Raw genomic sequence first — 1,113,809 nt, forward strand, 5'->3', positions numbered from 1 at the left:
TATTTGTGCTGAGGCTTTAAGGGGAGCCTGTGGGTGAGTGCAGGAAAGGTGTGATGGCTTCCAAAATGCCAGCCTCACATACATGGTGTAGTCATGCTGCTGGTTGCTCTGTGGGGTGAGTAAGCTGATGGCTTTGCCAGCATCTGCCTGGTGTTAGTCTCAAGCATTAAGGCAGAGGGTTTCAAAGGCATCAAAACCAAGTTCATCTGACAGCGAATTGGTGTGTGCCATCTTCTTGAAAAACCCAGGCCCCATTTGCTGGGGGAAAGGAAAGGCACTACTTTGCATCAGCATCATTTCCTTCACCTCTCCATGATGCACTGAAAAAATAACCCTGTGCCCCCTGCAAGAACAGATCTCCCTGAGTCTTGCAAAGAAGAACATCCCAGTTCATCCTGCAAGGGGGAACCACTCGCATGATGATTGCTTGCAAGAGTAACGATTGCAGAGTCATCTTGTCCCTTTGACTGAAAAGTGTTTAAAGAATATCCTCTTAAATGTATCTTGAATGAGTAACAGCTGGGCAGATGAATCTATACTGCTGCTGAGTCTTGCAGGGGAGCACTTTATGTATCTGAGTCTCTGGAAGGATGAAGTCAGGGAGCTTCCCTTGGAGCAGAGCTTGTGCTCTGCCACGCCGGATGGCACTGCAGCTGCAGCAGCCCCATCTCGTCCTGCTGCCTCGCCCGGCTGGCAGCAGTGCGACACCCCACAGCTCGGTTTGCTGCGGCATGGCACAGCCTAGCCCGGCAGGATGCATTATTGATGCTGAGGAAATGCAAGTGCTACAAGGGCTTTGTTCAGAGATGCTGAGCCAACTAACAGTACAGAAGTAGCTAAAAGCAGGGAGTGCCCATAAATTCACAAATGCTCTCATTTAGCCATTGGTTTAGATGCCTGGCCCTTTATTCCTGTTGCCCAAACCTCCAGTTGTGTTTTTCTTCTATCTGAGATGAGGACTGAGAGTGTTACAGGGAATCCTGTGAGGAAAGCAGGACCTCAAAGCCATCTGCAGAGAACTGCCTGCAATGCCAGCCTTGGAGACTAAATAGGGGTGAGGAAAGAGGAATGTGTGTGTGCGCGCACATGAATGTGTTTCTAGCCACCAGGGAGGTAAAGGATCAAAATCTATAGCTAAATAAATCTGTAAGATTTCCAGGTATATTTTAAGTTAGTGAGGGCATCAAAGCCCAGATAGCATCCCCGAAGACCTGGCAGAAGTGCCCAGGTGTGCTGTCTGGTTCCCAAGATGCGTCCCCATCTCTCCACATACCTGTTGGTGCACGGTGTTGGGGAGCTGCTGTCTGCTGCAAGGCACACGCTGCTCGCTGCTGAGATTATGAAAGTCATAAAAACGTCAGCTTCTGTATTTCAGTTCTGTAAACTACCCATGCACAATGCTCTCTTCTGATCCTTTACAACCAGCGAGGTTTGCCTCTGGCTTTCGGCTTGAATAACAACGAGGACATCTCCCACCTGCCTGGCAGGTCTCTGGTGGGGCTGCCCTCACCCAGAGGGGCTGGGGAGGCACCAGTGCTTTGCTCCTAAACATGAAGGTGTGGTCCCCTGCACTGCTGCCACCACGTGTAGCTGTGCATGACGGGGAGCACCGAGCCTATCAACCCCTTAAGTGCACACTTATGTTTAAAGTCATTCTGTATTTAGAAAAAACAAAACAAACAAACAAAAAAAAACCAGAAGGGGTTGAAGTTTAGGCAGATGCTTGTTGGCTTCCTGGGCTGGACATAACTGTCATGTGGATTGTGAGTATGCTGCTGCTCTATCTGTCATGCATATTTGCATCAAATAGGTCTGACAGCAAGTCTCTTGATCCCCCAAAGCGCTGGTAAAGGGGAGTTGAAGAAGTCAGGAGCATGCACAACTGCTGTGCGGGAGATCAGGTCTTTGGAGCCTGATTCAGGTTTAGACTTATGAGCCTCTCCGTTGATTTCTGGCTTTGTATTGGTCCCCTATCTGTGATTAAATTTTTTTTTTTTAATGGAATTTGGCATGAAAACCAGGTGTGAGTGTAATGTTCCTGGCACAGAGCCAGTGCAGTCCCTGTTCTCCAAAGGTTGGTGGCCTTGGGTTTTGCGTTACTTTGCCTATTGTTAGAGCAGTGTCCTTCTGTTACGGACAGTTTTTGCTATTTGCAAAAGTGACTGGCTTTGCTGCACACATGGAAGTTTTAATAATTATTCCCAAGCAGCTCTGAGAGTTTTTTAACATGGAAACAAGTTCTACATTACTCGTTAAATTGGTCAAATTTCAATAAAGTCAGGAAAACATCTTGAAAACAGCATGAATATAATTTACAAAGAAAACAATCCAAGCGTTACTGCCAAAGAGTTTTCCAACAGGAAGGAAGAAAGAATTTCTCTTTCCCCCCACATAGAATGACTGTACTGTACATTAAATTAGTGGTTTTTGGAGTGAAGGAAACCACCACAGGATCCACAATGTGAATAAGAGCGAAGCTGGTACCCGACGTGAAGATAGGTCTTGCTTCTTTGTTATCTCCCAGGCAGGTTGTACAAATCCTGGCTTCACGTTCCTGTAAGTAGCTCTGCTGAGCCTCTTTATCCTAGATGAGCTCTTGCTTGCCGTGTTTTTAAATCTAGCAGTAAAACTCCACACAGGGGCTGAAGCTTGGCAGAGGGGGTCTGGGTTGTCAGCAAACGTGGAAGTGATGAGATGACCTCTTTCCCCTAATACAAAGTTTTCCTCAGAAGTGAGGAAAGGAGGACTTTGTGCATGTCTGACACTTCTCTGTACATTGCTGTCCATCTGACTGTGGTGTGGTAAATGGGGATATCACAGCCCACAACCCAGCAGCTCTGCAGCCCACAACCAAAGCAGTAGCTGGGGTTACCCAGCAGGCAGGCGGGCTTTGGTTCAGCGCAGAGGTCTGCCCACAGTCAGCCCCCAAGGGCACGGTCTCCTGCTTGGTGATCAAAATAAAATGCTTGTCCCAGAGGAAGAGGATGGGACGCAGGACTGAAGTTAAGGACGGGCTGGACGAATTTGCTGATTCAGAGCCTGCATGAGCCAAGTACAAAGCTATGGGCTGGTCTGCCCACTGCAAACCAATTTGGGTTCCTCAGGACTAGCACCATGCAGCAAGGCCGTGCCTGAACCACTCAACAGCAGCCTTGGCTAAAGGGTTTCATTGCAGATGAAAAACTCGCTGGTTTTCCTACCTGGAGTTCCTCATAAAAAGATGGGGAGCATAGCAGAGCATTAACAGCAAATCTCATGCATATTCCTTAATGAAGTAGGTTTCAATGTGTACAGAGACAATGTTATTTGCATGTACATGCCTGTATGAAGGAATAGTTACGGGTAGGTTTTGACTGGAGACATTATTGTTATAATTGCTTGTACTATCAACTCCACTACCTGAAAGGGAAACATAAAGCAGACCCAAACTTCCCTGATGATAGAGCTGGATGTAAAACTACAACCGTGTCTGGTGACCACATTTTGCAATTTTGAGATTTTTCTGCGCTGACATGAAGAGAAATCTTTCCAAGTTGTTTGCAATATAAAACTCAGACCTCAAGATCAGGGTCTGGACTGACTGCATGTTCTCCCCTTAAGTTTGACCAGAGTCACATCCTGAACTTCAGTATCTTTTCTGTTGTAACCTCAGGCAAAATCAAGATAATTTTTGCAAAGCGTTTTAGTTTTGGGAACAGAACTTTTTGTTTGCTTTTTTTTTATTTCCCCCTAAAGCCACAAATTATAAGAACAAAACAACAACAACAAAAACCACCCATGCTTTCAGTAGAAACAGCTCCAATGCATTTTCTGTGTCAGTTTGTATATAATCTTCCCCTGGGGTTCCTTTGCAACTGATATGAACGCAGAGGGTGTGGGGGAGATCCGCTGCTCAGAGCCCACAGACACATTTCTGGAAGTGCTGTGTTTTGAGATGAGGCTGCTGCATTGCTTAGTTTGACGCTTTCAGAAATGTTGTGAGGTTTAATTAACTAAAGCACTTTATCATCATTAGAGAAATGGAGTCCTAAGAGGTTATTGGTAGATTTTTTTAAGGGCCACATCTGTATAGGAAAAATTAAAATCTCAAGGTATGTTTCTTGCCAATAACATTGGAGGGAGAAACATGGAAAGGGCACAGATACTAATTAAATTATTGTGCTTTATTTTTTTTTCATTCACTGTTAGTTTAACAGCTGTGCTTCATCTCTAAGGCATATTTGTCTTTATCTTTGGCCACTTTGTCAGAGCTGGCAGAAGGAATCTTAGGTGGGGTTGTTCTCTGAGCAAATTAAACAATGACCAAAACTTTGCTCATTTCTTCCATCATTATATCAGATTTCCATGTCTTCATTTTGACTTAGCAATATAGAGGCAGTATGTCTCTGCTGTCAATACGGAGCAAGGGGTGGGGACAACTCAAGGGCGGTAGGTCCTACGAGGGTCTGCATTTTTCATGAGAGTATTCAAAAGGGACTGCTCCGTGCACTGCACCACCCACCTATGCACAAAGACAAAATAGTGTTTTTACACCATTTAAATGCACAGCAAGTGCCCAGGTCTGTAGCTTGTGCTCAGGCAGAGTAATGCCTTGGTGAGTTGGATTTTATCTGATCTAGGTGACTATTGGGGTTGTAAGTACTATTTAATGCGAATATAAGCTACTTGAGACCTATAGTTTCAGTATTTTCTTTTTCTTCATTTTAGTGCCAAATGGCCATCAGAGGATTTAATTTGTCAATAGGCTGCATGAATACCCAGGCCACCTCCATCTGCTGCTGTGACAGAACACAATTAACAGGAAAATCCCAGGTACTTGCCTTCGCTAATTTTTCAAATCTCTTCTTGGCTAGTTTGGAAAATTTGCATAAGAAATCTGACTTTGAACCTTAGGCTTATGTCCAGGCTTTATTTTTTGGTTGTGTTGGTCTCAGTGGAGGATGCAGGTGAGTGGTTGGAGCAGAGCAAGAAAAAGCACAGAAATGTCACGAGATGAATCTGAGCAGAATTCAAGGAAGCAAAATGGTCAGGTAGTGGGAGCGGTGGGAGGAGAAGAGGGTGAGGGCTGGAGTGTGGAAACCTGAATGCTTTGTCTCTTGTGCACAAAGTCACAAGTCTGTTGTATGCTGCGGACCTCGTGGTGATGGCATGGTTGTTTATCGCTGTGGGTGACAGGTTTCAGGGATATCCCACAAAGACCTTTCCATCTGACATTCAATTGAGCAGAAAAGAGAGCCAAGTTTGTGTTATCTAAATAGAAGCAGGCCATGAGCCCTGATGTTAGCAGGCCTGTGTGCGCTGGGTCAGGTTTGGATGAAGTGTGTGCTCTGCACTCTCAGCATTGGTTTGTGGCTGCTGAGGTCTTGGGCTGAGCGAGCTTGATCACAGGGTGACAGCCGCAGCCTGGGTTTCCCTTCCTTTCCCTTTACTTTGCAGAAACTTCAAAAATAAATAAGCAAAACCTCCTGGAACAGACAGATGAAACCACCTGCAAACTGCTCCAATTTTTATTTTTTTTTTTAACACTGAAAACATCCCTGGGTGTGCTGGTCAAGGTTTGCTGGGCTTAATGATCCTGATAGTTATGTTGGGGTGTATAGATAGAGACATCCTAAGAGGCTGGGGCAGCACGCACCCTGATGCAGTCTTCCCCCAGCTGAACTTGATGTAAATCCACAGGTAGCAGGAGCCATCCCACTCGGCTGCTGACAAGCACCTCCCCAGGAGCTATTTCCAGTTGTACTCCCAGAACTGTAGGTTGGCACGTCCGTGAGGATGGCAACTGGTCTGGTGGCATGAGACATGCCCATCTCCCATTGAAAATACAGCCAGTATCTTCACATGACAAAACCATGCTGAAGTAACCTACTCACCCCCTGACACTCTCCAGTGTCCCCTATCACTCTCAGCGGTGGCATGCTGAAACGCCGGGTGGATGTTATGCTGATCTTTTGGCAACCCCCAACGGAAGAAATAGAACACCAACCTAAAACACAAAGAAAAGGCTCGAGGAATCTATCATTATTAATCCTGCTGTCAGTTTTAATTTTGGGGACATTACCTCACTCAACACTCATTGGAAAGAGCTGCCAAAAATGATGATGTCATCATCAGCAGGCACATCTGACCCTGGCTGCTGATTGCCAGTGTTGAGTGCAAGTTAATAAATCCCCTGGTACCTGGATACACACTGGGGTTTTATTACAATGCAGGCATTCCATGATACCCCGGTAATTAAAGAGTCTGAGGAGGAAAGAAACCAAGCCACTACTTTCTTCTATTTAGAAAAGCTGTGAATATAATTGTCTTGTAGATCTGCTTCCTTCAACTGTCCTGTAAACCTGTGTTTTGATTGAACTGAATGGCCCGGTGGAAAAGCTGGATGTAGGCAGGAATGGGAGATAAAATCAGAAGTGGTCAATTTGAGCTGGGACCAAAGTGGTTCCTAAGTTTGCAGATCAGGTGCAGATCAGGTTTGTGGCTGCTGTTGTTCTGAAACCCCGCTCCATGAGGAGAGGTTGAGTGACTTTTGTCATCTGGCTGGTGAAGGCTCATGTGAAAACACCCACTCCTTGTCGGCCTGAAGCCCCCCTCAACCCCTGGCACTACAGATGGCTATACGTGGTGTGGTACAGGCAGAGCTGGGCCATTCCCTTGGCCTCCTCTCCTACCCATCCTGCCTGCCCTTAGTGGTGCTGTCTCAGGCTCTGTGTCTTCACCCTGCAGGTTGCAGAGTCTGGCTCAAGGTGCTGGACAGGTCCAACTGATGCTGTTCCTGTGGGCTGGGCAGAAACAAGAGCTTGCCTTCAGTTAATGAGTGTGTTGAGCCTTCGTTCCCCCAGGATCATAGGCAAGATGGTCCCAAACATGGTCTGGGGTGGCCTCATTGTGTGCCTTTGGGGACTTCCAGTGTGGGTGGTGAGGATGAGCTGTGAACCAAGCCTGACAGGCAGAGCACTGCACTTCCAAGAACTAGAAATTTTCCTTTTCCTATGGAAAACTGAAGTTTGGGCATCTCCCTGTGGGCTCAGGGCTAGGGGTCCCACAACAGCTTTGCCTGTACTGCCCTGCCTGTCCTTAGACTGGCGTGCAATAGGAGAAATAAATATTTCTTATAAGTAGTGGATCTGCATTTTTACTCTTAGTCCATCCCCAGACATAGCCACAAGATGAGACAAAGTATTCATTGGGTTGCCACATTCCCATGGCAGTAGCAGCATAACTACTCCAAAATTTATAGAGCTCATTGAATAAAAGAGCAATTGAAAGAGAAGTCATGTTGATGAAGCAAAGCTTTGAAAGAAGGAGCAGAGCTGGGGACTTTCACACTGGAGAAAGCTTTCAAGTTGTGCTCATTTGGAGCTGACATCTGTTTACCTTTAAAGGTCTATAAATAATATTACCTCTTCTCTTTGCTGACTACTAGTGATGATACTTTGCTTCTGTTTACAGACCCTTTCCTCCTCTGTCTTGATACTGGAGTTTTCTGGCTGAGCGATTTGACATCATCATCATTGCAGACGTTTCCCCTATCTCTATAGCAACGCACGATGATGCCACAAACAGAGGATTATGCAATCTGTGTAGGCTCAGATGGAAGGAGAGGCAGGGCTGGGAGCTCTGATTTATACACAAATGTCTCTAATAGCAGCAAGGGGAATACAGAAACTTCTTGGCCAAGGAAATGGTTTTTGTATAAACATTCTCATCTTCCAAGTTTCTCTCTGGTGGGAAAGTCCCTCCTTAAAGACCTCTTATACATATATATGTGTTGTATACACACATTCACACACAGATATGCGTATTTGTGTGTGAAGGAGCATACTGATTATGCAAATGCAATATTGTTCCCAGCATCGTGCAGGCAGGGATATTGCCAGACCCCTATACACAACCTCTGTCTAACATATCCAAGTTCAACTGTGCTTTGTTCACCCCAAGCGCAAAGGTGCTGTGGGACTGCCCAGACCTCACGCTCTCTCTTCAGCAGAGGGCTGGCTTGGAAGATGCTGCTGAATGTCTTTTTTAAAATACGATTGGGAACTTTTGGGTCCTTGGCTAGATGGGATCAGCATCTTTCTTGTTCAGACCCACTCTATCTTTTCTCTAGCAACTTTGTCCTGTGGTTAAGGCAGAGGAGGAGAAGCATAAGGGCAGTTTTAAATCTCTGTGCTTCCAAAGGCTTTCTAGCTAAGCCTAAGGAAATGTCTTTGAAGCCCTCCCTGTGCCTCAGTTTCTCCTGCAACAGGACAAATAAATCTCAGTTCTTAAGGAGGTGGTGATTCTGAGCACTCTCATCTCTGAGTGTTCAGACTCTTCGGTAAGGGGGTCCATGGAGACTCTGGAAAACACACTTGTGGGTGTTTCTTCTATGTTTATCTAATTTTTATTGAACATACAAATGAATCCTATCTAGCACATGTCAGAATCAATAACTGTGCCTTGTTAGCAGTTTTTCCATTTATGGCATATTGTCCTGACATAGCTGTAAAACCTCAATGAATATGGTTTTAATAACTCAATGGTATTTAACGTACAATCGCTGTCTTATTAGGTCTAAATTAAATCCTTACTTGAGACACTTAATTTAAAGTGTGACTGATCTTTTCCTGGCCTGGAAGGAGATACTTAAATGACACTTCTTCCAATTTGGCCACATGGCTGAGGGGGTGGGATTTAAATAATGTATTTTGATGATACTACTCATCTGGTTAAAGCTGAATTGCATCATTTTACGAACACTCAGAGACAGGATCAAATTAAACCCAACTTCCCACCAAGTTAACTCAGCTGAGCTTTGGAGCTTAGCACTGTATTCAAAACACACACTTATTGTGACTATCCACTCATCAGCATCTGCTTGGCTTTTCCAAAGGAAAAAATGAAGTGCACCATATTTTTCTACTCAGAGCCTCTTGTGGGGTGCCTTTTGAGTTGACAAAGACAAGGCTTACATTCTGCTGTGGGCACACTAATAAAATAAACCTAATAAAATAAACATTACATGCAATAATGATGCTACTAAATCTCAGTTCAATGAGTAGCTAAAGTGTTACCCACAGATCTATTTAGAGTGATGTGCCTGGACTTCCTTCCCCAACCCGGAATCACATAAACATTTGCTAAATCAAAAGCATCATCAGGACCAATGGGGGTTCCACGAAAAACTTCAACACATGAGAAGCTGAGGAGGGTACAGAGCACATACAGAAGATGTGCCATGGCTTCTGCATAAAAAGGTCACCACAGAAGAATGGCCACTCTTAAAGGTCTGGAAGAAAAGTACCGAACAAAAATGTGTGGGAAGACATTGGAAGCTATCAAGTACTTTGCTGCTTTGCTTTGTTTGGTTCACACAGTGAAGTTTTTGTTGGATTAAAGCAAGTTGTGCAATTGAAGGTGCACAGGAAAGGACAGCATCCTTTAGTATAGGTACATACTGGGTCTTCAGGTCAGTCTCTGGAAGACAGCACAGCCAAGTGATGAGGAAAGTGAGCTGGGAGCCTGTAAAAATAGGGGCATTGGACTGTGGGGTGACTTCTGGCAGGACTTTGGTTTCCCCTTCTGTTTAGCCTCTAAGCCTTTGACAGCACTGATGGAAAGTTAGGCAGTGCTATTACTATTGAAGCTTGCAGCTCAAATTCCAGCTGCATCCTAAACAAGTCTCTCTGCATTATTTATTGGAAATAAATTCTGGAATATTTCAGTTCATTTTCAATACAAAGTGGAAGCTTGTTTCAAAAAGAAAATAGGATAAAGCATACCTGCAGTTTCAGAAACATTTTTATCTGTGATATCAACTTTGTTTAAAAAAAAAATCCTCTGCAGATTTACCTGTCATTGTGCTGAATGAGATGGGTCAGCCCCCAAGCTGTCTGCTAGGTCTCCCATCTTGGGCAGCCACTGGGAGGACAAGGTGGAGTTGCTGGGGCAGCACATCTCACCTTCATGAGGCAGTCTGGACAGGCTCCGTGTCACGGTTATCTCTATATTGAATAAATTTGCGATTTGTGCTTGCTTTCTAGTGAGCTTGGTGGGTTTGCCCACCTTTAGAGTGAACTTGTGCTTTGCAGTACTTACAGATCTTTTTTAATTGAAGCTCCAGCTGCTGGATTAATAGGATTATACAAGAATTTCTGCTGTCATTCAGAAAACCAAAGGGAAGACTCAAGTCCAAGTGATGCAGGGGAAGGGTTCAGAGTGTGACCAAAGCCAGAGGTGAAGTGTTAGGATAATGTAAATGTATTCCTCCTTTAAAGACCTCAGATATCTGTGAAGCATTATCATGGACGCTGTAGAGGCCTGACTCTCTGATGTCAAGCACTTAGAGTTGGCAGCAGGGCTGCTGCAGGGAAGTCAAGGGGCAGGACAAGGTCCATTCATTGCAAGGGTCCCTCTAAGGTGGCTCACTGGAAAGGTGCTTGGAGGTCTGCTTGCAAGGCAGCTGCCAGAGAATCATTAGGGTTGTCTCTCAGATTTCAGAACTGGGGTTTTGCAATGCCTTTTACCAGGTGCAATCCCACAAAGGACTCAGGATAAAGAAAGCAGCATTACTACATAATGGCCTTTAAAACGCTTGATAGTCTTTGAAAGTTTCAGTCCGTCCTGAAAGCAAGGACAATGTGCATTGTTTAACACCACATCCACTATAGTCTGTGCTGAGGGCAGCATAACACTTCAAGCTGAAATACGTGTATTTCTGTTATGTCCTCTATCCAAGAATTTAACTGCTATTTAGTTCAGTTCAGTCCTGATGATTGATTTCTCCTGGATGCTGGGGTGAGAATTGTTTTAACAGTTTACAGATGGACAAATGAAACAGGGAGGTGTCCAACGTTTTGCCCAGCACTGCAAACTACGCCGGTGGTAGAATGATTGTATCCCTGTTTGATCCCAGCCAGGCTTGATCCTACTTTTTCCCTTTTGTAAAAATTTGACTTCCTCCCTAGCGTGTGTATACTTTAATAATTGAATCACAGCTGTAGAAAATGATGAGACTGAAAACACCAATGAAGACCTTTCAAAGTGATATTTATTCTTCTTGTTCTAAATCTGGAACTATTCGTATTGCAATAATTCCAGCACAGGGAGATATATTATCTTTGCATTGTTGTTGTTGCTACTGCTGAATCTATTTATTTAACAGTTTTTCAAATAATGTACTGAAGCTCAAAAGTTTTAAGAGTTTTTCCAGGATGAAAGAGAAAAGAAAGGAATGTGCTCACCCAGTGTTTTCTCTATATCTCTTTTGTCTCTCATTAATTAGGAACGGTTTCAAGTGATAAAACCAGCTTGTTATAAGTCATCCACATGCTAAATTAAAGTGGGCAAACTGACATGGCAGTTAAACCCTCAAAGCCCGAAGTCAATCGATAAAATCTATGGAAAATTACTCTGAGCACATTAACATCCGTTAATACATGAATGCAGATTTATTTATTTATTTACATATCTGTGCATAATAACTATGCATAAATTTCTTGTCCATCCCAACCCAAGCAGCACGCTTTTCTCATTCCACCAGTACAACTTCACAGGAGTGAACATCTCTCCAAGGTGGAGTGGAAGTTGGGGTAATGCAAAAGGTCCAGCGAGGTGCCCCAGATCTAGCCAGGCTGGCTGTGGATGCTGTGCCCCAGCTCCTCGGCATTCAGTGCTCTCAGAATGGTCACATTTAGGAAAACTTGCTAAGTGTTGGGGCTAACTCAGCTCTTTTTGACAGAGCCAAGCTGCTCAGCAGCTACAAATGAGTGGGGACCTCAGGTGGGGATGGAGGGAGCAAAAAAGGATGATGCCCAGAGGCAGGAAAAATTCCTAATATGTGTTTGCTGTGCTGCTTCCTGCAGAATTTGTGCCTGTTCCCTGTTGGTATTTGTGTAAATCCATGGGTGGGCACAGCACAGAGGAGCTGGAGGAGCAGGCTGTGGGGAGCCAGCCATGGAGACCAGCAGCAGCAACCCAGCCTGGGCCCCTCACCGCCCCCTGCCCTGACTGTGGCTGTTCTTGCTTTCTGGTAGATTTTATCCAAACCATCTTTTTGACTCTTTCCTTAAATTTGCTGGTTCCAACCTCAATGAATGCACATGCAGAGAAGAAAACTGGATGCAAACAATGTTGGAGAAGAAAGCTAGATTTGCAGAGCAATGGGACTTAATGGTTTCTGGGGGCTAAGGACACATATTATCCATCTTTCTACGTGCTCAGCATTAATATCTGAGGGCCTTTTAGTGCCACTGAAGAATTCATTCTCACAACGCCAGTAGGAGAAAGAGGATTTCATCGCTCTCGTTTCAGTAGAAGGAGGAACTGAGCCACAGAGCTATTGCTTTCCACTTAGAACCTGTCTATGGATTTTGTCAAAAGATTACAAGACTAGATAGATGAACTAGAAAGTGTCATGAATTTTGTTCCCTTCCTAGGCAAAAGCATTTCTAGCGGACTCTGAGTATACACAATTGTTTCAGATCATCTGGGCTAAGTGACCCCAGATACAAAGTGCAACAGGCCAGCAAACCAAGGAGTTTGAGGTATTTTTAATTGCACTGTCAGAAGCTAACGGTTTGCTGAAGGAGAAAGAAGTCTAGGGTTGCAAAAAGGGGCAATTCACTTCTCTGCCACTGAGGCTCTGAAATGGGCTTTCTAGATGTTTTCTATCAAGAAATTGACCTAATAAAAATTTGTCTACACAAATTGAAATTTTCTGCAGGAAAATTCTGACTTTGCTGAGTAGTCCCTGCCCCTTGGGAAAATGTAAACAGGACTTCTTGGCTTCCTCTTGGGAAGATTTTTGCCAATTTTATTTTCTGCCTGAAGGGAGAAAAACAAATTTATGCAAGTTTTCCAATGGCCAGCAGAACTGGGAGGAGAAAGGGAAGGCCAAGTGCCCTGGCTGTCTGCCCGCTGCAAAGCACAGCCACCTCTGCCCATTGGGGTGAGGGAGAGAAAAGGGAGGCAGGAGTCCTGGAGGCCTGATCTCCAAAAGCCTACACAAATGTTTGCTGTTGGTTTGATTTTTAACTTATTTTAAAACTCCTTTTTTTTTTTTTTCCAGGGACTGGAGAATGCAATTATTTTTTTTTTAATTTTCTTGGAAGGGATTTATATTTTCTAGCCTGCTCTCCTCACATGAGAGATGCAAGAAAGCTGAACAGATGATTGTTTTTGAGCAGAAGTTTGCAATATCTTAGCAGCTGGAATTCCATCAGATAAGCAATATTTGATTAATATTGGACAGTAGGAGGAGACAAAAAAGGATAGTATGGACGTATTGGAAAAGCACTCACAAGAGCTACTCATGGATTTGCAATATTCCAGTACAGATTGCCAATGTTGCATTAAAATATTGCCACAGAAGCATTTCCCTAGACCCAGTGCAGGATAAGCTGATGAACAACTCCCTCCCCCTCTGCTCCACTCCCTTCTGTGATATTTCCACCCATTTCCTCTGTCTATTGCCAGTGGCTTGAGCAAGGTTGGTTCAAATGAATTTAAAGCAGGGATAAATATTGTCAATTCAAGTCACAGCTTTCCAGTCTGTCCCCAGGATTGTCCCCAGGGTAGGCATCCCTCGCTGAAACAAGACATATTCCCTCTCTAGATGAGGCTGTTGAGTTACGAAGAAAGAGGTGAGGGGTAGCAAGAAAAAGGCAGGGAAGGGAGAAATCCAGTAAGCAAGCAAACAATTCACAGAACAAGGAGGACATTCGAGCTTTTGTGTCTCTTTCCTCATTGTACTTTATTCTGAATCCTGTCACAGCCTTCCTGGAGGAGGGGGAAGGGTACTGGCTGATTTGCATCTTATGTTACTGCTGACAGTAGGAGGTCTTAATTGGGGCACCAAAGAGCAGGTGTATGCTAACGTTAATCTTCCCTTTCACCTGTCACTCATGCAATGAATATGATCTCTCCCTCTCATTAGCAGCCCTCTGTCACATGCCGGAGAGCTTTGGAAGGGTCCCTCTGAAACTTGTTGGGATTGATTTTGCTGCCTGCTCTGGGTTATTACCACCAAACTCTGGACAACCACTCCCCAGGAGCACATCTGTCCAGAGGGGGTATGGACGAACACTCCTAATAGTCTCAAATTATATGTGCCTTGGAAAAATGAATGTTAATTCCTACATTGGCCTTGCTATAAGCAGATAGAGACTGACTCATCTTGAAAATAACACACCGTGTGCTTGAGTGTTGCAGAGATGACCTTAGGAGGAAAGTTAATTTAGCAAAGATACTCAATTTGGTATTATCTGCAAATGTTGATTCCTGGAATCATTACTCACTATTTAGTCAGGCAAAACTTCCTAGGATTTTAAGGACTCTGGCTGGAGCCAAGAGGAAATTGGCCTCAGAAAGGATGAAATTGTAACTCCAGAATTTGAACCTCTGTCTTGCAGTTCACCTATAGCAGCAATAAAAGACTAATCCTCTGCTCGAGAGATGCAGAGTATTAGGAAACAGCTATGAACAGCCAAGAGCAACTAAACCTGCTTTGTTTTGCTCTCCATGCACTAGAGAGCAAGCACTGCAAACCCTGAGTCTTGTGAGGAACCTGCAGAAAGGACCACGATCTCCATCTGCCTGCCAAGTACTCCCTGCAAAGAGAAGGAAAAAAGGATCTCACAAAGAGTTTATCTGAGCTTTTTACATTCTTCTAGTGCTGCTCTGGAACAAGTTCTGCTTTGGTTCATTCGGAGGTGAAATAAACAAATAATTGTCTTTAGGGGAAAATATTCACTTATTCTGAGAGCAACAATTTGTTGGCTTGAATGTGATTCAGGGGGATGTACATCAGCTGCAGCCCATGCTCTGACTCAGAGCCGAGTCCCACGGGAATCACAGCTGCTTCAGGGCCTTGGTGTCGGTGGATTTTCTTTAGGGTGATGATGACTGGCCTCTTCTTTTACTTTTATCGTTCTCATCAGTTGTTGGGAGGGGGCTCTTTTATCACCAGATTCCTTCCAACAACAGTAATACTGTGATTCAATAAAATGGAAACTGAGAAACAAATGGGACTGACACATTAATAATGTAATGCTAACTCATAATCTGGTTTTGCTTTGCTGAGATTGTGTCATGAGTTGAGACTTTTTTCTGAGATTAAGAAAAAAAGCCCAGTAGTAGTAACTAATTCCTTAGTCATTTTGGGGAGCAAATACCTCTGGCAAAGCACTGGGAGAAGCACTAGCTTTCCCTTCCAGAGAGTATATTTGGGAGCAACCTGCCTTGTTCAGAAAGTTTGTCAGCAGTGCAGAGCACCTACTACTGCTTAACTAGAGAAGATTCCCCATCGGCCACATCCTAAATTTAATTACACTCCTGATTTGCAAGTGTGTTATTTGGATCAAACTTTCCAGGACTAATCATGTGTAAAACTGAAGCTAATTACATCCCATAATGGTCCAATCTGCAATAGCGAGATGAAGTTAAGAGAAGGAAAGTGGGATCTCTTTAGCTGTGCAATTGTCTTCCCTAGCGGTCTGGAGCAGATGTCCTCTGCGCCTGCGTCTTTCTTATCAGCTTGGGAGATACTGATGTCAATACACGTCTTCATACTTACTTGTTGGGTTTATGTATAGTCTTTATAGTCTATGTATGGTCTTAATTGCCATAAACTGACCTGTACCAGTGAAAAATGGATGCAGGAACCTTTTGGCCTTTTCCACATGCAATTCCAGAAGGCCAGTGTTGATGTGAGAGCCACTGACCTTACAAAGTGCTGCAAAAGTAGGTGGGTGCCACAAACTGGCACTGCCATGTACTCCTTAAAAGCCTACATGAAGGAAGGAAGTATTTCCCGTGAATGTTTTGGAAAGAAAGGTGCTGTTTTTAAACTTTTTCATTTTGCTTTTCTCCAATGAAAAATGGAAGCTTCCAAGTCAATCCTGAGTCAGTGAATTTTTTTCTTTTTTTCTTTTTAAATTTTTACTTTCAGCTCTCCAGTAGAGGGAAACATGAATCTTTATATTTGGTTGAAGGCAGGGGGACCAGAAGTTTTAAGACAACCCTACTCTATTTGTCATTTCTCCATTGGACAATGGAATGTATTTTATCTTAAATTCACAACCTCCTTGTTGTCTTTTATTGAATTTTAATAAGCATGCTCTTTGATTCCTGTATTTACTTAGTGTTCTCTAGTCAAGTAATTACCAAAATTATGTGGAACATTCAGAATCACATTGCCTAAGTGCAGGAACTAAAACCCCACAGCTGACTTTAAACATAAGTATACTTTTACAGATTTCATGTGCTTGGCAAGGTGGGGTGAGGCAGTGCCAGATTGAGTGGGATATCTCCTATGCCTAAAGCAAGCATGCGCTTAACCATGTTCCTGAACTGGGAGTCTACAATCTCTGTTATTGCAGTCTGTGAATGTGTTGTCTTGAATTGTACAAGCTGCAATTAAGAGCTATTGGATAATAACTATGCCATGAAAATGTCCTAAACTATTAAAGAGCTGAAGATGATAGTGTGCTTTTAATGTTTCACATAAACCATTTGGGATTTGGAGAACTTTCAGCGCTCATGAGGAAGTCAGGATATATGCTTGCTTGGGTTAAAGGGAAGGAAGAGAAAAAGCCCTGAATTAAATTTTTGAGCTTGACACCCTCCACTTTTCTACATGTTGCTCAATTCTAAACAGGGAAAATAAAATCAGCTTTGTTCATGAGCATGTGCTTTTGACATTTTTTCTTCTTGGAGCCTGTGAATTATTAATAAACTGATTTCTCTTTATAGTTCAATCTTTGGAGACTTAAAGTGCTCACTCAAATGCACTGAACAAGAGGAATGCTTCAGCTCGAATCAGCTCCTGTCTTCTTTGGAAATGCTGGCCTTGAGGTATCTTTGAGTCTTTGAAATCAATCTTTTATTCAACCGGGAATTTCTGATGGCTTGGAGGTCTAGCCTGTTAATTCTGCCTAATGCCCTGTTTAAGTTTGGGGCATTTCAATCACCTGATTTTCTGCTTTTATTTTGCTAAGGGACTAAGTGCATCCCTCTCCCCCTTCACCACACCCATGTCTTTTTCATCAAGTGGAAGCCAGAATGTTTGTTGGGCTCCACAAATATGGGGGAAAGGAGAGGGGCAACCTAGAAAAAATCCAAGGTAGCACCTAGGTAAGATCTCATTGAGTTTTTCATAGTCTATTTAACACAGCTTGATCTCAAGGTTGAGGGGCAGTGAATATTAGTATAGGGTATGTAAAAAAAGTCTGTTTGCCAGTAATGTCAATCTGTAACACTATCACTGGGACTCTAACAGTTTAGTTTATCAGAAACAGGTGCAAAAATATGATGTTGTGTGGACAGGAGGTAAAACTGAGAAATCAGTGCCATTAGAAGACATGAACTTGGTTTGCAGGACCCCTAGTGATTGTTGGCCTGAATTCCCTTGAAGAGGATGACAGAAAAGTAGCAATTTTTCCCCCTCTCTTCTTTCAGTGTCATTGCACTTGAAGGAAGTGAAGGGTGCTCATTTTCCATCAGCATCAGATATTCTGCAAAGGAGGCTGACAGAAGCCCCTGGTCCAGGAAGCCCAGAGGTGTGCATCCCTGCACTCTGCCTGGAAGCCCTTTGCCACCACTGCCTCAACTTGGAGTTTCTATGCTTAACCATAGGATAAACATGCAACATTTTCCATACAGTGCTAACGCAAACCAGAAATTACAAGATTGGGAATCTTTGCTACTAAAATGTGATTTCCTCTTCGCTGTAGCCGGGTCTGAGAGCTAAACAAATTCACTTCACCAGTAACCCTGTGCATGCGTGAAACAAAAGGTCTCAATGATAAAATAACATTGTTTCGGTCCTCCCATCCTCCCATTCTCATGCTTCTAAAAAAAATAAATAAAAAAAAAAGACTGAAAAACGGCCACATGAAATTTAAAAATAGGCTAAGGGACTCTGTTACAAGTTGCTGAGCTCCGTGTGGTCAAATAAAACCACCAACAACAAAAATAACAGTGCTAAGTTAAGCTGCACAACAATTTCATTTACCAGAAATATTTAACTGGAGAAAAGCACGTTAAGGCATGGCCTCATTAACAAAAACGTCCTATGCAGAGATAGCTTCCCAGTTAACATTTGGGGAAAACTAAAAAAAAAAATATATTTCTGAAAGGAACTAAAAAAAATGGTTAAAGAAAAGATGTCTGTTTTTCTCGTATATGTTTGATGTATTTCTTTTTGTTAGTCCTCATTTCTGAGGCTATTTTCATGAAAATTGTGGTCCAGACTCTTGTTCTCTTGGGGTAAATGTGGACTAACTGCGCCAGGTCATGCAGAGCTCAGCACAAGCACAAGCAGAGATGCTGATAGCACAGAGGGGCACAGACCTGCTTTTTCCATGTGACATGCTCCCAAGCTCTCTGTGAGGCTGGGAAAACACCTATGAATCTGAGAAAGGGACACACTTTGCTTTGCTGCTACACAGGGGGATTCCAAGTGAGCAACAAAAGAGATTTGGTTCCAACCTGCCATTCAAGTCAATGGGATTTGTGCACCTCAGTCCATGAAGGTCTTTGGGAAATTCCAGCCATGAAGGTTAATTATAAGCCTTTAATTAATCAGACGTTCACTGTGGGCTGAAGTGGTCTGTCTCTCTGAGCACCAGCCCGGGAGCTCTTTAATTAACACTGCTGGCTCCTGGCAGCAAGGGAGCAGGGGGACTCGGAGGCAGCCGCAGAACCCCTGGGCAGGGAAGGCTGCATGGGACGGATGCTGGAGTCATAGGGGTGAACAGATATAAATGATATTTAGCGGGAGAATGGGTCATAGAACAGGCATTAAAAAAAATGACCTTTTTATTATACCTTATGCACCAAAAATTTTGAATAAATGGGTAGCTGGAATTAAAAACCCAAACTGCATAACTTACATAAAGAAGCTTTAAAAAAGAGGTTTCTTATTTTAAAATTAATTTATTTAAAATTACCAAAAATTGAGGTAGCGATAAGGACACTCTGAACTACTTTTTAAAAAATTATTATTTTTAATAAGTATAAAGAATAATTGCTGAATTACACAAGAGCATAGCACCCATTGGTTCTCCCCAGCCAGCTGATGCGTGGCTGATGCTTGAGAGTTACCTGCAGCAGGGAGAGGCTTGGCTCTGTCTGCAGAATATGGCCTGGGAGAAATCTTCTGGCCTCCCTCAAACTGATGGCAAAGTAGCATTGACTTCAGGGGATCTGGGATTTCTCTCCAAAAATAATATTACCAATGTTTCAATATTCTTTAACTTAATAAAAACAAAGTGGTAGCACCAGAGAAAGCTGCTGCTGAGGGAGTAAAAAAGCCATTTTGCTTCTCCCAAAATTACAAGAACTCTACTTTTTTTTTTTTTTTTCTTCCTTTAAACATATGCTGTATTTCTTAGCAAGAAGGAAAAATATGACTTGGGAGAAAATAACTTTCAGTTGATGCAATGAAACATTTTTAACTATCAAAATGATGGAAGCTGCATCCATGAGAAAATCAGCAAGGACTTTTAAAACAATACAAGGCCAACAGAAAAAAAAAAAAAAAAAAAGAAAGAAAGAAAGAAATATCCCTATTCCTGGAGGATGCCTGTTTCTTTAAGCAGCTGTTTCTTGTCTCTGAGGTAACAAAGTTGTCATGTGATGCATCTGTTACCATGGCAATAATCTGTAATTGTGCAGAAAATCCACCAAAGTAGTGTGCAACTCCTTAGTGAATTGGACGGAGAGAAAAATCACCCCTGTGCAAGCCTTGGATTGATGATGTTGTGAAACTGCATTGGCCAAGTCAGCCCAGTTTCACCTCCAATGAGATCCCTGTATTTATTCGCTCTGTTTCTGGTGTCTAGCATTTCCTTGGTCCTTAAATATGCAGTTCACTTCATGCTTAGGGCTGGTAAATTGTGTGCATCTTCCTGTGCACTTCCATCCTACCCTACTGCACTCAGGGCATTTTCTTTAAGGTATAGGATCAGGGAGCTCCTACTATTTTGGCCAGAAGTGCAGGACCAGGAACTATTGAGCCATTGTTTTCCAGCATAAGTGATAAAATGACATTAAGTATTGTAAAAAATTACAATGGGAAAGGGTTTTACTATTCTGAAGTGGCAGCCTCCAACACCTACGTTGTTTCTGTTTCTTCACCAGGATGAGTTCTACCAGTACCTCGGGAACAGCTCCCCCCAACATGCATGCACTTGCAATATATTTATCTATATATAAAATATACATTTAAATAAATCTTCTGCTAGCAGGCCAAGTTCAATGTCCTTTAAAACTAACTGGAAATAGAAACACAGAAGGATGAGAAGATGAAATCTGCAAAACTTTCTTCCCTGCATTAGTCATAAAATAAACTGCTGGAATTTACAAAGAAAATCCTTGAACATTTTGAGTCATCTGCTCATGATATCATTGGGCTAAAAGTGCTTGCTACTATCCAAATCAAAATGCCAGAGAAATCTCATGAGAATATTCCTCGTGGGCAAATCCCAAAAGGAGAACATCTGGATTTAAGATGCCATTGCCCTGTACTTAACCCTAAGCCACTGAGAAAAATGACTGTTCTCCTGCTCTCACTCTCTCTCTGTTATTAGTAAATATTTATATTATACAAGCACCCAAAGGCCTCGATCGAGAGTAAATTTCCATCCTGAGGCTTGTGCAGGCCTAACAAAGAGAGGAAGCTCCCTCTGCTCTCAAGAGTTTGCTCTTTATTTATTTTCCCTTTCAGCTCCAGTGTGATAAGATGCCCCATGCACAGTGGCTGACGATTTCATGTTATTGGCTACTAGATAACACCCTCAATTCTTCCATAGGACAACAACAAAAAAGGTGTTCTGTTCAGTGGCATTGGTTCAACTGTGGCAGCTTAGCTTCAGCGTAAGCAACATTTAAGTTGTGCCCACAATGGCAGTGCCAGCCTTAACTTTGCCTACCCATTTAGTCTTCATTAACAGCATACAAGTGCTTTCTCTTCCCTTCAAGTTCCGAAGGTGTTAATTAGATGTGGATGATTTAATACTGCCATCAGGGTTGTCATCACACTGAAACTCAAGCCTAAAACCATAACTTCTCACAGCCCAGAATTTTTAGTGAGTAAATTAAGATTTCCCCCACCCCTGCAAGTCCCTGCCAGTGTTTTCAGGGTCAATGCACGAGCCTCAGATGCAGAAGCCGGGCTCTACCTGAGGCTGGCAAGACCTTACAGAAGGGCATTTGCTCACTGGTATGCGTCCTGCCAGCTGAACCCAACCCTGCTAGGACCTGAGATCTGCCTTTTTGCGAGCAATTTCAAAAGAGGGATTCTGAAATCTCAGTTGTGGGAGACCCATCAGATTGTAACCTGAGTATCTTACAACCCTTTCTGAATGGGAAAGGCATGAACTCAGTATGAAACAGGAGCTTCCAAACAGCTAAGGCACTTTTATTTCATATGGAGAATTTGCCTCCAGACTCCTTTACTTGGTGATATCTAATGAGGTGAAAAAAATAAACAGCAACATCCTGGAGCAATGTCCCCACTTCTAAAAATGTCCTGCATTTCTGCACTCCTCAGCATACCTGACAGAAGGAGGGCACAATTAAAATAATTGATTGGAGCTGGGCAAGAGCTGTGCTTCCTCATCTTGGTTAACAGGGACCCAATGAGCCTAGCACCTGAGCAGCCTAATCTTATAAAGGTTTGGGGAGGAACAGAAGGGAGATGGCAGCTGAGATGTGTTGCTGGGAGGTATTTTTTTAATTTTATTTATTTATTTTCTCTCCTGGCTGTGAAGTTTTGCTTCTGCTTAGATGTAGGAGTGTAGAGAGGTGCTTGAGAATTAGCCATCCATGTTGTCATTAAATCCCTCTTCCCCAGGGAAGCTGCAGAAGAGGTGAGGGGATGGCATGTCTACATGTCAGGTTTGTGGGGTTTCAATGGAAAGTGTTGGCTTGTAGCAATGCAGGGCTGGGTCCTCCTGGGTTCCTAATGGTCACCTCCATCATGAGGGTCTGTTCTTCCTCTCCCATCTCTTTGCAACTTTCCTGCTGGATATGCTGGGACTTTTCACCTCTGGAAAGAGCCCCTTGGGATGACTCATCGTGCCCCCCTGCCCCGTGAGATAGGAAAGCTGGTGTGGCTGCTGTGGGAAGCCAGGAAGTGGGAGCTGAAGCGGAGCTATTCTGAAATAAGTGCTTAGGAATGCTCTGACCTCTTGCCTCACTAAAGCACCATTATTTTTTTTTTTTTAATTTATACATTTTCCTCATAGAACACATTAAAAGAGCTGTTTGTACATAGCCTTAATCTGTGTACACACATACACAAATTCAGCCTGGGAGGGGGGAGAGGAAAAAGGATCACGGTTCTGCCAATTGTAGGCGTTCTGGGCTCTAGACAGCTGTGACAAACTGCAGCCTTTTTACTACCTTAAAAAACATAATGGACCACTTTTGTAATTTTAGCTGTAAATGTACTTCTTCTGTATCACAGGACAGTGCTTCAGTATGAGAAGAGAGAAATACAAGAACTGCAGAAATAATGTGGTGACAGGCCAAAGAACAGAGCTTATAACACACCCACAGAGTGTTTCCTGTGAAAACAATATTCTCCCAGTTCTGTCTGAGATGCTCTTGCTTGCCTGCTTTAAGGAGTAATTTCTCAGAGCTGTATTTTAGATGTTCAGATCTTGTAAACTCTTCACAGTTTAATACATTGCAACTTTTCTGTTTTCTGAGTTTGAGTCATTGGATTAAAATTGCTCCCACCACCACAGTCATCAACATTACTGTTAACTTCCCATCTTCTCTCATCCCAGGCTCTACATAATAACCTGTGATCAGGAACCCAGCTACATGCCGCACAGACAACTAAAGAAGCTCATAGATCTGTCTTTCCAAGATTTGGACAAAGCAGATAAATAAGGTGAGAGTTGCATGTGCATAAAAGTGAATTTACATGAAGTCTCCTGAAGTAGCAGAAGTCCTTGTGGCATGTGGTTATGGCCTGAAAAGAAAGGTGAAGACTGATGGTGTCCTGAATATGGGACTGGGAGAGGGACGGATTGTAGGAAGGGTGTCTGCTGATGTCCCACAACCACTATATATAGCAGAAGCACAAAATCCTAGGTTTTGTTGGAGCACGTATTAACTGCAGACTGGAGTGACTGCCGAATTTGGTCAGGAAGGAGTTCTCCTAAGTTACCAGGGTTGTTGTCATTGCAGGTGTAGCACTCAGGTAGGATTTTCTGAGCACATCTCACCCACTGAATCCTTGTCCCTGACTAGGTGTTGCTGGCACTCGGTCTCCTGTTGCAATCGCAACACACCGATGGCAGACGCCACGCTGCTGGCGGCAGGCCCTGTGGGGCACTGCAGGCCCCGTGAGGTGTAAAGGGCTCAACTGAGGCATGTGAGGGCTCCTGATTTAAGTCTGTCAACTGGAGGTTGAAGGAAATACTGACTCAAACAAGAAGCTGAGTTGTGGCTGTGTTGGGCTTTATGTTGTCACTTGCTGGTCAGTAGAGACTGATTGTGAGGTAAGTTGCGAGGCAGAAAAAGGCTTGGGAAGGGCTTCATTAGCACCATCAAAGTATGAGGCCCTGCTGGCCGTTAAATGCTCTGGTAATTTATGCAGCAAGGAAGGTGGTAGTTTTGGGGGACCCTGAAAATCCAACACTGAGCTTTGGGAGGCCCTGGTGTTTAAGTGAGAGCAAATTGGGCTGCACTAAATGGAGCTTGGGATGTGGGATCTGAGCAGGAGGAGATTTTAGGTTGCTTAAGTCTTTTAACAGAAATCTCAAGGAAAAACTGCTATAAACTGAAACATTTCAATCTAAGTCAATAAAAATGATATGTTTTTTGTTTGAAAAAAAAAAAAAAAACCTTTAACCCATTAAAACAAACATCTCAAATTCCATAAGAAAGCCAGGCTTTTCTTTCCGTAGGTCTTACTGGCAGTTGGTACCCCTTTGCCTTCCCTGCCTTGTTGAAAGGGATGCTGGCTTTTCAGACACCTATTTCTGGTACAAGTCTTCCTAAAAATGTTCTGCATGCAGAACATTGATCTGCATGCAATCTGAATGGTAGTGGCTAAAGTAGTCCATATAGCTCCTTGTCAGGAGAACGTGGGGCTGGGTGTCCTAGGAGGCCATTTTGTCCCCCGTTCCAAGAAGCTCACTGTTCTACCCCAGGCCTGAGCACCTGCATTAATCTGCCCCTGCTGGGCTCTCCGTGTGCTCTGATTTGGATGGTAGAGAAGGATGGAGCTGCAAGGGATGGAGGAGAGGGAATATATTTCTTTCCTCCCAACTTACAGTTTTGGATACTTACAGACATCTGTAATTTACCCTTCTCCCCTTTCTTCCTAAGCCTTGAGGTTTGGGCATAATGTTTTTATATTGCTTCAGAAATCAATCTGTTTGGTAACCTGACTGGGAATAAGTAATGCAGCTACATACTTCTGAATCGTTATATGTGCACGATCTGTTTGTACGATATGCTCCAGTCTTCCTAACATCTGGTTCTAGCCAGTTGCTATCAGCCCCTTGGTTTTATAAGCACTAAATTCACTCAGTTTTTAATGCAGGGGAAAAAAAAATACAGCCCAAAGAGCATAACATTTACAAGCATTTTCTGTGGGAGTGGAGACAGGAGGCCAAGTTCTGCTCTCAGACAGAGTCCAGCCTTTGCATTTTTGGGTGGGCCTCTGAAACCTTTTTTTTTTTTTTTCCTTGAGATGCCTCCTTTTCAGCCAAACTAAACCGATTCCTGTCAACTATTATCACTCCAGTATGAATGGGTTTGGCATAGAGACTCGAGGGAGAGTCAGCAAGATGGCTTTTGGGATGTTCATCAAATAATAACTGAAGTGTTATACATAGGGTATGCATGTGTGCCTTGACTTCTGGGAAGGGGCAGACAGGGTTCATGTGGTTTCACATTTCTGGTGGCCTAGCCTGCCTCCTTTCGCACCTGATGTACATTAGCTGCTGTGTTCAGTGGACATGACGCATGACTACTGCAGCAGGCTGCAGAATTTCTACCCATCAGGGTGTGCCTAGGCAGGCTGCGGCATCCCAGGGCACATCCCTGGGTGGCTTTTTCAGTGTAGCTTCGAACATGCAAGGGAAGAACTGTGTACTCCAGAGACTTGTGCTCAGGATCAGCAGAGACAATTGAGGGTGGATTTTCATTGAGCCCATGTGGCAGAAGATGATCCAAAAGCAGAAGGCAGCCTGACAAGTTCATTGAAATCTCTCCATAAGAAAATCAAGCATCAACAAACCTGCTGCTGCTGAGCCAGTTGCTGACACAAAGATAAAAAGCAAACCCATCAACAAGATATGCAAAAGCACTCAAATCTTGGAGAACCCAAACCCACATTATCCACATATAGCTTACAAGAGGGTTGAACAGCTGCTGGCTTGCCATTGAAGCAAAATTACCTTTTTACTGTTGTGTTATCCTTTGTCGTCTCATCCCAGTTTGGTGTTCACCCTCTCCTCCTGTGTTAAGACTCTAAGGTCTGAGTGAGACTCAAAGGGATGAGAACTGTCCTTAAATAATTTGAATAATAACTGTCCTGAAAAATTTGAATAAGATCTTTAAAACTTAGCAATGCTAATTCTAATACAAATATCAACTACCAGTGGTTGGTTTGCTCAGCAACTGGAAGGGGAGTGCATTTGGGGGAGAGAGGGAAACAGCAAACCAGAAATTGCTCATACTTCAAGTCACTGAAAGGCCACATTCACATATGGATGAAATTTGGCTCTGGAATAACATAATGTAGTTATAAGTGGAATAAATCTGGCCTACTAATTCTTTTTCTGCCTGTTTTGTTTTAAAAGACAAACTATCTTCATTTCACATACGCACATAAAACATGGGTAGCTGAAGCAGGTAACTGTGTAAGTCTCTGAGAAGGACTTGCTGGGTTATTTTGGCAGTGCTTCACTTTCTGCAGAGGATCAGAGTGAACAGACACGACCCTTGTAGAGGTCCTGCCTGATGGTTCCTGAGCTGGGACTGGTAATGGTGTGGCACTAATTCAGCTGCTGCAGAATTGCATATAGGTTTCCACAGTTATTTTTCTGTTGTTACCAAACACTCGAAGTAAGGCTGTGCTGTGGTCATATAGACAGGAAAATGACATCATGCTAAAAACCACTAATTCAAAAGCATTGGAATCTGAAAGGCAAAGTATTCTAATTAGGAAGAAAAAACATTGACAGCTGAAATGGAGAAATTTCTTGGATTGTTGTTATTATTTTTAAATCCTCCCCTGGCTTCCCTTCCAGCCAAAGCTGTGACAAGTGCATTGGAGCTGATAATAAACATACACCTCTGAGGTCACTATTAGGATTTTTTAATCTAAATAAATAAATAAATATGGATGAAGTTTCCTGTCTCCAGGGATCCAGCACTTGAGAACGTGCAACACAGACTGCTCTACAGTACAGGGTCATTGTAGAAGTGTTTTTTTGTTTTGTTTTGTTTCTGTTTAGCATAGCTATTTTTTTCCATTATATGAAAATACAAACCAGCCTTATTTTATACTTTTCCTCCCTCCAAGTTTGGTAGGTGGTAGTGATAGACTTGGGGATGGTGATGCTTTGTACGGATTATTCACTGTGTGGGAAAAACCAGAATTACTCACAGCAGCCACACTGCTTGAGGAGGTCAGCAGATGTGACCAGCTCATCCTGCTGTGGATGACTACAGCTGGCTATAGAAATATGGAAGAAACCATATTGTATTGACTGTCAGGTTCTGCGTGTCTCGATGCTGCTGCACCTTCTGGAAGCAAGTCAACTTTGTTTTGGGAAGAAAACAGTGGAGAAATTCCAACGATGTTAAAACTGACAAAACTGACACAAAAAAAATGTTTCTTAATCTGAAACAACATTAGGTTCTTAGAATTTTATTTCAAGTATTCTAAATGGAAATTAATTGAAACAGAAATAAAGTATTTCACTTAATCCAGGAAAGCTGCTCGTATTTTTTTCCATAGAAACTTCTTCTGCAGAGAAGTGAATTTTGAGGAAGTGGAGGGCGTTGGCATTAGAAGAAAACGACACTTTGAACTCAAAATTAAAAGAACTCAAAATTACAAGTTCTTTGAGAAATGCACTTTCCATCCTTGAACCTGATCAGCTCATTTCCTACTTGAGACAAAGTCATTGCTCAAATCCAACAAAGCCTATCATCATCTTTCACATTCCCCAAAATGATATACTCATAATTCCCAAAGATGCATTGCAGAAGGTGGTGCCTACAGAGACACTTGAACCAATGCCATGTGTCATCCCCACTCTAGAAATTCTGTTTGAGTGGCCTTTTGTTTTTGCATGATCAGTTACATTGCAAGTTAGGCAAATGGGCTCTCCATCTCTATCCTCTGCTCCCGCTCACTTTACCACTATCCCCATCTGGAGAATAATATAATGAGAATAGTTATAGAGGTTGTTGCAAGGAATCACCTACTATCGTGCACCTGCCGACAGGGTGGATTAACTGTCTGGTTCTTTTAGGAACAGAATAAATCCTGACATATTTTGAAAATGCATCCTCACTTGCTTCTGAATTTCTGTTCTGCTCAGTTTCATCTCAGTCATAGCTGGTTTTCTGAAAGTGCCACTATTCATATTGAATTTGTGCCTTGCAAGCACCTGCAGGCTTATTGCTTGGGGTGGATTGTTCTTTATTGATTTGATTTTTCTTTTTCTTTTGTATTTTGTTTTATAACATTTCATGGTGTAAACAGCAACTTTACGGGTCCTGGGCCAGACAACTAATTGGTTTCACATCTCTTTGAGCATGGATTTAGCAGAGTCTTTGCTGGTTCTTGCTTATTTCTTTTCCTTTTCAGAAATGAAATCAAGAAGTAGCTTGATAATGTGATAGTACCATTCGTTACTTCCTACAACTGAACAGATTCTGCCCCTGTGCAGACCACTGAGGTCATTTTGTCACTGAGAGCTAGGAGAGGGCAGATCGCCTGAGGTCCTCTAGACTACCTGTTCCATGTAGCAGAGAGGGTGTCTTCCAGTAAGAATGGGAGCAAGACCGGGCCCAGAACGGGATAGTAAATGCACAGGTAATTTTGAAGGGCAGCGCAGGAACTTCAGCTGTGCCACTGCAATAAAGCAGATCCATAGAGGGTGTGAGATCCATAGAGGGCTGGGTGTGGAGTACATAGGTTGTGTAGGGCAATGGACAGGTGTAACTTAAAGCAGCCCTTAATATTTTGGGGATCTAATTTAAAAAAAAAAAAAAGAAGAAGAAAAACAGGGCTATTATTGCATATCTGCAGATGATCTGACTAATTGAAATAAAGTTGTATTGCAGATATATGCATAACGTTTAATGTTACTGATGTTTATTGAAGTACTTATATTGCAATTAGAAGACAAATAATCAAAGTTCTGCCTACTTTCCACTGCTGTTCTTTTCAAATTGCTATAACAGCTATCACTGCACGTAAACAGTGTCCCCTTTGTCAAATGATCTTAGCCGCTGTTTGGAGACATGATTATAAATTAGAACCCTTGCAATATTTACATATTTATTTTTTAATAAATTGTTGGTGACTTCATGTATCCTCCATTATAGCAGTTCATTCTAACTGCTAGAGGGTGAGATGTCAATGGACCTGATCCGATGCCAGTTGAAGTTTATGGGAATCTTTCAATGGATGTTAATCTGCTTTGAATCAAAATGATCAACTCAGTGTTTCTTCTTTTCTTTCACGGTATGTGAGGTAAACTGTCAAAGGCTTTACCTATAACGTGGGCAAGGGCTGTAACAGAGCTGCCTGGATTCAGGGCAAAGTCATGCCTGTTACAAACAGTGCTTCAGCAAAGAGTAGAGTTCAGCCTTGTTACCTCCAAATAAACAAATTGTCACTTCCCAGTGACTGCTGTTCCAGTTCTGACGGCAGACTTAATGTTTTTCTAACCTTTTCTAAAACAGACTTTTTAAAAGGTGAAAAACAGTTTTCTGCATTTATAAATTGCAATTAAGTGATGAATTTATGCATACCTGCATATTCATTTACTACAGTTACTGTTTTGAAAACTAAACATGCCCTGACAATATTGTGTCTCCAGATTTGACGTATGTGGCAAGCAGGCTTTTCTAGAGACTATTTAAGAAAATGAATGTTGGGATTTTATCACTAGTTTACTTTTGCCATCTGATAATGACAATGGTGCTTGGTTATGGGGAACAAAAGTCAGACGAAATAAGACATTCTAGTTAATAGCATATGCTGTTCTTCATGGTACTTAAGACACACACGAACAACAATAAAACAGCTTTAGGTGAAGGGCCAGTGAATGAGAACACTAGGCTTCATTCTTTTTCCTTCGGAATAAATTCCCTTCTGTCTGCAAGCATCTCATTTGCTGTTTGTACAGAAAGTCCTTTGTTAGTCATTTCTCATTACAGCTATTGATAAGGCTTGTCCAAAAACATGCCAGAGTGCTTTTGTAAGTTAGATATTTTACATCAAGTACCAGCAGCTAGTAATCATATAGTGGGTCTCTCTTAAAAACTTTTTCACTCTTGCATTTTTATTTAGATAACATTGCCGTGATATTTACAGCAAGGGAATAGAATGAATACTTCAGTGTGGTGTTTAGTCAGAAAAGCAGCTGAGAATGCTTTAACTGTTATGAAGGAAACTTAACTTTAATTAACATGATTTCAGATTTGCTGCTTGTACAAGATGTGTGTCATGTACTACAGGGATATTTGTTTCAGTGAAAATAGTATTGAAGATAGGAACAACTTTTTTCTTTGTTCGTAAGATATGGTCAGAGACAAAGATATATTTAGTGAATAGTGTTTTCTCACATTTATACAGCTTTAAGCCTATGAAAATGTTAACAGTTCATTTGAATATTTATATATATACGCAAAGTAACTTCTTTAAGTCTGATCTCTCTTGAAAACCTTTGCACATTTGTTTGCAATTTGAAATTTCTGTACTTTCCAATATTGTCTATCCATCGCCAGTCTAAAATCAGCATTGATATGGAAAAGTGATTGTTGGGAATGGTTATTAGCTTTTTCTCATAATACTAAACAGTACCAAATGAAATGATTGTGCAACAGGCTGTAAACAAACAAAACCCACTTTTTCATGCAATGCGTAATTAAATTGTGGAACTCATTGCCACAGGATGTTTCAGATATCTAAAGTAAAAAGTTCAAAAAGCGACTAAGTGAATGGAAGCAAAGGTCTCTAAAGGGCTATTAAATGAGATGACGTAGATGTAGGCTACAGCTCAGGAAGTCCTTAAACCACAAATTACTTGAAATGGAGAAGATACGGAGAATTTCATACTTGCCTCACTTCTGATACACTTTCTCCTAAATGCCCATTACTGGCCACTGGCAAAGACAGGATATTGTGCTGAGAGGGCCTTTGGCATGACCTGGTCCATTCTTTGTACGTGCCAGTGACAAAAACACACCCTGCCCCCTGGGGAGCACAAGAAGGTACATCCTCAGGCACAGGGAAAAGAGCAGAGGTTCTTATTCAGGTTAGACACAAAGATATTTTTTTCAGGTGTGAATAGTGTAAAAAACCCTCTACTTTTAGGCACGTCAGATGTCTGCAGGTCTCCAGCTGCCATGCAGTGAATTACCTTGGGCTCTGCCAGTTCCTTTAAGCTCAGCTGTTTGGGGAGAGAAAATTAGAGGATGTTATGTATCAGGTTGGAAAATGGCTGTGTTCTTGGGAAAAGCCTCCAAGAGTACTGTGTGAGAACCACAAATGGAAAAATTGTGGTAAGCTGTTGCTGTGCTAAGAACAAGAGGAGGTGACAGCCTGGCTAAATTACTCATTATCTCTGCTCTGATGGCCATGCTATGGCACAGAGTCCTTCAGGTCCCAACTAAAGTCACGTCCCATTTACTTCAGTAGCACATCTGTCTCCCAAGGGTTTCCTTGTCTAGAAAAGCTAATCATGGGCTGAAGAAAAAGATGAGGAAATAATGCGATCCTTACCCTTACTTTAGAAATTTCAGTCTCAAGTTCAGACAATTGAAGTGACTCTAAAGAATATTGGATTTGGGGGATTTTACTTATTTTTTTTAGGGAACATGAGACATTTTCTTTGGCAGTAGTTGTGATGTAGAGTAATGAAGATGGCATTTGCTTTTATTTTAAAGCAAAACCATGCACCTCCCTTGAAGAAGCAGGTTAGGTGTATCAGCCTCCATCCAGCCTATTTTAAATTGACTTTAAGGAGACCAATTGTGGGAAGCAAAAGACCTCCTCTCCTGGAAATAGATGTTAAGCTTCCCCCGTTGGCTACGAAGCAAAACAGTTACATTTTCAGCCTCCAGCTGCCAAGGGCACCTATGAGCATTTTCCTACCACAGACATTTTGCAGGCAATGTGGAAAACATGCCACATGCCAAAGGCATTAAAAGAAGGAGCCAATCGTGAATAATTCATTTGGAATCCACTATAATGGCATTAGTCATAATGAAACCTAAGCTGGTATTAACATGTGGGTAATAGGTACAGTACTTCCTGAGGAATCACTCTTAATAAGGAGGGAGAGTATTAGGGAGAGCTTGGAAAAGGAAAGCTCTTTAGACCATCATGATGCTCCAGTCTAGAGACAGAGGTGTCTGATTGTCTCCAGGAAAACATACAAGCTGTGTTGCTTATGATGTCTTCAGGATCCTAGTTTAAAAAGAGATTGCTTACAAGATGACTTTATGGCAGCTGCTCAGAGCAGCAGTAGATGTGCCAGTAGAAGTGTTGGTTCAAATGAATAAGCAGTCTGATCATATTTCTGTTCCCTTCTTGTTCTTTTTCCAGCAAGCTTCCGTGCAAATGAGGTGTTTTTGCATTTGTTTCACAGCTGCTGGGGGAACAGGAGCATGTGTTGTTGCATGAGGAGTGAGGAGGGTTGGTGTTTGGGGCTGGCCTTTGTCCTGTCTGGTCTGCACGGGGGCAGAGCCTGTGGTCCCCAAAGGGTGGTGAGGCACTGCTCTGGCACACAGTCATTTACCATACGAGTGACTCACCAGGAGAGGAGAAACCTGTACTGTACAGCTTCAGTAATGAGGTGATCCAGAATCAGTCAAGCCCTTAAGGATGTGCTTACGCCACTGAAAGCCTGTGATGATGAGTTTGGGGCTTTGCTGTAGACTGAATTACCTGAGCAGTAAGAGTGTGTTTAGAGTTCAGTGCTTTTGAACTGGGACCGTAATCAAAGGCAGAGGAAGGGTAAATGGCCTTTCACAGGCCACTCTAGTTGAAATATGTTTGCATAAATTTGTTACCAGAGTCAATCCACAGAACAAGATGTGAATGATTCAGAAACAGGTGTAAGGGCTAAACCACTGATGCTAAATAATTCGCTGTGCTTTAGCCAAGACTGTTCTAAATCTAAGCTTTGTCCAGTCGTGTTAGACCAGAACAAGCTCTTAGTTCACCAAACAGACAGGTTTACGGTACAATTTTTGTCATCCCTTCAGTTGCCATAATCCTTATACACTGACCACAGAGCACTTGCTCAAGATGCCTTGAACTGAGAAAGCAATCTGCGCAGCAAATAAAGATCTCACAACACGCAGTTACAGGACCTTTGCCTTATGAGGTGGAACTAATTAACACAAACACTAAAATCACCATAAAAGTTAACAATAGTTATTTAGTACAATCAAGCCCTACAAAGTATGCAGTTGTAATATCACGTGTAATTCTCAGGTGCACCAATACACATGGCTCAGTGGGCAGGGCCAGGAGGATGCCACACCGGTCTGTTGGAGTCTTCCCTGCTGCACAGGATTATTTGTGCGCCAAGCAGTACAGCTCTATTTCTTCAGTTTAAGAACTTGCAAAATAAAGGAGAGAAGAAAGAAGAGTATTGTTCCTCTTTCCTTTATTTTCTGACACCAGAACTACAGGTGTGAAAAAAACAAAGGGCTTGACATTTACCATTCATAAATTCTGCAGAAACAGAGATCCAGGCTCTGAAGCTGTAGGAGTGAAAGAATACAAAGTTCATCACCTGCTGACACTTGTCTTGAAAGGAAAGCGTCAGAGACAAATCCTGACAGTTAGGACTGAGTGCCCAAGAGAAGTGTCAGGTTCCAGATCTTTTACAGCATGAATAAGATAGGTCTTCTATTGTGAGCCCACAGAGATGCCAGGACCTGCACATGTCTGGACACAAAAAGGACAAAGCCCTTTTTTCCCTCCTTGAAGATTATGACTCAGCTGGGCTTGGTAAGGACCGTGCAGTCATCACAAGGCTGCCCTTCAACCCACCCTGTTCCAGGCATACCCAAGGGCCATTCAGTGTCATGGAAGTTTTTTAGTGTTTTGTTTGTTTGTTTGTTTTTAATAAGATGATCCCAGGTTATGATACCTGCTAGGATACTTGTTACAACTCGTGGAACAACTTTCTGTTCACATCAAAAAATGGGACTTGCTCAGAGGTAACATTCCAGGTGCATTCCCCATCACTGATGCTGCTGTGTGTGTGTGTGCAGGGGACACCCGGACTTCATGCTTGAGAGCTTCCTGCATCAGCAGTACCAACGCTCAGGGAAGTGTAGTGACCGCAACTTCAAGAATGCTGAATTTTCCAAGGTAAGCATCAGAAAATGGATGTATATTTTTATCCCAAGCATTGCCCCTTGCGTCGTGTTAGGCAGACACAGGTTCTTCAGGGAATTCTAGTTCAGGTTTCTGTGAAGTACTGTATGATTGCCTCTGTTTTATCTTCCTCATCTTCACTGTTAACAATACAATCTAGCAAGCCACTGGGGATTTAAGCCTTTCAATGTTAGTAAATCGAGGTAATTCTGATAATGTTAAACTTTTATTTTTCTTTGCATTGTCAGTTGTGGTATGATCCTTTACTAGATGACCATATGATAAAAGCAAGGCATTCTTTGGAAGATGTTGAACCTGGGTGGGGTTTGTTATGGAGTAAGGGCAAATGAGGATTTGGATTTCCTTTCTTTTGAATGCAAAATCCGTTTGTTTTTTTTTTTTTCCATTCCCATGGGAATCTGCTAGAACTTTCTCCTTGCTACATTCATTTTGTTTTGCTCAGATTGGACTAAAATGGTTGAGATCATTACTTATGCAAGTAATTCAGACCTACTACTGATTACAAAAATTATATGTAGCTGTAAACATCTTTAATTCCAGTAAGTTTAAACAAAACAATTAGCAGTTTAACTGAGCTTCACAACAACTTTTTAAAAAGTGATGGCTTTCCCAATTTTACAGATGTTAATTTGTGGTGTACAGATGATATGATTTACTGACGGTGACACACTGAATGTGCAGTAGAGCCAGAAAATGGTTCCAAGACTCTGATGAGGACATGAGCAAGCTGTCTCAACAGAGAAATATTTGCACCAAAAATAGAGCTCAGCCAAACATTATTTTGGTGTGGGTGGGAAAGTGTGTTTCATTGCATTTGTCATTTATGGGGAAAACTGTAAAAAAAAAAAAAAAAAAAAAAAAAAGCAACCCAAATCATTATTTTAATGTCAAATTTTAATTTTGAATTTTGAGAATACTTACGTTAATAATTTACCATTTATCCAAGTGATTGTCACCAGTGATTGTGTTGGAATGAATTTTACTTTGGAAATTGGAATCTTGTTTCCTTTCTTTCATTCCAATAATTTCCATACACTACATTATTTTTTGCTTCTTTTTCTAAATTGCTGCATGCTCTCCTCTGTGTACTTGAAGTTCTCCAGTAGGTTTCCCTGTGATGGATGTTTAAAAATGTTTTTTTTTTTGTTTTGTTTTGTTTTTTAATGTTCCATTTAAGTCTTTTGAATGAAATATGGTATCTGAAAAAAAGAGCGTGAGTTTCATTTAAGACTAGATAATGCTGAATTCCTTTGAGTTTGTGAAAATGGCAAAAACAACTAGTGTTCTGTGTAGCCTATTTTCTTTACAGTGGTAGAACTTGGGCTGACTCCTGCTCCCATCTTACGGTGTGCTAAGCTTATGGCTTCTGGCCTTTTTGGTACTGGAGATCTGAATTTTGTGATAAGGCAACAACTATAGGTTGGCTGTTTGGATTTACTAGACACTTCAAAGGTGGGCTTCCTTGCTGTCCTGAGGAAATGTTTTAGATGAAAAAATGTTTTTTGTTTCCATCCCCAATGTTCAAGACACTGTCCCTCTGTGCTGTGCAACACACCAAGTAAAAATTCAGAATTTTCACTGAAATTCATGCAAAGTATCTCTTCTTAAGAAAGGCTGCTTTGTTAGAAAAGAATGTGGCAAATCCATAAGGCAATGCCTAGGTCAGTTTGGGAAGCAAAATTCATGAGACTCACTTGACTAAAATGGAGGAGTTTCTATTTGTGGAGTGTTACTTTTTTATAGCATCTCTTAAAAGCTGTAATTTTATTTATTTAAAATAATTTATTTATTTTATATATTGTAGTTGATGCCCTGTAGTTTTTTTTTGGTTTTGTTTTTTTTTTTTTTTTTTTTTTTTACAATGGCATATGTTAAGGAGCTGTGCTTTGTAATGCAGAATGGAGTACAAGAATGTATATTATCACTTTATTTATACATGTGTTTTGGACATCCTCATTTTATTTATACACAGCCTAAGAAAAATGACACTTTCAGTGCTGCCAGCTAAGAACTGTTGGATTCCTGTAGTGAGATTTGAAGAAAAGTATTAAATTATGTAGACACTTCACTGAGTTCTAGTAGAACTAATAGTGCAAATTCACGCAATTTGCATGAGCATGATTAATTTTTCAGTTAATGATCCTGCTTGTTATGCTTATAGATTCCACATGTGCTTTGTATACAGCACACAAGCAAACAAAATATACATATGGGAGTGCTGCAAAAGCATACATATACATGCAGTAGGTTAAAGGCCTGATTCCATAGCTGCCTTCGAATGGAATTCCTGCGAAATTTGCTTTAATGGTAATATCATGGGAAGATGCAAAATATCTGCACAGACAGGCTCTAAACTAATGTAGTTCCAGGTAACTCGTCAACTGCAAGGCAGAACAGTAAAATGACAAAGTTCAGAAGCCATCTTTGAAACTGATAACCACGTGGCAAAGCTGTACTCATTTGGAATATTACCAGAAACAGAGAAAAGTGTGTAAGGATAATCAAGTATTTCCTCTGCTGTGCATTGTATATTTAATGGACCACACAAGATTTTACCAGAAAGGCCTATTTCACAAATGTTTTAAAGCCACAAATGCCTGGTGATGACATAACCATAAAATACAGCTTTTAAAAATCCTTCATCAAGGGGATAGGTTCTCTGATGCATTATATCAGCAGCATTGATTTAAAAATGAAGAATTGATTATAAAATTGGATTCCAATTTGAACTCTGTGAGTAAATCCAGATCTTTGCTCAAACCTCAGTTGAGCTGAGATCTGGACTGTGTTTGGTTTGGGAAACAGAACCTCTGGTTTCTCGGTGAGGTCCTGCTGCCACTGTTAGAGAAGTTGTTTACATAAAATTAAATGAAAATTAATCCAGGCAGGATTTATGAGAAATCAAGCTTGACTGGATGGTGGGTACAGTCTATAGGTATCCTGCCAACACTTAACCACCTTTTGTAACGCAAGTAAGTGTTTGTAACACCTTGATGTGTATTTAACTTAAATTTGGGAAAATACATTTCTGTATCGGTGGGGAACGACAGCTCTGAAAACTTTACATCTCGGCAGCTGCAGATACCTTCTCAGAGTTAGCCCCTACAGACCCCAGGGTGGGCAGACAAAAGGTCAGAGATGAAAGGACAAAACTATGATGTGCCGACAGCACATTGCCTCCCAGAGCCACAGGCTGTCTTGCAGGTGGTGAAATTCCACCCAAACCAATGGAACTTCCTGGCTTCTGCCACTCCTTAACGCCATGGCATGGGTTTTTATTGCACAAGTAGCCCGACTCAGTTCCAGTTCTTGCACTTTTTCTGGGGAAGCTCCTCTCAAATGTAAAGTTGTCAGTTTGATTCTCAGGTTGCTCCTGGACCATAAGCTTCTCCTGCAACCTATCATCCCACCGTGGCTTTAGATGCAGAGTGCTTTGCCTGTGACAGCTGGCTGAAGCAAAACTGCTTGGTGTGACATTTTGCTGCATGAATCAAGTCTTTTAACGGTTGGCAGACGGTGTTTGGTAACAGCTATGTTTGTTGCACAACTTTGCACTACATTTAAAATACCTTCCTTTTCTTCTTTGGGCCAGCATATTCCCAGATGCTGTGCCTGTGTTTGCATGCAAAGAGAAAAGGTACAATGTCCATTGTCCTTCACCTAACCCAGTTTGTTGGTATAGCTACCATCTGACACGCTTCGGGGGGAAACCTGTGCTTTCGAACACTGGTAAGGCACAAGTTGCTTTTTGTGGTAAGCTAAGAGAAGCCTGGAGGCTACAGCAATTAGCCCTGCACCTGCGGGGAGCTGCAGGAAGAAGTCTGACCCTGCCAGCCCCTCCTTTCAGTGCACCTCCAACAGCTACAAGTGACTTCGGCAACCCAGATGAAAATCTGGTGATCAAAACATTTTTATTTGCCTCTGCTGGGCACTGGATCAGCTGGCGTGAGGTAACCCAGAGCTGCTGCAGTGCAGTATAACCAGTCCTGTGGCAGCTCGGGTAAATATACCCGTCTGTCCAGGAAGGGGGTAAACCTGGTGGACCTTCTGGTCTTCTGTGCATCTCCAGGTGTGTTGTCACCTCCTCAGCATGCATTGGACTTTCGTAGCAATCCAAGGCTCTGCCAGTGGTGAAAGGCAGGAATTCATTCCTGACCCCATGAGTCACCCTCCTATGTCAGGGAGCATGCAGTTTCATCACCCTGGCCATTATTTTACCTTTCAGCTGAGTAGTTACAGGTACCATTAATCTATAAAATAGATGTAGGCAGACAGGAGGACGTCATGTAAAGTCTGCAGAGACACAGAACCAACAGACACAAAAAAAAAAAAAGAAAAAAGAAAAGCCAGCTTGAAAACATGACCCCAACTTTTTACTGTTGTGTGTTCCAGGGAAATGATTTATTGTTGGCATGTACCCATGTCACAGTGGTACTCAGGACAAAGTAAAAGTCACGGTAGTCACTCAGGCCCTTGCTTCTGTCATTGTATTTTCAGATATTTCAAGGAATGAGGTAATGACTTTTAGATCAAGGTCATTTTCAGCTGCATCAATTATTTCACTTTCTCCTGGCAAAAGCATCTGCATACCTCTGCACAATGTTAACTACCAGGCAAATGTTTCACTGGAAAACCTGACTGTTCTCAGCCATACGGAGTGCCTGGTTCATACATTAAATGAGTTTAATCATTTAAACTTCTACTATGTAACTTGGAAACTGGTATGCAGCAACGCTGCATGTTCCCAATTTAATGTGTTTAAAACAAATTTAAGTGGGTTCCGATGTACTTAGTCACTGCTATACAAAGGAGAGACCCCATATTTCAAATAACAGGGCTTCAGCGCAGAGATGACGTTAGTGGTGGGTAATAAGCTGAACTATCTATCAAGATATCAAGTATGAAACAGATGGTGAGAAAAAAAAAAGGTCCAGATACATTTACAAGCCTCTTAACATGCTCACCCATTTAACTCACCACAAGGTCACAACTCGATGTCTTAGACATACGATCCCCACTTCAGCTAGAAATGAAAGCAGGGTTAATAAAAGGACCGTTATGGAAGACATTGTGGGGCTTAGCCAGCCTTTCTGGAAAGGGAAAATGGTCCATTGTCAAACCTTTCAGGTCTCTGCTTGCCTGCACCGAGTCTTGAATAAATGATTTGTAGACCTGCATCCACTGACTGCTCCACTGGCTCAGTATGTTAGGAGCGATTTGCTCTAATGACTTAGCTCCAAAAAAAATAATTCCCTTACTTCAGTACACTAATTTGGGGGACCGGGGTGTTCTTGGTTGTAGCTCTTGTGGTTTTGTATTCATAAAGAGTTGAGGTTAATCAGTCAAATCTTCCTGTATCCTAATCTCTTATACCACTGTAACTCAGTCATGTATCTGAGTGCTTGTCAGCTGGCCATGAAGGTCATCCCTCTTTATTTGTGGGATTACCTCTCTTACACCCCATTCTTGAATTCTCACACAATACAACCTGACTATGTACACACTTTCTTACAGCATAGATTAAAATGTTTAAGAACCTCTGGTAAAAGTTATACTTTTATTTAAAGCCTTCATTCTAGTAGCTAGGGAATTGATGTCAGATAGAAAATGATTTCCCAATGGTTTGGTTTTGTAGCAAAAGTCTTCAACTTTTATGTAGATAGTCTTTGAAGTTCGAAATTGTTGTTAGACTATCAAATATTGTTTGAGGTGTCACTCATTTTTTTTTCTTTCTATTATGGGAATGGGATCTTAGCAAAGAATTATTGTGGTAGAAAATGAATGTATGACTGACACTGGAAAGAAAGGTGTTTATGGGGCATATACAAGGGGAATTGTTGTGGAACCTAGACCTGTCAATATAATCTCAGTTAATTCTCTAAGTGTCTGGTTTCTCACTGAAAGAAGGCAGGGTTAAATCTCTAAAGACATAATACTTGAATATGTCATCCATGGCGTGGAATATTTTCTAAAATATCTTTCTGCTTGTGTAATTTCATGTTGCTGGGTTATCTGAGCCACACCCCTAGTTTGAAACAGGGGGGTGTGACTGCCTTTTGGGCTGCAGTTGGCTCAACCTGCCTAGAAAAATACACTTCCTTTCCCTGTTTTGAGGATAGTTTGGTCGTATGCGATCTTTGGCCTCCCACCTCCTGTTTTCTGGCCCCGTGTGACTCTTCCACCACTGTTTTCCTATGAAGAGGAATTGAGCATGGATTGGACCGATAGGTGGCACACAGAGAGCTCTTAAGTAGGCTTAAAAAAAAAAAAAAAAAAGGAAACAAAGAGAAAATGAAAATAATAAGACTCCAAATACTACAAAAAAGATTCCAGTTCTGGGTTAGGTTTGTTTTTTTCTTTTTTTTTTTTTTTTTCTCTCCCATCTTCTGCCTTTTTATTTTTCCTTTTCTTTTAAAACTTAAGTGAGGTCTGGTTATCTGCAGAGAACAAGAACACTGGTCTGGATTTTTATCAGTGTATCAAACTCTCTACTACATCTTTAGCCTTCCTAAATGAATCTGGAGCTTAAAGCAGTACTGCCAGGATCAGAGCATTTGATAATCTTTTCTCTGACTCCCATTGAACATGGATGGCCAGAAAATGCATAAACCAGTCAGCCACATAAAGGAGATAAGAGCAGCTAGATTTGGACAAGCCAAGTAATGAGTGGTGAAGTGTATGGAGGTTAGACTAAATATGAAAGAAAATCTGGGTTCAGGCAATACCATCCCTAAAGAACCTACCTCACAAATATTCAAGAGCACTGCAGAAGTTTTCATGCTATTCTCTGTAACCCTCCTTGGGAAGGAGTGCAGTCAGGCTCTGTGTATTTTCACATCTCTAAAAGCACAGGAGACAGTCAATAAAAATAGGATGGCTGTCTTGAGATTACTCCCCCTCCTCTATGTTCTGAAGGCGACAGAACGGAGTGGATAGCGAGCAACCTGCTTGCCTTGGGTGCAGATGGCTTTAATTGTCATTCCCAGATGTTCTGCCTCTTGAAGGTCAAATTCACCTTGTATAAATCGGGCTGGAACCATCCAGAGAAAGCACAGACATTTTATTTGAAAAAAAAATGTAATAAAAGAATGTCCTTCTTTCTTGTTATTTCCTTGTAAATTTAAAGGGAACAGATTGAGAGGGAGGCCTGGCTGGCACAGGTCATGGTAATGCGATATAGAAGCTTTTGTCTGGAAGATGTGTGTTCAAATCCAGCTTTATATCACTGCGGTTAAAATATTGTTATTTTTTTGGCTGGTGGAGCTCAGCTGTAGGTGTCAGTCCAGATTCAAGACTCTTGCTGCCTACATTTGACAGCATCACTTCTTAAACATGGTGATATGAAAACCGAGCTCAAGAGAGAACTGCTGAACGAAGAATCTGTTGGATCAGGAAAGGATACACGTCAGTAAAGCCAGATGTGCAAGGAAACTGATGATGCTTTTACCTAGTCTCTACTTGTTCTGTAATGGTGGAGGTCACTCTGGTGTCCAAACTGGTCATGTTGTGCATCTCCTCCACACAGGAGACTTGCATTAATATTAACATTATAACAATGCAGGCTTCTGCCAGTCTTGCATAGATGTCACTACTTGATCAAAAATTGCCCTCCTCATGTACTGGGTTATGTTGTTACCTCTGCCTGTGCTCTCATCTGAAACCATCAAACTTAGTGCCAGTTTTACAGAAGTAGTTCTGTACATTCTGCCTTGGGACTGTTCCCTTTTAGTGCAGGTTGCACTAACTATAGTACAACTACTTGGCTGACTAAAGCTTTGTAGTGTTTTACATTTTCAAGGATTTGTTTTGAGTTAGCTAATCAAAACTGAGGACATATATATATTTTTTAATATATAAGTGAGAATGATGTCTTTTGCTCTCCCTTCAATGACTTTTTTTTTAAAGCAGATGTTTTAAATATCGTGAAACACATCCAATTTTGTTAACTATAATAATAAATGTATAAAATACTTACACTGCAGAAACATGAATCACATGGACTATCAAATACATTCCTTTGCTGTATTACCACATCATGTAATCCTATTCACAAAAACGTATCAATCTCCATCGTGAAACTAGTCTGACTGTTCATTTCTCTTTCCTCTCCTTCTTCTGTCAGAAGTCTGGTCTATCAGCTCACTCCATTGGGGTTGGAAACATTTTTCTTCTGTCCAGTGTAATTTATTAGCAGACAGACATATATTCACTTGTTTTTGTGTCAATAATGCACAGCTTATTTTTTAAGTGTACTGTAATTAGGTGGAAACATACTGTTATGTCAGGCAGCACCAGATGGGGCTTTTACACATAGTCTGCAAAGCTTTTTTTTTTTTCTTTTTTTTTTCTTTTTTTTCTTTATTTTTTTATTTTCAAAGCACATGTGCAAGCTTTGACTCTGGGGAGGACATACTGCAGAGTTGTTTTCAGTTATTTAGGCAGCTTCGGAAGCAAGACCGTTGAGTGAGCATTAAGATGTTATTTTTCTTGAGTTTGGATTAGAATCAGTTACTGAGACAGGAACCAAACTTCAGTTTTAGAAGTCCTCAGATGTCTCAAACAGCACCAAGAAGTGAGAGGCAGGCAGAACTACCAGACATCTTTTAAAATCTCAGATAAAACCTATATTTTTTCAAGATGATGTTGTATTCCTGTATCTTCTTTTTTTTTTTTTTTTTTTTTCCAGAAGCAAAAGAAATGATTTTTTAGGATTTCAGCCTTATCATTTGATGATTTCTCTGGGCAATTTTGGAAGAAAGGAATGAAAATTATACATGTGATAAATGTGTATTTTAATGGAGAAACAGCTAGAAATTCTAAAGGTGATTAATTAAAGGAAAATTAAGGTGCCATTAAGCAACTGTTCAGGGTAATTTCACAGTGGAAAATTTACAGATTCAAACACAGCACTTTGTAAATATAAGCCATGAGATGAATAGAAAATTTTTATACGTGACATTTATTCCCTTACTTTTCTTGTGGACTGAAATATTTTGCCTCCATGATCTCAGAAGTTCTGAAATCCCAAATACCTGTGATTCATATTCCCATATTTTGTGCTGCAAGCAGAGAGCCTTGGAATGAGACATTTGGTGGATAATTCAAGACACTGAGAAAATACATCAAAGTTGTTGTGCACACTAGGTCTTGTACTGTAAGTTGCATTCAGGGCTGGAATAATCATTATCTGCTGCATACACAGATCCCAAATGCTAGAGTGCTTTTTGCAGCCTGAGCCCAGGACAGAGAGATAAGTATGAAAAGCAATAAAGGCAAATACTGAAAATCTGGAGAATATACCAATCCCCAGAAAAAGAAGCCTTATATAATGTAATGAGTATGGAAGTAACTGTATGGGAGTCCAACCAAAAGTAGGAGCAAGGTCAGAGTTTGGAGAAACACTTTTGAGTATATGGAAACTAGGAAAATTGGAGTTTGTTGGCCAGGTGCTTGCAATGTAGCTGTGTTCCACCCTTGGTCTATTGATTGTGTTGGTGAAGAAATTTTGTGGGGGTTATTTGCTGGGAGGCCGAGTTTAGCTATCGTTAAGGGTCTATGTCATGCATTTGTGTGGTGTGGTGGAAGCTTGTGAGTGAGGTCGATGTGGATGTGGTTTGGATTAGAGTTTTAGGGGAAGAAAAATGCACACAAAAACCAACCAACCAACCAACCACTGTCTTACTGATCTTTTGTACATTCATGAGGTGAACTGTAATGCTTGGGGTGGAAGTTTTTATTCATGCCCGTTTGTCAGCAGAGAACAGGACATTCACTATGGATTCTAGGGTTCATAAAACCTAGCTTCCTTTTCTTCCTGATCTTTAAATCATATCAGGCAGGCTATGGTCTCCTAGCCTTTACCTGGACTGACATCACGAGTAGAACTGTCTTTGTATCTGGTAATACATGAGTGCCAGGGACGGCCTAAATCAGAGTTGAGCAGTCAGAGGGCCCCTATGCACACACTACACACCACAGCTCTCATTGCTTTTGCTAACACTTTGCAGACGTGTGAAGGGGACAGGTTTATTCCCAATACTGCTTGGGAATGTTAATGTCTTTGCTAAGCTCTTGATACTTTTAATGTGTATTTTAAAAAATGCACTGGAAATGAACTGGCAACCTTGGAAATGTGCATTTTTAAACCAAAGTCAAACAGGCTAGCACAGCAGTCATCAACATCAACGGACTGAAGTTCACCTTTTTGCATTGTTCCCGTAGCAGGTTAGCAATGGTCCCTGAAGTTCCCCCAAAATCTCAGCTCAATAATGGTGAAGCCACCGTGTGGATACTTTAAACTAGTAAGGAAGAAAAGCCAGGATAGAAGGAACTAATAAGTACACAACAAAACTGTTCTGCTCTGCAGTGTGTTTGAGGAGGGGAAAAAAAAGATATAAAAAATAAATAATAAAAAAAAGAAAACACAACACAGAAGAAACAGATGTATCTGCCAGAAGTTAAATACACATCTGTTAAGGATGCTCTTCTCATATTTGGGGTCAGAAAAATATGTACAAATGTAGCACCTTGCTGATTGACAGAAAATCCTCAGTTCTGGCACTGAGAATCTTGTTTTCTTGACAGCACTTTGTTTTAAGGCTAGAGGCAGAAAAATGTCTTATGCTTGTCCTTAAACTGGAAGGCCCTTTGTTCAGGATACTTATACCATTTGCAGATAATGATGTGCATTGCAGTTTCAGCTGTCTGCATATGCATTTTTATGTTTTTTTATGACAGCTCTGCGTACTGAACTAAAAGGCCATTTAGAGCTGTCAGGAAGTGACAAGCATTACCCTTTACATTTACAATTCTGTTAGCATGCGTTGTCAGGTGGGCTCACCATTCCACCGACATATGATTTTCTTTGAAACCTATGTATGACTTTAATTTAATACAGCAGTCTCAAAAAAAAAAAAAAAAGAGGAAAAGAAAAAAGAACCTTATTAAGATTTCCTTTTCCATTTATCTTTTTTTTTTTTTCTTTCATGTAGTTCTTTTTTCCACTCTTTTTCTTTTTACTGTTTTCTTAAGCAAGAAGCAGGGAAAGAGACAAAAGTAGCTGTCTAGGCTAGAACACGGCAACAAGCCCCTATGTTCCAGCCTGTGATGTTGCACAGAAAAGAGTTGATTTTTAGTCCATTGACTTATGGAAAAAAATAAAAATTGCTACCAGGATATGCTAAATATTGAACCAACTTCTGAGAATGGAAAGATCAGAATATCTGTGGCTTACAACCATGACATGAACTACAATAAATGTATATGATTTTCTCTTAGCTATCAATTCAACAATCCAGATGAGACCAGTTTTCATCCCTATGGGTCAATTTTGAATGCGCTTACTCCTCTTGAGGTGCCCCCCAATCTTCTTTCTGTTGGTTCAAGTTACTTTCTAATACAACCAGAGAAAAAGTCCTCCTCCTGAAGACACCGACCATCAGAACCAGGCTCTCCTCTGCTGAGCATACAGTCCGAGTAGATGCATGCTCAAAGCAAGGGAGGGAAGCGGAGGCACTGAGCTATGGGGAAGGTTCAGCTTTATTCTCAGCTGGATAGAAAGTGGTTAGGAGTATCCAAGTGACAATTAAAGCAACAATCTCCGTGTGAACAGATTTTTGGCTGTATTTTTATATGGTGATGATACGGATATATTATTTAACTGCTGACAGTATGTTCAGTCTCTCACAGGCCCCAGCAGAAGATGCATCCCCAAAGAGCTCGTAGTCTGGGCAGCAGAGGCTGTCTCAGTCGTGCTCCCCGGATTGCACAGATTGTGACTTGTTATTGAGGGTAGTGTTTGACTGACTCATACCGCTTCAGATCGAGTCATCAGTATTGTGTGGCTGGAAGGACTGGATAATATTAAAAATAACACAAACATTTTTCTTGGTAGGGTTTCAATTTGCTTGTTACATTTGTCCTGATCTCTTTTTTCCTTTTTTTTTTTTAAGGTGTTATATGCAGGCCAGCTCAAATGACAGGGCTATTAGCTCAGTAAATCCGGTTGTTATTGATAGGTAGTGTGGAGAGATCTGTATAGATAGTTTTGTAGTTCAAGGAGGCATTGGAAGAATTAAGGATCAGAGCACAGTGTGCTTTGGAGTAAAATAACATGTGGCTAAATGCTGAGGCAACTTTGACACTGAATTCCTTTCCTGTCATTGCATAAAGGCAAACCCTAAACATTATTTTTAAGCAGCTGTTTTTATGCATACTAGCTGACACATCTGAATCCATGTTTCTATACTTCCTAAGCTCTTCATCTGTCTTGAATATATGCTACAGACATGTTGCATACCCAGGCAGACACAGGCTCACCGAGGTCATCTTTGTCTGCAAACCACCCTCCCTTTCTTCTGAGGACCTCCACTTTACAAAACCATAAGGTATTTTTTTCCTCTTCTAGTTTGTGAGTGTGCACATTCATCTGGGCTGTTTGGGTAGGTAACTTGATAATGATTCACCTGAAGTCAGTGATAGTATCTCAGTTTCAGTGGAAGGAAGCCAGATCCTTTAGGTTTGAAGAAGGAAAACAGAAATAAATATCCAACAACCTTATTGAGATAGAGATTGGCGATGTAATTTACTGATAGAAATGCCCCAAGGAGGCTGGCACAGGGAGTGATGATAATAAAACTGGTATTTTATAGTATATCCTCAAAGACAGATGGTCATAGTCTGAACTTAGTGACCCCCTGCCTCCCCCGAGCCATTGTGCAACTCCCATTGACCAGCACTGAGATCCCCACGCACTCTCCCTTGAAAGTTTCTTGGGCAGCAGGAAAGTAAGCAATCCTTTAAAATTTCTGACTCTTAGCTTGATTCCTGCTTTCAGGAAGAGGCAAGAGCTCCTTACACCAGCTTTCCCTGATCCTGCCCAGGCTGGGACTTGCTGTTCTTAAGAAAAGGGGGAAAATTCCCATGCATTCATCCCTTCTTCTCCTTTGTCACTATCTAACATTTTGCCCTAACCTGAATACTCTGCAGGGACCAATTACATTATCCCAACATAGACATTTTCCATTAACTGCCTTTACAAGGTTTTCTTATTCTCTTCATCGACATTCTGACTTTATATCAAATTTAAGCTCCGTGTAGGTAAAGAAATAGAGGCTGTATGTGCACATAATCCTGTCTGCATATAAATGTGTATATTGAAGACAAATATTTGTCTTTACAAGGTAGTCTTGAATATAGACCAGATTCCTTCTTTGCAGATGTCCATTCCTCAAGGCCACAAAGAATTTAGCAGAGTTTTTTTACCTTTTATATTTTCTTATGCCTTTTCATACAGCTAATTCTTAAACTTACATTTATTTGTTTTGTTTTGTTTTCCCAAGAGTTACTGAGCTAGTCTGGTCTTTGCCAAAGTCCTGAAGTTATTAAACCTTCTCTTCGTTCACTATATTTTACTCTGGGGGCTGGAAATTCCTTATTGGATCTTCTTCTATTCACAGTTCTCCAAAACCGTCTCAGAAGTGTGACCTCAAGACATATTTTCAGAAGTGCTCTAGTGCCATTCTTCTCTTTTAGTAGATGTCCAAGCTTCAGAATAATTTTTTTAATTGTATGACGCTTTTGTAGTTAGGCTAGAAGCAGAACCTACATGAAGGAACAAGGGTGAAGGAATTATTTCATATAAGTTCACTAAAAGCCAGGCTTCTCTTTTATTGCTGAACCACCAAAGAGACTGGTTAAGGTTTTCTGTGACTGAGCCCTCTGTGACATCAAACTGTAATTTTAATTACATTTCATTTTAACAGCCTGTGCAGGGAAGCACCCATAAACTGGCAATCCACGCCTAAATGGTGGTGATGACAGTTGCAAAGAGGTTATATGATCTTTTCTCATGGAGACATCAGTTAACCTGCATTAAGTGTGAGATATTTTGCAGCAAATCTGAATTATTCATGGCATCTCTATGGGATCACAGGAATTGCCATGGTGGATCAGATTGCTTGTCCATCTAGTTCAGTATCCTGTCTCTCATCTTGAAGAGTACAAGACAAGACATTTCAGAGAAGGATCCAAGAAATCTCAGGGACAGCAGCCATGGGATGACCTGCCTGTGGGGAAAATTTCTTCCTCCCTACGTTCCCCTCAGGCAGCTGGTGGGTTGGATATGCCCTGCGGCTTAATGGCTTTTATCACATATTCAGATTTAATCTCATTATTTTTATTTGTTATTTGGATTGCAGTAGCTCCTAGAGAAGTCAGATGGGTCAGGTCCCCTGATCGTATGCACTGTACAAACACAGAGAAAATGACAGTCCCTGCAAAATATCTTTGTAGATGCTCTCATTATCCATGTCATCATCTCTACTTATTCATCATTTAAGCTTCCTCTGGAGTTGCTTCAGCAATTCAGAGAAATTCATCTTGCTATTTCTCCAAGACTCCTTAAGTCCTTCAGTATTTTGTTAGTTAATCCCTCCCATTTGTGGACTTCCCTTATAAAAGTTTGGATGTGAGGAACAGAGCAGCAGTGATGGAAGTGCATCAGTGTTTCTGAAAATTTAAATTAAATAAGAAAAACAACCAAACCCAAAACCTGCGATGACATTCACTCACTTCGAAGGCCCCTTTTCTTCTGTGTAAAGTGGACTCAGTCTACAGCTGAAGTGACAATCTTCACTTGTTGATAAATAATTCCTGTTCAAAGTTTTGACCCCCCCAACTCTCCTTTCTGGATGCAGAAGGATTGTTGTCTTCAGTCCTCTTACAGAGTGAGCTTTGCACTCAGTCTTGTTGAGTTTGGGTTTGGTTTGGTGATGCCTTTTGCACAAAACCTATTACCCAGTTGTAAAACTATTAATTGACACATTAATGCTGCCTCCTAGTAAACGATACCGTAGCTTCATTTTAGCTACAGGTATTATCCAAGTAGCTTGTAAAAGGAACCTTTTGAGAACTCTGAAAATTCATTAGGAGATTGTGGGGAAAGCTTTCTGAGAAGGCAGCAGCAATACTGCACTGACAGTTTCTTGAAAGAAAATCACCCTTTCCCAGGGGTGTGTGCATCTACTTCCAGAATAGGGGTTGCCCCGAACACAAGTTATGCTTGTGCTCCTTTGAGTGCCACCATAGAGAAGGCTAGGAATATAAGTTCTCCTAAAGTGAACGTCGATCAGATTAATTTTGCTAGTTGAGCTCTGAGGATTTTATTTATTTTTTTTTACAGTTTGGCAAAATATTTAATTTTAATGCCAGACCAAATCACAGAAGCTGAAATAAAACCTGCTAAACAAATCCCAAAGGACTTCCCTTCTTGAGTTTTTATCTTTTCAATTAGATGAAATGAATTATTTTTTTAAAAAAGGAAGGAAAAAAAATCCTCATGTTTGAGATTTTTTTTGTTCCTAAACCACTAAAAGTTTTTAGAAGCTTTCAACCAATTCTACAGGTGTTTTGCTGGGATTGCTTTCACAGGGGACTTATTTCTCAGGTGTTTCATCCTGCAGCTTTTGGCATTGCGTGTTTCTGTTGGCCTCCTTTTGTCCCCATTCAAAGTTATGCAATTATAAGAGGACAGGATTTTTCAAGTTATATTACTTAAATATTAGTTGAAGCAATCTCCATCCCCCTGCCTTCTCACTGTCAAAACTGCTGTCTTGTAAATGGTGAGCATTTACAAACCCTTTATTCCATGTCTGAATATGAATTTCAATTCAGCTAGCAAGAAAGAAATTAAACATAGCAAGTAGAAACAAGACCCAAAATATTTTAGGTACAATCTGTTCAGGCAGGAAAAGGATAGAAAATAGTGACAGATGTTTGAAGTCCAAGAGATATGAACTCCTACGGTAGCTGTAAAAGTCTCTTTCAGAGAAAAAGGGGGGGGGAAAAAAAACAAACAACAGTGGCGCTTTTTCCTTCAAGAAATTTCACTGGAGTCTGAGCATCAAGCGCGCAGAAAGCAAATGATTATTTTATAGGTTTACACATTAAATGACATGTATTTCCACAACTTGTCAGAGCAATCAGAGTTACAGATAAGATGGCTGAAGACCCCTTGATGTTAAAACAAGAGGTTGGCATGATGCTCATGAAACAGCTTTGGAGCATCTCCTCAGGATGTACGTGGATGCTCAGGATTGCAGCGGTGGAGCATGGCTTCCCAGGGATAATGTGGCCCCAGGAATGTGTGCTTTTTCCGAATTACTACTCTCTAGGTCAACCTGAACTTAGGCAGAATAATGGCTCAGACTTACTGCACAAAGTGATCGTGTTCAGCCTCCCTTATGTGTCGCAGGAGCTGGGGAAGCATGGTAGAGAAAAAATTTGCATTGCCTGATGGGTCTGGTACACTGTGTTTGGGGACAAATATAGTAAAACCTTTATTTGCTTTAGAAGACTTGCTCTCTGTTTGCGTTTGTATTTCATTTCTGCCTGCTCATTTTCAGGCACTGTTCTATTTATATCCACATCTTTTGGGAAGCAGAAAATTGCTTTACTTGGACCTTTCAATCATGATCTTTTCCATATGAGTTGATCTTTGCAATTTTCCAAGCGCAGGTAACTCTTCCTGCAACCGCCAGAACTTCTGTCTGATAACATTTTGTTGTAAGGAGAGATCTGAAGGTCTGCTGAAAACGATGGCCAAGCACAGGCTTCAGTAGTCTCTCTTCTTGTCCTCTGGAAAAACTGATTGGCACACTAAATTTACTATATAGGGCGTTCATAATAAGTCCCATGCTCACAGATTGCCTGGCTGATGTAGAACAGAAATTTCTAAACTCTGGTCTAAGAATTAGCACTATTTATTTGTACACTGCAGCAGCCTCAGCCCTGGGCTAAATTCAAGGTCCCCCTGTGATAAGGGCCAGGCAAACACACTGTCAGCCCGATTCGCCCCAAGGATCTGCAGCCTAACAGGAGACGCTGGAGCCAGGGCTGGAGGAGGGCTTGCTGGTGGTCTTGAGAGCACTTGCTGGAGTTCCTCAAAGCTGATTGATCACACGGTGCTGGCAGGCCTCCTCCTTTCCAGCTGGTAAATGTCATTAAAAGACAGCTATAAATACATTAAATACTTTCCTAATATTAGTTTTCCATGTGATCCGCGGCTGCTGTTGCCACAGGGAAGCTGATCAAGAATGTGAGAGGAGGTGATGTCGGCAGCGATGAAGACGAGGGGAGGGCTGTGCAGTTCTGCCTCTCCATTAAGACGTGATCCACGTGGGGCAATAACCTGCGAAGGCAGAGGAGAATTAGTGAGGGAGCATTTATCTGTTGGTTACTACTCATTGATTACTTAAGACAAAAAGCTTGGCTCTGGGTCTTTGCTCAGCAAATTATGTCATTCTTGCTCACAAAAGGGAGAGCTCACAGTACAGTTTCTAAATTAAAGCTGGTGTTTCAAAATTAAAAGCAGACAGGGCAGATGTGCCTAGGAGAAATTTATATCCATATCTTTTGGGAATCAGCTAATCACTCTGCCAGGACTTAAAATCAACCTTTCCTGTGTAGGACTCAATTGCACCACACCTATATAAGCCACATTGAATAACGTGGAATTAAAATGTTACCAGATATTTCCTTAACTTTGCCATGTGAAAAATGAGGGCAAATACTGATGAAACCCAGAAATTCCAGGGATCCAACAACATGATTTAATAATACTCAAGATGATTTTACAAAGAAAGAGAGGGTTCAGAGTCCAAGTGATCGTCTCTGGCTTAATAGGCAGACATGTAAGATACTAAAAGATTGATTAAAACCATCTGAAACTGGAACATATAGTATTACTGATAATTCTTGTAGAGATATTGCGAGACACATGCATTTATTTTGGATCCCAGGTACGTTATAGTGATGCTATATTGTTTTATAGGAAAACTTGGCCAGAACAGGTCAAAGAAAAATCATTCTTCTCCTCTTTTCCCCCAAAACAGCCATTTTATGGAATCTGTTAAAAATGAGAATCTGCTATTAATTTGCAGAGTTCAGAATGGACCCATTTGATGTTTCAGTTATATTTTTCTTATATCTTCCTCTTTAAGAATAGCCTAGTCAAACTCAGGGTTCATTACTGAATTGGGACGTAATTGTGATAAAAAGCACTAATAAAAATATCTGAAGCATTCACTAAATTAGGATTTTTTTAATAAGGGCAAATATATTTGGAAAACGTTTCACCTACTATAAATGACTTGTTATATTCCAAGAAAAAAACTAATTTTCTCAAAAATTTTCCAAGACCCTTGCATGCAGATGTGTTATATACCAATGTATAAGTTCATAAATAAACACTCAAGTATATAGTTACACAGTTGTTGGCTTCTGATATTAAACTTGTCAGCCAGAGAATCATAGAATCATTTAGGTTGGAAAAGACCTCTAAGATCATCAAGTCCAAACGTTAACCTAGCAAACCTAGTCAGTTAACTCTCATAGCTTGGTCACTGAAGCTGGCTGCCAGGCGCTTTCAAAGGGGGGTGTGCTAAGAATTTTATTCCAGCTCCCAGAGTGTATTGGAAGGGGTAAAGTGACTTAGCAGTGATGAACATCCCTCCTGCCGCAGACCTATGCCTTCAGGCCCCTCAGTGACTCCTTGCTGTAGGGTAGCTGCTGGTTGGAAATGGTTGGGGTCTGGACTACCTCGTTAGCAGCCTTCATTACAGACCTCAGCATGCCTGATCTGCAGCAGCCCAACGAAGGAAGAGGCTTTGTCCCTCTTCTTGAGCATGTACTGCATGTATGTCTTGTGCTGTGTTAAAGCACATCCTTCAAAAATGTTTTCATTTAAAATATTTTTAATTTTTGTAAATATTTCAAAAATTATTCAGGCTGGTTTTTAATATGCCTCCTTAAAAGTTGTGGATTGTTCTGTCAGGGTGCAAGGGATGGAGGAAAACAATGCATATTAAACACCTCTGAAAGACAACATGAAATAGCTTCTTTACACAGTAGAGATGTCACAGCTGTAAAGGTAGCTAGCTTGGATCCTTCTTGGGGATCTCTTCTTTCCAATAATATAACGTTTGATAAAGTTTCTAGCCTTGCCATTTCACGAGATTTTGAATCATAAATCTGTTCCTGCTTCGGGAGTCAGACTAAATAATCCGACAGTGGGCCCCCTGCCAGTGCGATCGGGGAAATGGTACTTTTAGAGGACGAAAAAAGGAAATGTTTCTCCTGTGGGTTTTCTATGTCATTCTTATTTTATTTTATTTCTAAATTGCAGCGGTGTGAATCTGCTGATGGGCTTGGAAAGTTGGAATCAGCCCTGGGGGAAGGGACTTGTGGGCAGCGCACAGGTGGAGCAGGCGGGGGGGGACATGTGGAGCCCTGCGTGCTGCCAGCACTCGTCTTTTCTGGGGGTGCAGCCAGGAGGGTCCCCCTGAGCTGTACAAGGAGCCTCTGCCATCTTCTCCAGGGTTTCCAAAGCACAAGGACCTGGATGGTGCAAGGACACCAGCTCACCTTATATCTTTTGGGATGCTGCCCAGCGGCAGATCCAGCATGGGAAATGTCCGTGCTCCCGTGCACTGAGGAGGTGCCAGGGCAAAGCAGGCAGCATTGCTGGGCTAGTGCGAGGGCAGGGGGCAGGGGGCTCTCTGCGGCTCCGCCGGATGCAAACTGGGGATGTGCTCATGGCATGACCCATGGGCAGCCCGATCCCATTAGGAGGTGGGCCTGTCCTTCGTTGGCAGCACAGGGAGGTCCGTAACGGTGAAGGCGCACAAAAAAATAGAAGCTAAAAGGGCCTTCAGGCCCAGATAGTGAGAGTTCCTCTGTAAGACTGATCTGCTGATGTTGCTGAAGTGCATCCAGAAATGTTTTTTGGTTTGGTTGGGTTTTAAGGGCTTTTCATCACCAGGAGAGCTGTCAGTGAGAGCAGTGATCACCAGTGAGGCTGCCGTGAGAGCAGGAGAAGTGCAGTCACCCAGCTCTGCAGCATGAGCGCTGGCTGCTCGTGCTGGCAGCAGGACAGGCTTCAGAAGCCACAGCATGCAAACCCCGGAGGCACCGTGCCTCCTGTTTCATCCTTCAGTATAGAAACATCCCACTGAAGTCTGAAGGAAGAATGCACATGCCCTTTGAGTGGGCAAAGAGACCTTGCCAAGCCTTGCAGATTCAAGAGGAAGTGGGCACAACACACAGCAGAGGGGAAAATAGAAAAAAAAAAAAAAAAAGAGAAAAAAAAAGAGAAAAAAAAAAAAAAAAAAAAAGCCTTACAAAAAAAAAGCCTTACAGAGCCTCACTATGTCTGGAGTACACCAAGCTGAGGACAAAATGAAACTCAATGGGCGGTTTATGTGTAGGTGAGCTCTCACCCCACCTTCCAGGAAGATCAGGTGTGACAAAGTGGTTGATCGTTGTTTCATTCATTACCTGGGACACTCGAGGCACTGTATAAATCAAAGCAGCCCAGAGAGACTTGCAGAGGGATCATGGCTACCCTTGCACAACCCAAGATGTAGGGAATCTAAACAAAAGAAAATGTAGTTTTCCTCAAAAAAAAAAAAAAAAAAAAGGTTTAAAATATCATCCGCAACCCAACAACTAATTACCCATGCAAAAAAAGCTTGCAAAACTTGATAAATATAAAAAAGCAAGTTCAAATATATAGAGAGAACCACCCAGAACTCTGTGGTGCCCAGCGATAGGATGAGAGGCAGTGGGCACAAACTGCAGCCCAGGTTGTCCTGTCTGAACATGAGGAAAAAATCCTTGGCTGTGAGGGTGACTGAGTGCTGGAACAGGTTGCCCAGAGAGGCTGTGCAGCCTCCTTCCCTGGAGATACGCAAAAGCCATCTGGACACAACCTGGGTAATGTGTTCTAGGGGACCCCGCCAGAGCAGGGCGGTTGGATGAGATGATCTACAGAGGTCCCTTCCAACCTCAACCACTCTTGATTCTGTATAATGTCAGATCAGAGTTTGGTGATCGTGCTCTTCATCTCCTAGGGGTCATGAGGAGTCTCCAAAAAGTATGCTTTGGACAGTAGATGGGTGATTTTAGACAAGAAAGACTTCTCCAAACTTGTAGGGCCCTGCTATTTTTCTAGTCATGTTAGTTGTTTTCTGATAACAGTATTATTTGCTGTTGGTCTTCTGGGAGTGCCACTGGCATCATTAATCAAAACCCCACGTTGCTTACCAGTACCGAAGGATCCGTACTGCATCATCAATCATAAATGCAGCGAAGGGTGCGCTCTGGATAGCTAAGGAGAGCGAGAGAGCATGCTGGGGTGAGGGGAAGGATAAGGGAAGAGGCTTAATTATCCAGTGGTCTTTGGTCCATCGCTCATGTTGGAAACATCTCCACAGCTCTATTTTGGTTGTACCTCCCTTTTAAATCCTTGTAAACAGCAGTTAAGATAGAAAGCTTCATTCCGCTGCGCAGGGTACCCCACTGCTTCTCAAGCTATTATTTTAATAAGGCCTATTTTACAATTAAGGCACCATGGGCTTTAAATTACATATAAAATAAAATGTGGAAATTGAAGCATTAAGCACGCGGCTGCCGTCGGAGCCACGGCAGCCTCGCATTAAGCGTCTGCCTGTTCTTCAACAGAGCGACAGAAGGTAGAGGTTTTGTGCTGCGGAGGGAGACGAGCAATAACCACCCCTTCCCAGGGGAAGGCACCACTGTGGGTTTTGCTCGGCGATGTGTTCCCCCCGGACGGGGCAGGATGGTCTGGAGGCAGCAGGATGGTGCTGAGGCTGTGCTGTGGGGCTGGGCGAGGTCCCCAGCACGGCCTCGTAAAGCCCGGTGGTTTCGGTTACGCTTGTTGCCGTTGCCGCGGTCGGCTGTGATGCGAGGAGTGACTCTCGCTCCAGATGGTTGTAAAGGTTAACGAGGAATTTATGCAGAGCTATATACAAATCAGACTGAATCTTCTGGCTGGGAACAACAAGCCACCAACATAAATTCAGTTTTCCGAACATATGTAGCTTGGTCACTAAGGGAAACTGGAGAACGGCAAGCTGCTCTGCAGAACGTCACCTCTCACTGCTGCTGGTGGCAGGGAGGGGACGGCATCGCCCATGGCATGGGAGGGGGCCCGGGGCTTCGGGGGCTGCTGCAGAACAGAAACCTCCCTGGGGCCCCGGGAGCCAGCCTCGGGTGCGAGATGCACAGGGACCTCTCCTGACACAGAGCATGGAGGAGGCGTAGGGAGCCTCCCTCCCTCTGCCCAGGTCCCACAACTCCCTTCTGATCGTGCTTTACCTTCTTTTCACTATGTCCATTTGTTTAGGACATTCATCTGCTACCCCACTGTGCCCAAAGCTTGCCTGCTCCTCCCAGAAACAGTGGTCACAGTGGCATGGGACTTATGTTTCTGTTTTCCTGTGTTTATTTATTTGTCAGTTATAAGCAGATTAAAGCAGGGTGCAGCAGAAGCAGCCAAAAAGCTGTGAGGAACAAGGGAATCTTTGACCTGTCTCTGCTGGAGGTGGCCGGTGTGTCCGCACAGCGTGGTCCTCTGCTGAGCGAGCTGTCAGGTAGGGGACAGGGCAGCCTGCTGGAATTAAAGCTCTGGGTTGTGTCTGCTCTGTGAGAGCAGGGAAAGAAGAGGGAAAGCTTCTGCTTTGCCCCCTCTTTGCGGTCTCCCAGGTCATAAAAGTATTGGCAAGCACTCTGCCCACTGGAAAAGGAAAGCATATGCTGGTGCACCTTGTGATACACAATAGGACGTACTGTGTGTGTATTGCTATCTGCCTGTCTGGCTCCTCTTTTTGTGAATGTTTCTTCAATTTGATGGAGCATAGTTCTTACCTTTCCTGGATATTTTAACTCCTTGTCTCAAGTGCTTTATTAAATTAATCACTTTGCTTACTTATATTTAAGATTGGTTGTTTACGATTCTCTCCATTGCCTTGCATGCAGCAGAATGGGGCTGTTGGTGCTTTCCCATGCAGGTCTGGCTGGGGCACGGGGCATTGACCTGCTGCTGGCTGGGGCTGCAGGAGAGGCTGAGCTTTGAATCCTTGCTGCTTTATGCCAGTGGGATGGTGGTTGGTGGCTTTCATATAAATCAAAAGCAAAGAAAACTTTCAGTGCAAGACTGCCCTCCTGATCTATTTTACCTTGTGCAATAGTCTATACGAGCAGGAATACTGTGAGCCTGTTTTCAAGCGTGTGCTCCCCATACACTGACCCCTATTACTCACCTTTGGGATTTTTTCAAAAATGTTTTGCCATGCCCTGTCAGCTTTCCCTGTGGAGCATTTCTTCCTGCTGTGCAGTCCTATCTATGGAGTCCCCATGGTGTCAAGCATCGCTGAAGTCCCTGGGTATAGGTGGGATTGACGTGGTTGTAGATCCAGCACTGACCATCAGTGCAGGAAACAATTTTAATCCCCATGTTTGAGGCTGGGAAAAGCGTCCCACGACCACACAAGATGCTTATTATTGTACAATGCTCTGGACCACAAACCAGATTCATAAAGAGCCCAGCTCCACCCTGTCTGGGCTCATAAGGCTTTTTTGGCAGCATCTCTGTCATTTGAAGTTGGGCTTGGGGCAGCCTGGAGGAGACTCCCAGATCACAAAGAGGCACCTCCAGCGGGAGCTCCTTCCTGAGGAGTGCACAGCTGCCCACAGGTAGCTCTGCTTCTGCTTCTCTGGCACTTTTCTTCTGCATCTGAAGGAAACAACAGACGCCATAAAATACCAACAGCACTGGCTCCTTCCCCTGGAGCAGTAAGTCCAGGCAGATTTCCAGTGGCTAACATTTCCTTACATACTCTAGTTCACCAGGCTTGAGGCTTGTCAACCCAAACAAGACTGAGGCTTTCCCTCTGCAATATTAAAAAAGCAAAAAAAAATAATAAAATCATAAATCCTCCTGGCACCGCTGGCTCACGCCACTAAGCTATTCCATGCCAATCCTATTGTTAAACTGTAAGCATCAGTTTCAATACTGTAATAAAATACTGCATTTGAAATTTTACAGTTCCCCATTAACCTCCTTTCTCCCCCTCTCACCCACCTATTACATCATCTCTCTCTCTCCTGCAGCCTGACATTGCTCTGACATAAAACTTGAAGCTTCCCCACCTTTCACTTTTCCATTCTTCCCCTCTTTTTCAGACCCTTTAGCTGTCACTTGTGCAATAGAACAGCTGAGCCAAAGCAATAAAAGCGCTGCACACCGTCCCCAAACACCCTGAGCGGATTTTAAGCCATCCATGCCAAATACCACTGCTTCTCACAGTCTCTTACACATACACCCCATCTCGTCCCCAGCCTTGATTTTCCCCAGTACGTGTACTTGATACCCAGATTTTTTTCTCCATGCAGGCACTGTTGGTCTGAAACCAGCCCTGCTTTCACAACTTGCCCTTCCAGGGGAGCATTTTGTTCTGTCTGTCTGAGCTGCCAGGCTTTTTATTCCTGGAGACGCCCCATTTGAGGATATTTTGTGGTCCCTCAGGAGCTGGGTAAACAGTAGCTTCACCAAGTGCCATCTGGGTCCATCACTATGCTTTGTGCTGTTCTTTCCGTCCCTCGGCCTTCTTCCTCAACACAAAAGTAACCTCTCTGAAGTCAGTGAAGTCACCATAGCAGAGGAACTCAGCAGATGGCTGAGATCTCCGTAAATTATCTTTTGCTGAGTGAAGGCTGCATGTTCTTCCCCTCTCCCCACCCCTGTAGTTTGTCTGATGGGAGCTGGGCATCCAGGGAGGTGCTGGACACTTGGTTGTAGCACCAAAGCGCTGAGTCAAGAGAAGACTTTGCCAGTCCCAGCATAACGTTGCAGTTGGCCAAATTCAGTGCAAACATATTGCCATTGACTTTGTTGGTCTTTGTGCAATGAGAGTCTCCACTGCAGTCTCAGCAACTGAGAAATCAGAGAAATAACAGAAGTGGTCTATGAGGAACAGAAAGCGGTTTTGAATGAGTGATGCTTGAGTGGCATTTTTATGTTCAAGGAACCATGTGGATATTCCCTGCTTAGTGCTAACCACCCCGTGGGGTGGCCTGTGTCAGTTGGTTCCCACCCTTCTCTTTTGGATGCGTGATCTGGGACAAGATGGGGAGTGGTTTGCCTTGGGTGCAGGTGAGGGTGCCCGTGCTGGGGGTGCCCTTGCTGAGGGTGCTGCTCCTTCACAGGCTGCCACCAGCCTCTTGCCCTCCTTGGTAAGCACGGTTGCAATTTTCATGCTTTAAAAAAAAAAACTAAAAACAACCGTAGAGTATGCTCTGACAGTAACAACAATGTAGAGCTTGTGAAAGTGCCAAATTGAGTCTTTTTCTGTTTTTTATTTTTTTAACTTTATCTTCTGTTTGGTTCTCTTCTACTTTCAGTGTCAAATAAGATGAGATTTTTAAACTGCTGCTATTTCAGTTTTGCTTGTCCTCTATAATAATGTGGATTTCTGATGTTTGTTCCTTGCATAAGAGCTGGGAATATTGAAGACTGGCTGCATTGTGAGCTCTCCCCATCCCTGTGTTTTATACATGCACACACACCTCGAGTCTGACTCTGATCCGCCAGTGATCTCAAGCCTACCTAGACGGACCACGCTCTCTAGGGATCTGTCTGCTGCATCCGCCTCAGGCCTTTCCTGAAGAGAGACAACTAATTGGGAAAAATTATGTTGCATTACGTGTGGTAGCTCTGTGATGTGGGCTCTCGTCTGCAGGGAGCTCGGCTGAGGCCTCCCAAACTTGCTGATGGCTCACGAAAGCAGCAAGGGCTGGCAAATCATCGAGGCAGATGTTTGTGAGGTGGAGGGTTTTAGAGATCCAGGCTGAGGGTTCCAGTTCAGCTTCATGATTAATTAGCGAACAAGTCCAGTATGTGGGCTAAACTGTTAACATTAGATCTGACAATGGACATCCAGGCTTTTCAAATGCTCTAATTGATGAGTTTATTTTTTAAAGGCTCAAGGGTCTTATTTACCTTTCAGAGTTTCAGCCTACACGCTGTTTTTATTTTGGGTGGAAAAAAGTGCTTTGACATAGAGGGTGAACTTGGCTACCTGCATGCTTGCGTTTAGCTTACTTTCCTTCCAAACCTCCCTAAGGGTGCAGGAAAGAGAGGGGGAGAAGACGAACGAGGCAGTGACTATCAGATTAATTACAGATGCTGGGTTAGCTGCAAAAAGTAGTGGAGAAGGAGGAAGCGAGGGAATAAAGTCTGACCTCATCCAGTCTTTTCTTTAAAAGAAATGAGCAGGTAGACTTGTAGAGAAGCTGTGAGCGAGACCCCAGCACTGCTCTGCTGATTTCATCGGAGGATGCCCACTTACACGAGCTGAAATTTAGCCTGCAAAGGTTTCATAGCCTGTAAATACAGTTTAAGGCAAAGAAGATACATAGGTTTGGGAAAGGGGAGAGCTTTCCCCAAACAAATAGAGACTCATCTAAAAATAGCAAAATAGGTTATGTGACTCCTCAGTTGCTTTCAAATTATGTGGCAGGATCATATTTGTCCTCCCATGGAGCTTGTCCCCTGTCTGTGACTGGTTGTGGCTGAACGAGGGGACATTTCAGTATTTATTTTCTTTCTGTTGATTTCAACCAGATTGCCCGTGCTCTGCTTAATGTAGTGCCTGCTGTAGAAGTGGGGCGAATATTCAGTCACATTAAAAATAAATCCAGAAATAGCAGCTTATAAATTTGGATTTTTCTCCTATTATTATTTATGGGTGAATCCTGTCAGATGCATAAATACAATATCTTTGTAGGCCAATGCTGGGATTTATATCAAAAGGGTTCTAACATATACTTCAAGTACTCAGCTGCAACTATTATAAGCTATTTCATGTACAACTAGAGACAAATGATCTCTCCCATGTTTGTCTTAACGTAAAATGCAGTTGGGTTGCTTGAATTCGGTTCCAAACCTCCTGCTTGGGGGAGGGGGACAGGAGATTTATGCCCCTTTAATATAATCAATTCTGAACATATCTTTAGACAAATAATTTTAAAATCTGTGCATCAAGAAACACCTCTATTAATTTCAGGATACATGATTTTATGCGTTTTTCCTGTGCATTAAAAAAGGGATTAAATTTAGAAAAAAAAAAATAAAAGCTCTTACTCTGTTCAGAAAGCAAATTCTAACAAGAACATTTTGAAATAAAATCCCAGAAGGCAACAATCCCTCCAACAATTAAACTGGGAGAAGGTCCCCTGAGGGCAGACCAACAAAATTTAGTAAAAATAATTGCCGTGCTGGGTCCTTGCTCTATTTTAGCTGAGTATAAGCAGACACACAAAAAAATAACCTACTGAGAGCAAGAACATTCCTACATGAAACAGGCTAACAACAGAGCCATGTAACTACCTGGCCACACCACTCGGCTTTTGCTGGCACGCAGCACAGATTTTTATACTTCAGCCAATATAAAATAACAATCAGGCTATTTACAAGGCTCTGCCAAATATTAACCTTATATCCAATTCTCTTCAAACCTTTCAAAGTCTCTAATGTGAACCATACAAGTTCCTCATTACTTGATAATATTCTGTAACTACGATGTTATGGGCTAGTTATATTTTTTAAAAGATGGTGTGTTTATGCAAAGATAATGGTGCGGTGCATTTTATGCTGAGAAACTCAGCAATTAATTAATTTATAATCCCCCTTTACTCTTCGCCCCCCCTCCGCAAAATAGAATAAAATAAAAGATTAATTTGCTGGAGAAAACAGGTTCACGTTTGCCCTTAAGACAGAGCACAAAATGACTAGCATGTGCGCCGCGGTTGGACCAAGTTGGATGCTCACAGCCAGGTGAGAGCTCTTGCAGAAGGCAGTTGGGAACGAAGAAAGCGTGGAGCTAACTCTTAAAAACTGAAGATTCTCCCCCAAAGCGAGGAGCTCTTAGGGTGGCTAATTGCGAGACAAAGGCGTCCTCCCTGACCATGGGCAGCACCGCACGGGAGGGCAGCACCGACAGCCGAGCTGCGGGAGGGAGCAGGATGCGCGGCGCGATGCTCCAGCCCCTTCTTTTCTGCGTCGGACACGCTGCCCTGCATTTTCCTTTTAATTCCTCTCCTTCCATTTTTTTCTGCCGCGCTCTCCCGGAGCATCTCCGTTATCTGAGGAGCCCGGCGGCGGGCAGGGAAGGGGCAGCGAGGCCGAGCGCCCGGCGATGCCCGGGGAGGCGCAGCCCCGGCTAGCTCCGCACTGCCCCGGCCGGAGCTGGGCAGGTGTCCGGGGACCCCCGAGCCTCTGCCGGGCCCTTCCCGAGCCTCGCCGTGAGTCCCCGGGGGCTGTCGCCTCGCAGGATAAGCTTCTGCCCCCCGCAGCCGGGCTCCTCTCTTCTTCCGCAGCATCCGCGAACATCGGCCGGCGAAGGCGCTGCGAGGATCGCCGGGTTTCTTCTCCAAGGGAGCCCTTAAGTCTGTTTCTTTAGACACGTTTTTACCAGCAGTGCTTTTAACAATAGGTTACCAGATCCATCACACAATCTGACTAAAAGCCCGTATTTATTTCCCTAATTTTATAAACATTTAATAGGTCCTTATTAAACACATCAGCCAGCATGATTTAATAACACAATCAGTCTAGAAGTTTAAGAAAATTGAAAACAGGATTTGAATGTAATACAGCCACAATTACCGGAGATTATAGGCAATCATTTCCATATGTCTGCAATGGGGAGCTGCTAATCTCTGTTTGCGTGGAGGTGATTTCCTCTGGAACACTTCCCAGCCTTCAACAGCGCTAGTGCTGAACAAATTAGATTTGAAAGTCCCCAATTTTATGACTAAGGTAATATACTCTGTGTATTTAGAGAAACACTGATTTCCTATTTTAACTGGCTTCCAAATGCTGGACAGAGACCTCTGCTTCATTTAGTTTGGCTCTGCTAGGTATATGTTAAAAGATTTTTTTTTCTTTCTTTAAAGGGTCAGCACATGTATTTTTGGGTGTCTCGGAGATATACGGCAAGTTCCCTCCATCCATAAGAGGGAAAGAGTTAGCATCACAATCCAGTGACATCATGGCTGAGGAATGCACGGCAATTAGCCCTGCAGTACTGCAGGCAGCCTATGGCCAGGGGACAAGCAGCTCCCTCCTGCTAAACTTTAGGAGTCCTAACACCTTATTCCCTGACCTACCGCTTATGAGATCCTGAATAGCGTCACTTGTGTTTTGTGGGAATTCATCTGGTAAACTAGGCTTTTTGTGCATGGCCTTGGCTCGGCTTTGGCAGTTACTGTTGAAAATAGGACTGCTGTTGGGAAAGATTTCCTGTTCGGGGCAGCCAGGAGCTGGGCTGATTTCAATAGGAGCCAGTGACTGGTGGAGATGGGAGAGCTGCAGGGAACTTTACAGCTGCGAACGTGCCAGCCCCATTGGGGAACATCGGGGGGCCTGGCCTGATGGTGTCCAAAGCATTTTTAGAATTTATTTTGTCAAATGATTCACATTTATGAAATGTTTATGGCAGAGTCATACCAGAGAGCTCAAGAAAGAGAGCAAGACAGGCTAAAGGAAATCTGTGCTAGCCAATAATGAGGGACGAACAAAGGAAGGAGTGCATTCCTTGTGTGTGTGCACATATTTGCGAACAGCATCACTTGTTTCACGTCCCTGTCGCTGGATGGGGGCATTGGTGAGCTCCTTGAATGAACCTCTGAAGGGAGATAGAAGTAGGCTGTGCTGGGGAGGGAAGGAAGGTGCACATGCAGCTGAGTATCTGCTGTTCTTATCTTTCTAGTGCTCACATTTTTGAAGCAAGTTACGTTCTTGTACTATTACAAAGGGCCTTTCTTATGGAATGTGGCCCTGTGGACCGAGAGTCACCCCCCACGACTTCGCAAAATCAGAAGGCTGATGCTCATGTGCTGGACTAGGAAATTATAAAGAAGGTGCCTCCTCTGGACAGACTCATTTGTGGCTAGGGAATCTCCTTTCTCAGCTGAAGGAGGGAAAAGTGGCCAAGAGCAGCCCCAAGTCAGGACTTTAGCTCATGCTTAACTCCATCACTATTTGAGAAAGCACTTAAGGCACATACCTGATTTAAAACACATGTTTATTACACCTTGACTTCAATTCACTTGTGGTGCAGAACAATACATGGTGTCTGGACACTGACTTTTCTTAGAATGGCACATGGTCTTTTAGCTGAGCACATGCTTAAGGACTTTCCTGAACCAGAGGATTCCTTAACCCAAAATATATAATTTTATTTTACCACTTTTGGTTGTAGCAAAATTTAGTATACTTAGGCTGAAAATTTGTAAAGAAAAATAGAGAGAAGGTAACTTTCACAGTATTCTTGCTAAACAAAAGCAATCAACCAACCCTTCCCCCCCAAAAAAAAAAGCAAGCAACCAACCAACCAAAAAAACACCAACAAACTGAACCAAACCAAACAGAAAAGACAAAAAAAAAAAAAAAAAAAAAAAACCAACCACCACCACCACAACAAAAAAACACAGAATAGAAAACAGAGTCTCAGAATAGAAAATACAGTCTGGACATAAATTTTGATTAAGAGTTGGCTTCTGACAATTGTAAGCAAACTTATAAGGTGACTGTGCCAGCACTTGTCAACTGCAGTGACACCATGGAAGCCACCAAAGTGAGTTTTGTTACCTGTTGTCCCAATACAACAGTGATGGAAGTTACATATGCTGAGGTATTGGGGTGACATGGTTTTATCCATAAAACCTGACATGGACTGACCTTGGAAATAACAGCTGAAATTCTATATAATGAATTAAACAAACAGTGACAGGATTCAGTAGATAAAGACTTAAGTGTGTCTTTTTAGTTTCCAGATAGCACAGAACAAACCTGGCCATGTAATGAACAACTATACCATAGCACTCATTTGCAAAGCTTGCTTCTAAGATCTGTCTTCAGCATGGTTAGACCAAAAGGAAAAGAACACATTGGTTCTTGTAATAAAATAAATGTACAATCCCTGCACATTACTGCCTTTGTAGTTGCTTTTACCCTAAAAAATCCAGCTCTAATGCACAGTATATTTTTCATCATAAACTTGCTCATGTATGCATTCCAGATGGCGTGAAGAAGGGGTTCAGGAATTCTAGTGGCAACCGCTACTATTACGAAAATAAAGGTAGGGCCCAGTTTTATGATGAACCTTGATCTTAAGGAGTTTATAACTAGACTGGCTCCAAGTTATACTTGGAATACATGGATATATTTATTACATCAGTGGATTCCTTCACCCACTTAAAAAAAAAAAAATCTGCCTCGTTCTTTTTTTTGAGAGAAGAGGTTGCTTGCAGTTTTAAGATGTTTCATGGCCTTCATTCCATACAGAAAAAGTTGATTAAAAGGAAGTTGGCAAGACAGCAGCCTCCAGTATATTGTAATCACTCTCCATTTGGAAACAAAACATTCTCCCACATTCCAGCCATCTAGGTTAATTAACTTTGCAAAACGTTATGGTGTACAATAGTGCAAACTCATTTGGCTGTGTAGTTTTGATACAAAATACCTTTTGATATGAATAACTTTTTCCTTGGAAAAGTCCATTAATAAGTATTTACATCAATACACAAAAATATGGCAATTAAGGATACTAGAGTGGTCTATTAAGCTCAACGTTTATAGGAAAAGTGTTTTCCTTCTTTCCTTTTTAAGTTCTTGCCAACAAGAAATATGAGCTCAACTGAAATAGGTTTTAAGAAGAGCAAGGCAATAGGACCCCATTCAGGAAAGGCTTTCAACACATGCTTATGTTCCGTTGCTTTCGCTGGGATTTAAGCACATTCTTAATTTATTTGTGAACAGAGTTGTTTTTTTTTTATGGGGAAATCTTTACGGTGGACACTTTTTTATGATAATGTCTGAGGCTACAGCCTTGTAAACCGGAATAAGGTTGGCACGGTGTGAGGCAGGAGCCAAACCTGGGAGACAGAAACTGGGATGTGAGGCTGGGCATGCCCAGAAGGAACACAGGGACAGAAGGTCCATCAGGAAAGGAGTCAGGGGTACGGCCAGGAGCGAGGACCACCATGGGCCTGAGTGAGCTGCACTGCAGAGGCACTGCAGGTAGAAGTAAATTCTTGTACTTTTAGTCAAAGTAGTTACCTAGACCATGCATAATCCAGAGGGAACTCACCCCACCTGAAGGGGATCGTGCCTGAGATGTATGTTATGCTAGCACAAGTTGCTTCAGGAGATGTTACTCTTTTTTTTTATGGTGAAAGGAGCATGGGTGGTGGCTCTGGTGGGGAGAATCCCATCCCAGCTCTCTGACTTCATAGCTCTTCTTCCTGTTTCCATGAAAAAAAAAAAGAATCTGTCAGAAATGATTGTTTACCCCTCCAGCAGTAACAAGAGCATTGTAAGGAATGGCATTATTTAGTAAATTATTTTTTGCTACATAATTAAGTGGATTACCTTGAAACCAGCAACTATAGAGCTGGTTTCTGTTGACCTCAACCCATACTGTTGAAGGAAATAGAAGCTGGTCTGTCTGTCTGCAATGCTTCCTTGATTTCCAATTTGTCTTCTAGGCTGTGGCTTAAAGATTCAGGCACATGTTGGAGTAAGACACAAGCGAGTGAGCTAAACACGAGGCAGAAGCCTTTGCAGTAAATATCCTGGCTTGTGTTATTTTTTTGCTCTTTGAACTCTAAAAGCAGTTATTTGTCATTTATTTGATATCCCTTGACAATAAACATGACGTTTGTGAAGAACTAGTTACTGATAAGCTATCCAATAAGGTCAAAACATGCAAACAAATGACAGCAACAATAATATAGATGTTAACCACTGCATTCTTTTTTTTTTTCATAACTTTTTAGATAGTGTACTACTGTATTTTTGTTGGAAGCATATGGTACTATAGCTTCTACAATAATTTGTCTTCATGCACAGAAAACAAAAAGGATTTCAGGCATTTTATTTCCTTGTCAGCTACAATAAATGCAAAATGATTTACCTTAAAGAGCAAAATATCAGGACTAAATTTTTCAAAGCTTGTTTTTGTTGTTGTCATTCAGAAAACAAACTGTAACCTTGTAAGTAGACAAACAAACAAACAAACCCCTTTTATGCATAACTCATAAGCTCATTTCCTTTGATTCCTGCGAGTGACGTCATGGAGCCCAGCTGTTGTGTTTCTGTGATGATTTCCCTTACTCATGTTTCACCCAGCCATTTCAGGCCCTAATGGAATTATTTTGAGTGAAACCTGTTTTTTTCACGGTTCACCTCCCACATCAGCTGATACCAGGAACAATTCTCCGGGCTGAATGGAGGGTAGATACAGGCAATTAAGTAGATTTTAAAGATTGTTTTTCTGTTTTGTTTCTAATCACCCCCTCACCCTTATGCAGATCAGCATGTGGGTGTCAGGGCTGTAAAAGTTGCAGATATTAAATTTGATGTTGTCTAGTGTTTATACGCTTGGTATCTGCAGTGGCGTCCAGCAGCCTGGACATGCGCGTTGGTCTCCTAGCTATTGCAAGAGAGAGTGAGGTGCCTCCTGGTGATATTTGGTGTGAGGGAGGGAATCTAGATAATTACCTGTGACCAGTTTTATTGGCTGTTCTTTGCTCATAAAAAACTGCACATAGGGATGGTACTTGATTCATACCATGCAAGCATCTCTCTGAGCATCAGTATGGCACCTTTGCATACTCATGAAGAGATTCTTCACTGACCAAATGCTTTCATTTTTAAACAAACAAAACAAACCAACAAACAAAAACCAAACCAACAAACAAACAAAAAAACCAACAGGGTGATGGAGCTATTGCCCTTCCATACCACCCCCTAAAGGTGACAGTGCTCCCTGGGTTAGGGGGAAAGCAGTTCGGTGCTCTTTTGGTGTGGTTCAAGGCTACTTGTCCACTCTCCTAGGAGACCATCCAGTGCACTCGGGTCTGATCCCGTGCACAGCAGATAGGCAGCAGATAATAGGATTATCTGCCAGGTGGCAGGATTAGGGACCCACAGAGCTGTTTAGATGTGGTGCTTTCGGTGCCTGAGACATTTACAGAAAAATTAGGCTTCAGTGAAATATGCAAGCGGTGTGTGCTTTCTCTTGGAGTAATTGCATGAGAAACTCTGAGATTAAATGCTGGTGTCATTTCTGCCCCTTGTGACCACCTTGTGCTGATCTAGAGCAAGAATTGTGTGGATTTCTGAGTGCTTAAATTTGTAACACTCTTTGTTTCTTCATGGAGCCATTGTAGAAGAAACAATCAATTGTGTATGAGTGCATGTGTGTGTGTAAATGTATGTGGGAAAGTCTCTTGTTTTCATTGCTATTTTTTTTTTTTAATATTGCTGCTGTTTTTTATTTACCTGCTGCTGAGATTTTTGTTTTGTTTTGTTTTGTTTGTTTTGTTTTTGTTATTCGTACTTCCACATTGGTTGGAGGCATGGAGAGATGCAGGGGGACCACTGGCACAGGGTGGTGTAGGGATAAGCCAGTGACTGCCGAAAAGCACACATCCCACCTGCAGTGCTTTAGCTGATGGGCCTCAATTAAGGACACACTTACACTGCAGTTCCTGCAAAGTCAGGAGGCAGAGGGGCAGCTCCAGACTGGCTTAGCCCCATCAAAGACCTGATTTGCACATGCTTCTCTTTCACCCCAAGGCAGCTGTAGTGACTCTGGGGCTGACTTGTGCAGCCCAGTCTGCTTTCATGTCCTCTCCCACCCAGTCCTTACCCCAAGTGCAGACCCTTTCAGCCTTCCTCCCTCCCCATTTAGTGTGGGGCCTCTGCCCTGCTTTGCAGAGAGAAAATAAAATAGATTACTATTAGAAAAAGATGGAGCATGAGGAATTCCAGCCTGAGAGGGGAATGTAAGAGAATTAATCTCTCCTGGTGAGGAGGAAATTATTTTTGTTACTAGCAAAGGTTGTTTTTCATTGGAATTTTTCTCCCAAAGTTTTCAGGCATCCATCAAAAACCCAACAGCTTAATTTTTGTAGATACAATGTTTCACTTTTTAGTTGCCAAATAACCTCATATATTTAATTTTCCAGATTTTTTAGATGCTTTCAGGAAGTTGTCAAAAAAGACCCTCCCTGGATAACTTTCCTCGTCCAAGAAAGACGCTAAAAAAAAAAAAAAAAACATGGAACAAAGCTGATTCAAACAGTTTTGTCCTTCTCAGAAACAATGCTGCAGCAAAGCTCTGACTGCCTTTTATTAAACTCAGTCAGAATCTTTCTGGCCCTTTTCACGTGCTGGGGTGGGGGCCACTGACCTGCCTGCTCCTGCTGCAGCGCAGCCTGGCCCGAGCAGGGACCCCAACTCACCACCACTCGGCTGTGCCTCTGCTCCTCTCCCCCTTTCTTTTCTGTTAAATGGAAGTTGACGTAACAGAAGAGAGGAGCCTGCCAGGAGGGTGTCAGAGTCAGCAATGATCACAATCAGACATTGCAATCAGATTGCTCTACCAACTCCTAGGAAGAAATAACCATCTGTTTCGATGGATGCAGGGGAAAAAACAACAACAAAAAAATACGGAGCCATGTCGAAGATTTTGCATTCCAAGCCTTGCTTGGTCTTGCGTGGAAGCATTGAAACAAGGTTTGATACTCTTGAAGTTTGGGACCTTTTGTACCAGTGGTGAACACCCAGTAATCAGGTAACATGCAGTAAAATTGGGTATGGTGCATTCCATTTTCCTTCTGGGACCCGCATTGGCTAGTAGCCTGGGGCATCTGTGGAGTAGCCTTAGCCATTTGGCCAGTGGCTTTCCACCTTTTTTTTCCTTTCTGCATACACTGAGAAAAGTCAGTTGCAATAATCACCAGCAGCTTGATCTGCTCGGGTAGGCAGGGGTCCACCACCCGCCCCTCGTTTGCGTGCCGTCCTGCACCCTTGGCTGCCTGATGGTGCCTGCACATTGGCTTCAGTGTATGATGTCCTCAAAGCACAGTAAATATTCCCGGCCACAGAGTGCTACCATGCATGCTACAGAGGCAAAATTCATTTATTCACTCAGGCAGGTGATGGATAGTCTGTCAATGTTTATACAGTAGACACAAGCCTAATTTTCGGGTATTAGTTGATTAACACTTGAGTCATAGTGTGTGTCCTGTGTCCAGTAATGTGGAACATCAAATGTGTGAAAAAGATTAATAGTGTGCACAGATGTTACTCAGAGGATCAATTTGTCTGGAGTTTGAAGAGGTGGTACCCTGCAGATCAATAGAAAAGGAGAAAATTAGAGTAATGTGTTGAGAGAAATCGCAGCTGACTCTCTGCATGGCTGGGTTATCTGCTCCAAAAACTCAGCTTCTTGTAAAGACTTTCAAGGACTGCAACAAAACGCTAAGCACTTTCTCCTATAACTTTTTTTGTTACTTACAGACCTACAGCTTCCCCAAATGGCAAGCCCTTAGCAAGGGACACAAAGCAGCCCTTGTGAGACGTGCCGAGCAGCCCAGGAAAACTTTTCCCTGGTATTTTGTATGAAAAACGCTTCCCTATATTATAAATAGCAACAGGCAGGAGGGCAATAGGAATAAATGTTGCTCTGTAAATAAGGGAACCAAAGCTGGATGGCAGAAGGGCCCTTTCTGGATAAGCTCAACTTTTCCTAAGTTTTGAAGGAGAAATGTTGCGGCACTGCTTTTCCTGCTGCCTCCAAGCCCTGACGGATGGGAGCTGCAGAGCACTTTGAGATCTGTAAGTCTGTGGAAAATTTCCCCCATGGGAGAGGGCCAGATTCCTGGTACCCTGCATATCCACACCACGCTGGGCAAAGCACTGGAAGAGAGTGCAAGAGCCCTACGTCTCCACATTGACCCCCTTGCTCTCTCCTGTTTCTTCCTGGGAATGGGATGGGAAGTTGGAAAGGTTTAGAAAGGAGGGAGAAAGCATTTGGTGTGAGTTTTCCCATGGGTGACGCTGGTCCCATCTCCTGCCTGGCCTTTCAAGGTGCTGAGGCTGCACCTCCACCCCATGGCTTGGTGCTGGCAGCGGGACAGCTGCGGAGCGAGGAGCAGCCTGCTCGCGGCTGACGTGCGCGCTCTGCCAAGGAGCGGCGCAGAGGTTCTGCACGTCTGTTTATCTCTGCTATTCAAAAATGGTTCCTTGCCACTGAGATAGAAAGCAGCTTTGGACAGAAATTTCAGCACATGATGGGAATGTCAGCAGTGTTATGCTCTTTCGTATTTTTTTTTAAAGCCTGGCTTTCTGCAAACTGACATATTTACATGCTTGCTTTATAACATTGGCATGGGATTTATGAAATCTCCTTAAAATTAATGTCTATTTCTAACAAATTTAAATTAAAAATGACCATACCCACATGAGGAATAGGATAGGAAATTTAATTTAAGGGAAAGCTGGGAATGTGTATATTTTTCAATAGACTATTTCTGTTGCAACCTAATAGCATGTGTGACTGAGTGCCTGATCCTTCAAACTTAACCTATGGAGGGTTGTGCTTGCACAAGAAGTTGCTTTGTGAAATTAGCAGGAAAGCTCAGAAAGTAAGAATTGCATTTAGTAGCAGATTTTTGCAGAAATCTGGGGCTCAATCACCCCAAAGAGGAGGAAGGGGGGAGGAAAGCAGGGTGAGGAGAGGGGTCGAGGGACCAGGCAGGTGCTGGGCTGCGGAGAGCGGGAGGAAGAGGCAGGGTTAACAACAGGCTGGGCAGAAATGCTTTTTTCCTTCCCGGCAGCAGGTCCAGGCCAGCTACTCAGTGTAATTAGGAGCCCTTCATATATATTCCTGCTTCCAGAAACAACTATAGCTTCCTTGCTGAGGAATGGAGTAAGCTGCTCTGAACCATCATAAAAATGGTATATGCTCAATTTCTCCACACAGCCAGTAGCAGCTGAGCTTACATGCCCCAGACCAAAGTCCAGAAGCCACGCTTGGCAATAGGTTTCCTGCACAATATATTTCTATAGACAGCTAGCCCGTTGCTAGTCTGCTGGCAGTTTTGCATTTTTCTTGTAAACTGTTCTTATGTGCTACAACACATCTGGGCATTCTTAATTCTCTGTCTCACTTCATTACCTTTCATAAGAGACTCTGGGTTTACAGCAAAAGAATCAATAGTTTGAAAGTTTTTAAAAGTGCAATATTAAAAATTTAAAAGAAACCAGGAAATCATAGTCTCCATTCAGGGGGGAAAAAAGACAAAACCTTTTTCTTTGGGTAAGGATCGGGGGTCAAAATTAATTATCTTTACACATAGCAGTTTTGGATTTCTTCAGATATTTTACTAAATCTGTGTGTGAGTGCGCTTGTCTTCTGGAATCCACATTAAATATATTAGAAGCGTTCAGACACTGCACGGTTTGTTGGCAGGGGTAGTGTGAAGTGGACTCCAGCGCACAATCTGTTGCTGTTTACAGGGCTGGGAAGCGGGCTTGGGGAAGCAGGAGGGCTGAGCGGCACGTCCCGCGGCCAAGCCCCCGCCTCCCAGTGCAGGAACCCCAGCACGATGTAGCTGATTTCAGCGGAGGATCAATTCCCCGCTGCAGTATTTCTTTCCCTGGAGCAGATCTAATTGAAATCAGATCTTTGTGCTGCGTTAGGATTCCTCTGGCAGAGCTGGTCTTGGCATTGTTTTCTTTACCATTTTTCCTATTACTGTTAGTACCAATCACCAGAACAAGGCAGCACGGAACAGAAGAGAAAAGCAACATGCTGTGAAATTGTTGAAATAATTCAAAGGTTTCCACAGGAAACATCATCTCCAAATGCTTGAACGCAGCCTCCCAGATACAAATATAGTGCAGGGAAAGAGCGGGAGGGGGTGAAAAGGGAGGGGAGAAGGAGATTTAGTGATATTAAGAGGCTAAAGCAATGGTAATGATTTGTAAATTATACAGCCGGTCGCATTCCGTGTATAACGCGCTTCGTGTAGCACTAGAGAGAGGAGCAGATGTCTCAACAGCGCTAAGCAGCCTCTAGCCTGGCTCTGTGGTCTGCGGCACACTCGGTGCTTTGTTTTAAGCACTGTCATTAGCCTCTTTCTGTCTTTTTCTTGCAGAGATTAAAGTTTGAAAAATAAAAGTTGATTACGGAACAAAAGCATGTCTGGTTCAAAAAGGAACTACAGCTCGTGCAGAGGGCAGTATCAATAACACCCAAGTATTTATTGATCAACATTGTTCAGTCATTCAAGTAAACATTTTGGTTTTAGCAGATGGCATTCTTTCAGTGTAATCCATTCAAGCTGATAGTATCTGTATCGTTTTACTGTCTGTAACACTAAAATACGTTTTACTTTAATGTTTTAAAATTCAGTTTAAGACAGTTTAATTATTTTAAGAAACAAAGCCAGCATATTTTTTAATCCTGAATAGGTAGGTTAGGTTTCCAAATTAATATTTTGGTTCTTAGTTGTAATGTATTAGATTTACAGAAGTGTACATTTTAGGAACGGTTAAATAATTTTACATTACAACTGTTTTTAATGGAGAAATAACTATTCAGCTAATCAGGATTTCCCAGAAGTAACGCTTACGCTGTTTGGAGAAAATCTGGTTTCGTTAGAAGAAATGGAAAAGCTTTCTGTTTTTGAAACCAGCATTTTGGAGTTTTCTTAGTTCCGTTTGAGCAAGAAAGATAAATTCTACACAGGACCATTTAAATGAAAGTCATTTTTATTTCATTTGGCTGCAATTTTATAATGAGAGGGAGGGGGATCTTTCTGCAGCCAGTGCTTCTGATCATCCCGAAGTCCCCTTGCCATCTGTGGGAGTAGCTGACACTTTGGAAATTAGCCGTTCGTATTTAGGTATTTGATGGTAAACAGCCAGGTCTAAAGCATTTGCCGTAGGAAGTTGCCTTACAAGAGCAGAAAATCCCCCTCTCCTATTGTCTTTGGGAGCTCAACAATTTCTGGGAGCTCCCAGCGCCCCACACACAGGCTCCCTTTGTCTGTAAACAAACTTCAGCTCGGCTCCCCCCCTCCAGCTCTCTAATCCTTTGCATGAAATCATTACCAGCAACTTGCAATGAACATGCCATTCTTCAGCTCACAATTATTTTTGTCAGCTACACATAACAGTTCATCCTTTTCTGCTTAATAAGAGGCATTAGATTTCAGGTATTCATGGAAATGGAGAAGAGTTTTGAGGTTTCCAAATACTTCTCTTAATGAATCTTGTGATATTTTTAACAAAGAGGTCAGAAATACATATTTTGTTCTTTTCTAAATGTTAACAAAATACAGAAAAAAACAGAAAGAAAGGGTGGGGGGAAGCAAGTTTCCAATGATTTTAGTCTGGTGACTGGATGTCCTTTGTGCATCTGTTCAAGTATTTTGTGGTTTGCATTTACGTCTGTATTTGCCCAATTTACAGCTTAAAAAAAATCAATAGTAATGTTATATTTTCATGAAACCAGCATTTTTTTTCTGAGATCTCATGAGAAAATTAAATTTCATCCAAGCTGGATTACATCCAAGTTGGATTACGGTTGCAGGCCCTGATCCTGCAAGTGCTTGTGCACATGAATATTCCTGCTTAGTCTTCACCTTGGGCTGGGACTTGGGAGACCTGGAACCAAGTTCTAGGTTTGCTATAGATCCCCTCTTGCCAAAGTCCCTTATTTGGTCTGATTCTCAGTTTCTACTATCTACTTACAAAAAAAAAAGAAAAAAAAAAAAAGAAAAAAAAAGTGCTAATACTGCAAGTCAAATTAATGGTGATGTTGAATATATTTGTGATATACATTTATGAAATATCATTTTCTGTGGTCATATATGAACTATGAAATCATAAAATATATCAAATATTAAACTAAAATAGGCCTTGATAGCTATGCTAGAGCCCAACTATCCTGAAAACTAACATTACCCTGTGACAGAAAAGCTCCTATTGAGGATTCTTTGCTTTTCCTCTTGTTCTTTGGTATCCTTTTGTTTCTGCATCCTCCTGCTCCTGGCATAGGTGGACAATTTAATGTAAGCAAGAGCATGGCTAAACTCTTCCATGCAGGGATACTTTTTTTAATTTCTACTTTTTCAGTGCCAACAAGACGGAGCTGCCATATTACAAACAAATACTACTAATAGGAATAAATTCCATTATAAAGCTTCAGAGAAGCAAATAGTATGTCAAAAAAAAATCATTGGAGCAGATGGACACAAACGCTATTGCACAATGTACAGAACAAAATTGCCCATGTAGTTGAAAGACAATCTTTGCTGTAGGCAGTTCTCTAGGTTACTACATGAGGTAGTACATGAATTAAAACTGGATCCTAAGCCTTGGAGACATTATATGTGACTTAATATATTATTTCATGTCAGCTGATCTACTGTAACTGCCTGTGTATGCCAACTCTGCTTCAACACCTCTCATGCCAGGCTTGGGGAAGTGGCACCACCCTGCAACTGCTGTAAGGGCTAAGAGATAATATATTGACTGTTGCCATAGCTCAGCTGAGGTATGCCAATTTGTTCTGCCACAGTAATCTGGGCTTGTTTCTGAGCCCCTTGTGATCTGTGAAGGTGTCAAAAGTAGCTTGAGGGAAAATGGGGAGAAGGAGATTTACCCATTTGTTCCTTTGCAGCACAATAAAATAGCATGCCAAGCCATCCTTAAAAAAGTTGTTGGTGGAGACATTACCTACTGAAAGATGGAAATATCTTAAGAATGATGTTTTTACCATTCACCATAGCATAGGTCATAGCATGTATGGAACAAGTGAGAAGGGGTCCCACTGTAATAGACCCCGTGCAGGCAGAACAGTAAAAATCCAAATCCCTGAAGAGCTCACAGTCAGCAATGATTAACCAGCCCAAGGGCCTGGGAAGTAGGAATGAAATACACTGCTTAACCCTTCCCTAGTCTGGAAGCCAGTGTAGTGTTTGGCATGCAGCAACTTTCTTTTGAATGTTCAATAAGGTTACCATGTTCCTTTGCAGTTTGCAGTGTTCTTTGTGGGTGTTCTGTGACGTGGCAAACCCTGGACACTTTGCCCCAAGGTGGAACCAAAGTTTATCTGATCAAGACCAAGCTCTAGGAAGTGAATATAGCAAATAAATAATTAAATGCAAAACAGAGACAATGAAATTAATTTCTCTGTTTTCACCAAACATTTTACAGTGTTGCTATCCTTATGAGAATGAACTCTGCAAAGTAATGCAGTTTATCAGATATTAGACATTATGTATACCGAAGTACATGCCTACATACTTCACTGTAACAACACATATATATAATGACAATATCTATATAAACCCTATGCATCCGACACATCTTTTTCATTGCTTTACATTGCTATCCCTCCTCACCAAACATCAATGACTGCAGGAGACAGACCTCCCTTCCAATCAATGTATGCACATCTCCTCCTTGAAAGAAGACCATTATCCTATGGTGTTTAGGTGAAAAAGCACCCGATAGGATCTTAGAGTGGTTGTGGCAAAAAAAAGATCCACTGTGATTTATGCGAGGTGCATTGGGAACTGTCTGATGTGAAGTCAGCAGCTGAAGGGCAATGAATAATTCAACATTAGGATCCGTCACATCATCTCTCTTCCCATGTTATTGCTGTTTTTACGTAATTGCAAAGTGAAAAATAAATTGATGTCATAAAGAAAGCTGCATCATTTGTCTGGAAATACACATAAGAGTTATAGGTACATTTCTGCTGCTTTGTGAGCCCTGTATGATCTTACTGTGTGCAAAATTAAAAATGTGTCTTTATTAACAACTTCTCTAGGGTTAGATGAGTGATCCATGCAGCATGTCATCTTTTACGTTGGTGTTAGCAATCTGCATTGATAGAGCATGATGTCTCTGAATTGCTTCCTTAGAGCACTCCAGTGCCATTGCCCTTGCTCTGTGCTTCTCTAGCAAAGCTTTAACGCAGACCTGGAACTGAGGCGTCTGCCTGTATCACAAGGGAAATTTTGTTTGTTGAACTGTGAACAAAAATAAAGCCAGGTGGCAGAGTTCACCTGCCTCAGGGGAGATTCGGTAAAAGAAGTTGTGTGTAAAGTTGCATTTTTTAAAATCTGTGAATCAAAAAATAAAATAAAAAAATAACCCAACAAAAAGATGGGGTTTTGGTAAGCGGGCATTCATGTACTGCACACGGAGCTCAGTGGCTGGATAGAAATATACATATAGAGATATACACATCTTGTTCTTTCATTGTGTTCTTCTTGCTCAAAGGAAATGGCAAGCAGAGGAACCATTTCAAGGGATGGTTTCCTTGTCTGCGGATTGTTCTCATGTCTGCTGCTGGCTTCCTGCACAAGGTTTAGATAGCATGAGAATCTGAATTGCCCTAAAGTTCTTGCATTTGGAGCTGGAGGTTTGAGTTTTACCTCTAACAGAGGAAGGTCTGAAAAGCAAAGTTCAGATCAGAACCGAATAGATCTCAACATGGGCTGGGAAAAATCTGACTTATTTATTCTTTTTTTTTTTTTTTTTTTTTTTGATCTCCAGTGGTGGAGAGTGCATTATTCATCATTGCATTTAAGTATGACTTTTGCTCTATGCCTTTCTTACTGTTATTATTTCATGACTGGAGGAAAAAAATGACTTTGGTGTATTTCTGCCTTTTAATCTGGATTGTTCCAAAACATGTCATAACCAGCTCCAGCCTCTGACTCTCCTCTCTACTTATAAATACAGTCCCTCCTCTGTTCTTGACTTTGTCCTTGCCTCACTAACGCAAGGCTGATGTGAGCAAATGCTATTTCTTAGGAAAGTTCTGACTCAACAATGTAAGCTTTTCAAAGGAGAATGAATGCAATCTGTGAACTGAATTGGCAATGCAGACAGATTAGAAGAAATGCTATGCAATACCCAGATCATGCCATTTTAATATCTAAAGATGATTGCTTTTAGGAAGGAGACAATAGGTTTAGCATAGAGGTGACAAAACATATTCTTTTTGCCTTTCCTCTTGGTAAACAAACTTCTTTCAGAAATGAAATGAAGCTGTATTATGCAACAGTGATGGAAAGGGAAAGACATGGCATGGGGGCTGTCCTCCAGCTGATAAGATAATAGGTATTTACCAACGGGAAACAGCGGGCTGCTGAGACCTCCTGATACCTTTCGTATTGCAGGGCTTCACATTCTTTAAGTTAGGATGCCGAAACTGAAGGGCTCTGTGGTGTTTTGTTTTTTGTTTTCCCCTTCATATTACTCACTTTTCTCAAAGTTCAGGTCAGCTGGAAAAGTCTTCAGTTTTAGGACAAAGGTCCTTCAGAAGTCAGGTTCTAAAGAGACTTGATTAATACTCACAGGTTTATTATTTCTATAAAATGTTTCAGATCTTTGGGTATGCCTTATAGGCTTTCAGCACATGCAATTTCAATTCTTTCTCAAGCACAGTGATAGTGTGAAACATCCTGCACTTGCTTTAAAAAAAAAAAAAAGGGAAAAAAGAAAAAGGAAAAAAAAAGAAACCTAGAAACCTAAACTATTACAGTCACTTAAGTAAAGAACTAGATTTCTTTTAAGAAATTAAAGTTGCCAAGCTCTCAGTAAGATGGTGAGGTTTGGTGGCACTGCAGCAATTATGGACACAGCAATTTCTTACTGGAGTTAAAATAGGACAGAAAAAGAAAAAGAAGAATATTATAAGTTTCTTTTTGTCTTATAGCTATCTATTTTCTTTTTCTTACAATATTTTTTTTTTCCTGCTGAGACTATTACTTTAATGCTGCAGCTGTGGCCTTCCCTACCAGGTCATCTTCTTCTTGCTGGCCCCTAGCCCAGCTTCTCCCAGTTCATTCACTGCTCTCAGGTCTCTCTGGTTTTCTTTCTCTCTATGGCCTTTCCAGACAACATTAGTAGGTGAGCATCTTCTGGGTCCTGCTCCGTCATCCCCTTCCTCTGCTTGCAAAGATAGCTCTGTCCCATCTTTCCTCGTCATCTTCTACTTCCCGGCATGGAGGGATTAGCCAAGGCATCTCCCACTAAAGGATGAAAGGTAAGGGACCATCTTGATTTTCACTGGTCTAAATAACCCTGCACCAATACAATTTTATTTCTGAACTTTCCCAAAGACACAACAAAATGGAGGTCCAACACAGTGCTTACTACAGTGCTAAGTAACAGGAATTACTTTCCTAGCACAATCAAAATATTATTTTCGTCCACAATTCCTGGAAACTTACTGGTAATCGAAGCAAAAATTTCTCCATATGAACAGCCACAAAGTATTTTTCCAAGGAAATAGAAAAGTGACACAGCTAACAAGTAAGAAAAGTTTGTAGTTAGCCTCCAAAGACAGCTTTTTTTTTTGTTTGTTAATGCAATGCTAAAAATAATAATAATGATAATAATAAAGCAACCCTGAAAGTGTCCCTTATAATCTCTGGAAAAAAAAAAAAAAAAAAAAACTGCCTTACGATCTTGAAAATAAAATCTCAAGCAAATAACACCCTCCTCCTGATCACCCCCATACTAACAGTCTTGAATATTTCAGGGACTGTAAATAATGAGGACTCAGTTATCTTCATGGAGACAATAATGTTGTTCTTGAAAACACTTAACTGGGGTCTTGGTTTTAAAGAGGAATATTCCTCAGTGCATTATTGTTGTGAATTGTAAGTGCTGAGTTTCCTAGTGTTTCCAAGTGCATGCTTCACATTAAAATGTAGGGTTTTCTTCTAATTTCTTATCCATTAACGGATAAATTCTACTGGGGTTTTGAATGCAAAGACATCAGAAAAACACATTGATAATTTATTGTAGTTTATAAGCAAAGTTTTCCTGAAGTCCCTTGCATGTATTGCCTTGTACTTTGTCATACAAAAAGTAAACCAGAAGTGTCACCTGAATTCTATTTCATTACATGTACCTTTAACACTGAGGAACTGTATAATTTGATATAGGGTGTAGGTGAGAAGAGTCTAATCCAAACCAGTAGGTGATATCAGATTCCTTTTTCTGATGCTTAATGTCTAGCAGTTCCATGAAAAGTTACGTAGACGCTTTCCTGATGTGGATAATAAGGTCAGCTCAAGTGCGTGTTACCTGGACTGTGCTCTTCTGGATCTGTTTGGGATAGTGGAAAAAAAAATTTACTTCTATCTGTTACCAGAATTGTTTTGCACCAAAGTTATTGGGGCAGTGGAGGTGAGGGGAACCAACAGTTCAGCAGTTGTGTTCTCGTGAGATTAATTTGGAGAACAATCATATGTTTCCTATAAAACCTGTTATAGCTGTTGGGGAGGAGACTAGGGAAGGGGTCTTGTTTGTTTTTATGCCTGGTTTAGTTTCAGAGAAACACTTTCCATTTGGACATATAACTGCAGAACAGTATTACTGAAACCTGAACACCAGTGAGCTTACCTGGCCTACTCTTTCCAGCTCGGTGCAAGTCCCAGGGATAAATAAACACAATTACTGAAGTTTGGTGTGCCAAGAAAAATCTACCAGGACTGACCATCACTGAATCAGAGCTTTGGGAACATAGCCTTTCTTCTTTGACTGTGTCTGACCAAAGCAGAAACAAGAGGAGGCTGGAGCGGAGGCTTTAAGCTGTGACTTTATTGCTTCTGTTGCTGTTAACATATAGTATTACCACAAATTGCGCAGCCCAGGCTGCTAGCTTTGAGGCTCCACTCTCAGCTTCTGTGTACAGCATTTTCATTGATCCTTATCTAGACAAGCAACTTGTTCTGCTGCTAGGATTATAATCTTCTTTAAGAGAGTGATCATCACAAGCCATGTTCTTTCCTCCAGCGCAAAAATACACACTAATTAAAAATGTTTCTAGGCAGCTGGCACTGGTGTATGAGACTAAGAGAAGTTCACTTCTATGGAGAGGAAGAGGAATCCCAGTAATAGTAGAGTTTATTGTCAATCATTTAAGGTCAACATGAATGCTGCAAGATTTGGGTCTTTTTTTTTTGTCTTGATAATAAGAACCATTTAGAATATGACACTTTAAAGCAAATTCTATTCCCAGAAAACACAAAACAAATGAAACTGGAGTGTTCAGTTCAAGCCTATAATGTGGCATACAAATTAGCGTATAAAAATTAATTAGTATAAGGAGGAGTAACATACTGTGGGCCAAATTCTTTGGTGACTTCAATGGGAGAAGTGCCTGTATACCTGAGGGTAGCATTCAGATGGCCCTTTGATCTTAATTTCTGGAGCTCTAGTGCCAAACTTTATTAAAGATTAATTCTCAGAGCCCATTTTTAGATCACGGACAACCATTCCCAGTGGCTGACGGATCCATCCTGTGGCTGGAGGGATGTTGACTCTACAGACCTTGCAGAAAGCAGCTTCACAAGGGCTGGGGACCTTGGCAGTGCTAAAATGTAGCTTCAGACCCAGTAACCCTGCTTCTTCCAGCAAATTCACAGCTGATTTTTGTTCTCTTGTGACAGCCAAATGGTGCCACTCTTATGGACAGTTAGATGAAAAGGTAAGTCTGTAAACACTTGTCCTGTCATGTCAGTCATGAGTGGACATTTATAATTACAGAAAAAAATACCACACTGCATACAGGCATCTCAGATACGTCTCTTCAATGAGGATTTGCTCATTGATTTTTACTCTCTGTTTTTACCTGGTTTACGTTTTTACACTGATCTAAGACTTTATTTCTCTCCTCCAGTCCCTGTGTCTCACACCCATCCCTACCCCTGGGGCTGCTGACCCACAGCTGGGACAAATGCAGAGTCAGCAGCTTGTGTGCCAGTGCCCTCGTGGGGACAGAAGGCTGGCACATGGGGGAGTAACAACAATAAGTTTTTAACTGGCTTTCCTTTCAGACTAATTCCCAGTTGGGTTTGCAGGATTTAAATCTCTGATATCAGGCAGTTGCCTCCCCTCCTCCCTCAAATGCTTCAATAAGTGTCCGTCCACACCCCCCCCCAAATGATAAATTTGGGTATTTATGTAGAGGTAAAGATATTTCACCATATCCTTGGTGTAGTATCAAATACAGCGTGGCAATATTTGATGTATGTGCTGTCATCTGTCTTCCGGGTAGTACTGTTATTCCTCTTTTACAGATGAGAGGCCAGGGAGGGACACAAAGCTCTCACAGAAATCAAGGGTCAGGTGCCAAAATATTTTTCTGGCTCTCTGTGTATATAATTTGACCATGGTGATGTGGGAAAAGGGGGACTGCTTCCAGGCTGGGAAGCTCCTGCAGAAAGTGTCCTGGTGTCTGCTCTCTTGTGCTGGGAGCTCTGTCCCCAGAAAAGCTATCTCATGATCTCAGAGTTTTGTCCCCAGACAGCTCTGCTACAGGTGTGGGGCAAACTTTGTTCTACAACAGGTAGAAATAGATCCACTGCATTTTGTGTGCCCAGCATGGTGAAGTCAGATGGGTGAGATAAGTGAAAACAAGCATCTTTGGAAATATCTGACTTGGTAGGGGCATCATTCTTGCCTGTGAATGAACATTTCACTTGTGTAAGAGAATATTTTTGTCTGTACAATTTTCTGGAATATGTCTTTTATTTAATAAAGGGAGATTTATTTGCTCATCTTTGATTAATGTAATTTGAGCTTGTGACTCTTCCTTCTCCAAATGGTGTCAGAGTAGCTGCAGTGGGTATGGAAGGTCGGAGAGGTTTGGGTGATGCTCTCTGAGTCCCAGCAGAGATGTGGTTCTGTGGTTCAAGGGCTGTCCTCTTCTTGTTTGGCAGATAGAGTATTGGATGCTGATCGCACATCCTAGGAGAGTGATCCTGTTCTTCCTTTGCATATCTCCTCAGCTGCTGAGCAGCTGAAGAGCTGACAGAATTAAATTACATTGCTGCTGCTGCTATTAACAAAGAGTAAAGAGAAACTGTTACATCTGGCTCCACTTCTTTGCCAGAGTCTTCATTTAATTGTTTTCTAATTTGAAGAAAACCACAAATGACAAGATGAAACTGCTAGAAATGTAAATACAAGAGTCAAATTGCTCTTGTCAGATTTCTAGTTCACAAACCACGGTAATGCGATTCTGCATATCTGACCAATAAATAAGGGTTGCAGCAAGTGGATGCTGTTGATTTCTCTCTCCGCATTCGCAGTCCCCTCACTCACAGTCAAAAAAAGGTTTCATTTGAAAGAACATCGAAGATGCTGACTTTGAGGATCCAGCCTGACAGCTGCAGACTTCCTCAGTGTATGCTCCAGGACAGCGTTCCTCCTCGGCAGTAAGTGGGGAATCCAGATTGAGCTGGCTGGAAAAGATTTCATTATTTATACTCTGCTACTTTTACAATGATTTTTTTTTTCACCCTCAGTTTTAGTGAGGTAATGGTGAAATATATTTGAAGAATACAGAAAGTTTCACAGGCTGTGGTATGAAGGTTCATCCAATTTCTAAAATGCATGATCTAAAGGCAGTAAAGTAAATCAAAAAGCTCTTGCCTGAAAAGTACAATCAAAGTAGTACCACTGAAGAAAGATTTTTCTTTAGCAATTTTGTATAAAGATTGATCTTCAGACACAAAAATTAGAGCAAAGTATTCCTGAACAGGTAGCTGATGAAGAAATAAGGTTTATCCTTTGGAAAGTCCCTGTGAACAACAAAGTAGGCTAATTTACAAGCAGCTTGTTAGTGAAAAATGCAAAGAGGATCTGCAAGCTAATGCTTTCTTTTAAATTAATGTCTGACACTTAGAAAGTTACAGGTGTGATCCTGAGCTCCACTGGGCACATTTTCGCAGTCAAACAATGAAATCAATCCCTACCACGGGATTCCCTGGCTAAACGAACTTCCCAGGTAACGTAAGGCCCCTTTATTCCTTTACAAACATGTCTCAGCCGATCGGTGCTGACAGTGTCTGGCAGATAGCTGGCCCTTTTGTGAAACGTCCCCATTGCAGCTTTGAATGACACAGTTGGCCAAGCTGCTGAAACTCATATATTTCCTTTGAAGCTGCCTCATTGTGGAGGCTAACAACCTTGCTAGATTGATCCCTATCTACCGCTTGGGTCAGCTGGCAGGTCGGTTTGAAGGACAGCTTGTTGGGGCTGCAATGTCATGTGTGGGGTGTTATCAAAATGCTGCGTTTCCAATCTGTTTGAGCTCAGTTTGTTTGCTGTGGAGTTGTTGCAGCAAAGCTAAACATTGCTCGTGACGTGACTTAAACACAGAGCTGCAAGGAAGGAGCAGAGCCCTGGGGGGGGCTGAGAGGAGAGCAGCCAACAAGCACCAGTAGAAAGTGCAGCTGTCATGGAAGAGAGAGAAGTTAAAAAGGGAAGGGGAAAAAAAGCCTTGACTGTCCCTCAGGGGCAAGGGCTGCTGTCGTTCCAAATGCCGACAGCTTTCCAAACCTAAACCAAAGCTATAAAATGTGAAATATAATGAACAAAAGTTGGCACCCACCCATGTGTAGCTGTCAACCTAATAAAAACAAAACTATCTGGCAGCTGGCACTTAGGTGCTCGGAGATGCCAGCTCCAGACTCCTGCAGAACAGGCCTTGCCTTTGCCTTCTACTTCTGAGTGTTTGCTAGATTTTAAAATGTGCACCAGCTCAGCTCCCACACAGGGCATGAGGAAAAAGAGGCACTTCCATACCTAAGCAGCCATTGCATCTCCAAATGAGCATCTCCAAACTGTATCCCCTCACTCTTACCTGCTTAAGAGGACAAGCAGGTGGTTGAGACTGGATGTTACCATATTTTGGTTCCACCTTCCCTATTTTTTACTGGTTAAGCACCAATCCAAGCTGTCAAGCTAGCCACAGTGAGTGCATCTGACTTGCTTTTGATGTGGGCCACTAGCAGATCTGATGACACAAAGCTGCCAAGGGCAAAACCTCAAATCCAGGACTCTTATCAGTTTCATAAAGCAAATCTTAAAATAAATAAATAAGATTAATTGCTAGATGGTCTATTAAAATATTCAGAAGTGGGATTCATGGGGAAAGGAAGTGACGAGCCTTTCCTTATACCAGTGTTGGGGTAAGTGTAGGTTCTTTCTACATTAAGAATTAATTCTGGATACTGAGATAGGTTAGTACCTCAAAGCAGATAATGATGATGCCTCTACATCTCCATTGCATTACAGTCAACATTTTACCCTGGATTAAATTTAGGCTGGGTTGGGTATCCTCACTGCACATATGGTTTAAAGAAATTTGAAGGACCAGTCATTAATTTGGACTTTATGCTCCACAAGAAGTAGCCACATTTGGCACGTACCTGGACTGAAGCTTCTCATACAGTTTCCTCCAAAAGGGATCTCGCACGTGGATGAACCACTTTGTGTCTGTTTTTTTTTTTTTTTTTTTGTTTGTTTTGTTTTTAAAAGCAATGTATGATACATGGGGATGAGCAAAAAATTCACTTCAGAGTGCCACTGTTCCACCAAACTGAAATACAAGCATAGACACAACCAGGGTGTTGCACAATCCTTTAAGCAAAGAACATGTCGGAATCTGTCATTTGGGAACTTAGCACATTGTGATGCTCTGCTTTTTTAGCCCGTGCTCACCAGGGAGGCTGGCTCCCCAGCTACAGCTGAGAAGCAGACGCTTTTTCAAGTCTACGCTAGCAGAGTGAGGTACTGCGTGTGGGAGGAATCGTGGCAAAACCAGCCCTTTGATTCCTAGGTAATCCTAAAATGTTATACCCACTTTGTGCCCCCACACTCCAGGAATAAATAGCTATCTGCAACCGTATTGCAGGCATATTGTTTTACATTTTCTTTGAAAACTCCTCCTCATTACAGAAGAATCTACGTTGAATGCATCTCACTCTCAGACAAATTGCTTGATGGAATCTCCTGTGAATCTCCCCCTCTGCAGGTTAGAAAGTATTTGTTCATTTTTATGAAGGGCAGCCTCTCGATATTTTGTGCAAACAGGCCATCCCTCAGGCACCTGACACTCATGGCAAGCAGACAAGTCTTTCGGTAAATGACAATGCCCCTGAAGAGTGGAGAAAGCAGCTGGTTACAAACATTCAAGGGCAGACAGCGAAGCTTTCCATCGCAGGGACAACATGTTCATGCCTGGTTGCAACTTCCTCTGCTTCTCTACCAGCAGGCTCAACCATGCTTTAAGGGCCTGGGAGTTGCTCCTCTTTGTAACAAAATAGGTTACTTAGGTGCTGGGAATTCATCAACCATCCCCTCCCAGCTTTCAGTGGCGTTGATCCATTCTATAGCAGTTGTCTCAACAGTTTTAATAGTGTGTGCTCCAGTTGTATGGATCGTCACAAATAAATAAATAAATAAATAAATAGATTCTCCATTGAGAGAAAGTAAGAGGATTTCCTATCATCCTTTTGAACTATAATATTTGCATTGAAAATGATGGTTGGACTTAATAATCTTCCTGGTCTTTTCCAACCTAAATGATTCTGTGATTTTAATATTTTAAAGGCATCCCAAACAAGGGAATTCTGAAAACAGACACTTACAAATGTAGCACTTCTCTGTCAAATCTGAAGTAAATGTGGCATCAAAAGAATGGTAACGAACAATTGGTCCCCTCTCCAACACACACCCACCATTAGATGTGTGTCCACGTACAAACATACATATATAAATACATACAGTTAATCCTATAGAGCTGTTTAGGAGCATTTGCGTGGGCTCAAAGCTTTTTATGGCTGAAAAGAAATTTTCATTAAGCATAACCTATGTGAAGATGTAATCTGTCATAGCCAGCCTAGTAATGGTTAGTTGCAGTACACCTAAATAGGTGTGCTATGTATTGTTTATCTGCCTCTTATATGTAATTAGGGTTGCAGTAGAAAGATTTGCTTCCACTTAACTATGCCTGTGGGTCTGTCTAATGTCTGCTGAGATCCCTGGTTTATGTCACTCATTGCAATTGGGAGTCTATTGGAGTCTGCTCTTGTATTTCCATGTGCTCTTGTGTCAAGAAAATAAAGGAGCAAAAATGGAAGTGTGCTTGTATAGCAAACCTGAAAATTCAAGTGAAACTATAAAGCCGTCCAGTCTAGGCTTAAAGCATAGATCCTTAAAATTGGCATTTTAAACACCAGACATGTAAATCCTTTTTTCTGACACCAGAGACAACCTTTATTTTTCACAAAAGGTAGGCTGCAAACCCCAGAGAAGGGAATTTCAGCATGGAAATTAGATATGAAATATTGGCAGTGAGGGTAACCCACTGCTAGAACCTATTCCCGTGGGATGTGGGAGATATTGATCTCATTTTAGCCCTTTAAAAGTTTGTGTTCATAGTAAGCTACATGTCCCTTACCCTACAAAAGCAAGCAGTGAGAGAAGCACCTTCAGAGTCAATCCAGCCAATCTGTCTTGAGATCTTCTGGAATCTGTGCAGAGGTACCTGCTTTCCTCCACGGGCTGCTGAAGGAGACTTAGTGGCTAATTTAGGTAGCTGACTTCTAGATAGTTGAACTTTAAGTTACGTTGAGTTAGTCCTGCCCATAGAGGCTTTCCTGGTCATGTTTGCTGAACCACTAGCTTCCTGGTTTAAGTGCCTGGATTGCTGACTGCATATGTGGGATGTGCAATACGGCAAGTCACGTCGGATAACAGGTCAGGTAATCACTATGGTCCCTTCCGCCCTTAATAATTTCAGATTTGAAGATAGGGCCTGAACTGTCGTAAGCAGTTTGCATGTTCCTTTGAAACAGCTGGAATTGAGAGAGAAGTATGATCCAGAGAGGTGCTGTCTGAAGCTGCAGATGCTTTTCCAGATAGGAGATCTGTATATGGGGAGAGCTCAAACAATGGACCATTCAGGATGGTCTCTCTGGGACAGCACGGGGGTTATTTTGGCTGCAGAAAGAATCTCCTTTGGAGAAGATATTCTTTTCCCACTCTTGAGAAGGGGAGACAGAGCAATGTCACTAGAACAATGCTTTAGAAAGACCTTCTAGGGAGGTTTCTCTTTAGTCCCATTTGAAATGCTAGAAGACCAATTTTTTATTTTTTTTTTTTTTGCTTTTGTTTTAATGATACATTCTTGCAAGGACTCAATCTGTCATCAGAGGGTGTATGAAATTCCCTTTGACAATTATGGGGGTTCCACCCATAGATCAAAAAAAAAAAAAAAAAAAAAAAGGGTGGGTGGGGGGAGGAAAGAAAAGAGAAGGAAAGAAAGAATAGCTCCTTGTCCATCAGCAGTCCAAGCCCAGCAATTGCACTGCGCCAAAGGCTTCACAGCATGTAAGTTTTTGTGATCATTCCCATCAGAAAACAAAATTGTTAGCTAGAAACAACTCAAAAGATTTTGTATGACTAGCGCTTGCACGCACCCAAATTAGTAGCAGGTGTTCTAGCCTATTGTATGTTAGTTTTGTGGTGGAAAAGAAGCGCTGCCAGATCAGACATAGAAGGGGTTCATGTCTCCTTTTCCCCCAACCCATCCTTTAGCTTCCAGTCCACACAGATCTCTGGCTTGGCTCTCCTGGATGCTTTCTTGTCATCAACACCATCAGTAATGGTTTCCTCGCTTCGGGTATGAGTTGGGTTGTGCTCCATGCCAGAACGCTTTGGAAGGAAATCATTCCGAGTCAGCCTAATGCCATAACAAGCTCTGCAACAGCTGCAGCAGTGATATGCTGGCAAGCTGTGTTGACCTTTTAAAATGAATAAAGAATGACTATTTCCACAGTACATATAACTCTTGTCCCAGCCCCTATCTGTGTGCCCAGACAGTGCAGGCATGCTGCTGAATTTGCAAGGAAATATTTTTTTTTCCTTTTTTTTTAATGTCAAATTTTATCAAAGCCTGTAAAATTATTTTGCACAGATTAATCCTCAGAAGTTTAAAGTCAGAATATCCCCCTCTAGGAGATGGTATACGGGCTCTGAGAGGTTAAAGAATTTGGTAATGATCATACAGTGCACTTGCAGCAGGCACGAGAATATAAACTGGGAAATCCAGGTCTCAGTTCCCTGTTAATCCAAACTCCTTCCTTTAAAGAAATGTGTACCTGAAGAAACAGGTTGTGTATACAGTGATCCTTCCCAGCAGTTTAGAGGTTTTCCAAGACAAGGCATCAAAAACACAGATCTGTGTTTACCACAGCTGGTAATCTGCCACCGTACCTTGCAGAAGAAAGTCTGTACTGAAAAACTCCAATTAAAAACAGTTTTATAAATAATTTAGGGACTCATCCCAGACAGGAGGTTATGAAGAGACTGTGTGGTGTCCCCAAGCTCCTGGTTACTTGTCAGCTCCCCTGGAAAGGTTTCCAAGAACCTCAGCCCTACAGCAAACCAACAGGGAGACTGTCCTGGTGGTCAGGTCCCTGGGGTACACAGGTACCCATTGCCCTGCAGGAGCACTTTGGGATGGAATGCAGTATGTCCTTTCATGTTTACAATTTTGAAATTTTAGGATCTTCATTTCAGCATAATACAAAACCCAAATATCAAGCTAGTTTTTTCATCAGTGAGCGCTTATTGATGAGAGCAACCTGGGAGCCTTCCTTTCTATACCACCAGTGATGGTTCAGAAATTTGGAAACCTGGCTGATGCTTTCTGCTCAGTCAGAATCTTACTGTACGACCCAAAGGAAAGCACTATTTATCCACCTCAGTGACTTCTTCACCTCATTGAATCGTGGCCATGTAGTAGTAAGGCATTCAAATTCTAGAACAGTGTAGGGTTGTACAAATGGCCTAGGTATTTTTTTGAAATATACCTACTTCATTGATGTAGTAGGAAAAATCCATCTATTGATCCAAAGCATAAGATACACCATGGTTATGGGGAATAAATACATTTCCATCAGCATACTTTCATACTACAACTACATTCAAAAAAATGTTGATGAAATTGCTACAACTGAATTGTTGGAAATGTGGATTCATTGAAACTACTATTTTTTGCTGTAAAGAAGGTGACTTTAACTGTTAACTATATTTTTTTACACATTTGAAATTAACAAAGTGCCTTCTTCCAATATTTTCCAAATGAAAAAAATAAATTGTTTCTGACTTTTTTTTGTTTCAAAAGGTCACTCAATGACTCTAAAAAAGTAATAATTGAATTAAATATTTTAGAACAATTTGAGACAAAATGTTTCACTTGGCCTTAACTTTTATCCCACTCACAGCAATTGTCATGTTAGACTTTCATCTCAATTCAGGATACATCTTTTTTTTCTAAAACTCTGATTATCTTCATGGATGAAAAAAAAAAATTCTTGCCCAATATTAATGTCCTCTTAACAGAACAAAAGCTATTTTTCATGAAGATGCACTAAAATCAAGGCTGTTGTCAATGAATCATGAAAGTGGGACTGCTTATTGAGGTTTCCACAATTCTCTAGGAAATCTTATTTTTCTACCTCACTCTGTACAGGCAAACAATGTATGCTGGAGACACTGTGGTCCATATGGAGAGGAATGTTGAACCCAAGCCAGATGTTTGTAAACCTTAACTTTGAAATGTGGCACAATACCACAAGCTGTCAAGTTGTGTAAAAGCTTAAGCAAAGACAAAAACAGAACGTAATATTTACCAGATGAGATTTCTCTGTAATCTTGTTGGAATTTTGGGAGTATCCAACTTTCATGGATTTCGAAATGAGCCCTGTATCATTTTTTCCCCCCTCTCTCTTATGAAGGATAGAGAAAAAAACAAAAAACAAAACAAAAAAAAAAAAAACCAACCAAACAAAAAAAACACATCGTGATAAAAGGGAAACATATTACATGGGCAAACAATGGATATGAGAGGGCCCTGGGCAATTTCAGATGGGTATATATTTCCTTGCAGACTGGATCCCACGGAAGATGCACATTTTTGGCATCATATTTAAATAATTTTCCTGAAAAAAATCTATTTCTGGAACAATTTACTAAATTGGTAGTAAGTAGGACAATACCATAGTATTAACAACATTTTTCATAATGCCTGAATTATTGCAGTAACATATGTTAAAACAGTGCAGGGCTATCCAACATATTTTACATCTTCTGCCAAAAATAATTTAATTCATCCATATAAAGAGATGAGTAAAATATTTCACTACTTGAATTAAAGACATACGACTCAATCCAGAAATAAAATACTAACTCAAGGAGTCTAAGGTGATATTTTTTCTCTCTGCTGAGAAACTTCTCATCCTTGTTGGTTTCCTGGTTTTAATATTTGCCAGGCCCTGGTATTTCCAAGGTGTTGTTCTCTATGGCACCAGACTGGTGTCTGCTTAGACACCCATTGTGGCACAACATCCAACTCCACTAATTAAAAGTTAAGACCCTGTCTGTAAATGAGATCCCAGAGCTTTTTGCACTGCTCACCTGACCCCAGAGGAGCTGGGTTCTGGTTGAAAAGGAGCTGCTGAGACCTCACCTAGAGCAGTGGGTTCTGAGGACAGCATTACCCACTTTACAGGGAGATTATTACCTCTCAGCCTCAAATTAATAGTGTCTGTTGCGGGGAGCAACTGGTTTCTGCCATGTCTCAGCTGGCAGAAGACCAGCAAGGGACTCTGTCCAGCTGGCATGATTTATTGCAGCCACTGGGCTGCTCGGTATCACCCTGGATGGGACTGGCATGGATTGTGCTGTAGAATCTGGGATTTCTCTACTGTTTTGACACACCTCCATGGTACTTACATTTGCTGTAAGAGAGGTGCATAGCATATATGTAGTGGTGGTGAAGAAAACATTTGTTGAATGAGTGACTGAATTGGTGCCAGTAGTTCTGTCTTTTCCAAAATAGCCTCAAGATCCAAAAATAGCAAATGCACAAATCTGCAAAGAATGATGGGCTATTTTGAGGGTAATGTTGGAGCTGGTTTCCAGCATCAAGGAAATGAGAGCAGTGCATTCTGTTGAATATCTGCTAAAACATAACTGGGAACAGTGATTTGTATCACTTTACACTCACCAGAGTCATAGAGATAGTTGTTTGTGTTGCTTTGTTTTGCTGTTTGTGCCAACAGCAATTGAATTTAAGGACTTCATTTTCCAGGAAGTCTCCATCCAGCTACTGAATCTGTGTGCACATCATTTGCATGCTCAGACAATAGAATGTGAATATACAAACAGTTTTTGTGTGCACAAATCAAGTCATTACCATGTTAGATAATTCACACTGCAAATTGAGTGCCTGGCTTTCAAGATTTGGCTCTCTTTAATGCTATAAGGCAGAGGAATAGAAAGAAATACAGAAATCTTGAGACTTTCTTTTCTGAACATAGTAAAACACCATTACAGACATCTCTTCTAGTGTATTTAGTTGCATGGAAAATGCAGTTTATGGGTATATATTCACACTAATCTATTTCAGGCAGTCAGAGACCAAAGTTAGATGACAAAGTTACTTATGAAGTCAATATGGGAACAAATGCATCTCCAGGTTGTTTATTCAAAGCACATAAATTAGATATCTAAACCAGCCAGAAATGTATGATATGATCATGTCTTTTCTTATGACTGCATTGAACCAATATTGAACTACAAAAACTTGTCAGCTCCCTCCCCTCCGCCCCCATTTTCCAAAGCATCAGGATGCTGTAAGATCAACTAACAGCTAAGTAGGTTTTTTTTCAGCACATGACTGTGGACACAAAGATATCCCTCATTCTGAGTAAACAGTAGCTTCCATTTTCACCAGTAGCTGCTGGTTTGAGATTGTAATGAGAGTTCCCACATAGCAACCTCTCAAGGTCCTGGGTAAGATTTCAGCTGAAAAAGTTTCCTCCTAATGGAGCACGGTCCTTTATTTGAATGTTATTCACTTGGTCCCTTCCCTAAAGACCTCCCAGTGGGAGTTCCACAAGCAAAATTCTTGAAAGAATGTAGCCTGTATTTTGCCTGGAAAAATGAGTATTTGCTGAATGATTAGTAAGTCATATGTGATCAACAGGCACTCGCTTATGTTATTTTCAGTAAGAAAAACAAACAAAAACAACAAACAAAACCAAACAAAACCAACCAACCAAACAAAAAAAAACCTCCTGAAAACTCTAATTCTAGGAAAGGATTAGGATTGTCTTTTCTGGTTGTGCTTGATGAACAAATAAGACTTGTCAGGTTGGATCAACCTCACATATCACCCCACCTGACACCCAGAATTCCAGAATATTTCCATAAGGAAGTGAGGAATTTCTGATGTCTGCAGATGTCAGGTAAACATTTTCCATCAAGAACACCTGGGGATATCTTAGTGCCCAGTATGCAGAACTGGGAATAAGCCTGCAAACAAGAACTGCAACATCCCTTCTGGAAGCTGTGTATTTTTAAAGTACTTTGTTAGCACCCATTACCCATTTGTACAGATGTATCGATGTAAGTGCTTTTCTTGTTAATGAGGAGACAGAGAAAAAAGTCCAAAATTTCTGTGTTTTGAAAGTTGGCTGGCTTGGATCACTGCTATAGATATGAAGGTGGAAGATAAGTGTTTGAAATCAGAGAAAATTTGGTTGTGAATTGCCTTTGAAAAAAAGGTTTCATTCCTCTCAAGGTGAGCTAATACAGCTTGCGCTAAAAGGATATTTAGAAGGACACTGCAGATGGAGAGTGAGGTGGAAGCAGTGCTGTACTAATGCCTTTAAAATCACTTTCTACAAAGTAGATTGTTAATTTAGACTTGTTTTCTTAGCTGCTATTTTTTAATACAAGGCAGAGACAGAAGACACATGAGATGTAATAATTACCCATCAAGACTTGACTTTAAAAAAAAAAAAAGCAAAAACAACCTGAAAACAGAAATAGAAGTTGTGAGGAAAGGGGGGGAAACAGGGAATGCAATTCATTTATTCAATGCTGGTATTAAGGGAAAACCAAGGTTAAAAAGAAAAAAAGTATGTCTTTGCAGAGCTTTAATAGATATGCCAGATCCTCTCTTTTGCTTTCAGCAATTGTGGTGCATATTGTTGGCAGTGGTTCAAAGAAATGAAGTGTTCGTTCCCTGGGAATTGTCTTTCACACAAAAAAAGTAATTAGAGGAATAAAAGAATATGATGTATTAGAAAATGGGAGCCATAACAAACTACCAAGTAAGCTGCCATGGCTAATTCTTCTTAACAGTCTTTTAATCGCTCTCAAACTTGTAACTGCATCCCAAACATTTCACATTTTCTATCTTGTTGAAAAATTCTGTATGGCCCATCTGATGAGGGCAGAGATGTCAAACATCTAAGTGCGTATTGTGTGTCCTAGTGACAAATATGTTCCCTTGGTGTAGGAAAAGGGCCGGAAGGTACAAAGGGAGAGAGAGTAATCTATTTATAACTTTTACAATGCCTTGTAAGAGGAGATCTTGGGAACTCTTCTCCTGGGGTGGCTGATTGTGCTCTCTCTGATGTGGACTCTGCTAAGTACGGGTAGGAATCCTATTACTGACCACTACAAAGGACCGTGTGGTTTAGTTCAGAATATAAAATTCATATTATGAATGCTGTATGGGGGCGGAGGGGGGAGGGAAGTAATATTAGCCTTCTGAAGAAGAGGAGACTGTCATGAATAATGCAACAGTGGCTCTCCGGGAGTCATACAAATGGATCGGATTTAAGATTCCTTTCCCAGTGATAAGGTCATCCATAGGGATGCTTTGCATTTCTGCAGCACTTCCCAGGTACAGGTTTCAAAGCACTATGAAGACCGTAAAGGACTGAGGTTTCACAGAACCTGAGAGGTTGGCAAGTGTTAATACACCCCAGGTCCTGATGTGGGGAAAGGACAGGGAGAGGAAGGACAGAAAAGCAGAGCTCACCACTCTCTTGGCATGTACGGAGCCAGCCCACTTCTGACCCCTGGGTTGTGCTGGTTCTTTGCCCAGGCTTCATCTGAGTGCCGACACAAAAGCCTATGAAGACAGATGGAAGTTTATGTCAGCGTCTTTGGCCCAAAATAGGGGTTTTGATAAAATCTAGGGCAATTTGATATCTAAAACCAGACACTGGGTCCTCAGGGCTATCAATGTCATCATCACCAACGATTTTGCATAGCACTGTACAGAGGAGAGCAAAGCTACAGCCTGATGGTAGTTTTTCACATCCCAACCATTTTCAGCATGGACCTGTCAGCCCACGGCATCCCTTCCCGCAGTCTGTTTTGAATCTTTGTACCAAAGGCCTCCCACGGGAGCTGAGATTTGCCAGGTGAAGCACATGAGCACATTGGGCAGTCCTGGCCACAGCCCTAGGACAGTGGCTCGGGAGGGCAGGCAGCAGCATGGGGACACCCTTCCCAAGGGATGAGCATGCCTGGGTCCGTCAGCCACCAAGCCAACTTTGGGCACACTTTCTAGTGTCAATCCTGTCTATTCAGCATGGATAAACTAGAAACATCAGAGAGCCTGTGTACTGCTTTGCTGGTACTGCTACAAGCACCTTGGAAGTCAGTGCAGGACACAGAAATGATGGCTTCCAGGGAGAAACACGTAACCCTAAAGGCTCAGAGAAGGGACATCAACAGAGTCCCATTATGTGTGAACCAGGGCTGTGGCAGTTGCATGATGACATGATGTTTCGTGTGTTTCAGGGAGAAAATCAAAATTTTTTTCAGCTTTTTTAAAAGCTTGAATTAATGGTAGCAATAACCTAGTGGCAACACATCTTCAGGTTAAGAAATATCCTTGGTAGTCGCTACTAATGACATCTGCAAAAATTCATAATGTGATGTGGAAAAAAAAAAAAAAAAAAGGATATCATCTTCAGACAAGGTTATAACTTGCTTTCTCCTGTGGAGCTGAGTCTATAAGAAGCAAGACCATTTTCCTAAGAATAAGCATTTGACCCAGGAGAGAACTGTAAGTAAACACTGGTAATACAATGTGCTTTAGAAAAGACAGTATTTTTCTGCCCCTTGATCTCACTCAGTCTTAAGCCAATTTTGGCAGGTACTGCTGTATTAAGTGGTCAGTACCCCGTAGTGGTCACACACTGTTTTACTGGAGGTCTGACAGCAGCTATAGGAGAGATAAAATTAACCCTTTGGCTCCAATGGTTCCAATGGATCTTATTGGCCACAACAGGGAATGTATCAAGAATTTCTAGCTCTTGGCCTCATGGGGTTAATGGCAATCTGTTGCTGATTTCCCTGGACAATCAGAGTAGCAAACACTGGGCTTTTTAATGAGCCCCAGAGGACAATGCTGGCACACAAGGCTGTGAAGATCTGGACAAACGAAGGAAAAGTAAAATGAAAACAAACATGGACGTTTATTTTCCTAACTCACCAGTTGCAAACAAAATTTCATTTAATAAACCATGAAATGATTCACAGAGTTTCTGTATATTATTGTAAGAGCAGCTGGGTAATGTAAAAGTTACTTTCCCTGTGCTTTGTTATGCCGTCCCGTATCCAGTTCTCATCCAAACAAAGCTGTATTTATTTATGTGTTAATATATTTATCATCTTACTCCTTACCATGCTTTTCTGAAATGAGTTTAGTTGTGACTTAAGTCATCATCATGTATAGAGGATCCAACACGGAGAAATCAATGCATCACTGAGGTTGGAAGGGACATCTGGAGTCTCTGGTCCAGCTCCCCTCCTCCCCTGCTCAAAGCAGAGCCAACTTTGAAATTGCATTAGGTTGCTCATAATAGAGCATGAAGGAAAATCTTTTTCTGGTCATGGACTGGGACAGATTTTCTGGCGAACTGGTTAGAGAAAACAGTTAGCTGAGTTTCAGTTTTCTTTTTCCCCCCATATCTGAAACAAACTGGAATTTACATAAATGTTTTTCAATTATCCTAAGGGAGAAAAATCAGCATGTATTTCCTATATCAGGAAATTATCCCTACTCAGGGGAACGCATAAAAAAGTGCTGAATTTGAGCATGTACTTGAGTCCCACTGTGGTAAACGAGCACATGCTTTGAGTTAATCTCCTACTGAAGTACTTTCCTGATTCAGGATGACATACTGCTTGTGAACAATTTTTCTTGCACACATCCTTGATGCATACATAATGCTTCATACCTGATTTTTTACTGATGCCCCCTGTTTTGTTTTTGTTCCTTGATTGGATGAATATAAACTAGTGGAAAGGGCAATAAATCAAGGGAGATTTCAAGATGGCAGAGAAAACATTGTCATTGTAAATCTATGAGCTAACATGAAGTACCTGCAAGACTGCTCTGGCTTTCAGTGAACCAAAAATTCTGTCGTGTGAATTCAGGGGTTTCTCTTGATCATATGTTTGCACACATTGTAGTGTTTGGTTAAAGCTAGTTTGCAACAAGCTGCTGTCCAGAACCAGTGAATGTCAGCTTTGTCTCACATGGTTTATAAGGTTGCATTGAATTATGGTAGAACAATTAGTTGCATTCCAACACGATGAGATTCTTATTTCTTTCAAAACTTCCCTCACTGCCAAATATGCTAGCACATCTATTTAAAACAATACAATTACAATTGCAATTAAAGTAGATTTAAAAAAATAAATTCTAGACTTTCAGTCAACATCTCTAAAATTTCCCTATAAGAAAAGATCAATGGGTGCATTTGTAACAGTTCTGTGTGCTTGAGAATGTGATACAAATCTAATTGTATGGTGTTACTGAAAACCATTCCCACACATCTGGGCATATGAGATAGGACATGAGATAGTCCTGTGCTCCCCTTTTAAACACACACTGATCCCGCTGGTCTGAGAAATGAAGCAGAAGGGAATTGATTCTATGTGGCAAATTCAGATAAGCATCACGAAGGCATTAACACCTGTGATTTCATGCACAATGGCAAATGAATGACCAATTAGCAAGAGGGACAGTGTAATGTGGCAATATAATTATGGTCATTAATGGCACTGCAGGATCGTATCTCCACGCAATGGCTTCTATCTTTTGGAAGGGAGTAGAGCACAGATGAAATGCAGCAATTGGAAATGTTTTTTAGTAGGGATAAAGATAAAAGCAAAATCAGGACCGGTTTTCAGCATGTAGCCATGAACTGATGGGGCTTCACGGACTAAAGATTGGTGAAAGCAAACTGTTGTCAGTAAGCGTGAGCTGCTGGTGGTCTGCAACACAGAAAGGGTAGAAGAGTCCTGGGCACTCTGTGGATATAGGTAAAAGCAGCAGCAAAGTGCTCCTGTTAGCCAAGTGCTGGATGTGGCGATGGCAGAGCTGGTCCAGCCCCAGCTCTGGCAGCAGAAATAGGTTTGTGGTTGTCACACTACGTGTCGGTGAGGAGGTTTCCCTCGTCTTCCTATTCTACAGCACAGTAAACATTTCATAATGATGGTCTTTGATTTATACTTGAAGCTGCACTGCTTGTAGTACCTCATGAGAAGCCAGGCTCCAAGCTGCTGAGAGGTACCCATGCCCATGTCTGCCATGGTGGTGGTGATGTGCTGGCCAGACACCGGCATCTTGGTTTGGTTCCTGCACTGACACACATCATATCAGGTTTTAAGGCCTCACTGGGAAGAATTTGATCTACTTCTGGTAGTTTTAACCAGTTTTATATACCTGGAGGAAATGACTCACAAAAGGCCTGTATCTAATCCTCCTTTTTGGAATCGCTGCTCACATTGCTGTCTCAGTAGGAAATTGTGCTGTTCAGCAAGAAGAGGTCTAACCTGCTCAATGGACAGGGATCAAATGATGTGCTGGTGGCTTTGGAGACTCTCAACTCCATGGAGAAACAGAAGTAACCTTCACAATTCTTAGCCCAAAGGACAGCAAGAAAACTTCCCTGGCTCTCCATGTTCACCTTTAATTTAATTTTGTAATATTTAGTAAACACAGTTGTAGGGCTTCTCATTAACTTTAGAATCTTATAGTCATAATTTTTGATACACAACATTACTTACCAATTAGCTTGTCTTGTTCGTTTAAATTTCTTCGCTCATATTTTAATGGGAGCTAATGATGCCTTTGTTGACTTATTTAATGTTATGTAAATGTGGCTATAAACTGTGAAGGGTTTAAAGAGCAGCTCTTTTTTTGCTTACTCGTCAGTTTTCGGAGAATGTTTGGCATCCTCACAATCTGCACACATCACCCTGATGAATAGAAGTAACTAAGAAAGCAAATAATAATAATTTTGTAAGATAAGCAGTGAAAAGTATTCAGTGTGAAATTTGATTTCTTCTCTTTACTGATGATTACTCTTTTTTTTTTTCTTTTTCTTTTATTTTTTATGAGCCTAAGGGGATGTTGTGGAAGTTTATCATGATATTAAGAAACTGTTAAACATAGGCGGATGTTTAGATTCTGCCATGCTCAGGTTGCCAGTTCATGAGGACACTTTTAATTGTGCTTCACAGAACAGAACCACTCATGTGGTTGTACATGTACTTTTAATTCAGTGTATTCTTCATGTTAAACTGAATTACAAACACACACATATAGGTGTATACGGAAAATACTTGCATGAAAACACATAACTATATATGACACTCACATTTCGGTGTGTTAGATACATTTAGTTACCTCTACAAAAAAATAAATATATATATATACATACATTCTTATTAGACATAGTGTTTACTCTTGCACATATCTCTGACATTTAGCCCTCTGGAGAAAGCAATGCAGCATATTCAATATCCCCTTTCTTCTCTACAACTCGGTGCTGCTTCCCTTTGTCTCCTTTTCACCATCTTTTACTGGCTACTAAAGGTCAGCCAAAGGGGATTCTTAGAAACTTAGAGAGAAGCAGCCAGTGCAGTCTGTGTTTGGTTACAATTACACTACTGCATGTAAAAGCTATTCTGATTGCTAATGAGTAGAAGGTGGGGAGAAGGGAGGCTTGTGAAACTCTTCAGCAAGGAGTTTGTAACCAATTCAGTACTGGTTTCTCAAATCTGATGATAATGCTTTGAAAATGCACTTCAAACATGTCATAGGAAATTTAAATATTTAAATATTCATTTATTCTAATTTCCCTTTTGATAGGTACCAACCAGTACGCATACATTTCAGCAACTACGAAGATCTACAGCACTCTGTCTATCAATGTGGATTTTAGCACAATTCACTGTAAATTAGGGAATGATTCTCAGCTTCTTATCAATGTTCCAGGAACTCCTTTATGAATTTTGATATTTAGCAATTGGGGGCTGAGAAGGAACACTTCAAACAATGAATGAGCAAGTTTTACCTCCTATTACTATATAGATCTGTTCTAAAGGTTGGTGAGCATGTGGCTGTCTTTCTCTAGAGCAGATGCTATTTTTACCGGTGTAGATTTACACAGATGACAGGAATAAAAATATATTTGTCATAAACTCTTACAAATTCTTTAAGGATTTGACTTAAAAAAAAAAAAATCAAAGGCAAGCAGATGTGACATTTAAATGATCTATACAGTTATTATGATACATATAATACCAAAATGTAATAGTTTGTTGTTAGAGTGTGTCCTGCAGTATGTTGTCAAGACTTCAATAGGCTTCCTACCCCAGCAGTCATATAATAATGAAAGTAATATTAGCATATTAAATTTGACATAGCTTATGTGCTAGAGAAACAAATTTAGTGCAGGAGATGTCAGTGGTATTATAATAACATTATCTTTGATTCCCTGTAAATTGTTTTTTGGATTTTCACTTTCTTATGACAATTGCCAATTCTTTTATAGGCATTTTCAAACTTTCACACTGCTTTTTGTTAAAGACATTGTTCTGCTGAGCACTGAAAACATACTTCACTTTTTGATTTAGTATGGCAAACAACAAATATATCTGCATATTTTAGTAGCAGAAATGTGTATATATGTATGTATTCTTCTCTTTGCTTAATTGTTTGGGTTTAGATGATTTCAAATGCTCCTGTCAAATGCACAATGGTGCTATTAGTTTCAAGGGTACGAAGTTTAGTTTAACAGCATCCATTTGCAGGTGATACAGTACTCATCACTGCTGGGCTTTGAAGCTCATCTCAAGTGAATGATGCTGAACCCTTTATATCATATCCCAGTAATTCTTAAAACCACTTTGGCATAAAGAGACTTCCTAAGATGTGTTGCTCTATTTATGTTTCCCATGAATGCAATACGAGCTATGCTGGTATGAAACTCAGTTCTGTAATTACTGGGAACTATTATCTTGAACCTTTCATTGTCTTTTATTTGTGTAACACAGACACAGTGCCAACTGTATGTCGTGAATCTTTAGCATAATTCCACTTTCACTTTCTTACAAGCCAACTGATTTCTGGAGTGTTTCACAGTTGAAAGGTGGCTTTTTGTGATTACGTCATCACTGTAAAATTCTACAAGGTGTGTGAAAAGATCTTAACAAACTGACTGCAAAACATGAGTGCCTTCTGAAAGGAATGCTATGACAATGAACCATCTATAATTGATATTTCAAAGATAATTTTCTCCCTACTCTTTTTTTTTTTTTTTTTTTAATAATCCAGAAGTTGTTGAGTGTGTGAAATGTGGTTTCTTCATAAACACCGTTCTCTCATAATAAGAAAATAATTTCTAGGGAGGTTACTATTATGGTTTCTTGGTGCATGATCTCTTTGATGAAGGTAAAGTAAGGATGTCTAGGTATTAGATTGAGAGGGATATTTATTAACCTCTGTGCTGACTGGAAGCAGATGTTGGAATTACTGTTTCTTGCTCTCAGATTAAATTCATTCTGCCAATCTCACCTGCCCAGCAGTCACTGGCAGAACATTATATAGTTCTGGAATAAAATGGAGTTTCAGTGCATGGTGAAGAGAAGTCAAGTTTATTTAGCCCACAGTTAAAAGGAAAATTAGCAGGGCTGTGACTGAACATGCAGATTTCACAAGGTCCCAGAAGTTATAAACTCAGATCAGTCCCTATGTTTTTGCTTCTTCTTCAAGCTTGATCTAAAGTATCTTAGTCTCAGGGATCTTCCAAGTAGAGTAGAAAAACATTATGAAAACGGGGTTCTGTTATGAGACTACTTCTACTAGTTCTTGCTGAGGCTGCAGGTTAGTAAATAACAAATTCATCTGCAAGCGTGGTTGTGAGACTAGTATTGCTGTATCACCATATCACACTGCTTCAAAGTGAAGGGTGCAAGAGTGTGCAGAGGAGTTTAATGACCCAGATCGTGTATCACAAAAAATACAGACTACGTAGCCTGTTTAGGTTAGTTACTGGGACCAACCATGCCTTTTGTGCTGAGATCACCTGGTGTGTGCTGCGTAGACACACTAGCAGTCAGGGAGAGGGAGGTAGAAGGGTGGGTTTTCCTGCAGGCAGGTAGAAAGGAGGGTATATTGTAATCACATACTTGAAGGACAGAGACAGATAAAAAGACATAAAAAAAACCTTCTGCTGTCAGTGCTGAGAAGTCCTCTACACTTAGCCCCCTTCTTTACTTTTTTCTTCCTTTGTTTGTCATACTTCATCACTGAATTCACTTGTATAATGACTTATATTAATTAAATCATGGAAGGTTTAGCCACTTGTGCCATACCAGAGCAACACACCCTGTGATTTTAAAACGAGCTCTGTTCAAAATATACGAAAAAGACAATATTCAATCTTACTTCCAATTTAGCAAAATGCAGCTGAGATCTGCAACAGGCCTCTACGCTTCAGACCCAGCCCTGCTTAGCCCACTCCATCTGCAGTTGCTGGCAAGCGAAACCAGAGGCCATTAAGAAAGCTAATGCTTAGCCATTTTTGTTGATGGATTCAGCACTAGAACAATATTTTGCAGGGAAGCTGGACAAAAATGCTGTTAGTTCTCATTAGAGATGGAAGAACTTTGTGAAGCTAGAGGTTTTTGCAAATCAATCATATTGCTTTTTAGGTACGCAAACTGAGTCTGACTTCACAAACCATTTTTTTTTCCTGTCATTGAATTCTCAGGGGTCTTCCCCCTCCCTACACAACCGATGATTAATAAAAAGAAAAAAAATCAAAATGTTTTTCTAGCTCAGGGGAAACCTATTCCTTGTGTTAGCAACAGTAATGCTCACTCTTTAAAAAAGCTAGACCTTGCAGAAAATAGGGTAGGCTCACTCTCTTTTTATTTTTTTAACTTCTGTTTTTCCCAATTATGTTTTTAAATATCTTTCTTTTTCTTTGTGATCACTCTCTGTTCCCAGTTGTATGCTAGCCCGGCTCTACTCCTTTGCACCCATGCTTTCCTCACTCATAAATTTCCCATTGAGGTTTCCATTTGAGTCCAATTTCCAGTTCCATTTTTTCATACAAAATGAGTTTGTCTGCTTACTAAATCTTATGGCTCGTTAAGTGCCATTGTAATAAGACCTCTGTGGATAATGTACATGTTTTCTAGAAGCTCATGATGCTGTTATTATAGCTGAGTACCCAAGCCTCCAGTAAGAGGAAACTCAAGATGCAGGACAGGGAAGGGGTAAACACCAGACAGATTTACTGGGGGGGCTAACAGGCCTTTTGAGCCCATAATACTCCTCATCTCCTGCTCCCTCTCTGCAGTGCTGGCAGCTGGATGCTCCCAGCAGCTTCTCTCTGGCTGCTCAGTCCCATCAGCTAAATGCAGCTGACTGGCCCGTGACCAATGCATCTGGCACAGGAGTCACTGGAGCAGAGAAAGTGCAGCGAATGCCTCTTTTTCACCTCTCTCTTGATGCCTCCCCTCCAACTTGGCTGAGCATTTCTCCCAGGAGGGAAACATGCCTTCCCCTAGCATATCTTAGGCTGGCTTTATCCCATTCCCTTGGCATGAGCTTTGCATACCTGACCTAAAAGGTGAGCGAGTGGGCAACCTGGAGAGATGGAGGTGGGTGGCCACACTCTTGCATGGTGTGATGGGATCATGGCCATGCAGGTTAACAGCCCCATGCCTCTTCCCAATAGGGAGTAACTCTGTCCATCCTATTACACAAGTCTCATATATTCTATGGTAGCCCTTATGCTTTGTTGCTCCTGGCATCATGATGCAATACACATCCTGCGCTGTGATGGCATTGAGCACAAATCATTGGATGTGGGGTTAGAATACACTTCAGCTTTGCAAAACACACCGTTAAATATTTATTCTAAGTGTATCTGTACCATTGTGTGATTAAACCCTCTCCATTATTCACAGCAATAGATCCGCTTATCATAATGACATTCTTGCTGTCTTTTGAGTATTAAATATCTCCAAGTTGCTCTTTGAGTTTTTTTTTTATTATTATTATTATTTTAACTTTTTAAAGATACAGAGCTATAACAGTGTATTCCTTACTGAATGAGTTGCTGCTCGTAAGTGAGCAATCAGCATTATCTAAATAAATGAAATATTCTTTGGGGCTCAACAAAACGCTTGTTAGGTTGAAACTAATCTGCAGGAAATGAATGGTGTTTGTTAGTCTTTGAGAACACAGAAGAGATTCAGTTCGCGTTAGTATTTCCAATAGTGCCAACATAAATGTGCAAGTCTCTACGATACAGAGCTTGTTATTGTTATCAGATGAGGGGTGGAAAGGAATGTGGCGTTATGTAATTCAGAATTATTATTCAACATGGAAATGGGCAGGCTGCAGAACACACTCAGAAAATCTAGTTAAATGTACAGTGTGTGTTCTTTAGTGGCAGAAGAAATAGCACTATGCTGGGGGATCCCAGAATGCTGCAAACCCAAATTGCTCTGCTGAAGTCCATGGAAGCTGCTTGGACTCAGCACCCTTGAAAGTCAGTCTAAAATGTGATTTATTGAGTGGCTGCTCTCCTTCATGTTGTGTGTTTTTCATTATTGTTTTTGCAAGCAAAGACTGGCTGATAGGAGTCACTCCCTTGAGAACCATGAAAAGAGAGCGTTCTTTGATAGCAAAGCTGGCCTGCACTGCCAAGGCCTCAAAATTTCGAGAAAGCTGCACCACTTTTAAACCTCGTAACTTCCCAGAGACCACCATGCAGCTTTATCATAAAACTTTTGATTGAAAACATGCAACATCTTTCATAGTGCTCCACAGCCCATCTTGGGCCTTTTAACATCTTTTGGACCACAAAACTGTTTAGATATGGACAGTGAACATGCTCGGTTTACTCTCACATTACTTCCACCAGCATGGGGGTTTCTATGTGGCTTCTTATTTCATTTTCTGTGTTTCTTTTTACTTCCAAAAGACTTTTTTAAGAGTAACTGGCAACTTTGTATTTTGGCTGTTCAGGGACCAGATGCCCCACTAGGTTTTTCAAGCACTAGTGACAGAAGAGACGGTCCATTGCTAGGGAACTATGAGTAAGGGGACCATCTTGCTTGACGAGAGCCTCATGAGGGACCTTGGAAAGTCATTTAGGGTGAAATAACCAAAAGATTAGGGAGCTTGAGCAAGACGTGTCGCTCTTTGGAGCTTCTGCTTCCACAGCAGCTAGGAAGGAGGCTGTTTAAATTGGTTGTCTGAAGTTAGACATCTGGAGATGAACCCCACCTTCAGTAATTAAGAGATGGCAGTTAGAAACCTGGACTGGTTTCTGACTGTCTGCTGGGGTGAAAAGATCCATTTTCCTCATCAGCCCCTATGCAGCTCTGAGCTAAGATATTTTTGGTTATAAACGTTTAGGTACAAAAGCAATTTGTAACTTGGAGGGGAAAAGACCTGACATTTTAAAGGCAAACTATCAACTAAAATAAAGTGAAAGGATTATTATGTGCATATGAAGGATGGGGAATAAATGAGATATTTGTAAGTGACATATACAGATTGTTCATGGAAAAAAAATGATTGCTGTGAGTAACATGAAAATTAGTGCTCTACTGCACTTTGGCATGCTCATGCTTTTGCTTCTATCTTTAGAGCTTGCTTTTACAGATGGCCATCTCTGTAGTGCCTTGCCTGTCTCTTAGAATCATAGAATATCCCGAGTTGGAAGGGACCCACAAGGATCATCAAGTCCAACTCCTGGCTCCACATAGGACCACCCAAAAATCAGACCATGTGTCTGAGAGCGTTGTCCAGATGCTTCTGGAACTCCAGCAGGCTCAGGGCTTTGACCGTTGCCCTGGGGAGCCTGTCCCAGTGCCTGACCACCCTCTGGGTGAAGAACCTTTTTCTCACACCCAGCCTGACCCTCCCCTGTCCCAGCTCCGTGCCATTCCCTTGGGACCTATCATTGTCCCCAGAGAGCAGAGCTCAGCGCCTGCCCCTCCACTGCCCTCGTGAGGGAGCTGCAGGCCGCCATGAGGCCTCCCCTTGGCCTGCTCTGCTCCGGGCTGAAAAAAAACAGGGCCTTCAGTCACTCCTCTTACTCTGTTTTTGAGGACACTTCCTTTGTGCTTGTGAAGTCATTTGTTTATGCTAGGTACCACAATTGCTGATACAGAAGGTGTCAGAACTGACCTGAACCCTACAAATTTTTTTTTTTTTTGGTCATTTTTGAAAAGCCTGAAAGATCAGTTGGCAGGATTTCCTGATGGCAGAACAGGTAGTGGATCATGTCTCCCTTCTTTACCCCCATTCTACAAAGTTTTAAAATGCACCCAGAAGTCCAGCCTGTGCCTTCAATGCTTTGCAGCATTCAGCGATGTCTTATTTACCATCAAAGCCAAATTAAAGCACATCCGTGTATGCTTTGTTGGGCAAAGAGCCTTCAGAAGTGTCATTACAGTCCCAGACCAACAGCTCTCTCTCTCCCAGATGTGCTAATCTCCCTCATCAATCTGTCCCTCAAAAATAAACAAGCAGCATGTTTCTTAAACAGGAGGACCATGTTGGAAAGAGAATGAAAAACCTCGGAGGAGGGAGGTGTGAAAAAGGATGGTTATTAGGAGTTCGAAGCCAGAGAAAAATAGAGCCACATAGTACCCAGACAGTGTGTTTGTGCTAAGAACTTCCAGCACTGTTTAGTTTTGTTTTGCTATCTGCCATTGACTGTCACATTTCACAAGTTAAGAAACATGTTATTTCTTTGTTTATTTTGTCAGTCTTAGATAGTCTCTGGAGGGAAATTATATCACTGTTTCAGTGGAATAGGTTTAATTTGTTTGTGTCTTGTTGTCTATAGCATCTATCTAACTACTTATCTCTGAAGTTACCTCTCAGTCAAAGGTTTTCTGTTTTGTTCACATTTTAACAGGAGAGAATTTGCACTTGATTGCTTTGAACACTTCCTAAGTTTGGTCAGCTATCTATGTATTTATTTTTCTGTTCTAGTGAGAGTAAATGGGAATTTAAAATGTATGGAGCCAGCAAAGGTTTAGCTGCGATTTGTTTCTAATGTAGAGGAAAATTGCCCAAGTAATCTTATCCCATTCATACAACTAATATGGCTATGAGGCTCTGATGTGTTGAACGGTAAACACCATGCAACATACCCTTAAGAACTGTGGCTTAAAAGATTTCTTATTTTTCATCACACGGTTCTAGCTTTCGATGAATAAATATCAGGTCCTGCTTGTATTAACATCCATTGGAGTTTTCATGGGTTTAAACAGGAATAATAAAAGTTCCTAGTTTATAAGCATATTTTATAAAAATGATAGTAATAATGTGTTATGGAGTTAAATGGTACCACTAGGTAGCTGTGTAATGAAGAATATTTCTGATGCAAGCAGTCTACAAAGTGAAACACAGCCTATTCAAACTGAGAATATATAAACATGCTATCAACATGTGGGCAAGGGATGACATGCATTCTCCCGCAGATGAGGTGATGATAATCCAGAATAATTTTTTACTGTATTCTCTAAGAAACAAAAATTAAGAGACCCATGCAGGGAAATCCTCTGACCTTTGTAGTGCGGAAGATGTACTAGATGAATATGGCAATTTATTTGGGCTTAATATTTATTGGTTAACTCACCCACACCTTCACCAAGCAACATGATCCTTGAGCAAATTAAAAAATATATATGTTTGCACACATCAAAATTCCAGGACTAAGACAGGAAATGTAGAAAACATGGGGAAAAAACAAAGCAACACACACACATTATATGTATCATTTTCCATACCAAACCCTATCAACCCTGAAGTAAAATCCTGTCCCATTCTCATTATTAGTGTACTTTCGTCTGCCACATGCTTAAATATTTTAGTATCTTTAATCAGAGTCAGTGTGAAGTACATAGGCTAAGTTTGAATCCAGTCTTTGTGTAATTTTAGTGAATCTCTCCTAATCTTCTTTATAATCAAAATATCTTGTAGCATTTGGCTTTGGTATTTCACAGCTGACACTAAGCACATTGTTAAGTGGCAATTTAATTCATTGTCTTGCAGGATTTTAATGGATCGGGACTCATACAGTGCCTTATTCTTCTGCAGTGGTGCCATAAACTAACAGTTGGCTAACCTGAGGCTTTTTTGGAAGGGGTGGCTGGAGGTACTGTCCCCACCCTATTTTACATGATCTTTTGTATTTTTTCCCCTGTATATACAAAATATAATCTGTTGCTCATTCATATCTACACATTGCCTGACTACAGTTCTTTTTCTTGTATGTCACCTCCTTCCATTGCCACTTCCCCACCCTGTCTTTGAATCTTCTCCAAATACAGTGGTTGTTGAATTTACATTCTTCTCTGGGCTGTTAATGAGTATATTGATTAATACTGGCTCCAGTATTAATCCCTGTGGGAGACCAATTGATACTTCTCTCTCTTTTGACATAAAACCATTGATGATAACTCATTGGTTCCTAGCTGTTGGATAGATTTTTATCTACCTTATTGTATTATTATGCAGGCTATGCAACTCCAGCTTTCCTATTGAGTTCATGTATAGTACTAAACTAACAATTTACTAAAAATCCCACTATGTTATGTCTGCCTTAATTAATTAAATTCTCAGTATAATTGGGCCTGAGCTTCCATTCACAGACCTGTACCATCTATTACATGGTTCCACATAATCTTCACCATTTGTGTCAGGTTTCTGCTTCAAAAAATCAGGATAATTTCTGTTGGAAGGGATGTGGAAGTCATCTGGTCCCAGTCCCTGCTCAAAGTGGGTCCTATTAGATTAGGTTGCTTGGGTCTGGGTCTGGTCAAGTTTTGAGCACCTCCAGTGCTGGGGATTTCACAGCCTCTCTGGGCAACCTGCCCTAGTATTTGACCACTTTCATGGTTAAAAAAGCCCACACCCTTCTTTGTATTTGATGTTCCTTGTGTTTTTCCACCTGGTGTCCATTGCCTTCAGGAGGTACCTGGCTCTATCTTCTCTGTCATGCGGTTGCAGACAACAATATGGTCTCCCCTTCATCTTCTCTTCTCCAGGCTGGGCAACAACAGCTCTCTCAGTCTCTCCTTATGCTATGTTCGAGCCCTCAAGCAAATCTGTGGCCTCTCTGAGACTCACTCCAGTGTTTCTGTGCCTCTCTTGTAGTTGGGAACCTCAGACTGGATGCAGCACTACAGACATGGTCTCACAAATGCCAAGAGCACTTCCCTGGCTCTGCTGGCTGCTCTCTTGCTAATACAGCTCAGGATGTGGTTGGACTTCTTTGCTGCTTCCTAGAGAGTCAGTCTGCAGTCTGTGTTGTTGATATTTCATCACAGATATCAAGACTTTGCCTTTGGTTTTGCTGAACTTCTTGTGGTTTCTGCCAGCCTGTCCAAGTCCCTCTGAATTGTAGCCCTGCCATCTGGCCTATCGACCGCTCCCCCTACTATTTGGTGTGTCTGCAAACTTGCTGAGAGTGCACTCCATCCCATCATCAGTTCGTTAATGAAGACATTAAGCAGTATTGGTCCCAGTATTGATCCCTGAAGGATGCCACTACTTACTGACCGTTCTGTTTAGAAGCATGCAATCAAATTTACTTCTCATGGTGGTAAGAATGAACAGTGCGAGCCAGGCACAGTGGAAGTGGATCCTGCCCCACTGGCATTTCCTTGTGAATGGGAAACTGTGACACTGCTTCGCTCAAGGCACTCAGGGTCTGCCAAGAGAGCCAGGATGAAGCTGCTAGCTGAACAGCTGGATCTGAGGACAGACCTGTTTTGGGGGAGACAAAATTAATGCTGCCTTAAAGGGCAGGTTCAAGTAATTTAGTAGATCTGAGGTGTGATTCTTTAGATCTGGCATTTCATGGTCTTATCACACACCAGTTCCAGCCCCTAAGTTGAGGGGCAACAGACATAGCAAGGACTGCTGGCATTTCTCAAAGGCGTTATGGCCCATGCTAGGGACCAGGTTCCTATTTCAAGTTGTGTGTGGACACACCAGTTCAAATGACTACCCAAGATGTCCATGCTTTCTTCTGCGAGCGCAAGATTACCTTCTGGACCTGTTGCCACATCAAGCACACTTAGCAGAGCTCATGTAAATATTTGCTCACTTTGGAGGCTGCAATGTTGCTTCTTATCCGACTGTCTTTCTAAGCTGCCAGGAGCTAGGAAAATAGTCTCTTTTTAATACATCTGACACAATAAACATCCAGCTCCAATAACTGAATCCCTGATTCAGGAGGAACCTTTACTGGGGAGGGCTGCTTAAGCAAATTAGATCTCAATGGAATCAATAGGACTTTGGCACATGCTGAATGTTTAAGCACATGCTGAAGTGTTTACTATTCAGCCTCTCTTTTAGTTTCTATTTAATTAAACAGGATCAGATTCTCAATGGAAGTAAATCACTAGAGTTTCTCCCAAAGGAGTTCTCCCCGTTTGCAATAATTGAAGAGTTGATCTAATGTCCCAACTCTGCTTCTTTTTTTTCAGATATCTAGGTATCATCTGTCTGTCTGTCTATCTGCCCAACCTGTGTTATTTTTACCTCCTAAGTGATAAACTATTCAAGGTAGAGATGCTGTCAGAAGCAGCCCAGAGGGACAGAGGTCTCATTAGTTACAAACGAAGTTCTGAGCCTGTGGTAAATGAAATGAAACTTTTCTGTTATTATTGTTGTTCAAGTCTGAGCTGATATAAGCATCTCTGCTTCTTCTAATACAGGCAAGGATTTCTTTGGAAGTTTAGTGCTTCCACTCCAGATAAAAGCAAGTCATTTGCTTCTTTCATCATGTCGCTACTAATTTCCAAACAGTCAAAGCTGCTGCTAATTTATTTACTGAACACTGAAGCCCTGTTAGCAGGGGCTGCTACTGAAACTGCTTTCTGGCCTTCGGCTTTTGTTTGTTGACAGCCTGATTTCCCAGTAGGCCATTTCCACCTGTGTTTCTGTTGTTTTTAGTGCTTGTCTTTCTTTCTTCTTCCCAGTGACTGTCTCCCAAATGGCTCCTGAAGGCTTTTCTCATCTTCCCTCGCTCTCTCATCCCCTTCTCCCTCCCAGCTGCAAGGACTCTCAGCTCTGCTTTCAGTCATTCTGCAGTTAGTGGTTGTCTACACTGCTGAGTTCCCATGGGGCACTAATTTTTGTTTCAAGGACAAGATTCAAAAGAGTTTGCTACACACAGGTTGCAGGGTGCACCTTCAGATGTGCCTTCAAATAGACTTTGGAGATTTGAATATATGAGCTCCTGAAAATCAGTTTTTAAATTGCAAGGGAGGCCTATTAAGTGCTGTAAAAAAAAAAAATTTTTTTTTTTTTTTTGCTTTTCTATTTTAAAAGCTGCATTAAAAAAGTTTTGGTTTTTTTTTTCCTTCCTCTCTCCCATGACATTGGGTGGAAATAGAAATTAGGAGACTGCCATTTCCCTTTAACTTCATGCATATCAAAGGAAGAGAGATGACAGGATAAAATGATTCATAGAGTGGCCAGCATACTCCGTATCTGGAGGAACTACTGAAGAAAGATATTGAGATGTTGCAATAGTTTCTTTGCAACTAGTCAGTGTACCAGGAGCTTTCAGTGTGCAAGAAAGGTTCTAAGATGTTTTCCAAGAACTGAAAAAATTGGTGGCTGCACAGCCTTCAGGATTTATTTATTAAGATATGCTTTTAATTTTGCTGCTTAAAGTTATCTAGCCTCTCTTGTGAGTATGTGCATTTCTTGATGTGCACTTTGTTTCCTACAAAACTTCTGTTTTACTTTATCTCATCTGTGGCAACCTGTGTATATCTTTCTGAAGTCCATTATGAGAAGCTGAGCTGTGACTGACAGCTGATGTCTGCTACTCCGGGCTTCAAAAATTCTTCCTAGCCGTCGGATTAAGTTCAAGTGGGATTTTACTGCTTCGGTTTTGCTTGAATATTTGGATTCTAATGAGCCCAGAAAACAAAACACAACTGCTAACCTTCTGACTTAACCTAGGAACTGCAGCTTGGGGGTGTGGGGGTGGTGGAGGGGGTCTTTAGCTAAAACTGTGGGGCCGCTGGTTTCTCAAACTGGATGGTCACAGCTAGTGGGTATGTTGGATTTTTTCCCCTTTCCCTCAGTTTTCCATTTGTAAATCAGGTGTTAACGCTATCTGACCCCACACACAGGCACTGTGAAATTGTTCAGAAATAAATATTAATGGGAAAAATTTTGAAACAGTACTCAAAGCAAGGCTTGAGTAGTGTGCAAGACATCTCCAATGTCCAAAGGTATGCACTTTGCTAGGAGGCCACATCCACACACAGAGCTAGAAGGCAGGCATTCAAGCTATCATCTAGTGTCCTTGAGTAAGTCTCTTAGCTGCTGTGTCCCTCCATCTCCTAATAATATTGCAATAAGACTAATATTTACTTACCTCACAGTCACATAATAAGAATGAATTAATGTTTATAAAGTACTTGGAAGTCCTTGGATAAATGGTCTTATAGAAGTGCTAAGCAGAGCATGTATTGTCATTATCTTGTAGATAAATATGTAACATCTACATGGATGTACGGAGCTGTTCACACAAGCATATGCAATGTCTCATCTGACTGCACTCTGGTTAGCAGAGGATGTAAGAACAAACCCAACAGTCCTTGACAATCCGTGTCATTTTCCTTTGAAACGAGTATATTTTCTTTGAGAACAGAGCTTATCATGTAATCTCCAACGAAAGTTATGTTCTGCCTTTTACAGTTGCCATGATGCAAATGTCATTTGTACTCTCCTTCTTTATGAAAGTTAACAGTTATTTAAGAGATCAAAGTTAATTATCACTAAGGAGATCATTTTTACCTATCAACCCACTTTTGTAACCCCACTATCACAAGTAGAAGCTTTATGCTAATCAGTTTTCTAATTTCCATAAATTACTGATAGAATTACTTTTTTTTTTTCTTTTTTCAGCATGAAAGTAGATCTGTTGGTGAAAGCTCTTGAGAGGTAAAGAGACAGAGAGAAAATGAGGTAAGGCATATTTTCAAGAGTTCACCAGCTGAATGTGGTACCAAGAAAATAAAATCCAAATCATTAGGTTCATCGCATCACAAAACTTGTAGATGCTGCAGCTTTCCTGCACTGCAGAAATCTGATGCACACACATTGTTTCAATTTAACATGGTGATAGGAATGGAATCGAACGTGAGGATCACTGTGTGACCCTATTACATGTGAAGTGTCTCTATTAGAGCTGCAAAGACAGCATGCCAGAGGAGCTGAAATGTGTTGATAGAAACAAACAGATATATCTTTTTAAAAGCAGCAGTCAGAAACTCTGCAGTGTGATCCAACCGTGTTCTGCTGGAGAGGGCAAGATAGTCTATCCTAGGGGAAGATGATATTAACAAAGAGAAAGAAACCCCTTCCGCTCCATCACAGCACTTTCTGTACAGTGAGCTTGCCAAATGGAAGCTGCTACTGTGGAAGTTGTTACTGCTATGACTGACAGCTGCTGTAAAATAACTTCAGCTACAGCACGGAAGGAACAACAAGAAATCAAAATGAAACAGATGTGGATATTGTGGGTATCCTCTTGGTCTAAAAGTTGAGTAAAATAATTGCTTAGTAATTAACAAGCTTGTTGCTATGCTGCTCCAGCCTGTTAGTCTGATGCTGATGAATTCCAGCATAAATTAAATCATCTCCAATCCAGAGACTGATCCTAGAACTAAAGTTGTAGCCCTGCATTGCTTGAGCAACATCACACATTTGGAGCTTCATTTTGAGTTAATAACTGAGAAGTTTGTCCACAGTGGGCATCGGTAGACTTACACTTGACTACTGCTCCCTAGAGTAAGGAGAGAACTGGGATGCCAGTTTGATCCTATTGAAGTCCCAGTGACTTCTGTCATTGCCACTGTATCCATGTCATTTTGTAAGGCATCCCAGGCATTGGTGGTGTCCTTGGTAATTTCTCTTAGCAGCAGCATTCTGCTCTTCAGTCCTGTCCCTTTTTCAAAATCCTTTATAAAGATTAACGAGAAGAGCTCAGCAGCTCTCTGCCTTCATGGAGTTAGTAACAGCTCTGTGAGGACTTCCTGACTATAAAATAGTTGTATTTTCCATGTTTTTTAACAACATTGAGATTTTGCAGGATATTTCACTTCTGGCTTCAGGGGGAAATCAGGAGTTGTGTGTTGAAGCCAACCAAATTGCTCAGCATTAGTCTTTCAAGTGCCTGGAGCACTTTCCCCCAGCTGCAAGAAGAGACCTGCTTAGCAATAAGGCAAAGCCCAGAGCGCCCATGACCAGTGCCATGATCCCCTCCCAGTCACAGGATCCTGCATCTCTCTGCATTGTCTGTGTAGACCTTGGCAGCCCTCTAACCAGGTGGGCCTCCAGAGCTAAATGTAGGGGCACTTGAAAGCATCCCAGGAACAGGCAGGCACAAAGGAAACTAAAAGGGCCTTGGCTTCCCCATGGCTGTGAGTTCTTGTGTCCCTGCTTAGAGAAAAGCAACACAAAATTATATTCCCACTTGATTTTTTATTCTTCGACCTTCACGTCTCCTGCACGCACGCATCTATTTTTCTTCAAACAGGAGCCATCCCACTGAAGTCAGCAGGACTCTGCTGGTGCTCTAAGGAAAGCATGCATATGCCTGGATCAAGTTGATATTTACAGAAGGCTCCTTTTGAATTGGCTTTTGATTATACACCTATGTCAGAGGGTGGACAGTGAGACTCTCTGTGACTTGTTTCCATGCGAGAAAGACGGTGAAAGATTGCAAAGATAAACTTTAATATTACAGGCCTTTTTTAACTGCCATGTACAGCACTGAACTGGGTATTTCTGGTTGAAAGGGAACATAAACTATGATGCAGAACACTAAAGGATTTAGAAAACATAACCTTTGTGCATATGGTTTAGGTTTTATTATCCCATTTATTTATTCTGCTGGATATCTGTAGGATAATATGATCAATGAGTTGGAATCCTTCCTTGTTTCTACCAACAACAAATCAAACCATTAATAGGCCAATAAAATCCTGGGATTTGGAGAGAGGGGAGGAGGGGAAGTAATTGCATTGTTCTGATTCTAACGAGCCACATCTATCTTAAAATAACTGATTAAAGCCGCTGCTGGCACACAGCCTGTGCACAAAAAAGCTTGTTGCTAACAGGTGTGTAGTGCAGGGGCATGGGGACATGAAGTCACGCTGCGTCTGCTGCATGCTCTGTGCAAATGGGATGTGGGAAGCCCCTCTGGCTGGGGCAATGTCCTCCTGCTTGACCCTTCCCATACACCTCTGAAGCCACGGTGACAGGCTTGCAGCTTGGCCAGCCAGGAGCACACGGGGGTTTCTGGGGCACACCGTGCGGCTGATAAATAGTTCCAGGGATGCGTGATTGCATAATGATAGCCACATTCATTCACCTGTCTATCAAAAGAGATGCATTAAAGTTTGAGCTCTCTTCCCCTGGGTCCACGAAGAGACATTTGAGTGTTAGCTTATAGTCTTTAACATTCCTCCTAACAGTGGGCTAAGTGCAGTGGGGTTAAACAGAGTCCCTTTTGCTTAGTAATCCATTAGCTAATGGGTGTGTAAGCCCATCAATTTTCTGTTTATTCCCTAACCCCATTAGGGTACACCTGCTGTGCATAAAAAATACACCTGACAAATCAGAGTGATAGTTGAAATAAAATAAATATCAAGTGTTGTTATAGCTGATCCATAGTGTTTAAAGCAGAAAGGGCATAACAGTGATTTGTGAGGGCGGAACAAAGTACAGCTTGCTGGCTCATGGTTGACATCAATCCCCTCGCAGTCTCGCCGCTTCACCTGTAGACTCCAGCAGTCAACGGCTTCCTTCCCCAGCCCCGTCAGCCGCTCTGCAGGGCTGCCGTTCACCTTCAAACGCCGTCTCCAAGTGCCTTCCAGAGAGCCCCAGCACTGCTAAGTGATAAATTAATTATTTGGGGTGGGGAGGGAGAGGGTGTGAGAGCTCGCAGGCTGCTCTTCCATGAAGGCAGCCAGAAGCTTCAAATCTGTCTCCGATACCAGGCCATTTGTTTTGTCACTTCATCGGCTTTATTTATTTATTTATCTTACGGCTCCCCTTGCGATTAAAACTGTTGAAACAGCTGTTAGCTGGTAGCAACTTTCATTGTGCTATTTCCTGACGTCAATCAGGCGACTGTGGGGCTGCAGCAGTGATCAGAGCTGCGCCGGGCGGGAGGAGAGGCAGCAGCATCCCCGTCTGTCCCCGGCCCCTCGAGGACAGACAGGGGCTGCCGGTAGCAGCTGAAGCAGCCATGCAGCCTCATGCTCAAGGGGTAAATCAGGGAATAGCAGCTACAAACCTGTGGAACTCACTCACTGCCAAAAGCCAACACTGAAATTAAGAGATTGTTGGAGAATTGAATAAAATGTAGATTTATGTTTTTAAAAAAAAAAAGAAAAAGAAAAAGAGCACCTTCACCACCAACTGAGGAGGCTGACGAGGATAAGATGAGCAAGGTCCTTCGTTCAAGGCAGTCTGTCCAGTGTGGAGAAACTCCTCAGGGCAAACGAATGGGCTTTGAACAAGCAGGTCTTGGCCTTCGTGGGCAGGAGCTGGATGCCCTTTGCCATCACGGTGAGGATGCTGAGCAGCTGGGCCAAGGAGGGCAGGCAGAGAACAACACAAGCAGATGGGGCACTAGTGTCTGGGGTAGCCTCTGTGCCCATCAGCCCGGGATGGGGAAGCTTTGCAGTCTTTGTGGGTGTGGAAATGTGGGTAGAAAGCTCCTTGAGCCAAGGAAAGCTTAGAAATGCGGGGGGTCAGGCGCACACAACCTAAGCTCATGTGTGAAGGGCACCGTGACCACAAATATCACTACTCCTTTTACTATTGAAGCAAACAAACATTGTGCAGATTTTCTGCAACATTTTAGGTACCTCGGGGCTGAGTGTGTCTATTTGGGGCTGCTGAATCCACAGATGAGCAAGCTGAAGAGCTCAGCTTAAACCTGGCTGAAGGCACATTTAAAGAAAAAAAAAAAAAAAAGTGAGAGAGACCAGATGAACGCAATCATGAATGGAGCCCGAGAATTGACAAAATCTTCAGTCTGGATAATGCAGAGGAGGGAGGGGTTTGTGAACGTGGCCTGGATTGCCCAATTCCTTAGATTTCAAGCACCACTGATGGGTGAACGAACAGCGATAAAGTGAACAAAGCAAGTCATTGGTGTTGAGTTGTATTATCCGCAGGCTTCAGCATTTTCCAGCCAAATGCTTGCCACTTCTTCCTTCCCAGCCCACTGCTGCTATTATTTTTACATCATGACTGTTGAGGAGTGTATCATTCATAACATACCTATCATAGAGAGATTCCTTTTTAAATGCTTAGGGAGATAGAGGGCTACAAACCCTGGGAAATCAGCTATGCCTAATATATTATGTAGAAGTTCTGTAATCATTATTGAACTAAAGTGCATTGAGTAAGTGGATAAAATCAGTCCCACTGTAGCATAAGTCTCCAGAGAGCACAGATAAAAATGCCTCATACTTAAGTAGGAAAAGGTAACAAAATATTTCCAGTCCCAGCAACTGCATTTTCCCCCCCTCTGTATAAATAGGGAACCCTCAGGAGAAGGCAATGATGCAGCAGAGGTTGAAGGCAAAGTTAATGGTGGCGCGGTGGGGAGCTAGGCGGTGCCTGGGGCAGGCTGATGATGAGCAACATGCCATGGAAATGAAGCCGAAGGCAGAGCCCTTGGTGGCAGGGGCAGCAGGCAAGGAGGCAGAGGGGCAGCAGGCAGGCCCCCCCATGCAAAGCTGGGGGGAGCAGCGTGGGTCTGGGAGAGCATGGGGAAAGGCTGCAGCATGACAGCCTCCAGATGAGCCTGGTACAATGTCTGAGCTCCCCTTTCCTCTAAACACTGTAGAAAAGTGAACGTTTATGTCCAGGGTTCGCCTCGAGGCTTGCTTTTCAGAGCTTGTCATGGCTCTTGCATGGAGTGACTGGCTCACGCAGTTTCCCACCCCAACACGCACACACCCTGCAGTTTTGTGCCTCCTGAGCTGTTGCCTTTCTACAAAGCACAGTCACTGGCACGTTTGTCTTGAGGTTATTCTCAACCAGATAACCTGTGCCCCTTCAGAGCACGCCTGTGTATAGCTACAGACATAACTGGACCTTCCTGCTCTCACATGCATAGTCAAGAGCTGCCAGGCTGCAGTGAACCACCATGCCATGGTGCCTCTCTGGTATACCAGCTGCAATCCCACTGAATCCCTTCGAAGGGATTACAGTGTAAGGCAAAATTTGACATGAATAAATGTGGGAGAATTAGAGCTTCATATACTTTACCCTTTCTGTGACAAAGCAAACAATTTCACTCCCTCTTATATAAAACAGGCTTTGGCTGGAGTGGAACTATAGCACACTTTTTGTTCTGTGTTTCAGGAAAGGAGTTGGTGATTATCTAAATATATTTTTAGGTGAGATCGTCAAACATGCATTCACATTTATGTCAAAGTTAAATGAAAATAGGAAGGAAAAATGTGTTAGAGCACTGTGTTTGCTGCTCCTGTTATAAGCCTACACAGAAAAGCCACCTAGAGTTGCAGTCCCTGCTGTTAGGCTGTGACCTGGATAGTCATCGGCATTCGAGTGCTGGAATGACTATATTAAAGTTTTCAAAGATGTGTGCTCTTTCACATGACCTGCCAATCATGTTGGAGCAATGCCATAAGCTCTGGGCTAGCTGTATCCTCAAGGGCACCAAGGAGAGGAAGAGAGAACAGAGTTGCAGGGTTGGAATTATTACTTATTTATCTAAAGTATTGACCTGACCTGCCCTACTGAAATATCAGTATTAGATGCTGGGGTAAAGGGATGCCAGAGCCAGATCTTTCTGGGAAATAGGGGAAACGGAGATAAATGAGGCCCAAATCAGGCAGCATCCCATTGAGAAAAGGGGGTTGGGGGGTTGGAAACGACACAACAAAGGTGGGCAAGGAGGTGGCACTGGCTCAAAAGAGTGTGACCAGTGTGTGGGCAGCAAACAAAATGACCAAATGTCTTGCTCAAGCACCAGCAAGCACCGGTGTCAGACCACTTCACAGTATCACCGAGATGTGCCCATATTGCACAGGGTGAAATCTGAATGTTTACAGTTAGGTTTTGCATGTATTTGTCACCACATGGTAATGAAATGTGCTTGTGAAGGCAGGAAGAGGCAAGCAGAAAGTGTTGCTTAAATAAAGTCATTGTGGCTGGAGCTGAGAAATCAAAGGGTCACATCTTTGAGATGATATGGACACTCCTCTTGGACTCCCCACTTCTCTGTCTGAAATATGCACCCAGGTCCAAGCGAGGAAAAACAGCTTGAAGTGGAAGTGGAAAGGAAAAAAAAAAAAAAAAAAACTTTTCGGATTCTCCGAGAAAATGAGGGCAAGTCTCCTGAAGACAAGACTGCTAGAATTTGTCTTGCTTAGCCCAGCAAAGTGAAAACTGCCAGTGGCAGCATTTGTTTGCTGTGTGTCTAAACAGGAGGTATAACACAGGAGAGCGGATGATTCAGGTGCATGACCAAGTGTGTAATGTTTGCCGTGCACCAGAGGACCAAGTTTCAGTGACAGCTTCCCTAATAAGGTGACGAGGGTAAACGAGCTAAATGCCCATAAGATGCAGTGGATGTGTTCCTGAAAAAGCCTGCGCAATGACGCCTTTGATAAAACTCTTCTAAAACTACTGTCCTGTAAAACAGGAGGTGTCTGGAGCTGAGCTGGGGCCTCCAGGCATTATTAGAACAGAAGCCTGGTTTGAACAAGAGGACCGGTGAACAAGGGGCAGAAAACAGAAAGGAGCTGAGGCAATCAAGTGTATAACATGAAGTATGTCTTCAGCTAATCCATGAAATGGCAGAAGATACACGGACTTGATGCTAAGCAGAATTATGTAAATGATTACGTGAAGCAGCTGTGGCATGAGCCCGTAGATACAGAGAAGGGCTCCAAAGGGAATAAACAGACACACAGACAAGGCCAGGAAGCTAACAGTGAGGGAGCTTCTTTTGCTGAGGTTTCTTTAAACTAAATAAAAAATTAGAGGCATTCCCATACAAAAATACAACCAATCCCACTGCCAGGCAAATTCTCATAGGATCCAAAAGGCTGAAGCAGAAATCTGGTTCCAGACAGAGAACCATTATGTAACCTAGAACAGGTTGCCTAATATTACATCCCACATTTTTCAGACTGCTTTTTAGCCACATGTGACCTAACATTTTTATTTTTATTTTTTAACAGTGCACCAAGCACTCAGAGAGCCCTTGGCTGCAGTGATGCCTACCAATATTCACACCATCTGAACGAGAACTAGGAGAATTATCTCAGGCAGAAGACACAGATCTCTTGTGTGGACAGAATAAGTAACAGGCCAACAGCTCTCTTTTCGCTAGCAACTACTGGGTTGGATTTGATAATATTGAAGAGGCAGCCAAAACTTTACATTGCAAGAAACCACTTGCAGCTGCTTACATTTGTAGCGAATTTAAATTTTGTAAGTAAATTTTAATTTAATTTAAGCTGAAATCTCAACATCAATATTCCTACCAAAACAATGCTCAGAGCCTTGCATTATGCATGGCATTTAAAAGTTTTCAGCTGTCTCTAAAGTCTTCTGTACAACAGCCAACCTTGAGGCCTAGCTGAATGCCAGTGTGTCAACCTTCCTCACCTCAGAAATAAAAATTCTTATCATCCTCCCCTACTAGAGGAGTATAAGAAAAAAATTAAACACCTAGAGCCAGTCTAGTGGATGATGGATGTATCATTTAGGAATGGCAGTAGCACAGATACGGTTTACAGGAGCTTCCTTCATGGTCAAGGAGCTTGTTACAGCTCAGCATACTTTGACGCACTTATTGGAGCTGGCCATGAGGTCTCGGTCACTGAAGACCTGGCCCTGAGTCCCTAAGGAAGTGTTACTGTTAACTTAAATGATACCAGGATGAAAACTTGAATCTCCCTGGGTATCTGGCAGTACATCTAATATACCTTTGTCTTGTACTTCATTATCACTGTGTTCAGGCAGCCAGCTCTTTGCAGTTGGGTATGCACTAGAGCACTAGATATGCTCCTGAAAGCCACTAGAAATATAGGTGAGCTCTTCAAGCAATTGATAGAATTAAAAAAAAAAAAAAAAAAAGAATTAGTAATAATAATGATATCAGGGTGAACATACAGCATTATGTGCCAGCATCCTTTGACATCTATTAGTGACATAGTAAGAGGAGTTTCAGAGCACCAGTATTTGCAGTGTTTCACCATGAAATTCCAAGAAGTTCTGCTTCTCCTTAATTTCAGAAAGACAACTCTGTAGCCTTTGGCTTCTACATTTTAGTTTTTCTCATCTACTAGCCAGCAGAAGTAGAAAAATAAACACACAACTAGGAGCTGTATTCACAGACAGGAAGTAACTTTAATTAAATATTGTGAAAGTTGAAAAGTTTTTACAGCTTGAATTTCTGCAAAAAAATTATAACAATCTCTACAGTAGTTAGTTTCTCTAACAATAGAACTGTACAGTGTGTGTGTCTATTCAAAAAGATTTAGATAAGAAGGTGAAAGGTTAGTAGTTTCAGAGATGACTTCATTTTAGCTGCATCCTAGTACAACTGTGAGGAAATAGGCATACGTTATGCAATCCAGTCATTGTGAAGCTTCACCTTTTTAAAACTGAAATCTGGACGTTTCCACTTAAAGCCATATTCTGTAAACAGCTGTATCTTTTACTTTGTAAAAGATAAGGGTGGTGCAGGGGAATTTTTATAAAGTCCCATTCATCAGATCACTATAAATAGCTGCAACAAAATAAAATTATGCACATTGTCAAAGGATCTTTGGACATTGGTGCAGAAGACTACAAACATAGATGGCTAACACTGGTGTTAAAATCGCTATGACTTTGAGTGGAGCTCTACAAGAGTAATTGATGGTGTCACTGGACAAAATATGGCTTTAAATTTGATTACATTGTCGTGCTGTTGCTTACTATGTGAATTAGAATAATTGCTTGGAATACACAGAAGCAATAAACTGATGTCTCTCACATTTTCCAGTTTTTTCTCCTTTTATTTTCTCACCATGAAAAAAAAATCCTGTTTTTTTCCCTTCCCCTAAAAGATCACACTGCGACGTTCTAGTGAAAACCATTGCAAAATTCATACAGGAAGCATGCACAGTTGCAGCATCGTTGTAAATGATTTCTTGCTCGACTAGAAAAAAGTTATATTGTTTTAAGGTAACAAAACAGTTCTTTTGTGCTTTTCAATTCCTTTTTTTTTTTTTCTTAGAATGTTAGTGATGATTGACAGTTCTGGTGCACAGTACAATGTACAAGTGAAATGAATATGATTTGCATTGTTAAGGCATCCAATCTGCTGGTTTATATTTATGTGAAAGACAGAGAAATATACAAGCAGACTTAAGAAAGAAAGTATTTTCATTGAGTTCTATGAAGTTTCTCCCCATATTTAATGCACAAAAATGCGTCACTCCAAAGAGGAGAAATCCCATGCATATTAATAGAGTAAAACAGCATTAGTTTTTGTTAAGCTTCAAAAGCAAAGGATACATTTTTTTTAAATCTACATAACTAAATGCTACAAGAATAATATGCTACCTTTTGCCATATATTGGAAAAAACTTCTTAACTTACAAATAATACAAAAATAGACAATGGCTTTTGGGTGGAAATTAAAAAAATGGAAGCATGATTTTAAACAATACTAAAAAAAAAAAACTATAAATGAAATGTTTTAAAATCACATTTGAACAGCTAATACAACGGTGAATGACCAAACAAATCAGCACTTTTCACATAGCAAACATACACAATAAAATAAACTGGGGTAGGGGAAAAAAGCAATGTACAAATTCCAAAGATAAATACATTATTTATATGGATATTTTACAAAATCCCCTTTAAAACAAACAAACAAAAAAGAAACCCCAGAAAACAAAAAGCTTTTTTTTTCTTTAATTAATTTTGCAAGTATGTGCAAGCTAAAGGTAGTGAGCTCTTTTTGCAAAATATGCAGTAAAATTCTTTATTGTGATATTGAAAAACTGTCTTAAGACATTAAAATGTATAAATAGAACAACAACTTTGGCAAAAAATCACAAAAATCTACAGTATTTATAACTACATACAAAACACAACAGCAAAGAAAAAATATCAGGTAATGTATCTTCAGAGCTTTGCTGCCTCTCTGACTAATAGTTTTTAAGAACACTTCCCAGGTAATGATAGCAAATTTTTTTGTAAAACAGAAGCTATGGTTTTGATTTGAAATCCTCCTAACAGCCCCACCCCCCCATGCCCCAAACTTGTGTTTTCATTTGACTATTCAAAAGCAGTTACCTGTTGCTTAATATATTATGATACAAACTGAGAGGGTCGACCGATACAGGACCAATCCTAGCAGGAAGGTGACAAAAATGTGTGCTTTTACATTGGGAGGATACAGAACTGCAGATGAACCTTTTCTCATTCTGCCCCATAAAAATAGATCAAGAGGAACCAGGGTATGACAAAAACACTCTTTGGGTGATGGCCACAGTCTGTGTCTTGTGATGGCTATGCAAAATTTAAATGGCATTTTATGCACAGCTCCGGCAACACTAAACTTCAGGAAGGCCACTCATTTGGAGAGTCTGATATATAAACTAAAGAGAGCCATGATAATCTAATCCTGCAGTTTTAGCAGTATATCTAGAGGAACTGGATTCTGAGCTCAAGAGGAAATGTGTTTGTTATTTGTGTCCTTACCTAATCTTTCAGCAACTTTTTTTGTTGCATTATTTACACACTTATTTAGCCCAATAGTAAAGACAGATGTTACGAATCCCACCCCTCATCCTGCCCTCACCATCCAAAAATACCAGCCTTCTAGGGAGTGATATCTATTTAATGAGAACATTAAAAATGCATCGTATTAGCAAATCACCACTGGATAAGCAACCTGTATGAGCCGACCCTTAATTAAATGGCCATAATTCTTCTACGAAAAACTAACTGGCACTTCTATTCTGTCCCATACAGACTTGTATGTAACTGACACCACTTCATTTTTCTTTACACGGCTTTAAAAAAATTCATAAATTAAAAATGTGGAGTTCCATTGCTAGTGTCCCTCGCGTAATTGGATGATTTATAAAAGACAAATGGTATTGAGTTAAATCAAGCCTTTAAAAAAAAAAAAAAAAGCAAGCCCCCAACCCCAGAAAACAAAAACAAAACAAAACTAAACAAAAAAAAGGTGGATTTTTTTTTTTTAATCAACATACAATAAATATATCTCCCAGTTATTTGGGATGGACAGCTTGAATCAACACCTTGCAATTGCAGATTGTTAATTTCAGTACTTGCAAGGATGGTGATTTTTTTTTGTTTAAAAATCCGCAGTTATTGTAAGATTCTTCTTTATTTCTTTTTTATTTTTAAAAAGGCCTGAGTAAAAAGTTCCACTCTGGGACTTGTATCAGATTCTCTCTGAAGCAGAATTCAACCTCTTCATTAATAAAATTCTTCAAGGCAATTCTTTCACATGGGGGGAACAATCATGCCAGATATAGCTGTCATAAGGAGAGGAGAGGGGGGGAGAGAGAGGGGGAAAAGAGTTACTTTTGTGCATTCTGAAGCAACTTTTAAAATCCTCAGCATTTTTAAACATTTACTAGCAACATAAATGGCCATACTGTGAATTAAATTTACATGTAAGTATGATGCAGTAAAGACAACTACATGCACATTAATCCCAGGAAGCCTCATTCTGATTGGAAAATGTTGTAAATTGCTCTGCTGAAATCAGTGACCTTCTTGCAGAGTAAATGCGGTTCGCCTGATGTGAGAATCATCCCCCAACTTAATTTTCTGATTTTAGTTTCAAAATCTCAAAATGTTCAGGAGACTTAAACCTGTCCCAGCCATTGCCACGCATTCTATTATTTTTTAAAAAGAAAAGTACTTGCTCTACATATGAGCAAATGGCTGAAGTCCCATAAGCCACAAGTGTTACAGATCTGGCAGTATGTTTGTTGCATTAGGCAGAGTAACAGTGGTTCATTTTCCTATGCCAGTTTTCTCTTACTAGTTCGCTGTTCAGCCCTGAGACTTGTGTATGCATTTCCAGGTGCTCAGAAAAGGACTTAAGCCCTCAAATCCATTTTTAAGTTGAAGTAGAAATATGCCCTTAACTAACTGATGGCTTTGCAGACCAGCAGCTCATGGTTTTATTACACTTGCAGCATATTTCACCAACTACATTAAATGAATAGTACGTTAATGTTAATTTAGAATGTCCTCTCTTTTGTTGGCTAAATAGCATCATCAGTATTCCTTTGATAAGCTTTCTAACCTCAGTTTCTCTGGAACCACCACCTCTCTTAAAGAAGAGACATTTATTAAAAGTCAATAGGTAAAATCTTCCACCTAGCTTGACCTCCAGGTTGGTCTGGAGTGTCCGAGTGACACACTGTGAGCAAGCACATCATTACAGGAGGTAGTCCTGTAAGTTAACGATGAAAGCTGTAACAACAACGCACCTTTAAAACACCAGTTGTATGGTTATTTGCAAAAAGGTATAAAACAGATTTGCCTTCAGGTTGGCGGCACTTCATGGGCACATTATTTAAATGCTAGAACTGACTGCCATCTCAGACATCTGGACATGTAATTTCTTAAGGAAGAACTCAGCCCTGTGACTGGTGCTGATTCATTGTGCTTTAATTACAGCTGCAATTATTTGATAAGAACAGAGCCAAAGTAAAAGGCTCACAGATTTGGGGTTGGAGGGGGAGAGGAGGGAAATGTTTTCTCCACAAACACCACCATATGTGCAAGAATTACAAGTCTAATCAGCAAGGGGAGAACAGCTCGAGTAAACTGCACTGATTAAATGAAATAAAATGAGAGAAGGCGAGAATGCAAAACACATCCACATGTTTGCAGCAGGCCATCCTCAGAGGTGACATGTTGCAAGTATACAGCAGAATTTCGATTCCTGAATTTATTATTCCGCAACATTTTTATATGGAATCGCTATACTGATTGTTTTCACTCCACATAAGGGCTCTTCAAGGTGCTGGAAATTAAGATAAAAGGGATAGAGAGGTGAGTTAAGTTGTTTATGCCCTACAAGACGACATTCAAGTGAGTTATATAGCATTTACTGACATAGGGTGGTTTTTTGGTGTTTTTTTTTTTTTTTTAAGATTCCTTGCCAATTTTATCAACACTGGATAAAACAAAAACAGCTTTGTTAAAAATAAATAAACAAATAAATCCCAAAAAGATTTTGTTTCAAGAGCATCTCACATAACAAGCCCTGAATGCTCACAAGTAGGCTTTCCCCTTGTTATGTGTGACTGAAAATGAAGCAAACCCAAGTCAGGCAATGCTCTCACGGTTTTGGTACTCAGTTGCTCCCTGCTCTGCTCCTGGGATCCTTACACTGTAGGCCAGGGTATGGATCCTGGTCCATGGACATCTGCCGACATCCAAGGCATCAATAAAATAGGCAATGACAGCAATGGGTACAGTCAACAAGACTGTAATTATGCTTGTGGCGGCCCTATGAGGCAGTCACCCACAGCTAAAGGTGAGAGTGTAATTTTCCCTGCATGAATGAAAGAAAGGGACATGGGCAGGGACCTGAGTCACAGGTTGTGGTCCCAGTTCTTCTAGCTCACTGTATTACATTGAGTAATTTGATTTGCTTCTGTGTCTTACCTGTGGATAAGTTTTATCCCTATTAAAAAATCACTTGCAGATTTCAGGATGGCACTTGCTTAGTAGAACACTGAGGTGGAACAGCAGTGCTTGGACATCAGAGATGTACGTTACAGCACAGAGAAGAGCACTGCCAAGAACAGTGCTCCTTCCTTTACTGCTCAGATATGTAAGGAGTTAAGCAGATGGGAATGGATAGAGTCTTCCTGTATGTGATGAGTGCAACTGAACAGAATCAGATGGCTAATCAATCCTCTGTTCACACTACTTCAACATGTTGTCCTTTTCATACCTCTAAATTCTAAATTTAGTGAAACTTTAAAACAAAATGTTGTTTTGCTTTAGAAAAATTGCATATACTTCAGAAAATGTCAAAATATTATTCCAACAAAAACCAAAAAAATCTCAAGCTAAAAGATTCATTAAAACCAAATCAATTTCACCAAAATGTGGCCAAGAATCGCCTCTCTCTTGGGACAACATAGCTGTCTACTCTGTAGGATCCCAACCAAAGGTGACATTACTGCAATTCCCCCCTTCATGACTTAGATATTTTCCCACAGCTACATATCAGCCGTGCACCTTTTGCCATTGGAAGTAAACAGTACAGATGCAGATCTTAGCTCATTTTTTCAAAGCATTATTGCCTTTGAAGAGCTCTGAAATTCTGAATTAAATTACAAGGCAAATGACAAAACGATCTCTTTTCTGCCTAAAAGCCTTGATATTTCCATTCTTTCCAAGTCTTCATTTATATCACTCTACTTTTATTCCATAAGTGCTACATCTAGTCATGCAAATTCTCTCAGCTGTAGCTTGTTATTGATCCTGAAAACAGAGATAGCAGTGGGAAACACTGTAGGTATGAGATCACAACACCTCCAAAAAGAGAGGGCAGAGACTAGAAAAACTCTCACCAATGGGCATTATTTCTTTTATCATACACTAATTTCTATTTGCCACTAGCAAATTACAGAAATAATGTATTTTGAGTTTTACAAAATTGCATGGCAAAGAGAACAACAGATAAGCCTAGCTGTTGTTTTAGTGAGTTCTGCTGATATCTGAGCTACATAAAGAAAGCTTGATTGCTTTCTGATGTATCCAGAAGCCCAAGAGAGATAAGACAGCCTCCTTATACAAGGTTGTTTATTTAAGCAATAAGGCACAACAGGCAGTGCATTTCTGAGTCATTATTACAAGCCTCGGGTGGTGTCAGAAGGCATGGGGCTAAAGGCTGTATGTCTTTAACTCACCAAGAAGTTCAGCAATGACCTAAAAATGAACCATCTCTTGGTGGCTCATTCCTATTATAAAAACTGAATTGCTAAATAAAAATTAGGGGAAACACTCAGATCTGTGTGGTTTCTGGGCATTACAGATCTGGATGTGACATAATGAGGAAGCAATCAGCAAGCCCCAGTTGCATCCGGCACTCAGCTTATTCCATTATTGCTTTCCATAACCCAGTAGGCGGAATCTGGGAATTCTGTGTCTTGTGAAAGGAAAAACAGTGCTTGAAAAACCCTTCTCCTGTTACTTGCTTTTTCTCTCTAACCTCAACTGCATACTGGGACAAGTTGAAGAGATGACAAAAACGTTAATATGTTCAAAAGCTTCTGGCAGTCAACTCTTACCTCCTTTTTTATTTTTAATTTAGAGGCAAAACATTTTTAGCTGCTGCCTTGAACACCTGTAGCATGTCAGCAGTACCGAATTTTTAAAACACATAAAAATTTGTATTCTAAACACCACAGCTCATCTGAAAACTTTGTTGTGTATGACTCTTGATGCAGTCTGTATTTATAGCAATTCTTACTGAAGGCACCCAAGTGCTGTTTATCTTTTCCCAGTATTTTCACAATTTCCGTGTGTGCTTGTGTGCATGCATACATCTCCAAGGATTCATCCTTCCAATTCATCAGTGTAAAATGCACTGAGGACAATGCTTCCCTTCAGTCACAATGGATCCCAGCTTTTATGAATGAACTCCTTGTGCTCTGCCTGCATATAGATTTTTCAGCTGTAACAGTGCTATCAGCATTATGCCTGCAAGCCCAGTGTCTATCTTTTCAGAGGCTGTAGAGTGACACGTGGAGTCTGTGGAGCCATCCTCCCCCTGCTCTGTGCAGCTCCTCCCAAACACAGCTTTAAAAATGAAGGATTTGTTCCCTGCTCAGTGCTCTTTGGATAATTTGCGCAGGCACGTGGAAAGGAAAATAGACGTCAGGTCTGGGGGAAGCACAATTCATACCACAAAATCTTTCCCACCTCTGGAGGCAGCTGGCTGCATCTGCTTAAGAAAACTCCTTGGTCTAAGTGAGCATGAAAACATCTCTCTCAGCACACTAATGCACAGTGAGGTAATTATACAGAAAGGTTTAGGCACAGTGTTGGAAAATAGGCTGAACCAAACAATGAAATGGGCAGTGCTGGTCTTTGCAGCATCCTCAGTTTGACAAGCTTTTGTCTGCCACTCCCTGCGTCAATGCTCCAGAATGGATTTAGGTGCTAATGCCGGAATACTTTGTAACAAGAGGGGAAGGGATGTAGAAAAGGAGCAGCCCCTTACTACCAACATTTGAAGAGGCTTTCAAAGATGCCCTGCACCATTTGTGGAAATTAATTGGCACAGAAGTACATTAATCAGTGCTAACTAATATTTGCCCTGGTATGAGTTAAACTGGAAAATGCTGCTGTTGGTTTGTAATGTGTCTTCTATTTATGAAAGGCAAAGGTTTGTGCCAAGCTCTGTAACGGTCTATTTGCTCTCAGTAGGATCTCTGCACAAGTGTACTATGACAAAGGAAAAAAAGGAAGGGAAGATTGAGTGACGTACTTCAGGAGAAGGCCAGCCCCTGGAGAGACCCTGCAGTGGAGTACTTGCTAGAGTCCACAAAAGACTGGTCTGATAATGGACGACAACAGGGAATAAGAGAGGAAAGAAAGAAAAAGGATGGTATTAGTAAGCTGAAATATTACTTGTTTTTATCATAACAGTAGGTCTGTGCTTTAAGAGACACAGCCTCCCAATTCATCAGTATTAGTCGAGTTAGAGGTAGGGTGGTTGCCAAACACCTGCAAGGTACTAGGTGGGCTGGTGATGGAGTCCAGTTACTCTTTTGGGGAGGAAACTTTAGGACAGAGGCCACCAGGGATCCTCCATTGTCTCCTCTCCCCTTGGAAAACAATGTCGCTTAGAGCCTCGCAAGGCACTGGGAACTTACGGTTCTCAGAGCAGCCTTCTATGCTCCAGAGCTGGTTTCACTTACCTTGCAGGCTGTTGCCGTTGGTGCTGGTGCAGGTGGGTGGAGGAGATGTTTGCGGTCTCACAACAGGCGCAAAAGCACTCTTCTGTTTCACCGCTGAGACCATGTTGGCTGGTGAGAAGGAGAAAATCCCAGACGAACTGCTACAGTTTGAGGGGAGGCTAGTGGAGGAGGCCATTGTTGGACTTGATGGCACAACTAAAGGAAAATAAGACCCCCCCAAAAGGCATACCTTAGTATTAGAAAGTCAGCACTGCCATAGGAACAAATTAATCCTGCTTCTTGGATGTACTAAGTCTAATTTCAAAGGGCCAAGACTTTTACTGCAGTTAGAGTTCTGGTTGCTCACAAAGTGTGATTGGTCACTGCAGGAAGCACACTTTTTTTTTCCCTCTAAGTGCTCTCAAGGACTCCCTTAATTCTCCGTCAATGCAACGATTATTCTAAGGTTTGGCATCAGCCATTGCCCTGGTCAGAACAAGTGAATAAGAAGGAATCCAGATTGTGCAGGTAACTGAGGGATTAGAAAACTGATGGGTGAGGAGAGTGGTTAAAGTACAAATCTGGATCTGGAATTTTTAATGTGGAAAATTTTTAACCAGCCTCCAAAGTCAGCATTTTGAGCAGTACTTGCTGGAAGATGGGTGCAGAAAGACCTACAGGGTTTCAGACACCCTGCACAAGGTAGAGACACCCTTAAAATCTTATTTTACTATACGATGCAATAAAGAGCTTTAGTTCGTGTACTTATTATTGAGATTTTGTGTGTTTTCATGAAAATAAAACCAACTCCTTTTATTTTCAGACCGCATTGCTGACTTCCCCTCTTTGAGTTAAAAAAAAAAAAAAAAAGTAATTAGTAAATCCTGTGTTTTCACTCTTTGTCCTGTTTAGAAACTGCATATATAGAAGATGGGGCTATGAATAATTACGTATTATAGAGTAAAATTCATATCATCTGGGCTTTGCATTATTATTTTATTTGCATTTATGTAGATAAAAATCACCCTATTTAAGTTCTTTTTTGAGAATCTCATATCATATTTGTTAACACTGAGGAAATCAATTAATGGAAATTAAATGTTCAAAGTTTCACAGTCTGACAGATACAATCTTAGTCTGAAGTCACTCTATGTCTGGAAGTACTTGCTAAGAGAGAGCAATCAAAGCACCTAAATTGAATTGCTACTATACAGCAATTAGTTTATTGATTTAATTAAGAATGCCACCTTTTAATTTTCAGGTCATGATTGAAGCATTTTCTGATTCAATGGATTAGGCATTAGCAGAATGACAGATCTACCAAGAAAACCTCCCAAAATATAACTAGAATAAAGAACCAGGGCTGGGAAGTGAAGTGCTATTCTAAAGAGGACTTTGTTCATAAATATGGAATTATACACTGCTTGAGTATTTTAAATGCATCACTGGCATCTGCTTCCAAAAAGAGATGTCTCATCAATCATGTTATATTATGAATTCAGAGAGTGCAAATTCTATGACAGTAAATTCAACTTAATAAGTAAGTAAGGTACTCTGCAACATTATTCGTTACATTATTATTAGAGTACAAAATAATAACTGGTTAGCAATTCTTAAGTTATAAGTACTAGTTACATGGGTAAATATTTTATTCTAAATTTGTGGCAGCTAAGAAGCTTTGGAGGTAATTTTTTTGATCAGAGTTACTACTCCTTTTTAATTCTGAACTCTAGCAACACAATTCAAAATCATTCATTATTGCTGTTACATCACTAAACTTAAGATTTGATGTGTAAACTATGGTTTGTCCAGCAGTGTTTCTCCTGTCCATGCTAGGGTCTCAGCCTATAAACCTTTTTATATGACAAGACCTTCTGGCCTGATTCTGCTAGTAGCTTTCTGCAGATGTCTATGGAATCTGTTATACGACATGAGTAATGTCAGAGGAATTGGGCAGGTCCCATTCATTCCATTTTCTCATGTGAATAGGGACTACTGAGCTGTGGCAGGAAAGGTTCATAGGCATTTACCAACAGAAACATATACGTGTATGTATGTATGTATATATATAAACAGGTTACAACATCTTTAATATATAATGCAGAAAGTTAGTCCTACATATAAATATCTCTATAACTGGGACTGTAGAACATAAGCACTTTACGCCATGGGATATATGTTTTGTATGACCTGAGTCTTTATGACATTCTCTGTACAGTCACTAAAATACAAACTCTAAGAGGCATTGTCACATTTTACTAATATTAAGTTCTCAGTGAAGTCAATATACTAGTTACAAAGAAAATGGCATATAAGCTATCGAGATTAGGCCCAATAGTAATTCATAATGTGTATAAAGGTTATGAGCACATTATTTGCTCAGAGGTCTTGGAAACATCATCATGCAGCTTATGGAAATGTCAGTCTGTGCCAGTATCATAGCAAACTTTTCTGTCCTTCATATCTTACTGTTGGAAACACTATTTTTCCTGCAGCAAATATGCTTAGCCTCTTTCCATACTCACTGCAACAAAAAGTGTGCACCGATAATATTTGATCGACTCCAGTGGAAATTAAGTCAATTATGCCATCCCTGCTTTCTAGAATTGGCAATGTTGAAGACAGCATTTCGTATTTACAGAGTGCAAGGTAAGTTATGAAACTATCAGCCCAAATCATGAGAAGCGTTATTCTTTTTCAGCCCTTATGAGACTTCCAAATAATAACAACAAAATATAAAAACACATTGCTGGCAACACCAGTGTCTTCAAAGTGCTTCAAAGGCCAGTGGGGGAGAGAAAGGGGAGGAGAGAAAGGTCCAAGCTCTGTTTCAAGTGCTCAGAATAGAAACTAAATATTGAGTATTACAGAAAAGTCACCAACTCCTTGTAATGAAAATGTACAAATACAGAAGAATCATATAATACTCACTGGCATAGGGAGAATTGGCAGCAGATCCATTCAGGAAGGTTGGAGAACCGCCTAAATTTGACATTCCAGCATTCCCATAGCCATTCATGCTTGTTGTGACAGAGTTATAATTTGTCTGCTGAGGGGTGGTGCTTGGCACATAGCCATGAGGTGACACGCTGCTTGAGTTGCGAGTAAAACCTTTTGTGGGGAGGGAATACATTTAGAAATTGGTGTTAGCCCAAGAGCAATTTCTTAAACAAACAGCTACAAGCAAGTAATTTGGGGCTACTAACACAGCCACGGTGTGCACAGGGAGGGGCAGGACTGACCACTGCTACCACCAAGTAACCCAAATTGTGATCCCTCACTGCCTGGGTCATTGCTTGTGGGAACTCAAAGAGGGAGGAGGAAGGCTACAGCCTTCACTGGCAACCTGTTCCTTCAAGGAAAGATGACCATTGGGTATTCTTGGAATACTCGCTCTAAAAGAGCTGTTTGTAGGAGATGGAGTAAACATGGCCTATGCTTTCAAAGTTAGCGGTACATACTGAGTTAAGGTACGTTAAAAGCATGTGATTTCTGTTAAATGTCTTCTGATTTCTCTCATTTAATGCATCTCAAATTAGATGCTACAGCACACTTTAGAAAACACAGGGTAAATTTCTCAAAGTAGTGGAAAATCCTAGGTCTTCTTATCCTAGTCTGATCACTATGTTGGTAGAAAATGACCAAATTTGGCTCCAAGTTAAAATTTGAATTTCTACCTAATTCTGGAAATGATGTTTGGAGAAACTCATATCCAAATACCCAAAAATGAGGATTTGTTTCCAGAAGCACAGGAATACAAAATGTATCTTCACTCCTGGAAGATGAAATATAAACTTCTCTTCCTATTGCATAGTACATCCATAAAATATTATGATCTGAAAATCATTTCTATTTTTTAGTATAATGCAAAATAATTTTTTCTGCCCTTCTGAAAAGCAGACTCCTTCTACTACTTTATCATTAAAATGGATTTTAAGTTTTGTAATAAAAGGAGCTGAGCAAAGGAGAGTGAAAAATGCAAAGATTTTTTTAAAAAGATGTTTGTCACTTTTTTAACTATAGAAATTAAAACAATACTGATTTGATTTTATGTAAAGTGAAAAATGCTCTATTTTAAAAATGAGGGAAGCTCTGAAAATGTCTTTGTAAATATTTCTATTTTTGCCCACTTTCAAAATTTAGAAAAATCTCAAACTCTGAAAAAAAAAAATAGTGCCAATATAAGGTCTCTTGCAAAACCAAATCAAAAAATAATGATGTGATACTTTTGTGTTATAAAAAAATACTATATAAGGCCCAGACTCAGAGGTCATCTGTCATCCATATTCAGGAAAATATGTAAGTACATGCTTAAGTACATGTTCAGGTTCATAGAAATTCTTTTCAAACTAGTAGGATTTAAACACAAGTGCAAGTGTTATTCTGAGCAGACAGAAAGTGATCTGATATATGCATAAGTGCTTTTCCGGAACTGGGGCTGAAGTCACTAAAGAAAGCCCTATCTCATGACAGTACTGAGTAATTCGAAGTTTCTGCATGCAGGTGCAATGGTGTCTGTCTGGATGTACTTCTTGCATTCAGTTTTGAACCATCACGCTTTCACTTCTCTGTGTGTTTGCCTGACTTCTATCAGAAAAGGTTCAAAAAGAGAGGAAGACGCGTCTTCTCCTGACCCTGATTGGTGGCCTGTGAGGCTTCGGAAACATTGACAGCTAGTTGACCACTAAAGGAATTCACTCCCATCATTCCTGCGTGGACTGACGTGTTAGCAAGGGCGGGGAGCTGGTTGTGGTTGCGGGGGACACTGTAGAGTGCTTCTGCGATATCTGCTGCTCTTTTCAGGATTATTTCCTAGGGGACAAGAAGGGTAAAAAAGAATAAAAGAGTTACCAAGTCTACTCTGACAAACCTTTACTTACGTACTAAAATAAAACATTTCCCCATCCAAAGGAAAAACTAGATGTTTTTCTTTCTAAACCAGCTAGCTGACTGATAGCTGATGCTTATAGATCTGCTTCCTTCGTGATAAATCCTGACAACTGTGGTAAGAGAGTTGGAAGCTTCAGTCCCAGTGGCCACATTTCTGTATAACAAAACAAATAGGCAGAATGGGACTGAAGCCTAGGCTTACTCCATCTTAAAGCTAAAATATCTTTAAGGTAAGACTGAAACATCACTGGTGGCAAGAAGTAATGCATATCATTGCCCATATTATACAGTCTCTGGTGACAGTGGGCAAATGCCCCCAGGGTTAATAACGTTGCTTTTGCAAGCACTAAATTCACATACTTTAAAAAGAAAGCAAGCAAACTAAACCCCATTCCAGATATGGCATTGCCCTATGTATTTATTCTTGTCTCTCATTATAGTATCATATACCTTTAGCCCCTGATCTATCTATACATCTAAGAAATAGCCATGTTTTAGAATTGCTGAAGTAGAATGCATTTACCTGGTTATTATGTGGCATACCATAGAGTGCTTCTACTAAATCAGCAGCCCTCTTAAGTATTACTTCCTGTCAATATAAAAACAGATGTGTTCCTCTGAGTTCAATAAACTCCTTGTGGGGGAAAACAAATATTAGAATCTTTTATATTGTTCTATCAGTTGCACTGTGTTTTGTGGGTTTTTTTTGTTGTTTTTTTTTCCTCCCACCACGTAGACCTTAATTTTAACAACACTCAGCAACCACTCAATGGTGTTAAATCACTAGTTCATCCTATTCACACACACGCTTAATCAAGTCAAAAGGTGAGAATCATTGGTGCTGCAAAATAAAATACATCACTCAATTGTCTCTACCATCTGCACCATAAACCACTCATCGGTTTATTGCAGAATACAATCCTGAGGTCATTTACTAGATTACTGCAATCAATGTCATTCAGAGCATGTTATGAATCCCTTCAATGTGTTTATTTTTTTCTTAATTGCATACTGCAGGAATTGTGACCTTACCCAGCAGGCCACGTTCAGAAGATATCCAATCAGTTCTATGCTACTGGTAATGTAACCTTTCAACTTCTTTGGTTTGTATCTTGATATGACAGGTCAGGGTGGGATTCATGTACACAAATACATGCAATATGTGAGAATGGCCCAGTGCCATGAAGTGTTTCCTTGAAAAAAATCCCAGCATGGACAGCAGAAGTTAGAGCAGTCTTGGATATAGCTCTCATTTGGGGGCATAAATTAACTTTTTATTCCTCTTTTTTTTCTCCCTCCATTTTCTTATTTGTTCCTATTTGTACAGCATTTTAAATGGGCACTCAAGTAATGCTAGCATTTCCTGTGTTCTTACATTTTAAAGTGTGGAAAAATCTCTATCAAGAATCCTGATAGAAAATGTTAAAAAAAAAAAAGAAAAAAGCATTACAGAATTAACCCAGACTAATTTTATTTTCATATTCTTTAAAGGCACCTAGCAGATTCCCAATTGCCTGATCAAAAACAGTCCAGACTGTCCTTTAAGTAAAACACCATATTTTTGTAATTGCCAGCCCCTGCATGATGCTCTAATAAACTAACACGATGCTATTCATCGTGGTATATTTCTGTAGGTAGCTTACAAAAATAGAAACAGTTCTGAGTATTTTACAGTTTTCTACAAAGTTAAACTTTTAGAGTTAAAATATTTTACACAATAGCCATATTTTATACCAAAAAGAAACAGTAATGCTCAATTTTCATATACTGTAGAGTCTGATCAGAAAATAGAGATATAATTGCGTTCATTTTGCTGTCACCATAACCTCTTCAAAAATCCTTGAACAACTCTTCAAATGACAAGCTTTTAGATGCATATTAGCATTTTTTTCAATTTTAAATTCTCTATAATATAAGATAAAACAGTTGTCATACTGCAGTAACTACTTATGACATATATAATGTCCTAAATTCAAAAATGAGATGGAGGATTTTTGTACTCCCAGTAAACATTTAGGCTTGCCTTCTGCTGCACACCCCTCTCCCAGAACACACATTTAAATTATTTTCCACATATGAAGTCAGATGTAATATATAATCGAAAGATTTTTGAATTGCTACATTGAAACAGATTCTGAGGAGTTAGTTTGCTACAGCCTTTCTTTTCTTTTTTTTTTTTTTTTCCTTCACGTAGCTTGACCACAACCACTAGCTGTATAATCATGGACAAGCAGACTGCAAGCAACATCCAGGTACAATCAATCCTTGTTGCTTTACCAGAGTCATCAGAACACTAAGTAGCCCTTTTTGCCTCATGTTGAAGATACAAACTGGAGAAGTGTTTCTGAAAAATGTTATCTTTTTCAAATATGATTGTAGATGGAAAATTACTACACAGGTGTTTGACTTTGCAAACTAGGATTTATTTCACTTCAGTAGAAATTGTTTGCACTATATATTTCACTAATGCAAAATTAAAATGTGATACAGAGCCCACAAACTGCTTTGGAATATTGTTAACCTAAGCTGTCATTATGCTTAAAAAAGGAAGTTTAAATAGTCAATTCTGCTCCACCTAACTAATCATAGTTATTTATGTAATGCTGAGCTAAAAATCTCAGAATGCATCTAAAAAGAGATTGAAGACCATGTTAAAAAATGTTAATAATTACATGGAATCTTACAGCTGCTCTACCTGATATCAAATATATTGCAGTTCCTAAATATTGGAAGTTATTTGATGCAATATTATACTGTATGCAAATAAAACTAATTGTCATGATGGTTTACTGAAGTATGCTTGACAAGTAGCATTCAATTTTCCTAGCTAGTCAATGGTTATCTTTTTCCAATATCTTCATAGCCTGTAAATTTGAGTTTCATACTTTCTCTAACAATATTTTCACACAATAAAAGCATTTCTTGTTTATGACATTTTCAGATCATACAAAGTAGATTTTACACAAAAACTCCTGTGTCAGATACTGGTATCTTCTATTCCAGAGCTGACGGTAGTTCTTACAGACACAAACTAGCTTTAAAGATACACAATAAAATGCTACTACAGACATGCTCAAGGTATTAACTTCTTGTTTTCTGAATGCATTTAAACCTTTTGCAGCTCTGCCTAAATTACCGTAGAAGCTACCATTATGACTTCACATACAAAGGAACCCCCAAAGTCCTCTATAAGTTAGAGCAACAGACCTTGCAAGGTGCTTGGATTGCGGTGACCAGAAAATTGTTCTCACCTCCATGTCATTACGCTCACAGTGAAGCAGCCCCCGAGCATGTTTGTGTTCGGGATCTAATATATTGCCTTTCAATCAGAGCTGAGAGCCACTGAACACATAGACAGAACATGACGAGCAGGTCAGGAAAGCAATAAAGATTTTACAGAGCTGTCCAAGGTGCTAAATTTACTCAATAATGGGTTTGGCACCATAGTGTTAACCTCTCATTTACTACCAGTTTGAGGGACTAAATTGAAGTAGCTGACTTCATTTACCTTGAAATGTATATTTTATGACATTATGTAAGTAGATTGAAAGGGCACTGCAGTTTTAACAATTTAAAGGCTAGAGCATGTTTAAGATGAAGCTTGAATATTTATTGTATATTGCACTTAAACTATATAGTATATTAAAATGCATTGATTAAATTTGTAAAAGGTATTATAAAAAAGGACAGCTAATATAAAAGATCTATGTCTTTTAAAATCCAATTGATACTGTATGTTACCACTGCAATGGTAATAAACAGATAGATAGGTGGACAGAGAAGCAGACAGACGTCAAAAAGTGAGTGAAACTCACATTCTACAAAAAGAAATCTCTGCACAAGCTCAAGGTCTGTTATTCCAGATTTTTTTGTTGTTGTTGTTGACAGAAATTATTCTTTGCCTTCCTCCTGGAAACATAGATTTTCATAGCAGTAAGTGGGCATCATGTAAAGTCCTTCCAATTGAATATGCAAGTGGAAATATTTCCTGAAAAGACAGAGTTTGACTAAAGCTAATATCTAATTTATGGGGGCATTTGTCAAAAAAGATCCACTCTTCTACTAATGTAAAAAGTCTGACAGCTTTCAGGTTAGAATAGAGGACTACGCAGCATTTAGTTTGAGGGCCTTCTTGTCTTGCATTTTTTTTCAAACGAGCATCATTTTATTTCTATAAAAATAATAACTGAGCAAATACTGAAAAGAGTAAAATATTATAATATAGTACTTTATTTAAAATATTACTTAAAATATTATTATATATTATTTAAAACATTATTTAAATTATCATTATATATTACTTTTAAAAATTATAAATTAAGAGATTAAATATGATGCATCAGAACTCTGCCCTCCATACAGCTACACAACACAGATCCAGAGTCCATTTCTATTCCAAAGCTGAAGCTGATTTTCTACTGATGGATTTTATTATTATTATTATTTTGTGAAACAAAAATGCAATTAACTATATCTATTAAATTTTCTTCCTGAAAATAGTAAGGGATGTTTACATTAAAAAAAAAAAAAAAAGGAGAAGAAGAGAAGAACAAGCAGAGATAGGGTAGTAAAGTCTGCTGTGACTTTGCATATTCCAAAATCACTGCAGGAAGGATTATATAAAGTATACAAGAATGACTGTGCTTTTAAAGCACGATGATCATAATTTAAATAAAATCCTCTTCTGACAAAATGTACCCTGGACCAACATTACAGTGACTTTGCATGTTTTGTTTGTGACATGCATTCCCTTTAGTAGGAATTCATTAATATCATAAAACTTTCATTTCAAGTTTTATTACAACAGACACATTTTGTGTCAAGTTCTATCATGATCAACAAATTTTGTGGCAGCTTTAAAAAAAATCTCTGCTGTTGACATCTGCCTTTGTTTTTTTTTTAATAGGGTGTCTAGTGAATATATCCACTTTTGTCCCAACACTGCTGTGAATCTAGTCAGCAAAAGGGTATCTAGAGTTATAGTGAGTTATTCAGCTTTGATAACTAAATTAGACAGTGTTCAAGGTACTTGTTAAATCTAAATGAATTTTGTCAAGAAAAAGCTGGCCACAATATATAATACTCATCAGCCACATATTGTATTATTGAGACCACCAAAGGATTTATGTACTTGTGGAGGGCGTGGGGGGGAAGCAGTTCTAGCGGACTGTGAGGCATTTATCTTATGTGTTGTCTAGATATCATATCACCTTCTAATGCTCTTTAGCATTGTAATACAAGAGAGAGCTCATTCATCTTCTGAGAGGGTACTTAGGGATGATGATGTCATTCATACTTCCTTGACTCTTATGTCTGACCTCCTGGCTCTGCCTTCTAACTTCCTACTCTCATGGCTACTTGCAAGAAAAAACCTCTTCTACAGAGTCAAAATACTGAACAGCAGACTCCAGTTCCTTCACCTTGCAAAGGTCATGTTCTGCAAGTTCAAGTAAAAATTAAAATATTTTGTGCTCAAAATTTTCCTTTGTTTTTCAATGGGTGAAACTTTCTATATACTAATATAGGATATGTACTAAGTTTTAAATTTAGAAATTGTATATGCACTATACAATAATAATAATAAAACAGTAAAGATAAAGTTGTGAACACATCTTTTTAATTCTAATGGCAAAGATAGCGTTAGGTAGAGAGCCATTTAGAAGGATGCCACAGATCTAAAATGCCAGTCATATAGCTTGGTATACAAGAGTTTCAGCCTGCCCATCACCTCCCATCTTTCCATATCTACCGGGAGCATTGCATTATTGTATCATTTTCAGCAATTATATTTTTATAAAAGACTCATAAAAGACATTCTAAATGTAGAGATCCTCCATTTACTGTAAAACTGAGCAAACTAAGCCAGCTTCATGGGAAGTATAAAATAGCAGGGCCATTTCACTAAAAAGATTTTTGTACTCACATAAAGATGAAAACTTCTCTACCAAACAAACAACTGAATTGTTTCCATATATTATAATTGAATCATACTGGAGAAGTAAACACCATATCACAACGACAGGAAGCAAAATGAGAGAGAAAGACAACATAGCTCACTTGAGGGATTAAAAAAAAAAAAAAAAAAAGAAAGCTTCTGCTTACCGCTGCCTATAGGATGGAAGTGCACTGAATCAGTCCTGTTACTGAATTTCAATGGCAGTTTCCAGAAAATAAGTCTACAGTGGGAGCTAGAACCTTAGCTTTTCCAAGCCATTGTAGTCTCATCAGCCTCCACCCAGACTGAAAATCACAGCCTAACTCTACAGCACTAAAAACAGTCATGCATGACCTTACCACCTGCTCCACAATGAGCCAACCTTATAAATAAAATATAGAAAGCCTATATGAGGCAGCAGGAAGAACAAACACTGATGTGCAAATGTGAGCAGGCATCTAGCCATAAATGTTGAGAATCAATGATTAAAACACCTCTTAACCACAAAGGTGATAAATGCATAGCAATAAGGAAAACACACCCTACTCAAAAAATCTCCATTGGAAATACTGATGACAAAAGAAGGAACAAAATGATGGTGATCATCTGTAAGTCTGTCCTTGCAAGTCTCCCATCTTACCCCTATTATCCTCCTGTTAATTTGATATACTTAGACACACACAAAAAAGTATCAGCCTCCTTTTTCAATCCACACCACTCATGCTGCTGGTCTTCATTTCCATAAATGATGGGCATGTAACAATGGCAACGGAATTAGTGGCTGGCACAGATGTGTACCTCATCTAGATACACAGTAACGTGGAATAAACTGGCATTAATATAGTTGCACTGGAATAACCCTTTGAATAAACTGACATTTGAGAGTCTGGATGCTCCCACCATATTATCATCAACTGAAGCATCTGGCAAGTAATTTGGACAGTTCTCTTGCTGAAAACTCTGGAGTTCTCTGCTAATGCTAGGTCTCTAAGTCAAAGAGAGAAGAGTGGATGTGTGAAAGCTGATAAGCAGAACTAAAATCACACTGCCAGTGTTTATAAAAGTGTCCCTCTTTTAGGGACTTTAGCCAATGGTGATTGAATTATCAATTGGTGATTGATAAAGACTCTCAACTATATCCCTCAGATGGCTGCAGAACTTTTGATTCTCCTAAATATGTTTACAGTATGGATTTCCCCAGATAAATTCACCAGAAAAAGGCATTTATAGCATTTAGAGATGGAACTATTCAGAGTTGTCAGTTTTTAACCCATGAGGCCATGCCCACAACACAAAATTGGTAGAAATTACTACATTCTGTTCTCATATCTATTTACATCCTACAGCACATCAACTGGTATCTGGTAGCTGTCAGTCATGTTTGGGATTCACTAACACTCTCATTAAGAAATTGAGTAAACGGTAACTCTCTGGCACCTTCTATAGCATTTCCCACGGGTTATCTTGCAAGCTCACACTGTGAGGATCTAAGGACAGATCCCCTCAGTATGAAACATAGCAAGAGCATGAAAGGAAACACATTTTCATGCTGTACAAGAGGTTGCAGCATTTACCCAGCAATGCAAAGACCAGTTTTTCTGCACATGGTTTTCCTTAGTTATGCAATCCCCTCTTTCAAACTATGATCAGTTTGTCAGGTCCAGTGAATCACTAGAAGGCAAAATCAATTATCTATAAACTAGATCGTTAATAGATAAGTCCACTTAAGTGCAATTCAGTGGCTAACAAACACTCTTCACCAGCTTTCTTTACAGAAGTTCCTCCATCCTACCAGTTTACAGTGACTCATACTATTCCCATCTATCTAGGTTACAAAAAGGTTTCCCGACTTACCCACGAACATATGAACAAACAATAGAGAGCATTAGATTATTCTCTTCCATCTGATTCAAAGGTTGGCCCCAGTGACCTAAAAGCATATTTCACACGCTAATTTTTTCTTTTATGCCACATCCACCTGCAGTCCCTGGGCAAAACATACAAAGAAACACGCACAATCTCAGATAGGAACCTCAAGCACTTCTTTTTGAAAATTTACCCCAAACCATTTCTACCAGCACCTACAGTACTTTGAAGCAGATGTTCATTATTGAATTTAATGAGCTTTTAGGGTTTTTTTGTCTTTATTTTTGCACACATAAGATTTTGTGATAGTTCTTCCTCTGTTCTCCATAGTATTAACATTCCTGTTTCTTGAAAACAGCTGCAGATGAGAGTTGGAAGGAAAAAAAAAAAAAAAGAGAGAGAGAAAAAGAGTTATTACTCACAGTCTTCTCCTGACCATTTTATACCCATATATTTTTGGAAACTTGTCAAAGTCCCCTTATGGAAGAAGAAGAATGTTTTAAATTATTTGAAGGGTCTGGACTTAAGCAAACTTAAAAAGAATTTGGTAAAATGAACAGAGACACTAAATTCTGAGACTGTCGTTCAAGATCCTGCACAGGCTGTTTTAGGAGCTTTATTCTGCAGATTATATTCTCGTGCCAATTAGAAAAATTCCCGAGAATACTGGGGATTAAAAAAGATTAAACGTGCCTTGCAATTTTGTATGTGGTACAATGTAGATATCCAATTATGTATTTGTAACAGTGAAAAACATTTTACTTAGCAAATAGGCTGATATCTTTTTCCTACCATTTGTATGCACAAAGAATTTCCAAACACAGGTCAAGTTGTACCCCTTTTAAATTGTTCTCCCATTAGGTCAAATCTGGAATGTATTGGGTGGCATAATTCACTTGACTGCATTTAAATCTATAAAGATATATAATTATGTTTGGTATTGCAAGGCAAGAATGTCATCTGAATTCAATCAGCAGAGCTATCTAGCAATTAATGTGTAACTTGTATATATGTGTTTTGTCTGTTTCATTTTCGGAATTGTTCTTTATTAGTGCTTTTACTCATATAAATATCTGCCGTAAGTACACCAAACTATGTATTTTCTGTAAAAAACACATGCTCACCTATATGAAATTAATTAAACAATCCCTCTGCATTTTGTTTTAATGAAGACTGAAAAAAAATGACAGAATATTTTTAAGATCTGTGAAACTGTCACTCTGTCAAATAATGAAGATTTTTCTCAATTGTGTGCTTCAGGTAGGAAGTGATAGTAGCTAGAAATTGAGAGTTCAGGTTACTTTTAATAGCAAGAAGAAAACTGAAAAATAAGACACACTGAAATTCTGACCTACAATGATATTCCACTATGTTCTGTGGAGAGAGAGTGCATAAAAATGTTGAAATAGAGACTGGAATAACGTAGGTAGATTTTAGTATTACAGTTAAAACACTGCTCAGTCATAACCTCTAGAAATGACTACTTTCACTTACATTTTATCATCGGTATAATTAAAAGAATTCTCTTGAAAGGGGCATTCTCATTACAACGAAGGACCACTTCAGACCCAATTGAAATGAAAAGACAGAGCATAGATTAGGTGTAGATACCAAGTGGTAATTTCTAGGGAAGCATAAAATGCCAAATATGTAACAATTATATTTTATAACTATGTGTTCAAAAGACTTACAGTATTTTATTATACAAAGAGGCTTTAGCTCAGACAGACTACTTCATTGAAGTGCCTCCTAGCATATATATTAAGAAGCATTCAACTTTTTTTTTTCATTAGAAACAAAAGGTATTTTTCTCCTGATACTATTTTTTTTAAAATATTTGTCCTTAAAAAGTCAACTAAAATTATCCAAAGCGAGTATAAATGTTGAAAAAGAGTATATGTAAAAAATTAAATTTATCTGACATTTCACAGTGGTAAGAATATCCTTCTTGGAAGTATACTTCCTTCTTGGAAGTATACTTCCATGATATAAAAGCTGGTACACCATTTTACACTATCTATGGCTCCTTTTTAGTGGTGAGTGAAAAGATTACTATTTCTACTTCACCCACATATTTTATGGAATTGCTTCAAAATTCACCACTGATTTTTCAAAACACATTAACATTTCAATAACTTTTTTTATCATCAAAAACTCTTAGTTTTAAGCTGTAAAACTGAAAGAAAATTCAGATTACCAAAACATTCCTAAAATTTCTTTCCTGTTTATAAAATAATACTCTTGCACACATTTTATATGTCAAAAGCTCACACGGAAAAAATTAATCATCTCTATTCTGTAAAATGCAAGGATTTCCAGAGACAAGATACTCCGTCCAGATGAAATTACGACTATAGAATTAGTAAATACTCATCCTAAAGAACGCATCGTACAGAACTAAAATAACTGAGACAAATTCTAAATTTTCTGTATCTTAGATCTCCCATATATGAACAAAAAATGTGCAATACATATGTGGTGCTGCTTTAAAAAATACTTCTGTTTTGTTTCCATTTTCTTCTCAGCGAGCATATCAAGTGTCATCTATAGTCAGAAATAGATTCCAAAACATTCCTTAAAACAAAACTAAAATGCATATCCGTGTTTATACAAGTAGCATGAGATTGTATGCTATTGTACTTAGAGGACATTTCAGTCCAGTTGAGTTATATCAACATAAGTTACATGATTGACTTTTACAACAGAAAGAAAAGGTTGTACTCAAACAATGGTTATTGCCTCAATGGAAAAAAAAAAAATCAATGAAAGTAAAATGAACAAGAGATTTTGTCTGAGTTGCAGTTAATACTACTGAAGAGCTATGGATATTAAAAGGTCAACAAATAAATTAGTCCAAGTGTTATGAAATGAATGATTTGGCTTATAATTGTATTGAGTGCAAATTGTTCACTGCCTATTAGACCAGGTAATTTTTAACCATGGAGCCTCAATTACTGTTCCATAAGCAATAATATAGTTGTAAGAGCCACCGGTTCGATCGAGTGACCTATGAGACGCGCCAGGACAGCTGACTTTGCTATGATGGATCACTGAGCCTGATCTCCAAATGGTGCCAAACCTTCCCTTCCCGTGAGGAGATCTCATAAAAGAAACATTACTGCTTGATTCATTTTACCAAAATGTTTGAGTTTTCAAGTGTCAGCAGTTAAGTATAGATTGTGAAACTCTCTATTTCTTAGAAGAATTACGACAACAGGCATCCTATTGCTTCCAGCACTCTGCTAAATGGCATCATGATGGTAAGGAGGATGCTTTTTCTGCTGCTCAATTGGACTGTGTTGTGAGAAATACACTGCAATCACATTTTACATCACCACGTAAACCACTGCCTAACACCTAAAACCAGGCTAGAAATGGAAACAGTAGGTGAGATTATAGACATTACTTCACACTTCTGCAATGCCCTGCATTCAAAGATCTCAAAGAACCACTTTAATGGGAACCAATTAAACTTCACAACGTACTTTCTAGGAAAATATTCTCTCTCCCCCATCTTCATCAGAGACAGCCTTAACAGGTAGCTGTTTGGCTGAAGTCACAATGGTCTGTGGTTACAACCGAGGCAAGTTTTGTAGGGTGAGGTAATATCTTTTATTAGACCCACTGATACAGGTGAGAAAAGGTACAGCCAGCATGCAGGAAGCAAGGCACGTGCACCCAAGAGCTTGTCTTTTTTTTTTGTCTGTTTTTTTTTTTTTTTCCCCACAGTTATTTCAGTTAGTCTAGTATGAGATTACCATTCCCTACAAATCATGATAGCCTTAAACAGGGAAAAGAAATTAATCTGATATTGCTTTGGTGCTATGAAGTAACATCCATGGCACCTCATGAGGAGGAAAGGCAGCAGCCGTGTTTCCCCATTGCTCCTAAGGGCATGGTGTTCCTCGAGAGTCAGCGCTGGAAATACAGCAATAAAGGTCTCACTACACTTCCCACAGGACTGGGCCTTAAAGGACAGTAACTTTGCAATAACTCTGCATGTCTGCTCTTTCTTCACATATACAATAATTGAAGATGTAAATGCAATTCCTGAATTATCACATAATCTGTGTAGTAGAAACTAAGCTAATAAAAAGCCTAATTAGAATAGATTGTACCACGTAATACCAAATCCTGTTTATATTGTCACTCTGCTATATTTTTGATAAATCACTACATTCAGTCTATTGGGAGGGTGATTTTCCATTTCATCTCTCCATTGAGCAAAAAAGTGCCACGTGACTGGAGTCTGAATTTCAATTTTACCAGCATACAGTTGAACTGAATATTATTTGGCACAATGCAGTGTACAACTGAGCCACTAAATGGCTGATTTACTAAATTATTATTAGATGAGCCCTTGCTGTTCCAAGTGAAAGTGCAGTCACTGTCTCTCTTCATGGTGCGTTCAAATTGTTCTGTGTTTAAATATTCAGCATGAGGCTAATGTGAACTGATGAACTGAGACTACAAACATTCACTTTCAATACAGACAGAGAGACAGAGATGCAACATATCATGTGGCCTGCGGAAGTGAAAATGATTTATATTTAAGGATGCTGCTGCCGACTTCCATTACTTTAAGATATTCTTAATTAGCTTTGTGTTTGAATCAGGAGTTTGGAAATGTAACTAAACAACTCCAAAGAAGAAATAGCTGCACGGACATGAAGGCTTCAGAATTCCGGTGAGGTGGTACATGAGCCTGGGTCTCTCTGCCAGTAAAGCACATGAGCTGCCACTACAGTTGCATACTTCACTGTCTTTAGTATTTGAGATGCACCTTAAAAGCATCGCTTGCAATTCTGTCTGCAGCAGCAGAAATCCTACAAAATGCAGATGACTGACCATGATGTGCAATCTATGACTTTTTGACACAGAGGGGAGAGGAGGGAGAAAAAAGAATATATATATATGTATGTATATATATATAATATATATAAAAGGTTAAAAAAAAGAAACAATTTCTTTACTGCCACCTGCTGGAGTAGACAATAACCCTTTGTCATACAATAACAACAAGCATCTTCACTTAGAGGACAGTTACGGCAAGCATTTAAAATACTGTGATCTCAGACACTTACAGTAGATTAGGATTTTTTATTGGTGCTGTGTTGCCATAACAACATAAAGACAGCAGATGACTTAAGCTAAGCTTGCAAAGCAAAAGGCTGCTCATCTGGCAGTTAAAATGAATACAGTTCACTTCACAAGTTCCCCATATGGACCCTTAGTGTATGGTAATGAGGATACCATATGGTGGAAGAAAATGCACAGAGAACAATTGTGCTCTACTGGATGAGTGAAGTGAGCAGGAAGTTATGAGGAAACACAGGAGAGAGATTTCTCTGTGCTCTCTAACTCACGGGTTTCTTTCAGAGCGGGGTTCTCTCTCTTCTTAATCTTCCTCTTAATATATACATGCATAGAAATGACAGAGAAACATATTGTACATTTTGCAACATCATTCATCATAAACTGTCAGCTGTGTTTGTAAATCAGCCTAGTAAGATCTTATAAATTTGTAATTCTTAAAAGGTAAAAGTGCTAAGTTTTTAGACAAAGTGCAGGAAAATTTAAGCACTTCTGACAAGTAGAAACATTAGTGGTAATCATTTTAAAAATGCTTGCATCTTTCTGCCTGCATGTTTAGCTGTAAATAATGCCGCAATGAATAAAAGCTTTAAAAAGGGGAGGGGGGGATGAAGTGGAATAAATATTTTTTATTTCCAAAAGAATAACAAGCAATAGTTGATCAGAACCATATGCACGCTAGATTCTGCTGTAAATGTACATATGCTATACCCTACACTGTACTAACCAGATCCTAAACCTGGTAAGACAGCTTGCTAAAGGCTGCAAAGTCAATTTTGTACTACACATGCTTCATAAAAGATGAATATAAATGCATTAGTTAGACACGGTGAGCTAAATTAGAAGGTCAGGCAGGGCTGGAAGGGCTGAAATATCACACAACCAATGACTGTAATTACTCTTTTTTTAAGTCTATTAAGTGGTGTTGTTCTATCAAGGCTCAGGGGTATAGGACATGAAGTACAAGATAAAGTAATGTGTATTTATTACTCCCACGGGATCAATTTACTAGATATTTTCAGCTCCACAGAGCAAAATACACAAATGCAGCCTTTGTTACTTTCTTCAAACTGTGGTTTGTTCCTTCAAACCTCTGTTCCTTGAAGAGACCATGTTTACCTGTTTGATGCCTTCCTGCCACCATCAGTTCATTGTTGCATTTTAAAACAATAACAATAAAGGATACAGGACGACACAAAGACGAGGATCAGTCGTACAGGATGCTCAAACAAGTGGTTTGAGTTGCTCAGATGGAATGAGCAGTCTAGAAAATCCAACCCCAGGCATGATTTTTACCCCAAGGCAAAGCAGGAATCAGGAACGGAGAATGGCACAGAGCTCCTTGTCATCGTGTTAGCCCTGATCTATTAAAAGTTTTGTCATAGATTCTAAATTACACCATCTGCTCTAATCATTTGCTGAGTAAATGCTGACCCACTTATAAAGAAAACTCAGTGAAATGTGCATGCACGCTGTTGACCTTCAGAAAGGAACGGGCTCCTTGCCAGCCACTTGTATGACGCTTTGCCCTTCAGCAAGCAATGTGGCTGTCTCTCAGCTCTCTCTCGTTTCGGACTCTCTGTGTATTCCCAAAGACACCCCTTCACCTCTGACATGCAGCACCCCATAAGGAGGATACTTCCATAGTAGCAGCAGGCGTTTTGGTCATCTATTTCTCAATAGCTTTGAAACTCAAAACCCGAACTTTGAAAACTGAATATTTTCAATAGGATAAATTGAAAATCAAAACCAAACAAGCCCCTCAGACAACTAACTGCCCAAATTGCTAAGAAATGCAAATATATATATATATATCCAACTGTGAAGGATTTAGTGTCAATCTTAACTCTTGTCTCACATTCCTAAAAATTTTACAGTACAGCACAGAAACCACCAAGCACATCTCATGCCTTCCTTGCTATACAGAAGAACTCCATCAGCTCCTCTTCACATGCCTCCTCTTCCTGCCTACACTCATTATACAAGTTTTCTACAAACCCCTTTGTTACACTGGGTGGAAAACATATAGATATGACTAACTTAGGTTAAAATAGCATGAAAACACAGTATCTTGGGTGAGCAGACAGAGATCCATTCAGGAATTTCCACCAGGTCTGTCTGAAGCAGCAAACCTGAGTTGCTTTGTCTTCATTGCTATTTTAACCTCAGCCAGCAAGCCTAGGCCAACCCACCCACGTTCAGAGACAACCTCTGTTTGTAATATAAACAATTCTCATGTCACAATGGATAAAGGGCAAATCTCTGGGATTTCATAGGGGAAAAGACAACTGCATTTGGCAGTCACTGGTTCCTAATAACCACCTGTCTTCTATTAGTGTCCTAATGAGGAGGTGGGGTATGTCTTGGGGTCTAATGACTGACCAGAGGAAAGGAGCTGAAGGGAAGGTGGAGCCTGGTTACGTGTGCTCTCTGCTCAGCGGGGAGGCCCCTGTGTGCTAGAGAGAGGCTCCACTTTCATCTACATGAAGGGAAACCAGAACTAAAGGTCCCTTTCAGGAAGGATGAGGGGTCTCTCAGAGAGCGCATTTAAGCAGCAGACTGGGAGGGAGAGGACGTCAGATCACGGAGGGGGTCGATGCTCTGACATGCTTCTCCAACACAGAGTGAACAATCATGAGCTTAATTTAAATAAAAGTGATGAGTTGTAAGAGTGGTGAAAATGGCAAATAAATTCTAGGAAATTGCATATAAAGAGGAATCGTTGTTATTAAATCATTTAGGATGGATGTGTTTCAAATCTAGCTCACAGTTGAAACTGTTTTACAGCTATAGCTGTGGAGTTCTAACAAAATTACAGAATCTCAACGTATCTGCCAGGGATTTATTTTAAGGATTGTAGGATGGTTACATAAATGAACCCCAATAGATTCAACATGTTGTTGTGATCTGAACTCTTCGGTGATTTCCACTGCAGTTATGTACACAGGAACCAACAACATGCGTGTATTTGCGTGCACATATGCAAAAGTGGGAAACAGGGAGAATGCACATGCATGTGCAGACTTACTCCCCAGCTCCACAGGCAGGCTTTCTGCAAACTGCTCCTCCAGGACAACGATACAATTTCTTAACATTAGCATCATGGTTTTTCTTTTCACTTCTCCCAAGAGACCTCTTGTTTCCTCTGATCTGCCTCCTGTCTGTATTAGAAAGGAAAGACTATACTACCCCGCACACTCCTGGTACTTGATCTCACTCCAAGCTTTGGGTGCTAATCCTACCACCCCTGTACTGCTTGTTTCTCCTCTTGGTGCATGTGTCTGTGCATGTGTGTGTGTACAGACAGGCACATCTGCTAGTGACAACCCTAAACTGGATGCTTTTCCTGCTCTGTACACAAAGGGAATGGGACTCTGGCCCGTAGCTAGCAATATAGCTGAGCTGCCAACATCAGCTCCCACTCCTTTTTCAGAAACTATGTATTGCATTTCTACTTTAAACACATCTCTACTTTTCAACTGTCATCTCACTACGGGAGTACATTCTCCAAAGGAATTTGGCCACTCACTGATGCCAAATTTGGCCACTGGGAGAGACAAAAAAATTCAAAATCTGGCTTTTTTTCTTTGCCTACTTCCAGCAGATAGTTGGAACATTTCAAAAAGTTCATCCCAAGCATGGACACTGAGTGGTTATGAAAGTAGCATTTCTAAACTAGCGGAGATCAAACTTCTGAAATTCAATGCCTCAATGGTTTTAGAAATGCCAGTTGACACAAATATGGCTGTTAGCTCCCAAGCTCTGTAGTAGAGCATGTGCTAACATGCAGTTGGTGGCCTCAACAATTCTCCTTGACTTCAGGATAACTCACACAGCAGAATCTTCTTGTTGGTCTTGTTGGGAAGTACTGCATGCCCTTTTGAACACGAACAGTGTATCCAGTTCTGTTTCTTAAAAGATCTCTAACTCATCAGAAATGTTTCAATGGAATAAGAGACACAAACCCTAGCAGCAATTACAGAAATGTGTTTTGTTTTACTTATATAACAAATAAAGTACAAGGTTTTCAGCGAGCAGAAGGCAATGATATGCACTGGCAGGACAATGGGAAAAATGGAAGAAAGGATATTTAAAGCTCTGAGCTCTCCTCTCTGCTGTCTCACTCTGTCTCTCTCATACATTTGCCCTCTCTGCCTGTGGTTCCACTGTGGAAGCCATATGGCTTCCAACTCTTTTCTAAGTAGCCACTGAGAATTGTCTATAGTGGAATACTGCCAAAGCCCTTCCTGGTTTAATGACATGGGGAAGAGCGCTGTGCAGTGCTCACCCAGCACAGAGACTCGCTGCGTCCTTGATTATGATTCTGGAGCCAGCAAGCGATGCTGGGAATTGAACCATCAGTGCCTCAAATGCAGAAGTCGACATGTGCCAACCCCTGCTGCATTCAGCCTCTGTGTGTGGCATATTAATGAGTCTTGAACTTGAGGTCCAACCTTCAAGCTTGCACACAAGGAATTATCCAAAGACAAAAAAAGAGAAAAAGGAAAAAAAAAAAAAAAAGAAAAGAAAATAAAGGTCTTCTTCATCCCTCTAACCTTGCAAAGATGCTAGTTTCTTCCCTAAGTTTGTTCAGTTCTTTAAGCAGTAACTTTTTCTTTCAGGACATCAGTTGCACTTCTGCCTCTATAAATACAATTTCTCTTGATTTAAAGACTTGAAAATCTATCTTGAAAAAGTACTCAGAACAAATACATTAAGCCAAAAGGGTATGTGAGGGGACAGATGACTCAGCATTAACCTTCTTTCTCATACCCTATCCATAATACCTGCTAAATATTGGAGTTAGGATATGGAGCTAGATGAAGCTTTCTTCTGCCTGTTTTTGTTTTATGACACTAGATAGCAGAAATGTGTGATTATTAGTGAGGGAACAGTCTCTGTCGAAATGGGAAAAAAGGAGGATGTAGAGCCTCATGGCTACTTTCCCATACCAGAAGAAAAAAAAAAAAAAAAGAAAAAAAAAGCATTGCTGGGCGACCCCCTCAATGCCATAGGCATCTGAAAGGGAGACCAATACCTGTGGAAATCAGTGCTGCATTTCAGCATCCACGTGCATAACCCAATCTGGAATTGCTCAGTCTTATTTTACTTGAATTTTCTCATTTAGAAACAGAAGCCACAAGCGTTTACTAGTCAGCTGGAACATTGGGTACAGGGAAATTTGCAGCATTTCTTTTGGTCTTGCAGATAGCTGGTACGTGATGAAGGCTGACCTCTAATTTTCTAAGAAACAATTCCTCTCTGTGTGCCTGTTTAGTGACAGAAGCACAGTACAGATGAAAGATCCCCTCCAGAAGGATGCTCTCTTTCTTTGGAAAGGGTTGCACCTCTGGAGGGAAATCTGACAACCTATGAAAGCTGTCCTGCTGCAAATCTGTCCAAAAGTCAGAGAAAGGGACAGCTTGTAGAGGATGAACGGAGCCAATGTAAAATGTAACTCTCCAGGACAGCATGTTTCTGCAGTGGTAAGAGGGAAGGACAACACATCATCAGCCCCCAAACCACACCCTATAGCCTTCCTAAGCAAAGATAAAAGACTTAACACGCCTTTAAAAAATCACATATTGAATTTCATTTCCATCAAGAAATAAAGTAAGTTACAGCGTTCATGATCTCTTCTCACCTTAGAAACACTTTAGAAATGTTAACTAACCAAAGCCCACAACAATCCCCAATAAAAGCCTATGTACAGCTCAGGAAGCTATGGAAGGAAGGTCATAAGATTTATCCAGTCACACAGGCTATCCTGGACGTGCATTATTTAAGGGGTCTGGCCTGAAACATCAGCTAAAGCACTGTTCTGTGTCTCAGGTCTGCAGCAATGAAAAATGAGCAACCCTATTTCAAATACCTCCACTTTTTTCTGCAGCATATCTCAAAACTCACCGCAAATACTTGTCTGAGCAAGGTGCTCTGAAAGCACAGCATGGCAAAGTAGCAAGAATGGATGTGAGTGCAGACCCAGACAGCATGTTCACAGTATAAGACAGAAGTACCAGAAGCCTCATGAGCTACTCTTTTTTTTACTCAGCTTTTACTTGAAAGAAATCGACAAAGAAGTCTCCCACTTATTTTGATGTGAATGAACACCAAATCATTTTGCTTCACATTGCTCTGATTATTTTAGAGATCCTGAAATACATCAGTACACTATTATTATCTTAAAACAACACATGGTGCAGCAGCACTAGACACATATTCCCTGAAGACCCAGATTACTTGATTTCATCAATGGTGAACTCAAAATTATGCAGGTACTACTGCGATACCAAAACTGAGAAACATCGTTCTGCTATGAGTAAGCCACTCAGGTTCTAAAATACCAACCAAAAATGTGCTCTTTATAACATATTTCAGAAGGCAGAGTAAGATTTGATTTTAAGATAGGCAGGAGTTTTTTGAGTCAACAGTGACTCAGAAAGTCAGAGAAGTCTCATAACGCCTATAATGAAAGTTGCTTGACTGGGCTTCATTGGCCATGCCTCTCCTTCAGCTTAACTGGTTTGGGTAGCAAACCTGGACCATTACATTTACAGAAATACTTGCATTTTCAGGGAAAAATTCAAAAAGGCTTACTTTCAAACAAAAGCATGCAGTAAACAGTTTTGCCATATTTAATAAAATAATAAACTTTGTGCTGACCTTTGGCAAGCGTTCGGGGTCACCAGGGTGCCGGGGGATAACCTTCTGTAACCTTTGGAAACCATAGTCAATGGTGGGTTCGTTCAGAGCTGAAACAACAAACAACAAGGTGATGTGACAAGTGCATAGCAAGCAGGCTCTGTTGCACTGGACCAATTGGCACTGCATTGCAAAACCAAGTAAAGGATCACAGCAAAATCTCCTTTTACTGAAATCAGCACAGACTACGAAGTCTTGGTTCAAACACTGTTTGAGGTTGGTTCTGAGGCTTCGGTTCAAACAGCAATGCAAACCTTCCCCCTTGTGTGCCCATGACAAGGTTGCTAGAAAATTTGTGGATGTTGTGTACACACAATATTTCAAAATAGAAAGCAATTATGATCTCTAAAAGCCATGATGAAATTCATCTGATAAATGCTTTGCACCCTGTGTTTCATGTTGTTTTTGTTTTTTTTCCTCCTGTTTTCATGTTATGAGGAAGGTCCTTTGCGATGGGAAGACAAAAGGAGTAACTACTCGGGAGCCTCTCTTGTTCCAGATTCTATGATACATTTCATACGTTTCATGTGCAATGACCATGTATAATTTTGTTGTGAACTACAGACATTTGTCTTGGCAGAGGCTTTATTTTTCACTCATCTAAATGAAGTAAATGACATAATTCCCCTTGATTTCAGCAGCCCAGGTCATACCCAATCAGTGCTAAACTGTTCCAAAAGACCTAATGAATTTAAAAAGACTCATCTTTCCCTGGTCCTTGTCCAGTAAAATGGAGTAGAGAAATGGTGGAGGTAAAACACTTGAATCGTCATGAGAAAGCTGGCCTCTCTGCATTAATCACAGCTCTGACTGTGCCAAGCCTTTAAGCACATGCTTATCTGTAAGCACATACTTAAACCCATTTGATTTCAGCAAAGCAAATTTGAGCATATTATATTTTTCATATGATTGCCTGTAATTACAGGGGACTGCATTGAATGACCTTCTAGCTATATTTCCAGTCATATGATCACTTTAAAACTCAGATGTTAGTGAGACTTCAACATGTGCTTAAAATTTCCTAAGTGCTTTGGTGAACTAGAACAAGAGTCAAGCATTCTCAAGTATCTCTAAACAGCAGCACATCATGACTCTCCCATGCCAGTAGAGACAACTAAACTTTCTACAGCAATTTGTTAGCAATTTTTTTTTTGAGTTCAGTGAAAAAAATGTAGATTTTTTTTTTTCCAATATGAAACTTTATATTTTTAGTCTTTTTTTGGTGGGAAGGAAACCTAACAGTTTATTGTTGGGGGGGGGCGGGGGGGGGGGGACAGGGGGTTGGAGATTCACTTTAAAGTTTTTCTTGAACATATTTTGCCTTACCTTATTAATCACAAAAATATTTTTTGCAAAAGCTCTGCCTATGAAATTATGAAGACATCTTGCACCTTATATTATGGTGGTTTTATTATGAACTTTATTAAGGGGCTTGAATAATGCCATCTGATTCATGTGAAAAGATTAAGCATCAGTGTACCTCCCAGTCTCACTTTGTGTAAGCACTTCTTCGTGGCTCAGCGAGTTACACAGCTCCATCAGTCTCATCAAATGTGGCACAATTTGTCCATATTTCCACTTTTTAAGTGAAGAGCACTTTTTTTTTTTTTTCCATACTGCTAACATTAAAGATCGTCAGCCAGACCATACTGTTGTCATGAAAGTAATATCCTGTCCCTGGCTTGTTTTTAATTAATTGCTGTTCCATAAACAATCTCACAAAACTGTCCAGTTTTTAAAGAAACTGTTCCATTTAAACTATTATTTTCTAACCACATTTCTACAGTGGATAGTCGTACTGGCAACCAAAGGGTCAGATTTTTGTCTTCCTGGACTGTCAGAACATCCCAACTCCAAGAGCAGACCCAGCAATGCCACTGCAAATTGAGACAGAAGGAAGGTGATGCAGGAAAATCCAGATCTACCAAACAGCAGTCAGCCAGAAATGTACAGCTGATGGGGGCTGGCTGGAGGTGCACAGAGTCCAGCAGAATCTCAGCATTTCTCTAATACCAGAAGTAAATATTCTGAGCATATCTTGAAATGACTCTTACAGTATTATGGTAACACCAGATTAGAAATCTCAGGATGTTACCTTCTGGGCTATTGTCAGAAGTTCTCAGTTACCCCAAAGATCCTGGTGTACCTCCAGTCTTCTATTTCTTTTAATGCATTTCCCTTTATCAGAAATATCTGAATTTGGTCTTTTGTTTATATTCAGGTCATCACATGGAAGGGGTGAGAATAAAGCTTTTCCCCTGCTTGTGCCCTTTTCCTTTTTTGAATGGTTGGACCTTTCTTTTATTTTTCCAAGTGTTTCCTTTCACACCCTGGCCACACACTGTCCACTCTGTTTTGTAGTTTTGCAGAAAATATCATGGTACGTGTGTTTGTAAACATCTGATTTCATTACCTTTGAGTTTCCTTACATGGCTTCCTACCGCTGACCCATGTAGTTTAGACCTTCTTCAAATTTTACAGTAAATTAATTTACTGCTTTTTATATTTATTATCAAAACTACTCTGAGAAGATTAAAAAAAAAAAAAACCACTGTTCTAATTTACATTTCTTTTGCAAATACGTTAGAAGATTTTAGCATGCTTCTGTCAAATGTGTTTCTTCTTTAATTCATTCTGGTTTATGGCCATTTTCCCCTTACATCCTTTGGGAAAGTAGTTACTAAATTCTGCAATATTATAAATGGAGGCCAGTTTTGAAATCCCCCCAGAGATAGCAGTCATTTTCTCATATCTTCCCACACATTCGACACATTTGAAATCCACAGAGTATTTCCTGTGAGTATTTTCTGAACTAAATGACCAAAAAAAATAAATGTTAATTTTATGGTCCAATCTCACAAGGCATCAAGCATCCTCTGAGAGATATTGAAAACTTTCTGCCTCAAAAACCTTAAGCTTTACTTTAGTTGTGGGGAAAAGGCTGCACACAGCAAATTGCTAGAGTGGGTGGGTCCTGAGCAGTAGTTGTCAAATATCACTCATTAGTCCATATCCATTCAACCCTTGCAATCTTAGATACAAATTAAAAAAAAAAAAAAAAAAAAAAACACTTTACTGCCTGAACATCCAGCCACAGATCGGACAATATCAACCCTCCATTCCTCCATTCCTAATCTCATTTATAATCCAAGTCAAATGCAATTAGTCATATCTCAGAGAAAGAGACTTGTTTAAATATTTAACCCCAAATTCAGCATGGAAGACACACCAGTTCCTGTGTCAGTAGCTGGCAAAACTCCAAATAAAAGGTTATATTCTAATCTGCTGGCATTGCAGAAAAGCCAGCTCTCAGCCCACCATTCATGGCAGCTAACACACAAGGTGAGATACCAGCTTTGTGCAAGGTTTTGTCTCTGTCCCCTGGGAGCATAAGGCTGGTCTCTGCCTTTGAAGTCCATTCACAACAACACTCTTCCCAGTGCTCTAATTCAAAGAACATTTTATTTTCCTTGATTGGAAAAAAGAATCAATAAGGAATACAAACTCGCTGTTTATGTTCTTGACATCCATACATTAAAAACAAGCTAACACATACTGTACTTAAAATGCATTCCCATTACCCTAAATTTTAAAAGTACTATTGAAAGTACTACTAACTTTAAAAACTGTATTAAATTCAAATAGGTCCCAAGGCTAATGGAAGCAATTTGTATACCAACCCAAACTGACTGGCCCACTTTTCAAAATACAGGTATGATAATCTTGCGGTTTTAAAAGGACATTTAAATTGAAAGACTGTGAATTTAGTACATAATTATACCAATAGAACCCTTTAACTTGTCAACTTGTAAATCTAAAAGGCTATCAATCATTTCTAAAGAGGAAATAAACCTTAAAATTCTTTGATTGACAGTGCTTACTTTTTATGTGAAAAAAAAGGAGTAAAGTGGCCAGAAATCCATTTACAAAAGTACATTGTTTTACATAGGTGAGTAAAAAGCCAATAATTACACCTCCAAAAGACATATAAATCAAAGTAAGTACTTTTCCCTCACTTACATATTTTAAGTTGCAGTAAACTTCAGGTAACTTTTTATTAAAATACTTTTCCAAATGCAAAGCTTATTGAAGCCATTAATAGAGTAGCATTTTCATTTAAGCTAATATAATCATTTTTGCAAATACAAGATTTAAGCCATTTTTCTCCTTCCAAACAATAAACTTTCAGCCTGTCTCTTGTGTGAATTAGCTAAAATTACACCCAGGTGTACAAAATCTGTCTATCTATCCTAGTGTATGAGTTAAGGCACAATATTTATTATTCTTACCATTTTATGAATTACTTCTTAAACCCTTGAGGAAGAACTTTCTTTCAAATTAGACTCTAACAGAATAAGCCATGAAGCTCTTTATGCAGCAAGTCTAAAGCCATAACTCCCAAAATCTAAGGCTTTTAATCAAGAAAATGTACAATGCCTATGGAAATAAGGATGCGTACATTATATTCATCTTTTCAAAGTCCAACTTATTTTTCAACAGAAATGCTGCTTACACCTCTGAGAAAAATATTTCCACCATAACTGTAACTTCAAATTCTGCTCAAATAATTTTAATAACTGCATGTAGATAACCCACCATCTTAAAAAGTCTTTCTCTCTCTCTCTTTTTTTTTTTTTTAACTAGTCAGTGGAAGGCTTTTTTTTTTTTTTAATATTTCACATAATGAATTCCTACTGTGTCAATAAAGCTTTTGTCGTTAATTGAATGACTGTCTGATGTATCTGAGAGAGGAATTTGTTTCTCTGGCCATGCTGCCAACTTACAGCAGAATGATCGACACTTAATATCAGCAATTAAAAGGACCTGTTCAAATATCGTATGGAATTCGTAGCTTGGGGTAGTGTAGGAGAACTCTTCACTTAGGAAAACTCATTCGGTGAATACAGAGAGTAATTGAATTAGACACATTTTAACATTATTATTCAAAGAAAAATAAACACACACTACATAGAAGCATTATGGAAATATTTCAGAACGTAAACCATATCCAGTTAATTTGTTTCCCATGCATTCATGGTTTCATTTATTCCTTTTATTTCTCAGCCCTTGTTTCTTTTTCATCCTGTTTGACCCAAAACCAATGAGAAAGCAGCACTTAGACCCATGAACTTCCCATTTTCTTTTCCACTGGAAAAGGCTGCAAGAGGAGAGAAGGGACTCTACAGGCTCAAATAACAGAAACGAAAAGATACCACAAAAGTCTGAAGGTTACAGACAAATTTGCCTTAGGTCCACAGGTCTATCAGTCCCTATTCCAGATGAGAAATCTGGTCTTGATTGTTTTAAGTGAAACTCCCAGGGAAGGGCTGCAAGTGGGAACTAAATGTCCCACACTGCTTGTTTCTGTGGAGCACCAGAGAGTTGCTGGTTTTCTTGGAAAGACAGAGGCATCACAGGGGAAAGTTTGCAGAAGGCAAGAATAACCTGAAGAAGTGGAGTGCTATAATGGCTGCAGATCACACCATGGGTTGTGGCTAAAACAATGGCATGGAATAAGATTCTTTAAGCTCTACCTTTGTCTGCACAAGAATCTACTTTCTTTAAATTTGGCCCTACAACAGAAGGGTGTTTCAAGTCCTGAATTATGATGTCAAAGAGACAGGGCTTTGGTGTCTTCAGCACAGTTGTTTTGAGTTTTTTCCTGTCTGCTGAGAGAATCTTCACCAACACATAAATAGAACTTGACTCTGTGTCCAAGACACAGTTACGTGTCTCAACACCTCATGGCCATAAAAGACTATGAAGAACTCCGTACAAAAAAGCTGCAGCAGACTCATGGCAATGAGGGCCAGGAACAGATTTAACATGTCTGTGCCCAATAATTAAATTAGGCCAGAACATTTGAAGGCACAGAGAATTAACGTTTTAAATAAAATCAAGGGCAGCTAAGGACTTCTTTTCTTCTGGACACGGACTCACCTCCAGCAACTCGGATGCCAACCTCTAGAATCATCTCTCTTCTTTTCTGATCTGTACTTCTGACTGTATTTCCCCACTGTGCAGTGTGGGGTGCACGTGGCGCCAAATGAGAGTAGTCTCTTGAACGGCTCTGGCTTCTGACTCTCCACTCTTACTGAGCATGGACTTTACAAGGAGACAGAAAGTGGCAGGTCCTGCCTGTTGTAGAGGCAAGATACTGCCACAGAGCTGATCCAGGGTGTTTGCGTTTGCTAACAGCCTCTAGCTTCTGCCTCCAGGCTTTGGGTGATTTTTGCTAGAAGCTTCTAACTAACAGAAATAAATCCTTGACTCTGAGAGACAGCTGCCCAGGATAGGACAGGATAGACCATATTTTTATTAAGCTCTCGGTGCCAAAATGTCTTGCTAGGGCCCTGCAGTACAGCAATACTAACAATGGATGATATTAACAAAGCAACATCTTGATGTGGCATGCTGTAAGCAAACCCTACCCTACAATTCTTATGCATAGTGGTCTCTTTTTGCCTGCTATACAAGACAGCAAGAAAAAAACACTTCAAAACCCCATCATCACATATAAAAAAAAGTCTGTTTTGCAAATCTCCTTGCAAAGGCTATTCCTTTGTTAATTAAAGGTTGTTAAATGAAAACATGCAAGCATTTGAGCTATTTGTTGTTGTTGTTGTTGTGAATTTGGCTTGCTTTTTATAAAGTTTCCTTTCCACTGACTTTCCCTGGAGTGTTTATTCCCACAAGCAATGGAAAACGGAAGTGGGTGGGACAGCGAGAGCCTGCACAGAAAGGTTGGAGCTAGAAAGGCCCTTCCAGGGCTAACTCAGAATTTCCTTGCTTTTCTGGCCTCACTACTCCCTCACTTAAACATAATCTTGTGCACTGAATTTCCCTTTTAAAAATCTAACTGTGACACAATATCATATTTTTAATTGGAAATAGAAAGAGAGAGCAATATTCAAAATGTAATTGTCATATCTTATTGCCATCTTATGTCCAAAAAGACAACACGTGTATGTACCAAGCAGTAAGGAAAATGTAGAGCCAAGTCAAATAATAAATCTAACACCTAGATCTCTTGAGTTTTCCTAGTGACTGCTCTTTACTTGAACTAAAGATGCAATAGGCCAGCTTTTGCGGCAGCTCCAGTGTGTTCATCAGTGTTATTACAAACATGATAGACAGCGTGATATTTTCTTCCTGATAACAATTTTTCTCCAGCAACTAAGATCCAGAGGAGACATTCCCTGCCCACCTATCCCAGTCTCTGCAGGCAGTGGGGGTGCTGAAGATGCAAGGAATGCATGTCTTGAGCCCAAATTTTGTTATGAAAGTTATGGAATTAAATTACTTGATCCGTCTAGCAAGGATCATGTGTTGGTTTCTCAAAATACATTAACTCCGAATGTTCACTCTCAGGAACCCACAGCCTGGCTAGGGGAAAAAGAAGAAAAAAAAAAAAAAGAGTCAAACAATTTGTGAGCTTCGCAGTTTCTTCTGTCTCTAACTGCACTGACCTCTTGTCTAATGGGGAAAATTTGAACCTAAGGGAGTCTGAACCAGAGTCCAGTTTCAGGCACTGGAATTTGAACATACCAATTTCAGAACAGGCTCATAGAATTCACTAAGGATATGTATACAGAGGGCCAGGAAATTAATGCATCTTGGTTACTTCATCTAGTCATCTGGGCTAATTGATGCATCTTTAGCAGCCATTATAAAAAGGGAATAAACAGCATTTACATGTGAACATTCTCCTGTGTCAGACACATTCTGGTAATATGTGAGCATGCAGCAAAAAAATTACTGAAAATGCCTAGATCTCAATGGATTACTGCTTCTTTTAAAGAAATGTGCTGTCATACACACAAGCGCAAAAACACATACAGGCCAAGATTTAAAATAATGGCTGCCTAAGGTTGGCTTTAAGGTCTATATTTAGGTCTACTTAAAAACATTTAAAAAATAGACCCTGTATTTATTTTTAAACTGTTGGCTCAGAAACAGATAGAGAGATGTACCATAGGAAATGCTAAAATGTCACCTCATGTAACCTTTTCTTTCATTTTTAATATGCTTATTTTCAACATTTTTCCTGTGCATGGACTCCTCAGATTCCACAATGTACACACAGATGCCTTTACAATTTTCATAGAGAGAATTTGGGGTGGGGGTATAAGAAGTCGTTTCCTTTTGTTACCCTTCACTAACTCCTTTGAGGTAGACAGCATTGAAAACCATTGTTGTAGCATGTTGGTATGTGGAAGTATTTTCTTTTGAATAGTCCCTCTTTCTCTTTTAACCCCGCTATTTCTCATCTTCTTTTCAGATTATAAAAAAAGATTATCAGGGTATGCAATGCATAAATGAAAAATACAGTGTCCTGCCTGAGCACCAAAGCCATTCCTATTATAAACCATCTTAGCATAATTTGGCTGTTTCTCAGAATTGTAGACTTCTGATGTACAAATGCACTGTTGTCAGAGCAAAAGAATCTTCATGAGAGAAAACTGGAAAAACACCAGCTATCACATCCAAAATGTCTGCAAATGAGATTCATGGAGAAGAACAGGTAGACCTGAATCACAAAAATGAGATGAATTGTGCCTAGGTGTAATGAGCATTGCATTCTCAGAAGAGACTGACCTCTTGTGAGGTTTAATTTAAATCTTTAATCCTTCTTCATAACTAAGCTTAAATCCCTTGAGAAAGCAATAGTTTCCAAACATCTTCGTTGCTAAACATTAACTTTGATTCGTCTACATGAAATAGCGATAAGGCTACTCACTCGAAAGCAAAAGGACCATTTTGGCTGTAACCTGGGTGATACAGCAAATTGTTTTAAATTAAAACAGTTAGGTTTGCTGTTTGTAACATTTAAATAGTAATGCGTAATTGGAGAGCTCTCAGTAGTGTCTGATTTTAGCAGCCATTATATCACCTGCTTCTGTAACTGTTCAGACTTTTTTTCACAAAAATTTTGACAACAACTGTTATCAAGGATAAAAAAAAAATCATACCAGCCTGTCTGATAAACATGTTTCCCTGCCCTCACACCCCAGTGAGCACTGTGACACTATACTTTTATCATCTAGTGTGTGCTCAGAATGAGCTTAGAACAGCAATTGCCAGGAATAGGCAGGCGATAAACTGCATTGATTTAACACATCTTGTTTTCAATCATGCTCGGATTTTCTGAGCACGCATTTTTCCTGTACTCCGGCTTGTAGCTTTTATCTGACGAGCTGATCCCTTTTCACTGGAAAATGAAAAGGTCGCACAATAAGACACGGTTTACTGGAACTTGAGCACGCACCAGGGAAAGTATTTTAGATAAATACTGTCAGACATAGTGGAGCTGAATTTCAACAACACAATTGCTAAACAACAATACTTATTACTCTCTAGAACAAGCCTACAAGCAACTTATGGCTCACAGCAGGGGAGATCTCAGAGTTAGGCTCAATAGTTGAAGAAGCCTTATTCAAGCCTCTTTAAAGATGCACTATTGCTTTTGCCTTACACGCACTGACTAGCCATACCTCAGGACCAAATTAAATGCCTCTTAACTGCTTTCCTAGGTAATTTGTAAATGACAGCAAGCCATATCAGTAACTTTTTTCTTCTTTATTTATTTATTGGTGATAGAAGTGCAGTAGACTACTTAACTCGTTTAATTGAATCACATGGGGTACTGGGTGGTGTTCAAACTAAAATTATCCATATGTGAGAGTAATTTAACTGAAACGGATTAATTAGGCAAGGTGAGTTGCTGAGGAGGTCAGTAAACAAACAAGGAATAACATGGCACGACCTGTCTATGAATGACCAGGATAGAGCAAACACATAATGATAATTTTAATTTATTTTTCCCCCCACCTGAAGCGACTGTAAAGATCCTGACCAATACAGCACTGGAAGCAAAAATATCTTTAGCTATTCCTACCAGAAGGGGGAAGTGTACTCAGTGCAGCACCTAAACCTACCAAATCCACCTCTTTTTTTTTTTTTTTTGCCTGGAAGAAATTTTTTCAAAACTGAAAAAAGTGGGCTTCCCATCCTTCTCCCCCTTCTAGACTTTGGAAGAGACTTATCTTTGTGAATGCTTCCCAGATTGCTCCCCTTTTCCAGCAGCCTTTCTCAGGAGCAGGACCCCATTTTTCATGGACCCCAGGCCTCCCCCCTCATTTACAGGTGCCAAAACTCCTGCCCAGCTCCTTAATGAATAACACGGGCTGCAAGTGAGGATGGCAGGTTCAATAGAAGGATTCCTTCCACACAGGCTATTTGCTGTGGCGGCAGCGGGTTCAGCTGTACTGTGTTATTCTGAACAGATTGTGTCCTGCTAGTGAATAGCACAAACAGTTGATATTCACAGGTGAAAGCAACCCTTCCTGCCTTTTCCCTTAATATATCATCATGCACTGCTTTTGATAACACTTGTACAGAGTTCCTCAATTTTTGCAAAAATAAACCAGGGGTGAGGAACTCCAGCCCAATCCCATCTGCAATTTAGGAGAAAGAGGCCAGCCTTCCCTGGGCTCTGGTCACCAAGACACCAGCAGCTGCTGGCTCAGCTCAGCTCTAACAGCTGAGACACAGCAACACTTCCCAGTCCTTGTGGAAGTCTGAAATACAAAGGGATGTCCCTAAAATACAGCATCATCCCCACAAGCATCCTTCCCATTTTTCAGCAAGGGCTGAAAATATTTACATTTTCTCTGCTTCTCATACATGATTACTGAGATGGGGATGCTCTCCTAAGGATTCTATGATTCTCCTAAATGCGCTTATTAGTCACTCAGGCCCAGTGTAAACTCATCTCAAATTCACTTTGCCCAAGATCCTTAACCAGTGTAAAGCAGAACCGTTTTGTCAATTCTTCTGAAACGACACTGAATTTTACTGGTTGGGGGTGAGCTTCTATTTTTCATATACACATCAGATAGCCAAGCCTCCGCCTCTAGTCAGATACATCCATCTTTCTCGGATGTTCTGCTCACATTGTAAGACTGACAGAATGAATATGGTAAATAATATTTAAATTATATTTTGAATTATAATTTTAAATAGGCAAGTCACAAGCAAAGTGATAGACCTCAAGACAACTATAAGGTAAAATTCAACTTTGTATGCAAGGCCACTTTACATTCAGCCCTGTGAGCCTATCTGCAAGAAAACTCATACAAGCATTGATTTCTCCCTCTCACCTGGCAAGTTTTTTTTTGCTAGACAAGGAAGTTGAAAATCCGTGCTGCATTTTTAGGATTATCTCATGCAACACAGGCAGAATTCTGATATGTCTTCTTCATTAAGTGCTCATAATCCCAGAAATGAAAGTAACTCATTTCTTCCCAGGGTGCCTGTTAACTGAGAAACTCATCTTAATTGAATGCACAGATCAGTTAACCATCTCCAGATTCGGAAACCATTAGTGCCCCATTTGCACAGCAGCACGGCTGGCAGGTCTTCTCCCTCCACTGCGCTTGAGGGGAATCTGGGATTCAGCAGAGGAGGGGAGGTGCTGGAGGTGATGAGCAAGCACCGGCAAGGGCTTACACTCATGACAAAATGAGTGCTCTGGGGCTGAGCAGGCCTTTGCTAAATTGTCAGCTCTAGATCACCTTGCAAGTCAATTACAGAGAAATCAACAAATTCTGCAACTCTGCCCCCAAATACTAGTTAAGGAGCCTCCAAACATGCCTAAAGAGAGATGGAACCAGGAGCCTCATAGGCATAAGAGAAAAGGAAGTAAAAATAATTACCTGTTTCACTCCCTTCTCATCCTGCCTCTCTCCTACCATCACAATTTACCATCTAGAATATACTTGGTACACCAGCAAAGATGCAAATGGAAATTAAAAAACATCCCAGGTGCAGTTGTTGGCCTATAAAGCGAATGGCTCAACACAAACAAACAATTGTGAAAGGCTGGGGCAAGTGAGGAACCCAGCTGAAACCCAGTGTGCTGCTATGAAACACTTGTGATGTTTCACTTATACATGTGAACTGACCTGTGGTGGTCACTGCTGAGTTTGGGATATGCAGCAAAACATCTCTGCTGGTCGGTGTTGCTCCGAGGCGGCAACCACATCCTTCTATGTTTGTCTGCCAACTGACTGACGCTGTTCCAAGACAGCTGAACTCTTTGCATTCAAATAGGGCTAACCAAATTAGACATTTTCCTTTTAATAGGATTTTTAAAAAAATATTGTGTTATTAGATTCATTTTTCCTAAAACAGAAATGTTATAATTTCCCCAACACAAGGCAGAGGTAAAATAAACACATTAAAAACTGCAAGATGATCAGAAAATAGAGTAGAAGATATAAAGATACCACCAATAACCATAAATGACCACAGAGGTTTAAAATCATGCATTTATGTCTGTTTATGTCTTAATTTTCTATGCATCATTGGCAGCCTATAGGAAAAATCATATCTCAGCTCTGAAGTTATCAATAAAATACCTTCAGAGTGACATGGTATCGCCTATTTTCTTGTGTAAAAAAAAAATAATAATAACTTCCATGCAATTCAAAACAAAACCCAAACCTCACAATAATGGATTACACTATTGTTTGGAAACTATTTGTTTCTAGTGGGTTTCATGAAAACTGTCGTCATTATAAAAAATTGCCACCAATGTGTATCATATTAATATGCCTTAAAGTCCAATACTGACACAAACAGTACCATCAGGTGATAAAAACAAAGATACCGCAAGTGTGACATGAAAAAGAATATTTGAATGTTAAAATCTAATTTAGCAATTTGCAAATTGCTGGTCTAAAAGGAGGAATTTAACATTAATCTTGCTGGAAGTGGCATACTTATCAGTAACTGATTTGTAGCTTTCCAGGCAGTAAACAATATATATAAATATATTCCTGGGTCCATCAGCAGTATGCAAGAATGCGCTTAAACAGACAAACTCAGTAAGGCCCCGAGTGAGCAAAGCATTAAGCACCTGGCTGCCAGAGTTAATTAGTCTGTGCAGATCAATGCACTAATGCTGCTGCTCCTGCTCCAAACCAGCTCTGTCATAACCGGCCAGGGCATCTCTGCTTGCTGCTCTCCTGTGCTGCAGCTATGTAACGCAAGAGGGAAGCTTTCTCTTCCTCCCCCGTGACCCGCACGCATGCCAAGCCCATCATCTGGGTATCTGACCACTTGCTGTAAGGACACCTCAGCTCACCAGGGAGAATGCAGGGACAGAGACAGGAAGGAATGGCTTCCCGTGCTGCCTCCCAGCTTTGCACACTTTAAAAGGAGCTACCTCTTTTTTGGCCCAAAATGCAATTTGCTACAGTGCAAAGCAGCCACCAAGGCTATCAGAAACTGGCTCTAAGCACTGAAAAAATTGCAAAAATGTGAAAAATGTGTTCTGTTCAATGCATTGGACTTCTGAACAAAACTCTTTGGCTTTGTACTGAAAAGACAGTGTTGACACACTTATATCACCGGGCTGGCAGTGCCTATCCTTGCAGAGCCTGGGGACAGCTGGGGGATACAGACCACACCTTCGATGCCTCTCCAGAAAGGAGAAGCCCACCAGTGGAGTTTATTACTTCATTGCTATTGAATTTTCCGTCCTGTGTGGTCTCTAAGCGAGCACACGACACACGTTCAGTGGCAAAGGTAATTATCCAAAATGAATCTAAGTGTAGGTGATTGATTAAAAATGGACACTGAAAATATATTGTGTCAAATTAAACCCTAATATGCTAGCATAATTGATTGTCTTAAAAAATTAAAGATTTGTGTTTTTTTTTTGTTTTTTTTTTTGTTTTGTTTTGTTTTTTTAATTTTACTTAAAACAGGTCTAACAGTCTTCTCTTAATGGAAGCCACAGAAAAATGTTATGTGTATGCGTGTGTGTGTACAAGTGGTCATGTGGCCAAAAATGTGTTATCTGCATCTCCTAGCACATAATTCCAAAAACACAAAATAACAACAATAATGTCCTACATATGCATGTGTACAGTGACTCAGAAAGAGGACAATCCTTCCCCTGACCTGTACTGTAGCAAGTGGTAGATTACCAATGGAGCAGATGCATCCTGGCTTGAGATAGATAAAACTGAGAACGACACAGCAATGTTATACTTAGATGTGGACTTGCAAACTGGTAGATGCTTTCTTCCAAGCAGCAAATGAAAATATAATGTCACATTTTTCTGCCAAACTTTGTCACACAAAACAAAAGTGAATGAGCAAGAAAAGAGAGGCAACAAATTCCCACAGGATTCTCCTGCTCAATTCAAGACGACCCAGACCTGTCATTCCCCTTCGTTCCCTCTCCTTCTGCAGTCTGCCCACACCAGCAGCATGACAGACAGAGAGCCCTTCAACTACTGTTTTGTTAGTTTGCCACAAGTATAAAATAAAACATGTAATGAAACACATATAAAAGGAAACCAAATATATCATCTCCTGTTCCCCTAGAACAAAACTGGACCAAAAAAAAAAATCTTTTTCAACATTCAAATATTTAGAAATGAAATGACTGGAAGGGGAGAGATGGGACTAATCCAACTATGTTTTAAAGCTCGTTGTACTGCGACATACCATACTATTCCACAGGCAACATTCATCTTACTTCAGCTAATCGTGTATAAAGGACACCAACCCACCAAAGGCTGGTGCAAGTATCGGATGGCAGAATTCAGTTTCAAGTACCCTCAAAAAATTATTGAAGCTTGACTTTTATTACATACAACTGTTAAGCATACAAAACGTTATTTATTATTGGTTAGGCTCTCCAATCCCACTGGATTAAAGAACACATTACATGATTGGGTCAGATTTTTTTTTTTAAGCATTAAAACCTCAGTATTTCAATCAGATTATGACTGTGGTGCCTCTAAATTTCAGGGCATTACTCCAGTGTAGATATAGCAGTCAAGATGTTGATGTAATTTTCAATAGCAAAAGTGAAATAACCCCTCAGCAATATTTTTTGCCTTACAATCAGAGCTCTTTCCAGATTATTTGACATCATACACCCCCTGTAATTTACAGCAATCCTGCATTGAGTCTCCATTTTGGAGTTGAGGAACAAACAGCCATAAAGCCATAAAATTTAGTCACCTCTGTCAACCTACTTAGAAATTCTCAGTAGGCACCAAATGAACTTTTAGGACTCTAAATATAATTAAAGTTCTGACTCTAAGTAACAGAGTCAAAATCATACTGAAAGTCTGAGAGAAAAAAAAAAAAAGCAGAAAAAAAAAGTCTTTCTGCAGTTGGAGGACAAGATACTTCGCTGTTATGGATCTACAGTTTGCAGTGCCTGGTAGGTGGTCAGTAGTAACTTCAGCCAATACAGAGATCCTGTTATTATTCAGGGTTTAGCTGGCTAACGACATGAACAATCACAAGGGACAAGATTCAAAGTTCTGTTACTCTGTGCTTGCTGGACAATGTTAAAAGAGTCACCTACTAGGAACAATTTTTCAGTAGCAAACTGCATAGGAAAGGAGCTATGAATCAAGGATTTCCTTCCATTCCAAAGCAAATCAAGTTTTCTAACTACACCTTAAGCCAATGAGTACAGATGAGTATCCACCCTACATTGTATTAGTGCCTTCAAGTAGAATTTATCTTATTTGAGGTTTTTAAGTGTATTTACACTCTTAATTTGAAATCTTTGGAGACATGTAACAGCCCAGAAAAATGACATTTAGACACCATCACTAATTTCATGTTAAAATAGCAGTATCTATGACAGAAAACCAGTATTCTTCAATCTGCAGTGTACAAACTCTCAAGATCCCAGATATTCTGCAAGCGCTTCTTGGTGGTCCATGAAAGGGAATCAAGAGAGATACAAGTCTATTGTCAGCAAGCTTAAGTCTACTGGACAATTAATTGCTCAAGGGTTTGAATTTCCACTGGAAAATATTTAGGTGTCCACAACTCTGAAAAATGTTGAAAAGACACTGCAATAAATGGTTTGTTAGCACAAGCTCTCCTCCCGCTGGAAGCTTTGCTACATACATTGAGGCACCAGTTTGGAAGGCTGTGGATATTTTCTGCTGAACGGGGCCCTTGGAGAGGAAATATTTGATTTACTTCAGAGTTCTCATTTCCTTGAATTGCAAATAAAGTGTAATTTGATTAAATGTAAATGAATCCTACAATACTTTTGGTGGCTTGTCTGAAACAATTGATTGTAATGGGCATCCATCATTTTGCTTGATTTTAATTCAGAGACAAAAACGGCAAAATGAGAAAACTAAAGCAAGTGCCACTAACATTCTAGAGCTGGAGCAGTTGAGATTTCTGGTGCTGGACTGTCATTTCCATTGTTCTCAGAGAGCAAGCAATATAGTGGAGGGAAATGCAACAGCAAAAAGAAAAGAATGACGTGAAACACATACCTAGAAATAGAGGAAAATTAAGCTTTTTGACAATGAATTCTGTTAGATTAACTTAAAGAGCACAAATCGTTAAATTTATTGTAACAGATATTCTAAAATGAATAAGTAAAGAAGATAAATATTGTTCTGTGTTTCTCAGTTATAATAAAAGCTTCCTTTTTTATTTTTAATAGATCACCCAATTCCTTTTTTTTCACCAATATAATTTCCAAGTGTACAATACTGGTTTCAGCAGTTCTTGTGGCCTGAAATAATAAAAGAGAAGTGAAATTTTTTCTAATGACACAGGCTTGATAATCTTTTGGTATCACTCTCTTCAAATGTGGAACTACTTCAACCACAGAGATAATTATAGATGACCAGATTGTAACTGCTTTATTGCTCCTTTTTCCTCATAAATTTTTATTTTGGAAAGTCAAGTGAAAAACGTGGTTTCAATTTCCGACAAATTGCACACAATTTGTTTTTAACAAGAAAATAGAAAGAGATGGTATGGTCTTTGAAATAAATTACAGAGACGAGTTTGTTTCTTTGTTTTTCAGCATCATCAGAATAACAAAATACAAAATGCTGAAAAGATGACTGTGAAAAAAAGGCAACTGTACTAAGAAAAGCAACACGTAATTCTTTATCTAAATATCCTCTGAGCAATTTAACAAGGTAATGCAATTGCTCTAGCCTTTTTCCCTCTGTTTTACCAGACTGGAGCTTAAAAGAAATCAAGCTGCATACACGTGTTACAGGAAATCTTCTAATAAGAAAATGCTGTGTACATAACTATCTTGCTCTCTCAGAAAGTACCAGCAATTGCCAAAGTGCTGTGCAAAGCATCCCTATTCAGACCATATTAAAAAGGCCTGGATAAATACTTACATGGAACTAACAAAACAAGGGGAAAAATCTAAGCCAACAGAAGACAGACAATATTTATTTTGCCCAAGAGGTATGTAGGATTCGAATTAGTGTGTGGTTTTACCTACTTTACCCATACCTATAATTACAATATATATATTAGGATCCTAAATCAAATTAAAGGCTACCCAGCTTTCCTTCAGCAACAATGGTCCAACAGAGGTTTTGGAGGAGCTGGAAGATGCCCTGGAGCAGGTAACAGCAGCATAAAGCAGACATTCAGAGGGAATCCTGCCAGTGCTGCCAGCACAGGAGCAAGCAGGCTGAGATCAGGACATACAGGGAGACAACCCAGGTCCAACCAAGCCCATCGGCAAGCAAGGCTATGAAATGGGTCAGTGGAGATTAAAATACAAGATGGAAAGTCCGGCAAACATTTGAAGTCAGGCAGTCAAGACTAATTGTAAGGACTCTGGGTACTGCAATTCTTAGTATAATCCCTAGGAATTTTGCAAAGCTTGACATTTAAATTCCTAATTTAATAGGGCTCTTAAGTGACCTAAAGAGTTTCCTCAACTTTCACTGTGTTATTTAGCTGCTTCTGTGTTAATATGTTTTTGAAACTTAAAGGATAATAATTGATATTGGTTTTAACCATAATAACACTGAAAATCACTCGATGATGTATACAAGTATGAAGACTATCAGTTTTCTTTATAATGTTGAAAAGTGTGCAGAACTTTTGAAAAGAAGTAGTAAATAAACAAAATAGACCTATTTTTAATGAATTTTAGTGCAAAAAAATTTTTGTTCTGAAAGAATGTGTGAAAAATATCAATTTTCCTTGAGAAAAAAAATAGTACTTTGGAAAAAAAAAAAAGAAACAACCGTCCATAAAACTTCAATTTAACAAATTTGAGAAATCTAGAGGGATAAAAGTTATTAGAGAATTACTGCAGAAATCTGAGAAAATAACTGTGATGAATTTCATGCAGCTTTAGACTTTATTACACAAATCCCTAGGAAATTTTTTCATTAGAAAACTTCCACTGGCCAATAACAGTGCAAATCTCAAACTGTTTTCTAAAAAAATATACGTGCAGCCACAAAACTGCATAACTGCTCTATTGACACCCTGTGTCATATTCATTTCCTGTGTTAGCCATAATATGCAGTTTTTGTCTGTCCTACAGCTGTAATCAGTAAAGAGAGAAAAAAATAACCACACTAGTATTGCCTTGGTTTAAATGGATGCTACACTGCAAACACCTTGACCCTCAAAAAAATAATTCTTTCAGTGGGTAGAAACATGTGGTCCTACTTCTTTCCAGAGGCTAGCGCTCAGCAAGAGCATGTCTTCAGATTGCAATTGTCCCTTCCTGACTGCAAATGCAAAGAGTTTAAGAGAAGAGGGTTTTCTTCACCCCGCATGTCCCCGCAGAGCCAGAACGCACACCTCAGTCATTTATCATCATGCCATCACAACCTGCCAGCTTGACAATGATTTTTCCCCTGGGGTTTCTAGACTAGAAATGTTATTTAGGTTACAAAAACAATTGCATGTTTTCTCCTTCCTGAGCCAGCATAGACCTGCAAGCATGCAAATGAAAGGACTGAAAGCCTCCCAGGGCTGCAGCCACTGCTCACTCCTCAGCACTCTCACTCCCTGCCCAGGCAAATACATGCTGATGGAGAAAGAAGTTGTGCCCAAGTGAGTGGTGCATGGTGAGATGCTATGACCACCATAACCTGTGCTCGCTTTGGTATCAATGGTTCAACAGTCTTACTGCATGATCTTACATAAAGCAATTTTCTTCAGCCTCCAAATCAGCCATAAATTATTTTCCTCCTTTCATATTTCCTCACTTCCCCCCATTCCTTGATCAGAACTGTCCATTTCACTCCTACACCTCCTCATGGATTAAAGGGGAAAAAAGGACAAAACTTGCAAACCCAAGCACATTTGTCTTCAGAAGTGCTAGAACGTTGCCCTGTTCCAGAAGTGAACTGTTTTTTTACTTTGCACAATTTCTTATTATTTTACATAGGTAAATATTATCTGTGCTCATTATAAAATTCTTGCTGCTAATATATTTTTGCCAAACAATCAAGTGTAATAGCTTTGCAGATATCAGCAGCTAAACAGAAATGCAATGCTGCATGATGGAGTTTAATGCTGTGGAAATGTTGGGGCATTTATTCTAAAATTCCACTGGCCTTTGCTGACCTTTTTTGAATGTTTGTTTATTGCCACAGTAAGGAAGCACTACAATATGATTAGGAACTTTTATACGTAGATCCTGAAAATCAATATTTAAGGAAAGTGGATATTTCCCCAATTACATCATTTCTGATTACATGCTATCAAAAAAGACAGTGCAGAGTTCCCAATTATACAGAGCATAGGAAATAAATGTGATGTAGAAAACAGATCAAGAGCCACGCTACAGGATTGTTGTAAGATAAGAGGAACATAGTAGGACAATGTGTGCACATTGTTACAGCAGGATACTGTGACATTAAGATGTAATAGGTTTTTGGTTATTTGGGGGGGGGTTCCTCTCTTTCCCTGCTGGCAATCCTGGTTCTGTGGGACTTGTGTAAGAAGGCAATAGTGTCTGTGAAATAATGAGCAGGGGAATGCAGTGCTGTTCTTCCACTGCAATGTTAGGTGCGATGTTGCACACTAAAGGACCAGATCAATACTTCCAGCAGCAAGCCGTTCAATACCTCTGAATTATTGCTTCATTTTTCTTCTTATTATAGATGAGTTGTGTTATTATTTTCCCCAAATCGATATTTTACAACCTTTTTTATCCGTTTCTCCATAAATTTTGTGATTACTTTAAACTGGGAATTCCGGTACACTAAATAAGATGCAGTATCTGAGAGGTAGTGAATGTACCAACACGATTTTTTACTCAAGACACTGCTTAAAGGCAGATCCTAATCAATAGCTAAGTAGGAAAATTTTTACGTAAGAAAGTTGGAAGCAGCGCCACTCTTACAAAACCAAAATTCACGTTCCTAGAAAATATTAGCTACAAAAGTACACTCTTTTAGAAATAGGGTGGAAAGAGAGGTCTGACGGGAACATTGCGTGGGAAATTTAATTCCAAACAAACATGCTTTTTACTTTCCCTCAGCTAAAGGGCAACCATAATTCACTAAAATTGTTTCTTACAAAGCAGATAATCCTGTGCACCTTAGAGTGATTTAATTAGCTTCCGTAGCTGTCTCCTGCTAAGTGTTTAAAGCATCTGCAAATCAAATCATGTTAACTCATCTGCTGCACCACTTTCTTTGTTCTATGCATAGGACCTTCCTAATAGCATTAATAGAAGCATGAGTTTCCCTGGAGAGGGGAGTAGCAAAGTGAGTTAATTACATAGTTATTGTAAAATTGTGTACATTAGTCCATAGAACATGCAGGCTAAGTATTACAGTGCTGCACGGAAAGTAATGATAATTTTGGGTGATCCCAAGGACCGCAATTTTGTAATACAAAAGGATAATGCAGATTCCCACTGAAGTCGGAGGAATTCTGCTCAACTCCAATGCTCAGTGTGCCTGGCCAGCCACTCACAGACTGTAGCGCAGGATTCTGGCTGTTCCCTACGTAACAGCTGCAATTTCTACACTCGCATTTACTGCAGAATTATAAGACAGAACAGTGGGAGGTAGAGTAATCTTCATTCAATGTTTTATAACACTTTAAAAATTTTAAAAGGGAAAAAACATCCCTGAGAATTTACACTATAAATTGTGTCGATTTCTGCTCATATCTATATGGTCTAATTATGCATACCATCTCAGACATCCCAAAAAGCAGGTCCAGTAGCTCCTTTGGACATGGGCATCAGTACTCCACTGTGACAATTCATAACAAATCATTCCTACTCAGTAACTGTCCAGAGACATTTTTCTCCGTTGAACTAGTTAGCTGTATTTGTCAAATAGTTTTTCTGATTAACCTTACCCTTATAGATAGAGCTTTGAAGAGTTGATTGTTACACATTTCCAATTTAAATTCTCCATTTATAGCCTATGTTCAGAGAGGGCATTACCTCACCTGTGTGTTTGTTGGTTTTGAGTCATAAATATTTTCTGTTTCCTAATAACCGTCGATAAGTTTTACATCCCTTTTTTCCAGACATACACAAAGTTCACTTTCCATAATACACTCTGAGTTTTTCTTAAAACGAACTGCCTCAGCTAACTCACTTGTTCAAAGACTCCCAGGGAGCAAAACACTACAGGGAAACTAGAGGAAAATCATTGCCAAAAACCAAATGAATATTCACAGTCCTCAAAAATACCCCTATTTCCCAGCTCTAATCAGCATGAACATCTGTGAAAAAAAAAAGTCTGAAGGGGGAAATTGGAGAGGGGAGGGGGTAATTTCCATCCTTTCCCTTAGGCCCCAATTTAAAGCAGGTTCATTTGTCTGTTTAACAGAACTTGCGAGCAATGCAAGGATGAACAGTTTTGGTAAAGAAACGATGTGCAGACTGGCCTTGTTTTGGGGAAATCTGAACTAAATTTTTCATTCCAGAATAAAAGATACTTAGTGCAGGTTCTTGTTTCTGTCCCTGACCTGCCAGACTTGTACCTGGCCCTGAGAGCCCCTCTATCAATAACAGAGCCTGAACTGACAAAACTACCAAGGGAAAATACAACCTAAGGTAAATAGGCGAGGCATGTTTCACTCTCTTCCTTTTAAATAAATGGCATGCACATTTCAATGCAAGATTTAAGGGAACCAAAAGTACAGCAAAATTAAAAACAGGCAGAGAAAATATTACTGTTTTCCAATATGAGGGCTACTTGAAGACTTATTTTTAGGAACAGCAATGTAACTGTTATTTCTAGTAGCTGTGCACAACATGCCTGTGAACTTTGGGGAGAATTTTTTTTGGAGTGGTGAAACTAGTCAAAGATCTACCTTTCAAAAAAAATATTTCCCTTGCAGAAGTGACCTTTCAACATGTATTCATGCTTATTTCTAACAGTAAAAACTTGCCTTTCATTTTTACAAATACAAACTTGCTGCTAGGACTGCCTGAGCATAAAAATTATATGTTTTTATTTGATGATTTTTAGCCCTCTACGGAAAGCACCCCACAGAAAGCGAGGAATGGGATATAATCAAGGGGGGAGCGGAGAATAAGCACATGTATTTCAGAAACTACCATGGGATTATAATACTTGGGGCAGCAGTCACGTTCCTACACAGCACCTAGCACATGGGATCATGGAGGGTGCAAATCTTCCCACCCAGCTTTAGACATCCAAGTGAATGTTTGAGCACTTGTTTAGAGCCCATCTACAGTCTGACAGCAGAGAGGAGTTTCCTGATAGAGATTCACCCAGTGCTAAGATGGTGTCTGAGACAGTCAGGGGTTTGTCCCCCAGAGCTCCCAAGAGAGGGTCACTAGACCTCACTAGATTTCTAACTCTACGCAGATGATATAAAAGAGGACCTCACCACGTTGAAAATGGACAAAGATCAACACAGAATATGTCACAGTCTTAAAAAGTGACAGCAAATTGCACAATTGTTAATAGACATCACAGGTTTTCCTCTGCAATTTTCACTGATTCAAAATAGAGAGGTTGATGCCACTTTCTGTTTTAACTAACGTATTTTCACTAGACGACTGTTACAACATCTTAATTTCCCTGTGCATTTTTTTCCACGAGGACTCAGAAAATACCATTATTTGTTGGTTTTGTGGGTTTTCTCTCTGCTTTTTTTAATTAACCCTCTGTCTGCTGGGAATGGGGTTTCCTCTTGTTAACCACCAATGCTAACACCTGGTGCTACGCAAGAGCAGTTCAAGTCCGCAACTCAATGCAAAATGTTAACCACAATTTATGCCAACAGGAAAAAGGTGAAAAATTACATTTGGGAGGGAGGGGAGAGGAGGGAAAGCAGAGAAGATACTGAAAGATGAGGTAACAGTCAGTATGGCCATGCAAATACCTTAGTGCAAACTATGCTGTAGCTCTATGAGGGTAACTGTCCAAATCCAAGCTCTTTAATGCAATACCTAACAGATGTTTCACACTTACTTCCTTGAGGTATAAACTGCTATGAGCTGTCTTATACTTAGTAGTAAGTACGAAACAAGTTCATGCAGAATACCTGATGCACTGCAAAACCACAGTCCAATTTACAGCATGCTACCATGTTTGTGCAGTAAGACACTAAATAACTTCTGTCCTACCTTGTGGAATAAAAGATCTGCATATGCTTGGTTGGCAGGACAAAGTATTGATGGTTTTATACTTCTGTAGTAACTGCAGAGCTCAGAGCAGATCAATAGCAAAAAACCTTTCAGTGAAGGTTATACAGTTATACTTTTACTTCAAACAATGGAACTTGAGATTTTTTGAAGGGGAAACGGATGGAAGAATTAAAAAAAAAAAAATGCCATAGAGAAGACAGTACTAACCCCGCCACGTTCTTCTTTAGCATGAGCAGTAACTGGGTGATGATAGAGGTCTGCCAGAAGGTTCTAAGGAAGTTTGTTAAGATTGTTGAAACTTCTGTGCAGTTTGAATCTTTAACAAAATTCTACTTTATGTAAGACATTAGTCAACCATTATCGTGAAATAAACATAAACTATTTCCAAATGTATCAGATCATTTAAAACACCATGGTTACAATTCCCTTCCTTTCTGAGTTGTGTTTTTTTTTCTCTCTCTCTCTCTGTTGGCTCCTGTGGTGCCAGCAATACAACATCTCTCCAGCTACCAGTGCCAACAAGGGCATGTCTGCACTGTAGACTGCAATGTTACACACAGAAGTATTCAAACTGACTTTAAGTAAAGTAAAAATGGACATTACAACCTGTACCAGGAGGGAACTCTGCAGTATTTCCGACAGGGCTGAGAAGCTGCCAGGGTTGAGCCTAGTCATTCTGGATCAAAACTGTTTCAGCATCTCTATCCAGACACCATGGCAGACCACATCACTTATGCACTTGATATCTTCATAACTAAGCAGAAGAGCCTGTGTGAGTTCTTGCAAGATAGCAGAAAAGTACAAAGAACTTCACACTCCATGCAATAAATTGGTCTTGCTTCCACTGAGATGAAAGGCTGCAAGTACAAGATTTTCCTTTTATCTGTATATTAACAAAAAAGCCAGAATCTGTAGACATGGGCTGTATTGGGGCACATCTACTCTGCAGTCACTGCTGTCAGCAAGATTTAACCAGGCTAGATAAGCATTACTGGCTGGGTAGGGATGCTAGTACAAAGCTCAAAGCAAGTGAGGCTGCCCAATTCCTGCCTCTGGGGAACAACAGTTCCACGCCACACTGCCACAGTCAGCTGTACAGCGTTCACCGGTGTAAGAAAATGCCTAAGCAAAATGAACCCCCACTAACAAGCACGTCAAAGGATTAAGCACAGTTTAAAGGGGGCTGTTTCACAGGCAGCGCTGTGCAAGAGTGTGCCGCAGGTGGTCGTGCACTAAATTCACATCCTGACGTCCTCCCCAGAGCCAGCATGCTGTGCGCTCAGGCACCTCTGACAACCTGGCCCACAGTTTAGCCATTTCTCAACAACACACAATAAATCCTGCACACGGTTCCAGGCAGAAATCAAAAACTGCTGCACCCCATGAGAAGCGCGGGAAGGATGAGATAGGTAAATATATACCCACAAGATTGCCAGAATTCCCAGCTAACAGTCTGTGAAACATTTCATTGGCAACGAGTAGCTGAGGACCTGGCTTTTTGGTCCACCAAAAGATAGTGCCTTGTCCCCCTTTTCAGGACACAGGAACAAAACACATTAAAGTAACTAGAGTAGCCACTGTTGCTATTATTAGCTGCTCATTTCTGTGGCATTTGTCTAATCTGAATATCCATACATTAAGAAACACGACAGTGAAGCCGCCTGTAGAAAAAGAACACAATTGAGGCTTTTTAGAAATTCATCTCAGCTCTCTGTTTTATTGGCCATTTTTTTAAAAGAGGGAATAATGTCTTATCAACTGACATGAGCTAAAAGGAGAATAAAAAAAAGATTAACAATTTTAGCATGGAATAAGAGAGTTTTGAAGCAAAGGCATGAAAATTTAAAGGTTTTGGTGTGGGGATAAAGAAAAGAATTTACAAGGCTTATTTTTGAGAAGCCAGAGGGTTAATTTATCATGGAATAAGTCTGGAACTTGAAAAGCAAAACATGGTTTATTGGCTTTGAAGGTCAGATAACTATGTTATATCATATTCAATAGGTTAAGGTTCCAGGGGTCTACAGGGTTGCATGACAATTGCAGGAATCCTTATAAAGTCTAGTTTATACCTTTATCGTTAATAGCTTTCTAATCCTTTACCACAAATTTATAGTTTAGAAATGGCAACACATCTTAAAGATTAAAGGTATGTGACAAACAGTTCATGTCCTTTAATAATCAAATCACATAGCTTAGATTGGGGGCTTATCAGGCTTTTTCCTACTCTATGGTTTCATAGGTAGAGAATACTTTATATCCCTATTACATGAATGATGAATGGGACCATTGGTTATGGGCTGTTATTTGCTTGGCTGTAGTCAATATGTTTTCTTTGGACAGGGACTTCAGTGATTTATTTCTCTTTTGGCCTTATCACTTATTAACTCAGGGCAGACAGAAAAAGCCAAGGTTGTGAATAAGGACTAGTGCCCATTTAGACTTCTAATATCAGAGAAAATATTCTTTTTAATGATCCAGCTACCCTTTGCTCTGTAGACTCTGATTGCACTTCCCTCTAACTAGAAAATAAAGGTCATATTTCTTGGAAAGTGTATACATAAAATATGCAAAATAATATGTTTCCTTCACAGCCAGCTTTATTCTGACGGTTGCTGTAATTGCTTCCATTTTGCAGCTGTCCTACAGGTACACTGCACACTTTTAGTGATTGTTTCTTGCAGTGTGTTATGGTGCTGCCAGTGTTTACGAAATACTAAAGATATAAGGGTTCTGTGTTCCTATTAGCATACAAAAGGGATTTTCCAGTCTACCTTTGCCGCCTCCTCGCTGTCTGATAACACCCTTTTCCCCGCAATCAATTCTGATTCCTCCCAGCTTCCATTCCTGAATTTCTGCAAACCAAACCAACAAACCTTCCTAATAATATTCCTAATATTCAACCCTGATAACTATTCACACTTTACTGTGCAAGTCCTAACAAACACCAAAACAACTACCTTCGTAACGACATCCAACCCCACCACTAAATAACAAGGATTCCTATATTATTTCATATAGGATAGCTTGCTCCAAGACAGCTGCAATCATTTATTAGCTTATCTGCACTAAAAATTTCCAGAGAGTCCAGGCAGGCAAGGTATTAACATTGACTCAGCAGAGTAGCTAAGTTAACGGACTGGATCTCAGAAAGGGCCAGGTTTAAGCTTAAACTCAAATAGATTTCCTGAAGGAAACTTCCTTTTTCCAGGGCAGGTAACGCCCAAGAGCAGACCACTGGTGTCAGTGCAGCAATCCCTCACCTGTTTTCCCATCTGTATTTTACCTGCATGATGCTATGAGGAAAGACAAGACACCAGCTCTTATTTTAAACATCATACATTGATTTGAATTGAGGGATTTTATTCTGTTCTTCTGTAGTACTTGGCGGCTGACTAACTTTGAGCAGTCTGAAAGTTTTCATTCTGCCACACCTATAAATATTTACTAGTGAAAGGCAGATAAAAACTGCTGTTAAGACCGAATGGCATTCATTTGCTAGATAGCAGATCTCAAAGCTGGTCACTCTTTTGGAGAAGTGATGTGCTCTATATTTCTTTTCAGATTAATGATCATCATATATTTGAGGGTGAAGAATTTTATAAACACATCAAGATAAAACACAAGAGCATCTGAGATGCTGTCTTTATTTTATTTTATATTATTTTTATTGTTCTGCTGATGGTGTCCTTCTCATTTATACTAATCAGCTATTTCAGTGTTCATGTTTTAATAATAAACACACATGAATAGGCCATTGTAAAACTAATGAGCTTGTGTAATACTGATGTTGAGAATAACTGTCACTAGGTTTTAACATTTCTCAGGAACTAGCAGATATACAGCTATGGCCAAGGTTAGCTGGTATAAGGGTCAAGCTCTAGCCCAGAGGGATCAAGCAAGGCTCCAGAGGGGCTACAGGAATCTCTTGACAGCCAGTCTGTCTCTTATCACTTTTTTTTTCCTTTGGTTCTACAAACTCCAGAACTCTCCATTCTGAAATCCGATTGCTTAATTGATTATGTATCTTTTCAAGCTTGCAGTCATTGTTGCCTTCTTGAAAGCAGAAATTATTCTTTGCAAAGGGATCGCTGAAGTTTACCAGGCTGGAAACTTTAGGGATAAGTGGTTCCAATTCTGAGCAGAGCTGTGAAGATGACTTACATCTCTGCTTCTACAGCCACAGAATGAAAATTCAAATCGTGATGAGTAGTTTTTAGTCTCTTACTCTTGGAGGTATTTGACTTAAGAAACAAGAAGGGAATGATTCTCATTAACAATTACCCCTACACTTCTGTAAATTAAATCATTTAAAGAGATAAAAGTAAACTTGAAGCTACCTAAAAATGAGGATCTTGAAAACGTCACTCAAATCATCTGTGATCTGCAAGGCTCTTCCTGTTTGTACACAGATGCAACTGTCTTTGGAAGTAAGTAAAGGGTGAAATGAGGATTGAGCAGGGATTTTTCCACATGAGGCTGTTTCTTCTTTGTAGCAACTAGGGGAGTGACAAGTTCTCTGAGAAGCCCTATGACATTTCAGAGAAAGATGCAGTTTCCCAGAAATTCTGCAAAGACCCTGACCTTCACAATGCTAGCATTTCTACACCACTCTATACACAATGGTCCAAAAGTATAATGCAAACATGACCAGCCTTCCCAGTGCTCCACTCTGACCTACTCTGCCTTCATCACAATTACTGCAGTTGGACTAAATGATCGTCCCTTCCTACTGAACTATTCTGTTCTGTTCTGGAGGATCAGCACTCAGCATCTGGTTTAGTCACACTGCACAGCAAGCCCTGTTTGATAGATACCATGCTGATCCTACATCCCCCTGATTAGAGTCATACCATATCCCAGAGTTTATAAGAAACCCCAAAGGAACTGCAGGGAGACTTGCCTGTCTCTCTGGACACGTCAGCACACAAATGGTTTAGTCCACAGCCTCCCTGCAAGACTAATACACAAAGGAAAACGGTCCCTAAATTCCAACTGGTATTCAAGCACATAACCAATTTTAATAAAATAATAATAATAATAATAATAATAAGTCAGTATTTGTGGGTAGTACACAGACAAAAATCTGAATTAATCCCATGTTCATAACTTAGTGACAAAGTTATGAACTTCTGTCTGCTATGTAATCCTCTGCTCTGGTTTTGGAACCAAAGCACAAAACTTTACATGGAGCAGGTGGTAGAAGCATAATGCATTTTTTTGACATTCCATATGTCCTTTCCAATATGTGGTGAGATAATGCTCTTTTCACATACACACACACAGCTCCACTCAAATCTCATGGTCTAGTACCACCATTCGTAGTAAAATTCATCTGTGAAAATCATGCTGTCCGTAATGCATTTTTTTATTTAATTTGTGCTTTTAAAAAAAAAACAAACAAACAAACAAACAATGATAGAAAAAAAAAGAAGAAAAAAAAAAAAAGCTCAAAGGCCTGACTAGGTATCACAAATTTGTGCCAGTTCTCATCCCTTATTTAATTCAACCATATATGCCCTGAGTCACCTTGGCAAACTACATATGGATTTGTATACATAATGGCTTCTTAGTTTCACTTGCTTTCCCTGCTTCTAAAATACTGGTAGTGACACATACCTGATTCATAAGTTGTGATGTGAAGCTGAATTCGTTCAGTGCTCTTCAGTACCTGAAGAGATTTACAAATTTAAGGATGCCACAGAAAAACACTGACCAGCATAATGCTTCGCTGGTTTGGGTACTTCTGTCTGCAGTATGAACTTTCAATACAATTCCAGTGTGAACACACATATGTGTTCATACTTTTATATTTCTAGTAACATTCTCTAAGGAATGTCAAAGATCAAAATTTAAGAAATAATTGCTCTGTAAGTGCATGCTATTAGCTTGCTTTGCAGATGGGAAATAAAAAAGCTATGCTTCCTTGTAAGCACACGGTTGACATTGGTTTATTTCTTTCAGAAAAAATACTTGAAAAAGCCAGGATTTCTCTGTATATATGTGACCTTGATTCCTAGATGGCACATGGACTACTTAGAGATCATGTTACTAAGTTATTTGCAGTTAAAGGGGAAAAAAAGGCTAAAATTAATGGGTCACTGGGTATTTTCTTCTGAGAACTTAAGTACTTAACAGTAAGAAAAAAACAGTTTACAGCCAGGTGGCTTGAGGGGATATTTTGTTGAACACTGATTAAAAATAATTTCTTCTAAATGAGACCTGACCACAAAATGGGACCATTAACGAGCAGGGACATTCTCACCAGAAAGGAAACTACGCTTGATCAACTCCTGCACCGCCCACAAACCCCAGGTCCTTTTCTCTCTCTTTCTCTCACACACTCTCTCTCTTTTTTTTTCTCTCTTTTGTCTTTTCCCTTTTTTTCCTTTCCCATTTTCTTGTTCCTAATAGCAGGGTAAATAAGCAGCAAGTGATGCTGAAATGTTTTCGGCCAAAAACAGAGGCCAAACTCCTCTGAGAAAACATTTGGCCTCTGTGGTTTTGTAATATGTTCCAGAACACTGAGTTCACTGAAGAACATTGTGAAAAACTCCCATCGGCTGGAGTGATGCTGGGGAATGTTACTGTATCCCAACTTCCAATTGGTCCATTTCCTGCAGGCCTTGTTAAAAAAAAAAAAAAAAAAAAAGGAAAGAAAAAGAAAAAAGAAAAAAATAGTGCTATGTGGGAGTTAAAACAAGTTCTCATGGGAAAAATGAATGGCAAGAAATTCTAGCTTTAAAAGAAACAGCTAATCTGCTAGTTTGATTGTTCTTCAAAACTTACAATGAACCAATAATCCTAATTAAAAACACTTGGCCTAGTTCTCTAAAGCATCATAGCTTTTCTATGCTTCGTTTGTACACACCATAGACTATTAGTTTTTTTCTAGTGCTCACTAACAAAGTGCTGACTTTGTTGGGATGGCTGAGCTAATTTCGTGAACTCAGTGTGAAACCTTAGCTAAACAAAATTGTGGTAATTTTCCTTAATTTGTAAAAGTGATTGGAGTGCAAACAAAATTTTCCTCTTGGGTCAATCCTATAATTTTCAATTAACTAAAACTAATCGGCAGGCATGTACTGAACCTGCATTTTGTTTAAAGGGCTGGAAGGCACTTCTGAAGGTCAGGATGCATTAATTGTTTTTATTTTACTTTTATTTAGTCCTTAAAAAAAAGACACATTTAAGTTCAGGCTGCCTGTAAAAGAACTGCAAAAAATGCAAATTGTGTGAAGTATAATTTCAGTCACAATAGCATTTCTATATCTACCATAGCTCCATAAAAGCTGCATAAGTAAGAGAATTGTCCATGGACCGGATCACCTTTGATTTTATCATTGTTGTTTAGTATTTCATAACTTTCATTTATTAAATAAAAAATAATGTGTTTTAAACACTAACCTGAAAGTGCATAGATGGAAACACTTTCCCTACTGGGACAACTTATTTCCACATTCAACCTTTTTCCTAGAAAAGCTATTTAATAGTGATCTGAAAAGAAAATCAAAATGGGTCCAAGTCATTTTTACATTTAAATTGCATAAAGAAGGCCCCATAAGTTTCTTTGCAAAGTTGGGAGTCAGCTTTCCTCCCTGTCTTCTTTGCAAGCATACTTGCTGTTTCACCAGCCCAAGATGCTGCCACCCCAGTGGCTCAACAACAAGCAGAAGGACAGCACAACTTATCGTACAAAGTCCAGAAGGGAAAGGATTCACAGTCAAACTGTCTAGAGCTCTGGCTGACACTTTCGTGTGGTATACACTGCCAGTTTGCATCAGCTGGCAATTTGACCCTTTGCATTTTCTTGTTCTTTTGTTCCACCACATTCAAATCCTAAATAACTTTTTGATATGGTGCATTATTGTTCAATACATGAATTTCCCACACATCGTTAAAATCATAATGCTTACATTAAATACACACACTCTCCACCAATGCCTTCTGCTTAGTGAGCAAAGCGATATGTGAACACTTTGAGACCCAGTTTAAGGAAACCCAGTGCAAAATCCCAACCAGAGGAGAGGGTATTTGGAAGAAGACAACAAAACTTTATACGACACCTTTATTCAACTTGCTCTGTGTTAAGGAAATCAAATGACAGCTTCTTTACCCAGCTGGAGCACAGAAGTCCATCCTCTGCCTCGAGTCCATGTTTGTACACTCACAGTAGGAGCAATATATGTGCCCACTGTTAATTCAGTGTGCCCCATAGCCACAGGCACTTATGTTGCATATTATTCTTAAGGTTTTAGGGGCAAACAAGAATGAGGAAAGGCATTGCATTGGATTGTGATGAAGCACAGTTCAGGCAAACAGTTACAGAAGCAGTAGACCTGTCTGCACTATAGGTCAAACAACAAGCACATCCAAACCCAGAACAAGCCATTAATTCTTAAAGCACGCATAGCTTCCAAGGAATCAACAACACATGTTATTTTAAAAATGGTAGGCTGCTACTTGGTTCATTTCCCATTTCCTTATCACTACTCAGAGTGGTTTAGCATTGACGGTACCTGGAACATCTTAGCAGTTTTGTTAATAACTCTTCAGGCCAGACCTCTCTACTCAGTGGTCTCAGTGTGGATGCCACCCCAAAACACTGCAAGTCACTATGTCTGCAGCATCAGCTGGGGCAAAAGCTACTTGGCCTCCCTGGAAGGCAGAGACGAGTATGTTACAGTGAGATGGGAAGGCAAACAGGCTGCTGCTTTCAACACTTGCCGGCCCATGCCACTGTTACAACACAAGATGCAGATATTTAGCAAGACGCTTCTGGGAAAGTAGGTTCACGATCACACTGGTGTGCCTGGCTCTTGATGCTTGCACGTTTCCTCAGTTCCTTTAGGGATAGGAGCATCTGTTTCTTTCCTTCCTCTACACCCCCAACCCTCAGGTAAAGAGCTGTCCTATAAGGAGGACAAACAAGTAAACACAAATCCCACATGGGTATGCTTTCAGATTCATCTCTACACAGACCTCCATTTCAGAATCCAACCTTATACTGGTATATTCAATGATGTGATCAGCCAAAATAATAAAACATGGTACATCTTTTAACGATGAAAGCTGAAGCCCTAGCAAGTGTGATATATTGCCTGCCCTAATTCTTGATGTTGTGTCTAGCACTAAAGTATCCTTACCTGTGTAAATGAATCTTCCAGGTGTTCCCTTACAAAACTGCTTAGACTTGTAGGACAATGTGACTTCTACAACCCCTGGGATATGTCGGGGAGGCGTCTGTACACGGATGGCATGAGGAGTAATCAGCTAGAGGAAAACATTGAGAAGGGAAAAGAGAGAGAGAAAAAAAAAAAAGCACTATTAGATGCTGAATACTTCTTTAATAACACTTTCCTCTCAGATCACAGTAAACAAGCTTTGAAACATGTAATTAACCTGTCAATGTTTGAATACAATCTTGATGTAACCCACACAAAAGCCAGTGACTACAATATTTACAAGCATTCTCTTTCTCAGCCGTAACAACATTATTTCTGTTTTCATACATGGCAGGCACTCACTTCCTAGTACAAGCATCAGCCCTGGTTTAATGCAATAACTTTAGCTTACACCAGCAGGATGCCTATGTTTGCTCAAGTGAACATTGGGGTCGTGACAGTGTCCAACAAATCTGATTGATAAATGATACGCAGTTATGTGTGTGAACACAGCCCTTCAGCTGAGATTCACTGCACTGTGCAAACCCAGGCAGGCTTTTAAACCCACTGGTCCCCAGCTGACATCTGTATACTGCAAAAGCACCATGTGCTGCAGTTTTAATTAGAGACCCTTTCCTATTCATTTTGTGGAGGCATAAGTGATTACTGCAGAAATGCAAAGTTTGGTTTCTAAAGGAAACCGGGTTTTTCTTTGCAACTGATCAAAGTGCTCAAAATACATGTACCAAATATAACCATTTACCCATCAGTTCCAGTTTGCCTCCACTGCAGTGACTGACATATATCTGAGAAATCACTTGCATGTGTAGATTTACACACATAATAAATAAACAGACATAACTTTCTTGCTAACTGGACTGGGGATCCTGATACTCAAGACAAAAAGGATGGGGTGGGCCAGTGCTTTCCTTCCTGGTATCTGTTAGGATTATGGACTGGATTTAAGTAGTGTTTATACTGGTTTCAAGTAGTTCTTGAAACTGATATTAGAGCCATTTAGGAGTTCACTAATTTATTGCAGATTAACTCAAATCTCTGATGTGTTCAGTAATTACAGAATTGACCTCCCCATCACTGAAATGTCCTCTTCTCACTTGTTATGCTCACTTAGACAAGAATAGGAAAAAGAGATACATAGAAAGAGTGACATGATTGTGTCCAGCAACCAAGTTATGGCTCTGGCACATGGATAATCCTTCTGTAATTGACTATGGCACCCTAAAACTCTACTAGAGAAGCAAACAACCATGATCACAATAACCTTGACAATGAGCAAAGCCATGGCTACCCTAAGCAGACAGTCAGCTGCTCAGTGCTGTTGGTTGTCTGCTGGATTATGGAATACAATTTCATAGAAAATACTGTTGTTGTTGTTGTTTTTAAAGATGATTTTTTTTTTTTTTTAACCAGGAACCAAACATTTCAAAATCATGGTAAGGTCCTATCAAACAAGCAGACTTCTTAAGCAAGTCTTTGTTAGGACACAGGACTATTGCTCCTCATATATACTATATACTACAAACTGCCAAGAAATCTAAAATACCCAAATAAAGCAGTTTGTAAAAAAAAAAAAAAAAAAAAAAAAAAAAAAAGAGCAAGGAATGTCTGTCTGAGAGCCATCTGTGTTACTGCAGCAAATGGCATCCACAGTAGGAAATTCTCCATATTTAAAATAGGAAAATTAGTATTAGATCAAGTTGAAGATTAAAAACAAAACTACCAGCACCAAATACTCCAAACATTATTCAGATCCACACAAGTCATAAGGTCAGCCCCCAGCTCATGCCATTTTAGAAATGTTCATGTCAGGAACCAGTCTCCTAGTTTGTGAGCTCCAAAAAGCACGTATTCAGGCTCTGCTTTGAAACCATGTGATTTAGAAATGTATTTATTTTTAGAAGGAACCTGCTTTTTCTTCTTTTTTTTTTCCTAAATGGCTAACAAACTAACTTTTTTTTTTTCCAAACAATCAAACAAACAAACATACACACACTTCCAAAATTCCTTAACTTAAATTGAGTTGCCTTAAAGTTGGTCTGACCAAAGTTGTGAAGTCTAGGCTAATTCTCTGCATGCCCCTAATAGTCAGCAGAAGCAGAAAGCACTGCCAAATAATATTTCCCAGGCTTCAGACACCTCTCATGTTTGCATAAACTGCTCCCTGGAAGCATCTACCTTTCTCCAGTGCGCTGGGATGACAAATTTAAACTAGATGCTTAACTGTAGGCAGCCAAGCACAATTGAGGTAAATCCCATCCTCGAGCAGTTCTAGTTAACTAGGTGAACTGGCAAGATGAGAAAAGTTTCATGACATTTTTAGGGGAAAAAATACTTGTAAAAACAGCCAAGGATTTCAATACTGAAGGTTAACATGCTAGTCTTACTGCATCAGCATGTGCCTCATGCCCCTCACCCCCATTCTGGCATGAGCTCTACAGACAGCTTCTGGTTGTATCTTTGAATTTCCCAGCATTTACTGGTCTGTCACCACTTTAATGTTCTTTAAACATAATTTGTGGCATTTTCCAATACTCATCTTCCCTGGTTCCCAAGAAATGTCTGACCTATTTATGGTCCATTGTTAAAGAGAGCTGGGGAGAGTTAAGTAAGTTTCCTGGTTTGTTCTCCACAAACAGTTTGGTTTTCCTTTGTGCTCTGAAGTAAATAAGTTTAACTGTGTTTAAAACCACAAATATACAATACTGTCGCCCACACATTCCCAAAGGGTGAACATTATGTCTGAAGTCCTATGGTTTAGGATACTCAGTATATATTTTACTCCTCTCTCCTCTGGAACTGAAGCTTGGGAGATACAGTAGGAGAATACATGTTCCTCTTCCTTTAACTTTTTTCTCTTTGCCATCTACCACTGCCCCTGCCACTGATACAGTGCTGAGCTAGAAGGATCTTTGCTCTGTGTCAATATTCAGTTCTCATGCCCACAGAAAGGAACTAGCTAACTTGGTTACGTACCAGTATTCCCCTATATTGTTGCCATCTCAAGAAATAGGTTTTAAGGGACAAAAAATGTCACTGCACGTCAAAACCTGCCCTCTGAACCCCACCTCTGGTCTTGACCTCTGGTTCCCCAGCACCGCCAGGATCTTCATTTTGGACTGGGACCAGCTCTCTGAATCACTGTGACTCTATTTTGCAATTGGAGTGATTCAATGGACGCTGCATGGGCCTGGGTTCATGGCCAAAGAAAATCTGCCCCTGACCTCTATGACTCCAGGATTATGGGATGTATTCCTGTCTACACTGCTGACCCATGGCCTCACCTGAGGAACCCTCTCCACCTTTCCCTAGCACGCTTTCTTCTCTCATGCCAACAGATTATACTTTCTTCAAAGCACAGTCTGTCCAGTATTTGCATGCAAAGCACCTGGGAGAGGTAAGTTATTAGCATCAAAAGATATTAAAAATAAAGACAGCAATTCTGGAAGCCTCTGAGCCCCAAACTGTTGATGGTTTCGGGGAGTATTCGGGGGAAGCATCATTATATGATCCCCCGGATGCTTTTTATGTATGTCTGCCATTGCCCAGCGCCAAACATAAGATACAGAGCTAGATGAACCTCCATGTCTCACCCACTTAGGCTATTTTGATACTCTAACCTCAGGTGAGAACACTTTGTGCATTAACAACTAACATGCCAAGAAATAAGGATTTGTAAATATGGGTTACCTACATTTCTAAGCATATTTTTCAGATATAAATCCTGAGCAAGTCATTAACTTGTGATCTGGAGATGAACCTGCCAGCCAAAATCCCAGATCCAACTTCCTTTTCCAGTATTTGATAAATTGAGATCTGGAGCTGGATAGAAAAGTAGCAACAGGACCCTTTTTACCAAGGGATTATCAAGTGAATCAGTCTGGTATTTGGCAACTGCATTAGCTGTTTTATATAAACTCCTACTTGTCAGCTGGGACATGCTGTGGATTGGATTAAAACCTGAATTACAGATATTCAGAATGGAGGGAGGTGCGTGTCCTTCAAAATCCAAAACACATTTACTTCGAGTATGTACAACAAGCCTCTTTCTGTGGTTTGCTAATATATTCTAGACATTCTTGTGTGATACAGCATCATTTCACACACTGAAGAGTGCCAGGTTACTTTCTTTTTTTGAAAAGTGACATTTTATAAGAAGATGTCATTAGTCTGAGTCACTAGTTTATTTTCGCATGCTTGAGCTCTGGTTTGTGGTTAGGGAAATGGTGACAATCAGCCATAAATTTAACTTGGACTCTGTGTGAGAAGGACCATTAGGACAGGAATGAAAAATAATAATAATAATAATCTTACCCACTGAAGGTAATGAATGGCTTTCAGTGGGAACAGAACCCTCAAGGTATCTATATTTTCAAAAGTGACCAGTGACTTTGCATGACTCAATACTGGGCATCCAGATGCCGATTAATAAGTCTTGGTTTTCAGAAAGAGAGTGCCTACCCATTTTTTTAAAAAATGAGTCAGGCTTCTAGAATAAGCATGCAAAAAGAAAGATTTCCAAAATCAATAATAAACATCAAAAGCAAAACAAAAAAAGTCACAGAATTTGATTCAGCAGCATAAAAAAATCAGCCTCTGTTTTTGTGCTGTACAAAGGTAAAAGAACTGATGTTTCAGTGCTTCATCTTTTCTTAATAGAAAAGAAAGAAGTTGTTTCCAGCTGACTCTGTGCAGCTGGAGGAATGTTCTTGGCAGGAAAATGTTTGAAGAAATAGCTCATTTTAAGCAAATATTGTGGAATATTTATAAGAAACTAATTTTGTCTTCATAATCATGTGTGTTTGTCCTGAAACTCAACTCTTGGAATTACAACCCCCCACCCCCCATCCCCCGCCCCCAACAAGAGAGAGAAACAGCAGAGGATTTTATCAGCAGCTCAGATTTGGAATATTTGCAGCAATGCACAGAACCAGAGTGCTGGGTAAAAACTGTAAATAACAAATCCTCCTGTTTGTGGACTGGGCAAACAGAAGGCAGAGTCTATCTCACAAACAGACTATTTACTGGGAGTTGTCTGTCCAGATTCAGCATGTGCACGATATATCAATATTATTTGTCTACCAGTTATGAAAGTCCCTTGAAAAAAAAAGCAATAGATGGTCCATTTTACTGTATTCTAAAAATATCAATGGTGGCTCTTAAAGTCGTTTTTATGAAATAATATGGGAGTTAAGGATTAATTGAACCCACTGGCTTAGGGTATCTGCATTTTTGCACAAAATTAATGTGACAAATTAAGTTTTTATTTAGTTCTCCCTGGCTGAGAAAGGTTGTAATTATGTTAGAGTGTTTACAACTAAAATATATGTTTAAATAATAAATATGTGTTTCAGAAACCATTTTAAACCTCCTTTTTTAACACAGTCAACTCCATTTCAAGCATATAAATATTTCAATTACAAAACTTGAATACATGTAAAATAAATTAAAAATATATTATTTACATTTCAAATTATTTATAACATATGCTGCTTGACAGCAACAAATACACCCTTAAAATGAACAATGTTTTTTGGCTTCAAATTTTGCTTCTGAACTGTGGTAGGATTTATACTTTAAATATCCATGCGTCTCAGGTACTTACATGGATTTTGCTATAATAAAATCTGAGTAATATAGAACCTTTAGGATAATTATCTTCCCAGCACCTCTCTGAAGAAGGTGACTAATCTTATTATAATGTTCAAGAAAGGGAATTGAACTTTAAGCAGATTATGTGATTTGCCCAAGGTCCCATGCAAAGTCTGTGGCAAAATGATGCTTAATTTAAATATTAGACTTCATCTCCCAAACCACTTGCAATTACAATTTGAAGTGATGCTAGACAAATCCATGTGAACATACTTTGCAACACTCATTATTTTTCTTTAGTTTCCTGCTGTCTAGTTTTGTTTTGGATTTTTTGCAGCTTAGGGAAACAACAGGATGAAATTGAGAGTTCTTCTTGAATTCAATTACAAAATAATTTGCCCAGGTTTGCTCAAAACCAGGCCTGACTGGCAGCTTTGGGTGAACCTGCTCCAGGTTTGAAATTGTACTGAATTTCAGAAATCAGTAGTTCAATTCTACACTCTATTAAAGTAAAACAAAAATATTCTTCCTGAGTATCAAAAACGTGCCAGACATTTTTAGACATGGGAAGGCAAATGAACAAATTTTGTATGTGGCTTGTATGTGTAATTTGAATTATTTATAGATCACTGTTATTTAGGGATCACTCAGCTCATGCCTTTCTGCGCTTGTTTACTATGTTTGTCTCCTTCTTTTAGAAGTAATTTATTTTCCCCTATAGAATTTCTATCGCTCCAATAGGTTATGAAACCGAGAAGCAATTCTTTAAGGGAGAGACAGTGAAACAGTTTGGAGTCAAAGCCTACTCGCAGCCCATTATAGCATTCACAGCAAACACAGACTTTGATCTGGAGCCCCTCTAACGTTATTAATTTTATGGCAAGGACTTGTGACCATCGTCAACAATATTTTTACCAGCTCTCACTTACCTGAGGTTAGAAACTGCCAATTAAAGGCTTCTACTAATAAATAGAATCAAGATTTATAATGAAAGATCCAATTCTGCAGTACCAAAACCAGAGCAATTTCCTCCCAGCCTCTTCACCTTTCCTTTTTAAATGTCTGTAGCCATAATGGCTTCAATCCTAACACACAAAATGCTTACACTGGACCCAGGGGGCACTTTCATGATCACATAAGGGCTTCAGAATAGGGCTCATTTAAAATATCTCCTTTTCTGGAATGCCCTTTCATCCACACTTGTCCTCAAGTGGAAGAATGAGAGAGACAGAGAGAGCAGTGAAGCCTATGAAGGACATTAGAGGATACTCTTCATATGGAAAGAAAAAAAAAAAAAGCTGCCATATGTGCAACAGAATCAGTAGGGAGAATGCACTGGATATGAATTAAACTATAATATTGATTTGGTATAAGATATAAGGCAAAAGATCAGAAGATGAAATGTCATTAGTAAGCTAGTTTGGAAATTCTGGTTTGTCTGTTAGCTTGTTTATTTTAGTACTAACCTCCTGAATATAACAATTTCTTATAAAACTTCCCATATCCTTTTGGAAAGCCATAAAGGCAACACTTGAACCTTTCTTTTGAGCTGCCTTTCCATGCTAGGGAAGCCAGTGGGAACTTTGTCCTGCATACTGGAACTGGCCATTTAGGTGGTGCTGCCTGGGATTTAATATTCTTAATTAATAATTAATTAATTAAATTAATTATTAATTAAATTATTAATTAATATTATTAATATTAATATTAATAAGGCTGTGGGGGAATATCAGACTCCATGTTTAATAATGTTCCAGGAGAAGAGAGGATTTAGGAAGCTGGGAGAAACAGCAAGAGAAAGAAAAGAAAAAAAAAAAAAAAAGCAAACAAGCAAACAAACAAAATGGGTTACTCTGAAACTACAGAAGAGCTCACTAGATATGGTAAGTCTGTATTTTCCACTGTGGATGCAAGACTGTATATTCAGCTGCAATTATGTGGCTAGTACTTACACCAAGCACCCATACTTTTATTCATACATTTTATTCAAAGGTGCTGAATTTCTGCAGCCTCCACCTCATTTAGCTGCAGCTACAAGTAGCCAGTTTCCCTAGAAAATAGGGCCTAAACGCTTGTCTCCTGTTGGCCCTTAGCTATTGTAGTGCTAAATGCAGAATTATTCAGTCATTTATCCTTTCCTTTTCTTAGAGTAAAAGACACTGAGCTAAATTCTGGGCCATTGAGAGGAGATGGAAATCCCCTGGCTATAATGTACTGCTGCCACAGGTAAATTTGACTAATTATTTTCATAAAACTGAATGAGGAAAGGATTCACATCTAAAAATTTGTTGCTGATTTAGCATGTGGCATAGAAAAAGGACAGGCTAGCTATAAGCTAGACAAAGCTATTAGACATTACCGTTCAGACAACACCTACCTCACTCCAAACCAGCATGGTGCCGAATATGACCTGTAACCCATCAAAGAAATTGTCTCCTATGATGATGACAGTGGCACCTCCTGTAGTCCATCCTTCACTTGGACTGATGGCTTTGATACATGGTGTAGCTGCTTTTCAACACACATGAAAAAGAGAAGTATTCTGCTGTTAGAACCAGATTTTAATGATAGAAGACTTGAGAAAAATAAAATAAAAGGAGCTTTCATTTTCTCCCCTTACTAACACAAAGATTTCAGCAATCGTGTTCTTTCTAGTACATGTGCATGACCTCAAACTGTATCTTTGAATGTATTTTTTTAATCAATTAATTTGTTTAGTTTTGTTATCCGCATAAAAACGCACACACACACTTTAAGCCTACATCAAGAACAACAAAAAATCATAGCATAATAGGCAGAGATCAATTGAAAATTAGAACAAATCCAGGCCCTATCTTTATTCTACATGAAATGCGGAATACCTGAGTTAATAAAACAACCTCCAGTGAGCTTGCTTTATTATTCATCATAACCTAAATTACTCAGGGAAACTCCCATAAATATTATGGAAAATATTGGCTAAATAACAAAGGGTGTAACCTTCAGTATTTCTTTAAGTCTTTTGCAATGAGATCCAGTTTATTCTAGTATTAAACCACCCTGCCCTGCTAAATGCTTTAGCAACTACAAATAAAAAAAAAAAAACAAATAAATAAATAAAATAAAATAAACCACAACCCTGCCACCTAGTCACTCTGGTTATGTTGCATCTACTGGATAATTAAGAAATGTGTGCAATGTATTTTGCCTTATTCATAGAGTCTGTTCCCACTTTCATTAGCCACTTTCTTGGCATCATATGTATTAAGTGCCTCCTGAGGGGATGTTGAAAACTCAAGCAGAACTCAAACCAGTAAACTCAAATCTAGGTGTAAGATCATCTGTATTAAGCATATGTAAGCAGGAGCATTGTCAACTTTATATATTGGTGGGATAGGGCAATATAAACATCCACAGACTTATTCTCCTCTGCAGTATTGGAATACATCATAATTTAACTGTCTTGAATTTGGTAGAATAACACTACTGTAAAAACAATCTGAATAAGCCAAAAAGCCCTGGATGATTCTCAGCTGTCAAGTCTCAGGTTGGCCTTACAGGTTGATGAAAACAAGTAATTCCAACTCAAATACCACCCACTTCTCCTTGCTAAAACTGCAGGAGGGAGAAATATGACACTGTGCCATTAGGTACTGCTTTAAGTAAAAAGGGTATCTCCACAATTTCATTAGCTACAAGAAACGGATACCTTAAGGAGCAACAAAACTCCATCCGTCAGCCTCAATGTTGAAAAGACTGATACTTTCCTTTAGCTGTGAACCTATGCCTCCGCTCACAAAAGAGGCGGGATCCACTGAAAACACAAGAAGGGCTGTGCCATTGCCTGCACTGAGGCTTGCAATGTCATTCAGGTGTCAATCAGCAGGACTTCATTAGCTACATATCATACATCTGCATATATACCTCTTGTAAGGTTGCTGGCATTTGGTTGTCCATTGCCACTTGGTCAAAAGGCTGTCTGAGCTGCTTATTTGGCTTGTAACGCTGAGTATTTGCTGACATACCCAAGGGAGAGCACTCAGGTACTTTATCGGGTAAGGACTTGCTAGGAAAACAGGGGTGTGAAAGCCACCCGCACATGAGCACAACCCAGGGAAACACCCTTGCACCCATGAATTACTTAACGTGGTTGCATGGTGGCACAGCCCTTGTTCTGCTTTCCTCTAAATGTAAAGACAGTAAATTAAGAAATTCACAGAAGTCTGCTTTAAAATGCTCCAGCAACAAAATGTTTAAGAGATACTGTGCATCTTTATGATTATTTAATGAAGTTCTGGCTGGTTGAGCTGATGGCAAGAATCAGTGAGGCTGGTGAGAAGCTTCCTTCAAGCCCCTGGGCAGGACAGGCGGGCACGAAGCTGGGGAGCAGGAGCGAGCTGGAAAGGGAGCTGTTGAGTCACCCTGAACAGCAAGCGTTTCTGTGGGCACTGCTACAGTGATGGAGAGCATGTGCAGTGAGCAAACAGACCCTGTTCCTACCTACAAAAGGTTGTAAGTGTCAGGCACAAAGTTTTCCACTACTTAAGCTGATGGGGATGCCAGCTCCAGCGAAAAACACAAACACACACAAAAAAATCACTACTCTGCTTCAAACTTGGCAGAGCACAGCCGTTAACTTTTACATGAGCTAACAAAAGAAACATCCTAACATTGCCATCATGAAAATGCAGCGCACACACAGAAGTAACTTCAATATGTTTAATTTGGATTCAAGTTACTTGCATAAAACTGTACATAAAACCATTGCAAAGTCCAAACCAAATGCTTTCCTTTCACAGCAATGGATTTACAGTGAAAGCAGCTTTTCAAAATGCCATCTAGGCCTTTCATAGAATCAAAGCTTTTCATAAATAAAAAATAAAATCACTTCCAAATTACACCCTTTCCAGTATTTCCAGTTGATTGTGGACACACACACCACAATAAAACCCAAAGATAATCAGTTTCCCATGTGTTAGAGAACAAGCTACTTTTCTTAAAGAGTATAGGCAACATTTCTTTCCTAAATACCAGTGAATAAAAGCTGTTTGAGACCATAAGCCATTAACAGAAAACATATGCAGGCTTCAAAATTATAGATGAAATTTATCTTTAAAATGAATGCAAAATACTGTTTTACAGTTGCAGGTCCCCCCTAAAGGTCTTGCTGCTTATCCTGCAATGTTCTTTGCAGTACCTACACTGCACTACTGAGTGCAAGATGCTGCACCCCATGTGTTGTTTGTGTATTCGAACCTGATCTTTTATACGTGTACGTGTTTAATATCAAATCTGTGCCAAGTCCCATCACGACCAGTAGGGCTTCAAGCAGATGCTCAGGTCCCTGTGCTGAATTGGGGCTGTGGGCTTTTCAATGGGATATGATCACTCACCAAGTCAAGGCAACCACGCACACGTGTAATTTTATTTAAATATAAAGCAAATGCACCTCAATGAAACTGCTGGCAATGTCCCAGGACATCTCCTCTGAGGAGACAAAGTCAGGACTTGGTAGTTTAATAAGAAAGGCACTACCTGAGAAGCAAGGAGAGTGCTGTGTGCTCCCCCCAAAATTCAGGGTGTTATTTTCCCTTGAGACTGACACAAAAACCCAGGGGGAGTTCCCAGCTTTCCCCACACAGCTCCCCCTTTTATCTTAAAATGCAAATCTCTGTAAAGACTGGAAGGGCTGCATGAAGGTGCTGCCCCGCAAGGGAAGGCGCTCCGATGGCTGCATCCTAGTGACGCCCAAGGAGACACGCTGACGGAGGCACCCAGACTGCTACCTGTTTTTGGAGGCACAAAACATGTTTACACAATGACATCTTTGTGACAACCAGTGTTGTTTGGGACATTGGTCTTGCTAAACCTTTGTGCTTCCCAGGCCCTTTTCTTGGAGCACCAGGAAGGATGATGGAAGAATCGGGTCCCGGTTGCCAGCACTACCAGAGGTGACACTGGGAGGGGGCAGTGCTCTGACCTCAGCTCTGTTTACGCCCCTGGTACACATGTCTGGCCAGCTCAGGCCCTCGGCTCTTCATAGTTCTTCTGTTAATCATTTGGCACCTTTCAAAGTGCAGTCTGGAAGGTGTTTACTTCTGTGCAACCCTAGGAAAACAGAGCTAGGCAGAATAATCTTTTCATTGGAGACCTTAATTTTTTCACATTTTGTTTTGGTCCAAGAGAAACCAAAGCACAGAACTTTTTTTTTTTTTTTTCCTCAGCATGCAAGGCTCCAAAATTTTTATCTGAAATTAGCTATTACACTTTTTAACATTTTCAAGAAAAAAAAAAATTGTTTCAAAATATTATCACTTTAGGTGCCTTTCTGTAACACCAAAGCATCATTTATTTAAAAAAAAAAAAAAAAAAAAATGCAGTGAAAGACTTTAGGCCACTTCAAATAAAGGCAATGAACTAAACATTATTGATAACACAGACAGACTTTCACAGACAGTCCAGAGAAGAATTATAATAAAATGTAATAAATACGCATTCTTACATATATAAACTTTTTTTTTTCTTCTTTTTAATGAACAGTTGGAATCTAACTATAACTGGAAACAAAAGAGTTTGGTAACTATCAGATAAGATTTAAAGAAACTCTCTGTTGCCTGGGTTTACTAAACCATATTCACTGTATGTTTTCCAAATTCTCTTGGACTAAAGAAAAACTATTACCCCTCCAACCTGCAGCTCCTCGCTGAAGGTGATGCAGCCACATCCTCCACCTGCTGGAATGGCCTAGCAGTTATGAGCCTTAATGAGCTGCTCTCCTTTGCATAATATCAAGACAACTCGGTGTTAACATCTGACATATTTTATTGCGCTGCTTCCGTGGTTTGAGTTAACCGACATAGATTTTAGAGGGAGAAGTCCCAAACTTATGGAAACCAATGGGAATTTTGCTTCTGACTTCAAAGCTAAGGTCTCTATCAATAAATTTTACGGATTTATGAGCAAAAGTATTTTTAATGAATTTCAAGAAGAACAATGTCCTTCTGAAATCTTCATCTTTCCTTAGCATATATGCTGTTAAAATCTTGCCGTCATCCATACAAAGTATGCTAGGCACCAACTTCAGCACATGGGTAGCTAAAAGGAAGTTTTTTGCTGTGTGTATGCACCAGCGTGTTCCAGTGTTCCCCTGCTCCCCTAGCTACCCATATACAGGGGATTTTTCTTCCTTCAAACTGTGACAATAAAATGATTACCCCGCCACAGTTTAGCATAATGGTTCAGAAATGCTTGTGGCATATTGCAGAGTTAAAGTGGAAATTATTAGGTAGCTCTTCTTTGTTATAATAATGATCACTCCACAAATAAAAGCTCTTCTCCCAAAGGTACTGCAAGGCACAAAATGCTAATTCTGAAGATTATGTGTGCGCTTTTATTAAATATTACTATGCCCTGTCTGTTTGAGGGCTTCACTGCTCTGATTGTTTTATGAGTGCCATGTTAATGTCAGCCCCATCTTGCTAGCAGCAGTCACACATTTTAGCTTTTGTATGAGAGTTGATCAAAGGCCGCGTGCTGAGGGAATTGCTGAGAAAACACGGACAAGCGATAAAAATCTAACAGATTAATTGGTTTAAATTTCATTTCAGGGCGTTGAACTTTGGCTCAGGACACTAATACTACACTACCAGCCAGGGCCTAATTACCACATTTCCAATTTGCCTCTGAACAATGCTTAGAAGGGAGAATAATAATGGTACTAATAATACTAATAACAATAATAATAACAAAACAACAGCACTAACGTCTCCTCATAGCTTCCTGCACATGTTTAACAACCAACTTGTGTGCAGGCGATTGCAGGAGGAAATCCCTCTCCCCCCAACATCGCCATCCGTCTGCCTCCTGGGCATTTCTACCTGCCTCAAATAGCAACTGGAGACAGAAGCAGCAGCAGATGCCCTCAGGAGCATCGAACATCCAAAGCTGCAGAATCAATGAGCTGCTGATAGAAGTCCCTTACAAACACACCCTGGACCTCTCCTATTCTTAATGAGGGACCCGCGTTTATAAGCAGAGAGCATTTTATCCCCCAACAGAAATGATCTATTCCATTGATAGAAAGCAGAGGCAGGGGGAAAAAAAACATATTTACCACAAAGTTTATGGGTGGCCTTGGAATAGGGGTTAATTGAGCTTAGAGGTACATTTTCACCGAGGTGAATTAGTGGGATGCACGGCTATCAGCAGGACTCTGGGACTGCTCTTATTCAGCTTCTGAAATGTATTTGCACTATGATTAATATCCAGTTTGTGCTAGTGACTGTAAGAATGACCTCGCCTGCAGTTTTTATCACGAAGTGTGGTTTCATTCTCCATTATTCCACAGATGAGGCTCTGACAACAGTTGCTGCATCACAACAGGATTTTAAATGATGGGGTACATGCTTTTATTTTTCTTCTCTTTTAGAGTATTGTGACACACAAGGAGAGCTGCATAAAGCCAGTCAAAATTGGGATTTCAGAGAAAGAGTGAATTTATATCTTAGAGGAAGTACTGAAAATATTTGGAGTTTAACTTAATTTTCTTTTTTTTCCTTGGGTAAAACCCAATTCCAGGCTAACTATATAAATGTGCCACAGATTAAGGGTCTGACCCTGCAACCTGTTAAACACTTTTGCCAGGCTAACAATTTTCAGAGCATCAAGAAAAATCAGTATTAAGCACTCAAAACGATGACTATTCAAGTTGCAATTCAACAAACCACTTAAGTAAGCACTTAAAAACCCAGCTGAAAAAGTTGCAGAATAAGGAACATGATTTTTTTCAGATAGTTGGGCAGTGCTTTGCACAATGCTGCCAAGAGCTATGTAATGTATATGAAAATGGGTTTTCCCATTTCAAAAGACACTTAGGTTACATGTAGACCACCCCATGCAGTCCAGAGCTCATTCAACTTTGTACAAGAGCTAATAGCAGAAATACTAATGTCAATCTACCGATTTCAGGAACTGACAGGCTATGACTACTCAGCATTTCAGAGAATCAAACGGATAAAGCAGCAACCCAGTGCTAACTCCGGGATTTCTAAAGCTTTCCTGTATCATCTTGTGTAGATCCACCTACAGGTAGCCCATAGCCATTGAAATCATGCAGAGCTTGCACCTCTGAGGAGGGAAGTGTCCAGGAATGACCTGAACCTAAATTCTTTGCCCATGGCACTCTGGAGCCAAAGATGTGCACTGGAGTACATCCTTCAAGCATGCTGAAAAAGAGTGAACCCTAAAAAGTTTCTGTGCTGATGCAATTGTACCATGCCATTGTGAGGAGGCGTTGCTGGAGTCGTATCCAGCACAAGCAATTGAAAGCAACTGAACTGAAGTTTACCAAACCAGCCTGGATGGGAAATGTCTGCAGGACCAGCCCAAAGGGTTAGTCATAGGCTAACTTCAGGGAAAGGGAATGTGGCAAGTTTTTTACATATTGTACCAGAGCATTAAATCTTCACTCTCAAGCTAAACAATGCATTTGCTGTTTATCTTAGTAAAGTGATGATCTTCCTGCTTTCCTTTTTCATATCACAGCCTGCTCTCTCTCCTATTCTCTCCTGACGATAAGCAGCTGCTGTGCAGGAAACAGGGTAACAGAGGTTTCCCTCTCAAGGAGATAACTCATGCAGCTTTATGCAACACAGGCATGAGGATGTAATGCCCCACCACCCCTTCCCAGCTCCCTACTCTACAGCATCTCAATATTTGGGACTTACCGTTTACAAGCTGTAAAGATTACAACACCCGGCCAAAAATGGAAACCTCCCCCTGGTACTTCATGACGTCTGCACCGAACCAAAAATACATGCGTCGTGCAATCCCTCCAGACTGGGGGAAGGGAGGGAAGTTTCCCTTTGCTTCTGTTTTCAAGTAGTGAAATTAAAGGTATCGGCTGTGATTTTCTGCCTAACCGTTTGGATGCTGAGTTCTCATTAATGGGAATTGAAAATGTAAATTACCTGGCATAATATTCCACCTACAATCAATACCTAAGCCAGTGCTTCTCTTTCATCCTTGCTGATGCCTCAAATACCAAAGTTACATTTCACTGAGTCCTCTGTGTTTCTCTTTCCTTAAGGATATCCAAAGCTTTCAGTTGTTGATAGCTGTCTGAAACACTATTACACGGTGAAAGGACGCAAATCTGAATAATGAGAGATCTGTTGCAAAAAATTCCCAAACATGCTATGCATTTTACTTAAAACATTTCCATAAAAAATAATAGTTGTAATCTCTATGTGACTGCAAGAAATGCATGTTCATTCTTTTTTTTAAACCCCTTCACATCACAGAGGAAGTTTTGGGGGGTTGGTTGGTTGGTTTTGACTTTTGGAGGTACTTCCTGCTTTCCAAAAATGAATAAAGCAGTAAGAGTCCTTACCTCGCTACAACTCAGTAAAAATTGACCTCCAAAAGAAAGCTCAATCATCTTTGGCAAATAATAAATTCACCAAGAAAAACATAAGGTTGCAAAAACACTTGAAAATTTGGTTAAATTCAATATATAGCTTCAGCCAAAATATATACATATATTAATAATATATATGCAGCTACTATTGAAATATATATGCTACGTATATATTTCAAGAAGCCTAACAATTTTACTGTGATATTTTCAATGGACTCTTCTGACTTTATATTTCAGAATAAGATTTGCATTTCAAAATTTATTTTAAAAGAAGAAAAGGAAATTTCAAGTAGGTTTAAAACTATAATTTTTGCATTCATTATTTTTACCCCAAAGTTAGAAGATTATTATTTTGAGTCGGTCACAAAAGACTGGTTGTGTCTGCCCTCGACCAAGCATAGTACTCTGCCTGAACCGATGCAGCTACTCGCTCCAGCCCTAGGGCTGACACACTGTCTGGTACCCTGGGCAGCCCGGTTGTGCCAGGGATAAACACACAGGCTCAGAAGGAGAAACAGTACATCCAAAAGTATCACATAGGGTATACAAAACACTGGCAGTGCTTCCATCTCCTCAAATGGGGGCAAGTTTGCTCAGACCCAAGCGGCAGCCCAGTGACTGCTGCAGTGCACACTCCCCTCTCAGGATGCAGAGGCACGTTCTATCCCCAGGTGAGAGAAATGCTTCATGACGAGCCCCCAGATTATTGCACCTCCTTTTCCTCACTCCTTCTCCATCCAAGGTGCAGAGGAGTCACTCACAAAGATGCAGGAACAGTGTTTGTTTCTAAAAGACAGGACACTGAAAGCAGTAGCATGCAGAGGGCTAAGGTGTGATATACACACAAGATTGCGGTGCTTTATCTGAAGTTGGGCTTTAAAAGTTACATTAGTAAAACAATGAAAAAATCCTGTATGCCTCCCCTGTTTCACTTTCAACTGCTTCCTATTGATTTAACTTCCGCTGATAAAATTACAGGGCTCTGCTAAGCCAATATGACTATTTTAAAAACAATAAACATGTCCAGAAAGGAGACTGCATCTGTTTAAGTGCACTAAAGTTTAAAAATAGTCGCACTGATGCAATTTCTGGGTGAGGATGAAGCCAACCTTGCGAATGGAAGCCCAAAATGTGTAATATAAATCAACCCTAAAAGTTTGTCAAAACAAACATCACCACATAGCTCACATACCCCAAACCCTATTTAACTGCCTGGTCCTTCAACGCTGCTAATTGGGGTCCTGAACCAGCGAAGCATTTTATAGGACAGGACCAGTCATTTGCTTAATGTTAACCCTATGGTTTACTGTTTTGCTGAATCCCAATCTAACAGAAGAGCAAGTGGGCACTATTTCTAAATTTATGCTTTGTTTAACCACTACCCCGGTTCCACTTACTCTATTTTTTGATGATGCAGGGATTGAATGAAGGCTATAGCAAGCAAACTGGGGAAAATTCTCTTTTTTTAATTTCCTTATCAAAACTGTAAATCTCTCACAGCAAATCTTTCTAGAGGCAGAACACAGGCCTAGACAAAAGTTCTGAAGTCACATCATCTAGTCCCTGCAAGGTGTAAAAATCTCAGCGTCCCGAGGACAACAGCAAGTCTTGATGTTCAGATGTACACTGGCATGTTACGGCCACACTGGCAAGACTTAGTCAAAGATGCTCTGCAACGCACGGAAATTAACTAGATGAAACGTGGAGTTCAATCTAAATCTAAATCGTCACTACCCCAAACTAAATATTAGCACTGATTAAACTTTAATCTACCTCCCCAAATCTGTTACAAGACCCCTGCTATGTTACACAGCACAACAGTAAGAAGTTCACCTGAGATGGATTCTACAACAAACGACTTATTTCATGTGGACAAAACCAGGAGCCCTGACTAAAATTAGTTTCTAGCTGAAGTCTCTTTGTTCAGCAGAATTGAGAAAGTCTGCCCACAACAGAGAGCTTGCAGTAATCGTCTTTCAGAAACAGAACAACCCGTGTAGAAACACAAAGCAGTTGTGGCAGGGACAGGGAGTGCCAGTAATCCAGTTTCTTCGAGGAAAATTCAAGTACCCTAAGAGTTCTTATTCCTCATCTGATTTCTCTCACAAATCACAGGCTGCTCCCTAATGCAATTTTCTGGAGCCTGAGAATCATAAAGTCAAATACAAACAAGTCTAGTGGAAAATCTCTGATGCTAATCTTGGCCTACGACGTATTTTTAACAGGCGCTGAATTTGTGCGCCGGATTATCCAGATGGCCATACAGGAATCATCCTGATAGGATTAAACCTTTGTGCTGAACTCTGCTCCATCTGTTCTCGGAGGTTTGCCTATCGCTATCAGAATACGAATTTTCAGCCTATGTTTAGCACCAAGACTGAAAGCGCCTGTTCACCATACACGCACACACATGTGTATGCACAAACATATCCTTGAGTACTTGATTAGTAATGTGAGATGAAGTTAGCCTGAAGTTTACCACTAAAGAAACATATTGGTTTTATTATTTGTTTGAAGAACAAAGTACGCAATATCTAAATTCAAACAAAAAAGCATTTCTGTTGTTGTTCTGGGACTTGTTCAATTCATTAAACCATAGTATTGCCATAAATTTATAGATGAAGGCATGACTAAATATAAAGCAGCAAGGCTCTTCATCTTTGAAATCTATTAGTGTATGAGAATGTATGACACAATTGCACTTTGAAGATATCATGGTTAAATATTCCAGATTAAAAAACAGCCAACAACGAAACACATGCGTGCACATAGCGTTGGTAGCTGTTATTTGTGCCTCGATCCACTCACAGGCCAGGAACATAAAAGTAATAATCAGTCCCAGTAAAGAAAAGCTTATTCCCATTACTGTTGCTTTCTGCTTTTATTATCTATTAATGACAGTCTTCTGCATTCATTGTTGCAGCCTGCCAGATGCAGCAAAGATCCATATTCATCATGTGCAAAAACTGTGCTCAGGCTGTCTCTGTGACAGGTTAGGCGGAGCTGCCAACCGAGAGACCCAGGTCCGATGGATGGCCTCAGGTTTCCAGGCCCTGGGCCAAAGGAAAAGGTAGGGAATCCGGCTTTTCTGTAAGAAAAGCATCGCAATGGTCAGAAGGCTTCACTAAATTGCTGTTCTGGCCAGAAATGTACTACAAAGCAATGACTACCCGGGGTGGGAAGGATGGATAAGAAAAATAAACAAATTTTTTGTTACTGTTGTTGTTGTTATTTGGGAGGTTTGCTTCAGGAATGCAATATATGCTCAGCCCATGTTTGCGATGGCAGCGGGACAGAGATGGAGAAAAGGTAACCTGAACTGAATTTCAAGCAGAATCCCTCTCTGCGCTGCAAAGACTGAGACCCCCTTGTCTCTCCTGTGCAGTGTCTTTCAGACCGTTTCCTCCTCTGTTCTTTGTGTTGCACTGAATGCAGGGTCAAGCTCCCCCTCCCAGCCATTTAGGCTTTACTTGCAAAAACACCAGCATAAAAATATATTTATAGTTCATAGTATCTGTCCAGCAATGACACCACATAAAACCAGCATGCTGAAAATCTGAGGAGGGAGTACTTTGGACTCAAGCCTACAAACGCTTAGAGAAGTTGTTCTTTCAATGTGTCTGATAAAGTCAAGCTATGTTTATATTTATTTATTTAGGGCCATATTCAGACCACCTACTTCAGACATTGCAGCATGTAAAAAGCCAGACTCCAGCTCTGGCTGAGTCAGGCTGCCTAAATTAGGATCTCCTTTCCTTTATACAATGGGCAGAAATGGGCAGTCACCTCTGGACTTCTGGAGACCCGGGAGCTCCCCCTTGGCTCCCAAAAGCACCAAGGGACCACAGCAAGATGAAACCGTAATACCAGAGGTAGGAAGCAGCTAGAAGTAAGCCTGTAAGAAATATTTGGCAGCTGATATTGACCAGGCACCTGGCTTCAGGCTTTCCAGCAGACAACTCTGTCCTCTCAGATGCACAGCTGGATAAAAAGGCAGTACCCACAATCACCCCCAAGGTCATAACCCTTGGAAGGTTTTCTGCTGCACAAGAAGCAGACGTATTTTTCCCCAAAGGGCTCCTAACCAGAGTTGCTTTACCTTTCAGTGCTATGAAGGGCCGTATCTGATCAGATACTGTATTTTTGCCCCTTCACACCCTCAAATAGGCCTGGAAGTTGAGCAACGCTCTCACCTGAATGTGCTGCTGCAGAGCGCTGTGACCTCAAACCCCAGCCCGCAAACTAAAGCCGCAGTTTGGAAGACAAGCAGCTCTGTGGTCAGGCCTGCAATTTACCTCCACGTTCTGGCCTTCCCTTTCAGCGTGGATCAGATAACACCAAACCTATGAATTCCATATGCAGGACCGGGTTTTCAGCAAACAGCAACACGAGCTGTACGTGCAGTCCCCAACAGCAGGGGAGATTTAGCAAGCCTGCTGCCACTGCACAGCACAAACAGGGACCTCTGTGGGAAAAACGTTTTGCTCTTGTATGGGGTAAGTACAGAACCTCTGAGAGAGTTGCCACAAAGAAATAATGAAAAGGTATTAACCAAAAATAATTAATTCTGAATTTCCTTCTATTGTTAACAGACACTTAGTGGTAGTACACTAAAAAATACACACTTTAAAAGTATTTGGGATGAGAGTTTTGGAAGCATCCAGCTATCCAGTGATTCCAATCCCACTAAACACCTAAATGCAGCTTTAGGCAATTTGGTGCTTTGAGTTTGACTTTATGTCCAAGAAAGTTCCAAATGATTGCTTTGGGGTACCTACATTTTGGGGTGACCTTCTGACCCACAAAAACAGAGCAGAAGTTTAGAAAGTCCTAACACCCATGTTATGAAGGACTGCATCTTGTCGAGCATCTCACAGTGCCCCTTGCACCTTAACTTGCAGATCTAATTGTATAAAGTACTTTTGAGAAATGAAGTCAAACTGCTAAACTTTAGAGAAGTTTTTCATAAAACTTTTTAATCTTTTTAATAAACTTCCTAACCCTACCCACTTCACTCAATGAGGTCATAAACCAGTATTGCTTATATTACAGTCACTTTCACACTAAGGATTTGTTTTGTCACAAAGTGAACTATAAATTCATGGAATGAAGGTGGGAAACAGAAAGGACTAATTGTGACACGCAGAGCTTTCTGGTTATGCTCAGCAAACAGTTTGGGCTGAGATTTTCAGAAACACTTTATGAAGTTGTACCACTGGCTTTAATGAAAGCACACTTTTCCCAATGCTAGGCACTCCTGAAACTCTTGTATTCTGGATTTGGGCCAAACACAAAGCTTGTCTCCATTCCAATATTAATTATTAGTAGTTTATTTTTATTCTTTATTACTAACATTAATAATTTTCAGATGGCAACCCAGATTAGAATAACCATTCCAAACTTCCCACCCTGGTGGGTTCCATTTTCTGCATCAGTTTCCTAGTTTATGCTATTAACTCATTTCCTTGAATGTGGAGGAACTTTGTGAAATACTCATTTTGCTGGTGAAACTCTCAGCAGGCACCCTGCGATGGAAGCGAGAGACTTAAATGCTCACACTGGTCTTCTCTCAGTTCAACGAGAAGACATGCAACCTGAGATGCAAAAACACTGAGTTCATTATTTGTGAAGTTTTCTAACCAGAATATTCCACGTGACAATTTGGTGGAAAATTTTCAAATACACAAAATTTAAATCCTTAGACTGTCAGCACTCAACTGATTGATAGCTTTGGATATAATGGGAACAGAATCCTCTCAACATCACTGATTGCTTTGGCCTGTTCAAATACTGGGGTATACCTAGTGTGAAAGATTTGGAAGTGTCCAGATACTGGCAAAGTTCTGTGAACACTGGTCTTTGATAATCGTGACCTTTTTCAGACAAATCCTCAAAACATCACAAGTTCCTGGCCTTTGTTTACAAATCGCAATTCACAAAATCCTCTCCTTTGTACTCTGCCCATATCAGTAGGGGACTGAAGTGAAAAAAAATTTTGCCCAACATAATAAAACATTACATACATATACAACAAAAACATTAAGTCGGAGTAATTTGTTTAGAAATAATATTAACCATATTACAGTAACATAATGTTTTGTAATTTACTGGTGTGCACATTTTGGAAGATTAGAAAAACAACGTTTGGCAAAACTTCACTGCCATACGGTGCGACATCTAGCAAACATTTCTCTAATCCTAATGTCATTCTTCTCTCCTATGATGCCATTGTATTAGTGACATGGTGGCCAGCAAAGCAAATTGAAATGTAATGAATGCTCATTATCTATGAATATTCATTGCCTATTTGAGTGCTACTGAATGTTCTCCTGTATTGCTAGCTGTGAAGTTTCTGCCAAACAGAGCAGCTAAGGTTTTTCTACATGCATTACCGTACTCCAATTCCTCTGAGGTCTGGAGGAAAACCTCAAACCTTCAGAAAGCAGTTGGGCCAGCTCTACAAATACGAGTCAACTCTCATGGTGATTGGAAAATTTCCATCTGAACTTTTCTCTCTTATCAGTCTGTTTTGCTGTAACAAAAGATATTTTTACACAAATCTCTATCAAATTATAATGCCAGTTTTCCCCGTGTTTTCTTCTTTTTTGTAATTTTGGGAGCACACTTCTGAAAGCTCCTCTGGGAAATTCACAAAATGCATTCTATCTTCATCCAGGTACTATTTTTCCATGAATTCATGACATTCTCATAACAATAGAGGGTAACAACATATCACAGCGTGACATCATTTAGATATTCTGGGGGAAGGGCTGTTTTATTTTTTATGCGTTTGAAAAACATAAAGGGCACCTGCTCATGGGTAGAAACTGCCACACCTTATCTGTTTAAAATTAAGGTGTCTCCTGCTTCTGTTTTTTTTTTCGTTTTTTTTTTTTTTTTTTTTTCAATTAGATGTGATCTCTAATGAGTGACTGTCGAGCAGGAATTCTTTCTAACTATGGTAACTTGAGTACCCAAACTTGACTTTTCAGGAGACATTTCCATGGCCATTACATAAAACCAACTCTTTTTCTTAAAGATTAAAATATTTTAGATGGTCTCTCTTAAGTCTCCTGTGACATGGCAGCAGGAGTGTTAGTACATACATGTTATGAAATAATGCCTGAATGATGAAAATTATCACAAGCTCAAAACTCCAACTTCATTAAACACTTGCAGCCTAATGGCAGAAGTGAAGTTCTGGAATCTCCTTCCCAAATCAACCATCAAAAATATGCCTCCCAAGAAATTGTTTAAATCTTGTTTTCATTTAGCTTCAGACTAAAAATAAATTTTGAAGCATCAAAATTGCTGCAACCAGATATTCTAAACTTTTAAGCACCTCTCCTTAATGACTGATTTATGACCTAGACAAATAGAAACAGAAGATTTTCTGCTTTCTGTTTGACGTGACTGGCTGGGAGAAGGGTAGCTCCACCCTCCCACCCACCCAGTTCTTGTGAAATTCTCAGTAATGGCCAAAGAAGAAGCAGGGGTACAGGCCTGCAGGCAGCTACTCAGCTCTGGTGAAGATTACAAAAATCATCAGCACAATTCAGTGGGGCGTAATTTAGTGAACACATTTTGGAGCCATGTGAATCAGAGCTCTGCTGTGTTTTGCTAACCTGAAGGATAGTGTTTTCACTCCTGAAGGGACCATTACAATCACACAACCTGGCATCCTGCATAGCACCAGCCAGAAAACCTCATCCAGCAATTCCTGGGCGAGGAATTACTCAAGCCCATAACCTTTCCCTGACCTGATGTATACCATTTAGGAAGAGACCAGGTCCTGGATTAATATTGGCAAACTACAGAGAATCTGCCACAGTTTTGGCATTTGTTTCAATCGTCTCTGGAGGTAAAATATTGCTGAGGTCATATTGTAGTCTTTATTTACTTAGAGATTTTCTAAAGTGTAGCACCTTAACTTTCTGGACATGTTTTGTCTCTTCGGAGGGACTCTACCTCCATCTGAGTACACATACTGGAGTAATCCACCCCTGATGTGTTCGCTTATATTAGAAACATACAGTAAGGCCACAGGGCAGTGAAGAGGTTAATATTATACACTTAGTGAGGTCAAGCTCCAAGAAGACATAGCAAGCCATTATGTAAAAAAAATTGCCTGAATTTATGAGTCACTGCATTTATGAAAGAACTGATATGAGAAAGACAACTTGGCAAAAGTAAAGAAAATGATTTCCAGCTTGAAGTTTTGCAATCCTTCAGTATATCAAGGCTCACTTACTGTTATTACTATCCATGTTGTGCAATGTTCTGAAAGTCACATTTTTTCCCTTGTGTATGCATAGAGATGTCCAACAACCCTAGGTACTCTTCCCTCATAGAAAATAAATTAGAAAGCAGACGTAACTCAGAATAACATACAAGATCCCCTCAAGTAGAGTGGTAGGATCCTAATATTTTTTTTCAATATTTTCCTTCTAAATAATAAATCAAGCCAACTGCATTCCTCTATATGGAATGATATGGTACAGAAAAAGCCTGTGTGTTTATATTTTTCACATAATCATGAAAACATTCCTAAGTGAGGCACTAAGATATAACAGGTGCTTCCACCCATAGATGCAATGAGACAAACATGAAAGTTTCTTTGTTTAAACTGCACCAGTTTGTGAATGTAGTAGTCCTTGACTTTGCTGGACCTATACCATCTGAGGGACAAAATGTAATAAATTTTGGAGACTGACCTTCTTTCTTAACTTGTTAATATTTTGCCTTCAGTCATTATTCTTATATTAACAATTTCTTCAACAAGCACAGACACATGCAACACCAAGGCATTCTGGGTTGAATCAAAATACTTTATAAGATGGGGAAAAAGCTTTCCCTTTTATTAACCAAAATAGAAAAAATATATAGTCTACTAAGGCACAGCCTAGCAATCTTAGTGGCAAATCTGTGCACATGCACACAGCGGTGTCTGTGGGATCTCAGATTGACTGGATGGGCAGGATTGGCAAGCAAACCTCTTTAAATGCCCCACTGCTGACAAGAGGATCTACCTGATGTACCCACCTGAGGCACAGAAACTACTACTTTTCATTTACTGTGGGATGTTTTGCACCTGCAGGTAGCAAATAGTCTGAATCATTCATTATTATCATGAACTAAAACAATATAGCAAAAGCTTGACAGCCTCAGGTACCATAACATAAGGACCAAATAATCCAGCTATATTCTATAATTTCTACTACAAGGCAGCCACTAACATATACATATAAAGATCTCTATATATTTCATATTAAAACAATGGCTGGACACTACTTTAGAAATCATGTTTGTCTTTGCTTCCATCTTCAAATTCTGACACCATGTCTCATAATTTGTCTCTCTTTCTACCATGAATCTTTTCTCTTTTGCGGCTGTTGAGCTGACTCAGAACCAAATCACCACCAAACCTCAGCACCACCTAGTTCTTTGGTGCTCTCCTACAGAGGAGGAGGAGGAAGGAAAAGTAAAAGAAATAAAACCGTCCCTTTAAAAAAAAAAAACAAGCATTTAAGCTGCTTGTCAGTCGTCTTCCTGACAAGGCCACTTGAATGTATTCAGGAATATTTGCATAAATGCTCACAGTGAGAACACCGTGGCAGCTAGCGCTAATGGTACATAAAGTAATTTAGTCACTTTTCTTAGGCATCCTGTCAGGGTGATAAGCACCCCCTTCTTTGCCTTGTTGCATATTAGATCATTAGATAATAAAGTGTTAGAGCATGCAAACTGACAGGGTCTCAGGGGCTATCATTTTTCGAGGGCATTGCATTCTGCCAGTGAGGAAAAATAATAGAGAAACTGATGCTGCAATTGGCTTTACATTTTTTTAGAATCATTCAGAGATTTGGGAGAAAAAGATTTTTTTTTTTTTTATTTTGCAGTAATAACTGAAAACTTTGCAGACAGCTGCAGTAGTGGACTTCATGCTGGTAAACTTGAAAAGGGTTGTTGCAAACCCTGTCAGAACTCCCTCTTCCACAAGCTAGTCACTTAAATTGCATTGGAAAGATTTTGCTTTTAAAATTGACACCCTGGGACGAACTACAAGCTGAAACATATTCTACTGGTTGGGGTCTATTGGCTCTTCACTATATATCTTAATATACGTGTACAATTTAGAAAGGTCAACCACACCAGCCTTCTGGTTTACCATAAATATAAAACAAGTGAGGATCCAACTATTTGTGAATGAAAAAGTGATAATTACTGGAAACCACAGATTGCTGTGGCTTACCCTATTTATACCACACAGAGATGCATGAAATAATTTGCCTTTGCCAGCTATTACTCTTGAAAGATAGATATATTTATTTGAAATATGAGCTTCTTAACCCACTGGTTTCAAGGAGGACAGTGTGTGGAAATGAAACCATGATCTAGGTTCCTAGTTATATTCAGAGATATGAGATATGAAAAGGAACTTTCCTTTTACTGCCTGACAAGCAAGATATAAATAGAGATGTGTTGCATGTCCCAAAAATAATCCAGGCTACCTGCTAATGAGATGGTAAAAACCCAAATGCGGAGACACTAGGCTCCTGAGTGGCTCAGCAGGTAAAGCTTCCTTTCTAGCTTTTTGGCATCCAAAGGCTTTTTTAGATGTCACTTAAGCTGCAGCTCCATGTTAAAGAGCAGCATGTCCCAACACAGCTTTGGAAGGAAAAATAAACTGGATATGATCTAATGAAACTAGGCAACCAGCACACCTTCTTCATACATCCCCTCTCTTTCCCAGTCTCAGTCCTCTCACAGTCAGGTATTCATCACTATTGTGATCAAGTATCTGATTTAAAGAGTCAAATATCTAGAAAAGTGCACGGAAATACATTTGGTCAAGGGCATACTCCAGCATTTCAAAACCTGTGACCAGGAGCTGCTCAGCAGAGCAGTAAACCAGAGACAAACAAGCCATGTCTCTGTTAGTTTCTGATTCACCATTTACAAATACTGTTCAGGTCAATCTGTCCTCCCCCTGAGGGAGCCAGGAAAGCTGGAAAGAGGAAAGACAAACAAGCAGTCTTTTTTACTTACACATGAAGATATTATTCAAGATAAAAATTGCAAAACCAGGAGGATAATAATATACTTTAAGACTCAAAGTAAAACTGAAAATTAATTTCAGTGAAGGAAACTCTCATCTGCTCCAACAGGTCTAAAGTTCTTGGTGGTTGCCCAGAATTCAACAGCATTAAGCCCAGTTGAGACTTTGCCCACTTTTTTCACTCAGTTAAGTGTTTTAGACATTCAATACTGACATTTAAAACAGTTACTGGATTTTTTTTCATTATTATTATTTATTTTGCCATCTCCTGGGACACAAATATGCATAGAATTCCTGGAGAGATGGATTAGAAGATTTAGCTTAAAAAGAAAGACTCCACCAAGCCTTTGGGAAAAGTGTAATTTTGTAGTATGGAGGTTACATTCAAAAGTAAGAATTTATTAGTGGTGGCTTTATGAGGTTGCTTAAGAGGTGTCGGAGAAAGTAGATCAGAAAAATCACCTTTCCCACCAAATGTACACACGGAGATAGTTTGCAGATGTTAGCTTTTAATGGTAGCACAGTAACCAGAGTTTGTATAAATATGTAAGCATAGTATTATCTTTTTTTGCTGGCAGAATCTTTCAGGTAGTAGGAGTGGTAAAATGGGATGCTATTACACCATGCACACAAATCAGAACATTTATAAGTATGAGAAAATAAGTATTGCCTTGACCAAAAGCATGCACTGAGAAGACTGCAATGGGGAAAAAAAATCCTACACTAGCTGGAATATAAGCTAAACATTAGAGGTTTTTGAAAGACTAGACTTAATGGAAAGATTACAAAGTTGCACAGAGTGAAGTTTCCTTTTGTAATGTTCTGCCTCCTGCTAATTAATAAAGACAGAGTTCGTACATTCCTTACAAAAATTCAGCAAAAAAAATTATGACAGTGGTTTGTTTATTAAATTAGGTTGTTGGCAGGATGAAAAAAATTCTATAACATGAATTATAGCTGAAAATGGCTCATAGCCTACATAAAAAGTTGGAGCTAAATAAATACAGATGTAAGTTATGTTTATATAATGAGAAACGCTGCTGAGCTAAGAATTTTAGGTTAGTAAGTGTGAACTACAGACCTGATTCTGCAAACACTTATCAATACCCTCAACTTTACTGACACAAGAAGCCTCATTGATCCCAACAGGACCATATGTGCACATAATCTTAAATATATGCATAAGTGCTTGCAGGACTGATGCTTGAAAGCAGGAACAGAATAGAAAGCTATTTCCACAGGAATCCACTGAGTAGTAGAAATTCATACATTTGCCCATTTCTCGCTATTAATAATTTCTTTTAACATATCTACTGAACATTATTTCTGAGTGGCATTCACTTTCCTGGAGAAAATTTTATCTGGTTTCTTCAAACTCTTTGGAAAAATCTATTTAATTATTCAACAGATCCTTGGCAAATATTTGTGAAACAAACCAGCATAAAGAACTAGAGCCTTCTACACTCAACAACTTCAATAGAGGCTGAGGGCACACATCTCTTAGAGGGAGCAAGCACCTATTGAATTAGGATTACAAACAGCTTTGAAGACAAAGAGTTTTTCTACCAAGCTGGAATGGGGAAAGGGGAGTGAAATGCCCTCTGTTTTTGGTGTTTGTTTTGTTGTTTTGTTTTATTTTCAGCAGTAGTCATCAACTTTGAGGACAAAGAGCAAAACAAAATGTTAATCAAATCCAGATTTTTCAATGTGCATTTGTACTCAACAACTCCCATTTTAAGCACCTACAGTCACCAGCAGATATTCTCATCCAGGACCAGTTGATTTTCTGGAAAAGATTACTATCCTCAAGGCTACTCCCAGTCAGAGCCCCCATTCCACCCTTACTGGTGTTCACTGTGCTTTCAAACAAGCCAGCCAAATTGCCTTGCACCATTTCTCCTTCAAACATTTCAGCAAAATAAGCCAGACTGGCAAAGAGTTATTGCTGAAACTGTTAAACTCAAATGGACTACTTTAAATTGAAGGAGATTAAGGAGCGATCAGACTATCTTGGCTGGCATGTCTATGGTAGAGATTAGCCTCCAGCAGGGAGGAGAGGCCAGCAGCTGTGGCATGCGAGGAACAGCAACTTCCTCAGCTGGCACAGCTGGAGCCAGAAGAGAACATTCGTCCATGGCTTGAGTAAGCAGATGGATTTCCAAAAGGGCTCTGCTTTCATTATAACAATTCAAAGAAACAGCTGGATCTCCTAGAGAGCCCTGCAATCTGTAGATAATAGTAATCCAATCCCAAATTTGGGTGCTGAGCACTTCAGAAAATATGCAACATCCTTTAGATGCACAGTCAAAAATCAAGGCAATTTGGAAAAGGTCAGTTTTGGGTACCAAACAGACTCAACCCAAAAATAAATAAAAAATCACCGTACTTCACAAACACACAGAATAGATTCTGCACCTATATTTGTCTACTAGTTTGTCATTTAACTACACTTAGTGCTGACCTAGTTGAAGAATTCCACTTGGAGGCCAGTCCCAAAGGGAATGATTGTTACACAACAACTTGAAACCAGTAGTCAGAGACAGAAACCAAATAAATCCACATTTAAAGTAGCAATGCCAACCAATGAAAATGATATGCCTACCATGTTCCAGATAAGAAGGCGTACCTTCCGAGGGATCGAGTCTTCGAGCTCTCCGCCCATGTTTAGAATTGTTGTGCACAAACATATTGTCCGACACTGCCAACACATGGCCATCAACATTGACTGTTGTAGACACCACAACCTGCAAGCACAAGAGCAAAATGGAGGAACATTCAGATACATATGTATGTTTTTTAAGCACAGAGTGTAATAAACTCAGTTAAATAAATAACAGCTGGGAGCTGTAGAAAATTGCATAGCTATTTCACATAATAACTGGTGCTTATGCTGTACAAATCTAACAAGAGACGCTATTGATGAGTGGGTCTTTGGCATCGAAAGCTTTTGATGCAGTTTTAAGTCAAATTGCAGAGTTTGTAGCTGCATGGCAGACGGCACACTGTTAACCATCATTTTAACAAGAGGATCTTTATTAAGTATTTTTCCCGTATGTACAAGGGCAGCTGTGTTTCACCCTAAATTATCCTTCAGTTTCCATGCTCAAGTAGATAGAGCTGTTGACATTGCAAATGAGAATCAGTTCAGAATAAAAGAAAACAAAAGTGTAGTTTGTGAAGTTGCAATTACAGTTGCTGCATTCCACCTCCCTCCCTCCCACCATCTACACTGCTCCCTGCTCGGTACAGTGACTACAGGTTGTTTCTCCTGAGCTCTGTCTCAGAGGGTACTAATAGGTGTGTTCATTCGTATATGCATGCAGGCTAGACAGTGGGGATTTGATCTGGAAAACATAAACCTATTCAACCAGCGTTAGCATTATTTGTATTTCCTAATTTATCTCAACGTCAACACCTATGACTTGGTTTGAGGCGAGGTTGTGGAGCCCTGCCCTGGAGGCAGGGTCTGATGCTTCTGCTCTCCGGGGGCAACCCAGGGTGGGAGAGGAGCCAGTATGAGGGGAGCAAATGGGTAAGTGTTGGGTCAAGATTTAGGAGCCCCAACTGCTTGGAGGGGTCCCGAGGGACCTCTGAACCTTGAGGCTCAGCAGACACTATCCAAGAGGAAATCCCTGTTCAGGCTTGGGGCACCTGAGCCACAATCTGTAGTGAAGGGAATGACAGGGGGGTGAGCAGGACAAGTTCCCAGCAGAGCCACAAAATCATCACCTGGGGTTTCTTCCTAACCCAGGTCTCCTTCCACCCCACTCCAACCGTGCAATGTTGCGGCCTCCCTGGCTTTTGTTCAGCTGCCCCCTCCCACAGCCTTTTCCCAAGCAAGTACATCATTATCGGGGTTTTAACCCAGCCAAGGGTTTGGCCTTCAGCCGACTGCTGGTTTGCCAGGAGTACACGCTGCCTTCGAGAACTTCCACTAAAACAATCAGAAGAAATGACCTACACTTCTCCTTACATTAAACAGGGAAAGGGATTAAAAACTGAAACCCACAGAGATATGTTTATTCATGCGACCTCTTACAACCAAATATAATAATTGTCTGTTAATTGCAGTTTCAGCTCCCACCTCATGCTTCGACATGTGAAACAGCAATCAGCAGCTCCTGTTTAATCCACCTATTATGTTGACTAATTAACTTTGCTCGACAGTTTATTTCTTCCTCCATTATCAGCCCCTGTCAGCCGCAAGCACACTGCCGCAAAGGGGGACCTCAGCCCTTTTGATTGATCACCGATAGATTGACATGCAGATTAATTTAATTAGAATCACCTCACTTGAGAAATGAAAGACAATGGCAAGGAGGCTAATAGATCTGCTCTTATAATGAGGCAAGCCTCCAGAGCCATGGCAGAGGATTTCTGATTTATTTTGCTGAATTCCCCAGTCGCTCTGAAAGGCTCTTGCTTTAATTGTTCTTGGTTTTGAGAGGCTTTAGCCTCTGAAGAGGTGAAATGCTTTACAAGGATTGGCAAACATTGCTTCAACTCTCTCAGGAAGCTTCTGCCTCTCAAAGTTGGTCAAATGGGGACACTTAAAGGATCGCTTACAACATTTCAATTTCATCACTTGAATTGAGTTTAAAAATTTAAACAAAATATTTTCCACCTACTTCTGACCACCTATAAAATGCTTAAAAATATAAAGTAAGTGAAGTTGCTCAGATGCCTATAACTAATCCCAAAGTTTTGTCTCTAAAAAGAGGAATACAAAAGAGAACAGTTTACATCTAAAGGATCTTAAAACCATCCCTCAGAATGGCATTCCAGGCAGTAGATTTTTGTCTGTGTTATAAGTGAAAGATATTAAAATACAGAATAAATGATTCAAGAGCTCTTACAGATGGAAATTTGGGAAAAAGAAAGCACCAAGTACTGTAGGTAAGTTCTGAAATCAAACTACAGAAAAAAGAAAAAAAAGTAAAAAAAATAAAAAAAGCCCTGTATATAAAATTCCAAAAGGGATTTCAAAAGTAATTTATCCTTTGCATTCCTGAGGGATAGAATAAAGTTTATGATATTTTCAATAAAATATGATCTAATAGTAAGTGGCTCAGGGTTTGCAATCTTACTTGTGCACTTGCATCCATTGTAAATTCTTTGCAACTGGGATTTTGAGCCAAATCCTTAGCTGACATTGCCTGTCATAGCTCCATGATTTATACCTCCCCCTTATCTTCTTCTATGGGTCTGCTAAGAAAATTAATACTATTGCAATTAATAAAAACAACTACAATGTCAAATACTTCCCCCAACCCAAAAAACATATAGGTACATACATATTGCCCACTGAAGCTGATCAATCCTGTGCTGGAACCCAAACTTTTGAACATTTCTAGAAAAGGCATTCCAAAAACTAACAATTCAAGAGTAATAATAGCAAGACAGGTCCCCGACTTGTGAAAGACACGTATGTAAGTAGCTGTCTCTATCCATGCACATTTCTAGGGAAGAACTCATGGAAACAATCCTAGTGAGGTCACTTTTATGGGAGTAAAGCTATATTTGATTTTTCCCCCTCAGGTTTCCAAAATTCTTGATGTGACAGATTTTGAATTACTTAACAGTGTCTTCCTACCTGCCTCCTGAGTTTGATTTACTACAAAGAGACCACATTGGTGTGGTTCCTCAGTGTCGTTAGCAGAAGAAACTATAAAAGGAATCCCCAAGAGAAACTGTTTCCAGTGTCAGGAAACGCAGAAAAAAAAAAAAAAGAAAAAAAAGTGGTTACTCTTATGTGTCTGTCTGAAAAAAAAAATGATTATTCATACTGCACTTGTAAGAAACAGCAAAAACTGCTTAATGCTTTAAACACAAAATCTCATTAATTCAAGAATACTGAAGATATACTGCACTAACGAAATATTAATACCCCTAATTATTAACAGAGAAAAAAAATACTCCTTGAATATTGTGTGCCACAGTTACATACTTGGATTGCTGCAGAGCACTTACATACTTACAAGTTCTGCTCATATTTTTTAATCTAAAAAAATACTACACTCTCCTCATTTTGATTTTGAAATGATTCGGATATGTTCAAGTCAAAGCACATGCTAAAACTAATTTGTGGAGAAATCATAAAATTAGGGGGAGGGGAGAGCCAAAGTAGATGTGGAATGGGCACTGAGGTATCCTAAAACACAGACCATAGCAAGAGGGAAAGGCACACTACAGTTTAATAAATGATTAATGAGGTGCTGACACATTAATGTAAGCACAGGGACAACCAGGCCTGCCAAATCTCAAACCTTTCCAAATTTTGTCAACAAAACACAGTTTTAATTTGGGACAGGCAAACACGGAAAACGATTTTGAGCTTTAGCTTCAGCCCTTCATAGATTTTGAATTTAAATCCTGTATCAACATCGGAGGAGACAGGGGTATGAAAGAAACACATTGGTTTATAACTTTGTTCAATGAAGTTGGCACTATCAACTGCATTAACGTATCACAACTCTATGAATTATTCTGACTGCCATTAAATAGTTCGGTTGTGAATGCTTTGGAGCTTAGTTAAAAAAAAATATTCTGAGACCAGGAGCCTGTAGATCAAGCTATTTATCCACGTTTAGCACTCAGCCTGTTTATTTGTTATAGTACCTCACCTAATATATCAAAATTAAGCATTGCATGACTCCTCATTTTTAACCACAGCCCATTAAGCTTTGCTAACTGATTAAGACATAGCATGTTCCTTGTGCTTTCAATTTTCTCCAGTGTACAGTGAGGGTTCTGATATTTTTGTGATGTCCCCAACATCCAGTGGCATAGGCAGAGAAAATCTGATTAAGATGATTTCCAGCTTTAAGCTGTGTCATTAGTGTTAAAACTGTAAATCCTGCATTTGCTGCTCTTCTGAAAGCTATGCAGAAATGGCTCAAGCAACGTCTTTATTTTCACCACCACTTGGTGACCTCTTCCTACAATGTCTTGACTTCTTTATACTAGTAACTAAAAATTTCTTTCAATTTAATAAGACATTTGAAAATGTGTCTAACTTAAAGCACATAAGTACAATACATTCAGTAATTTTGCTCACATGCACAAGGCCAGGCCAGGTGCTTAATTACCTTGTTGAATTGGGCCACAGCTCTCACTGCTATTTTCCAGACTTTTTTTTTTTTTTTTTGGCCTTTACCTTCTCTGGGGATGAAGCCTTGCATGTCCAAATTCCATTATCAGGGATTCATGAAGCATCATCTCTTTCTCTTATGCAAATTTGCAATAAGACACAAGTGGCTTCAATTCAAACATGAGTGGCAGCATCCCATGGAGGCAAACTAGCAGCCTAGGCTGGGGAAGAGCTTGTGCTAACAGCATCAAACAGTGTGGCAATTTCCAAGTGACTTTCAAGGTTTTCATAATAAACAAATGTTTGGGGTTTTATACAGTGACTCAGTCTGAAAAGTTTCCTCTAAATTAAAACTCGACGTGTCAGTTTGCAAGCAGTTGTGCTAAAACAAGAACAAGATAACTGGGGCACCTGGGTTTCATTAATTACAATAATACACAAAACTGTTTAGGTTGTGTGAGTGCTGAAAAACAAAATCTGGCCAGAATTCACCCATGATACCACCTACTTATTACTATTTCTGCTGACTGGGGCTCTACAGCCCATCGTACCAAGACTGATGACTTGTGACAAAGAATGCAAAAACAGACTGAGCATCTGCTCCACGGGGTTTTTGGAATAAAAAGGTAAGGTTGGACTGAGGAGAAAATAAGTGGCACTGCCAAATGTTTTGTGCAATTGGGCTGATGAAATACAGAGATGAAGTAATTTTCTTCAGAACAAATGAGGAGCCTGTAGCATAGCTGAACACTCAACTCAAGTCTTGAGTCCTTGCATAGACAGCACTTGCCTTTTTCTCTCTGACTATCTCTGCTGCTAGAGACACAGCTAACACAGCCAGGGCGAGCACTGCTCCAGAACACACTTCTGCTGGCACTTGACCCTGCTGATATACAGCACCCAGTTGTCACATGCCTGGGCATCTCAGACATGTAGAGAAATGTATTTCCTTCCAGGCCCACAACTGCTTTTATGTTAGGCCTATTTCACTAGTATATTTGCAAGCAAAGTGCAGGATAAAACTTCCTAATTCACTTCTATACATGAATGAAGACTCACATGCAGGTCTTCTGAATCAGCACATACTCTACCTCCTCCCTGTGCTTTCTTAACCTGTCTTAGACCATAACACAGTCAGACAATTCCCTGTTGCAGGAAATAAAACTATTAAGAAAGGAAATTTTCAGCATGAACTATTCTTAGATGGTACAAGACTCATGCCCCTGGCCCTTCACTGTCTCCCCACCAAAACCACAAGCTCTGTTCTAATAACTCCTAGCAAGTTTGGGAGACAGATAACTGACACCATGCCAAAAGGTGGACAAGTCCCCAGGCAGCTTGACAGTCCAGCACAGCAGAGGGAATAAAGTAAAGGAAGGGAAAGTCTCAATTTTTCTGTGAAAAGTGTGTGCTACTATCCAAAAAGTATTTGGAAATGCATTAGTCTCATCTTTTTAACCATACCTTTGACATAACTTTAAGATAGACTTTTTGAGTCACTGAGAATATTTCAAAAGCACAAAGGAGCTGATGAAAAACACTCTACTCACTTCACAGGGGCCTAGATTTCATTTGGTTCCTATACAACACTGTCTCAAACATCTAGGTGCATCATATTATCAAGATACTATGTGTATACTTGGTCCTTTTCACCCCAAGAAATAAAAAATGAAGCCTGCATTCTGTAGTGTGATTGTTTTATTTTAAGAAGTCTGTTGTTAAAAGAACAAGTTTGACGTTGAAAAAAAAAAAAAAAAGAAGAGGAAATTAAAAAAAAAAAGCAATGTAAAACAATAAGCCTGGGCACTTAACAGAATGCTGCAAGCTTCAATACCACCCTGTATTATAGTATGAGTGGTTCACTCTGCTGAAAGTGATTAATTTCTTGAAAATGCTAAGGTCACACTAATTGACATGACCTGTGTAATTAAGCAGTCTCTGTTTATACACGAAAAGCTCAACTGCTGTGAAGCTGGGTTTGTATGACAGAATGTCTTTACAAGTCAAGAGATCAACAACCTTTCCTATGTCCTACCTACTCGCCGACACAGGCTCCTGATTGCTGCTCTGAGAGAACAAGCAGAGGCATTACCATATGAAAATCAGCCTCTAGCCTGGACGAGCACAAACCCAGCAGAGTGTACAAGTTGTGAAGCAAGCTCTGACAGGCCCCAGGGGTGACTGCTTGGCCTAAATCCCCATGCTGGTGAGTCCCCTTTTTCCACTTTCTCCTTCGCTGATAATGCCCTCTCAAATCATGGGAGAAATGTGACAGAGGGAAGAACGTGGGGTGAGAAGCCAAGGGCTCTGCCATGCTAATGCTAGCTTTTATACTGATTAATTTAATCCCCGTGGCCACATCTCCTCCCTTCTGCACATCTATGCTTTGAGGGGCAAATAACACCCTTCTGACTTCCAGTGTTGTTGCAATTAAGCAGTTCAACAAAAGACATATGTTTTACATGTAAGTAATATTGCCATTTACATATCATTTAGCACTTTTAAGCACCACAATGCCATGAAGAAACAAACAAAAATTCTGAGCTACTGCAGAAACCAGCAGTTACCTTTTGGAATCTTCTTGCTCCAGAGACCCATGGGGTCAATGGGACAAACCTCCTGTTTTTTCCTCAGCTCCCTGTGGCAAATCCCCACTGAATGACGTCATGTTTTCTCTCTGTGCTCTACCTACCCCTCCCATCAAAAAGGAAGGTCCTTTGGCTGTCTATACCATATTTTAATTCAGCCAATACTCAGATAAAGCATCATTGGCACAGTCAAAGGACCACGTATCCAATACAGGGCTTGGGACAACCACTCTCAACATTGCCACCATACAACTCTCTGCTGACAGCACTGAGAAAGGCAAGCACAGGTCATCTTCCCAAGGGATACTGATGTTTTTAACCCCAAAAGTGGTCATGGGCATATGGGTAGCATAAGAAAATGTCTTTGGCCACCTGAAGCCGTGTTGATACTATAGCTCCTGAGCCCCACTCCCACATGCTGCAACAGGGCGGTAATTTCAGTCCAAAATATCCCAAAACAGATACACATAACAGGACTGACTACAGGGATGAACCATCACCACGTTGATACACATTTATGAGTCTTCAGTGCTGCAGAAAAATTACTCCTGAAGTGTAAGCAGAATTATGAGCTTGATTTTGTTGATGAATTACTCTTATACCTTCTTCTGCCCTTTCCAATAAAGACAGTGCTCTCTTAGTTTGACATGTTTACATGAAGGCAAACAATTTTCCAGGTAGAATGGAGAACCTAGGAGCTAGGTTGCCTCATAACTTAAAACAACAGTGGGTTTTGTTTTTTTTTTTTTTTTTACTTTTCATCCTTTCACTTCCTATGGAGATGACTTTATCTTCAAGAGTTTTCTTGCCCAGAGGAAGAAACTCCAACTACTTCCTGCCAATTCTGCTGTGATGAGAAGTCCTCAGGCAACATTCTGTTACCTTATTTTTTTTTTTTTTTAGCATCTCCCAGCGAATTACTAAGTTAGTTTGGGTCAAAGTACTTCTATCCCTAACAGCTACTGATTTTTAAGAGGAAGCATGTCCAACTGACCTGAAATCGACGCATGTCTCGAGGGTTTCCTGCATTTTTTAGGCAATTTTGGTTACATTTGAGAAAAAATTTCAAGAAGAACCTGTGGAGAAAGGGAAATGGACATTAATATCATAAACAGTTTGCAGTAGTAACATGTAACATCTGCACATTTGGTCCAACAAAGCTGTGTTTACATTAGCAATCCCAACTCAGACAAAGTCATCCTACTGACTATCCACTGAGGGAGCAGAGCTGGTACGGGCCCCAGTACAGCTAAACATGTAAGCGCATCCTAAGGTGTAAGCATGAGTTTATTAGATCTGTTGTGTCAGAGCCATTAAAGCTTGCAGAGTTGGTCTCTCTGTCGTATTAAGTGGCCAACTTTGTGGTGCCATCGACAGCATCAGGGAAGTACAAGACATATATTTTGGTTCAGCAAAAAGAGGACAGAAAAATGCCAGCCAAGAAAATTACCTAATGTACTAGAGGGGTTTTGTTTCACCAGTTTGCTTTAGTGTGCAAATTTTGATTTAATACAAAAATAACTAAACTGTTCCATACAATCAAAATCTCCCTTCCACAGTTAAACTTGGTTTGTACATAACACTAATTCTCAAACAGTGGCTAGTGAAAGACCAAAACCCTGATAGAGAGAGGGGGGAGTCTTGGTTAAAAGACTCACTTCATGGAAAAATGAAATATTTTCAATGTTGTCTATTTCCTGACCATACACAGTTCACTGAAGTAGCTATATGACCCTGACATATCTCTCTAAGAAAAGACATTGCATTTTACAAAGCCAAAGAAAAAAGCAAACACTTCACCGAAAATATTTCCTTCAGTGTTATGCATCAGTGGACTGTAAACTCATAAAGACAAGTCAATGAATAATAGCGGGTTTCAGATTCCAGGCTTCCTCCTTGAGAGCCAAAGTTTATCAACCTTTTGTCCAAAATAAACTACAGACTAAGGCCTACTAAAGCTCAGCTGTGCAAAATGTAATCCTACAGCAAGTTTAAAACCTAGCGCAACCAGACAGAGCAGCATTACATTTGCAATAACCATCAGTTGACTAAGCAGAAACTAATCTGACCTGTCTCCATATACAAAAAGCAAGGCAGGGAATTGTTTGATCCTGTTTTACTTGAAATTGGAAAGTTAACTTTTGCAATCACCCATCATTGAACACCCAAACTGAATGCTAAGTCAGCAGAATTTGCACACGCTGTCACCAAGAAAGGCAAAACTGGAGGGTAAACAGCTTCAGAAAATCCCTTTTTGATGAGCAGCATTCTTTGCCCCACTCTAGTTGTGATGCTGCCCTTCAAAGAGGCAAGTTTTGGTGCTTGCTCCTCCATGCCAAGAAAAGCATATCAGGCAAGCATCTGCAAGGACAAGTTCAAACTCCAAGGGACTGTTTTCATTAAAGAAGAGTAAGGTAATGAGGAGGATTATAAATTACAATGCTCAGGATTATCAAGGACTGGATCTCCTGACCCACAAAGTCCCTTCTCATCCTGTGCTCATAAAAAATAGCACGCAATCAGCAATCAATACAAAATAAACAGCCGCCACACTTGAACAGGGCTTTGGAGACACTGCATTTGTTTACGCCAAAATAAAGAGTGGTGTATGCTGTTACGTTTTCTCATCAAGCAGGTTCTGATATTCAATAACTGAAAGTTGGTGCTATTTGTTGTACGTGTGTGTCTTTTTAAGCCTCTAATGGCCAGCTGTGACAGCCTGATTCCGATTGTGTAGAAGAAGCTGTCAGCACAAATCTTGGCATCTCAAATCCAGACAACTGCTTGCCACCAGGCGAAGGTTTGTACTCGTGCCAGAATGGATTTTGAGAGACAAGCAAATAGGGCATTAATTCCGCCAAAGAAAAACGAAAAGTGGGGAGAGTTCAGGATCTTACACTTCGGATGATGGCTTTCCTGTCAACAGCTCATCATTTAGCTCGTGCGCTATGAAGGGCACGGACATCAGATCCCTCTTGCCCTAAGCTGGCCCTGTCATGCAAAATGTTGGCAGGATCCAGAGACCACCCCTCCACGCAAGATTGCTTGCTGAAATAAAAAGCCTGGCCATCTGTTGGGAGGCAAAGACATCCCTGTCAGCTGGTGCCTCCAGCCTCAAACAGGCCCTTATGTGGCAAAGCCTCGGTACCACTTACTCTTCGGGGAGAAGCTTGAGCTCACCCAGGGTTTGTCGGGGGACTGTTCACAGCTCAGCCGAGTGCCGAGCTCAGCAGCTGCCTGCTCCGTCTGCCGCGGCCCAAGTGCCACGCCACAGCCCCGAGCAGAGCTGGGACATGGGAGAATCAAAAATATCAGCACTGAAAGATACCAATAGCCATGTGAAGGTGGGAAGAGCCTTCCCAGGCTGGCACCGTGCAAGCTGTGCAGCTGGCAGCTCCACACATGGCTCCCAGAAGAGGTGGAAAGCTCCTCTTGGAGCTCTCTGGAGAAACACTGCGCATTCCAGCTCAAAGGCTGGGAGAATCACTATGAAATACAAGAGCTGGGTTTGGGGGTTTGCAAACTGACCTACAGTTTCAAAGTCTTACTCCATTTCCATTACACCATCTCCCCCAAATCCTACAAAAGTTTCAACAAAAATAAACTGTAGAAGAAATTAAACTCATCTATTTAAACCCATAAAAAAAAAAAACTCAGGTAAGCAAGCAAACAAAACTTCCTTTGAATTAAATCAACTCAAGAAAAAATAACTTTAAAAAAATACAACAATATTGTCAGAGGAACTTTCAAGACACCATGCTTACACAGCCAAGTTTGTTCTCTGCATTTTAAGTACAAATTCACAAGTTTATAGACCATGTCCTGCCAAGCACCGTATTTTTGTTCCACTGAAAGACAAAACAAAGTATAAGCTCCACTTTGGGAGTGCACCAGAGCTGGAGCCCCCCAGCTCCACGGAAACATCCCATGCTCGCCCAAGCAAGAGGTAAGCAGCTCCTGAGCTGGCATGGGGTGCACCAACAGATGAAATCCCTGCTCCGGCAGGCAGGCAGATTTGTACGGATTAGGACAAGGGCAGAGCAGCACTGTCTGATCCATGGGGCTCATCCTAGTCTCTTGATTCTCCCTTGATTCCTGCTTGAAACCTCCTGCCCACGTGCCTGCTCCACCTCAAGTCCGGGCCTGCCAGCCTTGCTCATTAGGAACACTTCACTCTGCAAATATTTCAGATTTAGATTGACAGGACTGGTCCAGGAGAATTGCCAGCAGAGCTGAGCCCTTTGTAAGCATAAACTTCCATTCCTGTTTGTTTGCATCTAGCTTCTTCACACTGCACTATTTTTTTTCCAGTTTTAACTTTCTCCCCATTTGGCAGGGCTGTGTAGCATTAATACTAACCACAGAGGATATATAGCATTAATACTAACCACTGGGGTCTGAAATTCATTCCCAAGATGAAAAAAATGTGCAAAACAGAGGAGCATCAATAAAATCTTCAACTTTAACTCTCTCTCCAAACTTATGTGACTGCTAAACACCAGCTCTTCCGCCACACACGACTCAGTCATCAATTACACTTATTGCTACCATTAAACATTTCTTTTCTGCATGAATCAAAGAGAACGTATTTTCCAACTCCCTTCCTGACTGCTAACATCCCTGGCACGAAGATCACTGGTGCACATGGAGCAGAGCAACACAAGCTAACTCCACGCGAGTCAGCTCAGGTCCAGAACATGCAAACTTTTACAGAGCACCTGGATTTACTGACTTACACTGCAATTAAATCAAAGGACTCTGTGCTTCACCCCTTATCCCCTATGGGTATGGTTGGACAGTATGGGACTGCAGTTTGGAGGAAAACTAGTTAATTTTAGGTTTTATTTAGCTGCAAGAAGATGCAATGCTGGCTGCAAGATCTGCTCAAGCAGCAAAATCTCTGAGCAGGTAATCCATGCTGTGGTATCAGGCTACTACAAACCTCTGAGAAACTGAAAGGACCAATGTAGAACCATAACCTTCAGTTAAATACGAAAGTCCAGTGTGAATCAAACAACAACAAAAACATAACTTGAACTTCTGTCTTCTGCATGCCAGCTGGAAGCTCTAACAGATGGGTTAGTAGCTCTTCTGGAAGGGTTCTCTCCTTTTCTTACAACCTGATAGAAAGTTCACTTTGGAGATAAAGGTTTTTTTTCTTATAAAACTGCTGCATTCCCGGAAAGGTTTTGGTGTCACAGGACTCATCATTTGCTCTCTAAACTAAACGCTCTCACCATTGCCCTCTACTCTCTGCTAGCAAGGGGCTCTTTCCCCAGCCCAGTGTGGGCTCTCTGGTTGCCCCCACTGCGTTCCCACACTGCTGTGCTGCTTCTGACTTCTGACACCTGCTCCCTGCCCCTGCTGGCTCTTTCCTGACACCCATCCTCTGATTGCTCTCCTTTGGCTGAAGGATCCAGTGAGCACGCTGTAAACTGGAGGTTACTCCCCTTGTACAAAATACTCCCTGCCATTCACCACTGCCCACCTTCTCCATCACACTGCAAAGCTTCTGGTTTGTGCAACATCCACCCAGCAGCATCCCACTCTTTGTCACTATTACCTACCGCAGTGATTCAAATCAAATAAATAACAGCAGAAATCAAAATACTAGTAATAAAGATGTAAAAGGATTTTGCCTTCTTAGTTTTCTTGCCATCACAAATTAATACCCGTGTTCACTAAAAACAAACAAAGAGTTAAATTAAAGAAAGCAAGCCCTGACATAATCTAGGTTGGTTCTCCTGTCACTCCCCCAAAGGAAATTTAAAAGAACTCAAACACGAAGGCTAAGCAGTAGGATTTTCTTGCCATTGCCACAATAAATATGTCTGTGGAAGGAGAAAAAAAATAGTTGGAAAGGGAAGACCTGCTGCATTCCTGATGCTGAAGAAAAGCTTGTTTGTTCCCAATACATTGGAGAAGTTGTTCAGGAACAGTTCATCCATGTGAAAATATGACAGCTGTCGGGCTGCCAAGGTCAGCCAGAGCAGTGGCTATCCAGAAAGTGAGCACCAGTTATACAACTTAAACCTGTCTAGGGCAAAACTGAGAAAACCCAGCTTCTCTGTGGTGTAAACGCATTTGATAGAAGAGTGCAAATTTAGACTCCTGGATGGAACACAGAAGTATACGTGGGTTTGCAAAATTAGTAAATACAAAATACACAGGTCACTGCAATAATTAGCAACTGTCCACCAGGCTAAAGGACTGCATGCCCATTCTGTATGGCATACCAATTCAGCAGAGTACTAAATATGTGCATAAATTTCAATACAGAAGCAGTCCTGTTGGAGACAAAGGTACTACTCACATACTCCAGTACCTTGCAGAACCAGCTCTGCTGTCAGCCTTGCTCCTTTCTTTGGATGTCCTCCCAGCAAGAGGATGCTGGGGATGTGACGCTATAAATACAGTTTTCTTAAACAGTACCTGATGGATATTTTATTTCTGATGAAAACTTGGCATATAGAGAAGCCAGTACAGGGGTGAATCTACAGGTCACTGAGAGGCAGCAAGCGCACATACTTCAGCTGCTTCATTTGCTTCTTCAGGGTTTTCTATGCACTTTTCACACATACCTCACTTTCTCAGTCAGCAACTTCTATTGCATATACTGGTAACTAAATCTAGTTTGCAATTGGCTACTAAAATCAAAATATGGAAAATATGCATAATTTCATGCAATTTTAATTTGAAAACAAATAAATAAAATGTATTAAAATGTAAAAATCCTTTTAGAAATTTCAGAAGCACTAGGTACATTTCTTTCCTTTATAAGATGACTTTTCTAACCAAAACTCCTATCTTAAAATGGAAAATTCCCAACTTTTTAAAAATTAAACTGATACTATAAGGTACTACTTTTCCAGCATTTCTAAACTTTACTTAAAAGGAGCATTTTTTTTTATTCCACTTTGCCACAGAAAAAATGTCAAAATAATGGAATTTCCTACACTGTAGAAAATCTGAGCCCAGACTAATTCTACTGATAACTGCAGAAAAAGTGGGAGGAAGGGGTATGTGCATTGGAAAATCTTATAATTTAAAGTATGCAAGCTCCCATTTATTAATGAGTCTATTGTTGCACAGTTTTGTTTTGTGTTTTGTTGTTATTTTACCTCCCAGACCTTTTCATGTACAACTAACTGGTCATGTCAGGTACTCTATTCACAAAAGAAAAATTGAGCCGTACACTGATATTTAGCAGCATGAGGCTGTTCATGGAAATCAAATATAGGCATGGGGAAAACCTCCTATTACCCACATGTTCACAGCTGGATTTTACTTGGGTCTTTAGTCAATAAACAGCAGTAGCTACCTTTGTGGCATTTTTACAACAGGAAATTTATTCTGCAGAAGAGAAATTAAACACCAGATACAGTCATCTAACTCTCTTCTAAACATAACCTTCTTGAGTTGTCAAACATCCTAATTAAGAAGAAAAAAAAATAATCCCAAACCTGCTTTCACTGGATTCAGTGTTCTGAGTGACTTAAAACTGAAGCTGAACCAGACCTGTATTTTGTATTTATAGGATGCTAAACAATTCACTAGGAAAAAAAAAAAAAAAAGCCAAAACCAAAAGCCTGGAAAATTATTTATTTTACTATAAAATATATATCTCCCTCTTGAACTGCAGAAAAGGTACAAGGAAGGCAACGTGACAGAGAGAATAAGCCTCAAGCAGTCAGAGCCTATTGACTGAGATTCTTCAGGCAATGCCATAATAATAGAAACAGAATAGTCTACATTATTTTTGTGAACTTGCTCTGACTCCTGGAGCTAGCATAGCTGGAGCTTGCTGTTATCAATATAGTAAATATTCAGTTCAGCGCAGCAAATAAGCGAGGAGGCACCCACATAATCACCAAATCAGAAGGTAGGAATGCCCAAAACAGCCTTAAATTACTCATTGCTCACTTTACCAAGTGTTTCCAGTCATTTTTCCTTAGGTCTGCATGTTCTGCACAGTGAAGCACAGCATATCAATTTTTCATCTTGCATCTTTTGGATCTAGCTCTCTGATACTGTTATAATGGATCAGAGAAATTTAGAGTACTTTGGGAAAATGTGTTTGGCATTTTTGCCCATGAGTGAGTTAAAATCCCAGGGAGACGGTTTTGGTTTCTTCTCACGGATTTTTAATAAGAAAAGAAAGAGATAACGCCACCAAGAAACATCATCACAAAACAGAATTAAACATAGTCCAAAGGCAGGTTTGAGTGCTCGGTTTCTGTAATTTAATTTTGCCCCCAGATCTGACTTTTTAATATTTTTTCCTTAAAGTAGTGAAATTCTGAATTTTCTTATATCTCCTTACCCGCACTCAGCTCTATTATCTACAATTTTTATTAAATTTAAACTGCAGTTACCCTCCTATCATAAAATAAAGTTGGAAGGAGTTTATGTCATCTGTGTAGAGTGCATTTGGTTTAGGACAGCTAGATGCAAGATAACCAAACATACACACACCACCTGTATTGTTAGAGCACTGCGAGGTAAGCAGCAGAGCCGCGCACCCATGCCCCACACAGAGCTGCAGTTGTTTGCTTACATAGCACAGAAGCCTCCCGAGCTCTGCCTTTCTTTGCATGCTTCAAATCACAGCCTGTTCTTTACGAGCTGATGGGCCGTGCTTCAGCTGAAATTGTGACAGACTTTCCAGTACTGGAGTACTTCATCACCCAGTGAGTACAGCCACATAACCAACAGAATTTACTCTTATCTATTTCCTAAAAGAACCAAGATTCAATCAATTTCTTTCAGCTTAACTACTTTTCCTTTCACTCTTTCCCCATTTCACCCCTCGAATACTAGGCTATAAAATTGGGTTAACGATTTCTAATTTTTACTAAAGATGCTAGACTTCAGTCACTGGAAAAAATATAAAACTGCTCTGTGGTCTGTCATAGTTCACACAATGCCATTGAATTAGCAGCTCTCCCAGAGTCATACTTTTGCTAAAAGAACCTCTGTTCAGTGTAAGCGATGACAGATAACAGCATTACTGTTATTGTAATATGATAGCAGTATTTGGTTGCCTGCTACCTCAAGGTAAACTACTGTAACTTTAGCACGGTTACCGAAAAGCATCAGCAGTATCCCAGTCATGGTATGCTGGAGAGCAGTGTTAATCCAGCCAGCTGAAGCTGTTTCTCTCCTAGCAGATGTGGAACCCTAAAACTTGTCACCTGGAGCTGAGGGTGCTGATGACATATTTCTTTTGTCTGCTTACTGAGAAAGTTATAAAGATTCACATTGTAAATATTTCACGTGTGGGAAACAGCCACTTCCTTTCTTTCGTCCACCTTTCCCTGGATCAGATACATATAAAGAGCTCGCATATAAAACTGTATGCAACCTGCCTGCACATACAATAATTAATGATTCCTCAACTAACCCGACACCACTAATAGCCTTAAATAACACTGACGCAACAGCGTGATCATCCGAACCTGCAAAACCCAGAGGGGCAGGCTATTTAAAGGACATGTGTGAGCAGTGTACCTTCTGGCCAGAGCCTGAGCCTCTCGAGCACAGAGAAAAGTTTCTGTACAAAGAGATGTGGAGTGTTACTCAAAACCCTCTGAGCAGAGGTGTCCTTGAATGTTTGGGTTAGGTGTAGAAATTGCTGTAATGATATTCCTTCCCATGACCTGGCTCAAAACCTGCTCTGGTTTTATTTTCAAGATTTTTTTTTTTTCTTTTAAGTGGAAAATGCATAATGTAAAAAATAATAAAAATAAATAAAATAAAAGAGGACAGGAGGGGAGGAGGTCTGGTCAGACTGACATGGAAATGATATTTGACCATATTTATGCACAGGACTGATGGCCTGAAAAGAGAGAAAGGATTAAGAAAGATGCCGTTTAGATCTCTTATTTACAACAACCCACAGCGTATGCCAGTAATGAATCAGAAGCGCATGAGAAATGAAGAAAGCGATTATTGAGTTCATTCATGTCTCACAATCATTAACTATATACAATTCCAAGGAGTCTCCAGCCCCAGGGAAATGTAACAGAAATCTAGAGCACATGCTGAAGTGTGCCCATGACATGCTGACTCTGTGCAAGCTCAGGGGCTCTCAGCTTCAGCTGTTCCACTGCCTCAGGACCACTGCCAGTGAGAGAGACATGTGCAGGACCATGGGATTAGCTGCTGGGGTGACACCCCAGTCTCAGCTTTTGCATCACCAAATCCTCAGCAGAACTGTAACAGCGATGGTCAACTTAGAAATGAGACTGTAAATCTCCTGCGCACACAGTCCTGCTATGAAGATGAGTGCAACTTACCTCACCCGACCCAGCTGGGTAATTACACAGAACATGGAAAGTGCCAATATTCTGAAGGATTGATTGCAACCCCTCGACAGACGATTTATGCTTCAAAAACCAAATGAAGAGTTAGTTTCAAATAAAGTAACAGCAGGGAAGGACTTTATGTAGGGGAGAAGGAAAAAAAAAAAAAAAAAGCAATAATGTTAGTAAGTCATTATTACTTTTAGTAACTTAAAAACATGAACTAAACTGGGATCCTGGTCAGAGTCGGTAAGGAAGGACAATCTGAAAGAGATGCTACTGTGAGGTGTGATTCTTTTTTTTTTTCCTGTAATAATATTTGTTTGTTTCTCTTGCAGAAAACATCTAGTTAAAAGGAGTCTTTTAAAGAAGGCAGTGAGGGTGAGTCTAGAATTAGCCGCCCAGTAAATAATGCAAATATATATATGCATATATACCTTTTCTTTATACAAGAAAATATCGATCATAAAAAAAGCTGTGGAACAAAGTCAAATCCTGCCCTGAGCTCTTGCCCGTGAGCTGGACATTCCACTCAGGGGTTCCCATTGTTTCATGATATTTAAATGAATAAAGCTCTTGCTTCCTTTGCAGCAGGGAGCTCTGGCAATGAGGACGGGATCTGGAGTATTGTTGCTATTTTGAGTGCTGGAAGGAAGCAAAATGCTGTTTTGTGGAAAGGCGGAGGCACTTTGAGCTGTGCATGTGGTGGTTCAACAAGAGAAGATATTGCAGGGTGTTTGAAGGGGATGCTGAACTGGCTCTTGGTATAAAATTCTGCAGAATTTCTGTATGTGTGTGCATGCAAGCAACCCAGAAACTGTAAAATATATTGTAAGTCACCACAGAAGAGGAAGACTGAAAGAGAAAAGAGAAAATTTGTGATGTAACAGGAAGAAGAAAATCACACTAGATGTAATGCTGGACATGTCATCGCATCTGTGCGCTACCTTTAACATGACATTGAAAGAGTTTAATTAATCTTAGAAATAACGACCTCTATGGCAGATGTGTAGAACCAAAACATAGCTTCTAAGTTTTTGGATGAAGTACAGCAGAGTTTTAACTAAAGCAATGGGCCTTGAACGTACAAGAAAAATGCTTTTACTGACAGCCTCTTCTATGTCACGGAGACATGAAAAGGCATTACAGCCTGTAGCTAAAAGTAGTCTTTTGCACCCATCCAGAAAGGTGATGCAGCTAACAAGAATATTTTTGTCTGCCCTTGAAGCCACTCACCCAGCAAGGTTACCCAAGCTGGAGGAGAAAACCAGATGTCCTAAACTGGAGTAGAATTAAGATCAGAATACTGGTGACGAGTTATAGTGGTATAAGGCAAGGAATTAAGTTGGTTATAATAAATATATTATGCTTATGGCACTGTCTACTTGATTAGTTGGAATGTTGAGAAACAGCATATTTAGCATAGAGTTCAAGTGACTCAAGACATTGTAAGGATAGAGGGCACAGCATCAGATACGCTTACACAAGGGAGCAGGGAACAATGTGCCTTGTTATCTTTGGGAAAGAAGGTGACCTCTGTTAACAGCAACAGGCGTCCTCCGTGGGCTTTAAAAAAAAGTCAAGAGTTGGCTGCTCTCCTATATTTGTGCTTGTGTCACCAGGATGCCTTTCTGTGTGAAAGCAGGGCTTATACACATGATCAATAGGATACATATCCAGAAAACACACTGCTTGAGGGTTTACAAATTCCTACGTAAATTCTGCATAGTTGTTATTTTTCTGTAACCCCATAGAGCAATGAGGACAGCAACAGAAACGGGAAAAAATGGGTTTACAATGAGCAACTAAGTAACCTTGCCAGATTATAAGGGCAAAAGGGCTGGAGTTCTTGTTCATCTACATCATACCAAAAAAAAGCCACAAGTAATTTGATGAACTAGGAAGTGCTTGCAACTTCACAACTTTTCACTCCCTCTTTTTAATATTTTGCTATTCTTCATTTGAGAACAATTGTGCTGGCAACTGGCAAAGAGTAAAGAGGATGAGCAAAAACTCACAGCTGGCCCCCCTCTAGCACCTCCCTGAAAAAAAATATATATATATTTCCTTGCAAATGTAAATATATTTAACACATCTCACCCCAAAACTTTCTAACTAGACAATAGATTAAAACCATCAAGAATACAACGTGAGTGCAGAATATTGATTTTTTTGTGTGTGTGTGTGTGTGTTCAATTCTGCAGCTCTCACAAAGCTCCACTAAAGACTTATCTATTAAGACCTAATTGCATAATAATTGGCTTAGATGTTGAAATTTATTACTCTTTCTAGAATACATACATATCACTTATGGAAACACTGAAATCCTTTAGGTTGACTGGCAAAACAGTGTGGATATAAAGGACAAGATCAGGGCTGATCTCAGAGATATTAGTACAAATCTAGAGAAGACATTAATTTTGATCTTTTCTAGTGAGTTGACACTCTGGGCCCAGAGTTAACTAATACTGGAAACAAAACCACAGCTATATGCGCAAAGGCTTAATTAATCTCATTTGCTAAGCACACAATGTCAAGTTTTAAATCCCTACTCAATGTCCAAGTAAAAATGAAGAGGGAGTTTGAAGAAATACTTTGCAGTGCCAACAACATGTTGTAGCTAGCATGCTAAAATATGCTGGCATCACCTTGTCAACAATAACCACCAACCAACAGACAATACCGACAAAATACTACTATGGGCTTAATTCAAAATGAGAAGGAAAATACAGTTAAATGTACATTATGTAATCAGCTTGTATGTGACTTCAGTGTCTATTAAATGAAATAACATTTCTTCAAGTTCAGCAGTATGAATCATTCAGATTAAACTCGAATGACAATCTTTCTCCCTCAAAGTTTTCTTGGACTGAGCAGAATTACTACAGAAGATACAAACAGATTGCCCGGTTGCTGCCTCTGCAGTGAAGCTTTTCTGCTGCCCTGGAGCTGCAGCATAACCTGTCTACAGCCAGTTTTAGCCTTGGCACTTTTTGAGTGCTTCACCAACATTTTACAGAATAAGTTCATGGATATAAATAGGCAGTTTTGGCTCACTGTATTTGGGAGAGCATGAAGATCCCTTCATCTAAAAGATTCCTGATGTGCAAGGAGCTAGCTGGAACTAGCAAGGACACTGAGAAGAAAACGTTTATCCTTGCAGAAAGTGTCTTGGGACTTGTTATGACTACAGGTGGTCAGACACTTGACTTTGTGTCTCTCCTGAAAGAAAGCACCTCCACCAACGCAGTACTCTCTAGTTTCACACCTCTTCAGCAGCATCTAAAAGGGAAGCATACCTCCTACTGAGTCACCAAACACTGCTTCCCACAGTAGCTAGGTTTTTCCTTAGAGGAATCTTCTTTTTAAATAAAACTTGTCAGTCTAGTGATGCAGTGCCAATAATTCCATGTGGTTTTGCTTTTCTATATTCTGAAGGTTGCTTTTAAAAAATGGGTTTCATTACACAACTGGTAACAGCCAAGCGGTATGTCAGAAGTTTCAAACTGTTTTTTGGTTTTTTTTTTGTTTTGTTTTGTTTTTTTGCAACTGGTCAGTCTTCTTGATCTCCATCCAGTCATATAAAAGGCATATTTCTAGTGTTCACCTACACATCCCTTTTAAAGCAACAGACAGATACAGCCTGCACTTCTTGACAAGAGTTCTAGATTATTTCATTTCTATCTCTGAAGATCACAAAATCATGACATGAAACTTTTTATTTTCCCTTTAGAAAAAGGAATCTTTGTATTGAATCCTAGGCAATAACACACTTGGGATATGTAAACCAAGAAGGAAAGTGGAGCTGGCAGAACACCCACTGAAAAGTCTTGCCTTCATCCCAGGGAAGATCACGCTTTTAAGATGTTCAGGCAGAAAAATTTCTGGAATTTCAAATATGTTAATAGTTCAAAGTACTTATGACTCCAAGCCAAAACCCCAAATTAGAACGTTCCTGAGTTCTGGGCAACATTCAGTCTGCATTCTAATTCAGCGGCTGGACACATCGTTGTACGAGACTGAAATACAAATTCAGGTGGAAACAGCCACACCTTTTGTCAAGTTCTAATCTGAGGTTGCCACCTGACCAGAAACAACCAGATCAGGTCCCATGTTGGAGACCTGACCTAAAGACCAAGAAGTCTCTAGAATGAAATGGAAACATCTTCCTTAAGTGTGCAAGAGGCATTTCCAAACCATGTCCACCCGTTACTTCTTAAAGGACACTGCCAAATGGCACCCCTTAGGCTGTATAAATCTCTGCAGAAGGAACAGCATAATTTTTCTCACATCACAAACCTTCCAGTCTAATATTTGACAGCCTAGATCAGGTGCTGTCCAAACATTTATTAAAACATTTTAAATGATGAATATATCCAATTATTACTATTAATGCAGCTAATACTGACTAATGAGGGGGAAACATACTAGCTTGTGTCCCACAATTCATTACCCCTGCCTTGTCAACAATTCAAAGCCCAAAACCTAATCATCCATACTGGGCCCTGTTATATTTCACACGTCACATTTAATAAGTCACTCAGTGCCTATAAATTAATGTAACATGTCGGCGTTTATGAGTGCGGCTTTGTCGCTGTTAACAAATGATGTGCTGGCCTGGTCTGCTGCAGCTCGGCAGTGACGAATGATGGAGGATGATTTCTCTCCAAACTATAAACTGCACGCTGGGAACCACAGCAACACATAGGTGCACGTATGGGTATGTGTGTGCTCACACACGTACAGACTGTATGGAAATGGTATCTAACGTAACGGATGTGTGCCTGCATATGTTTTCATAGGCACATTTCATATATTTTTATGCAGACTATTTTTTAAGCCAATCATTCTGTTTTATCAATATACCTATTCATAAATGCATATATATGCACACTATATATTGTACAGCATTCTGAGAATGTATATACAACTCTTCAGCAAGTTTAACAAAAATATATCTACTATATATATCATGTTACAATTTCACCTGTGTTACTTTAAGCCAACTAAGTTTATAGAACAATACATACAGGTGGAGCTGAGCTGGATTTACAATTAGTCTGAACACCTGTAATATTTCCATGCTTAGTGCTTTCATAGCCAAACACAGCCTGAAACAGAAATGAAACACTGTAGACTTGTATTGAAAAACATGCTGAACTGCAGATGACTGGCACAGCACCAACAAGTTTTGCTGGATTTTTTTTTTCTGAGCAAAACTGATTTTTTTTTAATAGCATTAATAATTCACAAGGTAAGACCTTAATAACGTACAACTCATGAAGAAAACTATACCTGTGTTGCACACCAATTTTTTAATATGCTTCTTCTTATTTTTCTGCGAGAAGTGTAAGCACTGGAAAGTAACAAGGAAAATGTTGGTGTCTTTTTGGTTGCTTCGGTTACAGCTGTGGCACGTTCAGGACTGATGAAAGACATCTGGATCTACACACGGCTGCATTAAGTACTAGATGCAGTAATAAAACTGCATGTTGCAAACGTACACTGTGGCCAGGTGGGGAGTTGTCACTGGAAGTAGCTTTTATAGAGCTCAACTGGTTTGTCAGTGGTGGAGGATGACAACAGATAAGGAAAGGTCATCTGAGAGATAAGCTCTTACCCCATGGGAAAGCTGAATTTTACCAAATCACAGACCAGGACCCCGGGTTTTGGTTTTGTAACAAAGCCCATGGTAATGCCTGTTTCCCACTCTGTTCTCTTTTACAAGAATGATGTATATCCCATGTTACAGCAAAGATTCCCTATCAAACGAAACATATTCAAATACATGCAATAATTTGAAAAGTTTAACTGAGATGTGGATGCATCAGTGCCGAGCCCACAGCCAGTCTGGGAGGAGCAGATCTGACTGTGAATTTTCTGGGTGCTTTTTTGCCTGTGTTGGGAAATGACAGTCTGTAAAACAGAAACTTTTGTGGGAAAAAGTCTTGTCTGAGGGTCTGCCAATATGAAAAAAAATGTTCAGAAAAAAATCTCCAGTGTGTCAAAACATCTTCAGATGGTTTATAAATGAAAAGCATCCTTTCCTGGTAAAATGCAAGACTTGTTTGCAAATTTTCATTGAAGTTTAAAAAAAAAAAAAAGTTTAGCAGTACATTTAAAAGTTGACATGGAAATGACTGAACTGAAGCATTTTAATTCAAGAATTTCCCTGTTTTCTCGGACCACTGGACCACAAATAGCTCAGTGATTTATTTTTGTTTTTCTTTATTATTTTAAACCTGGTTTCACACCTGAAAACATCTAAAAGGCCTCTGGACCTGGTAAAACATTTCCTGCAAAAACATTTGTGATATAGGGCTAAGCCCACTGAAGCTGAACCTTTCTCAACAAGAGTATCACCCTTCCAGTATCACTGTGACTTGGGAATCCCCACACAGATACCTTGCACTGAATGTGGAACAAAACGCAGGTACTGAGATGTAAATTCACCTCTTAGGAACAAATAGCACAGAACAAACTGAGCGGTGCTGACACCAAGTGCTCCTCTGCCAGCTGGATTTTGGAGGCTTTGCCAAGCTTTCCGCCCAGGCAGCGCAGACAGAGATGGGCTTCTCTGGAGGCCAGTTCTGGGCAGGAGCCCAGCCCAAGTGCTCCGAATTGTCTTTGGAAAAAGTTTGTCTTTCCATAGCCTCCATGGAGGGTGGCCAGCTTCCTGATTTGGGCTTTTCCACTGTGCTCCAGGGCTAAGTTGTGCAAATACCCCCTTGAATACTTTCTTACAGAATGGGAAATTTTAACCTCTCTATAAATACTGTCTCCAAAAGTTATATACTTAAGCAGTGTTCAAAACACTTTAGGTTTCAACCGCTGACAAAGGTTTGTTCTTCGCTTAACGTCAGCAACTGTGACTCAGTCCTTCCATGTCCCATTGAAGCAGCAATTCTGAACAGTAGTGCAGCAAAAAGCCATACTTCTTTTCCAAAATCTCCCCATCCTGGAAGGGCCATCCAATGGTTAAAGTACTCAACCAGAACACACAAGACCTAGATTCATATCTCTGCTTGGCATACATTGTAAGCTGCCAAGTCGCTTTTAGGCTGCTAAAGATGCAATTAAGCCCTCTTGAAAGTCCTACTGCACATTTTACTGCATCCTTAGAAGTCAAAACACCTTTAAAAATCTAGCTTTAAATCTCTCTGTGTCTTCTTTTCCCATCTTTAAAATAGGGATCATGACACTTCCCTATCACACAGGATAGGGATAGATAAAGACAAGGACACTGTAAGGATAGATAAAGACAAAGACACTTTCTAAAAGGTGTCATACATATCTAGGGTTGTCTCATGTATTGTTGGCATAAAAAAAACTCAGATATTTTTAAAGACTTCTGATATATAAAGAGGGAAACGATTTAGGATTTCATAGACTTTTTTTTTTTTAATGTCTCTAAGAAAATTATTCAGTACAGGCAGGATCAGAGATTGAAGCACGCTTACCAATTTGTTTTTCTAGGTCGTGTACAGGGGTTTGGGTTTTTTTTTTTTTTTTTTTTTTTGGTACTTCACATCTCTAGACTAATAGATATGGTAAAATTTTGTTCAAAGGCTTGAGAATTCCTGCTCCTGCACTCTACATAATTGGGCAATACCTAGTGTTGAAGGAAACCGTTTTGGAGTAGTCTGAGGTCAGCCACGGCGCAGCAGCGTGCGGCGCCTAACAGCAAAGGTTAGTTGACCAATTAAAGCTAAGTGATGCCTCGGTGTCCCAGCAGCCTGCCATTTGCACAATGTGAAAGGTAATAAAGACCCTGACAAGCCAGGACCACGTGCCGACCAAGCAATACAGAGCTCTCCTAGCAGAGCAAATAAGCAGGGAAGGAGGGGAAGAAACAAGATCCCCAAAGACATTAAATATTTTAATAATTTCACTAAAGAAAATTTATTTGGTAATTGGCTATTAAAACATGCATTATTTTGCCTAAAAGCAATATTGTAATTCCAGCACCTAACTCAGAAATTGTACAGCAGAAACCCTGCGTTGCAGTTTCTTGAAAGGAAACTCCCAGGCAAGCAGAAGTTGAGACCATTGTTCCCGACTGAACACAAATCGTCTGAGCAGCTCTGCTGTTCAGCACACCCCCATTACTTTTTTTAATCCCATCCTCCTCCATGTCCTGTCATTCATTTATCATCTCTAGTCCTTTCAGTCATAAATTCCGTGTGGCAATACTATATTATTTGTACAGAAATCTGACCTACTGGAGGCCTCCAGGTACTACTGTAAAATACACGATATACAAGAAGAAACTTCAGCTTTTTTTTTTTTTTTCCTTACATACACACTGAGCTGTAAATGGGCAGGAAGAAAAGCAAAAAGTGAGCTGAGTGACTAACGGGAAAACTTAGTAACATACGCATGCCACAGCAGTCACGCTTCGCTCTGAAAACTTAGAGAACTCCACGAGAAAGGTGGAGATGCTGCAATAAAGCTATCACACCAGCGCTGCTAGAGACAGCTTTAAAAAAAAAAAAAAAAAAAGGCAAAACAGTAGAATTACCCTGTAGCAAGGGATTCATGGAATCTCTGAAATCTTGAAGAAAAGAAAAGAAATCTGCATGACAATAACAGTGTTTCCTTCTCTGAGGGACCCACAGGGCTCAAAAAAATCTTACAGAAAAAAAAACAGCTCTTTTCAATTCAGTCCATTGTATATAATGGTGAATGTCGCAAGGTTTATTTTATAATGATTTATTATCAAGAAAAATAAGGGCTTAGGCTTAGACATATTTTCTCGAGAATTTATTGTTCACCAAAATGGTTTGTTTTGCAGAAACATTTCTTTTTCCCTTTTCTTTTCTTTTTTTTTTTTTTTTTTTTGGCTTCATCCTAGAACTACCTCCATCTATATTTTCCTTTGCATTTAGAGAGGTAAATTTTAAATCTTCATCTGTTCTGCTACCTGCTGCTCTCAGACTTCCCCTGCACAGAGATGTTGTATCCATGATCACGGCAAAGCTCCTATCCTTTCTTCTTTGCAGGATACTGGTCTGGTTTCTCCCTCCTGTAATTTCAGAGATCGCCCAGACCTCTGGAGAGCCAAGAAGGGAGCAAAGCTTGGCCAGCGCCACCCGGAGACATAGGTACATGCCTGGATCCCACCGTAAGGAATTTGCTGTGCCAGCAAAATCACTTCTGGGGAACACCCAGGTGGTACAGGAGGGCAGGAGAAGCCCAAGACCTTCAGCTGGAGCAGAGGCTTGTGTTCAGGAACCGGCTCCCCGAGGGAAACAGCCCAGGCTGTTCCTCAGCTGGAGGAACATCCTTCCTAATCCCTGTGCAAGGAGTGAAATGAGCCGCACTGAAATGAAGGGCTTTAACCAGCTCTCCTTGCCACCTGCCTGTGCGAACCAGCCTTGGCTAGGTGTGCTTTGCATGATCCTGTGCTGTTTCAGTGCCACCATAGACTGATAGATAAAGCTTCATCAGCCTGCCTATCCCATGTGTTTGCAATTCCTTATTACAGCAGAGGGACGACTTATATTCTTTACATACTTAGTTCCTATAGCCCTTGTGCTAGTTAAGGAAACATCAATATTTTTTTGCACAGGGGAGGAGAAGAATTGACTCAACAAGGCCATACAAGCATTTTTGGGAAAAGAAGGGAAGGTGTTCCAGTGCATGAACAAGTACTCTAGCCCTGAATTTCTAATTCAGTAATTATTTGTAGCAATTAGAAAAGCAGAAGTATTAAAAAATTAAAATGAAGTCTACCTCAGCTGCATTTTCTACTTAGAATGAGCACTTGGTTCAGAAAGTAAAGTAAAAACCAAGTAGGTGATGAAAAGTCAAAGTATGTTGTATGTCTAAGCTAAACTGATGCAATTCCACATATTCAGTAAAAAAACAAAGTCAAAAGTAGGTCAGAAAAGCTGACAGAATTAGTCACAGAAAAGAAGAATAGAAAAATTGATGGGAAAAGATCGCTTTTCATGATGAATTCATAGTCAGTGTTTAATTGAGTACAATGAACTTGAAAATACACTTGGTGAATGTCTGCATTAGCTGGACTGCTGCATGTTTGTTAGCAGTTAAGATACAAAAACTGATCAATAGTGTAAAACAAAGGAGCTCAGGTATGCATGTGTACTCATACATCACTCCAATAAATTATTCTGGGTGTTACAACCAGGGGGAAGGAAGGGGGGTGGATTTAGAACAATCATTTTGGGATCAAGAGCTAAATCATTTCAACCACATCTTGATTTCTGCAAAACTCTGCAGGAATTATGAGGCTTAACAGCATCTCAACAATTAGCATATTATAAATACAAAAATGATATATTAAAGCAAGAGGAGAAAAAGGCCAGCATTTTACACCTACAGTAATATAATTCCACTACTTAATGCAAAGTAACAGGCATTAGAGTGTTTGGGATCCTCTTGTATAGTGTTATCTGCTCTATCAGTAAATGAGACTATGTGAACAGTACAACCTATAAATAATTCAAGGCCTGAGATGGCAATTATAGAACCATGCACAACCAGCATGAATATTTTATGAAGGCTAAAACAGCCCTCAGAATGAATCATGGATAGATGAACACACACACATACACACACACACACTCAGCTGTTGGCCAAGTATTGCTTCCAGACATGGCTTATATCTGATCTTTAGTAGATCTAAAAAAATTCTTGAACACAGAAGTCAGAAGTTACATCTGTATTTTTATATATTAAAAGATATTAAAAAATAAATAAAGTGACTGTAGAAAAAAAATGTTTTATTGGTGAGAGAAAATGTTTATTTCTTTTCAAAGATTCTAGTAGAAATTCTAAACAACTTTTTCGTAAGCACAAAATGCAGCTGATAAAGCAAACCATGAGGTCCAAACCAAGGGCCTGCAAGGGTTTATTGCAGACCGAGTACACTGGTCTGCAAAATCTGGCACTGCGCAAGGACCTGCCTACATGGAGATATGTATGAGTAGAGATATACAAGTATAGCTCATACTGGTATAACTTCCCATATGGGCACTATTATTGCAGCACAAGAGCATTCACATGGGAGTTACAGCAGTATAACTACTCCAGCATAATTATACGGGTATAATTATGCCACTAAATTTCCCTGTATTAGCAAGCCCGGAGAAAACCTCCGGGTAAGGAGCACTGCACCGCTGCAGCCTGCCCCAGCACAAGCCAAGTGCCTGCAGCGAAATGCAACCCGGAGCAGAGGATCCCAAACCCTGCTCCCAAGCCAGGACACTCAGCAGCACATGAGTAAATTAATAATGCACTAACAACAACAAAAAAATAATCTTATATTATTCACATACACATTAAGACATGTGTACACATACACACTATAGATATATTTATACTGTATATAAATATGCATACAGACATCTCTATGAATTTATATTTTAGAACATGTGTTATAAACACTGTCTGATTAGTCCACAGATCACCTCTTTGAAATGAGGATGTATAATTTCTCCCATTCTCTGGCCGGTAAAACTAAAATACACAGTTAAAACACCACCAGCTATTAAAAGAAACTGGGCTGGAACCTGACTGACCATCAGATAACTCTTCTATGCCAAATATAAACAGATCTTCGATAGCTTGAAGATTTCACATATGCAAATACATCTGACCTTACTGTTTCTGGGTGCATGGCAATCCATACACATGCGTGAGAAATAAAGATTAAGACTGAAAACAGGAAAATGACTGGGATAAGGAGACAGCATCAGATGTTTCTTACTAATCTTAATACTTTTGTTGCCTCTTTTTTATTTTTTTATTTTATTTTTTTTTAACTTTAATTGGGTCTTTCTTTTCCATCTAAAAAAGGATCTTCTAAGGCTGCAATTTAAAACGATGCGTTGCAGACAGGCTGCCGAGGTCTCCTGGAAGGATGTGCCCATGAATAGGGTCACAGTGTCACAGACAGCGCAGAGAGCACGAACTCACCCATCTCACTGCCTTTTCCTGTATGACCCCTATAATTTTGTGGGTTTGGCAAACACAAGGGGCAATTGTGTCAGCCAGGGTCAAGCTGCCATTGTGGGGGGTTTGTGGGCAGGTTTGGGATCTGAGGGAGAGGGGTTGTGTCATGCTGGGTCGAGATACTGCAATTGTGGGTGCCAATTTGGCAGCTACAAGGTGGGTTGCAGTTGTTTTCCAAGGAGGGAAAAGTGAAGTATGGAGGCAGCCCTGGAAGATGTAGTTTGAACTGAAGCTGTTTCTAGGAGGTTTGGGACTCAAAAGAACATGAAGTAGGTCCAAGGAAGTAGGGGAGATTGCAGGGACATGAAGCACCTGGGAGCTGGAATAGTTTAGGATAATTGTAGGGGAAGATGCTGTATCCAAAAGCATCAGTGCCTTCAGCATGATTTATCACTCCGACTGTAATATCACATTCAACAAATAGGTGCATTTTTTCCAGCAGAAGAACCTGGAGAAACCATACATCCCTCAGTGTGCATACCCATGAGAAAGGGGTGTACTGGGGGGAGAGGTTTCACAGGTGGCTTTTGCAGCCTAGTTCTTCTTTACCTACAACCACCTCCTAACTCAGCCTTTTTTCTCTAACCTGCCAATGCATTTATAGATGTTGCATTTTGACTCAAATCATTAACTTGAACATGATCAAAATTCTGGTGCATATGGATACAGAAAAACAGAACTGTTGAGTTTGTTTTTCCTCATTTAAAGGCAGTGAATAAAAAATTATGAACAGAAACGCATACCTTGAGACCACAAGTCCAGAGGAAATACTCTGCTAATTGCAAGGGTGTATTAAAGTCATGAACTAAGTAAACTAATTTGCTCTTGGCATATTTTCTATACCTCCCAGGTTTCTGTTTAGAACCTCTGTTTAGACATTTCACAATCTAAATCTGGTGAAGTCTGAAAAATGCCTTCAGAAGAAGGGAGGAAAAAAAATAAAACAGGCAACTGGTGTAGTAAGCAGCTTTGGAACTTCATCTGGTTTTCTATTAATTTGCAATATAGATTTGATTTCTCACTAAAAAAAATGAATGGTTAATCTTTTATTTTTATTATTTTGACATTTCTGTTTACCTTTTAGAAATGCTATCAGAGGCACAATGTGGCATTGGAAAGCTAAATGCTAACACATGGACTGCTCTACAACTCTGCAAAAATTTCTCTCATACTTTTGCAAATACCACAGCCAAAATCAACAGTACAAGTTTGATTTTTTTCATCATGAATTGACAGCTTATTTATCTCCAAGGAAGAACTTTCTAAACCCCTTAAGCTTCCAAACAACTGAGGAAGGATTCTGCTGACTATTCAAAAATATTGGTGCCTCATAAAATTATAAGCTAAATTATTCAATTCACTGCATGTTCCTTCCAAAAGAAAAGAAATATGCACTATGAATTGCAACAGACTTCACGAAAACCAAAATCAAAAGACCAATCTGAGAAAAAAAAAAAAAACACTTTCTTATTAGCATAGCATCTTTCATCTGATATTAAGCCTGTGTTTATCCATGCCATGCAAAAAGTCCAGCTAAACACTCCTCATGGTATCAGCTAACCTTAAACACATATAGATCTTCAAACACTTGGTCGAGTCTCATTATAGTCAAACTTTAACACATGCTTCAGTATATGCAGAACAATGATGGATTTACATTAAATGCTCAATTGCTTTCTTGAATTAAGGCCTCAACCGCTTCATAGTCCAGTGAAGGTAAACATGATCCTCCTCCCATTGCTGGATAATGCCAACGCTCTGTTACACAGAGAACGGGTACTGCCAAATTGCCATTGCTTTCAGCAGAAATAACTGTCTCTGGTGACCAGTAGGCTGAGCGAGATGGTACAGGAAGGCTGGCCCACGGCGGACAGCAGGGAGCATCACCCCACTGCTGCAGCATCCGCCTAAAGCCAACCCAGCCACCGTCAGCCCCTCGCTGTGCATCTCCCCCAGCTGCTGCCTTCCAGCGAGCTGACTGCGTGTTTGCAGTAGAGACTTTAAATCAATACACGGGAACGAAAGTATCCAGCAATGCTAACAGATCAAGTATTCAAATACGGAATCCAAGTAATGTTTAGCTTGCCAGTAAAATGCCCAATGTAACTCATTCACCCATGAAAAGAGCTGTGTCTGAAGTCATCTTTATTTACAATGTGTTTGTGCCATGTGTTTGTTTGGAAAGCGGAGGAGGAGCTGGAGTAGGTGGCATCTCTCATAGGTTCCTTTTCACACACTCCAAAGGTCTGGGCCTCACAAGGCCGTCAGTGAGGAGCAGAGCCAGGCACACGTTCAGTTGCAGCAGAACTACATAACGTAGCCACTGTGAAAGCGGTCTGTTAGCCTGAGATTGTAAATCAGGAATTACCCTGTGCAAAATACAGAGTTACTCTGCTCTAAAAGTGATGTAACGCAGAAATCAGACCATGCGCCACTCTATCTTCACCACCCAAACAGCAAACTGGTTATAAAAATTACAAATCAGCCAAGAATATCCTAATAGGTTATAAGTTTTATGAATGTCAAGCTGGCAAAAATTTAGAGGTTTTCTTTCATGTAGAAGCCTGAAATTTTGAAATGCATTTTCATCTAAAAACAAAATAAAAAGCAAGATACTGTTAAAAAATTTAAAATAGAAATTGTACCTGGAATATCAAAATCACCTTAGGTAAAGCACTGTAGAAATACAAGATATTGTGGGAAACCTGTAATTTCCTCAGACATCCTGCTGGCCACTGTGATGTATACCACGGTCAAGTGAAACATGATAACAGAGAAAAACACACTTCACGTTTTCCTGTCTCAAGCTCTCAGACCACCCTATCCTTGGAACTAATGGAAAAATCTCAGATAGCAGGAAAGATCCCACAAGGAAACCATAAAACTGCCAGGAGCAGGAGGTATCTCCAGCTATGTCATACAAAGTATCACATAACATTTTCACCCACTTATTTTTGTAAAGTAAGAAACCCCTTTCCCACCAAGCTGCAAGTAAAATTTCACACCATAAAATTAAATACATGTTGAAATCCTGTTTGAACATATTAGATTAAAAAAAAAAAAAAGCTGTTATTCAAAGCACTGCTCCACCCTGAAAATGGTATTTTTGTAAGCAACTGAATCCAAAAGGGATGGCTCGTTTCTAGGTTACTCTGTAGAGTGGCTGTCTCAAGAGAGATGAAAGAGCAAAGGTAGGTCTTTCCTGTATATCCCTATCAAGATATTAATGGATGTGATGGGAGAAAGCCTGAAGTGATGTCACTGGAAGCAGAGTGCGCAGTGCTATATGGATCCCATAATGGAGCAGGAGAGATGAGCCACAAACATGAGAGAGGGAAAACGCTGATGAAAATCAGGTAAGCAATGGCCAAATGGAAATGCAGTTGGAACATAAGTGTTTGTGAAATGGGATAAATGGATAAAGTTAGGTTCTCACTAATGGGACTTGGACCACATGAAGGAGCAGAAGAAAGAACAAGAGACTCCATCATTAGAGGGTCCTAAACCCACATGTCCTGCTCTATGAGCCCGTCTAGAAATACCATCCTGTAGGGTCTTTCTAACCTACCGCAATGCAACACACACAGCGTTTTTATATGTCAGCAAAGCAACTCATTTTTAAGGATCGTCACAAAAGCAACAGGAAATGCATCTTGCAACATAAATGGTCATCCAGAATAGAAAGGAGATTTTGTGTTAAACACATAAAACCAGTTCCCTGGGGTTAGAGACATTACATAACACCCCCACCGGTTACTAAATGTGATTTCTGTCTCACTGAAATAAGCGAAGACAGGTAACTACTGTAACTGCAGAATCAGAATAATGAACTGGCCAACAGATGGCAGCTGAACCAAATCACCTGATTTAAATAAGATCTGCATTCTCTTCAATCGGGCAAGTTTTGCAAACGGATTTAAGTCAACTGGCAGATAAAAATCAAGCAATTTCAGAGTCATGCTTGCTTGTAATGGATTATAACTTCATTATGAATTATATCTCTGAACCTTCATGTTTACAGAAACAAACAGTACTACTGCCGCAACTGAAAGTTGAGGGGAGGGGGGAAATACAATTGCTCGAATTTTGCTCATCAATGATACCATTAAAATAATAAAATAATGTGCTGCGCATGAATCTGGCCTCTGATGGCAGCACTTTGGTGAGAGACTGAGAAAACACAAAGCAGAGATGGAGTCCTCAGGCAGTCAGTGAATATGAATTAAAAAAAAAAAAAAAAACACACCAGAGAGCTTTCTGGCCTGAGGTTAGAGGCAGAGGTTGGCATTATTTTACATTAGAAACAATTCACATTCAAAACTGTAATTGATAGCAGTGAAGTGTTAGGGAAAAGAGACTGTGGTGCTCAGGCAGGCTGACCTGCCAATCAAACTCAACCTTTCTTTGAATGAATAAAAGCTTCATTGCTCTATTATGTGGATCTGGGCAGGCAGCACTAAAGTACCCTGTTTGTCAAGTTTATGTGCACTGCCCCAAGCTACTTAGACACCCATGCTCAATAATAACTTGAAATCATCAGTGATTTTTGATAGGGTTTCTTTTAAAACATTTAGTGTTAATTTTACTAAGTCTCTGGAACTTAAAGAAACAGGAGGGCAATATTTCCACTCTGCTTTGTACAAAGACTGACAGACAATTCTGCTGCTGCTATAGTTAAGGCAGAGAGAGGCTGTTGGCTTTTTTTTTTTTTTTTTAAACATCTGTGAAACCGTGTAGTCTGAACGCTGCAGGCAACAGCTCCTTATCATTACAGGGAGGAAATGCTTGTCTTGATACTTTTTTTTTTGCCTCTCCTCCAGGCAGGAGAGCTCTTGTAAATAGAACAATTGGCCCTTTGCTAACCACTTGATGGGAGACTTTAGTTTTTCACGATTCCTTCTCTCTCCCAATTGCTGCCAGTCCATTATGCCCCTTACAGCACCAAATCCACTGCTGCTGTCATCCAGATGCACTCATGAGCACTGGGGACAACAGAATTACTTGCAGCAATCATGTTTGTCTTTCTGTTTGCAAACCAACCACCTTTAAAGGTCTGCCTGTCTCTGCTGAGAGGTGCAGTGAGTGCTCAACACTGAGTATGGCCAACGATGGTGATAACCTAAACTGCAGGGTGCTGTTTCTACTCCTTGTTTGGAGAAGACAACCTTTAACTCATGCAAATAATTATCAAGCTGATCTTTCAGGAGGGGAATCTCCTGTAAGCAGGAGATACAGGGGCCTAAGGTGTTTAAGAGAGGATTTCACTGCTCAACTTCATGATTTCCTCATTTTTTGCTTTCCTGCTGCTAGCAGTCTTTTGCCTCTTAAATCAAAAGTGAGTGTCTGACCGCTGTGGAATACAGGTCTGGGTTTCTGTGCAATGAGAAGTGAGAGATGTCTGTAAAGAGAGGTGAGGGCAGCCTTGAGTCTGGTTCTGGCACCTCTGCCTGCTGGGGGAAGCACTGAGAGCTCCTCACCCTGCACTGGAGCGCTGACAAATATCCTCCAGGCAGAGGAATCTGCCTGCACACTCACCCCCCATTTCATTTGATTAATGTGTGTGAGAACTGCTTGTTCTCCCAGCCTCTACAGTTTGTTTTTACCTCTTAAGTCTCCTTATTATCAAGTGTACAAAGTTAGTTTAATGCAGATGTGTACATATTTAAGTTTCTTGTAAAGATTCAGTAGAAATTGTTGCTGGGCAATTAGCTCGTTGTGTCCAGATATTCTCGTTGATACACAAATATGATAAACTATGCATAAATACAAATAAGAGCTCCCCCCAGAGCAGAGGAACAAAGATTGTGTCACCATAAGAAAGCAGCCCTCCAAAGACAACTCGATTTCGAAACCCGATTTAGCAAGCAAAGTTTCTGATTATATTCAGCCACTATTTTTCCAGTTCTCTACACAAGTGATTGTGGGAAAAGCTATTTTTGTAAGTGATGACAATGTTGGAGCAAACTAACTGGGCAGTACTATATGGCTGTAAGTAGTAGCAGAGAAACCTCTCTTAAAATGTTTACAAAACTATTAAAGGGGAGACAGAAGAAAGTGAAGCAGAAGAGAGGAGCATTCACACAACTTCTGTCTTTTAAACCCCCGTCCCTCTTCCTTGAGCCCATTGTCTCCCGGGTTTTAAATTATCTTCTAAGCTGTACTTTCAAAGGTGAGGCTCTGTACCAGCGAAGAGACGAGTTTGTTGAAAATAGATTCATCAGGCTTCAAAGGATTATTGTTTGCAAAGAGACAGTACAAACATTACTATTTCACAGTACAGCTATGACATTATTAACCTACTGTGCAAGGATTTTATTGCCAGATTGGTTCATTTATCAAAAATAAGGGAAATTCAAAGCACCATAAGGAAGCTAACATTTCAGCAGGCTTGGCTTTCACTTAACGTCATTAATCTATCTATTTACACAAGAGGCAAAAGCATTCATTTAGTGGTGTCTTGCCATTCAACGTAAGAGCCTTGATTCAGTTTCTGAGCATCAGTACATCAATACCGCACTTGGCAGCAGAGGAAATATTAGTATTTTTGTTATAATTTTTTTTTTTTTTTTTACTTGCAGTGTCCCTTCCCTTAAGTGCTGGGTGGAGGATGACAGTTGCTGTATGTGAAAAATATCCATGTGCACAAATACAGCTAACACTGGAGAAAAGATATTAAAATACTGCGATATACATGTCATTAAAAGAATGAAAACTTTTATATGTGAGAATTTGTGTCTGTATGTCATGATATCACAAGGTAAAAGCAAAGAGTATGCTGGGGGAGGGAACATTGAACAATGACTCCTTTTTTTGTAAAGAAACTGATGGCAAACATCTCAATAATTCATGAAGAAGCAATTGATTTTTTTGGCTGGAAGGACTGGCTCCTTTCGACTTGTCCTCTCCAGAGGAAAAGCTCATTAACACAGAGGTGTGTGTGTGTGTTGGGGGGAAGGAGGGGTGCTCATGTGCACGTGTATGTTCTGTGCTCATGTGCACACTATTTATGTGCATATTTTTATCAAACTTTTAGACATCTCATACAAATGTGATATGTCTTTACCTATATACAGACTACAGATACAAATGCACATACACACAGTTAAAATGCCCTTATGGGTTTTCATTACCATATTCAGACTTCCCTATTCCCAAAGACTTTCATGAAGACCCTAAATTATAGCCTTTTAATTGACCCACCTCCAAAGCATGCAGACTGCTAAGATCCCAAGATGCATATAGTATTTTTGCAATACATTATGGGTCAAATTCATTTCAGGTACAATCCCTCTGCAGTGACTAGTTATATCTTTTGAGAACGTTAGCCCCCAGAGTACATTGACAGCAATTACCCTCATTTTCCTTCAGGAAACATTACAATATATTTGAATGCTACAGAAAGCAAAGGAAAATGTGCTTATTGTCATGGCATCCTCAGATTCCTTATAATGGAAATTATAATGTCTCCAGTTCAGTCTACTAGGTTTTGACCCCAGTGGTAAAAACATAAAGGAACGTTTTTAGTTTTTCTTTTGTTGTTGTTGGTAGTGTTGTTGAACTCCCTTCTTTTATCATTGTTTTAAAGCTTTTTAAGAGCTTTTTCAACTAGCTGGAAATGTACCATGCAGCACCCAGTACTTTATGAGTTTTAACCCAACAAAGCCAAGGTATAGAAAAGTTAAACTAAAGCTGTGACTTCATCCTCATGCCTGAATACTGCAAGTTCACGACCTTGCATATGATGGATAGCATATGTTGCAGGTTGGCACAAAAGCGGGGAGACAAAGAAGTGTTACTAGCCTTACTCTTGAAGGATATACTTTCTGCATGGTGTGCAGAGTTTAGGTAGTTACCCTCTAGGAAGGATGTGCAGTCCAACCTCCTACAGTAGTCTGAAGCTTCAGCATTAGCTCGTGTTATTGAAAGTCATTCTAGCACCCAGTGATCCATTAACTGTGAAACCAATGAATTTACTCCTCTGCCACCCACCACTGCGCAGTTTCCTCCCTGGTTTTCCACCTCCTTCCATTGCTCCCTTTCTCACCTCCCCATCTTCTCATTTCAGCCTCACAGACAGAAAACCGTTTCCGACCAGAGCACTGCAGTGAGCTGGATGGTTGTACCACCCAGATTTTCCAGATCCCTGCAAACAGGAGTGACAGCAACCCACAGCGTGGGGCTATTCAGCATACACCACAAACCTAAGACCTATTGCTGGACAAGGATGCCCCAGTTCCCAGCCCACCCTCCAATCCCCAATGAATCTACCTATATTGGGATATAATCACTATCCTTGGAAGCTAGCATGTCAAGACATGGCTTTTGCTGTACAGAACATATCAGAAAACAAAGGTGAAGCTATGGATTTTTTCTCTTCTTTCCCATAGATGACCGTACCACAGCAAAGCAAACAGAGCTTCACTGCATTTAATACATGCTCTTCTTGGCATGTACTTTTGTCCAGAATTACATATTTTTAAACAATATCAAGGGCCAAAAACAACATTGGCTTTGAAAGTTTAAAATTTAGCAGCATGTTTTAAGACTCAGAAGATGGCAAATTATTTTGGTTTTTGCCGGCTATGAATTGCAAACCCAAATGATTAACCTCTCTGCTGGGCTCCCTGTTTCCAGGGGAAACAGCAGAAAGGATGATTTCTATGCTTAAATCTCTAAATCAGATTGCACAGAGTAGTGCTGGCAGGTGATAGCTGAGCAGAGGATACATCCTTTTGTCATCAAAACCTTACAAATTATTTATTTGATCAGGAAGGAGAGCTGCAAAAGGCATCATATATTGACAGTTACTATTTCAGGGTGGGTTGCCATCCTTTCCACTTGCTGTGAGAATAAAGAAACAACTCTTAAAATACACTCAACTCTCCATACATTATATTTTTGGTGTGGATGAACATTGAACTTACAGCTCAGACCACAAAGCTAATACATCTCTCTGTAATGGATTTGTGCAGCAGATGATCCTATCAGCTGTGCTCCAGAAACCCCGGGCTTGTTTTTTGGCTTTGCCATGGATCTATTGTGAGAGTTTGGGCTAATCACTTTAACCAGTTGTGCCTCTGTTCTCTTCTTCCTCGCTGTTGCCTACCTTTGACCACTCATGTACAGTGAGGATGAGTGAGAACAGGACTGGTTTCTGCCATGTCTAGAAAATGTTACCTAGCATCCTAATTTTTGGAAAAGCCATTATATGCTACTTCACAAGTAAATAATTATAACCTATCTATCCATCCCCATTCAAACCCAACTGGTATACCGTAGTGTGCATTTTGGGGCCCATCTCCTCCAGAGAACTGTTCACAGATTCTGAACAGATTTCATTAGCTCACTTAGGACAAGCAAGATGAGCCTGCTCTGGCTCTCCATTTATTCTTCAACACCATCTAAAATGTTGCTTCTGACACCAACTAGCTCAGGACTCTCTTTGGATTCTGAAAACAGCAACAGATAATTGTAGTTTCTCCTCTTTTTTTTTTTAAATTGAACTTCTGACAGTAATAGCTGTTTTACCTGTTCCATATCATATCATCCATATCCAACCCATTGCAAGACTGCAATAAGGGAAACCAGCATTTCTACATTTAAAGACCTTATGATTTTATATTCAATCTTATTATTCAGGAGGGAGCTAGTCTCAGAGCACCTCGGATTGTCATACACTTGATCTGACAGATTCAGGGTCCCAAGGAGACAAAAAGGATTGCAGACCTAGAACAAACTCTCTTCAAAAGTAGGCCTTTTCTTGGAGCCTTCCAAAGGATAACACCTATGAACATAAAGTCTTCCATAAAGGCAGATATTGTGCCAAGTATCTGTCTCAGCAGTGGCCAATAGTAGCTATTTAAGAAGACAGAATAGGAACATGGGAAGTGTATCTGAATGTACTCTCTAGCTTCCAGCAATGAAAGTTTCAGTGCTCTCAGAGCCCAGAGGTTCTATCTGAGACCTCATATTTAATAGTCTTTGTCAGATCTATCCTCCCTGAACTTGTCTCTCTTTGAACTCATTTACAGTGTTGACCTCCACAACATCCTGTTGCAATGGGTTCCACAATTTAATTATGCACTGTGTGAAAAAGTACTTCCTCTGTTTGTGTTAAACATGCTATCTGATCATTTTATGGGGAATTTTTACTCTTTGTATTGTGAACTGCAAAGACTCATTCCATATTCCCTTTGATGATTTCATAGTCTTTATTATATCTTCCTTCACTCCTCTCTTTTCCAACCTTATGATTCCTGGTCTCTATAATCTCTTCTCATACAAGAATCATTCCACAGTCCTGAATATCCCATTTTTATTTATGTATTTTTGCAAAAGATACCTATTTTCTTCACTTATTTGTGTACTTCTGATCACTATGTTGGAATTGAAAAAGCAGAAGCCAGAGGAATCATTTGTAAATTTGTTTTCCTCACACAGCTCTTTTTGCTATTTTTAAAATACTTTTTTTTTTCTGTAGAATTTCTTTAAGAATCAATGAAATAGATGGTTTTCTTAAATGTGGTCACACCTCTCTAACTTTATTTCAACTGATAGAAATTTATAAAAGCCAAATACAATGTTTCAAAATCACATCATGGCCATTACTAAATTGCCAATGAATAGAAAGATGCCAATTGAAAGGCAGGTGTACAGAAGACAAGTTCTTGTAAAATGTGGTTAGACAGACCCTGGAGTCCAGGGCTTATCAGGGAAGGGATTTTACTAATCTTGGTTACTTTCCATTTCCTTCCCTTAATACAGTAAGTGATGCTCCATTACTTGCTACTTTATTTGCTCCGTTATTTGCTACTTGAGTTTGATCCTCTTGATCCCCACCATCTTGACAGCCTCGCACTTGCTCCAGTTTTGCATTAGGAATAAAGATAACGAGGTTTGTGAAACAGCGTGAGTTATTCACTCTGTCTTGAGCTTCCCCTACTGAGACCTTCTCAGCCACTCGCTCCTGACCATGTTGTCAATAGCTGTCCCATGCACTAACTCTGTAATTAGCTGCTTTTGCAAAAAGCTAGAGTTCACATCTGGAAACAAAGTTCTTGGCTAATCTGCATTTTTAATTGTTACTTTGTACATATCCTTAATTTTATTGGAGTCTGATCCCTCCTCACAGAGGCTTAAATCAGTTCATTACCTTCTAGCTACTGCCTTACATTTAATAACACATCCAGGGCAAGTAAGTAAATCAAAAAAGCCTTCATGAGCAATCTGCATAGCCCATAGCTCATCAGGAGGGGGGGGCAACAATGTTCATAGAGCTGCTCCTGTGCTTGGGCATAGACATCACCAATCTCCTCCAAGCAGCACAAAGGAGAAAGGAGAGGCTAAATTCGTCTACGCATACATTCAGCACTGAGAACATCTCACTACTGGCCCTGAGTTAAAGGTCTCTGGCCTACTGCAATACCATGTAGTGAGATTCACAGTTTTCCCTTAATATGTCCCTCTGCTTTCTTCTCCAGATTCCAACTTGGTTTTCATGTTTTTGCTATGAAGAGCGTTGAGAGCGTTTCCCTGCTGTAGGTGTCAGAGCTTGCAGGGTGCAGTCACCCGGAGTGCCTTTTTCTGGATTGTGATAAATGAGCAAATTCTTCTCAACCTTTCAGACTTCAGGGATGCAGTCTGACTTGTCCAAAGCTTCAGCTACTCTTTGCATGACTCGTAAAAGTCCTTCCTATTTCTCGTAGCTATATGTATGGCAGAAGCATACAAGTCAATGGCATCTCTCCAGGATTTCCTTTCTGGTCAACTGTGAGGAGCAAAGAAGCCTTTCAATACTTTATAACAATCTCTCAGTCTTCTGTCAAGAAATTTCTTGTCATCTATCAGAGGACTCTGCTTTCTCCTTCAAGTTTCTTTTTTTTTTTTTGGATGTGAAATATTTCTGACTGTGGGGGCTTTGGGAGCTCTAGGGACTTTTCTAAGTAGAAAGTTCCTTTACCAGCTCTGCTTATACAGTTTCAAACCTTCCCTCTTGTTCATTCTGCAGTCTCAGCTGCCACTTGGCAGCCCTCATGTTTCCTTATTAGTTTTTGAATTCTCTGGTTTATTTGTATTGCCCTTTTTTATGCTTAGCGTATTGATTACAAGAGGGCATGCACAACTAATTCCTCTTTGGCTGACAGCAGGGCTTGCAGACAGACTCTTCGGAGCTAACAGGGGAACCTTGCACAGCTTGAATCAAAAAAGACTTAAAATGCCTTATCTGGACAGCCACAAGATGGGGACAAAACCCACAGTACCTTCTCTGAATGGGTCATACAATTTTTAGACATTACACTATACCAACTCCTGTTACTCAAGTGTCTCCCTACATTGCATCTTCAAAAATCCTCAGTTCTTCCAAATGCCATTAATGTGAAGTGTAGCATTAGGCCCCTCTGTTCAGTCTTCTAACAACACAGGTATGACATATCCTCCACTTCAAAATAAATCCCGTGCATTACGTCAACATTCCAAACTGAATTTCTCTCTAATTTCCTCTCACACCAGGCTGTAGCATGACAAAGTAGCACAAGTGCGAGGAAACCTATGCACCAACAAAAATAAATCACAAAATTAAAAACATAGTAAAGATATTAATACTACACAGAAGCTTTTCTGTCATCTGTTTTGCCATTGAAGTTAAATATATTTTATGCTGTCTAAGAATTTTCCGTTCCTGATATACCACAGATTTTGGCACAGGAAGGAAATGCTTCTATGAAGAGAAGATGCAGCTAAGCTGGCCACACATAGCAAAGCACAGAAGATCACTTGAAGCCATCTAAACTGAAACCTGAAGCTTCTTTCCAAATGACAGGCAGTGAAAGAAACGATATTCATCAGCCATGGTGCCCTCTTCAGGTTTTGGAGTCAACTGTTGAGCTAACTAGGACACTCTGCACATCTCAAACTTTGGTTTCAAACTCCTGGGCAAACTCCAGCAGAAACCTCTGCATCGCTTTCCACTCACTTTATAACACAAGAGATGCCCCTGCCAGTTTAAGAACCAAACTCCTACTACTAAAGAGACTGAGAAAGATAATGCACCCTAATATGAAAGAAGTAAAGGCATTTTGCAACCTGTAGGAAGCAATCACAGGAGACACAGCAGGCACAAAATTTCAACATGGGGGAGAAGAAAAGATTGAAATAATAGATTTCTGTTCACTTGGCAATGCCAAAGCAGCTGAAAACATGAATTCAGTGAAGCAATCTGAAGTAGAGCGGAGAATCAGAAGAAGGAAAGTAAGAGGACTGCCTCCAAGGAGAAGATTCTCCAGTTTCTAGCAGATCTTCAAAGAGGTGTCACTAAATGAGAAGATAAAAGACTGATCTGAGACTCAGAGCAGGAACAAACAGCTGGGAGAAAATGAGCGGATCAGGAAGGAGTACGTGTGACTATTTTGAATATGGTTAATGGGGGAGAAGAGGTCCTTGAACTTGTCTAGGGTGAGGTCACTATCGGTGACGTTAGCTCTAGAGAGCACTACCATTGTTCTGCCTGAGGTCTTCCCCTTTGGACGGTCAAAAGAAAATAACTGTTTTCATCATCTTCTTTTTTAATTTCAAGACACTGCAGTTCAGCTCCAGCTGTTTCCACACCCTGCTTTACATCTATGGTCCATCTGACCTTTTCTCCCTCCCCCGTCCCCTGGCCATTTCCTCTCTTCTGAGCTCTTCAGAACAGCTTATACCAAACAATATTTAGCCCTAATTCATTCTTGCTCCATTTGGTTACCTGTCTCAGCTACAGAACACAAAATAGCTGCACTTCTCTGACCTGACAAACACAAAAACCTTATGAAAATATTGGCACTTAAATTCTAACACAAAAGTCAATGCTGCCCCAGCCCCCTCTCCCTCATTTTCAATCTCAAGCATATATATTATTAACCACCTTTTTTTTTTTTTGCTGCTTATGAAAGAATACATGGTCGATGTGATCTTGTGTCCCTGGGATTAGGAGTTAAGACATCCCCTATAAATCAGTGTAATCTTTGTAACAGGACATTGTTGCACTGAGCATTCCTGTCTGTATGATGCATTTTCAATTACTCTACATGTTTTCTACTTAGTAAGCCAGCTTAATTCTTCGCTATGTCACAATATTAGAACATGTCCCAGGTTAGAAAAAAGGAGCAATCTTAGAGCCCTTGTAAGTTGTTTAGCCTCTGGCACTTATAAATCCAAAAACACAAGGGAAATCCCTTTTCCTTGCTTGTAATATGCCTTTAGATTTATTACTTAAAGAATCTGTTCACTTAATCCTCTGTTGAGGTCAGGGTTCATCTGCATTCTAATAAAGGTTTTAGTAAGAGTAAGACCAAATAAAAAAATTCAAGGAGCTGTATATGCCTGTATAAGCAAGCAATGCTGCAGACAAAGTATATTCCCAAGTAAATTCTCCACCAGGAAAGAAAAAGCAGGAGAAAAAAAAAAAAAAAGCAGGATGCTTTAAATTACTCTACACAAATCCAGACCATCTATCTTGGGCTGCTCTCTTCGACAGCTTGGCCAGGGTGGGCAGGCAAGGCAGAGGCTAAAGAGCTCTTTAGGGACCAAATTACTGTTTCAAAATGGGCCTGCTGCTCCAAGTATATGACAATATTATCTGAGAAATGTTACAGACATTGTGTGTCCTTCAGAGTTCTGCTAACACATCTCCTGTGATTGGAGGCATGTGTCACTACAAAAAAAAAAAAAGTTCATTATAAATAGACCTCAAGGATATCTGGATGTAGAATTAGGAAAATGACCAAAATATGGCTATGAAACTTATTAGCATTTCATGTTGATGATCACGTTTGGATTTCCAGAAATCTATTGCACAGATGTTTTATGTTGTCCCTGTCTTTTCAGGGGGGCTTGTTTAATTTATTGGATTTTGTGTTGGAACAAAACAGTGCTACAAATTCCCTAAGAGGTACAACAAGAAAGAAACAAGATGATGCAGAAAAGTTATCATAGCCTGGATTTCTAACAATCTGTGTATAAACAAGCATGTCTGTGTACATCTGTGTGTGCAATAAAAAATATTTTTTCATTACTGCAAATGAAAAAGTCTCTCTAGCTATTTCTCACTCTCCTGTACAACTTTTACACCATAGCAATAATTTTTATAGACAGTGTAATTTGGAAAATAATAATAAAAAGCCCGCTTTCATTTTCTCTGAAACCCCCTCCTTATAACTTGACGTCATTTCTGACATCAGCATCTGTGCAGCATTTTCAGGATTTCTCCTACTTATCAATCCAGACCTAGTACAGAACCCACCACCCTTGGTGCTACAGATATTTCATGAACACCAAAAAAAACCAAACAACTGCAACTATGAGCACTGATTGAAATAATGTTACACAGCATGCTGAAGGTACAAATCCAACTGCATGCAGTTTGCCCTTCTTTCAGAGATGTTACTGTATGGAGCATCCCTCATCCACATTGCTCTAACACAAAGCAGTTTCTGAAGTGGAAAAGAGGAAATACTACTTTGCTTCACTTTTCTTAGGAGATCACTTCTTCCTGAGATAGTAAAACCTCCTCCAGACCAAGTGTCTACGGAAGAGGGAGGGTACAAAGTTGAGGGGACAAGAGAATTTCCTTCGTCTCTTTACCACCTGGCCTTGCCCTGGTCTGGCAATGTGATACTGCGTTCATTGGAAGTCTTCTGCATCAGCACAAGCAATACAACTTAGGAAGGGGAAGCTAAGTTTTAAGCTTTCCAGGAAAAGGACCTGTATTTAATCATGTTTGCTTCAGCGCAAGCCCATTATCTACGATAACAAACAAGACTTAGGTTCTTGAATTATACTACTCAGAACAGCCATTTATTCACCAGGTTGGGAAAATTGCTAAGTCGTCAGAGGGCTGTAACACCTACTGTGAATGTTTGCATAGATTTATGTTCAGCCCTGTTTACAAACAAGCTAGGAGGATTCAAAGGAAAGTTTCCATACCATAAGCTTCTCTCAAGATTATTTGTTCTGCTAGCACACTGTAACTTTTTTTCTTTACTTTAGGATCTAGGAAAAAACAAAAGAAATTCATTCTTTGGTGGAGAGCATCTCAAAGATCTGATGCCAAGCTGAGAACACCATTCCTGCAGCAGCAGCATTGGGCCCTTAGTTGAGTATGTGCTGATTTTGGAAAAGGGTTTTCCTTTCCAAAAGCTAGAAATAGAATCCGTTTAAGATGATCCATCGCCAAATTCAGGTGTGGGGATTGGTGTGTGTGTGTGTGTCAAAATTTGCATTTTTTTTCTTGGACTAAGATAAACAACTAAACCTAATGCGTTCTTATCCAGATTTATGCCATCATAGCACCACTGACTTCCATATCTCTTCTGTTCACTTACACCACCAGATATTAAAGGCAAGCATATCTTTTTCTTTCTCATGTGTGTGGTCCTCACTGGCATACACACAGATTGAGAGCCATTATATTAGGACTAAATCACCCCCCATGAGGTGAGGTCTCATTGTCAGCTAGCACTAGGCCTCCCCAGAGCTGTGTGAATGTATGAGGAGATATTTCTGTGTCATTGAGAGAAAAATTGATTAGTTGGACAATAAATTAAATTCCTCAACTCTTTGATCAGGTAAGCTCTTGAATAATATTTCCACTGCATATGAGCAAACAGTTTTCTGAGGTATTCCTGATTTTCTGGCCATAGTTTAAAACACAGTTCTTCCTGGGAAGCAAATTATTCCTATTCTGGTCAGAGCTCGTGCTCCAATCCTAAAAGGAGCGAGCTGCCTTCTGTTGGCTGTCTTTCCCCAACCTCTAAAGGCTTAACTCAAGCCACAAAAGTTAGTGGCTGGAAACCAAAGGCAATCACCCTTCTCCTGACTAAATCCCAAATTGCCATCTAAAGTTCCCCACATTCAGCTTTCCAATCCCTTTATTAGACTATTTTAAAAGCAAATCACAGTGGGGTTCCAACAAAGACCACATCTCATTGTTACAGGCTTGACTGTCAGTAACTAAAGATGTCACGCATGCAGAGTGTGCTCTGTGATGAGCAACCGTGTCAAAGAGGGTTCTCTGTTAAAACACTGATACTTTAAGAGTGGGATTTTCAAACGCCTTCAGCATTCATATAACTGTTCAATGACATTGCTCCCCGGTTAGGCCAATATTGAACACTTTTGAAAATCCCATCCTACATGTTTACACAGTCTTTTAATCATCTCTGTCCAGGCTGGCAGGCCCTGGGTGCCAGAGAATGAGGAAAAGGATTTAACAAAGCAGAAATAAAAATAAGTAAAAACTATCTAAGGTTATAACAATTCCTTTAATAAAAGGTTGTTGCTTTTTAAGAGTAAAATAATGTATGTTTTTAACACCAAAAAAAAAAAAACCAGCTTTTTGCTAATACTCAAAAATTACAAGTAATCTATAAATAAAGCAGTATTCCAACAGAATCAAACAATCCAGCTTGGATACACATATTTAAAGCCTAAGGTCTAATAAGCAAACCAAAGAATACTATCATTAGAATTGTAGACAACATGGTCTGTAACATCAGGGAGAGCTGATTAAATGGGCAGTTTGTTCCACAATTTGGTCAGTGGCATTTTGGCAATACAGTATAAATGGGTGAGGATTAAGTCATTTCTCAGCTTTCCTTGGCAGAGTCTTTTATTATTTACAATATTTACTTCAGGGAAGTCTTGGCGTATGTCATATTTATCTTGCTGAAAAATGGGCCCATAAATGCATATCACCTCTTGAACAAAGCAAAGCATTGTGGTACTAATTTGGTTCATGAAGTGCGTAATTCAGCCTCTTTGCACAGGGGCAACATTTGTCTCCTGCTTTATTAAACAACTGTTAAACCTTTTTTTTTTTTTCCTTTTTTTTTTTTTTTTAACCTCAATACTGAAATGGGCCAGACTAATGCCACATATACCTTGGCCTTCTGGAGGACCGCTTGCGTACAAGAATTGTCTTCAGCATGCACCCACCACCAGAGGTGTGAGCACAGATGGGACTGCAAGACCAGAAGGCACGTACAGATCTAGCACTTTCAACAAGTGGGGATAAGAGAGCAATGAGGCCACAACAACAATGCAAAGAGAATTTCTCTGCTAACCTCTTTCCTTATTCCCTAAACAATCAGCTCTTCCCACCCAAAACTCCCAGCTCAGACAACAGCTCTCGCTGCAAAGGGTTTGTCAGCCCAGCTAACAACATCTAGCTCCAGAAGGTTAGGACATGGGGTGAACAAAGAGCCTGCTCATTTCTGAGATGTGATTCGGGGATAGCAGCAAGTAGAGCCATGCCACATATTCCAAGAGCATCAAAAAATGAAGGGAAAAAAAAAAAAAAGCCAGGAGCATTACTGACCGCACCTTCCAGTAAAAATTTCCTCTCCCACCAGCAGAAATGCCCAATATTATCCCGATTTGCCCATATCACTGAAAGCTCTGGCGTTTTACTTTTCAGTAATCACATCTCTGATGACCAGTTCCACCCGTTGAGAGCCCTTTCATGCTTCATTTCACACTAAGTCCTGAGTGAGGTCTTTGCTATCTGACCTAAAACATGTGTCTTAGCAGCTCTACACCTGCCTGGTGGTTACCACCACCTGCACTGTGATATACATAAAGTGCTGTAAAGAAGAGACGGAGGAAACAAACAGGCTATCTCCAGTTATGCACCTCTTTTTCTAAAGCAGACATCTTATACACAAATGGGTTCAGAGTAATTTGATATTATAGAGGGAGGGAGGAATGATGTGTGCAGCTTGCAAATGCAGAGAATAAATACACATTTTTAGTGAATTGAGAGTGTTTAAAATAATTTCACAGGCAAGATTCACTTATCACCACAGGTGGCCTGTGTAATAGATGTTTTAGTTGAAGATGCAAAAATTCGGAGTCGCAGGAATTGTTGATTACAAGCAAGAGTGTTTGCACTTAAAATCCTATCAAAACTGATCTTTGTAAGTAAATAATATTAGACTAAGCTATTCTCCAGGGGTTATTAAGTGTGTACTCAGAAAATGGCATTGTCTTAATGTTAATTAATTTGAGCAAATGGGGTAAGGAGAAAAGGAGCTGCTTTCATGAAAGTTTCTCATTTCATCTTCAGATATACACTAGAGCAAGAGGTGATGATAATAATACTGCGTTCTTAAGTACTGTTTTCCAAGAAAAAGAACACATGAATAATTTCCATGTAGAAATACTGTGACTGATATTCTAGGCAGGAGATCAGCAAGGAGGAGCCCAGAAACACAGAACAATGGCTAGATGTGCTGCCTCCTCTCACTGTCCTCACTGTGACCAGTCAGGCACCAGCCTGGGCCCCACCACCTGGTTTTGTTCTGGGACGCTGCTGGAGCGTACAGTATCCTACACAGACAGTTATAGGGTCAGTAGCCAAGCTACCAACAACCTAGCTCAGGGGCTGCTCCTGATGAAGCAGTCACCTCTCACCAAGAAAGAAAGAGAAGAGGCAAGAAACAATGAGAAAAGAGCCCTTAAAATAAAGGTACGTGCTTTAGGATTTTCAAGCAAAGATATTGCTCTGATTCCCTTTCATCTGCAGCACTTACTTTGTGCAGCTGCCTGAGCGATGCTGCTTTTGGGTCCCAGGCAAGCAAAACAAGCACACAAGAATTACTGAGGTGCTGTCTACCATTTTGCCCTCCTGTACCGCAGCCTGACAGACCTTTTTCCTTGCTTATTTTGTCCCAAAGTTAGGATGTTAGGCTTTTCTTAACCATACTTGAAAATGGTAGAATAGCACCTCCTCCTTACCCACAAGCCAAAACATATTAGAATAACAATTTAACAAAGCCGTTAGATACCGTCCTAGGAGATCTTCAATTTTTCTCCTATTTGTGCTCTATCCTATTTCCTCATTTTCCTTTTAAAATGAGCATTGTCCTTCAAAGCTATTATTTACTTATGAGTATGCTGTGTCATAAACTTCCTATGCTGCTTCAATAAGCCTCTTTCTCTTCAACCTTTTTTTTTTTTTTTTTTTTGATGCTAGGCTACCTGGCATTTGTTGCATCCAGCAGGAAAAGGCACTGGCTGGCTCACCGTCATCCAAACGACAAAGACAACTGGTACCACAGGGTGTACCCTGGAGTATTGTCTGGGATGATGCGGCAGTGCTGGGGAGAGCCTGATGGATTGATTCATGCACCCAGTCACTTGCAGAAAATTACAGGGGACAAAAGCACATATAAAGAAGTAGCATTAAAATGCAATGATGTCTGTGCATATGGTAGAAAGAAAGGCAGTTTAGTCCTAGGAAGTTTTAATTGCCATTTGTCTGAAAAACTCACATAACTCAGCCATCACTTCTGAGTACTACAGCCTTCCTTAACAGAGAACGACAAAAGCCAGATAGCCCCCATGACATCCTTAGCATCAAATACACTGACTTGTATCAAAAAAAAGGTCCTGTTTTTTCATTATGTTCTACGCATATGGAAAATGTCATGAAATAATGGCAATAATGCTACAAAAAGATGGCTTTTTTTTTTTTTTAGCATTATGAAAACTACAAGAGGAACCAAAAATTTCCATTTGGCTAGAATAACATACTATCACAGAACCAATGTCTGGAAAACAAACAAAAAAACACGTAAAAGCATATTGACGGTTTATGCCCCACTTGGTTCCCATGCTCTTGTGTAGAGCCTGTAAGCAAATATCTAATGTAGCAAAACCTGTCATATACTGCTCAGATGATATTAAGGACAGATACATATTACTTGCAAAGATAAGAAGCAGTATAAATACACATAGTGGAAGTGAGAAAATACAGGTTTATTATCAATTTGTGGTTCAAATCCCGTAAACTGCTACACAAACAGAAAAGACAAACCATGAAAGTTTTGTATCTACAGACAGCATACGGGATTAGCTTCTACCATATCTACTAGCGCAATGGATGCAGGTTTTTCCCCCTGGATTTTGCCATAAAAACCTAACATGCAGCTATTTCATGCAGTTATTTTCAGCTCCCAACAATCTGTTGCTCACTACCAGCTTGTAGTGACTACACAGTGGCTGTTATATATGCGTGGATATCCTATACCGTGCTTTCAGTATTCTGAATGCTACAAATAATAATGATGGGGCACAGCAAGCTGACAAACTTTTTAACAGACTGACATTAAGAGTAGGAATTTTTCAAAAGGAAAAGAGGCATATACTGCCTGCCTAAGAAAAACATCTTCCGAATGGTGCCTATCCAATGCCAACCAAATCTACACTCTTTCTTCCATGCATCAATGCCACTTCGTTCAGACTGGCTGGCTTTCTCGGCAGTGACCCCTTCTTGCCTTCTGTATTATTTAAGGAGATTTATAGCTGGGTGTCTCGTGTGGTGAAACATGAGCTCTGACCCCCAGGCTTGGAAGTCGTCAGGGAGAAACATTAATATTATGCCACATTAGGAAAGAAAACTCATCAGTAGCAGCAAACCAAATGACAAAGTGAAACATGATGCTTCTTGTCACACATGACACTGAACAGTTAAATGCACCCAAAAAGTTGTGCCCTCTAATGTGTCACCTACTATTTTGCACCAGTGCAGTGACTGGTGGTCCAGATCTCAGCTGCTGTGTCTCAGCTGGGGCTGGGGCTGCTACTGCTAAGGCTGATACCCAAGACCCTACAGTTACTGCAAATAGGCAAATCTCACTGCTATGCCAAAGTGTAAATACAGACATTTATTGTCAAAAAACAAAACAAAAAAAAAAAAAAAAAAAACACCTAGATACTCAGGATGAAGAACGGGAGGTGAGAAATATATAAACTACAAGTAGGGCATGAGGAGTCATAGCACAGAGATGTGAAATAGCTTCTCCAAAAACACACTTAGAAATCTATGCCAGAGGAAGGGACTCTCCTGAGACCCCATCCAAACACCTTACACCACATCACTCTTCACCTAAGTTCTCTACAACTTTTATTTACATAACCAGCAAAACCATTTCATCAACAAACGTCTGGGTTTCAAGACAGATCACTGAACACAAAAGAGTGCAAAACCTTAGCAAGTTTTGAGAAAGGGCTGGCTACTTTTAATGATTTGTAAAATCAATTATGATGCTTTACGCTAAAAACAGACACAACAAACGTATGCTTCAGGGAATTATCACATTAGGACAGAGGCAAGAAAGGAATTTCCAATTCAAATCCTATGGACAGAGCTTTGGCTTGACATACAATTTGACATAAGCACACACACACGTATATGTGGGTATCTATAATTTTTCCTCCACCTTCCTAGACACTGCTATTTGTAATATGTAAGACCATACATGTTCAATGTCTGAATTAGGAATGCAGAATTTGCTATGTTGTAAATGTAGTTACTAAAGATACACATGAATTTTCCTCAGATGTCTGTTTTGCACGTGACCCTATTTGTCAATAATTAACTGAAATAATAAATTTGAAAGAAAGGGGAAATGAAAGGAGAAGAGGAAGGAAAGAAAAGAGGAAGGGAGGGAAAGGGACAAACTCTTGCTGTTTCTGCTTCTTAGAATGGGTCTCAAAAAGACCTCAGCACTTGAGCTACCTCAATGAAATCAGAGGAGTAAAGACATATATGTTTAATCACTAATGCAGATATGACTTTTTAAAAACCATATATTTTATTTAAATATGATTTCCTTTTCATAATAAAAAATGTATTAATATGTACCTTCTGACTAATCTTAGCAATACCTGGTAATTTTCCCATATCTTTAAATATTTCTTAGAACAAATGGTTCTTGGGTCAAGGCATACAACATGTGCATGCAAGTATGAGCTTAAAGAAACTCCTCTTCTTCATTTGTGGATCCATATTTGTTTTTTCTCTGGACCTGGTCATTTTATGCTCCTATTTATAATATATGGAAAACCAAAAACTGAGCAGGCAAGAGTTTTCTTCACAAAAACTCTGATTCTTAGGGCAAAATGGGGCCCTGGCAGGCATTTTTGCTAGCATTTCACATACAGCATTTGTACCTTGCTGAGCTCTTCTAAAATTCCGACATGCCAGAGCAGTTGTGAAGCCCTGTTGTAATTTGTACCTCTCCTGACACATAGCTAATACCATAACTTATATGCACCACTAAGCATGGACACAGCCCCTCTTCTTCTGTATGGTCTGCTCGCTGGATGCTCACACGGACATACATAATGCAGAACTCTGCTGCAGCAAAATTGGAGAATCAAGAGTATTTCTGGTCTTTATAGGGTGTGTAGAATAAAATATGATCACCTTTGCAAGGCCAAAACCCTGGCTTCTGTAAAAGGTATACAACAGTAATGGCTTACATATTTCTTTCAAAAAATATCTGCTCATTTTATTAGAAATCTAAACCAGCTTGTGGCATAGCATGTAAACCCTGGAAGTGCTGGGGTAAAATTTTGGTTGCATAAATATTGCTTATTCGATAAAGAAAACAACGCAGGGGAAAAAAAAAATATATATATATATAGGGGTTTTTTTTGTTGTTTTTTTCAACACGTTCTCCCATCTTGTCAAAAATTTACACAACCAATAAACATTCTCAAAGGTTTGGCCTAAGTCATGCCCATCAACACAGAGGTTGTGGAGCACGTACAGTTTTCACTTTTCAAGAAAATGAAAGAACACAAAAGAACATGAAACCTTCCTGGCTCATTCAACCTACCAGTTTCAGAGCTATGCTCCTATCCTTGTAAGATGAGTTTAAATTTACCTTCTGACACAGTCAGAAGTTTTATATATATATATACACACCATGTAAATATAAAAGAGCGCTACAGAGAGGGAAGCAGGAATAAATAAAGAGAAAATGCATATAACTAACACAAGAATAGACGTCTAAGTTGCCTTGAGACAACTGCACGTTTAAACTATGGTTTTTTTGTTTGTTTTTTGGTTGGTTGAGTGTGCAGACTTGCAATTAAATCAAGATCCAATAATTGCAAATACATTAGCAAATATCAAAGACTGAAATCAGAATACAAACAGAAATGAGGGGGATATTTTCAACAGATCCATTATTTGTAAAGGACTGTCAACTGTCTATACAACAACAACGAGTATTCAGTTGAAGTTTCACAAACGCTAATCGGGGATAGGGCTTTTCAATGAATTTTGGATCAAATACATTGAGAGCTTTGGACAAACCTACAACATTTTTCAGTCTTTTTGGCTGAAAGGAATTTGTTTTTCCAGTCTAGAGATTTTTTATTTTTTTTTTGTCTGGATGTTTCCTCTGGCATGTGTAATCATGCAACTGGACTTTAACACCCAGTAAGGACCCAGCAAGTACAAAACTCAAGCAAAGATGAGAGTTTCACAAAGCTGATGCAGTCTTCATTGTGCATTTAGGAACAGCAACTAAGGCCTAACATAAAATTGATCAGAACGCGCATGTAGCCTAAGGAACTGCAGATAAGACCAAGACTGTGAATGTTCCAGCAGAGTTCGAAGCAGACAAAAAGTGCACATGCAAGTCTAAGTTCACAAGGACTAGGATGTTGAAATATCTGAGCCTGCAATGAAGCTGCTCTGCATACACACTCTAAACCTACTCTGTTGAACTTGTCACACATAGGTAAAATGAATGCAGGGAACACATGCCCTTTACCAGGGCACAAATGTGGGAGGGAAAAAAATCAGGAAGAACTATGTTGTATATAGGTTCCATACAAGGAATCTTGCCCACGTACACAATACAAAGCACAATCCCTACCCCTGAGTTCAAGACACCTTGTTTCAGTGCTCCCTCTCGCCCAGCAAGGCTCATCCCAAAGCTAAAGAAACTTCTCCCCCTGCAAATGGAAAGTCCAGGGCACAGCAGAAGTGGCACCACAGTGGGAGGTATCTTTAAAGAACGCTGGGTCTGCCCCAGGGCAGCTGGCCAGCACTGAAGAGGACAGCCAATCTCCTCCAAAAACACGGAGTCAAGGCGAGATAACTTTAAAGCTACCTCTAGTCTCTCAAACAGGTTGCACTATTTCCCATGTCTCTAGCTGTCCAGCAAACCCCCTTATCCCTGAAAACACCTCTGTCCAATGCTTCATCAGGAACAGAGAACTCCTATAAAGACAGTATACCCCCTTGCGAGTTTCAGAGTTCATGCAGAAAACCAAAGTTAATAGTTTTTCAACACTATCTTCATTTCCTGCCCATGATCCCAGTGCGGCAAAGTATTTAAGCATGTGCTTTAAACTTTGCCCTAGAAACGCATTTAAGCATACTCAAAATGCACTGGTACCTGGTGCTTTCCTAACTCCAAAAAGAAGAGCAGAAGAAGGGCAATGCAGGATTTAACATTTGCAGTACATGTTCCATTTATTTGAATTTCACTTTCTGCTCAGAAACACATTTATAACTTCCACACTGCTATTAAGAGTAACTTTCAATCAATATGACAGTTTCAAAAATAATTTAGCATGATATATAAACAGCCTGAAGTAAATGTGTCCAACAAAAATAAAATATTTGCAAATTGAAACATGAAAGATTTTCGCTTCAGAAAAATGAAAGAAACCTGCTTTAAAACAAGTTAAATGAGCAATGGATTTTTTGGAAGATTTTTTTTTTATATATTTTTTTTTCTTTTAAGATGAATGAGATGACAGATGTTTTACTAAAATCGTTAAGACAAGTTGGCAGTAATTTCTGGGTGTGTTAACTAAACTATTGCTGTCTGGATCATGTGATGCATGACAAGACAGTTTTCACCTTAGGTGCAGAAGCAGCTTAACAGTTTGAAAGTCAGTCGCGAGTATGGCTATATCCCAGTGCACCGGCTTTCGTATTCCTAATCTGGAATACCATCAATAAAGGGAGAGATATAAATATACCTGCACGTAACTTTAGCAATAGATTTAAGGTAGGTGCTTATTAATATCATGAAGATATGATTCTTAATGATCTGGGAGCACAGCCTTATATAGGTTTGAATAATGACATTGTCTCATTGCATGCATAGTTTGTGCTTTTGTCTCAGACAGGTTCATTTTTCACTGGAGGGGAAAGGTTCATATCGCACGAGGGGGGTAACCAGTTGATGTTACAAGGCTGACGATTAGCCCCCTCGCTGTTCCACATGACACTGGGAAGGACTCCAGCAGGCATCCTTAATGCCTGCTTCAGCATCTTGAAGAAATTAATGAACACAGCTTCGATGGCAAAACATTTCAATCAACCCCAACCAGCTGTGCCTACCATTTTTTAAAATAGATATGTAATTTATCTATTTATTTAAAAACTGGCTTATCAAAAGTTTCTTCGAAGGATACAAGTTATTTCGGAAGTGAGAGAGGGAGGAACAGAAAGGAAGAAGGACAATGGTGGTTAGTGCCAAAAGATGTGCGATGGCCCCTGTGTTTGTTGAACAAATTAAGCACGTTCTGGTTTTTCACCTGCTGAAGTAGCAGCAGTGCATATGGCCCAGAAGTTAAAAATAAGGAAATATGCATACATTACCATACTTAATGGACGACCCTCTCCATTTAATATGCAAATTTCCTGAAATATTACTGAATGCCGTCTGTTCTAAATGAATAAATTTGAATTGCAATTAGAATAATCCTTTATAATTAATGAAAACTGTCAATTTTGGTTCATAAGTAATTTGATTAACAGGATGATGGGACACTTATCAAGTTCACTGGACTGCTAGGGTATGAGAAAGCTGACAGGGAAAATAAGGTGGTCCAGGCACTTAGGCACCACTGGAATATTATCCTAAATTATTGATAACACAAGCTAATGAACTTCAGAAAGTGAACTCTGCATGCTTTATTTAAAGGGACAGTGCAGTGGGGTGATAAGCACTACTCTGGTCATGATAGCCTTCTCCAAAATGCAGTCATGCCATTATCAGCTCTCAGAGAAAAAAGATCCACAGGCAACAACATACACCTACTTAAACCTGAAATTTACACTTTCCAGCTGCTTCCAGAGAGGGAAAAATGTTCACACAATAAATGCACGAAAGGGACAATGCAAGCCAGGTGGAACACATTTTTATATAATGTACCACAGGCACAATTTTATGTTTTATTTCCACTGTTTTAAAAAACAGCACTCACTACACCTGGTTATCCATCTCTTCGCTTCCTATCATCAACCTTGGGATTGGCCACCATGTTTGCCTTTAAATGTGCTTTGGCTAATTGAAAGCAGGAGAATGTTAATGCATCAGTTTCAATTCTATAAGAAAACTAATTGGGAAAAAAAGACTGCACGCCCAAGAAAAAAAGAAAAAAGAAAAAACCCTCTGAGCCATCACTTCTCTCAACCCACATGTTCATTGACATCAATATCATTCTGCCACTGATGGGAAAGATGACTGAAGGCCACACCTCTGGGCTGATGCTCCGTTCCCTCTGTAATTCCATTAACTTCAGGGGTCAGGGAGGATGTAATCCAATGCAGAAGTTGCTCATAATGGCATTTTAAATCAGTACACCAACAGGCTGCAGTTCTGATAATCTACTTAATGATCCCAAATGTGAGTGTATAGGTGAACCTTAGTAAAAATATCAAATATCCACAGACATTGGCAGAGATTAAGTTGCCCAAATCAGCTTAGTTTTTGAGTGAGAAGTTCAGCCAGCCATGCCATCCGCCCATGAGATGGGTATGGTGAAATCAGAAGGGCAGTTCTCGATTTTGCCCTCAATCTGTCTCTCTAAAACCATGCTTCATTCCATATGCATCATTTACATCTCTCATGGAACTACGTCATAATGTATCTGTTGCATACGGCAATTATTGTAAGGAATTATTCTGTATCGCCCTCACGCAGCCAATGGAACAATTCTAAATGTAACTTCAGAGTGTGATCTCTTTCTAAACATCCTGATACAGCACATCCTGGATACACCCACACAGTATAATTGGAATCCAATGCAATCCGGCCTTTTATATTTTGCAAACAACCCAAGTTTAAAATGGTGAAATCACATGCTGAACGAAACTACCCTTCGTCTGAACACAGGCACGGTGCCAGTGGATTCTGGGAGATCGTTTGTAAGAGCCTGCTATTGTATAACAAAAGCCAGTGTGCCTGAGCAAGGTATGTTTTTAAACCATTACAGCTCTGAGAACTCAAAACAGATTTTCAACAAATCACTGAAAGACACTTTGCAACCTAGGGACTAAATTTCTGCTAAATGTCAAATTCATATGCTCTAATCACCAAGGCACCAGCACTACCTACAACAAGGCCACAACTTGGAGTAAAATGTATGTGTGCACATACTCGAGAACAATACTCCATTTCTTAATCAAACCTTCTAATAATGTTCACATCTTGTCTAATGTAGAGCATTTTGACACAGGAGGCAATGTTTCTCAGAAGTACAAGCATCTGGAAGAGGCTTTTTGAAACTGCAATGCTCCAAACCACAGGTGTTGTTGTAGGTAGACATTATTAGACACGGTGCCAAGGCAGAATTGAGCTCACTTTACTAACCCCGACCAATATTCCTACACAGCCATTTTAGCCTGTTTCAACAAGAAAAGATTACAATTAAAAGTTACTACAATGTTGAGCAGAGTCAGATGTACCCAAACACTTCTGTGCTCAGATATTGGAATAGCGTTCATCAGTGTGGCAAATAAACCACATTATAAAGAAAACAATGCCATAATTGGCTAGTAGGCCAGTTTCCTGTCTTCTTCCCCTGAGGCAATCAGGACATTTTTTTAGGCTCATTTCCTAAGGAAACGAGGATCTATGAGATCACATTGTCTGCTCATGAGTCCCTCCCCCTAATAATTTTAACCCCTTGTCCATTCACTATACAAGGCTCAAAAAGTTAAGATATTTTTGTGAAAACATATGCATTTGTAGAAAAAGAAGCAAGCTCATCCGTGAAAGGAATAACAAGTACAACTCAAGCAGGCAAGCAGCAAATGTATCCCAGTACAGCTCAGCCCAAAGAGAGCACGGGGTACGAGACGCTCAGTTAAGGGACAGATACAAAGGCAGGCGGGAGAGGACTGGATGTTTGCAGGGGAACTGGTTCATAGGGAAATAGTGAGAATACTGGAGAATGGGCTATAAAGGTTATGTCAGTGATCAAAGAACATTATGGTGACAAGGGGACATGATGAATGGAGTTATTGTGATAAAGGAGCACAGGATACAATACAAATCTGTAGAAAAACAGGGTTTAGTTTCATTAGTTCCACTGTTCATGGAACAAACTTATCTCAAAGCTATATTCTTCTTCTCGCATCTGTTTCTGCGTTCCCTTCGTTGCCCTTTTAAACCTCTACTTTTTGTTGTTGTTTTTATTTTTATTTTTTAAATTGCTGCTTTCATCGTGGCTGGGGAAAAACACCCTTTGCAAGCAGTAAGACCCATCAGACTTGCATAAGGAAATGCTGAATTATCAGTCATGCATGTGAACATAAAAAAAAGGTTAAATTTATGTCACTGACTTCATTCCTCAATGGGATGTGGAAATTACGTGCAACTCCATCGTGCCCTTTTTCATTATCTTCTAACTTTCATAAACATTTGTCCCCGATCTTCTAAAGAAGAGATGTTCTTTAAGAATCCAGCAATCACTTCAGGGACTCTTAGTGAGTATTATTACCCCAATTTAGGAACAGGATAAACGAAGCAGTAAGATGCTTGTAACTACTCACCATGTGACTACAGCAAGGCTAATAATACAATGCAAACAGTGAAGTTAAGAAGTCCTGTGACTAGACACAAGACCATACTTCCCTTTCCCCTAGAAATCTACCACTCTAAAAAGCAGGAGACCAACTAGCATTACCCATCTGGATTTATGAAAGCTCAGTGATGATAGTCTGGGCAAGTAAACACTACCCTAACAACGAGTGGGAAAGTCTTCCATTCTGAGTTTGTAGTATCTTCCACTACAGGCAAGGAGCGCGAGCTGTTCACGATTTTGTATGAGCCATAAAGGCCATCTAAATGAGGAAACACTTCAACTGAAGTGCAGCTAAAGTCTCCTACTGCAATCTTTTATTTTGTTCATGCACACAACATAGCTTCATTTAATATAGGTCTAGGTTCTGAGATGCAGTAGGACTGAACCATCCAGTAAAACCATTAGCAGCCACGTTAGAGAAGTAGTTCAACGTACCAACACGTTGAACAGAAAAATGCCTCTATTTAATTCTCCGTCCAATGAACGGGAAGTATAAATGTAATATCCTCCTGGTAGAGGTTTAGAATTATGATGGCAAAGAGCAATCCTCAGCAGGTAAGAAAAAATATCTGTTAGGAAAATAACTGAAGTTTGGAAGTTTTTCCCTTGGGTGATATCAGTAACCATTCTATCAAATATAACCTATCTATTCTTATTTTATTCCTATTATCATGGCATCCAAGAACCATTACCATTTGCTCTTCTTGGTGACTATCACTGAAACAACCATAGCAAGGGGAAATAGGAAATAAAAAAAATAAAAAATGATTCCAATGCAGGTATTAGTGGCATAAACCCTTCCGGATATGGATGTAAATAACATACTTATTTATTCACGCTCCTTAAATATGTATATTTTTTTCTTCATTGTTTGCCCAGCTAAGAAAGTAGATCCCTTTCAAACTGTTGAGGTTGGGAAATGAAGGTTGAAATAGGGTGAGTGTTACTAAAAGACTTTGCCCCAAACAAATGAAACTCTTTGAGTGAATTATGGTCTGACTAGTTTCTTTTTTAAGACACATCAAGGCATTTCAGTATGTGTCAATAAAAGCCCACCTGGAGGAAGAAATTACAGAGCACTGGAAAGAACGCCAAGATTACTCAAGTCTTTGTGTTTTCATTTGTTTTAAATCTGTGTGTTGTTAAAACAAATGTAGAAATTAGCCATATGGGAACTTAGTTTTGGTGCAATATCTTCATCTGTCACCGCATTTGGAAAAAAGCGCACACACAAGATCAGTGGCCAGGGAGGGAGGGTGAGAACAGCACACAAGGAAACAATGCTGAACATATGCACAGGATTTCGACCTCGCAGCATGGTGACTAATGATTATTTCATAAATATTGAAGCTGTGATGGATTATTATTACTGAAGGGGCACATTTTTAAAGACTGTCTAATGGTTATCGTATAGAAAGGTAGCTCACGCATCTCAATGGGACAACCTGCCCTCGTGTGCAATGTATCTTACCCAAACGAAAACCACATACTATTTTCAATTCAAACCTTAGACCCAATGCATGTAAGACAGGGGCATAATAGCTTTCCAAACTCTCATTTGGCCTTAGTTATACAACCAGCTGACACTGAAAATAATTAATGCCCTTTAGGACTCGCATCTGCTCCTATGGTTCCATGTCAAGGTTTTTAATTGGGCTATTTTGGCATTTGGAGACAATGGCAAGGTGAAATAACCTTTCTTTAATATTTCTGAGGTCAGAAGTTAGTCCTGCCAAAGGTCATCCTTCAGGTTCACAAATGAGTCATTTGTATCACCTAATGCAATCTGTGACTTGCAAATTGCACTGGGAGATGTTATAGTGCATTAATTAGTCCATGTGGTGAATACTGAATTCATCATTACCAGTGAAGCCTGTGCAGGCGTGCCAATACTCGTTTTGGTGGGCTGCAGTAGCTGACTATGTGACATATTCTCCTTCAAACTGTGGTCTTTAATAGTATCAGGCCTTGTTTACAAACAAGCAAAGACAAGGCTGAACCAGTCCTCTTCCACTGAACAGTGCAATGTACAAAATTTACATGTTAAGAGTTCCCCGAGCGAGCATGCAAGCCACCTCAGCCCATTTCATTTGGCTTCTACTTCACAGACACAGTCAGGCAGTGCTCTCACACCTGACACCATTGCTGGGTCGTACTCTGAAACTTAAGCAACTGGGCTGTCTTAGCTGTCCTCTGCTCTTTTATGCCTAAAGAGTAATTCTATTTTTTTTTTTCATTTTTTTTAGGTTGTCTGCTTGGTTTTCTCCATAGCTGTAGGGATTACAAACTTTAAAAAACAGACAGGCATAAACAGCAATTAACTGCAATTCTCAAGTGACTGAATGTCTACAAAAGCACGGCCTTTTGGAAAAGCACGATAAAACTGCAAAAGCAGCACTATCATCTCCTGGTGGGGACCTGGTTATCAGACAAAGGTCCCAAGTTACCCGGATTTTATTTCCAAAAGCCGTATGTTGCAGTCATCTTGTAGAGGGCATTAAAACCCAACAAATGCCCCTGGCCGTTCGGCACAGGCCAGAGGTACGACCACCTCACTAACAGACTGCATGCAGGTGCAGCAGGGTTACCACCACAGCCTCTCCCCTAAGGCCTGAGAACCTCTCCAGGAGCCAAGGTGGGTCAGTCACCCCACAGGCCACCCTGCCCCAAATCTCCTCCTGCACCAATGTTCCATGGCCAGTGCTGTGTTCCCTCCACTCCTCGCAGCAGCCTGCCTTACAGCCCTTCTATATTTAGGGACATCCTGTGCCCAAAGAGAGGTTTTATCAATCCCAAGTCCACTTTTTAAAGTCAATATTCAGTCAAGTTTCTTTCTTCCAAAGAAACCTTGCAGAGAATTTCACCCTAAGTCACAGTCTGATCTTTCAAGCTGGTTGGCAGCTATTGCCTATAATGAAGGGATTATTAATTTCTGTTTCAGAGGGATAGAAGATCAGGATATGGACACGGCATGACTGTACCATCTGTGCGGTTGACATATATTGATTCATACCATCTTCCCATCTGTCCTTGACACTACAGAGCATCAGAGGTCACAATCAACTCTTTGCTGGAATTTCCCCAAAAAACAAGTTTTCATACAAGTTCCCTGTCAAAAAACACTTCGAGCCACTTTTACAGAAATGGATCACCTCTTCATCGTCTTATGAAAACCTACACGTTGTCAGCAGTTTGGTCTTCAAAGTATATACCAAGCAAGAGGTATAATAATGACCGAACAATGACAAATAGGATCTTCTGCGTCCCATAATGAAAAAGTCAGGGTAAAATATAGCTCTTGAAACAACAAGGGGTTGAAGAAGCTAAATTACTAAGGCTCTCGAGATTTACATACATACATTGCATTAGGGACTATAAGCAATCAAACCAGAATGTTGGGAAATGCGAAGTTTGGTTGCATGTGCTTATGGAAAGTGGTAGGGAAAAAATGAAAACCTGCAGCTGAGTAAATCATGAAGTATATCAAAGTCTCTGGAGAGGACCTAGTTTTGTTTTCATGATAGGTATCTTTTTTTCCTGTCATTCTATGCAAATTGCTAATAGCTAAGAAATGAAAATTTTTGAAACGGCCATTTCTGGCTTTTGTCAGTGTATTTCATCTGACATAGCCCACAATATAACTGGCAGCATCGGGTGTAATCTAGGCTTAAACAGTGCTCATGTGAAACTATATTTTTAGTGAGTTACAACCGCCCCAGAAGACCCTTGGGTTAAAACATGTCAAGCTTTTTTCTCACTCCAAAGAACTGGTTGAAGAAAATCCAACCAGTTTGAACAAGGCTGGAGTTTTAAAAAGTCTGTGGTAGAAAGGAATGGCAATTACACAATGACTTTTTTTTTTCCTGTTGCTGCAGCAATGAATGCACAAGTTGATAATCAGACAATAATAAAATTTAGCCTTCGTGCAGTGGTCTTCTCTTCAGGCTATGTTACCAAGCTAAACCAAGTAAAATCACAAACACCCTCCCATTTTTTTTCACATGTAAAAATAGGAAGGCAAGAGGACAACTTGGTATGCCTGCATATCAAAACTGAGGTTTTAAGCCATGTTTTGATTTATGGCCATAGCTAACACTACTGAACTCCACCAGCATCTGTTTCGTTACTCAAAGTGTTAGCAAAATCTGAAGTTTCTCTACTGTCGTTGGAGTGTAATAGCGAGTGAATGAAAGCCAGTCAAAGAGTTCACACGAGATCCAACTTGCTAGGCCAACATGGCAACCTCAGGTGCTTGGCCAACGGCAACTTGCCAAAAAAGCAATGTATCTGGCTAGCTAGGAACTCTCGGGTGACAACAGCATCTTGGCAGGCATATCTCTACCTGATTACCTGTCCCCATTTACCAGGACAGTCTGTATCAGCCAAGAACAAGTTTACATACTTTACGGAAGCCATTCAGGCACTTTTTTTTTTTTAAAAAAAAAAAAAAGACACCACAAGCCAGCTCCTGAAACCTCAATGCAGTGTGCCATTGTTGTGGTTTGTACTTGATACCTCACATCTGCATCAGCTGTGCTTACCCAACTGATGAATTTTGTGTATTACCTTTTGAGCACATGGATCCAAAGCAGGTGACAGCGCACGGGGGCCATGCTGCCAGCCTGCCCTGACTTTTGTCTGTACCAGACATCTTCTTTTACTCACTCGCCCCTGCCTTGAGCATGTGGTGGCTACACCTAGCATTTCTCCACATCTTTTTCTCTTCTGGGTAGGGCCACACGCTGCCCCCCACAGCGCCCCTATGACAGAGCCACCGCCTTCATGGCGCTCAGGGACTTATGAGAAGACCCTGAAAACACAACAGGGAATCTCCTTGGGCACACAGAGCACTTATACTTTCTGTGGAACAAACAACAGTAAAAGATGGGCGTTGGAGTGAGGGAAAACGAAGGAACTGCCTGAACGAAGGCACGTTAGCGCAGAAAAAAGGGTCTGACAGCACTCGAGGGAGCCACCACAACATGGCGCCTCAGCCAGGCTCCGGCGGAAGATTCCGGTCCCCGCGGCCAATGGGGCAGCTGCGGTGGCGCGAAACCGCAGTGCGCTGCCACCTTGCGGCCTCCTCCGCGCACTGCGGCCGGCAGCTCCCCGGCCGGGGCCGAGTCCCCGCACACAAAAAAGTTCCCCACACACACTAAAACAAAACCGCCACCCACGCGTTTCTGTTGTCCCTCCAACGCCAGACACTCGCGGTGGTGAGGGCTGGTGGGGTTTATACAGTCTTGAAGTGTTTCTGGATAAGAGAAGAGATTATAAACATGGGCACAGACCAACTTGCTCACAGGCTTCCTCACCCCTATTCAGCCCCTGAGGCCTCACAGGGTGAGGGCAAACGCTTAAAATGGGAAGTAATGGTATTAATGTGAGGTAAAATATTAACAATAATGCGGCAATCTTTTAATAAGTGCATTGGAAGCTAGATACCATCCCTTAATAACTGCCCTGGAGTCGGGATATTAGAAGACAAGGTATCTCCACATTAATTTACTGTGTCCTATTCAGGTAGTGAAAGGATATCGTCAAGCAGCCAGCTTAAAAGTACACATACAAAACGAGGCTTTGGGATTTACAGTTTGACTCCCTGCCAACTGTTGAGGTTTCACAATCACATTCCTCTTCTGTGCTTTTTATTTTTTCCTCACAAATCCTTTTTTCCTCCACTCCCACTGTGGCATGTGAAAGAGGCGTACCAAGAAACAAGGAAGAGTGGAACCTTGGTCCATCTCCCATGAAAGCTCTGTGTAAAATCAGACACTGTATAAGGCTCTACTTGTATTAAACAGAGAACTTATCTAAAATGAAATGTTCTGAAAGTACTAGGTGGTTAAGTACCTTGAAAATTGTGTTTCAAGGGTATATCAGGGGATTTGTCATTGCTGAAGTAGATGAGAAGCCAGTCCTTTCAACATATTTGCTGTAGACATCACAAGAAATCAAAGTCCTGGAGCCTATAGGAGCTGAGACACTATAGTGGCTGATCAGAGCCATGGGGATTTACAGTCACAACAGTTACCGACAACGAATTTTAGGTGCTGTGCAAATCCCCACGCTTTGACTAGCAAGTGGTGGCTGATAGACAAGCGAAGTACGGGGGTTATTGTGCAGTGTAAAGCCAATAAGACTGTCTGAAATTATAGCAAACAAACCAAACAAATACCCATTAAAAGGGGGTAAACCAAATGGGTCAGCTCCTGTTATTTCTCATACCTGAGTCCTTGTTATTTGACTTTGTAATAAGAGGAGACCTTTGTATTTGTTTTACTGAGATCGGAGAGGGATACATGCATCTCGAACAGTCTTCAAAAGCAAGCAGCAGGAGCATTACTGATCATCTCAGAGCTCACCTGAGGGGAGAAGCCTGAATTTGATACCAGTTACTTAGTAAATCTGTTATGACGTCCGCTGGTTCAGTCTACTAGTTTGGGTATGGCTTTTACCTGTTCGGTCTCATGTCTTTATTCTGTATGTACTTTATTCTGTCTCCTTAATGCAAGTGCTTGTGTATGTGGTTTTAAATAAAATATGAGTAAGCACGAAGACACGGATTTCTGTGAATAGGAATTCATTTTTACCTTTCCTCTACCTCAAAAGCAATAGGTCTATCCAGCAATCAACCATCACCGATCCTTGTAACTTCCTGTAACCTTCCTGTCTGGGCACAGAAAAGATAACCTCTGCCCCAGAAGGCTCAGAGTCTAAAGTGTTTTGTCCCTTATGACCTCATTGCAGTAACCCTTTCTGCATCTTCTTTCTCTATCTCTTTGCCCTGCATGCTTTAAGAAATAATCTGAAAAGCTTCCCTACCGTCCTCTTTTGCAATTCAAAGGGAAGCAAAGACGTTTTTTGTGTGGTCAACAAGTGAATCTAGCAGAATCACAGTATCTAATGCTTGCATCTAGAACAAAAGTATCTCTGGTATCTTCCTGCTTGCTTTAAGCCAACAAGACATTCCTACAGAATCTCATGAGCACTGCTTCATAAGACAACAAAATCAGTTGACACGAGCAGGCTAAGCAACCGTAACACTGTTTTGCCTTCCTTGCAGACCTCTGAGCAGTTGAAACTGGCAGCAACTAAACCACATAATTCTGTTAAATAGGTTACTAGAAAATAAAAATAGATAGAAGTCTCATTACTTAGCATATTCATCCCCACATCTGGATGATAAAATATAATTCTTATGGAAAAAAATATAATTTTTAGGCGCTATGTTCCCTATCTGCAATTACATCAAAATCACATTAATTGAGCTATAACACTGTCAGGCCCGGCAGCTGGGAGGCACATCCATACATTCTAAAGAGATGGCCATTAATTCAGCACTTCGCAGTGTGGCAATGAAGCTGGGATGTCCGCTCCCCAACGTGATTTACTGTCTTTCAAGCTGCTTAAGTGGGAACCTCTACAAAAAGATTTAAGTTAAGTGACTCTTATGCCGAGCTGGAGCTCATTTATTATTGAATTAAGTTTTCATTTCTTTTAAAGGGAAAGAGAAATATAGTTTTATTTGAAACAAGGTAAAACAGTTCAAAGAAAAACTATTACAATTCAGAAAGCAAGAATATATATCTGTGGGTGACAGTGTCATTTCGGTTTTGCATTGGTGTAAAGGTAAAATTAAAAATTTTATATATATACACTGTCTTAAAAATGCATGTGTATATGGTTTATGCACATGACCGCTTTTAGGTATATTTATGTATGCATATATTTCCAGATGCATATATATATATAATACACATCTATATAATTACAAACATAAGTACATACAGATTACATGTAATACATTTATGAGCCGAGATCCTGAAACTAAACACATGCTTAATTTTAAGTCTAGGAAGTAAACTACTTTATAGGGCAATGGGGCGGTTCTGCATATAGAGCTTGCTACAACATTCATCTCTATAAATTGTATTTTGCCTCTTACCTTAGCACCATTTTTCATATTCTAGCACTTGTCTCTCTTTAAAGAATGTATTTAATAAAGATCTATTTCTGAAATTACATTAAATGTGTTTTATTCCTTAAAAAAAACAGAGAAAAAGTGTTATATTTGACATTGAAGCACCTTGGTCAAATAGGGTAGAAACGGTGGTTGTGTTTCTGTGTCCTGTACTAAGGACTGGGTCTGACAGAGAAACAAATTTATCCTATTCAAACAGCAGGTACACAATTTCTGCCCTGAAATTAGAACATCAGAACACAGCAATCGATGCAATATTTGGCCCCTGTCCTCTAACCACATGAAGAAAATATATTGAGCTAAGTTTTCTGCCAGCTTAATTTTATTGAAATTAGTGGAGATTATCCAACAAAATACTTGGCACGTTGCATATGATGGGTAAAATGTGCCAGTGCAGGGACGGGGATTTGAGGGAAGGCAGTTAGTCTGCATACTTAAATTGGCTAAATATTTCTGAGTAAAATATATTTTAAAAATAAATAATTAAAGTTTGCCTGGACTCCCCATAATGGTGTCATTTACACTCCAGTCACATGAGTCTACAGCACAAGACCCTTTCATAATTAGGAATGTACACTATATAAGCTCCCTCCCTAATTAGCAAATTATGTTGAAAATAGCATCCTGCTAATTAACGGTTATTATGGCATTTCTGAAGCTGAAACTTTAATTATCACCAACCTAATGATTGTGTACAGAAAAAAACAACTTTTTTTTTCTTAAATTATCAATAAGGGCAGGAGATTATTATCAGGCGAATCTGCTGACGGCTGATTAATTTGTTTGATGCAAAGTTGCTGTGTGTTTCATATTATTTTATCGGAGTTGCAGGAAAAAGGTACATAATTTGGTTTCATTAGCAACTACTGCTATTTATCACTAGAAGATACCCCTCCCTTTTTAGTTGTTTGTTCAATTCCCTCTGTGTTTTTGCCTGCACCAGCATCAAAGTCAAGAGCAGGAAGTTTTAATTAAGTGACACTAATGAGGTCGTTGAAAATGATACTTCAGCAATTCAGCATGCTGTTAAATGTGTTTATTCTATAATGTCATCAAAGGTGATTGTTTTCCCTTGTAATAGATAAAATTCATTACCATAAGCATTGTACTTTTGAGCGTTAGAGATACAAAATGTGAGTTAGTCAGGTGTATCTGTCGCACATTTCATCTCATCTACCTCTGTAAATGAATTTGCATCTAAAACTATCTAGAAGGAAATGTACCATGAGCTGTAGTTTTAAGGTGGGTTTTTTTGTTGTTCGGAAATAGCGAGATTTGACTAACCAACTCGGTTATGATGAGTATAGCCCTGCTTTTCTGATCACCAATCCATTCACAAGTGCATCCTGAAATTCTGCTTGCAGTCTATTTTACAAGTCCTAATGAAACAACTTGTATGAATCATTTCCATCCTGTAAAATATCTGTAAACTAGTAGTACAGTTAATACTATGACTATATGAATCAAAGCGTTATAAAGATGTGATCACGATGGGCTAAGGTTATAGTAAGGCATAGTTTGTAAGGAGAGGTTGCATCTTTCATTGTACCGACTGAACGAGGTGGAAGAAACACCTTTGGGCCTGAACCAGGAGCAGTTTAGAAGCCTTGCTGCTCTCCACTGATAATTTGGCTGTATAGGAATATTCTTTTAGTCCCACATCTGAACACACACACACACACAAAAAGAAAGACCTGGAAACGTTTTTTATAAGATACTGATCCTACAAAATGCACACACACACACAAAAAAAAAAAAAAAAAACACTAAACCTGCAAAACAGTGCTAGTGGATATGTATACTCATGCATATACAATTTGACAGAAAGTGGAGCAAGAATTCACAGTTGTACATCTTTCTTCGGTGGAGGCAGGGGTTGTTCAATAGACACCATTTATGCCAGTGCAACATCTGGGTGGATACGTCCTCAAATTGTTTGATTTCTTGACAAGTGCATTTCAGACTTCAGAAACAAACATACTAATCTTAAATTCATTTTGCAGAACTGTGTTCACAACAGCAGCTGACTTAAATAATCTCAGCAAAGTAATGGAGCAGTTAGCACACTACATGTGCTTCGTCTGTCCTACAGCCCTGCAGTAGGTTAAAGACACGGATATTCAGCTTTACTCAGAATATAATATAGACCACAGTACTTCCTGGCAACCCACTTCAAACTCCAAAATTCACTCATATGATTAAGAAAAAGGTCAAAATGTTACTTTTCTGCTCTTGTATGCTGAAAAATAAGGAACTAAGTACATGTTAATTCTATGGCCAGTAAAAATGTAGCTAGTATTTACAGTGAATATGTTCTTTATAAACTACTACAGTTCTAAGATTATAAAAAGTTTCCCTTATTTAGATTAGCATGAAACCAAAAACTAGGAAAATGAATTTTATGGGAAAAATATTTTCTTCACTACAGAATAGAGGCAATAATTTGTTTTAAATTAAATTAATTTTTAAAAAATCAGTTTGTTTCTAAGAAAAAAAAAAAAAGAGTCAGATGAGGCAAACCAAACAAACTTCAAATTATTCAGTAAAGCCAAAGCACCACAAAATATTTCGCAGTGGAAAAAGTCCACTGTTTTCAATAAATAGCATTTGGACACTACTCAATTGTTAAGTGAAATACAGCATGGCACGTGCAGGCATAATACTGGAAATCTTTACTTAGAGTTCAAATTTAGAGCTTCCATTCAAAGTTTTGGTCTCTAGTCAGATCCCATTTCAGACAACTGGCCCATCCTGTATTGCTTACCATCATGTTGGATGGAGAATTCTTAAGCTTAACCAGCATTAGCTTGGCTAAGTCACCAAAGCCACCAAATTCACCTTGTCCTTTGGCCCTTCCCTTCAGGGTGATAAAGGCAGCCATGGCCATTTGTATCTGTTGCTCAGAGCATAGCCTCTGGACAACCCAAAGAGCACAGCATTCCCTGATGCGATATTACAGAAAGATGCTCCATCTCGGGAATACGATTTGTTTCTCATGGTGTAAGTCACTCACTTCCCACAGTTATTACCCCTTGCATTTTCTAACACTGTAATGTGAATACCCTGGAGGTAGGTGTTTCATCCTAACTCCTTGAAGGCAATGGCAAAACTGTTGATTTCAATGGGGCAGCACTAGATCTTTAATAAGGACTTAAACAGTCCCCAAAGTGATTTTTAGGAATACTATCTACAATGGCACCATCCAACAATCATAGCTTGTTTGTAAGACACTAAAATAATTTTTGGTTTACAGTCAGAAGGAGGGAATTAGAAATTGCCTGCAAGCTCACCCACCCACCCCCAAGGCAGGAGCCATAAATCATCATTTTGTTCACACAGAGCAAAAACCAGGAATCGTAGCAAGATGCGGGGAGAGCCGCCCTTCACGCGGACAGCAGGGGACACGTCTGGGTCACATGACCCCTAACCTTATCTTTATTTTTCCATCAAGCTCCGTGACATTTGTCCTTTTTCATTCAATAAGATGCAGGACTATTTGCCATTTTCAAGTAACCACATTATACAGTATTTCCCATTGACAGACGCATCCCCTCAGTGCAAGGTGCTTTAACTCTTTCTAATAGGTTTCTTACTGGCTTCTGTTTCCCGAGTAGGATTTTATGTTTTGTTTGCTGTGACAAAAAGAAGAAAGGAAAAAAAGAAAGAAAGAAACATACCCCCTGGGAAAGTTAACCTCAAAACATAACATTTCTAAAGCAGGATAAACCACTATCGTAACTGCAGAGGACAACATAATTACAGGCAAAAGCATAGAAAAACAGATGTACTGAGCAAGCAGTCTTGGCAGTCTAAAGTTAGAAGGTCAATAGGTTGGGTTGCCAAAATTGTACCTTTTTAAAGCAGGCATTAGTTTCTTTCTGCAGATTAGCCACTTGCTGAATTTATGCTTTGTCTGAAATCACAGACACCTTCTCAACCACGAATACAACTTCTCTAGAAATGTAAGAGATGAAACAAAACCTTACCCTATCTAATACAAAATGCTAGGATGAACTACGTTTTGAAATTAATAGTTTGCATCTCCAGAAGGTTTCCACCAGCTTCACAAAATGCCTGTAAGCGATGCTTGGAGCTGCGTTGTTCCGCAGCCTTCCTAAGGTACCCATCCTAGTGTCAGCCTTCCCAGTGGCAGAGGACATCCCATTCTATCCCTCATCTGCCCTCTGCAGATTGGGATTGTCCTCACGAGACACAACACCTTGGTGTCCGAGTTCTGACACATTTTTCTTGAAAACCAGAGGATGTACCTACCAACGCTTCCCGTGGTGCTTAAACTTTCCCCACCAGCCCTACTTTAGAGCATTGCCACTGCCAATTTTAGTACATAACAGTTAGTAAAGAAGGGCTACTCTTCCTATTTTAATGGTAAGAAACTGAGCGCCAGGGAAGCTGTGTGTAAAGAAGGTATCCTGGCAAAGCAGGACATTGAAGATGGGTCTTTCAACTCACTGGTCAGCAGCCTCATTACTTTTAGCAACTTTCTCCTAACTCCACATCAAACACATCCAGCCTTCCTGCACATAAATGTCATGGATGGCTTGAAGATGGAACGTCACCTTTGCCAAGACTTGGCAGCAGACTCTTGAATAAAAGACACAATATTTTGAGCAAATCCTTTGGTACCTGCTCTCACTGGTTTGAACCATACACTTGCTCGTAATAGATATTCAACTATTCCATTTCAGGATGCTACTGGTAAACAAGAATAGCGTTGTACCACAGGCATTCTAAGAGCATCTCCAAATCACTAAAGAGCTTTTAAAACCCCATGATGTAAACCTCACTTACTGTATTAAAGTCACATACTCTACCTCTACAGAAAAGACTGAAGACTGGAGAAGTGATCACACACATGTACGGCACAAGACCTGATGGAGCAGAGGTGCAGTTGACATCCACAAACACTCAAGCCATTGAGACAGCCATTGCCTCTGAAGGCTAAATGCCCTCTAGCCATTGCTTGGCTCCCCTCCAGTCTCACCTCTGCCCGCTGCCCCCACCCTACCAAGAAGGGAGAAAAGCATCGCTGCGCAGCCTGCTGAGCACAGAGGTGTGCTCAACACAGCCTGCTCTTCTCCCACACACACAGTAACCATAGGTCACAGAGGAGACAGGATTTCAGCCTGAATGCAAACATGAGATGTCGACCAAGAAAATGCCCCGCTGGTTTCTCCCTCCCCCCCCATGTGATTATAGTCACATTCAGATTCTCTGAGAAAGGTGACACTCTGTTTAGTCACTGCAGAGAGGAAAGCACCACTGGAGGCAGCGTCACTGGGGTGTCCAAACCACATATTCAAAGAGCAGAAGTTTAGTCATTTATAGCTGACTTCTAGCACATTGCTCTGCTCATGTGAGTAGATCCACCTCTGTGGCCAGAATCATACAAATAAGGCCAGTTCTGGTTCTGCTCTTTACTTAGCTTATATTTGACACATCGCAGCCTCAAATGTGAACTTACATCATGTACTGTAACACAAGAGATTACGACAGCTATGGTAAAAGGCTTACCACTAATTCTCAGTGCTCATTCTGTGCCAGTCCTTTCCAGTACCCTCCTGAAAAGTGACTGATTTGCATTAGCAACAGCTCCTAATGAGGCCACAAAGGTGGACTTGAAAAAAGAAATACTAAGAGAAGCACAACTCCAGATCATGCATGATACCAATAACTAAAAGCTCTCAATGATAACAGCTAGCAAATCCATCCCATATGCTACATGTAACGTTTTCTGGAGGACAGTTGATGCATGCGTGCACCTGGAACAACTGTCAGTGTGATGACTTCCAGAGGAACTTGTGAGATGCTGTAAGGTCCCTGTACTGCTAGTGGACAGCAAATTAAACATGCGATACGGCTACAAAACAATCACTGAGTTGAAGCCAGATGTACAAAGGTGCCACATGATGATAAAATGGCACTGATGGGTGTGCACCTACAGCACTATGTTATCCCTGAACAACAAGGTTAGAGAAGTAGTATTGGCGAATTAGAGGGAGATGAGAGAAAAGTGACCAAAGTTTTCAATGACATTCAAGGGAAAAATAGATAAGGTGAAGTGCCAGATAAGCTGCAGAGTTGTAGGCATTTGTTTATTTTTCTGGTGATACTAATTGAATTTGTAGACTTCTTTTACAATTAAAAATGTCATAAATATAACTGTTTTTATGAGAACGGAGGCCTCAATGTATGAACTGTTAAGTAATGTTGGAGCCATTAAGAAATGTTCTCAGAGGAAGACTGTAATGTCTTTATTCTCATCAACTCTGACTGCAGCTCAATGGTTGTGCAGCACTGTAGAGCAAATATAATGCAGCCTACTCACAGGATGCTCACCAGCTACATCCAGCTGTCGGAAGACAGTCTACACTGCTTATCCCATGGTCATCAGAATTAAAGACTTGTAGGAGCATCCATCTGCTGCTCACCTTGCCCATAGGAAATCAATGTATGTTGAGGTTTTGTGCTGACATACACACAGGACTCGTCCATAACATGGTCCCCAAGAACGAGGCAGAGCACAAAACTGCCTCACAGTGGAGACAGTCCTACTAGAGTCAGCGTGACCCTCAGTCATTCAACGTGCACCAGATATTCAAAATGCAGGTCAGAGATTCTCAACTGATCAGCGACATTTCACATTAGTGAGTGAACATTTCTTGATGGCACTTCTTGCAAATCTTTCTTCAAATTTTTCATACCCTGGACAAAGATCTTTGAAGCAATAACAAGGCACTCTGCCTAGAATAGCTACGGGGTTGAGGACTGCAGTGCAAAATGTTTAAGAGCTGGATTCAAATCCTTGATCTTAGACACAGCAAAGACTAGTGTCACAATGAACTGTGCTCCAGGGCAGTTTACTACCACAAAGGTGTGATCTATTTTCGTATTCTTGAAATTGTTTCTTCATTAAAAAAAAAAAAGTTTTCATCCAAAGTAGAAGACAATTAAATGGGAAACCTTCACCTTTATGTAGAGTGTAATTCTTGTTTTTCCAGTCAACACTACTGAACTTGGCTAGTAGAGTCAAGCCTTTCCAAGGAGCTCTGGAACCAGTTGTTCATGCTGAAGCTCTTATGACCCCATTCCCAGAAGCCAACTGTATCAGATATATGCTCAAAATGCACAGCTCTTAAAAGAATGTGGTACCACACATGGATGGCAAGTCCTCTCGTAAGTTCAAATGCATCCCTCAAAAGAATGTCAGTGTCCAGTCCCAGGCCAGAGGAATGTACAGCTTGCATCCATCTAATTTCTTCGCGTCTTAATTTCCTGTCCCTCATTTTTAAGTTTTATTTTCTCTCAACTTCCTGTCATGTTCTCAGCTTGCAAAAGACAGGATGCCATTTGCATTCATGAGCTATGGTCAGATTTTTATTGAACTGTAAAAGTTATGCTGTTTGATATCATTTGGACTATATTGGCACTGGTTTGATATTTAAAGTTGAAGCTTATTATACAAGATTAGGTTTGGCCCTTTCTGGTACTTGGTATCCACGTAGGAAAAGCTAGCGCATAGGCCAGGAATCCAGAATCAAATCAGAATATTAAAGGATGCCGACATGAAGAAACTCAAATTACTCTGGATGGGAAAAGCTTTCAAATAGGAAACATACACAGATACATTCACTAGCCGTGTTTTTATTTTATTTATATTCAAATGTTAAGATCTATGTTGCACAGTAACTGTGCTTCATTTCCACAGTTACTAGTGACTTTACTACATGCAAGTCAAAGGCAAAATAATAATGTACCATATCAAGTTTGTAACTAATGCAGCTGCAGTAGTAATACCAATAGCTCAGGCTCCACGGGCACTTTGTACAAACAGTGCTGGCCTGTAATGAAAATGGTTTTAAAAATCATGAACAGCTAAAAGTCAAAGCTTGGAGAAGACTTTTCTTTCCAAGATTAAACATGATTTTCAAGGTGGGGTGTTTTTTTTTTCCTGAACCATAAGGGCTAGAAACTCTTATAAGTAAGGATTGGTAACACTGCAACCAAACAACTTCTTTGTAGTCTAGCAAAAAGTAGATTTTACTCTAAACCAAACATTTGATACTGATAAAGGGCTAAGATACTGTGACTGAGAAGACCAAAAATAAGAACCTAGCATTTTAAAATAACTCTTACAAATGGGTCGTGCTTCAGTGGCTTGAAATGCCTTATTTGTATAATTTTCCCCACTGGGTTAATACAATTTTAAGAGGAAATGAAGCATCATAATATAAGCTACACACTACCTATATGCTTTGTGCTTGGATGTGGGCATTGTAAATATTATCAGCTGCCAAAAAAGCACACGATGCTTTTCCAAAGCAAGACGACATTTTTTGTTTCATTCTTTCTTGATCTATTGTTGTGACCCTCCCTTTGATTGACAGGTGGCATTCTTCTCTTTATGGATGGAGAAGCAAAGCCCTTGATGGTTATCGACATAAGGAAATGTCATGTCTGAATATGTTTCAACAGGACCTTTTCCCCCCTCATTTCCTGCTCCTTCCCCTCACTTAGTTTATTATATTTAATGCCACGAAATTTCTCAAATATGAATTCATAATCCAAACACTTAATTGCAGTCAGGAATCCAAAGCTGGTATTTAATCGCTATTTGGTATTAAAAGTCACATTTGCAACAAAAGTGTCCTTACAGGGTAAAGTTGACCACATTCCCATTTCCTTTACACCTATGCAACCAAAGCACCTCATGGCCTCAGCCCTTCAATACAGTGGCAGAAGTGTGCTGTTGAGTGATGGGAGTAGCTCTGTAACCAACACATCATTGTAAATTACACATCAGGTATAATTCATTCAGAAACCAGAAGTAAGTGGGTGGAAGTGGTAAAATAGCTCAATTTGCACTGGTCTGACATAGTGCAAGTGCAACGCAAGGACAATTTGTGCTCAGTGGCAATACACTCAGTCCTTGCAAAAAGGGGGTACCACCCCCTTTTATATCCAAAATAACTCTCCAGTACTCCATCAGCAAGAGGCCTGACGCAAAACCAGAGCTGAGTTCGTGGACTGTGCCCTCCCACGAAGCCTCGGTTTGGCTGCATGATGCCAGGGTGTTGAGGTCCTTTGATTTTTATTTCTTCTCTTTTCCACTGTTCTCTTGCAGATGTAAATTATATATTATTGCAGGATGCCACACTCATCTGCTTCTACTTCTAGTCACTTTACCCCTCCACACATACACGCTTTTTGCCAGTGACACCAACCTGTACCTGCCATTAGTCCATCTCTGCTCGTTCTGCCACAGTATCAGTAACATGGACCATCCTTCCTGTCTGATCCTAAAGAACATTCCTTATTTAAAAAAAAAAAAAGTTTCTTCATGCTATGCACGAGCTTCAGACTAACTTTTTCTTCGCAGTTATTCTTATTCCCCTTTTACACCCTACCTCTCCTTGCTTTGTCCTCTGAAATTAATTTGTCAATCATCATTTCAGTGAACATCTTTTTATCTGTATTGTAATGTGTCCTAACAGGACAGGAGTTGCATCTTTGGTGATGCCAAATAATAAATAACAAAAGGGCAGATTAGAATATTTTGTCTGGGATGGTGTGTCATTGCTCTGTCATGACCCTGCTTCATCTGCATAAATTTCCACGTATTTTATACGCATGAGGCTGACATTCTGACCAAAAAAATTTTACTTAGGAGCTGGTGTTGTGCAGCCAAAAATAAGCATCTCTAATTTAAAAAAAAAAAAAAGGGAGGAAACTACTCCCAAGGACATGTTTGTACTTACAAGTGGATTCACATCCCATACCAGGTGGAGAACCCAAAGGCAGATTTCACTTGTTACTCCATGAATGGCTTACTTCTTACCATGAGCAGACTTTAGCTTAGTGAATTGCCCTCCATCTGCTGCTTTCACTCAAACAGTTTCACAGCAAGGTAAATTTTTGTCCATTTTCAAATTAATGCTTGTACCTGGCTTCTGTTTAATGGACGATGCTTGGGGGTGTAATGTGTTTTGGGTGTCCCTCTACTGTGCTCAGAAACAGAGGAGCCAGTCCTTCATACCAGCCATTGATAGCCGGTCGTCTTGCAAGCTTTAGCACTCAGGTTGGTGTTACATGGAATCATTTTATCCCCACCTGGGGAGCAGATGCTGCAGGTGGTACCAATGGTACCTGTCAAAGCTCCTGAGCACAGGTGGACTTTCCTCCCCAGCTCATTGTCATATATTCCCTGACATTTTAATCCATATGCTTTTAGGCATGCACCGGGCAGATGCTTCTCCTAGAAGACTGAATAAAGAACACCCAGGTAATAAATTATATTACTTCTGGCCTTATCTGCCATTGGATCCAATTTCATAAATGTAAGGGGAACAGGGGAGAGAAGAGCCTGTCATGCTGCTGCTACCCATAGCAGGGGAGCAGAAAGCAAGTTCAGAGCCAGACCTGCCCAGTCTGCAGTTAGAAGGTTTGCCACAGATGCCAAAAGAATCCTCCAAACAGCACAACAGAGAGGGAGAGGGACTCAAGCCAGCTCTGAAACAATTACATTACCTCAATTGAAAGAGTATTTGGGAAGACAATCAGATGTAGGATGCATGAGCATTCCTATTTCTTCTAGTTAAGTACTTCTGGTTTTCCCTCATCTTGTCTCTGAATACATTTCTACTCCTTTATAGCCAGCCAAGCTATAGAATTCAGCATGAAGTATCCTACATGCTAATTTTGCATCGCCCTAATAATGCTCAGATTTACTGGGATCTGTTCTCTCACTGATGCATATTTGTAAGTACTATTAACGTTAATGGGACTTACCAACTAATTAGAAAGGAGAACAAAATCTAGGCTATAGGATGCAAATTAGAATAGCGCATATGTCACTTATCTTCACACTGAGGAAACAGTAGAGCAAAAGCAAGGACAGTGACTCTAAATGCTGTTGACTATTGTCTAATATTTTGCGCAAACAAAACAAAATATTTGAAAAGAAATAGCCAGCCAGGTTACTGAAATCTGTTGCATAATAGCAAGATCTCCAAGCTAGTTCTCAAAAAGAAAGATTTAAAAGTTTCCGTCTTGTTCACTTAAATACACTCAAAGCTCAGTTGTGAGGTGTAGCCAACAATTAATATTTTTAACAAGCTGGTCAAGAGAGCGCAGCTCAGAGTCTGTGTATTAAGAGGGCATTGTTAGCACACTGCTTGGCTTTTATTAGGTGAAACAATCCAAACCTACTTCAGCGCGTGAAGAGGTTTGGAGGGGTTTTATTTTCATCCTTAAAGTCCAGGGTGGCTTTGGCATAATAAAGGTCGTATCTCCTAATCATGGTAATGTTCGCACACAGCAATATGAGCTCATTGCAGAGAGCTCCAGCACTCAGAAATCCCCGGTTAGAAGGTGTCACCGATTAAACTATCGCATTTCAAAGGCTTCCATACAGTAAATAGGAAAGAAAAGAAGAAAAGGAACCATGGCCTTTTGTTATTCAAAAAGCTACGGAGAGCGATAATTAACCCATTTTTGTTGAGAAATCATTTGGACAAAAGTCAAGGGATTGCCACCCTGTCAATTGTTAAGTCTAGATAAGGACATTATATTCCACTGTACAAAGAGTGACTGAAGAGAGTGAATAGAAAGTAGGCCACTACTATGACTTTCCCTAGTCCATCGAAAAAGAGTTCTATTTTTTTCCACAAAAGAAGTAATGTAGTAAGGGATCTCTTCCTACATTAAAAACATAACTACAGTGATTGTTTTTGCGTTTTGTTAAATATTCAAAGGTACCATGCAATTAGCATGTCATTAATGAATTATTAATTACTGCTAAAACAGCCTTCAGATTTTTTTGCAACTAAATTATTTAAAGAGCAAATAAAATAATGGAATACAGCCCCACTCCCCCACCCCCTTAACTCTGTGTTTTCATCAGCGCACTGGATTTGTAGATGAACAGGGGTTTATTAACTAAAAAAAAAAAAAAGTATTTTGGATCATGGAAAGACTCAGCTTTCCCCTCCTGTTCCACTGCTCTCATCTTCTCAAAGAAAACCAAGGCAACAAAGTGTTGTGGTCCTTGTTAGGAGTCAAAATACCCGAGATATGCTTTAGAATACTGTATTTGGACATGCCCTGCCAAAAAAAAAAAAAAAAACCACACACACTTTTTAAAGACTGGTCCTACCACTACTTCACAGCAGCGTACCCCAAGATTTAGGGAAAGCAATGTATTTTTGTTAATCGTTATCCACCAACTCTAAAGATGGGTCTGTTGTCAAAGTCTACTTCACCATACAGCCAAGAGTTAAAGAGAAAGTAATTTGTTGCCACTTGCAGATATACATCACTAGTAAGACGTTAGTTTATATTTATAAGCTGCACATCTGTGAATCAGTTGGCCTACCCATCTGTTAACTGCACCAGTAAACAGTAAGTCTGTGAGCTGCGTATTCCTGCATCCATCACAAATTCTTTCTTTAATTGTATGTTTATGCAACAAACCTCCACTTAAGTGTATTTGAGAATGTTTTGAACAGTGATAATTAGTTTTTATGACTCAATACTACTCTTCCTAACACTGATTCAACACTTATTTTAAATAAAGACAGCACTTTTCTCTGACAGTGTCAAAGCAGGTTTTCTCCATGGAGCTGAATTTGCCCCACAAAGATACACTGGGAAAAAAAAAAAATCTCTTCCCAGCGTTCCCAAGCTCCCATTGTGGTATACATTTGTGCCACCTCAACTCTTCATAAACTTTTCTTTTAGAAGATGGAACCTGAAATCCATTAAGAGCTACCAGCCCAGCACAAGAAGCTGTGAAAAAGCTTGGGTTGCACTAGACTGGGTAGCAGGGGGGTGAAAATTGTAATGTTGGACACACATTCAGCAAGGTGCAGTGCAATTAAGACATGCCGGTCTTCATGCTCATAAGTTTGAACAGGTGAATGGGCTCATTGACTCAAGATAGCCACTTACATGTACTGTTGATCCCAAGTGCCGTCTCAATTCCAAGCAGATTTATGCTTGGGTACTTCACCTAATTTCTGTAAACAAAAAGCTAATGGAAGGAAAGAAAGAGCGATGAAGTTATACCTCTTACTGTATCTCATTTTACTCAGGAAATATTGCATGCACCTTTTTGCATAATAGGGGATTTTCACAGTGTTTTTTCTAATGGCCTCACAGTGAAGTTGTGTACAATATGATGTTCAACTTCATAAAGCATTTAGTTACAGCATTTATTTTGTTTGAGGAACTGAAAGTACACTTATCTATGTATCATTGTGCTGATGCAAATGGCAAAATTTTCCACATGATTAAACATCATTTTCTCAGGGTATTCTGTGTCCAACTGCCTGCTACTCAGTAAATGTTTAGATCAATGCATGGTTGATCCCAAGTCTTGCAAGCCTAAAATCCTTCCATATCTAAATAAACACATAGGTTTACTTAAGGCCAAAAAAAAAAGGACTTAGGCAGGATCTGGAAAGAATCAGCTGGGTTAAGAAAATGCTAATTTAAAAAAACACATATGCTTGCAATAATATTTTAAACAGTGAGTTACGTTTATGCGCATCTCTTTATTTACTCCTTGCCAGGAAGGTGTTTCACTTAGCGGCTCTCGGAGCAAGAAGTGCCGACCAGTGAATGACGGTGCTCTGCAGAAATCGCCATTGACTGACAGTAGTGACGCCTACTGGCACTGGTGGCCCCAGTAGCTGCCAGAAGCTCCCCTGTAGTTGGTCTTCAGCCACCAAGCTGCTCACAAGTCCAGCATCTGTTCTTTGCTTAACATGACTGGGAGCCGTATGGACACAGTCCTCCTCTCTCATTCCTAGGGGCAAATGCCAGCGTGGTCTTATGTCACTTCCAAGAGAAAAAGCCCTGACCTACACAGTAGCCGACAGACAAACCGCGATCTTCAAAAACAGCAGGCATAGCAAACTATGATAATAGTTTGTAGAGAATGCGGCAGCTCAAAGAGAGACTTTTCTCTGTAAATATTATTGTGATTTTCTACGATTACAGATATTGAGAAGTCAGATTGAAATAAGCTTACTGAGCACTTGCAGAAATAAAGAGAAGAGGAGAAAAAAAGGAATCACTCTTTTCCCATCTCCTAAATCCTTGGCCAGCCCAGCACTCCCAAATACCCCAGCAGGAAGCTTGGCAGGTCACTGGAGCTCAGTGCTAAAAATCACGCAGTCCCCAGCTTCCCTATGAAACCGATGACAAGGGCATCAAATTGATGCTTCTGCCAGAACTGGCCAGAGTACAAAATCTCATTCCTGAGCAGATGTCAGGTAGGGCGAACATTCAATCTCCACGAGGCTTGGACAAAAATGTAGGACAGCAGCACAGAGGTGAAAGAGGTTTGGTGAAAAGAACAGACCCCAAAGCTTCAGCCAAAATATTTCAAAGCGACTTCTGCCGAGGAGACACAATCCACAATTGCATTGGGAAAGAATGTCGGCTTCAGCACACACAAAAATCCTTCCACTAACATCCCCAAATGGAAAAGATATTATAAACAATGTTCACCTCACTCTCCTCCCTCTCTGTCACAGAAATGACCATGATTCTTTACTACATACCTTCAAAAACTGTCCTTTGCAGATAAAAAAAATAAAATCTAACCCTAAGAAGTACATTCAGAGACCTCCTTTATGCTACCGCTCTGTGTTACGGAAAAATGAAGGTAGAAATCTGTTGAAAAACATTTCCCTGCTGTATTGTGATTGACATCTGACAGTGCTCAGTGGTGTCCTAACTTGGATGAATTTAAATGACAAGCTTTCCTTTATAAGTAACAGAGCTCTTTTTACAATAGAACAGCACGATTACTTCATGGAAAGGAAAAAAAGGAAGAATCAAAGTTTTCCTTCAATCCCTAGGGGCACCCCTGACCTGTCACCAGGCTACGACCTTCCCTCGTTAATCCATGCAAATTGGATGGCTCTAATTTGCAGCACCGGTCGCTTTGCCACACCTTTAAATTCAGGGATCAGCTATGGGATGACGCGCACATCACACGGAGTTCAGATCACCTTCATGTTGCTGGCGTTTTCAATACGATGACAGATGACTTCCCCACCATTCTGGGACAAGGCAGACCACCTAGCCCTCCAGACTACTTTTTGATTAACATCGAGACAAAAGCCAGCGGTATTTTGCTTCTTGATACGGGATTAGCAGCATTGCTGCCATAAGCATTCCTAAGCAAGAACCCCTGGGAAGAGTATCAGATCCCAGGTCAAGGCACAGACTGCCAATATCACGGCTTCGCTAACAGTCACCCAATCGCTTTTATGGACATGAAAAAAAAAGTATTCACTGTAATAAGCACCGGTTCCAACTGCGAGATATTATGTCAGACTCTAAGGCCTGTTTCAAAACTTTCTCCATTCACGTAACTTAATACAGTTTGTAAGCCAGAGAGGGCAATATCACAGAAGATGCTCTATGTTCACCTTCCACGTCACACAAAGGCCATGGAAGCTGTTTTGTCTGGGTTAGTGCAGTATGGGAGTTAAACTTTTTGCTTTAAATTGGGTCCTTGTCAAGGATATACTTTTTTGATTTAACCCTAGCCTAACTTGTGTATAATTTTATCCCTTTTCTCCTCTGAGACTCTTGTCTTCATAGTGAAGAAAAACCGGAGATTTTCCTTTACAATGAAAAAATGCCTTAGTTATTTCTAATATCCACATATATGTGCATATCTATCCACTCAGAAAGTAAGCGACTGGAGAGAAAACTTGAAAACCATTTTCATGGAAACGAAAAAGCACAGGGGAGTGTCATTATTAATAAAACATTCAAAGAGTTTAATACATGGCCTATGTGATACATCCGTTTAGCGCATCTAACAATACACTCCATGCGTAATAATCTTATTTGCTTATGCCTTGCAATTCTGATGATGCTCAAACCTGTTAACCATCTTTTCAAACAAACACTGAAGGTTGCCAGTTGTGACAGATTTGGACTAATGTTGATGGTAGCATGGGAGTTAGTTAAAGTGATTTGATAAGCTTGTAGCAGCTTGAGGGGCGGCGTCACTCCAAATATGTAAACAACATTGTCAACAACATAGCCCATCAATAAATGCAGCCTCAATCTCACACAGTCATTATTAAGAAGAGGGGAAAAAAAGAAAGAAAAGAAAAAATGGGAAGGAAGGAAGAAAGAGGAAAAAAAGAAAAGATTTTCTTTGTCTGTAGCTGCAAGTCAATGACATATAGCATCAGGGTTCACTGAAACACTGACAAATATGTCAGGAACACTTGTTTTTTAGCATTGCTTTACTCTTTACAACTATTAGGAACCAAGTACAAGGTTATTATAGGCAACAGGGGCTAAACATACAGTGACATATTTCACAAGCTCACTCATGCTTTGCATCAGAGCTTTCACTTGCTATAGAAGTGGATTATCCCATTTTCCCATGCTGATCCAAGTGATCTCATTACTTACAGAAGAATCCTGCATACAAGGATCATTTTGCCAACCATCACTTACAACATCCCAACAGACTATTTTTAAAGAAAAACTCTCATAGTTCCCTTCTAATGGCTCTTCTATTGCAAATAAAAATAAAAACTGAAAATAGCTTCCATAGGGATCACAGCTTCCACCACTAAGGAGGCCAAATGCAATTACGAAGCCAAAATTTTTAACAGCTCCCTCTCTGATGGCCAATGAAAAACTTGGTATTCCCCCATCTCCATCCCCTAAGCAAATTGCTATATATAATCACTGGTGGGCTGCCAGAGGCTTTGCACCACAAGCATGCTCAGTGAATCCTGGCCATCTGGTTAGCTGGCTGGACCCCTGCCTCCACAGGCTGCATCTTTGGTCAGAACCAGCCCTCAGACTATCTGGGTATGGGGGAGAACCATTTTAGGGGACAATCTACCATGCTGATTGACAAGTGACCTGTTCCTTCCCTCCGTCCTCAAGAGCTTTTATCAGAGAGTGGCTCCCGAAGGTCTTTCATTGTCTTCTGACATACAGAAGCCCTTTCCATAAGGTAGGACTTTCCATAGCGGATCTCAAGAACAGACCTGTAAATTAGCAGGGGAAAGTGCTTTAAAATAAACAACAGCTCTCAAAACAAACCTAAAAGCATCCAGGCCCCAATCCAACAAAACACTTAAACACTTGCGTAGCTCTAGAGAGGGAAAGCGGCTCACCAAATACACAGAGATGCTCAATAGCCAGATTCACTTTTCACAGCTCTGCTACAAACTCATCTGTAACCTCGCACAACTGATTCAAGCCCTGCCCTGCTTCATTTCCTCCAGCTGTAAAACTGGGAAAGTAATCCTGGGTTTCATCACTACAAGTATAAGCCACTGGGTGTTTATGCAGTGACCAGATACTGGAGTAATGAATCACAGAGATGCTTATACATTTAGCTACATACAAATCCAAATTTCCCAAATACATGGACCACCACCCCTGCCAAATAGACCCCCTTGAATTTCAGTGAAATTTCCTCTCTGCAAAAGGGTTTGCTGGGTCTTTAACTCTTACAGGACATTAAGATATCATGGTTTAAATTGGCTAGGAAAGAAAGATAATTATAGAATTCTTTCTGTAATGGGCAATCCTCAGATTCTTTAGGGTTCTACAAAGTGGTTTAAAGCAAACTTTAGGGGAATTATTCCTTTAAATTCAAGGGACTTTTCACTAAGAACACAAACCATATTGGTTTCCTCCTTTTTTAGGATGCATAAAATGTCCTCAAAATATTCATTAGAGAAAGGGTGATCCTGTTAGGTTTAGGAGATAACTTGGAAAAAAAGTGATTTCTAAAGGATTAGCTTCAGTGTCAATTAGTATTCAAAGGGGAAGATCTGGTGGATAGGGAACTGGCCAGGGATTCGGGCAATGTGGGATCTGGTAAAGGGTACTGGCTTAAATACAGACCTCTTTGAAGAAAGGGTTTCATCTCACCTGTAAAATCTCAATAAAATAGCTCATCACTCTACAGAGGGGACAAAATCTATCAAAATATCCCAGGTGGATTTTAGATTAAAACCAAAGTAACAGGTGGTTCATCTGTGATACTCTCACTTTCTTTTCCCAGCTTGCAAACTGCACAAACCCCACCGATTCCCAGACCTCTGCCCAGACTGCCAGTAAGGTCACCTTGACAGTGCAATGATAGGATAAAGACACCTGCTGATGCCAAAAGAGCAGACAGCCCACATTGCCATAAGGGTTTAGAGTCACCAATAAGGAGCATTGGCCAAAGATGGTTCAGGAAAAGCAGAGCTAAATCACAGCTAAAGCAGCCTCCCAACAGCAGCAATGGAGAGACAGACGTACACAGTAAAAGCCAACCGTGCAACTGAATAATGCTGCCTAACGCAGCTGCCAAAAACTACTCAAGAAGCAGCAAAATTTACCATCACAGACTGGAGCAACAACGCCTGTTTCCTGCAATCAAATGATTAATCCCACTTCCAAGCTAGGGCTGCGGCCAAAGCACTCACACTGCCAGTGCAGCTCCAGAAAGCAATCCAAGGGGGGACAGACACATGCCCTGTGCCCCACTGCCCCCCAGCACTCCACTGTCGTGCCCTCTGATAACGCAGTCCTCCATCTGCGTTTTGCAGGCACCCGCACAGAAACCACCGCTGGTACCAAAGGTATCGCTGCGATCCACACATGGAAAAACATTGTGATTTAAGCAGCGGTGATTAATTGGTATGAAGCTGTGTTCCTGCCCCTCCCATGGCATCTGAGCTGTTCTTACCTTTGAAATAGCAAGGGGTTAAGATTTGCCACGAACGTACCACCTACGTTTTTAAGGTTATAAAAATGGGGTGCTTACACTTTTCCTAACCCCTCGCCAATGACCAGACCCATATGTAAATTTCACACAGTAGTATTTAGTAGCATAATTAATCCCTACTTTATGTTATGAGTAATATTTCCTATTCCCGACCCTGCAACGTCCTTTAAGAAGATCCATGTTCCAATTAGACTAGCCCATCGGCACTCTTTTAATGAGCAGATTAATCATTCAGATGGGTACAATGGTGTCATCACAGGTTTTAAATATGATAATCTACATCCTAATGGTGCTGCAAAAGCCTTGGCTCACAGCAAAAAAAGGTAGGCAAAAATTGGTGATACTTTCTTTTTTGTTCTCTTTCTTTCTCACATGACACGAGACATGAGAATACTTCGGCAATGCAGGAAGTGCAGCAAGAAGGCAGCTCGGAGAAAGGGGCTGCTGAGCAGCGTGGTAATTCAGGTGTAATAATTGTTTTGCAAGGACAGACAGATCTTCTGGTCCCTGAAGAATCTTCTGCCATGAGAAGCAAAGATTTCAGGTCTTTCCTGTAAGCCTAAGACATCAGCTCTGCCCTTACAGCTTCTTCTCAATGCTTATTTAAAACAGATTCTAAAATGTAATGTTATCATAGAGAAAGTCATTTAGATTTTAATAAAAATAAAGGTCTTTTAGATACTCTACCATTTCCAAAAGGCAGCCTGGATATTTTTTTTAAAGCCAAAGAGAATCTATTATATTAAAAAAGTTAATTTTTTAAAATACCAGACTTCTAAACTGCATACTGTGGACTTAGTTCCATGCAAAAAAAAAAAAAAAAGCGCGCACTGGTATGGATACTCTTATTTAAGTGCAATCCACAAAAAGGATTGCAGCATCCTACCACACCACCACCCTCAATACCAAAAGTGCCAGGATTGGAAAAGCAAACCATACTCCATCCCCACTCTTCATGCAACTGTTACAAATCTACGTGCTGCACCACTCCTGAACTGCGTCTGTGTACTCTTGGGGCTTGTTTTAGCAACAGGTAGGAGTTAAATTGGTTTTTCAACTCTTAGTAAGACAAGCCCTGCAGAACACCAACTGCTTTGCAGACACATTGATTTACATGGTGGTTGACTTTAATGTAGCCAGAAGATAAACCAGCAATTTCTGGTTCTTTAAAGGTTGCCTTTTAAACCCAGCAAGAAAGGGATGGTGGTGGATCCCTGTCCATGAAAATGCCAACTATACCCAGTGAACCAGTTCTGAGAACTGTCCTCTTGTGAACAGTCCCCATGAAGTCATGGCTGAAGTCTGAGTAATTCTTTCATCACTGTCTGAGGAAGAACTGAGTAAGGGATGTAAAATTTGGACTTATCTCTAGTATGTCCGTCCCGTTCCCCCCCCCCCCCAAGAAGGCAACTAAGTTCTGCCTCAAAATGCCATCATTAAAACATGTTTCTGGTACAGAGGCATCTTTATTTTGTATCATTAAAGCAAAATCTCCTCTTCAGCAGCCAAAAATCTACTCTCCAAAGTCACTGTCAACAGTGTGTCATTGTATTTTTTCAAACCACATTTTTCAGCTAATTTTTCGTCCAAAGCCTCCTTGTTTTACTTGGATATGTAACTGTAGGAATCAGTCGTGCTACTCACTCAGTTAAATTGTATCCATCTTGGCCCTTCATCTTTTAGGACCTGATCCAGCTCTCCTCGACTACGAAGATTATTGGATCAGAGCCATTTTGCATGAAATCAGGAGAGGATTAGGTATTTAAGACAGGTCTTCAGGTGTGCTGCCTGAACTCAGTCTGAAATTGCCTGCATCAGATAGGCTGATACAGAAAACTGTTTGCATATAGGAGGAAGTACTGAAATTATAAAGAGCTGTCTTGTGCACATGTACTTTCTGGGCTAGGAGACATTACTCTTGCTAATGCACCTTTGCTAATGTCCACATCACAAGGATTTATATTTTTTTTTTTTTTTAAGCATAACACTAATGTTAGTTGTCCATTAAGGTACCTGGAGTCATAATGGGCAAGGAGCCCCTACAGTGAAGGAGCCAAAGGAACAACATTCAGAAATGAACTCCTACATTGGTTATGGGGATATTGCTACAACAATTTTTACAAAAAAAAAAAAAACCTTTTTGCGGTGCGTTATTTTCCACTCATTTTTCAAATTCAGCAAAATTTCCACAAGGAAGCATTTTAGAAACACAGGAAAACCAGCACCAGCTGTCAGATGGTCCCCACCATGTCCCTTTTAGAGGGACCCCCTTATGCTCACCCTAGTGGGCTTTTCCACAGAGCCACAATACCGGTAAGCAACCCATCCTTCTGCACCTGACACGAGAAACTGATTTTGGCTGTCACTCTCTACTGAGGCTTTAACTAACACTATCTATGCAACTCTAGAAACCACATCAAATTGCATTTTTTCCTGATTTTATAGTAATTTGCATAACAGGTCACTGTTAACATGCTGTGCTGAAGGAGAAACAGGTCAACTGAAATCTACCTTGAACATTTCCATTAAAATGTATTTAGATTTTTCCATCTACCCTCAGTTCTGCCAGCGCAGGATTGAATTAAGGAAATACACGTGTAAACAGCTATAAAAAATGCAAAAAAATAATTATAAAATTAGTTCTAGATGCATAATCCAGTGTGATTCATGTTATGTTCCCACCGTGATCCCAGTTCCAGAAGAGTTAATCAACCATAGCAACCTTCTAATCAGAGCAGTGAACTAATGATCCTATTTCTGAGTAATACCAGTCAGATAAGGCTCTCAAAAGGTAGTTAACATCACTTTGGTGGAAAGGCATGACAAGTGCAAGTTCTAGCAGTGGGTAATGCATCATTCATGCCCCCTCTCGTTCTGACATTTTAACGTTATCTTGTTTTACTGTGTCGGCCTAACACTGCCACTGCTGGCAAATTAAACTGTGAACTTACAAAGTGGGTGGCAATAAATACAAATTATGAGAGTTCAAAAGATGTCCCTGGAGGTGTACTGCCAGACATGGAATGTCTCTGGCTTTTCTGTCACATAGCAATAGACAAGACAAAGTGTAGCACAAGCTGAAAAAAAGAATTAACTCCATCATGATGAAAAATGAGTCGAAAATGAAAAGAAAAAAGAAAAAACAAATAAAAGGGAGATGTACAGAAAGGATAGGAATGAGCAAGAGAGCACATCCTTAAAATATAAAACACAACCGTTTTGCCTTGCAGAACGAAAGCTATGTAAATTAGGAATCAACAAATGCCTCTTAAAAATACAGAATAACTATAAAATGCTGTCAGTATTATTACAAAAATAAGCGGTTCTTCCTAAAGAAACTGCAGCACAGAAGCGGTATCAGCACGACGTTACAGTGTTTGTATTTCTAGCAGAAATTCTGAATCTCGCCCTGCACTTTCCCACACTACCGAAGATTTCACATTTTCTGTTGACTTAAATATACAGGGCAAAATCCTGCTCCCATAGTCAAGAAAAAAAATACAGAGAACTGCCTGAGGTGACAACAAGGAAATCACAGACAACACAAGCACCTTGTACAGCTCTGTACCAGCCTTTCTATTTTGCACAGGGAGTAGGCAGAGAGCGGGGAAAGTGGGATGACCCCCACACACCCCCCAACTCTCAAGAGGCTGGTGGCCCACTCAGCCCCCAGCACCAGGACCCACTGCACACCACATCGATCGCGCTGCAGATTTAACATAGACAAAACAGCAAAAAATTAACGTTTCTTCCTTTCCTCAGAAAGATAAAACTTTGCATGCTATTACTGAGGTCAAAAAAAAAACAGATTTTTAATATACCCAAGCTGTGAAGCTTATTCAACTTGGTCTAACACCACTAATGAATCTTATAAAACATTTTATCTCCCCCTCCCACATTCGCAAACCACTCACATGAGGCTTGAAAATCACAATAATATCTTCCCAAAGTGCAGATATCACTCACACCATATGCAGCACAACTCTGTTTATTTTTCCCTATAAACCATTGGTTTCATTGAAACTCATTAGCATCACCTGTGTTAATTACACTAGCAAACCAATCAACAGCTCCTTCTTAATTAGGTTTTCTTTATTAAAGCCGGAAATTGCCAAGGAGACAAAAGTCAACTGGGGAAATTATGTGAAAAGGAGTGTTTATGCCAAATTACCATACAAAATATAATAAGGAAAGGAAACTCAGTTTGTTTACAGGAATAACAAACAATATTAATTTTCAAGGTCACTGGCACAATTATTTATTACCTGTCGTATGTAGTATTGTGATAGTTTATTCTGCAAGCATAGGGTGTCTCATAAGAAATCTTTCAGTGTGTGGTTGCGTTGCATTTCAGCTGCCCTGGTTGCTTATGATGACATGCGCAGTGTTTTAGGAAGTTACTTTCATGATGGAAACTCTGAAAGGTACATAAAAAGCTACAAGGTTTGACTGCTACTTTCCTCAGAGATCCCGCAGGAAGCAAGAACTCAGCTGGTGAAATCCGGGTTGTTCTTCCCTGGTGGGAGGCATTTGGGGGTGCAGGAATGTACCATGAGAAACCCCACCGCAGATCATAGGGCCCCACAGAGGTGCCATGCCCCCTCCCTTTACGTCCCCTGCTACCAGTTAAAATGAATCCCACAGCCCTGGCGATCAGAGCTGGCACGGCCTGAAAGAAAACTGAGTTTTCTGAGGCTCGGAGGGGAACACCGTAAGTCAACCCCAGTGCAGGGGAAACCTGTTGGCGCGCCCAACCTTGGCCCCTGCGCTGCCACTAGCGGGCTGCCAGGCTTCGCTTCCACCTTGAGGGTCGGGAGCTGGGGCCAACCGCATCCTGCTCGGGCTGGGTGGGATTGGGCTGACGCCAAGATGAGGTCAGGGTGCTGGGCTGCGGAGCAAACACTGTGGCTGTTACCAGAGGAAGTTTGCCAGCTGCTGTCTCTTAATGTGCCCACCTACCAGGAGAGCCCCCTTTGAGAGTTCATTACCACACTGCATCTTCTCTGAGTGTTTTCCTACGTGCCTACACGCGTGCACGCTCCTCTGTGGGACCATTAGGTGGTTCTCTGAAGAACCACTAGATGTTACCACCACAGCACTCGTCTATCGACAAGTCTCCAGACTTGCAACCATGATGAAACTTTTCAAGACCAACTGCATTAGAAGAGCATCGTGCAAGCTTTTGGGCTCCTCCAAAGCTACATGGTCTCTTCAGATTGAACATCATGCAACATATACTGATTTTTCAGCTGACCAATGTGAAAACCAGTGCTTGAGCTCCACATTCTTGACCCGTCATGTCAAAGGGAACTACTAAAATAAGCTGTTTGTGAACTGTATATTATCTGATGTCAATTCACCTGGAAATGTATTTCCAAGTAACTCGCTGTGCTGCACAATTCAGTTTAGCTTTCTAAAAATGAGATGACTTTTCCCAGCCTTGCAGTGTTTGACGCATGTCTACAACTTTACAGAACCCTACTTAGGAAACACCTTATTGATTCCATTGAAAGCTCACATCCTGCATCGTCCTCATCTTCACATTTTGTTTCCGAAATGGCCATGAACATGTTCTTTGGAAATTCACTGCAGAGTTAGTGCAGGGTAACAGGCATACATGCTGCTGCCATATTATATCAGGTGTCATTCTGTTGTCTTGCAATCACTTCTACACTGACTGCAAAAATATATCTATTTTTTAATTAATCTTTATATTCTGTCCTACTATTTTGGTGCATGCATCCTTACTTAATTCCTCATCAGTTCTATTTAATCTGTTAATACTTATCCTTGGGAAGAATAATTTTCTGTAGCTTTGCAAACATCCAACATCCTAGACAAAAACTAGTCTACTTCTCAGAATAACTTTCCTTTAACCCAGTTACCTATTATACCACAAACACCTCAGTCTTCAGTAAGTCCAATTATTAACTGTTCAAATGCACATAACGTTAGCTTTATTGCACAGATCTATCACATAATAGGCAATTATCTCATTTCACAGATAGCTGCTTGTAAACTAAGAAAATTTGCTTTTCCCATGAATTATTCTTGTATGGATCATGGTTTCCTGTATGTTTTGTGAGCCTTGCTCTTACAGTTTGCAGTCCCCTAGTGACACTGCTGGAACATGCAGCAGTCACCAGTGCCAGGACACCTGCCACATCTGCTCCCTGCTTGTACAGTATCTGGCACACCAGGGCTTCAGTGCTCGACTGGGGTCCCAGACGTGATCACAGTACAAATATTTCACCTTCTCCAGTTTCTTTGCATTGCTACTTCTTTCCACCAGCAAAATTTGGAAAAGGTACAACCCCTTCTCACATGTGGTGGTGAGCGTGGTGCTGGCCGGAAGGTATCTGTGTAATTGAGGACATCTCACACAGTAGAAGCTTTCTCCTCTCCCCACTCCCTGTGGACATTTCCGTTCAGCTAATCCCATTCCTGACTCTAATGAAGGCAACACCTAGAGTCTGCATTCAAATCATGCTTTCTAGTGAACCAGCTTCAGTCAGATGATAAATCCATCCCTACTTAGATCTTCACCATAGGTTGCTGGAGATTAGGCATCGTCCTGAATCGTCCTGACTTTTGGAGCGCAAGAATAAGAGGGCCTGCATATGCCAAGAAGCTGGCTGGAAGAGCCCCCCAGGAAAACATCCTACTTGTGGAAGTGTCCACATAACGTTGCAGTGGCTCTCTAGGCCTTTTTCACACCCTGCGTTGCAAGGGAATAACTTGTCAATGCAGACAAGTTCCTACTGAGCCTTTCTGATCAATGAACACCAACAATAGTCCAAAAAATAATAAGATGTTGCCTCTTACATCACCTGTAGTACTAAGCTGTTGCAAGACAGGGTTAACGTTTTGCAATGTAAGGAGGCTGTCTCAGGAAAGAGTTATACATCAGCAGTCCCTTATAATGGACTATTTTAGAAAAGCATATTACACCCTAAAGGTGGAGTTTCCAAGCTTTGACCGTTTAAACAGATCATCACATTCTGTTTTAGAAAGAGACGAGCATGTAGAAATGTTCATTTTTTACATGTTAGTTGGGGGGAAAGGAAATACTTCAGAAAATAAATCCTCTCTGCTAGAAATGCATCATAGTTGCAACAACTCCAGAATGTGTATTTAAAAGACAATTTAAAAAAAAAAAAAAAAAGTATGCGATTTCCCTGATAAATCATAATGGCTCTTCAGAACCCATCATTGTCTACCATAAAAAATCATATTTAAAACATTTTTAAAATATGTATTATAAAGACTTTTTTTTTTAAATGAACATTATTTACCCAAAAGGCCATAATGGATGTGAAATGTATTTTGTAAATCTGTATGCAGGGACTTTTTTTGTTAAAAAGGATTTTTTTTTTCTTGGCCCAAGAGATCTTAAGCAGCTTCTATGGAGCTATCAGAATTTATTGTTTTAATAGGGCTGAAACGCAGTTTGGAGCAGGCAAAATGAGAAAAGGGAAAAAGGAGGAAAGGAAGTAGAAGCGGAAGACAGAAAGGAAATGGAAAGGGGAGCTGAGAAGATGGGAGAGTGTCCACAGGACTAGCGCCTAAGCTGCTCAGGCACAGAGGAGACACAGTCTTGGCAGAAGGGCAGTGAGGGGAAGCTCCAAAATTTGCAGGGAGTTTGGGCCAGGGGGGTTAATTCTCAGGGGGGCTAATTCTCACTGCTCCTGCAGAGTGCTGCAATACGACACACCAGCTACGAAGGAAATAAAAGAAATGAAAAGGTCAATTTGGGTGAGCAGGAGCTGCAAACCTGACAGCTACCCTGGGTAAATGCTGTAAATTCCTGCACAAGAGCATCTTGAGTTTAAATAGCTGGGGCTCTTAGTCTTCTCCTGTGCCCGTTAGGCAGACAGCCCACACACCGGTCCATACCGCAAACTAATGATTTAAAAGGAAGGAAAGTGAAAGGCAGAGCAGACAGCACAGGGAGCCTGTCCACGTCAGAGTGAAGGGACCAGTTCCTGATCCTTAGAAACATTCTCCAGCTGATCACTCTTAATTGTAATGATAACAACTGAGTGGTGCTTCATATCTTCAAAGCACAGCAGCAGAGATATTAACCTATCTGTCTTCAAAGTCAGACTCCAGCAAACCCCCAAGAGGAACTTATGGAGGGGATAAAGACCCTCACAGAAAAAATAGTTGTGGCTGCACAAAAAATCCTGCAGCAAATAGCAAGTTTTGCACATGCACACGTATGCACTACCCCACACACACATATACACACCCAGCACAGGTTCCAGGAACCATAGCTGGTGCTACCAGATGACTTTGAGACACTGCTTTTGATTTCTGTTATCTCAGTATGTTAATTCTCACTTAGGAAGAAAATATTGTGCCTGGAATGAGACTTGGGGCTGAAGAGCCAACTACTTCCTTACACATGAATCGGACTCCAGTTGAAGCACTAAGAATGGTCCTCACTCAGTGCAGCCTTCCAGTGACAAAAGAAACTTTGCTCTGCTTAGAAAAGCCAGAAATCCAAACGTCCAGGACAGCAAGTGGCCGTGATTGTAACGCTGCTGTAGGCACAGTGTGTGACCAGAGCACTGGTCACAGCACCAAATCTAAATCAGTTCTAAAATGTTAGGTGTCATCCTTACACTTTTTTATTTAATAACTGGAATTGAATAGCAACTAAAAGCTAGCAAACATGGTACATGTTTGCTACATTAGATATCTGTAACTCAGTGCAGTAAGATTTTCGGTGCCTGATCCTCTCCTCACATTAGAGTATTGCTACTGGTAAGGAGGTGGCTGCTACTGGTGTACACTGGTGGAAATCACCCTGCTGGAGTCACTGCGAACGTGTATTCACATGAGGGGTCCAGCTGACCTACCACTGAAATACCCACATGTCCTCCTAAGAGACAGTCTGGTTAGGTTCGGGGCAGATGGGGGAGCAAAACCGTGACTGTCCCTGGAAGGGTCGGAGCTGAAGGTCAGATGTCTCACCCGTGGTCTCTTCCAGACTTCAATTCTCTACGCCCATGAGCCAGGATAACTGGTGTTATCAGACGAAATTTGGAGTGCTCTGCACCTGCAGGCCTGGTGAACTTCTCCTCCCTCTTCCGAGGGACTGGAGGGCCATGCACCTGCAGAGGGGAGACTTCTTTGGCCAGAAGCAGCCTATCTGGCTTAAATTCACAAAAGACAATTTTTGTAGCCAGTCTTCCCCATAATGCTCCAAGAGCTTAAAATACACTTTGAGGAGGGTTTCAAACACTTTTTTCCCTCTCAAATCTGTCTATGCTTTTTCACTGTGGATTCCAGAGGGATGACCTGGATTTCCTTGCACACTTTCAAACCAAATTATATCAGTCCCAATTAGGTCATCTTCTAGCTACACCTACAGCTCAGACTGCAAAATTTCTTCTGTGTATCTCCCCCCAGTTAGGACTCTGGACAGGGAAACCTTCCGTGTTAGAATAACTACTATAAAACCATATAATGCAGCCTAAAAATGTAATTATAATTGCAATGCCAAAAGCAAGCCAGTCAATATCTTCAAGATTCTAATAGTTTCAAGCACTATTACCTTAACGGTCTCACATCACAGTACTGATTAAAGAAACATTTTGTCTTTTTATCTGTATTCAATGGAGAGTGTAATCATTGGAGCGTGGAGAGCTAAAACATTTATTAGGAAGTATACATCTCGGGTCAGGCAGCAGAAGACAACTCCGAAGGGGCGAGCTGCAGCTCAGCATCCAGCCCGATTCACAGCCCCGTCCCGTCACCTTGGGACCGCCTGCTGTGCATGGACCAGCGCCCATGGGGAGACTGCCCTCAGGAGTTTCAGTCGTCAGCATCGCTCGTGGAAGAGGGATGCTCAGTGAAGTCGCTAAGACTGGCACATGGAGATGAGATAGATAACTGGTCTCAAATCAGGAAAATACGTTTGTTTGTGTGGGTTTAGTTTATCGTATTTTTTTCTTAAGTGAGCAAATCTACCTTTATTGAAACTAGCACTGCTTTTCCTCCAGAATGAAAATAATGAGGCTGTGCTCCCGTTCTCATACTGATAAATTTGTTTTTTCTCTTTGCCTAATTGCTTAACAATAAATCCACACACACTCTATTATCCATAGCCTAGTGCAATATTCCTCAGGGCACATGATCAGCAATCAGAAAGCTTGAAAGATGGCCAACATAATCTTAAATATCCCAGTGTATTACCAAATCAGTATTTCAAATTTAGTGGACATACTCAGATATGTTTTCCTCTCTGCAAGAGGCATCATGTAAGTGGCAAACAAGATACAGAAGATCGATTATTTAGCATAATTGCACAATCTAATTGTATGGATTTTAAATGGAACAAGGAGGAGAAAGATTAAAATCATACAGCACAGCAGTATACTTTCACAGAGTGCATGAAATATATTTTCTCCAATTAGTGGAACAATGGAAATATTTACTGTCAATTCAGTGAAAATATTCTGAAACAAGAGTCAAGCAAAATCCAAATCAGTGCAGGGCAGGGGCAAATCATTTTATCATAAAAAAAAAAAAAAGGAGGGGGGGGTAAGAAAAAAAAGAAAAAAGAAAACTTGCATGTTCTGCTCTCTGGGATGCTTCATTTCAGAAGCACATTAGGGGACCTTATGAACACAGGATCATGCTGACTTCCCAGAAGAAAGTAAAACATCCATGCCATATGCGTGAAATTTTTACATGCGTGTGCCTGTGCCCAGCCTGACTCCTGTGCATTTTGGCACCAGTTACCAAAACTGAGCCAGCGCAGTATATTCTGCAGATTAACCAAGGTGGGAAAGGCTATCTAGTCTCAGAAATTAAGCGAAAATGCTAACCTTGTCACACGCATCGGGCAAACAAAGGCAGGGGAAGTGCGGCTTCACTCTGCCGTACCATGGGTTAACTGGCATTTCTAATACTTTTCACCTAGCCCGGCTTGACAGATGCCTAACCTTCGCTGCGGAGTGGAGACAGCCTGATGGGCCTCGGCCATACAGGGGGAAAATTTTTGATGCTTCCCACTTATGACATGATTGATTTTCTTTCAGCGGCCCTTCACTTTTGGCTGTGGCGAAGGCTGCCTGCCTGAGCCCCCGCGCGCCCTGACCTCGACATATGGCCGCTGCGAGGCTGAAAACTGATGACGGCAGAAACCTAAAAAATCAATAGGCCCTGTCAGTCAGTGGGGAGGCGAACGTCTTTTAAAAACCCAATCACGACATGTACTTGCTGCATGGTGTGGATCTACTGCACACTTGAGAACACACTGAATTTCCAATTTTTTTATTTTATTTTATTTTTATTTCTGTGTTAACACACCGTTTACCTATTTATTCCTTAACCTCTTACGCTGCAAGAAAAGTGAGCAAAGCATCTTGTTAGGATCAAATCTCCATGATATTAGTAAGAAAAAAAAATCCCTGGGAATAGTATGAAATAAATAAAGAACACCTTTCCATTGCCAATATAAACACTGACATCATTATTTTTGACATTATCTGGAAAGAATTTAGATATAGGGAGTTCTGGAGTCTAAAAACATATGAGTATGAAACTGTTTTAGTTTTCTTTGCAGGGGGTGAAGCATTGTTTTGGTTTGTTATTATTTTTTGTGTTTTTTTGTTTTTTCTAAAATATATAAGAAAAAATTGAATTCACCATTGGTTCTACATCTCACAGACCATGTCATCCTCCCGCACACCAGAGAGAGGAAGTTATTAGGTGCACTGACATCAGCTGGAGATCCTGGTGCTCTGTGCACTGCACTTGGCCATTGGCACCCCACAGGACTGGGCCAACAACACACAACTGAATCACTTTGCTCCTGCCAGTTCATGAAAAGCAAGCATTTTATGAGAGAGACAAGCAATATAGCATACACTGATTTGATTTCTATATATTGCCCAGAAACAATCTGCTGAAAAGCCAACAAACAAACAAAAATCCAACCAAGAGAGTTAAAGAAATATGTTACCAGTGGATAGAACCAGTTTACTTTGCACTCTTGACTGGAGATGATAACGTCCAAACAGTTAACATCTCTGTGTGATTTACCTAACCTTGCTGAAGGTTTAAGGAGATGGTCATTGTTTGAAAACCATGTCTTCATGGAGAGAAAGAGAGAGGGAAAGAGAGGGAAAGAGGGGGAAAGAGAGGGAAAGAGAGGGAAAGAAAACCAAATGGATGAGAAATCAATATATTGCTAAGTTGCATTTTTTTAAATCCGTCAAAAGCCAGGAATATTTAAAAAAATATAATCAAACAAATAAACAAAATCTAATGCTGAATTCCCAAACTAAGACCAATTAAAGCGTTCTTTATGACTGCAAACCTGACAAGCTTACAATTTCGCCCTGTTGCAGTGGTGTGTGTGTGTGTGTTTTAATGTAATATTAATGAGCCAGGATGGAGGGTCATAAAAAGTGATAGGTTTTTGCGATGGTAAATTATAAATCGGTATTGATTTTTCCCGGCACTAATGCAGCCAGCTTATTGTAAGACACCACAGGCAAAGTGCACTTTATCAGATTAGACTGGAGCCTGGTATCAAATATACATGAGAAAAAGGATGCATTTGTGACTTAGACTAGACTTTTTTTTTTTAATGATACATGAAATTTTTAAGGAAAAAAGTCTCAGAATATTAAGAAATTAAATACCATTTTAAAAGATCTCAGATGGTAGCAAATAGATATTAATGTCACATTAGGGTAATTTGTTTTTGCACTGATGGAGTATAGGCTTATATAGGAACATCGGAATAAGTATGCGAACTAAATCCTGCTCAGATTTAACCATGTGCTTAATCAGTCCAATTTATGATTATCTCAACTGTTAATGATAAAAGAGTCCCTGATTTGCATAACATGCCTGAAGAATCAGGCCCTGCATCTGCTTATGGGTATACGTAACAAAGTCACACATATATACATCTATCTGGTGAGTATCGATTCTGCCTGTGTTACATTTTACATCCTCCACTGCTTTGAAGAAATTGTTTGCTTTTTTCCCCCATACGTATCACCCCGTTATGCCAGCTAAAGAATATGAAAGAGCTTTTCCTTGTAGCACTTTTATTGCTTAAACGCTGTGAAGCTTTCCTTTCCCTTTCATCTCAAAACGCACTGGGAGTTGGCCGCACAGTAAAACTGGGCGTTATTTTTAAAATCTGCTCTGCTTTTCATCTCCCGACCTTCCTGCAGTCGGGATTTCCTCATTAAAACATTTTGATGACGTGGATAATTGAAAAAAAAAAAACCTTTTTTGGGGGGGGGTGGGGAGAGGAAGGGAGAGGAAGGGAGAGAAGAGAAGAGAAGAGAAGAGAAGAGAAGAGAAGAGAAGAGAAGAGAAGAGAAGAGAAGAGAAGAGAAGAGAAGAGAAGAGAAGAGAAGAGAAGAGAAGAGAAGAGAAGAGAAGAGAAGAGAAGAGAAGAGAAGAGAGAGAGAAGAGAAGAGAAGAGAAGAGAAGAGAAGAGAAGAGAAGAGAAGAGAAGAGAAGAGAAGAGAAGAGAAGAGAAGAGAAGAGAAGAGAAGAGAAGAGAAGAGAAGAGAAGAGAAGAGAAGAGAAGAGAAGAGAAGAGAAGAGAAGAGAAGAGAAGAGAAGAGAAGAGAAGAGAAGAGAAGAGAAGAGAAGAGAAGAGAAGAGAAGAGAAGAGGAAGAGAAGAGAGGAGAGGAGAGAAAAGTGCTAACAATAAAAACCAGGGTTAATTTCTTCAAAGTTGCTGTGAATAGGGTACAAGCCACCTTAGCCAGCATGTCACAGCTCCCGAGATGGTAAGGGAAGGGCTTGGGCTTGCACAAGAGCACACACAAACTCATCCCTCCTCAGCAATGCCTTGAGCCAGGCCCTGAGGCCTCTGACTGCCCTCACTGCCCTGAGCAGCCTCTGTGCAAAACCCACCCTTTTTCCCCCAAGACCTTGTGTTTTGGGGCAGCTCATTAGCAAACAGCCCTGGCGCAGGCACTGAAGTGAAGAAGTGTGAAACTAAATGAGTGACAGAGGAAGGATGGGGAGGAAGCAGCTGGGTGGGTTCGGGGAGAGTTTTCTGTCGGGAAGGTGCGTGCTCAGGGTGACAGGGGCCTGCAAACCCCCGGGAGGTGCACGTGAAGGACATGGTGGCCATGTCCCACGGAGAGGCAGGTGCTCCCGCTACCGAAATCCCTCCACCAGCCATCACCACACGGCCCCACAGGAGCTTTTGTATTTCAGTTGCCAAAAGCAATGTTGAGCATCAAAATGTTTCTGAAACTATTTGCCTTCCCATATTTCAGTTTTATTATTTCTGTAGGCAAGATAAGGAACAGATGAGGGCCCAAGAGAAGGAGAGAGGGGATGCTGATTTTAATTTCTGATATACGGGTACAAAAAGTCCCCCAGAAGCACAAACCACTCAGCTGGAGCCCACAGGAGCCCAGTCCACACCTCTCTGAGCACAGACACACAGGTTGGGCCCACAGGAGCCGGCCCCACAGAGCACAACCCTTGCTGACACCACGAATTGAGCCCACAGCAAGCTATGGGGTCTTGTAAAAATACTTATGATTAAAACAACAAAGCCACACAAACACAAAGAGTCTCATTAGCAGATTGCCAGCAACCCTGTTTGTCTTGCAGTGACGCATTATATCACAGGAGAAAAATTTGAGGCCTGATCTTAACAATCCTTTCTCAGACAGAATTACTATAAACTCCAATGGAAATTTTCTCTCTCTCAGGACTGGCTGGGCTTTCTCCTTGCAACTCTTCATACACTTGAAGTAATAAGAGGAAACTCTTTTTTTTTTTTTTTGACAAGACCTCATCAGGTAAAACCTAATAAAGCCAAAAAGGAAATTAGGAAAATGGACGGTTATTCCCAGAGCAGCCTGATCCTGCCTCAGCTAAAGCTCTGGCCTGAACAAGCCAGATTCCCACTACCACCCCAAGCTGCCACCCATGGGGTAGATCAGCAGTGTAAATCAGTGCTGCACCACGGCAAAGCCCGGGATGCAACAAACAGGAGCACAGGGCTGTGCTGAGGAGAAGATAAACCACAGCATCAAAATCTGGTCCTCCCCTGCCTCAGTGCAAGCTCAGTGCACTCCCAACAAAAGCAGCACCTTTAGAGTTATCGCTATAAATGTTATTAAAGTGAAACAACCCATTTTTTAAATGTATGCTAATTCCACTTTATTAGTGATGCCAAAGCCCTCATTTACATTTTTCATAAAAATCACACAGAGGTTTTTGCTGCTTTAGGGATAAAACTAATAAACAAATACATAAATTAGTATATTTTAATTAAATGTTATCCCGTGAAGTAATATTGTATCCTATTGTCTAAAACAACAACAAAAAGAAAAACTAAAAAAGCACCTCTAACTTGAAAATTTGTGTTGTATTAAAATATTAGAACTCATTAAAAACTAATTTGAAAATTGCTTTACCTAACAACCATAAAAAATTTTGAGTTCTGTATTCTAATATGTGTTATTTGTTTTCGTACAGGAGATTATCACTGTAGCATGCATTACTATTAGAATACACATACATTAGAGGCATCATAACGCACCCAGATTCTCCTAGGAAATAACAAAGTCAAATGTTACCTGCAAATGTATCACCACACCATTTCCATTTTAAATACCATATTATTTCCATTCTGTAACATCAGAGACCGTACATAGCAAACATAGACCCACAGCAGCACACACGTTAATTTCACTTTAGGTGCATATATCCCATTAGAATATATAAAGAATGTATGTGTTTTGGGGTGGGATATTGCATGCTATTATTATTTTAGAACGTTGCTCACATTACAAGAAATGGGACAGTTTAAGCAGAAAGGTGTGGCTGGAACTGCAGGGGGAAGTCCAACAGGCAGAAAACAACCACATTTCATTTCAAATTATTAGTCTGCAATAATAGCTTGACTATTAAAAAAAAAAAAATCAAATGTGCTTTAGAACATGTTCACCTCATTAGGAGGGTTTCCATAACCCCGCTTTTCCTCAGAAGGGGCACACAGACCTAGACTCTACAATCTCATTACTCTATCCCCCATTGTTGTTTTTTTTCTAAATGTAAGAATATTGCTTTTCAAGGCAGGTATTTAAACAAAACAGGCACTCCATTTAGCAGTTTCACTCAAAAAAATCTTTGTCTCCTACTTGGTTATATTTTCTGGAAATTGAAAGTTTTAATAATTAAAAAAAAAAAAAAAAAGAACCATGAAGAGTTTTTCTGTACATAAATGTGCTTTCTGAAAAGGTACACTCATTTATTAGCCTTCCTGAAAGTGTAATTGACTGTACATTTTTACTAAAACCATCTTAGAGTACAACCTAAACTACTCGGCATCTACACCTTAAGGAATCTGTTTCCAATAGCAGTGAGTGATACAGATTGCATAGCGATGGGAAGCAAAGGGACAAAACTAAAGTAATTAAGCAGTAGGCTTGAAGACTACTTATCTTCAATACTCTTCGAAGGCACAGTTAATTATCATGTGGATGCAACAACATGGAGCCATTCAGGCAAAGGGACCACAGTGCATGGGAGGGAGGACAGATTCCCCAGCAAGGTTAACCTCCTTGAAGCATCCAAAGGAGAAGTAAACAGAGTAGTAGTGAATCCGTGGGGAGAAATCTCAGATCATTCAGGTGTGTGTTGTTTGTTTTGTTTTGGTTTTTCCCTATGAAACTTAGGGGTTTCTTATCTGCCTCAAAAGAGAAGTTTCCAGCAGCTTAAACTCCCTGAATCCTCCCCTTCTAGGGAGCTTCAGGTATTCCATCAGGGAACATGTGTTTCTGGTGGTACAACCAGCAGGTGAAAACCTGTCCAATTCCCTGCTGAATAGTAATAATAAAAATAAATAAACAATGATAATAATAAAAAGCTGTCTCCTGAACTTCTCCAGGCACTTCAAAGGCTTTAAAAATATTTTCAAAATGTTCCTTTTAAACTGGGGAGGCTCATAAGCCACTGTAAGACCAGTCTTAATGTGGAGATGTGACTCATCTGCAGTGACATCAGAAAGAGTCCAATGTCCTCTCTCACTTTACAGTCAGCCTTATCACCCCCTTGCCTCACCCTGAGTCTTCCCCATAAATATTTAAACAAGAAGCAAAGTGATACATTATGGATATCATATTCAAAACCGCCTGAGTGACTTGCTTTGAGCCAAGATCAACAAAGGTATTTAAATACCTAAACTTCAGTTTAGATGCTTAACTTTCTTTTCAAAGCAATAGGAAAGCAGCTCCTGCAGAGCGTCTAAGATCCTTGCATTTTTGTGAATTTGGCATTAGATTACTCACTAACACAGCATTTAACATCTTAGTCATCACCTCCAGAGCTGTGAACGGACAGGCTAGCAACATCACCCCAGCAGAGGCGTAGCTGCCTGGTAGAGCAATGCTGAAGGTGCATAAGGAAGATCAGCCCCAAGCATCCGATGCTTTTAAAAGCCTGCTCCTGTGGTACTGAGTCCTGAATTTCCTTTCCCCAAATGCAGTGCAGCTGGATCAGCAGCCACACAGCTGTCTGGCATCAGAAACTACCCCCTACAGCTCCTCAGGGTGGAAATCCTGGATCACAGCTCACGCTGCTCCAAGTTTTATGTGGAGGAGCTCCCAGGGGATGTGCTGCACTCACAGCAGCTACTCTGAGGTGGTCAGGTCTCCCTAAAGCTTTGTGAAGCCTATAACAGGAGTGAGGATTGCCAGATTCTTGCCGGTAGTTGTGAGTTATCCCCCCATTTCACGCAAAGATTTCACGCCGGCAATCCGCCTTTCCTCTCCCTCTGTCCACATGGCAGAGCTTTAGGGCCCTTATCACAGACAAGGCAAAAAGAAGGAAAAGGCTCCAACTGTGCTATTGCCACCAAGAAGTCCGCTCTACCACAAACTTCTTGAACATAGAGGAAATGCAAAAAGTCTCATTCCTTCCTCTCATGCCCTCATTGATTCCCATGGGATCACTCATGCACTAGGCACATAGTAGATGACTGCGTTCAGCTGTGCTTGTGTTCAGCCCTGGCCACCTCATCCCAATGACAGCGGTTGGTGCTGAACCCAGAACAATGGAGGATTAAGCCAGGCCCTCTACTCAAAAATCATTCATGTCAAACTGAACTTCTTTGCAAAAATAGGTAGCTTTAAGCTTTCTGGACTTTCTGTAGTCCAATGTCCTTATGTCTTTCCAACTCCAAAAAGAAGAGAATAGTCTCACAGCAAAAATCAAACTCCAGCAAGACATCTCTTGTCATCTGCACAGTGCTGATTTTGTAATCAGTCTGGAAGTTTTATTTTTAACTGCTGTTTCAAGGCTTTACAGAGACACAATTGTTCTTTTGAAACCTTGCTAATAGGGCTGATCACTAATACTATTACTATATACAGAGCAGAAAAGCACAGTATAATGAAACTGTACTATGAGAAACTATGAACGAAATATTCTTTCCATAAAATGAATTTTTAATAAAATATGCAAGAATTCCAGAAATTGCTCATCACACTGAGATGAAGAGACTGATTCTGCAATCGGTGGGTGCTTGAAACCTCCCCAACTCCTTCGGGCCCCCCGCTGCTATTATTCCCCTCTGAAAGAGTGCATTTGAGAAACTGAAGATGGGGATTTTTCCAACCTACTTTCACATTGAACACATGCTTTAAAACTCAGAGCCTGTTCCAAGGAACAAAGTGAGTAGAAATGCTCCCTCAGTCACTCAGGTCGAAGTGACAAGCCAATGACACATTTAGGTATTCTGTGCAGATTGCTGTGATTTATAAATTCAGTACCAGGATCAGAAATTGAGATGTGGATTTCCACAATTTGCATGCATCCTCTGCAAACCATCATTTCCCTAAACACACTACCTAAAAGCTGATTTACAAAAGCAGTTCTCAATATGGCATGCATACAAACCGAAGCCTACAAGCAAACACAGACTTTTGTGGTGTGTGATCATTTGAGGAAAGTCCATAGTTTCTCTCCCCTGAGAAGTTTGTTCTGGAGGACCCACTTCAAAATGGAGATTGTGTTTCCTGCCATGTCTTAAAATACATAGGAAAAGTCAATACTGTGAGACAGTGTTCTCTGCTGGGACAAAATTTAATATCAGTGGCTGGTTTATCAAAGGTGCCAGGCAAGCCCTTTTGTCCAGCTTCTATGCTTTATGACATGACAACTCCAAAGAGAATGAGCTAAATAATTCACATTTCCAAATTAACTCTAGAAAGCAAGAAATAAGCTAGAGTTGCCCATTGATACACTGACCAAGCTCCAAAGTTGTTTGCAGGTGATAGGGTGCTCATCGTCCTGAGCCATAAGATTTACACTTGTTTCCCTACAAGAAATTTTGCCCCATGAACTTTAGAAATTTCCTACCTCTTGTCTGCTAAATCTTCCTGGAAAACTAAGAAATTTGTATGTATATGACTCAACTCTCAGTGCAGGAATGGGAGCAGAGTCTAAAAGCCTTAATGGCTTAGACCATATCTATATTTTTTCCTTGTTACCATTGTCTAGAGTTACTGAACAGAATAGTCTCTGCTGCCAATTCAACATTTCTTAAGAATTTAAAGAAGATTAAAAAGTTTAAAAGTATTTGGAAAAGTTTAAAAAGTGTTAGAAAACTTTGCAGACAGCGCACAATTTAAATCCCTTGCTAGACTTTGCGTATCTTTCTAGGTATTTCTCTGATCCTCACCACTATGCCATGCAAGCACTTCACAGTGATTAGTGGATTTTAACCTCATAGCAATGAGGTGGAGGCACAAAAAGATTCAATGACTTGCCTGCATCCATGCCAGAAGCCTGTGGCAGAGCAATGAGTCACACACAGGACAGCTAGCTTCACTGGGCAGTGACCTAGCCATAAAAGCAATGTTCCTTGTCACAGAAAAATTATTTTTTTTCAAGTTATATTGGGAGGGGTCAAGAAAAAAATGTTATTATTTAGCACGACTGTAAAAGGGCACAGCCAGTGACCCCAAAAGTTTTCTTTTTAAAAATCACTACATTTTGAATCTGAATTTATATATTAAAAAGTCATCCCGTATATAATCCATTTAAAAACACCCTGTATTTGCCACTGCTGTTTTTCAAGGAGGGGGGAGAGGAGAAACAGACTGAATTGTTTTGTTGTCAAGAAAAATACATCTAGCATAAAATGTTAAGGTTGCCAAGAGATGACAGTATTTGGCAGCATCCTAAAATGTTTGTCATTTTAAAAGTATTTATGCTAAGGCAGAAAATAAACTATCCAACATTTTAGTCACTTTAAGTGATTAAAACAAGTCATTAGAATTTTAGTTTAAAATACTCTTAGATAAAATTTTCCCTTACCTAACTAGCCAGCTTTCCTTCCTTACAGAATAATAACTACTTGCAGTTCTTTGCTCTTAAAGCTTGCGTCTTAGCTTTAAGTGCTCTTGTGTGATGTAGGTAAAACAAAATGTGGTAGAATATCATTTTCATTTTTATTGGAAACATTTTCAATTATTACACTGCTGAATAGAAACAACAGGAAAAAAAATGGTTAGGAAAACTTTAAATGCTCACCAAAAATGCAAGAACAAGTTTCTTTGCCTTACAAAAGTAAGAGCACTTGGTCGTCTAAGTTTATATTCCAACACGAATTTGGCAAGTTTTCCTGATAGCGACTTGCTTTACTTCTATTTCTTGTACTGTGTTCAGAGTATTTACAAATGCACATTTCTCATGAAGTTGGAAGTAAGTTTGGATCTATTTTTTCATTTTATAAAGACATTGATGTGTTTTTTCTGACATGCCTCATGAACTCAGTCAATCACAAGTCTTTCTTAATGGAAACCACATGTCTGCCCAGAACTGTGTAATTACAATGCTAGGATTCTTGGCACTGCCAGGAAAAGGGGCATTGTCAAACCAATTACAGTTTATTTATTTACATACCATTTCTGGATGAGAATGTTCTTTCTTTTATGCTGATGCTGAGAAAATATATATTTCATCGAGTAGCTGTAATTTTCGCTAGATACTGTTACATTTTGTAGCAATTACATCTCTAGTTTTCAGTTAGTTTGCACGTAAGGAAACTTTCCTTTAAACAAAACAGCTGGGAATAGCATCATGAATTTTATCGGCCCAGTTTTCATTTGTTTCAGATGATGAAGGAGATGTGAGGGCAGCTGTTTCCCTAAGCTCAACGGAGTCACTATTTCCACCCACTTCCACCCTACTATGAGTCTTTCAGCGTACCAGACACGGCATCGGTGCATTCATCCTATACCCCCTGTAAGCCACTACCTGCAGCTGGCCCTGGTGAAGACACACAGTGTGTCTCAGCAGAAAGGAGCAAGGCTCCAGAAGGTGATCTGCTATACTTTTCTAAGGTACAGAGCTCTGGACAACAGGAAAAAAAAAAAATAAAAATAAAAATAAAAATAAAAATAAAAATAAAAATAAAAATAAAAATAAAAATAAAAATAAAAATAAAAATTTAAAATTAAAATTAAAATTAAAAGTAAAAGAAAAAGTAAAAGTAAAAGTAAAATTAAAAGTAAAATTAAAATTAAAATAAATAAAAGTTTTATTATGCCTCAGGAAAGCCAATCACAGTCCCATGGCAATGCAGCTATAACCTCACACCCTGCAGTGTGGCCAGAGCAATGCAGGGCTGGGTTTGGGGATGCAAACCCCTCACCCAGGCATCATTTGCCCCTCATGGGGCAGAAGGCATCACAACGCCATGTGAGACCAAAAGGTATTTAGTAATGGAGATGTACTGGGCCAAAACTCAGCCAGCTGAACCAAAGCAGTCCCTGCTGGGATGCTCCGGCCACAGGCGGCACCTCCTACCCTGAGGTTGTGTTAAGCTCTTCCACTGAAAATGCAGAGGAAGGGAAACAGCTGTAAAAATCTCCTATTTAAAGCTCCTGAATCTTCAGATCCTTCTATGAAAACCCTTCTATGGGACTTTCTTTTTTTTCTTTTTTTTTTATTTGTTTTTAATTGCTGCTCCAACTTTTCACGACTTCCTTGTCTTTGGAAAGTTCCAAAGCATTAAAAGGAAACATTAAGTTCTGACGCCCTGCGACATTATTTTTCAGTTTAATCATTTTTCCCCATTTTCCTCCTCTTTCTCTGTGCTGAGTGAGGGTGGGAAAGAGACAATTAAGGGAAACTCAAAACTCTCAGATGTTTCAAAAATGAAAAAGTTCAATAAAAGTTTTCCCACACATCAGCAGAGAAGTAGGCAAAACTGTTTTCTTATGAAATTCTCAAAGCCAAAATGACTGAAACATTCCTGGGTTTTGTATTCACCACTCCCTCCTCCATTTCTTGAGCCAGAAGAGTCTGTTTTATCTTGTGTTCATGCCCAAGTGCAGAGCCCTGCCCTGATGATCTTACAGCTTATGGTGAGCAGACAGATGCAGGGTGAGGGCTGAAACAGCAGCACAGAGAGGGGAAATGACTTGCCCAAGGTCGTACAGCGGGGCAATGACTCAAGTGATTTCTAATAACATAGTTGTTTCTGTAAAGGTTTAAGGAAAATGGAGCTTGATTCACTGCCACGCAGCCCCTGCCCTGCACTGCTGAATAGCACAGCCCCAACGGCTCGACAGGAGCTGCAGGCACTGTTGGACCAAGCCTTCAAGCAAAAGTTGGCCTTGGTTCATCCAGGAAAGGAGAGGGAGAGGGATGGGTACCTGGGTTTTGAACTATAGGTCCTGAAGAGAGAGCCATGGTACAGGCATCTAGGTGGCTACTGAAGAAGTGGCAGAGGTCACCCATGTCCTCCAGACAGAGCAAGTGTGGGTGAAGATGAGTTGACATGGGGCAGTGGTCAAAATGCTCTTCTTCTATGTTAGGCGACTGCTTTTATTCCCACTGCGGTCTGGGACCCATGACATCCTGCCAGCTGGCTTTGGGTATCCACATCCCTCCGTCCTCCGTACGTTGGGTAGCTCATCACCCTGCTCTCGTTACCACCACCTCCCCCTGGGAGGGGGAACCTGGCAGCTTATCTTTGCTGGAAGCAAGTTGCCCAGAAAGATGAGAAAGGCAAGAAAAAGATGTCCTTGGGGAGGATAAACTGCCCCGTGGAAAAGGGGCAAGAGATTTTCTGCCTTCACAAAACAGGGGACACCAGGGAGAGACTGGATCATGACCCAAGTGATATTTTCATCTCTGCTCTGTTCACAAGGTGCTGCAGCCCTCAGGTGAGCTGCTCTGAAGCAAGGTGCATCATCTCTTCGCCAGGAGGTATGAAGAAGACAACCAACTTGCACAGCAAAACCTCGAAAACAATGCTGCGGTGGCTGGATTTCAACTCTAACTTCGAATTACAAAGCACAGGAGCAACTTTCCGCACGCAATTTCTGATTCTGCTTTCTATTCCTGTCTAGTTACAGCCAGAGTTTTGCCAGTGAAAAGTGCTATAAACAGCCTGGCCTAGCTGAAAAAAGCAATATGCCGTCAGTCTGACATCTACCTCGCTTTTCCGCTCATTGTCAGCACTTTGATTGATGGTGTTGTTCATTAATGTGGGACGATTGTCAGCTTTTCCTGAATAAATATAAAAAGAAACAAAGAAATCCCCACCCTTTTCAAGCCAGAGTGAATTATTTCCTATTTTCCTTTGCTGAATTCAAGCATGTAACAGTACACTGCCCTCAAAATATACTGGAGCTTTAACCACAAAGTAGGAAATTGGACTTTGGATAAGGGAACCAAAACTTTACTTAAGTAGTAGGTATAGTAATTAAATTTTACTATTATTTATTTTCCAAAAGGAAAAAAACAAGGGTATGCCCTAAAGGCTTCTGCTTTAATACAGTACTTCAATTTCGTGCAAAAGCTAAAAAAAAATCTATTTGGTGAAGACTAAAATGACATGTGAAAAGCAGAGGCAATCAGAAGCACTGCAAAAGATAGGCAGATTCAATTTAGTACAAGGCTGCATCTTAATTCTTGCTGGGGAGAAGGGAAAAAACGTCATGAAAATTCCAATACGTTTGAAGTATTTAAAAGCTGGGTAAGTTTTGTTGGGCTCCCAGTGCCCCCCAAATACAGCTCATGGCTTTTTGGCTGCTCATGAATCTCTGAGACATTTGTGAAGTTGGACATCCCTACATCCCTGTTGTCTTCTCTGTGTTCCCATAGGCAAACTACGAGAGGGGAGGGAGACACCATAAAGCCCGTCCTAAACTCTGCCTTACCATTTGCCATTTTCACTATACATTTCCTCTCCGTGACTTTTCCTTGCGCTGGCACCCTTAGCTTTCTGCTTGATGGAGTCTTTCTAATCAGGTCATTGCTTACATCGTTAGCGATAGGATCATTGCTCAACATCTTTTTCAAATTGTACATTGCATCAGTGTGTATGAAACACAACAACAACAACAGCGATTACAAAATCGTAACTGGGCGTGGGGGGGGAAAAAGGGGAGAGGAATGTAAATGGGTGACCAATGATGAATTCAGCAAATTAGGCTTTGGCACAGATTTTCTTTAGAAGCAACACGCTAACAATACTAATATTCTCGGCAAGTGCTACATTTGTAGAGTTGAATGGCAAATTATTTTGAATACCTCTGTAAAGAACAGGAAACTGAGAACTGTGGAAAAACTGGCATTATGCCACAGATTGAAGATTCAATCTGACTGTAATAGAAGGTGATTATTGGGGACTAGCAGGCAGATGATGGATGATTTCCTCCTAAAATGACAGCTCTGCTGTGTATCAGCAATCCTCATACAGCACAAATGTACAGGTCGGCTTTTGTGGCTTTTTAATTCTTACCATTGTGGGAAATGGATTTCAAACCTGTGGCGAGCTATTTCAGGCTGGCAGGGCACATTTGGATTGTTCCATGCCTTTCTCTTTCCCCTTCTTTTTTTTTTTCCTTTTTTTTCCCTTTTTGCAAACCTAACGCCAGACGCTCACTGAAGTTTGCCAGCCGTTCCCCTCAGGCGGTGGGGAACAAAGGGCAGCGCCGTGCAGCTCAAGCTCCGGCCAGCCCCGGCTCCCACCCCGCTGCACACCCGGGAGAGCCACGCAGGACGGGCAGAGGGGCTCGTGGCCACCTTTCCCCCACCACAGCCCCAGTTCTGGGGCGTTCTGAAAACTAAAACATCCTCCAAGTGTGCCGTGCCTTGTTTAGCTCCCACCCTTATCTGCTTTGGTTGAAAACACACACACAGAGTGCAATCCATGTGCTAAAATCTGATGCTCTGTACCCTATCTTATTTCAGAAACATTACGGTTTCCCAGCATGTGAGCAGCCCACCAGCAAGAGCTGCACTGGGGCCCAGTACGGCCACCACACCAGCACATCTTCCTTGTTCCACTGCAGAAAAAGCAGCCCGGAAAGTCTGACAAGGTTAAAAGACAAAATATTTTAAGTTCCTTGCATGAAGCTGTAAGCTCTGTACAACTCCGTTTTAAAAGACAAGCTAATCAATAACCCCATCTTTTATTGCTGTGCCCCTCCACGCACTCCATTAATAACCATGCAGCACTTTTAGTACATCACGAAGTCACACAGAGCAGCAATAGGAAAGGCTGGCTTCAAGGAGGAAGCAGTGCCACCCGGCAAAGCACAGCCTCCTGCTCCGTGTCACGGTGGGCTGGTGCCTGACAATACCCCGGCTCCCTGGCCCTCACAGCAAATTAGGCCGGACATATGTTCTGGTGTCTGTCAAGACCCAATCCTGACACTCTGCCAGTCCTGCACAAAAGGACGGGCTAATCCACAAGAGCAGTAAATTTATCAATCAAATCCCGTAAGTGTTCCTCGCTGATAACACCAGCCCTCTTTCGAATTTAACAGGAAAGCGCGGCCTAGCTCAGTGGGACGTCACAGGCATGTTCCGCCTACCAAGAAGCCCTTGTCAATATTTCACAATGTGTTTGTCACTCTCCTGTCTATAGTCCATCCAATACTAGACGGGGCCCTCTTTTAAAGATGTGGTGTTTCTATGCCAAAGGGGAGAAAAAAGAAAAAAAAATTATTCTACCTACAGCGGGTTAATACTGGGCCTTTTTTCAAGTAGGCTGCAAAGGAAAAATCATATTTTGGCCTTTATTTAGGTCTCAGCAATGGGCAGGTAATTAATTATTAATTTTATATTTGTGTGCAATCTGCCCCATTTTTCAGTTTCTAAATGCAATTAGGGATGATGGAATAAAACAAGTAGGCCGAAGATGCTGCATAAGAACTGTGAATTAAAAATGATGCATTTTTGCTTCTCTTGTATCGCAGGTTGCGGGCACTCATTTTTTGCAACAAAACCAAGAGTATGATCTGCTGCAGTTTGGAGTCATGTTGTTGCACAAAATGATATGCCAATAGAGTAGTAGCTAGTGTTTATAGTAAAGTAGAGCAAACCATTATCAGTATGCAATGTCAATTTAAATTTTACTGGAACAGAAACCTTTTGACCCCTTCCAAACTTGATCCATTACTAGGTTTATACATGAAAGCTTAGGAGAGAATTAAATTAGAAGGAACATTGCAAGAGAACTGTATTTGCATCTATTGCACTTAAGACTGGAGATTAGTTGACCTTTGGAAAAGGGGATTAAAGCAGTTTCACCATCAAGAGAAGACAATCTGTGTTCTTAAAGCAATCAGATTGGGAAGGGTAACAACCTCTGAAAGATGAATTGAACTGAGGAAGAATCCATGCTAATTTGCATGGTTTACATGTCACTTACAAATGAATTTTGCAGTGATTTCTGCAAAAGGAATTGTACAGTGTTTGAATTATTCCACAAGTTCTTCAGTGCTGGCATGTAAATGTGGTAACTGTGTCCATTTTTACAATCTAATTTTACAATAGATTAACCTCGGAAAGGGTATCAGTAGATAGTAAAGATGCTGTGCAGTGCATTTGCCTGGAACAGCAAAATGTAGTCACAAGGAAGTTTCTTCTTTTCCATGAAGAAAAATGTCAAGAACAATAATCACCAAACCACAGCATCGCAGAAGTGCCTGCTCCAAGATAATCCGGGGCCAGACAACAAATAACGCCCGTGCTGCAAGAGGGCCTAATGTGGGGCATAAAATGAGGCTTATCACACAGGTAGCAAGCATATCTTGAAAAATATATGAAGCTGTACACATTCTCTGACAGCATGGTCCCTGGTGAGTGATGGAGAAGAATGTGAAAAAAAAAAAAAAAAAGGAAAAGGTGAAATGATGTTCTCTATTAAGTGTCATTAACACTGTGGTTATACACAGGGAAAGTCTGTTCTTTCCCCAGGTCAGGAAGATACCTGTTAGCCTTATTATCTATGCCATGAAATTTCACAGGAGAGCTCATCAATTAAAGCGTAATCATATTCTCATTGAAAATTAATGACAGAAAAACCATCAAAGTTGGCTTCTTTCTTACTTTCTCATAACCAGGAAAAAGGAGCAGTGAACGCAGGTGTCTTACAACCTTTGTGTATCTGTCCAAAGTTGCACGTCTTCTGAACAGCACTGCCAGGGAGAAGCCCCTTCAAATGCCATAGGATGGATATCATTTTCTATCAACTGTATTTGGGGGTTGGGAATATAATAGGCTCTAAAATGACCAGTGCCAATACAATTTGTGCACAATTACAAGAACCAAGCAATGAGGCTGCTAAAGAAGATACCATCAATGCCATAAAGCATCATGGCACTCATCACCACGCAAATCAAGAGCAAGCAGGGGTAAAGAGCAAGAGACAAGCAGATCTCTTGGGAATCTTTGCTAAAATAAAATATCCCCATTTTCAGATATAGAGACAGACGCAACCAGACATGCTTAGGAAGCCATTTCCCAGTGTAAAGCTATTCGTCAGCAGGCTTTTAAGAAATGAGACAGAACTTTCTGTGCTGAGTATTTTTAATTTAAAGGGGTATTTCACATTGTCTTAAAGGCAGATTGCCCTGTTCCATGCCCGTAGTTACACCACCTCAAAAATAACGTCAATAATCTGGATGACAACACAATTTGCAACTTTATGTCATGAAAATCTTACATTTTGTTTATGAAATTTGGGTTGCTTTGTGTGAGGAAGAGAGCAGAGTGCTCTTTGAGAGCAAAGCAAGATACAGGTCAGAAAAGCATTTGTTAAATACATTTTTCCCCCTGAATGACCAAATGGCCATTGCTTTGATACCTGAGGGAGTACATAAACCAAATAAAACAGAAAGAGCATAAAATGAAACACTCATACCTTGAAGAGGAAAATATGTGTCAATGAAAAAAATGTCTCTTTTAACAACAAAAAAATTTCCTTCATTAAGGAAGGTTGCTGGGGACAGGCTACTTACACGGTAACATTCCTATGCAAGCTGAACACAGCTGGGAAATCAAGTATTTGGGGCTTGTTTAAAATTTTAACCACAGCATTCCTGGTTTGTAAGGAGAAAACTGGTCTGGACATGGGTCACTACCGGTCTTGCACCTGTGCACTCGTGGATCCATCAGCGAGGTGCATGGCTGGGGCTGGCCCACTCCAGGACATCAGCCTGGAGAGAGGGATGAATCCAGGGACAGATTTCCAAGTGCTCGGGCACAGCAGCCACCTCAAGCCTTTGGCAGTTCTCAATGCTTTGAGTTCCCCATCTTTTCAGAAGTTGGCATCCAAAATCCTAAGATTTTCTCAGGAAAACCTGAGGGCAACTATCTGCAGCCTAGCAGAAAAACTAGAGCAGGTATAAGAGGACATCTCCAGAGTCCTGGGCTTCATGGCACATCCACTGTCCCCTTCCAGCAAAGATTCACTCATCAAAACCCTCTGCACTGAGGACACAGGCATAAGACTTAAGGTAAAAGCAAGCCCAAAATGCACAAACCATTCCAGAGCCACAATTTCTTCTATTAAAATGACTCCTGTCTTCTAAAAGCAAAATTATTCAGTGGCCGTAACTTTGCTCTTAGAAAATTTTAATAGAAAATGGTTAAGAGAAAAATGATAGGGAAAAGTGTCATTTTAGAAACCTACGAAGTGATGGCTTTCTCAGCCTATTTATTAAATTATTCCCTGAATGCTCAGAGAATTCGCAAAGAGGCACTCAGTTGTCCTTTGCAGTACTGGCCCCTACATAAGTTTTACAGCAGCTGCAATCATATGATGAGTCCAGCTCCAGGCCAAATGAACAAATAAATAAAATAAAGATGCACCCCTAGGCTGTGTCTGACTTTTCCCATATAACTATCTCCAGGATGCCACCTCCAAAGAACCTCAGTGTTTCTTTTATATTCACCTACAGAAAACCCCTTCCTCTCCTTGCATTAAAGATTCAGCCTGCTCACAAAGACACACAGAAGGGGTCTCGCACACACACACATACACGCCGCTTTTTCAGTTGCTGATTTACAGCTTGGTAGCACAACGGGCTTAGTCTGACACTTTTAAAGGACCTGGGAACCTAACCCCTTCAGCCTCCTTGGAAAATCACAGCAATGTCCCTAACAATAACAACACACACTTGCTCAGCACCCCAAACCATTTATTACACTTGGAAAATAGGCTGGGGGAAACCAATTAGAAGCCCAGTTCAGCATCCAGGTAAAGCATCAGCAGCAAACCCAGGCTCTGTAGGTAGGTTTGCATGTCAGCTTCTTCCCAGGGGAAAAAATTATAAATTTTAAGCACTGCCAACTGCCCCTTGTTTGTGGCTGATAGGTCGCAGCTGATAGACCGGGAGCTGAGCTGGCAACCGCTCGCGGACCCTGCAGGGTGATGCTCAGGGCTGGTGGAGCAGCACGTGGGCTGGAGCTGGGCAGCTCAGCGGGTGATGTGCCATCCACACAGCTGGCCCGGGCCTGCCCCGGCTCCTCCCCGCTGCAGCACATCCCAAATTCACAGAAAGGCTGGCGCTAAGAAGGTGTGCATCTCTGAGAAAGGATGGGTGGATGGATGGATGGATATGGACTGACAACCGACTGATGGATTTTGAAAACAAAGCTTTTGTGATCTAGACTGCTCACACCAAAAGGAACAGGCAACAATTACAGCTGCTAAACATGAGTTAAAGGGAACAGTAAGCTGGTTCATACTGCAAAAAAAGCCATGCCAACTTTCAAATCTGTTTTCCCTCTCTGGCCGCTTATTAAATAAATGTCCTAAATACCCACTAAATCCTTTCTTCTAATATTAATTTGAGACCACCTGGAAACACAGGGCAGCCTTTTCTATTCCTTCCATTTCCTTCTCCCCTCCTGTTCACCTCAGGATGTTCCTGCAGGGGTTGCATCAGCACATCATTTTTAGAAGTGCTTCGGCAGCATCCACAGACCGGCAGCATCCACAGACCGTCCCCTGCAAACCTCTGCCAGGGATCCCTGGGCGGAGCACCCAGGGACTCACTGTCGCCCTCAATCTGTCAGCCCCATAATTTGGGATCTGCTGTTGCTCTCTGGTTAATTGTGCCCAGATATGAGCAGCTGGGGCTGGGAAATTGGTCATTTTGGGTCCATGGCTCCCAGCACTGGAATGCTCTTTGACCATCAGCCCCTTGGTGAGGGGGGTTGAGTTTAGGACTCAGCTACTTGCCTAGGTCCAATTCTGGGGAGAGACAAAAGGGCTGGGTGTTGTGTTTTATCCACAGGTGGGAGCACTTGGGTAGACAGCTGTCAAAAGTTATGCTTGTTGTTTTAAATATTGGTATACAGGAGTATATTTCTCACATTTACATTACTTTTTGATTAAAGGGCTGGAGGAGGGGAGTAGGGGGGGAAAGCATTTAGCATTTCTAAAAAGACATGTCTGCATCCACAAGGTAAACTCCCCTTGAAAAATGTTCAGTGCCTGAATTTAAACCTTTGCATATTATTCCACTGAACATCTGTTGACCATGAAACTTCAGATAACCAACATTAACATATACAGACTGTTTGTTTGAAAAAAAAAAAAAAAAAGATTATTTAAAGATTATTCACACTGAATCAGCAAAGCTCCTAAAGAACTATTTTTCTGGTTTTGTTGTTGTTGTTTTTTGTTTTGTTTTTTTTATCCCAACAACATTTAAAAGGAGAAAAAAAAAAGAAACTTTCAGAAACAAAAAATATTTTTTAATGTAAGAAAAATGAGGCTTTTGGATTACAACTGGAATTCCACACGGCATTCAAGATCGCGTTATCAGTTTTGTGGCACCCTATTAATCTGTTACAATAAAATAAGTTGTTTTTTTAAAGGGAAACTGTCTTTCAAAAAGGGAAAGCAAAAGGTCCAACCTTGGTAGTAAAGCTTGTGCTTACTGAAAGTAACAGGAAGATCCGTGTCATCTGGTCATCTAATTGAAGAAAGATGCTAAACACAGCGCAGAACCAAGCATAATAAACATGATTTTTCTTCTAACTGAGTGTGGAAATGTTTTATAGATTTTTTTCCTCCTTTCTGTAGGTGTGTGCATGCCTATCCAGACATATATATCTATTTTATAAATATTATTTAGTACTTATATAAAGCTGTCAAAGAACACTAACAAACCAGCAGGATTCAATTAGCTTGCACTTTTTAAAAACGGCCCGAAATCAGCGCGTGCCCCTGCTCCATCCCAGTGCCCGTTCCCAGCGCATAATTTCAGCCTGTGCTCGGGACAGAACACGGCTTTATAAAAGAGAACCTGAAATATTAATGCGTGTTTTGCTAAGGAAGTGGAAGTCGAATCAACTTCCTGATACCCAGAGTATCTGATTTCTAAAACGGTCTGACACTGATTGTCACGGCCCCTCCAGATGTGGGGCGAAGCACTGTAACGGAAGCCCAGGTTTGCAGCCCACTGCTGCGTCGGACGCCGAGCTCAGCGGACTGCATCCTCCCAGAGTATATTTTTGTTAGCTGGCTGCCCGGAAGCCCTCCACTGCTCGATTTGTTTTGTGATCCTGCAAGGGCCTTCCCGGCACCGATGACAGCCCTGAAATCAAGAGCGTGTTTGCTTTGGTGGGTCTGGGGACCGGTGAATGCCTGGCGATTTAGTTTGTCCTGTGCAAGAGAGGTATCAGGGCCGCGTCCTGAAGGATGGGGTCTATTTTGAGAACTTGTCGTTGCAGCCTGTTGTTCACCACATACTGAAAACAATGCCTTTTTGTTACCAATCCCTCCTTCTTTTATTGCTTTGTTTATTGACATTTTCAGTGTGGGACTTTTTAGGAGCATTTCATCATATGAGGAGCAAATGTCACAAATACCAAAATTCGAGAGAGGGAGCGAGAGAAATCCCAAGAGCACTACTGATTTCATTACCTCAATTTTGGCAAAGAAATTGGAAAGGAAAACTTCTGCATTTTACTTCATTTTGTCCCCTGCCTTTCTTACACTGAAAATGTACTGGGGGGGAAACACACACACAAAAAAAAATACAAAGACTTTTGCTTATTTCATCCCCTAAAACACAAACATTTTTAGGAGTTGGAGAGCAGAAGAGGCAATGTCCATAAAAAGAAAACACCAAATACAAAAACTATCCTCTCGCCCCTTCTCCCAGTTTGGAGCTGAAATGCCGGCCACTGTTACAGGGAACAGCCTGTCTGCTCCAGGGAGAATTACCAGTGCAGCAACGTCCTGGCAAACCAGTCCTTGTGTCAAGCTGCAGACTGGTGCACGCTGCCTTTCTTGAGTTTTCACTGAACTGTGCCTTAAATTTCATGTTTTAACTCTTTTTGTGTTTATATTCAAAAATTACCATATGTCACGCATGTTGCTCACAGAAGGCTGTGCAGAATTAGTCCTGCCTCAGTCATACAGAAGTTACTGAACTTTTATTTCTATGCCTTTTTTTTTTTTTGAGGAGTTAAAATGTATCGTTGTCTACTTAAGCATTTCTGATGGCCTTATCACTGTTAGTTCTATGCAGTGACACTTTTTTGGAGCTCATTAAAAGGGATGAAATTCTTCTCCCCGTTTTAGCCCACGCCTCAAGCCGTGTAAAGCAGAGCCAGCTGTCTCTGCAGATGCTCAGCCACCCATAGCACTGGAACACCCACCAGCACGGCAGAGACGCACCAAACTTTGGGGTGAACGCAATCTAGCCGTCTACCACCTCATCTACCAGACGAATGCTGCATGTGGAAGAATAGGAGGAGAAGATGCTGCAGGAAGAACTCGGATCAAAAAATTTGGCAGCTCACTTCTAGACTCATGCAACCCCACGGCAGCAAATCCCTCCCCACGCCTCCCCCTGTCCTCCTTTGTTCAGACTCACTTTGCAAGACCAGGACATGTGTTTGTGCAGCTCTCTTCCCACCTCGCTTGCACAAGCACTGGTCTTTCGCTTGGCAGGAAAGACAGTAATCAGAATAAAAATGTACTCCATATTCATATGTCTTGCTCCATAAATACTTAGGAGTGAATTCCTCCTCCACTTTCCAGACCCCCCAAAGAGAACAGTGACTGCTCTAGCAATAACGCAGGTCAGGTTTTGTCACTTTGCAATCTCTGAAGATGACGCAGTTCAAGCTGGTTAAAAGTCAATACATGAAATGACACAGCAGTACATGGCATGACAACAGAATCCAATTTAACACAATGTAACGTATCAGAAATGTAATTTTTCCCCTTTTCAGATTGGCTGTCTGATGGCATTTCGAGTATCAAATAGCCAACAAAAATGTTTTTAGATCGGGGAGCTGTTCCATTAGCATTGTCTGCAGCACTTTGGTATCCGCTCACCGCAGCGTTCTTGTTACTGACGACACAAAGCATATGTGCATGAGTACACGGCTAGCAGTGGTTTCAATTTCCAAAAGAGAAAAGAAGCTTTTTTTCCAAACTTTTGCCCTTTTTCATTGCAACATATAAAGTAAATCTGGTTACTATTTTACTTATATGGTTTAAATATATTCAACTTGAACACACTGTTCATATTCTCAGCTAATAAATTCATTTAAACCCTAGTGTGTGCCGTCCGGAGCACACGCATTTAAGGAAGCCACTGATTAACAAGATAACATGAATAAACCACATTTCTCAGTTATTTAAATGTCTTCCTACAACTATTGAACATCCATCATGTGGAAAAATACAGATTTACATGGAACGGCAGACTCAGAAAAACAGGTTATTCTTGATTATCACTAAAACAATACAGTAAAATTAGTGAAGTGCTATAAAAAAAATCCACCAGACCACCGTGCCAAAAAGGCTTTTGCTCATATGCTAAATCCACAGATCAAATAAGGACAAGAAGGACTGAATTTCCAGATAACCTCCAGAAGCACGTCCGTAGCAAACGGGGGAATCTGCACACCCAGACACACCAGCACGGCCAGGTCATTGCAGCCTTCTCCTCAGCTCTGCCCTCACTGACTCAAACAGGGTATTTAGCAAACGAAAAAAAAAATAGAGAAAGGCTTCTGTGTGTTTTATTTGAAGAATTTGGAGTATTTCCTGAAGTACTGCATACAAAATCAGAAAGGTACACTGAGTGGCGAAGCACTTCAAACAAGGCCTTGGGAAGCAGAGGAGATGGGGCTGAACACGCCACCCCGGTGACATACTGGACTGTGCATACTGGTCTCCATCCGTGCATACTGGTCTCGGCCATGGGACTGCCCTGGGCTTGCACCGATGTATATCTGATGTCCACCAGTGTGAAGAAGAGAAAAATCTAACTACTATCCTTAGCCCTCCACAGCCACGTAAAGATGGACTTATATTTCTTAGACCAAAATAATGCTATTTCTTCTCCTGCTCCAAAAATGCACTTTATTAAAAACTTATTAGGCCCAATTCATTTATATTTACCTAATTCTCCCACAAAGACATTAATCTTTGCACAGTTCCTCCAAGCATTTACCAGACGACTATTTGAAACAAGAGATGTCTTGTGACCATAAATGTCATGCTTATTTGTGTTGTATAACTAATTAATATCTCAGGCTTCCTGCATGTATCTGGATAATGGTACTGTAAATATAAATGAAAAATAAGTAATAATTTATGAAAACCGATTTGCATTTTCAAATATAAATGTGCAAAATCCAACTAATTAGCAAGAGTGAAGGCCAAGGTGTTTCTATAGCAACTATAAAAATGCTTTAAAAATGTTTTATATCAGGCTCATTAATGTTTGTGCTCCTCACTCGTTTTGTGGGTATTCCCTCAGACACAGATTCTGCTTCGCTGTTATGTTCTGATCAGGGAGTACCATTTAATACGTTTGGCAGAGCTCTGATACTCCTTATTTATGCTGACATTTCTGTCACATTCTTAACAAAATATTTGGTGTGCAGTACAAAAAGCGTAATATAATGAGAATGGGATCCACCGGCACAGGGGAAACAGCCCAGAAAACTGAGAAACAACCCCTGAACTCATCCTCTTTCTCCCTTCTTCAAATACACCTTTTTAAATCCGACCTGCCACACGTTACAGACAGACAGCGAAGTTTCTCACCGCATCCCACTCTGGGCCACTGCCAGAGCTACTCCTAGCTCAGCGCACAGCACCATCCAGCTTAAACGCTAAGCAATTCGGATTTCCCCTTCCCGAACCCTGCCTTGCAACTTTCTTACTTCGCAAATTGAAATTGAGAGTCTCATTTCCATCCACATTGTACGCGGCTCCCGGGCAGATCGGTTTCCCCGGGGGAGCGCGGCCTGGAGGTGGCAAGGCCTACCAACCGTCCCCCGGCAGCCGCGCTCGGCTGGGCCCCGCCAGCTGCTGCCGAAAGGTGCAGAGGTGACAAATGTCCTCCTAACACCGGGAGAGGGGGGACGGCAGCAAGCCATTCTTCTGGGGTTTAATTACTGAAAATCATTTGAAACCGAGGAAAAGCCCATCACTTCCACGTGGGTTATCTGAATGCAAAATAAACTTGTGCTGAATGGCACGGAGAGAGGCCACCAAATAGCATTTATTTCCAAGCCGGCTTTAATCAAATGCTAATTCCCAGCCCCTCTGCTGGGTATTAGTAATATTTCATGAAAAAGTACACAGCATTAAGTCTAAATTATCACAAACAATTGAGATAGTCGTGAAGTACTGCAGTGTTGACAGAAAAGCACACACAGTGGCTGCTCGCAGTCGTGGGCATTAACTTGTAGTGCCACATGTGTGATCCCTGTAATAATTTAATACCATCAGACTGCATCGCAACTTTAAATGGCCTTAATGGACCCGATAGTGTTTTTCAATTATAGATACTGGGAGAAGTCTAGTCGGCTCCCATTACTGATGCTAATTGTAAAATACTTGTATTTTATACACTGAGGGCACTAAAATTAGTGTTTTTAGTTAACATCCAAACCAGCACATCCAGGGTACCAGAGTACCAGTGCATTTTAAAGAGGCCTTTTTTTTACAGTGTTATTTCAATTGCAGCACGGGGCAGAATATTGCAACGCTGAAAGGCACCTGATCTGCATATCGCGCTTCCAACAAAGCCCCATTTCTTCCCAACTTGTTAACACAAATCCCCTCAAAGGCTTTATTTTGATAGTTCCTGAATGGTGTTGTCGTGCAGCTCAATTAGAGGCTGCAGAACCAGCAGCGAAGCACGCTTCAGTGCCACCGCTCCCCTGCGCCCACCACTTCCCGCAGGACGAGCTCGGAGTGACCAGCTGTGTCCCCAAATTTGACATCAGGCACACAGAGGAAAGGCAGCCTGGGGGTACCGAGCTCCAGGGAGCCATCTCTGAGGATCAGCAGCTCTGCCTCTGCACCAAAGCCACAGCCATACCCACCGCCACGCCAAGCATCCTGCACGCAATAAAACTTGCAGGGAACCAGCTCAAGTGAAACTCTTTAAGATATATGATGAGGATTAGCCATAAAACACTAATTAAGGATGTGCTGAAGAATTAACGGGAACCTATCAGGCTCTGCGTTTTATTTCCCCATCTAAAAGTGTTGCTGCTCTCCATGTAATGAAAAGAGAAGTTGACCAAATGGATTTTTTTTTCTCTTTTCTTTTCTTTTTTTTTATTATATTTTTTTCCTTAGCTTATTTTGTAAGGGCAGGTCATTAAAGAAGGAACACAGCCAGAAAAATCTCTTAGTGAAGGCTCATTACATTTTTCAAGCACAAATAAAGTGTCACTTTAAAAGGAAATCCAGTTACTCTGAAACATTTGTCGCTTTACTTCAGTGCGTGTGAAATGAATACAGGGCCCAATGCTGCCCTCGGCTTCTGTAATTTCCGAGCAGCTAGACGCTCAGAGACAGCGCTATGTAAAAATATGTACATTGTTTAATTTATTGCAGTACGTTACCATTTTTCTCATGAAAACAAACAAACAAAAAATTCTAGCAGCTGGTTCCAATACCGCCCACTTTGTTTAAATTTATAGCGAAAACCAGCAGCATCATTAAAAACAAACATATTGCTCTCCTCCAAGCATCCTATAGGCACAGCTCGCAGGGAGATGTGTAACTATTGTAAGAGGTCCAGGAGCAACCGGCCAGCTTGGAGCTCAGATCTGAACCTCAAGCTAGGTTTTCCAGGACAGAAATAACTGAAATTTTATTCATCAAAACAGTTTTCTGGAAAAGAACGTTTTGGACAGAAAAGAACATCTTGACAGAAAATTTTCCATTTGCTGAAATGTTCCAATTTTCAGCTGAAAACTAACAATGCATCCTGTAATTGGGTTTGGGAAGCCTGTGCACTGAAGGGCTGCTCCCCACCGCCAGTCCCTGCCCCGCCAGCCCTCCTTCCCTGCGGGGAGGACGAGAGGACAGGAGGACGGATGGAGGAGGGAGAGAAGGGAAGCAAATGAAAACAAACATATTTTTTGCTTTCAGTTCCCTCCTCCAAACTGATAAATGATGTGAACATTTTCCAACGCTGCTTCAGTCGGGCTATTAATCAGATGTCTTTGAATGAGATAGATCCTCAGGCTCCTTCATGGAGGAAATAAACACGGTCTTTTCCTCATTCTTTCCTCACTGAAACTCCCTTCCACCGAATCAGTCTCCACGGACAGGAACCCTGGCAAAAGCAAAGAGATGGCTCACACAAAATTTTGGGGGAAGGGGGCAGAATCTTCCTGCAGCTGCAAAAATACCCAAAAATACCCATCGCTCTGCAGGGCCCTGCCTACAGTAGGGAGCCGCTCACACCGGGTGCACCTAAGGGCTGTCTGCAGCCTCATGCTCCCAACAAACAGCATTTGAGATCAACCATCACCTGCCTGCTGGCCAACCCAGCAGCCAAAAAGCCAAAGCAGATTTCCTTCTTGTTTCAATTTTTTCTTATCGATTCTCAAACTGACACCTGACTGTCGATAGTCTGCAAGCAACCATGAGAGGACTGACCAAGGGTTCTCAGGAAAACAAAAACAATTTGAATGCTTTCATGGGTATTCTGGCAAGGAAGCAGAATGGGGAAAAGCAAAAGGAAAAGGAAAAGTTTAAAGTTTAGCGCAGCTGGTACTTGGCTGTGAGTAAAAACTTTTTGGCAACTATTCATAGGATGGTCCCTTGGACTAATATTTATTTCCAGACAAGACAGGTGGAGCTAGAACTGAAAAGGTTGAGCACCACTACTTTAAAAGGCAAAATAACATGCTCTCAAGCTCTTCAACGTTGGCTAAAGCAACAAATCAATGAGCCTTCCCAACAGAAGGAGTAACTCCCTGATTGCACTTGCAATGGAAAGGCAGATCACCCTGAGAACAGCTGTGAGACCCACCAGCAAGTGCACCAAAGTCTCAGTACCCACCGAGCACACAGATGAAAGCTAAGCCTTTTTGCAGCTCTCACCTGCAAACGTTTCCTTCAGCCTTAACTTTAGACAAGGGAATACTGATCTCTTGGAACAACTGAGTGCACAGAAATGAAGCCTAAGGATGAAGGAGAGCCTGTACGTAAAGACTGGCAAAACTCAGTCCTGACTCATAAAACACATAGAAAATTCCTAAGCAAGAAAAAAAAAAAAAAAGAAAAAGAAAGCTTTAAAGGTCCCTCCTTAACAGTGATCTAGCAGGTCAAAATTAAGATAAGTGTTAGAAACTACTAGAAATAATTTGTAATGTGAGCTTCAAGTTCTACCTTTTTCTTTTTTTCTTTTTTTTTTAAATTATAGGTACAAAGTACTTCAGAATTCAGGTACAAAAAAAGCACTAAAGCTCAAACCATCTCAGAGGACAATGTCAAAACACGGTTCATATCTAACTCCAGGTGCTTTGCTCCTGTTCCTGAAGTTCTCTTATTTAATTAATTAGTTCATGTATGCACTTATTCACTCATTTGCATCCCTTCATTTATATTTAGAACATTTGGGGGATTCAACTGCAAAGCTTTTTTTTTTTTTTTCCCCAGATATCTTTGGGAAAAAGTGGAATTCAGTTGCGCTATGCAACCAGCATCACACGCTGCATGAAGTTAGCCATATCACCAGTACAAATGACTTAACTTCGTATTATCCTGCTTCGCATTTCTGCAGCTGCTTTGCTCCCAAGTTACGACATTAGTTTCCTCCCTGATATGCCATCCTTTATTTATTACACCATATTTATCCATGTTTTTTTTATTATTATTATTTTTTTTTTTTATTGTTGGCCTGGCTTTTACTTCTTCTTTAACCTTATTAACCCTTGCCAGTATTTGACAGCTTAACACCCTCCATTACTCCACAACATTCGCTATAAGAACTGACATGGAACTAACAGCAGCCTTTTTATATCCAATCTACGAGGTCACATGAAACTGCCCTCGTCTGAACCCTGCAAGATTTCCTATAGGAGGTTCTTCTTTTTTGTGGATTTCCCACTTAATATGTCTTTACAGGTCTGTCTGAATGTAAAAAATGGAATCAGATTCCTGCTAACTTTCGTCACTGACAATATATACCTTAGAATAGGAGTTAGTTTTCCCTTTGCTGAAAGCTCCCGATAATGTGATTTGAACAACTTTGTGATATTCTTTTCAAGCATTATGTACCACTTTTTAAAGGCACACCCACAGATCTCCCACATAAAGGGGGCTTTGATTTTCCCAGCAAAGTGGTCATACCCATCCCCTGAACCTCGGCTCTAAGTAGATTAAAGCAGCAGCACGTAAGGTTGAGGTGTCTAGCTCAGTTGTTCAGCAGGTTGATTAAATGTAACGAATTTAGGCCTGGATCTTCAGGGGACACTCATCACACTGCACTGTGCAATACCAAGCTGTTGTTTATCCTCATTACTGGGTCTGTTGGAGCTTTCCCCCAGCCTGCAGAGTTGACTCTGCACTAAAATTCATGACAAGATTCTTCAGATGCAGGAGGATCCGTGTCATCAACACATCAGTGCAAAACAGCTCAAGTACTGCGTGGAGCAACAGCAGCCGAGAGAGGTAAAACAAACTTCTGGGGCACTATTGCTCAGAAGAGATGCAATGAAAATACCGGTTATTTCTCTAGTTTTCTTCCTAATGGGACCTAAACAGCAGGAAATGGGGCTTTTTTTTCTTTTTTTTTTCATGCATTTATCCTTTGCAAGCATTAATGCAATTAATTTTTGAAGAAAAGAAAAGAAAAGAAAAGAAAAGAAGAAAAGAAAAGAAAAGAAAAGAAAAGAAAAGAAAAGAAAAGAAAAGAAAAGAAAAGAAAAGAAAAGAAAAGAAAAGAAAAGAAAAGAAAAGAAAAGAAAAGAAAAGAAAAGAAAAGAAAAGAAAAGAAAAGAAAAGAAAAGAAAAGAAAAGAAAAGAAAAGAAAAGAAAAGAAAAGAAAAGAAAAGAAAAGAAAAGAAAAAAGAAAAAAGAAAAAAGAAAGATGAGATCTACAAAGCTGAGCAAAGAAATACATGGAGGATAAATTGAAATTTGGGAGACTAGGTTTTAACAGCCTTTCTTGCAGATGTAATACCTGCTTATACTAGTCTCCGATTATCTATATTAAAATTAAAAAAAAAAAAAAAGTATTCCTTCTGTGCAAATTCATCACCCTTGTTATTGCTATTCTAAGTGCAGCAAAGACCCTGGGAACTAAATTCTTCACTTGAAACTTCTTTGGGGAATGGTTCTTAGTTCAGAAGTCCACTGTTTCCCCACCCAATTTCAATTTAATAGCATGTACAGTGATAAAGTGGGAAGAGACAGACATCTGGTAGAGCTAACTAGTCATTTGCTGGTTCTGTGAAAGTTTGTGCTTCCCAGTCAGTGTCACATATGAGAAATACAGATGGTCCCAAGATAGAAAAAAAGAAGTGTTGAAACATATACAAATGTTATGAGGACTTCAAGTGCAAAATGTTAACCAGCTGTGAATGTGACATCTCTAGTTTTACTAAATCTACTGAGATACATCATTACTGCACATGAAATCTATATATTTTCTGTACTGATGGCAATTTCCCTGTTTTCCATTTGTTTCTCATTTGGGGCCAAAACCATCCAGATGAGAATATTAAAAAGATAAGAGTCCAAAAAGAAAAAGCAAAGTGCTCTCCATTTCGAAGTGCTGTTTGTAACAGCCCCAACCATTTCCTGTGATATAAGCTGTTTACTGGGGGGAGGACAGAAGTCACAAACATCTAGAGTTAAAAATATTATATAAACGTTAAAAAAAAAAATTAAAAGGTTACTAATTCACACAAAGTCCTAAAGATTTAGAGTCATCCATTCTATATACAGTTCAGTAATGCATGGAATGCAATAAGACATTTAAACCACAACACAGCAGTGATCTTGCCCTGTTGCTGGCAGTATCAGTTGTTTCCCACACAAGGGCCTAAATCTGACCCTTTTATGAAAGTTTTACATTTGTAAAAATAGAACAGTTGGGAAATCTTGGGCACTTCTAGTTAAATTGCAAACAAAATAACCCTCTCTCTGCTGCTGCTTAAGCTCTGGATAATCACCGCATATCAAGACAATTACTTTTTCCCCTCATATGAGCTGTTTTGACAGAGCTTTTCAAATGTTATGTACAATGCAACCTAAAAGGAAAAGAAAATGTATGCTTCAGGATGCATTAAGGTGTACGAGGAGGAGGAGAGGCAGGGAAGCAGACGGCGTTGCCCTCCCTTCTCCGTGGACAAAAGCGCCAAATTGCAACTCCTGACTTGGGCATCTCACACCAGTGCGCAGCATCGCGATTGACACAGGGCAAAGAAATCACCCATGAAAAAAACAGACAGATGCATTGCGACCTGTGAGGGGGAAAAGCAGCCATCGCAAGGCACTGGCCACATCCCCTGCACGTGTGGTGCATTGCCCACCTCGCCCCATCCCATCCAGGGCCTCCTGGGAGAAGGGAGATGGAAAGGATCTCATGTCTGGTGCCGGCACGGGCAGGAGCTCTCGGCAGGAAGGTAGGGGGACTGCTCTCAGCCTTCCACCCCTGCTCCTCTCCTGCTCGGCTGGAAGGAACCACTCCTTCCCCAGCAGCGGGTGGCACTGAGCAGGGAGCCGCTTTGGGGTTTTTTCTCTGGTTTGTTTGTTTGGTTTTGCTAGGGGTGGAGCAGCGCTGGAAGAAAGTCAGATTCCTTATGCCCCTTCCTAAAATGTAACTGGGAGCAGGGATCAGTCTCTTTCACCCTGAACTGCCGGGAGGCTTTTCTTTTCTATTTTTGTTTTTCCTTTTTATTTTTTTCCACAGAGGGCAGAGAAATTAAAAAAAAAAAAAAAAAAAAAAGAGAGAGAGAGAAAAGAGAGAGAGAGAAAGAAAGTCCCATTTTTAACTGAACTGGTAAAATATTATACTTTTGGTGGAGTTTTACACCCACCATGGACCAGCTTAGGTGACTGCAGACCACGGAGCCCTAAGCCAGGACCAGGACATTGTGGCTTCGATGCAAGGGACGAGGAGAGTTCCCAGATGGAACAGGGCTGGGGCTTCAACTGTGATGCAAACCCCATTTCTGCAGGGAACAGAGCTGCCGGTTTGGGATCCTCTCATTAATGGATTGTTTGCCTGTTCTTATGGACTTTATTATGACATTAACTTGCTTTAAAATGTTATTTGTACAATTAGCTTTCCAAATGAGACTGTTCAGCTAACATATTTCTTTCAACACCCACAGCAAAATTATCCTGAAATGACATCATAAACTTTTTTAGATCATTTTCCTAGTGATTTGTGCATCCGAGCCAGGAAGTTTTTACCTGAACAAAGGGATGGTAGCACAGGAAGAGGTGAATTTGCCTTTTCCTATCAGTCACAGAAAGACGCATTTCTTAATCCGTCTCTGTCATGTGGTAAGGCAGCATCCAAGTGACACCAGTTAACAGCAGGAAAACACACTGGGACATCCCTTGAAGGAATAAACCCCTTTAAAGCAAACTGGGTGCATAAACACATCTGTGTGCATGAAGTTTAGCCAAAGGCCAACTTTGTGCAGGTTATTTCTGCACCTAACAACAGGAATGAGTGCCTGCCAGGGTGCTGCCACCTCTTGCAGCCACTTGGGAAGCTCCACCAGCTGCCAAATCCCTCTGCAGACTTCACCCACGGGCTCAGCTCCCACCAGGAGCTTCCAGCTGGGTTTAACACGGGGAATGACCCCGCTGAACTGAGCAGCCCAGGAGGGGGGACAGCAGCCTGGGCTGCTGCTGAGCCCTGGCGGGCACCCGCTGAGGTGGGCTCCACTCCCCGAGACCAAGGCAGAGCTCGCAGCCAGACGGAGCCGCTTCCCGGCAGCGCGCAGGCGCTCCAGCAGGCCCGTTATCCTCTGGAGGTTGGGATGGAAGCCAGCTCAGCCCTCCCCGTGTGCCCAGCTTCCCCTGTTGCCCTCCTCAGCATGCATTACCCCAGGGACGGGCCGGGATGAGCTTCGAGCTCCCCGAGACGAGTTGGGGTCTGCAACGTGCTCAGTGCTGCTGCCACCGTTCACTCGGGGCTCAGGAAGCTGGCCACCTGGGTAAACGTTAGAGGATCTCGTACATATTATATCCCCATTATTTTCTGACAGACTTTTCCTTCCATTATGCGATACAGGAAAAGAGGTTTAGTATTATAACACCGAGAACACGGGTTACAAGCTCCCGCTAACTACAAGCCCAGATCCTGGATACAGACACACATAGCTATCAACAAAACAAGGTAGCACTGAGATCACATTAGGTTTTTCCTTTACATTTCATTAAAAAGAAAAAAGAAAAAAAAAAAAGAAAAACACCAAAAAAAAAAGCTTCACATAGCTTCCTCCTCTTGACCTAACACAAATTCCATCAAACTTCAAAAACAATACTTTGAGATGCTGGAGGATGCAGGCCGGAAACTGAGGAAAGACTTTACACAAAGTTAGGAAATCTTTTTTGGAGGGAATACTTCAAGCTACTGAACAATTTTATCTGGATGACTAGATCTCATGGTAAATGAGTATATAATTAAATTTAAGAGCTGCGCTATTGTCTTTGAGGTATATCAGCTCATCAACAAAAGAAGGGCTGTTTAGCTATGCTAAAAGCAATATGTAAATACCATCCTCTGATAAATAATTGATTATTGCCTTAATGTTTGACAAAGCCATAAAATGCCCTGCAGATTATGTCCAAAACATTTTAAGGTGATGCGAAATCATTTTTATTGTAATGACAGTGAGCTGTCCATGGTTGACTGGTTTAAATTTTATCTTTTCATGTTAGGAAAGGTTTCTGTTTTCTTTGAGAATTTAATTATCAGAGGGTGTTTAATATGATGGGAAGATTTATGGCCTTCAGGAGCTATCCAAAAATAGTGCTATAAAAATGGACTGAGATCCCATCACAAGCAATGAAGCTGTTACACAGACTTGATGTTTGCAGGGAAAACTTTGCACATGAATGTATTTCGCTATTGTGCATAAAAGTTCCGTTTGGAGGATTTGAATTTTGACCCTAAGAGCTGACCCGAACTATGGGGTGAGAATTAAAAAAAAAAAAAAAAAAAAAAAAAAGGCTTTACAAAAGAAAGCCAAGTTATGCTAGTACGGATGTGTTAGTGTTTATTTTGGAAAATGCTCCTCACTATCAATAAATATTTCTTTTAACTTGTTGCCATTAAGATGCAGCGGGGATGAAGTTTTCCAGGAGGAGATAAAAAGAACAACAAAGATACTCTCCTATTGTGTAATAATCAGTTCACATTTCAATGAATAAGTAATATTTCTCACAAACCAAAGTTAGATAGTGGATTTATTTAACCTCTGAGGGTCAGGTAATAAATACTAAGTGAATTATTCAGACCAATGGCTAATCAATACAATTCAGTGATATATTTTTTGTGTTTCATAAAAGGTTGTACACTAAAGGCAGTGAGCAATTATGGAAATTGGGCCCGAGCGGCACTCAATTCTTCTCTTACTTGAAACCCCAGCACCACTACCTTGACAGCAAATCGATTAGTGTGCTAGTGAAGCAGCTCAGCAACCTCTGACCCCTTCCAGCTCTGTCCAACAGCCTGGAGAGTATTTTATATTTATTTTATTGAATTAACCCCCTCTTGCCTGCACAGTGTTTTACACATACGGTTACGCCACAAGAGGAAAACGACAGGCGTCTCTCATTTAAATGCTTCTCTGTAGGTTGGAGCAAGGCAAACCAAACAGACGCCTTTGTTCTAGCTTCAGAAAGGCAGATTTTGCCACAGCATAGGGTTTTCAAGTCCATCCCAAAACTAACATAATTAACAGGATGCGAAGAAGTGTAGCACAGACATTCAATCGCTCCCATTCGTGCCAGCCCTTGTGCACAGCTACCAACTTCATAAAATGTTGGAGTCACTGTTTTGCCCCCAAAATAAAAGCTCCTCAATAAAAGTGAGTTAATATTGCTATAGGTATAATATCCTGTTTTACACAGTGTAAGGGAGAACACTAGAGATTAATGGCATTTTCCACCAGGAAATTAAAACTAACATAAAGCCACATAAAGCACTTTTTTTGGACGTTTAACTCTCTAGGCACTGCGCCTGCATCCTTTGCCCACCTAAACCCCGTCTGGTCCCAGTGGGAATTTGCAGATATGCAAGGCAATCCAAGACAAGGCAATTTGAGGTCCAAGATCTGCAGGCTTTCATTTGGAAAGCACTGTGCAGGGTGTTTGCCAGTGCCATGTACCAGAAGCCCTTGCCCAGCCATGGTCACCAAGGTGTCACCTCCCTGTAGCTTTCTGCCCAGACTTCCAGGTGGAAACAGAAGCACAGAGAGCAGCCCTGAAAAAAAAAAACAAACAACCACAAAAAAAAAAGCATCTTCCTTGCCCAGCAAGCATCTGCTTAAATGCCATCTGCCTCATGTCTCCTTCTTATATATGACCAACTGAAAATTATGTACCATCTCCATTTCCAAAAAACAGTAGCAGAAACACACAGAAAACGTGCTGAAACTAGTGCCATCCTACCCAGCCTCAAGCACATGAATAAGAACCTGACTTTTTGTGTCCTTAGCTGGAAACACAAGTACTGCAGCCCTCAGAAGGGCTCTGGATAAGACATCCATCCAAAGTACAAGTCTGTTTACCTTCTCAACAATATCCATAGGAATAAGCTGCAGTTGCAGCTATTTGAATGCTCTCCATATCACAACAGAAAAAAAAAATCCCCTGTTTCTAGGGAATTTATTTATAATGTACACTGGTATAGCTGAGAGAAGGCTCGGATCCCCAAACCCTTAAATCAGGTTTCATTAGTGCTCCAATAACAAGAAGATCTAAACCACAGGTAAATGCTCCAGGACTTGCCAGTATTACATCCCATCTGTATTACGAACTGTAAGCTGAAACATATAACAGCAAACTGTATGCAAATAACAGAACGAGAGATTTCAGGGGCAGAAATCAGAAAAAAAAAAAGAGTGAAGACATGATGCTGATCTCATTGAGGCTAAGAGGAACCAGATAAGACTTCAAATGCAGCCAGCCTGTGCCACTCCAAACGATGATAATCAAAGAAAAAACGGCATTTAGTAAGAGTCCAGAAGCTCGTGTGCTCTGTCTACAGGTCAGATTCTGTCACTTCAAGGCTGAATAAAGACTTTGTGCATAGCAAGGTACATCACTTGTAATAAGACCATTCACAGAAGAAGGTACCACTCAAAGTTCACCACATCTGACTGTGAGCAGATATCCAGCATCATCTCGAGCAGTGTATTTTATAAAACCCATATATGCTTTTATATAACACTGCATTGAGTTCTGAATTATTCTTTTCGTCTCTTTTGCTCTCAGATTCCATACAAAAGTGATTACTTCAGTCATTTTTCAATATTACTTTCATTCCTGGAAAATGCATTTTCAAAAGTTATTTATTTTTCACAGCATGTCATGTTGTTATATTATACTAGTTAAAATAAAACCACTGTAGACTTCGGCATGCATTTATGTTTCTCTTTCAATGGTGTGATGTAGGATTTTCAGTTTTTATGCTGAATGTATTCTACATATTACATTATCAATCCTTTATCTTAGGTTCGGTGTAGATTTAAAAAACAAGCTGTTAAATCAAGTTACTAAAGTAATTGAGCTATAAAACTGCCTTCTTATTTATAATCACCATTTCCCTCCGAAAAAGAGTTTTTAAAGATCAGCTGCGGTTTCTGTTATGCAATTTTTTACACAAGTTTATGCCACTGCTTCCACTTAAAACCTAATTAAAATACTGAAGCAGATGTATGGCTCCTACGCAGGCAGTGGACTGGCTCTATCAGCACTGTGGGGGCTGTGGCCTGGGGTCCCTGCCCTAGATCTTCACCCCAGGGCTGCTGGCCATGATGCTCCACCACAATTCCCGAACCCGAGCACCTCTGTCCCCCCCCAGCCCGACCACAACGATGAGAAGCTGCACTGGGACCTTCTCACCTGTGTCCCACCTCCGTCCACCAAGCCCAGCATCCCCACAGCCAGGTGTATGTCTGAGTGGGAAAGGGTCCGAAACGTAACTTATTTGGAGACCAGGTCTTTGCTTGCCATAGCTGACAGGCGATAGTAAGCACCCAGCCCCTTCTGGATGGTGACTTCTTTATAACCAACTCCATCAAACATCATGAAAATGACTGTCCAGATCTTTGCCCCCCCCCCCCAAAAAAAAAATAAAAAATTAAAAATTAAAAACCTATAGTCCTCTGGCTCTGTGGAGTGCTACCTAAGCAAAGCACAATGGCATCACAGCCCCAGCACTGATTTTCCAGGGGGGGCACAGCCAGAGCTGGGGGACACCTTCCCCCATGCAAGTGCCGCCGCCTGTAAAACCAGAACCGGGTGAAAATCCCACACCCTCGGGGCCAGGACTGCTTCAGGAACAAGATGCTCAATTTTCTTCAGGACACTTGATCCTCTAGAAAATCCTGCTTTCATTCCGGCAGGGCTGAATTAGAGGCAGGGGAAAAAAAAATAAAAAGGAAAAGCTTAAATATTTAATAAACAGTTCCACAAAAACTCTGAGTGCAGCTCTGAAATTACTATCTGCTCTACACCCACAGAGGTGGCCAGGAAAATGGCTGAGGTCCAGATTACAGGGGACTTTTTTTCTGAAATAGCGCTGGCAGAGGCCTATCAGGAAATCTTTCAGAATTGCTTTAATCTTTCATTTTAGTTTGGTCTCTGGCCACACAAGTGTGTCCAGCCCTCAGAGACCCTGGAGGTCACTATCTGCGAGTGTTTAAAAACAGGAAAGCCATTACAGAAAAATCAGAAGAGCGAGGGGAAAAAAAAGTGCTCGCTGTAAATATGTACATTTTTAATACAACACAATGGTGGTTACATTTTTCGTTCTGCTATTGCTTTTAACTAAAAAGGAAGGGAACCTGGAATGTTATAAACACCTCTGAGTTTTTAGCTCTCTGCCAAAGAATTTATCCATTAAACGCAACATGAACTATAAATCTGAATTTCAGATCCTTCTCACAGCATATGAATCTATTCTCCCCTTTGATATGCATGTGAAGTTCTCATTGACACTAATGGGAGTTACACGTGCTTATTACGGGATAACTAGACCTCTCAGTGTGAATATATACCTCTAGACAGACAGCTCTGCTCAAGTTTAAAAAAAAAAAAAAAGAAGAGAGAGAGAAGAAGATACCAGTGGGGGGAAAAATCCATTACGGGTGTTTTGAAAACAAAAGTACCACTCTGTGCATTTTTGATCAGCAGGCAGCTTTGAGAAAACAGACATCTACAGAAACACACGCAGGTATGCGGTTGCATACACGTACCTCGTTCTCCCAGCACGCGGGGATGCTTTCGGAGACGTTCACAAGCGCACGTGGACCCACGAGGAGGGGAGAAAGGCTTCGCTCTGACCTGGTGAGGCTCCCGCTCACTGCCAATCCCAACCCTCTCAAACCAACCCAACCTCATGATTTCGGCCGAACCAGCCCATTGCCACCAGCGGAGGGCTGGCACGGGGCTGTGGGAGGGCTGGGAGCCCTGGGTCTCGCCTATGGAGCGGGCGTAACGTGGCCACCGCGCTGGCTGCTGATGGGGCAGGGAGCACCGCTATCAGCAGTTATGTCTTTTATGGGAACGCTTCCTTAGATGTGTATTTATTTTTCAGCTTGCTGGCTAGAGGTGCTCCCAGGGACGGCAAATAGAGAGGGAGAGTCATGTTAAATTCATAAACACACGCTGTAGAAAGTAAGCGAGCGTAGAAGGATAACATACGAGTGCACACACACTATGCCCGTGTTTTATAGCACAAACGGGTGTGTGTATCTACACACGTCTGTCCCTGAAACACATGTGCAATAAACTTTAACAGTAATAGAATATTGGCACTTAATGTCAAATTTATAAATTGACCTACCAGACCAGATGTACTCAGTATTTTATTTTTTTATCGAGACCCTTTACTGGAAATATTAGTAAAGGGTCAATTCCCTTCCGTGCCCCATGTGACACTTTTGAATAACTGTGCTATGCACAACGCCTTAGGAAGACTTATAGGACTGTCACAATATTTAACTACTCATTTTTGCTTGCATGATTGTGGTTGATATGACCACAGAATACTGATCTACCCAAAAGAGAAAAATTATAGAGTGGAACAGTGGGATTTATGAATGAGATATCTTTGGCTGCAAAGCATTCCCATTTATAGCACTCAGCCACCACAAAACTGCTGTGTAATTGGAAGAGAAATTTTTCCCATGTACTGAAGCTACAGTCAAACTGCCAAACAATACGAGACAGCCTCGTCTGAATTGGAGGAGTCACATACCTGATTTTTCTCCCACTCATTTAGAACCAGACCTTATTTCCCATCTCCTCCCCTCTTATGCTATGACTGGGGGTAGGAAGGCTGCATTTTGCGAGTGCCAGAGCCGAAAGCTGATTCCATTTAAGCATCTTCTCAGAATAAATGTGTGGACAAATCAGTAGGACTAGTCAGAGCTGCCAATTTTAACTTCCTGAGTATCTGCATGTGAAAACTCTTATTTTCCCAAGGAGGCACATGGGCTATTGTTATGATTATTTATTTCTGCTATAACAGGCCAAGGAAGCCACCACGAGGGCCCTGTAATGTGAGAGGACACACACGGCATCGCTGCCCCAGGGCACTTGGGAGGCGGAGGGACGCCCCCAAGGACAGATGGACGCTCCCAGGACAGGCGGACACTCACCCACCCACTGCCTTCACACGAAGGAGCCTGGTGAGTCCCGCTGTGCTCTTGCAGCTTGCTGCAAGCCCCGGGCTCCTGCTTGCACAGCCCACCGGGGTACACCACGCTGGCTGGTGATGCAGCCCCAGAGCACTGCCTGGATGGAAAAAAGGACACGCACGCACGAGCTGCTTTGCCACCTCCCCGTGGTGCCATCTCTGTCCTCCCCATCTCTGCCGCCCAGCCAGGCTCTGCAGGGTCACCGCAAGGTCCCTGCCGGCACCCGCAACAGCCACCTGACGGCATCACGGCCACGTCTGTTTTCAGGAAAGGCGAGATCTCGGGCAGCCCTCTCTATGAACAGGGTGGAAAGCGGCACAGAGTGAAATCTCATCACGAGCTCCTGCCGGGAAGCACGTGGAAAGTGCTGCGGAGCAGCCCTGCAGCCTTACACCCCCAACGGAAAGGAGAAGTCAGGAAGCAGGTTTACTTGCACCGTTACGGCGTGATTGCTGCTGGAAACACCTTCCTGTCGAGGTCCCTGCGACCGCATCCCTAAGCACACACGCTGCTCCGCATGGCCATCAGACCACAGCACCTCGGGAGGCAGTGTGGCCGTGGCACTGCTCCCCAGCGAGTGGGACAAATGCTCAATTAAGTGACTGCAGCTCTGCAGGGGAGCAAACACCTCCCCAGAGAGGTCCAGGTTGGGTCCCTCCAGCAGGAAGGCCTTTATGCTGCACCCCTGGGTGAGGGGTGCTGGTCGCCGCTTCTGCTCCCCGACCGGTTCCTTCGGGGGTCTCGGTGTCTCTGGGAGCCAATTTGCAAAATATGGACCATGGGAAGGAAATCTCCTCTCCAGAGCTCAGGACCCCACACAAAGCTCAGGGCTGGGCACCCAGATAAATCAAGCACCCCAGTCACAAGGTGCGGGACAACATTGTCTGCGGATGAGCAATGAGGCCCAGGACAGTTCTTCTCCCTGCCTGTCGATACGTTGTCTCAGTTCACGTTTTCTCTTTTCACCTCATCCACAAAGAAAATCAAAATGCCAGAGAACAAATGTAACACAACTTTATGTTTTAAAGGGTTTCATGGTTTGTCAAGAGTTCTCCATTTCAAATCCCCTTTTCAAATCCCTTTCAAATTCCCTTTTAACAACGGGATTTCATCTATTTTTGCATTTGAACTGTGGCGATTAACAACAAGCAGCAGAAAATTAATATGTTAAATGCAAAGCCACAAAAACACAGATAATCTCATTGCCTGGTGAGAATCCCAGGAATCTTTGAGTTTCCAGGAACAAAAGCTGCAGCTCACTCAGACTTAGGTCTTAGCGGAATTAAAGTTGCTCAACAGTAAGCACTGACTGTGGGTATTTTTACTAACCTACAATGCAGAACTTGGCTAATAGTTAAATAAATAAATAAACCTTATTTATATTAAACAAAAAAAAAATAGAGAGAGGTCACATGTCACAGGAAGCAATGAATGCTTTGGATTCAGAACCACATCTGAAAACCTCTTCAAGGTCCCCAGAGAGATTCCCAGGACGCTTTTCTGAGTCCCTTCCGCCGACCAGTCAAATTATAAATGCAAACAGTGACTTTGGCTTTTCTGCTAAACCACGCTGCTTCTATCACCCTGTCCTCCTGGTCTGTGCACCCCCTGCTCTGCTGCCTGGTGTGTGGACACCTCGGGGGCTCTCCCTTTGTTGTGCTTCTCCATTTGCCTTGCACATCGACACTCTCGTGAGTAAAGGGCAAAGTATTTCCTTCTCCAGCTCAGTGGCACGTGCTCACAGTGCAACAGAGCTCCAAGGCCTGACCAAGGTCCTCTTGACGTAACGAGAAGATTTTCCTCTGTGTAATGACACGATGAGCATACCTCCTCGATGGAAATATATGGGCAAGGTGGAGGGACAAGGACCTGAAGGAGCTCAGATGCTGGCAGAAGTGATCCCAACTATTTATTTGGGGAAAAAAAATAAAAAACAAAGTGACTAACAAGTTTCTGGAATTCCTCTATCTGAAAACTCCCCTTCCTTTGTATCCCTACCACAGTGCCCCATGGGTCCAGAAGGTTCATAGGGGGAAAAAGCAGAGAGGGGGCCCCAATTCCCCTTCTCAGAGCAATGAGCTCAGGGCACTTTCCTGCTTTGGGTGGAGAGAGGAGCTGGGGACTCACCACTGACAGGAGCAGGGAATCCGCTAATCCCTGGGCAGGAAGGGCACATGAAGCACATCAGGGGCAGGAGAGTCCCTCGCACATGCTATGCCCAAACAGAAATCCACAAACATGAGTCTCAATCAGCCTCCAGATAATTAATATTATCGCTGGAGCAGCCTCATAGCTCCTGCTTTGAGCTCAGCCCTGCCATCCATAGCAGCCAGGCACAAAGCTGACAGCCAAAGCAATAACATACACCAATTTCCATACGTATCCCTTGAATGCCCTATTGATGTCCCTGTGAGAAAGGACTCGGTAAAACACTGCAAATTAATGACATAAGAAACAAAATACATTCTACATCGCATGGTTTAAACAAAAAATAGCCTCAGACAGGGAGACACGAAGCAACAATATAAAGGCAGAATGAAACATTTTGATCTGCTGAACGCCTTTATAAATATTTGAGTATCATTTATTTATGTTTTCCTTCTTTTCATTGTAAAGCAAGGTTTTCTGACAAAAGCCCTCGTTTGGAGAACACTGTGCTTTATTATTTAACTTCCTAAAAGCAACATCAAAGGCTTGAGTTTAAAGCTTTAAAACAAATGAACTATTTGCAATATTTTAAAGATTTAGAGATGAGAAGAGCCGGAGTTCTCCACTGCTCAGATCTAAAGGCCTCTGCAGTCTGTGCTGGATGGGAAGACACGACAGCCCTGCCAAATGCTGGGGAACAAAATCCCTGAGATCCTTTCGCAAGCACCAGCTGTAGCATGTGCCCAGAACTGCCAAGATGCTTCAAGTGCAGCCGTCCTCCTTCAGACCATGGCATTTCACCACTCTGCTGCAATCGCCCTGCTCTCCTCTTCCAGCCTTCCCACCGTAACTGATGGGAACCACGTGCGGGTGCTGGGAGTTACCTGAGCCACCGGCAGCGGTCCCCAGCAAGGATGCTTCACGCCCCTTGCATTGCTCACACCCTGATCGCTTCCTGTCCTGGCACTGCTGTCCTTCAGACTGAACCATCCTGCCAGAAGAGAACTGGCCCACGCCAGGTCTGGCACCTGTACGCATCACAGGAACATGTGGGCGTTACTGGCATTCACACAATAAATAATGCGACAAATTGCTCCTGGTTTTCAAGGTGTCGAGACAAAGTCTGGACACTCTGCTCCAAAAAGCTCCAAATGCCACCCTGAGCCAGTCCGTGAGACAAGGGATAAGAGGGGCAAAAATATATATATGTCATGCCTCTAACAATCAACCAGCCCAAGAAACCTTTCTTCATGAGAGGCCTGATAACCTCAAGGGGACTGCACCCAGGAGAAGGAGCCGTGCTGAGCCCAGAGCTTTCATCCCCTCACACCTACCCCAGCTCCATCTGTTTGAGACCCTTTGCACCTGGACCCAGCATCACTCATCTAAGCTCACAGCTAATAAAATGGCAAGAAGCAGAATTTGTTCTTTGGTAGCACTTCGGACCACAGCTACAGCAAGTGTAAATCTGCGCAGCTCTATCAGTTTCAATTTTACATACAATATGAAAAAAAGAAACAAAACAAAAAAACATTTTCATTAGGTGTTAAGCTGTTTTCAAGAAAATCCCCAAATTAATTTATTCTGGGAAAAAAAATCTCTTTATGAGAATATTAATTTTCAACCCTATGCCAAGACTGTTTCCTTACTGGTTTGCACTGAGACAACCTACTTCAGGTTCTACAAAATTAACCCCCCCTCAAACACAGTTATGGATATATTAAATTCCACCTAAACTGGCTGAAATTATGCAGGCACCTTTAAAAAAAAAAAAAAAGAAAAAAAACAGTTTGTGTTTTAAAGCAGAATGGACTCAGCCATCCATTAAATATGACAAGGTCTGCATTTTATTTAGACATTGCCATTAATAATGAAATGATGTATGATTTCCATTCCTGCAGTTCTTCCTTCCCTACACAATCAATTATGCATTTAAGAAAATATTTACTTGATATAGAACTATTCTAATTAAGCATTACTGGTATACTAATGCGAGTTTGAGCAAATCAAGAGATGATCTCCAAGGCTCACGAAAGAATAAGATACTCCAAAGAAGCATTAATTCCTGTCTGGCAGGAAAAAGAAATCCTTACAAGTTGGAGCCACACAAGGTTCAGTGCAACGCTGCAGATACAACCATCTTTTGACGTAAAGAGGCAAATCCTGCTCGCGAGAGGCTCCTTGGGGCTACTCACATTGCTAAAGCAAATAGAATTTGACCCAAGAAAAATCCCACGTGAAAATACGTGGATATGCATGCTGACAAGGAGTTCCAAAGACTCAGGTATTTCCAAGTTGCTCCAGGGTGAAGAAAGAGATCCCCAAAGCCAATTTAAGAGCAGTGAGATCATTGCTATTGTGGGGACTGCGAGCTGCAGCTCGGGGCTGCCTTTCACCCCCAGGGTGACTGTCAGGGACACCTCTCAAATTCCTCTCCCAAATACAAAAGTAACCGCCTGATTCCTGGTTCGTTGATGCACAGGGGTCTTATTGTTGGTGAGGAAAACACCAAGGGAGCCCAGCAGCGCAGGTGGCCCAACTGTGTCCCAAATTCCTAGCACGAGCAGCAAGCCCACGGCATTTCCAGCTCCAATCTGTTCCCCAGGGTTCACCGGAGGCCCCAGAAAGCAGAGCTCAAATCACAGCAGATTTGGGAAAAACCTCTGTTTTCCAGCACCCTGCCCAGCCATAAACCTGTGGGGCCTAATCCTGGATCACCAAGGTGGCAGCCGAGGTACGAAGAGAAATGGAGAGAAAGTGGCTGGGGGCCAGAAAGCGGCAGCCAAGGAGATAGCAATTAGGATGCAGGAGCAGCCAGAGATATGGCATCGCTGGAGATTTACTGTGCGTACACACCTCCCTCTCTGCTCCCAATGTACTCGCTCTTTCTTGCTGTCCATATACATCCAGTAAATCTTCAGTGACTCCTTATCTCCCAGTCTGCTTCTCGATCCTAATTGCTATCTATCTCTGTCTGTCTGCCTGCTGCTGCCAGGGCTCCCACCCCCAGCAGCCTCCCAGGCTCTGCCTCCCCTCCTCTTCCTCCGCCTGCATGTGGCACTCAGCCGGGCAGCGCCGTGCTGAGCCCCGGTGTGCTGGGACACCAGGCATGGGTCACGACACAAAACTCCCCCAAAGGCGTCCACCCAAGCTGCCTCCTCCTCTGGAGGAAGAAGCTTTCCTGAAGCCAACACAAAAGGTAGAACCTCAGCCAAAACTCCCCCTTCTCAACTCAACGCTATGCCCCAAGAGACACAGGGAAACGCTCTGCTCTCGGCAGCATGACGGCACCTGACCTGGTCAAAAAGGGACTCCTGGGGCTGCAGCACAGGGGGATGAGGCTGTGCAGAGGAGACAAGGCTCTGCTGCTACTTGGCCTCTCGCCGTGACGTCCCAGTGCCACCCCACCGAGCTGTCCCTGTCCCCTGACCCCGCTCTGCCAGGTGAAGGGTGCCTTCCACGAGGCTCAGCACGCCGCTCGCTGTATTTCATTTTTATTTACTACTATTCTTCACTACCACTTATTTATTCAATCCTATTTTTATTTCACTTTGAACATGGCCAGCTGTGTCATCTTGGTTTTGCTGAAAATGTAAACAAAAAGCTGCATTCAAATGCAGCCTTTCATTGCCTGAATACGTTTCCCATCCAACACAGTTCCAATGCTCCCACCCTGAAATTAAAACTTTAAAAAAAAAGGCAACATCATCACTGTACATTCCCCCCTGACGTTTTCTTTATGCACGCTATTTATTCTTTTCGAAAAACAAACATATCGAGAGTTTTAATAGCTCAGTTTGCTCTCCGCAAAGCAGGAGAAAAGAAATAAATGTAAATAAAGCTAATTTTATATTCCATACGGTAACAAACCTGAATGCCTCTGCTTTTCCCTAGCAAAATATCATGCCTGGTTTTACAGTCTGTGACACATAATTGGTCACCAATTTTTTTTTATTTAAGTACTGACTTCAGTTTTTGTCTGGTGAAATGTAACTTTAGTGATCTCTAACCCTGAGGCTTTTTGGTTTGGCTTAACAGTAATTATATGGATGTTGAGAAAGGGAAAAAGTGTTATACGCTCCTTACACTTAGCATTTTTCCATGCTTCTCAGCTTCTAACAGGGCAGGAGTATTTTCTCTTTCGCAGAGATGACGATCCAAGAGGAAGATACAGAACATACTGTGCAGAAGAAAACACCCCCGAAGAATGCCATAAACCGCAGTGCCAAAGCAGCATTTTTAATTCTGTCTTTGGCTTTTAGCAAGGGAACAATTAGAGAAAGGGGGAGAGCGAGCGGAGAGAAGACGAGGAAAAAAGAAACGAGAAAGGAGAGAGAAAGAAAAGAGAAAAGGAAAGAAGAGAGGGCGAGAAAGATTGAAAGAAAAGAGAGGAAGGAAGAAAAGAGAGGAAGGAAGAAAAGAGAGGAAGGAAGAAAAGAGAGAGAAGGTATAGGAAGAGGCCGTGATGCACAAGTGCCCCCGGCGCTGCTTGTTGCGACGCTGCCCACGCGGCCGCTGCCTCCCCGAGCCACGCGCCGGCAGCGAGCGCATCCCCAGCCGCAGGCAGGGCCAGCTCTCCCCGCACGCCCGGCTTCTGTTTCTGCTTTCGCTGGCGACAATCTGGAGCCAGCGCTTTTCCGTTCAGGAGGAGCTCTGCTACGTGTCGCTAACAACACCACCCCCAGCGCCTGCCCCGCGCCCCGCTGCCCGCGGTGAGCGCAGCCCCGCGGCCGGGATTTATAGCGAGGAGACAGCGATCTGAGCCTTAATTCATGGCTACCTACAATGCCACTACTGAGAAGAGAGAGGGGGGGAGGAAACACAGCCGCGTGTTCCCAGGGCTGCTGCCCTTCTCCTAAAATCCTCACCCGCTCCCTCCGCGTCGCGCACCGACGGCTTTGCGCACACAGCGGGAACTTAGAATGGAGCGCGCTCCCAAATTAGCTCTGCCATAAATCTTTTAGGCGTTTAAGTAAATAAATAAATAAATGCCATCGCTCCCTTTTGCCCTCTGTTGTTGTTTTTTTTTTTTTTTTTCCTCTCTAACTTGCAGCTCTTCACCAGCTTCAAGCCGTTGGACTTTCCCGACAGCGGTAACAGGAGACCCGTTGATTTTTTTTAAATATATATTTTTTTTTATTTTTCTCAGCAGCAACATGCTGCTTTCAAACTTTTCACAGGGCTTTGGGTTTGTTTGTTTCCTCGCTTTCAAATGACATTATGATTTTAATCAAAACAGACTGGTTTTTGGAGAAGGCCAGCATGGGCTGGGGCTGGGAGGCAGATCGCTCGGGCGGTTTATAGCAGTTCAGAAGGAGGTTTTGTAAACACATGCAGCTCGGAGGTAGAAAAGCAAATACGGTGGGTGAAATCTTGGCCTCCACCGAAGGCAGCGTCACAGCTCAGCGAGGCCACTAGTTTCACATCCACACAGAACTTTTCCTCCAGCAAACACAAAGCTGACAGAGATGCAGGTAACAGAAAACAGCTCCAAATCGGTATTATTGTTGTCTAAACAGCTTGATGCTGTCAGAGGCTGGGGAGAGCAACAGAAACTAAGTGTCGAGTGTGTACAGGGAGCAAACACCCTAAAGAGCTTTCTGGCTAACGGAGAGCTGCTGCTGCTGCCATCTGCCCCAGGCACAGGGCAGCACCATGGCCCCCGACCTCAGGCATCGCCCCTGGTGCCAGCCAGGCATCCTGCAGGGCTCCTGCACACCAAAACCTCAGAGGGGCTGAAAACAAGGGTTTAGTGTCCTGTTATTCCAGGCAGTTCACTTGTGAAGCCTGGGGAAAAAAAATAGAAAATAGGGGAGAACTCAGTGAGGGGTGGGAGGCTGCAGGACTGGGGAAATAAGCCAGAAAAGTTCACCCAGAGTCAGCGTTAGCCAAATGAGGGCACCCCAACATGTCAGAGCTCCTCAGGCTTTTCCTGCCGGCACTGAGAGCCAGCTGGCCATAGCCCACAGGTCATTACGGGAGCCGGGACGCCAGGCATGGCCGTGCTGCACGCGGGTGCTCGCCTGGCACAGCTGCAGCACCCCGGGGTGCTGCTCGTGCAGGTGCGAGGCCCGGAGCAGCTGCAGCAAGGAGCTGCTGTGCCCCACAGAGAGACGCCTGAGTGACAAAGATAAGGTTCTCCCAGGAGAAAGGAGGGCACTTTCTTATTAAAAAGTAGACTTTAAAGTCCCTCTGCCTGGGATAAGCCTGCCCCGTTTATTTTCCATGCCACCTAAGTGCATTAAAACACACTAAAGAACTGATGCTGTTGTAAAAAAAGGGCCAAACCATGAACCCTAAGAGACCTCACCGCATGAACAACTCACCAAGCTGTGAAGGGCTCCCAAGGCAGTCCCCAAGCCTACATCAGGTCCAGGGTGAGGAGAAAGGTAAGGCCAGAACTCCCAAAAAGTGTGTGGTGGATCCTTCCAGTGCTTCCGTGATGCAGGGCAGGAACAGGGAGCTCCAGCCCTTGCATCACTGCTCTCTCAACTCTTTCTGCTGGCCCTTATGGGCTAAACAAACTGAGCCCTGAGCCTTTCACCACACACACAGCTGCTCAGAGCCCAGGTGTGGGTGCCCACCCCTGGGTGCTGCTGGCAGGGGGTGCCTCAGAGCCAGGGAGATCCCTCCAGACAGGGACAGCCACAGCACGATGGTTTTCGGCACCAGCACCATACCCCATCTACATTTGTCCCCTCCTTACTACAGCATGGGAGCATCAGATTTAAAAAAAAAAAATCAAAGGGAAAACATTAATAAATAATAATCAAGATCATCTGCAGTTTTAATGATAAGCTATTTAATGAATTATAAAGTACCTATAACTCAAAGTATGAGACTGTACATTGTCAAAACTGGCATTAAAGTGTATGGAGATAATTAAGCAATAATGACCTCCGCAGAGGGCTTTTCCTGGGAATTAATGACCAGTCGGGAGGAGCTGATGGCTGAAGGCACAAGCAAGGGCCATTAACCCCAGCTGGTCATTAATACTCAGGAAATGCCCCACGCTAAGGTTGTTATTGTGAGTATATGATAAAATAAAGGGGGAGCAATTATAAATGCCTGAATCTGGGGGCTGCTCGGAGAAGTGATGGTTTGGGGTACTCAGCTTCACGCCTGCTGGGTCAGCCACCCCTGGTGCCCCCACACCAGCAGCACTTAGGGGTGCATCTCCCAAACCAGCCCACTCTGGACCCCCTGGCACCAGCACTGGGGGACTCCACCAGCACGCAGAGCCCGCAAGGCATCTTTGTGACCAGAGCAAAGGCAAAGCATCCCAAGGGCAAGGTAAAAACAGAGGTTTTGTTTCAAGTCCTATTTTGGATTTGCAATCCTCACACTATAGCAGCAACAGAGTCGGAGTCGCGGGCTCATGGTTGAGCAACACCAGCCAGCCTTTAGGGGTGTCACAACCAGCCCCAGCCCCTATCCCGGCCTCAAGCTACCCACTGCTTGCAGCGGGAGCCCCCAGGCTCAACCCAAAAGCCTAGGCACAGAATAGCCTCTTTTCAGCTCAAACCTGCAGGCGTCTCTCCCCAGCCTCACAATGACCTCAGGGGGACTTGGAGGAGCAGGACTGTCACCTTTTGGTGGGCAGAACAGCTAAGGCCAAGATGCCTCTATGCTGGAACACAGCTGCTTTTCCGCAGGGTTGTTTTAAATGAACCTGTGAGCAGCGAAGGAACTTGAGTTCCCCACCGTAGGCCCTCTGGCCATTTATTTACCCCAGTGCTGTCTTCTTGAGCTGAAAATGCGTAAATGTGCTTGGAGGCAGCAGTCGTGTAAGGCTTTGCCCTGCAGGATCACAGCATATGTACGTTTTCACCTACACAAACAAACTCATGATGGTTGTAAACATTCCCAAATTATTGTCTGTAGCGGCCAGAGCAGGTTGCACTGTCTGTGAGAGCACAGCGGCAATGCTTGTTGGCAAAATAAAGGATCACTTTAAGTTTCCTGCAATCTGGAAAGCAACCCAGCGCAGCTCCTCCGTTGCAGCATCTCTCCTGAGCTGTTTACAGTCCCTCAGAAGAAAAATTAAGTGCCTCGCTGGCAATACGGAGTTTCCAACAATTATATTTTAAAAAACAGCTACTGGTTAGCAGAATAAAATCACTACATAAGGAAAATTAGCGCTTGTTAGTACACGTAATATTCAGAATCATGAGTAGAATAAAGGCAGCAGTGCAGAAACTGTTATCAGCAGAGAGAAAATTATTCAAGTATGCATTTGAGTAATTCTGCATTTTAATTTAACCCTTTGAAACATTAATCAAACCACGGCTAATTATAGGAATTAAGGAATTAAACGATGGAATCTTCTAAAAGATATTATTTAAAAGGCAGTTTACACAATTACTTGTATAGATGTTTGCTTTAAAGAGGGAAACATTTCTACTGTAATGAAAAGGGTCTTAGAAAATTAAATTAACAAGGGGGGACCAGGCTGATATGAAACTAAATTAGCATCAAATGCAAATTACAGGGTACTTAATGGTAGAAACAGGTGCAGAGCAGGTCCCTAAATGAGATAAATGAATAAAACATCCCTCTGCACAAATGTGGAAGCTGACACAAAGTCAATGATATGAATAATTCAGCAGCCTCAACACTGCTGTTGAGGTCAGCTTTCCTTGACCTTTGAAACAGGAAGTAAAATTCTGTCCAAATTTGAGTGACTGGAAATGCAGCAGTTATTTGTTGAAAGAAAAAAAATAGAAAATCCAGATTAAAAAAAAAAAATACAAAACCACACTGAGTATGTGTATACATACATATAAGACAATAAATTGAAACACTGAATAAATGTATCAGCAGGAGAAAGTGCAGAACTGAAAACCTATAAAATGCTAGATTGACAGTGGCTGCAGAATGTTTGTTTCAGCCTAAAACCCTAAAACAACGTGTGTGTGATACACGAGCGTATTTAGGTCATGGTATGATCTAAGCATGTTCAGAGCTAAATGGTTTCATCTTTCAAAAAAATAATTTAGTTGTGCTAAAGGGGATATTAATAGAGTCAAAGTCATTATATTTCAGGCATTACAGAAATCAAATCATATAAAAGTATCTGTTCAAAGCTGAGCAATCAATCATTTCCTTTCCTATAAACTTTTTTTTTCTTTAAAATAAAGGAACTAGAAGACTTCTTTTCTGGACTTTCAACATGAGCTACCGATTGAGTCACTACTTCATTTCAAAAATTAAAAAGTCACACTATGGGACTATTTGAAACGTAAACCATCCCAACAACAGTTTGCAGCAAAGCACAGACTGTTTGCATGTGTGCCAGTGTGAGAGAACCCTTAAATGAAGAAACTTTATAGATATATCTGTATTTTATACAAATTTTTAATATGTAAATAAACTATAAATACAAATTCTTGTATTCCAAAGAATGAACGCTTCTGTCTCTTAAAAAGATGGAAATCCAGAGCAGCTACCTTAAATCCAGTGAAGTATCTCCAATTTTACATCCTCATAACCAAATGAAGAAGATTTCTGCACCTTTCCCTGTGACAGAATACTCAGCTGAAATCATAGGTCATATAATTTCTGACTAGATGTATGGTCCTAATTTCAAATTGAATTTGGCACTAAAACAGATTAATAAGGTATGACAAATAAGTAATTTCTCCAAGCTGGAAAGAAAGGAAGAGCATCACCCCTGCAGCTTGTCTTCTATGGCAACAAAAGATGTTAGATAAGAGAAGTTCTCTCTGCTGCCTCTTTTGTTGTATCAATCTCTTTAGGAGTTTACCTGCTTACCTGTCATCTGCAGAACACATGCCTGATATCTCTTACTGGGGGGTTAATTTTATTTTATACATTTTAGGCAGGTGGAGCCCAGCAATGCCCCTGGCAGGGCAAGTTTTTGCACCACGTTTTGCGAGGCGCTAAGGCGAGCTCTGGCAGCAGCCACCCCGAAGATGCACGTTGATGCGCTAAACAAAATCAGCCCCAATATTGCATAATAACATGTGGCAAACGCAACGGCACTTATCTGGGGGTTGGGTTCAGGGCTGCGCTCAGCGCCGGGCTGGTGTGCAGCGTGGCTCCCTCCAAACGCCAGCGATGAGAACCCAGCTGGTTCTCATTTTGAAACAACCAGTTTCTCTATCCCCAAGTGCTAAAGAAAATAATCCCAGCAATCCATGACTACACGCTTTCACAGGGACAGCAGTGAGAATTTGATTGTGGAGATAATTAAAGTCATTCCTGAAACTTCCAAGGAAAAGCAGCCGGGGGGAGGGGGCAACAGGGGCACTGATGCTTAAATTGAGCCAAGCAACCCGTTTGGCTTGGGAAATGGGGCTGGGGGGCTCCACTTTGGGGGAGTTTGTTTTCCTGAAAATTCTCTCTCCTGCACTCTATTGGTTACGATATTTGCAAAGAAAATGTAATAGACTGCGGTGAGTAGGAAGATTAGAGCGAGGTTTGGAGCCTGGATGTTCCTAATTTGGCAAGAGCATCCAGAGGGAAATGCTTTCGCATTCTGGTAAACTTGAATAAAATTATGTACAGCCACTTCGATTAGAAGGGTTTAAAGGGAAATGATACCATAAAAGCAATAAAACCAACTGCTATCTGCTTCAAACACTGAAAACATCTTTTTAAAATTAATGTTTCCTGCAGCCCTGCCATGAGTTAGGTCTGAAATAATTTTAATATTAACAACACTCAGGAGCAGGTCAATCTAGAGCCAGCCATGCGACTGGGTTAGTCCTCTCCATCGTTCCAAAAACGGTGGAGCAATTTACACCACCCTGGCTGGTGTAAATCAGTAGGGCATTGCTGGCATCAGGAGAGATGCTCGGATCTGTGGATCTGGCAGCCCTAAGAAATAATCATAATGATGATGACAAAAATAAATAAATAAATAAAACACCTCGCTCCAAGCAAAGCTAATTGTACAGCCTCTGTGTCACACATCTGCTCTGACCCTGGTCATCCTGAAATGGGTGTGAAATTCGGAGATGGCAAGAAAGAGTTTAAGGCACTTGTAATCTCTCCGTCTGCACTATCTGCCTTGAGCAGGAAGGAGGGATCCGCTCAATGAGAGCTATTCAGGGCCTCTCAATTAACCTGATTAGTTCAGCACGCCGCTCTCATGAATGACACCTTATCTTGGAAACCAAGGGAAAAAAACTTCCTTCCTCCTGGAGACACCCGCGTGCCCGAAAGCCGGAGAGCGGCACCACGGGGTCGGCTCCCCCAGCCCCACAGGTGCCCGGGGACCTGCGGGTGGGTGGTGGAGTCTGGCCCCCAGGTGGCCCCGAGCTGGGGGGAACCCCACTTTTTGGGAGCCAACCATGCACACGATGGAGTCTGTGGGAGCGGGCTGCAGCCCTTAACCCCTGCAGTGCTGTCAGCAGGTTAAAGGGAGCGCAGGCGAGGAGGCGAAGCCCCCGGGACCGCCGCCGTGCTGAAGTGTGTTGTAGTCTGGAACTTGTTCCATACGTGACAGATTAATGAGCGATAACTGTGTTTCCATGGCAAAAAGCATTCCCAAAATTCTCTTTTGTTTCCCTGAGAACAGTCTCCTGTATTTTTTTTTTTTTTAAATCACACCACTTTACAATAACGCAAATATTAACTAACGGCATGTTATTCTTTCAAGTGCGGGTGGCTGCGAATGTCAACAATGCTGACTGTTATATACCGACTCCAAGAATTAATCACGGAAAATAGGTGTCTCAATTACAATTATCATACTGAAAACTCAAATTTATGAATGCCCAGCCGACTTTGAAGGCATTTATTAGAAAAACTCCGATGACTCGGGAAGTATTAATGCACTAATGACGCATTAGGGCATGATGTATTAATGTTCTTGTAATTTCTGACAAATTAAGTTACCATTGTCACAGCAGGGCAATCCTTTGGAAAGAAAAAGAGAAGTTCCTCTCTCCTGCCACGCGGGATACAAGACGACAATTTGCGTGCACATAATGGGGTTTTGTGAGGAGTTTTCCTCCTACGCCGTGGTACAGTTTATTTCATTTTTCAGAATGCCAGAACTATTGTTGAGCTCACTATGCTTTAAAATAAATAAATGCATAGATAGAGAGATTAGAAGATAGATAAAAGGCATGAGTAGCCAAGGTCTTGCCTTTCCTGATGAGGTCCTTAGGGCACAGACCGCCTCTCAATACCGCTGCGCAGCCCCTCTTGCAGCATCAGTGCAAGCCTGACCAGCCCAGCAGGGCCTCCAGACCCAACAGTGGCACCAGCCCATGGTGCCAACAGAAACCCAAGACCACGAGATAAGAGAAAAAAGGAAAAAAAAAAAAGTTTCTGTCAGAAACCTCATCTTGAGAAATAAATTCTGCCCCAGAGCCCAGAAAAGTCCCAGGTTACACAGGGAACTCCGCTGTAATGCATGGGACTCCCTTGTTTTTCTCAAAAAAGCACCAAATCCTGACACTGACAGTGGGGCACAAAACATGGCCAGATCCTTTCTCTCTCCCCCAGCCAAAACATGCCACAGGACAGGCACATGTCTACGGCCAAATCCTGGCTCGCGCAGGAACGTGCAAGCGATGCAGAGGCGCACAGAGCAGGCTGGGGGAGACGCTAACATCAGGTCTTAATAGCTCTGAGTGTGGCTAATTTTCTTCTTCTTTTAGAGCAAAGAACTTTATAATGAATACAGAATACATTTCTCCTCTTCTTGTGTCATCTTTCTACAAAATCTGAGCTAGGTAAAGTGGTTTTTAACATCCACTTATCAAAGTGACTTAACATCTGGGAAGGCAGCCAATGGTTATGTAGTGATGCAGATGCCAAAAAATCCAACTGAAAGATTATATTCAGGGAGATTACGGAGAAGACCTGACTCAACTGGGTGGAAGTGGATGGTTATCCTGGTCAGGAAAGCCTGAGAGGCTCCCAGCAAAATCTTGGAGAAAATTATGGAAAATGATTACATTTTGAATGCAGTTTCCTTTTAACCCACTATAGCCCCTGCCTGTGTCCAGTACCAAGTAGTTTTTCCAAAGCCAAGTTCTGGAGTCAGTAAATGAACAGCTTTTCTCTCTCCAACAGTCATTGAGACAGCACTAACAAGAAGCAAATCCTTTTTTACTGCTGGTCACTCACAGGGGGATACTAATTCTTCCTAACGTTTACTTTAGATAATGTTTAGCCTTTCCAGGGTCAAAATCATGTCACTTGGGGTCTCTCTCTCTTTTTTCGAAAAAATGAAAAAAAATTAAACTTCGAAAAATGACCTAACCATTGAATGATGTGATTAGCTGAACCAGTCTGCAACTCTGATGAGAGAGTCAAGGTAAGAGGAGAGCCAAGAAAACCCAAGTGGCGTGCAGCTGGCTTTTGGACCCTACAGCACTAAGGCATTGCAGAATCACCTTTTTTTAACTCCATTTTTCATCTCTTTCTGGCCTGGTATAGGCACTGGAAGAGTTAAAGAAAACAATAAAAGAACAACTGAGTGTACAGGGTAGGATTTACTGGCATTTACTTTTAATCTATGGTCCTTTGCTCTGTGGCTTATCAGCCCTATGTCAGCCCTTTTTCCTCCTTTATATTTCACGAGGGGACCCACATGCTGGTACTGAGAGACAGAGCCCAAGTGTCTGTAAGCTTTTTGTCAGGTAAAAAGAGAAGAAAAAGGAAAGGAACAAGAGGAAAAGCAAAGCTAAGAGGCATCTATTAGATGTCACTAGGCTTTTGTATTCATGTCAATGATTCAGGATTAGAGTATTTGAAATAATCTTATTGAGAGAACTCAAAAGCCCCACAGAGGGAAAGCCTGCTCGGGAGCATATGGCAGAGCAGCGGACAATATCTTATTAAGGATGTGTTAGCTAACACCATTACTTTTTATATTACATTACAGAACTATTGTGCCTCAGACGGTTAGCAAGATGCCGTAGTTGAGGAATGCCACTTTGGACATCACCGCATCGGTACAAAGCCAGCCGGACCCATCCGGGTGCCTGCTGCGGGCTGTGGCTCGGCTGCCCCCCTGCCCTGACCACCAGGCAGGGGATGGGGACCCCGCTCCTCACCACGCAGGGACACCAGATCCCAGACCCCATTGTCCCATCACAGCAGGGGGCACGGGGCAGCTCCTGCTGGCTCTCCATCCAAAAATCCCAGCCCAGTGCCAAACTGGCTTCTTGTCAGATTAAAGGAATTTAATTTTGTTATAGTGAATGCTGCTAGCCTAAAAAAAATAATAATAATAAGTCTCTCTTTTCTCTTGGACAAAAGCTTGTAATTGGAGAAATCACTCTTTTTAAAGTTATCTTCATCTGCCTACACCTTTAGAGGCAGCAAGAAACCAAAGACAAAACAGCACTGTTCATAGCGCTTCAGTGGCTGCAGTGAAAGCCTCTATATCTGGGTCACCTTACGACTGTCCAGTATGTAATTTCAGTGACTTGAAATAAAGACTTGTAATAACTAAATTTATATAATTCGCATATTAACTGCACCAGAAAATATGTTTTCACATTTCCTATTTCCCAACACTATTTTTAAAAAGTGGGTAGGAAATTATTCGTTCTGCTTTAAAAACCTCTAAAATACTGTCCTTAGCAAAAAAAAAAAAAAAAAAGTAAACATTCATTTGATACAGTAATATATTCTGATCACAAACTACCTATGCAAAGTTGCTAATGGGACACACTGGGAACTTTGTATGGATTTCTGTACTTTTCCAGAACTGTTACAAAAAAAAAAAAAACACCTTGATGCTACAGAGAAAATTCATACCAGTATTTACCATTACTGCTACAGGGACGGGTGCTCTCTGAGGACAACGTAAAATCCATTTCTAGAAAATTTTCTCAGTCATGATTTACACAGAAACCTACAATTGTTTCCTCCTCTCTTTTAACTTTATTGGTCACTATATTAAAAATATTTACTTTCAGCAGGCAAAAGCAAACTTGAATTTAGCATAGATATTTTGGTAGATGTGGCCAATTACTTATAAGAATACATTTCAGCAGCTAGAGCATGCAAACATTTATGACTGCTCACAGGAAGAAAACCACTCATACACCCAAGCTCCAACAGAACAGAGCGGGTTAGGTTCTCACCCAGTAAATGCCGTGGTAGATATAAGACACTTATTTCACGTTCAGAACAATTTCAGCTAATCTGCATTAAAACTGAGGATGATCTTTGAAAATACCTTTTCCTATTGCTCTTATTCGGCTAGTTATGTGTGCATTACCATTGCAACAGCAAATGCAAAAATAAATCAGGTGTTAAGATGAGACAGTAAATTTGCCCACACTAGAAACGGTGTGTACATCCATAGGAGGAAAAAGCCAGTATTTTTTCCCCAAAGAAATCCCCACTCTTGAAAACAGAAAATCTGACCCTGAGCTGTGCAGGGAGGTCTGTGCACCAAGCACAGCCACCCTGCTTCAAGACACAGGTGGAACTGATATTAAGGCACAGTACACAAATAGTACCCTTTGTGAGCAAAGGCAAACATGGCCCAGCCCATGCCCAAATTCATAAGGTCTTCACAATCACCTTCAAACGCAGCAGGTCCAGCACATCCCACGCACACCCAAATAACCTCTCTGGACTGACAGAGCGCGGGAAGCACGGCTGGCCTAGTCCCCAGGAGCTCTCGGTAGGCACTAAAGATGACAGCCCAATGCCAAAAGCAATCGAGTAAACTGGTCTTCAGCTTCCCTAATCCCCAGAAATTCAATGCAAGACTAAGTTTTTTGTTCTCCACAGAAAAATTTGTGAACTGTGTCAGGAGAGCCACTTCGGGTATGGGCTCATCAACCTGCCTCGGGAGTGCACAGTGCCCAGCACAATGAGCCTCCTGTGTGACAGGAGCCCCTGTCACAGCACCACCATATTAAATAGTAATAATCAGGCATAGCATCACAGTGAAATAAAGCCCAAAACGCTAGCTGCAGATTCAAAAGACATCACTGAGAGAAGCAAGCAACTATTAGAGTAGTGTGAAATGTTTGCAGTGAAACCCAAAACCGCATAAAACTTGCCTGGTTTGGGGTTTTATAACAAACTGAAAACTCAGAACAGGTTTTCTGAGAAATTCACAAACCTCCTGAAGTGAAGCTGAGACCAAATTAAGGTTTTGCATAATAGTTTTGAAATTATATAAAAATTCCTATACTCGGGGGTGGGGGAGGAGAAATGAAGCAAACAATAAGTGGGAGCTGTTCTGACCCTGACCAAGTTCACTCAACCCCAAGAGCAAAATAAATGAATTTTGGAGCGGCAGAAGTACGTGCCAACCCGCAGAGACTGAAACCGAGAGGGATTTTTGCAAGGGCCCTCGCAAAGTTATCCCCAGCTCTGGTGATTTCTTCACCAGGAAGAGGACGGACACTATTAAGAGCCCTGGAAGAGGCGCGAGCATTTCGGCCTGATTCACCATGTGAGAAGCATCTACTGATCAGAGTCCCCCATGTATCTCACAGAGTCTCAAAGTGCCTTTGGCTGCCTAAGTCATGTGGGAACTGTTTAGGGTAATGCTTTTCAGATGCGTCAATCATAACCAAGTCCTCGAGGATGTTTGCTGGCGTCCCTCCCCTCTCAGCAATGCACGGGTTCACAGGCTCCGGGAGCTCGCGTGAAATGCTGGAGGCCAAATTCTGCCCATCCTCTGTAGGGGCCCAGAGGGTTTCACCAGCACAGCTGTGAGACACAGCCCCACGCGGTGCCCAGGGACCGAGGTGGGATGCTACCCCCAGCCTCCTGCAGCCCCATCCCCGGGGGGGGAGCAGGACACCAGCACCTGCCCCCACCCCACCACGGCTGGGTTCAGCCACCTGGGCACAGAAAGCTGCTGCAGGAGGCAGTGATTGCCACATCCGCCCAACAAGTGCCTTCAGGGGGAGGATGCAGAGAGGGGGATGCAGCCCTGCATGTCACTTTTCCACCTGCCTGCTATTTAGGATGAAAAGATGATCGGGCCTGTAAAATACAATCCACTGCACAATGACTTGTAAAGCAGTATAACGGAGACATTGAAAGTCATTCACGCCTCTTTTCATGCCATTGCACAATGAAATCCTACCCACAAACATAAAATTTGTCAGGTTAAGGCCTGAAAGATCTCAAAAACATCTGTAGGAAAGTCAGCTCCCTCTGTAGCCGCAGCGGGTGGATGTGCTGGGGAGGGATCACAGGCAGCCCAGCCGAGCATCCTGTACAGCAGGTGTCGAAAATGCACAAGCCTTCCCGACACGTGCAGCAGGCCGTGCATTAAAACCCCTCCGTGTGATCTGATAATAAAGCAGAAAGAATATCACAGCCTGCAGTCTGTAAGTTCCCACCCTTGCTCCATTGACAAGAGCTCTGATCACCCTGGAAATGCATCAGCCACTTCTGCAAAGCCAGAGGGAGCCTTATTCCTCAGAAGCAGCACTCAAATTGGCATATGAAGAGCTTCAATGCCTTGGCTAGACCAGGGCCAGGAGAGCCCCTCGCCCTTCCCATGCTGGGCACAGAGCCCCTGGGCAGCTCCAGCACAAAGCCCAGCATCCTGCACCCTGAGGGCATCTGTCCAAGAGAGAGATTCCTGAAGTAGGTCTCATCCGTATCGATAAACCTCAGCAAAGTCGATTTCAGGTCACAGCATCAGCCTACTCACGTACGGTGGGACGAAGCAAGATCTGGGATGGAGCAGCAGTTGCCACACGGGCTGCTCACAGCCCCTCGTCCCTGCAGCATCGCGCCCTGGGGTGCAGGGTCGGGGGGCAAAGCACGATCCTCAACGCGGAGCCTTTTCCGCCACTATATTTGGGATTGCGGTGCTCATTTCTATTTTATCAGTCAATAGGGCTCCTGTTTTACTGGATCCAGCCATAAAAGGTAAGGAATCCCCCACAGGCATGGGTAACACCACTAAATACTGGTCCCCACAGTGGTAAATTGGGTTTAAGAGTTTGGAACAGAACGGCGAGAGAGGAGCCTCTTTCCTGAACCAAGGAATAATCTAAAGCCCCACTTTCTCCCCTATGTGACTTTTGTCATTATCATCTTTTCTGATTCTTACAAAGCAAACCTAATTAGGAAGCTCTCTCATTAGTCTTCCAGAAAAATTAGCACAGCTTATGCTAATTACTCCTGTAAAATTTAATAAACTCGTTGAAATGGGAATAGTCTAATGAGGTTTTATTTATTGAACTAAGATAACTATAAGGAAAAAGGTTAGGACACCAGGATATCCAGAGTGGTAATAAAACTACAATTTATTCAATTTCTTCACAGGAATTTTATTGCAAACCTTTTAAATTCAAATATGAGTTACAATTTGAATGTTAAATCAATCTAGAATTTAATTTAATAACAGGAAGTGCTCTGTGTTTTCTTTAAGTATGATTACAATACAGCCCTGCTACTGTACTTGTAGGAGGAATTGTGCATTTGTATTGTGACAATAATACCCCTTTTAAAATGAGTTCCTGTTCATCAGAGCTTCATCTGAACACATGTAACTGGATTAGTGATAAAATATACAGGCTATGCTAAGCAGATGATTCAGATACACACAGGTTTCCAAGAAACTTCCTTGAAATGACTGCTCTCTATAAGCATAAGAGATTTATTTTGTTCTCCAGAGAAAATTTAGATCGCTCTACGAGTATAAATTTCTTTAGGTCCCTTTCACTGCTATATCCGCTGATACTATAATGGGGCAAACTATAAAGCAATTTTACAAAGGATAAAGTCATATCCTGTTTCAAACGCAACTACAGATTTTTTTTTTAAATCCCACATTTTGATTAAATAAAAATATGCGATTTACTTTTCATATACATCTAGGGTTTGAAAAAGAACACAACACATGTAACTTTGAAGTTGCCAGAGAGCCTCTTCACCAAGTTAACTAAACCACCACAAAGACTGAGCTCCCTCTATCCCAAGTTTCTCTAGCCTCATCAAAGAGAATTAATCAATCCAAAATAGTATTCTGGCATGTAAGAAGAGGATAGCATTTCCATGTAAGTACATATGTCAAAAATCCCATAGATAGATTTTATTGTAAATTCTATGTTAGGTCAGACTCTGTGGATTTGTAGGATTTGATGCAAGAGTTAGATTAAATCCATAGGCAAGGCTTTATCAGACTGTAAGGCATGTGGGAGTGCTTTAGCCCAAATGGTAAATGAATTCTGTAAGCTCACATGCAAATAAAAATAGCTAAATATGGTTTTGCATATCAATTGACATAATAGGTTAAAATTGTGTGCATGCAGAAGTGACAATAGAGTACAACTAAACACATGTGCTGACTTGTGCAGGCGTTTTACTGTTAGAACAATTTCAACGGACTCATTTTAAGGTAAAAAGGCTCCACATAGATCGCTTCATCCTTTCCAAACCAAAAGGGAGGAAAAAAATGAATAGGATAAATGTCACAAGAAGCATCACTAAAGCCACTAACTGTATAAAGCACATACTTATTTGGCCTAAATTGTTTGAACTAGCCCTGGCCAAGAAAAGGTTTTAAGTACCCTACTGGGACAGATGCGAAGCGGCAACAATAGAAGCCACACTAATGCAATCCAGGTAACACAATCCTGTTTCAAAAACACGGGGAGGGCTAATTACAGTACTGCTGAGTCAAATTTCTTATACCACTGCAACCCACAGGAACAGGTCAAAATCAAATGTTATTCAAACCACAGTCATATCAACCTTCTGTATCAAAGTCACAATTTAAAACCAAGTGAAGAACTTAAAAGCTTAACCCATTCACCAGCCAAATGTGATTTAGTACAGGTGGTGAAGTAAGGCTTGTAAGATGAGCTTTAAATCATGTTTAGTTGTGTTTTAAATATACTCTTCAGAATTTGAATCTTTTGCATCGATTAATGTAAATACTGATAAATTGATCACTGCTAGGAAGTTAAACCTGATTTTTCATGTAAGAGGTTCCCTCTTTTTATAAGAAGCATGTAACAGACTGCATCTCTGGCTTTCATAATTTTAAATGATTTGCAACTAGCAGTTTTGCATACTAGATAGTTAAACAAAATATTTCTGTAAACCTGCCATTAGCATCTTAACATCTCACTTTCCAGTACAATGAAAAATTCATGTGAATTTTGTAGCTTTCATGTCGCTCAAAATGCCACTCTAACACCATGTTTATAGTGTTCAAGTCTGCAGTATGCTTATAAAACACATCTCTATACAGATTTCACAGTGGGTTTTTTTTCCCCAGCTTTCCCTGGTGCTACCTAATGCTCACAGAAGATGAAAATGCGCCTAGTTAAAATAGGTAGATACATCTTCTGAGATTTAAACATTCTCGGGATTACTGATTATAGCTAATCAAAACATCTGCAATAAGCTTCCAATGTATGCACTTTCTTAACAAATTCAACCCAGAGCTATCAATCTGGCAGCCTGCAGCAGCACAGTGCCCAGCCAGGCTCTGCCACCCCCCTCCTCCCTGCCTGGCACTCCGCACACCGAACCCCTTCACCTTTTGTCATAAAACCGCACACACTGGCACGGAAGGCACTTTGAACCTCATATAGCAAACATTAACTCAGACAATAACGCCAGGAGAAGCACACCACTCTATACTCCCGCTCCTGTATGCATAGATAGTTTCCCTTCAGGGTCCCTGTATGCGCAGATTAGCGCAGTGGTATTGCTTGCGCCAGCTGATGACAGACAGATTCAGTACTTCATGGCCATTTAACTCTTATAGAGTAATGCTGCATAATAACCTGGTTATTGCGCACGGCTTCGTACAATGATTTTTGACAATTAAAATGTAAAAATGACTATTTGGTACCATTTTGCATAATTTGCAAGCACAGAAACTGCACATGGCTCAGAACAACTAAAATAGATGTATTGTGCTACAGTGATTTACTCGGTGATGTCAGATTAGCAATATGGATCTGTTTAAAAACACAATAATTAAGATGGGCAAAAACGAATTAATCAACTGACAATACAGTCAAAATAGTATTCCAACCAAAGAAAATCACAGGAGAAATAACCCTTAGTTTGCAGATCTATTTTTTTAACTGTTTTTATGCATAAATAAAAACCTTAAAATGTAGATGGATTGCACCCAACAGAACTACTGTAGCTAAAAGTGATAATGATTCAAACATTTTTCAAATAAAAGTTAAATATTTATAAGCACCCAACCACATTTCATAAATCACAAACTATTATTATTTTATTCCTGAAGCTTCCCTGGCACAGCATGTGAATTGAGCCACAGAAAGTCAGAAAGAAAAATCTCTTCTTTATGCACATGAATCAGTTGCAAGCACTGGAGCCCTCCAACGAGCAGGTCGCTCCGTTAGCCTCCATATGGCCCTTCCATGGCAATCGCGATTGCAAAGCACAACTAATTTGGTATCAAAAACAAAATTTCCTCCATATATACTCCTAATTCTTCCCCATTAGCAGCACAGGGCAGGTGTTTCATTATAATGAGGAGGAAAAGGAAAAAAAAAAAAAAAAGGCAAATCGAAGGAAACAATAGCAGTCCTTACCTGTCAATTATCACTGGATCTGATGGAGTCTCATTTCTGTTGCCACAGCTTTTCTTGTCACAACAGCGGCTACAGAGCAAAAGTGAAAGGATTTAGTGCGACCATTACACTGTAAAATCATCATTACGAACATGGTGGGTTCAAATTGCCGGCTAGAGTTACCGCTCCGTCCCTGCCTGGAAATCAGTCAAATGCAGTGGGTCACATATGGGTTAATTACTGTGTTTAACTTCTTGCACAGCTGGTTAACAATGGAAAATATAAAAAGAGAGGGGTTTTGCCCCTTTCACAAATAATAATTCAAGGATCATCCGAAACAGGGAGACCTGTCTTATTTGTGGTCTCTTATCCAGGGGGTTTAACAGTTGTCCCATATGCATATGCACTCAGAATAAGGTGCCTTTTCTTTCATGAACACAGCTTTTACATTTGCTTACCACTTACGTTATGTGGCCGCACAGTATTCCTACTTTTAGACAGAGCTGAAGTCTCAGCTGCTGGGAAATCTCTCCCCAAAATCCAAAAGCACAATTATTCTCCCTCTAAGAAATATTTCTGTTAAGTGGGGAGCTAAAACACAAGCACCACCGGGCTGTTATGTGGGAGTGTGCCTGTTTTCCTGTTTTTTGGAGCATGCTGATGCCTGCTCGTGCCAGGAGAGCACCGTGCTGCGGCTGGTGCCCGCAGCGGGTCGGGTGCGAAGCCGGCACTTGAAGCACCAGCTCCGTCTGCCAGAGCCTGGCGCCATCGCTGCCCTCAAGGCTCAGACTTTGAACGAAGGTGGCTCGGCGTTTCTGCAGACATGTTAAATGGTTGGGATGAGCCCTTGTTGTGGGGACTGGCCATCAGAGCCTGGCTCCTGCAGGGAGCAGAGACCCCGGGCATGTGGATGGCACCCTGTGGTGGCACCAAGTGGCAGGGCACGGGGCCACCCCCTCGGCTCTCCCTGACTGGACGTGGGTGCACTTCGCTGCTCAACAGAATCCCTGGAGAACCCAAGCCCTGTGCCACATGCCTTTGGGAATCACCGTGCTCATTCCAAGTGGTGTCCCAGGGCCTGCACATCGCCGTGTCAGCAGTTGGCTTTGTGCATCCAGCAGCAGCCGCCCGCTGCTCGCCCTCCCGCTCGGGTGGACTATTTTCTTTTCCCCAAAAGATGGAAGAACATCAGCGCAGGAAGAAGCCCGCAGAAGTGCCACACTATATAAATAGCCCTGTTGGGAGTATGACAAAGGTTCTCTTGTGTTGCTGAACAATAGAGTGAATAATATACAGTTACCCACCAAGATTAGCAATAAAGCAACTAACCACACTAAAGATAACAAAAAAAAAGGGGGGGGGGGGGGGCCTTTTACAAAAACAGACTGTTTAAACATGGTTTCCAAAAGAAAAAAAAAATTGTTTTCAAAGAGAGGAAAATACATAATTCTTTTCACCGCAAAAAGCTTCAAGGCAACTATTCAGGGCTGAAACTTTTCACAGTTAACACATGTGCGGTATCTTCATTTCGGTGGAAGTTACATTGTTTAGGATTGCCAAAAAAAACTGCTTAATTTTACAGCACAATACCACAATTGATCCACCAAAAAAATGCAAGAGCCTTGGCACCCAGAAAGCATTAAAATTTAGGAAGGAATAAAATATGCTGTAGGTAAATAGTCATGTGGACGTTCGGGGGGCTTTTTTGCCTATAAAAGGACTTGTCATTGGAGTGCAGCTAGAATGTGTGGGGTGAGAAAATTTACCCACAAACAAGGCAATAAAAACTGCTAATCATTTTTAAATGATTAAAATGTAATTAGAAACAGAGTTGGCACAAGTTAAGACAATGCAGTTCTTGTGACTGAAGCGAATCAGGGCTAGTCCTGACATTCTCCCAGCAGACTGCAGGGACAGAAATTGCCACACTAACGCAGGCGAGCGAAGGTTCCCAGGCTCCCCGCTGCGCCGGGCAGACCCCCGCATCCCCCCGCACCTTCCCGGGTGCTGGCCCAGAGGGAGAAGGGGCTGGGGATGCTCCAGCCCCAAGTGGGACAGAGCCACGAGGTGGCCGCTGGGGACAGTCTGGCTTGGAGAGCAGGGAGGACACGGCGCTGCTCATGGGGTGGCCTCTGTTTGGCTCGGGTGTCCCAAGAGGATGCCCCAGTAGGCCTGAGCCATAGCAAGAGGCCTTTTAAAAATAAAAAGTCAAGCTAAGGTTTATTAACTTACTAGTAGCAGTAGTCTCCCCGTCACCAGCAGAATTTGAGGCTTCATCTACCTTTGTTTTTCTATGCATAAAAGCAAGGCATCACACAAACCCTGAGTTTTATATCACTTCTCATGGCACAATAAGCGTTCAGCTTGCTTCGGAAGCTTTGGCTTTTAGTGTTTGCTGAACACTTGGAAAAAGTTCCTAAACGTTCAGTGCCCTTTTTCTCCTTTCCCCAAAGGAATCTTAAAACTCCCAGGAGTTTCTCCATGTTTCCAAGAAGCTCTCCAGCTCCCCACAGGATCTGAAGGTGCAGCGAGAGGCTCCAACTGCCAGCTCCTGCACTGTCCCTCTGGGATGTCCCTCCCTGGGTGGGACAAGGAGCCAGGGCTCAGGCAACATGTCACTCTGGCTCACAATAAGAAACTGCAAAAACTGCTTGGTTTGTTTTTAAAACAAATAGTCCTCAATAGTAACGCAGCCCTCTGGGGACCTGCTGCCCTCCTGCTGCCTTGCTCCGCATCTTCCTCCTCCCTTTCCCTTCCCCACGCCAGAGCATCCCTTTTCCATGCCACCTGGTCCCCACTATGGGCACACAGGAGTTTGCCACCTCACCCTGGCACCCTGCACCCCAAAACCTCCCCATCCCCAAGCCAGCACAGCAGCCAGGAGCATCGCTGCCCAGAGGAGCCCTGCTTTGTGTATCTGCGCGCTCGGGCTTTCTGCGGGGACAATGAACAATGAGAAATTACGGGGCGATGGCACGTGGCCAGCGCAAATGCGACTTTCCGATCATTTAGCTGCCAGGCTCTAACAAGTCGTTAGCGAGTCCGCGTGGGACATCTTGCAGCAGCTCCCGGCGAGGCGGGCTGCAGCCCACAGCCATGCGGCCCCTGCCCCAGATGGGCTCCTCGCTCCCGAGCGCGGAGGTGCGGGAGGTTCTCGACAAAACAGCTGTTAAGATTTTATTTTGCAAAGACAAAAACCATATTTTACTCCGACCTCATTCTCAGAAATCACTGAACCATTTTAGCTGAAACTTTCCAAAGAAAGTCAGCCTCGGGCTGACACCCTGCAAAGGACATTTCAGCCAGAACAGTTTAAGTTTGGCAAAGCTGTAAGCCACTGAAGGTTTCATAATGGAAATTGTTGAGGCAATATTAACTATAGATGTCCCTCCCCATGCTCCTACAATACTAATAAATTCCACCGAGGCTGTGAATTCTCCCCAGCTATTAGCATTTTTGCCAACAGCATAGATTTTATATTTGACAAAATACAATGAAAGCCTTTGAAATAAACAGCCACCTGAAGCAAACCTCAGCCCCGCTTCCCTACCACAGCCAGGACGCTCCTGTACATTTGAATTCTTTGTCTTATCCGTGCCATAGTTGGAGTATACTATAAATACCCAGCTTTGTCACATAAATGCAAAGTTTTATTGTGCAGTTAGCCTTGATAGAAAGCACTGCTGAAAGTTGTTTAGAAATTAAATATCTAAAACAAGCTATTTTAAAATACAGAGCCCTCACTATTTCATGTCTGAAATGAAGAAATTTCATCTTAGGGAGAGCAAGCTGTCTTTCACACCATATGGCTAATGGTAGTGCATAGCAATTAGCTGGGCTGATTAATGGGGAACAGACTCTAATTTTATGCTTATAATTGAGGCTGCATTTGCACCCCTGGTGCAAATTCAGCACATCCCAACTTCCACTTACAACAGGCAAGAAATCAAGAGAAACAGAATGGTGTGGAGAGAGATTTTTTTTTCCCCTTCTAGACCCCTAAAGAGCATCAGATTTGCAATTTAAAAGAGTGTTAGCAGCACAATAGATGACAGATTTGTGCAATAGGGTCAAGCGGCCTGGTAAACAAACAGCACCCTCTTACAAATGTATAGGCAGAAGAGGAAATGGGGAATATCTAATATGAGCTGTAAGAAATTTGAATACATCTCCCCCACCCTGTCAGACACACATTTGCCTACCGTGGTCAGATTTTTTTTTTTTTTTCTTGCTACCCCTCCACCTTATGCTCGCGAAATACAAAGCCAGGACTGGCAGCAAACAAATCCAAGGAGAGGAATAAAGCTCCTGATTAAGCGAATTTTAAGAACGAAAAAAAGCATAAAGTGCTTTATTAAAGGGAAAGACGGCTCCAAATGACGTAGCACATCTTTCCATGTTCCCAGAACGGAAATAATTTTATCTCAGTCAAACTATATTGACACGGCTGTAAATCTTTGATGTAGCTCTTCTGGTTAAAACTCAGCCTCCTATGTAAAGTTTCCATTTATTTATTACTCTTGATGTTTCTAAAGTATTTGTAATAAAATTAATGCATTACATAGGTAAGCCTTCCTGCTGCACTAGGGCTCGGTGAGAACGTCCCGGTGCTGGCAGGGGCTGCTGCAGGGACGGATGCTCCTCTCCTCGCTGCTGGGCTCCGACCGCTCTGCAGAGCTGCAAAGGCTCCACTCCTAAGTTTGGGTGCTCAGCCAGAGTCGCAGGCAGATTAATTCCTACCTCAAAACCTTGTGGTCTAAGAGCCAACAGAGCACATCACCCAAGGCTAAGAGCACATTCAGGCCCCAATGCCACAGGCACTTGTGCTTAATTTCACCCACTGTTTCACTGGGCTTCTTACACCAGAAAAGCAAAGCGTGCACTTCAGCCTTATCAGGTCAGGGGCCTCCTTTAATATTTCCATGAATTGTTCCTAGCTAGGTATCTAGTGCGAAAGTGGTGCTAATTGGGCCAATGAATTTTAGGGCAATTATAAGTTGTCAGCGTGACTGGGTTTCCATTTGGAAAGGGAGAACTGGCCGGGAGTCCTTAGCAAAGCAACGCCCCCGCTCCCAGCAGCGGCAGCAGCTCCAGCACCTCTTGAAGGTCCCCATCTGCTCTCAGATGGCTCTCAACGGGCTCTCTGGTTTCCCAGAAAAAGCCAAACCTGCTGAACGAAGCAGCCTGGAAAAATAGGATATGGAAACTAAAAATCCCTCAAGTCCTGCAAGTTGTGGGGTTGCGTGGGGTTGGCAAAGCAAGAAGAGCAGCTCCCTCCTCTCTGCTGGCATTGCAGGGAGCTGCCCTCGAGCTGGGTTTTATCAGAGAGGAGCTGTTGGGAAGGACCAAACATGCAGATCCCCAAGAATGAAGAAACATAACTAAAAAAAAAGTAATAATAAAAAAATCAACCAGCAGAGAAGTTTCCATCTGAATATTTTGTCTAAGACTCTCCCCCACCAGGAAGCCCTCATCCAAGTTTATTCTCTTAGAAGTGGGTACCAGTTTTTACCCTCAAGTTACTCCTTTTTAGTAAATGTGTTTTGTAAAAGTTACAACGCATGCAATGGCATTTTTACAGTCTTAAAACAACTGATTGTAACAATGAGCTTATGCAAGAACGCCTCGTCTTCCACCAGGGAATTATTTTCTGCCATCGAATAACATGTAACAAATGAGTTTTTCAGACATGCAAAAACACCCACTAACTTTAATGAGACTGCAAGGTCAAGCTCTCCTAGGTGTCGGAGGGGTCTTTGAGAAGATGCTGCCTTCCCTGCAGCGGGAAGGAAGCAGAAGAGGCTTCACCTATTGCTACCAGCCAGAAAGGAGAAGGAAGTAGCTGCCTGCCGCAGATGCGCCGCACCCGGGGAAGAAGATATTTGACTGTCCCGAATTTAAGCGGCCAGCCCCAGGCGGGAACGTTCAGGGGAACATAGCGCAGGGCAGGGCCAGATTTGCCTGGGGAAGTTTGATGAAAAGCAAAAAACAGCCGGTGCTGGGCTGGGGGAACATCGCCTGCTTGGCTCGGGCTGCATGGGCAGTGGGCGAGCAGCCGGAGGGGCAGCGGGCTGCAGGGCAGCCCAGCCTCGGCCACCAGCCCAAAAGCCTCCTGGCTTCCCATCCTCCTGCACATCCACAGGCAAACAGAAATGACTGCTTTGTCATTTTTCTGGGGATGTTTTCTTAGGAATATTGGGGGGGGGGGGGGGGGCGGGGATAGGGAGAGGCTATAACTGACTCTTAATTTTGGTGAGGAGACCTTTCGTGGGCTACGGAGTCTAAATGCAAACCAGTAGCGTGCTGTTAAGGAAAACTCTTCATAAATTGAAAACTGCTGTGACGACTGAGACCTTGCTGCTAATTACACACACCGAACTGTGTTATTTTGGGATTGTTTAATGCAAGAAAGATAAATTTAAGTCCTAAAATAGCTGCAGGTTCAACCTAGATTTTGAGAGACAGATTCATCTTCTAATCACTAATTAGCTGGAAGCAGGGTAGCTCTTACCTGCACATTATTTCATGCGTGAGCAGAACTCGGCACATTTCTGGGTTCTTGTCTTGGCCTTCATACACTATCGCCTAGAAACAAAACACATTTTTAGCTGTGCATCAAGTGGAGTTTGGAGAAAACAAAAAAGGCATCGCAGTAACTGAGCGCGCAGCCGGCATTGCAAGCTAAGTCGCAGGGTAGGGAGACGGCGTCACCGCTGAACCTGCTAAAGATTTGTGGTTGGAAAACAACACAAGCTGAGTACAGCTAAATTCCCTCCTCGCCGTTGCACATCTCTCAAGCTGTGTGTAGGATGGGTTTTTTTAGTAGTCAAGACAACCACAATTTTCTTTTCAATTCAGAATAAAATATAAACCTAATAGCATTAAAAGAAAGGGGGGAAAAAAAAAAAGAAACAACAGCAAGGCTTGGCATACTTTGGGTCCTATTCATTAAAAAAAAAAAAAAAAAGGACAGAAAGAGAGAGCTCATGCATTTTTAATTCCAAAAGCTGCACACTGCGCAGCCCAGGCACTTTCCTGGTAGCTCCTGGAAGCGCTTGGGCCTGATTCTGCCCCTGAAGCTCACAATCCAGAGCGCAGCTCTGGAGCTGCAGGGATATAAATAAGTGAGAGGCAGGCCCTGCCAGAGGATACCAAAACAAACAGAGGATAAACCAGCCTGGGAAGTGTGACTCTGAGATAGCACGGGGAGAAGGCTTTGAGTTAAAACTGTGGAAAGATGGTGCGTTCGCCTTTCAAAAAGAGTTGATTTTTGCAGCCCTCCCACCAGCAGGACCGGGAGCGACGGCGAGGGATCGGCGTCACATACCAGCAGAGTTACCACTCGCTCTAGAGAGTTTCCATCCGACTGGGACAGAGTTTTGCTTTCTGCCCACACACACACACAGCCCTGGCTTGTCACTGCTGATTCACCCCCAAAATACCAGCAGCTGGGCAGTATCTGCTCCAGGTTGTCCCATTGCCTCCAGCAGCAAATCAAGACAGAAAAGAAATTGCCTTTGCAACAGCAACTTTTGATGGCACTGAGGATCCTGAATCTTTCAGGGTGCCAGTGCACAGCTGGGATCAGATCAATGAGCGTGCTTCCCAGCGTCAGCCCTGCCCTCAGCCCGTGGAGGGACCCTGCCAGCCTCTAAAACACAGACTTAGGAAGAAGAAATCGGGGAAACAAACCCTGCAGGTAAAATGACATCTGATATGGGTATCCTTAAAGCTAACATTAAATTAGTTTTTGAAAGTTAAAAAAAAAAATAGGAGGTTATATGGAGGAAATATATTTTATGGAATGAGACAGTTCTGATAAGGAAGTGTGGAAAATACCTTTTTTTTTCTCATTAGTATCTTGATACATAATGAAGTGAGATCATGTGAACTGCTTTCCCAGTCCTTGCAAATATAACCCGCTAAAGGTAAGAGGTGTCGTACCTGCAACGGAGGCATGAGTCCCAGGACACGCAAATCTGAAGAGGCATGAGCTGATTTTTAACACCATGGTATTAGTAATGTTCAATCTTAATAATATGCATTATAAAATGATTTAGCAATTCTATAAACAATATCAGGAATGGCTCCGTGTTGTCTCTGCTAATTTAAATCCTTCCCTTTCAGTTTTGCCGCATGCATTTCCCCACAACCTGGGAGCCAGTATAATTTTGCTGCTGATGAGATAGAACAGAGAGCTCTGGTGCCATTGCACCGGTACAGAGCATCACCAGCTTCTGCCCTCAGTCAAACCAGCGAGGGACACAAGCTGTGAACCCAGCACATGCAGGGAACACAAATGTGGCTGTAGGACACATGCAAAGCCCTCGCAGCACAGCCACCAGTAAAAGCCCTGACCCACGCTGGGACCTCGCCTCCCTGGCGGCTGCTGGATGAAGCACATAGGGATGCTTTCCCAGCAGTGCCCAGGGGCTACAGCTGGTTTGGAAGATGCCCGTACAGACGTGCATGGGGATGTACGTCAGGAACTGGGACAAATTCAGAAGATCTGTATTTCCATGCCTTAAAAGAGAAGACGGGATGAAGATTCTAGCCAAAACCAGGGAACCAAAGGAACCAGCTGACAACAGTGGGATCAGCAGGGACATTGCAAAGACTCCAGAAAACCCCAGACCAGGTTGTACCTGGCAGTGAGACCGGCCAGGTACAGGCAAAGCTCAGGGCTCTTGTTGGACCTAATCAACAAATAATCAAAGAATAATCTGCTTCTGAGAACGCAGAGCAGATCTGCTTCTGAGGCCTTTAGTGGAGACATACACCTCTGGTCCCCCCTCACCTGGCACAGCATGAGATGGTGCCCAAGAGAGGACTGCTGGGCTTGGCTCCCCGTTCTTAGAATTCCAAACCTTAAAATAAATTTGCCCAGCCTGGGATACCTTGTTGCCAGTGAATTCAAGGCAGCAGTAGAAATGACCAAGCAGAACACAAAACCTACTTTCTTTTCTCCCCTGCTCTCTCTCTTCCCCTTCTCTTCCTGCTGCTATGCTTACTTAACCTCCAGGTACCCGCTTAAATAACTCAACTAAATAGCAATAATGAACGGGCAGAGTCAACACTGTGGTACATAATCACCTTGTCTGTTGTGTTTAACGTCAGTGATCCCTTCTTTGCGTGCATGACATTCTTCAGCCTTCGTCTACATTAAGGATTTGCTTTTCACTTTGTTTGCATTTGACTACTAATATAGCACCGATGCACATCGCGGTTTCTCACTGTTAAGTGCAGGTCCTTCCATACATCCTATTCCACCAGGAATTTCTGGGGAATTTTAGGAAGCAGGAGGAATTGCCGAGTTCACTTCTCGTCCCCAACTCCCATTCCTATTTCCCAATTTGCTTGTGCAAACGGGTGTGCAAAGCACCAGCTGTTTACTCCCGTGAATGACTCCCTGAGAGCATTACAGACCCTCTACCGCCTTTCAAACTGCACTGCTCTAAAACACTAATTCTACAATTAGTTGCAAAAGGGAAACAGGAACTGCTAAAGTTTCACATCTTTATAGCTGCCAGAAGTATTTTTACAGGAAGGGTCTACGATGTTACCGTTGTGAAAATATTTAACTTTAAGATTTGAAAAGATACTCTTTTAACAAAGCAATCTGATTTTTTTTTTAATTAATGTTCAGGCTTTGACGCAGGCTGACTGTGGCAGGAGTCCCCGCAGCACGAACATCATCGCAATTTTGTCAAATAGGGATCACATTAATAAGAGATAAAGTGAAAGTTACAGTGTATAAACTTAGACCACAGCAGAGCTAAAAATAAGCCTGCAAATACACATCAGAGTTGCACAACAAAACACCAGCAAAGGAAATGAAAATTATAGACTTTGTTTTTCCTTTTTGTTTACTTCTTGTAGTTTTGACTCGGTGCATCCCATAAGCATTTCGAAATAGATTTTCTTCTCCTGAACTTAAATATTTCCCCGCAAAACTCAGCTTACATTTGTAAACCATTACTCACGTAAGTAACCTTTCTACAAGAAGCCCCAGTGAGTAACGATCACTCATGCACAAATGGATTTCAAAATCAGGCCCTGAAAAACTAATGTCGAAATATAAGACTCCTCACTTCCATTTAAATAAAGCTGCATTAAAAAAAAAAAAAAAAAAGTTAAATCAAATGAAATTCACTACTTGCCAGCACATAAAAATTACTAAATTGAGCACATCCCAGTCATTTCTAGACAAGTGCATCCAACAATTTGAAAAACTTTTCAGTGAGAGTTCATAAAAAATAAAATAAAGGGGAGGGGGGTAATATAAAAGCCAAGACTACAGTTCTCATTTAAACCAGTTTTTTGCAAGTAAAGACGGCAGGATAAAGCAGTAAAATAGTTGATGAGTAAGTTGGAAAAATATAAAGGCAGATTCCATCCTTAGCTATTCCTGAATAAATCCAGATTTATGCTGGTACAACTGTGGGCAGAATCGCCTCGTAGCGTCAAGTTGCCAGTCAGGCAATCCTGCTCTCTGAGCTGGATGAGAAACAAGCTTGAAGGACTGAGCTCATGGCCATTATAGTATTCAGTTATGTCACAGCCTTGATTTTAAAAGAGGGAGAGAATGAGAGAAATCACCAGCACGCATCTAAATCCACTCGCTTTCAAATTCCTCATCTGTTTCGCAAAACAAACTATCTCCTTTACTGAAATAAAGGAGGAAAAAAAAAAACACTCATTAGAATGAGGGTCTTTTCAAAACAGAACTAAAATGATTTGCAGTGACGTATACAGACATACACACAGAGAGAAAATAAAATCCTGGCCCCACCGAATTCAATAGGAGTTTTGCAATTGACTTCAGATGGGCCAGGATTTCACCCAGCGAGGATTAGGCTTGTATCCGCTATATATCTACACAGAGAACGCTGCAAATTCAGTGCATTGCATTTATTTGGCTTCGAGTGCTTAACCCCTAATTACCCAAGTTTTTCACTCCTCGCCCAGGCAGAATTTCTACTCTTCCCAGTACGGTTTATGCCGGACAAGCAGCACAGCACTGGGTCCCCAGGAGAGGACGTTTAGTTCGTGCTGCGTCTCAGCGCACAATTCAGTAGCATCTAATTATTTTATCCGGTCTCCCCCTGCCTTTGATACACAGCCTGCTTATCGACGTATTCACACAAATTAAATAAATTTATCTCTCCTAATATGTTCATTTTTAATGGTTTTCAAACATTCACATGGAAACAGCTCTAGCGTAAATATCCCAGAACAAATGGCTGTATATTATACAGGAGGGAGCAGTTGGGCTGCCAGACTGGGAATGCACCAGGCCATCTGGCTCAGGCAGTCTCTCCAAAATCCTCAGCTTTGTTTTCACCCTCAGACTCCAAACAACACATTTTCCACTGTGATGAGTTTACATTTTCCCAAACACAGGTCCTGATCATGCATGCAAATTCCAAACTTCTCCGTTCCTCTCTGTACAAGAAAATTAAAATCACCTGCGCTTCTGACATCTCACCAAAGGAACAAGAAAGCTGCTAAAATCTGGCGCAATGTAAACTTTCCCCGTCACAGGGGTTAGGTTTTGTTTTATGTTTGTGTGAAATTTCTCTGAGTCTGCTGAGGCTCCTCTGAACTTATTGATAACATTTTTTTCCCATGCGTGTAGCTGCCAGAGAAGGGCCAGGCTATGCACAGAATAGAGAGCTGATCAAATATCTGCATACATCAGAGAATATCATAGCGAAAGCAACAGAAAAACCATTTGCATCCAGAGTTACAGTACTGAAAAAAAAGCAAAACATAAACAGAGCTCAAGTCTGAAGGAAGGATTTTTGACTCATGAGGGTTCTCAACAATAGACAATAACTATCTTGCAAAACTTATGATTTTTAAGATGCCTGAGCCATATTACCATCCGTTATATCTTATGAATGAGAAAGGCTGAAGGAAAAATGGGTGGGGAACAAGTATTTCAGATTTATTTCCTCCATCTTTCCTAATAGTGAAATATCTCAAATTTATGAAAATACAGCTGAAGAAGTGGAAGGCATCTCTTCTCTATAAATATATTAAAATCCTCAGACTTGCCTAAAAACTCTGCTTTTATTTGAGCAGACATATTTCACATTTTTCAGGCAATTTCAAAATGCATCATTGTTAACGCCAGACCTACTGCAGTAGAAGCTGCCGGTTTACGGATAGCAACAGCTATAAAGTTTGGGATCCTACGGGGTTTTGAACGCATTAGGAATGTGAACCCAACATAAAATGAGGTGCCAAGATAACATAAAAGAAAATTTAATTAAGACAGCATTGACGCTGAGTGTTGTTACCCTAACTGAAGAGAACTTCCCCCAACATAAACGATTTATGCGCAGTATTTACAATTTTAAAATGACGGGCATGCATTTTAGAGTCGGAGCAAGACTCCTCAAAGGCAGGCAATTACCATCGTACCCAGCACTTCTCTGGGGCCACCACCAAAGGCCAAGCACGTTACCCGGGATATAACTGGAAACGATGCATTTTGAGCCCAGTACTGCCCGAGTTTCCCGTTCAGAAGTCCCACAGCCCAGACCACCAAGGAGCACGCGTGCAACAAAAGCTCGTGTTTTGAGGGAGCGCATGCATAGTTAATACCTACACCCTAGACCTGCCCTGGGATGTAGTCGGTGACAAAATCTGTGGTTAGTTCAGTAACGCCACTACCCAGCCCCGCTTCCCATAGTGCATCGCAGCCGGGAGAAAACGTACACACGCGGCAGCACACGGCCCTCCCCGTGCTACACCTATGGCAAGGCTCGTGGACTAGTTTCTTAGTTGGGCAGAGCCACATGAACAATGATAAATCCTGATTTATTCAGATCAAGAACTCCATAGAACAAGGAATATCTACTATTTATTACACACACAGCATCCAGCACAGTGCAGTCCTGCCTGTCTACCTGCTGATATAATGCATGCTGCTAATGGGACATTTAAGTTAAATCTACGAGTGGTCCAACACAGAGAAAGCTAGGTCTGATTTGCAGAATAGATTTTATTTTATCTTACCTAACTTAATAATCCACAGCTGTGCAAAACTTTGCAGTTTATAATTGTGAGACAAAGAGAATATAGTTAAATCTGATATGTCCATATATATATATGTGTGTGTATATATATATATGCATACTATAAGGAAAGAGCCACAGATACTTTCCTGTACGATCTGGGGAACCTAACTCATTCAAGCTTTGCTTCTGTGGGATTTTTAATTTGCCACCAAAAACCTCAGAGTAGCTGTAATTTCAGTCTGGGAATTCACAATTATTGAGTGTGTGAACGTGCGTGTGTGAGTATTGAGAAGCTACTTGCCAGCTGAAACATGTATGCTTCTGCAACAGTTTCATTTAAAAGTAATCATTTCATTATCCAATTTGTTCTGAGCGTCATGAACTAAAATACTACACCTTCAAGTAGGCTGACAATATATATTTAACTTTCATTAAAAATTAAAGAATTTTCAGACAGTCTTTGCAATATTTAATTACAGTTTGATGATTTGAAAGTTACTTGAGATTCTTCTATATAATTCACTGTCGTAAAATATAAATGATACATTCAACATTTGGGTGAGCTTCTGTCATGTGTTCACTTCACTTCCTAATAAGCATTCAGTAACCGAAGCGATCACAACTCAGAAATAATTTCACTTTTAAAAAAGAAAGAAAGAAAGAAAAAAAAAAAAAAGAAGACAGGAGGGGATTTTAGCCCCTGGCTCCCCAAAAAATATGGACAGGCACATGTCACAGTTTTGACATGACAATGCCCTATTTTTCACAAGCAATTATAGACATGCCTAAAGAAATTATATTTGTGAAACTAATGTTTGTTTAAAACATCCCTTCGCTCCCTGCTTTCTAACATAAGTTCAGAGAGCTTTTGTTCTCAAATCCTCGCTTCTCAACTCCCTTACACTTTACCCAAAATCTTTAATTTGTACTAACTTTGTTTTTGTAAGACTTCCTGAAATCAGAGAGATTTTTTCATTGTGAATGTGCTTTAAAGCTACACGGTATGTTTTACAAATAAACTGTATCTCGGGGTTTCTTTTCCCCTTTCTCTCCAAAGACCCTCTGATGACTTGATAATAATGAGAGACCAAGAGGTCAAACAGTGCCTTAGGATGAACTCTTCATATGCAAGATGCCTTTGTTAAGAAAATTATTTTGAAACCATTGCTCTACATGAGTTCAGGGATCTGTTTTCAACAGGATTATGAACAGAGGCTTTTGCATTTCCGTAATGATAGGAAAGCTATTTAAAGATAATATTTATTGATGGTCTCTCTCATATGGTCTGCAGTGAAATACCCAAGCTCCAAAAGAACTAAAGAGAGTTCACATATCAGAAAGATTTTGTTACTTTTAAGACAAACTAGACAAATCTGTGCCTGAAAAACAAGGAACGGCAGCAAACACTTTCCAAGGCTTGCTGTGGAAAAGGGTTTATTGCTGCTGTTTTAATTCCTACAGGGAATGGGCTCTGTTTGGAAGTGTATGGTTTAACAGAGTTCAGATGCATAGTGGATTGTCCAGTAAAATTCATCCAAGGTCCCCCCCCCTCCTTTTTTTCCCCCTCTCTGTTGAAAGACGGTCTTCAATAGCAGGAAAAGATGTTTTGGGACCATCAAAGAGAGTTTTCTAAAACAAACTTAGCCCTTGGAGCTTTATGTTTTGCTGTAGAAAAAGAAACCCAAGTAGAAGCCAGGAGTTTTTTCCCCTGCAGACAACTGGGTTTGAACATACAGAGATTTACTTTCTATCGGTGAAAAAAAAAAAAAAAAAAAGAAAAGAAAAAAGAAAAAAAAGCTTATTGTTTTCCTTTTTCTTAGATGATATAAAATTTAAGAAATATTTTTTTACAAGCAAAACAGATTTAGGAAAACAACACATCTTAAGGATAAAAGGGTTTAAAAACGTCCCCACTATTCAAAAGAAATGCATTACAAGGCAAAAAGATTCTGACAGAAGCAGAAGGGAAAGCTAGAGCGACGTTTTTTTAAAAAAAGAAGGGAGAATCGATTTGTTCAGACAGTCCCTTTGTAAAAACCCTGCTTTCATACCGAAAAGTGTGGGTTTTTTTACAGGTAGACGCGCACGTTATTACTCTGGAAAGCTAAAGAGCAAGCTCCAAATTCGGGTTAATCCATTTACAAGCACTGCTGCCCTACAGCCCTGCTCGAAGCCGCCCAAGGCGCTCGCCGCTCCCCGCGCAGCTTTTTCGGGGGGCTCTTCCGACATGCAAATCCGCCCCGAGCTCCGAGCTCCTCCTTTACACCCGAGCCCCAGCGCAACTGAAGCAAAGGCAAATCCGAGCCCCGGCGCCCGAGCAGCGGCTTGTGCTCCCAGCGCTTGGTGGGCTGGGGAAAGGGGAGGGGGGGCCGGGAGGTTAATTCTGACAATTAAGCGGCTAAACAGCCCCCGGCTCGGGCCGGCTGGAGAGCCGCCAGGGTTTTTTTTTTTTGCGGAGCTTCCCCCACAGCCCGGCTCCGGGCTGCTCCCCGCGGGGACCCTCCTCGCCTGCCCCGCAGCCCCGCCGTCGGGGTCGGGACCCCCCCCAGCCCGGCCCTAAAACCCCCGGCGCTGCTCGGGTGCGGAGCGGGGAGCTCGGGCAGCCCCTTTACAATCCAGGGAGGAGCCGCTCCGCACCGCTCAGCACCGGGGGAGGGTTTTTCACCTCCTCGGGCCGCCCCGCCGAGCCCCGCCGGCCGCCCCCGCAGCACCCACCTGCTTGGTCATGGAGTCGATGAGGCGAACGTAGAAATCCTGCTCCGTCCTGATCCCTGAAACAAGGCAGAGGAGTGAGGAGCGGGGCCGGCCGGCGGCGGTGGGGCCGCTCCGGGGCTCGCCCGAGGGCTCGGAGCCGTCGGGGGTCCCGGCCGGAGCCCCCCGCCCCAGCCGGGCACAGGGAGCGGGGATGCGCGGAGCGGAGGGAGCCGGGACGGCGGCTCCCCGGGTCCCCGTGGGGTTTTGCAGCCCGGGTTCCCCGAGGTGGCGGTGTCGGGGCTGCCCCCGGGGGCTCCCAGCCCTTACCGTTGCTGTAGAGCAGCTGCAGGCGGTAGTGGATCCCGTTGTTGGTCTTTTCGCTGTTGGCTTCCTGAATTCGAAGAAGACAAGGGAGATGGGGAAAGGGGGGGAGAGAAATAATAAATACATGGCGGGAAGTTTCACCAGCGCTTGGGTGCCGGGCAGCCCCGGGGCTGGACGAGGCAGCTCTCGGCCCCTTCCCCTGCCCCGGACACACGGGGGGGATAAGAGGAGACCCCCCCCGGCTGCCCTCTGGGCCGAGGGGAGAGCGAGGCGGCCGGGAGCGGCGGAGGCTCCCGGGACGAGCCGGTGCCGAGGCCCCGGGGGAACGGAGCGGGGAGGGCCCGGGAGAGGCGGCCGGCTCCCCGCGGGGCCCCGGGCTACTCACCTTCTCCTTCTCCACGAAGCCCACGAAGGCGGTGCGCTCGATCTCCACGGGCTGCCCCTGCCGGTCGTACAGAGCCAGGACGAAGTGGAAAAAGTTGGATTTCCTCAGGTTGGAAGGAGGCTGCTTCTCGAAGTGAGCCCGGGCCAGACCCACTCCGCTGGGACCACAAAGAGCCGGGTTAGCGGCAGCCCCGACGGCGCGGCCTCACGCCCCCCGGCCCGCTCCCGGCCCAATGCCTTCCCCCGCAGGGGCCCTGCGGGACCCCCTTGGGTTCCCCCGGGGACCGAGCATCCCTCCCTAACCCCCCCAGGGCTCTTCCCTCCGGGCCGGGGCAAAGTGATGCTCCGGCGCGGCCACGTCGGAGCCCCGCGGGGCCGGGAGCGCGGCACGGCCCCGACCCCATCCCGCCCTGCGGGCAGCCCGGAGCCCCGAGCAGCCCCCCCGGCACCCCCAGCCGGCACCCACCAACCCTCCCCGGGGGCCGTGGCGGCTCGCGGCCGGCCCTGCATGGCGGGGGAAGCTCAGCCCCGGCGGCGCGTTGCCCCGCGGAGCGGCATGCTCCTGCCACTTCTCAAAGTCGGCTCGAAGCTGTCACCGGAGCGCCCATGTGCCTTATCTTTCAGTTTCAGTCCTGCTGAGCCTTTCCTCCCCTCGCCGGAGCGGTGGGTAAACACCGCGAGGGCAGCCGAGGAGACAACTTGAAATATTTCAGGGTTGTCCCTGCACAACTTTCCCTTCCTTAGAGGGCTCCAAAGGGAGGGGTGCGGGGCGAGGTGGGAGACACCGGGAGATGTCAACACCAAACTTCTGGGCTGCTGCCGGCTCCAGGGCTCAGGCTGCGATTCCAGCATCGGTTTTTATTTTTCCCGGGGAAGTGGATGGGGAGAAGGAGAAACGAGAGAGAAGGCGAGGCTGGGCGCAGCTCCGCCAAATCCACCTCCCGGTTGAAGGGATTTCTTTTTTAGAAATCTAAGATAAGTGGCAGTGGTTTTACAAAGAGGCTTCGAATTTAATTTCTCCTCGAGAAAGCTTCGCAAAACTCCCCGCTTATCGGGGGAGAAGGAGGGAAGCTGCTGATGCTGACGAGGATAAGAAAGAGAAGTAAAGAAATATATTTTGGAGACATTCGTGCACAACTCGGGGCTTATCGGAGGAGGAAAGTGTCATTTGGAGATCTTAAGACTAAATCAGCAGCAAACATAGTTTTGAAAACTCCTTCCTCCGCGCGAACACAAGAGGCTCGAGAGATTAAAACCTATCTATCCCTACCTAGCAGGACTCGCCGCTTCCTTTATTGTTACGATGCTGATTTTTTTTTTTTTTAATAAAAAAAGTCCTTCCTACGGGACGAGAGGGAGAAATATTTAACTGGCCGCATCTACGCGCGACTCCCTGCTGGCAGCAGAGCTCCGGAGCCGGCTTTTTGGTGGTGCCGGGGGGGGGGGGAAGGCGATGCCCGGGGGAAGCAGCGCTGCAGGAGCCCCGGGGTGCGGAGCGGGGCGCGGGCGCGGAGCCTGCCTACCTCTGAGCGGCCGTGCTGGCGTCCAGGACGCCGGCTCCCTGCATCCACGTCCGCACCGCGTTCATCCCCGCGCCGAGGGGCTCTTCCTTCATGCTGCTCCCACTCCGCTGGATGCTTTCCTGAATCCCAAACATGAATCAGAAACAAGAGCGCAAATCTTCCTTCTTTACTCGAAAAAAAAAAAAATATATATATATATAGTGATGAAATCGCCAGGCGGACTGTTATGTGTGTTTTTGTTTCTCTCTCTCTCTTTCTCTCTCTGCAGCTGATCTCGGGAATCAAAGCAAGTCAGAGAAAGCAAACACAGGCACGCACATTTAAAAAAAAAAAAAAAATCCAGAGGCAATCAGAGCCCGGTTTTGTTGCTGCTGTTTGCTGCGTGTGCAGTTTGTTTGGGTGCTTGGAGGGGCTTGCGGGGTGCTGGGGGCTGGCTGCAGCGCTCACAAGCCGGAGGAGTACTTGAAGTCCCTTTTGTATGAAGACACCCCTCGGATGGCAGCAGGCAAAGAGGAAAAAAAAAAAAAAAAAAGAAAAAAAAAATCTCGGCTGGCAGTTTAAGAAACAATAGGACGGACGGGAGCTGCGGCAGGCTCTGCTACATCAAGTGTCATTTTCCAGTGACAAGAGAGGCAAGTTTCCCCCCCCTCTCTCTCCCTCTCCTTTCCCCCTCTCTCTTTTCTTTCTTTCTTTTCTCCCTCTTTTCTTCTCTTCTCTCCCAGCCGAAGCGCTCTCTCCTCCCTCCTTCAGCAGCGGAGGAAGCGACTTGCCGGAGCCGGGCGCACGCCGGGAAGGGAGCGAGAGGGGCGCACCCGCGGCGGCACGGACGGACGGACGGACGGACGGAGGAAGGGAGACCCTGGGGCTCCCGGTGCCCGCGCCCCCTCCCTCCCTCTCCCGCAGCGCCGGCCCGGACCCGCCGCCTCTCCCTATGGGAGCCACTTTGACTGGCCCCGCCGCCCGACACGAGCCCCGCAGCCCCGGCGCCCGGGGGGCGGGGCCTGGGGGAGACACGCCCCCTCCTCATTTGCATCGCGTCACCTCTCCCCCCGCCCTCCCTTTCCCTTCAACCAATGGCCGCCCGCGAGGCGCAGCCGCGGGGGCGAGGGCACGCCCCCTTCGTTAGCATAGCCACGCCCCCTCCCGCCCAGCCCGCGCGGCCCGGGGGAAAGTTGCCCCGCGCCCCCCCCACCCCCGGGGGGGGGGTAATTAACACAGACGCGATCGCGCCTTTGTTCAGCGAGGAGGCGGCGGCGCTGCCGGCCGGGCCCCCCCCCCGCTGCCGGGTACCGGCGTTGGGACACCCTGGGGGGGGGGTCGGAGACACACAGGAGGGACACAGCCCCCCACACTGCCCCCCACCCCGGGACCCCCCGCCCAAAGCCGGCGGTGCCCGAGCGAGGCACGGAGCGGCCCCCCCTTGGGGCATCCCCGCCCCCTGTCCCGGCACCTTCCCCAGCTGCAAACCGCCCCCCCCCCCGGCCCCTCCGCGTCCCCCCCCCCCCATCGGCCATCCCTCTCCCTGTCTCCATCCCCGGGCAGGGCGCGATGGGAGCGCACCGCTTCCCAACGGGACGGCCCGGGGGAAAAAGTCCGCTTGGAGGCGGTTTGTTTTCCTAGGGGAAACAAGAACATCATCATCATCATCATCATTAAAGGCAGCCCTGCCCGCACCTCTCGGCAGGGGTCCCCGCACGACCCCCCGGTGCCCCCTCGGTTCGCTTCGGAGCCGCTCCCCCGGCGGGTGGCTGCTGCCGCCGGGGGGGCGCCGCCCACGCGGGCTCTCGCCGTGGAAGGGAGCTCGCTGTGCCGCCTGAGCGGGTGGTGCCTCCCCCGGCACAGCCCTGTGCGGTGCTGGAGCAAGAGATAAGGTAAAAATCCCTGCTCGCCCCCCCTCCCGGGGCAGTGTCACCTGGAGGAGATGGGAGTGGGACCCCCCCAGCCCCGCTTTGGGGTGGGTAGTCTGGGAGTTGTCCGGGTTAGGTCTGAGCTTTGCCTTTGCCTGCTGCCCCCTTTGATCCCCTAAGGTGCTGGTGATGCTGCTGGGGGGCAGAATGGGACGGGGGGAGGAAATGGGAGGATGCCACTGCTGCTGCCCTTCCCGACCCAGCTAAGGGTCTCGGAGCTGCCCCCCAGGACAGGCAGCCCGGCTACAAGGCACTATAGACACTGGTACACATCCCCATAGGCGCCCCGATAGCCCTATAGGACCTGCTTCCAGCTGCCTGTACATCACCTGGTGGACAAGGGGCACTAAACCTCGCCCCGGGAGCTCTGGCTCAAAAGCAGGCACCCAGCACCTGCCAGCACCGCACTGGCACTAAAAACTGTGCCTGCCTGATCCTCTGCTGTAGGTGAGTCCACTCACAAAACACTCGCATCCGAAATATGCCACGTTCTCATGCATGAACTGCCACAGAAAGCAAGTTTTCACGTTCCCTGCAGCTGATATTTGAATTTTCACATAATCCGACTGTGGTACAGCCCAGGGATAGGTGGAAGAACACAGCCAGCCAGGCAGACGTGAATATTTACGCCATAGGTATTGCATAGGAGCAGTTTGGCCCCTGCAGTGCTCTGGCTTATTGGGCTTCTCCAGGCTGCTGCTCTATCAGTTGTATCATATCCAGCCTAAATGCCTCCGTGGTGAGATACATTTTGCAATTAAAAGCTATTTGCACCTGCACGGATTGCTCCTTTCCCAGGGCAGGGATCTGCCGAGGGAGGAATTATGCATTTGAATCAACAGACCGAGCAGTTGGCGGATTTTGCCCTCCAAATCTGTTCGGGGGATCGGGGAACCGATTCCATGCCTTCTCCTGGCTGTGCAGGGAGCAGCATCCCAGCAGCAGGCTGAGGGCACCTCTGCGGGACAGGGACAGCCACACCAGGAGTGACAAGTTCCTCATTACTTTCTTCCTCACATGTGCCTCTCTGCCCAACGTGCGGGCACCGGGCTGGGGAAACGCCTCACGGGCCGTCTCACAGCCACTAACTAATTGCTGCAAGGACGAAAGGGTTAAACACTGGCTCGACCCCCACAGGGGAAGTGTGAAAGAAAAGCAGAGCTGAAACGAGGAGAGGGTGAGAAAGTCAGGACTTTGGGAAAAGAAAAAAAAAAGGGGGGGGGGGGGGCTGGCGGCAGGCGATGAGACTTCTGTTCTCCATCCACCCCACCGAGGCCAACCACTGTGTACCAGGGCTTTATTTTAAAGGATTCCGGGCTGCATTCAGCTCTCACTTTCCCCACAGGGGCCGGACTAAGCCCACCTCACGCCATGGGCAGGCTCAGGTGGGTAGCTGGGCTTGTCCTTCCCTTTGTATGTCAAACCAAGCGGGAGGAGGCAGCCACGTGCCAGGGGGGGTTCCTGGCATGGCTAGTCGGGACCTCAAACCTAAGCGTCCAGAAGGAAGCCCCGTCATGGCATGGCATGGCACAGAGAGGCTTCCTGCAGCCCCACACTGAGCTCTCGAGGCACAGCACGGAATAAAACACACAGACTCGCAGGCTGCCATTTGCTCCCAGGGGTGGGTAAAGGCTTCGCTCCCAAAACGAGCAACCTGGTCGAGCTGTGGGTTTCATCCCCACAACACAAAGCCATGAGATACAACTTCACAGCAACAGCATGAGGGGCTTAAAAACAGGGCCAGGAGGGGAGGTGGTCGCGGTGCCCCCAGTTGTGGCGGATAACAGGGAGGCCTTTGAAGGAGGGGGCCGTGGAAGGAGGCTGCACGCCGGAGGGCACACATGAGCCCTGTGAGGCTGGAGACAGAGGTCCCGGAGCACAGGAGGCTCCTGTGTGGGGAGAGGCCTCTCCCCTTCCTGACCCCATTCCCAAGTGGGCCCAAGGCCCCTTGAGTATAGCCAGGGTGTGTCCCCCACCTGCTCCCGCTGCCCCGGCACCTCAAGCAGGCCCTGAGGAGGAAAGGAGGGGTTGGAAATGGGAACTGCTGACAGAAAAGCCTTCAGCTCCCTCCTCCTGGCCCTCACAGCCGGACGGGGCACCCCTAAGGGACCGTGTGCCTTCCTGCCCTTGGCAGGAGAAGGGTGAGCACGGATCTATGCCGATGGGGGGATAAGGGAGAAGCAGCCTCTGGCTTCAGGGCGGGACTGAGGACAGCAGAGCACCGGGGGCTGAGCACTTACCCGCACTTTCTGCTGCTGTGGAGGAGAAAGGGGCTCGGGAACTGTTTGCTTGCATCCTCCCAGCAGAGATGCTTTGCCTGAGTGTTTTTCTTCCAGCCACGGTCTTGTTGTGACCTTTGCAGGCACAGCCCAACCCAGTGCCTGCCCCCAGCAGGTGAGGGCACCGTTCAGCTACCTGGGGCCTTTCATTCCTCCTGCCTGCCTTTCTCCTGAGGAGAAGGAAAGAAAAAGACTCAGGGGACTGAGGACTGGGATGCAATGCCCTGCTCACTCTGTGAGAGGGAAGAAGCCTAGGTGCCTCCAGGACCAAACAGAAAGGTGCCGAGAGCTCACCTTGACCCTGGGTGCTGTGAAGCAGGAGCAGGAGACATGGATGGAAATGCTGCGTCCAGGAGCTTCCTCCTGCTGCCCCCCACTGCCCCTTGGGGACTGGGGAGGCCCCGGGGTGTCCCTGGCTGCGATGGGGGCACTGGGGCTCTCCCCCCGGGCCCGTTAACCCATACGGGTGGGAAGCAGCTGGGCACTAGGGGAAGCATTTGCTGGGGAGGGGACACCTCAGGGTGGGGATGCGGGACCCCAGGGTGATGCCAGGCCTCCGGAAGACCCCAGCAGATCAGACCCTTTCTGGGGGGGGGGGTCTCACCACAACCAGAAGGACAGGACAGGACGGTGGGGGGGGGGGGGGGGGGGGGGGGGGGGGACAGGGACAGCCCCCAAGAGCTCAGCCCCTCCCGCTGCCCCCCACAGCCGCCCGGGACGGGGAGGCGGCGAGAAGAGCCGTGCAGCCCCGACGGGGCAGAGGGGGGAGCCCCCAGCCCCTCACTGTACCGGGGACAGCGCCCCGCTGCCCCCAGCGCCCCCCAAGTCCTACCGGGGGGGGGGGGGGGGGGCGGAAACGGGACCGGGGGCGCCGCGCCGCGGGGTCACGGCGCCACCTGGCGGCCAAGGGGGGGGCTCCCGCCGGCGGCTGCGGGGACCCGGTGCCGTGAGCTCCGGGAGGAGGCGGCTCGGGCGCTTCCCTCCCCAAAACCCAACCGGGCAGCCGGGTTAGGGCCAGAACTGCAAAGGGTCCCCGCAAAGGGAGAGCCCCCCCCCCCCAGCCCCGGGCCGGTAGGAGCTGCGGAGGGGGGCTCCGTGCAGCACTCACCCCAGCTTGCAATAGATTTAATGCAAGCTTCTATTTATTCGCTTGTTCTGGCAGGCACGGGGCATACACTACGGTTATTTTATCGCACAAAAGTTTCGCCGTGATTTCTCCTATCGTCAGTTCGGCAACGTGTTTGTTTAAACATCGAATCAGCTGCCAGCGACCCCAGGGGGATGCAAGCGCACATCTCCGGCTCAGCAGGTGAGGGAGAAAGCCAGAGGTACTCACTCGCTGCCTCCGAGAGGAGGAGTTTAAACATGGAACGGATTTAAACAGCTCCCAAAGTTGTCACTTGCTTTACTGAACCAAGGCTGATTATTACCAAAAGTCTTGCAGTGATTCAGGAATCTATATCTGCTTCTAAACACTTACATAATCTGAGAACTTTACCTTTCGGGATTTTTGACCTTAAAGGTACACAAGCCCTTTTGAGCCATCTACTCCAAAATCTTAGAATCCCCCTTCACATAGGGGAGGGAGGGGAGACACGTGAACTTGCCGGCTTGGCAGGCATTAAGTTCATTATTTCTAGGACTTAGTGGCTCAGGATTTGGCTGCTCGGTTTGTGCTGACCATTTTGAAACCTGTTTTCTCTGGAGTCCATGTTAACATCAAGAGGCCTCATGAATTCTGCAGGAGCAGAACCGAGTTCATCGTCTGGGCTCAGACATTTTGCCTGGAGCTGGATGCACATCCGCAACTAGCGAGATTTTGCCAGACTAGAGCATAGAAACACCTTGGTTGCAAAGAAGTTTAAGATAAAAAGAGGTACTCACTTATCTGTGTGCTTTCCTGGGCTTTAGACAACTCAAAGTTCAAGTTCCTGCTTTGCCAATTTAGAACAGGGAATTTCCTTGGTTTTGCCTGTTTGGGATCTCTGTGAGTTAACACAGACCAAGGACATCCACCTGGGCTTCCGATGCTCCTTCTCAGGAACTTTTCTCAAAAATACTCAGCCTGTGAGAAAAAGTTAAAAAAAATAAAAATAAAAAAGTTGTTTTGGTAAAGAGACAACCAGACAGTGCCTATGGCATGGGGAGGATGCACCACTTCCTTTAGGAATGCTGCGTTATCCCATGTTAGTTACAAAGTCTATTTCAAAGCCTGCATTTCGTCAGAGCTAAAACGGGCTTAAACACTGACCAGAGATCTTTTGGAAGGCATTCTTCGCTACCTACCATTTGCAGAGGGAACACGACATTGTAGTCCTTATTCAAGCACAACTCCCCGTGACTTCCATAGGAAAAGAGTAGCCTGTGTGAGCAGGCATCTGTGTATTCGTTCCATATGCACACCCATTCATTATGGATGATATACAAATGCCGCTTGTGCTTCCCGAGCAGATTGTTATGGTAAGGCTCACATCCCACTGATCTCACTGCAGGGCTTAGGAAGCATTCAGAAGCCTCCCAAAATGTGTTATAAACGATGTATGGAGAAATTACTTCCTCCAGCCCTGAAACACAGTCATTGTCATGGTGTGATGAAGGAACTGTTAAACAGACACGGCAACAAAACCGGAGCTGGATTCTAGCCAGGGCATTTCAAGCAACTTGTAAAAAGTTCCCTGATTCTTTAATGACTCCACCTGGTTCGAGCAGGACCTCTGTTTTATGTGCCTTTCAGAAGATATGTTGCAAGAGAAGTGTGTCGTAGATGATATGAATCAAACCGGTTCTTCTAACATCATGTTGGTCTGGAATAGCTGTTGACCTGATGGAGTGTTAATGGGAACATTTATTTGTTTCTTTATCACTACAAAGATGTCATATATACTTACCCCGCTGCTGCCACTGTTCCCAAAGGGCTGTCAGCACAAGAACCATTATAACATGACTGCCGGAGGTAATTTTTTTTTTCCACGCATTATTTCTTCAAATGATTCTGTAAAGAGAGAAAGAACTTGGATATAAAAATTGCTGGTAAAAGGACAGTGCAGCGCAATGTAAGCCAGAGAAGCTTTTCTAATGCCTGTCGGTCTCCTCTGCTGCTGCTTTTGGCACAGGGTGTGCATGCTGCAGGGGGCAGGAGGATGCAGTGTGCCGCTGGGATGTCCTGAGCGAGGACAGTGCTCGGTGAACAACCAGGCTGATTTCACGTGGTGCTGCCAGAGGGCGAGGTGCTCTGTGGGTGACATGCTCTGCTTCTGCATTGCCCTGCATTGCTGGATTATGTGAGAGCACAAACAGTTTAAAACTGTTTTGGTAACACAGTCATTAGTAAATAAAAATCATACAGAAGCTGCCGCTTTCACCTGTGGACAAAAATTTCCCGTTGCATTTCATTTGTGTTATGCAATGACTTGACAGTTTAAGGAAATTGCTAATGGGACCTTTTACTGCTAGGTCACTGGTTCAAATCTGGCTCTGTCAGTAATGACCAAGAGTATCTGATGAATGTTTGATGACGTGAGATTAAAATATGGGTCTCAATCAATTTATCAGTAGAAAAACCCTTCAACAAGTTAATGCTAATCTCGATAGCAAAGCCTGCAACGGTGGAGCACGACTGAGCCCTCTGCAGCCCTACGGTAGATCAAGGTCAGGGTGGGGGCATGCAGATGGAAAAGCTTACAGCACTGATGTCTGGGCCGAACCTTTCTGCACAAAAACAAATCTACTATTTAATGCACTGAACTCCCCCAGTAACAGTACGGTGCAAGAGAGCCAAATCCGGTATTGTTCTCCAAGGGAAAATGATCCTGGCGTATAGAGGAAGATGCAAACATTAGGAAATCCAGGATCAAGAAGTGGTTTTAACTAGTGCCAAAACTGAGAAATTCACAGTTTTGCAAGCCGAAAAGCTGTCTGGATTTCTCAATATTATAACACTACCAAAGTTGAAACACAAATGTCAAAAGTAATGGGTAAGTTACTAAATGTCTTTTTTTTTTTTTGAGACAAACTGATCCAACAGAAAAATAAGTTATTGCCTAATTCTGTACCTTCCAAACCATCCCGTGCTCTGAGAAAGCCTAAAGCACTGGCAGAATTGGGCAGCTGCTGACAGGCAAAGGCCAGGGGCTGGTGTGTGACCAAGAGCCAGCTGCCTGCCCTGCTGAGCCCAGCCTGCTTCCAAAGCAGCGCAGGGCCAGGTGCACGCACTGGACAGGGTCTGTAGCACACGTGTGTGAGGAGCTGCCCCACAACACCTTCAGGACCCGCTCTGCACCCTGCTGACACCCACCAGCACCCTGCTTTCAAGGCTCGACCCAGTAAACAGGGGCACCACCACCAGAGACAAGGGGAGCGCCCACGAGGTGCTGGCACAGCCCGGGGGGGGCCGCGCTGCACGTTCAGAAATAAAGGGGTAAGGGAAGACTCACATCCCTTGCAAAGTCACCAGGCGCTTGCAGAGCGCTTTCCAGCCGCTCAGAGAAAAATTTTAAAAGCATGAGAGCCATCTGGTGGGAGCAGGGAGGGGGTTTGACTTCATCTCGTTCACTGCGCTTTTGCCACGGGCTGCCGAGCCCGCGGCAGGGTGCTGAGAAACTGGGGAAGGCTGGGGACGGGCTTGCTGGTATCCCTTACCTCGGCATCACCCCTCGCAACTCAAAGCATCCTTCTGGGGGGAATTAGGTCTATGACAACCATGTCAGTGCCAAAGCACAACACATTTCTGCGTAAGAGACAGAGGCAGCCGCTGGGCCGGGGCACAGGGGGGACCGTGCCTGTGCCAGCACCTGAGCGATGGCTGCAGTGTGATCACCAGCAGCTAAAGGAATGAAAAATCCGGTGAAAAATCTCCACACGTTTTGCAGGACAGGAGCAGGGCTTTTTCTGCCCAGTAGAGCTCAGCACTCACTCACTGAAGTCAGCAGCACGGCCACTGGAAATCCTGAGGGACTGGGGCTCAGCCAGAGGCTGGAGCACTGAGCACCACCTGGCATCCTGCCTGAGAAGGCAGATCCAAAAGTTTTGGCATCATCCAGGAGTAGCATGGTCTGCTGCCAACAGCCCTGATCCTGCTCTGTGAGTGCTACTGCTCACCTCGGGCACCGTGCAGCCGTCTGGGGGCACCGCCTGCAAGCTGGGAAGCCGGTGCTTCGCTCTGCGCCAACGGTTCGGACCTTGGCGTTTGTAAGTAGTGGGCTCACTTTTTTTTTTTTTTGACCTCAATACTTTCCAGGTGGAAAATTAAAAAGAAGGCAAACAACTTCTTTCGTTATTCCAGGAGTCTCATACACACCAGGGAAGTGCTGGACAAAGCGTGCTGGTCCTGCCGTGCCGAGGGTCAGCCCCACAGCATCCCTACACCAGGAGCAGGCAGCACGCACGCAGAACATATTTTATCGCGTACAGTACTTTTGCTGCACAATAGAGAATATTTTGTCCAGCTCTGCAAAGTGCACTCACCCAAATCACAGCCCACCACTTTCCCAGCCACAGCCTTCGAATGAATCAAAACCCAGAGTAAAAGAAAATAAAGATGCTGCCCTGACCCTCCAGCTACATCACATTGCTTCAGCAATCTGCCAGGCCTTGGGGTTGCAAGTATAACTACATTTTAATTATAATTTAAACTTGAATATTTTTTTCCCAGTTACACACCTTATTTTTTCCCCCACAGAACTCTGTTTCTGTGCACCTTTTCACTTTCCTGGATTTGATCCATATTGATCCACACCTGCTTCTTCTAGGATCTTTGAAGACTGCAGAAATGACAATTTCCACACTAGTTACAAAATAATTACCCATGATAATTTAATAATGAGCTTTCCCTTTAAATTATTAACATAGGTAGCCAAGAAAATTGACAATTTTAGCAAGTTTAAATTCAAATGATAAATGCCAGATCTGTGTTAAATGACACCAGCAAATTAGCAATTAAAATATTTATGCAAGGCGGCAAAAAGATATTGTATGCAAGGGGCTGCAGAGCAGTCTCCCATTGGAGTATCTGACAATGCCTGTGTTTGCATATCTCAGCTTTAAACCCTGTGCAAAGGGAAGAGGAAGAACTATCTGAAGCTATAATTGAAGCTGGACAGTGTTGATTGGCACCCAGTGGGATTTCACCAGAATCCCAGCAATTCTCAAAACACCCCTGGGTTATATTCAGGAGAAATCCCGACCCCAATCAAATTATTTCTATCACATAAGTCTTTATCTGGGGGAAGGTCCAAAGAAAGAAATTGCTTCGTGGCCTCTAATTGCTTTGTCACTGAGAACAGACTTCCCTTTGCTGTCTGGCTTTTAAGGAAAAAAAAAACTCAAGCTGAAAGAAAAATACCAGTGTCAGAGCAGGTCTCCCATCCCTGCTAAATGCAAATCCTGTTTTTCCCAGCAAACTTTGTGGACGTGAACTGTTAACAGAGCATCAGCATCGTGGGGAACGTGCTGGAGCAGAGTTTCACTTGCTGTTGAGCTGGTGAATTCAAAAACAGAGGATTTTATTGCTGCTATTTCTCCTCCTCTCCGTGGCGCTCCCTGCCTGTAGCCACAGCCCCGCCGTGCCCCCCGCCTGCCTCCACACCTCCCCACTTCTCCCACTGGTTTGTAGCCCTTTTTCCCATCCTCCTGCCTCCGTCCTGCCCAGCCTGGCCATATCTGTGACTGAAAAGGAGGAAGCTCAGCCCTTTGGGATGAGGTTTTGTAGCCATCCCCATGCTTTTGGGAAGCTCAGAGTCAGCGCTGTTGCGCAGGACCCTGAGGGGCGAAGTCTAAGCATGGGACATAATTTCATCCAGACGCTTATGCAAGGGTCCAAACATCTTTGGGACATGTGTTAAAGAGCTGGATCCTCAGGAGGAGCAAAGCACAGGTTTGGTGCTGGTTTCTGCCCAGGGAAATGTTTGGTCCCAGCCTGACCGAGAGCAGCACCGGCAGAGGAGCACGAGCCTGCTGCAGATGCCAGGCAGCCAGGGCCACCTTCTCCTTCAGATGGATACAGAGCCCACTTGTGCCTGAAACCAGGGGGAACAATCCAGGGCCCCATCAACGCACAATTAATAAAACCCCAAAAGAATAGCACCTGTATTTCTTGTCAAGAACAATCCTGGGGGCGTTGACTGCAGCACGATAACGCCCCAGAGCCAACACCTGCCGTCGCGGCCAGGCAGTTCCCAGAGCCCAGCTTATTTTCTTCATCCATACCAAGGGGAAAAGTGGCCCGGCAGCTGCCTTTAATTGTTCTCTCCACCTCCAAACCTTTGGAAGAAAATCGGGAACACGCCCAGAGCAGAATGCCCCGCATGCCACCTGCACCAGGGAGCTCACACACGTGGCCACATCTTCTGCAGTGCTCAAGGAATCAAAGCCCGAAGCCTAGCGAACAATTCCAGCAGTGTTCAACAGTTTGGTCTGGGTTTCCCCCACTGGTTGCTTCTTGCCACCTGTGCAAATAAAGGTCATTTCCGGCCTCTTTTTCAGCAAGATGATCCGATCGGCTGTACCCGACACATGGACGCACGCATGCAAAGATTTTATCTTGAGGACAAGTTGTATCTTAGCAGGCTACAATTCCTCATTTCTCTTTACCTATCAACGCGCACTTTCTAACACGGAGGGCCTTTGAGAAATTAATTTCCATCTGAAAACAAACAAGGGCTGAAGCAGTTTACAGAGGAACCCATCTTTCAAGGACGTTTCCTTTTAAATTGCACAATATGGCTCTTAGCAAGGAAAATAAATAAAACTTAATCCCTCCGCATTCCAGCTGGCATTTTTTCCCCAAGCTAGCAGCAAACAATCAATTTAAAGAAAACTCAGACTATGGTCAATTAAGGAACTGTATATAATTTCATTTATAAATAGCAGATACCTATTCCGTTGATTATTTTTATCCAATTAGGCCAGTCTTACATTTTAAATTCCTCCGAATTAAGTCATTTATCCACTTCCCAGTCCTGGGCTTTTCACATCTGTTGCTGCAAAATTTTGCAGCTCTTCTGGTCTTTGGCTGTTGGTAGCTGAAACCCTCTCAGCTAATACAGATTTACTTAAGGACGTGGATTATAAGCCTCCAGGAAATGGCAACCACTGGGAAAATATGGTGCCTAATTGCTTGCAACGCTAAGAATTTTTTATTATTTTTAATTTGGGTTGATTGCTTATGCATGCAAATTGTTTCCTTTTACAGCTTGCCTATTTAGTCAAGACAGTCATCTTTAGGTTTGTGTGTGCAGACACACACTTCAGCGTTGTGTAAGATACTTGCATCAAGTTGTAGAGACCTCCAAGTTTTGCAGGCTACCTGTTTCTCTAAAAGCCAGCTGGTGCCTTTTTTCAATAAAAAAAACAATACCTCAGAGCCACAAAATACATTGAGCGAATTGTTGATCAACTAAATGACAATTTCCTTTATGAAAAGACACGCAGCTTGCCTGGCCAGAGTCTCTGCATCAGCACCAGCTGCAGCACCGAGCTGCACGAAGGAGAGAAGTCCCCACACCTTTCCCCTTGGGCTCTGGGAGGATGCTAACCAGTAAAATGGCCATAGTCAGGTGAAAAACTAGGCATTGTCAGAAAGAAAACTGGTACCTTGGGAAGGGGAAGTGGTAAGGGAGCCATGGTGTTTAACGTGATTGAAGATGCGTATCACAAACTAGGAGCAGGTCGTATCTGAACTCACTCTGTAACACTGAGAAAAGTGGAGTTCAAATCGAATTAACTGCCACTTTTACAAGCGCAAGTGAAGCCGAAGATTAGGAGGGAAAGGTTTCTGTCAGCCTTTCCCACAGATGTTTCTGGGGGCGAGGTCACAGGTAAGACTTCGAATGTCTCTTCCACACAATCCTCACAGGGTGGACTTTGCAACACCTCCGGACACCAAAAGTAGCACTGGAAAATTACGTAAAGGTCTCTTCATAGACATTTAGCATACTGGAGGGGGAAAATAACCAGCACCAATCACTCTGCTTTCACAGCCCCTTTCGAAGCAGCATGGACCGGCAGTGGCCCAGAGACCATTCCCTTTGGAGGACTCCCATGGCGCTGAGTGGCACGCTGTGCTGTGCTGTGCTCCCACGGACTGCCTGCTTCGAGCCAGGCATGCTTCCCATGGGTTGCTCTCCTGACCCACACAAGGTCCAGCACCATCAGTTTCCCTCTAATTTGGTCACTTCCATTCTCAACACAGCTGCCTTCCCCCAAATATAAGGTGCTTTGAACAGCCGGTTCTACTGCCCAAGCATTTTTATTTTAGACACACAACTTTCTTGGCTTTTCTGTCTTATTTGCTAGAGATAATTTGAATTTTGAACCAAATGACTTCAAACTCCTTCACTTTCCCTTAACTTCACAGGTTTTCTCCCAGACTTATAAAACATTACGAGTTTGTTTTCAAACCTTCAGATAGTTTAAGCACAAACTCTGGCCTGCTTTAGGAAAAGGGTTAAGGTAACTTAGAAACTGAATATAAAATAAATCAGTAAAGGTTACTTGGAATAAAGAGGTTTTCCCATGCTGGAAAACCTTCTGCATTTTAAGAACTGTCTGCCTGGGCATAAAACAAAGTGCTTCGTCTAGAACAAGGAAGGAAACAGATCCTTCGGCTGCAAAATAACCAATAGCCAAGGGAGCTGGGAGCTCTGCCATCCAAACCAAGGCTCTCGGTGAAAATTCCTAGCCACAGACTTGTTTGCTCTTCTCATGGAGTCACCTCACCTTGTGTAAATACATTCCCCTGAGCCCAGAGCAACAGACTCCATAAATCAGTGGCACTAGGATGCTCCATGAGGTTGACTAGGCACACACTATCGCACCATGCGATCAGTGCTCCCATCTCCAACAAAAACCACCCAGCCACGAAATTCCCACCTGTTCCCATTATATCACCTAGCTGGAAGCATCTTCTGGAGTCTAAATGTTCGTCAATCACACCACCATCAGGAGGAAGTCCACACGAAGACAATTTCAAGCCTCAGCCTACGGTTATACCCCCGAATTTGCATTTACTCATGCACAGCTGCAGACAAAAGACAACCAAAGCAAGCGGTGTCCAGGAAGGAGCTCTGCCCCAGATGAACCCCAGAAGCCAGGAGTGTTTGCCCAGGTGCTCTACAGCATCAAGGCAGAGGGAACGTTTCATTCCTTACCTCCCTGCTCCCCCATTGCAGCCTTCCCCTTTTTTCTCCCGTTCTCTTTCAAGCTGCACGGTTTACTTCTTCTGCAAGATCCAACTCAGCTCAAGTTTTGGCCGTTCTCGCTTCATCCCTGCACTTCCCGGCCCGTAGGACGCAGCTCGCCTGGCTTATCAGTATTTCTTTCCCACCCACCCTCATTCCGTGCAAGCTGATTTCCAAATTATTTCTAGAGCTAGCTGTGCACTTGGTTTGGTCCAGAGCAGCACATCTGAGTTGGGGGGGGGGGGGGAGGTGGGAGGGAAAAATCAAACATTACCGAGCAGTCACCTCCGCCCTGCAGTACTGCACACGCTCCCCCTCAGCTTGCTCTCTGCAGCCAACTGTTTGTAACAGTGTTGGTATCTAACGGAGGTAAGTTTGAAGTGGTACCATAGGTTCGATCACTACCTGAAGAAGTGAGGTCTCACCTGTGGTTCTCTCTGAATTTTTTCTTTGACCCGTGCCATCCCTCCATCACGTTATGCCTGGAAGTTAAACCATTCATCTTTCACGAGTATTCTTGGTTGTTTCACTGCCCACAGCTCAACCAAATCAAGCACCGTCCTTGCACCCTTGAATGCTCTACTTTTCAGTGCTTTCCCATTGCTACTCATGTCATTCACTCCCACTTCCTCAGTCTGTCATCAACAGCCACCCTAGACTGTTAAAAGCCCACGTATCCACATCACTCAGTTTGAAACTCCTTTGACCAGCTGTGCCAGGCTCAATCACTAAAGATTACATCCCAGATACTCCACCTGAATCTATCTTTCAAGAGTTTCCAATGTACTCTTTAAGCTAGCAGCATCCTCTCTCCTTCCCCTCCTCTCCCTCTTGCAAATAACCTTCTTACAGTAAAAAGAAAAAAAAAAATGCATCTGAGATGCTTTCATCTCATCACACCCCTCTTACCAGGATGCAGAAACTCAGATTGCCTGAACTTCCACATCTTTGAGCGCCTTCTCCAGAGAATAATTGGTTTTGGTCCGCTCCAGTGGGAATCGTGCAGCATCATTTCTCCTAGAAGACAGCACACACCTTCCTAGCTTTTCAGGCTCCTTTCCAGTGCCACATCCGTGGCTCCGACCCACGTTCCTGGCACAGTGCATTTGTTGAATCTACTGCAGGCCTGTTGCTTCTTAATGAGCAGTCCCTAGGTGCACTTACCTCTTACTGACGTTGGTGCGAATCCATAGTTCTTTCCTCTAGCTTTTGCATTACCAATTAGCAGTGAATAATTTATTGGAGAAATTAAAAGGTTCATTGCCAGGAGATCAGTCAGGCTGAGAAACAGCTTCTCAGCGTAAGCAGTGAAGGCAAACTTTTTTTCTTGTTATTTTTAAACATCTCCTATGCTCATGAAAGTGATGACATGACATACTCTCTGGGACAGTGGTGAACTGAAGCTGATGATGCCTGTGATTCCCTTCTGCCCTGCTGCTCATGAGAATACTGTAAGCAAGAACAAGTTCCCCTCCTCCCTTCCTTGCATTTAACCAGAGGTGTTTGTATAGCAGCCACAACCTCCCCAGCCTTCATTTCACAAGGCTGACCAAGTCTAGCTCTTCTCACCTCCTCTTCCCAATCGCTTGTGGTACCACTTGCTCCCTACCACGGAAGGGAGGTGACCTTACACAAAGGAAAAATTTCACATCACTGTCATCTTTCAGCACCCAGGGGACAGCAAGCAGGGTTACCAGAATATCCTTCACAAACATCCTCTGTGAACTAAGGGAAAGTCTTTGTTTCACAACACTCAACAGCACCCCATAACAGTGCTGCCCCAAAATAACCTACTTCCTGCCTTCACAGACTTTTAATTATGTGGCTAGAACTGAAACAGTCTAAATTATTATATAAGTTAAAAGCTTGGATGCATACAGAACATCTTTTTGAGAGAGATTTGATTTCAGGGAAAAACAGGTGTGGAGGAGCAAGACCCAGACCACTGCAGCTGCGAAGATTTCAAAGGGAATTTTCTCACTATTTTTCCTTGTCAACACTCCCAGCTTTTAACAGCAGCTTTGCAACGGTCACTGAAGCTCGTGGCAAAGCTAGATTTCTAAAGATGCAGGGAAACAAGACTGAGATACAGAATCACAGGATAAAGCAACTGATACTCCATCCTGTCGGGTTTTGCGTGGGGCTCAGTCACAGCAGGCAGCCTGCATGGCTTCCAGGAGCAAACGTGCCTTAGCATTCTTCTGCTGGTCTCTACCGGCCAATATCTGGTGGCAAGGACAGGCGTTGAAGACCAGACTCGTCTCCGACCAGGAGGTACCACCACAACACACAGCAATGCAATGGAAATAGGGAAGAGAGCGAGCAAGCATCAGAAGGTCCACTGATCTCCAAGGGGAGTAGAGTGCTACTATTGCATAAGAGCCTCTCAACACATTCTTAATCCTTGGAATTTCAGTACAAGAATCACATAACCAGGTGTAAAAATCTTCAAATGTAATTTATTAAGACATTCAGCTATGTCTGTCAGTCTACATCCAAAGTTACTACTAAAAATAAAATAGTATCACATTTCACATTAGGAATACCGACTTTGAAAAACACTTGAGTCAAGCCTATCGTATAAATAAGTGACTAATTTCTCTTCATATCAAAATTCACATAAAAAAATTGCCTGCCCCCCTACTCCCACCTATTTCCCCACCCTAGTCCCTAGTTCTACTTGAAGCCATGATGAATGTAAAAATTTAGGTATGGACATGTCCTTGTCAAAGAAAAAAGGTGCAAACCTATTAACAGCTTTAAAAGTGGCATTTGCGGAGTCTGATCATACACAATAATGTACTCATTCCCAAAGTGCAAATATCGCCAGAGTTTAATACTGTTTTAATTCAGCTGCAAGAATTAAACATTATACAGCACAGTACTGCGAGGCTTCTCTCTGTGCCCTAAAACTCATCCCACTTTCCTCCTGCACGTGGTGGCAGAGGCCAAAGTGTTCATTAGAGCTTTAGTTTACTTCATGCAGCCCAGACTGTGCCATTATTAGCAAAAGTTTCATATACATCAAAATATTGAAGACTCCGTCATAAAAGTCAAGAGTCACTATAGATTACATGAATTCAAATGCAATTGCCCCACCAAGAATACCCAAAGCATACACATGACGTATTAAGAGTGCTTCCATCTTCTAGTACAATCACCGATGTTATATCTTTGATTTTTTGCTTACGTGCCATAAAAAATTGTCAGAAACCAAAGCTGCACCTCGGTCAGAGACTAGCAAGTCACTGCATTTAACACCTCTCTGGTACCCTGGGACATGGCTGTATTCGATGCCCTCCTCCTGGCCAAAACAAAAGCTAGCGTTTTGTCCATCTGCCTACCGCCTCTCACGGACCTCCCGTTCTTCTCATCCCTCATCTACGTATTGAAAACACTCTTCCACTTCAATCTATTTCCAGACATCCTTCCTATGCCCACAGTTCAGAGAGCTTCTGGAGTCATTTTTTACTACATCTCACTGGAATTACCGCTACCAAGCAGCCCACAAAAATCAGCATGGGATATTACATTTTGACCAGCATTAACAGCTAAACTTCTTTCACAGATGCGGAAGGACAGGTTTTCTTCTGAGTCAAACTTGAATCTCTGAAATGTGTTTGTTCCTGCGTCGTCCTCTGTCACCTCAGAGCTGGATGCTAACCCTCGGGTCTCGAGCAGGGCACCTCTCTGGGGCTGCCATTAGTTCTGCAGCACAGGCTGCTCCCTGGCTGGCCTCGCACGGGCTCGTGTCCCTGTCCATGCCCCGGGACCCCTCAGTCTCAGCAGAGGCCTCCAGGCTGTCCTGTCCGTCAGCAACCTGTCCGCTGCTCCAGCTAGGGTTGTCGTCCGTGTTTGGCCCATTGTCGTGTTCAACACCAGGGGGCTCGGCTGCATCTCCAGGTCTGGTATTTTGCTCTGCACCAGGATTTGGCTGTTGAACTGGCTCCGGTCCCAGTCCTGGTAGCTGTGAAGGGCTCTTAAGTTGGCAGTGGCACAGAGGGCAGGTTTCTTGCACATACAGCCATTTCTTAAGACAGCCCGCATGAAAAAAGTGGCTACATGGTGTGATTACAGCAGTTTTCATGTCCTGAAAGACACACAAAGAAGACAGATCATATTATTTGCAGTTCCATTTCTCTCCTCTCACCCTGTATCTGCCTTGCCTCACCTAATGGGAGCAGTAGCCACAGAGCTGGCAGAAGCAGTCCACAGGCAAGTAGGAGGAACGTTTCTTCCTTCGTACTTACAAGCCTCCACATTCAAGTACACACACACCAAATACAGACCACGGCTGACTGTTTATACTACAGGAATTAGAAATTAGGCTAAAGTCTTGTTTACAAGATATTACTACACTTAAATGAAAAGGTTTTGTAGGATGAGTGTTGCAGGATTAGTTGGCTTAGGAAAATTGTGCAAGTCAAAAACAGCACGCTTGCAGGTATAACATGTACCAAACAAGTAAGAAATTAAATAACACCTTCTCTCAGATGAGACACATGTATTACCTGTCTGGTGTTTTAAACACTGCCATTCATTCTGGCAATAGCAGTTTTACTCCTCAAAGAATTTGCATCAAGTTTGGAGTCAATCCAATTGTACCCTATTAATCCTAGGGTGGTTCTTTCTTTGTCATACATAACTACAATTTCTATCCAAGAGAAAGAGACTTTGAAGCTGGAGGTGTGATAAAGATATTACTTTCAGCATTAATTTCTAAGGTCCTTCCTTCTGCTGTCTTATGTTAGATAGACCCTTAACCTTTTGATAATTAGGTTTCTGTTATAAAACTGACATTGTACATGAGTGGAAGTAGCAGTGCCTGTGGAGACTGAGCTGCTTCTAAGGATGAATAACAAATCGGCTACTGAGTACGCATTGTCTTTCAGAATCATCCACTAATGAAGAAAGGGCACACTTGCTATTACTATTGATACCAGCTCAACCTGAACACAAAAAGTTTCAAAGAAAGTCAAGGGCGGTTTGTTGCGTACAACTGGAGAGAAAAGTTAAAGATTGAACATACCCAAATAGTTTTTATACATTAAAAAAAAAAAAATCAATGCCAGCACTCTAAATCAATTTACATAAAGCAGAAAAATGGGTAATTCAAATAACTTATTAAGCACAAATGTTACTCATTAAACATAATTCAAGTAACTTATTTTACTAGATGCAGATTGAGCTTGACAGACAGTCCGGAGCTATTTAAATTCAAGTCAATCTTTTGACATTTCTATTCCTACCTGGTAGCAGATGGCACAGATATCATTGTGTTGCTCCAGCTGCTCTTTTGTGGCAATGGGCAGCGATTTGATCTTGTTCACTGCATCTCTGCGAAGAAGGAAACTTTTCCACCCCAGCTGGGCCCGCAACCACACATTGTAATAGGAGTGAATGAAGATGATCACAGAACCCATCACAGTCCATTCGCCAAAGACAGTTTCTGAGACACCGTATGCCACCACACAGAGAGCAACAAGGAATTCCAGCAGCCGGTACGTGCCATTTACGTAATAAATCACATCATCCATATTTTCTACTGGTTCTTTCCTGAACTCTTCCACCATGAACAAAACATAAATGAAGAGCGTCCCAAGCACCTGTAACACAAGACCATTAGCTTAACATGCAGTTCTGAACTGGAGCTGAAGTTGCTCAGCATTGTCCATCAAGCTCTGTATATATCATGCTTCTAAATCAGACAGAGACAGGCAAGCCCCAAAGCGGCAAAACTGTTGCTGAACCTCAAGACAAATAAAAGTCACTTCTTATCACAAAGCATTTGAGCTTTTTCGAAAAAGTGCTTCCTCTTCCAAGTACTTTCCTGAGTTGAAAACATAGTTGAGTTGATTAAACCAAAGTGCTAAGCACCATGAGGAGAGGGGGTTAGAAATTAATTATAAAAAAGTTATAACAAACACTCATAGCGCAAAACATTTCCTGTGTTTACGCTTCTATGTTTTGAGCATCAAGTTACTTCCAAATAACCATAGCTAGACTTTTTTTTCTACTGTGATACTTAAGCCCTCAAAAGCCTCCTAGCTTTACAATTTGAAATAAACTTCCATTCACCTATGCCCTCAGCCCACCCTTAGGAGCTCCTTAGCCGCAGATACAAGGAAATTTTACATCATATCTTGTACTTCTGCCCTTTTATCATCCTCGTTCTATTCCAATCATGTATTCCCCCCCCCTCGAGAAACAGATCACAGTTTAAGCAGGGATTCACAGTCACTACAGGGCTAATGTTCTTACCTGAAGAGAGGTTAGAATACTGCTGGAGATAATGATCAACAGCCAGAAATCCATGTGGAAAAATTGACAAATCATGTAGGCCATGTACGCGGGGAACACAAGTAAGAACAAACAGAGGCTGACTGCTCGGAAGTGCTTCCACAGACTCCTGCAAACACCACAACACGTTTTTATTTTTTAAGTCAGATGTGAGTGTCAGAATAAGAAGAGGTTCACTGCTGGACGTAGGCATGTTAGATCGTTGCTGAAGGCTTTAACTTTTTGAAAGGAGTTTTTGTTTTACTTGGGCACAAACTCATCCCCAGCATGCATGTCTAGAGTATATGCGCTCTGAAAAATTCCCTCACATCTGACCTCTGCTGTTTTCACACACAAAGATTATGAGCAAATATACAGTAATTGCTATAATTGGTCAAGATAGAGGTTAAACAAATTAAGTACCTAAGATACTGGATGTCTCAGATAAAAGTCCATTAAACTAAAGGAAACAAATATGTATGTAACTGTTTATACGCTTTCCTATATAAATGGGGTTCTTCTAGATTATATATTTATCACAACGATTCTACGATCTTCAACGATTCAACGATCTTTTTGCTAACATACATGGGGCAAAGGTATTTCCTTTCATCGCCAGACTTAGCCCTCCTGCCTTTGGAAGTATATTCCCCAGTTTGGAGATCACAAGAAAAGAATCTAGTGGGACTTGAACATTTATCTCTGCCACTTCTTCCTCTGCTCCTCTATCACTTACTTCTTCCTAATCTCCCTCCCAACCTAAACACACCATCAATCTCTTACCCTCACCCCTTTGCAAAAGCTTTCAGAGCATCTCCAACAATTACTATACTACTCTTATATGTTCTTCAGGTTGTATTTTAACTTCATTTAGCTCTGGCAATGAGGTACAGAGAAAGTGAAAGTACTGGGGAGGACAGTAGCAGAAACTGAGTAATTTAATACAATCTGAAGAAACATCAGAATGCTACTGTAAGGTTTGCAATTCTCTGTGGACGAGGGAGAATGGGAGAGCTGAAGTGGAATTTATCCTGATCCTAGTTAATTTAGAACTGCCTGAAAAATTTGGCAGAAGAGAGTTAAAAATTGCTGTCACCACAGGCTGCTTGTTTAAGCTGGGCAGATGGTCATATCCTGGCTCTACTCCTCTTCCCTCTGCCAGTATATTTAAAGTTAACATTGCTGCAGGACACTGGGTACAAGTAGCCTCTAAGCCAAACAAACTCTCTGCACATAAATAAACCTCCTTTTATTTCCTCACTTACAGGCTACAGAAAGGGGAAAAAACACAAGCAATTAACAAAGATGCAAACAAACAGATTAATACAAGAAAACCAGTACCAATTAAGCTCTTTGAAACAGAAATTAAACTTAACAACAACCCCACATGATCAAAACATCTGTTACACTAATACAAAGTCTTCCGCCTCTTACTTCTTGCCAGCAAACTCTATCATTTTGGGATCAGTGTCACAAAAAAATGGGTTTCCCAATATCTAAGGTCACCCCTCGATACATCCCATCTTCAATAGCTGTTCGAGACCACTGCATGAGGGGGAATCCTACCCAACTGCAGAAGAGGTTAAGCAAAACCTGCAGATTCTGCAAATCCACACAATAGAGCGTGGCGGGGCAAGCACAGGCACTGGAGTCCTGGATTTGCTTAACTGAGACCCACAGGGGGAGTAACCACCACGCAGTGCAGTACTCAAGAGTAGGCAGCCAGCAGCTGCAGATCAGCATGGTCTTGCACAGGCTGGATGGACACACTCCTGAGCAAGAGCAGGTGACCCAAGTCACCCTCATTTGGCAGCATACAACATGCTGAAAAGCATTGCTGTGTGCACTAGAGGGAGCAGGATGGCAAGAGGAAAAACTACAGAATTAACTAGAGATCTGCAAAGATAAGATGTGATAGCTTTACAAGCTACTAAAATCCAAATCAGGCCATTAACTACCAGTTTACCGCTTCCTAAAACGGCACTGAATAACTTTCAGTTTAGGAAACCAGTCTCTTACTTGTCTCTTGAGGCTCCCAATGCCAAGACAATGGGATCGGCAATTTCCAGCATAGACTGAAGGATGGATGCCACCACAATGAAAAGAATAATACTGAGCAGGAATGCCCGATGCACAACTTGGAGCTCAATCAAACCCGTTTGCACAGCCAGGATCAGGAGTGTGACTCCTTCAGTCATTCCCCTGCAGATCAACAAAGAAGAGAGAAAAAGAAAATCATTTTTCTGTGTGTCATTGTTGGTTCAAAAACATATCCAGAAATGCCAGGAAATAAGCTGTTTCTGCCATAACCCTGCATTGTCACTGTTTTTGACTTTTATTGATGTAACCATTAAAGCTTTAACCAGACAGGAATGTTTTCAGAAACACTGAAGTGCTGGGGCTTAGGAACTACCAAATTTCAGAAGCTTGCTCCTGAAACAGCAGCGTGTAAGGTTATACCAAGCCGAGCAGACACCACTCCTTGACAGAGTTCCCCCAGTACTGCACTGTCCCAGAGGCAGTCTCAGAGAAGGAACCTGCAGCCTCAGTGCTGCCTACACGAGTCTGAAGCAGCACTGCTAGGTCTACAGCTGGGTACAGCCAGCCTCATTCCTAGATTACCATGAAGCCCCTCTCCACCTGGTATGTTTCCCCATCACCACACTCCTGTCTGCCCTTTGGTGCTGGGGCACCCCAACTCACATCCCCACCAACCCCCAAGCTTTAGGAAAACTAGCAGTTTGTTAATTTTCCAGTTTATTCTCTGTGTGCCTATGTTGAATACAGGAGGAAACACTGAATTTCTCCAAATGCAGCTGTCTGTTTCACTTCTTTTTGGTTAGGAAAAACCAGACTGCATTTCATGCCTCCAGACAGTGCATTTCAGCACCACTACTCGAAGCGACCACAGTACAGAGCACCTGGAACCACGCACTTCCCCAGAGGAAGCTTTTATGTAGGCTACTCTTAAGCAAGCCCAGTTCATACCCATTCTCACTTCTACATTTTGGAATCCAAAATGTAAAACATTCTTTTGCATATGGTTTGAACTTTAGCCCTTAGGTACCGGCTGGAATAACTAAAAAACACACACAGGATCCCAACCCCATTTTAGCAAAGTTGAGATGAGCATTAGGAAAGAATCGGCTCCTATATTCTGGTTATTTCTCATAGTTACTTATAGGTGATCCATACAATGTTGTGTTTTAAGACTCCAAGATTAGTCATGTTTCACACATGACTGCAGGGTAAATGAGGAAGTGTGAATGTGAAGTGTTTATATTATCCAAGCAAGTTGCAGTTTTCCAGTGACTCACATTGATTGTCCTTAGTACCTTCATTAAACTCTGTAATTTTAAATCCCAAATAACAGCCCTGCACTTCTTACAAAAACTAACCATCTCCCAAGAAATTCTGTGACAAGCTGCATTTCACCTTGTGTCCTTCCAATGCACATGCAGACTGGCATACAAAAAGCCTGTCACGGATACCCATGAGTTCGTAAGTTAAAAAAAAAAAAAAGAAAAAATACAAGCTGTATCATTTCTGTATAAATACTTTTTTGTCTTGTTTAGACCCTAGACACAATGAGGCACTTACCTGTTCATAGCAGGGTCATTCATGAATGCTCGGTAACCCTGCAAGTAAAACTTGCAGAGAGTCAGAACTCCCAGAGCAACGAAGGAGACTGTGAAGACCAAGCCCAGCAATGAGTATGGAGTGCTACAGCATTCTGCAATACTGGGAGGAGAAAGAGGGAAAGAGGCAAAAAGAAAAGAACCATTAATCAAAAGCAATGTGAGGAACTCTCCCCTTGTCCTGTTAATGATGCAAGCTGGTTTTAAAGCACAATTAGACTGGCTTAATGAGAGTTAAAACCTCTACGCCACCATGGAGCCCTCCTCTTAGTTTTTTTGTTTGTTTTCTTTGCGTTTTAACACTTCTTTTTAAGCCAAAACTACAGCACAGCTCCACAGCTAGTAATGCCTTCAGGCTGGAGCTGTGGCCACGCAGTGTGGTCTTCCCGTTCCCTCCTGTCCTTCCCTGCTGCTGTGCCACACGGTGGCACTGTCCTGCCTGCATACGGTTTTCACAGCCAGAATGCACTTCGGTTATTTGCTGAAATTTCAGCCAGCTACCAGAACCACAGAGTTAAAGCAGATGGATTCACTAAGGCACTTTCCACACAGACCTGCAATAGTGAAAACAAATGTCAGACTGATAAACACTGTTAGAAGACTGGAATTTTTTTGGCAGCGTTCCCATCAAGTTGAGGTAGGCAACACCTGTCTTTCAAAAACCTGAGTCAGAAGCAAAACAATGAAGAATATTCTCCCTCAGCTGGGTTTTTCCTTTCTTTTTCTACAGCTGTAAAGTATCAAAAGATTGAGACTTCAGAATACATTGATGACACTGAGAAAAGCTGAGTTACTACAGCTCCCTTACCTTAGGACTGCTCTTGTGCTGATCCTGGCACTGCGTTATTCGGAGCAGCCTAAGCCTCGGATGCCTTGGGCACCTGAGGAACAAGGCTGCCAGCACAAGGGGAGCACAGCGCAACGTAACACGTGTGCCAACACTCTGTAAAGAGCTAGCTGTCAGCCAGGGATTAAACACCTGAAAATCCTCAGATACATAATCCAACATAATACACTGGCACCTCCATTCCTTAAAAAAAAAAAATCTTAGCTTGTCTAACAGGACAGTAGTCTTTTATGAGAGAAATGATAGTGGGCAAAAATGTGTCGCGCTAATTAACCAACTAAGAGTGCACCAGGCTAGCAGTCTGAAAAGACTAGTGTTTTGAGGAAGCATATCCTTCAAAAATAAACAAAGCACAACCAAGAGATATTTACTTTGTCTCTTCTAGTGACTACCTGAACAGGAAAACTCCTTTGAAAGCAATTCACAACTAAATTCTGAAGTGTTTATGTACACTATTGGCAGTGTTTCCAGTAAACCTTCAAATTCAGCCTATTTACTAACCTGAGCAGGGCTGATAAAGCTTTCACATGTTCCTGCCAGTCAAGGTAACACGAAATAGAGTATTTAAATAAGCTATTTCTGTAGAATCTTTGAGGAACTCTAATTCAAAATAAGTTATCTTGGCCTTCCAACTGATGTCCAACCTTTCTTTCCTTGTCAGTTATTATAGGATTCTTCTTAAACTTTTTTCCCGATGATCTGCCGCCATGCAAGGGTCCCAGAGGAGCCTAAGAGCTCCAAGAGACTCCTGAAGAGCTCTGAGTGTTATATTTACGTCTCGAACACAAGTTTACAAATTGTCCTGAAGAGCTAAACGCTTCAACATATCTCAAAAATCACAGCAGTTACATACTCAAGGAAGAGATTTTGAGAGGAACAATAAGGACAATAAATGTACAGAACAGTTTTTAAAGAGCAAATCAGTGAGCAAGAGCCCTCCAAGTCTGTGAAGAACAGACCTGCTGCCTCTCCCATTTTTATAGAAAAGCTAAGAACCATTTGCTCTTTTCTTTCCCCAATACAAGAATTGGGGTGCACTGAATGAGACTATATGGATTCAAACAACCAAAATGTTGTTTTCGTTATACAGACCAAGCTGAGCTGTGAAACTACTTGGGTAGGATCTTTCAAACAACATAAGCACACGTGGGTTCACAGGCAGACAGCAAAAACTGATGGAAGAGAAGTCTTTTGAGGATTACTGAACAGTTATTAACCATACTGCAGCTTTACTTCTGAAGGCGCATGTGGGATTGGAAGAGTCCTAGGAAGTGTCCAGTTTGTTGAGTTATGGGTGGGTATCTTTCCAGGCACTCATTTATGACCACCGCTGGAAACTGGATCCTGGGCTAGATCAGTATTTGGGCCAACACAGTGCAGCCACTCTGGTGTTCTTGTCAATATCTGACACTGCTATAAAGCACACTCCAACTGCTCTCACCTGAACTCCAGCTACACTATTTTAAGTCATCAGTACACTCAAAGGGCACAGGTGCAGAAGTCACTCACTTTCATGGAAGAGGATGTCTGTTCCATTTTGGTGAGCAGCCAGCACTACGGTGGCTGTTGTGGCTGAACTGGGAATTTTCATGAACTGTCGTGACCTGGTACTTCAGCTCCCTCCTGAGGAGTGAGAGGCTGTCAGTGGTACTACCCGAGTTCGTGTTTTTAAGGTGACTACGCTTGGATTTTTTTTTTCTACTGTGACAGAACAAACAAAAAGACCATTTTCACAGTTGTTCTGTGTTTTTGCAATTGCAGGTAGAACTTCAGAGATCAACCTGTACTTACTCACTCATGGAACAAGCTAATACAAGTCTGCAAGGCAGGCTTCCTGTTTTGCCATAAATAAGAGAAGTCTAACGATTTTGGCACAGGAATAAACTCAGTTACTAGGAAAAGGATAGCTTGCCTCACCTCTGCTAACTGCTAAATGCAGTGCTCTGTTGCAGCAAAATTAAAATTGCAGCAGAGATGAACAAGAGGAACAAACTTCAGACACCATTAGTTCAGCTGACAATCAGATAACATAGTTGGTGCTTTTACATAATGCAGTATGACAATGTAAGCAATTTTAATAGTACACGCAGTAAGATCTCTGGCTTTTCTCCTTAATGACAATGAATTTTGAGAGCTTAACACTATGACATCATATATGCACGCACAAAGGCAGGCAAAAATTAAGCAGCTGGAAAGCCTGATTGGAAAACTGTAGTGATGAGTAAGTTACTCAAGCAAGTTGCTACCCAAACAGCAGAACTAATGATGTATGGCCTCTAAAGGATATGTCCTGTTACCTGCGTGTTCAGACACCATCCCTTTTCTCCCCATCCCAGCATTACACAATATAATTTGCCTCACCCACCTTCTCCCGCAATATACCCAGTTCCTCTCTGCCCTACATGCGCCCTCCCTTTTGTATGCGGTGATCTCTAGTTAGACGAGAGTCAGCACAGGCACGTACAGCCTGGCCAGAATCCCTCAAATGCTGCCTTTCTCTCAGTGACAGCACTAACACACGCCTCTCTCCCTATAGCCAGTTTTTACCAGGCTTTTAGCAAATTGGTATTTTTAAGAGATTTACACCTCTGCCAGATTAACCACTGGACTCAAAAGTTACTTTAGGAGTTGGTTACTTCAGCTGACTGGATGAACTCGAGAACACGTCCCACAACAGAATGAAGAAGCAAGACATACAGGGATCAGAAAAGAATATAATCACAAATAAGGTACTGAACTAAATAACTTCAGCTGAGATATCTCAGACTTAAAAACGATTCGTATACTGAAAACAAACTTCTGGACCAAAGCTCTAATTACAGCTATTCCCTCATCAAAGAAACGTTTTGCTTTCTTTGGGAACTCCCCACGGTTGAACTAATGCTGCCTGAATGGAATCCATGCCTCTGAAGCTTAACAGGGTTTGCACACATGGTTGCTGAGATAAGGACAGGTATTTGCCTGGCACCCAAATTCAGTAAAAGCTGATCTACCTATTTAGTCTCTAAAAGAGCACACATTTCAGAACATAGTCAAAACCTAAAAACAATTATTTGCAGACTAGTAAGTTACCTTGTCAAGAAGAGGAAGAGGAGCCTCTCTCTCGAGGCAGGCTGGTCCCGTGTACTGAAATAGGAATAGATCTGAAGAGCAAACAAGACGAGCCAAAACACCATGAAAAGAACCGGGACCACCAGCTGGTTCCACAAAGACATTCCCAGAGCCAGGAGACCATATACTTCCACCACCTGGGCAAGACAGAAAAAAGCACAGTTTGTTATTAGTTCGTGTCATCTGTAGTTTGATAACAAAAGGCTGTCCACCAATAAACCACAACAAAGGTAGGGTTAATTCACACGGCATTAGCCATCTCAAAGGAGAAGAGGGAAAGCCCAGACTCAGCAGTGACACGCTACCATCTGATCATCTATTTTACTTGAAGTACGAAGTACCTGACTGTGCACCGAACCACCAGAACAGCTGACTGCCCCTTCCTGTGAATAACTGGCTCGGAGCTGCTGACTGCAGCCCTCTCACAGCAAGAGGAACGAGGACACGCGCCTCCGGTCCACGTACAACCCACTCGGACCTTTTGCCCAGCTCAAGTCACAGCGTTGTTGTCTTCTCTATAGCTACTGCCAACTCACCACACATGCTAGATAATGAAATGAGCCACACCACTTCAGCATAGTAAATCTGCTTTGCTGATCTGTTTTAAAGGAAAATATAAAATGTCTGAGGTATTTAGCGTTAAGTACCTCAGAACGAATATGTACCAAACTCCTGACTGCTCCTAATCAACCAAGGGTTTTGAAGTTCACAGTTAAAAGCTATTTCAAAAGACTTTGAAGCTCAATTACATTTTTTGTATTGCAAAGACTAAGTTACAATGCAGTGATTTTCAAGAAGCTGGAGCTTCATATAGCTAGACTTAATATAAAACATCAAAAGGAAATCACTCAACTGCTTTTTCTTTATCATCTCCTTCCCACAACGACGGAAAATTTGCAATAGCTAGCAAACACATGAAAAAGTCTGTATTTCAACAAAACGTTAGAGAGTTGTCTACTTAGTCTTTCATGACCAGCATGAGGGATATTAACGTTCACGGGACCTGCTGCAGCATCTGCTGCGGCTGATGGACAAGCAGTATGCTGCTGGCAGGGATATGGTGCCAGGCTCCTGCTTTTAGCTTTGTGCAGACTTGTCAAGGAACTGTGTTTGCCCTCAGGAGACTCCCTTGGCCTCTCCCTTGGCCTGGGACCAATCCAAGCAATCCCACGCAGCTCCTGGCACAGCACTCCATCACATCAGAGACAGGTCAGCTATGCTCATAACGTAGGTTCATAACCATGAGGTATTTCTGGCATCTTCTGCAAGTAGGCAGCCAAGCTTCTAGACCTGCTTTTAAATTATACCATCAGCTACAGTTTGAAATACACACACATGCAAAAAGCTGCTTTGGCCCACCTGGTAGGGCCATCCCCCCGTGGTGCTCCATTCAACAAACACTCCTGGTGTTTAACATCCTAATATTCAGTAAGTTTTGCCGCTGATATCAAAACAGCAATCAATTCCAGCCTGCAACAGCAGTGAACTCACCAACACATCACTGAAGACTAACCACCACGCAAAGTTACAGCAATGGAATCACATAGAGGAGAACGTTCAACACAAAACAAGACAATATCCTTCTTTGGAATAAACACACTTAACTTCATTTGTAATCCCCTGCAGGCAGTTATACAAACACACACAGAGCCAACATTTTTTTTTCAGCTGTGTTTCAAGACCATATGCGAAGAGCAACAAGCGCTTTAAAAACAAAACTTTTGTTATCCCATTTCACCAATGCAAAACAAAAAACACTTGTACACAACTTTCCATTCCAATACACTCTCTACAATATGCACTCAAAAAAGCATCATATGACTAATCAGTCTATTATAAATCCAGTGGCACTTTACGAACCCTGTCATTTTCTATGTATTTACAGGGAAGAAAAAAAACTTATGCCCTCTGCATAAGCAATTGGGAGAAAGAGTATTATCAGCATCCAAAGGCCATGCATACGGAATATTTCTTCCTCACGATTACAATCATGTAAGAGAGCCCAGCAAGATTTGAAATACCAGGAGAGGAGAAAAAAAAAGGAAAATAAAACCAGAGACAAGCGATCCTAGAGATGAGAAGGCTTGTATAGCAATTGTACTTAGAATACAATTCTGACCCCAAGAAAAAAGGAAACTGTTCTCTCCCAAAATTTATTTGCAACTAAAACCTCCATATGAAGAAGTGTTTTAAACTTAAGTGTCTAATAAAAAACACTTACATGACTCAAATCCACATCATATTTTAATTTGACATCAAGAAGCCAAACTGCAAGTGTCCATGCAAATGGAAAATCGAAGTGCTGGTTTTACCCTGTTGTGAGCCTTCAAACTCTATAGAAGAGGAGGAGCATCTATTTCACACCACGTTAGTGAGTGCTCTCTCTTTAAAAGGAAATGGTAAGCATTATTTTTATATTCTCCCTGGAAAACATGGATATTGAAGCCTTGCCAGTCAGCTCCTGAATTTGTTCTTATCAGCAAATCTACAAGCTGGTTATGGGCAAGATCAGACCATGTTAGGTGCTGTACAAGCACAGAAGGATAATCTTGCTCCAAAGACCAATTACACGCAAAATAAATAACTAGACAATAATGATCAAGATGACAGGCTGAGGCCTTGGCACTCCAGACACCTCCTGCTGCCAAGTTTTTGTTTGTGTATGACAGATATGACAGCAACGAAGAGATTTAAAGAGGGCTTTGAAAGAGCTTAGCAAGTTAGTTTTCAGGCTGCTTCTGGAATGAAGAAGCAAGTCAGAAAACCAAAGGCTTGGTCTGAAAAAAAAAATCAGCAACTGGTGAGAGGAGAACTAGCGGGTCAGTCAAAATCCTCAAAATCCAGTAAGCATCAATCTTTTACACTGAGATATATGGAAGGAGACATTATCTGTATAAAAATAAGATGCGTGTATGTGAGGCATGATTTTTCTCTAACGTTAACAAAGCGTCTTTTCAAACAAATATACATTAGATGTCAAAGTGTTAACAAAATGGATACGTGTCAGATCAGTCTTCTCTGTTTCTGGTAACTCAGAGATCCTAGCAATGCTGCTGTTCTAAACCAAATGCTACAGACCTTTCAACCTTTCACATCACAGCCCCAGCCACAGTCAAGATCAGCTTCACTGTTACTCCCAACTGAACACTACCATTACAAATGCTTTTTATACAAAATATATTTCTTAAAATGAACAGCCAATGTAATTAACGCACGGGTAGTACCTTACTCATTTAATGAAGCACTAATTCCATTCTACCACAATCCTGTCTTTTAGCCTGGATTTCAAGAAGGACTAAGTGAAATCCAAGCAAAGTGGACATGCTCAGCTAGCCAGGAGCATAACTCAGGCTAATGAATTGTGCTGAATGCCTGAACTGCTTACCCATATCAATTGTAAGCTAACAAAAGTTAAAGAAAGGGGATGCTATGGATTGGAACACATTTGTTTTTCTAAGAAAACATGAGTTACCACACAAAAACAGATGCACAGGAAATAGTCAAACTACTTATTTTATTACTTCTTTCCTGCAAAAAAAAGCTCAGGCCAAGGACAATAAAATCGTTCCACTCAGTCTTACCTGGACAAGCTCTCTGTATGCAGACTTTGCCAAGTTATAGGGCACCAGAAGATTTGATGCCAGAAAGTAGAGAACTTCCAAACCAGTGAAAATCATGGCAAATTTGTTGATGATGACGATGGTTTCCAACGGGACAAGGCAGAGCCGTGCCAGCAGAGGGAGCATGTGAGCAGAGAAGAGCCAGATCTGTTTTGTTTTCATGACGCAGGAGCAGAGCGTACATACCACCAGCTGACCTGAAAACGAGACAGAGTCTTTTATAATCAAGCTGATTATCCCCTTCAGGAAAAACGTATTTTAATTCGTTATCTTCCCCTAACACAGTTATCAACATCCAGCATATTATGACAGCTCTAACTAGGACATATCTGTTACGAAACTGGGCTCCTCTGCATCTTCTGCTGGGTCATAAAACTTACAATTTTCAAACTATGTGAAGTGTATGCTTTCACTATACAGATTAGTGAGATGTTAACCCAAAACACGCAGAATCATATTCAGATTAATACGAAGTCCCAGGAGTAAATCATGCTGTGGATGACTTGACAAGTCACCCCTTTTTTTTTCCCCATAACATACGAGCTCAGCCTAAATCCCACCAGTATCTTTGTGCACAGCAGAGGCTTTTCTGAAGCCCAGCTATATGACTATTTCATCCTGATCCATGCAAAACAGTAATCAGAGGTCCCAAATGGCTTTTGGAACAACAATATTTATACTGTCAAGAGGAATTACAGGCCAAGAACACTAACAGGAGACAGCCAGGTCAGCAGCTGAGACTTCAATAATTTCATAATGCCCTGGGGCAGTTGCTCAAAATTATCAGTGAAGCTTGCAAGTGACAGATAATTAACACCTAAATTCTCTTTAACAGTTGGTGGGGGCACAAGAATGTCTTTCTCACATACACAGAGATTTGGAGGATGATATTTCTAGAGCAGACCCCTCCCGTATAACTGCTCCCATTACAGTCAGTGGAACCTGCACCCTTTATCTCAGAGGAAGCAGACTGGAGCCAAATTTACATTGTCTGGGTAAGAACATTTCTCACTCATCATTTTGCAGTAAGAGAAATGCTTGTTTCACTGTTTAAAAGCAGAACCTTGTGAACTGACACAGGTGGTGAACATCTGGAAGCCATGCTACATGGTACCAAACCCAAGTGTTTATGGGCTGCTTTGGACCCCCCCCCCCCAACACTAATCTGTGTGTTTCGCAGCTCTTGGCGGAACCAGGAGCTAGCCTTAGCAAAGCACAGCGTAACAAAGCCAAGACCAGAACATCTCTAGGCCTCAGCTAACTCCATGTGCTCACATAACCTTATGGACCTTGTAAGCCCTTCTGGACGCCTTAGGGAGGGAAATTGGGAGAGGAGAAATAGAACCAGCATTTCTCTCATCCTGCCCAACTTCCCCACCCAGTAAAGGCCTTCTGCTTTCAAAATAACTGGAGCCAAACTGAAAGCAGACCTCTAAACTCTACCACTTAAACATACAAAGGTCTTCCTCCTTCACACTGTCCTCTTTCAAGTTTAAATCCTACCCTCAATTTGCTAGGTGTAGTTTTGAATTACCTTGAGTCTTTTCAGAACAAGCACGCTTGCTTTCAGCAAGATATATTACCGGTATTTTGGGTCATGAGCCTCTGAGAAAGTTACTCTACTCATCATTCAACAGACTCCAGCTCTGAAGCACTCTCTCTGCTCTGTTGTTCTCTGCCCACACGCAGGTTGCTACAACCCCAGTTAAGACACCACCAGCACGCTGCTGTGCCGTAACGTTCGGGGCCTGGCACAATCGGCCAGCAAGGATTTCTGCGACTCATGGTAACTAAGGCAACCCAGCTTCACACACAAAGGGACACCAACACCAGCTTCTGATATGTTCTTCAGGATTTAGTAAGCGTCGTCATCTGAAACGGAATGCTGTAACCCACCACACTTAACAATCCGGTGCTCCCTGGGATAACTGTGGGGTTCTCCAGTCACGAAATAGGACCTCTGGTTCCAGTCTCACCTCATAGAAGAGCAACCCCTGCTTTCCTCCAGGTGTGACGTGCCAAGGGTGCTGGTCATGTCTGCTAAGCATTCTCTGCTTCCTACGTCTTCAGTCTAAACACTGCTTGGAAGTCACTTGTCAGGGAAAAGAGACCTGTGCACCATCAAGTGAAACACATGGAGCACTTGCTCTTGAGGCCTTGAGCTCCCTCCCAAAGCTTGCCTTGCTGATTCTCAGCCCTTTCAGGAAGGGCCCAAACAGGCAACGGAGCTTTTAGTGACAGGTACTTCTCATTTTTAACGGGGTAGCAGCACCTTCCTTCAGGACCACCTCTCTGTGCCGTACATCATAGCTTATCTCCAAGTAGGGCTGTACACGGTGAGAGATCGCATACATGGCTGCAGTTCCAGTCAGAAGAAATTACCTTGTAACTCATACCACATCACCAAAAAACTTAAATCCTCAAGCTACCTGCTGAGACTAGTAAATCCAGCTGAACAGTTGCACTCTGTAAACTTCGATGCTGTGGACTGAAGACTGCCAGACAGAGCTAATGAGCCCAACATCTGGAACCCTGCTGCAGGACACCATGCTCCTCTGCTAGGGAATGAAGCAATAAGGAAGAAATCTATTGCCTTAAGTTCCTGCCTGTTCTTTTCCCTTCCCCAAACCTCCACAAATACATTAAACCATGCTGACAGACAGCCAAAGCCTCTCAGCTAGTAAGCTAATGGAAAATGTGCGGTAAGCCAGCCGATGTGGTAGAGTCACTCCCACTTTTAGAAGGGAGCTCTTTACTTCACTCTCCGTTTTAAAAAGCTGATGTTACCAAATTCCCTGGTTACCACATTAACTGCCTGACAAAAAGCAGGATGTCTCCAAGTTAATATACGCTCCCACTACTGTGCACTAAGAACTAAGAAAAAAAAAATCTTCAGGGTAGCATCACTTCAAAACCACGCAGCTTTGCAACATAACAGCTGATGTTCTCACAAGGTGGAACACTCATCCAAGAGGCAGTCTTCTCAGCTGTTTATTTCTTCCATCCAGCATGACGAGCAACTTCAGAGCATATTAGTAACCCTAGTTAATAGTTATTGGACTGAATTAGGTCTGGGGGAAGAACTGACCGAGAGTGCCCATCCAAAAAGCACTAATGAATATAACCATTACTAAAGATTAAATTTGAGACCCAAGTGGCATACTGTACTCCACCCTTTTAATTCTGACCACAGCTTTTGGGTGACAGATCTCTATCAGCAGCATGATTATTCCCCATGCACCTGCCTCAGTGCCTTTGTCAACAATGCTACACAACAATGCTCTGGCAGAACACACAAGAAAAAGACGGAGCAAGGCACCCATATGTATTAATTTTGCTGCAAAGATGACAGTTCAGTGCAGTACACTCCCGAGACATGGCAGACTGCACTGGATAAACACCTCAGTGTGTAACAAATTTGAGAAAGTATTTCATATTTACACAAAAACTGTCAAGCCTCAAAGCCCACTTACGTAGGACTTCCCCAAAGAAGACCATTTGCCATCAAGACTAGAATTAGACTTTCAAGTTGACTTTAAAAGAACAGGAAAAATTAATAATGAGGATATTATTAAAAATTAATAATTTATTATTATAAAATTAATAATGAGGATACACACACTTGCTAGTACAGTCAAGTACCTATTTTTGAAAAACAATTACAATAAGCAGACACTTCAGTCTGCCCCCCAGTACAACCCGACACTGAATTGGACAAATACAGCTGTATCATCTTTTTCTAGCTCACACATAATCCACACGAAACCTGAATGATGCATCCTGGGATACTGATGGGCTACGACTCCCGGTTTAGTTTCTGCATAACCGTTACTGAATGGCATAACGCCTCCTGACCTCTTCCTGCCCGGTCCTGCCTGCTGCTTTGTGAAGCTCTCTGAGGGATTCTGCTTTAGCACGGGACCCTGCATCGCACCTGAGAGAGATTCAAAGAACTAATTACAAACATTTTCTCGCTGAAACATACTAAAGGCTTTCGCTGTACTTTGGTGTCATTCCACAAGACAGCAAAATTTAGCATACCTAGAAATTCAGAAGAGAGGCAAAGTGATCTCTAAATATTTCCTTTTCTTGGAAAACACCAACGTTATTTCTATATAAAAATATTAAAAGCAACGACAAATCCCAAATTTAAAAGTGGGGATGAAGTGGGGATGCTGGCAGGCAGGGAATGTATATATTCTGCTAGACCTAACATACTGGAAAGAAGTAAGCTCATTTAAATCTCTCAGTAGCAGCTGCAAGTAAACAGGAAGCAGCTGAGTTTTGTCAACAGTCCACGGCTGACTAAATCTGTCAATAATCTGATGAAAACCATAGACCTTAGTGAAAGGAATTAGAGAAGGTTTTTCTTCTGACTTTGTCTTTGGCTTATTTTTAAAATACACACAGCGCGTGCATTCCAATATCCTCTCAGCAGAGCATATGGTACGGTGTAGCAACCTTAACACTGAATTTATTCTCTTCCAAAATCCATCTGAGAGGGGAGGGTAAGGGAAGAGCGTAGAAAGCCCAATTCTTTAGGACTTTACCTAAACATCTCAAAGTAGTAGTCATCTCTGCCTTTCATGAAACACAATTTAAATGTAGTTTTGAGCTGTTACTCCTTAATGCTTTCATTAGAAACAGCCCCGGAAGTCGATTTAAAAATAAACAGAAGTAGCCTGTAGGCCCATGCACACATCCACAAACCTATTGCCCCTGTTTTTTTTTGTAAGAGAGTGAAAACACTTATCTATAAAGACAATACAGAATAAATGCCTGTACAACGCTTCCAAAGATAAAAATACTATTGAAATTTCTACAGGACTTTCCATCCAAGGAGTTTTCCAGACAGACAATCCAGTCATGCTGAACCAGACTGCGAGTCTCAGAAGAACACGGAGGCAGAATGCTGTATTTAGGAAGCATAATTCTAGAAATAGTAAATACAGAAGTACTAAACAATCTCAGTAATATTTGTTGAAAGAAATTATATGCTATCAGAAGTGTTCTGCTACTACAAACTGAAGTGATTGCTTACACGAGATCCTTGGATCTTTCTCCTTTCATTCCTTATGCCTTGATGCTATCATAGGGATAGACAGGGATACAGAGAAAAAAAAAAGCTTTCTTTTAAAAATACCTGATGTGCCTACTGGGGTAAACTAACTCCTTTAAGAACTTCTGATTTCACCCAAACTCCTGGGCATGAATTTAAAGTGCGTCTATAAGAAAATATACACAATCTACTTTCCCTACTCTACCAATTTACAACACATTTCTAATTTCAGATCCACAGTTAGGAAGAACACAGCACAGACAAGCATGAATTTCAATAAACTGCACCTTTACAAAAGTGTAATGGGTTGATTAGGAAGCCCGTATAAATCTGAAAGATTTAAGTCTAACATTAAATTTTAAAAAACTCCAAAACAGATCTAAAGTAAGGAATTGTTGGTAAATTAATGGCACATACAGAGCCAAGCAGGACACATCTACCCTTCCATACTTCTTGCAATATTAATGAGGATCACAGCTACTAAAAGTGACACAGAAATTTGAAACCAAGAGGTGAAACACGCACAGGTTTCCATGAAGAGAATTAGGCAGAGCTCTCCCCTGCATCACAAATATCTAAATCACTTACCTACTAAAGCAGTCATGAAACGATTCATTGAGAGAGGCTCCAAGTACATTGGCCCTTCATACCCTGATTCCAATTCACTTCTCACATAATCCCTAAAAAAAAATAAAACCACAAAAATATTAAGATCCTTCTGACCAGACAAGAAGCAATTCACTCATTCCACAGACACGTAACCTCAGTGTATGTTACAGTCAATTAAGTAAATTACGAAAAGCAATATTAACACTACTGTTATGGCAGCCTCAGTGATCAAAGGATCTAACCGAAGCATGACTTTAGCGAGAGATGTATTATCTGTAATTAGACTCACTGTCACAGCTGTAAAAGTCCTTTGGGACACCCAAGCTGCTCTTCAGAAGGTGGCCTGAAACTGCTTATTGACAAAGCCTCTTAAGCACATTCCATTTTTAAGTTCCCTTATTAAGTGGTTCTTCTTCCTAATCTTAATTTCTTTTCCCACCAGCTTCATGTGAAAAGGTCTTCCAACGTAATGGTCACAGTGTTTTGCACCAATCTCTTTGCACTGTTTTAAAAAATAGCTATGAAGGCAAAGTGACAATCACAGAAGACCAGGGACAGGGTTGCTTCATAATCCTTATATCCAACAAGATTTCAAAAATTTGACTCTATCCTAGGGAAATCAGGGGGACCAACTGGATGCCCTCAAACCAAGGGACCACAAGTGGCAGACGGAGTCTGAAAATCTGACGGTACATCTGTAACTTCTCTCAGAAGTGGGCTAGGAGGGGGGGGGCTCAGGAAATCAAAGAAAAAAGTAAGAACCCTAGGAGAGCGGGCACTCTGCCTGCTGTTGGTGATCATCTCATCTCCACTTTCGAGCAGGCTAACCTGTGTAACAGCAATGCAAGTCAAATACAAACTTCACACAAAGAGCAAACATTTTGCACTTTCAGAAGATAATCCTGGAACAGAAGGGCAGTAATTCTCCAATGGCTCGTTAATCCCCTGCCATGAGACAGCGGGCGATCCTCGTGACCCTGCGGATCCGCATCTTCAGCCCCTTTTTCTGCCTCGTCTTGAGACCCTCCGGTACCCACTCCTCGCGTGGCTGCTGCTGCACCTCGTTGTGACCCTGCCAACTCTGCCGGCAGCAGCACCACAGCCCCTGCTCCCATCTGGCCGAGACTGTCCGGCCGTTCGCGTCCAGCTGCAGCACGTCCCAGGAATGCCAGACACACACATTCAGCTGACCCCGCGTGGAGCTAGCAGAGTCTGTTTGCTCGAGGGGCATGGCACGACAGAATTACGTATTTATTTACATCAGTCAGGCAATCCACACCTGCTGCAAACAGATGCAGGCAAAGCAAAGCAAGCAAGACTGGAAATGACAACCAATGTACGAATTGCTCTTTATACTTCAAGTGGAAAAAAAAAATGCAAGGCAGTGCTACTGGAAGCATCCGCTTTTCCCCAGAAATGTGGAAAAACACTCTGGTTCTAGCATCATCTCGCTACTCCAAGCTAAGGTATTCGCATTTTCATTTGCAAAAACTCTCTGGAATTCAAGACATAAATCTCAAAGTACTAAAACAAACACTTCAAAGCCTGTTCTTCATAGCTGACAACGCTGCCTACTCACAGCAGCTTTTCAAGTGTCATAGTATATGCGAGGTATGTCGACATGGGCTCTTTAGTCTGTAACCTACAATTAAAAACACATGAAGATGGAAAAGGCAGCTAAGATGACTGATTCTGCATAGAACATTTCCCCTTGTTATCAAGCCAAAGATAAGCACAAGGGGTTTTTTCAACCTTTAAACACGCAAAAGGATGTAATCTTTGGGACGAAGTTGTGTATTTTTGTTTACGCGAATCTGCAGAAAACACTTTCTGACAGCATTTGCAAAGCAGACAGGATAATCCATCAGAGTTGGAGAGAGGAAAAAAAAAAAAAGCCCCACCACAGATTTTCTCTGAATTTGCAACATGCTGAAGATGGCTTTTTGTATTAGCAATATCATGCTCCATCCTCAAATTGAAGGTGAAAATGCTGGCTATTTCTAAATTGCTAGAAGGAAAGCAGTGAAGACATCAAGCTTTTTCTACATCTGTCAGGAAACAGGTTACAAAATCATCCAGAATACCAACTGTAGCGAGAAAACCTTGCACAACTTAGCCAAGATGTACCACCAAAGCTGCACGTATAGTTGGTTCGTTTACAGCAGGAACGTGTCTGGAGACGACCCAAATCCTCCCAAGCTACATTTCTTGCCCTTGTCTGATTCAGTCATCTGCACAGAGGACTATACTTGGCTTCACTCTTTAAGTACCTTTCTTTAATTGAGAGTTTAAGGCCTGCCAGCCTAGAGAAGCAATGCTTTAAGGTCTCCTAAATTTTTTAAACAGTATTTGTAGATGATGTCTAAATAAGAAAAAGCAGTGATTCTCTTACTACGAGTGCAAACACAAGGATCTTTTGGCACAGACACCAATCAGAAGATGCCTGGAACAGCTGCAGTGCCATACAAGATGCTGAGAAGAGCAAGTGCATGCACTCAATTTTGATCAATTAAAACTGTATTAAGCTGCAGCTTTTACATCGGGGAATTGTTCACTTTACTGCAGCAATGTAAGAAAACAAGAATGCTAAAATCATTATTTACTAGTTAATGAAATGACTGAAACTACGTTATTACTTCAGAAAATTAGGGCGTAAGAATAAAACTGAGATCAGATCGCCTGCTGTTTATTCTGTGGATGCACTCCCAGCCTCATTTAATCAAACTGCTGGACTGTTAACATATAATCACGGCCAGCCACGACTAGCATTGCTCTGAAAAGGTAAAGAGATACAGTGCCTCACACATGACCCCTTTTTTGTTACTGAAAGCACAGAAAGGTCTTCTGTTACTAAAGATGTGCTTTGTAATTGACAGGCATAAGGAACTGGGGTTATCTGACCTGAGTCATATTGCCGGCATTTACTGTGGCTGATTAATCTTCGCTGTTAACATCAAACACACACAGTCGTAGGTATTGAATGGCTACAGATATCCTTAAAATTAAAAACATCTTTAAAGATTATCCATAAGTAATGATTCAGTCCCTTGCTCCCTGCCTTCTCCTCCTTCTCCCCCTCCCACTCCCTCTCCTCAAATCTTCTCAACCTAAGCTCTATCAGGTTCAACATCTGGAATGTAATCATAACAAAACAGCAAAACATGAAATAATCTAAGAATGCTTTTTTTTTTTTTAAGCATAAACAGCATGTTTAATTGCATCGTTTCTTTTCTGCACGATAACTGCATCATTTCTTTTCCCCAGTTTTATTGTTGCAACTGGGGAGAAGAAATGTGATCCTTTTAAGCAAGACATTCATGCAGCTACATAAAAAAAGAAAAAAAAATACATTTTCCTTGTCAAGAGCGGCAGGATTTTATTTTCTAAAGCTGACTTCTCCTTTTTCCATAAACAGATGGTGAATTATCTCTACCCAAATTGCCAGGCTAACATGTCACATATAAACGCAGCGCCGCCTTGGACTCTCCCAAGTGCTCATGAGCATTAGCTAATCAATCCGCACACATTAAGGTAAGTCCCAGTTTTGCAGATGAGGAAGCAAACGCTAAGAAGTTAAGTGATTGTCAAGGTCACACAGACCTGGAAGTCTGAAGTCAGAGCTTAACTATAAAATTCAGATCTTCTTATTCCTAGACTTGCAGCTGAACCACAAGCTATTTCTGGGTGGAAAAACAGCACTGAAAGCTGCAGTCTTTCAACAGCTCAGAATTTCCAGGACACTGCAGAGTCACAAGTGCCAGCTGATTTTGGTCTTGTTCTATAATTTGCATTAACCAAACTGGCCTCAATATGGGATCTCTTCATCCGTCTTAAATAGCATCCCAACTGGTAGCGTACGAGCAGTGCACTGCAAGTTTTCAGTTCTAAGCAGATTTATTAACAACAAAAAAAATCAGGAACAGTTTGCACATGTGATTTCTGTATGTCTTACCATGATCAGCCTGCTAAATAGAGACGTCAGTTGGAATTGGATAGCCTCATCAATAAGAGGTACAGCTCCAGTAACACAGTTCGTCTGTGTTAGTTACACTTCACTATTTTCAGTATGAAAACTAATTGGATTCAAAAATTCTTTTGAAAAGCTAATTCAGGTGTCACTCCCTGCATTATACAAAGGCTGGTGCTGAGATCCCCTTGAACAGTGCTTCCTTCCAAACCAAGTCAGTTTTATATCTAGGGAATGGGTAAGCACACTCTAAAGTGCTAGAAGCTGCATTTGCTATGCAAAATAGCTAGGGAATACTGCTGGACTATTTGAATCTCAGACATCTTTTAATTAAATATTTTTGTGCCAGTTGATGCAAGATTTAATTAAAGTCTTTATTAACACACTCCAGAAGTATCAAGTAGAGGAAGTTTAGTAAGAGCACACCAAACAGTCCAAGCAATAGTTATCCAACATGTTTCAATGAAGCCTGTAATTCTCAAAGCGATACCAGTTATAATTCACATTACGGAGAAAAGCAAACAATAAAGAACTATTAAAATCAAATAATGTTATTCTTTAATGTATCAACCGAAATCCATACCATCCTCCTTTCTTTTGAAAGATTTAAAGATCCAAAATGGCTTAAGGATCTCTAGCTATAAATATTCTGGACCAAACCCTGTATCTGATGGGCATCTGTTACCAGCTTTACTTTTATTTCAACACAAGCTCTTAAATAATGTTTAGGCTGCTTTTTCTAATAAGTAAGCCTTTAACTCTAAGAGAAACACCCACAAACTGTATCTATAAAAACTCAGGACTCCCCTGAGGATGATAAAAAAAACCCCTTTCCTTCCTACCCAGTAAATAAGAGGCCATAATTCCTCTCTTGCATCCTCATCCATTCAAGAAATCATTAACTGAAACTCTGACAGCCACAACATTGACATGTCAAGTCACCACAAAGCCTTCCTTAACACTCCCCTGAGCTGCAACGTACTGCATAAGAGATATTCCAGCAAATGCTTTGGAACAACGATTTTGATGCAGAAATAGCAAACCTATTACTTCACTTAAATCAATCAAAAGCACATTTTTAAATGTTTCCCATCAGCAGGCACCAAAATAAATCAGGCTCAAGTCCACATTTTCAAAACTTCCCATGTAAAGACATTAATGTGAGGGCACTCTCTTTGGTTCCAATTAAACATCTTGTCAGTACGAAAGTTTACATTGGCTTTCAACAGATTTGGCTGGAGCCAAACAAAGGAAGATGATCTACTTTGTCCTGCCTTTCTCACAGTTTTCCAGCCTCTTGCTTTGTGTTTTAAATCCAAATACCTTTCTTTTTGTTTTCACTGTAAAATATATTACACAAAGATGAATTTAGGAATCAATTCCACCGTTACTTTACTTTTACCAACTTCCACAGCTATTTTCTCCCTCCTCCTAGGTGCCAGGAAATTGAAGGTAACATCCTGTCTGCTTTGTAAAACAGTCCAGTGTTGAAAGCATGTAAACCGAGCCATTGAGTAAGTCAGATTACTACATCAGAGACAACATTTCGTCCTGTAGTGCTTTCTCTTAGATTAATGGGCATTACACTCCACACAAAAGCAGCTCAAAACTCCTTTAAGTCAACAAAAATACACCAGAACTACTTGACAGCACATTTAATTCCATGAACTTTTTCACAATAAACGGCATGATATATTTAGGTGTCTGGCATAGAAAAAAGTGCCTCCATAAAACCAGACCTAACCCACTTGCAGAAGATATTAACAAAGCATCAGTTACATTTTTAAATCCCAAATAAAACTAACAAATCTAACCCATTTATTCCTACCTGGAAATCTGGTGCCCAGCATACAGCAGCAATGCAGTCAGAAAGTACAGGTAAAGCTGAACAAGGTGTTGCCTTGGTAAAGTGAGGAGCACAACACTTAAGATGTAACCTGTAACAGAAAGCAGAGGTTGACGTTTCAAAAAACACTATTTAACCTCAAGTCTCTTGAAATATGAACTAACAGTCAAGTTATTCAGATCTCTTTAATTGCCTTTGATTTCATTTGGTTTTAAAACTCAGGTACCTATATTTTCCTCTTATCAAAACAGCACACAATATATTTTTTTTTTTTGGTCATGAACAGAAATAGCTCTACCAGCTTCTGTAAAATTACATCTAGGTATCAAGCAGTGAATTTGACCTCCAGTATTTAAAGCCGACAATTATCATAACCTATGTAACTAGGGCAAAAGGCTTAGGTGTCTCTCTTGCTAGTGAAAATGAGCTTCAGTGTAGCAGGAAGAAAAAAAAGGCCTATCCCACCTAACAGCCTCAGTTATGTGATGTAAAAAATCTTTTTATTACTTTTTAAGCAAAGGACACACAGAACACTTATCCATGCTGATTATCATTACATATTTTTTATTCTTCCACTGCAGCTTCATGGCATTAAGACATTTCACATGCCCATGATTTGAGGTAGACACAGGCTCATCTCCACAGCAGTAACGTTCGAGCACATTTTAAAGCACATTGAAGCCATCAGGATGCTGCAAATCAAGGCACCTTGGCACAACCTATGGCTTATGGGCACTGACACCAGCAGTTCCCTCACTGCCTGATAGCATTTAGCAAGATTGTAGAAAAAGACCCAATGCAGATACAGGGCTGGTCTTCAAAAACACAGCCTGGCTGCTCAGCAGCTTTTACAACAAACAGAACAATGATCCTCTCTTTCCTACATGCTTTCATTAGGATACTTTATTAACATGGTACTTTGAAGTCCACAACTGGGTGGTGATGCCCATCCTCTTCCCCAGACAGGCTGAGCAGGTCAGAGACCCATCGCATGGTGCCCTGACTAATCTTTATTTCCGATCTCACCACCACAATGCAGTGCACTCATGCTCTTTTCTGAAGGTCAACTGAAGTGCCTGGCACTGAAATCCATTTAGGAAAAAAAAAAAAGCAATGGGCTAGCAACTTCCCTGCAGCTAAGAACAAAACACCAAAGGACTTGGACTGTCAATTTAAAGCTGTATCATACACATTACACTTCAAGTATCATCCATCCATTCAGCAACTCTGGGCACAGCCTTCTTAACCGAGTTAATTTATACTTTGAACTTTTTAAAACTACTTAAGAAATAATGCAACTCTAGATTAAGCACTCATAAACCTGGGACAAACAGCTACTATAAAACAACTTAGGAACATAACATGTTCCCATATTTGATAAAGATATGATTTCAAAGTCAGTATTTATGTAGAAGTATTTCAAGGCTACTTAATACTTCCCACCTTCAATAAACAATCTCTAAAATTCTGTGAATACTTAGGTCTACAAGAAGGTAACTTGCAACATGCTCCTAGAGAAGGCATCAGACCCACAGGATGCCAAGCAAAGATCGATTCAGGTATGACAGATGATGATACATGTGACTATGATAGACAAAAACCATTTACTCTCCTTCTTTCCAAAAGCTAAAATAACTGACAGTTTCTTCAATTAAAATGAAATACCACTGAAGTCACCACTACTGGTTTAGATACTGAGCAAAAACTATTTTTATTTTAATCTTTCTCAAGGGACCTGAAACCCAGCACAAGTTTCTTTCTAACACTTGTTTTACACAGAATAACGTGCTTCTAGTTAATTCAATAGTGCCAACACTCCTATCTTAGGATTTCTTAGCAAACACCAGTACGCTGGAGAATTCATCTTCTCTGTTCACCACCTTCCTTCGACCAAACAGACAAATGACAAGAGCAGGAATTTCCCAACAGAATCTCGAAGACATTTAACTAGTCTGCACCACACCACAGCTTCACCAGCTCTCTAAGCACCTGCAGACACTTTTAATATCTAGTCTCCTCTGTAATTACCACTTCCCCTTGATTGCTTAGGTAGGGACACCTCTTTGGTGCACAGCCATGCACAATTCCAGCCTTTGAGTCAAACCTCTCTAAACCTTTCCTTCTCGCTGCAGCCCGTGACTCACCTTCAGGTGGAGGAGAGCTAAATGGGGTTTATTATGCAGTCTTTTATTCCTCTTTTTCCCTACAAACAGTCCAAGAGTACCTGTTCACTGTATCTGCATTCAAGCTCTGCCATCTTCTTTACCTTATTCCATCACATGACAGTCCGCTCCTAGGGCACATGATGATGTGCTTGAGCAGTGCTAGGATAATTTATGTAAAAGGAAGATATTTTAGAGGGCAGTTACTGCACTGCCACACAGCCATGCTACACAGGAGTATTTTAGAAGTGACTGAAGTTCATTCTTCTCCATGTGATCACTAACTAAAGTATAGGATGGACTGAAGGAACGAAAAAAGGTCTAAATGCACATCAGAAGATACGAAGACTACTGCCCCATCCGTGCCTTTCAAACAGCCAGCCTCCCAACAGCAGGGGGGAGCACCAGGACAGCCAAGGTTACTGCAGCAGCTTTAAAGACGAACACCACTGCTCACGGGTTTGGGCCAGAATTTAAATGTTTACTTGGAAACAGGCCTTATTTGCTCTTACGGTTAGGTTTTGAAGAAGGGGAGAGTGAGAGACGTTTAAGTAGTTCCCTTTCACTCTTATTTACAGTTCCCTCTTATGACTTGCTAAGTGAGAGTTTGACACCCTCGATACTGCAATATTTGCATTTTTGCTGCAGAGGCCCTATTCCCACAGTGGTACCAGCCTCATTTTTATCTACAAGGCTTCTGCCAAAAAAAGAAAGCAAATAACTCATTATCAAATTGGCTCATTGCAGAAGAAAAGGAAGACAAGCTCAAATTCAGACATACTAGCAGTGACATTCTATTCCCTTTCTTTTCACTTCAGCAAATGATGTAATTAGTACACAGCATAAATGAGATCCCACTTCAAAACAAAGGCCCAGAAAATGAAATTTCTCACGGCAGCTTTCTCATCTAAATCATTACATTCTGTTTTCATTTGCACCTCCTCTGTCAGAAGCAAGCACAGTACTGAAAATATACACCCATCCCTTTTGGAGAGATTCTCCATGCACAAGGATTTACAGTTTGACAAACATCTTAGTGGGCAATCTTTAGCCATGGGTTAACAGTAACTAACTGTGCCAGCCTTACAAACGCACGCTCCTCAGCACCCATTCAGGAGCACAAGGAAGCAGGGAGCTTCTACCGCCTTTTCCGGTACTGATTTAGGCCCCACTGGGGAAAATAAAGAAAAACTGTGGGGGGAAGAAAAAAAAAAAAATCAGCAGAAAAACTAAGTTAAACATTGCTGGATGCGAACACGTATTAACTGGCTCATGACCTCATTTCTAACTTGTTGATTCAGCTAGATGAAAACCTCTCACCGCGCAGTGCTCATTGTCAGAGCAAGCAGCAGCTCACGCTCAGATTGCCTTTCAGCACTCTATCTGCATCCCACCAAGGTGTTTCCCAGCTGCTCTCACCCCGTGTTACCTTTTTGCCCACTCAGGTGCCTGAATTTTATTGGCATGCTGCAGGCAGCGGAGGCTTCTAGAGCACGATCAAAGTTGCAACTCATCCTCTTTATGAGACATTTTAGCGCTCATTTGCATGATTACAGATCCCTCGTGTCCACTTCACATTATTAATCAAAGTTTCCTACAGGTTTAGTCAAAAAATGAGAGCTCAGCATATGAAAGCCAATTCAAGAGTTCATAACATTTCTTAGTAAAACCAAACCATCTCTTGGATGCTGCTTCTGCAGAGGCTTGCCAAGGAAACACTGCGCTCAGAAGAAAAGCAGCTCCTTATGCTGGATGCTACAAAGTGAGGAATTCATATCTGCGAGCACCAGAAAGTAACAGCACAATTGCTTGGATTGTACCAGAAATTTAATTTGTGAGGGCCTATCTGCCCACTCAACCATACCCTCTGAGGATAAAGGGCACATCTTACAAAATGCCCTGTAAAGCGGCAAGTTGTGATCGCAGAATGCCATCAAGACTCACGTCTGTCCTGACTCCAAGTAGGAACCCTGTACCACGGAGTCTGTTACTGCATTTTAGCCTAACCCTTGACTGTGCTCATTTCAGTTTATTCAGAAGATTATCTGGCCACAACATACAAGTACCCATAACAGGGGACAGACTTCTGAAAGACTATATTTGATATGACAGAAACAGTATAACAACAGCTTGCACCTTTATTTTCAGTGAGTCTACTTCTTGCGGTAACCAGTCACCAGAACAATTTATGTAGAGATTTAATATATTGTCTGTGCCTAAAACACCTATTTCAAAAAACGATGGCTTTCAAAAGATTGGTTTTAGAGCTCCCAGTAGGTAAAGGCAAGATGCAGAAGTTACCAAGGGAGATTCCACGGCCTCTTTGGCGCAGGTTGGCTCAAGACCAGAAGGAACCACAACAGCCACTCATTTTCAAGTCACATAACAGGAGAGAAGAAAAGTTCTTGTACATCCTCAGCTTGTATTAAGAATCTTTGAAGAATAACCCAGCCAAATGGGGCCTTCTGAATTGTCTGGGACATCTGACCTGCGAGTGAGACCAGTTCTTCATCTGTTGTTAAAAAACAGTCATAGGGAAGCACCTCGCACAAGGACCTCTACTGCATCAGAAGTGGCTCCAACAAAAAAACTTATACAAAATGTACTCAGCGGAAATCAACCTACAAGCCAAGCCATTCGGAGAGCACTTAATGCCTAAATCTGTATCAGTCTCAAGTAGCCACTGGGACACCAGTGCTAGCACCACCAAGCGCATCTTTCATCTAGCCTCACGGGTGCTAGCTGAGCAGCTGTCCGAGGCAGCAGAAGCACGGTGGGCTTTAAGAGGTGTTGCTTTTTTGAGGAGTGATGTCTTTGTGTGGCAAGCCACGGCACTCCTCTCCCTCACCCTCCCACTCAGCCAGAGCTGCCCAAACAAATGTTACATGCTCCAAGAAGTTTCATACTTTGAGCTAACACTGTAAATATTTTTGCCTTTCTGAAAATATGTTGAAAAATTAGTTCTACACTGAGAAAACACAAATCTAAACCTACTCGTGCACAAGAAAATTAGTATTTACCCAGTCATGGCACAGCGTAACAATAAACCGAGATCTGAAACCATCACCAACATCTGCATATCTCAGTGAAAAGAATTCCAACAGAACAATCTGCTCGTTACTGGGGCACTGCCATCGGTTTCAACAGATGTTTCTTGAACTATTAAATGTATAACAGATTCAGTATTCTGAGTATAAACAATCCAAGAACAGGGTTCTGTACAGATTTACAGTATTGTTTGAACAAACCAATGGACTTCAGGCTCTAGTTCTGCTGTATGAGTCAGGGGCTGTTCCTATAATACAGCACACGTAACAATCAGAGCTCTGGCACTAACCACAACCACGGAGAACCTGAAGGGTCCTGCAAAAGAACACAGAACTGGAAGTGGAGCTATAAGAATATGAGCACTCACAACATATTCCGAATTATGAACACAAATCGCCAAGTTATCATTAGACTGGTGCTCAAAAAAATACAATAGTCAACAGAACCTCATCAAATCTTAAGAATCTCCTTTCAAGCAAGGTACTATTGACTTTTTTTTTAATAAAAAAATGTACAAGTTGTCTAAAAGAGTTACCAGTTTTGTACATAAAAGTTACTTTAAAGTATCTGTATACTGAGAAAGCTGCTTAGTAAAAGCCTGGGACACTATGGCAGCAGTATGTGAACCAGTAGTCTCCAGAGCTGGAAAGAAAAAAAAAAAAAAAGAGTGTGCTGAATTCTGACCATTGCATATCCTCTACTCTCTTCTGTCTTTACCAACTGTAGCACACAGCACATTTAATCAAAAAGGATAAAAACATACTAAGGTTTTTTTTTTTTTTTTTGTAAGAAATAAAGGCCAAGTCAATGCCATCAAATTGCATTTAGTTAGAAATAGCTACAGTTTAAAATAGTAACACTCAAAAAATAGTTCTACTACCCATTTATCTAAGTGGTGCTAGAAGGAGGGTGACAGAAGATACAGGACAGCAAACTCAGATGCTGAATCTGAGCAGCGCCTTGTCTTTGTATGCATTTGCACATTTAGTCACACACCCTCATCTCATGATTTGGGGAAATTAGTTTCTGGAATGAATCAGCTGCTTGCTTCTTCTCACACCAAAGCTCCACATCACACTTTTTATTGCATTTGTATCAGACTGCTCAATCTTTCCTCTTAAGAGAAGAGGCACCACAAAAAGCTGTAAATAAAATAAATAAAAGACCGAATTAACCCATGAGAGCTCAAAGAAAGTGGGCATACCACAGCAATCAGCTACCATCAGATGGCTGCATGTTCTGGTTTCTCCTTCCACAAGCCCCTTTTCTAAAGGCATCATTCATAAGTAGTTCACACCTAGCCAGCAATGTGACCAAACGATTAAGGTAACCACACAGCGTTGTGAAAGATGATGCATGTTCCAATTATTCCAAGTGTTTAAACAGTTTCATTCCTTTCTTTCCCTGATTTTTTTTTTGTTACAAGGAATGCAGTTTAAGATAGAAAACTGCTCTCATTTTTATTCTTAGGTAAGAAAACAGACTGTGTTTAGTGCACATCTACGCCTTTAGCACGACAGTGACATTACGTTCCAAGTCTGACCATGATTACATGTTAAGCACATGACTCTTCTCTTCCCATTTAGTTCAGAGTACTTAAGAGTTAGAACAAATAGCATCACTTTGGCCTTCACAGGAGAAAATTATGTGGTTGCAACTGTTTCCACCTTCTGCATCAAAAGAATAAAAAAAGAAGTGACTGTCCCCACGGAGCTCCTCTACAGCGTAGAAGCAAGCACTGAAGTCTGGCTGTAGCAGTGTGCACTAGCCTACACCACATAAAAGTCAGAGGAAGTAAGCCATTTTTAGCTAGCACACATCCTAAAGAGGATGCTTTAATTTATATAAAGCAATTTTAACAAAATGTTAATGAAACCACATTTTACTTTTTATATTTGTAGACAAAAAAGTTGGTTTTCTAATGCTTTTCCTCTGGTATCTTTCTACGTGGTAACAGTGTGTCAACCTACTAGAGCACCCTGCCTGCACATCTATCACAGGCTCCTCATGTTGAAGCCTACTGCAGGCCATTCAGCAGCCTTTTCCACCTGCTGGAACAGTAACCACAGCACCATTTGATAAACAAAACTACTTCGTAATTTTCCAATGCTGAATTAATCTGTTTACATTCAACAATTCTAACCAGAAATTTATCTCTGCTATTTGCACTGCTTTGCACAATTATAGTTAAATTTCATCCAGTTGAACTTGCGGCAGAGAGGTTATCAGGACGGAATATTTTTCCTTCCACTAAAGCAGATAAGGGCTGTTTCATGAAAAGATATGAAAGGGAAAAGCCGTATCAAAGAACAAATTGCATCTGAGAGGCTTTTATTACATTCTCAGTACTGCTAACTGGAACATGAATCACACCTTAACATATATCACCCCACCTGACCAACTCTAATTGCCTTTTCAAACTTTGAGTCCAATGGTTGGAAGAAAGTGCCTTTAAACAGAAAAGATATTCTTAGTAACGTCCCGATTGATCCTCAGTTCCGCGAAAAGGTTCACTATATCAAGACTAGTAGATGTTATTGATTTTGATGGCTTTCTAATCAAATCATTCCTTCAGCATCTACCTGAGATAGATGCACCTGATCTCCTAAGCTGTTAAAAGCACTTCTCTGATACGGTAACTTTTAAGAAATTCAGTGACTGATTGATATTGCAAAGCTGCTGCAGCATTTGCTGATTCTGTATTTGCTTACTGCAAATATGAAGAGGACATTTTTTTTTTTTAAATAAATTAGCACGCTAAAAAATATCCACAGTAAATTGTCATCCAAATTACATGCTAGCAGTTAATTTCCCCCAACATATCTTCAAAGCAGCTTTATTTCCCAAACTGGTGGAAGAATACTTGGTTTCCCTTACAAATCCAATGTATATGTTCTGATACACTATTTTAATTAAGGTTATTCTGTAAACTGTTGCAATTAAATCTACAGAAAAACTCATGCAAGTTGACTTAGCCAAGCCTCACACTGATGTAGTTTTAAGAAAAAAAGCAACAACCAAGGAATAAACACAAATCAACTTTATTTAAAGAGTACTAGCAAAGTTTTGTCACTGAAAAAAGCCTTAATATCTCTTAGCACAAGCAACTTGCTTGATTATTTACAAGCCCTTGATCTCAGCAACTACCAGTTGGAAAAGTGAAAGTACAGACACAATGCTGTAAAAGCAAAAAGTAAAAGTACTGCTGAGTGATTGTATGAAGAGCACAGAATCAGAATCCACTGGTTTAGTACTAAAATAGCCTCCAGGTGAGAAATACTTTGAAGTAATAATACTTATCTCTGTAATGCTTTTTATTAGTATATCTCAACACACTTCAGGGAGGACAAGGCTATCAAATTGGTATAAAAAAGGTCTGTGTCACAACTGGAATTTACCTTCTGATAACCTGCTACACAACTGTTAGTTTTGTATTAGAAACTGATTTGATGATCCAATTCCTAAAATGTACTTGTGTGTACACAAGTCGCATGCACAGAATGAGCAAAGCAAGAGAAGGCCAGGTATAGCTACATGCCTCCATGGTCCTGCGTCCCTTTCACCAGCAACAAACAAGGACTGTCTTCCACAAACGTATAAAACCCCATAAAGCAGTAACACCAGCTTTTTGCACTGGAAGTAGATACACTGCTACCCTTAGCAAAGTAGAATGGAGCCAAAACAAAGAAAGCCACGTGATTTTAATGACAGTGAATAACTTCCAAACAGCAGACATTTAATAGATTAAAACCAAAAAGTCACATGCCAGCACTTCTGCAGTCTGGATTAAAACCCTGGACATGCCACTTCAAAAAACCACACTCCTCTAACAACTTAACTAAAGGGCGTTTCCTTGAGCTGACTGCAGTACATTGTTATCCTCCAAGCCATCTACAAGGAAGAAACACTGCAGAATGGGATAATTACATGCTAGCCATTTTCTCTCAAAGCTAGGCAGTACTCATGTAGGTCCTCATTGGCTATCAACCTCATCAGTCTGAATCCAATCCCTAATTAACCCCCTGTGCACTCACTAGATGAATCACATACCCACCTGGAGAGCAGGTCCCAGAACAGCAATCCTTTCATCTCCTAAAACCAGACTTCTAGCATTTCAGCGCTAGACTTGCAGGCCAAGGTTGAAACCCCAGCCCCCTGAGCTGTGTTAGTAATTTTGTCCATTTATCTGCAACACAAGCAGTAGTTATGTGCTCTAATCAACTCAGAGCGTATATGCAGTTCATAGGGTTGTAAACTGAAGAGCCACGTCCACGCAGCAGTGAAAGCCAACTTCCTGGTGCTGTGGTCACAGTCAGGCAACCTTTTCCCTAGTCTTTTTTTTAATGCCAACGATATAAGTTACAATACTTTTGTCTGCACAGCATTTCCAAGCAGCTTTTCTACTAGCCGATTGTTTCCAACGTCACTGTGCTATTCTTTCAGGGCATCGATATTGTTTCCAGACACCAACTTTGACTCTGTTTACATATCAAAGCTAAATAACAAAGCTCCAGACCCTAGGCAGAGTTTATTTACGACTTACATAAACAGAGCCCCATATTAACTATAGTTCTGCTGATTATATTTATTATAATGCTATCTGTTGAAATCAATATATTGCCATGCTATTAACAATTTCTTAAAATTCTCATAGCGAGCAGAATGGAATTTACTACAGCAGCATTTTCTCTTGAATGCACGTCCACTTACCCACATAATGCATATTAAGGGCCAAGTACTTGTACTGGAAGAGAGGGTTGTTGTGCAGGCTACTTCTTTGGATCTGCTGGAAGAATGAGCTGACGTCCCACCTGTACAAGACATCCAACAGCATGATGCTCGGGACCCTCAGGGCCACATTTAATATTGCCTCCAACTTCTCCTTCGCAGCCATTCTCTTCCCCTTCCGTGAATTGGCAGCAGACTGGAAATAGCACAAGACAGAAGAGTAATCAGATCAATCTCCCTGTACAAACAACTATTACTGATCATCTGAATGGGGCTTCCTGTGCGGCCACAAATGACTGAATGAATCAACTGAGTTAAATTCACATCCAGACAGGACAGCTTCTAATGTTGCTACATGAAGATCAATTTGCTAGCAATTTTCCATGGTGATATTGTAAAAGGGGGGCTGTGGGAGTAGGTTAATGACACAATAAAAATGGTCAAAGGGTGTGCACCAAACAAACCTTTATTCTTATTCGCACTAATTCAGCATCCAAGTCCCCAGCCAAAGGACCACAGTGTACAAGATACTACATAGTGATAAGCTACTACATGATAAGCTTTAAAAACCAAACACCAACAAAATTCACAATCTCCAATGAGCTATTCTATTTCTATACACTATTCCTATAACTCTCAAATAAAATAATCACCAGCTAAAAGTTCAAACACTTTAGATTCATTTCCTCAATGCAAACTGAAATAATTTCCAATACACAAACTTATAAAAAAAAAAAGTTATTTGTGACATTCATTAACCGCTATGATTGTATACTTTTATGGAATTGAGGGCTGGCGATTTCAAAGATTAAGATTAGTGACGCAAATATTCTGCTCATTTTAATGTAATTCACTACAAGGAATCACACAAACAGAAGACTATATCCTCTCTCAGGAGTACCAGAAGGTAATTTAATCGCTGAGCTTGAGAGCAGAGTAGATGGATGATGCAAGACAACAAAGGGCTTTTTTTAAAAAAAAACTTTTTTTTTCCCTCTTTCAAAACGTAAGGGAAAAAAAAAATGGTCCACAACAGCATCTCAAAAGGTATCTAGTCACCAACAGGACCATTTTAAAGAGCAATGTAAAGAGGATGTTTCCACATCCTGTCAGAGCACTGCCTTCAGCTGAGACCCTAAAGGAAACGTGTTGTTTAAGCACTCAGCCACCCACCCACCCACGGCCAAGCATCCACCCCAGGCTGTGTTTGTAAGCCACCAGTCATACACAGCACATTGGAGCAGTGCAGCTGAAGGCCAAGGTGGGGACGATCCCAGTGAGTGTTCATCCACAAGCAGCCATTCAAACAGATGCAGTCACCCCCAGCACCACCAGCCTGCAGCCGAGTTCAGGTTTAACCTTTTCTTATTAGAGCGATGCTTCGAAAGAACTGCGTCCCAGCCACCGAAACAGAAAAGTCTGCATTTGGAACTGCACTTCTCAACATTTTACAGGATTTCATTCAAATGGTCATTGTGAATTTTTTTAAAAAGGCAACACGGCAGCACAGCATGAAAGGAAGTCATGCTCACACGCAGAAACCAAGAAACATTTCCTACTTGTACAGAGACACACACACACAGAATCATCTGAAGCTGTATTTGTGCCGCCACAGACAAGATGCTACCAGAAAGGTGCACACCTAAAGCCACACTGACACTTGTCAAGGCGTGATGACAAAACTAATTCAGCTCAAGAAGCCACGACAGATCGATACCGAGACCTGTCTCGGTAAACCACAGGCTACAGGGCTTCTGCTTGCCCTCGCCTAGCCCACAGCCTGGCCTGCCAGGTTACGCAGACATGGGCACCTTTTCCAGAGCCCTACAGACCCCAAAGGCAGCACAGCCCTCCCCGGCACACACCACTCCACTGGGCATTTCACATTGCCTCCCAAGGGGAACTCAAAGGCCAGCAACAACGCTGGAAGATATTTAAAATGAACAACCGAAATCATAACCCAAATAGCTTAAAGAACGCTGGTGCTCAATATTTAGTGTGAATGAAAGATGGAGTTTTAACGTATGGTGCTGACCAAGTGCAGGTTGGGACCTACATAAAGCGTTTCGGCTGTGTACGGAAGTTCAAGCCTATGCTCAGACCAGCTCAGAGGACAATTCATACGAAGACATTTCGAGCATCCTGTACTTTTTTTTTTCCCCAAAAAACTCATTGGTTTTGCCAAGCATGCAAAATTAATTACTGTGAATTAATTGAACCAAGCTGCCTCCTGCTTTTCGCTAGGTTACTTTTCCAAGTGGATCAGGGCTTAGGAGTGGGCAGGAGCTGCCGTACAGGTTTTCACACCGTCATGAAATTCCCCACGTAAAGTGCCAACAAGCACCTGATTTCAAGTCATGCTCCTGTAACCATCAAACCTCATCTAGTCAACAGCAACAACCAGACATGAAACAAGAAGGAAGTTTCCACTTTCCCTAAGTACTCCGAATGCAGACTTCCATGGACTTTTCCAAATACTGAAAGTTAACTGAGATTCTGCACATCCAAATTAAACTGAAGAATTTTACCTTCTACATTCACACACACATGCTTGAGAATGTAAGAAAACTAGAAAGTGCAACTTTTTTTTTTTACCTACAACAGCAAACTCCAATTGCAATCCTGTTAAAACAAACGCAAAACAAACTCAGAAAACCACATTCTCTTACAATCGATGGGCCATGTATTACGAGCAGCAGCCGCTGAAACACTGCAGCATATTCTGTCGCTGCCTAACAAAGCACCCAGTGCTAATAAGAAACCCTTTAAAATTAACTTCAGTGGCAATGTGGATGTGTTAAATAAAGCCTCAGTTGTAATTGCTGCCAAGTTCTAACAGAACGTAATGCAGGCAAGCAACAAAGTCCACTGCACTAAGCTCATTATATTGTAAAGAGCTCTCACAATACATTATTTTGATTGGTGTAAAAACAAAAACATTAAGCCTCTAAAACCTTTAGACAAATGATGATGACAAGAGTTGCTGGATGCTCGGACATTAGAGGAACACAGGCCACGTTTTAACATAGCCAAAAAATGGACTTCAGAGCAGGACTGGGAAGCCGCAAGTTTTTGCCCCAGAATTTTTTCCTGATGATTTCAAATGTCTCCCTGTTCCAAATCAGGACAAGAAAAAGAACAGTCTTGGGAAGAAATTCTGACTTCACCTCTTCCCTGAGTGCAAGCACAGCTGCGCTATTTGACCACAAACAGCTTTAAGAAGTCTCCCATCATAAGTGATTAACACTCATGGAAACATTCTTATTTTCTAACAACACAGCACTGCTCAAAAATCCCTTGCTCAGCTGGCACAAACATTTTGTCAAAAACATATTCCTGGCTAGCTTTAAAAAAAGACAGTAGAATTCACAAAACCTGATTTATTATTTTTTTTTTAAAAAAAAAAAAGCTATTACAAATTGGTCCCTGCTGATTCCATTAGCAAAACAGATTAGCAGCGAGCTTAAAAAACCCTCAAAGACAACATACACTTATTTTCCCTTTAATAGGAATTTTTTTCTGAGGATCTGCCTTCACATAAAAATTTGCCACTTCATCTGAGGCTGCAATTTATGCCCCAAACCAATGTAACTGATTTATGCACCGATTCAATATTAAACTATCACATCACAGGCAGCAAATACTAATAAAGTACGAGGGGACACACAACCTGCATCCATTTATCCAAGCAGGCCCTAAGTCACACGAACAGAGTTTCTAATATTTAGAAAAGCATTACACAAAAGTTACTTAATGCTTACCGAACTATATTGGAATATTTGCAAACCTAAGAGTTGTTCTGATACTACCGACACCAAAAATCATTGTAGAAAAATTCAGTAGCTCCAGCTGGGATCAGAACTTCACAACTAGACTGGATCCTGCAATGTCTAGTCTAACATCTGTGAACAAACAAGGTGCTCATTCTCCTGCAAGATTAAGACATAAAACATTTGAAAGATAGACCCCCCGCCCCCCCCCCAAAAAAAGAAATATTTTCAACTTCCATTTTTCACGTCTATGAAACTCTAGTGATTTTGCATACATCATTAACAAGCAGACTTTGATCTGTAATCTAGTTTTGACTTTAAATACTGAAACTGAAGATATTCCTAAACCAGGAGTAGTCTGGTTTTGGTTTTTCCAAAGGGTAAACACGGCTAGACAGATCTTGAAGAGGGGAAAAAATCCTGACTTGCAACTATGGAAAGATTCAATGTCACAGGTCAAAAAATTAAAATACTAAAATTAGTCCCAAAAGTGCTATATTCATGCATTTCTCAGAACCCTTCTTTCCAAGTGCCTGTCCTGCTCTTGAGAAAAAAAAAAAAAAAAAGGAACTTGAAGTACAGAAGAATCCCATCCTCCAGAGACTTAAATCATCAGTCTGGGAGAGAGAAAACAGAGAAGGGAAGGAACAGGACAAAAAGGTTTATCAGATGTACACTTAGAAAAGAATTTCCCTGTGTGAGCCTGTAGGAAAAAAAAACACTACAGCTCCGGAGGGTTACGTGAGTCACTGATCCATCAGAACAGCTCTTTCCCATGCAGTCAGCAGCAAGGAAAGCAGAAAGATGCCTCACTCCTGTACAATTTAAATGAGGCCAAGTTCTGTTTTGGCTAACAAGGACAGCACTCAAAATTTCTGCTGAGAAGGCCAGACACAATGAGCATACCAAGCGCACTAATAAAGCGGTGAAACATTGCAGTCGTGTACTGTAAAGCTACCATTAAGATCCGGTCAGCATCTCCAATAATACTCCCATTTCGTATCTCACTACGTTAGTAATTTCAAGTAGTAACTCTTTAGTATTTAGCATTCGATTCAAAGCTTTAGAGAGTGTCAGGTGGCAACAGAGTATTCAATCTTGCCATGTAAGAAGTTATAAAGAATAAACAATATTCCCCTCCCCATCTGGTTTGACAATATGGATTGCTGTAGAGCTGGAGCGGCGGTGGGACTGGAGAACTGTTATTTCCATCTAGAAAACAAATGAATTGCTAAATTCCTGCTCAGGCAAGACCCAGTCAGTTATCAACTGAGACATACCTGAGTTAATCATTTCAAAAAAATGCATAATATACTTCAGGAAAAACAACTTTTACCGCAAAATATGTAGGCACCACCTCATAGCTGTTCATAGGGACGTAAGAGAGCACACATTGATATTAAAGACATATTAAAATGGCAAAATAAACTAGAGACAGTTAACTCTATAGTAGAAAAATCTACATTTCCAACTTTCAGTATTAGCAAGCTTTATGAGGAAGAAGAAAATCAATTCAGGAAATGAGAATGCATATCACAGCACTGTGAAGTTAAAGTTGCTTTAAAGATTTATTTCTGGAGTACTTTCATACGCTGTGAGCAGTTCCAGCACACTCAATTATATTGCAAGTGGATTATTTATAGGCAGCCTGTAAAACATCCTGTCCCTTTTAGTTTTCATAACGAGCAGGTAAGACCAGGGAACTGAACTCAGGGACTAACGCATGGTAACAGAGGTTAACAAATCCAGCAGGTATGCAGGAAAATCTTTATGTGGTTTCCTACAGGATCGGCTCTCTGCCTGCGTATTATCAGTTCAAACCCAGCCACACTAAGAGGGGCTATCTGCTTTTTAGACCACAGCTTATCTGTCCAGTTAAGCACCTGAAATCTAGTTCATTAAATACCTAAATAAATATATTTAAGTAAACTCTCCAGGGAAAAAAAAAATCTAGACTGAATCACCAGAAACCAAACTGCTTTCGGGTCCTTTTCCAACTCTATAGTTTCTTGTCATTTCAAGGTTCAGCTTATTAGCTAGTTATTCAGCTTTTTTTTTTTTCCCCTCCCCATCACAGCCATATTTGCAAGTCTACACCTACAAGCCTGCCTAACCACATTTGTATCAGCATATTCTGAGAAAATCTGGGCAGCAATCCCAAAGCGCCTCTGCAGAGGACAGAATACCCGGGGGACCTGCACGCGGAGCAGTAATGACAGCCCAAGATGATGCAGGCTCTGACAACCTCCCTCAAAGAGCTCGATCACAGAAGATCGGCCACACAAGTAAAGCTCAGGTACCCCCACAAAAAACCTGCAACCCGAACGTGTAACCAGGCTGCAGTTAACATGACAGGATGAAATATATCCCATCCTCCACAATTGCTCATTTAGTTTTTATCCATTTCAGATACAGACGCAGCCTATGTTTAGCGCCTGCAATGCCAACAACTGGCTACCCAACTTGTTGGAAGTTAAAATAGAAAATAAGACTTACAGTATTGACAGAAAGAAATCTTGAAAAAGTTTCCATTGTTGCACCTTATCTATTTGAGTCCTTCAAATAAAGAGCATCGGTTTCCAGGCCTGTCAAATAGGCTGCTTAGCTTCCTGCACTAAGGGACTCGTGCGACAGGAAGATCAAACAAATGGCAAAAACACTTAGAAAAGCCGCTTTTAAAGCATGTTTAAACTCAAGACAGGCAGGCAACTGAAAAAAAATTTCCAGAAAAACTCCATGAGGTGAACTATCCACTTCTGAATGCTCCTTTCAAGTACGCAATTAATTACAAAGCAATAGGGCTTCTCTAAAATGAAAGGAAATGCTTTAAAAGTAAGTGCAGAGAAACCAACGCACAGACGTCTGAATCATATCGAAGGTGCTAGACATGAATATGCACTTAAAAGGCAAAACTACCATGACCCATCCAATTTATAATCACATCAAACATTCCCAGGTGTGTCTGGAAATAAAAATGGATTCAGAAAGAGAGTAACCAGTAACCACCAAACAATAAAAAAGCCTTGCAGCGAACTGAAATAGAAGCCCTCTGCATGTACGCATGAAGAGAAAGAAAACGACTCTAAAGTAGCAAATACAGCGGGTTTTGAAGAGTGCAACATGAAACACTAGGCAGGCTTATAGAGTTTTCCAAGGCACACCCATTCATTCAGGTCTTGCTGGCATGATGTGCCTTTCTGCATCTGCACCCATTCCAGCAGCTGAAGCAGAGCAGACACTAATCTCCTTCCATCACCTCCAAAGGAAGGAATTCCCCAGGATTTCTTCAGACGCACACAGCTCGGTTCATCAGAATTAGGTTGCTCTAACGTCAGCAGTTCCTCTTAAGGCTGACATAAACAAGGTGAATCCTGCGTTTTGGGCAAGCAGCAGCTCGACGTTGCTAAGGTTTTTGATGATCCTCCTATATAGCGGTGGTCACAGAGATGACTGTTCCCTAACGAGTTTAGGAATTAATAAAATTAAACCCTTTAAAGACATTAGAACTTGGGGAAAAAAACACAGCTGACTGCCATAGTTGTTAAAGCTAGCTGGAAACAAAAAGATACCCATGCACAGCCAGCTCAAGATAAGTGGCATAAACGAGTCCCAAGTCCACCAAACAAGTTACCAGAAACTCCTGCATTAAAAACCGCAGAAGGAACAAACACACCAACACCTACAGACTGCCAAGAAAAAAAAGACATATATATATATATATATAATTTGGCTAAGATCACAAGCAGCTAGCACTTACGAGCCAAGCCATCAGAGAACTCTCCCTTCTGCCGCCCAACATGAGGCAGGCGATGCCGGGCTCCCACCCAGCACCCGCCGGGCCCCCGACCCCCCGGTGCCACCCCGGGGCGCTGAGGGGCTCGCTCCTTACCTCAGGCCGCCCCCACCGGGGCACGGCTGCGCCTGCAGCGCCCGGCCCCCGAGCCGAGGGACAGACGGACGGACGGATAGAGGGACGGACAGACCGACGGAGGGAGGGAAGGAGAGAGGGAGGGAGCGCCACGAAGCCGGCGCCTCGCTCAGCCGCCGGGCCCGAGCCCAGCGCCACAAGCGGGCCCAGCGCGGCCCCCCCACACCCGCAGCCCCCCACCCACCCACCCACCCACCCGGCTCGGGCCGCTCCCCGCCCGCCTGGCGCCGCCCTCGCCCCCCGCTCCACGCCGGGCACTCGGGGCCGCGCATGGAGGCAGCCGGGTGCCCCCCACGGGGGCGCGCACACGCGGCGACGGGCACGGAGGGGTGGGGGCAATCACCTGAAGCGGCGGTGGTGGTCGCGGCCGCCGCCTCTTGTTCCTGTTCTCCCTCCTCCTCCCGTCGGTCCCGCGGCGGGGGCTCGGCGCCTCAGAGCGGCGGCTCGGTGCCCGGCGGTGGCGGCAGAGCGGCTCCCCGAGGCACCATGGCCGCGCCGCGCCGCCTCAGGGCGCCGCCAGCGCACGGCCCCGCAGCAGGGCGGCCATGGCCCCGCTGCCTGCGCGCGCCCGACGCCCGGCGCCGCGCATGCGCGCGCCCCGCCTCCGCTGAGGGGATCGAGGGGGGCAGCGCGGAATGGCGGCGGTCGCCCCCGCGCTGTGAGGAGGCACCGAGGGGGGCTGTGGAGGGAAGGGGTCGGTGCCCTGCCCGCTGGGCCCCTCTCAAACCCGGCAAGGCCGGGGGTCGGATTCCGGTGGGACGCCGAGGCTGCAGCTCCGGCTCGGAGCTCCCCGGTGTCCAGGCTGCTGCCGGCCCCAATAATGAGTCACAGAAAGTCGCTCTGTAAAATATGGGTAGTGTCTGGCTGGAGGTTTGGAAGGGCAGATCTGCGGTTTTGATAATAGTCGGTGCTGGCCTTGCGAAACGCAGCGCTCTATCAATTTAAAATATTAAAGTTGACTCAGACTTCTCCAGCGGTACGGAATCTGTGGTCACCTTTGGTGTGATCAACGTGAAAATATCAGGCTTTTGTGCTTCTGTTGGCATTTCTCATCAGGAAACCTGCTTTAAGGGCAGCCTCTCACAGCACAGACCCCATGTGGGAGCTCTTCACAGCCAGAGCTCACGACCCCTGAAACATCCCACCTTAGCTCAGTGCATACAGGTTGCATGGCCAAGCCCTAGCATGAGCTCTTAAGTGGTAAGGAAAAGGTGTAACCCGAGAGAAGTAATGGTTTTGACTTTAATACTTGAAAAAAATTCAAAGCCGCATTGTCTGGGACATGAGAAACTGCTGCAGTGAGGAATGAGGGAATACGCTGAACTGGAAAATCCTGTAGCTCACAGGGGTTGGGCTAGCCAACCTAGTAATTGCTTTTTTCCTGCCATCTCTAATGAGAACAGTAGCATTCACAGACATACGTATTAAAAACGCTTAGCCTCAGCATAATGTTTTTAACTATGAACAACAGATACTAAAATGAAGGCTTTGGATGTCTGTCTACGCTGCTTTGCAAAATGACCCTTCCCTCAGCACCCAGGGGTTTTCCAAACACCAGAGGAAAACAGTAGTTTGAACTTGCCTGTGTTAGTTTCTGTCAACACTGTGGTAGGGCTCGGCCCTACTGCATACACCAATGGTTGTATTTGGTGTTAACACTGGACCCTTCTCCCACATTTCTGTCAGCTCAGTAATCAGCAGAAAGGAGACCAACCAGCACAACTGACAGCTCTCCCAAACAGAAGCACCGCAGAGGAGCTCTGCATACTGATACATTTTTTCACAAGCTTCAGATTTTAATGTTGTTTTAAAAATAAGCTTTATTAAATATATTTAAAGCTTTTAGTTTAAAGCAATCAGAGAAGATGGGAAAGCACTGGCTTCACCAGGCTCCATCCATCCCATTGTTCTGCCTGGCTCAGCCTACTCGCTTCTTTGTCACTATTATTCACTAATACTTGTCAGTACTACTACACCACTTCTTATCACAAGGAGTATGAACCAGCAGCTGTCATATAAGGCATAAGAATCTCAGCTCCATTTCTATGGAGTGCTTGTATTCTCATGCCGTACATGGAAAAAAAAAACCATGAGTCACTTCTGTTCTTTGTGGGCTTGGTTCATTGCTGACTGAAGTCGGGGGCAATGGTGTAAAATGTGGAATCTGTAAATCCTACTGCCTATTTTCAGTGCTGCTTCTGAAAAAAAAATCAAGTAGCAGAGAGAATAACAAATTCACAATTGTATACAGCAATAGGTTTTACTAGGAGAAGGAGTGAAAGTTTCTATTATTATTTTGCAAGTATTTGTAACACGGAAGTATTGTAGCAAATCACTGAAGTTCTTCAGTTTGCAAGCAGGCAATAGGAATCAAATGCCATTTTCATTCATTTCATCATCTCTCATCATTTAATTCTGAAAATGTGTTACTTCACAAAAGCACAGGTTTTCTAATGGGCAAACCAGGTATGTGGCTTTACCACTGTCTTGTCAGGCATGTCTTAGAAAAAGTACCTCCACTTTGTTTCCTTTCTCTGCACTTTTAAAAGCCTTTTCTGCTTCTGACACCGAGTGGCTAAGAGTTCTGAATTCAATGATTGTTTCTCTCTTATTATTAGCAGAGGCATTTGAACTCCAAACTTTCAGTGATCAGTAGCTGAGGACTGAAGGGAAATACTTTGGTGACATCTCATTAAAACTTCCAAAAGACCTTCTAAGAGTTCAGACAATGTGGAAATTTGATTTGTGCATGTGGATGGACAACTGCCAGCACCTCAAACTGCTTACAAAGAAAATCCCTCATAAGAATTCTCAAGAGCAGCAAAATACGCTGACATGGCAGGACAGTGCATGCCTAAGGTGGACAATAACATGGGCAGTTTTATTTGAAGCTTCTTTTACAAGCAAGTGCTTCAAGAAATATTCACAAATACACATGTACAAACAAAAGAATGTCTTAATAAGCAGTAGGTCATATTGTATAATATAGTCAGAAAAAAGTTAAATGCAAAAATTAAGATTATTTGTGAAACCTGACTTGGTGCCTTGTGTAGTTCTTAATACACCAATGGCAGCCAGCCCCCAAAGTCTGTGTTCTCTTGTTGAAATCTTAGCCCGTTCACTAAATGAACAAATCAACTATATAATTCATGCAGAAACACATACCCAGACTTAAGAAATGGGAACATTACTGGGTCTACAACAGACACATAGCCAGTGCATTTCTTTGTGATTTACCTGATCTTATCCCATAGCCCCATCACAGAACTTCTGCTTTTCACTATCCGTGACCCTATTTCCTAAGTCTCTCCCCGTCTCCTAGCTTCATATTGTCTCCTATTTTTCCTATCATTCTCACAGCTTTTTAGAGCTCTTTCGAGCAATTCAGCTAGTTCCAGTTTCTCAATTTCATATTTATTTTCACTCTCTTCAGGAAACCACTTCTGCAGTATCTCTGATAATTACGTATCTCATATAATTACATATATTTTTACCACTTCCTTAACACTGAAGAGCACTGACTCCCAACAAATAACCAGCTGCTGCGATTTACAACTTACCTAAGGGAAAGCCATACCAATCTCTCTACTGAGAAGCTAGAGAGCTGGGTGGTGATGTAAGGAAAGTGATGAATCACATTTTGTTCAGTGAACAAAAGAATCACAGTTCTCTCCCAAGATCCCTTGCCAGTGGGGCATAATCTAGAATACAAAGAATTGAAGTAAATAAAATAAAAATAATTGGGCTGAACAGTGGCAGAAGAATAACAGTCACATTCAGAAAATGGAGAATCATATGATATACTAGTACAAACCTCTAGTATTTATAGCATCTCGCAGTGCCAACATTAATTAAATAATCTGGAAAAACCTCCTGTGAGGAAGCTATGTAAATATTATTCTAACCTCAACTTTACTGATAAAGAAGCCGAGACAGAGACTCGCTGTATTAGTGATAACTTGAAAATGTGTTTCATTTCAAACTGGAGACATTTCCGTGTCTCCAGCTGAGCTGCCAGCTACTAAAGCACATCACATTATTGAACACTGGAAATTCAGCTCTCAGTGTTTTGCCCGGAGTCACACAGTGACTCAGAATCAGAGCTCGCATTCAAACACTGCTCTTCCTAGGGCACAGTGATGGCAGTGTCCAGAAAACCACGCTTTCTGTTACATTTAAGTGGTCGGGAACAGCACAGAAGGCTCACACACAAAAATACATTGGGCTGGAACCACTTGGACAGTATAGACTTTAAGAGCTTGCCGTTCTCAGAAATCATTGCTTTCACCGCTGCTTAGTACAAATTACAAAATAGAGGAAAGAGACGGGGAAAAAGTAATACATCAATAGACATTGCAGGAAACAGTAAAAAATGCTGAGAGGGGAAACCAAAAAGCCTAAAACAGATGAAGAGAAAAACACACAGGTACCAAGCTGCGTTAAGAATTCCTCTATTCCAAGGGGAGAAAATGGGCTCCCTTCTAGATTTTTTCCTAATGTGACTTTTCCTTCCTCCTTGCTCTGCTAGAATATACCACGGTGTAAACCCAGAGTACCACCGCAAAACAAGCTTTTCAGTACAAAGAAAAGATTCTGCTGTTTGGGCTCTGAATTGTAATTATATGGTCTTAGTCAAATTACTTTAACACTTTGCACTTATTAACGTTAGGATTGAGCACCACCATGCGTTTTCACAGCTGAGTTAAAGGACATATTTATCTGTGTCACATGAATGTTGTCAGAATCAAAGTATTTCTCTGCAGTGCCTAGCACAAAGAAGTCCTAGTTGTGACTCAGGCTTCAGGTTACTAAAAGATCAGCATCACACCAGAAATAAAATACCATGCATACTTTTTTTTTTTTTGTAGTATTTCTCAAACAGGGAAAAAACGAAACAACACAAAAAAAAAACTCCTGCCTCCTTTCCACAAGACAGCTTTTTCAAAGCCAACCAGAAAATTATTAAAGTATATGAAAAATATTAGAAATGGAGAGGTGATTACACTACATATCATTTTCGGAGCCTGAATTTTTAAAATAGGCCTGGAGGGTGCATGGTTTTATGACAGGGCGTGACTTTAATTACTACTTGCAGCTTTGGAAGCTTTCCAGCACTACTGTACTGTGCTGCCTCAGCACGGAGGACAACCGTGTGTCATAAAAGGAAAAAGAAAACCCTTCGTGACTGAGATACATACATACTAATTGGTTTTACATGGATTTCTGTGCAGTTGGATGCTAAACCTGACATGAGCAGTCCCTACAGTAATCTCCCATTTGTACTGTTCTTTTTGAAACGGAAGTACTTTTATGCAAAAACCTGAATATAGAACAAAACTAAAAATATGTATCCAGGTAGGAAATACATGAAATTCATACCCAGTTAAGGAAAAAAATAAAAAGGACTGGAGCAAATCAGGCTTCTATGCAGTTTTTGTTTCTACGGCGCATCCCTGAGGTTTGCCAGGCTAGAAGCAGCTCCTCAGGATCCAGCAGCCCCCAACAACCCGTACGTGCTGCACGGCAGCTCTCCTCTTCTGGTCCGTCCCTTTCTGCCGCCAAACAAAACGAGAGAGCAGTTTTTTGAGAGGTCTCTGCAGGGCAAGGCCTGAGGTGAGAGGGCTGGACATTTCATTTACAACCCCCCCTAAATTTAATTCTCCCCTGAAGCCAACAGAACTGCAGTCCGTATCATCTGCACTTGGTTACGCACACGGAAAGACCACACCTTACTGCCGAACAGTTTTATTTCCTTTAACTCTGCGGAGCGGAACACCTCGGCGCACGAGCCCACCCCTGCGCAAAACGCAGCGCTTCCCCTGCTCCAGCCTCGCAGCACGGAGCGACTGCAGCTGAAGCCGGTTCCCGAGAACCCCCCGGTCCCGGGGACAAAAACCTAAAAGCCAAAACGCTAATAAAAATAATAAAAAAGGCGCTTTCCCCTCGGAACGCGCGAGGAGCGGTTCCCGATCGCGCGCCCCCGCACCCCCGTTGCCCCGGCGACGCCGCCGCCCGCCCGCAGCGCGGGAACGCGGCTCCCATCCGGGCGGCCCCGCTTCCGGCGGGCTCCGCTTCCGCTTCCGGTGCGGCGGATCCCGGGCCGGCGCCGGTCCCGTTGCTAGGGTGAGGGCCCGCAGCGCGCTGCCGCGGGTGGGGGGGGGGATAGGGGGGGCGGCGCCGCCGTCGCGATCATCGCGATCGCCGCTATCGCGATCGCCGGGGCACCTGGGGAGCCGGGCCCGAGCCCGCCCGTTAGCGGCGGGGACCGGAGCGACCCGCGCCGGTCGCTGGGGGGCCGCGGGCGGGCGCTGCGGGGGGGGGGCGCTCGGCTGGGCCCCGCTGCCCGCGGGACGGGAGCGGCGGCCCGGGGCTGGCGGCGCCCTGAGGCCGGCCCTGCCCCGCCGGTCCCGCTCCTCCTGCAGCCGCCGCGCCGCCGTGGGGGTGCCGCGGTCCCCTCTGCGCAGTGAGGCGCTCCCCGCGGTTTTTTTTTTTTTTTTTTTTTTTTTTATGTTCGTGTTCTGTGTTGCGTGGTGAAATAAGCAGGAGCTCAAAGGTGGGGATGTCTCCGCTCCGAATCTGCCAAGAAAACTGGTGTCACGAGGCGCTGTCACTACACCAACACAACGTTAATGCATCCTCGACCCGGTGCCCAGCCGGGCTGCAGGCTGTCTGTGGGCCGAGGGGCTTGGAGAGGCTCTGACAACGTCACACAACGGCAAAACCCGAGCAAATTTCACCTGAGGAAGTTTCAGTTTCCTGTCCTGTCCAGTCCTGATGGTAGAAACCTTGAAAATCCCTGCGACTCTCTCATTGCTCCTAATGTTATTTTCTTTATAACCCTTGATTCTGGGGTTCATAATCGGTCCCATCAGTGTTCTGGCATTGAATAATGGTGTTTCTGCGTGCTGTTTCTGATAGCACCCATCTTGACAGGACTGCAATTCCATGAGGACTGACAGCGGATCAAGTGGTCAGCCTCACGGGGTGAGCCGTTCAGTCTAGCACTGGACAGAGATTTAGGAAGTTTCCTCACAGTTCTTGCCCTGGGCATTTTCTTGCAGAATAAGTTTAGGTGTGTGGTGCAGATGAGAAAGCAGACAATAAACTCTTCTAAGGTTAGAAAACTTGGTCAGGTTTATGGACGGAGAGCTTATGCATCAACATTGCTTGCTGCTCTGCGGCTTTAACCTCAGTTGGCTCTCTTAGTGCTTCTAAGGCCCACTTTTCACAGAATAACTCTATTGCACTGGATAGTACTATCCCCTATTTTATTTGGGAATATTTGAAAAACATAGATTTTTTTATTGTCATATGATATGAGTTTTCCTCTTCAATTTGTTTTCATGGATCTTAGAGGAGACAGCGAGGAGGTACAGCTTTCAGTGTCCTCAGCAAACAGGTCGTGTCTAGTCCTGTCTTATCTGCTGTAAGCTTGGTGCATATACCAAAGGATACAGTATAAATGGGAAGTATTTCGGCTGAGAGCAGGTAACTGCATGGAATATGATGTTTGAGGAGAAGAGGAGTCAGATTTTAAAGTTTGACATCTTTCAGAATTGCCAGACCTGTATTTCTTGAAGGTGGACAGCCTCCCTTTCTTTTTCATAGATCTGCTTTCTCTACTTTTCGGGCATCAATCTTTTAAGGACATTCTTGCTGTTACTGGTGCAGAGGCCTTCTGTGCATCCCCTGACAATCTGAAACAGCTTTCTAATACCTTTATATCTCCTTGATTCTGTTTTCAAACTTTAACAGAAAAAAAACATGTTCTCTCTTCCACCTAAAGCTAAAAATCTTGTTTCTCTGCTGTGTTTAATCTAGGACTAAACCGTTGAATATAATTAACATAAATGATTGTGTAAATTAAAGATAGTGTAATTATGGTTACTTTTCCAGCACTGCAATGAAAGTGCCGTTCTTACAGTGTAATTGCATTGTGTAGGTGTTGTATTTTGGCTTTGTTTTCAAACTCCTGCTTTGATATTGCTACAGTGAGACGTGACCTGGGGTGTGTATTACTGCAAGTATTGCACAGGTCTCAGTGAAAGAGAGCAGAGAAAGCCAATGCTTAAAATAAGCTGCTGGTTCAGACCTATTTTTATATATTTTAGGTCTTTCAGACTTGCTGTTTAGTAGCTACGTATGTAAAGTTATCCGTGACTGGTTTGATTGCATAATTATTGCAGAGGAAGTTTCTGAGATTTGAAATGACTTCTCGGATGCTGCAGTACTCTACTCGGGTGCCGGTTGTGCAGCGAACAAGCTGTACCTGCGCAGAACACGCAGCAAGCGAGCATATGCTGGATCAAACGGGGAATGTGACATTGCTAAGTACATTGAAGCAGAACTCGGAGTCCCGGTTTTAGGGATGTTCCTTCTGCCTTATTTTCAACATTTTATCAACATATTTGTTATCTGTGCACGCAAAACAGCTCTTTGGCGTACAGTATAATAAAAATGTAAAAATGCTTACACTGTATCGCTTGTCTTCTAAAAAAAAAAAAAACCTCCTATTTGTTCCTTGCGTGATCATTGCATTTTCCTCCTCCAACAGATTTTTCAGGAGCTAATACTGAACATATGCTTCAAGGATGTCCCTCTCTCTTATAATAAAATGGGGCGGACAGGAGTATACGATAACCTCACTATCAGAAGAGGACACAGTGTTGGATCTGAAGCAATCTCTTAAAGGCCTTACTGGAGTGTTACCAGAGCGGCAAAAACTTCTTGGACTTAAAATGAAGGGTAACTATTCTTATCTATTGTTTGTTGTGGATGCACATGAGATGTTTAAGGAAGTACATCCTCTTAACTTATTCGGGATGTGTACACAAAAAGAGCATCTACCTCACAGATCTAGCTTTTGAAGGAGCACACACAATATCTAGTGAGATACAAAATTTCAGTGTTTATTATTGATACATCTGTATGGTCATTTTTTAATGGCTGATGTGGAAGTGCAGCAAATGTACCTTAAAAGTTAAATGGCTGTTCGCCTGACAAGCAAGGTGTTTGTGTATGGAGGATGATGATGCAGCTTGGAGTATTCTGGTGTTTCATGGGTAGCTTGTTTCAATTAAGCGTGACGTGTATTGACAGTTTGCTAAAATCTTTCTACCCAATTTAGAAAAAAAATGAACTCTGTTTACATTATAGGGAAACCTGCAGATGATGATGTTAAGCTTGGAGCTCTCAAGTTGAAACCAAATACTAAAATCATGATGATGGGCACTCGTGAAGAGAGTCTGGTAAATAGTTTACTTATTAGCTTAAAAAAAAACAGGAAAAATGTTTGTGTCTCCTCATTGTGGTTTTAAATTTTGAATTTTCTAGTAATCATTGGAAAAATAGTACAATAGATTTCAGCTGTTTTTCTGCAGAATGCGGATAGCAGCATAGTCATGAAAAATCTGTATTGTTCCGGGCTTCAAGTACAATACTACTATGATATTCTCACTGAATTCTGAAATCTTTATCAGTATATTTTAGTCACTTTTCCACTAGTAAAATGAAATCATTCTGGTCTTTTTTTTTTGTTGTTTGCAACATGCAGTAACAGAATCTTTGATATCCCTTGGTTTTACAGTGATCCTAGTTATCTGTTATTATTCCTCTAGGAAGATGTCCTTGGGCCACCTCCTGATAATGACGATGTTGTCAATGACTTTGATATCGAAGAGGAAGTTGTAGAAGTAGAAAACAGGTTAGGAGTTTCAGCTATTAAAAAACACTCCTGTTACCAAATGAACAGTATGCATTTTAATTAACTGTAACTTTTTGCACTGTTATATTAGGGAAGAAAATCTACTAAAAATTTCTCGCAGAGTTAAAGAATACAAAGTGGAAATTCTGAATCCTCCCAGGGAAGGAAAAAAGCTGCTGGTGCTAGATGTTGATTATACGCTATTTGGTGAGATTTTATGCAACTTGTGGGTTTTAAGAGGGCTGTTCATTTGCCAGTTCACATTTCTTGATTTTTGCTTTACAAAGCCATTTCCGTAACTTTGGCTTGCGTTGTACCGTATAGCTTCAGCGTCATAACATTTTGGGGGTCCTCTGCTCATATTGTAAAAAGAATCAGGCTTTGTAAATGTTGTATATTGTTGATTTTAGTGTAACAACTATTTACCTTCTCCAAGATGATGCAAGAATAGGTTATTTGGATAAAATTCTAAACTCTCTCTTGATCAGCTTGTATCTTGGATATCATGGTGCCAGGACAAGCTATTGTTGTAAAATAATTATCTCTTTCTGTACGTGATTGATTCCTTTTTTGGGGTGGGAGAATAGCTTCTAATTGTATTTCCAGATCATTATTAAACATGTACAAAACCATGTTTTACCTGAAAATTCTGTCCAACTAGTTTTCTTAGAAGCCATAATTTTCCTTCTGACTTCATTTTCTGGGATGTGGGTGTGTCATGGCAGTTTGACTATAATCACTAATAGTTTGCCTTTTTCCTTTCCTTACTTTTTCGTGAGTTTTGTTTATGATCCGAAATAAAAATTCAACCTATTATTCAACATTTTTATTTACACATCTCCTGCTAGCAGAATTTGACAGCAGTTTTCTAATTGGAACAGGCAATGTTTGCATATTTGAAAAAGACTTGATACATGTTCACAAGATTAACTGGACTGAGTTTGCAAGAATCTCTGTTCAGTATCTGGGCAGTTAGAAATTTGCTGAAGTGCATAGATGAACTATTTGTCCTGACTCCTCAAAGATATTCAGACCCTCAGCTGTCTTATATATTAAGTAAGCTCTCAAATACCTGTGAAGATCAACAAATAAATATCCCTTCTACTTTTCTCACCTTTAATGTGGGAATAGTAGTTTGCTGTGAATTCATTCATGATTTCAAAGCGCCCCAGGGCTTCCCTTGAGAAACGTTTCAGGTCGCTGGGTAGGTAGCAAAGTCATAATTAACATCCTAAATTGAATAATGAATTACTTCTCTCTCATTCTTTTTAGACCACAGGTCATGTGCTGAAACTGGAGTAGAACTTATGAGGCCATACCTTCATGAATTCCTGACATCTGCATATGAGGATTATGATATTGTAATTTGGTGTAAGTTTTTAAAACCTAAGACTTCATCATAAATTGTCATTTAGAGCAGAAACTCCATATGGGAGGTTTTTATATTGCTTTTAATATGAATCAAGATCTAAAACAATACATGAATGTTCATCTGTAATATATTCACCGAGAATGTTCACACAGCTATTAGCTATTTTACAAAAACAGTAATTCTTAGGTGAAGAAAACCACCACATAGTGCTCTTGTGAATGGATCTAATCACAGTATAAAGTTCAACATCACTTTACTGAACGTTACTTTATATAAGCAAACAAGTGCTTGAAATAACACAATTGTAAAATAAACATTCAAATGCTGCTTGGTAGCTATCTTTACAAATAATCTCAGCCCAGACAATAAGTAGTGAACTACCATAGCAATAGAAAACTGGCAATGAACCAACCTCTCGTGCACAGGGATGGTTGATCATTTGCTTTAGCACAGTTTCATTTCCTGTCTAACAGCTGGAGCCAATACAGGGTTTAAACCATATTCAAATTGTATTAAAATTTGATTTTCATAGTCTGAAAACATCATTTCCACATATTCTTAGATCAGTGGGTAGCGTTGACACTTTGTCCTTTCCATGCCTTATGCATTGTTATCATTACTTCCAGGAGAAAATCCTGTAAAGGCAACATAGTTCCTCAAACCAGAAGTAGCCCATTTCTATGGCCCTGCAGACTCTGTAGTTCAGGAAGAGCTGATCTAGAAAATGGTTTTAAACATAGGCAGTGCTTAATCTAATTTTCACTTGAAAAGTAAGTTTTTCCAAATAAAAATAATCTTTCGTAACCTGTCTTTAAGGCAGTGAACCCTAAAAACTGTAACAATGGTGGATCTTTCCAAAATGAAAGTTTGTATAAAAATTTGAGAAGTGAGCAGTTTGTCTTTTTTTAAAACATGTCAACAATTTATTTTGATAAAGAATTTTGTTTTCTCCCTTTTTGTTTTTCAGCTGCTACTAACATGAAGTGGATTGAAGCTAAAATGAAAGTAAGTTGTTCTGAAGACGCGTAATTTGTTTCCAGTGTGGCTAGCAGTTCATATAGTTGGACTCGTGCTCTGCAGTGTAGAGAGATGTAGCAACTAGGAAGGTTGCATGAATCAAAATCTAAGTTTTCTAAACCGCTGTAGTCACTTTAAAATATCTTTGCCACAAAACTAGATTAAATCTAATTTTAGAATTCTACACAGACTATCAGAGCAGTAGGTACTAAATTTAGCAGAACTAAACACAAGTCAGTACTTGCCGACACTTAGATTAGTCTCACAGCCTTCACTGTTGCTTTCATCTTACTTCTAATTATAGAGTTCTAATCTTAAGTGTAAAACATTTTTTAAAGGAGTGGACAGATGGGGCATGCTGGAATATTTGTCTTGTACCTCTTGCAGCTGTGTGGCTTTGTTGCTTCCTCTGCCTTATTAAAACATCCGTAAAAGCTCTTCTTTTGGTCCTGGTTTCTTCCGTACTTAAATTGGGCAACTAGCCAGATTTACACAGCTGACTTAGTTGTAAACATATTTACAGCCAGGCTTAGCTCAAAACCTAGTGAGCTTAATAAGATGTGCTGTATGGTTGGTTGGTGGGTTGTTTATAAATCAGAACTTTTTTCCTTTGGGGGGAAAACTGTTCCAAATTTAAGCTCATCTGCCCTCTTATTTTTTTTTGTTTATAGACTTTTTTCAGGTTGTATCACAGCAAAGAACATAAAATCTGCAGCAATTTTTTTAAACAAAAATCCTTCAGAACGATCTCAGAAATGAGAGCCTTTAATCAGAACAATGAAATGTAATTGCTCAAGTAAAATCAGTGTTGAAACTTGCAAACACTGTACTTCTGTGCAAGTATTCCATCTCTGTTTATGTTGTGTCTGAATTCTTTGCTTTATCTGGAACAATACTATAGCTACACTTTTGTAGTACAAAACTGTGAGTTCAAGTTAGAATGGGTTTGTGACTCAGATATTGGAAGTGCTTGTGGTTGTTACCCATGTGGTTTATTTTCTCGCTATATCAAAACTGTTGTAGCAGACAGAGGTAAGCGCAAGCGTGATGAAATAAGCATACAAAGCTAATCATTAACCTTCTTTTGGCATTGCTTGACTCCCTAATGTGTGTGCAAGCATCACATCTTGCATGTAAGATTTACCATTTAAAGTAAAACCTTTGTTTTGCTGCAGAATCCTTTGTAGCACTGGGGTTCAATCTAGCAGAAAACCATTGTTCAAAACTGGGCTGTTAACCCTGCATCAGTCACCTTTCCACAATTCTGGGTCACCTTTCCAGCCCTTTCATGTGTTACTGATTGACAACCTTCCCATGCCTATTCCTAAGTCCTGATCAGTTGAGATTCCCAGTACTAGAATGACAACTGTTGCTTTTCCTTAAACTGATCACACCTCTGCAAGTTTCACTTTTTGTCTGGCAGCAACGATCCCAGCAATACTTGAAGTGTTTGTTTTAAACTACAAATCAGAAACAGCATTAAAAAGAAGGAAAATCAGATAACTAAGTTTAATTTCTTATTCTCCATCTATTTATGCCCAGAATTCAGACGGTCTAGAAACAGCTAGTTTTTTTTCAGAATAACAGGACATTGACTCAGATTCCTAGCACTTTTCATTTGAGATTCACTTTTTTGTATAAAAGCAAATCAGTTAAGTGTGACTAGATGTTTGCAAGACAAATATTACAGTGGATATTTTATCCTTGTTTTGCAGCTTTGCATATAAGTTTTGGTGCACACAACAGCAATAAAGTCATCAATGTCTATGTCATGTAGCAGATGTCAGTAGATTTTACTATTACTTTTCAACTTTGGAAAGTATTGGAAATGGAAGTGATGCCCTCTTACCTAGTTAAAGTTTTAGATAAAATTAGATCATTTTTCCTTGAAGTCTTTATTTCAGGAGTGATCAAATCTTGAAAGTACAACTGAGAGATTTCTGACTAACACTGACTGTCTAGGACTCACATAGAGGAAAGGGTAACAATGAACTGCTGTTGTATGTTTCGTCTTTGATTGGCTGTGGTTGGTTGCAATTTACAGGAATAAAAAAATAGCAGAACATACACAGCTGCTATTCTAGCTATAGATACTGAGTAAAGTTGAGGCATGTAGAATTTGTGAAAGATCATGCATGAAGGTAAAGCCAAAAGTTCTATTTTGCCTCTTCTGCATAGTTGCTTTAATCTTTATGCTGACATCAGATGCTGAATTTCTCACAGTAAACACTACAAAAATAAATTCCTATCAGCTTTTTTCCCCATGGTAGAATGGTGTACTTTTTTGATTCTCATCGAATAGGAAAAATAAAAACATACCCCTCTTTAATACATCGCTGCTCATCCTCATCAGTGTACCCTTCAACAATGTATTACAATCATGTTTTCAGTTGTACAGAACTAAAACTTATAATCTGAAATTTTAATAATTAATCTTTGTGATACAGGAGCTTGGAGTGAGTACTAATGCAAACTACAAGATAACCTTCATGTTGGACAGTGCTGCCATGATAACAGTGCACACTCCTAGAAGAGGACTAATAGATGTAAGCACCATTTTTTTTCCCCTGATCCTTTTCTACCTTTAGCTGACATGTTACCATACCCCTTTGAAATATTTAATAACAAAGTTGTGCTTGAGTTTTCATGCAAGAAAACTGGAAGAATATCTGAAGCACAGATTTTCTGCTGAAATCCTCTATTAATTATTAGTGTTTTAAGTAGCTCATATGGATGGCACTGATTTCAAATCAAGTAATAAATAATTTATGAAAAAATTTAGTACGAAGGTTTTGTTTACCATTTTGCATCCCTTCCCACATTAAAGCCCAACTAACTACGTGATAATTTTTCAGTCCATTTGAGTTTGGACTTAAATTCATATAGACTGGTATTTTCATCTCCTGCATGTGATCTGATTTACCTGAGGTAACCTTTTATGCATTATTCTTGCAGGTGAAGCCTCTTGGCGTTATCTGGGGAAAATTTTCAGAATATTACAGCAAAAAAAATACTATTATGTTTGATGATATTGGCCGAAACTTCCTAATGAATCCACAAAATGGACTCAAGGTAATTTTAACTGGAATTTTCATGTATTACTACTTTTACTTATACTTCAAGTAGTACTTTCTCATACTTTTTGAGTTATCTTAAAGAAAGGCTATTCTTAACTAGCAAAGATGCATATTTTATTGTATTTTTTATTTAAATTGCCATTTGTCTGGACTAACATTTCCCCAACAGTAATTTTAAATAAGCTTTAATTCACTATTGAGTTTTTAAGAGACTACCAAAATCACTGAAATTACTTCTGCTTAAATTGTACCTGCAAACTATAACCATGCTGGGCATTGTTGACAGGCACCATTAAAACGTGATGTTCAATCTCAAGAGTGATTCTATTCAGAAAATATGGCAAATAACAAGCTGCCATACTTCGTGTTAGCATGCCAATGTAATAGCAAGCATTCTGTTCCTGGGTAATAATTAATACCTGGAGCCATTTTGACTGCAGAACAGCAAATATTTCATTTTATAAAATTGTTGACCAGTTCCTGTTCCAAAACTTCTAATCATCAGTGCTTGTTCTGAGTAAGAATGGAACTTAAATTTCTACGGTGCAACAGTATGGTACTAAAAGAACCCCCACAAATTTCTTTTAAAAAAATCAAATACAGAAATCCAAGATGTTTCTCAGCAAATATCCATGATTTGAAGATAGCAATTGATGAGATCTATCACGGTGACATTAATTGGAACTGTATAAATATATGAGAATCAGGAATATCAAAGGTATTGCTGGGAGAGGATTAGCCAGAGAGCTCCCCCTAGCTTAGATTTCAAAGATGTTTGTCAAAATGTTATTAAAGAGAACTGCAGACAAGAATGTTGAATCACTAAAACAAGGCACAGGTATGATGTATTCCAAGCTTAAAGCAGTTGTCAGATAAGCTTTATTTCTGACATCTCTTGTCACAGAAACTATGATTGTAGTCAAATGCTTTTTGTTGAAAAAAAAGCATCTGGTTCCAGTGATGCCACACAACTCAAAGCAGAGCTGAAAACCCCTCATTTTTCCTGCGCAAATATCTATGAAATCATTTTAGAAAATGTGACAGTCCATTGCAGATCAATCTGTTGTTGTCTGACTGGGAGGGAAAGGCCTGAAGAAGCACAAGACTGACAGAACAAATTGCTTCTGGGTAGGCGTGCCAGACAAAAACCCCGAAGTCCAGATTGCATCAATAAAAAGACAAATTGGAGGTGGCCACTAATGGAAAGTTTTTCTTCCTCTTACCTAAAAGAAGTCATAACGCGGCATAGTATTGAAAATGTGTTTTAATTAGGTGATAAGTGCTATAGAATTGGAAGCGTTTTTCTCACTTGGAGCAAATGGTTATACGCAATTTATTTATTTTGTATAGATAAGGCCTTTCATGAAAGCACACTTAAATCGGGATAAAGACAAGGAGCTTCTAAAGCTCACTCAATACCTCAAAGAAATAGCAAAATTAGATGACTTTTTGGAGCTGAATCACAAACATTGGGAAAGGTAAGAACAAAGTCAAAATTTACTTCTGTCTCTCACCCCACTGCATTTTGTTTAAGGTCAGCTGTACAAAGACCAGAAACGACCGAGCTGATGAACTTTGACATCACTTAAAATTATCATCTTCAGTGTGAGTGGGTTTTTAATAAGGCTGTAGTGTTTAAGCTGCCCCTCTAAGAAGTTAGGATTTTGATAGATTGGACCTTCTTTCTTCTTCAGAGTTAAGGACAAGCAATTGTTTTCACTGAAGTAGTTATGCTTCCTAAAGGGAAAAGAATTTCTGAAGAAGCCTGCTCCCTGTAAATCTCTCTTTTTCCACTCCTACAAAGTTAGACTGTCAGTTCAGATCTCAGGTCCTTTGCAGCCAGGAAACTTTTCTATTGGTTACTTCTGAGGTTCCGGGTGTTAGTGTGGTGCTCAGACACTATCCAAGTTGTGTGGTATTACAGTATTCATCAGCACTGAAACATAAGTTTACTGTATTACTGAGTTCTCCAAATGCTTAATGCACCAGTTACTATCCTAATTCTTGCTGTAGAATGAGTAGTTGAATTGTTTGGGCAAAGTTCTTTTTGATTTTATGCATCAACCTGAAACTTCAATACATGTAAAAAAAGAAGCATGTGTAATATGTTATTGGAAAACACTCATACAGTGCTTGAAAGAACAGCCTTATGAACAATATAATTTCCTCTTTTGTTTCTGATTAAAAAAGAACGTCAATGCTAGATTTTAAAAGCACTGGAATTTATTGGATGTTTCATAGTTAGTGCCAGTTAAATTAATTGGATTTTTTTTAGGGTGTTTGCAAAGTCTTCAATGTCAGCACATAGCCAGATTTTTCCAGCTGCGGCAGTAAGAGAACTATGAGATTAGACAACAAACATTTTTCGAGTAACATGGTTTCTCTGAAGAAGTTAGTGGAAGACTATTCTTTTCAGGTTTTACTGGATGACTATTCTTTAAAGTCTTAAATTTATTTGAAGGAGTCTCATATCTAACGTGCCTTTCTATCTTAAAGGTTATATAGCTACTTTTAACTGATATATTTTTAACCTCTTAGAATTAAACAATTTGAATCTTCTTTCCCCCTTTTGTTTAAAACCTTATACAGTTTAACTAAAAATGTTCTTTGAGTTACTGCAAGATAACCAATCATGGAATTGGGAGAAGGTAAAGTCTGATAACAAAATCATTATTTGATTTTTTTTTTGTGATTAATAACCAGATTTTTAGTGAGAAAAAGTAGACTCACAGTTTATGCTTATAAAAGGCAAGATAAATTTGTGCCTGCCTCTTTCTTTTTGTGAAACTATTTTTGTTTCTTTCAGGTATCTTTCAAAGAAGCAAGGACAATAACACTAACAAAATTGCATAGCACTGAATTGAAGGGAACTTAACTAAGATCATTGGACTTTTCCTTGCTTTTACGCTAGAGTATAATAGTGCTGGACACTGGATCCGATGCCAGAATGACTGCTATACTTGGTCTTCCAGTTGGTTGGTTATGGGGTTTTGGGTTTTTGTTTATTTTGTTTTGTTGTTGTCTTGTGTTTTGTTTGGTTTTTTTTTTGGCTCCCCCCCCAAAAAAAAGATCACAGCAATAAGCTCAAGGTGGGAGAAAGATGTCGGTTACTTTTTCTTGCTTTCAGTTCTGGTGTTACTATTTAAAATATTTTCCTCTCCTTTTCTGCTGAAGTACAACCATAACCTTTAAAGACCAAAACCATTCTGAAACTAGAAAAAAATTTAGACCAAAAATGTTGAGTAAGGAGCCAACTTTGGCAGTGTATGAATTGTATAAGCCCTCTATTCCCTCTATCTTTAGAAACAGTCTCCCTCCCATTCCAGTATTTAAATCTATAAATTACAAGTTGTCTAAGTTTGGTATGTATTAGTATATCAGTGTTTCTCTGTGCAAGACATTAAGATGGGAAGGCACCACCTCTGTGGCCAATTTACCCCAATGTGTGAACTTGTACTATAAAGCAGTGTTTACTGGAAAACAGAAGACTGAAGTTTGAGGGAGAGAAACCCACTCTTTTTGGTAACTGAAGAGCAGTCTGCCTGAAAAATTCTCATGTCAGATAAAGGGTTTAAACCTCAGATGGGAAAGTCACATTCCTAACAAAGCATGAACAAAACCCTTGTTCTCTTCTAGCTAAATCTTGTCAAAGTGGAAACACTGTGTTTAAATACAATATTCAGCCATACTGTTCTTAAAATATCATTTACTTGCGCTGCTTATGCCTGCACTATAGAAGTGTGATGTGACTGCTATTTGGCATTACCAACACTTGTGCATTATGCAGTTCATGTATTTGAAAGAAGACTGACCCTTTCAAATAAAAATGGTATATATTGTTCTTAAGGAACTATAGCAGTTGTGTAAATAATAAATACCTTTTTTTCATAACTTGTGTCCTGTGCTGTTTTAAATATTTGGTTTGCATAATAGAGAATCCATTGATAATCTTCATCTTGGGTGTTGGGTTTCTCTTTTTGGAGGGGTTCTTCAGACTCCAGAGACACTGATTTTACATTAGTTGGTAAGAGATCAGTATATGCCACAGCAGATTAGAGCAGTGGTATTTAATAGTGAAGCATGTAGCTGCACGAGAAAGGAACCTTGACAGCAAATGTCAGAATGTCAGGACAGCAGACACAAATGAGCTGTTAAGATGAGCATGTTAGGCTCCAGCTCAGTGACCTGTCAGAAAATATACAGTTTCTTATCTGCTGCTCTTTGTGGTTTAGTGCCAACTCAAGCTGTGTTTTAAACTAGTAAACCTGAACTCTGATGCATAAAAACCTTTGTTTTAGGTAAGTACAGAGGATGAATTTGAAGTTTTGTCTCCTAGAGACAATTTCTGAACTAGAAGGCTGACTCACCCACGTACTTCCAGTGTAGATACACTCCCTGGAGTTTGAACAGGGAACTTTTACATGGAAAGGCAGCAGTAGCATTGATTTTGAGACATAGGATTTATAATACATAGTACTAGAATATCTTTCTATTTAAAGAATGTCAAGGCATTGTGCCTGATTTACCTCTAGAACACGCTGAGCCAGCCAGATGGAGAAAACAGAACCAAGGGAATGTATTTAAACATGTACCCATATCTTTTTGCTCAAAGGTGGTCTACAAACAGAAGTTTTATAGTGAATAAGTTGCGCTCCTTTCTTTTGCTTTATACAAGGAACTTTAAAAAAGAATCTCAGTTTTTGATTTCAGTAACACCAGGATTTCATCCCAGAATTTCAAAGTACTTGCTAATCTGAAACAGATGTGCACTCCCCTTTCAAATATCTTATAAACTGAACTGGAATATATGAGAATGGTCTGGATGTAGTGGTAACTCATAACTGTTGCTGACAAGTCATTTTGTCTTTTATGCCTGATATTGTTTTCCTTATCATATTTTATGTTTGAAAACTGGTCTTGCAATTTGAATAGTTTTGCAAAAGAAGCCTGTGGATTTCGCTGGCTCTCTTTGGAAAATGCTGCAGCAATTTACTTGGCTTGATTGATGTATATAAAACTACAAAGCTGTAAATAAGGAGAGCACAAAACTAACATTCACCAAATTTCACAGTACTAGAGCAAGGGCTTACTCAAATGAACAGGAGAGTGGCTTAAAACCATTAAAAGTGGCAGGTAATGATCTGGAATTTGTTGCCAGTGTTCCCAGCTGAGGCAGGTGGTATCAGCAGGTTCAGAAAGGAATTGGACAACTTCATGAACAAGAAGTCCATAGTCAGGTGCTAAAGGATATAGGCTAGGAAGCTGTAATATGCCTTAACACGAATTACAGGTGCCTAGGAAATCGGGTAGCACAAATGCAGTGGCCAGGTCTATACAACTCCTTTAGCTGCCACTGGGGACTGGGTGGGACTTTGGCCAAAGCAGCACAGCTCTTGTGTTTGTACTACGGGACTTTTCTAGGTTGTGCCTACATTATAAAGCATCATCTGTGGTGCCAAACAACCAAAATTTAAGATAACTGTTAAAATACTTTTCTGATTAACAACAAAAATGTGTTTAATGCTCATAGGTTCAGAGGAAAACACCTCTGCTGATATTCTGTTTCTCCATTTTAATAGGGGATATTTCCAAAGCCTTGGCAATAACCATCAACACCAAAGTTTAAAGCCCTGTTCTCCCTTAATTTTAGTTTCCATTTAGACTATATTAAGGTCCCTGAGACTTATTTGATCAATGTTTTTCACAATCTGTTAAACAAAAGAGCATTAAAATGATCAAAGAGAAGAAGAGTATGGCTTAATTACAGAGCTCTTTTTACTGTTCTGTGAAACTCTGTAGAAGCAATAAATGGGCTAGTCTGAGGTATTCCAAATATTTTCATGTGTCAGCCTGTACTGGACTCCCAGTACATGTCAAGTATTTTGTATGGTGTTCTGTTTGATTATTCATACCAAAAGAGACAGTCCATTTAAAAATGAAGTTATTTCTGTAAGCTCTGGATATCTGACAACTCTCATATCTCACTGTGGCATGAATGCTCATCACTGGAGGTACACAGTGACAGCTGAAGCCAAGAACTGAACTGCAAAATCTACTCCACAAATCCTGCTGCATGACTGTGAAATTTACAGCTAGTTGCCAATTTTTATTCCTGATTTGACATGCAACTGACAGCAAGTGGATGCCAAAGGGTTTAAGACAATTTTCCACTCTGTCTCTTCAGGATGTATTTAAAACTGATGTGAGAAGTGCTGAATATTTCCTTTCTTCCAATAAAATGAAGCCTAGGTAAAAACTGTTTCAGAGAGCAAAAAGTGCATAGTTCCCGGATTCATTAAGGCCGTTTAAAAACAGAAGTGCTGGATGAAGAGGTGTCAGAGGGCAGAAACCTTTGACATTCCTCTATTGTCACTGCAGCAGTCATTATAGATGGTACCCAAAATCAGTGGGCCACCACTGCACCCAGTTTAAGGTGGCTGAGGGACTGATGGAGAAAGATTGGAGTGGAAAAGGTGATGTTGAGAAAAAGCGTGGGACTAGAAGAGAAAAATACTGATCTCTCCAGGAGAAGACAACAAGTTTCTTGTATAGGTAATATTAGTGACATCTTGTGACAGACACAAGTAGCCAAAGTACTGACATTCACACTCTGAAAGGGCTATTTACTACTCAGGACATGCTTTAGGTATGAGCTACTTAAAGGTCTGAAAGAACTGCTTCATAGCTAGAAATGAGTAATTTCAGTTTGGTTAGGTTTTTGTAGAGAAGGGTGAAAAGTGACTGTCATGGCTTACAGCACTGTTTGAGTCCCAGACCACACTGCCTACCTCAGACCATTATTTCCCAGCCCAGACACATTATCCACTCAAGATCTCCTCTACTACAATCCAAAATTATCTTTTGGATCCCTGATAAACACAAGAGGCTTCAACCTCACCACTCCGACATCAGTCCTTCCCTGATGGTGTTGTATAACAGGACTTCAAAATGAACTATTTATATACTGACGAGCTTTCTCGAACATCCCCAAACTTCTTTATTTATGCATATTTATGAAATGCACACAGCTCAGGAGATTCTTTGATACTGCGAGCACTCGGATGCTCATTTTGTTCTCAGGAGTCTGTGCAGAGCTTGGCACTTTTCCTTGCCACACACAGACACATACAATGCCATGCCATTAATTTCCATGTCTCTCCTAGCAAACAGTTTTCCCACCAATTCATCTTCTGTTCAGAAATAATGGGTACAAGTCAAAGGGAGCTTGTTTTCAAATTGCATAATGCTTTTAGCACTATGGGTGGGGTGGTGGGCACAGCAAAGGAAAGTGCATCATTAACGCTTGATTTAAAGTTTTTTTTTTCCCCTTTCAACTGCCTAATTGGAATTGCACATCCATTCTGCTCACACAACACTTGTTTTCAAGGTGTTATTATTAAAAAAAGAGCAGCTCTTTCGTTTTTAGGGCCCAGTGTCAGCTGTGGCTGCTGCATGCAAGGGAGCTGGGTGACCTGGAGCACAGCCTGCCCCAGTCACCACAGCTGGGTTGACATCTCCCCTCCATTTCAGCTTTGCTGGAAGATTTTGGCTTCTGTGTTATGAAACACCAAGGTTACTACATCAGATTTTAGTGACTAAATATCTTCACCTGTGGTGCATTTAACATTTAACAGTGACAACTTTGTTCTCCACTACTGTCCTCTCAAAAAGGAGATAAGTCAAACCCTGGATCAGAGCACCAGGGAAGTCATGGTTCAATATAAATGCTTGAGCCAAACACCTCAACCTTCAGATTTAACTGGGATTTTCATGTCTGAGCTAGAACTTTGTTCTATTCACTGGAAAAAGAATCCCTGGATTTTGAGTTGAATCCACCATGCTTCCTCTAAACAGAGACTGACAGTTTGGCAGGAGTGACTGATATGCAGGCAAGGGGCTGTTCTGAAAAGCTGTCTGGTATTGGGGGGAAATGTCCACAGATGAGTAAAAAAAATCAAACAAGCCCAGTTTTGACTGACACCCAGAGTTATGTTTCTGAGCATGTTCTCAGTAACACTTACAACACCTCCAACCTTTTTTTTTTGTGCTCTAGGATTTCTCCCTCATTTCTTAAAAGCTTATGGATGTCTTAATCTGTGTATTATTGACATGGCGGACTCTAAGTGCTCCACAGGAGGCAGTGTGTTGTGGTATTGTCATGACAGAGTGCATTGATTTTCTTTGTACATTATTCATGGTACAAGCTAGTAGCTCCTTTGGGTAAACACCAGACCATTCCTCAGGTGTTTTCCTCAGGTCTGGGACATGTTGGAAGAACAAGCAGTGGCACAGAAAGAATAAATTTAACAAGTTTTAACAAAAACACAAGATAAGATACTTCCTAGGGAAAACTGAGAGGGCTCTAGAATTGTATTTCTTTTTTTTTTTTTTAAGGTTTACCAGTTCTTTACCCTCCTTTCTATATTCAGTCTACATTTGTGAGTAGTGAAAACTGCAAGCACCAGTTTAGCAGGCAAGCACAAGAAGAATTTCAAGCACTTGCCAAAAGCACAGCTGATGCCAGTGTGACTTTTGGGTCTCTCTGCTGTCCTAATGATGGATATTGCTTGAAGCAGGACCAAACTGAACACATTTTTTGAAAGTGTATTAAATTGCCATGGAGATGAAAATGATAAAGCAATAGCTGTTTTAAAATCTGGTTAGTCCCTTGCAGATGTGTCTAGACGTAACAGCTGTGTAGTAAAGCCTTTTTCTATATCAAAGAGCAACATTAAGAAATAAAGGATTTGTGTCTAGCACTTGAAAAGAAAAATTCTGAGTTTCAGATAAAGGTGGGTTTGTAACTAGATCTGAGCAGTACACCCACTCCCTAGTGAACAATAAATGAGTTGGGACAAACATTTAGAAGCTACTACACTACTTCATTTTGAATTGAAGCTGGAAGAAAACAGGCAACTAATTGAAAAATACTGCCTTTTACAAAATAAAGTATCTTGATTTTATGTGAAGGTGCATTTCTGCTTTAAAGTAGTCCTAAAATTTAAGAAGTTAAAGTCAGCTAAAGTGTTTTTTCCCCTTAACCTGATACAATTGGTTTGGTTGGTTCACTAAAAAGTATCAAGCACCTCCCTGAAAAAAATATTTGCTTTAGCTATATGATATGTAGATATATGAAAACTGAGCAAGTTCAGGGACATTCTGCCACCAGTAAACTATATAGTGCATGGCTTTATGGAACTGAATTTATGCAGCATCTACATGGTACTGTTGCAGCTGATAAGACTGAACTCATGGTTTATTACTCACACAACAGCAATCCCAGACAACATTAACACATTTGTCTGTTTTAAACCTTTGATATGCTCTAAAACACCCGCCCAGTTAAACTTACTTTGCTAATGCAGAACCACTCGTTACTCTCAGAGGTGCAGGAAGCGGAGCCGAAGTGCCAATGCTGAGAGCCCCGGGGCTCGGTGCCGATCTGGAAGCATCTCCCCGGTGCCAGGAACCGCTCTGGGGTCAGAGAAGAGCGGAGGCAGTGAGTCAGGGGCAGTGCCCGTCCTCACCTCTGCTTGCCCTGCAGCTAGCCCAGCGCACCGCTGGCAGAGCTCGCAGGCACACGGTGAGATGAAAGCACCGAAGTGAGCAGTACATCTTGTGAGATTAACATATAAAATCCCTTAATGGATATGTAGGCAACACAGATAATTATAAATCCACAGAGCATGACTCAGTCAAGCAGAGGGCACGCTTCCAGAAACTATGGAAGGAGAAGTCACGGTGTTACCTTCAAAGAAACCTGAATCAAGCCAAAAACCAGCAACAGCACCATTATCAGACCATTTAGGCAGCAAGCAGGGCAAATGGAGACTTAAGGGCAGAGCTTCCAGCGCTAGCTGATCTTTCACAAGAATCACTTGAGCTTTACAGCTCAAGCCTTGCTGTTGCAGAGGGTTGAGCAGAGGCCTTGGGCCAGGCACAGGACAAACACTGAAGTAAAGCAGGTCTGTGAAGGAAGACACACAGGAGCTTTTGAGCTAAAGCTCCTGCCAGAGCCAATTAGCATGCAGAGGCAGGATCACACCAGCTTTGCAGGGGTGGAAGGCAGCACAGTGACCTTACCTTCCCTTGCAGCGACAACACCAGGCAGGCTGGTCACACAGCCCGTGTCACTGCCTTCCACACCCTACAGCAAGGGCCTTGCAGCAGCAGGTGTAGTTACCCAAACTGTCCCTTCACCCATGGATCGGTGCTGTTTTCCCTGCTCCCAAGTAGAAATGAAATATATATGCACAACAGGACTTTCTCAAGACAGCACTGAAGGGCCCTGAAAGCAACAGGGCAAGGCTGGAAGTGTATCCACAGGCCCACACTGTCATGAGTCTGCTTCTCTGCCCCAGACACCCTCCCCATTGACCCCATACACATCTTAAACCCCACAGTCCCCCTTTTTGAGCAGGAAGACCCCGCTGTGCTTTCCAGTTCTCATATTTCCACCACCTTTCCAGCAGCAACACAGCAGTGACAGGGCCATGGCAAGGCAGGGAAGCTGAGGTGCTTTTCACTTCATTTTCATTAACACAGTACCATCACCAAGGACTATCCATTTGCTAAGAGCTGAGGGTTTAAGGCTCATCTCTACTTACACCTTGGCATGCCTTCTGTCCCAACAGCATCAATCTGCTTTCAAGCAGGGGCAAGGTTTGGCTGGGCAAAGCTGAATGAACTGCCTACAAGCACACAGGTTGGCTCAGCTAACCTTCACTGCCCCACAGGAGACAGCTTCCTGAATTTAACTTTATGCAAGAAGAATCAAGGTTCCCCTATGTGGTAGACAGAAATATTTTTCTGCAGCATAAAGGTATGTGCAGCTGTGCCAGTGCTTTCTCCCACCAGGTTTAGCCAATTTACAGCTTTTCCACCCCAAGGGAGGTCTGTGCACCCACATCAGTAGGTCTCCCACCACAGGGTGTCTTTATCAGCTCCTTGCATTCTCCTTTACTCCTGCCCTATGCTGACCTCCACTTTCCAGAAAGGAAATTCATTACCTTTTCCTCCGTAATATGTTTTCCCACTAAATCACTGTAAAGATCAAACTCCAAAGCAGAACACGGGCTGCACGTTGCAGGACACTCACCACTACTCTTTGCTGCAGAGGGTCCCTGCTACTTGCTCAGGGGTGCCTGTGGGGAAACAAGCATGTGCACCTGCTAAAGCCCCTGTTTTCGTTTGTATCCCCAGCCCCCCCCCCCCCCCCCCAAATAAAAAAAAGGGCCCTAGGAGGGGGGTGCCGCACTCCTTATGCCCAAGACACCTAAGCCCCTCGCTCCTTATGCCCAAGACACCTAAGCCCCTCGCCAGGCAATGCCAGCAGGAGGGCTGAAAGCAGAGCCTGGGTTTAAGTCCATTGCAAAACAACTCTGTGAACTCTCACAAGACTTTATTCTGAGTTTTCTCAGCCCTTCAGTCTCAACTGCCCGCTGGCCCTTCCCAAGCCCGCAGCAGCAGCCCGGTGCCGCAGTCTGCGGCAGCACCCGGTGCCCGCCGCCGGCACTGCAGCCTCCCATTCCACCTAGAGCTCTGCTGACACAAGGAGCAGCAGCAGCATCTCACCAGGCCTCGGAGAGATGCCACCAAGCCCTGGGTGATGCTACAGGGCTGGCAGGACCCTGTAGCACCAGCAAAGAGCATGGCACCATCAGCAGCAGGGTGCTGGGATCCTGCCGGTGCAGAGCACACTAGCACCGCCCGATGCCAGGGCTGCTCTCATACAAAGGTATGAAGCGGTGGTCTCATTTGTCACAGAGGGGAAGGGCTTCAGAGCCCAAGCCTCAGGTGAATTTAGTGAAAAGTGGAGCAAGTGTCACACCTGGCATCCCACTGCTGATGGCAAGTCTCATCACCTGCATCCAGCAACAGCAGAACTGAAATACACTCCCCACATCAAAGCTTCAAAGTCCTGCTAATTTCAGCTGCATCTCTGACTTTTTTTTTCCTCTAATGTCTGCAGTAGAGGTGAGCAATGCCCTGGGGGAGCAGGATGAAGACAGCAGGCTGAGCCATGTCAGGCCAAGCAAGTCATTGATTATAGCCATCTTATTATTTTAACATCAAGGGGACAAGCTGAGACCACATTCTGTCCCTGAGCTCTTCGACGAGAGGCAACACATGCTGCAGGAGCCCAGGAAACCCATTCAGAGCACCCTGTCCCAACAGCAGCCTCCAGAGAGGGGCCCAAGGGCTGCCAGGTGAGCAGCAGTCTGCCACGACAGCTCAGTGCCATGCCCGCCTGCCCCAAGCTGTGTAATTCACTGCAAGAGCAACTGTTGGGCTCAGCAAAATAGGAACCCGTCCTGAAAAGAGCAGCTGCCTCGTGCAGTAAAACAAACTTCTGAATCTCCGCGGCTGAATAATTTTGCTGCAGTTTTTGCACAGCTCGGCTGTCGGCCCCTCCCGTTTTAAGCAAGCTCCCACCTGGCGTCCGGCCATCCCTCTGCCCCCCATGAGGGCCCCAGGAGGGTGCAGGGGGGACACAGGTACTCCCAGCAGCCACGAGAGGGAGCCCGGCAGCCGGGAACGAGCCGGGCTCCGTCGGCTGCAGCCTCCCGGCAGGGATGCCCTGGGCAGAGCAGACCCCGCATGGGGCTGGGAAGAGGCTCCGGAGGCCTTTTGAAGTCCCTTCCAGCTCCTTCTTAACAGGACAGCATCATTTCGAGGGCCTGCTTGCTGGTTGCAGCTGTGGATAAGTATTCGGGTACGGCTAGAGAAGGAAGATGACAAAAAGCCCCGTGTTTGCAGGGCAGGGCCTGGGCAGCAGAGCAGCTGATGCTGCTATCACATGTGACTCCACAGAAGCCACCCTCCCAGAGAAAGGCACAAAGGGATTTTTTTTTTTTTTTTGTGAAGAAAGCCAGAACTGCTACAGCCAGCCCTTTCCACAATACCAGCATCTCTATTCACTCCCAATTAATTGAGCAATTTCAGCTTGGAAGGGGAAGCACCCCATGACGCAGCACCACCACGTTTCTCACCTCCGTGGGAAAGCCTCGCTGCCCGAGCTGGGAACAAGGCCCTGCCGCAGGCACTAACGCTGTTCCTTGGCTCGGCTCTGGCCTCACGTCGGTCAGGGCAACACCCCAGGCCCAGCAGAAGCTTGGCTTTGAGCTTATCTTTCAGGTCTGGGATGAGGCTCTGTCAGAGCCCTGCTCCATCCAGAACCCCCCAGAGCTGATCCTATTGAAGCTTTGCCCCCTCACTGCCCCACAGGTACTGAGAAACTCAAAGCTAAAGAGCTGCCTCTAAGCATCTTATCACTGGAGCTTTAAAGCAAGCAACTATTTGTGTGACACCTGCCTTTCCCTAGGAATGTATCTTATGCATCCCCCCGGTCTCCCTTTATGTATTGTGGTAATCCACATGCATCATTAGGAGACTTCTCCAGCACTTTTGGAGCAAATTTATAAGACACCAACACCAGCCACCATCACCACAGCTACTCCTATGAGAAGCTCCTAAACCACACAATTTATTTCAGGGAAGGGGGAAAACACCAACACCCTTGCCTATGCCTATGCCTATCCCTATCCCTCTCACCACCCTCCCCCTCCACCTCCTCCCCCCAAAGCAAGACACTCACCTTCTCCTTGCTCTGGAATCAGCAAAAAGGCCCACCTGCTTCCCCTGGGCCCCTGTTTAACTCCCTCAGTGGTGGTGGGGTGGAGGGAACTGATGGCTGATCCACAGCACCTGGGGGCCATGTCACCCTGAAGCAGGCTCTGCTGTGCTCTGATCCTCAAAGGACCCAACACACGCTGACCCCTTCATGCTGCTCCTTGCAGCTGTCACCACCTACATGTTTCTAGCCCCCTGCAATACAGTTCTTCCCCCTATCTCCTGAGCAATCATTTCCCCTGGCCCCACAGCTCAGCCTTCCCACCAGTTTTGGCCCCAACCCAACACAAGAAAGATGATGAAAAATGGGAATAAGCTCAGTGGAGAGCCACAAAAGCCACTAGGGGCTGGAGCCCCTGTGAGAAGAGGCTGAGGGAGGTGGACTGGGTGGTGAGAAGAACATTTTGGGGTGTGATGGCCCATGCCCATCCCTGCGAGGGGCTTACTGAGCACACAGAGCCAGGCTCCTCAGCAGTGCGTGGCTGGGAGACAAGAGGCAGTTGAAAGGAAAGAGGCTCAGAATGGAGACATGACAAAGAAAAATTTCCTCACCGTGATGACAACCAAACCCTGGGACCAAGCCCAGGGAGATCTTGTGTTCTCCACCCTTGGAGGGTTTCAGGGTTAGAAAGGATAAAGCCCTGAACAACCTGCTCTAACCTCAGAACTGACCCTGCCATAACAGGAGGCTGGATTAGAGACTTCCCAAAGTCCCTTCCGACCTATCTTGATCCAGACTGCCTTCTCACAGGGAGAAGAGGGTGAACTGGAAGGACGACCGAGTCCAGAGCTCCCTCCCCAGCCCGGCTGTGGGAACCCTGCAGCCAGCACCGCCACCCTCAAATTGACCGTGGCAGCTCAAAAAGCCTCATCAAACACTGTGAATGTCAAAGAAAGAAGTAGGACAAAGGATTCGACTGAGTTGTGACAGGGCCACGTGCCCGTGCCGGGGAGGAGGAGGGAGCGGTGGAGCACACCAGTTAAATGGGCCAACAGCCCTGGCACACCAAATATCAGCCGCACCACTAGCAGAGCGGAGCTGTGAGATGGAAATGCATCCTTCCCCTCTGTCGGGGGCAGCCCGCTCACAGCAGGGTGCTCAGCTGCAAGCAGCATCTCTCGTTCAGCTAGAGCAACCATGCAAGGATGTAATTCTTCCTTATTTTAACTGCAGAGGGGGCTGGGTCAGGCGCAGGGAGCACGGGGCTCCCCTGTGAGCAGCAGGGCTTGGCAGCCACAGAGGTGCTGGGGCAGCTCCCACCCCAGCCTTGTCCCCGTGCCTGAGGACCTCCCTCCCCGGGGAGAGGAAAAGCTGCAGAGATGCAGAGATGCTCGTGTTATCAAATAGAGGAGAGATCTCAAGTGTTTCATGACTCACTCATCTTTCAAAGCTGTCAGATAAAACCAAGAAGAAAAAAAGCACAAAACAAACAAAAAATAATAATCTCACAACTTAAAATGTGGAGGAAGGAAATCAAAGGAAAAATACTGGCTGAACTTTTGGTTTCTGGTTGGGTACGTGTCGGGGACCGAGGCCGGGCACAGCAGCGAGCTCTGCCCGAACAGCGGCGGCCACAGCTGCAGCCCTGCTCTGTCCCCAGCATCCATCGTCCTGCAGAGAAAGCAAGTGCCATGCTCCAAAATGGAGAGCAAACAGGGCAGGGACCCTTCACTTGATGCAGCACTGCCTCTTCTGGCCTCTCGCTGGGGAGGATGCCTCCGCCAGCCTGGCGTGGAGGCCGAGGCTGTGCCCCCATGGGGCCCGTGGCACCTGCCTGCCCACCCCCCTGCTGCCGGCTCCCTCTGCTCCCACTGGCAGCTGCTGAACCCATCATGCCCTGAGCAGCATGGCATTTTCCTGCGGACACAGGAGCACAGCGGCTGCTCATCGCGCTGTCCTGAAAGGGACGGGCCTTGGGAAAGACCTAGAGCCAGGACAAGCACCCGGGGGATATTTAAAGACCTCCGGGATGGAGGGTTCAGTGCAACTCCCAGGAAATCTCCTCTAGCCAGGTCGGTGGGGTGTCTCACGGCCCCTCTCTTGAGCAGATTACAGCCAAACAACCTTTGTCACCCCGAGACTGAGGGCTGGGAACAGCTGTCGGAGCTCTCACGTCACGCACCCCTTGACAAAGGCACGCATGCTGCGAGTGCCCTCCCCTCCCTTGGCAAGTCGCTCCAAAACTGCACGGCCGGGGCCGTCAGGAAGAACTTCCCGGTATCGTTTTGCCTTTATACTTCCAGGTGCAATTGCGTTCTGTGATTACAGTTATGAGTAGCTGGGTGATTACTGAGATCTGCTCTGTACAGACGTAATGTCACCTCTGTTTGCACAACACCGTGGATCCCCATGAACCGAGTCCTCACCCCTGAGATTGTCCTCTGCAGCTGGCAGGTGCCTTTGTGACGGACCAAAGGACAGTGAGTTGTGCCTGCTCCTGCTGCAGGCACTTGTAGGTCCATACCAGCATGGGGAAATAGTTTCACAACTTCTTGGACCCCTTTTCCACTCTGCCAGTAGAGGTGGTGCGGATGGTGCTTGGGTCTGTAGAGGTGCAGAGGTGTTTCTATGCAATATTTACACTGTCAGAGCAAAATACACGATGATTATCAAATAGGGAAGTCTCACAGCTTCTGTTCTCTTGTGATCTGTCCTTGTTACTCCAGCCTGCAGATTAAAAAGGATTAGGTACAGGGAGATGCTGTGAAGATTTTGGAGTCACTGAGGGCCACTTCAGGCATAGAGACGTCCCATATCCTCTCTCTCATTAAAACATCATTTCCCATCTTAAAAACAGTATTTTTGTTCCTGTGATCTGACTATGGTGCTGCTCCAGAGCCACGGTACAGATCACAGGACAGCTCAGGCAGGATAGGACATGGTCATCCTGCTCCAGGTAGGAGGAAGGATGAGGAAGGTCCTTCCACTCCCCCAGCAGTGTCCTTGGTGGCCACCCATCCTTGTGCAGGAGGTGCTTCTCACTCCCCTCGGCCCTACCCATGCTCTGGATATCTTGCTGTTGAGTTACTAAAGCAACAATTTGGAGCCAAACAAGGGCTCTCTCCCCGGCTATAGATCATTGTGCTCAGTTCAAAGCCTGCACTATGGCACAACAGGCAAACACTCCGGCTCTGCCCAAACACCATCCAGAGGCTGAGGTGCTCAGCGCCCAGGTGCTTGCAAAATATGTTGACCCCTGAGGCTCATGATAAAATCTAAAGCTCCCTTTGAAGGGTAAGTGTTTAACATTAAGAAAGTAATGTCCGACTGATCTGCTGCCAGCGTTTTAACAAGGGGATGCCACAGGTATTTCCCTGTGTGGATTTTACACGGTGAATGGGAAGAGACTCTAGAATTTATTTTCTCACGTTTGCACAAAGAAGGATTTTCCAACCAGCATTAAGAAGAGAGAGTGCAGCAGTGTGAAAAGTAAAGAAATCAGTAAAGTTTGTGTGCATTCCCCTTCGTAAGTAAGTACAAATTCTTGTCCCTGAAAAATCAAGGGGTGTGTGTGATTCAGGGGGAGTTTATGCTAGAGGTGGTGAGAGGAAACCCACAGCTTTTCTCCTCCAGGGAATTTTCTTTTAAATTACTGACACTTATACAATCTGTGCTGTTCTAAATACAATTTTATTAGCATGAGAAGTTACTTGGAACAGGAAGCTAATGCTGGTGGGTTCACAGTTTTCAACTCAAAGTTCCCTCTCAGGACAAAGAAGAAGGAGAAGGAGGACACCCAAGGATGCTGATGAAGAGCAAAGGTTCATGAAGCCACCCCCAGTGCCCAGCAGGCACGTGCCCGTGTGTCAGGGGGACAGGACCAAGGAGCTATGGCAGTGCGGGGAGGAGGGCACGGCCGTGGGAATCACTGCTCCTGCCCGCGTGATGCAACAGCACAGTGCGGCAAAGCCGCACGTTAAGTGCTGGCATGGCTGCATGGAAGCACTTTTCTGGGTGTTACGGAAAAAAGGATCCAGCCAAAGAATTGTGCTGAGTTTTGTTTTATTGAGCAGAGACAGTGGAGACAAGGACAAGCTGCTGCCATGCCCAGGCACCGGCGCCTGCAACCGCCGCTGAAGGGGGATCAGCGTTCGGTGCTCGGAGATGGTGAGGACTCAGCATTTCCCCATGTGCTTCAACCTTATTTTCCCTCCACTCCTCCTGTAAAAGGAGCAAGACAGACTCAGAGAAAGCAGCATATGACAGACAGCACGAGCACAGCAGCGTGGGACAGGGAGCTCATCCATCTGAACAGGACCATTTGCCTGGTTCATGCTAGAGTACCCCAGAGCCTCACAGGGAGCATTAAGCCATCTTTTCCTCTCCCTGCTCCTCTCTACTTTCCCCTAGGATGAGGCAGCCTTCAGAGTGCACCAAATGTTAAGGACTGATAAGGGGAAACTGATGTTTTGCAAGTCCATTCAGTCCAGAGGTGCTGACTCCTATTACATCTCCTTTAAAAGGAGAGAGCTCAGGAAAAGGCGGCTCTCCAGTTCTTTCTCTGAGTTTTTGTGCCTTGTTCCACAAAGTCCATTCAAACTTTCAACTCATAATGTGGCACAGCTCGCCCCCTGCGTTCCTCCAGACTGTTTTCTGCATCCAGAGGTGTGGACAGGGAGAGTTTCAGCCTCTGGCACACAGAGGAAGACGTGCACCGATTTAGTCCATGCAGGAGGTAAAGGCAGGTACAGTTACCTCCCAGTCCCTGTGCTGTTTCTCTGCATTATGACCAGCATCATACAAAGCCTAGAAATGATCTAAAATTAACTTGCATTCTTGCAGCTCTGTTCCAAGGAGGAAATATTCCTCCTGGCGAGGACCAGGGGCTGGTCTGTACAAGAGGAGCAGCCTGGATGTGGGGCCACCCTCCATGGAGACCAGCGTTACAGACATGGAAATTGAGTCAGCTCTACCTGTCATTTTGACTCCCTCTGCTTCCACTTACAGAACTGCCTTGCAGAAGGCGCACTTGTTCCCATACGTTACGCCATCCGTGCCACAGTGAGGGTTGGACTCCCTCGTGCAGTACACGCTCCTGTTTACAAACTCTTTACAAATCTGCAAAAGGAATGACAAAAATGACCAAAAAAATCTTTCCAGGTCTCCCATACTCTCTCTTTTGCTTTCCAAATAGGAAACAAGATCACTAATGTAATTCTCTTCCCGCCCAGAGGACTAACGCAGCAGTGATGACATGGCCCATTTACATGGAAGAATAAGGCCTGCCAGAACTAGCAGAAGCACTCTTTCAGGGGAATTTTTTGCTAATTGATGAGGGAAACTGTAGCCATCTGGGAGAAACCCTGATGTCCCAAAGACACAAGTGGATTAGCCTAGGCATGTCGGAGAAGAGTCAGCATTGATACTCTTTCAGGCAGTTGGCCCCAAATCAGCTCACGGCGAAGTGGCATCACGCGCCTTGTGCAACCGCACGCGGCTTTGTGCTCGCAGAGCTCCCTGGCTCCCCGGCAGAGAGAGAGGAAAATCAGAGTCTGTAGGTCTCCTCTAGATGGGCCTAGTTTGGCGGAATAACCAGCTCTGAATATCCCATTTGTTACACAAGGGGAGTGGACAGTGGAGCAAAGTGGACAAAAGCAGTGCTGCAAACAAACCCAGCCCCGTGCATGCACTCTGGACTGAATCATGGGAAGCATTTGCTGAACCAGCTGTCCATTTCCCTGGTCTATTTGCTAGTGTGGCCACACATAACACCCCCTGTACCATGGGGAATTTCCCAAAGCGTTGGAGCGTCTTGGAAGGTCCAACCTACTCCCAGCTAACAGCAAAACCAGTTTACCACGCACCAAGATCCGTTACAAAACCATTCCTCTAGAATCAGGAAAAAAATGCAGATTCAATGAGCAAAGAGCTGCACTAACCTCTTCAATGTCTTGAGCTGCTACATCTGGAATTTAAACAAAAATAAATAAATAAACAATCAGAGATGTTATACATATCAGCATTATTTTCTGAGAGAAGCTGAACCAAAGTCAGAAATCCTTTTGCAAAGCTCAGTGCAACGTACACCAGGTTTTCCCTGCTCTGCCATCCTGTGCGGTGGAGGAGGGGGTAGGAAATACATTATCTGAATTGCTTTTCGGTATTTTGCTTTTTGAAAAAATGTTACTAAAATACCATGTAATCAGTCATTCAGCTGCTAACTGCACCGCAGACACATAAACCCATCTCCCTGGCAGGCAGCCACTGCCGGGGAAGCAGGCTGCCGTATCGGATTTGAACCACTCTCGGCAGAGATTTTCAAGCTGTATTGACTTGTAAGGCTTTTAGGCTCCTGCACCTCGGAATAACAAAACTGGCTGGTACCGTTAATAAAACCCCACCGTGGAGGTGGCAAAGGAGACCCTGCGGTCAGCTTTACAGCCATCCGCAGTACGGCACAGCCCCGAGACACTCCCGGAACAACTTCATCTCGAGTGAGACACAAAGGGATGTCACGGCGTGATCCAGAGCAGAACAGGCAGTGCCAGTCAGCGAGAGAGAAGAAACACCCGCTGAAAGCACAGGCTCTGGTCTGGAGGCTCATCAGCACATCCTCGTCGCACTTCTTCGCTGCAGAGACCGCAGCCAGGCGCGGAGCTCGAGTCATGGCCACGGGGTGGGCGAGCCTGTGGTGCCTGTGCCAGGGAGCCCGGGGAAGGTCGCATGCAGATTTGCAGGAGCTGGGGCATGACACTGAGGGACAAACAGCCAGCACCAAGCTGGGCAGCTGGGGTTTTGGCCTGGGGGCACTGCAGCAGCGTGCTCAGCACCAGGCAAGAAGATGGGAGGCCCCTGCGCTACGCCACGCAGGCTGCAAATCCCACCCACAGCCAAACCAGTACCCGTCAGCCCACCCAAATTCCTCTGCTAACTGTCGTGCCTCTCGGTGTTTTATCCCTGCCACCAGTGCATCTGTCACATTTGGGTTAGGCTAGGCTGCTTTGGGAAGCCACTGTTATGGCTATCTGCATATTTACAAAATAGCTCATTAGATAGTTTTTATAAATATTACATGCAGCTACACAAGACTTTGTGAGGATGTCTCTTAGCATCTGCTTATTTCATATGAGATCACAGAGTTTGCTGCTATTCTGCCTGGCCTTGGAAGGAAGCTTCAGCACTCTGACGGAACCCAGACCCAATTAAGACTCAATTAGAGACAGATGAATATTTCATAATGAATAATGCGTACAAAGTAATTCACCTCTTTTCTCCATGCACAGCCCACAATTTTCTCCAGTGAATTCTTTATTCAAATTATTCACAGAAAAACAAGTATAAATAATTCTCGGTCTGCACAGTCTTCGATAACTGCCGCCACAAACCTTCCAGATCTGGGTCAGCTGGACACAAGCAATTGATGGCACTGGTGTGCCCTATACATTCAAAAACCATCAGTCAACTTCCCCAGATCATCAGAGAGATGTGTAAATCTCAAGATAAATAAATGCTGGATCGTTTTAATTTGCCCTCTTTGTTCTGGCTCCTCGAGGACATTCAAATTTAATTTTCAAGCTTTTCTCTGCAACGCATTTGGAAGCTGAAACTTTCATCTAATTACATTTCCACATCTCTAAGGAAAACACCAAATACCAGGATGCTTAGGATCAAAACAGGAGCTGATGACCCTGAGGTGTGAGTTTCTTTTCTAACTGGTTCAGCAAAACTCTCCAGCGAACATTTGTACCAAAACTCGTAATTACACTCTGCTTTGGTACATTTGCTGAAAGAGCCGCTTACAATTTGCTCATTCTGTCTCCCAGTGACACCTCCACTGTGTTATTGACTGCGGAGGCACACAGGGAGTGGAAATATGTGACACGAGTGAGCAAGTCCCACAGATATTTTCTACTTGCTCAGCTTTATCTTCAAGCCCGTCATCTGGTGATCAAGGCTCTCTGAAGTTTGCTCTTGTCAGGAAAGTTTCTTTCTAGGCTACAGGAAGGATAACTTACCCGAGAAGAAAGACAGAAGCAGCAGGCTGAGAAGCACTAAGGTGCCTGTTGCCTTCATGCTGCAGGCAGCTAGCTCTTTAGTCCACGGCAAGCGACTTGTTCGGGATGTGTTGTCTCAGCCCCAGAGCCCACAGTGTGCTCGCGGACCTGCCTTTCTGTGTATTTATGCACCCATCCATAGCTGTCCTCATTCCTCACCTTAATTGTGAGAACTTCTCCACTTCGTTTCTAAAGCCATTATTGGTCCTGTCCGTGTTTATGGTGCTTTAAGAATGCTGCCCTGTCCACATCAAACCTAGAAAGGGCTAATTATATGAGTGATAGACTCGGGCCTGTAATATCTGTTGTGTTTTTTTTTTTTTTTTCCTTCTAAATAGTCACAGGATTCTCACAAGGGTGAATTTTCAAAGCGGTGATTCATCGGGGAAGCTGGTAATTTTCATTCTCTGGGTCCTCGCTGAATGCCAGCTCCGAGGCTTTGAGCGCGGCGTGATGACACTCACCAGACATTACGAAATAAATCACAGCATGAGAATGTGTTGTCTGCGAAACCAATTATACGTTGTTCCCTGGCTATTTTTGAGGATGGTTCTAAATTTGTTGGGTTGGGGTGGAGAAGGACACTGATGCTCTCATAGCTCTGTGCAGAGCCCCACATAGGACTGCTGCCTCTCCTCCCTGAACTATTTAAACTATAGCTGTCAATGTTTGCCAGTTTTTCACATTCGCAAACATATGCTAGGGCTCTGCTCCCACGGCAAGTGGCAACTACAGAATTTGATGGAGAACTGGGAGACTTGAGCTCCATTTCCAGCTGATTCAGTGCAAAGATTTGGGTTCATCTGCACCACCTGCAAAATTTCTGTTCAGATAGGAATAATCTTTTAAAATTTTAGTATGCATTCCTAAGGAGATGAGTGTTGTCAGTGTACCATGTATGGAGAAATCTGCTTATTCATTTCCCCAGTAAATTCTGAATATGCAACTAATTCTAACCACATTTGGCACAGGAATGAAAAAAATTTAAAAAAATAAAGCATTTTATACATTTTTCTAGCAACCAAGATTTCCACTAACGTCTTCATCTCTCCTGCATCTTTCTGCAGGAGAGCAATGCCATGACTGCCCTACATCTGGAAAAGCATTAGTTTGCCGCTCGCTAGACATCATAAAACCCACACAGGAGAGGAACCGTGACTGACAGGTGAGTTCTCAGATGTCTATTAAGGGTGAGCTCACAACGCAGCCTCTCGTATAATTTAGTTATCAAGCCCGCCAGCCGCAGCGCCGTTCAAAGTCACGCTTAGTTCTGCCACTCGCAGAATCACTTGTTTGCCTTTTCTAGCTTCAAACGTCACTGCTCGCCACCCCAGCACTAATACCTCAGCTCTTTATCTACCCAAACGATTCATTTGCTGCAGCATAACTGATTGGGTTGGTTAGAAAATGTACTACAGGGACCAATCCCTAGCGGGCCAAAGAAAGGAAGAGACTAAATTAGCAAACAGGTGATTATCCTGATTACCCCTCTTTCCACTTCTTTATAACATGTGAAGGAGAACACTTGCTGCTGGAGGTGGGGAATTCCTCTGTCCCTCTGACTTCTCAGGAAACGGGACAGGACAAAGGCACCTGGGCTTTGCTTTCCAGTCAAATGGGTACAGCCTCACTGCTACCGAGCTGAGTATTTACCTGTGCTGGGCCAATCTCTAGGCTTACGTGATACAAACCTGAACCATTTTCTAAAGATTTTTTGTCTGGAGGCTCACAAGGCACCTAGGATATGGCCATGTACCCTGTACTTGCCATTTGCCCCCCATTTCCCTTTAGAAGGGCAGCTTTTCTTTGAGCTTCTCCAAAGCCTTTTGAGCTCCTACACAAGTATCTGGCTTCCTCCAGCACAAACTACCATTATGGAGGAGGCTCACCATAGGATCTTGCTGTTGAAAATACTTTCCTGCCAAGGCTATAACTGCTAGTCTGTGGCCACTCAGCAAACCTCTTGGCCAACAAGAAGTTACAGCCAAGTTGTGACCTTTGCTGAAGGTCCCTGCTCACATCCACCAGCTAGAGTATTTCTTGAAATTTTCCCTCATAGGCAGGTTAGCAGTGAGCTTATGGCTCTCCAGTTTGTATTTTCCTACCAGCAGACACACAGGCATGCTGTGGTTTATACTGCTTGTACTAATAGGAGAAAAAAATTTAATGCAAGTTCCATCCCTCTTCCTAGGATGGGGCACTGCTCTGGCCTGTTATTAAGGAAAAGACAGCTTCTTGTCTTCTGGTGGGAAGCACCCACAACCTTTCTAGGTCAAGAAACAGCCTACTTCAGTAAAAAGAGGCCCACAGAAAAAGCTTGGAAGTCACAGATTTTGTCCTCAATATCAGCCTTAACAGGCAACTGCCTTTTAATGTAACAAGAAAATGGGGGGTGGAGAAAGGAAGGGGAAGGGGGCATGAGTGGGGCACTTGGGACTTTTTGCGTGTGCTGTTCGCGTACTCACTCCTTGACTCACCCAGAAAGACAGCACATCATCATGAACATTCACATACATCACTGCTCTTCCAGCGCACTTTTTAGGCTCCCACAAATATACTATCTCCATATATTACCTATTTTTTCCAGGCAGAAACCACCTTGGAGCTACCAGCACATTTTCTGGCCCTTCATTCCTATGGCTACAGAATCCAAAACCTTTATCCTTAAGGGCCCCTTATTCTTCCTCTGCCTCAAACACCCCAAGCACAACTTTTCAGATCTCTTCTCCAAGAAGCCAAAAGCCTGAGCCCAGTCTAGTTTCTCCTCGGGTCCTCATTAGGCTCATTACAGCCTTGCCCAGCTTGCTGCAATTCTCTGCTGATCACCAGAGTCTCGAGGGACACACCCTTCAAGGAAGCAGTAGTTCCTAATTTTCTTCCCCATGAGATAGTCTCCTCCCTTTGCCATAAGCCTCCTCCTTATAACGCACTGCCAGACCTGCCCCATGCCCAGGTAGGGCTAGCCCCATGTTTCCCATTCACACTACCCCCAGGGCCATTTCCCCCATGCCAAGGCTCCTACAAGGACCAGGTCCTCCAAGGCTCAGTGCTGTTACAAAGCCAGGCTCTGTCCATCCAACACAAATCCATTTATATGCTGTAAAACACAGAACTTGGGAAAGCAGTAGTATTTTATAGCAGCTTGTTTTCTCCTCTGATGGTTTGGTATGGAGTGACGTACTCTCGTGAGGGCTTGGGCTGTTGTGTGATGGGCGTTACACTTTGGTCTTTATTGTGGTTTATTTCGAAACTTCTCCTGCCTGACAGATAAGTACCTAAAACCCTGAAGACCATTATCCCTATCCTGAAGAAGGAAAAAAAGTCCATGGCAAAGAGGGTGGCAGGTTTTGATTTATTGATGGATCAAAGCAGAAACCAATGTACAACAGGGAGCAGGGAAGAGCACACTGGAGTTGTGAGCTTTGTAAGAGAAAGGCGAGGGTGAAGGTTACGTGCCAGCACTCAGCATTTACCAGGGTGCTTGAGGGTCAGGGATCCCCGGCTCTTCCTGAAGAGAAAGAGGGAATCAAAAATTACAGATGTGGAAGTCAGTTTTATAGTCCCGCCAGTGCTGTTGCTAGTTTTACCCATGTAAGCCAACCCTCCGTGCTGTCCAAGTTACAGAGTCCCTCACTTACAGTTTCACCTCTCTCCTGGTTCCCCAAGTTACATGTTTTGTCATGGGAAAGAGATTTGGGACAAACCCCATAATTTTGGATATTCATCCTACAGTTAAGGTTTAAATTACTCTCACAGGAAGGGAGTCAGGAACACTACAAGCCTGTGAATGGGAATCTGGATTTAATTGTGAGGGGAGGGAAAGGGAGGGAAGGAGAAGACTCACTTGGGTTTAAGATCTGCAGTGCCTGCAGGGGCACAGGAGAGGGAGCGTCACGAGAGGGACGGGGAGCAGAGATGGATTTACTGAGGGGCTAACGGGAGTGCTGGGGCTCCGGCACAGCAGTGTTTTCATGGCTGTGTGCTGGGCGCCGTGTACTTACAGAACTGCAACACAGAAGTGGCATTTGTTTCCATACGTTCTGCCGTCAGAGCCGCAGAGGGGCATGTACTCAGCAGTGCAGTAGACGTCGGTGCTCTTGAATCCACTGCAGTCAATCTGCATGTTACGGAGCTACAACACATTGTGAAGCTTTTGTTCCCCGTATTTTCCTATGTCTGCTTTATGTCTATTTAATGTTTACAATATGGCAAAGCATAAAAGCATTTTTCGAGTGCAGGGCGCTGTTGTTCTAACAACTCTGAAAAGCCTAACATGCTTGCCTGGCAGAGTACAAAGTGAGAAATTGGGAAAGAAATCTAACAAATACCCTCAGAGCAGTGAAATGGCCACACCAGTACTGCCAGGCTGGCCCTCCTGCTGGTTGCTCTGCTCTGGTTCAGCAGCCCAGCAGAGAGGGGGTGCCGAAAAGTGGGGTGTTACAAAGTACACGGTACAAAGTTCTCCCACAAGAGGAATCCCACCTACCGCTGGTGATGGTGGCAGCTTGAGCCCCTGTGCTCCCCTGGGAGGGTTGAGTCTGCACCCCTTCCTCAGGCACGTCTCTTCTCCCAGTGAATCAAGGTTTTAGCATCACCTGGTTGCTCTGTTCCCAGGTCAGAAGCTGTGCAGGTGGAGACTGCACCTCAGAGACATGGGTTTTGTTCAGTGTCCTTTGACCCTGGCATACTTCAGCTGTTTTCCTCAAATCCTATTTCCAGGCCAAATATGCCAGCAGAGTGCAGGCATTTCTCTTACGTAGTTATGACTCACTGAATTTTCATCGTGTAGCACATTATAACAACAGTTCATAGTGGAGACTTCTGAACTTTACCTTGGGGCAGCTTCCAGGCATGAACAGGTCGATGTCCTCTCCATTCCTGCGGGAAGAAAGTGCATTGAGAATGAACAAGCACATCGCAGCCGCTTCAGGAGCCGAGCCCCCTCACTACCCTCCAGATATCGACACCAGCACCCAGCCACCCTGCCAGCCACCCGGCCCGGCACTCACGCCACCGCCGTGCAGAAGCTGCACTTGTTGCTGTAGGTAACCCCGTTGGTGGCGCAGAGCGGGTTGTAATGCCGGGTGCAGAGAGACTCCCGACCGCCCGTTGTTCTCATGTAGCCAGTGCAATCGACCTGAAACAGCCACAGAACAGCATTTTAATCACTCCTGTGTAACGGTGCATGATGCAAGAGATATTTCCCCTTCTCCCCATGCTCGCAGCAAACAGAGATGTACAGGGATGCGAGCTTCCAGCCTGGCAGGGTGAGGTAGAGGGAGCACAAGCGGGTGAAATTCTGCCTTGGAGGACGTGGGTGCGGCAGATCCTGCAGTATCTAGTTGTTGTTTTTTTTTTTCCTGTCCTGAAATGGGTTTCGTCAGTGTCAGCTTGGGGGTTTACACCCTGAACACAGTCACACAGGATCTGTGCCTAATGTGCCTTAGGTGGCGGCAACTTCTGCTGTGAAACGTCTGCCCCGCTTGAAAACAGAGTTTAGGCTTCCCTCAGTGTTCCCGTAATTACTCTGAGTGTACTGAAATGAAAATTGTAGCATTATGGTAAATTGCACAGCCAGAGCGTTTCTTTACATTATCTCACTAATCTAAAAATAGAGCCACTTCTCCACTTCATGGTAGCTCTATATATTGATAAATAAATCTTATGATAGATGTTTTGATAGAATTTTTTTCTGTTACAAATTATGGTTTAGTCAAAATCCAAACTTCCTCTGGGAATTTCTGAGTTTTAACAAACTTTTTTTCTAAATCTAAAGGGAAATGTTTTGACAATGCTGAAGCATTATTGAAATCAAAAGCTTCTGTTTTTCCGTCAGGTGTTAGGCATAAGATAACATTTCAAAATTCACAGTTGAAGCAGATTTGCATTTTTCAAAATGAAATTAAAAAAAACTTGAAGATATGAAATTCTTCATTTTCATAAAAATTTTAGCAGTTTTGAAGTTGTATCTTAGAGTATCTTAGGATATCTTAGGAGTCGATCTTAGACCATACCTTTATGCATCTTCCGTCATGCTTTTTGTCAATCACTCTGTTACGACTAGGAGAGAGAAGGAAAGGAAGGATTAACCTGTTGATGCCATGTAGTCATCTCACTCATTAAGTCTCTCCACTCGTAAAGCCCCAGTAATTAATCAAACTTAGGAGTTTTGACACGGAAGAGACACAGCCTGACGAGATCCTGCGCACTAGGGATGGCTGAAACTTATGAAAAATCCAGCCCACCCCACGATTAGTCACAATTCAAAAGGCTTTCGTCTGCTACCTGAACCATCATTATGGGTAATCAGGTGATCTTGTACTCACAAGATTTCTCTGCAGAGCGAGCACTCGTTGGGGTACGTCACGTTATTGGTGCCACAGACCGGCTGAAAGTCCCTGGGACAGGCAAGATTGTTCCTATCCGACATGTGGTACATGCCGCAGGAGGCCTGTTAAAAAGGACAGACGTGCAGTTTCTCCAAGGGGAGGGAAGTATCTGCTCATGTTCATCATGTTTTCTAAGCATAGGGATGCTACAGGTAGTCATTTTTTTTTCCTCTGTCATTCCTCCGTGGTGAAGGGAGGGAACAAAATATGTCATTTCCTACAGTATGCATAAACACATTTTCACCATTATGACGTTCAGCACTGTAGACATGCATGACTGACAAAAGTGATCATTCCTTAGGGAATCAGGACAGGGAAGATATTTAGGCAGTTATTCAAAAGTTGTATAGATTTCCTGCTGGCCCTCTGTGCCATGCTGGCTCTCACTCTACATTATTAATTACCATCTTTTATCACCAGTCTGATAAGGTGTCATTCTCTGACAAAGATGTTTTCTTATTTTGGGGGAAAAAGAGGTGGTATAATTCTTGGGGGCACTTTTTCTTCTTCCTTCCTTTCTCTCTCCATTTTCTTTTATTCTCCCTCAAGACTCCCCTGGGATACAGCGTGAATATGAATTATTCATCTACACTTAGAAATCAAGACTAAATGAGAGAGAAGATCTACTACTCACCCATCGTTGACCAGAAACAATATCTACAAAAAATGGAGATTATACAATATAAAAGTGTTACAGTGTCCTTGATTAAAATTTCTCTGGCATTATTAATTTCCCAAGAGAGTAACTAAATACACTTTCTTACTACTGAGAATTACTTGTTTTGTAAATGTTTTATCCAGTCCAAGTAAACAAGAAGTTATATTCTACGATTAAAAATAATAATAATAATCAATTACTGGTGAAAATACAAGCTTTGACTTGCTTTTCTCCTTTTGCAGCACTATTATCCCCGCTAAGTCTAATAAGTTTAAATCAGACAGAGGCATCCTACTAGACCTGTAGTAATATTTGCACACGGATAAAGTTCATTAAAAGAGAGTTTACTAAAGAGAGTATTACTAAATCATTACTTCTCCAGTAAGCTGAGCTCTATTTTAGGATACATATATATTAAGGCATGCTGACCTATATAGAGTTCAAGATGACTAGAGATATAAGGAGAGACTATAATAAAAACAACTTACCAGAAAAGCAGACGAGAAACAGTAGCCCAAGAAGGGCAGCAGCTCTTGTTGTCTTCATGGTGGGAAAGGTTGTGTAGTCTGTACTTGCAAATCTGTTGCTGTTGAGTTCTGTAGAAATGTTTCTCTGCCTTCATTCTCCAGACTATATAAGTACATCTCCCTGACCTTGTAAAGTCATCCCATAAAGTAATTATCTGCTCTGTAAACTAACAAAACTGTATTGATTATTGAGTTGAGCCCTAAAGAATACTTGTTTGTTAGAGAGATGCCCAGAAGAATTAAACAAAAATGTGAGCTACACCCAGCTTGTTAACAAAGGCGCCCTGCTGTACAATGAGTGATTTGTACTGTCCAAACAAGAGCACTGTCTCAACACTAGATGTTGTGAAATTACATATGGAAGTTGGCAAAGCAAAAAAGCTAATTTGTTGAAAGTGTTTGAACTAGTGCACACCATGTTACATACACTACAATGTATTTGGGCTCTGGGAGACTTGTGCAGTACTGCAGAGTGATGAGATGGCAGCGTGGGACACCCTCAGCTTTTACAGAAATAAAATCCGGGGTTTGGCAGGCATCAGTGTCTTTTGAAGATGCTGCAGAGTGAACCTCTCCATAGTCTCTTCTGTATTTTCCTGGTATGCTGGATTTCTTACTAATGGGATAGCAAGAGTCATCACAACAGGGAAACATGACCTAAAACTCCAGAAGTTTGAGACATGTCTATGTACAAGGAAGAATTATTCATCTGTTGACGATCAGCATGAACCTGATTAAGAAACAATGAGAATAACCAGCCTTAAACCTGGACATTGTTTCCTCTTAATGACAAGCAAGTGGCGTTCTGTGCAGGTGAAATGGTCTTATTACCACAGTCATTCATAAAAAATTGCAGCAACTGAAAACGGAAGGTGAGTCCATACATTCCCCCCTTCTTTTCTCTTTACATGGCATTAAATAGAGAGTGTCATCTTCCCTAAAACACGACTTTCAGCTAAGTGAAGAATAAAGGTTCTATTGAAGGTTTTTTCAACTCTGTCACAGATTTATGGCAAAACAAACATTGCATAAAATACTTCTTGAGTTGAATATAGTCACGAAAGGAAGCGAGGGACAGAACACATTTGTGTTTTAGAAGAAGCCTGATACATGCATGTGGCTTAAAAGCAGCCTGAGTTTTAAATAGAAAATCAGAATTGTTTTTCTTATTATCCTGGGAGATGTTCAAGTCTTGGCATGGGCACATAAAATCATAAAAATGTAGCTGAAAGTGCAAGGGAACCGCAATCACAAAATAGAGCTTGCAGGCTTTGGCCTGTTCGTGTCAATGAAATCATTTTCCTGAAAAATAAATGAGTAATGTTCTTTGGATCTCATTCACAAATATCAAGAGTTGAAGGGTTCATTTAAAAGCTGTTTCTGTTGTATTCTTAGCATCCTGAGTGACGTGACTGTCAAACTTCTTGAACTGATCATAAGCACATTTGGAAGGCAAGCAGTAATCACAGAAGCATTAATATTGATTTTTCTCCAGGGACAAGAACGCCTAAGCTGAAAACGTTTCCTCAGAACCCATACCAGCCATCAGAGGAGATGGCACCTGCTGGCTCTGCAGTGCTCGGTGAGGCTGCAGGAACGCAGTCCATCAGCTCTTCGGCCCTACAACCCCAGACCCCGCACCACCACCTCTAGGTCTGAAAGTCCAAATTACCAAAAACCATGCTGCTTCTCTGGTTTCCTCATCTCTCAGCCTGAAGCAAGAAATCATGCTGGTCTCTCTGGGCTTTTTTATATGGTGGGGAATGGTGTCATTCTCTTGTGTGGCCAGCACCTGCCCTTTGACTAACAAGCTCCACCTGGGAGACCCCCTCTGATCCGCTTGCTGCTTCTGAAGGTCTGGGTAGGCAGATAGGACAGCGCTGGAACTGCTCCTGTCCCCTCTTCCTCCAGCGATTTGTGCGAGGACAGAGTCTTGCTACAGGGTCGATGAGAAAGGATGGGAGCTAATTGGCAGCAGCCAGGGCAGGGCAGCAGGAGCTGCTGGGCGAGGTGTGACGTGGGATTGCACAAGGAGCTCGATTAATAAGAAACAGAAGGGAATGGGACAGAAGTAATTGCCGAGCAGCAGATGGGTTGACACAGGCATTAGGAACAGTGAAAAACAACTGTCTCAATACATTTGGAGGAGGGAGCTTCGGGAAATGTCATACACATGTTGCAAATGGGAAGAGGAGAGTGAAGTCACCTGTCAAAATCCCTGTGGGATATGCAAGTTTCATGATGGTGGGGTTCAATAAAATGAGTTTGAGCATAGGATTATTTCTAGCCTTTTTTCTATGATATGAGATCCACAGAAAAGGTTAAATAAAAACACTTCCTGCTATTTCAAGTTCTTAGATGGTACAGGTTTTTAGTCAAGAAGGTTGTGGCCACATAAATGGGATAAACTGGTAGTTACATGATGCGTCCCCCTTGCGTTAAGGTAAATTTCCAACAAATCTGTAAATTCTACCCAATTTCTAATCCAAAATTATGTCATCCCATAACAGTGATACTTCCCAGGAATCTTTTCCTCTGGTCTTGAGATTCCCTACCTCAAACGAACCCATAATCTACCACGACCTAAAAAAAATCTTCATTAATTTTCCCTGCTTTAGTTTAAAACTTGTCACAGGCTTCACTTGGCTACAAAAAGAAATAATATTTTTCAATTTGGGGGGGGAACCCCAAAAAGCTGGATGTGTGGAGGCGAGCGCTCTGCAGTCCCAAACGCAGGCCGAACGCACAGCGCGGTGCTCGCACCCGCTGCTGCTGTGCCCCACGCAGGAGCGAACAAAACAGGGTGCTGTTACCAGAGCTGTGCACGCGGGGGCAGGGCTACATCTCCTATGAGAACAGGAATTCAGTTTTGGAGCAAGCAAAGCCCCTGCTCTCAGCCGCACTCTTGCAATATTTCTCCTCGCAGCTCAGCTATCTGATTGCTGCCTGCATATCTCCTGCCGTTTAAGCGCAGATGATATCACAGGCAGGAAGGGTGTCTGGAATGATTTGTCTGTCTGGGAGCTGTACGCTTACAGCAGGGCACTGAGGATCCGGCCCCTCACATCCAAATCCCTCGACAAGTCCCAGCTCGGTCTCGCTGCAGCAGCTCTGACACAGCCAGCCCCCCCAGACAGCATCACCAAGCAATTTTCTTTCAAAACATTTTGTTTTTCCCCACATTGAGGAAGAACACAGTAACAAACCGTTTATGCCGATGAAGCCTTGGAGAAAAACTGCGTTAAGAGCAAGGTCTAGACTGGCCTGAGGTGTGCTTTGGCCAGCAACAAGTAGGATAATACACTAAAAGAGAAGTGTTGATATAAAATAGAGCAGAACCAAATAACTAAATGCAACGTGTTAATCGGTTTGTAGGGTAATTGAATGGCATTTCCTAAATTCACAAACATCAGATAATGGCACAGAGGGCTGAGGTACCACTCAAAGAATTGTACCATAAAACACCTCGGCAGGCAGGCAATGTTTCCTGCCTTGAATTTCCTGGAGGGAGAGTTAGATTAGCAATGGTGAGAGGATATTGTGTTGTTGTGGCAGGATTTTATTGAGCAGCAACAAAAAAATCATTTTCAACAGTGCTCGTGGAAGAGTCTCGTCTTGCTTGCCATCCTGCAGAGCTGCCCATGGTGCAGAGGGTCAGGGGTGATGCTGGGGTCCTGCTGTGCCCCCGGCCACCTCCTCAGAAGTGCTGCATGCCAGAGCTCTGTGTCAGGATGGAGGATTTGTCCCCGTTCATTACTGCTCACAGTTACTCCTCAATTGCCTGGGTTATCCTGCTTAGCGGGCACGGCCCCTGGAAGATGCTCTCTGAAGACCACTGGGATCCTGAGAGCAGCTGGGAGCTCCACTTGGCACTGAGACAGCATAGCTCCTAGGGGGTCCTCCTCAACTTCATCTTCATCTTCATTCTCCTCCTCCTCCTCCTCCTCCTCCTCCTCTCTGCTGCTCCCCAGAAAGAACGACAAGCAATGGGGCTGGTGATCTCTTACCTGACTCCCTTGTGCAGCAGAGGGGACAAACAGGAGCACGGTGCCTGCCACACACACCCCCAGCACTGCCACCGCACCGTCACGGTCCTCAGCATTGCCCTTGGCACCAAAACGCCTCCCCGCACCTGGACGTCCCTCCCCCAGGAGGGACATCCCAGCCCCAGGAAGGGGCTTGGTGCTGAGTTATTGCACACACTCACGTCTTCTGGAAATAAATCGTCTCCCTCCAGAGAGCTGCTCTCTCTGGTCTCTGGAAAGTGGCACGTTGTCGTTTAAGATCATTAACTATTTGGCTGTGAGACTGCTGCCCGTACAGCCCGCTGCACTGCCGGCACTTCGCTGGTAATGAATAATAAATTAACGCTATGACTCTGAGCCCTTCCTTTCATCAGCCAAGATTTCCAGAGGCCCAAGAATCTCAAAGGATCCTCTACAAGTGGCAGCTGACGCAATTACCTACAGGCAGCAGCTAAGTGGTGGGTGAGGTGCCGAAACGGGCTGCGGAAGCTCCCGCTCGCAGTCCTCCGAACTTCACCCGCACCCCGATGAGCGTCACAAGCACGAACGCAGGCAGGCAGGTGCCCCCTGCCTGGGGAAACATCCCATCCTGCTGCTCTGGGAGGCACAGAAAGTGGCTGCCAAAAGGCTTCCCCCGCCTACAGGTGTGTCCTACCCCACTTCCACAGGGGGAAATGCAGCTGGGAAGTGCCCTTCTTCACCACCTCTCTCCTCAGCTGCTAGGGAGGCAGCGAGTGTCTGTACAGGATGCCCTTGGCAGGATAAATCCACTGGAGCATTGCACCAGGTTGCATCCCCAGCTCTGGTTGTCTTTAGGAAATCTGGGTGAAGGCCCTCAGAGAAACTCATTGCCTTCAGAGATGGAGCTGATTTCTTAGTAGATCAGACAATGCATTCTCTCTCCCTTTAATTTACCCATTAATACCCACACCCCAGGACTGTTGCAGTGAAATAATCACACAACATCTTAAGAAAAAAAACCATCATGAGACATATTATTAAAACAAGACGTAAATGCTGAAGGGCTTTTGTTGTTGTTTGTTTATTTGTTTTATTGGGCAAAGTTTCATTTCAGACTTTATCAGGAGATCTCAAAGTTCAGGATGAGGTTTTAGGGCGGCCTCTGCCATAGGGAGTATTGCCAGGGAGGAGTCTCCTGTCTGAGCTGGAGCCTGGTGAGGTGTTAGCACTCTCGAAGGTACAGCAACCTGAGGTCCGACGGCTTCTCCTGCAGAGAAAGGAAGCAGTACCCCAGAGAAAGAACGTCTGCACTTTTGCTGTTCACCCCCCCCCCTCTGGTAAAGGATACATCACAGGGGAATTTAACCAAATCTGAACATTCTCAAAGCTATTCCAGCTCTTTCCTCTTATTGCTAACATTCAAAGACAAGATAAAGACTTAATTTAAAAGAAGAACAAATAGTCTGTAGGAAATAGATTTTATTTGCTGGAAGAGAGCTCTTCAGCAAATTACTTAACAGGGAAATGGAGATCTCTGCTAAATGTTACTTATGTTACTTCTATATACCTGAAAGAAGGAAATTCCTAGTAGTTCTCCCAAATTAAAAAAATAAAAATAAATAAATAAATAAATAAAAAGAATAATTACTCTTGCTAGTAGGAGAACAGGAAAACACAAAATAAAACAACTTTACTTCTCCAACCAGTCCCCAAGACAGATTAGTTAGGTTAAGCTCAGTTGGTTCACCATTTAGTTAGTGAAGAGATTTATTTTCATACATACAGAAATGCATTGCAGAATAAACATTTGTTGGCATATGTTACACCATCAGACCCGCAGTGTGGGATGTACTCCAGCGTGCAGAAATTGCGGGGTACGACGTAGTTACTGCAGTAGCCCTGTAGATAGATGCAGTGTTGTGTTCACAAAAATGCCCTCAACAGCAGACTCGTAGGAAGGGTGATGTTACGAGACACCCCCACCGTCCCTGGGCTTCCCCCAGTACTGTCCATCAGCAGATGTCAAAAACAAAAAAGCCTAGGGACAGGGCAGGAACAGGGTGGTTTGTTCCTGCTGTGCCCTTTCAGTCTCTACTGATGTAAAGCCTGTGTAAATATCATAAACGCTGCTGCAGTAACCGTGACAATAACTTGGATGCCAACTGAATACTGCACTTTTTTTTTTTTTTTGAAACTATCAGATGAAAATGGCAATTTCACCCAGTAATATCTGTGGCAAATATTGTTCAGACAGCTGGATGACTCAGGATTTTCAAATGCTCGATCACAATGCGATTAGTAATGATTTATATGGAAACTGCTTTCAGGAAAGAAATGATGGAAAAAAAATAGACAGCTCTGCCCCTTACCTTCAGTGCAACGGTATCTGGAAAAAAGAAAAAAAGTCAAAGTATAACATGAATGCGATTCATCTCTTCTGTTAGTGTTGAAAGCTTTGAATGCATGTCCTGAATAAACAACTTTCAATTCAGTGGTTATTAGCGAGTGACTCTTAGACAAAAGGAATTTCAGGCAAAATTTTGTGCCATATTGGATGTTTACAGCATTGGTTCTGTACTGTAATTTTTTTCAGGAGGGTTACAGCCCAGATGGAAAAGGGTGTACAAAATGAAAGAAAAGAGAAAGTCATTTTCCATGATTCACAGGATGAACAAGGATATATACTCAAAGATAAGCACATTATTGAGGAAAACAGGGCCATAAAGCTGGCAGGTACATGGAGGCAGCTTCTTATATGCATTTCCATAATACTGCTTAAATAACAGGAGTATTTAGTGAGGTGTAACTCCTCTAAAGCTTCTACAACTGCTCAGGCTCTCACACTGCCTCTCAGTTCAGGATGACTGCAGGAAATATTCACTGCCATTCAGGAAAATAATTTGCGATTCGGCAACGTTTCAGAGGTTAAACACTGGATGTCTGAGTCGCCGGGTGGTACAACGTACATGTCACCTCCTTCATTATGCATAAACTAGCACCGAGCGCAGAGCTGTTCCCACAGTTGTTCTTACCCACTCAGTTCTGTTGCTAAAATATTACCCCCTAAGTGATAGTCTTTGATGTCAAGTCTTTTCAACACCATCTCTCTAGGAGTAAATAAGTCCTTGTAGAATGAAGCTTCTTCCAGTTTGGGGATGTTTTTGTGTTTTTAAAGGCAGCCAGCACTTAGTGAAGCACAGAGCAGGAGGCAGCAAAGCCACTCACCTGGGCAGCAGCAAAGGGCAAGAGCCAGCAGCACCACCACGCCTGCCGTCCTCATGGTGGCTGGGGCGTCTGTCCACCTTTTCCTCTGTGAATGCAGCCCTAGTGCTGCCCTCAGATCGTAATCATGCACATACGTGTGTGTGTACGTGTGTTCGCATCTGTCTTATCCACCCTTATTCTGAAATAACATTCCTGGTCTGTTGTCAGGGTGGTAAATCTTGATGATGCTTGGCAGAGGTAAGCCGTGCTGTAAGCCATAAAGAATGCCTCTTTATCAACAGGAATCACAAGAAGTTTAAATACGTTAGATACGCCCTCTGTGTCATTATTTGAAGTGAAATATATGACAGGTGCCTTCTGAAGGACCATGGAAAATTCCTGTGGGCAGAAGAACAACTGTACAAACCTAAAGAGAAAATGCTGTCAGATTTCCTCTACGTGCACGTTATCAGTGCTACACGCAGGGCTTTCTCATGAGCAAAATTTTGTTGATCTGAAATGAATGGCTTCCAGAATTAAAGGTCTTTTATTTTCATGCCTCACCCAATAAAACATCATTAAACTGTAGTAAATCCAGGGAAACTGTGAACTGGGAGATCAAGCAAGAGGGTGTCCCAGACAACGAAGGGAGTCCTTGGACTGGAGAAGCACATGAGAAACTTTTACAGGCATCTGCAAAGAAGTAACAATTGCTATTTTCCCTAAAAACCATTAGCATCATGGGTTAGATTTGCAACAGCAGACTGATAGCCTGATGATGACAGAACAAAGCCTGTAGCCTGGATCCCAGAAAACTTTAATCCAGACTGGAAAGCTCTGCTTCATCCATCTGCCCATCTCAACATAAATCCTTTGTTTTACCACCAAAGCATCCTTTTTTTGAATGACCTCATTCCACCAAGGAAAAGGAACACTTATGGGAGACATTACTCTTTAGAAGGGATATGCCACATTTATTTATGTTTCTCTTGTGTGGATCAAAAACCCACCAATTCAATACACAAAGGACAAAAGCAAAATAATTTTCACAGACAATGCACCAATGACAGAGGTCACACTCTTAAAACCAGAAGTATATTTTGTCCTTGGATTGCAAAAACTTCTTGGACTGGCAAGGAGCATGATGCGCTATTAAGAACTAAGAGAGAAGACAAAGAGACAGGAGTAGGAACAAGCTTAAAGAGTACATTTATTTTAAAATATGTGGAATAAAATTCCAAGATGAGGGAAAATCTAGAAAAATGTCATTTGGAGGTCCCAGAAAAACATGCAGGGCCCACTCACATGACTGAAAAACGTGGGCTTTGCTATGTCTTTAGGTAAGGGCTATGCTCAGGAGGTCAGGCATCAGCTCTGGGCTTGCCCATCACCAGGCTGAACTGCTTTGCTGGTGATGCCTGCATAGCGAAAGTGCACTAGAAATACCTTAGTAGAGATCAGCTAGCATCACCAGTTCAGAGCAGTATTTCAACTGTCTAAAAAGGGTCTGAACACTAATGTAGTCAGACTATCATTTATGTGCAAAGTCACAGAGCTGAGGTTTATGCATCTGTATTTAATTTTCTGCCTTTTATGACAGTGAGGGGAGCAAGATGTTGTTCTTGTTATATCCCAGAGCTATGAGCATGGAACATATTCAGCCTGGCATCATCATTCAACAAATCAGAAGAAAACATCGCATGAGGCAGAGCATTAAACACGACAAAGAAATGTTGCTGATTTAGTTTATTGAGAAAGAAAATCAGGAGTGAGCTGAGTTCCCCAGAGGGCGAGATGAACTGAGGTGAGATCTCTAGCTGGGATTTGCCAGTGGGGATCCTGTGGTGAATTCTCTCAGCGCTGATATTCAGCATTTTCCAAAATGGCTTAAAGTGAGAGTCCCATTGCTGTCCCTGAAAGTGAGGAGAGAGAAAAATGGATTAGACACGGAGTCCTGCGTGCTGTAATCTGTTCTTTCACTTGGCTTCTAGAGAAGACATTAGGATCCTGCCCCAGAGCCAAAAACTGGGGGACTCAGTCTCATTAGCTATTTGATTATGAAGTGAGTGAAATCATTTAACCCATTCTGAAAAATATTTGGGGGAACTGTAACGAAACTCCAAATTTAATTTTCTTCGCAATAAGCAAGAAAAACTCCATTCGGGTTAGTTGTCTTCAAACCCTCCATACTAATAAACCAGACATAGCTCTTTGGACGCTCTGATAAAAAGAACAGTAAAAACGAGCTGTTGGTACAATGCCAGGTATTTTTTTCTGCCCCGAATGCCTGGTCAGCAAAGAACGCAGAAACCGTGCAAATCTGTGCCTGTAGGAGGCAGCCGACAACGCGAACGCGCCCCGCGGTTGCACTTACACGACTGCATTGCAGAAGTTGCACTTGTTGTCGTACGTTTTGTTGTCGGAGCCACAGAGAGGCATGTATTCCACCGTGCAGGCAGGTTTGGGGTAGTCGCTGCAGTCAACCTGCAGAACATGAAGTCTTAATGCGAAGGGCGGGAAGGAGTCGATAGCAGAAGGGCTTGAACCCCTAACTGCGGCTGCAGTGCTAACGATAGCAATCTAACTAAAAATAATTAACTTCCTTGCACGATCTGATATTGACTGAGGTGTGATTCTCCTACACCAGAATTTAATAATATAAAAATAGAGCATAATTTCCTGTTTAAGAGATGTATATCATACTCTGACTGCTGCATTTCCAAGCTGCAGCAGCAGCTTGCTCACTGAACATGCCGTGCTTACAGTCACATTGCACCATGTTCCTGACCTGGCCAGGAAATTAAATGGAAAAATGCTGGTGTCTGGAGAAGAGACAGCACTGATACCTGTATAATGGTCCAATATCTCTCCCATAGGCTTAAAATATCAGCACTTAGCTAGATGCCATGGGAGTGGGATTTTGTTTCTTTGTGAAATGGGTACTACACTTGCTGAGGGGCACTGTAGTACAGGGGAAAAAAAGTTTATGGGTAGAGGAAGAGGCTGGAGAATTTCATGGGAGAGAAGTCCATTGAGGCTCACTGGCTGCACAGCAATCACACCTAGCTGAGTTCCAGCTGTTTTCAGGTGATGGAGGTTGGAATAGTGTTCAGGAAGACCTGTATCTACTCACCCTACTTTTACTCTCTCCCACATGGTCCTTATGGCCCCTAAGAGTGAGCTCTGCATCAAGCCACCATGGGCTTGATGGCCCACTGGTCTGACCCTCAATGCCATTCTCTGTTCTTACTCCCAGTTCTGCCTTGATGGACTATTTCTGCTGATGATCTTTTACTGATCCTTTCCTGTGCATTCACCCTCTTCCTTTTCTGACACTAATGTGGATAACATGTATTGCATGTGCAGAAGGCAAAATCTTCCCTGTGCTGAAGCATAAGTGATGCTCCCGATGCTGTTACAAATACTGGCTGTGTTTCCACTGACATCAGTAGGACCAGAAGCTAACCCTTCATTAGGCAGCTCGCACTTACTGTAGCAACTTCCTTCTTACATTTGCCGTCATACTTCTTGCCAACACTGGTCCCTTGCTCTCTGGGAAGAGAAAGACCCACGTTAGGGAACTCTGCCTGCATCCTGCTGTGCTACACAGCATGTCCCAGCAATGCTGATCAGCCACAGGTACAGATGTCCAGCTTCAGCTGCTCACACTGCCTGAGACACCAGCCCTGAAGCATCCCTGCCTCCCAAGCAAGCTCAGGGCTGGCCTCCAGGGGAGGCTGCCTTCAGCCTTCCCCCATGGGACTTGGCCTGGGTCCCCCCCGGACATGGGATGGTACCCAATGGTCTCAAAGACAGAAATGCTATTGCTCTGTGGCACTGGGTCAAAGTGTGAGATATAACTGGCAGGCCGTGGCACCACCTCTCGAGCGCTGCTCTTCTGCATGATGCAAAGGGCAGGCGAGAGAACAGGGTGTTGGGGGAATCAGGAGCTAGGTTGTGTGACAATGCAGGTACACCCTAGGTTAGCTGCTGTCCTCTGCAAGGCAATATCTGCCACACAGGCCCTTTTGATTTAGTTAAGAGAAGCATTCAGTCCCGTGTTAAGTCCCCACCCAGCCCTCTACTTCTCTCTTAAGAACAAAGGCACGGTTTTCTTTCTAATCACAAACGAAAACAGGGTCTAGTTATCAGGGAAAGAAGGGCCGGAGTCCAAGAGCCTTACAGAAGAGGCCTTGGTAGAAATCCCATGCCAGACTCACGGTTGCCTCCCCAGGCAGCTCTCACCCGCAGTACTCACACATTGTGGGCACACAGCATGCACTCGTTGTCGTAGGTAACCCCGTCAGTGCCACAGACAGGGCTGAACATCTTGTTGCAGACTAACATCACTTTGCCTTCCTCATTTGTCATGTTGGGATATGTGCTGCAGTCAACCTGTTGAGGGAACATGCAACAAAGCGCCAGTGAGGGCTTGCTTGCAGGAAGCAAGTAGACCCGGAGAGCGCGTGCATCATTTGGCCTTCTGGGATGCCACCACTTCAGGAAAAATGCTTTTTTTGGGGGGTGTCATTATGATGAAAGTTCACTTGAGGATGACCAAGACAAGATTCTGGCATATCATATGCTCTCTTATCTAGTGTTTGAATTATTTACTAGGCAAATCAATATGCAGCTTTGGCTGCACAGAAGATGAACCTGCCCCTTCCTTTGCCATTGATTTCACTTACAGGGACAGCTTCCTTGCATTCTCCATCATGGTCTTTGCTGATATTGGTTCCGTATTCTCTGGAGAAGGAAAAAACAAATATTAGGAAGTCCAGCAAAGACTTCTTGGTGCACCCTAGGTGCTGGGAATAAGTACCTAAGACAAGGAAGGGAGGGGAGGGCTGACTCTTTGCAATTTATCTGTGTATACACATGTTTGAGAAGGTAGTGCTGTCCTCCCTGACCAGCTGGCACTGAGTGGCTGGCAGGAATGTAAAGACCCTGAGACGTTTAGGACCATTTTGGATGGTTCAGAGTTGAGCATCTCTCCATCTTTTTGCTCCTTCTTGCTGGGATGAGACGTGCCCTAGGGGCTGTCATCTGGCTCATCCTCGAGATGGAGAAGAAAAGCCTGAATAAATTACACCAGCAAAAGAGACACAGTGACTAAAGCGATATCTAGGCAACGGAGTGTCACGCAGTGCTACCCAAGCTCATTCCGAAGGAATTGACATAAGTGACACATGACAGATCACTGTTTGTTGGGAAGAGGTGCTGCCAGGAGCCCCAGGAACCGCTGTCTGCTCGCAGGATGAGCTCCCCTACGCAGTACGCACATGTTGTAGGCACACAGCAGACACTCGTTGCTGTACGTGACTCCATCGGTGCCACAAATGGGGCTGAGGTCCTTGGTGCAGAGCAACACCTCTTTGCCTTCCTCATTTGTAGTGTTGGGAAACCTACTGCAGTCCACCTGTCAAAGGAATGCACAGCAACAGGAAGGAGAAGGCGTTTTATGATCATCTCTCATTTTGCATGTGGCAGCAACCAGATCCAGCCTCCCCACAGTGGGTTTTTCCCTGCCACAGCACAAATGTGTGTTGGTGTGTCATTCTGGGAACAGGCAAATCCTTCCTGCCGAGACCTCTCCATGCAGAGAGGGGGGAGGAGGAGGATGAAGAAGGGAGGGTTACAGCAATGCAGCCCCCCACAGGGATAAATAGTAGGGATCTCCCATGCTTTCTAGGCATCATTTTGCACAGGCTGAGCATGGGTCCCTCACTCACACATTCTCATGGCCCCTCCAGTGCATTTCCATTAATACTCTTTCTTTCTCAACACACACAAACAGTTTTAACCAAAGGAACAAGTCTAAAGGCCTGGCATTTGGAAGCTGGAAAGTCTCACAGTATTTTGTTCTTTCAGTAGGTTGTTTTGGGGTAGTTTCTGGTACCACAGTCTATTGACATCAGTTTAGAACTGGTCACATATGACCAGCTTAAAGCTTAGACCAGTTTAGAGCTGGTCAGAAATGAATTAATCCAACAATTTTATATTACTACTGCATTATTAACATACAGCATAGATGTAGAGCGCAGAACAGCATAAATTTAATATTTTACACTGTAGGATCTGATTATAGCAACACTAATTAAGTAAGGGAAGAAAAAAAAAAAAAAAAATCTCCCACTCACCTCAACCCCAAAGGCAGCATCTAGGAAAAAAAGAACAGAGGCAAAAAAAATGTGAAATAAAGCCAATGTGATCAATAATATCTCAGTTAATTGGAAATCTAGATGTAAAATTCCAACACAGAGGACCAAACGGAGCGATTTCCACTGACTGGTTTCCTGAACTAAGTAAACCATGTATGACTTTTTCAAAATGGTGATAAGTATAATTGTTTCTAATTGCTGACTGATTAAAGGCATTTTTGAATAGCTTTGTTCTTTTTTTTTTCTTTTAAAGAGATAGGTAGACTTATTAATTGAAAAAATAATAGCTTTTCCTTCCTTATCTTTTTACACATCCGTTCTGACCCTAGAAAACAGCTATTGCATATCTGAAAAGAAACCTGAATCAATACAGATAAATGCAAATAGTCACATACAGGATAAGCAAACATATACAGCATCTGTTGTCAGGGATATACAATCTAAAGAAGCTGAGTGTAAAAAAACAACACTTGTCTTTGATTTTGTAATTTCATGAGATGTAAATACATAAGGAGAACATCAGACTCGGGCTTGTTTGCATCTCTTGTTTCTCCATTAGCAGCAAAAGCATTGCAGGAAAGCTGCCAGGTTTCTACACAGAACTTGCCTGTACCATTACAATATTTTTGTGACTAGTTGCTGGAGGTCTGACCACCTCATTGCGGCTGTGTTTCAAACATTTATCCACTCTTTATAATTGTGCAACAAGTGTAAGCACTGTAACAGTGCCAAGAGTGTAAAACGTGCAATAACATCTGTTAGGAGCACAGAACTCCAGACACCTAGCTACAACAGCGATCCATCTAACACCATCGTGAAATCTACTCCTGCATCCTGTGAGATGCCAGTGCATCGAGGCAGCCTGGCTTTTTGTGGGAAAATCTCTATTTGATGGTCACTATCCTATTCTCTTAGAGATAGCCAGGACTCTCAGGTACGAAGCCTCTGCGGCACCCTGAGAGTTACTCACCTGGGAAGCAGCAAAGCACTAAAGACAACAGCACAAAGATGCCTGCCATGGTCGTGGTGGAAGTACTGCCTGAGTCCACAGGCTGCCCGCTGGTGCTCTGCTCCTGAGATGGTCTTTCCGAGGCGGGCTGCAAATATATACAAACGCAGTGTCTAAACTGTTCAGCTGTAACATGAAGCAGCCAGCTGAATCTGTCACTGGTACAATGAGGCCAGTAATATTTATTGAGGTCTTGACCTCCAGGTAATGGTCTGCGTCTCCTATGCAATTGATTTTGGCTGGACATTCGGTTAATAGCTTGAGACAAGTGTCACATGCTCTCATTGGTCAAAACCAAACAAACAGCCTTTTAGACCAAAAAAAAAAATTCTTTAAGACTGCACTAGAAACCTAAGTAGCACAAAATATTGAGGAGAGCAAGCTGCAGTTCCTTCATTCACTTCTGCAGTGACATCGCCCAGCAGCGAGCAGCGGAGGCTCAGGACCACCCTGTCTGCAGCTCAGACTACAAAGCTCTGCTTCCTACTCAGTATCAGAGGGGACAACATGAATTTCTGCATTCCTTGATATTCACCACTAGGTATGAACACAGGTCAGCAAGGCTTTGCCATCAGCAGAACTGATTAACCATTGCCAGGTGAGGCTGGCAGGACCACATCTAACCTGTGAAGTTAATGGTATTTAACATTGATTTGATAATGGAAAGGGCTTGACAGTTTCACCACCTAGGAATAGAAGAGCTCAGTAGAAGACTTGAAAGCAGGTTAAATTCTGTGAAACATCACTAAAAATGTCACTTGAACCTTATCAGGAGGGAGCATTTATTTACAGACCTAGTCACAGCTAAATGAATTGATTCAAAGTGTTCTGCCAAGCAGTCTTAAGAACAAACAACTCTGAAGTTTGGGGAACTTGTTTACATTAAGGCACCAGCTATGCCTGAAAGTACAGTAGATCCTCTCCCCCTACAGACATTTCAGAAAGTGATACTAAAAACATAGAGCCTGTCCCAATTTTTCTGTCTGTCTCACACGTCCAGCCTTCACACCACCTTTCTTCAAGTGGCTCCTTCCTGGGAGGAGCTCTGGACCCCTGCTGTTTTAGCAGGCTTAATTTTGCAGCCCTTAACCTCAAGTTTATCACCATGCTTCCTTTGACACATCTAAAATAGCAAGGACACCCGTTGTATTTTGCCACAGGGACTTCAGCATTGTGGGAGATGCAGCGCAAGAGATGCTTTACAGGTGCTCCCTCGAACAAACAAGGCAGCGCCCATTAATCAACCAAAATTCATCTGAAATCACTGTAAGCAAGCCTGAGGAACCGTGTTGGTGTCTGATGCATTGCAGTAGTCTAAAGGGTATGCTTTGATCTTTAAATGTACAAATCACAGTATAGTGCATGGAGTCACGTATACTGGGCACTGGCACGTTAAGGACGCCACAGCACAGATGTGTGAATATATAGATTACATTTCTACATGAAAAGATGGGTTTCCTTAGAGAGAGGAGCATTACATTTTTTTCTGCTGGGCTTGCTTCTATAAATTACAGGAAGCATGCATGAATATTTCAGAGAGATTTGGCACATCGTCAAGATATATTGTCCTTATGTGTCTTGTGGAACGCATCTCTGGGAACCAGAGACGTTTCCCCTTAGCACCTAGAGGAGCACGCCAAGGCTCCTGTTGCTCGTTGCCTGCATAAGCTGATGGTTGCACAGCTGGAGGGAGGTCCACCTTTCTGGGCCAAATACGAGTTTCAGCACTGCCTTCTCTAGCAATGCAGTGAGACCACTGTGAGCTGTCCTCACCATCCTTCCTGGCCAGACCCAGCAGCTTCCAGCAGGTTGTCTCATGCCCGTGCAGTGCTGTGCTGTGCTCCAGCCTGCTCCCTGCACCAGACAGGGCTTCTCCCCAAGGCAGGACCGACCTCTCTCCCGATGGGTGGAGAGCACCTGCCTGCCAAAGGCTGCCGTGCATTGCCTGCACACACCACAGAAAAAAATTTTCCACTGCAAGTGCCCCGGGTTCAGCGCTGGATCTGGCTCTTCCTGGCCCTGAGCCACCAGCAGGTTTCCTCAGCCCACAGCAATGCCCGTCTGTTACTCAGCAGATCAATTCCTTCACTGGCTCACGGCTCAGCCCACAGACACACCAGGGAGACTGAGATCTACTGAATTAAGGCTGACTGGGGAGCACCGCTCTCTCTTGAGCCGCCCAGGTACAAGGCACAAAAACACCACCCAGAAACCACCCGCTATCAGCACGTGGAGCAGACTCACAGCCAATATCTGCAGCCTCCCCATCCAGGGCTCCAGCTTGTCCTGGCTTTGGTAACAGCGTGGAAAAACCCCACAGTTGGTTAAGATCATTCTGTAACATGGGTTGTTCATAGCTACCCCTGGAAATACAGATAGAAAGGATTTCATCTGCAATCCTGCCACTGATCTTGTGCTGCAGTTCACTGAATTACAGTCTTTTAGTCCTCAAAGTCAGGTACAGCATATGGCTAATGGCTGTTTGGCTAAAGGGAAATCCTCAGGTGTGCAGAAGCCATCACAAGGGCAGAGAACTGTAAGTAAAGACAGGGTCACATCTTAAGGTCATGAGCTCCAGATGGTCAGCAGACTGAGAGCAGGGCAGGATCTGGCCATTATGAAACATCCTCTCCCTTCTGTGCAAGGAATTTCTTGTTTTACATTTCCCATTATGATTTCTTATTAACATTGATGTCATATTCTCTGGAAGACTGTAACTGAAGTTAGGGCATTTTCTCAGCACTTATGTGACCCCTCAGTGCAAGTAATACGCTAGTAGATGAATGACAAATGATTTAACTACACTTTTCCAAACATTCATGGGTTCTGTCACATTTTCATCAGCAATCCGCTGTAAAAAGCGGAAATAACAATGATTAGTTGTAGCTGTTTCATGAAATTGTCTCTAATCACTCCAAAATGCCTGCTAAATACTACTCAAACTGCAGTTTCCATCTTTGTCTTTCTTTTGGCCACAGAGTGGCCAGTAACTATTTGAACTGAGCCACACGTCTGGAGAAATCAATACAGAACAAATGGAAGATCTGTCTCTCACATAGTGCCTGAAGGCGCTGTTTGAGCAAAGCAATAAAGCAAATAAAATCATCGATATAATTAAAACATATCACTATGAAAACATATTCATGTGTTTAAGAACTTATTAAATAGAGTTTGCTTCAGGTAACACCAGTGAATGTTTTCCTGAACTAACAGGACCCTGGGCAGAACTTTGTACCCTGCAGGTGAATGCTAACGTGGTTTCACGTTACGTATGTGATGAATTAAATGTACCTTGCCCCACTGCGAGGACAGATGTTGACAAGTGGGAACGTGGCCAGCAGAGGCCACCAGGCTGGTCAGGGGCTGGAGCACAGGGCATGCAGGGGAGGCTGGAGGAGCCAGCTTTCTTCAGCCCAGAGAAGAGGAGGCTGTGGGGATCTCATTGCTATCTGCAGCTCCTTAACAGGGTTATAGAGAAGATGGAGCCAGAGTCTCCTCAAAGCTGCCCAGAAGAAAGACAACATTTTAACTGAATACAAGGAAACATCCTTCACCACAAGGGTGGGCAAGCAGTGGTGCAGGAACCAGACAGGAGTCTCCTTCTTCGGTGATATTCAAGCCATGACTGACCAAGGAAGGTCTTGAGCATCCTGAGCTGACTTTGGATTTGGCCCTGCTTTGAGCAGGGGTCAGGCTAGAGAACTCCAGAGAGCCTTTTCAACCTCTGTTATTTTATGTGTACAATACTTAAACAAGCGTTCTCTCCTGTGGGTGATTTTTGTTAATGAAGGAACATAAAATCTCTCTACAGCCCAGGAGAACAGCCTCAGAGCTTTCCTACAATTTCTGCTAAAGGCCATGGGTAAGAGATACGAAGAGCTCCCAGCATATTTTTACAGGGAATGGCCAGAAATAATGTGCATATCAAAAAGAGTAGTTTACAATATTTGTTAAAAAGCAAACAAACAAACTCCACAAAATTATTCAAGTTCAAGAATATTATTGCTTCTCAATGATTCTAAAGTCTCTCCACTGCTGCTATAGCCCAGACCTCCTGCCATCACAACATTTTTGCAGTGGAGCATCAGCCTTCAAACCTACAGAAAAATTATCTGCACCAAAAAAATAAGAATCTTTTGCCAAAATAGCAACCCCTTTGCTGCAGCGCTGTGGCCTGGTGCAGACACAGATCTCAGAACCACCAGCTCTGAAGACGTACCTTTATTCCCCACCAGCTCATGCTATGCTCCAGCTCTGGGCAGGTTTCTGGATGATGAGGACAGCAGGTCAGGGCTCCATGCTATCAGGCAAGTGTTACTTGTGTGAATGCAGGCAAAACACTAGAACAAGCAGCAGAAAATGAAGGCAATAAGCAGCAGGACATTTGGCTAGGCAATGGCTCAGGCTGTTACTCTTTGGAGTACGGGTACTCTAGGGAAGGTGGCTTGGAGGTAATGCAGGAGATGTTATCCTACAGCTGGCCAGAGGAAGTGGAAATCATCGGTTTAATCAGTTTTCATGACACTTCAGTGATCTCAGCTGCGCACTGCTGAGTGCTTCGTTTCGTCTTCGCCACAGCCCAAGCAGTAACACCGAGGAGGTGGCTGGGGGAAGCAGCAGCCAGCCTGGGAGGGGTGCTGCCCACCAGGAGACAGCCAGCGTGGCAGCTTCACTGCTCAGGCTGCAAAAGTCTCCTTCAGGAGCTGGGGTCTGGGGAAATATTTTTCCAAAGATTATAAAAAAATAAAATAAAATTGATTCTTATCTGCATGGAGACATTATTTATAGCTCAATGCATAGTTAAAATAGAGTGAATAAGTGTGTTCTGCCATGAAAGTAAATTGCTCCGAGGTTATGTAAACCAGGGGAATAGTTGAACACGTCTCTAAAGGGCAGCAGATGAGGCATTTTTGTGCTACCAGTCATCTAGCAGCATGTGTCCCCAGAATAGCATGCAGCAGGGGGATCGTGGCTGTGTCCCTTGGATTTGAAACAGCTACATAAGTCACCAAAGAGTGGTGTTGCCAAGAGAGACTTATAGGCAAAAATAAGATATATTTATTGACTAGCTAGCAGGGCTGGAAGAAGCAATTCAGTATGGTTGGGATGAGTAATTGCTACGTGTTACCGAGCAGCAAAGAGGAATACTAAAGGCCTCAGGGAAGATCTCTTGATCCCTGTACAGCTGCATCCCACAGCTTGCTTGCAGAGAGCTAGGTGTCCTGGATAGGACCACGACATGAAGGCGATGGCAAAGCTGGCTGGAGAGGCAGGTTACAGCCTCCCATGAAGCACAGGGATCATCTCTTCACAGCGATCTGCCAAGTCTCATTAATTTATCATAGGAACATGCCTTCAGTGCTTCCTGCCCTCGGTTCTGTTTCATAAGATTGACAGCAATGTCTACGGACCACGGAGCGTTTCTGACAGGAGGGTAATTAACCTTTGGTGTTTACATCTCCCTCTGCTTGGTAAGTTACACACCAAGTCTGTGCGTTTTGGGGAGGACTGGCTGCAAACAAGCGATGCTCTTAAGCAGAGGAACAGAAGCGCTGGAATAAATGTTTTTCTGAGTCCTACCTGGGCTTGTAGGTGACTGAGGAACTTTACTCACTGAGTAAATGGCCAAAGCCTTAGACTCAAGGCTTTGGGATCAGCCCAGTTCTGCTAGTGAGACCCTCCCACCACCCGTGGCCCCTTGGACCAGGACCTGGGTCCTGCTTCAGGCATGCTCAGCACAGGGTGAGCTGGGGTTCTGCCCTCCTTCGGGGAGCTAGAGGGGCAGAAGTTTATGCACAGAATAGGCAAAGTTTTCTTTCCATTGGAAACCACAGGCAGATGCAATGCAGAGAAGGAGCAAGGAGAGCGTCAGACAGAAACATGCTGCTGGATCTCAGCCAAAAAAACTAGCAAAAATTCTATGAGTAACAACATCTAAAAAGACAAATGAAGGTGGTTGCTTTCATTTGTGGAAAGAAAACTGGGAACCTCTGGATTTGGGATGAATGATGGTTTGCTTTTTAAGAACGCTCTTGTAAATAAAGAAGCAACAAGGGATTTTCTTTCTGAGGGACAGGGTGCAGTATCAATTTCATATTCTCCAGAGCGGCTAAGAATGAAAATGCACAGCTCTCCCTGGTGGGAAAGAGAAGGAGATGAAAATGGGAGATAGCATACACCATGGTGCTGTAAGCAGGACACTTGTCTGGAACAGGAGGAGCTGGATGGAGAAGGTTTCTATGGCTGGCAGACCATTAGGACCATAACCACCAGGTACTTCTTCCTTCATCGATAACATCAAAAGAAAGAGGAACAAATTAATTTATTCTACAGAGCTGGGCTTTAATGAGACCACTGGCTGATTCTTTGCAGCTGGACATGACTGAAGTGCCATTGATGCTGGCAGAAAGGAGCACGTTGCTGAATTAGGGGCTTTCACTACTGTACGGTTATGAGCAAGAAGTACGTAGCAGGTCTTTTACCACCTCTGAACGACTGCATTAGCAAAGTAATGCAGCTACTGACTTACTAGGCGTGTGGTGACTGCTGTGCTGTGTATGCTGCTATGGCCCTTGCACCCGCTGGCTTGGCACTGTGCCCCGTTTGCAACCTGACAAAAATTCTGGTATCAGGAGAGCTGAATGCACTGGTATCTGCAGAGGTTTGGGGAGTTTCCTTTTCTGGCCTTGAAAAAGGTTATGCTGTGCTCTCCTGACGCTGTCAGAGGAGGCTGTTTGTGCATGCTTCTATAGCAAAGAAACAGTTCTGTGACTTGTCTCGTATTTTGCATCTTTTTGCCATCCTTCTCTTCATATATTTGAACGCAGACTGTGGGGAATAGCAGTGTTAGGAAGCTAGCATTAAATCACTGCCAAACAAAATGTCAACAGAAGGTATACGCATCGCTTATGTCCATTCGTACGCTGCCTGCTCAGCATCCGGCTGACATCATTTGGGATGCTGCCACGGACGGCAATGGGAGTTCGGTCCGCCTCGTGCTTCGCGTCCGTTCTTATTCGCTGGGATTACTGCTGTGCCCGAGCCCCCTGATGTTTCTTGTCACTGCACGCCCTGCATTCTCTGAAGGAGGGAAAGTCTGCCATTAGAGATCCAGTGTGCCCACTTTCCCAAAGGGAGATGGATGCTGGGAATGTAAATAAACCCCCAAATGATGCAAGTGGAGGAGAGTTCATTTGAGTTAACCACTGACAATGAAGTCGTTTGAACATCTCTGCTATAATCCTATCAGTCAACAAAACTATGACAGCTGAATAAGCTGCATCATTTGGATTTCCACTCCGGCTATTTTGTTTTCTCTTCTAAATCTTCATGATATCCCCCTGAGCACAAACAGCAAGTGGAGATGGAGAAAAGGAGAATGAATCGGAAAAGCATGGGGAGAAGCCAGGGGCTAGGGGACTGTCACTCGGAAGGCATGCTCTTTCTATCGAGCTGACACATTATAGGCACGGATCCCACATTCATTGATGTAAGTGAAACCATCTGTGCCACAGATCTGGTCCTGGTCCGGCGCTTGGCCAGGGGGCCCCGACTGCCGTCCTCAGCAGTGCCCTTGTGGCTCAGCCTTAAAGGGAACAGACAAAACAAGTTTCAAGCAATACATTTCCAAATATTCCTCATTCTTCAGAGGAATTGAAGGGAATTAAAGTTTTGCTTCTATGAATGAAAAACAAGCAGAAAGGAATACGCTATGTGAACTCTCTTTGTTTGCAAATTCACAGTGTGTTTAAACTTATGGGGCTGCACCTCAGCTGGTGGAAATCTGGGAAGCCCTCCCAGGCTGAGTGGCTATGTGCCAGCTGGAGATCAGCTCCCTCCCCGTGCTGCTTTTTTCTTATCTACGTCTTGATCGGTGGAGAGCATGCAACCGGAGTCCAGAGCATGGCAAGGAATCAAATACAGTTGTATCAAATGATAACAGCAAGAGAACGAATGTTTCTGAGTGTCAACATGCTGATGGACGAAATAAATGCATACCAGAATATGTACTTTTAAGTATAAAGGGCTGAGGAAATATTTTTTCAGTCCCCCAAATTATTTCCTTTACTAGCAGACAGTTAAGTAGACCTTTGCAACTAATGCACTGAGTTTGTATAATTATTTCTGAATTTCCTTTACCTGAGGAACATATAGCTATAAAAGTAGTAAAAACAATATAATTGAAATATTTTTGTGCCAAGAGAACAGTTTAAAAAATCAGTGGGATGAGCTGCGTCATTCTCAAGCACCCCTCACGATCAGCAACAGAGAATTTAGGCCCATCCACACGCCTCTAGCAAATGCAACATATGGAAGAAAAGCTAAAACAAGGCAGATTATCAGCAAACAGTTTTGAAACCTATAGCTTTTTTTGGTAAAGCGTTTGAATGATGTTTAGGTACAGAGACTGTCAGTGAAAAGGGTTTTTTTCAAGTCAGATGGGTGAGTGCTGATATACACCATGCTGATAAATGATCAAAAATATCTTACAGCTCAATAGAAAAAGACTATGTTAAGTACTGTTTTCTAAATCCCACTTATCAATCAAGAAATTAAATGATTCCCCTCATTCTTCCTCCTCTTTTTTGTTGTAAGACAAATGACTACAGTCTCAGAAAACATTGATAAGGCTATAAAGATATCTTTGACAAATAAGGAAGGGGAGAAAACGTTTATAATTTTACAATGTCGCCTCTGCAATATGCATTTACAAGTCACGATTCCTGAGGCTGGACCATTCTCAGTGTGAAATACATGGGAGTTCATCAGCTCCAGTGCTGCTCAGGAGCTTGGTCCCCAGAGCCAGAGCAGCTGCGAGGCGCTGTGCAGAGCCAGACCTGCTGTGTTTTAGCAGCAAATTTTAGGTGCCTGATGTTGCACTTGCAACAGGCACTGGGAAGTCAGTTGTCTTTTTTTTTTCCTTCACTGTATCCTTGCCTGAGCGCATGAGGCTACACCTGCAACTATTGATGTTCATGGAAAGAGTGCAAAAATAAGAGTTCACTAAACCCTGCCCTTGCATCCGATCCTTTAGCACCTCTTTCCAAGTTTAATAAATACATAAATAAATAAAAGCTTAGCTTGACAATTGAAAGGTCTTTGAGAGTAACCTGACCGCTCTGAAACTGCCCAGGCTTTTGCCCCAGGTAAGTAAGAAAGTCAGGCTCAGGGTCTGCAGCATCGCGCATCTGAGAAGCGAGAGGCAGGAGGCCGAGCAGCCCATCGCCCTCGGGCTGGAGAAGGTTGCTCCTTCTGATCTCACGGGCTTCTGAGCACTGAGCTCAGGAAATGAGCGCTTGGTGCTCCCCAGCACAGGAACCTCTGGCTATCAATGGCCAAGCACTCATCCAGCCAAGTCAGTTGTACCTTAAAACCATCTTTCAGGTCTCTTCGTGACTCTGTTGACCTGGTGTTGTTCTGCCTCTCTCCCAGGCTGCCAAAATTCAATGTTTCCTCTTGAATGTGCTCTTCTCTGCCTGGCCGTTGCTTCTGTATCACCATGAAACAAAAAGAAATCATTTAACTAACAGACCCTCAGTAAGTGACCCTGGAACAGCTGAAAAACAGCAGTGCAGCACAGAAAACATCTCTGTCCATGAGACGGCAGCTGCCCTACTTTTATAGAGTGATATTGCTTCATAAAACACCCCCTGAGCCTGGGTGAATATTTAAACTCCAGTATTAGACTTTTGCCATTTTTTTGTGGTTTATTCCATTTTGTACTTTTATACAAAACCTACTGGCAAATACTGCATGGCAACTGTGTCTAATGACCACTTTGGCTTCTGCCCTGGATTGCCCCGACTTCTCCTCAACTTTGTGCTTCTCTGAGTTCATGTTTGCCTTTGGTGTCATCAAACAATGAGCTCCACAGAGAAGGATTTGGCACGTCTGTGCCTGACTAATGCCATTCAGTTGGATCCTGACTGCTTTACTGAAAAGGCCTGCAAAAGCCAGTATCGGAGCTAAGTCCAAGTGAAAGCCTGCCAAATCCACAAAAACTTTGTTCAGGTCTTATCCCTCAGGATAACCAAGTAACAGTTAAACTAGATTAAAGCAACATATGTTCTGCAAAAACACCTTAACAGCAAATGGCAAGAAGGTTATATAAACTAAAGGAACGTTTACATTAGGACACAGACTCAAGAAAAGCACAATAAGCCATTGTTAGTTACAAATCATCTTGAAAAGTACATGCCAGCCATGGAATCTAATAGCATGGAGGTGCTATGGCCTCATTCCCTGATACAATACCCACAGTATCTCCAAGTCAGGAACATTTGCCTTCACCCTATTAATCTAGCCTGACAATTCAAAGAGTGACTTTCCAAACTGGTCCAAATAATTGTGTTTCTCTGGTAAACTACAATGGGACATTGAAGGAGGGAGGCTTTAGCTATAGCCCAAAATAAATCCTTTAACCCCCAAACATTGGAATTCCAATAGCCCTAGGCTGAGGGAACCAGAGTGGAGCTGGTGGGGGTGGCCCCCATGTCCTCTTACCCCCCCTGACATCCACACAGACCCAAGTGACAGCAATTGTATCACTGCATACCAAGCTCCTTGGGCTGAAAAAAGTAGGTGGAAAAAATTGTCGTGCAGAAACGCTTTCCTGCGACTTGCTACATATTCAGTTAAATCTGGTCACAGGCAATCCCCTGCATCCTTTTCCTTCCCGAATGGCTTTAGAAGGCAGGTGGCTGCAGTGATTTACTGCAACCTGTTCCCCACCGCATGGGCGATTCAGGCACCAGGACTGAGGCCGTCCGGTAACATCAACAAATCAAGGTATTTACTTCATGCGTTGACACTCCTGCTCTGCGACCCTGAAAGAAGCTTGATATTCCCCTCCTGGAGCTTGTATCTTACACAGCACATGGCACTGAGGTCAGTTCAGTGGAGACAGGCTGGGATCACCTCCTGTGACAGCAGTTGCTGCCTCTTCCACAAGACAGGCTGCACAGGCAGTGGAGGCAGCAGGAGCCAGGTCAGGGGCACCTGTCAGCTACGCCGTGAGTTTCCCTTTCTAGCCAACAGCAAGAGAACACTCTTTTTGAGAGCAAACCATCCACCCCGCCTTAGACATTGCCCTGTGGAGGAGATGGACCATGCCACCCTTGAGGTGAACGTCTCCCTGCACTGACTAAAGAGACGGAGCCCACGATCAGGTCACACCGGGATGTTAAAAGTTAGGTGAAAGGAGACTGTGAGGCATAAGGAAATGCCAGAGAGATTCAAAGGGAGCCCAGGTCCCTCTTTGGAGGGGGAATGGCATGGACACCTGGCAGGAAAATCTTTACCCACATTGTTTGGTAGAGCAGAACATCAATAGATGAATCAATGAGCAACAGTGCAAGTACCATGCTGGGGAGGAGAAGGGTGAAAAGGTATGAAACAAGGCACGAAGACATATAAATGTTGCCAAGTGAGTTTATTGACCAAAACGCGTTTCAGGAGCTTAAGGAGACAAAACAAGCTGAAGGAAAGCTGTTGGGGAAGATCAGCCCATGAAAAGTCACGTGCAAGGCAGTTTGTCTTCCTGTGCTGGACTCCACTGCAGAGTTAGCATGAGGACCTGCTCATGAGGTTGAGAGTCCTGTTGCTCTCCCTGGTGAAAAGAGGAGAGAAGGATTAGACACAGACTACATTCAGTGCTGAAGCCCTGTTCCTCTCTTCACTAGCCCAAATGTTGGCTTAAGATTGACAGAAGGTAAAGAACAGTCTCAAAAGTCCAAATATTTACTTTCATTATTATCATTAAAGGAAAGATGACAGGTTTTAAACATTTGATAACATCCAGCTAGTTTGGTGAAGTACTTCTCTCATGCTCTGATGAGCTTGTGGGACAAACTGCACGCTGGTGAAACTAAGCAAACTGTCTTTGAAATTTAAAAAAAAAAAAAAAAAAGACACCACACAACAGGAAGCCACACACAGATTGCCAGAAGTGAGTGCTTTGCATTTTCCTTTAAAAAGCAAACACCCCACCTCCTTGCAGAAGTCATGGTGCACCAGAAATGTCCTCCACACACCCGTAAGCACTTAGTCAAAAATGCCTTACAGAAACAGCCCTACATTTGTAGCAGGTACAGGAATTAAATGCGGAGAGGAAGGGTTTTATTTCTATACGTACAGGTATGCGTTGCAGAAAGCGCATTTGTTGCTGTATGTTATGCCATCAGAGCCGCAGTGGGGCATATATTCCATGGTGCAGATGGGAGAGATCTCTGTTAAGCCACGGCAAAAATCCTGCACACACAAAGAGGACATGAGACTCTGCCTGAGAACAAACCATGTCCCCCCAGCACGAGCAATGACACCCCACTGAGAAATGAAACTGCCTGGAAAATTATGAGAATAACCAACTCAGCTCCCTCCTGGTGGCAGATGTGACCTCATACTATTCCTACCCACTGCCACATCCTTTCCCTGCACTGTTACAGAGCGATGGGATGGAGAGCAGCTGTTCTATGACCAATGTGAAATTCCCAAGGGCTGCATGCTGCTCCTCCGGTTTGTGACCCAAAGCAGGGGACAGCTCCCCATGACTGTAACAGATACTGGACCTTGCTCTTTGTCCCCATCTTTTCCCACTCACTTTTGTAACGTCCTCTTCACAGCGTCCATTCTTTCTTTTGCCAAGATTGGTCCGATGCTCCCTGGAAGATTGAGGGAAAATATTAGAGGCAACCTTTACCGTTGGAACCATGGTGCAAGAGCACAGCCTCGTTTCTGCATAGCACACAGATTTTCAGAAATATTAGCTTAGCATTAGCTGCATAGCATTAGCAAGAGTGTGCCTTTACGGAGCGGGGATGTATCTTTTGGAATAAGTCAATGAACACTCTTTGTGGAGTTCTGGGGGCAATAGGCCTTGCTAAATGCCCATCTCAAATGCCAACCATGGCAAGCAGGGCAACAGGGTAGACAGAGGGGACCCATCCAGCACGCTGTTTCAGATAGAGTCCTTGTGCGTTACTCAGCCCTCAAGGACGTGGTCCAACCACAGCCACTGTGGGTCCCCCCAGGAGAAGGGCAAGTACTTACAGGTTGTGGGAACACAGTGTGCACTCGCTGGCATAAGTGACACCGTTGGTAGCACAGACGGGATCGTAGATCATGGTGCAGGCCATCAGCTGTCTGCCATCCTTCAGCGTGGAAGTTGGGTACTTGCTGCAGTCAAGCTGTGAAACAAAGACAGCAAATGTGCCATGGTGCCCAGACACAAACCCCTGTTTATGCCTCTGCCTTTTAGGATCTGCCACGGGACAGATTATGGTTATTTATTAACTCATTCTTCATTGAAAACTAGCAATTTCATTTCATAGCCTTATGCTGGAGAAGACTGAATCAAGGCTTGAAGGTGCACATCACTCATTCAGCTCTGTATTTATCATGATGCCCTTATACCTTGCTGAACCTACTGGGATATTGCAAAATGAAGCTCATAAATAATCAACAAATCAAAATGGCATGATTTATGCACTTCCTGCAAGAGAAGCTGAATGTGACCAAGGAGTGTTTCACGGCCCACAAGAATTGAGAGGAGATGTGCTGACAGGCCTTTTGTTGCAAGGGGCTGGCTCTGAGTGTTGAAATCTGCCAGAAGGACTGACAGCAGTTGAAAATGATTTACACCGGTTGAAGAACTGGCCTTGTGTTTTAGCAGTCCCAGTTTCTCCAGTGTGAGGTCTTCCTCGCTGATTTATGTATCTCACCCAGCCTGAGCACAGAGCGTACCCAGGAAACAAAGGAATGACATTTCATAGTCTGTTTGTATAGAAATGAAATATCTGACTCAGAATGTTGACTCTTTCAAACACATGATAATGAGATGGCTTTGTTTTTCTATTCCCCAGTGAGTGTAAATAGTTTATAGCTGGCCAAATATATTTAATTCAGTATCTTTACAAGATTCGTTGTTGGTATACACTGAATTGTATTGTACTTACACACATGCACACAAAAAAAAAAAAAAGAAAAAACACCTCAGAGGAGTTTGAATCCTCTGGTACATTAGGTATGGGAACTCAAAAAGTTCTAAAAAGTTCTCAAAATTTTCTAATTTTTGCAGCACATCCTTTTGCAAAGCAAGAGTATCTAGAAGGCACCAGGTAGCTGGGGTCACCTGCGTCCCCTTCCCATACTGCCAAAACAGGCTGCTAAGTTCCTGCAGTGGCTATGATAGACTGCTGTGGGAAAGCAAATTTTTCCTTGCAATGCTTTAAGTCATTTATGCTACCTGTTTCATAAATCATTCCTCACCTGTCCTCTTCTCTTTCGTTCCATGACAGACTGCAGGAAGTGCACAGCATTCCTGCTGCCGGGGGGTGATGTTCACCCGCAGGAAAAAGGGCAGCAGAAGCTGCATGACCCAGCAGAGGCTACACCATGAAAACCAACCAGCACTCCTACAATTAGGCAATAAGCACCACCTCAAGCTTTTACTTTTCTTTGGGTCCCACTTACCTGGGGAACTTCCTCTACACACCTTCCATCATGCCTCTTGGCAACGCTGGTTCCAAATTCACTGGAAAAAGAGAGAAAGCAGAGTTTTAAAAGCTCAACAAGCAACTTTGGTGATCTCTGAGAGGGTGACCTGCAGGGCTTACGTGTTGTGGGCACACAGTGCGCAGTCGTTGCTGTAGGTGACACCATCGGTCCCACAGACCTCCTGCAGGATGAAGGGGCAGGCTGTGATGGCTTCGCCGCTTGGGGTATCTCTCAGGTATGTGGAGCAATCAAGCTGGGGAGATAAAGTAACAATGCTGGGCCAGCTGCTGGGAGCTGGGAACGTGCCTCAGCTACAGTCTGCTGGCTCTGGTCCTCCAGATTTTGAAAGCTTCTGCCAGAGGAAAATCAGGGTTGGTTTTAAGTTTGGCCTTCCATTAGAAATGAATTATGTAATTGTAGTTGGGTTTGGTATTGCCTGCTAACAGAGGGAAGAAAGGAATAGTGGACCAAAAAGGTAGTTATCCTAGACTAGGATGTCTATAAGTTTCAAAACAAGCATTTGACCAAAGGAATCTGATTCAAGAAGTTTGCCATTAGGTCCGGTTTGACATTAGGTCCAGCCTGACTGAACGAAACCTGAGGTTTTGTTTCAGCATTTTGAAAACGGCAACAAGAAATTGTTCTACCAGCTCCTGTTGCAAAAATCTTTACAACCAGTTCAAATATTTGAGGATAAATAGGCAAATATCTATTGATAACTGTGGAAGTCAGTCTACACTAGCTAAACATCTGACACTTCACAGTCATTTTGCATATTTTCCCCAGTGTAGTCTCTCTTATTACCCATATTTCCCACACAGTCCAAGAGCAAATTATAGCAAAGACAGCATTATAACATCATGTCTTTACTATAGAAAATATATCTCATTCCCTGGGGATGCATGAAGTTATTTTCAGTGTTTTATAGCTGCTCTGCATAAGCAGAATAAATGTGCTGAGATGTTATCAGCACATATTGTTACTGTGCATGTTTATACAGCTATTTCTGTATGCATACCTGGAAGCAGATTTTTCTTGGCTGACCACAGCACGAGGATTTTTTAGCCTGTCTACTGCAGTGGAAATCCTAGCACTGAATGAAAACACAGACATCTAGCACAGCTTTCTGTCCTCTCCTACTGTGCTAAAATGGGCTGCATGGTTCTTGGGCTGCCTTTGGTAGTTTCTGTTCAGAGACCTTTTGTTTCCCAAGCCCTGGCCTATTCCCCTTCTCTGTTGCCCAAACGTACAGCCCCTTGGGCGCAGCTGCTACAAATGGGTAGGGAGCACTGCAGCACCAGCACAAGGCACAAGCACCCCCCAGCTCCTCCTGGAGACTGGGCAGTGCAGGAGAAAGCACTCATTCTGCTTCTATTTACACTTACTGGAACGCTCTTCTCCTTGCATCGTCCATCGTGGCTTTTCCTAACGTCAGTCCCATATTGTCTGAAAGGGAGAGGCCAGTGTTAGCTTGCTCACCGGCTGAGCCCTGTGGCACCCAGCAGTCACAGAGCGGATCAAAATCTTAACCAGCGCATATGTTAGAGGAGGCATCTGACAGCTTAATTAACCAGCTTCTACCCGTCATTACCAAACATAATCCTAAGCAGTAACAGACCATTAAGATCTACTCATAGCAGTCCCATCCACTTTTTCCTCTGCCCAAATCCCACAGCCCTCACAGGGTGCTCAGGCTGGTGGCTGGCTCTCCCACAGCTCCCTGAGGAGCACAGACAGCACATCAGGAAAGGAAACGGAGGTGACAGAGCTTCAGGAGTTTGAAAAAGGAACAGAAAGAGACATGCAGACATGCCAGTATCAAAAGGGAAGCCACCTGGAGTACTAACCATGGCTAGTCACTCCAAAAGTAAGTCTTATCTGCAGTACTTACACGTTATGGGCACAGATGCCACACTCGTTGTCATAAGTAAATCCGTCTGTGCCACAGACTGGGAGCAGGATCCGTGGGCAGCGTACCATACGTTTACCACCATTAAATGTTCTTGCCGGGTATTGACTGCAGTCGATCTGCAAAAAGCAGGAGTGTTGGCCCTGGGGAAACCTTTGTTCTCCAAGACAAACCCTAGCATCATCTCCTGCTTGTCTCTGTATCTTTTACACTGGGATGCTGAAACAACACTTGTGCTGTACTTCATTTCTCTCAGAACCAGCATGAGTCAGTTCTGCACGAATCCTCTCATTCCCAGGAGGAACTACACAGCACTCTATAGTCTGCAAGATGCCAAATCACTAGAGCAAGTAGCTCAGTCAATCCCAAATGCCATTCAACTTCACTTCTGACCCAAGGAGGTTACATTTTGACCAAAACTGTTTGCAAGATATGCCAGAAAAGCAAATAAATAAATAAATAAATAAATAGTCTCTTTTTCATTCTGCACTATCAAAACAAACAAAAAAAGGCAAACAAAATAGTAAAGCAAGATGGACTTTGCTGGTGATGCATTTGGAGGTCATCTTCAAAGGAGGCTCTAAACCTCCACTGACCACGTTCCATGTTGTTTGTGTGTTGTACACGCATTGGCATGTCCTAGATGCAAGCTCTGGGACTCACTGTCTCAGTACAGAACTTCAGGTGTGCTCCATATACTAGAATATATCCTCAATGCAAAAGTTGGTGTAGGTACTAATTCATAATGTAAACTCTGTGTATAGCTCTCATATGCCAGGGCTGTGCAGGCAAGGAGGACCCAAAGGACACCTGCATCAGGATGGACTGGAATACGTAGGCATCCTTAACAAGAGGGGCTGACAAGACTTAAAGGACTTGTAGAGAGAGCCAGGCTTCAAGCCTGCTCACTTTCAGAGTAGATGTAGCCTCAGGAAATATATCAGTAGGTAGAGACAAGGGGAGAAATATGCCTTATATTGTATACTCACATCAGGAACCTCCTGCTTGCATTTTCCGTTGTGCTTCTTGCTGACATGGGTCCTCTGCTCTCTGGAAGAGGGAGACAATCAAGTTGAGTAAGTAAAAGCTTAAACTCTCACTCACACTCACATGCAAAATGAACCAGACATAGCTTAAAGCAGATACCTAAAAAAACAGGGCTTCAGCCTCTCTACAAGGTTGTATCAAGATAGCTGCATTACTCTGCTCATTAACAAGCTCCTCACGTCTTCTCATAACATCTAATTTAAAGCAATATTCTGAATTATTCCTTCCTCTGCTCAGTCGCTGCCCAGCCTACTAGACTGATCCAAGGAGCCATGTTCTGACTCTTGCAGGTTTCCTCTAATGAGAACGAAGAGGGTGTCACAGAAGGAAACTCACTATAAACCCCCAAATAATCTGTTTTTTAAACACACTTTAAGACATAGGCATAGGCAGCAACATAGAAGGGAGGTTCCCAGGACTGTGAAGCACTGCTGGCCACTTTGAAGGAGTGGGGTACGTATGGCACTTACACGTTGTGGGCGCAGATCCCGCACTCGTTATCATATGTGAAGCCATCTGTGCCACAAACTGGATTCAGGATCCTTGGACAGGCTATTAATTTTCTGCCATCTTCAGCGACTGTTGATGGGTATTTACTGCAGTCAATCTGCCAAAATAAGGAGAGTTAGCCCCGGTGGAGCCTTAGATATGTGGGAAAAGTCAGTGGAAAACCTTTTCGTTCGGTATCCCACCTGAATGGGAAAAAAACAAACAAAAAACAAACAAACAAACAAAAAAAACCACAGCCATCGTAGTTTCTGTGACAGAACAAAGCCCTGACACACTTAAATTAAACTGTATCAGAAATAGGCTGAATATTATCCTAATTCTTTAGGAGCTGAGAAAAAGGACCTATCTTGGAGAATGAATTCTTCAGGCAGAGGAACATGTATAAAATTGTAGGATCCCTTCTCATCAACAAAATGGTCGTGAAACCATTTTTCACTCGCTAGAAATCTGACTAATATTGTTTTGGTTTGTGTTAGTTTTCTCTCCAGTTCTCCAGCACCGTGATTACTTATTAATTCTAATTCCCTGTAGTTAAGCATGGGATTTGAAGGGCTAAAGAATGGCTGTCTGTCAGTTGGAGAATGAACTTTCTGCATCTCCAAGTTTTTGTGCTAAAATATATAAGTTTTTCTTCCTGAGGCACTGGGCCCTGTATAAATACACAATGAGCTATACCCTATAAATATGCACGCTCATTGCTCTTACGGATCTCACTATGTCTGTGAAAGCAACCAGTATGGGAATTTTGAATGCTTATTGCAAAGGGTGGAAATGCAAAGGGAGGAATCTCCAGAGAGAAAACTGCCAACCTGTACAGCACAATGCCAGGAAAACCTTGGGCCTCCTCTTTTGTCCCTTTGATGTGGAATATACGGAATGACCCTCTCTTTGGGACAGGGAGGATGCAAAAAACACCCGCACTGGGCAGAAAGCCAGAGGATGGACTGGGTCCCTTGCAAGTCCTGTCATACCATACTCTTGCAGTTTCCTAGAGAAATCACTGGGATTCTCTCTGTAAAACAGCCCTAAGAGAGAGATTTTGATTTCTATTGCACTTACTGAGACAACATCCACCTTGCATTCTCCATCATGCATTTTGGTAATGTTGGTGTGATGTTCTCTGGAAGAAAGAGGTTCTTTGGTTAGGGAGCCTTGAGAATAACTTTTCCTGTCTCCCTCTAACCACTGGGACAAGAAAGGCCCCACCCACCACATAGGACACAGCAACTGGCTGAGTTGTCTGGATGCACCCCACGGATAGTAGCAACCACTTGCTGAGCAGAAAATGCATGGTATTTCCATATCACATGGTATTAGGAGCAACAGTTTGATCTGTTCATGGTTCTGCTCTGGCTCTTTTGTGATCCCCCTCATGAGCACAGAGAGAGAATGGGGAAGAAAACTGAAGTTGGCTGGAGAATTACAAGCAGCCAGCTTCAAAGTGATTCACCGAGACACCTGTCTTAAGAAAGCCTGGTGTTTTACAGAAGTGTTTCCAAGAGCCTTAGCTATTGCTAATTATCCAGAAGGATGTTCTGCAGAAAAGACTTACGCGTTATAGGCGCAAATCCCACATTCGTTGTCATAAGTGAAGCTATCTGAGCCACAGACTGGTTGCAGAATCCTTGGGCAGGCTACCAGGACACTACCACCTTTTGCAGTTTGTCTGTATTTGGTGCAATCAATCTGTAAAAATAGCAGGAATAGATAAAAAAAAAAATAATTAAATAAAATTAAGTCTTTATGGACAACAGCAGAGCAAGACATTGTCTTACTGTTGTGCATACCGTAACATGATCTGGCCTGCACTCTCCATCATAGTCCTTCTCTACGTTTGTCCTGTGCTCCCTAGAAGAAAGTAGACCTGTGTCAGGAATTGTGCAGAGCAGTCGTCACCTCCCGGCTGGCAGTGTCAACACCTTGGTGCTAACTCACATGCTCCTCTGCACAGCCCACCTTTGGGGGACGGAGCTGCCACCCTTACCCCAAGTCCCCTACCTTGCCGCTTCTGCGGGGTTTCCAGCAAAGCTCACCTGTTGTGGAGGCAGATCCCACACTCGTTGCTGTACGTGGAGCCATCGGTGCCGCAGACTGGCTGCAGGTTCCTTGGGCAGGCCACCCAGAGGGTCCCATCCTTGCCGATGCTGCTGGAATACTGGCTGCAGTCAACCTGTGAAAGCAGCACAACATCAGCCCCAAGGTCAGCTCCTGCCCAGAAAGGACAAGCCACACAGCCTCCCACCTCCTGCAGCAGTGCCCACAGCTCCAGCCGGGAGGAAACCCAGAGGTATCATTTTGAACCTGCTCAAGCTGTCAAGAGCAGGGAAACTTCTCTACAGAAGTTTTTGATTACGCCTTCCTGCTGGGGGCTGGTGGAGGCACGACATGGAGGAAGGACAGCTGTGGGAGAGACGGTGCCTAATGAAGGCATCTGGTAACTGGGAGCCTGGCCGTACTCCATAGCCCCTCAGCTCAAAATCTGATCGTTTCCAATCATGCTACAGTCTCTGGTGAGTTACAGGAGTCTCGTAACTGCGTGGGAAGAACCTGCAGACAAATCCATCATGCGGACCCCGCCGTTTTCCTCAACCCAATATAAGGATAGAAAAGAACACAATACTGTGGGTCTTACCATATAGAAAAAAATATCAGAATCATGGTCTTTGATGCTTTCAAGCATATCGTCTTAAGACAACTTTCCTCTTGAGGAGGTAATATACTGCCTTTTGACTCGGAGTAACTCAATTATATTTAAGAGTTATTATAATAGGATTGTATAATTACTTCTTGCTTTCTTCATTTTACTTAATGAACTGAAAATAGTATAAATGGGGGGGTGTTTTACTTTCTCATGATTCGGCAATATCATTCAATCATGCACTGGCAAATATTATTTGAACAGCCAGGATTTCATTAGATTTAATCCACTTGCTCATCAGGTAATTATATACTGTTCCTATTTTACGAGAAGCTCAGAATAGAACAGAATAAATGGAAAAATCTGTAACTCACCTCAATTCCAAAGGTAATATCTAAAAGAAAAGTAGAGAGAGAAAAGAAAAAAATACATATATATTGATGTGCAGAGATGACATGCAAATCTTCCTATGAAACAATTAAATTCAGCGACTTGTCGATTGGTTTATTGCGTTTAAGAAAATGTAGTCTTACATTATGTTAGTAAGTGGTCATAAGATGAATTAAAAGTTACTAAATAAAGTTTCATTCCACTTCTGATGGCAGATAGAAGGGGGGAGACCACATGTATTAATCGGTTCCTAAGACATTACGGGGAAGTGATATAGGCATTTTCAATTCTGCACTCTGAGTTTAACCTCTTCTAAAAGATTTTGTATTTGATTTCCAGAAGCTCAGATGTGCATTTAAGATGGCTTTCGATCACCGGCACTATCCATCCCAAGACACAAACTTCTCAGTTACCGGGGACGGCACAGTAAAGTTTACAGAGCGATTCTAGCCATTAAAGTTTGCGCTTATGTTGCTCACATGGACACGGATGCCATTGCAAACAGCTTTGCTCTGCCCTTGTACCCAGTAGTTCCACATGCAAGCTCCTGCCATGCACTAAGACTGCTGCCTCAGCAATTTCCTCCTATAAACCAAGATGAAAGCAGTCATCTGCATGAGGTTTGCTGAAACCTGGATCTGTCAGTCTAATTATTTGCTACACTCTCAGGAAGAATATTCCTTCATGGAATAAGGCTGTCCTGCACATTACAAGACCGCAGTACTTTTGCTGATCGCCCAGCCACTGGTTCAGCTAAAGCAACCTATGCAATAGGACAGGAAACACTCACCTAAGAAGCAGCAGAGGGCTACAGCCGCTCTCACAAAGAGCCCGGTGGTCTTCATGGCAGACAGCAGCAGTGCCACTACAGCCCGCTCGCTCTCGGTGTGGGAGAGGAAGGGCACAGGTAGAAGTGGGAATATATAGCGAACTGTCATATCAAATGGTCCCACCTTATGATGTAACACCCAATCTGTCATCAGCACGGGAAACCAAAATGTATTTACCCAGCTCTGGATTTCTAGCTAATGATTGACGTGGGCACGTATGCCAGGAAGGGGCCTTTTGTGTGGCTTGAGGGGAACCAGCAAGTGGAGAGCGTGCCAGGGCCCCTCCGCTCCCGGATCTGCCCCAGCACATTGCAGGCTCTCATTTACCCTACGATTGAATAAATGCAATTAGGTTTTTCTCCTCTGCTGTAGTTTTCAACCAAGCTCCTAGCTGGTAGCCAAAACCCTCGTTATTTCACCTTGGAGCATGATTTTGCACTCTTCACTGCTACCTTCCATGTCAGTTTGAGCCTGGGCACTTGCAGCCCAGAAGGTTACCCCATTCTCTCTGGGAGAAATCCTGTTCTTCTGCCTTTAAAAAAAAACTCAGCAGAGATCTACTCCATGTACCAACTTTCTCTGTATTAAGGCAAGGAACAAAGCCATGAAGTTCGGTCCCAAATCCATCTTTTTGGCTGTTCACTGATAACTCCTGTGGTACCCTTTGTTCACACACTACCACCTCCCCTGTTGCCCGTTCCTGACCCACCTCGCCAAGCCTAAATGACACCATCCCACGGGGTAACAGGTCAAACGCTTTTGCTGTCTGGATAGACTAGATCTACTGTACTTCCTTTATCTAGGAAGTCAGCCAACTTTGTAAAGATTGATATTAGCCCATACACGATTATCTTCCGGCACATTCATAGCATACATTAATCATTCCTTTACACTTCATGTCTTGTTTTCTTCAAGCTTCAACTGAAGGTTTGCCCAGCATTAAAGTAACACAGCTTAGATCAGTCCTGAACATGTTTTTCTCCTTTATTTAAGCAGATTTTTGTCAATTCTATAGATTGGTCTCAAAACAAGTCTCCTCAGTTGGGATCCTAGATTTTCCAAGTTTTTAAGTTTTAATCTTTCATATTCTGTACTCAGTAGTAAAAATCCTTATTTACAGATCTATTTTTGGCATGATTTAAACAGAGTGAGCTCAGCTCAGTATTATTTTTCTAAGAGGAGGACATCAACACCCTTCTCACTTGAAAAGCAAATCCACAATAACATGATTTGGGGGATTACTTAATCGAAAATTCTGTTTGCTCCTCATATCCAGGAGCTCTGCTAACATTAGTAGTTTGCAGTGTGCATCTACAAAGTTAAAGTCTCCCCAGATACCAACATTTCCAGCTATGTTGATGCCTAGTGATGTTACAGAGGTCTCTATTCATGTATCTTGCTTTCGTTACTTCCCCGAAATTCAGCCTAGATATCTCCTGCCCTGTCCCTTATCTCAACAACACCAAGTGTCAAGGACTCCAGAGCTTTGGACCAACACAGCTCTCAAGTACAAGGACCTCTATTCATCCTGATCACCATATCCATCTTTCTCAGGGCTTATTGAAGCCAACTCTATCATCAATTAATGCTGCCTGTCAGAGGAAAATGCAACTTGACAACTTAATTGCCAGACTCCGTAAAAGCTGTCACGGTCAAGCAAATCCCTGCCAATGTCCACAAAGATGACACCTGAACCTTATCGGCAAGGAGACATTATTTGCAAACCAAATCTGCAGTTAAAATAGATTGACTCAGCACGTTCTGTCAAGATCACAGCAATTGTCTTCCAGATGAGTTATTAAATTCGGGGAATGTTTGCAATAGGAGATGGATTAAAGGGACAGAATAAAAAACACCTGTCGGTGATCTAGGGGAGGAACTGGGATCTAGAAAACAACACTTCAGCCGTAGCCCATGTCTGCTGCCCCCCGCCTCAGCTGCAATGCAGTGCTCGTTCACCCACATGGGCCAAGAAAGGATGTGACCCCTTTGAGGCCAGAAGGCAATGAAGCCAACCCATCTGTTTTTCAGAAATATATGCAGAATTTTTTTTTCTGTTTCCCATCCACAAACCAAGTGTGCAGATGTCAATACACCTGTGCTAACACTGAGGTATTTCTTTTAGGACTTTCAGCATCAAGGGAAAGTGTGAATTTTCATGTTTTTTTTTTTTTTATTTTTTAACTTGCAACAAGTTGCATCTACATCTTACTGTTTTGAGTGACCCACTCAAGTGGAGTTGGTCATACCTTCATTTTGAGGAAAGTTTTGGAGATCTCTTCCAGCTCCCTGTCTTGTGCTGCAGTCCTGGTTGGATGGCTGGCCAGCAGGAGGTCCCCTGCAGCAGACTGGAGCAGGGCAGGTCCAAGGGCCTGGACAAGAGCTCCATGTACCAGGGAGACCCTTGCAGGACAAGAGGCATGTGCTAATGGGTGCTAAATAGGAATCCTAAAGAGAGGAGGGCCCATTCACCAGTCCCTGAGGCAAAGCAGGTGGGCCATGGAGCACAGCCTGTGATAATCAAGGGAGATAAGGTTGAAACCCATATGCAGGTGTTGTTTGGAGGGGTTCAGCATCAGGGGGACACCCAGGCAGTCAGAAGAAATGGCTCTACAGCAGAAGGCCCTCCTATGTGACTGGCGTGAGGCTTGTGCACAGGCCCTGCCGCAGGAGGTGGTAGCGCTGCCAGGCTCCAAAAGGACAGGCTGCAGGGGATTGGGAAACAGCACAGGAGTACAAGGTCTGCGAAAGGTTCTGCCAGAGTCAACAGTCCTCAGCATAAAGCCAGAGCACCATTTGCATGTCCCTTGGGGTTATGTAAGTACCTGACACTTTCCAGGCAAAAAAAAGCAAGTGGCTCACGGCCCCTGCAGGGAGCAGTTGAGCTCAAAACCCCAACAATGTTTGGGAGAACTCGAGGAAACACTGTGTGAGAAGGCAGGAGACTCATGAGCAGCCTAGAGCTGCCAATTTGTAATGCCAGTCCTGCAAAGCTTCAGGAAATGCTATGAACCACACGGGGGCCGTGCCCATTGGCAGTAAGACACCCTCAATAACATGCAATTTACAGCAAACTGAAGACGTCCCAGAGTATTAGTACCTTTCCAGGTTCATCGAGAGCTCTTTTAGTCTCATTAGAGCATTAGAGGTCAACACCAAGGGTAACCAAGACCAAAATAAAGGAGAGGGCAATATAATCATAACACCTCTTGAGCTTTTGCCTCCTCCTCTCCAGGACCCCCACGGAAATAACACGTGGCATCACTCACATGGAGTCCCACCTGGAGCTCTGCTGCGTATGGTGCTACTGGAGCCCGTAAGACCTCAGACTGATCAGCAAAGGGAGGCTGAATGACAGGAAGGAGGGCTGCTGAAAGCAAGAAAGAGTTGCCATTGCTACCTCTGGTAGGCTCACTAACAACAGCAAAGGCAGATTTAGCAAGTCACCGTCATGGGCCTTCTTAGCAGTTTTGTAATCTGATTAATAAACCCTTATTGCCAGCTATGATTTCTGTGAATGATCATTTCTGCTGGTAGCAGGAGAAATTCAGAAGGTGCTCAAGCCCTGGCAGAAGAGGCTAGTAGGGCACCCTCCTCATCAGTTCATTGATTTTGGAACACAACTAATGCAAGTTTTATGGGTGATTATTTCAAAATCTAAATGCTTGAAATCACTACAAGTTATAATAGCGCTTTCAAGTGCACTGATTTTCATCTGCAAGAATTTATTTTAAGCCTCAAATTGTGTACTGCTTTTAAAAAAATATCACGCAGAGGTCCCTGCACATGATTTTAGCTGGAATCAGTGAGCAGACATCATCAGCGAACATTTTTACTGCCTCATATTCATCCTTCTCAAGCTGCATAAATAACATTCAAGGGTTCACCTGTTTCATCAGCTCAAAGACAGACAAATTTTGGACCTCCAGAAACAGCTAAATAGGACCAAACCGGTGACTTTTCCCTGCATAACTGTACATGGTGGGATTTTCCATGTAGAAATAATCCGTCATAATTTATTTCTAAACCATAGTGTTTGCACACATTAAAAATCAGCATACAAAATATTAACCATTGTTTGTGTCAGAATCTGCTGATAATAAAGTCATAGACTGATAAATGTGATACATGCGGAAGTACTTTATGAGAGTAAAAATCAATTTTCATTAGCTGCATTAAGGTAAAAAAAGGAATTGTGATAACTTAATTGAAAAAAAAATCAATATATGTGAGGAGAGCCAAATTAATTGGCACTGAGTGAAATCCTGCCAAAATCTGAAAGAAAGTCACTCCGGCCTTATCTGCAACAGTGCGTATTTACAGATCAGGTCACAGCTAAAGTGGACTCAAACACTGCGTGTGTTCACTCAAGGTCTTCTGGAAACGTCCTGCAATAAAGTTTATACAAATAAGAACATATTTGCTTTAAGTAACAGCTATAAATGAAAGTACAGGAAAGGCATGCAAACCACCAATAGGTTTCTGTTAATCCACTACCACATTTTCCTTCTTCGCAAATCCCACCCAATTTTCAGGTGCATGGTGCTAATAGACCCCTAGCTAGCCCCGGGAGCATTTGGCTCAAAGACCCAACTTCATCTCAAAATAGTTTCAGAATACAGATGAACTAGATCTATCTGCAAATCAGCTAAATCTCCAAGTGACATTTTTATTTCCTTAAATAGTTTATAAACTGTTCAACAGTCATGGAGCTTCTCTTCCCTCTCTTCCCCCTCCTGCACTGGCTGAGCCCACGTGCCCTCTGGGACTTCAGACAGCTGCACAGGACCTGCTTTGCACAAACTAGCCAAGGCAGAAAGGTGACCCAGAAGCACGTGGTGGTGGTCCACAGGCCACCAAGGTGGGCTGCTGAGCTTTCTGTTGGCCAGCACAGCCTCAGAGGTGCCGCAGGCCAGATGCATGCTGTGGATCCCAGAGACCTTCCCAGCGGTGCCCCTGATCCAGCAGCCTCACGCCCATCTGACATGACCCATCAGGTGCATCTGCTCCCCAGCGCTTCTCAAAGGTGAAAGGGCTGGAAGAAGGCACTTACTGCAGCAGTTAAACTGCCTGCACACCAGGTTTAGTGTTTTAAAACAAGATTTCCCTCTGCAGGCTTCCAAATGTAAACCAATTAAAATCTCAAAACAACCCTCTGAGGTAGGTAAGCATCTTTTAATGTCTGTTTTACAGGCAAGAGAAAAGGGCCAAGGGGAGGTGAAGGAATTTACCAAAGGCCCCGCATCTCAGAGAACCCAACCCCTGGCCCCTCCTCATGAAACCCAGACCACACTCTTCCTCTCTGGGTCTGACATCTTCACTTGGCATTTACGGCAGCAGATGCACCCCAGGGGCCTCCGTGATTGCTTACTGCCCAGGGTACGCACGGTGACAAGCCGAAGCAGGGACTTGCACATCCCTCCCACGAGGCTCAGTGAAGAAAAGTGACAGGACGCTGTGGAGTTATCTTTATTGTAGAAGCACGCTAAGACACAGCGAGGCGGCAGAGCCCGAGCCGAGCAGCAACCGCAACAGCACGCATGGGGCCAACTTGGGAAGCCACCACTGGGTCCCCGCAACTCTTCGCCCTCCACCTGAGCAAGGACAGGCCCGTTTGCTGCAGAAGGGGACAAAGGTGACTCCAACAGCGCCAGGAACTCTGCAGCTCCTCTGATGCTTGACATCAACTCTTCCTTTACTTGCCCTAGGGAGACAGGGAGAGACAGTTTCTTACCGTAGCCCCAGAAGGCAAAGGATCTGTAAGGACCACCAGGAAAGCTGGGATACTCTCAAGGACTCTGTGCCACCCCTGCCTCCTTGTGACAGGGGGATAACAGCAGTCTGTTCTACCAGCATCCTCTCGCCCCTGCAGGGACAGCTGGGGAATGGGCAGAGCCCACCACTGCAGGGACTGAGAAGTCCTCATGGAATTTGCACACTCCCATGGGCTGAGCTCCCTTAGCGGGGGCTTCCCCTTCACCCCTCCGCTTCTGCAAGGACCCACACCTTGCTCCCAGGCTGTGGTGAGGGGGAAAGAGCACACTGCAGAGCCCTTTGCCCCAGCCCTGCTGCCTGCCCAGGCAAGGTTTGACACCCAAACCCTTGTGACACACCACCCCCACAGGACAGGCTGGCCAAAAGGGAGTAAATTACTGTTTCTCTGTACCTTTGGTGACAGCTGATCCCTGGTATTTGCTGGCAATCTGAACTCCGTTACTTCTGGAAAAAAAAAAGAGCAAACAATAAGCCCATCCCCAAGCACAACACTGTTGTTACACTGGCAGAGCATTAGGACCTGCGTGACATCCCCTCCGGCCAGCTCAGAGGCTGCACAAATCAGCTGGGGCAGTGTGTGGCACTGTGGTAGGCAAGTTGGGTCACTGCCAGACTAGAAAACAAGACAAATTTCAGCCTGAAGCTAGGTGCTTTCCATACCCACTATCTAGCAGAGAAAGGTCCTGTTTTGTTTTTTTTTTCCTCCTTCTTCTGCCTTCTTGAAGAGAGGAATAACAAAAAGAGCACTGTAAATAAATGGAGTAGCTCGTTGAAAACCTGGGATTTGTCTGTCTGTTCTTTAGGAAACAAATTAAAAATTGACATCCCCTTTTTGCCTGACCTGTTAACTAATATGGGCAGACTGGTGTCTATTGCATGGGAGATTTAGGAGAAAGAGGAGAAAGCCTTTGAACAAGAAATTAAATTGCAAGAGAGAGCATTAAAAGTGAAACATTCTGGGAAGACCTACAATTAATAAACCCACATGACACAGCATAACAGGACATAGTGGCCAGCTGGTCTGCTAAAAAAATATCTAAGCCCTGGACTCAGCTACACTCCTCTGCAGTAAAGCAGAACCAGATCAAAGGAATTTGGTTATGGCACAGACCTTGCATGGGAGGCAGGAGCCCTGACGCCAGACAGCCCCAGGGCTCTCTCTGCAGGAAGGTTTTCCACCACATCAGTGCACGCTGTCCAGATGTACCCTTTAATGTCGGATCTCTCTCAAACCACACTGCTCTCATCCCTTCCTACAACCACCCCTCCCTGATGGCAATCTGGCCAACATCAAGGGAGCGTTGCCAGCAACTCCTGGAAATTCAGCAGGAGCTCTGCTGGCAGGTGTGGCTGCAGGCACTGAGCTGGGAAGAGATCAGGCAGCTTGGACACACATTTTGTCAGGCAACACAGCACCTCCACAGCTAATTTCAAAATAAAACTCAAGGAAAAACTATATGTTTTTTAGTAGCAATTTATCTTTTTTGAAGTTTAAAGAAGTCTTTGGTCCTTTGCATTTTCATTCTGCATATTGCAGCTGTCTAAAAGCATTTCTGATGCCAAAGGCACTGCTGGAGCTGGTCCCCTTCAGGTTTTTGTAGTAAATAGTGAATACCTGGGTTTTCATGCATTAAAAGGCATGTTACCATGAATTTCAGTGCTAAAGAATAACACTGATCAGGGTATTTTTCATAAGCTTCCAACTGAGAAATAAGGGAAGTCTTTGATGGACATGAGGTTTCCCAAGGAAATGGGCTTCCATCAATTTCTAATCTGATTCTTCAAGTGACACAATATACATAAAGAAAGAATAACTCATTGTTCAGAGGGGTGTTTTGGCCTTTTTCAGTGGAAAATCTTATCATTTTCCTTTTAATTGCTTCCAACCCTCCTTGGAATAATTTTAACATAGCTAAAATTGTCTGACTTTCAGTATATGGCGTATTGCTCTAATTGCAAAGACTTGAGAGCTTATCACAGCTTGGTAAAACATGAAATGGTAAGGAATCCCAATCCAGGCACAGTTCTGAGGGAATCCTCTGTTTTTTTCAGTTGCCATGGTACACCCAGTCTTGGCCGTCCCCAGCAGCGTGAGCACAGCCCCTGGCAGGTTTGCGTAGTGCCTCTGCTCCCAGCATACATGAGCCAACACTGACTTTATCACACTGAAGGGCAAGACACACAGACCTCCACTACAGTCACAGGCAATTTTTTTCCCTGCACTACAATTTCTTCAGATTTAAACAGTGTTGAGAGCATTATGCTGCTTCACAGAAGAACAGGAGCTGGGTTGCTTCACTTCCAACATCTTGGGGATCTACAGGCATCCTGGCTCTGAGCAAAGAAGGGTAAAACCCCTGTGATGGCTGTTTTGCATTATAAAGCCCTTTATGCCAAGGAGGGTGGTGATACTGTTTTGCCTACAGAAACATCAATAGCAAATTCATATTAAGAAGCCAAAGTCCACATCCAAAAATTTATAGAACTTGCCAGTTTGTCTTGATATTTTGATTCACTCCAGGTTTAGAGTGGGACAAATATCAGCATTTCCCTAGGGATTAATATTTATTTTCTCAAGAACTCATGCCAACACTGAGGTCAGTCCTGCACACCCAGGACACGCAAACCGAGAGACCCTGGCTGCAGATCAAAGCTCCGAAGGCTGTTAAGCTGCCACTGAGAAGTCTTTGAGTCATCTGCTATGGAGGAAATCACATAAGGTTCAAGACCTTTCCCAAAAGTACGTCACCTCATGAACAATTTTCACTTCCCAACCATCCCCGTGGATATTATTTGGGAAATGAGACCTCTATGCTTTATGCAATTCTGGACTTTTTGGTGTCACCAAAGTCTCAGGAGAAAAGCTAGATGTTTTCCCAGATGTTGTGTCACTCTCTTACCATATGGTCTAGGTAAAAATATGGGGATCATGCCTCAGTTAAATCCAAGTCTGAACCTATCTGAATGCATCTTGAACATGAGTACCCCACTCCCAAGACTCTGGTGCTCCCACCACAGACACAGTGTGCAGGCTGGGACCCCAGCACACATCTGGAATGAGGGTGTCACAGCAGGGAGGCATTTTGGGTGGCCATTTTCTCCACCTCCCAACCACCCGCGCTCCAGCAAGGAGGGAAAGAAAGGAAGAAAAAGGAAGAGACCAGGGGCTCCGTTGCCCCTGTGACCCTAACGCCCTAGCTTCTTGTTGTGCCATGTGGCAGAAGTGCACCCTCAGAGCATGGTTTTAATTAAGCCATTAGTTCAGTTAACCTGTTAGTTAACCTGCCTACCAGGTCAACATGTGGACTCCTGGCTGTTGCTGGGCGAGCACAGCAGGGCAGGTGGTCACCAATGGCCACAGCTTCTTATTTTTCACTCTGTCTCTGTGCCGGGTGGGGAAGGGACAACCTCTCCATCACAAACCTGGATCAGGGCCCCACGAGCTCACACAGTGCCAACAGAGAACTTTCACAAGGGAAAAGGAAAAGACTGATGCTCCCCCAGCCCGGCAGTGACACGCTGCTTACCATTTCAGGGACAGAGTTTCGGCATTCACCTCGATAGTTTACTGTGATGTAGACTGACGCTCTCCTGCAAAGGGAGGACAAGACACTGCTTATTATTCACTTGCAGTGCCACAGCTCTCTGCCATCGGCATGATGGTCCTCTGTGGACTCCTTAATACTTTGATGCTACTTCCAATTTGATGGCATTTATTACTCCCCAAGCAATCTTATGATCGGGTAGAAGGGGAACAGGGGACTCTGGAAAGTTGTGTATCTTAATTAGCTGTCATCAGATTAATCTCAAGCATTTTGATCTATGTTTGCTTAACAGCAAGGCACCAAGGACACACTTGATAGTGAGTCATGATGTATCAAAACAAACACTGTGCTGCAAAAGACACTCGGGAATGGTGGATGGCCCTGTATTACTGAAATCTCTCCGCCTACTCACATGGCAGCTGAACACAAGTCACATTCATTTTTGTATGTTTTCCCATCAGTGCCACAGACGGGTTGTGAGGATTTGTTGCAGAAAATCCTTCCACCCTTTACCCCGTGCAGAATTCGATCACAGTCCAGCTGAAGAGAGAAAGAAATCACATTTGGTGCTGGTTCTCTTGCAAGACCTTCCTTTACGCTACTTAACAGTGCTCGCAAGCCAGGCATTGCCCTGAGGCCCCTCTGCCCTGCAGCACATCCATCACACCTTTGGCAAACCTAGGTTTGGAAAGAGGTAACACCTCCTGTTGGACCAGGCAGCCCAAATCTGGGGGCCAGAGCACCCCTGCCAGGCACAGACCTAGAGCTGCTTGCCTGCCCTGCCTTGACACTTTGGTCCAGGGCACGTTTACTTCTCTGAGGAACCATGAGAAAGCAAAAAACTTCTGCTACCTGTCCCCAGCTATTCTTTATTAGGGCTTTCATGCCTGTTTCTTCTGCAAGACAGCAGACACTCATTGCCAAAAATGAAGGAAAAGCCTTGACAAAGTAGTCCAGTCACCCGAGGGTGGTGCAACACTGTGCGACTTGACACCCATGGAATGAGGAGACGCAAGCACGTATGAACAGCTATGACTAAGTGTGCCCTCCTGTTTCCTCTTAGGCATGACAGCAGGAGCATCTAAACACAGCTTTTCGTACAAAGCACATGTGGCACAGCCAGGAAAAACTCAGAGCTGTAGGAGCAAGACCTCTCATGCTTAGGTCATCATCCTACAAGCACACCAGCACAGACGTTTGCAGAGCCATGGCAAGTTTCAAACAGATCAGAGATCCCGCAACCTGCTCCCTGCCATGCAGGCCCTTCCCCAGCCTCACTGCCCACCTCTGCACCAGGGGCCAAAAAAAAGTCCAAGACAAAGGAGCGACTACTGTTTTCCCATACCCTTTCTTTCTCCAGGTCCTATACAAATGTGTCACAATGACTGCGAATGGCACAATCAGAGAAGATCTGCAGCCAGGACAGGGAGGACATCTCACCTCCTCTCCCTGTGCCATTTGGCACAAAGAGATCATTTATTGCCTTGCTGGAGTCAACAGCACTATGGAGTGGGAAGCACCATGCAGAAAGGAAGGTTTCTTGCTGGGCGGCACAGTGGGTTCGGTGATATCGGGGTGCTGCAGCAACACCCTCTGGTTAAACGTCACTTGCTAATTTCATTAATGTGCTGCTTCCTCCCTCATCTGGGTAATCAACGATGACGTGAAGACAGACAGCGCTGACCTTTGCAATTCCCTGCCAGATGCCTTCCTACGCATCAGACACCGCTGCCTGTGGTGCGACCCACGCGTGTGCCACCACCGCCTCGCCAGCAGCACCACATCATGCAGGGACCAGCATCGAGCGCTGCCCCTCCTTCAGCTCTGGGAACTGGAGCTCCCTGTGACAAACCCCACAGATGGCCCTGGAGAGAGGAGAGGGGCAGGTTTGCTCTCTGAATCACCTCTCGTCAGTCAGGCTGATCAGCATCTGCTCCTCCTCTGGAGCTACCAGGAAATACCACTAAGCCCTGAAGCAGACTGGCGTTACTATGCCTGATGCTTCCTCTGGAATGCATTAAAACTGCCATACCAGAATAGAAAAAAAAACAGGAGCTGGTTCAGGAATCTTTTTTCTAATAGCTGTCAGTGACAGAGACTTCAGAGAGTTAGGGGAGTTCATAGTCAGGTCCCTCCAGCCCCACAGAAAAGCATTTCCTATCCTTTCCAAAATGTTATTTAAATTGCTGCATTGACTATAAGTGGCAGGTCATTTTTTTTTTTAATCACCCTAGCTCTTGGCAACACCCTGTGACAGCAAGATCCACAGGTTAGTCATCCTTTTTATAGTAACTTATTTTCTCTTATTAGTTTCATAATTTCCACTTTAGCTTCATTGAAACTAATGCATTTTCTTTTTGCGGAGACAGGGAGAGCACACACCCCCTTCTTCCTCCCACGTTACTCCATGCAGTCATTACCTATTGCTCAGTGTGCCCTCCTCCAGCACTCCCTCCCTGCGCTGAGCCTTGTCCTTGTCCCCAGTCAGCCCCAGCCCTGCTCAGGGTCTTTGACTTGATATCTTCTCAGCACTCAGCGGGGGACACCACCATCGCTTCCCTGAGCTCCAGGCCGCCACCACCATCACCCCCATACCTGACATACACCTATAACAAACCAGCTCCAGCAGCAGAACTGGCCTTAGAGGCTCCCATATGGCCACTTCCAGCCTCACACCCCTTTTGTGCCAAGGGACAGCGGCGGTGTACGGACTCTGCCACCCAACTCAAACCCTTCCGAGGACACAGGTCCCAGCACGAGTTTCGGGGTGACGTTGGGAACAGGAGCAGCCGCTGAGAAAGGGAGCTGGGCGTACCGGCTGGTAGGTGTCAGGGCCTCCGCGCTGTCCTGGGCGGCCAGGCGCCGGGCTGCAGTCCCCACCGCTCTGGGCCGAGTTTCCTTGCGGGCTGGCAGGGAGAAAAAGCACAGGGGCTGCTGACGGCACAGCCCCTGCAGTGCACGGGGAGCCCGGTGCAGACCCACCTGCCCCACCAGTCCCCGCAGAGCTGCTTGTGCCAAGGCAGAGGAGGTCAAGCAGCCCCTGGCCATGTACCAACAGGGATAAACTGTGCCCTGTGCTCAGCACAGCCACATCACTGCCCCGGGGGCTTAACTAGACTGCTTTAATGTGAAATGCCATTATTCTGCACTTTTTCGACAGGGAGCTTGGCTTGCCATAGAGCACAGGCAGACCCTGCAGCAGGCCTCTCCCCACCTGCCTTTGGGGAAGTCAGCAGCAGGTCCCCATTACAGAGATTATCCCAGGAGAGTCAGGGAATCAGCTTTCTACGACATTTGCTGCTACAGAGAGGGCTCTACGCCCTGTCTGCCTGCTGACACTGCTGTGTTGGGGGAAACGAAGGGACTGCAACAGCCAAAACCAAGAAATCTCAGAGCTCCTCAGCAAAAGCTTTGAAAAAGCAGCAACTGATCCCTGCTCAAGTCTGGCGGCCCTAAAATCCAGGGGGACTGACCAGTGCCCAGAGAGCACGTGGGACAGCAGGCACTGCCTCCCAGCCAGCACGTGAGGATGTGCTGGGGCCAGGCAGCAGGACTGGCTGCCAGGAGGCAGGCTTTGATGGACAACGTGTCTTGAAAGATTTTGAGCACAGCAATCACCGCTTTGTGTACAGGAGAAGCAAGAATGCCTTTGAAAAGGAGCAAGGGTTGCACAAGAAACGTGCCCTGCTCTATGCCTAGCTTCCCCATCGCTGATGAGTGCCGCGCTGAGCACCGCAGCTCTCGCTTCTCCATCCCAGGTGATGCCCTTGGGTGCAGCTGAACCGCTCCCGCCCTGATTAACCTCCGAACCACCCCTAGGAGAAAGCACGCCACGCTTGTGGAAGGGGGCAGAAACTGGTGCCGAGGCTTGTGGGGCCAGGCTGCCACACTCACCCTCTGTTCGTGGAGAAGGGCCGTCTGTTGTTCATGCCCTGCTGAGACCCTGAGCCACTGCAGCTCTTCTGCAAAAGGGGCAGGAGCACATTTGTCAACCAGAAACAGAAAAGTCTTTGATAAGAGCAGAGAAGCAGGAAGTTACAGCAGCTCCCATCCTGCCCCATCCTCCTCCCAGACCCAGGGAACTGTGAGGCTGGCTCTTCCTGAAGAAGCAGCTCTGAAGCTTGCTCCATACAGGGTTTCATTCCCACCAAATGAGCTGACAGAACCATGGAGATCCCAAACCTGCTCTTTATCTCCCATGTAGCATCACACCACCGGGACAGCAAGAGGGGCTGTTCTGCCAGGTCCAGACCTGGCCACCTTTCGTATGTTCACACACATCCATCCCACTGCAGGGCTTGCAATACAACCTGCTTCGCCCCCACCATCAGCTGGCTCCAGCATCCCGAGCCCTGAGGTCACCGCAGGCTGAGCACGGGCAGTCCCTGGCCATGAGGATCCCTCAGACCCCCCAGCCCGTTCCCTGAGCTCAGGGGAGGCTCTGAGCTCGGTCTCACCTGGTTTGCACATTCTGCAGTGAGCGGTTTGTTGCGCTGGGCAGTTCCACCAGACTGGCCTCCTCTTTGGGCTTCTTTTTTGCTGGAAGAAGAGGATAGGAAAAAAGAGGGAGCGCTATGGCAGTGCAAGTGCCACCAGGACCTGGGGCTGCCCCGCAAACCAACGTCATGTCATTAGGCACCAGCTGCCCATCCACAGACCCTGTTCCTGGTGGCCCTGCTCCTAATTCCCTCCCCTAAGCCTTCTCCCTTCTCCTCACCATTCCCACTGTACGCTACATCCTGGATCCAGGTGGCTGCTTTCATATCAGGGCTGCTTCTGCATATGCTCTATGGGAGTAGAGAGAGAGCATCTGGAAGGCAAAGTACACGCATGGGAAACTCCTCGGGAGCTGCCCGCGGCCGACAGCCCCTGGGGAAGGGGTTGCTCTCTATCAACCCTGCTTCTCCTCTACTCCCCGCTGCTTCTCACCTGCCCCTGGGCCCTTCTCACCAAGAGGGAGGTAGAAAGAGGGGCAATAGCCAAAGCCCTACGGCAAGAGCACCTCTCGGAGGGCCACTGGGATTCGGGACTCCCCCAGGTGTCGCCCAGGTGCAGCAGCCGCGGTTTCACAGCGTGAGGTTTTCCTCTTTGCCGTTGCTGGAAGCTATACTCACAACTTCTCTGCACACATGAGACACTTGTTGGTGTGCTGCTTGCCAGAGGAATCCCGAACAGGGTCGTTCTCCCGTGTGCAGGACAGCCGTCCTCCGGCCTCGAACTGGGAGCGATACTCACTGCAGTCATCCTGCACAAGGAGGGAAACGGTTAGGGCAGCCCGTCCTCCCTGCCTTGTTGACCTGATTCTTAGAAACCTGGGGTTTCCTGCCAGGAAAGCACTGAACCATCACAAGTGCATCACAGGGAAGGCTGGGTGCGAACGAGAGAAGAGGGTGTGCAGTATCAGCCACTTAGTATATAAACAGAGTGAGTCAGAAAAATGATGGGTGCCTCTGCCTGCACAGCACGTGTCAGGAGTTTTCTACTACAGCCTGACTAATTATTGTGCTCCATGTTGGGCTATCCAAAGCATGCCAGTGATGTGACCGATAGGTAACAAAGCCGTCCTACTTCTCCTGCCATCCTTAGTACACAGCTTCAGCTTTTATCCCAGATCTTTGCTCAGATAATTCCACGTACAAAGCAGTACTACTCCCCACAACCAACCACGCTTTGGGACAAAAGCACAATGCAAACATCCTTAAAAGTCCCTGAGCAGTAGAAGGCTGTTTGGAGAGAAGATGATTAATTTGTTCCCTGCTGAAAGTCACTGCACAGAAACTATGTTAATTTGCCCCCGTTATGTAACCTGGAGGGAAGCATTCGGTCCCTCCAGTTTCAGCTACTGGAGATCCTGCAACAGCTGATCCCAAATAGCAGATATTGGAGATGCATACCTGGATCCCACTTACATCTTACAAATAGGTTTTAACATTTGCTATTTTCTGCTCACTTAGTGCACGAGAGGTTTTGGCCACCTTGCATTAAGGTCCTTAGCAGGTCAGTGGCCTCCTCCTTTGCCTAGAAGTCACCAGGTCTCTGTGCCCAGGGAGGATTTCCCCCAGCAGCACACCCCAGATCCCTCAGCCTCCCACTCCTCAGCTTTGCTACGGGACTAACACTGGCAGCCACCAAGAAAACCACTCAGAGCACACAAACCCACACCTTCCTGCTGCCCAACTAGCCATGGGGAGCAGAGGCACAACCCGACACCAGGTGAACCCAGCTCCAGGTGACCCCTGGACCTGCTGTTGCCTCAGAGACTGATCTGCTTTTCCCCTAGCAGCCTCTCTCAAACCCTCTCCCTTTGAACCAGTATTTCTGGAGCTTTGTTCACAGCCTGACCTCTGCTGCAAAAACCTTGCTGAGACATACATTTGCCTTTTTCATGGGTCTGTCGCATCCCTGACCCACTAATAAATGCAGGGCTTTCTCATCCTTTGTCATTTCTAATTGATGAGTAGGAATTCTCGTTAATCACTGCCTGTGTGATCTTGCACTCTGTTATTACATTTTATCTTGTTTCTATTACTCCAGGCCTCAGCACTATCCAATTAGTCCTGAGTGATCTGCTGATCCTTCTCTGCTGATGCTGCCTCCCAGCTTCGCCATCAGCAAGTTTCACTCACACTTCCATTTTTTTGTGCCAATGTCATTAGGAAAAGCACTAAAACAGGATTATCCCCAAGACTGAGGCTTAAGGGGACCGCACTAGTCCCCAGTATAGCAGAAATCAAAAGGTAAGCATTGATAAGTACCTCTTTTTTTCATTACTGAATTGCTTTCACCAGGAAAGCATCACCGCACAACAGCACAGTGGCTGCATTATGAGAGCAAAGTTTCCAATGGGGAAAGCTAAAAACCGAGCTACCCTAGAGACTGCACAGGGCTGAGCTCTCCTCCCACAACATAATGATCTTTGGAGCATCTCAGAGCACAGATTTAAAGCTTTTTGCCCAGCTTTTCTTTTTAACTTAATTAGCACCCTCAGCAGCACTGGCTTCCCCATCCTTTGCCAGATGTCAGGACAGTGCAGCACACACTTTTTTTTTTTTATTCTCATGGGGTTTGTCCCTGTGTCATTAGATCTGTGGGTCAGTGGAATAGACCATAACATTCAAACACAAACTATTTACTCAGAGGATTAAAGAGCGTCAACAAGAAACAAGCAGGGAAAGCAAAGTGGATCTCCAAGTGAAATCACTAGAGACAGAGCAACTGAGTACAGTAATGCTGCCTCTTTATCTTGAATGAAAATCCAATAGAGTTGTCTATTGACCTAATACTTAAATCTCACCTTATCTTTTCTTCCTCTGGTTGTAGTTGCTTTCTGCTCATTCTCCCTTTTGCTGAAAGAGAAGCAGGATGAGAAAGTGAAGAAACTATTGCTCCAGGGAGCCCCAGTAACAGAAACAGTGGTTTTCTCTACTCACAACTTCTCTGCACACATGATGCACTTATTGCTGTGCTGCTTCCCCGAGGAATCCCGCACAGGGTCATTCTCTCTTGTACAAGAAAGTTTCCCTTTCTTGAACAGATCCCGAAACTCCCGGCACTCATCCTGCAGAAGCGCCAGAAACGTGGTTTCACATAGACATGCTGACCGCGATGCATCTCCCACAAATCCACAAAGCATCACGCGTCCAATCAATTACATTTCAAACACAATTTGTTTCCTTGAAGCATAACTCACTGGCAAGCCATAAATTGTTTGCCTGATGTGTCATTTCTTAAACTGTAGCATGCAGCATAAAAATCTCTATTCTTAGATGAGCACATTTATCATCTCCATCCAGGGTAGACTTATTTCTACTTCTAATAGAGAAGACATGCAAGAGCCTGCCTGAAGAACCTAGGTTCTGCTCTATGTATAAAAGCAACAATGTTGTTAATTTTCCCATTGTTAGTGAGTAAACACACTACCAAGAATTTTAAAAAGCAGTGGACAGTAGAGAGATGAAGCTGCAGGCATTAAAATAAATGCCTTGTACAGCTCACACTTCCAGGTATGCAGGAATAATAGGGGGGCATTTTTACCCTCCACATAACATTATATATTAATTTAAGGAAAGCACTCTTTCACAAAAATGTTTTTGTAGCAAAACCTGCTTAAGTATTTCAGCCTGTCCTTTACTTTCTTCTGAGCAGCTTTCGGGACAAACAAATAGGCCTGCAGCACCAGTAGCACATGCTATGTGCGAGCCTTTAGGATCCTTTATGCAGCACTTCTAAGGCTATCTGCCACGTGGTCTGTAACACATTTTCCCCCTCACAGTGCGTTTGGAAGAGATGGCATTGCAGCTTATCCCAGATCTGCAGATAGGAAAGCCCAGAAAATTACTTGCCAAAAGCCACACTGAATCTGTGGCTGAACAACGAAATGCAGGGTAGGTCTCTGCCTGACGCCCTGGAGCGGTCCTTCTGCCTTTGGGACCACACACTGGCAAGTCTGATGTTTAAAAAAGATTTCCCTTCGATCAGCTATGTTTTACAAATCATTTCAATTACCTGGACAGACCAGAGCAAGAAAGCTATCCTACTTAACCAGGAGGTATAAAAAAATATATCCCTGTAACCAACGCTATCTGATGAACACCAGCTCTCTCCTACACAGGATGAAAACCCAAGGCTGGAAAAGACAAGTCCCTCTACATAAAGACATGCTGTCTAGAAAAACAGCTGTGGGTAAAAAGAAACCAGCCGGGTGCATCGACAAGATAAACAAGGCACAATTAGAGCCAGCCTGTCCCACACCCTGCCCTAGTCAGAGCTCACATGCACCATCACTGCTATTAATTATTTGCCGAATGCCAGCAGTGTGCTTTATAAGCAGGAGACATCTTCCTTAGCCTACGCTCTGGGCCAGGCACAGAACATATGTACTGTGTTGGTAACTGCCTGATAGGGACTGCAGGCAGGGAAGCACACGGTGAGTGGGTTGGAAACCAACAAGGCCATGCCACGGCATCGCCCCGCTGCTGGTGTCCCACCAGAAGTAGCGATGCTTCACCTCACCTCTCCGGAGCTCACGTCCCTGTTCACTTCTCCACCACTCCCTTTGTTTTTTGAGTCTCTTTCCCTGCAAGAAAGGGAGGTGTGAGCGACAGAGCAGCATGCAGCCCTCAGACGTAAAACCAAAATAAGTGGTGATTAAAGGCCAGCCCTGCCAACCCCACCTCCCCGTTGTGCAACGCAGCGGGACGGCCCGGGACTCGGGGCTCCAGCCCCGTGAGACATGCCCGGGGTATTTAGCATCTCCTCATAGGTGGCATTTTGCCATCTTTTCTCTCTGCCTAACACCCGGCTGTTCCATCCCATTCGACATCATCTACAGGAACTAGAAATGAAATCCACGTGTTTTTTTCTTCCCCGTGGACTTGTTCCTCACAGCCTGTGCCCCCCGCAGCCTGTACTATCAGGTGCAGAGCACTACCAGGTGCGCAGGTTTGCTGAAGATCTACAGACAGATCTGCCTGGCCCAGGGCTGCAGTGCTCGGATGGAGCCTCCCAGGAGCAAGCACTCCGCTACGGGACGAAAGGAGGCACCCGAGGGGCCGGGCGGCCAATACTCACAGCAGTCTCTGGCACATCAGGCACTTGTTGAGGTCCCTCTTGCCATCCGGGCCGTTGATGGGCTGCTTGTTGGTGGGGCAGGAAAACTTGCCGCTGCGAAGGAGGGACCAAATTTTCACGCACTCATCCTGAAACGTGCGGAAGAGGGCAGTCAGCGGAGGGTTCCCTCGGAGGCCATCGAGATCCTGAGAACAGTTCGTTCACATTTCATTTTTGGGGTGGTCTGTGTGCTCTGGACAACAATGAGCTTCTCACACCAGGGTGGCTACCACGTTCCTTGCCCCATCCCTCACCACAGGCTGTGCCAGGAGCCCCTCTTGTGGCTCCCGAGGCAGAAGAGACAAGAAGAAAGTTCAAAGCCCGTTGCAAGGGCCATTATTCATGAGAAAAGGAATACGCATTTAATTTGCATACAGCTGCAAACTGCTACCCACTGCAGGGGAGGACTCTATATTATAAAGTAATTCAAGAGCAGCAAATAAAGCCCTAGAAGTGCCAGCGGGATGTGAAAGCAATGAATCGGCCTGAGCAGAGTAAGTGAGGAGAGATTCGGGTGCAAGGGATGAGCCATAGAGAAGCACAATCTTCTCAGGGAGCAGAGCACCAACATTGTCTAATGCAGCATCAGCCAGTTGCCTCTTCTGCCGGGGAACTGGAGATGCAGGCTAGGGAGAATCAATGAAGCATTTAGGGGTTTGGGTTTTTTTGTGTTTTTTTTTTTTTTTGGTCTACTATATTTTCCAAATGGGTCTTTGCTAGGGAGAGTCAAGCTTGTTTGATTAAAACATGAATAGAACTGACTTCTCGGTCATTGAATCAAATCATTTTCTGAATCTCAAAGGACTTTGCTTAATTCTTTTAATTATCAGACTCAGAAAAGGGGGTTTCTGCTGGATCAGAAGCAAATATCATTAGAAATATAGCTCATGCCACTTCTAACTTCATCCCGTAAGACTTCCAGCTCAGAGCAGTTTGGTGCACTATGCTGAACATACACTGCCAGCTAGAGCCATTGCTGATTATAAGCATGTTGTCTCTAAACACGGTGAAATTCAATCCCTGTTTTCAGCCCTAGAACAACAGTGTGATCTCTCAGTAGTTTGTCTGAATGACTTTGCTTAAAGCGGGCATTAAGCAGCGTAGTTGTCAAAACAAAAGGAGAACCAAAATAGAAAAGGTTGGACTCGCCTTAATCGAAGCTTGGCTGGCAACATCTGTGGAGAAAAAAAACAACAATGAAACCATACAAAGTCTTTGAAAGGAAATTTTTAAAATCAAAAGCCTTTAATTAAAATACTTGATGCAGTTTCATAATCCACTCAAATACCTCTAAATAAAAGCTAATCCAATACATTATTGTACATTGATAGAAAGGACTGGGCATTAGAGACTTTCTGGAAGATTGCATTTTTTTGCAATTCAAATGCAAAAACAAATCCTTTTTTTGTGCCCCCCCCCCCCGCGTTACTTTTCACAGTCTTAAAATCCCAATTTCAAGGATTGTTTGATAACTGTTTCTCTATTATTCTACTCTACTGCCTTGGTAGTGGCATCAACCTTACCCAAATACTTTTAGCTTTCTTCATCTTCACATAAAACTGGGACACTGGAGCCAGCCCATAATATCATTGTTTATCCAAACCTTCAAATTCCTTTTCAAGGCCCATTCCATTTGCAGTATTTCTTATAAATTACCAAATTAATGAGTCAGTAGATGAGTTGCTGATATGTTTCTTTCTACTAAGCCATTTAGAGCAAGTATAATATATTTCATCCTTTTCTCTTGCATCATCTGTGGCATCACAGGGAACCATCAAAAAATCCTCCATCAGCTCTTTTTCAGTATAAATAGGCAGCAAAGTGAAAGACCATTACATCAAGCTTGAACTCCTGCTGAAGTTTCTCTACTGCAGCCGTATGAAAACACATTCACTAGCAAGAACTTTGACAAGAAATTCCCATTTTTCCAAATTCACCAAAATATACTTTTGTTCAAAATTAAACATTTTATGTGAAAGTCCAGCCAGGTTGGAAATTTGTATTCTTCCACATAAACTGGGGTGATTGGTTTTAGGGTTTATTTTGTTTTATTATTTTTAAACTGTTAACCCTACTAAATATATTTCCATCTATTGGTGGAACTTCACCATTTTCACGTGCAAAAGAAAAAGCAATTATCAAGAATGTGTTAAATAAAAATCAATCCCCTAAGTGGTACAGAAAAAATGGTCTTCTGTTGCTCCTTTTAAAGAGCAAGGGCTCTCTAATCCTCTATTTCGCTGTCTTTAAGTGCTGTACCAGGCCCAGATTTCAGCACAAAGAACAGAGTTTACTAACCTGAGAAGAAGCAGAAAAATGCCAGAGCAAGGACCACCGAGGCACCTTCTATTTTCATGGTGAGGGTGGCGGCTGTTTGCCTGTGTTGACTCTATTAGTGCATTGCTCAATGAGACCCAAAGAAAGGGCTCAGGTCAGATCACGTATATATAGATGACCAGATTCTCCGCCTTCGTTATGACATAATCTTCCCAAGAACCATCATTAGCCGCAAAAACCAGTTTGATGACAGTAGCTTTAAATTCTAATCATCCCATTAACACAATTAATTTCCATAAGGATGGGACATATTTGAGTCACTCCCTGCATTTTGTCAAGGTAAGAAAATTACAAATGGATCATTTCATTTTACCCACATGGCCGGGGGAATTCTTACTACCTTCAGGGTGGTTTATAAGACAGAGGTACTTCAGAGCATACCACTAATTGCCTTTCATATCTCAACAAAATAGCTGAAAGGGGGTTATTTTAATTATTTTGTTTCAGCAGACAACGGGAGGACGGGGTCACTCAAGACCTCTGGAAGTCAGTCGGCTTTTATTAAAGCACCTAAGTTTGAAGCCAAATAGTAAGCATCCAGGCAAGTTTGAAGAACACCAGGCTTGAGGCAGCGTTGAAAGACTGAATTTGTTCCTACAACTCACATAGTGCTCTGTTAACAAGAAAACCTTATTGCAAGATCCTCATTCATTCCTTCCCTGTTTCTCCCCATTATCTTTGGAAGAAAGGGCAGTGTTATTAGTGAAAAACCTTTCCTCAGCCCACCTGGGACCTGGCAGACCATATAGATATTGCTCCTCAAGCAGATCAGTGCTCACAGAGGTGTGACGTTATTGATGCTAAAGGGTTCAGCAAAGCGGCCTCACTTAAGTCTCTCCCAAAGAAAAGGTGAAATAATGAAGGTGGTTGTTCCAGGGAACAGAGTTTATTGGAAGATACAAGAGAAGAAAATAAGGTTAATGTCAGAGTTTTGGAATGTGATTTACACAGGAAGAAGCTGTGCAACTTGTTCACTGGGAAAAAATAGGAGAATTTGGAGAGAAAAGTCATTTGCAAGGTTTGAAGGTGGATAAATGGCAATCCAGCAGACCAGAGCCACAAGATGCTTGAGCACAGGCAAGCAGGCAGAGGCTGCACCAGAGAGGCAAGTAAGCCTCTGAAGAAGGAAGAAAACATACTTTCGCATGACGTATGCATTTGGCCAGAGAGGCCAACGCAACTCAGCTCAAGTATAAACTCTCATAATAAATTGCTGCCACATGTTTCCCAAATCAGAATAGTTGCTACTGTTTACAACTGGAGCCAAAGCCAAACGAGTAGAAAGTCCTAATTTGGTATGTGGTCATCCCTAATGTTTCTTTTCCACTCAAAAAATTAAGTCATATGCAGGTTCACAGGGGTGAATTTGGAAAATGAAAATGCCCAAGGTCATACAGATGCTTAGTGGCAGATTGGAAGAGCTGTGTGTTGCCCTGAACCATGACATCATTTCTGTACGCATATTTAGGCATGGAATTAGAAGGGAGACCAACAGGAAAATAAAATAACTAACCTGATATAGCGCGTCTCAGTAAATTTTTGGGAGAAACTGGAAAAGAACTACGATGGAAAAAGCCAAAATGTACGGTAGTTTAGAACTGCATAGAGCTGGAAGCCTTTTTGGAGCACGAAAACAAAATACATTCTTGGCTACTGAGGTGTCTTCCCATGAGTCAGTCACAGGGTAGTAAGGGAGATGCATTTTTAGACAGGTTTTATTTTAAAGATCATTTTTTCCACTAGAAGTTCCATTCCCACAAAGTGAAAGAATGCCCTGATTTCAGACAGCTGGCTGACCACCTCATTCCTGAAGGAGGTACTGTGGGTCCTGCACCCGGTCAGACTGGCCAAGTGAGAGCAAATTGCAGCCCTGACAGCACACCTCAGGTCAAGGAAGAGGGAAGAGACCCAGACCCCGACTCTGGACCAACCCTGTGACTGCTGCATCTCACTCCCATCCTCGCACCCCTGCACCCCATCCACCAGCCAAAACCACACCAATTTGTGGGAGAAGGCCAGAATGTCCCAAATGCCCCTCGAGACCAAAGCCAGAACTACTTTCAGTACTAAATCTCAAAAAAAAAAAAGAGAGATTTCATTCTAATTACTACCACATAATTACAATCTCCTGAAAAAAAATAAAAACAATCAATGGTATGAAAAGTGACGTGAGGGGACGGGGAGAACCCTACAAAGCCATAGGATTTGAAGGATTTGCTCCTGTGTACTTGACTTACAAGAGGAAACCCAGTCACAATAACGAAGGATGACAGCAAGAGTATTAAACAAACCTTGCCTGACTCACTTGATTGCCTTTATTGATGGATTTACACAATAAAGTCTCCATCCTGCACTGGAATCCAGTCAACCCACTAATTTCTGTGGGATTTTGTATTGCAGGATCTAATCTGCTGTAGGAGAGATGTTCCTGATCTTTTAGCAATGAATTTGGTACAGCGCCTTGCTAATCTTGATTTAAAGATAATGCCAAACATCTGAAGGGCGATGTGCCATTGGGGAAAGCAGCTGGAAGCAAGAGATGCTACAAAGACCCTTTTGTTCTTTTCTCAATTTCAAATTTAGATGAGAAGTAAAGAGCGTATAAAATGGTGCTAGGTAGGACAGCTCTCACAGAGTCCAATTTCCTACGCACTCTGCTAGAAAAATTGGAGAATGGGATAAAAATAATCATGGAGGAGCAACTGGGAAAATGCAGGGGGGGGGGAGTGGAGAATAACGTGAAATTTAGACAAACTTGTGAGGCAGAAATCCAACAGGCTGTAAGGAATCCTAGGGACAAAACAGAACAGCAATCAAACTGGGACAGCCCCAGCGTGGGCAGGACACAGGCAGAGACATTTACCTCTTCCCTCTTCAGAGCCCCCAGAGAGTTCAGGAAAGAGTCCAATAAGCAGCCAAATGGTTCACAAACTAATAACTTAAATGCCTTGTCCTTTCATCAAATAGTTTCCTTCCTTTCGTGACACGGCACTATCCCATTTTGTATATGGGATCACCTCCTTTCTAATGGGTTCAGCATCACCTGGGGATATTTTAGTCCCTGACAGTATAACTGTTCAACTTCTCTGCCTTGGTAGTTCCTCACCGGTCAGATGCCAGCCTCCACCTCAAGCAGCTCCAAGGGTGTGCTCCATGCTTGAGAGCAGGAGCAGTGCAGCCCCATTCTCACCCCAGAGCAATTCAGTGTTTTGGCTCAAATCTCTAAAGGCATTACATGAAAGCAACGTGACCTCAATAAGGACAATCCCATGTTTCATCTGCTTTGGTACTTCTGCCGGGGACTGTCCCCTTTGCAGTGCTAAGTTTGCCCCTTGTTTTCCATGGGAAGCCCTGCATCCCACAATCAGTGCTGTGGCTTCAGCACCATAACCGTGACTCCCAATGACAAAAGGGGACTTTGCCTAATGTCACTGCTGGGTCCCCAGACCAAACTGAAAAAGTAACACATGCTTGCATGCGCTGCTAGCCCTGCTCACCTGCAGAGCCTAGGTCTCCTCACTTTTCCTCCTGAGCACCAGCCGAGCTCACCTTAGCACAGTCTCGCTGGTCCCAGGGTGCTCCCTTGGGCAGTTCGTGCTCTGTCACCTCTCCAGGCGCCCCCTTCCCACCAGCACAGGCAGCCTGTGGCACCAGCTGCCCTCTGCTGCTCTCACCATGTTCCAGGGAAATAAACCCCTTCATACCCAGCAAAAAATAAAATGAGGAGGGAAAAAATTTAATGTTTAATAAAACTACCCGTTATTCCCACCAGAGCTATTCTTTTCTGTCCCGATTGGCATGCTTTTTACCTCCCTACTGCCTTTTTTCCCTTCTCAGAGCAACTCTGTCTGCACCAACACCTGATGCTTATTTCTCTGAAACTTCTTTTCCAGCCCACCACTACATCTCTCTCAAATCAGAAACCCTCAGGGCTAAAAGAGAATAGACGTGGTTGTTTGGCATATTTAGCAAAGGAAACGTAGAGTAGATGGTATTTTGCTTCCCAGCGAAGCAGAGTCCAGAGCTCTCAACGTCAGTAGTGCTGTATGAGTTGCACCTTCAGAGTGAGATATTTCAAAACCCAAGGACTTCAAAGGCACTTTCCTATTTTTAATCAGCCTCTCAGCACAAGAGGCCCCTTGCAGCTCCTTTGGGCTCATCTGCAGCTCTCAAAGAGAAAATAAAGTGTAGAGCACTGTGCTGCCACACTAATGCTGCAGGCTAACAGTCTTCTGGGCTGCAGCTATGTGGGTGTTGCGCACAGAGAGAGTCCCCATTCTTTGTATCTTGCTGCCTTGCTTAGTGCCTCGGAAAAGGACTCATCTTTGCTGTCAACAACATCAGTACCGTTTCCTCCCCTCCAGGGACACCCAGTTATTCACCCATCCCGTGCTGCAAGAGCCATGATTCTTACCCATCTCCTCAGTGCAATTTGGGAGGCACCTCACCTGCACACATCCCATGCAAGACAAGGTTTATGACACCAGACAAAGTTCTTTAGCTTGCACCCACTTCTATGGCTGAAATCCAGTAGCTGATCAGCCAACAAGCCAGTCAGCCTCACACTAACGGAGTTAGAGTTTCCAGACTGCAATAGCCATGTGTCTCAGAGCTCCCTTGTTCATACCTGCTGCTGCCACAGCTCTCAGGCAAGCTCTGCCCAAATCTCCACGGAAGCAATCTTGGTCATCCTGAAATCCAAATGACACCACAGTCACCCAAGGTCTATATCACAGTCCTCTTCCTTCAAGCAGGATGAGCTTTCTGAGCCCAAAATTGAGCCCCACCAGCCCAACCCAGTGAAAAGTCCTTCAAGTGGCTCCTCGTTTCCAACCCTTGTGTTGTGTGTGCAATTCAGCCCAGCAGCACACCACCTGGCTGCATTGCTGCAACGGCTGGTTGTGTTAACTCTCAGCATCCTGGAGCACTATTCCCTCTGGAGCAGGTTGCAAAGGAGAGTGAATTGCTAGAGGCCAGGAGGAGAATGACAGGAATTTCCTGACTCCATCCACCTCTGAGAATTTCGGTTGCAGAGCAAGTCTTGCACATCCTAGAGTGCGCAGAGCCTCAGCAAAAAGTTTCAGAAGCACGTCTGGAGCACGGCAGTAAGCTTCACCAACAAAAAACTCTGGGTCAAGTGGACTCACTGCTTCAAAGGGAAAGAATAGTGATGAACTTAATTTGGATCTGCAGTTTTATAAACCTCTGTGCACAGAGAGCATCTAACAGCTTTGCCTAAACCCAGCACCTACTGCATCCTCCTCCAGACCCAGTATCTCATTGGTCGTGCCCTTCCCTGTCCCATGTCCTTTCCTGCCCAAATCCACCTTTTAGCTCTGATCAACACTAAAAATCGCAAAAAGCATCTTTGGTTATGGACTCTTACATGTCATCTGCACAAACTCCAGCGTGGAAAGGTCGTGACACACACCAGGTCCCCACGTCACATCTGCAGTACAATCACAGCAACTTCCAGCACTCTGTGCTCGAGCCAGCCTTGCCTTTGCAATCCTTCTTAGGCCATGAGCCACCATGACATGTGGCTGACTCTTCTGAACAGGCCTCTGCCACTGCTGACTTGGCTTGATGATGCTGGGGAGGAGGGGGAAATGAATCAGGAAGTGAGCAACTGTGAGAGGTGTATGTCTGAAAGGCAGGGATGAGGCTAACTTTGGAAGATCACAATAACAGCGTGTAACACATGCCATCTTCAAAGCACTAATGAATCCCTACAAGGTTCCCCTGTTATTATTTGCATTTCACAGATGGGTATATTAAGATGCAGGAGGCCACATTATCCTCTGGGTCACACCTATTTCAGACTATTCATCTCTGGTCTTATACTGGTATTCATCCCTGTGGTGTGAGAGATCCTCCCACCAGTCAAAACAACAATGCTATCTCTCAGACAGGCTTGGTGTGGGAATCGCTAGTATGATCTATGGTCTGATTTGCACAGCATGCTGGGCTGACTGGTCCTATTGATCTCGCCTGGCCCTGAAAACCTACCAGTTAATCAATTCTCCCCTCCTACCAGGCTGAAGGTACAAGGAGTTCTGCCTTATTGCTGGCTTGGATGCCTTTAATATTTATCTTTCTTGATGCAAAATATGACAGAAAACCAAGGGAGAGATGCATCTAGGAGCATCTAACATGCTATCCAGCCTTGATTCAGGCAGCAGTCTCAGTCTGGCCCACGGAAAGGTCCCACCTTCCAGCCAGGAGCCTCCCCACAGCTCAACAGCTTTTGTTCACAAAAGAATGAAGCTGCCCTGGGAAGTGGGCTCCCTGAGAGAGCAAAGCTGCTCCCTGAGCTATAAGCAATACCATGTGGGGCTGGGGCAACAGGATGCTGGAACCAGCCCCTGTATTCAGGGGAGATCCAGCATAGAAGCAACAAGCTCCCCCTGCCAGCTCGGGGGAAGCAGCCTGCCGATCCTGATGTCAACGCTTTCCAGGACAGCATTCGCTCATTAAAAGTTGCAGTGCTGGAAGTGGTGGGAGCTGGGTTTTGATCTACAAGGCCTCAGCAAATAACATCTGCACTGTGAAAGGACTTCCCACCCTGACATCCCATGGAGCTGCAAAGGATTTGCAGGCTCGGAAGGCCACCAAGATCCGCACTTTGATGGGCCCTACCAGAGCTAGCTGATTTTGTGGCTGCTAACAGTATTTGTAGCTTAGATAAAGGTAATCAAAATCTCATCATTCAGGGCGTAAACTGATCGCCTGCAGGGGTTAAAAAGGAATTTTACTTCATGTGCAGCGTTGCATAACTGCCTGGATTCATTGTGGGTATTTTCCAGCTTCTGCTGAGCACCAGCCATGGGCCATAGCTAGAAGCGAAGCACAGCACACCGGCTGAAAAGACGAAGTCATCATGCGAAAAAATCACAGCCCCATTGTTTGGAGACAAAGTAGAATGTTTCTGATTCTGGCTTCAGCTCACACATGGAAATAAAAGACAATGACTGTCAGTGGGCTGCTGAAACAGCAGAATTTCAACAGAGGAAGAAAAATCCATCCTGAGATTAGTTTCCTGTGGACAGTAAGAAGAGCAGCAGCAAGCCCACAAGAACAGCACACAAAGGATTATGCAATGTGAAATAACCCATTTGAGTAACATTGCCCCCTCCCATGCTGCCAGCTGGGCCCTATAAGTGCTGCTCCACTGAGGGGTATCAATAACCTGCCCTCCAGAGAGGACCAGGCTCTTCGATGTCCTCCAGCAACCCTCGTCACCAGCCATCCCCACCTGAACAAGGAGGGACAAGAACATGGTGTTTTTCTCTCAAGAAAATTACTATTTATGTTTTATGAGCGGCAAAGGCTCTATAATGTTGGAATTGGCCACAGGGCGTGGTGGCCTAAGTGCCAGTACCCATCAGCACAGCAACAGCAGGAGGCCAAAACATGCCCTGTGTGGGTGTTGGTTGCTCTCAGATTATAGTATCACCACACCCCACTCTGCTAATTGCAGCATGAAACTCTGAGCTCCACCATATGCCAGTGCCACTACTTTTAGCCATGCACGTGATCCATCACAACGCTAGTCGTTCCTCTGGGGAAACCTGCAGGAAGGCCCCCGGTTTCTTTCCCTGGAAAAAGGTAATTGAGAATATGGCATTTCCATGCACATGAAAGACTAAGAATAGGGAAGACAATAGTGGCACTACTAGATGTACCTGATGCTGTGGTTTGTGACTATAACTGCTTGAAAGTTCTCCATAGAAAGCTATCATTTTTTCTATAAAAAAACATAGCCACATCTGAAGAAGTGAAGTGTACCCATGAGAACTATGGATCTTCCATAATCTTGTTTTTATTTCATATTCTCCCAATTTAGGTGAAAGCACACAAATTGCACAAAGATTTGCATTTCGTGGAAAACCCTGTTTTGAAATTAAGAGGTGTAAGACATCTTCAAGGCACCCATGGGTTGCATTTCAGACACCATGCAACATTTCCCCAACCTGTGATGGTGTGGCAGTACCTGGGTAAGATGAAACTTGTTCCTCTGTGAGATACATAATGGTTTAATAAAGGTTTGAACACAGCTGGAAAGGGAGGCATGTTGTCAAATAGCACCATTACTTTCAATCACATCTGGTTGCTAAAGAAATAGTTCATCCTTATGAAGGCTGATGGCACAATCCTTGATACTTCAGGGAAGAGGGGAAGCACCAGAAATGCATCAGGATTTTTAGGAATCACATTAGGTCTAACACAAAGAAATCTTTATTCCATCCTCTCTGTTCAGCTGTGTATTCACGTGCCAAAACCTGGGTTTCATGTGGGTGTTCATACCCTACAGTCTGCTCCTCTGCACTCTGGTCAAATACTCCAGAGCAGAGTTTGCAGCCAAATTCCTTGCAAGCTGGTACCTGATTCCCAGCTAATATGCTCGCTACTGAACAAATAAACCGTTTTCTGTTGGGAGTGTTTGCCAGGCCCTTTCTAGCAACTGTACTAAGACACTGAGCATTTCCAGCTAGCATAACTTCCCAAACATGCAGACATGAAACTTCTGGCATTGACATTCCACAGCAAAGCCCTCCTTTGTGTCTGATAGCCAGAACTTTTCTACACAACCCTTCTGGCCAGACACCAGCAGTTCTGTTTGTGCTGAGTACAGAGCTTGTCCTGAGCCACATACACGTTAATGAGACATCCCAGCAAGCTGTCCGTGTGGCCAGTGAGCTGGGGCACACCATACACAGGACACTCCAGGTACTGCCCACCCTGCAGGTCTGGTGAAGGTTGCCTCTGGACTCCCCTGGCATAGACATGGATCACACCTCCCAGCAGGAGTGCGAGACGCTCACCAACTGGTCATCTGCTGTGCTACAGGCACCTTCCAACATCTCAAGAAGACAACATCTCAAGAAGACACTGCTGATTGCCATGGCAGTCTTGTTATTCTTTTTCCCCTCCAGCTTCTCTTCTGGAAGACAGAGAAGGAAATAAGCCATCTTCCTTCTCCACATCACAAGGGACCATACCTGTGCTGTTGGCTCTTTTTTGTTCCATGTTTCTCTGAGCTCCCATTTACTCCATGAAAGATGGGGAAAGAACTTTTCCTACAGAATTTCTGGGTCTTTCAGGCTTTTTCATCTTATTTGGTGGTCTGAAGCACTCTCCTAACCACTGGAAAATCATAGTCCTTTTGTCAACTTTTCAAGCACGTGCACTTCATGCATTTAACCCAACCACTTTCCCCAAGGGAAAGTTATAAACCACCTCTTTTCCACGGGCACTCATCCACACACAGTTCTGTTATACCTGCAGCAGGAGTGTACTCACCACAGAAGCCCTGAGGTTTACCTGATTACCTTTAACTACCTGTGGCTTTTCCCTTGTGTTTAATAACACCATTCCACTCAACACAGTAGCCTGTGTACCCATATCCAACTTAATAAGCATCCCATTGCAACCAGGTCACCAGTCTGGTGGAGGAGCAGAGAGGTTAACGAACGCCTAATGACAGCAGTGGAAGCAGCATGTTCACCAGCGGGGATCGATCGGCAAACCGGCTACTGGGAGCAGCACATGGCAAACACCAACAGCACCCCACAGCTGAAACAAGCCCAGGGAAAGACCCAAATCGATGCTATTTCAAGGTTGTTCTAGGAACATCTGGAACATGACCTAGCCCTGTTCTTTACCAGTCGGTGCTTGGCAGAAGGGCTACACCCATAAAACATCATACAGGCACTATCCAACCATGGAGCCAAGCTCCCGTGGGCACTCACCTTTGTTCTAAAACATCTGGTGTCTTGGTTGAGTGTGCTCCAAGTGTTTGTCCATGTTGGTGAGAGACCAACAGCAACATTGTCTTTGCTGGCAGACTGCTGGGATCTGAGCCTGTGGTCCCTTCCAGGACTGGGCTTCCATTTCCCATTCGTTTCCCAGCTGAAAATAAAGCCATGATCCAACATTTAGGCTGCAGAAATGGAGTCTTCCAAATAGGATTTAGTCAGTTCGTATAATTCTTGCATTTGCACCTTCTGTAGGAACAATGCATGGGACAAAGGATGCCACAGATGAGGTATTTCACTTGAGTACATCTGTACACACATTGCTGCACTTCTCACACAGCACGAGCCAAAAAGGAGACATCACTGCTGGACAAAAACAGGGATCAGCAAATGATCTGCTACCTCAGGAATCCCCCTTTCGTTTTTCGAAATCTCTGCTTGTAACAAGGTAAGTCTCCTGCATTTTTAGAGCCCTTTTCCTTTCTCTCCCTTCTGCAGATTTTTACATGTTTACATGGTTTCTGCTGCTGCTTGTCCTTCTGCAGCCCATTCACACCACCCAGCTGATGCTGGTGGTCCATGCCTGAGCAAGTCCTTGTCTCTCCAGAAGCTGTCCACCCATCACTTGCTGCAGACTGACTCAGTACCAGATGCTGCAGACAACTGCATCCAAAAGCTATTTTCTTGTATTCATTGCCCTACATGTTCGGCTGTTTTGCCTGGTGTACTGGCTTTAGGGAACATGCTTTGCCTTGTTAATCACCATTGTCGGCAATGCCATGGAGCCTGCTTCCAAAGATGTAGGACAGATACACCCGTGATTCACCCTGGCATCAAACACTGCACTACCTCCATGGAGCGCAGAAGTGGAAAGAACCTCCTGGGTCATCAAGTTCATCTGCCTGTCGTCACTAGTAACCACATCACTAGATCAATTAGGAAATGGTTGATTGGCCTGTCACAGCTAATGGGCTCCTCGGTCTGGCAGAGGAATAAAGGATCCAAGTCTGGAAGCTGCACCTAGGTGAAGTCAGGCTGGCAACGAGGGGTTACCATTTAACGGTGTTGGGTTTGTGCAGAAGAGCAGCAGTCCAGGGCATCCTGCATCACCTGCAAATTTTCAGTCTAGTCCAAATGTTTTACTAATACAATATTATCCAGTGGCTTTCTGCCTCGAATTCACAAGTCTCCGGACTACTGCTACAAGGTTTGTGAAAGGCAAAGAAAAGCATTTCCCATCAGCTGCTTAACAGTATGCTCAGTAAGAATTTTTATGGAATTTCACCTTCCCTGGAGAGATCCATAAGAAACCACAAGCTGAAACAAAAGGTTTAAAAAAATCACTGAAACAAGAATTAACTCAAAGCAATTCTCTGGCTACAGTTAACTGGTTTAAATCCCACTCTAAGATCTGCATCCATCACCAGGCTTCCAAAAGAAAGCAGTTAACTGGAATTTATTATTTGTTTTTAAGGTAAGACAAAATAAAATTGAGAAGTACCATATCCAAATGCCCTGGGCTTTTTTCCACATGCTTTTGAAGATGCTCTCCTAGAGATTAGGCTGACATCTAAGATAATTAGCATATCTTCAGGCTAGAGATTTAATTAATAAACAAATAAGTCTCTCACTTACTAAGAGACCTGGGGAATTTTTGTTGTAATATTTTCTCCTAACTAAACAGGTATACATTGCATCATAGTTATAACGGTGTTAGTACACACACTGTTCACTGTCAATTCCAGGGGAAAAAATAAACTTAAAGGGATAAAATAATTTTAGGTCAAATAAAGTGTTTTTTTCTTCATTCTCGATCTTTCTATACTTCACATTTCACAAAACCATAATATTCCAGACTGATATGTAGTTTAAATAGCAAATCACTAACATTCAAAGCGCTGTCAGAATTAACGCCTTCATTGCATTTGGGGTACTTTTCAGCTTTCTGTAGATTATGAATAGTGGAGTTGCCCAGAACTCACAGCAAATTCTGCTCAAGGGATCCTGCACATGCAGCGGGAATGGAGGGGGGGGTGTTTGAATCACTAAGTGACAGAACATGAATTCACCTTGCTTCTGAGTAACAGGACAAGCAACCACATTTTGCCCAGCAGCAAAGACATCTCTGTAGCTTCATGCTGGATGTTTGTAGGACCTCCCAAAAAGCAACAGCCTTGAGAAAAGTGCCAAAAGCTTATCAAAATAAAAATGTCCAAGTATTTACATCTGATCACAATACTATTCCTGTGAATAATTTATTCAGTCTGTTTAAAGGGTGTTCAAAGACCCTTTTCAGATCATTCCATTCAGTCCCTCCTAATGGTATCTCAAGGGCTGAGCAGAGGACCCGTGCTGCGGATTTGAGCTGTTAGACTCGCACAGCTGAACAGCAAGGCGCACACGTTATGGCTGGCCATGGGCAGGTCACACAGGTCTGTACATTGTGAAGGAAGCCCACAGACCTCAATGGCAAAGTGCCATGCCTTGTAACAAGAGCGATTAGGCTAGGGGCTTGCCGGGAGTACGACACAGCAGTGACACCTTTAAGGAGGCTGGGAAGAACTTATTTAGACCAGCAGTTCCAAAACTGCCTGGAGGAAGGAGATCCATTCTGTTGTGCTAAGAACATCCCTCTGAAGATGAGGAATTCAGTGAAAAGGATGAGAAAGGCTATTGCAATAGAAACAGCTGAGGAGCAGAACATCACTTGCCTGCTAAATGCTAAGAGGGTGGTCTCACATCTGGACTGCCCCCTACTCAGTGAGCTGGGGAAGAACTCGTGGTGTGGTCCACATGGTCTCCACCAACACAGGATGGAGGAGGAGAACAATCTTGAAGGCAAGATTTAGCTGGTAGCTAGCAGGCTAAAGGCCAGGACCAACTCAGTTACATGCTCAGAAATGCTCCTTCCAGTGCCCTGTGGAAAAATCCAGAGACATCACAAGGTTCAGGAAATAGTACCTTGAGGACAGGCTTGAATAGGCACAGATCATGCAGCAAGGATCTAAATATTAAATCCAAATGAAAATAGATCAAGGCTGCTGGCACATAAAGGAGGTCTTTTAAACTAAATATTGTAGGAGAGCCAAGAGTTTGACAAGACATGTGGTTTGGGAAAACGCAGTCTCCAGTGGAGAAGTCATGAAAATTTTGCATCCTTGAATAAAAGGATAGGAGAGTTGCCAAAAACAGTCAGGGAGGAAAGAGCAGACTGCAGCCCCAGCAGACAACAGCCCTCTCAGGCATGCAGAGCCAGAGAACAGAATAAGACAACACCATGTACGCATTTCTATCCCAGTGCCAAGGGTCTAAAAGCAAGATGAGTGAACAGCAGTGCCCTGATTTCAGATGGGACTATTAACATAACCAGCACCTTAGAAATCTGGTGGAAGGAAGATAAGCAGCGGGACATGGTAATGAGTGGCAACAAATTATACAGGAATGGGAGTAGGCTGGGCAGGTGGAGGAGCTGAGCTGTACATTAAGGAGAGCTGATCAAAGAGCTCAACAAAGTTAACTGTATCAACAAGCGTCAGAGTCCCTAGGATTGCAGTCCCATGCCTGGACATTATAATATTAAGGTTACTCCATCCACTCATCCAGAACAGGGCAATGACCATGAAACTTAAGATGAATGAGGCTGTGATGGAAATATCAGGATGCAAGCACAAGCAGTGGAAGATATCCATCTTCCCATACAGATGGTGTAAGTAACAGGACAGAAAGACATCCAAGTTTGAGAGAGGAAGCTACTGCTTCTCCAGCAGCAACTAGTGACCTCTGAAGCATTAAGTCACTTCTACAGCATGTTCTGAGCAGCGCCCAGGAGCACCAGTACTTTGGATTTCAAGAAGCAAAGAGCCACTGGTGACATGCTTAAAACCAACAATCCTGAAGCCGCCTTGCAACCCTGTTATTGTAAGCTTCACTTGAAAACAGGAAGCTGCCTAAAAATACGGACACTTGTTTAAAGTGAGTTAGAAAGGAAGAGTCAATAGGGAAAAAACATGCCCCAGAGGCAAGATGACCATTTGAAGAAATGTTTAGTGTAAACACGTATCTCCTAACGATTTTTTTCTAAAAAAGTTAGTGTGCTTAGCAGAAAGTGGTACAAACAGCAGTAAGACAAGGCTAAGGAGAAGTACTGTCCAAATAATGGAAATAAAAACAATCTAAAATATAAAACCTTCTGCTGTGCCAAAATATACCACAAGTATTCTGAGCAGAATTTTTCAAGTCACAGGCACTAATAACAAAACAAATTTGAGTGTCCATGATCAGAGGGCTAAGGGAGCCTCCAAGGAAGATAACACCATAGCAGAAAAGCTAAATTAACTTTTTTATTCACAATAAATGGATAAATCCCATTAACACAGGGTCACAGGCAGGGACTAAGTCCTCCAGCAGCACTGAAGGAACTCAAAAAATTATCATCCAGCCCAAGCTCTGCACCGCGCTTTTGCAGTAAAGGGAGGAATGCTCATACAAATAGAATAACGCAGTAAGGACAGAGAAAGGACAGACCAGGGAAGACTCATGACAGGTTTTGGGGAGGAAAGTCCTGTCTTGCCATACATGAGAGTTCCACCAAGCACGGACAATGGCATTGCTTGACACAATTAACTTTTACTTCTAATCCAAACTTGAGATCCGTCCTCTAAAGGCTTTTTAGGAAACTAAGGTACCATAGAGTAAAGAAGAAGCTTCTTTGAGTTAAGTGGTTAAAAAAGAAAGCAGTAATGACAGGACAGCTGTCCCATTGGAGGTGGGACCCAACAGGAATCTCTGCAGCTCGAGTTATTATAAATGACTTGGAAAAGGGGATTAGCAAGGGGACAAATGGAATGATTCAGAAAATTTCAAAGCTCCAAATCACCCAAGAGAAAAGCGTAAGTCACTTATGACACAGTGGCTGGACAAGAAAATGGCAGATGAATTTCAGTATTGAAAGATGTAGATGGGGAAATTAGCTAGCTGTACTCTAGCTGCCTGTTATAGCTCTCTCAGGGGTGTATCTTGGAGACATTGTAGGTAGGTAAGGCCACAAGTAGACATCAGGTCAGAGTTCAGCAACCAGAAAGATTTAGCACCTGATTGGAACCAGTAAGAGGGAGAAAAGAAAACAAATTATTACTATCATAATAATGACTGCTGGGTCTGCCCAGATTCTACACATTTGTGGCCACAGGGCCACCCTCCTCCTTCTCCCAATGGCACAGCAGGGCTGTAGGAAGCTGCAGAAAGCCCCTGCCCTGGCCACCCAGAGGAACAGAGGTAGGAAGGGCTTTTGCCCAGAAAAGGACTAAACTCACCAGAACACCTATAGTGGAAGGCAGGCTACAAAGAGAATAGGAGTATGAGTCTAAAATAAGGAATGCCCAGAGAAAATGAACAGGAGATGTTCGAGATTACTCATAGCACTCAAATCAAATGATACCAAATGAAATTATCATATAGTAGGTTTAAACAAACAAAAGGAAGTTTTTTTCCCCCTTCCCATACAATCTAATTGCATTGTGGAACTCATTGCCTCAGGATGTTGTGGATGCCAAACACATCAAGGGAGTCAAAAGTCAATTAAACTCATGGACTGGTCCATCAGCGGCTATTAAGCATGATGATGATGGAGATGCAGCCGCTGGCTGGTGAGTCCCCAAGCCACAGGAAGCTTTATCACAGGAAGAATTGCTTTGTGCTTGCCCTGTTTATTCCCCTCAACATCCACAACCAGCCATGGCCAGACCAGCACCCAGGTTTGGGGTTTGCTGTCCCCAGCTGCTGCAGCGTCTGAGTTGATATGGACGTTCCCAGGTCTCAGCACATTCCAGCTCCAGCCTGGAGGTCGGGACGGCTCCTTAGTCCCCGTCCTGAAGTGACACCAAACCTTCTGAAAACAGGATGGACTGCCAACATCTTGGGCTAAAATTTTGGGCTTAAACCTCAGGAGATCCTGCACACATGAAGTCCAAAATCACACCCAGATGTCAGCCCTTTGTTTGAATGTCACGATTTATATTCTGAGTGACACTTCCTCTTCTGCCTCCCTAACAATGACAAAACAAAGAAGTATAAACAAATCCTGGCTCCAGATGTTCTGCCCTCATTAGCGACCAGCTTGGCTAATGCTATTTCATCAGCCCTTTGTTTCAGGGTGGCAAGCCAACATCAGCAAGTCGAGGACACTTTGATGGGCTCCCCCCCCCCCCTCCTTGGGATGTGACAAATTCCCAGGACACTCCTGCCCAACACTCACTGCAATAACAAGCACGGGGCTGAATGACTGCCCTCGACAATGTTTGGTACGTGGAAAAACTTGTGCTTGCTAATTACCATGATTGCTCCATAAAAATCCCCCTCAGGCAGCCGCGTGCGATGCAGGTGAGTGCAGTGCCGCAGCCCTGCCCCTCGGCAGCCCGCAGCCCAGGAGGAGATAGACATCCCCACTCTTTGGGGAGCCTCCCCCAGCCAGCACTGGAGGTGTCCCACCCACTGGATCTATTCCTAGACATATCAGTTTCTATTTCTTTTCTCCACTGTTACACCAGTGCAAAGAGACAAGGGTTGAGGACCAGCGAGACCAAACACGTACGCAGGCTACAAAGCAAAGGTTTTCCTCCTCCTTTGAAGCCTGCTCTCCATTATCTGAGAAGAGATGCAGCAGATTTACTTCCCTGGGTTGAGCAGTCCTAAGCCTCTTTACTAAGCCTGCCAGCAAAAGCCTCAAAGCAGATGCCAAACCCTGCAATCTTTTTATGCATGGTAGAAATAATCTCTTAGCCTGGTGTCTGGGAGAACTGAACCCAGCATCCAGGCAAGATACTGCTGGACTGGGAGCCAGAGCAGAGCCCGCAGCTGGGGCCCAGCACCTTCTCTCAGCCACCTGCCAGTACCACACGCTCTGCTTTCACCTGAGCTCCAACCACAATCTTGTGCCAAGGCTGGAAAGAGATATGAGGATCCAACCCCAGAACCCATCAGGTATGGCCTAGGTGGTCTCTGCTGGTAGACTTGGGCCTTGTCTTCCCCAGCAGGGAGCTCTCTGCGTCCCCTCCTGCTGTGATTCCACTCACACCTGTTTTACAGGTTGAAGGGGGGAGCCCAAAGCCACCCTTCAAGAGCACAACAGCTCCTGAAGCAACCCCTACTTCCTGACTCCGAGCTAACGAGGGCCTTCTTGCTGGCTGGCTGCCCTGAGCTGACAAGGTTGAACCTCATGAGTCACGCCACCATTGCCAAATCCCCAGAACTATGGCAACTGCAGACGTTTTCAACCAGAACAAGCCGCAAGGGCAGAGGGAAGCTAGTTGTAAAAGGAATAAATCAAAGGGAAATATTTGGCACTTCACTTTCGACAGGGAGGGACTCATCAACTTTTACTGTGGAGGAATAAAGAGTGAGACGAAAGATCCACTTTCACTTCACTCCCAGGATGCCCAAGGACTTTCACATCCCTGTACTGAGAACAGCTGCTCTAAGTCTTTGCATCTCATAATGATAGATTCCTTGCTTAAAAATAAATCAGTGCAGCCTGGGATGCATGCCAACACTTTCCCCCCAGTTTTCCCACGTCCTACATTTTAAAAGCAGCTGATGAGATCCATCCTTGCTTATTCCTCATCCTTCCTTTAATAACTCCCTGTGTTCTCATTAAAACCAGTGTGCTGCCCTCCTCACCTTTAAAGTTTCCCAGAGCTGCAGCCTCTTGCCTTGGCTACTTTTGCTTCATTCTGCATCATACTACTCTACTTCGGCAACACTGGCAGCCTTGGAAGCTCCTTTTGGTAATTTCTCCCACAAGCACCGCTCTTGAACTCTTTGTGCCCTAGATCTAAAAAAAATTTCTTCTGCTGCACTTCTCTATCTCCAAAAATAGAGGCAAATTAATAGTTCAGGGCCAGTTGAAACCAAAACACTCTTACTCTTTTCGTATTGCTCTTAACCTTCAGGTTGATATTATTCCCTAAAATTTAGAAAAGGCATCCAAAGTTTGCAAACAAGGCGCTCAAACACACCATGTTGTGCAACACGCAGGCTATCAGACCTGGGATCTCATTACACCCTCTGCCTACCACTCTGGGTTGTGTTCCCTTGTTACATCGTGTTTCAAATTAGACTGAAAGCTCTTCATGCCAGCGGCAGTGGCTCCTTGTGGCATCACTGCAGCAAACAGGATTAATAAGCAAGACTAAACACAGCTCTCAAAAGCATCAAAAAAAAACCAAAGAAGAAACTGAAGAGATGTGGGAAAGTGAGTCCCCCTGATCTGAATAAAGAACAGCTCTCCAGATGCTAGAATAACTCCAGGACATCTGTGAACTTGACTTCTCTATGAGTTTCATTTTTCACTTCTGGCCTCGGCATTTACCAGATCAAGTGAACCTAAGTGAAAAGATGCTTTGCACGGTCAGATTCTTGTGATGTCTTTCATCAGCATAGCTCCAAGATTTAACTAGACTATTCAAATCAGGTCACTTGCATCATAAATGACAGGGCATACTCAGCAAGCAGAGGATATAAGCAATGGAGTGACAAGAAAATAAGCAACCTGTCCCTTGTCAGCAGACAACTGTCTGAGCTCAAGATCTCCCCCCACGAGCATGGTTTTGCAGTGCCTTACTGCACTGACTTCTGCTTTAGGACCTAACTGGAATTAAGCTATCCCTCCCGCAATAACGGCTGTCTGGGGAGGTGCTCTCTCATCAGCTTTCCACCTCTGACTTAAATCTCACCCAGAGCCCCAGGTGCTGCCCTTCCATTAGGGCACACCTGCCATTTAGGGAACAGTTTGGCCAACACCTCCTAGGGGCTTTACACCAACTGAGTAGTTTTTCCTGTAGCCTGGAGAGGCTGACACAAGTAGTGTCCTCTATCAGCTGAACTATGAAGAAAGGCAAAATTTGCCATTGGCCACAGAATGAGTCAGTAGTTAGGGTAAGACACAACCTTCCCTTGAGCTGAGCCTGGGGTTCATTCCACTGTCCCCCACCAGCTCCCCAGCCCCACACACTTCTGCTGCGGAGGTCTGTGACACCAGCACTGAGGTCTGGGAGAGTTTGCTTTGCACAGCTGTTTCACCCTGATGCAGTAGAGATGGGTTTGTCCCTTTTCACTGGACACGATTTCTGTAACAGTGAGCTTTCAGTGACGGGAATTACCAGCCCAGAAATTATAATGCTAATATTTCGGGTGCACAACAGCAGATCAGCCGTCACTGCTTCCCAGGAGCAGACCTACCTCTCCCAGGCCTAGCACCACTGCTGGATTTTGCTTCTGCAGAGCTTACTGGCACCAGAAATCAAGCCCCAGAAGCAATTCTGGTGACTTTCTCTAAGCAGGCATAAAGGAATTGCCCAACAGCACTGCTAGTTTCAGAGCAACACTGACGGCATTGCTCTTGCTGGCACCACGGACCTCCAGCAAAGATGGGTCTCTGGGTGGCAGAAGGAGCACAACCTGCCCACACAGGTGAGCACACATTCATAGAAGACAACAGCACTAAAACAGAGTTGTCATTCCATAGGCAATTTCAAACAAGATGAGCTTTACTCTTTTAATCACCCTCCATCCAACTGGTGCTCAGGTCAACACTTGCAGGCAAAATTGCCTTCCCCTGCTGTTACCTCTGCTTGCAGCAGTAGCTACAAAGACCCACAAATGAGAGCACCGTATCTGCATGCCATTTAGCTTGGTACTGCAGCTTTGCTGCTGGGCAGGAGGTTTACACTGCCTGTGTGGAATAGATTTGTCCAGGAACAAAACCATTTTCTGTAGAAAGGAAGAAATAAGTTAGTTATCTCCTGCCTCCAAGAGCTTTAGAGTAAAGGCACTCACGGCAACTGCAAACAAGTGCTCAGCAGCACTGCAGTGATGTGGTTTAAGAAAAAAAAAAAGTTTTTGAGCATGGAGCTAAGCAGGCCCCAGGCAGTAATGGGTACATGATGAATAACAAATCCATCCAAAGCATCAAGCATGAGTCAACCCAGATGAAGAGTTCCTTGGTTCCCCTCCCTCCCCACCCCCCCCCCCTCAGCACTTTGGCTGTTCCTTGGGAAACCCATATGCATTATGAGGGTGTCCATAAAACAAACAACATTTGGCTGATTTTTTGAAGAAGCCTTGGAGAGCCCAAAACTGGCTGTGTGGGCTGAGTCCTCAGCAGGGTACAGTAACCGAAGCAAAAAAGAAGCCTCCTCCGGGGCTGCTACAGCCTTTGGGATGAGGGAAGCGGAGCAGAAATCTTTGTAGAAAAGCTATTTACATCTGTTTGACCCTTGTAAAACAAGTCCCCAGGCTTTCCCCCATTTAGAGGCATTTGGATGACAGTCTGCAACAGCAGCTGGATCCTTCCCAGGGGGAAGGAGTGGTGCAGAGCAGGCATGGGGAACCATGGAGCAGCGGGTGCAGGCGGAGGAGCAGTCCCACCTGCTCTGCAAGGCCGGACGGGGCTGGCAGCAGGCTCGCTGCAAGGCCCACGGCACCAGCTGCAGTGCCACCTCTTGGCTCGGGTTTGCAGGAGAGGTCAATGAAAGTGAAAGACACTGGCAGCCTCCTCCTGGCTCCACCTGGCCAGCCCGACCTCCCCCTTCCCAGACTGGCTGCTTATCTTCTCCCACGCAAGGCCCTTTGATCTGCGTGCCGAGCCCCAGCCCGCTCCAGGAAGGCCGGGCAGCCCAGGTAACCGCAGGGCTGCTGCTCAGCTCCGGGCTGCCACAGCTGGGTGGCTCCATGGCTGGTCTCCCCTTGGTTTGTCCCAAACACCCAGAGTCCCACAGTTTCACCCGTCCCAGCACTCGCCCTGTCCCACGTGCTGGCTGCAGACCCAGGAAAGCCAGTCCCATGAGGTGCAGAGAACAAGAACCCCATGCGCTAAGCCCAAGAGAGACCAGGACAAACCCCTCTGCCCTTGCTGAACCCACACAGACAAGGGCACAACCCACCCAGCAGGCAGGCGCAGCTCTGAGCAGCTCCTGCTGCTGCCTTGAAGCCAGGCTCAGGCAGTCCCCTGCCCCATTGCTACCCAAATCCCCCAGAGACTAGCACCATCTCCAATTCTCCCTACATCACCAGAGGGACAAAAGCACAAGGACCAGGCACTACAAACCATGGAGAACTGGGATGATGGAGGCCAGACTTATGCTGTCCTACATTGAGCAGTCACCCAGCAGCTTTGTGCCACGGAAACTAGACAGCATGGCCCACAAGCAATAGCAGATAAATGCTGGCCCACCCCCGCATGCGCCATCCTTCCAGAAGGAAAGCCTCAAGTCTTCAGTCTCATTCAACATAGGTGTCAACAGCCAGGTCTGCTGCTGGCTTCTGTCACTGCTCCCCCATCCTGCAGGATGAAGTCTCACCCTGTCCTCCCCAGAAGAAAAATGCAGTTTGACCCCCTTCTCCCAGTGTGGATGCCCTGGGTACGTGACAATGCCACACCACACAGGGAGGGCTCATCCCGAGGGCTGACACACAGCCCCCCGGAGCGCTCTGCCCCCAACCCAGAGTCCCAGTTCCCCCTCACTGGGAACGGGACATCGCACCATGGCTGGGGCTCCTGGCCAGGCTCAGCCCCAGCAAGCACCAAGCAAACATCGCCACCGCCTCCTTCAGCTTGTTGAGCAACCACCAGTGGGTGGACACACACCCAGGCTAAGCACAGCTCCAGCACCACCGCCCCCACCCGCCAGGGCTTACCCAGGTCTCCAAACACATTCTTGCTTTGGGTACACCGGTTCTCACGCTCCTCCCCGGGAGGGAGCCCACATTGCTCAACCCCTGCCCCACTCCAGTTCCAGTTTCCCCTGCCTTGAACCCGGAACTCGATTTCACTCATCACAAAACATGCTGGCCCTTCTTGCCCACGCAGCCCTGGCCCAAGGACAGGGAGGACAGGGCAGTGCCAGCACTGCAGCGAGAGTCCTGCTGCCCCTCACCACGGGGCTGCAGCGCCACGGCCCATCCCTGCGAGCCAGGGGCAGGTTAGCCTGGGACTTAATGAGAAGGGAAAGGTCTTGGTGTTGCAATTGCCATTCAGATCCCTCTAATCCTTGTGTTTGACTGCTTCTGAACATGGGAAGCACCTGACATCTGAACAACAGAAGTTTTAAGGCTCACAATGCCTTCTCAGCACAGCCTTTACCTCCACATGACACATCTAGCTGTTGCAATCTTGGTTAGCACTCACCTAACCTATTTCAGCTTCAAAGCACTTCACAAACATTAACCAATTAATCCTCTCACCACCCTCAGAGGGAGGTGAGCATCTTTATTTTTATCCATTTCCCCATCAGTGAGAAGGAGAGAGTTCAGAGCCTCTCCCAAGGCCATCCCAGCTGACTCCCAGTGACTGCGGCTCAGCTCCCAGCCCCAGGCTCTGGCCCTCAGATGAACGCGTGCACCTGGCCTGGTGGAAACGCTACAGCAACAGTCATGAGAGGCTAAGCAGGGCTGTCACCGAGCACCTTTGTTTTCGTCTATGCCCCATATGAGTTGGCTTCTTGAGCACCTTCTGTTCATCAACGAACCTGGAAGGAAAACGATCCAAGACAAGTGGCACAGAGCTGGCCACCACTTCAGAACACCTGGGACCAGCTGGCAAACCAGGGACACACAGGCAATGAGTGTTTTTAACAGGCTGGTGAAAAGTTCTGCATTTTGCAATAAAAAGCATAGGCCAGCGGGGATGGATCCAGAGCATGGGGACAAGCTTTGCCATGACTGACACTGGACAGAGCGTGCCATGAGCTGCTGGCAGTGCTCAGCGTTTGCTGAGAATTGGGGCAGAACATCCCAGCTCTTCCTATGCTCAAAAATTGCATTTATTCCCTCCCAAATGATTTTCTCCAGCTCAGACAGTTTGGTTTAGGGGACCTCACAATCTTTGCAGTTGTTGCTGAGGACAGAGCGCTGGAAGGGCAGCCAGCCTCCAACTGGAAGACTGCAGGAAATCAGGACATGTCACACCGGTGCGGTGTCAGCTCTCCCAGGGTGGGACACGTGTCACCAGGAGTGATGCTCCCCCTCAGAGCCATCCTCTGCATCAGTCAGGATGCAATCAAGTGCTGCCAGCAAGCAGCACCCACATCCACCAGGTCCATCACACACCTCCAAGGTGTTAACAACCAAAAAAACATTGTCACCTGAAGTATTTCGGTGTTGAAGCCTACATGAAAGCCCTGACATAGGCAGCACTCCCCCCTCCCCCTGCAGGTGGTGGGCAGAGATCCCATACAGGTGGATGCTCATGAGGGGAGTAAACATCCAGGTCCCTAATGGCTCTGTGTGACAGGGGCTGGGGAGAGGGAAATCAGGGTGCATGCCTGCGCAAGGAGGGGATGCCCACCAGGGCCCACCGTCAGAGAACACAGTTATATCAGGGATGTAACAACCCTCCCTGAAGGACCTGCCTGAGCCATGGCAGTGCCCCTGCTCACCCATGTCAGAGCCAGCAGGGCTGGGAGGTTGCTTATCCCAGCTCCCTTTCACTCAAGCAGCAACCTCCATCTCCAGGGCTCCCCGCAGCATGCAGTGAAAGTCACTCTGCTTTTGCAACACCACTGACCCGGAGCAGGACTCCGGCTCCTCCGCCGCTCTGCCAGTGGCGAGAGCCCACAATTGCAGGGCTTACAAGGAAGCGTCAGTTCATTTTTCTCATCATTTCCAGTGGCTGTGGCCTAGCACTGACTGCCGGCAATTATTCATTACCATTCATCCTAAGGTCCCAAATTACTCGCTAAATGCTGTAAAGATGTAGGGATCCCAAAGCCTTTAGGATGGAAAGGGGCAGCCTTTAAACAATGCACAGCAACACCAGATCAATAGCTGAAATTATTCCAGCATCTCACCGAAGCAGCAGGAGAATTTCAGGCAGAAGGAACAATTCTCTAAATGCAGTTCTTAGAGGCAGCGGGGGTAGAAACCTTCCTTGTATCACAGATACAATACCATCCCAAGGGAATGCTTTACTTAGTGTCAAGAATCACTCTGAATACCTGTTAAAACCAGCATATATAATGTGCTTTAAAGGCATTGCTAAGCACAGACCTACAGCCACAGCAACAGCTTTGCAGCCAGATTCACCCACCTCTGCAGGGTGTCACATCTGCACCAGCCAGAGCTGCGGCTGCCCCCAGTCCTGCAGGAGCACCCCTGGGTGCAGACACAGCCCAGGGCTTGCTCGCAGCAGACAGTGCCACCTGCTGACACCCTGGCCCGGCCCAGCCCTCCCAGCAGGATGGGTGCAGTGTTTGCTGCCAAGCAGCCCAGGATTTGGAGTCACTGCCATACCCCTGCACTGCCTGCACCATCCAGGCCACTGCTGTCATGCATGTCTTGCGAGCCCTGTTGCAACAGGCCCTAGGTAGAAACATGTTAAATCCAACCCACATCATCCCTTATTTCCTAGGAACCCACTGTAGCTGACATCAGGGACAGAGGCACAGCCCAAATTCAGCTGTTCCTACAAGGTGAGTAACCCACACACTTCCCCAACCTCCCCTTGGGCCAATATAATGATGCACAACTCCTGATCCCCTTTTCATACAGCAATAAAAGCCAGATTCTTGCACCTCACTGTTGCTTGGCAGGCTGACCTAGACCAGATAATCCCAACCCTGACACAGCCACAGGCCATTCTGTGTGCATCAAGCTTCCTTCCTCGCTCGGACCTCAGCAGGACTCCTCTGATCTCCTTGGCACATGTTAGTCCATATAACGAGTTCATCCAACAGTCAAAGCATCTGCATGGCCTCCACTTGCCAACACATCAGCAAAGCTTTTTGCTAGAAGCTTTCCCAGCGAGGCCCATCCACACAATTAAACCTCACGTGCTATTCAAAACCCCAAAGCAGCAGTACCTCTGTATAATATTCTTGGCAGCTCCTTGGGCCATTACCTCTTTCCATGCAAGTGTACAGGACAGGCACTGAGCTGTGGACCACATGCCATCTGGCAAGGCCATCAGCATAGCATGGGATTTGATGCCATATACCGAGATCATTCTTCAGGAAGGGGAAAACTTCAGGGAGGGGAGAAGACAACAGATACCTGCCCTAGGAAGCAGCAAGCAACAATTTGAGTGTGATCTCATCTTCCTCCCTGGATGTTTCCCAGCTGTTAACCTTTGTTGCATATCTTTCTTGAACATTTCCATCATCTATTCCCCTTTTGAACCTCTCCCAACATTCTGGGGCATAGAGAGGAACCCAAGCTGCTCAAGAACACTGGGCAACAAGATAACCCCATTCTGTTCATGCACCACAATTGGATTGTACATTTGACATTGCAAATGCATAGCGTGCAAGAACCCAAGATGCCCTAGGTAATGGCTGCAGTACTTAGCTTAACCCTGTAGTGATGCAACATCCCCACAAAGTCCCTATGAACTCCTCCAGGCAGCATGTGCAGCATGGCCCAAACGAGAATCAAATCCCCAGACAAAGCCACCAGCAGCAGTCCAGAGCCCTCAGGGACCAGGAAGGTTCCTGACATTCACCACAAGAAGTTTCTTAATGTGGGTGGATTCTTAATCATGTTCCCAAACTTATTAACCTTCAACCTGCTCTTCTCAGTTAAATATGATCCTCCCCAAAAATACATTTCCTAAGCCATTTTCAAGCCCAAGCTTGCTTTTTCACTAACTGGCCAACAAGATCCTTAGGTCACATCCTACCAACACCCTTGACCAACATCCATTAACATTTGCTTTAAGAAGTGAAAGAGGCCAAATGATTCGTGAGGACAGATATTTAAGCTGGTTTACAAAAAAGTTAAAAAGGGAAAATCTTCAGAAATAATAGTGTTGGCACATTCTTTGTGTATGAACTACCATTATTACTGATTATTTACACTGCAGCAGTCACTACAAGCCCTAGTGCCATTGTGCCAGGTACTGGATAATATGCACATGTTGAAAGGCAATATTCTTTTCCACAGAAACTATAAAGAGAGAAAAGACAAAAGACAAGAGAGCATCGTTCACATGTGGAAGCAAAACTATAAATTAATTGACTAGCCAGAGTTATACAGCAAATGGCAGTACTCAGCTGTGCACACTAATTTGTGCTCAAAACGTGCTTATTAAATATATTAAAGCCCACGGGACACTGCCATCAGTCTGTATAAACAGCACAAGCCTATACTCCCCAATCCTCACTTACAAACATACCCCCAAATCTTACTTCCTCCGCCCTGCCTTCCCCTTACAGAGGCTCTGCTCTAATTTTAGACTTAATTAAATTAAACCTCTGACTCACCTCAGATCTCTGATTTAGGCTTACATGATCTTTGCTACGAGACCTCGCCGTGCTGTTATTTGGCAGCACTCCCCTAAACACACCCGGCTGCTGCTTCCGCAGCCTGGGGACGATCACAGCAGCTCCCGGGAGCACGCAGAGGGCCAGAGCTAACAAGCAGGGAGCGCTCCCGCAGGAGCAGCACCTCCCGATGCGCCCCTGGTCCGCCTGCATGCGGCACAGCAGCACCGCGCTGCCCTGGCTGCGTGGGAGGGATGCCCACGGATTTCGTTAACATGCAGATCTCGCTCCAGAAATCAAGACAACAGCAGCCAGACCTTGCCACTGTTACCCAGCCGTCTCATAGACGGAGACTGCAGCCACTCTCTGCACTTCTCTGAGGGGGAACAGAAGCCCCCAACACCACAGAGATTTCACACAGCCCCTTTGTGAAAAGGGAAGGGAACGCATGGCCCAGGAAGCTCCCTCTCAAACTCCCATCCTCACAGCAAACGGTGCCAGCACAACCAGGAATAGCCAACTGACTTCTAGAGAGGTCACTCCCTCATGCTGCAGGAGACGTGAGCAAGCACAGATGCCAGTGCAGGTGTTAGCACAGCAGGGCTCCTCCAAAACCTGGCACGCACCAGAAACCTGCCTGTCCACGAGCAAGGCAGATGCAGACACACTGCTGGTGGAGGAGCTTGTTCCTCCAAGCCATCTGCAAGAGGCCCACCCTGGAGAGAGCCACCTCTTCTAAAGTTACCTTACCAGCTCCCCAAAACACTGGGGTTTGAAACCAAGGATACCACCAGAGATCAGAGCCGTACACAAGCAGGACCACCCCTGAGAGCACAGGCAGTCCCCTACCACCCCAAATCTCATAATTACCTGGAATTTACCTTAATTTCAGACCTAGTATTCAGCCCATAGATTCCTCAAAGCCCAGAAGTCACAGAAGGAGCCGCTTCTTTCTAGTGTAGCGCCCAAGACACTTCCCAACACAACCTGCAACACTACCTACCCAGCTCAAGCAGCCCCCTGCTCAGGGGCACATGCATTTATAATGTCTGCAGGAGCCATGTCCCTTGGGCCAGCTGAGCTTGTTTCCCAGATTTCTTTTCTTTTTTTTTTTTTTTTCTTTTTTTCTTTTTCCTGTTTCCCTCCTTCAGTCAGTGCTAAGTGGCACAGGAGAGCAAAATTCAATTAACAGGATTGAAAGCAATTAAGCCCCTATTGGAGTCAGGGCTGTGCTCTTTAGGCTTGGAAAGAAACTACATGTCACTGCAGCAAGATAAGCAGCAGGTGATGTCAGAGGCTTTTTATTTCCAAGGAGAAAAATTGGTTGTCTTTATGTGTTTAAAAAAAAAAAAAAAGTCTCGTAGCATCTATGGGAAAAAGCAGAGCATTTGGATGCGAAGCCAAATTCCCCGTAGTTTGCCATGCCCGCAGGACCAGGTGACAGCCTGGCCTGGGTGTGCGGGGACGTTTTGCAAGGAGGGAGCAGATCAAATCCTTCCTGCACCTTGGGGTGCAGGCAGAAAGGGGTGTCACCCCTCGTGGCAGTGCCTTGCAGTAGTTATTTTAGTTATTTCTAGCTTCCTGTGCTGTCCCTCAGCGGTCCTCCTAATTGAGGGCTTTTAACATTAACAGCGTTTAGCAGCTGTTGTCCTTCCGGCCTGGGGGAAGGCACCACATCTTTTATTTAAACTTCCTCCCTATGGAGCGGAATCGTGACCTGCACCCTGATGAAGACACCCCTCTGGTGACAAGCCTTCCTTGCTCTGCCAGGGCTCCTATTAGGCTCCCATCCCACCACCTGCCGAGCTGAGGGGTCCCTGCATCGCGCCCAAGCAGGAGCCAGGGACCCCCAGCTGGATTTGTCATCCCAGGCCAGGCTCCACGTGGTTTGGGAGGAGCTGGAGGCTCCCAGGTCCCATGCAGGACAGAGGGAGAGGGCACTGATGCCCCAGGGGGTGATGTGACATAACACCCAGAGGGATGCTCGCATCAATGCAAAAAGAAGCGCGTGTGTGGGAATGAAGGGGACAACATGCCTGGGCACAAGGACAAGTCCCGGGCAGGAGCTCTGCTTCTGGTTATTTTGTGCTCACCACAAATTCTGCTTCACTGTTATTGTGGGACTGGAGGTGGTGGGAGAGAAACCACAGATATCTGCATATCTCCCAGAGGCTCTAGAGAGCAGGACAGCGTGTCCCTCATGTGATGGGTTGTAGAGCATCTGCCCGTGTCCATCTGGAGCTGCTGGGAGCAGAATCTGCAGCTCCTCACATCTCATGCAAACAATACATCTTCCATGTCTCGTCTTGGTCTTTCCTGTGACTGCAGTGACACAGGCCAGCTCTTGCCTGCTGACACAAAGGGAAGGGACACAGCTGTGACATGGGGTGACACCGCCCCGTGGCGGTGGCTCACCACAGCTGACCTCGAGGTGCACACACCGCATTGCATGCGCCGAGGCGCCTCTGCAAGCCTCGGGCAGCAGGACACACGGACGTGTGCTGTGCTGCCTTACAGCCCATCCAACACCGCTCGTCGGGGCTGGGTTGGGAGCAATCCTGTGTGTAGGCTGGAGAAAGAGTGAGGGATCGGGTGCAGCAGCTCGGGCAGACAGTGCGCACACCAAGCAAACTGAGAAATGGGGTGGGCAACACTGAGCTTGGTGCCTACACTTCCCAGACAGGGTGGGATCTGCGCAGCAGAAAGCTGCCCGCGTCCTCACAAGAGGGCTAGGATTTAATTTTGTCAAGGACTTGAATGTTTTGAAGTCCGGAGAGAGGCAAGAAGCAGCATGCTCCAGCAGCGCCCCGGGGAAATTGCAACAGAGTCACCAGTCAAAAGCATTCAGAGATCACAAACCAGGCCCAGATGATCATGAATCACAGCTTAGAAGCCACAAATGGTTCTTAAGCCCCTTCAGAATAATGGCATTCGCCAACAGGCTCCTTTGAGGTGGTTCACATCTTCCAGCCTTCTTCTGAAGCCAAGAGGCACTGGGCTGAAGGAGCAGAGCTGCTCTGCAGTGCCGGGCCTGGGCGCTAAAGGGGCGATACGGCACGCTGTCTTCTGAAGGACCCAGAGGCTTCCTCCAGGATTTTACCTCTCCAGACCAATTCTGACGTTCTAAGTCTCACAATATTGCTTCTAAATTATAACAATATAGCATTGTAAATGCAAAGCCGGGCATCATGATAATTGCTTGTGACTTACACTCCTGACCAGCGCTGAGCATTTGTGTAGAGGCTTCAATTATCATTTGTGCATCTTTGTTCTGTGTCCATAAACGTCCCAGGGCTCCGTAAGGCTGGAAGCTGAAGTTACAGGATCAAAGAAACTGTAGAGCCTGGGTCTGGTGAGAAAGGCTGCCCCTGCCCAAAAGAGTGCCCAGTCTGGTGAAAGGACACAGATGTCAGGCAGGCACAAAATGAAGAAATGGCACCAGCATCAGCGGCTGCCTCTGGCGTGTCCATCACCAGCTGCTCCCTTCAAGCAGATCAGTGCTGGAGGAGAGCTGCCCCAAGCACCTGTGGGGCTGCCTTCAGCTTGGGTTTCTTCTTCTGTAGCATCTCTGAGCGTTTCCTATGGAAAATACAGCATAGCATGGGAACCTCAGCTGGCTTTTCACAGGAAAGCCAAGTTTCTTGCTAAGGGAGGTGTGAAGTTATGAGCCAGGGGCCTCCAGAAGCTCAGAAAAGAGGAAGAAATGAAGAAAAGAGGATCCTGGCAGGGTTGAATGAGGATAAGAAGGAAAAGCGTACTGCAGGCAGCAGCCATGGGCTTTGGCAGACACTTCCTTGTGTAGAGGGGGGGAAAATTAAAAAAAAAAGTTAAAAGCTGCTTGGGAAAGGAGGTTCAGCAGTGGCTTATTTAATCTCCATTACCAGAGCAAAAGGACCACTCCTCACATCCCTGATGGGCTGAAGACAGTGCTTTCACTGCAACGCACCGTGCTCTCACAACCAGGCTAACAACGTACCAGGCATCAAAAATAATATCACATTTATTAGGGAAGCAATTCAAGTGCAAAGCTCACCGAGGGACACGGGGAGCTGACTACTTGGAGAAATCAAAGGGAAACCCTTGATTGAAAGGAAATGTTTAGCCACTGTGTTCAAAGGCTGCCTAAATCAAAGACAAAATCCTTCTTTAATCAAGGCCATTGACCAAAGCTGAAAGCACACCGAGCCACAGCGCTCTTTTCATGGCAGGGCCGCCGGCACTGATGCTCTCAGACCCTGGTGTCTTTTCCCCAAAGCCTCATAGCCACTTCCTCCTGCTGCTGGCCAGGACAGCGGCTCGTGGTATTCAAACCAAAGCACGCTTCTGGAGGGACAATAAGCAGAAGCCATCAGCTAAGGCCCAGAGCACCTTAATTCAGCTGCCTTCAACTTTCAGCTTCTGTCTTTGAGCTTAAGTGGTCATTAAGAAGCGGAGCAAGTGTTAATCGGGCCTTGTCTAACCTCAGCCCAACCCAAGGGTCAACAGCAGGTAGCTGAATTTTGGCAGTGGTGTTCAACCAACATTTGTTAGCTCTGGGGAGCTTTCACTCGGGAGGTGTGTGGCACACTGACACACAGGAGGGTCCAGGAGCATTGCTTACCCACACCAGAGAGCAGATAGGAACAGTCAACAGGATGATAAATGCAACTTTATTGCAGCTACAGCAACCAGAGTTAACAGTAGATGCTGGCAGGGGAAGAGCTCATCATGAATGTAATCCAAATTTATAAATGAACTTTTGAAAGAACATGCCATGAGCCTCACAGTGCTGCATGGCAGTGAGGTTTCAAGGAAGAGCCATCTCTGGAAACAGAAGCAGCATTTCCAACCTCGACCAAGATTTTCTCTCTCTTTTTTGACATGTTCAGGATCAGAGTCCAGCAATAGAAACACTGTCACCAGCTCTAACCCACATCCGCTACTTTTTCTTTTTCCTCCCAAAATCTCATTTCTATCAGCCTGTGGGAAAAAAAAAAAAAAAACATTCTCCTCATTTTAAATTTTCTCCGTGGCTAATGGGAAGAAGAAATGTTGTCAGAAATGAAAGCTTCATTTCATAGTTTTCATTACTTTTCCCTTCCTTTCTGCATCTTTCTATTTTTATCTTTTTTTCATAGCCAGTTTTTCCCACATTGCTAAGAGGCGGAGAGGTTTCTGCTGGAAAAGCCTCATCTCCTCTAATTGTCTGAAACAGTGCAGTGAGATAGACCTAAGAGCTTCGGCCACTTCTAGCTACATATTTCACTGAAATCAGAAACATAACAGTGCTTTCCGGGGCCATGGGCCGGGGAGCAAGCCACATATCAATAGTGGTTAGCTCTGCCAGCGTAACCCATGGGATTAGCTACAAATGCCAAATGTTGCTGGGGCTGCAATGGAAGTTATTCGCAATTTTTGTTTGATTGTTTGTTTATCTACTGCATTCCAAAGCAATGGAAAGTAGTACAAAAACCTGACAGAAACTTTGACATATGTTTTCAAGAAATTAAGAAGGAATGTAAGAAATGTGAAAATATTCTGCATTTCAGGCCTCCACGGAGAGCAGCCTAAAAAAAGCTCCCGGTCTTGGGGACATTGGGTTAGTTAAGGACCACAGAGGGGACAGGATGTTGCTCGTCTGCTGGCTTTTGAGAGCTTTCATGGAAAGCATTGGCTTGCTCAGCCAGGTCAGGAACCTCTCCAAGGATGGGGACTGCACTCTTTGGCCTCCCAGCAGTACTTGTCCACCCTCGTAGTGGATTTTTTTCATTGCACACAGTTGGGATGAGCCTTCCTGCAACTTGTCTCCGTCACCTCCCATCCTTTTTCAATGCAGCTCCATCTTCTCCCAGTGCCCTGATCAATTCTTCACTCGCTTATAGGCAAAGTCCAGCCCCGGATGAGGCACACGTGGACCTTGGGAGCAGGGGCAGAGCTGGGCTGTGCTATGAAGGTCAGATTAGACCAGATCATCCTCCAGGAGTCCGTGACCCTGAGAGGAAGGAGTATGCCAAATCCTTGCGTATCCTTCAGCTGCGAGGAAGAAGGAGTGGGCAGGGAGGCTGCTTTATTTTGGAGAAAAATGGAGTCCCTTGCTGAGGAGATTGAAAACCGTGTTCATCCAATTATTGACCGCAGCACTTAATCGCTCTGCCCTGGATCGCCCTGGCAGCCACAGGGGCACTGGAGGTGGGAGGCAGAAAGGGTTTAATAAAGAAGCAATTTTATAAAGGAATTCTTTGATTTAGGCATTTGCTGTAGGAGTGGGAAAATGATGTTTTTTTCTCCAATAATGACAGTGAAAGCAAAAAGAGCAGAGCTCGGTGTTGTAGCTTCTGGGCAACCAACCCCACATGCTCCCATGTCCCGTGGAGACCCCATACAGGGCTGAGGAGAAGCAAGGGGGAGAGAAAACCCTGCTGGGAGCCCCAGCCCCTGCACTGCCCCTCACGTGGGATTGCTGCAGGGCAGACAGTCCCTGCAGGGACAAGTTCTGCAAGGGCCAGTGCCCTGAGACCACTGCCGTGACCAGAGGTATTCCCACCAGCCACATGCCCTCACCCAGAAAGCCACAGCAGATTTCTTGGCTTGGTGTCCCTGCAGCGGTGGGACAGGACAGGCAAATGGGCCAGGAGCTGGGCTGGGAGCTTGCCACCACGCCAGGGAGTCGTGCAGCTGCAGCCCAGCCAATTTCAGCCAGTAATCTGTGCAAACACGTCGCCTGTCCCCAGCACATTCATCCTCCTCAGGAAGCGTTTGATTGGCATTCAGGCACAGCCTCTTCTGAACAACCCAAGCTATGATTTATGCGATGCTTTTGTTTTCAGACACTGTTGTCAGCAATACCCATCCTCAGGCGAAGCCGCCGATGCCTGCAGATTTCCAAAGGTCGTTATCGTGGCCGCGCTGCCCTTGTTGAAGGGTAACAAACAGAAGCTTTGGTAAAAGTAGGAATGATCATTTGTTAATTCTCGCCTGTGGCTATGCTCAGCCTCCTCCCCTTAAACCAAAGGCCCCAGGGACAACATTTCATTCCAGGAAAAAGGAGAAAACAAATTGATATACTGTCCTGGGCTCCAAAGAGTCTCCTACAGCTGGAGAAAATAAGTGATATTTTCACACCAGCTAGTCAGACATTTCCTTTTCCTAAACTGTCAGAGTGCTCAGTATCTGCCATGCACCCAGAGCAACAAAATAGTTTTGACAGCATTAATGGCAAAGAATCCAAGACAGAATCACTATGGATTAAACAGTGGCCAAATTATGTGTTTGCTTGTGTTTATTTCTGTGGGAAATCTGTGTTTCAGCTGCAGCTCCTGGATACAAGAACAGCTGATCCCTGCACAGCGGCCAGCCCTCACCTTCCTGATGCAAAATGATTTGCTTTGCCTCCAGCGCCCAAGTGGATCCAGCTGCATCATTGCCCTTCCTCCAGGTGACCTCCAGGCCTCCCCACGGGCACCAAGGACACACACAGATTTCCTCCTCCCCTACGTGGGCTTGCCACTCCACGAGGCCTGTTCATCTGCCCTGTCTGCACAGACTACTTTCAAAGCCATCTCAGATACCATAGGCAAGGCCCTGGGTAAACCTGCAAGCTCTGGGCCTGGCAAAGCAAGCAGATAGCACAGCTTTAGGAATTTGGACCCAAGAGAGCTTTGATAATCTTGGGAAGCATCTCTTGTAACACTCCTGGGCTTCCCATTTGCCTTTCTCCAACCTCCACTTCTCCCACCCCAAGCGCTGCCATTGCAGGGCAGCAGCAAGCCTCCTGCCTGCCCTGTTAACACAGCGAGGACTGAGGATCCTTCCGCAGGTCCCCAAAGGACGTTTTGCCTCCATGCCTCTGAAGGAAGGCCACCACGACCTCCCCTAAGCAACCAAAGCCCTGGGATGCCACCAGCACAGGGCCATGGTGCGGGGTCTGGGCTGTGCAGCCACTGCTTGGTGGCAGGGGTTGGGATGGGACTGCGGGGCCGCTCCTTGGCCACTGTCCCCAGCAGATGAGCCCCCAGACAGCCCCAGCACCACCAGTACAAGTGTGCCGTATCGCCCGTTTAGCACCCAGCACCCAGGCCCTGGCACTGCAGAGCAGCTCTGCTCCTTCAGCCCAGTGCCGCTTGGCTTCAGAAGAGGGCTGGAAGATGTGAACCACCTCAAAGGAGCCTGTTGGCGAATGCCATTATTCTGAAGGGGCTTAAGAACCATTTGTGGCTTCTAAGCTGTGATTCATGATCATCTGGGCCTGGTTTGTGATCTCTGAATGCTTTTGACTGGTGACTCTGTTGCAATTTCCCCGGGGCGCTGGTGGTTTTTCTCAGTATATCAAACCTTAAAAAAAAAAAAAAAAAAAAAAAGCAAGCACATTCCAGCCCTGGTGCAACAAGTGCTTCTCCAGCCTGTCACGGCCGGGCATTTCACGCCGCACCATGAACGGGGTTCTGCATTAGCTTCGGAGCCTGCAGGTCCTCGCCATCTCCCCACGACGGGCGCCGAGCTCGGCGAGTCGCACAGCAGGCGGGGGGAGCCGCCTGACTCATGTTTCTCTGCTCCTCCGGCTGCTGTGTTGGGAGGAACAGGCTGCTCTGACAAGGTGGCACATCACGAGAAAGCCCACACTGCTGAAGACATCTCCCTGCTCCCTCTCCCAGGAGCACCCAGCGCAGTGGCGGTTCACAGCTCTTTTTCATTCCTCTCCACTCAAAAAAAAAAAAAAATAAAGCCCCGAGCGTTTCTGTTTCCTGAGGGATGTAGAATATGTCAATCAGGAGAGAGGTGAAATCCCACAAAATGTGAAATCCCACATCTCGAAGGCATCTCACCGACACACAGGTGCCAGGAGAGGCGTTTGGGAAGGGAGGGCAACTGCTAACAGAGAACCCGCATTAAAGCCCTCACGTGCTGCTGTTTGGCTGCAGCAGTGCTAGCAGCCCGTGCTGTTCTTTTGGCAGAGGCAACTGCCCCTAAATTGGTTGGTTTGGCTCAATTTGCTGGGGAATAATAAAGTTCAGTTGGTTGTGTTGTGTAATCTGGAGTTCCTTCAACCTGTTTCGGTGTTAAAGTGCTTGATCTCGTACAGCTCTTGGAGGTGGCACAGACGTGAAATTAAGTCACTGCAAACCAAACAGGAGCCTAAAAGAGGCGGATGAGGAGAGAAGTGTCCAGGAGGCAGGGGGAGGTCAGCAGATGGTCTCTGCTTCGGTGCCCCTGACTTGCAGAGGAAGGAAAGACGAAAACCACAGCATTATACACACTTGAAAAGTCCCAGGAGCCAACAGTTCCCATCTGCGGAGCAGCTTTCGTAAACACTGAGGATTTACCCACCAAACTCAAGTTTGGAGATGTGCCTGGATGTTTCCAAGGAATCTGAGGTAAGACGTTTCTGTTTCTGGACAATCAAAACTATCACATTTCCTGGCTAGAGTGAGGCTCTCTAAACTAGAAAATGTGCAAATATGTTTTACCATGAGTGGGCACATCCCAAACAAGGGTAATCAGAGAAACTCTTTTCAGCACTGCTCTATTTACATGTGTTACAGATTGAAAAGAAAAATCTTATCCCCAGTTGGCCTGGCATATAACCATAAACGCCTTGGCTAAGTCCTCTTCCAGCTTTGGGAAGCGAGACCAAAGCACCTCGTGGCACCATCTGCTTTATTCACCTGCCAGGTGTGTTGGAGGAGCGATGGGGTCAGTGCTGGACCAAGATGAACCTCCTTCTGTTGTTAAAAGTGACCGATTCCTCCCTCCCTTGCTCCTCAGAGGGTGATGCTGCCATGGGGATCTTTGTCCTGGGCACACTAAAGGGCTCCTGCTTGCTCACAGAGACCACAAGCACCCAGCCCAGCTGCTCACAGCTGGCTCAGGAGGTCATACCTAAAGCCAGCTTTACGCTCTGAGTTAATGAAATGAGAGAGGCTGTTAAGAGCCTCGTGTTGCTGGTTGCCCCAGGGAGAGCAGTGGGAAGCCCAGGTGAAAGCAGGGAAAGTCTCCAACCCCACATAAACAGCCTCCCAAGGGACATTTCTGGCAGGGGAAAGCATCCTCCAGAGCCACGTTTGGACGGGGTCTCCCCTGGACAGTGGAGCAGCTGCCAACGTGAGCTGAGATTTCTGTCTCACAAACAGCTCCTTGAATTGCTCTTGGCATTGACTTTTTCTGTTCAGCTAATTAAAAATCTGTCTTTGAGTCATAAGCCCCCATTAGTAATAATTTGCTTTGCACTTCTCCAGTGATTTATGGCTGAGATATCAAAGTGCTTTAGAAACATTAATTAATCCTTCTAATACCCAGGGGACTGATCCGCTCTCCACAGTGCACTATTGGCGGAGTAAATGTAGGAAATCCCCAGGGCTTACTCCAACATGCAGGCAGGGAGATGGGCAGCATCTGACCCAACGAGCTCATTTCGGCTGCCTGCCTGCCATCGGGGAGACGTGCAGGCGAAATAACAGCACTCAGCGTGCAGCCACAGTGAGCCCAAGGCACATCCAGGCTCTCTGCCCTCCGGCAGCGGTTCCTGCTGCTGCCTCCATCTGTCCGGGTGGGAAGGGGAACTGTGGCACCCCAGAGCCCCACGAGTGGCAGTGGCAGGGTCATTAATCAAATCTGCTCTACTCCTGCTGATGGGATCGAGCTCACTGATGCATTCCCCTTGCCAACCTGCCCGTTTCTACATCCTGCCTCTTGTCCAAAATCACTTTTTCCCCGTTTTGCAGTGCGGACCCGAGGCTGTCTGCCACCAGCCCCACCAGCGATAAGGATGGGGACCTCCATGGCGAGTGCTGAGGCTTTCAGCCCTGTGCGCACCGGTGCGCCATTTGCCGCCTGGCCTTGTCCCTGTGTGTCAAACGTCGCCGCAAGACTCCGGGGTGGAGCTGGCCACGGAGGGTGGTGCCAGAGATGGGGAAAGTTATAAAGGTCCAGGCATGGGCTGCTGGAGGTGGGATCTCAGGGAGCTGGAGACGTGTCCTGTTTCCCCTTTGCTGTCTCCAGTCAAGTATCACCTTGACCATGAAGGCAATCGGTGTTTTCCTGCTCCTCTTCCTGGCACTCTGCTTCTACCAAGGTGAGTACAACGTTTTGCTTCGGAGCCGTTTCCTCTCCTTGCTAAAACCCCCACATCTGCCACACGGGGAGGCAGGGCTGGGAACAGGCCAGCTGCTGCTGGGACCTTGCTCCAGCCCTGGGCAGGGAATGGGAGCGCTCCCCGGGGCTTGCTGCAATGGCCAACGGGCACCGAACCGGCGGTCTGCGAGCAAGACTGATGGAAAGGCTCTAAAAGGGTGCCTGGCTCCCAAAACGAACAGACCTGCTGGGCTGACACTTTTCCTTCAGGACCGGAATGTGTCTGGGAGCTGGTGGTTTCTAGGAAAGTGCCGTTCTTTTAGAGGGAATAGGTGCTGTTCTGGTTTTAAAAAAAGCAAAGCCAAGACGACAGGAAACAGATCTATAGAAGGGAAAATGCAGATCTCGTTCCCAAAGTCAACATTTAAGCCAACTGTGTTTTCAAAATCCCATATGGTGCAGAGGGATGAGAACACGAGCTGTTGCTGCTCTTCAGGTCCCGCTCACCAGGGATTTCTGCATTAGAGGGTTCATTCCCAATGCTTCTGAAGCAAGTCCCCCGTCATCCTATTTACTGTGCTGCAGTTGCCATTGCAGAGCGGTCTGAGCATAAAATATGGCTTCCTTTTAGATGAGCTAAGCACATAGTGAGACTCAGCTCCTGGGACTAGGTGCTAGTCCAAAGTAAAACCCCTGAAACACCAAACAGCGCAGACATCAGGTCCTCAGCAGCAAACGGTCTCACTGCAGCCCCAGTGCTATTGGGCCGCACTGGCTGGTAATGTAGATGTCGCCTAAATCCTCTAAGTAAGTGACTGCTGGATCTACAGGCAACCTTCTCTGTATTGCTTTTTGCCAGAAAAGATCAGGCTGAAAACACCCCCCCCAACATGTTCCACCCATGTCATCCCAGCCCAGGGCCAGTATTTCCATGGAGAAGCCCACCACAGTCACAGCTCGCTCCCACCAGCTTTGGTGTGAGACCTCAGGGTCTACTTACTTCTCCTTCTGGTAGAGTACTTCAGCAACTTTTGTTCTGCTGCCTTGTGGTACCACTGGCACCAGAAAAATCCCCCTGGATTTACTCCAGGAGCATGCCAGCACCAGCAGGGGTTTCTCAGCTACCCACGAACAAGTTATAAGAGATAACAACAGCCACCTTTGCTCCCTGGCAGCTGGAACAAACACCACGGAAAGTTGTTAGACATGCATCTGGCCTTGACAGGGAGTTGCACCATCGTGCTCTTTCTGCCAGGGGAAAGAGGCAGATGCAGCAGGGACCCAGCAGCAAAACAGGAGATGATGGGAGGTATTTATTTGGTGGGCCTTTGAAAGCACAAAGTGAAGATGAACGCTCCTCAGGCTGAAACATCTTTTGTGAAAGATGCCAGCCTGCCTGAAGAAGGGTGCTGAGGTGTCTTCTCTCTCTCTCCACATTTTCTCTAGGAGATGCTGAGCCAGACGGCGCTGCTGACCAAGGAACAGAGGTGAAGGCTCCCATTTCTGTGTAGCACGAGGGTACACCCAGCTGAGGGGAGAGAGCACTGCCCCGTGTACCGGGGAGCCACACTTGCTAAATGCAATGAAGTAATGTGAGCTGCTGGGTTGGCAGCACATGCTGGTGCCTGGGAAACTCCTTCTACCTGCTGTGCCACAGTAAAATCCCAGTGATGGTGTTGGTTTCCCACTGCACTTCCCCCACACTCCGTGGAGGAAAACTTAATGAAGAGCTGAACGTTGCTGTTACCTTCCAAGAAGATCACAGCTCCCGTTTCTCTACAGCTTGTAATGTGACGGCAGGCATCCCTGTGGCCAAGGGTAATAAAAACTGGGGGGAACCTGGTCAAACACTGCCCATGGAGCATTACTTGCTCAGTATTGTCATTCCCTTGGGAGTGCCAGGTGAAGTTCAGCTGGCCAAGGAATGGTGACATGGTCCCAGTGTTTCTGAGAGTTCACAGCAGAGTGCTGAGCAAGCTGGAATGGGAAACCAAGATACACAAATCATGCACAACCCTGTGAATGCAAAGCTCTTTTGGTAAGCTGAAAGCATGTTTAATAATTTCAGCATTATCTTTTTCCGTCTCCAGGCAGATTGTGGCAACTACGACTTAAGGAAAGGTTGTACAAAAATGTTTGACCCCATCTGTGGCACGGATGATGTCCTATACAGCAACGAGTGCTTGCTGTGCAGTCAGAACCTGTGAGTATCGGGACGGACCCCCTGCAAAGTCCAAGAACCCCACAGATGAGGGTACCACATGTGCCTGGGATTTCCTAGAAAGCAAGCTGCTAGCACGCAGCTGGCTGGGGCGTGGGCAGTCAGCCCAGCACATCTGGCACACATCTGGCCTCCTGCGGAGATGCTGCTCCCGCTGCTCTGATCATGCGGGCTCTGGCTGCGTTTGAGGGCCGTGGGGTGATCCTCACAGCACACGCGCTGCAGCCCCATCTGCCCACACACGGGGACCAAACGGCCAAAATCTCCCCACACCTGCAGCAGCGATGGCTTCGGCGGCGCTGGCGGGTGTCCAGGAGCTCAGACAAATGGCAAAACCCCCGAAGTCTGCCCAGATCTAGCGTGCAGGCAGGAAAATACTTTTTCGGCTGAGCTCAGACATGTGGTGGCTGAGGAAAAACTCTGTTTTTTCACACCAGCAGTTTACAGCTGAGCTCTGCTTTCTGTCTTCTCCGCATATGAAAGGTTACAATTTGCTCTGGTTATTTTTAAGAAGCCTTTATTTAATCTGTGCTGGTGCTAGATTGCACTGACAGCAGAAGACCAGGTCCAATAGCAAGTGAAGTGTCTGGCAGGACTTACTTTGTTTCATCTGGCTCGGGCCCCATGTAATTCGGAGTGTATTTATACATTGTAAGTGCTCCATGTCAGACGAGTGAAGGAACTACCTCCAACTCGATGCTACTAGGTGTTGGAAAATCCCTGTTGGGAAGACTGAGTCTTGTCTGTGACCCGGTGCCCCAGTCTCTGGGGCTAAGGGAGCTTCACCCTTGACTTTCCCTGCTGGAGGCAGGGTTTTGGGGCCATGATCACACACTCATTTGCCACCCGCAGACATGCCTTTAACAGGAGCTCAAATTCCAGCTTTTCTGTCCCTGGATGAGTGGAGCTGTGGAGCCAAATTCTGCTTTTAGGAGCATTTCCTCCCAGCTAGCTCTACAGTAACAAGGAGCAGAGTCCAGACCACCGAAGAAAAGAGCCTGGATGAGACTTGTTGGTCTGGCTAGCCCCTCTTTCCGTCACTAACCCGAGCTCCAGCCCCATACCCTGCTCCTTCCATGCTCTTTTACACTGAAGAGCCAAAGAAGCAGCAATCGGGCAGAGAGGTGCTGAGCAGGATCCCCTGAACGAAGGCGCCACAGTTAATGACCTGGCGCGGCGGTAATGACCGTGCTGGAAGCCAGCAGCCCAGCACCAGCTGCCGGCTGCGCTGTGCAGCAGATGGGGGTGGGAGGTTCGTCAGACACAACATCGTTAGGGCTTTGGCCGGGAACCAGGAGCGGGGGAACGAGAGCAAGGAAGGCTTCGAAGCCCGGCACACAGGGAGCAAAGCGGCGTTGAGGACACTGCATCCTCCCGGTGCTGAGCCTGGCTTCGAAGGGGATGGAGACCTCGGGGATCAAGGGAGGGAAAGTGTGGGGTGAGAAAATGAGAACAGCTGAGCTAGCGGTGTATCCACAGAGGGAAGGGACAGGGGAGCAGCTGGTGCTGGTGCTCCTGCTTTAAAAATTAACAGTCCCCTCTCCTTCAAACTCCTCTTTGTGCAAGCTCCCAGCAGCTGCCGCTGGAAATGAGCTGCCCCTCTGGCTCTAGGCACCAGGCTCTGCAGCTGCCCTGTGAAGATCCCAAGCAAAGAAGCTGTGGGGTTAGGACCAACAGCCATTCGGTGCATGCAACCGGCCTGACAGCAGCTGGAGGGCTGCAAGGAGCCCGGGGATATCTACAGCGAGAGCAGCTGGCAGGCCTCTGTGCACCAGTGCCTCACCCGTCGCCTGTGGTCAGTCCACTGGCTGCAGCGTTTCTTTCCAAATTGCAAAAAGCTTGAAAATCACTTTAACAGCATTTCGCTATGCACCTCAGAAACGGGTGGATCTCTCCCAATAGGACAACATAATGATTCTGCACGAAAACAGAAAAAAAACAGAGTAATAAGGTCCGCTACTGGGCAAAAATAATAACAGCAATTTTTTGCAGATTCCTTTTTAATATTTTCCTCACCTTTGATGCAGAAGCAGTCAGCAAGGGAAGCTGGGAGCAGGCCTAAGCCCAAGCAAGACACAATGACAGGCATTTGTCTGCAAACCCCCCCCCCCCACAAAGTCGTAACCTTTATCATCCGCAGCCAGGCAGGCATCAGAGGTGCCTAACATCTGTCCTTACAGCAAAAAGGTGAATTATTCTGCCAGGAGGTGGTAGGAAGTGCCAGCTCTTGAGCTTATTGGAATTAATTAACCTATGTCCATGGTAACCCTGAACTCCCTGTCAAAAACATGTGAGCTTTCCTACAACAGTGTGCAATGCTTAAATGATGACTTAGGCAGTATTTTCCTTCCTTTCTTCATCCCCTGAGCCAGACTCTGCTGTGTATCAGGCACCTGAAGGCATTTTTAACCTTTCTTCCAGGCAAAGACACACTAATGTGCGCATAAAGTACAGGGGAAAGTGCCAAAACCCGTCCCCACGCTCCAACCCCGCTCAAAACTAAAAGCGCAACCATGCTGGAAAAGATGTCACAAAGACGTCCCTCACCTCTACAAATTCCTAATAAACTGGAAGAACTGCAATGGCTTGCCCTGGGATTTCTCACACACACAGCACACCCCTTCCCCTGACATTTAAAATACCTTCCTGTAAAACGGTTTTGTTGTCGTTGGTTTGGGTTTTGTTGGGCTTTTTTTTGTTGTTCTTTTTTTTTTTGGGGGGGGGGATGTTCTTTTTTTTTTTTTTTTTTTTCTGTAACATCCTCAAAAAGCAAAAATTACCGCTGGAGCCCCAGGGAAAAGGCCAGGACATTCCCAAGGAGCGTTGGGCCGTGGCGCAGCAAGGCTCCCTATCGCATCCAAACTTCCGTTTTCCCTTCCTAAACTTCCAGCGGAGGAGATTTTAGCATTCTCATTAATTTCACTGACGTTTGCTGAAAACAAAGCAGTAAATCCTGTGCTCCAAGACCTTTGCCAGGAGCGAGGGTCCCAGAGGTCACCTCCACGCCGAGCTCCCCCCTGCCTCCTCCGCACAGGACCACCGGCTGGAGCCTTGCCCTGCAGGTCACAACCACGCAACGCCCCGGAAAACCCCCCAAAAAAGCTGCATTTTTTTCTATAAAACAAAAAAAAAAATAGGGGGGTGGGCGGGGGTGGGCTTTTTTTTGTTTTCCCTCCGGCGGCCTCGCCGAGCCTCGCACCCGCGGGAGGAGGTTCGGGCACTGGAGGCCGCTGTTGCTCCGCCAAGCAGCCGAGGCCGGGGCCGCGGGTGGAGGCCGGGGCAGCCCCGGGGGTGGCGGGGCGCGAGGCGAGCCCCCGGTGCGCGGAGGGAGGCCCGGTGGGGAGGCTGCCGGGGTGGAGGCCCGGCCTCCCTGCCTCCCCAGCCTTCACCCGGCACCGAGCCTCCCCCCCACACACACACAAAAAAAAAACAAACACAACCGCACCCCGACGAGGTGCCAGAAGCGAGGCGTGGGCTGGGGGTTGAAGCATCTCGGCGTCAGTCCCTCGAACTGGTTTTTGAGGAAATCGGACCGTTTGTTCGTGGCGGACCCTGGAGTCCGCTTCGGTTAGGAACATCTGCTCGAGTTCTCTTTGTGTTCCTTGAAGAAGCGGCTGATGCACAAAAAAAATTGTATGGTCGAGCCGAGTGGAAGCTCCGGTGCTCGCTCGAAATAAGAAATGAAACCGGCTGCAGCTGGGGAGGGGCAGCAGGGGGGGGGCAATGCGGGCTCCTCTTCCCAGAGCTGCCGTGGTCAAGGGAGAGATGAAAAATGACTCGCTGTGCCCCCACGTAAAATTAATGCACCGAAGGTGGCAGCCCCAAATGGGCTTAGGAGTGCAAACTGCCTCGACGTCTTGGCACAAAGGGTGTCCTGGAAGTGTGCCTCCTGCCGCTGGGATATTTCCAGTTCTGCTGCACTGTGAGAAACGGAGCAGGGTTTTTACCTGGAGGGGTCCCTGCAGCTGGGGCTGGCCAGAGGGGAGCTGAGCCTGCCCGTGGTCACTCGCCGTGCTTGGACTTCGTAGTGCAGCTAAACCCAACCCAGCTCCAGTCGTGTCCGGGCTGGTTCCTTCCACCCAGACTCCACTGGAGAGGTTACACAAAGGCCAGCTTACACCAAGCAAAATATATTTCCTGCCCATGGCTTTTCTGGGAAACATCACCCGGTATTAGCCAAGAGCAGCTCTTGATGAAGTGAGGTGCCGCCTGAGCTTGCAAACCAGGGGTCGTGGTGGCTAGATGGCCAAGCAGGGCTGCATCTCCCCAGGCACTGTTCTGAAATACGATTTCTGTTAAATGTCAGCCACTTCTGCGCAGCAGAATCCACGTCAGGCTTGAGATAACGGAAAGCAACAGCGGGTCAAGGGCCACCCAGCAGCTACCACACAGCAGGGCACATCAGGCAGGAGGGTCTGGTTCCTGCCTGCTTTCCAGTCTGGGTTGAAACAAACCTTTGCCAGGGTTTGCTGTTGATGCAGGAGCTCTTCAAAGTGGGGTCGCATTCTGCTTAGTGTTTTCAAAGCAGTCCAGCACTCCTGGGAGCTGCCAAGCCTTCAGAAGGTGTCACAGAGTGACAAAAACCAGACAGCCAGGGACAGACGGCCCAGGGCCAAAAAAAAAAAAAAAAAAAAAAAAACAGGTCTCTTTAAAACTGAGGCTTTTCTGCCAGCAAAAATTCTGGTGAAATTCAGCTGGAGGAAGCCCTCTCCATGTCACCTTCAACGATACCCCTGTCCAAGAGGGAATATTTATTCCCATTACTGATGGCATTTAACTTTATAACGTCGTAATAAACTTTGAGGTCAGGATTAGAAATGGACCAAGGAATTTTAATGACGTGCAAGACTTCAGCTGAGAAGAAACTCTGGTATTTTGGTAGTTTCAAAATATTCCTGTTGCGAAGAGGCAACTGGCACCGCCTTTGTCCACTGCAGCCTTCCCAGCCTTTCTCCAATATGAAAGCTTCTATATTAATCAGCTTTTCATCATCAGGTTTGTTTTTCTAGGCTGAAAATAAGCAGAGCCTTCCTCGGCCCTGCTGCAGCTGCCAGGACCACTTTCTACAGGGCATGTTCAGGTCCAGGTGACTTTTCCTTTTGGAGAGCTGAACTGAACCCAGTTTAGAGAGCTGGTGAGAGGAGCCTCCTCTTTGTTGAGACCCTTTGGGACCCCCCCCCTGCTGCAGGTGAAGGGCTTGGCGTGTGCTGGCAGTGCTGCGTGCCACCTCCTAGGTCTAGCCTTTTGCAGAGCAGTGTCCTCAGCACCCACCATGGAGCAGAGGTACAGAGTCTGCTCTGCTTTACGGGCCAGTTCTCACTATAGACCCATGTAACTGCTTCAGCTGCTGCTCTTGTGACCACCTCAAAGAGAGGTCTGGCAAGTACGAGCAGTTTTATGGCATGGGGAGAGAGCTCCCAGCACTGCTGCTGGAGGTTGTACTGCCAAGCCTAAGGCTTGAGAAAGAAAAACCAAATCGGTCTCACCCCCATGGGAAACACTAGTCTTAACTCACTGCAAGGCAAAAGTCTCGCTGGAAGATGACGGAATGGATGGAAGGATGCTTTTATACTGCAAATTTCCTTTCGTCTAAACCACAGCTCAGGCTACCTAGTGGAAAAGCTGTTCCTTAATGACTGTCTGGGAATGAGCTGGACATGGTCCTGTGCAGCTACAGACAGGCTGTCCGTGGGGCCTTGGGGGCTGTGGCAGGACCATCACTAAGCAGAGTGGGCACTTCTCACCTGCAGGCTGAGAGCACGGTAATAGTCACAGACACAGAGCAAAGAGCAACAACAAGAGCTGCAGGTTTGGAGCAACAGCTTGGCTCTTGCTTTCCAGTGTCTGTGAGCTGTTAGAGACAAGTCCAATGACAGTAATGGTTTGTAATAAGACAGCAAGCTTCCAGGAATCTGGAGTATCCCAAATGCTCTGCAGCTGGGCAGATGGCAAGAAAGCTGAGCCAAGGCTTCTACACTCGTTTTCTGGCCTTCATCCTGCATCAGGCACGCTCTGCTTATAGCAAAGGGCAAGAGGGGCTGGAAGCACCAGCTCCGTGCGGGTCCCGGGCACAAAGCTGGGTGCCTCGTACCGTGGAGGCCGTCAGGGACCTCCCACCAGCTCTGTGGGCAGGGGATGCTGAGGAGCTCTGCTTCCTCCCAGCTGAGAAGCGCGACCCTTGGGGGGCTCCCAGATCCTGTCCTTCACCTGCCCCAGAACAAGAACCTGTCATTGTAGCAGGGCTGGATTGCAGGCTTTTTCCAAAAAACTTAAGTGCATTACTCGATACAAATGAATACCACAAACAGAAAATCACATGTGGTTTCTGGGGAAAGTCAGGTCCTTCCCGGCACACCCTGGCATGAAATCACACAGTGATCCACCCCCACACCTGCTTTGCAGGGGGGCTGGAAAGTTCTCCCTTGCTGGCAGATGATGCTAATGCAGCCCAAAGCCACAAAGACATTAGGTCAGTGCGAGTGTCCAGCTTGGAAGTCGTAAACATCACTCTCAGGGACCAAGATCTGATGCATTAATCAGAGATCCCATACCAGCCCTATTTCCTGAAGTTGGCATCCGTACCGGGGAAGGGAAACAACAGCTTTCTCTGGGGAAGGGAGATGCTCCCTATGGAGCACCATTCCCCACCGGTGTCCTCACAGGTGCAGGTGGTGTTGAAACCCAGGAGTACGATGCCAAGGGCCAGGTGCTGGCTGGAAAACAGGGGACAAGCAAGTGCACGCAGCAGCCAGGTAGTACAAACGCCTGATGCAAACCATGCTAGAACCAGCGGATCCAGCCCCGACAAGGCACCAGACGTAGCTGCAGCTCCATCACTGCGGTCACTATTGAGCTGAAAGCATTTCTGGCCGCCCCAGCGCTCAGGCAGGCTGGGGATGCTGCAGTCACGAAGCACGTCATCTTCACCAGGGTCCAGCAGCTCTACTGGCTGCAGATCTGAGCAGATGAAGGGTGGGACAGGGCGGGTCTGTCCCTGGCACGCTGAGCAGGATGCTTTGGGGGACAGCACAAGCTTTCACCCTGCCTGGATTGCTACAGGGAACGTGCAGACCAGACTGTGCTGACTTAAAGCAAGCCAAGCAAAAGCAGGCTGGGACACAGCCCCACGTTTCTGCCCTCTAACCCTTTCCCGGCCACTGTGCCCTGAGCTCCACAACCCAATTCAACAGCTGCTGCTAATTTTGGTGCCCAGAAGCAGACCCCGATGTTCCTGAGCTGGCTGGCTCGGAGCTGCTCACGCAGCCGCAGGGGTGCTCCCTGACAACACAAGGAAGATGAAGGTAGCAAGTAAACCGCAACAGAGTTCAAGGCCAGTCTTCCTCTGGAAAATCTGTTTGAAAGATTAAGGATCAAATGGCTTGGTCACACGGAGCACCCCATTGTTTCTGCTCCTTCTTAACGCAGAGCCACAAATAGCCCCAAATCTTGGCAAAGTCCAGCAGCTGTCTAGTTACAACTTAACTTCCCCGAAAGCTATTAGGAAAAATTATTCACCTCTGTATACGCAGGAGCAGACAAGCATCTTCTGGCTCCAGTTCTGGTAAGTATCCCCTGCACCAATCCAACTCCTTTTAAAGATAATTCCTGCCTCAGAGGCAGCTAATTCACTGCTATGGCAAGTCCGTGCCTTCCCGCTCTCTTAGAGGCAAAGTGCAGGCTTTGGCCTAAATAGGGCATCGAGCCCAGGAAACGTATATTTAGAGCTGCATAGCTGAACTGCCACTCTCCAAAATAAAGCTAAGAGAGCGAGGCCTCCTGCAGCAACCAGTCCTGACAGCAGAAGTTTCCTATGCAAACAGCTCCTGTCAATGGGGATGCGAGATGGTACACGCAGCTTCCAGGAGCAGCACGGTTCACAGCTTTCAGGTTCCTGAGGTTAATCTCAGTCCTCAGCTCTTACTTGCTCATGGAAAACACTATCCAGATGGCCCACGGAAAGGCAAACAGAGGAAACGAGCTCTAGAGGATTGCAGCTGGAGGTTTTACGTGGTGGAAACAGCACAGTTGCCATCCTGAGAGCTTAGAGGGCTTCCTCATCTGAAATCCTGACACACACATATATAAGCAGCATGTAATATACGCATAATGGTCAGCAAGGCCCTAATTAAATGGAAGCTGAAAAATGGCACCGTTTCAGCACTGTACTTAGGTAGTCCAGGCTAAGTACAGCCTGCCGTGAGACACCAGCGGGGTCACGGTAAGAGCCTCCACATTTCATCTCTGCTGCTGTAATATGCTATAAGCATTTGAGTTTAGGGAATCCTTTCCAGAAGCTCCTTGACTCCCTGACCCTGAGAAATGAGCCAGAAACCAGTCTGGGATAGAAAGAGTACCCAAGCAAACTGTTTTGTTTCAGCCAATACAAATCTAGAGACGGAAAGGGACCTCGGAGGACGACTAAAAATATCCCTGCAAACTTGTACCCTGGCAGCGTGCCTAATTGGGCAGTGCCCACGTCGAGAGGAGATATTCGTGTGAAAACCTGACGCTGGGTAGCTCGCTGGCCAGGCTGCAGGTGGGAGCTCACCCGAACACCTGTCCCTGGGAAGACAGGAGGGGAAACGCAAGGGGGAGCAGCAGGAGGCGCGTGTATGTAATTTTCTCTGCCTCTGATTGAGCATGCTGAAGAATAACTTGCCCATGTTGAGACAGGGTGTGAAAACCGCTTTGTCAATATATAGAAATTGTGAGGCTGTTGTGCCGGTCAGGGCAAGAGGTTTTATTTTGAGACCATCAAGGGAGACATAACTCTTTAGAAAAATCAATGAAATTTAAATGAGGACATAGAAATGGTTGTTTTAGCCCCAAAGGTCCATCTAGCCCAGTACTGCACTGCCAGCACAATATGTCCTTCATCAGGAGAACATAGTTGTGCAGTTCCCAGGAGCACCATGAACATGAGAAACATGGGGACAGCCGCATGAGGGACTGCCATCCACCCACCTCCCCCATCTGACCTCAAAATTAGGCAGTTTGGGTACTTCTGCCAGCAGACATGAGAGCCTGGCAGCCTCGATTCGAGGTCTTGGGCAACGCCTTGGCGGGTAGGTCCCAGTGGACCTCGGTCCTGTCAGCGGAGCCAGACGGGAATTGGCTTGGCAGGGAGCTGCTGCCCGGCAGGGCGGTCACGCCGCAGGCTGCACAGCTGGGCGCAGGAGAGCTTAACTGTCCCCAGGGAGCCATTTGCATCACATCAGCTGGTCTGGAGGCCTCAGGCATGCTCTGCCACCCCTCCTGAACCATCAGCAAAATCCGTCTGTGCCTAGCCAAAAGGAAGCCAGTGAAGTCTCTGGTGTGCTCCTGCCCATTTACGAGGACCCTAATTAAATATCAAGAGACACTGTTTTTCTGTTCAGTTCTTACCAAGCCAACCCTCAGCCACCATGGTCTGTGGTCTCAGCTCAAGATTTCACCCCCCCATTGCTGGCTCTGACCACGTCTGACTCTGTAACTCCGGCATTGTGTCCTTCAAAAACACTACAAGCAGCTGTGTCATCTCCCTAATATCATGATAATAACCATAAACTAATGCACTATTAGAAAATAAAGCTTGGAGGAGCCTGAGGAGGTCATAGCATGACCACTGGTTTCAGATAATTTTCCATTTTCTTTCAAAGGCAAAAACCATTTCCCCATGTCTGTCTTTCTGGTTTGGCTTATGTTCATCACATCTCCTCTTGGCCATGAGAGACGGAGAGGAAAAAGCATTTTCTTCCTCTTCCCTGTAGCTTTTTACACATTTGAAGAGCTTTGCACTCCTGTTTTGCCTCAGTCTCAGTAAACAATATTTTCTTTCTGTCTCTTCTGCTAGGCTGGATTTTATATCCCTCTCCCTACTCCTACCCTTGTCCTCTGCTCTTAATCCTAATCCAAACCTGGAATCCACTGCCAAATCTTATGGCCTTCTCATAGGAAGCTTTGACCTGGAAAGACCACACACGGTTCAGGGCAGTTCTTTGGTATTTCTGTTTCAATGACACACCACACAGCACCGTCCATTTCACCTCTACAGCTCCCAAAGCCCATCAAATTGCTCTCGCTCACAACCGGTCCGTTCACATCCCGAAAGCCCGCAGAGCAGACCAAAGCCTCACACCAAGCCCTGGTGATTTCTGGCCCTTCCAGCTCCCACGTGCACCTCGACTTGAAGGCCGACGACGTCTCTGCGAGGAAGGCACGAGGATCTGGTTGCCCTCCTGCTCCCTAGCTGCTGTCCTTGCGCCACCGCAGGTCTGGGATGTCACCAGCTGTAACACGATCCTGCACTTGTCGTGTCTGTAAATATTTTCTAAATATTTTTTTTCCATCTTAAGAATCTTAAAAACTAGGCTAAAAAGAACAACTGGGCTATTTAAGAATCAGATTTGCCTTTGGCTTTTTTGATCAAGAATGCTTTTAAATAGGCTCAGCTGTCAACACTGGGACTGACTTCATAATAAATGCCTGACATTTCAGTCATTATTCTTCAGAATTGTTATACTTCCCCCAGTGCCTGCATGTTTACTTAAAGATTCACCAATGCTGGTGTTTCCATTACAGGCCCAGGCTACTGCGGAAGGAATTAAGCTTTTTGTAAACTGCCAGCAGCCTCCGGCCAGCCAGCCCTTAGGGGGTCAGATGGCAATGGGCGCAGAGCAGGCAAGGGTGCCCGGGAGGGCAGCACTGGGGTCAGCACCGCTCTGCAGGAGGCAGAAGCAACCAGCGGCTTTGCTCGTGCACAGACGATGGCTTCTGCACTTGTGCAGAGTCTCGTGCCACTGCAGGGCTGTTTATTTCATCATTTCTTTTTGGCTAAGCAAGTAAACCTTCTCTGCAGAGAAACCGCGACTCAAGAGGTCGTCAGCTGGGTTTTAGCAGCACTGGCCAAGGTTCCTGCAATGTCACAGTGGAGTTGGGGGACAGCTGGAGGGGACAGCCACAGCCTGTGCATTGCACATTGGGAGGTCACCACACGTGGAAATGGAAAGCCGGTGCTAGGCCATCAAGCACGCAGTAAATGCTCAGGTTCTTAAACTTTACTCTCATGCTAGCTCAACGCGCTCTATGTTTAGGGGATTTTTTTCTTTTTATGGAGCATGTGGCAGCCTAATTACAGTCATTACGTTGCCTCAAACTATTTAAAAGAAGTTGCTACATATAATTACGTGTGTGTAAGTGAGAATAATGCCATGGCAAACACCACGGCACTCGCGCACGCTGGAGCAAGCTGTCCACGTTCCCCAACACAGAGCCGAAAGGGTGACAGTTGCAGCTTGCTTGCAGGCCAAAGTGCACTTCCAGAAGCTATATCAGGTCAGTTGTCCATTGCCTCCATCCCACAATACATGTCATGACCTATGCATTGTTTGCTATGTTTAGCAAAACTGGAACAACTCTTCCTGCAGCGTAATTTTAGCAGGTAACCATCCCCCCAAAGCCACACAGGCTGACTTCCAGCAGACCCTCAGCATGCACATTGTTCATTCAAGAGATGCCGAAGAGCTAAATTCCTGGAAGTGTTTATTACGATTGGCTGCTCTCACCGATTTCACAACAGGCTCCCACCTTTCCTAATGAAAATGAAATTAAATCGCACGCTGGCACGGCTCGCACCCGGCTGCTCCCTGGGGGAGCCCACGAGGCTGGCAGCACGCAGCGGCACAGAACACGTTTTCCCTGGGTCAGCTCGTCACAACCAGTTTGCAGTAACTTCAGCTTGCTTATTTGGCTGCTCGAGATGGGAAAGCAGCAGGGAAAGGTCTGCGTGCCCTGCACACATCACGGCCCTGCCACACACACGAGGGGCATGGGGTCCCTGGGGAGGAGGACGCAGCCCGTGTAAGGGTAAGGACGGCTGCATGCTCAGCCCAAGGTAACTCAGGAAAACTCCATCCTCTTAGCTCTGGGACCAAGAGGGTTTTTCTTCTGAGACTGACTTAAAGAACGAGCTCAAATACTATTTTCATGGCCACAAGCACTGTCCCATTGGTTTCCTGCTCCACTCCTCCATCTATTCAACAAACCGCAGCAGGGACTCGCTGCCTCCGCAGCCACTTTGCTGCTGCATGCCCTGCTGAAGGAGTACGCTGCTTTGTTATGCAAAAGAGTACAAAGAGTCCCTTCCGTGCAGCAGCAAGCAACACAAACATTTCCTAAATGAGACCAGCCAAACCCAGAGGCAGATACTGGTTCGATCTATAGAGAGGCCAAAATTATTCCACTGCACGCTTGGCTGACAGGAGGAGTTTTGCAAATGCGTTAATGAAGTCTGGACTGCACCAAGGCGAGGATGTCAAATTAATTCTTGATGATCTCCAGTACAAAAGGAGCTCTTCATCTATCTTTCCATCCAAGTTTCTTGTTTTGATTCTCTTCTCTTTAGGAATTAAGTAAGCAATTACGTAGAGAGAAGTAAAACTAGCAGAAAGCACGGGAGAGAAAACACCTCCAGCAGAGCGATGGAAGCTGAGAGCGACGGCCATACGGAGGCTGCTGCCCTGCACAACCACGACTCCCAAGGCAGAGTTTGGTCAATTAGAGCCTTACCAGCAGCAGACTGACTTAGCAAAAGCACATAAACCAGCTGGCCCTGAGATTTATTTTCCTTGTCTACCCTTTGCTGACAAACACAAGCCATTTTCATATAGCCCTGGGAAAGCTCTTGCTCTGCAAGTCATTAGTTTATGCAATTATGGCTTTCTCTGTTGAACGTCATATGTGCAATGCCCATTGCTGGAGGTAGGAAAGTGCCTTCCATTACCAGAAGAGGCAAGCAGGCATGCCACGCTTGCTGGAACAGGAGATATTCGTGTCCTGTCACTGGCAGGACGCTCCCAGCCAGCCAGCAGCTGCCTCTGGCTGTCTTCTTCTCTAGGGCTCGCCGTGGGACTGCAAGCGAGAAACAGGGTGCTGCTGAAGAAAGCTGCTTGTGCCATACGGCCGCACACCTGGCAGCTGTGAACAGCACCTCTGCTCCAGCAGCCCAGCCCTTACAGAGCAGCCCTGGCACGGAGCAGGTCCTGCGCTCCTGGGGACCTCGGCAGCCCAGGCTGGGAGGAAGGGGAAGCGTGCTTCCGATCCCTTAGGGGTACTGCACCAGCTTCGGATGAAAACGCTGACTGCAAATCAGGACAAAGGTCCTGCAGTGGAAAAACACCAAAATCAACCAAGCGAGTAATCGACAAATAAAAGCACAAGCGCCAGCTCTTTGGGACGGTGTTTTTGTAGCTCAGGGGTTGGGCAGGTGAGACGTGGTCGGACCACAGGCTCGGAGCATGGGGCCAAGTCTTCCCCTCGTGCTGCGCACTGAGCAGGCAAAGCCCAAGCCCAGCAGCCAAGGAAGGGCCGAGCAGATAGAGCTGCTTTCAGAGCTTCGCCTGGTGCTGTCACTGGGACCCAGCACCAGCCTGTTCCTTGGGGGCACATCCTGCCCGGGCCGTGCCCCTTTTCTTCTCATTTAGCATATCACAGAACAGGTAGAAGTCTCCCTGCTCCAAGTGACTCAAATGAGCTGTGCCTAATAGACCGTCCATCTCTTTGCCATTTGTTTTGGCATCTTTGACTGTTTTGAATCCCGCTTAGAGCTGTATAACAACCGAGATTACACCAGTCACAACTGCCACACAAACATCTCTATTACTACCTGTTCACTGGAAACATGCCTTTTTTTTTTTTCCTCCCCACTTTTCCCTTTGCTAATGCAACACTGACAGCAAATTGCACCGAGGTGGGAAGGCAGGGTGTGACGATAATTATGTTGTCCCAGCCCGAGGTACGACACCAACATCGCCTGCTGGTACGAGGCACGGTGGAAACCTGCGCAGGCTTGCAGCGCTCAGGCATACTGAGCAAGATCCGCAGGTGCCCGGTTTAATAGCTCGCTCTCAGCACTGCCGTCCAATTCTCCTCCGAATAATCAGACAGGCTTGGCTAGTGCCAGGCAAAACAGACAGCGACCTCTAATACCAGACCCTGCTGAGAGCAGCTCAGCAAGGACGCAGCCGTCACACGTGCGCACGGGGTCCGAGTGACAAAGCGAAGCGTCCGAAGGGATTTTGACAAGGTGGCACATAAACAGCAGCTGAAAATTCATCCAAGCTGCCTCGCCTGGTTGCTGCTAGTGTCTGGTGGTTTCCAGTCCCCTGGAAGCACGTATTTCCAAAAAGGGCATGGAAAGTTTTTAAGATGCAAGATTTAGGGCTGCAATTTATGTCAGTTCGGTTGACCTGTCAGCAAAGGCACTTCCTTCCAGAAGTCCCTCTGCCTGCTTTGCATATCCCTTCCTAGAAAATTCCCTGCTGCACATCTTCACATGGGAAAAATTGTTTTGTGAAATTGAATTTTTATATAGAAATGCTTCAGGTCTGGTGCCTTTTCCCCCCTGAAACTTCTGATACTCTTCTCTGGATATTTGCCTGTAAAAATGGGTTTTCCCCATCATTTCTACACTTCAGAGTTGTTCTGCCATATATTTCACCAATCCCATAAATCAAAAGATTTTATAGCTCTACATAAGAACAAAAAATTCCAGATTTCTTTTAAAGGAATCTGCCTTGGAATCAGTCAGAAGCTTCCAGGATTTCCTCCTCCAGAATTTCGTAGGAACTGTTAAAGGGTGACATTTCCTGTCCTTTTTATTTCCCACCCCCCCCCCACCAGAAACGCACTGACGTCCCCAACCTCCAAACAGAAGGTGCCCCAGCTCCTCCACTGCTCTGCCATAACACAGTCCTCAAGCTGCTGTTTCTGCATGCCCCAGGGCACTTCTGAAAGCATTTGCCCTGCACATGTAGGACAGCTTTGGGGGCACTCTGTGCACGGCATTTCCCACTTCACTGCTTACATCGAAGGCGGCAGAACGATGGGATGACCCCAAAACCTGTTCCTGCAGCCCTTACTCGCGTGCGGTGCTGCAGAGCATTTGTGCAGCTTGGCCGTGTTTGCATTTTAAGAGCCTCCAAACCCCAGCTGCGAGGAAAAACAGATGTTGCAAATACACACCCAAATTGCGCAGCATGGGATGCCCTGCCAGATCTTCCAAACCTCTCGGGACACCTGAAAGGGGAAGGCTGGAGCAAGCAGGCTCCTTAGGATCTTGCTGCTGTGCAAGGAACCAGGTGAAGGACCATCCTAAAGCCACCAAAGAACAAGTGACCCTAAAGCAGGAGATCTGAGTCCTGAAAAATGAAGGCGGAAGGGCTCAGGACACCCCTGCAGCTTTTCCTGCAGCAAAGAGCTGAGAAAAACGGCTCTGGAGGCGAGAAAACAGGGAGAGGGAATCGCGGGCTGGGTTGCAGTGCCTCCGTGCAGGGACAAAGCCAGACAGCATCCATCCACTGGCCAGCAGACATTCGGGGTGCCCAGCAGAAGGCTGCCAGCACCCTGTGTTGGCATCCCCACACACTATCCAGCCTTGCAGCCTGCCAAACCACTGCAGAGCCCGGGGAAGCAGGAGATGTACCTGGGCATGGCGAGGAGCAGAGTGTTGTTCAGCTCCCAAACTGTGCCACAGCACCTGGCCCAGAGCATACACCACGCTGGTTTTCCAGGAACACGCACACTTAGCTCCAAACCCCCCAAAACACTCACGTAAGGTCCGTGCACACTGATAGCTCTGCCTTCGCTGACAGAACAAGTCCAGACCTCAGAAGCCAACATGAGGCTTACAGCACACCCAGGGCTCTTTTCTTCTTGATATTCACTTTAAAAAGCTCCATCCTTTGCATGTACCAACTTGCTTGAATGGCTCTGAATTTTCTTCACCTGCGGTCCGTGCAGCAACTCTATCAGCTGTGCCCCCAGCAGTTTGTTTGGTGAGAAATACAGAAGGAAGCATTTGTGTCTCCAGCCTCGTACGGCGCTGGCCGCCTTCCTGGTTTCACAGCAGCCGCAGCACAAGGCTGGGGTATTTTAGAACCCTCCATGCACCTGTGCACTCATTCCCAGCACGGGTAGGGGCTGGATGTAGGAAACCAGCAACGAGCTCCGTGCCTCTCCTGTCCCTTTGGGCAGCAAGGCTCTCAGAAAGCGCAACGAGCCCTCACCAAGTTTCCGGATACATCCAGGGATCAGACGCCTGGTGCATGACATTTGATGAGTTCCACGCGACTCTTGCTTAAGCGCAGCCGCCCGTGAGAGGCTGGGAGGGGATACCAGGAACTGCAAGAGCTCGGCTCCCCTGTGGTCAGCAGCATCATCACCAGCATGAAACATGCTGGCAGATTTCAAGGAATGTTTTTCCCTTGAGTCCCAAAGACCGAATGTGAGGAATTCAGCTTTTCTTTCAAAACTTGGGCAACCCTGATGCTCCTAGGCCTGCCGTTGTAGAAAAATGCTTATCCCAGAGTAGTCCTAGGTCTAGTTACATCTCTGGATGGACAGCTGTCCTTCTCTGTGCAAACATCACTCACACCTTGAGAAACAAGCACACCATTTGAAATCACTGGCATCCCAGGGAGATGCTGAAGCTGAAATAACGCCAGGCTCTCGCAGCCAGCTCACCTTGCAGGGACTGCGGCACCCTGAGCCATCACTGCCTGCCCTCGTGCTCTGCACACACCGGTACGTGGGCTCAGCCCTGGGGCTGCTCAGACTAATAGCATCTCTTAGGGAAACGGAGCGAGAACAGGTTCCCCAGCCCACCTTCTTCACCTCCAGCAGTATCAAGACTTCAGCTCAGCCAGCAGCCCTCCAGCCTCCTACCTGCATCCTGCTGCAGGTTATTACCATCAAGGCCACCAGGTGCTCCCCTCCTCCTCTACCGTCCCCATCCCTAGCACATGCCTAAAAACAGCAGCAAACGCCGCGGCCCATGCTGAAGAGATTATTTTGTATGTGCAGTGCTCTGCTCCCCTCCCAGCCGTTACCCACGGGGAGATGGGGTCCCTCGGCCCACGCCACGCACACAAGTCCAGGTTCTGCAGTCACTGCCCAGGGCTGTGGGAGGAACAGGGTTTATTTCATTTCCCAACAGGTGCTTGGGTTGTTGGTGATGATGGGGATTTTTTTTTTTCCATAAGAGGCTTCAATGAAGGCCTCTCTCAAAAAGCCATCACTACCACAAGAATTCAGCCTGCTCTTCGCTTTGATCTCTAAGAAGGAAACAAGATCTGCTAACACGATCACTGTTTACTTGCTTTTAGGTCCACAGAAGCAGAGGACATATGCCTGCACACAATGCCAGCGCTATGCAAGAGCCATTTCCAAGTCATCTGCTCAGATGTTTTTGCCCAAATATGTGTGGCTTGATTTTTTGTGGGGGTTTGAAGTAAAGAAGCTTTCAAAATATGCCCATGCATCCCCACGGAGAGAGGTTGCACAGTGGGTTGTTCAGATGCGTTACAGGAACTGTACTCCAAAGTGTAGGAGAAGAGCCAGAATTAGGCTCCTCAACCCAAGGAACAGCAGAACCCCACAGCTTTGCTGCCTCGGTCTGTGTGAAGGCTTCACAACCCACCTCACTACAACACAGCGAACGGCATTTTCCACGGTGCTGCAGGAGCCTGCGTGGCTGCGCAGCTCAGGCACGCTTACATGCAGAAAAAAGGCATCCTTAAGCAGAGGATCTGGATGAGAAATGCAGCACACGAATCGCTGAGGCAAGGGCTGGAGGACAGCTGGTGGCACGTTTTGGGGGGATGTGACCTCAAACCTGGGGCAGGGGGACCCCAGGGCTCCTGTGCCCAGGCCCCGCAGCTGCAGGTGGATGGGGAATAGGTGGTGGGTGGTGATGGGCCCCCAAACACCCCCCTCTGCAGGCATCCTCTGTGCCTTCAGGGCGAGCATCCTCAGCACAAAGAAAGCAGCTTAAAAGTCTTGTGCAGCTTAAAGTCTCAATGTGCAAGTCCCTACTCAAGGTTAAAAAAAAAAAAGGAATAAAAAAAACCTACAACAACAAAGCTTTCTCTTTAAGGTGAACTCCTTCTTCAAACCCTTTTATCACAGTTTCTTTCACCCAAGGAGGGGGGTAGATTGCATGACTTTAAGGACACAACTTGCTGGTTTTCTCACAGCCAGGAAAGATCCCAGCAGCAAGGGTGAATTGCTCTTCAAAGCTGCATTTTCATTCTACCTCTAGCCTGTCAACTTCCCCAACTATGCTTATTCCCAGCACCCCATTACCAAGATGAACATCTCACCTCTACCTCAACTCAGTCCAGGCAGAAGCAGATGGCTGCCCTGAGAAATTCCCCCCTGACCCACCAGAAAATAAATAAATAAATAAATAAAAAATAAAAAAATTGCAGCTGGGATTCTTGACCGTCTCCCCGAGTAGCATTAATCCACCTCACCTTCCTAAACTCCACCAGGAAATAGCTGCAAGGAAGGGGCGGAGGAGGAAGGAGAACCACTTAGGAAGCATCAGCTGCAGCCTAATTAGAGCTATTAGCAAGCTTTTAGTGGTGTATATTAGCCCTTCCCAACATTGCTGAATGAAGCAATCCTGACATCAGCCTTCTGGCTTAGAAAGCTGTGCTCCAGCTCAAGGAAGAGAAGTGTTTGGAAAGGTCAGGTTGGTTGTAATCACAGCTGCAGCCCTGCTAGCCATCTCTGAGCTTGTTTTGAGTTTATGGAAACCAGTCCCAGATAGGGGGACGCGCTCTGCGTGGGACTGGAAGCAGATCAAGCAGTCAGAGGAGGACCTGAGAGTCCCTTACCATGGACTGTGCCCCTCTGAGCTGCAGCTTCAGTGTCTTTTACTCATTTTGAGTCGACGGCTTCACATTGCCTTCAATTTTCTGAGAGCCTGAGGCTGCAGGGAAGGGGGTGTTTTGCTCCCAGCTTCATGGCAAGAAACCATGCCACCATCCGGTGGGGGTCGCGCAGGAACCACCACCCTAACTGCATTTCTCCCTGCACCCCAGGCCCCTGGGGCTCACCAGGGAGCCCTACATGGACACAGAGCAGGCAATCACCACCCGCCTGCCCCAACAATCAGGGTGACACACACTCAGGGGAAAGGCACCAAGTCCCCAGGCTGGCTCAGGACAAGCTGGCCACGAGGCTGGCAGGATGAAAATAAGATTTACGTCTCCTGATGCATGAAGTGTTTATCATTCACTGCTGCTGGATGTCTTCAGCCTGTGAACAGTTTGCCTAACACAACATATTTCTTAAATAGCATGTCATGCCTTTCAAAGGACGTGCAGCCAAAAGCTGCAGCCAAAAAAATCAAACGGTTAATCTTCTTGGAACCACTTAGAGTACCGTATTTCAAGAGTATTTATCATACAGAAGAGACATTTAAAAATATACAAGCGTATGTAATAAACCATGGCTTCTGCTGGCATCAAACACCCGCTACCTGGGAAGGAGCAGGCAGAAGAAACCTTTGTGATTTAACGAACTCTTAGAAATAATTCAAAGCGGAGCAAATTTGCATGGAAGGAGCCTAGCTATGGGCTTGTAATGGTGAGTGCAGCAAGGCCAAAACCACACAACCAGCCACAATAACCTAAAGCAGTTGGCAAATTCAGAGCACCACCAGCCAAAGGAAACATGGAATTCCTGTCTATCTTTGTCACGTACAACCATAGCTAGGTGAGATCTTTCATATCTCTGTGCCAGACAAGCTGCCCTGCTTTGTGGTCTAGCTGCCATAGTTCACAATCTGTACAGCAATTTCCTTTTCAGATAAGCAGAAGCAGATCTCTGCCATCTCAGTGGATGGGGCTGCCTGAGGTGCCACAAATGGAAGAAGCCCAACAGATAGCTTTGACTTTAACTTACCCATCCGAGAGCCCGCTTGGTACCAGAAAAGGCAAGCAATGCTCTGAGCCTGACTCACCCTAAGCATGTTTAACACCCAGCTGCTGCAGTCGCAGTGTTGGAAAGACAGAGACGTATCTTTCAGAGTTTGTGGTTACAAAGAAACACAGCCTGTCTGCTCCTGCAATTGCTGTGTCGAGCAGCGATGGAGGATGCTACCTCTGAGACGCAGCTGATGCGACCACTGGCTCTGTGGTTTGTTGGCTGATGTGGGAAAGGAATTCGCAGGGAGCTTTGCACTGTTTCACACATCCCTGAATTAGAGATAATGAGGAAAACAGCGGTAGAACCAAAAACTTGAGCAAGGCCGAGATGAAGTAAATTGGCTACAGTGTTAAAGATGAGCTTTGGGCAGTGGCCAATTGCTGGCTGGCTCGAGGCGCGTGTCTGAGGGTCTCTAACCCGTTGCATGACAGATTTGGGTGCATGGACAGCACGTGGGGCTATGGGGAAAGTATATGTAGTAGTGAAAAAGGGCAATAAAGGTCTGCTGTTCAAGAGCCATCAGGAGTCCGTGTCTTGCATCCCTTCAGGCTTAGTCATGCATTAGCCACCCAAAAATAACAAAACTTGCAACGGTATCAGCACAATTTCCCCTTTCGACAAGCAGTCTCTATACCCCGAAGGTGCTACTGCAACCACAAACACCTACAAACAGCAGCACCAGCAGCTCTTTCGGAAGACACAAGGCGATGAAAAGAAACTTTAATTTCATCCTTGTTACAGCTCAGACTCCTGACTCCAAAAAACAGTCACACTCAGCAGAGACAGCCCACATCCAAGCTTTGCTCTCACCACCTGCATTTCCTTACACATCCCCCAGCCTCCCGGGTGCCATTAGATGTCTGGCCGCAGTGCTGGAAGGTGGATCCAGGTGGCAGAAGCAGCCCCAGCCCGTGCCCAGGGGAGGGAGAAGCCGCTGCCATGCTCCCAACCCACGGCCCTTCTGCTGATACATCCTGAGCACCTTGGAGGGCAGATGCTGCATTCCGCTCCCCAGAGACGCTGGTGAGGGTGAGCCACCAGGAAGGAAAGCGAGTTGTCCATGAGGAAATCCTGGCCCTCCCTTGGGGAGGTCTCAGACCGCCTCGTCCCATCCAGCCCCAGCCCCAGCAGGGGGGCCCAGCCCTGCAGGGAAACGCACCTTGGGCTCAGGGGTCCCTGCAGGTGTCGGTGTGAAAAGTGAATGAGGAAGGCATTCAGCACAGAGGAGTAACGGTCCCTTTGGGATCTTCCCAGTTCATAAGCAATTACAGTGAGCAGCTAAAGAGAAGCACTTGGCATCCTCTGGAGTAAAGCCCCACAGCTCCCAGAAGCGGTAAGCGACGTAAAGCCGTGCTGGCATGTCAGGTTGCATACGATCTTGTGGTGTGCGTGTGTCAGGACATCTGCTCCTGCGACCTTGTGCAGCTAAAGCCACCTCCGCATTCACCTGCGGCTGCTGAGGAGGGTGTAGTGCGGAGGAACTTGCTGAGCTACACCTCAGGCAGGGAATTCCGCTGCTTCATGCCAATTACAGCCAATTCAGGATTTCGGCAACTATTGTTTATCACTGGGGCTCCCTGCTAACTGTTACCACGTCAGTGAGGAGCTAGTCGAAATGAGTTTCCAAATTAGCACCTCTGCGTTCGTTCCTTTCATGTTTGCTTCCCTTTATGAGGAATGTCAGCAAATCACAGGATCCCACTCAGGGTAAATTACCTGGGGATTTTCCGCATGAGCGTTCCGCTGAGCCGCAAAGGCGGCGTGGCAGCGAGCTCGTTTTGCTGTTTGCAGCGCCTAAGGCACCACGGGGACGGAGCACAGCCACTTCCAAAGCATGATCAAGTTGTAAAGATGCTTAAAACATCTTGTGAGAATGGATGAGACTTCCTTGTGCAGCCTAGAGCATACCCGGGCCAAGTGGCCAGCTCCTGCACAATGATCCCCCCCCCAGTTTATCATTACTGAGTGAGAGAGGACATCAGGGGCTGCTCGCTTTCTGCCTGAGTTTATTCTCTGAGACGAGATCTTTCTCTCTGGTGGAAAGCAGACTGGGGGGAGTTTTCCTTAGAACCGGAGAAATACCAGGTCTTGACTCCACAGATTTCTGGCAACAGTTAAGCCTTGGAAAAAGAGTTGTGTTGGCAGCAAAGTGAAAGACTCCCATGTGCTGGAGACCATGGATGTTTCTCCTAATCCCAAGCAGATGGAGAACATTTTCTACCCCGCGGTGCTCCGGTGATGGCTACTCCAGTATCCCTGCACTGAGTCAGAGCAGCCGGGACCTGGGGGTAAGGCAGCGGACTTGAAGCTGTTGTAGGATGTCAGTCCTCCCTGAAGAGCTGGGGGAGCAGAAGGGCCGGAGGGGACATGCTGAGGACCGGGGGCTCCATCGCATCAGGGTGGTGGCACCAGTCACATCTTTGTCATGCAGCAGTGTGGCGGTATTTTAAAGCTGGGCTATGAAGGATGAGGGATGCCTGGAGAGCTGAGAGACAATGCAGAGACACAAGGCAGAAGCACCAGAAGTAGACATTTGCTCCAGATGACATAGGCTGAAATGAAATTCTCCGTGGTAATGGCTTTCCTGATGGCCAAAGCGGAGCCAGCGGCGGGTGCGGCAGTGGGATGGCTCTGGCTGTAGGATGGTGCTGCTGGAGGAGCTCTGCAGCCTGGTCCTTCCCAGGCACCGGGGCCAGGAGGCACCATCCCAGAGAGCCCTCTCCAGCCTGGTCTCTATTTTTGCAGGGGATGAAGGCCCCAAATCCCCATAGCACGTCACTGTCCAGACCCAGCTGCCAGAGGGCAAAGGGCAAGCATCCCCTCATGCAGCCACAGCCAGACCCGTTTGCTCTCACTGCAGAAGGGGACACTGCAGCACTGCTGCTCCCTGCTGCACATCCACACAGTCAGGGTCCTTAGAGAAAACCCTGGTGCTCTGGGCATTAACAGGAAACTGTCCTCTGGCCACAGAGAAACGATCTCCAGAGATACACTAATGAACTGTGTAGGACACAGCTCCAAATCCCAGGGCTGGCCTGTCCAAAATTCTGCTTAGGAAGTTTGGGGCTTGTTTTTTTTTTTTTTTTTAATTTATTATTATTATTTTTTATCTTAGCACATGGCCAAAGAAAACAGTGCTGTCCAGCTGCCGAAAACAGTGCTGTCCAGATGCCTTCAGACTCACGTTACCGTTCCTTCCCTAACGAATCTTCTAGAAGCTACATGCCCTGAACCCTGCACAGCTCCCATGCTCTCTCTCTACCTTACAAGATGGCCAAGGCTATTTTCATGCTAGATTAGAAACCAGGCAGCACGAGGAGGGACGGGTGATGTTTCTTTCTGCTTCCCCCTTTGACATGACAGCAAGATAAAGCTCGCGGAGGGACCAGAGCAGAATGGCTGCCAAGCATCACTCCATACATGGTGCCCCCCCAGAAGACGAAAATGAGATAAAAATAGGCTACTGGGACCATCTCTCACCCCGATCCTTGGGAGTGAGGAACTTCCTTCCCTGTGGTCCCGCTTCTGCTCCCACGCCACTGCTCAGCCCCCGGCCCCTGCCCAGGGCTGTGCTGCAGGCTATGCCTCAAAGGTCTGCAGCCCCGAGTACACAGACAGATGGACAGCAGGTTGGGGACTTGCACACAGAGGTGGCCCGGAGCTTCCTTTAGTGGTTTTGCACCTTTGATCTCTGGAACATGTATTTCAAGCTCAGGAAAGGCTTTTGTGCTGGCCAAGAAAATAACTACATAAAAGGATGGAGAGAGCTGATAAAGAAGGGGGTAAAAGGATTGTGCTGTAAAGGAAAAAGGCAGCCTACCCTATGTCTTGAAACGCCCAAGACATAAAGTGGGAACTGGCAAAGGTCAGGCTGAACTGGGTCTTGCAGAGAATGCCAAGAAAAATAGCAAGAGAAATTTTAGCCGTATATATCAGAGGAAAGGAAGGAAAGAAGAAATGGAGCTGCTGCACAGACAGGATGGGGCATAGATTAAAGGTGGTCTGAGCGTGATCCAAAACTAATGCCTGCTCTTCCTAACATCCTGTGGGCGTGCAGAGGCTGCGAAGATAAGAGGAGCGAGGAGATGGAGGTGGGAAATGTCAGGTTCTCCGGGACCCAGAGTCAGAGGGCAGCAAGCGCAGGCCATAGGCCGTGGCCTGCAGCAGGTTTTCATGAACGATGCCTTCGGCGTACGTGTGAGTGCTGACTCTCCTTCCCTAAATGCAGCGCACAACTTGCCATCTGATTTCTAGACATTTCTAGGAAAATCCTCATCTCTGCTAAGCAGAAAGGCGAGCCTGCTACATGCCTAATCGGCTGTGCTAATCGAATGCTGCCGCGCGGAGTCAGCGCATGCAGCCCCCCTCGCTGACATCAGAACCCCCCTGCACAGCCGAGCAGCAGTGTGGTTTTGCTGATTTGCAGCCATTTACCCTTGGAATTTGCCTCCCTCCTGCCAAGAGGCCTGCACCCCACAGCAGCAATGGCCCTGCTGCCCCCCGTGCCCCTCCAGCTTTGGGGCCGGCCGGGAAGAGCCTGGCACTGGCGGGGCTCAGCCTGCAGAAGGGCCCGCAGGGGACTGCTGGAACCAGCGCAGCTCTAATTCAATTTCTACCCGTTTTCCCTTTTGCCTTCACTTCATTACAGATTATTATTTTTTAAACTGAAGCAAACAGAGTCGATTCTGTTCCCAATTGAATTGCCCGGGGGCTGGCTCCTCTCCTCCAGCCGGCTGATGCGATCTCTGCAGCAAGCTCCTTCCTGAGAGACCTGCAGCCAGAGGGCACGGTGCCTCATTTTGGGAGAGTCCCTCGTCCTGTAAGGAGAGCGGCACCTCATTTCCAGTCAGTGGCTATTCCTTACAGCACTTAGACTAGACAAGAAATGACTTCTATTCACGGACTTAAAGTAATCCCCAGCCTGAACTGGGACAAAAAGTTGGGATATTTTGCAGGTGAGGCATTCAGAGCAACGACAAGAAAGGTTCTCGCTTCCATTTCCAGCTTAATCTACAGACCAACCTACTTGTTATGCTGCACGAATGATAAGCACAAATTTCTAAATAAGTTGTTTCAAAGAAAAAAAAAAGAACCATTCTCCTTTGAAAAGTGTCAATGTGAGACTTCACAAAGATTTCTAAATATAGCTACTTCAAAAGAACGAGTGCAATAAGGAGACCGGTCAAAACCTACCCTTTGCCGCGCAGGCTGTCGGCTTTGTAGAACACATGGTGTCTGCTGGGAAGATGCTGAGCTGGAAGTACTGCTCGCGCAGGTCCCTGTGTGACCCCAGCCCCACCAGCAGCCACCAGTCCCATGCAGGGGCTGTACCAGTCCCATCCCAGAGCCACCAGCTTGTCCTGATCATCACATCCCTCTTCCACCTTCTTCCCCATCACCTCGAGCTTTGGGGCTGCTGTGGGGCAAGCATAGCTCAGTGCCGTGCAAGGGAAAGGAAAGGTCTCAGCCCAGAAATCCAGGACAGTCCTGCCTTTTCTGAGCAAGTCCAGCTGAATTTCAATAAAAGATTTTTCAAGACTATTCTAATGATTTTAATTATTCCTGAGCACTCCTTGCACGCTCCAGCCAGGTTTCAGGGGGAGCATGCTCTTCTGAGAGCACTGTTTCCTATTTTTGTCAGCACACTGAACATAGCCTCTAAATTAAAATCTTCTATTTCCAGTCTATTTCGATCAACTCCACTTCCTTCAGTTTAAAAGATACAATAAGAATAGACGAGCTCTTGCAAATTAAAAGCCTCTCTTGCTTAACAAATTGTCTCTCCGCAATAATTAATTGTCTGGAGAGAGATTCCAGCCTTAGGTTTTTGGCCTCATTCCAGGCTGTGTAAGGGGGGAAAAAAAAAAAAAAGTACATATTTGGGAACGTGCTGCCTCTCGGCCCCAGCGATGCCCACCCTGTGCATGGTGGGGTGGGTCTGACCCCTCCGCCTGTCCCTGGCACAGCGACATCCCTGCCGGTGTGGCTGTCGCCGGGTGAGCGTACCGGGCACACCTCAGCAACCGTTTCTGCTCCACCCCGAGGCAATCCCTGGCAGGCAGCAGGTCGCTCACCCCAAGCCATTTCGGCCGCTCCCACGGTGGTGGCTGCCAGCAGCCGGTGGCGTGCACGGGCTGGGTGCACCCAGAGCGATGCGCAGGCGATGCCAGGCGTTGCGGCTCCAGGCTGCCTTTGGGACTTTGTCCAACCCAAACTTCCTTGAGAAATTCCTTCCAGCACGTGAAGGACCTTGTGATGAGTAAGCTTAAATTAATCTTTGGTTTTGCAATCTAAGCCCTTGGCTGCTTCTCCTCTCGGGCGGAAGACAGAACTGGAAACAGAGGTAGGTTATGGTGTCTGGTCCTGCGAAACTCTGTCAGACTTTTCTCAGGAGACACGTCCTCCAGGCCCTCCACACCCTGTGTGCCCCTCACCCATGGAGCTCTTCAGCCACGGAAGTCTCCATCAAGAGGAAGTCCTCCTGCACCCAGGAGATGAGGAGGAGGCCACTATCAGCCAAGATCAACCCTCAGGAAGCCCTACCTGCATCAGAAGACATTCATATGTGGGTCAGGGTGGAAAAACTCCCCACTTCTTTACCCTCTCCCACACGCAGCAGCAGCTCCATCGCCAGCCAGGGAAGAGCAGCAGCCTGCTGCCACAGATCCCATGGTCACCCAGTCCCCTGCAGCGGGATGCGAATTGAGGACCCTCCTTGGCCCATGGAGATGCTGGAAAAAGCGAGCCCTCAGCCACCTGCAGGATGCTTAATACGAGTGGGGAGCCAGCTAGCACTCTCCAGTCCTCATTAGAGCTTGGAGGGCTTTGTATAACACAAATAGACCAGCAAACTGGAAATAAATCTCTAACATCCCCTCTCTGCACTAAGAAGCTATAGAAATATGTCACAGACGGTGTCTCTAGTCTGACACTACCTCGCAGCAGATGGGATCCTGCTAAGTCCGATCGGGATCACCACTGCCACACCCAAGAGGGTGGGAAAGGTTTGAGCACCCTTCTCTTCTCCAGTCCCCGTATGGCAAAGGTGCCTGGGGAGAGAGATGTTCCTGGAACAGCCAGAATTAGTGGCAATCCATGTATATAGCTTCAAGTAGGTTATTCCTGGCAGGATGTTGCTCTAGAGCTGGGTCACCGAGGGACAGGGCTGTGTCTCCAGCACAGGTCCCTCCCACGCTGGCCAGGCCCTGGTGCTCCACTCCCTGCCGCTGTTCTGCACCTCCTTCCCTTGCGGCCACCATTCCCATAAGTGTGCTTCAGCTTCCACATCCCCCAGCAGGAAAAGCTATTGTTGGATTAGGCAGGATTTTACCGGAATATATTTTGGGGAAAAAACTAACCAAATAATTAACAAAACCCACTTTAGTACATCTGGGAAATCCCTGACTTTTAAGTTTCACGGCATGTTCTGATGATCTGAGTGGACTACCGCCCTGTCCCATCCACCCACGGAGAGCAGCTCTCTGTGTCTGGGTCGGGATCTTTCTACAGATTTCGGTTAGGAAACGGCTCAGCACAAGTCCCACCTCCCCAGCGCAGGGTCTCCCAGCAGTGTCTGGACTCCACTGGGACTCCCCCGGCCCCTATCGAGCTGACCTGCTACGTGGTTTCCCACATCTGCCGCCTCCCTCCAGGCACACCTCCTCCACCCGAGGCTTTCTAGGAGCTCCCATTTGCCAAATCTTGCATCCCTGTTCCAGGAGTCCCAGACTTTCCCTGGCTTCTCTTACACTTTCCCAGCGTCCCAGCTCCAAGCATTGCCGTCACATTTAATAAACTGCTATTTAAACATGCGCAGGGGTGCCAGAAAACCTCTTCATTTCCTGACCCATTACTCATGCCACGGCTCTGCACAGCCCATTTGGGGCTCTCAGTCCCAGTCCATGAGTTTCTCCAACGTCTGCGTGCTCTTGGCAAGCCCCGGTGCTACCGGCAGCACAGCAGCGGTGGCTCAGCCACGGGCTCGGACGGCCCGGTCAGCATCCTGCACACAGCCTCCGGCTGCAGCCCATGGGGCTGACGGAGCTTCAGGAGGGCTTGGATCCTCCCGGCTCCCCGAGGGAAAATGGAGCACACCCAGCTCCCAGCTGGTGTGGCTTTCCTGCCCCCCAGGCAACAGGGACTTTGTACTGGGAGGGATCAGGGTGAGGGAGCTGGGGGGTCCTGACCCAATAGCCAGAGCCCTTTATTCCCACAAGACACTTCACAGCCTGAGGCTTCCAGACCAAAAAAATCCCTCCTAGAGCACAGCCAAAGAACAGAAGAAGTCAATACCCTAGCGACTTCGGCTGAGGAGCATTCCTCAGCAGATTTCAATCTTGTTTTGCAGGAGGGTTCTCTCCGTAACATGCAGCAGCCGCTCTGCATCCCTGCTGAACTACAGCGCTGGCGCTCATCAGGAAAAGTCCGGAGCTCCAGCAGACCACCGGCTTATTAAAGATAGATCTGTGCTTGGAACTGCAGAGATAAACACATCAGAGGCGTTTTGCTGTGAGCACCAGGGCTGCCGGTGTCCCTCTTCGGCTGGGGTTGAGGCAGGGACGTTTTTGGCACTGGGGCATCGCAGCCTGGCTGGTGGAGGAGCCGGATCCAACTCCATACAGCCTGGGGAGCCCAGGGCCTCATCCTGCCCACAGTGAGCCACGTCAGTCCCCGGCTCTTTGCCAGGGGGCACGGAAGTGGTCAGCATTGCTCTCCCCAGCCACATGGAGCCATCGGGATGGCCAGGCTTGACCAGAGAGCTCTGCTGCTAGCCCAGCCCTAGGGGAAGAGCTGAAAGGGGAAGTAGCTCCTTGCACAGCTGTCCCAGCAGTTAATATTTGCACAATGCTTTGAAAGCCATAAAAGAAAGATATGAGAAGCAGGAAAGGCTGCCACTGCCTGTTTGTCACTTGGCATGCTCCCCCGCTGCCCCCCCAGTGGCACATGCAGGGGACAGTTTCTGCCAGTTTGGTGCAGCCCCGAGGGCAGCACCCGGCTGGGAGCATCCCTGCTGCTGGCCACGCTCTTGGAGCCTCTGTCAGGCACTGGCACGGCAGCATGGGCTCCTCATGCTGCCTTGAGTAAGTCTGCAGATTTCTGCCCCTTTTCCCTTCTCTCTTCCCCATGCAACCAGGGAGCCTGGGCACCTCTGACACCCCCCAGCCAGAGAGCCCTGCAGCCTCTGAAGCACCTCAGATGCCCAAGCTTCAGGCTTGGATGCTTTTGGGGGCTCACACCAAACACAAAAACAGTTCACAAAAACACCAAGACCCACGGCATCAGACCTCTAGCAGCAAGCAAGCTCCTGCCTGCAGCACGGGGCAGCTCGAGGGGCATCAGTGGGCACCCAGCCCCTTGCGCCTGGCATGGCTCAGGGGAGCCCCGCACGCCGCACGCCCAGAGCACGGCTCCTTTCAGCATTTCAAATTTTGCCGGATGATAACCTCGACGTCTGAGTTCAAGGCTCTGATCCCACCCCCTTGTGATCTGACTCATGTTGCAGTCAGCGCGCTGCCTGGATATTGGTAGGCGAGGAGGAGGAGGGAGGGCAGCAGGCAGCCCCGGCTCGCACACGCGCTGCTCCCCGCGCAAACCGTGCCACGCACACCGGGGGAAACTTGGGGCTCCCACCTGCTCCAGGGGCTGCGGGAAACCTGCACTGTTCCCAGGTAAAGCTTTGCCTGCTTCTTTTTCCTCTTGGTTGTTATGCTGGTGAATGGCTTTCTAGGTGAGAACTCGGAGGGGTCGGTGGGTCGGGGTGTGCCGGGCACCCCATGTGGGGCCGCTTGGCTCAGAGCGTGAGGGCGGTGTCACTCCTCACCTTCGTGCTGTCCCCTCACACTGCCCCGAGCAGAGGGCAGTTTGGGGACTTTTGCTGGTGGGAACCAACAAAACGAAAACTGTCGGGGCTAGAGAGGGGTCGTGGGTGCAGCATTCCCAGGGTGCAGAGGCAGTGCTCTGCCTGCCTCAGCACCTGCAGGAGTGAAGCATCTCGCCCCAGCAGCCTCCCCATGAGGTTTGCTCCTAAACCAACTTCTTGCACTTAAGCCAGTCTTAAGTGCTGGTTAAGACTGGTTCCCAGGCACAGGAGGGGGGGGGTTTTCCCCAAGACCCCAACCCAGCCGTGGGTTCAGGGCAGCGGGCTGGATGTGGGATCTCTGCCGTGACTTGTGCAGCTAGAAGCGTGTCCAGGAGCCTGGCACCCTTGTTTTCAGTTTCACCTCTCTCCTGCAGTCACCACAGAGCAAACTTTTCAAGTGCTGCCTGCTCTCTGCCCATTTCCGCATAACCCTTGGTGCTTTCTACATTCAGAGGGCCCGAACACCCTCACCCACAGAGCCCCTGCCCTGCAGGGGAGCAGGGCAGAGGGCTGGCAACTGTGGTGGGGAGGGGGATCGTGCCCTGTCTCCCCGGCCCCTCTGCTCACACCGTAGGCAGCAAGTGCTGCTGTGCATCGGTCAGGTTTCAGGCTGGGACGGGGCAGAGAGAGCAAGAGGCAGCAGAGGGAACTGAGGAGCAGGGATAAAAGCGCTGGGGGTGCTGCCAGGTGGGACCCCCGTGTGTGCCCCCCAGCCCCAGGGGTGCAGAGGGGCTGCAAAGGGGCCCAGCCAAAGCCGAGGCTGTGGCTGCCGGCGCGTGCCTATCAGAGCGTGGGCGCATGGAGGGCAGGGGGAGATGGAGATAAGTGGGCCAGGGATGTTCCAGGGGCAAAACCACGGGTGTGGGTGTTGGGAGGAGCACAACCCTTCCAAAAGGGTGCTCGGACATAAACCAGAAACAACCCCACACCCTCAGTGAGCCCCCACAGGCAGCAGAGCAAGCTGGCTTCCGCGGCACCCTCACCTCGCCTTCGAGCCCCACTTCTGGGGAATTTGGGTCTCCTCCGTTTGTGGGACAGGCTCACGGCTCCAGCACAGGGTGGGAACAGCCCTTTCGCAGCTCCCAGCCCTGCCTGCTCCCCACGACCAAACCTCAAACATCCTCTTTAACCCAGCAGAATTCCCCCCCGCCCTGCCACGCAGCCCTGCCAGAAGCGCCTCTCAGTGTACCCAGATGTTTAATCTCTTGATTAAACACTTGAGCACCATTCTGGAAAAAGCCATGACGCCTTGCTGTGAGCTCCGTGGGGCCGGGGAATTTGCTTTGCTCCTAAGTGACTTGTGCCAGCGCCCTGCTCGGACGCACTCCGACACAGAAGGCAGGGACTTTTCGGGTCTGGGGACCTCGAAACACTCCCCAGAAGAAGCTGCCATGCCCAGGCACTTGCCAAGCATTCCCTCCTGCCCATCTATCTGCTTTTAACCTAAGCTTTTAACAGATTTGCAACGAACCTTTTAAGGCAGAAGCAGAACCACATGAATGGAGAGCAGCAAACATATTACCGATGCCGTCCCATTAGCCTCACTGCAAAAGTGCACAAAGAGCTGGAACAAACAACGCCAAAGGAAGGGAAGCTGAGATGAATGGCAGGGGGAGCAGAAGAAGGGAAAGTACAAGAGAAATTTCCCATAGATAAATTGCAGCCTCCTCCCCGGAGGAGATAATTTATATTTTAAGTGCAGTGGGTCAGTCGTACACGGGCTTCCACACAGCGCAAAATTACCTTTCGGGCAGGAGACAGGAATTACTGCCAGAACTGTGAGAAGGTTAAATTGGCTAATGGGGAAGGTGGTAGGACGTTGCAACAGGAGGATCAGTACTGCTCCGGAGAAGGCTGTTAATAGAGTTCCTTAAACATTAGTCTAGAGATGAAATTTATTTAATGGTTATCCTTAGCGGTCTTGGCTCAGAAAATGGAAGTCCTTCAAGAAAATGCACTAGTGAGATGCTTGGGAGAACTTTTGAACCAGACAGGGGACTTGAAGTGCTACAGGAGAAGAACCAAAGGATCCAAAGATCAACAGAAACAAAACGGGCTGGCACAAGTTCATACGCTTAGGGGCTAAGTAAAAATCACTGCTCTGAGCAGCCAAAATAGCACAGGAGAAGTACCAGGCTTTTAGGGAACCCCGGGATGTCTGCAGGAAAACGGCTGCAGCCTGGCCAGGTCTCGCAGCAGTGATAGCATCCATCAGAGCCCCAGCACCGCTGGGAAAGGCACTACAGGGACAACGAGCAGCGATGCCCTACTCCGCTCCCTCGCTGGCCGGAGGGAGACTTTTGTCCAAGAACACATCCAGGCCGTGGTAATGGGGGCAGTCAGGTAGGTGTAAAACCTGCCCGATGAGACAGGGCCGGCAGGGTGTGATTTATGCAGCCCATTGCTAGAAGGGCTGCCATGGGAAACAGCCGCTCTGGGCGTACGTCAGGGAGGACATAAATTCACCCTGCTGAAATACAACGGGAACTGAGGACCCGCGTGTTAGATGAAGCCGAGCAGATAGAGTGGCAGAGGGACGGTGCTGCAGGAGAGCACCCCGAGCTGGGCACTTCTCCCCGGGAGCTCTGCAGGTCTTCCACCCTCCTCCCCAGCTCAGGTTTTGCCTTTCGAGCACCGTGCCAGGACCCAGCCCGAGGTGCTGCATCCTGCATCCGCCCCATGAGTCCTGCCCCAGCCTGTGGAGGAGCAAAGGCTTCTGGCAGCTCTGCAGGGATGGGGTGCTCCACCCCCCGTGGCTCAGCAGCTCCATATCACGCTCGGAAACGGTTCCTACTCCCTGCCCAAGAAAAATAAAGTGTCTGCTTCTCACCCCTAGCTAATCAGAGAAGCAATAAGAAACGAAACTGTCCATGACCCGGCCTGCAGGATCAGCAGAGCTGCCTGCACAGGGGGATTTGAAACACGGGGGAAGGAGCAGACCATGCCGTGAGGGTCTCGGGCAGCATAACCAGGCTCCCGGGCCCACAGCCGGGATGACCCCGGCCACCGGGAAAGCAGCAGAGCCCTTGCCCCACGGTGGGTGCTGAGCCACCAGCACAGCCCCAGCTGAGCCCCTGTGAGCCAGCAGCGGGAGTGGGCTGTTGGTGTGCGGTGGAGCAGCCACGCAGGAGGCTGTGATCCACCCACAGCGTTTTCTTAGCCTGCTACTCCCCCTCTAATTTATCCTGCCATTTCCAGCACGTTAGGAGTAATGAAAAAACATCCTTTTCACTTGGAAATACCCTTCTCTGCGAACAACCTGTTCTCCTGGCTGCCGTCAGCAAGCCGGCAGCGCTCGGCTCGTTCCCCGCTCCCTTTGTGCACGAACAAAGAGCTTTCCATGGAGAGAGCCCGCGCTGCAGCAGGAGGCGAGGAAACGCTCCGCACGCCGCCACCGCGGCTGAAAGCACCGCATCCAGCTCCCAGCGGGCTTCCCCCCAGCACCCAAATTCCCGGGACCCCCCGTCTGGCAACGGGCTTGCTCCACACAGCAGGAGGCATCCCACGGGCTGGTTCATCACTTCACACTCACTCCCAATTCCCTCCGGAGCAGCAGGGCTGCAGGTGTCACCTCCGATCCCCACGTGGCTCCCGGCAATCAGCACTTATTTACCCTGGCACTCACTCCCAGATGCTCCCTGCCTCGGCTCGCTTGCCTTTAACCTTGAGTCAAAGGCACACATCAATTGAAGAGCAGCCCAGCCCACTCCATGCCATTATCTTTTTCTTGACAAGTGAGTGTGTTATAATCTCACCTGTGGCTTCTCCCAGCACCTTCTTCTCTCCTGGAGTTTCTTCACTCTGCACCCTGCAGAGAACCAGCCCCTTCCTCCCCAGCCTGCTCCCAGCCCCTTTTGCTCATCCCTGCAGTGTTTTGGTTTTTCCTCTGAGCCCCTTCCCGACACGCTCGCTGCTTGCCATCAGCCAAGAGCTGGGAGCCCTGTGAACCTAGAGCGACAAGGTCCTGGAGAGCACCCTGACGGGTTGCTGAAAGCCCTTGTGCAGGTTAGAGAGGGTTGTTGTGTGGTTTCTGCCTTTGGAAAAAAAATAGCTTTTTGTTATTTATATCCAGGCAGAAAGTAATCATCAAATGCAAGTCTGCAAGGGCTGCTCCCCACTCTGAACCCCCGCCCCACAGCAGGAGCAGCTTCATGCAAGCACTCCCTGAAGCTCTTGGCTGTTTCAGCCGCCATCAGGGGCGGCCGATGGAGCTGGCAGAGCCCTCCCCAGCCAGCTCCTGCCGGGGTGTTGGATCACTCAGAGGGGCTCCCTGCTCCCCCTGGGACCCCAAACGGAGCAGAGCAGGGATCTGTGCTCCTGGCTGCTTGAGCCAGCGTGGCTGGTGACAGCAGGGACCAACACGTGGCACGGGACTGTTCAAAGCCCAGTTACAGGCACAGATCAGCTGTGGAGCTTCATAAATCATGCAGCAATGACTAATTTTACTAGGTTGCATAACTGAAGCACACTGCTTTCTCAGGAAAACTCTTTCCTCTTTTCTTCCTGGCCCCCTGTTTATCACCAGCCCGTAGGGACTCATTTCCTCTGAAACCCCTGCACTTTGCTCACCATCACTACACGATGTGGGTGCCCCAGGGCTGGGCAGGGACCAGTGTCCCCTGCTGCTGAGGGACTCCCTGGTTCGGGTCTAAATGTGCTGGAGCGCCCAGGGAGGCACAGATGCCCCAGTTCTGGAGGGGCTGGTGATGGGCAGCTCAAGGGACCATTGCCCTTACTTGGTGCTTTCTTTGCAGGTTGTCCTCAAGAAGCAGTGAAGCTCTGTCCCTGCAGAGCACCACCAGCCACCATCTCCAGCCCAAGCACACAATGAGGCAGGTGTGAGACCCCATGGGACCCAACCTCACCGAGGAGAGGTGCAGGGAGCAGCTGAGATCCACCAGTAGCTGCTGCAGGGGATCAGCTCCAGCACCAGATGAGCCAGCTCACACCAGCAAGTTGCAGGGCCATGGCTTTCCTAGACCATGACACTCCCAGCAGACAAGGCTGAACATGTGAAGATGACTGCAGTGTTCTCCAAGTCACTGCAGGCCCAAAATTGGTTTGCAAAAGGGCTCTAGGGCTGCCTGGTAGAGGCTCACTCAAAGCACCCACAGAGCTGGTGAGCAGGACCGCTCCATCCATGCGACTGCACCATGGATCCGTGTAGCAACGTCACAAGCCCTACAAAACCCATGAACTTCACCCTGCAGCTGCTGGTCGGCTCCTTGCTCACCATCCTCATCGTGTTCACCCTCTGCGGCAACATCGTCGTCTGCCTGGCCGTCACCCTCGACCGCCGGCTCCGCAGCCTGACCAACTGCATCATCGTCTCCTTGGCCATCACCGACCTGCTGCTGGCCCTCCTGGTGCTGCCCTTCTCCGCCTTCTACGAGCTCACCAGCGAGTGGCCCTTCGGCAGCACCCTGTGCAACATCTACTCCAGCCTGGACGTCATGCTGTGCACGGCCTCCATCCTCAACCTCTTCATGATCAGCCTGGACCGCTACTTCGCCGTCACCACCCCGCTGCGCTACAGGCAGGTGGTCACCCCTTCCCGGGTGGCCGTGGGCTTGGTCATTATTTGGACAGTTTCCTTGATGGTCTCCTTCCTACCCATCCACCTGGGCTGGAACACCAACGGGACGGCAGTGCAGAACACCACCCCCAACTGCACCAAGGAGTGCAATCTGGAGGTTAACTCTATCTACGGGCTGGTGGACGCCCTGCTCACCTTCTACATCCCCCTGGTCATCATGTGTGTCACCTACTACCGGATATTCAAGATAGCGAGGGAGCAAGCCAAGAGGATTAACCACACGTGGTGCTGCAGCAGCAACAACCCCATGCCACCCATGGTGAAGGAGCACAAAGCCACCGTGACGCTGGCGGTGGTGCTGGGCGCCTTTGTGGTGTGCTGGTTCCCCTATTTCACGGTGTTCACGTACCGAGGGGTGCGGGGGGACAGCAGTGTCAAAGGAGCGCCCATGTCCATCGTCCTCTGGCTGGGCTACGCCAACTCAGCACTGAACCCCATCCTCTATGGCACGCTCAACAGGGATTTTCGGGTGGCGTACCAGCACTTGCTGCACTGCTGGAGGACGGGGGGGCCCAGGAGCTCCCGCCTGCCACCCCTCCAGAAGGGGCGGCCCAGGGGCAGGAACTGCAGGCAGGGCCCCAACAAGCAGGAGGGGAAAAGCCTGAAGCTGGAGATGAGGAACGGGAAGGGGACCTTGCTGGATGACGGAGCCCTCCAGAGGTAAGAGCCTTCTCACCTGCAGCACCCTGGTGCTCAGTCTGTCCCCGGGAGGAGGGCAGGGGTAGGCACCTCATTGTCTAGACCTTCATTTAGCCTGCGAACCGTTAAGCACCGAGCTGGATGCCCCAGCAGCAGACCCTTGCCCAGGCACCCCTTGCTCTTTACAACCCAGCAGAAATTCAGCAGCACCAGTGGGGCCCTGCCTCCCTCTGTGCTGGCGGCACAGGTTCAGCTACACCAGGTGGCTGGGCACCACCGTGATCACAAAGCATCCCTGGCTTCTGTGGGTAATGGGGACAGTTTTACCATCAGAATTTGCTAACACAACACGAGGGTGTAGCTGTTATTTACAGCTGCTCCCAGAAGCTGGCCATGCCCTGCTTTTGGGGGCAGGCGGCTGGCACGGCCAGGGATACTCTGGAAATGTTGCTGCCTGTCACAGTGGGGACAAGGGGGTGTTGTCCCCAGGGCGCAAAGTGTCAGGGCACCTGTGGTCACGCTGCGAGTCCCTGCAGGAGCGGAGTTCTGGGTCCCCATCCGGGCTCTGCGGGTTCCCCTCTCGGCTCCAAAACACGCCCCAGCATCACGGCTCTGGGTCACCATCAGCAGCGAGCTCAGCCAACAGCAAGTTCCATTCCCATCTCTGGAAAGAAGCAAGAATAACCAAAATTAGGTTGGCAACAGTTTTAAGAATACAAACAACCACCCAAAACTGAAGCCAAAAAATTCCCCCAGCACCACCCCGAGCCCAGCCCTGGGGCACATCCTCGCAGGGGGCAGTCGGGGAGAAGACGGGCGCGATGTGGGTGTGCTCCGTGGCACCCATCCCCTGCCTGGGTGCCCACATCCCCAAGGGGTCAGCCCGTACCTCCTTCGCCCCCAGAGCATAAGGAGAGCAGAGACACGTGCAGTCGGCTGCCATGCAAGCTGCTGCTCCCAGGCTTTAATCTAACCTCTAGGCAGCACCTGATAATTCCCCGATAGCCCAGAAACTTTCCATCCTGCAGATAAGCTGTCCTTTCACTCCCTGTCCTCAACGTGCCCGCAGAAAAGCTGTGCTTGTGCACGTGCCCTTGGTTCCTTCCCCAAAACAGGCTCTGAAACCACGGGAAGGAGAACATGAGGAGGTGAGGCAGAGGACAGAGCCACGCGGGAGGCTCGTCCCCCATCACACTTCCCCTGCACGCCCAGACTTGGCTTGACCCGAGGTGGAAGGGTGGCTTGGGGCAGGGGAGGCTGCCCCAGGAGGCACAGCGGGATGGAAGAGGCGGAACAAATGCAAACTGCAACTCTTCTTCACTTTCCAAGTCAATAATAACGAGTGGAGAGGGACAACATTTAGCAAACACAGTTGCAGGTGTATATCAAAACATGCACCTGGCGTGGTAGCGGTGTTTCTGCAGACATACCAAAAGGGCTGTGCTGTTTACACAAACAAAAGCGCAGCTCCCCAAACTGAGAGCTCGTGCACTGGGGCTCTGCGAGAGGAGGACCTTGGTAAGCCACAGAGAGACGAGACAGAAGAGTGCAGGGAAAGTAATTAGCAAGAGGAACAACCACCCGGGGGTTCATCCTGCCAGTACCCCATCCCACCAAGTGCAGGAGCACCTCGGAGGTCAGCAGAAGTGGTGCTGAGCAGCGAGGCCAGCCAGCACCACTGTGCTGAGAGCAGGTAACGGAAGGAGACCTGCACCGCTCCTGCACAGCACCAGCTGGGGTTTTAGCTACTAACTGAGCATCTCTTGCAATGCAAAACACCAGCTGGTTCCTGCTCAGAAGTCATGGCCAGAAACCCAAGGGGACACCAGCAGACACCTCCAGCAGCCCAGACAGGGTTTGGGCAGCCCCTGCGAGGGCTGGATCAGGCCCCGCGACTTGCTCAGCAGTGCAGATTGGGCCCTTTCCTAACACTCAAGTAGATCTGAATGAGACCCATGAGAAAGAGTAGCTCCCATCCCCTTCCAGTGGGACAAGGAGATCTCTTTCCCATCTGGGCTTGCTCCCACGGGAGCAGGACTTCGAGGGAAGCGGGTGAGCGGCAGCCAGCGCTGCAGCAGTGCTCACAAGCAAGACCCAGGCACTGCGGCAAAGGGTGGGGGGAGACCCAAGCACAGGGATGTTTCTTGACCTTTCTAAATCCAGAAAGCTCTTTCCCATACTACCCAGCATCACTGCTGTGGTTTCTGCTCACGATCAGATAAAAGGTAGCTCAAGGGCTGAATGATCGGTTACTGCTTTTACTTTCTCTATTGCTTTTACTCATCTGCCTGGAAGTGATGCACCAAGGGCTGCGTGGGGCCCTCCAGCCCGTTCCCCCAAAGCCAGCACCACCGACACCGGGTGCTCGTCCTGCTGCTGGCAGGCTGCCGGGGTCCACCAGGGCTTCCCAGTGGCCTCAGGAGCTCCCTGAGCAGCCAATTTCACCCCGAACTGGCTCCTCTTCTCTAGAGACATTAAGAGAAAAGGCCAACATGAATCATTTCACAGCCCCATAAGCCTCCCCAAATGAGAGCAGCGATCAGAACAGCCACATGTGGTTATTCAGAGCAGAGGATTTTGAAACGCTGCCCTTCGTAACAGTTCTTTCCTGTTATGAGGCACAAAGAAGAGACCAGCGAACAATAGTGGGAATCCTGCAGAAACGCAGGTGGTCTCAGGGGTATCAGGAACAGGGACGGGTCCAGCCCCATCACTTCCCTGGAAAAAGAGAGGCCCCAGGCACACCGCAGCCACCGCGGCGCAGAAGTTTCTGTGGGTCAGGACCAGGTAGGAGGGAGCATGCAGGGCTGCGAGGGAACACAGCTGCTTCCCACCGTGCACTGACCAGGGAAGGAACTCACGTAAACCCAGTAGAGGAAAGCAGAGGAGCCAGTTCCATGGAAAAGGACCTGCCCCAGCCACCATGTCCTGCCCTGGGCTGCCATTTCCAGGGGCAGAGCAGGACAGATCCCAGGCAGGCAGCGCCTGGTGGACGCATAGCAAAGCCAGGAGCCCGCAGGCTCATCCAGGCTGGCACCGACCCATCTGTTCTCCCTCTGTTCTTTATGTCTTCACGTGCAATTTCAACCTTTCCAGTGCCAAAGCCTTGCCGTGAGTCTCAGCCAGCCTGCTGCCCTCAGACACACGTCTCCCAGCCTCTGCTCCTGGCTGCCCTCCTCCAGCATCCTGCAAGGCTGAAAGGACAAAGCTGGACTGTCCTCAGGGAGAGACTCGACGGCAGAGGCAAGGACTACAGGGTGAGTACGGGGCTGGGGGTCCTGGAAGGGGCACCCGCTGCGTTCTCCCAGGACCAGCCATCCCATCCTGACGGCATGTGGGGCAGAGAGGGGGGCCACCAGAGGCGCAGCCTCACTCCTGTGACCTCCAGCAGCATTTGCTCCCAAGCCCAGGGGAGGTGGCCAGAGCTGTCCCCCCCTCATCCCCCAGCTTCCCTGGAGGTGTGGGGGCACAGAGCCATCCTGTAACGACCTCGGGATGCCAGCTCCCCTCGTCCCTGCAGGCTGCCGGGGAGCTGCCTCCGTGTGCTGCAGAGGCAGCTGCGCTCAGGCTGCAGGCTTCCAGCACGCTTCATTTTCATGCAAGCCTGCACCAGCACCACACGAATCACAGGCAGCTTTTGCAGGGACTCTCATCAGGCACCCGAGGCAGGGAGCTGATGCCAGGCATCGCCACTTTCCCCAGCAGTGCCAGGCTGGACATGGTCATTCGCCACCACGCGTGGGGATGCCTCCGAGCTCCCCAGAGCCACTCGGTGCAGCCCTTCTCGGGAAGGACCAGGCAAGGACGCCCCGACCTTCACACTCTCCCTCAAACACTGCGTGCTGATAACATGGGTTCTCCTGTATTGACCGTGCCCTGGGGGCAAAAAATAAGTCACCTGCATGCTGCAGGCTGGGCGAGCACGTCTCTGCTGCGCGCCGAGAACTACTGACCCGAGCCAAGGTCATGCTGATGGCCCCGTGCATGGCTCCCCACTGGGGTGGGGGTCCCTGGGTGTGACGTGGGGGTGCCAGCACAGCTCAGCAGCAGGTCACAGCTCCCCGGGGTCACATCACCGCTGTCCCCAGCCCCTGCCCAAGGCAGGGAGCAGCGTGAGCCCTGAGCCACCGGGGGCGGAGGGGAAACCAATTCCTGTTTTACTGCTTCATGCCTTCCCTCCGCGCCGCACACACCTTCCGAACGACGTTCACTTTCCATGAGGCAGAGGCAAAACACCAGCTTCCCTCACGACATCACCAGCCCAATCAGCAGAGTGAAGCAATGTCAATCTAGGGAGAGGTTTGCAGATCTGAGGTCCTGGCGTGGCCACAGATTTCCTCTCTGTGACACGGGGGTGGAGACAGGAAATGTCACCCCGTGTTGGGGACCCATCGGAAAGGGTCTCCAGCAGGAGCCACGTGAAACCCCACAGCACCCACCTGCAAAGTCAGGGGGAGGCAGCACCCAGGAGCAGAGCACCGCTCACACCAGGACACCTTCAGGGTCACTTTGACCCAGTTATTTGCAGAGGTGACAATCCAGCCGCTGCCGGCTGGCCCACGCAGGGGGGAAGAGCAGGCAGAGAAAGCCACAAAGCAAAGCTCTGCTTCTCAGCAGGACGTCAGATGATGAGACCTGGGCAGCGTGAGCCTGCTGAGCCCTGCCCCACCAGCAGCACTCGGTGTACAGCCATGCTCCGCTGAGAGCATCCTCACCGCCGCATCCCTCCCAGCCGCACAGCGTGCTTAATGCAGCCTCCCTTAGGCTGGGGAGCAGGAAAATGGACCAAGGGAACCACCTGCACCCTGCAAACCCTTTGAACCCCCTTCTGTTCCCCTGCAGGATCCCTGCGCTGGCACGTGGCACTTGCTCCCTCCCCAAACACCGCCGAGGAGGCCTCTGCCTACCACAGTTTCTTCCCGGGAGGACGGTGTGTTTGAAGAGCCACGAGAAGAGCTGCAGAAGAGCCTCTCCCTGCACCGGCGGGGCCACGACACCTCCAGCATGGAGCCCCCCGCCAGCAGGCAGCGGTGCCTGAGAACCAGCACGTGCCCCCAGCAGGGCTGGCATGGAGAGGGTCGGGCAGGGAGGGCAGAGAGTGGGGAAAAGGGGTTTTGGCCACAGCCTTGGTGCCATAAGGGCCACATCCACCCCTCAGAGGGGTAGGTGACGTGGCAGAAGGGCCACCGTGGTGGCTGCTGACAGCCAGGAGCACGGGACACCCAGACCCACAGCATCCTCGCGGGGGGGAAACTGGTGTCCCACCTCGGGGGGAGGTTTTGGCACTGTTGGGGCTGTCACCGCTCTCCCTGCCAGCTTCACACCCCCAGCCCCACCACAAGGAGAGGGGTCCCGGAGCCCCCTGCACCACGGGGAGCCGCCGAGCAGCCGGGCTCTGCGCTCCCCGATAGCTCAACACTAAGACTGCAAAGTCAGGATGTCTGCGACTGAGCCTGGGCAGAAATCAGCGATATAAAAACCTATTTAACTCGGAGGGAAAGCGACGTGGTTGATTTCTTCGGGCCAGAAGAGCCTCCCCACCCCCTGGACCCCCCCCGTCCCATCCATCCCCATCCCTCCGCTGGGCACAGGCAGCACCGGGAGGGCAGCACCGGGGTGGGCAGCACCGGCCGGACGACCCCAGCTGGTCCTGGAGCCGGTGGGATGAGGGGGACGGAGGACCCCGGGCCCGGCCCGCCGGGGGCGGTGCTGCAGCTCCGGGGCCCCCCCTCCCCGGCCCGGGGACCGGACCCGGCGGCAGCGCAGGCTCGGAGCTCCCCCTGCTTGCGGCCGGGGGCAGCCCGGCCCCGCTCCCGGCCGGGCCCCGAGGCTTTCCCGAAGGGGTCCCAGGCCGGGACGAAGCCCCCCAACCCCTCAGACCCCCAGCCCCCTCAGCCCGGCCGGGGATGCTCCACCTCGATCCCCCTGCGGACCAGCACCCACCTCCCACTTGCACCTCTGCAATTAGCGATGGCAACAAGCAAACGGCTTGGAGAGAGCAAGGAGGGCTCAGGGAAGGGCTGCAGCCCCCCAACACTCAGCCCAGCCCGGCTCAGAGGGGTCCAGGGAGCGCTGAGCCCCACCAGAGTGGCAGCACCACGCAGGGAAAAACCTGCAGCAAGGTGACGGCCAAGCAGGCATTGTCCCCTCCCCGCTCCTCCCTGGGGACAGGGAGCTGTGACCCCCTTGGGAGAGCCAGGGGGGAACATCCCCAGCAGGGGAGATGTCGGGGTGCCAGCAGAGAGCAGCCCAGCACGCAGAGGACTCACCTCCTGCAGGCACAGCAGCCAGGAGCAGGCCCCACAGCACCCCCACTTCACTCAGCCCAGGGAGGAAGGACTGGCAAACACACGCACCCAAACCCCTGCCACCTATGATAACAATTAGAGACTTATTTAATTGCGAAAATAATTGCAATTGAAGTGTTTAATTACCATACTAAGCAGGAAGAGCCGCTCCCGACTGTTTCGGTAGCACTCCCGATCCATCAAACGAGGTTTGGGGCTTGTTTGGGGTTGTTGGGTTTTGGTGTTTTTGTTGTTTTTTTTTATTTTTGATTATTAGATTGCAGCCCTGGGGGGACGAAGAGATTTGCTAATTAGGGTCCTGGAGAACAGCCACCGATTCGCAAACACTTTTTAATTTCAGTACTAACAAGGCTGGAAGGGGGAGAAATCCAAAATGCAGAACATCTGTGGCAGTGGCTGGCTGCGGTGCTGCTGCCCCAGTGCCTGGCACCGCTCGGTGCACGGACCGGCCCGATGCCGTGGGGGTGGGCTAGAGCTGCGCCAGCACGGATGGGGTGAGGCTGATGCTCCAGGTCCCCGCATCCATCACCCGTCTGATCCCATCCACTGCCGTGGCTTTACTGGTGCCAGCTCATCCTGGTCCTGGTGCCCTAAGGGGGCAGCATCAGAAAACTTCTCCAGGTGGCACATGGTTTTGTTCTCCCCTACACAGGTGACAAAAGGGAATTAAATTCTCTCTACAAGCAGCAATTCTGGGAGAAAAGGCTTAGGAAGCTGCTAAACAACACCTGCTTTCTCAGATAGGAACTGTTGCCCTGCTAGCCAAGTGCATGGGGACACCTCCACCCCCTTGTCCCCCTGGGGACACAGGAGCCCACACTCACCTTGCTCCCACCACATCCTTGCCACGGCCCTGGGCAGGGGCCAAACCCCACAGAGAGGAGTTGTGGGGAGGGGGAGGCACACGGGGGGCAGGAGCTGCTGCAGGGCTCTGCAGCGTCCCCCTCCCAGGGCGCCGCTGAGCAGCAGTGGCTGCTGCAGGCTGGAGGCAAAGGAGCGTTTTTATTTCTTTTCGATAAAAGAGAAACATCAGTAGAATAAGAAAAAAGCGTGTTGGCATTTTTTCAGTCTGCCACGTGATTAAGCACAGAGGAGATGGAAAGGTGGCAAACAGCCCCAAGCAGCCAAAAGGATGAGAAACTTTGTTTTAGAAATCCCAAGGTTTGATTTTCTTCAATAAAATGCATTTAGAGGTCACTCACCCAGCAGTTTTGGTTCTGGGGTCTCAAGCCTCCAGAAGGGCTTTGGGGTCCATCCCCAAAGTGTCAAGAATGACACTTCCAAACCCAAACACCTTGAAGCCAAGGAGCGCTCCTCCCTTCCAGCCTGAAAGCGATGGGAAAGGAGGGGACCACTGGGGACCCCCCCGGGCTGACCCAAGCCGTTTTCTCCTGGCGTTTCCCTATTGGGTGTAAAATGCCACTGGTGGCTGTGCCAGTGGCACGGGGACAGGCTGAGCCCGGCCACCTCGGCTCCGTGGCCCCAGGAGCGTGGCCGTGGCACCGGGAGGGGGGCCGTGGCACTGGGGACGTGGCCGTGGGACCGGAGAGGGGACAAAGCCACTAGAGGGCACAAGCAGGACAGAGACGTGTCCCCACGCAGGGCATCGCCCACCCTCACAGGGCAGCGGTGCCAGCAGTCCCCAAACACCCCCCTCGTCACCCTCCCACCCGGAGCATCCCCCCAAAAACCCACCCTTGGCTCAGGCCCTGCTAGCCCCAGGGTTGGTGTCACACCGCCCTCCGGCCCGAGGCACACGGGACTGATGCTGGTAATTAATTTCTCAGAGGGTGGATTTACAAGAAAGCTCTGGAGTGAATGTTCTTCTTCCCCCCCCCCATCTCATCCACTTCTCCCCGGGCTTTTAGCAAAACTGACACTGGAGGAGGAGGATGGAGCATCCCCGAGGAACGCCTGCAGCCGTGCCCTGCCCGGGGCTGGGTCCCTGTGCGGGTGCAGGCAGGGTGACACAAAGATGCTGCCCGTGGCTGTGGGGTGGGTGGCATCTGTGGCTGTCCCCACCCCAGGGCAGGTGTCCTGCAGCAGCACGTGCGTCCTCTGTGCCACGGCTCCCTCCAGGCGCTGGCGCGAGGCCGGGCTGGATGCAAATCCCGAGCGAGAAGCCCCTGCAGACAGCACTATTATGCAGGGCTCTCGATCCTTTTTGCTTAATGGGAGGCATTTTTCTGTTTCATTTCCCCTACCCTCGGAGCTGAAACCGCCTTTCTGCAGCAAAACAAGCCAAGCCAAAGAAATCCTCCTCTCCTTCCAGCTCACAAAGTCCCCTCCCTCCACGGCAGCAGCAATGCCCAGCGCACAGGGCTCCCTTTCCCCAGGATACGTCACGCTGCAGAGGGACGAATGGTCCCCAGCCCACGTTTTTCCTGCTGGTACCACATCCCAGCCTACATTTGGGTCGTTTGTACTCATTCCTGGGCTCCGTGCGTGGCCCCCATCCCACTGCCGTGGTCACCGTGTGGTTTTAGTAGGATTGGGGACCCCATAGCCCCCACAAACCCTGGCCAGGCAGCAGCCCCCTGCCCCAGGGAGCCAGCACAGGGATGTCTGTGAGCAGGAGGATGGGACTCATGTGGAAGATGGCAGCGAGGGCATGTGGGGACACCCCGGGGACAATAGGGACAGGCGTACTGACAGAGCTGCGGGGTTTTGTTCTCTCCATTTATAGATCCGCAAATAGCTCCACAAGCAGAGCGTCCCCTTGGCCCCCCTCCGCCCTTCCTTCCCCAGGGCTCTGTGCCTGCCTCGCTTGCTCGGCCTGTTTCAAGGTTGAGCTAAGCCCACCGTTCGTTATTGGGTAATTAAGCTCTTAATTAACGGGCTGGTTTCCCCTCAGAGCCCTGCCAGCATCTCTTGGCGCTTGGCTCAGACAGGGCGGGCAGGCTGCAGGAGCCCGAGCCGAAGGAGCCCCCGGGGCACTTGCAGGGAGCGAGGGGCAGGCAGGGATGAGACATCCTGACCACGAGTGATGCTTACGTCTACAAACCCCGAGCCTAGAAAACATCCCAATTTATAAGCCTTAAACAAATAAAGATGTAAATAAATTGTTGTTTGTACCCCTGCGACCTCAGCAGGTGCCCCTGCCCTGCCTGGGGAGTGAGCAGGGGAAGGAGGCAGCAGCACCGAGCCGGCCAGGACGTGGGATCAGCTCGTGGATCCTGCCCCAAGCCCCTGCCCGCCTCCAAAAACGCAGCGAGAGGCAGCCAAGTGCTCGTGCAGAGCCACCAGCCGCTGCAGGGGCTGCCCCGCAGCGCTCCGGGTGATTGTGCCCTCATCGGGCATCGCTGCCCCCGGCTGTGCGGAACAGGGCATCCCCCTCACCCCAAAAAACACAGGGGGGCAGCGGGGCTGCGGGTGCACACCCGGCATCCCCGTCCCATGCGTGCGGAGGAGAGGCGAGTTTGGCTGAGCCGTGGGGAAGCTGACGGCGTTTCATTGAGGTTTTATCTCTGCAACTGGCAACGCGCTCCTCCAGGAGATTTAGTGGGAAGCTGCCCGCTCCCTGCCAAGAAGGCTGGTTTTTTCTACAGAAAGCACATTATGCATCAAAGTTGAAATTCAAATCCCTTTTCCTCCTCTCTCAGCATATATTTACGAGGCTCCAGATATTCCTTGGTGCATCTTTGTTTGCAGAGGGCCCTCCGCCTGCCCTCTGCCAGCGGTGCAGGAGCTCGGGAAAAGCTCCCGAGATCAGGCGCTGGGCGCACAGAGGCAGCTGAACTTCCCCTCCTTGTCATTCTCCCTCCTGGCTGAACTGTTGCTGGGCAAGCAAGGGGCCAGCGAGCCCGCTGCAGCCCCTGCTGCCTTCGTGTGCTGGCTGCCTTTTGCCCGTGCACAGCCCCAGAGCTGCTGAACCCCCCCACGGACACCCCCAGGGCTCTCCCCACCAGCGCTGCTCCTCTCCCGGGCCGCTTTGTGCTTCTTGTGCCTCCCCAAACCCTCCCAGCCCCGAAAACAGATGTGCTGTGGTTTTTTTTGCAGTTGCATCCTGGATGGGGTTGGCAGAAAACAGACCGTTTTTACCCAATAATACTCTGGTTTGCCTATTTTGGGGTGTTTTTCAAACACGGCCACACCAAGGGGGAATCACCCCGAGCCTGGAGCCTGCACTTGGGCAGGGGTCAGAAAGGAGAGGGGGGTGTAAGATGAGGGCACCCATGGGTCCCCAGCCCTCGCAGGCATGCTGCTGGCAGCCCGGGGGGCGTGGGGGGGGCTCCTTCCCCCCCAGCCTGTCTCGATGCGTCAGGACAGGCCCCGTGCCTGCAGTCACTGGAAAATCACGCTCCGTTTCCAAAAGGGAAAGCAAAGTGTAAATCTCTCTCCCAGACACACATTTGTTCCTCTGCAGCGAGAAAAGTGGTGAAAGCTTTAATTTCAGAGCTGGGAGAGAGAGAGAGAGAGAGAGAGACAATAATATATCAGCAGCACCCCGATCGCCGAGGAAGAAACCATCGATTGTGGGATTAGAGGGACGGCCGCCGGGACATCTCCCTCCCTGCCTGTCACCCAGAAAAGCTGCAGGTTTCCCTGCCGACCCCACGGCTCTTACCTCGCCGCTCTCCAGCTGTGGCTGGGGGAAATTCGGCCGCCTCCTCATCGCGGTGGCGATGACGATTATCTCACAAGTGTTTGCCCAGGAGCGTTGGGACCAGGAGGGGGGAGGCGGCTGGAGGGGGAGGCAGTGATTTCTCTCCCCCCCCCCAAGCTGGGTTTGGCATTCAGCACGGGCCGGCCGCGGCGCTGAGCTCTCCCCTGAGGTTCCCTTCATAAGAGGGAGCAAATTCCACTATCTGTCGAGGGGAAAATTTGCATTTGAAATATCCTGCCTCCAAATGTCACCCGGTTTGATCCCCTAAGCTGAACAAATGCGGCGGAGCGGGGAGGGGGCCGGGGCTTGCCGCCGTGGACCGGCGGGGAGAAAGGAAAAGCCCAAGGTTAAAAGCATCCGTGGGTGTTTGATCCGGGCCGAGGTCGAGGATGCAAGTGAGCACAGCAGTGGTCTTCCTCCTCTTCCACCCTCGGTCAGGCAGGACCCGGGGGAACGGGTATCGGAGGCTCAGCCACCCAGGATTAGGGATTTGGTGTTCGAGATTTTATTTACACAATAAGACTTAAGCGATTGCTGCATGAAGTGTAGGTGGATTCTCTCCGATGCCTGCAGAGGGATTAGTGCCTATAAGGCAGCCAGAATGAGCTAAAAATTGGAGAGATCAAAGTGCGGGAAGAGGAATCCCACATTCCCAGTGATGCTGAGGGGAAGGGAGCAGGATACCAGTGGTCAAGCCTGAGAAGGTTGCAGCTGGTGGCCCAGGAAAGCTGGGGGAGAAGCATGAAGGGATCGTCCCTCACCCCTGCTCCCTGTCCAGCAGGACCCCCTGCTGCCAGGCACGGGGGAGTCTCAGGGTCCCCTGAGGCGGAGGTGACACCATAAGGAGGGGACACGCTCGCCTGGCCCCGTCCCCGCAGCCCCCAGCCCACCGCCTCCTGCGCTGAGCCGCACAGCCGAGCCTTCTCCTCCTGACCTTATTAAAGCCGCCGGGCTGCATGGGCTGATTCGATTAAAACGGGGCACAAAGCACCGTCCCCGGCAGGCGAGCAGGATGGATGGATAAGGCGTGAAGTCCCCTCGCCCCCGGCGCCTCGTTAGCCGTGTCTGCGCGCCTGCACGCCGGGCACGGCAGCGTGCCACCTCCCTGCGGCCCCGCCGAGCTCTGCTTGGGGGCTGGGGCGGCCACCGGGGTGCCCAACACGTCTGCCAGCTGTGGGCCACAGCCCACAGCCCCGGGACAGCTCTGGGGACCTGTGAGCCCACACCCTGGAGAACCAGGCTCGGGGGGTCCTGGTGGCAGCATCTGCAGGTGGCAACATCTGCAGGCGGTTCCTTTTTGCTCTTCTGTACCTGCAGGGACCAAGTTTGCTTCATCGCTCGGGTTTCGAGTGCTCAGGCAGTGGCAGGGGGTGCGTGAACCCATCGGGCATCCCCAGTCCCCCCCTGCCTGAGCCTCTTCCACTCCCAGGCGCGGGACAGAAGTTTCACCCTCATCCCCTTCCTGAAATCCGCATGCAGTCAGGCGTTCCCTCCCCGCTAATGAGTCTGCAACGGTTTGGAGAAGGACTAATTCCTTCCCTCCTTAATGCATGGGAGCTTCTTACGCTAAATCTATACGGGCACAATTAGCATTATTCATATTCCATATGCTCCGCTCGCTGGTGATGAATATTAATCTGCTCCCCGCTCCCAGGCACCGGAGATAACGGCGCTGCACTGCGCCGCGGCGGCACAGACCGAAGGAGCGCTGCCGCAGGTGGAGGGAGTTTCCCTCCCGCGTCGGGAAGGGGAGGCTCTGCAGCTTTTTGGGGGGGCTGCAGGGCTCCAGCCGTGGGCAGAGTGGGCTAACGCGGGGTGTTTGCTTTGCTCGTGCCGAGCCGGGACCCCCAGGGCCACCCCCGTGCCCCCAGCAGAGGTGGGAGCTGAGCAGGGAGGGGAGGCCGGTGCCACCCGGCGCAGGCACGTTTTGGAGGCCTGGGGAGTTTTTGGGGATCCTGCCCCTCGCCGGCAGCTTGGAGGGGCTGGAGGGGAAAGGTCCCTGCATCTCCATGGGGGCTGCTGAGCCCTGAGCTCCCGGTGGGTCCTGCACAGCACCAGGAACCCCTATGGGACAGGGCAGCATCAGGTTATAGGGTGTCCCCTCACCTCTGGTGGGTGCAGCCCCACAGCTGGTCCCTCTGCGCACAAACCGGGATGCAGACGCAGCCACCAGCCCGTGCACAAAGCCCAGCTCAGCCCCACGGCACGGATCCAGCCACACCAAACCTCCCCTCTGCCCCTGACCCGGGGCCGGCGGCACCAGCGCTCAGCCCCTTTAAATCCCTGCGCTCGCAGAACGCGCTGGGACGCCGTACGGGGAAAAATAAGGCAAAGAAATGATTTTCTTCTCGGCGGAAAGCTTGGAGAGCTGCCCGCTCCTCGGCAGCGCCTTGCCAGCCCTCCCACGCACCGCGCGGCGAAGGACTGCAGGGGCCAGCATGGGCCGGGGGGAGCGGGGGGCCGCGGGGGGCCCGTCCGTGCTGGGGGTCCTGTCCCTCCATCTGTCCCCTTCTCCGGGGCCATTCCCCATCCCTGCCATCCCTGCAGGGGCCCTGGGCCGAGACCTGCTCCCGAGAGAGCTCGCTGCTCTAAAAAAGCTAAAACTTACCCCAAATCCCTGCCGGACTTACCAGGCTGGGCCCACAAGGAGTTGCAAAGTGGGGCCAAAGAAATGCAGGGGCTGGGGGGTTGGGGGGGCAGGGAGAGAAGCCCCGAGCACCCCCCAAGTTCACTCTCCCCCTCCGCCTTCACGCCAGGATGGCTTTCTTCATTACTTACCCAAGCTGTAAATTGTCTAATTTGGAGCACACCATTTATCCCTGATGTGCACTTGAGCAGCCAGATTTTGTTTTCAGGTGTGTAATTAATTTTTTTTAATGTGATTTCTCTCCTAGGAAACCGCAAACACAGAGCTCTGGCTTTCGGGGCCGGGCTGCTGGGGTGAGCGGCGGGGCAGGGCGCGGGCAGGCGAGAGCAGAGGCCGGATCCTGCAGGGTGCGAGGGGCTGGGGCTCTGCACCCACTGCCCGGCTTTTTAAAGCTGCATCCTTCAGATCCTCACCGCAGCAGGATGGAGAAGCCTTGCCCTCCTCTTTTTTGGGGCTCAGAGGGTTTTCCAAGTGCTGGCCACGCTGGATAACACCAGACTCCAGGCTCTGCAGGGGCAGGACCGTCTCTGCCCCGCTGCCACCCACCAGCACCTGGCCTCCCCCATCACTGCCACGCACCCCTGGCAGCAGCGAGGGGAAGCAACAACCGCTCTCCCCGCTCCCGACTCAGTCTGCTGGGAATTACCATTTTTATTAAAATCTACCATGTCCTTGGCTGCGGGGAATGTGATTTGCTCCTGGAATGAGATTACGGAGCTTCCCGAGGAGCTTGTGTCGGCCTCGGCGACTTCTGCCCTCGCGGCACGTCCCCATGCCCCGCTGCGTGCGGGTGCCGGTGGCACGGAGGGGACGGGGACACTGCTCCGAGCCCGAGCCGCTGTGTCCCTCTCTCGCGGATGGTTTTCTGGATGAAAGGAGGTGAAAATCCCTTCCCTTTGCTGGGCAGGGCCAGGCAGGGGGCTCTGCGGGGGCAGCGCGTCGGGGCTGGCTTTGTGCAGGTCCAGGGCATGAGTGCAGTCTGGGGGAGCAGGACTGGGGGGCAGAGCAGCCCCGAGGGTGCCCCCTCCGTGCAGGGGACGCCTTGTGCTGCTGCTGGCACGTGTTCCCTCACCGTCCCACCGGCAGCAGCCGCCTGCAGAAAAAGGTCACTGCTGCATCCCCTGGGGATGAGGATGCCATGGGCCTGACACCTTGGGGGGGGTTTCTGCTCATTCGTTTCCCTGCTGTGACTCCCCAGGAGTGGTCCCCAGGCCGTGGGAGGGGGCTGAGCACTCTGTGCCCACCCCATTTATTTCCCTTTGTGCTGGGGAACTGGCTCCCAAGGAGCTGCTTAGCATTCGGAGCAGGTGCCCGCGCTGTTTCAGGGCAAAAAACTCTCGAGTTTGGCTTCACAAACACATCCATCTTCTGTAGCCTGCCATAAAGGGCGGCATCTCCGCACCCACCTGCCAAAACCAGTTAACAGCAGAGGGTCCCAGCGCTGTAGGGCCGGGCTCGGCTCTCCCAAACCCCCGAACACTCGGCCACTTTCTCCCCAGCACCTTCTCCCACAAGGTTTGGGCCGCGCCGAGCTCATCTGCCTAACGGGCAGAGCTGATTTATCTGCCTTCCCTCTCCTGATAAGGGCCTGGCTGCACGCTCGCCGGCCTGAGGAGATAATACTTAAATAGCTTCTTTTCTTACACTTCACGTGGGGATTATTACGCCTGTCTTGAGTCCCCCCTTGCTGCCAGCATGGGAAAAAATCCATCGCAGCGCGCCGCCAGCGCGCAGGGCAGCGCCGCGGGCTGTCCCCTCCCACGTCCAGCCGTGGAGCTGAGCACCCCCTGCACCGCCCGCACAGCACCAACGCTGCCACCAAGGTGAACCCCCCCCCACCCCCCGCGGGAGCACGTTTCGTGCACTTTGCTCCAAAGTGTTTGCTTAGGAGCGGCTGCAGCTGCCCCGGAGCCCAGCTGCGTGCTGTGGAAAGGAGCCACGTCCCCTGCCAGGGACTGGTGGTGGCCCCGCATCGCTGTCCCTATGGTCATGGCAGAGCCACCAGCTCCCCGATGCCCAACTGCCATGCTCCACCCTGCAATTTTGGAGCTGACAGTCTGGTACAGATAAAGGCAAAGTGGGTGCCCCCCCCCCCCGGACAGCACCTGGCCAGCTTCTCCTGCTAGGAGGAATGGCAAGGCCAGTGGCTCCCCTTAGCAGGGTGAAGGCTGGGGAGAAAAACGACTATTGATCGCCCTGCGAGTTCAGCAGCGAGGCTCACACGGCCCGCGCCTGCGATCGATAGTGCTGGAGAGGTGCTGGGGCTCGCTGGGGGTTCTGCTTCTGCCTGGGGTGTGGGGATGAAGCCCGCACCCTGGCAGCACCCAGCACAGCCCTGCAGGGTGCAGCCCCCACCATGCAGCCCCCCCAGCCTCCCCGTTTCCATCCCGAGGAGGAGGAGAGCAGCGATGTGCGCTCGGGCACGGCAGGGGAGAGCGGGCAAAGCAGCCGTCCCATGGCCAGAGCTCCCACCCTGGTCGCACAGAGACAGCCCCAGGGACCCTCTGCCAAGGGACCCGGTGGGCAGCCCACCCTTGGGAGCTCAGCCCCTGCCCTGGCTCCCCGTGGGTCCCTTCTTGTCCCCGCGCACAAAGGTGCCTGGTGGCAGCGAGATTTCCAGCCCGCTCACCATCCTCAGGGCCAGCTGCCCCACCACCCGCAGGACACCCAGCCTTGGTCAAATGGGAGGAATGGGGTGAAAAGCCGAGATTTTCATCCTGCCAGGGGAGGATGTGGGCAGAGAAGGCAGGACTACACTTCCCAGAGTGCTCCTGGCCCTGCCTGCCGCCCGGGGAAAGGCTAAGGGACCCAGCCACCAGCTCCTCCCTGCTCCTAAATTATTCTGATTATTATTTATTTGTGGTTTTTCTGCACTTAACTGCCTGCCTCGTCCACTTAATCGGGGGATTATTGCCCTACCTGCCCGTCCGCCAGAGCCCAGCTCATTACTGGGGCTTATTTATTAGCAGCGAGGCAGCAGCAGCGCACCCTGCGGCTCTGTCTCCTCCGGCGCAGGCAGCTGGAGGCGATGGAGGGAAGCGAGCTGGGGCCACGGCAGGGCCACCGACAGCGACAGGGCCACCAGCAGCGAGCACGGCCACGGTTCTAATGGGAAGGTGTCGCAGCAGCCTCCTCCCGTGGCTCACGTCAGCCCAGGCCGCGGGACACCGCCGCTCTTGGCAAAGCGCAGGGGAAACAGCGAGAGCCTGGCTGAGCCTTCAAAGTGCCGGGGAAAGGTCAGAGGCACGGCGCTGTCCTTCTGCTTGCAGGGAGGGACGCGGGCTCCTCAGCACGGAGGTGGCAGCTGAGTGGCAGCCGTGTGGCAGGGTGACAACGGCAGGTCACCAGAGCCCGCAGTGGCAAGCAGAGGGGACGGTGCCCCTGAACCCGGGAGCAGCCGCAGCACCCCCGGTCCTTATTCCGACTGCTGCTCCCATCTGCAGGCAGGAGCATCGGGGAGGAACGTGGGATGGAGCGCACGAGGCTGCCTGTCGAGCACGTCGATAAATAAAACATGGGGGGAGGCAATCAGAGCTGCCCGCTCGGCCGCGGGCTGCGCGGGGGGGATCCGCAGCCGCACCTCCCCAGCCATCGGGCCCGCGGCCCCAGCGCTGCTCGGCTGTTTGCAGCCGCGTTTTGCAGCCTCAGCACCGGGGGGGATTGATTTATTCATCAGCCGCTCCATCCTGCACCAGCGTGCTGGGCAGGAGCGGCACCACGAGCCGCGGGTGATGTGACGAGCGGCACGCAAGGCAGCAGGGCTGGCGGACCCCGCGGGTGGCTTCTGGCCGGCCTGCCACCCCCTGCCACCCCCTGCCACCCCCTGCCACCCCCTGCCACCCCCTGCCACCGTGCCAGGGGCACAAGGGACATGCTGGGGAGGGAAACAAGAGCATCGCACTGCCTCGGGGCTGCGGGGTGTTAAAGCAGCTCCATCCTGGACCCCCTTCCAGGATGGAGGAGCGGGAACCCCTTTTTTCAGATGATCAGCGACACCGAGGGACAAACCTATTGCAGGGGCGAGGAGCAAAAAAGGGACAGAAAGTCCCTGTCCCCTGCTCCTCCACTCCCTCTGCTCCCCTCGGCCCTGCTCGGACCACTCCACCTCCCTCGAGCTTGGTTTTTGGACACCCCCCAGCACTTTGCACACTGGGCCCAGGCACCCGGCACCCCCAGGCTCAGAGGACCCCGCGTCTCCGGGCGGCACCCGCCCAGCCCCACGGCCAGCGACGGGCTTCAGCCCCACGGGAGGGGGAATGGCCGAGCCGGGGGGGGGCAGAGAGAGAAGCGCTGGGCCCTGGGGACGGGATGGATACGGGGGGGATTTCTGCGACAGGTCGGGAGGGATGGGCAGGTACCGGGGTGGCAAGAACTGGGGGTACCGGGGGTCGTGGCCGGGTACGGGGGGGGGGGGGAAACTGCAGGGGGCAATTGTAGGGAGCGGGGACGTGGGCAGGGGCCGGCAGGGAGGACCCGGCACCGGCGGGGGCTGCCGGCGGGGGCGCGGGGCGGGCCGGGGGCGGGCACGGAGCCGGCCCCGCCCGGGAGGCCGTGCGGCGGAGGGGGAGGCAGCAGCGGGGCTCCCCCCCCCCCTTCCCCAACCCCCCCGGACCGCTCCGGCTCCCGCCTCCCTTCCGGCGGCGGCTCCTTCCCTGCGCCGGGGGCGGACGGGGCGGACCGGAGCCGAGCCGAGCCGAGCCGAGCCAGGTGGGTGCGGGGCCGGCACCGGGCACCGGGAGCGGGCGGCCGGGGGCGGGCCCCGCCGTGCCGCAGAGCCCGGGGGGGGGGGGGGGGGGAAACGGGGCCGGGGATGGAGATGGGGCCGGGGATGGAGCCGGGGACCGGCCCGCCGAGCCTCCCGGGGCCGCCGGCTTATGTAACGGGGCGGCGGCCGCGGGGCTGCGGGCTGCGGCATGCGGGCTGCGGGGCGGGCTGCGCTGCGGGGCGGGCTGCGGCTGCGGGAGGCAGCGCTCAGCTGCCCCCCCCCCCCCTCCTGTTCCCCGGCTGCCCCCCTTCTGCATCCCGTCCCCTCCCTTCCCTCCGCCCCGCAGGTCGGGCTGGGGGCCGGGGAAGGGCTGTGTGCCCCCCCCCCCCCCCATCACACGGGGATGTGGCGCACGGGGGCCCCGCAGCGCGGGGCTGCGGGCAGGGAGAGGCGACCCGCACCCTCTGCCACCCTCTGCTTGTCCCCGGGGGCAACTCCCGGTACCCTGCCGGGCTCTCCCCACGCCTCCTCATCCCCATCTCCCTCCCGGGGACTCACAGCCACTCGTGGGCCACCCCTGCTGCACGGCAGCTCCGGTCCCCGGGGTGCCATCCGTCCCCTCTCCCCGCCGCAGCACCCCTCCGGCGTGCCAGCACCCCCACGCTCCATCCCCGTCCCCCCGCCGCATCCCCGGGGCTGCGGCACGCGGGGCAGGTGGCTGCCGGGACCCGGGCCTGGCAGCACGCGGTGGCAGTGCTACCCGCATGGCAGGAGCGTGACCGGGTGGCCGCTGCCCCCAGGCAGGCGGTGCGGGGAGTGGGAGCAGCAAAGCGGGGCTGGTGCCTTCGCTCCGGACAGGGCTCGTGGCTCGGGGCTTCCCTGCGAGCCTACGGACACCGGGGAGAGCTCTGCCGGGGCAGTCCGGCCCAGGAAAATGTCTCGAAGTCTCCCTTGGCTGCGGGCTGAGCGTTTGTTTCTTCGATTGCTTCTCGCGTGCTAACATTAGTATTGAAATGACCCCAAGCAGGCAGAGCTGTTAACACCTCGCAGCGCCCGGAGGATGGCTGCGGTTCGCACCTTGGCTCGTCCCCGGCTTTCCGCAGCCGCCCGCTGCCAGGCACAGCCCGCCGGGCCCGCTGCTGCTCCTCGGGAGCCGTGCGGGGAGCGGAGGGGCCGTGCGCCGAAATTTCCCATCACCATTTTAGCACCGGCGCCGAGTCCCAGCAGAGGTCAGGTCCCCGCCGGCTGACTGCGGAGGAACCACCTGGTTCACCGGGAGCGTGGCCCCGCTCCAGTCCCACCGCTGGGCACCTGCCTGCCCCAGCTGGTGGCAGGCAACGTGGCACCGGCCCCACCACGGGGACCCTGCTGTCCCCGAGGCTGTCCAGGCACGGGACCGCAGGAGTTCCTCCTGCCCGCGGCCTCCGTGTGTTCCCGGGCAGACCTTCCCGCTTGTTCCTACGCCAGCATTATCCCCGAGTTTCACCGATCCCTCTCCCTCCCCGGTGTTTACTCGCCGGGTGTATTTATAGAGAGCAATCAGGCCTGCTCAGCCCGGGTAAACAAGCCGTGCTCCTGCGGGCTGCTCTCGCCTCAGCGCTCCTGCTGCTCGTCCCAGGAGCTTTCCCCTCCGCCTCTGCCAGCTCCACGGGGGCCCAGACCTCGTGCCCGACCCGGCCTCTCCGGGCTGTGCCACCCGGCCCCGGTCTCCCCGTCCGTCCCCAGGAGCCGCCGTCACCCTGCCCGTGTCGCCCTGCCCGTGCCGTTGTGTGCCGCAGGTGCCTGCTCCTCCTGCCGCCAGCGGGTGCAGCGGCTCCGGCCCTGCCCAGCTGCTGCGGGAACGCTCAGGACCATTTTTCACCTCAGCTCAGCCCCTGAGCCCAGCAGCGGTGGGATCCGGGCCTGCCCTGGCGCGTGGACAGATGTGCAGGAAGCGCTGAGGTTTTTAAGGCTGAAGGTTTGGGTTTGAGGCACGCGGGGTGGCTCAGGGGCAGGGCACAACGTGGCACCTGAGCGCTCTTGTCCCCGCGTGGCAGGCAGGATGGGTGCTGCTGCCCTGATCCTGCCCTGACAATATTTCCCCCGAGCACAGAGGCTCTGTGCCTCCCCCCTAACACCCAGTGCCTGGACACGAAGCTGCTGCCGGCCCCGAGCAGGTCACCAGGGCAACTCCTGACACAGAAGAAACGCTTTGAGATGCGGCCCCGCGTTTCCCACCCCACGCGCCCGGTTCTTCCCGTCCCCAGCCCACCCCCGGGTGCCTCAGACACCGCGGTAGCTGGACGAGCTGAGCTCCGAAAGCGGGGTGCTGAGAGCAGGAGGTGCCAAACGGGGGGGCTGGGGGCTCGCCAACGGCCTCATCTCAGGCCTCAGCTTCGCCCTGGGGGCTGCCTATGGGCAGACCCTCGGCTGGGTAAAAGCAGCCCCACCAGCACCCACCACTCGCCCCGCTCTGCTCTTCCCTTCCTCTGCCTCGCCTCTGCCTTTGGTTGAGGTCGGTGTCTGGACAGACAGACAGACAGACAGCCTGAGCTGCTGCAGTTCTGCCCGTGAGCCGCCCAGGTGAGAGGCAGCTCTGTGCTCCTGGCAGGCTCTGCTGGTTGCAAAGGCGGGACATAAATAAATAAATACATAGACAAACAAACCCCGCACTGCTCTGGCCCAGAAAAGCAGTGCCCTGCAGGAACCCGACCGGCACAGCCCCCAGCAGCCCCCCCAGGGCCCTCTGCATCTCCTCGGGGCCCCACGCGGGGAGTTCCCCCCCTCTGACCACGCTGTGGGGTTTCAGCAAAGGACAGCAGCTGATTTACACCCCAGGACGCGGCCGGCACAGCAGGGACTGATCCTGTCCCAGCTCAGCTCCTCTCCCTGGTGCTGAGCTGCCTGAAAACCCGGCCGCCCCCGGTCCCCATCCTCAGGGTGGCCCTGCAGCCTGTCCTACCCCGCTCCGAACCTTCCCACATCCCGCAGGAGGCAGCGCCTGTCCCCAGCAAAGGTCACCTTCACGCTGCCGCCGAGCCCTTTCCAGGCTGAGCTCTCGGCGCCGCGTTTCCCGGGGAAGCAGCCGCATTTCGGGGGTCTCCACGGGGGTCCCAATGGGGTGCGAGGGGCTGGGTGCCCGCACGGTGCCCTGTCCCCAAACCCAGTGCTGCACCTGGGGGCTTGGGGTGTCCCCTGCCCCTGGGGCTGGGACCCACTTCCCTGCTCCCCAGTGCAGGAGGGTGTTTAATCTCTTTTTAAATAAAAGGCAGGCGTTATCCCCGGCAGCCCCCCGTCCCCCGGTGTCGCCGTCTGAGTGTGTTTTCCCCCGGCTCCCCTGGGCGTTTATCTACAATTTGCCCTGGAAATTCCCCAGGGCTGAGGAAAGGAGCTGGCTTTAAGTGAGGATAAATACGTGACTTCCCCAGGAACCTGCTCCCTAAATCACGCAGCCCACGCTGTGCCCGTGATGGGCACCGGGGTGGCACCAGCTGCTCCGTGGGGACAGGACACGGTGCCACCCCGAGACACAGTGGCGGGGTGCCCGGGTGTCTGCATGGCCCCGTCCCACGCAGCGTCCCCCTGGGAGCATCCCCTGAGCCTCCCCAGCCTGACAGGGGCATCTCAAGGACATTCGGGGTAGGGACAAGGAAAAATCCCAGGCAGAAGCTTCCCGAAGTTCAGCCGAAGTTGGGAGCCGGAGGAGGGAAAGGCTTCCTCAGCCTGCAGCCTTTGTTAAGGGCTTTTGTTTGCCCGCTTGTTTTAACTCGCCATTACCTTCTCCAAAGGAGAAATTCATCATCTGAAAGCCGAGGAATGCAGAGTTAATGCGAAATTTTAAAACCCTCCAAGAGTGAGAGCCCGCTAAATAATTAATGCAGGCATCCAAATTGCCGGGTGTCTGCAGAGAGAGCGGAGCCCTCGGCCAGGAGCCCTCGGCCAGCAGCGGTGCTGGCGTCCTTGGTCCTAGAGGAGCGTAGCCCCCGAGGGGCTGCCACCTCCTGGTGCCTGCTGCCCTCCCGTGTCCCCGCTGGGCTCCCCCCTTGGTGGGCCCTGGCAGCGCCTCGCTCCCGTCCTCGGAGCTTGGGGTGCGAGGTGTTGGGGGGGGTCCAAAAAACAGGCAGTGCGCTGCGCTCTCCATCACCCGTGGATGAAGACAGCAGCTCCGTCCTCATCCTCCTCCTCTGGGGGATGAAGGAACCCACCGCCAGCCCTCATATGCCTGTGCTCCAGCCGACTTGGTGGCCTCGGCCACACTCCAGCCTGTGCTGTGTGGGGTGTCCTGTGCTCAATGGGGTGTCCTGTGCTCAATGGGGTGTCCTGTGCTCAATGGGGTGCCCCCTCTGGCACTGATCCTCTCGCCGCCGGTGTCTCCCGCAGGCCCCGCTCTCCCTGCGATGCCCACCCGCCCCCGCGAGGCCCTCGCCGCGCTGCGTTAGGTGCCGAAGCCCGCGGACGCCCAGCGCTGCACGCACCAAGGTAGGCAGCGCGGCCCCGCTGCGGGCCCAGCACCGCGGGGCTCAGGCCTGGCGAGACCCCAGCGGGGGCAGCAGCTCTGGGGTGGACGTGGGGCACGGTCCTGCCTTGGGATCCTGCCGGGTGACGGTGGTTGTGGAGCTGGTGTGGGGAACGGGGATTTTTTTTTTTCCTTTTTTTTTTCCCCCTTTTTTTTTTTTTCTCTGAAAGCCCCCAGATGGGAAAGGTAGGAGCCAAACCCCGCTGGAAGCAGCCAAGAATGATTTTCTGGCCAGAGCCCCAGCAGCTCTTGGAGCGGCGCCGTGCCCATCCAGCGTCACACCGCAGCGGAAACCCCGAGCGCAGGCGGGCTGGGGGCGGCTTCGTCCTCGCCCCCCCCCCCCCCCCGAGCTGCCCCCCGGCACAGGGGTCTCACCCTCCCCATGCCCTGATCCAGGCTCATCCCGCTCCCACCGAGCCGCAGCTTGGCTGGAGCCCCGACACCCAGATGTCCCCCCCCCGCCGCCGCTGAGCCCCCCACCATGCCGCCATCTGCTGCCGGCGGAGGACGGGGTGTCCCCGGCGCTGTGACCCTCGGTGGCTCTGGGGCATCTCAGCTCCCAACCCTGCCCTCTGTGGGGCCGCCCCCCCAGGGAGGAAGGTGCTCGCCCTCCTTTGTAGGTGCTCCCATCCCAGCACGGAGCCTAGGAGAGGGGCTGGGGGGGTCCCAGGCATCTGCTCCCCACCAGCCCCGGCCACCTCCACCGTCACTGGCCCTGGATGTCCCCTGCCACGGCAAGGGGATGGAAATAGGGGACGTGCGCAGCCTGGCTCCTTCCTCAAGGGCGATCGCTGGGGCTGTCGGGGCAGGGAGCGCCGGGGAGGCACCGTGGGGGCTCGGAGGGGGCTTTTGTTGGCTGCCCGCGTGGTGCCGGGTGTGTTGCGCCCAGCTCTGCTCCGCACCGGCCCCTGCAGAGCTGTGCGGGTGTGCGTGCCTGCCGTAAATATTGATGGGGTGGACTTGGTGCAAGTGTGCCTTTCTGTACGGCGTTTGGGATGTAAATGCGCCGAGTACCTGCTGTGTGCGCTGGGGAAAGCCGCGTAGGTGCCGGGCACCGAGGCTGAATGCACGGGGGCCTTACAGGGGGAGGTGGAATTCGCCCTGCTGGAGGTGGGAAGGGGCTGGGGGAATAACCCCGGGGGTCCCAAAGCTGCTGGGCGAAGCGGCCGTACCTGCAGCAAGCCCTAAACCTTCCGCCAGGGACTGCAGAGAGCGGTCGCTGCTCCCCCAGCCCGCTTCCCACGCAGCCCAGGCAGGATAAACAGCGAGGGGCTGCAGTGCCTCTGTTTAATAATGCACGGCACAGAGGCACCGGCCGCACGCTGCTCCCGGCAGCCACGGGGACGAGGAGCCGCCGCTGCAGCGTGCGGCTGAGAGGGTCGATCCGGCATCCCCGGTGCTCACAGGGCAGGGGGTGGCTGCAGCGGGGCCGTGTGCCGTGGTGCTGGCAGAGCCATGGGGATGTGGCCACCTCGGGGCTCTGTGGGGGCTCGTGGGGGCCGCCAGCTATGGGGAAGGCTGGGGGAGCCCAGCTCCCCATCACAGCGCGCAGAGCAGGGCGAAGCCCAGGCTCTTGGTCATGCAGTGACTGGAGCTGGGACCCGGCCCCAGTGGGAAATTCAGCCCCATGCGCATTTTAGGGCTGCAGTGGGAGCACTTCTCCCCCTCTCCGGCACCTTCCTGTTTTCTTTTTTTTTTTTCCCAGCTGTGCTGGGAAAGGCTGGAGGCAGCGGGCTCGGTCCCCTCCTTGCCCCCCAGCTCTTTCTGCCGCAGCCACCCCAGCTGGCACGCCGGCCCGGGACAAACAGGCACACGTGCAGCCCTGCGGGCACAGGTGTACACACAGCTCCTGCTAACAGCCCCCGGGGGGGGGCACACGCGGCCCTAATTGCATGCAGTGCCACCACCCGGCCCCGCCACCCATCTGCCGCAGCAGCTCCCCGCCACCCATGGCCCGGCGCACGCTTCGCCCCGCGGCACGGAGCCGCCAGCACCCAAACCGCTGCCATGGACGGGCTGGGGGCACCCCGTGCACCCCCGGCCCCAGGGGCAGGAAGGAGCCCAACACTCGGGGCCAGCCCATCGGCGAGAGCGCTGCGGAGGGGTCGTGGTAGGGGTGCAGCCGGGTCTGCGGTGCCGACGCTGGCGGGGCTGTGCAGGGCACAGGGAAAGCTGCGGTGTTGGCCCCGAGCGTGGCGGTGAGCACGGGTCCCCCCTCGCACGTGCACGGTGTCACCGCGGGAAGGACAGGGGGTGGCAGGGGCTGTTCCTGCCCTCTGCGTGCCCTGACCTTGCTCAGGAGGGTCGGCTCCGAGCTGATTCTGCAGCACTCCGGTGGCTGTCCCCATCCCTGTCCCCTGTCCCCATCCCTGTCCCCTGTCCCTGTCCCTGTCCCCGTCACTGCCCGGTGCCAGCCCCAAGGGGGCCAGGGCTGCTCTTCAGAGCTGCAGCTGCTGCCTGTTTTGTGCTGCCTCTTCCCCTTCTCCCCGCTGCTGTTTTTGTTTTGTTTAAGAGGCCGGGTTACGAATTTTAAGCAGGCTCCTGAAAAACCCAATTACCTCCAGAAGACAACCTGATAAAAGCTGCCTAAGTGGCACTGTGGAAATCGCCTTGTGCAGCAGCCGAGGGAAAACCGACGTAACAAAGCCTTCGGAAATGGAGTTAACCACTTTTAATCCCTTGGTGTGATGAGGAGGGCCAATAATTATTTTCTGCAGAGATTGGGGGCGGGGGGGATAAATAAAATAACTGCCCTGTGCTGCTGAGGGGCTGCAGCAGGCCAGGTTGGTGGTGGTGCAGCAGGGATGGGTGCAGGCATTCAGGCACCCTGGCTCTGCTCAGGAACTCTGTGACAGCCCGCGGATGCTGTGACCTTGCAGGGTCCCCGTGTAGCTGCAGGGCCTGGGGACGATGCCGGGGCATCGCTGACCCCATATGGTGGCTGATGCAGCAGCAGCCAGCCCCGTGCCCGTTTCCCAGCGGCGGCAGGGAGCAGAGCGAGGTGCTGCTGGGGTCCTGGCACCCGCGCCAGCTCCGTCCCTCCTGCGCTGCCCCCGCGAGCCGGCACGGAGGCGACTTGCAGGACTTGGCAGCGCCGAGAGCTTCCTCCTCCATCTGGCCACGGCGCTGTTCCCCCTTCCCTCCCCGTCCCTTCCCTTCCTGCCTCCCCTGGCCAGCACCAAAGACTCACCGGGCAGCTCACCCAGCACCACACCAGGGACCAGCTGCACCCGAGGCTCTCCCCAAACCCACCACCACCTCCCAGTGCCGCCAGCATCCTGCAAACATCTGCCGGAGCCCGTGGCGCGGGGACGGAGGTGACGCCGCCCCAGCTCCCTTCCCGCGGGGCAGAGCTGGGTGCCCGCCAGCCCGCCGGCTGCGGGTGCGCTGCTGGCACCGGCAGCTGGAGCGCCGGGGCGGTTGGCCGCGGCTGCTGGGAGCCTCGTGCTGCTTCGCCCACCTCCCCCTGCTGCCGGCACCCTGCCTGGGGTCCCACGCTTGGGGACGGCACCCCGGGCAGCCCACCCGCCGCCAAGCCCCGCGGCGTGAAGGATTGGCCCCCGCTGGCATGGCCAGAGCTCCTACTGGGACCAGTCCTTGGGCACGCTGGGAGCTACTGGGGGAGGATGCGCTTAATGAGCCGAGGCATCTCCAAAGATTGAAAGACTCGAGGCCCCATCCCAGGAACAAAAGGAGGCGTTTGTCAGGCGCTGAGAGACGGGCTCGTTAATTCCTCCTGGCTGTCACACTTATCTGTAATGAATTTGTGCTCCGCTGTATTATTTTTAATACAATAGGAGCGGTGCCGCCCGCCCACCGCCCGGCTGCCGGGAGTGCTGACGTCAGCGCCCAGAGCGGGGCTGCTGCGGGACGGACGGACGGGTGGACGGACGGACGGACGGGCCAAGCGCGTGCCTGTCCCACCGCCCCCATGTCCATCCCGCAGCTCGCATCGGGCGCAAGGGCAGGAGGAATTTTTGCATGGAGGTGGAAAAATGAGTTGCAGGTCGGGGTGGGAGGAGGCGGAGGGTTTGGGGCTGGTGGAGGAGTGTGCTGGGGGGGGGGGGGGTGTTTTGGGGTGCTGTGAGCAGGGGGTGAACAGGAGGAACGCGTCCTCCGTGCATTATCCCCATGCTGAGAGCCGTCTGCCCCCGCAGCCATGCGTCGTGGTGCTGAGTGCGCCCGCGTGGGTCCATCGGTGCCGAGTGCCCCACGGGGGTGCAGGGGCTCTGGGCTGTAGCTGCGAGCATCCCCGCAGGGCTGCAGCTCCAGGGCCTCGCCGTTAACCACCAGAGATCCCCAAAGCCGCGCTCGGAGCTCCACTCATCTGATTTGCAAAGAGCTCGCCTTGTCTCTACCTGCGCACAGCCGGATTCATCGGCAGGCGCCGGCTGCCCCTCTGCGGGGCGTGGGGTGCGCACCCGGCCCAGCGCCTCCGCACCCCCAGCTCCCCTGCAGCCACGCAGGCGTTGGGGCCGCGAGGCCACCGCGCGTCCCCAGCACCCCAAAGCCACTGCGTGTCCCCAGCCCCCCCAGGCCACCGCATGTCCCCAGCACCTCGTGCCCGGGCACCCCTCTCCCACCATGGGACCCCCTGGGGGGTCAGCGCCCAAAATTCCGAGCTGGGGGCTCTGCATGGCCACGGTGATTTATCGGGGACGTTAATAGCTCCCGCAGCCGCCCTGCGCCTCTGCAATTAAGCACGGCTGCTCCTGGAGAGCGGCGGAGTTACCGAGGCCTGGCCGGAGGCACGGAGGCTCGTGGGGGCTCACAGAGGCTCGCGGGGGCTCACGGAGGCTCGCGGGGGCTCTGATCCCCTGGGACCGGGGGGTCCCGGGGACAAGCGCGGGCTGGGGGTCAGGGTGCCGGGTCAGGGTCAGGGTGCCGAATGGGGGCGGGGGTCTGGGTGCCGCTCAGGGTGTCCGGGGGGGGGTCAGCTCCCCGCCACCGCCTCGCTCGGGCCGTTCATTGCGGCGGAGGTGAATCATTGCAGCGGGGGGGGGGGGGGGGGGAGAAGCGGGGCGGCGCTCCCCGGTCCCAGCAACGTTCCCCGGGGGGGGGGGGGGGGTCCCGGGGTGTGTGTGTTTAGAGGGGGGGGGGGGTCCCGGACCCCTCCCGTACCACCCCCGTAGGCGCACACCCGCACTGCCCCGGTGCCGGCGGGGAGCGGAGCGGAGCTGGGGGCGTCTCCCGGGGGGGTGGAGGGGGGGGCCAGGCGTACCGGGAGGGGGGGGGGGGGGCGGGATCGGGGCGGGGCGGGGCGGGGCGGCGGCAGCCGAGAGCCGCGGCGGAGCCGGTGAGTGCCGCGCCGCCCGGTGCTGAACGGACAGCGCCGCCGCTGCGGCACCGGGCGGCACCGGGAGGGCCCCGCGCCGCAGCCACCGGGGAGGGGAAGGGTTGGGGAGGGGGAGGTCGCCCCCCCCCCCCCCCCCCCCCGAGGGTCCCCGCGCCACCGCTGTCCTCCCCTTCCCGCGGCCCCGTCCCGCGTCCGCCGGGTCCCCCCCGCCGCGTCGCCCCCCCCCCCCCCCCCCGGTGGTGGCTGCATGCCCGGTGTGCCCTCCCGTGGGTGGCCGTCCCCGTGTCCCTGCCTGCGCCCACCCCCATTCCTGGGTGTCCCCCCCCCCCGCGGTGTCCCTGTGCCCCGCTCCGTGGTCCCGCTGTCCCGGGCCCCCCCGGTTTCCTTACCCCCCCTCCGTCCTCGCCGCTCGGTGTCGCCGCGTCTCCGGTGTCCCCTGAGCCCCCCCCGCTGCTGGTACTGCCGCGGAGCCCCGGGCAGAGCAGACCTCCCCCCGTCCCCCCCTGTCCCCGTCCCCATCCCGGTGCCGTGGGGTTCCCCGGGGCAGGGACCAACAAACTTCTCCGGTACCAGTTGGTGGGGGCCCCCCCGCTGCCCGCTGTGGGGTCCTGAATGGGGGGGGGGGGGGGACCCACGAGGTTGCATGAATGGGGGGGGGGGGGGGGGACACCCACGAGGCTGCAGCACCCAGGGGGCACACACGCACGCCGCCACCTGCACACACAGTGCCAGCAGTGCCTGCACCCCCAGCACGCACAGGGCACACGGGGGGGGGGGGACACGCACACATGCATGCCCGGCCCCCCCCGCACAGCACCCCCGCAGCCCCCCCCACGCGCTCCCACCCTGCGAGCAGCCTGCAACACCCCCGCACTCACAGCACGGTCTGCAAAGCGCCCTGCCCGCACCCCCCCAGGCCGCCCGCACGCCCCCGGCCCCGCACACACGCACAAACCCGGCCCCCAGCCCCCCCCCCCCCCGGCGTGCAAACACGCGCAGCAGCACGGCCGCGCGCAGCACACGCGCGCAGGCTGCAAGCCCGTGCGCGCGCACACCCGCCGCCCCGCAGCCCCTACCCGCACAGCTTGCAGAGCCCCGACGTCGCACACAAAGCTTGCAAACAGCCTGCACGCCCCCACCCCACGCCGCGTGGGCACACGCAGCCCCCAGCCCCACAGATTTGTACACATACACACGCCCGGCGTGTAAACACGGCCCGCGGGCGCCCCGCAAACGCCCCTCCTGAGCCACCACAGCCCGCACAGCCACGCGGGCAGCGCTGCGACGCGCCCAGGGCACACAGACGGCGTGCCGCGTGAGCGCCCAAAAAGTCACAACCTGCCGGCAGCTGTGACTCCTTCCCTCCGCAGAGCACAGGCATTGCGGCACCGGCTCGCGTCGTCCTCCCCAGGCTGGGTCTGTCCCCGCCGTGCACAGGGACACGGTGGTGGCACGGTGGTGGCACGGTGGTGGCACGGAGCGTTCCGGTGCTCCCACGTCCGTGCCACCCACCGAGGGCAGCGCCGCGGTGGGAAGTCCCTCTGGAGCTAAGTGCAGGGGCGCACCCTGCAGCCCAAGGGACCGGCGCGGTGCCGGGGCAGGGGGGACCCCAGGCTCGGTGTCCCCAACGCCACCCCTCTCTCCCTGCCCAGGTGGCCCTGGTCGGCGAGCGCGGACGGCAGTGGATGAGCGCTGGGCACCGGCCTAGCCACACGCGCACACCGGCACCATGGACTTCGTCATGAAGCAAGCGCTGGGCGGTGAGTGGGGGCCATCCCCCCCCCCCGGGAGCGATGCCGCGGGGTGACCGCACGCTCAGCACCCCGGGGAGCGCGGTGCAGGCAGTCGGGGAGGGCCACCGCAGGGGATCGAGCAGCCGCTGGAGTCCTCCGGGGTTCCCATTCCTGGCGCCGGCAGCGCCTGGCGGGGGATTCCCAGCTCTCCTGCCGCGAGGTGGGATTCCCCGGCGGGTCCCCTGGGTGCCAGCGCCGGAGGAGCTGCAGGCGTCTCCCCAGGCTGGCGCTGAACTAGGGCAGCGCAGGCAGCCCGCGGCGCTCCCGTCCCCGCAGCCTCCAGAGCCCCTCTGCAGCCGGCTTCGGTGGCACTGGGGACGAGGGGGGCCCCGGGTTGTCCTTGCAGGCTGGCTCCGTGCCCTGCGTGGCTCTGCAGGGGCTTCGGTAGCCAGCCCCGGGGTCTCGTCCCGCACAGCTGAGGGTCTCGTCCTGCACAGGGGCCACCAAGGACATGGGGAAGATGCTGGGGGGCGAGGAGGAGAAGGACCCCGACGCGCAGAAGAAGGAGGAGGAGAGGCAGGAGGCGCTGCGCCAGCAGGAGGAGGAGCGGAAAGCCAAGCACGCCCGCATGGAGGCCGAGCGGGAGAAAGTCCGGCAGCAGATCCGCGACAAGGTGGGCGCACAGCTCCCTGCCCCGCAGCCCCCTGCCCCGCAGCCCCCTGCCCCGGGGGCTGGCTGGGAGGGGGCCGGGACCGATGGGCAGCGACGGGCACGGGGCGCAGGGCAGGCGGTGCCCGCTCCCTGCCCCGCTCAGGGCCTGTGTCCCCGCAGTACGGGCTGAAGAAGAAGGAGGAGAAGGAGGCGGAGGAGAAAGCAGCGCTGGAGCAGCCGTGTGAGGGCAGCCTGACGCGCCCCAAGAAAGCGATCCCGGCGGGCTGCGGGGACGAGGAAGAGGAGGAGGAGGAGAGCATCCTGGACACCGTGCTCAAGTACCTGCCCGGCCCGCTGCAGGATATGTTCAAGAAGTAACGGCACCGCCAACCCTGCCATGGGGTGCTGGGGCACAGGCGCCCTCCTCCCTCCGACTCCTCCATCAGTTCCCTTGGCCCCGGGGGGGTCCCCGCACCCCCTCCCCACCTCCCTCCGCCCCGTCCCCCGACCAGACCAAACACCCGCCCCGTCCCGTCCAGGCAGGGTCCCCCCCCCGACCACGTCGTGCCAAAGGGGAGCTTCCCTGGCCGGACAGGGCGATCCGGGACCAAATGCACTGATGTAACCTCGCGGCAGGCTGGGGGCACCCCAGGCCCCACCGGACCCCGGGGCGGCTCCCCGTGCCCCCGGCCCTGCCTCTCTGCCCACACCGCCTCCCTCCCTCCCTCCCACCCACCCGCCGGGGGGCCCGGGCAGGCCTCCGTGCGCCTGCCCTCGTCCCCAGCACTGCCACCCTGCCCCATCCCACCCTGGGCCAAGCCCAAAGCACAAAGCCAGGCGCCCTGCCCGCAGCTCCCCCATCCCCGGTCCCCGGGCACGGGGGTCCCCCGGGGCTGCCCGGTGTGCCCCAGCATCGGGGGGTTGGAGGGGACCCCCCCCCCCTTCCCCGCATCTCTGGCCCCATAGTTAAAGCCATATCAGTTAGACTGCAATACTTCAGCACCGGGAGGAGCGGGCGCCGCGCTCCGCCGACCGTGTACAAAGGCGCGTGCGGGGCAGGGACCCCCCCTGCCTCGTCCCCCCCAGCCCCGTCCCCGCTGTCCCCCCACCGCTCGCTCGTCCGTGTCTCGGCCCCGCTGCCCCCCCCCCCCCCGTTCTCGCATTGGTGTCCGTGTGCCAGGGTGCGCCCCCGTTGCTCCATGCGTCCTCGTGTCCGCTGCTCACGCCTCGACCCCCCCCCCGAGCCCCCGCTGTCCCCGGGGGGCCGCCCGCGGCGCCGAGCCGAGAGCCCCCGTGCCCGCGGGCTGCAATAAACCCAGCGCGGGGCTGAGGGCTGCCCCCCACCCCGGCGCTGGACACACACGGGTCCCCCGGGCCTGGGAAGGGACCCCGGGCGAGGCAGCCCGGGTACGTCCCAGGAGCCACCGCTCGCGCCCCGACGGGGGGGGGGACGGGGGGCACGCCACCGCCCCGGCCCGTCCCTTGCCGCGCTGCCACCCCCCTGACCCCCCCGTGCTTCCTCTGCCACAGCCCCCAGCCGCTCGCCCCGGCCCTTGCAGGGAGGCGGCGGGCGGCTCGGGGGCCCCGCAGTCATGCTGTGACCATCCTGCTCGAACTAGTCTTTGACAAACTAATAAAATAAAGGGATTTGTACATTGCTCCGGCCTTCGCTCAGCTGTTAGTGCCCTGGCGCCCTGCACCAACATCTCCCATCCCTCCGTGCCCCGTTAGGGCCGAAACCTGGCTGCTCCTCACACTACGGGGTGCCACAGGGCTCATCCTCACCCTGCGCGGCCCCCAAAAGCGCCCAGGCTGGGCCACAGGGGAAGGGAAAGGCCTCCCTGGCTGCCCGAGCCTATTCCCGCTCCCATTCCCCAGTGCCTACCCTGCAAGCACCCTCCGTGGGGCTGGGGACAAGGGAAAAGGCTTTGGGGCCTGTCCCACAGAGCCCTGGGTATGGCAGGGGGGGCTTCAGCCCTTCTCCTGGGCTCTGGGACTCCCCCCACAGAATACGTGGGGACACCCACGGGGTACAAGGGCTCTTTTTCTGGTCACAGCCTCCTGCCGTTGAGGCCGGAGACGCCCCAAGTTCGGTCCCCCAAGGGCAGGAGGCCCTGGGCAGTGGGGTGCCTCGTGCCCCCCCACCCCCCCAGCCCCGCAATCCTGACGTGGGCACGGCCCTGGAGGTATCTGCCTGCAGCCAGCCCCAGCCCCGACCTATTTGCCATCGTTTAACAGCAAAGAGCTCAGCCGTTACCCAGGCGGCATCAGCAGAGCAGTCACCTGGAAAAGCCTCTGTCAGGAGGAAATATTAGGCGAGGAAATGATAAAGATCATGCAGGCAAGGTCTCCATCGCAGGCAGGCTGCGCCAGCACCTCCTCGCCGTGCCCGGCTGCGACGTGACCCGGCCCGGGGTGGGGTGAGGAAGCCGCTCTGCTCTGCTGGGGGTGCGGGGACGGGGACGCGGGGACAGGCAGGAGCCACCTGCTGCCACCACGGCCCTGCTCCATCCATGGGGGTGCTGCCGGAGCGGAGCGGGGAGGGCAGGGCAGGGGGATACAGGATGGGGACGGTCCCATGGACCTGTCCCCATCCTCTGTGCGGTGTCCCTGGTGCTCCTCGTCGCCAGCGTGGGGGCGCAGCGCCCTCTGGTGCGGCGACAGCACAGGAGATGGGGACACGGGGATGGGGATGGGGACAGGGAAGGGGACAGCAGCTCAGCACCTCCCTCTTTCCCCCACTCACCTCCTCCTGCCCCCACAACAGCCACAGGCGCCTTCATTACGGAAGAGGATTTATCAAAATTATAAAAACAACCACACATACAAAAAAAAATGCCCCAGCGGGGGGGGAAACATCCCCCAGCCCACGCGTCCCCACCCTCCCCGTGCTGCCCCCCCTGCGGGGAAGAGACGGGGGACGTCTGGGAGGGGAAGGGGCAGGCCGTGCTCCGGGGCTGCCCTCACCCCCGGGCCGCGAGGGTGGAGAGCAGGGGATGGTCGCAGAGCTTATCGCTGCCGGGGAGCTGCGTGCCGCTGCCCTAGAGCAGTGCTCCTGCCTCGGGAGGCTCCTCAGCACTCACGTTCAGTGATTTTCTTTGGCCACTTGCCCTTGGAACAGGCCCTACGTGGCCTGGAGACAAAGGTAGCCCTGAGACGGTGGGGGGGGGGCTGTGCTGGCACCCCGCAGCCTCACCGGCACACAAGCTGCTTTTTACAAATGCTCTCGAGAGCGGCACACGCAGAGCTGGGACAACGCGAGGGCACTGCCAAGCAGGCAAGGAGGGGAGCGACCTCCTCGCCCCGTCCTACACTACCTAAGCACCCTCCCATCCCCGGGAGCAGGGAAGCATCGCCTCCCCGGTGCCCTGCCCCGCCGCCGTTTCCTTAGGAGTCATTGGGGAGCCCAAAGAGCTTGACAGTGCCCGCCTCCCGGCTGCTGTCATATTTGCCATCTTTGTCGTCACAGGCGAAGGCCAGCAGAGGCCTCTTCGGGTGCCAGGCCACTGTGAAGGTGGGGGACTCGCACTGCACCTCCCAGAGCTTCTCTCCTGCACGGAAAAGGGCCCACGTCAGCCGGGAGAGCCTCCAGCCCTGCGCTGCACGCTGACCCGTGGCGCGCAGCAGAGCCAAGCACCTGCCTCCTCCCTCCCACGCAGGGCAGCGGAGGAACAAACGCTGCTTCAGCGCCTTTTAATCACCTGGTGACAAGGCTCAGACACAACACGCATATCTACAAGGGATTAGCGAGGCAGAGGCTCCCTCTTCTGGCGCTCTGTTGTGCGCAGCCAAGCTCCTCCAGTGCCCTCCCAGCTCCACCAGCACTTCTCCATCCGATTCCCTCCGTACCGTTCCCCAAAAGCAAGCCGTTACCTGTCTCCACCTCCGCGATGTCAATGAAGTGATCCTCTGATGCCGACGCCAGCATCTTCCCGTCGTGGCTGAAGCTCAGCGTTCGCACAGGCCAGTCCAGCCTGCAGCGGCAGAGCAAAGCAGAGAGTGAGCGATCCCCCCGCAGCCACGAGAGAGAGGAGGCAGGGAGCGTCGGGCCAGCACCACCTACCTCGAGAAGCACCTCACACACACCAGCTCGTCCACATCCCAGAGGCTGACGAGCGCGTCAGCGCTGCCCGTGGCAAAGTACTTCCCCATGGGATCAAACTTGATGCAGATGCAGTTTGAAGGATGGGCGTTGATGGACTGAATGGGTTTCAGCTCCGGGTAGCTGCAGAGATGAAGGGAGAGGGCAGGAAGCAGTGAGAGAAGGGTAGTGTTTGTGTGTGAGTGTAAGACACGCCGGGACTCTGAGTGAAGCAAAACAGTGCAGGGCGACACTGTTGGTAGCCTCGAGAGCCGGGTGAAGGAGACAAAACCTCTGGGTCACGCACAGGGAGCCCAGCCCAGAAACAGGGCAACCTAATTCCAGACAAGCTTGTTCCCACCACAGGACTGGGGATCACTGGGGTGGGGGACTTCCCAAAAGCAGCAGAGGGAGTTGCAGACTGCCTTGGATGACAGAAACGCACCAGGGCAGCCAGCCCAGGTACCCGGCCCACCAGTGCCACGGGCACCCACCTGAGGATGTTGATGCAGCCGTTCCCGTTAGTGAGGAAGAACATGTTGTTATCGTTGTTCCAGGAGATCTCGTTCACCTCAAACTTGAACTGTTCCTCAGCTTTGGAGCGATGTGTCTTGGCATCGATGAAAGTGACGACATCATCCTTGTTCCCCACTGCAATGGTCTGCCCATCGGGGCTCCAACAGATGTTGATGTTCTCCCCTAGAGGGGCAGAAAGGCAGCAGGTCTCATTTCCACACAACAATCTGCAGGAGCCACAGTGCGTTAAGCAGATAGGCAGCTTTTATTCCTGATCCAAGGCCCCAGTCTGCTCCACTAACTCTGAACCACTCCCAGATGCGAAAGACTGCCAGGTCTGCAGTTTAACTCAAACTCCACGCAGTAACTGTCCAGCAATACGTGCAATGACTGAAAATTAAACTTAGCAGAACCATAGCTTCAAGCCAACATGACTGCATCACTATCCTGTTTTAGCCACAGCAACCACCAAACAAGATCAAATCAAAGACCCTCTTAACTCAGCGATCTTCAATATCCAGAAAAAGCAGCAGCCAACAATAAATACACATGAACAGGGGTAGGAACAAGGCAAGCTGCCGTTATGCCACCTTACAACAACATTTACAGCTCTGACAATTGGAAGTCAGAGATTTCCTACGCCAGAGATGGTATCTAGGTCAATCAACCCATAAGTTTGAAGAATCGCTTTCTAAATTCATGTAAACCTTGACTTCCACCTTGTGTCTCTGCTTACATGCCTTCCCCAGTCTCCAGCCTTGCAGCCCCCAGACTGCAGAGACGAGACGAGCCTGCAGGACGCTTTAACAGTCAGCTGCATATTTCAGCAGTTCCTCAGTCCTGACACCAGCATAAGCCAGCCCTCGTGGTCGCTGCTGCCCCTTACACCAGCTCAAGTTAGACGAGGGCAACACTAAACCAGAAGCAGCAACAAAGATGCCCTGACTGCCAAAACCAACAAAAGAGGCCAGAGAGCGGCATCGTTGCAGAGGGGACCCACGCAGCGGAGGTGCTGGGGGGCCCAGCAGCCCCCGGAAGGCAGGGACCCACCTTTGGTGTTGACGGTGGCGATGCACTTGGTGGTGCGGACGTCCCAGATGCGGATGGTCTTGTCCCCGGACGCCGTGACGAAGAGGTCGGGGTTGCTGGGGTGCCAGCAGAGCTGATCCACGCTGTCCCCGTGCCCCCGGTAGTTGTTCTCTTTCACCTGGAGGAAGAGGACGGTTAGCCAACGGGGGGGGGGGGGGGAGCAAGCCCCGGTCAGGTCAGCCCACCCCCGGGGACTACCCGTTACCGACCCCAGCACCTCCACCACCACTTCGGTCACGGTCCCCGGCCTCCCCTACCAGACCACCGACCGGTACCAGCCCCCATATCCCGGTACCGGCCCCTACACCCCGGTATTGGCCCCCACACCCCGGTACCGGATCGCATATCCCGGTACCAGCCCCCACACCCCTGTACCGGCCCCCACACCCCGGTACCGGCTCCCTGACCCCGGTACCGGCTCCCTGACCCCGGTACCAGCCCCCACCCCCACGCCCCCAGGGTTGCTCCCCCCCCAGCTTGTGTCCCTCCGCTGCCTCCCCCCGTCCCCAGCCCCCCGCCCCAGCGGCCGGCCCACGGGCAGCGGCCTCCCCCCGCCCCGTCCCCTCACCAGCCGGTCCTTCTCGAGCAGGAAGACGCTGGCCGTCTTATCGAAAGACCCGGAGGCCAGGCGGCGGCCGCAGCAGCTCCAGGCCACCGAGTGCACCTTGGCGCCGTGCGCCGGGAACTCGCGGCTCCGCGTGTTGGCTCGGAACAGCTCCTGCATGGCCTGCACGTAGGGCGACACCGCCATGGCGGGGCCGACGCCGCCGCCGCCGGGCCGCCCCCGGCCCGCCCCGCCGGCCCTGACGCGCTTTCCGCCGCCGGCCCGGCGCTAAGATGGCGGACGGCGCCGTGCTCCTCAGCGACTCGGGCTCCGAGGGCGGCCGCTCCCCGCCGCCGCCGCCCCCCCAAAGCCGCCGCCGCCGCCGCCGGGCGCGCCCCGCGGTGAGTGAGGGAGGGAGCCGCGACGCGGGACGCCCGCCGAGAGCCCCCGGTGCTACCGGGGAGCCCCGTTACGCCCCCGCCATCCCCCATCCGTCCCCGGTCCCCAACGGTTTTGCAGCCCCCAAGGCCGGGGAGCCGCCTCGGGGGGCACCCCGGCACCCGGCCCCTCACAGGGCGGGGGGCTGAGGGGCCGTTTTTTGCCCCCCCCCCCCCGCCCCCGTTCTGAGGTGGGCTTCAAGCCGTTGGAAGCCGGTGGCAACCGGTGGCCCCCCCCCCCTGGGCCCGTGGCTGCGGTCGCCTCGCCGGGGCTACGTGCGGCCCCCCCGGGGAAAGGCAGCGGCCCCCGGCCGGGAGATGCGCGGATTTCACTTGATTTTCTTGCTCGCAGCCGCCTCAGCGCCGGCATAGCTGCGTGCCCCGCCATGGACGCAGAGGTAGCGCTGGGCCCCGGCTGGGTGCAGGGCTCTGCTCCCGGTTTCTGTCCCCAGCCCCTGAGGAGTGAGCCCCCGTGCCCCCCCCCCCGAGCCCCCGTGCCCCCACGGCTCTCCCGGCCTAGCAGGGGCATGATGCGCTGCTGTAGATGTCCCCCCCCAGGTGCCACCGCTGACCCCCCTCTGTCCCCGCAGGAGATCATCGATCTGACCCGCGAGGATGCGAGCACAGAGCCGGTGCCGTGGAGCAGCATCACCATCATCGACCTGACGAAGGAAGACACGTGCAGCCCGCCTCCGCCCACGGACTGTGCTGATCGTGAGCCTGCTGCCCCGGCCGTACACGTGTCCCATCCCAGGCTTTGCTTCACCACAAAGAAAGAAACGGAGGCGGCGGCGGCGGGGCTGAGCCCTGCAGCGCCCCAGCATGACGCTCCCACGTACCCCTGTGCTGCCGCAGACACGGCAGGAACGGTGGAGAACAAGGGCTGCTTCTCTCCTGCCTCCAGCCCCCACAGCTCCTTCTGCAGCCCGGAGCAGAACTGCAGCACCACCACGTTTAACAGTGACTTGGGCTCCCTGGCCAGCATGCCGCTGGACACAGACCTCTTCTCCCTGTCCCCCTCCAGTATGGACAGCAGCGGCAGCTGTGGAACCTGTGGCACAGAGGAGGAGACCCCCCACCCTTGCCAGCTAAGGGAGCTCCCCGAAAGTCTGAGCCCTGTCCCAGGCAGCATCAGCACAAGCCCAGGGAAGGCCATTGGGCCTTTGCTGGAAGCAGGGGACTCAGCACTACGCAAAGCAACCCAGCAAGTGACCGCAGGCGGGACCACGGCTGACAGCAGGGTCTGGCTGAACAAACTGCGCTATTTCAGGAGGAGCGGAGTCCACCACCTCTTCCTCCACAGCTTAAAACACAACAGGGAAACGCTGCAGGTAAACGGGGTTCAGAGCAGCTGCTGCCCAGCTGAGTCTGCTCAGAGCAGCCCTCGGAGCAGGGGATGGAGCGGGGGCAGCCCCTGCTCTGCTTGCCCTTTCAGGGGAAGCTTTGCCAGGCGATCGGGATCTCTGGTTATTGCAGTTCCTTAGCGGTGGGCCCCGCATCACAGCTGGGTTCCCCTGCACCAGAGGGAGCTGGTTTTCAACCTTTGCCTTGTCTTGCACGCAGCAGAAAGCCGAGCTCATCCCCAGAAGGAAGATGAGCATGGTGCACACCACCATGGAGGAGAATTTCCTGGAGGGCACCTTGCATTTCCTGAGCGACTTCGTCTCCGGCCAGCACTGCCCCCCCAAAGAAATCATCTCCCACCTGATCAGGCACATCCTGCTGAACCCCCACCAGGGGGAGATCCTGAAGGACACCTACATGCTGCTGATGAAGATCCAAATGTACGTGTTCCCTTTGCCACCACACCCTGGGGCTGCCTTCGTGCCCAGCATAAAGGTTATCCTCCGTGGTCCTCACCCACGGAAGGGGGAACGGTTTCCTCCGTAACCCAGGATGATCCTTCCCCCGCTCCCTGTTATCAAAACTGATGCAGGCCGCCCGAGGGCAGGACAGAACCACTGCTGGCCTAGACAGCAGCCACTAAACACCCAAATGGGTGGAGGATGGGGGGATGAGGGAGGCAGGGGATGCTGAGACAAGAGGGAAAATACCATGAGCACGCGTTAATTATTTAGAAGCAAGCCAGGTGCAGGGAAAGCCTTTGACACCAGGAAGTCCTCTAAGGCAGAGGAGCCTTTTTCCTAAAGAGGTGATCTCGCTCTTCCCCGCAGCAAATTTGGTGAGAGGGGAAAGGGAGAGGGCAGAACTAGAGAGGAGGCAGTGCGGGCACGGGAGCAGCAGGGACAGGGGAGGGCCTGGGGCAGGGGCTGCCTGGTCAGGCAGGCGAGTGCCAGCAGCCAACGCTGTCCTTGCAGGCTCCATCCAGCCAACACCGCCACTGTGGGATGGGACTGGGCGCTGCTGAAGTACGTCATGGAAGACCAGGTACTCAGCGCTGCTTCGTGTCACATCGGGCAGGGATCAGCCAGAGCGCGGTGCCTGAGGCTCAGCCTGGCCCCAGGGCCTCGCCTGGCCTTCTCCACTGCACGAGGGGTCGGCCCAACATGCAGGTTGAGTGCAGCTGCTGAGGGCAGCAAGGGCCAAGTTGGGTCTCCTGCTTTTATCCATGGTGCCCCTTAACCTGCTGCACAGCTGCAGGCAGGATGTCTCACCTAAACACACAGCCGCAGACAAAGCCTCTGTGAACTGGAGGGATGTGTGAGGGCCACAGCCCCGGGGCTGCAGTCAGACGTCCCCAGCCAAGCCCCCAGGGCACTGCCTGAGCCAGGCAGCCCTCTCCCAGAGAACAAACATGCAGTTCCTCAGTCACATACATTCATGCCCATTCCCAAAACAGCCAAATTCCCTGGTGTTCCTTGCCCTGGGGCTCCACCAGCCTCATACCGTCTGTCTGCCCTCAGGAGAAGCCCCCTGGCCGACTGCTCTTCCTGCAGTACGTGGTGCAGACCCTGGAGGATGACTTCCAGCAGAACCTGAAGCTGCGCCTGCTGCAGAAGTCAATTGCCAAGAAAGTGCTTTCCTGTGACATGTGCTTCAACAACGTGAAGTAAGGGATGCCTCTTCCTCCCCTCTACTCCAACCAGATGGGGAGAGGCAGGGGCTTGGGGAATACTTCTTCAGAATCCAGGTCACACTTTTCAAGAAACAAGCTTAGGAAAGAGAGGAAACTATAGGGGCCAAGTATAAGGAATAGTAGCAGGCTTATGGCAGAGGTTTATGACAGCAAACCACCAAAAATGATGCAAGGCATTTCCAACCACAGCCTAGCAGGCTTTTTTTTCAGGAATGAGATCAGATTTGCCTAGCTCAGTACAGGAATGAGGAGGCAATCCTCTTGTCAAGCACATAAACCTGCTGCTCAGCAGAGCTATTCCCCAGGCCACCCAAGCAGGTGGGACATATCCTCCATCCTCGGGGTCTTTCCTCAGCCTCCAAGCAGAGCTAGAGGTCAGAACGCAGCAAGGCCAGGCCCATCCCCACTAACACTCCTGTTTCTGTCCCAGGGAGGTGGTCGAATGGCTGGTGGCAGCAGTGACAGGAATCGGGTTCTCCCAGCCCCAGGAGCCAGAGGTGACGCACTGCTCCGCAGAAGCACGGGCTGAATGCAGCTCATCCGCAGCGAGGCCAGCCAGCGCTGACCCGACAGAGGCGCTCCCACCAACTGTCTTCGCCCAGAAGTAAGCCCCACAAGTCCTGGCTTCCCCCTGTCAGTAACACGGGGCTAGAGTCAGGCAGAAGCACAGCTCCATCGCTGCCAAGTGAGGGAAGCCAGGCTGTACCTGTGACCAGCTTTACGGGTGTTTCCTCTGGGGTAGAGGGACTCGGGGAACAAGAGGCTCCCTCACTTGGTAGAAAACCGGCTCAGTGAGCATCTTCCTCTTACATAAGGCTGGAGCCCGCAGCTCAGACTGCCCCGTGCCACTCCACCAATGCTCAGGACAGCCACAGAGACTTTCCTAGGGCCCCGCTGGGGATTAACTGCTTCCAAGAGCATCAGATTCAACAGACACCAAGAGACACCACAAGGCTTCACAGGAAGCAAATCAAATCTAACCTGCTCCATTCTCTGACAGCCCTCACTGCAAGGCACAGTGCTGAGCTAGATCCCCTCCCCAGAGCTTTGCAGACTGAGGGGTACTGTCTCCTAATGTTGACTCTCTCTGACCTAGGGCAATGCTTCTGCTCCAGCGGATGTTGTCCATGGCAGTGGAAGTGGACAAATCTCCCAACTGCAGCTCCTACAAGATCGCTGATGTAATATTTCCATTCATTCTGAATATTCCTGTGAGGAGCCAAAGGTGAGACAAATGTGTGCAAAGCAGCGTCTCCTTTCTGGTCAGTAGTCTTATTCCCAACTTACATCTAAATCTGAATGCATAAGGGAATATAAGGTATAGAAAGACGGGCTCATTTGTGACCCAGCCAGCAAGAGCACAGCTGTTGGACTAACAGATGCCATCAGCATCACCAACTGAACCCATCTCCCCTGTGTGTTGCTGAGAACAATTGATTCTCTACTTGTTAAAGTTGCAGAACCTTACAAATGCAAAAAGCAGCACTCTGCACGAGCACAGTCAAGTCCCAGCAGACACCACTGATTCCCAGGAGCTACTGAGAAGCTCCTCAGAAGTGACACTTCCTACAGCTCTGCCTGGACAAGCTTTTGTTTGCTTCTGTAAGAAGTGCAGTGTCTGAAGCCAAGGCACAGGGCCCGAGTGGCTCTGGCATAGACGTGAGACCACAAGGCACAGATGTTTCAAACCCTTTCAGATCCTTTCAGCAGAACTCTGAGCACAGACTGGGGCTAAGCAAGCCAAACTGACTCTAGCCAAGCTATCACTCATTCAAGGCAGATCTCCTAGATCCAGCTGGCAGCTGACGCCACTTTGCACTTGCTTGGCTCTGCTCCCCGCGAGTCAGCAGGAATGGCTAACTTCTGCACAGGCTGCTGGGCAGGGTGAAGTGCAGCAGCTCAGCTTGTTTCACAGACCGTACCCAACCTCGGGTTGCCACAGATCAGACCTAAGTACTGTAAGCACGCCCGTGGCCGAGCTGCCCGACAAAGGTTTGTCACGTCTGGTGGGCTCGCTTCCACTGTCCTTGCGGGCAGCCCCTACAGTCACCTCACTCTCGCACCAGATCAGCACCAGCAAGACATCAGAAAAACGCTGAAGCAGTTGCTCCTGGTCAGGCTGTGCTGTCTCCCCCCCACAATAAATCCCTTTGTCTTTCAGGGAAGCTCTGTTAAACACCATGGACAGCCACCTCCTGCGCTGCAAACTGCTGGAGATGATGTTCCAGCACAGTTGTGATGTGCCCACAACCTTGCCCTTGTCTCTGTCCAAGATCCTGTATTTCCTGGACCACTCCTCTGTGCTGCTTCAGTACCAGGTATCCAATCCATCCTCCCCCTTGCATTGCTTTCTCCTGAGAAAACCTCTCCTAATAACCAAACCCTGTCTCCTGTCATAGGATGAAGTAGCAACGTGGCAAAGATGGGACGAAATGCTGCAATACTTGAGTTTGCTGCTGCTAAGTTACCAAAACGTAATACTGGGTAAGCAGCCTGTTCTGGCCTTAATAAACACAAATTGATCAAGAGGCTGCTGTGGAACAGCCCAAATACTTCCTCTCACCACTCCTGAGCTCACAGCCACAAAGGCTTAGAAAGATGACGTGCTTCCATCCTTCCTGGGAACTATTCTCAGCAGTCAGAGCAAAGAAGTGATACTGCATCGAGCAGGGAGCACAACCTGCTTTGCCACGTTTAGCTGCCAAGAAATTGCCGACATCCTAAAGTATCAGTGCCAGCCCTGGGAAGCGGGTAATGGAGTGCTTTGCACCCACTATTAAGCTGCAGGCACAGTGGGCAGAATTGAGCAGCTTAGGAGGAAAAGCAGAAGGCAGAGGGGGTGGTAAAGCCAGGACACACCGAGCACTTACACTGGGCAGGGAGCACCACCGCCAGCAGCCCTGGAAGGAGCACTATTTCTGACCCCTGCAGATTGTCACAGTCACAAAACACATTTTATAAGAAAATTTTGAAAGTCCCTTACCAAATTCTGCTTTACCAGGGTTTAGGCTCTCAGATAAACGCAGAGAAACCCACAGTCACATGTGCGTAGTGTTCTAATCTCCCCGAAGCCTCAGAAGAGCACCATTAAGCTCTTTGGAGACCATCTTTGCAGCTGGACAGCTGTCCAGTCTGCCGCTAGCACTGGCAGAAGGGATGCTACAGCCCTGCCCGCCCCTCTCCATTTCTTGGTCTCTCTCCGTGCACAGAGTGAGCTCCAGAAGGGGACAGTGCCTTCTTCCACCAGGCTATTCTTGTGCAGAAGTGCCAAGGATAACCAGGAAGGAACCTGCACAGTTCCCAGCTGCTCTACCGCTGCACGGCACTGCCGGGGGATGCTGCGGTCGGTCCCTAGGAGGTCAGATGGCCCGTTGCATGTTACCTCTTCCCAATAGCATTTCCTCTTGCAGAGCACTTACGGAGCTCACTCCATGAGCGGATGGACTTGATCATTCAGAAAGCCAAGCCCAAGCTCCAGGATGACGATGAGATCAGCCACCTGGCCATCCACCTGAAGATAGAGGACTTCCTCAGCCGAATGCAGCAGCTCCTGGGGCAGCCCTTCCCGCTGCAGATCGAGGAGAAAGTGTGCATGATCCAGCAGTTGTTTCTCATTGTCACTGCTACCTGATGGAGCTTCGTGTTTCCTTTAAAAGCTGTGAACTTAAAACCCTGTCTCATGCTGCAGTCTCAAGTGTCATGTCATGTTTAATATATTTGGAAAATCTCTTGTTTACAGTTTCAGAATTTCCTTCCAAATCTGCCTCATCCTACAGTTCTAGGAAGCACTTTGTACACCTGTAAAAAAAAATAAATTATTTTTGTATTTGTTGAGCCTCTTCCTTCTTGGTGCCCAAAGGAAGCCCACAGCTCTACTAGCTGTTCCTTGGGACAGCATCAGACTAACGCAGCCATGAACTGACAATAGGTTGCACAGCAAAATGCCGTAATACCTGTTCAGTATTTAGGAAAAGTTGATGAGCTTTTCAAAACACACAGCTGTGGAATACAGCGAGGGGGTTCACAGTGTCAAGATCTCCAGGACATGCAAGGGATGAGCTTTTCTGTTCCTAAACAGACACATCGATGTGACTTGGAGCAAGGGAGCTAGCCACGTCAAGGAAGGCGTGGATAGCAGTTGGAAGGGCGGCACTTCTTCCAGAATGCGCTGTGGCTGCAGTGCAGCCAAGTACGCATTATCAGGATGAATACTGGATTCAAATCCACTGCCACCAATTCAGATCCATAATTCAGCTGGGCCATAGTTATAGTTATTTTCTGATTCTTTGATCATATCCCGGGAACAAAACTTGAGCAGGATACAGAAAGCAGAATGAGAGTATCACACCAAGAGACCACCCTTTAACAACAAACAGCCTTTTGAACTATACTGAGGCGTAACCACGACCTGCAGCAGCAGACAGTACGAGAGCACCTAGGTGCTTCAGGATCTATTCCACCACTTCCAGCTCTGCAAACGTTCAAAGAAAAACAGAGCCAGGGTTCAGCTCAGTCATCCCCAACCCAGAACTGCGTGCTCCGTTAGGAGCACTCTGACAGCTCTAAGTGCCACAGCAGCACTCGAACCAAAAGGAGGAAGGCAAAGCCAGGAGCTGGGCATCACTAGGCACGTACCAGCCTGGTTCCCACATCTGTGCCCACCTCCTTGGTGCAGGTGCAAACATTCATCTGAACAGCTCAAAAAACTACACGGTTTCATCAGCGAAAGGCCTAAAACAGGACTTAATCTGGCTTTAAACCTAGTCTCCCTGTCAAAAAGGAGTTTTACACACAATAAGTATTTACCACGGTGAGAGTGCTGTTAGCCTTATTATGCAGAGCTTGGCCCCACGCTTGTTGGCCAGCAGCGAGAGGCCTGGTAGACGCTGCACAGCCCCACATTTCTTCCACAGATGCTTTACCAGCACTAAAAAGCAAGGACCTCCGTTCACAAGGATTTTATTTTCTTGTAACAAAAATCATACACATTTAAGACATGAATACAGACAATAAATTAATGTCAAATGAGAGATGCTGATCGCCAAGGTGCAAATGACTGGTGACAGCGGTAACTGCTTGGTTGGGTGGGAGACTTTCAACCTAACACCACTGGCAGTGCTGTTGAAGCTTGAGATGAAGCAGAGCCACAGAATATAATTCTTCAGAGGGCAGCTAACCAAGTGAGCCAGTTCTTGTCACCCTCATGAACAAACGGTTGGAGCAGGCAGAAGCTCCAGACCACAACCTCAAGTCACCTCTGTAAAAAGTCCTTGTAACAGAAAAGCTTCTAATGACAGATGCGAGGCCGCCGCTCCCACCTCAGCACCACAGAGAACTGTCTTCTGGCTGAGGGAGCTCCGCAACACAATCATGAGATCAAGTAGAGTCCTGATTGCCACAGGACAGGTGACAATTACACAGCAATGCTGTCTACAGATCAAAGGATTAGATGGTAGCTAGGAGGTCCTTCCACTTTTCATGAAAGCAAGTGTTAACTGTTTGCAGTAACTGGTAAAGACTAGGCCAAAAAAACTATACATCACTGTATCACAGCACGGAGGAACGTTGAGCCTTGATCTTCCACTCAGTCTTCCCCCAGCCCTGCAAAATCTGTTTAATGCTGATGAAACAAAAGACCCTTTTGAGAAGTGCCACTGGTGCCCAATACACTTCTACGTGATTCATACAAGATGCTAGAAAAACAATGAAGCAGCAACCAGAGTGCCAGAACTACTGTACGTCTGTCGAGGACGAGCCAGGACAGCGTTGCTTTGCAGAAAGAAAAGAGGATCACTTGGTTCCAGCCACACCAGCTCTGGCCATTTCTACCATTTCTGGAGGAACCCAAAGAGCTAGGAGAGAAGCAGTTCTCTCATTACTGCCAAGCCTCATCAGATTCTTCCCCCTGTCTTTATAATAAGAGTATCTTATAACAGGCAAGGCTGCGCTCTTCCTTTGAAATGAGCCCAGGAACAAGCAAGTTACTAGATGTTCAACTATAAGGTCACAACAGACAGTAAGGGAGCTGCACATTTAAAGCTGACCTACCACATTCCCACAGCAGTTTTCCTCCTGGCAGCTAGCGGTCCAGCTTTTGGTCCTTGCTTGTTTTCATCATTTTCTACTGTTCTGTACATGACAGACGACCACAGTCCTCCTGAGGGTCCTTCAACACTGAGCAGGACAAGCCAACCAGAGTGCACGGAGACACGCCAGCCTACCTGCACGCCCCACGCAGTCCTCTCCCACAAAACGGGGCTCAAGGTTTTACTTTAGCACAGCGTACTGGGAAGCGTGTCTCGTAGTGCAGCCTAGCAGACAGAGCTGGTGCAGCACAGCAGAGAAGATGGTCTGCAATGATTTAGTACAAGTGCAGGAGTTTTTCCAAGACTGATTCAAGGCTGGCATTAGGAGGACAGTCACAGCTATTTCCTTTTCTGAGATGAAGAGCTGGAAGGGAGACATTCCTATTTTACTGCAGCACAACAGCACAGGGACACCTTGTAGGTAGGTACTAAGGATACCAGAAGCTTTCTTCCTAGAACCCAGTTGGAGTGAGCACATTCAGATCCCGTGGTTTGATATTATGGGAACGTGGAGATTGTTTCCTCCCTTCTGTGACTGGAATGTCCATTTTGGGTGGCTTGAAGGTGACCGGATCCTCTGACATTCTAGTAGCCTGAGCACGCATCAGCTCCATTGGGGATGGCTTCTGGGCACCCTTATAGGATTGGATGGTAAATCCTCCTGGTAAAAAAAAAAAAATCACAGCAAGTGAGAGCTAGGAAAACTAGCCAAGTCCTTTCTCCACTCCTGCCAGTACTGAGTATCGTACCATTCTGTTTGGCACAGAAACGATACGAATAGCACACACTCCCAAGGTGAATAGGAACAGCTAGCATTTTTGCTGTCTAACAGTTCTCCCCCACCTCCTGCAATGCGGGAGATTTTAGAGGACATACCTGGATCATTGGTGGATTTCTGGATGGCTTTGGGTCCAAAAAAACTCCATCTTTCAGATGGCAATCTGTCCCCACCAGCTTCCATGGCAACAAAGTCTGGGCCAGTGATAGCAGCAGAGGATCCCTGACTAAACCAACTCCTATGGAAAAAAATCACCGCAACGTATGAAAAAAAGACAGCACTTCAGGTGGGCCACACCACACCGGAAACTTTACATGTAGCTGCTAGGGACAATCTGAAAGATCTTAACAGATTCACCAACACCCAGGACAAAGATATGCACGCTGAAGTTCCATAAGCTTCCAATATATTTAGTTCTGATACAAATCCACAGCAGTCCCTGAACTCCACCCTTCAGACAGTCCCTCACACGATAAAGGGGATATTTGTAGCAACTCCCACCTCAACAGCCTGCAGGAAACCACAGGGACAGTGATCTGCCAGGGGCAGGGTACCTGTTTTTATGCTTGGGAGAGGAGTGGGGAGTGCTGCTTGGAGTGGACTGAGCAGAAGAAGTCTGTTTGTCGTCTTTTGTCATTTCTCCACTCTGCATTTTTAGCTTCTGTTAGGAAAGGCAAGACAAACACAAGCGACAGACCTTAAGTACAAGGCATAAGAACACAGTTTTACTGTCAAAACTGGACAAGTGTTTGTATCACAGATAAGGGATTTCAGTGTTGTTTCACCTAGTTACACTCAGTATTACAATACTTGCATACAGCCCTTAAGCTTCTTTCCACGTCACACACAAACATTTCATCACTATGCTCGTGCAAGTGGACACATCCTGCAAGCTGAAGGAAGAACACCACGTAGCTCACTGCAGTTCAGTCACTACTCAACAGCAGCACGCTGCTTAAATACCACTTAAATACGCACTCCTAGGAAGGCTGCCTCCAATACAGCGGAGCTGGCTGAACTGCTGGCTGCAGGGTGACAAGTCCAAGTGCCACAGCAGCCGTGTGTCTGGAGCACTGGTCAGGGCAGAGGCTTCAGTCCCACAAGTTCTCTAACGAAGGTGAGACAAGGCCTTGCACAGAAGCCTAGGAGTATTAGACACTGAGAATAATTCACAAACAAGGTGGAAGCACTGCACTAGAACAATAAGTTGAGCTGTGTTTGAAGAATATGTCCAGTCACACAGCAATTAGGAACTGGGTACATGTGAACCACGTACATTACAAGTCATCCTGTACAAACAGAACTTGAAAGAAGTCACTTGAAGGGCAGTTATAGTTCAAACGCCGACTGCACAGGCACCTTCTCAGAACATATCCTGTGGCTATCCAAGCCACGCCAACACAACTCACTGACATTGCTACTGAAACTTTGACCTTGCCAGGGGTACGCTTGGAAGGCTCGTTATTGAAATCCAACTGCAAGATTACTGTGGGCACCTGAGCTCACCAGAAACATGTTGACTGAAGACCTTTGTCTTTATTTCCAGTAAGAAGCAAGCCCAATTTCATTTTCTAACTTCCACGTTAGAAATGCGTGGTTTACAAGTAATCTAGTTCTGGCTTGTTTCAAGGAATAGGTAACCCAACTAGAACAGGACTTATTTTGAGGCTGCTGATTTGTACTGCAAAGTTAGCTCAGTACGAAGTCAAAACAAAGGTCCGGAGCTTCAGCACTGCTGTCCAAGTGCACCAGGAATTCCTGGATTCGTTACAAGACTCAAACGAGGCTTGGCATCACTAAGGCAGCAGTGAGTAGAGTTCTAAGTTCAGTCCGTTCACCGCTTAACCACTACAAACATCCGATGAGGGTAATTCAAGACCATCAAAGTAAGCACCAAGCTGGAAAATGTGAACAGGACCTTTAAAATTCGAGAAGTTACTTGGATTTAGGGATAAGACTGAATACCAAAGCTCAGCAAGCATGTTTATTTCAGGTGTCAAAGGCCTTCTCTGCCCTGCCCTCAGATTAGTGTTGCTCAGCACCGTAACATCTGGGAGTGCCCCATCCACTTACCAAACAATTAAGTTCTTTCAAAATTACATCTTCAAATAGAAATATATTGAACTTCAAATTATACCTTCTTTAAAACAAACGTGAGCTGGCAAGCTTCTTCCAATTCTTAAACAGAAGAACCACAGTAGAGACAAGTGTTTGCAGACAGACTCGATGCCAAGCTTTGCCCTCAATACCCAGAAGGCTAGCACGTTGTTTAAGCTATCCCCGGAGAGATGATGCTGGGACAAACACTTACAGTCCACTGCAGGGCACCCCTGAGAGGCACAGCAAGAAACTAGGTTCTGTACAGAGATGTCCCCAGCTGGAAGTGACTGTGGAATACTGCAGTTTTCAGAACAAACTGTTTCAGAACTATAAAGGCCAACGGCAAGTTTAACATATGTGGGTAATCTTTTTACACAATAAGCTAAAAGCCTTCAGAGTAAGCAGTTTAAGTAGTCCTAGCAACATGCTCCCGAAGTTACGTCAGACAGGTGTCGAGCTAGTACACAGCCAACAAAAGAGCCCAGGAAAAGAAGTCTTACGTGCACTGCCTCAGCCACTCGGTGATACTTGGTCTCCTCTGTAGTGAGGCCTTTGTGGGGAGTGTAGCCAGCTTCTCTCAGCCCTGCCTGCTGCTCAAAGCGCTGAATGCTCTCCTGAGTCTGCTCTGGAATGGACAAGAGCACACGTTCACACAGAAGAGCCGCCACAAGCAGTTCTAGCAAAGGCAACTCGAGTGACCACAGGTAAATTCATCCTTCATACCTACTGTGACGAGTCGACAGAGGCAGCAAAATGCAACTAAGGAGCTGTTCTGACCAGAAGGCTCTCCTGAGCCACAGGGCTAAGCGAGTCAGATAAGCAGTGATTTGTCCCGAATCACAGGATGTGTTACAAATGCAACACTTGCATTTAAACCCACTCAACCCAACAAGCCGCGTCACTTCTAATCACAATTTCCCAAGTCTATAAGACCCCACAACAAGCTGGATATTTTAAGTGGTCCCCTAGATTTTTCAACTTTTTTACCAATGAAAAAGTAAGATTTCCGAAAGACTGCCCACACCAGCTAATCGGACGATCACAGCCTTGCAGAGCAGGTGGTAAAGACTCCCACAGCAATTCTAGCTCAGGTAAAATAAGCTACTTCAGCCAACCACAGAGCCTCCAGCCAATAGACTGCTATCAGTTCAGTTCTTGAAGCGAGCACCTTTCTACTATCAGCATAGGAAATTGTTCTTAGTTTGGCTAGTGAATCAAAGTTAAAAGGAATTAGTACACAAGAAGTTATTGTCTTTTTTATAAAAACTTCAATTTTAATGTTCAAGTTATTCGCAAGGATAGTGCATTGTAGGAGAGATCTAGAAGGCTTTTGTCTATTTCAAATTTGCATCTGAACATCTCTCCTGGGAGAAGCAGTTCAGAGTTCCTGACTTCTTACTGCATAAGAACAGTTTTAGGCCATCATGCTTTTATCTAGATAGTTATTTTATCATTGTACTAAAACAAAAGCTGCTTTCCAGCAGAAAGCCCCTACGCCTGCATGGTATTTTCCAATATGATGGTTATTTTTGAGCCACAACAAGGAACAAGCATAAAGCTATTCCAAAACGCTGGCCTAAAACCTATCTAGGAGTCCTTGGAAACATTGCTTGTAGGAAAAAAATGAATCCCAGATGTTAGAAGAAGAGGCAGCAGGCACAGAGTAACACGCTTAATTTCCCTTGCTGCAAATGAGCATGTGCTCTCTGCAAACATAACTGACCCGATTTCATTTTAAAGCTTCGTGATTCATGAGGTTTGTTTTTTAAAGTCTGGCTGTTAGCAAGACACCTGCTGCTGTTAACATAAATGCCATGAAGTGCTCCATTAGCTCAGCACATCAACTGTCCACACAGCTTCAGGTAATTGCAGAACTCTACCTAACAGCAAGAAATACCAAGTTAATGAGCAAACAGACAGCAGCAGCAACAGCAGCCTCTGCACTCCAGCGTAAGGCGGTGTGGACTGCAGCGTCCTATCAGCACGGCACATTCCCTGCACTCCCCTTCACCACTTAACTCCTGCGCCAAGAAACACGGAGGCTGTAAGGTGGCCTATCCCCTAATTCCTTGCTTCCTTCTAGAAGCGTCCTCTAATAATCGTGCGGTTTAAAAGCAGAGTTACTCTGAACCCACAAACCATCCAGGAACGCTGGTAGTTACCTCGAGGCATTACCAAGCTGAACCACACTCCCGTGCCCACGCCCCATCAGCCACCACACTACAGAAAGCTGAGCTCTTACTTGTGATGAGAGAGTTCATGATGATATGGGTGGCCTTGGCCTTTACCACGGGTACCTTGTTGACGCTTTCGGTGGAAGATGAGGGAGTTATGACAGGTGCGTTCACGTGAGCATCCCCCTCCTCCATCTGCGCAGAAGAAGGTGTAGTTTATGGTGAGAAAGTACCTCAGCTCTTTGTCACGACACATCTCTAACTACCCCAACGAAACAAGGCCGAGCTGCACTAGCAGCAAGACTTTATCCCATGGAAAAAAACGTCGTTCTATCCACAACCCAGGAACACTTATCGCTTGAACCTTATCCTTAGTAATGAACGAGCAACTTTCATTCAACATTCGAAAACATGCTGGGCTCAGAGCCAACAGGTCATTAAGTTTAAGTTCAAAAAGGTCAACAGGAAAGCAGCTAGAACATATTTACGGCCATTCGCATAGCTACAAACTGGACTGCAAGGTCAAGCAGGCAGGAACTTTTCCAGACAGCTCAGAAGCACCAGCTGTCTGCAAAATGACAGTTACGTGGATTAGAGGCTGGTGATCAGCTTTTCCCCGCCTCATTAGTTATGTTTTCAGTTTCTTACTGAAAGCACTTCACGCTTACAGCTCTACCACTGTTGACAAGGCCCCAACAACAATGAACCAGGCAGTAAATGCTCAAACACAACAACTCCAGTGAAACACTGACCTCCTCCTAACACTGGAGTTACTGTTCCCTGACTGGAGAGTTCGCTTTTTGTGCCAAACCACAATGTCAGGGTTTCTTCCACAAGAAAGATTTTAAAAGAAGACGAGACAAAAAGCGGAGGGTAGGCTTATGGCTATTTAGTTCCGTTCGAGAGCAAGGAACTTCACGTCAAGACTCAAGGAACAGACCCTAAGAGCTGCTCTTGCACTGGAGCACCCCCACAGCCATTTAATTGCATCTCGTTACCGCCTGAAGGTTTTTTTTTAGTGAGATTTTCAGTGAAACCCCGTACCTTCGAGAGCTCCTGGTACTTGCGCTCGGGGATGACGGGCTGCTTCCACAGGACCCCGGAGCACAGGTCGGCGGGCGGCGGCGTCATGGGGGCCGTGTCCTCCAGGGCGTCGTCGTAGCTGAAGGCCCGCCGGGGGACCCCGAGGGGCAGCGACATCTTCCCGGGCACGGCCCCGCCGCCCCGCTCCAGCGCTGCCAACACACGCACCGGGGCTCAGCGCCGCCGCCGCCACCGGCCCGGGCCGCCGGGGAACGCGGGGACGGGGAGAGCCTTACCGGGGGCGTCCGGCTGCCGCGAGCTCATGGCGGCGGCGGCGGGGAGCGGTTACCGGGCCGGGGGCGGCGGGGAGGGCGGCGCCATGCCGGGGGAGGAAGCGCCGCCGCCTGAGGCGACGGGCAAATGGCGCCGCCTCCCGCCGGGACGGGTTTTATGGCAGGGCGGCGCGCGGCGGTTGGCGCGGGGCGTGCTGGGAGTTGTAGTTCGGGTGGGGGTGGGGGGGAGTGGGGGGTCTGGGGGGGGCCTGGGGGGTGTGAGGGGATGGGGGAGGAATGGGGCTGCGGGTGGGCACTGCTGGAGGTGGTGGGGCTGGGATGGGGCCCGAGGCTGCTGCGGGAGGGGCGGGAGACACGGGGCTGCTCCGCCATGGCCCCCACAGCCCCCATGTCCCCCATGTCCCCCATGTCCCCCATGCCCTTCATGTCCCCCCCGGCCCTCGCTGCCTGCAGTCCTGCCGTGAGTGCTGCCCTGGCACCCGCCGCCATCCCCTGCCCCGCTTCGTGCCACCTCCGCCAGCAGCACCACTCAGGCCATGTCCACATCCCCCCCAGCGGGGTTGAGGGCCTCCTGCCGCCCCGCTGCAGCCACCCCAAGGCTGGGATCTGGCTCGGGAAGAGGCCACACGGCTGCCCGCAGCAGGGCCCGGCCTGGGGCCATCACGTGCTGTGTGCTTTTAGTGGGACAAAGCAGCCCAAGGGCAGTGGGCACAGTGCCGGGCACCGTGGGCACAGCGTGCCAGGCTGCCGGACCCACTGTGGGGCTGGGGGCGGCTCGTAACAGCTCCAGCAGCAGACACACCATCGCCTCCCGCCCTCCTTCCCTCCCTCTCCCCATCTCCCCATGCCCCTTCAGCTCCCCGCCATCCCTCCTCCCTCTTCCTTCCCTCCATGCCTCCATCCACCCACCCACCCACCGGGCCCTCTCCCAGCCCTCCCAGCCCTCCATCCGTCCCTCGATCGGGCTCCGATCGGGCTCCCGTCGTCCCCTTTAAGCTCGGCGGTGACGCTGGGGGCGGGCGCAGCCGTGGTGTTGCACATCTGGCAGGTTGCAGGGCTGGCAGGTTGCACATCTGGCCGCACCGCTGGCTCCCCCGGCCCTGCCGCACGGTGCCGGTGCCGCATGGCTCCCCCCAGGGCTCTCCGGGACCTGACCTTGGCCCTGGGGGCCGCCGTGGTAGCGCTGGGCTCCCTCCTCTTCATCGCCTGGAAGCTCTACTTCCGCGACACCGAGCTGGGCGCCAGCTGGGACAGCTGGTGGGAGCGGGAGGTGCGGGAGCTGCGGGACCGAGCCCCCGCCGGCAGCACGGTAAGGAGGGAGCCGCTCGCTGGGACGAGGAGCGGGATGGTCACCCGCCGGGATCCCCGCAAGGACGGGGAAGGAGCAGGGAGTTCCCGTAGCACTGAGCCCCTCAGGCTGGGGAAGGTGCACGGGGTCTGGGTTCCCCTGGGGTGCTCCCCAGGACACCTCCACCCGCAGTCCTGGGGTGTCCGAAGCACCCTTGGGGCCCACCCAGCTGGAGAAGGGGGTGTAGGGTGTGGGGGGAATCGCTGTGATCCCCCCGGCATTTCCAGCTGAGCAAGGGAGCCGTCTGGACACCCCATGGCTCCATCAGGCTGGGAAAGGAGGCACAGGGGCTGTGGGGGCCCCCTCGCTTCAAGCGGGTCCCTGAGGCAGCCCCCCGCCATCCTGCTGCCCCCCAGGTGGAGTGGAAGCAGGTGCTGGTGCTGGGGCTGGACGGAGCGGGGAAGAGCAGCGTCCTGCACTACATCTGCAGCCAGACGGCCAGGAAACGCATCCCTCCCACCCTGGGCTTCAACTCTGCCCAGCTGCACGTCGAGGGGCTGGAGATGGACCTGCTGGAGGGTAAGGCTGGCCCGGCCCCGCCGGTCCCTGGGGAGGCTGCGCGTTCCAAAGGGGGCCACGGGGACGCGGCCGCCCTACTCGCCCCAACATGCCGGCACTGATCCTGCCTGTTCCTCACAGTCGGCGGCAGCCAGAACCTGCGAGCGTACTGGTCCCACTACCTGAGCGAGGCCCACGTGCTGGTCTTCGTGGTGGACTCTGTGGACAGGTCGCGCCTGCTGACGGCCCGCCAGGAGCTGCACGCGCTGCTGGCGGAGGAGCCCCGGCTGCCCCTGGTCGTGCTGGCCAACAAGCAGGTGGGTGCCCCCCAGCAGCTCCCCCGGGACTGTTTTGAGCCAAACCGCCTCTCCCCGGGACTCCAAAGGGAAATCTTAGTGCCCCAAATCCCCCAGCTCTTGCAAAATCCGCATTTGCGGGGCCTTTCTCCCCCAGCCTCTGTCACAAGGCGCGGCTGCTATTCTTCGTGTGGGCGCTGCTCCTCTTGCCCCAGCTGACAAGTTTCAGGAGAGCAACAGCGTACCAGCTCCCGAAGGGGTGATAGATCGCCCAGGCAGGCAGCCAAGCGCGTGCCTGCCGCCGCTTCCCGTGAGCTCGCGCCCAAGCGACTGCCCTGCAAGAGCAAAGCAATCCCTGCCAGGACTGCCCAGCGGGACGGGTTCCTGCCAGCCACCAACCGGCCTGGCAGCCGGCCGTGGGGCTCCCAGCCCGCGGGCTCGGGGCCACGCAGCCCTCCCGAGCCTCCTCCTCTCCCCCCGCAGGATAAGAGCGATGCCCTGAGCACGGAGGAGCTGCAGGAGGAGCTGGCCCTGCACTCGCTCAGCGGCCAGCGGGAGCTCTTCCTCCTGCCCACCAGCGCGACCTGGGCCAGCCTGAGCACGGCCACCAGCGTGCTCCGCGTGAAGAGCCTGCTGGTCAGCCTGCTGTCCCAGCCCTGAGCCCGGGCAGGCTCCTGCTGGGACGTGCCGGGAGCTGGGACTCGTCAGCAGGTCCCACGGCACGTGCGGCACGCACCCCGCGAGGTTTGGGATTGAGCTGATGTGCGGCCGCCCTCGGGGACACGAGCAGCAGGCTCGCTGCCACGGGGAGAGGGCAGCCGCCCCCCTAAATCGGGGGGCAAAGCCTCCATTGGGAGGCACCAGCAGCACCGTTACCTCCTGGTGAGCGGGAAACACAGCACGGGGCAGGGCCCTGCACCTACACGGCAGCCCTGCAGGATATTGGGGCTCAACTACCGAGCTAGCTGCCCGGCAGGCTCCCCTAGGGCAGGTGAGAGGCGCAGAGCAGCGTGGCAGCCACGAGGAAGCTCTCGGGGGGCAGGAGCAAGTCCCTCGCCCTGCTGTGATGGCAACAGGGGCCCAGGCAGCACAGCTTGCGATGCCCCTGGCCTCCCTGGAGCCGATGTGGCTGCTGCAGCCCCAAACAGGGGGAGGAACCCACCCCCTGCTCGCAGCTTTCCTGTGCTGATGAAGGCTACGTGGGGTCACCTGCCCAACAAGCAGGCTGAGGTGCTGCTCACGCAGCCCCGCGCCACAGCCCTGCCGCCCAGGCTGGCCTGGTGCACAGCGGTGGGAATAACCAGCCGGGGCTGCGCACAGCTCGCCCTCAACCTCTGTTTTAAAAGTCCTGTTGAGCAGAGGTGGAAGCAGGCACCGCGCAGCCCTGCTCTGCTCCTTCACCCTGACCAGGGGCCGAGGACGTGCTGCTGCTTGGTAGGGATTTGCCCCGCTGCGCGTTCTCCCTCCTCAGGGCTCAGGAGCCGCAGACAGCCCTGCCTGCGGGTGGGCAGGCTGCTGCCAGGCACAGCGCTGGGCCCTGGGAAACCGAGAGAAGCTGGGGAGCGCTCTGGGGGAAGGGACTGCGTGCCGGCCAGTCTCTGCTGTGAAACCCTTTGTACGGTTGCTCCTTCCTCTTGTCAATAAACGAGGCAAATCTCTCTGCTCTGCCCTCGTTCCTCGGCAGGGAAGGGGCCCCCAGCCCGGTCTCCTGAAGCTGGAGGCACGGAGGTCGCTCTGGGGGAAGAGCGCAGAGCACCCACGCCCCTGCTGCTTACAGGGACAGCGGCAGAGGCCCCAGCACTGCCCACCCCCTGCGGCCCCAGCCCCGTAGCCGCAGAGTACGGCACACCCTGTGCCTGTCCTGCACGTCGGCACCAGGAGCTCTCAAAGCAGGAGTGCGCCCAGCGAGAGCAGCAATGGAAGCCCAGGCAAGACATTCATACCAGCATGGGAGAGTAATTTATTTTAAAAAAGCAGAAGCAGCGCTGGCGCCCGTTCAGAAAGGGAACAGCACAGCACATTTGGTCCCAACGCCAGGAGCCGCAGCCAGGAGCCTTCTGTGCCTGGTTATAGTTGTCTAATGAAGGTTCTTCCTCCTTCGCCAGAGGCTTCGCGTAGCTCAGCTTGCCCTGGCCCCAGAAAGCAGAGCCTGTCAGCAGCCGTCACCTGTCTGGCAGTGCCCTCTCAGTTCATAGAACGGTAGCGCCAAGCCTGCGCTTGCAGGCAGACCTGAGGGGAAAAAAAAGGGGCAGTCACTGCACATCCATCTTCTCCTGCTTGAGCGATGCAACAAAATCCTTGTACTCCTCGGGATAGAAGTTCTTGTACACGTTGATCTTTCTCTTGATCTGCTTGGGAGTGTCCTGGTAGTAGTTCTTCTCATCGCGAGCCATTTCCTGTGACAAAGGGGAGAGCATGTCAGGGGAACAGCCCCGTGAGCAAACACTAAACCAGCCCAGCCGTGGCAGCCACGTCCTGGGGGCCCGCCCACGCAGGCTGTGACCGGTGCCAGAGCCAGACGCGGATCCGGACAAGGTTCAGAGCACCACTTCCCCCCAGCCATCAGCTGACTACAGAACAGGAGCCAAGCAGGGACGTTTGGCGACTCCAGCCCCGCGGAAGAGCCAGGAGCGAGTTGCTGCAGGTGCTCCTTGCTCCAGGGCAGCCAACGCTTACCTTGTAGTTCTCCCCGTGGTTCTGTATCATGTACCGCACGTAGTCGATGAGGTCTCGTGAGAGCGTGTTTGACTTCTTCTCCGGGAGGCTGGCCTCGTATTCCATCTCTAGGCACAGGACAGACACCGCGATGAAGGCAGGCGGGGGGGGAGGAACGCCAGCAGCGCCTCGGAGGACAGCAGCCAGCCTCCTCCAAGATCAAGCCCTGCCAGTCCTGCAGAAAGGAGGCAGCTCCTGCCGCACGGCTCCTGCCGCACAGCTCCGTGCTTGCCCAGGACTGCTGCCGAGCACGACCGGGCAGGAAAATGAACGAGAGAGCAGCTCTCTGTGCATGCTGCAGGCACCCAGCCAGTGCTGCTGCTGCTCCCCAGCTCACACGGTGAGGAGGAAGCTGAGCTGCTGCTGCCCCTGCTAAACCACCACTAAAGCACTCAGAGCAGGGCAGCTGCAGTTTCTTGTCCCGCTGGTGTGAGACTCCAGCGAGTCTCAGAGTGACAAGAGTCCTGGGGGGGCTGCAGGGAGAAGTGCTATAAGAAAGCAGCACGGGAGGGAAAGGGAATTCACGAGACTGAGGACACGCTGGGAAGGATGAGCTGCCCTTCTGGCTCCCAGCTCAGCTCTGGCCCGGCTGGGAACCCCTGGCTGACTGCTGCCGGGGGGCACCCTGTGCACACTCACAAGCCTTAAAACCTCTGCAGCAAGGACTGCGCAAGAATTAACAACCTTCCCTGCCCCAGCACGGGACGGCCACTAAGGACAGTCCTGCAACGCAATGCTGAGACACAAAACAACTCACAGGGCCTCGGGAGAGCCCCGAGCACAGTGAGAGCAGCACGGTTCAGCAGGAAACCTGCTAAGGCAGGCGAGGCAGCCCCCAGGGAGGACGGAAGCAGCACTGACCATTCAAGACATAGGGCTTTCGCACAATCTTCTTCCCTTTCTCCTGCCCATCGCTCTCCACCTCCATTCCCTGTGTTGAATGAGAGACAAGGCAACTCAAAAAAAGGCCATTTTGAAAACAGCCGTCCCCACAAATTGCTCCCAAAAGTCTCAACAGCACCACGAACCACGACATCCCCCCCGGCTTAAACAGAGCCTTTTCTTTGCACCATTAAGCTTAGCTCCTAGGCAGGCCCAGGTGGCACAGCGCTGCCCGGCACCTGAGCAGAGAGAAGTGCCTGCAGCAAACGAGCGCTCCTTCACCAGCGTGACGTTCTGCAAGGCCACCTGTACCCATCAACGCCGGCCGGGCTGGCTCCGCTGTGCCCACGGAGCCATTTTTTGTTACGCGGGGCAGCCAGCCCGCAGCGCTCCCAATCCCGCTGCTCAGGCACGTCCCGGGAGGCCGAGTGCCAGTCATCAGCTCCGTCCCATGCCCCGTTACCCCTGGGGATGCCCCAGATGTTGATGGGGGCAGCCACCCCGGCAGCCCCCGCTCCCCGTCCCGCCCGCGCTCACCAGCAGCCCGCTCTTGGCGATGGGCAGGGCCTTGTTGGGGTCCTTGGCCAGGCCCATCTCGGCCAGGTTCTGTGCCACGGACTTGGTGCTGTCCCACGCATGGCGGATGTGCGAGCTGTGTGGGGACGGGCACCGGCTCACCGCGGGTGTCCCCCCACAACGGGTGACCCCAGGAGCCCGCCGAGATGCACCCACCCCCAGGGCCCTCACTCCCACGGCATTGCACCCCCCCCCCCCCCAAAACCCACGTCCCCCCAAACCCCTCCCCACCTAGCCCACATCCCTCCCGCTCACTCAGCTCATGCCCCCCCAGCTCATGTCCCCCCCCACAGCCCCCTACCCACACAGCTCATGCCTCCCCAAAAACCCCAACCCCCCCACGACCCCAAAGCCCCCCAGACCCCCAGCCCACGCCCCCCAACGCCCCCTCAGCCCCCCACATCCCCCCACCCCCAATCTCCTCAGCCCCTCACCCACCCCCACATCCCCCTACGACCCCTCACATCCCCCCCACGACCCCAAAGCCCCCCAAACCCCCAGCCCATGCCCCCCCCACCCCCTCAACCCCCCCCCCACCAGGGTCCCTCAGCCCCCCCCCCACCTCTACGACCCCCCCCACCTCCCCCAACCCCCCCTCCGTCCCCCACGCCCCCTCAGCCCCCCACCCCCATCCCCTCAGCCCCTCCATGCCCAAACACCCCTCTACGACCCCCCAGGTCCCCCCCACGCCCCCCCACACCCCCTCAGCCCCCCCCGTCCCCTCACCCCCGATCTCTTCAGCCCCCCCCCACGTCCCCCCTCGGCCCCCCCGGCCCCCCCGTCGCCCACCACTCGATGCGGGGCGCGGCGCGGCGCCGGGCGCTGCGGTAGAGCCGCTTGCGGTTGACGCCGTAGGCGAACTTCTGCCGTCGGTTCTTCCCCTTGGCCTTCGGCATGGCTGCCCCCACGCCGCGCTGCGGGCCCGGCCGCAAGGCACCGCGGGAAGCGGAGTCCGGCCCGCGGGGCGCCGCCGCGCTGATCCCCCCGTCGCGGACTACAACTCCCAGCACGCCCCGCGGCAGAGAGCGGCAGCGCCGCTCCGGGATTTGCGGACTACAACTCCCAGCGTGCCCCGCGGCAAAGCGCGGCAGAGCCGCTCCGGGATTTGTGGACTACAACTCCCAGCGTGCCCCGCGGCAGGCGGGCACCTTCACCGCCCGGCTACGGCAGGCGGGAAGGGCCAAGCTTGCGGCCGTCCCCGCGACCGCAGCCATGGCGGCCGGGCCTCCCCCGCCGCTGGAGCCCCGCGGGCTGCCCGTGTTCCGCGAGGAGGGCTTCGGGGACAAGTTCCTGCGCAAGACCCGCGAGAACCCCCTGGTGCCGCTGGGTGAGGGCCGGGCCGCGGGGGGGGGCTGCGAGGAGGGAGGCTGCGGGGGCTTGGGGTCGGGGTTGGGGTCGGGGGAGGCTGCGGGGGAAGGCTGCGGGGGTTCGGGTAAGGGGGGAGGCTGCGGGGGGTCGGGGGAGGCTGCGAGGGGGGGCTGTAGGGGTTTGTGGTTGGGGGGAGACTGCAGGGGAGGCTGTGAGGGGTTAGGGTCAGGGGGGAGGCTGTGGGGGGTTGGGGGAGGCTGCAGGGGTTTGGGGTCGGGGGGGAGGCTGCGAGGGGAGGCTGTGAAGGGTTGGGGTTGGGAGAGGCCGTGAGGAGAAGCCGCAGGGGTTTGGGGTCAGGGGAGGAGGCTGCAGGGGAGGCCGCAGGGGTTTGGGGTTAGAGCTGGGGGGCAGGCTGCAGGGGGAAGGCTGTGAGGGGGGAGACTGTGGGGGGAGGCTGCAGGGGGAGCCGGGCTCCATCCCGTCCCCCGTCACCGCCTCGCCCCGCTGACGCTGTCCTTTCGTCCTCCTCCGCAGGCTGCCTCTGCACCGTCGGCGTCCTGACCTACGGCCTCATCAGCTTCAAGCGAGGCCACACGCGCCGCTCGCAGCTGCTGATGCGGGCGCGGATCCTGGCCCAGGGCTTCACCTTCGCGGCCCTCCTGGGGGGCATGGTGGTCACGGCCCTGAAGGCGAGGAATTGAGAGCCTCCCGCGGGGCGGCTGCGGCGCGTTGGCGGAGCCGCGTCCCCGGGGTGTTGGAAATGCGGTTAATACACCTGCCGTTAACCTGAAACCGGGGCCGTGGCGTTTCTTTATCTCGTTTATCCTCCTGGAGTGCTGACGGGCTGCGTCTCACCGAGGCTTTCCATCCCCGCCAGACCTCCCGGTGCTGCCACAGCCTGGTAAAACGGTTTCCTTTGTCCCTGCGGCAGTGCTCTGTGCCGGGGTGTGGCGTTAACCAGGCTGCACTGAAAAACCCAAAACGTTTCAGAAATGAGCTGCTCGGGTGGGAAGGAACAGCTCTGTTTGTGCCTCGATCCCGGCAGGACAGAGTTCCTAGTCAGTGGGTGAACTGTGTGGGGACAACACGTCCCCTGGTTGCAGCCAGCGAGCAATAAAGCCAGCTGCAGCCAGACTCAGGCTGCCAGTGGCTCGCAGAGCGCAGAAAAGCAAACAGCGTAGGAAGAGGTGGGAGCAGGCGCTGCCGCCTCAGGCGCGGTGAGGCGAGTGGAAGGCGGACACGCAGCGCCTTGTGAAAACAGCTTGGGAACTCGGATCCCCAGAATGGGGACTGGTTTTCCTCTCTGGGGCATGCTGGTGTTTCAGCTGCTTTTACTGTGAAGTTGGGCAGCGAGGCGACGAGGCTTTCTCCCCTGTGTCAGGGCAGGGCTGTTTCCCAGCTCTGCTCCCTGGGTGTCCGCATTTTGGGGCCCGTGCCCGGGCTCTGGCGGTGCAGCTGCCTTGATGCCAAGCTTTCATCAGCGCCCAACTGCGTGAAACGGGTGAGCCCCACCGCAGCACCAGGCGAGCCTGCAGCTCAGCCTGCTGCTGAAAGCACGTCCAGGCTGCTCCCTGCAGCTCCCTCCCTCCCTTCGTTGGCTGCTCACTAAACCTGTCCCCGAAGGAACTCTGCTTTTGGCTGCCTCGCTGACACTTCCAGCCCGGGCAGCTGCAGGCAGGTGTGTGTGAAGCAGCCACTGTGCAGATCTGCGAGCCAAATCCCTCGGCAGCCCCCGCAGCCTGAAGACAGACGTTCCCTGGCCGGACGGGGAGCTGCGGGACGGCTGCGGTGCTGCAGGAGGCTCGGGAGCAGTTTGGCTGGCTGCTTTCGACACGTCAGGACCAGCACAAACACCCAGCTCCCCGCGGGCAGAGCACGCTGCCGCCCTCCTGTCCTGCTGCCGCTGCATGGGCCAGCTCAGAGCAAACCCTGCAGCCCTTCCTCGCTCCCTTTTTTCCTGCGGGATGTGGTTCTCCCACGGCGCTGCCCTTTCTGCGGGTGTGGGTTCTCCTAAAAGCGCGCACACGCGTGCCGCTGGAACATAAAGACACCGCTGGAACATAAAGACACACCGCTGCCCCGTCGGATCGGTTTGGAGATGTCGGTTTATTGTAACGGGTGATTTGAACGGGCACATAATACCGAAGCCGAGGGGACGGAGAAGAGCTGTGGGCACTGCTCCCCGAGGGCTGGAAGCCCCTGCCCAGCACAGGGGATGCAGCAGCCAGGGCCGCGGGGCCAGAGCGCAGGGGGCTCCCGGTCCCTGGGAGGCAGCCAGAGGCGATTCAGCTGCTCTGCAGGGAAAGGCGGCCGCGGGCAGCCGGCCCTGGGCATCCCGCACCTGCATCCGTCCCGCCCCGCAGCAGAGCTGCCGACACACCCTGGGGAGCGGGGCAGGAGGGAGCGGCCCTGCGGGAAAGGGGCCCAGTCGCAGCACAAAGCACCGAGTTCCTTCCTACGCACCCATTCCCCTTCCCGCCCCGCTGCCAAGGCCAATAGCGGGGTGCCGCGGGGCAGCCAGGCAGCCCCAGGGCCACCGCCGAGCCCGGGGCTAGGGGTGCCAGGTCATCCCCCAAAGGGCTGCAGCGGGAGGGCAGGCAACCTCCTGGGTCTGCGGCTGCGGGGCAGGGCTCTGCGCGCTGCACTGGAGCAGGGCTCCGCAGCGAGGCTCTGCCAGATGACCGACGCGCTTTGCTCCGTGTTCTCCCCAGCCGGCTGCTGCAGACCCTTCCCAGCAGGAGCAGAGCTGCCGGCCCAGCCCGAGGGGCGCTGCCAGTCCTGCAGCAAGGGGAGAGAGCAGGCGGCGGGCCGGACAGCGGCCCTAAGGGGCGGGGAGCAGGCCCAGCATCCTGCCGCGCTGCCTTTGGGGCGCGAATCCAGCGGGAACTGGGCCGGAGAGAAGGCAGGGGGCGGCGGTCCAGCTGCAGACACGTGCACGTTGTTCTCTGCACAAGCCTCGGCACCAGAACTCGGCCTGGTCCTGCTCTGGGCCCCTGGGGTGGGGAGCTGGAGGCTCGCCCTGCCCCACAGCAGCCAGACCTCGCTACCCGCTTCCCTGCGGCCACACGGCCTGCAGCTGCCCTCCTCCAGGCAGGGGGAGGAGCGGAGCAGAGCCAAGGGCCCCCAAAGCCTGGCACCCCAACAGTCGGGGGCGCCGGGAGAGGCACAGGGAGCACCCTGCGCTCCTGTCCCGTGCCCCCTTCCCAGCACCTCGCGCCGCAGGGCTGCCTGGCACTAAGAGCCCCGCGGGACAGGACATGGACACCCCAACTGCCAATTTTTGGGGTGCCCGCACGCCCACTCCTCAGTTCCCACTAGCCCTGCGGCGTCACCGGGGCTCCCCACAGGATCTCGTGGTGCCGAGCAGGGTCTGGGCTGCGCCCCCAGCCCCTCGGCCCTGCCCTACACCCTGCAGGAGGGCGGCGGGGAGCCAGGGCCCCTCCGGGAGCTCTGAGGCAGGCAGGTTTGCTCCAGGCACGGCCCCGGGTGAGGTGGGGAGCACCGAGGGGGTGTTCCCCCTCTCACACAGCCAGGCCCCCGAGCGCAGCTCAGGCTCGGGGCGGGGGGGATCCCCTTGCTAACTCAGCTCCGCCGCCCAGCGCCGCTTCCCGGGGAAATGCCACAGTAATAAATATGTGTAAAAAGAGACCGACGCGCCTTTAAGCCAAAGGGAAACCATGGGGAGAGTTACAACCGCTGACTGGAGAGCGCGGCCGAGGTGCGGGTAGGGCAGGGGCCCCTCGTGGGCCGCCCCCACGAACCCCCCCCCCCCGGGCCTGGCCGTGCCCCGGCTGCGCCAGGTGGCAGCTAGCGGGACAGGGGCGTCTGTTTGAGGGAGATGAGCACCGAGCGCATCCGCGAGACGTCCTTGCTCTGCTTGCTGCTCTTGGGGTTGAAGTCGCAGAGCTGGGCCACCTTCTCCCACTCGGAGCCCGGGGTTTCCTCCTTGGACTCCTTCAGGAACGCTTCCTCCGAGGCCCTGCGGAGACGTTGAGGGGTTGTCAGCGACAAAGCCCCTTCCAAGGAGACCCTCCCCTCCCCCCGGGAACCCGTCACGTCCCCGGTTCCTGCCCCACCGCTCCAAGCCGACGAGCTCAGCACCCTCCAGGATCCGGAGACCCGAGGTGCTCAAGGCCGCTGCCGGCTGTGCTCACCAAGACATCGTCCATCCAAGGACACCGGGCTGCCCGCCCGCTCCCGACACTTCTCCACCCTTGGGGCTGTCCCCAGAAGGCCCCGAACCCCACAGCTTCGCCTCCTCGGCCAGCCCCTGCGGGGGTGATTCCCAGAGCTCCGCTTTCCTCCTCCTAAGCCTCCAGCATTTGGTGCTGCCGAGCTGCAGCATCCTCCCTCTGGGACCTCGCCAGAGCCCGACACCCCCCCCAGCCCCCTTCCCCTGACTGGGCAACCACAGCGCTGGGGCCGTAGTCGCAGAAGCCAGGCGCCCAGCCCCTGCGGGAGGCACGTACACATAGCCGATGACATCGGCGTCCGGCTGCTGGTAAAAGGCTTTGTCAGCGATCCTACCCCGAGGCGCAGACAGAGAGAGAGCGCGGAGCAGACAGGCAGGCAAAGGGTTAGAAAGAGAGAAACAGAGAGGGGGGTTAGCGTCCTCCCGCGCAGCGTCGCCCACGGCTCCAGAAAAACCTGCCGGCACCCGCAGGGCTGCGCCGCGTCCCAGCCCTGACCCGAAGCGAGGCCCACACGTGGACGGGAGACCCCGAGATCCTGCTGTGGCCACCAGAGCTGCTCGGCGTGCTCGGGCCTCTCCCCGGGCAGGGGGAAGTGCTGGTTCTGCGGGGCTGAGCCCCGCTGCGGTGACAGAGCCCCCCCGGCCCCCCGGGAGGGCAGATCTGGCTGCACAGCCGCTCCCACTGAGCCCTGCCTCAGCCCCCAGCCCCTCCGCGTACCTGTTGTTTGCCCGGTTCTTCTCCATCTGCTCGTTCTGACGCAGGTTCCACTCCTCCAGGTCCTTCTTGGCCTTCTCGCGCCACTCCTGCTCGGTCACCTTCGAGGCCGCATCTAGGGCCGGGGTGCGACAGCTCCCATCAGACAGGCCGGCAGCCCCCCAGCCTGTCCCCACTCCCCCCTAACGCACCCACGGAAAGGCATCGCCGCCCCCAAGGAGGGCCGATTTTTGGCACGAGGCACCTCTCGGGTGCAGCAGGGTCACCAGCGGGCAAAGGGCCCCGAGGAACCCAGGCGCCACATCTCGCAGTGCCACCAGCGCGGCCACGCGGGGCTCGGCTCTCACCCAGCTCCTCCAGGCGCTTCTTCTGCTCCTCCCTCCACTTGCGGATGCTCTCGGGCTCCTGGGTCAGCCGGTCGGCCTTGGCTATGGCCGCATAGGCGTCCGTGGGGCCGTTGGACTCCTGCGGGACGCAAGCAGCCCACCTTCAGCGGCAGCTCCCCCCGGGCGGCTGGCAGCACGGGGCTGGGCTCCTCGCCCCCGGCGCTAAGCCACCATGGGTCGGGCTAGTGTGGGTGCCCCACAGCACTGCTCACGCTGCTGTCCCAGCTCTGTCCCCGGGATGAGTGACGTTTACGGGCTCGTCACAGGCTCGGCCGCAAAGGACAGAAGGAGCCCAGGCCCCGGGGAGGCCCCGCTCTGCAGGCAGGAGCAGCTCCGGGCCCAGCACCGCGCTCTGCACCTCTCCTAAAGCCTCCCGCTGGCCGGGACACCCAGCCTGACGCGGCTCAGCCATGGGATTAGGGCTCTCCTCTGAGATCCCCGATCTAATTAAGTCCGTCCCGTCTCTGATACGATTAGGATTAGGCACAGGCGATGCCCGTGCCGTGCTGCTGGGCACCAAGCGGGGTGAACGAAGGGTTTGTCGGGGGCTGGCACAGCTCCTGCAGCCTGCACGGCCTGCCTTCAGGCTCCCCGGGGAGCTGAGACCCAGGCAGGCGGTGCCCTGAACCCCTCCTGGCCACGGGGAAGGAGGGTTTGATGGGAGATGAGATGCTGCTGGGCTCCGTAGCCAGGCCACAGCTACGCACCGGCACAGTGAGTGCCCCACGGCAGCCCTGTGCTGGATCTGAGCTCTGCCAGGAGATGCTCCAGAACACCCCAGGGGCTTCCAGGAGATGGAGAAACAGGGGCTTGGGAGGGGAATGGAGGACGTGCCATCTTCTCCTAGGGCTCAAGCACTCCTTCAGAGCACAGGCCACCTGCAAACAGGTTTGGGGCAGGACCGGACACAGCCAGAAGAGGACCAGCATGGGTCAGCCGGTCTCAAAGCCTCCAAGCCTCGGGCTGTGGCAGTGGAACCAGATCTTCTCTTTCAAGCAGGGGTGAGAACAGAGCAGCCAGGAACCCATCATGAGACGGACGCAGAAATCCAGCAGCACCACAGCTGTTCTGGGGCCGGCGAGCACAAGCCATCCCAGGGGCCGAGCAGCAGAGCGCTGTCCCCCCGCCCACGTAATCCCCCTTAGCACCACGGGGCCAGAGCAAGGGGCTGGGATCTCACCTGGAAAACATCTCCGTTGACAGTGGCTCCCCCGTTCTGGAAACCAGCTAGAAGAAAAAAAAGGAAGAGAAAGATGAACACAACTACGGCAGCTGCAGGCGATCCCAGAAGGGCTGCTGCTCACGAAGCGGTAACAGACCAGCTCCTGGAGGATACAGCCGTGCTGCGTCCAGCCCAGCACACCCATCGCCACAGCCCCACACGTGTGGGCCACCAGCTGAAGACCCCACGCTGGCCTGAGCGATGGACACCAGCAGGGCCACGTGCTGGAGCTTACGTTAGGGCTAGCAAGGTGTCAGGGTCCAGAGCCTGCCCGGGACAGCGAGGGGAAGGAGGCAGCGTGCTGCACTGCCTGCATTGCTGTCAGAGCCCCTAACCCACCAAATCCTCCCCGAGCTGCTGCTGTAGGGAATATGTGGGGGTCTCCTGCCACCCTCAAGGAGGGGGCTGGGCCAGGATCTCTGGTCTCCTGTCCTTGGAGGGATTCAGCCACCACCTCTCTCCCAAAACAAGCCTTTCTGGGCGTTTTATGCCTTTATGGCATTTTCACTCCTTTTTTTTTTTTTACTCTTATCTGAAGATTAGGGAAACTGTCCCAGGCGCAGGGCGGGAGGCAGTGCTCTGCCTGCACGCAGACAACCTGACCGCCCCCAGCTCTGCAACAGGCACAGGCTGCCACACACACACACGGGTGAGCCAGGAGCTGCCGGCCGAGCACCCAGCAGAGGCAGGGCTGCTCCGTGCCTGCGACAGAAGGCAGCGCTGCGGGGACAGAGCCCACAGCGACACCGCAGCGCGCTCTGCCCGCAGGGAGGAGGGCAGGCGGGCATGCCTGGGTCCTCAGGAGCCCGTCCGGGGGGAGCGAGCTGCAGGGTTAGGGCCGGGGATGAGGTACCGCGGACACCCACGGCTCAGGTACGGCCCCACGAGCTGCACACCGGCACCGCAAGGCGAGCCCCAGGGTGCTCAGCTCCCTGCTGCTGGGCAAAGAGGCTTTGAAAAAAGCACTCTCCGGGCCCTGAGCTCTCCCCGGCGATGACCAGGCTCGACCACAGGACCTGGGCTGGCCGCAGGCACAGGGAGACGCAGCGCGGCTCTGGAGCAGCTCGAGCAAGCACGGTCCCCACGGTGCTCGCCCTGCAGCTCCGGCTACACCCAGCTCCAGCCTGTCTGACTGCATTTACCACCGGGGCTGTCAGCACCTCTCTGGGCCAGCTGTGACTCCGCAGGTCCCTGTGGGCGGAAAGGAGGAACCACTGCAACGGGGGCAGCACGGGGAGGCCCCGTGGGCCCGCCTGCGTTAGGGGCAAGGGGGCCGTGGCAGCAACGTCCTTGCGCTCGTGGGGACAGGAGACCTCGGAGATCCTGCTGCCTACCGAAGGCCCTGCACGGAGGCACGAGATCAGGATTAGCACCTTTCACCTGCAGGGCCTGGGCTCACGATGCCCCCGGTGGAAACGCCTTCCGTTTTGCCACCTAAGCCATCCTGTCGGCGGTCCCAGCGGCAGGGCCGTCCGTCCGTCCGTCCACGGATGGCTGCACCCCGCCTGGATGCACCCCCCCGCGCTGCCCCGAGCTGGGGGCACTAAGACACGGAGACGGGGTCCTCGTCTAACTCAGGGGGCCCAGCACAGAGAAGGAACCGCCCCCCAGCCATCAACCCCAGGCTCGGGGCTCACCCCGCACCCTGAGGTTGAGGGGAAGGCACCCCAACGTCCCGGTGCCCAAGCACAGCCCCTGCCTGCCCATCGCAGGCACAGCCCTGACCCTGCACACCCTGGGGGTGCCGCAAAAACCCACGGGGAACCCCAAAACCCCCCGGATCCCCCCTTGTTCCGGGGGGGGGCTGCCCAGGGCCCCGACCCCGCCGTGTGCCCGCGGCCCCCCCCCCACACACCCGGAGCCCTGCGGCCGGGGGACCCGGGGCATGGCGGCGCTCACCGGGCTCCTGCGGGGCCGCCTGCCCGGGGGTGGCGGAGGCCGCCTCGCCGTCGGCGGGCCCGAAGCCCTCGTCGTTCTCGATGCCCGCGATCTCGCTCTCCTGCTGCGCCAGGAAAGCGGCGGCCGGGTCCTCCTCGGCGCCGGCACCCTCGGACGAGGAAAAAAAACCGAAGTCGTCGGCCATGGCCGGCTCCCCCCCGCCCCCGCTGCCGCCGCTCGGCTCGGCTGCCTTCGGCTCGGCCCCGGCGGGCCCGGGCGGAGCTGTCACTGCGGCGGCGGGCGGGGCGGCCGCGCTGACATCAGCGCCGGGACCTCCTCCCTCCCTCCTTCCCTCCCTGCCGCCGCCGGGAGCCGCTGCGGAGCCGCCTCGGCTTCCCTGCGGGCTCGAGGGGCCGGCGGACGCCGGCTCGGGGCGGCTCCGTTCCCCCTTCACGCGCGAGGCGGCGCCGGGAGGCGGCCCCGGGGCGGAGGGCGGCTGACGGCCGCCATCTTGGGTGTGGGCGCCGCCGCCGCCATCTTGGGGGCAGCCCGCAGCCCGCCCCGCCCTGCGGACTCTGGCGGCCGTCTCCGGAAACGGCCGAACGGCTTTCGGCGCTCTTCGGAAGTCTTCGCGAGCCAATCAGGAAGGGCCGAGCCCGCGAAAGCAGCGGATGGGCTTCGGGTTTTTCCGGAGATCTCCGAGAGCGCTTCGGCTATTTCCGGAAAGCGCTCGTGTATTTCCGGCGGCTGACGAGCAGCGGTTCGGCTTGTTAGCCGCGGGGAGGGGGGAGGAGAAGGGGGGGCGGGCAGCGCCGCCGACGTCATTTCCGGCGGGTGACGGAGCGGAGGGTCAGAGGCGGCAGCAAAATGGCGGCCCCTGAGGAGCGGGAGCTGACGGCAGAGCAGACCGAGAAGCTGCTGCAGTTCCAGGTGCGCCGCGCCGGGCACACCGCGGCACCGCCACCACCGCCGGGCCCCAACCGGCCCCAACCGGGCCGGGGGCGGCGGGCGGGCCCCGCCCGGAGCGGGTGCGGGGGCGCCGGGCCTGGCCCGAGCCGGGGCCGAGCGGCGGCCGCCCGGTGCTGGCGGCCGTGAGGCGTTCCCCGGGGCCCGGCGGGGCTCCCCCGGGCGGTGCGGGCTCCTCGGGGCCCGCTGAGGGGCCGGCGCTGTGCTCGGTGCCCGTTAGTCGGGGAGGCTGCTCGGTAACCCCCTGCCCCCGCGCGGGGACGGCTCCGCGGCCCGCCCCGGCCGTTTTGCGTAAGGCGGCTGAGAATTTCCCCTCCTTGCCCCCAGAAGCAGGCGCGGGCCTTTCCCGGGGCGTGCGGAGTTAGCCACGGCTCCCGAGGGGCCTGCGGCTTCCTAGAAGCTGTCGCTGCCCGTCCCGGTCCGGTGGTGCCTGCTGGGGGAGGCCCCCGGGGGCTGCAAGGATCCGATCTCTGCGTATCGCGGGCTGCGTCGCTCGGCCTTTGGTTTGCCGGGCTCTCGGGACCGCGCAGCACTTGAATCGTTAAAAAAAAAACGAAGCCCAGATGTGCTTACTGGGGAGAGAACTGCCCCAGAGTTGAAGTACTCAGGGGTGCTCAGTGGAAAAGTAATTAAGCTGTTGCTGGCCAATTAAAATTATCTTCAGGTGAGTTGGCTTTGTCTCTGAATTGTGAGGCATTCTGTGGTGTTGCCCAGGCTGTGCTTTTCTTCTATAAATACACCGTATTTCTAGAGCTCTTTGCCTAGCTTTTGTTGGTTCATATTGATCTTTAAGGACGTATTTTGGATTATTTTTTTTGTGCCATGTGCCTCTAGTTTATAGTGTTTAAAGGGTCTGCAGAGGCATCCAGTCCTGCCTCCTGTGGCAAAGTGAGGTGCAGGTGCTCCTCGTCACTTTATCTTGGAGCCAGGGGGAGCGAGCAGCCCCCTGAAGTCATCAACGGCAGCGTTACTCTATAGCCTTAGCTTTGGGAGATCCCGTCGGCTTTTAAAGAGATCCTCTCTAAACCTTTACTGCAAATTAAGCTCCTTGGGTGATCTTAATTCTCTGACAGATGAGGTGCAACAGCTTTAACGATTGCTTTCCCAGCATTGCTGTTTTCTCTGGTAAGTGGATGAGATTTAAGCCATTGTCTTGCGCTGCACGTATATGTGCACAAACTGCCCTGCGGCTCTCACTGCGAGCTATCGCAGCTCTTACTAACCTACAGGATCCAGACAGATAGGGCCAGCTGCACTCATCAGTTTCCCTGTTGCTATTTTCAAAGCCCTGTGGGCAGCTGTGAACCTAAAGAATCCCGTGTGTTTCCTCCTGCTACCTGGTATCGCCACGCGAGGCGGCGGAGGGCTCGGGAGGAGGGAGCCTGTTTTAGCCCGGTTCCTGATGGGCCCTGCCTCGAAGCGGAGGCAGGCAGGCTGCAAAGGGGAGAAAACTTGTGGTTAGGAGATGGCTGCCGCCCAGAGCCTGGCGCGAAAGATGTCGTCCAGAAGGTTTTAACGCCAGGATCCCGTTGTTCCTTCTCCTGGGGTGTAGAGGCTTAGCTTTCCCCGGGGCTGCGCGATGGCTGACTTCCCTGCTGCTGCTTTTGTTACCTTCACACCTGGCTGAGAGGGGCTCAGCTGTGCGGTCCCGCTCCGTTCTTTCTAATGGGGGAGAGTAAATCCGCCCGTCTGGAAACGTACAGGCTGCTTGTTTCCTTTAGCTGGGTTCCATTACATAGCAGCTGCTGTTTGGAGAAGATGGCTCTGGCTTGCAAAAACCATTTGTACGTCGCTGTTGCTGCGAAGCACTGCTGCAGCTTGTAAACCTTCCAGGGATTTGCACTTAAGTGTACAACTCACTCTGAGAGCGCTTTCTTTGTGAGCTGCGGTCGTAGTAGGTAACTGGTGCGATATTCTGTGGCGCAGAGCGTTGCGCCGTCACAGAAGGCATACCAGTACCGTGTAAATAAAGTAGGAGGGGGATTAGGGGAGAAGGGAGTGGGATGGCAGATGGGGAAGGCAGTAGTAGAAGGCCCTTGGTGTCACAGCTAAATGGAGAGCTGAGCGGAAAGCACAGAGAAAGCCGCAGGCTGTCACTCACCCGGCGAGCAGGTGCCCTGCTCGGGGATGCCGCTGTCCTTCGTGATTAGCCTGCCTGGGCTGCGGGCGGCTGCTCCAAGGCAAAGCAGCGAGGGCCTGCTGGCCTGGGTCAGCCTGCTTACGGTGCCGCTTAAACACGTGCTTGTGCAGTTCCCGGTCTGCCTTCGTCCTGTCGATGCTTGCCTGATGCGCTCCCCTAAATACTTGTGCTGGTGACGCTGTGCAAGTGGTGGCTGGCTTCCCGCAGATGGGGGGGGGCAGCCCGGTTGTTTGCCACCCGCCCTGATCGGTCAGTGAGAACTTAAAAAAAAAAATCCCAGTGTGGAGAGAGAATGGGGGGAAACGGGGAATAAGAGCACCAAAGCTCTCTGGCAGGCTTTAAGCCTCCCATTTGCTGCCGAAGCCTTGGCTAATGTAAACGAATAAAGGTCCCTAAATCTTCATCTGTCAAGGCTTGATGATCTTTGCATCTATAAAGAGAAACCTCCTGTGCGGGCTGGGCGATGCAGCTCCGCTGGGGAGGCGGAGGAGACAGCACAGCAGCTTCTGTGGGCTCCCGCTATCGATCCGTGCCCATTAGTTTGAGCCGATGAGCTGGGGCACTTGGAATATGGTAATCTGGAGTAATGGGGCTGTTTGTGAAGGGAGAAGTTAGTGCTCGTGATACGATCCCTAACTTCAAGTGGGGAAAACGAAATGCTCGGGGCTGGAAATGTCTCCCCTTCGGAGAGGAGAGGGGAACAAGGCGCTCCCGGGACCTTTCCTCCTCTGCTGTGCATCAATCGGAGCCCTCGTAAATGCACTCACTGTAACAGGCAAAGAGGAACTCTCTCACCGGGGGCTTTCTGCTGCTCCAAGTCAGACGCTCCTTACCCCTGGAAGCACAGCTCTCAGGCATCTGGTAGTGCGAGGGGAGTTCAGGGCAGTGCGGCCGCAGCCCCGCGGCTCCGCACCTCGCGCGCTGCGTTTCGCCGCCAGAGCGGATCTGAGGGAGCGGTTTCGTAAGCGCAGCGCCCAACCTTTGTCCGCTCGGGGTGCTCCTGTTGCTGAGGGGCGGTATGTACGTCTCGCTGCCGCGGGGGGGGAGACGACTTCAGCCTTCAGAGCAGCGTCTCAAAGGTGAGGGGTGCTGAGGCTGCTGCTGGGTGTAGTTACTTGTGTGTTCTGGAGCGGTCTCCTGCTTTGTGGGGTGCTTGGGAAGGCAGCGCTGAACTTCTGTGGTGTGTGGTGGCTTGTTCTAGATGCTGGTGTTGACTGTTGAGCTTGGACCTGCGCTTCTCCGAAGGCTTGTGTGAGAGCACTAGTTCAGTAGGATGAATTTCATTTTTACATACGGGGATCTTTTTATTACTGCACCTAAGAGGTACGCGCTCTGAGGGGGCTAACGAGGGGCTGGCAGTGAGCCTGTCGGTTAGGGCCTGGTGTGCAGGTCCCGGCTGTTCCCTGCACCGAACGACACCGAATTCACGCTCGTTGCTGCGCCCGAATAGCACGGGTTGCAGAAGGGCCCCAAGATCTGCCAGAAATGCCCCGAGTGGCATGGGAAACGCGTTGTTCCCAGTCCCCGATCTGCTTCTGTGGCTGAGGTGAGGCGGTGACTGTGGGAGGTGCTGAGATAACGGTGCAAGTGGTGGTTGGGCTGCTAGCCACCAGTATCGGCGTTTCCAGCGAGCGGTGCCTGCCCCGGCAGTTGAACTGCCTCCGTGCCGCTCCTCGCGGGGACAGCGGCTTGTCCCCAGCAACAGAGGTGTCTTTGAGAATGTCCCCAACCTGTGGGGCTGCTGTCTTACGGAGCTTCGGGAGTCGTGTGCCACAGGGTGCTCGGCTGCTAGTGGCCTTTACCCGGGGGTTTCTTATTCTTGCCCCGCAGCGCTTCCTCGACCAGCAGTGGTGGGAGCCGCACCGGTGCGGTGTTCGCGCAACGCTTGTTGCGGGCTGCGGTTACCTGGGTGCTGCTTTCTGACCCGCAGCTGCTACTGCGCTTTGTGTAACTTAAAAAGGAGGGGCTGTGCCTCCGTGATGTCCTGCTAAGGGTGCCCGGCGGTAATCCTGGCACGTGGGGACAGGTGTGAGTGAGTTTCTGAATCCCCGAAGTTTTGTGAACGCAGCAGGATTGGTGGGGCGTTAAGGAACGGTGGGCAGGGACTCCCAAATCTTTGAAATACACACGCTGTGCCTCCGTTGCTAAAGACATCTAGGGTTTACATGAGGTCCTTTTAAAAGGGCTAGTAAGTGTGTTCTGTAGGAGTTTAAAGGTGTTTTTTTTTTTTCAAAAAAAGGCAGCTGAAATGAAGCACATCTTTGTGTAGGTTTTTAGTTTAAGTATCTTTAATGAAACTGACTTACAAACAGAATTGTTGTGGCAGCAGCAGCCAGGTGCACGGAGCTTCATTTTGTCTAGAACTCGCGTGCGTAGTGCCCCGCTGCAAGGCCCTGCGGTACAGCTATTGCCGTCAGCATACACCGCCAGGCAGCGACCCGCAGTGCTGTCTTGGTGGCTCCAAATGTGGAGTTAATGCCGGTAACCCTTTGATCAGTCCGGTTCTGTACAGCAGCGTGGCTCTCCCAGGAGACTGGGAGAAGGGAGAGATGAGGGCAGGTGTTGTGAGAAAGTAGCCGAGATGCTCAGGCCCTGAGCGGGGCACTCGTCCACGGGGTGACCTGGGGGGAAGCAGCACGTGGAACGGCCGAGTGGGGGAGAGGGAGGAATGTGTGCACCAAGTGAGATCCCAGTTCAGTGCGTTAAATGGTCGGTCGGCTTGTCAGGACGGCCTCCGAGGTTTGAAATGCAGCAAGGAATTGGGAAAATGACAAGCAGAGGTGGGAATGCTAACAATGGGTTGGCGCACAGGGTATAATGGAAGCTGCACACGAGGCTTTACGAAGCTCCTGCTTTGTGTTCAGTTGTCACAAGCCGCATCCTGCAGGGAGGCTGCGCTGCGTGATGGGCGCGGGGAGCAGCACTCCCTGCTCCTTGTCGGGCTCCCGCAAGGCTCACGTCTCCTCAAGTGCTGCCCAGAACTGCGCGTGGAGCCGGCACGGCTCTCGTGTGGCTCGGTTCACACGAGCCCTCGCTGTCGCAGCACGTGGCAGCCCCGTTCCCTGTCCTGGTCCAGCCCTGCGCCCTTGTTGATGTGCCCCAGCTGGCTGGGGGTGCAGTCATGGGCTAAGGGTGTCAAGACAAACATAGCAGGTGAGAACATGGAGCCTTAGGGACCTGCGGAGTTCTCATCAAGAATGCCCTCGCTGGAGGAATTGTCATATTTAAATCGTATTTAAACAATCTTATATCATGGGCACTTACTGAAGTTGTTACGCTGCTCCTGAGGGTTAAATGAGCCCTGTCATTGCTGCTTCTGCCATGTATCTGAGTTAAATAATTGTTTCTGAAGGTGTAACTTTTTTCCAATTGGGTAAATGGGAAGGCAAGAAAATTTTACTCTCTTTAACTTTAAAATAAGAGCAGTTTCCTTCAAATCTGCCTTCTCAAACACCGACTTGAGAGCCCGGTAGCTTTGAGGTCTATGGGCATGTTTGGGTTGTGTTTTCTGTTTGAGGTTCTGTTTCTGTTGGGCAGGACTCGTGTTCTGCAGAATATTGGGTGCTTCTGGAACGTGCTGCCTTCGTTAGGGCCCGGCTCGTTTTGGTTTTACTTTGTTTGTGTTTGCAGCGAGTGAAGTAATGGGCATTGGGGGCTTTCGGAAATGCTTTGCCTGGCTCTCGAGGGGATGCTCTGAGGTGATGTTTGAGGGCATGTCCTTCCAGAGCTGAGCTCACGGGTGATGCTGTGTTAGTTTCTGGACCAGGCTGGGCACAGCTGTAGTTAGATGTGTGCTGCTGACACTTGGCTAGTGGGAAGAGTGCACAGGCGTGTTTGAGGCCACCTGTGTGTCCCCAGGTTTGGGTTAGCTCAGGTTGCTCCCTTCTGAAGTGACAGCTCTCTTTTTTTGAGAGCTCTGCTGTTTCCTATGTTGTAGTGCCTGTGTTCTTGCATAGCACAGAACTGTAAAAAATGAAAATAAAAAATCCTGCTCTTCCCTGGCACTCATTCACTTTTATTCTCCTTCTTTAGGACCTGACCGGCATAGAGTCCATGGACCAATGTCGTCACACGCTCGAGCAGCACAACTGGAACATAGAGGTACCGCTTCAGATTAGCTTTGTGGTGGTTCCCCAGTACCTGGACTAAACCGAGTGGTGCGAGCGGGGTTAGACCTCACCTGTTAACCCCTGAATTTGCACTGGTAACTTTTTACAACAGTATCTTGATGTTGCTAGAGAGCTGGCTTGGAAGTATGCAGCAGAGTTCCTACAGCTGCAAACAATCACTTGCCTGGCACGGTACCTTCCTGCAGTGCTGTGCGCAGCCTGCCATGGAGGTTTTCCGTGCAGAAATGAGCACTGGTGTTCCCAGTTCATAATGAGGTACGCCTCTGGAGTGCTCTGAGTCTGGGGATAAGTAATGCCTACTGCTAGGGACCAAAATACTTTAAAAATAAACAAATAAATAAAATCCTGCTATCCTTAAATGTCTGAAATGTTCCTTTGCTCCTTCTTGTGTTAAAGGCAGCTGTACAGGACCGACTGAACGAGCAGGAGGGTGTCCCAAGTGTCTTTAATCCACCCCCATCTCGGCCGTTGCAGGTCAATACAGCCGACCACAGGATCTACAGCTACGTTGTCTCAAGGCCACAGCCAAGGGCAAGTTATCTTACGGTGGATTTTGCCTTGCTGCTTTGTTGTTCACAGAGTAACCAATGTGCAAGCAGGGAGAGGCGTTGTTTTCTTTGTATGCTGTTATCTCCTTTCCAAAAGGAGATTTTTTTTGTCATCTAAAAATAAAGCGTAGAGCTATTCCTTCAGCCTCCAGTATTACTGCGGATATTTTCTCCGTGGTGTAATTCGCAGTATGAGACCTTTTTGTTTCATAGAACATCCTCCTGTGACATAGTAAAGCTTTTGATTGGTTCAGTTGGAATGGAGGCAGAGTGGTAGAAATAATGATCTTTTATTCTTTTTAGACCCCCACCCTCAAAAAAAAGTATATTAGCTTGAATACTCAAGCATTCAATTCCTTACATTCATGTTTCATGAACAAATTTGCATGTGTTGCATGTGCCCTTCTAAGACTTGGTGTTATTAATCCCTTTGTACAGTTAAAAGGGGGGGGGGCAGAGGAAAACTATTGCTTTTAGAACTGGTCACTGGTGCCAGTCCTCAGAAGCATCATGCTGAGTTCTGAATGACCCCTGTCAGTCACTTAATTTGATTCGACTTCTCAGAAGACACGAAATGTTGCTGAGTTTTTTGTGGTGGGTAGAGCCTCTGCTACTTCCCTGAATGCAATGTGTTTGATGCTGGTGGACACGCTGCTTTAGCAGGCCTGTTCCTGCTTTGGAGACTGTTCTGATTCCTTGTTTGTCATTGCAGGGCCTGCTAGGATGGGGTTACTACTTCATGATGCTTCCATTCCGATTTACCTATTACACATTACTTGATATATTTAGGTAAGTGTTTTTGTGCTGACTCATGTATCGATCGCATCAACGCGCACGCTGGCTTAGATTTGGCTGTGCCTCTGTCACTTGAATCTCTTTGAGTCTAATGACAGATTTCTCTTTCCATTTGTTTGCTCAACTGGCTTTATCTGTCGCCTTGTAAAGTTCCTACAATGCTTGGCAAGAAATAAATCTTACTGCAGAGAAAACGAGCGCTCTGTGGCTTTGCAAGTGAAATATTTGATTGGAATTTGAACTTCACATGGCTTTGCAATTTGAGTGCCGTGCAGAGGGGACACACGAGGCAGTGTCAAACTGCGTCCTGTTGAGCTAGGCTCCAAGTTAACCTGTCCTCATCCCCATATGTTACTTGGCAGAGCCTAAACTGTCGACGCAGTTGCCTTTTCCCCTCTGGTGTCTGTACCTGCTCCTGCCTTTACTGCCCCAAAAGGCCAGTTCATCTTGTCTCCTTGTAGAGTTGATGGAAGAGGGAATGCTGAAAGGTACTGACTATCAAGCAGTCCCGCCATCTGCGTTGGTTTGGCTTCTTCCGTTGTGGTATTATTTTTTCCCTGAAAGTCTTGTGACTGGGGCTTTTCTGTTGCAGTATCAGTTTGGAGCAGGTGGCAATTTGGGATGTCATTATAAATGTTCGAGGGGCTCATCTGTGACGTTTTTCCTTCTTATGAATGCCAGTAATTGCCTATGGAAAAGAAAATCCCGTGAAAATCCCGTTCTTCAGCAAGTCAGTGAGCTGAATTCCAATGTCCTTTCCTTCCTCCCTAGGTTTGCTCTGCGTTTTATACGCCCTGATCCTCGTAGTCGGGTCACTGACCCAGTGGGTGACATTATTTCCTTTATTCATATGTTTGAGGAAAAATATGGGAGGATACACCCTGTCTTCTACCAGGGAACTTACAGCCAGGTCAGTGTCACGTGTTGGTGCCGAGATACTGGGGAGGTGAAGCGTGGGGATTGTGCTGGATGGTATCAGGGCCTACGTGGCAAAACGGTTCAACAAAGCCCGGTGTTTTTTTGTCTCCGAACTCTGTAGCAGGGTATTGGAGAGCTAGTGAGCAAGTGTATTAGAAAACCAGTGTCTGCCAGGCTTGATGACACGCCAAGTCTGCAAAGTTGGAAAGCAAAGCTGCTCTGACTGTTCCTCGACCGTCTGTGTGGCTCTGTAGCCAGCAGCTATTCTTTGTAATCCCGCCTTTGTTTTTTGTAAACTGACGTGGTGAGCCAAAGTCTGTCCTTCTGTTCACCAAATTGGGATTGACTGCCCGGGCTCGTGTATCATAACGCAACTCCCGAACTTGGTGCAAGACCTCAAAATTGAAAGAGGGAGCCACGGAAGGAGGAACGTGAGGTGAGAACTGCAAATGCCAGGTGTGGGCTGCTGGTGCTCTCTGTTGAGGAGACCTCTCCCCGGTAGCACCTCTGCTGCAGCCTCCTTCAACCTGGCCAGGAGGAGGGCCTCCTGCCGAGTGCCCCAGCGGACAGCTGGACCAGCTCTGCTTCCCGAGTGCCAGAGCAGGATGTGGAGCCTGTATCTGCTCCGCACTGCAGCGATGGAGCACGCTGCCTCCACAGCTCTTCTAGGCCCCTCCGTCTTGCCTAGAGACCCAAACTTAAATAACCACGGGAGGGTTAGGCTACTGAAGCTCAGTGCCAGTAAAACAGGGAGCCCATTCTGCGCTTACTGTGCGGTCTTGTTAAGAAATGCTCCGGGGTGGGTGGAATCCAGAGGCTGTAGCTGCAAAAAGTTTTGGTTTGGTTTTGTTGGGGCCTGCAGCGTTACTGAGTTGGCCTTTTTTTAGCAGCACTTTCATTTGATGTGGTCTGAAGATTGTGTCCCGTACAGGCTGCCGTGGAAAGCTCAGCCTTGCCTGCTGGGAGGCTGAGGGACGAAGGAGGGATCTCCACTGCCAGCTGAGCCTGGGGGGGAGGTCTGGGGGGGTCAGCTCACGTGGTGGTGTACCTGGCTCTGCTCTGAGCTCAGCATTCTCCACAGCCACGTCCCGAAAGGAGTGGGGCAGAACATGATCCGAGCCCTCTTAAACAAGGGTTGGGTCGCAAGGGCTGGTAGGCTCATGCTCCGTTTGCTGCTTCCTTAAAACCAGTTCGTGGCAGAGTAATGGCCCAGATAAATGTTGCTGAGCTGTTTCATGCAAGTCTTGTGGGTGCTGCCTTCCGTCTAACTAGAGCCCCTGTAACTTTACCTCCTCTGCTCTTACGCCAAGGCACTGAATGATGCCAAGCGGGAGCTGCGCTTCCTGTTGGTTTATCTGCATGGAGATGACCACCAAGACACAGACGAATTCTGCCGGTAGGTAGGAGAGTTTTCCAAATCACGGTCCTCGGGCTGTCAATGCAGGTTCACTGATGTGATCTCTTCTCATCCCCTAGCAATACGCTGTGCGTACCTGAGGTGATCACCCTCATAAACACTAGAATGCTCTTCTGGGCTTGCTCAACCAATAAACCAGAGGGATACAGAGGTGAGTGTGTCCCTCCTGGGCTTTACCTTACACCCTTCGGTTTCTGGAACAAGCCAAATGCTCTTTGACAAATTTACACGTTTGAAATGTTGTGGTGGTTTCTGTGAAAAACAGATGAGGTGGTCACAAGACTGCATGGGGAAATACATGCTGGTTTGTGTCTGGTATCTCAGAGGGCCTGTTTGGAGCTGGGGAATACCTTCTGTTCTTAACCTCAACTGTTCCACATGTTTCTGGGCAGTCCTGGTTGCACGTTCTTTGCTGTGGGCATTGTTAATGGGAGTTGGTGGGTGTGTGCTGAGGATTAAACAGAGTGCAGGAACGAGTATCTAACGAGCAGTGCTCTTAAGGCTGGCTCGCATTCTGCCTGGGGCCAGGAGTGACTTGTGAGGTGCATTCTTTCCCTTTGTGAGACAATCATCCTTACTCCACGCCCAGTCTCTCTGTCTCCTCAAAAGTCCGCAGTGAGGTCTCAAGTACTCTCTTTCCGGGGCTGCTGACACCTGGCGTGGCAGCGTGCATGGTAGGGCTTTGCTCCAAATGGAACCTTTTCCTTAAGTTCTGTTCATGCCTCCTGTGTTTTTTCTGACTTCTGGTTCATGGCAAGAGACTGGGAGTTCTGCTCTTAAATTTGGATTGTTCCTTTCTTCATAGTTCTGCTACCAATGCCTTGAGAGAATGGCTTTCTAAGCCAGCATGCTTCTACTTAATGCTGTTTCACTGCTGTAACACGGTTATGGTAGAGATACAGGCTAGAAAAAAGGGGTGGGAGGGATCGGGGCCTCATTTAGTCCGTGGGGTGTTCGGGTTTAGTTCGGAAGGCTCTGTCAGTAATGATGGTTCTGAGTTGTGTGACGTGCTGTGTGTGTTTGGAGGAGGTGGTGGTCAGCTGTAGGGAGGGTTTGCATGCCATTAGTTGTAGATGAAAACGGTGAACTTAAAAGCCCCTGACCTGCTCCATTCCCTGCCTCAAGACAGAGTCTGCCTCTGGCAGAAATGATCCAATTTTCTTCTGAAATGTCCGGGATGGACACTTTCCCCGTGACAGTACCTTCCAGAGTCTGGCCATCCTAAATAGTAGCAAGTGTTTAACCTCTGTTTCTGCAGTTTAAAGCCAGGGCTTCTTGTCCCTTTCTGAATGGGCATTTGAAGCAATCTATTTCCTTCTGCTCATATTCAAGAACCTTTTTAGGTACTTGAAAGCTTTTTATCCCCTCTGTGTCAGTGCTCCAAGTCACCTCTCCTTGCTCTAAGTTATCAGGTTTCACTTGACAAAATAGAGGCCTTTTCTGCCTTGGACGAGATGGTGGCTGTGGAAGCTGCTTTCTAGGCCCCTGGTGATGGAAGTACCTGTGCTGTAACGCTTGTTGACCCTTCTGGAAGGGATGATGATTGTGCCTATCTTCCAGTCTCCCAGGCTCTGCGAGAGAACACGTACCCATTCCTGGCTGTGATCATGCTGAAAGATCGCAGGATGACGGTCGTTGGGCGGCTAGAAGGCCTCATCCAGGCTGATGACCTCATTAATCAACTGATATTCATCATGGATGCCAACCAGACGTACCTGGTGTCTGAGCGCCTGGAAAGGTATGGCAGGCCCTGAGCTCCAGTGACGCGGACCTTGTGGAGGCAGACTCTGCTCAGCCCCCTCCCTCCCCCCAGATGCCGCACGTAGCTCAGCTCTGCGGCTCTGTAACACGGCCCGTGGTCTCTCCTCTTCCCAGTGGGAGCACTGGTCTCTAAGTTCAGGACACCCTGTAGGCGGGGAGGTGGATGTGTTGCCCATACAGGCCTGCTACTGGAAGGTGAGGCTGACTGCTGGACTGCTTGCCGCGGCTGGAGCAAACCTTAAACCTGTAGTGCGCTGGTGTCTGCAGCCAGCTGGTGGCCGGGTGGTGCTCCCAGGCCGGCCGGCCTGAGTCTGACGGCATTTGCTGCGTTGCTGCTGGTGCCTTGCTAACGGGAGCTCCTGCCCCGATCCCTCTGTAGGGATCTGCAGGCCGTGTCCAAGGTAGCACGGCACCTTCTGGTCTCCTGTCTGCCCCTTCTCTCTGGGGGATCCTGTAATGTGTTTTGATGCTCCTGGCTTCTAAAAATGTACAAGGAGTTATCTGATGGAGGTAGAGCCATGAAGAGTGTCAGGTGTGGTGCTGAAATCCCGGGCACTGCTTATGCGGTGTCTGTCCGCTCCGTCAGGCTGCAGTGGGTGAGAAGTCTTTGTTTAGTTCTCTGCCACCCAACCTAGGGAAACAGTCTGTGTGGTGGGGGCTGCAGAGACTCAGCTCGCCTTCTAGGAGCGTGTGGTACTCCGCGCTCTAAATGAGGCGTTACCTGCTGTGTGTGCTCTCGGGACTTTAAGGCTGTACCTGCACCCTCAGGTCCGCCCTCAGCCTGCCTCGCTTTCACTGCGGGGCCTCCTAGCCCTGACCGCCCCCCTGCTCATCTTTATAGGGAAGAGAGAAACCAAACCCAAGTCCTGAGGCAGCAGCAGGACGAGGCGTATTTGGCATCCTTGCGTGCAGACCAGGAAAAGGAGCGCAAGAAGAAGGAGGAACGGGAGAGGAAGAAGAAGAAGGAGGAGGAAGTACAGCAGCAAAAACTAGCAGAGGAGAGACGGCGGCAGGTGAGAGCAAACTGAGTGCTGGAGGGGCTGCTGTGCTCTCTTGGGTGCTCACGGTGTGTAGGAGCAGTGCCTGTAGTAGGGTTTTCCTGTCAGACTGGAGTTGCTTGTCTTGCTCGGGGCTTGCACGTCCTCCGACCTGGAGTGGCTGTGCTGCGAGGGACAGCCCAGCGCACGCCCATTGCTCCTGCTCCCTCTTTACGTTGCAGACGCTGCAGGAGGAGAAGGAGCGGAAGTCAGAATGCCTTCCTCCTGAGCCACATCCTGACGACCCAGAGAGCGTTAAGATCATTTTCAAGCTGCCTAACGATTCCAGAGTGGAGCGGCGATTCCACTTCACACAGTCATTGACGGTGAGCTTGGGGCAGAGCTGACGGGCTTCCCGGAGTGGAAGAGGGTTGAGTTTGGTGGCTCACCAAAGCTTTGGCTCCATTGGCCTTGGTCAAATGATGACCTTTGCCTAGAGCCTTAGCAGGCAGAATCCTTCCTGGGTGAGGAAGGGTGTCTGTGGACCTGGTCTCTCCACTTTGGAAGAGAAAAGATCACAGGAAAAAATAGAACAAATGTGCTCTTCTCTTGAAAAGCTGAGATTCTTGTCCCTGCCTGTTAAATAGGGGTATGGGAAGAACCATAAGCAGCACTCCCCAGGTGTTCTGTGACAAGTCGAGCTTCATGCACACTAATAAAATGGCTGTACTGTCTACAATGCAGTGATGGTGCAAATCTGCTGATTTAACCCCTCCCCTGTGCGATACCACGGATGCAGCCTGGCTGTGTCATCGCTCCCCGGGCTGGCAGTTATTTCTGTGCTTCTTCCCCAGGTGATCCACGACTTCCTGTTCTCCCTGAAAGAAAGCCCTGAAAAGTTCCAGATCGAAGCCAACTTCCCTCGCCGCGTCCTGCCCTGCCTCCCGACAGAGGAGTGGCCCAACCCACCCACGCTGCAGGAGGCCGGACTCAGCCACACGGAAGTCCTCTTTGTGCAGGACCTCACGGACGATTGACACTTTTCCAGAAGACACAGATTGGAAGAGAAATTCATATTATTATTATAATACGATATTTTTTTTAAAAGACTGCGTACAAACAAGGGATCAGAGACCACATCGCCTGTGCCAGCTGTGCCGCGTGTGCGTGCTGGCAAGAGGAAGTGTGTGCACGTCCTCACACACCCATGTACACAGCCATCCCCTACACTTGGAGGGCAGAGAGGGAGGGGAGCGGGTGTTGCCCCTCCGCCCTCCCTGGGGAAGGACAGGAATGGCAGCTCTCGGTAATTATTGCTTTTATTGACAAGAATAATAATAAAACCCCAACAACCTGACATCTCGTGAAGATTTGATCCTCTGCTGCTCCTGACAGCCAGAAGACCAGGCACCTGAATGTGCTGGGAGTGGGGTGGGGGAAAGGGCTGGACAGAATCTCTTCAGCTTCCCTCTGTGTATAAATACCTTTCTTTTAATATTTCTCTTGCTTTGTAATGACCAAAGGAGAACGGGGTTGACTATAGTATTAACTTTTTGATAAAGAGCTGGTTCGATTCTTACCTGTGTGGGATCTTGCCCAGAGTTCTTAGCCTGCATAGTGTAATAAACTCTGCCTCTAGCATGTCTGTGCCCGTGCTTCCTGCTTGTGCCACCCGGAGCGTGCTGCCCAGCTGAAACTGAGCACTGGGGAGGGGGTTCCAGCTGCTGGGGTTCTCTGGCTACTGCTCGGGGGGGATTTGCTCAACTTGTGGCCTGGTTTGAGGCCAGCTCTTTCACTTAATTGTTTTGTGACAGCTGAGCTGCTGGAGTAAGACACAGACGGTGTGTACGGCAGGGGGAAGGAGGGCTGGGACTGCTGCTGCCCTGCATGTGTGGGGCAGGAGTGTTGTGGGCTGAGGTGGGGCGGAAGGGAGAGCTCCTGTCCTTCACCTTGATCCAGGAGGGTTGTCCCTGAGCAAAGGTGGAAAAGGACACCCAAGATGTGGTGTAAAGGGTGGGTGCAAATTGCTGCTCCCTAAGAAGCCTCCTGTTAGTGGAGCTGCGAAGGGGAAAGTGACAGGAGGCTGTTCCTTCCCTACCCCTGCCTCCCAGTCACCTTTTGGGACAGGTGGCTGTGGTTTTTCGCTGAAGTACGGCGCCTGTGTCTGCATGGAACGCTGAGGGGAGAAGGGGCCCCTTCACCCCCCCTTCCTGCTCACACTGCCGAAGGGTTGAACCTGATGATCCTTCTGGGTCCCTTCCAACGTGACCTATTCTATGATTCTAAGGCTGCAAGCTGTCCTAAGGCAGCCCCCTCCGCTGCTGCCTCCAGCACCCTGTGCGCCCTCTTCTTCATCAGGGAGGTACCCCCCCCCTTCCTCCCGGAGGAAAAGCTGTTCCCTTTCTGGCCACAGAGCCCTTGGGAGCCGCGACCCCGGGGTGCCGGAGCTCCTGTGCCTCTCCCCAGCCCTGCCGGCCCCGCTGAGCTGGGCACAAGGGGGACCTGGGGACACCTCCACCCCCCGGCCCACGCCAAGACAAGAGCCGGGGCACAGCGCCTTGGTATACATCATACATTTATTAGTGAATATCCCTCTCAAAATCAGCCACAACATTAAAAAAAATAATGATTGCACTACTTGGTCAAGCAGAACTAGCAACTTTCATTTTAAAAAAAGTACAAATCTGTTAAAAATTTCAATCAGTATAATACACATATATATAATACAACATACTAGTTATGTTAAATGCTACAAAACCAATATGATTCCAATGGAATGGAAAAAAAACAAACACTTTTAGAGCTTTAAGAACCTTTTTTTTTCTATATATTAGCCTTTTTTCAAATACATACATGGGAAAAATGAGGTAACTGTAAAATGTGCAAGTAACAGAGCAAAAAAAATTATATATATATATTTATATATATATATATATATAAAAACTTTCTAACACAGAACACACGTCCTAGCACCTTCCGGGGAGCCGCGGCGTGGCGCGGCGCTCCCGCTGGAGGGCCCGGGGACTGGTATAATAGAACAGTAAACAGTCCACTATCCCACCACAGGAAATCATTGGTAAACAGTGGTATCTACAGCGCAGTCAGCAATCACAAACACCCTAAATAATTGTTTTTTATTTTTTTTTTTTAAGTATGGTTTTTTTTTTTTGTCTTTTTTGTCTTTTTTTTAAATGATACTTTTTTTTAGCTGCTCATTGGAATAAATTCTGCAGCACACGAGCTGTGAGCTTTCGAGTCGCCGTCAAAGGACCGTAAGGCTTTCCTGGCTCCCTGGGCACCGCGAGGGCGGGAGGGGAGGTTGGGGTGGGTGGGGGGGAGTGGGGGGCGTCTCCGGGGCGCGAGGCCGCCGCGCGGCACGGGGACTCCTTTGGTTATCTGTCACTGAGCGAGGGGCACGGGGAGGGGGCCGGGGTCCTGCCCAGGGGGCACCGAGCCCAGCGGTGCCAGCACCCGCGGCGTGGCGGAGCTGCTGGCGGAGCTCCCCCCCCCCCCCCACCCCGAACCCCGGGCCTCGACCCGGTGCCGTGAGGCGGCGGGGAGAGGCAGGCGGAGAGGGGAGCCCACCGGCAGCGCGCCCCCCCCCCCCCAGCCAATCGGGAGCGGCCGTATCTCAGCGGCCCCGTGATTGACACGCCCCTCCGGACCAATGGCGTGGCGGCGCGGGGGGCTCCGTCCCGCCCGGCCACCTGCTGGGCGCGGTCCCTCTCCTCACACCTCGCCCCACCGCCGCCATCCCCCCCCCGGGGCCCAGCCCCGCCGCCGCCTGCCCCCCGCCCCGCGGGGAGCGGCCCCTTGCACACGCCGCCGCCACCCCCGGCCGCCGCCGCCGCCGCCTCCCGCCTGGAAGGGGCGCAGGCCCCGCGGGGAACGGCCCTGAAAGCCTCACGGTCCTGCTGCGGCGTTGCGGACATGTGCAGTACAGTGCATGGCAGTTATCAGCTGAGCACAAAAACCCCTCTCCCCACCCCCCTCACCCCACAGCCGGCTAGACGTAGTAGCCAAGACCACGTTCCAAGCTGGTCAGACATGCATGCATATTTGTGAACATTTACATAGGGCTGGCGGCCGCGCACGGAGGCTCCCAGGCGTCGGCGACGCGGGGAGGGCGCTCCTCTCCTCCCCCCCCCACCTCCCGTCACCCCCCCCCCCCTCCTCCTCGCTAATTAATCATGCAAAACGACTTCGGCCACGCCGCCCGCCGCCGCCGCCCCGAACGGCCGGCACCCGCTCCCCCGGCCCCGGCGGGACACGTCCCCGCGCACGGCGTCCCCGCAGCGAGGGGCCGGGGGCAGCGCTGAACAGGCGCCGCGGTCCCGAGGGGAAAACACGCCGCGAGGTCACGGATAACCCCCCCCCCCCCCACGCCGGCCCCGCGCTGCGCCGTCCAGCCAGCAGGACGGGGGCGCTCGGGGCTCATTCGGGTTACGACAGCGGGAACCCGGCGTGCGGGGCCAGGAGGCGAAATGGGGGGGCTGCCACACGGCCACGGGGCTCCCTGCTGGCCTTGGCTGCCTCGCCGGGCACCACGAGCCCCGGCCCCGGGAGGGAACGAACGGGGAGAGGGGCTGGGGCCGCGCCAGCACCATCCTCCCACCTGGGAAGGACACCGAGCAGCCGGCACCGCCCTCCTGGGGCGCCCCGGGGGAAGCGGGGCGCAGGCGCCGGTGCCCCGGCGTCGCCCCGGGTTGCTGGTGTCCCGCCACGGCCGCACCGCGCCGGCCGGCTCCTCCGGCTGTCCCCCGGGGGGCCGCCGGCCCCCAACCCGCGGCGCTCCCTCCTCTCTCCTCCCCGCGTCCTCCGCGAGCAACGCCGAGGGGAGGAGCCGCGTGCCGCCGGGTCGAGCGGCCACGAAACCAAAAACGCAACGGAAAGGGAAAGGAAACGGAAGGGTGAAAAAAAAAATCTAAAAAAAAAAAAAAAAAAAAAAGGGAAAAAAAAAAGTTCTCTAGCAGAGTACAAAGACCTGGAAAGTGATGGAGCAACGACAGCGTCTTTGGAGTGCGGAGGACGCGGCCACGCGCCGCCCGCCACCGGCACTACACGATTCGGGGCCCCGGGAGCGCGGCGGGCAGGCGTCCGGCCGAGTCCGAGCCACGGCGGAGGAGGAGGGCTGGCCGGGAGCCCGGGCTGCTCAATGCTCACCACATCCGAGGAGAGGCTTTGGGGAGGGGGGGTAAGCGCACGGTCAGGCCCTGGCAGCGGGCAGCGGCCCCCGCCCCTGGCCCGACGTCCTCGTCCTCTAGCGAATTGTGCGGCACAGCGCCCGCCAGCCTCAGTCCGCCTCCCGCTGCACCTCCGACGCGTCCGCCCGGCAGATGGGGCACGTGCGGTTCGCCTGCGAGGGCAAGGGGAGACGGGGGTGAGCAGGGGCCCCGCGGCACCCGAGGCGCCCGACGCCCTGCCGGGGGCTGGCGGCATCCGCAGCGCACGGTGCTCTGCACCGCACGGCACCAAGGCCGCCCAGAGCACCCCGAAACCCCCCCGGGAGGTACCTTTAACCATTTGTCGACACACTTGGCGTGGAACTCGTGGTTGCAGGGCAGGACGCGGAGAAGCTGCCGGGCCTCGAAGTCGCTGAAGCACACGACGCACCTGGGGGAGGCAGGCAGCCGTCAGAGCCAGGCCCCGCTGCGGCCCCGCTCCCCCCCGGACCCCGACCCCCGCGCCCGGCCCCCCGGGCCCGCTCACAGGGTCTGCTCGGACTGGTGGCTCTCGGGGTTGAAGCGGTACGACGGGAGGTGCTCGATGTCTGCTTTGGTGAGTCCCCGCGGCTTGGCCTCCCCCAGCCGCTCGGCCAGGTTCAGTAACGCCTGCGGGGAGACGCGCACGGCTCAGCCCCGGCGGAGCCACCCCGAAAACCCACGGGGGTCGCCCCGCGGGGCGGCAGAGCCGACGCACCTCGTAGTTCTCCATCTCCACGTCATCCACGTCCAGGTCCAGGCTGATCGTGGGCCCCACGGCCGTCGGCGACACGGGAAGCATGGAGCTGCGGGGGGAGGACGGGGTGGTCGGCGCGGGCGCCCTCCCAGCGCAGGGGGAGCGGGCTGCGAGCCCCAACCTCCGCCCTGGTGTCCCGGGGGTGGGGGGCAGAGGCACCGAATCAGCCCTGCCCCCCGCGTCCCACGTCCCCCCAGTACTCACAGGAAATAGGGCAGGAAGCCCGGGTAGTACGGGGGGGGCGGCGGAGGGGGCGGCGGGGGGGGCAGCGCCTGCTGCAGCCGGTACCGCTGGGTGTTCAGCCGCCGGGGCATCATGTGGGGATATGGCTGCGGGGAGACGGGGGGTGGGGGGCGCTCAGGGCCGTGCAGCACGGCCCCCCCAACCCCGCCGCGTCCCCCCGGCCCCGCGCCGTGGCGAGGACTTACCACGCCGAAGGGCAGCTCTTGGTGCAGCGGGTCGTGGGGGAGGTAATGCAGCGGCACGGAGGGGGAGAGCGTGGGGGCGTGGTGGGACGGGGGGTACGTGAAGCCGGCGATGGGGTGCTGCTCCCCTCGCAGGTCCACGTCATTGTCTATCCTCTGCAGAGGCTGTGGGGGAAACGGTTAGGCTGGGGGGGGAAAGGGGTGGCCAAACTTCATCCGCCGGTGCTAGCGGGGCGTAGGCAGCCCGGGCATCCCGCCCAGCGCACACCCACAGGGGGTGCAGAGAGAGGGGACCCCACACCAGCTTGTCTCGGGGCCCCGTGCCACTGCGGCCACGCGGCGCAGACCCCCCAGCCCCCGCCCCGACTCACCATGCGCGGGTGCTGGGCTTGGAGAGGTACGAACTGCCCCAGGGGCGCCATGTGGGGCGGCTGGTGGGGGGGCACTGGCGGCGGGGGCGGGTGCAGGATGTAATGGTCGCTGGAGATGAGGGGGGGGAACGTCTGGTAGGAGACGGGGAGCTGTTGCATGGCGCATGCCTGGATCAGCTGCGGGGCGGGGAGAGAAACGTGGGTCAAACCCAGCGCGGGCACAAACGCCTGCCCCCTCCCCAGGGCCCCAAGCAGCCCCCGCGCCCCCGGCCCTTGCAGTCCTATGGGCTTGGGCACCCCCGGCCCAGGCTGTCCCCGGACGTCCCCGCCGGTGTCCCCGCACTCACCGGGGGCGGGAGGCAGCAGAGCGGGTAGTGCTGTCCGCTGAACATCACTGAGCATGCTGGGAGCTGCTGGGTGCTGCACCCAGGGATGTGCTGGCCGGCGTGGATGGGGAAGCCTTGCGTCGTGACGGTGGTGACCGTGTAGGAGAGAGGGACGGGTCCCTGGTGCACCTGGGGACGAGGCACCGAGGGCGCAGTCAGAGGGCACGGCCCCAGCTCGGCTGCCCCCGTCCCAGCAGGGCGGCAGCAGGGCGCTGAGCACCCGCTGCTGGGACACGAGCACGTCACCGTCCCACCAGCGCACCCGGAGCGGTGCTGAGCAGGGGCTGGGCTCCACGGGGGTTTTGGAGCCCGCTTTGCACCCAGCGGTCAGCCTGGCACGGGCTCCGACCCCGCACCACCCCCCTGGATGACGTGTGGCAGCAGTGACGACAGCCGTGCCAGGGGACTGCCCCCACCCCGAGGGACAGGGACCACCCTGCACAGCCCCCAGGCCGGCAGGGCCCTGGGATTTACACGCTCGGAGAGCAGAGCACCGGCAGCCTCGGGGCTGCAACCGGCCGGAGGGGACCCAGGGACACGTCTCGGGACCCCCGTCCCCCTGGGCACCAGCCCGGGGCCACCATGAGGTCGCCCTCGGCAGGGCAGCGGCACCTACCTGGTCGTGCAGATCCACCATGAATGGGTTCTGGTGGGGCGGGTGAGCGGCCGGGTGCAGCATTCGTGGCGGTGTGCTGGGGAGAGCGTAGGCGCGGGGCTCATCTACAGGGATGTGCGGCTGCTGGGGGAAGGCAGGGTGCAGCTGGGTCTCATCCTGGCCCAGCAGGGTTGCCAGAGGGCGGTCGCGTCGTCCCCACTGACGTCTGGCAGGGGGGCTGCGGGGCCACGGCGGGAGAGAAACAGAGCAGGAGTGACCCCCGGGCCAGGGGGAGCGCGGCCCCTGCCCGGCTCCAGGGGGGGGACGCTCAGGGCTGGGCTCCTCGTCCCACTGCCCAGCTCCAGCTCCTCCGCTCGCCCCGTGCGCGTGGTTCTCGTCCTCTGCGTGAAAGGGACCCCCCCGTGCCGCGACCGGCCGTGCCCACCAGACGCGCTCCCCCACCGTCAGCCGCCCCCCCCGGAGCCCGCCGGGTGCTGGCAGCCGCCCTGGCGCACCCCTGGAGGCGGGCACGAGCGCCGCCCCGCGCCCCGTACCTTCGCCGGAGGTGGTCGGGGCTGCTGCAGGGTCCCCCCGAGAACCGGCGTTGGTTAAAGGGCGCAGAGGGAGGCCGCCTATTCACTGCCAGTTCCCATGGTCGCATTGGTGACGTCGGGAGGCGGATGGGCGCGCGCGCGGGACCTCAGGCTCCGGGGCAGGGCGAGACACCAGCACCTTGGATCCTGCGGGAAGGACAGCGGGTCACGGCCCCCGAACCCCCGGGGCGGCACGGGGCTGGAGCCCAGCCGCGAGCCCCAAATCCTCTCCCTGCTGTGGGAGAGGGGAGGGAGGAGAGGCGCGGAGCCGGCCCCGGGCAGCAGCCGTGCCCCGGGATGCGCCGGGGGGGGGAATGCTGGGGCCGGACGCCCGCTGACCCTGCCTCTGCCCCTCCGCCCCCCCAGCGCGAGACCCGGACACGGGGTGAGAGAAGCAAGCACGTGCTTTTGGCACGGAGCGAAGCAAGCGGCCGAGGCCCTCGCGGCTGCGGTGGGGTCGGGGGCTGCGCGCTGGCTGAGGGCAGCCCGGGCTTTGCGGCGCATCCCTGGCGCAGCGGGGCTGCTCTAGGGGCTGCTGGGTCCCACGGGCTCCTGCGCGCCCTACGCTGGGCTCAGGCCACCGAGCGCTGCCTGAGGCTCAGGCCGGGCACAGGGGCTGCCTGCTGAGGGGGAGCCGTGCTCGGGACGGGGCCGACAGCGTGCCGCGAGCGGGGTGTGCGCGGCTGGAGCGGGGAACTGCGGGTGTGAGGGCAGGCAGCCTTCCTCCGTGGCCCCGTGCCACCGGCACCTGCGCGGGGACGGGGCTCGCGGGGACACTGCGCCAAGGCCAGGCCCCGCCAGCACCCCGCCTGGCCGCATCCCCACACCGGGGCCATGCAGTGCAGCCCCCACAGCACAGCGCAGCCCCCGGCCCTACCGGAGCGCCGCGCGGAGAGGCTCCCCAGAGGTTCCCCAGGCTCCGCGTGGCCCCGGTTCCCAGGGGACGAAGCGGCCGCCGGTCGCCCCTAGGTAGCCCAAGCAGCCTCCTGCTCGCCAGCCTCCCCCTGCCTGCGCCGGACAGCGGGGAGCAGCCCCGGCCTCGACGCCGTGCCCCCTAACCCAGCTCGCTGCAGGCTGCCTCCTCCTCCTCCTCCTCCCCCCGGTGCCCATGCGGGCCCACCCAGCCCCGCTCCACGGGACCGGGCACAAACTCCCCGCGTGGGCTCAGGCCTCAGCGAGGACAGCAGCACCCGGGGGGGGGGGGGGGGGGGCCGGGGGGGTCCCCTCCGGGTGCCAGCCCCGCACACGGCTCGGCCGCTCGGCTCGCCCCGTGCCACCCACCGGGGCACCGGGTCCTGCCGTGCGTGGCCGTGGTTCCCCCGGTGTGTGCCCTCCCCCCCACCCCCGCCACGGTGCCCAGGCCCTGGGTGACCCCCGGGCAGCCCGGGGGAGGCGGCGGCAGCAGCAGCAGCAGCCCCGGGCTCGGTGCCACCGGGCCCCCCCCGGTACAACCTCCCGGGACCCCCGGACACGGCGCGCGCCCCCCGGGCAGCAGGCACAAAGTTAGCGGCGTGCCAGCGGCTCCCGCCCGCTGCCATCTGCCGGGGGCAGCGCCGGTCCCCGGGGAGCTGCCGCGACCCCGCAGCCCCCCCGTTACCTCCCCCCTCCCCCAACCCCCTCCCGGTGCCCCGGGGGTCCCGGAGCGGCGGGGGGGGGGGGGGGTTGAGCTCGCAGCGCCGCGCCCACCCCCCCAACACCCCCGGGGGCCGCCTGACCCCGCGGGCCCGGCCGTGCCCGCAGCCCCCCCGGTGGGGGGTCGGGACCCGCGGTGTGGGGGGGCTGAGCCCCCCCCGGTAACCGCCCGGTGCCCTCCCGGCGGCGCGGAGCTGTGGCTTTAAGAGCGGCCGCTGCGGGGCCATGTGCTCGGCGCCAAACAAAAGCAATAACAAAGGCGGCCGCCGGGCCCCGCCGCCGCCGCCCCGGGGCAGGTGCCCCCCCCCCCCCACCGGGCCCGGTACCGGGAAGGTACCGGGGGAAGGAGGGGAGGGGCGGCGGGGGGATGGAGGGGGGGGATGGGGGGGGGCGGCGCCCGCCCCGCTCCCGGTTGCCCCCCCCCCGTCCCTTCCGGACCTACCTGCACCGCCGCTCCGGGAGCCGCTGCGGCGCCCCCGCCCCCTCCCGCCGCTCTTTGTTCGCCGACAACGGGGGCCCGGGCCTGGCCCGCCCCCCCCCTCCGGTTCCCCTCCCGGTCCTCCCGTCCCGTCCCGTCCCGTCCCTCCCCTGCCGTCCCCTCCCGCCTCCCTCCCGCCCCCCGCCGGGCCGGCCCCCTCCCCGCCGCCGCCGCCGTTTCCGGTGCCTCTTTTGTTGTGCGCGGCGGTGGCGGTGGCGGGGGGGGGGGGAGGCGGCGGCGGGGGGCGCCTGCCCCTTTAAGAACCGGCGGCGGCACGCACCGGGCCGGGACGCGGCACGCGGAGGGCGCGGGGGCGCGCGCGCGGCTGGCGGGAGGGGAGGGGGGAGGGGGAGGGAGGGGGGAGCGGGCGGGAGGGGAGGGGAGGGGGGGGGAGAGAGGGAGAGGGAGGCGCGCGCGCGCGCGCGGCCCACGTGACCAGGCGTGTCACGCTCCGCGGCCATCTTGGAGGCGCGGGGCCGGGCCGCCACGCGGGGCAGCGGCGGGCCCGCCCCGCCGGGGGAGGGGAGGGGGGGCGGTGTCCTAGCAACGGTATCCAAGGAGGGGGGGCCCTTAGCAACGGGGCCCGGGCCTGGGCCGGCCCCGCGGGAGCCGCGGAACCGGGCCGCGGCCCTGCCCCCGGGGCACCGGGCTGCCCCCCGCCGCCTCCCCGCACACCCGGCAGCAGCGCAGCGCCCGCGGGAGGCCCCCAACGCCCCCAGGAGCCCTGCTGGAGGCCGGGTGCTGCCCCCCCTCACAGCCCGGTGACCAGGCCCGGTCAGCCGTGGCCGGGTGGGAGCGCGGCCAGCCCTGCTGTGATGCCCTGTGAGCAGCCCGCCCCCGGGAGCCGGGCTGTGGGGCGCTACCGACCAAACGGGAGCTGATTAATTTGCAGCGTCACCCCCCCGTAAAGGAAACCTCGGGTGGGTGGCGATGGTTTAACGGCTCTGCAGGCTCAGCAGCACGGGAAGCACGCTCAGCCCCGTCCCGTCCCCACGGGCAGTTCGCCCGCCCTCACCTCCTCACCCCACACCCGGGCACACAAGCACGAGAGGAACCGCAGCGGCCTCACGGATCCCCCGGGGCACGGGGTGCCGCGGGGCGGAACTCCCTCCGCCACAGCTCCGACAGCCAGCTGCTTCCATCCCCCCGGCGGGGGGCACGGGGCAGCCCTGTGGCAAGGGTCAGGCCCCCGCGCTCAGACGGGCACCGCAGGAGGGGAGAGCCAAAGGGCGGAATCGTCAGCCCAGCCCCGACAGTCACCTCTCGAGGTCCGCCCCGCCACAACCTCTCTGCGCTTCCAGAGCCGGGGAGCGGAGGGAAGAGGAGGCACACGGCACCCTGCGCTCTGAACTTGCCCCCGTCTGCTGGCAGAGGCAGCGTCGCGCCTTCCCGAGGCCGCCGGGACACGGCGTGATGCCGGGCACAGCACAAGCAGCAAGGCACCGGCCGCGGGCAGAGGCCACAGGCCGGTATCTGCGGACACTCCCTCCCGCCGCGCTCCAGCAGCGCCAGCTCCCCTGTGGGCAGCAGCTATCGATGTCCTTGGGACGGCGGTGGGAGAAGCCATCGACGGAACGTGGCTCTGCGGTGAGGCGATGCCTGCGCTCCGTGCCCCAACAGGCCGGATGGTTCCTGCCGCAGGGCCCCGTGCCTGCCCAGCCAGCCCCTGCAGGGACGGGGCTCCAGGCGTCCAGCCCCCACCAGGACACGGCGTCTGGAAGTGGCTCGGCCCACAGCTGCCCTGCTGCCTTGGGGACAGAGCTGCGCGCACCGCCACCAACGTGCCACGCTGCCCCAGGGCTCCGCCACCACACGAAGGCCGCTGGTGACCACGGACCACCAGTGCGACAGCATCTCTGTGTGGGCACAAGGCTGGAGGAGCCCAAGGGACACCCCTCCAGTGCTACAGCAGGGCCAGCCGTGCTTCTGGGCCAGGACGAGGGGTCCCGGGTCCGTCTACCCGCTCTCCTCAGCTGATCTTGACCCTCGCCCCAGCCGCCGAGACCAGAGGAAGCTCCCCAGCTGCGGGGGCTGCACGTGCCCGGCTCCTGCCCCAAGGGGCTGCGCAGGACGAACTCGGCTGCCTCGCAGCCAGCGGGAGGCCCGTCCTCTCCCTCACCGGAGCCAGAGGTCGGCGGAATGGAAGCCAGCCCGAGCCCGGGCTCTTTACGGCACCATCTGCTGCTGCAGACGAGCCGCCTCCCTGGCCCCATATATAGGTCAGGTCTGCCACGGGATTAGCCGGGGGGGTTCCGGCGCCGTGAGCACGACTCCCGCTGGAGAGACGCTCTGCCCCATCCTCCCCCCAACACCCACCACGCCGACAGCTCGCATCCACGTTCTCCCCAGCCTCTCCCCCAGCTCCAGGGAGAGGAAAACGCCCCAGATCCTCCTCTCCCCTCCCCAGCGGCTGCAAAACAAGTGGGAAGAAACCGGCGCCACGGAGCCCCCGGCCTGCAGCGGGGCCCCGCAGGAGCATCCCCACCCTACAAACTGCCCCCCAACAAACCCCGGGGGACGCGGGACACCCCGACATCGGCGGGCGCGGCAGGGCGAGGTGCTTCTCGGCCGCGGAGCCGGGGGGAGAGGAGCTCCCTCCCCGCTCGCAGGCCCGGCGGAGCCGAGTGCTGGCAGTGGAGGCAAGGACGCCTCCGCCGCGATCGCGCGCCACCCACTCACGCCCCCGGGCTGACAGCGCTCCCGTCAAACGCCTCCAGCCACGCACACGTGGGGAGGCTGACATGAGGAGCGAGGAGAGCTGCACAGGCAGCGGAACCGATAGCGCCCGGCTTCCTGCCGATCTCTCCCACGTGGATTCTCTGATGTCTAATAGCGAGGCTGAGCTGCACTGCAGAGGGAGAGCGAGCAACGCCTTCCCCCCCACGGGGCAGGGGCGAGCCCGGACCTCAGAGACGGCCACCACGCTGCTGATCCTAACTGAGACGGTCCGGCACGTTTAAAGCAGAGAGAAGACTCCCAAATAAACAGCCTGCACGAGCCTTCATCTCCTCAGGACAGGGTAAAGGACCTGCAGGGCCACCTCCCCCTTTCCTCGTTTGCCCTGCGAACACCTGCACGGCCCGCACAGCACGGCCAGAGGCGGCGCAGCAGCTCGGGTCCTGCTGGAGCTCAGCAGCACCAGGCAACCTGAGGTGTCCTCTGCTCCGCTCCCGCAGCCTGGCCCAGCCCGCGGGGCGCTCCGGCACCACACGAGCAGCCAGAGAAGTGTCCTCGCAGTGCGGGGAGCCCTCAGCAGCCCCTGGAGGACAGGACCCCCCTCCCACGGACGCTGAGCACCCCGCTCACCTCTGTCCTTCCTGGCATCGTGCCGCAGCCCGGCCGCACGCGGCTGGGAGAAGAGGAGCCCAGCGGCCACGTTCCCCCCCCAGCCCTCCCGCTGCTTCCTACCGCAGGCTTCAGCGCTCCGCTCCTCTGCGCGGTGGTTCCACCCAAACCCCCTTCCTAAAACGGGGACCCCATCTCCCCCCGAGTCCCGGGGAGCAGGGATGCAGCCCCCTCCTCCTCCCGAGTCCCCAGCTCGCCCGTCCCCCCTCCACAAGCACCCTGCCCAGCCCGGCCCGCTCTCTCCCCGCCTGCCAAGCGAGCGGCCGAGGGGCTGGCCTGCAGACACCCCCCCTGCTGCTCCGCCGGGCTCGGGCTGGCCCCTCTGCCTCCCTCCTGCCGCCGGGCACGGGCAGGGCCAGGAGCGGTTCCCTTATCGCCCAGCTAAAGGGAGCCTCTTGAGAGCGCTGGTGACAGCCAGGAAGTTGGGCCGGCTGCTTTGTTTTGCATTTTAAGAAGCCTGCAGGGCCCCCGACAACCCACAACGTTCGTTTTCGGAAAGGAGCTCAGAGGAACAGACAGTTTTCACCAACTGTTTGCCCTCTTTCGTCCTTGATTGCAAACCTGCCGAGAGGCGGCTTTCAAGGTGCTCTGAGGCAGGCGCTGACCAGTGCCTTAAGCACGAAGGAAGCTTGCTGCCCTTCCTCCCTGGCACATCGCTCATGGACAACCCCACACCGCTGCCTGGGGACGGTTTTAAGAGGAAAAAAACCAAAAACTAACAAACCCCACCACCACCGTGGTTTCCAAGCTGGCAGCCCCCATGCCCAAAGCGCGACTCTGCGGTGGCAGCAGAGCCGCCCGGGGCGCAGGAGCTGGCTGACCTCTGCTACGGCTCTCGCCGGCAGATTTTTGTCGTTCACCGCTTGCCCAAAGCGCGGGCACGGAGGGAAAAGCAACCGAGGCGCTCGGATCGAAAGGCAAACGCGGCCGGGGAGCCCCGGGCACCACAGGGGAAAGGCAGCCTGCTGGGGGGACGCGGGGCTCCTCCTGCCAGGCCGGGGCAGGGGGAAGGACCCCAGTCAGAGCCCCGGTTCTCCGGGGAATTGGGCGCTGAGGTGCCGCAGCCCGTGGTCACCACGATGCAGGCTCCCCGAGAGGCAGCAGCTCCCCGCAGGCGGCACAGCGGGCCGGTCCCTGTCCCCTGCGTGCTGGAGCTGAGAACCTGCGCCCTGCTTTCCCGCAGAGCCAGGGGAAGCCCGGAGCTTCAGCGCGGCAGCTGCTGAGGCCGGGTCTGCAGGGACAGGGCCGCAGCTGGAGGACCGGACCCCGCAGGCGTAACGCCTGCCACGGGCGCTGCGTGCCGGGCACGGCGCTCTCCTCACCCTTGCCACACGCGCACGGCCAAGCAGGGACCTCCCAAAACACCCCGCCCCAGGAAACCTGCGCTGCCCCCGGGCACGAGGGCGAAGGAAAGGAGAAACACCCTGGGCTGACGGCGCGGCCCCACGCTGCTCCCCTCCGGAAGTGACCTTCAGGAGAGCTGCCCGGCACCCCAAACCTCCCCAAAAAGCCTCCTCGGGTGTTTCAGCAGCCCGTGACAGCCTCACGCATCAAACAGGCGCCCCGGCGCTGTGCCTGCCTGCCCGAGCACCTCCTGGGGCGAGCAAAGCCCCGACCGACCGTCGCTCCGGCACACGGCAGGCGACAAACCACACTGCGCCAGCTCGCCCCGAGCAGGGGGCCAAGGGCCGGCGGGTGAACGCCACGCACGACGCCTCGGTTCGAAGCTGAAAGCCCCGCGGCACCGAAAACCTCCGCGCTCCTCCGCCGAGAGCTCAGCGCCGGCCGCCCAGCCGTGCCCCGCGGCCAGGCTCACGTGACGGCCGAGTGGCTGCACACGGGAGGAGTGGCCGTAGTGACAGCCTGCCCGCTCCCGCCGGACGCACGGCTCGGCCCAGCAAATCCCCGCGCTCTGCAGCTCTCATTTACAAACCCCACACGCTCTGCACGGGTACGCGCAGGCTTCGGAGAGGGCTCGGTGCCCACGGCCCGGTGGAGACGCCGAGGGAGCAGCCAGCACGGGGCTCCCGGACCCCACGCCCCCCGTGCCCACCTGCACGAGGACGAGCCCACCCCAACCCCGGGGCAGGGTTGGGAGCCCCGCTTCGGGCCGGGAGCCCACCCTGGGACACCGCTGCTCCAGCGCCAGCCCCTCTGCGATCTCAGCGCGCTGCTCCCCACGGATGCTGGCACCCCGGGAAGCGGGGACGCCCGGCAGGACACGCGGGACCCCGCCACATCCAGCCCTGCTCCAGGCGACTTGGTTTCATCCCGAGGCGCTGCCCCGGGGCTCAGGACCTGGCTGGCTGCACGCACCTGGAAGAAATGCCATGAGCCAGGGCCCGGGCCCTAGCTGCTGGCTGTTACTTCGTTCCTCTAACAGCTCCATAAAGCAGGGATAATTAAATCTCCCCTAAACTCTCTGCCATTTAAAATAAAAATCCATAGCCCCCATTTCATTAGCTGGCTCTCGGTTTTACAGCTTGATCAATTCCCCTCGCGGAGCCCCGGCCCCAGGCGGGCAGACACAAACGGCGAGCGGCTTCCCCCGGCGGATCCACGGGGCCTCGCCGAGCCTGCCCTCCCCTCTTTGTTCTGCGCTCCCAGCCGGGCGCCGCGCGGCGTGTCAGGTAGGGGCGGCGTGCTCCTCCGCTCGAGGGACCGCCACCGCCACGCGCTGCTCCACGACTCACGGCGAGAGCAGAGGCGGCGGCGATGCTCCCTCCGGAGTTGGGGCGGCCCGGCAGGGACCCCAAAAACGCGGCCCCAACCCTGAAGGCGCGGCAGGCCGGGCGGCGCGGCGGTACCGCCGCTCCTCTCGCTCCGAGGCGACGCGGGACGAGGCCTGGCTCTCGCGGAGAGAAGCAGCGTCTGCCCTGAGCTCCCCCGCACGAAGCGGAAGAGCGCGAGCGCCGGGACCCAAACTCACCATTTCCTGCCCTTCCCGTCCCGCCTCGCTCCCCGTCGGGCTGCCCGGGCCAGCCGGGGCTCCGGATGGCTCCTGCCGCCCCTGCGAGCCTCTCCCCCGGCACGGCGGGGAGCTGCTGGCTCCCGGCAGCAGACGGAGGGAAGCGCCCAGCCAGCAGGGCGCCCGCGGGGCCGGGATCAGCACCTGCCTGACGCCCCGCACGCCGGCACCCAAGCCGCTGGGGCGGACGACGCCGTCCCCGCGGGGCAGGTCCCCGGGACACCGCTCGGAGCCCAGCGGGGCCGTGACCCCCGGCACGGCACGGGTCGGGCAGGGGGGTCGCCCCGAGCCGCCCCGCCAGCTTCGAAGCGAGCACCCAAAGGTGCCAAAGCGAGGCGCCCGGCGGGCGCTGCGCGTTAGCGGTATTTTTAGCCGCTGCTGTGGAGCCGGCCTTACTACTGCCCGCGCAGCCTGCGCACTTACCCGCCCCGCGGGCAGCAGCCGGCTCCCCTCCGACAGCCGCCGCTCCTCGGGGGCTCCCCGGGACGGGACGGGACGGGACGGAGCCGGCCCCACGGCCCCGCGGGGTGCCCGGGATCGGAGGGGCGGCACCGGGCGGCGGGGAGCCGAGCCCAGCGCCGAGCTCCGTGCCGGGGCGGCCGTCCCGGGGCACGGCCGGGGCTGGGGCAGGGGGACACCAGCGGGGCGTGCTCGGGGACGGCGCCCGCCTTCCTTCCCGCACCACCGCGGCCCAGCCGCCGCGGGGGAACGCGAGCCCCGCAGCACGGTGCCGGCACCGGGCCGCGCACACGGGCCCGGCCCGGGCCCCGCAGCCCAGCACCCCCCGGCCGTGCCCCGCCGGTTCCCGCCCCCCCCCCAACGCCGACTTCCCCCGGACTTTCCCCGCTCCCCCCCCCTCCCGGCCGGGCCCCCGCCGCCAGGCCGCAGCCCCGACCCGGCAGCCCCCGAGCGGCGCCCCCCGGCCCGCAGCCCGGTACCGGGGGCAGCCGGTGCCCAGCGGGGGGCCGGGCCCAGCCTCACCCCCCGGGGCCGGCAGGGCCGGGCACGGCCCCGGGGCTCCGCCGCCGCCCCCCCCGGTACCGGGGGCAGCCCGGGCGCCGCTCGCTCCTTCCCCCGGTGCCCCGGGGCCGCCCCCCCGGTCCCGGTCCCGCCCCGCGCCCCCCTCCCGGCCCCGGCCCCGCCGCCCCCGCCCCGCGCCCGCGCCCCGGGCCCAGCCCCGCACCTACCGGCGGCGCCGCCCCCGCCGCTCCGCGCCCGCCGGGGCCGTGCCGCGGCTCAGCCCGCTCGCATGGCGCGGGGCCGGGCCCGCCGGGCTCGGGGCCGCTCCCGGTGCCGCTCCCGCTCCGGCCTCGGCCGGCCTCAGCCCCGCCTCATGGCGCCCCCCGCGCCTGCCCCGCCGATGGCACCGGCCGCGCCGCGCCCCCCCCCCCCCGCGGGCTGCGATGGGCGCGTCCAAGCCCCTCCTCCTACCGCCGTAATGCCGCCAATAGGGGCGCAGCCGGAACCGCTACCGTAATGCTCCGAGCGGCGGCGCATAGGGGTAAGGCAGCGGGACGGGGGTGGGATGGGGGTGGGATGGGAACAGGAGTGGGAACAGGTCGGGCATGTGGTCAGGGATGAAGATGGGAATAGGGTCAGGAATGGGGATGGGGATAGCATGGGGTGAGGGTTGGGAATAGGATGGGGTCAGGGATGGGAATGGGAATAGGATGGGGTCAGGGATGGGAATGGGTACAGGATGGGGTCAGGGATGGGAATGGGAATAGGATGGGGTCAGCATTGAGGATTGGAATAGGATGGGGTCAGGGTTGGGGATGGGATAAGGTCAGGGTTGGGGATGGGAATGGGATGGGGTCAGGCATGGGAATAGGGTGGGGTCAGGGATGGAGATAGAAACAGGGTCAGGGTTGGAAATAGGATGGGGTCAGGGTTGGGAATAGGATGGTGTCAGGAATAGGGACCTGGGTGGGGGATGCAGGATGCTGGGGCATGTCCTGCACCAGCCCTCAGGATGTCTGGGGGGCCTCCTGGGTGTTTTGCAGTGGGATGCCCTGCACCAGCCCCGGGGGGTTTCGCTGGGGGAGTCCCAGGCTCCTGGCCTGGGCATGGGGAGAGACAGGGACCTTGGAGCAAGCGGGGCGTCCTGGGGGACCACCGAGCTGCCTGGCCACCCTGACCCCTCGTGTCCCCACTGGTGGACGGGGCTGAAGGAGGCCAGGGTCACACAGGCGGGGGTCCCGTGGGCCCCAGGGCTGGCTGTGCCCTTGCCCCCCCTCCTCCCAGCCCTCTTCTGCCTGAGCAGAGCTGCACAATCCGCCCTTGTCCCCAGCGGGTCCGAAGTAGGTCAGGGAGGCTGGGCCGAGCCCCCTGGGCCACCCTGGGGAGGGGAACTCACAGGGGGGTGCTCAGGGCCCCAGGCACCCACCCCAGCGGCTGCTTCACCGGGTCGGTGCCCACCTCTGTCCTGGTGAGACCCCGGTGCCCCCAACCCAGGGGATGCCGGGCATTTCCCCAGACCCTCCCCAGTCCCCGGGAGCAGTTTGGGGTCTTCCTGCGCCCCCTCAGGCTCTGCCCCGCTCCAGGGAGCTGGAGTCCTTGGGGCGCGGGTTGGGGTGGTCGAGTTGTGGGGTCCCCAGGGGCTGCGGCGGGGAGCGAGCGTGGGGCTGGGTGGGAGCCGGGCGGCGGTGACGAGTACCAGGGAGAAGGAAGGAGCGAAAGGGATTTCTCACCCCTTAATTGCAGTTAATCATTGATGAACTTGGGTACAGCAGGAGGCAAAGTTCTCCGGTGGTGTCAGGGTGCAGGCGGAGCGCAGCCTGCCCGCAGCATCCCCAGCGAGGCGCCGCAGGTAAGGGATGCCGGCCCCCGGGGCGACGCGCTGCAGCGGGTGGGGGTCCGTCAGCGGGTCCGGGGGTCCCCGGACACCCCCGTGGTCGCCAGCACCCGGAGGACAACCCCGTCCCCCCCCCCGGCGCCGTGTCCCCACGGAGCCTGTCCCCAGGCTCCCGGGGGAGCGCAGACCCCATCGCAGTCTCTCCCAGGTGGGAGCTGCCACCGGGACGTGCCCCAGGTTCTGCGCCGAGCGCCGCGGGCTCCTGGCAGGATGGCGCAGCCCTCGCTGCTGCTGCTCCCGTTCCTCCTGGCAGCGGGTGAGGACTTTGTTCGGTGCGGGCACGGGCTGCGGGGAGGCACTGGAGCCGCTTCCAGCTCCCCGCTGTGCGATCCCGTTTCCCTGGGGGCAGCCGAGACCCCCCCCCCAGGATTGCTGCCCACCCCGTGGGCACCCCCTCGGAGCCCCGGTGGCGGTGGTGGCACCGCGGGGCAGGGCTGGGGGGGGGGTGGCAACCAGGGTGGGCAGGGGGCTGCTGCTGGTGGGGAGGGGGGGGAGCTGGGTTCCCCCGCGCTCAGCTCACGTCCTCCTTGTAGCTTCAGGCAACACGCCCCCCTTCCTCAACATGACCATCGTGTACGTGCCCGAGGACCTGCAGATAGGTGAGCGGGCGGCCTCGGGGAGGCTGGGGGGGCCGGGGGGAGCGGCCGGCCAGGGCTGACGCTGCCCTCGTCCCCAGGCGAAGTCGCTTTCCAGCTGTTAGCCATTGACTACGATGGGGACCCGCTCACCTACACCATCCGCGACGCGGATGCCTTCTACTTCAACGTCGACAAAGACACGGGAGTAGTGACCCTGAGGAACCTCTTGGACCGGGAGGTGAGGGCACGGAGCGTGCTGCTCCGCCTGGCGCTGCCCCGCTCAGGGGGACGGGGTGGTGGGGGTGGGAGGCAGAGCCCCCGGTGTCCCAGGATCGATCTCTGATGGCCCTGACCGAGCCCTGCCTTGTGTTCCCAGTCCCAGGCCAGGCTCACCATCACCGTCACGGTGAACGACGGCGTCAACGACGAGGCGAGTGCTGGGCATGGGCTGGGGGACGGGAGGGGGCAGCGGGCTCTGCGGGGCCACGCGTGACCCCCCGGGGGTGATGCTGGCTGGCTCCAGAGCTCCGCTGGACACCGCGTCCCTCCCCCTCCCCTGCCCCCGGCAGGTCTCCAAAAAGCTGACGGTCATCGTGGAGGACCGCAACGACAACGCCCCGGTCTTCAAGGGCCTGCCATACGAAACCTCCATCCCCGAGGTACCTCCCGGGCACCTCGCAGCCCCGCGGGCGGTGGCGCAGGGGTGATGATGGGTGGCTCCGCAGCGTGGGCGTGCCCAGCCGTGCGGTGACGGTGACGGCATGCCTGGCCCCACGGTGACGGTGTTCCCGGCGAGCTGCTCCCGGCAGACAGCTCTGTGCCAGCGCAGGCTGGGACTCTGCCCTCGCCGTCAGGGAGTGCCCAGGTGCCGCTCAGCCTCAGGCGGCGTGACGCCGGCTCGGGGTGTGTGGGGCTGAGCCCGACCCCCTCCAGCACCCCCAGCATCGGGGTGCAGCTCCCGGGGAGCCCCCGGGGCAGGGAGGCGGGTGGAAGGCAGCCCGAGCAAGGGCAGAGCTCATCGGGGCTGTCGGGTCGGGGCGCCCCAAAATGGGGCCGGCGGGGGTCAGGGCTCAGCACCCAGCCCTGCCGTCCTGCGTGACCCCCCACCGCTCGTCTGGGTGCCCAGAACATGATGGCAGGCAGCATCATCTACACCGTTTCCGCCACCGACGCCGACACGGGGAACTCAGCCAAAGTCAGCTACAGCATCCTGGAGGTGAGCACCGCGCCTGGGCACTGGCACCCTGACACCGTCCTCCTGGGGGGGTCTGCTTGATGGGGCCTGCGGGGCCGGGAGGGGGCTTGGGGTCCCAGGACCCCCCCCCAGCAATTGCTCTGCCCCACTGTGAAGACCCCGTGGGACACCAAGGGGGGGTCCCTATGGGCCAAGCCTGGCAGAAGGGTGGGTGCTGAGCACCCCCCCCCCCCCGCGGGCGCCCCTCTGCTGCTCCCTGACGCGGGGCAGTGTCCCCCACCCAGGTGATCCCGGACAACGCGAAGAATTTCTGGCTCTTCTACATCCTGCCCAACGGCAGCATGGTGCTCAACGGCTCGCTGGACTACGCCACCAACACCTTCTACCAGCTGAAGATCCTCGCCAAGGTGGGGGGCAGCGTGGCCGGGGCGCGGGGGCGGCGGGGAGGGCTGCGGGGGGACTAACGGGCCCTCTGCCCCCAGGACGGCGGGGGGCTGCTGCACGGGGTGATGGTCGTCCAGAACAGCACCACCTACCTCTCCATCACCGTCCTCGACCTGCCCAACCTGAACCCGCGGTTCCTCAACGAGCCCTACTCCGGCTCCGTGCCCGAGAACTGCCCGCTGGTGAGGATCCCGCCCGCCCCGGCGGCGTGGGGCTGGGGCTGTCCCCACGTCCTGCCCTGACCTCCCTGTCCCCGCAGGGTGTCACCGTGCTGACCGTCACCGCCATGGACAGGGACACGGGGGTGAACGATGAGATCTTCTACAGCATCACCAGTGAGCGAGGCTGGGGCAGGGGCGGGTGGCGCGGCGGGGAGCACCCTGGGGACCGCCCAGCACCCTGGGGAGCGCCCCGGTGGAGGCCCAGGGCCGGGTTTGCCTCCCCGCTGGCTGCAGCTTGTTCCCTCTGTCCCCACGCCCCAGACGCCAGCGTCCCCTTCGCCATCAACACGACCACGGGCATCATCACCGTCAGCGGGTGGCTGGACCGCGAGCAGCTGCCAAGCGAGGAGGTGCTGCTGGAAGTCCAGGTGAGTGGGGGGCAGCGGGGAAAGCCCCCTCCTCTGCCTCGCCTCGGCACCGCCTGACCCCGCTGCCTCCTCCTCCTCCTCCTCCTGCCCAGGCGCGTGAGAAGAACCTGGACATCCACGGCATGGTGGCCCAGGCCAGCACGCTGGTGACGATCTTGGTGATCGACGTCAACGACAACAAGCCCGAGTTCTACCAGTGCTCCCTCCCCAGCTGCAACTTCACCGAGAGCCAGAGCAACTTCACGGGCAGCATCATCGAGCACTCCTCCTCCAAAGTGCCTGTGTCCAACCTCAGCATCGTCGCCCACGACCCCGACAAGGTGGCAGCCTGCCCCCGGGGCCGGGCCGGGCTGCGGGTCCCTGCCCCAGCTGCCCCGCCGCCCTCACCCCAGGCCTCTCTCCCCGCAGGGCATCAACAGCACTTTCGAGCTGTACCTGCAGGGCGGCGGCGCCAGCGCCTTCACCGTGTCCCCCACGAGGATCGTGGGCACGGGGGAGGTCCAGATCCTCGTGCAAAACCCGTCTGCGGTGGACTACGAGATCAGCCACGTCATGGTGGTGCAGGTGGGACCGGCTGCCAAGGGACGGCCCTCGCGCCCTGCACGTGGAGGGGACAGCAGGGACACGGCCCTTCCCTGCAGGCTTCGCCCCGGCAGCTTGTTTGGTTCAGGGGAGCTGGGCCGGCGTGACGGGGGGGCTGGGTGACGTGCCCGGGGACCCACACGAGACACTGTCGCTTCTCCACCCCGCAGCTCATCGCTAACGATACGGGGAACCCCGCGAACTGCTGCTCCGTGGCCACCGTGACCATCGACCTCATCGACACCAACGACCACTTCCCCGAGTTCCCGCAGAGCATATACAGCCTGAACGTGATGGAGAACAGCCCCGAGGGCACCGTCATCGCCCCAAACATCACGGTCAGGCACCGGGCAGGGCACAGCGCGGCCCCCGGGCAGGGCGCTGCAGGTGCAGGTCACCGGCAGGGACTTTGGTGTGGGGAGAAGGTGGCGGCAGGGTGGGGGACCCTGCACCCCTCCGGGCTGCATTTTTGGGGTGCTCACTGCCCACAGCCAGTGCCGCAGGCCCCTCACCACCCCGGGGGCTGATGGAGATTCTCGTGATGCTTCCTCCTCTCGTTCAGGCTTACGATCCGGACAGCGGTGCCTACGGCCAGATCACCTACCAGCTGCTCCCGGAGACTATGTACGTGGGGGTGCAGCCGGGGGGGTCTGTGGGGTGCTGCCTGCCCGGGGCCGGAGCCCCGGTGATGGGTCCGTGTGTGCCGCAGCCACGAAACCTTCACGGTGAACGCCACGAGCGGGGCGGTGCTGGTGGCAACGGGGGCCTCGCTGGACCGGGAGACTCGCTCCATCTACTACGCCAACATCCAGGCCAAGGACGGGGGCGGCATGGTGAGCACCGCGCTGCTGGAGATCTCCGTGCTGGACGAGAATGACAACGCGCCCATCGTCACCGGCTCCTACTTCATCTCTGTGGAAGAGGGGCAGAACGTCAGCACGCAGATCAAGGTAGGTGCCGGCCGGAGAGGACAACCCCAGGGCTGTCAGAAAGGAGCCAGGGACCGTCCCGAGGGGGGGGCAGCCCTATTCCAGCCCCCCCGGTGCTCTCTTTTCAGGCCATCGACAACGACGAGGCCGGCACCCCCAACAGCAAGCTGGGCTTCAGGATCCTGCCAGGGCTGTTCAGCAACAACTTCACCATCAACGAGACCACGGGGCAGATGCACAACACGGAGCCGCTGGACCGCGAGGCGCTGGACGACAAGGACGGGCAGCTGGTGGTGACGGTGGAGGTGTACGACCACGGGGTGCCACCGCTCAGCACCCTGGTCAACGTCACCATCACTGTGGGGGTGAGCCCTGGGCGCAGCAGGGTGGGGGCGGGTGCAGAGGTGGCACCCGGCCGTGGCACCGTGTCCCCAGTTGATGCAGAGAGGCAGAAGAGGGCTCCTGTCCGTGCTCCTGCCCCTCGCCTTGTGCCAGACCCCCCCACACCTCCTTGGATGGTGGCACTCAGGGGCTTCACCTCCCGCAGGACATCAACGACAACACGCCCGTGTTCCTCGAGCAGTCCTACGAGTTCTCCATCTTTGAAAGCTCTGCAGGTAGACGCTGTGGGGGCAGGCTGCGGGACAAACGGTGGCCTGGGGTCAGCACCCACTGGGCACTGAGCGTCCGTCTGTCTGCAGATTCCTTCGTGGGTAGCGTGGTGGCCACAGACGCCGACAAGACGGAGATCAATTTCCGCATCTCCTTCCGGCTGCAGAGCGGCAGCGGCTCCAGCAACTTCTTGATCCGCTCCTACAAGCTGGGGCCGGGCAACTACAGCGGGCAGCTGTCCCTGGACCCCGACACGACCATGGACTACGACACCCTGCAGCAGAAGAGCTTCTCCCTGGTGGTGCTGGCAGAGAACACAGCCACAGACAGCATCAGGGACGCCAGCGTGCCGGTGGTGGTCCACATCCTAGACGTCAACGACGAGCCGCCCTCCATCGTGCCGGCCTCGCAGAACGTGACCGTGAGCGAGAACGGCACGCAGCAGGGGCTGGTCTACACCGTGGGCGCCGCCGACCCCGACACCAACCACTCGCTGGTCATCGAGAAGCTGCAGGTCACCTGCCTTAAGGATTCGACAAGTGCCGGGGACGTGTGCTGGGACTGGTTCGTGCTGCTGCCCAACGGCTCGGTGCTGGTCAACAGCTCGGAGATCGACTTCGAGCTGTGTGACACGGTGAAGCTGACGCTGCGGGCTGAAGACCTCTACACTGAGAAGGGCGACCGCTACAGCAAGAACGGTACGGAGAGCACCCGCACCTCGTGCCATCCGCTGGGACCGGGGCAGGGAGGGAGGTGGGACCTGCAGCTCCTGCCCCCCTAGAGGAGCTGGCCCAGTTGGAGATGGAGGGAGGATGTCCCCGTCCCTCTGGTCCCTGCCACGGGGACCTGAGCCTGCTGGAGGACGGGGCTACCAGGGGATGCAGAGCAGGGTGACCAGTGCCTTTGGGACTTTGGCAGGAACCCTGACGATCAAGATCAAGGACATAAACGACAACGCACCGGTCTTCCTGCCTGTCTCTGGGACCTTCGGTGAGCAGCACGGCTGGGACGCAGCACCCATCCTGTGCTGCCCGGCTCCCCAGCTCAGCCAGGGCTGCGAGCGGTGCGGGGTCCGGGCCGCGGTCACCCGGTGCCCTCCAGGGAGGGCAGCACAGGGTGCTCGTGGCTCCGCCTGCGCTGCTGAGCCCTGGGTGTTCGGGGGCTGCAGCACGCCTGGCTGCGCAGCGGCATGACCACGCTGTCCATCTGTCTGTCCCCCGCAGTGGTTGTCCCCGAGATCTCTCCTGTGGACCTGCAAGTGGCTACCGTGAGGGTGAGGAGCTGTGCGCGCACTCCTGGGGAGCTGGGCTTGCCCGTCCCCACGGCGGGCAGGGGGTGAGCCATGCCCATCGGTGCTCCTGCCCCGCTTTGTCCCTGCAGGCCACGGATGTCGACTCGGGGCTCGGAGGAACCATCACTTTCTCCATCTTCAAAGTGGAAGTCAGTGGGAACAATCGGACCTTGGAGAACCTCTTCAAGGTGGTGACCACGGTCGAGCAGAACAACTACATCGGGAGCATCCAGTAAGGCCGTGGGGCTGGGCTGGGGCTGTGTGGCAGTGGCCGTGGCCGTCCCTGCACGGCATTGGCACGGGCAGGGACGAAGGGACTCGGCCCCCTCCTGGTGCAGCCCTGTGGGATCACCGATGTTCCCGTCCCCCCAGGGTGGCCAGCAACCTCGACAGCACGCTGAAGGGGCAGTACCAGGTGACGGTGATGGCTCAGGACGGCGCGGCACCGCAACACACGGCACAGACCGTGCTGAACGTGAGTGTCACCCCCATCCCCTGCCCGTGGATGCCCCGCGCCCTGCCCAGCCCCGCTCACCCCCGCTGTCCCCACGCAGATCTTCACAGTGGACCAGAGCTACCGCATTCGCCTCCAGTTTGTGACATCAGTGGAGGAAGTGCAGAGCAACTTGGAAGAGATCAAAGCGTAAGGGCTGGTGGGGCTGGGGCGGCCGGTGGGCTGCAGGGGCTCCGGCCGCTTCCCGTGCAGGCACCCAGCCCCTTCCCCCCTTCCAGGACCCTGACCCTCGCCACCAAGGCCGCGGTTTACGTGGTGGGCATCTACAGCGCCGAGGACAGCCGTGCCACCCGGTGAGTGGGGCGCGGAGGGGCGGTGGCGCTGCCTGAGGTGAGGACACAGCACCCCGTTCCGCGCTCACCCCGCACTTCTGTCCCTGCAGGGCGCAGGTCAAGTCGGTGATGGAGGCGTACTTCGTCTACAGCGATGGCACCGCCCTGGACGTCAGTGATCTGATTAGGTGCGTGCCGGGGAGGGGAACGTGCGTGGGCACTGCTGCCTGCACGGCCGCTCACCCCCGGCTCTGCTCCCCTTGGCAGGAGGATACAGAGTGACCCGCAGCTCCTGGCCGCCCTGGTGAAGCTGGGCCTGGCCGTCATCGTGAGTGGGGCTGGGCAAGGGGCACGGGGAGAGGGCGCCGGCCCCCGGGGGCGCCTGGGGGTCCCCAGGCCTGCTCACGCCTGCTCTGCTCCAGGGCCCCGGGGAGGTGACGGAGCCCAGCAAGGAGACGCAGATGATCGGCATCATCGCGGGGCTGGCGGCGTTCCTGGTCCTCTTCATCCTCATCATGACCCTGGTCTTGGTTTTCACCACCAGGAGGTACCACGCACCCCACCCCGTGTCCCCGTCCCCACCCCAGCCCTCACCCCCCTCACCCGCCCCGTCCCCGCGCCCCGCAGCTACAAGAGGAAGCTGAACTCGATGAAGGCGCTGAAGGCGGCCACGACGCTCAGCCCCGCCGTGGCGCAGCAGGGAGCGGGCATCCCCGGGACCAACCAGTACAACGCTGAGGGGTGAGCGTGGGCGCCCTGCTGTGGGGAGAGCCCCGACACGTCCCTGCCGCCCAGGGGACGCGGCTGGTCCTGCGGTGCCAGGGCCGGTCACTCACCTGCCTCCCGTCCTCGGCCAGGGCCAACCCCATGCTGAACCTCCCTATGGACCTGTCCCACGACCTGGGCTTCCACGAGGACACCAGCTCCCTGGCCAGGTGAGCTCTCTGGACAAGCCCTGAAGGCCATGGGGCTGTCACCCTGTGTCCCCACACCACCGGTGCCTTGGCCATCCCTTAACCCACGCCCTCCCCTCTCCACAGTGTGAATTCCCTGGATGAAAACAAAGTAGATTCGCCCAAGGATAACAACCTCAAGACCAAGGTACCCGGCGGGGAGTCCCGTGTCCCCTCTGCCCGGCCCCTCTGCTGTGGCACAGGGGCTGCTGGAGCCCTCGTGTCCCCTTCTTGCCATTGCCCTGGCAGCTCTGGGGAGGGGTGGGGGTGTCGGCGTCCTTGTCTTTGTCCCTGTCCCCAGCCCCTGACCACCCTCCCCTCCTGCAGCTGGGCAAATCACATCCCACGGACCCCACTGAGGACAAGGTGCTGGTGGCCGCCCTGAACACGAAGGAGCCCACCAAAGTAGCATTCGTCAACAGCACCTTCAACACCACAGACTTGTGAGCGGGCACCTGGGGGCCAGAGGGGCCAGAGCAGGACTCTGGCAGCTGCTCCAGCGACATCCTGTCCAGATGCCAGCAATAAACCTGCCACATGTGGGTGACAGCGTCCCGTGGCCACCACCCCCTCTGTCTGCGCTGCCCACTGGTGCCAGCCAGCGCAGGGTCCCCTCTCCTGGCAGGAGGGGAGGCCAGTGCCACCGCGGGGCTCAGCACAGCTTCGTGCCACCAGGACCCTTCCCGGGGCCACCCCGCTGCCCGTCACCCCACAGCCCCCCGGGGAGAGGTGCCTGCAGCCCCACTCACAGCTTTCTGCAAGGTTTTATTACCCAACACCCAAATTGACAAGTTTAGTCCTCCCTCCCCTTCCTCCCCCCCACCCCCCAACAAAAAAAGAAATGAAGAGGAAAAAGAAGAAAGTCGGGGACCGAGCCGCAGTACCAGTGTGCTGCAGCGCAGGGCTGGAGGGCAGGGGACAGGCGGGGATGCCGCACGGGCACGGGGCTCCCAAGCAGCCCCCGTTGCAGCCTCCTGCAGCTCAGGTGCTCGCCCAGCTCCTGGGGCCCTGTGGGACCAGTCCTCTGCTGGGGCCGGGCTGGAGGGAGGACGAGGTGCTGGGTCCCACGGCGCAGCAGGGACGCTGCGGTGCTGCTGGCAGCGGGATGCTCGCCCCCCCCGGTGCGCCGACCCTTTGCTCCCAAAGCTTCCCAGCACGGCAGGGACGTAGGAAAAGTGTTTCAAAAGAGCCACGGCCCCGCAGGCCGCTGGGGAGGAGGTGGCTCGCAGCTGAAAATGTCTCTTAAAAAGCTCCAAAAATGCAAACACGGTTCAGTAAAAGCCCCCTATCCCCACCACCCCTGCAAAAACCCAGTGGTAAAAAGTGGCAGCGCTTTGCAGCTGGCATGGCCCTGGCTGCTGGCCGGGAGAGCAGCAAGTGGGCCCGAGGACCCACAAAGGGACACCCGGGGCATCTCGGGCACCCACCGGGGTCCTGCTCGTGGCAGCGGGGCTGGGCAGGCAGGACGGACACGGCATCAGGGCGGGCACCGTCCCCACCGCCAGCTGTGACGGGGACAAGGATGTGCCCCGTGCTCCGACGCAGCCAAGGAGGGCGGGGGGCCATGGGGACAACCTCCCCGAGCGCCTCCAGCCACAGTGACGGGGACAAGCAGCCCGTGGCCCCGAGCACACGGGCTCCGTGTCCCAGTTGTGGCTGGCCCCACGGTCCCTCCAGCAAATCCGTTTTTTGGGGTGGGCACGGCCAGGGGCGGGTGGCACTGTGATGCAGCAGCATCTCCAGCACGGGCAGCGACGCTGCTGCCCGCGGTGCGGGGCTGGAGCTGGGGGGAGCCGGCAGCGACCTGCCCGTGTCCCGCTGCGGGACCCTGCCACGTCCGAGAGGTGCCACCAGCATCGTGTCCTCGGCCACTAATGGCGGGGGGACCCCCGGCGAAGGAGATGCTTCGTCCCCGCCTGCAGCGCTCCGTCGCCACCCGCCCCGGGAGCCCTGCACACTGGCAGCAGGCATCTCGGGACAGCGGGGCAGGGTCCCCTCCCCGAGTCCCCCCCATCCAGCCGGAGCGGGCACCGGCTCACTCCATGGCGGGGCCGGCGCGGGAGCAGCACCGGGGCCGCCGGACGTTTTGCAGCAGAGCCCGAAAGACGCTGGGCTGCCTCTTCGCCTCGCCTTTGCGGGGGGCTCCCTTGACGGAGCTGGCGCGGGTGCTCTGCGGGGTCGTCACCACCTGCCGCCCGTGCTCCTCGATCTGCTTCTCCAGGTGCTTCTGGATGGCCATGCCCAGCACCTCCACCTCCATGGAGGCCCCGTACACCTCCCACGTCATCCCCTTCTCGTCCCAGCTCACCTCCCGGATGGGCTCCGGAGCCTCCTCCACCGCCCCCTTCACGTGTACCTCGGGGTACGAGGCCTGCGGGGACTTGGCCACCGGCGTCATGGGCCCAGTGGCCACCGAGCGGGTCTCCACGGGCATGGACACCTGCATCTCCGCGTCCTTCTTGGAGGGCGCTGCCCCCGGGTGCGGGGCGGCAGCGGAGCCCGGCTCTCTCTTGGGGAAGGTGAAGGCGGCAGCCCCGTCCGGGGGGCTCATGGGGCTCAGGGCCACCGACACCAGGGACGCTCGGCTGTCCACTTGCGTCCCCATGTCCTGCGTCCCGGCATCCTGAGGCGGGGTCACCTCGAACGAGTAGGACTCGCACAGCAGCTTGGCTGTCCGGGGCTGCTGGCTGCTCTCGGCGTCCGCGCTCCCCTCGGCTCTGCCCTGACCCCCGCCGGGGGGAGCGGCCGTGCCTCCCTGGGGGGGCTTGGGAGCCTCAGCACTCCCCGCTTGGGGGGCAGCGCCCGGGGACGTGTCTGTGCCGCCCTGGGGCTGCTCCTGGCTTGGCATCAGGGGGCTGCCGGTCCCCGGTGCTCCCGTGGCCGGCTCCAGGAACGCCACGTGCTTGGCCGGAGCCGGCGCGCTCCCCGCATCCTTGCTGGGCGCCTTGAGGCAGGGCTCGGGCAGGGGGGGCACGGGGGCGGCTTTCTCCTTTGGGGTGCTGGGGCCCGTGGGACCGCAGGCAAGGGCGGTGCCGACGGGTGCCCCGCAGCTCCCCGCCGCGCTCCCGAGCGTGCCAGCAGCCGGTCCTGTCGGCACCGGCACCTTCTCCGCCGGGCCCGGGGCCTCGGGCTCAGCCCCGCAGCAGTTCCTCATGGCACGGCCACCCGCGGCGCAGCCGGAGCTGGGCAGGCGCTCACCCACCGACGGGCAGCCCGCGGAGCCGGCGCCGGGCTCGCAGGCGTCCTCGGCCTCGCGGCTCAGCAGCTGCAAGCCCTCGGGCTCCTTAGCGCTGCCCATGCCCGGGGAAGGCTTCTCCCATGCTAATCCTGCAAGAGAGGGGATGGGGCGGTGAGCGGGGCACTCACCCCGGACCCCCGGGCTGGGGACAGTCGGTTGCCGACTGTTCCTTTCCACACCGCCTGCTCCAACAGGTCCGGCACGGGGTGCGCGGCGGTGCTCAGCGCCCACCCCGGGGAAGGGAAGAGCAGTGGCAGCCTCTTACCGCAAAAGCCAGCCTTCCCCCGGCGCGGTCGAGCCAGGAGCGGGATTCAGGTGCTGCTGCGGCTCCCGGGGCCGCGGGGACGTGGCCTGGAGACCCTGCGGAGGGAGAGCAGCTCGAGAGCATCTGCCGGTGCCCGGCAGAGCACCGGGGCTGCTCGGCACGGCGTGGGGCGAGGGCACCCGTTTGGGCCATGCACGCGGGCAGCCTGCAGTCACTGCGTGCCAGGCGCCCTGGGGGCACCACCGGCCCCCTCCCCTTTGCAGGTGAGAGGAGGGCCCGGGGGGCTGCAGAGCGTGATGTGGGGCTCGGGGCTGTCAGAGCCTTGCCCCGGGCAGGGCAGGGGTTGCCAGCTGGGCATCCCGCGCCCTCACCCTGTGCACGGCACCCCCACCTGGATGGGCACGAGGCCACGCGGGGTGTGCCAGGCGCCGGGGGGACACCAGCCGGTGTCACACAACCGGCCCCAAACACCCTCCAGCCCCCGCGGGGGCAGCCCCACCCCACAGGGCTCGTGGAAGCCCCGAGCTCTCCGCACCCCAGCAGCTGAGGCAGTGCCACCAGGAGCGGGCACCACGCCGCCACCACCCCCTCCGTGCCCCTGACACCCCGGTGGTGCCCATCTCCCCACGCAGCCCCCCACTGCCCCCCGTGGCACCTCCCCTCGGGGCCGGGCGGGTACCGGGCACCCTGAGCCCACCCTGCGGGCACCCAGGGGGGCTGCGAGCACCCAGCGGGGGGGTCGGTGCCGTGTCGCGGGGAGGGGGGGGGGGGGGGGGCGCACCCATCCCAGGGGCACACGCGTGTGCACGCCCGCAGGCACGAACACCCGTGTGCGCACACACGCGCGCCCGCCGGCTCGGGCACGCACCCGCGGGCACACGGCGCCGGGCACACGCACCGGGGCACGCGGACACGCGCGGACACGGACACGCGTGTGCACGCGGCGGCCCCGCCGCGCCCGGCCGAGCCCCGAACAAAGCCGCCCCCGCCGCAGCCCCGGTGCCGCCGCTCCCCCCCCCCCCCCCCCATCCCCCCCCCGGTTACCGGAGGGGGGGGGGCGCCCCGCCACGTGCGCGCCCCGGGGCCGCCGTTACCTGCAGCGGCGGCGGCTGCCGCCCGGTCCCGTCCCGTCCCGCTCCGCTCCGCTCCGCTCCGGCGCGGCGGCGGCCGCGAGCATGCGTGGGGCGGCGGCGGCGGCGGGGGCGGTGCCGCGCCCCGGGCCGCTCCCCCCCCGCCCGCCGCCCGCAGCGGCACCCCCGGGCCGCGCCCCGCTCCGGAGCCGGGGGGGGACCGCGGTTTTGGGGGGTTAACGGGGATGGCGAGCGCCCCGGTGCTGTCCCCAAATCCCCGGTTGGGGACCGTGGCCAGCATCCATCGCCGCCACCCCGTTGCCCGGTCAGCGGACCCCAACCCCGGGGACCCCCGCCGCAGCCCCCCGACACCCCGGGATGTGGGTAGGGGTCAGCCCGGCACAGCCGCCCCGGTACCGCCAGGGCTGTGCCACCCCGACGCGCCCCGCTGCTATGGGCACGTGGCCGGCACCGTGGCCTGGCCGGGGGGTCCGTGGCACGAGCCCCGTGGCACCGTCCCCGGGGTGGGATGGGGGTGACAGCGACACGGAGCCCCTTCCCCTTCCTACCTCGTGCTGGAGATGGACGCTTTGCTCCCGGACATCACGGCAGGGCCGTCGGCATTGCCCCGCTGCTGGCTGCACCCCGCGGCCACCGGCCCGAGGGACGGGGACGCCGGGGCTCCCCGCTGCCACCGCAGAGGGGACGAGGAGGGCTCCCGCACACCCCTCGCCCCGGGGGAGGACGGGGAGGGGAGAACGTCCCCGTCTCCCTCCCGGCAGCGCTGCCTCTGCTCCCGGGCTCAGGCTTTGTCTAACTCCTTCCCACGCACTCCCGCTCGCGCTGCGGGGGGGAAGGCGGCCTGCTTGCCTCGCCTCGCCTCGGGGGGCTCACGGCCCCCCCGGGGGGTACCGCCTGCCCCCCAGCACCCTGCGGGGTCGGCGTCGCCTCCCTGCCCCGGGGATGTCGTGCTGGGGGACGGGCACTGCCCCACGCACAGGGACATGCGGTGAGCCCCCACCGTGTCACCACGGCAGGGGGTGGTGGGGGGCACCGTCACACGATGTGGGGCACCGACCACCGTGACTAACCCACGGTTCACCCTCCGTGGTCCCCCCCACAGCAGGGGGGGCCGAGGGAAGGACAGCCACAGCCACCAGCCCCATCCCAGCCCCATGTGCCGCTCCAGCCACCTCTCCTCCATCCTGGCACCCATGGGTGCCACCGGGCTCCCTTTGGAGAGGATGGTGCAACAGGTCCATGGAGCATCCTGAGGACTGGTCTGTGGGGCAGGAGCTTGGGGCCGGGGGGTTAACATAAACCCTCAGTTGGGGTTTCCCCATCTTGGGGTTAACATTACCCCCCCAGCCCTATAGATCTATAGGGTGGCACAGCGCCGGCGCGATGGGAGCTGGCACACCTGGTTGCCTGGAGACAGGGGAGGTTGGCGGTGGAAATGCTCCTTCCAGTAAACAGCGAGGCTGGAACAAAACCCCGAATGCTAAAAATAGGGAGGAAGGATATCAAAATAAAGAGCGCAGCCTCGCCTCCCCAGGGCACTGCCACGCCACCGCCGGGCACCCCAAAAAGCCAGGGGACGGATGGGGCACACTTGTGGGCAGTGACACGAGTGGGTCTGCGCTGCTGTGGGATCCCAGACCCCCGATCCCAGACCCCATAGCAGCCAGCACCTTGCCTGGATGGCTGCGTTGCACCAGCTCGTCACACGCGGTGCACAACTGGCGCACTCACAGCCCGCTGGACGTTTGCACGGCCACAGCCACACGCTGTCCCCACCTCTGGGCTGTGCCCCACAGCCTGTGCTGGTCCCAGTTCTGCACCTACTGGTCCCAGTTGCCCCCCCGTACAGCTGGGTAGGGTGAGGGGCACCCCAGCTATGGGTTTACATCTGGGTTTCTGCTGCCCCATGGGGGATTGAGCCCAGGCTGGGGACAAGGAGGACAAGGGACACTGCAGGCAGAATCAGGTCCTGGCAGAGGAGAGGACCACGGGGCTGTAGGGCCGCATCCTGCCTGCTCTTGCCTTGACCCCCCTGCTCTCCCCTTCCCCATCAGCACCTCGTGTCCCAGCCCCTCCGTGTCCCCACGGGGCGGCCCTACTGTCATGGTGGGGGGCTTGCGTGCACCTCTCCCCTCCCTGCAGCCAGCCTTCCTCCCCGGCCAGCTGCCTTCTTCCTCCTCCTCTCCCCACCCGGGCACCTCCGGGCTGGCAGGATAACAATAGCGAGGAGGATGAGTAAGATGGTCCCCATTGCCTTGGCAACGCACTCCCGCGCTCCCCGGCTCGCGAGGAGCCAGGCAGCTGCCTGAAAAGCGCATCCTCCCCGCGGGGAGGGGGCCGCGGGCGCAGGTAGCGTGGCAGCCCCCTCCCTCCGCGCCGCGGCCTGCCTCCCACGCGCGCACGGGCAGCGCCACGTGAACGCGCCAGGCGCGCCCACGCCAGCCGAGCCCGCACCCGGCACCCACAGCCCCGGGGGGCTGACGGGGGGTGCCCCCGGTGCCGGGTCCTCGCCACCAAGCCTGGGCTACACGCACGGGGCCGCACGCAGCCCCCCTCCCCAGCCAGGCTGCATCCCGGCCGGCGGGACACGCTATGGGGCTGGAGAGCCACAGATGCCTTGGGGCAGCACGAATGCTCCCAGGAGGTCCGAAAGCACCGAGCGCCCTCAAAATGGCGCTGCCTCGGCTCCATGACGCTCACGCGTGGCTGGCCCAGCCGCGTGGCTGGCCATGTTGGGGGCGGCAGGGCGGCCATTTTGAGGGCAGCGTGGCAGCCATGTTGAGGGCAGCGGGGAGGCTGCGGGGCCGTGGCGGCACCGGGGTGCTGCCGGGGCAGTGCCGGGGTGAGGGGAGCCTGGCGGGGGGCAGCCCCGACGCCCCCGGGCTGCTGGCCATGGTGGAGACTTTCTACAGGCGAGCGGCCAGCCTGGCGCTGCAGTCGGCGGCGGGGAGGCCGGGAGGGCTGCCCTGGCTGCGCGGCCTCCTGGAGACCATCCGGCGCTGCAGCTACGTGCTGGAGGTGGCCTTCCCCCTGCGCCGGGACGGCGGCACCTGGGAAGTGGTGCAGGGCTGGCGGGCGCAGCACAGCCAGCACCGCCTGCCGTGCAAAGGGGGTGAGGGCGCCGCGGCCTCCGCCCCACAGGTCCTCCCCACGCTTTGGCTCACCTCACCTGCAGCCCCCTCCGGATGTCAGTGTGTGGCCCGTGGCCATCCCCGTATGCGTTTGACTCCCTATCCTAAATGCCACGCGCTCACCGAGGGCGTAACGCACCCCAAATGTGCCCTATAGTGGTCACAGTTGTTCCCGAGGGGGCTCAACCTCCTGTCCCCTCCCAGAGGTGCTCTCCGAAGCAGTCCCATGTCTGCAGGATGGCTGGTGGTTAGGAAATTGTTTCCCATTCTGTGGTTGTCTGGAGGAACGAGCCCAGCTGAATGATTTCTGATCACCTATTGTGACTGGATGCTGCTGTTTCAGAAGAGTCAAAGCCTTTCCTACATTTCCTCTGTGCCGTTTGTGGTAAAAAAAGGCAGGTACTCTTCGCTTCTTCTCTCTCTTTTCCCAGGGGTTCGTTTCAGCAGTTCAATCGGCGTCGATGAAGTAAAAGCCCTGGCTGCATTAATGACATACAAATGTGCCGTGGTGGGTAAGTACAAGAGGAACGTAAAAGCGTGCGGTGACTTGGGCATGGGATGGGGCCATGGCACAGTGAGTCAGAAAAGCTCGTTAGGTGCTTTGAAAATCAGAAGCGCTCTGGACGTGCAGGATGTTCCTCTGGGCACAGATGTGCGAGGGCCAGGCTCGCTGCGGCTGCAGAATGCACCGCTGGGCGTCCGGGACATCGGCGTTCATCGGGGAGCGCCAGGCATTGTGCTTCTCACATACAGGCTCCGTGTTGTCATGGATTCAGCTCTGCCGGGTGGTGGTTGTGGCAGGCTCGGGGTCCGTATCCTGCCTCGGCTTCGGTTTTCTTGCACACAGGCTGTTAGGGGGGAGCTGTGCATGGCAGGGGGGTGCGTGCTTGTCGGGGGCAGGTAGAGAACATCTGGCTGCCTCACCTGGTCTTTTCCAGATGTTCCTTTCGGTGGTGCCATGGCGGGTGTGAGGATCGATCCCAGGAAATACTCGGTGAGTTCACCTCCTCCTTCGCCTGCTGGCGGCCCGTAACTCACGCTCCATTTGCACAGCCCTTCCTCTCCGTATCGCAGTGATGCGCTCTGACAAGCGGGGGGAAGCTGCTTGCAGTGAGTAACACTCACCCAGCAACTGTGAAAAGCAGCTCTGGGGGGAGACGGGGGTGGTGAACTCTGATTTACGGTTCAGTGCATGCAGACAGACACCGGCTGAAAGACTCCGGAGCAGGGACGCTCCCGTGCTGCTGCGGTGCTGGGGGAAGGTGCAAATCAGCAAGGGGCTGGGAGGGAAGGGGTCAAAGGGACCCCGAGTTCACACATCTCTTTTCTGATACAGCAAGGGTCCTCAGCTGCTGTGAATTATCCCCCTGCAGACATCGGGGTGTGCTGTGTACAGGCGGGGAAGGGGAGCTGTTGGGTGCTGTACCTTGGCTCCCTGATTTTTCTTGGGGCCTGTAGTAACAACAGCGTTTTGATGTTTTTGCACAGGAACACGAGCTGGAGAAAATAACGAGACATTTCACTATAGAGATGGCCAAGAAGGGATTTATAGGTGAGAGTGGTTTTGTCCCCGTTCCGTAAGAAGTGAGTGGTTTGCAGGCAGCGGAGCAGACAGCGACCGCCCGGCTGGGCAGGGCATAGAAGCTGCTGCTCAGGCACTGCCTGTCAGCACTGGTCACAGCCCTGCTGCTCTGCTGTCAGTTCACTGCTCCTCTCTGTCTTGGCTGTGAATTCGGAGCAGGGAGGGCCCACACAGCACCAAACACAACAGCGGCAGGCCCAGGCTGCACTGTAGGTGCTGCTGATCAGCGTGGCCTGGGCACTGCCCTTGGTTCCTGCTGGCCTGCATGGACACAAGGGGAGGAGGGAGAGTTTCTCCTGCCTCCATGTGTGATGGAGAGCTCAGCGGATGCTAGTCACAAAACAACCACCTTTGTGTTCCCAGTTTGCTTGAAAATGTTGGGAAGGGACGTGGCAAAGACCCTGCAAAAGCTGAAGATGCTAACCCTGAGGGAGGCTGGGAAGACGCTGGTGCATGGGCAGCACCAGGCTTTGGACGGGGCATTCCTTGGTGTGCCCAGGAACACAACCAGCCTGTTCAAACCATACGTACATATGCCAATGGCTGGAGCAAAGGAATTGAACTGCAAAGACAAGATTTGACAGATTTTCCTCCTCCACAGGGCCTGGGATTGACGTGCTGGCCCCTGATGTCAGTACCGGGGAACGGGAGATGTCCTGGATAGCTGACACCTACACCTACACGCTGGGGTACCGGGTAAGCTCCAGCGCTGCTGGTTTGGAGCCCAGGGTGCCGTGGGTGTCACGAGGGTTTGTGCCCAGGGGACCTTGCCAGGGAGTTGCTGCAGTTTTAGCTGAGGCTCAGTGCTGGGTGAGGGACACCAAGGCTTGGGGAAAGCACATTTAGCTAAGGGTGCTTCTCTAGAGGACTCAGATCAGGGCAGACCTTAACCATTGCTCTTCCCTGCCCGGCCTCGCAGGACATCAATGCCCTGGCCTGTGTCACCGGGAAGTCCATCAGCCAGGGAGGGGCCCACGGGCGACACTCTGCCACCGGGCGCGGGGTGCTGCATGGCATCGAGAACTACATCAACAACGCGCACTACATGGACTGCATCGGCATGAGCCCCGGCTTGCCCGGCAAGACCTTCGTGCTGCAGGTGAGTGCCCTGCCCACCTACAGCTCTGAGGAGGGCGCTTCTTTGGTGTCTTTCTGCCACTTCTTCCTGGGAGAGCTTTCAGCCTCAGCTCCTGCAGCGCTGCCCGGACATGATTTCCTGAGCCCCTGGCTCCTGAGCCCCTAGCGTGTCACCTCCACATGGTGGTGACACATTACAGGTGATCTGTTCAGCACCAGGCCCACAGAGCTGGCCCACCCCTGCTTTGCACATCAGATCTTCCTGCAAACAAGACCTCTGTAGGGTTTCAAGCAGAGGAACTCACCAAGGCAGCCGGCATAGCCAAATTTGCGCCTTTGAGCAGTTTTTCAGACCAGCTGCATACAGAGGTTTGGGGGGCAGCGCTGCTCACACTGTGCAGGCATTTCCAACGTTTCTCCATAGCCATCCACTATAACAACACATAAATGGGAGCTGCAACAAGCCCTGGTCTGTGCAGCCGCAGAGAGGACAGGAGACAGGATACGGAGCTCTGCCGGCCTGCGTGGAAAGAGCTGGTCCCCGTGAGAGCTTCGTGTTCCTGTCACCAGCCGACCGAGCTCCAACTTTCCCTGCTGCAAAGCTTGTGGGTGCAGCCCCCATCTCTTGGGGTGCTCTGTGGGTCTGGGAGCAAGCTGGGACCTCAGGGTGCCAGCCCAGCCTCTTCCCCTCTCCTCCCAGGAAGGGCCTTCCCTCCCCTGCAGCCAGGCCTTGCTCACAGCCGCGGTGAGGTGCTTCCCCCTGCTGCATCTCCTGCAGCTGCTGCTCTCGGCCGCTGCTGCCCCGACACCGCTGAGCCACCACCGCTCTGCCTGCAGCTTGGCCGGCCACATTTTCTGCTGAGCCCAGTGCTCTTTGGAAGGAGAAATGAACTAAGCACCGTGCCACCAAAGTCCTGTCTGCAGCCGGCACGCTGGAGCTGGGCTGCCTGGTGGCAAGGTGCTCTCCTCGGGATGCTCGCTCTCCAGCACAGCTCCCTGCCATGGCGAAGGGGGCTCTGGGGGGAGGCTGCACCCAGCGCTGCTGCCCACCACCCTGCCTTTGGTCGTCCCTGCCCTTTCCCCCCATTCTCTGTTGGCTGATGTGGCAGAGGATGAGAGGGATGAAGTCCTGGGCTACTTGTGTGTGAAATGGTGCTGTCTTTGGGGGATGTTCTTGCAGCCTTAGGAAGCAGTGTTGTTTTCAAGAGCTGCAGCAAGCTGGCAAGCACTTTGGGGCAGACAGTGCAAAATCGTCTGTTGCCATAAGGAGAACCGGGCACCACCAAGGCCCTTCCCCAGGCGGGTGCTGCAGCACCCCTCAGTGCGAGGTGCCGGAGGATTGCTCAGATTGTGCCTAGGCGCTGCGTGGTGCCCAACAAAGGGCTGCGTTTCTCACTGCATCTGTTTGCTATTGAGATCAGCTCGTAGAAACTGAACAGCGTGCTGTGCTTGGAACATCACGTCCAGGAGCTCTGGAGGTGATAAAGACAGGCTGAGCTGGAAGCTGCTGCCCCACAGGGTCTGCTTCGTACAACCCTGTAACCAGCCACGGTGGTCTCTGTCCTGCCAGCTCCTTGTCTACCTCCAGCCAAGGCACTCACCAGGGACTGCTAGATCAGGGATGCTGTTTCTGTTGCACAGCTCAAGGTCACGGAGAGGGGCCCGTTACCAGAGCAGTGGGCCAGTGTTCTCTGTTGGGGCCCATGACTTCCCTCTGTCCCGAGCTGTCGCTGCTCTGTGTTGCTGCAGGGCTTTGGCAAGGTGGGGCTGCACACCATGAAGTACCTGCACCAGTTTGGAGCCCGCTGCATCTGTGTTGGGGAGACGGATGGGGCCATTTACAATCCCAGTGGGATCAACCCCAAGGAGCTAGAAGACTACGAGAGAGTGAGTTGAGCCTGTTCTGAAAGGGTGGCGGTCGGTGCTTATCCTCAAAGCGTCCGTGGAGCAGGGGCTGCCCCTCGTCCCCTGCAGAGCCCAGCTCAGAGGGCAGTGCTCAGCCCTGGCAGACTGGGCCCAGCAGGGCTCTCCTTCTTGCTCCAGGGCCACGGCACCATAGTTGGCTTCCCGAAAGCAGAGCCCTGTGAGGGCAGCATCCTGGAGGTGCCCTGCGACATCCTCATCCCTGCCGCTATTGAGAAACAGCTCACGAGGGAGAACGCGCCCCGGGTGCAGGCAAAGGTACGGAGTGCCCGCACCGTGTGCTCCCCTGGCCCCGTGTCACCCGGGGACCTGCTGTGTGCAGGTGGCAGCAGCCCAGCTGTGCCTTCAGTTTGGGCACTCAGCACCCCAGGGAGGTGTCACGTCACCGCACTGACAACGTGCCCACTGTGCCAGAGGGACAGAGAGGGAGGCAGAGGTAGCAGGTCACGTAACTGAGGGGAAGAGGGAAGCCCAAGCCCTTCCCTTTGCTGGCAGGAGCAAGGACCATCGAGTGGCCTCGGCTGGCTCTGCTGGCATCCTCAGTCTTTGTTGCTTTAGCACATCCTCCCCCAGGGCAGGGGAGATGATATCCTTGAAGGTACTGGGTGTTACAGTGTGGGCACTGAAAATCAGAGGCAGCAGATAAGAGTGAATGAAGCAGGGAACTGCTCCAGAAAGCAGCTTGCACCCTTCACCGTGAGCTTTAGGGACCAAAGGGACAAGGCATGCTGGCACCTGGGACTTTGTCACGGCCAAGGTCTTCTGCAGCCTGAACCTTTAATCATCTCTTGCAAAACACGAGGTCTGAGCGTCTGCGGGCCCTGAACAGCCTCAGTGGGGAGGCGAGCACTCAAAACTCTGCCACTAGAAGTGAGCTGGGGGGGGGGATAACAGAGCAGCCCAGGCCTGGTTTCTCCTTTCATTTCTTCCGTCCCATGTCACCTGTGCTCTGCTTGTGCTTTCAGATCATCGTTGAAGCTGCCAACGGCCCCACTACACCCGCAGCACACGACATATTCCTGCAAAGAAACATCCTCGTCATCCCGGTACGTCCGTCCCCAACGCGCGGGGAGGTGGCAGGCTCACAGCTGTCAGGGCCACAGGGTTTTGTCGGCTGCACTGATGTGGATCCAGCCTGGCTCTGCCAGGGTCTGAGATCAGGCAGCATTAATGGTGCTGCCGCAGTTGTTTCCTGCCTTACTCCAGCTCCCGAGCAAATCCGGGGAGCTCAGCTTGCTGCTTTCCCTTCTGTACCCTCCCGGTTCTTGGCCGCAAGCGGTGGCAGACCCCAGGGCTCCTGGCTGTCACCAGCAGGTCCTGCAGTTATGTTGGGCCAACAGCAAACTGCCACATCGCATGGGGTGTCAGGGCAGCTGGTGTCCCTGGTCAGAGACACTGCAGCCCTAGGATTCAGCCATCCCAGTAACCTCAGGGCTGTCCCTGAGGGCAGGAGTGGGGAGGGACTGCAGGCAGAGGAGGAAGGACCCCCAGATCAGTCCTGGGTCTCGGGGTCACCCTAGGCAGCAAATGACGAGCGTGTGCTGCCCTTGGCAGGACGTGTACGTGAACGCCGGTGGCGTGACTGTGTCCTTCTTCGAGTGGCTGAAGAACCTGAACCACGTTAGCTACGGCCGCCTCAGCTTCAAGTACGAGTGGGAGTCGAGCCGCTACCTGCTGCAGTCGGTGCAGCACAGCCTGGAGCGGTGCTTCGGCAAGGCCAGAGGGGAGATCCCCATCCTCCCGTCCCCCGAGCTCCAGGCCCGCGCGTCCGTAAGTGCCTGCAGCGGGGTGGCTGTCCTGGCTCACCGGTTGCACAGCCCCAGGCACTCCTATCCGCTGCCCCCACGAGGGTGTGGGACACGGGGTGTGCGCGGTGCCGTGCGGCTGTGGGTGGACGGCTGGGTGGGCAGTTGCCTTCCCTCGGTGTCGGGACAGCTGGGACAGGGCACAGGGTGTCCCACCGTGTGGGGCTGTGCTTCTCCTGCAGCACAGAGCCCCCCGTACCAGCTGAGGGTGCTGACCCGTGGTGGTCTGTGGGGATGCGTTTGATAAATCAGCCCAGCCGCCCCACAAAATAAATTTGCTGTCTCCCTCAGGGTGCCTCAGAGCGGGACATCGTGTATGCGGGACTGGCCTACACCATGGAGCAGTCAGCCAAGGTACCTCCTGGGGCTCCTGGCCTTACCCCAGCCCTCGCTGCGGGGGCTCTGTGCTGTGCCAGCAGGGTGCCCGCCCTCAGCACCACTCCCGCTGGGCCTGCACAAGGCCTGGGTTCCCCTTCCCCTGCTGGCTGTGTCCGCAGCTCGGGTAAAGCCTCTTGCTCGGCAGTCCCCTGCTGCTCCTGGCGCAGAGGGAGCACCACCTGGGTCCCTGTCCCCCTGAACCTTCAGGTCCCATTTCCAGGGTTGCCTAGACGGGCCCCGACACGCAGGCTGGTGCTGGCAGTGCTGGGGGAGGCCTCGTGGCACCCCTAGGGGCAGTGGCCCTGTGCCGTGCTCAGCAGCGCGGGCTGTGGGCACCCAGGGGCGCAGGGGCTGCCCCAGGTGGAGCACTGGGGGGCAGCAGTGGTTTAGCGCACCCAGACCCACCTGGAGACAGCTCCAGCCCCCTTGGTCATCCGCAGAAGGTGGCCTCGTTCCCTTCGGGTGCTGCTGTGGCTTTGGCTTAGTCCCTGCGTGCATGGCGCTGTGGGCACCCTCCTCTCTGCCTCCCCCTTGCCCCCAGATCTTTCCAGCACATGCCAGCCTCACAGCTCCTCTCTCTTCAGCAAATCATGAACACGGCTGCAAGGTACAACCTGGGCCTGGACCAGCGAACCGCTGCCTACCTGTGCGCGCTGGAGAAGGTGCTCACCGTGTACGACGAGGCCGGCTTCACCTACTGACAGGGCGCCCGCCGGGCTGCACAGCACGGGCCAGGCTGCCACATGGGGAGGGACACAGGTCTGCTGCGCAGAGGTGCCCCGATACCGCTTGGTGCACAGAGGGGAAGCCGCGGTCTCTATAAATGGTTTATTTGAGTGGTTTATGTTCTCCGCACGGTGCCTGGCTCTCAGCTCTCCTGGGCAGGCTGCGGGCTGGATTCGTCCCTCCACACCCGCTCTGCCCCAGCCCCTTTGCAGTCTCCTTGGTCAGAGCAGGATGTCTGGCTTTGCCCCAGCTGCCCCCGTGCCACACTGCTCTCCTGCCCTCCTGGGACCGCTCTGCCGCATGCTACAGGACTTCTTGGCAGGCTAGGAGAGCTCTTCCAAAAAGCTGGGCTAAAACAGGTTGCCCTCCTTCTGCCACAGGGCTGAACCCCTGCAGCACTGCTCCCTGGGGACCCACTGCAGCAGAGCTGGTCCTGCAGTAGTCCCAGCCTGGCTCTGGGGACACAGCTCAGGGGGTCCCACGACCCCCTGCAGTCTCTCACCTTCAGCTGCTGCCCGTATCTGCTTCCCTCCCAAAACTGTGCTCCCAGGCGGGTGGGACCAGCGCCAGCCCTGCTCCCACTGGGGAGAGCCCCAGCTCAGGCCGTTTAACAACGTGCCCAGCAGTGCATGGTGAGTGCTGCAGGCACTGCTGCAACTGGTGCAGACACGGGGATCGGAGCCAGGGCAGGGATCTGCAGGCGTCAGCAGACCTGTTGTGTGCCTGTGCTGACTGCTGCAGCTTCGCTCCTCACCGGCAAAGCTGGTGAGCCAGCACGGGTGAGGAATTTCATACAATACGCGCAGGGGCAGACTCAGCCCAGCCTCTCCCCACTGCCTGTGCTGCAGCCGAGGGGCTGAAGGCTGGCTGGGGACCCAGTCTGGGCTGGGGGTCCTGCCCTGTGGGAGCTGGAGGCCCAAGGATTGCCCCCTGGGGTGGGCGCAGGAGGTCCTGCTGCGGTGGGCAGTGCTGGGCGGTGTGTGGCAGCAACCTGCCCTGCAGTGGTCACGCTGCAGCCGGGAGCCACGGTACCAGGCACGTCCCCAGCACCCCGAGGGGAGCAGGGTCACGTAGGAAGGTGGGGGGCAGCAGAGGAGAGGTTCCCCTTTGCTCCGTGCTCCTAGCACAAGGATTGGGGTGCCTGTCCAGGAGGCACCTTACTGCACATCCTGCTGCTCTGGGTAGGCGTGAGCCTGCAGGAAACCTGTGCCCAGCACCTGAACCTCCTTTGCTAGCACAGCCTGTGTCTGCTGGCAGCGCCAGGGGCCAGAACTGGAAGGGAACCAGTGCTTGAGGCCAGGACCGTGTCCGTCCTCCTCCTGGCTTAAGGTCCTCAGCCCCAAAGGTCCCCTCCATTCACAAAGCACTGCAGCCAGCACGGGGATGCTGCCAGCACCCCAGGCTCAGCCAGAGCGTGCCGCCTGCTGCCAGAGCAGCAGCAAGCACACAGGGAGGAGTTTTGTCTTCACGAGGACCTGCTCCCACGGCCTGCCCCAGCCCCTCAACTCTCCTCCCTCAAACCCGCCAGGCCTGGCCAGCCCTGCCACCAGGGAGTGGGGGCAGCCGCTCTCCCCAGGGGCCCCACAACCAGGACCAGGGGGCTACAGACAAGAGTTGGCTTTATTCACGGACACGGGGGCAGCTGTGTCACTGGCAGCTGCCCTCGGATTGCACATCCAGCGACGGGGGCGAGGGGATATCCATGCCACGTCACAACACAGCGTCGGCACTACGGGACCTCGGGGGGGGGCGTGGGCACCGTCACCACCCAGCAGGCTGGGGAGCGGGCTTGGGCGCCGAGGGCTCACAAAGGCAAAAGACCCGTCCACCCATAGATAGAGATATATATATAAAAAAAAAATAGTTCCACGACGACCAGAGCAGAACCACAGGGACACGCGTGCAAGCGGAATGTACAGCAGCCCGCGAGCAGGTAAACATGCTTTGTACAGACACGGACACGCCGGGAGCAGCCGGGTTTATGGCGCTGGGAGGGACACAGAGCGATAAACCCGGGCTTGGCGGACACACACACGCACGCACGCACACCGGCCCCTGCGGGCAGCGCCCACGGCTCGGGCACACGCCGGGGCTCCGGGGCTTGGACACAGCGGGTTTCTCACTGCTAGACACGATACGGAGACACGGACACGGTCCCTTGGAACGGAACTGGAGGAAGAACTTGTGAGCGAACGGGGCAGGGGCACCCCTGCTCCTCCCCGGCACGCGGGCACCGGCTGGGGCAGGCTGGGGAGGAGCAGGGGGCTACCGGCGGTTCGTTGTGCTGCTGGTGGAAGAGGCAAGGATGGGGGTCCATTATGCCTCTGGCTCGTATTCCTGGTATTCCTCCTGCAGGATGGGCAAAGAAAAAGCCTGTGAGAGAGTCCGCCTGGGGCATGGAGCCCCTGTGCCCCCCAGCCCCACGCCAGCCTGCCCTCGAGGCTGCAGGGCTTAGCGCAGCCACGCCACCCGCAGTGCCACCCCGGCCCCTCACCTGCGGGGGCTCCTCGTAGTTCTCCCCCTCCGGCTCCAGCAGCGGCTCGACCAGCGGCTCCTCCACAGCCTCCTGGGCCACCTCCTCTGGCTGGGGGCGAAGCAGGACGGTCAGTCCCACACAAACAGCCCCCCACGTGTCACCCACGCACCCGCCCTGCCCCTGCCAGACCCGGGGGACCTGGCGGAGACCAGCCATGCACCCGTGATGCTGGGAGCTCCAGTTGGGGGCATACCAGGGGAGTGGGATCAAGACAGGATGGTGTGGTACGGGGCAGGGCGTGGGGGGCTGCAGGGCACCCTGCACTCATAGCAGCGCACCTAGCCGGGAGGTGACAGGCAAAGGGGCTGTGGGAGCAGGGCCCGGGTGTGCGTGGCCCTGCAGTGCTCCCAGCCTCATCCCTGGGTGGATGACGTATGCTGGCACCATACGGCCCCTTCGGGCTCTGGCGGGGCTGTGGGAGCATCCTGCGTCCCCAGCAGGGCAGGGTGGTGCCGGGAACCCCTCCCCGGTGCTGGCAGAGCGGCCGGCAAGAAGCAAGGAGGGCGGCCGATCCCCCCCGCGCAGCGGCGGTGCCTGCCGTGGCCTCATTTCTTCAGCTGATGCTATTTTGGGCTAAGCTGGAAGCGAGCGGCTCATCGGGGCGGCGAGATGCAAAAAGCCCGCCGCCCCTCCCGGCCCCGCGCTCCCGCAGCTGTCAGGTCACCTCGCTGCCTGCCCCAGCGCCGCCGCAACGCCGGCCCCGCGCCGCCCGCCGCCATGCGGGGCCCCACGCACGCACACGTCCGCGGCGCACGCATCCATCACGCTGGGGACAGTGGCATCTGTGTCCCCCCCCCCCCGCCAGCCCCAGGCACGCTCAGCCGCGGACCCTCCGGCGAGGCGCTGGGGGTGCCACCGCATCCATCCTGCGGGGCTGGGGATGGCCGGGGGGGCTCCCGGATGGGCCGGGGGCCGTGGCAGCCCCGCTGCGGGCACAGCAGTGCCGGAGGGCGGGGGGCTCACCTTGAGGTCCGCAGGGAACTCCTCCTTCTTCACCAGCCCGGTGGCCGCCGCGATGTTGCCGGCACCCGAGAAGGCGGCTTCGCCCAGCTGGGACGCCTGCTCCTTCGCCTTCTCAGCCACTGCAAGAGGCGGGGGCGCGCGTCAGTGCCCCCCCTGTGCCGGGAGGGGGGCCTGGCCGCGGCGCAGGGAGGCGCTGGGCAGGATCAGGCCCTTCCTGCCTGCATGCCCGGGCGCTGGGGAGGGGAGGGGGCCGGGACGGCGCTCTGCAGCTGGGCACGGAGCGCGAGCAGCGCCGCAAATCCTTTGTTGCGGGCCCTGTTATATAAGAGGCTTTAGCCGGGTGACATCAGCCCCTCAATTAGCCCCTGATCTCGTTAGCAGGGCCACGGTCCTGGGGACAGAAGGGAGCCAGAGGGGCCGTACCTGAGGTGACGCCTTGCACCACGCCTTGGGTTTTGCTCCCTGGGGGTAGAAACAGAGAGAGATGGGGTTAGAGAGCCCCACGCACCGCACCGTGCCCGGGGTCTCGGTAGCGCTCCGTGAGCCGGGGCCGCATCCTGCCCGCACCCCAGGTGGGACAGCCGGGGGCTGAGCACCCGCCCAGCACCCTACGAGGCTGCTCCGGTCCCTGCAGGAGACCCAGGTCGGGGCAGCACAGGACCAGCACCACCGCACACCGGGCAGGACCGAGGCCGTGCCGCTGCATGAGGCGTCCCGTGGGAGCTGGGGTCCGTGCCCGGAGCTGAGGCCAGCACAGCGCGGGCACCTCCTGCAGGACGGGGCCTCGGGGTGCTCCAGAGCTCCGGACCCCCCACGGGGGCACACACCCTGGGCAGGATGAGCCCCCGCTGCCCTGCCAGCCCGAGGCACGGCTCAGCACCGCTCCTGCCCCCCGCCACACAGCGCTGCCGGCGGGACGGAGCGGGACGGAGCAGCCAGCGCTGCCCCGGGTCCTGAGCAGCCCAGAGCCGGCCACGTCCCAGCAGGGGAGTCCCCAAGCCCCCGGACACCAGCACCAGAGGCAGGGCCCGACCACCAGCACCCCTTTGCCCCGGAGCATCCCCGGCAGGGCCCCTGTGGGTCGCAGCGCTGGGGGGAGGGGGGGGCGCAGGGGTCCCAGCCGCGGGGGTCCCGTCCCCTGCACCCCGCACACCCCCGGGGCTGGGCCAGGGGCTGCGGGGGACACCGGGGGAGGGGGGGGGGGGGGGGCACGGGGACAAGCGGGGACAGCAGGGGGATGGGCAGGAGGCTGCAAGGGCAAACGCAGGAGGATGCAAGGGCAGGCGCGGGGGGGGGGGGGGGGGGGGCGAGGAAGGGGGGCAGGCCCTTACCGACATAGAGGACCCCCTCCTTGGTCTTCTCGGCGGCCTCGGCCACCCCCTGCTTGGTCTTCTCGGCGGCGGCGACCACCCCCTCCTTGGCCTTGGACAAGCCCTTCATGAACACCTCCATGGCGGCTCTGCGGGGAGAGCCCGCACGGCTTCACCCCGGCCCCGCGCCCTCCCCGCCGCATCCCCGCGCCCTCCGGGCCCGGCCCGGCCCCGCCCCGGCCCCGCCGCCCCCCCCCCGGGGCCCCGCCGCCCCCCCCCGGGCCCCGCCGCGCCGCCCGACCTGGTTCGGTGGCGGCGGGGACGGGAGGGGCGCGGAGCGGGCCGGGCCGAGCCGGGCCGGGCTGCGGCGGGGCGGGCTCAGTGCGGCTGTGCCGGGGCCGCGCCGCGATGAGATGCGAGGGGGGGACCGGGCCGGGCCGTGCCGAGCCGGGCCGGGACCGGGCAGAGCCGTGCCGAGCCGTGCTGAACCGTGCCGAGCCGTGCACAGCCGTGCTGAGTGCGGGCAAAGCTGTGCCGAGCCGTGCCGAGCCGTACCGAGCCGTGCCCAGCCGTGCCCAGCCGTGCTGAGTCCAGGCAGAGCCGTTCCGAGCCGTGCCGAGCCGTGCCGAGCCGTACCGAGCCGTGCCCAGCCGTGCTGAGTCCTGGCAGAGCCGTTCCGAGCCGTGCCGAGCCGTGCCGAGCCGTGCCCAGCCGTGCCCAGCCGTGCTGAGTCCAGGCAGAGCCGTTCCGAGCCGTTCCGAGCCGTGCCGAGCCGTGCCGAGCCGTACCGAGCCGTGCCCAGCCGTGCTGAGTCCTGGCAGAGCCGTTCCGAGCCGTGCCCAGCCCGGGCAGAGCCGTGCCCGGCCGCCCCCCAGCCGGAGCAGGTCCCCCCGGCTCGGCTCGGCTCGGCTCGGCTCGGCTCAGCACACCTTGGCTCCGCGCTGTCCCGGCTCGCCGCAGGGGAGCTGCGCCCCGCGGGATGCTGCCCCACACAGGCCCGGCACCCCCGCACTGTCCCGTCACACCGCACCCTCACCCCGTCCCCGGGTGTCCTGAGCCCGTCCCGCGCTGTGCCCATAGCACCCCGTCCCCATCCCACCCCGTCCCCGTCCCACCCCCAACCCACCCCGTCCCCATCCCGTCTCCTCCCGACCCCATCCCCTCCCCACCACAACCTGTCCCCCCATCCCCATCCCATTCCCTCCACATCCCACCCGGTCCCTACACCACCCCATGTCCCCATCCGCTCCTCATCCCACTCCTTCCTCATCACATGCTCTTTCCACCCTGTCCCACCCCATCCCTGTCCCACCCTGACCCCATCCCATCCAGATCTGATCCCATCCCAACCCCATCCCATTCCCACCCGGCCCCATCCCACCTCACCCCCTGCCCCAATCCCCCACCTCCTCCTGCCCCAGCCCCCGCCTTGCCCCCTCCCAGGCCCCCCACCCCTCCGCAGCTGCAGTGGGGCACCCACCCCCTCCCGCCCAGCTGTGAGCCCTTAAAAATCCTGGGGGCAGCTATGGGGCCATGCTGGCCACCATGGCTTCAGGGGAGCAGGTGAGTCCTCTCCTGGCCCTGCTCAGCCCCTAGAAGGGCTGGGACCAGCAGCGGGGCCTGGGCAGCCCTGCTGTCCCCTTGGGGCTGTGGGGTGGGGGCCCCGTGTGCCCTATTGGGGTGGCCACGGGGCTCCTGGGGCTGTCCCTGCTTCCCCAGAGGAGGCAAGAGGAGCGGCGGCGGCGGAGGAGGGCCCAGCAGCAAGAGCTGCTCCTGGCAGAGAGCCTGGGCAAGCACCCCCTGCAGAACAGGTATGGGGGGGCCTGGCCGTGGGGAGCCTCCCTCAGCACCAGGAGGGGGGTCTGGGGGGGCTCCAGCCCAGCTGATGCCCCCTTCCCTCCCCAGGTGGGCGCTGTGGTTCTTCAAGAACGACAAAAGCAAGATGTGGCAGGCCAACCTGCGCCTGGTCACCAAGTTCAGCACGGTGGAGGACTTCTGGGCGTGAGTGCCTGCTGGGCAGGGGGGCGACGGGACCCTCGGGGGGGGTTCCCCGGGGCACTGCTCCTCACTGCCTCTTGTCTCGCCCCCCCCGCTGCAGCCTGTACAGCCACATCCAGCTGGCCAGCAAGCTCACCTCGGGCTGCGACTACTCCCTCTTCAAGGTGCGACACCCCCGTGCCGTGGCACCCCAGTGCTGGGGGCTGGCGGGGGGGAGCCGGACCCCGAGCCGGCTGCGGCCGTGTGCTGGCGGTGCCTGAGCGTCCCCCTGCCTGTCCCCGTCCCCAGGATGGCATCGAGCCCATGTGGGAGGACAGCCAGAACAAGCGCGGCGGGCGCTGGCTCATCACCCTGGCCAAGCAGCAGAGGCACACGGAGCTGGACCGCTTCTGGCTGGAGACGGTGAGCGCGGCCCCGTGCCCGCCCGTGGGGTCAGGGTGGTGGTGTCACCCCCTGATGTGGCTCCGAGCCCTGGCAGGACCACCCCGGGCTCCCCTTCTCCTCCGTGCAGCTCCTGTGCCTCATCGGGGAGATGTTCGACGAGTACAGCGACGAGGTGTGCGGGGCCGTCATCAACATCCGCGCCAAGGGGGACAAGATCGCCATCTGGACCCGGGAGGCGGAGAACCGGGAAGGGGTCACCCACATCGGGTAACGTGTGGGTAACGCAGGGGGGAGCGGGCTCCTGGTGCCAGCCGGCCCCACAGTGGTGGGGATGTCACCCTGGTGCTTGCCCTGAGCTCGTTCTCTGGGGCGGGGGCTGGTGATTTGGGTGTCCCGTCCTGTCCCCGGGCAGGAGCGGTGCTGCCCCGGCCCTGCAGCCCCCTCTCTCCTGCAGGCGTGTCTACAAGGAGCACCTGGGCCTGTCGCAGAAGGTGGCCATCGGCTACCAGGCCCACGCGGACACGGCCACCAAGAGCGGCTCCCTGACCAAGAACAAGTTCGTGGTGTGACTGCGGGGGGAGCGGGGCCCCCCTGTCCGACCCCACAATGAATGGCTGCAGCTCAGCCGGCTCCGTGTGTGTGTGCTGGGCACGAGGGTCTTCTGGCTTTTTGGTTTTTTGGGGGGGGTCTCCTGGGCTGGGGAAGGTGCACGGCCTCATCCTGCGCCCCTCCTGCTGGGTGAGCGGGGCTGGGAGCGCAGGGCTGGCACTGTCGGGGTTGGGGATGCCGCGTGTCCCCTGGCTGAGGGCCCGGGACCGGGTAGGGTCATCCCCAAGGGGGCTGTGGGGACTGAGGAGGGGACATGGGGGGGGTCTGGGGGGGAGCAGCCCTGCTCCTCCCGCTGCACTGCCGGCCGCTGGCCACGCGGTGGTGCCGCTCGCCCGGCCTTGGCCAGCTCCGGCGCGCCGTGGCCAGCAGCACGCCCTGCCTGGGGGGGGTCAGCCCTGCCCTGCCTGCGGGGGGCGGCACAGCCGGGACCCCCCAGTAACGCACCGCCAGGTGCCTTTGCTTGCGTCCCCCCCTCCTCGCCCAGCAGTGGCAGCGTGAATTGGGGCTGGGGGCTGCTGCGTGGCGTGGCCCCCCCTGCAGCCCCCCGCCGCGCTATGGGGCTGAGCCCCAGCACCCCCCGCCCAGGGTGTGCCAGGAGCCCCCCCCCCCGTGTCCCCCAGCCTCCTGCGGGCTGTGCTGGGCTCCTGTCCCCATCCCCTCGGCCCTGCGCTGGGGACAGCGAGGGGGCCGTGCCCTTGGGGTGCCCCCCGCCGCACCGCGCTGGTGGCCTTGGCTGGGTGGTGGCAGGGGCTGGGTTACTGCCACCTGCACGCGGCCGGAGGGAGGGCTCGGTTTGGTCAGAAAAATAATGGAGCTGTTCCTCTCTGGGGCTTTGTGGGCTCCTAGCAGCCCCGAGGCTGGGGACTGGAGGTGCCCACCCTTTGGGGGCACGATGGGCTCCGTCCTCTGCTCCTGCCCACCAGGTGCCTGCCCGCGGGGGCACGGAAGGCCCATCGGGGTGGGGGGCGCTCAGCACCCCCCGGGTAGGTGCTATCATGGCCAGGGACCACCTGGAGAGCGCGGCAGTGCCAGGGCTGTCCCCAGCCAGGGTCACGCCGGGCAGCTGGCCCGTATGCCAGCCAAGCTGGCAGCCCTGTCAATAATCATAATTAAAAATTAATACTGATCAAAAGGGAGAGGCAGATGGCAGCAGACAGACAGCAAGGCTGTGCGGGGGGGGGGGGGGGACAGGGATGATGCTGAAGCTTGGGGGGACAGCAAGGACGAGGGGAGCTGTGGTGGGCAGCGGGGCAGGAGATATGGGGTCAGGGTGCGGTGGGACCCAACAGGGATGGGGACGCGTGTTATGGGACCCACAGGGTATGGGGCCAGAGGAGCTGTGGGGCACAGCGGGGATGGGGATGGAAGTACAGTGCTGGGCTGGCAGGGGGCAGGTGCCCACGTGCCCCCCTCCGGGCACGCAGCGTGGCTCGGCGGTGCTGGGGTCACCTTGCCGGCAGCTGGCACGCAGCCGGGGCTGGGCGCTGGGCGAGCTGCCAGCCCTCCTCGCCCTGCGCCACCGTGCCGGCAGCAAGGACAGAGCCTGCCCTGCGCTGGGCATCCCGGCACGCAGCCGCCCGGGCACCCATCCCGCTGCCTCTGTCGGCACGGGCGCTGCAGGGTTAAAATCCCCCAAAGAAAGCGGGGAAGGAGCTGCTGGCTGCGTGGCAGGCGCGTGGGCCGGGGAAGAACAGCGGCGCTGGCTCACCGTGGGAGTGGGCAGGCAGCGCGGCTGCGGCGCTGGGGCTGTGCCACGCCACGGGGGGCCTGCGCCCACCTCCCTGCCCCATCGCCTGCCCAAGGGACCACAGGGCCGCCCTGGGCTCCTCCAGGAGGGGGGTGTGGGCATGCAGGGGGCCTCTGGGTGCTGCCAGCAGCCCCCGAGCACCTCCAGGGGGCTGTGTCCCATGGGGGACCATCGCCCCCCGTGCCCCATCCCGGTGTGGGCACAGGCTGAGCTCGCCCTCCCATCAGCAGCGTCGCGGCACGCGGTGGGGGTCCCCGCGACGAGGGGTACCGCGGCGCCGTTCCCATGACAACCTCCCCGGAGACCGCGTTCGGTGCGGGAGCGGCGGGAGGAGAGGGGCCCGCGGACCCCTCCTCGCTCAGCATCCCGCACGTGGTGGGGCAGAGCGGGGGGCAGCAGGAGGGCTGCAGCCCCCCTGTGGTGCTCCTGGGCTCGGCCCCATCCTGCGGCACGGGGCGGGTGGGCATGGCGGTGCTGGGGCCGCTCCCCTCCGGTAGCGGGGTTTGCAAGTGGGGGGTTTGTGCAGTGGGGTTTGTGCAGTGGGGGTTGCGTGGTGGGAAGGGGTTAAGTGCCCGCAGGACTGTCCCCCCTGGCAGAGGCAGGGCAGAGGGGGACAGCATCTCCTGCCCTGCGCTGCAGGGATCCTGTACCTGAGCAGGGTCCCTCGCTGTCACTTCTCATCTGCGTGACGGTGGCAACCACGCTCCTGCAACACGGCTGAGCACTCTCCTTCCCCGCGGGGACGGGCTGGCACTTCCCCGCTTGGCAGAGGCAGGCGGGGGGAGCTGGTGGGTGGGATGGGGACAGGGACGGGGATGGGGACAGGAGCCTCGTGCCCGGGGGCCTGCAGACATCGCCGTGGCGTGGCACTCCGGCTGGCTACAGGCGGTGCCCCGCCACCCTGCCCCACACCTGTCCACCAGGGCTTTGGGGTTTGCTCCCCTGTGCCCACGCGGTGACCTCGGTGCCCCCCAGCTGGCTGGCCCCCGGCTCGCAGCGAGCAGCCTGCGTCTCCCCTTGATGTAAATGCCTCCGAGCAGCCCAGAGGCGGGGGGGGCTCCATTAGCACCGCCACGTCCCCGCTGCACGGCACCGGCCGCTCTCCCTGGGGTGGTGGCGGTGGCACCGCGTGTGCCCGTCCTTTCCCGGCTGGCTTCGCGCCCAGCTGTGCCCCCCGATGCCCCCTTGCACGGGGCTGCTGCTGCTGCAGCCCTGTGCCCCCTGCCCCGCTGGGAGGGTTGGGGTTTCCCAGGCGGTCGATGCGCCCATCGATCCCCGAGCGGCTCCGGCTGCTCTCCCACCGCCCTGCTAATTAATTGGCTGCTGCTGCTGCTGTGGGAGCGCCAGGCACCCGGGGTGGCTGCACCCAGCGCCGCCTGCGTGCTCACAGCCCCACACGTCCCCTGGAGGCCCCATGGGACCGGCACCAAACTCGCACCCCCAGCTGACCCCATAGGGCTGGCAGGCACTCGGTGGCACCCAGGGGCTCAGGGGGGCCTGGGGCAAGCAGGAGCCACGTCTGTAGGCAGTGGCCAGGGCTGGGGCAGGGGCTGGGGGGCATTTGGGGGAGCAGAACCCTACAGGGGGCTGTGGGGCACTGCAGAGGGGTGCAGGGAGGCCACGGCCCCTTCCCACACTCCTGGACACCCTCGCCCCAGGCTGCGCCAGCTCCCAGCCACGCTCGGGGACGCTGCCTTTGTGCCGGGCTGTAATGAGATTTCTGCTTGGCTGCCTGGATAGAAAATCCGAGACGGAGGATGCGGAAAGCCTCCGCGAGCCCTGGCGGCCTCCCGCTCCTGCCCACCGAGCACGGAGGTGCCCCCAGCCCTGCACACGGGACCCACAGCAGTGCTGGGGGCATCGGCACCCGCTCCAGTTGGGGTGCCCACTGTGGTGGCTTTAACAGGGTGCCCAAGCCGGTGGGTTTGCTGCCCGCTCCCCCCCTGCTCCTCTCCTCCCCATCACCCCCATCCCAGTCCCATAGCGGGGTCCCCGGGTGCTGACCAGAGAGGTCCCAGCATGATGGCACCGCGTCCCTGGGACCCTTCGGGGCCAGGAAAGGCTCGAGGGACAGCACCGGTGCCGTGCCCCAGGCTGGTGTCAGAGCCCGCTGTTCTCCAGCACAACAGATCTGCCTCCCTAAAAGCACCGAGCACTGCTGCGAGCGCCGGAGGCTGCGCGGGGAGGGCTGGGCCAGGGTTTGCTGTGTCTTAATAGAGCCCTTCCCACCCCCAGCATTAGATGCAGTTAATCTACTCCTGCAAATGGCTAATTTTGAAAATCCTCTTATCAGAATTAGGTCCTCAACATCCATATTTATTTACTTTTCATTTTCATAATCTTTCTGTTCCTTGTGTGGCTGCGTTCGCACCCAGGCCCTTGGCTCTGCTTCTGAGCATCCTCCCGTGCAGGATGAGGCCCGGGACGTGCCGTGCCCTGGCACGTGTCCCAGCCCCGCATGCCACACGTTTCTCACACCACGGCTCTGCCGTCGGGGCCGGCAGCACCGGTGCCTGCCCATCCCGGCCCCCAGCACCCGTGCAGCCTGGGCACAGCCGGTGCCGGTGCCGTGGCCACATCCTGCTCACCGGAGCGACACATTATGCACTGTTTATTCGTCAGCACTTCTCCCTTTGTAACTCAATTAGTCAGGCAGCAGTTTTGCTAATACAATGGTGTTTAATATTCTACTTCCTTAAATACCACAAATGGATGGGGAGGAAGCACGAGGACGATCCATTATACATGAGCTCAAATACATATTTCAATATTTGATGGGAGTTTGGAGAACCCTGGTGCTGGCCTTGCCCACTGATGCCGGGGCCGGCTGGGAGGTCAGGGGCAGGGGCTCTGCCCGGCCACAGCTCGGCCGGCACGTGGCACGTGGTGAGGGGCGGTGATGTGATGTCCCCAGCGAGGTGGCAGCGGTGGCCGGCGGCAGCCACAGCCCGCCGAGCCCCTTGGGGACACTCCATGCCGTGCCACCAGCACCCGGGTGACATCGCCTCTGCCCCAGCCCCGCTGCTTTCGGGCACAAGCCCTGGCAGAAAGGCTGCAGCACGCAGCTTAGCCACGACCGTGGCGTGCTGGAGAACAGAATTAATTTTTAATTCCATCTTAATTACTCCGAGTAATAATCCATTTACAGCACCCGGCGGGGCCAGCGTTGCCGGCATCCCCCCGGTGTGCAGCGGTGGTGGGACACACGGCCGTCCAGCCGCCCAGTGGGGTGGCACTGGGTGCTGAGCACCCTGTGCTGGGTGTATGGGGATGGCCGGGAGGACACGGCACAGCCCGGCTGTCCCCACCAGCATGGGCCAGGCTGGCCCAGCCCTGGCAGCAGTGGAGCGGGATCCAGCTCATCCACCCCCTTGGCTCCTTCCTCGGCAAGAGGGAGAGCGAGCAGAATTGAAAGTGATCTCCCCAATCTGTATTAATTAGCGTCTATTAACTCGTCAGCGCGCCCAGCCGCTTCCCCAGTGACAGCCCTGCCACGCTGGGCCGCGGCGCAGGAGGGACATCGAGGGTGACAAGAGACGTGGCTGGCGAAGCCCAGCGCCGGCGTGGCACCCAGGCGGCACCGCGCGTCGTGGGGGCAGCACGTGGCGTGGGCACGGGGCAGAGCCGGACCCCCCGCGTCCCTCCCCAGTGCCATGCCGGAGGTCCTGGAGCCCGGGCTGGGGGTCCCTGCGCTGCGAGGTGAACTGGTCCCGGTTCCCATGGCAGCCCCCCGGGAGCTCACGTGTGGCGCGGTGACTTCAGCAGGAGCAGATGGAGCGGCGAGGAGTAAAAACATCCTGTTTCCATGCGAATGCCATTAGTAATAATGAGCCAGCCTGAAGGAGGGTGTTTACGCCGTGCTGGGGCTCCTGCCCATGCAAGGGGGCTGGTGGGTGCCTCTGCCAGACCCAGCGGTGCCCATGCGGGATGTGCCGGGGTTCAGGGGTGACACAGCACAGGACGGTGGGCAGGGAGCAGGCACCCACGGGTGCCACCCCCCGAGCTCCATCCCTACCTGTGCACGCAGCCGGCACGCGGCTGTATCGGCGTGGGGCTCCCCAGCAGTGGGAGCATCCTGATTGTGGGAGATCTTAACGAGATCCTCACCTCACCCACGTTCCCCGCTGTGTGCCATGGCCCCTCGCTGTGCTGTGCTGGCCGTGGCCGTGGCTCTGCCGGCATTGCCGGCCCTGCGCCGGGGCAGGTGGAGGCTGCGGTGCGGGCTGGAGATCCGCGCTGGCTTCACACCTGCCTCAGCTCTCGAAGGCAGCAGAACAATTGTTAATTGCTCCTGGAGCTGCTAATGAAATTAACTCTGCGTGGCGCTCGGAGCTGCTGCCCAGCTCTGCCCCCTGCCCGGCCCCCCTGCTGCTGGGGACAGGGGCTGCTCGGGGACAGGGGCTGCTCAGCAGCACTGGGGCTGGCTTGGGATCACCTCGGGCACTCCAAAGCAGCGTCCCCCCCCCTTGCCCCATGCCCACGCTGCAGCATAACACCAGCCTTGGTTGAGGACCTCGGCTGGACGGCACCCGGTGCCCGTGCCACACCTAAGTGCGGGGAGGTGGCAAGGTGGGGCCTCGCTGCCCGCTGGGTGCCCACGGGTGGCACGTTTCCCTTTAAACAGTGTCCCCACGTCCGTGACATCTCCAAGTGCAAGCCGGCACTTGCTGGGGACACCCCGCACCCCGGTGTCCGTGGGGGTGCCTGGTGGGCTGGGGGCCCCCTGCCCATCACGGGGGGCAGCAGGGACTGGGGGAGAGGGCACGGGGGGGGTCTGGGCACCGTTCAGGGACGGGGTCGGTGGACACAGTTCACCCCCGGCGGGAGCGCTGCCGCACCCGTGGGTGCCACCCGTGGGTGCCGTCCCCCGCAGGGGTGCGGTGCAGGGGGAGGGCTGCAGCCCACCCGTGCGCCCCCGGGCCGGGCAGCGCCGTGCCGGAGGGCGGCGCACGGGGCGGACGGCGGGGTGCCGAGCCGTGCCGAGCCGAGCCGTGCCGTGCCGGGGTGCGGGGCGGGGGCGGCCGTGCCCGCTCGGCGGCGGCGGCGGGGGCGCGCCCAGCTGTTGCGCCGTCCCTCCCGCGGGCGGGTCCGCGCTCGGCCGCCCCGCATTGGCGGCGCCGGGCGGAGCGGTGCGGGGCGGCGCGGCGCGGGCGGCAGCAGCGGCGGGGCCGGGGCCGGGGCCGGGGCCGGGGCCGGGGCCGGGGGCTCCATGGCCCGCTGAGGGCGCCGCGGAGCGCGGCCGCCTGCTCGCTCGGCCCGCAGCGCTCCGCGGGGCGCGCCATGGGTGCGCGGCCGCGCCGCCGCCGGGCCCCCGCCGCCTCCTCCGCCGCCGCCGCCGCCGCCGTCGTCGCCGCCGCGCCGGGACCGCTCGGCGCCCTGCTCGCCGCTGCCCTCCTGGCCGCCGCCGGTGAGTCCCCGGGCAAGGTCACCCCCGGGAGAGCATCCCCGGGAGGGCAGCGGGGGGGACCCCCCCGGGGTGGGTGCCCGGCCGGGTGAGGGGTGCTGGGGGCTTAGGGGGGGTCCTCCCCCCCCCCGCCGCCCCGTGCCGGCCGCCGTGCCGTGCCGTGCCCGGTGCACGCTGCCTCCCGGCCCCCCCCCCCCCCCGGGCTGCGGAGCGCCGGGGCACCGCCTGGCCGCGGGGTGCCGGCTGGCCGGGCACGGGGGTGGTGCTGTGCGCCCTGCCCCGAGCCGGGCACTGCCGCCCCCTCCCCACGCCCACGCGGGGCCGCACACGCGTGTCCCCCCCCCCACACAACCGCCTCGCCCCCTCGGCTCCGCTCCCCGCCCCCCGCGGAGCCCGCAGTGGAGCTGCTCCGCGCCGGGGGTCCTCGCCCAGCGCGGGGGGTCCCTGCCCGCCCCGGCACCTGGCGGGACGCGGGGGACCGTGGCGGAGGGGACAGGGCTGCTGTCACCCCCGGGTGGGGATGGGGGGGCACCTGGGGGGCCGAGGAACGGGGTACGTGGGGCTGCGTCGGTGCTGGTGCAGCCGCGCACGGTCCGGAGCCCGGTGCGCCCCGTGTGCCCGCAGCCCCGGGGCCGGGACGCCGAGGGAGGAGGGGGAGCTGCCGTGCCGGGAACCCCCCCGTCGGCGAGCCGGGGGCTGCAGGGTGGGCGCGGGGGTGCCCGTGGTGGCGGCGGCTCCTGGCAGGTGTCACGTTAGCCTGGAAGTGGCGGCTGCAGACAAAGGACTGAGCAGGGGGAGGGGAGCTGCGCCCGAGCTGGACGTGCGCTCTGGTGGGGGCCCTGGGGCGGGGGGGGGCTCCTATGCACCCTGGGGTCCCGGCCACCACCCCTCCTGCCACCACCGCAGACGTCCCCTCGCCTGGCCTCGATGTGCCAGGCGGGCACGGGGGCACCCGGGTGGGCTGAGTGGGTACGCACCCTAACGGCATGGGGGGGCTGCAGCCCCCGTGCTACCCGCACGCATCCTTCCTGGCCGGGCACCACGGGGACCCTGCACCCAGTGCTCCCAGCACGGCCCCGTCTGCAAAGGGACGCTGCAGGGCCGAGCACAGTGGGTGGCACGCCGCCGTCCTTGGGGTGCAGCCCCCGTGGGTGCAGAGGACCCCGTACGCAGGGCGCTGTGGGCACCAACCCCCAGCCGGGCAAGGAGCGCGGCAGTCCCCATGGTGACCCACAGACGGAGTGTGGCAGGACGGTGGGTGCGCCCCGTGCCGGGTGTGCGGAGGGAAAAATGGGGAGCCGGGGGGGGCGGCGGTGCCAGCGCTGGCTCGGGGCAGTGCGGTGCAGGAGCTCGCCCGCCGCTGCTGCTCGCTTGGCAGGCAGCTCACAGCCGGCCGCGGCGCGACCGATCCCAGCCACCTGCACGGCCGCCGCTCGGCACAGACATGGTGGGGCTGGGCCTCGGTGCTCTGGGTGCTTCTCCAGCCCGGCACGGCACGGCACGGCATGGCATGGCACGGCATCCCTTCCCCAGGGATGCTGAGGCACAGGTGCAGGACAGGGGAACCCAGGTGTCCGGGCAGGGGGCCCTGCCTGCAGCCGTGGAGCGGTGTCTCCGGACCTTGCTGTGCTCCTGGTGATCGCAGGGATGGGCAGGAGCAGATCCACGGGCAGCAGGGTGCTGAGGTGCCGGAGGTGCACCGCTCTGCTGCTGCTCTAGCGGGTGGCAAGGACACGGGGGCAGAATCCTACCCTGAAGCTACCCTGGCCCACCGCTGCCCGAGGACCGTTCCCTTTCCTCTTCCCCTTCGCATCTCCAGCAGCTGGTGCTGACCCCCCCAGTTCATCCAGGCCCAGTGCATCCCCTGCCCCCAGGGCACATCCCCATCACACCGACATCCCAGGGGCCACAGGGGGGGGCAGCTGTGGGCTGGGGGCACGGCTCTTACCATGCGTTGAGCCACGCAGTGCCGCCAGCTTCACCCGGCTTCCAGAGCCCCTCTGGCTCCACAGGGCACCCCCACATCACTGCACCCCCATCCTTGGAGCCCCCCCAGCTCGCTGCATCCCACGGCAGGCTCGGCACCAGGGCGGGCAGGAGGGCAGGGCGCCGGGCAGGGCTGGCGCGCGCGGGGCGGCCGGGAAGCTGCCGTGCCAGCTGTCAGCGCGAGCGCGGCAGACGCAGCCTGCCCAGGGCTGTTTGTTCTGGCTCGGTGCCACGTGGGGCTGGCACTACATCAAACCTGGCGGAGCCTGGCAGGTGCTTGCAGGAGGGGACCGGGGCGCTGCCGGTGCCGCTTGGGGCAGGGCACCTTCGCAGCCACCCCTGGCACCTCGCAGCCGTGGGTGCAGCTGGGGTCCGGTGCCCCCCCCGGGGATGATGGCACCGTGCGTGTCCCACCCTGCCCTGCACCCTCGGTGCCAGCACTGCTCTGGCCATCGGTACCATCGCTGTTCCTGCAGGTCGAGTGTCTGCCCGCTGGCAGGATGGGGTGGGCTGGCTCCAGACAGGGCACACTGGGACCCCCTCCTGGCCATGGGTGGGGGGCTCAGGCTCCAGCCCCCTCCTGGGCAGCCCTGACTGCTCCAGGGTTGTGGTGTGCTGGGGCTGCTGGTCACAGCCGTGGGGCACGGAGTTGTGGGTGGGATGGGGCAGGACCCCGGCGCCTGGGACTGTGGTGTGGCCAGAGGGGCCTTCCCCGGCCCCCCACCTGGTTCCCTCCCGCTGCGGCCGGGGACCCAGCGCTGAGGGTGACCTTGACGCTGCTCCCGGCGGGGACAGAGTGCGGTCAGAGCGTTTGCTCTTCACTGTCAATTAGAGGAGAGCCAGAAAAGCCGCTTGGCTCCCCGGGGCCGGGTCCCAACCCCACCACAGCCCAGACCAGGGCAGCCCCCGGGCAGCGCATCGCAGCGGGCCCCTCTCCCCGTGCAGCGCTCCGACCGCTGCTTGTTGGGGCTGGCATGGCTTGGCACGGGTCCTGCCGGGGGGCTGGGGCCGGGGGCTCGGTGGGCACCGGGGGCTGGCTGGGAGCAGAGCTCTGTGCTACGGGGCAGCGGGGCTGAGAGGCTCTGGGGTGCCCTGGGTGCCCAGCGCTGGCTGCAGGGGCTGGTGGCACCCAGAGCTGGTGGCACCCAGAGCTGGTCTGCAGGGAGGTGAGAGGCTGCTGCCCCCTGCTGCTTTGCCGGCACCCCGTTGTCCCCAAAACCCGGCCGTGGGGCGGCGTGTTGGAGGCGTGGGCATGGTTCGGACCACGCACCTTGGCAGCCCCGTTGGCGGGCGCTGGGGCGGCACGAGGGTGCAGCCCGTGGAGCTGTGCCCGCGCTGGCACATGCTAATTGCATGTAATGGGGAGAGTGTTATCAGCTAAAATCCGTAATTAGGCAGTTCCATTGTCATGCAAACCCGCCTGACTAATTCATTCATAACAACCGCACGCTTAATCAGCGCCCAGACGCTGCCACGCGCTCGCAGGGAGCCGGGCACCCTGCGGCCCCCATGCAGCCGCTGCAGTGCCACGGGACGTGGCCGTGGGGCTGGCACCCGTGGGGGTGGCACCTGTGGGGCGCACGCCGGGGTCTCACGTGGCCATCCTGTGGGGTGGTGCCAGGCAATGAGAAGCTGGGACACGCTGTCGGGGCAGGGAGTGGCACCGTGCCCATGGCACACGGCCGTGCCCTGCAGCACTCGGGGACGCGTTGGCGCCCTGTGCCCATCGTCCCCGCTGCCCGGGGCTTGCCGCACATCAGACTGGCCCGGAGCCGGGCTGCGCTGCCCGGCCTTGGCGTCCGACCCTGCTGGCTTGCTGCCCGGCTGGAGCTGGCACCGGCGCCCGGCTGGCATCTCCGCGCGGTGCCACTTCGGCACCCGCCAAAGGGGACCCCGTGCCTGGGCTGCGCGGGGCGCATGGGGCTGGCACCCCCAGGCTCTCCTGGGCGCGGCGGGACCGGCGTCCTCCACCCCCCAGCACCCGCCTTTCCCTCGTTTAGGCGGGCGCAATCAGCAGCAATTATTGCTTTAATTACCTGCTGCCGGGGCGCAGGCCGGGCGCCTGCGAAGTGCGAGGAAATCTTTCATTTTAATGGAGTGCCAGGCCTGGCGCGGGCCGCGATTTATGGGGCTCCAGCTGGGGATTTAATTTGCCGGCTGCAATGCCCGCGGTGATGCGGGGAGGTCCCCGGGGGGGCACAGCCGGCGGAGGCAGGGGCTGGCACCCAGGTCCCCACCGCACACGGTGCCGGGGTGGCCGCAGGGCTGCGGGCAGGGGACAGGGGTGGCACGGCGAGCCGGCGGCACGGGGCCGGCGCTGCTGCGGCCGCCCGCGGGCAGGCTCTCCTCGCCAAGAACACGCTGACCTTCCCCGCGTCTCCTCGCAGCAGGCAGCGGCGTGCCGCGCTCAGCACCACTGGGGAGCTCGGAACCGGTGCTGGGCGCGGGAACAGTCCCTTGAGGAGCAGTGGGACCAGGCTGGGGGGTGGGGGGCACAGCCCCGGGGTGGGGGTGTAATGGGTGCTGGCGGGGTCCCCTCCCCACTGGGGCACCCCGCAGTCTCACCCTGCCCAGTGGCAGCAGTGCACCCCGTGCTTGGTGCTGGGGGGCTCCGGTGCTACATGGAGGGGCCCCTGGGGGTGGCAGCACCCGGGGGGGCACAGGGAGCAGCGGGGGCTGCGCATGGCGGGGCCGACAGCCCGCAGTGATGGGGTAAAGCCGGGTGCCCACGTCCCCCTGGGAGGGCAGGGGGTGGCCAGCCCCGCAGCACCCCGAGTTTCCCCGGCACACTGCCCCTTTGTTAGGCCCGCTGCTGCGCTCGTTAGCCCACGTGGGTGGGGGATAATTGATAATAAAGCCCCGCTTAATGCACTAGGTTTAGCGGCAGTGATTTATCGGCGCCGGTAGCACGCCGCCGTCCCAATTACCCGTTCCGCTGCTGAGACAGCGGCTGGTCGGGGCCGTGGCGAGCGGGACCAGCACCCCCCCGCCCCCCTCCCGGTCCCCGTGTCCCCCATCCTCCCGAAGTTAGGCGGCTCCCCTTGCCAAGGTGACATAAGCATCTCGCCTGTTTCCATGGCGACGCAGCGGCAGGTGAGCGGAGAGGCCGCGCGGTGTGGGAGCCCGGCGCAGCGCCGCGTGGGGGGCCCGATGCCTGCGGGGTGCCCACGCTGCGCGGGGCGCCCACGGCGGGCGGGGTGGGTGCCCGCGGCCTGTGGGACGCCCGCAGTACGTGGGGGTGTCCGTGGTGTGCGTGGGGGGCACGCTGGGTTTGGGGTGGCCGTGCTGTGGGGTGCCTGTGGTGCATAGGAGAGAGCCGCGATGTGCTTGGGGTGCCCGTGGGGTTTGGGGGGCCCACACCGTGCTCCCTCCGCTCCCTTGCCAGGGTTCCAGGCCAGCTCCGTCCCACAGCCCTGCCCACGGCCGAAGCCCATCGGTGCCTCGACTGGGTCACACCATGGCAGAGCCACACTGGTGCTCAGCGCGGTGCTAAGCGGCAGGATGGCATCCCTCTGGGGGGCTCCGTGGGTCTGCCTTGTGCTCGGTGCCCATCCCACCCTGCCCGCAAGGCGCTGGTGGCCCCGTTGGGTGCAGGGCCTGGGGGGGGGGAGGGGCTCCTGTCCATGCTGCACCCACCCGTGGTGCTGCCGCCCTGCACCGCTCTGCTCGGCCGCGACGGGCAGCGCCCGGCTCAGCGCCCTCCGTGCTCATTCCACGCGTGATTAAGAGGCAGGGCCCTGGAGCGCCGCGAGCCCGTTAACCCGCCTGCCAGCCGCAGCCCGGCAGCTTTATTGCTGTGCAGAGCATCCCTCTTAGTTCAGAAATAAAGCCTTTGGTGCTGGGTTGCCTTTCTGGCCGTTGCAGCCCCCCCACCCCCCCAGCACAGCGTGCACGGGAAGGAGGCAGCAGCGCCATGGGTGCCGTGGCGTGAGCCAAGGGGGCTGCAGTGACCCGCGTCACCGCCGGCACGCGTCGGGGGGACACGCAGCCCCTGTCCGTGCCGTGACCCCCCAGGCTGCAGCTGGGGGTGGGTGTCATTAAACCGGTGAAATATGAAATGCCTGTATATCCCGGACAGGGGTTTTAATTAAATTAATTGCTAGCGACATTGTAAAAGTGCTGATGGGGTAATAACTGGCGCGTTATGGTGGCCGTTTATCTTCGCCGTGTAAATGAGCTGCCGCACCTTGCCCGTCCCGCTGGGCACCGCGGCCAGGCTTGCTCAGCGCCCGCTCCCTGGCCCGGAGGGGCCCGATCCAGCCGGGGGGAGCAGCGGGACACGGAGCCCCCCAGGACACTCAGCCAGGGCCCAAGGGACGCCCGTCTCCCCCGTGTCCCCGCTGGGCAGGCGGCGCTGCCCGGGTGGGCAGGGGGACCCCGCGCCTGGCGGCGAGTTGGGGGCACGGCGGGTGCATGGGGGGCGGCAGGCGGTTGCCAAACGAAGGCACTTAATTACTGCGCATTCCATCCCATTTAATTGCTTATTAAATCCTAACCAGCCAATTAGCAGCAGCAATTACAGCTTCATTCAGTGACACAATCGCTATTTTATCGTTTGTTAATCAAATGCTTATTTAGGGCCCTGTTTTATTAACTCTTTCCACAGCGGGCGCCTGCGTGGGGCGGGAGGAGCGGGGGCGCCGGCTGCGGGGGCACGCGGCTGCCTGCAGGGCTGGGGGACACGGCCACCACCACGTGCCACGTCCCCAGCGCTGCTGTCCCCACTGGGTCCCTGCCCCTGTGGTGGCTGCCACAGCCCCCAGGCAAAGCCAAGCGATGCTCAGCCCCACCAGGGATGAACCTGCAGGGCCTAACCCACCCTCGCCACCCTGGGGACACCTGGGGACGGCCAGTCCCTGTGTGCCATGCGTGTGCAAGCTCCCGGGAAGTGACACGGGACGTGGCATGCCACCGTGTCACCCTACGCCGTGTCCCCATGGCACGGGAGTGGGGTGCGCACCCCGCTGGCTCCCACCACGCCGGGCTGCGGCGGGGCAGGATGCGGCCCCTGCGGCGTGCAGGGGAAGGGGGGCAGCGGGCGCCTGCAGCGCCCCAGGAGGAGTGAGCGATGTCCCTTATTGGTCACACTACATTTCCTTTTCATTAGCACTAAGTGCGGACATGAGGGATCGGCGCGGGTTCAGTGGGCGCAGCCACCGCGCTGCTCCTCTCGCTGATGGATGGCGGGGCTGGGGGGGCGGCTGCCGGGGCTGCCGCAGTGCTGGCGGCGGGGGCAGATAGTGGGGTCACCGGTGGCCCTGGAGGTGGCTGAGTCCCCGTGTCCCTGCAGGTGCTCAGCAGAGCGCGACCGTGGCCACCCCCGTGTCCGGCGCGTCCCCGGACCTGCTGCCCCGCTTCCTGCTGGAGCCCGAGGACGTGTACATCGTGAAGAACAAGCCGGTGAGCCTGGCCTGCCGGGCCACCCCCGCCACCCAGATCTACTTCAAGTGCAACGGCGAGTGGGTGCACCAGGGCGACCACGTCACGCAGCACAGCACCGACCGCAGCACTGGTGAGCGCCGGCTCAGCGCCGCTTCCCCCAAGCCACCGTGGCTCCTGGCAGCAGCCGTGGTCGCGGGGAGCCACGTGCATCCCTCTCGGGGGTTGCACGGAGCTGGGGACCTGCGGGGAGCTTTCCTGGGCAGCCGGTGCTCACGTGCTGCCTCCCGTCCCAGGGCTGCCCGTGATGGAGGTGCGCATCGAAATCACCCGCCAGCAAGTGGAGAAGATCTTCGGCCTGGAGGAGTACTGGTGCCAGTGCGTGGCATGGAGCTCCTCCGGCACCACCAAGAGCCAGAAGGCCTTTGTGCGCATCGCCTGTGAGTGTCCGGGGCCGCCCCGGCGGGTCCCCAGGCAGGACAGGGCGCGGGGTGCTGGCCCCTATAACGGGGTGCTGCGCCTCCCCAGATCTGCGCAAGAACTTCGAGCAGGAGCCGACGGCCAGGGAGGTCTCCATCGAGCAGGGCATCGTGCTGCCGTGCCGCCCCCCCGAGGGCATCCCCCCCGCCGAGGTGAGCCGTGGGACGAGGTGTCGGGGACCACCACGTGCCCTTTGCTTGCAGGGGTGCCGTGGGTGCTCCCCGAACGGGCGCCCAGCGACGTCCCCGTGCCCACAGGTGGAGTGGCTGCGCAACGAGGAGCTGGTGGACCCGGCGCTGGACGCCAACGTCTACGTGACGCCGGAGCACAGCCTGGTGCTGCGGCAAGCCCGCCTGGCCGACACCGCCAACTACACCTGCGTGGCCAAAAACATCGTGGCCCGCCGCCGCAGCGCCTCCGCCGCCATCACCGTCTATGGTACGGCCCCGCCGCTCCCCGCCCCGCTGTGCCACCCCGGTGTCACTGTCCCCGTCCCCCGGCGTCCCCCCGGCCCGGCGGGTGCTGACGGGTCCCTCTCCACCCAGTGAACGGCGGCTGGTCGACGTGGACGCAGTGGTCGGGCTGCAGCACCAGCTGCGGACGGGGCTGGCAGAAGCGGAGCCGGACTTGCACCAACCCCACGCCCCTCAACGGGGGGGCTTTCTGTGAGGGCCAAAACGTGCAGAAAAGCGCCTGCACCACCCTCTGCCCAGGTACCCGCCGTGCCCGCGGCACCGCCTGCGCCCCACTGCACCCATCGTCGCGCCCACCCCCCTCGTCTCGTCCTCCCACCCCCGTGTGTCTGTCTGTCTGTCCCAGCCCCGGGGCAGGGGAAGGGGTGCTGGGGGGGGGTGCCGGCGGGGTGCTGACCCCCGCTGTGCCCGCAGTGGATGGAGCCTGGTCGGAGTGGAGCAAGTGGTCGGTGTGCGGGACCGAGTGCACGCACTGGCGGAGCCGCGAGTGCTCGGAGCCCGCGCCGCGCAACGGGGGCCAGGAGTGCCACGGCGCCGAGCTGGAGACCCGCAACTGCACCTCCGAGCTCTGCAGCCCCGGTGAGTGCCACGGGGAGGGCGTGCCGAGGGATGGGGGAACGGGGACACGGAGCTGCACCCAGTGCTGACGCCCTGCCCCGCGCAGCCGCCCAGGGTGCTGAGGACGTGGCGCTGTACGTGGGGCTGATCGCCGTGGCCGTGTGCCTGGTGCTGCTGCTGCTGGTGGGCGTGCTGGTGTACTGCCGCAAGAAGGGGGGCCTGGACGCCGACGTGGCCGACTCCTCCATCCTCACCGCCGGCTTCCAGCCCGTCAGCATCAAGCCCAGCAAGGCCGGTGAGCGAGGGGCACAGGGCTGCGTGCCCGCGCTGCCAGCTGCACGCTGCTGGGGCACGGCGTCCCCTGCTCCCTGGGGTGGCAGTTTCACGGGGGGGCACTCTGGGGAGGGACTGTGTGCTCCGTGTCTCCCTGGGTAGGAGCACTGTGCCCTGTGGGGTCTCTGGGAAGCGGCTGTGTGCCCCATAGGGTCCCTGATGCTGGGACAGGGGCTCTGTTATAGGGTCTCCGAAGGCGGGCCAGTGCTTTGTATCCCACAGAGCCCCTGGCTGTGCGTAGGGGGCTCTGCATCCCATAGGGTCCCTGGGCACAGAGTTGGAGCTGGGTGCTCCTTGGGCCCTGTAGGGTCTGTGCTGTGGGTAAGGGGCTCAACACCCTTTGGCCCCCCGTGGGTGGCTGCGCCCCATCAGGTCCTTCCCATGGGGCTGGGGCCGTGCCCCCCACGGCCCCCAGGACGGCTGCGCCCCCACGCGAGGGCGGCAGCGCCACGGCCCCCGCTCTGTGCCGCAGACAACCCCAGCCTGCTCACCATCCAGCCCGACCTCAGCACGGCCACCATGACCTACCAGGGCTCGCTGTGCCCGCGCCAGGACGGCCCCGCCAAGCTCCAGCTGCCCAACGGGCACCTGCTGAGCCCGCTGGGCGCCGGGCGGCACACGCTGCACCACAGCTCGCCCGCCGCCGAGGGCGCCGACTTCGTGGCCCGGCTCTCCACCCAGAGCTATTTCCGCTCCCTGCCCCGCGGCAACACCAACATGGCCTACGGCACCTTCAACTTCTTGGGGGGGCGCCTCATGATCCCCAACACAGGTACGGCGGGCACTGGGGGGGGCCGCCCGGCGGCTGCGTCGCCCCACGGGGCGCAGGGATGGGGGGCTCAGCCTGCTGCCTGCGTTCCCCCCCCCCCAACCAGGCATCAGCTTGCTGATCCCACCCGACGCCATCCCGCGGGGGAAGATCTACGAGGTCTACCTGACGCTGCACAAGCAGGAGGAGGTGAGGTAGGTGCCGGAGCTGCCGGGTATCAGGGCTGCGGGGGTGCCGGCTACGCTCATCCCCCCCAAAACCTCCTGTGTCCCCCCCCAGGCTGCCCCTAGCCGGCTGCCAGACGCTGCTGAGCCCCATCGTCAGCTGCGGCCCCCCCGGCGTCCTGCTCACCCGCCCCGCCATCCTGGCCATGGGGCACTGCGTGGAGGCCAGCGCTGAGAACTGGAGCCTCCGGCTGAAGAAGCAGTCGTGCGAGGGCACGTGGGAGGTGAGCACCCCGAAGGGGGTGAAGGGGTGTGGGGAGAGGAACCCCCCCCCCGTGGGGGGCTTTTTTTTGGTGGTGGTGGGGGCTGCATCTCCCCGTGCCGCAGGACGTGCTGCAGCTGGGCGCGGAGCCGTGCACGGAGCTGTACTACTGCCAGCTGGAGGCGCAGGCCTGCTACATCTTCACGGAGCAGCTGGGGCGCTTCGCCCTGGTCGGGGAGTCCCTCAGCATGGCGGCCTCCAAGCGCCTCAAGCTGGTCCTGTTCGCGCCCGCCGCCTGCCCCTCGCTCGAGTACAACATCCGCGTCTACTGCCTCAGCGACACCCAGGACGCGCTCAAGGTACCGGGGCTCCCCGCCCTGTGCTGGGATTTTGGGAGGGGGTCTGTACCCCACACCAGGGGTGCACAGCGGGGTGGGCTCTGCCCAACATCTGCCCACGCCACCAGGAGGTGATCCAGCTGGAGAAGCAGATGGGGGGGCAGCTGATCGGGGCCCCCCGCGTGCTGCACTTCAAGGACAGCTACCACAACCTGCGCCTCTCCATCCACGACATGCCCAGCTCGCTCTGGAAGAGCAAGCTGCTCGCCAGCTACCAGGTAAGGGGAACGGGGGGGGGGGGGGGGGCACGTGCTGGTTTTGGCACCTGAGGGAAGGATGAAGGGGGGTCCCCACTGCCGTGACCGCCCTCGCCCCGCCGCAGGAAATCCCCTTCTACCACATCTGGAGCGGGCTGCAGCCCTACCTGCACTGCACCTTCACCCTGGAGCGCCTCAGCCCCAGCACGTGTGAGCTGGCCTGCAAGATCTGGATCTGGCAGGTGGAGGGCGACGGGCAGAGCTTCACCATCAACTTCAACATCGCCAAGGTGAGGGCAGGGCGGGAGGACGCCCCCCCCGGCATCCCTAGGACGAGCTCACCCCCGCGGTGCTCTCCCCTGCAGGACACGAGGTTTTCGGACTGGCTGGTCCCCGACAGCGAGGTGGGCTCCCCGGCCCTGGTGGGTCCCAGTGCCTTCAAGATCCCCTTCCTCATCCGCCAGAAGATCATCAGCAGCCTGGACACGCCGTGTGCCCGGGGAGCCGACTGGAGAACGCTGGCCCAGAAACTCAATCTCGACAGGTGCCGTGGGGATGGGGATGGGGACAGTGGGATGTCCGGCCTCATCCTGCACCCATGGCACCCTGCGGGTCCCTGGGAGCGGGGTGATGCCGTCGGTGAGCCGTCCCCGTGCCCTGACGCCGTCCCTCTGCCCCGCAGCCATCTCAGCTTCTACGCCTCCAAGCCCAGCCCCACGGCCATGATCCTCAACCTGTGGGAGGCACGGCACTTCCCCAACGGCAACCTCTCGCAGCTGGCCGCCGCCGTGGCCGAGGTGGGCAAGCAGGACGGTGCCCTCTTCGCCGTGTCCGAGGCCGAGTGCTGAGCCGCGGCGGGGCCCCGGCCCCTCTCCTGGGGACCGTGGGGCAGGAGGGGGCCCCGGCCGGCCCCCGGGCCCCGCTGCCCCACGGCTCCCGGCCCGCGCCCGCCGGGAGGGCTGCCCGTGGCTGTGGCCATGGCCGTGGGTGCCGGGCTCGGCGCGGGGCCGGGGTGCGGGCGGGCGCTGGGTTGTGCGTGGTGCGTGCGGTGCCGTCGTGCTGTCTCCGCCCGGGGCTGGGCGGCCCCGGGCCCCGTGCCGTGTTGTGTAAAGACCGTTTTTTTAATTCTGTATTAAGTGCATTCAAGTATTTACACTTGGCCTTATGTACATAGCGGTGCCGCGGGCGGGGGGTCTGGCGGACGTGAATGTAAATAAATTCGATATATATTGCTACGTGGGGCTCTGCCCAGCTGTGCCCCTCGGCCCCCTGCCTTCACCCCAGGAGTCAGAGGTGCGGAGCAAAGCACTTTATTGGGGGCGAGGAGGAGGAGGACGGGGCTGTCCCTAGGGGCTGGTCTCCCGGCAGGCCACGGCCGCCACGAGCGCGGCGCCTTTCCCTGAGCCGTCCTCCGACTGCAGGAAGGTGACGGCGCAGTTGGGCGCGAGGTCCTGCAGCAGCTGCTGGAGGTTCTGGGAGAAGCTGCGGGGACAGGACGAGGCGGCTGAGCACCAGCAGGGCCGCCCCGTGCGCCAAACCCCTTACTCGGGGCATGGATACGCGGAGGGCGCCCGCCGCACTCACTGCGGGTGCATCTTGTACAAGGTGCCGTCCACCCCCACGGTGATGGCCAGCTGGGCCAGGCCCCGGTTCTCCCGCATCTTCTCCACCACGGCGGCCAGGCCGGCGGCGCAGAGCTGGGCCGCCCGCAGGGACACAGTCTGGCACACCTCGCGCACCAGCACGCTGTCCTCGAAGCTGGCGTCCAGCTCCAGGTCGCGCAGGATGCCCTGCACCTGCTGCAGGGCCAGCCCGTCGCTGGCCCAGAGCAGGGCCACGGTTAGTGTCGCTGTCCCCGTCACCATCCCACTGCACGGGGTGGAGGCGGCAGCACCCCGCGCCCCTCAGCCCCGACACGAGGGCTCCCCACACTCACGTCTCGATGGTGGAGAGGAACTTGGTCTGGAAGATGTCCCTGGTCTGGAGCTTGAGAGAGGGCTTGCCGCGGAACAGGAGCTGTTTGTCCACCATTGCCAGCAGGATGTGGCGCACGATCTCGCCCAGGTACATGCCGCTGATGAGCTTCTCAAACCTGCCCCAGGCACAGCCCCGGCTGCCTTAGTGCCCCCCCAGAGCCCTGCCCACGCCAGGTCCCTCGCCCACCTCTGCTTGCCCGCGTTGATGGTTTTCTCATCCACCATCCGGTCGAAGGTGGTGAAGATGTCGTCCAGGCAGCCGTTGTCCCCGAAGGCCCCCCACTCCATGTTGATGCACATGCGGCCCTCGTCCCCCTCCACGGTGCCCACGTTCTTCCTCTCCTCCATGTAGCAGGCGTTGGTCCCCGTCCCTGCAGCCCAGCGCCGCTGTCACCCGCCGGCCCCAGCCCCGGCAGCACCCGGAGAGCTGGGGCGAGGAACGGGAGAGTCCCCCCCCAGGTGCAGAGGTGCCCCTTACCCACGATGAGGCCGATTTCACATTTGGGGTCGTCATAGCCACAGGCCATCATGGTTCCCACAGTGTCATTCACCACGGCCACCACCTTCAGCGCTACGTGCTGGAGGCAGGAGATGGGGACACGTGGCTTGGTGGCACCCGGTGGGTTCCAGGTGTCACCAGCGGGCTGGCACCCGGGGGCTCAGGGGAGGGGTCCCCAGCCCTTCCCCACCTGTTTGCGCTGCGCAGCGTCTCGCAGCAGCTGGACCACGTCCTGCCCAACACAGCCCGAGGCACTGAAGCCTTTGGTCCAGGTCAGCAGCACGGCCTGGAAGAGAGACAGGAGCAGGGGCCAGGCTGCATCACACCCGGGGACCCTTCCCATCCCGCGGGGCCAGCGCCGCCCCCTCACCTTATCCAGGCCCAGCTGCTGGCAGGGGAAGGAGAAGGTGAAGCTGAGGGGCAGGACCTGCTCCATCAGGTTCTGCTTTGTCTGGAAGTCCATGATGCACTCGACGATGTGGTCAAAGAGCTGTGGAGAGGGGCTGCGGTCAAGCTGGAGCGACGCAGGGGGGGCTGTCCCCAGGCACGTGCAGCGAGGCAGCCCCGGGGCAGCAGGGGCCGAGGCGATTCCCAGCCCTCGGCCGGTGCCGTGCTCCCCGCACAGAACCTCACCGCCTCGCCGGTGCCCTGCATGACAGACGTCGGGACGACGTAGATCTCGCTGGCCATGTGGATGCCTTCCTGCATCACACGCACCACCAGCACCCGGAAATTGGTCCCCCCCAGGTCCAGCGCCAGAAAGTCGCCTCTCTCTGCGGGGAGCACACCTGGGGGCGTGAGCGGGGCCAGAGACCCCCCCATCAGGCCCCTTTCCCCACGCCCTGTCCCTCACCGGTGCCGTCGGGCGTGTTGCAGACGTAGGTGGGCAGCATGCGGACGGAGGCGTTGGCGTTGCTGTCCCGGCCCAGCCCGCGCTCCATCTCCTGCCTCATCAGCGCCTGGACACGCTCCAGGTCGGCGCGGCTGAGCCGCAGCGGGGCCAGCAGCTGCTCCACCTCGTGGCGCTGGGTCAACAGGCGCTGGGCCACCGCCGTCACCATGGCCACCCCCAGCCCGTTGGTGTCCGCCGAGGGCACCAGGGTGGCCGTGCACTCGGGGGCCAGCAGCCCCGCCACGCTCTGCAGGATCTCCCCAAACCTGCGGGGAAGAAGAGGAGGGTGAGAGCTGCCCTTGAGGCATCCCAAGGGGCGATGTCCCCAGCCAGGAGCCCCGTGTCCCCCCCCCCGCACCTGGCGTGGGCCCGGTACAGCTCGCCGTCCACCCCCACGTTAACCACCAGCCGCTCCAGCTCCCGGCTGCGGCACATGAGGCTGAGGACGGCGGCCAGCCCCGTGGCACTGAGCGCGGCGGCGCGGCTCACCACCGCCCGGCAGATCTGCTGCACCCGGCAGCAGTCCCGCTCGCTTGGCTGCAGCCCCAGGGCCTCCAGAGCGCTCCTCGCCTTGGCCATGCCTGTCTCGTTGCTGCAAGGGAGAGCATTTACAGAGCCGCCCGCTTGCGGCTGGGGGCACCCACTCATCACACCTCCCGGCCACCAGCCACTCACTCCATGATCTCCAGGACCTGCTGGGTCTTGAACGCGTCCTTGGCCCCCAGGACGGAGGTGCTGGCCCCGACGAAAAGTGCTTGCTCAGCGGCCAGCATGAGCACGGCGTGCCGGACGATCTCCCCCAGGTAGAGGCCGCCCACCATCTTCTCAAACCTGCGTGCGGTGGGAGTCAGCCCCTCCCCAGCCACAGCCCCACCACCCCCCAGCCCTCTGAGAGCACCACGGGGGGGGGCATTCACTCCTGCTGGCATCCCCGTCGCTGCGAGGGGCCCCCCAGGACCCCCCTCCCTCGCCGCACCTCCTCTCCCCGGGGTTGGAGGACTCCTGGTCCACGCGGTGGTCGTAGGGGGTCAGCACGTCGCCGAGGGCGCCGTCGTCCCCGAAGCAGCCCCACTCGCTGTTGACGCACATCCTGCCGTTGCTCTCCTCCACCACCTCCACCAGCTCCGCCTCGGCCATGAAGCAGCTGTTGGTGCCCGTGCCTGCGGGGAGCGAGGGGGGCTGAGCGCCGGCGCAGCCCCCCCAGCACCGCCGCGCCGTGGCACGGGGCCGCCCGCTGCTCACCCGTCACCAGGGCGATCTCGCAGGGCTTCCCCCCCCAGCTGCTCGCCATCATGGTGCCCACGGTGTCGTTGAGCAGGGCGATGACTTGCACGTGGTAGAGCTGGCGGGGAGCAGGGCATCGTCAGCTCCATCGCGGGGGGCAGCCCCCAGCCGGGACCCTCACCCCTCACCCAGCGCCCCACAGCCTCCCCACCACCTCCAGCTTGTTGATGGCTGCCTGCAGCAGCTGCACGACGTCCTTCCCCTCCACGTCGCTGCACTGGAAGCCCTTGGACCAGGAGATGAGCTCGGCCTGCGGAGAGCACGGGGGCGAGCCGTTGGCCATCAGCCTGGGGGTGGCTCTGTCCCCCCGGCGAGCTGCCCCGCTCACCTTGCCCAGCCCCGTCTGCCTGCAGCTGAAAGGGAAGACGAAGCCCAAGGGGAGGCGATGCTGAAGGCTGCCGATTTCCTCCAGGAACTTGTGCACGCATTGAGCGATGAAGTCAAAGAGCTGCAAAGGCGCGGGGTGAGCAGCTGCCCCCCTGCCCCAGCACCCCCGGGTGCGGGAGGTGGTCGGAGCCCTGTGGTACCCAGCCCCTGCCACGGGCCTCCCCCAGTACCGCTTCCCCGGTTCCCTGCAGCATGTCTGCTGGCATGTCGAAGATCTTGTACATCAGCTGGGGGCTCTGGTTTCCGTCGCCCAGGAGGGTCACAAACAGGGTGCGGACGTGGCTCTGGCACAGCTCCACCACCATGAAGTCGCCCTTCTCTACGGGGCAGCGGTGGCAGCGTCAGGCAGAGACCTGCCCGTGGCAGCCCCCACCCGCCAGCCCAGGATCCGCTCCTCACCCTGTCCCAGTGACACCCACCCCCAGGGGAAGCAGCAATTCCCCTCCTGAGACCACCGCAGGGCCCCAGGGAGCTGGCTGCTGGCCTCTGTCCCCGCACAAGGGCGGCTCTCAGACCCCACAACCAGCCCGAGGAGGGGATTCCTGCGGCACCCTTCCCTGGCACCCCGGGGAGGCGTGCAGAGCTGCGGGCAGCGCAGCAGCACGTCCCCCCGGCCGCCTCACCGGTGCCGTCAGGCGTGGAGCAGACGAAGGTGGGCAGCATGCGCACGGTGGCTTGTGCGTGCGTCTGTCGGCTCAGCCCCTTGTCCATGGCCTCCAGCATGCGGCACTTCACCGCCTGCAGCTTCTCCAGCGAGGGGGTGAGCAACATGAGCGCCCGTTGCACCTGGGGACAGTGGGTCAGGGCAGGCCGGCAGGACAGGGGACACCTCTCCCTGGGCACGGAGAGGCAGGGATGGGCCTTACCGGCGTGCAGGAGGGGATGTTGTCCTGGTGTCCCAGCTGGAAGCTCCCCAGGGCCCTGCGTGGGGGGATGTGGCGTCACCCACCGAGCCCCCGGCCGTGCTGCAGCATGGCCGGAGGGGCCTTAACCCAGCAGGGCCTCCCCACCTCCCCTCCGCGTCCCTGCCGCAGGGGGCCGAGGTCTGGGCAGCGTCGTGGCTCGGCAGCGTCCCGCCGCCGTCACGACCGGGCAGCCGGGGGTAGAGGGCACAGCTGCGCCCCACGACGGCAATGGCGCAGAGGCTGTCCTCGAGGCCGGGCGCCGCAGGAGAAGGCTGCTGCCCCCACATCACCATGCCCACGCACCTGCAAGAGGCCGGAGGCTGGTCTCTCCCCAGGGAGGGGACATTTAAAACCAGGGTGGGGGCAAGGAGGAGGGGTGGGGGCCCAGCTCTCTCCCCACTTCCCATCCCACCCAGCCCCACAGCATCCCCCCCGGCTGCAGGACCGCAGCCCCTCACCGGCTCACGGGGGGCAGGCGGCCCCTCTCCCCGCGGGGGCTCCACGGGGCCCTGCCGCCGCGGCTGGGCTGGGAGCTGGGGCGCCTGGGGCTGGACATGGCGGCGGGCGGGAGGCACCCGTTGGTGGCACCCTGGGTGTGCTGGGCGGGGGGGCAGAACCGTTGGTAACGCCGCTCCCCGTTGCCCTGGCAATAGAAGCCAGGATCAGGCCCATGGGTGCTGCGCTGGGGCCATGGGGCTGGGGGTCTGGGGGATCCGATCCTGGGGTCCCACTCTGCGCTCTGCTCCCCTGAGAAAGACGGCACCACTCAGTGTGTTGCTGCAATTTCATAAAAACATACATAAATATATTTCCGTTTCTTTAACAGGGAGCGAAGCCGCGCAGGCACCTACAAAACACAGTCACTGCTCCGCCCGGCGCTCCCGGCTCGGCTCGCGGCGTAGAAAACGTATAAAAGGGGGGGCTGGGGGAGCAGCAGGCAGCGGGAGCAGCTCTCAGAACTTGCGCTTCCTCCGGCGGCAGGCTCTGGGCTGCTGCTGGCTGCCCAAGCGGTGCGCCGAGCGCGGCGCCGAGTCCAGCGAGCAGCCCGTGGAGATGCCGAAAGGGAGGCGCGGGAGGGAGCTCGCGCCGTCCCCGGCCGCCTCTTCCCCCTCTTCCTCCTCGGCGCGGGCTGGGAGCACGGGAGGGGAGCGTCGTCCTAGTCCAGCGAGGGGGGTCCCCTCATCAGCACCTGCAAGGAGGGGGCACGTCAGCACCCATGGGGGCAGCACCCTGACACCCCCCACCCCAGGACCTCAGTGACATGGAGCTGGGCCGTGCCATCACTGGCACATCTTGAGCAGTGCCACAAGTCTTCACAGCAGGCGTGGGGCTCCCGAGGGGGTGCCAACGGCCAGCTAACCCCCAGCCTCCTGAGCAGGCTCCTTCAGCCTGCACAGCCCAAGCTGAGACCCCAAAGCCCCAGAAGGGGAGGTCTGACAGCCCTCACCCCGGCACAGAAAGCAGCTTCCCACCTGCAGACTTGCTCTCCGAGATCTCCAGCATGCTGAGGAGTCCCCTCTCCTGCCTTCCCACGACCTGCCAAGGCAGAGGAGAACACTGTCACAGCGGTGTCGTGAGGGAACCCATCCAGGCACAGACACCGGGGCAGCTTTGGGGCCAGTTAACAGAGCGGAGCCCGATACGATGGGACGCCAGGGGCTGGAAGCCACCCCCGAGCCCAGTGACTGAGCACGGGGCTGTAAGGGGCTATCTGGGCACCACATCTCAGGCACATCCCCCAGGCACCGTGCCTCTGAGGGCAGGCTCTGTCCTGCTTCGTGTAAGGGCGGGTGGCTTGGTGCTGCTGGGAAGAGCCTTCCTCCACGGCACAGCCAGACGAGAAATGCACATCTCGTGCGTTGATGTGACAACGCCGGTCACACAGACCAAGGGAAGGACACTTAGCCTGCCTGCAAAGTCCCCTCTCCTGACGGTTCCCTGCCCCAGAAGGCACTGGCATCCCAGCTGCAGGACTAGAGCTGCCAAGCACCCCAAAACTGGCAGTGGCAGGAACGCCGTGCTACCAGCAAAAAGCTCCCCAGCGGCTCAGGACCCTGACCTGCTCCCCCCTCGGCACGAGGCAGAGCCGGAGGAAACCCAGAGCCTTTCCGAGCCACCCCCAGGGCCGCCCACCCCCAGCTCCTTCCCGTGGTGCCTGCACGCAGGAGCCCCGTGTGCCAGCCGGCCGTGGGGCGCGGGGACGGAGTCAAACGGCCCCCACGGAGCCGGTCACACGCAGGAGCAGCCGTGCCCCGCAGCTCCCCGAGCCACGCAGCGCTTGGTTTGTCCCAGCCAAAATCATCAACCAGAAATCTCATCATTTGCATCTGAATCCCCAAAGGGCTGAGGCCTGTGATGGATTTAAGGGATTATAGGAAACTAAGACATCATGTTGCATCTTCATGCTGAGAATCACATTTCTGAGCATAGGCAAAGCTCAGGCACAAGGGCTCTGCCCGCAGGAGCCAGCGGGAAGGCCAAGAAGACCCCTCCCCGCGCTCCCCCCGGACCACCACGAGCAGGACAAGGCACGGTGGGGGCCAACACCTGGTGGGTGACCGCGAGCCAGCTGCTCCCCGTGCTCCTGCCACATCCCCCCAGCCGGCACACCTCCCCGTGCTCATTCCCCGCAGCTCCCCTGGGATGCTCCAGGCACGGAGCAGCTCCCCCAGCTTCGGCTCCAAACCTTCCCCGAGGGAAGGGGCTTGTGGCTGGAGTCAGATGCGCCTGTCACCCTGACACCGCCCTCCACGGCATCTATATTCAGCCGAAGAAGGCTGCGGGACCGAGGCGCGCTGTCTGGCAGCGGGACAGGCTGGCTGCCTGCCTGCTGGAGAGGTTACTGGCAGCTCCGCCGGATTAGCTCACCCCTGGGACCGGTCCCCGCTCTCGCAGAGCGTCGCGGGAGGGAAGGCAACAAGTTCTCTGGCCAGGGCTACTACGCACAGGGCCAGGCAATCCCGTGCCAGGACGGCTCATCCCACTGACCAAGGAAAGGACTCCTGCTGGCAACCCGGCCCCAAACCCAGCGCAAAGCAAAGGAGACGGTCTGCGGGGTCGCCCCTCACCTTGGCGCTTCGCAGCCTCCTGGTTCCCTGAGCTTGCCTAGCAGCCTGGAGGCAGCTGTCCACGTGCCTCTGATACTGCAGCAGTGGCACCAGTGACTTACAGAGGTAGCACTTCTCACACCTGCCAGGCACGAAAGGACAGAGCACCGCGTTAGGATTCGCCCTGTGCTGGGCTCCCAGCCACCGGCCGTGACTTGCTTCCTCCGTGTCGCCAGATCAGGACTGAGCAGCGGGGTCAGGCCAGCGCCGAGCACAAAGCCTGGGCGATTATCAGTTTTCCCTGCCTGCTCCTCTGTCTCCTGCTGCTGCAGCAGCGGGACGGTAATCAAATCTGCTCATCTAACTATCTCAACCGCTGCTGATTTCTCCCCAGACATAAAGCACCCTGTCAAAATCCACAGAAATGAAGTGCGAGGGCTTTGCAAAAGGGAGTTAAATTCTGCCTGAAAAGCAAACCAAGTGTGTTAAATCAGAGAGACGTTTTACCAGGGCTGGATGAGCTTGTCTGACTAGTAAATCAAGCCTTTCTCTGTACTATCTCCATTTTACAAGCCACAGCACACAGTCCTTGGTGGAGGGCTGGCACAGGTGCCCTCTCCCTTGCAGCGCGCTCCTCGAACCCCCTCGTTTGTGCAGGAGATGCCCAGGCTCACGCAGGATGACTGAGTGTGCCTGGGAAGAAAATTACCCTAGGTGAAAGGAGATGGAGGTCAGGCCTGGATTTATATGGCTGTAATTGCCTCCACGCCAGCTCTCGGCGGGGACCAGAGCATGCAGAAGAGGGCACTGGTTCTTCGGGAGAGCATCCACCCGGGGAGCTGTTCGGGAATGGACCTTCTGCAGGAAGAGACGAGCCCCCAGGGACCAGCCCCAGCAGTGCTGTGTTCAGTTTGATAAGCAGCACTCTCCTAGTAAAACTCACCCCAGGCTCTAAAATGCGTATGGAGAGCCCCCATCGAGCAAAACTCTGCAGTACTTTTCCCGTATTTTCTTTCCAGTCAGTGCTGATTACCCAGATAATGTGTCTAAACAGAAGCTGTCCTCTCTATAATTAGCCTAATTCCATTAGTGATGTTGCCATCCACTGTTTGTAACAGCAAAATTGCTTCCATAGCAGGGATTTTACTGTCAGATCCTCTCTTATGATGCTTTGTGTGGGTGGCAGGAGGAGGGGCTGCATGGGAAGAGATTAAACAAAGCCACTGCTATTCTGAAAGTCTAATTTAATTAAGAATATCACTACAGGTGCCATGTTGACAGCCTCCCTGTCCTAGCCTCTTCTTTTCCCAGGGTTACCAAGCTCAAATCTCCCAGCAGAAACTGCCTGAGTTAGCAACATTTTAACTACAGCTCCCTCCAGGATGGCCAGAGACCACACATCCCTGGCCCACCATGGATTTGGCTGGAAGGAATTAGTGCAAAAATAAGCAAATCAGAGAACAGCAAATTCCTCTTGTTTCGGTGTAAACATACCCAGCACTGCAACAAGAGGCGTTAAGCGAAGGCAATTTCTTAGGGAAATGATGCTGTAAGGCCAACAGCCAGCATTTATAGAGGGATGAAGACATCCAGGGACAAGCTAGAGCTGGAGCACAGAGACAATCTTGGAGGAGCAAGCATACCTACTTACTTGTCAATGTCTGAGGCCGCTGGGCCGCTGTTACCACCGGCAGCTTTACTTCTGGCCTCTCTCTGATGCCGGGTGAGCACTGGAGGCAAAACAGAAAAGGTTACCTGCCTGCCATCCATCCCCAAATCACCCCTGCACGACGCCCACATGCAACACCCTTCATTCTTTCGCTAAAGGTGGCAGCAGGAGGGACGCAAAGTGAGGCAAAGAAACACGGGACGGGGATGGGCAGGATCTCCTTTCCTGCCTAAGTGGGGGCTGGCCAACTCTCCCTTCTTCTCGGAGGGCTCTGGAAGAAGTCGCCTTCCCCAGCCTCAGAAGCCAGCTAGCCATTTCACACCAGAACTTGTCCTCCACCAGAAACAGCTGGATCAACAGTATGCAGTTTACAGTAATTTTGAAGCTGACGCACGGCAGCGCAGCAGCCTGGGAGCGGAGTTACCCAGCTGCTCCGGCATCGCCGCACCGCTCGCTGCCAAGCTAAACACCCGTGTCTGCTGCAGGGGAGGGAGCGTGGGAGCTGCGAGGCTGGGGAGGAAGGAGGGCTGAGGCTGCGCAGGGGCACCAGCCCTTTGCAGACGTGCAAGGAAGAGGCAGCCTCGCCGGGGAGGGACGCAGCTCGTGCTGGGCTGGGAAGGTTACAACAACTGGCCTCGCAGTCGCTGCTTTGCCCCCACCTCGATCTGAACAATTGCCTGCGCACAGCTCCGCGAGGTGTCTGGATGAAGAGCTCTGCTCTCCGACAGCAGCAGGCAGCCAGCGAGATGCTGGCCTGAGCAGCGCGCAGGTGGTGGGTGCGACAATCCCTGTTCCCCCAGCAAGCCCGAGCAGCCTTCCCAAACCTGCTCCCCGGGCAGCTGCGGGGAGCACGTCGGAGCGTTGCCTCTTTCAGCTGAATTCCTCAGCATATTCCTGCTGACATGCCACCAGCAAAGACCCTCGGGGAACACGTCGGATATCTTAGCTCGCTCCACCAGGGACATCCGAGACTCCGGCCCCGAAGCAGATGTCACAGTAAGCACTCTCAGGCAATCTGGCCGAGGGGCAATGCACGGAGCTGTTCCACAGCCCAGAAGCACTGCTTGCCACACTCCACGCTCTCATTAGGAGAAAGGCCCGGATCCAAGCTACGGGCATGACAAAGCTGTTACTGCTGGCTCATCAGCTGTGGCAAAGAAAGGGGCGCACAGAATTTTGTGCGGGACAAAGGGAATCCTCCGGAATTTTTGCAAAACCCCATTTCCAGAGCATCCGGCGACCCCACGAGCCCCAGTAGCTACCCATGGTGCTGACACAGCAAGGCCCTTCCCCTGCTGGCAGTCGCTGACCAGCCACAACCACCAGATGCGCCGTGAGGTCCTCGGGAGCTGCTGGGGCTGGAGGGGGACATCCACGCTGAAGAAACAGGCTCGAGCGTCTCCTAGGACGTGGACGCTGTCTCGTGGGCGACGACGGATCCCAACAGCTTGTTTCTCACAGGCACCAAAGCGGGCGTCTCCCTTTAGCTCAGCCTGGCCCAGATTTGAAGTGGCAGCGTGCTCAGGAGGACGGCTGAGCGCGGCCACCCCCCGGCCCCCCAGCCTCCCCACAGCCCGACTCCCGCGCGTTTGACAGCGCGGTGAAAGCCGCTCTCCGGCTCGGCGCGCACTTGTTAATATTCTTTTAACACCGTCTCAGGAGCCTCGTGCACCAGCTCAGGTGTTAATCAGTTCTATTTTCTTCCAAAAGCAGTGAACACATCTGGCATAATGGGCCCATTAGAGATCTCCGGGACCAGCTCTACGCGTGCCCAGGGGAAGACCCCCAGCTGTGCTGCTGACAGCAGAGGCGCAGGGGAGAGAACAGGGCCGGCGGTGCCAGCGGCTGGCGGAGGCGCAGCAGCCAGCCCTCCCCGCTCACGTCCCCACAAACGCTGGCGAGGCACGACCCCTGCCAAAACACACGGGAAGCAGCCCACGGCAAAGGGGGGGGGGGGGTCAGGAACTTGGGAAAATACTTGCCGCGGGGCAAACGCCCAGACCACAGAGCAGTCCTGAGCCGCCGTGCGATGGGAACCCTGCGCCGCCGCCTGGTGCGAGGCGCTGAGCTGGGCCAGGCACCCTGCAGCCTGAGGACAGCCTGTTCACTCCTTCAGCATTTCTCCTGGCTGGCAAATCACCCTCAGCACCTCTCCCGGGGCTGCCAGGTGAGCTCAGCCAGATGCCAGCACGCAGAGGGGCAAGGCCACACGTTTCCAAGCTCCTCGCCTTGCTGCACGAGCCGTCTGCTCCTCTCTGCACCTGCTTCCCCCGCCCTCGCTGCCAGCCACGCTGCTTTAGGCACAGAATCCTATCAGTGGCAGGCTCGCCAGCGTCTTGTCCCTGTTCAGGAGTGGAGAAGCTTTTCCCGGCACCTATTCTGCTACTCTTTCCACTGTATCAGTGCCACTTCTGTTGATGTCAGGAGGTTTTTAACAGCACCAGCGCTGCTGCTGCGCTGAAGATTGACAGCTGCATCAGGCTGCATTCGGGGCTCTGGGAGGAAGGGATGTGCAAATCCTCATTTCCCCAGGCTCACCTGGGAACTGACAAGATGGGAGCACGTAGATGGAGGACGATCGGAATAGAGTATGTCCCAAAGCTCAAGACGATTTGATGTGCTCAGTAACTGCCAAGACTCACTTCCAGAGACCAGCAGATCCGTGCATGGGCAGCAGCAGCAGCAGGAGGCAATGAAGCCGGTGGCTCCGTGAAGAGCCCCTCGCACAAGTGAGCCCTTCAGCTGGAGGCACGAAGGAAGAGGGAGCTGGCACAACACTTCCATGGCTCTGCTCATTCACTTGGAATTAACACCAGCCACTGAACTGGAAACCTGGGACCTGAACCTCCCCCCAACCTGGTACGGAAGCTAAAGCAACAGCAGGCTCTTCCTTTTTATTTACTCAGACCACAGGAAAATGGAAATTCATGATCAGATTTTCATACTGTCCAGGTATGTGGTTGTCTGGGCATCCAGCCAGGGCAGCCATGTATATACGTAAGTGAAGCAACTGCAGCTCGTCTTGCCCAGCCACCTAATTTGAAAACCTGTCCTTAAACATCAGCCAGCCTGAGCTGCCCTCCTTATAGATCCCCCTGAAAGACTTTGGTGCATGATTAGAAGAGGGAAGAAGAGAAACAAAACCAGCAAGGATCCATCCTTTTGTAATTTTAAAACTGCAAACACTGGCAGCTACAGCAATCAGCGGTACTGAAGCCATCAGGAGCAAATCCAATTAATAAGTCTGAAGACAGATCAGGAACCCCTGACCCGGTGCAGCAAAGGAAAAGCGAAGCTGTCTTTCCTAAACAGATCAGGACAAGGCTTAGAGGGCAGCACTTGGATTTCCTTTCGCACAGGACTGTTGCTCTGCTCTGAGGAAGCCAGCATCCAGCCAGAAGGACGTGGTGCTGCAGTGGTAGGGGACAGGTTCTGGACCGACATCGGAGTTGGCATTTGCTTCAGCGAACAGCTCTCCCAGCTCTTTTTTTCCCCATGCATTACTTTACCTGAAGGTAAATGCTAGTAAAAGGTGCCAAGATAACAGCCCTAGAAGCAGAGTCCTTTTGTACCTGCAGAGATGTGCCAAGCTACTGTCTGACCTCTGCTGAGCTAAACATCTCCCCTGCCTGCTCATCCCAAGTCCCCCCGAGCAGTCCATCAGCCGGGGTCTTTCGGGGGGATGTTTGTCTCGGTACGCTCGCTGGGAGCTGGAGGGAGGTGCCCTACGAGCCAAAGCCCAGCAGGCATCGGGACTCTCCCCCACGTTATGTTTTCCTCCAAGCTCAAGTGCGCGGCTCGGGGCACGGGGAGCCCGCAGCTCCGTGAAGAGCCCTGGCCCAAACAACACATGCATTGAAGAGTGTTATGGCTAATAAAGCCTGGTCTCTACAGGGAAAATACTAGAATAACTGGCAATAGAAAACCCAAATTACTGTGATTTTGTCCCAAAACCACTGCTCTGCTTAGAGCCATTACTGCAGACCAGGATCCCTTTTATTCCAGGCTAGTTTTCTTTTGGGGGGGGGATTGTTCTGAACAAGGCAGAATAGCAGCACAGCAATTCCAAAATAACTACCCTTACAAACATCCCCGAGGAGACCAGTCTGGAAGCAGAGTGGAAAGGCCAGCCTTGAAGTCCGTCCTGCTGAAAGCCAACACCAAAGGAAAGAATAAATTCCCTTGCACTGCCAAAAATTTCAAAGCCTTTTCCTGATCACAGTCAGGATTCCCCAGGATCAATGGATATACCCACAATCCAAGCACACGGGGGACCCGACTACCACAGGGCCAAAGCCATTCCTGCTAAAAGGCATACTAAAAATTCTGCTCTGTTTTGTAGTGCAGATTTTGTAGTGCATCCTTTATCAGGATGGGAGAGGAACTGTGATACTGCATGATCTGCACGAGCTGCTCCCCCTTTGCATTGGTAGCTGGTTTGTGCCTGCAGAGAGAACTCCCCACCAAAATCCAGCACCGAGCAGGAACAGCTGCTACTCTGGCTCGTGTTAGCTTGACAGGACCCATGTCACATCCTCAAAGATTTAGTATAACAAGGACCTAGTATTTTAAAGCTACATCAACTCTGCATTAAGATTACATGGAGAAACTTCTTCCTGCTAGAGGAGTGCAGAAGTTACAGCTCTTGCACTAGCTCTGACTTGCTCAAATTGCTTAAACATTACAGATTTAGATCGCATTTAATAACCCAGTATGCAACTAAAAATTATATATTCACAACCTGAAAAGTTAATCTCATTACAAGCCACTACTTTGATATTACCTGACATTGTGCTAACAGATTTTACATTTCAAGCAGCAGCTAAAGCATAACTTATTGAATACATTGATAGCCAACTGGTGTATTTGTTCACTTAAGCTCTACAAAGGTTGGCTACAGAAAACTGACACAGAAGAGCGCAAAGAGGATTTAATACGGGCATTCCGATTGCACTTCTATGCTTCACTCTTCACACGAAGGAGAAAAATCTGAGCTCCCAGATCAATAGCTATCATTTTGCAATTTTGGAGGAGCAAGAGGGAAACTTTTTTTGCAATCCCTTCCTGCTGAACAAGCCATTTTTGCACATACAAATGTCAGGCTCATTGCACAGTGCAGGCTGTTCTCGCAGTGGTACAGAACATTCTCATTTCTTAAGAGGCCTGAAGGATGCTCACCCGCATGGCTCTAGAGCCTGCCATTTTCTCTCTCTGGCAAATTCTCTGCAGGTCCTCACTAAACTCAAAATAGATGTACCTTGCAAACATTGTGTGAAACAGCCAGGTCTCGATCCTTGTGTAATGCTCAGCTTATAGACCTTCCCCGGGACTAATACTGTGATCAGTTATGAAGCCGATCAGTGAAGATTTCTCTGTGCAGGAGGTTCTGGAAATTATTAGAGTCTCCAGTTACACTCTCCTGGCCAGCTCTGAGATGGACCAAGGCAGAGAGGACAAACCTCCCGACCTGCCACACCACACACCAAATATCCCGGGAGGAAAAGGATTCCAGCACCTGGCTGCAAGTACCAGGAGAGGGAGGCCAGCACAAAAAGCAAATATACGGAGTGTTTGGCAGACCTGGACTGTTCTCGCCAGGCTCCTCTCCCACGACGCCGTTGCAGTACATAGCGTGCAGCTCGATCTCTGCAGCTGGAAAGCCTTTGTCACACAGCGGGCACAACACGCGGTCAGCAGCTGTGGGACTGCCCTCAGCCAGAGCCCTGCCAGCATTTTCATCTTCACTGGCCTAAGGAAGAAGAGGAAAAACAGACAGTTAGTCGTGTTATTTCTTTTTTTGGTAGCTGCAGTGCTCTGCGCTGTCTGGTAGCTGCTCGCCCTCCTAGAGACTTGCTTTTTCTTGGTAAGTTTTATTCTCCCTTCATCACATACAGGTCAGAAATAACACCACTGCCTGAGTAAACTGTGCAGCACTAATGTCTAATTCTTCTTCCAAAGGCAACATGTCCTGCTGAATCATGGTGAAACCTCCCTGCACAGCCGTGCACACCGTTTAAGGCAAACACCACCTATACTAACAGAAAAATGGCAAAGCTTCCATTAATCAGGAAAGCTCAGAAGCGAAACTGATGGGAAATTCATGGGGCAAAGCGAGAGTTCAACACCTGACTTGTGCTCATCACTTTCTGGACATGATCCACACTAGAGGCTGCGCTGTCTGGGAACACAGCTTTCCCCGGGACGAGGGAAGGCTGCGGCACGGCGAGATCGCTGGGAAGCTCCTCCTCAGCAGGGGACGTGGCTGGAGCAGCATCAGAGGTGACACAGACCCACGAGAGGCAACGCAGCCAAAAATCCATGTCACACGGCATTACTAACAGCGGCTGTTTGCCAGGGCAAAATGTCACAGCCCGTGTTTGTTCCCTGGGTGCCATTAACACTTCCCCACACCCTCTTTGTGCGTTGGTTACCCAGCTGCAAAGGTGCTCCACTACAAACCCCAGAGACACAGGCTGCTCCCTACGCCGCTCCTGTTCCCTGGATGCAGCAGGCTGCTCCCATCTCACTCACAGTTAGGTCTCTGCCTAGTCAGGCTTGCTACAAAATCTCTCCATATTTAAAAAAGAAACCTTCCCCCCACCCCTCCATTAAAAATTATTTAAATATTAACCACGTAGAAGAAACCTATAGGGAAATAACATAGGAGGGCTTTCTGTTCTTAGGGCTAAGCAGTGACACGTGCAGTAAAACTGCTGTCTGCATCCCTCCAACGGTGTAAGCTCAGGGAAGCAGTAACTGGGGCCGGCCAAGATGCTCGGTGCTGCTGGAGCACGTTGTCATATTTCTTGGTTTAACGCTTGCTTTGCCAAACGAGGGCCTGATGCTGAGCATCCATCCTCATTTTTATGTTCCAAAGGGAAGGAGAGCGCTTGGTTGACTCAGAGGGAGCTCTGCAAGAAATTGCACGACTGCATCTTAAACTGAGAATCCAAGTCAGAAAATTCATTTTTCCCAGTCACCGCCTGACAGGCGATGGTACCGACCCCCAAAAACACTGCACTCATTTCCAGGGAGACTCTGCACTAGATTTCTACGGAGGAGTTGCCACAAGAGTTCCTCCAGCCAAACACAAGCTGTTGGAGCACATCGCTCGCAGCATTAGCACTCATACCCTGCTCTCACTTCTCAGTGTCACTACATCTCGCGAAGTCCTCACCGTGGGGCGTTACAAAGAGGAGTCATAAAAAACAAGATGTGTCAAATATGAATGATCAGATCAAACCCGCATTATCCTAGTCAGACAACACAGCAAAAAAATGATGGGAAAAGCAGCAGGCACCGTGCCTTCGAGCTGCCATTTTTAAATCAGTCTTAGGAGATCACCGGTTCCACACGCCCTGCCCGCCTACATTCAGTGGTAAATTACTAATTTTAAATGGAAATGCAACATGCTGTAACAAAAGATACCACAGCCCTGAAACGGCGTGCACAAAACCTTGCAGAAGCAGTCCGAAAAACCTCGACTGCAGAGCCAGTCAGCCCCGTCAGAGGCAGGGACCGTCGCCTCCCCTCTCTAGCAGGGAAAGCTGCCTACGAGACGCAGCACTCGCAGCCAGCAGCCAGCCAAGAGCGATGCTAGAGGCTGAGCTCAAGAACAAGACTCCCGTGTCCTGGCTCAGCATCTGCGAGGACGGAGTCGGTCCCAGCGGTCTCTGCCTGCTTCGTGCTAACTGCTGATCCACGGGCAGCTGCTCCTGCCGCCTGCCTGGGAGGCTGCGGGCTGGGGCTGGTACCTGCTGCCACGGATAACGATGTGGAACAGCCCCTAGGAAGCCCCAGCACCTCGTTCCGCCAAACGGGCCGTCAGCGTGCCTTCGGGCTGAGACACGGGGCTCTGCACAGGACCACTACCTCTGCCTGCCGCAGTCTCTAATTGACTGAGCAGCGCTTTGAGGGACCTGCGGACTGGAGGGAGCACGAGAGCAGAACTGGGTTTATTAAGAGGCCCGTGACAATGAGGCTTCGGAGCTGCAGACGCGCTGCACAAGCTGCAGGCTGCCCGAGTGAGCTTTCCACAAATGAATCCTCTTGTCGAGAGCCGCACGGTTCTGTATTCATGTACCCTGCCAGAGGAGCACTTGGCAAACCCTTTGATATCGCTCTCTAAATTAATAGACAAAGGGAGTTTTATCAGAAGCAGGAACTGAAGTCAGATGTCGCTACAGTGACAGCTGCGAGGCAATTGCTGCACAGGTGTGACAACACAGGGAAAGCAGCCACACGACAGCGCACATCTGTATCGGGAGCCGAGAGGATGGCCCCGCCACTGGCTCACTACTGCTGGTAACTATTACTGCATACAAATCAAGGTTCCTGGGCCCAGCTCCCTCTCCTTGGGCTGCAAGCCACCACCAGCCCTCAACACCTCGTTGCTATCTTTATCCTAACCCAGTCCCCTTGGGTGAATCTCTCCTCAGCCTCTTGGAGACGGTCTGTGGCCAACAAACACTGGTGTTCGGAGGACTGTAAGAGATAAAATTGTGTCCTAACATGAGTAACTGAGATCCCCCTGCACCACTGAGCACCAGAGCCCTGCGCTTCTGACCCTGGGCAAGCACCGGGCTGCTGTCCCCACTGACGATGTCCTCCAGCACAGCAGCGCACGGGATACAGAAGAACGAGCTGCAACCGATAACAGATCTCCAGCTACAGGACTGAAAGGCTCCAGATGCAGCTGGCCAAAAGGGATTGGAACTACAAAGCAGCAGAGAAAAGTGAATGGAGAAGTGTTCATGAGGATCCCAGCGGCCCACGCTCCCGGCTACCCAGGGGGAAATGCTAGCACAGCCCAGCTGAACCAAAGATCTAGAGAGCAGCACTGGAAACAGGACACTTCCCCAGCTTCGGGCTCTTTTACCTGCATAGGTGCATCCTTGCTGGCCAAGCAGAGCTCTTCTCGCTCTGGCTCAGCAGATTCCAGTGGACTCGGCTGGGTCTCTGCGGAAAAACAACTCCACGTCAGTGCAGCTTTGCAGCCCCCAAACTTTTTCCTCTCTTGTTGATGCGACTTAACCCATTTTTTAGCAACGTTTTCACAGTTTTAAAACATTTTTTAGACTTGTCACAAATGTTATCAGACAACGTGCAACAACACAGCTGGATGAGGGGTTAAGAGTCACAGCACAATGGTGTGAGGACAGAGCCACTGCAGCTTTGCAGCTTCATGGGGAGTGAGACTAGACTCAGGGCAAGTGCGTGGGACACTGCTGGGACAGAGACAATGCAAGAACAGAGCTCTCCTTTGCATCTGAGGAGCACGGCAAACAGGGCTCCCATTCTGTGGTCTGTCACGCTCTCACACCATCAAACCTCCAGGCTTTCCTTCGCAACAAAACGTGCCTCCAAGCACTGCCGTGGCCTCTCCCTACAGCTGCTCATCACCAGGAGCGGGCTCTTCATCGCTTCCCTCACTTAAAACCCTGAACTGGAAAATCTCAAACGTGGTAGGAGAGACCAAGGAAGAAAAAGTTGTTGGTCCCAAACAGTTTTAATTAATGCAAGACAAAAAAAAATTATTTCAGCTCTCATGCTTTACATATCTTGACAGTGAAAAATGTGAAAATTTTGTGATAGCCTTGCAGAGACAACACCTGGCACTTTGTTTAGAATGACCCCTCTGCACTGATGCGCTTCCTGGTCTCATCGGCAGCAAGCACCCAGCTATTTCTGGTCACAGAGCTGCAACATTGTCTTAGAGGGAATGGGTCCAAAACCAGGGAACGAAAACAAAATTACTCAGATAATTTCAGCCCTGATAAACACAGCTGGGAAGGAAAACTTGTTTTGTTCACATGACTTGAAAATTCTTTTCTTTTCTCTGTATTTTATAAGTGCGTAACATTTGTTTCAAAGCTCGGAACATTCCCAGGCGCCTCTTACCTGGGCAAACAGAGATCTCCTCTTCAGCAGAGTTCTCTGTGGCAATATCTGGGCTCCTTTTACTGCCAAGTGGGGTCAACATGGAGATGCTGTTCAAAATATAAATATAAAACTCAAATGCAGCAGGTGTGACAACACGCTCCTGCCTGTCTTGCACAGTTCAGAAGAGCAGACCACTCTGCCATTTCCAGGTGGTCATTATTTGATAGCCAGAAAGGATCAGGATAACAGAGAAACATATTGGTACAAAATGCTGTCCTAAGCAGAAACTCCCCAAAGAACTAATTTTCATATAGTGACCCTTTGTGTCTTTTTATCGAGGGCTTCTATCTCTTGGGAGGGGAGCAAAAATACCTGCAGGGCTCTCCTGATTCTTTCTACTCTTAGATTTGGGAGCTGTGCAGGTACCATCTTCCATCTGGGGAACGAAATCCTCAGAGAGGAAAGGCACAGACTTGCTCAGTCCTGCATTACTCCCTCCTTCTTTGCACTAATTTCCTCTCTCATCGCTGCACATGGCAGGCAGAAGCAGCATGGATGCAGCCCGATGCCAGGCTTCCCTGCGGCCAAGTCCTAGCGGCAGTGGCGTGGCGACTCCTCGGCGCAGTGCCGCATGCTGCCCCGCTCCTTTTAACCTTCGCGTTCCTCCGTTATTTTCCACCGAGCACAGTGTCTCTCTGAAACAGGCAGGCATTGCTGAGTAAGTCTGGCACCCATGCTGACACTCTCAGCGCTTTGCATGGCTTCCTGATTAGTCTGATCAAGTATGCAAGAACACACTTAAAAAACATGAATCCCCACACTGACAAATAGAAGATTTATTAGGCTCAACCACAGGCCTCAGAGAGGAGAGAACAGGCACTGCTGATTTATGATAAATAACAAAATTCTGATAGGAAATCACAAGTGGCTTTTCTCTCTAAATAAAGCATCTCAAAGCATTTGTTATGAATCCAGGCTGAGCATGTTTTACTCTGTGTCTAACATCAGGGCTCACTTCAAAAGAACTCACACAAAACAACTTGCTATGACATTTATAAAATGGGCTAATCAATTTGAAGTCAAACCACATTTCTTGCTACACCAACTATCTCCTGGTAACAAAGCCTATAATCATTTATTAAAACCCCAATCTACCATGCTCTGCACACAGCATAAAACAATCAAGCAGAGTGGCCTGCAGAAAGCAAAGAAGCCTTTTGCCACCGCTGCCGCTTCCACAACTGCTCCAACACCTCCTGACAGCTCCGAGCAGTGTTTTCCTATTAAGCATCGCTGAGGCCAGCAGCCCAGGGTGCCCGAGCCTCCCCCGAGGGAGGACTGCTGTGGCAAATTACCAGGAGCCAGATGGCAAACCTTAACGTGCACCGAACTGCAAAGACTGCAGCCTTTTTATTTTGTCGTGCTGCAGATGTGCCAGCTGCCACGCGAGGGGCTGCAGCAGGCAGGTGAGTCCCGGCCTCGGGGGGAGCATCCCCAGCCAACCCCAGCAGCTACGCAGGCAGGAGGAGATCTCCCTCTCAGCAGATTCAGCCCTGGCCTCTCCTGCCTTGAGCAGGAGGGAGGCAGAGCTCCGGAGCGTACACCTCGGCGCCTTTTGCTCTGACACAGCAGCAAAAGCTCATCTGTCACAGGCACATCAGCTCCTGCAGGTTCCTTTTGCTCCCCAAGGTGAGCTTTAAGCTTGTTAGAAAGGTGCAAGCAACAGCAGGTTGTTATTAACCACTCGGGCCAATGCTGTTAGACCTAAGAAAAGTTGGCAGTTTTGTTTCAAAACAGGTTTCAATTTTAAAACCCAGCCAATAAAAAAACCTACGACATTGTCTGCCCTCTCTTGCAACTTGCTCCTTGAATCCTCTCCCTTTTGACCTTCTCACAGCCTTCATTGCAGAACTGCATCCCCCAGGAAGTAAAGAAAAAAAAGGGGGAAAAAAAAGACTAGGCTTAAATCTGAAGAAAATCATGTTGACTTGTCCCACACCTGTCATCTGCTGAAGTGGCTTTTCTGGAGCACTGCACTCTATCTTTGGCTGATAGGCAGTGCCGTCTGGCTTCCTCCTCCCTTCTTTCCTCTTCAGCAGCAAGGCAAGAATATAAAAATACACACAGAAATTCTGTAAACCATTCACCATGCTGCATATGTGCCTTCAAAGGCAGAGCATGTGATCACGCTGCTGTAACTCACCTTTAGCTCACCTACCCATCTCCACAGCTTTACTGTACCGTGTCAAATTAGCTTCAGAGGGTAAGGATCAAGCCCTCTTACTTGCACAAGGATGTACTCACACGTTTTAGAGAGCAAGAACAATAACTGATCCCTTCTCCCCAGTTGTGCCTCTCCTCCCTCCCTCGCTGCTCCAGAGCCGTGTATTTCCAGGGACAGGTCCGAGCAGCAGCTGCGCGCAGCCCTTCCAGCAGGACCTGCTGCTGGAGGCTCCACGGCTCCCAGGGCTTCAGCAAGCCCCACGCAGACCGTGCCCCAAACTGCTCCCGGTGAGAGGATGAGTCCACGTCCCCAGGGCGAGCCCACGGACCTGGTACACTGAATTCCCCCCTCCTCACCTCTGTGCAGTCTGCATGGGTTCCCCGTCTCCGCGTACATCCTCTGCAGACAGCACCTGGGAGGCCTGGAAAAGAAAGAGAACTCTGATATTGTATAAAGCAACACACACAGCTAACCAGGCCAGACAGGCTCTGCTGGGTCATCAAGTTCTGCGTGCAGCACGTTTTTTCTTTTTTGTTTTTTTTCCAGAAACGGCTAAGTATCTGTCCTGAACTTGTCAGCTTTTTGCCTCCATTACTCCTTTCGGTAAGGAGCTCAGCAGCGCTCTGCAACAATGCCTGGCAGTACTTTTTGCTGCCTAGCTGTATTCCTGGACATCCCGTGTCCGTCTGTTCTCAACCTTGTCCTTCACGTTCACAGTCTCTGCCTGTTCCCAGCGCCTATCCCGACGGTGGCAGCGATCACAGCCCTTGCCCAGCTCCGTTTGTGCTGAGCAGAACAACCCAGGGCTCTCAGTGTCTTCAAGCACTCCAGCAGCCCTCACCCACCCCGCTTTCAGATCCATTTGCCTGAGTTTGGATGACCTGATCAACTGGTACAGCTGCTGGTTGACCACGAGAAGTACTTTTCTGAGATTCCTACAGATAAAATCTGTTGCATTTTTCTCGGCGGGGTAATCAGCTGTCCTATCAAAGGGAGGGAACAGATTAACCTGCACAATCTGCAGCTGGTAAATCCATGTGCATTTTATCCCATTTTTCATTTACCTCTGTGACTCCACTTATTCTCTCCTTTAAAATTTGTTCAAAAGCCTTGTGCGTTGCCAAGGTCAGGCTAACATGTCAGTCATTACCCGGCTCCCTTTCTTCTTCCTCAGTGTACACATTACGCTTGCCATTCTCTAATCAGATGGAATTACAGCGGTTTATTAGCAGTCCTCGCTGGCAGGCCTGCGATTTCTCATGCCATTTCTCCAAGAAATCCAAGGGGTTTTTCTCCCTCCTCCTCTCAGGGTTTGATTTCTTCCATAGGTTTCAACTTCGATCAGCCCCAGTACTAGATGGCTGCTGCGCTTCCCCAGCAAGCCCCAACGCAAAGCCTCTTGCCAGATTTCCCTAAAGTGACTCCAGCCCCAAAATATTCTGTTTCATCTACACTGTTCTTTATTTCTTCACAGCCTAACACATCATTAACATAAAATACCACACCTCCTCCTTTACTTTGTGTTGTTGTCGTCGTTGAACTGCACGGATCTGAAGAACCACAAACCCTGCTCACAAACACCGTGCCACAATCCCGTTTTTCCTCCTGTATATGTTTTAAGGTACGGCACTAATTCAGGTCACCGGATTCTAATTCTCCAGAATTGGGTCGTTTTCTTCTGAATCTTTTAAGAGGCCACGAGTCCCCTGACCTTGTTTGAAAGGCTACGAAGGAATTTATGCTATTGGCACTGAGGTTTGTCAGGGCAGGTTCGCGGGCCAGGAGATGTCTCGAAGACGACGACCGCTCAGGTTGCCCATTGCCGTGGTGGAAGGTCGCTGCCCACTGCAGGCGAGGGGTTTCAGAGCAGGGCTACAGACCTCGCTGGCACACCACGAGGCTTTTTCAAGGGCAGCTGTGAGCCCGCAGGGATGGTTTCTGGCCTCGGCACAGCCCCAGACCTCCCACTGTCCCCACCGGCAAAGCAGCCCCTGGCGGCACTGGGACCGAGCCACGCAGCACATCGGGGACAGCGCTGCCCTGTGCCTGTCCTTCGTCACCGCCGGTGGAATTGTATTTGATAGAGGGAAAAAAATGGAGGCAAGGCACAAGCAAACATCAAACATATCGATCCTGCAAGTAAATCACCTGCGCTGGCCTCAGCATGCGACTGCGCAGAGAGGCGAAAGGAGAAGGGAGCAACCTCTCGAGCCAGGAGCGATAAGGCAGATGAAAGGTATTTAGAAATCCTTTTCTCTCCTGTAAATAGAAGACTGGCAAATTTTTGCCCGGGGTTGAAATTTTCAAGCTTGCTCCTCCCCTTGGTTTTTCACCTTAAAAATATCAGGAAGACTAAATCTCCATACACTTACAGCTCCTTAGGAGAGCTCTTGTGGTCAGGATGAGTACATTACAAGTTCCCACTCAGCACCACTAAAACCACTTTCTCCCCAAGAATTAATTAAGCATTAGCATTACACGGATAATAAGAGAAAAAAACACTCATATTTTTCAATACTAATTAAAAGTTCATGCCCCTCCCAGCTGCTGTAGCTTCCCCAGGGTTTTAGCGCACACAGCCGTAGATCTGCAGCCACCCCAATCTGCCGGAGCACCAAGACTTCAATTTCCAAAGAAAAAGACAGGGAGGGGAAAAAAAAAAGAAAAACACAGTTTGCCTTAAGAACCCTTCAGATCGTTTGTAACCATCCAAAAGAAATGAAAAAGGCGCAAGTCTGCCTCTTTCCTCTGCAGGTCACCTCTAAGGCTTGTTTAAATCTGTATCCGCTAAACCCAGCCAAAGCACTGTCACGACAAGTCACTTTTCAGCACAGGCTGCTCTGCACTTTTTCTGCAACCAGAAAATGCAGACATGACGTTTTTCTTAAGTGTTCAATATTACAAGACAGAATATAAATATCACAAAACAAGTTAAGTATCTTTCTAACACCAGGGTAAATGATCAAATACACTTGAAAACAGGAACAACAGAGCCGAGGCTTCAGTCATAGAGAAGATAAAGTTATACAATGATCCGGGAGTGAAGTCATTATGAAAAATGAGGGTTGGAAAAGGCTGACACAAACCTAAAATACAGCAGTAATAAATACTTCATCTGACTAGCAATCTGTTTAAACTTAGCAGTGACAGAAAGCTGCCTTCCGCTCCAGCGAGAGAGCCCTGACAGAGACAGAGGCTGACACCTAGCGTCTACCAGACCCAACAAGCAGGCACGGACAGAAGGTGCCGAGGCACGGGAGCAAGGACAGCGAGCGCTGCTGCCGCGACAGATCACCCCAGGCAGGCAGAACACACGTGCATGCGTGCCCAGCCCGTCACAGCTGCAACCAGAGCACCACGAGGGAAAAGAGCACCCGCAGGAGCGAAGCACTCACAAAACGGGGAGGCAAAAAGGAAAGGCCGCAGTGCAAGGAAAGCAGCCACGTTTCTGTCTGCGGAGGAAAACACAGAGCTCCTCACGCGGCCACAGGTTTCTAAGCTGGTTTGCCAGAGCGTTGTCTCGGTGCCCTGACGCCCTGCCAGGCTACACCCCTCTGAGAAGGAAGTGTCAGCTGGAAGTCTTTATCTCAGTGGTGCAGTGATGGACAGCTGCCAGGCTGCATGATGCCCCCACCACTTCTGAGCCGGGAAATCAGCCTGCAGGCTTTTCCTCTCCCTTTCACGGCAAGCTGGGTGGCTGGGGGAGGCAGCCCCTAAATTTAAGAGGAATGCTTATCAGCGGCGCCTGCTTTGCAGAAGGGACTGAATCCTAAAATGGAGGGAAGAGCACGACTGCTGAACCGCTGCTCATCAGAGCTCTTACCTGGCAGTAGCTCGTGGTCGGTTCGTCATCGGAAGTGGAGTTCTTCTCTTCTTCCATGTTGTGCCCTGGACTCTCTGCCTCCCTCCTCTTCGAAGGGAGGAGCCAGGTGATGCTCTCGCACTCCTTCTGCATGTCTGGGTCTCCATCTTCAGTATCATCAGCGACCCCATTCTCTCTACCTATCTGCTCTCCCTTCCCAAGCTCGTTTAGGCTCAAGGAAGAAGAACTGGGCACGACCGGGTTACCAAACTCCTTCTTATGCAACAGCTGCCTCTGAGCCTGCTTCAGGCTCTTCTGGTACACCTCCAGCTGGCACAAGATGACTTTGGTGTACTGGTTGGGGTCCACCCCCTTGGGGCAGAAGGGGATGCCCCAGTAATAGTGTACTGTGTCTCTCGCCTCCTCCTGCTTGTGCTTCTCCTCCGCCACATTTGGCATGCAAACCTCAGGGGAACTGTCAGGCACCTCCTTCTGCTCTGTGGAAGCACAGGCTCCGGCAGCGTGCCTGGGCTGTGAGGTGTGTTTGGGACCTGCCCCTCCACCGCTCCTCCTGGGACTGCCACCCTCCTCCACGGCCCAGCTCTTCCAGAGGGTGCCCGAGCTCCCAGCGCCGGCCTCTCCCGCAGAAAGGCCAGTGCAGGGCAGGGGCTGCTCTTTTGGTTCGTGGCCTGCTGCTTTGGAAGAGCCGGAGGGGCTTGTGAACAGTCTCCGAGGTGTCAGTTGCCAGGAGCCTGAAGTCACCCTGCCAAAGACGGGACTCAGAGACGTGAGGTCCTCTCCCAGGGTGCTAGGTAACACGCTACTGGAATCGCTTTTAGGTGGCGAGGAAGGCTTTTCACTTGACCTTGTCAAAGGCTGGCTCTTCCCCGGAGACACGATTATGCTGGATACTAGTGAGCTTTCAACAATTTCCTGGCTTAACCTCCTCAACACTACGAGGGGGCTCCGGGCGACATCCATCTGTCCGTTCCCATCAGCTCTGGTGCTCTGCGAGTGGGAGCTGCACTCGGAGCGAGGGGTGTCGGGGCAAAGCGCCAGGCCTCCCAGGATCTCACCGCCTTCTTGCTCAGCGGGGTGGCTTTGGCCTTGTGCGCCCAGCGCTTCTTCAGACAGCTGTGGGGTTGCATCAGAGGACTCTGAGGGCTGACAGCTCTGAAAGACAAGAGGTTGATTCTCCGAGAGGTGCATTCCCATCAGCAGGGCATAGCAAGGACGCTCCCAACACACGGGCTGTCAACTGGACTGCAGAAACATGGGCGCTGCCCCCCCCAGCACAACCCAACACCCCAAAACAGGGGACAGCTGAGGCTGGGCTTCGTGTGCCGCTCACTAGGACAGGTACAAAACAACTACCCCGTGGCTGCTCTGCTTCCAGCTCATGCTGGAACGGCTAGACCTCCAGGAAAGCCTTCTTTTGTGCAGCGTGGAAAAGCAAGCACAGAAAGCGACATTGCTGAAGAACCCTAGTAATAAGCCTCTTCACAGAAGCACACTTACGTTTAGGCTCTCAGCAATGGCCTTCCTCAAGAGTTCCTCCTCTTCCTCTTCTTGACAGTTCACTTGTCTGGCTTCTTGCTCACTCATTTTCAGGGCCAGCGCAAACTGTTCCTCTTCAGTCATCTCTACAGCAGGAGAAAAGGGTAATGTCAAGTCAGAGCTGCAGGTGTATGCAAGCACCCTACATTTACCCAGCCTCTTGGGAGAGGCGCCCAGGGAGTCCCACCTCCCCGGGAACAATGCAAAGCATCTACACCTCGGCCTTCCTGAAGAGGCATCACCGACGCCAGAGCCGGCAACACTAAATGAAAAGGGTAACCCCGGTCAGGAACATCAGTCGGGGTTTCTACAGCAGTCTAAACTCTGACTCCTTGGGTACATTAACAGGACATCTTATTGCCACTCCAGAGCTACAGAATGCATGCTCAAGGACAGAGGAAAAAGATTTCCAAGCCATGCCCATGTTCTATAGGACAGACTCGGGAGCAAGGCAGGACAGAGAGCAGATCAGCTCTAACACGCTCTGTTTCGAGCCAAGCAGCACGTCTCACTGCCTTCCGACACGAAGCTACCTGCAGTACCACGGGAGACCTAACCACGAACAGAAGAGCTACACGTTGCTCACCCCGAGCTGCAGGTGGAGAGCTCCGTGGAGGATAGCGTTTCTGGCTCGGCGGTATTATGCAGGATCTTTCGCATGCACACAGCCCCCTTCTGCTCACATCACTGTGCCACTGCATCACTAAGGCAGTCATGCATGGGAAACAGGTTTCCTACACTTGTAACTGTTATCCCAGCAAAAAAAATCTCCCTGAAATATTCCTCCTTCAGAGCAAGCTAGAACCCGAAACCGGCTCTTCAGAAGCCAAGCAGTTAGTTACTGGGGAAAACACGTATTTACTTCGATTCAACCCAACGCTTTCACTACGCTTAAAATACACAATGCCTGCAGAACAGAGTGCAGCTTGCACAACAACTCAACAGCACTCTCAGGAGCTGAAAAATACATCTTCACGCTCGCAACAAACTGACAGATTTCCTTCAAAGCCCGTCTCCCCCCTTCAGGCAGAATCCTGCCCGCGCCATCTCACGCGTGAGCCGAACGGCTCCGCTCCCCGACAGCCCCGGAGAGCTCCACGGACAAGGGACTCGAGCAGGAAGGCTGCCCAAGCACAAAGCATGCCCCCGCTGCAGCCGCTTTCAGGCCAGAGGTTTCCCTGGACAAAGATGCATTCAGAAGTTACGGGCTCCCATTTCCCAAGCCATCCTCTCCCCCCCAGCTGCCGCCGACCCGCGGCAGCGCAGCCTCCCTGGCAGGTCGTGGCACGGCTGCACCGAGGTATCCTCGCAGCAGCGCGCTCATTCCCCCAGCTCCCTGCTCGTCTCAGGCTGGTTTTTTCCCCCACCCGAGCAGGATTCAAAGCGTTTTTTGGCTGCTCTGATTACCAGCCATCAGATTCCCTTATGTGTCCTACTAAATCAGCGCTTCGGTTCAGATAGGTTCTCTTTTAAAATAATTTTCTTTAAAAATTAAGAGAGGAGTTGAAGCGAAGGCTGACTACAGCGCACGCAGGGCTCGTGGGGATCTTTTGTCCTTGGACAAAGTCACTCTGTAACGTTACAGCCAGCAGGGACCGGGGAAAAAAACGCACCCTTTAATGGCAAGCACACCGCAGCCCAGGGGCTGAGAAGGCTCCCGTCCCCAGAGCAGCATTTCCCCGATGTCAAACACCTCCCAAGCACCCAGCACGGGCCTCATCTGCTTCCCTGCCCGAACCATCACGGCAATCGGGCCAGATCCTGCAAATTTTGACACGTGCAAGAAAACCGGTGCACGTGACCAGTCCCCGCATCACAAGCCTTCCCACGTGCTTAAATTAAAACGGGGGCCTCAGCGCACACCAGTTCGGGCTATCAACATCCACGAAGCTTAGTATAAAGAAACATTTTTTGGCGAGTTACTACCGTACATTTTGTTTTCCTCTCCCTCCCTGGCACAGCAATTTCCCCTCTGGGGACAGGGAATGTGCCAGACAAATGCTGCCTCTGGCAAAGAAACCAGCGACAAACAAAATGCACTTGATTCACGTTCCAATTGAGTAGGTGCTCTGGAGACGGGGACATCTCGCCTTCAATTCCACCTGGCGCTTCGGTGGCCGTGCGAGCCGTCCCGGAGAGCTGACCTGCTTCTGGTTGAGGGTCCGGAGAAGACTCCGCACGCCACGTCCCGTCCTTCCTCGGCACCGTGTGCAGGCAGAGTCACGTTTTACGGGACCCGACGTGGATTACAGAGGTCATAACCCACGCCGAGCAGAAATTGGGAGCGTTGGGGCCAGCGGCGCTGCGGGGGCGCGCTGCGGGAGGAGGCCCCGGGAGCCCCGCTCCCAGGAGGGAGGGAGGGTCGGGGGGAAGCTGTTTTTAAGACACTGCAGCCCTAAACAAATTAAACCATTTCAGAGCCTTTTTAAATGCTAATACGGCAATTTGCTAAGCGATTTATGTTCCATTTTGACATTTGCAAAGTGAATTAGATGCAAAACCCCACTAGTTGTAGTTCTAACACTTACTAATAAGAGATTTACTCAAAAATAATGGAAATGCAGGATCTCAGTATTTCCACATACCCAAAGTGCAATTACAGTAAAAACATTCAAATGTGCTTTAGAGCGCTGACTACATCCGGAGAAAGAGAGGGAGACTTCTCGGGGTTTTTGTATTTCCATTTATCCTGTCAGGATGGAACGTCACAGATACATTTAGTTATGGCTTTAGGATAAAATGAATAAGACCACAGCAAAGCAAAAAATGGGAGGAGATCTTTTATAACCAGAGCCTGCAAATATCTGAAATTTGCCAGTTCCGAGGAGGAAGAATTTGCTCTCCCCAGAAGCACCGAATCGTTACAAAGGACCGATTTGCCTCGCCATTCGAAGAATTTATTTAAAGACACCGAGGAAAAAAAAAATAATTACTATTTCAAATCTTAATTTGCCTAAAAGCAAACACCGAAGGTCTAATTATAGCTTCCAATGAACGAGAGGAGGGGCCCGCCATCTGACGAAGACGCGGCCGCTCTCTAGCAGCGCCGCCTGGCACCCGGACACACCGCCAGCCTCCCGCGGCCGGGCTGGAGCTCGCCGAGCCCTGCCCCAGGAAGGGAGGAATCATTATTAAGAATTTCAGTACCCATAAATGCAGCCCGTGCCTTACACCAGCCTCAAAGAGGCAACGAGGACATCCAGCCTCAGCAGCTGGCTGCTCTGAGCACCGTGTGGTCGGTACCGGCACCTTTCAGGGGGTTGAGCTGCGTGTGCTGTTTCTTTGAGGAGAAAGAGGGGAAAAAAAACCAAAGAAACAAATTGATCCCTTCTTCCCCCATCTCAGCCAGGACACGCACGGTGGATTTCAGCTCCCACCACGAGCCAGGCTGTTCCGTGCTATGGCCTTAGGCCTCTATTAAAAACAAGTTAATTCGCACGAGCCCTCTGAGGGCTGACGAGCCCAACTGCTGCTGCTCGCGGAGCTGCTCCATTTTGTTCGGTGATTGCTTTGGGTTTTGCAGCAGACGGCTCCTCTCTTATTTTAAGACGTTCTGAATTTAACCTGCCGGGTGGACCGCAGCCTCCCGGAGCACAGGAACGGGAGCTGATCCGCTGGGGCAGGGCATCCGCCCACCCAGCCCAGCAGCTGCAGCACACGGAGCCACCCAGCCCGCTGTCGGTGGTCTCTTCTGCCTGTACACCCACAGCAACTGCGCCAGGGATGTTAGCGGGAACATCCCAGCCCGTTCCCTTTCGCAGCTGTTTTTAGAGCTGTTGTCCACGAACGCACTTGATCCCTCATTAAAGCTGTTGATGCTGCGCCCTGCCCAACCTCCTGTGCCAAGCAGCTCCAGGAGCTGGCCGCACGCTGCGCGAAGCATTGCTCGCCTTCGCCTTTTTAAACCCATCTCCTGCTATTTCTGTCGAGTGCGCCCTGGCTGCAGGAGGTGGTGAACAACAGCTCAGTGTTCACCTTCCGCACTGCCCTCCTGGTGCGGGCTTTGAGCGTCTCCCTCCCCTCGGGGAGGACCCCAGGCTTTGCAGTCTGTCCCCACAAGGCAGCCGCTCCATCCCCGCGACGATCTGAGTGCCCTGCCCCAGATGTCCCCTGACTCCACCGCGTCCTTGAGATGCGGGGAGCAGAACCGCACAGTGCTGCCCATGTGGGTGCACCAACTCTTTAGGTAACAGCAAAGCGATGTACAACAAAGCCCTCGGCCTTCGCACCCCTCCGTATGATGCCCAGCGTGGCTGGCTTCTCTTTCTGCCCTCTCTGATTCTCTGATCTCTCTGATTTCGGAGCTCTGCCAGCTCTGACCCCGAGATCCTTCCCGAGCTGTGACCGCCGGCTCAGGGCACCGCGATGTTTCAGGGACAGGCGGCAGCAGGGGGGCCCGAATGGGAGAGCACCTAGTGAGTGGCGGGGCTTTTGGATCGGGTTCATACCAGAACCGATCTCGAAACCTGGTGAGGTACAGACAGCCTTGCACACTTATTCTGGAACCGCTCCAGCCTGCGTACACGGCACCTGGGGAGCAGACGAGTGACAGTCTGCCTGTTCAGGAAGGCAGATTTTACCCCCGAGAAGGGACTTCTCCGAGCCGTGCGTCCCAAGCCTCATCACAGCCTTTCTGCGGGGGAAATAATCTCTAACACAAATAGCAGAAGCTGCTCAGCACCCGTCTACTTCCCCAGCCCCACGCTCGAGACCTACGTGCAATTTTTCTTTTAGCAGCAAACTTCGTTCTATCCAGCTGCTGTTTTGTTCTTTTCGTTTGCAATCCGCTCTCTTCCTTTGACTCCTGCTGTAATGGAAAAAAATATGGTGAGTGCATACAATATGTAAGAAATACTACCAGCTCCCTCCCCTCCACTACTCTGACACAAACACTGGTTCAAGAACAAGCCTCTATTTGTGTGAAATTTGAATTTCAAACGTAATTCAAGCACATTCTGTAACTATTAAAAGCTGTGTGATAAGCATAACGAGCAAAAAGAGTTACAGACCGACATAAACAGAGAAGTAGGAGAGACAATAGACTTCATGCCAGTCACTACCAAGCACTGCACCTGCCGCCCATGATTTGAGAGAGAATTTGTTTGGCCTTGCTAAAACATTGGTATTTGTAAGCACTCAAACAGAAAAATAAAACCTTTTTGTAACTCAACATCTCATACCTGTGAGCCAGGGCTGTTTCCTGCCATACGGCCTCTAGCACTGCCCAAACGATTTCAGGTGGCCAAGGCCAGGATTTTAGCCATTTCGGGGGACCCAGGCTAGCTCATCCGGAGGGCAGGAGAGCCAGCTGTATTTATTCCTGGTGCTGTCACTGCACCGCCCTGAGTACTGCCACAATTGTTTCATTTTTGAAGCTTAAATACTTCAGAAATTTGCAGCCGAGTGGCCTCCAGGAACATCACCCAGAAGAACAACCTCAGTCCGTGCTGCTTTAAGCACGCTGACTGCAACACGAATGGTCACAGGCTTAATTGGCACACATTTATGCAAGTTGCTGTCCTAACGGCTTAAGTGAGGGCGTACACATTACCGAAGGCTGGCCCTGGACCCCTTCCAGTTTGTCTCTATAAATCAGGTAGGATTAGAATCAAACCCAGCGTTTTCAGCAGAGACACCCACGCCTGGCCACGAAGTGGCTTCGCGCGACTCCGTCCGCAGCTGCGCCGTGCTCGGGGTTTTGCTGCCCACGAGCCCCACAGCGAATTGGCTCCGTCCTGCCTCACACCACCTCCAGCCCCCCTGTGCCAGGAGGGGGTCTTCATGGTGGGGCAGTACTTCACCGCAAGGGGACGCTCTGCTTGGTTTTAAATGTCAGCCGTTCCTTCTGGCCGCTGCCCGTGTTTGTTACCCTGCGGAGTCCTCTGGACTGAACCTCAGTGCCGAGTTCTGCTCAAATGTCTCCAGCTTTAGCACTATCTGTAGATGTTATTAATGTATATCCACCATTTGCTCCCTCTTACAGATCATTAATGAGGGTGTTAAAACACACACAGACCTAATATTGATCCTCGTGGCCTCAGCTTTACATCTCCCCAGAACAAGCCTCTCTTGTGTTCATCACCAGCCTTGGCTGACAGTCTTTTAGCAGGACTTCAATCCAGGAATGTTACTATCTAGACCCAATTGAATTATTTATCCATGTAAGATTTTGCAAGACGTGCTATTAAGTGGTTTCCCGAAACCCTAGTACATCACAGCTCCTACATCCCCTAATACCTGTTCACTCCTCACCTCCACTGATTTAAGAGCCAGCTCCCGATGAGGCTGCAGCCAGCTCGGCCAGCCCGCACGCCCTCGTGCTCAGGGCAAGGGATGTTTCCTTTGACCGACTCCTTCCCATCCCCAACCACCCTGGTTTTGGTTCCCCGTGTCCAAGATCTGCCCCTGGGTCTCCAAAAGGCTGCCTCGCAGCCGGATTGTGTCCTGCTAGAAGATGGATGCCACCCACTTCTGAGCCTGCTTAGCTCCAGCTCTGCAGCTGAAATCCTCCCTCTCCCAGGGTCCAGGCATGCCGCCCTTCTCCACGGATTTCCAGAAGCTCTCCCACTCCCACCGCCCACCCCTCGCCCACCCGCGAGTTGCCCTGTGCTGCTGTGCGGTGGCAGCCCCTGCGCTGCCCCCGTGCGCGGCTCGCACCCGGGGAGGTGGGAACACGCTGCGGGATCACAGCGGGACCGCGCCAGAAGCACGCGCTGGAGGAGGTTAAGCAAAAGCTCTCCCGCTCTCCCCAAAGTGCTGGCTAATGGTGCTAAACCTATTCCGCTTAAGAGAGGGGCAATTTAATCCTAGCAGGCTCTGCGAATCCCCGGCTCTTCTCTCTAGGCATCAATCTTCCCTCATCACTCTTGCACTTGCCGGAAGGTCAACCTGACACTCTCATCTGCAGCTCTCTTCCAGGGCACCGGCGTGATTTACGAGCACACCAAACTCACCACGGCTGCCTACGTCCGGGCTGTGCGCGCGCACATGGTCACAACGCGCGCTGCAGGACGGCACAGGGCTCGAGCACCCTTGGGGCTCCTGGGGTACCGGCGGGCCCCGGTGTCCGCAGCCCCCAGCGCCTGCCTCCGCTCCCCGCGCTGGGTCCTGAGCAATCCCGGCGTTTACAGCAGCGGCAGGAGCAGAATTATTGCAGGACACGTGTTGTACGAGCCTCATACATTTGAGGAAGATGTTTAAATTGCTTAGCGGCGTTCTACTGAACAGCCACGGTACAGCGAACTGCTGAAGCAAATCCAATTAATCCTGATGGGCCAAAACATACACACACATCTCAATTCCAAGAATTCTTAAATCTTCTTTAGTTTTTAAAACCAGAAAATAAAACGTACCTTTTAATTAGGATTTATGGCTGTTTGTACCTCTGCTGGGAGACAGCCCCGCAGGCCCCCGAGTGCTCTGCATAAATGCAGGCGTGGATGGGAGGAACAGAAGGGGCCAAGAAGACTCAGGGAAGACAACCGGGCTTGCTCCTTCTGACCCAACCTTTTAATGCTCATCTGTCTACAAGGATAATAGGAACTCAGGGGGCCACTCAACCAACTGCCTTTCTAATAAGATCGCTAGTCCAAAAATAATCTTAATCAATTAAAATATTCCCAAACTGCCACCGATACTCTTAGTTACAAGGTCATCTCCAACACACAACTTCCAGGGGAAACTAATTATTATAGCTGAGGCGAGGTGGGACCCACGCACCTCCGCTCTGTGCCGGCCCGGATAGGGTCTCTCTTCCTTTGCCGTCAATTTTAAGCATAATGGCCAGAAGGAACCCGAATTCTTTTTCTGCATATCGTGCTCTGCTGTTTAATTTACGATGCTCTCTTCTGAGCAGTTTCACTGTCAGCATTGTGCACGGATCAAGGAAAAAATGGCTTTCCAAAGTTCCCCACACGCTCAGTGGAAGGCAGCCACTATTCTTCTTCCTTGGTTTTTAACCCGCTTGGTTTCGACAGACACCAGGAAATCAAATTCTCGTTTTAAAAATGCTTTTGCACATACTTAAGAGAACCTGACTCTGCCAGCAGAAACAGATACAGCTCCACTCGCTTCTAAAAGCCCGTAAATGGAAGCCAGTAGCCAGCCTCCCACATCCTGCTCCCTTGAATCCACATCTTAAACCACAGAAGTCAGATTCAGGGAAGGAAAGGCAAGGCTACAGAAGAATGTCTCGACAGCTAACAGTGCAGACTGCAAAGTCAAAAGGTCTGGTTAATTTTGCTGCTCAACAGCAGTTGGGACCATCTAACAATAGGGCACAGCCAAACAGCACACGTCCTGCATGGGAAATACGCAGATGAAAACCAGACTAATTTATTTTTAAAAGCTAATTAGATGTTGGAAGTGCCACGTTTGGTTCTAGCCAAGGCTGCTGCTGAAATTAATATCACACCCTACTTTATTAGTCTCTGACTTCAGAATCTGTTTCTGCTCTGCTCTCTCTTTCAGCTCATTAGAACAAACCTGCTGGAAGCGGAGCCTGGAACAACAAGACCCAGCCGGGCTCCTGCCAGATGTGTAGGTTCTGACACACGGGGGGAGGCCGATGCAGAAAAAAGGGCTTTCGCCGGGCCACGAGGAGGCTGGATTCAGACCCGCTGCCACTTCCACGGAGCGAGCACAGCGGCGTGGAGAAACCTCCCCAGGAGCACTCACGCCGTGCTCTCCTCCGGCACCGGGAGGCACAGAGCTGAGTGCTGCAGGGTGCTCCCACACGGTTCTGCTTCACTCAGAAGATGCTGGCAGCGAAAGGTGGGCACTGCCATCTTAGCAAGGTGTCCCCCAGGCCACGCTTGTCCCGGGACAAACTGCACAGAGCCGGCAGAACAGGGCAGGGCGGTGGCCAGGCAGCCTGGCCAATTCCCAAACACTCCTCTCCCTCTCTCCCCAAAACCTACACCATCTGATCCAGAACATCGACAAACACCGCTGTTTACCCAGACCCTGAACATCTCCCAACGGGAATACTCAGGCAAAGGGATGCTGCACACCTGCGGCAGGCAGGCACTGGGCGCCGTGCAGAAGATGGCACTGTCACCCTCAGGTCTCGTCACGCTCCCCGAGGGATGGTGGAGCTGGTGAGTGGAAGACCTGGCAGAAAGAGCCCGTGAGACTTCATGCAAATGGTACCAGTGGAAGCAGGTACTCCCAAAGCTCCCTGAGGATCTACCCAGAAGAAATGGGTTAAACTACCTTTGTGTGAGTCTTCTCCAAGGTCCCACAGCGGGTCAGCAGCATTTTAGGATCCTCTGCACTGAAGACTGCAGATCTGTCAGCTAAATTAGCACAACTACTGGGCCCCTGGCCATGCCCTACACTCATCCTCGAGCAGGCCTCCTGCTCCTTTTCTTCAGAAAATCTTGGGGGTCAAAGAGTCTTTATCAACAACCCAATTCAAGCAAGAGGTTCATGAGACAGAGCAGGACTCGCTGTGCTTGAAGAGAGCTTTGTCAGGCAGTATTTGGAATATTGTGTGCTCAAGTGCATGACTACCCATCTTCTGTCGTGGGCAACCAATTCCCTGCAGGATTTAAACAGTCAGGGGAGACAGGAACCACTTTGATCATTCGTCGCGTCTGTGTTTTCAGAGAGGCAGTCAGCATAGAGGAGGTCATCTCCTCTTGCTTCCACAAAGCCGTAGCCTGTTCTTAATTTGTCCAACACCCCCTACACACAAAAAAAGAAGAGTTCCCCGAGTCCAGGATTATATATAACAGAGATCAGAAAGCCCCATGTCCAGAAAAATTCCTTCTGATGCAGCTCTGCAGATGCCAGCATAGACATGAGCAAAGAAAGAGAATTTGGCAAAATAACATGGATGAGCTTGATAATCCAGCATGACTGAAAAATTCCTGGGAGAGGCAGTCTGCCAAAGATCATCAAAAGTGAGAAGCTGGAGGCTTTCCAGGTGCAGCTGCTACAAGATCTGCTGGTCTGGAAGCAGAACTAGGGACTTGTTCTATAGATACCTGCCAAGAGACTGCCAAGGAAGAAAGCCATTGAATCAATGATGCCCAAATTGTCCTTGTAGCTTTTGATTCATAAGGAACCATGTCCTAACAGATGCAAGATTAATTGAGAATGTATTGTTCTCTAAAATTGCTATTGATCTGAGCTTCCCACACCTCTTCTTGAACACATAACAAGGTCTTAGCAGAGCAAGAACAACAGTTACAAGGTTTGAAATTGAAATTCAACTTGATGTACGCTGAAGAGCTGCGACAGTTACAGAAGCCAGACAGGGCTTTTTTTTTTTGAGATTCCATGCAAATCAGATTCTTGGGTGGTTTTGCAGAAAACAACACTGCAAGAGACTGTGGCACTGGATCTGGAAGCCGATGATTCACAGAAAGAAGGAGCCTGAACTGAATAAATCCACTCATTCAACCGACTGAACTGTTGTCACTTAAACAGAACCTAATTGGCTCTTTAACGGCCTCTCTGAGCATATCCTTTTCTGTAATATGACCGATTATGCCATCAGAATTTATTGTTTATAGACAAACTTACAGAACAGTCAGGGAGCCTAACCTTTTTATAGATGTGTTTTAAGAGACGTTTGTTTCCTCTTTCTCAGATACGTGCACATTGAGATGAATAATTGTAGGCAATAACAGGTCCTGATCTTTTGTGTACTGCAGCATCTCTTATAGCTGCTGATTTTTTTTTCCTCCTTATAGGTTTCACAATAAAGGCCAGTGATGCAGCAGACATCTGAAGTTAACTTAGCATATTGCAGAGCTAAGGGTTTAACCCCAATGAACTATTACTGCCATATGTTCCATTTCTTTCAGGGAATTTCCCAATGGAGAAGAACTCAGACAATGCGAAGAAAAAACATCCAATATCATTTGCCCTACAGCTTTTTACTGTTTATTTCTAGTGCTTTTCCCCTCCTCACATGATAATTGCCTTATTGTAGAGACTCATGCTCCAGATGTGGGAACGAAAAGGACTTGATTTAAGATCTACAGCTTGAGAGTGAACTGAAATGCTTTTGAAAATGGTGGAATTACAAAAAGCAGCTTAGGATCCCAAATCACTGGCAAGACAGCGCAAAGCCTCAACAGTCACACATAAAAAAAAAGATTCTAATAATTTCTTCTTGTGTACCCCAAGCTGAGGACATATTCTCAGGGCTCTGGGTTTCTCCCAGAGGGGAGTTCTTGCACGCATCCCCAGCACCCGTGTAACAGGCACAAACGTTTCGCTATTTTAGGGCACGGCTGACGTTAATGCGATGACGTGAGGGATCAACGACCTAGCTGTTGTGTCGCAGCCAGGCACACCCACTCACAGTGCACCTTTACACCCCGTGGCAGTGGGTTAAAAACTCCGACTTCTGTACTTCAGGATCGGTTTACCAGACACCAGCTGTGTCAGAGCTACTCGCAAGCCTGCGTTCTGAATCATTTTCTTATCTATTTGCACATAATACAGAATCATGTTTCTCTGGCTTAGCTGGAAATCAATCAAATAAAAATTATGAAGAAAGATTTGTAAAGGGATTGAGGAAAGGTTACTTTTAAATTACGTTTCAAATTCAGTTCTGAGAGGATTTGGTTATCAAATCCCAGACTCATAACTCACCCTCACCAAGCGCACCGTTCATTTCCTAGTCAAATAGGATTTGATTCCCCTCACACGGAAGGGAAGGGACGGCACAACGCACCCCCACGAGGCCTGACCCCAGCGTGGGATGCTCGGGCGCCCTCCCGGAGCAGCAGGGCCCAGCGCAGGCCCCGGGCTCCGCAGGCTGACCACTGACCTCTCCGTCGCTGTCAGATATAACGATAAACGCGTCCACAAAACTGCGCTTCTTCTTGGCGTTGGCCGGGCCCCTCTTCTCTTCCTCCTCTTCCTCCCCATCCTGACCTCGAGAGTCAGGGCCCTCTGCGGGCTTCCTCCTCCTCGGCATCCTTCACCCTGAAACAAGAGGGACAGATTAAAAGCCATTTGTTTCCTTCTGATTTGGATTTCCCCGTATAGCCATCCCTTCCTACTTTTTTTTTCCTTTCTATTTTTAGGCAAAATACCCCAGGCATTAGAACCTTATTACAAAGCGCGGTAGATTTAGCGGTACTGGGAGCCACACGCACTTGTCACCGCTCATCTCGTTACGAATACTTTATTAGAGCTGATTGCTAAAAGGGGTTTCAGGGGAACGGCAACGCAGACAAGAGCCACTCTGAATGCCCTCGCTCCGAAGCGAGGAGGCTTTCCTCTTCGCTTCCCCTGCTGAAGCTCCTCAGCAAACTGCTCCAAAGCAACGTTTCACAGCGGGTCTCCCTCCCCAAATCCCCACCCCGAACGTCCCCACACCTTCCCCGTCCTGGTGCAGAACAAACAGGGCTCCGGCAGTGAACCAAGCTGAGATGTGCACGCCAGAACGAGAAGCCACAGCAGCAGCGCAACCATTTGTCAGCTTTTACATGGAATAAAGCACGGGGGGGAGGCAGGTCCCTCAGAGGATGCTATTTCGCTGTCAGAGCAGCAGCCCCGGGGAAGCAGAGCACTACGGAAAGGGAGAACACAGGCGGTGGCAGGAGGTAGGCTGGAAACGAGACGAGGGGTTTATCTCGCAGCCCGGGCTTTTCAATGAGCCTCAGGCTCCGGAAGTCCTCTGCACAGACGTGCCTGTGCCACCCGCTTAAAGAAGGCACTTGACAAGCAGGGAGGAACCCGCTGAGCATCATTAGCGCAAACCCGAGTGCTCGAGGAGCCGCACAATCGAGGGCAGGTGCCCACACAATACCAGGCAGCGCTTCAGCGACTCCTCTCCCTGCCAGCCTGCAGGCTGCTGGAGAGAGGAGCTGGCTGCTCCCATCAAAAGGGACTCAGACAAGAGGATCGGGACGAGATCCCGGTGGGTGAGAGCAGCGGGGCGGCACACGAAGTTAAAGCACCCTTTTCTTCGCCTTCGACGTCTGCCGTTCGGTTTGGCAGGTAACGTGGAGACGACATTCAGCGCTTCCCGAACCGTGCTCTGAAAGAGCCCGAGGAAGCAGGCTGAGCACCGGCAGGCTGAGCACCGGCAGGCTCAGCACCGGCAGCTCTGCCCGAGCTAGAAGGAACGGAACGGCCACAGAGCGGTTTCACAGCGAGCCCCTTGTTGCACCCCAGACAAGGCAGAGCTGGAGAGGCAATTCGAGCTGGCCGGTTCCCAGCCCAGTGTCCTTCCCGGGATCGTTCTGCCTTCCTTCGCGATCACTGAAATAGCTCAGATGCGCTGCTCAGAGCTAAAATAAGAGTAAGACAAGGCGCAACAAAAGACCCTGCGTTACCCAGTACGGAGCCAAACCCTCTCCTGTAACACCGCAAGCTGCAGCCAGCGCTGCGTGTAGGAACACCAGGAAGCAAGAAGTCCAAAACCCACATTAGCACCGAGAACAGCGGTGTGCTCCTCCATCTACTGTCAGAGGCAGCAAGCTAAGAGCAAGAGGAGCACACGCACTGCCGCTGTGTTTTCTGCAGCTCGCCACGGCTCCCTTAACCTCTCTGTCTCCCTTTCTCTGCAAATCCAAGCACACACATGCGTAGAGACAAAAGATGATTGTCCTGGTGAGCAAGGACTGGCACCGAAGGCTTGCTGAGCCCTCTAAAGACAGAATCTCGTACAAATCGCACGCGTGGCTCCAGAAGTGACGGCGACCATCGCTGCAGCCCAGAAATGTTTGTGCTTACAAAGGGGAAATAAAAACAAGCACTGCTCTTTAGAAAAGCATCATCTCTTGCAAAACAAAGCTGTTTTGCTCCAGCTGAGCTGAACTTTGGCTTTTGTCGGAAAATCCTTATTATACTTTCTCCATTTTTTTTTTTTTTTTTTTTTTTTTAATCTTTTGCTCCACACGGTTTCTTGTCCCTCTGCCCAGAGAGATGAACCAAGCCTCCCACCCAGCTGCTGAGAACTGCCCCCACGAAGGGAGTCCACCTAGGTGGAGAGCACTCCTTTATCAGCAGAGAGACACATCCGCAGGCAGCCTTTTCTGGCACGATGTCTGGTCCCCAGTACGTGAGCCTAGGCAGGGTCACTATTTTTGGAGAGAAAGCCTGTAAACCACTTAAACAAAAGCAAACAGCAACAAGCAACTGCCACGTTTTTTTTTTTATTATTATTGTTTTTTTTAAATCCACTCTGGTATCACAGCTCCCCTCTATGCGATAGATCTTCTGCCTGATGCACTGTGCTAAATAAGAGATCGCTGAGAAATATCAGCTGGAGTTATGATGAGTCACCTACCTCCAACATTTAAAGAAGAGAAGAAAAAAAATGTAAGAGATGTAACCACACAACTCCCACAAGGCTTCTGAAAATGAAGGGACTCATGGCAAAAAGAGTCTCTGTAAACGTAACTAAGGGAACAAGACAAGTAAGAGATCACTTGTAGCTGCGCTAGTCTGAGGCTGTGAGTAGGAGAGCAGTAATAGCTTTTATTAGACGAGCTGATATCGGTACGGGAAGGGAACAAGCCTCGCAGCACGCCCCCCTTCCCCAGGTAAGGGAGCCAGGCGCACAAGCTGTGTTTTGCTTTTAGCGCTCTGCCCAAGTACCTGCGGAGGGGATGTCTGCTCTCAGGTTCAGCGAAAAAGGCCGGCCTGCACTACCTAAACCTACCTTTGCAGTTCGGCTCGCGGATTCCTTTCGCAATTTTTCTCTTTTTACAACTTTGAATTCGAGAGAATTTCTTTGTAAACGCTCTGACAGCAAAGGTGACCTCCTGACAAGGGCCTCACACACGCCGCGCTTCTCCGGTCGCATTTTTAGGGATATCCTTGAAGATCCCCAACTTGTGATTATTTGTCATTTTCCCTCTCATCTATCATTTTGATGAATCAGAAAGCAATTACCGACAGAATAATTCTAAATCTTGACACTGCAGCTACAGACCTGCCAAGCTGTGACAGCTTGAAAAATGCTTGAAAACGAAGCCAAAAAATGAATGACTCTCATCCCCGGATGAGTTTTCTGAGCCGCTCGAGACACAGGCTGTCGCTTCGTAAACAACCCCCCCGCCTCCCCGGGAAGAGGCACGATGCTCGCGGGCAGCAAGAGCCCCGCTCGCACGGGTCAGCGCCGCACGGTCCCTGCGAACGCCAGCCCCGGCCCCTCCGCTCGCCCCCGCCGCGCCGGGAGCGGCTGACGGTCAGGACACCACGGTCCACAGCACCCCGGTGGGGGGGACACGGGGGTTGTTTACGGGATTTATCCGTTCGCAGAAACGGGCTCTTCGTAGAAGGAAGGCGGCGGAAGGCCAAGGCCGACCGCTGCCAAGCTCCGCGGGAGATGCTGACTGCTCAGCTACCCAAAGCGAGCCCGCGCCAGCCCCGTGGGCAGCGCCTTTCTCCAAGGGGAGGCGTGGGGGGGGGGGAGCAGAACCCTCCCCGCAGCACCCCGCCACCCCACGGCACCCGTCACCCCGCAGCACCCCGCCACCCGCCCAGGCCCCCCGTCCCCTCGCCCACAGGTGCCATCGCAGGGCCCTCGGGCACGGCGGGCGCTGCAGGGACGTGGCGGGGCTGTGAGGAGCTGGGTGGGGGCTGCCCAAAAAGGGCCCCCCCGGGGAGGAACTGGGGCGTAGGCGGGGATGGGGTCGGTTATAGAAAAAATAAACCGAGGGGGGGCAGCGCTGGGGATGGCATGGAGGCAGCCCGGGGGGGGGGGGGGGGGGGGGGCAGGAGCCGGCCCCAGCAGCGCTGCAGGGCCGGGGGGGGGGGGGCGGCACCGGGACCCCTCCTCGGGGGAAAGCGCTGGGGCACGGCCCCGTGGGCACCCCGCGGGGCTGCGGCCTGCCGGCGGGGCAGCCCCGGGTCCGCAGCGGCCCCTCGTCGGGGCACGGCCGCACACCGGGCCCGGACACCCCCAACCCCCCCCGGCCCCGCTGACCGCCCCCCCCCCCGGGCCGGGCCGACCCCGCTCAGCGGGTCTCTTACCCGCACTCAAGTTGGCGGCGGAGGCCTCATTGCCCTCAACCAAGATGGCGACGGCGGCGTCGCGTCACGTGGCCGGGAGGGGAGATGAGGTGAGGCGGGCGGCGCCATGTCGTGTGAGGGCGGCGGCGGCGGGGCTGGTAGAGGGGGACCGAGGGGAGCGGGAGGCAGGGGACGCAGGGGACCGAGAAGATGGCGGGGACGAGGGGCAGCCGCCTCTCGGAGCCCCTCAAGGGCCGCTGGTGCGCCCCACGGCTTCTCGTGACTGATTTTAACTGGAAATAAACATCAGGGCGCGGCGTGACTTCATTCCGCGCTCCCCGCGCCGCCGCAGGACGCTTTAAACGCCGCTCCCGCTCCTCGCCCCGCCGCCTGCACCGCTCCATGGCGCCGCTCAGCCCCCGCGCGGCCGACACCGGCCCGCCTCCCTCCGCTGCCCACAACCAACATGGCCGCCGCGGCCTCCCTCCGCCAGCACGTGACGGCGCAGGAAGCCTCCTCCCCCCCCCGCGCCGTTGCTAGGCGCGCGGAGATCTCGCGAGAGCTGCTGTGGCGGCGGCGGCGGCCAAGATGGCGGACGGGGCGGGTAGCAACGGGGACGCCGCGGCGCTGCCGGTGGGCAGGGAGGCAGGTGAGGGGAACCGGGGGCGGCGAGGGGAACCGGGACGGGGCCGGGAACGGGGCCCGGCCCCGGCCGTGAGCGGGCTGACCGCGGTTGTGTGCCGGCAGTGGAGCGGCTGATCCGGGAGAACGGGCACATCTTCACCGAGGCGCAGTGCAAGGTGTGCAGCGCGCTGCTCATCTCCGAGTCTCAGCGGCTGGCGCACTACCAGGTGAGCCACGGCACCGGGCGGGACGTACCGGGCCGTTCCGGGCCGTGTCCCGCTGTACCGGGCCATAACGGGCCATACCCCTATGTGTTGGGCCGTACCGGGCCATAACGGACCGTGCTAGGCCGTGTCCCGCTGTACTGGGCCGTACCGGGCCCTATCCCTATGTAACAGGCTGTACTGGGCCATGCCGGGCAGTACCGGGCCGTGCCCTGCTGTACCGGGCCGTACCAGGCTGCCCCAGCCGCTTTCTGCCCCGCAGAGCAAGAAGCACGCCAACAAGGTGCGGCGGTACCTGTCCATCCACGGCGAGGACGAGCTGGCGCCCGGCAAGAGGATGAAGGTGGACGCTAATAAGCAGGTGAGGCAACGCGCCCAGCCTTCCAGGTCCGTCACGGTGGGTCTCAGCTAAATGCTGCCAGGCAGCCCATGCGCTTGTGTGAGAGTGAAGGAAGAAGGCAGCCCTGGGAAGGGCTCTGTGCTCCTGTGGCTGTGCCTCGTCCCGGTGAGTATGGTTCCCATTGCCTTATTCACTTAAAGGAACTCACACTGCCTCTTACTGAAAGTCTCCCTGTGAATTACGTGAATAAAACAGGGTAAAGTAAATAGGAGCAGCAAATTCATGAATAAAAAGCCAGGAATATCATTGCACCTGCATGACATTTAATTTCATTACAACTATTTCCAGGGTTCATAACTAACTGGACTCTTTCTGGCACAACTCTGTTTTTACTTATTTCGGTTTCTTCAGCCGGTGGCTGGAGCCTGTTGGTCAGCGAGAGGAGCACATTCCACCCTGCCATCTGTCTGCCCCGCGACTCATTTGGGAAACAGATTCTACTCTTATGATTGCTTCAGCTTTAATCCCTAACCCTCAAACATTTGTAGTGGGGGTGGAGGGGGGGATAAAGGAGGATGCCTTCGCACATAGTGTTAGGCTTAGAAATGACTGCTGCTGCCTGCTCGGCCAGCATCGTGTTGCCGATGACCCAGCTGATAGTGGTGTTTGTGTTGCGTGGCTCACACCTTGTGGAGAGCAGAAGGCTGGCTGATCCAGTGCTGGCAGCCCCGTGGTTAACCTTGTTCTCAGCCCATACAAGCCAGGACAGGCAGCCCCTCTCCCTAGAGCGGTTCGCTAGGATGACAAAGAAGTAACGTGAAGCAGGAAGGCTGTCCAGTCAATGGGAGGACAGTGCAGCACCATGGAACAGTCAAATTTCCAACTTCGCATCTCAGTGTCTCAGATTATTTTGTTTTCTCAAATGCCTTAGCGTTCTTTCTTGTAACAAGAACGCTGAGCAAGATGAACTCCCGAGGTGCCTTCCAACCTCAGCCATTCTGTGGTTCTGTGTGCGCAGGAGAGCAAGCAGGAAGGCAGCAACGGGGAGGATAGGAACAAGTGCTGCCCCATCTGTAACATGACCTTCTCCTCTCCGGCTGTGGCAACGTCTCACTACCTGGGGAAGACGCACGCCAAGAACGTGAAGCAGCAGTCCCCCAAAGCAGAAGGTATGACTGCAGTGCCTTCACATTGTAGCATGCCAGCTAGAAAATGCTGCACGTGGTGATTCTGCACTGGGAAGTGTCGTTGGACCCCAGGTCTGAGCCTTTTTGGGTACGTGTGCCTGTGAAGCGAGGTAGGCCAGCAGTACACCTCCAGAGACTGCTGCTTCTCTCAGCAGCTTGCTTGGTAGGCTGGTGTTGACTAAAAGTCAGCATGTTTGGGGTGTTTTTTTTTATTTCTTGCTTGGGTGAAGTGAAGCTTTCAGCAGTGTTGTACCCATCCTTGTATGTAAGGAATGGGACAGAGCTGTTTTCCAGGGAAAGCTGTAGAAATATCTGTCACGGGATGTGATGCTTGCTAAAAGCTTGCAGAAACCAAAGTGACCGGTGAAACGCCTGTAAGGTGAATTGGGCAGGGCTGCTCAGGTGTAAAGGTACAGCTTCTGTGGCTCAGGGACTTCTGAGCTGCAGATAGCTGGGGGCTGGGGATGTGTAGCTGGGAAGTGTGGGCATCTGCTTGTCCTGACCTCCTGCTTTGCCAGTGGCGTCTGCCACGTCCTGCCCTACAGACTGTGCACAGCTAAGGCAGAGCTCAGACATGAGAGGAGCCTTGGGGAAGGGTGGCTGGACACGGGAGCAGTCTGGTGCACGCCTGTCACTTGGGCGTGAGAGGAGCTCTTGGGTATTTGGAAAGCTTCTGCCCGGTGTTCAGTGCCCCTGCTGGGAGTTGTCTTAGCACGCACCCGGAGGATTAAGGGAAGAGGTAGGGGTGACATCAGTTTGTCCAGAGTTTTTACGTTTTCTGACTAGGTTTGCTTTTGGGGTGTTTGGTTTTTTTGTTTGTTTGTTTTGCATGTTTTGGGGAAGTAAGATGACTTTTTCTTCTGCATCTGAGTTCTGTGACTGACCAAGAGTTTGGATTCCCCCTACAGAAGTAGCGCCCCCACAGAAACATCCTGCTACCCTCCCCACTTCTACCGTGTCTTCTAACGAAGAGAACAAGGACATTGCTGACCCAGACAAGTTCTGTAGCCTCTGCCATGCCACTTTCAACAACCCCCTTATGGCAAAACAGCATTACGTAGGCAAGAAGCACAGAAAGCAAGAGACCAAACACAAGCTGATGGCACACTACGGCCGAACTCCTGATGCGCCGGCGGCGTCCTTTATGGGTGAGTTCTCAGCAAGCAGGCAAATAAATAGTTGCAGGGCAGGGTGGGAGAGCAACACCGTGTGTCTGACGGGTCTCTGCGTGAGAGTCTGTGTGGAGGGAGCGGGGAGAATTGCTCATGGTCTCGCAGGATCTCGATGATGCACCGGAAGATGGATTTGGTTGATATCGTAACCCCCTGGCAGCAGGAGAGGTTTTAGACTGTAGCTGCTTGTGGCAAGCTCTGGGCTGGGTTTTTGCGGTGTTGTCTAATCGGGTACGTGTCCTTTTTATTCTCTGTGCGGATAATCCAGGGATTTTGGCCAGCGCTGTTTCTAGCTAGGTGGATTGCATCCAAAATGGAAAGATAAAAGTGGCATTTGATGCTTAAAAAATGCCTTCAGAGGGAACTAGCCAAAGAAGGAAGAAATAGGTTTTACTGCACCTGCTGCTTCAAAGCACATGAAAGCCAGAGAGATTTCTCCCTGAATGCTTTCTGCCTCTGTGTGGGCACTTCATCTGATGAACTAATGCAACTCTCCAGAGCAAGCAGGAATGTGGAAAAAATTGAGCTATTAAGGAGGAACTTTAGGCAGACAGTTGAAACTCATTTGGTTTACGTTCTGTTCCCTGTGAGTACTTCTGCCTGATGAAAGCCTTGGAGCCCGGTGCAAGCATTAGGAGCTCGCAGTAAACTCCCCTGTTCCTCCTAGCAGCCTTCTGTTGGAGCAGGAAGTCTGGTACCTGCTGGGTGCTTAAAGTAAATGATAAGCAGACAGATCACCTTAAAATCTTCTTCAAGAGCTTCTTTCTCTGTCATAAAATGCCTGTAAGCAGAAGATTAATTACTCTAATTCTTTGTGGGCCACCTTTAGCTGCTGGTAGCACTTAGGAGAAATGAGGCTCAATTATCCAAGTAATATTCTCTCCCACATTGTGTAGTCATGGGGGAGATGGAAAAGGTGCTTCGTGTTATTTGTGTTATTCGGCTGCTCTTTACTTAATTAGTGGGGCCTGATCAATGGTTCCCTTTTATTGTGACTCAGGCTCTGACGGGGTCAGGAGCCCCGGCCCAGGCTGGGTAAGTGGGCAGTGCTGCTGGCCGTGTGATTGATGTCCTCCGTGAAGTCCTCACAAAGCTGGAGTGTCTACGTCCACATCTCCGTGGCACTTCAGCTGTTCCAGGCGAGGTTTCCGAGCCGTAGCTGTAACGTGAGGCTGCTCTGACGTGACGGGCTGCAGTCGGGGACGTGTTTCCCTTTCTCTGTGTGCTAACAGCCACACCAAGCTGGCATGCTAGCACAGTTCTTCCCAGAACAAGCCTCTTGTTCTTCTCTTATAGAACTGAGCTCAGATGCTGACCTATACTTTTGTGAAGACTTTTTTTTTTCTGAGCACGTGCTGTCCCTAAACGTGCCCTTGTTGGGCTCTGAGTGGCAGCAGGTGAAGGTGTGTCGTTCGCAGTGCAACCCCCAGATACCTGTCTGCTTAAAGTCCCTCTGGGAACCATCAGCGTAGGGTGCGGGGGCACAGCGTGAAGTACTCGGTACGCACCTCGTTGTCAGATTTTCAAGAGAGAGATCTCGACCTGGATCGTGCAGGGAGGCGGGCGTGAGGGCTGGAACAGCTCCTGTGGGTGGCACAACGTCCAGGCCTGGCTGTTTGGGGAGTTAAATGGCCCACTGGAGTCTGAGGCCTCCGTGGTGCAGCAGCCAGGTGGGGAAGCGTCTGCTGCACCGTGCGCTGTGTTTCTCACCCGGTGGTGCTGCTCTGCACCCCTAGGGTGAATGTCCCCGTTCCCCTTAGGGACGTGTTTTCTTTGTGAGACTCCAAGGCAGAGCCCTCCTCCGGAGAGCCTGAGCTCAGGATCATTTAATGTCCTGGGGACAAGTGCCAGGATTTTCCCCTGTTACGGGCTTTTGTGGTGAACTCTGCTGCAATGTTTGCTTCTTTGCTATCTGTGACCTCCAGAACTTTGTGTAACATGACAACTCCAGCCGGAATCAAAGCCATTGATCTGTCTAGTACAACTATTGTTGGGGACTTTTTTTCTTCCAGTTAACTGATACACTGACTGTAACTAAACTGCTTGCGGATAGAGTTCAATATTCTCAACTGGCACCGCAGCAAGGCTTAGCAGAATGCTGCATTGTGGAACCTGATGTTGTGTATAATCTCCTCTGGCTGCTTTTTTGTTCTTGTTATTATTATTGCAACGTGTCGAGCTTACAAATTAAGTATCTCCCTTGCTTTCTGTTATGAGACAAACAGAGCAGGAGAAGTGGGCGTTTGGGGAAGAAAAAAAGTGGAGCCGCAGAGGCAGTATTTGGTCTACTCATGCCACGTTTTCACCTCATCTGATGCTGTGAACTGGTTATAGGAAAGGTGTGTTTGTTTTTGTAGATAACAAACCCGGGTTCTGCCCGGGGAAGGCCTCCTGGCTTAGTGCTTCCCTCCTATCACCGACCAGGGCCTGACCAGTATCTGGTGGGGTAGCTGGGTTCTGTCACCTCCCTGTCTGGTCAGGCCATTGATTTGCTACTTGTCTTTGTTTAGCAGGGGTTTAAGGCATCGAGTGAGTGATTATCTTGTTTCTACCTCAGGCACCGGGTTGTTGGCTAGCTGTATGTTAACATTGCTGTCTGTTTCAGCTGGGAAGGGGTACCCGTGCAACACGTGCAACATAGTTCTGAACTCCATAGAGCAGTACCAGGCTCACATCAGTGGCTTCAAACACAAGAACCAGTAAGTAACTTTCCTGTTAAGTGTGCTTCCGCCCTTGTTGAAACAATGTTTTAGGTATAACTTAAGTGCAGTTTTGCATGCGTATTTCAAGCTGACCCACAAGCAGACCGATACAATTTGTGCAAGCTTGTGCTGTTTGTCCTGGAGCCGACGAACTGGGGTAGGTTTACATCCCCTCCGCCTCTTCGGCAGCTCCCCCTGCAGACAGCTCGGGGTCGCTGCTGTAGTAGGAGCCTCCTTCGGTTGTGTTTGGTTCTCAGGGGTTCAGGGCAGCGTGGATCTTTGCAGCGAGCGCATCCAGCCTGACGCTTCTTAAACGCCATTTCTGTAAGAACCAGGATTTTAATTTAATTAAAGACTGTCTTAGTGGAGATCCACTTGCCATTCTAGCCTTGCTTTTAGAGTTGCAACTTTTTCAAGAGTTGCTTTTTTAAAATCTGGCGTGTAGTCAGCATCCTCCAGAAACCGAGGCTATATTTCTGAATTCATTCTACAGCTGGTAAGTTAAATATTGGCATCCCCTGCAAATTATTCATCTCTAAAATTTAGACTGCTAGACGGATGATTAATACCAAATGTACTTGCTCTGGACGCTGTCAAAGTTCTGCTCTTTAATTTCAAAGCCTTGCCTTAAAGAGGGTCAGTAATGGACCCCTGTTGGTTAGACAGCTTCTTAAAGAAAGAGGCATTAGGAAACCCTACCTGAAGTGGTGATAGACTCCTAGCTAGATTTCCCAGAGGGGCTAGGAGGAAAACTGGGATCTTTGGTCATCTATCTGTGGAATAACAGCCCCATTGCACCCTGTCTGTGGAGTACTTGGTTGGAAGACACAAACTCTGCCTGTCCCCCTATGAAAGTTTCAACTCTTGAACAGCGCAGCAGGATCAGTGAACAGCAAAAACCTAGCCTGAATTTAGCCTGCTGTAGAAAGAAACACTGAAGATGTTCCCCGTGCACACACACAGCCGTTCCCTTTAAGGACATGGATGTTGTTCCAGTTTTTCCAGCCAAACAACTCCCTTTCAGAAAGCTGCTTCTGGATTTAGCTGCTAAATGCTGTTCCAGGCCAGCTTCTGCAGGCTGAGAAGAGCCAGGATACTTGCCTTGTAGTGGAAGCACTTAACGGTCCTTGAGCTGTGCAATAGCTAATTCTGCCATGTTAAAGGTGTCTGTTTACACACAGAGTAAGGAAGCACTTGGAAGCTTTTCTGGCAAGTGGTTGACTTGCCTGTAGTAGGCTGTTACTCCGCTGACAGCCGTGCTTGCTGAGCAGCGATGGCAGCTGACAGATTTGAGTGATTCTGACATTGTTTCCTTTGTCTCTTCTCTTCCTCTTGCTCCGTTTGACGTCCAGGATGCCAGGAGCAGTGCCGGTTGTAGGACCCTTCCCACCACAGCAGTACGTCCGGGAAGAGTCGACTGCCCCAGGAGGCTACAGTTATTTCAGCCAAGACTTCTAGAGCAAGTTGCAGCACTGTTCTTGGAGTTGTGTTGGTGGCCCAAGAACGCACATCCTTTGCCAGCCCACAATGGTTTCATTATCCCTCTGGATAAGCAAAGCCCTACCCTCCTGTATGCACCCGTCGAGCAGAACGGGGACTGAATCTGTCCAAAAAAGGATCCAGCTGGAAGAGACTTGGTAGACAGCAAATACTTCACTCCCTTAGAGTAGTTTTCATTGTGTAATTGCTTCCTGTAAAGGTGGGTGCGGTGTGAGAGGAAGTGTGTATCTGGTATAAGGAGGGTCTGGCAACAGGCTGGCAACGGCCACCTCCTCCCTCACCAGAGCAAGCGGTGGATTCCTGCACCTGGAAGGCCAGCGTCCCGCGCTCAGAGGTGTCTTTTGCTGGAGGAGAACTCCTAGATCGCAGCAAGCAGCGCTTACACGGCACGGACGGGGACACCGTGCGGGTTGCCTGGCTTTTTACAGGCCCAAAATGAGAAGGGGCAGTGTAGCACCCCATCATGCCTCCTCTGGGCAGGTTTGTGTGCAGATTTTCATGAGCCACTGCTTGCCCTTAGAGCCTTTCACAGCACTGCAGCCGTTGGTTCTGGAGCTCTGTTGTTTAGGTGTCTAACAAGTAGTCATGATTCCTGGTGTACAGCTTGCTGCTGGTGGGAGTGGGGGCTGAGAGAGGAGATGGAGCTCTTGGCTCTCCAGACAGTTCAGCCCTCTGCTCTGAGGATTTCCATGTGGAAGGAAGTAACTGTTTAGCCTGGTTTCCTATGGAAACAGGTGTATGTGGTGATTCACCATGTGTGTCTTTACCCCCTGTAACTTAAACAAATTGCAGCCAAACTTGGCAGTGGTGGCGGTCTCCAAGATCTAAACACGATCAGCAGGCGAAGGTTGAGCGGGGCGAGTTCGCTTCACGTGCAGGCCCTGACAGAGTTTAAGTGCAGCATTTTCCCTACTGCCAGCAAAATACTATGGGGAAAGAGAATTTTAAGAAAAAAAGAGAGGAAATCGAATCTAGATACGATAGAAGACCGTAGTATAACTTGGTCAAATTGTTAGCTGACTAAAAAACTGCAAATCCTCTGGAAATCTGCCTTCGTTAGTCATTCATTAGACACTCCTTGCCCAAGCCCTCTCCTCAAAGCTCGTACATACTTGTACCAGCCTGGAGAAGGGGCGTTCTGTATTTCAAACCCGGGAATTAAGACTGATGGTCTCTTCGTGGTGCTAATGTACTAGATCTGTTAGAAAAGCCCCCGGAAGGAAGGGCAGGCGTCTGAGACTGTTGCGCATTTTGGATGAGTTCTTTAGATGTTTTGTCCTTGAGCTAAGGCATTGTCTGTGCTTCGCCAGCCCACCACGAGAGCCATGTGTGTCGGGCTGGCCTCGCGTTCGGTGCCAGCGCTCCGAGTCAGACGCTCCGCAGCTTCGTCCCAGCGTCGGTGCCTCTGTGGAGCTGGAGCTTTGCTAGCCCGTGGCAAACACCCCGTTGTTTTCCTTCCCTGGGGCAGAAGGCCGGGGATCTGGCCCCTCCCGGGGCTCCGTGGGGCTGGCAGAGCGCTGGGGACGCGCGGCACGGCCAGGGTGGGCTGAGCGGAGCCGCTGCCTCCCGCGGCAGCTGCTGCAGGGCAGACTGGGGCCCTGCGCTCCCCGCGCTGTGTTCCAGGGGGAGCAGCTGCCGCCCTCGCGAGGCCAAGAGCCAGGCCGTGGAGGCACTTCCAAAATCCAGCGTGCGCTGGTCAGGTTAAGCAAGGGGAGAGAGCTGGTTGCTGATCTCCGCACTTGGAGCGAGTGCCTTCCCCTCCCCGCTTGAGGCTGTGCATGAGCTTTGTTTGCCTTCACCCTGCGCGGAATCTGCCATCTTCCCTTAGGACAGGCTCCTGCTGGTCTGGGTTCGCCTTCCTGATGTTTTCCACTCTTGTTCTACTGCTGAGGTCTGACCTTAGCCTCCTGCTTGAGAGGGAGTCTCTTGTAAACCTCGCAGGCTGATCAATGAGCAGAAAATTGCGACGAACTGAAGGAAGCATTGTGTGCCGGGTGGCACTGGATGGCCTCCAGCGCCGATCTCCGCCGCTTAGCTCTCGTCCCGCCCTGTGAATGCAGGTGCCTGCTCGATGTGCTGTGCGCTGACACCACGAGGGATCCATTTCCAGCACTGCCCAGTCTGGTGTGTCACTGCGCTGTCTGTGTACCGACAGTTTTGCCCCCCCTGTACACGATGTTTATGTATCTGCTGTTTTCCCTAAGGTGAAGCTCTCCAAATAGAGTGTTTATTACTACTGCTGGGTGCTGTCTCTCTGCAGTAGCCCTTCCTGTTTTGTTTTGCCATGCTTTGAACAACAGGACGCGCACACGCCTTTGAAATACTCGGGAGGGGCGGGAGGCTTGTGTTGCCAGCCGCCCTCCTCAAGGCTCTGCTGTCATCCCAAGGCCCCTGAGGTCTGCACAAAGCCGGTGAGTGCCTTCCTCTGTGCTCCTCTGGCAAGTCAGCGTGGCCCAGAGCACGCCAATGTCACCGAGGGGAGGACAGGACAGGCTGGCCCCGGAGCCTGCTGGCACCCCTGCGGGCTGTCGTGCGGCTTGCGTTGAAAACATCCGTGAGAGCCACGGGGCACAGGGCCTTTTTCCGGCCCTCCCGTGGCAGCGCAGGAGCAGGGCAATGGCAAAGCCTCCTGCCTCTCCGCGCACCCCTCAGCGCACCCCGGGGCACGCACGGGGGCAGAGCAGCACCACCTTCAGCTGCACCCCCTGCCCCGCGGCCCTTCCTGCAGCTGGCTGGGCTCCCCGGGCCTGCCCGTCCTGGCCCCCCCGTGGGCAGGGTTGTGGCGGAGCAGGGGGACGCTGTCCCCAGGCACGGCGCAGGCCTTGCGCTGGCACTGTCCCCGGCCACGGGGCAGTGCAGGGAGGGACGGGCTGCGCCTGCCTGCTGCGGGGCACGGCTCGGCTCTGCCGGGGCGGCGTGGCGGCAGCTGCCAGCCTGTCCCTTGCTGACCCCGTCCCCTCCCCGCAGCAGGGACGTGGTGTTTCTCGCGGCTCCTGGCCTTCCTGTGGGTGCAGGCGCTCCCCGAGGCAGGTGCAGGGTAGGAGGAGGACGTGGGGCTGCCTCTGTCCTGTTCCCATGCTCTGATCGTTGAACCAGGGGGGTGCCAAAATCACAGGTGGCCTGGCCCTCCGGGTGCATGCTGCCCATCAGGCTGCCCTGGGGGGGCCCAGCAGCCTCGCTCCCCCCGCAGCCCCCAGCTGGTGGCTGTGCTCAGCCAGCTGTGCCTCCCTCTGGCTCCATCCCGCTGCCAGGGCTGGCTGCCACGCTCCAGCCCTCCCCTCCTGCCCTGCTCCCTGCACTGCAGCACCCGGGGGCACCCTGCAGCGCGAGGGGACGGCAGCTGGGGCCGGAGCGCTCTGTGCGCCGGGGGAAGCTGAGCCCAGAGCGCGGCCGTGCCCCCGCACCACTGCTGCTGCCAGCGTGCCTCCCGCCCTGGGGCCCCTGCGGGCAGCACCTGGCCATGCCGGGGCTCCGGCTGCACGCCACGGGCCGAGCCCAAGCGCCTTCCGTGCTGGCAGGCAGGCGCGGGGCACGGAGCCACCCCAGCCACATCCCCGCGGAAGCGCCGCCGTCCCCCGCCTGTGCCCAAGCCAGCTCCTTGGAGCCTGTGGGTCTGCGCAGCCGCCTCGTCCCCCGGCACAGCGCGTGGGGCTGGAACCCCGGTCCCCCCTCAGCGGGGGGGGGGGGAACGCAGCCCCCCGTCTGCAGCCCTAACCGCTGCCCTCCCTTGTGGCCCCGCTGTCTCCAGCAAGTAAATCAGGTGCAGATGTGGAGGCAGGGCCGGGCGCCTGCTTGCCATTAGGGGCTGGGATCGTGGGGGTGGCCCTGCTTCTGCCTCGCGGCACCCTGCCGTGGCCGTGTTGCTCATGGGATGAGCATCCAGTGCCTCGCGGGGGGCAGAGCTGGCGGGAAGAGCCCCCCCGTGGGCCCTGGAGGCCTGGTTTGCTCAGCCCGTGGACGGGCAGTGGCTCCCAGCCTGGTGCCTGGGGGGTCTGCAACGTGCTGCAGGGGAGCAGCGCCCATCCCGGCCCACGTACCCCATCCCTGTGCCTGGCACGGCTGCACCCCGGGATGGGCATCTCGCTGTGCTGCAGCGTGATCCCTGCTCACCCCGGCAGGGGCACAGTGCCTGATGCTGCGGGTGCTGCTGTGCCACGCCGGGGGCTCACCTGGGGCACCGCGTCCCTCACCGGCAGCCCCCGCGCCGGGCCCCGCGTTCTCACCTCCCCAAAGGGAGCAGCGGGTTCATGTTTGCCAAGTTCTGCCTGGTTAAACCTTAACCGGGCTGGGTTGCTCCATCAGTCCCTCCCTGGGGGAGATAAGGATCAGCAGGATCCCAGCGGGACCGTGCTCGGCTCCTGCTGCGGGGTGGGCAGCGGAGGGATGTGGGGGAGCGGAGGGATGCGGCCGGGCTGGGCACGGAGGCTGAGCTCCTGTCCTGGCCCCGGCTCTGCAGGGCAGGCTGCGGGGCTGGGACCCGACGTCCCACATCGCTGTGCCCTGCGTGTGGCCAGCAGCAGCGAGGTGGCTCCTGGCAAGGCTGGAGCAGGACCTGGCCCCGCCGGAGCGCCCCGCCCGGCTCAGCTGATAAGAGGCTGCGGGTTGTGGCCGTAAGGCTGCCGTGTGCCAGGGGCAGCGGGGCAGGAGGGAGCCGGGAGCCTTCGCACCGGGACGGCCTGGGGCTGGCGTGCGCCCGCCGCGTGCTCGCACGGCCCCGCTCCCTCGGCGTCCCGACCCCATGCGCATACGGGGTGCTGGGCCTGGGGAGCCTGCGCCCCAAACAACAGCCGTTCAGGAGAAGCCAAGAGAAACTTCCAGGAGGAAAGAGCCCCCCGGGCTCCGGCCCCCCCAGGAGCCACCGGCCGCGCGCGCTCATGCTGGCCGCAGGTGCGACCGCAGCAGGAACGGCGGCGAGCGCTGGGGCCAGGCACAAGGGGCGGCTGTGTTCCCGCAGCCCCGGCTGCCTTCCAAGAGCAATATTGTTGGCACCAGGCAGGCTCCCTGCGCCGGCAGCGCATACACGGGCCTTTCATGAGGGGAGCAGGGATGATTTACTGCCTGGAGGAAGGGGCAGGGGTGGGAGGATGGAGCCCCCTGCGCCCAGCCCCTCGTGCGTGCTCGCTGCCGCGGGGCCCCGCACACGAGCGAGGCCATGGGTCCGGCTCCGTGCACGCAAACAGCAAATATCACCTCTCCTGGGTCGGGTTTGGGGCAGAGCGGGTCCCCCTGCCCCATCTGTACCGTGCCCACCACCCACCTATGGGCACCCCCTCCCCGGTCACCCTGCCGTGTCCAGCTCTCTGCAGCGCGGTGCCCAGGGGGACACGCACCCCTTGCGGTGCTGCGGCTGACGGGAGCAGCCCGGGGAGCAAAGGGGGGTGCAGGGGCAGGGCTGCCCCCATGGCACGGGGAGCCGGCGCTGGCACAATCCCCCCTTGTTGAGCTGCTGGCGTGGCGGAGGCCGTGGCGGTGCTGCCGGAGGCGGGCGGCAGGCGGTGGGCCGTGCTGCCGTGAAGGGCTTTTTGTTTGCCTTCAGTTGCTGTTATAAATCAAGCGAGGCAGCCCGAGCCCCCAGCCCCACAGCAGGGAGGGGAGCAGCTCCCTGCCGCCCGCAGCCCGTGCCCCCCCCACCCGGTCTCTGCGGGGATGCCCAGCGTGGCACGGGGCGAGCTGCCAGCGCGGGTCCCCTCGTCCTGCTCCTATCTGCCCGCCCTGCTCTGTCCCCGCTGCAGGGACCTGGATGGGGTTTAGGGTCTCTGTGCCCATCCCAGGCTCTGGGTCCCGTGGGCTCCCGGCTCTCCTCCAGCATTCCCAGCACTGGGAATGATCCCTTCCCACGCTCGCCCCGATCTCCCCTGGGGCTCCAGGGTTTTGTGCATCCATCCGCTGGGATCTGCTGCCCCCCAGCCCCTCCGCACCCCAGCACCCAGACCTGCCCCGAGCTGGGCTGCCTGGCACTGCCGGCTCCGCTTCGCCGAGGATTTCCCTGTCCTCCCAGTCTAGATGTGGTTTCGGTTCGAATCGAGCTGAACCCAACATTTTTTCCGTGTTTCCGGCACGCCGTGAGCTCTGCGGAGGCGGCTGCTGCCCCGTGAAATCGATGTTCCCGTCCGCTCCGCGTGCCGGCAGGAATGCACCGCGCCGAACAGCTGCCGGGGGCCGCGGGGGCTGCTCCGTGCTCCTCTGCGCCCCGGGGTGGGGGCAGCGCCCCGGGCGGGGGGCAGCGCGGGGTGGGTGACACCGCGGGTGACCGTGGCACCGCGCAGCCCTCGTGTGACACCGCCTCGTGCCGCGCTCGCTGTTCTCATGTGCTGGAGCCGTGCCCTGGCCTCGTGGCCCCGTGGGATGGGGGTGACGGGGGGGGACGGGGGGGGACGGGGGTGGCCGTGCCCCGCTCACAGCGGCACGGGGCTCGGGGCAGCGCAGCCCCACACCGAGCTGCGAAGCCCGCAGCCAGCCTGCGGCTGCGGGAGGGCTCTGGGGACCGGGGACCGGGTCCCCGTTACCGGCAGGGGATGGAGGAGGCGGCCGGGGGTCGCTCGCGGTGCCCGGGGTCCCCCCGGGGGGGTCCGGGAGGTGTTTATGGGCCGGATTAGGGCCGCCCGGGCCCCGGCTCGCAGCCCCGCGGTGTTTTTACGACGGGGCCTTATGGGCTCCTAATGGGGGTCACGCACGGCCGCTTTATGGCCCCGGCAGCGATAAGGCGGCGGCTAATTGCGGCGGCACCAATTAGCCCGCGGGTGCGCTGCCCCGCTGCCGGGAACGGCGCCCGGCAACGCTCGGGCACGGCTCGGGCTCGGTCCCGGGCTCGGTCCCGGGGGCGGGGCGGGGTCGGGGCCGCCCGCGGCGCGGTGTAACCCGAGCGCCGCCCTACAAAGTGCCCGCGCCCGCGGCGGCGGCAGAGCGCGGCCAAGGCGGCGGCGGAGCCAGCTCCAGGCCGGGGGCCGCCATGGGGACGGGGCGCTGAGCCCGGCACGGCTCGGCACGGCCCGGCCCGGCACGGCCCCGGAGGCGCCGGCGGCGGCGGCGGCGGACTTTGCCCGGGTCCTCCCCGCACCGCGCGGGCGGCTCCGCCGAGGGAGCCGCTCCCCGCCGGTAACGCCGCGACCCCCTCCCGCGACTCCCCCCCCCCTCCCCGCGATCCCTTCCCCCCCCCCCAATCCCTCCCCGCCGCCCCCATCCCTTCCCCGACCCCCATCCCTCCCCGCCGCCCCATCCGCGGGGCGCCGAGCCCGGGACCTCTCCCCGCGCCCCCCGCTCCTGCCGTCCCCTCCCCGTCCCCCCCCTCGGGTTAAGGCTACGGGCAGCCCCCCCCCCCCCCCCCCCCCCCCCATTTTTCCCAGTCCCCTCCCAGGTCCCCAAACCCCCGCAAGGTCCCTGCGGTCGCGGGGACTGGCGCTGCCCCGGTCGGGGCCGTGCCGTCGGGGCTCCGCGCAGCCCTCCGGTCCCGGCCCGGCCCGTCCCTCACCGGGTCCGGGCGCGGCCCGGCTCCCCCCGGGGGCGCGCAGCCCCCTGACCGCGCTGCCGGTGCCTTGCAGGAGGCCGGCAAGATGCGGCCGCTCTGGCACGTCCTGGCCGGGCTGCTGCTGGCGGCTCGGCCCGCCGCCTCCCGCCGTGGGGCGATGGAGACAGGTACGGGGCCGGAGGGGGGGGACTCGGGGCTCGGGAGAGGGGGCTTCGGGGTTGGGGTGGCGTCTTTGGCTCCGGCACCCCGCCGAGACCCCCGTGCTGCCCGCCGGTGGTGGGCTTGACTGGGTGCGAGAGCGGGTGGCTGGGAGGCACCTTGCACCCAGCGCGGCTGGGGTGGGATCTGCGGCCACGCTGGGGGGTTTCTGGGGCGGTGAGGCTGCTTTCGGTGGTCTTTGCGTGTTGGCTCGATGTTGGCTCGGTCCCCAAGGCCCACGGCGTGCGGGCAGCCCAGTGGCGTGGCCGGGGTTGGTGCAGCAGCGGTCAGGCGATGCTGGGCGGTTGGGTCGTTCCCGCTCTGGATGTGCACACGTGTGCTGACAGCCGCAGCGCTCGGGGCTCGGGGACGTTGCACGGGACACGCAGGCAGGGGCTGCGGGGCTGCCGTGCTCGGAGCTGCGGGGCTTTGGGTCCTGGCATCTCCTCCGCTTCGGGTCCAAGCATCACCACTCCGACGCTGTGCTGGGACAGCAAGGGCTGTCTGTACTGCGGTCTGCTCCAGGCAGACCAGAACAGAACAGAATAATTCTTTGGTGCTGGCTTTTCCAGCAGCCCTGTGGGGAGGGTGGCCAGGAGGGTTTGATGCTGAGGGCACCCGTTCCCTTCCCGTTCCCAGCGCAGCAGGATGGGCTTGGGCACCCTGTGCCTGCAGGAGTGGCCCCCCCGAAAGGAGTTTGGCATTGTGTGGCCTTGGACAGGGACACGCCAGTGCCAGGCAGCCGCTGGGGAAGCCTCGTCCCCGTGCCCGAGGGCAGAGTCCAGCCCTCGCCCGTGTCCGCAGCCGAGCACCGGGCCACGTCGTGCCGTGTGCTCCGTGCGCCGGGCGGGTGTGTGGCGGGGCCATGCTGTCGGGGGGGAGAGCACCGTGCCTGGCGCTCAGCGCGTCTCTCCTGGGCTGCAGAGCTGTTTGAGAGTCCCTTGCTGGAGTCGGAGGAGGAACATCTCCTGCTGGACCCAGGCAATGTGCTGAAGCTGTACTGCGACGCCAACCACAGCGGTGCCAGCGTGGTCTGGTACAAGGAGTCCAGGCCACTTGTCCCGGGGGGCCGCGTCCATCTCCAGCAGAGCTTGTTGGAGATCTCCGAGGTCGCCTACGAGGACTCGGGGCTCTACGTGTGCCGGGCACGGGGCACTGGGGAGATCCTGCGCAACTTCACCATCTCCGTCGTGGGTGAGAGCCCAGGGCAGCGCTGGGGGGAGCGCGCCCCCGCTTCCCTGGTCCTGCGGACGGGGGCATCCCTCACAACCTGCCTCCCCTCGCAGACTCGCTGGCGTCGGGCGATGACGACGAAGACAGCGATGGGGACGGTCCCCACGGAGACCGCAGCGAGGAGCCCGTCTACGTGCACAGAGGTGAGTGCTGCCCTGGGCAGGGCCGAGCTGGGCTGCCTGGCGCTGTGCCGCGCGCCCCGTCCCACGGCACGCCACGTCTGCCCCCAGCGCCGTACTGGACCCACCCGCACCGGATGGACAAGAAGCTGTACGCCGTCCCCGCGGGGAACACCGTCAAGTTTCGCTGCCCGGCCTCGGGCAGCCCCAGCCCCAGCATCCGCTGGTTCAAGAACGGGCGCGAGTTCCGGGGGGAGCACCGCATCGGGGGCATCCGGGTAAGGTCCCCATTCCCCCTGCTCCTGGCATCCCGCTCAGCAGCGGCTCTGTTGAGCTGACCCCGTTCCTCCCCCCGCCTCTCCTCCCCGCTGCAGCTCCGGCACCAGCACTGGAGCCTGGTCATGGAGAGCGTGGTGCCCTCCGATCGCGGCAACTACACCTGCCTGGTGGAGAACAGGTTTGGGAGCATCCGCTACAGCTACCTGCTGGACGTGCTGGGTGAGGGCTCTGCTGGCGGCGCTGCTCCCGGGTCTCCGCTCGCATAGTGCCTGGGAGCGGGGACAGGCTTGGGGGAATGGGGTGGAGGAGCCCGTGCTCAGCTCCTCTCTGCCTGAGCATCCCTTGCACCCGAGAGACGTGGGGACAAGGCACCAGCTGGGGTCACCGTGGGTCCCTGGGGGTTCACGGAGGGTGGGGAGGCAGCGGTGTGACCCCTCTGCGGGTGCCGCGGGCCACGCGGGTGATGCTGCTCTGCTGTCCCGGGTGCAGAGAGGTCCCCGCACCGGCCCATCCTGCAGGCAGGGCTCCCCGCCAACACCACCGCCCTGGTGGGCAGCGACGTGGAGTTCTTCTGCAAGGTCTACAGCGACGCCCAGCCCCACATCCAGTGGCTGAAGCACATCGAGGTGAACGGCAGCAGCTACGGCCCCGACGGGGTGCCCTACGTGCAAGTGCTCAAGGTAGCGGCCGGGCCCCCCTGGTGCTCCCCCCCCGGAGGGGTGACGGGGGGCACGCAGAGCCCGTCCCCGTGGGGGGATGCTCAAGGTCCTTGGCTCTGCCGGCAGACCGCGGATATCAACAGCTCGGAGGTGGAGGTGCTGTACCTGCGCAACGTCTCCATGGAGGACGCGGGCGAGTACACCTGCCTGGCGGGGAACTCCATCGGCCTCTCCTACCAGTCGGCCTGGCTCACCGTGCTCCCAGGTAGGGCTGGGGGGGGGTCGGGGAGCACCGTGAGGCTGGTCGGGGCTGGGGGCGGCCCTGGGTGTTGCGGGGACTGCAGGCTGACGCCTCCTCTCCCTCCAGAAGAGGAGCTGGTGCGGGAGGCCGAGGCCCCCGAGGCCAAGTACACGGACATCATCATCTACACGTCGGGCTCGCTGGCCGTGGCCATGGCCGTCATCATCGTGGTGCTGTGCCGGATGCAGACGCAGTCGAGCAAGCAGCCCCTGGAGCCCATGGCAGTCCACAAGCTCTCCAAATTCCCGCTCATTCGGCAGGTGAGGGCCGAGCTGGAGCCCTGGGGGGACGTTGGTGGCCGACTGGCTCTGCTGGTGCCACCTGCCCCTGTCACACCTTACCCTCCTGACGGCCTCGGCATGAGCCCTGCCCTTGGGGCCATCGGCCCGAGCACGTGGCCGGGCGGCTGAGGTCTCCCGCGCTCTCTCTGCAGTTCTCCCTGGACTCCAGCTCCTCTGGGAAGTCCAGCACGTCCCTGATGCGCGTCACTCGCCTCTCCTCCAGCTGTGCCCCCATGCTGGCGGGGGTCGTGGAGCTGGACCTGCCCCTCGACTCCAAGTGGGAGTTCCCCCGGGACAAGTACGGAGCCGCGCGGCGCTGGGGAGGGCTGGGGCTGGCGGTGCCAGCGCTGCAGCTCTGCGCTGCCCCTGGATCCAGCTCACAGCTCTGCCTTTCCCTGCCAGGCTGGTGCTGGGCAAGCCCCTGGGAGAAGGCTGCTTCGGCCAGGTGGTGCGGGCAGAGGCGTACGGCATCGACAGGGAGCGGCCGGACAGAGCCGTCACCGTGGCTGTGAAGATGCTCAAAGGTAAGGAGGGGGAGGTTCCCCTGCAGCCTCCCGGGCACGGGGGCTGTGGCGGTGCCGGGCTGTGGCACCACGGCGGCTGGCGCAGTGACACAGCCCCCTGTCCCCAGACAACGCCACCGACAAGGACCTGGCCGACCTCATCTCCGAGATGGAGATGATGAAGCTCATGGACAAGCACAAAAACATCATCAACCTCCTGGGCGTCTGCACGCAGGACGGTGAGGGGGGGCCCTGGGGAAGGCTGGGCGCGGGGTGCGGGGGCCGCAGGGGGCAGTGGCAGGAAGGGTGCTGGGGGCAGGACGGGGCTGGGGGGCGGCGGGGCAGGGACACGAGGGCTGAGCGGAGCGTTCGCCCTTTGCAGGGCCGCTGTACGTGATTGTGGAGTTCGCAGCCAAGGGCAACCTGCGCGAGTACCTCCGCGCCCGGCGCCCTCCCACGCCCGACTACACCTTCGACATCACGGCGCTGCCTGAGGAGCAGCTCTCCTTCAAGGACCTGGTGTCCTGCGTCTACCAGGTGGCCCGCGGCATGGAGTACCTGGAGTCCAAGCGGGTAGGGCTGGCGCAGCCCGCGCGGGGTGCCGAAAAGAGCGGGGCGGGAGGGATGAAGCCCCCAGCCCTGGGGGTGATGGTGCCATGGGGGGGGCTGGTGGCACCTCGGGGTGCCATAGTGGGGTCAGGGTGTGACGAGGGAGCGCGCTGAGCTGCAGCTGCCCTCTCACATCTCCTGCGGGTGCCGCTTCCCTCCCGGCAGTGCATCCACCGCGACCTGGCTGCCCGCAACGTGCTGGTCACAGCAGAGAGCGTGATGAAAATTGCCGACTTCGGCTTGGCCAGGGACGTCCACGACATCGACTACTACAAGAAAACCAGCAACGTGAGCACGGGGGGGGCAGAGCGAGGGGCAGAGCGAGGGCTGGGAGGCCGGGACCCCAGCTCAGCAGAGGGTTTGCTCCTGCAGGGCCGCCTGCCCGTGAAGTGGATGGCACCAGAGGCTCTGTTTGACCGCGTCTACACCCACCAGAGCGATGTGTGAGTCCTGGGGCCCGAGGGCTGCCACGAGGTGTGGGCTGAGGCAGCACCGTGGGGCTGTGTGTGTGCTGGAGGGTCCCCATCCGTAGGACAGGGGTGCTCCGGGGGGCTGGCACCAGCCTGGTGGCAGCCAGACCCCTCCTGCTGGGGCAGGGTGCAGGGACGTGTCCGAGCCCCCTTGCCACGTGTGATCCCAGGTGGTCCTTCGGGATCCTGATGTGGGAGATCTTCACCCTGGGCGGCTCACCCTACCCCGGCATCCCCGTGGAGGAGCTCTTCAAGCTGCTGAAGGAGGGGCACCGCATGGACCGGCCGTCCAACTGCACCCACGAGCTGTGAGTAGCGGCCGGGGGGGGGCGGGCAGGGCGAGCTGTGCCCCCCCCTAACGCGGCCCGGCCCCCAGGTACATGCTGATGCGGGAGTGCTGGCACGCCGTGCCCTCGCAGCGCCCCACCTTCAAGCAGCTGGTGGAGGGGCTGGACAAGATCCTGGCGGCCGTCTCGGAGGAGGTGAGTGATGATGAGGATGGTGTGCGTGGCGGGGGGGGTGGCGGCGGGGCGGGCGCTGACGGCACGGTGTCTCCCCTGCAGTACCTGGACCTCTCCATGCCCTTCGAGCAGTACTCGCCCTCCTGCGAGGACACCACCAGCACCTGCTCCTCGGACGACTCCGTCTTCACCCACGACCCGCTGCCGCTCGCTCCCTGCCTCTTCACCTACCCCAGCGTGAGGACTTAAGGGCGGGCAGGGCAGGGCGATGCCGCAGAGCGGATCCAGGCAGGGCCGTTCCCTGCCGCACCCAGCGTGAGCAGCGCAGGGGGTGGCCCCCTCCCCGGGGACTGGGCTCTTTTTCCCCCCCCCCCCCGTTTCTGCACGAAGCCCTTCAGTCCTGGTGGGGTCCCAGCAATGCAGGGCTGAGCGAGCCTCTGCCTGGTGGGGGGGCAGGGGGGGCACTGCCCCGCGGTGCCCCTGGGGAGCCGGGCTGTGTCCAGTGTTTCGGTGGAAGTGTCTCCTGGCGGGAGCCCCGCTGCCTGCCTCTGTACATAGCCATAGAGATGAATATTTATGTACGTGAAATATCGACCTGATAAATTATTTTTTTGGAATAGACCCTGGTGCAGTTTCTGGGCTGCTCCCAGGGGCGAGGAGGGCCGGGGGAGGACGCGCGCTGCCGGGGGGCAGTGCCACAGGTGCAGGAAGCGGCGTCCCCACTCCTGTGCCTCCAGCCCCGCTCCGGCACAAAGCACTGTTGCATCTGTTCCCCATTAGCCACTGTTGCGCTAAGCCACCGTGAACTCCGCTACCAGCATCGCCCTGAAACTGATCCACCAACTGCTGCCGGCTCCCAGGCTGGGAAAGAGCCCCCGGCCCGGCACGCTGGGGACCCCCCCTCCCCACCTGGGCCAGCCCCAGGACACCAGATAAAAGTGAGTTACGGGCTCTGCGCTGCCTTCTCCTAACCCCAGTGCCCCTGTGAGCGAGGTTTGGGGGCTTCAGCCCCAGGCCTTGCTTTCTGGTGCCTGCTTTGCCCCGCAGCACCCAGCTCGGCTCTGCAGGGAGCGGGGGCTGCAGCTGTCTCGCCCCCTCCTGCCAGCCTGCTCCCTGGGTCTAGGGTTTCACCTCGTCTCCTCCGCTCCGGCAAGGGCTGGGCTTTGCAGGGCCGTTAGCCCTGGGATCTGATTTCCTTCCCCAGCTCCCAGCTGCAGGCGCAGCTCCAGCGGCGGGGCGCAGCCCCCCCAGCCTGCAAGGTGGCTCTCGGGGAGCAATGGGGATGTGTGGGGCGGGAGCTGGGGGCTCAGCGCAGATGGAAAGCGGTCCCTTCATCTCACCCCTGCTTGCAGTAGGGTGCAGCCACCTTTGGGCAAGCTCCTGTGGGGCAGAGCCTGCCCTGCCCCGTACCTGCTTGTAGAGCTGTCCTAGGGTCCCCTCCTGTCGTGCAGCCCCAGCAGTGCTGCCAGGAGGATTCCAGCCCTGAAGCAGGCCTGCACCGCTCCCAGCCCCTCATCCAGGGGCCCTGTTCCTCCTCTCCCCTGGGCAGAGCCCCCCCGGGGCCTGCAGACCACCAGCAGGTGTGAAACCTGCCCCGTCCCCGCTGCCTCCCTACCCGGCGAAGGATCCCAGCTGTCTGCTAATGTGCCAGAACCAATGCATTTATCACAGCCCTGAATGGGGCATTCACACGCCGGAGGGCAAACTGCCCGGGCTGGCTGCCCCACACCCCACGGCCCCGGGGGAGCCAGCCCTGGGTAAACCCGGACCCGTGGGTGCCTGGGGACGGGGCTGTGCAGGGGATTTGCTTCCTTGGCGCTTCCCTGGAAAATGGAGCAGTGGCCGATTTGCAAAAGGATGTTGGGGAGGGGGATTCATCGATCCCTAATGGCACGCGGGGGGACCTCGCACCCCCTGTGCCCAGGGCTTGGGGAGAGATGGGGGCAGCAGGGTGTGGGTGCAACCCCACGGGGCCTCGCTTCCTTCCCGCTCACTGAGCTCACAAGGTGAGTGTGCATCTTTGCAGCTCGTGCATTCATGCCACCAGCCACCCAGAGATGCTTTTGGGGCCACCAGCAATGCTTTTGGGGTCCTAGCGGTGCCCGGCACTGTGCCCATTCTGCCTGGGGCTGCCCTGTCCCTGGACACCCGAGCGTCCCGTCATGGTGCCGGTGGAGCAGAGCGGGCTCAGCAGCAGGACTGGGGCAGGAGCACGGGGCTGTGCCGGGGCACAGGGCAGTGGAGGCATCCCGGGGCATCCCGCAGCCCCGCAACAACTGGAGGCGGTTTTATTGTTTAACATTCCTGGTGTTTTCTGTCAGGGCTGAACCAATTGTCCTTAATCCGCCAGGCTCTGCTGGCCAAACAAGTGTGGCTGAGCCACCGGCATCCTGTCCCCACGAACAGGCCCCTTTTGTGAGGGGGATTTAGCGTGTAGCCCAGTAAATCCCGCTGGTTTCCTGAGGCACCGTTCCCACACGCCATCCCCCAGCCGCGGTGCGGGGCCGGAGCCTGCCGGGGCTGAGCCGCCTCCTGCGGGTCCCCGGGGGTCTTGGGGTCCCTCCCGGCCCCCTCCCCGCACCGCTGGCCGTGGGGCGGTGTGGGGGCGAGCCCCGGGGCAGGAGCAGCGGCCCCAGGTCCTCATTCCAGCCCCTCGCTGGAGACGCCTTCCCTTAACGACCGCCTGTTGGAGGGCCGGGAGGTGCCCTCGCCTTTTTTTTCCCCTGAACAAAAGCGCTGGGATTTTATCTTGGGGGAGAATCTGGCTTTTGTGGGATGCAGATAGCCTCTGCCCCGCGGCTGGGGTTGGGCCCCCCCCCCCCCATTCCCGTGCCCCCCTGTCCCCTGCCCTCTGGGCACCGCCGGGCAGCGGAGGGGAAGGGCAGAGCCCCCAGGGGGGGCAGGGGCAGGGCCCCACGGGGCCCCACGCGGGACGGCCGCTTCCCGTGGAGAGCCGAAGGCAGGCGGCTGCTGCCCCCCCGGCCACCCGCACGGACCCGAGCCCCCCCCTCGGCGCCCCCCGAGCCCCCGCTCGCTCCCTCCCACGCCCACGCGAGCACCGTGCCCCCCCCCAACGCCCCCACCCGTGCCCCCCCGTCCCGCTGCGCTCCCCGGGCCGGTGCCGGTGCCGGTGCGGGGAAGCCGGGCTGCGAGCCCCATCTCCTGGCCGGCCGCGGCAGCTCCGCACCGGGCGGGCAGCGCCGGGAGCCCCCCCCCCACCTCTGCCCGCACCCCCCCGGGTCCTGGGACCGGGACGAACCCGGCTGGAAGGACGGGCGGGGGGCTTGGGACGTGGTTTGCCACCCACACCGGGCTCCGACAGGGGTGGCAGCACCTGAAGGCTGGGGGGGGGGTGGAAATGCCCCAGAGCAAACCCATGTATTGGGGCACCCCCACGGGCTGTGCCCCCCGGCTCAATGGGGGCATTGAACTGGAGCCCCCGTCGCCATGCCTTAGCCTATGGGGGGGGCACTATCCTGTGCCACCCCACCCCAGTCCTCTGCATGGGTCCCTGTCCCCCTGTGCCCTGCACCTGGTTCTGGGGGTCTTGCTCCCCCCCCCCCCCCCAATCTCCTGGGGTCACCCCAGCCAAGGTTTTGGGGCCGCAGGGCTGGGCACAGCGCCCGGCGAGCGGCAGATGCGTGCGGCTCTGCCCGCCTGCCAGCGCGGTGCCGCCGGCACGCAACGGGGCTGCGCCCAGCCCGCGGCCCCGCTTCCATCCCCGGCGGTTTCCCGAGCTTCTTCCCCACGGGGGAAAGGGGCCTCCGGGCAGGATGCGCCCCTCTCCTCTCCCCTCTCCTCTCCTCCTCTGCTTCCTTCCTCCCCCGGCCGGGCCAGCCCTCCGCCTGCCCGCCGCAGCGCCTTAACCCTTTCGCCCACGCTCGCCGGTCATGCGCCAGCCCCGCAGCCCCGGCCCTTTGTGCTGGGCCCCGCGCTGCTCCCCGAGGCCCTGCGTCCCCCGGCCTCCATCCCACCCCACCGTCCTCCGCAGGAGCCTCTCCAGGCATCCCCCTGGGATCGGGCAGCCGCGGCTCGGCCGCCTGCTCCCAAGGGCCGCTTGGCCTTGGCGGCGGTGCGGGAAGCCGAGCGGGTGAAGCCGGCCACCGGGGAGGCCCCACGAGGGAGGCCGTACCGGGGAGGCCTCGCCACGCTCCCCGCCGGGCCGCAGACAAAGCCCCGCGCGGCCGCGGCCCCTGCGCCACACATCCGGGCGGCAGCACCGCAGCCCCGGTGCCATTTGCTGGCTCCACGGCCGGAAGAGAGGAGCCGGGAGGGGGCCTTGCTGCGGGGGTGGCGGCACGGCGGGAGCAGGATCAACGCATGGCGTCCTCGCTCCCCATTGCGGCGGCAGCCCCACGGCTGTGGGGACGGATCGGGAGGGCTGTTCGGGGGTGCTGGGATTGTGGGTGGGGGGCTGGGGACGTGCCCCCAGGCACTTGGGCAATACTGCCCGAGGGTTTCAGCCCCTGCCCACCAGCGTCCCGTGGGGCGAGGTGGTGGCCGCGCTGCGTGGCCGTGAGCTCAGCCCCCAGCACGTGGCTCAGGCACGTGGGGGGCACAGGGAGGATGCCGGGCTGTGAGGCGCCCTGCCCGCAGACCCCGCTCTTCCCCAGCCAGCCAATGCTATAACCAGTGTGAGAGGAGCTGGTGATGGCCGGGGGCCTGCAGGCGGCCCCCATTTTGTGGGGACGCTCCTCGACCTTGTCCCCGCACCACGGCAGCCCTCGCTCGCTGGGCGCCCCGGTGCTAGGGAAGGCTGTGGGGCCACGAGCTGCTCCGTGTGCTCTCATCCCGCGCCGAGCCCTGCCCGCCCCCGGGGGGGTTCTAAATAAAACCGCCTGCTTTATTTCGGGACGGAAACACACGTGACAGGTCTGAGCAGGAAGGAGGGAAAGTCGGCTCCCAGGGCCCCGCGTGCCGAGGGTGCGGCTGCCGCGGGCTGGGCCGCCCCGAGGGAGCCTGGCGGCACGGGATCGCTCCCTGCAGCGCGGCACTGCCCCGCCGGCACGGGCTGGGTGTCCGCACAGCACCGGGCACGGCGCGGGCCCCGCTCCCACGCAGCGCTGAGGCCGGCCAAGCCCCACGGCGGGACCTCGGCGGTACAAACAACCACAAGCCGAGCCTCCGGCCGTGGCGCTTCCTGCCAAGTCACTCCACCCTCCGTGGGTGTGCTGGAGCGAGACCCAGCGCCGCGGCCTCGCCACGGCGGTGACATGCCAAAGTGGGGACACCGGGCTGGGGGCCTCGGTGTGGCACCGATGGGGACGGGGCGGCTGCTGCGGGACGGTGCCCGCCGGGACACGGGCGCTGTGGAGGGAACCACGTGCCCAAGGGCCAGCAGCGAGCGTGGGCAGGGAGGAGGCCGGGCGCGAGGCCGGGCGCGAGGCCGGGCCGCATCCTGCCGCCATGCCAGCGCTGTGGGTCAGCGTTCGTTTGCTGTGGTTTACTTGCGGCACTGCACTATTTGCAGCGGGGCGCCGTGCCTTGCAGCGGGGCGTTATGTGCACCAGGGCGTTATTCGCACCAGGGGTGGCCGCACCTCAGCCCAGCGCAGAGCGAGGCCGGGCAGCGAGCGTGCCCGGAGGCTGCCGGTGTCCCCGGGGCACCCTCGGGGAAAGAAACCCCGAACGGCCCCGGCCGGCCGGGAGGGCGCCGCGGCCCCCCCGCGGCACCCAGCCTCCCTCCCGGCACCCCGGGGGGGCGGCCGGGCCCTGCCCCCAGCGCGGCCCGGGCAGCACCGCCCCGGTGCCCCATCCCCGCGCTGCCCCCCGCCGGGCCGCTGCCCCCCGCCGGGCCGCCGCCGCCCCCCCCCCCGCCCCGTGCCTGCCCAGCCGTGCCGGTGCGGCGGCGGCGTGGCGTGGCGTGGCGCGGCGCCCGGCCCCGCTCCTCGCCGCTCGTGGTGGCGGAGACCCCGGCCCCGGCATCTGGAGGTAGCGACGGAGCCGCCGCCGCCGCCGCTGCCCGCCCCGGGGTGGGGGGGGGGGGGTTGTGCGGGGACCGGGGGGGGGCGCGGCGCTCGGTGGCGGCGCTCGGAGGGCGGCGGGGAGCGAGGGAGCGGCGCTGCCCGCCCGGCATCGCGGAGCCGGCCGGGGACGGCCCCGCCGCCAAGGCCGCGGCCTCCCGGCGGGGCGAGGCCCGGTACGCGCCCGGTGGGGCCGGGGGGGAGGCGGCGGGCGGGCGGGCGGGCGGCGGGGCGCGGCGGACAATAGCGGGGCCCGGCGGGGGAAGGCGGCGGCGGCGGCGGCGCCCCGCGGCCCCCGGCCCGGTGTGCGGCCGCCCCGCGGAGGGGCGGGCTGCCGGGGTCGGGGCCGCAGGGCCCGGCCGCCTCCATTTTGTTGGCGCCCGCTCCGCCGCCGCCGCTCCCCGCAGGCCCGCGGCCGGCCCCGCCGGGCCCGGGGGGTACCGGGGGAGCGCGGCCCGCAGGTGAGGCACGGCCGTGCCGCCCGGTGCCGGGCCGTACAGCCCCATCCCGGCCCGGCCCGGCCCGGGGCCGCCCGGTGCCCGCCGCCACCTAAGATGGAGGCGAGGGCGCGGGGCCGGCCGGGGGCCGCCATGTGCGCGGGGCCGTGCCGGGCCGTGCCGGGCCGGGCCGCAGGTGGGAGCGGGGCCGGGCGGGCGGCCGCTGGCACGGGGCGGGCCGGGGGGGGGCAGCACTGAGCGCCCCCTCCCCTCCCCCAGCCCCAGACCGGGGGGGGGGGGGGGGCAGGTGGGGGGGGGGTCCGGGCTGGGGGGAGGGGGGGGGCACGGGGGAAGGGAGGGGGGGTACGGGAGGGGGGGGCGCGCGCGGGCGCGCGCTGATTGGCCGCCGCCGCACCCCCCCCCCAGGAGCGGGCGCGCGCGCGGGGCGCGCGCCGGCGGGATGGCGGCGGCGTCGGGAGCGCGCATGCGGGGGAGGGAGGTGGTGGTGGAGGAGGAGGAGGAGGAGGAGGAGGAGGGAGGCGGCGGAGCGGCGCTGGCGGGGCCTGGCCGGGCCGGGTCGGCGCGTCTCCTCCCGATCGGCCCGCAGCGGGGGCAGGCGGCGAGCCGGCCGCGGCGGCCGCAGGTGAGCGCTGCCCGGCGCTTCGGCCGGGCGGGCGGCGGAGCGAGAAGGGCCGGGCCGAGCCGGGCCGAGCCGGGCGGCGGGCCTCGAGCCTGGGCCTAGCGCGGCGGAGGCCGGGCGGCCGCCTGCCCGCCGCCTGCCCGCCGAGCGGAGCGGAGCGGGCCCCGGGCGCGGCTGCCATTTTGTGTCGGCGGCCGGGCTGACCCCATTGTGCTGTGCCCGCAGGTGGATGCCCGCCGCCCGGCATGGAGCAGGCCTGCGAAGTGAGCCGCCGCAGCTGCCTCGTCCCCTTCGGCACCTCGCTGGCGGCCGCCGAGGCCAAGGGCGGCCCGTTCGGCGAGGGCCGCGGCCCCGAGCCGCCCGCCATGCAGCTGGCGGCCGCCAAGCCCGTGTACGGCCAGGACCCGTCGTCCTGCTACATCCCGCTGCGCCGGCTGCAGGACCTGGCCTCCATGATCAACGCCGAGTACCTCGGCGGCGCCGCCGACGGCGCTGAGGCCCTGCCCGACCCCGGCTCGCCGCCCCCCCGCGGCCCCGGGGACCCGCCGGGCGGCGCCGACGGACCCAGCCCGGCGGCCGACGGGGCCCCCCCGGCCTTCCCGCTGCTCCTCCGGGACGGGGAGGACGAGGAGGAGGAGGACGAGGAGGAGGAGGAGGAGGAGGAAGGCGCCGAGACGCCGGAGGAGGAGGAGGACGACGAAGAGGAGGACGACGACGACGACGAAGAGGAGGACGAAGACGAGGAGGCCGCCGCCGGTTCCCGGGAGCGGGCCGCGGCGGAGCAGAGCCACGGCCGCGCCGGGCCGCAGCGGGGCCCCGGCAGCCCGGAGCCGCCGCCCCGCCTGCAGCGAGCCGAGCTGCCGCTGCTGGACGGCGGCCCCGCCGCGCCGGCCGGCGGGGGGGACAAACCGGAGCCTTCCGCCACGGCGGCCCTGCAGCTCGTAAGCACCGGGGGGGGGGGGGTGGGAGAAGAAGAAGGAGAAGAAGAACGGGGGAGGGGGGTAGGCGGGGGGGGGGGGGGAAGCCGGGGCTCCATTTTGCGGCCGCCGGCGCGGAGGGGCCGGCGCGGTCCCGCGGCTGGCAGCTGACATCGCCGGGCTGCCTGCTGGCAGCCATCTTGCCGAGGGGACAGTTTTGACACCAGCGCGGCCGCCGGGGAGCCGCCGCCGCTCGGGGCCGCCGGGCCCGGGCCGTGCCCCGGGTAGCAGCGCTGTCACTCGCCCCGGGGACGGCGGCGCCTTTGTCGCGGGGCTCTGAGGCCGTCCCCGCCGACACCTCTCGGTATTTGCCCCTTGACTGACATCATTCCTTCGCAGGAGCAGGATGCTCGCAAAGTTGTGCCAGAGGTTTGGGGTTTTTTTCCGTCCCCATTAGCAGCTTGTTTCCTGGTGCACTTAATGATGACAAGGGCAGGAGCAGACCTTTCTCCTCTCTTAGCATCTCCTTTTTTTTTTTTTTTTTAAAAAAAAAAAAGCTCTATCAGACCGCTCTCTTTGTTTGGGTTAGCGTAAGTTGCCCAAGCTGCGAGACTTTCCCGATTGCTAGGGAGGGGCTGTGTCACGGCCTCTCCGATCTCACTTGGGAAACCTTGCCCGTTATTCGGGCAGGCTTTTTTTGGTTCTTTCTAATTTCACCCTGCGCTCACGAATTCCATTAGTTGGCTTTCAGATGTGCTTAATGAGCAAAGCTGGTCCAAGCCTTAGAGCACCGATAGTGGTTAGATGCACATGACGCGTTTGTACAACTCATTTTTGAATGCAAGCATAACTTTTGAATGGTTTCATCATTGAGTTGAGGTTCATCATCAAGTTGAGGTTCATTATTTATACATACATACCTTTTAAATATATTTAAGTTCTTGGAGATCTTGAATATTTTCCCCGAGTATTTTTAAAATGTTTGTGTGAACTGAAGTTTTCCTACTCTGGCTTTAAGTATTATTTGGTGGGGAGGTGTGGACATTAACTCTCGTGACAACGCTGACCTCTGAAACTGTTTCGCTCTTTCTCATTGCAGTATAGCCGCTGATGCCAGGCAGATGCTACTGGTGCATGCAGCGTTTGGGGGAAAAAAACCCGCTTGCTTTCACTTGTGTTCATTTGGGAACCTGTGCGTTTCTGCCGTGTGCCGTGGGAGATGCGGGACCGCTTGTCAGCGAGTGCCCATAGAAGGGCTGATCGCAGCGCGGTGCTGAAAGCGCCTCAGTTTGTTTAAGGCGCCGCCAGGCTCAGCTCTGGATCACGGATCCTTCCGCGTGTTCCTTTGGGAGAATTGTCTCCTTGTGGAGACCCCACCTTCGGTGCTCCGGGGTGGGGGGCTGCTGTCAGCGTGAGGTCTGTACGTAAACTCAGCCTTGGTTTTGAGAGTAAAGCAGGGATCTCAGCAGCCATGTGCTCAGTGATGCGGTTGTGGGAGGGTCTCACGTTGTAAACAGAAGCTCGCAGAGGTACTTTCACAACACTTGCTTGTACTATCGGTGGCTTTACTACGTGCACCGCAGAGCTGCAGCTTTGTGCAGTGAGAACACTTTTAGTGATTGAGCCTGCTATTTGAATATGCAATGAAGGGCTGACTTTTCAGTGAAGCTGCCATCCTGTCTGCCATAGTATGACATTAACCTCACTGAATTGTTCTGCTGACTCTAAAACATAACTGCGTTCAGGGGAAAAAAAAGGCATAAAAAGAAAGCGTATTGTAGACAGCTTGGGATCCTTCTCTCCTTGAGCCTTGCATTCTTCTGTTGATAAGGCCGTGCAGGTTGTGCCAGCGTTCACCCGTTTTAGCTCTGCTGTTCATGGGATGGGAAGCGGTAGAGATTTCTGTCTGTGCCAGGTTACCAACGAGATGGTTAAATCTCTTAATTGTTGAACATGACATAGCAGCTTGGAATAACGAGGCTTGTCCTAAGAACCCCATTCATGTGGGCATTTAATTCCTGTCTCATTTGTATTTGCGTAACTCGAGTCAGCTGTCTTTGAGAGCCTGCTAAAACTTGAAAAAAACAAACAAAACCTAACAACAAAATAAAAAAAACAGGAGCTCTGCATTGCTATTTTTAGGGTGACTTGTCATAGCTGGGCTACTCTTTCAGATAATCCCATTTACCCAGCCCGACATGGGTCTCCTTCACTTTACAGCAGGACTTTGAGCTTTTATTTGCGAAGCTAAGGGCTCTGAGTGTATGCCCACTGCTTCTTCGCTCCCTGTTTTGCCAGGAGAAAAGCGTGCATGCATCTCAGCCCTCTGTGTGCTGACATTCAGCTGCCCATCAGACCCTTGCAAGCTTTTGGCTTTGGCTGGATCGTTAGGAGCTTTGAAAAGGCTCATTTCCAAAATGTCAAGGGTGCTTCCAGCAGAAGGGACAGCAGTTGGCTCGGCCTTTAGTGGGATGCAAAGGCCAGCATTCAGGCAGTGCCTCTGGGCAGGCGGGGTGGCAGGCAGGTATTGTTTTGCACGGAGTTGTTAATGGCCCTGGCCTCTGGTTGCTCTGGGGTGGCAGCAGGCAGGGGACAGGTCGCTCCGGTAGCATTCAGGTGTAAAGTGGGATGTGCATATTCTGAAGTTGTTTTAACTGCCACCTTAATCTTAGTTAAGGGTTGCTGAAACTCTCCTCCCAGCTCTCAGCAGCTACTGCCAGGTTTTGTGCTGGAGGGAAACAAATCGCAGCGGCCGTTATTGGGGCTATTGTTTCTGCTCCAGAAGTGACAATGCAGTGACTGCTGGCAGCTGATGGCGGGCTTCATTCTGAACGTGGTGTTAATGTTGGATCAGAGCCATTCAAATTGAAACGGTGGACTTTTTTTTTAAATTTGTGTTCTTTATCAGCTTGACGGGAACTTGTCTTTAGCATTTCTTTGGCCTTCGCGAGTGGCAGGGGTCCTGTGACAGCCTTGCGTGGGGCTGGACGGGGACCGGGACCCAGGCCCTGCCTGCTGGGGAGGGGGCGTGCAGCCACGGAACGGAGCCCTGAGCGCTGCCCGTCCTGCGTGGACTCTCGCTGCGGTACTGGAGCAGGTGGGCTTGCTCCTGGCACGGTTCTCGTGCTGGAGTAGTGCATTTTTAGCTAAGTTTGGTACCATATTACTTTGCTTTCGCTTTGCCAGTTGCTGATTTTTTAATTGCTACCCACAAAGTATGTTGGAGCCGTTTGGTTCGCAGAGCTGAGCACTTGAAAGCTGAGAGTTCTTGGCTTTAAGTACGCTTGTGCTGCTCTTGTGCATATATATACGTTATGCAACGCGCAGGCTTGGGTTATGCGTTCACAAGCTGTTTTTCCCCAAGACCCTGGTGACTTCAGGCTGCGGGATGTTCAGAGCTTGGAGAGGGGAACTCGCTTGGTGTTGCTTGTCGTTCGCATACCGGTGGTGGTGTTGTCCCGTTCCACTCTGTGGGAGTGTGATGTTCTTGTATTAGAAGCGAGGAAATGAGGCCCAGGGAAATCAGGAGCCAGGTCGTTCATTACTGAAGTTGGCTGCTTCCAGTGACTGGATGCACGAAGCGAGTAGGGCATGCATGAAATGAGTAGGGTATGTGCGTAGGGCCGCTGGGGGTTGGTTTTACCAGGACCGCACACGCAGAAGATGTTTGAAGTACTGACGGCTAGCAAAGTCATCTCTTTAAGCCTGGAATTAATCCATAATAAACTTGAGACTTTTGTTGCAGCTGTGGGAAAGTACTCTTGTTACAAAGTGTTTGTGTCCCTGTATATGAGAGTTACTGAGGTTCTCCTTTATTGACAGGCTTCTCTAGTGCCATTTCTCCCTTCGCTAGGAGTAAAGGAACCCACGCCACGTGATGCTTGCTGTTCCTGTAAACATTTCTGAAGGCATCTCCTACTACGCTCTGTTGCTTTCTGGTACACATAACTGCTGGTAATGGCAGATCCCTGAGATAGAAGAGGCACTGCAGTAGTTCGAGCAGGGAACGTAAATTTCCTTGGGCAGTTGACATCTTCCTAGTGGGGAAATCGATCCAGTTTGGCTGGCTGTACCTCCTGCGAGCCTTGTCTGCAGCTGGAGAGGCCAGGTTCTCGCTGCAGCGCTGTCCCTGTGTGTCTGGCTTCACGCACCCCTCTGCCACCGAGCCTGCGCTGCTGGGAAGGATTTATTTCTTCTCAGAAAGCACGTAGCTGGATCTCACCTGGCTGCGGAGCTGGCTGGCGTCCCCTGGGTGTGAAGTGGCTGGTTCTGTCATTTAGAAGTGCCTTCGTGTTTTGAAACTTGGGCACAAAGGACTTCAGCCATGGTGGGCATCCAGAAGAAGGTGGGGGGATGTTTCCGTGCTAGGGCACTGCCCTGGACTCTCTCAGGGCTTGACCATAAATTCTGAGGTTTTTAATGGCTTAGCTTCCCGGGTGTGAGAGCACTGCCTGGCCCGTGTGTGGTGGTGGAGTAGGTGGCGGTGGAAATGCTGGGGCAGCAGGCGTGCACCTGAGGCGAGAGGAGCGGCGTGGTTCAGTAAGTGCTGCTCCGGGACCCGTCCCTCGAGCCAGAGCTCCCCTGTGCAGGGAGCCTGGGGAGTACTTATTCCAGTATGTGGCCGTGATGGCTCTTTTTGTTTCGTTTGTGTCTGTTTTCTAATCTAATATTAGGTTCTGTTTGTGTGTGCGGTGTTACTGAAAATAACCTGGCTTCTGTAGCAATACGGATGGTCTGGCTACCTGTAGTGCGATGTGCAGCTTGGGTGATAGATGCCTCCCCTGATCTTACGGGGCCGTGCAGATCTCTAAAGCTGTGTCAAATGGCAAGAACGGAGGTATTTTGGATACTTGAAGGTGTGGTTTCGCAGAATAAAATGTCAAAAGCCTCTCTCACTTCTGCTTTCTAAATTATTAAAAAAGAAAAAAAAAAACGTAGCTAAGAGAGATTCTGTTCAGGCAATGTCCTGGTTAATACACATAGCCACAAATAATCAGTCAAAACTTAGTCGAGTCTTCAGTTGTTGGTTAGGTTGTTGCCGGAGGAGCGTAGACGTCACCTGGCCGGGTGGCAGCTCAGTTCTGGCCTGTACAGAGCGTGGTGTACGTGGTGCATCCCTGCCGCTCTGCGGAAACGTCCAGCAGCAGCAGCACTGCCTTTCTCGGGTGCTTTTCAGAGCACGTGCTGCCTCCTTTTTGTATTTACTTGCTGGTGACTTTTAGAGAATTGTGTCTCCCAGACCTTGAACTCTTTTTGTAAGGTTTTTTGTTGTCGGGGCGTGATAATGCTCGCTCTGTTCGTCTAAACCCTTGCTGAAACTAGCGGTGGTGGCTCGGTTTGGTTCTGTTACGGCAGCTCTTGACCCCAGGGCAAAATATTTCTGTTGTGCTTGGAGCCACGGATTTGATGATCGCCTCGTGCTTGTACAGCAGCTTCTGTAGACCTCGGTGCTTCCTACTTCCAGAAGTGGGGTTAAACTGTGCAGTGTGTAAAGATGATTAGTTTTTTAATTTCCCCGTGTTAACTGAACAAATCTGTAGCTCACTGAAGAGATGTCAACTCTGAATGGGATCATAATAAGCCACTTAAGCCCCAAGAAAAGAAGGGATATTTTCTGAATTATTACTGAGACAGTGCATCTTAAAAAGACATTATTAACTCAAAAATTAGTGTTTTGGGTGGTGATTAACTTTCGTTGCATATTCTAAGGAACAAGTTCTGTTTTTCTTGTCCGTGATTGACAACTTTTCATGCATAGTCACTTTCTTTTTTTTTCTTCTTTTTAAGTCAGTTACTCTTGCATTTGGGAGGTCGCAGGGACTAGAAACACACGTAGAACGAAACTCAAAATCCAGGGGGGGCATGTCCTGGAAGAATTTTTCAAAAATAAATACCAAGTTAATGTCACTTCTGATACCAGGAAAAAATGACATATGTTTTGTTCTGTCTGCACGGAGCCATCTGTGCTGCGCAGTGCAGTCTTTGCTTACTAAAATGGGAGTTAAATCCTTTATGGTGGTGAAGGCATTGCCAGGATTTCCAAGTTAATGGGTGGAAAAGGTCTGTAAGAGAGTCTGCTTTGAATTAGAGCAGCAGTTTTCAACCTCCATTGATTTGTCCACCCCTGAACACTTCCCAGGTGCAGACTCTTGTATGGAGAACTCAGACCTACCAACAATAGCCTCGCTTTCTTTTATGCAGTTTCGTGGCATGGCAGTATTTTTCTGCGGACGCGAGCGTGCAGGCGGCTGAGCAGCAGAACCCATTGTGAGTGTTCGACGCGGCGCTGAATTTGGTGCCGAGCAAAACGTGAGAGGGGCCACGTGGCTGCTGGGCGCTCGGTGAGAGCTGCGCCGTGCCCCCCGGTGAAATATTTACCGGGAGCCGTAAATGCACGCGGTGCCCTGGTTGCTGGTCTGGGTCGGAAGCTACGAGGTGTGGTGGTGCCATCCAAGATGTGTTGGGGCTTTTTGGTGTGCTGCATCACGGGGCCCTGACCGCCAGGTTCCCGGTGGGGCATGGTGAAAGGTGCTGCCGTGCGCTGGAGGCAGAGGCTGGTGCCTCTCTGCTCGTTGTTTTTATCGGATTAGGAAGCTGTTTCTCTGTGGCTGCCCACAGGGGTTCTGCAGCAGCGGCTGGATGTCCCACGGAGGTGAGGCTGCCTCGGTGCGCAGCGCTCCTGTGTGTCCTAAAGCACTGGTGAGTCCAGGAGTAACCCCAGTGCTGTGCTTCCCTTGAGAGATGGGAAAGCATCCACTAAAGCTGACATGTTGACTTCCTGCGGTTGCCATTAAGATTGCATCAAGCTTTACCTCACCCACATCGTTAGGAAGTATGGCAAAAATAATGAGGAGCGAAGTCCTGGTGTGCCATCTCCTTCCCAGCAGTTGCGGGTGAGCTGCCCTGGCCAGGAGGCTTTCACTTGCATCTCGAGCACAGCCTGAGCAGCAGCTCCGTGCCGATTTGACCACAGCTTCTCCAGCCTCTGGTTGTGGCCTCGACAGCGACAGAGCTGCGTGTGCCCCGCAGGTGAGTGGCAGGACCTTTTAGTGCCACGGGGTGGGCACCGCTTCCGTGTGCGTGATGCCACAGGGCAGGTGGCACTCCTGGGGGCACGGCCGGTGCCAGGAGCTGTGGGAGCAGGCAGTCGGCCTGTGGTCATGGGGGCTCCTTCCAGGCCCCCCCGTGCTCCCCAGGCCGCCAGCAGTTGGGGTGTTTGCCCTGGGAGGCAGCTCCTGGTCCCCGAGCAGGGCTTTGTTGGCGTTGGTTCTCACAGGGAGCTTGTCCTGCGGGTTACAGGTGGTGTCAGACGGTCGTGAGCACACATTGACACTGCTCTGGTCTTGAGGAAAAACAAACAGTTTTATTGGTAATAAAACAGAGTAATTCCTGTTAGCTTTCAGGCACCTGTTGGAAGACCTGTGCTGGGGACCAGCATTTCAGTTCTAAGCGTGCAGAATTGTTTTTTTTTTTGCAGAGTTGAGCTGTAGAGAGCAACCCAACACAGTGTTATGTACTCGTTAAAGAATGTTTTTTTAAAAAACTAAATGGAGAATAGTTCCTTGCGCAGTGGTGTCTCAGGACACTGACAATCTCCAGCTTTTCCCAGCTCTGTCAGGGCACTTGCTGCTGAGCACCCAGCGAGGCTCTGGTCCCGAGTCCTCCTTGAAGCTTCCACGCTCATTTTGTTTAGCAAGAGCGTATTAATGACGTTAATTAATACGCTCCCACTGTTAGTGGAAATATAGTAACCTGCCTGTTGCCTAATGCACGAAGGGCGAGGAGCAGGATGATTATCTCCCTGTAATAGTTCCTGTGCTTGCCCTGGTGCTGGTTTGTTTGGTTTTCCCAAACACCTGTTCAGACACTTGCTGTTCTGGGCAATGCCCTGACCGCCCACAGGTTAATTAGCAGCAATGAACCAAATCAGATTCTTCTTAGTTTGTTGGCTGGCCTCAGTATGAACGCGAGTACGTAAGAAGCTGGATCCACGACGTAAGGGTTAAGGAGCCTCTCTTAAGTGTAAGTTCGCAGGACCAGATGGCTGAAGCACGAACCTTCTCAGGGCACGAGCCAGAGTGCAAGTATCAAGAAATTAGTAAACACAAGTGTATTGCACTGTTAGTGTTCAAAAATGTTGAGATTTCAGCAAAAGCAGATGAAACTTTAAAATTTTGATGTGAGCATAACATCTGTTTTGTTTGGAAGAACGGTTCGATGGCTTGCACACCGGGCACCTGCTGGCTTTGAGGAGCTGGCAGCTTTGCGGAAGCGACATCTTCGGACTGTGAATAACGAAGTGGGATTTTGTACCTCCTTCTCCTGTGGGCAAGTCGTAATTTCTGTGGGAAATGACACTTAAAAGCCCTAGTTAGATGTTGCTTTTAAAGAAGACCCTGGAATCATATTAAAACCCCAAAGTGTGGGTAGTTCCTCATTTAATGTGACCCAAACTCCCAATTTTTAGCTGTTAAGGCTCTAATTCACTGGTTGCAGTGCGTGTACACTCTGTTCTCTGGTCCTGCTTCCTTCTGGTTACAGCCTGTCATGAAGTGCACACTTCACATATACAGATGAGAATAACCGAGTTTAATGTTTGAACCATTTGAATCTGGCTTTCATTTCATGGATTTTGAAACCTAATTTCTGAAAATGAATGTTGCATTTACTGGACGTCTTGCTTGTAAACAGTCTGACAGTGTAACCAAACACAAAAATAAGGCTGAAAAGAGGGCAGATCTTATGACCTGGTTTCAGTTGTTTTTTTTTTTTTTTTTTATCTGTAGTTCACTGATACAAGAAAATATTTGTTGATAATGACTTCTTTGTGAGACTTTGCGAGGTTCTGGTAATGCCTGCAGTTCCTCCCTTTCTTGAAACAGTGCGGGTAAAAGAAGCCAAATTTAAAGAGAACTCAGTTTATCATTTAAAATGTATGCAGATAAGCAAGTGTGAGCATTCCCAGGAGTAGCTTTTCTGCTTCAGGCTCCTGGCAGTGGTTTGAAATCTTCATGTCTGTGGGTTTTTCTCCACTGCGTAATCCGGGTGAGTCTGTGCCCCTTCTCTCCCGCTTCCTCCCTTCTCCCTCAAATCCTGCTGTCAGACCCATTTCTGGTTACCGCGATGCTGAAGTGTCAAAGCTTTGTATTGCACTGTCATTCTATTCAAATCATAAAAATGATTAAACCATTAACGAAGTGGTGAAGCAGAGATGCTGTCGCCCAGTTATCTCTGTGTCTGAGCCCTGGTGTTCTCATGGTAGTGTGCTCTTTATTTAAGTATGTACGTTTATATCTCCCAAACCTGAAACGGTTGCTTCAGGATGTATGAACTACCCAATGTAATGCAATCAGCTCTCTTTATTTTAACCTTTTACAGTAGTTTGTACATGAATTTGTACAATTTGCATTTGTAGGCTGCCACTGCCTGGGCAAGGGTACTACAGGCTAGCCAAAGACAGTGCACGTCCACAGGCACATAGATAAGAGACATTTGGCTTGTATCATAACCCCCGCTGCATTTTCAGCTAGTGAATATTTAATTAGTGAGTATTGAACACTTCTTTGTGATGATGGTCCCAGATAAGAGGCGACATACTTTTTCGGGCCTGAATGTAGGTCAGGTGCCGTTGCCCTCGCCTCTGTGCTGGAGCCAGAGGGGGCTGGCGCAGCACAGCACGGTCGGGGCACGTGCCCTGCACGCTCCCCGTGGCCCTGTGTGGTGCTGCGAGGTCGATCCCCAGACATCCTTTCCCCAGCCATCCTACCCCGAGCAGCACCACGTTCTGGCCGTGGCTTTCCAGCAGTCCTCTATCATATCCGTGTTCACGTCGAAGCTTGCCATAAAGCGAAGTGCCGGTGTGATTGCTCCGGTGAGGGCGGGGATGGTTTCACCATACAGGTGTTGTGGTTTGCGTGTTGTTTTTTTTCACTCCCTCAGCTGGGCTCAGCCCTTCCCCGAGCTGGGTTAGCCCCGTAAGCGCTCTGACAGCTGAGCTCTACCTGCGCCAGTGTCGCCGCTCCTGCCTGTGGAGGCTTCACAGCTCGTTTGCTTTGTAGTGGTACTTTGTACTGAGGAAACTTTGACCTCTTTTTGCTCGGTTTCAAATACTTCCTGAGCTATGAAGTAGATATAATTTATTTTTCTTTCCGTTTTCTGCTTTTTGACAGATTTGGTTTTGATTTCAGAAAAGCTTACTTAAAAAGCAAGAATCGCTCCTAATGGGAATTCATTTTTTTGGCTTCATCACAAGCAGCTATTAATTACCATTCTTGACTTTGGTTCCTTAATTTTTGTTCTTAATCTCATCTCCTTCTTATCTTTCTCATGCAACATATTCACAAACAAAGATTATTTCCCAAGTCCCATCGTCTTTCCTTCTATCTGTTTTCATTCATTTCTCAGCGCACGAGTGCTGGAGCTGAAAAGTAGTGAACAGGGAGTGGATTGCTTAGGGGTGGGAGGGTGGGAGGGAGCCCAAGAGAAGGGCAGTGGTAGAAGTCTTATTTTTGACTGTCTCTGACTGTGAGGAGGAGTCACTGTATACCAGCTGCAGTCGTAGCTGTTTTTTAGGTTTAGGTTTGGTTAGAATATCTGGAGCCCACAGTGATCGCAGCTGGGCAGACCAGGACAGAAGGACAAACCTGAGCTCAGTGGGCTGAGGTTTTAACACAGAGCTGAGCAGCTTTGCCGTAAGTTAACTCAATGATTGTAAGAGTAAGAAACAAAATATTGGCCTGAGCTTGCCTGCGGGGAAGCACCAACTTGTGAAAGCTCTCGAGATAATTTCTTGCAGTGCTTCCAGGCTGGTTCTGGAGGCACTTTTAACAGAAAGTTTGTGCCCCAGGTGCTGCCCCTCCTTTGTGAGGGCAGAGGGTGGGCAACCTGCTGCGTGGTGGGGAAAGGGCAGGATTTTGGGAGTGCCGTGTCCTCAGTGTGGCGCCTGGGATGCCAGCTGCGGGGCTGGTTGTGTTCCAGTCAGCCCCAGGGACCTGCAGGTGTCATCCCTGTCCCGGGTTTGTTTTATTAGCGGTTCTTGGCTGGTACAAAGAGCTTCAGGGTCAGCGCTAGCGGAGTACCTGGGGTGGGTTGGAAGTAGGTGAACTTGTCATTTCCTCCTGTTCAGGAAAAAAACTCTTTATCACTGAGCTTTAAAGGAAAAAAGCTGGGTGGCGGGCAGGAGGCCGGCCCTCACCAGGGCATCCAGCCCCACCTGGAAGGGGGTAGGGAGCCGCTGGGGCCGGTGGGCTGTGAGGAGAAGTGGGAGAGGGGCTGCCCAGCAAGGAGAGGCCTGAGGGGGCCCTGGGCTGCCGCCATCCTCCCGTGGCGCTGGGCCGGGCGAGGTGTGTCCGGGGCTGTGGTGGCGCTCTGAGGAAGCGAGCGGTCCTGGCTGCCTGCTGTTGGTGTCGTGTACGCGTAGTGCTCGGTTATCCTTTGGGTGTGCCGCCTCCTCCATCTTCTTCCTTGGCTTTCTCTGGGTCTGCTCGTGCCTGTACCAGGCTGACAGAGGCTTTGTGTTGTTCTTGGGGTCAGCGGCTTCCTGCTTCCTTGTCCACGTCCTCACGCAGTCTGTTCTGCCACCCCAGCCGCACTTGAGGAGCGTGTTCTGTCCCTTGCTTCACTGAATAACGTCACGCTTGTAGTTAAGGCAGGAATAAACCGTGAAAGGGTTGTTTTGGCCAACCTTTTCTGTGATGGTTTTCCGGGTCTGAATTTCAGGTGTGTGGGGCTATGCCGGGTGCTCAACCTCTGGCAAGCCAGGCTGCTCGGCTGCGTGTCACTGGGGGTCTTGGCCTGTGACAATAGTTCACCTGCCACTGTGCGTGACATTTGGTCTCGCTGGGGCTTTACCAAGTTAATTGTGTCCCCAGCCACACTGCTGGGATGCCCAGGTGCCTGCAGTCACGCCCGAGGTGGCAGAGGTGAGAGGTGCACCCCGGAGCTCCCAGCGTGTGGGTGTGCTTGTGGTGTTTTGTGCCACCGCTTCCAGCAAGGTGAATGGATTCGTGAACGGCAGCTCGAGGTGACGCAGCCGGAGTGGGTATTGGATAGGCTTTATTTTTGTCACTGCTTAATGATGTGGTTATTTGAAAGGGAAGAGGATTGCTGAGAGACGGTCGAGGGCTTATCGTATGTGTACAATAATAAAGCCATTTAGATGCGTAAGCTTTCCTTGCTTGATGCTTGTTACATATTTGTCTTGTGGTGAGAATGGCAGGAGTGCAGCGATGCTGCTTGTGCAGTTGTCGTGGCTAATAGAAGGCCTGCTCCCATGAAATACTGCCCTAAGCCGACACTCGGCTTCACTCAGTGACTTGCAAAGGCTGCTGTGTTTTGTGTAATACAAATTCAGGAGGTGGCTGTCGAAGCAGAAGCATTTGTGTCCTGCTGCTGAACCTTGCTTGTGTCCCTTCCTCAGGGACCGGTGCTTGTTTGGGGTCTTGGCTGGTGGGGGGGGGCTTGGTTAGAAAAACACTCGCAAGATGTATTCTTGTTTTCTCCAAAAATAGCACAAAGTGCTCTGAAATACTGCGTATAATCTAGAGTTCAGGCTGTAGCTTGTCTCATCCGAGCAGCAAATTAACGCCAAACAGCTGATAACAAAGCAGCAGTGGCTCCTTCAGGAGAACACCGTGCAGTACAGACCGGTGCTCGCAGGTGGAGCGGGGCCGTCTCTGGCCCTTCCTCTCGAGCCCAGGCTCCTGCGCTGAAGGCACCCAAAGGAGGGATCTGCAGCGGAGTTACCGAGCAGGACCTACCCGGTATGCGGTCGTTTGCATAGTTTTGCTGTTATTTAAACACTCAAACATTTGATTTCTCTCTGGAATAACATCCAGTACCCTGACCACATACGGGGGCTGCATCGGAAGTTCGGCGCTGTGCTTCAAAAATGTGGGGCTTTCCCTGGTTCACGTAAGTCATCCTTACTGCAGGGCTGAAGCTTTTGCAGTCAGGATTTATTAACGGTTAGATCTTTGCATAGTAAATGGAAATACTAGGAAAGAAATTTGTTACATTCTAACCCAAGAAATAAATGCTTTGGGGCTGCAATTATGGATCACACAGCAGGGTTGAAACGAAGAGATTTTATTGTATCTGGAAATGATGATAACTGCTGCTTCTAGAGGTGGGGAAAATAGTGCAAGACAGTGACCGGTGCCTTCTGTGCCCACTGGTGGGGCCTTTGTGGTGCTTAATGCTGAGGCATGAGAATAGCTGGGGACAGGAGTGCTGCTGAAAGCTCGCTGAGTGCTCGGGAAGAGAGTTAACTGTCCAGCATTGTCTGAATGGTTTCGGGAAAGCCACGTTTCCATTAGGCTGTGTGTGGCATTAGAGGGTGACAAAGGGTTGATTTAAATGCAGACTTGCCTCTGGGCAGGGGCTGTGGGTGTCGCTCAGGTGAATCAGTGTGAATGACTTGGGCAAATCCCCAGCATAGTCTTACTGCTAGTCCAGCTGACTCCGCTCGGGTTACAGATTTCAGCAGGATGCACGTGCATTGTGTGTACTCTGCAAGGCGTTTGAGATGTGTTTAGTGATGATATTCATGCTTCCCTTAAGACCTGGGGTTGAAAAATGCGTAAATAGCTGGGGTAAATGTTTACAAGAAGAGCACATAAGCTGGAAAAAAAAAAAAGCACACAAATTTTGCATCTCAAAAAGCACCCATGATTAAGGTGCCAGCAAGGCTGGCACCTCTGCTTCCCTTGCTCAGGGATGTGTGTTTTTGGTGCAGAAAGCTCCCCTCCGTGGTGTGGGGCGGTGAAATGATGTGCGGAGCAAGGGGGTCTCAGCAGCCCCTGCCCCGTGCTTGTTCACATTGCCTTTCTGAGCTCTTGTTCAGAAATAAGTTATTGCATGGCTTTTGATGGCTGAGTGAGAAGAATTCCAGCAATGTAGTCTGTAACGTAATTACCTGCCTTTTTTTCATGTAACAGAGGAGTTTATCCTTTTGTAGTCTCTATAACCACATGAAGAAATCCCATAAACCTCGACCCGAGGTGGGATATACCTTTTATTAGATCTGTTGGGTTTTAGTCTCTAGGATGTTGAACTGTGAATTGCAAGAGGCGTGCCTCAAAGGGTGGCAAGAAGAGCGAAAAAGCGAAGTGAGAAGGTGTGTGTTTATGCCATGACAGCTTTAATGGGGAGCACATTGCTGGTGCTTATTGGCAGGGAAACCTGCAGCACTGCTCCGAACTCTTAAAATGCTGAAACCGCCTGGGACGGGTCCCCGGCAAGTGCTGGTAAACAGGTGGGGTGCCTCACGGCGGGCACGGGGCTCCTGTATCGCCTGAAAACCTCCTGCACCCCGTCTTGTTCGATTCATCAGGACGCGTGCAAGCTCCTGAGTCCTCGTCCCGGCAGAGGTCCCTCCGTCGTGTTTCACAGAGGAGGGGTGGCTGCGGTTCTGCTCCCTAGCCCTGCTATGCTGTGCTGGGGCAGGGCAAGAGCCCTTCTGGTCACACAAACCAAAAATTAGAACATAAGCTGTTTTTTCTGTTTGTACTTGCCCTTGGTTTCAGATGCTTTTATGATGAAGGTTTTTCCTGAGCGTCTGTAAGAAGAAAGACAGTCATTAGCTTGTACATACTGACTCTTTCTTTTTTTTTTCCCCTCCCTATTGATAGATTCCTTATTTGCTGTTCTCATCACCTCCTTCCAGACAGGAATATTTCATTGTCTCTTATTACTTTGTCTGTACGCCGCAACCTTTGAAATGAACAAATTGGTGTTAGTGAAGTCATCGGTGCTAGTTGTGACTCAAGGTATTTACCTGGTCAAATGGATGGAGTTGGAGTGCAGTCGTTTACCAGAGGTCACATACCATACTGGAAAAAAAAAAGATAAAACCAACCCTAGTTTATTGTTTCACCCTTTCAGAAGGATGAGGAGAGCGATCGTGTTCTTTGAAGGTGTAGGAGTCACTAAGTAAAATCAGGACTTGCTTTTTAATGTAAATGTCTCTGGTGGCCAGATGTAATCTGCGCACAGGGGGGAGGCAAATCTCTTTAAAAGCATCTGGAGCTTTAGTGATTTCTTGTGTTCTGGTTTTTCCCCAAAGATCCGAGCCAAGAAGAAACCTACTCCAGTGAAGTATGAAGTTGGGGATCTTGTTTGGGCCAAGTTCAACAGACGCCCATGGTGGCCATGCACAATTTGTCATGACCCAGTGCTGGACTGTCACTCAAAAATGAAAGGTACTGTATCTACTCAGACCGCAAAGTGGAGGAGTTCTTTATTAATGGGGGAAAAAAAAAATCTGGCCCTTGAAAGATGTGAAGAAATAGACTGTAGAGTTGAAGACCTGGGTCTGTAAAGCACACCTAGACCAGGGAGGTGACGGGGGAAGAAGGGGCTGAAGCTGATGGAAGGCAGAGGCAGCTGCTGGACCTGTAGGCTTTGGTTTCCAGGGCATGAGAAGGACGAGTGTCCGGGGTGAGAGCAGGGCAGTGCAGCCTCTGGAAAAAGAGATGCAGAGAGAGGTGAATCAAAGAGGTGAGGGCAGAGGAGTGCAGCGGATGGAAAGGGTGGGCAAGCGGAGCTGGGTAGGCTGGAGCGGTGAGGACACAGAGGGTCGGCCAGGCTTGGAAAGGGGAGGCAGGAGAGGCTGTGAAGTGGTGTGTGGGGTCAAACAGCGTAGCTGCTGAATGCCTGAAGGTGTGATGTGAATGTGTGGGAGGAAGTGAATATTTTCTTGGCCTTGTTTGGCACAGGGAAGCAGGGGGCTGTTTATGGGGAAATATCGGAAAAATCTGGTGATGGAACCACATATGTGAATGTTTAGGGCATTAGTGTGTTAGCTGAGTGTGAGGGGAAGGGATGGAGGGAAATAAGACAGAGCTGCATGTGCCTGAGCACAGGGAAGAAGAGGGTTGAGACAGGAAGGAACGGAGTCTCATAAGGTCAGGACAGAAGCGCAGATAAGTCATCGAGAACAGAAGGAAAGTGATGGTTTGGAAACTGCAGTTTATTTGAAAGCTCTCTCATTGCTTTTAGGATCATACTAGCTGCCATGGGGACACTGCCACAAATGGAAAGGCTTATTTATTCTGGGTTTTCCCTTCTGGTTCGTTTTGTTCTGTGGGTAACCAGAAACCCCTTGAAATGGTGCTGTCTGCCACTGACAGCTCTGTGGCCCTCAGCAGCCGAAGAACCACGTGCTGAGAGTGAGGAGACGTTTTTCTAGTGACCACAGGCTCGGAGCCATCTGCTGTCTCTCTAGAGACATGAAGTGGCCTTTTCTACATTGTGCTCACTCGTATTGTCCACAAGTGTGGTTGCTGTAGTCTTACTTGCTATTTCTCCACCTTCCTCTTCCTCCTTTGGGAGGCGTTCATCTGGTTCTGGGTAATCCTGAATGTGCAGATTTAAATAGTCCCTTTTGAGCTCTCAAATTCCCATCAAAGGTGGTGTCTGAATCCACCCCTGTTGTCCTCTGTCCCCCAACCCCAATGAAATTATGGACAGGATTTAATATATATAGCTGTCCAGCGATGCCCCTCAGCCTGTGTATGGCGATTTCTAATAAAGGAATTCTGCGGGGAAGAAACATGCTATTAACAAATTCCAGCAAGATCGAATCTCCAGCTACATGAGAGACTCTCCCGTCATGTTTTATCCATGTTCACATCAAGAGAACTCTGGGGAAAACTGCATTTTCCAGTTGTGGTTTCATGTAATCTATTCATCTCACCTCCCCGAGGGGAGGAACGGCAGAGCAGGTGGATCCGAACTGTGGTGTTTTGGGGCAAAAGGAGCTGCCAGGGCTCTGCGTGCACCATAGGAAGCACAGTCCTCCTGCCTCAGCTCTCTCCCGTTGTCATGGGAACCAGCCCTTCAAAACAAGGCAGGTTGCTTCAAACTCATCACTTGTGCAGAAAGCTCTTCTCTTGGTTCGAGGCACGGTATTTCGTTTCAAGCACTTTCCCTTTTCTCAGCAAGCTGAGTGACGTAGAGATTTTTGGAGCTGGAAAACCGAGGCTCAGTGGCTTGAGTCCTATTGCTGTAGATGGGATGGACTACGGCTGTCATCTTTGTCCTTGGATCGATTTTTTTTCCCCCGCCAACGTTTGTCATCCTCTTTATGTTCTTGGTCAGAAGCTTAATTCTGGCATCACTGAACGCCAGGCTGCTGGTGCTGCGTTGGCGCTCCTGGAAGAGGCAGCACAAACAAACCGGGCTGCAGGGTTTAGGCTACGTGTTCAGGCAGTGAAGGTATTCCCAGGACAGCAGGAAACACACGCCGCAGTGAAATGCGGGGGAAAAGTTTATATCCCTTGTTCAAGCCTCATTTGCTTTGTTCTAATGCCTGTAGCCTGTCCTTTTTTGCCAGCATACCTAATTCTGGTTCAGTTCCTAAGTGTATCATGCCTGTTCAGAGCCCTTGCACAGAAAACGTCTTTGAAAAATCCTCAAGTGGTTGTGATTGTGCTCTCAAGATTTTCTTCTCTTGATCTGCACCTTAGTGCCCCTGGTATTGAAATACTCGTTACAACTGGCGCTTTGTCCCAGCGCACCCACTCCACGTAGAGTGTGTGTGCGTGCATCTGTGGCTGACTTAAATGCTGCTCTTCATATTTCATGTCCAGAGTAAGAGTTTGTTAACAAAGCGTTGAGCAAGATGGGATATGTTGTGCTGGGGGAGGTATGACCTGCATGAGTAAATCCTATCCGAAAGGCCTTATTTCTGAGTATTGCGGGTGCACCGTTGTCTTTTCCTGATGGTCAAATGGGCTGGGCTGTTTAATTATTAATTGGGGAGAAACAAGAAGAAATGGCTTGCCTAGTATGTTACCTCTCTCAAGGAAAAAACAAAACAAAAACACAAAACAACATTTGGCTATTTTTCAAAATTGTTTTGCAGCCAATCTCAGTGGTCATTGCTCTAGGGAGGCAGATATCTTAGACCTGTTAATCGCTGTAAGAAAAATGCAGAAGTGCAGAGTAGCAACACAAAATAGACAGCAGGGCTCGTCGGGGTCTCCCCGAGTTCTGACTGGGAATTGCTAGAGCCAGCATTCAGGTGGGAATGTTATTAAGCAGAAAGTGTGGAAAAATAACTGTCAGATTGCAACTGATTTATATGATTCTTGTTATGCATCTTTATTCTGTTATGTGCAAGGGGTTAATTCTGTTAAATTGTCCAAAATAGTTTCCAATCGGAGACCATACCGAGAGTACTATGTGGATGCCTTAGGAGAACCTTCCGAGAAAGCCTGGGTGGCTGGCAAAGCTATTGTCCTCTTTGAAGGAAGACACCAGTTCGAAGAGCTGCCTATTCTGCGGAGAAGAGGAAAGCAAAAAGAAAAAGGCTACAAACATAAGGTGAAAGATCTGTTTTCTCTAATACGATTTCGATTCCTTGAATCTGCACAATGAAAAGTATTCCTTTGTGTCTGGAGGTGTACTTTGACAGCTTGCTTTTGTGGCAGGGACTGCAGCAACAGGGCCAGGGAAGCGATTCTCTGCATCCGCCTAACAAGCACGGTTTATAAGCTGCTGGGAGTTTCTGGGCTCCCTTTTATGTTTATGTCAGAGTGTACCCACTGCTTTTGTGGCCCTGCAGAGCTCTGAGAGGCAGAGGAGTCAGGTCCCCGTCAGTACGGGAGTTGTAGCAGCGTAGCCCTCTCCTGATGCCAATTACAGTGCGCTTTTAAAGAACTTCCTGTGCTCTCTGGCAGCCCCTTTTGGCTGATCTGAAGTCGAGCTGGAGTTGCATACTTGAGCTAGATTACTGACTGAGATAAAGCGGTGGGGTTTTTAGTCCCGCTTCAATAGTTCTCTTTATAGAAACCTGTTAGGACTTATCATTTGACTTGGAAAACATTGTCAGCGAGCCTGTAGGAATGAATTTTGTGGCTCATTGCATCATCTCCATTTCCAAACATAACAGCCCTGAGCAGTTGTAGCCAGTGCGATGTAATGTGACACACAAGTCTGGTCTACGTCTTTAGGATCGTGGCTGCAGAAATTAACTTTTTAGAATTGCTAAAATGAAGTAAACAGGCTACCACGTTACTGTGAGAGAGCAGATAGTCATACTAGGCAATGGTGTCTGTTGTGGTTTTTGTTTTTTAAAGAAATTTATTAGCAGTTAAGTACTTAACCCCTGTTAGTGCAAAGCAATTGGATTAAATTTGCTCTTGCAGATGTGAGCTACCTGAGTGTAAGGCTTTATTTTCTTTTTTCAAGGGTGTGCTCAGTAGCTTGCCTAACAACTTTGCTACCTCTATTTTCACCTCCCTCGCCTAACAACTCATTCCCAAGTAACATTTTTGGTCCTAGGAATTAAAACGCTTCGTGGCTAGAATCTCATCCTGTATGTAAATCGTAGCACCAGTGTGGCTGCAGCCGAGGAGACTGAATCAGAGCATTTTTCTGCTTTGCTACTGGGCCCTGTAAAGCTTTTTTTTTAAATCTGCTATGACGATAATTTATTGCTGTTTTTTTCTTTTTAAGGGAAAAGTATCAAATTTGAGATGTTCCTCCTGCCATGGAATAGGTTTTGATTTTTAGGAGCAGTTGTGAAGCATTTGGTTTTCTGTTGTGCAGCCAAGAACAACATGTGCAGATAAGAATCAGAATAAGAAAGTTTCTTGTTGTTTTTAGATGTTAGCAGAGGTTCCTGTCCAGTATGCAGTGTGCCCTTGGTTTTATTCTAAGGGTGGAGTTGAAGCTGGGAGAATTATGGATAAAGGATATGTTGAATCTATTAGATTATGTTTTAGGTGTGTGTCTCTGGATCTTATGCTTGTACCAAGGTGAGTTTGTGGAGAGGGAAGGCTGAATTGTGCCCTGATTTCAAGGGATGCAGGAACAATCAAGAACAAGAAAAGCACACGTCTGTGCAAATATTCTGAGAAAATGATTTTACAGTTGCATTGAGAGCCCTGTGGGCTGTTGCTTTGCATTTCTGTCAGGGTTCCATGCCATATGCATTCCCTCTGCCTACTGTTGTTTTTGGGATGTGGTGGGATGCCAGGGTGTTTGGTCCTTGGGAGACCAGTGCTTGCAGTTTTGCTATTTTGGGAATGCACGAGGATTTTTATTAGGCTTGGGAAGAGTGTGGGGTATTTACCTGGGAGGAGTGTTTTGTGTCCTCTAGGTACAGTCTTGGGGAATCCATGTTAATTGTCTTAAAGATGCAAAATGCAGGATTGTCACTCTGTTCTGCGCCTTGTCCATCTCTATCTCACTTTTATCCTGTTGGTTACCCCCTCATTTTTTTTTTCTTTTCTTTTTTTGTCTCCTCCAACTTTAAGGTTCCCCAGAGATTTATGGCTAAATGGGAAGTCAGTGTTGGACAGGCAGAAGACATTCTTCTCGGGGGGCCAGAGGATCAAAAGTGCAGCCAGAACTCCAGCGAGCTGGACAGTGAGAAGGAAGTGCAGTCGGAATACTATGCCAATGGCCCTGGAGCCGAAAAGGACAGGCAGCTGAATGGCTGTTTTAAATCCTTGGCGTTTGACTCGAGACACTCAGCCAGTGAAAAAGGAAAATTGCACATTAAGCCACACGTGAAAAAGAGCTCTGACAGCAGAAAGAGGACTAGAGTAAAAAAGAATAGCATGAGAGGAGAAGCTTCCAAGGGAGAAATCAAAGAAAAAATGCCAGAGAGCATAGTTAAAAACATGATGGTTGGGGACCTACCAGATAAGCATGCATCTCATGAGCTTCGCCGGATTGCGAACAGCCTGACGGCATCCAATAGCACCAGGGAAAACCATTTGCTCTCCTCCTTTGGAGAAAGGCATTTCGAAAAGATAACTTTGAAACCAGACTATGAGAATTGTAAAAGCGGTGCTCTGAAGAACACACTCCAAGGGGATTTGTTTTCCAGTGCATCTTTGGAGAGAGAGAAAAGTTCCCTGGGCATTCTGTGCAGCTCCAAGTTACAAATACACTATTCTGCGTCTGAGGCTGGCATTGAGAAAAAGCAAACAGAGTCAGATTCATCCTCTTCCCTCTCGGATGGTGGGAACAGTGATGTGGATACCATGGACCAAAGTTCAGAGAGAGCCTCTAGCACTCTTGAAGTCAGTGATTCTTCAGATAAGGTGGAGAAGGAATTTCCTATGACGTCAAGTGGAAACATTAAGCTTTCTATGTATTTTTCTCAGAAGAGCAACCGAAGGGCCAGGAAGAAGTCGTACAGAGATCGCAAACCTCTGGGAGGTTCCATAACCAGCAGACTTGATGCTGAATTTGCACATGGGGAGCTTGAAGGAGGCTCCTCTGATGCTGAGATGTCATTGACAACTCTTGAGCGCTCTTCAGATGTGAGAAATGACAATCTTTCCCTAGCAAACAAACACACTACTCCCCAAAGTGTTTCCAAGGACAACTCCTGGTCTGCTGTTGCAAATCAAACAACCTTAAAACCGAAAAGCATGAAATTGCCCCGGATCAGGAGTATAAAATGCAAACATAAAGAAAAAGGTTCTGGGTTGGAGCCTTCTCTTGCAGAAGAGGAGGGTGGCGTGAAGCGCTGCTCTTCTGATACCAAAGGTTTCTCTGGCCTTCAGAAAGATTCTCTTCTGAGAAGTGGAAAAGTTGATGGTCAGAAACTGTTAAACAACATGCACGAGAAACCCAGGGATTCTGCTGAAATAGAAACGGCTGTGGTGAAACACGTCTTGTCGGAGCTGAAGGAGCTCTCTTACCGGTCCATGAATGATGATGCTAGTGACTCTGGCACTCCAAAGGCCACAGTACCTTTACTTTTCTCTTCCGCCTCTGGTCACGGTCGTTTGCCTATTGAGCCAAATTACAGATTCAGCACCTTGTTAATGATGTTGAAGGATATTCATGACAGTAAGGCAAAAGAGCAGCAACTGATGACTGGTCAGAACATAGTCCCGTATCGAAATACCAGCACAGCCGATGGTTCTGGAAGCAATTCTGCGAGTGGTCTGACATCCTTGTCTATTGTAGGTCCCCCGTATAAAATAGAAAAAAATGGAGATTGTGTCCAGGAAACGGTCAATGCGAACTCCAGTATAAGCAACTCCTCATTTTCACGCAATCCTCCAGCCAAGTTAACAGGGATTGGTACTAGTAAGAGGGAGCCTGCGAATACTGCTGTTTCTGGGACAAATGGCACAAATTGCGTGTCCAAACGCAACTGTTCAAAATCTAAGCAGTCATCAAAGCTTGGAGATAAGACAGTTTCAAACAGAAAGGACTTAAAACCAGGAGGGCCAAGTAAGTTGTTAAGTCGGTTATCCAGAGATTCAGGAGAACATGCATTCCGCGTTCACGGTTCGGTTACCAGTCCTCTAGGTAATGAAGCAGAAGATACTGGGAGGAAAGAGTCTGTTGATTTAACAGAACATTCAACTGATGAAGACTCTGCTTGTTTATCTGATGACAATTTAGGTCATATTGGAAGGAGACCTGAAGCTGGTAGAAATACTGAGAGCTGCACTTCTGCTGAAAATGGGGAGAGTCCAGACTTGGATTCAGAGGCAAATAGTGAGAGCTCTCTTGGTGATGAGGCTAATGATATAAATCATGTAGCACCCAAAAAGCGATGGCAGCGTTTTAACCAAAGCAGTGCTAGATCTAATAAGCACATCAGTAGATCTAGGGAACAAGGAAACTTGGCAAGTCCCCTTGGCCTGAATTCTCATGGCTTTTCACTGAAGGGAAATGAGTGCTTGGGACGTAGGCATTCCCCTCATTCAAAGGTGCGTGAGGGAGACCTAACAGGTCAGGACTATGAGAATCATTTAGACTTAGTTGAGAAACGTTTGAATGTATGTGGTAAGCCAAACAACAGTGTGATGGACTCAGAAACAGAGCTTGGCAACTTTGCTCCCCAGTCTGAATTCTCTGCACAAGGTAAGGGAGCTGGACTTGCGCCAGAGTGTGTATTTATGCATTTTATAATTTTTCATTTAAAGCATAAGATGCAGATTTTTGGGCTGTTTGACAACATGGAGGCGTGTATATATCTGTGAGCTGAAGAAAAAGTGTGTTGTTTTTGGGTTCTCTGTCAGCACAGAGAACAAAGAAGCTGGCATGACTTTGGGATTTTGCTTAGCTTTTGGTTAGAAAACTTAGATATTTAACAAATAATTAGTTCCTGCACAGTGAAAGATAAAATTTTGATCTTTCCAAGCCTAGGATTTTTTTTCCTTTAACTTACACCTTCACAGTGTCTCCCTCAGTCACGTGCTTGGTCTTAGCTGGATAGATAGTTCTAGGAAGTTGTAGGAAATTGATCATAAAAAGATCTCTCTCCTTCCCCCCTTTTTTCACCTCATGCTGTTTGACTTAGACGTAGTCTCTTTGACTTGTTCTATAGTATTTCATCAAGACAATGTCTTGTTTGTTTTTATTTTAATGCGAGGTTTATTAGTTGCTAATAATGAGTCGGGGAACTGCACAGATTTCCTCATTCGCAACACTTGTGGGGCTGTCTGAGGGATAAAAATAAAAGGGAGAAGGAAATGGGAAAGTTGCCAGGGAGTCTGGGATGGAGGTGGGTCTGGAATATGGCGCGTGGTAGTGAGGCAGCCTCGTCCAAAGGGAGGTCGCCTCAGAAGAAGGATGCTTCGGGGGGCCACAGGGTCAGACAGCCCTGCCTCTCCCACAGGGGTCTGGGTGAGTTTATTGTGGATAGCTAAGGTTGGAGGGGGGGAAAAGAAAAAGGTTGGCTAGGTCCAGCAGAACCATGTGCAACACATGCCTTCCTCAGGCTTCTGCAAAGAATCTGGCGAAGCAAGCATTAATGAAACGCATTAATTTCACTGAAATGGAATTTTTACAAAGATTTTACCAAAATTAAACTGTTTGCAGGTAATAGCGTGAATGATGGACAGAGTTCTGAACCTCTGGGCACACTGGCACTCGTGTTCCCCGTGTCCCCTTTTTGTTGCACGAGTACTTTGCCATCAGCAAGCGGGTGCTGCACGCCTGTGCAGTGCAAAGACAACATCTGGCCCCATGGTCACAGGACCTGCGAAGGGCAAGTCACAGCAGGCGCAGAAAATGGGCCCATAGGGTGTGATGCACTGGGTAAAAGTCGTGTTTTGAAATCATGGCCAGCTTAATCGCTCGCCGACTGCTCTGGCTGTGTGTTTTTGAGGACTTAAGTCCTCCCAGAGGGAGCGGAGAGCCGAGCTTTGTTCTGGGATGGGGCTGTGTGGAGAGGCCGGGCCGCAGCCTGCCGAAGCGAGCTCCTGCTTTATGCAAAGGGCACCACTGGATTCTCGTGGCTTCCTGATGGTGTTGCAGTTGAAGCATCCCAGCACCTCGTGAAGCGAGGTGAAGGTGCAAGTCTGCAGAGAGAGCTAGAGAGGAGCTGACACGAGGCGGCCGTGCCGGGAGAACCGGCAGCGGGAGGCAGGCAGGAGCCGCATGGGGCTGGCCTGGGGCAGCGGGCTGGAGAACAGCAGAGGAACAGCGCGTGGGCCTGGGTTTGCTTGCAGAAGTGGCAGATCAGCAGCCGTAGTGTAATCTGGTTCCCCTGCCCTCGGTAGCACACCAGCCTTGAAGCACACCTGAAGTTTGTAAGGAGACAGTGGAGCCTCCGTGCGTGAGGAGCTGTCTGTCTGGGCTGCTGCGGTGTCCCCAGTGCAGGATGGGCAGGGAGTGAGTGAGTGCTGGAAAAGGTCCGTCAGTGGAAACTGGTCTTCCTTTGTGTTGGAGCAGGCCAGTTATACAGAAAGTAGAGAGAACGGTGCTGGAGGTTAGAACTGCCACTTGCAGAAGAGAACGGGCTTCCTCTCTTTGCCAGTGCTTTGAGAAGATGTGACTAATCCTCCTCCGCAGGCAGACATGTAAGGGGCCACAAAAGATTGCATTCACAACTGTGTAATTTCCACTGAGCTCGAACTATACAAGTCCTCATCGTAGCCAAATGGCAACATCCGGCATGTTTCTGCTGCAAAATCTGTAGTGGGGTGTCGAGCAAGTAGGGCAGAAATGAGCGAGTAAGGCAGAAATGACAAGATGATTGGTAGCATTTGTGACTGAGAACATACAAATAATATCTTTTTAAGGTATGTCATTTGCCATTGCCAATCAGATTGCATATAAGATTCTTGTACAGGGTTCACTTTAGGGGGAAAAAAGTGCAGTTCAGCCACCCTTCCTCTGGTACAGTGCTGCGTGCCCTGCTGGGTGGCTTTGAGGCTCTCGGTAGTCACCTGGTGAAGACGCTCAGCCTGGAGCTGGGTATGTGCTGAAATGTAGGTCTCACTTAGACACCTGTGCAGAGGGTTAATAGCAGCTGAGAATAGTTGTGTTTGGGGGAAAAAAAAAAGTTCCTTTCTTCTCTTTTGGCCAAGTTTGACACTTCTGTGCTTGTTTAACCACAAAGCCCCAATGAAGTGTAGCAGTCTCGTCCAACATCCCTGTTCGTGTAAGTGTTGCACTGGAATGCTTTTTTGTGAAACGTGTCTGGACAAAGAAGAAAAACCCACCTTCCACCCGGGAAGAGGAGTAAAGAACAGAATATTTAGTGTTTGTTCATAAACTCCCAGGAGACCACAAATGTTCTTGTGACTAGAACTGCTGTGACGATGATAACTCCGGAAACTAGTGAAGGGGAAAAGTCAAAGGTATTTGAGAAAGTGAGAAGATGACGTAAACTTGCATCAGCTTGCTAGCTTACTGAGTAGAGATGAGTACGATGGTATCGGAGCTCTTATCCGGAGCTTGCTGTGAGCTGGGTGTTGTGAGAGTGAGCAGTTAGGTTTGTACCGGGGAAATCCCTACTGCCAGGCTTTTCCCTTGTGACGGTGTTGTGCAAGCGCAAAGAAAAGGGCATCCGAGCCTTGGGCAGCTTGCAGTCTCTGGGGAGGATGGGTTGCTCCCTCGTCATCCTGGTCTCGGTGTAGAACGTATTGTGGGGAGGCAAAGGGAATAAAGAGGCTTGCGGTGGCAGACGGGGAATGCGGGGCTCTTGAAGTCTGTGAGAAGATAGGCTGGGGAGGAGGCGAAGGGAAGGAGTCGGGCTGACACGGCACTAGGCATGCTGGTGACTAAACTGTGTTAGGGAAAGCAGCCTTTTCCTGTGCCCCTGCCCTTAAACCCAAGGGAGTTTGGGTTAACAGGAAAAGTAGAGTGAATCTGAGTTTGTAACAGATGTTAGGTTTCGGTAAGAGTACTGCATGAGGGATAAATGTCGTTTGTTTAAGATGTTGGATGAAATTCCTAGGAGCCTCTCAGTCAGATAGCTAATGTTTAATTTCTTACCTGAAGTGCTTGAAGGCCTTAAAAATCTCACTCGCTATGTCAGGCTTATGGAAATGCGAAGCTCCAAATGATAAGGCAGTATCAAAGAGAAAGAAGTACTGGGGCTCTTCCCACGTGGAGCCTGCAGAAGAGAAAAGGCAGGAGCAGCTATTGCCTGCAGATCATGAGGAGAATTTGTCTTGTGATCTTCTCAGAAACACAGTCTTGAAGCTGCTTTCCTTTTTCTTAGTACATTCAGAGAGGAAACGCCTTAGAAAGCCAAGTAAACGGCTTCTGGAATATGCAGAAGAATATGATCACTTATTTGCACCCAAGAAAAAGTCAAAGAAAGTCCAGGAGCAATTGCAAAAGGTAGGTTAAGGCAAATGTGCTCTTCATGTCTCTTGCTTTTGGGCTCCGGTTCACGTGCTTTTGCTGTGTTCTTGCTTGCTGAACGTCTTTGCTGTCTGCGAGGCTGTGCAGGGCAAATGTTTTCACCAACGTGTTTCGCTACGCTAGGTGAATTCTGTGGCGAGGTCTGAATTTGAAGGAGGTCTTCCTGCACAGTGCAGTCCTGACAGAGACACCCAGCGGGGGCCGAGCCCTTTGATTTCAACTCCATCTTCAACCAAAGACTCCCCTCCCATTCTTGAAGCAGAGTGCTCCTTCTCAGATCTAGGATCCCATTCCACTGATCCCACTCACCAACTTCTAGAAGGACCTTCTGATTTTCCAGAGCTCGTGCTATCTTCCTCAGATGTTTCTGAAGTTTCTGCTTCTCCAGATGCAGAGGAGAGATTCCTGAAATCGGGTAAGTGGGAGGTTGTGTGATTCTGCTCCCGTAAGCGAATGTGTCACAAGTTCAATGGAAATATTGCTTCAGTCCAAGTTAAAAGGTTAGTAACCGCTGATCTGTTTGGTTATTGGTTTATTTATTTTGCTTTGATTCATTCAGAGACCGTTACTGGTGCTGGGAAGGGAGAGGGCAGGTGAAGTGTGTTACGCAGTGAGGTGGCTGATTATCTTCTGCTTTTACTGTTCTGTGTAAAGACGTGACCAGGGTCAAGGCTCTGGTGTTCTGGCTTTGTAAACATGTAGGGAATGCTGTTTCTGTTGGTGTATGTATTTTCCTGTAGTGTTTTATTTTGTTTATAGAAACAATAAATGGTGTGTGTGTATACACACATTTAATAAATATATAATAAATATAAATATGTATCATAATAAACCAAGCATGTAGAGAGAGGTGTAGTCACTGAGAGATCAGTTAGCCTGTTATTTCTGGGACCGGGGGGCTGTGGGTGTCAGATGGAAATGGAAAGTTGGCGATGATTAAAGGAGGGAAAACTGGGAGTGTGAACCTGAGGTTGGATATGCAGGAGAACAGCACACAGTGGAGCAAACATCCAGCATGCAGGGGTTGCATTTCTCTTCCCACTTGTGGGAAAGCTCATGCCTTGCTGAAGCACCCAGCGCCCAAGCTGTGGGCAGAGGCTTGCCGTGAACGAAGATGTGTTGTCCTCCGTTAGGTGTCTGATGTCTCTGGTATCTGCGCAGAGGCGTGTGTCGTAGGAAGGACATAGTCAAGGCTGATAAAAGAAGCAGATGAACAGGGTAGGGTAGGTAGTAGGCTGTTCCTGTGGAGTGTCTTGCACTCATAGCATCTCAATTTCCTGGTCATTTTACATTTCTACTGTTGCCCACATCTAGCAACTTGTTATTCCCAAGGGCCAGCGAAAAGCTTGAGCAAGAAGCCAATGCAGCTTACAGCTACTTTGCTTGAGTCATCTCTTACCAGGTGGTTTTAACTGGGAGCATGTCCTATGGCCTGTTTACTGTACGCAGCAAGAGCACTGGTACGAGTGGTGTGGGAGTGGAAGCGGGAGGAAGCAGGGCTGTATTTGTCAGTGGTAGGATTGGATTCTTCTGGAATCTTCTTCTGGAAAGAAGTCCAAATGGAGGTCCATTTTTATGTAAGATGTACAGGTAATTGGCACTTTTCCACAAGGAGCTTGTGATACAAAAGACGAGATAGATTGGATTGTTTTGAACTGTTGGCTGGTATTTGCTTAATGGTCTTAGTGTGACTGAAGTTAAGAAAATCCCCATTTATCTAACGAGAAGGACTTTATTGCAGGAAACTTTGAGAGCAAACGTCAAAGGAAGCCCACTAAAAAGCTCTTGGAATCCAATGATTTGGACACTGCCTTTATGCCAAAGAAGGAGGAGTGGACTCCCCCAAAGAAGGTATTTTTCCTTCCAGTGCTTTTGAAAGTCTGATAGAAAATGAGCCCAGACACCAGACGCCGCTGAATGAGAGGCACAGTGCAATGGGCTGTGGTTTTTGTTGGCTGGCGCCCAGCAGTGAGGGTCCACCCTTCCCAAAGGTGCTGGTTGCTGTGTTATGATGAAGAAATCTGCTAAATACAGAGGTGTTCCCCACCCCTCCCCGCTTGTAATGAGGACTGGGGAATTTTAGGCTGTAAAGTCTCCGCTCTCCATTGATTTCTATGGAAAAATGAGTCATCTGGATACTGGTTGGGAAGGTGTGAACAGAAATGTTCTGGGCAGAGCTGTTCTGTCACAGGGAATCCCTGTTATGTTACGGTGTAACTCGAGCTTGAACCAAGGCTTTCTCCTTTTCTGTCAGATTTCCTCTGAATAGTATTTCCTTTGTTATACTCCCAACTGGGCAGGCACATGGTAAGTAAGTGCAGAACTTGTAGCCGGATGGAGGTTTGAGTTGTATCACACATGGTATGCAGTGCTTGATGCAGTGAAACAGAAAATAGCAGCATTTTATTTTAAAAATACTCAATATTCAGTAACATCATCTGGAAAAAAAAGATCAGAAAGAGTTATGCCAGGCATTGTACATGCACAAGACCTGTCATTGTTTTTCAGGTGAATTAATAAGTTTTGTTGCTTTTCCTGCTCTCTCTCTCTCTCTCTCTCTGTGGCACAGTCAGCATGGTTGCAGTAATGCAGAAGCCAGTGTAATTCAGTCTTAGGCTCCATAAAAGTGTGAAACCAGGAGTGTATTCCCAGCAGCTTACGGGGTGTTAGCAGCCTTTTTGGGAGAGCTCAGGAAACAGTGGGGGATACCGGTGAGCATAAGGCTCTTCAGTCTCTGTGCAAGGAGGAATGCCTTTTCTATGTGGGATCTATCAGACACAAACCAAGTGTCGTCTTGTAATGCTGATAATCACTGATGAATTCATGATCTGAAATACGGATTGTTGCAGTCACTTGTAAAAGGCTGAGGAACATGCATCTCTGATTTGCATCTGGTGAATCGTCTCTTGTGTATTTGTAGGGCACTGGCCCTTCGGAGAGCGACAGCTCTGAACTGTACTCACCAGCCCACTTCTCGGACCTGGGAGAAGGTAAGTGAAGACAGGGCAGCAGGGGTAGACTGATGCCATGTGGATCAGTGCCTGTGGCTTTAGAGAGAGCTGTGTTGTAAGGGCTTACGTGTCCTAGGCTCTTAGTACTGCTGAGGCCGTGGCAGAAGAAATAGGTACACCGATTGCTTGTCAAAGGTGTCATTATATCTTTGACTTCCTTAAGGAAAGTGGAGGTGTTGGGTTCGTATTTCCACTGGAAATTTCCACTGGAAAAATATTAAATTTTCATTCTTAGTCTGAATGGTTGAAGGAAACTCATCACCGCAGTTGCTGTACCACTGCACGTTTTGCCTGATGGCGTGCTGTGCCCAGGCTCAACAGTGGTGGTCCATGGAGGATTGTGCAGTTGCACTGTGTTCCCTCCCCCATGTGCCTTTATATCAATCATGTTGGTGTTAACATGAGATTTCTGTTTCATGGTGGTGGGAGGAGATAATTATCGGCATTTGAATAGCAACGTTAGCTTTGTGTTGGTAGCACTTCCTTTTTGGCTGGGGGGCTGTCTCAGGAAAAGTCAGTAAGGATAATCCTCAGCTCAGCAAAAGAATTCATACTGAAATCAGGGTGTCAGGGTTGTCCAGGTCCTCTGATGGCTGCAGGACAAAGGGCAGACTGCCTTGGAGGCAGGCTTGCATCGCCCCAGGCCATGTGCCTTCCAAAACAATGGGAACCAGTCTGAAGCAGTCAAGAGTGTAGAAGCTGATGATGGGCCTGTTGTAAGCAAGCAGATTGTGATTTTTGCATTTTTCTTGAATGGTCTTTGTCACATCTCAGCTCCTGAAAAGCTCTTGGAGAAGCAACGGAAGCGGAAGAGACAGCGCCATCCCTCTGTTGCAATGCATTCCAAGAAGGAGAAAAACGGGGAAGGGCTGGGGGAGACCCCACATTCTGAGGTACTCTTGGGTTTTCCTACACGCTCTTATCCCTGTAATCTCTCTGCTACATCTCAGGGTGCTGTGCAAAGCCTAGGCCAAGTAGTCTTTGGCTGGCTGTATGAGATCGGTGTCAGATGGGACTTTATCCCCCTGATGTAGTTGCATGAGCTGGGGTTGAAGCTGAAGGTATCACCTTGATTTAGTAACTATTTTGTGATGGCTGCTTAATTCGGGCTCAATTTTTAAGCCGCTACTCAGCTAATTCTGCAGGAGAGAGTCTGTTCTGATCTGACAGAACCAGGGTTTGTCCGGCATCTTGCTTTGCACCTCAGAAGGCCTAATTGCTGTAAAAGGTCTTGTCTTCTGGTGGTGGGTATCTTGCCCTTTTACACACCAGTATGAAATGTAAGCACTAGATTGTGGACTTCAACCCCTTCTTGCACTTGCCCTGCTTGCCAGGGTGAGCTAAGAGCCGCATCGGAGGGGATGGGGGTGGGGGGGACTGTCTGTGTCTGCTCGCAGGAGCCTCTGATTACATTCTGCCATCCAGCAGAAAGGGATAATTGGGGCGACTCCCTTCTACTGCATCCTAGCAGAGCTGGCATACAAATATCTCTGACAAGCACGTTTTGCCTTTTAGGAGTGAGCCAGGTATCACCAAGTGTAGGGGAAGCAAGACTTTTCCTGGGAGAGGCGGGACACCTCTGGGCCTCTCTCAGCATCGCCTCTCACTTCCAGTGGTCCAGGTTCAGCAGCAGGCTGTTCTGTCAGGATAGTCAGTATGTATTTCAGGAGCCAATTATAGACATATATTGTTATATTTGTTGTTGTTACACAGCTTCCAGCAGAGCACAAACGTCACACCAGTTGTCTGAGCAGTGCCAGCTACCCTGCTGTCTGCTGCTACTGCTGTTTGAAAAGCATTTCTGACGGGGGTGATAAAGTTTGGGGTAATACCTCAGGGCCCTGCAAGCCTTCCCGTGCTGCTTAAAGAGCACTGGTCACTTGTTTCTGAAGTGTGCTCACCTGGAATCATGTTTCAAAGAAGCCTGTACAAATATCTTTGCCAATGCTGGGGGGTAGTTAACACTCTGCTGTTAGGCACCCTGTAAGAGGCCGGCTCAGTTCAGAGCCAGCGAATTCTCTGCACACCTTTTGTAGTGAAGAAGTGAGGGGGCAGTTCAGAGCAGCAGGGTAGCTAGGCCACGGCTCTGAATGCCGCGCTCACCGCTCACTGCAGAGGAAGTCCAGGGAGTCTTAACTGCCTCCAGCCTTAGACATCTGTGTTGGGTACCTGAAGTCATGTACTATCAATAGTCGGCACCTTCTACCAGCATCCATTTTCATGATTGTGTCTCTCGAGCCAGTGCGGTGAGTGTTCACCCCTTGGCTTAGGTGAGTGCATGGGGTGAGTATTGGGGTGCCGTGATGCAATTACACTTTCACTTGGAATTCAGGCCACACCGGTCCCTAAGTGACTGTCCACACACCTGGCAAGGAACCTCACTTTCTCCTGAATGGTGCTAGAAGAAATACATGTTCTGATGGTGCAGCACAGTGAAGCCTTGGATCCAGCTGCTTTCAGAGGGCAGAGGAAAGTCTGTCTGCCTGGGCTGAACTGGGCAGTTTTCTCTGTCCTTGCCTGTCTGTGGAGTCAGGAATGCAAGTTGGCAACATCAGGGCAGCAAGAGACCAAGAGAACAGGATGGAAAATACTGTTGAAGTGGTGGTCAAGGTTGTGTGTCAAGGTCAGGCTGTGCCAAAGAACAGGCCAGGCTTTTAAGGATGTACCAGATACAACAGCAGAAATAGCTCTGGAAGAAGACCCAAGATGAGACCTGCCCTCTATAGGAGGTATGTAGCTTCACAGTGCTCACGTTGGGTAGGGGAAAGAGTGGGAGCAGTGTGAGAGGTTCTTCTGAGTGATAGATGGCGATCTCCCTTCTCCCTGTTCGCAGAGCACAAGTACCTGGCCGTGCCCATCCTGTTCAGTTCTGACATCCCATTCCTTGTGTGTTTCTGGGAGGACTGATTAAAAAATAAGGCCAAGGTCCCTGATATGTTAAATGTACAGATTGGCCAGGTATTTGTGGAACTAAATAGGATAGCTTGAGGCTGAAAAGATTCGGGCTATAGCATGCTCTGCTACATTGGGCAGTCTGGGGCCAGTTGTTAAAGATTCTTGCTAATAGCAAATATTTTCAGCTCTGGGGGTTGCTGGTTCATGTTATGTAACTCGAGGTACCTTTTAGTCTGTCACTCCATTGACACGTGAAACATGGCCTGGGTTCGTAACAAGCAGTCCTAGCAACCATGGTGGAAAGCAGCCAGAAGGATGAACCAGTTCTAAATCCCTCGTACCTCTGGCTGTGGCAAATCTGAATGTCTCCCCTGCCTCCTTCCAAAACCCCCTTGAAGCTAGTGGGAAGCTAGTGTCATTAACCGCAGAAGGGATGGTGGTCGTTAGCCAGTTTCCTGCCCCTCTGGAAGGGTCCTGAGTGACCGCAAGAGGGACCAAGCTTACTTAGTCTCTGCAACCCTGACCCCAGCACAAACAGAAGCTGTAGCTGAAGTTGTTTGCCCACACCAGTAGCTGATTAACCCTGCTCTTGTTCTTCCTTACAGTGACCCCTGCAACCCTGAGGTCACTGCTGAGCTGAGCAGAAGAGGGAGCACCTATGTAGGAATAGGAGGACCTGAGCTGTAACCAGTCCCTGGGATGCTGGTCGCTGGTGCTGCTCCTGGAGCATTCCAGGAGCCAAATCGAGTGTTTGAGCCAGAGGGCTGCCTTGTGGCAGACCGCGCCCTTCCTAGCAGAAGTACCTAGCAGGAGCAGAAGTATCTAGGTAGCACTTCAGATGCCATTGTGTGTAGAGGCAAAGGCAGCTGTCGTGTTGTTAACAAGTGGTTTTACCAGAGCAGTAGACCTTTTCCTTACCCTTCCATCTTCCAGGGTTAGGATGGCAGCAAATGACATGCTCCTTCTCAGAATTCCTGCAGGCTGCATCATTGCCAGCCTTCCAGCATGTATGTAAGGATAGTTTGTAAGGTTGTATGCTGGACCTGTGATTGGCAGTAGTTTGTAGCTGAGAGTTTTCTTTTTCGTGCTCAATAAAGCAAACTTACACCACTCATATTTGTATTGTGTGCTTTAATATGCTGTCAGTGCATCATTGGTCTACGTGGTTTTAAAAGGTTCCCAAGTGAAAACGTGCCGATGTATCCAAGGACTGAAAAATCAAGCAAAGGAAGCATCATTACCTGACAAGAATACCAGCTCCATGTTCTTCCAGCTTAAGGATGTAAAGCTTTCCCAACGTTTGTTTTGCTCAGACTAATAACATGTTCAGAGTGTTCAGATGAGCTTACGAGCTTTAGTGGCACCACAGCTCAGATGAGTTATGGTATTCTCATGTACAGAAAGTGGTGCAAAGCTCCCTCTCGTCATCCTTAGTTGTCCACCTGGCACTGAGCAGGCTCCGGGGTATGGGTGGTGGTTGCTGCTCTTGCTAGGAGTTGGAATTCCTAACAAGGTCTTTGAAGTGCGCAGCTTTTTTCCAGACATGCAGTATGCATGGCTTTCTGACCCAAGGAGGATCTTGGATCAAAAAGCCGCTGTAGCTATGCACTGAGATCACTCAGCTATCTGCAGTGAGCTGGGATTTAAAACCAAACAAAAATAAATTTCAGTCTTTTATTTGCATTTCTAGTACAAGCAGACATCAACATGCAGGATGCTTCTCTGGCATTGGTGGGCATGATTTTCAGACTATGCAAGCCTGCCTGATGTGTTCCTATGAATACTGTTCTTCCTCAGTTGTGACTTTCTTTCCTCAAAGAGGGTTATGCACAGAAAAATAGTTACGTTCATTGTGTATTTTAAATGATCTAACAAACTAAAGAGCTCTTCCTTTCCTTCCTTGTAAGTCTTTTGGTGGAACCATATGGGGGGCATTCTCTCCAGGGTGGGTAGCACTGACTGCCAAACTTGTATGTGCTCGATGGCTGAATTTGTAGTGTGCAAGACAGGACAGAATACACAGCCCTAATTTTGAATTTCTTTTTAAAGGGGGAGACATCAGGTCATGGGACTGCTACAAGCCCTAAAGAGGGAAATGAAGAGGGGTCTGAGAATGACCATGGAGTGCCTTCATCCAAAAAGATACAGGGGGAGCGTGGAGGAGGAGCAGCTCTCAAGGAGAATGTGTGCCAGGTAGTGTCCTTGAGGAGACCTCTTTGAAACTTCAGTACTCCCAAAGATTTTCCGTGTGAGTGCTGACATGCTCTTGTGCCCCCAGCTAGGTCCAGGTGGCCTCAAGGTGCGCATTATTGAAATAACCAGCCTTTTGTGCTCTTTGAGGGGCTGTGTGGCTCTGAGGGCTTTGACAGCCCTTTAACCAGTAGTGTTCTGAATCGAGCCTTTCCTGTGCCATTGTCTCATCCTGCTGAAGTTTAGGGATGTTAGGGAGATGTGACCAACGTACACTTCATTTTAGCTGATGCATTGTAGTAGGGACAGGACAGCAAATGGCAGTGGTGATGCACAAACCACCTGAACTTACCGATACACTGAAAATTAACCTTTTTTTTCCGCAGGAATCTCTGCTGGCAGCTGCGCTCAGCATGCAGAGCAGTGCTGTCCAGGATGAGTTGGGGAAGGGGTTGCTCAGAGCTCACAATGTGCTTCCTTCCCACCCCACAGATCTGCGAGAAGCCAGGGGAATTGCTGCTGTGTGAGGCGCAGTGCTGTGGTGCTTTCCACCTGCAGTGCCTTGGGCTCTCTGAGATGCCAACGGGCAAATTCATCTGCAACGAGTGTTCCACAGGTACAGCAGCTTTCCTGAGCACAGAAGGGCAGAGTGTTTCCTGCCTACTTACCTGGTATTTCCTTCGCTGAAGTGTTACGCCAGCAGTAGGGCCGCTAACTGGCTGTCAGTCCTTTGGTGATTGGTTTGATGATCCTTTTCTAATTAACTAATCTTACCGTTGATTCAGGCACGTGGGGTGGGGATGAAAAAGTGAAATTCTTATCTGGGATTAGGGTGGAGAGGGGTGGTAGGGTGGATGGGTCTAGAGCAGGCTGAGTATGGCTCTTGGTTTTTGTTTTTCTTTCTTTTTTTTCCCCAGCCTGCAATCACAACTATGGTTTTTGTTTTTTTTTTCATCTGGACATAAAAACCAGCCTGCTGCAGAGACTTGTGCTCTGCGATGTGTACAGCAGCAGGCTGGGAAGTCATACCGTGCTGCCACGCAGCCTGGCAGAAGTGACAGGTTTTCATTTAACCTTTCTGTATGACTGGTGTTCTGTCTGCTGCTCTTTCTCCAGGAGTCCATACCTGCTTTGTGTGCAAGAGCTGTGGGGAAGACGTGAAACGGTGCTTGCTGCCGCTCTGTGGGAAGTATTACCATGAAGAATGCATACAGAAATACCCGCCCACAGTCATGCAGAACAAGGGTTTCCGATGCTCTCTGCACATATGCATGACTTGTCATGCTGCTAACCCAGCAAACATCTCTGCGTCTAAAGGTACTGAAATCTTCTGCTGTGGTCCCAGGGAGGCAGTTAGAAGCCTTCTCTTTGTTGACCTGGTCCACTAGTTCTTGATGCTGTTTTCCTGTCCTCGCCACAGTGCTCGCTGTAGCGTTTGCTTCTCTCGGGGGAGCTGAAGGGGTGGTGTCCATGTGTAAGGTCACTGCTCATCAGCACTCCTGATGGCCAGGCACAGCAACTGAAATGTTCATTTCTGTCCAGACGTGTGGATGCCTGCACGTCTGGCAATGTCCCATTCTTCTCTGGTTTTTTGAAGCCTCTGGAGCCGTGTGGACACTCTTGTGTTTCTTCTTTGTACTTCTCACTATGCCAGTGCTGCAGACAGTGCGTCCTTAGCAGTGGCTATCAAGGCAATGGCATTAGGGAGCAGCGTAGTAAAAATTGTGATACTGTTTTTTCTTTTTTTTTTCTCTTAAATGCAAACTCTGATTTTTGTAGTGACACTACTCACTTAAGCTTCTCAGGCAAATATTTGAGCTGTTTGCTCCAATACCTTGACCTTTATCTTACATGATTAAACTTCAAACTTTCATTCGAGTGCCTTGTATGTTTGCTTCTAAAACTGCCTTTCTTCAAATCTTTGGTATCTTAAGATGAGTGGCAATAATACCAGCCGTATTTTTATCCTCAGGCTCTGTGTTAGTCTTCTTTTCTTCCGCATGTCAGTACTTAGTACGGAAGAAGCTATTAGGGCATTAAAGCCCATAGCTCATGGCTTCCCCTCTGAATATTTGCCTTGTGCCCCTCTGGCTGTTGCTTTCCAGTGGTCAGATTTACCCCTTTCTTTCCACCTCTTCTCCCTGTTAAGTCTCCTGTGAGGAACTTAAAGACACTGAGAAATCTTGGATGAATTAGGCCTGCAGGCAATTTTAAGTTCTCTATTTGGGACTTTCAGAGTAAAATCTGATAAAATGGAAAGGCAAGTGTTGATGTTTCAGAAGCTATGGGGATTGGTTTCATTACGTTCAGTTAAGTACTTGGAACACCCGCTCTGTAATTAGTGTCTGAGCTGATTTACTAATTATTTGTGTATGATAGGAAGCAGTCCTAGTCTGTGAACTCTTGAACTGTTCCTGCGTATCATGCAGGAGGCTTTTCACCTCTAAATAATACGATTTTCTATTGTATTATATACAAATACAGGTCTATTTTTATACATATTTCATTTTATTGATTTGATGTTCTGTAGAAATTAAAAGTCAATTTCCATTTCCTAAAATCACCTATGGTTTTGAGCTCAAATGTCAATAGAGAGTAGTTTGGGGAGGAAATAAAAATTCAGTTTCCTTTAGAGATTCACCTTGTTTCTGATGCGTTCTGATGGCAGGCCGCTTGATGCGCTGCGTGCGGTGCCCAGTAGCGTACCACTCCAATGACTTCTGCCTCGCTGCTGGCTCCGTGGTCCTCGCCTCCAACAGCATCATCTGCCCCAACCACTTCACTGCACGGAGGGGCTGCCGCAACCATGAGCACGTCAACGTCAGCTGGTGCTTTGTCTGCTCGGAAGGTGAGACGGTGTCCACTGGGTCCCCTGTTGTCGAGTGATGCCCTGACATAAATGAGAAAAGAGCAACAGAAGTGCTGTGGGAGGAGATCATTACAGCAGGCAGAAGCTTTGCCTGTGCAGAGGGTGCTGGTGAGAACTGCAGAACTGCATAGAGCAGGTTGCCTTCCTATACATCTCCGTTTAAGTCCAAATTCAGGCTAGGACTTTTTCTGGATCCTTAGAAGGGTTCTTTGTGCAGCAGAGGTAGGGCGTGAGCTGTTGAAAAGGGTTTGCAGAAGAGCATTGTGCCCTTCTCCCAGCAGTTTCTGTCTAGAATTGCGTAGTCCAGGGCTTCTGCACAGTGACTTCAACAAATTCCTCCTCCTTTTCTTCGCAGGGGGCAGCCTTTTATGCTGCGAGTCGTGCCCGGCTGCGTTTCACCGTGAGTGTCTAAACATTGAGATGCCAGAGGGAAGCTGGTATTGTAACGACTGCAAGGCAGGCAAAAAGCCACACTACAAGGAAGTAGTCTGGGTGAAAGTTGGGCGCTACAGGTAGGTGAAGGTAGCACAGACTTGTCCCTATCCCCTCTTCATGCAGTGATCATGGTGTTTGAGGTGAGAAGCTGCTTGGCTCTGCAGGGTACAGTGCAGCAGCCTCTGACTTTTTGCACGCACGCAGCAGCTGAAGTGCATGCCTTCCTTCTCCAGTAGCCTCTTCTCCCCCAAGCCTTGCTGGTAGCCCTCAATTTTTTTCCCCCCATGTCTCTATGAAGTAACATGCTTCTGAGGCCATGGGGGAAGTGGGGAAGTCAGAGGTTTCAGATGCCTTTCCCTCTGTTGTAGGTGGTGGCCAGCTGAGATTTGCCATCCCAGGACAATTCCTGTCAACATCCAGAAAATGAAACACGACATTGGCGAGTTCCCTGTGCTGTTCTTCGGCTCCAAGGACTACCTGTGGACCCACCAGGCTCGTGTGTTCCCGTACATGGAAGGCGACGTCAGCAGCAAAGACAAGATGGGGAAGGGTGTGGATGGCATATACAAGAAAGGTAATTTGTCTTCATCCGGGGAGGTCTGTGTTCTGTTTCTCTTCGTTCCTGTTTGGAGAAGTGATCTTCTTGTAACAAAGAAAAATACTATTTTAGAGCTAAAGCTGAATTAAATTTGCAGAATGAAGTGTTGCTTATCTATCATCGTGCACACCTAGAATTTTTGTGGGTCTCAGCTCACAGAGAGGGCCAAGGGTGTGTAGATCTTGAGTGTTTCTCTAGCTCTGATGTAGCTCCTCTTTCTGACCAAGCTGCTGCTCTGTCAGCTTCCCTGTGTCTAGTACAGTCGCTGTCTGTGTATAAAAGTGCATTTGAGAGTTAGGAATTGAAGCTGCCTGACACCTCTTCCCCAAAACACTCAAAGCTAGCTGGCAGCTTGGATGCTTCTTCACCCCCAGGCACTGTAACTCCTGTGACTGCCCTACTGCATTGTCCTGTTCTCCCTGTGACCCTCTGCCTCTAAAAGTGTTCTGCCAGGGAGCGTTGCCTGGGGAGCTGTGTGTGCTGGGTGGATACTGGCAGCCCGCCTCTGTGTGAGCAGGGGGACTTCCTCATAACACACACTGTTATTTCACATAGCTCTTCACGAAGCTGCGGTAAGATTCGAAGAACTGAAGGCACAGAAAGAACTGAGACAGCTTCAGGAAGACAAAAAGAATGACAAGAAACCTCCTCCCTACAAACACATCAAGGTGAGGGCAAGTGAGGGGGGGCAGGTGCAGAAGAGAAGTCCTGAGCTGTCGGTACAGGTGATTTCCAGGTATACAGAAACATTTCTACTGTTTGGGCATCTGGCTACATTTGAAGGTTACTTTGGTCCCTTTGGCATCTTCAGTCATCCTCCACAGAAACAATTCATGTATCTGCAGAGCTGTGTGGAAGCTGGACATCAGTGACAGAGGTACTCTGCTTAGCTGGAAGAGATCTGGCCCTCTCTGCTGTTCTGTGGCAGTTGTGTGGTGTGAGAGGAGTGTCCCTTCCTCGGGGACTTAGGGAGAGTGCTGGTATCATCCATTGCGCTCAAATTCTGCGTGGTACTGGTGGCAAGGCGGGCCTCCAAGGTGGTTTGGGACAGGAGATGGTCAGGGTACAGTGGAGCAGAAGGGAGGGTGGTAACCCACAGTGGAGTGTGACGGTATCTTTGTTGCATCTCTGCTATTGTGGGGTGGTTTCTTTGGTGGTGGTTTTGGTTCTTTTTGTTTTTCCTTTATCAGTTAAACGGAAACACTAGAACAGATATATGTGCTGGAACACCATCCTTTTTGCTGAGTTTTGGGGACAGACAGGTTTAGGGCTGATTTTTGACATAGAAGTGGAGCACCGTTTTTTTCAAGGAATTCCTACAGGATGGAGGTGATTTGAGAGGAGAGCTAGGGCCAGGCAGGTATATGTGAGTGGGGCGTGGGCCAGAGTGATCCAAAACCTAGTGACTCAGGGACTGTGTTCCTCTTTTTCATTGCTTCCTTCTGCTACTTCCCCTTTTTATGTGGCAAACTATGAAAGCTTAATTGATTGCTGACACTTTTTGTTTATAGCTAGACTTTTGAGGCAGGCAGGTATATACTGTGTGAGTACTGTACGGTGTAAAGAACACAGCTGAATGCTGTGACAGCAGCATGGGCCAGGCAACTCCAGCAGAGGAAATCAGTTTCTCATTCTAGGTATTTTTAAGCCTGTCTCTGGCTGCAAGACAAAGGAATTTTGGAAATAGTCTTGGGCCTTTAAAAAACACTGCTAATGTTAATAATAATGGTTACAGTCACTAGCCGTGGTAGATCTTTGGAGGTCTAAGTGCAAGCTGTTTGTTTCTGTGAAAGCAAAGGAAACACTTTGCCCGAGAATTCCATTAACTGGCCAAAGCTTGAGGATGGAACGGACAAATCTGGCTGTGTCTGCTCCTTTGCTTGACCTTCTAATGAGATCAGCACCTCAAGGTCTATCCCAAGGAGTGCCAGTGTGAGAGACTGCTGCAAAATACATTTGGGATCCTTCATCACATCAGGATTAGGACTGTGGCTAGTCCAAGAATTTTGCCCTGTTTTGGAGCTGATTTCATACCAACAGTGCCTTGGTGATTAGGGCCATACCTGCTGGGTGTGTGTGCATGCTGAGGGGCTGATCTTGCTCAGACACCGTTGTAGTTTAGAGCAGCAAACTGTCCAGCAGAGGGGAGACAGAAGAATACCAGTCCTAATCTTGTGGCTCATTATTGAAGTCATGAGCTAGCAGTTCAAGTAAGAGATGGGAAGCAGCAGAGAATGCAAAAGCGACACGGTGAGAGATGGGAGGCAGTACTAGGAGAAAGAGAGTGGAGGAGGAGGAGGGGGGGACACTGTTAAGAGATTAATCAGGGGGTTCTGCAAGGTTTGCTTTTAAAGTTAGAGGGTAAGAGCTTGGCCTGCCTGTGGTAGGCTGCCAGTGCAGAAACTGCTGTGTGAGTGGGACTTGAGAAGGTGTGGGAGGGGGAGGGCCGGAAGAGTTTTGCTAAACAATCTCCATGTTCTGGGAGAGGAAAGGGACCTAATGGTGTGGCTCGCCTGGGCAAAGAACAGCAAGGAGCTTTTCTTCAGTGTCTCCAAAGTCCTGACTCTCTGTTGCCTGCCTTTCAGCGTTCGCTGCCTTTAACCAAAACCAAAGGACCCTGCTCGTGCCAAAGACAAGCCAGTCGCTTCTCCACCTGGTGCTGCGCTCTGCTTCCTTCAGGAGCGGTTTTTAGAGAGCTCCTTGGCTTAACTCTGAGCTCCTGTTTGGGCCTTCCAACCCCAACCCTTGTCTGTTTTTTCTTTGATTTACATCTGCAGGAAAGTTGGGTAGGGAGCTCTAACTGCTTGTGGCCTGGTGCATAGGTAGAGCCTCTGTACTCTGTCACGGGCATGCCAGCCTGGTTCTCCTAGTGACAGCTGAGAGCACAGAACAGCTTGAAGGTAACAGATTCAAAAAAACAGGGCTATAAGAACAAAATACAGAGAAGGACCTGACACTCAGAGACTGGAGAAGGTGCAGCTACACTCAGAAAGTGTTCAGTGTCGGTCACTGGTATATTGTGTACCCAGCTAGAGCGCTGGGCCATCTGGGCTGGATTTGGTCACAGCGGTGTTGGGAGGGGGACACCTTGCAGCCTCTCCCCACTGTGGGAATGCAGAACACACACGGTACCAGCTGGTGCTAATGGGGGGTCTACATCCTCCTTAGCTCTTCCCTCTAAACGTTCACTTCTTGAAGTATTGTGCACAGAAAAAAAAACCATACACGCCTGTGTGTGTGTCCTTCTACCCCTTGTAACTTGCACTGCAGCCTGTCGGCTCATGGGCAAAGGTTGAGCACAGAAGCGTGTGTCGTGATGACCTGTTCTTGATTAGCTAACATCCTCCGTGTGCATTCAAGGTGAACCGGCCGGTGGGTAAGGTGCAGATCTTCACTGCAGACCTGTCCGAGATACCACGGTGCAACTGTAAACCAACAGACGAAAACCCCTGCGGCCTGGACTCTGAATGCATCAATCGCATGCTACTCTACGAGTGCCACCCCCTGGTCTGCCCCGCAGGGGAGCGTTGTCAGAACCAGTGCTTCTCCAAGCGGCAGTATCCCGAGGTACAAATTTTCCGCACGCTGGCACGAGGCTGGGGCTTGCAAGCCAAAACAGACATCAGAAAGGTACGTGCTCTGCTTCTGCATGCAGCTTTCTCTTGCCACTTCTCTCTTGCTCGGTGTCAGTTTTAATAGATTTGAAAAATTGTCTTCTGTAATTTGAAAGACTTCGTTGCTATAAAATGCTGTTCAGGAAAGAAATGGATTAATTTTTTACTGTCCTACAAGCATGTTTTGGCTCAGCTAACTAAGAAAATGTTTTATGTTAATTTCCCACAGGATAAGAAAGATGATTGCATAATCTGTCTGTAAGGATGGTAGACATTATGAATGTACCAGAATACTGACGTAAAAGACTACTCAGGATTTTCAGATGGGGAACAGTGATTACACCCATGCCCCCAGTTCTTGAATAGCGAGGCTATTCTGGTATAAGAACCTTGTATCACAAACTGAGACCGAGTCTTGGCTCTTTCAGAAGAGTAATGTCTTAGAGATGGCTATAATTATTGTGGAAAGTAGTATCTGCAGGCAGCTAAAATACTTGTATGCATATTTTAAATCCCGAGAGTAATTATTCTGCGTACACACATCTATACTGAATGAAGAAGGAAGAGTTTTCCAGCAAAGAGAACCCCAAAGCTAAGAAACAGTGAAGTGACACAGAGGGCCATAGACAGCATAGTAGGAGAAGAATGTCTGAAAAAGGAGTAGAAGAGGGCAGTCAGGGAAGGCTTTGATATCTGTGGGAAAAATGCAAGTCTGTCCTGTTTAGGCTTTGCTGCCTGCTGTGATATAGGTTAGAGGGTCTCTTTGCCATTTCATGCACCTTATGTTTCACTTCTAACAGACGGTCTGGAAACAGCAAAACTCAATTATTTAATGGAGGCACCTGTTGGCCTCAGTGGAGCAGAGCTGTGGTTCCCTGTAATGGTCTCTGTAGTACTGACTGCAGGTGAACACCACAGATTTACTGCAGGAGCAGGTGCCCCTGGTGTATCGTGCTCAGTGTGGTAGGTCCCCAAAAGGATGTTGTTCCAGCTGGAATGCAGTTATGCAGTGCCTTGAGCTTTGCAGAGAAAAACTACACGTGTGGTTTAGTTCATGTTGTCCCTGAGTGTTAGTTCTGTCTTTAGCACAGAGAATAATCTGATGGCCATTGTTGCTTTATTTAATTTATTTCAAGTTACTTGTTTCTGTGTGTAAAATGGATTTGTAATTCAGGGCTCTTATTGAAATTATAGGTCAAACCGACTGCAAAGCACAGAGGAAGATTATGAAAAAATTTCCACAAAGGAAACAGGAACTAATTTTTAGCACAAAGGTGGATGTCCCTCCATCTCGGAGGGAATTTGTCATATCTTATCAGTCTGTTTTCTCTGTGGCAGGGTGAGTTTGTTAACGAGTATGTTGGGGAGCTAATTGATGAAGAGGAGTGCCGAGCCCGAATCCGCTATGCTCAGGAGCATGACATCACCAATTTCTACATGTTGACACTGGATAAGGTATGTGGAAGGAACTTCTCTTGCCAGAAGCCTAGCCAGAAGTAAAATTATTTCAAGGTAGGCATGATAGTGCTCTTTTCCAGCAAGTAAAAAGGTGCTAAGAGACACTGATGAGCTGGTCTGCATTTCCACTTAAAGTGAAGACTGAAAGAATGGACGTAATGTGCTGTAGAGAAGTTTCAGGTTGGATCTTAAAATCAGGAGCAAAGTATTAACCAGCTTCATTGGTGTTTATTCAGTCCTGACATTACAGAGAGCGCTAACTTCCCAGAAAGCAGTGGCAGTGCCTTCATGGCTGTCCAGGAGGCTGTGCCCCTTTTAAGATGATGATGATATTGGGCAGGAGTCTGTATTGCTGCATGTTCTGCCAAGTCTGATCAGAGACATCAGCGTGGAAACTGATCAGCCATCTGTTGATTGTCCAGGCAACAGAGCGACTGACACCTGCACTTAACACTTGGTTAAAACGCGTTTGCATACTCAGGTGCTTTGCAAGATGTCCTGATGTCCAGAGATCAGATGTCTCAGTTGTTGCACTTCTCAGTACCGAAAAAGACTTTGTTTGCACACTGGTACCTCTGCTGCAATGGCTTGAGTGGGATGTGGCAGTTATTGAACATGCTTTTTTTTTTTTTTTAATTGCAATTCCAGGACCGAATCATTGACGCTGGCCCAAAAGGCAATTACGCCCGGTTCATGAACCACTGCTGCCAGCCAAACTGTGAGACTCAGAAATGGTGTGTGAATGGTGATACTCGGGTTGGGCTCTTCGCAATTGTAAATATCAAAGCTGGTAAGGAACCCCACTCTGTCTGTACCTGCAGTTAAAAGCATGGGAACCTTTCTGTAAGGAAAGGAGGGGAGAGGAGGGTATGTAGCTCACCTGGGGAGATGCTTAATCTTTCTGTTTCCATGCTTAATTTTTCTCATTTCATACCAGCTACAACACCAGCACTGCCATAGTGGAACGTAAACATATCCATACTATAAATGGAGGTTCATAGATTTAATTTATAGGACCAAGAAATGGAATGAAGCATCCTACGGTATGGGACAGAATGCCCTTTTTGGCTGTAGGATGTGGTAGGAGAGTGAGGATACACGTAATTCTCAATTCCCACAAATCTGTGCGGAGAAGAATATTTGGTACCCTTACGTAGCTGGGACAGTCATTTGTGTCATTTTATTTCAAAAGTGCTTTTACTCTAGCAGTAGCAATAAGGCATTCTGCCACATAGTTTGTTACAACTTCTTTGGGTTTTATCTGCTTTTGTGCCAGGGACTGAGCTGACTTTCAACTACAATCTGGAATGTTTGGGAAATGGAAAGACAGTTTGCAAATGTGGTGCTCCAAATTGCAGTGGCTTCCTAGGAGTGCGGCCAAAGGTATGATGCCTCCCTTAAGCTTTTGTTCTTCCAAATGACCTCTCTGCATAGATGTGGTGCATTTGTTACAGATATTTTGGGAAGGGTAGTCCACTTTCAGCGTGGTCATGAGAACACTGCTTGAATTGAGATGAATGTTCAAATTACCGTTCTGAGAGTGCAGATCTGGGGTCTGAATTTGCTGAAGAGGTGCTCCAACCAAAGAGTAAATAAATGTGTTTTTTTCAGAATTTTCTGCTCGTTATCATGGCAATTTCAGTCACGCTAGAGCAGCAAAAGATAGACACGGGAAAGACTTCTGTTGGATACCCAGGAAACCTCTGCTCAGCTCATTTCCCTACATGAAGGCCTGAGTAAATTATGAGAATGCATGGGAGGCCAGCAAACTCGGATTCCTTTAGCTCCGAGTTGCCTTAGAGGTAGAAGGCTTCTGCATCGCTATCTTTCCTGCAATAAGAAAGTTCCTATTTTTTTCATTCTTTTGTTTAAGTGGCTCAAGTGTACATACCAGACAGGAATAATACATTTGCTACGTCTATAGTAGAAAAATCACTGCATTTGAGAACTCACTGACTTTGGAGAACTGTGTTTTGTAACTGCAGTGTTGCAGTAACAGGAATTGATTTCCGATACCTTCTTGTGAGCTGGTTCTCACTGGGAAAAGGAAATAACAGAAGCATTTGGCCCAGTTCCCAGCTGTCACCAGCTAAATCTGTCTCAGCTGTTGGTTTGTTTCAAGAGCTTCACCAAATCAGTCTGTAATCCTTCTGCTCTGGCATGTCAATACCAGCAGCTTACCCACGCTTAAGGGTTAAACGCTCCAGCAGCGTGGTTGTTAAGCCCTGTCAATATATAGGGTAGGTTTGCGACTTCCCAGAGAGCTTAGTTCTGCAGACAACTTACGAAAAAAGTGATGTCTTCAGAGGTTGACGGATGAGTTGAATTATACATCTGGTGTATTTAGTTCTTTTTTGGTTGTGGTTTAAAGTTCAATTTCTTTCGTGCTGCTCCTGTGTTATACATGGCTTGACTACTGTCATTTTTGCCCTGAAATTACAGGTTGCATGATGGAAATCAGAGAAAGGTGCCATTAAATTGGCATTAATGTTCCATTGTGATGACCGAGGTGATATGTTCCATCTTGATGAGGTGGGCTAGGAAACAATGCCAAGCAAACAGTACCTTGGTGGTATTTTTTGTCTAATTCATCCAACAAAAGATGCATTTTTTAAGATTCCTGAAGATACAGCAAGACAAAACTTCACTGCGTATATACTCAAGTTAACTCTTAAAAGTGTCCTTTCTAACTAGGAATTCTAGGAAGAACGTTCTGGAGTCTGATGTACTGCAGTTGAAAAGTGAGAAATGCTAGAGTTGCTTAGATATTCAAATTAACTGTGAAACATTTTCTTGTTCTCCTTGTAATTAAGTGCTAGGTGGTGAGAATAGGTGAGATAGTTTAGGTATGGCCTTTGGTGATTACATTGCCTGCATTTACAATGATAAAGGCCTGACCTGTCCCTGTTGTTAGTGGAAATGATGGTATGAAAACAGAAATATCTGTGTGTGAAGGGGAGGCAAACATCAAGAAGTGTAACACCTTAACAACGTCATGATAGGGCTACCAGATAGTCAGTACTGCAGAATTCTTAGATTGTAGGGTCTGGAGACAAAGGTTTCCAAAAGATGTTGGTTTTATCTTGAGAAGAATGACAAAAATAGTGCCTAATGTTTATGCAGAATAAAGGCATGCAAAAAGCACCTCACAGGCTCCGTCTCAGCACGCAGAGATGTTCTGCGTGCAGAACGCGAGTTTGGACATAAAGAATAGGTGGAAAATGGGATAAAATTTAGCTTGTGTCAGTTTAGATAAACTAAATTGGTAGTTCTTTGATAGTGTCATTATCTGTGTGAACCTGAGTGTTTGGTACAATGGGAGGCTTATCCTGGGGAGGATCAGTGCTGGGGATTAGGAGGACCTGGCTTGAAAGGGTGTGGTGTGGGACGTTGAAAGAGGAAGCCTTAGGCCAGGGAAAAGAGCACTTAGGCCATTGAGATGCCAATCTTGGGACCAATTGTGGTTATTCCTTTACTGCCTGTAAGACAGATGTTGGAAGCATGAGAACTTAAGTGTACTGATAACACAAAGGTGTCTGTTGCCATCAGTGTGGAGACAGTTGGGCAATTGCAAAGTACTGGAAATGGGCTGAAATTTAGTGATTCAGTACTCCAGAGTACACCTGGAGGGTAATAGCAGAAACAAATCTGCAGTAAGGTCATCGATGGGAAGTAATATGGTGGAGAAGGAGCCGCTGTGGTGTTCAGCCCTGGCGTGACTGTGAGCTGCTATTGCCATGCAGCTGTGAAGAAACAAACGCATTCAGGGTATTCTGTAATACCGAGAGGTATTCATGTCACTACACGGGCCTGGGGGACATCATCCAGGGCAGAGTCCGTAGTTCTGTAACTTGTATTTGGGAGAAATGACCTCGAGAGAGGCAGAAGAAAGCCGTTAGGAAGATTGGGGGTGAAGACTGAAAGCGTTGGCTTGTGAACAGGAGGGAGTAGCCTGGTGGTTACTTCAGGGAGGGAGAGTGACGTCTGTGGGATGAGAACAGTGTTCACACGACAGCGGGTTGAAACTGATCACAAATAAACTCAGGCTGAAAATGACGATGGGGGTGAGAAACGCTAAAAGTCCAGGAAGGCCTGGGGAGAGGCTCCTGGTGAGGGTCAGGGGCCTGAGGAGACAGACCCAACTGCTTTGACTGAGGCATCTGTGAGAGGTGGCACGACCTCATGGCACCAGGCAGGCCTCAGCTCCTCACTCTGCTCTTGCTAATTGCACATACTGCATGTTGAGCCAGGCTTTGGTGCAGGGCTTCCGGACTCTTTCCTTAAAAATGAAAATGAGGAAAAATTCCGGACTCTTTCCTTAAAAATTTACTTGAGTGAATTGGTTGCCAAATATTAAGAACCACCGTAGAGGTACTTCGTATGCTCAGGTATGGCTGGCAGTGGGATGTTTGATCACATCCCGCTGGACAGTCACAGGGCCGGCAGCTTTCCGCGCTGTATCAGGAAGAGGAAGGATGGCAGGGGGCTGTGTTAACGTGTTGTCTTACCCACAGAGCCAGCCCACCCTCACCGAGGAGAAGTCCAAGAAGATGAAGAGACGGCCGCAGATGAAGCGCAGGTCGCAGGCGGAGGTGATGAAGGAACGGGAGGACGAGTGCTTCAGCTGCGGGGACGGAGGGCAGCTGGTTTCTTGTAAGAAGCCAGGCTGCCCCAAAGTGTACCACGCCGACTGCCTCAACCTGACCAAGAGGCCCGCAGGTCAGTGCGGCGCGGCTTGTCTCTGCCAGCGGAGCAGGGGAGGGCGTGGGCTCCCTGGCGCTGCTCTCCTCACAGCTTCTGCAAATGAGAGAGATTTTTCTCTCTTTAACAGACCTCGTGGCCCACAGGGCACGGCCCTGGTTTGTGCCATGCTGTGACTGCAGGCACGCTGGTTACTGACCCATCCTTGGGGCCTGGCAGAGAGCAGGCCCAGCAAGAGTCGATTCCTGCTGGCTTTCCAAAGCTGCAGACGACCGAGTGAAAAGAATTTCGAGAAGCACTGGCGGAGAATGGCAGTTAAAGAAGAATGTGCTACATGTCTTAACTAGCCACGAGTCCTTTGTTAAGGAAGGAAACAGAATCTCCTAATTTGTGGTGAAATGAGGGCAAAAGATTAAAGTACAAAGAAAAAAAAATCCCCAAAGTACTTGTAGTTGTGTGCGGAGAAAGAAACGGGCAACCTGTGTGAGTGGTGAAACGGTTTCTAGTTTGTTAGTAACTCAGGAGTAAATAATATCTATTAGAGGAAAAGGCTTAAATTGCATTTAAAAGTCTTACAAGAGTTGGTTGAGGGGAATGTTTCCTCTGTTCCAATAATTTTTGGTTACTGCAGAGGTTCATGGGACCTTCAATGAGTGTTTAGGTTTAACTGATATTCAGAAAGGGAAAAGTCTGACCTGAGTCTTGGTAGGCCAGTTAGCCTGACATGGGATCAAGTACCGTAGAATTCAATGGTAAGAACATAAGCAATACCAGGTAAGTTTTTGAAGTAGAATACCTCAGCAAAGCACTCAATTAGGCTTGATGAAATTATAAATTCAGTTAATAAAGGCAATTGCATTGAAGTAATTGGTTTAGGGAGTTGTAACACTTCTGATTTAATACTGTAAGCATCGTCATTATTAGAAATACTCTCTGAACACACCTGAGGCAGGCTGGGAAGCGTGTAACCAGGTCTCTGAAGCTACCTGTCAGGAGAGTGGTTGCAGCAGGGCTTCTTTGGAGCTCCACAGGGAGTCAGAGCTGAGCATTCAACACCTTCAGCTTTGACTACCAGAACATATACAGGTGCTAGCAGCGCTTTTTGTAGATAGCAAAAAGTGTGCGTGTGTTAAGTTTTGGGAAGAGCGATGTATTTATACAGAATAGCTTGGGTTGATCACTGGACGAATGCAATGTAAAAGCCAGCAAGGAGCACAGGTCATTCCTGTGGAAACAGTAACTGAGGGTGAGAGTGTCCTGAACATCACCTTTCTATTCTCATTTTTGTGTGCTAAGACAGGACATTCAAACATCCTGGCAGGTTTTCTCATGCTTTAGATTTTCCTTTATTGGAGGTTTTAGCATTTAGCCTGTTCTCTGGGTTTCCATTTGAAAAAGTTCTCCTAAGAGCCTGACATGAAAAAACAATGGGTTGCTACCTCTCCGGTATCCATTCTTTTGCATACTGGAGGACTCTTATCTCCTAAGTGCGTTTCCAGATGAAACGAACAGCCTTTCCTTGCAGCTCTTATTTTTTTTAAAATTATTATTCTTGGTCTGTTCTGGAATGTGTCCCATTTCCCTCCGTATTTTTTTTTAACTCTGGTAACACGTATTTTTAACAGTATTGCAACTGAGATTGTGCTAAACCGACGGAACAGAATATTATTTCGTGCTTTATATAAAATTTGTCAGGAAATGAGATCTGACTTGTTTAGCAAAAATAACTTGATATTTAGTTTGTGATTTGTCCTATCATCCTTGAGTCATGTTGTCTTGATCTTCTTCACATATTTATTCTGTTTCTTCCTCCTACAATCCTCCTTTGCCCTGCTCTTGCTTTACCTAATTGCACCTTGTTGGTACAAGAGCGTTTGTCCAGTTTATCAATACCATTATGAATTCTGAGCCTGCCTAAGCAGATTCTTGCAGTTCCTCCCAGGACTGTGCAGATAACCGCGAGGCTGTAAGAGTACTTGGTATTCTGCTTCCAGAAATGAAAATTAAAATATAGGCTAAAACAGACTCCTGAAGCACCTCATTTGAAAAGTCCCCGCACTTTGCCAGAAGACCACTAATAGCTGGTTTTGAGAACGATTTTCAGCCTGTTGTAACCATTTTACCATTTTTATACGTAGGCAGTTATTTTCCTAGCTTGTTCCTTAGAATATCATGCAGGACATCAAAGGTTCGTCTCTTTTTTTACTTCAAATATTTCTTCTGTCATGGGCATTGCTGTTAAGTAATTGGAATTTCCTGCTTGTTTGCATGTTACTAATGGTGCGATCCTGCTTCCAAGAGCCCCTCAGCTCTGGGCTGTCTCTGGAGAGACAGCTTATTCATTAGCCTTTTTATCCTGTCAGAGACCATTAGAGTGGTTTGATATGATTTATCCGTCCTGAAACACACTGGCACTTTTTGACTGACTATATTTTCCGTCTGTATAAGCGACCTCTTTAATAATTCCAGAATCTTTCCGCTGGTCAAAGTGAGTGTTCAGAGCGGCTGCCCTCTGCTCAGCAGCAGTGCATCGCGAGAGCTCGCCCTGCCCTGCGGTGGGAAGGGGCTCGGTGCACACCGACGGGGGGAGCAGTGAGATAACCCGCGCTGCAGCACTGCGAGCCTCAGGCAGGGGAGAACACGTGTAATTTTAAACAACCCTGCCCCGAAAATGATGTCAAGAAACTGGAAAAGGCACACAGAATCTGTGTACATATTTAAGACCAGAACAGAAGCCTTGGACTGGCTTCAAAGGAGGGGAAAAACTTACTGCGTGTTTTCTTCAGCCCAGGGGGAAAAGCAGCAGGAGAGGGGGGGAGTGGAAAGCTGGTGTTGCACAACAGCATCAAGAGATGACCACAGCTGCTCGGCGCAGTGCTGCGGCCTGCCAGCCTCTCTGGAAAAGAGCTGGTAGCAAAAACCACGGATGTGTGGGCTTGGTTCAGAGAGGTGGGAAGTGCTCTGCTGGTGCCCACAGCTGCCCTCCGTCGTTGCTTGTGCAGATGCCTGTGGCTCTATTCAAGGTGCCGGGGGGGGGGGGGCTGCCATGCAAAATGCTTTTTACGGCAGGATGAGGAACCACTGGGAGCATGGGGCGCTGAGGGGAGCACAGGGGCAGGGGGTGTCTTTGGAAAGGCAGCCACACTGATCCCGCAGTGAGAGGGCAGAGCCTCTGCCTCATGTGCCCTGGGTACAAGTGGTTCCTTGGGCCCTTAAAGCTGGTGAGAAGCTTTTGGCAGAGACAGCAGCAGCCTTGGCTGAGGGGAGTGGGGAGCGGGACCAGTGAGATCCAGCTTCAAGTGAAGGAAACAACAGCCTCTCTGCTGTCACGTTGACTTGTTTGTTTATTTATTTTTCTCCGTGATGGCATTGATACTGGTGGTGAATAGATTCAGTGTAGGCACTGAGCTTCTCGGGGCACAGCTTGGCTTTATGATAAGAAGCATTTTTATCATATCCGTGCACAGGTTTAAAGATGTCTTTGGGTACGGAGACAAGAGAAACCTACTCCCTGATGTCCGCTGCTCGCCGAGTACTACTTTCTGATAAACAGGAAGGGAGGATGTTGGCCCAGAACTAAACAAAGACTTAAGACAAACCTGAAGTATCTACTTAAAGTCTGCTGGGTGTATTCTGTGCAGATACTGTTGCTCTCATCTGGAAATAGGAGACAGAGAAGTGCAAGCTGGGGCTGCCTTCTTTTGTCTAGGGACCCGTACTGGTTTGTGTCATACTGGAGCCAGATGGACTTTCGGTCTGACCTGGCAGAGCTTATGTTCGTTGCAGTTATGATTTCCCTGGTTGCTTCCAAGGATGCAGATTCCTGTTAACTGCCCTTCAAGCGTAGGAGCTATGGCAGAATCCGAGAAGAACATGTAGAATTGCATCGGAGTCTTACAGGGGCGTTCCCTCTTGCCCTTAAACTCTTGCAGCAGGCCTCGTTATCTTCCCTCTATACCACTCCTAAGTTATGTCTTTTCTCCTGTGTTTGTGCTGCAGGAAAATGGGAGTGCCCATGGCATCAGTGTGACATGTGTGGTAAGGAGGCAGCTTCCTTCTGCGAGATGTGCCCCAGATCCTTCTGCAAGCAGCACCGGGAAGGCATGCTCTTCATCTCCAAGCTGGATGGACGCTTATGCTGCACAGAGCACGATCCCTGCGGCCCTAACCCCCTAGAGCCGGGAGAAATTCGTGAGTATGTGCCTCCCATGGGAGCACTGACTAACGGCGACGACACCCAGCCACCAGAGCAGCCGCCTGCAGATACAGACCTGAGCATTCAGCCTTTGGACAGGCTACCTCAGTCTACGGCCTTCAAACTGCAGTCCCCAGAAAAGCCCCCCGCCACCCTAGCGCTGCGGCTGCCGCCGTCAGACAAACCCCCCACCACCCTAGCCCTGAGGCTGCAGCCGTCAAACAAGCCCCCCACCACCCTGGCCCTGCGGCTGCCCCCGCCAGACAAACCGCCCGCCGCCCTGGCGCTGAGACTGCCGCCGTCAAACAAACCCCCCACCACCTTGTCGCTGAGGCTGAAGCCGTCCAACAAACCCCCCACCACCCTGTCCCTCCGGCTGCAGCCCTCGGACAAGCCTCCCACCACCCTGTCGCTCCGCCTGCAGCCGTCAGACAGGCCCCAGGCTGCCCTGTCCCTGAGGCTGCAGTCGGAGAAGCAGCCCATCATCGTAGCGCTGAAGCCTCAGCAACCCGACAAACCTCCCGCCAACGCCGTGCTGTGGCCGCTGGACGAGGCTTCCGGCGACGCCTCGCAGCCTCCTCTGCCCAGCAAGTCTCCGGGAAGCCCGCAGTCATCGGACGAGGCGCTCGTTCCTGCTGGGGCCCTGCAGCTCCAGCTGTCGGACGAGCCTCCTGCCGCTGCTGGGGTTTTGGAGTTAGCGGACAAGTCGCTCGGCGACACCAGGACCCAGCAGCCGGAGCTGCTGAATGAGTTTCCGACAAAATGCCTGCACCCTCAGCTGTCGGACAGACTTCTCGCCACGGCAGGGACCATGCAGTCCCAGCCCGTGGACGAGCCTCCCGCGGCCGATCAGCCTCAGCTGCTGAGCAAAGCTGCTGCCCAGAGTCTGCAGCCGCAGCCTGCGGAGAAGGCCCCCAGCTCCGTGGTGCAGCATGTCCCGGCACCGGAGGACGTTCCCAGCCCTGGGGTGCTGTGGCCTCTGCCCGTTGAAAACGTCCCCAGCTCCCCGGTCTCACGGATCCTGCCCACGGAGAAGGTTTCTGGACTGGGGGGGCCGCGGCCCCCACCTCCGGAGAAGGCTTCCTTCTCCGGGGCAGCGCGGGTGTTGGCCACGGAGAAGGCTCCCGGCTCTGGGGCACCCCATCCCCTGCCTCCAGAGAAGGTTCCTGCCTTGGGGATGCCACGGATCCTGCCCCCAGACAAGGCTCCCAGCTTAGGGATACCACGTCCACTGCCCCTGGAGAAGGCCCATGGCTCCCGTTCACCCCACGTCCTGCCCACGGAGAAGGCTCTCGGCTCGGGGGCCCTGCGGATCCCCCTCACGCAGAAGGCTCTGAGCCCCGGCGTGCTGCGGCCCCTGCCTCCAGAGAAGGCTCCCGATGCCGGGGCGCTGCGGGTCTTGCCTCCAGAGAAGGCTCCGAGCTCCGGGGCCGTTCGGCCTCAGCTCCTGGAGAGGCCCCTGGCTCTTACGGCCCCGTGGCCTCAGGCCTCAGACAAGCTGGCCGCTGCTGTGGCTCCTCGGCCCCAAGTCTTGGAGAAGCCCCCAGCCGCGTCGGCCCCGAGGCTGTTGCTGTCAGAGAAGGCGCTGCGGCCCGTCGACCAGAACGCCCAGCCCAAGGACCGGGGGGCGCCCGCCGCGGAGCTCAACCCCCAGCAGAAGGAGAGGACCCTGTTAGCTGGCGAGCAGATCCCGTGGTCGGTTGGGAAGGCGGTGCCGCACGTCGGACAGTTACCTTGGCCCACGGAGAAGCTCCAGACACACGAGCAAACCCACTGGCCCACTGCGAAAGCCCTGACGCCTGCCGAGCAGTCTCCCCGGACAGCAGAGAAGCTACCAGAGCCGACTCTTCAGCCTGTCTGGGAAGTGGCCTCAGCCCCCGCGGAGCAAACCCCTTGGACATCAGAGAGATTGCGTGCGTTCGAGCAGACCCCCCGGCCTGCCAGGGAAGCGCCGGTGCCCCCAGAGCAGACGCAGTGGATTGTCACAAACATTCAGACTCTTGACCAGATTTCGTGGCTGGCTGGAAAAGTACATACTCCTCGGGGGCAGGACCCTTTGCCTGAACAGAACGCAGCGCTAGCCCGTAACCAGGATTCTGTCTGTCACGAATTGGCTGACTCAGAGCCAAAGTGAGGTCGGTGAACATGGGAGGCAGGTTTCAGTCTTTTAATGTTTAGGGAGGGGGATATTCTTTGTTTTGTTTTCTTTATTCACTTCCCTGAGCCCAGCCCCTAACCCATGCACATCCCATCCATATTCTCTCGTGACATGAGCAAGGACATTCACTTCAGTCTGAGTGTGGCCCAGCCAAAGGGAGAGAGCATCCGTGAGCTTTTCCTCTTCCTTTTGCGAATGGTAAAGCTGAAATAAAGAGTCCACTCTGGGTAAAATCTCAAATTCCACTGAAATGGTCACATTACTGATCCAGCATGTTCAAGCTCCAGGTCCAATTCCTAGGCAGGCTCCTGCGTACAGCGAGGGGCCTCGCTCTTGCTAAGTGTATTTAGAGGAAGCAGATCCGTCAGGCTGCCCCGGGATCGGAGAGGTTTCAGGGATCGGATGGGGAGCAGTCAGGCGCGTACTCTCTTGCCGACCTCTGCAGAAGGCAGGGAAGGGGTTTATCTGTTGTCTGCCCTGCAGGGTTTTGCTTTGCGAGGTTCTGTCCGTGTGTTCACCGGGACGTGCTGCGTGCGCGGCGCGCCGAGGACAGGCGTTGTGTCCGGCTGAGTTAGGAGAGGAGCCTCCTGCACCCGCTCGGTGCGGTTTTCTCCAGCAATAGGCAGTATCCGCGTAGGCTCCTTGATACAAAGCTGCAACTGCCCAGGCCCCAGAAACGGGGAATCTGAAGGAGGTCAGGGAAAAAGAGAAAGATCTTGGAAGAAGCCATCTGGCAGGTTTTTCCTTCTTGTGTCTTAACCCTTTAGCACGGGGCACGCGGCGTGCTTCCTGCGCTTGCCAACACCCAGACCTGTAAAGCAGCAATAGCAGAGTCAGGCAGAGGGACTTCCCCCGGTGCTGGGCGTTGGTGTCGGTGCTCCCTCTGACATTTCCATCCAGTCTCTTGGTGACTCGTGCCAGCAGCCTGCGTGGTCTTTTCTCCCCTTGCCTCGGACGTGTTCAGGATGTGCTCGCATCCCACCAGGTCTTCCCAGCAGCGTGGCGCGTTGCAGAGCTGCAGTCGAAGCCTGTCGTTAACTTTGCAGCGCGGAGGCAAGGGTGCTGTGCGTGTAGGGGACCCGTTCCGCACCTTCCCCTCGGGTAGCTTCCAGCTTCACTCATCTACAACCAAAGGAGACTTGAATTAACTGGACTGTGTCGGTGTGCGTGTGTGTGTGCGCATGTGTGTCCTTCCAACCCAATCGTAGTTCTCACACTGGAACGCGGGGCTCGAGCAGCCGGCCGCCTTCTTTCCTCTTCGCCCTTTTCCGGCCGAGGAGCCCTTTTGTTACCTGGTGGGCGTCCAGGCGAGGCCTGCTGGAAGCAGCTCACCCCAGCATTGAGGCAGAAGTTGGGGGCGAGTCCCAGAGGACCGGAGCGGCGTCTCGCAGTGGGTGCCGCGGGCCAGCGCCGCCCGCGCAGGCAGGAGGAGGAGGAGTGGCCCCGGGCATGGCACGGTGGGGTTGGCACCCTGCCGAGGACGCACTGCTGACCCGGACGTTCTCCCACTCTCCCAACACCTTACCTCTGGTTTTCCTGAGCTCTGCTGACTCGGGTACTGCAGCCTCAGATCTCAGTGCCCGCCACCAGGCTCCGGAGAACCCCCTTGTTTGGGGCAGAGGTGCAGGAGCCTCCCCAGACTGGGTTTGGCTCCAGCTGACCCCTTCCCGCTGACTTGGGAGCACATCCCTGGGCTTGCAGGTGCTTGCTTGCTGCTCCTGGAGCAGGTGGTCACGAGCTTTGCTGTTTTCCGTGAAGGGAGGCAGGCGCATGTACCAAGACAAATCCTGATCCGTTCTCCTTTCCTTACGTGTGCACCCCAAGACAACGTCCTGCTATAAAGGCCGGGTGTGCTGGGCACAGGGGACGTTACCAGTGCTGTGGTGCATCTCTTCCAGTCCGCATCATTTCAGATCCTTTGTAGAATAGCTAGCGACTTCAAAAAGCTTTACGGCTTATGGAAACTTACTGATTAATGATGTTTTTCCGGGAAGACTGGCAGGTCAGTTCCTGCTCGCTGCTGAAACTGAGGAAATGCAAGCAGCTTGTGTTTCTGCGTGACTCCTGCACAAAGGGAATCAGGACAACTCCTCAGAGCCATTGAGAGAGAAGGTAATCTAAGGGCATTTAACTTTTTTAAACAAAAATAAAAATGGTAATGAGTTTCAGTATATTAAGTATTTATCATGTGTGAGAAGGAAAATAAACCTTGAATTCACATTTATAGGCCTTCCCATGAGCTGGACGTAGTCTTGTAGAGTATGTAAGTAGGGTTACCTCCATGCCAGCCGCCCAGCCAGCTACAGCTGTAACAGAGAGGTGTCTGCGCTGCTCTGCCCAGCCCCGCTTTGCATCGTCACGTGTTAACTAGCTATTTGTTTCATGAAAAATAAACTGTGAATATTTTTGGTGCAGGCTTTTTTAAATCTGTAAAATGGAGAAGTTCTCAGTGAATTCTCGTAAGTGCAGGTTTGAAAAATCACTTCTATAAATCATGTGCTCAAACAATAGGGCGAGGTTCACGGCAGCAGAAGCCTTTCACACAGCACGTTGGTTATCCAAGAGCTTGTTCTGAGCAGTGACCATAGATGGAACTGTTGCATGGCATTTCAAACCCACAGCCTTATACCTCGCATCTGACCGTACCCCACCTCTCTTCGCTCCCTTCATGCCTTTTCCGCAAGGATCCAGGTTTCCGACTTGCTCCCTTCCAGTTACATGTTGGAAAGTCTAATTTAGCAAGCTTCTGTTCCCTCCCAGCCCTTGTGGGTAATTCTCTGCCAGATCAGGAGGGCTTCTGAGGTGTGTGCAGGGCTCTGTACGTGCTTGTGGCAGTGACTGCGGTCACCCCAGTAAAATGGCCTGGGGTGGGGAGGTCAGTCCCTGAAGTCCTGCTGCTCCCAGCCTGCCTTCACCTGGGGGTGAGCAGCTTCAGGCAACGGCAACCCCACAGAGGAAGTGCGGGCTGCTTCAGCGCGCGGGTGACTTGGTGGCAGCTGGTGGCACGGCCTTGGAGGAGGAGAGGTGTGTACTGAAGCCGTTCGGTTCATTTTCTGCCTTGCAGAGTTCAGCCAGTTTGAATCACAGATTTCTGTTGACGTAGAGGAAGGCGGCAGGTAACTCGTACCCCTGGTACGCTGCTCGTGCAAGAGAAACTGCTGACGGGCTGCTCCGGCTCCCAGAGCCCCAGCGCTGGGCTGGAGGTGGCCGAGGTCGGCGGCTGTGGCACCTTTTTGGTGTGTCGGAGTGCTCCGATCAGCAGGTGAATCGAGGGCAGTCGTGAACTGTGGTCAGAGTAGCTTCCCTTTCCCTGCCATCGGGGAGGCTCGCGGGAACTTCCCGGCAGCAGTCCCCTTGTAGGAACGGCTCTCCCTTCCCCGTGGAGAAAGGGCTGGAAGCGTTTCCAGCTTTCAGCCTGCTTCGCCTGGCAGCGTGCTTGCTGGGGGGGGGGCAGCCTGCCCCCGCTGCGAGCAGTGCGTTGGGGTCACCGCCTGTGGCCCCAGCCCCACGGCACGGCTCAGGTCAGTGCCCCACCACGCGCAGGAGAGTCGAGTCCCGGTTCACCTCTGCTGGTGGAGGAGCTCTTGCGGATAACGGCAAGGCGATGGGCCTCGCGTGGGCACGACCTGCCTGCCGAGGCGGTGCTGGAGGGTTGTGGGGCTGGCTCCTGCTGTCAGCGGGGCTCCGGTGAGGCTGGCAGGGAGGAGATCACTAAGGGGTAATCCCGTACCCTGTACCTTCTGATGCTAACTGGCTCATGGTAGCTTTCCTTATTGCTGTTCACATGCTAATACTTTTTTCCTATTTAAAAAAAACTCACAAAGATTCACTTCCATGCACAAACTCCAGGTAGTACTGTGGGTGCATGCGTTACAACTGGGGTTAAACCCACCCCCCTACAGGCACAGGGCTTTAAAGGTGTGGCTATTAGAATGCAAATCGGATAGATGGTTAAATCTAAAGAGCAGTCACGGATTAAGGTGAGGAGATGTGGGCTTAGGGTGCCAGAGGAGCTTCAGCTGCGTTTTCACGGGAAGAAGAACGACAAGAAGCAGACCTAACCCTAACGCATCGTCAGCTGCTTTAACCCGAGCATGCCGCTGGTGTACGCTGCTCGTACCGGGGTGCCGCAGCCGGGGTTGCAGCAGGGCAGAGGCGAGGCCGTTTGAGGAACCTCAGACCTTCAACACCTTCTGTTTTATTTTTAATTTCAGCCTTAACTTCTGATTTTGCTTGATGTTTGGAATAACCGTAACTGTAACCTGCTTGTAATGTGCTTTGCCCTAACTTCCCGATGAGTCTTTTCAGCCTTCGCCAGCGAGCGAATGTCAAAGCAAAGTGGCAAAATGTGCGGCTACTCCGAAAGGAAGCGACAGAGGCCACCACCCGGGTCCGGCGAGGGCTCGTGCCGTGGTTTGATCACCCCAAATTAGCTTTGTACTAATTACTCCCCGTGATAGTGGCAACGCGAACGGAGGCGCTTGCAGCCGAGGTCTGGCTGGCGGGGGCTCGGGGCTCCCGGGGGCTGTTTTACGGGGCGCGGGGCTTGGGGACATGGCTTTAGGGGCACCTGGCCGGCGTGGTGGCAGCAGGGTGCGGTGCCCTCGGTCAGCGCGGGTGGGGAAACGCCTCCGAAATGGATCCGAGCCGAGCCAGGGGCAGGCGCCCTCCGAGCGAGGCAGCGGGACAGTGTGCGTGAGCGCGGGCTGGGGCAGTGGCGGTGACGGACAGTCCTACAGCACTGAATCTACCTCCTAGGGAAATCTGAGAAATGGGTGTTGCTATGTCCTATTTCAAGGTAAAGTTTTAATCAGTTTGCCCTCGGCTAAGCTCTTGGGCTATCGTGGTGCTATTGTAAAACGTTCGGCAGCTTAGCACAGTAGGGCTGGACTCACGGCTCCTAGCCCGCGGGCCGAACCCCATCCCTGCGCAGCTGGGGCTGGGCTGCGGTGCCTGCAACCGAAACGGGACAAGGTATGTCTCCTGCACCCGGGGAGACGGGGTTCTTTTGATTTGTGGTGGTTTCGAGACCCAAACCAGCCGTGCCAGTGGGCCCTGTGAGCGTAGAGAGCGAGTGGAGCCACGTGAAGCAAGCCAGGCATCCGCTACCTGCATGTTCTGTGTGTCCGTTTGGTACTGAGCTGGTTTCAGTTTTTGTTTTTCTGATGTTTCCGAGTTGTTGACTTCAAGGAACTGGGTTTTGTGTATTTTTTTTTTTTTTTTAAGACACTGGGAACTTGTTTTAAAAGCAGAAGCAGCAGCACCGGGAGGCTCGAGGTGGAGCGTGGCTGGAGCTGAGGGTGGCCCCGGCCGATGTGCAGGGAGGAGGGCGGGGGGGCGCTTGTGCCAGCAGCGGCTCGTGCTGGCCCAGGGGGAGCAGGGTGCCAGGGGCACACTCCCCGCCACCGCCCCTCTCCCTGCCAAGGGCACGTTACTCCCCGATAACCCACGGCGCTGCATTCGCCGCCCCGCCAGCCCGCTCGCCTCCGAGACACCAAGCTTGGGGTAACGCGCCCGGTCCCGAGCAGCCTCGGCCGTCCTCTGGTGCCACGCGCCCTGGTTGGGGTCCCGGGGAGGGTGGCCCGCTCCCGGCCCCGAGGGGACCTACCTGGGTGTGCAGGGGGCTGCCGGGGAAGGAAGCTGTGCCCGCTCCCCCTCCTTTGCTGCCAGGGAGGGGACAGGGGGACGCAGTGCTCGGGCGGTGGCGTAGGGTTGTGCTGAAGCCGTGAGCTCGGTGCGGGGACTCCCAGAGGCCAGGACCCCGCCCTGTGTCACCCGCTGGGGGTGTCCCGCGCAGGGTCCCCTCCTCGGGCTTCGCCGAAGGAAATCGTGGCTGGAGCGGGGGTGCCCAGCCCGGGCGGGTGCTGGGGGCGGGTGGGGGCTCCGGGGGGGACGCGGGGTCACTCAGAGCTGTCCAGGTCGTGTCTGTCGGTTCTAAGCGGGAGTGCCAGAGCGGGTGAGAGAAACCTACATATTTCCAGCATGTATATTATTTTTAGAAGAGGGAGAGGGGAGAGTCTTGGACCATTGATTACTTTCATTTTGCTCCCCTTAGACTGTTGGCTGTGTATGTGAAACTTATAATGAAAAGAGGGTTGCCCTGCCCAGGTGCTCCCAGAACATGTACTGTAATTCTTTGTATATAGAAGAAAAATTACTGTAAAGTAAAGTTTAACTTTACTCTCGATGTCCTCTTGTGTTTTGTCTTGCTGAGGGGGGGGCAGCGGGCGAGTGGGTCTCATGGAGGCAGCACGGGGGGCCCCAGCCCTGCTGCGATGCTGACCGTGGGCACCGGGCACTCGGGGCAGGGATGGGAGAGCCCCGTGGGCACCGTGCCGCTGGCCTGGAGGAGGGGGGGGAGACACCTTGAGCCCCCCGAGGGCAGAAACCCTGGCGCAAAGTGACCCCGTGCCGCACGGCAGGGCCGGGGCAAGCCCGGGGCACGTCAGGACAAAGCCGAGGGCCGCATCCCGGGCAGAGGCCGGGCTGCGGAGCTGGCGCAGCAGGTCGGGCATGCCCCGGGAGTCGCTCAGGACCGCAGAGGGTGCAGGAGCTCAGCCCCGGGTGCAGGGACCAGGTCGGGCCCCACGTGGCCACGGCCGAGCCCTGGCGCCAGCCCCGGCTTGAGGCACGCGCCGGTGTCACGTCCACGAGCCCGTTCTCAGACCACAATGCATTTTATTTACATTGTACACCTCGGTAGGAGACACTTAAATAATCTGCAAAGAATCAGGCGCTAGTTCGAGAGAATAAGTTAGGGGCTGCTGCTGGGCCCCGGGGAAGCAGCTCCTGCGGGCGCGGGGTCAGGGGCACCCTCGGCGGGGCGAGGAGCCCGGGGGGGCAGCGACCCGCAGCTCCTCACACCGCAGGCGACTTCCAGCACCCATGCAGCTCTGCACGCCGAGTCCGGGGAAGAGAGCAAGTCCGTGGGGCCACGCTCCCTTTGTGCGCCGCGGACGGCTCGTGCAGCTAAAATACAGCAAGTAAAAAACGGGAGGAGTCCAGAGAGCGCCGGCTGGCCGCCCCGCAGCAGCGATTCCCTTCGGGCACGAGGCCTCAGTGGTGGCAGCAGCTGTAGAAGTAGGTGCTGCTCTTCTGGGCCAGGTCGACGCCTTTCTCCTCTGGAAGAGACAGGAGGAGGAGGAGGAGGCTGCTGACACGTCCGTGCCGCGATGGCAAACAGAGCCCAGAGCTCACAGCCCCCCCCAAACCCCCAGAAAGTCCTGAGCAGGGTCTGCGTCCGGATCCTCCTGGCTGCCCCCTGCCCGGGGTGAGGGGACACGGGGACACCGTGCACGGGGACTGTCCTCAGCAGCATGGCACGATCCCAGCGCAGTGCCCCGGGACCCCCGCAGTGTTCATCCCCCGCACCCTCCCCGTGGGACCCCCAGCGCCGGGCGCTCAGCAGGGCCCTGCCCGCTCACCTGTCATCACCTGGAAGGCGCTGAAGTGGACGTAGTCCTCGGCCACCTTCTGGAACAACTCATCTGTGGGAGGGGACGGGGGCAGCGTGGGTGCCAGCAGCACCCCAGGCCCCGCGCAGCCGCCCGCCAGCCCCGCGCGAGGGGCACTGCCACGGCACGGGCGCTACTCACCCACGCTCCGGCCGGTCTTGCTGGAGGTCTCGAAGAGCTCTGCCTTCACCTCTGAAACAAGGACCCAGGTCAGCGGCGCAGGACGTGCCCCTCGGTTTTGGCTCTGCCCCGGGTCACCCCTCAGCTGTGCCTGCCGACAGCGGGCTGGCCGGGGCCCAGGGCACGGCCCCGCGCTGCTCCCGGCCCTGCCGCCCAGCTGGCAGCGGCCCCAGCCGGCGGGTCGGGACGTGCCGTGCTCGGGGAGGCTCCTGGCAGAGCCGAGGCCCTGCCGCCGCGCGGGGAGCCCCGGCACCGGAGCCGGGGATCGATGCGGGCAGCGGGGAGGCAGCACGCGGCCGTACCGTCGGCGTAGTCCTGCGCGTCGTGGAAGTCGACCGCTCGCGTCCTGGGGTCGTCCTCCAGCAGGTCGCTCTTGGTGCCGCACAGGTAGATCCGGCAGCCCTGGGGCCGCGGAGGGGGGGGGGGGGGGGGCGGTGAGCGCCAGGCACTGCCACCACCGCTCCCACCCCAAAAAATAAAAAAACCACCCCAAAACACCCCAAAGCGGGGCCCGTCCCCGTATTTACCTCCTCGCAGTTCTGCAGCTCGTTCACCCAGAACTTGGCCCGCTGGAAGCTGCTGCTGTTGGTGAGGTCTGGGAGAGAGGGGTCAGGCCCTGCCCCGGGCCCCCACGTCCCGCCCCCCCCCCGGTGCAGCCCCCGGCCCCGTAACCCTCATCCACCGGCCGCTCCTCTCCCCGTGCCCTTACCGTAGCAGACGATGGCGGCCCGTGCCCCGCGGTAGTACATGCGGCTCATGGCCTCGTAGCGCTCCGAGCCGGCCGTGTCCTGCGGGGGGAGAGCGGGGGGGGGGGTCGGTGCGGGGCTCGGGGGGGGGGGGGCGGGTCCCGGGGGTCTCCGTGCCGGGAGGGGGGTGACCGGGGGTGGCAGCACCCGGCGTGGCCGCGGGCCCAGCGCTTACCCAGATGCCCAGGGTCACCATCTGGTCCCCCACGGCCATCACCTTCGCCACGAAGGCGGCCCCGATGGTCTGGAAGAGAAACGGTGGTGGGGACGGGGATGGGGACACGGTGGGGACCGGCAGGGGGACGGGGGGGGGGAACTGGGGTGGGGACCGGCCCGGGGACACGGTGGGGACGCCCGGCCCGGCGTCGGGAACCGGCCTAGGGCTGTGGGGCCTGGCCCGGGGACAGCGGGGTGACACGGAGGGGGCAGGCCCGGGGAGGCGAGCACGGGGACGGGAACCGGGGCGGGGACACGGGGGAGAACCGGGAGGGGACACCGGGGAATGCCGAGGGGGGCCCGGCCCGGTGCCACCGGGGTGACACGGCGGGGACTGGCGGGGGGCAGGGCGGGGACGAGCACGGCGAGGGGGGGGAACCGGGGCGGGGACACGGCGGGGACCACCCCGGGGCCACCGGAGGCCGCCGGGCCCGGAGCGGGGTGGGGGCAGCGGGGACCGACGGCGGGGGCACCGCGCAGCGCGCTGCGGGGAGGGGGGGGGGGGGGGGCGGGGAGAGGGAAGGGAAGCCCCGCGTTCCGGTGGAAGGGTCCCGGTGTGGGGGAGGGGAAGGGGGGGAGGGGTTCCCGGCGCGGCGCCCGGTGCCTCACGTTCTGGTAGGGCCCGGCGCGGAAGCGGCGGTGCGCGCAGCGCTCCACCAGGCTGCTCTTGCCCGCGCCCTCCTGGCCCAGCAGCACCACCTTGGCGTCCACCCGCCGCCCGCTCATCCTGCCCGCGCCGGGGGCGGGGCCGCCGGGAGGGGGCGGGGCCGCCGGGAGGGGGCGGGGCCTCGCCGCGCGCGCCGCACCGGGAGGGAGACGGCAAAGGGGGCGGGGCCGGCGCGGCGGAAGTGACGTGCGCGCCCGCGGGCGGAAGTGCGCGGCGGCGCGGCGGGGCGGGGGCCGCATGGCGGCCGCCCAGCAGGCGCGGGCCGGAGCGGGCGCGGAGGGGGCGGCGGCGGCGGCGGCGCGGGCGTAGATCGGCGGCGGGCGGCCCATGGGGAAGTACTGCGCCAGCCTGGGCGTCCTCAAGGGGCCCTGGGACCAGGTCTTCGCCGCCTTCTGGCAGCGCTACCCCAACCCCTACAGGTGCGCGCGGCCCTCGCGGCGCCGGGGCCTCCCCCGCTCCCCCCCCCGCTCCCTCTGCCCCCCCCTCCCCCAAGGGGCCGCCCGGGGTCCTCCTCTTGAGCCCCGCCCCCCCCCCCCGGGGGAGGCTCCGGGCTCCCGGCGCCGCCCCGACCGCCGCCCCCCCTGTCCCCGCTGCAGCAAACATGTCCTGACCGAAGACATCGTGCACCGGGAGGTGACGGCGGACCACAAGCTGCTCTCCCGGCGGCTCCTGACCAAGACCAACCGGATGCCCCGCTGGGCCGAGCGCTTCTTCCCGGCCAACGTCGCCCACTCCGTCTACATCCTGGAGGACTCGATCGTGGACCCCAAGAACCGGACCATGACCACCTTCACCTGGAACATCAACCACGCGCGCCTCATGGTGGGTGCGGGCGGCAGGGGGACGGGCAGGGACGGGCAGGGGCGCGCACGGGCCCCGGGCAGCGCTGACGGCTGGGGTCTGTGCCCGCAGGTGGTGGAGGAGCGCTGCGTCTACCGGGTGAACCCGGAGAACAGCAACTGGACCGAGGTCAAGCGGGAGGCCTGGGTCTCTTCCAGCCTGTTTGGCGTCTCGCGGGCTGTCCAGGTGAGTGCTGCCGACAGCCCCTGCTTTGCCCCCCCAGTTGGAGAGGTTTTAGTGCTGCTGTTTCCTCCTGCTGGGCTCTACCCCTACCTTTTGCTGTTTTTCTCCCCATCACTCCCACAACCCTCACAAGCTCTTGGGAAGCCCCAAACCATCCGCTTCAGGCAGTGTAACACCTGTGAAGGACTAAGTGTTTGGTCAGGCTGGGACAGAACCCCGTATGAGCCGGGCTCCGGGGCTGCACCCTCACAGGCTCTTCTGTTGCAGGAGTTTGGTCTGGCGAGGTTCAAAAGCAACGTGACCAAGAGTACTAAAGGATTTGAATACGTGCTAGCAAAAATGCAAGGTGAGCACCTGAGGGGAGGCTGTGCCTGACCGGGACGGGTCTCTGGGGGTTACAGGTCATGCTGGCATTGCTCCAGTCTGTGGACAGGCCACAGCTTGAGCTAAACTGACCGTGAAATCCTCGTCCCTCGCCTTTGCCCCCAAGGGCACAGCCCGCTCTTCCGGAGCGGAGCGGGCAGGCAACGCGTTCAGGCTCTGCTGCGGCCTGCAGGGAGGCTGGGCAGGGGTGGAGCTGAGGCGGGAGGGGGAAGCAGCACGACAGCAGTCACGTGCCCGCAGCTTGCTGCGACGTGCCGCGGTGCACACGGGTCGGGAACACAGGGTTCCGCTTCTCCCGGCACGGGGCAGGAGGCAGAGCTCGGGCTCAGGCAGCTCGCGTCAGCCAGGACGGGGTTAGCTGGGGTTGGGGATAACGATCTGTGTGTCACAGGAGAAGCTCCCTCCAAAACGCTGGTGGAGACGGCCAAGGAAGCAACGGAGAAAGCCAAGGAGACGGCTCTAGCTGCGACAGAGAAAGCCAAGGACCTGGCAAGCAAGGCGGCCACCAAGAAGAAGCAGTACGTGTGAGGAGCCAGGCACAGGCAAGGGTCGGGCTGCGCCACAGCAGACAGGAGCCTCCTTAGATTTTATATTTTTAAACAAACTGTACTAGTCCGACAATCAGCTGCTGGTAGATCCTTTCCAAGATGTAATTATCATTAAAGAATCGACTTCCACCTCTGACTTGGCCTAGGGCTGGCCCGTCCGGCGCAGAGCTGGGCTCCGGGGGGTGCAGGTGCAGGGGGTAGCAGGGAGGAGGCAGAGGCGGGTTTGACCAAGTGCCTTTACTGCAATGGTGTGGGGTATGTACAGGGGAGGGGGGCCGAGGGAGCAGCGGGAGCGTGCAGGCACCTTGCTCAGCGCTCTCACTTCCCCTTCCTGGCCCCGGCGGGCAGCGGAGTGGGCCGATAGCCGCGTCTGGCGGGGCTGGGCACTGCCCAGTGCCAGCTGCAGGCAGCCTCGGGCTCCGCGGTGTCCCCGCCATGGCCGGGCCGGCTGCCAGCGCCTCTTCCGCCCCCCTCGAAGTGCTTTGCTGTGCGCAGCAGGGACCGTTAGCTGCGCCGTGCCCGGCTCCGCACAGCGCCCGGGTGCCCCGTGTCCCCCGGTGCCCCGTGCCCGGGTGGTGAGGCTGGCGGCGGCATTTCCTGCGGCACGGGCAGCGGGAGGAGGCCGGCGGTGCGGAAGGCGGCGCTGTCAGGACCAGGCCCCGCGGGGGCTGGAGTAGCTGTGGTCCCTCCCGGTGCTGAAGGCGGCCAGCGGCGGCTCCGCGCCGAACACCGTGCCCTCCACGTCCACCTCGGCCTCCTCTGGGCACAGCGGCGAGGGTCAGCGCCCGGCGGCCGCCCCATGCCCTCCCCGCCTGACCCCCCCGTCCCTCCGTCACCGCACTGACCTCCGTCTGAGCCCGAGTGCTCCGAGAGCCGGGACGAGTCCAGGCTGTCCGCCCGCAGCCGCTCGCTGCCTGCGGGTGCGAGCAGCTGCTCGAGGCGCTGCCGCAGGCTCCGCTGCTGGCTGCGCAGCCGCTCCTTCACCCGCCGCGCCCTCACCTCCTGCTCCTGCAGCCGCTGCGGGGAACGGGGCGGGTGGGGGGGGGCTGTCACCGGGCCCGGGGCGGTGGCAGGGGGACATCGGGGGTTCCCCTGCACCGGGCCGGGCTCACCTGGATGTGCAGCCGGGCGCGGTGCAGGAGGCTCAGCGTGGTGGGCCGGGCCGGCCCGGTACCGGCGGGCACCTGCTGCTTCAGCTGCTCCAGGCAGCGCCGGAGCTGGGCTCGCCTGCGGCCGGGGTGGGCGGTGCTCAGCCGGGGGGCACTGCCCGGTACCGGCCCCGCTCCCGGTACCCCCCCACCCCTCCCTCCGCCGGTACCTGTGCTTCTCCAGCGCGTTGTGCACCGACCTGCGGGAGAGCGGGGGCGGTCGGTACCGGCACCGAGCTCTCAGTACCGGCACCGAGCTCTCAGTACCGGCACCGGGCGCTCAGCACCGACGCCGGGCTCTCGGTACCGGCCCCGGGCGCCCCCCGTCCCCCCGCTCACCGATCGCTGCCCGCCGCCTGCCGGGCGCGGGCGGGGCACAGCGAGGCGTAGCCGTGCTCGGCCTCCGCCAGGCCCGCCGGGGCCCGGCCGCCCCTCCCGGTGCCGGTGGCGGCGCCGCGGTCCCGGCGCTCCAGGAACTCCGCGGCCCGCAGCAGCGCCTGGATGCTGCCGCCCGCGGGCTCCATGCCTGGGGGGGGGGTACGGGGAGGGGGGCGGGGCCGGCCCGCCGGGGGCGCGCTCCCATTGGCCCCGCCGCGCCCCGCGGGGCTGACGTCGGCGCGCCGGGGCGGCACGTTCTGGCGGGAAAGCGGCGGCTTCAAATTTGAATCGGCGGGAAGGGGCGGGGCCGCGCGGGGGGCACGCCCACCCCCGGAGGCTCCGCCCACTCCCGGGTGGCTCCGCCCAGCCCGCGGGGCGAGGCCACGCCCCTTAAAGGGGCCGGGGCGCGCCCGCGTGGGCGTGCGCTGGGAGCGGGCACGGGGCGGGCGCGCGTGCACGGAGAGCCCGGGGCAGCGCGCGGGGCCGCGCACGTGCACGCGCACGTGTGCACCCGTGGCTCCGTGTGCAGGCAGCGCGCACAGGTGCGCGTGCACGTGCACATGGGGTGTGCACACCTGCGTGTGCGCGTGCACAGCAGCGCTGCCACCCAGCCCGTGCCCAGGGTGGCCGCTGTCCCCCCCTCGCACCCCCCCCGCCGCCACGGTGGGGCACCCTCACCCCCCCCCCCCGCCCCGTGCACCCACGGGTGCCCCGCCGCCCCGCAGCCCCACGGAGCACAGCGGGGCAGCACGCAGCGGCGCTCGGAGCTGTTTATTGGAACCCTGCCCCTGGTGGCAGGGAGCTCCGGGGGGGCCCCCGGGTGGCAGCCAGCCCCCCCACCCCACCCCACCGCACCCCAGGGCGCGGGCGGCCCCGCCGTCATGTGAGGGCTGTTTGCACCGTCTCGGGACAGGCCCCGGGGGCGGGGGAGACTCTGCCCTGGGCCCAGCAGCAGCCAAAGTTCACCTGAAAAAACGCAACGAAGCAAAAAGGGCCCCAGGCAGATCTCCAGCCCCGCGGGCAGGAGCCTGGCGGCGGCCACGCGAGCCCCACCGGGAGCAGGGGCACGGCCACCACGCACCGGGTGAGGCGGTCCTGCGCCCACCGCGGCCCCGCCGGCACAGCCTGGTGCCGGGCACGGAGCCCTGCTGCCGTGGAGCCGCTCTGCAGCCTCGGCACAGCCGCTCCCAGCGATCCTGCATCCTCCTACGGAGCCAGGTCCTGCAGCCGGGGGGGGCCTCACCGGCTCCGGGAGCGCCATGGCGCGGGCGAGAGGTGCACGGCGTAGCAGTGCGTGCAGACACGCACGGGTTTCGGCTGGCCGTAGTGCGGCAGCGCGGCGGTGTGCGGCGAGCAGCGGGCGCAGAAGATCTGTGGGCACAGAGACGGAGCAGTGTTGAGCAGGTCCGGGACCCCCGCAGCCCCGTGCCTGGCCGCGGAGCCCCATGCCCGGCCCCAGCCCCCCGTTACCTTCCCGCAGCTGCGGCAGTGGTGCCGTCGGCGCAGCAGGGTGAAGGGCGCGCGGCAGGCGCAGCACTGGCTGCACGTGCTGTCCGGCACCCACTCCGGCCGGCCGTGGGCTCCTGCTGGGGAAAACACAAAGGTGAAAGCCCCCTGTGGCCCCATCCTCACCTCGGCCACAGCAACGTCCCCAGCCCTGCGGTGCCACCGGGCCGGCACCGTGCGCCAGCCGAGGGCAGCCCCCATGACCCTCACCTGCCCTCCGGAGCCCGGCTCCCTCCGTGGGGCTGTGGCACAGCGGGCAGTCAGCTACTCGGGGTGCGTCACCCACCTGCAGCTCGCCGTCCTCTTCTTCTGCAGGGACAAGGGAAGTAGATTCAGTGGCCGGGACATGCAGCAGCCCCTGCCCGGGTGGCTGCCAGCAAGCCCAGCTGGGTGCTGCGGCCACATCGTCCCCACGCCTGCTGTCACAGCCCCGTCTTGCCCGGAGGAGAGGAGCCGTGCCCCATGCCCCGTTACTCACTGCTGGTGCCCAAATCCTCTGATGGGTCCCCCTGCGAGGCAACGATCTTGAAGACTGTTTTCAAGATGCTCCGCAGGTCGCTGGCGAAGTTGGTCTGGAGCTGATCGGCCACCCCTGCGCCGCGAGAGCGGGGCTCTTGGTGCTGCTGGGGGGGGCGCGGGGTGGCCGGGGGGAGGCGAGGCGCTCACTCACCTGAGATGCAGACGAAGAGGGTGTGCAGCATGTCCTTGGTGCTGCTGTAGTGCGAGCGCAGCTCCGACCGGCGGGCACCCGGCGGGGCCTCGAGCCGTGGCCCTGGGCCACTTCTGGGGGGCTGGGGGCTGTACGGGGGGAGGCGATGGTCACCCACGGGGTGGCACGAAAAATCTGGACACCCCGGCCCCGCTCCCTCCCCACGCAGACCCCCACGTGCCTGTCCATGCCTGGGCTCTCCACGGCACCGGGGGGGCCCAACCGCCCCGTGCAGGTGTGGGGCGGGGGGGTGGTGTGAGGGGCCTCCAGGAGACCCCATGGAGCGGGGGGACCCGCTCCGGGCATGGCTGCCCCCCAGGTCGGAGGGGTGGCCGGACTGCAGGGATCCTCCGATTCGGCTGTGCACAGGCTCCTCTCCAGCAGGCAGAGCTCCTCCGCTGACAGCACCCGCAGCAGGTCCCTGAGGCAAGGGGACAGCGTGAGCCCCGTGCCACCTCCCCACCGCCACCCCGCAGAGGCACCCGTGTCCCCCCCTCTTGCCCCCATACCTGATCTTCTTCAGGAGGTTGTAGAAGGGGCTGAAAACCCGCGACATCTGCTCGGGGCCGCGCTCCAGGCTGAGGGGACCCTCAGGGTAGATGAGGAGGCCGCTGCGAGGGGACAGCGTGTGACACGGGCTGGCCGCTGGGGCTGGCACGGGGCACCCCCGGGCACCCGTCTGCAGGGGGCTGCACCCACCTGATGATGGCCAGGCGCGGGATGGTGAACATCAGCAGCGGCTCGTAGCCATCGATCATCTCCTGGGTCAGGTAGCCCGAGCGCAGGGCTCTGTCAGGGGGGACACGCAGCCTTACAGCGGGGCTGGGGCAGTGCCGGGGGGCTCAGAGCCCCGGCCCCCCCTCCCCACGTGCCGTGCCCCTCACCTCTCCACCGTCTCGCAGAAGAGCACGATGATCTCCTGCTGCCTGTAGATCTCCTCGGGGGACTTCACCGCCACCAGCGAGGACACGTAGCTGGAGAGTCGGGGAGGCCGTGAGATGCCACCAGCCTCCCCTGGGCCCCCCCATCCCAGCACCCCGGCCCCTACCTGAGCTCGAACTCCGCAAAGAGCCGGTCGAACTGGACGAGCGCAGCCCGCACGGGCTCGGGGTAGGTGCCGGGCTGGCTCAGGCTCTGCTCCCGCAGCACCGTCCGCACCAGCTCCAGGCTGCACAGCAGGTTCCTGGCCCGCGGCCGCAGCTGCGCCCCCTCCGCCTCCTCCACCTCGATGAAGGTCCCCGCCAGGAGACACTGCCGGGACCGAGGGCGGGTCAGGAGCCGGCCCCCGGGGGTCTGCCTGTGGTGGGGTGCGCCCCTCGCCCCCCCAGCCTGGGGGACCCGGTCTCCATCGCCCCCTCCCCGGGGCGCAGGGCTCACCTCGGCAGCGAACAGCATGTGGTTCCCCAGGTTGTCCACCAAGAGCTCCTCGGGGAACTTGACCAGGTAGTCGCGGCTGTGCCGCTGCGTGGGGATGCACTCCTCCATGATGCGCTCGATGACGGCCAGCAGGTGAGCCTGGGGAGGGAACGGGCGTCACCCGCAGCCCCCCCCACGGGGACCGGGGGACGCGGTGGGGCCGTACCTGGCTGAGGTGGAGCTGGTTGAGGAGCACCAGGTACTGCTGCGGGTCCAGCTCGGCATCCAGCCCGTTGATCTCGGCCACCACCCGCGTCACCCGCTCGTCGGCAAAGAAGAACTGCGAGAGCAGCCGGGGGTCGGAGCGCTGCGGGGAGAGCGGAGGGGCGATGGGGGGGGTGCCACGCCGCAGGGCACCGGCTGGGGTCTGCTCCCGGGGGGCAGCACCCCGCGGGGCAGCCCCGCACCGAGCGCTCCCGGCCGAGGCGGCCGTCCCCACCCATGCCTCAGTTTCCCCGGGGCAGAGCAGGATGAACAAGCTCGCCTGCATCCCGCGAGCGTGGGCACGGATCCGTGCGCAGCTGTAAACACCGGACCGGGTGAAAGGTCCGCGGGAAGGCTCCCGGGCAGGGAGCGCGGGGGCACCGGGAAACGAGCTCCGTGCCCCGCTGCTCCCTAAATCTCTCCGCAGGGCCGGGCCCGCAGGGCTGGGGGTGCCGAGGCCCGGTCCCGGCGGCGCTGGGGCGGGCGCGGAGCTGCCCGCTCCCGTCCCGCTCCCGTGAGTCACCGGCCGGGCCCGCCGGCACCGCTCCCTCCTCCGCCCTGCCCCGGGAGGGCCGGGCCCCGCCGGGCTCCCGGCACCCACCGGCGTCGCGGCGAGCCCCCGAGCCCCGCTGCCCGGCCCCGGTGCCCCCGGGGCCGCGCCCTCCCTCCGCAGCGCAGCCCCGGGGCTGCCCCCGTTCCCCGCCCGGCAGCACCGGCAGCGCTCCCCCCCGAGGGGGCTCCGTCCGCCCCCCTCCCCGGCTCGGCCCCGGGTGCCCACCGGCCCCGGTACGCGGGGGGCGCCGCTCCGGGGCCACCGGGGCTGGCGGCCGCCCCGTCCCCGGTACGGTCCCCGGTACGGTCCCCGGCGGCCCCGACGGGGCGGGCGGCGGTGGCCGCCGCCGCCGCTCTCACCTTGGGCCGGTGCAGCCACCTCCGGAGGGCGGCGGGCAGCATGGCGCGACCGGGAGCTCTGCCGCCGCCGCCGCCGCCCGGCTCCCCGAGCCCGCCGCTCGCCGACGGGGCGGGCCGGCACCGGGCACCGCCCGGGGGCGTGACGGGGCGGTGTCCGCCCACCTTCGGGTCTACGGCCGCGGGGACGCGGCCCGCCGGACCCCGTCGCACCCCTGCCCGCCCCGCCCGGCCCGACCCGCGGCGGGACCCGGGGCTTGCCCGGTGCCCGGAGGCGGCCGCCCCCCGACGGGCCGGTTCCTCGCTGCCGTCTCACCGCGGGCGGATCCCCGTCGGGGCGGGCAGGGTGCCCGGTGTCGGTACCCGGTTCCCCCCCGCTCCTCCCGGTTCCCCCGTGCCCCCGCGGCCCCTCCGGTGCCCGCCCCCGCCGGCCGCGGGCCGCAGGGCGGGACGGTCCGGGGGCAGGCGGCTGGTGCCGCACGGCTCCGTGCCCCGGGATGTTGCGGCCGGCGGTAACTCCGATGGCTCGGAGCCTAACGAGCTCAATTCAGCAGCCAAAAATCCACCGGGGACGCACCGAGGCACCGCCCGGGCGGAGGAAGTCCCTGAGTCACGGCTGGCACGGCCGGTCCCGGGGGGCCCGCTGGGCTCGGCTCCGCCGTGCCCGAGCACCGCGCCCACGTCCCCGGTACCGTGAGCGGGACCCCCCCCAGCCGTGGGTAGCGCTGTGCGGTGGGGCTGGGGGCTCGGGGGGGGTCCTCGTCCCCGCGTACCGCGCTCATCCTGCCCGCCGGCACGAGGCTGTGGCGTGGGTGGAGGCATCCCGCGGGGGATTTGGGGGGCCATGTGCTGTAGGGGGGACGGGGGGGCGAGGGGCTGAGCCGGCCCCAGCTCTGCCGGGGGGTTCGGGGTGCCCCGGGGGGGGGGGGGGGCCTGGCGGCGCTGTCCGCGCACAGCACCGGGAGCAGGGTGCTGGGACGCCCCCGGGTGCGGGCCCCGCTGCGCTCCCCGCAGAACCGAGGGGGGGGGGGAGGGCTCCGAGGGGACCCCCCCCCCGAAACCTGCGAGCCCCCCCACACCGAGCTCCGGGCCTCGGGGGCGGGCGGAGCCCGGCGGCGGCTCCCGCCGAGCCTCCTCCGGCCGCCGGGCGGCGCCCCGGTGCGCGGCGCTGCCCGCTCGGGAAATGGCGGCGGCGGCTTCGCCTCGCCGGGCCGCCCCCCCCCGGGCAGGGGCCGGACGGGCCGCGCCGCCATATTGGCTGTTGTCCTGTCTGCGGCGGGCGCCGGGCCGCGCTCGCCATGACTCGCAGGCGGAACAAGGCGGCGGCGGCCACCGGCGGCTCCGCCAACCGCCGAGAACGCCCCGGGGGTGCCGCCGGGCCGACCCCCCCCGCCCCGCCGCCGCCGCCGCCGCCGCCGCCCCCGGAACCTCCCGCCCCGTCCGAGGTGGCGGCGGCGGCGGCGGGCGGCAGCGCCGAGCCGGGCAGAGCCGCCCCGCAGGTACCGGGGGGGGGGGGGGCAGTCCCGGGGGGGTGGGGTTCGGGGGGTGCGGGGCTTGGGGGGGGCGAGCCGGGGGTGCCCGGGGGGTGCCGGTGGGGCGGGGACGGCGGCGGCTCCCCGTGCGCCGCCGGGGGGTGCGGGGGGCTCCGCGCTGCTCGGGGCCGCCCCCCGGGGAGGGGCCGCAGCCCTCGCCCCCCGGCAGTGCGGGGGGGGCCGCTCCCCGAGCCGCCGGTGCTCGCCTGCAGCCGGGGGCCGGCCGCTCCCGCAGCCCCTGCGCGCCGGGACCGCCGCGCGGCCGCCCCCCGGGGGCTGCGGGTGCGCTGCGTGCCCCCACCCCCCCCCAACCGGGGAGGGGGGCGGGGGGTGCCCCCCCAGCTCCCTGTGCCCGGGGGGGCCGCGGGGGGCCGCAGGACGGGCTGGCCCCGCTGCTGGGCGATGCCGCCCGCTGTCCCCAGGGTGCTGCCGCCACCCGCTATGGGGGCGCGCGGCGGGACCGGGGGGCGCGGGTCCCTGCTCCGCAGGGGGTGCGCTGGGCAGCGCCGTCCCCTACAGCATCCCCTACAGCATCCCCTACAGCAGCGGTGCCGCCTGCCCCTGCTGCGGTGCGGGGTGGTCCCGCGGCCGCCGCCTCCCCCCCCCCCAGCCCGCAGCGGCCCGGGGGGCTTTGCGCCCCCCACCCTCTCCTTGGCCTCTGACCTTAGCGTCACCTTGAGCCCGGGGGACGCCATCTGTTCGGCAGCAGCGGCTCGGTGCGCGCTCATTGTCGCGGGGCCCGCCGCAGCCGCAGACAATGGGGGCCCCCCGCGCAGCGCTCGGCTCGGCGCGGCCTCGGGAGAGCCCGCGGGCTGCGGCCCCGTGCCCGCCGCCGTGCCAGGCTGCGAGCCCCGTCCCGTCCTCCTCGCGCACGGAGAGCACCGGGGGCTGCTCCCCGCCCTGGCGCATCCTTGCTGCTGGGTTTGCAGAACAAAGAGGTGGGCGGGGGGGGCTCAGGGGGTGTGGGTGCTGTGATAGGGGGTCCGCGATGGGCAAGGAGGGAGTGTGGTGGCTGCAGGACCCCCCAGCCCGGCCCTGCGGGGTGACATCCGCGGGTCCTGCCCTGCCCTGGGAGTTCCCTTGGTCCCGCCGTAGCGCAGGTGCAGGGGGAGCTGCTGGTGGCCTCGCAGGCTGGCGTGGTGCTACCTGGTGGTGGGACTGGCTCTTGAGCACAGCATGGTCCACCCAGTGGTCTGAGATGCTCACAGCTGGCACATCTTTAGCCTGAGGCCGCTCTGTGCTGCTGGCACAAGGCGCAGACCCACGTGTAGCCTGCGAGAAGCGCTCCGGGTTGATGCCAGCATCCCGAGGGCTGCCCTGGTGCCGGGCTGGGCCCCGCCGCGAGCCGTGCCGTGCCCCAGGCTGACTCGTGGCCCGTGTGTCCCACCGCAGGGGCTGCCCACCGCCAACCAGTCGGTGCAGACGTGCTGCCTGCTCTGCCACCGCGAGCGCAAGGACTGGGGAGGGCCGTCCCACAATGGGCTGGTTTCCCCCGGCGAGAGGCTGCCGCCGGACTTCGTGCCAACGCTCGTGCAGAACCTCCTGGGAGAAATGCCGCTGTGGATCTGCCAGAGCTGCCGGAAGAGCGTGGAGGAGGAAGAGCGGCGGGCGGTGCAGGAGCAGGCCCTGGCGGTACGCGGCCGGGCAGCGGCGGGTGGCAGGGCTGGGTGTCCCGCGAGCGTGGCCTCGCAGCATCGATCGCCCCGTGGCGCGAGCTGGGTGTGCGGGCCCCCTCCTCGCCGCGACTTGAGCTCCTCAAGAGTTGCTCGGGTGGGTCAGAGGGTGGTACGGAGGCTTCCCTGGCAGCCTGAGCAGTGCAGGAGCCGCCTGCCTGGCAGGGCCGGCGGCGCCGCTGCTTCTGTGCCAGCCCCGCTGCACAGCGCCCTGTGCTCGTCCTCCCCGCGCTGCCTGGCCCAGCCCTGGGGCTCTGGGCTGCGGGCACCCAGGGCGATGGGGCAGCGTGTGCCAGGGCAGGTGCCTGCCTGCGTGCAGGGCTCGGGGGGAAAGCGGTGACTTCCCCTGTGGGTCTGTTTAGCCCTGGCCTTTGGCATCCACCTGGCTTGCTGGCCTGGGCCCCGGGAGCCAGGGTGCGTCGCTGCTGGATGGAGGCAGCGAGAGGAGCAGGGGCTCGGATCAGCGGAGGGGCTCTTGGCCCCAACGCCGCGGGGCTGAGGGCGTCCCGCCTCCCCCAGGAGCCTGCTGCTGCTTCACTCTGTGTTTTCCTTGCCAGGTCTCGTTATCCCACACGTCCTGCAAGTCGCAGTCTTGTGGGGGTGGCTCCCACTCCTCTTCCTCTTCCACCTCCTCCTCCTCCTCCTCGTGCCACGGGAACTCAGGGGACTGGGACCCCAGCTCTTTCTTGTCTGCTCACAAGCTCTCGGGGCTCTGGAACTCGCAGCACGCCAACGGGGCCGCGCAGGGCAGTCCCCTTGGGGCCCCCCCCGCTGCACTAGGTGAGTTGAACCCCCGCGGGGCTGAGCAGAGCTTTCTCCCTGCTCCTCGGCTGAGGCTGCTTCCTTGCAGGCACCGGACCGGCGGGCAGGGGAGGTGGGCTGGGTCTCTGCATGCCGGCTGGGTGCCTGGGTGCCACCCTCTGCTGCAGCAAAGGCAGAGGTGCTGGGCTTTCAGTGCGTTCTGCTTTGCCGTGAGTGCTGCTCCAGCACCGTGTTGGCGTGCCACGCTGCGGGCAGGGTAGAGCGGGGTGGCTGCGAGCATGCTTGAGCTGCTTTTCCCCCCCCACAAAATGGCCAGGGGACGCCAGGCAGTAGCCAGGCCCTCGCTCTGCTTTCCTTTCAGGCGACAAGCACCCCAGCCTGGCTCTCTCCCCAGAGTGTGTCGGCCAGGCTCCTGCCGCGGCGCCGGGGCTCAAGGCCTGTCCCTACAGCCACGCGGCCTCCCCCACAGCCGGCAGCGCCGCCCCGGGCTCGCCTCTGCCTACCTCACTCGACTTCTGCAAGACGCTGCCGAAGCAGTTCAAAAGCATGTGCCGGAGGGCCACCCCGCCAGGTGCGTGCGCTGGGGCAGGGCTGGCCTCGTCCTCCCAGCCCGCTGCTCTGCGCTGCCTTCTCCAGCCCCCTCTTTCCCCTCACTCTGCTCCATGTGGGGCTGGGCCAGGTCCTGCGGGGGAGACAAGGGGCTGCCGAGGACCCTCGCGAGCAGGGATGGCTTTGAGCCCACGTTCCCCGCGGGGAGGCAGGGTTGGTCCCGTGGAGAAGCAGCCCAGAGAGCAGAGGCGCTCGCTGTCCTTCTCCCTCTGGAGCAGCCCCTGCGCTTTGTCTCCTGGCTGAGGACGTGCTGTGGCACCTCTTGGCACTAGCAGAGGTGTGGGAGCCTTCTCTAGGCTCGTGTGGAGCTCGCGCTGAGGGACCCGTGCGATTTTGGGCGCGGGGTGGCTCTGAGCATGCCCCCGACCCACGCAGGACAGCCAGCATCTGACCATCTCTGCTTCTGCCCGCCCGCAGGTGAGGCCTTCCACTCCTCAGAGCACCATCAGCACTCGGACCTCACCGCTCCTCCCAACAGCCCCACCGGCCTCCCCTCGCAGCCGCCGGCGCTGGTGCCCTCCAAGCAGCCCCCTGCCCACGCGGGGCCCTTCGGCTCCCCTCCGCACGTCCCGCCGGGCTCCTCCCCGCAGCCCGCGCTCTTCCCCGCGCCCAGCGTGCAGGCGGCAGCCCCGAAGCCAGCGTCCGAGCCCCCTCCCGCTGGCGTCGCCTCCCACGGCCCGGGGTCGTGCAAGAGCCCCCACCTGCCCCCCGCCAACGTGCCGCTGCTGAAGATGCCGCCTCCGCTTTCCGGCTGCGCCCACCCGTGCAACGGGCACTGCAGTACTTCGCTCATCCCTCCGCCTGCCTCCCACCAGCTGCCCGGCACGAACAGGTGAGTGGGCGACCCCCGCGTGCTTCCAGCCTCTCCTCCTGGCCAATGCGCCCTTCCTCCCACCCTGCGCAAGGGTGCTCCTTCCCCATGTGAAGGCATCGACCGCTCTGGAGCGGTGGTGCGGAGCTGCCGGGGTTGCGGGCCGGGTCCGTAGCCGCAGACCCCCGGTCTCAGGGGGTTAAGCCCTTTTTCTCCGCGTGTGTCTTCTCTGTGCGGTTGTCCCGTAGTACTGCGGTGCAGAAGAGACTCTGCTCGCTTGCTCCTCCTCCAGTTAAAAGACCCAGAGGAGCCGCCTGGCCGGCCTGCTGGTGGCCACCAGGACCTTTGTCAGTGAGACCCGAGGGACTGAGCAAAGGTCCTCGAGAAGACGAAGCCCGCGGACCGCTGGTTCTGCTCGCCTGCTCCTCTGGCCCTCCTCGGGCTGCCTGTGCCTGGGAAGAGAGCACGCTGAGCCCAGGGCGCTGGTCCCTCTCCTCTGCTTAGCGCTCCCCGCGGAGGGCCAGCCGGGTCTCGAGCAGGAGCTAGAGGAATGGCGCTGTGGGCTCTGCCCCGGCCACCCCGGCCTTGAGCTGGGCGGGCCGTGCCCATGGGAGTTGTGCCCGCCCGCGCGTGGGGATGTCTGGCAGCTGCGTGGGGATGTCTGGCAGCTGCGTGCAGTTCCAGCGTTTCTCACCCGTGCTGCCTGCTGCCCCCAGTGAGTACCGCTCCCTGCCCTGGGATCAGCTCGTGGCCTCGCAGGGGACGGTTCTTGGAGCTCTGCCGTGCCAGAGGCGCTGGGAGGCGAGGAGCTAGAGGTGCCTTCTGCTCTGGGCTCCTCCGCTGCAGGAGGAGGGTGCAGGGGACGTGGTTTGTCTGCCCTGCGAGTCGTGCTCTGGCACGGGAGGGGTGCTCCTACACACCTAGCGCCGGGTGATTCTGAGCCCCTGGGTTCCCCCTCACCTCTCGCCCTTCTCCCCAGGGACCCCTCTTGCAAAGGGCACAAGTTCCCAAACGGCACCGGCTGCCACCCGCCGCAGCCGTGCGAGGCGGACGAGGGGCTCGGGGAGGATGAGGACAGCAGCTCGGAGCGCAGCTCCTGCACTTCCTCCTCCACCAACCAGAAGGACGGCAAGTTCTGCGACTGCTGCTACTGTGAGTTCTTCGGCCACAACGCGGTGAGTGAGGGGCTGCTCTGCAGCCACCCCCGGCCTTCGGGCTCTGCTCTGCGCTGTGAAGTTATGAAGTCTGTGTGAAGGGTGGGAAGCTCGGGCCACAGCTGCCCTCTGCCATCATGGGTACCCCCTGCACCCCGTTGATTTCCCTCCTGCCTCATCAGCTTGTTGGTCCCCTTGCTCTCAGCCTCCTGCCTGTCAAACCCTGTGGCTTGGCAAAGAGTTTGGCAGGGGCTGCGCTCACTCGTCCCGCTGTGACCTCAGGGACAGGAGCAGTTGGGGAGGGCAGTGGGGGACCCGTGTGGAAGCTGGGGCTGCCTGGTCTGGTCCCTGTGCCTGCCAGGCCTGACAGGTTTTGCCTCCCGCAGCCCCCAGCCGCTCCCACAAGCCGCAACTACGCTGAGATCCGGGAGAAGCTGCGTTCGCGCCTCACCAAGAGGAAAGAGGAGCTGCCGCAGAAGCTAGGGCACAACAGCGGCTCGGGAGAGCCGGCTGTGGACCACCGTAACGTGGACGAGCTGCTGGACTACATCAACAGCACGGAGCCCAAGCCCCTGAACAGTGCCAAGGCGGCCAAGCGGGCACGGCACAAGCAGAAGAAGAAGGTGAGGCTGGGCAGAGGGAAGGGCTGCTCTGTGCCACGTCCTGTTGTGCAGGGTGGGGACAGCGTGCAAGAGGGGAGGCCTGTCCTCCGCATCTTGGAAGGTCAGGCCAAGACTGCGCCTTGCAGGGCTTTGCCTTCTCTTTCTTCATCCTTTTGGTTTCTTCGGCTCTGTGTCCTTTACTGCCCCTCTGCCCTGAGGTGACAGCAGTGCTCCATGGGGGGAGCTTCCATGGGGGGCTTCCCTGTGCCTCTGTTCATACAGAGGGTACCCAAAACACCTGGGAGGGCCAGACTGCTCTGTTCTGCCCGCTGCAGGCTGGGGCTCTGATAAACAGCACGGCTCTGTAGTGGAAAGAGGCAGTGCTGTGACAGCTTCTGCTGTTTGCTGCTGCCTCGTGCCCAGAGTGGTGGCTGTTGTGGTGCCCACAGTGGACACCTGACAGTTCGGGAGCTGTGGACGACATGGGAAAGCCGTGCTGAGCACTGGCCCTCAGTTTGCTGCCTGACAAGGCTAATGCGTGGCCTGCATGTGTGTCTCTGACCCATCTGACCTTCTCCTGTGTTGCAGGAGAAGGAGAAAGCCCAGCTGGAAGCGGAGGCCCAGAAGCGTGCAGAGCGAGCCCCTGCAGCCAGCCAGACCAGGGAGCCGGCCGAGGAGAAGCTGCTGGAGTGGCCGGAGCTGGAGCTGGAGCGAGTGAACAGCTTCCTCAGCAGCCGGCTGCAGGAGATCAAGAACACCATCAAGGACTCCATCCGGGCCAGCTTCAGCGTCTATGACCTCAACCTGGACGTCAACGACTTCCCCAAGAAGGCAGCTGTCCTGGAGCAGAAGAACCTGCTCTCCCACCTCAACGGCTCCTCCGACCTGCAGGACATAGACCTGGCCCTCGCCCCGCTCAGCCTGGGCCCCGCCAAGAGCCACGCGCTGCTCCGGGGCGAGTTGGGCCCCCGATGGGGCGAGGGGCCGGGGGAGCCGCCGCCAGCCCCGCCGGCTGAGAACGGCGTGGTGAAGCGCCTCAGCGCCGTGCCCAGCCTCTCCCGCATGATCTGGGTGCAGTCCAAGGCCGCGGACTCCGCCGTGGACGGTAGCGGGCTGAGCCCGGAGCCCAAGGAGGGGCCGCAGCCCAAGGGGCTGGAGCCACCGGAGCAGGCGCCGGCGGGAGGCCGGCAGCGGAAAAACAAGCGGCAGAGCGGGCAGGTGAAGAAGGGGGACGGTGCTGCGGCGCCCGGGGGCCAGGCCAGGCTGGAGAGCCCTGGCGCGAAGGGGCAGGTGCTGGGAACCAAGCACCCTTCGAAGCCCGGCGCCACGGAGCCGCAGCGGGCGGGTGGCTGCGCCGAGGCGGTGGAGGGCAGCAAGGGGCAGCCCTGGGGCTGCGGCAGCGCCAGGCCGGAGAAGGAGAGGAGCGGCGACTGGAAGGGCCGGAGGGGAGAGGGCAAAGCCGAGCTGCCGGATCCGGCACAGCCGCCCAACGCGGCCCCCGGGGACCGGCAGCTGCCTCACCCCACTGCTCGGGGGGGGTCCCCCCAGCCCAAGGGCAAGAGCAGGAAGAGCCGGAACAAGGTGGAGAAATCCAGTACCTCTATTGGTGAGTGTCAGCGGCTCTGTTCTGTGGTCCCTTCCCCAAACCAGCCCTTCCCCTGCCCGCTGCCACCCCCCTTCCCGTCCCCGTGCCCTGGTGGGGGGAGTCCTGTCCCTGGAAGAACGGTGATGGGAGGGAGCTGGGCATCTAGCATGCCACCGTATCGTGCTGACCCGTTGTTCTCTGCCTTGCCAGATGACGTGTTCCTGCCCAAGGACTTAGACGGGGTAGAGATGGACGAGACTGACCGAGAAGTGGAGTATTTCAAGAGGTGAGGCGGCATCACCTGGCACGGGACGGGGGCTGGGTCCGGGAGCTGGCTCTCACCCCCGGGCTGGTCGGGGAGCTGCTGGCTCACGGGGGCTCTCTCCTTTCCCCGCCAGGTTCTGTCTGGACTCTGCCAAGCAGACGCGCCAGAAGGTGGCCGTGAACTGGACCAACTTCACCCTGAAGAAAACCACTTCCAGCGCAGCGCAGTGAGGCGCGGGGCCGCCCCCCGCCCCCGGCCGCTCCGCTCTCCTCACTGTGCCCCTCGCCACCGCCCTCCCCGGGGGTCCCCCCGGCTCTCCTCTGTGGGGTCCCCCCTCGGGGGGGGTCCCGGTGCTCTCCTGCCCCGCGGGACCCCCGGGGCTCCCTTCGCCCCCTTCCTCCCCGCCGCGGGGTCACCCCCGCCCCGGCCGTCCCCTTGCCCCTCTCCGCCCGGCTCCCTGCGGGGAAGAAAGGCCCGTGCTGGACCCAATAAAGAACTTTTTAATTTTTTATTTTATTTAACCCCAGCCTCTGCTGCTTTTGTTCTGCGCCCGGGGGGTGGGGGGGGCTAGATGGGGGAGGGGGGGCGGAGAGCCTTCGCGCGCGCCTTCTGAGGAAGTTTGACCTCCGAGGCGACCCGTAGCGAGTGCGGAAGGAGGGGAGCGGCTCGCGGCGTTGCTAGGCGACAGCCCGGCACTTCCGGCGGGCGCCATTTTGTATCCGGGGCGGTGGCGCCATGGAGGCCGCGGCGGGCAGGAAGGTGAGGCGGCGGCCCCTTCAGCCCCCATAGCCCCCCTGGGGCCACTTCTCCCCGCCCTCATCTCGCTTCTCCCCGCAGAGGCAGCGGGAGGAGGCGGCCGAGTCGTCCGAGCTGTCCGGGGAGGAGGAGGACGCTGACTACGTGCCCTACGTGCCGGTGAAGCAGCGCAAGCAGCAGATGGTAACGGGGGGCCGGGGGGGCGGGGGGGGGCAGGGCGGCCCCGTCCCGGTGCGGCGCCTCACAGCCGGCCTCCCCGCGGTGCCCCCCAGCTGCAGAAGCTGCTGCAGATGCGGCGGAAGGTGGTGTCGGAGGAGGAGCAGCGGGACAGCGGCGGCGAGCAGCGCGGCGACGAGGATGACATCCCCCTGGGGCCGCAGTCTAACATCAGCCTGCTGGACCAGCACCAGCACCTCAAGGAGAAAGCGGAAGGTGGGGGGGGGAAAGCTGGCAGCAGGCAGCAGGGCCGGGCAGCTGTCAGGGCCGGGTGGCCGTCTGGGGGTGCCGGGGCCATCTCACGGCTTCCCTGACTCTCCCCAGCTCGGAAGGAGTCAGCCAAGGAGAAGCAGCTGAAGGAGGAGGAGAAGATCCTGGAGAGCGTGGCAGAGGGCCGAGGTGAGTGCTGGGAGCTCTGTGGGCTGCGGGCACATCTGTAGAGCTGTGGGGCAGCAGGAGGGGCGCTGCCTGCCTTGCAGTGCTCGGTGATGTTCCACCCTGGGGTTGGGAAAGGGATCCCGCCGTGAGTTCCCCAGCTGGCCCCTGACTGCCTGGCTTAGCTGGGAGCGTGCTGTCACTGCAGCCCTCAGTGCTCCTGCACCCGGAGGTGCTGGCTGGCTCACTGTCTTAGCCTAATGTCTGCGTGCATGGAGGTGGAGAGCGCTCTCTGATCTCGTTGGCCTTGTTCTTGCAGCCCTGATGTCAGTGAAGGAGATGGCAAAGGGTATCACCTATGATGATCCCATTAAAACCAGGTGTGTTTCACAGTGTGGAAGTTGTCTTTCCGGAAACCTCACTTCCTCGCAGCTGACAAGAGCAAGACGCTGTGCAGCCTGGTAGGAAGAGCACTGCTCTGTGGCCACCAGCTTTACTGCACTGCCTGGCTTCATGCCCCTGTATGTCAAATCAAAGGCTGCTGAGTTATTCAGGATGTTGTTTTATGTACAGCGAGACTTGTTGGAATGCATTTATGTAAAACTTGAAGGCTTGAGCTGGGCTTTCAGATCTTGGGGAAGACTAAGCTAGAGAAAAAAGGGGAAAGCTCAAGGAGCCAGCGCTGCTCAAAGCTCCGCAGTGTCAGGGAAACAACCAGGATGTGTCCAGATGGCGTTGGCGTGGTTCGTTTGTTATCTCTAGGCTGCTCTCGGGTGTTAGCCGGGGCTTCTTACTTGGAACTGGGGGAGGTATTTCATGGACTGGCTTGGGTCTGCTTATGAAGCCCCTTGGGGTCACCTCTTTTCCGTGGTGGGATAACAGCTCGCCAGGGAGTTCTCCTCGGCCTCTGTTGGTGCTGCTGGCTCTGAAGTCCCGGGACATTTTGCATCCTGACCTTCCCCTCTTGCCTTCCCAGCTGGAGAGCACCTCGTTACATCCTGGGCATGTCCGAGGCCCGGCATGATCGCGTCCGCAAGAAGTACCACATCCTGGTGGAGGGGGAGGGCATCCCGCCTCCCATCAAGAGCTTCAAGGAGATGAAGTTTCCAGCAGGTGGGACCCCGGGGGGGTCTTCTCTGGGGACACTTGTGTCCGGCAGCGAGCAAAGGTGTCAGATCTTTTGCGCTGTCCTAGCTTAAATTCACAAGTGGTTGTGTCACCTGGCTGCTGCTGTCAAATGGCTGCTGCTGAGGGAGGAATTCAAAGGGAAAATGGGGGAAAAACTTTGGGTAGTGAGAGTGTGTGTCCCTTGCTCTCTGACAGCTATCCTGAGGGGCCTGAAGAAAAAGGGAATCCAGCAGCCAACGCCTATACAGATCCAGGGCATCCCAACGATGTGAGTGCTCTCACCCCGTCCTAGGGTGGGGAACATTTCCCCCCCTCCACCCCCCAAGCAGTGTAAAGCGGGCGCTGTGCCCTGGTGACAGCGAGCCCCTTCACCCCGCTCAGGCCTTGAGGCCTGATCCCCCCCTGTAATTCCGCGGCTCACCGCCAGCCCTGTTTCTCCGGCAGCCTCTCGGGAAGGGATATGATCGGCATTGCCTTCACTGGCTCTGGGAAGACCTTGGTGTTCACCCTCCCCGTTATCATGTTCTGCCTGGAGCAGGAGAAGAGGCTGCCCTTTTCCAAGCGGGAGGGACCCTACGGGCTCATCATCTGTCCCTCCGTGAGTGCCTGGGGCGCAGTGGAGGCGGGGAGGAAGCTTTTAGCGATGTCAAGCACCGATCCCACGCTCTCCCTGCTTGGGAAGGAATTAACGGGCAGGAATTAACGCGTTTTCTCTCCGCAGCGGGAGCTGGCCCGGCAGACGCACGGCATCATCGAGTACTACTGCCGCCTGCTGCAAGAGGACGGCCTGCCCCCGCTGCGCTGCGCCCTCTGCATCGGGGGCATGTCCGTCAAGGAGCAGATGGAGACCATCAAACAGTGAGGCCCGGTGGGGAGGAAGCCCTTTGGCCGGGAGCTGTGCTCGTGTTTGCTGGCGGGAGGCCGAGGGGCGGGGGCCAAGGGGACGTGCCGGGCAGATGGTACAGGCCCCGGGTGTTGTGTGGGGCAGGAATCCACGCGCCCGACCGCGGCTTTTCTCGTCCCACAGTGGCGTGCACATGATGGTGGCGACCCCGGGCCGCCTCATGGACCTGCTGCAGAAGAAGATGGTGAGCCTGGACATCTGCCGCTACTTGGCCTTGGACGAGGCTGACAGGATGATCGACATGGGCTTCGAAGGGGACATCCGCACCATCTTCTCCTACTTCAAGGTACTGGGCTGGTACGATACGAGCGCCCTGAAGCTCGATCCTTACACCCACCTCTTTGGGCGAGCGCTGAGTCCTTGCCTGTGCCCTGCTCCCCACGCAGGGCCAGCGGCAGACGCTCCTCTTCAGTGCCACAATGCCCAAGAAGATCCAGAACTTTGCCAAGAGTGCCCTGGTGAAGCCCATCACCATCAACGTGGGGCGAGCGGGTGCTGCCAGCCTGGACGTTGTGCAGGTGAGGTGGTCGGGAGCTCCCTGTGTGGAACCCAGCGTGGTCCTCGGGGGCGCCGGTACCTCTCCCTGCCTGCCATGGTGTTAATTTCCCTGCTGTCTGCCTGACCCGTCTCTGTGCTCCTTCCTAGGAAGTGGAGTACGTGAAAGAGGAGGCCAAGATGGTGTACCTCCTCGAGTGCCTGCAGAAGACTCCGCCACCCGTGAGTAACGCGCTCTGGCTGCCCTGGGCACGCCGCAGCCCCCGGCTGGGTGGTGGCCAGCAGCGGGGACGTGGCCGTGGCGCTGCCAGGCTCTGCCCTGCGCGGGGGCGGGCGCAGGGGGGAGCCGTGCTCTGTGTCGGTGCTGGGCCTGGAGCTGTCGCAGCCCCCGTTCAGCAGGGGGGAACGCGTTTCTCGGGGCGCCGCGCTCTTTGCCAGCACGCGCGGGCCGCTTTCGCCAAGGTGTCTGCGTCATGGCAGGTGCTGATCTTTGCGGAGAAGAAGGCAGACGTCGATGCGATCCACGAGTACCTGCTGCTCAAGGGGGTGGAGGCCGTGGCCATCCATGGGGGCAAAGGTCAGTGAGAGCGCCGCGGAGGTGTGAGCCTGTCTGATCCCGCTCACAGGGTGTAGGGTCCCAGCACGCAGCGGTTTGTGGTGGTCCAAGGGCAGAATGGGCTGGTGTCAGCAGCCCTAGGAGCGCACACCGCTGCGGTCACTGTCACAGCAGGTGTAAACGTCGTGCAGGTCCCTCTGCTCCTTTATTTGGGGAGAGGATGCCTGAGTCCTCACGCAGGCCGAGTGGTGCTCGCCTTTGAGGCCGCAGGGGTTGCTGCAGGAGGTAGGACCAGGAGCTCTGCCCCCGCTGATCTCCTGTGCTGGGCCTTTGCAGATCAGGAGGAACGGACAAAAGCCATCGAGGCCTTCCGGGACGGGAAGAAGGACGTGCTGGTTGCCACCGATGTCGCTTCCAAGGGCCTGGACTTCCCGGCCATCCAGCACGTCATCAACTACGACATGCCGGAGGAGATCGAGAACTACGGTGCGGAACGGGTGCGGCGGGAGGGCGGCTGCGTGGGTGCGGGGCTGTGTGCCTGTCCTGGTGCTCGCCGGGGCAGGGGCTGGCCGTCGCGTTGCCTTTCCCCGAGCCTGACCCTCGCTGCTCCTCTGCAGTTCACCGCATCGGGCGCACAGGCCGTTCAGGCAACACCGGCATTGCCACCACCTTCATCAACAAAGCCTGCGGTGAGGAACGGTTTGGGGCCGGGGGAGCCGGGGGGTGGGCTGCAGCCCCAAGCAGCCGGACAAAGCTGCCCCGGATTTGACGAGGGAAACGTTCCCAAGCACGCAGGGATGAGTGATGGCGGGGAAGTCAGGGCTCCGCACGTCATCCTTGGGGCGCTCTGGGGTCGGGCTCCTGCTGGGGCTGCGTCCGATCCGCGTCTCTGCCCCCAGATGAGTCGGTGCTCATGGACCTGAAGGCTCTGCTCCTGGAGGCGAAGCAGAAGGTGCCACCCGTGCTCCAGGTGCTGCACTGCGGGGACGAGACCATGCTGGAGATCGGAGGTGAGAGAGCCCGGGCTGGAGCTGGGAACTTCCGCGGGGACTCGGGCTGCAGACAGCGCCCCCGTTGCTTGCGGGGTGGCTCCTGCCTCCCCGCCCTGTGGGGTGCTGCCTCGTCGCCCGGCCTGGCGTGGTTACGGCTCAGCCTGACCCCGTTCCTCCCGTTACAGGGGAACGCGGCTGCGCCTTCTGCGGCGGCCTGGGCCATCGCATCACGGACTGCCCCAAGCTGGAGGCGATGCAGACCAAGCAAGTCAGCAACATCGGCCGCAAGGACTACCTGGCCCACAGCTCCATGGACTTCTAGCCTGGCTGGGTTTGGGTTCCCTTCCAGCCGGGGCTCACATTCCAAAACCCAGAGCAGCCCTGGCCCAGAGGCCTCTCCTGCGCGGCTGTGGCCTGCTTTTGGGGCTGTTGCTCGCCCAAACTCCTGCCCTAGGAGGTGTGTGGAGCAGTACTGCAGCAGCCCACTACAGCAGCACGCTGCCGTGAGGTGCTGAGCAAGCAGGTAGCAGCGCCCAGCGGGACGAGGAAGCTCCGGGGGCTGCTCCCCCTGCCCAGCGGTGTGTCCAGGGTCTTACATGCTGCCCCCTGAAGCCCCCCAGCCTTGCCCCCGTACTTCGTTCCGTGCATCCTCAGCTCGTGGCTGTTCCTGTTGCCACCAAAAGAGCCCTGATGCAGCCGGGCTGGGCGTACTGCGCTCGCGTCGGGCGGTCCCCTGAGAGCTTCCCCCGCTCTCGCGGCATGCGTTCTGCCCTGCTGCCCCGCTGCGAGAGGAAGGGCGGACGGACACCTCCTGTGGCCCAGCCTCTGCCCCTCGTCCCACACACCAAAAAGGGGAAGTCTCTGCGAGAAGGAAGTCTGCCTGCCCCATGCAGTTGCTTCGGCTGCAGTCACGTTTCTGTGCCGCTGCCTGCCCGAGTCCCAGAGCCTCGCGCTGACCGCCGGGGCTGCGCGGGGCCCATGGAGAGCCCCGTGAAGGATGGCATCCTCTATGTGCAGCACTGCAAATTCGGGAAGGTAAAGGGCAGAGGGGGGATTTGAGGCTGGCTACAAGGTTTGCCCTGATCCATTTTCACGCTAGGCCTGCGCCCCCCGCCGCTGGGGAAGGGGGGGGGAACGGAGCCAGACCCCTTTGGGCCCCCCCAGGGAGAGCCCTGCGCTCCGTAGCCCCCCCAGCGGGCTCCCCCGCGGCCGAGGGGACCCATCCGTGCAGGCACCTGCTGGTGCTCAGCCCCGCGTGCTGTGTCCCTCTCCTCGCTTGGTCACCGCGGGGCTCCTGATTAATAAAGGCGTGGTAACGAGGCGCGGCTCCTGTGTGCCGGGGGAGCAGCGACGTGGGACGGTGGTCTGAGCATCGCCCTGGGGCAGTGCTGCAGGGAGAGCTGCTGGGCCTGGGGCGGGCAGCGGGTGCCGTGGCCCTGCGGGGGCCTTACGGGTGACTGCGGCAGTCCCTGTAGGGTGGATCCAGCGCCAGGGGGGCTGTAAGGTGGGGCGTTCACCGACCCCTGGCCTCCCCGTGCTCACTGGATGTGCGGGGCTGCCGTCGTGCCCTCGGTGCTCCCAGAGCTGCTCCCGCCTCCCTGCCGAGCAGGAGCCGAGTCCCGGCGATGAAACGGGCAGTGCCTACGTGCGTGGGGCCGCTGCCCTGCCGCGTGGGAGGCAGCAGATATTCTGGGTGCTCGGCAGCGTGTGTCTTTTTTTTCCAGGGCGGAGGCTGGGCCGTGTGCTTCGAGGTGCACGGGGCCACGCACCCCCTCTATTCCATGACGGGCTGGGAAGGCGCTGGTACCGCAGAGCTCCCCTGGGAGGAAGCGGGCTGCGAGCTGCAGGGCCTGGCTGTGCTGAGGCCCCGTGCAGATGTCAGGCTGCCAGCAGGAGCCCCAGCAGCTCAAAATGGCTTTAATTTGCATCACGGTCCGTCCTGAGAGCAGCTCGCGGGGCTCAGCTGCGGCAGCGGCAGCGGCGGGCTGGCCTTTGCAGCAGGGAACTAAGCACAGGACCCGGTGCTCAGCGAGCCGCAGCGAGCGATGCTGAGGGTGCTCGCAGCGAGGCCCCTGCCTCTGTCCTGTCCCCGGTGGGCTCTGCAGAGGCAGCGCGGACGTGGCAGGCAGCTCTGCTGACCCTTTTTTTTCCCCCCTATCTGTGCCCTTCCTGCGCTCCAGCGGTCCTGGAGGAAGGTGCGGGCGCAGCTCTTCGCTGCCAGCCCCTCCGGCGTGGCCCGCATGGAGAAGTTCGACGTGCGGGACGACGGCAAGGCGCTGGGCAAGTCCTCCCTGCGCCGCTGCGCCCGCCGCGTGATCCGCCTCTCGGACTGCGTCTCCGTGGGCCCCGCGGGGGCCGAGAGCTGCCCCAAAGCCACCGCCGCCTTCTACCTCACCACCACGGAGAAGAGCTACGTGCTGGCGGCCGAGCAGCGGGACGAGTGGATCGAGCAGCTCTGCCAGCTGGCTTTCCAGGTACCGCCGGCACCGCTCGCGCCGCTCCCGGCCCCGGCGAGCCCGGGGGGGGGCTGCGCTCACCTCCCTCTGTTTCAGGGCACCAAGCAAGCAGCGCCGGGCAGCGCCAAGCCCCAGCCCGGCACCGACGTCCCCATGGAGGAGAACTCCCTCTACTCCTCGCGGCAGGACCGTATGTGCGGCGGCGGGCCCGGGGTGGGCTCGGGCTGGGCGCAGCGGGGCTGACCCCGGCCTCGCTCTGCTCCCCCAGTGACCGATTTCCCGGTGCTGCTGCTGCGGACGGACGCGGCCACCCGCTGCGGCCTCCACGGGCACTACCTGCTGGCCGCCCTGCCCCACAGCCTGACGCTGAAGGACATGCAGTCCCGGCAGCCCCTGCTCACCTGGCCCTACCCCTACCTCCGAAAATTTGGCCAAGATCAGGTGCGTGCCCCTCGCCCTCCCCGCGCCCGGTGCCTGCCCCCACGGCAGCTGCCAGCCCCTCACCCTGCCCTCCGACCCTGCAGAACGTCTTCTCCTTCGAGGCCGGCCGCCGCAGCGACTCCGGCGAGGGCACCTTCACCTTCAGCACCCCGCGGGCCCTGGAGCTGTGCCGGGCCGTGGCCGCCGCCATCGCCTCCCAGCAGCAGGGCAAGGACGCGGCGGAGCCCCAGCTCTCAGCGCAGAGCCTCGAGCCCCCTCCGAGGGGACCGGGGGCCAAGGATCCCCAGCCCAGCCCGCCTGTGGGGAGGGCGCAGCCCGGCTCGCACCCACCGCCCCCCCGTCTCTGCTTCCACCCATCGGAGCCCGAGCCCCCCGGCCCTATCGTCTACGCCTCCATCGCTCGGGGCCAGCAGCCTCTCTTCGGGCCGGGCCGGCCGGCACCTGGCGAGCCCTGGGCGGGGGGGAAGCCGCCCCCCGAGCACCTCTACGAAAATATCTTCACCGCCGAGCCGGGGCCGCCCGGTGCCCCCCCGGAGGAGGAAGAGGATGATGAAGAAGAAGAAGAAGGGCGGTGGGAGCTGGGCAGCCGCCAGGCCCCCGAGGGCCGCAGCAGCGAGGCTGCTCACGTCTACGACCCCCGCAGCTCCCCGGCCCCGCGGCGGGGCAGCCCCCAGCCCCCTCCCCAGCAGCCCTGGGGCCGGGGGGCGGCGGAGGAGCCCCCGGGGGGGCGCTCGGGCCCCAAACCCCCCGGCAACCTGCGGGCCCGCTTGGTGCGCCTGCTGAGCCGGGAGGGGCCGGGCCCGCGGGACTGGCTCTGAGCCGCCCCGGCTCGGTTCGCCTCTGCTGCTCAATAAACGGCCTGCGCCGCACCCGGCTCCGCTGCTGCTCCGCGGGGCCGCGCACCGGGACCGGCCCCGGCCGCGGGAACGCGCCCGCCCCCCCCCCCAGCCCCGTCCCGTCCCTCCCCGCCAGGGGGCGCCGCCGCGCCCGCCCCGTCGGGGGGCGGCGGGGGTGGGAGGGGGCCGGCCTCGCGCGCGCTGATTGGCCGAGCCGCCCGGCGGCCCCGCCCCCCTCCCGGCCCTATATAAGGCGCGGCGGGGCGGGCGGGGGGCGGTCCCCGGGTTCGAGTCCCGCGTCCGCCGGCCCCGCTGCGCTCCGCTCGCCCGCTGCGGCCACAGCCCTGCGGCCCCGCTCCCCCCGGGGGCCGGCCCGGCCGCGGGTGAGTGCGGGGGGGGGGCTGCCGCTTCTAAAGGGGGTGGGGGCTGGGTTGGGGGGCTGAGGGTCTGAGGGTGGGGGAAAGCGGGTGGTTGGGGCGGGGAGGGGCAGGGCAGGGCTCCCGGCATGGGGGCGGGGGGCTGCGGAGGGGAACGGGGGGTCCCCGTGGGCGGGGGGGCTCCCCAGGGGGCGGGGGGGGTCCCGGTGGGGCGGGGGGAGGCTCAGCCCCGCAGCCCCCCAGCAGCAGGTGCCCGGGGTGCGGGTGACCCCATGGGACGTGGCTGTGCCCATCTTCCAGTAGGACGCACGAATAGAGGGGGGGGGCTCCCACCTCACCCCCCCCCCCCGCTCCCCCAGCCCCGCCAGCCCCCAGCCCGGGGCTGCCAGCCCCCCCCCCCCCCCCCGACCCCCGGTGCTGCCGGGGACCCCAGCTTGTCCCCCCCTTCCCCGCCCCGGCGAAGGCAGCGCCTCGCTGGGGTCTGCGCGGCTGCTGCGTGCCGGGGAATGTCTGACCCGGGGAATGTCTGACACGCAGCCTGCACCCAGCCTCGGCGAGAGGGAGCCGCCGGGTGTCAGCTTACACGCCTTATATAGCCCGGGTTAGGCCCGGGGGGAGCCGGGGCACGGCGGCCCCCGGCCCCCAGCCTCCAGCCCCGGGCGAGGCGTGGGGAGAGGCAGCCAGAGCCCAGCCCGTCCCGGTCCCATTCCATGCGTTCAGGGCTCGGAAAGGGCATCGCGGCTCTTCTGAAGCGAGGCGCGGCCAGGGCTGGCCCGAGTGCCCCGTGGCTTGGCCGGCTGACAGCTGTCAGCGCGGTGCTGGCGGGCAGGGATGCGCTGGGATTCCCTGCCCCAAGCCCCGGCGCTGCGTGCGGAGATGGGCTCGCTCCCAGGTAGTGTCTGCTCAGCCAGCTGCCGGAGCGCCAGCGCTGCCAGCCACCTCGCGGGGCATCGCGAGGCTCCCGTGCTGCTCATCCAGCCGGCAAAAAAGCTTCTGGTTCCCGGCCCTGCCAGCTGCCGCCTCTCCGCTGTCTGAAACGGCCTCGGGGGTTCTGGGGTGCTGCGAGGGAGAACCTGTCCCAGGTTTGGGAGAGGGAGGGCAGAGCCCGTCTGGCTCCCTGGTGCCCGTCAGCGTTCGCCTGGGCCCCTCGGCTCTGGCGCTGCTGTCGGAGATGCTGATGGATTTGGGGTGCGTCGGTAACCACAGTGTGGGATGGTCGGGGTGGAGCTGCTGCTGGAAACGTGACCTGTCTCCTCCTGCCCCGTCCTGCCAGGCCCCCTCCTCGGCTGCTCTCCCCACGCCGTTCCCACGTCGCGCACCGCCGGGCTCACACCCTCTTCCCTTGCAGAGATGGGCGACATGGAGTCCTACAAGGTGATGCTCAACGGGCCGGCGCCCTGGGGGTTCAGGCTGCAGGGAGGGAAGGATTTCAGCATGCCGCTCTCCATCTCTAGGGTAAGAGAAGCCAAGCGCCGTTGTGGCCCGTTCTCCCTCTCTGTGGGTTGGAGATCATGGCCGCTGCACCCAGGAAGCCAAGGCAGAGCCGTATGGGGGATGCGGGCGAGCTGGGGCCCCGGGAGCGCTGTGCCCGGCCCTGCCTGGCTCTGCTTAGCCTCCTCGGAGCCGCCTTATCAGCTCTGCTCTGGCAGGGGGTGTGTGTGTGTGCTGGGGGTGTTCCGGGCAGGGAACCGCAGCAGCGCTGTGCAGTGCTGCTCAGCCTCTGCAGAGTCATCCTGGCTGCTGGGGGAGGCAGGGGAGGCCTCTTCCGGAGCGAGCCCCGTGCAGGGGGAGGGCGGCTGCTCTCGATGCGTCTGAGCCACGGACCGGCTCCGATCCGCACCGCGACACCGTGCTCACCGTCCTGGGGCCCAGTTTGTGCAGGGCACTCGCCCTGTCTGCCCGAGGCTGCAGTCCTGCTGGCAGGGGACACGTCCCATCTACAAAACCAGCCCATTTCCTGAGCACAAACACGCACGAGCTGTTGTGCTGCCCGCTGCTCCTGCCCGGGGCACCTGGTGCGAGCTTCCCCCGGCGTGATGCTCACCGAGGCCAGGTCTGGCCCCTGGGTGCGTGTGGGTCCCTGTCCCTGGGTGGCCTGGCCCACGGGTGCTAGCAGCAGCTCCGGCCACAAAATTGCCTTATAAGCCTCGGAATGCGCCTGCACCGCCCGTGCTGCTGACGCTCGGGCAGCTGGCACAGGAGGCTGCTTCTCCGAGGACGGCCGCGCCGGCGGCACCGGGCGCAGCGTGGGGGCCTGCCCCCGGCACCAGCCTTGGCGCTGGGTGCCCGTCCCCGAGGCGGGGGTGTCCGCAGCGCCCAGCACGCAGCTCCCACCTGGGGGGCACCGTGCGAGCCTGCAATCGCTGGCACCGCTGCCCTGGGGCCAGCCGATCCTCGCCGAGCGCAGAGACGGCTTCGGCGAGTTTATTCTCTAAAAAATGTTTCTCTTGGCTGCGAGCCAGCGCTTAACAAAGGGTCTGATCAGACGGAGGAGCCTCCGAGGGCCTAGGGCAGGGGCCTTGTGAAGCAAGAGGCGATGTGCGCGCAGGCCAGCCCCGCTGCAGGGGCTCGGGAAAGGCAGGGCAGGGCAGAGCGGTGCGTGGGGCCCAGGGCGGAGGCGCTGGGGCTGCAAGCGGCTCCTGAGGAGCCTGGGGCTGGGCAGTGGCGGGGTGAGGAGCAATGAGGACGTTCCCAGGGGACACAGCCAGCTTCGGGGGGGCCCTGTGGCAATGCTGGGCTGTGTCGCAGGGGGGCGGGTGCTGTCTGATGGGGCGGCGTGACCCTGTGCACTGCTCTGCACCCCGGAGCTGCTCCCGGCCCTGAAGGTACCGCCTGGAGCGTGCTGGTGGCTCTGTGGGGTCCCGACGCCTCGGCTGCGAGGTGTCCCCAAGGAGCGGATCCGTGGGCTGGTGGCAGGGCTGAGGTAGGGGCAGCAGCGGGTGCTGCGTGGCATGTCCTGGAGCGTGCCAGTGGGGAAGAGGAGAGGCCTGGGTGCTGCGGGTGAGAGGGATGCTGCTTGTGCCAGGCTCACCTTGCTGGTGAGATGCGGAGCCCTGCAGGGAGGCCGCCCGGTGGCACCCGAAGGTGCGGGGAACAAAGGCCTGGCTGGGCGGAGAGGGGAGGAAGGAAACCAGGGCAGGAGCTTTAGCCCAGGGGGCAGGAAACGGGAAGGCCAGAGCAGCTCCTGGCCGAGCCCCGAGCCCGGCTGAGCTGGCATCTGCAGGAGGGGCTTCCTGGCGTGGTGCTGGCGTGGGCTGGGCGTGCCGGGACACAGCCTGCCGCGCTCCCCCTCCCCGGGCAGCCGTGCGAAAACCTCTCCCAGCTCCTGCCTCCAAACCCACGCAGCCACGCTCCTTCCCAGCCCCGAGGGCAGCAAGCCGGGGCTTGCAGGAGTGGCCGGGAGCCGGCCGGGAGCATCCTCCTGTCCCAAACACCGCGGGGGACGCCCGTGTCCCTTCTGGGGACGGCGGCGAGGTGCAGGTGGAGCTGGGCCGTTCCCGGCACCGGGGGCAGGAGTCGGCCTGCCGCAGGGGGGTCGAAGTACCTGGGGCAGGGAGCGCTGCGCCCAGGGCGGGCCGGGCTCTGCGCATGGGCGAGGAGGGCCCTGATGCTCGGCGGCAGGGATTTTCCAGCCCTCTGACAGCGCTGGGAATCTGGCTCGCTCCTTTTATGTTCATGTCGAACAGGGCTTGAGGAAATACTTGGTCCAAATCCAAGCGCCTTGAGTTCTTCCGCGCTGGAGGAGCAGGAATGGCTGCAGCCTGCCCACGTCTGTCTGTCTGACTGACTGTCTGTCTGTCAGTGCCTGGGAGCTGCCTGCAGCGGCGCTGGGGCCTGCTCCCTGCTCGCCCCTCGGCTGCGCATCCCCAGCAGGAGCAGAGGGTGCTTAGGGCCGGTGGGGGCGATCCAGGCACGTCCCAGCCCCGTAGCTGAGCCGGGTGAGGGGTCCGAAGGGCACAGGAGCGCGGCCTGGCTGGGGGGACGCAGGGTCTGTCCCCCCGTGCCCCACAGCCCCAGCTCCAGGCTGGGAGAACGCCTGTGGTTTGCGGCCCCGAGGGGTGGGACGTGGGCTGCGTGATGGGCCCTGACTCACCCCGCTCGCTTCCAGCCCCGACACCTCAGGGAGTGAGGCAGAGCCAGCGCGGCCTCTGCCGACGGGCATCGCCTGGAAAGCCCGGGCTCTCCGCAGGGCTCCCTGTGGGCATGGGGACAGATGGGGACGGCGCTGTCCCCGGGGTGCTGGCACAGCCCCCAGCTGCGCTGTGCCTCAGGGCAGCGTCTGGGGTTAGTGCTTGGCTGCTGCAGCGAGGAAAAGGCTGCTCTGGGTTAATGAAACGGGGAATGTGGGGTGGTCTGGGGGTCCCTGTGTCAGGCCCGGTGCTGCTCTGGCCCCGCACTGCTGCAGCACCGTGCTGCAGGGGGGAGAGGCTGTCCTAAAATGGGACAAGGGACTCCGAGGGTTGTCCTGTGCCTGGCTCGGCAGAGCCTGGCTGACCTTGTCCCTGGCTCTCACGGGGACAAGATCATCCCTCCGCCGGGCTGGCCAGCTCCCCCTGACGCTCTCTGTCCTGCAGCTGACTCCGGGCGGGAAGGCGGCCCAGGCTGGCGTGGGAGTGGGCGACTGGGTGCTGTACATCGACGGGGAGAGCACCAGCGCCATGACGCATATCGAGGCCCAGAACAGGATCCGTGCCTGCGGGGACAGGCTCTGCCTCACGCTGAGCAGGTAGGGGCTTGTGGGGCCCGCAAATACGGGGTGCTGGTGTGACCGGAGCCAAGCTGGGGCCCTCTGCCCGTTGCTCCCTCTGGTCCTGCTGCCCCAGGGCAGCGTCAGGCAGCTCCTGCAGCCCCAGCTGGGTCTGAGGGCTCTGCTTGGCTGCATGGGGCTCGCCCCGGCTGCAGCAACCCCGGCTCCAAGCCCTGACCTCTGCCTGTGGGGCAGTGCTGGCCGGCCATGGCTCCCTTGGGTGTCAGCACCCCTTCGGTCCTGTCGGGGGGGTGGGATGGCTGCTGGGCCCGTGCAGCACCTGCCTCACTGTCTCCTCTCTTGCAGAGCCCAGAACCACCTGGGGAAGCCGCAGAAGGTAGGTGTTGCTGCGTCGCTGCCTGCAGCAGCTCGGCCCCGAGCTGGGGGTGGGGAAGTCTCCGAGCTTATCCGGAGGAGCGGACTTTGCTCCTGGGGCCCAAAGGCTTCTTGGGGACCGGGGTGTGTTTGGAGGGCTGGTATGGCGGCTCTGAGCCCTAGGGACACAAGAGATCGGGGAGAGCAGGACCTGCCCTGTGGGTGCCCAGTCCCCAGCTGCCGCCACTGGTCCTGGGTGAGGGCAAGGGTGCGGAGGGACCATGCAGCAGCAGCAAGGCCTTTGGGCCCTACGTTTGCTGGTGCTGGAGCTCCCTGGCACAGAACTCCCTCCCTCCAGCTGCTGCACGGGGAGGCAGAGCCAGGGCCAGCAGCTCCTGGACAGAAGCCACCTGCATGCCTTCCGCTTTGTGCCGCGGGATGGTTGCGAGCAGCGCGTGTGCATGCCCGGCCCCGCCGCGGGGCAGCGAGTGTGCGGGGCACTTACTAATCCTGCAGCAACCCTCGGGACGGGTGTGCAGCCTGGTGTCCCTGGGCTGGATGCCCTGCGGAGAGGGGACCTGGCTGGCAGAGCCCGGTGCCCGAAGCTCACGTGCTGTCCGTGTTTGTGTGCCCGGGTGTGTGTGGCTACGAGGGCCTGCAGGCGAGGACAAGCCCAGCTTTTCCACCTGGCTGCCCGCTGCGCTTCCTGGCCCAGGGCTGCCCCTTGCATGCTGCTTGACGTGTGAGCCCGTGTCTGTGTGTTTTGTCTCGCTCAGGACTCACTCCCCTGCTCTGAGCCCCCGAAATATAACTTCGCTCCCAGCACCGCCCTCAACAAAACAGCTCGGCCCTTTGGGGCCGGCTCGCCTCCGAACCCACGGCCCGGGCTGGTGACGAAACCCGTGACGTACGTGCCCCTGGCGCCCGCCTGCACCCCCCAGCACAATGGGTATGTTGCTGTCCATCCCGCTCCCCGAGAACACAGGGGAGCCCCGCTGCCCGGCCCCGCTGCGCCTTGCATGCCAGGCACCCATGGGTGGGAGCGGGCGATGGTGCCTGTGCCGGGTCCCCCGACGGCTGGTGCTGAGACTGCGTAACAGGACCGTCACGCGTGGGGACACAGTCACGCCTGCTCCTCGCTCGGGGACGTGTCCTCCTCCGCTGGCCTTTGGGGAGCCCCATGGGGCGCAGCCATCACAGTACACTCACCGGTGTCTGCGACAGCCCTGCACCGAGGGGCAGGAAGGCTGTGGCTGCCATGGACGCTATCGGCAGCCCAGGGTATTCTGTGGGGCTGTGGGGACAGGCTGGCAAAGGGAAGCCCTGCGGCCCTCCACGGCGCTGCCGTGTGCCCGGCCAGCTGCTGCTCCCTGCCCGTCCTGGTCACAGCAGCCACGGCACCCTGGAGCTGGGTGATGGGGGGACGTGGCCCTGGCTGTCCTCTGCACCCAGGCCTGTTTTGGGGGCTGAGGGTGGCACAGTCGGATCTGTTGGCAATGTCCCTGCGGCCCAGCGTGCTCCCAGCCCCGGGTGAGCTGGACGCAGGTGGCAGGGGGAGTGGTGCAGGCTGTAGGTGAGCTCTGGAAACTTCTTGGGTGCTCTGGGTCTAATTTCACCTTCCTTCTCTTTCTTTCTCTCCTCCCTCTCTCTTTCCCTCTCCCCTACAGGTGCAGAGCCTTGACAAGTCAGTAAGCCTTTTGCCTGCTCTCTCTAGCCTTCCTGCATGCCTCTTGCCCTGTTAGTCCCCTGCTGGTGCCCCGCACACCTGGGGCAGGGTTAGCCTGGTGGCTCGGAGTCACCGTGCTGGCAGCACACTCTACTTGGGCCACGTGGGTCTCTCCTGGCATTAAGTTGTCCTGAGAGGTGCTGGCTGTGAGGGCACTGGGGTGTCCTCGCACCTGGTCCCTTTTCTCTCCAGCATGTGGAAAGCTGCGCTGTGCACCCTGCCCATAGCACCGCAGGTGTTTGCCAGGCTCCCATACTGCTCCCCTGTGTGTGGTTTTGATCTTGGCTTTCTCTTGCCCTGTCCTCTCTCCTCCTGGCCTTTAGGGCCAGCCTCAAACAGCAGAGATGGAAAATGAGTGCTGAGAAGACGTCCTTAGTGGGCCCTTCCTATGTGGACGATACGTAAGGGGTGGGGAGGACGTGCGTATTTGGTGTGTCAAATACTTGCTGTTGTGCTGCTGTTGTGAACCTGCAGAGGTATGGGGTGGCCTCGGGGAGGTGGTGATGCTGTGGGGATCCCCATGGGTCTGTGGAGCAGTGGTGGGGATGGGACGTGGGCAGCGCTGCCCCATGCCGCCAGCCAGGCAGGGACAGGACGGTGCCAGCTGAACGCCCGCCCCTGTCGCTCGCAGGCAGCCGCCGCAGCACCCCACTACCCCTGTATATGACCCCAGCAAGTTGCATCTGATCGAGGACTCTGAGGACTGGCAGCCCCGCAACACCAACACCCAGTCCCGCTCCTTCCTCAAACTGGCCCAGCTGACGGGCACAGACAGCCGTAAGTTCCTGCGGGACCTGGTGCTTGCCGGCTGCCCGGGGTGCCCAGAACAGGCCCTGGATGCGGGTTGAGGTGGCATCGGTTTGTAGCCATGGTGGCCCCGTGATGTCCCTGCGTGTGGTGTGGGCACGTGGTGGTGCCGCGGGGCTGGTTCGGGGCAGCAGGGAGGGGATGCCTGGTTCTGTTCCGTCGTGCTGTGCGGGGCCGTGGCTGTCCCTGACTGACTCTGTCTCCTCCTTTCTCTCTGGCTGCCCTCAGTGGAGGATCACGATGAGGAGCTTGTTAGGAAGCCCAGGTAAGGGGTGGGCTGTGGGGCACAGCACAAGCTATGGGGCCCGCAGTGCCTGGGCTCGGCCCCCAGCCCCTTCTCCCTCCCACTGTGTCTTCTGTCCTGCCACCTCCTTGCTCCCTGCCCCTCTCTGTCTTCTCTGTGCCTGCAGAGCCGAGGTGGTCACTGAGCTGCAGCACCCGCTCTGTGCTCTCCTTTGCGATGGGCACCGCCGGCACTCGGCCACTGCTGTGCCCGTCCTGTTGTGAGGGTCCTGCCCGGGCGCTGGGCTGTCCCAGTCTGGGGTGTCCTGGTGCTGGGTGTCCCCGTGCGTGTGTCCCCGGCAGGACCCAGGGCACTGCTGGCACCGGGGAGGCTGAGCTGCACCGCTGCATCCAGGACGCAGCGGGTCGGTGGGGTCTGGTGGCACTGGCAGAGCCTGGCTGTGGGTGTAGGGAGGTGCTGGGCATCGTCTGGACCTCGGGCACGAAATCCTGTGATCGTGGTGAGGGGCTGTGGGGGAGCTGGAATTGAGCGAGTGCTGCTGGCGTCACCATGGGGCTGCGGACAAGCCTTTGGGAATGCTCGGCCACATGCCAGCGATTTACCGTTGTGCCGTCATTTTCTTGCCGCCGCAGGGGTCCTCGTGTGTCATTCTGGGGTACCGAGGAGGAGTGGTGAGTGCCGGGCTGTGCTGGGGGTTGATGTATGCCCGGCCCCTGTCAGCACTGCCCCGTGCCGCTGGCTGTCAGAAGCAGGGGCAGGTCAGTGCCAGCTGAGTCCCTGCCCCTGTCACTCGCAGCCAGCCCCTGCACTCCCCTGGGACCCCCACGCGCGACCCGGGCAAGTTGCGGCTGATCGAGGATGCTGAGGACTGGCAGCCCCGCACCGGCACCTCCCAGTCCCGCTCCTTCCGCAAACTGGCCCGGCTGACGGGCACAGACGGCCGTAAGTTCCTGCGGGCCCTGGTGCCCAGAGCTGGCCCTGGGTGCGGGGCCGAGTGTCAGGGTCTGGCCATGGTGGCCCCGTGGTGGCCCTGTGTCGGCACGTGGTGGTGCCTCGGGGCTGGTTTGGGGGCAGCAGGGAGGGGATGCCTGGTTCCGTTGTGTCGTGCTGTGTGGGGCCGTGGCTGCCGCCGACTGACTCTGTCTCCTCCTTTCTCTCTGGCTGCCCTCAGTGGAGGATCACGATGAGGAGCTTGTTAGGAAGCCCAGGTAAGGGGTGGGCAGCGGGGTGCAGCATGAGCTCCTGGCCATGGGGCCCATGGTGTCGGGGCTTGGCCCCCAGCCCATTCTCCCTCCCACTGTGTCTTCTGTCCTGCCACCTCCTTGCTCCCTGCCCATGATGGGTACTGCCGCTACTCAGCCACTGCTGTGCCCGTCCTGTCATGAGGGTCCTGCCCCAGCACTGCGCTGCCAGGCTGGGCTGTCCCCATCCAGGTGTCCTGATAGTGGGCTGTTCCCAGCTGGGGTGTCCTGGTGCTGGGTGTCCCCATGCATGTGTCCCCGGCAGGACCCAGGGCACTGCTGGCACTGGGGAGGCTGAGCTGCACCGCTGCATCCAGGACGCAGCGGGTCGGTGGGGTCTGGGGGCACTGGCAGCAGGGAGGTATGAGGCAGCACCGGGACTTCAGGCAAGGGAGCCCATCGGGCTTCCTTGTGGCTGTTTTGGGACAAGTGCTGCCAGCATCTTTGGTGGGCTGGGGATAAGCCGGGGGAGTGCTCAGTGCTGTGCGCAAAACATTTACCGTTGTGCCACCATTTCCTTGCCGCCACAGGGATTCCCGCGGGTCATTCTATGGCACAGTGGAGCAGCGGTGAGTGCTGGGCTGTTGTAAGGTTCGGCGTGTGTTGGGCCCTTGGCAGCTCTGCCCCATGCTGCCGGCTGGGTAGGGGTAGGAACAGGACGGTGCCAGCTGAGCACCTGCCCCTGCCACTTGCAGGCAGCCCCTGCAGCCCGTGGAGCCCCCCGAGACCCCCGCGTGTGACCCGGGCAAGTTGAGGCTGATCGAGGACGCTGAGGACTGGCAGCCCCGCACCGGCACCTCCCAGTCCCGCTCCTTCCGCAAACTGGCCCGGCTGACGGGCACAGACGGCCGTAAGTTCCTGCGGGGCCGAGTGTCAGGGTCTGGCCGTGGTGGCCCCGTGGTGTCCCTGCGTGTGGTGTGGGCTGGTTCAGGGGCAGCAGGGAGGGGGTGCCCGGTTCTGTTCCGTCGTGCTGTGCGGGGCCGTGGCTGCTGCCAACTGACTCCGTCTCCTCCTTTCTCTCTGGCTGCCCTCAGTGGAGGATCACAATGAGGAGCTTGTTAGGAAGCCCAGGTAAGGGGTGGGCAATGGGGTGCAGCATGAGCTCCTGGCCATGGGGCTGGCTCAGCCCCCAGCCCATTTACATTCCCACTCTGTCATGTCCTGTCCTGCCACCTCCTTGCTCCCTGCCCCTCACTGTCCTTTCTGTGTCTGCAGAGCCGAGGTGGTCACTGAGCTGCAGCACCCGCTCTGTGCTCTCCTCCGTGACAGGCACCGCCGGCACTCGGCTCTGCTGTGCCCATCCCATTGTGAGGGTCCTGCCCGGGCACCGCGCTGCCAGGCTGGGCTGTCCCCATCCAGTTGTCCTGGTGCTGGGTGTCCCCATGCGCTGTCCCCAGCTGAGATGGCCCCGGCAGGACCCAGGGCACTGCTGGCACCGGGGAGGCTGAGCTGCACCGCTGCATCCAGGACACAGCGGGTCGGTGGGGTCTGGTGGCACTGGCAGAGCCTGGCTGTGGGCATCGAGATGTGCAGGACAGCACCGGGACCTTGTCACGAGGCAATGATACTGGTGTGGGGCTGCAGGGAGGCTGGACTGGGCCTAGTGCTGCTGGCGTCACAGTGGGGCTTGGGTTAAGTCGTGGGGAATGCTCTGTGCGGCATGCCAAGCATTTACTGTTGTGCTGCCATTTTCTCGACGCCGCAGGGATTCCCGTGGGTCGTTCTATGGCACAGAGGAGCAGTGGTGAGTGCCATGCCGTGCCAAGGGTCGGTGTGTGCTGGGCCTTTGGACAGCTCTGCCCTGTGCCACCGTCTGGGCAGGGGTAGGGGCAGGTCAGTGCCATCTGAGCCCCTGCCACTCGCAGGCAGCCCGTGGAGCCTGAGGAGCCCCCCGAGACCCCCGCGTGTGACCCGGGCAAGTTGCGGCTGTTCGAGGACGCTGTGGACTGGCAGCCCCGCACCGGCACCTCCCAGTCCCGCTCCTTCCGCAAACTGGCCCGGCTGACGGGCACAGACGGCCGTAAGTTCCTGCGGGGCTGAGCATCGGGGTCTGGCTCTGGTGGCCCTGTGGTGGCCCTGTGTGTGGCATGGGCCCTGTGGTGGTGCTGCGGGGCTGTTCGGGGGCAGCAGGGAGGGGGTGCCTGGTTTTGTTCTGTCGTGCCGTGTGGGGCCGTGGCTGCCGCCGACTGACTCTGTCTCCTCCTCTCTCCCCGCTGCGCGCAGTGGAAGATGATGATGTGTTTGTTAGGAAGCCCAGGTAAGGGGTGGGCAGCGGGGTGCAGCACGAGCTGCTGGCTGCATGTTCCGGGCACCGCTGTCACTGAGCTGGGGAGGTCAAGCTGTACCGCAGCCTCTTGTGCTGCTGGGGCAAAGAGGAGAGTGGTGGCACTGGAAACCTTGGTGTGGGTGCTGGGAGGTGCTGGGCAATGCTGGGGTTCCTGTCAGAAGAGCCCGTGAGGTTCCTGTGGGGCTGCAGGGGCCAGGCAGAGCTGCTTAGCACTGCTGGCTGCTCCGTGGGGCTGGGGCCATGTCAGGAATGGAGCAGGGGCTGGGGAGGCTGTGCCCTGCAGAGCTGGGGCAGGTCTGTCCCCTCACGCTGGTGGCACCTCTTGTGCCTTCCCATTTCTGTGATCCCTCCTGCCTTGGCGTTGTGACCACTGGGTCCCCAAGCTGGGAGGCGGCATGGGTGCAAGGGCAGCTGGCATCGCTGTGGGGTGGGGATAGGCCAGGGAAATGCTCCGTGCCATGTGCCAAGCGTTTACTGTTGTGCCACCATTTTCTCAACGCCACAGGGATTCCCGTGGGTCCTTCTGTGGCACAGTGGAGCAGCGGTGAGTGCTGGGCTGTAAGGTTCAGTATGTGTCAGGCCCTTGGGCAGCTCTGCCCCGTGCTGCTGTCTGGACAGGGGCAGGAGCAGGACAGTACCGGCTGAGTGCCTGCCCCTGCCACTCGCAGGCAGCCCCTGCAGCCCGTGGAGCCCCCCGAGACCCCCGCGTGTGACCCGGGCAAGTTGCGGCTGATCGAGGACGCTGAGGACTGGCAGCCCCGCACCGGCACCTCCCAGTCCCGCTCCTTCCGCAAACTGGCCCGGCTGACGGGCACAGACGGCCGTAAGTTCCTGCGGGGCCGAGTGTCAGGGTCTGGCCGTGGTGGCCCCGTGGTGTTCCTGCGTGTGGTGTGGGCTGTGCAGGGCCATGTGGTAGTGCTGCGGGACTGGTTCGGGGCAGCAGGGAGGGGATGCCTGGTTCCGTTCTGTTGTGCTGTGTGGGGCCATGGCTGTCCCCGACTGACTCTGTCTCCTCCTTTCTCTCTGGCTGCCCTCAGTGGAGGATCACAATGAGGAGCTTGTTAGGAAGCCCAGGTAAGGGGTGGGCTGCGGGGCACAGCACAAGCCATGGGGCCCACAGTGCTGGGGCTCAGCCCCAGCCCATTCACCTTCCCACTGTGTCTTCTGTCCTGCCACCTCCTTGCTCCCTGCCCCTCACTGTCCTTTCTGTGTCTGCAGAGCCGAGGTGGTCACTGAGCTGCAGCACCCGCTCTGTGCTCTCCTTTGCGATGGGCACCGCCGGCACTCGGCCACTGCTGTGCCCATCCCGTTGTGAGGGTCCTGCCCGGGCACCGCGCTGCCAGGCTGGGCTGTCCCAGTCTGGGGTGTCCTGGTGCTGGGTGTCCCCATGCGCTGTCCCCAGCTGAGGTGGCCCCGGCAGGACCCAGGGCACTGCTGGCACCGGGGAGGCTGAGCTGCACCGCTGCATCCAGGACACAGCGGGTCGGTGGGGTCTGGTGGCACTGGCAGAGCCTGGCTGTGGGTATCAGGACATGTAGGACAGCTCCGGGACCTTGTCACGAGGCAGTGATACTGGTGTGGGGCTGCAGGGAGGCTGGACTGGGCCTTGAGCTGCTGGCGTCACTGTGGGGCTTGGGTTAAGCCACAGCGAATGCTCTGTGCCTCGTCCCAAGTACTTACTGTTGTGCCGCCATTTTGTCAACGCCACAGGGGACCCCGCGTGTCGTTCTATGGCACGGAGGAGCAGCGGTGAGTGCTGGGCCCATGGGCAGCGCTGCCCCGTGCTGATGGCCGGGCAGGAGCAGGTCAGTGCCATCTGAGCCCCTGCCACTCGCAGGCAGCCCATGGAGCCTGAGGAGCCCCCTGAGACCCCCGCTTGTGACCCGGGCAAGTTGCGGCTGTTCGAGGACGCTGTGGACTGGCAGCCCCGCACCGGCACCTCCCAGTCCCGCTCCTTCCGCAAACTGGCCCGGCTGACGGGCACAGACGGCCGTAAGTTCCTGCGGGGCCGAGTGTCAGGGTCTGGCCGTGGTGGCCCCGTGGTGGCCCTGCGTGTGGCGTGGGCTGTTTGGGGGCAGCAGGGAGGGGGTGCCCGGTTCTGTTCCGTCGTGCTGTGCGGGGCCGTTTCTGCCGCCGACTGACTCTGTCTCCTCCTCTCTCCCCGCCGCGCGCAGTGGAAGATGATGATGTGTTTGTTAGGAAGCCCAGGTAAGGGGTGGGCAGCGAGGCGCAGCACAAGGTGGGCTGCATGTCCCGGGCAGGATGCTGGGCACCGCTGTCACTGAGCTGGGGAGGTCAAGCTGTACCACAGCCTCTTGTGCTGCTGGGGCAAAGAGGAGAGTGGTGGCACTGGAAACCTTGCTGTGGGTGCTGGGAGGTGCTGGGCAGCGTTTGGATGTCAGGCATGAGGGCTCATCAGGGTCAGGCCACGTCTGGAGGCAAGGAAGGTGCAGGGACTGGGGGAGGCCTGTTGGCAGCTCTTCTTTTGGCTTTGTACTTCATCTTCCCTCCTGCCTTGGTGTTTGAGTGCTGGTTCCACATCTGCCTGGTTTGCTCTGTAGCAAATAAATTCTCCTGTTCTTATAGCCTGCTCCTTTTTCTGTTTGCCCTGGAGAGGCACAGAGCTGCTGGCTCTCTGTCACTGTCCTTGCCCCTCTGGACCTCACTTGCCCTGGCTTCTCACAAGCCCGGTGCTGGCAGCATGCCGTGGGGGTCACAGGCACTGCCACCCAGGACCAGCCTGGCCCTGCCCTTCCCTGCCTCTGCTGGAGCTGGCCCCGGGGCTCCCCACGCCAGACTGGCTGTAGGGTGCTGTGTGTGAGGCTGGGGGTACCTAGCCACTGTCACGTTTGAGTGGACTGCAGCGGTGTGTGCAATCCTACAGGTCCCTGCCACCCTACAGCACCCAACAACTGGGGCACGGCACCCCAGCAGCTCGATGCTCCTACTCTGCTGGGTGCCACAGACCTGGGGGTGCTGCGTCCCCCAGCACCAAACCCGCTACCGGCCGGGCACGGGGGCTCGGCCAGCTCCTGGCTGTGGGGTGGGGGTCCCTGCTTGCATGCACATGCCCGCCGGGCAGCCAGCCCGTGTCATGGGGGTGAGCGCGGCAGGCTGGATTAACTGCTGGTTCTGTAGCCAGGTCTCCGTGTTGGATCCGTCCCCGGGAGCAGCGATGAAAACAGAGCCGGGACTGGGTGAGTGAAACGTTTCCTTTGGGTTCGGGGCAAGAGGGGGTGGGGGCAGAGGTAGGGCTGGTGCAGGGGGATTGGGAGCACCGTCCAGGAGGCTTCTGTGTGTGTGCAGCCCCCAGGACCCCCGCTGCCACCCCTGGCCCTGCCAGCCGCCCACCCTGGGCTGTGGACCCGTCGTTCGCTGAGCGCTACGCCCCGGACAAGACGAGCACGGTGCTGAGCAAGCACAGCCAGCCGGCCACGCCGACCCCCATGCAGAACCGCAGCTCCATCGTGCAGGCGGCCCAGCAGGCGCCCGAAGGCCTCGGCCGCACGCCGCTCTGCTACAAGTGCAACAAGGTCATCAGGTGAGCCCTGCCACCCGCCGCCACCCTGCCACCCTCCTGGGCACGTGCCAGGCCCCGGCGGGGCTGACGTGGCTCTGTCGCGCCGCAGGGGACGCTACCTGGTGGCACTGGGACATTACTACCACCCCGAGGAGTTCACCTGCTGCCAGTGCAGGAAGGTGCTGGATGAGGGTGGTTTCTTCGAGGAGAAGGGCTCCATCTTCTGCCCCAAGTGCTACGACACGCGCTACGCGCCCAGCTGCGCCAAGTGCAAGAAGAAGATCACCGGGGTGAGTGTCCCTCAGCCTGCCCCGCGCCTCCTGTCCGTGCTCCCCACTCACCTACGTGTCCCCAGCTCTGCCCCTTCCCCTCCTGCTGGCCCTCTGCCCCAGGGACCCCCTGTCCCTTTTGGCCCTGGGTAGGGGTCCCCCTGCAGTGCGGGGTGCCCGGCTGACAGCGTCTCTCTTCCAGGAGGTGATGCACGCGCTGAAGATGACCTGGCACGTGCAGTGCTTCACCTGCGCAGCCTGCAAAACTCCCATCCGCAACCGTGCCTTCTACATGGAGGAGGGACAGCCCTACTGCGAGAGAGGTAGGACCGGGGAGACCCCACGTGTCACCCCGGGGCACCGGCAGGGCTCGGCACCTCGCGGCAGGAGCCCGGGGTGAGCTGCCCTGTGCTGCGGGGCTCTCCCGGAGCCACAGGGAAGGCTGGGTGTCCCCCGAGCCCTCTGTCCCCGTCCTCCCCGGCTGCTGGGTGGTGCCATTGCTGGCGGGTTGCCACGGCGATGACGGAGGATGTACATCAAAGCGAGTGCTGCATCCTGGGAGCTGAGGTTCGCCTCCTCCCCGCAGCATGGTGGCGGCCGGGGACACCCTGCCCCGGGTGCCTGGCGCCTCGAGCTTTGTCCCTGGCCTGGCCTGGAAGCGAGATGTCCCCAGGCTGTGCCCTGCCGCACGGGGACCTGAGGGGTCGCAGTCTGGGGGAACGCTGACCCGGGCTCTGCCTCTGCTCGCAGACTACGAGAAGATGTTTGGCACCAAGTGCCGCGGCTGCGACTTCAAGATCGATGCTGGGGACCGGTTCCTGGAGGCGCTGGGGTTCAGCTGGCACGACACTTGCTTCGTCTGTGCGGTGAGCCACGCGTCTGCCTCGTCCTCCTCTCCCTGGGTGCTGGCTGGAGGCTGGCCGGGGCCGTAACTCTCTGCGGTTGTGCTGCACATGGGGGGGGTCTGCCCACAGCGCGGGGGCCCCGAGTCCACGAGTTGTTCCCCACCTCGCTCTGTGCCGGTGCTTCTGAGCCTGCTGCTCCTTGGCGCCTGCACGAGGCCAGTGCTGAGTGGGAGGGCAGCTGGGGCTGAGCGTGGGAGGGGACCCCGGGGACCCTGCTGACCGCCTGCGCTCTCCTCCCCAGATCTGCCAGACCAACCTGGAAGGGAAGACGTTCTACTCCAAGAAGGACAAGCCGCTGTGCAAGAGCCACGCTTTCTCCCACGTGTGAGGCGCGGGAGGCCGGCTGTGCCCACGCATGCCCCTGGCCCTGCATGCTCCTCTCCCACCCCTTCCCCTGCCCCAGGGAGCCAGGCTGGGACCTCACCCCTTCCCCTCGCTCCTGCCTCTTTCCTGGCAGCTCCTGGCTGGGCTCCAGCAGAGGCAGCGCCGGCCTCAGAGCCCCTTCTTGCTGGGTGGCTTCTTCTATGTCCCCCCGGCTGACCTAGGAGCCCGGGGAAGGGGATGCCACGTGGCTCTGCTGCCCCTGAGCCGCTCAGCATCGGGGCTGGAGTCAGGGGTAGGTGCCTGGCTGCAGCGGGGCTGCTCCCTTGCCTGGATGAGGCCCACCTGCCCTGGCACCAGGGCAGGGACGCTCCTAGCGCATCCCTGAGCGGGCGAGGACCAGCCCCAGCCCCTGCCGAGCTCTCCCTCACCTTCCCTGCTTCATGCTCAGCACGTGGGGTTAGAGAACCGTCTCTTCTCCCCCTGCCTGCCGCGACCCCACCGCGTTGCAGACCACGGCGGTGCCTTCCCATGGCTGTGGGCCGGGGGTCTCTGTGCGTTGTGTCCCTGCACCCAGCTCCCTGCTGCTCCCCTGGGGCTGGCGGGGGGCAGCACCCCCTGCCTGGCCGTGCCGGGGTGCAGGGCCCCCGTGCCCGCCTCTGGCTCCCCGCAAGGCTCGGAAACAGCTTCCTACCAAAGAGCGTGTGCCGCCGCTGTCCCAGCACTGTAAAACGCCTCTCCCAAACCCACACTCTCCGGTTGGGCTGCGTCTGATGTAGCCACGGTGCTTTTAGTGCCTTTAATAAACACTTCTCTGCAAGTGCCCGCTGTCTCGGGGCCTGCGGTTTCGCCGAGTGAGGGGCGGCGGGGCCGGGAAAGTGGTGCGCAGCCCTCGCCCCGCTTCGCCTGAAGCCCTGCCCCGGGGCCTGACTCAGCTCGATGGAGCTCGCAGGGAAAAGCTTTGCCTCGGGTTTCTCCTCCTCTGCCCCTGGGTCTCCCCCGCCTGCTTTTAGCAGGCAGAGGCTAACGGAGGCAGTAATTAATCCAGGAGGCAAAGCTGGGGCTGGGCTGCGCGAGGGGATATGGGGTCGGACACCGCAGCGGCGTCCCCGCTTACCGGCATCGTCCCCGCGTCTCTGCTGCTGCGTCCCGGAGGCCGTGCAGGGGACGAGGAGTCATTGGCACGAGCGCGGTGGTGCTGGGCGTGCTTCGGCGTCACGCAGCCACGTGGCCGCGCGTTGAGTACAGCTGCTGTCCCAGAGGACGGGCGCGAGGCAGCGCCGGCACCGCCAGCTGGAACAGGCTCGGGGGCAGTGGGTGTGGGGAAGAGCTGCTCCCACTGCTCCGCTCTGGCAGCCGTAGCGGTCATTAATAATTGCAGCTCTTAACATGATGAGCAATCGCAAGGAAAAGCGTCTTGCTAATCTGCTGGAACGTTCTGCCGGGGGCAGGGTCTGGCTGCGGGAACCAAACCCCACCCAGAGCCAGGCCGAGGTGCGGGGTCCCTGGCCCCCGGAGAGATGCAAAACCCCAACAGAGACCGGCAGGGAGGAGGTGGAATAACTGGGACTTACCGGGAGGTTGGAGTTGGGTCCCGTCCCAGGCTGGGGGCGAACGTGGGTGGTGTGAAGCGAACGGGGACGGTGACACCGCTGAGCTGGGTGGGTGAGAAGGGGCAGGACAGCCAGCCTGGCAGGGACAGAAAAAGCAGGGACGTGGCGAGTGCCTGTGTGTGAATCCTGGCTGCGAAGCCAAGGTCAGGGGAAGCGGGGAGAAGGTGGCACAGCCGCGGCGGGGACACAAAACCGAGCAGACGGCGGGGAAGGGGCAGGCAGCCGAGCGTGACGGGGCCCCAGCCGCTGGGGTGGCACGTCCTGGGAACGGGTTGTGCCGGCCGAGCCGCGGGGCACCGGCCTCGGAGCGGGGCAAGGGCAGCCCCAGCCTGCTCCGGGCTGACGGGGACAAGGTGGCAGAGCGAAACCTCTCCGTGCACCCAGCGGGGGCTCTGCCGCTTCCGCCACTTGGTGCCCTGTTGCCTCTGGTCCCTACTGATGGCCTCCGGGAGCCGAAGTGCCGCCGCGCTTTGCCGAGAGCGGCTCTGCGCACCATGCGAGGAGCTCAGGCGGCGGAAGGAGGGTCTCGGGTGGGCTGCGGAGGTGGAGCCTGGGGAGGGGCTGCAGCCGCGCTGCTCCGAGAACAAAGCCTCGCGGCGCCGAGCTCTGCGGGTCCCAGCGCGGGCTCCCACCACCGCCACCCCCAAAGGCAGCTGGGCCGCTCGCGGGGCGCCTGCCGCAACCCCCCGGCCCCCGCGCTGGCGCCGGCAGCTGCTCGACAGCTGCTCCCCAGCCCTCCGAGCCTCCAAGGGCGGCTCCGGCTTCGGCCTGGCTCGGAAACGCCGCTGCAAGAAGGGCGTGGGCAGGGGGCAGCCACCCCGTCCTGCGCCCCGCTGCGCTCGGGGGGGCTCCAAGCTGGGTGGCTCTCAAGGGCACGGTGCCCTGAGCTGCAGGGATCGGGCCCCCCCCTGGCTTTGTCACCCTGGTGTGGACGTCCCTTTGACACGGCTGCTGGCCCGTTTTGTGCCTGGGGCGCGGGGACACGGGCAGGGTGACGCCGGTGTCCCTGGCACGGCGCTGCCCACCTGGCTGGGAGCAGATGGAGCTGGAGCTGGGCACCCTCTGGCCCCGCTGGGCCCTGCCTGGGGTCGGCTGGAGGCAGCTTTGGGGGGTCCGCACGAGGGGCAAAACCCAGTGGAGACGGGGCCGTGGGGGTCTGGGGCGGTTTGGGGGCAGGGGGACACATCCGGCAGCGGCTGGGGCGGGCAGGGACGGAGGGGGAGGATGGCACCAAAGGGGTCCCCACGGCACAGGGGACCCCGCGAAGGCTGGGGGGCACAGCTGGGGGGGCTCGGAGGGCAAAACGGGGGGCGTGGGGGTCTGGGATGGAGGGGAGCTGATGGCGGGGGGGGTCCCGTTGGGGCGCAGGAGATGGAGCCGTGGGGGCAACCCGGGGATGCGGGGTCCCCGGTAGGTGCAGCACCCCGGGGGGGGGGGGTGGGGGGGACAGGGGGTGCCCGGGGCGTGTCCCCAGGGCGAGCCGTGCTCGGGCTCACCCCGGGGGCGACACCCGGCGGGGTGTCCCCGGGGAGGGGGGGGGGAGGATGAGGACACGGGGCGGGGGGGGCGCGCCCCGGGGGCGCGGCGGGGGCCGGGGCGGGGGCCGGGGCGGGAGAGGGGGGGGGGGGGGGGCCGAGGAGGGGGGGCGGGGGGGGGGGGTTGGGGGCCGCCGTTCGCGGCGCTAGGACCGGGCGCGGCGGCGGGCGGAGCCTCCCCGCCGCTCGCCCCTCCGCCCGGCCGCTGCGGCAGTGTCTCGGAGGCGGGCAGGCGGCCGGTCCCTCCGGTCCCCCGGCAGCATCCCGGCCCCGCCATGGCTGGCGTCGGCTTCGCGGCGCACCGCCTGGAGCTGCTCGCCTCCTACCAGGACGTGATCGGCGAGGACAGCCCCACCGACTGGTGAGCGCGCCCGCCGCCGCCGCCGCCGCCCCTTTGTCCCCCCTCGCCGCCGGGCCCCCTTTGTGCGCACGGAGCCGCCCGGTGCACCGAGCGCGCCCCCGCCGCCACCGGGGCCGCGCCCCCCCCACCCCCCCCCCTCCGCCCTCAGCCCCCCCTCCCCGCCGCCCCCCGCCACCTGCCGCCGCCCCGGGCCGGGAGGGACCGGGAGGGACCGGGAGGGACCGGGAGGGGCCGGGAGCCCCGGCACACAAAGGCGGGCGGGGCCGGCGGGGCGGCGGAGGGGGTGTGCCCGGCCCCGCCGCCCCCGGTGTCCGCACCTGCCCGCCGCCCCGCACCGCCCCGCACCGCCCCGCACCGGGCCGGGCGCGGCCCCGCTTTGTCTGCGCCGGCCGGCACGTGGGGGCACCGGCGGACCCCCCCTCCCCTCCGTTCCCCGCCCCCCCCCCCCATCCTTCCTTTCCCCGCCGGTACCGTGCGTGGGGACAGGCCCGGGGGTCCCCCCGCTGCTGGGCCCGGTACCGGCATGCGGCGGATCCTCGCCATTGTCTGCGAGCGGAGCGCCCGGTGGTGGGATGGGGTGGGATGGGGTGGGATGGGACGGGACGCCCCCGGCCCGGCCCCGCTGGAGCCAGGCCTGCGGCCGGGATGGAGTTGGGGACCCCCCCGGGCCCGCTGCTCCCGCTCCCCGCAGCCCCCGGGGGGGTCAGTGGGTGCCGGGTCCCCGGGAGGGCCGTGCGGGGTCACCCCGGGGCTGGGCTGCAGTGAGCCAGGGCACGGGCTGGGGGCACCCTGGGGTGCTCGGCTGCACCCCAATTGCTCTGGCAACCCCATGCCGCAGGCCCGGCAGCTCCAGGCCCCGCCGCAGCCCCCAGACCTGCTGCAGCCCCAAAGCAGGAGCCGTCGGGGAGCACCTCCCACCGCAGCCCCGCTGCCGCCAGCCCCCTGCACCGGGCTGGCCCCGGGGACCCCCCCTCGTTGTCCCCTCAGTGCTCGCAGGGGGTGCTGCGGGCACCCGGGGGCTCAGCGGGGTGCCGTGCTCTGCTCCCCAGCCGGCTGCCCCCCGGGGCTGGGGGGGCACGGGCACGGCCCCCTCCCCGCCAGCCCCCCCTGCGGCCCCGCCGGCGGCGCGGTGGCCGAATGCGGTGCGTGGCGCCGGCCAGGAGGCAGCTGTCAGCCCCGGGTGCATCCCGCTTCCCGGCATCCGCCGCAAAGGCTCCCTCCCTGCCAAAGCTGCTGAGAGCAGCAGAAACGGTTCCCGGGAAGGCGAGCGGCAGAGCCTGGCCCCCCCCCCACGCCCCTGTTCCATCACCGAGCCCCGGGCGGGCAGCGAGCCCCCCACGGCCTCCGTCCTCGAGGCTGAGCTTCGCCCCGTCCTCCCCAGCCCGTGGTCACCCGCGGTGCCCGGTGCCAGCAGCATCCCCGCCGCAGGGCCCGGTGCCGGTGCCCACCCTGGGTGTGGGGTGGGGAGCAGTGCTGGCGGGGGGGGGGGGACGCATTGCCTGGGGTCTGTGGGGACCGTCCCCTGACGGTGGCACCGGGCAGGGTGAGCCGGGGCTGCGAGGACACTGCACCGGAGTGCGTGGTGCGCGCCGCTGGCTCTGGGGAACGCCGGGATCCCCGTGGCCTCGGGATGTTTAGTCTGGGATTTCCCCCCTCCCACCCCCCCCCCCCCCCCGCCTGCCCCCGAGCCCAGTCCTGGAGGGTCCGAGCCTCCCCTCCCCCTGCCCGGCCTCGCGGAGGCTGCTGGGGCCCATTACTCGATAGGAAAGGAATTTGGTGCTGCTTTCTGAGCACGCCGACTCCCTGGAGCTCGCAGCCACATTGGAAACACATGTGCCCGGGCTGGGGCAGGCGGGATGGGGCGACCCCCCCCCCCCCCGTCCGGACACGGCACGGGGGGCAGGCGGCCGTGGGGACACCGGGTGCCGGCACCCATGGGTGCTGTGCCCGGTGTGTTCCAGCTGCACCGGCGAGCGATGGGGGCTGCGGGAGGGCAGCGGGCTCCTGTTCCCCCCCTCCAGCAGCAATGGGGGTCCCCCGGCCACGATCACCCCCTCCCTGCCTGCCCCCTTGCACCCACAGGGGACCCCGGAGCCCAGGGTGCTGGGAAGGGGCTGGGGAAGCTGTGGGGACCTGGGGGGGGGGATTGCAGCCCCCAGACGGGGTCGGGGCTGCCCGCTGCAGCCCGCAGCCTCGCTGGTGGGGTTGGTCCCCGCTGCGGGGGCTCGTGGTGATGTTTTTGGGCTCCTGGGGCTGCTGCTGGCCCCCGTGGGGCTGGGAACGCTCAAACCATCCATCCCGGTGTGGGGCAGGGGCCGTTTTGGGGGTGATACCCGGGGTGGCAGGCCCCTGCCAAGCCCCGGCTGCCCCACGAGCACCCGTGGGTGCCGGCAGCAGCACCCAGCTCGGGCATCACCCTGCGTGGGGGGGTCCTGGGGTGGGGGGGTGGGCACCGGGTCCCCCAGCACCCACACGGCTGCCCCGGCGGCGACACCTCGGCTGTGCCCTACTTGTGCCCTCCCTTTGCATCCCGCTCCCTGAGCGCCCGGCTCCTGCCCGCAACCCTGAGCCCCCCCCCCCCCCCCCGCGGAATTGCAGCACCCCAAAAACCGCATCCTCCACCCCAATCCCAGGGGAAGCAGCAGGGCCGGGGCCGTGTTTGTTGCCTTTCCCCGGCGCAGAGGCACTGCGGACCGCGCCGCGCGGCCGCTCGGCTGCCCCCAGCCCCGGAGCCGGCGCCGATTAGCGGGATTTGGCCGGGCGGATTAAAGGCAATCCTGTTGGTGCAATTATCTGTGGCTCGCTGCAAGAGCCGGGCTGGGGGGGGGGGGCGCGGACCGGGGACATTGGGTGCGGGGGGGGTGAGGACGGAGGCTTGTTTTCCCCTCTTTGTTAGGCATGGCCCTAAATTCCCTTCGTTTCTCGGCTGGAAGGGGCCAGGATGGAGCCGGGTGGCTCCGATGTGGGGTTGGATCTGCCTGTGGGGGGCTGGCTGCTCCCCTCCCCATCCCCATCCCCATCCCCATCATCCCCATCCCCATCCCCATCCCTGCTCCCTTTCCCCATCCCCATCCCCTTCCTGGAAGCCGCCAGCTCCGATGAATTTGCCCTTTCCCAGCACCGCAGGGATTTTGGCACTGGGGCGAGCACCGCCTGGGTGCCGCCATGCCAATCGGCACAGCCGCCCGCCTGCCTTTATGGGGGGGGGGATGGATTTGGGATGGGGGACGGGGGGGGGGACGGGACGGGGGTCCGGCACGGGCTCCCCGGGAGCAGCGCGTGACGGTGGCGGGTTTGGGCGCCCGCCAGGCCCCCGCTGCCTGCCTGCCTCCCCCGCTCCCCTCCGCTAATCACCTCGTCATCGGGGCGAGCTGCATCCCAGCTGGGATGGGGGGGGGGTTGCCGTGGCGACGGAGGATGCTGGTTGCATGGCAACATCCATCCCTCGCCCACCCGCCCCGGACCCGGACCCATCCCGCACGCATCCCCTCTCCCCCCCCCATCCCCACCCCATAGCCTGCTGCCTGCACCGGGGGGGCCGCGAGGGCTGGCGGGGGGCTGCGGAGCCCCGGGGGGGCTCTCTGGGGCACGAGGGGGTTTTCCCAGCCTCGGTGAACGGTTTCCAAGGAACGGTCTCCATGACGGCCCCATCACACCCCGGCGGCACATTGATTTGCTGCTGCTGCTGGAGCTCCGGCGTCCTCCCCCGGCCTGGAGCCTGGCGGGCCGGCGGCTCACGCAGCCGGGAACGTGAGCGGCCCCGAGTTCCCCGTCAGGGCGCGGGGCTGTCCCCAAAGCCGGCTGTCCCCGTGGGGTTGGGGGGGGGGGGTCAGGGGTGGGCGTGCGGGGAGCTGGGAGCGCTGCAGGATGGGTGGTGGCACCCAGCTGGGCCCCGTGCCCCAGCCACCCCTGTGTCCCCCGTCCTCGGGACCTTGCCGTGTGGTTGTGAGGGTGGAGAAAAAGGCCCTGCCCTAAATCCTGGGGGCAGGGGCAGTGCCCAGTCCCTGCTCTGCAGCGCCCTGTGTGCCCCGTGCCTATGGGGCAGCCAGGCCCTTCGTGGTGCTGACGGGCAATGGGGGCTTGGGGGACCCTGGCGACACCTCAGGGACTGTCCCCGGGACCTGTCCCTGCCCCGGTCTCAGTGTCACCAGCACCAGAAAGGGGAGGTGAGGCTGCCCCGTGCTCCCCCTGGCTCTGCGGGGCCATTTCTCACCCCTCTGCCTCCCCAGGGCCCTCTACACGTACGAGGATGGCTCCGATGACCTGAAGCTGGCAGCGTCGGGAGGTAAGGTCCTCATCCCCCGTGGCCGGCTCCGCTTTCCCCAGCACCCATCCCGGCCGGGGGTCCCGGTGCCGGGTGGCTGTGAGCTGAGGGTGCTGTGTGCCCTGCCAGGAGGGGGTCTGCTGGAGCTCTCCGGCCACTTCGAGATCCAGAAGGTGATGTACGGCTTCTGCAGCGTCAAGGACCCCCAGGCCGTGCTCCCCAAATATGTCCTCGTCAACTGGGTGAGTAGGGGGAGCGCGCGGGCACCCCCTGCCCGGGGTCCCATGACAGTGCAGGTGCTATAGGGGAAGGGGTGTGGGTGCCCTGCAACGGTCAGTGGGGTGGGGGGCACGTGGGACCCCCCCCCTTGGCTCTGTCCCCCTCTCAGCTCCCCTCTGGCCACCGCAGGTGGGCGAGGACGTGCCCGACGCCCGCAAGTGCGCCTGTGCCAGCCACGTGGCCAAGATCGCCGAGTTCTTCCAGGTGGGTGACAACGGGGACGGGGGTGGTGGTGACCAGGGAGCCCGGGGTGACGGCCGGGGGGGGGGGGGGGTCTCTGACGTGTCTCGCCCCCAGGGCGTGGACGTGATCGTCAACGCCAGCAGCGTGGAGGACATCGACCCGGGGGCCATCGGGCAGCGGCTCTCCAACGGGCTGGCCCGCGTCTCCAGCCCCGTGCTGCACCGCCTGCGGCTGCGGGAGGACGAGAACGCCGAGCCCGTGGTAATGTCCCCTCGGTGGTGGCATCACCCTGCTGGCCAGGCCAGGCTCTGTCTGCCCCGGCCCGCCGCCCCCCGTGCCGCTTACTCGTATTCCCCTCGCTGGTCCCAGCCACCCCCCCTGACTCTGCTCCGTCCCAGGGCACGAGCTACCAGAAAACCGACGCCACCGTGGAGATGAAGCGGCTCAACCGGGAGCAGTTCTGGGAACAGGCCAAGGTCGGGGCAGCGGTGGGGGGTGGGGGTGGGTGTGGGATGTGCCCCGGGCCAGGCTGACGGCCCCGTCCCGACCCCGTCCCCGCAGAAAGAGGAGGAATTGCGCAAGGAGGAGGAGCGGAAAAAGGCGCTGGACGCGCGGCTGCGGTTCGAGCAGGAGCGCATGGAGCAGGAGAGGCTGGAGCAGGAGGAGCGGGAGCGGCGCTACCGGGAGCGCGAGGAGCAGATTGAGGAGCACAGGCACGGGGGAATTTGGGGTGGGCGTGTGGGTGTTGGGTCCCAACGGGGATGGGGACGGGTGTTGGTGGCAGTGCTCAGCCCTGCTCCCGTGCCCCTGGCAGGAGGAAGCAGCAGAGCATGGAGGCGGAGGAGGCCCGGCAGCGCCTGAAGGAGCAGTCCATCTTTGTGAGTGCCCCCGTGGGGACGCGGATGGGGGCTCTGGGGGCGGCGGTGCTGAGGGTGGCGGTGCTGAGGGTGGCGGTGACGGTGGCATTTCTTGGCAGGGGGAGCAGCAAGAGGAGGACGACAGGCAGCAGCTCCGGAAATCGGAGTCGGAGGTGGAGGTGAGCGCAGCAGCGCCCTGCCCGGCGCCGGTCTCCGCTCCCCAAGCTGGATGGGACCTGGAGCGGGTCACATCCGCGCTGCCGGGGGTGCCCCCCACGGGACGCGGGTCCCAGCCTGCCCCCTCCCCACAGGAGGCCGCTGCCATCATCGCCCAGCGACCCGACAACCCCCGGGACTTCTTCAAGCAGCAGGAGCGGGTGGCATCGGGCAGCAGCGACGCCATCTCACCGGGCAGCCACAGGACAGGTGAGGGGCTGGGGGGGGCACGGGGGGCCATGGAGCAGGTGAGTGCGGTGCCACGGGGGTGTCTGCGGCTCGCTGGGTCACAGAGGGATCGGGTGTCCCCTCTGCTGTCCCTTTGGCTGTGATTCTGGGTTCTGGGGGTATCGCTGCGGTCACCCTGCTCAGCACCACCACGGCTCCTCAGGTGGCCTCGCGTCTTCTTGCGCCTCCAGGGGGGTGCTGCAAAGAGGGGGGGGGGGCTCATCCCTCATCCTGCTCGCTGCTGGGTGCCCTCTGCCCACCCGTCTGCTGGCACGCAGGGTGGCGGCGTGGTCCGGCTGTGGGGACAGCTTGGGGACCGGGCGGTGGCTTGGGAAAGAAGCTCTGGAAGCTACAAAGGGCAGCGGCGGGACTGGGGCAGGGGGGCAGAAGTGGGGCGCCTGGTGTGCCCCCGGCCGAGTGTGTGTGGGGCACCCCGTGTGCCCCGTGGTGCTGTGCCCGCCCCAGGGTCCCTGGTGCCAGGGCAAGTGTGTGCAACAGGGCAGGGCGCCTCTTTTGGGGTCTGGGTGCTGCCAGCTGGCCCTGGCAGTGGGGCTGGCCCTGCCGAGGGCTCTCTGGGGGGTGGGGGTGGCTGGCAGGGGGTGCCCTACGGGGGGCTGGGCTGCCCTACAACGTGGGGTGTAGCCCTGGGGCTCCGCTTGTGGCTTTAGGGCAGGGGCTGGCTGTTCTTGGGGTGGGTGCCGCCGGCCGTGGGGCCACGCTGTGGGGCTGTGCCGTGGGTCAGGCTGCGGGCTGTGCCGTGGGGCTGTGCCGTGGGGCTGTGCTGTGTGTTCTTGCCGTGGGGCTGTGCCGTGGGGCCGTGCCTTGCAGTGATGTGCGCACTGTGGGTCGTGCTGTGGGCTGTGTTGTGGGGTCGTGCTGTGGGGCCGTGCTGGGCCTGAGCGAACAGAAGGCCCCGTGTCCTGTGGCTGTGTCCTGGCCTCTCTCCCCACCTGGCCTCTTGATGCTGCCTCCTGTCCTGCCGTCCTGCCGTCCTGCTGTCCTGCTGTCCTGCCGTCCTGCTGTCCCGCCGTCCTCCATCCCGCTGTCAGTGCTGCCTCCCCCCCGTCCTTTCCATCCCGGTGCCCCGGTGCCCCGGTCCCGCCGAGCAGGGACTGACCCATCTCTCTGCTCTCTCTCTCTCCGTCCGTCTGTCTGTCTGTCTTTCTTTCTCTCGGCAGGTCGTCTGCACTGTCCTTTCATAAAGACAGCTGACAGTGGGCCGCCTTCTTCCTCCTCCTCCTCCTCCTCCCCCCCGCGGACCCCCTTCCCCTATATCTCCTGCCACCGCACCCCAAACCTCTCCTCTTTCTTCCCATGTAGGTAGCTGGGAGCCCCCTGGGCACGCAGTCCCCCCCCCGGGGCCGAGCCCCGCACCCCTCCCCAACCCCTCCACGCGCTGGGCCCGGGGCACGAGGACGGAGCCGTGGGACCGACGGCCGAGCCAGCGCCCACCCGCGGGCACCCCGAGGGGACCGTGCGCCCTGTATGGCCGGGGCTGCCCCGTGGGACAGGCTGTGCCCAGGGACAAACGGGGACAGGGCAGAGCCGTGCCCGGGGAGGTGATGCTGTGCCCGTGGGGCAGCGAGGGACAGACGAGGCTGTGCTCAGGACCGTGCCTATGGGGCCGAAGGGGCCGTGTGGGGCTGTGCCCCCCGGCTGTCGGGGGGGGGAGCGGGCACAGCGCGGTGCCTGCGGAGAGGAGAGGCTGCGCCGGGGCGATGGGTGCGGGCAGGGCCAGTGTGTGCTGCGGCAGGGATCGGGGCTGCGGCTGTGTGGGGACACCCGGGGGGGACTCGGGTCTTGCAGCACCCATGGGTGCCTCCCCGCTGCTTCGCAGGAAGGCGATGAGCGGCGGCAGGTAGGTGGCGGCGTGCGTTTGTCAGCCGGTGGCCGGGCTGGCGTGGGGCAGGAGCGCGGGCGGCCCCGGGGCGCTGGATCCCCCTCCCCACCCGGGCACCCCCCCACCCCAAGCCGTGTCTCCCTTGTCCGCAGGCAGCCAGTCGGACGCCTACCGAAAGGCTTCGGCAGCGGGCTGCAGCCCCTGCGAGTCCAGCCCGGCCTCCACGCCGCTGGGCCAGCAGGGCGCCCGCGGCTCGGCCGAAGAGACGCCAGCAACGCCCAAAGGTGGGCGCGGGGCTGGCGGGCTGTCCGACGCCCCCGCAGACCCCACAAACCTCTGTGTGCCCCCCCCCCCCGATGTATCCCCTGCCGCCCCCGGGTCCCCCTTTGCATCGCTCAGCGCATCCCCGCCGCCCCTTCTGTATCGCCCGGCGCATCCCCTGCGGCTCGGCCGCGTCCCCGCCGTCTGCGCCACGTCCCCCGTGCGTCTCCGCTGCTCCCCGCCGCTGCGCCTGTCGTCGCTGCTGCATCCCTCGTGTAGCTGCTGCGTCCCCCCCATGCACCCCTGCCAGCTCCGGTGCACCCCCCCGGTGCATCCCCGCCATATCTGGTGCATCCTGCAGAACATCCCCGCTGCATCCCCACCGATCTCCATCCCTGCTGCATCCCCAACCACCTCCATCCCCGCTGTCCCCACTCCATTTCGCCCCCCCCCTGTACACCTCGGCCATCCCTGCTGCATCCCCCCCTACGTCCTCGCTGTCCCTCTGCACCCTCTGCTACATCCCCGCTGTCTCCTTCACACCCCTGGTGCATCCCTGCTTTCCCTTCTGCGTCTCCCATCCCCCTGTGCCTCCCAGCCACCCCCCCCCACACACACCCCCACCAGGGACCACCCATCCCCTCTGCACCCCCAGGTGATCATCTTACCCCACACCGTGTCCTATAAGTCCCTTGGTGCGTGCCATCAGTCCCCTCGCTGCCCAGCCAGCCCCCCTCAGCATCTCCCAACCCAAAGACCCCATCCCCATCCCCAGGTGCCCCCCAAGCCCTGCCCCGGGGCGTTGTGCCCCCGCTGACTGCTGTCCCCCCCGTCCCCTTGCAGACTCCCCAAGCCCCAGCAGCGCCCAGGTGGCCGAGCCAGCGGTGGCCGAGCAGCACTGGCCCTTCCCGGGCCCCGAGGACAAAGCCGCGGAGCCCCCGGGGGACGAGCCCGACCCCAGGCCGGCGTGGGCAGCCCCTGACGCCCTGGGGGACCTGGTGACCCTGGAGCCCACCGACCCGTCCCCGCTGCCCGCGGCGGCCGAGCCCCAGCCCACGGTGCCGCCCGGCGCCGCCGAGCCCCTCATCGAGCTGTGGCAGAGCGACGGCGCCGCCACCGCCACCGCCTGGCCCCTGCCCGTCGCCCCCACGCCCGCCCCCGAGGGACCCCCGGCCGCCCCCGACGAGGGGCCGCTGCTGAGCCTGGACGAGCTGCCCGAGCCCCCCGCCACCTTCTGCGACGCAGAGCGGGAGGAGATGGAGGAAGAGGAGGAGGAGGAAGAGGAGGAGGCCATTGCGGGGGGCCCCCACCCGGCGGGGCTCGGCTACCAGGACGCCGGCCCGGGCCACGAGCCCCCCCTCATCACCAACGGGGAGATGGCCCCCAAGGACGGCACGCCGGGCCGCGGCGAGCAGGTGAGCGTGGCCGGGGCGAGCACCGCAGGGGGGGGGGGGGGTCTTGGCACCGTGTCTGTGTTTGGTGGGGGTCCTGACCGTGGTGGCACTGTCGTGTGTCCCCAATAACCACCCCCAGGCCAGCGAGGGCTACTTCAGCCAGTCCCAGGAGGAGGAGGCGCCGCAGCCCGAGGAGCCATCGGCCAAAGCCCCCCAGCCCGTCTTCTACAACAAGCCCCCAGGTGAGTGGGGATGAGGGTTGAGGGGTGTGCGGGGGTGCGCGCGTCCCCGTTACGGGGGTCCCTGACCCCCCCCCCCCCTCGCCCCGTCCCCACAGAGATCGACATCACGTGCTGGGACGCGGACCCGCTGCCCGAGGAGGAGGAGAGCTTCGGGGGCGGCGTGTAAGGCTGGCCCCCGCTGCCGGCGCACGCAGCCAGGCCCCCGCCGATTCGGGGCGCGAGCGGCCGCGGCCAGGGGCCGGCCCCGGCCCCCTCCCCGCTGGGGCCCCGCAGGATGAGGCCTCCGGGCGGGAGCCAGGGGGGCCGCCCCGCAGCGCCCCCGCCCTGGGGCACCTTTTACAGCTCCCCCCCCTTCTCTTTCTCTCTCTTTTTTAAGTTGTCGGTAGGAGACGTGTCAGCCCCCCCATGACCCCCCGTTAGTTGCCCCCCCCCCCCCCCCCCCCGACCCGCCCTGGCTCCCTGTACTGGGGGGGGGGGGGGGGGAAATGGGGTATGCGTGCAGCCCCCCCCATGTCCCATGTCCGGCTGTGGGATAGGGGCCTCTCTTCTCTTCTCGCCCTCCCCCTGCCCCCCCCCCAGTACTTTGCACGAGTTCAACAAAAAAAATGAAAAAAACAGAAAAAAAAACAGCGGAATAATAATAATAATAATAAATGAATATGGCAATAAAGTGACCCTACCGAGGCGAGGCTGCGGCCGGCGGTACACCCCCCCCCCCCCCCCCCCCAACCCCAAAACCCTGCGGGGATGTGGGGAGCCGGCGTGGGGCTCCCCCCCTCCCCTCCTTGCCAGGAGCCCCCCCCCCCGGGCGCAGGGCTTGCCCGCCGGAGCCCCCTCCCCATTTCCCTCCCCGCTTCGCCCCTCGCTTGGCCCCTTTCTCCCCCTACGGTAACTGTTTTTGGAAAGCACAAGTTCTGTAACGGCGGCGTGCTGATGTATGTTAATAAATAAAAGCGACTCCCACGGGGGCTGCCGCCTGCTGGGGGGTGGGCGTGGGAGGGCTGGGGCGGGGGGGGGGGGGGGGGGAACAGGGACCCCGCCACCCCAGGGAGCCCCGCGACGCCAGCCCGGGGGCGAGGCGATCGGGATCCACAAACTTTTATTCTCAAACTGTAACAAACAAAATAAGAAACAGAGCAGAGTCCGAGCCCGGCTCCGGGCCCCCCCCCCCCGGCCGTGGGGGTGCCAGCAGGGGACGGGTGGGGGGCGAGACGGGGAACCAGCCCCTTCCGCGCTGGCGGCGATGGCCCGCGACCGGGACGTCGTCCCCGGGAACAGCGGGTGGCCGAGCCCCCCCGGTGTCGGGGGGACACCCGCAGGCGGCTGCGGCTCCCCCAGGGCCACCCCTAGACGGCCGTAGTCCTGCCGAAGAGGGGCATGGAGACCGGGAGGTGCCACGGCCCCGGCTCGTAGGTGTCCCTGCTGCTGAGCTCCGAGTCCGTCCAGCTGGGGAACATGCGCGGGGAGCACTCTGCCTGCAGGTAAAGGTCCGGGCAGGCCGGCCCGGGGCTGGCCGAGCGGGGCAGGTGCAGCGCCGAGCCGTAGCCGGCGTCGAGGAAAAGGGGTTTGTAGCTGGGGGGCTGCTCCTGCTTCTCCAGCCGCTCATGGCTCAGGAAGGGCGCGTTGATCTTGCGGTAGAGCCCGCGCGTGTCCATCAGCACCTCGCTGTACGGCGGGGGGGGCTCCGCCATCAGCAGCGCCTCTTCGTAGCACGGCGGCTTCGACAGGTCCGACTCTGCCGGGCAAAGCCCCCCCCCCCCGGCGTCAGCGCCGACCCCCGGCCACCACCGCGCTCCCCGGCGAGGCGGGCGCGCGACCCGCGGCGGCGCCCCGGCGGCGCCCCGCTGCTGCTCCTTACCGTGCCGGCAGCTCCAGGGCCGCGGGGGCGGGATGTGGGGGTGGTGGTGGTGGTGGTGGTGGGGCTCCATGCGGAGCCGGTGGGGGACGGCGATGCCGGGGGGGCTGCCCCCGTAGCCCTCGTAGTGCAGCGGCTCCAGCTCCAGCGCGCGCAGGCTCTGCTCCCGCAGCCGCTCCTCCTGCTGCCGCTTCACCCGCCGCCGCAGGTAGCTGCAGAAGCAGCACAGCAGCACGATGAGCCCCCAGATGAGCCAGAAGCCCGCGAAGCAGGTGAGGAAGGTGTAGGTGCCCTGGGACATCACCATCTTCGCCGCCGCCGGCCCGCGGGGGGAGGCCCCCGCTTCTCCCTGCCCTCGGGGGTCGGGGTCGGGATGCTCAGGGCGGCGGCAGGGCCCGCGCTCGAGCCGATGCTCTCAGGGCCGCCGAAGGGCTCCCCATGCCGTGCCCGGCGTCTCCTCCTGGCCCGTGGGCGCCCGCCGTCAGGGCTCCGTCCTCGCCATGGAGCCGCGGGGCTGGAGCGGGTGGGTCACGCCTGGCTGCGCGGGGCAGGGGGCGGGCGGCGGGGGCACGGGTACGGCGCGGTCCCGGCCCAGCCGCTGCCCATCGCTGGGAGGGGGCCGCCGGGGAACGGGGTTGGGGGGGGGGCCCTGCAACGAGACAGACGCGAGCGTGAGCGTGGCGGGGACGCGGATGCCCCGTTCCCATGGAGACTCGCTCCACATGCGCAGCGGCACCCGGAGCCGTGCCCGGCCCCACACACGCCCCCGCCGGCACCCCCCCCCCCCCCGGCTGCGGATCCCCCCCACATCCCATCCCTGCATCCGCCCCAAAGCTGCCGGGCACCCCGGAGCGGGAGGCGGATGCCGCAGCCCCGCAGCATCGACGCCTTTGAGGCCACGCGGCGTCCTCCAGCCTCCTCCCACCCCAAATGTGCTGCGGCACCTGGGCAGCTCCGTCCCGGCTGCCTCATAGCGGGGGGCCACGGGGTGCCCCCGGGGGTGGGGGGTAGCAAGCGGCTGCGGCGTGCGGCACGCGGGAGCACGTGCACGGCGGGCACCGGCGGCCTCGTGGCTGTAGGGAGCGCGTGGCAGCTTGGGGACGTTTGGGAGGCGGCGATGCGGGAGGGGTTTGGTGGCGGTGGGACCGTCACCCCCACACGGTCCTTGGCTTTGGGCAGGGTGACAGCTCGGTCACCTTCAGCTGAGCACTGTGCCAAGGCGGGGGGGGGGGGGGGAGCCGTGCACATCAGCCAGCGGGGAGCAGCACCCATGGGTGCTTGCAGGCTGGCACGTAAGCACCCGTCAGGATTATTCTTATCGTGGTGTGGGAGAAAATGCAATCGCCGCCGGGGAGCGGGAGGATTGCGAGCAGCAGCCGAGGGCAGGGCGACCGCGGTGGCTCCGCTCCCGCGTGCCTCGGCTCGGCGAAGGGACGCGGGGTCCCTGCATGGCACGGGGCTGGAGCGCGGTGCCCAGCGTGGGGACCACGGGGGGGGGGGATGCTGCGTGTCGGGGAGGCCGGAGGGGAAGCGGGCAGGGCAGCGGGGCCGGAGGGCCGTGCCAAGCCGGAAGGAAGGAGGGAAGGGGAAGGAAGGGGCTGGGGAGCCACGCTCCGGCGTCCCCGCTCCGTGCGGCGGGGGCTGCTCCGTCGTGCAAACGCGGGGGCGGAGGCGGCGTTTTTTTGGGGAGCGGGGCCCATTCCTGGGGCTCCCCAAGGTGCCACCGCTGCCGGCCAAGGCCAGCACGGTGCGGGCAGAGCTCGCCAGCCCCGGCTGCAACAGGCTCCCCACCGCCAGCACGGACGGGGGCACCGTGCGGGTGGTGGCGGTGGCTCCGGAGCCGGTGTCATGGCCAGGCTAGGGACAGCGAGGGCTGGCAGCGCCTGGGGACTGGGGGTGCTTGGGGACCGGGGGCACCTGGGGCGTACGCAGCCAGGGATAGCTCTGGAGAGGGGACGTTGGGGCTGGGGGTGTCGGGGGCCGGAGGCATTCGGGGAGCGGGGACGCGTGGGCTGGGGGTGCCGGGGGACACCCACGCGGTCCCGCGGGAGCGGACCGGGAGCCCCGGCCGGGTGGCGGCAGGCACCGAGGCGGGTCCCCCCCTTTCTCCCCCTCCCTCTCCCCGTCCCCCCCACCCCCCGCTGCCCGCGGCCTGTGCCCCGGTGCCGGGTGCTTCCCTGCCCGGTGCCCGCGGAGGGCGGGATGGGGACACCCGGCGGGGACCTCCCCGCTCCCGGTGCCGGGCGCGGCGGCCCCCCCGCTTCCTCCTCCTCCTCCTCCTCCTCCTCCTCCTCCTCCTCCCCCCCCCCACGGAGAGCGCGCGCGCCTCCGCCGCGGCGGCGGGGGGGAGGGGGGGGCGCGCGCGCCCCGGGGACGCGCCGGGCGCGCGCCTCCGCCTCCGCCCCAGCCCCCGGTTCCCGGTGGCCACGGCCCCGCGCGCCCCCGCCCCGGCCCCGCTCCCCTCCCCTCCCCTCCGCGCAACAGGCGGGGGCGCCGCGCCCGTTCCCCCCGCGGCTCCCGTTACCGGCGGCGGCGCACGTGGCTCAGGCGGCGGGCGGCGGCGGCGGCTCCATAGGGCGGCGGCGGGGGGGGGGGGGGGGAACGGGGAGGGGGGGGGGGAGCCCGGTGCGCGCCCGGTGCGCGGCGCCGCCGCCGCCTCCCGGCGCTGCCTTTGTCTCCGGTGAGCGCTCCCGCGCCGCCGCCGCCGCCGCCGCCGCCGCGCACCGCCCCGCCCGGGCTCCCGCCCCGCCGCTCCGCCCCGCCCTCGGCTCGGGGAGGGACCCGGGCGGCCCGGAGCCGGTGGGGCCCCCCCCTCGGAGCCCCCGCACCGGGACCCGCGGATACCGGGGGGGGGGGGGGGCGTATTGGCACGGCCGCGGGATCCCGGTGGCGTGGCGGCCGCGGCATCCCCCGGGCGGGGGGGGGAGCCCGCGGGGGGGTGGCCGGGGATCCCCCGGGTGACCCGCATGGTCCGTGGGCTGCGGGGGGTGACGGCCCCGTCCGGTGGTCACCCATCCCCTGGGGTGGCAGGGGGTGATGGCCGGAGGCCACTCCCGGGGTGACGGCCACAATCCCGCCGGTGCAGAGCGGGGACAGTGGCTGTGCGGGGGCACCAGCCCCGGCCCCCCCCCCCCCCGGATGATGGGGTGCACGGTGGTGCCGTGCAGGAAGACACGTGCCCGTGCCGGGCAGAGGGTGCCAGCGTGGCCCCAAAGGTCAGAGGTGGCACTGGGCACCCTGGGGGTCCCTGCGCTGCCCTGTCCCCCTCCTTGTACCCCACTGACCCAGCCCAAGCACTCATCCCCCTGCACTGGGGCTCCCCCCGGCTATTTGCCACCGGGCAGATGTCACCAGATGTTCTCTGCGGTGTCCAAGCCGGTGTCACGGTCACACCGGGGGCGAGGGCTGTGCCATCTGTGCGCCCGGCTGCTGCCCCGGCGCCGCGTGGCTCGAGCGGGAGCGGCGGTGGCGTGGGCACCGGGCAGGAGCTGTGCCAGCCCCGGGGCCGCCGTGCCCTCTGGGTGCCCAGAGCCAGAGCACGAGGTGGTGACACGGCGGTGGCACCCTGCGGGGGTGCCGGCGCAGGCCGTGACCCCGCCACCGCTTCCTCCCCGTGGGCAGGGCGGCGGGCGCCCGCCCGAAGGAATTCCTCCTCGCCAGGGACACCGGGCAGCACAGCCCGCTGCCGCCATCACCGTGCCCAGCTGGGCAGAGCGGCTCCGTCGTCCTTCCTGGCCTCAGCACCGTGCTGGCCTCGTCCCTCCGGCCCCCTTTGCTCCGTCCCCGACTCACCTCGCTGGGCCTCGGCTCCCGCGGTGTGCTCTCAGAGCGCGGCAGCGCGGCCGGGCCGCCTCGGCGGTGGTTGCGGGGTCGCCCGAGCGGCTGGCGGGGTGGGCAGGGGGCTGCGGCCATGCAGGGGGGCCGCGGCGCTCCCCGTGGGCACGAGCGAGGGGCGGGCGGGGGGCACGGGCGGCATCGTCAGGCCGAGGCCAGCGGGTGGGCGGCGGGCGCCCCGCGGGCGGTGGGAGCCCGGCCTCCGGCCCCGCCAGCGCCAGGGGCCGGGAGCTGCCTTCCCCACGGCGGCGGCGGGGGGAGGCAGGCGGGGGAGCGCTCCCCGAGCCACATGGTGGGCCGGAGGAGGAGCTGTTGCCCAGGCAACAGCTGAGAGCATCCTTCACCCCTGAAAATCGTGTGTGCGGCGCTGCCTCCACAGCCCCACGGCTCGGGGCAGGGCCCGGGGTGCTCAGCACCCCTGTGGCAGCCCCCCCCCGTCCCCCCATGTGGCTCACCCGCGGGCCCCACATGCCCTGGATGTGGCTGGGAACATCTCGGGCCGGGCTTTTTCCAGGGGCCCTGCGGCAGCACGTAGGGCACGCGCTGCTCCCCGCCTTCAGGGACGCGGAGGGGGACACGGGCCCCCCGGCTGTTGGGACCGGGGCACCGCTGGGCGAGGCAGAGCCCTTCCCGTGCCCTCACGGGGCTTGGCCCTGGGCTCCCAGCCCCCAGCCCCGCCTGAGAAGCCGCGGTGCCCATCACCAGCATCGTGCTGGTGACCCCAGGACCCCCAAGCCTGGGTGCTGCAGCCCAGGCAGTGCCAAAATGGCACCAGGACCAGCCCTGACCGGTGCCACGGGCGCAGCTCTCCCCATCGCTCCCCATCCCCCCGCCGTGCCTCCCTTTCTTCCACGGCTGCAGAAAATTCCTGGATTTTACCCCAAGATGCCCCCTCCGAGTGTGAGAACTCCTCCTCGGCCCGCTCCCATGGCAACTGTTCCCTAGCTACCCAGCCGCACTTGCTATTCTCATCCCTGTGCAGCTGTGCGCGGCCGTCCCCGCGCTGCGCACCAGGCTGCCGTCGGCCCCGCCGCCGGCACCGGGCTCCCGGCCCACCCTGCACAGCCCCGATCCTCTCCCAGGCCAGGCTGCCGCCCTCTGCGTCCCCGCTCCCGGTGGCTCTGCTGGCCCCAAGCCCCGTGCCAGGCCCCGGGTGTCCCCTTCCACACGTGGAGCCCGTGGCGATGCCACCCGTGGGTGCGGGGGCAGTGGCGGAGCTCGGCCCCTGTGCGTGCCGGGGTCAGCTCTGGGGCTGCCCCGCACTCAGGAGGGGCTGTGCCGAGGGCAGGCGGGGGATTCTGGGGACATGTCCCAAAGGGGACCACAGCAGCCCCCTAGGACACCCCGCGGCACGAGGCTTTGTACCTGTCTCCCCCCTGCAGTGTCCAAACCGCCCAGGAGAAGCCACCGAGGGCCACCCGCAGGCCCCGGTGCTCAGCACCACCTCTGCACGCCGGGAGCACCAGCAGAGCCCATGGCCACCGGCAACCGGGTGCAAGGCCATGGGGCCTCCCCTCTCCTCCATCCGCCAAGAGTCAGCACCCCTCTTGCAACCCAACCTGCCCGGCGCGGCGCCCTTCTGCCTCCCTTCCCCTCGCCGTGGCAGCAGCAAATCGCACGCTTAACGACAGGTTAAAAATTTAAATATTTCCAAACTTTAGTGCAAGGCAAGCAAACGATACCACAGGTCCAAGTAGGTGCTCAGCCCACCCGCGGGGCCTGGCTCAGAAGGAGCAGGGGGCAGCAGCACACACACACACACACACACACACACGTGTAACACACACACACACACAGAGACCAGTTATTGCTAGGGACACGGCCAGGACAAACATGCACGAGACGGGACAGGACGAGCGGGACAGGGGCAGGGGAGCCGTGCTGAGCCCCGTGTTGCTCCCCGGGGACACGCAGGACCCCTGCGGGGGCTCAGGTCCCACCACCCTCTGCCCTTAGGCACAGCCACGTCGGCTCCTGTGGGATGGAGGACCCTGGGGGTGCTCCCTCTGCACCCCAAGAGCACATCCCCTTACGTGTCTGCGCTGCCGTCCCGAGGGACTGCCCGCACCCCAGCGAGCACAGCTGGCTGGTGCAGAGCTGGCGGGACAGTGCTGGGGACACCCCGCACCCCGCGGGGGATCGGCCCTTGGGGCTCTGCCTTCTGAGCGGGTGCTGCCGGAGTGGCTACGTCCCCCGGTGCGCTGCAGGCAGGCTGCCGGCGGGCTGAGCAGGGGGCCAGGATCAGCCCCGGGAGCCGGCAGCACGCGAGGGAGGAGGCAGGAGGAAGCAGGCAGGGAAGCAGGGACGAGGCAGTGACGCTCTGCTGCCAGGAGGCAACGGTCGATGCTTCGGCACAGGAGATTCCCGCGCCTCAGGGCTGAGCAATGGACTCCTCTGGAGCCAGGGACGCCTCAGCATGGCCAGAAAGGTCCAGGATAAGATGCTTTTACACCTCAAGGCACAGAAGGCCTTTGCCCAGGACTCCCCGGTACAAAGCTGGGACCGTCGCTCCCCCCATAGGAGGACATTTGTGCCTGTGACAGGGTGGGGGCAGCGCAGGCCCCCCCCCCCCATAGATTAAAAACTGACGTGTGCTATGTACAGACCGACGGATATAAATACACACCAAACCTGCGGCGCCGCTTCGACACCACGGAATGTGGCAGCAGAGCTGCTCCAGCCCGGCCTTGGCCCACGCCGGCGCGATCCCTCCCTCCCGCCCTCGGCCCCGGAGGGGAGCAGCAGCCGGCGGGCGGCAGCGGCACCATCCCCAGCAGGATGCTCAGGACGGTCCACGTCTGTCCTGGGGACGTTGGCTCGCCCGTGGCCGGAGGTTCTCAGGCCCGGGGCAGGCGCCGAGTGCTGCTGCCAGCGCTGGAGCCGTCCTCAGAGCCTTCAGCTAGACTGGTAAAGCTGTAAACAAATCCACCTCGCGGGGCCACTGCTGCCTCGTCCTTCGGGCTGGCCTCTCGTTCTGCTGGGCGCCCGGAGGGGCAAGGGGGTCCCAGGGGCTGGAGAACGGGCTGTGCTCTACAGCCGGGTGGGCTCTTCCTCGCTGTCGCTGCAGTTCCCACAACAGTCCTGAAGTCAGAGGGGCAACGAGAGGGAGGAGGGAGAGAGGAGCACAGCAAGCACAGGGTGAGCACGGTCACACAACCCAGCCCCCGGCTGCCCCCTGGCAGGGACAGGCCAGGCCCCCCAGGCCTGCGCGTGGGAGAGCTACGTGGAGGCGAGGGGCTGGAGGGGAACCCCAAGGCTGCAGGGAAACAAAGCTGCACCTTGGGGTTTGGCTCCTGGCAGACAGACTTGTGAGCACACGGCTGACTAGCTCAGAAGCTGGGAGGAAGAGGGGCTCCATGGACTACAGCCACCCGGGGAGACAGCTCAGTGCCAGCACGGTCTGCCCCAGGCAGGGCTCAGCGGGCCACGGAAAGCAGCTGAAGCCCTCGGGAGGGGGGCTGAGCACAGGACTACGCCAAACCCTTCACAGTTTCTCAACCCTTCTGTGTATCCCGGACATCCAAGGAGAGGAGCAAAGGCAACCCGGGGCTCCCCGCAGCCCCCCAGGAGCAGAGCTCCCGGCGGTACAGGGGCAGCTTTGGCTCAAGCCGAGGGCAAGGCTTCCCCCCAGCAGGGAAGGCAGCGAGAGGAGGGAAGCGGGATTAGTGGCTCAGGGGGCAGTTAGGACAACAAGCAGCTTGTGCTCTGGGGGGGGGGACGGGGTTAGGCACTGAAGGACAACACTCCTCTTTCCCAGATCTTGCCATGTCCGTGGGCCACCGGGTATTTCCCTGAGCAGAGCAGCCGGGAGGGACTGCTCACCTCTGGAAAGAGAAAACACGTGGCAAATCACAGCTCAGCCCCTGCCACCGGCAGCCCATCCTCGGGCAGGTCCTGCCTGCCTCGGGACGAGCCGGGTCACACCGAACAGGGAAGCACAACCGGGAGCTCGGTGGGGAAGCAGGAGTCAGCGCCGGGTGGCTGGGAGTGGGTCCAGGGCAGGCCAGAGCCAACCGTGCTTGAGAGCCCCAGCTGCAAGCAGCTGCCGAGGCAGCAGCCCAGACTTTGCCAGTCCTGGAAAGAAGGCAAAGACTGTTCTGGCCCAGAGGAGGCATGCAGGCAAACAAGCCCGCAGCAGATGCGAAATGTTTCCGTTCTCCTCATCCCTAGAAAGCGCCGCTCCCTCTGCCTGCTCAAGGACTGGCAGAAAGGCTCTGGGGAGCCCGGGAGCCCACACAGCCCATACCAAGATCAAGGTCTTCTTCGGGGATGGTATTATGCATGTAGGAAGGGAGAAGGCTTGCTATTTTAGTGCCTTCAGCAGCATCTCTCCGCCTGTGCGACTGCAGCATGTTTAGCCAGGACACTCCAGCCCAGCCCCCTCAACACGCAGCAGCACCAGGAGTGCCTCCCTGCAGCCCTGCACGGGTCCACCCGAGAGCCCCGGGGTCCGGCCACCCAGCACGGGGGGGAGCCCGTGTCTGCTGCCCCGCCGTGCCCACCGCCCTGCCAGATCTGCCTGGCACGGGTGGGAGAGGGCTCGGTGCTGCGGAGCAAGCGTTGGGCGAATGCTCTTCCTTACCTGTCTGCTGAAGAAGCGCTGGAGTAACCCTTTTTTGGGCTGCGGGGAAGGCTGCCCTTTCCAGTCCAGGTCTGGGGGCACTGAGCCATCTGTGCTAAAGACATTCAGCTCCTTGAAGCACTCCGTCTCGATCATCTGAAAGAGGGCAAAGATGGCTGCAGCAACTGCCACACAGAGCCCCTCACTGAGGGACCAGCGCAGGAGCAGCAGGGACAGCAGGAACCCTGCGGGACACCGTCCTCAGCCACGGTGAGCACAAGCAGGGACAAAGACCTGTCCTGCAAAAAGGGGCTGGTGCACGTGCCGGTCCCCACCTACCTCGTTCTGCCAAGGAATGGGCACGCTCCCTGTAGCAAACTTCTGGTAGAAGTCATTGTCCGTGGGCTCCAGCTCCACGCCTTTCACCGTGGAGAACTGCTCGATGTCCAGAACGTCCTTGCAGTAGATGGCCTGGGGCTAAAGAGCACAAACACGGCTGTAACGCCGGGCCCCACAGTGATGCCACCCACTGAGACAGCTGCGGGTGTTGGGAATCCTCTTGTGTCTGTGGCCGGGCAGCAGCTCCAGAAAGAGGGAAGGACCCCAGCTCCTCGGGGGGCCACCCGGGGGCTCCCGCTTCCCTCGACAGCGCCAGCGAGTGACGAGGTCAGGACGCGGGCAGCACTTACGTCTGGTTTGAAGGGGGGGTCCAGCATGCCTGCTTCCAGCCTCCGGAAATTGAGGTGCTTGAAGAGGGGGTGCTCCTTCACTTCCCGGGCCCCAGCCCCTCGGCAGCCCAGGCGCTCCAGGGGGTCTTTGCACAGGAGCTGCAACACGAAGGGAAATCAGTGACCCAGCAGTGCTTCGGGCAGGAGCAGCCCTGCTGTTGGCTCCTGCACCATGTCCCTAGGAACAACAGGGGCTCACAAGGAACTAAGACACTCTGGACCCTCCTGCACTATCTTAGAGCCAGAGCAAGGGAACCTGACTTCTGCCAGTGCCTCTCCAGGGAGCAGCCCTGATTTTCTGCTGCTGTGTGCAAAGGGACGGTAGGTGCGAGGGGACAGCGATGCTCGTACCATGGTGCAGAGGGAGCGGGCGCAGGGCGAGAACTTCTCCGAATACTCCTCCTGCACATCCTTCACCAGGCGCTCCACCTCCTCCCGCTTGATCTTCTTCTTGCGCTGCTGGAAGGGCGACTGCCCCTCGATCATCTCGTACACCAGGCAGCCCAGAGCCCACCAGTCCGGGCTGAACGTGTAGCGCTCGTTCTTCACCACCTCTGGAGCTACATGGGAGCAGGGGCGAGGGATGTGTGAGGGCAGGGAGGGTACGTGTGCAGTCAGAGGACTTCTGGATTAAACCAGGGGCACTTACCCATGTAGCCCACTGTCCCAACACGTCCCTTGATTGTTTGGCCCTCGGGCACGTGCACAGCCAGCCCCAGGTCTGAGATACGGATGTGACCTGCACAGAGAACGGCACAAGTCAACAGGACAGGGTCAAGGGACAGTATTTGAGGCTGCCAAGAACACAGAGCAACGCTGGTACAAGCACAGGAAGAGAGAAGGACCTAGGCCCGGGTTTCTCTTTGCCCTGCACTCACCATGGTCATCCAGCAAGATGTTCTCTGGCTTCAGGTCCCTAGGAAGGAAGAGACTTGATCAGCAAGAAGCCCACTATGAAAGCAAAGGGCACAGGGAACAGCGACACCTCAGGAAGTCACAGGTAAGCAGCAGAGGGATTCAGTGCCCCTACCTCAGGCACCCCCTGCCCTGGAGTTGGCCCTGCTGCTCCCCCCTGCCAGGCAGAGGCAGGTCATGGCAAGCTTCGATCCTCCACAAGGAGGCAGTGAGCCTGTGGCTGCCTCCTCCTCTGCAGGTGCAGAACTCAGAATGGGGCAAGCTGTGCAAGAGGGAAGGAGCAGAGGCTTCTTCTGCTTGTCCCGCCCAGGGCAAGGCACAGGGTAGGACAAGAAGGGACTTTCTGGCTCTGGGTGCTGTCCCTAATGCAGCATCACACAACAGGCGAGCGCACTCAGCTTGTTTTCCCTCCTGCCCAGTGTCAGTTCTGCCTGTGGAGTTAAGCACCCAAGTGCATGCTCTGTGGCACTCAGAATTCGCATCCTGATCTGGGTGATCCTTTACCAGCAAAAGGAAGCAAAACTAAATCTTCTTGCGTCACCCACGAGATCAGTTTTCTGTTCCTGATCCCCTCTCACCCAGCTCTGTGCTGCTTTCAAACCTGGGCCTATTTTCTTGAGCAGACAGTCCCGGCTGGGCTAGTAAGAGCAGCAGAAATCTTGCTCCTGCAGCTGGTACAAGGTCTCACAGCACGCACCTGTACACTATCCTCTCCTGGTGCAAGTCCTCGAGGCCACAGCAGATCTCAGCAGCATAGAAAGCTGCCCGGGGCTCCTCGAAGCCAGCCTCTCCCATGTGGTAGATATGGAACTTGAGGTCCCCTCCATTCATGAGGGTCAGCACTAGGCAGAGAGCATCTTTAGTTTCATATGCATAGGCTAAGCTCACCTGCAATTCAGGGCAGAAAGGCTGTTAGAAGACACAGCTGGAAGAGGGAGGCCCCACACTCTGATGGACACTTTGTCACCCAAGAAGCCAGGCAAGGGCAGCGGGACTGGGCCTTTACAGAGGGGAGGAGGCAGCGAGTGAATTGTTCAAGCCCAGGGAGCATCTGTAAGTGCCCAGGGGCCCCTGCACACCCTCAGCTTTCCTCAGACAGGGAGGACATTATCTCCCCGAGCCAAAACTGCTCCCCTTTGGGGGCAAGCAGCACCCAGCAGCAACCCTGGGGCACCATCTCACGAATTCCCCGTAACGGGAAGTTTCAGGCTGTCCACACCTCTGTACAGCCAGGGAGAGCTCCCTGCCACGCAGCTCAGGGCTAGGCTTCTGCCCCTTGGGCTGCCTGGAAAGACAGTTCTCACGGCTTTCTTTTGCCCTAAAAGTAACGAAGTGCCTGTGAGACCAGGTGGGACTTTGGGCCTGCCTTTGGAGGCATTCGGGTCATCTTGTGGAGGCGGCAGGAGGTCCTGCCAGACCCCAGCCTTATGAGAGGTGCGCAGCCACCAGGAGCCTGCCCCGTAGGCAGCGCCTGCTCCTGGTGAAGAGCTGAAGAGCACAGAAGTGCCCAGCCGGCTGGTTGTGGAAGGAATCAACCACCACAGCAAAGTGAGAGCAATTCCCATGTACTTACTACAAACCTACTGTTCACTTTTTCCAGGATCTGTTTCTCATTCAGGGCCATGGCCTCTCCCTTCCGCTTTTTGATCCGTTTCTTCTCCAGCTTCTTGCAGGCGTACATCTTCCCCGTGGCACGCACTTGGCAGGCACAAACCTGGAGGGGGGACAAGGCTCAGCGCTCTCCCACTGCTGTTTCTGTTGTGGGGTTTAGGTTCTGCTCTTGAGAGGCACAGGAAGGCAAAGAAGTCCTTGTTCCAGCCTCACCCCGAGGTCAGCAAGGAGCGTGCTGTCAAAGCGAGGACACGGGGCACAGCGACATCTCAGGATGTCACAGATGAGCAGCAGAGGGATGCAGTGCCCCTGCCACCTGTAGCAGACACCACGGCTGGTGCCTGGGAAGACAGAAGGCCACTCCAGAAACAGAAGGAAGCCTGACAGTGGCAGTTTTCAGGACTGCAGTTTGCTCTGCCAAGACACTGGGAGAAGACCCGATTCCCTACCCAGCAGCGTGCACCGCAGAGCACACGCTACCTCCTCTGTGCAACCACCTTCTGCAACTCCCATGGCTGGCAAGAGGGGAGCTCCTGTCCATCAGAGAGGAGCTGACGGATAATGCAGTGCCCAAAGCACAGCAGTACCCGGCACAGAGCCCAAGGGAACAGCCCTGCAAAATCCCACAGCCCATCGAGCCAGCAGCTCCTTGCCCCAGGTGCCGAAGCAGCTTGCAGCACGCTGCCTGCCCGCCCCGAATGCAGGGGAAATGCTGGTCACTCACCTCTCCAAAACCGCCCTTGCCTAGCACACGGTACTGGCGGAAAGTGTTTTTGGTCACTGGCTGCCTGCGAGGCAGAGGAAACTGGAGTGAGATGGGAGCAAGAAGAGAGTAGGAGCTGAAGCCCAAACCACTCCCGTGCCCCGAGTCTGGGGGTCACCCTGAAGCCCCCCCTCAAGCAGACCTTGCTTCTCTGCAAGGCTGGGGCAGCCAGTGGAGGCTGTTTGTGCCAATATGGGCCCCGAAGGAGAGGTCCCAGCAGGGGAAGGAGCTCTGGGGACCCCTCAGGCAGCCTGTGTGCTGCAGGCTCAGGTCTCCCAGTGAGGCAACATTACCGTTCCAGCCATTTCCACTGCAGGAAGCGGTTGAAGTACAAGCTGTCGAGGTAGTCAGCAAAGGGAGCCACACTCAGGTAGTCGTGGATAAGCCTAGGAGAGAGCAGAGCCAGCAAGGCTGGTGAGGGCTGCTCACGGCTGTAGGGCAGACGGCGGTGCAAGGAGAGGAGGCGAGAAGCCCCGAGAGCCCGGTCACTTTGCCATCCCCTCACCCAGCCCAGGGCTGAATCACCTACGCACCCTGCACAGCCCTGGCCCAAAAGCCCACCCTCTGCACTGAGGCTTGATGCAAAAGGAAGGTGTGTTGGAGACACCACTGTGGCAGAGGTAGTGCCCTGGGACTAGGCTGGCACTGGTAACTGTGGCCTCTCAGCACCAGCTCAGGCCGTGGGACTACGGGGGATGACAGGGCTCTGCAATCCCCCCTGCTCACAGGGCAAACGCACGCACACGGCTGTAATCAGCTGCCGAAAACTGCTAGCAACACTCAGCACCGGGCGCCGAGCCGTTCAGTTTCAGATGAATATCCAGCACAAAGGGCCACAGGGGATCCCGCTCGGGAGAGCTAACTGCCTCACAGGCTGGTGCCAGGGCTGCCCAGCAGAGTAAAAAAGCCTTAGACACAGTGTCTAGACTGGAGACATGCATCAAGGCGAAGCGGATGGGCTCTTCCCCTTTCAGAGCTTGCCAAGAGAAGGCAGGGCCCAGCCCGGAGGCTCTGCATTCAGACAGCGACACCAGTTACCACACACGGAGCTAACGCTCCCCAGAAGACTGCAGCAAAGCCATTGCCACAGCCCTGGGTTAGGCAACGCGCTCCTGCCGCTGCTCGGGGAGGGGTGGGGGCCGCCAGCCCCGTTTCCCTAACAGCTTCCTCTTCGCACCCGGAGCCAGGACCTCGGTCACCGATTCTGCGATGAGTCAAGGGACCAGAAGTGACCTTAGATCCCTGTAGCGACGGCCTCCGTAATCTACCCGCAGCAGCTCTATCTGTGGCCAGCGGGAGGGGACAGCTGGCACCGCAGCAGTCAGCTCTGCGCCACGGCTGCCTACCAGGGCCAGGCACGAGACCAGAAACAGCCCGGCCAGACTCTGAGGCTTGCTGAGACGGTGTCTTCCCAAAGGGCAGCTCAGACCCGCGGCGAACCGAGAGGAGCGACAAAGGTTCCCGCAGCAGTTTGTGGCTCTCAGAGCCCACAGGATCTCCTCGCGTTTGTTTTCCTGGAGCTGTGTTGCAAATCACTAGCCCCGAACTCGCCCGGCCCACGCAGTCCAGCCCTAACACCTTGGTGTCCTGGAGGAAGGGAGCGGGGTGGACGAGGTGAGCTCCCCGCAGCACCACCGCCGGGCCCACAACGTACTTGGTGGATTCCTTGAAGAGCTCCTTGGAAGGTTCCTGCTCCAGCCGCTCGCAACAGGCATCCACCAGCTGGGAGGGGACTTCAGGCACATGGTCCTCGCTCTGGGGACGAAGGGAGCGGGTCAGACACAGCGAGCAGAGCCCAGGGGTCCTGCCAGGAAGGGGAAGCCCACAGAAACAGCACCCACGTGCCCACCTGCTTTAGCAGCAGTGGGAAAAGCAGCACAGTCACTCGTCAGGTGGTGGGGTGGACTTTGCCCTCACCCTCCTGCCCAGCACCGCGGCAGGATGTGGGCGATGACAACTGTCAGCCTCCCAGCTGTTCCACCACGGCAGGCAGCAAACCCGGTCCTCTCACTCACCTTTGGCTTCAGGTACTTCTCGATCAGGTGCTGCCCGCATTCCTTCCGCTTCTCGTCCGGAGCCACCTCGTACCCGGCCTGCACAGAGCAAACACCGTCGGGGGCAGGCCCAGCAGGAACCGGGCCCTGCTGCCAGGCGACGGCAAGGCCCTGCCCCAGAACCAGATCCCCGGCAAACACCGAGGCCCAGCCCCATCTGGGAGACACGGCAGCTCCCGGGAAAGCCCTCCTGGCCCAAAGGACCCGGCCGTGGCCCCAGGGGGCCAGGAACGCCCCGGCCTCCCCCCGCGGAGCCCGAGGGGCCCGGCCCTTACCACGGCGTCCAGGAACTTGACGCAGCGCGACAGCTCGGGGCGCGTCTCGCAGAACTGCCGGAACAGCGTGCGCCCGATGGGCTGCCTCTCGCACAGGCTGTGGTAGTCCCGCTCTGCAAACGGGGACAGACGGGGTCAGGGCGGCCGCCCGGCGGGCTGCTCGCGGGCCTCGTCAGCCCGAGAATCCCAAGAGAGGGAACCCAAGGACAAGAGGCTGCCACGACTGAGCTTTCATGGCCCCCCGCGGAAGGTGTTCCCTCAGAGAGGCTCCAGCTGCTCTGCTGTACGGTTTCCCCGGCTCGTTTTGAGGAAGGGATCTCCGTATCTCCCCTCGATCCCCTCCCCATGGAGGACCGGCAGAAACACAACTTTTTGGGGCCCTGAGGAACGCCCAGAGCTTGTTCTGAGGCAGACCCATGCCCAGGCCCAGGCTTGCCCTGACGACTCCTGAGCCGCCCTGCTTCCCCAAGGCCCTGCTGAGAGTGGCGGGGCCAAAACGGGGGAACCACATCCAGAGGTGTCCTGGTAGCGCTGCACCCTGGCCCCGCTGTTTGTACCTCAGGTCCCACCGCCCTCTGCAGCTGGGTTTCCCCTGCTGACTCCTCCTAGCCCTCTCCCTGAGGTATTTTTGAACCAGGCACAAACACCTTTGACTATCCAGAGCGCTTCCAGCTGTTTTTTTTCCCCTTTCTAACAGTTAAGTACTGTTTAATCACGGACCAGAACAGAAGAACCACTGCCCCGGAGGGCCACGGGCTGCCTGGGACTGGACGTGCAGCCACTCAGCACCTCAGGGTGCCCTACACCCTCGTGCAAGGGCACTCACAGCTCCCCAAACACACCTCAGAGCGGTGCTTCCACCCTCTTCCTCCCTTCCCCTGCCAAATTACTGCAGTGCTGCGGTCGGAGAGCTTTCCTTCAGACCTGCCCCACACTGCAGCACCCGGCCAGGGCCCAGCACCTTCCTCAGCACCCGTCAGCCCCTCACCCTGCCCTGGGCTGCCCCTGCATGCTGCCCGGCGCGGGGTGCTGCCGCCTTCCCCTGCCGGCGCTGCAGTTTGTCCCGAGGAAGCCGCGGCTTCCTGGCGGTGCTCAGCGTGCGGGGAGGCTGCCGTGGGGGCGGGGGCCGCTTCGCCAGCTCGGCCGCCCCGGCTGGTTCCCTTGTCTGCAGGGGAAGGAGTTCCCCTCGGGAGCTCGGGGCCGCTGGGATGGGTTCGGGGCTGCCCAGGCGCACCGCGGGGTGCTCGCGGTGCCCAAAGGCCGGCGCTGCTGCCGGCGGCCAGCCCCAACATTGACCCCGCCGAGGGTCCTGCAGAGGAAGCGAGCGTGTCTCTGGTGGGCTGCGAGGGGAAAACAAAGGGAAAACAAAGCGCTGCAGCTGCTCAGAGACCTGTGCGTAGGGATCGGGGCTGTCTCTCAATGGGGAAACTGAAAGAGGCAGGCAGAGCGCTTCTTTCGTGCCTCCGCAGGGGGAAGTGGGGGCATGGGTGGTGACAGCCGCAGGCCGGGAGGGATCTGCCTGCGGAGCATCGCAAGCATCACCGTCCTGGACAGTGGGACGGCAAAAAGGGGCAGACCACCAGCACCCACCGCCAGCAGATGGGTGGTGTAAGGAAGCTGAGCTTCAGTGCTGGAACAGGTATCATGGCACCCACAGGATGCGTGCAGAGGAGGAAGAATCTGACAGAGCGGCCAGAAAAGCACGAAGAGGTCGGGGCGGCCAAGACGAGAGCTGCAAGGACAGCTCGCACCAGAGGTGCCCTCAGTGCTCAGGACCTGCTCCGAGAGGCAGCCGGCAGCAAACCAAGGCCGGAGTCTCTGTCTGACCGCAGTGGCTGCGAAGCCAGCCCGGGGAGGTGGCTGCGGGCTGGGAGGTGACAGCGTGCATGACGGAAGTCATTAAGCCAGGTGCTGCAGTCCCACGTGCTTTCAGACGGAGCCACCCACCTCCTTGGGGCTACCAGCACCTGGGACACCCGGGCAGTGCAGAACCGGGGACGGGAGCTGCGGGCGCGTCCCAAACCCAGGCAGCCCAGTGGCACCCACCCTGAACCAAAGCCAACGCCGTGCCGCTCTGCAGCTGGCGGCTGAGTCTGGAGCGACAACTTAAACAAGCTCTCCCCTTCCCAGAACGGAGAGCATTCCCACCCTTCAGCTCCCCAAACAATTCCACATGATGTCAGGACCAAACCTGCTGCACAAACAACATTAAACCCATGAAGAGTACAAAGTGCAAAATTAAAAGGACAGGCCTGGCCCTGCCCATCTGCACAATTCTTACCCATACGGCGCAGCAAGAACCCGGTTCTGCCCGCGTAAAGCTGCTCTGTTAGAAGCTGAGGGCTCAGTCCCAGCCAGGCAGCCCAGAGGATGCTACCAGGAACTTTGTAACTCGTGCAAAGGCACCCGTGAGCAACGCTCCAAAGCTCTGCAGCACCGAGCGGGTCTGTTTGCACCGGGAAGGGGGCAGACCTCTGCTGAAGCTTGTCACGGCCTAGGTTTGTGGGCACATCAGCAGCAGCTGGGACTTACCTACTCGTTTCTTCCCTGCACTCCAACCAATGTGGGCAACCCATCCGGGATTTGGCCCTCACGTGCCCCGTTGCACGTCCCTGACCCTCACACGAGCCGAGTGTGTTCAGGTGTGCCCAGCTCCGGCAGCGCGGTGCCCAAAGAGACCCCCTGGCCACGGGCGCTCGCCCCCCGTCCCGACCCCGCAGCCGGGGCGCTGCCCAGCTCCCGCTGCTCACCGAGGGCTTGCCGGAGATCCTCGCAGAGGCTGATGTGGGGGAACTGCAGCATCTGGCGCCATTTCTTGCTCTTGCCCTTCCGGTTTCCGCCACCACCTGCAGGCACACAGATTTGGGGCCATGAGGGATGAAGGAGGGGCGCCCTGCCGCAGCAGCAGCCACCCTGTGCCCATCCCAGGCAGGGCCCAGCGGTGTCACCACCTCCTGGGGTCAGACCAGAGCTGGAGCCGCTGCTGAGTGCCGGAGGGGCCGGGCAGACCGCCCGCTCTGGCTGCTCAGGAGGCAGAACCAAGTCACAGGCGGTACCACTGAGGCCTTTCCTCCTGATGCTTCAGCTACTCGTGTTTGAGATGGGAAAACGAAGGCGGAGGGCGGGGTGCCTACAGCCCCAGGTCACCCCCTGCCTCGGCTCCCAGGCCTGTCCTCAGGACCCGCGCATAACGAAGCACCTTTCGAGGCCAAGCCCTGCTCGGTGTGAAGCTCCCCGCCGCCAGTTTCCTGCCGTGGCTACGATGCTCATGCCACCTACTCACTCCAGACTGATTGCTTACTCCAGGGAGGGGCTCGCAGAGAAAGGACACGAAGCTGGGAGACAGGAATTCCTGCTCTAATCCCGGCTCCACAGACAGCTCGCTGCATTGCCCCGGGCTCATCGCTTCGGTTTCCCAGCTGTGAAGTGGGGACACTCCCACCGCTCTCCGGAGATAAGCCAGCCTCCCAAAAGCAAGATCCAACAGCCAGATACGACTCCGGCTTCAGGCGCTGGAGTGAATGCCCAGCGCTGTAGGACAGGGTGGGAAAGCTTCTAGATAGACCAAAAGATTTACATCACAGCAAGCGCTGAGGACTGAAACCCGCCGGATCGCTCGGATCGGCCAACCTCCAGGGATCCTGCGTCCCCTCTTTGGTAAGGCACTAAGCCGCCCCGCTGAGTGGGGCCAAAGGCACGGCTTTCCGAAATCAGTGTTGACCATCGTTTACCAGCTCTTGAGAAACAGTTTCATAAGACGTTCCTCCGCCGCAGATGCAATTCGGCCCTGTCCCCGAGGTCCGGGCTCCCGGCACCCGGCGGCAGGGGAGGCACCGGGGGGCCAGGGGGACGCCGCACGGCCCCGAGGAGCTGCGCTGCATCTGCCCCCCAGCAGCAGCCGGGCTACACGACCGTACGCGCTCAGGAAGGAAGTGACTCAAGGGTATGCAGGGGTGGAAGAAACCAGCAGCGCAGACACCTTCTCGTCAGCCTCGGCTTGCGGCCGCGGAAAGGACAGGGATGGCTAGTGTGCGAGGGCACGGGAGGGTAAGCCCCCCGTGGCCCCGTAAGCACGGAAGGAAGGGCAGAGCTGTGCCCCGTAACGCCCCGGGGATGCGGGTCCGCACCTCGCGGCCCTGCTGTGGAGGGAAGGAGGCCCCGGTGCCCCTCGTGCGTGGCTCCCCCCAGCCCTGCGGGTGATGCAGCAAAGAGCTGAGTGGGGAACTCGCACCCTGAGCGCCTCCATGCTCAGCGCCCTCGTTTTGGGGACAGGGCAAGCCCGGAGCTCACCACAAGGGCATTACAGGGGCCAGTGACATCTTGTCGCCGGGCTGTTGAAGCCAGCAGAAAGGGAGGACGACGGAGGAGGGCTCCTCTGCCTTCCCTGGGCCCAAACTCTCCTGGGGCTCCCTTCCTCACGGCAGCACCTCTTGGGGACCCAGCAGCACCAGGATGTCCCAGCACACTGCGGGTGCTGACGGCACCACCGGAGCCAGGCTCCCGACCACCCGCGTGAGGCTGGGTCTCACGTCCCAAGGTCCCAACGCCGCCGTTGGGCTCCATCTGCGGTCGGCGTCGCCTGCACCGGCGCTCGGATCCCCGCTTCCCGCTGCCATGCCGGAACCGTCTCCCTGAAGTCCAATTATCGGGCAGCTCGGAGTCGCCTCTGCCCGGGCGATTTTAATTTCGCTGCTCCTTGCTGCTCAGATCTCACCCCCAGAGCCTCTCCCCAGGTTTTAGCGGGTCCCTCGGGACCGAGGATTACCCGGCCTGCACGCCATGGGCTCAGCACCGCGGGGACCGGACTCCCCCGGTGCCCTGCGGGACCTGCCGAACTCCCCGGTGCCCGGCTGAACCGGAGCTCTGCTGTCTGCTGCAGAGCACCCCGGAGCTCCCGGTCCCCCCCGGTTAGCTGGGCGGAGGCTGGGAACGGCCTCGACCCCGGGACCGGCAGGAGGAGGCCGGGAGCCGCACAGAGCCGGGGCAGGGCAGCCTCCGGGATCGGCGAGGCCTCCCCCCGTGCACCGGAGGGGGTCAGGACCCCCCCCGAAGGGCCGCATGCCCGCAGGCACCGGGGGTTGCTGAGCACCGGTGCACCGAAGGGCACCGAGCTCCGGGGCTTCGTGCAGGGCAGGGCGCCCTGCGGCAGCCCCCGCCGGGCCCGTTACCTCCCCGGTAACCCCCCCCCGGTTACAGCCCCTGTCCGGGCGGTACCGCCGCGGGCACGGGGCCCCCCGGGAGGGCCCGGCTGGACCCTCCGGGGCTCAGCCCGCCCTGCCACCGACCGGAGCCGCCGCGGTGCCCGCGGGGGAGAACCGAGGACAGGCCCAGGCCCGGGACCGGCGGCAGCCCGGGGAGCGGCGGCGGCGGCTCCTCCCAGGTTCCCGGAGGCGGCACCCGGTAGCCCCAGGGCAGGCTCCGCCGGGGCTCCCCCCACCCCACCCGGCACCGGCCGCGGGAGGCCCCGTCCCTGCCCGCCCCGCGGTCCCCTCCCCGCTGCGGGAACCGGGAGGAGGGGACCGGCCCGGTACCGGCTCCTCTCACCTTCACGGGCCTTAAGCAAGACGGTGTTGGCGACGATGTTCTCCAGCTCCATGGGCCCGGGCGCCACCGCCTCCCCCCCGGCTCCGCGCCGCTCCCCGCCGGCACCGATCGCGTCCCGGCCGCCGCCGCCTCCCCCCCCCCTCCCCCTCCCCTCCCGCCCGCCCCGGCCGCCGCCGCCGCCGCCGCCGCGCCCCGCCCCCCGCGGCCCAGCCCGCCAATCGCTGCCCACGCTCCTCCCGCGCCGCGCTCCCATTGGCCCGCCTCCCTCCTCCTCCCCCTCCCCCCCAGGAAGCCTCGCCCCCGCCCCTGCGCCGCTGCCCTCCCGTTGGCCCGCGGCGGGCGGAGGTGTGAGGGGGCGGGGCGGAGAAGGGGAAGAGCGCGTCGCGCGGCGGTCATTGGTGGAGGCCGGCAAGGGGGCGGGGCCGGGTGCTGACTGGAGGTAGAGCTGTCAGTCGGAGAGCGCAGCCGCTGCGCCGGGCGGGGATTGGGCAAGCGGCAACGGTGCCCACCACAAGAAGGTCCCGCCTACCGCGGGCTTTGATTGGGTTGAGAGATGCCACTCTGTGGAGGGGTGGGTGGTGATTGGGGCGTCGAGTAGGGGGGCGGGGATAAGAGGGTCTTTATAAGGGGGTGCGGGCTTGGGGGGCTGGCAGACGGCGGTGGGTGGGTTGCGGGGTGGTGTTTGTTGTTGCTTTGCATATGTAGGGCGGTGCCAGCTCCGGCCCTGTGCTCATCCCCACCAGCCATTGCTTTAGGAAGAGCCTTGGGTTTCTCTGCCAGTTGGCCTGGGTGCTGCCCTGCCGGCTTCTGTCCTGCTGGGGCTCTGTTCTGTGCCCTTCGTGTGCCCTTTTCAAGCCCAAGTGCCTTTAGGGTTTGATTAAGTGCTGCTCCTGGAGGCTTCTTCCCTCTACTGGTGTGCTCTAGAAGCCTTTCCTCATGGCGCTTCCAGTAGCAGGGGCTCTTCCCACCCAAGGAAAGCTGCAGCCTGGGGACCAATCCTGCCCGCTCCCCTCAGCGCCCCCACGAGCACACCGTGAGCTCTGCCCCTGCGTGCTCCCCGTGCTCCTTCCACCCAGGCCCCGTGGCCTGTCTCTCCTCCAGCAGCTCTGCCGGTAGGAGCCAGCCCAGGGCCCCTCTGCTCCGCGCAGGCAGGAAAAGCTTCCTGTTCTCGTTACCTCTCCCGATAACGAGACAAATTGCGCGGGCAACGAGTGCTTGCGAGAACCCGTGAGGGCCGTGCTCTGCCGCGTCCTCCAGGCTCTGCCTGCGATCGGGCGCCGCGGCGCTTGGCCGTGATCCCCAGCCGTAAGAGGAGTGGGGCGTTCTGCCCCGCCGTACCGCGGCGGCGGGATGAGGTCACGCTGAGCGCGTGCTTCTTTTAGAGCTCTTTTCCTTTTAAAGGTGGCATATGCTTATTTTGAGCCGCAGATGCAGTGACTTTGTTTTCGTGCGGCTGCACGCTCGCCCCTGAAGCGCAGCTTTCGGTTTCCTCCTGGCTGGCATTCTGCAGCACCGCGGGCAGGCGTTGCTGCCCGCAGCACGGCGTCGGAGCGCACACGAGGGTCCCGGTGCCCCCCCGGCAGAGCCGGTGGCAGCCCGGCTGGAGGGGGACAGGGCTGCAAACCCACGCGTATCACAGCGCAGGGTAATAATTCAAAAATAATCTTGACAAATCAGAGAAACAGCATGACAACACAGGATGCGGTTCAATGCCGACAGGTACTGCACGGGGGCAGGAATAATCGGTGCTCGCAGGGGAATTGTTCTCCCGGCAGCGCCTGTGTCTCAGCAGCCCGCCAGCTGAGCAGAAATAAGGGTCGTGCTGTGGGGGATAAAGCAGTCCTCGAACAAACTTTGAATGGAAAGGGACATGGGAGGGATGGGGCAGCCTGCTTGGCCTGCCTGCCGTGGGTTGCGATGCGCCTCCCGCTGCGTCTCTCCCTGGCTGTGCACCCCTCACGTGCCCTACCCCGGGTATTTTTAGCCGCAAAGTGCTGGTTAATTGTGAAAAGGCGAAAGGCTGGCCGCAGGAGGGGAAGCAGGCGGTGGCGATAGGGGCAGCTCCTTCCGTCCAAACCGTGCCAGCGCCGGGCCCCATCCCACAGCATCCCCGTGGGGAGCGGGGCCGTGCCTGGCGCTGGTGCCACACGCCGACCCGACCGGGGCCACCTGCCCCTCACCACCCGAGTGCCCGCATCCCTCGCTGGTCCCCGGGGCTGGCCTGGGGCCGGCGTTCCTCGGGATCCGGCTCCCAGGCGCCGGCGGCTGTTTTTAGCCGAGTGAAAGTTTGATGTTTTGAGATTTTCTATTTTGAGCTGCGAAGCTGGAGAAGTCGAGGCGCCTCTGACCCCTGCGTGTCTGCGCGGAGCAGCGGGGCCAGGCTGGCCTGCCCAGCACGGGCACTGCCCATGGGGGCTGTGGTTGCCCCTGGTCTTCACCCCACAATTGCCCCCTCGTGCCCCGGGCCGTGAGGCAGTGTGTTTCTGCATGACCCCATCTCCTGCGCTCTCCCAGGAGAGGACGGCCTCTCCTCCTGCAGCGAGATCCCGCTGAAGCCCCTGAACAGGCAGCAGGGTGTCCTGCCCCAGCCCAGCACCCCTCGTGCCCCCGTGGCATGGCACGGCTCCATGCTGGAGAGGACAGCCTGGGGAGCCCTGGTGGAGGCACTGGGCCGGTACTGGGATGCTGTGTGGCACGGCCAGCTCAGCCCAGCACCCGTGGTGCTGCCACATGAGGGTTTTGTGTCCCACACAGCAGCCACAGGGTCTGTCCCTGTGCTTTATATGAGGATGCTCGGGGCCAAATGCATGCAGAGGAGCTGGTGTGTGCGTTTTCTTGGGCAAATCCAGCCAGCTCAGGCTGTCCTTGCCTGGTGGGGGTGGCAGGGAGCGCTGGCACTCACCGGAGGTGCCACGCGAGTTGTCACCTCTGACGGGTCACCCATGCTGGAAGAGGTGGCAGGGGGAAATGGGACAACCTGTGAGAGGAACAGGGCTGCGTGCCCACAGGGGCAGCTCACCAGGCTCCTGGGAGGCAGACACCAGCCCCGGGTGTGCAATCTGTCCTTTTTTATTCACCCTCCTGCAACATTCTGCATTTCTGAAAGTACCTCGAGGTCAGGATCAGCAGCACAGCCCTCCGTGCCCCAGCTGTCCGTCCCGGGGGGCTCTAGGAGCCGTGCCGGCCGGGGGCTGCCAGGAGCCTGCGGAAAGCAGCACGGAAATCCCTGTTGAAGACGGTGTAGATGACGGGGTTGAGGCTGCTGTTGCAGTAGCCGATCCAGAAGAAGAAGCTGAAGAGGGGCTTGGAGACGCGGCAGCCCTCCCCGCACACGGCCTCCAGGCTGTAGGTGAAGAAGAAAGGGAACCAGCAGAGCACGAAGGCCCCGATGACCACGGCCAGCACGATGGTGAAGCGCCGCTCCCGCACCCGCACCAGCCGCCGCCGGCACAGCGACACGCTGTGGTGCTGGCTCCGGCGCCGCCGGCCCGGTGCCGCGGCCCAGGACGCCCTCCTGCTCGCCTCCCCGGGGCACGGCGCCGAGCCGCGGCGGGCGGCGAGGACAGCGGCGTTCCTGCGCGTGGTGAGGCGGTAGATGCGGCAGTAGACGGTGACCATGACGAGGCAGGGGGCGAAGAAGGAGGCGACGCAGGAGGCCAGCACGTACCACGTCTCGTCGCTCAGCTCGCACTCCCGCGCCCGCGGGCGGGCCTTGAAGAGGGGCGGCAGGGCCACCAGGGCGGCCGCGGCCCACACGGCCCCGATCATCCCCTTGACGCGGCCGGGGCTGCGCCGCAGGTTGAGCCGGGCCGCCCGGGTGACGGCCCAGTAGCGGTCGAGGCTGATGGCGCAGAGGTGCCCGATGGAGGCCGTGCAGAGCAGCACGTCCAGCGCCAGGTAGAGGCTGCACCACAGGCTGCCGAAGTACCAGTAGCCCATCACCTCGTTGGCCAGCGAGAAGGGCAGGATGAGGACGGCCACCAGGATGTCCGCCGAAGCCAGGGACACCAGGAAGAGGTTCTGCGGGGCGCGCAGGGCCCGGCTGGTGGAGACGGCCGCCACCACCAGCGCGTTGCCCACCAGCGTGGCCAGCAGGACAGCGAGGACGGCCAGCAGGATGAGCCCCGTGGCCGCCGGGCCGTGCGGGGGGCTGCCGGCGTGGCTGCCGTTACCGGAGGCATTGGGGAGGGCGCCGGCGGCCTCCATGCTGGCCCGGCCCCAGCCCCTCTGGTGGCTGAATCCCCATGGGGCTGCCCCCCGCTGCGTGCTCCCCGCTCACCGCAGCCTCTCGCCGCTCGGCCCCTCCATCACCGACCGCCCGGGCGTCCTGGCCACCGCGGCTCCTGAGCTGACCCGGTCCGGCGGGGCAGAACCGGTGTCCCCCAGCCCGCTGCCTTCGTGCTGTCCCCACAACAGCCGGCAGCGGCTCGGCGGCAGCCCCGCTGGCTCGGGCGTCCCGTTTCGTCCCAGCCCTGGGGAGGAGGGAGGGCGGGAAGCAGGGAGGGAGGGACGGCTCCGGACGGCTGCTATCTCTGGCAGGAGCCCAAGCATCTGTGGGCAGTGGGAGAAGCAGTTCTTGCCAGTGCTTAAAGAGCTCCGGCCAGGGTCACGGGGAGGGTGGTGGGCTCGTGCCGTGGGGCTGGGGCACTGCGCTGTGGTGCTGTGCCAGCATCCTGCTGAGCCCCAACCCACGGCACCTCTCCGGCTGCCCCATGCCGTGCCCAGCTCACCAACACGCTGCCGTGACACTGGGCGATGTGACGCCAACCCTGTACCACCGGCTCAGCCCTCTGGGGACGAGGGAGGTGGAGGAAGATGCTTGGTGCTTCCCCAGTGCTGGGCACCCGCGCGGCCCCGGGGCAGGCTGCAAGGCTGCGTGCGGGCGATGTACAGACATGGGTGCGGACGGTGGGTGTCCAGCAGGACTCGCAGGGGCGGGAGCTGAAGTCTCACGCACCTGGGGCTGGCAGGTGAAGTCTCACACACCTGGGTGCTCGGCCTTTATTAGACACCAGCTGAACGGGGACACTGGAAACCAGCGCGGAGGCCAGGAGCCCGGTACCAACTAGAGGCGGGTGGCGCCGTGCGGGGGCAGGCGGGGGGAGCCCACCCGGAGCGCGGGACCCGGCATCTCCTCGGGGTAGGAGAGCGTGGGGTTGTCCAGCCCCAGCCTGGCCTTGTCGCGGGCAGCGCCCTCGCGCTCGTCCCAGCCCTCGGGGCTGCGGCAGCGGTCGGTGCAGCACAGCGCGGCGCGCGTGATGAGGTTGTCGAGCGGCTGCAGCGAGTGCATCCAGGCCGGGAGGAAGTCCCAGGTCTGCAGCCACTTGGGCAGGCGGCCGGGGCTGCGCGCCTGCAGCGCGTTCACCAGGCCCACGAAGAAGAGGAGGCCGAGGAAGGGGGCGCCCACCCCCACCAGCACCCGCCAGCCCGCCATGGAGATGCCGAAGATGAGGGAGGGCAGCAGGAGGAAGCAGACGATGAGGTACAGCACGGCGAACCAGCGGTACTTGGCCGTGCGCTCGCCCAGCGCCTTGGCCATGCGGATGGGCAGGCGGGTGAAGGGCAGCGGGTACCACAGCAGGATGCCGGAGATGTTAAAGAAGAAGTGGCAGAGGGCGATCTGCGGGGACAGCTGCCTCGTCAGCCTGGGCACACGGGGGTGTGTGGGCTTCCCCCAGTCCCCTGGCTACCCGTACCTGGAAGGAGCTGGCCAGCTTGTCCCCCGGGCTGGCCAGGGCAGCCAGGATGGCGGTGGTGGTGGTGCCGATGTTGGAGCCGAGGGTCAGCGGGTAGGCACGCTCAATGCTGATCACCCCCAAGCCTGTGGGACAGGCACCCCATGCCATTGCATCGCCTGCCAGCACCCCGTGCTCTCCACTGGGGACACAAATCTGAGGACCCCAGCATCCGTGGGCCACCGTGGTGGGGACCGGCAGGTGGCAGGGAACCAGGCTCGGCTGGGACTCACCGATTAGGGGCGTGATGGCCGAGGTGAAGACAGAGCTGCTCTGCACGACAAAGGTCATCCCAGCGCCCACCACCATGGCAAAGTACCCGGTGAGCCAGCTGAACGGGTGCGGGAGGTCTGCCACAGCACAGACACGGACACAGAGAGGGGAACATCAGCTGGGAGCAGCCCAAAGCGCCTACACGGTGCTGGGGAGGGAGCTGGGGGGGCAGATGCTGCATATAGGGCCAGATGCTGCATATAGGGCCAGGCTCGGGGCAGGCAGGAGGCTGGTGGCCAGGGTGGATGGGGAAGGGGGACGTGGACACCAGGAGGGTGTGACAGCCATAAGCAGAGCGGGGAGCGGGTAGGGATGGGGACAGGGGACTTGGGGACCAGGCAGAGCTGGGGGTTAGGGGCAGCCAGGGTTGGGCCTGGGGGTGGCCGGGGGCAGGCAGGGAAGGCTGGAGCAGGTGGGCCCCCATCCCACTCATCCCACGGTGGTCCCCGTCCCACTCACCAGTGTTGATGACCTTCTGGATGGCTTTGGCCACCTGCCCCTTGAGCAGGGAGTTGAGGAGTTTGACCAGGAGGATGAGGCAGGTGCAGAGCACGACGAGGGACCCGGCCAGCAGCACCAGCCCCACGGCCAGGTCCGGCAGCGGCGTGTCCGTGAAGAGGTGCTCACCTGCCCCACAGCACGGCTGGGCGAGGGCCTGGGGCCAGCCCGGCCCCGCTCACAGACCTGCCCCCACCACACACACACACACACCCCCAGCCCCAAAACCCCCAGCCCAGCATCTCCCAGCCCTGCCACGCGTCCTGACCCCAGCCCCCCGTGCACCGGCAGCCCCCAGCCCCACTCACACTTCTGCCTGGTGACGTTGTGGAGGCTCTCCATGCTGTTACCGCTGCAGTGGCCGGGGGACGTGCAGTTTGGGGGGGCCCCAAGCCCCCCGGCAGCTGTCTGTAGGGTGAGAGCAGGCTTTAGGTGGCTCCACGGGGCCCACCCCGCTCTTTGGGGTGCTTTTGGGGTGGCCAGCCTGCACCCTCCCAGCTCTCAACCCTTCCCAGCCCCATGGCAAGGCCAGGGGCCCCTCACCTGGGGGGGCACGGGGCCACACCACACGCGGATGAGGCTGCGGTTGCGCAGGCTCTCGTCCCCCGTGGCGATGCCCGTGATCACCGACTTGTCCAGCTGCAACAACACGGCGGAGAGGGTGGTTGGGGGCTGGCAGCACGCCCAGCCTGGGGACATCTTCGCCGTGACGGGGACACCGCTCCCAGGCTTTGAGGCCACCACCGCCAAAGGGACAGCAGCGCCGGGGGACCACCAGCAGCTTTAAGGACACCGCCCCTGGGGACAGCACGAGGAGACCTGGATGATGAGCTTGGTGAAGGGCTCCGTGATGATCTTGAGCAGGTCGGGGGCGTCCTTCCCGCTGCGGATGTTGAAGGTGGCCACCACCAGGCGGGTGACGTGGTGCAGGTACCCGCTCACCACCTCCAGCGGCAGCAGGACCAGCACGGACAGCCAGTTGAAGCAGTCGTGCACCGTGGCACCAGCGAAAGCCCTGCATGGAGGAGCCCACGTGTGGGCACGGGGCAGCCCCGAGCCCCACCTCGAGCCCCCCACAAGCCCCGAGCAGCTCGCACCGTTTGAACTCGCTGCGGTCACCGGCCTGCATGAGGGCCACGATGGTGTTGGTGACGGAGGTGCCGATGTTGGAGCCCATGATGATGGGGATGGCAGAGCGCACTTCCAGCACTGGGGACAGAGAGACCCGCTAGCCCCACGTGTCCCAGCTCGGGGTGGCCCCCTCCAGCCACCCCGTCCCCCAGCCTCGGCTCCCAGGGAGCGCACTCACGCCCCGAGGAGACCATGCTGACGATGATGGAGGTGGAGGTGGAGGAGCTCTGCACCAACACAGTCACCAGGATGCCCACCACAAGCCCGGCCACGGGGTTGGAGAGGATGGCGTTGTCCTTGAAGATGTCCCCGGCCACCTTGCCTGTGAGAGAGCGCAAGCGGCAGGGTGCCGGAGCAGCGGTGCCGCCGGCTGCCCGCTGCCCCCGTGGCCGTACCTCCGGCCAGCTGGAAGGCAGAGCTGAGCACGTCCAGGGAGCAGACGAAGAGGTACAGGAAGCCGAACATCAGGGGCACCTTGAGAAGGGAGACACAGATGGACTGGACCCTCGCCCAGCACCCCAGCTCTGCGCAAGACAAGAGAAAGTGTTAAACGCCGGCCGCGTGTCCCCATGCCCGGCTGTGCCACCGGTCCCCAGGTCCCCTCCGCCTCCCTCTGCTCTGCCCACAGCACCCCGGGGTGCCAAGCATCTTCCACGCCGGGTGCTCTGGTTGGGGTGCTCTGTGCCGGGGCGCTGCGGGGACCTCACCTGGCTTCTGCAGCTCGTCCAAGCCCAGCCGGGGCCCCTGCCAGGGCAGCGCGTCCAGCTCGTAGCGCTCCATGCCCTCCACCAGCCTCCCCGGGGAGCCGGGGCACAGGAAGCCATGGTCAGGGCAGGTCACCGTGCTCACGGCGAAGGGACAGGCGTGGGCACCCGGCAGCCTGTGCAGAGCTGGGGAGAGGTGGCACCCACGTTATGGCCCCGTCTTTGGAGGGTGCCAGGTAGGGACCCTGCCCGGCACGTGGAAGCGGAGCTGAGCTCTGCAGGGTGAGGAGGAGGAGGAGGAGGAGGAGGAGGAAGGACCTACCTGGGGGGCTGGGGCAGTAGGCGAACTGAGGCCCGTGCACCACCCTTCCTCCCCGCACTGGGCAGCGGGGCATGGCCGGGCTCTCCCTCCGGTACGGCAGCATCGCTCTGGGTGACTCTGAGCACAAGCGGCCACACGTCACCGTGGCGGAGCCATGGCTGCACCGCTCCGACAGCCACCTCCCCAGCACGCTGCAGGCAGCCACGCAGTGGTGGCACCTCCAAGGAGCACCATCCCCGTGGTCCCCTCGGCCACCAGCTGCCACCGTGCCACCCCCAGGGCTCCCGCAGGGAAAGCGGCCCATGGGATGGGGTCAGCTGGTGGGCATGGGGCAGGGAGCTGGGAACAGCCGGGTCCTGCCCCATCGGAGCCACCAGCAGCCAGTCCTGCCCCGGGGCCCTGCTCACCTGGGGCTGGCCAAGCAGTCAGAGCAGTGCCATGTCCTCATGCCACATCCACGCGTCCCTCTGGCAAAGTGGCCCGCGGGGCACCGGGGCCCTTTATATGCACGCCAAGAGCAAAGTCTAAGGAGCCCAGCGTTGCCCCTCGCCTCTGCTTGCCACTCACCTCCTCCCCAGAAATTCCTGCAGTTAATGGGTAACCCCGTGACAGCCCACGTCAGCCGCGGCCTGGGGCGGGATGGGGCACGCGCCCCCGGGGTCTGGTGCCCCCAGGACGCCCCACACATCCCTCCTCGCCTGCCCGGGGCTGTGCATCGCCCTGTGCTCCTGGGGCCGTGCTGGAGCCCTGGTCCTGTGGGGTGGCCACTGATGTGGCCTCAGCACCGTGTGCTTCATCCTCTGTGGGAGAGGAGGAGGAGGAGGAGGAGGAGGAGGAGGACGAGGAGGTGTCGCTGCTGGAGGTGAGGCCATGCACGCATCCTCCATCCTCGCAGCTGCCCGAGCATCACCCACCAGGGGCCCGGCTCTGCTGTCCTGGCTGAGCGCGGTGGCAGCAGTCGCACCAGCATCGTGGCAGGGTCCTGCTGGCAGGACAGGCACCAGGGTGGTCTCCATGTCACCGGCGATGGTGGCACACAGCTGCAGGGACCGCTGCTGCTCAGCGTGTGCGGTGCAGGGCCGGGCGGGCGGGGAGCGGTGCCAGCGCTGCCGTCACCGCCGCCCCGCTGCCGTTTATCATTACCCCGTGTATGCACCTCCGGCCAAGTTTCCATCCACCCACGAGGTGCCCGGCCAGCTCGTGCCCACGGCAGCCGAGGGGAGAGCTGGGGCCAAAGGTCCTTGGGGTGGCTGCTGCTGTCAGGCGGGATGCGGAGGGGCCACAGGGCCGTGCCACCTCCGTTCTTCTGGGGCTTGGAGGTGGATGCCAGGAGCCAGCACCGCTGGGTCCTGCCGGTGCCCACGAGCGCGTCGTTGTGCCGCAAGCCGTGCCCACCGGGGCGTGGAGCACTGCGTGACCCTGGCCTGGGTCAGCCTGGCAGCACACGCTGCTCCCTGGGCGCTGCGGGGACCGAGGGACATGCGTGGTGCTGGACGAGGGTACCCCGGTCCTGCCTGGGACCCAGCTGGGGGGCAGAGCTTCATCCCCCTCGCCTCGTGCCATGCCAAATCCAGAGGGGACGGTGCCATCCATGTGCCGGTATTAGTGTGATGAGGACGTGCCCCTAAGCCACGGCTCACAGAGTAATTTGTCAGCTCCCTACCCCAAAAAAGCCAGGCATGAAGGCTTTACAGGCACAAGGGGAGACCCCTCAGGTACGTGGGGTGCTGGCGGTGCCTGGGGACAGTCCATGGCTAAGGCAGCCCAGGGACCCCCTGGAGTTTACCGGGTTACACACCCAGGAGCAACCACTGCACGGGAGGTGTGCGGCCTCTCCGGGGTAAAAGGGCCGTGGGGGGCCCTCCAGCCAGGGGGTGCAGCCTGGGACCACCCCGCAGCCCCCATGCCCGGCCGGTGGCCGCGTCTGCCCTGTCCCTGGGGGCTGCAGTGGCCGCTGCCCGGCTGCCCCCGCAATCATTAACCCGCGAGGCCCTGGCAGCTCGGGCTGTCACTCATTGACAGGCTCGGGGCTGAAGTCCTACCACCCTGTGGTGTGCCCTACACCACCAGTGGGGCTGGGAAATGGGGCTGCTAGCGCTGCCCCTTCCCGCGGGCAGGGCAGCACAGCTGGGGGCTGCGCGGCCACTGGCAGGGGTGTGGGGGCTGGCCCTGAGGGGCTTTGTGGGGTAGTTGGGGCGCAGGGAGGTGATGGCACCAGAAGCATCCCTTGGCCACCCCTGGGCATGGCCCGGCTCCCCAGCGGGGCAGGAAGGAAGGCGAGGGAAGCGCTTCCAGGCAATGCTCTTTATTTCCCCCGGTTTCACACCATGGACAGGACCGAGCAGCACCACGGAGACACACGAGGGCTCTGTGCCAGCCCTGGGGGCCAGCCCGGGGGCTGTGCTCCCCCCCCAGGAGGCTGCCCTGGGCCACCCCTCTGCCTCTGGCCGGGCAGTGGGGACCGAGCGGTGGCCCAGGGCGCAGCCGGGTCTGGCCGCGCGGGCAGGCTGGGCACGCTGGGCACCCGGCAGCACCCAGGGCGGGCTGAGATGCTCAGCACCCAGAGGTGCTGCACTGCTCCGGTGCCTCCAACACATGGCAAGCCTGGCCCCGAGGGCTGAGAGCCCACTGCCCCAGCAGGGGCAGGGCAGGGGGCCGTTTCAGCAGCCCCCCCATTCCAGGGTCTTGCCATGGGAACCCACTGCCGGGATGGGGCTAGATCCATCCCCACCCACTCTCCCATCCCTGCCTGCCCATGGCACGGGGGCCCAGGGCTGCCCTGCCCTGCCACCCCATCCACCCACATCCTCTCCATCCCGCACGCCCTTCGTCTGGCAGGCTGCTTCCCGGGGGGCCGTGCCAGCCTGGCGCAAGCAGGATTCACCCCGAGGCAGCCCTGCCCCAGGCAGGGGAGGCAGAAGCACCGGGCAGGGCAGTGCCAGGCGTGCGCGGGACGCTGCCGAGTGCTTTGCAGCGGGGGGTTCAAACTATGTACAGGACTCCCTGGATGTGCACCAGGACGTGGCCCCACCGAGGGGCACGGCAGCTGCTCAACCACTCACAGCAACACGACACGAGTTTGGGACAGGACGTTGACGAATCTGCGGTCCGGGCAGTGTCGGCGGCGCCAGCGCTGGGTGCGGGCGTGGGGCAGGGCTCACCGGGGCTCCTGCTCGACCGCGGGCTGAGCCGGCGCGGGCTCCGCAGCGGGGCCGGGGTGGTTGTTCCCCTCGGATCCCGGGTGAGGGGCGCTGGGCTGATCGGAGCCCCCGCAGGCACTGCCGTCCTGCCCCGGCAGCTGGAGGAAGTCAGGCAGCACCAGGTCCTCCTTGGAGAGCAGCCCCCGCTGGTCGTTGGCCCGGCAGCTCTGGGCACGGTTCAGCAGCTCCACCAGCCCTGGGGGAAAAGCAGGACACGCACCTCAGCCCGGCACCGCCACCCGCTCCTAAACGCCTCGGCCTGATGTGACCCCAAACGCAGCACCCGCAACATCTACTCGGGACCCTGTGCCCACGGGACCCCGTGCCCATCCCCGGCGCAGCGGGGACCCTGCTCCCCTCGCCACCCTGTGTTTTGCCCCAGTCCCGTGGGTTTTGGGCTCTCACCTTCCAGGTCATAGGTGCGGCGGTTCAGGTTGGTGGCAGCCGAGGACCGGGACCTGCAGGAGGAGGAGGGCATCCCCCACGGCGCGTCGGCCTCTGCTCCCGTCGGGCTTCCCTCCTGCGGCGAGCGGCCGGGCTCAGCACCGGGGCAGGGAGGCAGCGCTCCCCCGGCCCACGGCAGCCTGCTCCTGCCCCTGCAGCGGGCACCCCTACCCCACGGCACCCCCGCAGCCCGGGGCATCTCCCCTCCTGAGCAGGGAGGATCTGGGACTCACCTCACTGCGGAGCGGGGAGGGGGCGGCCGCAGCCTCGGCGCTCTCTGTCACTCTCATGTCTGCAATGTACAGAGGAGCAGGGCTCAGCACCACGGTCCTGGCTGGTGACAGGACAGAGCCCACGCAGGGAGCAGGAGCCGTGGCCAGCAGAAAGCAGCCCGGCCCCGTGAGCAGGATGGGCTCAGGGGCTGGCACAGCTCGGGGGAGTGACATGGCTCGGGAGGGGACACGGCTGTCCCCAGACATTACCTGCTGGCGTTTCCAGGACGAGTTTCTGCGCAGCCACCGTGCTAACCAGCTTCTCTAGGTCCAGCGCTGCCGACTCACCTTGCTGCATCGGAAAACCCCAGCGTCACACCGGTGTGATGCGGTGCATGGCAAGGGTGGCCGGGCGGAGAGCCCATGACACCAGCATCTGAGCTCGCTGGTCACAGCCCCGCCAGGTCAGGGGCTGCCCGGCACACAGTGCACCCACCTGGCGCTGCCCAGCTCAGCCTGGATCGCTGCCCCCCACCCCCCCAGACCCCCCAGCCCAGTGCCGTGGCTGGCAGCCCTCACCCGCCGCAGCAGCACCAGCTCCACGTTGACGCCGTATTTGCCCAGCACGGGCTGCAGCGCTTCCCGGATGCGCTTGGTGGACTTGGCCGTGATGCGGATGGTCTTGCTCAGGGAGGAGATTTCCAGGCTGCGGGGAGGAAGAAGACGCGAGAGGTGTCAGCGGCTCTGCAGGGAGGTTGGGGGGATGATGTGGACTGGAAGGCATTAATCCTGAAAACGACACTCACTCAAAGCTGATCCTGTTCTCCAGCTTCACCTCCTGGTCTGCCAGCACGCAGCACTCCTGGTCCAGCACCAACGCTTTCTGCGAGAGCCAACGCATCAGCAGGCTCCTGGCACGGGCACATCCACGCCGCACCAGCCCCGCTGCCCGGAGCCCCCCTGCCCCGTACCTGCTCGTTGCCCACCAGGTACACCTTGATGTCGGGGAGGCTGAAGCCGCGCTTCTCGCATATCCCAGCCAGCATGTCGCGGATGGAGAGGCCGGGCCGCACAGCGGCCAGCGAGGCCGTGCCGTCGGGCAGGTAGACGCAGCAGTACTTGGTGGGCTTGGCCTCGGCCTCGCTGCCCCCCAGGCTCTTGCGATGGCCCTGCGGGACGGGAGAGCCGCCATCAGCAGGGCCGGTGGCGGCGCGGGGCCGGCGCGGCGAGGACTCACCTCCGTCCAGGGGCTGGCGGCTGTGCTGGCCGAGGAGAGGAAGCCCAGGTCCAGGCTGGCAGAGGAGTTGAGGGAGCCCTGGGACTCTCTCCACAGCACGGCGCTTCCACCGCCTTCTCCCCCGTCTAGGACAAACGGACACCCGTGGATGGGGACGGCGTGGGGACGGGGCTGTCCCCAGCTGCCCTACACGGTGCCTACCTGCCCAGGAGGGCTCCCGTCGCTCGCCCTTGCGGAAGGAGCGGCGGGGGCTGCGGGTGGCCCCGCTGCCGGCCGTCTCCACGCCGAGAGGCAGGGACTTCCCCAGCTTCAGCTTCGACTTCTGGGGCGAGGAGAGGAGGCTCAGCCTCTGTCCCCCACCACGTCTCTGTCATCAGCCCGTGGCCGGGCTTGTGACACGGTGGGGACGGTGACCGGCCCCAGGATGGGTCTGTGTCCCCCCCTTTGCATCCCGCTCACCTTGCTGAGGTCTGGGGGGGGGCTGCTGCTGCGGGAGTGGGGCCGCAGGTCTGGCAGGGGCTGTCCCTGGCTCTCGGCCCTCAGGCAGGCTTGGTAGAGGGGGGACTTCACGAAGCGCGTGTAGCTGTCAAACTTCATCAGGTTAAAGATCTGCGAGGGGAGGAGGTGCCCGCTCAGCGCCCCAGCCCACGGCTCCCCGGGGGGCTGCTGGAGCGGGGCTGGGGGGGGGGGGGATTGTCTCACCTGGAGCTGCTGGAGGCGGAACATGTCTGGGGAGGGGGTGGCCAGCATTTCCTCCCCGATCCAGGCCTGCCTGTCGATGTTGACGGGACTCACCGAGTGGCTGGAGAGGAACTCGTCGTAGATCCGCCGCGCCTCCTGCGCCAGCTGGGAGTGGGGGTCAGGATGGGGCCAGGAACCCCCTCCCCTCCGAGCCCCTGGGCACTGGGCCAAGTCCCAGCCAGAGCTATCTTCAGGACCAGCACCAGCCCCACATCCAGCCCCGAGCTCTGGGCACAACGTGACACTCTCTCCACAAAGGTACAACCTGCTGGAGGAGCCACCTGGCCCTGTCCCCACACCCCCGGTCCCCCTCCCTGCCCTGCATCTCTTTTTTTCCCCAGCCCTGGTCCTGGCAGCAGCACCCTCCCTCCTCTTGCGGCCCCAAGGGTGGAGAGGCACAGCCTGCCCCACGGGACGGGCAGCCTTGGCTGTGGCTCTTCAGATGCACACCGCATCCATCCCCTTGTCCTGACCAGAAGAGACCCCAGCCTCCTGTACCGGGAGTCCACTGGGACCCCGCACACAGCACCCGGGGACACAGTGACGTGGCTGCCACCTCCCTCCCTCTGTCCACATCCCCCGGGTGACGCAGCCTCAGCCGCAGGGCTGGTACCTGCTGCGTGTCGCTGGCCGGGATCTGCTGGAAGCGCTCGCATGCCTGCCAGAAGTAGACGTTCTCGGCGCTGAACTCCTTCTTGAGGAACTCCTGGGGGGCAGAGAGCTGCTGGCCCGGCTGCACCCGGTGTGTGGGATGCTCGAGGCCAGGATGGCTGCCGCGGCCGGCGCGGGGAGCGGGGTCGGGGCTGCGGCACTCACGGTGAAGTAGGTGACGGCCACGCGGTCCTGCAGCAGTGTCTCGAAGGACTCTGCCCAGCTGCCCACAGAGCCGTGTGCGGAGCTGCACGTGGTCTGCGGGGCGGGCAGGCTGTTCACGCTGTGGTTGCTGCCCCGGGCCCTGGAGGCGTTTAATTCTGGGAGAGAGAAAGGCTCAGGTCCGGCTGCTGGGCATCACGGCCGTCCTGCCTGAGGGCACGCGCGGCCGGGGCTAAGTCAGCCCCGAGGTGCCCGCCGCCCCCGGTGTCTGCCCCAAGTTCATCTGCCCCGTCCTGGCTGCCCTGAGCCTGCGAGGTGTCGGGGTGGGAGCACGAGGAGCCGAGCTGCTGCTCCGTGCATCGCAGCATCGCCAGCAGCCCAGCGCCGTGATGGCACGGCGCCGCGATGGCACAGCCGGCACCTTCCGGCGTGACAGCACTCCCTCCCGGGGCTGTCACCGTCACTCCACGTGTGACTCATCTCCCAGGGGAACAAAGCGGCGCGTGGGGAAGGCGCCCAGCGGGGAGGGGAAGCAGAAGGGCAGGGAGACGAGGGGCAGGCGGCGAGGAGGATGGGTGGGGGGCTCCTCTGGCACTATGACCACGCTTGCGCCTCGATTCCCTTCTCTGCTTCTCTGTCCCTGGCCACTGGGGGCACAGAAATGGTCAGCCCTGGCCTTAAAGGAAGCCGAGGGGAACAGAGATGACTGCATTCAAATGCAGCCCTCCTCCTAAAAGAGGGAAGTCCCCACGGCCAGCCAGCTCCTGATCGGGTCTGACTGGTGACAACGGGGAGCAGAGGGCCACTTGCCAGCGGAGGTCGGGGCGCACAGGAGGGGTCCCCCGGCGGAGCCAGTGGGAGGGGGGCAGCGTCCCCGTGGCTCCCCAGCAGAGGAGGCAGGTCGCTGCTCTGCTCCCTGCCCTTCGTGTTCTGCCCAAGGCGAGGCATGACTTGGCAAACAGACAGCCTCCCCTCGGAGCTACCGGGCTCTGCGTGACCCAGCCAGCACCGCAGCTTCCAGCACCCAGGGCCCCATCCGAGCATGGGGGGCCGGGCACGGCGGGGCTTCCCCCTCCCCGGGTGACGATGCGAGGAGCAGCCTTACCTCCATCCGACACGGCCGGGCCCTGTGGGGTGGAGAGGAGAGGTGTGAGGGAGGGCAAGCAGCTGGGGCGAGGGGCCGAGCCGCCGGCAAACACCGCCCTGCTGTTATCTGGGGCTGCTGCCCCGTGGCGGGGGCAGGACGTGGGGCTCCCCCCCAGCACAACACAGCCGCCGGGGCTCACAGCGAGCACGCAGACTTTCTCTCACTGGGCTCAGCGATGGGGAAAGGGCAGATGCTATCGGCCACAACCCTGCTGCTACCACCCCGCAGCTACCCGGGGAGGAGAGAAGCAGCCTCCCCGGCACAGGAAGAGGAGGGGAGGAGGGGAGGGAAGGAAGGAGAACCACAGCCCCAGGCAGACAAACTGCTCGCTGCCTCGGGGCCTGGGGCTACCGGAGAGCCAGCACCCAGGAGCGGGCACCGCCGGGTCCCGCAGCATCCCCCTGGGCTGCCCCAGGCACCTCCCTTGGGGACGTGGCACCTCGGGGAGATGAGCAGAGCCCGCACGGGGCGTGCCGGCCGCCCACCACCCGCCTGGGCCACCCTGGAGCCGTGCCCTGGGCCTGGCCGGCCAGTGTCCTCCCAGCCCCACGCAGCCCAGCCCCCCGTTGCCTCCCACCCCGGCCCCACAACGTGCCCCCTGGTAGCCCACCCCCATACCCCTGCCGTGCCCCCTGTGGCAGCCCTGCACCTCCCAGCCCTGTTCGTCCATCTCTGGCCCCACAGCCCCACCTCGCCCCATCCTTGCTCTTCCCCATCCATCCCTGGTACACACCCCAGACTCCCCGGCCCTAAACCACCCAGCCCTACACCGACCAGCCCCAAGCTCCCCAGCCCCAAGCTCCCCAGCCCCACACACCCATCCCCACACACCCATCCCCACACACCCATCCCCACACACCCATCCCCACACACCCATCCCCACACATCTCTACTCACCCATCCCAGCAGCGCATCCCCCCCCCAGCCCCACACGCCCCATCCCCACAGCCCCTCCTGCCCCAGCCCCAGCCCCCCCCAGCCCCGTGCCCACCCCCGGCACCCCCGGAGCGGCTCCTCCCGGTCCCGGTGCCGGTCCCCGGTGCCGGCGGCACTCACCATGCGCCCGTTGTGGACCAGCAGCAGCTTGCCCTTGCCCTGCATCCCTGGCACGGCCCGGCCCGGCCCGGCCCCGGCGGGCTACCGGCTCTGCCCGGAGCCCCGCAGCATCCCCGCCCGGCGGCGCGGCGCGGCCGGCCCGGCCCTCCCGGCACCCCCGGCACCGCCGGCACTGCCGCTTTCGGCTGCCACAGGAAATGTCGCCATGGGAACCGAGACCGCAGCCGGGGGGGAGCGGAGCCGCCCTCCCGACGCCGCCACCGGTAACGGGACCGGCACCGGGACCGGCTCCGGGAACGGCACCGGGAACGGCTCCGGGAACGGCTCCGGGAACGGCACCGGCACCGCCGCCCTCCCGCTCCCCACCCCCCGGGCTCCCCCGGGGCACCGGGCACCGGTTCCCGGTTGTGGGGGTGCCCCCGTGCCCCGTGGGGAGCCGCCGGTACCGGGGGGTGCCGGGGCCAGGCTGCGCTCAGCACAGAGCCAGGGCCGCGGTTCTGTGCCCGTCGGCAACCGGGAGGGGATCTGGGGAGGTTCGGCAGGGTTTGGTGGGAGATAGGAGGAACCGGGTGAAGCACGAGCACCGTGGCAGTGCGCTCACGGGGATGTGGGTGACTGGGGTACAAGGTGTGGGGTGAACCCCCCGACGGCTGGCGTCGCACCGGTGTGGGTCTGCGTGGGGAGAGGCGAAGCATTAACGCCGGCAGCGCGCGGGCACAGCAGCGAGGCCGAGGCCGGTCGCGCCTCTCGCCGTCCCGTTGTTTGCCTTGGCTCTGTGACGGGAGTTATAAATAAAAATGTCTCACCCCGGGTGCGTGACTCACGGCCCTCCCCGCAAGGGTAACCTCTGCTAGGAAACTTGAGCCGGGGACCGAGCCGCAGCGAGAAGCGAATGCACCGCTGGATTCATGTATTTTCACATATTTATCCCAAATGTTGACCGGGCGAGCCCCCTGTCCCACCGGGGTTAGGGTGGGCTGCTGGGGACAGCGGTGCCTGTGCCCCTCCGCACCCTGTCCCCTGCCGGCTGCCAGCAGCCCGGGGGTTTCCCTCTGATGGGAGCAGCTGACGTGGCCCAGGGTGGCTCTGGACAGCCGTGCCCCGGCGTCGCCTCCTGCTGCACTCCGGGATGCAGGCAGTGGGATGCAGGGAGCAGGATTCTGGCCCCACAGGGTGGTCCCGGGGTGAGGGCTGCAGCCCTGCTGCCCTCCTTCTGTCCCCATCCCCTGCCCACGGCACCCCTGTGCCGGTGACTCCGGCACGGCTTTGGGAGCTGGGCTGGCACTCGTCCCCCCTGCGCTGTGCTCGGCGCCGTCTGGCGCCACGGGGCCGAGGGGATGGGTTGTGGCTGCTGGTGTCACCTCATCCTGCTGATGCAAGTGGAATGTGGGGACCGGGATGTGCCGGAGGAGGCGTCGCCCCTTGCCGTGCCAGCTCCACACGCCGAGAGGCTCTGCGTGCCTCCGCCATCCCAGCTGGGGCCACAGTGCCTCTCCTGGGGGCACCCGTGCCCTGGCTGTGCCACTCCATGTCCCTTGGCCGCACTCTGCCAGGGCATCATGCCCACGATGCCCAGGTACCGCGTCCTCCTGCTGTGCTGGCGCCGTGGGGAGAGGGGATGCTCGGTGCCCCCCGGTTTATCCTGGGGGTAGGGAGCAGGGGGAGGTGACGGCTGGGTGACAGCTGGCTGGGGGATTTGCCGAGGGCATTATTTAATGCTGTGGGTAAATGGAGAAACAGCAGCTAATTCTGGAGCCCGTAATCCTCTTCCTCCCCCAGGGATGGGGAGCGTGCCAGTCACGCAGATGCTGGTGGCCCCGAGGACAAGCCCCCGGCATCCCCTGAGGTGTGCCGCGGGCTGCAGCGGCTCCCAGACCATGGGTGAGGTGCAGAAGGTGAGGGGGATCCGGCTACACCCCGCCTGCCCCAGGGCGGCTGCGCTGGCACCAGCTCCCGGCTGGCAGAGCAGGGCCAGGCCTCGGCCCCCAGCCCACGGGGAGCTGGCCAGGTTCCCAGGGGACAGGGACAGCCCACCCAGGGGAGGGGGACAGGCTGGGTGGATCTGTGGTGTGGCCACCCTGAGCTTGGGCACCTCAGGACCAAGTCCTGAGACTCGCTTGGGCTGTGGACACGGGGTACACGGCCAACAGAGCACCCAGATCCTCCCACTGAAACGAGGGTGCTCTGCAGCGACCAGGCACCCCGCAGGGCTCCCCCAGCTGCACGCGCCCCCACGGGCTGCTCTCCGTCATCCAGAGGCTGCGGGGCTCCACGGGGCAGGAGCTCCGCATCGTCCTGCTGGGGCTGGACAACGCGGGCAAGACCACGCTGCTGAAACGCCTGGCGTCCGAGGAGGTGACCACCATCACCCCCACCCAGGTAGGGGCTGCTGCGGACCACGCGAGGCAGGAGGGCGGCAGGTCCTGCCTCGGGTGATGCCGGGGTTTGGTTCCCTGCGCAGGGGTTCAACATCAAGAGCGTCCACTCGCACGGCTTCAAGCTGAATGTCTGGGACATCGGGGGGCAGCGCTCCGTCCGACCCTACTGGAGGAAGTACCTGGGCAGCACCGACCTGCTGGTGAGCGCCGGAGCCGTGCCGCAGCGGAGCTCCCGCAGCAGGCAGAGGGCTGTGCTGCCGGGCGAGGAGGGGCTGCCCACTGTCCCTTTTGTCCCTCCCGGCAGATTTATGTCATTGACAGCGCAGACCAGAAGCGTTTTGAGGAGACAGGGCAGGTATGAGGGGGGCTGGATAAGGGGTGGTGGTGGGGTCCTGGGCCTCAGACCTGGCACCGCCAGCTGCTGGAGGCTGAAGCGGGGAGCGAGGATGTTCCCTGTGACTGCTATGGGCTGTCCTGTGGGGCTGAGCTGTCCCTACAGGTGCATGGGAAGAGCACGCAGCTCTGCCCCAGCCAGCTCTCCCCATTTTACTCAAGCTGGGGGTGATGCCCCGAGATGCCCAACATAGGGGCGGGTGACTGCCTCTGATGGGAATCCTCCCAGCACCAGGGGAGCCATACGACAAAGCAAAGCTTTACTCCTTGAAGCTCAAGTAGTGAACTCAGAATTACAAAACCTGGGAAGTAAAACCGAAGGTGAGACTACCAGTGCCAGTCAAGGCTGTGCTGACACCAAACGCCGCCTGGAACGGAGGCGTGGGTGCGCCAGACAGCCGGGGCTGACAGCAGCCTGCTGCCGCTGCTGCCCTTTGCCCAAGGCACACTCGGTGCCGGGCGCGTCTATCCCCCAGGTGATGCTGAGAGCGGCTCCAGGTTCTCTGGGGGGCAGATGTAGCTTCAGGGGTGCACGTCTGCCCCTTGGGATATGGAGACCTCACGGCTTCTTTGGATTTGGGTTGTGGTGAGCGGGCTGCCCCAGCCCGCTGGGGCCGCGCTCCTGGGACAAGGTTATCTCTCGGCAGGAGCTGGCCGAGCTCACCGAGGACGAGTCTCTCACGGGGGTCCCGCTGCTGGTGTTTGCCAACAAGCAGGACCTGGTGACGGCAGCACCTGCAGCTGAAATCGCGGAAGGGCTGAGCCTCCACACCTACCGGGACCGGGAATGGCAGATCCAGGCCTGCTCAGCCCTGTCCGGGGAAGGAGTGCAGGTAGAGAGGCGAGGGCTCTGCGGGGTGGGAGAAGACCTAAGGGCCTGCCGTGCTCTGGGGCTATGCTCACGTCTCTCTTCCTTCCAGGATGGGATGAACTGGATTTCCAGCCAGATCATGAACAGGAAGAAGTGAGAGCTGTGAAGTGCCAGAGTGGACTGAGCCGCGGGTCCCTAAGCCATGGCCAACCGCCCTTGTCCCCTCACTCCTCCCAAAGGCTTGACTGGGCCCTGAGCCTCAAACTCTTGCTCAGATGGGTTTTCCACCTAGTCTTTCACTGCTCGTCTGCCCACGTCACTCTGCGCACCCCAGATAAAGATGCAGCCGAACGGTGTGAACCCCTCCGTTCCCGCAGGATGTGGCTGCTGCCTCCCCAGCCAGAGCGGCCAGGCATTGGGACGGATTGCCCGGGGAGGTGGTGGTGTCACCATCCCTGGGGGTGTTCACGGAGAGGCTGGACGTGGTGCCTGGGGATGTGGTTTGGTGACAGTGGTGGTATGGGGGTGGTTGGACCAGATGACCTTGGAGGGCTTTTCCAGCCCTAATGGTTCTGGGATTCTATGAGAATGATTCTGTGATTCTATGAGACAGGCTGTGGAGCTTAACGGCTGTGGGTGGCTCTCAATAAAGCCCATGATGCCCGCACCACCTCAGCCACCCCTTCCTATGGCGGGGGGCCCAACCCCAGGCCCCCAAAGCCCGCCGCCATCTTGTGAGGCGTTGCCATGGCAACAGGGCTGCCGGGCGGGGAGGAGGAGGCACCACCACGGGCTGCGCACGTGACCCGCACGAGGCGTACCGGAGCGGACTACATCTCCCAGCATCCCCCACGCGCGCCGCCGCGCAGTGTACGCCGGGAGGCTCCCCTCCCTCCGCCCATAGGCGGTGCCCCCCCGAGGGAGGCGGGCTCTCGGCGGTGTGGAGCTCGGTGATTGGCGGAGCGGCCCGCCGCTCAGCGGGAGGGCGGGGCGGGGCGGAAGGCGGAAGCGGAGCATGGCGGCGGCGGCAGGAGCGGGTGCGGGTGCGCGGCTGTGGGCGGCCGCGGTGCTGCTGCTGGCGGGGGCCGGGCCCGTGCCCGCCGAGCTGACGGACGGCAACAGCGAGCACCTGAAGCGCGAGCACTCGCTGATGAAGCCGTACCAGGGTGAGCGGGGACCGGGATGGAGGACCGGGACCGGGACCGGGGGGGCGGGGCCCGGTGCCCGGTGCTGAGGCGCGCTCCCTGTGCCCGCTGCAGGCGCGGGCTCGGCCGCCATGCCGCTGTGGGACTTCCAGGGCAGCACCATGGTCACCAGCCAGTACGTGCGCCTCACGCCCGACGAGCGCAGCCGGGAGGGCTCCATCTGGAACCGCGTGGTGAGCGCCGGGGCCGGGGGAGGGGGCGCGGGGGGGCGCTGCCGCCGTCCTGACCGCGTCCCGCTGTCTGTCCGCACAGCCCTGCTTCCTCAAGGACTGGGAGCTCCACGTCCACTTCAAGATCCACGGGGCCGGCAAGAAGAACCTGCACGGGGACGGGCTCGCCCTGTGGTACACGCAGGAGCGCCTGGTGCCAGGTGGGTGCCCGGTGAGCGGATGCCCTGTGCGCGGGTGGGCGCTGGAGTGGCCTCCGGGCCGCTCTTGTGCTGGAGGGGCTCCAGAGCAGTGGTCTGAGCTCTCCTTGGCTGCACTTCATCTCCCTGGCGTTGACTGCCCACATCCATGCACCTGCCAACCAGCGCTTCTGCAGCTCTTCCCAGCGGGCACCTCACCCGTGTCCCGTGGCTCCTAGGGAGCGCGGCTGTCTGCAGCCTGCGTGCAGCAGCGTGAGCGTTGTGCCTGCTGTTCTCATGCAATTGCTGCCTGGTTAGGCTTTGCTTTGTAGTGAGGCAGGGCTGAGCCGCTCATGCTGGCTTCAAGGCACCTCAAAGTCCTCCCATCTTGGGATTTCAGGACGTGGGCACAGAATTGCGTAGCTTTTCTGTTCGTACAGGAAGGCTTAACTTCCTCTGGGCTCCCTGAAAGGTGACAGACGGCTGCCTTGTTTCTGGGCACAAATTTCTTCTGAGTGCTGTTTATTTGTTCACTTTGTTCTGCCCTGTTCCAGGTCCTGTCTTTGGCAGCAAGGATAATTTTCACGGGCTGGCTATTTTCCTTGACACCTATCCCAACGATGAAGCAACAGAGGTGAGTAGTTCAGGAGCTCAGTGCCGTTTCCTCGTGGTTTCATGATCCGAGTGCTTCATGACTTGGGCAAGGAAAGCTCCTTATGTGAGAACAGGTTGTTCTTCCTGCTCTGGGAGCTAGCAAAGGGCAGAGGATTTATGTGCATTAATGGAGACAAGAAGGTGCTTGCTCCATCTTCTGGTGTTGACTGCGCAGATGGTTCCAAGGCCTTTTCCCTGCTGGCTGAGAGGACAGCAGAGATCAAGTGTGAACTCTGCACCAATAAGTCGAGTTCAAGGAATCCATCTGAAAGGGTGCTCATCCTGAGTGTCACTTCCTGAACCTCTGTGATCATCCCGCGCTGTTTCCGTTTCCAGCGCAGGTGTCTCTAAAAGAGAAGCTCCTGTGCTGGCTTTCTGCTCCAGAAATACTTGTGGTTGAAATACAGCTCGGTCCCATGGGGGCTGTGGTCCTTTTCTTCTGCCCTGCTTTGCATTTGTGGGTCTAGTTACGGCACAGTCAGACGGTGTAAGGGTGTTAGGGAGATTTATCACGCCAAAACCCCGATACTCCAGTCACAAACACCTGGAAGCGGCCCTGTGCCCTTGTCTCGATGCTCAGTGAGTCGTTGATTCTTGCCTCCAGTTGGCCCCTTCCAGTGTATGCCACGCACTGACTAAAAAATAGTATCTGTGGTTTCGCTGGTAATGAGCAATTGCTGCCCGCTATAGTTCTGTGCTCTGCTTGTAGGCTTTTTACCTGGTTTTGTCTTTTCTCTGCAAGCCGCTCGCTGGGGACGGTCCCGTTGTCACGGTCACACAGTGCTGCATGAGCCCGCGAGGGGCCTCGATGCAGAAGATGAGAAAAGGCCACTGCTTTAGAGCAGAACAAGCCCCCGCTCGTTTTAGAAACAGCTTTGCGTAGAACAGGAGCCTTGATCCAATTGTTCTGCTCTCCGCGCCGTTCCCTCGCTGGGATAATGGTCTTGCCGAGGTTTCAGAGCAGGCAGGGGGAGGCTCCCGCAGGCTCCCTGCAGCGACGTTCCGCTCCCTGCAGCGCGTGTTCCCGTACATCTCCGCCATGGTGAACAACGGCTCTCTGACGTACGATCACAGCAAGGACGGGCGCTGGACGGAGCTGGCAGGGTGCACCGCCGACCTCCGCAACCAAAACCACGACACCTTCCTGGCCATCCGGTACTCCCGGGGCCGCCTGACGGTGAGCCGTGGCGGGAGCCTCGCGCCCTCGGCGGGGCTCGGCGTGCCCGTTCGACAGGGCAGTGCTGGAGGCGGGGGTGCTGCTGTGGTGGAGGTGGTTGGCCGGGCTCGGCCTCCTGCTCTCCTGCAACTCTGGCTCTAAAATTCCTGTCGGCTGGGCGGGAGGACAGCCGGCGTTCTTGGTGTGAGCCCCCTTGTCTCGCAGGTGATGACAGATGTGGAAGATAAGAACGAGTGGAAGAACTGCATTGACATCGCAGGGGTCCAGCTACCCACCGGCTACTTCTTCGGTGCTTCTGCGGGCACTGGAGACCTGTCTGGTGAGTGGGCTTGGCTCGCTGCTTGTTGCCTGGCACGTCACGCTATGGGTGCAGTAGATGCCTTCCTTTGCTTGTATTGTTCACCGGGCTTTTGAAACTGTGCTGGGTAGGGACCCGCAACCTGGGAAAAGAGGCGTCTAAAAGCTAAGGAACATCCTAAATCAGTTCGATAGCTGGGCTGTGAGGGTGGCCTCAGAGGGAAGGAGACCTGTGCCTGGCAGAGCACAGATCCGGGGGTGCTCTGGAGGCGTGGGCGCTTCTCAAGGCTTCCGGCAGTCTCCAGTGCTGATGGTTGTTCCCTAGACAATCACGACATCATCTCGATGAAGCTGTTCCAGCTCATGGTGGAGCACCCTCTAGAAGACGACACCGTTGACTGGACAAAAATTGAGCCTAGCGTCAGCCTCCTCAAATCACCCAAAGGTGAGTCTCTGGGCTTCCGAGACCTTTGCTGGAGGATTCGGGTGTCCCTATAGCTTTTCTCTCCTTGCAGACAACGTGGATGACCCGACGGGGAATTTCCGAAGTGGGCCCTTGACCGGGTGGAAGGTGTTCCTGCTCCTGCTCTGCGCCCTGCTGGGCATCATCGTCTGCGCTGTGGTGGGAGCTGTGGTCTTCCAGAAGCGCCAGGAGCGGAACAAGCGTTTTTACTAGTGGAAGAAACGGGGCTCTGGTTGTGCCCAAACCCTTCTTTTCTATGGGGAGCTGTAAAAAAAACAACAACAACAAACTGTGGTTTCTAAAAGCTGTTTCTGAGAAATACAAGAAGTATTTTCTTACCTGTCCCTGTGGCCGTAACTCCCGCCGGACACGTGGCCTCCAGCGGGCCGGACCCAGGGGGGGCAATTCCTGTGGGGGCCCCTATCTCCTGCAGCCCGGGGCAGGTGCCTCCCGCTGCCTTTCCGGGCCCCCCCTTGCCCCCCAGGACCTGCTGCGCTGCCCGGGGTGCGGGGGGGGAGCTGATGCCGGCGGGCGTGAATGTAGGGGGTGTGTGGGGTCGGGGCTGTGAGGGCATTAAAGGACTGACACCACCTGCGGCTCTGCCTGTGTCTGGGGGGGGAGTGAAGGGGGGGGATTTTGGGGGGGAATGAAGGGGGACCAGATGTTCTTGGAGGTCTTTTCCAACCTTAATGATTCAATAGTCTAAGTAAGCACGTACAAAGCAAGCACATACAAGCAGAGGAAACTCTTTTAGTTCCTAGGGGAAAACAAATTGGGGGGAATGGGGGGGGGGGGGGAAGAATTGGAGGGAATGAAGCGGGGGGGGAGAATTGCAGGGAATGAAGAGGGGAGAAACGAACTGGGGGGAAGTAAGTGGGAAGGAGGGGGGATGAATTTGGGGAAAGGGATGTGGGGGATGAACTGAGGAAAGGGGCGATGAATTGAGGGGAAGGGGAAGGGATGGATTGGGGGGGTGAATTGGGGGAAGGGGGGGGATGAATGGGGGGAAGGGGTGGAGGGAATGAATGGGGAGAAGGGATGGGGATGAATTGGGGGAGGGGGGGAATGAAGGGGGAGGAATTGGGGGAAGGGGGGTCCCTGATGATGCTAGTGCAGGGGATGCCGGGGGGGGGGGGGGGGGGGGGGATGTCCCCGCGGTGCCCCCGGGCCCGCCCCCGTCCCGCCCCCGCCGGGCGGAAGGCAGCGGGGCGGCGGGGCCGGGCCTTGTTTCCGGGGGAGCGGCGGGGCGCAGCCAGCGTGGCCCGGCGGCGGGGCCGGGGCCGGGGCCGGTGCCCGTACCGGTGCCCGTACCGGGACCGGGACCTCCGGGTACCGCCATGGGGCCGGGCCGCCGCAGGGCCGCGCTCCGCCTGCGCGGCGGCGGGTGAGCGGGGGCGGCACGGGGGGGGGGCAGGGCTCTGGGTACCGGGGGGGGGGTCCTCAGGGGGTGTGGGTCCGGTGGGGGGGACGCCGGGGTGGGGGGACGCCGGGGGGTCCCCGCTGACCGCCCGCCGTGCCCCCAGCTCCCCGCAGCTCCTGGGGCTCCTGCCCGGCAAGGTGTCCGTCTTCCAGCTCTTCTTCGCGGCGCTGCTCCTGGGCTTCGCCTCGCTGCTCTGGCTCCAGCTCAGCTGCTCGGGCGAGGGGGCTCCCCCCGGGAGAGGGGTCCCCCGCCGGCCCTGCCCGCCCGAGCCCCAAGCCCCCCCGGCCGACGACCCGTCGTGGGGTCCCCACCGCCTGGCCCTGCTCGTCCCTTTCCGCGAGCGCTTCGAGGAGCTGCTGGCCTTCGTGCCCTACATGCACCGCTTCCTGAGCAAGAAGAGGATCCGCCACCACATCCTGGTGCTCAACCAGGTGGATCACTTCAGGTACGCGGTGGTCGGAGCTCGGGGAGCGGAGGGGGCCGGGAGCCCCGTGCCCAAGCACCGAGGGGCTCCTGCTGGCCTCTCGGTGCTGGGGAACTCGGGGCACGCGCAGCGAGGAGTCAGGACCGTGGCGCGATGCTCTGCCCACCGCTGCTCACCCTAAAGCTTACAGAAGGACAAAGCAGTGCCTCGTTTCCTTCCCTGCCATCCTTCGTAAGCAAGAAGAGAATTCAGTACCCCCAGATGTTGCAGCTTTCTTCCCAGTGCCACTTAGCAGCAAACCTCTGGGGACACTGAATTCCTTGAGGTGTTTGGAAATGCTGTAGCTTGCCCCGTGCTGCACCCAGCCAGGTGGAGTTTGCTTTGACCCCTTCCTGCAGGCAGTGGCCGAACCCCTGCACGTTGCTGTTAGGCTGAGCGTGCGCAGCCCTGCACAGGGGCACGGCTTCAGGGCGGGCAGCTGGAGCACCCGGAGCTGTGCAGCCAGGGGACGCCGTGTTTGTGGGTCTGTGCAGAGGGGCTTTGCGGTGACAGTCCCTGTTTGGGGACCAGGCTGGGGCCGTGGGGCACGGGAGGTGGACGTGGAGGGACAGGGGCTGCTGTGCTTGGCGCTGAGAGTCCCTGGTCCCGCGGCAGGTTTAACAGAGCGTCCCTGATCAACGTGGGCTTCCTGGAGAGCGGCAACGACACCGACTACATCGCGATGCACGATGTCGACCTCCTGCCCCTCAACGAGCAGCTGGACTACAGCTACCCCGAGGCAGGGCCCTTCCACGTGGCGTCCCCGGAGCTGCACCCGCTGTACCACTATAAAACCTACGTGGGGGGCATCCTGCTGCTCACCAAGCAGCACTACGAGATGGTGAGCACGTGGGTGCGACGCCCCGGCCAGTCTGGGGTACGACGTGGTCTTGGCACGCAGTCAGGTCGTGCTCAGGAATGGGGAAGAGGAGTCAAAATGCTACAGGGACAGAGCCTGCGGTCTGAGCTGGCTGGGGACAGGAGAGGGAAGGCCGCAGGCGTGCCTGGGGCTTGTGATGCTGTTGTCTGCTCCCTGCGCCACGCGGAGTTGTGCTGTGGCTGCGGGAGGAGAGCAAGACCCCGGCTGGTACAATGCCCCTCTCGTTTCAGTGCAACGGCATGTCCAACCGCTTCTGGGGCTGGGGCCGGGAGGACGATGAGTTTTATCGACGTATCAAAGGAGCTGGTCTCCAGGTAAGCTGTGCTCCGCAGCCTCCTCGGTTGAAATTGCCCTTCTCCTTGTCTCCCCACTGGATCCCTGCTGCAGCTATCGAGGCTGGGACAGGGGCAGGGCCCTTCCACGTGCTTCAGTCGCTTTACAGAAGTTTTGCTCTGCTCCCAGGTTCGCCGTCCCTCTGGAATCACAACTGGGTACGAGACCTTCCAGCACCTGCACGACCCAGCCTGGAGAAAGAGAGACCAGAAGCGCATCGCTGCTCAGAAGCAGGTGAGGCTTGATGGAGGAGGACCACGAGAGATGCGGGTTGCTACCACCATGTGCTCGGAGCCCTCCCTGCCAGCTCTCTGCTCCTCTCCCAGGCACCGGGTGCTTTCTCCTGAGCGGTCTTTCTCTCCCTCAGGAACAGTTTAAGGTGGACCGGGAGGGAGGCCTGAACAACGTGCGGTACCGAATCGAGTCACGGACAGCTCTGAGCGTGGCAGGAGCCCCCTGCACCGTCCTTAATATCTTGCTGGACTGTGACACAAACGAGACCCCCTGGTGCACGTTTGGCTGAGCCTGTCCCCGTGCGCTGTGCTCATGCCGAGGTGCCAGAGCTGCCGCCGAGCTGCTTGGAGCAGGCAGGATTTTTGCAGCAGACGAGCGTGGCGGTGCTGGCAAGACGCAGAGGAACAAAAAGGGCTGAGAACTTGTCTTTGCTGGGACCAGCAGAAGAGGCCAAGAGCGGGACTCCGTGGCATTGCTGCAAATGCCGGTGCTGCCTCCCAGGGCAGGTGCAGGAGGCGTTTTTTTTCTGTACTGGACGTGGCTGAGCTGCCACCCGGTTCAGAGGACAATAAAGAACTGTCAGGGCATCTGTGAGCAGTAAATGCCCTGCAACACGCAGCACTGCTGTGTTTTCCTGTTGCCTTCCCCTGACTGGTTTCAGTGCACCCATTTGTAGCTCGGCCTCTGGACAGGCAATCTGTTCTGCTTCAGAGGGGGTGTGAGGGCCGTGGTGTGGGCTCAGGACTTGTCTGGCTCAGTGAAAGGCTCGGGGAAGGTGCCCAGGCCAAGTAGCCGTGCCAGCCCCGTGGTGCTGGACACGAGATAGGGAGGAGGAGGGAAACATCCCTGTCTGGCTGCCGGGAAGGTGCCTGAGGGCACTGCAGCAGGGATACAGGGCTGGGGAAGCAGGGAAGGCCCCTCTGGCCTGGCTGGTGATCCTCACCTGATCCTGGTGATCCTGGCTGGGGCCCTGGGAGCTGCCAGTGGTTTGGGTTTGGTAGAAATCAGCCTCACCTGCACCATTTGCTGGGAATCATGGTCCTGCAGAGCAGCGCAGGAGGGGCAGAGCAAGGGCCGGAGCCCTAAGATGGTCCTGGTCACCGTCCCCAGAGCTGATGGCCATGCTGCCAATGCTTGTGCTGGGAGTGACAAGGCTCTGTGACACCTAGGATGCTTCTGCTCACCCTGACCCACCAGCTCTGGGCTCCTTTCCTCCTGCAGCCTGGCCTGGCCACCTGCTGGAGCTGCTGGGTGAATTGGTGCCATGCTGCTCCAAAGCACGGGGGGCTCGGGCTGGCTCGCAGACACTGCCATGTGTGGGGTGCACGATGCTGCCTCCGGGGCCCTGGCACCCGTTCCTGGTGTTGTTGCCTCCTCAAGCTGGGCAATGCCTCCCAGCCAAGCGTTTGGCCCTGTCACCAGCGCTGCGCTGGGCTGGCACCCGGCCTGCCGCCTTGCCTGGTCCCCTTCTGTCCTTGTCCCTTCTGCCTGGTGCTTCCTGAAGCAGTTGCCTTGCCGGGTGCTGGCAGACGGCTCCAGACAGAAGCTGTCGCCATCCAGGGAAGCCAAGGAGCTTCCTGTCCCATGGGGACGTGGCACCTCCGGGGAGGAGCCCCGAGATGAGGGAGCAGACAGACCCAGAGCTGTGCGGGGGTCACAAACCGCATGGGGGGAGCGGGTCCCGGTGGATCTGCTGCCACCTGCCCTCCGGGCTGCTCCAGAGCCAGGTGAGGAGCATGGAGCCCTGCATACCGGGGTGCTGCCTTCAAGGAGGGGTCAAGGTGGTGGTGAGGCTCAGCCCGTGCTCCTTGCATCATCCAATGCGCGGGCAGGCGCAGCCTGTGCTCCTCCCCAGCTTGGGGCCTGTCCTTGCCCCGGGGCAGGGGGGAATGGGGAACGCGCTGCCCAGGAGCTCCCCAGGGCCTCTCCGCCCTGCCGGCCCTACCGCAGGGTGTGGGCTCACCCGGCCAGCGCCGCCTTGGCTCTTGATGTTCTTGTCCCCAGCCCGGCGCTGATATCCTGCATGAAGATTGCAGGCTGCTTTGGTCCTGTGTGCGGAGGCGTCCCCAAGACCCATTGTGCCCTTGGCTGCGGGGAGATGTCGGCCCAGCATCGCCACTGCAAAGGCCCACGGTGCCTCAGGGGGTGTGAACACTGACCCCAGTCTCCTCTCCATCCCTTGGGTTTGGGGATTGGCCACCCGTACGTCAGCCACTTATCTGTGCCCGAGCCGCAGCCTCGGCTGGTGGAGGCAGATCAAAGTATCGCTCCGCACCGTCCAAAATAGATGACACAGTTTCATCAGGTTTCACGAAGACGGAGCTGTGCAGAAGCAGGGAGCATATGTGCACCTCGCACTTCGCTCAGTGCTAAAGGCTCCTCTCCCGCTGCCTGGCAGCTATTTCTCAGCTCTGCTCGCAGCCCCCTCATCCTCCGGTTGCTTTTGTGGAAGAGGCGCCTTGCTGGAGACCCGGCTTCCTTTTATAGCCCTCAATGTGCCTCGGAGGTCGCTCAGCTCCGCTCCCCCCCACGCACTTTGTTATTAGCAAAGGCCCAGCGGGAGGGGCTGAGGCTTTTCCCCACCGCATTTTTGCAGATGGTAACACCCTGCCTCCGAGCCGCCCGTGTCCCGGGAGCCCTGCGGAGCCGAGCCCGAGGCCTCCTGGCATTTCTATGCTTGGCTGGGTTCTCAGCAGCCCTTAGGAGGGGTCACGGCTCCAGTCTCACTCCAGGACACTCGGAGGCAGCGAGGGCTCCTATAGTCCCAGCCCTGCCCCTCTGCCTCCCCCCCTTCTGGGGCCCGAATTGCTGCAGCGAGCTGTGCGGGGGCTGCTGCAGGCACACGGGTGCCTTCTATTGCCAGGCTGGTTCAGACCAGGCAGTTCCCGGCGTGCTGGTGGCCGACCAAACTGCGGTAGCGTCGTGACGATGTGGGGCTGCAACGAGCAGGGAGAGGCAGGGAGCTGCCATCCCGCAGGGACGTGCTGGAGAGCGCACAGCCCGTGGTGGGGCCGGGACGTGGCAGCAGGAAGCGGGGCAGACGGGAAGGGATGTGATGAGCGCCCGTTACGAGTCAGCCCAGCACCTCCACGACCCGCCTGGACCAAGGCCCAGGCAGGACGCTGTCACCACCCGCCTGCCGGCCCCTCCAGCAGGGAAATGGGGACAAGTGTGTGCGTGGCCACGGGCTCCTGGGGACTGAGGCAGAAAGCCGGGGTTTGTGTGGGAGGTGACGGGTGAAGAGGCTGCGAGGGAGGGCAGGGCATGGCACCACTGCCCCTTAGGGCCCAACACCCTTACAATCCTCCTCGTGTTGCCTCCTTGCCCCAAACCCAAGTCCAGGCTCGGGGGGACCACCACACGTGTGGCGCTCCGAGGCCGCCTGTGCCGTGGCTGCGGCGTAGCGGGGAGCAACGGGGAACACGGGGCTGGCGGGAGCGGCGGCGTGCCTTGGCACCAGGCCGAGGATAAGGCGAGCATGTGAGCCCGGGGACGGGGACGGGGACAGCGTGTGCGTGTGGGTGAGCACTGGCAGCACAGCTTGAGGACTGCGGCGGGCGGCGGGGGGGGGCTGGCAGCCGCCGGGGCCCGGCTGCTCGCGTCCCCGGACCCAGGCCGGAGGAGGACGGGTGCTGCGTGCGTGCGGGCTGCCGCCGCCGTCCCGCTCCCCGGGGGGCCGGCGCGTGGCACGCTGCAGGGCGGCGGGTGCCCATGCGGAGGGACGAGGCCCGTCGCCTCCCACCGAGGGACACCGGGTGCTGCCACACCGACACCCCGCCGGTTGCTGGAGCCTACCGGGGGGGGGGGGGGGGGCGTGCGGCGGGCACCCGGGGCCGCTCCCCCGCTGCTCACCGACCGCCGGGGCCGGGCCCGAGCCGTGCGGGCCTACCCGGGGAGCCCCTCCGGGGGGGCCGGGAGCCGGGTGCCGCCGCCCCGCCCCGCCCCGCCCCGCCCGGGCGCCGCCCGCCTCCGCGCCGCGATTTGCCGGTGCCGGCTCCGCCCGCTCCCCGCGCGGCCGCGGCCGAGGGGCGCGTTCAAACGCGGCGAGGGAAGGAGCGGAGCGGAGCGGGCAGCGCCGGGACCGCAGCGCCGCCGGCATGGTGAGTGCGGCCCGGCCCCGCCGCCGCCGGGCCCCGGTAACGCCGCCGGTTCGTCCCCCCTCCCCCCCCCCTCCGTCCCCACCGCGGTGCTTTGTCCTCGGGCCTCGGCCCGGCCCGGTTCTTGTCCCCCCCCCCCCCCGTTCGCCGCCCGCCGGGCCCCGGGCTCATCCCCCGGTGTGCCGCCGTGCCCCGCTCCCCGCTCCCTTCCCGCAGCCGGGGAGGAGGCCGAGCCCCGCAACCCCCGCCGTGCCCGCAGGGGACGGGAAGAGGCCGCAGCGGGCAGGGCTCCGCCGGGGAGCAGCCCCCCCGAGCCGGGCACGGCTCCCTCCGGGCCGCCGGTTGGGGCCGGTGCGGCGGTGCTGTGCGGCCCCGGGTGCCTCCCGTCCCGCCGGCGGCCGGGCTCCCCGGGCCTGACCTACTTCCCCGGCCGCTCCTCGGGGAGCGGCAGCCTCGCCCGGTGCGAGCTGCGCCGTGCCCCGCCGGGGCCGCCGGCCGCCGAGCCCCCCGCGCAGCCCCCGGCACCCCCCGAGGCGTCCCCCCCGTCCTCGCCGCGGGGGTGCCGGTGCGCGGAGCAGGTGCTGTGCTCCCGGAGGGAGGTGACAGCGCAGGCCGGGAGCTGTCAGACAGGTTTGTGCGTGGCAGCAATTATCGGCCGCTGTTTGTTTACCCGCCGTGTGGAGCTGAGAACCAGGGCAGCTTCCTGGGTGTAGCCCTCCACCGGCCCCGCTGGCGGCGGCGGCGGCGGGGGGCTCCGCGGCCTCACGCCAAGCCCCGGCCTCACGGCGAGCCTCTACCGGAGGCTGGAGGCTCCCCGCAACGCCGGGGCTGCGTGGCTTGGCCGGGGGCCGCGTTGCCCTTCCCCGGTCCGTGGGGAGCAGGCGGTGAGGCTGAAGACGTGCCGGCGGCCTTCCGGCCCCGCGGGGCGCGGGGAGGCCCGGCCACCTGCGCAGGAAGCTGCATTGTCCTCGCGGCCTCCTTCCCCTTCCTCCCGCCTCCGTCCTGCAGCCGCGTCCGGCCTCGCCGGGCTTGGGGCTGCGGCGAGGGAGCGCGGCAGGGAGCCCCGGACGGCGGAGGAGCCGGTGCCGAGCAGAAGCGTCGCCGTGGGGCGGGAGACGCGTGTGCTCCGTGGGGAGGCCGAGCCGAGAGGCCAAACGGGACCGCGGCCTCCTCGGGGTCATTTCGGGGAGTGTCCGGAGGCTGTCCCCAGCCCCGCCACCGTGGCCCCGGCGGGACGGGATGGACTTGCGGGCTCGGGCAGCTCCGAGCTCGGTGCCGGCCCCCGGTAATAACCGTGGCCTCGCGGAGGGGGCAGGGAAAGGGGAGGCCGGCGTGGGGAGGCCGCGCGGAGGTTCCTGGGGAGGGGGCGGCTGGGTGCCGCCGGGCCGGGGCTGGCGCCAGGCCCGGGCAGGTGCTGCCGGCTCCCGAACTCGCCCGCCTGGCTGGGCGGCAGGTGCCTGTTCTGGTGGCGGCCCCGGCCGCGGGCGGGAGGTGGGGCTGGGTGTGGGAGGGAGGCGCTGCGCCACGGGGGGTGGCAAGGGGGGAGCCCACACCGCTGCCTCTCGCCCCTGTGCTCGGTTTTGTTGGCTCAGGGACCCCGGGGGAACTGACAGGGGTCCCCCCCACCCCGGTGCTGGAAGCCTTTGGGGCCAGCAGGGACGGGGGATGCAGGAGGTGGGGGGGGCATGAAGGGACAGCAGTGGGCATCGCTGCACCCCTCGTGTGGGCAGGGGGTCCCCGAGGGTGGGACGGGCTTTGGGAGCGGGGCAGTCCCAGCCTTGCTGACTCTGTCTCTCCTTCGGCAGTGCTGGTCCCGGGCTTTTCTCTAATTCTCCATGGCAGCAGCACAGGGCCCTGTGACCTGTGAGCCCGACACCCGCGTCCTCGGCACCTACCTCTCCTCTGTGCCCGTCGGCAGCATGGGCAGCGTGGGCAGCCTGGTGGAGAAGCAGGACCTGTCCCCCCTGGAGCTGCGGGCCCCGCTGGGGGGCTCGCGGGGGCTCCGGCAGCCCGACGGCTTGCTCCGCAAGGGGCCGAGCCAGCGGGAGCTCTTCGGCTACCTGCACGGGGCCAAAAAGGAGACGCGGTCCGAGCGGAAGCACCAGACTTCGGGCGCCTGCTACAAGCGGGACTACGAGAGCGACCGCGAGAACCGGTCCCCCGAGCGCTGCTCCCGGGAGCATCACCGCGGGTCCGACTTCTCCAAGAGCTCGCTGCCTGAGCGGGGCCGCTTCGACAAGGTGAAATAGGAAATTTGTGCCCCCCCCCCTCCGAAAATGTGCCCTGCTCTGGGATGGATGGGGCTGGAGCAGAATGTGCTGGGAGTGGGAGGTGGGACGGCGGGGATTTGGGGATGTCCAGGTGTGGTGGTGGGGCTGGGAGCGAATGGATTTTCTCTGGCTGGAGCTCGGGGGGGGTCCTCACACCGGTGGGGGCCCAGCCTGACCCCACTCGTGTTTTGCAGTGCCGCATCAGGCCCTCGGCCTTCAAGGCGGTGGCCGGGAAGGGGCTGGTCTCCATGCAGGGCCTCTCCTCGTCCAAGGGGCAGAAGCTGTCCAAGAGCAACGGGAGCCTGCACACGCTGCTGTCGCAGAGCAGCACGGCGCCCTCGCAGCACGGCCCGCTCCGCACCCACCTGCTCCACGCCATCAGCCTGGACGAGGCCTCCGACTCCAGCCACAACTCCATCCAGAGCTTCCCCTCCTACGGCTCCCGCCTCAAGCCTGCCCAGAGCCAGTTCAGCGCCTCCATGGGCCACATCAACCACATTGGGGGGTCCCTGGACAGGGTGTCCCGGAGCCCCAGGGACCCCCTGGCTCCCGAAAAGGCCCCCCTGTCTTGTAAAAGCATGGCCACGCTGAGCCGGCTGCAGAGCCCCGGGGAGCCCCCGCCGCCCTACGAGTTCACCTACTCCCTGGAAGACGCGGTGAAGCAGTTGGAGGATCGGCTGCAGGAGAGCGGGGGAGAGCTGCGGCAGCTCAAGAGGAGCCTCAGCGAGACCGAGGACCCCTTCACGCAGGTGAAACGCGGGGCTGGGGCTGCGCTGGGTGTCCCTGGGCAGCGGTGACGGGGTGGCAGGAACCGTGAAGGAGCTGGTGTCCTGCCACGGTGCCTGATGGGCTGGGAGTGCCCGAACATGGGAGGGCCCATGTCATGTTGTGGGGCAGGAGTGTCTGGGGAGCTGCTGTTAAACCTCTGCTCCGCAGCTGGAGCTGGGGAGGGCATGGCCTGGATGAGCTGCTGGGTTTCTGAGAGGTCTCTGGGACCTCCTGGGATCCTTCCTGGGCGCTGACGTGCGCGGGGACAGGCTGTAGAGCGTCCCCAACGTCTCTCTCTGCTGGCAGGTGTTTGAGGACAAGCAGCGGCTGTGGCTGGATGAGCTGGAGGACCTGAAGCAGATGTACATGGCCAGGCTGCAGCAGGTGACGCAGCAGGCGCAGCGCGGCCAGCGGGCGCTGCAGCTGCAGCTCTACAAGGCGCAGCAGGAGAAGAAGCGGCTGCAGGAGGAGCTGAACATGCAGCAGTGCCAGTGCGAGGAGGCCAAGCTCCGGCAGTCCCAGGGCGAGCGCGTCAGCCCCAAGCTGGAGGAGACCAAGTGGGAGGTGAGTCCCCTTCCTTCCCTCCCTCCTGCCACCTTCCTGGCTGCACGGCCACGATGGGGGCCGTGGTTCTCTGCTTTGGTGTCACCTGTGGCCACGGGATGGGAGAAAAAGCCAGGCATGGTGCTTGTGTTCTCCCAGGGATGCTGTGGCGATAAAAACGGGGTGCTGGCACCCATGGGGACCTGCTGCTCGCTCACCGTTTGCCTGTGCCCTGCAGGTGTGTCAGAAGGCAGCCGAGATCTCCCTGCTGAAGCAGCAGCTCCGGGACACCCAGGAGGAGATGGCTCAGAAGCTGGGCGAGATCTTCAGCCTGAAGACGCAGCTGCGAGAGGCCAAGGCTGAGGTCCAGGCCCGGGACTCGCAGCTGGCGCAGCTGGCGGACTCCTTCCAGAGCCCCCCGGAGCCCGGCGCCTCGCTGCCGCTGGGCGACGACCCCATGCCAGCGTGCCAGGACTTCCCTGGCTGTGAAACGGATGACTCCAAGTGCCGGGGCCTCCACAGCGACTCCGCGGAGCCCCTGGAGCGGCAGGTGGAGTGGCTGTGGGCCGAGCTGCTGCGGGAGCGGCGCCAGGGCCAGCTGCAGGCTGTGAACTTTGAGCTGGAGAGGAAAACCTGGCAGGAGGAGAAGGAGAAGGTGCTGCGGTACCAGCGGGAGCTCCAGGCCAGCTACATGGAGATGTACCACCGGAGCCAGGCGCTGGAGCGGGAGCTGCGGCAGCTGCGCTCGGAGCCCAGGGACGTCGGGGCCGACTCGCCGTGGATCGAGCGAGTGGAGTCCTCCAAGATCTGAGCGGCGGGACGCCTGCGGGACTGTGAAGGGGGAAGGGCTCTTGCTGCTGCAACGGGATGAGCTCGGGGTCACGAGGCCCAGCTGCTCGGCCCCGCCCTGGGGAGAAGGGCCGATGGCCACAAGGGAACTTTTCCTTCTTGCAGCGCTTCAGGCCCGTGGGGGGGTGGTCTCTGGAGAGGGTATCGTCCGTGCCGGGGCAGGGGTCTTGCATGTGCCCCGTGCTCTGCCTCCAGGAGCACTTGCCCTGCGATCCCTTCAATCATGGGGCCGGAGACCAAACGCCCTGTGAGACATTGCCCGTCCCTCCTGCTCTGCCCCCCCCCCCTCTTCCCTTCACCCCCGTAACTTAATATCTTGCTGAGGAGAGGCTCAAGCCCTGGCCCCCCGGTTCCAGCTGGTGCTCGCAGAGGCTGCGCTGCGCCGGGCCCAGCGGGTGCTGCTGCAGCCGGGAAGGTGAAGGAGGGAAGCCTGCAGCGTGCTGGTACAGCTGGGCGAGGGGGAGCTGCCCCCTTCGCGTCACCGCTAGTGTGGCTGTTGTGCAGCGGGGGGGGTTACTGCAGCTTCCCAGCAGAGGCTGGCAAGTAGAGGAGGTGAGGGCCTTGCGCAACGACGACGGGCGGGAGCCCCCCGGGCTGCGCCCAGAGAAGCTGGAGCATCCCCGCATCTCCCCTCCCTGCAGGGGGAGAGGTGCTGGAAGGAGCCGGCGCTGTGCTTGTAACGTGGAGCCCCCTGAAGGCCAGGCGGGACCCCCTCTCCTTGGCCTTTCCTGCAATAAACCCGGATTTCGTTCTTCTGCCCTCGGCCTCTGCTTTCTCCTCGGGGTGCCTGGGGGCTGCCCAGGGCGGGGGGGGGACAGACCGACGAGCTGCAGCCCGGGCAAGCCGCCGCGTCGGGGAGGGGAAGGAGGCGGTGCGGGGCTGGCAGCACAACCGGCTGGGGCTGAGTCACAGCAGGGCAGGGCCGGGCGGGTTGGGGCAGCCCCGGGGCGCTGCCGGCGGGATGGGGCCTCCCTCACCACCCCAAATAGAATGGGCTGACACCGAGGTTCTGCCCCCGCCCCCCCCCCCAAAAAAAAAGCACTCAGACAGCTCAAACAAACTCCCCCCACGTTTATTCACCCCCTGCCCGTGTCCCTCCGCAGAGTGCTGCTGTCACGTCCCATCCCGTCCTCCCCCCCCCCCGCTGTGGGTCAGAGCGGCATGGGCAGCGCCTCCACGTCCTCCAGGCACTCATCGTAGGCCTCCTGGTACTCCTCGTGGGGCTTGATCAGGATGACACACGTGGGGCGCTTCGAGCCAGCCGCAGCTCCCAGGTCCTGCAGGGGCAGAGCGGGGCCGTGGGGTGTCAGGCAGCCTGCTGGGAGGGAGCCCCAGCACACCCCGACACCCCCCCCCGGGACACAGGGAAGGCGCCCTGCCCTCCCGCCCTGCCATCCCCCAAACGCCCAAGCACTCTTTGCATGGGCTGGGCACAAGAACCCTTCTCCCAGCTCATCTTTTCTAGCCCAAACGCTGCGCTGATGCATGCTGCACATGCCTGGCACCTGCCTCACGTACCCTGCTCGTTGCCCATAGCAGGGGAGCCCCAAAGCCCCTGCCCACCACTAAGTTCTAGTCTGAGCAGGGACGGACATCTCTCCATCACCACATCTTGGCCATCGTCTCATTTCCAGGAGCATCCAGGTCCCAGCTCAGAACTAAAAGGAAGAAATCCATCCCAGCTCTGTTCCAGACAGCTCTGGTGCTGCTGTGGGAGCTCTACTGGGACAAACACTCCTGCAGCGAGAGCCTCCTACACCTGAGCTGCCAGGGTCTGTTCCTCTCATGTCCTGGCACGGCACAAGCACTGGGTGCTTCGCTCAGACACCACAGCGGAGCCTCCCCAGAAGAGTTCCTGCCAAGGCCCGGGCCGGCTGCAGCCCACCAGGCTTGGTGTCACAGGGGTGGGTCCCTCCAGGCTGCGCAGCCACCTGCCCTTACCGATTTGGAGGGGACGTACGCATACGGGAGGTTCCTGTCCTCACACATGATGGGGATGTGGCAGTACACATCGATGGGCAGCGTGTCGCCAGCCAGCACCGCGATCCTAAAGGGGAAAACACACGTCAGCGGCCGGCGCTGCACCAGGGCGGCGGGGCCGGGGCTCCACTTACCCCTTCTCGCCCTTGTTGATGAACTTCTGCACCTCCTTCACACCGCGGCGGATCTGCTTGTGCTTGGCCGCTGCAAGAGAGGCGCAGCGTCAGGGGGCCGCGCGGCCCGGCCCGGCCCGGCCCGGTCCCGGTCCCGGTCACAGGCCCCAGATCCAGGCCCCAGATCCCGGCCCCAGATCCCAGCCCCAGATCCCAGCCCCGGCCCCAGGCCCAGGCCCAGGCCCAGGCCCCCCCGCTCCCGGTCCCAGCCCCGGCCGGACCTTTCCTAATGCACTTGTAGAGCTTCCGCGTCAGCTTGCGGGAGGCGAGCGGCTGCGCGATGGGGTTGAGGTGCCCGAGCTGCTCCCGGTACGACAGCTCCGGGGCCGCCTCCGCCGCCTCCGCCTCCTTCTCACGCGCCATGGCCGCGCGCTGCCGGCGGCCGCTTCCGCTTCCGGGGCACGTGCGGCGCGGCGGCCGCCGGCGGCGCGGCAGCCAATGGGAGCCCGCCCTGGCTGAGCCCGCCCACCGCCCCGGCCAATGGCGAGCGGCGCCCGACCCCCAGTGAGACCAGTGCGCCCAGTGCCCCCAGTACTGCTGCAGCTCCCAGTGCCTCCAGTGTTCCCGGTGCTCCTCGGGGCAGGGCCCCCAAGGGTCCCCAGTGCGCCCCCAGTCCTCACAGTGCGCCCCCAGTGCTCCCAGTACCCCCCCAAGTTCCCCCAGTGCTCCCAGTGCCACCAGTACTCCTAGAGCTCTCAGTGCTTCCAGTGGTCCCAGTGCTCCTCAAGGCAGAGCTCCCAGAGCCCCCAGTGCTCCCAGTGCCCCCCAGTGCTCCCAGTAACCCCCAACTTCCCCCAGTGCTCCCAGTGTTGCCCCAGTGCTCCCAGTGTGCCCAGTGCCACCAGTACTCCTAGAGCTCCCAGTGCCTCCAGTGCTCCTTGGGGCAGGGTCCCCAGTGCTCCCAGTGCCCCCCAGTCCCCACAGCACTTCCCCAGTGCTCCCAGTGCCCCATCAGTTTCCCCAGTGCTCCCAGAGCTCCTCAGGGCACAGCCCCCACTGCCTTTGGTGCTCCCGGTCTTCCTAAAGCTCCCAGTGCTCTCACAGTGGCCCCAGTGCTCCCAGCACCTCCAGTGCTCCTATTGCTCCCCCAGTGCTCCCAGTGCTCCCAGTGTCCCCAGCGCCCCGTCACCTCCTGCCCAGCCGCAGCCTGTCCTCCGAGCACAGGAGGGCTTCACCCAGCATCTGCATCTGCTCCAGCACCTCCCGCTGCATCTCCAGGGCCATGCGGTGCACGTGGTGGTTGCAGCTGTTGTACATCACCGCGTTCTGGAACATCAGCATCAGGCTGCACTGGAACTGGGCCATGGACTGGATGTGCCCCTTGGACAGGCTTCGCTTTATGCTGGTTAAATCCATGGGCCTACGAAAAATAACACAGCAGGAAAATTAAATGGCAAGCCAGAGTCAGGCTCTGCACGAACGTGCTTGTCCTCATTTCAGCGTGGCCCTGAAAGCACGGCTACTTTCAATCAATATTATGGCTCGGGACAAACAGGGGGAGCGAGAAATGTTCTTCTAAGGCAGACAAAAGTAAGTTCAGCCAATCTGACACTTGCCACCCAACCAACTTGGCAGGCCATTAGCAGTTGCTTCTAAAAAAATATGAAGTTACGCTCCAGAGAAGGCAAGCAGAGCGCTTCTAGTAATTAGTCTTCCTGAAGTCAGCCCAGGTCTGAGTGAAGAAAGAAAAGTTACTAAAATAGGTATCTATTAAAGCCTCTTAAAATCAAATGGTGCCACTAGCAAAAATAGCAGTGCTGATAAGGGGAACATGAAGGAGAATAAATATTACTTCCCTTATTTTGACAGAATGAGAAAATGAATGGCTGCAGAGAGGACAACTGTGACCAGAATAGAATATGATTCAGCTCTGAAAAATGCCCTTAATCTATCTGGGAAATATTCTTATGACCCACTTCTCCACTGAGAGTAAAACATCTGGGGAACGAGCACTGGATGAAGGGAGGACATCGACAGAGGCACATGCTTCCAACGTGGGGATAACAGGCTGCTGGGCTGCAGAGCCTGAATCCCCCAAGCTCAGGCAGGGAGGGGTTACAGCTGCAGACTGTGCAAGGCCAGCAAAGGGCAGGCACAATGCATATCAGCCCCACAGGCACTGCCATTTCCAGGTCCTGATCACCCGGAGGGAGTTTTAATAAAATAAGTCAGTGGGAGAAGGTGATGACAGTCAAACTCTGCGGAACAGGAGGAAGGAGACAGTCCCAGTGGTGATTTGGAAACCAGAGGCTGACCTCAACCTGTCTTTCCTGTTCCGAGTGCTGGGTGCCAGAGAAGACAAACAGAGAGAAATCAAGCAGTGAACAGCTCTTCCACAAACTCACCTCTTCACTACATCCCTGTATCCCGGGGCTTGTTTCTCTGACACTGCCTTCAGGAATGGGCCGCTGTATCTACAAGGACAAGCACAAATGACCTCTGCCTGCTTCCAAGCAGGGGGCCAAAGACAACACCGCAGCACGGGCTAGTGCTGGCCTCTCCCTGCTTGCCACAAGGGGCACAGCCTGTTAGCAACCCCCCGTGCTGGGCGGCTGGCACAGCCAGGCAGGGGAGGAGGCTGAGCCCTTGCTGAAGCTGGCCCTGCCAGCTGTGTAGGAAGCAACATTTGGGCTTTGGCATATTCTGCAGAGGAAATAAATATGCAGTGTTCTCTCCGTTTTTACAGCGCCCAGCTGTTCTTCCTGCGAGGACAGCCAGAAGCAAAGCCACAGAGAGACATGGCCGCCTGGGCTGGCTGTCGTGGAGGGAGCACAAGGCCCGTTGGCACGGGAGGTGGCACTCAGGACGGTGCTAACCCAACCCTGTGCCCCACGTACCTGTGACTGGCTATCATCTTCCAGATGGACAGGACGGTTCTTTTGAAGTGCGAATGCTGCATGGGGTTATCCCAACTCAGCTGCATCCTGCGGAAGGAAGGTAGTGCCAGATCACCGTGCTCGAGCCAGAGGAGGAGGCAGCACTTCTGTTAGCACCTACCACATCCAGGTGGGTACAGCCCAGAGATCCTTTTCTGTAGCTACACAAAGCCTCTCAGGGTGACATGGCAGAAGCGTTCTGCATCTGAACGCACAGCCAACCATGAACCGTGCAGGAAGATGCAGCGTGACAGGCAGCTGGCTGACAAAGGCTGAGCTGAGCTGACCAGCATGATCAAGTCAGACAGAAAAGCTCACACTACTCTGACATTTAGAACTTTACTAAGGTGTTTTTTATTCAGATTCCTATCCCATTAAACCACGGTATTCCTTCGAAAGGCAGCCCAGGTAATCGCACACGTGGCAGAGCCTACTCATGACTGACATGCCTGCCCTTGCCTCAAGGGCGATGGCAATACCTCTCTTAGGAGACGGACTGGACATCGCCTGATAAAGTCTGATGCCCACCCAGCTCATGGCAGACTTAGCTGCCTTGAAGACACATGAATTTTCTATTTAACCTCTTATTAATCACTACTCTTCTTACTTACGTACAGGATCAATGCCTAAAATGCTGGCAGACCCACAGAAATAGCACAAGTTACCTCCTTCCCTCCTGTTCTCCTTGGACATAGCACCTTCCTGGAGGTGACCTGTGCCATACGCTTGTTCTCACGTGAGACAAGGAAAACAACTGTTCTGCTTTACTTGCGGGAGGGCAGACTGAACCACTTACAGCTGCATGTTGGCAGGACTTGGGGCGCGCAGCATGGGGTCTGCAGAGGTGCCATCACTATCATCTCGGTCCTGGGCCTGATGAATCTCCTGTGCACGTAGCTCACCTAAAGCTTGATCTCCAGGTGCCTCTTGAGCCTTGGCCTGAAGAGCAAAGAGGAAAATGGAGATATGGCTAAAATGGCAGCCCATCACCTGATTCCTTCACACAGAAACCAGCCTGCTGCACATCCCCTGACTGCATCCAGACCCAAATGGGAGCTAGTTCTCTCTGTATTAGTCTGGAGGATGATGTTTGACCTTATTCAGATCTTTGTTGTGCTGGCCAGGGCTCCAGTACCAGCTGGGTTTGATCTCCTGGCTCACAACCACCTCTGGCTAACACAAACATTGCGGAGCTGACTGGTGCCCAGAGGTGTGTCTGGTTTCTTTTCTGGGAAGAGTCATGGATGTACAGAGGGCAATCAGGATCTGAGGTAAGACTGCCTCAGGCTTGTTAAACCTCAAGACACAGAAAACAGGATCCCCAAGAGTACAACAGGACTGTTTCCTCAAAAACTCCCACATGAATATGACAGAGAATAGACTCAACCAGGAAGGAGAGTGGTGCTGTTGGTGCAGCGATTTGCTAACAAAACGGAGGGGGAGGTGCAGGGACAGAGGCATTCTGGAGGTCAGAAGTGGGATTATGTACAGGGACACCCAAGAATTCCTCAGCAGGAGATCTGAACCATGGAGCAGACTCTCCAGCAGGAACACGGACACTGGGCTGGGCATGGCTTTGACCACTTGGCAGACCACGAGGGAACTGCTGGGAATAACCCTGCTCAGGCTGCGCAGGTGAACTGCGAGAACCTTGAAAGTAATTTCTGCCTCCAGTGTCTAAGAAACAAATGTGAGCGCAGGACTGAAAAACTGGGCACTGTTCTTCCACTGCTGTGGTGTTACAGCCTGTCCCAGCACCACCTCGCAGGCTGGTGGGAGCCCAGCACCCCCCAGACACAGGACTAGCGCAAACCCAGGCTAAACAGCGCCTGCTTCCAAGACATGACGGTCTCCAGGGGCAGATGGTTACTGCTATTGCATCCACGTGGGCCTGAAACCAGCCAAGCTGCGTGCTGCATAACACAGCAATTAGAACAAACCAAGTATTCCAGTCTTGCCTTAAACCTGAGAGCAGGCTGCCAGCTCTCATGAGTCACCTTTGTGCTGCCAAGGAGCAATGCCTCCAACTCACATCTGAGGGTTTGATCTGTAACGAGCTTCCTGTTCATAAAGATTCATATCCATCCATAACAAACATCCATCCTTCCCCTCATATACTTCTTTTGCATTCCACTCCCTGATGTCTCCTCCTCTGTGTCCCCATCTCCCCAGCTGGAACGTGGGACTTCCCCATCTCTTCTAGAGCTGATTTCCTTTACAGCCTCTCATCTCTCATCAGAAGCTCTCCTAGGACCACCTCTCCCCTACCTCTCTTCCCAGGAGGTTTTCTTTCTCATCTTCTGCCAGGACATGCAGATGACTTTCCTCTGCTCTTGAGACTACTGCCCCTGTGGTCTTTTCCTGGCAGCTTACATCTTCCCCATCACCCTGCTTTCCAGAGCCAGAATAATCCCATGGAGTCTGAGCTGAATCTGTGCAGCTAATGCGGAGAGGTTCCATCAACTGGGTTACCTGCGACACAGAGATACACTGCTTCAAATTGTGAAGGCAAAAGGAAGAATAAATAAGCAGCACAAGTGCTATTTTTGCTTTCACTCACGAACGTCTTTCCATTTTTAGGAATCCTTGCAAAATCTTCTGATGAAGCCCTGTGTTGTTATTACAAGTGTCAGTTCGCTGACATCTCTGTGCTTTAGGGTGAGCTGTGTTTTGGCAAAGCAGCTGCCTGGCTGCAGTGCCAGCTTTAAATGGGAGCAAGGGCTAGGCTTGGAACAGGGAGCAAGTTAACTCAGGGCATCTACACCTCCCCCAGAATATTTCTGTGTGTCAGGATGGTGGAGGCACTGAAAACTAGTATTTCAGGAAGGCCTAAGCTATGCAGCCCACTTTCCTGTCATCCAAACAGCCCTACCTCTGAGAAGAACTGAAGAAGACTTTCATCTTCACATTGCCTCTCTGCTTTTGGGTAGTCTTCGCTATCATCCTCCCAGAGAGGATCACTGAACTTCAGCCTGTGGTCTACCTCTTGGCTGCTCTCCTCCAGCTTCCCCAAGGCCACCTCTTCGGTATTCCTCCAGCTCCCCAGTTCCAGATCCAAGCTTGAATCCCAGCTGAGAACTGACTGGAAGTCGCTGTTCTTCTCTGAGTCGCTGGGAGACTCCGTCTCAGACCCGCACCACAGCCAGGAATGGCCCATCTGCAAACAAACACAGAGACACAGCAATTTCTTTGTACCCTGCTCCAGAACTGCAAAGCCCACTTCATCTCCTGACCCGCTCAGAGAGCCAAAATATGGCAAGGACTCTGTGAGGTGAGCAACCTGCTCCTGAGCCCAAAATTCATGGCATAGGGCAGAGCTGTAGTTGTGCAGCCGCACCAACTACCATTTCAGAGCAACCGAATTTCCATTTTCCAGTGCTTTCCCCGTGCTCGCCCCTTGCCTGGCAGCAGAGTGGGTACTCTGCTCAGGGGATACTGAGCTGGTTTGGAGCACGTGGCTGTGTCTGACGGCACCGTTAGGTGCTGAAGGCAGTGAGCAGCAAGCTCAAAACCACATCATGCTGGGGCCAGGAGCTGTTGACCGCTGGGGACAACCTGTGACTCCAAGGGCAGCTCACTGAGACTCCCTTTGCTGCCCCTTTTGCTGGTACATTGGAAACAACTTCTTACAGACACTGCAGGAACCTGGGTTGGAAGTGACAGAGGTAATTTAATTGGGTGGCAGTATCTTGTGTGCCTGAGCCAGGAGCACTGCAGTGATGCACACTCAGAGGCTCACAGGGGACAGCTCTGCACACACGTCAGAAAATAAAGAGTTAGCGTTCTCTTAAGATGGAAGAAACCACTCGTTTCACCTCTGCTTGTTAGTCTAAGTCTCTTCTGCTGCACGAGTCCCCTGCAATTCCTCTAAAGTCTGGGGAATCTCTTGCAGGATCACCATAACAACAGCAAAGGGCTGTTAGAAAAATCTGCATCTTGCTACTGAACTACGTGCTGCACCTATGGAGAGTTCTGTGCATTCATTAAAAATGTCTTTAGAGTTTTCAGTTAATTACGTACAACCTCATTTTTCCAGGGCTTTGCACAAACGCATTTCTCACTGACTTCCCTTTGCCTTCTCAGGACTGCCACTACGGCAGCGAACACAGCCTGCAGTGCCTAACTGGGAGAAATAAAGAATCCGCCGGCTTTGGGACGGCAAAACTCGTTTGCTTCTTTTATAAACATCCAGGCAGAGCCAGGACCTCGCAGGCCTCCCTTCTAAAGCCTCTTCCAAAGTTAACTTTAGCGGAAGCGAATAAAATTTGATGAGGCAGGAGATAATGCTGCCTGCTCTGGGCTTCCAGCTAAAGGAGTCGGGCAGACTGATCCCATCGGAGGAGTAACTGTGCCTAGAGCACTTCTCTGCACAATCAGCAGAGCTGGTTGCACACGCACAACCAGTCACCGCAGCTCAGCTGAGGAGCAAAAGCCTTAGGCTAGGGTAATCCCATCGCTTGTGATCATCTTTCTGTACTCCAGCGCAGAGGGATCGGCATTTTAAAATCAGGAGGCCCAGGTAACGTGGGCATAAGCGCCGATTAAAAGGGGCTTTGACCTTACGTTCGGTTTTACTAAATCCTGGAAGGCTCGAGATGTCAGAGAGCAGAGCAGCAGAAATACTGTAAGACAAGTGGGCTGAGTGAAGTAATTACAGCCTGCTTAGTTCCACACCGATTCTGTACGAAAAATAAGGGATGAGAAGGGACTCAATTTAACTTTTAATTAAGATCTTCCTTGCAGACTTTACGTAAGTTGCCAACAGGGAATCATTATCAAATGGGAAAGTTTTAGTTCACTTTGCAGAGATCAGATACTGCACAACTCCTGCTGATACAAGAAAAAGCTGTTAGAAATAAAGGCGACAGCCTTTAAAAGGAATTTACATGTCAAAACAAGGAAAATGATAAAAGCCCGAACTTTGGCAAATGAAATGTAGAATCCACAATGAAGTAGGCAGAAAAAGAAAAAAAAAAAAGATCAATTTGCTAAAGACATAAAAGCAAATAACAACAACAAACCTCGTCAAAAACATCAGAAGCAGCGAGCTGCCAGCTGATCAGTGGGGATGACGCACCACCAGTGCCAAACATCTCAGGGGAAAACAGGGCCAGTTGGAAAAACCAAATTAATCATCATTACCAGCAGCTGCCACAGAGGAAGACAGCAAAGTCAGAGAGACTTTCTCTTGGGACGGGTCCGAGGGACTGTTTGTGATTAAAGTGTCAACAGGGGAGGTTTTAGAGCAATTTGGGGGAGGCAGTAAGCCTTGGAACTACTTGGCATTCACTCATGAGTCCCTAAGAGGCTTAAACATAACATGACCAAACCTCTGCTGTGCAACCTGTCATTTAAATCAGCCATAGCACATGAAACACAAGGGGGCAATTGTTATTTCTGTCTGTGAAAAGGTGTACGGTGGGAGATGCAGCACAGTGAGCCCGAGCTCCCAACTAGACAGATTAGTACAAAATATTACAAAGAACGGAATTAGGAGTTGAAGCGTGAGATGGTGAATTTGGAAAGAGGCAACAGGGCTCTGAAGAGGAAACCAGTATCTTAAGAGTTCTGAAGATCTTAAATAACATCATTGCAGGCTATTGACATGTCACAGGGCAAGAGAAAAGGCTCTTTGAGGGAAAAAATACCTGGTTCAGAAAAGAAACCAAGGGTAGGAATGAACAGCAATACTTTCCATAAAAAAACAATCTACTAGTGGGCATAATAAAGGTCCTCCCATATGCTGCAACTTCAGTTGTTCAACACAAATCAGCAGAGGCGTTACACCAACACTCTTAGTGGCCAGCAGTGAAAGGAGGTGGTGGTGACAAGTTGCACATAAATGTTTACTCCGTGAGGGCGGTAAGTGCTGAAACAAGTTGTCCAGAAAGGTTATGAAATCTCCATCCCTGCAGATTTTCAAAACTTGACTAGGCAAGACCCTAAGCAAGCTGATCTGCCTTCCAAGCTGGCCATGCACAGGGCAGCAGGTTGGACGAGCTGATTCTCAGAGATCCTTTCCAACTTAAACGAGTCCACAAAATACCAGAAAGCAAAGAACCCTGTAACTTTTTGTGCCACGAGCTTAACGACCTGTAATTTCTGGAAACTGAGGCCCATAAAATTTCAAATCAGAAATTTGTTTCCAAGTTCAGCAGCAAAGGACATTTAACCAGTAAGCAAACCTAAGGACTCCACATTTCTAGCATCAAATACAAAGAGACTCTTGTGGAAATATACCTTACCTTTACCAAACAGGGGATGCAACACAGTGGGCACCACAAACTTCAGCATTAAACTTATGAAAACCAACAGCTCTTACTAGATCAGGTAACAATCCCTCTGTAGTAATTGCAATGACTGATTCTTGCAACTGGTGTGACAGAATGCTGAGCCCTGTACATGCTGCACAACAAAAGGTGTAGACAAACCCCAGCTGCTGCAAGTATCACAAAGGATCATGTTTTTTTGTTCTTTTCTCATGGAAGGATACACAGGCAGAAAATGCACAAGTTCACAGGTCATATTAGCAGAAAAAAAAAATCAGGTAACTTGAAAGTTGTCAGAGGAAGCTTAAAACTCAGTCATCCAGGTTGCTGAGGAAAAGAACTGTTAACATCCAGCCAAGAGAACTGGTTCAAAACTTCCGCTGTGAAACCAGATACGGAAACCAGATACGCTGCCTACAGCAGCTGGAATCAGATTTTCACGCTAACTAGCTTACCCCTTTCAAATCTCTGGGGAAAAATGTGGTACATTCAACACAATGTTCTGTTAAGGAAAGCTGTAGTGAGACTGTAGTACTTAACTTTCCGTGGTTAAGATGTCCTGTTTCATAACAACACTGACACTGCCATATCCTTACACACACACTCACAGAGGGAATGTTCCCCTCCATCCAAGCACCGTGCAGCATTCTAATGATTAATGCATTGTCTCCGATGTCAAAGACCTGCAGTGCTTGTGTGCTCCAACGGGTAACTGGAAGTGCGTTGCATTTGCAGGTGTTCAAGGCGTGTACGCACACTTGTACACAAGCAGGGTTCCTCCGTGCAGAGAGCCGTGATGCTCAGTACACTCCACACCGTACACCGGGTTTGTTTTTCCCCAGACTTTAATATACATACACATTTACACATCACTAGTAAAAATCTGTACACTTCACATTACAGTACATACGAGCCACCAGTTGCTAGCTAACACCAGAACACTGATGAAGCCCAAGACGACTGCCCTAGAACAGGCAGGGGGGCTAGTCTTCCCCTCCGAGGAAGTTTCTTTGGGTTACACATTCTGATGAGAAATTGCTTCCCAGAGTGTCAAGCCAAGAAGGTGGAACAGGTCCCAGAAATAGACCTGCAGCTTTTCTTCCTCCTCCAACAGCTTTAACAGCATCTTGCTTGCACTCCAGCTCTGGATGCCAGGTGCTGGGTTTTCTTATCTGTCTGCAGCATCATTTCTTCATCTTCATGTCTGCCTCGATGGCACAGCGACGCCCTCTGGTGCCTCCATCCTAGTCACAAGGCAAACAAAAGGACTGGCATTAGCAGAAACGAGTTATGCAACCCTAAACACAAAACACTTCCTCCAGCACATAGTGGTAAGGAATTGTGCATCTAGTAATAATACTTTTCATGCCTTCTGAACAGGAGAAAGGGAAGCTCTGACAGGAAGGCCTGGGGAGGCCTGTCTGCAGACCTACCTAAAGTTCACTCTGGACACAGCACAGGTGCTGGGATTTGCAGCATCTCTGTGCATTGCTGGCAGCCAGGAGAGACAGGCAACAAGGCTCTCACCCAAACAGATGCTTTTGGAGCCTGCACATTGCAGGCTTTCTCCTAAGTGACAGTTTCTAGCTTGGCTCTTAAGATGGAAAGAGGAAACTGCTGACTAACCTACCTTATCAGCTGCTGATCCCTATGGGAAGTGCTCCTCCAGTTGAGTGACCCTGGCACTAGCTCCCTAGCTTCTCCGCACAGCTCCTTTCCATGAGTAGAAGGCGAGCTGAGAGCTTCCTTTGATCCGCTGCCCTCTCCCTCTGGCTGACATGCTGACTCTCCCGGAGTACTCCTCTGTCTTTAGATATATGCGAGAGAAAAAAAAAAACTCTCCATCTTCCTCCCCTCTCTCCTCCCCGCAACTCAAAGACTTGGGGTTTCCCAGAGGGAATACTTTCCAAACACTTCCAGATCACCAGAGGCACAGAGCAAGGTATTTCTGTGGAGTTATCTTATTTGCTTTCTGGACCATGAATGATAAAGGAGTACACAGCTGACTCCCCACTTTCCCCAGACCCTTTGTACTGTCTTGAATGTGAAGAAGGGGCAGCTGTGTAAGCATGAGAGATGTCAGAACTACAGCACTGCACCACTTGACGTGTCTTCCCACTTACATGGAAAGAAAGCAGGAGAGCAGTTGTGGAAAAAAGCAAAGGCAGATGACAAAACAAGAACGCTTGGAACCAGCAGAAAGACTGAAGCCCCACCCACTCACCCACGCTGAGAGGAAGGGACTAAGATGTTTCTTCTCTAGTGATCATGGTTGTACAGCCCCTATGTTAAACACACATTGCTGCGACGCTAAGGATGCTGTGACAGTGCAGTGATCACCCAGACAAGGAGCAGAGCACGCTGCCAGCAGTACTTGCTAGCGCCTTTCAATACTTACAAAGAGAGAGAGAAGGAAGGCAGGAGAGCCCATTGGGACACTGTCCTGTTAAAAGGCCAAAACAGAAGCACTCATCAGATAGGGAAATGCACACACCACATAGAAGCAATAAGCCCACACACGAGCATAGAGAAACATCTGCCCCATTCCCCTTCCTGCACGGCTTCAGTCTTATGCAGCAGGAACATATAAATGCACAAAAGAGGGATATGGCGAGAGTAAGAATGCTAAGAAAGGGATATTCCCTCCTCAACCATAGCAATGCCTGGACTACCAAACAATTGCTGCACTGTGCAATCAGCCATGCTCGCCATGAGAACAAAGCAGGTAGCCCTAGCTGTTACAATGTTATGTATGCCAGCTGAGAGCATGTGAGGTCATGTAACCAAGTCTGGATGCATCTTTACAGAAGAAAAAAAAATAAAAATCTGCACTGCTATTAGTTCAGATCAGTGTGGAAGTCAAAGGTTCCATGGTGTGTTTTAAACAGCAAACCAGACTGGAGCAATTCCCTGGTTCTAGGAACCTGGCTTGGAAGTGAAGAACATGGCAGAGGCTGGTCTTCCAGATCTCTACATTTCCACCTTCCTGCCATATCACACTTCTTCCGATAGTCTACTCATTTCCCTACAGTTTTAATATATTTGTTTTTAAAATCAGGGAACAAACATAGGGGTCACAGGAGTAACTCATGATTCTCAGACCTGCCTCTGGGATGACACACAGCTCCAGAGCTGAAATCTAATCAGTGGACACATTTAAAGAAAAATACTGTTTGTTCACATGAAGATGTTGAAGCTATTTTGATCTCAAAAAAACATTCTGTACATCTTTGTTATGGGAACTTTTTGCAGTATCTTGAGACTCTCCAAAAGATACCAACTGCCCTTCTGCAGGGTGCAGCATTCTCACCTTCTCCGAAGCGTCTTGCTTGCGAGTGGAGTCTCGCCCACGCAGGCTCTTTGCACTGATCCCTGACTCTGATGTTTGCATGATCAGTTGCGTGGCCAGAAATTGCTGCAGGAAAACCACACTCTGTTAAGATTCTCAAGCAAAACAAGCTCAGCTAGTGCTTGTCACTTAACTATCAAAAACCACAGGGCTGGGAATGATTGGGTCAGAGGCAGTTTCAGTTCCTGGTTTGCTGCTCAGAGTAAGTTCCCCAATTTACCTCAGAAGCCACAAGTCTGGAGGGACTATAAAAATCCATTGCAAACTGTGTTAGCCCTGGCTGTTGGGACATTCCACTTCGTAAGAAATTTTAAATAACACATATTCACAGGCCAGTTTCATATATACTTTAAGCCAGCACAGCCACCAAAAGAAGCAATTGCGTCCCCTGTCATTCACTGATCTTGTTGCTTGTTTCTGTTCCTGAACCACGCCCTGCTTCTTGCTGGCCTAAGCATATGTACATCCCCTGAAGGAAATTAGATTTGAAATTGGTCTGGGCTGAACCTAACCGACATTTTGCTGTGTTAGTTTTAACCTATCCACAATCCAGCTCACCACAAACACCTAGCACAAGAGAGATGCAGGAAAAACGGTGCTACTTCATTCAAAGACACTGTGAGTGAAAGTGTGGTCTTACATCCAGAAGTGTTTCCTATACCTGCGGACCAAGGCAGATGCTCTGTTCTGCACTGCTCCTGGTCTCAGCTCAGTACTTTACCTGGATCTGCTCCAGGACATCTCGCTGCATCTCCACAGCCATGTGGTACACATCGTGGTCTGAGCTGTTGTACATAACTGCATTTTGAAACATCAGCATAATATCACGCTGGAATTCAGCTGTGGTTCGTATCAGCCCATTCTCAATGTTCTTTTTGATTGTAGATAAATCCATTGGCCTACGAAAGAAATGCATTCAGCATAGCAACAGACATACCTACCTCTTTCCCCTCTCATTTGCAAGCAGCCTCGGGTCTGTGACATGTCTAATTAGACAATCTATTTAATTGGCAGAATATCTTCTCCCCCACATAGGCTGTGTTCCTGAGTTCCAAGGCCTCAAATCAGGAGACACAAGCTGTCCAGCAGTTACCATAAATGGTGACAATACACAACAGATGCCTTGAGAGACATTTGCCTTCTCCAGGCATCACTGAAGAAGATAATAGCGAACTAGAGCTGCAGCCACTGAACTGTTTACAGAGATTTCTGAGGCTAGCAGTGAGTTCTGCTAACTCTCCCAGAAAAGTCCACTGTCTGAGACAGTAAAAGAGCTCATCAAAGTCTTTGGAGTCTCAAAGATTAAACCCTACCCCTAGACAGAAACTGAGAGAACCTGATGATAGTCACATACTACCTTACTGACAAAAAATGTTCTGTGCAAGTCACCTTACTTCATTCAAGGACAGGGCTGGGTAAAGACTTGTGTCTATTACTGAAGATTTGAAGATGACTCTTTTCTTAGGGAAATCTGTTTCTGACTGGAAGATGCCAGAAGAAAAGTATTTTCCAAGTCTTGCAGTTTGAATTACAGATGAAGACTAGACTTTCCTGCCTGAAATTCCTACACAAATATACCAGAGATCTAACGACATGAGACTGCCGAGACTCACCTTTGCACAATACTGTGGTAGCCTGGTGCTATATCATCAGTCACAGGCTGGAGGAAGACATTAGCATACCTGCAGAGAGAAGGAATCTACTGAATGCCCTATCCTTGCTGATAAAGGAACAATCCTCAAATATTTGTTTCATGCTGTCATGTTTGTCTGACATCAGTAACAATTTGATTCATCATCTCCCCGTAGCAAGGCAGGTAAGCCTCAGAGGTGGGAGAGTACGGGCTTGTCTGGGATTATTTACTTCCTTCTGCCAATTCTCAAGACATTAAACTCACCTGTGATTAGCTGCTGCTCTCCAAACTAGCATGATGGCTTTCTTCCAGATCTTCTGGGCCTGTATTGCTTCCTGATCCTCACTGCACACTGAGCTGAGAAAAAAAAAAGAGTAAGACCTCCATCGTAAGTCTCCATACTGCCTTGGAGCAGAAACTTTAGTTTATTTTGCCTTTGCTGTGCCTACACTAACCCCTGCCAGAGACAGAAATAAAAAAAGGGACCTGGTACTATGGCACTGTCTGCACACCACACTTGTGAGTAAGGAGAATCTAGTGCCAGACAAATCATCAAATTCCCCCTTTGGACTCACTCTGTCAGCAAAACAGACATGAGAATCCTATGTTCCCTCCATAAAACAGCCTCGGATTTGCACCTGCATGGCTGAGACTTTCACAGATACTCACAACTGCGAGGAGGCCGGGCTGCTGGGGATGGAGTCGGCTAGCGTGTGCGACTGTAAAGGTGCATTATGGACACTGAAGCCATCGTCGCTCTCACTCACAGGGGGTTCGTTATCCATCTCTGACAGATATCCCTCACCCTGATCTTCTTCTTTGGGCTCCTCCAAACTGGCGGCCTCACTGGCACCATCCTCATCATCCTCTTCACCCTGCCCATCCTGAAACACAGAGTTCATGAGTCTACACAGCCAACTATAGCAGCAACTCAGAGCCTCCAAAGAAACTATAGTTCAGAAAGTAAAGTGATTTTCTTACTACAGACAACCTCATCTACAGGCACGTCCAGAAAATTCTGGTCACTATCCTGCCCTGCCTCCCACCACCCTAACATAAACACAGGAACATTTATACCTGGCTGAACAGGGCCTGAAGCAATCTCCCCTTTAGCTCCCGACCTCACACTGACGACTTCCCAGTGCAGAAAGCTGAAGCAGGCTTTGACTTTCAGCAGATAGGAGCCAGAAAGCAAGAATGAACCCCAAAGCACCCAGGATGAGTACAACCAATTCAGAATTACCTTCATCTGACTCCTAAACAGGGCTCGGGCTTCCTCCTTCATTGAGTCTGTAGAAGGAAGAAAAGCAGAAAGGTTATGATTCTCCAAAGCAGTCTTTCCTACAAAAGCTCCTGTACCAAAGCCTACTGTCCTGCAGTAATTACCACTATTCCTACACATATCTTGTTTTCTCCCTCCTCCCCAAAACACCTGAACCAGATCACTGACATCTATCCAGCTAATAATGTTGCATGTAAAAGATTTCCTAGCTGAATTAAGTTACCTGACAGCTCAAATTTGTGCTGAACATCAGCCTGTGAGGAGTCTTCACTCACATTTGGGACTTGTGGAGGGGATGAATCATCATCAGGTGGGGTCTGGAGGGAAGAGAAATGCACAAATCTAGATGTTTGTGTCAGCTTACTTCAGTGAAGGTGTGGGCACATCTCACTCACCCTAACCTAACTCAAGGCAATGAGGTTCACTGAGCACCTTCCCAACAGCAATTCTGCACATGGGTGGTGGGAGATACATAAAGGCACTGCCTGAAGCAGAGAGCTTCCCTGCAGATCGAACAGATCAGCAGCATGACTCCCAAGGGAACAGCCAGCCACATTCATGGAAGGGTCACCTTCAGCCCAGCAGTCACCCTTCCTCTAAACTTTCCTGCCTGCCACAACTGCTCCTTTCCTTCCCCACACCAGTTCCAGGCAGCCTCTGCTCACATACCTCTGTCTTCACCGTGCTGTGCATCGTGTCTTCTCCCTTGGTCGATTCTATCTCAATTTCAGAACTCTCTCCTGCTGCCACAGCTGCTCTTTGATCCTCTTCTATCTCTTGACTCCTTAGCTCTGGTGTTTCTGTCACTCTTGCAGTTGCCGGTATGGTTTCCTCAGCGCCCAGCTGATTCTGCTCCTGCTCTGCAGGTTCTGTCTTTATTTCTGATCCCAGCTCTCCAATGCCCATTAGCTCTCGAATTCCCTTTGCCTCCGGCTCCTCACACTCCAGTCTCTCCTGCTTCACAGTCACAGACACTTGGGGTATCTGGGCCTGTTTCTCGTGCTCCTGACGAATTGGGTGTTCCCACGGGCCAGGCAGGGCCTGAGGGTCATCAGTATCTTCGCAAAAAGAAGACAGAGCAGCTTCAACAACTGCTGCATCCAGGACTTCGGGGTTGTCGTCTACCTTTATTGTCAAAACAAACAAAGAGAAGTGCAGGCCAAGGTCAGAAAGAGGGATTAAAAAAAATAAATCAATGTTATTCGGTAACAAGCCAATTCTGGAAAATTTGGTGTAGTGGCTTTACAAAATCACCTTTAGCAGCCAGACTCCCATCACTCGCTGTGGAGTTTCAGTTGCAGAAACTTGGTGCTCATGGAAAGCATGCTGCAAGCAGCGCTCACTTGTCTGCCAGGTCTGTGACCCAAACCCTACCCAACATGAGGAAGAAATTTATTTCTGTACTGTGAGTGAAGCACCAGGCTAATTGTGGCGGGCTACCAGCAGTAGTGCCATATGGTCATTTCCTATTGACCTGGACAAGGACTGTGAAAATGAGCGATTTGCAATAGTTATTTCTTCCTCATTTAAACTTATTAAATTGGCAAGCAGTAATCACTTGAGATTAACCTAACTTGATGAGGAGCAAAAGCTACTGGCCCTCTGTTTTGCCTCTTTACCTTGTCCTCAATGATGGCTATGATATTTCCAACAGTATCAAAGTCCAGCTCTTCCCCTGTATAGGACACCGCAATATCCATCTTCTCAGCCAAATCCAGGTCTTCTTTCCCATCCATGCAGTGATCTTTGGAAGAGCCTGCAGCGCTGCCAGCCGCAGAACCCAGGCACTCTTTCTTGATGGAGTCAATGATCATGGATATTTCGCTGCTGTCCATGGACACCGTCACTGTATGAGAATCAGACACTGCCTCCATGGAAACACAGGCTTCGGGCTGGCTCACTGCGCAAGGATGAGCATGACAATCATAAGCAAATACCACAGTGGTTAAGACCAAGCACCAACTGCAAGCATCCCAGCTCCACCCACAACAGCATGACTTAGAAAAATAAAAGACAAATATGGGTGATATGTTTGCTTTCCCACGGTAGAGACAAAGTGAGATTCCAGGCCTTGAATCAGCCCTTGAATCACAATCCATCAACATACCACCAGCACCCCCACCCAGCAAATCCCATTTAAATCCCATCTTCACCATCTGTTTACTCGAGAACTCAGCCGTAACCGTTCTTTCAGAAAGGATGGTGAGTCTGAGGTGATAAAACGCCAGCTTAGAGCTTCCTCGGTGCTGAGCCCAAGGGAAGTTCTGCTTTCCAGCAGTGCATGACCTGTGAGTGCGTAGTTCAGGAACGCACCTGTGGCTACGCTTTCTGGAGCTGCAGCTGGTGGCACAACGGATGGTGCTGACAGCGTGGGCATCATGACAATTGTTGCCTGCGACACAGGCTCTACTGGGGGTGGCAGGAGCTTAGCTGGAGGTTCGCTGGCAACAGCGGAGAAGGAAGCAAGAGGTGAGGTGAACTGCGCAGGACCAGCTTCTAAAAGCCGGGAAAGCGTAGGAGCACCTAACAGAGAGTAGAAGGGAAAAGCACATGAGCAAGAAGCAGCCAACACCGACGTCCACAAAGCCAGCACTGGGCTCTTCAATGTCTGCTGGCTTCCTCTGGGAAAGTACCTAGAAATGGTCCCAAAAGCTATACGGAGAACCTGCACCAAAAATGCATGACTCTCTGGGGTGTGCGGTCTCAGACAGGATCATGCAGACTCTGGGACAGTGCCCAACGTAAGGGCCAGACAGGCTAAGCCACACATGCAGAGAGACACCCTCCCGAAGGCTCATTCCAATATAATTACAGGAAATCTGGAAACCAGTGCTGAGACAGCCACACAAAGTAAGCCAAGACAAACAATCATGACAGGGGTGGAAGGGAGCAGAAGGAATCTCTTTGCAGGTCTTTCCTAAAGACTGCCTTTTCTATCAGAGGTTGCCACTCAGCTGTACCTTCCAGTCTGAATTTACTGAACCGCCTTGACCAAAGTAACTGGTCTTGGAGAACAGAGACGCGTAAGGAAAGTGAGATTATTCATTTAGAATTATATATGAATGGTGTAAAACCTCAGTTAGAGGCAACATGACTAACCCTTTGTTAGTGTGAGCTGAGAAGAAACTTCATCTTAGGCAGGATGTTGTGAGAAGGTCCAGTGCAGAGACTCTGCACTGTTCCCTCTCATCCCGCCTATGGAACTTACTCCAGAACTCACAATCTACTGCAGTCTAATCCTCAACACACCCCTGAGCTAAAGCAAATGAGACAAATGAGGTCTTCAGGTTCACAGGGAACTGAAATTTAGGCAGATTAAGAATGAGACAATAGACCCAATTTTCCCCAGCTCCCCGTCAACTAGGCACCAAAATGCCCGGTATCAGCCAGTGTCAAACCCAGAAAACTAGACTGGATGGACCAGGGCCAAACCAAATCAGTTTCAGTCATTTTAGATCAAGGCACTTTTCTTTCTCCTGTGAGAATTAGAGTCTTCTTAGTAAAAAGAAAGGGGAAAGGGACAGGGGTAACAGAAATAGCAACAGCATTCATAAAGAAGCCCCCAAACCAGCCAGGGTAGATGTCCTTCATCTCTCTCCAAAGAGAATTCATAAAGCAGCCTGTGAAATTACGCCACGTAACTGTAAAATTGCTAAAGCCTCGAGTACTTCTGAGGGAAGAACTGTACAGGGAGAGTCCTTGGGAGTTACCTGAAGCAGCAGGAGATGCAGGGACAGCACCAGGTGCCGACTGCATTTCCCCACTGTGCAGCACTGGGAGGACGCTTCCTACCTCCAGCAGGACTCCCGAGCTGTTCATGTGACCAGAAGCTACTGCCATTTCGTTTTCACCAACCTGCCAAAGGAAGACACAACTGAAGTTCCTGGAGATACGATCACATCAGTGATTTTCTGCCAGATATGCTCCTTCATGAATTTGTCCATCACTCACTGTCTCGGCATTTCTTTTTTGCTTTTTGTACAGTCTAGTCCCTGCCTGAAGCCCCTTATGCAAGTGCAAGTGACAGTCTGAAACTAGTTATTCTTCTCCAGCTACAATACAGCTATGGTGCACGCTTCCTTTAAGTTAAGCCAAATAGAAAATTTACTCTGCCTTAGTTCCTCTGTTCAAAGACCTTACAACCTGTTACAGATACCAGTAGTGTTAGTGTCTCTACCCCTAAAACAGCAAAGAATTTTCCTTTATTTTTAGTTGAGGGAAACTGAAGCATCAGGATGGAGAGTAACTCTGTCAAGGTCACAGTGTAGACCTGTGACAGACCCTGAAGCAGATACAAAACAGCCCTGTCGATACAAAGAAAGCCCAAAGTCTTCCAAAGCCATTTTCTTTTGTTACATCATATCTTATATTGCAGCCTGCAAACACAGAACCCATGGAGCATTTATGCAAACTAACAGAGAAGACCCCAAATATGACTTATTAAAAGAAGGTCAACAGCAATACACCTATTCCATCAGATGAGCACTAACACAGGGAATCAATATCACGCACAGGCTGATGGCTGCAGTTTTCAGAACAGGGCTCTGAACAACGTCAGCGATGGCTGCCCTCCTCAGACTTCCACAGCCACTAACACCACAAGGGTTGATTCATCAACACAGCCATTTTCCTACTGTCTACAACTAGAAGCCTGAAGCCCTTCAATATTGGTCATAAACTTATTAAAGGACTCCTTATTCCTTTCCTAAGGCCCGTTACAAATACTGAAACACAACTCCCTGCCAGGATGTAAACAAGAACTGTGAGCCTAAAGGAGAACTCAGCAAGAACACCTCCACGGAGACCAACGGGACGATGCCTACTAACATGCACCCGCAGTGAGAGCCATTTCCTCTAGCAAAGCCTGCAATTCCAACTCCTTATGACTGGAGAGAGCCAGTCCTATGTGCTGACTGACACCTGCAGCCCTGCAGCCACAGTACTGTCTGGAAAGAGTCCCACCTCTGTGGCTTCACAGGGGTTACTAAATCTCTCATATTTCTCTTCTGTTGAGATTCTCACAGAACTGTGTTTTTAAGAAGCCTTTGCGGCTCCCCCTTTTTCAGTGGGAGAGTCTGGAGCGGAATGTTTGTGTGCTTGCATACATGTGCAGAGAGCTCCATACCAGCCTGGGGCTTGTGGGCAGGAGACTGCCCTTCTTCAGCAGCTCTGAGAGCAGAGGGGAAGGAGGCGGAGTTGCTTTTTGTCCTAGCATCTTTTTCTGGGGTGAATCATCAGTGACTGGGGTCATGGGGGCATCCAGGGGAGCAGAGCCTGGAGGGGTGTCAGGGATTCCAATGAAGGAGGCAACTGGGGTGCTGGGCAATGTCCCTGGAGTGACCTGAGAAAGAGAAAAACCACACTGTTCAAAGCCACACTCCAACACACGGACTAGTCCCACTTGCTCCTTCCCCCAAGAGCATTGAGCCAGCACACCACAGCCACCTTCTCCATTCACTCGCTACACCTACTCTAGGCATTTGCTTTTACCCTTTCCTTGCCCTTTAGTGCCAGTTCCCAGGCACACACAGAAGACTTCCTGGCCAACCCACTGAGGCCCCTACACAGCCTTTGATCCAGGCACCTGATGGTCACAGACAGGGAAGAGGACACGTATCTTGAGCAGCACTGTACATCAGCCACACTACAGCACTACCACAACAAAAAGTCTGCAAAACAAGGCAAGGGCTTCTCCCCAGGCTGCTGTTCCATGATGTATGCAGAGCCCGTGTCCCAAGCTGCTCTTCCCCTCTTACCATGGGAAGTATTCTTACCCCCGGGCTGGCCTCATCCACAGCAGGCTGAGACAGATCTCCCAGAGCATAGTCTCCCCCTGGAGAGGTTGAACCTGCAGGGGAGCGAACCATCACACCCGTTAATCTTCGTGGTGGATTCTTAATGGCCTGACGAGCTGGAAGAAAACAGAAAAAAAAAAAGTGGGATTCCACGATTCCATCCACCTTGGACAGTCCCTGAGTTACCTCTGACTTTGTCCTAAAGAACACTAAGAAAACAATTTATATTGTAGGAATTTCGCACATCACACTACACTCAGCTCACAAATAGTACTAGCAAGGGGTAAAGCACTTTAATTTCGTATCTTCCTAGCAGTGGGTATTCACCACATCCCACCATGGTAGGTTAGCTCACCAAGTTGCTCCAGAAACTATAAACGGATGAAGCATTCAGAACAAATCCTTATTCCTCTTGCAGATGCCGTTTCTACAGAATTTGTTTCCTTATCAGAAGCTGCTGTATTCAGCTCTGAAGAGAATACAATCTTTCCCTCCAGTCCCTAGTGTCAAAGAATTCCTCCTGAACAGGTCTTAACAAGATGTAGTACTTCCCATATGTTCTTACAAACATATGCACCTCTCTTTGAGGAGGAGTAAGCACATTTCCAGCTTACCCTGATAAGCAGCATCTGTAGCCTTCCTCTTGACTTCTGCCTCCTCCTCCTCCATTTTTTTCTTTCTGTAAACAGAACCAACTGTCACACAGTGTCCCAATGCCCCTTAGCTTCTCCTCCACAATCAGCTTACTGGCCCCTACCCCTTAATCTCCAGACAACAATGAACTGCCTCTGTGGACTCAGGCTCCATTTCTTTGAAGAGGGAAGCAGAGTCAGAGGCCAGTCAGAGAATATCACATTTTGCGGATTTCAGTTCCAGATGATTATCAAAATGGAGGAGGCAAGCACGATGTTGCAAGCCAGCACCAAGCTCTTTCTGAGAGCTGCAAAAAATGTTGCACATAAGCTGGTGTCCCGCAGTCTAACTAGGACTACCCTCAGAGGCCAAAGCATCTGCCCAGCTGCCTTATCTGTCTCAGCTCAAAATGCATTGAGCAAAAGTAACACAAACACAAAGCCTAACACAAAGCATCAGGGAACTACAATCTCAGAAGAAAACATAAGGTGGAAATAATTAAATAACGCACATCATAATCTCATTGCACAGCTCCTCCAGTCTGTTATCCATGTGTCCAGCCTGGATCAGCTCTGCATCCTTCTTGAGTTGCCTGTAAGCAGAAAATCTTCTTATGTACTTATCACTGAACAGTATGCACTGAGAAGCTCTTGTTCCATGCATTTTTACACCAAGCATTGCTCCACTTATGCAACCTTTTCAAGACAGGACTCTCAGGTACACCACAGCTTAATGCCTCTGCCACACACCTGTATTTCTCTTGTGTTTCTTTGATAATTTTCTTCAACTCCTCAACTCGTTCTGCAGTCAGTTTCCGCACAATAACATCTTCCACAGTTTCCACCACCTCTCCCTTCTCGCCACGTTTTCTCCTATAGAACGAGAGAAAAACAAAACAGTCATTAAACAGAAAACCCGAGTTCTCCTTCCATACCTGGCTGCTGCCTGTCATTCATACCACACACACAAAACCAACCTCCTCTTCCAGTTTCCCTTAAATAATACCGGAAAGCACAGTGTTCAAACAATCTGATCTGAAAAGTTTATCTAAATGTGTCCAGTTAAAGACTTCAGGAGTAGACCAAAGATGGAAGCCCACTACAACTCTCAACCTGAAAAACCCATCATTCAGCTTCAGAGCCACAATAAAACATTTATTTTTCTCAGTAACTCTACGATGTCCTTTGTCCTGCAACTATACTGCTAAAGATCGTTCAGCACTAACATAAATAAACACTACTTTTAAATACCCTACCTTTAATTTCATTTGATGTGAAGTTCCGAAACAAAAGAGACAAGATAAAGAAATATGGAAAGCGTGTTCTAAGAAATATTTTGGGCTTGCTTGCTAGCTGCTCTTCCCATTGAGCCAGCCTTCCACATCTGCCATACTCCAATCCCGTTGTCCACCCAAGCCAGTTATTACAATTAAATTTCATCATTCCTGTACACTCCTCTTGGGGAAGAGCACTACCAAGTGCTTTGCTGTAGGAACTGACAAGTCCACCCAAAACTGCAGACTGCTCTTGCTTCCGACTTTGTACTTACTTAGGGGTCTCTGTAGTCTCCAAGAGCTCTGAATACTGAGATGCACAATGCTAAGAAGAAAAAAAAAGAGTCAGAGGATACCAAAGAATAAGCATCAGCAAATGCCTATCAACAAAACCCACAGGGCACCTCCTCTTTCAGAGGTCTAACACTGTATGAACATATCTGACAGTCTTCTCCACAGTTTTCCCCAAAGCTATAATTTAGTGTTTGTCAAAATGAGGAGACATATTCACTCTTTTACTCTAGCACTGCCCAAGCTGATCTTCAAAACAACGACAAAGGAACAATTTAGAAATCAAAAAACTAAACATGATTAGAAAAACTGCAGCTGTCTGCGAACATGAACCAAAAATATTTCAATGGAGAAGGTAGCATTATGTCAAGGTTAGGCTCATGCCTTAAGAGAACTAAGAAAATAGTAAGTAACGTTTAAAATAATAATAGTTATATATATAATATACACACACACACACAAAAAGATAAACAGGTTCTGTTTATCTCTTTCTGGCCGTTATCTAACAAAAATCCCAGATGCTCGACCAAACAGCTGGACACACCGAAATACAAGGGCATCCACAAATCCCCATGGCAAAGAATTCCACAGCTCGATTATGTGCCTGGTGCTGCACAGTCTCTTTTGTTTTGCTTTGAACCTGCCTCCTGTTAGTCTTACCTAATAGCCTCTAAATCTTGTATTGGACAGGGTACTGAACAATTAAGACTCATTCATCCTTGCCATGCCACTCCTGACTGTACAGACATCTGTTGTTTCTCTTGTTAGTCATCTCTTCCTTTTGTTGAAAGGTCCCACCTTACTTACTCCTCCCTTACAAGGAAGCTCTTTCAAGTCTCTGATCATCCTTTTCTTTTTCTTTACCTTACCCAACCTTATCCACAGCTCACTTAATCTGATTTGAACAAAATCAGTCTCTTTAAAAATTGATTTTGCTATTTTTTCAAACTTTTTTTTTTTTAACAGCAACAAAAAACTCCAACACCATCTTATGCAGCTGTCTTACACATCCCATCTAGAATTCATTTTCTCCAAGATTCACTTGCCAGTATCTTACCTTTTGGGAAAACCAGTCAGGTGGGCGGCCTGGCTCTGCAAAAGGCTTGATGGCTCTGCTGACTGAGACCCTACAGGAGAGAAATGGTGAGTCACTGCCTACTTTCTAACTGAACCAACATGCTGTGCAAATATGCTGACCTGTCCTGAAGTTCATCACAGAATAATCCCCACAAGCACAATGCATTTCCCATGATGGAGTTTTTTTTAAAGGATTGTTCAAACATAGCCCTTGGGCTCAAAAATATCTGCCTGCTCCTAAACCAACAGCTTCCCTCTATTGCTTTGAAAAGCAACTTTCCAGCTTCTGATGACACCGTTACATTTCCACAAACAAACTTTTCTTTGGTGAGGCAGCAAAACAAAGCTACAAGTGCAGCAGTGATGCAAAGTGATGCTTTGTTAAATGGATTTCTGGACCACAACTCACCTTCCCAATTTATGCACACGCTCTTTGCCCTAACTAACGTAGTTTTATGCGGCAGTTACAAAAGAAGCAAGCAGATTTCCAAGCCCCGCGTCTGATTCCTCCATCATTAACACCTCCGCCTGTGCTGTGAACAGGGAGGCAGAGGCGCTGTGCCCGGGCCCTTACCAGTTCTGGTCGCCGCTGCGCATGACGGAGGAGGCCAGGCAGAGCTTCTCGCGGATGGACCAGGGCTCGGTGGGGCCAGCGCCCAGCAGCTTGTGCTCTGTGGGGAGACAGCCCAGCTCCGCACCCCGCCCGCGGGGCGGAGGCCACGCCCACCCCGCGACCACGCCCACCCCCGCTTAGCCCCGCCCCTCCCTCACTTTAGGCCCCTCCCCTCCCCGTTGCCCCTCACCTCCCCGTTAGCCCCGCCCCCTTCCCCACAGCGCCCCTCAGCGTCCCTTAGCCCCCCCCCCGCCGCTCCCCCGCTCCCTCCCAGCCCCCTCCCGCCGCCCCCCCGTCCCCTCCGCCGCCGCCGCCCGCTCCCCGCCGCCCCTCTCGCTGTCCCCCCGCACTCACTTCCCGTCCCCGCCGCCATCTTCCCCGCCCGGCCCGAGCGCGCCGCAGGACGGAGCCGCGCGCAGAGCCCGCCGGGAGGTGTGCGCATGCGCACGCCCTTACCCATCCCACAGCGCGAGGAGCGGCCGCGCGGGCATAGGCCCCGCCCCTTCCTCCTCAACCGCCGGCTCTGATTGGCGGCCTCGCGGGCGCGGGCTCCCATTGGTGGAGCAGGCGGGCGGCGAGGTTTGAAACCGCAGCAGCGGACACCGCGCGGCTCAGAGGAGGGCGGTGGGGCTGAAGGGGTGGTGGTCAGTGCTGCGCCTGCGGGGCCGGGCACGAAGCTGGGCCCTCCCGCGGCGGGCACCGGCGGTAACGTGCGTGCGGAGAAGCCCCCTCGGTAGGGCCCGTGCGAGGGGAGCCGGCGGCGGTCCCATCGGCACACCCCCGCTCCGCAGCGGCCGCCCGAGCCGCCATGGCGCAAGCCCTCGCCTCCCCGGGGCTCTTCTCCGACGACGAGGCCGCGGCCTCGCCCGTTCTCGAGTCCACCGCAGCGGGGTTTGGGGCCGACGTGCGCAAGGCCCTGCTGTCGGAGTTCTCTGCCATCTCGCCCAACCTCGAGGGCTCGCAGCAGGTGAGGCTGGAGCTCCTCTGGTGTATGCAGGACTGTTTTAACGTCTGGGTGCAATATCTCACACGCAGCGCGCAGGGGCTGTGGTGCAGGGCCAACAGGGACGCTTCAGAAGAGCCTGGAATGAAGTGTTGGCCTGGGGGGGAACTGCTGCTGTTCTGAGCAGTGCGCTTGTGAAAGCTGTGGTTAGCGTGGTGCCTCCTAGTGAGGTGCTTATCTGTGGCGCTGGTCTTGGTGTCAGGTCTTTGGGTTCTTGGTCTGGTTCACTACATAAACAAAAAGAAGACGTTGCTGCATGTGGAAATGCACAAGAAGGCTTAATCTTCTGCTGTTGCTGATCTTGACACCAGTGAAGCACCCATTAGCTACTGAGCACTACGTCAGTGCAGCTGAGTGTTTTCCACACAGCTGTGCACTACCTCTGGCTAGTGTGCTTAATCTGTGCTGATTTTGCAGGCTGCTGTTGAAGATATTAATGGGAAGTTAAAGGTGTATCTGAGAGTTCGACCTCTGAAATCTACAGAGCTGGAGAAAGGGGAAGACCAGGTGAGATGCTGAATGAAGCAGTCTCTGAGCTAGGTGCCTGTGTACCTGCTGGGAGAAGCTGTCTTCCTTTGCTGTCTATGCCACGGCATCTTGTGAGCCATTGAAATGATGGATTTTATTTGTTCTTTCAGGGTTGTGTCTGCATTGAGAATTCAGAGACCCTTCTTCTAAGAGCCCCCAAGGACTCCTTCACCATGCGGAGCACAGAACGTGGAGTGGGACAAGCAGCACATAGGTTCTCTTTCACTCAGGTAGGTAACTGGGACAAACAATCTGGAAGATTTTTGAGCTTAAACCAGTATTGCAGGCTTACTAATACATAGCAATACCTTCGTGAACCATGTTCTCTTGTACGGTTTTATATACTTGTTTTTGTTGCTGTTTTCTTAATTTTCTTTTTTTAAATTTGATCCTGCCAACCTTTTCAGAAGCAAATGCCAAACTCTTTTTTTTCCTCATGAAGCTATAAACATGCTAGAGGCTGTGATATTGGATAATAATATTGGATATTACTAGATTAAGCAAGTGACAGCTTGTTTTTGTAGAGGGCTTGGACTGGAATTACTAGTGGGGTTGTTCATAATGTAGGGGACAAGGAAGGGGAACTAAGGAATGTTACTGAACAATCACCTGCATTCAAAATGTAGAAAATACTTACATGAGGCCATTTTTCATGTGTTTTGCTTCAGATTTTTGGACCAGATGTGGGGCAGAAACTGTTCTTTGATGAGACAATGAAACAGGTGGTAAAGGATGTACTGGATGGGCAGAACTGGCTGGTTTACACCTACGGGATCACCAATTCAGGGAAAACTCACACCATTCAAGGTAAGGAGAGTGTGAGGTTACTAGCCTATGGAGGTAGTTCTGTGCTTCTACATTCATGTTGAATCCTCAGCTTGCTGCTGCTGTTGCTTCAGGTAGCATCAAAGATGGTGGGATTCTGCCTCGCTCCTTAGCAGTCATCTTCAATAGTGTGGGGGACCGGCTGTACCAAGCCATGGACCTGAAGCCCTCGCTGTCCAATGAGGTGATCTGGCTGGACAGCAGGCAGGTTCGGCAGGAAGAGACCAAGAAACAAACCATACTGCGAGGGGGCCTGTGGGAGGTAAGCGTGTCGCTTCTAGGAGGCTTAATAATCATAAGGAAAGGATGTTGTTGTACTACATGGTCATGTTCTTTGGTTCCTTGCAGGAGGAGCTGTTAACGCCATTAAAAAGGAGTCATAGTGCTGAATCTCAGCTCCAGGCCACCACCAGTGGCAGCTTTGACAGTGGAGTTGCCGGCCTCTCTTCATCTAGCCACCTTACCAGCCATTCAGACATCAGCCAGACAGAAGGTATGTACTACCTGCTGCTTGTTGGAGGATGGGGAAGAAAGGGCAATAGCTATTTGGATGCTTTGTTGTGGGATGAGGGAGCAAAGGTGCTGTAAGTACCTGATTTTCCCTTTGAAAGATGAGGATCTCTGGGCTGAAGAACTTTGTCTTATCAATATATGAAGATTCACTGCTACTTAATAACTAAATCTTGTGAAATGAAAAGTTACTTGACACTCACTTGATTCATGAGATGTGGTTATGGGGCAGATGAATGCCATGCTGTGGAGGTTTCCGGAAAGCACAGTGCTGAAGTGGTATGTTGCACTGAGCACTTGTGCCAGATTATCAAATGCAGAAACAGGAACTACTAGCTGAGGTATCCAAAAGCAGGGCATGATTGAGATAACAAGGACTAAAACTTCATTTATGCTGGGAAGAGTCCTGTCTTGCAGTATCCTCTGCTTCTTGAGTACAGAAAAAGTACATAAATCCTTACATACACAGGAAAATACTGTTAAAGGGAACCTTAGGCTGTCTGGCTGGACATAGGCATTAATGTAGGTCCAAATGGGAGGATGTACATAGAATAGATGTCAGTCTGGGATTGTGTTCCTGATTAAGAAAGACACCTCAGCCTTGACCTGAACCATTCAGGTTGAACCAGTGAAAGGCTGCAATCATTTCTTTTTTCTTCCCTCCTGCCCAGAACTGGGCCCTCGCTGGGCTGACCTGGATCGTGTTTCACTCTCCACCACCACGGGAGATGTGCAGTTTTCCATCTGGGTCTCCTTCTTTGAGATTTACAATGAGTTTATCTACGACTTGTTAGAACCAACTCCACCTGGCCAGAACCGCAAGAGGCAGACACTGCGGCTCTGTGAAGACCAGACTGGCAACCCCTATGTGAAAGGTACATTTAACTGAAAGATATTTACAGGGGTCCACTAAATGGGCCCTGGTAGGTCACACGTGTGGGAGACTTAAGGACTGAGTGGGTGGCTTAGCAGTGACCTGTTGGGGAGCATGATGTCCTCTATAGCCCCTCAGAAGTCTTTGATGCCCAGGCATCATGTTCGCATAAGGGGAACATAAACTTTTATTAGTACCAGGAAAATGTTAGTCTCTTAACTGCCTTGCTCAATGCATGCCTGGTTTTCCAGATCTAAACTGGATCAATGTCCGTGATGCTGATGAGGCCTGGAAGCTCCTGAAACTGGGTCGGAAAAACCAGAGTTTTGCTAGCACCCACATGAACCAGAACTCCAGTCGCAGGTCTGGGATGGGATGTTTTTAACAGACATACAGTTCTGAGGAACTTCTAAATATTGCATTTCCTTTTTTAAATATCTGCATATTTCTTTACAGTCACAGTGTCTTCTCCATTCGGATTCTGCACTTGCAAGGAGGTGGCAGTGAAATTGTTCCCAAAATCAGCGAGTGAGTTTCATGCTTTCTAGGATTTTTTTTCCTGTCTTAACTGCTATGGATCTGGGATATCAGAAGTATTTTAAGGAAGGTCTTTTTGGAGGCACTTGGGAGGAGCGAATGTTTCTGCTCCTAAGGCCTGCAGCTGATAGTGTGGAGGAATTTGTGAGGAGTACTGCCAAGTGCAACTTGAGATTTCCCAGCCTCTTTGAAGGTAAACATGAGTAACCTTGCCCTTCTGGTGGGGCTGATCTGACTGCTGCTGCCTGTTCCTCAGATGTAGTTATATGGAAATGAATTGGATCAGTGGCTGGGAAGTGGCTGTCATGGGGACTGGCAGAGGATCTTTGAATGTGTCATTGCTAAGCCTGTATTAGTGTTATCTTGTTTAACCCTCATATTTGGGGTAGGTCCTTCTGTCCAGAAATAGCCCAAATTTTCCCTAAAGGAGCTTTCTCTGCCCTCCTGAGGGAGCTGGGAGGGTGAGCAGGGTAGGTGATTGCAAGGTGACTGAACTGTAAATCTGGTGAGAACAGGACAAACCTAGCAGCTCTGGTGATACCATCTGTGTTTTCTTCAGGCTCTCCCTGTGTGACCTTGCGGGGTCAGAGCGCTGCAAAAACCAGAAAAGCGGGGACCGAATGAAAGAAGCGAACAACATTAATACTTCCCTCCATACCCTGGGGCGCTGCATTGCTGCCCTCCGTCAGAACCAGCAGTCCAAGTGAGCATCTGGAATTTTGCAGGGAGGGTGTGAGGAGGCTTTTTCAGCTTTCCCATGGGCTCACTCTTGTCTCTCCCCATAGATTGAAGCAGATTGTGGTTCCCTTCCGGGACAGCAAGCTAACCCGTGTATTCCAGGGTTTTTTCACTGGACGTGGGCGCTCTTGCATGATTGTCAACATTAATCAGTGTGCATCTACATATGATGAAACTCTGTATGTAGCCAAGTTCTCAGCCATTGCCAGCCAGGTAAGTAAAACAAACGAGCTTTGTGACATGCTCAGGATACCTCCTGCTTCTGTGAGAACGAGTCCCTTCCCATCACAAGGCGGGGAAAACGCATTTCTTCCCTCTGCTTTTATAGTGGATTCTTACCTCCACAGTAACTACAGCTTCTACTATGTTGAAAAGTTTAACAAGTTGCAGAGAAGTACCATGTTTAAAGACTACATGCTTTCTAGGCTTTGTGTACTAGTAATAATATTCTTTTCCCTTTCAGCTTGTTCAGGCTCCTCCTACAAAGGTGGGACTGCCATCCATACAGTCAATCATCAAAGAGCACAGCAGGAGAACCAGCCAGGGTCCAGAGGCAGTGGCAAAGGAAGAAGTGGAATCAGAGGATAGTGAGGATGAAGCAGATGTCTCCATGTACGAGAAGGAGGTGGGTTGTGATTTATTCTGTAACTTATAGATGGAAGAGCAAGAGCATGACTTAGCTTTGGCCTGGGAGGTGGGTCTGGAACTCAGCACTATAAGAGATGACAGAACCTTAGAAGGATATGGGACCTTAAACCACTGTAAATTGGGAATCCGTGAGGAAGATGCTCTACATGTGAAGTACATGCTTAATTTTGAACGCTTGTCCACCTGTAGAATAAGGACAGTAAGAGCTCAGATGCAGACCCATAATCTCTTCTAAGGGAAATTTTGATCAGAGAATTAGCAAAACAGATGGCTAACTTGAGGAAAAACAATCAAACTTCCTGAACACTCAGAGGGCACCTAGAATAGCTGAAAGATCAAGGGGGGATGGAAGATGCATATCTACAGAGACTTAAGTTGTAATGTGTCAAGGCAGCAAAAGCAGGTGCAGCCTTGGGCAGTGCAGTAGAGGAAGCTGCTAAGGAGATAGCTCCATCTGGAGCACACTGTTGTTTAAACCATCCCATGGGAAATGAATTAAGAGCAAACCTGACAACTTTTTTCCAAGTGACTAAAAGCATTTGAAACCGAGATCACCCCAGCCTACAGATATGGGACCAGCTAGTTTCTTCTAGGTCTTAGTTCTGTTGTGCAGTATGAGCAAGAGTGTTTTTTCTTCTTACAGGACTTATTGCGTGTAGTAGAAGCTGCACGAGAACTGCTGGTGCAAGAGCGGCAGGAAAAGCTGCAACTAGAAATGCGTCTCCGTGAGGAGATCTGCAACGAGATGCTGGAGCACATACAACAGAAGGAGCAGTGGTGCAGGTACAGCTTATGTGGGTCACCCTCCCTTTGTTCAGGGTGTGCTGCAGCACCAAGGACTGCCAGATCGAGATGCATATAGTTGCCCGTTCTCTTTGTAGCCAACATGTTGATGCCCAGAAGGAGCTGTTGGAGGAACTGTATGAGGACAAGCTTAATAACCTGAAGGAGTCGCTGACTGACTACTACCAGGAGGAGATCCAGGTTTGTTCAGAGGAATGGAATGGCATCAGGAAACTGGCAGTGGCTTGAAAGAGGACTTGAGTACTTGAGTCCAAGAAGGTGACTGTTATGCAGGCTGAGAGGAAGGATTTTGCTTTCTGTTGTGCTATTACTCGATAACTTGATCCACAATTTTCATTTCTTGCCTATTATGTAGTTCATTGGGCTTTCAGATTTTTGGCCCTTAATCTGGAAGCTAATGTGTAAACATTTTTATTCCCTGATTTGTTCAACATTATACTTTCCCCCTTTACTCTTTTTGCTAGTTGCTTGCTTTGCAATTTTCAGATAAGAGAAGTTCACAGAACTTAAATTAATTGTAGTTGTGATGAGTATGAGCCTGTCCCTATTTTTCATAGTATGAATGGCCTCTGGGACTTGCTTCAGGCCTCTCTGAAGATGCCAACTCTCCAAAATGTGCTAACAGGCTGGAAAAAGTGGTTTAGGCTCTCAGGAAAAACGGATTCACTATCGTCACTTAAAGGACATTAATTGCTGGGTTCAATATGGGAAGTGAATTATTGAGAATGTCTCCTGGAAAAAAGACACTGGAAAGATCAGGGAGCAAAAGCTGTATTACGAAAATCTTTTTTAACCTTTGAATAAATTTGCTTTAAGGAGCGTGATGAGAAGATTGAGGAGCTCCAAGCTGCTCTGCAGGTGGCAAAACAAAAATTGGAGAACTTGGATGTTATGCAAAAGGACTCAGGGCAGCAAGGCTTGCGTCGATCAAAGCGAGTGGCTGCCTCGTGTGCTCTGCAACAGGAGCTGCTAGATACTAAAGCCAAACTGGAGCAATGTCAAATGGAGCTGAATACAACAACAGCAGGTAAGGCGGTGATGCTGCACTTGCTCTGAATTATGCACAAGCAATCCTTACAGAGGGTTAGAGATGCTTTTTCAGCAAGGTACATTGGATTCAGACATTCTGTAACCACTGTACTTGTAGAAGATAGGAATAACTTGATGGATGTACAGGAAGGACTTTTCATTTTTTTTAACATGATGCACTTCAGGGCAGGATCAAAATGTTGAGTCCCTTTGCTTAACTGAAAGGGAAAAGCCTGGAATGTTTGTGCATGTCTGCACAAACTGAAAGCTCTTCTCAGCTTGCCTGTGGTAGCTTGTCTGAAGGGGAGTCTAGACTTAAGAAAAACCTGAAGCTTATGGATGAACTGTTGCTCACTACATCTTCTATATTCCTAGAGCTGCGCAAGTACCAGAAATTACTGGAGCCACCTCCCTCTGCCAAACCCATTACTGCGGATGTAGACAGGAAGCTGGAGGATGGACAGAAGGTAACTCCATCTCTTTTACAGAAGGGAACTCTTGCAGGGCAAAGAGGTTGCCAATTTAAAACCATTTGGAGCTGCTGTCTCCAGGTTTTTAAATGAATGGTTGATAGCAAGGGGTCTGTGAAAACAAACCTTTACCATAGATATAGAAGGTGTTGGTGTTTGTGATCCCAGTGCACCTTACTCAGATGAATCTCCTTTGATATTGCATGTCTGGATTACCCCTCAGAGTGGCTCTGTTTCTAGAAGGATGTTAAAGCTAGCTGTTGTTAATTTTTTCCCTCCTGTAGAATGTGAGATTGCTGCGTTTGGAATTACAAAAACTTGGGGAGTCTCTTCAGTCTGCAGAGAGGGCATGCTGCCACAGCACAAGTGCTGGGAAACTTCGAGAAACCCTCTGTACATGTGATGACATTCTGGCTAGACAGGTAATGTTCTGTTTTGTTGCAGGTGCAAGGGGACTTAATTTATGCACTTTGACATAATCAGCAGATAAACCTAAGTTCTTGTAGCTAAAAATATAAATGACGTATCCTCTAGGCACATACTGTCTATTATATTAGGGGAGCTATACTGCTAACCTTCCAGTGGCTGAGTCAGGCAGCATATTTAACTCTCTAAAGGAGACCCTAACTGTTCCTGTTCAGTCACTTGTCAGTCTGCACCAGGTCTGCATCAGTAGGAGAATCCAGAGTTCTCATTCCTTTATCTACTGCACTCCATCATAGCTGCTATGGCAACATGTTTGCAGCAGGATGGATTTGGTTTTTTCTTAGCCTTACTGTTTCTATTTTGTTATTGTACTGCTATACCGGTGACAGGAAAAGCCTTTATGTATGGCCACGCTGGTTAGTGAACTTCAGCAAAGGCAGTTTATCCTCATAGTTCATAGTAACTAAGGAGTTAGGCTTGTCACACTTTAGAAATATATAATATATAAATATAAATATCTTTCCTTTTTCAGGACCAAACACTGGCAGAACTGCAGAACAACATGATGCTGGTAAAATTGGATCTGCGGAAGAAAGCAGCCTGTATTGCTGAGCAGTACCACACTGTGCAGAAGCTCCAGGCTCCTCCAATGTCTACCTTAAAGAAAAGGTTCTGTGCCAACAGGGAAAACCTACAACCTAACCAACCTCCTGGTAAAAAGCCCTTCCTGCACAACCTCCTGACACGTTCAGCTACCCGTCCTGTTGCTGGCAGAGGATGGCAACTTCGTTCAGTTGCTCTATGACTTCTCAGAAAAAGATCCCTGCCCCATTGTTACTGGAACAGGTGGCAAATCCAATGTAATAGTATTCTCCTTTATGTGCTTGTTTATTATTGTAGCTGCTTGAGAGCTTATGTAAACATTTTTTGGATATGTATGGTTAAACTTTTAATCAATACCAAAGTGGACAAAATGACCTTTTGTAATTTTAAACACTACACCAAGGAAAGTTTTAAAATGTAAAATAATGCAGATGATCAAAGTTGTTTAACAAAAGGATCAGTTAAAAGTGAATTCTCCTTTTCAACACAACTCAAAAATAAGTTCACAAGGTCCTCCTTGACAGATATTCTCCCCTCCTTGAATTATAGTCCTTTATTAAAGTATACGCGTTCTAGTTCAGGGCAATTCTCTTGGATCTTGGCTTGCAATTCTGGTTCCAAGCGTGTTACAGACATAGAACTGAGCAAAAGAAACAGTAAGATGGTTATATATAACAAGCACTTGAATCTCAAGTAAGATAGATGATGCATCTGTTTAAAATTCCTGGGATTGTGAAAAAAGTTCAGATTTTTTTGAACTTTTTATGAGAAACCACTCCACAGAACAGGGGCAAATGATCTCTAGTTAAAAGGCAATAGAGATATTCTGTCAAGAAACAGCTAATTTCCTACTCTCAGGAGGGTAGGAATCTACTTAGTTGCTTAAGGTTGTTGCTGGCACTAGAAACTTCCTTTCCTAAAGATGTTTAAGTATAATGTATTTACCTATTTAACTTACTGTCTGACTTTATTCAGTTCAATAAAATGTTTATTTTTATAAGAGCCATCTCACAGTCAAGTGAATTCAGCTGCCAGGTCATGTAAATAGCTGCAATTTCCAAAGCACAGTTTGAGATCTAATCTTCCTGTAAAACTGAGAGTCTTGGTTAGAATCAAGAACTGTACCACAGTACAGTGGTACTGTGACAGTTCTATGCTAGTTGACAAGCTAGTGAAACAAGTCATCTCCAAGTAGCCTTGTGATGCTTTTTTTTAACCACAGTTCTTTGCTATGCCAGGCAAGGAAACAGACAGTATTATGTGCTTTTTGATATTCAGTTAAATCAGATGAGAACTAAGTGGTTTTTTTTGGAAGTTAAGAACTACAAATGTTCACTATTTTAACCAACTTAGCTCCAGCTGGCATCTCTTAAACATTTAGCAGCTTGTCAACTTACTGTAGTAATTCTGACAACCACTAATAATGAGAGAGGGACAGGTTAGTTGAATTTAAGACCCTGTTTATAGTACATCCTGCAATTTGACTTAACTTCAGTTGAAGGTAACCCATCCATGTTTCATTCTGATCTCAACTATAACAAATATTTTCTCTAAGAGTTTTGAGTACTGAGCTCTTTTTGTATTGAAGAGAAATTCTTTCTGGAAAAACAATCAAATTGCAAGTAAGCACATACAGTCAAGTGCTGTTCTCTATAACCAGGGAAGTTTCCAGCTTGAAATGCCACGGTTAAACTACTCACCCAAACCTCTCTTCTTGCTCTGTATCCCTACTTCACTGCATCTCTGAAACTGCTAGCAGTTTGTAAATGAGTGAGCCCAATTCAACTATGTATTACTGATGAGTAACGTAACTATTACTTTTATGAATATTCTCATTTTTATCACATTTGTTATATGGGAATTGAGACTGTATGCTCTGGGAAGCAATGACAATTTGTTTGTGTCTCTTTGCAGTATCTTGCATGCATCTGGGAGTGTAACATTAAAGAAAAAATAACCTAAGAGGAATACGTACCTTTTTTGAGGAAACAGTGCACAACACAGGGGTGTTGCAAACACAAGACTAGAGAAAACAAAAATAGGTTTATAATAGTTAGGGTGCTAAAAGAAAATCTGAAACTCTCTAGGCAAAAAACGTGGACAGTGACATAAAGTTCCATTAAATGCTATGTACCCTATTTCTCACTGTATTACATCTTATGAAATCATTTAGCTACAGTCTAGTACTTAAAAGCATCAATACCAGCCTTAAAATGTGTATGAAACTCATTTGTCCTTTCAGTGCTTTGTATTGGTGTACATAGCAACATAAAATGCTAGACAACAAACCAAACCTTCCATTAACCAGACATTTTAAGAATTCAAATGACGGGATTAGATTCCAATTATTGTTTATGGAGATAGCAGGCAAAGCATCTTTTCTAATCAAGCTGCTACATGCCTTTTCTCGTCACTCCCTTTCTTCCCCCCTGCCCCTTCTTTTCTTGGCAGCTTCTTCATTACTAACTGCTTGCTTTTTTTAATGGTATTATCAGTTACAGATGTGGAAATGAAGCAACTGCTGTACTCTCATTCTCAGTTCACTGGAGGAATATATCATTTGTGCAGCTTCTTGTCCTTACTGCCTTATAATACATAGTTTTTTTTTTTTTTTTTACGCAAAGTGCAAATATTGCTACTTTTTCCAAAAAACCTGCAGTTACACCTTAAAATAGCAGAGACAACCCAAAGAAATCACTCACCAGAATCCAACTAATCCAACTTGAATGGGAGCGCTCATCCACGGAAATCTCTGTTAAAAATAAAAGGTACACAGTGACTATGAGCAACTTTTCTTCTTCCCATTTTCTTGGAAACCTCTTTCTTGAATTGTAGGGACAGGTTGCACTTGAAAGACTTTTACATGATGATGGTAACAATTACCAGCGTTCCTTAAGCCTGAGCTCTGGTGTGAGAGCCTGATCCCAGTCCTTTGTAAGCAATAAGAAAATTCCCAGTGATATATGTATACACTGTTATTCAGAGTGTCACTTAAACTTTAGTAGGTTGTTGGCTTTATTTATGAACTCGTCCTGACCTGAGTATGTGGGCAATTTCTTTCTGAGTTGTGAATCCTGCACAGCTAGCAGCACAGTCAAAGTCTGGAGTGGTGATACTGGTGCAATGTGCTTCCATGCCTCGAGGGCACAGTGAATTTGGGCTAGGTATTCCTTTGCAGATCCAGGTCTGGCTACAGCTCTCTTTGGTGACATCAGATGATTTTAATACAGGACAGGAGATTTGTTCTGTGCACCACAGCAACTGCCAAACAAAAATAAGGAAGGTGCCAAGGGAAAAAAAAGTCTATTCCTCTTAACCCTTCCTCCTGTCCTATGATTTGCTTTGATGTGTAGGAACTTGCCCCTTTACCGCACAGTCTAATACACTCCAGTTCTGCAAGAGAACACCTCAACACCTTTTATTAAAGGAAAAATGTGGAAGAAGGGGGCAGGCTAAGCAGAGAAAGCAACCCATAATGTAGATTTTTTTTTTTTTTTACTATATTCCTCAACATTGAACACATGCCAAGAAATACAGTTTTCCTGTAGGTCTCTAAATGATTGAGGAATCTCCTCCCCTAACCCGTGTTAGATTTCTAGTTGAAATTACTAATGAAATAAAACCAGACCTACTCAAATAACTCTGCTGTACTGGGCTTTTTTGTTATAATAAGAACAGTGCCTTCAGTAAGTAGGACATATAACTTCTACAAAATAACAGCAAATTGATTTTTAAACAAAATAGATAATGAGTAAAAACGTGTTATAGTGGATGATGTTCTCAACAAACGTGATGGTTTTTCTGCAAGAGGCATTAGTTTTCAAGATGTGGAAGTCAGAGGGAAAACTGGTGAACATGAACAAAAAGCCAGGCAGTACTTGAGATGTGAAATAGAAAAAGGAAATGTAGAAAGCACAGTAGGATAAAGATGGTGCTAAGTAAGTAAGGTCACAGCAGCATAAGAGAAATGGTAAACAATCCTGTGCATTAAACTTTCTCCAGAGCCTGAGAGAAGAAATGACGTAGGAGATTGTTCCTCTTTTTTTTTCTCCCTTGAGTCAATCTGTAATCCAGAAATGAGTGCAGGAAGAGCTGTGCAATTCAGCAGTAACCTGTAACAATAGATAATAAGTGGAAAGAGACAGCAAGCAAGAAGGATAAAGACTGAATTCAGCTGTGCTCCACTGTTCTGGCATTCCTCTAACCATACCTTCATTTGATTCTCATTTGGGATAAATTTACTCAAAAGGCTTTAAATTTTATATATTGGGGGAGTTCTAGTGGTAAGAAACTGACTGATGGGAAGTCAAACTCGGTACTCTGAATGGCTCCAGTCTATGAGGAGAATTAAGGGAGAGGGATGATAAATATTGCAGTATGAGATACATAACAGAAAAGCCCCAAACATCTTGTTATAGCTAAAAAGACTTGAAGAGTATCATGATAGTAATAGATGCTGATTTTCAGCTTTCAGCTGAGTTGGTCATTAATCTGATAGGTGTCTAGTGCAGACAATATAAATAAAATCTATTTCATTTGGTGGAACAATTTTGCCAAGGTGCCCGATCTGATTTGTAGCCTTTATTTTTCAAGAATTGTACCAGACTGCACTAATTAAGAGAGATGGTAAAGTAAAAACACTGACCCTAGAAGGTCAATAGATGCCCAGGGAACAATTTAAAAACAGTAAAGCAAGTCCCAAACAGAGGCTACACATCCTTCCAAAGAGATAAAATAGAGAAATACAAGAGGACAGAAGAATTTAGTCTGTTAAAAATCTATCATTTAACTACAGAAGAAGGCAGTTTCAAATTAGGATTTCACTTCCAGATGACTTTGTGGCATCTTTAGCAGTTAGCACAAACAGAAAATTGAGAAATGATAATTAAACCAACAAAACCCAAAAGGGGAATCAGTTTTTTTTTTTTTTCCTCTAACTGCTTCCTTTTACTGTTAGATCCCCAAACCTTTCAGTTTTCCCAGTCTAGCTATGCCCGTTTTCAAGGAAATAAATGAAAAGCTAAGTTAGGAATGCATGGATTAATTTAAGACATAATGCATTCAAGAGAGATTTTTTTTTTTAAAAAAAAGAAGCTCTGTTCTAGTTTTGTAGCAGCTCTGAATACATATTTTAGTTGCAGACTAAGAGATCCCAGATAGCTTGTTTTAAGGACATAAGAGGAAGTTTCTGGAATCAAGCTGAATGTTAACACAGTATGCAGAACAGAAGAGAAACAGTAGCTGAAGATGCAAGAGTGGTAATATAAATCAAATGCTTCAGTTTCAACTGAGATTTTCAGAAGTTTCTATGAAAGAAATGAAGTATTTCCTTAGGAGAAAGGTTATCTGCAACTAAAACCCTGTGCCTCAGGGCACAGTTGTTTATGGATCCTTCAGCTGCAGCAAATAAATTTGGTTCTGCACATAGCTAGTCAAGTGCATGTCAGTAGGGAAAAATAATATAGCCAGTATACATCATCAAGAATCACTATACTGCTTAACTGCATAAAAGGCAGCCAAAGCCAGTGCTGAAACCTAAGGCAAAAACACACACGTTATATATATATAAAATTTTCAGAGCTTTCTGATGAAGTAATAAGATTAGTTTTGAACCAGCAAGTATGTGCTTGTGTTCTAAAAACATTTTTGATTCATTTTCTAGTAATAACTTTTGGGAACAGTGTAATTTATACTAACGTTATAATCAAAATGTCCTCATGCAAAACACTATCAGAATATGGGATGAATAGAATTATATAATCTGTATCTTATTTTAAGTGTCAGAGGATGATAGCCTGCTATCACTGAGACCAGCATTCCAGAAGGATTTGTTTCTTTCTATCTTACTGCAGAACATCATTCTATTTTCTTCATTATTTAAAAACCATTTGACTATTTTCCGGCCTAGCGTATTGCTTCGTAGGCTTTTGCAAGCTTACCAGATTTTTTTTTTTTAAAGAGTGGTGATGACGTGCAAAGCAGACTAAGAGAAATGAGTTAGTAAAGCGTTCTCTGGATGGTGCGACTGAAACCTCAAGAGAACATGCAGAAGCTGCTTGTTAGAAATGCAGCTCATTCCTTAATGGTTTTAATACTAATCTCTACCAAGTGTTACAGCTGACTACCTGCAGAGCAGTGTTTCACCTCTGCTCAGTCTTTGAGGCTGAGGGGGAGGAACAGGTGAGCATAAACGGTCATGATGGTACCAAAGACCACCGAGTAGTCACTGAAGAAATCGCTCATTTTTGCTGATCTGAAAAATTCACAACACCTTTATATTGATTATACTGTACAAAAACAATAGATCTGTCTGCAAACCCTGAGAATTTTCACAATTTCTTCACAAATGCCATGTATTTGCCAGTTGAATTCACTGCATTTTTGACATTTCTCTCATGTTGAAAACATGTAAAATCATCTTTGTTCTCAATTAACAATTTTTTTTTTTTAAAAAACAAAGGCTAATGTTCTGAGTATTATGTTCTCAAGAACATAACAGCTGCTTAAAGTTATTCTTCAAACAGGGCATGGGTCAAAAGCCATCAGCAATTAAGTCAAATCAGCATAGGGCTCTTCACATTGCAAGCAAGTAGTATATTTGGATGCACTGCAGTTTCACTTCTTTTGGGAGATAAAAGCAGCAGGGACAGACTTTTACTCTAAAACTCATCCACCACATTTCCTGTTTTAAAATTCTGAGCAATAGTGTTTGCTGTTAACGGGGGACAAGGGTAATCAAGCTATGCACAAGAAGTGTGAAGAACAGAAAAAATAGGAAATAAAACTGAAATATTTTAGAAACTTATATCCTAGACAAAGAAATAGAAATAAGCAACTTCCCGTGCTTCTTCATCTTGGGTAGAAAAAAAAAAATTATACAAAGTTTCACTGTTTTTTGCATAAGCTACATGCCAAGTCTTGATAAAAGGAAGGTTTCTTTATTAGGAGAAACTCTGCATTTTAAGGATAATTACTAGAATAACAAAAAAGTTCACAATATCTTAATTTTACAGAATGATAAAAAGAACCAAGATATCCCTGTCTATGAAAGCCAAAAAGAAAGCAACAGCTGTAAAGCATGCTCTACAATGATGACTCCAGGAGTGCTTGGGAAGAAAATATCAAGACTCAAAGTATTTTAAATACATGAAAGTATTAACTTAGTATGCAAAATACATATACATAGATTATCTAAGACTAACCTTCAAAAATGCTCTCTTTTCCAATGTGTTCATTATAAAGGGAGGAATTGCTGCAAATGAAATAAAAAAAGAGTCAACTTCGGAGAAAAAGGCACTTTGGTTTAACTTTCTGTTTAGATGAACCGATACTGTAACTCAATTTTCACAACTGTTTGTTATTAACTGAGCTTTCATTTCACATATCCAGATACTGGATTGCTATTTAGAAAGGCAGACTCTCCCAATAAGTGGAACTTCTAATTTTACACATAATCAAACCTGCGTTCAGTAACTTGGCACAGGTCAAAACATCTACTTTTCAGTAAACCACTTCCAGTCAAGCAGAACTTGCTACCATTCCTTTGCTATCTGTATCATTTCTGCAAATGCATCCCAATAACCGATCTGCTGCACTTCAGTGTAACATACTGTGGATGTTTTTACAGTAAGAAATGTAGGTTTAAAATTTAACGAATATAAATACTGCATGCATAATTATAAGACAATTCTATATAAGTAATTTTCTCAAAATCAAATTTAAGGTCTCTCTCACATTAGGAAATCAAATCAAGAGCTGTATTTGACTGAAGTTACTCTTACCCATGCCAGGAGCAGCCATAAGAATCCTTGATATAACCACCTGAGTAATTGCCTGTTGAGCTGCTTTTGTTGATTCACCCAGTCTATTTCCGTTCTCATCTGTGATAGGAATTCCAAACTTTAGTTCCCTGTTGAATAAGAAGGAAAAATATAACGGAGACTGACAAACATGTATCCACTTTTTTGTCAACATATCTTTCATCTTTAAATTTGTCGAATATAACAATTATATTATTTATTTTCCATGTTTGGCATAAATATTTCAAAAGACAGAGAAAGGTCTGGGGGAAAATATGCTAAAAAGTGAACAATTGAGTATTTGTAACATCAATCTGACACCTGAACCTGGTCACATGTATTCCAAGATCAATTACTTCTGTAGTACACAGAAGGGAGAGGTTTCTTCAAAAAAAACTCAGAAGAGTAAAATTTTCTGGACTGCTCTCAGAGTAGTCTGTCCTCTTACACAGACAACACAGGGAATACAGAAAGATTAATTTAACTAAACTAAAACATTATGTCTTTGTGAAAATCCTTCTCTGGCATGCTAGTCTGGGTTTACATTTTAACTGCCAAGAGCATATTTGAAAGTATACAAGTATGCACAAAGCTAACTACATTTCTATAACTGTATTATTCTCTACCTTTTGCTTAAGCACAGGATTAGGTGTTAAACTTGCATTCTGGGGAGAACCTTTTGGAGAGTGAGCAGCAGACAGAAGGGCATATATACTGAGGACTGCCTTAATTCTTCTCCCCATCTTCTATAGGAAATAAAATACCATGGATTGAACTTTTTTGTGAATATAAACTTCAAAGATTCCCTTTTTTGATCATAACTTGTGTTTATAAGAGGATGCTTTTAATTTGTTTTTCCTTATTTCTACTCTTAGTCCTAGTCAAATTAGAATATATATATAAAGCTTTGCTGCTGAGAAAGTGCATATTTCTGTAATCTCAGATAATTAAATAGAACTCCAAAGCCTGACTTCTATGACTAACTTCTGTATGTGGGATTTGAAGCACCATTTTTGAGATGATTATATTTTTCCAAAGTGCAGTTTGTATCTAAAGGGCCCATGTGATCATGTCTTGAAGGACAGGTACTTGGTTTCTGAGATCTAAGACTGAAAAACTAAATGGATATTTATCTGAAGAGAATAAGGATGTTCTATTTTATACGTGTCACCATCAATCAATCAAAACAAGATCATGCATGAGGTCTTTGCAAGGTTCAGAAACAGGTTAAAGATACATAATGTTCTTTATTTGGTACCTTGCTGATCTAAAAACTCAATAACATCCTTTCTTCTAGCATGAGTGATCTTCATTCTTTTCCCTACCTTTGTCTCATTAGTGGAATATTAATGCAGTTAGCAGCAGCAACAGCAGCAAAAGGAACAAATCGTCCTATAAGAGGTGAGACATGCTATGAAAAGGACAGAAGGAAAAGAAAAAAATTATTACATAATCATTTTTTCAAAAGGTCATATTCAGATGCTTCATGTGTTCATTATAGACCAGATTAATTTCCTTTAAATTAAAATTCAGCAAAAAATCACTGGTGGGACAAAGGCAAAAAAAGAAACAAGACCTAAGTTATAAGTACTTCAGTCAGGTGAGTGCTCTCAGAAGACTGGCAAAAATGATCTTAATTTAATAGCATCACTGCAGACAAGTGTCAGCTTCTGAGCACGCCTGTCAGCCCAATGGTAACACTAAATAGACCTTAACTTCACTGCCTCCACTGGCAAGGTTACAGCCAGCAGCATTTGTAATAGCTTCTTCGCATCTACAGGCACTCACTGTGCAAAGCTATTCACCTAGTCTATGTCTTGTATAATTGGAATTGCATTGGTTGTCGATGCTGTACCACTCCTAGTATATTACAGCATAAACAGAGAGGTATAAAATAGATTTTTTTTTTGGTAAAAAAATCTTCCTTCTTGAACATGCTGTGCATTTCCTGAAAGAATTTGAGTTTTCTGCATTTAAGAGAAGCACCTCTTTACGTATTCTTCAGCCAGCCTAGAGTAGGCTTCCACGTTTGCAGAAGTGATACTGCACCTTAAAAACACACCTGTACAGTTCATGGTTTAACGGTCCCACATTATTGTAATTACACATCCACTCCAATTAACTTTCAAACACCACTGGATACTTTGACATGTTAAAAACAAACTGCAAAAAATGCACTTACGTTGGATACATTTTGTGTTATGAAAACAGCAAGTATAGGACATTTAAAAATATATATAAAAGTATCTATTTGGGGGAAAAATAAGATTGGGATCTAACGATGGCAATTATAACTCCATAATGGGAGCTGTGCACAACATGACATATGCACAGGAGGAGAAATGAGACATTTCATAGAACACCAAAAATCTCATTAAGAATGGAAAAAAGTATCGGCAATACCTTTGTTAGTGCGTTCAGTCCTAAAGCTGTTGCAACAGCACCTGTGGTAGCAGAAACATAGGCTGTTCCCAGCTGGCTAAAACAAAAATAAAAATGTTTGCACATGCACAACAATTACATTTATTGCATTTTCAAAAATAACAGCCTTTTACACATGCAGTTAGCCCCCTCCACCTATGAAATTTAAGAAGTAGACCTTTCTGTGACACTGCAGTAAGAAAAGGATGGAACAGTCAAATGGAACAATAAATTAAATACTTTTCTTTCACCATCGGTAGAAACAACATGCAGACAACATTTTAACTTTGAACCAGGTTCTACTGATTCTGCACTGCTATCTGTTCAGCATTTCTCTTGCATCTGAATGCGCACTTTCAAGAATTTAGTTCTGTGTTTAATTTTCTTAACTGCTTAAACTAATAAAGTCAGTTTAGATTTCTAAGGCCATGTCTGCAAGAACAACTGAAATCAACTGTACAAAAAAAACCATAAACGTAGCTATGCTGTAAACACCCAAATCCTACTCAATATGCCCTAAACCACACTTTATATAATTACTAGCTCAGAGGTGTCTGTACATCCTCTAATCCACTGCTTCCTACCAGACATCTACAAGAAAGCCAGTCTCAAAACCAGGAAGCTAAGCGCTGCAATTCCACAGCCTCCTACTCATGATTTCTAGCTCTCTGCACCTATTTAATCTCTCTCTTTGCCTTCAATTAAAGTACTGTACAGACCAATTCCTTGAAAGGTCCTCTTTGCAAGTAAGCACAGAGTATTGTGTGCACTACACTGCAGGACACAGAGAGGAAGGTGGCACTGAAAGACACCTGGAGATCCACACAACACATCAACTTAGAAATACCTTAGTATAACACCAAAGTGAGAGCATTTTCAAGTGGGTGACTGATCAGTGCAACACAGATTGCTCTTAAATCCTGTGCTGTTGATAAAGTTGATAAAGTGCTTATGACTGAGGTGCTTAGGCTTATCTTTAAGGGCAGAAACAGAGGTCTCACCTCCATCATTCTCAGGCTTCTTGTCTATGAGTATCAGAATGATAATAAACACAGATAAACAAACTTATCTATCATCTCAAACTGTAATGACCAACCTTGTTCCAGTACATCAGAGAGCAACTTATAAACATATCGGAAGTATCCGGTTCAGTGTCTGACCTGACAGTAATTGGGGCATCACCACTCCTGTTCGTGTAATTTACTATAGCATTGAAGGACTGGTTAATCCACTGCCAGAAAACCACCGCTGGTGTCGTTCTTGAAAAGAGAAACAATTATTAGCATTTTTGAAAACACTGTCAAATCAAAAGCACAGAAAAATGATGGCAAATCAAGAAAAGCCTATGCAAGCAGCAATCATGCAGTTTCTTGTTCATCTGAATAAAACAATTCAGTCAATAAGATACTGTCTTAATAATGAAACTACAAGCTACTCCTAAGAATAGATTTTAAAAGCACTGAAAATAAATAGAAAGGTTCACTTGGGACAACGGTTTGTAGTAATAACAAAACCATTACAGCAAACCTCCCTAAAAAAAAAACAGAAAAAAAATGTCTGTTAAGAATTAGAATACTTTCCCATTGTTATTATTCCTTTACAGTTGACTTGTTCTCATCAGAAGCTCCATAAGTGACTGAGAATTGGGTTCTAAGAGATACGGTTTATCTTCTCAGTCTTCAAAAAGCTAATATGACTTCAGCGTTTAATATATCTCCAAGACACTAAAACATTCAGATACATGGAGAACCAAAGACGACATTCCAAAATGACAAATAATTTTCATGCAAATATCTGGACGTTTAAGGAGTACAGGTGCAGCACAGAAATTAATCTGGTTCAGTACAGCATTAATGATGGGTCAAAATGACCAAGCACAAAATCTCCAAGGAGTTCTCATAACTGGTGCCACTGCCAGTATGAAGATGCCTTAGGGCTCAAAGGTGCTGGCTTGTGAATGTGCGTGAGGGGGCAGCAAAACAAACAAACAAACATATTCTGCACAAGTCTCAGAGTCCCCATTTGCCAAGCTAATGTGGCAGTGACAATAAAGAAATGTGGTTCTCACTGAAGGGCTAAAATGGACATTAAGAGCACAAAAAAAAAAGCAGTAGTTGTACGGATTATTCTGCAACAAGCAGGAAAGTAAGGAGGAGATGCTAGAATAAGAAGGTGTGTGTCTGTCATGAGGCTTTGATTCTGAAATAGGAAGATAAGCTATTTCATAAGACTGCAAAAAATGAAAGATAAAGGGAATTTGAAATTGTATTCTTACTCCCGCTAGTTTCTGGTATCTGAACGAGAAATCAAAGTAACAGTGATAAACTAGCCGGATTTTCTCCATCAGTACTGCTGTTCTTCCTCCTTTCTTCTTACGCATGAGCAACTCTCTCTCCTGACTAATCTGTTCCTGTTTCCTTGCTACTGTGGTGGTAGAGGATGTTAGGCCCACTGCAAAGGTCAGGCATGACTCACATTGCTTTACTGCGTGCCTAAAAGCCCTCATAGGTATATGAGGAATTTGCTTCTCCCAGTGACCAGCAGTAACCAGAACACAGCGGCACGCAGTAAGACAGAGCCTAAACTGCATCATCTAAACACTTCTACAAAATCTTCTGCTAAGGGTTTGGTCCTAATAAACCAACATCTTCCAGGCTAAAACAACCCAGTTTTGAATCTGAGTGACTATGTGAATAATGTTAAAAAAAAAAAAAAGTATAGAGCTGCTGTATTATTATATTATGTATAAGTATTGTAGACAATAACAGAACATGCATAAAAGAATAACCACTTAACAGAGAGCAGTACTCGTGAATGGGCAATTAGACTGATTGTTTTATTCGTTATCTTGGCTGTTTTTTAAAAACACAGCAGAGTGCTTTCCAAAATGACTGTGCCTTTCTGGAATGGGTGAGTCAAGAGTTTGTAAAATCTCGCTTCAAGCATACAATTATTATTTCCTCTGAAATTTCCATTAATTCTTGCTAACAAAGCATAGTTTCACAAAAATATTTCTAACACAAAGACTACTAACAGAAGTCCACTGACTTCTGGGGACTTCACTGTATCAGTGATTCAAGAACTATAAGGAAATAGAAGGATCAACAGGAGCTGGAGAACTTGATTAATGATGGACAGAAGCATAGTTAGTACTTACTTGGCAGAAAGTATGTCCTACATGCCAAATCTCTAAGCTTAGAGATTCCCACGTATCTCCTCCTCTTTGTCCTTCACACAACTCTCCTACAAGGATGGGGTTTTGGAACATTCAACTTTCCCAGTTTGGAGAGGAAAAGAGGGATATTTGGTGAAGGAGTAGAAGGGGCCAAGGGCTTATCTCACAGCTACTTCTAGAGGAAACCACTAATCAGTGTGGGTATGAGGGAAAGCAGAGAGAGAAGACAAAAAGAAGCAGAATTTTACATTTTCAAATATTTATTATACATCTTCTAAAATAACACTGATTTTCACTTATCTAATTTGTAGGCAAATGGTTATGTGTAACACCACCATTACTTACCTATAAAAGGTCATCATACAACCTGTGATAGTCATGTTCATGGGTACCTGAGCTGACATTCGGCCAATCAAGACCATCTTTTCACCAGTGTCTGGATGAAAGGCTGAATCATAGATATATTTTGCTCTCCACAATTCATTTTCAGTCAACCCAGGTGCCACGATACCTTGTCTGGGGACAAATTAAAAAAAACAAAGCAACAGCAAAAAGCACGACTGTTACAAAATGCTGCAACTTCCAGAGACAAATGTAACATCAGAGGGTTTGGGGATGTTCATACTAAGTTAATCTACCCTCATAGCTAGCTTGTAGGTCTTCAGCTTTTAAATGAACTGGCAAAATAAAAAGAATCAAAACTCCTAGCAGTTTTTATGTTGGCTGAGTCAATATATCCAACATCAAACTTCTATTTACTCAAACCATATTAGGATATTAGTGCTAAAATGTAGAGCTAAAATCTCTGGAGTCATTAGTTTGAAACTTTGAAAATTTACCTGGATTTAATAAACTACATGCCCCAACAATATAACACGTAAGAGGCAGTTTTAAACACTGTTGTCGTATTAACTGTTTTCAGATTTAGACACTTCTGTATTTTCAAATACTTAATAGAGTTTCTCAGATGACATAATTTCCCCATTCATTAGCAAATTTGCTAGTGTTTCAAGCCTGAAATAAGAAGACAGGGCGATACAGTGTCTTAAGTATTTCCTTTAAAATATGCAACTGTATGCTTAGCACTGTCATGGTTTCTATGGGCCAGCATTAAAAACGACTAGCTGCCATACCTGTAATCATGCACAATTTGTCTTGCATTTTCCAGCTGGGCATCAGATAACAAAATGTTCCGGGGGTCTGTTACAGTAAAGAAGTGACTGGCTCGTCCAACGAAAGTGCTTTGATCCCATCGTGGCTCCTTGATATTAATATTTAATGGTATATCTGCAGACATCTTCGAAAACTCTGGGATGAAAACAGGAAAATTTGCAATTCAGAATTACCCTTACTTCATAACGTGTCTATAACCTGTGAGACTCTAGAATGAGAAATGGTTATGCTTACAGCAAATGAAGAGATGCACATCTTGCAGGACTGAGTTTAAAAGAGTATGTATATACAGAAAGCAGATGATGTTAGACATCATAATAATTTTAATGAGGTCGGTATTCATGTAAGTAAAAAACTTTAAGGAAAACTTAAAGAACTTAAACATGTACAAAAACATTTCTGTGCCTGTTTCCTCAAGACATTTATATGTTGCATGTTTTACTGTAAAAGTATGATTATCTGAGGGTGAGGATGCAAAGTATTGTACTAAGAAGAAGCTGTACTAAATGAAAAGATACTAAACAGAAATTTGGGTTATTTGAATGATGAATTAGTGTTAGATGAAAATGTTGACTTAAAGGAAAAGAGAAATTAAATGCTTCAAGAGATCCCTGAAGAACTGTTACAAAGTGCAGGAGCAGAAGAAATATTTTACAAAATCAAGCTAACATCTCTGGCATTGCAAAAACAAAATAAAGTTAAGATCACAAACCCCAAAGATTTTTTTTAGTAAATGTTGTTTCTCTAAATCCACATTCTAACAAAACAAAGATTACATAATGCAACAATTTAGCACAATACGAATGCATGACTGATTCTCCTAATGATATGTCAAAGATGGCAAAAGATCTACCATAAAGGGCACTGCTAACATACTCGTGCATTTATTGGGTTTAGATGCCAGAAAATTAAAAATTTAGTTTAGTATGACTAAAATTACTTTATGGAAGTAGTGGAAGAAGGGCGGTCTCTGCAAAATACAAGTGATATAAGCTTTAACTTTCTTCAAAGAAATTTCTGTAACATATTAGATGGCCAAAAAATCCTCCAAATAGTGCTTGTTATGGCTGAATTAAATTGGATCTATAACAGTACAGATGTTGTCGTCACATAGCATTTTATCTGTTTCAGTAGGAAAAAGATCATCATATCGAGGACAATTGACATACGTAAGCTGCCACTGCAGTGTTTTCATCTTAACTCAGATTTTTGATGGGATGTTCTTTACCTCCTGCTAACAAACGTTAGGAATGCCGTGAAACTGTCTGAGCCGTTTTTGTCAATTTAATGAAACTTGTATGATGGAGAAGTGAAAAAAGAAATCACCAACAGAAAGTAACTATGGATACAGACTGTCTTCATCACAAAAAAATGGGAAAAAGGAGTGACAGTTATGAAATCTGAAGAAGCAAATGTCCATCCCTCAAATGTAATTATGATCCCTCTCTTCTACCGCAAGTGGAAAAACCTGGAAGTCATTGGAGAAGTAAATTCAACAGAAATAAAGGCCTACAGCCCTTTGTCTATAAAAACCAGGCCTAAATTATCAGTGTTAAGGGACAGGGAGAAAAAGGAGACTAATGCATATTAAGATGACACTATACAGCAATATTTCTAGCAAAGAAAAGAAGAAAAAAATAACAGTCTGTTCTTGAAAGGGAGCAAAAACAGATCACAAGACCATAGCCATAGAAAAAGGACAATATTCAGCTTTGTAACATCCTCATAGGAACCAGGAAATCCACTTTGTAAGCAGACAAGGACCAAGTAAAAGTCATTCTGCCTTGAACCCCGTACCAGTCAGAAGGGCTTTTACGAGTGTGAAGCATCCAGGGAGAAGTATCCGATCTTCCCTCCTTTTACCCACGTTTTTATGCTTATGTAACAGCACAAGCACGAGCCTCATTTAGGACTTTGGTGGTTATTATCATTGAGATTTAATTACAATGAAAACCTAGTTAGTGGTCGCCTACTGTTTTATGGTACACCATAGGTATATTACAGGGAGAAGTTGGTTTCCCAACACATCAGCTGCCAGAAGGAACTGCCAATGACATTCAGATTGCTCAAACCCTTCCCAACATTACATGTGCTCATGAAATCAATAAAAACCCGTGTATGCATAAGCACGATTTCACCGAACACCAGACACCATTGTAAAGCTGTAAAGATAAGGCAGCAAGAATGCAGAATAATTGCATTATAAATGAAGATAAGCAATGTTCAAAGCGGAATTGGCCAGTATGTTCTACTCAGCATCGCCAAATATTCAAGGCAATGTCCCACACGCACGGTTAATTAAGAAAGCAAAGTAACCTATTGCTCATATACCAAAATTTTAGAACCTGGGATAGATTAAATAAACAATAATGAAGGGTTGTCCTTCAGCACAGTCACAATCACAGCATGGCTAATACCTGAATGATGAAGTGTTATAACTTAGCCAGTATTACTGAATAAGCTTCTTAAAAAAATAATAGAAAATCCTGATGTGATACCACTAAATAAAAATGTCCTTCCTTTCCTACATTTACTGCTAATTATGCAACATTTCCTTGTCTAATTCATCAAATTAAAAAACAAGCCAAAACATTTAGGGTATTGATGTATTATTTTTATGTTTAGCTTGTATTGTCTACGATAGAATAGCAAAAAATTATTTACTATTAAAATTATTTTCCCTGTTAAACTCATTATTGGCTGGCAGCTTGTATTAGCACCTTTACTACGCACTGAGACAAGACTTCCCTACAGCAATGGCATGGATCATGGAAATGAGGATTCAGGCTGAGTTTGGAGATCAGAGTTCTCGTGCAGAACATCTGAATGGGAGATGCTCCTCAGGTTTCTTCTCCCTCTCTTATTACTGTACCATCACAGATGCCTTCCCACAAAGAGTGATGTGTGAAAGAATAGACCGTCTTCTGGTCTAAAATGGTGATACCTGGTTTTGCAAAGCAGTACCCTATGAAAGCAGGGTGAACTCATTTACTCAAAACTCTTTCCCACTAAAGAAATAATAATCTGCACATTGGGGCTGGGAAGTCATTCTATGAATACTTCCTGATTGGTTTAGTAATTGTGGGAAAGTCTAAGTTTCAATATTTTTGTAATTTAATTATTGGTTTCATTAGGAAAGATTAAAAACTACTTAGGATACCTTATGTTAATCTGTTTAAAGCTGTCTAATGAACACTTAAGAAAGCAGTCCATAAATAGAAGCTCTTTGCTTTCTTTTCACTCTGAGCAGCCAGTGCTGAAAAATTGCTTTATATATTCTACTGGGTTGTCTGTGAATTGCTTTTATTGCATAGGACACCTCTGTCCACAAAAACAAGCCCTTGAATAATAAGAAAACTAAACAATACGGATCATCTTAGTATCATTTCACTCCATTTCATTTAGCCTACCCTGGTGGAGGTGGATCTTTAGAAAACAGAAGAGGGACCACTGCCACGTGCTATCTTTATCCCCTCCTCACTTGCAGGCTCACTTTGTGCTGGTTCTGATGTTCCTTGAGCCACGTTGCGTGTGCTGATTTAGCTTCACGCAACTCACATCACAACAATTTAGTGATGACCATCAGTGGCCCCAGATAAACTGACACGAGTGTGTCTATCCTTCCTAAAACATGCCTTCATCTTCCTCTACGGACATACCCTAAGGAAAAGGCTGGGATTTCACGTAGCTGCACGGGAAGCCTGCACTGGCCAAGTGAATGGTTGGCAGCTGATGACTTGTAATCAGAGCTGCTGGCCCCATGTCACCAGTGGGAATCGAGGTCTGTACTCTGATGCTCCAGCACCTGTATCAGCTTACTGCTTTGCTCAAGTTGGAGATCTGCAGCTCCTGGAGGAGCCAGGCACAGCGCCTAACCCTAAACCTGCAGAGAAGACCATCAACAAGAAACGTAAAGCATAGACAGTTCTAAATGTTTCAGCTTGCCAGAGTCAAGAGATTGAAAGCATACGGTACAGACAAGGCAAATGGGTGTGAGAGAGACCCTACGAGCTGTAAATTGGGAAAACTCCCACTTCCTGCATGTCTACATAGGGAAGATAAAAATAAAAGGCATGATGGTAGAAAGAGTTAACGTGATTGAGACAGCAAGTGTAACAGTCATCAGGCTGTCTGTAAGGCATGCTAACAGAATAAAAACACCCCAAAGACAAGACACAACCACTCTGGTTGCCAGCACCAGGTAGAGCTCCTGCACCTCCTTAGGCAGACTAAGCAGCAGCAGCTTGTCAGCACATGCTTCAATCTCTCTTTCCCCTTGTAAAAACGGGTAAGCATGGCAGCAGCAAAAAGCAAACCAGCTTGAAAATGGGAAACACACATTAAAGGACGATTCCTTGGCATGTGCTACAACAAAAAGTCATGCTTGAAATCGCTGCATTTGTTTAAAAAGATGTCAGCAGCAACAGGAAACATGGACTTTAACATCACCAGTCTTTGCAAGGGTATATGGGCTCCACTTTTGCTGGTGTTCACCCTGCATAAGTTTAGATCTTATGCAAAATGGGATAAAAACTTTATATGACTGCTATTTAAGCACTCAGAAATGTTTTCTTCTAAATGATGTGACTGACATAATTGCCTTGCACTTTAATAACCTAACTAGGAACAATGCTTTTCTAATTAAGTTTAAAATTCAAATCACAAAGGCTGTGGCCATGGACAGACCACCAATGCACGCAAAGGAGGAAAAGATGCATCATACAAGGGAGTGTAACAGTTCAGACACTGGAAAAATACAATGTGGTGACACACAAAGCTTGCAGTGAAGTAGAAAGGCTGCTAAGGTTGCCAGCCTCGGGACTCTGAGTCACAGATCTGCTACAATGCTGCTTGGCTAAGGCAGCCAGGGAACTTCTGTCCTGAAAATTTGCACATTTTCCGGCAAAATATTTTTAGAATAAAAGCACCATTGCTTGTATTAAACAGACTACACAATGCTCCCCACGAATTATCACCCTTATTAGTAAATGTTAAAGAGGGAAGTAAATCCCATAAAGCAAGACCATAAGCCAGTAAAATGCCTGTGTGCTCCGAAGGGATGCTCTTGTAAAACAAAATGTCCAACCAGAAAGTAAAAATGGTGACTGTACACAAATAATGGTTTCACCGTTATATTATCCAGTAGACATCAAGTTGTCATCATAAACTGAAAGGCAGGATTTTAAAAAAATAATTTATTTTTACAAGGGAGATCATAAAGCTGCAGTAAGTACAAAATTCTCAATTTAGGTTACTGCAACAGTATTTTACCTAGCTGTCACCTTAATTTTCAGATACAATTTTAGAGGTGTGCTGCTGTTTGCATATCCATTCAAATGCTCAGTAACAAAAGCATTATAACAAAACTATTTACCATTTAATTATTATTTTAAATACAAGGCTTTGTCAAAGGTGTAGCCCCAATATCTTCAGTGATACAATTCTCAACATACACGCCCAAGATTTAAGCTCTAATTATCCAAATATCCATAACAGAATTGCTTGAAGGAAAAATAGAGGACAGTTAGGTTAAATTAAAGTAAAATAAATCTATCTGAACCCTGAGATAAGTGGAAAGTTTGCAAAGGGATTGCAAAGTAAATGTACAAATCTTCTAGAACAAAGGTAAAAATGTTTACTTTGCTACAGCCAGCTAATAAAGGCAAGCTTAGACAACTACCTAACACTTAACTGTGCATACAAAACCACCTGAATTTATTGTTCCTACAGCTATTGCTACTCAGTAAGCACCAACAGAGGAGAGACTACCTGCATAATAGGACAAGAATGTGGATTTACAGCACCTTTAATTTTGAGGTGGAAAAGTAAGCAGTAAAATTACCCAATCTGATCTTGAAACACCCTTCTTTCCCAAGCAGAGGATTTGGAAAACAACGTTCATTTCACAGTTGCTTAAATTATTAAAAGAATTCATACTGAAGTGGCACTTTGAAGTCACGCTCAGCACTGCTGGAAAGGATAAATAACAAATGCAACATCATAACAGCCAAACACTTCACATCTGTCACGGAGAGTACACCGTAAGGAAAGAAATAATGCACATCTTAACCGTTTCAAACAACTGAATAATTAGAAAAGCATTTAATACTTGCAAATCCCAAAGTTACTAATAGTCCAACCTAGTAAATTAGACCAGCAATAAAGAACTGAATGTCCTCTGGCCTGTTCATATGACTAAACTCTCTGGTTTCTAAAATGCCCGTGGAGAACGGCTGCTAAATCCTCCCTGTGCAACAGGATTGTTTGGGTGAGCATCAGCTGCTGGGGGCAAAACTGCTCTAAAGCTGCTGTAAAACTGCTCTGCATGGCACTCTAGCAGCCCGACAGCGTGGGGACTGCAGCCCCGTGACAGTGAGGGTTTTGGCACGGTTTGGCTTCCCCAGCACCGACACAAGCTTTGACTCTCCATGTTCCTCACTTCGGCTGTTCCTACGGATCGAAGTCTGTTTTCAGAAGTTTAACTGAGATCATGTGTTCATAAACTTTCTACATCTTACATGAGTGCCAAGCCAGACGCAAGGCTGTGCCAAAACCCACTGCCAGGAGTTCAGCTGCAGGACCAGGGCGAGGTGGTTCCGCAGACCACAGGCAGACAGAGGCGACGATGCAGCCTGCGGATCACAGGGAGGAAACCAGATTTGCTCTCCAAATCTCTCTGCCGCCTCCTCATCTCTCTGCCTGACCCGCTCCCAGTTCAGGAGAAGGAAAACCCAGAGGGATGGTAAAGCTTACTGACCATCATTTTGTGCTGTGCCTGGGAGCCAGTGTTTGTGATTACAGACCCTTCAGGATAAGGAGGTTTTATCAATAAATGAAGTGTCATGCCCCAAAATAAGGTCTTTTTTATCTTAAGAGAAACTTTCAACTCCATATTTTTAGTAACCTTCTACAAAAATCTTCATTTTAAATTAGTAACTTTTTGACTATGTCTTTCAACCCCTCCTGCCAATCAGGGGACCTTGAAATGCCCCAGTACTGAGCACACTCCCATTTCTTGTCCTCTCTGATCAGACGGAGTCATCTGCAAATTCGTATTGTAATGCTTAATATGAACACAAACTGGAGAGAAAAAGGGGGCTTAGGAATAACCAAGAGTGTCCCCTCTTAAAAAATAATTACATAAAACTCAGCACAAAGTCTAATTAAGAATGTTAGTACGACTGCATTTAGATGTGCTGCAGAATCAGCAATGGCAGAAGACTTTAAACCTCGTTTAAAGGTCAACAATAGCAGTTGCAACAATTCTCCAAAATGCAGATTCAGGAGTTGTCAGGAGTTCAGGAGTTCAACTCTCCCCTGTTCTTTTTCCAAGTTCACATTGCAAACCTCACACTGAACATCATGTAACCGCTTCTCAAACTGAAGCAACAGCCCAAAGAGTAGCAATGGCTATTTATTTCCGACAGCAACATGCCACTCAATTTTGAACAACCCAGACATTTGATAATTTATTTCAACATGAACAAAGAGAAACGTGGTTGAAAACAACAAGTGAGGTTTTACAGAAGTTTAAACTGCATTTGCTACCAATAATGCTCTTAAGACTCAAACTAGGGGCTAGGCTCTGTTGCATGACTGGATAATCCAGGCAGGTATGTGATTTGGGAAATTCTGGGCAACCTAAACTCACACAGCATTGCGTGGATGACGAAAAGCAGATTTGCTCCTTTCCTTGGAACCATTTATATATTCATATGTTTTTTACCCTGTATTTTAACCCGTCTTGAAAAAAATCAATCCATAAATAAAAAACTCCACGTCTTTATTTTTTCTGGTCCCTAAGCTAAAATTGGGAATAGAGCAACAGCAAAGGAAATGTCTTGATGACATAACTGCACATCCAATTCTCCACGTCTGATTTAAGTACAGCTTTTTAAAGCCGTAGTCTGTTCTAAAGCTGGCTGTTTGGAGCCAGGAAGCATCCCTAATGTCAAAATGTCCATTCCTTGAGAGAGGCAGAGAGCTTTCACCACTATTCTGCAGAGCAGAGAGGCATTTCTGACAATGGCTAAAGGATAAGAACTACTTATAGATTCCTAGGGAGTGTGATACTGTCAGAGAATATTTCTGAGAGAAGCTAGGCTGAGAAGTACCCCAGAAGTTGGCTTTCCTGAACAGGTACAAAGCCCTGAATTCCCTTGAGGAGGGATCCTTTAGCAAACATCCTTAGATAGGATACTGGACAGGGTACTGCTTCACTCTCTGTTCAGAATTTTCTGTTCCTTTTTGCCTTTATGGGGGCCGGAGTCCAGATTAAAGCCTCCTGCACCTTCCCCTACAGGAGGTTCTGTTAATGAGAGTGGCCTTTTACCTCTCTCGCATGCAGTTTCAGAAAGTCAGCAAACACTGAGCTGGGGAGGGAGAACACCTGGCCTCAAGAAGAGAAGTCTATGTTCAAAGTAGCATGGACATGATAATGAACATTGCAACATCTCACTTCTGGGTGCCCAACTCCCAAAAACCAAATGTGAAACCCTCCCTTACAAAGCAGTGGACACATGGATACCTCTAGCTTAAAAGAGAATTCAACTCAGCTTGCATAGAGGAAGGGAAGAGAGTAAATTCACCAATACAAATGCTGAAAGAAAGGTGCAACTTGCATGGTGTCCTTTACAAGGACCTAGACCCCTCACTTCAGGTGGTACTTCAGAGACATTTAGGTCAGATTATGATTCTGAAAATCTCCTGGGAGGACCTACGTGTTACTTTTTTAAAGGAGAATTGAAGTCACTTTTCCCCCATGAAAACCCATTAAAAATAGAAGGTAACAGCAGTACCTCTTTCTTATCAGAATCCCACTGTTATAGTTCAGAAGTTAGAGCCATGTGCTGCTGAAAACATTTCATGTGCAAATTCACTGGGATAGAGGAAAAAAAAAAGTTTGACATACTTAGGCCCATGGATCTCCATTCTCCAAAGCAGTCCCCTAACAGCTGGAGGTGCAGCTGTCAGGAGCCTGTTCTGGGCAATGAGAGATGTTGGCTGGAAAATCTTTAGGTTGAGAAAAGCATGTGCTGCTATAAAATGGGGAGAGGAACAGCTTCTCTTCTTCCTCTACCATATTTATAGACCAAACCAACCATAGCCTCTTGTTTGTTTCTGCAGAGCTCAGTTCTTTTGAAGCACCTCTCGAGGTGCTTTGATAGAAAAATATGTAAGGATCCTGTTAGGCCTTTTTATTCCTCAGATAATACACTGGCCCTTTTTAGGCCTCTTTTGCCTAAACAAACTCAATATCTTCATTTTCCAGGAGAAATGCCCTGAGAACAGCTGCTATGCTGGCTTAGGAGGAAAGGCAAAAAATTAATGACCTTCTGATTAGTAGAAGGTGACCCATTCTATTTTAAAACTACAACACACTGACAAAGCAACAGCTGAAATGCAAACTGAGCCATTACCCATATTTCGATTCCTCTGACAAAGAAAAGAACACAATGCATTCTCCAGGGACATCGGTCAAGGTAGTATAATTAGCTCAAATGAGAAGTACTAACAGATTTCCAGGGGAAAAAAGCACTTCTGCATGATGGCAAAACTACGTGTATCAGATTTATTAAGCAATGGTATTCCTCTGTTTGCACTACACCTGCTACCAGAGTTTGAAAGAGGCAGCACAGCTGATGATGCAATGTACTTAGGCCAAATGTTAACAAATCCACTTGCCAAGTTTTCCTTTCCCAAATCTGCTTCTACCAGTAAAAATCTACTTAAATCACAAAAAAATTTTTGCACTATGATTTTTTTTTCCTATTGCAATCATAAAAACAAACTGAGTGCTGGAGAAGGCAAACCGTGGCAACACTACAAGATACTTTTTTTTGCTTATAAATGTACATCCTGTTTGTAGCCTAGCAACAAAAGCAGCAGTCTGTGTGAAATGGACATAGTGCCTGCTGCTGGGGCTCTCTCCTCAAAACAGCAGCCATCTTTGGTGAGTAAGTTGACGAGAGATTTCATCATTCTGCGTTAAAGCCGCCTCCAGATGTTAGCGGCTGCAGCAGCCAACTCGGCAGCGTGCGCTTTCCGTGTGCCATCCCTCCTCTCGTCGCTCCCACCGCAGGAGGTACACCGCAGGGACACGTCACACCCTTACCTCTCCTCTTCACTAAGGAAGAAAAAGCTTCCTTGCTAATACGGGTTAACTCAAGGTCTTATTTCATTCCCGATTGCTGCAAGCTCGTCTCTGCTCCTTATTTCTAAAGCCCTGTGGTAAACTGAGGCAGGATTATCTGGCTGTACCCAGATGTGTTCAAGGCCTTCTTCTATAACAGGTTTTTCACTATTTCATTTTTTCCTGATAGGATTTATACAGGCCATTTTTCAATTGCACTTTGGCACAAGGCCAGTCCTCATTCCCTGCTATCTCAGTACCCGTTACAACAACAGATTATTCATAATTCTGTTGATAAATGAATCGATGCTCATCATTAGAACTCCTGGCTACCAGGCAGCCAGCCTCCAAGCTACACGGCGTGTTCCTCCCTGGAGAAGCCGATCACCTTGGCACGAAGGTTGCCTTCACCTGCCCACACCGGTACCCAGCTGTGATGCAGCACCCTGTGACACGGGCACCAGAGGCTTATTTTGGAAGGGATTTTTGAGGTGTGGAAGCAGGGAGCCGATATTTGTGCAGAGAGGATGACGCAGGGGGAGGCAGGCCCGGAGGCCCCCTCAGGCAGCTGCCTGCTGAGCCTGCAGCCAGCACATCCCCAGCAAAGGGCTGACAGGGAGCAGGGGCTGGGGAAAGGACGGGGTGCCCCTGGCGACAGCGGGGACACGCGGGACCTGTGGAAGGGGACCTTGGTGACAGATGGCTCCGGGCCTCCGCAGAGGGGCCAGGCTGAGAAGCGTGCCCGGTGACACGGAGCGGGACCGCGCTCACAGACACTGGGCTGGGCCTCCGTGGAGGCCTTGGGCCCCTGCGGAGGGCACCGGGCTGCCGGGAACCGGGCTCCCGGGGGGACCGCGCTGTTCCCCCCCGCCCGCAGCCCACCCCCCTCGCGGTGCCGGTACTCACCGCGGCCGCTGACCGGCTCCACGCCGCCCCTCGCCCCGCCGCCCGGAAGAGGCTCTCGCGGACCCGGGGCCGGGGGAAGGCGAGCGGCCGCCCCGCTCCGCCCCGCTCCGCCTCCCGGGGCAGGGCAGCGCCGCGGGGGCGGGCGGCGAAGGGCCTCGGGGTCCGGCGGTGCCTCAGGGTCCGCCGGTCCCCCCCCCGCCCCCCCCCCCCCCAGTTCGCTCCCCTCCGGTGTTTGCCCGTCCTCAGGCGGTCAGGGCCTCGAGTCTCGGAGTGGCTCAGGCCCTGAAATTGCTTCCAAAATTAAAGCAGGAAAAGCTGACGGAAGAGTTGCCAGAAACGTTACTTTTCCTCCCCAAAGACGGCAGTGTTCGGCTGGTGAACAAGTCGGGTCATCGGCCAGTCTAACGGGGACAGCTTCTGAAGCAAAAAGTACTGCTGGCCCGAACGCAGCTTTGACAACAAACATTTTATTTATTTATATATTTATTTTACATACTTTCTCAATTTTGTCACTCCTGCTTTAATAAACATTGCAGGAATACTGCCAGCAGCTGGGAAACGTTCATAGGAAACCACAATAAATGAACCCTTAAAATAGAAAAATAATTTACTCTCAGGTCCAAGTCCTTAAAAAAGAAAAAAGTTCATTCATATGAAATTGATTCCAGCTGATGAGAACTTTCTTGCATATGGTGACTTAAAAATGACAGATAAACATGAATCTTTGATTTTGTTAGAAAGCTGGGGAATGGCTCGCAGAGCATTTCTTTCTTTTTGATAATTATTTTCACTCCACGTTTGTAGCATCTGATAGCTCCTCTGTTTGAGATGAGATGTTCAATCATTCGATATGTTAAAAAATACAATAAGGATACTCACGGTACCTGTTCTTCCTCCATCCCAGCTTCCAGATGAACATGGCGATAGATGCACCGACTAGATTGCTAAGACACGTCTCAAGTATCAGTTATGTTCATTAATATCTCAGACCCATAGTGTTAATTTGATAAGTCAATAACACGTGAGCTGGTCTCATCCCATAGTTGAAGTGGTATCTTTGGGGAATGGGGAAAAACGTGCAGTGATACAGCTGTATTGCATCCCATTTATATTCTGCAAACAGTGCTAGTTTAATTTTTGTGTACCAGAAGAGCATACCAACATAGACAGGCCAATTTTTGGTTTTCAATGAAAAGCTAATCACAGAATCATCTAGCTTGGAAGAGACCTCCAAGATCACCTAGTCCAACCTCTAAGTTTCAGCTCTCATTATGACATGGACACATCAAATCTCAGACGTCCAGCCATGTGTTTCCCCCATGGCTCCAGAACTGGTGTCTTACTTATGGATATGAACGATAATTGCGTGTGCAAGTATTCCAGGTGAGATTCCATCATGAAAAAATAAAAGCTGGTGCTGATACTCTTGCGCTGCATTTTTGTTGCACACAAAATTGTTCACAATTTATTAACTTTTCTGCTAGTGTCTTTAGCTCTTTTTAATCTTGCCGGACAGATCTGTGTCCATGCCCACTGACAGATCAAGTACTGAATACACCTTTGAAGGTGTCCAGCCCTAACACTTGTTGCTAAAAGCAATGCACTGACTGAGCAGGAAAGACATCTCATTCAGAAAATGGAGACAGATGGATGTTGTGCATTGAAACAAATTAATCGCCAGTGGGGATAACTGATCCTGTGTCGTATGGTTTACATTCTGAGGACTGATGTCTTCTGCCTCTAAAAATTCTCATCTCTGCCGAAGATACTAACTTGTTAATCTGCATTAAAGCCACACATATCCTTTCCTGAATGTCACAATAGACACTCTGCTCGCAGAATCTTGGATATAAATTATATTAGTACCTCAACTTCTATGAGCCGCTAAATGAAAAGCAATGGATAAATTCATTGTTGGAGTTAATCATTTGCTCTATATTTAGTGCAGATGGTGTTGAACAGCTGCATAACTTCTCTTTCACTAGACTAGTTATTTCTCTCATCACTGAGAAAGAAATCTGTTTTTTTTTGCCATGAATCCTGACAAGTTCTGAGATGGCTTTGACAAACCAGCCACAACTGCTCATGAACCAGAAAACTGGAAGGCAAACGAGTGAATATAGGTATTCATGTGGAATGGCTAACCTCTGGCTACAGGTGTTTTCTACTAATCTTCATACTAAAAGTGCTTTAGGCTGCATTTAAAAAGGCAGGATTCAGGAGGATGTGCCAGCTCCAGAAGTGTGCTTTGGCCTCATCCTGCTTCCATTCTGAGGTGAAACAGTGGAGTTAAATTACTGTGTGAGCATTAATAGTACTTACAGAAAGCACACACCTAGAGACTACAAGGGGATTCATCAAAAAAGCCCCACCTTAGCTCCACCTGAAGCATTCCTTTCAGTTATCTTATTTCCTAGGGACCCTGTTAATAAGACTCCTGCAGCCCCCCGGGTGTGCATTCAATCCTTTGTCTTTGCTAAACTAGAGATGAATTTAGCTGTCTGCGTGTTTTCACCCGAAAGAATTCCCGGACTGCTCTGGAGCAAACTCTTCCCTGCGCTACCCAGAGCAGGAGGATTTCTGTTCTTTCACAGTTCCTGCCTCATCTAAGAAATGAGCTTTACTGTATTTACTTTCCTCAAGCTTCACTCTATTCATAATATTTACATCGGACATTAACGCATTTCGTGTTGTTTTTGCCATTTCAAACTGGCACCGGGAATCAGCCGACAAAACCGAAGAGCTGCTGTGCCTTGCAACTCTTAGCAGAGCTGCCCAGCAAGCGGCACTACAGGACTAGCTTTCCAAAACCCCGTGCCACAAACAGCAGGCAGACGGAGGAAAGGCAAGCGTGGGCTATGTCAAGACTTTTCAGCTCGGTGAGAAAGGCAGTTAGCTGTGCAGCAGGTGGGAGGTGATGTGTGGTGACGGCCGGGGAGGCACGGAGCAAGGAGCCGGAGTGTGTTCAGCTGCTGGCTCTCGAGGACGGCGTTAGGAACTGGCCTTGGCCCCGAGCTGACTGCTGTCAGAGGTTTGCCAGAAGAAACCCGCCACGTTTCTGGGAACTATTCATTAGCACTCACTTGATGGGAGGTGCCTGTGAAGGCTTGGTGCTGTGTTTTACTATCAGCAGCAGAATACTGGGCTAGGTCAACCGTGAATTTATATAGCATTTGTTTTGGCCTGCTGACGTACTGTGCATTATTTTTTTTTTTCCCAGAAAATCCAAACCCCAGACTGGAAGGGACGTTAGTACAGTCTGAGGAGTGCTCATAAATTCAGAGATTGTTTCTGTAAATGAGCTAGGGATTTCCGTGTCTGTATATCAAAAAAACATCACGCTGTTTTCCCGTAGTCTGAACTGCTAATGAATAAACCATTAACTAGGGAATTTTGGTCCAACAAACAAACAACACTTTTTGGTAACATAAATTATAATGAAGCCTTATATAAGCTGATTGGGGACGAGTTACAAAATCAGTTAAAGATTTTGGCTCCGTCTGCAGTATTTGAACCCGATTTTAGGTTACTCGTGCTATATTGTGCCAAGCTAAATTGATGCATACCAAATTTTCCTATCTATCTAGATGAAAACATGCATAGTTACATCAGATAAGACTGGAAGCAAAAGAACATGAAAAGCCAGTCTGCATTTAAAAGGGACATAGCACTACATTTTAAGGCATAAACCAGCCTTTCAAGGGGATTAGGAAGCCATTTCTTCTATGATGTGGCTATTCCATAAATGTCTCTTGTGGGGTTGTTCATACACTGAAGCACCTTTGCCAGGTGCTGTTGGCAGTCTGGTGACTAGGCAGACTGATGGCAGCTGTGGATGGAGCATGGGGCAGGAGGAGGGGTAGTTCCCTCCTGCTTTAGCACCATCCCATAGGGTCTCACAGCAGCTTCAACTGGGCTGGACAAATCATTTCATCATCCTCTTGGGACCATATGTTGGTAACTCATGACACTTTCACCTGCTCACTCTTTCCAATGGATTTGGAAAATGGTAGTTAAAACTATGAACCCTCAAATGTTTATTGCTGCAGCTATGCAGGATGGCACTTGAGAACCACTGACAGTGTGTGTCAGCAGCAGATGACACGCACAAGGGCATGCTGCAGCACGGGAAGGCATGCAGCAACGCAAACAATCTGGTAAGAGCAGCAAGTGACAACACAACATGGGGCAAAACAAGACACCACCACATGCAACAGCATTAACAGCACGGAACAGCATGTGACACCATGCCACAGTGTGATAGGTATACATAGAAAGCTGGTAGAAATACCTAGACAGTGGTGAGAAATTCATAGCAGCAGGAAATTCCTGGAAAAAAATCCTGGAGCACAATTACTAGAAAGCATTTGGGTATTTCTAGAAAAGCATTAGTGATTTCTTGAAAGCGACTGTAAATTCCACGAAAGCAAATGTAAATTCCTAGTAAGGTGAAAGAAATTCTTAGGAAGCAATGGCAACTTTTCCTAGAAAGCAATACAAAATTCCCTGAAGGCTGTGTGGAAATTCCTAGAAAGCTGGAGGGAATCTCCCTTGAGATCACCAGGAAAATCCTAAAAAGACATGTGAGATTTGTAAAAGGATGTAGAAAAATGCAAGAAAGAAATGGAAAATCCCTGGTCAAGTTGTGTATCCTGTAGTTCCTAAAGACCTGGGGGAAGTTCTTAGAAGGCAATGCTGAGAAAAGCACAAGAGGAAATTAACCACTGTAAACAGCGAGGGAAAAAGTGAAACCAGAAAGTAGATAGGATCAAATCCAAGAGTCTTCCCTAAATGCAACTTTTAGCTAGACCCTAATTTGAAACTCTCCTAAAGGGAGAGGACCAGCTTGAGGGACTCCAAATGTCAGTGCTGGCGCAGCCAAACCCTGATGTGCACCCAGCCCAGCACCTCTGAGCCTCGTGGGACGGGAGCACGGGCAGCCCACCGGCTTCAAGGCCCCTGACTCTGAAACAGATTTTGACGAATCAGTGATGAAGCACAGGGAACATTTCCAGCTTTCAAAAACAGAGACTGCTCTGGGAGCTGCTGTTGCAGCAGCAGGGCAGGGAAAAGCCAAGGGCATTGAGGCAGCTGCAAAGATGTTCCTGATGTTACTGGGATGAACCAGTCCTGCCTGGTTTGGTGGGACTGGCACAGAGCCTGGAATGGAAAAACACGTGCAGATGAGGTGAGGCGAAAGTGCATTCGGGATTATGTCATGGTTTGGGGTCAGATTCATGGGTTTTTCAAAAACTCAGATGGAAGTTGTGGCAGGAGGAATGAGGCAGACCAAAGCTGGGACCCTGGTTTGGGTTCTTATTAGGAATGTTGTTCTGTCGCTTCTGGTTTTTTATTTAACTTGCTGGAATATTTCTGACTGCATTCAAGCCCAGACTGTGTGACTTGTAAGGAGCTTGACAACCAGCACCTTGCCTCCAAGAACAGTTTAATCCCCGCAGCTGAAGGTGGAATCCCGGGCTTGCCCAGCTGCAGCACCCCAAAGGCAGAAGGGCTGTCTGGGACCTGCAGCGGACGGCAGGACGTGTGGGAAGGGCACGGCGCTGCGTCAGGGAGGGTCAGGGCAGGCATTAGCAAACAGTTCTTTACTGTGAGGGCAGGCAGACACGGGAACAGGCTTCCCAGTGAGGTGGGTAATGCCCCGTGCCTGTCAGTTGAGGGTAATGCCCTTCATACTGCACTTTAACTTCTGGTTAGCCCTGACGTGGTCAGGGAGTTGGACCTGATGAGCTTTGAGGTCCCTTCCCACTGAGCTATTCCATTCCATTCCATTCCATTCCATTCCATTCCATTCCATTCCATTCCATTCCCATTCCATTCCATTCCATTCCATTCCATTCCATTCATTTTTTTTTCCTGGTGTTTCATTTAATTCTCTTTAATTCAAGGACCGTTTGTAGCTTGCCTATGGAAGGGCAGTGGAGCGTGACCATCCTGGATGTGCAATAATGTGTACTTATAAATCATCAGCCGTGGTGTAACACCCTGACTTTCCTCACCTGCCCCACCAACCTTTAGAGGTAAGGGGCTTAGGTCAGTACCAAACACTTTTCACCATCACACATCTTGCATCAGAAAAAACTAAAGTCTGCTGGTAGAAGCGAAACCACCATCCACCAGTCAGGGGCTGGGCTGCGATACGGGAGAAGGATCCATTTTGTGCTGCTGGCTGGCACACAGCTCAGGAGTGAATCCATAACACCAGCTTAGGAGTGGAGAGTGCCACCTACCAAGCCATCTGCTAAGAAAATTGTATTATCTGTAGTTTTATCCACTGCTGCTAGAAATCACTAACACTCAGCTGTGGAGAGCTTTGCTGCTAATATATCTATTTGTATTCTTTTTATCTATCCACTCAGAATTAATTATTTCTCAGATTAATTTCATTCTAATGAATCATTCTGTAACACAGGCTTTATTTCATTTCTGAGGTACTAATTAATATGTCAAAGCCATCTTTAACATTAAAAGTGCTGTCATTTTTTCCGTGACTTCTCTTTTGATTCATATATCCAATTTATCTGAGGGCCTAAAATGTCCATGCAGTATGGAGCGAAAGAAAAAAAAGTGCAACCCATACAGGATGAAAAAAATTATGCACATGAAAATAAAGCATAACTCAGCAGTGAGGGGGCAGTCCGTATTTTTGTGTCGACACACTGGTTTATGTTCTGTTTCATGGAGTAGATCCTCAGCAATCAACTGTGGAGGGATTTTTATATGTATGGAGTAGGATATAAAAATCAGCAGCACATGGAGTGCCTGCATTTGTCAGCGAGGTGATTGGGAAGACCGAGCTATGTTGTTTCAGTGAAGGCTTTGTGTTGGTTTGCTGTGAGTTTCCTGGCAGGGCTGTGCCGTGCGGCGGGGATGAGGCTGTTGGAGGAAGCGTTATTCCTTCCCCTGAGCTCCCCTCTCTTCACAGCAACATTTTATTCTCATCATCCTCTGCAGCTTGGCTCTGGACCCACTCTGGAGGAAAGCGTTGGCAGGGCTGTGATCCCTCTCCTATCCTGTGTCTGCAGCAGTTGGGAATCCCAGGAAGAGAAGGGGGGAAATTTAGGGTCCCCTGCCTGAGTGATTCCAGGGGGAGCCGCAGGAGGAAGGGTCGCTCCATGTGTTCGTTGTGGAAAACTTGTCTTTCTCTGGGCCCGTGGGAGGGAGTGGGTGGAACTGGAAAACCCCCATAAAAATTCACTGTGTGAGATTCGCTGATTAGATAATGGAGTTATTGGCAGCATTGTGCAGAGCCTCAATCACCCGTGGCTCCTGCCTGGCAGGAGATGGGGTTGTTCAGGTGACAGCTTCTGCTCTGCTACCTGGCTACAAGCTGGATATTTCCCTCTCATTCCTGTCTTCGACTTCTATCCTAAAAGAGCCAGTGTCTTGTAAAATCTCAGGGGTTACGGCTGAAACCAGCTTTTTTTTTTTTTTTTTTTTTTTTTTTGGGGGTGGGGAATTTGCACTGAAAACGTAAAGAAGGATTGATGGCAAGGCTTCTGCTTGAACAGATTGGGTTTACAATCAGGTTATGGCCTTCCACATCTCCTAAAACTTGTGCGTGCAGACACCTACAGACAAGTGGCTGCTTTTTGTGCATCTGCTGCCTAAGTTCCCACAGAGAGCAAAAATCCTTTCTGCACGCTTCCTCTGTTACCTTTCCAACCCCAGGGTTAGAGGTGGGACTTGAACAAGTCATTTTCATTCATACTTTCATAAAAGCTGTTTTTGTCTGGGCTTTCTTCATTCCTCATTTTCCTGTTGGTGCTAATATCATAATCATGATATTATACATTTAACCAGTGTGCTTCACTGATCTTTAAGGGAGTTCACAGCTATTGTTCGATTTCCAGAAACCTTTGATTTTTCCGAGAAGGTTAAATTGAGGCTAAAGTTATCTTGGCTTATTAGTATAACCAGTTATTTAGAAGCTTGACAGCTCTTTCAGACATTATTTCTGCTAACATGCCTCAGCCGATTTCATGTTTAATACATCCCATGCATGCAGACTCAAAAAGTCATCCTGAGAGTGACATGAGTACAATTTGTATCCACATACTGTAATATTATTTTGTAAATTAAGCTGCCTTTCTCCAGCGTTAGTACACGTGTTATTTTTTTTATTTTTTTTATTTTTTTTTTTTAGTTTAAAGCATGTTTATCTCTGAATACAAGATTTGGACTTCTTTCAACTCTGGCTTGGTCTTCCAGTAGCAAATTACTGTTTGGATTAAGATCATTTGGATCAAGGTGCTACTCAGTATTTATATTTTTAAATCTTTATGTCAACCAAATAGGCATTTCTCCAAAAACAGTCTCCAGGGAGGAGCAGGTGTCTCACAGGATGGTAACAGAGACACAAAAGTTTTCCTTTCCTGGGCATTGCTTTGATTCCAGCATCAGACAGTAGTGGTTGGAAAACATTAAATAAAATTAAACTGCTGTTTTATGTTGGGGCCTAGGGAAAATTAAACAAGATCTATACTTGTTTTGGGATCTCAAAGAAACACCTGCACCGTTGCTGGCAGTTTTAGGCAAGCCCTGACCTGGGCAAGAGCTGATCCTTCAGCACTGGCTGAAGGCACGTCAGCTGGAGAGCCGCAAAAGGAAAATCCAGCCCATGCTTTGCATAAATGGCAGCCAGAGCTCTGTCAATCGGCTGCCTAATCCCACCACTGGATTTTCCTAAACAATAGGGATTTGATGGATTTCAATTCTGCTCCTCACCTGGGTATGACTATTAAGCCATGAAAGTTTTAAAAGCTTACAAATGACCTGATGTGACAAATGAGGACAGCAGGGAGCCCTACATGAAGTGTGAGTGTTTGAAAGCTGCACTGCTGTTTAAGGGGCTTTGCTGCACTGGTATGGTCTCAGCTGAGCCTGGCCCAATTTTCACCCACAAAATGATCACAGGAACTTAGGGATAAGATAGGAGAGATGCTCTGGCGGCTGAAACAGAAACCGAACTGCCAGACAAATGAAGAAAGTGAGGTTCTTATGGGAAGCTCAAAGATGTCATCAAATGAAACTTTTAACCCTCACGCGTATCAACAACATTAGACCACCTGATGCTGAATTCTGCTTTTTCCCCAGGAAAATCTATTCCCTAGCAAAAGCCAACAGAAGAGTTCATTTGACTCAATAAGCAGATCATTGAGAGGGAACTTCTCCCTTCTCTGCAATATGCACCTCAGCTTTCCCTTCCTGCATGCCTGGAAGACTGTGCTGTTTGGGTGCTCTGCAGTTGCTGTGATTCCTCCTGGAATAATCTAAGGTGGCTGTGGTAGAAAGCCGCTCTGGGGGAGCCTCTTGAAATTCTTACAAATAGAAGCAGATGTACTCAGAGACTTCTTATGCAGGCAATGTTCCCCTCAGCCTAGGGTTTCTATCGAGAGGCAGAAGTGTGCTATGTTTTCAAAAGACAAGTATCGTGCAGTAAACCTCACCTGTATTGTGTTTCGATGAGAAAAAGAGAAAAAAAAATAAATCTTGAATATATAAAAACAAAATTCAGAATGAGTTTCATTAGAGATCTCTATTACCAAACAGCACAGAATTCATTTCTTGTCTATTTTCACTTTCCTCTGGGGATCAATGATGATTAAAGGACAGGATAATAAGAAGGGGGAATGAGAACTCGCTGAGAAGCAATTAAAAATGAGAGAAAGAGAGAGGGGAAGGGAAAACAAGTATTTTAGTTAGCTAGTCAAGGTTAGTTTAGCATTGTATCTGCTTTAACTGACATTATGGAAAATTATAGATGGCACATAAGCAACTTCAGTAATGCTGAACCCCAGGAAATGCGTCTTGACAACTTAGTGAGCTTATTTGTTCTTCCAGGAGAATTTAACCGCCCCGCCATGCCTTTTGTCTTCATTTTCTGATTTTTCGTTTGGAAGTGAGATTATTATACCAAGGCAGGAACTTGTAAATCAACGCGTTCATCTTCCTTTGTTGGCTGTCGTGGCTAAGGTAAGAAAGAAAAAACACCTTTTGTAGAAAGAAGGGGTTTGGGACGGAACTGCTCTGTTTCCAGGGCTTGCTACCAAACCTGATTGATTTTTTTTTTTTTTTTTTTGCATAGAAGCAAACACTGTCCGAAGAGAGCGGTCTGAGATTTTTGCGGGCAAGGAGTGCAGTTGCTTGACCCGAGTTTTCTCCCGCAGCCAGAGGCCGGGACTCAGCCCCTGCCCGCAGGGTGCCAGCCCTGGGGCTCCCGGCAGGTCCCGAGGACCGGAGCCGCTTGTCCCTCTGCTGCCCCCTCGCCTGACCCGGGACAAATCGCTCAAAATCCTCAGGCACCTGAGCACCCTCGGGAAATTGAGCTTGAGGTTTTTCTCCTTGTTCCCTCCCTGCCCGTATGCAGGGATAGGGATGCCGCCGGGAACTGAAGTTTGCCCGTGGATGTTGCATCCTTCTCAGCCCCTCCAGCGGTGCCCACAGCGCCGGGTTCACCGGACCCGCTCCCCGCCCGACGGCGGCCTCGGGGTTCCCGTCTAGCGGCTGTCCCGGGCTAGCCAAGCCGATTTTTTGGCTCTGAGCCCCGGCCCTACCGGAGAAGCTCCACCGGGAGTCCCCAGGGGGCCGCTCTCCATCCCTGGGCGCCGTGTCCCGGCCCCCGCATCCCCCGGGGTCCCTCTCCCTGCGGAACCGGGACGGGTCTGGGGGCTTTGCGGGGGGCAAGGGGGCACACAGAGAGCATCCCGGCGGCGGTGCCCCCCTCTCCTGGGGGTTGCCCGGCGGTGGGGCGCGGGGCCGCGGCCGCCCAGGAGAGGGAGCCCGGTGGCCGCGGCTGCGCCGGGAGCCGCGGGGGCGCGGGGCTGCGACGGGCGGCGGGGAGGCGGCGCGGAGCGGAGCGGAGGGGAGCGGAGGGGAGCGCAGGGGGAGCGCTGCCCCGGCTGCTGCCCGCCCGCTGCCAGCCCGGTCCGACCCGATCCAACCCGACCCCCGCCGGTGAGTACCGACCCCGACCCCGTTTGTCCCGGGGAAAAGGTCCCGAGCGTGCCCCGGGGGTGCTGGTGTCGGCCGGGGAAGCAGTGGCTGCCCCAGGCTGCAGCCGGCATCCCGAGCCGCTGCGAGCATCCCCCGGGCAGAAGTTGGGGGCCGGTCCTGACTTTTCGCATCAGTGACTTGAACGCGGCCGGCTCGGGGCAGCACGCAGCGCCCCGTGGGTGCCGGGGCTCGGCGGAGCTCAGGACGGGGCAAAGTTGTCCCCGTGTGCCTTAAACTCCCGGGCAGCCTCTCTCGCAGCCCGGCTTTGCTTGGCATCCCTGTTATTCCCCGGGAAGGCAGAAGAATCGGGGAGAGGCAGCCCAGGGGGGAAGCTGCCGCCGGCCGAAGATGTGAGAGGAGGAGAAGGGGGGGGGGGTTGCTTTTTGCCCTCTGCATGCCTCCATGCCTGTCTTCCCCTTGTCTTAATCCTTCAGGAAGGAGACGCCGGGCGGACAGAGCTTTCCCGGAGGGGCGATGCTGCCGAGCCCTGCCCCCGGCAGAAGAAAGCCCTTGCCGCCGGGACCCCCCTCGCAGCGGGACGGAGGAGAAATCCCCGGCCCCGGAGATGCGCGGCCCGGGGCAGGCTGCGGGAGAGCATGAAGAGCTGCCTTCACCTGCCCTCTTATTAAAGGAAAAAGCATGCTAAAGCCGGCCCCGACCCTCGGAGCGCAGCCCTTCTGAGCAGGAGGTGGGATTATTCCGTGGAGAGCTGTAACCTGGCAGAGAAGTGCTAAAGCCACTTGTCCCCGCTGCAAGAGGAACCCACTCCAGGCATCGCCGGCTTCGCACCCCGCGTTGTGGCACAGAGGAGCTCACTCAGGTCCTGCCTCCTCCTCTTGCCCTTCTTCCTCCCTCCAGGGAACGACAGAAGAGAGAACTGCTACTCGGCTCTTGCCAGTGCTGGGAATACCGTGCCTTTTGCCTGGGATGAATCGCCCCGATGTGCCACTTCTGCGGGATGTACAAAGTGCGACGGGGACTGACCCAGCCACCCACGTTTGCCAAGTGATCAGCAGTGGCCATGGGCTGGAGGTAGCTGGACACACGCCGGCGGGGTCCGTCACGCACTGCCCGACAGCGCAGACCTGCTGCTGGCTGGAAAACTAACTTCTGGTGGTCCCACTTCGGCGGCTCCTGGTTTTACTTCTCCCCTGCCAATTTGCACTTTCAGGGAAAAACACACGCAGGCACCTGATGCGATGCAGCATTTCTGGGATGGTTTTGTGTGTAAGATTTGCTATGCAATTCCAAAACTAAATGAGAAGGAGAGACGGCCTTGCATTCCAGAGCAAACAGAGAATCAGAGGTGAAAGGTAGGAGCCAGAATTTCTCATTTAAATAAAACTAAATAACCTGAGCTGCTTCTTACTGAAAATCTTTAAAACACACCTGCTGTATGTTTATTTTCTTTGTCTCTGGAAGTGTAAAACTTGACCGGTTTGGAACAAAGTGAAGAATTGCTCGCTGACGCTGCCCAGAAACAGAGGACTGATGGATTTCATAACAGGAGCGTGCTGAGGAGGAAGGAATGGAGTGTTTCAGCAGTGAGAAATTCAGGGGACCAAAGTAGAGAACAAGCACCTTGAATAGTACGCATCAGTAAATATGAAGGGCTAGTGCAATGGACGCTGGAAACAATCAATAGTCTGTTTAAGTGGGATATGTGCAAGCATGGAAAAGTGATTGCTTTCCTGTCTGTGGGGTATATTTGTAGAGGACAGCAGCAGAACATTTGCAGGTGATCAGTCTGAATTAGGCTACTTCATGCTGGGGTGGCGCGACGTGTTTCTGAAGGGGATTGCTTAAAAACTGGTCTGTGGAGCTGACTGTACTTGTGCATTTGCAGTTCTTGCTCGCAGAGCTTTCAACATCATTCAGGGAGATTCAAAGTGGATGAAGCCCATCTGGGGGTGTGGGGACCATAAGAAAGGATCTTTGGTCTGTTTGGTGATGAGTAATTAGTGGACGTCTGATGTCTCTGCAAGGAAAGGAGCTGATGTCGTCATCGAAGTCATGATATGATTTCCCCTCAGGAGAAACTATGACTTGGAACGACACCACTATGGACGGGGAAGGGTTGCTTGTGGAAAGGGACTCTTCCTTTCGGATTCTCACAGGCTGCTTCCTCTCACTGCTGATCCTCTCCACGCTGCTGGGAAACACGCTGGTCTGTGCAGCCGTCATTAGATTTCGCCACCTGAGGTCCAAGGTGACCAACTTCTTTGTCATCTCCTTGGCTGTGTCAGATCTCTTAGTGGCGGTTTTGGTCATGCCTTGGAAAGCTGTGGCCGAGATTGCTGGTTTCTGGCCTTTTGGTTCATTTTGCAACATCTGGGTGGCCTTTGACATTATGTGCTCGACAGCCTCCATCTTAAATCTGTGTGTCATTAGTGTGGACAGATACTGGGCCATCTCCAGCCCATTTAGGTATGAGAGAAAAATGACCCCCAAGGCAGCCTTCATCTTGATCAGTGTGGCGTGGACTTTGTCTGTGCTGATTTCCTTCATCCCCGTGCAGCTCAACTGGCACAAGGCTACCACCACAAGCGTTTTGGACCTAAACGCCAGTTTACAAGGTATAAGCATGGACAACTGTGATTCTAGCCTAAACAGGATGTATGCCATTTCCTCTTCTCTAATTAGCTTCTACATACCTGTTGCCATCATGATAGTAACTTACACAAGGATATACCGGATTGCTCAGAAGCAAATACGACGAATCTCAGCTTTGGAGAGGGCAGCAGTGCATGCCAAGAACTGCCAGACCACGAGTGGCAACAGGAGCAGCATGGACTGCCAGCAACCTGAAAGCAACTTCAAAATGTCCTTCAAGAGGGAAACGAAGGTTTTAAAGACTTTGTCGGTGATCATGGGGGTGTTTGTGTGCTGCTGGTTGCCATTTTTCGTGTTGAACTGCATGATTCCCTTCTGCGAGCCTACCGAACCGTCCAAGGGAGCAGAAGCTTTCTGCATTAACTCCACCACCTTTGATGTTTTTGTTTGGTTTGGATGGGCTAATTCTTCCCTCAACCCCATCATTTATGCCTTCAATGCTGATTTCCGCAAGGCATTTTCAACCCTGCTAGGATGCTACAGGCTCTGCCCTATGTCCAGCAATGCTATAGAGACTGTTAGTATTAACAATAATGGAGCAGTTGTGTTTTCAAGCCAACATGAGCCCAAAGGATCCAGCCCCAAAGAGTCTAATCTGGTTTATCTGATTCCACATGCAATCATCTGTCCAGAAGAAGAACCTCTAAAAAAGGAAGAAGAGGGTGAACTATCTAAGACCTTGGAGAAAATGTCTCCAGCACTGTCGGGTATCTTGGATTATGAAGCTGATGTTTCTTTGGAAAAGATCAATCCCATTACACAAAATGGGCAGCATAAAACCTGAGCAGTAAGGTTTACCCAGCAAGACCCAATAGTGTACATTGTAATAATCTTTTTTTAAAAAAACTAAGCTCTAGGGAGAAATACACATTTACACAAAGCCCAGAATTAATTTTCCTGGCATTGAAAGCAAATTTAATATTTAAAACACTAAACAGCAAAAGATACTGAAAATTGGTTAAAAAAAATGATGTTCATCTGTACTCTTCATGCTGAGGAATATATACAAATTTGGATATAGGGCAGTAATAAAGAAAATATTTCTCCTCTACACCTAGAGAAGCCAATTTCTAGTTTGAAATGAGGCAAAAGATAAATGTTAAGTATTTAAAGATTAATGTTTACTAGAAGTTAAAAGATTGCTGTGTTTTGTGATAGTGGGTGTTAACAGGTCCTAATTTAAGACTGAGGGATTGTAAAGGTAGGTAGAGGCCTTCTTAAAATTATTTCTGAAAAATAATTGAGCCTTATAATGAAAATGGTTATTTTTAAAGCTTTGGGAGGTAATATGATGATACCAGTTTTATTTATTTATTGTTTTAAATTGATATTTTTCATATGTTATAAGAGATCTAGCTTTATTTATGTTATTTAAGATGTCTAAATAATGGGATATTTTTGGAGTGTCATAACTGCATTTTGGCCAGTCAACCAGTCAGCACTTTATTAAAAGCTCCGGTAGCCTAGAGAGCCAGTGAGGGTATGAAGGAAGGCTAAGAAGCTCAGCAAGAAGTGAAGGAATCAACAAAACTGATGTGGTGTGGAGTTCATTTGCTTATGGCCTTTTGTTTTTAAGTGGGATTTCTTTCAAAAGATAGGACCAGCGTTGACTGAGTTGTGAATTCTCTTCCCTTATAGAAATAAAAGAAATTGCTGCTATTTATTTTTAAAAAAGTTTCATGTTACAAAGACTTTGCTAGAATGTCAAGTTTGTGGATCTGTAAATACCTTAAATATGACTACAACCTTAAGAAGAATCCAATTTGAGAAGAAAAGCTTCTTAGATAACAATTCTTAGTATATAATGTTTTGTATTTATGTAAGATAAACAGCTTTCTCAGACTTTTCTTATTTCAAGTCTTGGATATCTTTTCTGAACAAACACGGTTGGTTACAATGGTAGGAAACATGCCAAACCTCATTATCATCTGTATTACTGCAGCAACGCCAGGATCATGCTGTCTGTCTGCTCCTGTATCAGTCAGAGTTAAAAAGTGAGGTACCTAGTGCTTTACTTTCGAAGCTGGGAGGACATTACATTTTAGTAATTACCATGCCAACAGTCCGCTCAATAAGGAATAGTGCCTCATTTCCATTTGGGATTAAGACATTTCTAACTATGGATGGAACTGCAGTCCCCACCTCAAAAACGTCCTGTGAGCTCCAAACCAGAGTTGCCAATGTTCAGTTCAAAAACTGCTACTTTTCCATTGTCCTTCCCCGCTGCTTTCCCTTTGTAACGCCAAAAGCAATCGGTGAACATTAGCAACAGGACCGCTGGGTGTTAATATTCAGCAGCATTCAAAGAGAGCGATTTGTTTTCTGAATGGGCGCTAATACCCTCTGGAGAAACTTTTCGTAACATATATCAAAAAATGTGTTGTCAGGAAAAGAGAACTGAGAGGAAAAAAAATTAATTCTAATGAACTCTATACATCCTGCATCAGGTCTGTGTATTTATGTATTGTGAATGTTTTCATAATTTTATTGCCTGTATGCTGCTTTCATACATATAATAAAATTATTTTGTGACGAGAAGGTCAAATAAAACAATCCACATTGCCTTTATTAAATACATGCTGGTTTTTGGCAGTTGTATGGATCATGTTAAAGGCAAGGATGGTTCCTGTTTTTCCATTTGCCCTTATTTGGGAACACACCAGTGAGGCAGATGGGATTTTTTATTAGAAGCAGGAGAAAGTCCTCTCTGCTGAGAGACCTCTCAGCCCTTGCTCTCAGCTAGGGTTTGAAAGCAGTGCATGCAGCTTGGAAAAAAACATGTCCTGTTTTAATGCGACTGGTTAAAATGTGCAATGTTTATTTTACTGGTAACTCTTATCTCAGTGATTTTGCCTTCATTTAACAGAATAGCAAACTTGGTTTATAGCATGCTTTTAATGTTGCTTTTTAAAAGAAATTTCTTTCTTTTGAAGCTGTGCAGTACTTTTCAAAGCCCAATACAATCTTACCACTGGTGCCTGTTTTTTTTTGGAGCAAAATGACTCATTTCAGAAGTGATGAGATGGGGGGTGGGGGGGCTCAGCTGAAGTACAGAAATGTCACTCTGTTAACAGTGACTGGTACTTTGCTTTTGTCTTTGTCAGCAGATTGAGTTTGAAATGAAGAAAAAAAGAAAAAATGTGGTCACTTCTGCCTCAGGCATTACCAACGTGGCTGGTTCAGCACCAGGGACCTGAGCTGGTGCAGGGGCAGCAGAGATGCCCAGCTCTCCCTCCCCAGCGCCGATGCCAGGGAGTTGTGTGCTGTCCCTGGTCAGTAAATGCAGCCTTTCTTAGCTTCCCAAGGAAAATTCCCCCATGTGGTCCAGATGCCTGATTTCTTTATGTGCCTTTGAGGAATTATTTTAGTTCTTTAAAAATCCACAGGCCAAAGATGAAGTTCTGTGGTTGCTTTGTTAATTGCGTCTGCCTTCAGAAGCTTTTATTCTCAAAGCTCCGAGCACTTTGATATAATAGCAAAAATATGGTATAAGGGGAGCATGTAAA

The 1,113,809-nt window shown here is 50.5% G+C and overlaps 53 protein-coding genes and 6 long non-coding RNA genes across 146 annotated transcripts; 28 read left to right on the forward strand and 31 right to left on the reverse strand.

Moving 5' to 3' along the window:
• The first annotated feature begins 21,575 nt into the window (after positions 1-21,575).
• On the forward strand, positions 21,576-120,560 carry LOC106032866 (uncharacterized). 2 transcript variants are annotated; one of them, XR_001205078.3, is made up of 5 exons: positions 21,576-21,854; positions 22,779-23,498; positions 33,487-33,586; positions 112,312-112,371; positions 119,643-120,560. It is a non-coding gene; the product is annotated as an uncharacterized lncRNA (long non-coding RNA). The 2 variants fall into 2 exon arrangements; XR_007169561.2 differs by having other exon boundaries at positions 21,576-23,498.
• LOC106032867 (uncharacterized) lies at positions 65,094-66,844 on the reverse strand. Its single transcript, XR_001205079.3, has 3 exons — positions 66,451-66,844; positions 65,907-66,029; positions 65,094-65,779 (listed from the first exon to the last, which is right to left on the reverse strand). It is a non-coding gene; the product is annotated as an uncharacterized lncRNA (long non-coding RNA).
• EBF1 (EBF transcription factor 1) lies at positions 79,948-394,991 on the reverse strand. 15 transcript variants are annotated; one of them, XM_066977182.1, is made up of 17 exons: positions 393,983-394,990; positions 392,461-392,617; positions 392,079-392,142; positions 391,773-391,828; positions 382,541-382,614; positions 376,051-376,119; positions 224,206-224,287; positions 216,136-216,277; positions 194,456-194,589; positions 186,451-186,577; positions 153,829-153,917; positions 134,794-134,859; positions 134,015-134,192; positions 132,312-132,491; positions 129,402-129,596; positions 94,063-94,155; positions 79,948-82,615 (listed from the first exon to the last, which is right to left on the reverse strand). In XM_066977182.1, exons 1-17 carry the CDS (start codon positions 394,114-394,116, stop codon positions 82,491-82,493), a joined length of 1,965 nt encoding a protein of 654 aa, XP_066833283.1. In that variant the 5' UTR covers positions 394,117-394,990; the 3' UTR covers positions 79,948-82,490. The 15 variants fall into 15 exon arrangements, with proteins under 15 accessions (XP_066833283.1, XP_066833282.1, XP_066833281.1 ...); XM_048080411.2 differs by lacking the exons at positions 79,948-82,615; positions 94,063-94,155 and adding exons at positions 120,797-123,974; positions 128,969-129,037 and having other exon boundaries at positions 216,160-216,277; positions 393,983-394,989; XM_048080413.2 differs by lacking the exons at positions 79,948-82,615; positions 94,063-94,155 and adding exons at positions 120,797-123,974; positions 128,969-129,037 and having other exon boundaries at positions 194,456-194,586; positions 216,160-216,277; positions 393,983-394,988.
• Positions 394,992-410,782: 15,791 nt separating this feature from the next.
• RNF145 (ring finger protein 145) lies at positions 410,783-455,534 on the reverse strand. 4 transcript variants are annotated; one of them, XM_067005463.1, is made up of 12 exons: positions 455,299-455,534; positions 447,240-447,453; positions 437,302-437,410; positions 431,486-431,577; positions 429,605-429,772; positions 425,800-426,035; positions 422,180-422,355; positions 418,223-418,363; positions 416,642-416,824; positions 414,605-414,752; positions 413,593-413,949; positions 410,783-412,433 (listed from the first exon to the last, which is right to left on the reverse strand). In XM_067005463.1, exons 2-12 carry the CDS (start codon positions 447,421-447,423, stop codon positions 411,990-411,992), a joined length of 2,238 nt encoding a protein of 745 aa, XP_066861564.1. In that variant the 5' UTR covers positions 447,424-447,453; positions 455,299-455,534; the 3' UTR covers positions 410,783-411,989. The 4 variants fall into 4 exon arrangements, with proteins under 4 accessions (XP_066861564.1, XP_047936360.2, XP_066861565.1 ...); XM_048080403.2 differs by lacking the exon at positions 455,299-455,534 and adding an exon at positions 454,917-455,058; XM_067005464.1 differs by lacking the exon at positions 429,605-429,772 and having other exon boundaries at positions 455,299-455,533.
• A 5,389-nt stretch (positions 455,535-460,923) lies between these two features.
• UBLCP1 (ubiquitin like domain containing CTD phosphatase 1) lies at positions 460,924-474,015 on the forward strand. 2 transcript variants are annotated; one of them, XM_048080405.2, is made up of 11 exons: positions 460,924-461,078; positions 463,510-463,700; positions 464,112-464,203; positions 464,573-464,658; positions 464,750-464,865; positions 465,931-466,029; positions 466,998-467,035; positions 469,495-469,593; positions 470,003-470,119; positions 471,475-471,602; positions 472,931-474,015. In XM_048080405.2, the coding sequence occupies exons 2-11, from the start codon at positions 463,547-463,549 to the stop codon at positions 472,956-472,958; spliced, it is 957 nt and encodes a 318-aa protein (XP_047936362.1). In that variant the 5' UTR covers positions 460,924-461,078; positions 463,510-463,546; the 3' UTR covers positions 472,959-474,015. The 2 variants fall into 2 exon arrangements, with proteins under 2 accessions (XP_047936362.1, XP_047936363.1); XM_048080406.2 differs by lacking the exon at positions 460,924-461,078 and adding an exon at positions 461,481-461,732.
• LOC106032870 (uncharacterized) lies at positions 466,504-481,270 on the reverse strand. Of its 3 annotated transcripts, XR_007169559.2 has the most exons (5): positions 481,223-481,270; positions 480,208-480,346; positions 479,873-480,091; positions 479,477-479,598; positions 466,504-466,747 (listed from the first exon to the last, which is right to left on the reverse strand). It is a non-coding gene; the product is annotated as an uncharacterized lncRNA (long non-coding RNA). The 3 variants fall into 3 exon arrangements; XR_010834946.1 differs by having other exon boundaries at positions 466,504-466,665; positions 479,477-480,091; XR_010834945.1 differs by having other exon boundaries at positions 479,477-480,091.
• Positions 481,271-487,742: 6,472 nt separating this feature from the next.
• LOC106032712 (serine protease inhibitor Kazal-type 6-like) lies at positions 487,743-491,871 on the reverse strand. The gene is made up of 4 exons (XM_013175751.3): positions 491,713-491,871; positions 489,637-489,662; positions 488,703-488,815; positions 487,743-487,918 (listed from the first exon to the last, which is right to left on the reverse strand). Exons 1-4 carry the CDS (start codon positions 491,768-491,770, stop codon positions 487,873-487,875), a joined length of 243 nt encoding a protein of 80 aa, XP_013031205.1. The 5' UTR covers positions 491,771-491,871; the 3' UTR covers positions 487,743-487,872.
• A 3,213-nt stretch (positions 491,872-495,084) lies between these two features.
• LOC106032659 (ovomucoid-like) lies at positions 495,085-500,050 on the reverse strand. The gene is made up of 8 exons (XM_013175708.3): positions 499,287-500,050; positions 498,775-498,797; positions 498,078-498,202; positions 497,766-497,811; positions 496,761-496,888; positions 496,584-496,629; positions 495,753-495,883; positions 495,085-495,259 (listed from the first exon to the last, which is right to left on the reverse strand). The coding sequence occupies exons 1-8, from the start codon at positions 499,342-499,344 to the stop codon at positions 495,214-495,216; spliced, it is 603 nt and encodes a 200-aa protein (XP_013031162.1). The 5' UTR covers positions 499,345-500,050; the 3' UTR covers positions 495,085-495,213.
• Positions 500,051-504,365: 4,315 nt separating this feature from the next.
• Positions 504,366-506,683, reverse strand: LOC125184917 (serine protease inhibitor Kazal-type 6-like). The gene is made up of 4 exons (XM_048080402.2): positions 506,537-506,683; positions 505,681-505,697; positions 505,095-505,210; positions 504,366-504,578 (listed from the first exon to the last, which is right to left on the reverse strand). Exons 1-4 carry the CDS (start codon positions 506,589-506,591, stop codon positions 504,449-504,451), a joined length of 318 nt encoding a protein of 105 aa, XP_047936359.2. The 5' UTR covers positions 506,592-506,683; the 3' UTR covers positions 504,366-504,448.
• Positions 506,684-508,285: 1,602 nt separating this feature from the next.
• LOC106032875 (ovoinhibitor-like) lies at positions 508,286-535,592 on the reverse strand. Its single transcript, XM_013176081.3, has 25 exons — positions 535,463-535,592; positions 534,657-534,676; positions 533,678-533,814; positions 533,432-533,492; positions 533,197-533,330; positions 532,704-532,764; positions 531,605-531,741; positions 531,077-531,137; positions 530,070-530,206; positions 529,564-529,624; positions 528,298-528,431; positions 528,155-528,215; positions 526,733-526,869; positions 526,284-526,344; positions 525,819-525,934; positions 525,261-525,293; positions 524,986-525,049; positions 513,647-513,773; positions 512,656-512,675; positions 511,798-511,934; positions 511,204-511,261; positions 510,774-510,910; positions 510,007-510,067; positions 508,890-508,999; positions 508,286-508,428 (listed from the first exon to the last, which is right to left on the reverse strand). The coding sequence occupies exons 1-25, from the start codon at positions 535,515-535,517 to the stop codon at positions 508,383-508,385; spliced, it is 2,166 nt and encodes a 721-aa protein (XP_013031535.3). The 5' UTR covers positions 535,518-535,592; the 3' UTR covers positions 508,286-508,382.
• A 5,363-nt stretch (positions 535,593-540,955) lies between these two features.
• On the reverse strand, positions 540,956-556,863 carry LOC106032874 (serine protease inhibitor Kazal-type 5-like). Of its 4 annotated transcripts, none has more exons than XM_048080396.2 (14): positions 556,730-556,863; positions 555,581-555,606; positions 554,393-554,577; positions 553,835-553,898; positions 552,253-552,380; positions 552,117-552,168; positions 549,937-550,067; positions 549,280-549,361; positions 548,717-548,784; positions 547,638-547,728; positions 545,235-545,362; positions 544,805-544,868; positions 541,669-541,721; positions 540,956-541,206 (listed from the first exon to the last, which is right to left on the reverse strand). In XM_048080396.2, exons 1-13 carry the CDS (start codon positions 556,785-556,787, stop codon positions 541,716-541,718), a joined length of 1,083 nt encoding a protein of 360 aa, XP_047936353.2. In that variant the 5' UTR covers positions 556,788-556,863; the 3' UTR covers positions 540,956-541,206; positions 541,669-541,715. The 4 variants fall into 4 exon arrangements, 3 of the variants coding, with proteins under 3 accessions (XP_047936353.2, XP_047936355.2, XP_066861652.1); XM_048080398.2 differs by having other exon boundaries at positions 554,393-554,520; positions 556,730-556,861; XR_010834960.1 differs by lacking the exon at positions 545,235-545,362.
• A 6,187-nt stretch (positions 556,864-563,050) lies between these two features.
• On the reverse strand, positions 563,051-583,834 carry LOC106032872 (uncharacterized). The gene is made up of 3 exons (XR_001205082.3): positions 583,658-583,834; positions 566,521-567,843; positions 563,051-565,712 (listed from the first exon to the last, which is right to left on the reverse strand). It is a non-coding gene; the product is annotated as an uncharacterized lncRNA (long non-coding RNA).
• Positions 583,835-593,324: 9,490 nt separating this feature from the next.
• On the forward strand, positions 593,325-598,733 carry LOC106032873 (pancreatic secretory trypsin inhibitor-like). The gene is made up of 4 exons (XM_013176078.3): positions 593,325-593,823; positions 595,269-595,309; positions 595,913-596,025; positions 598,465-598,733. The coding sequence occupies exons 1-4, from the start codon at positions 593,658-593,660 to the stop codon at positions 598,544-598,546; spliced, it is 402 nt and encodes a 133-aa protein (XP_013031532.1). The 5' UTR covers positions 593,325-593,657; the 3' UTR covers positions 598,547-598,733.
• A 26,573-nt stretch (positions 598,734-625,306) lies between these two features.
• HRH2 (histamine receptor H2) lies at positions 625,307-637,383 on the forward strand. The gene is made up of 4 exons (XM_048080400.2): positions 625,307-625,463; positions 630,409-631,910; positions 634,986-635,146; positions 636,732-637,383. The coding sequence occupies exons 2-3, from the start codon at positions 630,808-630,810 to the stop codon at positions 635,002-635,004; spliced, it is 1,122 nt and encodes a 373-aa protein (XP_047936357.1). The 5' UTR covers positions 625,307-625,463; positions 630,409-630,807; the 3' UTR covers positions 635,005-635,146; positions 636,732-637,383.
• Positions 631,171-638,244, reverse strand: LOC136791905 (uncharacterized). Its single transcript, XR_010834961.1, has 2 exons — positions 638,159-638,244; positions 631,171-632,553 (listed from the first exon to the last, which is right to left on the reverse strand). It is a non-coding gene; the product is annotated as an uncharacterized lncRNA (long non-coding RNA).
• Positions 638,245-650,009: 11,765 nt separating this feature from the next.
• Positions 650,010-663,988, forward strand: CPLX2 (complexin 2). 3 transcript variants are annotated; one of them, XM_066977202.1, is made up of 5 exons: positions 650,010-650,157; positions 654,515-654,613; positions 661,599-661,706; positions 662,177-662,352; positions 662,511-663,988. In XM_066977202.1, the coding sequence occupies exons 3-5, from the start codon at positions 661,676-661,678 to the stop codon at positions 662,706-662,708; spliced, it is 405 nt and encodes a 134-aa protein (XP_066833303.1). In that variant the 5' UTR covers positions 650,010-650,157; positions 654,515-654,613; positions 661,599-661,675; the 3' UTR covers positions 662,709-663,988. The 3 variants fall into 3 exon arrangements, with proteins under 3 accessions (XP_066833303.1, XP_066833306.1, XP_066833305.1); XM_066977205.1 differs by lacking the exon at positions 654,515-654,613 and having other exon boundaries at positions 650,046-650,157; XM_066977204.1 differs by lacking the exons at positions 650,010-650,157; positions 654,515-654,613 and adding an exon at positions 659,914-659,946.
• Positions 663,989-665,108: 1,120 nt separating this feature from the next.
• Positions 665,109-668,824, reverse strand: THOC3 (THO complex subunit 3). The gene is made up of 6 exons (XM_066977198.1): positions 668,585-668,824; positions 667,978-668,134; positions 666,906-667,110; positions 666,394-666,555; positions 666,204-666,304; positions 665,109-665,881 (listed from the first exon to the last, which is right to left on the reverse strand). The coding sequence occupies exons 1-6, from the start codon at positions 668,765-668,767 to the stop codon at positions 665,718-665,720; spliced, it is 972 nt and encodes a 323-aa protein (XP_066833299.1). The 5' UTR covers positions 668,768-668,824; the 3' UTR covers positions 665,109-665,717.
• Positions 668,825-668,830: 6 nt separating this feature from the next.
• Positions 668,831-675,766, forward strand: SIMC1 (SUMO interacting motifs containing 1). 4 transcript variants are annotated; one of them, XM_066977187.1, is made up of 10 exons: positions 668,831-668,961; positions 669,588-670,328; positions 670,561-670,781; positions 671,316-671,385; positions 671,862-672,007; positions 672,465-672,638; positions 673,131-673,259; positions 674,196-674,352; positions 674,434-674,518; positions 675,430-675,766. In XM_066977187.1, the coding sequence occupies exons 1-10, from the start codon at positions 668,854-668,856 to the stop codon at positions 675,663-675,665; spliced, it is 2,067 nt and encodes a 688-aa protein (XP_066833288.1). In that variant the 5' UTR covers positions 668,831-668,853; the 3' UTR covers positions 675,666-675,766. The 4 variants fall into 4 exon arrangements, with proteins under 4 accessions (XP_066833288.1, XP_066833290.1, XP_066833289.1 ...); XM_066977189.1 differs by having other exon boundaries at positions 675,445-675,766; XM_066977188.1 differs by having other exon boundaries at positions 670,564-670,781.
• A 1,211-nt stretch (positions 675,767-676,977) lies between these two features.
• KIAA1191 (KIAA1191 ortholog) lies at positions 676,978-684,648 on the reverse strand. The gene is made up of 7 exons (XM_048080455.2): positions 684,492-684,648; positions 684,217-684,407; positions 683,241-683,367; positions 681,499-681,623; positions 679,453-679,559; positions 678,997-679,136; positions 676,978-678,781 (listed from the first exon to the last, which is right to left on the reverse strand). The coding sequence occupies exons 1-7, from the start codon at positions 684,517-684,519 to the stop codon at positions 678,573-678,575; spliced, it is 927 nt and encodes a 308-aa protein (XP_047936412.1). The 5' UTR covers positions 684,520-684,648; the 3' UTR covers positions 676,978-678,572.
• A 785-nt stretch (positions 684,649-685,433) lies between these two features.
• On the forward strand, positions 685,434-688,288 carry ARL10 (ADP ribosylation factor like GTPase 10). The gene is made up of 4 exons (XM_048080463.2): positions 685,434-685,797; positions 686,193-686,355; positions 686,476-686,651; positions 687,114-688,288. Exons 1-4 carry the CDS (start codon positions 685,612-685,614, stop codon positions 687,288-687,290), a joined length of 702 nt encoding a protein of 233 aa, XP_047936420.1. The 5' UTR covers positions 685,434-685,611; the 3' UTR covers positions 687,291-688,288.
• Positions 688,289-688,570: 282 nt separating this feature from the next.
• Positions 688,571-691,727, reverse strand: NOP16 (NOP16 nucleolar protein). The gene is made up of 5 exons (XM_066977201.1): positions 691,593-691,727; positions 690,765-690,879; positions 690,207-690,276; positions 689,307-689,413; positions 688,571-689,026 (listed from the first exon to the last, which is right to left on the reverse strand). Exons 1-5 carry the CDS (start codon positions 691,697-691,699, stop codon positions 688,883-688,885), a joined length of 543 nt encoding a protein of 180 aa, XP_066833302.1. The 5' UTR covers positions 691,700-691,727; the 3' UTR covers positions 688,571-688,882.
• HIGD2A (HIG1 hypoxia inducible domain family member 2A) lies at positions 691,683-692,903 on the forward strand. The gene is made up of 2 exons (XM_066977200.1): positions 691,683-692,130; positions 692,646-692,903. The coding sequence occupies exons 1-2, from the start codon at positions 691,698-691,700 to the stop codon at positions 692,810-692,812; spliced, it is 600 nt and encodes a 199-aa protein (XP_066833301.1). The 5' UTR covers positions 691,683-691,697; the 3' UTR covers positions 692,813-692,903.
• A 1,295-nt stretch (positions 692,904-694,198) lies between these two features.
• Positions 694,199-701,029, reverse strand: CLTB (clathrin light chain B). Of its 2 annotated transcripts, XM_048080421.2 has the most exons (6): positions 700,526-701,029; positions 698,585-698,631; positions 697,366-697,483; positions 697,022-697,133; positions 696,581-696,634; positions 694,199-696,090 (listed from the first exon to the last, which is right to left on the reverse strand). In XM_048080421.2, exons 1-6 carry the CDS (start codon positions 700,707-700,709, stop codon positions 695,919-695,921), a joined length of 687 nt encoding a protein of 228 aa, XP_047936378.1. In that variant the 5' UTR covers positions 700,710-701,029; the 3' UTR covers positions 694,199-695,918. The 2 variants fall into 2 exon arrangements, with proteins under 2 accessions (XP_047936378.1, XP_047936379.1); XM_048080422.2 differs by lacking the exon at positions 696,581-696,634 and having other exon boundaries at positions 700,526-701,010.
• Positions 701,030-701,279: 250 nt separating this feature from the next.
• Positions 701,280-715,797, forward strand: FAF2 (Fas associated factor family member 2). Its single transcript, XM_048080420.2, has 11 exons — positions 701,280-701,434; positions 707,643-707,711; positions 708,137-708,271; positions 709,001-709,077; positions 709,855-709,993; positions 711,312-711,397; positions 711,478-711,569; positions 712,979-713,156; positions 714,021-714,192; positions 714,399-714,542; positions 715,011-715,797. The coding sequence occupies exons 1-11, from the start codon at positions 701,372-701,374 to the stop codon at positions 715,191-715,193; spliced, it is 1,338 nt and encodes a 445-aa protein (XP_047936377.2). The 5' UTR covers positions 701,280-701,371; the 3' UTR covers positions 715,194-715,797.
• Positions 715,798-716,713: 916 nt separating this feature from the next.
• RNF44 (ring finger protein 44) lies at positions 716,714-732,251 on the reverse strand. 6 transcript variants are annotated; one of them, XM_066977190.1, is made up of 11 exons: positions 732,095-732,251; positions 722,446-722,631; positions 721,913-722,129; positions 721,258-721,425; positions 720,911-721,087; positions 720,543-720,704; positions 720,319-720,443; positions 720,076-720,163; positions 719,866-719,987; positions 719,670-719,769; positions 716,714-719,512 (listed from the first exon to the last, which is right to left on the reverse strand). In XM_066977190.1, exons 2-11 carry the CDS (start codon positions 722,550-722,552, stop codon positions 719,450-719,452), a joined length of 1,329 nt encoding a protein of 442 aa, XP_066833291.1. In that variant the 5' UTR covers positions 722,553-722,631; positions 732,095-732,251; the 3' UTR covers positions 716,714-719,449. The 6 variants fall into 6 exon arrangements, with proteins under 6 accessions (XP_066833291.1, XP_066833294.1, XP_066833293.1 ...); XM_066977193.1 differs by lacking the exon at positions 732,095-732,251 and adding an exon at positions 731,331-731,685; XM_066977192.1 differs by lacking the exon at positions 732,095-732,251 and adding an exon at positions 724,875-724,947.
• A 1,359-nt stretch (positions 732,252-733,610) lies between these two features.
• Positions 733,611-742,272, forward strand: CDHR2 (cadherin related family member 2). Its single transcript, XM_048080457.2, has 32 exons — positions 733,611-733,716; positions 733,910-734,017; positions 734,295-734,360; positions 734,438-734,577; positions 734,716-734,769; positions 734,909-734,998; positions 735,466-735,555; positions 735,819-735,941; positions 736,017-736,160; positions 736,238-736,313; positions 736,461-736,567; positions 736,660-736,887; positions 736,976-737,131; positions 737,320-737,487; positions 737,712-737,773; positions 737,859-738,099; positions 738,207-738,443; positions 738,626-738,695; positions 738,780-739,388; positions 739,609-739,680; positions 739,914-739,963; positions 740,071-740,213; positions 740,354-740,456; positions 740,536-740,624; positions 740,714-740,788; positions 740,878-740,955; positions 741,035-741,095; positions 741,190-741,314; positions 741,395-741,508; positions 741,625-741,702; positions 741,808-741,868; positions 742,048-742,272. The coding sequence occupies exons 2-32, from the start codon at positions 733,972-733,974 to the stop codon at positions 742,165-742,167; spliced, it is 3,876 nt and encodes a 1,291-aa protein (XP_047936414.2). The 5' UTR covers positions 733,611-733,716; positions 733,910-733,971; the 3' UTR covers positions 742,168-742,272.
• Positions 742,266-747,971, reverse strand: GPRIN1 (G protein regulated inducer of neurite outgrowth 1). 2 transcript variants are annotated; one of them, XM_048080460.2, is made up of 3 exons: positions 746,863-747,971; positions 745,224-745,318; positions 742,266-745,047 (listed from the first exon to the last, which is right to left on the reverse strand). In XM_048080460.2, exon 3 carries the CDS (start codon positions 745,016-745,018, stop codon positions 743,756-743,758), a length of 1,263 nt encoding a protein of 420 aa, XP_047936417.2. In that variant the 5' UTR covers positions 745,019-745,047; positions 745,224-745,318; positions 746,863-747,971; the 3' UTR covers positions 742,266-743,755. The 2 variants fall into 2 exon arrangements, with proteins under 2 accessions (XP_047936417.2, XP_066833298.1); XM_066977197.1 differs by lacking the exon at positions 746,863-747,971 and adding an exon at positions 746,318-746,439.
• A 428-nt stretch (positions 747,972-748,399) lies between these two features.
• LOC106049501 (glutamate dehydrogenase 1, mitochondrial-like) lies at positions 748,400-757,052 on the forward strand. Of its 3 annotated transcripts, none has more exons than XM_013201850.3 (12): positions 748,400-748,663; positions 749,877-749,957; positions 750,384-750,439; positions 750,934-750,997; positions 751,629-751,723; positions 751,947-752,126; positions 753,854-753,991; positions 754,148-754,285; positions 754,993-755,073; positions 755,582-755,797; positions 756,124-756,186; positions 756,795-757,052. In XM_013201850.3, exons 2-12 carry the CDS (start codon positions 749,933-749,935, stop codon positions 756,909-756,911), a joined length of 1,173 nt encoding a protein of 390 aa, XP_013057304.2. In that variant the 5' UTR covers positions 748,400-748,663; positions 749,877-749,932; the 3' UTR covers positions 756,912-757,052. The 3 variants fall into 3 exon arrangements, with proteins under 3 accessions (XP_013057304.2, XP_047936415.1, XP_047936416.1); XM_048080458.2 differs by lacking the exon at positions 748,400-748,663 and adding an exon at positions 748,672-749,426; XM_048080459.2 differs by lacking the exon at positions 748,400-748,663 and adding an exon at positions 748,674-748,958.
• Positions 757,053-758,538: 1,486 nt separating this feature from the next.
• On the reverse strand, positions 758,539-762,319 carry SNCB (synuclein beta). 2 transcript variants are annotated; one of them, XM_066977135.1, is made up of 6 exons: positions 762,301-762,319; positions 761,767-761,894; positions 760,859-760,897; positions 760,436-760,554; positions 759,431-759,520; positions 758,539-759,285 (listed from the first exon to the last, which is right to left on the reverse strand). In XM_066977135.1, the coding sequence occupies exons 2-6, from the start codon at positions 761,885-761,887 to the stop codon at positions 759,253-759,255; spliced, it is 402 nt and encodes a 133-aa protein (XP_066833236.1). In that variant the 5' UTR covers positions 761,888-761,894; positions 762,301-762,319; the 3' UTR covers positions 758,539-759,252. The 2 variants fall into 2 exon arrangements, with proteins under 2 accessions (XP_066833236.1, XP_066833235.1); XM_066977134.1 differs by lacking the exon at positions 762,301-762,319 and adding an exon at positions 762,047-762,157.
• Positions 762,320-763,208: 889 nt separating this feature from the next.
• EIF4E1B (eukaryotic translation initiation factor 4E family member 1B) lies at positions 763,209-765,202 on the forward strand. The gene is made up of 7 exons (XM_048080378.2): positions 763,209-763,308; positions 763,465-763,556; positions 763,651-763,746; positions 763,844-763,907; positions 764,032-764,145; positions 764,255-764,394; positions 764,582-765,202. The coding sequence occupies exons 1-7, from the start codon at positions 763,279-763,281 to the stop codon at positions 764,694-764,696; spliced, it is 651 nt and encodes a 216-aa protein (XP_047936335.1). The 5' UTR covers positions 763,209-763,278; the 3' UTR covers positions 764,697-765,202.
• A 6,462-nt stretch (positions 765,203-771,664) lies between these two features.
• Positions 771,665-784,121, forward strand: UNC5A (unc-5 netrin receptor A). 4 transcript variants are annotated; one of them, XM_067005400.1, is made up of 16 exons: positions 771,672-771,890; positions 779,164-779,385; positions 779,549-779,692; positions 779,781-779,884; positions 779,990-780,170; positions 780,278-780,445; positions 780,620-780,784; positions 780,870-781,058; positions 781,569-781,868; positions 781,972-782,059; positions 782,145-782,313; positions 782,417-782,650; positions 782,758-782,907; positions 783,012-783,176; positions 783,252-783,430; positions 783,569-784,121. In XM_067005400.1, the coding sequence occupies exons 1-16, from the start codon at positions 771,764-771,766 to the stop codon at positions 783,732-783,734; spliced, it is 2,751 nt and encodes a 916-aa protein (XP_066861501.1). In that variant the 5' UTR covers positions 771,672-771,763; the 3' UTR covers positions 783,735-784,121. The 4 variants fall into 4 exon arrangements, with proteins under 4 accessions (XP_066861502.1, XP_066861500.1, XP_066861503.1 ...); XM_067005399.1 differs by having other exon boundaries at positions 771,668-771,890; positions 783,012-783,430; XM_067005402.1 differs by lacking the exon at positions 780,278-780,445 and having other exon boundaries at positions 771,670-771,890.
• Positions 784,122-784,180: 59 nt separating this feature from the next.
• Positions 784,181-789,521, reverse strand: HK3 (hexokinase 3). 2 transcript variants are annotated; one of them, XM_048080372.2, is made up of 20 exons: positions 789,288-789,521; positions 788,935-789,132; positions 788,791-788,845; positions 788,548-788,710; positions 788,095-788,243; positions 787,866-787,985; positions 787,692-787,787; positions 787,496-787,595; positions 787,230-787,413; positions 786,929-787,084; positions 786,612-786,845; positions 786,215-786,519; positions 785,995-786,134; positions 785,732-785,851; positions 785,552-785,647; positions 785,341-785,440; positions 785,050-785,233; positions 784,823-784,978; positions 784,471-784,704; positions 784,181-784,368 (listed from the first exon to the last, which is right to left on the reverse strand). In XM_048080372.2, exons 1-20 carry the CDS (start codon positions 789,383-789,385, stop codon positions 784,233-784,235), a joined length of 3,024 nt encoding a protein of 1,007 aa, XP_047936329.2. In that variant the 5' UTR covers positions 789,386-789,521; the 3' UTR covers positions 784,181-784,232. The 2 variants fall into 2 exon arrangements, with proteins under 2 accessions (XP_047936329.2, XP_066861499.1); XM_067005398.1 differs by lacking the exon at positions 786,612-786,845.
• An 82-nt stretch (positions 789,522-789,603) lies between these two features.
• Positions 789,604-827,105, reverse strand: UIMC1 (ubiquitin interaction motif containing 1). 4 transcript variants are annotated; one of them, XM_067005403.1, is made up of 13 exons: positions 826,962-827,105; positions 822,799-822,956; positions 815,727-815,814; positions 810,972-811,096; positions 809,475-810,626; positions 806,008-806,072; positions 803,446-803,534; positions 802,424-802,503; positions 799,126-799,294; positions 793,528-793,606; positions 791,898-792,018; positions 790,302-790,365; positions 789,604-790,018 (listed from the first exon to the last, which is right to left on the reverse strand). In XM_067005403.1, the coding sequence occupies exons 2-13, from the start codon at positions 822,946-822,948 to the stop codon at positions 789,783-789,785; spliced, it is 2,418 nt and encodes an 805-aa protein (XP_066861504.1). In that variant the 5' UTR covers positions 822,949-822,956; positions 826,962-827,105; the 3' UTR covers positions 789,604-789,782. The 4 variants fall into 4 exon arrangements, with proteins under 4 accessions (XP_066861504.1, XP_047936330.1, XP_047936331.1 ...); XM_048080373.2 differs by having other exon boundaries at positions 815,727-815,817; XM_048080374.2 differs by lacking the exon at positions 791,898-792,018 and having other exon boundaries at positions 789,844-790,018; positions 815,727-815,817.
• Positions 827,106-827,252: 147 nt separating this feature from the next.
• Positions 827,253-836,925, forward strand: ZNF346 (zinc finger protein 346). 4 transcript variants are annotated; one of them, XM_013201856.3, is made up of 7 exons: positions 827,434-827,589; positions 827,688-827,791; positions 828,051-828,149; positions 829,147-829,297; positions 830,224-830,463; positions 833,093-833,186; positions 834,542-836,925. In XM_013201856.3, exons 1-7 carry the CDS (start codon positions 827,529-827,531, stop codon positions 834,645-834,647), a joined length of 855 nt encoding a protein of 284 aa, XP_013057310.3. In that variant the 5' UTR covers positions 827,434-827,528; the 3' UTR covers positions 834,648-836,925. The 4 variants fall into 4 exon arrangements, with proteins under 4 accessions (XP_066861507.1, XP_066861508.1, XP_013057310.3 ...); XM_067005408.1 differs by having other exon boundaries at positions 829,150-829,297; XM_067005406.1 differs by lacking the exon at positions 827,688-827,791 and having other exon boundaries at positions 827,253-827,589.
• A 4,617-nt stretch (positions 836,926-841,542) lies between these two features.
• Positions 841,543-847,888, forward strand: FGFR4 (fibroblast growth factor receptor 4). The gene is made up of 18 exons (XM_067005405.1): positions 841,543-841,784; positions 842,228-842,321; positions 843,277-843,546; positions 843,639-843,728; positions 843,816-843,982; positions 844,079-844,202; positions 844,473-844,663; positions 844,769-844,907; positions 845,010-845,203; positions 845,377-845,522; positions 845,627-845,748; positions 845,856-845,966; positions 846,110-846,300; positions 846,502-846,624; positions 846,709-846,779; positions 846,977-847,114; positions 847,183-847,288; positions 847,370-847,888. The coding sequence occupies exons 2-18, from the start codon at positions 842,240-842,242 to the stop codon at positions 847,514-847,516; spliced, it is 2,412 nt and encodes an 803-aa protein (XP_066861506.1). The 5' UTR covers positions 841,543-841,784; positions 842,228-842,239; the 3' UTR covers positions 847,517-847,888.
• Positions 847,889-853,175: 5,287 nt separating this feature from the next.
• Positions 853,176-916,117, forward strand: NSD1 (nuclear receptor binding SET domain protein 1). Of its 5 annotated transcripts, none has more exons than XM_066976983.1 (23): positions 853,176-853,197; positions 854,532-855,247; positions 870,288-870,423; positions 873,378-873,550; positions 875,488-878,068; positions 881,661-881,782; positions 881,930-882,221; positions 883,548-883,657; positions 884,727-884,796; positions 885,592-885,710; positions 889,762-889,905; positions 890,395-890,518; positions 891,019-891,219; positions 892,571-892,750; positions 893,127-893,283; positions 893,575-893,780; positions 894,360-894,472; positions 897,165-897,434; positions 898,757-898,873; positions 899,525-899,666; positions 900,153-900,259; positions 903,391-903,595; positions 907,577-916,117. In XM_066976983.1, exons 2-23 carry the CDS (start codon positions 854,552-854,554, stop codon positions 909,904-909,906), a joined length of 8,595 nt encoding a protein of 2,864 aa, XP_066833084.1. In that variant the 5' UTR covers positions 853,176-853,197; positions 854,532-854,551; the 3' UTR covers positions 909,907-916,117. The 5 variants fall into 5 exon arrangements, with proteins under 5 accessions (XP_066833084.1, XP_066833086.1, XP_066833085.1 ...); XM_066976985.1 differs by lacking the exon at positions 853,176-853,197 and adding an exon at positions 853,298-853,405; XM_066976984.1 differs by lacking the exon at positions 853,176-853,197 and adding an exon at positions 853,672-853,690.
• A 471-nt stretch (positions 916,118-916,588) lies between these two features.
• RAB24 (RAB24, member RAS oncogene family) lies at positions 916,589-919,334 on the reverse strand. The gene is made up of 8 exons (XM_066977015.1): positions 919,136-919,334; positions 918,486-918,554; positions 918,274-918,352; positions 918,092-918,159; positions 917,867-917,966; positions 917,526-917,576; positions 917,355-917,417; positions 916,589-917,051 (listed from the first exon to the last, which is right to left on the reverse strand). Exons 1-8 carry the CDS (start codon positions 919,250-919,252, stop codon positions 916,987-916,989), a joined length of 612 nt encoding a protein of 203 aa, XP_066833116.1. The 5' UTR covers positions 919,253-919,334; the 3' UTR covers positions 916,589-916,986.
• Positions 919,335-919,402: 68 nt separating this feature from the next.
• PRELID1 (PRELI domain containing 1) lies at positions 919,403-921,284 on the forward strand. The gene is made up of 5 exons (XM_066977017.1): positions 919,403-919,612; positions 919,790-920,015; positions 920,106-920,219; positions 920,484-920,562; positions 920,992-921,284. The coding sequence occupies exons 1-5, from the start codon at positions 919,521-919,523 to the stop codon at positions 921,126-921,128; spliced, it is 648 nt and encodes a 215-aa protein (XP_066833118.1). The 5' UTR covers positions 919,403-919,520; the 3' UTR covers positions 921,129-921,284.
• Positions 921,285-921,366: 82 nt separating this feature from the next.
• On the reverse strand, positions 921,367-922,842 carry MXD3 (MAX dimerization protein 3). The gene is made up of 5 exons (XM_066977018.1): positions 922,636-922,842; positions 922,467-922,496; positions 922,261-922,375; positions 921,994-922,165; positions 921,367-921,907 (listed from the first exon to the last, which is right to left on the reverse strand). Exons 1-5 carry the CDS (start codon positions 922,818-922,820, stop codon positions 921,795-921,797), a joined length of 615 nt encoding a protein of 204 aa, XP_066833119.1. The 5' UTR covers positions 922,821-922,842; the 3' UTR covers positions 921,367-921,794.
• Positions 922,843-923,430: 588 nt separating this feature from the next.
• Positions 923,431-927,618, reverse strand: LOC125184922 (lateral signaling target protein 2 homolog). 3 transcript variants are annotated; one of them, XM_066977011.1, is made up of 13 exons: positions 927,422-927,618; positions 926,472-926,612; positions 926,267-926,404; positions 925,938-926,140; positions 925,774-925,863; positions 925,589-925,699; positions 925,399-925,500; positions 925,071-925,310; positions 924,851-924,978; positions 924,659-924,772; positions 924,391-924,489; positions 924,145-924,257; positions 923,431-924,045 (listed from the first exon to the last, which is right to left on the reverse strand). In XM_066977011.1, the coding sequence occupies exons 1-13, from the start codon at positions 927,461-927,463 to the stop codon at positions 923,914-923,916; spliced, it is 1,653 nt and encodes a 550-aa protein (XP_066833112.1). In that variant the 5' UTR covers positions 927,464-927,618; the 3' UTR covers positions 923,431-923,913. The 3 variants fall into 3 exon arrangements, with proteins under 3 accessions (XP_066833112.1, XP_066833111.1, XP_066833113.1); XM_066977010.1 differs by having other exon boundaries at positions 924,145-924,260; XM_066977012.1 differs by having other exon boundaries at positions 924,145-924,260; positions 925,589-925,678; positions 927,422-927,608.
• Positions 927,619-927,979: 361 nt separating this feature from the next.
• FAM193B (family with sequence similarity 193 member B) lies at positions 927,980-936,932 on the forward strand. 4 transcript variants are annotated; one of them, XM_066976990.1, is made up of 10 exons: positions 927,980-928,106; positions 930,343-930,582; positions 931,181-931,403; positions 931,747-931,956; positions 932,412-932,826; positions 933,785-933,980; positions 934,346-934,582; positions 935,150-936,167; positions 936,357-936,432; positions 936,545-936,932. In XM_066976990.1, the coding sequence occupies exons 2-10, from the start codon at positions 930,502-930,504 to the stop codon at positions 936,639-936,641; spliced, it is 2,553 nt and encodes an 850-aa protein (XP_066833091.1). In that variant the 5' UTR covers positions 927,980-928,106; positions 930,343-930,501; the 3' UTR covers positions 936,642-936,932. The 4 variants fall into 4 exon arrangements, with proteins under 4 accessions (XP_066833091.1, XP_066833090.1, XP_066833088.1 ...); XM_066976987.1 differs by lacking the exon at positions 927,980-928,106 and adding an exon at positions 928,660-928,917; XM_066976988.1 differs by lacking the exon at positions 927,980-928,106 and adding an exon at positions 928,660-928,917 and having other exon boundaries at positions 931,780-931,956.
• A 125-nt stretch (positions 936,933-937,057) lies between these two features.
• DDX41 (DEAD-box helicase 41) lies at positions 937,058-943,153 on the forward strand. The gene is made up of 17 exons (XM_048080440.2): positions 937,058-937,170; positions 937,249-937,350; positions 937,440-937,599; positions 937,708-937,782; positions 938,078-938,138; positions 938,735-938,871; positions 939,082-939,154; positions 939,331-939,484; positions 939,608-939,744; positions 939,914-940,076; positions 940,177-940,308; positions 940,436-940,507; positions 940,766-940,862; positions 941,178-941,327; positions 941,459-941,530; positions 941,741-941,851; positions 942,019-943,153. The coding sequence occupies exons 1-17, from the start codon at positions 937,147-937,149 to the stop codon at positions 942,153-942,155; spliced, it is 1,857 nt and encodes a 618-aa protein (XP_047936397.1). The 5' UTR covers positions 937,058-937,146; the 3' UTR covers positions 942,156-943,153.
• Positions 942,524-945,652, forward strand: DOK3 (docking protein 3). The gene is made up of 5 exons (XM_048080441.2): positions 942,524-942,868; positions 944,014-944,307; positions 944,386-944,479; positions 944,558-944,730; positions 944,814-945,652. Exons 1-5 carry the CDS (start codon positions 942,524-942,526, stop codon positions 945,546-945,548), a joined length of 1,641 nt encoding a protein of 546 aa, XP_047936398.2. The 3' UTR covers positions 945,549-945,652.
• Positions 945,653-945,812: 160 nt separating this feature from the next.
• Positions 945,813-963,148, forward strand: PDLIM7 (PDZ and LIM domain 7). 9 transcript variants are annotated; one of them, XM_066976991.1, is made up of 28 exons: positions 945,813-945,949; positions 947,292-947,398; positions 950,518-950,669; positions 950,997-951,027; positions 951,782-951,954; positions 953,363-953,508; positions 953,767-953,803; positions 954,415-954,453; positions 954,579-954,724; positions 954,954-954,990; positions 955,554-955,592; positions 955,719-955,873; positions 956,058-956,094; positions 956,729-956,767; positions 956,889-957,043; positions 957,247-957,280; positions 957,816-957,854; positions 957,979-958,133; positions 958,348-958,384; positions 959,021-959,059; positions 959,148-959,302; positions 959,485-959,518; positions 960,449-960,507; positions 960,617-960,851; positions 960,940-961,120; positions 961,302-961,422; positions 961,850-961,965; positions 962,246-963,148. In XM_066976991.1, the coding sequence occupies exons 2-28, from the start codon at positions 947,294-947,296 to the stop codon at positions 962,330-962,332; spliced, it is 2,583 nt and encodes an 860-aa protein (XP_066833092.1). In that variant the 5' UTR covers positions 945,813-945,949; positions 947,292-947,293; the 3' UTR covers positions 962,333-963,148. The 9 variants fall into 9 exon arrangements, with proteins under 9 accessions (XP_066833092.1, XP_066833094.1, XP_066833096.1 ...); XM_066976993.1 differs by lacking the exon at positions 951,782-951,954 and adding an exon at positions 952,673-952,689; XM_066976992.1 differs by having other exon boundaries at positions 945,833-945,949; positions 947,217-947,398.
• On the reverse strand, positions 962,614-969,298 carry LOC136786353 (uncharacterized). Of its 4 annotated transcripts, none has more exons than XR_010824808.1 (4): positions 969,189-969,298; positions 963,900-964,014; positions 963,443-963,708; positions 962,614-963,348 (listed from the first exon to the last, which is right to left on the reverse strand). It is a non-coding gene; the product is annotated as an uncharacterized lncRNA (long non-coding RNA). The 4 variants fall into 4 exon arrangements; XR_010824810.1 differs by having other exon boundaries at positions 963,443-963,763; XR_010824809.1 differs by lacking the exon at positions 969,189-969,298 and adding an exon at positions 964,964-965,097.
• On the forward strand, positions 965,595-976,563 carry DBN1 (drebrin 1). Of its 3 annotated transcripts, XM_066977000.1 has the most exons (15): positions 965,595-965,834; positions 970,064-970,119; positions 970,228-970,340; positions 970,507-970,581; positions 970,675-970,821; positions 970,959-971,036; positions 971,122-971,273; positions 971,375-971,438; positions 971,537-971,596; positions 971,729-971,843; positions 973,040-973,177; positions 973,854-973,985; positions 974,806-975,377; positions 975,496-975,598; positions 975,694-976,563. In XM_066977000.1, the coding sequence occupies exons 1-15, from the start codon at positions 965,749-965,751 to the stop codon at positions 975,762-975,764; spliced, it is 1,962 nt and encodes a 653-aa protein (XP_066833101.1). In that variant the 5' UTR covers positions 965,595-965,748; the 3' UTR covers positions 975,765-976,563. The 3 variants fall into 3 exon arrangements, with proteins under 3 accessions (XP_066833101.1, XP_066833103.1, XP_066833102.1); XM_066977001.1 differs by lacking the exon at positions 973,040-973,177 and having other exon boundaries at positions 965,598-965,834; XM_066977002.1 differs by lacking the exons at positions 973,040-973,177; positions 973,854-973,985.
• A 117-nt stretch (positions 976,564-976,680) lies between these two features.
• PRR7 (proline rich 7, synaptic) lies at positions 976,681-977,760 on the reverse strand. The gene is made up of 2 exons (XM_066977016.1): positions 977,457-977,760; positions 976,681-977,333 (listed from the first exon to the last, which is right to left on the reverse strand). Exons 1-2 carry the CDS (start codon positions 977,758-977,760, stop codon positions 976,945-976,947), a joined length of 693 nt encoding a protein of 230 aa, XP_066833117.1. The 3' UTR covers positions 976,681-976,944.
• Positions 977,761-977,830: 70 nt separating this feature from the next.
• GRK6 (G protein-coupled receptor kinase 6) lies at positions 977,831-997,896 on the reverse strand. Of its 5 annotated transcripts, XM_066977008.1 has the most exons (17): positions 997,739-997,896; positions 994,945-995,040; positions 992,195-992,307; positions 991,881-991,958; positions 991,520-991,620; positions 990,159-990,251; positions 989,827-989,890; positions 989,065-989,205; positions 988,189-988,379; positions 987,455-987,492; positions 987,226-987,315; positions 986,928-987,136; positions 986,538-986,675; positions 986,188-986,325; positions 985,870-986,004; positions 978,003-978,102; positions 977,831-977,967 (listed from the first exon to the last, which is right to left on the reverse strand). In XM_066977008.1, exons 1-17 carry the CDS (start codon positions 997,788-997,790, stop codon positions 977,831-977,833), a joined length of 1,914 nt encoding a protein of 637 aa, XP_066833109.1. In that variant the 5' UTR covers positions 997,791-997,896. The 5 variants fall into 5 exon arrangements, with proteins under 5 accessions (XP_066833109.1, XP_066833107.1, XP_066833104.1 ...); XM_066977006.1 differs by lacking the exons at positions 977,831-977,967; positions 978,003-978,102 and adding an exon at positions 982,920-984,368 and having other exon boundaries at positions 988,189-988,333; positions 989,076-989,205; XM_066977003.1 differs by lacking the exons at positions 977,831-977,967; positions 978,003-978,102 and adding an exon at positions 982,920-984,368.
• Positions 997,897-1,000,791: 2,895 nt separating this feature from the next.
• Positions 1,000,792-1,002,468, reverse strand: LOC125184920 (alpha-2Db adrenergic receptor-like). The gene has a single exon (XM_048080428.2). The coding sequence runs from the start codon at positions 1,001,942-1,001,944 to the stop codon at positions 1,000,907-1,000,909; it is 1,038 nt and encodes a 345-aa protein (XP_047936385.2). The 5' UTR covers positions 1,001,945-1,002,468; the 3' UTR covers positions 1,000,792-1,000,906.
• A 241-nt stretch (positions 1,002,469-1,002,709) lies between these two features.
• Positions 1,002,710-1,006,943, reverse strand: SLC34A1 (solute carrier family 34 member 1). Of its 2 annotated transcripts, XM_048080423.2 has the most exons (13): positions 1,006,809-1,006,943; positions 1,006,402-1,006,518; positions 1,006,083-1,006,265; positions 1,005,771-1,005,899; positions 1,005,554-1,005,697; positions 1,005,342-1,005,453; positions 1,005,064-1,005,259; positions 1,004,788-1,004,883; positions 1,004,553-1,004,652; positions 1,004,206-1,004,373; positions 1,003,707-1,003,823; positions 1,003,435-1,003,559; positions 1,002,710-1,003,358 (listed from the first exon to the last, which is right to left on the reverse strand). In XM_048080423.2, exons 2-13 carry the CDS (start codon positions 1,006,502-1,006,504, stop codon positions 1,002,804-1,002,806), a joined length of 2,028 nt encoding a protein of 675 aa, XP_047936380.2. In that variant the 5' UTR covers positions 1,006,505-1,006,518; positions 1,006,809-1,006,943; the 3' UTR covers positions 1,002,710-1,002,803. The 2 variants fall into 2 exon arrangements, with proteins under 2 accessions (XP_047936380.2, XP_047936381.2); XM_048080424.2 differs by lacking the exon at positions 1,006,809-1,006,943 and having other exon boundaries at positions 1,005,771-1,005,849.
• A 1,554-nt stretch (positions 1,006,944-1,008,497) lies between these two features.
• On the reverse strand, positions 1,008,498-1,015,439 carry RGS14 (regulator of G protein signaling 14). The gene is made up of 15 exons (XM_066977009.1): positions 1,015,252-1,015,439; positions 1,014,154-1,014,175; positions 1,013,052-1,013,206; positions 1,012,849-1,012,941; positions 1,012,197-1,012,340; positions 1,011,954-1,012,103; positions 1,011,696-1,011,816; positions 1,011,495-1,011,619; positions 1,011,229-1,011,426; positions 1,011,064-1,011,140; positions 1,010,837-1,010,963; positions 1,010,528-1,010,609; positions 1,010,279-1,010,337; positions 1,010,007-1,010,121; positions 1,008,498-1,009,797 (listed from the first exon to the last, which is right to left on the reverse strand). The coding sequence occupies exons 1-15, from the start codon at positions 1,015,294-1,015,296 to the stop codon at positions 1,009,559-1,009,561; spliced, it is 1,752 nt and encodes a 583-aa protein (XP_066833110.1). The 5' UTR covers positions 1,015,297-1,015,439; the 3' UTR covers positions 1,008,498-1,009,558.
• Positions 1,015,440-1,015,680: 241 nt separating this feature from the next.
• On the forward strand, positions 1,015,681-1,019,117 carry LOC106042757 (ADP-ribosylation factor-like protein 3). 3 transcript variants are annotated; one of them, XM_013191834.3, is made up of 6 exons: positions 1,015,681-1,017,146; positions 1,017,442-1,017,630; positions 1,017,713-1,017,829; positions 1,017,934-1,017,984; positions 1,018,670-1,018,855; positions 1,018,943-1,019,117. In XM_013191834.3, the coding sequence occupies exons 1-6, from the start codon at positions 1,016,967-1,016,969 to the stop codon at positions 1,018,988-1,018,990; spliced, it is 771 nt and encodes a 256-aa protein (XP_013047288.3). In that variant the 5' UTR covers positions 1,015,681-1,016,966; the 3' UTR covers positions 1,018,991-1,019,117. The 3 variants fall into 3 exon arrangements, with proteins under 3 accessions (XP_013047288.3, XP_013047287.3, XP_066833114.1); XM_013191833.3 differs by having other exon boundaries at positions 1,018,670-1,019,117; XM_066977013.1 differs by having other exon boundaries at positions 1,015,681-1,017,630; positions 1,017,713-1,017,984.
• Positions 1,019,118-1,019,816: 699 nt separating this feature from the next.
• On the forward strand, positions 1,019,817-1,023,318 carry LMAN2 (lectin, mannose binding 2). Its single transcript, XM_048080429.2, has 8 exons — positions 1,019,817-1,019,999; positions 1,020,093-1,020,211; positions 1,020,291-1,020,408; positions 1,020,939-1,021,018; positions 1,022,054-1,022,215; positions 1,022,420-1,022,534; positions 1,022,838-1,022,957; positions 1,023,028-1,023,318. The coding sequence occupies exons 1-8, from the start codon at positions 1,019,849-1,019,851 to the stop codon at positions 1,023,186-1,023,188; spliced, it is 1,026 nt and encodes a 341-aa protein (XP_047936386.1). The 5' UTR covers positions 1,019,817-1,019,848; the 3' UTR covers positions 1,023,189-1,023,318.
• An 875-nt stretch (positions 1,023,319-1,024,193) lies between these two features.
• B4GALT7 (beta-1,4-galactosyltransferase 7) lies at positions 1,024,194-1,026,923 on the forward strand. The gene is made up of 6 exons (XM_067005591.1): positions 1,024,194-1,024,359; positions 1,024,499-1,024,840; positions 1,025,474-1,025,699; positions 1,025,969-1,026,052; positions 1,026,201-1,026,305; positions 1,026,439-1,026,923. Exons 1-6 carry the CDS (start codon positions 1,024,313-1,024,315, stop codon positions 1,026,592-1,026,594), a joined length of 960 nt encoding a protein of 319 aa, XP_066861692.1. The 5' UTR covers positions 1,024,194-1,024,312; the 3' UTR covers positions 1,026,595-1,026,923.
• A 3,324-nt stretch (positions 1,026,924-1,030,247) lies between these two features.
• N4BP3 (NEDD4 binding protein 3) lies at positions 1,030,248-1,035,591 on the forward strand. 3 transcript variants are annotated; one of them, XM_067005588.1, is made up of 5 exons: positions 1,030,248-1,030,405; positions 1,032,208-1,032,642; positions 1,032,867-1,033,421; positions 1,033,747-1,034,004; positions 1,034,222-1,035,591. In XM_067005588.1, exons 2-5 carry the CDS (start codon positions 1,032,238-1,032,240, stop codon positions 1,034,792-1,034,794), a joined length of 1,791 nt encoding a protein of 596 aa, XP_066861689.1. In that variant the 5' UTR covers positions 1,030,248-1,030,405; positions 1,032,208-1,032,237; the 3' UTR covers positions 1,034,795-1,035,591. The 3 variants fall into 3 exon arrangements, with proteins under 3 accessions (XP_066861689.1, XP_066861690.1, XP_047936421.2); XM_067005589.1 differs by lacking the exon at positions 1,030,248-1,030,405 and adding an exon at positions 1,030,424-1,030,441; XM_048080464.2 differs by lacking the exon at positions 1,030,248-1,030,405 and adding an exon at positions 1,031,413-1,031,687.
• A 307-nt stretch (positions 1,035,592-1,035,898) lies between these two features.
• On the reverse strand, positions 1,035,899-1,062,560 carry BRD8 (bromodomain containing 8). Of its 7 annotated transcripts, XM_067005389.1 has the most exons (30): positions 1,062,431-1,062,560; positions 1,062,038-1,062,134; positions 1,061,444-1,061,513; positions 1,060,371-1,060,420; positions 1,059,572-1,059,694; positions 1,059,334-1,059,414; positions 1,058,804-1,058,868; positions 1,058,169-1,058,305; positions 1,057,520-1,057,735; positions 1,056,105-1,056,249; positions 1,054,708-1,054,917; positions 1,054,014-1,054,294; positions 1,053,064-1,053,519; positions 1,052,618-1,052,711; positions 1,052,356-1,052,402; positions 1,051,782-1,051,996; positions 1,051,377-1,051,469; positions 1,051,093-1,051,161; positions 1,050,201-1,050,378; positions 1,049,441-1,049,545; positions 1,048,529-1,048,573; positions 1,042,734-1,043,018; positions 1,042,130-1,042,333; positions 1,040,658-1,040,800; positions 1,039,823-1,039,909; positions 1,039,331-1,039,399; positions 1,038,115-1,038,345; positions 1,036,947-1,037,016; positions 1,036,774-1,036,879; positions 1,035,899-1,036,109 (listed from the first exon to the last, which is right to left on the reverse strand). In XM_067005389.1, the coding sequence occupies exons 1-29, from the start codon at positions 1,062,534-1,062,536 to the stop codon at positions 1,036,814-1,036,816; spliced, it is 4,038 nt and encodes a 1,345-aa protein (XP_066861490.1). In that variant the 5' UTR covers positions 1,062,537-1,062,560; the 3' UTR covers positions 1,035,899-1,036,109; positions 1,036,774-1,036,813. The 7 variants fall into 7 exon arrangements, with proteins under 7 accessions (XP_066861490.1, XP_066861492.1, XP_066861491.1 ...); XM_067005391.1 differs by lacking the exon at positions 1,057,520-1,057,735; XM_067005390.1 differs by lacking the exon at positions 1,054,708-1,054,917.
• A 113-nt stretch (positions 1,062,561-1,062,673) lies between these two features.
• Positions 1,062,674-1,073,033, forward strand: KIF20A (kinesin family member 20A). The gene is made up of 18 exons (XM_013191869.3): positions 1,062,674-1,063,043; positions 1,063,497-1,063,586; positions 1,063,718-1,063,837; positions 1,064,276-1,064,414; positions 1,064,507-1,064,694; positions 1,064,781-1,064,925; positions 1,065,614-1,065,817; positions 1,066,068-1,066,179; positions 1,066,273-1,066,344; positions 1,066,913-1,067,056; positions 1,067,139-1,067,304; positions 1,067,555-1,067,716; positions 1,068,383-1,068,522; positions 1,068,621-1,068,723; positions 1,069,360-1,069,570; positions 1,069,948-1,070,039; positions 1,070,327-1,070,464; positions 1,071,001-1,073,033. The coding sequence occupies exons 1-18, from the start codon at positions 1,062,885-1,062,887 to the stop codon at positions 1,071,271-1,071,273; spliced, it is 2,658 nt and encodes an 885-aa protein (XP_013047323.3). The 5' UTR covers positions 1,062,674-1,062,884; the 3' UTR covers positions 1,071,274-1,073,033.
• SFXN1 (sideroflexin 1) lies at positions 1,071,589-1,096,837 on the reverse strand. Of its 2 annotated transcripts, XM_048080380.2 has the most exons (11): positions 1,096,678-1,096,837; positions 1,085,600-1,085,774; positions 1,084,812-1,084,982; positions 1,082,452-1,082,550; positions 1,081,274-1,081,349; positions 1,080,196-1,080,281; positions 1,078,853-1,078,980; positions 1,078,274-1,078,323; positions 1,073,774-1,073,823; positions 1,073,047-1,073,094; positions 1,071,589-1,071,711 (listed from the first exon to the last, which is right to left on the reverse strand). In XM_048080380.2, exons 2-11 carry the CDS (start codon positions 1,085,761-1,085,763, stop codon positions 1,071,615-1,071,617), a joined length of 969 nt encoding a protein of 322 aa, XP_047936337.2. In that variant the 5' UTR covers positions 1,085,764-1,085,774; positions 1,096,678-1,096,837; the 3' UTR covers positions 1,071,589-1,071,614. The 2 variants fall into 2 exon arrangements, with proteins under 2 accessions (XP_047936337.2, XP_066861497.1); XM_067005396.1 differs by lacking the exons at positions 1,071,589-1,071,711; positions 1,073,047-1,073,094; positions 1,073,774-1,073,823 and adding an exon at positions 1,075,016-1,077,324 and having other exon boundaries at positions 1,096,678-1,096,813.
• Positions 1,096,838-1,109,002: 12,165 nt separating this feature from the next.
• On the forward strand, positions 1,109,003-1,112,867 carry DRD1 (dopamine receptor D1). The gene has a single exon (XM_048080468.2). The coding sequence runs from the start codon at positions 1,109,732-1,109,734 to the stop codon at positions 1,111,085-1,111,087; it is 1,356 nt and encodes a 451-aa protein (XP_047936425.1). The 5' UTR covers positions 1,109,003-1,109,731; the 3' UTR covers positions 1,111,088-1,112,867.
• Positions 1,112,868-1,113,809: the final 942 nt, after the last annotated feature.

The sequence above is a fragment of the Anser cygnoides genome, chromosome 14, assembly GCF_040182565.1.
Source record: "Anser cygnoides isolate HZ-2024a breed goose chromosome 14, Taihu_goose_T2T_genome, whole genome shotgun sequence".
NCBI lineage: Eukaryota > Metazoa > Chordata > Aves > Anseriformes > Anatidae > Anser > Anser cygnoides.

Excerpts from the sequence above, each read along its gene's own strand:
- ZNF346 (XM_067005406.1), top strand. The coding sequence starts at position 827,407 with ATGGCCGCCGCGGCCTCCCTCCGCCAGCACGTGACGGCGCAGGAAGCC. Across the intron at positions 827,590-828,050 it reads GCCGGTGGGCAGGGAGGCAG|AGCAAGAAGCACGCCAACAA; the intron begins GTGAGGGGAACC and ends TCTGCCCCGCAG. Across the intron at positions 833,187-834,541 it reads GGCTTCAAACACAAGAACCA|GATGCCAGGAGCAGTGCCGG; the intron begins GTAAGTAACTTT and ends TTTGACGTCCAG.
- DOK3 (XM_048080441.2), top strand. The coding sequence starts at position 942,524 with ATGCAGCCGGGCTGGGCGTACTGCGCTCGCGTCGGGCGGTCCCCTGAG. Across the intron at positions 942,869-944,013 it reads AGCACTGCAAATTCGGGAAG|CGGTCCTGGAGGAAGGTGCG; the intron begins GTAAAGGGCAGA and ends CCTGCGCTCCAG. Across the intron at positions 944,731-944,813 it reads GAAAATTTGGCCAAGATCAG|AACGTCTTCTCCTTCGAGGC; the intron begins GTGCGTGCCCCT and ends CCGACCCTGCAG.
- FAF2 (XM_048080420.2), top strand. The coding sequence starts at position 701,372 with ATGGCGGCCCCTGAGGAGCGGGAGCTGACGGCAGAGCAGACCGAGAAG. Across the intron at positions 709,994-711,311 it reads ACCAGGGAACTTACAGCCAG|GCACTGAATGATGCCAAGCG; the intron begins GTCAGTGTCACG and ends TCTTACGCCAAG. Across the intron at positions 714,193-714,398 it reads CAGAGGAGAGACGGCGGCAG|ACGCTGCAGGAGGAGAAGGA; the intron begins GTGAGAGCAAAC and ends TTTACGTTGCAG.
- B4GALT7 (XM_067005591.1), top strand. The coding sequence starts at position 1,024,313 with ATGGGGCCGGGCCGCCGCAGGGCCGCGCTCCGCCTGCGCGGCGGCGG. Across the intron at positions 1,024,360-1,024,498 it reads CTCCGCCTGCGCGGCGGCGG|CTCCCCGCAGCTCCTGGGGC; the intron begins GTGAGCGGGGGC and ends CCGTGCCCCCAG. Across the intron at positions 1,026,053-1,026,200 it reads TCAAAGGAGCTGGTCTCCAG|GTTCGCCGTCCCTCTGGAAT; the intron begins GTAAGCTGTGCT and ends CTCTGCTCCCAG.
- RGS14 (XM_066977009.1), bottom strand. The coding sequence starts at position 1,015,296 with ATGCAGGGCAAGGGCAAGCTGCTGCTGGTCCACAACGGGCGCATG. Across the intron at positions 1,010,338-1,010,527 it reads CGTCCTGGAAACGCCAGCAG|ACATGAGAGTGACAGAGAGC; the intron begins GTAATGTCTGGG and ends TGTACATTGCAG. Across the intron at positions 1,010,122-1,010,278 it reads CCTCCCCGCTCCGCAGTGAG|GAGGGAAGCCCGACGGGAGC; the intron begins GTGAGTCCCAGA and ends CGCTCGCCGCAG.
- NOP16 (XM_066977201.1), bottom strand. The coding sequence starts at position 691,699 with ATGCCGAAGGCCAAGGGGAAGAACCGACGGCAGAAGTTCGCCTACGGC. Across the intron at positions 690,277-690,764 it reads TCGCCAAGAGCGGGCTGCTG|GGAATGGAGGTGGAGAGCGA; the intron begins GTGAGCGCGGGC and ends CATTCAACACAG. Across the intron at positions 689,027-689,306 it reads ACCACGGGGAGAACTACAAG|GAAATGGCTCGCGATGAGAA; the intron begins GTAAGCGTTGGC and ends CCTTTGTCACAG.
- KIF20A (XM_013191869.3), top strand. The coding sequence starts at position 1,062,885 with ATGGCGCAAGCCCTCGCCTCCCCGGGGCTCTTCTCCGACGACGAGGCC. Across the intron at positions 1,067,057-1,067,138 it reads CGTCAGAACCAGCAGTCCAA|ATTGAAGCAGATTGTGGTTC; the intron begins GTGAGCATCTGG and ends CTCTCCCCATAG. Across the intron at positions 1,069,571-1,069,947 it reads GCTGAATACAACAACAGCAG|AGCTGCGCAAGTACCAGAAA; the intron begins GTAAGGCGGTGA and ends CTATATTCCTAG.
- PDLIM7 (XM_066976991.1), top strand. The coding sequence starts at position 947,294 with ATGGGCGACATGGAGTCCTACAAGGTGATGCTCAACGGGCCGGCGCCC. Across the intron at positions 960,852-960,939 it reads AAGTGCAACAAGGTCATCAG|GGGACGCTACCTGGTGGCAC; the intron begins GTGAGCCCTGCC and ends GTCGCGCCGCAG. Across the intron at positions 961,966-962,245 it reads ACACTTGCTTCGTCTGTGCG|ATCTGCCAGACCAACCTGGA; the intron begins GTGAGCCACGCG and ends TCTCCTCCCCAG.
- DRD1 (XM_048080468.2), top strand. The coding sequence starts at position 1,109,732 with ATGACTTGGAACGACACCACTATGGACGGGGAAGGGTTGCTTGTGGAA.
- UBLCP1 (XM_048080405.2), top strand. The coding sequence starts at position 463,547 with ATGTCCCTCTCTCTTATAATAAAATGGGGCGGACAGGAGTATACGATA. Across the intron at positions 467,036-469,494 it reads GGATTGAAGCTAAAATGAAA|GAGCTTGGAGTGAGTACTAA; the intron begins GTAAGTTGTTCT and ends TTTGTGATACAG. Across the intron at positions 469,594-470,002 it reads CTAGAAGAGGACTAATAGAT|GTGAAGCCTCTTGGCGTTAT; the intron begins GTAAGCACCATT and ends TTATTCTTGCAG.
- CLTB (XM_048080421.2), bottom strand. The coding sequence starts at position 700,709 with ATGGCCGACGACTTCGGTTTTTTTTCCTCGTCCGAGGGTGCCGGCGCC. Across the intron at positions 698,632-700,525 it reads GGCGGCCCCGCAGGAGCCCG|CTGGTTTCCAGAACGGGGGA; the intron begins GTGAGCGCCGCC and ends TTTTTCTTCTAG. Across the intron at positions 697,134-697,365 it reads GAAGCGCCTGGAGGAGCTGG|ATGCGGCCTCGAAGGTGACC; the intron begins GTGAGAGCCGAG and ends CCCCGGCCCTAG.
- LOC125184920 (XM_048080428.2), bottom strand. The coding sequence starts at position 1,001,944 with ATGGAGGCCGCCGGCGCCCTCCCCAATGCCTCCGGTAACGGCAGCCAC.
- MXD3 (XM_066977018.1), bottom strand. The coding sequence starts at position 922,820 with ATGGAGCCCGCGGGCGGCAGCATCCAGGCGCTGCTGCGGGCCGCGGAG. Across the intron at positions 922,376-922,466 it reads AACGCGCTGGAGAAGCACAG|GCGAGCCCAGCTCCGGCGCT; the intron begins GTACCGGCGGAG and ends CCCCGGCCGCAG. Across the intron at positions 921,908-921,993 it reads GCACTCGGGCTCAGACGGAG|AGGAGGCCGAGGTGGACGTG; the intron begins GTCAGTGCGGTG and ends CGCTGTGCCCAG.
- HK3 (XM_048080372.2), bottom strand. The coding sequence starts at position 789,385 with ATGTCCAGCCCCAGGCGCCCCAGCTCCCAGCCCAGCCGCGGCGGCAGG. Across the intron at positions 789,133-789,287 it reads CGCCTGCCCCCCGTGAGCCG|GTGCGTGGGCATGGTGATGT; the intron begins GTGAGGGGCTGC and ends GGCCTCTTGCAG. Across the intron at positions 788,244-788,547 it reads CTCCACGCCTGACGGCACCG|AGAAGGGCGACTTCATGGTG; the intron begins GTGAGGCGGCCG and ends GCTGCCCCGTAG.
- HIGD2A (XM_066977200.1), top strand. The coding sequence starts at position 691,698 with ATGGCTGCCCCCACGCCGCGCTGCGGGCCCGGCCGCAAGGCACCGCGG. Across the intron at positions 692,131-692,645 it reads GAACCCCCTGGTGCCGCTGG|GCTGCCTCTGCACCGTCGGC; the intron begins GTGAGGGCCGGG and ends CCTCCTCCGCAG.
- DDX41 (XM_048080440.2), top strand. The coding sequence starts at position 937,147 with ATGGAGGCCGCGGCGGGCAGGAAG. Across the intron at positions 938,139-938,734 it reads GATGATCCCATTAAAACCAG|CTGGAGAGCACCTCGTTACA; the intron begins GTGTGTTTCACA and ends TTGCCTTCCCAG. Across the intron at positions 941,531-941,740 it reads CTTCATCAACAAAGCCTGCG|ATGAGTCGGTGCTCATGGAC; the intron begins GTGAGGAACGGT and ends CTCTGCCCCCAG.
- THOC3 (XM_066977198.1), bottom strand. The coding sequence starts at position 668,767 with ATGGCGGTGTCGCCCTACGTGCAGGCCATGCAGGAGCTGTTCCGAGCC. Across the intron at positions 668,135-668,584 it reads TGCTCGAGAAGGACCGGCTG|GTGAAAGAGAACAACTACCG; the intron begins GTGAGGGGACGG and ends CTCTTCCTCCAG. Across the intron at positions 666,305-666,393 it reads TGTGTGAGGTGCTTCTCGAG|GCTGGACTGGCCTGTGCGAA; the intron begins GTAGGTGGTGCT and ends CTGCCGCTGCAG.
- PRR7 (XM_066977016.1), bottom strand. The coding sequence starts at position 977,760 with ATGGTGATGTCCCAGGGCACCTACACCTTCCTCACCTGCTTCGCGGGC. Across the intron at positions 977,334-977,456 it reads GCCCTGGAGCTGCCGGCACG|AGTCGGACCTGTCGAAGCCG; the intron begins GTAAGGAGCAGC and ends TTTGCCCGGCAG.
- LOC125184917 (XM_048080402.2), bottom strand. The coding sequence starts at position 506,591 with ATGAGGACGGCAGGCGTGGTGGTGCTGCTGGCTCTTGCCCTTTGCTGC. Across the intron at positions 504,579-505,094 it reads TTATTCTGCAATGCATTTCT|GAGAAGCCGTCGGACCTCAG; the intron begins GTATGTATGAAA and ends CTTTCTCTGCAG.
- PRELID1 (XM_066977017.1), top strand. The coding sequence starts at position 919,521 with ATGGGGAAGTACTGCGCCAGCCTGGGCGTCCTCAAGGGGCCCTGGGAC. Across the intron at positions 920,016-920,105 it reads TCAACCACGCGCGCCTCATG|GTGGTGGAGGAGCGCTGCGT; the intron begins GTGGGTGCGGGC and ends CTGTGCCCGCAG. Across the intron at positions 920,220-920,483 it reads GCGTCTCGCGGGCTGTCCAG|GAGTTTGGTCTGGCGAGGTT; the intron begins GTGAGTGCTGCC and ends CTTCTGTTGCAG.
- EIF4E1B (XM_048080378.2), top strand. The coding sequence starts at position 763,279 with ATGCTGGCCACCATGGCTTCAGGGGAGCAG. Across the intron at positions 763,908-764,031 it reads GCGACTACTCCCTCTTCAAG|GATGGCATCGAGCCCATGTG; the intron begins GTGCGACACCCC and ends CCCCGTCCCCAG. Across the intron at positions 764,395-764,581 it reads GAAGGGGTCACCCACATCGG|GCGTGTCTACAAGGAGCACC; the intron begins GTAACGTGTGGG and ends TCTCTCCTGCAG.
- LOC106032875 (XM_013176081.3), bottom strand. The coding sequence starts at position 535,517 with ATGAAGACCACCGGGCTCTTTGTGAGAGCGGCTGTAGCCCTCTGCTGC. Across the intron at positions 534,677-535,462 it reads AGCCCTCTGCTGCTTCTTAG|ATATTACCTTTGGAATTGAG; the intron begins GTGAGTGTTTCC and ends CTTTTCTTTTAG. Across the intron at positions 533,815-534,656 it reads ATATTACCTTTGGAATTGAG|GTTGACTGCAGCCAGTATTC; the intron begins GTGAGTTACAGA and ends CTGCTTTCACAG.
- LOC106032659 (XM_013175708.3), bottom strand. The coding sequence starts at position 499,344 with ATGAAGACAACAAGAGCTGCTGCCCTTCTTGGGCTACTGTTTCTCGTC. Across the intron at positions 496,889-497,765 it reads ATGACGGAAGATGCATAAAG|GTCGATTGCACTGGCTACAT; the intron begins GTATGGTCTAAG and ends TGGCTGTTTCAG. Across the intron at positions 495,884-496,583 it reads TGCCTGGAAGCTGCCCCAAG|CTCCGTAACATGCAGATTGA; the intron begins GTAAAGTTCAGA and ends AATGTGTTGTAG.
- LOC106032712 (XM_013175751.3), bottom strand. The coding sequence starts at position 491,770 with ATGAAGGCAACAGGCACCTTAGTGCTTCTCAGCCTGCTGCTTCTGTCT. Across the intron at positions 488,816-489,636 it reads CAGCTCAAGACATTGAAGAG|ATTTGTAAAGAGTTTGTAAA; the intron begins GTTAGTGCAGCT and ends TTCCTTTTGCAG. Across the intron at positions 487,919-488,702 it reads GCCTTCTGCAAGGCAGTTCT|GAGGAGTGGAGGGAAAATAA; the intron begins GTAAGTGGAAGC and ends CTCCTTTTACAG.
- LOC106042757 (XM_066977013.1), top strand. The coding sequence starts at position 1,016,967 with ATGCTGTGGGTAAATGGAGAAACAGCAGCTAATTCTGGAGCCCGTAAT. Across the intron at positions 1,017,631-1,017,712 it reads CCACCATCACCCCCACCCAG|GGGTTCAACATCAAGAGCGT; the intron begins GTAGGGGCTGCT and ends TTCCCTGCGCAG. Across the intron at positions 1,018,856-1,018,942 it reads TGTCCGGGGAAGGAGTGCAG|GATGGGATGAACTGGATTTC; the intron begins GTAGAGAGGCGA and ends TCTTCCTTCCAG.
- LOC106032874 (XM_048080396.2), bottom strand. The coding sequence starts at position 556,787 with ATGAAAATAGAAGGTGCCTCGGTGGTCCTTGCTCTGGCATTTTTCTGC. Across the intron at positions 555,607-556,729 it reads ATTTTTCTGCTTCTTCTCAG|ATGTTGCCAGCCAAGCTTCG; the intron begins GTTAGTAAACTC and ends TTTTCTCCACAG. Across the intron at positions 552,381-553,834 it reads GGGACGTGAGCTCCGGAGAG|GATGAGTGCCGGGAGTTTCG; the intron begins GTGAGGTGAAGC and ends GCGCTTCTGCAG.
- SIMC1 (XM_066977187.1), top strand. The coding sequence starts at position 668,854 with ATGGCGGACGGCGCCGTGCTCCTCAGCGACTCGGGCTCCGAGGGCGGC. Across the intron at positions 672,639-673,130 it reads CCAACTGTCTTCGCCCAGAA|GGCAATGCTTCTGCTCCAGC; the intron begins GTAAGCCCCACA and ends TCTCTGACCTAG. Across the intron at positions 674,353-674,433 it reads CTGTGCTGCTTCAGTACCAG|GATGAAGTAGCAACGTGGCA; the intron begins GTATCCAATCCA and ends CTCCTGTCATAG.
- CPLX2 (XM_066977202.1), top strand. The coding sequence starts at position 661,676 with ATGGACTTCGTCATGAAGCAAGCGCTGGGCG. Across the intron at positions 661,707-662,176 it reads CATGAAGCAAGCGCTGGGCG|GGGCCACCAAGGACATGGGG; the intron begins GTGAGTGGGGGC and ends CGTCCTGCACAG. Across the intron at positions 662,353-662,510 it reads GGCAGCAGATCCGCGACAAG|TACGGGCTGAAGAAGAAGGA; the intron begins GTGGGCGCACAG and ends GTGTCCCCGCAG.
- LMAN2 (XM_048080429.2), top strand. The coding sequence starts at position 1,019,849 with ATGGCGGCGGCGGCAGGAGCGGGTGCGGGTGCGCGGCTGTGGGCGGCC. Across the intron at positions 1,020,000-1,020,092 it reads GCTGATGAAGCCGTACCAGG|GCGCGGGCTCGGCCGCCATG; the intron begins GTGAGCGGGGAC and ends TGCCCGCTGCAG. Across the intron at positions 1,022,958-1,023,027 it reads CCTCCTCAAATCACCCAAAG|ACAACGTGGATGACCCGACG; the intron begins GTGAGTCTCTGG and ends CTCTCCTTGCAG.
- DBN1 (XM_066977000.1), top strand. The coding sequence starts at position 965,749 with ATGGCTGGCGTCGGCTTCGCGGCGCACCGCCTGGAGCTGCTCGCCTCC. Across the intron at positions 965,835-970,063 it reads GAGGACAGCCCCACCGACTG|GGCCCTCTACACGTACGAGG; the intron begins GTGAGCGCGCCC and ends CTGCCTCCCCAG. Across the intron at positions 971,844-973,039 it reads ACCGGGCAGCCACAGGACAG|GTCGTCTGCACTGTCCTTTC; the intron begins GTGAGGGGCTGG and ends TTCTCTCGGCAG.
- HRH2 (XM_048080400.2), top strand. The coding sequence starts at position 630,808 with ATGGATCCGTGTAGCAACGTCACAAGCCCTACAAAACCCATGAACTTC.
- KIAA1191 (XM_048080455.2), bottom strand. The coding sequence starts at position 684,519 with ATGAGCTCGCGGCAGCCGGACGCCCCCG. Across the intron at positions 679,560-681,498 it reads GAGTGGCTGAGGCAGTGCAC|AAGCTAAAAATGCAGAGTGG; the intron begins GTAAGACTTCTT and ends CTTTCCTAACAG. Across the intron at positions 679,137-679,452 it reads TCTCCCAAGCATAAAAACAG|GAGTTGGTTTAGTCAGGGAT; the intron begins GTACCCTGCCCC and ends TTTTTTCCATAG.
- LOC106049501 (XM_048080458.2), top strand. The coding sequence starts at position 748,907 with ATGGGGCTGGAGAGCCACAGATGCCTTGGGGCAGCACGAATGCTCCCA. Across the intron at positions 749,427-749,876 it reads CCGCCTGCCGTGCAAAGGGG|GGGTTCGTTTCAGCAGTTCA; the intron begins GTGAGGGCGCCG and ends CTCTTTTCCCAG. Across the intron at positions 756,187-756,794 it reads CCATGGAGCAGTCAGCCAAG|CAAATCATGAACACGGCTGC; the intron begins GTACCTCCTGGG and ends CTCTCTCTTCAG.
- N4BP3 (XM_067005588.1), top strand. The coding sequence starts at position 1,032,238 with ATGGCAGCAGCACAGGGCCCTGTGACCTGTGAGCCCGACACCCGCGTC. Across the intron at positions 1,032,643-1,032,866 it reads AGCGGGGCCGCTTCGACAAG|TGCCGCATCAGGCCCTCGGC; the intron begins GTGAAATAGGAA and ends CGTGTTTTGCAG. Across the intron at positions 1,034,005-1,034,221 it reads TGGAGGAGACCAAGTGGGAG|GTGTGTCAGAAGGCAGCCGA; the intron begins GTGAGTCCCCTT and ends TGTGCCCTGCAG.
- GPRIN1 (XM_048080460.2), bottom strand. The coding sequence starts at position 745,018 with ATGGGCAGCGCTAAGGAGCCCGAGGGCTTGCAGCTGCTGAGCCGCGAG.
- CDHR2 (XM_048080457.2), top strand. The coding sequence starts at position 733,972 with ATGGCGCAGCCCTCGCTGCTGCTGCTCCCGTTCCTCCTGGCAGCGG. Across the intron at positions 736,161-736,237 it reads TGCCCGAGAACTGCCCGCTG|GGTGTCACCGTGCTGACCGT; the intron begins GTGAGGATCCCG and ends CTGTCCCCGCAG. Across the intron at positions 741,315-741,394 it reads TTGGTTTTCACCACCAGGAG|CTACAAGAGGAAGCTGAACT; the intron begins GTACCACGCACC and ends CGCGCCCCGCAG.
- ARL10 (XM_048080463.2), top strand. The coding sequence starts at position 685,612 with ATGGCTCCCCCCAGGGCTCTCCGGGACCTGACCTTGGCCCTGGGGGCC. Across the intron at positions 685,798-686,192 it reads GAGCCCCCGCCGGCAGCACG|GTGGAGTGGAAGCAGGTGCT; the intron begins GTAAGGAGGGAG and ends GCTGCCCCCCAG. Across the intron at positions 686,356-686,475 it reads GGAGATGGACCTGCTGGAGG|TCGGCGGCAGCCAGAACCTG; the intron begins GTAAGGCTGGCC and ends TGTTCCTCACAG.
- SNCB (XM_066977135.1), bottom strand. The coding sequence starts at position 761,887 with ATGGAGGTGTTCATGAAGGGCTTGTCCAAGGCCAAGGAGGGGGTGGTC. Across the intron at positions 760,898-761,766 it reads GGAGGGGGTCCTCTATGTCG|GGAGCAAAACCCAAGGCGTG; the intron begins GTAAGGGCCTGC and ends TTCTACCCCCAG. Across the intron at positions 760,555-760,858 it reads GGTGCAAGGCGTCACCTCAG|TGGCTGAGAAGGCGAAGGAG; the intron begins GTACGGCCCCTC and ends CGCCTCTTGCAG.
- FAM193B (XM_066976987.1), top strand. The coding sequence starts at position 928,717 with ATGACTCGCAGGCGGAACAAGGCGGCGGCGGCCACCGGCGGCTCCGCC. Across the intron at positions 931,404-931,746 it reads GGCCCCCCCCGCTGCACTAG|GCGACAAGCACCCCAGCCTG; the intron begins GTGAGTTGAACC and ends CTTTCCTTTCAG. Across the intron at positions 932,827-933,784 it reads CAGCTGCCCGGCACGAACAG|GGACCCCTCTTGCAAAGGGC; the intron begins GTGAGTGGGCGA and ends CCTTCTCCCCAG.
- RNF145 (XM_067005463.1), bottom strand. The coding sequence starts at position 447,423 with ATGGCTGCGAAGGAGAAGTTGGAGGCAATATTAAATGTGGCCCTGAGG. Across the intron at positions 437,411-447,239 it reads CCTTAATATGCATTATGTGG|GTTACATCTTAAGTGTTGTG; the intron begins GTAAGTGGACGT and ends TTTCTGTTACAG. Across the intron at positions 422,356-425,799 it reads CATACAGAGAGCTTGTCCAG|GTGGTGGAAGTATATGGTCT; the intron begins GTAAGACTGAGT and ends TGTCTTGCCCAG.
- SFXN1 (XM_048080380.2), bottom strand. The coding sequence starts at position 1,085,763 with ATGTCTGCAGATATACCATTAAATATTAATATCAAGGAGCCACGATGG. Across the intron at positions 1,084,983-1,085,599 it reads CAAATTGTGCATGATTACAG|ACAAGGTATCGTGGCACCTG; the intron begins GTATGGCAGCTA and ends ATTTGTCCCCAG. Across the intron at positions 1,073,824-1,078,273 it reads AAAAGAGAGCATTTTTGAAG|AGATTTCCGTGGATGAGCGC; the intron begins GTTAGTCTTAGA and ends TATTTTTAACAG.
- SLC34A1 (XM_048080423.2), bottom strand. The coding sequence starts at position 1,006,504 with ATGCTGCCGTACCGGAGGGAGAGCCCGGCCATGCCCCGCTGCCCAGTG. Across the intron at positions 1,005,454-1,005,553 it reads CAGCATGGTCTCCTCGGGGC|TGCTGGAAGTGCGCTCTGCC; the intron begins GTGAGTGCGCTC and ends CTCTGTCCCCAG. Across the intron at positions 1,004,653-1,004,787 it reads GTGGCCCCGTGCCCCCCCAG|ACAGCTGCCGGGGGGCTTGG; the intron begins GTGAGGGGCCCC and ends CTCACCCTACAG.
- UIMC1 (XM_048080373.2), bottom strand. The coding sequence starts at position 822,948 with ATGCCGAGGAGGAGGAAGCCCGCAGAGGGCCCTGACTCTCGAGGTCAG. Across the intron at positions 790,366-791,897 it reads GGAGGCTGCGAAGCGCCAAG|GTCGTGGGAAGGCAGGAGAG; the intron begins GTGAGGGGCGAC and ends CTGCCTTGGCAG. Across the intron at positions 790,019-790,301 it reads CTCGGAGAGCAAGTCTGCAG|GTGCTGATGAGGGGACCCCC; the intron begins GTGGGAAGCTGC and ends CCCTCCTTGCAG.
- GRK6 (XM_066977008.1), bottom strand. The coding sequence starts at position 997,790 with ATGGAGCTGGAGAACATCGTCGCCAACACCGTCTTGCTTAAGGCCCGT. Across the intron at positions 991,621-991,880 it reads AGAAGTACCTGAAGCCAAAG|AGCGAGGACCATGTGCCTGA; the intron begins GTGAGTGAGAGG and ends CTTCGTCCCCAG. Across the intron at positions 989,891-990,158 it reads CAGTGGAAATGGCTGGAACG|GCAGCCAGTGACCAAAAACA; the intron begins GTAATGTTGCCT and ends TCTGCCTCGCAG.
- BRD8 (XM_067005389.1), bottom strand. The coding sequence starts at position 1,062,536 with ATGGGTAAGGGCGTGCGCATGCGCACACCTCCCGGCGGGCTCTGCGCG. Across the intron at positions 1,059,695-1,060,370 it reads GAGACTACAGAGACCCCTAA|GAGAAAACGTGGCGAGAAGG; the intron begins GTAAGTACAAAG and ends CTCGTTCTATAG. Across the intron at positions 1,039,400-1,039,822 it reads AAGATGATAGCCAGTCACAG|ATACAGCGGCCCATTCCTGA; the intron begins GTACGTGGGGCA and ends TTGTCCTTGTAG.
- RNF44 (XM_066977190.1), bottom strand. The coding sequence starts at position 722,552 with ATGCGACCATGGGAACTGGCAGTGAATAGGCGGCCTCCCTCTGCGCCC. Across the intron at positions 721,426-721,912 it reads TGGTGGATCTGCACGACCAG|GTGCACCAGGGACCCGTCCC; the intron begins GTAGGTGCCGCT and ends CCTCGTCCCCAG. Across the intron at positions 719,770-719,865 it reads CACCAGTCCGAGCAGACCCT|GTGCGTCGTGTGCTTCAGCG; the intron begins GTGAGCGGGCCC and ends TGCCTCCCCCAG.
- RAB24 (XM_066977015.1), bottom strand. The coding sequence starts at position 919,252 with ATGAGCGGGCGGCGGGTGGACGCCAAGGTGGTGCTGCTGGGCCAGGAG. Across the intron at positions 917,967-918,091 it reads AGCTGCAGAACTGCGAGGAG|GGCTGCCGGATCTACCTGTG; the intron begins GTAAATACGGGG and ends CCGCGGCCCCAG. Across the intron at positions 917,577-917,866 it reads CGCGCAGGACTACGCCGACG|AGGTGAAGGCAGAGCTCTTC; the intron begins GTACGGCCGCGT and ends TCCTTGTTTCAG.
- EBF1 (XM_066977178.1), bottom strand. The coding sequence starts at position 394,116 with ATGTTTGGGATTCAGGAAAGCATCCAGCGGAGTGGGAGCAGCATGAAG. Across the intron at positions 391,829-392,078 it reads GCAGCTGCTCTACAGCAACG|GGATCAGGACGGAGCAGGAT; the intron begins GTAAGGGCTGGG and ends GCCTTGTTTCAG. Across the intron at positions 186,578-194,455 it reads CCATGCTGGTTTGGAGTGAG|CTGATTACTCCTCATGCCAT; the intron begins GTAGGTGTTGTC and ends GTTTTCCTCTAG.
- NSD1 (XM_066976983.1), top strand. The coding sequence starts at position 854,552 with ATGGAGCAGGCCTGCGAAGTGAGCCGCCGCAGCTGCCTCGTCCCCTTC. Across the intron at positions 891,220-892,570 it reads AAACATCTCTGCGTCTAAAG|GCCGCTTGATGCGCTGCGTG; the intron begins GTACTGAAATCT and ends TTCTGATGGCAG. Across the intron at positions 893,781-894,359 it reads GGATGGCATATACAAGAAAG|CTCTTCACGAAGCTGCGGTA; the intron begins GTAATTTGTCTT and ends TATTTCACATAG.
- LOC106032873 (XM_013176078.3), top strand. The coding sequence starts at position 593,658 with ATGGGGAAAGTTATAAAGGTCCAGGCATGGGCTGCTGGAGGTGGGATC. Across the intron at positions 593,824-595,268 it reads GGCACTCTGCTTCTACCAAG|GAGATGCTGAGCCAGACGGC; the intron begins GTGAGTACAACG and ends CATTTTCTCTAG. Across the intron at positions 595,310-595,912 it reads CTGCTGACCAAGGAACAGAG|GCAGATTGTGGCAACTACGA; the intron begins GTGAAGGCTCCC and ends TTCCGTCTCCAG.
- UNC5A (XM_067005399.1), top strand. The coding sequence starts at position 771,764 with ATGGGTGCGCGGCCGCGCCGCCGCCGGGCCCCCGCCGCCTCCTCCGCC. Across the intron at positions 779,693-779,780 it reads GGCCTTTGTGCGCATCGCCT|ATCTGCGCAAGAACTTCGAG; the intron begins GTGAGTGTCCGG and ends GCGCCTCCCCAG. Across the intron at positions 782,651-782,757 it reads ACACCCAGGACGCGCTCAAG|GAGGTGATCCAGCTGGAGAA; the intron begins GTACCGGGGCTC and ends CCACGCCACCAG.
- FGFR4 (XM_067005405.1), top strand. The coding sequence starts at position 842,240 with ATGCGGCCGCTCTGGCACGTCCTGGCCGGGCTGCTGCTGGCGGCTCGG. Across the intron at positions 843,983-844,078 it reads ACCGCATCGGGGGCATCCGG|CTCCGGCACCAGCACTGGAG; the intron begins GTAAGGTCCCCA and ends TCCCCGCTGCAG. Across the intron at positions 847,115-847,182 it reads TCCAACTGCACCCACGAGCT|GTACATGCTGATGCGGGAGT; the intron begins GTGAGTAGCGGC and ends CCCGGCCCCCAG.
- LOC125184922 (XM_066977010.1), bottom strand. The coding sequence starts at position 927,463 with ATGCTGCCCGCCGCCCTCCGGAGGTGGCTGCACCGGCCCAAG. Across the intron at positions 925,311-925,398 it reads AACCTCCTGAAGAAGATCAG|GGACCTGCTGCGGGTGCTGT; the intron begins GTATGGGGGCAA and ends CCCTTGCCTCAG. Across the intron at positions 924,490-924,658 it reads AGAGGATTTGGGCACCAGCA|AAGAAGAGGACGGCGAGCTG; the intron begins GTGAGTAACGGG and ends TTGTCCCTGCAG.